General features: G+C 42.5%; 3 protein-coding genes and 1 pseudogene across 23 annotated transcripts; 2 read left to right on the top strand and 2 right to left on the bottom strand.

Moving 5' to 3' along the window:
- Positions 1–239,627: 239,627 nt before the first annotated feature.
- On the top strand, positions 239,628–1,003,103 carry FBRSL1 (fibrosin like 1). Of its 12 annotated transcripts, none has more exons than XM_073313630.2 (21): positions 239,628–240,440; positions 455,368–455,568; positions 612,015–612,116; positions 625,802–625,837; positions 783,735–783,764; positions 876,896–876,949; positions 931,525–931,570; positions 967,739–968,132; positions 970,466–970,719; positions 976,891–977,126; positions 979,443–979,493; positions 980,593–980,688; positions 984,805–984,876; positions 985,435–985,464; positions 986,039–986,110; positions 986,447–986,530; positions 987,503–987,635; positions 992,031–992,108; positions 994,507–994,590; positions 995,668–995,902; positions 1,000,933–1,003,103. In XM_073313630.2, the coding sequence occupies exons 1-21, from the start codon at positions 240,147–240,149 to the stop codon at positions 1,002,164–1,002,166; spliced, it is 3,816 nt and encodes a 1,271-aa protein (XP_073169731.1). In that variant the 5' UTR covers positions 239,628–240,146; the 3' UTR covers positions 1,002,167–1,003,103. The 12 variants fall into 12 exon arrangements, with proteins under 12 accessions (XP_073169731.1, XP_073169730.1, XP_073169732.1 ...); XM_073313629.2 differs by having other exon boundaries at positions 992,031–992,114; XM_073313633.2 differs by lacking the exon at positions 976,891–977,126 and adding an exon at positions 976,639–976,799 and having other exon boundaries at positions 239,629–240,440; positions 992,031–992,114.
- Positions 1,003,104–1,026,463: 23,360 nt separating this feature from the next.
- LOC140898743 (small nuclear ribonucleoprotein F pseudogene) lies at positions 1,026,464–1,026,708 on the bottom strand (annotated as a pseudogene).
- Positions 1,026,709–1,062,695: 35,987 nt separating this feature from the next.
- On the top strand, positions 1,062,696–1,091,619 carry CHFR (checkpoint with forkhead and ring finger domains). Of its 7 annotated transcripts, none has more exons than XR_012155151.2 (19): positions 1,062,696–1,062,773; positions 1,063,357–1,063,501; positions 1,065,360–1,065,459; positions 1,073,485–1,073,594; positions 1,075,562–1,075,621; positions 1,075,795–1,076,007; positions 1,077,385–1,077,558; positions 1,078,291–1,078,447; positions 1,079,648–1,079,802; positions 1,080,353–1,080,515; positions 1,081,438–1,081,580; positions 1,082,620–1,082,739; positions 1,083,232–1,083,315; positions 1,083,770–1,083,840; positions 1,085,667–1,085,754; positions 1,085,945–1,086,052; positions 1,087,317–1,087,389; positions 1,089,146–1,089,435; positions 1,090,105–1,091,619. XR_012155151.2 is itself a non-coding variant. In XM_073313566.2 (18 exons), exons 2-18 carry the CDS (start codon positions 1,063,369–1,063,371, stop codon positions 1,090,145–1,090,147), a joined length of 1,995 nt encoding a protein of 664 aa, XP_073169667.1. In that variant the 5' UTR covers positions 1,062,696–1,062,773; positions 1,063,357–1,063,368; the 3' UTR covers positions 1,090,148–1,091,619. The 7 variants fall into 7 exon arrangements, 1 of the variants encoding a protein (XP_073169667.1); XR_012155147.2 differs by having other exon boundaries at positions 1,089,140–1,089,435; XR_012155150.2 differs by lacking the exon at positions 1,062,696–1,062,773 and adding an exon at positions 1,062,798–1,062,844 and having other exon boundaries at positions 1,089,140–1,089,435.
- LOC140898940 (uncharacterized) lies at positions 1,071,138–1,153,218 on the bottom strand. 4 transcript variants are annotated; one of them, XM_073313563.1, is made up of 8 exons: positions 1,153,095–1,153,218; positions 1,118,260–1,119,260; positions 1,107,790–1,107,841; positions 1,107,590–1,107,692; positions 1,105,894–1,106,057; positions 1,102,027–1,102,272; positions 1,101,134–1,101,315; positions 1,071,138–1,071,355 (listed from the first exon to the last, which is right to left on the bottom strand). In XM_073313563.1, exons 1-8 carry the CDS (start codon positions 1,153,176–1,153,178, stop codon positions 1,071,268–1,071,270), a joined length of 1,920 nt encoding a protein of 639 aa, XP_073169664.1. In that variant the 5' UTR covers positions 1,153,179–1,153,218; the 3' UTR covers positions 1,071,138–1,071,267. The 4 variants fall into 4 exon arrangements, with proteins under 4 accessions (XP_073169664.1, XP_073169661.1, XP_073169663.1 ...); XM_073313560.2 differs by lacking the exon at positions 1,071,138–1,071,355 and having other exon boundaries at positions 1,098,272–1,101,315; XM_073313565.1 differs by lacking the exon at positions 1,071,138–1,071,355 and having other exon boundaries at positions 1,101,162–1,101,315; positions 1,102,191–1,102,272.
- Between the last annotated feature and the right edge of the window lie 215 nt (positions 1,153,219–1,153,433).

Below are 1,153,433 nucleotides of genomic sequence, written 5' to 3'. Positions count from 1 at the left end.
AGCCCAGAGCCTTGACCCCCTCCCACACCCTAACCCCAGCCCTGAGCCCCGAACCCAGAGCCCCCTCCTGCACCCCAAACCCCTATTCCCAAAACCCAGAGCCTGCACCCCCATCCCTGACCCCCTCCTGCACCCCAACCTCCCAGTCCAGAGCCCCCTCCCACACCCTGAACCCCTCATTCCCAGCCCCACCCCACTGCCCTCACCCCAACCTCTGCCCCAGCCCTGAGCCCCTCCCACAGCGCCAACCTCTCATCCCCAGCTCCGTTGGGTCACGGGCATCAACAATTTTCTTCAACTGGGTCCCCAGAAAAAAGTTTGAAAACCACTGGTCTGAGTAACCCAGACAGACAAAGGGAAAAGAAATGTGAAATGACTCATGCGTGGTCAGACAGCAGCTCAGTGGAAGAGTTGAGAACAGAACCCTGATTTCCCCAACTCCCAGTTCTAGTCATTAGACTACACTGCCTCTCTTGCACAGTAGACAATGGGATACAGAATAGGGGGTACATTTTCAAAAGCATCTGAGCCAGCGATTAGGACAGTAGCCTGGGACTTGGGAGAGGAGCTCAGACTTCCACTGTGACCTATTCAAATTGTGACAATAGCACTTCCTGCCTCACACGGCCATTGTGAAGATTAATACATTAAAAAGATGGTACTCTGATACTGCAATAGATGGATGGATACAGTGTATTTTGTGCATAGACTCTTCCTTTCCTCGCTCCATCATTGACCCTGACCCACTGAAATGGCAGACTATTGAAACATACATGTTTCCTGAAGCAGGCTTTATCAGCCAAAACAGTGATTGTTTGTAGCCTTATCCTTTTCCCCTGTGTCACATATTTTTTATTGGCTTGCTCAGTTTCCGCTGCATGTGTGTGTCTTGCTGTTGCACTAAAGGAAATGAACTACACACAGGAAAGGCATAAAAACAATGTTAAAGAGTTAGAATTAAAAACCACTTAATGCAAATTAAACCAGGACCGCATTTTGTCTAGATCAGCTGTTTTCAACCTTTTTTCATTTGTGGCCCCCGAAAATTTTTCAAATGGAGGCACGTACCACTTTGGAAATCTTAGATATAGTCTGCTGACCACAAGTTGAAAATAACCTTTCGCTGACCCCTTAGACATAGTCTGTGGACCCCAAGCAGTCCATGGGCCACAAGTTGAAAGCCACTGGCCTAAACACTGAAACTCATGGGATATTATTTTTTGTGAATTTAGAGCTCGGCTGCAAAAAAAAAAATTAGGAAACTTTCTCATTATTATTTATACATTGCTTAACTCTGTGCTAGGCGCTGTACATAACACATGCAAAAACATGATCCCTGTCCCAAACAGCCTACATCTAAGTTTAGGCCTTGTCTATACTGCGAAGTAGCCCCAATTTCAGGCATCAGTGGCTAGTCACTGATGTGGCTGCCCCATTGCAAATCCCTCTCATAAACTGGCAAAGCCATGATTAGTACTAGGCGAGCGAACACCTTTTTGACACCAGGGTAAGCTTCATTGCAGCTGAGCATCCAGATCATAGAGTGAGTGACATTGCATACTATGAAGAATTTACAATCTAGGGGTTAATCCTACTCACCTTGGTTTACAGCATTCATCTGAGGTGTGCCATTGACTTTTTCATTCATTCTTCCCAGGCTCTTCTGGTAGAGGATCATTCAAACAAAGTCCTTAGCAATATCTCTTCAGAGGTGTCCGTACCAAAGGCCTTGATTCTGAGTTTCTTTACACTGGTAAGTTGAGTTCAGCTTCTCTAGCAGTAGTTTAAATGGTTTTCATTTTGTTCCCTTCATCTTTCCTTGGCAGGGGTGGGACTTCTTTAGACACCAATAGTTCTGAGAACTGAGCAGGGTGAAATGATCATGGCAGCTACAGGAAATTCTCTCTGTTGTCCGGACACTTCCTGGAATGTCCCTTGGGTTTATTTAGGCTGGGGAGCCAATCAGGAGCCATGAGGCTGCTGTCTGTCAAACCCCCTGATGCAAGACTTCCCCATGGTCTATGTCCACAACAGGTAGATAGCATGCAAACTAAGTCTACCCACTGCTGGGTGGCAGCATGATGGTGTCTATAACTTAGCAGCTCTGCAGCCTGGGGTTCAAAGCCTCCTAGGCCTAATGTAGGGATTGTACTAAGATAGGGATGTGAAGGCTACTGTGACTCTGGCATAATGTTTTGAACACAATGTTAGGCAATATCATCAAGTGTCATTCTAATACACGGAACTCCAGCTTCTCCAAAACTTTACATGGGTTTTATACTATGTTAATTCAACTTACTTCAGTGGAGTCACTCCTGCTTTGCACTGGTGTACATGAAAGGAGAACGAGACCCAAAGCCCTTCCGCAGCTGGTGGGACAGTGTTTTCCATTCGTTTCAACAGAACTCTGTCATTTTAAAAGAATAGGCTGAATATGGAGCACTAGGAATAATACCTGCTAGTCCAACTCAAAACATTTCTTACTACTATAAAGCCACAATCGACATCCCTTAGAGTGGGCAGTGCTGTCCACCAGACAGGGCACTGGAGTCGGAGTCTTCTGTTCCCAGCTCTGCCACAAAACTGATGTGTGACCTTGTGTAAGTCATTTAATGGCACTTGCCCTTCTTTGTACAGTGCTTTGATATTCATGGATGAAAATAGCTATATAAGAGTTAAGTGTTATTATTAGCAGATAAGCAACAGCTGAAACCCTGAAAGTTGTACATTTTAGCTGGTGTATACATCCAAACATCTGCAGACTGAAACAGATGTTTTGTGAGTTTAAAAAAAGCTAAACTATTGTACTGATTCAACCTGCCAATTAGTTTACCAGCCTTGAGTGTGATGTGATATTAAACATTTCACCCTAAACAAAACTGGGGTCCTAACTGCATAGTAAAATCAAGCAATTAAAAAATAAATGGAAACCCAAATATGAAATCTTGCTGAACAAGAACTGCCTCCTGCACAGACTCCTTGCTGTAGGGCTCAGATCTTCTGCTGATTTACACCAGGTGTAGATCTGGGCAAATATTCACTGAGAGTCAGCTGGACAGTTGATGTGCATCTTTACATTCTCATTTAACATTAAAATACATAATCAGTTTGTTGGTATTGTTTTGGTTCTGAGCAATTGTCTGTTGGGCCATGATGTTTTACAGCATTGACCTATTGTATTGTTACATAACAAAGAAATGACCTCTTGTTAATGACAAGGCAACTAGCCCCCCTCACCCACATACACACACACTCTCACTGTCATGAAGGGGAGGTGAGAGCACTCAGCCCCCAGCAGGAGGCATTGCAGTTGAGCCTGGCTACCCAAAAGTGATTGGTTGAATGTGGTGCAGTACAATGTCGCTTTGGTAGGAGCAACATGTCCCTGCTTTTGGGGCGATCACAAGAGCTTGATATTCTAGGGTAAGTCTGCACGGCAGCTGAGAGCGAGCCTCGCAGCACGGGGAGACAGACCCAGGCTAGCGGCGCTTGAGGTAAGGCGCTAAAAATAGCCTTGTGGAGTTTGTAGTTTAGGCTGGAGCTCAGGATTCAAGCCTGGGGGTGGGGTTGTCTCCAGCACAAGCTTCCAACATCCACAAGGTTGTTTTTAGCGCATTAGCTCAAGTCTTGCTAGCGCAAGTCTGTCTTCCTGCTCATGGAGGCCTGCACTGTAAACATACGCTGAAAGTCTTTGGGGCCTGCCTCTGAAACATCATGCACCCCGGGAGAGAGGGAGCTGGTCCCATAACCATAGAATCATAGAGCCAGCAGGTCTCTGATTCACAATAGATGATTAATATAATATGCCATTTATGTCACTTGCTTCACAGGACAAGCCGAGCAGGTGGGAGAGAATGCACTAATTGCGAATGAGAAGCTGACTATCAGTCCAGATAGCTGCTATGCATTTCAAACCACACAGGCAGCATGCACAGAGAAGGGAAGATTTTTTTTTCCCCCCGCACCGCATCCCACAACCACCCAGTCCTGGCAACAAAAATACAGAGGCCCTGAGGAGCTACCAAGCCACAAAGACCCAGCAGGAGAGATGGGTTTTCTGGCCTCACTGTGCTTCCTCAGGCTGACTGACAGCCTCCCTTTGCAACTTCTTAGCCCTTATTCCTTCCTTCCTTGTGACCACTCCGCCCCTTCTGCTGCTGTGTTGTTTTATTCCTAATGCAGTTTGCCAGACTGTAACAGCCATTGTAGACATATGTTCCAGTCCTTTTCCGGCTTCTGCGGCTTCTGGGAGTGATAAAGTCAGCCAAGGAATGAAAGAGAGCCACTTGGGGTCACCGAAAGGTCAGACTGCAAGAATTTCGCAGGCACCATTGGCGAATGTCTGGATCTCAGTGCTTCGGGCAAGGGAGCTGTTCTTGAGGAAGCCAGAGTGAGTTGTAGTCTCTTCCTCTGGGACGGCAGAACTGTCGTGTTCTCTGGTGGGCACCGTACCTTAGATGCGAGTGGGAAGGGCAGGAAAGGGGACAGAGGCAACGTGAATCTCAGGACGAAATCAGACCGTGCTGCAAATCTTCATCTTCCCCTCTTCATCACCACTCATTGCCAGGGTTCTTGTCAGCCGTCCCGACAAACACTGCCTGTGGCGCCTACACAGGCTGACAAAACAGAGCTCCCCCCAGAGAATATGGTCTCAGCTTTGGAACTGCCCTGAGAGACCAGGCCTCAGGAGGGCACAGCAGATAGCTTCCTTGGGCCCACCGGTCTTGCTCCAGGGACTGGCAGGAGGACTGTGGTCCCTTCCCCCCCGCCTTCTTTATGCTGTTCTGCTCCTCAGTGAGAGCAGTGGTGAGCAGTCCCTGTGCTTCCCAGGGGTGGAAGAAATGGCACCGCGAGCCCTTCCAGGGTGCCGTGGGAGGGGGGTGTCTCACTTGCCCCCTGTGCCTGGGGAGCACAGTCTAACCCCACTCGGAGCATGTCATTTCCCCACACAGACTAATTGCACCAGAAAAATAAACCCTGTGTGGGAAACACCCAGCCCTAATTCACTGCAAACAGACACGAGCCACCATCTCCTTAGCCTCTTCTCACACTCAGGGACTCGGGGAGCAATGAGGAGCCTGGCTGCCTGCAGAGGGTCAGATTCTGTCCTTCCTTCAATGGTGTAGTGAGTGAAGGCAGAATTTGGCCCCCAGCATGTGTTGATCTCTAATGAGATCAGGCCCCTCCCCTTGCCTGTACCTCAGCTTTCTCGTGCGCATGACTGACCCTGCTCAAGCTATGCCAAATTTTTTATTCCAGCCTGGAGCCTACCCCCAGATTTCCCCTCTATTCTGCAAGAGGCACCCTACCCGCCTCTATTAGGCTGGTCTTTACCCTCTGACAGCCCCCTGACTACTGACTCCTCTTATCAGCAGGAAATAAAAGGGCTCACCCAGGTCTCTGCTGTGTCAGGAGGCACTTTCTTTGATATCCTCAATAAAATGCTTGAGGGAAGGCAACAAAGAGATTCCAAAGACAGCGAGATCTAAGGCACAAATTCATCAGCACAGGCACCAATGCTTTCCTCACTAGCGGCTCATGGGCTGCTCTGACCAGATCCTGCCCTCCCTTGTGTGGTGGAAGCGCTGAAGGGAAACAGATCCAATGCTCCGTAGAGCTCGAGCGTGTGGAAGAAGCCCCTCCTTGCATGCACCAGCAAGCCTGATGGGGGCTGGTGGGTAGGCGGACAGCGTTGCTCTATGTGACATGTTCTTCTCCCAATTCAGACAAATGTCACGCAGTAATACTGCTCAGTAATACTGCTCAGCAGTAATACTACTCCGTGAACCCCGCACAACACAGGTCTGGCATGGGGACCAAGGGCAGCAGAGCTACTAGACCAGCCATGCCGACAGTGCACAGGAATCTGGGGTTAGCACAGAATGATGGTTTGGTATTAGCTTTCCTCATGGACCTTTAGCTCCATGTGTGTGTGCGTCCACCTCTGCCTTACTAACCTATTCTCTGAGAAGAGAATGAATCCTGAACTCAGATTTGATTTGCATTTCCCTTTTCCATGTGGCTGTGCATGGAAGGTGATCATCAAACCCTAATCAATTAGACACTGGTGCAGGGGAGAACAATAGTTGCAACAATGTATCTCTTTGTACTGTGTTCACTTCTGTTCCAATGGGACCCCGTCAACTCACAGGATAGTTAATCTTTTAGTCTGTAGTTTTAACACAAAAAGAATCATTGACACAAAAGATCCTGTTTCTTTTCTCTAGTATGGCTTTGAAGCAGAGCTTGTTTTCAGCATAGCTAGCAGGTTGATCCCTGTTTGAGCATCATGTACCTTGTTTTTTGGACATGCCTGGTTAGCTCATGTTCTGTCTCTGCCTCTCTTTGCAATTCCTTTTACTCCTCTCTAGCTTTGCCCATCACATATTAATTTTGAACTGAGGTGTCATTTTGCCCCATTCCTGTAGCTTCCACCAGACTTACTCCAGGTATGATTCTGCCCAAGTGTCACAAGCATTTGCCCTTTCTCCCTTCTGAATGTTGTCAGACTGGATTCATCTTTATCCTGCAGTTATTTAAACCTATTTCTGTGCCCATGGCTTTTTTCTTATGCTGATGCATATCTCTTCTTTTGTCTCTCTTGCAGAATGCTACAGGGGACCCACTGTTCTTGCAGCCAGTTCCACAGCTCACCTAGTCCTTCTTACATAAGTCTTTTGCAAATGTTGCAAGAGACTCAGCCTTGTAGTCTCTCAGCCAGCATTGTCTGTTCCATTGTACTAAGTATTTTCTTAGGCTGCTGGTAGGTGGCCATAGACCCTAACTAAAGAGAAAGCCTAGGTCATAGATTCCTGCCTTTTTCCATCTCTTCTCATTATCCTTTGGAGCTTGGCTTAGTAACACCTGAGAGTATTGTGGAACTCAGACTCTAAGCCCCTTGAGCCCCCAGGCTGTTGGGGGTTGGAAAAGCCATAGATGAACTTGGCTTTCAGCCAAATGCAGAAGGAAAGAAAAGATGAAAATTCTGCAGGGTGATTTTGCTTCCTGCAACTTAGCACTATTAAAGGAACCAATGAAAAAAAAAAACCACCAACCACCACCCATGTTCCCTCTAATTTTTAACAGGCTGTGGGGCACAAAAAATTTCTGTGCCACCGCCGAAGCAAAAAAAAAAAAAAAAGGACGCTGCTGAAGCCGGAGCGCGCGCAGTGTTTCACTGTGTGTGCAGGATTAAAGATCTGTGTGCGCGCGCGCAGCCTAGGGGGAGCAGTGACCACCACCACCACTGGGGGCCTCATCCAACGCCCTATAAATGTGATGTTATTTTAACAAGACTGGTGCCACGTCAGTGAACTGGGGGGAAAAAGAGACCATTTATTTATAAACCACACTGCAGAAGAAAGAGAAAAATGAAGAATACAGACAAAATTTTTGCCACAGGCGTTTTCTCAGGCTTTGGGTGAGAGGCAAAAAGGAAACCCTTCAGAACATCGGGATCTGCCCATTAGACAAGTTAACCAAACAATGTTTTATTGCTCAGCAGCCCTAGGTAGGCCCTCGGGCCCCAACGCAACTCTGACCCTATTCTTTTCTCAGACAGTGTTTTATTGGCTTCTCCCTTATGGAATCCAGTCATGCTTTCCAACGCGGACAAGCAGATACCTGGTGTGTGCACTGGGGAAGGAGCATAGAAGGGAGAGGGGCCTGTCTAAAATCTCTGGGAGGCTGAAGAAAAGTCCCTCAACGTCTATGAGAGGGACGTGAACATGGAAGGGTGCAGAGGTGTGGAAGGGACTCTGAGCTGTGTGAGGAGCTTCGGGAGGAAATAATTCTTCTCCCCTCAGAGACTTGAGCCTCAGTGAATGATAAAGGTTGTCGGGCAGCAAGCAGCTCGCTCAGAGTGTGGAACAGCTGGGACTCGGAGTCGTTGAATTAGATACAACAACCTTTGTGAGCAGCTTGGCAGCTATGTCAGATGAGTTTCTGAGTGCTTGAGTAAGTATCACAGCTGAACTCTCTACCGGAGAAAGGAAATTATACATTATATATTCCTGAAAAACAGGGATGGCAAGCAAGTGCATGTATTTGCTAGGGACAAAGGCTGATGAAACACACAGACTAAAACCACAATGGGTTTCCTTCTGGTGGGAATGATTTTCCCAATGATAAATTCCTCAGTGTGGCAGCCTGGCTTTGTATTGTGCTCTGTAAAATAATAACTTTGTAGCAGGGTGCTCTCCTGTGTAACTGCTCCTCTGTCACTACTACCAGGTGGGAGCCAGCCCAGGGACTCGATGACTCAGAGGAGCTTGCCCAGCTAATCCTGGGTGTAAATTCATCCCACATTAATAGGGACTGAACCTTGTTACCGTCTGACAGCTGTTGGATCTGAGATGTGGAATGAGTCTGCGTTCCTGTCCAGTTCTTAGCGGGCCGGTGTTCACATCATGAAAAGACCCTAGTTGGCAGGCTGATCAGAAGGACCCAGGATTGACTGGATGGACCAGAAAGGACCATTATGATTACCTAGTCTGCCTACCTCGGAAGCATCAAGTGTTAGCCATTGCCAGAAGCAGATGATGACACTAGGGGGTCCTTTTACATCACCTATTAATGTTGGCTTGTAGCATGGGTAGGCTAGCTTTCCTCTGTGTGGGCAGCTCTAGCTGTGTAGATGTGATGGCACAGGCTAGGGAAGCTGCGTACACACTTGAGTGGCTAGCCCAGGCTGAAGCCTGTGTCACCACATCTTCACTATTATTGCTACCCTCACTGGCTAGATTAAAGCTAGCAGGGGTATGCCTACCTGCACTACAATTATACCTTAATTTGCAGCGTAGACACCCCAGATGGATCATTGGTCGGATCCAACAGGGCATATCCTCTGTTTTTCTACTTCTGTGTTAAATGAGATTTCTAATTGGAAACCTGAACCCCCTTTGTTCTGCTGAATTACACATCACTCTGCTGGAAACCTGGTGCTTTTGTCTCCCAGATGTTTTCAGGTTAGCTGGGTGGGGTCAGAAGAGGATCAAAAGCCTTTGAGGACTGAATAAAAGGCAATACATGACTTACAAAGAAAGGTGATGTGTCTTGCTCCCTGAAGCTAGTTATTCAAGCAAAGGGATGCCAGTTGTCAAGATAAATGGCCATCAGAGCCCCAGCTGTCTCAAAACTTTTAGATCAAATCTCTGTTGGTCTGAACTGGAAGGGAACTAGGACAGAGTTTCTCCCCACTGTTAACTTGTAACTACAAGGGACCTGACTCTCCAGTGCCTTGCACCTTGTGTAGTCACTTATGCCAGAAGTAACATTTTACATCTGCTTTGTGCAGCTAAATGGCAACAGGAGGTGCCAGACATTGGAGCATTGGGCCCAAGACATGAAACTACAGGGTACAATTGTCAATAGTCTTAACTCAGTGTTTTTCAACTCATTTCTCTTTTGTACAGAACTTTAATAAGTTAGAAATAGAGCGGCCTGATTTTCATTTCACTTAGACCTGATTTAGGAGCAGTATAACTATTTCTGTGAGGGGTGTGACTTTTTATTGAAATACTTATACCAGTACAACCTCTAGTGTAGACACAATTATACTGCTATAAAGGTTTCTTATTCCCATATGGGAACAAGCTATACAGGTAGAAGCTCATTTATACTGGTATAACTGTGTGCATCCTACAGGAGGTTGCATTAACTATGCCGGTTTAGGTAAAGTGGTACAGCTTTTATGTTTAGACAGGGCCTTACTCCTGTGGAAATCAAGTAAGGCAGTGGGTCAGATCCTTAGCTGGTGCAAATCAGTTTGAAGCGCCGTTGACTTCGGTGGCATTATGCCAATTAACTACTGTGCCAGCCGCAGCTCTGGCCCAATGGCGTTACACCACTATAAAAGCGGGGTGAGGACAGAATCCAGCCCATAGTCCACAACTCTCCAGGTCCAGCATATCCTGAATGATGTCTTCCCCACACTTCCAGGCATGCGTCACTCATTGATGTAGAAATATATGCAAAGTGCACATTTCTCAACACCTCAGACCAGGGAACTAATTATACAACAATCTGCAGCTTTGCTGTGCTGTCAAAGTGGGTGTGCGGTTTGCACGCCAGCAAGTGACTGATCTGTGCGTGTATGTTTACAACAGCAGCTTTTAATGCTTTCTTACATACTGTTTTGCTGATTGATGGCTTACCACAGAGCTGTTAACACTGCAATATCCCAGCACTCTTTACAGACATCTCTGCACATTTACTTTGTCATAAGTAAACTCCACACACAGCAATAAAGCTTAAGGTAATGACTTCTTCAGCACAAAGCCAACAATTTCCTGTCAGCTGGATTTACAAATGGCTAACTCTCAGGTTAATTTTCAACTGTGGCTTCAATGGAGAGGCTATGCAAAGGTGTGTGTGTGGCAGGTGGAATCTCCAGGCTATGCTGCTCTGTTTGGTGACAATCCTCTTCCAAAGGAATAAAAGCAAAGATCTCAGTGATGTAGGGCAGAATTGAGCCCTGGACTCATGTCTTCACACATACTGTTTTCAGCCAGTGGGCAGGCAAGCAAATTAACTCCTGCACATCTGCACTGCTCTTTAGACAAACCCCTTGCTCACTAATGTTTTCAAGCTCAGCTTTGGACTTCTAGCTTGCTAAACATTCTGTTGCTGAGAAGGTGGCTACAGTAATAAGAAATCTGAATAGACTGGATTTCTTATGAAGACTCCCTGCGCCGGTTGTTGTGTATGGTGATTGACCCGCTCTTCAACCCTGGCATACAGTCTACTCTTTCAGGTCTTTGAGTGGGATTTTCAAAAAGCTCCTAAGTGATTTAGGCAGACAGTGCTTTGTCATGGGCGGTAAAAACATATACGATTTTAAATCTTTGTGTTATGATACTTTTTCAGACAAACACTCAAGCCTCCATATTAAGTAGCTTTTGTTGTAAAGTGTTAGTATCTGAAAAGTGCCCTCAGTCATTGTAACAGACTATACCCTTCTGACCACCACTTTTACAAAACTATGATAAATGTTATACAAAGTATGCCTTGTGAGGAATCATTTGAAAACTCATAATCTACTGAACATTATTGTCCTGATAAAAAGTGTGTAGCAAATTGTATGTAAAGTTATAAGATTTTACTGTATGACATTGCTGAGACATGCTCCAAGTTTAGAAAAGCAGCCCAAACCAGTTCCTCAGAGACAAAAGGTTGGCCAGCAATTCAGCCAGTTGTCAGCATGATCAGATGGGCTACCACCTGCGTGAGCAGCCATTCTTTAGCAGAAAGAAGGGTGTGCGTGAGAAATTGATGTTTTGGCAATGGAACAGTTGAGGGGTTCTGTGAAAGCAGACTGGCTGTCACCTGAACCCCAGCTGGAGATGGCTCTCAAAGAAGAGGAAAATATATCAAAATGAGGAATGGAGGACACAAATGACCTCTCTCCCCTCATCTCTACTCATTGCATCAACAAGGTTTGAAAGACAAAGGAAGCATCAGTAAACTGGGGGAGTGGTCTTGACTGAAGGAGTTCAGCCAGTAAAAGCATGTGATGAGAAAAACCTTTGCTTTGAATGCATTTTGTTTGTTAAGTTAGATATTAGTCTGCATTTTTACCCTTTATTTCTTTGTAATCAATTCTGGCTTTTATGCCTCATTACTTGTAATCACTTAAAATCTATCTTTCTGTAGTTAATAAACTTGTTCTATAGTTTTGTCTAAACCAGTGTGTATTCGGATTTAAGTGTTTGAAACCTCCATTTGCGATAACAGGGTATGTGCATATCATTTTCGAGTAATGAAATGACGGACTTTCTATGAGCTTGTGCAGAAGGAAAGACCTGGCCTGGACAGCAGTGTTCCCTCTAATTTTTCCCACTCATGTGCTGAGTGAATGTTATTATGTGCACCAATATGGAGGTGATGTGTGACACATCACCTCCATATTGATGCACATAAAATTAATGTGATGGGGGTGAAGCCGAGGAGCTTGGAGTAGGGGAGGGTGAGGGCTCTGGCTGGGGGTGTGGGCTCTGGCGTGGGGTCAGGGATGAGGGGTTCAGGGCTGGGGCAGAGGGGCGCCTCGCCCCTGGCTGCGGCAGATCCGGGGTCGGGGGAGGGGTGCCTCTTCCCCGGCCTCCACAGGTCTGGAGCTGGGCTGGGGCTGTGGAAGGGGAAGGGGCAGCTCTCCCGCGGCCGTGGCCGGGACTGTGTTGGTGCCGGGAAAGGGGCACCTCTCCCCGGCCACCACAGGTCCGGGGCTGGACTGGGGTCGGCAGGGAGAGACGTCTCTACCCGCCGCAGCCCTGAACACCTGTGCAGCACTTAATAGTTTCCTCTCAGAAGCCACGCAGCTTAGAGGGAACTTAGCTGGGCAGTACAAGACACACATTTTTGGTGACAAACCCGGGACTGAGAATTTGCTGGTGTTACTCTGCAACATAATTCAGGAGTGGCTGGCAAGAAGCACTCATATAATTCAGCTGGGAGTGATTTTGCATGCTAGAGGCTGTATGTGAACAGGCCAGGAGTGGTTGTTCTCACAGCAAAGCAGTGGGAAAGGCACCACAGAGTGGAGGATTGAGAGGACACAGCTGTTCAACTGTCCAGATTGTACCCTAGGGAATATCACAGAATATCACTTTGTCTATCCCTCTCTGATCTCCCATATGCTTCACAGAACTATAAACTCTGAGCCATTCATCACCAGCACAATGGGGTCCTGGTCCATGACTGCGGCTCCTGTGTGCTACCACGATACAAATAAATCATAACACCAATACCGGCTGTATGATAAATCTGACTACCCTTGCCTCCACAACACAGCCCCCATCCTTGAATGACTTTGGCACTCACTCTGAGGTAGTATACACTCACTCCTGCGATTGTCTCTGCACACCTGGATTCCTAAAGCTCCCATGTATGCATCCCTCACCCATATATGCAAACACGATCACACCCTCCCCTCCGTAAGTTATTTCCACTGGCCTGCCATGCATTTCTGCATCCACTAGAAAAATATCTCTACTCATCTTTAGCAGCCATCATGACAACACAACCATCAAACTCCATGAGTTCATCTCTCTCCATATGTCCCCCATTTATTCTTTCTCACATGCCAATTCCGGCCCCCTCTCTGATGCCTGTCCTTTGCTACCCCTTCCTTTACAGACCATATGGGACACTTTGCCTGCCTCTAACCCCCTCCAAATTCCTTGTTAAAAACACAATTCAAAGCCCACACCTCCTACCATATGTTGCCTACACATAGCAAGTTATTACCTGGAAGTCCCCACATAGACACTGACTTCACAACATAGCTACTAATCCTCAGCATATGTTCCCCATCTACTCTCACAGTCATAAAGCTACATTGCCCTGGGATGAGTGCAAATGGAACCTTACACAGTGGGAGGGAAAGGAACATGCAGAGCTACTCCTTTAGGTCCCTTTAAACTGGGCATGTGACCAGTCTTGGCCTGCTAGCCCAATCAGTTTCTCGCAAATGTTTTCACTTGTGTTGATTTCAGCCTGAATTGTTTTGTTATGACCACAGCAAGCTTCACAGCCATAGAAAATAACATCAACATAGCTAATGAGCAAGGGAGAGGGGACATACAAAGCCATCTGGGAATACAAAGCAAAGGGTTCAAGTATCATTTTGGCTCAATCTCCAATGCTCCTTGTCAAAGTCACTGGTTTTACGCTCCCTACCCCCACTTCCAGAGGACACCTGTATGATGTATATACAGCTACCCTTTTTGACCAAGGGGTTAGCCAATAATTGGGCCCTGGTGGGTTGTTTCCATTAGTAGGAGAAATTGATTATTAATTATTATTATTATTTATTTGCATACCATAGAACCTAGCAGCCTTAGTCATGGACCAGGATCTCATTATACTAAACGCTGTACAAACACAGAATGGTGTTGAAGTTGTTGGGGTTTTTTTAATGTGATCTTATTTATTTACTAAGAATGTGCACAAAGTCCTGTTTCCCTGACCACAGAAAGGATCCATCAGCAGGAGGCAGTTTCTTTGCTCAGCGTTCCAGCCAGTACCTTGCCCAACCATTCTCTCTTTTAGCTTTTTCTCAGGGACATGGTCCAAGTGCTCCTCTAGCTGTGTTGTGGGCTTCCTTGCTGCCTTCTCTGTGTGCTTCTCTGGTGTATGTGTTGCTTCTCCCTCTCGTTCGCTTGCTCACTCCCACACGCACAAACAGCTCCATCAAAACAATACTCATTCCCCCAACCCACCCATAAATCCCTCTGCCTGCATGGCTCAGATTCCAGAAGGAACTTACATGGCCTGTGTTTTGGGCAGTAGCTCCGAGTGCTTCAGCTATCTTGTTTACCAAGGAGCTTAATTGTTTTCCACACATAATCCTGAATGAAGGCCAGCAATTATGCCTGCCAGCCACAAACGCTGGCTTCCTCCTTGCCCCAAGGGTGCTCAACCCCCCACCCCACCCCTTCCCCCAAGGCCCTGCCCCTGCCGCTTCCTGCCCAGTCCCACCCCTCCCCGCAAGCATGCCCTATCCCCGCTTCTCCCCCTCCCCTCCCCAGCGCCTCCTGCATGCTGCTGAAAAGCTGATTGCAGCGGGCAGGAGACGCTGGGAGGGAGAGGGAGGAGTTGATTGGCAGGGCTGCTGGCAGGCGGGAGGCACTGGCGGGGGAGGGGGGAGCTGGCTGCCAGTGGGTGCTGAGCACCTGCTAATTTTTTTCCGTGGGTGCTCCAGTCCTGAAGCATCCACAGAGTCAGCACCTAGGCCCACCAGCTTCACTGAGGTTTAACCCAGCATAACAATATCAAAGCTTTAGGGGATGACAGCGCTTTGGCACCCCATGCCGCGAAAGTGCTTGCCGAATGCGCTTCTTGTTATTTTTAAGAATGTGTGAGAATGAAAGCCCAGTAAAAAGCCTGCCACTATTCTGAGGGCTAGCACATTAATCAAAGGCACAGGCCTCTCCCCAGTTGTCTGTGCCAGGCCCAGCCTGGAATTGATAAATTGCACCTGCAGGTAACTAATAAATCTGAGAAGTCATTTGCCTTTTATGAACAGCAGCAGCCAGGGCTTCAGCCGTTGAAGGAATTTGGCTGGCAGGAGTGTAAGGCCTGGATCTCCTGACACATTTCCCTCACCCCCTTTTGCACCTAATGGTCCCTCTTAAATAAGCTGAGCTCTGAGACTTTTGAAACATTCCAGGTACTGAAACATTCTGACGGAAAATACTGAGTTCAGCCAGAAGCGTTTTATTGTATGGGCAGAGCAGGTGCTTAGGGTTACCAACTGTGGTCGGAGATATTCCTGGAGGTTTCATCACATCATATAATCTCGAATGAAAGATTAATATTTAATTTCTGGAGACTCCAGGGCAATCCTGGAGGCTTGGCAACCCTACAGATGCTTAGCTAGTGTAGCAACCTAGCAGCCGCACAATACTTATTGGCTGTTGTGTGACTGTGGCTCCAGGCATTGTGGGGCAAGTTTATCACCAGCAACAAACTCCATGGAGGCCAGTAATGGCCGGTGCACCCCAAGAGGCAGATGTTGTGGTTAAAGTACTGGCCTGGGACTTGGGAAAACTGGATTCATTTCATGGTTCTGCTGCAGACTTTGTAACGTCAGGAGGATCACTTAATATGTCTGTGCCATCACGCTCCATCTATTAAATGGGGAAACAATCCTTTTTCTCAGCGTTTGCTGTTGGGTCTATTTAGAATGCAAGCTTTCCAAGGGACAGAGCATTGCTCATTAGCACCTAGCACAATGGGGCCTTGATCTCAGTTGGCACTCAAGTGATACAAGTAATTAATAATAATCTTCTGTACACTTGCATTAACTGCTATCAAAGTTAGCACTGAATGTGAACTTCAAAAGGTATGGGAGGCTCTATTCTTTAACTTCTTTGGTTTGAAAATTTTCCAAAATGTCCAATATGCCCAGGTCATAAAAAGCAGGAAGATCACAATACTTTATCAGTTTTGCTTCTTGTCCCACACAAAACTACAAACTACCTCAAAAGTGCAGGGATGTGTGAAAACATCTGCTGTAGTACAAACCAAAATACTGTTGCCTGTCTTCTCTTTTCAGAGTAACAGCCGTGTTAGTCTGTATTCGCAAAAAGAAAAGGAGGACTTGTGGCACCTTAGAGACTAACCAATTTATTAGAGCATAAGCTTTCGTGAGCTACAGCTCACTTCCTCAGATGCATATCGTGGAAACTGCAGCAGGCTTTATATATACACAGAGAATATGAAACAATACCTATTCCCACCCCACTGTCCTGCTGGTAATAGCTTATCTAAAGTGATTTCCAGCACAAATCCAGGTTTTCTCACCCTCCACCCCCCCACACAAATTCACTCTCCTGCTGGTGATAGCCCATCCATTTGGATGAGCTTATCACTTTAGATAAGCTATTACCAGCAGGACAGTGGGGTGGGAATAGGTATTGTTTCATATTCTCTGTGTATATATAAAGCCTGCTGCAGTTTCCACGATATGCATCTGAGGAAGTGAGCTGTAGCTCACGAAAGCTTATGCTCTAATAAATTGGTTAGTCTCTAAGGTGCCACAAGTCCTCCTTTTCTTTTTGTCTTCTCTTTGTAGATCATAAACTTTTCTTGGTAGAAAGAAAAGGAGGACTTGTGGCACCTTAGAGACTAACAAATTTATTTTAGCATAAGCTTTCGTGAGCTACAGCTCACTCCTTTTCTTTTTGCGGATACAGACTAACAAGGCTGCTACTCTGAAACTTTTCTTGGTAGGCTATTTCTTTATTTTTCTGTATTATACTGTGCACACAACACGGCTGGCAGCAAACAAATAATGAATAAATAGTAACAGCAACAGTATTGACCTCCACATTAAATTGGTTTAAAATGATGGCACAGTAGAGGAGAGATCTAGCAACACAGGGGTTAAAACAATATAAAAATCAACAGAAGGAATTTGGCTTGAAGGAGTGTAAAGCCTGGCTCTCCTGACACATTTCACATCCTTATTCCCTCACCCTCTTTTGCACCTGATGTCTGGAAACGCTTTCAAATGCAAGCAGCGATTTCACAAGAGCCCTGATAACATGTATGAGCAACGCCTCTTAGCCTCTTGGGACACAAAGGTGCAATCTGCCAGCACTCATCTGAGCAAGAACAGAAAAGCTGTGGAGCTGTTCCCTATTGCAGGATGTTAAATGAGACCTTCAGGAAACAATGTAGATAGATATATGTACTCTGATCACAAGGCTCACATTTACTCAGGACATGCCTACACTACAAAATTAAGTTGACCTAACTTACGTTGGCATAACCGATTATGTCATCTGATTAAACCTCCAGGAACCTCCAGGAATACGTCCAACCAGAATTGGCAACCTTAATACAGCCGCCGCAGTAATTACATCGCTTGTGCATGTCTACACTTTGCTCCTTGTGTCAGCAGTGAGCATCCTCCCCAGGAGCGCTTGCACCAATTGAACTGTCAGCATGGGGCATTGTGGGATGGCTTCTGAAAGACAGCAACAGTGGATATAAGCAATGCAGTGTCTATTCTGACACTGCAGCAATCTAACTACATTGACTTAAGTTCTATGCCTCTCACAGAGGTGGAGTTATTAGGTCGGTGTAGTGAGCGAGTTATGCTGGTGGGAGCGAAAATATAGGGTAGACACTTACAGAGTTAGATCGAGGTAAGCTGCCTTGCCTCGACCTAACTCTGTAGTATAAACCAGGGTTCGGTGAGGTGAGTCCTTCCCTAAACACCAGGCACGCTTCAAACAGGAGTAGTCCTAAGACAGCTGTAGAAGTGGAGCATTCATGTTGTATGTTGTGCAGTCCATTTCTTTTCACCAGGAGGAAAACAGTGCAAAGTCTGCATCTATACATGAAATCCTAAAGAGGAGCTACAAGGTACATCAAGTAGCATTAACCCATATGTATATAAAGGCACCGACTGACCGAAAAGATGAATTGCATGAGTGATATGTGCAGCTTTTCATCCTGGTTATTTCAGGAAGCCTTGCACAAGCTTTTGCAGCCCTGAGACAGGTAAAATGCAATGTTCAATGAGAAATACAGCAGTGATCATCTTATGAAGTCAGATGTCTATCTTGATCCAGGTTTTTATGATATCTTCGTCACTTTAGAGTGTTTGTACCAAAATCCATCTGATGGGATTTAAACAACAGCAATAACATTTTGTGCATTCACAGTGGGCTTCATTATTTGTTCCTGACGTAGGTTGTAGAGAAAGTCAGAGAAGAATTGCTTCCTGTAAATTACTAAATTCAAGTTCAAGTATAATGCTGCTCTAATTGCCTTGTTATACCTATTAAAACCATATTCCGCAAGTGAGGCACTCTTAAGAATATCTGCATGCTATAATATGCTACATAAGGTATAACATCACCTGGTAAGAACGATGCATTCATAGCCCACTTTAATAACATAAATTAGAGAGCGAGAACAGGGCCTTTCATACTCCGTGTTTGCCTCTGCAAACTAATGAAAGGGCTACTGGTAATGTAGTGCCGACACTCCAAACTAAGAGCCATTACAAATTCTTGCCTAGCTTTGGATCTTGTTTTAATTGCAGGAAAGGCTGTCAACTAGGAAACTGGGGTTCTTTCTTCTACTCAGTCTCGGCCAACTTCTCCTCTCAGTGAGAGTAGTACAGTCCCATTTAATTCAATGGAATTGCCCTAATGTAATTGGACAGCATGGGGGTGTGGTTAAGGTCCTGCACTCAGAGTCAAGAGAACTGAGTTTTGTTTCTGCCTGGGTGACCCTGGACAAGTGTCTCTGCTTCAATTCCCCATCTGTAAAGGGGGCAGGGAGGAATGTAACCTCTCAGGGGTGCAGCAAGAGAAACATCATTATAATGCTTGTGAGCTACTCTAAAAAGACAGCCATGAGGAAAAGCCCTCTGGTGCCTCTAAAAGAAGGCACTATATGCCAAGGGATAGTGGGAGTTCTCTAGTCTAGCCTATGAAGTAATCCCAGAGAGAGAGAGTTTAATATCTGGAACTGAAACCATTAGGTTCCAGAACTGAGAGCATCTGTAAGTACAAGGAGCACCAAATATGGTGAGAAATTCCACTCTTACAGGGAGTTGGAGGGGAAGCAGGGGAATGGATTTCATCTGCTCCTGTTGACATTTGAGCTGAGGAGCCTTTATCCTGCCTTGGGAGCCAGCCAAAGCCGGCATTTAAACTCCCTGCCTTTCATTAAAGAGCTTGTTCAATGCCTTTTTTTTTTTTTTTTAAGCTAACTGAAGTGTTTTAGAGCGTACACATGAGTTAATGAGGGAGAGAGGGCCCACAGCAAAGCTCCAGTGTGATTTCATGCAACCCGCTCGCATCACTACAAAGAACTAGTTCACTGGTCTCTGAGCAGCTTTATATGCTGGGACAAACCCAAGAGCCTCTAGTGGGATTTCCCACACTGAGGGCGGGCTGGGGACACCTGACATCACAGCCATTATGCAGATGAGATGAGGAAACAGCCCACTGCCTCTCTCTGGAGTTCAATTAGAAGCGTCTGAAATATCAAGATCTGCGTGGCCTCGCGGGTGATCATCAGACTTTTTATTATTGAACTGCTCTCCTCAGTCCTGGCAGATCATGATGTCAAAATATTAATGGGATAAAAAGGCATAATGTATTAAAAGGTAAAGGTTAGGACAGACAGAAAGAAGAAGGGAGGAGGTGATTGGATGAAATAAAATGGAGCTCCAAGGGAAATGGCAGGGCTTGATTCTCCACCAGCTCCAACTAGTGTTACAGACTCCAGTGGAGAATGAGATCTCTATAACGTTGCTCCCTGCAGTATGAGCCACACACCCACCTCATTTAGGCATTTGAGTAGAGTGTAAATGAGATATCCTTGGGCACAGGTTGGAGGTGGCCCAAAGGTCTGTCACACCAGGGAAATGTAATCCAGAGTTCTGAAAGGATGAGGACTTGAGTCCTAAGTGGGCTTTGTCTGAGTTTAAAGGCCTCCCGAAACTGGAAGTCACTATTGATGAAAAGAGACCTTAAGCTAAACCAAGATGGAGTCTAGGGGAAAGATGTTGGGCTACCCCTCTTAAGAGGCCCAGCCCAGGGAAGGGGTGGCTATGATTGCTTTAAACCACTTGTGTGCTCCTCCCAGTACTGGGCCACTCTCAGCCAGTGGCATTGCATGGCCAGCCCTGGGGGCCTCTCTCAGTTACAGGAGCCCTCAAACTACCTGGACTCTCTGCAGCCCTATGGGATGCACATACCTCCTGCCCCTACCATGCCCCTTATGGAAAGGCTTACAAAAGGGTTCCCCCATTCTTGTATGCAAGAAGAATTCTCCTCTTCCTGGGACTGGAGCTTTTTTTAGAGCTCTTTTATGCCACTTACGCAGTGTAAAGGGACCAGAGTGTGTGTGTGTAGCAGGATCTCACTCTTGGTCTGGTCTTACTGTAGCCCTCTTGGTCACACAGGTGAAGGCTCCTTCCTGGTCACACCTGAGGGCATCAGCAGAGCAAGAAGCTAAGGCCAACGGGTTTAATCGTGGGTAGTTCAAATTTCTGCAGGTGAAAAGAATGAACCTGGAAAATGAAACCTCTTCCTGTGCTGAAGTACATGCACATGAAAGCTTTTTACTGTTGCAAAGAGAAGGAGGGGTCTAGGGGCCTGATCCAACACCTACTAAAATCCATGAAAGTATCTTTATTGGTTTCATTGGGCACTGCTTCAGGTCTGAGCTTAGCAGAGATAGCTCTGGAGAGATGCTTCTTAAGGACTTGCTGTGCTATTGACTGGCACCTCTGTTCAGAGCTGATCTTGCCACATTCTCTCTCTCTCTCTCTCTCGTTTTTTGTTTATTTGTGTGTGTGTTTTGTTGTTGTTTGTTTGTTCCTTCATTTGTTTAAATATAGTCACTTTCTTCCCATCTATTTGAAACAAGCTGTAACCTAATTAAAAGAGAGTCAGAAAACCAGACTGGTACAGTGGTGGCACGAGCTAGCATTGCATGTGCTGGTAGAACTCACAACAGTGTGCAAATGATACTGTGATCCATTATTTCTAGTTTATATTGAATTGCATTTCGAAAGGACAAGAGAGCAATTAACCCACTTTGACATTATATAAAGGTTTAATGGGGCATTTGGGAGGAAAAGAAAAAGCCTTGAAGGACTTGAAACATGAGATGGGAATAGGCAATGATATACAGGTCTGATTAAGAACTCACCCAAAGTGCTATGGTTAGATTCCTATCTGGGTCAATTTTATGGAGGTGGTCCCTGTCATGATCTATAGAATCAAACACTCAAACAGGAGACTTTTATTAAAGAAAACAACTGCAAGCTACAGCCACAAGCAAACAGGATTCCTCATAACTCGAGTTCCAGCTTTGTCTCCCTTGATTACCAGGGATCAGACCTTGTCTGGAACTGTATTCAGCACACAGAGACATCTAGTGGCTAAATAATATACTTCAAATAAGCATATCATTACAAGGCCTAAGCTGCCAAGTTCAGGTCTGTATCTGAATTTCCCCAGAGTCGGAGATGGCTCAGAGCAGGTGTTCCAGCTCATTGGAAGTGGTAAATTTAAAAGAAAAGAAATATGCATGGAGTCAGCATGTCCAGCTCTAATACCTCTGCAGGCCAAGAGAATAAAATAGGATGCCAGCAGGCCTTTTATAACACATCAGTATGCCTTTTAAAGCCCCCATAGGGGCATGGTAACTTAATTACCACATGATGTGGACTCTTCACCTACCCACCCCCTACTAATGAAAGGACTAACAGGTTCCAAGGCTTGAAGGGAAAGGAAAATAACACTGAATAGATTAGCTTGGCAGTCGTGCTGTTAATTATGGGTCATTTAGTTCAGTTAATCAATAGGCAGACTTCTTTAACCGGCTAATTATGCCGAACGGCTTCCACAATGAGCAGGTTCGCAGTTAGTTGTTAACCATGAAGGGATAATATTTCACTGTAAATATAAGTGCAGCCCCACTGCTCAGACAAATGCTTTGCATCTTAGCCAACTTGTGTCAGAACTCGCTGTGATTTAACCCAATCTATATGGCTGCAGGGGCTGGAAGTAAGACACAGGCACTGGTGTCACGAGTTTCACAACTGTCAGCTGCAGTGGTAAGCATCTGGCCTTCTCCCTCTGTTAATCTTATCTTCTTTAAACACTTCCCTACCTGGGGTAAAGAGGTACTGAAAAGAATCCCTATATAGCCAATCAACCAATTAAACTGTCAGCTTCCCCAGGTCCTTTGTTCAGGGCAAGTCTGTAATTCTCTCCTTTGCTTGGCATGCCAGTTATTTGAAGCTGTGTTGCTTCAGAAAGCAATGAATCCAGGCAGCCAATCCAGAGTCTGAGAGTGACCTGTTCTTATGCATTCCTATGGATCCCTCTGAACAGCAGATTCATGTGCACAGCAGAGGGGAGCGTTACGACAAAGGCCCAGCCGCTCAGTTGTCCAAAGTAGGGGAAAGGTAACAAGAAGCTGTCTTGACCTGTTGTATGAAGTTGTTTATAAAAACAAGTTAAGTTATAGACAATAAGATTCAAAGGACTGATTTTTCAAGGCTCCCAGTGAGGTCACAAAATAGCTATTGCAACAGACCAAGATAGAAATTCCTGGATGTGATTGGTTAGCTTCAATGGCATGAGGTTGCCAGCACTTTTCTGGGGAATTGCTTTTCTGGGGGTTGCTTAGCAAGTTTCCTAAACTGGTCAATGACAGCTTGCAGGCTGAGTACCTCAATGGAGTGATATCCCAGCTGATGGGATACTTATTGCCCTGTAGGACCGGGGTGACCAGACAGCAGATGTGAAAAATTGGGATCGGGGTGGGGGGTAATAGGAGCCTATATAAGAAAAAGACCCAAAAATCGGGACTGTCCCTATAAAATCAGGACATCTGGTCACCCTGTGTGGGATCTTGGAATCTCCCATGATAGCACTGGGCTTTCATGTTTCTGAGCTACACAGGAAGGGGAATAAGCTACATCAGTATTTGGGCATGTTTAGACTGGTGTAACGGTATCTACATAAGAGACTGTAACTGTATTGCTATTTTGGTAGAAAAATCACTCCCCAAACTGACATTTGGCATAAAAACTGTGCGTAGACCAGGCCTATGTCCCAGACTGGCTAATTACACCATGGTTTCTACCTGTGATTTTTCAGTAGTTAGCTACAAGTCAAAAAAGCCTCAGTGACAGAAAATGCATTTTCTATCTTTGATATTCCTTCTGCTCCCCATAGTTGTATCCGTGCTCTTCCGTTTTTAAAAGAAACAAAACTGAATTTCTACAACAGCTTAAGACCATCTACAATGGACTTTTTTTTGTTAAACTGAAAGTCTTACTTAAGTTTTTAAGGTTTAAATGCTGTTTTCTAATCCCTGCCCCATCATTGTTTAATAAAAGGTTAAAAGGTTTGCAATGGTGATTGTTACAGTGCGACATAGGCTTAACGGTAAACACATGCTTAAGTGCTTTGCTGAATCCAAAGGCTGGGGAAAGTAATAGGCTTTGTATTTTGTGGTGAACTGTTAACCAGCTGCTGCAATTTCTTGTCAGGTCAAACTGGACAGTCTCTACGTAAAAGAATAAATGGACACAAATCAGATGTCAAGAATTATAACATTCATAAACCAGTCGGAGAACACTTCAATCTCTCTGGTCACGCGATCACAGACATGAAGGTCGCTATCTTAAAACAAAAAAACTTCAAATCCAGACTCCAGCGAGAAACTGCTGAATTGGAATTCATTTGCAAATTGGATACTATTAATTTAGGCTTAAATAGAGACTTGGAGTGGCTAAGTCATTATGCAAGGTAGCCTGTTTCCTCTTGTTTTTTCCTACCCCCCCCCCCCCAGATGTTCTGGTTTAACTTGGATTTTAACTTGAAGAGTGGTCAGTTTGGATGAGCTATTACCAGCAGGAGAGTGAGTTTGTGTGTGTATGGGGGTGGGGGGGATGTGAGAACCTGGATTTATGCAGGAAATAGCCCAGCTTAATTGTCATGCACATTGTGTAAAGAGTTATCACTTTGGATGGGCTATCACCAGCAGGAGAGTGAATTTGTGTGGGGGGGTGGAGGGTGAGAAAACCTGGATTTGTGCTGGAAATCACTTTAGATAAGCTATTACCAGCAGGACAGTGGGGTGGGAATAGGTATTGTTTCATATTCTCTGTGTATATATAAAGCCTGCTGCAGTTTCCACGATATGCATCTGAAGAAGTGAGCTGTAGCTCACGAAAGCTTATGCTCTAATAAATTGGTTAGTCTCTAAGGTGCCACAAGTCCTCCTTTTCTTTTTGCGAATACAGACTAACACGGCTGTTACTCTGAAACTTGTCAGGAAAAGTGATTCTTATAGAAAAGATACCAGCTTGACTTCAAAATGGGTTTTGTAAGGCCTGTAACATTGGACCCAGGGCTTATATAGCCCTTTGGGATCCTTCTGGGGGGAAACTGCAGTAGAGATGTAAGAGCATGTCATTATTGTTCTCTAAAAAATGGCAAATTTCCACAAGCAATTAATTTGCAAAACTTAACGATTTTTGCCAGGAGCTGGAATTTCACCATAGCCACTGGGAAACAGAAACTTCATCCGATGAATGCATCTGATGAAGTGAACTGTCGCTCACGAAAGTTTATGCTCAAATAAATTGGTTAGTCTCTAAGATGCCACAAGTACTCCTTTTCTTTTTGAGAAACTTCATGGTTAGTGGCAGGAATGGAATATTTTTGCCCTGGACCACTAGAAAACAGCAGGATAAGCAGTGTTCCTTCAGGATGCGTGGAACTGCATTGTGAATGTGCTTCACAGAGGCACTCAATCTGACGATACATCAGCAGCACTGGGAAATTACACAAGTCTACAGTAAAACTGCAATTAAGCCAGAGATACTAGGGCACAGACTAAAATGATTTAACCTAAGCTTTATTTGTTAAACAGCAGGCAACAGGTACATAGTGAAATTTTTGCAATAATAGCCATACATGGCATCCATTCTGCAGAGAATACATCTGTCATTCGGGTGAAAACAACTGACAGCACCATTTATTACCTTACATGCTTCAAAACAACAGCTCAATTTACATGTTGCCCTTTGGCACCAGGACTCACAGCTCTGTAAAATGCAACAGCCAAGCTGATGGTGTGGATTTAAACAGCAGTTGACCTTATGCTGTTTTATTGAAACTTCTATGAACATTCACTCTAGTTCAGCCTCCAGTTACTGAGAAATAGATTATTTTGGAGCGGCCACAGCATGCCTGGCCAGGTTCTAAAAACCAAAGGGGAGCAGAAAGGTCTGTCTATCTGCCAATATAGGAAGAAAAGTTCTGGCCGTTACAATGGGCCTAGGCCTGAGAGATGCCCCCTGGGAATTAAAGGCACTCAGTTCCCTTTCAGAAGTTTTCCACCATGAGCAATTAAATCATCTTCTAACTCAGGAAGATAAAATCTCAAGTCTATTTTATATACAGTGGGCCAAACCCTCAGCTGATGTAAACTGAAAACAGTGGCACTAAACCATTTACACTAGGCAAAAATCTGGCCCACAAGAGTTAAGAAAAACCTTTTATTTTATAATAATAATTTAATTTTAAAACCCTAAAGAATACTACAGTCTAAGCTCTAAAACTGTGCGGCTGACAATAGCATTGTTGCAGTCTTAACTGTTTTTCCAGCAATTGTAATAAAGTTAATAGGTGTCTGTGACGGGGTCTCCGGGGTGCAATCTGGACTGTGGGACCTCTGAGCCCTCTGTCCCACCAAGCTGGGGTATCCCTCTCACTCTGTGATGCTGTGTCAAGCCACAAACCTCTGGCAGGTCCTGCACTTACACAGACATCCCCAGGCAGGGACACACCCAACTGAGTTACATGAATGCTTTCTCAGGCTAGGCCTACACTGTGCCGCTGCAGCCACACCATTGTAAGGTGCACTGTGTAGCCGCCCTTTATTGCCAGGAGAGAGCTCTCCCAGCGACAAAATAAAACCACCTCCAATGAGGGGTGGTAGCTTCGTTGGCGGGAACACAGCTCCCACTGACGAAGCACCGTCCACACCGGCCCTTTTTGTCGTTAAAACTTCTGTCATTCAGGCAGGTGTTTTTTCACACCGCTGAGCGAGAAAAATTTTAAACGACAAAAGTGCCAGTGTAGACACAGCTTTAGTCACTCATGGACCAACAATAGAGAGGCTCCAGCCAATTCCTCCCAGGTCCCCAGCCTTGCACCCAAGAACTGTACCATCTTGCACTGGTCAGAAGCCTGGCCAGTGTCAGTTCATTACCCAGTCTGCCTCTCCATCAGTGTGGAATGGACACACACTAGCCTTTGTAAACTGAGCTGAGATTTCCAAAGCACGCCAAACAAAACAAAACAGTTTTAGTTAAAATAGAAAACAGACTTATTAACTACAGAAAGATGGATTCAGAGTGATTATAAGTAGCAGGCACAGAAATCAGAGTTGGTTACTTAAGAAATAAAATTAGCAGTCTGAGTTCTACAAACTAAACTGGGTTTGAATCAAGCTCTGTCTCACCCTGACAGATGGTACAAATAGGCCACAGATCCTCAATACACAGGCTGGGACCGCCTTCCAACATGGGACCACCCTCCCCCAGTTCCAAATCTTTGTCCTCCAGACGTTTCTTCCAGGTGTTGAGTTGGGGGTGGGGTAGAGGCTCCGTGATGATGTCACTTCCCCTCTTTTATAGTTTTTTCCAGCTTGCTGGAAAGATCATTTGACATGGGGAATCAGGGAGCCCCCACTAGCCAAGCAGTCTCCATTGTCTACGTGTTGTCTCTGAGAAGTCTCCATTGTATACAGTTCCTGGGATATTGGATTCTTTGGGTGCCGATGAGCCATTAAGTAATGTCTTGCTACTCCATTACTATACCTGAAAGGCTGGTTGTGGGTGTTCCCAACCTCACAACGTATTTCAGTAACACACCCATAGCAAAACTTCGTAACTTCACATACAATGATAGCACATACAATCCAACAGGATATTAATGTTCATCAGATCAAGACATTTAAAATGATACCTCATAGGCATACTTTGTACTAAACATAATCATATGACAGTGGTGAATATGGGGTTTCCAGGTGCTGCTTTGTGGTACAGTGTCCTTAAGGACTGGGTTAATATGATGTGAGCCTGATGGATCTGGGGCCACTTACAATGGATGCTTATTGAATCAAGTAGAAATATTTAGGTTAAGAGCTGATGTAAAGTGCTGTCAGTAACATCCATACACTTAGAAGGCAAAAAGCAGCAGCTGCCTGCAATGGGCCAGGCAAAAGAATACCCTATTTTTACATTCATTTTATCAGACACGTAGTGAATATACAGTGCCAAACTTGTATTGTCTTCAAACCATCTGTAGTAGGAAGACAGCCTGAACCATAAGCCCATGTATCAGAGGCCTGGTCTAAGGCTTGAGGCCTGGGCTAAAAGAGTCAAAACTTTGCGGATATAAAGCAAGGTTAAGTTGTGAGCAAGGGGCAGGCCCTGCTCACAGAATTTGGCAAGCATAGGGCTGATATTGAAAAAAAACATATTCCTAAGAGATGCTAGGCATAAAGCACTCACACAAGCACATTCCTACAGGAATAAGGCAATGGGTGGCACCCTAATCCTAATGCCATGTACATTGGCCAAACCAGACAGTCTCTATGCAAAAGAATAAATGGACACAAATCAGACATCAAGAATTATAACATTCAAAAACCAGTTGAAGAACACTTCAACCTCCCTGGACACTCAATTACAGACCTAAAAGTGGCAATTATTCAACAAAAAAACTTCAAAAAACAGACTCCAATGAGAAACAGCAGAACTGGAATTAATCTGCAAACTGGACACCATTAAATTAGGCTTGAATAAAGACTGGGAGTGGATGAGTCATTACACTAGCTAAAAACTATTTCCCCATGCTAATTTTTCCCCTACTGTTACTCGAATCTTCTTGTCAACTGTTTGAAATGGGCCATCCTGATTATCACTACAAAAGTTTTTTTTCTCCTGTTGATAATAGCCACATTAATGGATTGGTCTCGTTAAGAGTTGGTATGGCAACCCCCATTTTTTCATGTTCTCTGTGTATCTCTCTCTCATTCATATATCTATTTATCTAATCTATCTATCTATCTATATATATCTTCCTACTGTATTTTCCACTACATGCATCTGATGAAGTGGGCTTTAGCCCACAAAAGTTTATGCTCAAATAAATTTGTTAGTCTCTAAGGGGCCACAAGGACTCCTCATTCTTTCTGCTGATACAGACTAACAGGGCTACCCCTCTGAAACCATCAGGGAAGACGCTCACCTTTCTCCATGACCACACCCACTTCAGTGGCTGTGGAGAGGCCACTTCTCTGGCCCTCTGCCCCTGACGATCCTCTTACACCGGGTTGATCTTCCCAGAACCGGCTACAACAGCTTCATGGATACCTTTTGCTAGCAACCACACTCAAAAGCAGTTCAGAGGAACGGAGAATCTGCTCCATTATATATATTACATATTTTTTCCCCTTGCAAACATTGCCCTGTGTATCCACTGAAGGGACAAGTTATAGTTCTCTCCATTTCATTTTGCTGTAAAGTCAGGGGATGCGGGCTTTTATGTTTATTTTAATTTACCCTGCAATCTGATTGCACACCTTCATGTCTAAAAACTAGCTTTTTATGAAGCCGCTCTATTATTTCCAAAGCACTAGTATACATGTTGCAACTCCCCAGTTGGATTAATCATGTCAGTAATAGTTCACACATTTCTCTTTAAAGCACTGTTTGTTCTTCCTCCCCTCGCTCCAACCTTTATGGTGCTGTGAAGAACCTGCACTCAGAAACAACCTCTTCCTAGCACTGGGACATACTCATAACGTAAGAACCGTTCTCTTGTCCAGTATTTCTTGAAAGAAGACTTTAGCCCTTTGCCACTAGGGAATGTTTGCAAAACTCCAGGCTGTGCCCATTTTTCTAGAGTGTTTTTTTAATCCTTAGCAATGCTAACATGTAATCAACATGTCATTATTTTTTTTTAAAATGGGTTGTCACCAATCTGCAGTTATGTTAGAATCATAGAATCATAGAATATCAGGGTTGGAAATGACCTCAGGAGGTCATCTAGTCTGACCCCCTGCTCAAAGCAGGACCAATCCCCAACTAAATCATCCCAGCCACGGCTTTGTCAAGCTTGACCTTAAAAATCTCAAAGGAAGGAGATTCCACCACCTCCCTAGGTAACACATTCCAGTGTTTCACCACCCTCCTAGTGAAAAAGTTTTTCCTAATATCCAACCTAAACCTCCCCCACTGTAACTTGAGACCATTACTCCTCGTTCTGTCATCAGCTACCACTGAGAACAGTCTAGAGCCATCCTCTTTGGAACCCCCTTTCAGGTAGTTGAAAGCAGCTATCAGATCCCCCCTCATTCTTCTCTTCCGCAAACAAAACATCCACAGTTCCCTCAGCCTCTCCTCATAACTCATGTGTTCCAGTCCCCTAATCATTTTTGTTGCCCGCCGCTGGACTCTTTCCAATTTTTCCACATCCTTCTTGTAGTGTGGGGCCCAAAACTGGACACAGTACTCCAGATGAGGCCTCACCAATGTTGAATAGAGGGGAACGATCACGTCCCTCGATCTGCTGGCAATGCCCCTACTTATACATCCCAAAATGCCATTGGCCTTCTTGGCAACAAGGGCACACTGTTGACTCATATCCAGCTTCTCATCCACTGTCACCCCTAGGTCCTTTTCCGCAGAACTGCTGCCGAGCCATTCGGTCCCTAGTCTGTAGCGGTGCATGGGATTCTTCCGTCCTAAGTGCAGGACTCTGCACTTGTCCTTGTTGAACCTCATCAGATTTCTTTTGGCCCAATCCTCTAATTTGTCTAGGGCCCTCTGTATCCTATCCCTACCCTCCGGCATATCTACCTCTCCTCCCAGTTTAGTGTCATCTGCAACTTGCTGAGGGTGCAATCCACACCATCCTCCAGTTCATTTATGAAGATATTGAACAAAACCGGCCCAAGGACCGACCCTTGGGGCACTCCACTTGATACCGGCTGCCAACTAGACATGGAGCCATTGATCACTACCCGTTGAGCCCGACAATCTAGCCAGCTTTCTATCCACCTTATAGTCCATTCATCCAGCCCATACTTCTTTAACTTGCTGGCAAGAATACTGTGGGAGACAGTGTCAAAAGCTTTGCTAAAGTCAAGGAACAACACGTCCACCACTTTCCCCTCATCCACAGAGCCAGTTATCTCGTCATAGAAGGCGATTAGATTAGTCAGGCATGACTTTCCCTTGGTGAATCCAGGCTGACTGTTCCTGATCATTTTCCTCTCCTCTAAGTGCTTCAGAATTGATTCCTTGAGGACCTGCTCCATGATTTTTCCAGGGACTGAGGTGAGGCTGACCTGCCTGTAGTTCCCAGGATCCTCCTTCTTCCCTTTTTTAAAAATGGGCACTACATTAGCCTTTTTCCAGTCCTCCGGGACTTCCGCGGATCGCCATGAGTTTTCAAAGATAATGGCCAATGTCTCTGCAATCACATCCGCCAACTCCTTTAGCACTCTCGGATGCAGTGCATCCGGCCCCATGGATTTGTGCTCGTCCAGCTCTTCTAACTAGTCCCGAACCACTTCTTTCTCCACAGAGAGCTGGTCACCTCCTCCCCATGCTGTGCTGCCCAGTGCAGTGGTCTAGGAGCTGACCTTGTTCGTGAAGACAGAGGCAAAAAAAGCATTGAGTACATTAGCTTTTTCCACATCCTCCGTCATTAGGTTGCCTCCCTCATTCAGTAAGGGGCCCACACTTGCAGCCGATGAAGTGAGCTGTAGCTCACGAAAGCTCATGCTCAAATAAATTGGTTAGTCTCTAAGGTGCCACAAGTACTCCTTTTCTTTTAACATGATGTCAGTTCTTCACCACATCCACTTCCTTGTATTCTGTAACCACACTGCCTACCTTTTGTCCGTTGATGTCTTTCGATTGTAAATTCAGGGCAGGTATTGTCTCTTTCTGTACAGTGCCCTGCACAATGGAGCCCAAGCCCATTGGGGGCATTTGGACACTACCATAGTATAAATATTTATTATTACTACTTTGACTGTAAGCTCCTTGGGGCTCAGACCGATTTGTTTTTGCTATCTGTGTTTGTACAGTGCCTAGCACAGCAGGATACTAGTCCATAACTAGAGCTCTTTGGTGCTACAGTAACAGAATTAAATAAACAAACACATAAATAAATAATAGGCCTGTCTGAGTGTTTTCCAGTTAGATATCAAATAGCTTCTTTAATATTTGGTTGCCACCACAACGGTAGTCTGTAAGCTTTATGGTAACTTACTGTATTATTGATTCCTTATTGGACTATCAACAATGCACGCTGCTGGAATCTCGCCCAATTTGTCTTTTGATAGCAGTTAGCTCTGAGTCACGGATTAGAGCTGGCATACCTTGGAGCCTCACGATAAGGCTGAAACATTCGGCAGGCAGTGAATGAAAAATAAACATGAATCTCGCATAAACACTGGAGGGATATTTTTAAATAAATTGGACACCTGCCTGATGATCTCTCTCAGTCAAGTCTTCTTCACCTACAGCCCTTCTCCTCTTGCTCCTCTGTGGAGTTATCTGCAAAGTCAGAATGGGAGAGGATCAATGAAGGAACCCAATACTGAAATGTATCCAGCGAGACTTTCTTGCAGTGAGAGCCAAATACCTGCTTGCCTTACTCAAACAGGTAATAATAATAGTAATAACTAGCTCATCTACAGTGCTTTTCATCTCAAAGTGCTTTATAAAGGAGGTCATCACTATCCCCATTTTATAGATGGGGAAACTAAGGCCCAGAGAGGTGCAAGGAGTTGCCCAAGGTCACGAAGCAGGGCAGTGGCAAAGTTGGAAACAGAATCCAGGTCTCCCGAGACCTTGTCCAGTGATCTATGCACTAGGACCCACTGCTCTCTAAGCCAGAGTAGTCTCAAGAAACCTCAGACAACCTTCCCTCTAATGTAAGGGCCTGGTTTTCCATTGCCCTGTAACTTGTGTAGACACCTATGCAAAGTAAGAGTAAAGTGCTGCCATTCTATTCCGAAAGCATTTTACATGCATTTTGCACTAGTGTTAATGGTGATACAAAGTGCAGGGCACCAGGAAATCAGGACCCAGTGTTGAACTGTAATTCTTTCCAGCCTCCTTTTGCCAACCAGATTGTTTTACTGGAGCCATTGTGGTTTCGGATTTACTGTGTGTATTTTAGGATCATGTTTACTGATTTAGAGTTCAATGTTTGCTTACACAGACAAACCTGGCTGTCAGACCTCGCCTGGAGGTTGTCCCTGTTCTAAACTGGTCTGGAAGAAAATGAAAGATGTTTTGTCCTGGAATACAAGCTAACATGATTCATGCATTTGAGCCCTGATCCAAAGCCCATTAAAGTCAGTGGGAGAGTTTCTATTGAATTCAATAGGGTTTCGATCACTCCCATGACCTTGGGTCAGGCCACTGCTTAGTACAGTACGTTAAGGAACCTTGCCCTTTTCTTTAATATCCTCTCTCAGATTCCTCTTTTTCTGTTTCAGTTCCATCCCCTTCAACTTCATTCCCGACAGCCAGACGCTACAGGGTTGGTTCCCGCTTGCTAGGTCTGAATGGGACGTGCTTCTGAGGTTGGTGGCAACCAGCAGGATTCGGTAACATTTAGTCACATTCTGCACCAATAGTTTAGTTGCTTGGATCATAGAATCTCAGGGTTGGAAGGGGCCTCAGGAGGTCATCTAGTCCCACCCCCTGCTCAAAGCAGAACCAATCCCCAATTTTTGCCCCAGATCCCTGAATGGCCCCCGCAAGAATTGAACTCACAACCCTGGGTTTAGCAGGCCAATGCTCAAACCACTGAGCGATCCTTCCCCCAGGCTGCCAGGCTTTCACTCCTTGCTGTTTGCAGACTCAGACTGTGATAGGTTAGCCCCTGGCCTTGTGCACTATCCCCTTTTACCAACAGCAGTAACAGGGGAAGCAAAGTCACTTTCAGTAGCCAAAGCAGTAGCTGACGACTGCTTAGCCAAACCAGTGCCTAGTAGCAGGGCTGGGTTGGGACAGTGCTCTTACTATGACAGGTTTCAGAGTAACAGCCGTGTTAGTCTGTATTCGCAAAAAGAAAAGGAGGACTTGTGGCACCTTAGAGACTAACCAATTTATTAGAGCATAAGCTTTCGTGAGCTACAGCTCACTTCCTCAGATGCATATCGTGGAAACTGCAGCAGGCTTTATATATACACAGAGAATATGAAACAATACCTATTCCCACCCCACTGTCCTGCTGGTAATAGCTTATCTAAAGTGATTTCCAGCACAAATCCAGGTTTTCTCACCCTCCACCCCCCCACACAAATTCACTCTCCTGCTGGTGATAGCCCATCCAAAGTGACAACTCTTTACACAATGTGCATGACAATCAAGCTGGGCTATTTCCTGCACAAATCCAGGTTCTCACATCCCCCCCACCCCCATACACACACAGACTCACTCTCCTGCTGGTAATAGCTCATCCAAACTGACCACTCTTCAAGTTAAAATCCAAGTTAAACCAGAACATCTGGGGGGGGGGGGGTAGGAAAAAACAAGAGGAAACAGGCTACCTTGCATAATGACTTAGCCACTCCAAGTCTCTATTTAAGCCTAAATTAATAGTATCCAATTTGCAAATGAATTCCAATTCAGCAGTTTCTCGCTGGAGTCTGGATTTGAAGTTTTTTTGTTTTAAGATAGCGACCTTCATGTCTGTGATCGCGTGACCAGAGAGATTGAAGTGTTCTCCGACTGGTTTATGAATGTTATAATTCTTGACATCTGATTTGTGTCCATTTATTCTTTTACGTAGAGACTGTCCAGTTTGACCAATGTACATGGCAGAGGGGCATTGCTGGCACATGATGGCATATATCACATTGGTGGATGTGCAGGTGAACGAGCCTCTGATAGTGTGGCTGATGTTATTAGGCCCTGTGATGGTGTCCCCTGAATAGATATGTGGGCACAGTTGGCAACGGGCTTTGTTGCATGGATAAGTTCCTGGGTTAGTGGTTCTGTTGTGTGGTATGTGGTTGTTGGTGAGTATTTGCTTCAGGTTGCGGGGCTGTCTGTAGGCAAGGACTGGCCTGTCTCCCAAGATTTGTGAGAGTGTTGGGTCATCCTTTAGGATAGGTTGTAGATCCTTAATAATGCGTTGGAGGGGTTTTAGTTGGGGGCTGAAGGTGACGGCTAGTGGCGTTCTGTTATTTTCTTTGTTAGGCCTGTCCTGTAGTAGGTAACTTCTGGGAACTCTTCTGGCTCTATCAATCTGTTTCTTTACTTCTGCAGGTGGGTATTGTAGTTGTAAGAAAGCTTGACAGATATCTTGTAGGTGTTTGTCTCTGTCTGAGGGGTTGGAGCAAATGCGGTTGTATTGCAGAGCTTGGCTGTAGACGATGGATCGTGTGGTGTGGTCAGGGTGAAAGCTGGAGGCATGCAGGTAGGAATAGCGGTCAGTAGGTTTCCGGTATAGGGTGGTGTTTATGTGACCATTGTTTATTAGCACTGTATTAGCACTCTTACTATGTATTTAATGCAACTGTGTTAAGTATTGTACACACATTGTACACACAGTGTACACAAAGAGATGGCCCCTGCCACAAAGAGCTTTTATTATTAACATGAATAAAAATGGCAGACGTCCCAAATCAATGAGGAAAGCAGAAGGCACATTATAGCTGGCTGAAATTCACCCTGTTTTGCGGTTTCATTTTATTGTTATTAAAATGTGTTGCTTTGGGTGCAAACAAATCATTGTAATAATTTGTATTATAATAATAAAAAATAATTTTGTTTTGGATCAATCCAAAATGATTTTTCCCCCAACTGTTTTGGCACCCCCCCCCAGCCCCGTCCCCCCAAAAAACAAAACACAAAAATCCACTCATTTCTGCTTGAACTGAACATTTCTTTTGACCTCCCCCCCCCACCTTTCATTTCAATTTTTATTTCCATTTTAATGTTTTAAATAAAGTTTAATTACTTCTTTAAATGACTTGAAAAAAACCAGAATATTTCATTTAGCAAATTTCAAAATGAAACATTTTGATATGGGGTTTTTGGAGTGGGGGTTGTTGGTTGGTTGTTTTTTGACAAACAATTCTGCAAACTCAACATGAATTCACAAAAAGTTTTGGCTGAATTGAATCTGCATTTTTCAGCAATTGAAAAAAAAGTTTCACTGAAAAATGTTTCCCAGTGGCAGCTTTCACATCACAATCACACCAACACACACATTTTAACATGTTTTTGCCCACTTTCACTATAAAACCATCCTATTTAGCTCAAAATGCCTTTCCTAACTGCGGGAGACACGGAAATAGTCACAATTTCAAGTTCATCATGAAGTGAGAAAACTATTTGTACTTCAAGTAGCTTTGCACGTTGGTATCGCCTCCTGTAGCGTGCACTGCCTACCCTGGCATAGCTTTCCTCCTTTGTTAGTTCAGATTAATAATACAGGATCCAAAATGAAAGATAGTCTGTCCTGCAGAGAATGGAGGGCAAACTAAGTAATCCAGCCGCTATAAAAAACCCATGGGTGTCTTATCTATTGGTTTCATCAGAGACTAGATTGAACCCTAGATTCCATCAAGAGGGTGAGACAATCCTGACTGATAGAGAAGTGGGTGATTTCATGAAATGCTAATAAATGCTTGGGATAGGCAGGACACCAAAAATGGGCAAGAACTGTCAACACTTCACAGTGCCAGAAATAAACAATTCCTGCGCCAGAACACTTGCAAGTCACTTGTGGCCAAAGTACTGTTGAAAGGCTTGTATAAGTGAGTAAGCATATATGAAAGACCTGGAGTTTCATGAAAAGTTTGTTATTGTTACTTATTTTAACTGCCCCCAGGGGTCGATGGATAAACAAATACAAACGGTGGAAGTATGTATAGATCATATATGCACTGCATCTTTTAGGGTAGCCAGAGTTAGCACTAAACAAGTTTTATGTATTTATACCTGCTCCTGTATTTTCCACTCCATGCATCTGATGAAGTGGGTTCTAGCCCACAAAAGCTTATGCCCAAATACATTTGTTAGTCTCTAAGGTCCCACAAGGACTCCTCGTTGTTTTTGCTGACACAGACTAACACAGCTACCACTCTGAAACCTGTCACGAAACAAGTATCTGTTTCCCCAAACCACACACACAATGCGTATTATTAAATGCATGCATTCCAATATGTAGAGGACTGTGCATGATGCCAATCAGGAAATCATTCCATGGCCATGTGTTCTTCTGAGCTTCATACCTGGCTGCATAGACACTTTTTGTTTAGATCATTAAAGGCAACATACAGTGGAGGGGGAGCAAGCCTACCTGAATATATGTATAAATCATAGAAATTAGAGCAGCTAGTCACCTATTAGGTCACCTTGTCCAACCCCCTCCAGTGCGCGATTGCACCCTATGCTCCCTCAAGTGCTTTTTCTGTTTAGTTTTAAATTACTGAAACAAAGGGGAGTCGTCAGTGGATATGCTACATAGGCTTTTTAACAAAATAAGCCTTCAAGCATTTCCATCCTCAACGCCAGACACTTGAATCATGAGCTCATAAAAGTGGGGCTGATAGAATCATAACTAATATGCATGACAGCTCTCTCACCACATTCCCCTTTCAGTTGTCTAGCAGAGAGACACAAACAAATGGAGATAGACCAAGTCCAGCAATACTTTAATACACCCATTGAAGGAGTCGGCAGAAAGGGCTAGAGCCCTCCTCGTACTGCATAAAACAGGCAGGAACAGTTTGAGTCCACATAATACCACTCACTCTGAGACACAACACAGTGAGGGATGGTGACCAGCCATGAGGGGTGTGGCATGGGGAACTACAAAATCAAGTATATCTCTTTGTTATGCATGAGTCTTCTTAATTTCTGGTTGTATGAAGGACTTTTTTTTTTCTTGTAGTGTGCTTGCTGTTGTAATGTCAAGGGCAAAATTCTGACCTCATTTACACTGGTGTGAATGATCAGGTGTGAGTGCGCTGTAGCCAATGGGATTACACTACTGCAGATCCAACGTAACTGAGATCAGGGAAGGAAGGATAATAGCCTTGTGGATAAGACATTGGACTGGGATGCAGGAGAGTGAAATCCAGTTCCCAGCTCCTCCACAGGCTTTCTTTGTGACCCTGGGCAAGTCACTTCATCTCTCTGTGCCTCAGTTCCCCAACTGTAAAAATATTTTCCTACCTCACGTGGGTGTTGGGAAGGTAAGGCCATTCGCATTTTTGAGGCACTGTGGCACTTGGGGCCATAAGTACCAAGGATGGTTAAACAGCTAATGTGCCGTGAATGCTGCTTATTACAACTATCATAATCATATGCAAAGGTGTTGTAGCTGTGTTGGTGCCAGGATATTTGATTCTATCAAAGTCGTCTTTCTGTTCCCCGGCACTCTCCCAGTCTGTTGTGTGCGAGCCTGTTGTCTCTTGTTTTACTTTTTGATTGCAAGTTCTCTGGAGCAGGAACCATGCTTTTGTTCTGTATTTGTACAGCACCCAGCACAATAGGGCCCTGATCCCTGACTTGGGACGTCTGGCTGCTACTGTAAGGCTGTATCGGACTCATGAGCTTATGTACAGTCTAGCCACTAGAGGGAGACAGAGCCACAATGCAGAAGTGCGGGCTATAATAATATAGGTAGATTCAAACCCTAAGCGTGGTCAGAGTTGATAGGCCAGCTGAGAGAAGCAAATCTTGCAGAGTGACATGAAGAAGAGCAAGAATAGGCTACATGGCACACTGCATCAGGAAGTATATTCTGGGCGAAGAGATGGTGTAGAAAAGGTGCAGCGTCTGTCCCGCGTAGGAGGAGATATGGGGATTTGGCATTTGGATCCAAGAGGCATTGGGAGAATTCATTAATAACCAATGTATCCTCCAGCTCAATCCAGCTTCAGAAACTTACAGCTTAAATAAACATAAGTAAATTTACTATTCTTCTGTGTGTCAGTTCTTCCTCACCTTCTGTCCAGCTCATTTACTGCAGCTAAATGCTTATAAATAGATTACATTCTGAAAAGACGTCTCTTCCTGGAGGGTGGTCACCCAGGATTCCTCAGCTTCTGCCATGGCTGATGTTCCGCCACCACAAATCACTCGAATAACTGCCAAATGGGACAGAAAGGATGGCTGGGCCATTTAGTTCAACAGACTCACCTCCAGGGTCTGAAAGAGGAATGTGTTTGTGCTTTGCAAAATTTAGCTACATGGGGTGACCATATGTCCCATTTTGGACAGAAGAGTCCCTTTTTTCAGCCCTATCCCAGCCATCCTGACTTTTTTTGGCAAAAGTGGGCATTTGTCCCATTGGCTCTTGCTAACTTCATCAGTTGGCAAGAGCCAATGGGAAAAATCCCCACTTTTTTGACAAAAGTGGGGTGTGGAGGAATGTGCAAGGGGCAAGCAGCAATGCCAGCCTTGTGCAGAGGGTAGGCAGGGCTCGGGCGAGCAGCAATCCCAGCCCCACACGGGGTGGGGGGCTTTGCAGAGCAGCTCAGCCAGCCCCGTGTGGAGGGGGGCTCAGGCCAGCTCCAGTGGGTGGGAGGGCTCAAGCAAGCAACTCGGGCCAGCCCCATGTGGAGGAGGGGGCCTCAGGTTAGCCCCACCCTGTGTCCCGTTTTCCCTTTGGGAAATATCGTCACCCTATAGCTACATGTTGTATGAGCAGCAGTTGTGGGGAAAAATGGATATGGTCACTGGATGGAGCATTACTCGTGCTGCCATATGTTAATTTTGTAAGTGTAATAATGAGCTCTACATTTATCTGGTTTGGCCTGCCCCATTGGTTATCACATGTACACACTGTGAAACTAACAATTTGGAGTTTACTCCATTCTGGCCTGGTACCAAGATATTCTGGTAATTCAGATACATTCCCCCAAACTATTCTCATCACTGGGGTTTCTTTATCTTGTTTTTAACTCAGTCCATGCTGAGCTACAGCATAACCCACATCGGGGGAAGAACAGCTAAAGAAACTCTTAACAAGATTGACTTTTGCAATACTTTGTTTTTAGTTGCAAGAGCTAAACTGAGATAACGCAGACAAGGACAGAGGTTATGATGATTTCAAATATAAGGGCCAGATCCTCAGCTGGTGTAATGACTATAGCCCTGTATTTCTGATCCCTCGCTTACTGCCTTTTAAGGGGATGTCCCATTGATGATCTCACTGTCAACAAAAAATAACATTCAAGAATAAAAATTTCTTCCACACATGGATAAGGGTACCTTTTAAATTGTCTCTTTTAAATTGTCTCTTTTAAATTGGGTTGAGCCCTTGTGTTCCTTGTTTGCTGCCCCCTGAAGGACCAGCCAAAGCAAGCTCTGGAGTCTGATCTGGCTTCCAGATGCATGACTCAGGGGTGCGGAATGAAACAATAAGGTCTTCCTTAGGTGTGAGGGGAGAACGTAACACTGTCTGAAATGAGCCCTTAGAATGATTGTGCAAAGTCACTGTGGGCACCACAAATAACTAGTGTGTCCCCGCTTGTTAATTTCTAAAAGTCCCCTCTAGAAAACTAGTTTCTAGGCATTTAAAATTAAAGGCATCACTGTGTGATAACTGTGTTGCATCCGATGAAGTGAGCTGTAGCTCACGAAAGCTTATGCTCAAATAAATTGGTTAGTCTCTAAGGTGCCACAAGTACTCCTTTTCTTTTTGCGAATACAGACTAACACGGCTGTTACTCTGAAACCTGTGTGATAAATGTTATCCAGCAAACAATATTTGCATTTACCACAAAATCTCTAATACCCAGAGAGGGAAAGGGGGGTAATTGAATGCCTGTTCCTCATGAAGCAAGCAGTTTATTTTTAAATGAGGATCCATGCTCTGAACTTTATAACCAGTGTATTGGAGCCAGAGAGTGGAAACCCATGGTGACAATGCAACCAAAACTGAGTATTTAGCAGTGTTTACCTGCTCCAATAATTCACATCCCAGGGTAGAGTTCTGTAGATTAGCTCCAGCTCTCATTAGGCAGGATAGAATTATGTGGGTTAACAAAATAATACTCTTGGTTTTCTTATTCATTCTAAAAGTGGGTGGAGACCTATAAAATCCCTCTGAATCCTATTAAAAAATTCCTGTGATAATTTTTCATCCTGCAGCCCGGTTGAGCTGAACTAATAAATTAACATGTTATCTGCATGGGCATCCATTAGAGGATCAGATGAACACGATTTGAGTGAGTAACTAACAATGCCAGTCCCAAACGGTGGGGACAAAAACAGAGCCAGAAAGAGACAGGTACCCTATTCAGAGGGCCAATGGATTAGGGTGTCATCCACACCACTACATGGCTCCAGGTCAAATCTGGCAGGCACCATAAGAGAGAGTGGCTGTTGCCAAAGGAGTGGAGCAGGATACCCAGAACAAAAGACAGGGGACAGGGACGGTTGTCAGACAGGGAGCCATTGAAATCAGATTTGCATGAGAGCCCAAATGGAGGCTCAGAGGCGTTGTCCCAATCAAAGTCCCATCTTCACACAAAAACCTCTCCCTCGGCTGGGGTGGTGCTTCTCACTCACACTGGCTGGCTCAAGAGAGGGGAGAGGCTAAAACAAGAGTGCTTCAAACGCAACCACTCTTATGGCTGGCACATTGCTGGTCCACACAAGTTAACAGTGACTTCGCTTTGGCATGGAATACGTAACCATGTTTGCTATCGGTGCCCCTCCCTTAATGTCCTTCTCCCAAATTGTGCTGGGGCAGAGGTGTGGTGTTGATGAGGAATTTGTCAGCTTCTCATCCTGTTCATCCGTAGTACATTTTCCCCAACAGAGCTTAGAACAAAGAGAATTAAAACATCCACAGCGAGAGGGGAAGGTTAAGAAGACCTTACCCAAACATGACCCAATCTGAACAGGCCTGGCCAGAGTCTGAAATGTACTTTGAGGGGGAGCATACGAAGCAGGTACGCATTCCACTCCTCTCCCCGTAAAGGCATACTGGTGAGAATGCTCCCAGCTTCTCTGGTTTGGGCTTCTTTCATTGCTCTCCCCCGCAAAAGAGCTACCCCTAGCTGGTTTCCTACATTTTCCCATAAGCATTTTCAGTGTCTGGCCTTCTCAGAGTAAAGTCCCATGCCCCACATTTATAGCCTCACCCCCCTAAGCCTGGACACCTAGGCTCCCCAAGTTCCTCCCATAAGAGGCAGCAAGCACAGTCTCCCTTGGCCCTAAGGAATCAGCTTCTGCCAAAAAAAGTCAAAGCTTCCCTCAGAGCAAGCTGCTCACAAGGTAAGCTTCAGAAGGTGGAGAAAATATTGCCAAGCTCTCCCTGGCTTGCTGAGCCCTCGAGCCCTCTCCCACAATTCCAAGTATCCACTCATTCATGTAGCTCCCATTTGCCTTATAAACACTGAGCCTCACAATAGCGGAAGTGCTTGATTTATTAGGCTGGGCCTAGACACAGTGCAGCCCAAGGTGAACTTCGGTACGCATCTCCTTCCTGCTAGTCTAACAATGATAATACCTAGCTCTTAAATAGCACTTTTCAAGAGTTGATCTCAAAGTGCTTTACAAAGAAAGTCACTATCCTCATCCCAATTTTAAACATGGGGAAACTGAGGCACAAGGCGGGAAACAAAAGTTGAAATCTCTATTTTTTTCCAGACTGACAAACCAAAAAAAATTGCATGTTTTGTTTCAGTTTTGACCACTTTTTATTTCTGTTTTTTAATTTATTTTAGCTTAAATTTTTAAATGAAATGTGATCGGCAAACCAGAATTTTCCATACTGAAAATGTCAAAATAGGCTGTTTCAACAATTTTGAAACTTTTTTTTTCAAAATGTTTTCAAGTCAAAAATTTTATCAGCACTGACCCTTTTCTTGAGAACAGTTTCACTTTTGGTGCATCAGTATTTTTCAACATGAAAACAGTTTGAAAAATTCCCAACCAGCAGTAGTCACAACTGCCTGATTGCACTCTCAAGAGGTGTGCAATGACTGTTAATTGCATGCACAAAATTAGAAGTCAGTTTGTGGCTGACTGAAAAAATCCAGCTCTAGTACGTCTGGCGTTTCCCTTATGAAGGAAAAAAACCCGGCATTATTTGACAGTAATGGTCTGAAACATTACACGTTTACAATACTATTACAACAGTGTTTAGAGTCATTACAAGGGGATAATGTAGCTTTTTTTTTTTATACAGCAATTGGGAACCAGAAGCCTAGTGAACCTTTGTGAACCCTTTTTAAATAAGCTAATTACTAATTTTAATTCCATTGAAACATAAATTGCCGTGCCTAATATCAAAAGAGCTGAGTCTTTTGAAAATGAAACTGGCTCGGATGCTTTACAGTATGCATTGAATAAATATATATATTTATTTTTACTGTATACGTATCTCCTGGCAAAACTGGCAGGTGATGCAATGTAATAAACCTGGGTATGAAAAATCTCTCATGTACACAGTTTCTTCCCTTTTCTTACCTTAAATTCATCAATGCCAGAGAGAATACTCTCTTGGCACTGTTCTAGATTGCATATGTCAGAGGCATAACACACTCTGACCAGTACTTTATGCTTACGTGGTTTAGAATTAGTAATTATTACTGTCTGTCTTTCAGGGATCCAGACAAAAATGGAGCAACCAGACTTTGCTTTAGGGTGACCAGATAGCAAGGGTGAAAAATTGGGACGGGGTTGGGGGCTAATAGGCACCTATATAAGACAAAGCACCAAATATTGGGACTGTCCCTATAAAATCGGGACATCTGGTCACCCTACTCTGCACTCAGATACATGGTTACAACTTGTATTGATATGAATTGGAGACGTACTTGTGTATTGAGGGTAGAATTTGTCCCATAAGCTGGAGTGCCATGGAGGGGAATGACAGATTTTTCATGGTGAAATAGTTGTTCCCATAAGAAATAGTTAATCTTACTGTGGTGTTGTAGGCTGGTATAAGTACATAGACAGATTAAGAAACCACATCAATATAGCATCACTATGTTAGAAAACAGCTTTTGACCTGGCTGTAACAGGTTGTAACCTGCCCATAATTTTTGACCCAGCACCAGCCAAGAACTTGAGTCTCTTGAACTTGGTAAAATATACGCACTGCATGCACATTGAACTCCTAGCCTGAAGGCCAAATGTAGTCCTATTTGGTGAAAATTGATTACATTTGTCAGGTGAATAAAAATCTTTTATTAAATTTGCCTGTGTATTTTAGTTTTTCAGTAGAGCACCGCTGAATTTGTCTGAAGTAGTTAAGAATATCATAAATGAAACATCAGTAACAATTGGACCAAGCCACGATACAAACCCTCCAGGAGAACATGCTTTGCCTGTGTGACTGAAGTCTAAATGCTGCTGGTTTAAATTTCTCCCCACCAGAGGGGAGCAGAAGAGAAATTAGGCTGGAAAGTGGAAAAACATATAGAGAAGCAGTGCCAAGAGGGACGGCATAAATATTTCAGAAATAGTCACAAAGTTCAGAAACAAATGTTTGCACCCACAAATTCTAATAATTACATTTAGAGGAGCAGTCTATTTTTTCCCCTCTCTCTTTCTCCCCTTTCCCCCTCTCCCCACCATCCTCTCGTCACTGAATGCGTCTGATATGCTATGCCTGGGGAATTCATTTCAGTTGCCCGGGTCTGATTTCTAATTATGATGCAGGATGCAAGGTTATAAATTTCCTATGGGATGCTCATTATATAGAGCATATGAATGTGCTGTAATCAGGCGTATTTGTTGCTATGGAAAAACACAGCAAGCATGCAGCGCCTTCTGTGTGGCATCTTTAGTGTCCATGCACTTTGAGTACTTAGATTCCTTGGCAGCTCGTGGCATAGCAACATGTTGTCTGGCATGAAACCCAAGGACGGTACAAGTTTCAGCCGAAAATTTATGGGGCGTTTTAGTCTGGTGCATTTTCAAGAGGTGCGTTAAATGTAACAGTCTTGTGTTGTTCCTTTATAAAGGGAAAAGACCAAAGCAAAGTATTGTGGGCAGCTACGGATTGAATCTATGGCCCCTCTGTCTTTCCCAAAGACTGAAGCTGTTGTCTTCCTCTAATGTAGATTAACCACAGCCATTTACTAAGGGGAAACAGTTACATAACAGAATTGTTTGACCATTTATTCAAACTCTAATTTAGATGCCATTACGAAACAGCCGTGGGATTGGATTTCTATGTGCCTAAACCAGGAACTTTAAGTCGGAATGTCACAAAGGACAATGTCCAGGTAGCATATGCTGGGCTCAGAAATAATCACAATGCCTATTAACTCCCTCACTAACCCAGTTTTTGAGCAGCTGGCTGAGTTGAGGGTGGATGTTGAAGTGTAATTCTTGCCATGCTACCCAGTGAATGGATCTCACCAGCACAAAGAAATACGCTGACCGTTCGTTTTATGCCTCCCTTATTTTAAAACACTTAACCTGAGCCCTGAGGCCTGTAGAGCCAGAGTGCATTCGTGAGGGGATATACTCAGTCGCCATAGAGAGAGACTCAGGGTGGCAGCCATATTACTTTGTAACGCGTCCTGCCTGCTAATCGGCAGGGCTGTGTTGACACTGGATGCAGAGGGCAACACAGCTTGCCACACAATGGCTAGCATGGGGAGTGGGAATAAAAGTGGAGGAAATGGTGGCAGTGATACAAAATAATGGCTCTTTCATAAAGCGAATACTCATAAAGGGCATGATCCACAGCCAACTGAAGCCAATAGAAAGGTTCCAATAACTTGTATGGGCTTTGGTTCTTTATTTTTACAGCCTTTGACCCAAAGCTGTTTTTATACCAGACTCTTGCACTGAGACTTTGGAAGTGAACTGCTTGAACCCATATGTGAGACATAGTAGAAAAGAGCTGCTTCTATAGTTATGCTGCTTATATCCCCTATATGAAAAATTATCAAAACTATTGAGCGTGCCAAATGTGATACCCCCTGGTGTGAATCAGGTTCATTATTTGTGTATTCCTTATTCCAGAGTAAGTTAGCTGAAACTCTTGAAAATCCTTGTGTGTCCATTTGTGGCAAGCAAATTAGAATATATTGTTTGGAAATAAACAGGGCCAAACGTGCTTATGCTGCCGTAATAAAGCCCTTCTTTAAATTTCTGCTAAAGGAAAAGTCTTCAAGACTGGAGTGTTTCCTCTAAATCATGAATTTACCCATTACAAAACAGCTCTGAGATGTCTGTTCAGAGGGCATGGGGACTTGGGGGAAAGGTAGAATATATATTGGCGTAGTTCAAACGTCTCTTTATAATGGAAGACGATGGAGCAAATTCATCTTTTTTTTTTAAACGGACACATTTCTATTTGATTTGATGGAGTTAAAGTAAAGCTTGCTTTGGTCCACTGTGCTATTTCGAATGGTTCTGAGAGGCTAGGTTCCTAGAACATACACTTTCCCTAAAGACTAATAACTCAGAGCCCACCAGGAGAAGTTTTGGAGAGAGAGAAGATGGGTGGGGGCGGGTGTATGTCTTCCTGTTTCAGAAATAAAGCATGGTTTGTCTTGGTCTCTCTCTATCCTCCACCTCTCCAATTCCTCCTTAGGGTTCTCTTTTTGCCACTTCCTGTGTATGTTCCACGGTATTCAGAGCCAAGTTGACGAGAGCAGCAATGATTAGAGAGTCGAAAGTAGCAGCATTTGAATGACAGCACAAGCAGGCTCTGGCTGGATTAATGCAGGTTCTCACCCTGTCTGTCTTGAATCTAATCCATTCCAGTCTGCTTTAGGTGTTGCTATCAGAAGCTCATGTCTTTACAGATGAATTAAATGTGAAATGGACATTTGACTCTGAAATTTACACTTTTAGCTGATACAATGGAGGGCATGGAGGGCGGGAGCTGCCATTGCCCACCTCTAGAACATGGTAAGGGTCTCCTCTTACAGTAAAGGAGTATGGGTGCACCTAGATGTAGCCACTACCACACTTTTTAATTTCTTGCTGATGAACTTGGCGGATAAAGTTGAAGTGCCTGATAAAAGAGGAGATAAAAGAGGAGCTATGACTGGACCACACACAGATTAGCCAGAAGTGACTGCCTATTCTGCAAGCTTCCCCTCATGGGCTACGTGACTCAGAGGGGGTGGTAATCCTTTCAGCTGCAGTTCAAGGACAGCTGATATTGCTTCAAGCCACTGCTGTCTGATCAGTCTTTTGTGGCTTATGTGAAATAAGCTGATGGAGTGTCAGTCCTAGTGGACAATACTAAAGAAGTTTAAGTTCCCTCACAATTGGCATCTCTATTAACAAGCTCCGCAGAGAGGCTAAGTTTTGCACAAAGAATGAATTCACCTCTTGCTCCTGCAGCAGTCAGTGCAGATCTGGGCTGAGACAGATTGATGCACTGTTGCTGCCTTTGCTGTACTTGTTCTAACCATATCTTGTTCTTACTGTGCTTTAACTCCAAGGATCTCCATGCACTTTACAATCATTGCAGTGGGTGGCATTCTCTCAATTTTACAGAGGGGAAAACAGAGTAAGAAAGGATAAATAGCTTGTCTAACATCACAAAATGAACTAGTAACAGAGCCAGGAATAGGGGTTCTGAATTCCACCCCACCCTCACTTAGAAAATTCTCCCTCTAGTACAGGAAACTAGAGGCAGTGGTACATGGCTGCTGAGTATAGGGTCCCTGGTTTGGGACCCAAAGTAGTGGATGGGCTCAGGTTCCACCATCGGAACGAAGTGACCTAAGCCGCAAGAAGGGGATAAGGCTCACTTAGGAGCCCAAGTAAAGCATGGGATTTATAGGGGCCAGAGACAGGGTTGAAGACCCTGGTAAGGGGAGATGCTTGTGTTGGACTTTTGCTACCCTGGAAGCATTTTTGATTGTGTGACGTGGCTGATTTAATGTGTCGACAGATACAGACCGCTAAAACTTCCCGTAATGAACTGTGGTTTTCAGCGGTGGTCAGAAACCTCAAACATAACAGGAAATGAAGCCGGGGTTTTGTTCCCCTCTCACCACCACCACCAATTTCTTATATGGGGTGAAGTCACTATCATTTAATGCTCTGATCTTCTCACATTTGGCTGAAAAGGGGCCACCTTCTGCTCTCTCTGACACATGCATCAATCTGCAATGACTCCATTAAAGTCAACAGAGTTATTCTGGATTTACCCTGCTGTAAATTAAATCCAAATCTGGGCTACAGAGTCTAGCTCTTTTTCAGTTGCTGTTTTGGAAAATGCTGAAATATTTTTTCCCTCTCTGTGTGTCAACGGCAGCTTCCCAGCCTTGCTGCTAGGTTACCGGTTTGCTTTATCTCCATTTTCTTTTATAAACCTGCGCAGAAATGTCATCTCCATTTGATACCAGTATCAGGCTTTTATCTCCTCCCATGTAAAGATCTTGCCTATGAAATTGGGGGGGGTGGGGGGTGAGTATTTTTTTCTGCTCATACACAGCTTCATCTGATCTTTGATCTCTCCCCACACCATTCCCTCCCCCTCTCTTTATATGAACTGATACTGTGTAAAGATCAATTAATAGAAACCAAATAAGGGGACAAATTATCCCTCTGCCTCCCCCCCCCGCCAAAAAAAAAGGTCCATTTATTTTCTCAAAAAATAAGTTGCTGGAGGAAATATCTGCCTCTTGGAGAGATGTAGCCCGTTGGGGTGTGTGTGTGTGTGTGTGTGCTGTGGGTCCCCCATTTGCTGATCTGCAGAGGCAGAGTCAATTAAAGCTCCTAGCTACAGCGCTTTCTTTCTTTAGTTTAAGCTGTAGCCATGCGTTCTTTTAGTTCTGGTAATCCCCATTTCAACCCCAGGGTATGTCAGCCGAGATGGCAGCCATCACATGACTAGGAGAACTTTTTTCCAGTCTCTAGTGTATAGTTTGATGGTCAAAATGGGTGAGTAGGTATCAAGGGTCTGGGTTCTGTTCTGTGCTTTGCTACTGATTTGTGCCACCCTGGGTCAAGTGACTTAATCTCTTCCTGGACTCTTTAACATGGTCTAATGCTTACTATACTTACTTACTGATATTGTGTGTGCAAAGGCCAGACACAATGCATGTGGAGTGGAGAGTACAAAAATCCTCATTCTTTCCCTCCACCAACTCTAGCATCCCCGCCCAGGAGCTAAGCAGGAGTGCAGTCCTTGCAGTTACACCCCCCGCCCCCCCAGAGCATGGGAGCAGATGGGGCAATGGTTCCTATGCTGGACTCCATCTGGGCCATCTCTGCTTGCAAGGCTCAGAACCAGCACACACTGCACCCATTAAGAGGTTGGTGCAGCAGCTGTGCCCTTAGGAAGCTGCGGGAGGCATTGTGTCTGCCTGAGGCCCAAAGGCTCGAGCACAACAGCAACAAGACCCACTCCACCTCTCCATGTAAGGCTGTGCTTCCTATGCAGGACCAAGCCATGAATGTTTGATAAGGGGTTTTGAAGCCCGGAACATCATGCCGATGTGCAAAGCCTTGTCAATAATTGTTTTCATGCTGTGGACCATGTGGCTAGTAAGGAGTCAGATGGTTTAGCTTCACCTGCAGGCTTTTTCAGACTTCTCAATCTCAACTGGGAAAACAAACTGAAAGGAAGTAAAATTAAAAAAAAAAAAAAAAATCTACAGCATGCTGATAAAGAAAGAAGCCTTTGAGATGAGAGACACAGCCCTTGGAACTCACCAGGAATGGCCGAGTTACCCAGAACCAGCGCAGTTACAGAAATCAAATTGCTTTTGCTTTGAAAAAGAAAAACAGATCACGAGAGAGTGCAAAGTGAGTTCCTGGAGATCCAACATCAGTTACCCTCCATTAATACACTAGCAGCTAAACTTGGGAAATCGGTACCTGTTTCTAATTCAGTGGTGTTGGAACAGTTTTTATAGTGGGGGTGCTGAAAGCCATTGAACCCAACTGTAAACCCTGAATGTGATAGAAACCACTTCAAGCCGGGGGGTGCTTCTGCACCCCCAGCACCTGTAGTTCCAGCACCTGTTCTAAACTGTCTGCTGCTCATAGGAATGAACACTCTCTAGTCCATGACTATGGCTGACAGCAGATCCAGCTCCGTTTCCTGAATACCATGTCGCTATGAGAGGAAGGGGGGAAAAAAAGGTGGAGGGGGGGAAAAATCACAGGGAACTGATTCTGGTCCCTGATTGGACCACTGCACAACCGTCTAGTGCCAATACTTGAGGCCAAATTTAAAACCGGTGGCCTGAAAACTACACCTGCATGAAAGTGAACACAAGGATACGGATACAAGCAAATTTTTAAAACTTGATGGGCATATTTGCAGACAGTGATTTTTTCCCAATATTTTTAACTGCAGTCAAATTAGCTATTAATATTGCTTATTCATTTACATGGTATTAGTAGTCATATAGCATAGCACCTAATGGCATTAATATTAGCCATCTGTGCTCTATTGCTAATGTTCTCACAAGCCTTTATATACACAGGAGCACATCCTGCTCCCTTTGAAGTGAATGAGAGTTTTACCATTAGGGGAACAGAGAGACTAATCCAATGAGGTTTCAGGCAGCGTAGAGGGGGAAAAAATGAACTTCTTTTCAAGGATAGGTTCCAAAGAAACAGCGTGAAAAAACCTGGGGCTATACCAGTTTGGTAATTCAGCCTGGAGCTGCCATAAATAAGGTCCATGGGCCAGAATGCATTAAGGAGGCATGAAGATAGGTTTCCAAAGGATAAAGATGGTAATCTCTGCTCAGCTGCAAAGGGCAACAGCTGCTGAATAATTCTTGCAATAGCACTGGCTCCAGAGGCAGCTTATCACCCTGCCCTGTTCTCTTGATGGGAGATTAAGGTTGTGGGACTGACTACTGAGAGAGACGGAAAGAAGAATGTTTAAAGGGGGCAAAGAAACGGCAGCCAGAAGTTAGAATAAAGGAGTAATATTTCCCCCACCCCCAGATTCCCCCTGCACCCTCCTGCTATCAGAAAATAGCAAGGGTGTTGTTGTTATTGTTTTAAAGAGAAGGTTTTCTCCTAGCACACATCCCAAGTGTTAGAATAAAGAAGAGCCCTGGCTCTTGGGCTAGGATTTAAAAAAAAAAAAAAAAAAGAAGCAGTCCTGAGGGAGTTAGATGCCATTGGATTTGGGAGTCTACCTACCTTGTTTACACTGGGCATTTGCCCTATTTTCAGCCATTGGTGTATGGCTGCCACTAGAGCTGCAAATGCAAACCCCAACTGTAGACCAGCAAAGCTGCTATAGTATACATCATGATTTGCCTCAGTGCAGTTTCCTCCAGGCTTGTCTACCCTGGAGATCTGCACTGAAAGCTGCACCCCAGTGGAGACTATGGCTTAGGAAACAGAAATAAAAATGAAATATGATAAAAATGAAGAGAACTCTCAAGCCTTCTTTCACCAAAGGCACAGTGGCTGCAGAACAAGGGGCAGGGAGGTGAAGTGAGAGATCCCCAAAGGCTCTGACAGAAATATGTAGCGCACACACACCCCTTCTTCTAATGAGAGGAAACAAAATATTTGCACAAACCTCAAGGAGAAAGTATAACAGGGTCCTGTGGTTTTTTTTAGTGTTCAGCTGAGCCTCCAGTAAGGCAGTAGGACCGCATCCAGGCAGGCAGAGTTCTGGAGTGACCACTGCCAGCTGATCTGTTGAGCAGCGCACAGCTCAGGAAACCTCCCCCCCCGCCTTACATCGAAAGGATGAGCTACCTGACTGTACGGTGGATGGAGCAAACATCTCACATCTAAGAGTACTAAGGGCCACCCGCGGCTAAGACCAACTTTTTCCTCAAGCACTAGAAGATGGTGCTATCTGTTAGGCCCCGGTTTAGTAGAACATGTAGGTACTTGCATGAGTCTCATTGACCTCACTAGGAATTAAACAAATGAATAAAGTTAAGCACATGCATGAGGGTTTTGCTGACCTTGCCTGTCCCAGCAGCCGCTAAGAAATGACATATCAATAAAACCAGAGGGAAAACGATTCATTATTAACACAGATGTCACAATTTAATCAATGCTACATAGGTAACACAAATAATAATTTCAAATATATTTGCCTGTCCTCCAGGGTCCTCAAAACAATTTACAAAGACAAGTTAGTGAAGACTCACAAGTCCCTGACAGAAGGTACTGGAGCATTTTACAGATGGGTAAACTGAGGCATCAAGTTTAAGAGTGAGATTCTGAGCTCCATGCCCCTATGGAATAGTACTTCATTCCATAAGGAGTACCATTGAAACCAAATGGGACCAGTCATGGATTATGGGACTAAGCCACAAGAGTGAGGGTATTGAGCTAGCCATAGCAATTTGCACCAGGTTAAACAGCAAGAGTGTGGAAGACACAGGAATGGATCTGAAGAATCTTAACTCTCAACCCCCTGGTGTAACTACAAGCTACGTATCTCTCACACGCGGCACATAAAGAATCACTGTCTATATACTGACAGGTTTCAGAGTAACAGCCGTGTTAGTCTGTATTCGCAAAAAGAAAAGGAGTACTTGTGGCACCTTAGAGACTAACCAATTTATTTGAGCATAAGCTTTCATGAGCTACAGCTCACTTCATGGATGATGAAGTGAGCTGTAGCTCACGAAAGCTCATGCTCAAATAAATTGGTTAGTCTCTAAGGTGCCACAAGTACTCCTTTTCTTTTTGTCTATATACTCCTCCTTGTAATTCCTCCCTGTATTGTACAGTTGACTTATTGGCTCTCTGCAGTGAGGGAGGGGTGATGGATTCACATTAACGTGCATCCCGGGAAGCTGGCAAATCCCTGGGAGAGCAGCATGATTCATTTTTAACGATACGGCAATTCTTCACCGAGTCTGTGAGCCCCATAAGCCAAGAATTACAAGCCTCGAAAGTCATCATCACTGACTGAGCAGTTGTTGGTGTAGGAGTCTTTCCAGCCCAAGAGGGAGTCGTTAAAGCAGAGGGATCATTTCAAACTAAGTGACAAGAATACATTAGGGGAGGGAAAATTATACTTTTCAACAACAACCGGCAAAGAAAAAGAATTGCTTCCTTGCCAGAAATTCTGATTCAGAGACACGACTTGAGTGCAAATCACTCCCCTCTGTCGATGCTGCATGGAACAAACCTATACACGTAGGTCAGAGGCCTAGCAAGAGCCTGAGGCTAAACTAATTATTGTGGTTTGCTCGTCTTTTGTAATTAATCTAGGAAAGGCTTAAGGCTGTTAGCAGCTTTAAAGAAGTAAATCTGAAGGACCAATTAATTAAAAACAGCAGTGCTTAATGAGGACCTTTTGGTTCTCTCATGTTGATTGTTATATTTGTTGAAAGTTTTGTTTCCCCTGTCTGTCAGATCTTGTCTGGTCTTGTAAAATAGATCTTCTTACTTGGTGCTTAAGCCACTTGACACTGGAACAAAAGCTTTCGATTACAAAGCAATTTGTGGGGATTATAATGGAATGATCTACACCCATGCTCCCTGATTTAACAATCAATTTGAGTCAGTGTTAAGTTCAAGTGGGAAACATTAGGCTCATGAAACTACAGTTTGGAATCTGCCTGATTTCAGCTTCTTCTCCTTCTGTCTGTGTCCTAGAGATACTGACCAGGCTCCAAAATGACACGCAATTAAAATCTCTTCTGGAAATAGAAATAGGAGGCAATTTTTCTTTTCCCTTAGCCTTATCTATGTTTGCCCTGGAAACATCCATCCATCATGCTGCTATGCAGGTGCAAACCCCATGTGCAGACAAACAAAACCACAGCTTGCACCAGAGGATCAGCTTTAAAGTGGGGGCAGGGCCAAACGGAGGGGAGGAACTCCACCAATGCAAAATTGTGGGCCTCCTTGTTTAAAACTAAGGTTTGCCCTGATGCAGCTATGTTAGTAGCTAGCCATACAGAAAAGGCCTGAGCTCTACACTGAATCGGAGCGCGAGGTGGTTTCCATACATTTCTATACAGGTTAAACACTCAGACACTGATATACCAGCAAAAACAAAAAATGTTGCTCATATTACTTATTTTGTTTGGAGAGAAGGTACAGGCTATATCAGGAAAAGCATTATGCCACACTGAGATGCAGGAAATTTGGTTTTTTATTCCCAGCTCTGCCACCAATCTACTAGATAACCTTGGCCAAGTCATGTCGCTGCTCTGTGCCTCAGTTTTCCTATCTGTAAAATGGGGATAGTGCTACTATCCTCTCTGGAAAGTGCTTGAAGATCAAGAGATGAAAAACACTACTTAAGAGCAAGGAATGTTACCATAATCATCATCAGCCTCAGTAGCGAGACTAAGTATTGAACGGAAATAAAGATCCCTCTACCATCCTAGGGTTCATCGACACAGCAAGCAGCAGTCCACAACATCCAGCCTCAGAGCCCTGCTCTACAGACTCGGGCCCACACTGCGGGACTAAAAATAGCAGGGTCATCGTTTGGGCTCAGGCTAGAACTCCGAGCCCCACCCCGTCCCTCAGCTTCAGAGCCTTAGCCTAAACGTCTGCATAACTATTTTTAGCACCATAGCACAAGCCCAGATCTGTCGAGCCGGGCTCTGAGACTCACGGAGGCAGGTTGCCACTCACTGTGGAGACCCATCCTCACAGACTCATAGACTAAGGTCAGAAGGGACCATTATGATCATCTAGTCCGACCTCCTGCACAAAGTAGGCCACAGAATCTCACCCATCCATTCCTACAATAAACCTCTCACCTATGTCTGAGCTCCTGAAGTCCTCAAATCGTGGTTTAAAGACTTCAAGGTGCAGAGAGTCCTCCAGAGCTGGCCCTTCCCAAACAGAAGTGAGGTATTTTGCAGGGCCATATGGGAAAGAGCTAATACAGCCACTCCCCATCCTGGACTTGAACTATCGTCACTTTCTACAGCTATCATTTTTCACATAAAGCACATTCATTTTAAATTCCCTAGAGGCAAAATATATTGTAGACATCACTTAAAGAACAACCAGCCAACTTTCTGATATTTTATATTCTTTTTTATATTGTTAGATTTGTTTTAAACAAGCAATGTGTTTTATCAAACGCAAGCTCCAGTAACTCACAAAAAGAATATGACATTTTTCTCTCCAGGATATTTTGACTGACACATGAAAGGGTTTATCATCTTTCATAGGCTCAAACTGTCCATGTTAACACCCACACGCCTGGTGAATAAGATCTTGATTGCATTCTACACAAGGTGTAAGCTGCCCCCACCAGTGTGCCTAGGGAACATTAACACCTCGCCTAGTCTGGTTTAAGATCTTTTTCAGGACTTCAACTTTGTTTCTTCCAGACACCACAAATTCAGCACATCAGTTGTTCCTTCCCCTCAATCCACTGTCTTCTGGAGCCATGTATCTATATTCCCTGCAGGTTCCCGCTCTAGCAGCTGCTTGCCTAAGAATCACCCTCCTACCTCATCCTCCCTTCCAATCAGAACCTCCTGATTCCAGGCACCTCTCTCCCCCACTCCTCAACTGGGGGGACTTCACGCTTTTATAACCACCTGGTCCCTAGCTGACCAGTCTCAGCTGGTAGGTAGCTGATCCAGGACAGCTGAGGCCGAGTACAATTCCTTATAAAGGGCCAGCCACCTTGTGGCACAAGGAAACATCTGACTCTTCAACGAAAAGGGTTCCCCAGTCCACAGAAAGAAAAGGAGTACTTGTGGCACCTTAGAGACTAACCAATTTATTTGAGCATGAGCTTTCGTGAGCTACAGCTCACTTCATCGGATGCATACCGTGGAAACTGCAGCAGACTTTATATACACACAGAGAATATGAAACAATACCTCCTCCCACCCCACTGTCCTGCTGGTAATAGCTTATCTAAAGTGATCATCAGGTGAGCCATTTCCAGCACAAATCCAGGTTTTCTCACCCTCCACCCCCCCCCCACACACAAATTCACTCTCCAAGAATTCCAATTCCAAGAGTGAATTTGTGTGGGGGGGTGGAGGGTGAGAAAACCTGGATTTGTGCTGGAAATGGCCCACCTGATGATCACTTTAGATAAGCTATTACCAGCAGGACAGTGGGGTGGGAGGAGGTATTGTTTCATATTCTCTGTGTGTATATAAAGTCTGCTGCAGTTTCCACGGTATGCATCCGATGAAGTGAGCTGTAGCTCACGAAAGCTTATGCTCAAATAAATTGGTTAGTCTCTAAGGTGCCACAAGTACTCCTTTTCTATTTGCAACATAGGCATTCTTCACATCCAGCCTGGATTGCTCACGCTCTCTCTGTACCTGGGTGGCATCTGACGGCGACAGGCAACACTGCACAGGCCCCTGCGCAGCCCACTCCCTGCCAGGTCTGTGAAGATCACTTGCTCTTCTGGGACAAAGATATACCAACATACACATCCCCAGGCAGACAAGCCCTCAGAAAACCCAGGTTAAGTGTGAGAGAGCTGGAGGCAAACCATTCTCATTTCAGGGGGTTGACCCTCTGCCAGCAGAGGTCAAGCTAATCCAACCCTCTGACCATGTTCAGCACTCATGCAGTGCTGTTGTGGCCACTTTTAGGGTGTGCTGCAAGACACCGCTCAAAAGCAAAGCTTTCCTGCCATAACCAAATTAATGGAGGAGGGAAAGAAGACAGAAGATTATTATTTAATTACATTATGATGATGCCAAAGGGCCCCTAATCAATATAAGGGCCCCACTGGGCAAGGCTCTACACAAACATATCATAAGAGACAGTCCCTGCCCCAAAGAGCTTACAATTTAGATAAGATAGACAAAGGGCAGGAGGGGAAAACAGAGGCACCGAGAGGTGAAGTGACATGCCTAAGGTCATGCAGCTGATCGGTGGCAGAGGCAGGAACTGACTCCAAGTCTGACTCCCAGTTCAGTGCCCTGCCCACTATAGCACGCAGCCTCCCAAGATTAAGTGGCTTTCCAAAGGTCACATAGGATGTCTGAGACAGAACTGAAAAATGAACCCAAATGTCCCAGTGCATTGCCCTAAACCATGGGATCAGCCTTGTCTGTGGTGCAAAGCAGGGAAGGCAAGAAAGGAAAACACCCATACAGGTTTCTCCCAAGCTAAGCTGGGAAGGGAGAAGAGCAGAAGACTGCTGAAACCCACTAGGGCCTGGCCATGTGGTACGCTCTCAGGAACTATAATGATGGGCTCTATAGAAAACCCAGAAATAGATTATATGGAAAGAATTCCAGTACTTCAGGCAGCACCAACATGTTTTCCTTCGGTTCTGAACCAAATTCATGCCTTTCCCTGTCCTTTCATCCCCGATGTGAGGAATCTTGGAGAATACCCCTTCCCATTCGTAGGCAGATGACATAGGCCCCTCATTACAGCCCCACACCCACTCACAGTTTCCCAGCTAAACTGTCATTGATCGGCATTGCACAAGACTGCCATTTATACCTAATATTGACCTGTTCCCATGTGGTGAACTAGCAGAGTTCCAAGAAGCTACTTCCCAGCCCGGCACTCTGAGACTGCAAGTGGGACTTAACTGCATGCATACTCCACATCCCATGACGGGGTCTCCAATTCAGAGAGGATGAGTTCCGCCTCCGGAGTCTGCTGATGTTCAAATCCCAAATTATTTAGCCCTTCTCAGGTCCACATTGAAAACACAAATAATTATGCAATTTATTCAGTCCTTCCAGGCAATAAGAAAAAAGAAAAAAAAAAACATGCCAGAGAACAGATAAACCCAGAGAGCTAGAGCCAGAGATTTTCATCGGTCATGATTAAATATATGAGGTAGCCAGAATGCCTCTTTACCACACACAAAAAAAAACAAAAAAACAAGAGCCCTCCCCTCAGTTTTATCTTCACTTTCAAGGAGAGAGCTGAGGGGTTGGTTGGGTTTCCTTCTGTCTCTTCTTTGTGGACAGTCAGTCCATTATTAAACATTAAAGTCACTTGTAGACAGTTTCCCACAGCAGAAGGTTGCCAGGAGTCTAGTCTCCAGCAGATCCCAGCTTGACACAGTCAGGAAGCTCCATAGGCACATGCACACAAAACCACCACCTCAAAAGCCTCGAGATAGGCATTTTAGGGCCAAATGAAGCTCTCAGGGGGAAGCTACAAACCAAATGTTTTCTGCGTGCAGTGCCTGCCTTGGCATTATATCCCTTGTTGCTGCCATCCATTAGCCACTTCAGTCAGCCACTGGCAGGTCTGGATGCTATTGCAGGTCTCCCTGGGGAGCAGGGCTTCGAAGGGAATACACAGCGAGTAAACCATGCATCAGCTCTCTTCACGGTTAGAAACGTCATTCCATACATCAAAGAATTAATCCACTTTCCACGCTGAGGAGCCTCCAGCAGCCTTATCTCTCAGATGTAACTGCTACAGCACAACGTGATTTTTTCGCTTTTGTTTTGTGACTCCCTTCAAGACCGTAAGAGGAGGGGGAACATTTTTTCAAGAGTGCCTAAGAACCAGATCCTCAAAGACATTCAGAAACATTTGACAATCTTGGTCCACATGACTTAGGAGCCTAAGGCCAGTTGACTTTCAATGAGGCTCCTCAGTGCCTAAAACTGCATTTGAAAATGCAATGTAGGTGCTTCTGAAAATTTTGCCTGAGATCTACATCACATTTGAGCCTTCCCAAAATGCATCAGATCTGTTTATATGTGGTGGCCAAATTCTGCCTTTTACATCTGTGCAACTGCATGCTTTACCTGGGTTGCACTGGTTAAATGAGAGCAAAATTTTGGGCCCAGGATACAAAAAAGGCCTGATGCTCCATTACTCTGGGCAACTGGAAACCAACCAACCAACCAGAAGCTAATAAATGCCTCAATGATGGAATATGAGATACACGATCCAGAACATGCTGAAGCTACCAATCCCAGGCATCAGATTTAGACTAATAGATTATGAAACCAGAAGGAACCATTGTGATCATCTAGTCTGACCCTCCTTTACTATGATCTCCATTTTACAGATAGGGAATTGAGGCACAAAGACACAGGGTGCATCTACATAGTGAGCAGCAGTGAGTCTCAGAGACCGGGATTGACACAGGCTCACGTGGCACTAAAAATAGCAGTGTGGAAGTTTCAGCTCGGGCTGGAGCTTGGGCTCTGAAGCCTTGGGAGGGCGATGGGTTTCAGAGCCTGAGCCACATCTTCACAGCGATTTTTAGTGCCGTAGCACTGGTGTAAGTCTGTCAACACTGTGTCCAAGACTTACTACCATGGGCTGCTGCTAGTTGTAGACATAGCCTAAGTGAGCTGCCCAAAGTCACAGAGCAAGGAATTGAGGCAAGGTCTGAGTTCCAGTTTAACACCCGCCCTGATCCCTGCACTACCCTTCCTCTACCCTATTCTCTTCCATCCTTTGGAACCTCAGTTTCTGGTCAGAAGGGTTTGAGTATGTTTGCTCCTTGCACCAATAGCCCCCATATAAATTTGTGTTGGCATCCTGCAGACAGCTTTGCGTATGTCTAAAATGTAGTTTGGCGAAGGAAGGTGGCATGGCAGAGTGAAAGGACACTCCTGTTGGATGGCTGAAGCAATACCTTGCACGGTGTAAAGTGAGAAGATTGCCTTCTGGGGCACAATCAGTTTGTTTCTCATTTGTGTATATCTCACCTTGATAGGGTCCTAGCTGGGGATGTGCCCCTACAATCGATAGAGGTATCAGAAATACATTGATTAGATATGATCAATGGGAACCATTCCTCAAAGTCTGAAATTGAAGGTCACTGCTGCTCCAACATCCAGAGGTCAGCAGAAACTTGGAGGACAGCGCTAAAGTAGAGCTCTGTGTAAACTTGAAAGCTTGTCTCTCTCACCAACAAAAGCTGGTCCAACAAAAGATACTACCTTACCCACCTTGTCTCTCTTAGTACATGCTTTTCTATTTAACAAGGGTACTGATTTTTTCAAAGCCAATCAAAGCTGAACAGGGGCTTTATCCTGCTCAACCTTACTTGTGCACAGGAATACAGTCCAAGCCACAGTCTAGCCCATCAGAAGGATATCATCCTTACTTCATGATTGGATCTGAAAAGGCATTATATGATGAACCTCTTCCCCCTGCCCCTGAGCCTTTACCCGAGAAATGGTCCTAGAGTTTTGAGGTTGCTGTCCATTAGCTTACGTGTTCTCATTTCTAGTTTATGAGATCTGGGAGACTCATTTGCTATTAGACTAAAGGATAAAGATTAGGTGTGCTGTAATTTAGTATTTCCTTTGCCTGTTGCATATTTAAACAGTGCTTGGCAGAGAGAAGGCAAGGGAGCAGTCAAAACAGATCTTTTTCTGAATCCACGGGACCTAACGAGAAACCAGACTGCGTCACTTGATTCTGGTTAAGAACTTTTGGCCATGTGCCTCTTCCAAACTCTATGCCTGCGCTGCATTCACTTTGCCATCAAACCATGTGTCTGTTTGAACAATCCCATGAAAAACACATTAAAAAATAAACAGAGGAGCTGATCCAGATGTTCTGAAATGCTAAACATAGTGCCTCACACACTATCCTCCTGATCTAGCTAAAAAAACACCAGAAAACTCTAAAGCATTCCTGAGCTGGCTTGTAATGGGCCATTACTTCATTCTAAAAGCGTATATTCTAACACAGGCTTGAGCAATCAATCTCTCTGACAATAAACAAGATCACCCAAAACTCTTTGAAGGTTTGGATCTGCTGCATGAAAACAAAATTCTTTGTTCATTTTTTTTTAAATGAGATTCTTGTGTGTTTTTGGCTTCAGATAAAAATTGGTTCTCTGTAAATAAATGCACATATGTAGGGCTAAGATCAGGGCCAGCTCCAAGCAGGAGATGACATAGCGTGCAGGGGTTGATTTTCCATGATTCTTGCATGGGCATGCAGGGAAGAGGTAAAGGCTTCTTGCACTCTGTTCCCTCGGTGCACCCATGCACAAGCCAGGGACAACCTAGCCTTTAGGATTCACTGCCCCCTATAATTTTGCATAGAACTATCCTCCTCATGCACCTGGGCTCATGCAGCTTCAGAAAACTAGTTCCACCATAATCAAAACAATATTTAGAGCACCAGAGAGCCCTTCCTCTCCCACCACCCCACACACCTTAAATCAAATAAATAAATCATCCCTATACCCTGAAAAAGCCAGGTGAGACAGGGATGCCATGATTTCCCTATGGCCCTGCTGCCAACTGTTCTATTGGGGCCTAAACCTGCAAAGTGCTAAACCTCATTCAGCAAACCACTTAAATACATTCATAAACTTTAAGCATGTGAGTTTTCTTGACTTGAATGAGACTGGTCAGGAGCTTAAAATAAGCATGCACTTAACTGCTTTGCTGGATCCGGGTCAGAGTGCCCAGGCAGAATCAAGCCCTAACCTGATTTTATGCTAACAGTGTTATAAGAAAAAATTCCAGCCCGCTAAGACTTAGTATCTCCTTTGCCTAGTGGCATATGAGACAACCCTTTTCCCCACTGCTGTCTGTCCAGACCAAGATGTTCAGCTCCTTAGTAACTTATCTCCATGATAGCAGCATCCTTTTTGATCAGCCTGTGATAGGTCATTCTTTGTCCTCCGTGCCTTCTCTTCCTTCCTGGTGCAATCCAATCAAGGATGCACCCTGGGCTTCTTCCACAGGTTAGCCTGGTGACATGACCAAACCCCTGTTGCCATCTTTGTCTAATTATAGAGTTTGCAATCTGCTGACTCATGTGGTGCAGCGCTTCCACACTGGTTGTACAACTTCTCCATTAAATTCCCAAGATTCTTCTTAAACAATACTGGGGGAATGCATTCATCTTCCTATTGTATATTTCCACCATCTGCTACGTTTCTGAGACATACAATAGTGTTGGAAGAACCACAGCATTGTCCAATCTCAGTTTAGTGTGTAGATGTATCTTCTTACTCTTCCAGATGTTTGACAAATAGAGACTGTTCCACTGACTTTACCAATGCCTTCACCTCTTTAGTGAGTTGGCCATTAGCAGATATTGTACTTCCAAGATAGATTAAGTCATCAACTCTTTCATACTCTTCTCCACCAACCACACAGCCACCAGGGTTGACAGCATTCTTTCCTATCTCCATAATCTTGATCTTCTGTGCATTAATGCAAAGTCTCACTTTGGCAGCTTCTGCTTTTATGCTTCTTTCCATTCCATCCAAGACAGTATCCAATATAACTAAATCATCTGCAAAATCTAGATCTCAATCTAAATCCCAACCAGAAACCCTGGTCAAACATTGCTACTGACGACAGCACAGATTTTGCTACTTCTGCTTCAACTCTAGTATGGTCAGGTGCTCCATGGCAGCTAAAAGATCACCTTAAATTCTGGGATGGAGACCACGGCTGATAATTATGCTCCTCTGGCACAATGGAAATTTACAGTGAGGGTGAAGCTCATCTGTTGAGAAGACAGATCTTTCCCAGGGGCTGGTCCAAGACAGTTGAATGAACTTCGCCAGGAACTAAAGACCACTACAAACCTCACCATTTTCCACTCAAAGTACAGGCATGTTTCTTTGACCTGCCTTGCCTAATATAAACATACATATTTTAAAAATATCCCAAAACCCTACCAAAACAAGAGAGACTCTGCTGAACACATTTCTCCTCCTGAGGAGCGGGTGAGAACAAATATCACATGACAGATGTAAGTCACTTTGCTTCATGCAGGGCTGGAAGGCACTCATACTATGGTGATGACCACAGAATAAGAACCTATATAGAATAGAAGTTAAGCAGGTTTTCAGTGGGTAACCTGCTTAGGCCCCTTTGGTAGTCTTTGTAGGCTCCTGTCTCCATTTTTAGATGCCCAAATACCTTTGAAAATCTGGTCCTTAATCTCTCTGTGCCTCAGTTTCCCCATTTGTAGAAACTGTGGAAAATTTAAAATGGTTAAATTCCTTGAATGAAAAGGGTACATGTTTTGTTTTGTTGTTTAATTTCTTTGGGATTTTTTGTTTCTGTATGGTGAGGGGAGGGGGTTGTGTGAAAAATAGCCTTTTTTCAAACATGATGATTTTAAACTAAAAGTTGTCGACAGTGTGAACACTTAATTTTTTGCAAAACACTTTCTGCCTTTTTCTGACATTTTCTTTCATTTGTTTTAAAATCAAGAACTCTTTCAAAATGGTAATAAAAATGTTTCCATTTTTGAAATTCTGACATCATGTGTCTCTCTCCTTTCTCTGTCCCATTAGCAAAAATCCCATGCCTCTGAATTCAGACGTAGTAAGTGTTTACAATGTAAATCTAGCATTGTGTACATCCCATCAGTGAAAATTTCCTTGATAGTCTTCTACCAAAAAGAAATAGCATGTCGCAGCCCACACACAGAAGTCATTTTTTTTCAGCAATCTAGATCTTTGGGGCTTATCATAAATGAATGTTGCAGACCTGTTTTAAAACCAATTCCAGAACATTTGGAAATTATTATAGTCCACTAGCACTGTAATTCTAGAATCCTGAAATTACTTTGAAGCTTCAACTATGCAGGGCTCATGCCACAATTATGCTACAGAACCGTTTGCAATCTAATTATCGACAAGTGTCATATGTTTATATTTGTGCATAAACATGAACTATTTAAGGACAAGAAACTACTGAACATATACCTTCAGGTTTTTCGGTTAATATACTGCCCCATAAAACAATCTTCAATAAACTAAGAAAATAATAATACATTACACGCTGGTTTAATTGTTAGTTATAGTTTTCCTTGTAAAGCAGCACATATAAGAGGGCACCATGAAGAAGTGGTATGTTTTACTGAAGAGGCCAGAGAATTACAGCTTAGCAGTATGGAAGTGATTAGCACCTGCATATCAGTGCCAAAAAACAAAGTCAAGAAACCATGATCTCAACTCCTGGCAAAATAAAGAGCCTGAAAAGTCTTGGTTTTCCCAGGCATTAAGTGCAATGATGACTGAGATGGTATTAACATAAAATTAACTTCCATCATTTATGTGCCATAGTATATAAAACCTTCTGCAGGTCTCACTGGCAAGACTTTTAAAGGCAATATTTCTCATGAACAGGTGAGAGGGAGTAAATTATTCACCTAAAGCCTGATCTTGCAACTCTTGCTCAGATGAGTAGTCCTTATTTATGCATCTGGTCCCATAAGTTTATCAGCACTAGAACTGGTAGAAATTTTTTCATGGAAAAGTAATTTTGATGGGAAGCCAGATTTTTGTCAAAAATGAAGCTTTTTGCACAACAAAATTTTCTGTTTTTTTTTTAATTAAAAACTGGAAACCAATTTTTTCTGTTAATGACAGTTAATGTTAACTGTTTTTTTAAGTTAATGAAAACTAAACTAAATGATTTTCAAAAAACAAAAACAAAAAATTAGTTTTCAATATTATGTTGAGAAAGAAGTGTGTGGGAAATTTCATTCAAAATGAAAATCTTTTTTTAATTTCCTTTGAAAAATACTTGCCATTTTCTGACCAGCTCCAATCAGCTCCACTTACATGACTGAGGCCTACCCGTCAGAGCAAAGGCTACAGAATCAGACTACGTGGGTGTACGGTAGTAGAAAATCGATAGAACAGTTGTTTCCTGACAGAGGTATTATGGGAAATTGTCACCGGCTACTGCAAAGCCATCTGAGAGCTCAGTTCAGCAGGACAAATCTATTGCCTTCTATATCATATGTATGTATAAACCTCAGACACTCACAAAGCCCCATTTACATGCCAGTCAAGCTATTCACTAGCAAGCTTGCTAAAACATGATACTCATTTATTTCCAGTGAATCTGGTCTTTAAATTAGAAAAGCAGCAGCAGCTGTGGTGAAAAGTTTGGCAGGGAGAGGACACAAGCGTGGGCTGTAAAAAGAAGCAAAAATCACCAGGCTTTCTACTGATGAAGAAGGGAAACAATCTTCCTCTTCACATTCAAGAGCACGCACCAGGCTCTCGGTTACATTTGCACTTCTTCTGAGCTTTGGGCCAAGTTGTGCCTTCAGTTTACATTCATGGCACCTCCTTTGATCCAGTCAGATTGCACAGGGGTAAGAGGACAGGAATTAGTCCTTTGCTTCCATACAGAATCTCTTTCAAGATTGTTGTGACGGAGGAGCTAATGTCAATCAACATGGGGAGAAGAAAGACCTCTCTCTAGAGTGACCATATGTCCCATTTTGGCCCAGAGAGTCCCTTTTTTAAGCCCTGCCCCCAGCCATCCCGCCTTTTTTTTTTTTTTTTTTTTTGGCAACAGCAAATGGAACAAATGCCCACTTTTGTCAAAAAAGTAGGGTGTGAAAGAACATGCGGGGGGCAAGTGGTGATGGCAACCCTGCACAGGGTGGGAGGCAGGGATCATCAGAGTGGCTTGGGCCAGCCCTGCGCAGTGTCCCATTTTCCCTTTGGAAGAAAAGACTTCTCTCCCACCTAACAATGCCTAGGGGCTGGCAAGGTCACTAGAGTCCCACATACCTTCACAGAACAGCAGCAGTCCATGTGGGATCTGGAAAATGAAGTCAAGCCTCCTGCCTGGATTCATTAAGGGCCCAGTGTTGACACCCTTGCTCACCTTCAGTAGTGTGCTTGTATCATAGGAACTACTCATTTAGTAAGGGTGTCAAAATTAGGCCACAAACCACTAAGTGCCTCTAAGCATCACTTGTTTTCTGATATAAGTCTGTGGTGTTCTGGATACCACCTGTGATATGTAAGTATCTCTCTGATATAGAGCAGCATCTTGTGCACCCAATATCCATATAGAAGCCTACTGTAAGCACCTGTCAGGGTTCCCTCCCCACTCTGAACTCTGGTGTTCAGATGTGTGGACCCGCATGAACCCCCTCCCCAAGCTTATTTCTACCAGCTTAGGTTAAAAACTTCCCCAAGGCACAAATTCTTTGTCCTTGGATGGTATGCTGCCACCACCAAGTGATTTAGACAAAGAATCAGGGAAAGGACCAGTTGGAGTTCCTATTCCCCCAAAATATCCCCCCAAGTCCTTACACCCCCTTTCTTGGGGAGTCTTGAGAATAATATCCTAACCAATTGGTTACAAAGTGAGCACAGATCAACCCTCCCTGGGTCTTAGGACACTGAAAATCAATCAGGTTCTTAAAAGAATAATTTTATTTAAAAAAAAAAAAAGTAAAAGAATCACCTCTGTAAAATCAGGATGGAAGATAACTTTACAGGGTAACAAAAGATTCAGAAACACAGCAGAACTCCCTCTAGGCTTAGTTTCAAAGTTACGAAATACAGGAATAAACCTCCCTCTAGCAAAGGGAAAATTCACAAGCTAAAACAAAAGATAATCTAACGTGCCTTGCCTTACTTACTTACTCACTCTTTTTGCAATATTGAGACTCACTTGAGGATGGTTTATAGGAGAAGGAGTTTTCTGACCTGATGCTTCTCTGCTTCCCAAAAGAACACACAAACAAAGCCTTCCCCTCCCCAGATTTGAAAGTATCTTCTTTTCCCATTGGTCCTTTTGGTCAGGTGCCAACCAGGTTATTTGAGCTTCTTAACCCCTTACAGGTAAGGAGGAATTCTAGGCTAGCCTTAACTGTATGGTTATGACAACACCCTTGAGCAACAGAGCTCCTTGTTGAGTTCCATGGATTTCCAGAGACAGATTTCTGGACAGGGTGTTCTGCATTTCTTTGACTATACGCCACCTGAATAAAAATAAAAGATAGTAATTGCTCCTTGGATGATACTACTGGTTTTATTTAATTAAAACGCTTTAGTAGGTTTGTCTCCCATCCTTCCCTGTTAGAGGATATGTCTTATTCAGAGTTGAAAAATTAAAACATACTTTTAAAAGTACTTTCATGTGACCCAGAACAAATTAAAAATTAAAGGAATTCAGTTACTCACTTATAAAATACAATGCCTTTTGTAAAAACAACAGGGAGTCCTTGTGGCACCTTAGAGACTAACAAATTTATTTGGGCATAAGCTTTCATGGGCTAAAACCCACTTCATCAGATGCATGGAGTGTTTCTATGCTATTCATTATTTTTCTTTTAGCTTGTCAGCTGATACTTATGTTTTAAGGCATTTCAAGGCTTCTATTAAAAGAATATCCCTGTCTTAAATAACCCTCAAATCAAAATAATAGTGTTACAAGTATTAGAAAGGGGATGAATGTTCCCCATTCAGCATTGTTATGCAAAACTGTAGAGATGTCTGGTTGGTTTACAGATCTGTTTATCCCAGAGGCTTATTTGAAAGCCATGTCCTGTTGTGTGATAGTATGACTTTGAACCAGAATTGATATAGTATCACAGCAAATATTAGCAAAGCCTGTCAGGATTAGGAGAACCACTCAGACATGCCCCTAAAACAGAATACTGCATTAACAGAGGTTTGAAAAATTAGCACTTTAACAAAAACTAACCATGTGGGGGTGAATTGTAAAAACAGGCAGAAAAATGTTTGGTTTTGTTTGTTTTTTACACCCAAATACAAAAATTCTTTGATGATTCACAGTAGAAGTTCACTATCTTTCCCCTTCTCCAAGTATTCATGTGGCACTGATTACTGTAGCATCTGAGCACCCCACAACCACTAATATATTTATCCTCACAACACCCCTCTGAAGAAAGGAAGTGCTGTTTTCCCTGTTTTACCGATAGGGAATGATTGTCTTATAGGACTGATCCAAAGGAAGTCTGTTCTCATCAATGGGCATAGGATCTGGCCCTAAACGACTTGCCAAGTGTCTACGAACACAGCTACTACCTGAGTGGATCAGACCCAAGGTGCCTCTAGTCCCGTGATCTGTTTCCAACAGTGGCCAGCACTAGATACTTCAGTGGAAGGTGTAAGAATCCTTTAGTAGCATATGTGGGATAATCTGCCCATGAATTAGGTTTCACTCTGGTCTCTAATCATGGCTTAACCCTGAAGCACTTGGTTTAATATCCATTCCAAAATTGTTACCGTTAACAATGACAACTCAGGATATTCTTGATGTTGATATAATTGTTCAATTCCTCTTTGAATCTTGCTAAATTCTTGGCCTCAACAACTTCTTGTGCCAGTGAGTTCCACAACCTAACTATGGGTTGTGGACAAAAGTATTAAACCAGGAAGTCTGTGGCAGACCTAGGACATGAAGAAATATCTGCGGTGTCTGGAACGAGTGGCTTATCCACAAGACCATCCTTTTTTTGCTTCACCATCTCACTCCCCCAGCGCTTCTATTTTGCTGTGACATTCCAGGTGACAAGTGTAAATCTATTGGTTCAGCTGAGTTATTCCCGATTTACACCAATATAAAACCAGTGCACCTGAGAGGAAAATCAGGTCTTCTGCCTCCTCTTTTATCTTCCTTCCTCCATTTTCCTTTAGCCCTCCCCCACCTCTTCCTACCCCAGCAACAGTGACGAAGTTGCCCGGCATTTAGCAAAGGAGAGTAAGGAAGAGCCAGGAGCTCAAAAATCAGCCAGGGCAGTAAATAGATATGATTTTTAATATTTATCACTTGCATACTATAAATAAGCAATGCTGTGATGTGAAACACAGTTCAGTCCCCTAAGCAGCTATCACTCAGAGTCAGTACGTTTGTGTGAGAGAAAGAAAGAGAGAAGGGAGCTATTTTGAAGAACATCCGCTGTTTGACTGTTGGGTCTGTTTCTCTCCCTTCCCATGGAGACAAGCTGCCATTTCACTCCTCTGATAAAACTCCTGGTTTGGTAAATCAAGCATCAAGATATAAAGATTTCAGTGGGGTTATAATTCCCCATTGCTCTAGCTGTGAAGTATGCCCATCAGCAATCTCTCAGAGACGGATGCTATGTGTAAATAGCGAATGCTCAGCAAGTTCCAGCAAGATAAACTCACCACAGTTGCTCCCTCTCCAAGCATTTATTTTGGACACAACATTTCTCATCAGAAGGAAATATTCCCTCTGCCCTCTAGCTTAGAACAAAAGGGAAAGGTATTAAGCAGAGACTTGAGATGCTCCCCTGTGGAGAGGTTTCTTATGAAATGCTGAACCACTTGATCCCTCTCCAAATGTTACATCCTGTTCCTACAGGAGAACACAATTCACTTCCTATTTTTTTCTCCCTGTCTGAAGTGTAATTCCAAGCCACTCGCCACAAAATAACCTACTTTAGTGGGGAGCTATATGGACCCAGTAAGGCCACCTTTACTCTTTCAGACACTGCTGTTCCATTATTTTTCTACTGAGTGATACGAAGACCAGAAATTCGGCTGGATAAAGGGATATTAAGCAAAATAGTGATCAAAAGGGAATGAACTTTGCAATTCTCTATAAAGCACTCCTTGGGTGAAATTCACAGTGGAGAGGACCAGTGTGATGGTGGCTGTACTGGGGATTAAACTAGGAACCTTGAAAGCTAACAACATGAGCTCCCACAGCTTGAGCTAAAGCTCCCTCACTAAGGCTACAACAGACTCATATTCCCTGTTGTTTGGGCACAAAAGGTGACATGTAACACATGAGTGGGTTACACAAGCACAAGGTCTATGCACAACCTAAACTTTCAGGGCCCCATTGAACAGGGTCCTTTCAGCATAATACGAAAGAAAGCCAATACACACAAAAGCCGGATCCTGCTCCCATTGAAGTGAATGGAAAAACTCCCAAAGATTTCAATAGCCCAAAATCAGGCCCATATTTCTTTAGGGGAGTTGTGATCAATGGTTAGGTTACATAGGTTAGCAATAATTGTATTGACTCTTTACTGATGTACTGTCAGATTAGATTAAGTGGCTGTAGGGGACATTCCCTCAATAACATCATCCTCTGATCTGGGGACCAGAACAGCAATTAAACAGATTGGGGCTGAGAGCATTTTGAGCTGAACATCCTTCAGTCTCTTCCCAGGAACTTCTCTTCCCCCATGTAACTCCAGAGCAGCCCCAGTGTTCCCCTTTACCAGCAGATTCCTGCATCTCCCTTTACGTTTGATGTCACTATGGATAAGGCAGCCCCCCTCTTCCTTCCCCTTGGTGACATCAGCAGTTCTCCAGATCTCAGCAGCCACCGGCCCAGATGCAACTACATATTGTGACAACATCTGGAAGCTATAAGTCAGATCAAGGTCCAGTTGTGCTGGGCATTGTCCAAACACATAGTGAGAGACAGACCCTACCCCAAAGAGCTTACAGCGTAAATAGACAACGTGGAATAAAGGAAATATTGTCACCGGCATTTTACAGATGAGGAACTGAGGCACAGATATTAAGGGTATGTCTTCCCTGCAGAGTTAACTGAGCTGATCAGCACCCAGGTCTGAGCACCAAGGTCATTCTAGCTCGGGTGTGAACAGCCATACTGAGTTACTGCATCCTCACTGGGGCTCCATTCACCCATGTGTGTCATACGCCTTCTGGGAGTATATCCTACGGTCCTTTGTGCTGCAGTAAGCAGAGTTGCTCTATGATTCTTTCCCAGTGAATTGTGGGAGAACTTGTCTCCCCTCCTGGGCTAATGGGAGTAAATGAGGGAAGGCATTGGAGGACAAGCATCACACAAGTGGTTTCGTCTGCATTCTCCCACCAGTGTAGGCAGGTCACCAGCCTGAGGGAAAGCAGCACTCATCTGAGCTCTAGCCTATGCTCCCAGCTGGGCCAGCTAGCCCAGGTTTAAAGCACCACCAAACTTGAATGAGAGGATTTTTTGTATGGATGGCAGGAGACTCAGGAGTAACTCCCAAGAGCTCAAGTTAACTCTCCAGCAAAAGCATACTCTAAGCAACTTGCCCAAGGTCACAGAAGAAGTCTGTGACCGAGGCAGGAAATATACCCAGATCTCATGAGGCCCTAGCCCAGTGTCCTAAATTCAAGAGCATCCTTTCCCTCAAGTGCAAGATGGATTTAACAGACAGCTAGAGTGAATCTGATTAGACATTTTAGTACTGCAGCAAAATAGCAGCTACTAATGATGCATGAGGTTCTCTCCAGATTCTAAGGATGAGAATGCCAAGCCTTAAATTAGACAAAGAGCTATTTCTCACAAGTCTTTACTGGATGTTGCATGTATCTCTGCCCTTCCCCAAACCTCCCCCTCAAACCAGACTCATCTTCCACTCCTTTCCTTCATGGGTTTTTAAAATAAGAACTTGGCATATTTTATGCTGGATTTGTAATCTGCATTCTGGAAAGAAAGACTGTGCTCTGCAACATGCTGACCTCTCCACAATATTGTCTTGTTAGCTGCCATATCAGATGGGAACGGAGGAGTCTTTTGAGGGAGTGAAGGTGCAAAGCTTTGGAGGCATCGCTCAGAAAACACACCCTAACCTCTTCAGTGAAGAGGGAGGAGTGCTTCCTGAATGTAACCAGCCCTCTTTCTGTGGGAATTTATTCTCAAAGCACAGTTCTCCAAGCTTTATTCTTATCATGGATTTATACTAATCCATCTTGCATATAAATTACACAGGAAATCCTTGAAACACCTGTGTAGTTAATATCTGATGAGCCATGTCTTCCATACCTGACATCTATATCAATTTAATCAGTGGCAAGACATCATTATCTTGGCTTCAGCGGGGGTGGGGGGGGCAGAAATCTATAGAGGAAAAAAGTAATTATAATAATTTTCAGAAGTAGAGGAGAAGCAGCACTGACTGAGGGTGAGACTGAAAACTAAAATGCGTAAATTCTAAAACTGGCTCAAAAATAAAAATAAAAATTCACCTCCCTCCTCCCCCCAAAAATCAACTTTTTAAAGAGTTTGCAGGATTTGAAAAGGACCCAGGGAGAGGGATTCAACATTTTTCAGTTTTAAAAATACTTTATCAAAATTGTTATCTAAACTATTATCCATTTGTATGTGCTGCATCTATACATCTCTAAAAGTCTATCTTTTACATGGTCCTTATCACCTTAGTATCCCAGTACCTTGTAATCATTAAATGTATTTACCTCTTTGAGGTCAGGAATAGATGTGTGTAAAGAACACATTTTTCAGTTCATTGGCAATTCAAAAACAAAAACAAATACCAGGTTGACCCAAAAATGAAATTTTTCAAATTTTTCAGTTCATTGAAAAGTAAAAACAGAGGAGGGAGGCTTGAATGAAATATTTCATTTTGATAGTTTAATGTCTGATTTTTTTCTAAATAAAACTGAATGAAATTTCAAAACAAAAAGCTGTTTTGAACCAGGATTTTCTTTTTCTTTTCTTTTTTTTTTAAACACAACTCATTCAGCTAACCAGACACAAAGTCATGAAATGTTCCAGTGTTGCCAAATCTGCATTTTTTGCTGAAAAATAAATAGTTTGACCCCCCACAAAAAAATCACCCAGCTCTAGTAGGGAATTGCTATGTTCGCCATCTTACAGATGAGGCACTGAGATATTAAGTGACTCTCAGAGGATGTTTGTGGCAAAGGAGGAATTGAATCCAGGTCTCCCATGACCCAGACTAGCACTCCAACCACTAGACCATCCTTCCTCTCTGCAGGCTGTCATTTCTTGTAGGCAGAATTAAGGCAGCCTAGTTATTTTTAGTGTATAAGGAAAATCATTCAGACTGAAAGTACATGCTTGCCTTTTATAAATGGAAGCTCTGGGGCAAATCTTCAGGTGATGTATGTCGTCAGAGCTCCATTGCAGTCAACAGAGCCATGACAATTTGCACCAGCTGTGGATCTCTCCTCTGTATCTAAATTTCCTCATCTGTGATTAGGGATAATACCTGCCTCCCTCCATGGGCAGCTGTAAGGGTAAGTTAAAGGTTGGAAATGTAAAGCCCTATAAAAGTCATAATAATCATTCTTAGACGCATTTACATTCTATTTTAATTCTACCGCACAGGTGAGGAAACATGATCTCCAGTAATAAATTTGTTAGTCTCTAAGGTACCACAAGTACTCCTTTTCTTTTTGCAAATACAGACTAACACGGCTGCTACTCTGATCTCCAATATGCGTTTTAACTCTACCACAACCGATTGTGCATTGTGTTGTAAAACTTTTCAGTGCCATTTATTTTTTATTTCACTGTGAACATATCTGGCAACCTTAATTCATGTTTTATGAGAAAAGGATAGCTGTCTAGAAAAAGCAAGTCCCTGGATAGGCTAAGTTTAGCCCTGTAAACATCTTTTGTGGCCCTTTATGAGGGAAAACTTTCCCTGTAAAGTTCTGGCTTTACTGCAAATCCACTTTCCCTTGAACTCATCCATTTGTAAGCACTTTCATTAAAATTCTACTTTCACAAAGAAAGAGCCAGGCTAATTTCATAGGAAACTGGCTCTCTTTTTCACCTTGACATCTTTGACTACGTAAAGGCAGTCGCTGTTAAAATGGACCCTGTCAACAGGCTAGCTATGGGTAAAAATCCTTGTGCTTTTTTATATGTGTTGAGGGGATGGGAGCAAGGGTGGTCCCAGTGTAAACACTCCACAGACACAGTTACTCTTAAAAAGGAACAGGAGTTCCGTTTGCACAAGCAATCCTATAACAAACAAACCTGTGTACATGGAGAAATGCTGGAATATACAAGCTACCCCCTTAGGCTGGTTCCGAGGCAGGGGCATCAGGGCCAGCTACTGCAGAGACACCTGGGAGGGTTTCCTCCCACATGCCCACTCGGTGGCAGTAACATGAAAGCACTGGGAGGTTGTCGATGTCAAGTAAAGTAGGCGGGGAGCCCCGTATGACATTAAATGTTCATGCTTTCTAGATGAAAAGGAAGCAAGGAGTTTTGGGGACAAGGTGTTCGGTTTGATCCCAGCTGAGCAGAAATTACTGCCTTTGAGAGGAGGGAGATTCCACAGACATGTAAATTCTGCATAGGACAGGACAGGCAACACCAAGGCACCTTCAGCTTCAGCCACAGGGTCAATGTGTAGAGTGAGGACACAGCAGAGCAGGGGTGGACAAACTACGGCCCGCAGGCCATTTTAAGCCGGCCCGTGAGCTCCCGCTGTGGCGCTGGGTCGGGGGCCACACCACGCGGCTCAGCCCCGCTCCAGCATTCCAGCTGGGGCGCAGGGTTGAGGGCCGTACCATGCAGCTCCTGCAAGCTGCGGCATGGCCCCACTCCAGCTCCTAAGTGCTCCAATGGGAGCTGCAGGGGCGGTGCTTGTGGATGGGGAAGCGTGCATAGCCTCCTGGCCATGCCTCCACGTAGGAGCCAGAGAAGGGACATGCCACTGATTCCAGGAGCCGCTTGGGATAAGCCCCGCTCAGAGTCTATACCCCGAGCCTTTTCCTACACCCCAACCCCAGTCCTGATCCTCCCTCCTGCCCCCCAAATCCCTTGATCCCAGCCCAGAGCACCATCCTGCACCCCAAACTTCTTATCCCTAGCCCCACCCCAGAGCCCGCATACCCAAAGTATCCTTAGTGCATAGACCAGGGGTTCTCAAACTGGGGGTCGTAACCCCTCAGGGGGTTGCAAATGTTATTACTTTGGGGGTTGCAAGCTGTCAGCCTCCACCCTAAACCCTGCTTTTCCTCCATCATTTATAATACTGTTAAATATATAAAAAAAAATGTGCTTTTAATTTATAAGGGGAGTCACACTCACAGGCTTGCTGTGTGAAAGGGGCCACCAATAATCTCTGCTGCAACTGTCCTGGAAACACACAGAGGTCACAGATCTTCAGAGGAACATTTCATACCCACTAAAAATGCACAAGTATGTATGTGAGAGGGAGAAAAAACATGGTAAATAAGTGGAAGGCAACATGACCCGGTGGATAGAGGTGGGAGTCAGGAGGCTTGGGTTCTGGTCCCTGTTCCAAAGATTTTATAATCTAAATAGACACGACAGATAAAGGGTGGGAGAAAGAGAGAGAACGATTATCCCCATTGCACAGCTGGGGAGACCACGTGATTTGCACAAATTCACACAGGAAGTCTGAGTCTGAGCAGTATATTGAGCCCTGATCATCTGATTCCCAGTCCATTGCAATACCAGACTATCCTCCTAGAGCAGAGGTGGGCATACTGCAGCCCACAGGCCACATCCAGCCCACGGGACCCTCCTGCCCGGCCCCTGAGCTCCTGGCCTGGGAGACTCGCCCCTGGCCCCTCCCCTACTCTTCCCCCTCTGGGCGGCCGGGCAGCGCAGTTGCAGAGCCACGGCCTGACCCGGTGCTCTGGGCGGCGCGGCTGTAGCACCACCAGCAACCTGTGCTCCAGGCAGCGCAGTAAGTGGGCAGGGAGCAGGGGGGGTTGTATCGAGGGCAGGGGAGTTGGGGGGGTGTCAGGGAGCAGGGGTGTGGTTAGAGGTTGGGGCAGTCAAAGGGCGGGGAATGGGGGGGGGTTGGATGGGGCAGGGGTCCCAGGGGAGCAGTCAGGAAGGAGAAGGGGGGGTTGAATGGGGCGGCAGGGGGCAGTTAAGGGTGGAGGGTCCAGGGGACAGGGAGAAGGGGTGGTTGGATGGGGTAGAGGTTCCAGGGGGCAAGTCAGGAATGAGAGGGGGGTTAGATGGGGCAGCCAGGGGTGGAGGGTCCGGGGGTGGTGGATGGGGTAGGAGTCCCCAGGGGGCCATCACGGCACAGGGGGGGTTTGGATGGGGCAGGAGTCCCAGGGTAGCTGTCAGGGGGCAAGAAGCGGGCCGTGGGGGGGTGGGGTCAGATAAGAGACAGGGGCCTGGCCATGCCTGGCTGTTTGGGGAGACACAGCCTCCCCTAACCGGCCCTCCATACAATTTTGGAAACCCGATGTGGCTGTCAGACCAAAAAGTTTGCCTGCCCCTGCCCTAGAGCTACAGCTGAGTAATTAAAAATGATAAAAACAATGCATTCAAGAAACTAGTCAACATGCAAATGTCCTATGAGCTGGGGAGGGACTGAGTTCTTCAGAGACAGTTGGCAGAATTAGCAGATAACATATGATCAAATGTATACAAATTAGGAGTTTTCTGATATCAGGCTTTGTATTGCAGAAATCAAGAAAGTTTTTAGTCTGGCATCCAAGAACAGTCTTCAGGGGCAAGCTTTGGAGAATAGCACAGGGGCCCTCAGCAATTCTAGCGCTGGGTTTAGGCAGTGTGAAAAAACAAGGAAGACTGTTTCTCCATCTGTCCCTCTAAAAATATGTATAAAAAATTCCATCTGAATTTATTTTGCATTCAAGTAATGCATCTTTCTGGATTTCACCAGGAAAACGTCCAAGGGAAGTGGCAGGTTTATTTTTAGCCTCTCTAATCTTTCCAGACTATGGCGGCACATTGCGGCCCATCCTGAGCTTCCTAAACTCAACTTGGGGGGAGGGATAGCTCAGTGGTTTGAGCATTGGCCTGCTAAACCCAGGGTTGTGAGTTCAATCCTTGAGGGGGCCATTTAGGGATTTGGGGCAAAAATTGGGGATTGGTCCTGCTTTGAGCAAGGGGTTGGACTAGATGACCTCCTGAGGTCCCTTCCAACCCTGAGATTCTATGATTCTAAACCTGGCCAAGTTACACTGCTAAAAAAGAATGGGTCTGGATCAATTGTTACATTGCAAGGATATGGAGATGTTCTTAACAGCTAACCCACTGCAGCTATAGGAAATCTGATCATACGCATTTCATTCTCAGTGTCACATATAAGTGGAAGATACATTTGTCACAGGGTAATACATTCAGAATTAACAAGAAGAACCTGTCAGGTTTTGGCTGCAACCACTAAAGCTAAAGCCTGGAGCGAAATAGACTGTCAAATCAGAGCTTTGTTAAAAGGATTAAACTCATTCTTGAAGGTGGAGCTGTGGAAAAGCTTTTAAGCTCCGTATTTACACCTGAAAGGTTTTAAACTGGGATTCTAACAACAGCTGATGTTAAACAACATTTTTAAAAAACAACTCTCCCTACCCTGCTAGTGGGACAGTTCTAGAGCCAGCTATACTGTGAATTGTCCACTGAGAAACTCCACACAGGCTGGATGTTGAAGATTATCACTAATTATTGGCTAGGTTTTGGCATCTACTCAAATTGCTGTAGAATCAGTAACTGTTTTGTAAGTTACTCTTATTACAAAGTTAATATAGTAATTGCGTTGCACAGTGGCAGTATAGTGGCTCATAAAGCTTTGTATCCAGGCTGTGCATATATGTCTGCATATGTTTTACTTTAAGGATGCAAACCGTCCCTTTGAAGTTAATGGGTCTACCTGCATGCTTTAAGTAGAGCATGTGAGTGTTAGCAGGATCAGGACACTAAATAGCAACTTTCATATAAGAATCTCAAAAAGCTCTTCTCAAATTAAATTACACAATTAAGACCCATAATACATTTGTGGGTCAAGTATGCACTGTAACACTCATTGTGTAGATGGGGAAGCTGAGACATGACAGAGGTGAAGCAAGTTGCTCAAGGCCACTGAGTGAGACATTGGTAGCAGAGGTATAAACAGAACCCAAGAGCCCTGACACCACCTTGCCAATTGGCTGGAGACTTGCCTTCATCGCTAGGGATGTCCTGGCCTGTCTGAGGAGACAACCAATAAGAGCTTTGCCACGCAAGTGACAAATGTGGTGATTGTTTTGTCTTGGCCCAGTGTCCACATCGCACAAACAACCTCCTCTCAAATAGACCACCAGTTTGTTTGTCAAATGGGAAGAGCTCTTGGTCCCAACTGACCTGGAAGTGAAAACTCCACGGTCTTTCATTGCTAGTCCCCTTGAGTCATCCATAGCTCCACGCTCTATGATAAAAGATAAAATATTATTTTATTTATCCAAATGTCCCGTGAGACCCAGACGCTTTCAGATAAACAGAGTTTCCAGCTAACAGTGGAAGACAGTTAGCGAAGGCTGCATGGGCCCAATTCTGCAGGAGTGGGCTGAGGGCTCCCAACGGCTCCTAAAGTCAATGGAAGTTGAGGGTACTCAGCACCTTGCAGGACTGGGTCCCATTTGCCTTAGCAGTGTGTAATGAAGAAGAGAAGGCCTACTGACTTGGCAGACCAGATGGCTTTGCTGAGGCAAATGTATTAATGCATGGGACTTAGCAGGTCTGATAGGCACAAGATGGCACCACTGGATTGGGAGCAGGACACTTGGAATCCAATCCCAGCTCTGCCACTAAATTGCCGTGTGACCTTAGGTAAGTCCCTTACCCTCTCTATGCCTTTGTTTCCCTCCATACTTAATCTGTCTCACTCTGTGTTTGTCTAGTCAGTGCCTAGCACAGTGGGGGCCCCCAAGCTTGGTGTGAGCCTTTAGGCATTACTATGATAAAATATTCATATTACTAAATAATCATAAAAATAGTCAACTGATGCAATGGTAATAGAAGAAAAAAACAAGATTTGGGATGCTTTGTTTTTTGGTTTGTTTCTGAAGCCAATCTTGGGTGACAGAAATTAGTTTGTCCCTGTTGTTAGAAAAGACGCCACATCGAATCATCCTTTCTGATGATCAGTCCCTGGCTGTTGAGAATCAATCAGGCCTCCTCCCTACTTTAATGATGACATACGGGATATTACATAGTGTCATTCCTTCTCCCAGCCCATACAATTACCCCTCCTGCCATTTCCACTGTGCCTTTTAAAAACAAAAAACAAAACACTGACTTAATCATGAGGAGTGCTGTGCCCACGCTGAAATATCAACACGCCCCTAGTGACCGCCCCAGCCATGTAATTAGGTTTGTCGCTTTCATAAAAAAGAAGTGTAATTATAGTTTGGAGAGCCTGGGTATCAACCCTGCCATTCTCGAAAGTCCTCTGGGGAAACACAGGAGAACTACTTATTGATTTCATCCTTCTGACGATGACATGCAGGAATGTTGCTTGAAAACAGGACCCAGTTGCTTGAATTCACCAGGGCTCTCAGCCTTGTGGTGGAAGAGAGAGAAAGAAGCTGTTTCTTGTATTTAAAGAAAAAAATAGAGAGGAAAAGAAAAAAGAGAAAGAGGGCAACAGTCTGGGCTTTCATTATAAGCACTGTTATATCAACAATGGCGAGGGAACAAAGGAAGCCATTTCCACTAGTCCCTGCTTCAATTAGTTATTTGAACTAGTGAAGATTGTGCCACTTTATCTCCCCCTTGTAACATGATCATTGTATTTTACATCTCATGAGAAAAACAGGCAGGCCAGAGGCCATTATCTGGCTTGGTGTCATACATCACAGGAGATAACATCGTTATTTGTGTCAAGAGGGATGATCAAGGTCTTCCTGTTTTATCAGCGATTAGCCAGGAAAGAAAAGCGGCTGCTGCTGCTGCTGCTTTTGGCAGGTAGCCAGGCGCTGTATGAGTATTACCCCCTCGGTTCAGTGAGGGGGGAAACCGGCCAGCGTTACTCATGGTGCAACTGCGCTGGGCTTTACAGCCCAACCCAAATGGCTCTTTAAAAAACGTTAAAACCCTGGCTGATAGGGAGGCTGCTGCATTTTCATTTGCTGACAGCAGCATCAGGTGCCCTCTGGGAGCTGACGGCCAGAGTCTGCTCTGACTTGTACCACCGGCGTATATCACCACTGACTGCAGCAGAGTCCAACCTGATTTACACCAGCCGGAGCGAATGGACTCCTAGAATGGGTTCTGGGCACTTACGTGCCTTTAAAAATCCCAGAGAAAATCATTATGCTGTTCTCTCCACCCATCTCAAACTAACACCAAAATGAAAAGGAGGACTTATGGCACCTTGAGCTGTAGCTCACGAAACCTTATGCTCAAATAAATTTGTTAGTCTAAGGTGCCACAAGTCCTCCTTTTCTTTTTGTGAATACAGACTAACACAGCTGCTACTCTAACACCAAAATGGATATCATAGGACCCAATTCTGCCCTCTCTCACACAAGGTGACATCCCATTTTGTTCTGGGGGGTTGCACCAGCTTTTTAAGCCAGGGCAGAATTTAGCATCTCCCTGTGCTATTTGCTTATTTATTTCGTTTTGTTTTCTCAACACCTATCCCAGACTCAACGCCCTGCACTAGTGAAAATGTAGCATTAAGTACCAGATTAAAATATTACAGCTCCTTCGCTAATTGGACTAACCCAGAGCAACAGAAGAACTAATCCACCATACCCCAGCCAAAAAACCCACTGGGAGTTTGAGCTTTCAGCCTATCAACGAACCATGCCTCAAAATGTTTTCAGAAAGGAAACTGTTCAGACAACGTCTTTGGTCTAAAAGAAATATGAAATGAAACCAAAGAGGGCCATTCTACTATTTCTTCTAAAAGTAACCCCAGTGCTAATCTGCGACTCCTTGAATCAAGGAATCCTTTCCACTAACTTCAATGGACTTTGATTTTGTGTGTGGTCTTGTTGCTATGCAGAGCCTCAAACTGTTCAGGGAGAAGGATCTGGTGAGGCATTTCCTTCCCCCTCCCATTCAGTCATTTGAGGGGGAGATCAGTAGTGTACTACTGCAGAGTCATTACAAGACTCAGAGGCCCTAAGCAGTCACTTTCATTTCTTACACAATTCTGGATAGTCAATTTAAAATTCTTAATAGAGCACCACCAGCCTTTTAAAAATATACTTATATTAGCCAGAGGAACTCATTGACACAAGATATTATAGAAGTAAAGTTCTTAGCAGGATTCACATAATATGAACCAGAAAACCTGCAGTTACAGAATAGAAAATAGTGTATAAAGAAATTATATCCCTTTATGTGATTTGGGGCATAAAATAACTGCCTGGAGTTGGGAAGAAATTGCCCCCTGGGCACATTAGCACATAATTTTCCACTCAGTGGGTTTTATATCTGCCTCTGAATCAGCTATTATTGGCCACAGAAATAGAAACATAGGAATTACTATATCAAATAAGACCAATGGTCCATCTAACCTACTATCCTTGGTATGACGAATATGCTAATAATAATTTAAAAAATCGTGAACAAAAAAATTGTTAAACTTGGGGAGATGTAAAAAGAAAAAAATACTGAACCGCAGGTTCCCTTAAAACAGAGATAAAAAATTGAAAGTGACTCAGCAACAGTGAGTCAGGAAGTGAGACTGTCACACAGAGTTAGTTCAATGGAACTTCATATGAAGAGCCTGAACTGGTAACACCAGAGTAGTCATCATTATCATAGCTGAGCCAGCACATCTGAATCATCATCAGGAGGTGGCATGGGACAGACACTTCAGAAAGTTCATCATGAGAAACTTAAGAATATCAGATGTTCCTCCAGCTGGGTCATGAAAGAGAAGCATTTCTACGGTCAGTCTGAGCTGATGTAAGAGTGGGCAGCTGGGGTCCTCCTTAAAGGTCATGCAGTCAAAAAAGGTCATGCAGATACTGAGTACTCACTTTGGGGTGGGGGGGGAGGGGGAGTTGTTAGAGTGCAGGACTGGATGTCATGAGCAGTGGGTTCTATTCCTGGCTCCGACACGAACCTTGGACAGCTCTGACCTTAGACAACTGATATGTTTAATCCTCATTTTAACCATCTGTAAAGCACTTAGTTACCTCACTGGAGTGCTCCGAGAGCTAATTAAGGTTGTGTATGGGGAACAAGCCCAGTAGAAACTGTTCCAAAGACCTCAAAATGTCATTAGAGAAGGGAGAAGCTTTCCCCTGCATGATGATTCCTCATGCACTGAATGTCCAAGTGGAAGAGCTTAGCAGACCCTGAACAGACCACAATGACGGAAAGAGGAAGCTATACAGCAATGTCCATATTTGGATATGGATTTTCATCTGTTGTATTAAAAAAAAAAGTGACAGGTTTCAGAGTAACAGCCGTGTTAGTCTGTATTCGCAAAAAGAAAAGGAGGACTTGTGGCACCTTAGAGACTAACCAATTTATTTGAGCATGAGCTTTCGTGAGCTACAGAAGTAAGCTGTAGCTCACGAAAGCTCATGCTCAAATAAATTGGTTAGTCTCTAAGGTGCCACAAGTCCTCCCTTTTCTTTTTTTAAAAAAAGTGGCCAGATGTCCCCCTACAGCAGAAAATCCTTCACTCAGGTCTCCTTGCAGAGTTCCTTTTGAATTTTTACCATTCCAAAGGGAGCGGTTTGCATCTTTGCAAAGCCAGGAAGGGGGTGGCTTGCAGACTCCATACATCCTGTAGACCCACAGGGAAAGCAGCAGCCAGCTGTGCGGATCCTGGAAAGCACTACAGTGGCAGTACAGCTTTCCTGCCCTAGCACAGCAAGGACACAGATTTTTCAGTAGTGGGCTGGCATTTGCAAGCCTCACGGACAATGCAGTTTGAAGAGGATGGCTGCCACAGCTAACCTGGGATGAGGAGGGAGATCCAGGGGGAGAGGTTGAGGGGTGGGGTTGGAAGAAGGCACAGGGCTGTAAGCTGTAGGAGTCAGGACCATTATGGTGTAGTATCACTGGGTAGAAGTAATTCTTGGGGATAGGGTGACGGAACTCCAGTAAAAGGGAGATTAAATACATTTTCAAGGCACCAATATAATAATAGTGCACTGTAGAAATTGCACAAACCATTTCTAACCAAATGTATTTTTTTTGCATGGGTTTGCGGTGAAAATTAGCAGCTCCAGTTCGGTTTTTATCACTACGCTAGGATTGCTAAAGTTTCCATGAAGATACTGTTTCAAGTACCACCACCAGACAGAAAGCCTGCTCCAAAAGTTATGAAGTAACTCCTGAACATGTGTATGGAGGAAGTAAAGTAACATCTCTGTATCTGAAGGCAAAGCCTCTGACAAATGCCACAGATTCAAGAGATAAGAGGTGCCACAGCACCCTTCTGTGCCACCATCAGCATCCTGCTCTCTCTCTTTCTCTCTCTCTTCCACAGCAAGAGTGGCGTGATCAGCTTGATCAGTTTATAAGCTTCCTTTTCTTGGATCTCACCATCTGCAGTAACTCAGTTTCCCTGATAGGGTTCAGATCATTTCCTACAAACAATATCCTTCTCTCTACTTCCATTCCTTTCTAACTTTCATTAGTTTCCTTTATTTTTCTTTTCCCCCTTGGCTCCCCCTCCCACCCACCCAGCATTTATATGATCAGTGAATCTGTGTGCCATTTCTGTCCAGGAATGTAAGGTGTGATTTTGTGACATGCTGAGCACCTGCTACTATGCACTGAAAATCTTACCTATCACGAGTGTCAAGAGTCAGGCTCCTGGGAAAAAAGCTTAGTGAAGAGTCTGCTGCTTCACACAATCAGCTTCATCACCCAGTATCCAATCTAGCATCACCACAGATTTACTTTGTCTGGCATCTTTCATGCAAACCATATCCACTTTACAGAACTAAATAACATTATTACAGAGCAAAATTACCAATAATGGTGAGGGAGAGAGAAATTAAGGAGGTATAAGTGAAGAAAGAAAGCTATGTTGTGTGCCAGGATTCGCAATGAGCTGAAAAGTTGATGAGGCAGTGAGATATGGGAAGGCTGTTTCAGAAAAAAAAACAGAAGTAATAAAAAATAGATCCCCAATGCTCACTGGACAAACAATTCATTTTCTATGCATTGGAAAAGCTTCTGAGCTTGATGTCAGGAATTATCCAGGCTGGACGAGGACACCAGAGAAAGAAAACAATGACATGAACCTTACTTTCAACAAGAAATCAGGATGAGGGGCACTAAATTGCCAATCTAATAAGCAACTCCTGCCCTCTCCTTGGAGGGTTTGGAAGGCTTGCTGGCAGTGGATGTGGTGTTGCAGAATGCCAGGAGCCCACACAAAAGATCTATACCCATGGAGTTATTCTCATTCTACAGTGCCATAGAAATGGGGGTTAGGGACAGGCAAGGGGTTGGCAGATGCAGGAGTCGGACAGTGGATCTTCCCATTGAAAGGAAGTGTACCGGCCACAGAACAGTGATTGAGGAGGAATGCATCCGATGAAGTGAGCTGTAGCTCACGAAAGCTTATGCTCAAATAAATTTGTTAGTCTCTAAGGTGCCACAAGTCCTCCTTTTCTTTTTGCGAATACAGACTAACACAGCTGCTACTCTGAAACCAGCAACTACAGAGTGGCCTGGAAGGAGGGTGTTCTTGGCAGGCTTCCCCTGAACTAAGCGCTAGGCCTGGGGAAATCTGACTCAGCCTCTGAATATCTGAGGACAATTTCCTTCATCAGGCATCACACATCATGACATCAACCCATTTTGGTCACACTTGCCTGGATACTTGATGGCTAGAACGTCTCAAAAGTTAGCAGAGCAACTGGCTTAAATTGCTCAGCCTTCACTTCGTTCTGGACTTCTGCTGTGAAGGACCCATTCCAGAATAACGGTATTTCACACTTCAGATACAAACAAACAGACCATCTGTACTACTGGTGGGGTTTCCTGTTCTGAATAGTTTACATCTAAAAGGAACTTTAATACACTGTCTACAAAGCTCAACTCTCCCTTCTATTTGCATCCATAGAGTATTTTTTAAGTAGTTCTACATCATACACAGATTGGTCTATGTGCCTTTAGCCTCTGCATCTTGTATTGCCAACTCCTCGACCCACAAGCTAAGCAAAGTTGGTACTTGGATGGAAGGCCTCCAAAGCACATAGGTTTTGCAGAAAGGTAGTTTTCCTTCGGAGTCCACACTAACCCCAGCATGATGTTAGAGGCCCCTGTGCTGTTGGAGGTATCATCAACTAGATGAAACGTAACCCCACTTCTGACCATGTTAGGGTGATTAAAGAATCTTTAAAGACTTTATCCAAGAGCTGAGGTATTAACCCCGATATTTGAGCCAAATTCCATTGTGGATAGTTACACCCTTAAAACTCCCCTTTGGCCTCAAGTGGACATGTTATTCTTCTTCACTTCCTGATCTGTAGTGGTTGCATTGCAGTGGTGGGTACATGATCCCTGTGTTCTAGGCTAGATTGTGAACCTCTTACACACATTGACATCAGCAGGTCTATTCCTATGACTAACTGCTTGCCAAAATTAATGAGAAATTTCATATTCTAGCCCTGAGTTCTCCAAAATATCAAGCTCCAACACATAGAATTCCCCCTCATTGTTCTTGATTCTGCATTCAAAGCATTATCCTGTCTATTCCATACTTACACTACATAGGTCAAAATCAGTAATTCATACTATCACTTTGACTCAGCTAATAGCGGAGAATCTACACTAACAATGGCCATGTGTTAAATCACTGCTGAGTTATCTATAGTTTGTTTATATATAGACTGATGACAGTATTAGAGAGCAGCTGGACAAAATAAAGTCTGGTGAAAAATGTTTTAAGTGTAGATTGTTTATACAGAATTTTTAGTGCTGATAATAAAGTTGGCATTTGTTAGCATGATACATAAGAGTTCTGAAAAATAAATTCAAGGCGGCTATTCTTTTGTGACAAGACAGTCATAATAACTCAATGACACTTAAAAACATACTTAATTGGATATATTAATGAAGACATTCCCCAACTTCTAAATTAACTATATTGATTAGATCTATGTAATGAGGAAGGATGAGATTTCAATTTGAGTGTTAACCTGATTGCTGAAATAATTTAATGCAGATGAAAACATTTCCTAAGTCAATTACATTCTGGTCGTTTCGAAATGTTGACTTTGAAATACTTTAAGGGAATATTAAGATTTGAAATAAGATTATTTTGAAGTCCTCCTCAGCTTGCAATCTGCAGGGAGATATTTGCTTAAGGATTTCTTTTGGCAATTTTACTACAAGTATCCCACGTATACAGAAAGTGTACCCAAATCTGATCTCACTGAAGTCAATGGCAAAAATCTCTGTGACCGTAAAAGTTCCCTACTTCATAGGTGATACATGAGTTTTTTGAGAGGATTCAGCAGTATCTCTCATTCTTTTCACACAGATTGGCAAAAGATTCTGTATTGTAATTTCTTAGCAATAAAGCAAGACACACAAGAATGGGAAGAGTCCAGGGTGAAAAACCCTGTTATTTTAGCAATGAAGAACGAGAGATGCAAAAGCCTTCTTCTATTCTGTTATTATTTTAATTATTTTAATCTCTAAAACATCATAAAGTAAATTACTTAATAATTCCCTCACAAATTTGAATATGGACACTGGGAGAGAAAATACTTGTCTTTAAAATTGTACGGGGGGGGTGGGGGGGAGAGCTAATCTGCATCTGTGAAGCAGGAATACAAATTTACCAAATCTCCTAAACCTGTGTTTGCTGAGGAGAGTCATAATGCCCGCAGATTAATTAGCTTGAATAAAAATTATGGAGAATGACAACAAGGAACCTTGATTCCCTGTTTGTTATTTTCTCACCCTTCTCTGTGTTAGTTCTCCTTCAGTTTAATTTTGAGTTAGTCCATGAAACAGAAGAGTCTACAAATAATTACAATCTAACTTCCTGTTTATCTGACTTGCCCATAATAAAGTACTTGAAAATAATGCAATCCAGAATCAAGTGTTGTTTTAATGCACCTAACCAAGAGGAATTCTAATCTATATGTTAGCAATGCGTGCTTGCTCCATTAAAATGCCTTACTCCTACATCCGTGACAGAACTATTTCCTCTGGACTAGGTGATGCAATGTGGTAATACACCATGACCAAATTTTGATCTCTGTTATGCTGCTGTAGACCCAGAATAACTACTGATTTGCACTGGTATAAATGAGATGGGAATCTACCCCCTAGACATGGCCCTACAACAAATCATTAGAGGAATTTTTCAAAGTCCCAAGTCTCACGAGCACTTTGTCCGATGTGCCACAAATTTTGCCAATACATTTTCTTTTGACTACAGACCACATATTTTGAAATCTCAAGTAAAAAAAGACTCCCCCTATCTCTGTCTCTTTCTCTCTCCCCCAAAAAAGTTAGTGAGATTTTTGGAAGTGTATCAATATCATGTATATCATCACATTGTCCGGAGCTTTTCAACTATGAGGAGAGCTAGACAGCTTATGTTATCTGCTGGCTTCCTAGATCTAGGGTTTATACATATAATGGAACACTAGCTACAGTTTTGACTGTGGCTTCCCAGTTGCTCTAAATTGCACCATCTGGAAACACTCAGATTTCTTTTGGCCCAATCCTCTAATTTGTCTAGGGCCCTCTGTATCCTATCCCTACCCTCCGGCATATCTACCTCTCCTCCCAGTCTAGTGTCATCTGCAAACTTGCTGAGGGTGCAATCCACACCATCCTCCAGATCATTTATGAAGATATTGAACAAAACCGGCCCAAGGACCGACCCTTGGGGCACTCCACTTGATACCGGCTGCCAACTAGACATGGAGCCATTGATCACTACCCGTTGAGCCCGACAATCTAGCCAGCTTTCTATCCACCTTAGAGTCCATTCATCCAGCCCATACTTCTTTAACTTGCTGGCAAGAATACTGTGGGAGACAGTGTCAAAAGCTTTGCTAAAGTCAAAGAACTACACGTCCAGTGCTTTCCCTTCATCCACAGAGCCAGTTATCTCATCATAGAAGGCAATTAGATTAGTCAGGCATGATTTTCCCTTGGTGAATCCATGCTGACTGTTCCTGATCACTTTCCTCTCCTCTAAGTGCTTCAGGATTGATTCCTTGAGGATCTTCTCCATGATTTTTCCAGGGACTGAGGTGAGGCTGACTGGCCTGTAGTTCCCAGGATCCTCCTTCTTCCCTTTTTTAAAGATGGGCACTACATTAGCCTTTTTTCCAGTCGTCCGGGACCTCCCCCGATTGCCATGAGTTTTCAAAGATAATGGCCAATGGCTCTGCAATCACATCCGCCAACTCCTTTAGTACTCTCGGATGCAGCGCATCTGGCCCCATGGACTTGTGCTTGTCCAGCTTTTCTAAATAGTCCCGAACCACCCAAACATCTGTACAGGAGGCAGAGTTTGCAAACTGACAGCTGAATGGCTCAGATCCTTCTGCTAGTACAGGCTGAAGAGTCTGAACTGTCAGCTAAAGCACCTGAGTTCAAGGAGTTTACAGACTCCACTGGTTTAGGCAGCAGAGTTGGTATATTCCACCAGCTGCAGCACAGATTCCAGAAGGTTACAGATACCACTAGGGCAATACTGGAGATGAATACTACGATGTCTCATATTTCATTCAATAGTGTGTCACCTCTACACCACATCAATAACTACAGCAACATACCGTGACAGATATGGACATTTCCTACAATATTCTTGAACAAACCTCGTTGAATTAAGTTTAAGTAACTTTGGAGTCCATTGTACTAAATGCAAAGTTATGTATTATTGTGGGCCAGGATTGTATGTCACCCCTCTAGGGGGGATATGTGATGTGAGCCCTGGAAAGTCTTAGGAACTTGAAAGGACTGTACTGAACTCTGTGCCAGACAAGAAGGGATTTTTGGGACAAACAAACACTGTCAAGTGGTTTGCCTGGGGAATCTTGAGAGGGAGGTGAATGTAAATGTTCCCCCTCTGGTTATGCAAAAGCCCAGCCTTTGGAAGCAATGCTCTGAGGATGAGGTCACCAAAAAAAGAATTAGATAAATTCATGGAGGTTAGGTCCATCAATGGCTATTAGCCAAGATAGTCAGGGACGCAACCCCAGGCTCTTGGTGTTCCTAGAACTCTGACTACCAGAAGCTGGGATTAGACAACAGGGATCATTCAATTGCTCCGTTCATTGCCTGTGAAGCATCTGGCACCAGCCACCATTGGAAGACAGGATACTGTACTAGATTAACCATTGGTTTGACAGTAAGGCCATTCTTATGAAGGACTGACTCCTTCCAGAGCCTGAGATTGGAATTGGGGGGTGGTCTCTGGTAAGCTTATAGGGTCTTTTACTGTTTTTAATGTTTTCTCTGTAATGCTTTCACCAGTGTTTAATTTGTGCCAGGGCTTGGCAGGACTGAGCCCTGGCACCTCTAGGCTTGGCAGTTCATAGCCGCTGCACCTCTGGGCTTGCTGCATCAGTTATGAATGTAAAAACATTGCTTGAGCCCTGGCACCTCTTTCACTACAAATTAAACACTGGCTTTCACCTTAAAGAATAATTGTGCTTGCTTAGAAAAGGGCTGTATGGTCACTTTTAACTGCTGGCATTTTCAGGTGTTCATAGCCCCCAAATAGAAAGCAAAGTGCAGATGCTGGTCTTTTAGGCAGACTGGCTTGCTGGGAATATTGTAGATAGAGAATTATGCAGCCTGAAAATAACCAGCCAGGAGCGAGAGAGATGTGGGTCTCTACCCATGAGAGGTGAAGGCTGAGGAGCTGAGTGCCGAGCTGGACTAGAGAGTAAGAATCCAGATGCAGTTGCCCTGAACTCTGACACGTACATTTCCTTTGGATGAAGAAAAAACAGAAAAACCTGCTTAGATGGAACTCTCTGGTGAAACTCCAAAATAGACTGGAAGTCCCAAATTGCTTCCATGCATTTCAGTGGGCTTTCATGCTCCCTATAATGAAAACTTCACTTTGCTTATTGTACTCCAGGTTAACTGGGTTTCATGGTTTGTCTCCTTCAAATACAGCAGTTATTAGTGGGCCCCACATACTACATGACACAAATTCCATGGTAAGCACCCCTGATTCCACCCTGCCGCACTTCCAACTCCCCAGGCTCCCTTGCTTCAAATTGCTCTGGCTCCCTGACCTCTTCCCTGGCTGGTTCTATAGAACAAAGAAGGGAGCAAACGCTGTAATCCAATGAATTCCCCCTTATAGGGAAAGGTGCAAAGCAAGAGGCAGCTGCAGGGAGATGGAAGACAAAATGCTGGGTGCCTGATTCTGCAGCTAAAATGTTGGATTCTGTGGGAAACTCAGAAAAATGCCAGCTTCCAGGGCCACACAATGACAGGGTTCACGAGGTAGGTTACACCTCAAGAAGTCATGGCTTCGGACATTTTGCAGTCTCAAACCAGTATTGGTTACGCTCGGGGCTTGTCGGTATGGGGACATCTACCAGCATCAATTATACCGGTTATCATTACACTGTTCTAGTTATGAGACCGATTCAATCCGAGCAGAAGAGGAAGGAGTTATAAGAGAAGTTGCCAAGAATCCCCAGCTTTTGGTCTGGTTACAGCTGCTGTCAGCACAGTGTGAAAATATGGAGCCTGGTCCTCTGCCACCACTAGTGTGACTCTAGACCAGCCCCTCTGAAGTTAATGGAGTTTATGAATTATGTTTCTTTAACAAACAGAAGTCAGCCAAATCCTGTACGTTTTCCTTTTATGGAATCTTACCTGCCAGTTTCTAACTTCTCTCTGAACCATTTGCAGCTCCCCATTATTATGCCAGCTATTGTCTCTTTCCCACTGACCATCCTCAGAGTCCACACTGGAATTCAGCTGGCAAAAACCAAGGGAAACTTTCATTAAGTGTGATATTCTATCACAGGACCCATTTAGCCCTCCCTGCAAGACAAGGCGCCGCATACATTTCAGAAGCGGAATTGCTGCATGTTCTGGGATCTTCATGCACCATTTAAACCGGGTCCCTCCCATCGCATCCTTGCTCCATGCCCAAAGTACTTGAAAAGATACAGCTAAGCCTAGGCATAATTCCAACACCATTCCAGACCCACACAGAGACCTGACCCATTTTACACCTTATCCCTGCCCCCCAAGCCCTGGCAGGTCTGTACCACAGTTGCTATGCTTCCAAGGAAAACTGTGTGAAATTCCCTTCATTAACCAGTTTCTGGCAGTCCATCAACTGCTGAGTGATGTGAGGCCATGCATGTCCCCAGGGACTGAATAAAAGATCTCCCAGTCAGTCCTTTGATTGAGAGCCAGAAGCAGGAAATCTAGACTCTCTCTTCTGCATTGCAGAGTCAAGGCTACCCCACTAAGCTAGGGTTCTGCCAGACACCCTACGCTTTAGACACCCACTATGTTTAGTCCATGCTGCCCAATTTAACTCACTGGTTTATCTTCCATATAAATGAGTTGCCTGAAAACATCCGGCACCTGACCACTTGATTTCCCTGATCTTTATTTGCACTGTAATGATGTGCAAGGTAAACTGCCACCACACCAGATGGGTTAAATTTCTCCTGACCTTGCAATTTCAGTGATCAGGCAGGCTCTCCACTTTGCAGCTGTCAGCTTCCCTGACAAGCAAATTGATGCTGCAAATAGGAAAAGCAACAAACAGGGGAGGAGGAGGTAATGACAAGCCTTTTCCTGTCTCGCCCCAGGTGAGCATTGTAAATTGGCAGCAGCATTCAGGGAGTCTCCCAGGGTTGTCATGCCACTATATGATTATTATACAAGCATCCTAGCACTGTTTTCACCCATACTGTATAATTAACCCCTTGGAGCCATTGAGTCTGGCACTTTCGCTCCTAGGCCCAATGTCAAAAAGACTGCGGCATGTTGCACTGTGAAATCCTAACCACCGCCATCAAAGGTTTAATTGTATGCAATTTAGGTTTTCACGGTTTATTACATATTGGAGCTTGCTGTAGCCTTCCCTGTTATCATGCCGCAACATGCAACAAATCAGTGTAATCTCCAAAACAGCACATTGTCTCACAAGAGTCCTTTCCCCACAGCGTAGATATTTTTAAACAGTCTAGACTAGAAATTGAATAGGAAGAGGTGGAGACTGGGTCTGAAGGATACACGTGTAGCTCCTTAATTGGCCAGCACTGATACATTCTTATTTTAAACTCCTGTAGTTGTTTGGAGCACCCAAAGAGGGCAGCTGAGATTTTTAGCCATTCTTGGCTCTAAATGTTTTTAAACTTTTATAAAAATGCAGATTGTTTTTCCCCCACAATCCGCTTGCTGGCACCTGATATTTGTGCTGTGTCAGAAGATAAATGGACCCATCAGGGATCCAAGTTAGGTAACAAAAGGAAAATGTTTATTCATACAGTATACACATTCACAGAGCAGGTGTCTCCTAGCCTCACTCATGACTGGCCAGACGAAACAACCTCTATTATTATTTATTTGTAATCTGGTAGCTTCCAGAAGCACTGAGTTGAGGCCCCTTTGGGCTAGGTGGTGTATGTCAGTGTTAACTCTCCCACTCCTCACTAATCTCATGACATTTGGGGCTTTATTAAAGCCCCACCTCCAGAAGTCGGATGATCACATGAAACTCTCCGCTTTCATTTACAAAGAAAAATTAAGTTTCTTCATGGTTGTAACATTGCCAGCACCAATCATTAAACAAAAAACAAAAATCATGAGTTGAGCCTCTGAAAAAAACACGAGTTTGGCTTAAAAAAAAAAAGTAGTATTTAAAAAAAATACATGTTGGGTGCTTTTTACTTGTCACCTGGTTTTTGAGCTGTTAAGGAGTGACATTTTCAAGCTTCCCTCCACAGAAACGAGGACTAGAAACTTACATTTAAAAAAAAGGGAGATGAGGTTCTCCGGTCATCAGTTCACTCAAGAAGCTGGGAGAAAAACAAAATATCACAAAACTCACAGTCGTCACTAGAGTTGTCAACATTAGCCTGCACTAGGCATAGCTATTCTGACATAGGCTCCATAGCATAGGCAGACCCATACAATCTAAAGAGACAAGACAAACAAAAGGTGGGAGAAACAAAGTATTATTGTCTCTGTGTTACAAATGGGGACTGAGGCACAAGGAGATTAAGTGAAAACTTTCCCAAGGTCACACAAGCAATCTACAGCAGAGCCAGATATTGAATTCAGACCTGCACCTGAGTCCTCGCTCAGGACCTTAAGCAGAAGGCTAGCCTCTCTCCAAATGTTTATAGTGACAATGCCAGACAGAAGCACACAGCAAGGTCACAGAGGGGTCAGGCTGTCAACAGACTTTCACCACATCTTGTAACGGAACGTTTCTCATCATGCAAAAGCAACTGCTCAAAACCAAGAGGCTCATGCAGAACAGAGTGCCCTGGTGCTGCAGTGAGCTTTGCCGAGCCAGCTACCCGTATTGTGTCAATCTAACGCGGAGTTTAGCTACCTCACTTTGCTTACGTCCTGCGTGAAATGAGTCCACGTTATCTTTCCACAGGCAATATTGCCTCAAGTGACAATACGGTGATGGCAACATCACATGGCACGTATCTCGTGATGTGACATTTGGTTTGGGACATTTCAGCCCAGAAGATGACTCCACCATTCGAACCTTCCAAATTAGACCCATTGAACAGCATGTGGCATGCAGAGGGCAAGGAGAGGGTATTTCAGACGGCACTTCCGAAGGGGACTTATTTGCAGGAGCATTAATACACCAGAGAATTTTTCTTATGAAAAACGCCTGTCCTGACGCTCCAGCCAAACATTTCCTTTCCCGAAATGACCCCATTCCGTGGGGATCCATCAATAAGCCATGTATTAAATAAAAGCGCCTTCTAGGCTGCCACAGGGTTAGGTATTAAGGGCTATGAAAACACAGGAGTTATGGGACCTCTTACACAAGATACTCACTACGAGTAAGCACTGCAGGGTGAGATGCTTTAAACATCTCCATTAACAATATGGACGAGTGGGCAAACAGCACTCCGATGGAGTTTATACACCGCATGTAGCCAGGCAGTAAGGGAGGGATTAATGTGGGAGTTAGCACTTAGGACCCAGAAGGACATCAGCTGGAACCAAATACAGCTCTTCTAAGCACTTGCCTGTCAGAACAGAGATTTCTCCTGGAAACCCAGGAAGAGGGAGGAAGAATTGGGGGGGGAGCGGAGGAATTCTTGGGAAAGAGGCCACCTAGTTAATGTCTGGACAACCCAGACTGAGTGGCTAACACAGGCAGGCTGGCTTAGGAATTGGTAATTATGTTGGGCTGGAGAGAGTAACACTTTTTCTGGGGCCTAAACTGATTTTAAAGTCTTAGTTTGGGGATGTACAGACTTAGCCCTGCTAAGATGCAAACTGCTTATCCACTTTCTCAAAATGTGGCTTGAAAATGAATCCCTTTTGGCCTCATTCTACCAGCAGGGCTCTCAGCTACTGCACAGATCTATGGAGCTTTGAATGGCTTCGTGGTTTTGTTAAATAGTGAAAAAAGATCCAGCTGATGAGCTTTGCCACCAGCTGGATTTTTCAGTTACAATGCTGTAGTGTCTTGAGACTCTGTCAGTAAGTTTCAGAGTTAAAGGCTCAAGAAAATTTTCAAAAATAAGTTTTAAAAAACCCAACACGCAGATTTCTCAATCCCCACTGCAAATTTGGCTCACATTTACCACCCCAAGGACTGGGCTATCAGATCTTTAAATCTTATATAACAGCCCCCTTTTTCGCTGCCGTATTGTTGTAGGTATATGCTCTGCGCAACTACTGCGCTCTCCCTCATGAGTGGGAATGAATAATGCATTCATTACTATACAATGCAAACTCAAACAACAGAGGAAGCAGGCGGGAGACTCCAGAGGTCACAGAAATAATTTGCCTCACTGCTGCTAACCCTCAACTACTTTACTACCTTTGCAGGTGTGGCTGTCTGCTATATATAATATCCTTTGCTTCTCCACTCCACCTCCCTCAGCCTACATTTTGGCTTTACACCAAAAAGCCTATACAATATGCTAGGTGATTAATATAATTAAACAACAGTTGTAACAGGGAGAGTAGTGTTAGGGTGCTGATACAAGCTGGAACCCCCTTCATCTCACTCACGGCCCTAAGTAAAGGCAGTTGTTGCTTAGAAGTGATCTTGAGCTTTTGGGCCAGGGGTGTCTACCTGCCACTGTGGAATTTTATGAATCACAGATCGGATTCCACCCTCAGCAATAGTCTGCCACTTGACACCCCGCCTAAATGCCCCCCTCCCCCTTTGCAACTCCAGTGCTGCCTGGATTCAGTGGGGCATTTCTGTGGAGTTCGACTCATCCATTTTCCACACTTCACAGGCAACGACTGTCCCATTCATCCTGCAGAAAACATCCTCTCTAGATCCCACTGAGAGCACAACATGCTTCATTATTGCTAGGGCTGGCAGATGACTAATCTGGTTAAATTGAAGAAAGCTGTTATGGGAGAGGGGGCTGTTTGACAGGACTTACCACCCCCAGAAGCTAGGCAAGATGTATTAAGAGCAGTATAACTGGGATGATGCAGTGAAACTGGCCAAAAGGAAAATTTAGGTTAAATATTGAGAAGATCTTACTGTTAGGGGTTTTATTAGATTACAGAACAGTCTCCACAGAAAGTTTTGCTAGCACTAGTAAATGTACAAGGAATGAACCCAGAACCGAATCCTCGATCCAAACTCTCCCTGTCCGTTTAAACCTTGAGAAAGTTAGATGTGGGTCCAATCTTCACTGCTCAAGCCTATCCTAGTAAGAAGCCCAAACCAGATGTCCCCCAAGCTTGTGGTTTGAGCTCATCTCTAAAATGACACAATCTTCCATCAGCAGATTATACGGCCTACAAGGCTCTATTTTTCAAGATACAAACATTTCTCAGCCCTTTAGGTGCACCCCGCCCCCTCTCCCCCACCTCTAAATTACTGCTGCCACATGGTATGAAAATCAATTCCAATTAGCCCTCCAAACAGGAGCTAACAATTCATGTGCCACATAACCTGGAAGTAATTTTGTTTTACCTCTCAGTCCTGGGATCATAGTAAAAAATCGTGCCTGCCACACAACCTTTCAGGTAACACGGCAGGCACCACAACTGCCTTCCTTTAATACAACAGCTGCCATCTATTTTAAAAAATACCAAAAGGAAATAATTAATTAAACTCACAAAATGACAATGCTGTACAGTAATTCCAAAAATATATTCGGTATAGAACCACCAAAGTAGTCATGATTGCTCTGTTTTCTGTTGCCAGTGCTATAAATACACACACACGTGCACACTGTGAAATCCAATGTTTCTCTCGAGTTCAGAAAAGGAAGTGTGACTGAGTAGAGTAGTGTTTTGTGGGTATGTTTCACTTTCTCCTTGATTCGTCATAAAACTGTATTACTGACAGCTCTTGGGAAATCACTGCACACTATTAGAATACCTCTTGATTAACACTAGCTTCATCATACCTTTCTCATCAACAGTGAATATATATTTTTATAGTTGCATAATGCCAGTAAGTGTCTTATGAGATGACCCTAAAACCCAGATACACTCATTTTAGAAGGAAAAAAGTGTAGATTTAAATATAAAAAAAATGAGTTATGCAGAAGAAAGTTTGATACAGAGAGAAAAAGAGGATGCACTTTTCTATCATCTTCTATCTATCTCCTCTCTAAACCTGAGTGCAATCCCCAGGTCTTTAGTGGAACAGAGAGCTTCTTAGGAAGATGGTAAGAAGCTATTAAAGTTTAAAATGCAATCAAGTGCATGAAAGAGAGGTCATTTCTTCACATAAGTTCAAGCTCAGGCTAAAGTGTGTAGGAAATGGGAGGGGGAAAATACATCTCAGGAGATCAAAATACATCAATGGAAAAAAATTGAGTGACCTGTTAATAGAGGGATAGGGAAAGCTAAAATCCAGTATATTTGTTCAGATCATAACGAATGTCACTTTAAGAAAGTACCGTGCCCAGGATGGGGAGCCAGGTGAAACTTGGTTTCCAACGTTCGTTGAGCCACTGACACACACACACACTCTGTGACCTTTGGTACCTCCCTTGTCCTTCTTGGGCACCATTCGTTGACCTCAGTGGGCCTGTCTTCCCAGCTGGACAGTTGGGTAAAGGCAAGGAATTGTTGAAAACCAGACGGTGCCTGGGAGATAAACTCTCCTTCATTATCGTTAATCTTCCAGAATCAAATTCACATCAGTGCAGAGGGCCCACATGCAAAATGAACATCCTGCATTAAGAGGCAAATCTACCTCCCCCCACCAGTGCTACATTCCATTGGCTGAGCACTGGGAAAATGCCCAGAGGAGGGAAGAAAACATGGAGGAATTAGAGTGTGCCCAAGAGAAACCCTCTGGCCCTGCACATCTCCATGCTCACCCCACCCCGCGTGCACTGCAATGTATGAATCCTCCAAGGAAACTGGCTCTGGGCTGTCCATGGGGATGCACAGCATCCACTTCTTCCCTTGCACAGAGGAACTACACCAGGACCATTGGAGGTGGGACTGATTTGTGCTTAGGGTTTCAGACATGCCCAGAGCTTCGCAGGGGTCACTGCACTGGGATGAATTTCATTCCAAATTAACAGGATGGTGGTGATGTTAACACAGCAGGAGCCTGTGAACCAATGGAGGAAGAATACACAAGAGCATATGGAGGGGACGTCTTTGCTGGATGTCCTTACCCCCTGAACAGGGGTTCTGGAACAAATTTATATAGTGGGGGTGCTGAGAGCCATTGAACCAAATGGAAACCACTTCAAGTCGGGGGGGGGTCCAGCACCCCCAGCATCTCTAGGTCCAGCACCTATGCCCCTGAAGTCTAGTTTCTGAATCCAGTCTGAACATTAAAATTGAGCCAGATTTGCAAAGGATTTTAGCCCCAAATGTGCTAAGCTCCACTGAAAACTTAACCCTAAACCCACACAAATCTCTCTTACCCTTTCATCTGGGCACCTCCTTGGCTCTTTGTAGCCAGGAACATTTTCAGAGGGAGGAGGTACCCAGGAAATGCTTTCCCTTCTCCTTTACATCCTCTAATATTTTATGCAGTCAGCCCCAGCCGTTAGCTGATCTCAAGCATGCCTGTCACAGGTTAAGCGTGCAAAATCTTGGGCAAGTTTTTTTTAAGTTCTGCCATGGATCCAACTGAATCTTGCACTTCCCTGCACGAAGCAGAGTGAATCAAAGCAAACACCTGGCTCTTCCATGGGTGGAAGTCAGGTAAATTGGACCAGAAAAGGCTGAAGCTCAGATGCAAAGAATATTAAACTGGCACATTTATACAAATAAGGTGAACAGTAATAGAGCTTGCAGATAGACAACTATTCTACCCAGGGCTCCCTTTTGCAATAAGGTGTATTTACAAGCAAGTCCTAGGGCTTGTGCTATTCAGGAGGTCAGGCTGGATGATCAAGTGGTCTCTTTTGGCCTTATCTATGACACTATAAACAGTGGATTACCTATTACATGCAACAACAAACAAGTTGCTCATTTGCAAGTGACCAAATTCTCACAAGGTGTTGGGCCACATTCTCAGCCCTAGTTCCAATGTTGCCAACTCTCACAATTGTATTGCAAGTCTTGCCACATTTGGGGTTTTTCTTAAAGCCCCAGCTGCTGGAGTCAAGAGATTGCATTAAAAAAAATTCTAGCCCTCATGGCTGCACCTTGTCAAGGTGAGTGCAGCCTAAATTATCAGAAACCAGCAGGCAAAGAAAAAGAACCCAACTTTAAAAAAAAAAAAAAATCTCGTATTTTGGGAACCAGACTGATGATTTCTGATCATTTGAGGTTGGTACAACTGCAGTTCTGTCCCCTAAGTAATCTGGACACAGATCTCCCTTTGAGAATTCCTCTCATGGAAAGGAGCTCTAAACTGGCATCAAATTAGCAGACTGGGCTCCTACACCAACTTTCCCCCAGCTCCCATGGCATGACAGGATCAGGGAAGGGGCTCCTCTATGTTACAAGAGTGCAGTACAAAAGCTATGTCTGTACAGATATAGATCGTTAATAGATCGTGTGCCAGTAGAAGAGGCTTAACAGCATGAAGCACTGTTCATAGGTTTTCTACGACCAATCAGCGTTGTTACTGCACACTGCCAATGGCTTCTGGCATGCAGCTCTTTAGCCCTGATCTGCACTTAACAACTTAGGTGGACATAGCTACATTGCTCAATCCATCCCTTGAGCACCGTAGCTATGCTGACCTAACCTCCAGTGTAGACACAGCTAGGGGGATGAAGAATGTTAGTTACCACTCAGGGAGTTGGAATTCCTATAGTAACGGAAACACCCCTTCCGTCACTGTAGTCTGCATCTACACAATGGGCCTTAGTGACATAGCTACAGCACATAGCATCTGTAGCATAGATATGGCCTGACATTGAGCTTTTAACATGCTATGGCAACTCTCAGCTTGACAGTCTCTGGGCTGCTGCAACTTCCATCAGGGCTGCTGGGTTAGGCTTAAAATCAGGGAGCCATAACCTAGTAGTAATTGTAACTGGGAGATTCTACATCCCTGCATAGACAATCTCAAGCAGCAGGACTGCCGATTGGTTTAGAAACTCTGGTGAAACAGTGAACTGATACATTATTTCACTCAGTTGGAATGGGTGGGGGCTTTTTAACATTCGAATATGGTTAGCAGGATGGCTCCATCTGCCCCAGACAAAGTTCGGTGACTCATGTGCTTATGATCAATTCAGTTTTAAACACATCTGCTGTCTCTCTCTAGATGTCTATACGGCACCTAGCACAACAGGGCCCTCATCTCGGTTGGGGGCTCTAGAAGCTGCTTTAGAACAAAATAACAGCATTGACACCACCAGCATTTCAAAGCCTGCTGTTGCTGGTGAGTGAAATTCATGCCAGTGCAAAGTCCCATGAACCACTAACTCTCCAAGTATGCACAACGGAAACCTGATTCTACACCTTATGCTCATCCAGGCAGGGAAAGTGACTTGCCTGCATGTGCGATCAAAACTCAACCCCATTCAAAATTTCAGATATCAAAGGCTCACAACAAGCTGCTCTCACAAACAATCTATAAATCAAGCGTCATTTGCCAAGCATTTTCAGTGAACAACATTACAGGGAAAAAATTGCAAAAAGACTGAGGCTCAAAGACATTATTCATCACAAAAGTATTTGTTTAGCTCTGCCTATAACCAACCTTTCCTTCAGTGATGGTTTTGCTCCATCCAGGGCTGGGAAGTCAGTTGCTATTCATTTAAACATGTTCTATTTCCACTTTTAGGCATTTTAAGCATTAAATATGCCCTACCGTATGTGGGATAGAAATTGTGGGGGAACAAAGCACCATCTGCATGGAGACTGAAAATAGAGCTATTGGGATGTAACTACCTATCCGGCCTGAGGACAGAGATAACCCTTGTGGCTCAGTTTAATTCAATCAATAAGGTCTATCATGAGAAGAAACATACTGGAAAACAGCCTTAAATCTATTAAAACCCCAGCTGCAGATTTCATCGCTGACTGGAAAGAGTCTTCAGGGTTTCAGTAAGTGAAAAGCAGGGTGCAGCAGTGGCTAGCAAGGAAGGCATCTTGGTCTCAGCTCCTCCCCTTTTCCCCAGTTAATTGTAGGCTCCCCTTTCCTCCCTTCAGTTCCCCCTCCCCTCTTTGGGAAATGTGCTGAGCTGCTCAGCAGGTTTTCTGGAGAGCTTCCTCCAGGCACAAAAGGAGAAAGTGAGAGGAAGAATTTGCAGTGGGTGGAAGGGAAGCTCTCTCTCTAAACTGTTAACAGACTGGAACTGGCAGCCAGCTATTGTGCACAGCAGGGAGTCCACTGTCTTACAACATCAGAGGAGAGGTGCCTGACAAACCCAGACAGAAGCTCTATTTGTTATGCAGATTCAGCACCATCTCGCATTATCTTCTGTGCAAGGGAGGGGAAGGTAACTGACAGTTCAAAGGTTAAAGGCACAATGTCCCCATCTTTGTGAGCCTCAATTTAAGGACTGTATTCAAATAGCTGGGGAGAAGACAAAAAGAATACCCCTGCAGCTTCCCAACTCCATGAAATAACCACAGTTGAGAAGTCTCCATTCCTCATTCCAGGAGAAGATATGTTCAGAATATTTCTTTATTGTAATTAATATTTAAGTGCCAGGTTCCATGAGTGTTATTCAATGTGCATAAAAGTATCAGAATTCAGCCCTAAACTAGTGGATCTAATAAAGAGATTTCTGATGGCTGAATTTAAGAGCAGATGGCTGTATATATTGTTAGTCTACTTAATATTTAGAATAAACAATTGGATATAGGATCAGGAGTCCAGAGACTTGGGCACTTTTGCCAGCTTTGACTCCAACTCAGCTTGCCCAGGGTCACACATTTATCCTACGTTTGCCTTGGTTTCCCCTTATGTTAAAGCCGGGATAATAATGCTCAACTCCCTTTCTAAAGTACCAGAGAAGTCATTGGAAGTATCTCCAATGAGCGCTGAGTCAAGCCGTTTGAGATCTATGGGAGGTAAGTGCTATGTGAGTATTATTATGATTACATAGTTTATTTCCATCAGTGTAAAAGGTGACTATTTTTTGCTCTGTGGTGTATTTTATCACCACTGCCTCTCCTTGAGCTTTTAAAGCAAAGGCACCCTGTGGAGAAACACAACAGCGACGTGAAAGAAACTAGACTTTTCCCATGGCCGGTCAGACATATTGGGCCTGTTCTTTAAGACAAGCTCACAACTGTTCACACAGAATACGTGTGCACTTGAACACAAATCAAGTAACTGCATGTGCAGACTACCAGTTATCCAATTTGCACTCACAGTAACTGCATGTGCAATCAGACATGCAATTAGGTTCCTAGTGCTTTTAACAGTCAGGCCCATTATGTCCCACCAATAGAAAAGTCAGTCCTTATATATTCCTATTTTGCAGTTTTTCCATTTCATTGATTAAATCATGTGAGTGAATATAGCACTAATGAAAGTCCAGGAGTCTCTTGCTAGAGCTGGAACTAGTTCAGGAAGCAATCTGCAAACTTTTCACGCTTAGCCACATCTACTCAGCACAGTCCTGACTTGCAGAATTCCCTGCTCTTCGAGCTCTGGCTCAGCAGAAGCTGTCAGTCGTGCTGAGTTGCAATACATTATGGGGTGGGGTGATTTTGTGCTGTGCGCAAATGGGACCTAAAATGAGGTCAGTCACTGCTACCAAAGGCAACGTTCAGGTATGGCTTAGGCCAGGGCACAATTTGCACAAGGGAAAAAGAAGGATCAATGGCTAAGAAACAGGAGTAGGCATCTGGACTCCTGCTGTCTATTCCTGGCTCTGGTTCACACAAGTGATTTGAGATGCCCACCTGATTTTGGGGGGCCCACCTTTAGACCACTAGGGCCTGAATTTCAGAGGTATTGAATACCAGCATGTACCAGCATACCACCATGGACTTCAATGTAATATTTGGTGTTCAGCTTTTCCACAAATCAGGCCCCTTTAACATAGTTAAAGTTGGGTATAAACACCCAAGGAACCCAAAGTCAGAGCCACACTATGAAAAAATGGTCACTTTCTATCTATCCAGGTACTTATAGTGCCCACATTACAAAAGCCTCAGAGCCCTTTAATCACTACCCCTGATCTGTAAAATAAGGCTGCAATGTTCAGGTGGGGCTTAGGGCATGATTAGTAATAGTAGTAGTTAGTAACTAATAGTAATAGGAAAGCTAAATGAATTCCTATCTATCTGTTAAATGCATTGGAAAGGCAGTGCTGTAAGTGCAAAGCATTATTGTTAGTCCAACTGAGAGGAGACTCAAAGCGTTCGAATTTTGGTATTCTAGCAAAATGTTAAAATAAGCTGGATAACCAAAACTTCTGAACGAAGAGGTGATGATGAGATAGGTGAATTTTAAAAAAGAGCACAATTATTTGAAATCCCAAGTAAAAGAATAGCATCTTTTTGTGCACACATAGCAACTTGCTTCCAGCACTCATGCTATCAGGCACGGTCGCAGGCAAACCATGAAGAAAAAGAAGGAGAGCCAGTTACCGAAGGAGACATCGTCAGATGGACTGGTATCCAAAGGAGAGGGGAAGTTTTAGAACTTTGTTGCAACTGCAAAAGGTGGAAGGTGGTGGTTGACAACCTCTGCATCAGACATGTAACTTGAAGAAGAAGGTGTCCAACACCATTCAAGCACTAACTTACCGCAACCCCCCAGCATGTGCTATGTGGCTTCTCCCACCTTTTCAACATAGTAAAATATTTATCTACACTCTATGCCTTTTTGCAGCAGCTGGGAAACTAGACTATAGTTGACATGGCATCATTCTCCTGTCAGGAAAGGATGTTTTAGCTTTTCCAGCACGATGGGAAGCAATAGTGAGAAACACAAGCCCCAGCAATCAATCAATTCCCCAATTAACAGAGACATGTTAATAGGCAGATGACATAACAGTTGCTGCCGCCATGAGGTTTTAGCTAAAAGATGAAGAGGTAGATCTTGTTGATTCAAATAGATCCTAGAGAGGAAATGGCCCACTTGTTACAGCTAGTTGTGCTCTTACCTGTAGGTTTCCTGGAGCCTGTTCCTGAAGGCAATTTAATTTCCTGTGTACTGCTTGTGTTCCGGGTCACCCCATCCCATCAAATGCGATTCATAAATAAGTCACTGTGAGCGCCAGGCTTTTGGGCTTCGCACTCTCCTCTTTAAAAAAAAAAAAAAGAAAAGAAAAACAAAGATGTCTAAGTTTGTTCAGCCAAATGTAAAAGGTCGGTCTAGAAATCAAGCAAAGCAACGAATGTGCTACTGTTACACGACCAGCTCCAGGCAATTTGGAGTCAGGACTCCTGGGGTTCTCTTCCCTTTTCTGTCATTGACTCATTTTTCCCACTGGGCTTTCTGTGGTTCTGTCACTCCTCCGTAAACAATCCCTACTGCATGGGCTGCTGTGAAGCTCTTAATTTACATTTGCCAAGTGCTCTGAGATTATTCTTTATTTATATATCGTACCAGACGAATGATATGGCCCTTCTCCTGGACAGATTATGGTTTCAGGGTTAAACTGTGCCATTCAGGGAATGTCTTCACTGCAGAGTTAACTCAAGTTATCCACACTCAATTAACTCCTCTCGAGTTGGCCTAGCTCAAGTGAGAGTGGCCTCACTGTGAAATACCAGTTGAGCTGCTATGTCCACACTGGCACTGCACTCACTCGTGTGTGATGCTAGGGCTCCTGGGGGTACAGCCAACGGCTCTGTGCACTGCAGTGAGCTGAGCCATGCAATGAATTCTTCCCCAGTGAACTGCAGGAGACATTGTCTGCTCTTTCTGAGCATCAAAGGACTAGCAATACTCAAGTGGCGCTAACCTGTGTCCGCACGACAGAAGGGTCTTGGTAGCAGTTGATGTGTTGTTCTCACTTGAGTTTTAGGCTATACCCAGTTGAGCCACCCAACTTGAGTTAAAACACCATCGCACGCAAGTGAAGGGCAACAGTCAAGTTATCATTCGAATGAACTTCGCAGGTAAGACAAATGCTGCGGCACAGTCCTGTTTCAGCGACAACGCAGAGCTGACCCAACTCAAGGGAGAAGGGGGGTGTTTGGGAGGGACTAGGCCTTAGGGAAGAGCAGGCAGATTGTATGAGTTGGTGCTGCTGACAACCCTGTTCTAACCCCAGCATTCAGTGAGCCCCTGAGAAGGAGTCAGCAGAAGGGACATAGTAGCATGCCCCTGACTCCTCCTCACTCCTTTGGAGAACACAGAGGGAGTTGGTCCTACACACTCAAAGGCCTGAGGTAATAAGACCCTAAGATCCTCAGATGAAAAGAGAGACTGGAGAGAACATGACAGTGATTATAGATTGTTTGAACAGGAATTAGTGTGGGGATGGGGTCCTCCTCTGCTAAAAGAGAAGAACAACTGTCTCTGGCCTGTGGGGCGTGCTGCTGGGATTCGAAATACCAACTAGTGATAATATCGTACCATCAGGACCTCTATAAAAGCCGAGTCCAAGGGCAGCCCTGGTTTCACACATTGGCCTGACTCGAGGTCTTTCTACCACTACTGCTCATTGCCAGCACACTCTTCCTTCCAAGCCCTGCAGAAGAAGACTTAGCAGGTCATAATGGTCCTGGAACAGCCCCAGTTAGTCCAACCACATTTTACTACTCAGACCCACTGTACAGAGACCCTGCCAAAACAACCAATGGGCAGACAGCCCTTGCACGCTGCTAGGTCCTGGAGTCCCTGAAGGAGCCATTCATTGTTCACCTCACATATGGTAAGACTGCTGTCTCCTTTATTCCTCCCCAGAGGTCTGAATAAACTTTACACTCCAGCTCTTTTTTCCTAGGATGCAACTAGTTCCCCATATCTGTCACCTACATGGCAATCATTTTCCTTTCTCCCTCGTGTAGGAAATTCCATGAACCCAAGTGCCATGGCCTTCCTGTCCTTCAGTCCTTCTTCTGTACTCAGGGCAGGTCATCCGAGAGTTTGGGCTAAGCATCATGAGAAGGAGGAGATAAAAGAGAACAGAACTATTCCAACCAGCACCGATTAACTTCACTAACTCACCATAGTTGATTAACAAAAACATTTCCACAAACAGCTCCTAATCACTTTGCAGTCTGGGTTCCTGACTCTCCTACCAGAGGCAGAAAGTTCCTGCCAAAGCCACCTCTCCAGACAAAGAACATTCCTTTTCTTTTAGTTCCTCTACCAGCCTCTCCATTTGAGTTTAGACTTTCATCAGCTACTAGAGTTAGTGACAAGATGGAACATTCAATCATTGCCCTTTTTGGGAGGAGGGTAATTTCGGAGTACCCTTGGGTGAGTACCTGGAAGGGTTAACAACTGATCTGGAAGCCTTCTGCTTCACACATGTGAAAAGAGAAAGGAAACCATCTCTCTGAGTAACCTTGAATAACCTTGCACACACCACTAATTCAAACAATTCCAAGGAGGCTGCCAGGGAGGAGGAGGTACTAGCAAGGTCTGATTTCTAACAGGGAAATGTATTATACATCTCATACTTTGGGGAATCTACTGAGAAGGCTGAGAAAGGCTGGCAGTGGGAAGCTATTAAATATGTTGCAACTATTACTATTAATACTGTTGAGAAGATAGGCATTGGGATACCATTGAGAGAGACTGAGGAGAGGGTATACAAGCAGCATACAAGCAGACACATAGGAAATTAAGCCACATTCAGCAATCAGCTCAGGGAAATCCATAGGCAAGGTACAACTAGCTATAGCAAGCAGGCAATTTTTGTTCAAATGCCACCCAATTCATCATACACTCTTCTCACTAAATCTCAGCAACAGCCAGTTCCACATTTAACATGGAAATAAAGTGCTTTAAAACTAGTAAAACCCTAGCGCAGTAAAGAATACATGTCAAACGTGGGCCTCAGTGGCCAAAAGAGGCTCACTGACTCATGGGCCCACTGCGCCAGGATCATCCCAGATGTAACTTCATTGACTTGGATGGAGTCACTCCACAAATGACCGGATCTGGTCAGAGTAGTGTTATCATAGAATCACAGAAGTTTAGGACTCGAAGGGACCTCAAAAGGTCGTTTAGTCCAGTCCCCTGCGTTCAAGGCAGGACTAAGTAATAACTAGACCATTCCTGACAGGTGTTTGTTTAACCTGTTCTTAAAAACCTCCAATGATGGAGATTTCGCAGCCTCCCTAGGCAATTTGTTCCAGTGCTTAACTATCCTGACAATTAGGCACTTTTTCCTAATGTCCAACCTAAACCTCCCTTGCTGCAGTTTAAGCCCATTGCTTCTTCTCCTGTCCTCAGAGGTTAACAAGAACAATTTTTCATCCTCCTCCTGGTAACAATCTTTGATGTACTTGAAAACTGTTATGTCCCCACTCAGCCTTCTGTCCTCCAAACTAAACAAACCCATTTTTTTCAATCTTTCCTCGTGTGTGTGTGTACGGATTTGGGAGTACATTCGAACCTCAGGCTCAAGGATGCATTTCCACAGAGATCAAAACTCCATGGTCAACCCTAAGTAATAATGGCACATGACAGACTTAGCTCCCATAATGCTGCAATGGATTGTGCTCCCCGGAATCAAAGAGCTTGATCCAATGGAAAGATTCCCATAGACTTTAATGGAGACCAACCCAAGCCCAAAGTGCACATCATCCCTCTTAGTTCTCAGGAGGGAAAGACCGACTCAGCCAAGAAAATGCTAAGGAAAGAACACATCGGATTAAGACTGCTACCTTTTGGAAATGGAATACAAAACAAATAGCTACTGCAAAGGACTATGTTTGTACAGCACCTAGCACAATGGAGTCCTGGTCCATGACTAGGGCTTCTAGGCGTTACAGTTATACTAGCATTCAAAGGGCTCCAGACCCTCTTGATCCTGTATAAACTTCAAGGTTTGAGATTCCCTGAGTAATGTCTGATCTTTTGCTGCCCTGGGTAAATCATTCACTAGAAGATAATCCTTATAACCCCCAAACCCAGTAAAATTTACCATCAAATACAATTTACTATCAAGCAGGAGGTGTATGAGTAAAAGTTGGCACCACTTGAATCAAAAGGCTGTACTTGGTACCTGAGATTCATTGTTAATTATAAAAAGAAAAGGAGTACTTGTGGCACCTTAGAGACTAACCAATTTATTTGAGCATAAGCTTTCGTGAGCTACAGCTCACTTCATCAGATGCATACTGTGGAAAATACAGAAGATGTTTGTTTTTATACACACAAATCATGAAAAAATGGGTGTTTATCACTACAAAAGGTTTTCTCTCCCCCCACCCCACCCCACTCTCCTGCTGGTAATAGCTTATGTAAAGTGATCACTCCTCTTACAATGTGTATGATAATCAAGGTGGGCCTTCTCCCACCCCCCTTTTCTTTTTGCGAATACAGACTAACATGGCTGTTACTCTGAAACCCATTGTTAATTATTTGTCTGATGGTGGTACGTAGGGGCTCCAATTGAGAGTAGAGCCCCATTGTCCTAGGTATTGTACAGATTCTTATTAAAGATGGCCCCGTCCCAAAGGGTATAGAATAAAATAACCCCAGCCTATTAAGGAAAGGAAAGAACTTTGGGGGCCTGTTCGTACTCCTTCCTTTCACTGCATTCACTAGGAATGTCGTCATCAGCTTCAATAGAAGGAGGACCGGGCCCTTATAAAGAACCCATCAACAAACAAAATGAAAACCACTTCCACTTCACTTTGAACCTTACACACTCTCCGCCTGCTTAAACACTCTGTACAGCCTAACCAAGCAGCTGTCATCTGCATCACATGTCAGGAAACGGCAATAAAAACATGTTGCGAAAACAGAAGGCGGTGATCACAAAATACTATGTACTTCCTTCCTCCAGCCGTCTCCAGAGTCACTCTTTACCCGTTACTGACAGAACGCTGACATACTGCTGCAGCTTCGAGCCATCCTCTCTCCCCGCTCTCCTGCGGAATGGAAATCAGGGCAGCTGCTCAAAAGGTGGATCACTCCTACAGTCTATGTGACAGGCAGATGTGGGGGAGGCAGTGGCTTTTTCCATGACTGCTTAGTGCAGGCCCTGACATCAGGAACTGTGTGGTGATATTAGATATCAGCTGTGTTTAGTCAGGGTGAGATCTATTTTAGGCACTTTGCTGGTCCTCTTTATTGTAGTATCTGAACACCTCACCATTACCCAGTGAGGTAGGGAGGTATTACCTTCCACATTTTACAGACCTGGAACAGAGACACACAGAGATTAAGCAACATAGCCAAGGTCATTCAGGAAGTCTGTGGCAGAGCAGGGAATTGAATCAAGCTCTCAAAAGTCTCAGATTAGTGTCTTAGCCACTGGACTATCTTTCCTCTCTAAATAAGAGACCCAGGAATAACTACCAGGTCCTGTCTGTGACCAACTACCCCAATAAAAGAAGCAGCCATGCTTTCCAAGAATTCAGTTTCTTCAATGCACATTGGGTGCTCAGCTCTTTTGAAAATCTGGCCATTAAGTGTTACAGAAGGAGTTGATTGGGTACTGAGCACCTGGAAATCTGGCTCTGAGTTTGCTACAAAGTCCTGTGTCACTTTATTCCACAAGGGGTAATAATTTTTATTGTCTTCTCATGATGGACTCACTGTCTGCTTTAGCAGATACTTGCTTCAGCCTTCTACTCAGTCTCTGAGAAGGGCATTAACATGCTACTTAGAAGTAGTTGAGGAAGGCAAAACCCCTCAGTCATCCTGGCACAGCTTTAGGCTTTTAAGAGCTATGATATCATTTCAGTATACTGAAGTATGACTCTGGCAGCAGAAAATGTGGTTGTGAAAATGAAGTAGCGGGTGGATAGCACAAGCAATGAAAAGCAAAAGAGCTCTCTCAGTGTGACATTGAGAAGTACCTCCTCTATGGTATAAGCTGCAAATGCTATTTTTTAATGAAATATGCAATTAAAATAGGCATCTTCAAACTGCTGGCTGAAGGTGACACTGCTAGAGAGTCACATCATGTCCACACCGGTAACATGGGGGCCTGGGCACGGGTAATTATACACCAGCTTTCTTTCTATTTCTTCTAGCCAAGGGAGTCCTTTCCCATGTAATATTCATGCTCTTTTCATCAAAGCAAGATGGGAAGAGGCGTATGATCTCTGACACTGGGCTCCTCCCTTGCATTACCAGTGTCACAAATGATAATGCCTCACTTTTTATGGAGCCTGGAAGCTGCCAGCGGGAGGCTCCTTAATGCAGATTCCCATAAAAAAAAATCCCTCATTTCAAATACAATTTGTAGTTTCAATATGGAGGGAAATGCTGCTCATTAGGGGCCATATTCTGTTTGGTCCTGGCACCCACGAGCCCCATTTACTGGGAGTTGTAAGTGCCCAGTGACCATTGCGCCCTGCACCTCTCCTGATCAGATTTTATAAAAGCATTCTGCATGCCGAGCAAGATGAATGAAGCTTCCTATTAACAGCCTGGTCAGGCCCGGGCGAGGGCTTGGTTTGTAGGTAGGTCAGGTCTTCTGACAAACATATCCTAATTGACTTCAGCATAATCTATGACACCATTTCAGGCAACTAGCTCCCCAACTTTCTCAGCATCCTTTGAAAACCCCAGCCCTAAGGTTTAGCTTTTCCTATTTCAGATGGAAGTAGATTTTGCAAAAGGATTTGAATCAGACAAATCTGTCTGCATTTGGTTTCATGGAGCTACCCAATCCGCACTGCGGAAGCGCTGCTTCATTCTCTCTATGGCATGAGTGTAGTGGTGTTCCACTTGATCAGATGCTGCTCCCTTTTTATCTTTTAATTTCCAGCCCTGCAAACAAATACATCTGCCAGACTGAATGTAAATAGAATAATGGGCTCTCTGGCCAGCAGGAGCATATGACTCATTAATTGCTTTACACCACAGAACAGAAGCCCATCAACTCCACTACAGCCAATCTCCTCCGAGAAGCGACTTGCATTAGCATTGCATTTTTCAAAAGGAGCTTCTGTGTGCTTTGCCACTGTTTGCTATGCAAATTTTGGTGTTAATTGCACCAAAATGAGAAGCATATTACTTAAGTCAGCACACTCTTCAGATGGGCATCAGTGCGTGTGCGTATGATATTCCACCAGATGTTATTTTATGACTGGAGTTTAATACCTAACCATCTGCTTCCCTCTTATTTTGTCATGGTTTGTATTATCACAGGGACCCTTTTTTCTGTTACACTGGTTTTTATCGTCCGCATTATGTATTTGTGTTGCCAAAGCTAAAAGCTGGCAAGATCCTGAGCACAATATATGCCTGGCAAAGCAAAGCATGAGCAGGTCATAACACCAAAACAGTGACTTAATACCTGTCACAGTTCAAGGCAACTTCATCTGTATTCCCCCTCTGTGGTCCACCAAGAACACCCACTGAAAGGTTTTCAGCTCCCAGCTGTCACCTCTCTAGGGCAGCAACTCCCGTTTCTTCCCCTCCTGACCAGGGTTTTTCCAAGCTGCATAATTTCCTGCCTATACTGTGATAACCCTAGCAAGCCAGACTGCCTAAACAGACCAGCGCCTGCATTCTGCTTTCTCTCCGAAGGCTATGAAAAGCTGTAATTGCCAGCAGTTACAAGTTACCTACCACACAGCTCTTTCTAGGCAAATACATTTATTCCTAATATATTAAAAGCAATAAACCCACATACAGGCTAAAGAGCTTACCAGAGGTCACTCCAACTCCAACCTCAAACTCCGGTAGGTGTCACTCCTTCAAAACCCACAACTGGGTTTTCCCCAGGGTTCAAGTTTATAACAGTCTGGTTCTGAATCTAAGACAGTTATGACTTTTGATGTCCAGTCTTCAGGAACAGGTAAGTCAGCAAAGACCCTCTCTCTCAGACCATTGCTTCAAAAGGAAGGGTTTTTGCATAACCACAGGTGGGAATTTGCATTAACCTCTCCATAAGTCTTTCCCAGGAAATCCACTTCACCAGTATTGTCCCAAAAGTCCATTCTCGTCTGGCATATTGTTCAATATAGACCTTTGATTATCCAGGCCTTACATCCCATCTTCCCCTTCAAGAGGTTACATACAATCCCGGCCCCCAGTAATACATGAACCATTCATTAAAATGATGACCCCAAAGATACTTAAACTTAATTCAATAAGATCTCCCAAAGATATTGCTGGCAATTGCCATATCTGTCACCAGAGCTGTCCCTAGGTACAGTAAATCAGGGTGGCCACCCCAAGCCGCACGCTCTGGGGGACCCCATGTCCCCTAGGGACAGCTCTGTATGCGTGTCATGCAGGGGGTGCTAGGCCGGCCCAGAGAGGGTGGGGTTAGGGTACGGGGGGCCAGGCTAGCCCAGGGGACCAGCAGGAGTCCTGGCGCTGGTAGCGGGGGTTGGGCCTGCACTCACTGGCGGGAAGTGGCAGCAGTGACCCCCTCCCACCCTTCTGGCTCCTGGCGTCGCTTGGGGGAAGGGTGGAAGCCGGAAAGAGGGGGGACGGGGCAGAGCAGGGGTTGGAAGAGGCAGGTGGGGTGGGGTCTGGGGCAGAGGAAGGGGGTGTCCCGGGCCCCACACCCTTCTAGGGATGGCCCTGTCTGGCACAATATCAAAGAGAAGGCAGAATTTAGTTTTTTGGGATTATTCTTAGTGCAGAGGTAATGCCAACTGGCCCCCGTTGGAAGTGGAGTCTCATTGTGCTAGGTGCTGTATGGACAGACAGGAAGACACACAGACCTTATAATCAAAGTCTCATAAACAACTCTGTTTAAAAAAAAACAAAACACCTATGATGTGTGGTATCATAAGGTGCTTCTGTGTGGACCACCCTCCAGCAGCAGAACAGACATGCCTGCCTCAGTTTCCCTTCTTCAGAGTCCCTAGTAACTCAACAACAGCTCTCTTGCCTAATAATATCCCTCCTTGGTGCCAGTTTAGGACAAAAATATAAGGTATATAGTCCATAACAAAGTCCATAAAAAACAGTCTATTTATCACCCCTCAGTGCATAGAGGCCTTAAAAATCCCATGACATGACACCCTGCATACCACACTCCAGCAACTTCCATCACATTCAGACTCTTCCCAGCAGGCCCACCCCCGCTCCCACTAGTTCATCCTCCTCACCCAGGGGAGCATCCCTCACTTCCCTTACTCCAGGACTCCTAGAGTGGCTGCATGGGAGATCTTACATCAGTACCCTCTGGCTTCAGCTCTCCAGCGTGGAGATGTCAGCAGATAACCATTCGCCCTCAGCTGCTCCCCTGCCTTCAGCTTTCTCCACACTTGGCTGCAGATTGCTGGCCTTCAGCCCTCTTGGCCTTGGTTGTCTGGTTTGGGGAGGTCAGCCAGCGAACTCCTCTTTTTGCTTGCCTGCCTTCAGCCTTCCCCCAGGAACAGCCTACAGCTTCCTTTGGGGACCTTCTGCAGTCTCCTGCTCTCCCGGAACTCTCACCTGCTCACTCCCAAGTAGCTCTCACCTGCTCTTTTCCTGACTGACCCATGGTAGGGCCAGGTCCCTGGCCTTAAATGCAATTAGGAAGCAGCTGATGAGTCACAGGTGCATTGGCTTCTTCCTCCTGAAAGGGACCATGCCACCGTATGACAGGTATAACAAATGCATTTTGTTATATACTTTGCTTGAAGAAAATGAATTTTCTCCTCTCCCTCCAGACTGTATTGCTCAGCCGTGCAAGTGGCTAGACACAGACAACAGTAGGAACAAAGAAAGAGGACTGGCTACCGTAGGCCTGATTCTCCCATGCCCAGCAAGATGTAGTCTTTATACCCACGCAATGAGAGTGTCCAGTGGGTGTAAAATACAAACATTTGGATTATTACCACTCTTTTTGAACAATGTAAATAACAGCACAAGGTGTAAGGCAATGGAGAGTCAGACAATGAAGAACTATGGTCCTCTCTTATATTCACTGATCAGGGTTCTTATATTCACTGATCAAGTGTTGGGGATTCCATGTTCCAGCAAGAATGATTCTGCTACCACCCTCTTGGGGAAAAGTATAATCCATTCCTTCCATATCTGAGGTCTATGTTAGTGACTCCCCTTGATGCTAGTGAGCAGGACACACCCAAATTCAACATGTGACTGTGGACCTGCTCCTGTCTCCTAGTCTTAAAGCCTTCCACTATAAGGATGACATTCACAAGAACGCCCCCCCCACTCCTAAAAAAATCCCCTACTGCCCCAAGAGAGAAAAATGACTAAAAGCTAAAGATAAAATATCAAAAACAAAAGCCCTACCCCAATACTAGTATCTGAGCATCTTCCCCTTAAAACTGATAGCTTTAGAGAAGTCCCTGATGGACTTCATGGAGTCTCTGGCAATTCTCCATTTTGGGGGGTAAAAACTCTGCTTGGGGAAGGGTTTTTGTCTTTGTACACTAAAGATATCCCAGAATGCACCATCACTGTCATGATATACGGAATCACAGATCTTCTTAAACAGAAGGCTTTTGTAAGGAGAACTACTGTACACATAGACAAACTTCCATAGAATTTCAGTCCCAGCATTGTCTCTTTTGTTTACCAGTGATCACACCTTCTCTGGAACTCTGTACAGCATACAGATATATCTATATTTGATATTTGAATAATATACTTCAGGTGAACATATCACAATCACAAATGTCAGAAGTCTCGTTGCTCTCCATGGCTTTTGTGATGTCATAGAGATGCATTCTGGGATACATTCTATCCCAAAGCAGTACAAAGAAAAAAAATTAAAAAGATTAGTTAACATTTGTGCCCTATGCTGGATGCTCCTCAACAGCATGGTGGGAAGTTCACTCCACTGAAATCCGTGCTAAGATCATTTTTCATCTTATCGATCTCTCTTGGGATTTTATAGTAGTTTTCTTTCACAAAAAGTCTCCTGTTTAGGAAAGTCTGTTATTCCAACTGAGACTTAACTTGATTTTCACGTTTGTTTTGCAGTTCACTTTTATGAGGAAAAGAGAGAAAGGAATGGATGGAACTGCGTTTAGGGAAGTCTGGGGGGAAAGGCAGGAGGGCTTTAGGAATCATAACAGTGGTATTCACAACCTGAGTTCAGTGGCCACTACTGCCACAAATCTCCTGTGTGATTGTGGGCAAGTCGCATAGGGCTTGTCTCCACAGGCCGTTATTCCAGAATACCTGTTCCTGATTAACTCCCTGTCTGGATGCTCTTAGGCTAGGTCTACACTAGCACTTTTGCTGGTATAAATTTTGTCGCTCGGGGGTGGGAAAAAATACCCCCCCCCCCGAGCGACATAAATCACACCAACAGAAGCACCAGCGAGGGCAGCGCTATGTCGGCAGGAAACTCTCTCCTGCCGATATAGCTTTTGCCACTCGTTGTGGGTGGTTCAATTATGTCAATGGCAGAGCTCGCTCCCGTCAGCATAGAGCGGCTACACAGGAGATCTTACATCAGTACCGCTGTGCCCCTGTAAGGTCTCTGGTGTAGACATAGCCTTAGTTTGGAATAAGAGTCCCTTGTTCCAGATTAAATCATTCTACTTTCTTCTCTAGTCTTATCTTCTCTGGGAGTGGATTAGATTAATTAATTTAAATTTATTCCAGAATAAAAGCATCACATGGAGCACAAATGGAATTAGTTGGTAGGAGTAAATCCTCTTTAAATTCAAAACGCACCTTATTCCAGATCAATTTTCATGTGTAGACAAGCCCTTAATTTCCCTGCCTCACATCTCCATCTGCCGACTGAGAATAATTTTCTCTCTTTCCTCCCACTCTCTGGCCATCTTAACTATTTAGAATATAAACCCTTTGGAGGAAGGACTGTTTCTTAATATGTACAATGCCTAGCACAATGTGTCGTGACCTCAGCTGGAGCCTTTAGACATGACTGTAATGACACACAAATAAATCAGAAGAAAAAGGAGAAGCTGGAGAGATAATAGTCTCACTACGGACTCCCAAAATTCCTAGCTCCAGCCCTGATTTCTTGGTTCAGTCTGTGGAAAATAAATTTCTGGTTTCTTCACTAAAAGCACAAGTATAATTTGATTCCCACTAGCCCATATCAACACATGTGGTTTTAAAAATCACCACACCATAGAAGCAGATGTTTCCCAGGATAAAGCTCCCTACAGTTGATTCCCGGGCTCACATATATGAGTATTTTATTAATAGGATTGGAAGGGTTAGATTTATATTGGTAAATGCCAGTAAATGCCTATCTCACTGTATGCCACAAAGTGATGAAAAAGTATTTCCATTGGTCATTAAAATTTACAGATATGTAGCCCTTTTCTTACTTTGCCTAAGAACTTAAGAGGCAAAACTCAAGAATGAGGGCCTGCAGCTGGGGCTGGGATCAGCTAGCTAACCGCAGCTGAAACCCCTAATCGGACAGATTGCCTGATTAGCTGAGCAGCATTGCCAGGACGACTCCAAACGTAAGCCCAGCAGTAGCCCTTGGCCAGTGGCTACTCAAGGTTTACGCTTGCAGCTGCAATAGCTCCTGTGCCTGTCTTGTTCCCAGCTTTGCTCAACCCCATTCCTCCTTAACTCCTGCCCTGCTCAGTTTCTGATCCCATCTCTGACCCTGGGCTCTGATTCCAGGATCTTGACTCTGGCTCCACCCACTAGGCTGGGCCACCCAAGCCCCAGTCCTTGATGCAAAATCCAAAATCTAAAAAAAATGCTTAAAGTCAGACATTGATATTATCCATCAAAATCATAAAAATTGAATTCTGCCAAGCCTATTTATTAAGCATAAATTGTTGCTGTCAAATTAGTAACATTTTCTGGGAATAGGCATTCCCCAAGTACCTGCTCAGCCTGCACCATTTCTTCACATGGGGTGGAAAGGGAAAAAAAAACAGGGAGGAGATAATATAATCTTATTCATTTATACCTACGCTGCTCTACAAGGATGGTATTATGTTAGGGTGACCAGATAGCAAGTGTGAAAAATCGGGACGGGGCTAGGGGGTAATAGGAACCTATATAAGAAAAAGCCCCAAATATCAGGACCGTCTCTATAAAATCGGGACATCTGGTCACCCTATATTATGTACTAATCTCTAAGGCTCCAGTCCTCCAAAACTAAGCATATGTTTGAAAGATTGTGGCATTAGGGCTCATTGAATTCAGTGGAAAGATTCCCACAGACATCATTAGTCTTTGGATCAGGACCGTAGAGTATAAATTCTTTGGGGAATGGATGGATATTTCTGTGTGTTTGTATAGCACCTGACACAAGAAAGCCCCAGTCCTGCATGTGTTTTTCTTTAATTACCATAATAATATTTGTTCTAGGTGTGGGTAGGAAGGCTATTGTGTTCTACTGGGCTGACTACATGACATCCTCAATGTATTCTATTGTATGTAAGTTCTTATCCCACCCTCATCACTGTAGTATCTAGTTTCAGAGTAGCAGCCATGTTAGTCTGTATTTGCAAAAAGAAGAGGAGGACTTGTGGCTCCTTAGAGACTAACCAATTTATTTAAGCGTAAGCTTTCATGAGCTACAGCTCACTTCATCGGATGCATAAAGTGAGCTGTAGCTCACGAAAGCTTATGCTCAAATAAATTGGTTAGTCTCTAAGGTGCCACAAGTCCTCCTCTTCTTTTTACTGTAGTATCTGAGTAGCTTCCAGTAGCGCAGTTGACTGAGTATACAGATACACTGTAGTATCTGAGTATCTTCCAGTAGCAACTTGACTAACATCTGTCGTGTGGTTCATTCTCTATTTCACCATCTCCCCAGAGAGTGAATTGGGTGTGCAGTGAAGTACTTGGGATCCACTATTATCACATCTTCCATCTTATAAACTATGTCTTCCAGCTGTCATCCACCCATTAACTATGAAGTGTAGAGTCTAATGCCTCCAATCTGTCAATGTATTTTTAATGAATCTTATGAATTTCATTGTTTATCATGGGCTGCACTGATAGTTTGGAATGCTCTCTCCTTCAAGATTTTAGAAACAGTCAAAGATCTTACCACAAGAGTCAGACAAATGAAAGTGCTGAAGGTGACAGAGGCAGCCAAAGGGACATGGAAGTCAAAGCAAATTTAAAATAAAATAAATAAGTCACTTTAATTTTTCAAGTCAGTTTCATGGGGAAAATTTTCAAAGGCTTAATGGCCGATCAGGAAGCCGGAGCCCTAATTGTTGTTTGGCCCTCTTTACAGAGCCTCAGAGTGTGCCTTTGAGATATTTTAACACTCACATTCCCATGAGTCAGTTAGGTTGTTCAGATGGCTCATTCATCAACACATGAAGCATTATTTTCAATAGCTGCCTGGTCTTTTGCCATTGTATTGGCTAATAAAAGCTAATGGACAAAAAAGCACCTTTCCTCTTCTTAGTAAGCTGCCATTAAGCTACACATAATATTACTTAGCACTTTACATCTTCAAAGTTCTGTACAAATATTAAGTAACAGGACCACATGGTAATTGTCAGCTACAATAATGAGCAAACAACATGGCATTTATGGTAACCGTACCGAGCAGCCAGTTTTAGGGCGTATCTACACTGTAAGTCTTTGTCTCAAGGGATTTTGTTATAACAGGATTGTACCCTGACCGTCATAGAACAGTTTGGACCTCACTGTATTGTAACCATGCTGCAAGAATACATTATAGCTCTGTAAAGACCCCAGGACAAGAACAGCTGTTCAACATAGATGGTTCATGGCTAAATTCTAGGTTAAGAACCAAATTAACTTACAATTGATTAGGAATTAAAAGCACAATGGCGAATCTAATCCAAACGTCCTGTGGAATGGACACCAGCCCGGAATAGTGGAAACTCTTGCCTCCAACCTTCAAAGCTAACAACAGCTTTTAACCCCAGCATGATTTTTTATTTAGTGTTAATTAGGGGACTGGCAGCAAAAAATCAATTAATTAATTACATGCATAGCCACTGTAATGCACACAACTGAAATCAAAGGCAGTCAGATTATCTTGCATCTGTGGAGGAAAAGCTGTTGCAAGACTACTGGACAATGGCACTCCATTTCTTTACAAATTTCGAAAAGGAAAAAGCGTGGTTAGGCAAATAGGAGGCAAACGAAGACTCTTCCTGGCCTCTAGTGAAGGTCATTCTCCTGTCTAGACACCACAAAATTATGCCTGTCATGGGTGACAGTTATCCCTGGTTTCTATGCTTATTTTTGCCTTTGGAATATACCAGATTGCAGGAATTTTCAAGATACTATCCTCGGGATGCATCACCTCTAGATATGCCACGTTGATCTGTAATGCCTGCAATTTAAACAGCGTTCAAAGAGTGAGGTAAGGTCCTAGCATTCCCCTCTAAGGGCTATCAGTTCCCATTCACTGAGTTTCATCCTGGTGCAGCAATTGTTCTGTTTCCACCTACATGGAAGTCACAAGGGTTCTGGCTTCCAATACCCCTGGATTCCCAAAACTGCATGAAGGGTCCTGTGCCACTATGGTCCCCTCTCCCACTCAGCATTCTGCCACTCAGTGGATGAACAGCACACAGGAGATACCATGAGTTGCCCCATAGACCACCCCCATAGGGGAGCAGGGTTCCAAATTTCAAGGTGGGAGAGTGGACAGTGGATCAGATAATGAGCCCTTTGGGGCTGGTGGGGTAAGAAAGATCTTTTGCGTGGCTCGTGGGGAGGGGGAAATGATGCCACAAAGGCAGCACCCCTCTTTCATGTCTCCCCAGCCCCGATCCACTCCAGGGGGATACAAACATTCTGATATTTCACCTACTTGAGTAAAATTACGTAATAAGTTTGTTAAAATGCCCAAGATCTGATTAGCTAAATAACATTAGAGACAGTGATCAGTGGGTGTTAATCAGTACTAATTACAATAGAGTTCCTGTCAAATTATATGTTGCATAAATATGGCCTGACAAACTCATTCAATAAAAAAAAGAGCAAAAAAGAGAGAGAGAGAGAGATGGCAAGTATATATGCTGCTGGGAATCATCAACTGGTAGACATCTCACTCACACAGAGGGATGTGTGATAAAACAGTCAATTCCTACTAGCAGTAACAGCACATGCAAGCTATATAAAAGGCCTAAGCTAAAGTCCATTTGTGAGGCAAAATTATCTGCCAATATCATTATTGTCTGGATTGCAGTAGCCTTTATAGACCCCAACTGAAATCAGGTCTCCATTGTGCAAGGGGCTGTACAAATATATTATAAGAGACTGTCCTTCCCCCCCAAGAGCTTACAATCAAAATGGGCAAGAAAGAGGAAAAAGGTTGTATGCCCATGTTTCAGATGAGGGAACTGAGCCCCAGTGATCATATGCAACTTACCTAAGGTCACACAGTGAGTCTATTAGAGCCCATATCTCATGGCTGCTAGTCCAGTGTTTTAACCACAAGGTCATCCTTCCTCTTAGTTCAGCTGTGTGATTTTCACAATGGAACTTGTATCCAGGTAAGGGCAGGAGGAAAGTAGGGGGGAGTTAGAGCTTTTTGAGTTGAAGATGTGAAAGCAAGAGGCTTAAATATATGCATGTGTGCATGCAAATGTCAGTTCTAAACAGAGCTCTGGATCATTTTCTGATATTTTGTTTTGCTTTGGCTGTATCTTTTGTGCTGTAGAGAACTTCAGAGTTCATTGCTTGGTATGATTTCATAACAGCCAGTTAACATGGTTCTGCACATCCTAATTTTGAGTATTTTGATAGTTTAATCAACAAATACTCCCATCCTAATTGTATTTCCAGTCTGCCCAGTGTCTACCAATAACAGCCAAGTTTTGGAAGAGACAAATGGAAGTGTTACTGAGCCTCTACCCGTGGCCTTATAGGCTCAACCAATTTATCAGTGCCATGAAGGAGAATAAATATTTATAAATGGATGTGTCAGCTGTAATGTGATAAACTATCTCCAGTTGTCACATGGCGGGATCAAATTGCATTAAAATACTTCTAAACACTAAGAAAATGTCTGAGGCCAGTGTATGTGAGGGAGAAGGAAAGAGAATATATATATCAGAAAGGTCCTACAGAGGTAAAGGACAAATAAACCATTTACTGTTTTAACTTTGCACTATTCTTTTTGCTCTTGGTTTGCGAAGCGTAAGTAACCTGCTGATGTATATTAAAACTCTCTTGACTAACCCCAGTTTATTGTAAATATTACAGCAAATCCATTGTAAACAGCAGCAAGAGGCTTTTGGGAACCCATTAATCAAAATAAACTGCTCTGGAAATACCTTTGCTCAGCTTGTTTAACTGGGACTGCAGCTCCACACCACATAGCTGATTTCAAAATATACAATTTATTGCCTTGGATGGCTTTGCTCAGGGCTGGATCTAAATTCCTCTGGGTACTTTAACATACAGTTAATCAAAACACAATGCCACCTCTATCATATTTACAATCTGGCAGGCAATTAGTCAATAATAAATAAAATGCATTGGAAAGACAAATGATATTGCTATGTCTGTATCAATGTGCTTATAGGCTCAAAAGATTTATCAGTACCACTGGAGAGAATAAATATTTATAAGTGGATGTGTCACTCATAATATGATAAACTATCTCCAGTCATCACATAAAGCATGCATATTTTCAAGTTGACATACTTTATTAACTACCTAATCATTTTTCAAAAGGTGTTTTTCAACTTTATTAGCCACACTTAACTGGAGGAATCTATTCTTATTTTGAATATATGTAAAGCAGTAGCACCCAGGAGCCCCAGTCAGGATTTGGATCCCATTGTGCCAGGAGATGAACAAAGAGAATAAAAAGGGATTTGGGGCTTTGGTGGGTTTTTTTGCAAGGGGTGGGAAGGGAGCTTGTTTTGTTTTTTAAACCACAACAGAGCACTCTGGCCCCAGACCTGCAAATACTAATGACATGCCTAAGATTACGCCTGCATGTACAGCTGCCTAAAAATGGGGAGGGTGGAACTATTTCTCTCTCGCTCACTCACACACACACACCCCTCCTGGGTTTTTTTTTTTAAATGTCAAAATTACCAATGTCATGATCATTTTGAGATTTGACATTTTATCAACATTGCAGATATTTGGACTAATTCTACAGCTGATTAAAAAATGGGAGGTGAAGTTGCTGAAAGAGTTACATCAAAAGTTTTCCAGCAAACTTTTTTTCCCCAAAAATTTGAAACTTCAAAAACCATGAACTAAGTGGAGTGACTCAGGGTAATAAAATTAAGAGTGGGCATTAGGCCTGATCTACACCAGAAAGGTTTATTAGTATACCGTAGTTATTTCTGTTTCCAAAATAGTTATACCAGTAAAAGCCACAGTGTGGACACAGTTCTACTTGTTGAAAGGTGTTTTATACTGGTATAGTTATTCCTCTTCCAAGCAGGAATATCTCTATCTCTGAAAGTGCAGTATAAAGCTCTTTTATACCAATATAACTGTGCCCACACTGGGGGACGAGTACTTCTGTAACTATACTAGCCTATAGTTAAACCTGTATAATTGTCTAGTATAGACGTGGCATAACTGTTTGCAAGATGAGCTCTCTGACTGTTTCCTTGTAGACAGACAATTATCCACGGATTAGCCTGGCTGCTATTTACAAGAGAGTTTTTTAGTTTTCTTTTATGGTCAGCATCTGATTGAAAAGATAAAAATCATCTGCTCTAAAATACCTTTCCACCGTTTTACAAACATTAATGGCCCAATAATTGTGCTTATGCTTAAAGGGAAAACAAGAGATAAATCCTTGAACTAGTTCAATAAGTTACTAGAATACTCAAAGGACAGATGTTTCTTTGTTTACATATGCACTCAGACACTGTTCCTCTGGGTTTTTCCTGCCTCAGGGGACTTTGCTGTACTTGACTTGCGTGTTGAAGTTTGTGGGTAAGTAGTGGAAATTGGATACTTTTCACATTTGCAAATCACTGTCATATCAGTTAGACCTGATAAAATTTTAAATACTCCCTTGAATGAAGTTTCTAAAATGTTGCTGTTGTTATCCCATTCGTTTTACATTTGAGTTTGGCAACTGATGCCCTTAGTTAACGTTCAGTGTCAACAATGTCATGCTGTTGCTCTTAGAAATGTGTCAAAGTACTGTAGCATGATCTTGTTGCATTTAAAATTAACCACAGGAGTAGTGCTGTGCCAATTTGTTGCATTAACTAGAGGACCAAGCCAATGTATTTGTCACATACATAGAGAGAACATGAACAGCAAACATTTAGAAGGAGAAACTTCCATTCCCTCCTGTTCTTTGCTCGTAGCCTGTATTTTCAATTAATTGTAAAGTTTGCTTTTCCTTTGCCCATCATCAGTTCATACCCTGACTTAGTAGGGGCAAAACGGAGGTAAGATTATGTTGGAAGCTAAATAGATGGTACAAGTTTATTGGGGTAATAGGATGAGGCACCTGAGTTTACATCTCCTGCACTGATTTTCAGCTTCTTTCTTATTCTGTTCCATATTTCTCAAAGGAATTTACACTGAAGTTAGGAGGTAATCTTAGACTTTGTGTTGGCTAGGGGGAAACATGCATTTTTAAGAAGTGTTATTTAACCCACATTATTTAACACTTCTTAAAAATGCACCTCTTCCCCCTTCTCCCCCCGAATATGGACACCATAGAGCTGCTGTCTGCAAATTACTGCTCTGTATAAATCTTCAGTTTCTTAGAAGCTATATGAATGATGGTTCTCAGTATTCTAGTACTGGATAGTCTATGCCACTTTAGTTGCAGCATTGTCCACTCAGCGTTAGACCTCTATCTAGTTTGCACCACTTGCGTTTGAGTTATAATATCATCCTTTGTAGAGCCTCCTGACAATTTTTTTTCTGCAATTCACACACCCCAAAAATAGCCATTTGTTGGTTAGACAAAACACATTAAATTATTTTGCTTATTCACCTAAACACAAATAAGATTTTAGGTCAGAAGGAAGAATCCATGAAGTCTATCATGTCCATTTCTGTCATTAAATTAAACAGTGGTAACCCACCATACTACACTGATCTTGGAGTATGTACCATTACCCTCCAGAGAATGGAATCAGAACTGTGTATTGTTTGGCATAAGCCCCATACAATCAAAAGCTAATGGAGATTCTTTGGCTTGAGTGAAAAGGACCTCAAGTGGTGGAACTAAGCATGAGGATCCGAGTTCCATCCCAATTATCACCATGAAGTTCAGCGTAGCCATGAGTTTCACATAGTAACAATTATACAGTTCCATGTAGCCACCAATTTGTCTCATTTTTAATTTGCCCTCTAAGTAATTCTATATTGCTCCTTTATCAGATTGTTTATACTATATATTCCTACTACTGCTTTTAGTCATTCATGATTTTTGTGTGCAATACTCTCCCTAAATGCCTTTGGCATTCATTTCACCCCCGGTTTAAGTTCACACATGACTGCTTTTGTCAAGTTACTTAAGAGAGACTTAGAGTGGACTGAAGTAATGATCATCAGGATCATTCACTTCACCAATGTGTTGAACTCCAAATCTGCATGTCTACATATTTCCGATGACGTGGCTCCTAAAGCAAAGAGCGTGACTTGAAAGAAACATTAGCAAAACACACCATTATTTCAATTTCAAACAATCTGAAAACAGTATTATCCTTGTATTGCCTACATTTTATAGGTTTCAGAGTAGCAGCCGTGTTAGTCTGTATTAGCAAAAAGAAAAGGAGTACTTGTGGCACCTTAGAGACTAACCAATTTATTTGAGCATAAGCTTTCATGAGCTACAGCTCACTTCATCGGATGCATTGAGCTGTAGCTCACAAAAGCTTATGCTCAAATAAATTGGTTAGTCTCTAAGGTGCCACAAGTACTCCTTTTCTTTCTACATTTTATAGGCGACCTTACTAAAGAAGGGTAGTTTCTAATACTGTATGGGGACCCTCCAATTAAAAAATTCAGGGATGGGATTCTGAAAGGAACACAAAGGAGTCAGAGACTCAACTGCTGCTGAATTTCAGCCTAAATTGTTTTCAATTGAATTAATTTTAAAAAATGAGACTGGCATATTGGGCCTGATCCAGCATCAGTCCTTACTCAGGCACAGAACTCCCATGGAAGATGGATGGTTATACTGAATCAGGCCCACTATGTTTTATAAAACCCCTTTTAAAATTCCAGGCTCCTGCCCCAAAAAAGTTGGGTCTAGACAAGTAGACAGCATCCCTTTAACAGAAGGGAACAGCTCGTTATTCTAGTAGATAAGCTTGATTTCAGTAACTTGCTTGTGATTGTCATCCTAAGACTTGTCCTCGCTGGGTTGTTGGAGGGGAGGGGTTTTTTTTGGTGGGGGGAGGTTGATTTGTTTAAAGGAATGGGGCAGATGGGTCACACAATGTAAGCCGCTCATGCAGATACACTGCACCAGTATATTAAGTAATGCATACTGGTGCACCTGATCCCAGATTCAAATCAAAGCAAGCTGCACTGGTGCAAGTCACATTTGACAGTGATACAGTGCAAAAAACCCTTAAAACAACCACAAAACAAGTGAAGGTAAGTTTCTAGAGAGACTGCAGAAGGACTACACTGGAGGGGTCCCAGCCATTATGGCTATCGCTGAAGGGTGGATGCAATAGGACCATAAAAAAATAGCTGGCGTGTTCTCTGAAGCAGTGAGCCAGAAACCTGCTTGTCTATCTAGTGTAAACAGCAAAACATTTCCTGGAGAGAGAACAATACACTGGCTTTCTGGAAATGCTTGTAAAAAAACCCTCCATGATCTGGGAAACACCACGGGGACACAGATGACAGCTCACCAAGAGAGTACCATACCATACAAGTGAGAAAACAAGCTTGGCTGCATAGCTTGGTGGAGGGAGCTGGTTTAGGGTAGCTGAGACACAAAAGGATGCTATTGTGTGGTCTATACAAGAGGCTTGGAAGTTCCAGGAAATAACTTTCCCATCTCCACCATTGCACAGGGCCTCCATGCTGCCTTCCTGGCCCTGTGAGCCTTCTAGGGCAGGCTAAGTGTGAGACATAGGAGGCAGGGGATAACTCCATACCCATGGGCTCTCTGATCTAGGGCTTCACCTTAGGGCTGCCCTCAGTCTGCTTCAGCAGCTGCACCAGCCCCCACAGCTTCTGATCAAGGAAGGCACAAGCCAGAGCTGGATCCAGGGCCTGCTCCATGGATATACCCAATGTGTGACTGCCAAGGGCCTTACCTAGTGCATGGACAGAGACAACAACTATACACCAAGCTAAACAGCCAGCACCTATGAGCTGGGGGAATGACTCAGTGAGGTGGGGCAGGAGCAGGAATGGGTCTGCTGCAGTCCCAGCAGGGTCTTTTCTTCAAGGTTTAGAGTCTATAACAAGAAAATAGCCTCAGTTGCCAGTCTGAAGGTTCATACACTCCCCAGCTGCTGTTCAGCTAGTCTCATGACCCCCTGAGTGTGGAGATCAACCATTTTCCCAAAGGATGTCTCCCAAACGCAGTCCTCCCGCACAAGGACCTGTTCCAGGGTAACGAAGCAGCTTAGCTGGAATTATCCTCTTGTACAGTAGGGGCAAGGTAATATCTCTGGACCATATCACAGGGTCAGATTCTGGAGACCTCGGGCCGGCATAAAGCCCATAAACTTCATTGCAAGTTTCCCTGCATGACTGGGCATGAGTGGGACAGGGTGTGATCGGAGGACAGCTAAGTACAGTAGAACCTCAGCGTTACAAACGCCTCGAGAATGGAGGCTGTTCATAACTCTGAAATGTTCGTAACTCTGAACAAAACGTTATGGGTATGTTTTCAAAAGTTTACAACTCAACATTGGTTTAGTACAGCTTTGAAACTTTACTATGCAGAAGAAAAATGCTGCTTTTAACCATCTTAATTTAAACGAAACAAGCACAGAAGCCGTTTCTTTGCCTTGTCAAATCTTTTTATTTATTATTTCCCGTTCTTTTTTAGTAGTTTACATTTAACACAGAACTGTACTGTATTTGCTTTGCGTGTGTGTCTCTGCTGCTGCCTGATTGCATACTTCCAGCTCCAAATGAGGTGTGTGGTTGACCAGTCATTTTGTAACTCTGGTGTTCGTAACTCTGAGGCCCTACTGTAAAGGGAATCATTCCACCTGTGCAAATAAGCTGATGTTTGCTGAGCTTGCATAAGTTTGGGATGAGGCTCAGACTGTCTAACCATGAACCCCAATTTCAGTGCAAGTGGATGCCACAGAGGGCATCCCAAATTTGGCTCCATCCCATTCCCAAAGAGGATTTGAATAGGATATGCAATCCTGCACCCACAGTGAACTAAGCTGCCAGAGGCAAAACAACCAATCAGGAGTCAAAGCTTTGCCTGTGGTTTGTTTGTTTTACACGGGATTAACTGCAGTGGTTGTATTTGTCCCAACTTCATCTCGCTAAAACATTCCTATAAGAAATACCCAGTGATCTGCAACAAATAGCTCCAGAGCTTAAGATAGAGCTCTGGTACTGGGAAGTCTAAGTAGCAGGGACAGATAATGCCTGAGCTCATACACAGAACAGGAGAATGCTCTGATTGTGAAAGGTTATTAGGGTGTTTAGTAACAGATGGGGGCCCAGATGTAGAAACAATTGTTCAGCTAAAGATCTTTCAGGAGAAGATGATTGGTTTATTCAACAATATCAAGATTCAGAAGGACATTTGAAGGAGCAAAATTCCTTACGGCAGTGTACTATACCAACCATCATTTCATTTCTAGTAGTTGAACAAAATTGCAAACAGCTGGTGGATTGTTGGAAGATTTTAAAACACTTCTTTCCAAGGTATTTTATTACTGTTATAAAACACATACACTCACCACACATTCCCCTCCTCTCCCAATAGTGAACTTTTATACCACTCATCAATTTTTACTTTTAAAAACTTCTGATTCATTGACACTGCAGCTCAGGAGGATTTCTGCCCCTGTTTCTGCACAATAGTGGGTTCTCAACCTTTTCCACAGTGACACCTTCACCCCTTACAACAGAAAAGAGTTCCAGGACCCCTCCCATCTAGTCATGAAGAACAGGACGGTGCTCACAACCTCCTTGGGGTCATGACCCACAGGCTGAGAACCCAAGGTTTGCAGGAAACTGTTAGGTAGTTTCTAAAATGAGACAGAAATTTTACATTCTGGATAAGTGACTTGCTTCCCATCATGCTGTGAGGGTTCTCCAAGCATCACAGCAACTAGGGCTAGATTTTCAATATTATGCCATTTCACATGTTGAGATGTGCTCGTGAGAGTTCACTTTTGTGCCTCATAACCTTTGCTAAGTTTGAAAAGGCAAAAACTAAATGCTCAGCTTGCCGCGTGTCCCCCGCATGTTCTTTGTGGATGTCTTACCATCAATTAGCTCTCAACATGGCCAAGCCTTCCTTCTCCCCCAAAAGTTCTTCACTTTCCCCGTATTCTTGTCCCCATCGGCACCATTACCATGCTCCCCAGTAACCCACATACCTGTTGAGTCTGTCCTCTGAACACGCACATCCTATATCCAAATCCTGCTGCTCTTCCTCTATAGCATGCCTAAGACATAGTCTTTCCTCTCTTTTTCTCTCCCTCTACACAACTAAAATACCTCTATTTCCCCTCATCACCTTCTCTCCTATGTACACAAACCTCCTCTTCTCTGGTCGTCCCAACACACACATCACTCCCTTTAGGTCCGTTAAGAACATTGCTGCTAAAATCTTCTTCCTTGCCTATCCTGACAATGTCACCTGCTCCCTGAGTCCCTCCACAAACTCCCCCTCCATACCATATCAAATACAAGCAGCTTGTCCTGCTCTCCGATGCCCTCCTTTCTCTGGTATCCTAAGCAGGGAGAGGCTCTCAAGTTACCTCCCCAAACACCTTGCCACCCCACCTACCCTCTGCCTCACTCACCAGTGAGACCAGCCTTGATCCACATCTCCCAGAAGCACTACTGTTCCATGCTGCCACTTGTGCATGGAAGCCCTCCCTGAAATAGTTGGTCAAGCCACAATCCTTGCTTCTTGCAAATTCCCCCCCTCAAGATACCAGTTCTGTTGTCTCTCGTTGAGTAAATTGCCAACTGGTAATAAACAAGCAGGAGGCCAGCCAGGATTACTGACACCAGTGATATCTTTTGTCTGCCTACCATGGGATTCTTACACCTCCGTCTGAAGCATCTGGTACTGGCCACTGGGGGAGAGAGGATACTGGACTACATGAACGTGGGGTGTGATCCAGTTTGGCACCTTCCATGTTCATTTATAGCCAGAAAAAGCTTTGAAACTTGCAACGTGTGTTAAGAGCCAGAATCTAGGGCCATGTGTTCCCATCACTGTTCCCCTGATCTCTCCTTCCCCAGTCCCCCCATTTATTTGCGAAGCTCACTTGTTAGGTCTTATCCTAATTTAGTTTGTAAGTTCTGCAGGGTGGAGACTCTTATGATTGCGTAGCAGCAAGCAAAACAGAGCCCTAACTTGAGTGGGGCCACTGAGCACTATTATAAAAGCAATCAACAGAAAAAAGTCACCCCAGCGTAGCACATGCACACAGTGCTGTGCACAAACTTGTGGTGATGTCAACACTCAGCATTTATACATGGTAGCACTTTTCATCCAGAGATCCCAAAGCACTTTACCACCATGAGGCAACACAATGTTACGGAGGGGGAAACTGAAATAAGGCGACATGAAAAACCAAGGTCATCCAGCTAGTCAATGGCAGCCAGGTGCCTGTAATTCTGTGACTGGTGGGGCAATACTGTGCTTTGTCCCATGAATTATACCATGAGTTCAAATGCAATTCATTATGACAACACCTCCACGACATTCCTAATAGCATAATAATGTTATTTTGCAGCCAGGGGCATAACTGAACTTCATCAAAACCCTTTAGAAGTTGAGAATGAACAACAGCAATGAAATGTGCCTTCTGCAAAGAACACAGTACACTGTTTGGCTACAGGCAAGTACAGTCAAAGTCAAGAATAAAGCAGGGGGTTCAAATTGCCTTAATTTTAATGGCAACTTTAACCAATCTGTTGGAAGCTTTCTCCCATCCTGACAGTGACTCCCTTAACTGTGAACTAAATTTATATATGTAATATCTAGGCAAATAAGGGTGCCTGGAATTACAAACTCAACTCTAGTAAAACATCTATGGAAGATTACATCTACCACAGTCAAGACTCTGCCCCTCCAATGAGCCCATACCCAGCCCCATTAAAATCAGAGGCTGTAGTGGGGCCTCAGGGATCTGACGTGCAGAACTCATTGCAGGATCAGAACCCAGCTTAGCAACTCCCTCTTTTCTTCCTCTTCTGTAAAACTAATGTGAGCACAGAGACTACAGGGTGAGCAGAGTCAGCGCACTCCAAGTGCTTTAACAAAGAACTGGCCAATGACTTGTCAAAGAGCCCCGCTGTCCCTTACTTACATTCCTCCTACAACATAATCTGGTCCTTTCTGCTGATTGGTCTACCAACAACTCTACAAGTTCAATCAGAGTGGTATAGCTGCAACGATGGAAGATGTTTTTCCATAGTTGTACAACCACCACCTCTCCAAACACCCATCATTAGGTTGATAGAAGCATTTTCTGTCAACCTACCTCCATCTATACTGGGGGGATAGGCTGGCACAGCTTTGGTCCTCGGGGGTTGGGTAAGGGGGGAGATTTTTCACAGCCCTGAGCAACATAGCTATGTCAACCTAAATGTTAAGTGTAGACCAGGCCTCACTGGAGGGGACATTCTCTGGAGGTGAATGCTTTGATTCTTCTAAATTAGAGATCGGCCGAAGCTGTGGAGTCCAGCAGTTCAGCAGAGTTTAGGATCCAAGGGTTTGGTCTGAGTCTCTCTAAACCAGTGGTGGGTAACCTGCAGCCCATGGGCTGCACATGGCCCGTCAGAGCAAGCCACTGGCGGGCCATGTGCGGCCCGCAGGCCACAGGTTGCCCACCACTGTTCCAAACACTGAAACAATTGAAAATGAAAGTTTCACAGGGTGGATGCTCCACAAAAACAATAAAATAAAATCTGTAACCAATGAGTCTAATTTTGTAATGGATTTGTTTCAGCCACACTCTCACCCTTTGCTTTGAGATGAATGTTCAAGGAAAGCAAATGTCAGTTGATACTCATAAGTGTTTATGGAAACTAAGTGTTAGATCCATGCACATGAGGACTAGTACCAGAGATGTTTGCATAAAGACCCTCAGATACCATGACTTTCAGTGTTAAAAGCATGATCCTCTACCACTTGAGTGTAAAAATAGCAACTTCAGATAACAGCTGTAGTAGACTTTTCTACTCTTACGTGAACCATTTATTAGAGGGGAACACTCTTCTTGTGCAGGCTGCACAGACATTCATGCAGCTGTGGAACAGAAACATTACTATGTGACTTATCCAACACAATTGGAAGTGACAATATTCAAAGAACTGCTCAGAATCAATCCAGTATGTCTAGTCAATAGGGGAATGGATGGAGACTCAGAAGAGCTGGGTTCTATTCCCATTTCTGCCCTTGACCAACTGGGTGACCTTGGGCAAGACGCTGTTACCTGTGTCTCTGTTTCCCTTTGTCTATCATGCCTACTTACACTGTTAGTCCGTATCCTGAAGAGCTGTCTCTCACCATGTGAATGTACAGTGCCTAGCACAATGGAGCCATAATATCTATTGGGGCCCTTTGACACTACTGTAATATAAATAGTATGCTACAAATAAAGTTTGAAAAAAATCCATTAGATTCCATCCAGAACAAATAAACTCAAGGAAATCACTGCCTACATGTGGATATTCCTTGAGCAGAGAGAAATTCTAGTTTCATCAGATAAATTATTCATAGCAAATTATGCACTCAGCTCTAGCAGTTTAAAAATTTGCAACAACCATTTGTTTTACAAACTCACAGCCTGGATGCAAAGTAATCCTATATGGTTATCGCTTTCAATGCATAAATGCTCAGTGCTAAGCTAAAATTGTCTTCTGCTGGCACCTCCCAGCCAGCCTAAGTGGCGAGTCAGGCTTTGGAAATACAAATTCCAGCACTGTCTAACTATAAAATTGTCTATACTCAGGCAGATTCTTAATCCCCAGACCACAGACATCCATCTTAAAATGTTTCATTTATATAGTTGTAAAATCTCGCAACAACACATAAATCCTGACGCCCAAAGAAAGCTTTAAAGAGGAAGTCTGTTTAATTTGCAAGTTCAGCATGTCAGGATGACTGGCAATACACTCGAGTCCTAAATTCCCCCTGAAACTTCTTTTAATAACATCATACCTATCAATGTGTTATGCACAAGTTCTTACTCATCGTGACAGTAAGGGAAAATCTGTTCCATAGCTCTTTTCTGCATCATAGTAGCACTTAAGACCCAGTCAGAACAGGGGCCCCATCATGCTAGACACTGTACATACACAAAGAGCTTACAATCCACACAGACAAGACAGCCAAAGGGGCGGAGAAAGGAAGTATTACTGCACACACGTTACAGAGAGATTAAATGATTTGCCCAAACCACACAGGGAGTCTGTAGCAGATCTTGAAATGGAATCCATATCCGGTGAGTCTCAGTCCCTAGCTCAACCACAAGACCAGCCTTTCTCTTCCCCACATGCTCAATAGGGGGGCCCAGTTTTCAAACTCTGGTGTACATGAGAAGTACAGAGACACCATCAACTTCCCCAAGTGCCACAAAGGTGTTTAGGAGTCCTCATTCAATTTTTGGGCACTGACACACTAAAATATCCCTTTCAACCATCTTCAGCATGCAGGCGTGGAATTTGGGGGCCTAATTTAGGTCCTCAGGTTAACTGGGCTCACACACCTAGTGTACTCATTTTATGACGTTCCATTTATCTTTTCCCTTCCCTCATAGACTATGAATCTACATGCATTTCTGTAGACATTTGTAAGGCACAAGATAAGAAGAGTTTTGGTGATGCTGCTGCTTTTCTGAAAATGGTGGGCCACAAATGTGTGAAACTTCAGTGTAAATTGATGACTATGCCCTAAACCTTTCTTTAGTTAAGTTGGGCAATCTGCACATATTTTTATGCATGTACCTTCCTGTTCAGCTAGTCATTACTCACAGAACAGCTCATTCTGATTGCTGTAGTCTTCAGGTTTTATTGTTTTAATTGGGCAAACACTACACACCTTGACTTTGCTCATGAAGTCTGTGGTGGGGCAGTGCCCCACCCCCATGCCAGACTGGGCTACAACAGGCTAGAGCAGCTGCGTGAGATGGCAGCCAATCAGGGAGGGCCTGTTAGAGAGCCAGTCAGGGCCAGTATTACAGCCAGCCAATCAGGGCTAGGCTAGTCCCTATATAAAGGCTGCCCAGGAAAGGAGCAGGCAGTCTCTCCCAGGCCTTTAGAGGGTAAAGGTCTGTATCTTGTGTGAGGAGACTAGCACCAGGGACAGTGTAATGCTGGGTAGGTGTAGGGAGCAGAAGGGAACTCCCACCTGGTACCTGCCGGGCTGCAGGCCCTGAGAAAAAGGGCCTAGCCGGTGCAAAGGGGCTGAAGAGGAAATGGCCCAAGGAGAGAGATGGACAAAGAGAGAGAAAAGGAGGGCAGGCAGGAAGGCTACTGCCAAAGGATCCCTGGGTTAGGACCCAGAGTAGAGGGTGGGCCTGGATCCACCCTCCTTGCACTTCCACCTGGCTGTTTAGAGTGCCCATCATGGGCTGCACCAGACCCATGCCAAAAGGGGTTAGACTTTGGCGTGTGGTTGGCCATTGTGGCTGGGGCAAAGAGAAGGACTGCTGATAACACCAAACCCTGGGAAGGGGGTGAGATGGGAGCAGTGGGCACTGCTGGAGGGCAGTGTCCTAAGAGGATGCTGGGAGCAACGTGGGTTGAGATGCCAATCTTGGGCAAGAGATGGGTGGGACACCACTGGCAGAGGGTGTGCTGCAAGAACTGAGCTAATTCCCAGAGTGAACCGCAGGAGGCGCTGGGGTGGTGAGTCCCAACCCCGTCACAAAGTCCAAAGCCAGCTTGTCACACCTCTATTAATTGTGTGTATACAATCAACTCCTAGTAACGAGTTACATTCTGTACATCTAATCTAAACATCTTTTTGCAAGCTCCTGATCTGCAATGCAAATGTGTAGATTTCTGATGAAGCTTTGATTCCATTTGAAGCTAATCTTCAAGGGCCCAATTCAATGCCCACTGAAGTCAGTGAGAAGACTCCCATTGGTTTTGGATGGGGACCCAGCTGCACTGAAAGAACAGTGCTTCTGAGTTTCACAAAATGCGTTTCACCATCGTTTGTGAAATGAGGAGTCCAAAAAACAAATTAGCAGCAGCAGGAATATCAGTTAGTCCCCAAATTTCTTCTTTCTTATGGTACTTCTGAAAGATCACTGGTATATTAAACATGGAAGAGCTCATTCCTTATGCTCTATTGACACTAGAGATGGAAGCTAAGACACACCCTAGGAGTCAATGGCGCTGTGCAAATTTATGATAGCTGAGTCTCTGGTCCAGAGTCTCTGCTCTCCATTTATCCTCCAAAGCCGTGACAAGCAGACAGTGACAGCATTCCTTTCCTCGCACTGCTCTGTCTCATCTCTGAGCTAGTGAGGACCTTTCTTGGTGCGAGAGGATTGGACTTCTGTTACTGTTCAGTCATTGGTCTCTGCTGAATCTGGATGCCAAGCTCAGCCGACTCAGATGGTACTTTTGTGACATTGACACCAGTCACAAGGAAACAGACCTAGCCCACTATTGTTGTTTTCCAAGAGTACTGCTGAACTGGAGACATCTGACTTAGATATGTGCATGCTGCCTTGGACTATTAATTAGGAGAGTTGCTAAGAAAGGTTCAGAAAAAGGATCAGACATTTGTATGAATAAGAGTAGTGGCTGCACATACACTAGTTAGGGAGAGACAGAGATCATTTCTCATGCTTAAAATACAGGTCTTGACCCCCTCCAACAGGGGGCAACTGCAGGTTGTATGTAACTACATAGTACAGTGCCCTTGTTTCCCCCAAGTATAGCATCTTTAAGTCCCCAGTCCTGCAAACCCTTATGCATGTGCTCAGAAATAAGAATATACATAAGGGCTTGCAGGACCAGTGCCTAAAAACTAAGCACTCTGCAGAGAGAAGCATCCATTTTGTGATGAGCTCAGTGTAGACGTCAAAGGGACACACACACATTGCTCTCTCATTGAGACTTCACTTTTGTTTTTATGGTTCCCTTAATCTAAAATAAGGTACATTCTAACAGAATTGATATATTCTCTTTGAGCATGGACTAGTATAGCAAGGAGTACATTTCACTTCATACTAGAATATTGCAAAATCAAGTGCACCATGGAGTTTTACAACTATGTAATACCTAGTTAATTTCAAAGACAGGATTCCGGCCTAGATGGTCCATTGGTCTGTTCCCTGCATGACATGTCTTGCATGCATGTTTACTCTCTTGTAATTGAAGATTGTCTATTTCCATGTTTAAGTGAGGGACAGTAGTCAAAACAGCAATTTCCTTCACTCACCATTTTCCAGATTATTACAGAGAATCTGGTATACTCTAGCTAGCCATCCTATGCTATGCTATGGGAGCCAGAGTGTGGATAATGCAATTGGAGCACAGAGACTGTGGGTCCTAGGCAATGAGCGCACAGACTCTGCTCATAGATGTTATACCATCAGTGATGCATCCCAGAGGCAGAGAAATGTGAGACAACAGGCCATGACTCTTCTCAATACCTCCTCTGGCCCTGTGCAAAGGAGAGCACACCACACCACCCTCTCCCAGGGCAGTGGAGCTACTACTTCAACACACGCCTATAGGAGGCACTCAAGAGCAAGTCTAAGTTACAGACTCTGCACAGGCTTTGCCTAACATTTCCAAAAGAAGCCTCTGATTTTGGATGTCCAACATGAGATGCCTTGGGTCTAACTCTCGGAAGTGCTGAATGTTCACTGCTCCAGCTGATAACAGGAGCTCTAGGTTTACCAGTGCCCCAGCTGGGCGTGGGGGAATGAAACTTGAGTTGGGCACCCAAAAGTCAGAGACCACTTTTGAAAACACTGGCTTAATTCTTTTAGTACTCATCCAGCCCTAGAGAACTGGAGAAAGTAGCTCACGATAAATAGACACACACAATTAGCTTTTGACTAAGACACACTGAATTAAGGGGGGGGAAACTGTTTTCATTCTAGGATGTAAATAGCATCTTTTTTAGAAGCTGAGAGAGAGAGCACCTCAACTAACTAAAATTGCACATTGACTGAAATATGCGAGGCTGTCTTTCAGATGTATACTTCAGACACAAAATGAAACGTATCAAAGTGCCTGATTTGACGTGGCTTGCAGCTGTAAGGCAAAGTGACTGTCCCATTTTTTCCCCCCTAAGGCAAACACACAAGATTTTCTTGATATCTTTGTCTTTCTAGAAGTCTTTGAAAACCATCTGTAGAGATTCATAAAGGGTATTTGTGTTTTAAGTAAACTGCAAAAAGGGATCTATACTGAACAGATGGAAACAAATCAAAAAGCTTACCAGGATGCAGAAAAAACAGCAACAGTTGGAAACCACCAGATACGAATGAGTAGGCAGGTTGTCTGCCATTTTTATTACACTGAGCTTATGCATCTATTTCCCCGCACTTCTTGCAGTGGACAGTGTGGTGTGATCATATCAATATTTTGTTTCTCTTTCACTTTTCCAAAGGCTATAAAATATTTCCCTCAGATGTCCTCGCTATTTTGGACCAGCTCTCCCTCTGCATGTCATTTCAACAGGAATTGTTCTTATTGTCAGTGTCTGTTCACCAAAGTGGCTAAATGCAGCTACTTTTGAAGTGTATTGTATGTGACAGCAAAATTTTTCCATGGAACGCCAAAACATTTATGAACAGATAAGTTGGGGAGAGATGTGCTAGACAGTACAATCAATCCAACAGACTACAGATTTTGTGTTTGTTTTTGGGTAGTGGTTTCGGACACATTTCAAAGAAGTGCAGGATTGTTTACTCAGTAAAATGCTTTCATAGGAGGCATAATAAGATACGAAATGGTGTGTTACTGGATTGCGTGGGTATTAATGGGACTTCCTGAACGTACCAGCAAAACCCAAAAAAAGAAAAACCTAAAAAAAAGTCCCCAGTGTTTAAAACGTTTACCTTGATTTTCAGATCTAGGCTGCTTGTTCTTTTATCAGTGGGCTGTTATTAGTCAGAGTTTGCATGTGCACATGTAAGAGAGGCTTCTGTGCTACTGGTGAAAAGCGTTTGTCCCATTTTAGATCAGTCGTGTAACACGAAGTACAAACTGTACCCTGGCTATGTCTTCACCGCCAAAAAGGTGTGTTTTTACAGCGAGATAGCTCAGTAGGTCAGTGGTGCAAGTACAGTGGTCCAGTCCAGTATGCCGTACCAGTGAGATATTTATAGCTGGTATGGCATACCAAAAAGACACAGGAGAAGCCCGCCCCTCAACCCGCCCCCAGCCCTTCCATGCAGCTGCATCTCCTCAGTTCTCCTGCCTGGGGTCTGTACAGCAGCCCCACCGGAGGACAGGACTGGGGAGAGTAGGGCTGGGGGCAGAACATGCAGCTCCTCCGGCGTGGCTGCTGTACCGCCCCCAGCCCTGTCCTCTGGTGGGGCTGCTGTACAGACTCCAGGCAGGAGGACTCAGACACAGTTGCGTGGAAGGGCTGGGGGTGGTACAGCAGCCACGCCAGAGGAGCTGCACGTTCTGCTCCTTTCGCCACTGCGGTTCCTGCCTGGGGTCTGTACAGCAGAAGTGTCTGGCGCAGCAGAAGTCTCTCCCCCACAGCTAAGGTGGGATGGATGTGGATCATGGGGAAGGGACGGGGAGGGCATAGGGGCCCCGGGCTGGAGGCAGGGCGGGGAGGAGTCATGTGGGGAGATCACACACCCTCTTGTGTCCCTCCCATGAGTGCAGCATACCGGCAAGAAATGATTTCTACTTGCACCACTGTGTAAAGTCCCAGTGCAGACCAGGCACAGGTGGAGACAAACCCAAGGCAGTAAAAACTACTGGTGCTTTGTCTTCATTAAGAGCTTTCCCTCCCTCCTCCCCCCAAAATGAAGATCTAGCCTCTTTCTCAAGGACTGCTAGGAAGAACCAGCAGGCATGGGCACCAGGTTTGTATAATTTTTGGTGGTGCCTAGAACGGATCCAATTCCCACCCCCCACACCTTCTTTTGTAAGCTGATATATATCCTTATCCCTGTCCACCACCCCTCCAGCTGGGGCCAGGAGCAGGGCCATGTCTCCAGGAGGGGGGACCTGGATAGGGATAAGGGGGCCGAGCTCCGGGCGTAAGCCGGGACCCCAGGCATAGGGCCAGCAGCAGAGTCCTAGGCGTCAGCCGGTACCCCACGTAAAACGTGGGGGTGCTTCAGCAGCTCCTGCATCCCTAGTTCCCGTACCTATGAAAATAAGTTTAAGCGGGCCCTTCAAGTTGATGCTCAGTGGACAATTATGAACAGAGACATTGTTCACATCAAAATGTATGTAAAATATAAGCCCAAACATTGGTGGAGCCCTGCCCACGTTCCTAAATATTGGTGGAGCACGGGCACCATGGGCCCATATAACTCACTGCCTATGCCAGCAGGTTTTACTCTGACTCTCTTTTTCTGCAGACCTTTTGCTTCCGAATCTGTTTCTCACACTACTTACGAACAGGGCTACTAAAAGTAGTTTAGTCTATTTAGACTGTCAGCAATTTGGGACAAGGACTGTCTCTTGCTATGTGTTTATAGAGCTGCTAGCACAACAGGGCGCCAATCTTGGTTGGAGTCTCCAGGTTCTAATGCAATATAAAAGGACAAGAAGGGGCCAGTTCAGAAAAAGAAGAGACCTGGAGCCTGTCAAGACCTCCTAATGCTCTTCAACCCATACACATTAACCCCATATCCCAGAGGTATGGATTTTTCAGCATTGACCAAGGCTGATACTACTGACTTCAATGGGAGTTTCCCTTTGACTTCAGTGACAGCAGAATTTAGGCCAGTGCTGAGAACCTTTGAAAAATCAAGCCCACTCAATTCTCTGAAATGCAATTTCTTGATGTCTTTTCTTCCCAGAGTATTTTAACCCTGTGATGATACCTCGTTCTTATACAGCATTTTTCAGTAGATCTCAAAGTGCTTTACAAAGTACATCAGTATAATTATCCCCATGTTACAAATAAGGCACATAGAAGGGAAGTGACTTGCCCAAAGTCATCCAGCAGTTAGTGGCAGAGTTAGGAATAGAACTTATGTCTTCTGAGTCCATGTCCAGTGCACTCATCTCTAGCCCATACAGGCCCTGTCCACCCAGCTTCCAGTATTGGTTGAAGAGATCTGACAGCAACTGATGGAAAAATAACCTTCAGCTGATGATGCCCATTCACCAATCTCCAGCCAAATTGTTGTGGTCTTCCATGCAACATTTCTTACCACCATTCTAAGCCACATTACTGGGGAAACTAAATAAAGCCTATGAATGTTCTGTTCTTTCCAATAATGGGCTCACTTTCACTCAGCATCATTCTGTTCCTGAAGGACTATACTTCAAGAGCAACATTCACTTCATGTGGATCAAATCAGAGTCATGGCACTTTGTGTAGGTGAAGTGTAGTGGTTCTGGTGAAGCACAATACCTCCTCCTACCCACATGACATGGACCCAAGACATGGACCTGCGGCACCTGCCTGCAAAGCCACTGAATGATCTTTACTCCAGCCTAAATCTCATGCATGTAAGAACCAGGGCACTTGGATCCATATAACTGCAAATCAGCTGAGCTCGGTCCAACTTAGGCTGGCGTAGACACTTTCTGGTTGCACTACAGTGGGGCACATTTCACCCTAAAACAGAGGTAATGTTTTTATTGTGGGGAAACAGGGATGTTGTCAACATTGCTGAGAAAAAGGTTGAACAGCAGCCATCTCCATCCCAGCTGTTATAACGGAAGTAAAGGTTTGTAAATCAAGGCAGGGTGTTCTGTAGAGGGGCCACAAACCCTGCAGGCTGCTGCTTCTCCTCCTCCCCATAACCTTTGCCTGCAGCAATTAAGCTATAGGCCACAAGGCCTAGTGCTCAGCGACGCATCACTGTGTTGGGCTCTCCTGTCACCACAGGGCCCAGATTCCAAGGATCTCCCTTTAATCCCCCCTTGAGTAAATGACGTGTTTTAACATCTTTCAGGAAGTCATTCTACTAAACAATATGCATAGCAAGCTGTTGCAAAGTGAGACATGCATTCACTCTTCCGTGTCTTTAAAGCCCTAAGATGACAGGAAGTTCTCCACCTCAATCTAGGGTGCTCTAAAGGCCACCGAGGCTCCCACCATGTTCCTATCTTCATATACAGTAAATAGAGCTAACTGAGTTCCTCCCCTTGCTAGGTCCCAAGCTTCCTGCCTTATGCTTCTTGCTGGTACTGAAGAGAAAATGTTTAAAAGTCTGGAGGGCCTGTCCAGTTTAGCACCCCCAAATTCTTATCTGACATGAGTCTGCAAAAATGATTTCTTTCACAGCTTTTCTGGGACACAAGGGACCATTATGATCATCTAGTCTGGTCTCCTACATAACAAAGGCAATAGTATTTCTGGTTGGTTGGCGTTGTAAGCACAGACCTTACCCCCTGCATCTCCAGCACGTTTTGCTTCCAGATGGACCAAAAATCCCACTAGTGTGGGTGAGTGCTTCTCAAGGTGTGAAAGTGTTACAAATAATCAGACCCATCTAAAGGAACACAGGAACTTTGCATTCATGAGAGCCTATGTGTGGGCTGGATTTTTATGCTGCTTTCCTCCCCCTCTGCTACGCACTCTGGTAACATGCCTGATGTAAAACTCCACATCTTCTGGAAGCTGTTTAGCAAATAAAGCAGGGCTCTGATACATCAGCAGGCATCCTACTAACGCCTTTCACTTTGAGAAGTAAACAGTAGAGTTCCCGCCATTATGTTCGATCACTGTCCAGAAGTTATTAGGAAGCTAATTAAAACGAATAGATTGCTTTAGCATTCAGAGTTCATAGCACATTAATTCAACAGCACAAGATACAGAGGGAAGACAAAGGCTGAAGAAAAGGCCAAGGACAGTACAGAAATATTCCCTAGAATGTTTTTTTTTTTCTTGTTGTACAAAAGACAAGTGTGTCTCCTGGCTTATCTAGGTACACTTATAAAGATTTTTTGAAAACCCACTCTTTTCTCTGTGCATTTTGCTGTAAATTATTAGCCTGTGATAAAATTAAATGAAAATACAAATGCTAAACTAGCGTTAAAGGTTCCAGTTTTAAGAATCACAAAAGCCAGGAAATTCAGCACTGATACTGAGATTCCCTTTGCTGGACTGGCCATGCTACCAGGTACTGCAACTCATCTGCCCTTCTTAAGCACCTTAGATAGTCGCACAGGGTGAGATTGAACGAAGAGGCAGGCTCTGCTCAAGGAGCAAAACTAGACCCAGTTTCTGCATTGGCACAAAATGGGGGTGTGCATATGAAACATCCCTGCCTGATGTCCCCCCTCAGGGGCCATGCACAATGGCGCCCACTGAAGTCAAGTTGCACAGAGCTGCTGTTGACTGCCTGCATTTGTCTCTCAAGAGAAGGGAGTGGGTGGCCCCAACTGAATTTGCTATTAGGCATCGAGGGGAGGTGGTGGCACTGCCCCCTCTTTCTATAGGATCTGCCAGACAGGGTGACAATTGTGATAGGGGTTTTTAACGTGGACATTTGCTCACTAGGAACTGGATGAGTCCACTCATGTAGCAGACAGATACCCAGACAGGGAAGACTTTAGGGATCTGAATATGCAATAGACAGCGGGATCCTTGCATCCTCATTGAGCCCCACTGCTTATAATGGGCATCCATCTGTATGGAGACAATTGCAGGATTGGGAGTTGGATCATTTGGGCTGGAGTCAAACAGGTTTGCTAGGGTTGAAAATATGGGAGGGCTAAATCCTGCCCTAACTTGCACCCTGACAAACCTCGTAGGCTCCAAGCAGGATGCACAGGGTACAAGTGAGAGCAACATTTAGGTCAAATACAAGATAAGACAAAACACAGCTTTAAAGACTCATGAAAAATAGCTGTTGCACAACCTTGGATCCTGTAACTAGATCAACACTGATACCTGCTCAAGTCAAAGGAGGTCCCTCTGGGCAGAGCAGTCCGTCTGCTTGCATCTGATTTCAGGGACTTAGAGTGGGAGTCTCAAAAGCACTTAGGTGACTGTCTATGGGTTTTATACTACCACCTCAACACTGTAGTTCAGGGACACCTTCCAGGTAAAATCACACCAAGTCACTTTGGAAAATACTATGCTTAGTGTCTATTTTTTTTAAATTACATCAAAGTTTCTTCTAAATGTTTCCCCCCCCCCAAATATACCACAGTGTCATAGGCCTCATTTATAGCCCTTTCACTGAGAAAGGTGAAGCTAGTGCTATGCAAAATCATATCTTCACTCATTTTTCAGGTCGCTAACTAAAAATAATAAATATAGAAACAGAGACACAGTCTAAGGAAGTTTGCTTGTTTTAAAAATACCAGTGACATGATTTCTTTGCCATATTCCAATCCAATGCAAATTAATACATCTGAATTAAGAGAACATGAAAAACAGCATTAATTATAGAAATATCAACCCTGCTATATAGAAGCTCAACCACATGCTGCTATAATACATCCTAAAATTAAGAGGACTCCTATTAGTGACACACAGCAGGAATAAATAAATAGATAAACCCAGCTACCTAAATTGAACCTTGTGTAATATACAGTTGACATTTGTTGACAATGCTAATCCACCATTTGTTAATCCTGGATCACTCGAGCAATGTACGTATATGCTTCAACTATGACCTCAGAGCTTATATTTAAAGCCACACTGACTTTAAAAAAGAAAATTGTTCAACTATTAAATTGGCTAACAGATAAAAATATATCAGATGGAAAGTACTCATTAGAGTCTATTGATTTTTAAACTTGGCTTCTTCAGGTAGAAAATTAAACTCAGATTCAACATCCATTAATTTTTGTCATGCTACAGATAGTAAAAAATGGTGCCACCTTCAGACTGGAGGTAGTATTACAACTTCCAATACCGTATTTAAGAGAATGCAAATAGAAAAGTATGGAATTTAATTGACGACTCAGAGGTGTGCAGAGCAGGAGCAGTTCCTGATGGGAAGAGGTTAGCAAGAGATTCAGGAATATCCCTTCCTTCACCTTTGCACCCCAAATTTCCACATTTCATAAATATTCCCCACTAGGGATCAGAAGTCAGCACTAAATGACTGACATTTTCAACGGGGGGGAGGGGTAAACAGAGAGATGCTAAGCAATGCACAGCTCTTGAATAACAGTCCTAATGCCCATGGTGAAAGTCCTGCTCTTCAGGGCTAAATGAGGTAATCGGATGTATATTACAGTACATGTACGCCTGCAATAAAGATACCAAACTCTGATGCTAATTCTCAATTTTAAATATCTCAGTCCATTACACGACAATCTTCAGACCCTTTACCCACAAGAGCAGGTTGGGGTAGGAAAGACAAAAAGAGGTACATGTTTACCCTTATAAAAATAAGTATCATCACTAGATGCAACCTTACCTGGCAAGCCATAAAGAAAAGAAATTAAATGCAATAGCAGGTACTCCTTGCTGAGAAGCCACTTTGGATGTAAAGCTTCAGGGGGAAATAATTAAGTTTAAAACAGAGGCTGCTGCTTGTCAATGAAGAGAGATGGTACAGGACGAGAGCATTCTGTACTAATGTAGTAACACAGTTGCAGTGTCTGGCGCTATTGCTTCAATGTACAGTTTTAGGATGGCATCCAATTATCTCTCCTAGTTAGGAAGGGTCAGAGTTTTTCCTGTTATTACAGGCAGTATTTTTCTCTTGCTATTAACACCTGAATTCATTCGCCGTGACCTATGCAATCTGACTAAGGCTATGGCTACACTGCAGAACTTACAGCTGCGCTGCTGTAGCACGGCTAGTGCAGACTCTCTAAGCCAGTGGGAGACAGCTCTGCCATCGACTTCATTACTCCAGCCCCTGCGAGCGGTGGGAGCTATGTCAGCACAAGAAGCTCTCCCACTGACTTAGTGCTGTTCACTCTGGCGCTTAGGTCGGTCTAATTTACATCGCATGAGGGGTGGCTTACTCACATCCCTGGGTGATATAGTTTATACTGACATAAGCTGTAGTGCGTACATAGCCGTAGTAGATAGCTTTCCCTCTCCTCCAAGCAATCAGTTGGCTTCAGACATCAATTAGACATGCAAGGATGAGTTTACGTTGTACAATTTTCTTTACCACAGAAGTGGTATAATCTCCCCAATCAGCAGCTCCATTGTCTCCTGTCATGGCAGTTTAAGTTCAGAAGGCAAGGACTTGAAGAACATGCTGTCTGGAGGGGATCTCTCTAAATCATAGCTGTGCCACATTGGGGAGGCACTGCAGGGGAACTATCCTGCAATTGTCTGTAATGTACCAGCCCTGTGAATAAACAGAGGTTTTCACTCTCCATCTTTTATGAACATTAATTCTTCCTGCCGTCTTCCAATAATAGTGTGATTCTGGCAGACCAGGTGCCAACTCATGACAAAGCCCCCGGGTCTCACTGAACGCTGACAATGCATAGCTGGAAACCAATCTGGCTCACCCGTGTGTTAGTATTGTTAAAACAGGGTTTAGATTTATAGACACATTTTTAGTGTTTGGACTTTATGAAATGCTTGTGAGTTACTGCACGTATTAATCTCACTTATAATATCTGTATCCCACGTTATAAAGTAACAGTTAAGTGTTTGCTTTGTAGCTATAAAACTGTTTGCTATGAAACTGGAAACATACTTCTGCCCCAGCCCAGTCAGGAGAGAAGCATTACCAAGTGTGAAATACTAGTTTACCACAAGAGGGGTTATCTCCTGCCCAACAAAAGAAGGCCCACAGACACCAGACGAACCATTATGGAATATCAGTGAACAAAAGACTTTGTTGATTGCTCATCCTGCACCCACGAAGAAGGGAAGTGCACAAACCCTCCTCCCATCACAGTTTGAACTCTGAGGGAAGGGAATAAAAAAATCCCTGAACAAAAGAAACTGAATCACAATACTGCTTGATATTTGGAGAGGGCAATATTTCTAAGCATAAGCAAGAAATCCCAAAGCTGCTTAGCTTGTGTTAGCCCTGAAGGACATCTAGAGTTTGCATACTATAGCAGATTCTATTATCTTTTGAAACCTGAGATTAATTCATTTGTGTGTGTAGATTTACCTTCTTTAACCTTGTAAATAACTCTTACTTCTTCTTCCTAGTTAATAAATCTTTAGTTGGTTTATTACAGGATTGGCTACAGGCATTGTCTTTGGTGAGAGATCTAAGGTACAATTGACCTGGGGTAATTGACTGGTCCTTTGGGACTGGGAGTAACCTGGATACTGGTGTGATTTTTGGTGTAAGGGACCATCTATCACAAAGGTAAGTTTGCCTAGGTGGCAAGATAGACCAGAGTGTCCAAGGGGACTGTCTGTGACTCCAGGCTAAGGCTGTTATAGCACTTGACGAGTTCACTTGGTTGGTGAAATCTAATTCTAGAACACAACCAGTTCAGGGTTTGTGCTCTGCTTTGTAACAGTCTGCCCTGAGGTTGGCACCCACATTTTTGAGCCACTCCCGACCTCTTGACTACTAGAGCCTACTATCTTCTGTGAAACATAGGAATGCTACTGAATCGCTTTGACTGGGTGCATGGTTGACTCGTTTCCACAGTACATGTAGTACACACACTCAGCAACGGTGCTTTCAATTGTCATTTTCTTCAGTGGATGCAAAGCAGTCACCTCACTGTCCCCATCCATGAAACATGGGTCTTGTGAGGGTCAGTCAGTCAATGTTTGTGTCGTGCTTTGATGTTCTCAAATGGAAGGTGCTCTAAGTGCAAAGAATTGTTTTTATACCGTATTTATCAGTACAGTTAATATACTATCACAGAGTTGTTATTTGAGCATGTACTGCATGTTAATAAGAACAAGAATATTGTTGCATGTAGGCACTAAATTTTATCATAAGAGCAGTTTATAAACATTAACTAATACTCACCTCATTCCCGTGAGATAGGGAAGTATGGATTAGCTCCATTGTACGGTTGAGGAAACAGAGGCACAGAGGCTAAGGCTAGGTTTTTCAAAGGGGCTAAAGAGAAATAGGTACATGGGTCTCATTGAATAGTATGGTATATTACACCCTAATCTGGAATGGTAAAGCTAGTATATTATGGTCCTAATCTGTTTGCAGTTCTCAAATACAAACTTTGCATGGGACTTTAGTTAACATACATCCAAGAATCATCAGCAACATCCTAGGCTGATCAGACAAATGGGAGATAAGGGTCAGTTTAGCACAAAGCTTCTGGAAAGTTGGCCAGCTGTATCCCTATAATGGTACTATTGTAAAGAATGCAAGGCAAATTAGTGCTTCTTAACTGTCATTTCTCAACTCCAAAAAACATGGATTATATCCACTCCAATCCAGAGTCAAGATGTTTTCTTCCTTTTATTGATAACTCACATGGGGTAGTTCAGTCAGATTCAATGGGACTCCTCACATAGTGTTTGCATGTCTCTGCCCATCAGTTGTTGTCACTTTGACACGATATTTTACACTTTACTGATATATGTTAAGATGACAGTGGCATAACTGAAGACGAAAATGTCATTTACAACACTTCATCAAAACACATTACAGTTTTCTTCAAGCCAAGGTATAAGACGTAAAGATGAAGCCAGAATGAAGGAATTTGTCACAAGTCAGCAAGACTTGCTAGGTCTGCAAACAAAGATTGCCCTCAAGAAACCAGAATCACTCCTGTGTGAGTGGCATATATTGGGGTCCAATTATTCCTTCAGATAGAAAACTCAATATTGCCAACCCCAAATGTTCAAAAATCATGAGTCAGGCTCACCAAAAACATGATTTTGAAGCCAAAGATAATAGATTTGGTGTTTTTTTTATTTGCCTTCTGCTTTTTGAGCCTTTAGAATGCACTGCGGGGGGGGGGGGGGGGTGTCACATTTTGAAACTTTCTCCATAATCACAAAGGCTAGAAACTTACTTTTTCTTTAAGAATGAAGGCTGAAATCACCACACATCCACTTGACTCCAGGAGCTGGGGCTTTAAAGAAAACAATAATTATCATGAGACTCATAACAAAATCAGGAGAGTTAGCAACACTGAAAACCTTATAATTAAAATAAGTCCGATGGCTTTCATTCCTGTTGCCTATGAACTCCTCACGAATATGAATGGATAGGGAAAAATTATTAACCCAATTTTATAGATGGGAAACCAAGGCACAGAGAGTAAAAGACTTGCCCAAGGTCAAATAAGAAGTCACTGGTGTAGTCCAGAATTGAACGCAGCTCGCCTGTGTCTCAATCCAGTGCCTTAACCACTGCCCTAAATTCACCAGCCCCAATGCTTTCTGTGACAGTTTGTGACGGAGGTAAGCAGGCCTCTTATTCCTGCCTGACAATAAAATCATTTCCCCTTCCCTCCAGTATCCCCCAGCCCATAGCTCTTGCTTTTAACCATAGGAACAGCGATTCTGTGTGGCTTGTGTGTGTACCTAATGCACTGGGTCTGTTTTGTGTTTAAATAGCTGTGAAAAGCACTGTGTGTGTTTTACCCAGAGATATATTACACTTGATTAGGCAGTGCGCTGGAGCGCAAATGCTACAACAGGAGATGGACGTGCTTAACTAGCGGTTTCAGCCTGTGCTCCGCTAACAGGAGGTCAAGGGAAAAATAACTGTATCTGACTGCTGTGTCAAGACACTCAATTGGAGCATTTATAAACCCACGGAACTAGTTGCTTCAGACGGCGTAGCAGATTTATTTTCCTCAGTTTAACTCCCTCAAAATAATGTGGCAGTTGGCAGGGCTTTGTTTGCTTTATGCTCCTTCCAAAGGGCAGGGGGACCTGAATCTTCCAGATGAATGTCTGTGGGTAACTTAGCAAAAAGTTGTTTCTAAATCTGGCTGTTGTCTTTCACCAATACAATGTTTGGGGAAGTGAAGCAGTTCTGAGCTACCTGTGCAGTTGCCTTATGGTAGATCATGAAGCAACACATTTTGATTTCAATTGCAGAATATTTAGCAAATATAATAGAGAAATCCAACATTCCTCTTTTTAAATTATTGAATTATGAGGTGCGTCTTAGTCATAAGAACAACAGCTATTTTATGGTCAGTCCTGCTTTAAAAAAAATAAACAATCAAACTCTTATGGAAAAAAAGGTCCTAATCTTTCTATCGGATGAGTTATTTAAAAAAAAAAAGCTGTAGAATTTTGTATGTATATCCCTGCTATGATATTCCATGAGATAATTTTAAAAAACCTATAGAAAAGATCTCCTTCACTGTCAAATTCTTATGACAGAAGCCTATTGAATTTGGGGTTGTATTTTATTTTCAGGTATAGCTGAACTGTGAAGGCCCAATTACAATCACATTCACACCATTTAACCTCCATTGATTTCAATATTGTTATGCCTGGATTGCCCCAATGCAAGTATTATCAGATTTAGACCCCATATTTTAATAGGCACACTAGTACAAGTGATACAGCTAGACAAGGAATGGTTTTGATTCCTTATTGCCACAAAATTCATGAATGCGCCTCCAAATCCAAACTTGTCTTCTGATATCCAGCTCAGCTCTGGCTCCAACCCTGCCCATCTCAGTTGCCATTATAAGACATGTAACAATGACTAATCCCTCCCTGTATGCTACTGCTACATTAAAGCTTTTGTACTAATAGTAAGACTTAGACGCTTACCAGCAACCAGCACAGATCACAAAGAAAGGGGCAGAGGGTGTATCTGATATGCCAATTGGCAAATGCCCATAAAATTAATATTTCAAGGAAGTTCCTTGTGATAGTGACATTGTCTTTCTCTCTTGGGTTCAGTACCAAGCACATTGTCGGCTCTTTAAAGAACAAGAACAGAGGCATCGCCACGCTTCACAATAGCTACCATCTACCTACCAATTTGTTTTAAATCTGTACTACTCCATTAACTTCACATGAGAGACAGATACTAGTGATTTCCAGGGTTGCCAGCCCTTCAGGATTGTCCTGGAGTCTCCAGGAATTAAAGATTAATCTTTAATTAAAAAGATTATATCATGTGATGAAACCTCCAGGAATAGGTCCCACCAAAACTGGCAACCCTATTTACACCAGCGTGAGAAAAGTCACAATCAGGCACTGTGAGAGGTTTCTGAGGGTAGCCTCAAATAAAATACATTATGGTAAAACAGAGCCAGGGTCCCAAAGGAAGAGAAATAACTTCCCTGTGTCTCAAGACATGACACCTACTTTCTATCACGGCTGAAACCAGAGCTCCCCTCCCAAGTGGCAATGCCTTGGTACCAAGTTTACAGGAAAGGATCCCCTTATCAGGTCCCCAAAGACTCTCTGCATGTAATGCGATGCGATAGGCAGGCCCCACTGGAACAGTGGATGCATTGACACCCTTATGATCTGACTGTCTGGTGCAACAGACACTGGCTCTAATACAGTGGGTTTTCTCAGAGAAAAATCAATTCCTCTGGGCCCATCTCCGATTTTTCTTACACAGGAATTAGGGGGCAATCAAAATTCTACTGAAGTCAATGGAAAGTGCCCTATTGACTTCAGTGAGTTTTGGATCAGGAGCAACTGCACCAAAGTCAACATCATTACAGCCTGGGGGATGAGACCATAGGCCTACTACAGCACTCCTGTCATGAGAATGCTTATGGGCAGGGACAATGTGGATGAACTCCACCATGCTGGACAGAGCTTCAGAGAGGCAACTGTATTTTTAAACTGCATTTAGCAGAGTTCTAACTTGCAGATTTCACTTTTTAAAAGGTAACCACAATCTGTAGCTGCCAGTGAATATTTCAAAAGCATTTAAATGAAACACTTTTACCTTCATGCCTTTTGGCTACATAAACTGAGACAACAGCTGAAATCCAGTTACTGTGGAATAGTCCCAAGTGCATTTCCATAGGTAATTGGTTAGTCAGCTGGAAGATACAAAGTAATTTTTCTTTAGACTATGTCTACCCCACACTTTCATTATTAAAACTTTTGACACTCAGGGGTGTGAAAAATACACCCCATTGAACAATAAATGTTTTAACAACGAAAAGCTCTCCTGCCATCGAAGCTACTGCCCCTCATTGGGGGTGGTTTTATTTTGTCATCAGGAGAGCTCTGTACTGGTGACAAAGAGCGATTACACGGTGTACCTTACTACGGCGCCGTCGCAGTGGCACAGCTGCAATGGGTGCAGTGTAGACATAGCCTTAGGTCTCTTTCTTGCTACTGTTTCCGAAGCCCCATGATAGAGATCTTGTACTTGAACTACTGTTCAAAAGGAATTCACATGGCACCCTTCTTCCTTGGAAACGTGAAGTGCCATTCAAAACAAAGCATGAGACCTCAGAGACTTGGATCTCCCACGTGTCTCTGATTTGACAAAAATTAACTAGTTGTCCTGATATTCTTGTTATCATCCAAACTTCTCGTTATTGTCCAAGCCAGCCTGACACGAAGTACAAAGACAAACAGCCTAAAAGTATTTTCTCCTTCAACATCTTGTTTATTGATTTAACAAAAACCTAACACAGATGTACACAGGTTGTAGAGACAAGCAGTAATGTAATTCTTTGATCTGCTGTCACTCAAAATTACGCAAGCTGAATGTGGCTGCCAGATGGGGAGGAGGGACAGCCCATGCTCAGTTTGAAAACAGTCCAACTGCTTAGGGCAAGTCTACCCTGCCACACAGTTTGGACTACCGGGTTGTGAATAGCAGTGCACTCCAAACTGTTGCGACATAACTCTCCTGTGTGGATGCTGAGAGCACAAACGAAAAGGTTTCACTTAGCATTAATGTAATCCTGTTAGACGAGGACTACATTAATACAAAGTAGGAATCTTTCCGCTGATGCTCTTAGTCTGACCTCATTAGGAAGGTTGCCCTACGGTTTAAAACCCATGTACACAGCCATGCTGCACCGGGCATTATGACACATACTGCTGTCAATAGACAACATACATATGCTATGCGCACGTGCACACACACAGGTATATATATAAGGACTCTGAAACCTGTCATAAGAACCTGTACATCTACACATTTCAGTTTGAGGGGATAGTGTATCTGCAGGAAGTGTCTTTCTTCACAACAATTTTCCCCTCAAACAGGAAACCATACAAGCCTATGCTGCCACCAGGACTTCAAGCCAATAAAATATTAGCGGTCTACAGCATATCACCTGCCAGATAACACAAGGGCCTGAAACAAGTCATATTCATTATCCCAGGCCCTATCATGGGAAATAGGACTGTATAAAGAAAAAAATGGAAGAAACTTAGGCCCAGTCTACACGTAAAACTTAGGTCAACCAAGCTACATTGCTCAGGGGTGTGAAAAATTCACACACAAGAGACATAGTTAAGCCTACTTATGCCATAGATACCATTAGGTTGATGGAAGAATTCTTCTCTCCACCTTGCTAATGCCTCTTGAGGGAGTGGATCAACTACAGTGATGGAAAAGCCCCTTTATAGCAAGTATCGACACTACAGCAGCACAGCTGCAGGGCCATAGCTGTAGCATCTGTAGTGTAGAGATACCTTTAAGTCAGGAGGGGTTGGGGGCACAGCCAACAAAAGAACATAAAGCTGCAAATTTCACAAATAATGTAGGGCAAATTAAAGCTTCCGACTTTCTCCTGAGAGCCACTGCTTTCGAATGATGGAGTTAATGTTGAACAATAATTCCCTACCTATGAGCATCTCATAAAGGCAGGGTTAGAGGTTTGTTATTATGTATTGTCTACATTTGCCATTGATGGTTCAAAGGGTGAGCAAACCCCAGGGTTGGGACTTTGTTCTAGTGAAGTGCTACTATGTCCTGCATGCCAAACCTTCTAACCCACAAGAAAGTATTTGAACATTATCCATTTTATAATCAATGCACATGCACACAGCCAGGGAAAGGTAAATACAGAACATGCTGCTCTCCAACACACACACACACTTCGCCATGGTTCACTTCCCAGGATAATCACTCAGGTTCAAATCTGCAGCTGTGATGAATGGCAAGTTTCCAAGTCTTAATGCACCAGAAAGAGGAACTATGGTTTGAAGTGGTTATCTCCCAGTGGGAGGGGAAAAGCAGAGGGAGGGCAACCTTAAATCATGAAGTCACCATTTGGGGTCAGCATTGTGACGTCTGCTGAAAAGCTAACTGCTCAACCACTGGATGAGAAAGAGCATGACTACCATTTTGTAAACAACTGAGAGAGTGGCTAATGGAGAGGTGCAAGTCCAATCAAGTCCTTTTCTATGATAGTGTTTGGTTTTTTTAGGAAGCGGTGGCTGGTCTTTTGGATATAGCACTAGACTGGGAGTCAGGAGACCTGAGGTCTATCCCTGGTTCTGTTGCTGACCTGCTAGGTGACCTTGGGCATGTCTCTGTGCCTCAGATCCCCCATCTGTAAAGTGAGGGTGTCACAGTTACAGGGCTAGCTGCACCTCTGTCTCCTGTGTGGTCTCTGAGTGTACCTCCTTAGTGCCAAGTCTCATGCCTTTCACAGTTCTCCCACTCCTGAACAGTAGCAGGATCAACCATTCTTATACTGCAGGTCTGTCAGAGTTCAGACACCTGCCGTTTTTCCCTTTGGGATTCTGTGAGCATTGGTATACAGGGTTCAGACAACTTCCCAAAACCAAAGTCCTGTTTATTTGAGCAGTAGGAACTGGATTTTAGAACAGTCTATGTGGGCATCTTTCTTACCTAAAGTTTTAACCCCAGCAAGCCTAACTTCTTCAGACACCCACCGGGGAGTCCCTGTGTCTCAGTCTAGCTCTCCTGAACAACTACCACCTCTCAAGCGAGGGCCTCCCTTTTAAGCCCTAATTTGTTCCTAGGTTTTAACCCCTCTGGTCAAAATCAATCTTGTAGACTCAGCACATCAAGCCAGAACTTTCTGAACCATTGGCCCTGCCATTGCCCCTTAACAACCGACAAATATTTGCTCAAGGGTGGCTTATCAAGAGCCATTCTTTTTCTGCCCAACAGTTTTTCCAGACAAACCCCTTGTGAAAGGGTGAACTCACCTCAGGAGCACCTCCTCGTGGCCAGGCAAGATGTAGCAGTTCTCTCCCTGTCTGCCCCCCCCACCTTGCCCCCCGCTGATGGCCACTCTGATCCTCTGCCTCGTCCTGGGCCATGACTTAAGTCCACCCCTTTCAGGGTAACTAAGTCCAACAAATCAATGTTCAAGACTTTGATCAGGTCTTCAGCCCCAACTCTGGGACCTGTGGTTCTCACTCCCTTTACTCAGGGCTCTCTGTTGTCCTTGTCTCCTTCTCCAGTCTTACACCACCATACCAGAGGCTCGTAGGGGAACCCATGCCTTCCCACTAGCCACGACACCAGGTTGCAGCCCAGGGACCCTATAAGGAGTCAGGCCAACTCCTTGCTACAGCTTCCCTGGGCTTCGGCCCTACAGTCCTCTCAGGCCTTCCTTCCCCTCCCCTCACTCACAACCTCTCTAGGTTCACCCTTCTCTGCAGGCCAGGCCCTCCCCTGGAATCTCCCCCACAAAGTTCCAAACTAAAAGTACAAACAAAAACCCACTTGGGCCTGACCTTACTTCCTTCTCAATTAAATCTTTGCAGGGCTCCCTCCCTGCAAGTCTGCTTTCTGCCCTTTTGTCAGGGCCTCCCACCACAGCCTGCTCCATTCCAGTGGCTGCAGTACATCACTCCTGACTGCTTCCAGCCTCCTCTACTCCAGGGAGCATTCCAGGACTTAATCTCCCCTCCTGCTTGGCCCTCTTGGTCTCTCTATTTGCTCATCCCACAGAGTTTCTCTTTCCAACCCCCTTTTGCTCAAAACTTCCTGCCTTTGTCATCACAACCAGTTCCCCCCTAGCAGGGCACCATCTCTAATTACCATCTCACCATCTCTGGCCTACTCTCCAGGTACAGCCCCGGTCTGTTCATTGGTTTCTCAAGCCCATATTAACCCATTCAAAGCCTGTGTGGGGTACACATCCCAATCAAACTAAACTAATATATTCATGCAGTAAACGTCCCAATAGCCAAGTCAACATACAGTATTCATAAATGAGCAGCCCCATGTCTCCCAGAGGGTAATAATATTCACCTCAAGGGTGTATTATGAGGCTTAATCCATTAGTATAGGTAAAGCATTTGGGGATCCCACAGTCGAACGGCTAAATTATACCATATAATATATTCGGCCAGTTCAGCTTGTGTTATATCTTCTATTACAAGTTGGCGTTGGTTTTAACAGGGTGCCATCTTGTCTCCTCTGTTCAATATGTAGATAGGGCTAGAGAAGAGGTGTGGCCTGTGGCGCTTTTAGAATGCTGATGGCACCCAATCCTCTCTCCCACTTCATCCAACCCAATATGAGATGCTGAACATTCAATGCCTGAATGAGATGGGACAGGAGTAAGAGCTGGCTGGCACCAACACTCAGTCCAGGTAAGCCTGAGGTGACTTTAAGAGACCAGGGCAAGTCACTGTAAAACGTGCCACTGCATCCCCACTCCAGAAGGAATTATCAGGGGCCTGGCAATCTGGATTGAATCAAGCCCCTTATGTTTTGTACCATGTCTCTCCTGCTGGGAGCATGCCACTTAGATTCTTGAAGGGATTCATCCAGTGGCTACAACCTCTATCCTTTCATGCTACAGGATGAGAAGGAGCATATAGGTCTGGCCTCCAGTACCACGCACAGTCATCAACAAGGGGCTCAGACTGGGGAGCAGTTTAATCAGGTCCCTAAACAACCCTGACTTTTTCCGTGGTTACATCTCCAAAAGTTAGGGCCAAATTCTGTCACCCTCAGTCAGGTCAATTACTGCCTTACTCCCAGGGCCGGCCTTACCTAAAATGATGCCCTGGACACGGCTGGGGGTGGGGCAGGGTTTGGGGGGTGGAGCTCGGCTGTGAGATGAACAGGGGTGGGGGATGGAATTGGGGTGAGGGGGTGGCAGGAGTCTGTTATTGTGACACTCTCTCGATGGCGCCCTCTCACACACACGCACCGCAAGCACGGCACCCTGGGCGGTCGCCCACAGTAACCATCCCTAAAGCCAGCCTTGCTTACTCCACTAGTAGTCCTGTTGTTTTCAGTGGAACTACTCACAGAGTAAGATACTACTCGGCCTGAGTGAGAATGGCAGAATCCAGCCTTTAGGATCTCCGAAGCACACTGAGAAGGGAGCTATTCCTGCAGCCTTGTGTTTAGAGGCAGGCCAGGATGCTACTGTTATATAACAGCCTGGTAAAATTCTAGCAGTTAAGGGCAAGGAATAGGTTTGACAGGCACAAAGAATATTAGCATTTTCTTTATTGCTTGTATTACAGTAGCTCCTGAAGATCCCAACTGCAAGCAATCAGGACTCTATTATGCTAAGTGCTGTGCAAACACATAGCAAGAGAGAGGCCCTGCCTCAAAGAGCACATAATCTAATTAGACAAGACATGCAAAGGTTGGGAGGGGAAAACAGGCACAGAGATTTGGCCACAGTCATGCAGCAAGATCAGTGATGGTGTGGAAATAGAAGCCAGGTTTCCCAAGGAGCAGTCTAGTGCTCTAGCCACTGGACTTCATTGCCGTTGTTGTGGTAAAAGTGAGATGAGCAGATTTTGTACCTGGGCTGGTACATTTGTGTGGCATGTTTGCAAGGACGTACAAAGGGAACTGACTAAGCCACTGACTTAAAAAAAAAAAACTGTTAGATTGAACTTCTTTCTTCCCGTTATTCTTAATTGGGCTTTATTTCTTGTTTGGTGTTTTCTGCACAGTTAAACAAGCTGACAGACCTTTTTCTTCTTGAATGAAAATGAGATTTTGCATGAGACATGCATGGTAATGAAAGATATGTGCAAGAGCAGCTTTATTGTACAGAATGTTTCAGGGAGAAGATTAGGGAGGGGGGGGGGACAAAATCTGCCAAAAAACAAGATGAAATCAAATTCTCATGCACAGGTGAATCTGTTCGATGGACATTACAACGGGGACACTTGAATTTCTCCTGCTGAAAGAGGCTGTAAAAAAGCAAGAGGGGTATTAAGCGACACCTAGGCTAGCCTCTTTGTGCAAGCCCATTAGGAACCATTGATCAGCTGCTATGCACTACATGCCTAGTGACAATAGAGAAACAGGGAAGTATTGTTAGGCTAATGGAGTAAGTAGGCTGCTGCTTTGCACTGCTCAGGAGGCCAGACTTGCAAGGGAATCAATACAAAGCTCTGATGACTAGCCACGGATCCATAATTGATGTTAGCTCTTATAATAAATAAAATTTAGTGGCTACACTCAGATGGTTATAATAATAGTGCACTGAACTAAGCTGTGTTGAAAGGGCAAAGAGAAAGAACTATTTGTAACACAATGTATGAGAAAGAAACACATTCCGTTAGCAGCTAAATACTGCTTACAGTGAGGTCAAAGGCAAACTTTTCATTGGCTTCAGTTTTACCAAGATAGAGCCCTAATGAGCAGAAGTGGCAGCTTGCTCTCATTTGTGAATCTCTGCCTGAACTTTATTCGTGGTTGGAACAACGAAAGAGGCTGATCCAATCTCTCATGCATTCAGTGCAGAAGCTACAAATCTCTTTTGACAGGGAGTTTGTAAATTCTGCAATGAAAAAATGCTGCCAGGATCTAGCTAAGGTACTTCTATGGCTCCCCATTATGGATTTAAGCCCTTCACAATCTTTTAAGGTAGGGAAGTATTTTACAGATGGTGACTGGAGGCTAAGTGACTTGCCCAAGGTCATACAGGAAGTCAGTGGCAGAGGAGGGATACTCATGTCCCAGGTTTCCTCAGTCATAGGCTAGTCAGTGCCTTAATGACGACCACCCTTCCGACCAGCCCTTTGGATGATCTATCCAAGGTTCCCTCTGTGACGATCTGGCAGAAAGTTAAAAGTAATTAAAAGCGGGACAAAACTATAAAATTAAGATCCTTATTCCAAACAGCCCAAAGTTTAGGTTGATTTGGATTTAGGATTGTAGATCGTAAATGAAAGGGACATCAAGAAGCCAAAAAAGGGTATATACTCACTCTTTTCCCTCCCTTTACAAGTCACTTATGAAAACTTTTCTGTGGCCCACTCAATACACAGAAATTGCATCAATTTAACTATAATGATTTTGCTTGCTTCAGTAACAAACCAAATTAAGTTAAAATCAATATCAGACACTCAAACCGATTTAAGAGCGTCCATACAAGGGATTTTCACCAATTTAAATAAATCCGTTTAGGGCTTGTCTACACAGTGCTTGCAAAGTGTGAGATTTATAAAGCCTCCTATGGTGTTGCTCTCTAACTGCCCCTTCTGGCACACTCTAAAACAGCGGTTCTCAACCTTTCTAGGCTCAGGACCCACTTGTAAATGTTTATGGCCTATCACGACCCAGTAAACAGTCTGAGGGTGGAGCCCCTGGGGTGGTTTCAGTTGGGTCTTGCCACCCCAGGGGGCTTGGGTCCTGCCCAGCACTCTCCCCACAGTGGCAGCTCCTGTGCTGTGGGGCTGGCTGGGCTTGGCTCTCAGCACCCGGCATTGCAACCTCCAGGGTTGCGTGCCACTCAGATCTGGACTCACCCCACTAAATGGACCAAATGTGTGTGAGTGGAGTTGTGACCTGGCTCACAGGGTTTCAGTGGCACTCACTCAAATTTGGCCTACCCAGACTCCCATCAAAATGATGGCTGGGCCAAACCTGAGTGGCGCTGGGACCCCCGAGGTTGCAGTGCCTGGAGCAGGGAGGCGAGCCCAGCCGGTCCCATGAGACAGGGTCTGCCACATGACCCTCTGAAACATTCTGGCAACCCAATTTTGGATCCCAACCCACAGGTTGAGAAACCCTGCTCTAAAAGGTACCTAGTTCATGTTAATGTAGGGCTATGTCTCAGTGTAGGGCTATGTCTCTCAGTTGCCATCAAAAAAGTATAAAGTTCAAGATACTAAAAACAACTGCTTGGAAAGCAGAGTTTTGTTTTTTCCCCCTGGAATATTTATGCTTCAAGAGATATGTATTGCAGGTAGCTAGACATTCTATAAATCTGCCTCGGTGGCACTACATAGTTCATCTTGTCACAGCATCCAAGTGACCAAGGTTAGGAAACATAGCACAGGAGAGAGTTTCTAGCAATGTATATCATTGTAGCTCAGTTGTGTTTTGACACTTTTTGTTGGTTTAATATCTTGAGGTCTCTTTGTGTGCAAGAGTGGGCTGGAGAACAGCATTCAGGAATAGAGCTCTGATTTCCTCATATAGCATTACATCATAGTGTCATAGATTATCCTTTGAAACAGGCTATCAAACTCAATATGAAGAAGGAATGGGCCTAAGAAGAAAAAGGATTCTCTTATTCCAAATGAGACAACATTATAATATTTAATCAAGTGATGCTTTAGGGGCCCTGCTTGACACAAGCACTAACTGCAAAGCTGAAGGACAAAGGCCACAACTAACTCATTGTTTGAAGAAAGAAAAGGAGTACTTGTGGCACCTAAGAGACGAACAAATTTATTTGAGCATAAGCTTTCATGAGCTATTCAAAGGATAATCTATGCTCACGGAAGTTTATGCTCAAATAAATTTGTTCGTCTCTTAGGTGCCACAAGTACTCCCCACCTCCCCACCCCCCAGCCTCTCCCTATGGATATGGCCCAGGTGCCTTCTCAAGGGATATCAAGCAAAACCCTTTCTCATAGATGACAGAGATGGCAAAGTCCTATTTGCAATATGCTTTCTTAATGCTTTGCCAATTCAGCTTATAAGCATCTAAAGCCACTTCTCTTGAAATGGTTTTCAGTTACTAACAGACCTCTATTCATTGTAGTACTTAGTACTAGACTGGTGCCCTGTTACGCTAGGTGCTATACACAGCCTCCGGTAGCCACTGCCCTAATCTAAATCGACAAGACAAAAGAAGAAGTATCTTCCCTATTGTACAGATGGGAAGTGGAGGTACAAAGGAAGATAAGGGAATTAGGCACCCAGCTCCCATTGAATATCACTGGGATTTGGGCACTTAACTGACAAAGATTCTTTTGGAAATACCAGCCTAAGCGACTTCCAAGGTCACAAAGAAAATCTGTGGCAGCATTACTAATTTAGTGTTGTATTTTTGTGTTCCACCTGATCCAGTCTGCTGATCATTGCTAAGAGCCAGAGTAGATCTTTACAACTAGAAACAGAACCATTAAAGAGGTTTTCTGAAAAGTATGTTGGGAAGTTTTTATTAGCAGACAAAAATGTGAATGTTCACATTCCTGCGCACTCTGGAGACCTCAATGGAGCTGCAAGAGCTGGCGTCTGTCGTCAGCTTTAATACTCCAGCTGAAAGACAGAGTCAACATTTTCTGAACTGTAATGCACTATGACAAATTTCAGATCAAGGACACTGACCATATGACTGTGATTATCATCATCCTGCTGATTTTACTGGCAAGGAAAGCTAGCATGTTTTTTGCATCAGCATTTTAAGACCTGTCTATGGGGATGGGGTGAGGAGTATCAGTTAGCTGAACTGATTCAGGCTAATGTGGGTTAAGGTGCTTTCTCTAGTCAGCTTAGACCAGGCAAAAAAGCCACATTTTTGTGCAAAGTAATTGCATCCATGTTAATCAGAGTGCTAATCTGGCTACTCAGAACTTCATGGCAAGTCAGGATAGAATTCACCATCTTCAGCTCCAAAGCCACCGCCCCTACTGCATGCACTGAAAGAGAATTTCTCTTAGAACTAGAGGGCCAATGATGCACAGGTGAGCAGTTCTGAGTCACATATTGGGGAGCAGGAGTACACACTAACTGGTTTACAGTATTAAACCAGAGATGTGGATTCAATTCCTGGCTCTGCTAGTATTCCTGTGTGACCACAGACAAGTAACTTAGGCTAACATTTTCAAACTCGTGTATCTATAACCAGGATTTCAAATCCAGCTATAGGCTCCTAATTAAAAGTGGCCTGATTTTCAGAAGTGCTGAGTACCCCTAAATGCTACTGAAATCAGTAGAAGTGGTGTTTAGTACCCTGAATAGTCAGGCTACTGCTATTTAGGTGCTAACAATGCATGTAGGAGTCTATCTTTAGGCCCCCAGGTTTAAAAATTCTCTGTCTCTCAGTTTCCATCTGTAAAATAGGAATAGTCATATTTCCCTAACTCTCCTAGGTGTTATGAGGATAAATATGTTAATATTGGCAGAATGTTCAGATACTATGGTAAGGAGAGTGATCACTTTAGATAAGCTATTACCAGTAGGAGAGTGGGGGGAGCGGGGAGAGAAAACCTTTTGTAGTGATAGACACCCATTTTTTCATGGCCTGTGTATATAAAAACAACTTCTGTATTTTCCACAGTATGCATCTGATGAAGTGAGCTGTAGCTCACGAAAGCTTATGCTCAAATAAATTGGTTATTTTCTTTTTGCAAATACAGACTAACACGGCTGTTACTCTGAAACCAGATACTATGGGTTGTCACAGTTCAGGGCTACTGTGCCCGTATTCCCCCGCTATGCTCCAACAAGGGCACCCACTCAAGGTCCCCAGTTTCTCAGCCATCACCTCTCTTGGGCAGAGATATGCATCTCTCTCCCTCCTGACTGGGGTATTTCCAGGCTACACAGCTCCCTGCCTACACTAATTCCCCAGCAAAGACAGACTGCCTAAGTGAACAGTCCTTCAATCCCCACTCAGGGGTTTTCCGGTGGTTACTTGTGTATCACTCGTTTTGCTCAAAAAAAAAAAGAAAGTCGGTGAGGCCTTTCTTTATAGAGTTTGGGGGGTGGAAGGGGGTTTATCTGTCCTCCTGTAACAGGTAATCAGCCAACAAAAGGTCCCCGCCTCTGGCTCAGAAGGAAGCTTTGAAAGGCTAAGTTCTTGCATAACCTTAATAGGTGTATTTGCATACACCTCCCCCGAGAGATTTCCTGCAAAACCAATTTAACTTTAAACTTCATCTTGTCTTGGCCTATTGTTTCAAATAGTCTTTTGAAGCTCACAAGACTTCCCAAGGTTTAAATAAATCATGTCTCCTAGACAAGTTACACACAAGACCACAATAACCCATAAACATTTGCATTTTTAATCCAATAAGCTCATAAGATTCTTAAGATTATTTTAGTGAGGTTTGTCCAGGATATTGCACATGGATGATGGGGGATATTTATAAGAACGGCCATCCTGGGTCAGATCAAAGGTCCATCTAGCCCAGTATCCTGTCTTCCGACAGTGGCCAATGCCAGGTGCCCCAGAGGGAATGAACAGAACAGATAATCATCAAGTGATCCATCCCCTATTGCCCATTCCCAGCTTCTGGCAAACAGAGGTTAAGGACACCATCTCCACCCATCCTGGCTAATAGCCACTGATGGACCTATCCTCCATTAATTTATCTAGTTCTTTTTTGAACCCTGTTTTAGTCTTTATATTCCTAGATAGATAGGTTCATCCTTGCCAATGGCCCAGCACTGATTATTATTATTATTTGCATTGTAGTAGCACCTCCGAGAAGATCAGGGACCTATTGTGCTAGGCACTGTATGTACACATCATAAGGACAGCCCCTGGCCCAACAAGCTTATAATGTAGATAGATGAGACAGACAAAGGGGTGGGAGAAAAATGTTATCCTCAATTTGCTGGTGGGAAATTGAGGCACAGAAACACTGTCTGTGGCAGAAGAGGGTATTGAACTCAGGACTCCTGGGTCCCAACCCTAGGTCTTAACCTCTCTTAGGGTATGTCTACACTGTGATTGGGAGCGTGCTTCCCAGCTTGAGTAGATAGAAACACACTAGCTCTGCTCAAGCTAGCATGCTAAAAATAGCAATGTAGACAGGGGTAGCAGGGTGGCAGCTCAGGCTAGCCATCTGAGTACAAACCCACCCAGACCCCCTGAGTAGATACTCAGCAGCTAGCCCAAGCCACCACCCATCCTATCCCAAGCTATGCTGGTATCTTTACCACACAAGCTCATGCAAAGCTAGCATGTGTCTGGCCACTCGCTCTGGGAAGCTCGTTCCCAGCAGCAGTGTAGACGCACCCTGAGTGATAATCATGAATATGTAGCAGTTTTTATAATGATGGGTAAAATTTAGTAAGAAAGGTGATAGTTTCTATTTTATTTGCTTAGTTGTCTTTTCTTTTTTTGAAAAAAATCATGGATGCACACAAAGCCCACATTCAGTGGAGACATCTCAACTGTTGAGAGCACACTCAGTTTTTGGTATTTACCATGGTGTGGCTTTAGCATTCAAAAGCTAATTGGTAGGAAGAGTCAGATATTTAGTACAATCCTTTCCATTTGAGTATGTGTATTAAAGTACATTTTTTCCCTCCATGCTACATGCATTTTTCACTGGGAAGACTTAAAACGCAATTGTCAAATAACCCATGTGCAATGATAAGAAATTCACCCTACTTCCACCACCTAATCTCATTTATTCAATAAGGATCCTGCTATCCTGTTGCACTCACTGTGGGCTAATCTGTAACAACATGTTACATTCCATGCAAATTGGTCTGCATTTTTTCCCCCCCGTCCTTCCTGCTCCCTCCCATATTCTCACAATCACTCCTTGCAAGACATCGTAAGAGAAGAATAAATGGAAGAAACCCCCAGCACTCTGCAACGACTCCCTTGAGCCAGGCATCAGAATCCACCCTTTATCTTTATGGTATTTACAGCCAGTCCTTAATTCTAGTTGATTCTTAAGAAATGCCACAAACTACTTTTTGCAGGGATAATGTGGTATGACTTAAAGGAAAAAAAAGAAAGAAAGAAATCAGCATTTGTGGTTTCAAAGGAAGAGCTTAAATGCACATCAATGGCATCATCCCAATCCTTGTTTCTATCCATTTCTGATACAAGTTAAACACACTTAAGCCTTTCTGTTTCCTGCAGCCCAGCTTGCAGTGCACAGTTCAGTCAAATAGGGTGCATTTCAAGCCTGAAGCAAGAAGAAACAGAAAGAGAGAAAGCTAAACCTTGCTGCTTTAAAATAATAATGTTTTGCACTTCAGTAGCACCTTGCATTCACATATCTCAAAGTCTTGGTAATCAGATACAGTCAACCAGTCAATCCTATGCCTTAACCGGAAGGCTATTAGTCTTCCCTGTGGCCTAGCCCCTGCCTATGCTAGATAAATTTTCTAAATATCTCCCACTCTTGTGAACACTGGCTCCGCACCAATGGTATTAGTCATGGGAGCTCTACTGCAGAGAGTGTCATTAGTAATAGTGAAGCTGAATACAGGGTTAGCTGAACAAGTGTAATATGCAGCTGAGTTACTCCCAGCCTAACTCCCACCTGTTTCCTCAATAAGAGGCTCTCTGGGGAACATGGCCCTCTGACTCCAGTTTCACTGATACATCTTCCCTATTTTACAAAACATTTTAATGTAAACATTAAAAACAAAAATGACGCCCAGATCCCTACCCAGTGTCCCTTCGGACAGAGGTTGCTAGCACATAGCTGAGTTATATAGTATGATGTAGCTTGATCACCTCTACCTTGACCACACCAGGAATGAGCTCTCTCTTTCCCCCCACATCACCTGTCTCCGTGTCTAGCTAACTCTCTCTCTCTCTGGAGTCTCCCTGTGTGTTTGGCCTCCAGATGGCTCTCTGCCTCTCCATTCTGTGATGATCTTTGTCGGCTCCCTATGGATGTTGTGTCTGCTGGCTCCTAGGCATCTCCTCTTCCTTTGGATCACTCATCCCTTTTGTGTACTCACCTCATATGACCTGGGTGCCACTGCACTCTCACAACACTTTCTGGTGTCTCTCTAATGGCTGGATCCCTTACACTCAAGTTCTTGGCTCACCTGTTGAAGCAAATACTCACCAGCTACCACACAACAAAACCACTAACCCAGGAACCTATCCTTGCAACAAAGCCCGTTGCCAACTGTGTCCACATATCTATTCAGGGGACACCATCATAGGGCCTAATCACATCAGCCACACTATCAGAGGCTCATTCACCTGCACATCTAGCAATGTGATATATGCCATCATGTGCCAGCAATGCCCCTCTGCCATGTATCTTGGCCAAACTGGATAGTCTCTACATAAAAGAATAAATGGACACAGATCAGACATCAAGAATTATAACATTCAAAAACCAGTCGGAGAACACTTCAATCTCTTTAATCACTTGCTTACAGACCTAAAAGTGGCAGTTCTTCAACAAAAAAACTTCAAAAACAGACTCCAATGAGAGACTGCTGAATTGGAATTAATTTGCAAACTGGATACAATTAACTTAGGCTTGAATAAAGACTGGGAGTGGATGGGTCATTACACAAAGTAAAACTATTTCCCCATGTTTATTTCCCTGCCCCATTCGTCACATGTTCTTGTCAACTGCTGGAAATGGCCCACCTTGATTATCACTACAAAAGGTTCCCCCCCACCCACCCCCCTGTTCTCCTGCTGGGAAAAGCTCACCTTTCCTGGTCACTCTTGTTACAGTCTGTATGGTAACACCCATTGTTTCATGTTCTCTGTGTATATAAATCTCCCCACTGTATTTTCCACTGAATGCATCCGATGATGTGAGCTGTAGCTCACAAAAGCTTATGCTCTAATAAATTTGATAATCTCTAAGGTGCCACAGGTACTCCTTTTCTTTGTACGGATACAGACTAACACGGCTGCTACTCTGAAACCCATGGTAGTAAGTAGGCTGAGGTCTCTCTATACCTAACCCCGGACCTTGTTTAACACTGTTTAATGTTGGACAGTGACAGGGTTATGTTAACACCTTTGCCAATTTAGTGAATCTAAATTAATACAACTGCCCTCTGACTCCTGTTCCATTGATCATAATTAAGGCTACATTTTAATCACAGGTATTTTTAGTAAAAGTCATGGACGGGTCACAGGCAGTAAACAAAAATTCATGGCCCGTGACCCGTCCATGACTTGTACTATACCCCTAACTAAATCTTGGAAGTGCTGCGGGTGCTGGGGGGGGGGGTGAACCAGGGGGTGCTGCGGGTGGGCCTGGGGGGGCGGTGCACATGCTCAGAGGGGAGTAGCCCAGGACCCCCGCTGGTGCTGGGAGGAGGTGTGGGGAGAGTTGGTGGGGCTGGCAGGCTCCCGACCTGGCTTCTCGGAAGTGGCAACATGTACCTCCCTAAGCTCCTAGTTCCGCATGCTGCCAGCTCCGCAGCTCCCATTGGCTGGGAACCACAGCCAATAGGAGCTGTGGGGGTTGTGCCTGTGGGCGGAGGCAGCACACAGAGCTAGGAGCTGAGGGAGGGACATGTCACCACTTCCAGGGAGCCTCCCCAAGGTAAGCTCCCCACAGAGCCCTCACCCTCTCCTGTGCCCCACCCCGCAGCTCTGAGCCCCCCACCCAAATTCCTTCTGCTGCTGGGGGGAGAGGGGATGGCCTGAGACTGCCCCAGCAGCAGCCAGCGCGACTGGCCATGGGGCTGCCTGAACTGGTTGGGCAACCCTGGAGCCAGCCACACGGGCTGCTACGGAAAGTCACGGAATCCGTGACTTCCATGACCTCTGTGACAAACTCGCAGCCTTAATCACGATATACAGAGGGGCCACCAGCTGTTTTAGCCACCATTTAGCCCTGGTCTCAGCAGGTTTAATTGACAGGATTAAAAATGCATATAGAAGCTAGCATACCATCCAAACCAGGGCTCCCAACATTGCTAGCACCAAAGAATCTACAGATGGGAAATGTTTGCAAGACTTTCCTTGGGCATATACGGCCCATGATGCTATTTCAGGGGCTGACGAATCAGCCATCAGGGCTACTGGCCAAGTTTTATTATTATTATTTGTATTGCGGTAGTGCCTAGGGACCCAAACTAACATCAATGTCCCATTCCATTAGGGACTGTCCAAACAGAATTAGAGACAATCCCTGCCCCCAAAGAGCTCGCTATCTAACTAGACAAAACACACAGAGGGTTGTGGTGCATGCAGAGGGGGAAGGGATATCAGCTACAGCCTTTGTGAACAATGTGATCATTTACAAATGTTACGTTGGGGCCATGATTTTTTGTGTGTGTGTATTTTTTTAATCATGTGGGGTGTTGGTCCAATACTGACATAAAATTAAGAGCATCACCTACTGTCTGACCAATTCCAATTCTAGAAATGTCAACAGCAATTATATAATATCATCATTTATTATTACTGTTATTTTTTTAAAAGGAAGATCTGAAACCTTTTCCGATAGTCTAACAATAAGTTAAAAATAATCATTTGAGATATTGGCCATAGACACATGGACAAAGAAGAGGATAGTTGTAGGTATCCCCCGATGTTACCAGACCTTTCCATGAGTAATCAGAGCTAGAGGAGAACAGGTTCCCGAATGGATGATCTGAGAACAAAAATAGGTTGTCAGCAAACCAGGGCAGAGGGCTGTTTCCCCCACTAGTTCTCCATTTTCCCCTTTTATTCTCCTCTTCCTCACTCCCTGTTGCTCCACAAAAAGATTTTCCTGCCCTGGCTAGTAAGGAGCCACCTGGACCCAGAGGCAGCTTAAGATGAATTGGGGCCCTAGGCACAAAGAACATTTGGACCTCCTACACCCCAGAACTGGGAGGGCCAGGGGTGCCATTCCCACCCACACACACCACTTTTATAAGCAGGAGGGCCGTGCCTGCTGCTGGGTGATCAGCTCCACCATCGTGAAGCCCCTGCTAGCAATGCCAGCCTCTTCTCGGTGGGGGGCTGAGGTAGGCCAGAAACTGGAGCCAGGCTGTGGTAAGAGCCGCCCTGGGAGCCCAGGCTGCTGTGGAGAGCCCTGGACCCTCCACCTGACATGAGCAGCATGCCCCAGTGGCAGGGACACGGGCTGCTCTTGGGCACCACAGCCCCCTGCTCAGGGCAGGTAGAGGATCCAGGCATCCCCACAGTGGCTGCCTTGGCGGCACTTACCACAGCCCGGCTCTGGCTTCCAGCCTGGTCAGGGGACGTGGCCCTGGGGGAAAGAGGAGGAGCAGCGGACATGGCCCCAGAGGGAAGAGGAGCAGGGTGTGGGGCCACAGTTCCAACGCCGGTGGAACCCCTCTCCCACTTCTACACAGGTTCTGGTGCTCCTGTGGAGGCCCCCAAATTGGCTGGGGCCCCTGGGCACGGGTCCTGTGGGCCCATGCATTAATCCACCACTACCTGGACCCCACCACATGAAGTGAATAGTAGTGACGATGCCATAGCACAGGCTAGCAATGCTAGTACATACCCAGGGTCCTGGCAGGCTTACACAGACAGCACCGCGGCTATTTCCACTATGGTAACTAGATTAAAACTAGTGCAGCTACACCTCCTCAAGCTACAATCACACCTCTGATTGCAGCATGCTCACAGGGTGAGAGCCAATCCAGTGCTTCCCCTGTCCATAGCTCCCTGTCAGTCTGGGATGAGCAAATGCTGGGTGTGACCGGGTAGACAGTGCATAGGACAGGGCATTTCCCACTAATCGGGGCAATGGTCTTTGGAAACAGCAACCCTAACCCAGCTCATTTGGCACAATAGTGTTCTTCCTGGAAGTACCATTTCCAGAGGCGGCGAATCCTGAATAAAGGGAAAGGCAATATGCAACTGCCCACTGTTTTGGAGGAAGAGTGGGCCCCCAAAATATCAGGTTTTAGGGGCTTTGTGAGTTAGTGTATTAGCCTCTCACGTCCAGGTTCAGACCCAGGCTGCCATCACAAGTGCAGTGAGTTTGGTGGTCCCATCCTATTTCCCATTTGTGCTTACCACAATAGTACCACAGAGACAACAGGATTACTGAAGGTCAGCACTTAGTGGGCATTAGTCAGTGGTTTTGCACTACCCCTCATTAAAGCCAATAATTTAAGTCATGAAGGAAAGAGTGTGATGTAGTGTTAGAGCTAGGACTCCTGAATTCTATTTGCAATTCTGCCACTGATTTACTAGGCAAGATTAAGCGTGCATCCTGTCAAAATGGGGATAAAAAACATTTACTAATTCCAAAGGGATACTACAAGGCTTATTCAATCAGGAGTGACAAAGCATTTTGAGGTATTCAGCTACCATTAAGTGCAGAGTAATTTTATAATGAGAAGCAAATTTAGAGACTTCTAGTATGATTTACAAAAACCCCTAAGGAGGTTAGGGTGCCTAATACATAAATCCCTCTAGGCACCTATCTGCATCTTTCAGCGTCTAAATACATTTGTAACTCTGGCCTTAGGGCCAAATCCAGCTTCCATGGAAGTCAGCTGAAAGACTCTCATTGGGTGTCGGATCTAACCCTCAATTAGGACCAAACTCCTAAACCTCTAGTCATGCCTACGTTCCTAGGGCAGCCTCAGTTTGTCAAACCACTTTGGCTCCTGTCTAAAATTGAGTACCTTGCATCTGAGAATGAAGACTCTAAGGGGAGCAGACAGAATTTCTGAAGCATTTCTACCTTCCGGACTAAAACATGTCTTAAAAAACAAACAACCAACCTTTGAAGCAATAAAAGGGAGAGCGATAGGATTTATGACTTTTTAACGAGTGCCATAGAACATCCATTTCATTAATTTACAAGGGAGGCATGGGGGGTTGTCAGTTCAATAAATTCTCCCAGATTATTCCTTTGAAACAAACAACTTTGTGCATTTGGGCTCCGGATGTCACCGTGGAGGCTTTTATCCAAATGAGCTATGTGTTCTCGAAGGAATGACTAAAATGCCTCAAGAAAAGAAAAAGAATAAAAAAAAGAGAAGCCGCTCTCTGCAAAAGACAGCTTATCACGCTGACACATTGTTTGAACTCCCAGAAGAGGATAAAATAAATAAAATAAATAAAAGCCTCAACCATAGCTGCAACTTCAGCTTGCGCTGCTAGGTGTTATTTTCAATCTGAGGAAAGACAACATTTGCTAATGTCTTTTTTTTTTTCTCCCTCTCCTAGAAAAAAAAAAAGTTTGTTTTTCTGATACCCAGTGTTTACCATGCTGATGTCAGGACTCTGCTGTGTGGGGACTGGAGAGAACAGTGACTCTGCTGTCTTGGGACTCTTTGCAGAGGGGTAACTTCAGAGAGGAATTATTAGCATCCTGATTTATTGGCTAGGCTGGAACAAATAAAAGAAATAGTCTTTTTTCCCCCCAGCACATCAGGATTGCAGATGTGAACAGTGAATATAAAATTCCCTATTAAACCTCAGCACTTCTATAACCATCGTAAGTAAATAACTCCATATTTGTTTACTTAGTCATTTAACTTTTTAGAAATTCATTCTGTGCTACTGAAAAAAAAAAAAAGAGTGAGAGACTAAGTCAGGTCTACACTACAGACTTCTGTCGGCATAACTATGTTGGTCAGGGGTGTGAAAAAGTCATCGTCTCATCAGTCTGCCTCAGTTTCCCCTCCCACCTTTTGAGAGTTTTGTCTATTTAGCATGTGAACTCGGACCATCTCTTACTTTGGATTTGTGCAGCACCTATCACAACAAGGTCCCAACCACTGCTGAGGCCTATAGGCGCTACTGTGATACAAATTAATAGTGATTATATCGATACCTATTTGGCTGAGTTACATGAATTCGGCACCAAATGCTGTGAAATCCACTTACAACTATTTCCGCTCTCAAAACTAAAGGTTACAGTATATGATCATTGCCCAATCTAAGATGCAATAGAAATCTGAGCCAAAATGAAAAGAATTCTACACCCTCCCCCCTCGCCTTCAAAACCTTCCTCCAAACCCATGTGCCCAACTCCCCATCGCTAACCCATGTGACAGGGCTCTCTGCTTGTGCTTCGTGCTCAGCCTTTAAAAAGTGTTTAACTTCAGACCTGTCTAGCTGGAAACGCTCTGTTCTGGCACCACATTTATCTATTGCTTGCTGACATCATTATTTGCCTTTTGGGGTGCCGAAGCCTGTTTCCATTCAAATTAATGACAAAATTTCCACCTATTTTGCTGGGGCCAGGAACGGACGCTCTGGGCTAAAGCCTGCAAGTGTTTAGTAACACGTGTAGTGCGAAATACCCTAAATAGTCCAACGGAAATCAGTGACATTACTATTACCCATACTAGTCAGCGCTGAGCCTGACAGTGACCACAGGCTGCTTGAGACATGGATCGGGTCTCCTGATATTTCTGTGCCTTCATGCACCATTACCAGCTATTTAGGATGAGGAGAAACCCTTGTCCTGTGAATAAGTGCTGCAGGACAGGCACCCAATGTCATGGCTTTACATTAGTAACCTACCCAAAGGTTGTGGTGGAGCAAGGAACATAGGCTCCAATTCAGCAACCTTAAGCTTGAGAGTAGTGCTGTTGAAGTCTATCAGACTGCTCACACACTTAAAGTTTCAGCACCTAGCTAAAGCAGGGCCAGAGCTCAGATCTACTGATTTATTATTATAATTTATTTTACCCCTGAAGGCCCCAACCAGCACTAGGGTCTCATTATACTAGACACCACCCAAACTCATAGTACGAGGCCGCCCCTGCCCTGAAGAGCTTATAGTCTTAACAAAAAGAGGGAGAAACAGACACCTTTGCCCTCCTACCTTTTGTCCTCCCAACTTTTGTCTGCCCAAGTGACTTGACCAAGGTCACACAGCAGTTCAGTGGCAGAGCCAACAATTGAAGCCACAGCTGCTGAGTCACAGTGTGCTGTTCACCCCACTAGACTACAATGCTTCTCTGGCATCTAGTCTTGTGGTTTAACTGCATAACCAGCCTCTTTCTCCATTTCTGTTTCTCTTTTCAACTTTCAGAACTGTTTCTTCTCACACAAAACAAACCAGGATGCAAAACAACACAAACATGCCCTTATTTTTGCCATACAAAGGCAAGAATATGCCAAACAATTCCAACATCAGTAGCAAAAACATACTATAATATTGCTCTCTCTCCCTATTGACCCCTTGGTATTTTGTCAGAAGTAAACCTTTCAATCACAGTGAGTACTTAGCAGTAATCAGTCAGTCAGTCACAGACTGCATTTTTCCTTTCACTACAAAACAAAGACTATTGTAAAAAAGTGCCTGATAAAACTTTTTAAAATAAGCAAAGCCCTGATCCTTTAAATGAGTTCAGCAGGCAGACCCATGTATCACTGTGAAGCCCTGACAGCAGCAGGATACTATGCAGGCTCAAGGTTCTGCCCATCAGAACCCCTTACACAACCAGGACTTGTGTTTCAGATCCCAAGTCAGTACAGGCCAGATTTTCAAAGAATTTAGGTTCCTAAAGATTCAGGTAAGGGACCCAGTGGAATTTTCAAAAGCATCTAAGCAGGATAAGCACCTACTTCATGGAAGTTAAGACACCTAACCTGCTTAAACACCTTTGAAAATCCCAGTAAGCACCTATAAAAATCTGGCCCTTACTGATGCTCTTTTCAAAAGAGCTCCATTTCCTGTAATCTAACGTGCTCATATTTTGGGCTTGTATCCCTCCTAAATGGAGATGAAGGACAATAAACACCTGCAATCAGCTGCTTTCCCCACTATAAGTCACTATGTTCCTTGTTCTGGTCGTACATGGTTGTCTCATTGTCTTCTGTGATATAAAAGGATAAATATTTCAGTAGAGTTGGTTGAAATTTTTGGCCATCAAGACATTAGACAACAGATGGCCTTTTGATTAAAATGAATATTTTCACAACATTTTCATTTTGGTCCAGTTTTTCAGTTGAAAATCCAAAAACCATAAGCATTTTTTGTTTGCTTGCTTGTTTTCTTGTGAAAATTTTTCATTTTGCCGCAAACATGTTCAGGATTTGTAACCTGAAACTGAATTTTTATTTTATTTTTTAACCAAAATCTGAACATTTTAATCAAAAACTACTTTGTAAAAGAACAATTTTTTTCCTTCTCTATTAATTATTTCTTCCCATGATTTTTTTAAAATTTCCCATGAAAACTGACATTTTTTGACCAGCTCTAATTTAAAGGCATTTCTATAATCATTTTCACAGCTGTATCTGAGCACCTCACAAATCTTAATGAAGCCTTAGTCACCCTGATTGATAGAGAAATATTATTATCCCAGTCTCACAGATGGGCAGACTGAAGCACTCAAGAGACTAAGGCCTACATGTTCATACTTGACGGCCTAAAGTGAGACCCCTAATTACATGGCCTGATTTTCAGAGTGCTGAAGTCAATGGGAGTCATAGGTGCTGAGCACATCTGACAATAAAATGGGTCAGAAATATAACACACTGTAAGGTGACACTGGGAGCCTGTGGTAAAGTTAATTTAACTGGGCTATGAGAGCTAATTACAACTGCTCTTACGCTTCCTTTTCAGGGCTTCTGCTTAACTATTTGGGAAGCACAGGCTAGGGCTGTAGCTTTTCAGAAAGCACTACAGAGCAAACCCAGGACTGTTGTATTTAAACCCTGAATTTAGTTTTTAGTATTAGCTCCCCCATCACCTTCTACTTATTGAAGATACTTACACATGGACCCTCTTACCACAGGGTCTAAGCCCCTCACATCTTTACCGTACTTATATTCAGAACACCCACACCCTTGTGGGCAATGCTATTAACCCACATTTTACAAATGCAGAATACAGAGACCTAACTGATTTGCCCAAGGTCACAAGCATGCAGCAGAGCAGAGAATTTTTACCACATCTGTGAGGGACTAGCTAAGATTTGAACCTGTGACCATTTAAACACAAAGCAGGAAGCCACTGTACTGCCTTCAGAGAAAGAATACTATGCGACTGCTTATCTCTGCTTGTCAGAGAGACAAACGTATTTTACATAATGCTATAAATACTTTTTTTTAAACCAGTGTATTTCTCCCACACAGCATTTCAGATACTTTTTACTGCATGTGCAACGTCTATCCTTTTAGAGCTCTCAGCAGAATAGTCACTCTCATTTATTTTAGGATATGTAAGTGTGTGTGTGCGTGCACCTTTTCTCCTCTGACCTTCTTAAAAGACAATTGCCTAGCTTATATGATAGCCTCCTATGTAATGTGTGCCCCCTGATGTCTTCAGTTGTAACCAGCATGAAAAGTGCAGCATCAGGTCATATCCAAACATTTGTGTCTTGCCAGCAAACTCTGAATCCTTTTAGCTAGTGGTAGTCAGTCTCCTGCAAATGGATGTCTCACTTTTCACAGTTTGGTCAGACAGAAAGTCTTGCCTGTCGCTAAAATGTCACAGATAGGAGACATCAGCACATAAAATGTCGAGCCCCCAGATTTCGACTGGGCTCCAGTCCCACTCTAGAGGGCATTACCCCTCCCCCTATAATCCCATGTAAATCAGATCAGAGATTTACAGACCCTCTTCTGATTGAGCTTTGCCTCTATTCTGGGCCTCATTAGTTATGAGAGAATCCCTATTTAAATAACTAGCTAATAGCTAAATCTAACATCCATAGCCCCAGCAGCCTCCAAGGCAGCAGTTCCCAAATTTTTAATAGCTGAGTCAACATTTAAAAAAAAAAAAAAGTATTTGCACAACCCTTCAACCCAACTTTGTTAGCAGGGCAGCCCCGGGGAAACTTTCACTGCCACTGTCCCATGCCCCCATTCTCAGCTAGTCTTACACACACAAACACACACACACACTTACTCCCCTGCTGGGGGGTAGGAGGTCACACCTCCAACTTTGGGAAACACTGCTCTAAAGGGCATCAAAAATCCCCACTCAATGCTCCCTCTAGGTCTGTAAAATGCACCCAGGGGATCATATGCTATTTTTACAAGGAATTCCCTATGAAATAGAGACTGGAATGAGGCTCACCTGGAGCCAAGATGTAATTGGCTTAAGATCCTAACAGGAATCATGTTCTTGTTACTGTCCACTCTCTGTCTAAACCCACTATAAAACTTTCTCCAATCCTCATCCTCACCTCTTGAGCACTGATTGGCCACCCTTAATGGTGGTGTCTATACTAGCTTCAAGCAGCTGTATTTTCCACTGAATGCATCCGATGAAGTGAGCTGTAGCTCACGAAAGCTTATGCTCAAATAAATTGGTTAGTCTCTAAGGTGCCACAAGTCCTCTTGTTCTTTAAGCCTGCTCAGTAGCTACTAACAATGCTTCTGCAGAGTTCTTGTAGTTTCTCTGCTCCCTACACGTATAGGGAAATACAGATGTTCCCACCAGAACTCTTTTACTGCTCTCCCTTTATCTCTACTTTTAAAAAAATAAGATGATGAAGCATAAAAACAGGTGAATTACACTAGGAACAGGGCCTTGGTCTTCTGGCACCCAGTCCTGTGCCAAGATGCCATCTGTCTCGCCACTCTCTGTACCTTGGGCACTAACTCCTGGGTACTTTCCTTTGCCCTCTATATCATGGTGCCATTGTACCTTTCACAGGACCCCTGAGCCTTACTCCATTTCATCTGCTGCCTTCCATTGCAGACAGGGGCGGCAGGTTTGTATAATTTTTGGTGGTGCCCAGAACGGGTCCAAGTCCCACCCCTGACCTGCCTCGTAAGTGGATATATATATTTTTAAAATAATGTTAAAATGGACTGGAAACAATAAGTGTTTAACAGTTTCCCGATTGCATAATGTGGGGGTGTGGTGGGGGCATGAGGGCACTGGTTGGGGGTGTGGGCTCTGGGGTGGGGCTGAAGTGTTTGGGCTGTGGGAGAGGGCTATGGACTAGGGCAGCGGGTTGGAGTGTGGGGGGATGAGGGCTCTGGCTGGGGCTGGAGATGAGGGCTTTGGGGTGTGGGAGGGGTTCAGGGCTAGGGCAGAGGGTTGGGATGCAGGGGTGGGGCCAGGGGAGAGCCCCTGTCCCCCCCAAGCAGCACACTCACCCGGCACCATCATTGCACATGCTCCCAGAGGCTAGACCAGGCCCCTCTCAGGTCCAGGAAGCCCCCTCGCCTCCCCTGTGGCAGATACTGCGGTGGGAGGGGGCTGCCATCACATGCAGCCTCCTCCCCTGCTGCAGCCTGCTGCCCCTCACCATAGCGTCATGGGGGATGGGGCTGCCCCTTGCCCAGCATGGGGCAGAAGTGGTGGCTGTGGGCGGGGCTGGGGGGGGGAAATCACACGGTCGGACACTCACCCAAGCCCCAGCAGCTGCTCAGGGGAGGTCTAGACTCTGTCTCCCAGAAGCCCCTCGGCGTCGCCTCCTGCTGAGTGCCAGGGGAGGGGAGGTGCAGCAGCCACCTCACCCTTCCACTCTTGTGTTGTAGGCAGCAGCGGCCAGGGGCCACGAGGGAGCACAGCGCAAAGCAGTCGGCAGCCCCCCGCTTGAGGCAGGGACACTCCAGGGCTAGCGGGAGCTGCAGGGGGGCAGCAGGCGGGGACGGGGGGACACTCCGGGGGAGGCACGTGGGGGCGGCAGGAAGGGCCAGGGGAGAGACCCGGCTCCGAACACTGGTGAAGTCGGGCCCCCAGGCCCTGACTATTCCTGGAACCTGGGCACCACAGGGCCGGACAACTCACGCCCCTGGATGGATCTACTCTTGCACTTTGCATGGTTTCTCCTCTCCTACTTAGCTGACATGCTCTAAACATTCTGCTTGCTAGGGGCAGACCTTATTTCACCACGTAGAAAACCATGCAAGACTTCTAGTGAGACCTGCACTGAAACACATTAAAAGTGGTAGTATTTAAGGAGACTGAATAGCTGCCCAAACTGGTAACTGGACACAGAGAGCCTTAAACTGGCAGTGGCCAACCGCTGTTACTATTTGCTTGCTGTTGTGTGAAACCAGTTTGGTGAACTGTCCATTGCCTAGTGGGAAAGGTCCACACAAGAAGGAAAACACCATCATAACAGCCACCCTTGGCCTGAGAATCCTAAAAGAAATTCCTTCAGGGCGGATTTGAGGCTAGGAGAATGAAGCTTTAACTTATTTCCCATGCTGCCTCTCTTCTGTCGATATTTGTTTTTATTTCTACCATCAGAGCAAGGGCTACCCTCCAACATGCCCATGTAAAGAAGTAATAACCCCCTTGCTCCTTTTCACAGGCTACCCGGACCATGGGTGGGAAAGCATTGGAGTAAGCAAGACTACTCACTTGTTTTCTCCCTCACCAGAGCAGACCTTGGCTTCACACACATACACATGCACTTGCTGGCCAAGTGAGCCGAGTCAGTAGGGGAGGAAGTAGTATCTCACGAAAGCTCATGCTCAAATAAATTGGTTAGTCTCTAAGGTGCCACAAGTCCTCCTTTTCTTTTTGCGAATACAGACTAACACGGCTGTTCCTCTGAAACCTAGTATTGCATAGTAATTCACTGTAGGTATTAGTCAGCAGTACTTTACTACCCATCTCCAACGGAACAAGCAGAAGAATTGTGACTCTTGAGACATATCTGAGTCATGTTGCTCCCTGGGCTATTCATGGGTTGTTGCATCTTACACACCACCCTTTGCTCAGGGACATTCCTGAGGTCAGAATCTAGCCCCACACAGCTGAGAACAGAACAAAGTCTCTGTCTCATCTGCTCAGCAGAGCTGAAGATGATTTCTGAGCCAAAGCTATGGAAAAATGTGTGAAATACTTAAGATGAACATAATAGAGACATACAGCAAAAGATACATGTGAAATATTTAATAACTATGGCTCCCTAAAGAGCACTGTATGAATATTTCTAACTAAATATTGAAAATTTATTTATTTATACTGTTTGGGAGATTAATAACCCTAAAGTGTTCGACAAGTACTTTTCTCTCACCTGTCTATTCTACAGCTCCTGTGTTTTTTTGGATGACATGCTCAATACTTCAGATACTAATGCTAGTATTTTAATTGTCCCAACTAGTCTTTGAAGTTAACAGCATGCTTAAGTGCATTATGGGAGTTCTTGTGTTAATCTCTCATTACTGCAAACCCAGTCAACAGGTGCGTTGATCTTATCTTATATCTTGGCAACAGAAAGAGTTAGACTTCTGCCGTGTGTGTGTATTTGTCTGGTTATTTAAATGAATGTTTAGGGTGTGGGGAATACAGAAAACAATCTTATTTTCAAGGACTCCAGGGATCTCTTATACCCTCAGAAATGTTTTCTTTGGCTGAGTAGATAGAAGTATCCTCTGAGCAAAAAGCATTAATAAGATAGAAAATGAAAGGGAGTCTGACTAGTGGTTAGATTTAATTGCTGCAAGCTTGGACTCCTGGATTCCATTTCTAATTGTTATTTATGATTTGTATTGTGGCAGTACTCCAGTCCCATTGTGCTCAGCACTGTACACAGACAATGAAGACAGTCCCTGCCCCCCAAGGAATTTAGAATCTAAATATTAGACAACAGATACATACAGCAAACTGAGGGTGGGATCACATGGTAGCAATGAGACCATTATGAAATATGTGATAAGGAGCACCAGCTGCCTACCCACTAATGCAAACCTCCCACTGTCTTTATTTGTGACACTGGGTAAGTCACTTAAGAGATTTCTCTTGCTCTGTGCCTCAATTTACCCATTTGTGAAATATTGTTAGTAATGTCTTCCTCACAGGAGGGTTGTGAGACTTATTAAATAAATGCTTGGAAAATGCAATAAAACAATTAATGCAGAAATCTCTGTTAATGTTACTTTAAGAAGTAAATTCTCACTCAGGTGCACATGGGGAAAGACAGGGTTTTATATTATTCAGGTTTTATAGCCAGTTTCTCTCTGGAAAGTCCCCACCCCAACTCCAGATCTCCTATGGCACTTCACAGTGAAGATGGCACCCAGCCTGGAAGTAATAGGCTCCTTTATGACCCACCCAATGTTCATTGTAGCGATGTATGGTCAGTGATGCTATATGACCACTGAATCTGCTGTCCCTTACCCCTCTGCTTTCTTCACTGAGAACAATGGCTGATGTAATCAAAACTGACTTCTGTGGTCAGAAAGAAACTTCTTACACTAATATGAGTGTAACATGGATGAGGATGACTGAGAGCGTCAGTACAGTAAGGGCTTGTCTAGACATGTTGTTTGTGCATGGCCAGCATGCATGTAAATCTACAGAACACTAACCATCGCTGATGTGGACCCTGTTACCATACACTGAGAGTACCCTACTGCTCATGGACATACTCCCATTTCAAAGCAGAATAGATCAAATCACACTAGGGAACTTTTAATGTGTGGTAGTGTAACCTTTGGGTGGGCTAGAGTTTACTTCACTGCCCTTCAACAGTGCCTAAAAAAACCCCAGCTCCTATAGAAAAGCACCTGGAGACCCAGATTTCAGTGACTAAAAGGATTTTTAGCAAGGATTGCACAGGGTCAACCTCCCCCCATTCAAGTCCAAAAAGAACAAAAGGAGTGAACTTAACTCTGAAGTGTCAACTTTATAAAGAAAAAGAAATATAACTACTTAATTTCTACAACCTAACATGGCTACTTTATAATCCACAAACATTATCTTCACCATTATGCATAAAGAAAAGAAATTAAATCTAAACAGAGTCCACACAGAAACCCAGTGAGAAAAAACTCAAGAGTTCCCAAAAGCTCAGGTTGAGTTTGCCTCTCAGTTACAGTCTTTGATCACCAAAATCTATACAGTCGGCTGAGTCAAAAGCACTGCAGCAACATCTTCCCACCACTTGCTTGTAGAAATCTTCACCTGGAATCCATGCAGACTCTTCCTCCTCCTCTGCTGAAATCACTCAGTTAGCTAATCAGCTAACCCATTAACCGACAACTCAGTTTAAGTATATAGATTAAAAAAAAAACCTGTTACAAGAAAAATACAAACTGAGAATAGCAAAATATAAGTGACACTTTCCCCATCATCACATTCAAATAAAAGCAAAGTTGGTGAATCATACTCGTTGAGACAATTTAAATAAAACAGTCCATTCCAAGCATACAATTAAAATGAAAGAAATTAGTTTTTCCTCCCAATTTCTCCTTTTTACAATTAACACTGCCAGGGCTTCCCTGCTGGAGGGTTAACAACATCACTAATCTGCTGCAAAATGCTTCAGAGTTAGCGGAAACAGCCTGCTTTCTGCTCCTACAGCTTAACTTCTCCCAACCCACACAGGGCACATGACCTTTTGTAAAGCAGCTCCCCTCACTACTTGCCCTTGTGGAATCTGAACCCAGCGACAGGGAATCTATTGCGCATACCCAAAATTTCCACACCCAGTCCAGAAACTTCTGAGTGTGGAGTGCTAATTGTGCATTTGCCTAGCAACAATGACCCAGATGCAACTCATTTCTACCCACCCCAATAGATCTCTTAAAGAAAGATTTTTCTATTCAGGCAAAGTTAAATCAACTTAAGTTACATTGACTTACAGCCACTACAGAAATTAAACTGCTTTTGTATTTCCACACTACGCACCTTGTGTGCGCGGTGCACATCCCTCACCAGGAGCTCTTGCACCGATTTAACTGTCAGAGTGGGCATTGTGGGACGGCTTCTGAAAGGCAGCAACAGTCGATGTCAGTCTACACTGACACCATGTTGACTGAACTACATCGACTTAAGCACTATGCCTCTCCTGGAGTTACTAAATTGGTGTAGTGGGCAAGTTACATCAGTCAGAGCTACACGGTAGTGTAGACACTTACAGAGTTAGGTCAATGTAAGCTGCCTTACATCGACCTAACTGTGTAGGGCAGACCAGGGCTTAGGCACATGGGTTACAGTAGCAGGGTCCACGTAAACATTTAATGCACAGTATTCTAGCGCAGGGGGTCTCACAAGAAAATGTTGGTGGCCTCAGAGTGCAGCCACCAACTCTTGCTGGTGGCCACTCTGGCAATTTTCCCTAAAATACTTAATTAACTTTAGGAAAAACAAATAAATATGCACATATACGCATCCAAATCATTGGAATTTATTTATGCAGGTTTTTATTGCAAACTCAATAATAAAAATAATGTACAGTTGTCTCTATTCTTTGCTGAACAGAATAGAAGCAAACAGAATAGAAACAAATAATGTGCTTTGCATAGGGTGACCATCCAGCAAATGTGAAAAATTGGGACTGGGATGGGGAGGTAATAGGAGCCTATATATGAAAAAGACCCAAAAATCGTGACTGTCCCTAAAAAGAGGGAGTTACATATTGCATGTGACCCAGCAGACCTATGCTTTAGGGTATGTCTACACTTGGAAGTGGAAGAGTAATTCCCAGCTCACAGAGACATACCCCCTAACACTATCGTAATGTAATTTTGCATGTGTTAATTTCAGTTTGGGGGGGTTTCTTAATATCAGTCATTAAAGATGCAATTCTGGTCTTGCTGATGCAACTCCAATCAGAGGTAACTCCATTTACATCAGTAGAGTTACATTGGAGTAAAAATGGCATCAGGGGGATCCGGCCCTGAGCTTCTATTCGCTGTGAGGAAAAGAGTCACAGTTCTACTGAGATAAGTAGGTGAAGAGGTTCAAAGAAATTAGAACCCCCTCTTTCTTTCATTTCCCGTCCCAGCTGCCTTAACCTTTGTCCATTATTAGAACTAAAATTGAAACAACCCTTTTCTGTTTGAGGTTCTGAAATATTCAGCTCTGAGTCAAATTAGTGAAAGAAAGGAACTGATTCAGACAGCCACAAGCTACTGTTTCAGTTCCACCTTAGAGCAGTTACAGTTCTCAGCTGATCTTTCTCTGCTTCTCCTAAAATCCATTTAAGTACTCATGATAGCTGCCAGATTGACATCTCTGGAGACTGAGGCCTTTATTTTCAAAGAAGACTAAGGGAGTTAGGCACCCAACTCATTTAGGTTCCTTTGAAACCCCCAATCTGAGTTCATTATCTATCCACAAAATGAATACATCATGGGAAGAAGCAGTGCAAATTTCCCCACATCACCGTGTCCTTAGAGGGACCCCCTTTAATGGAGATAAAGCAGGCCAATCTCCATTGACCTGCCTTCCTGCTAAGAAAACAGTGATGTGTTGTGGGACAGTACTTGGGACTAGACTGAGACTCCTCCCACTTTCAGTCACTTCCCACCAGCATGGACAGCCTGATCTTTCAGTCACAGCGCAGGCAAAATGGCTAGTCAATGGAGGGGTGCCTAAGGGAAGACTGCAGCATCAGCCCCAGGTATTGCACTACAGTCCGAGATTTGTCAACACTAGGCACTTTTGCACCATTGTAGGTGCACTGATATAGCTTCAACAGTGCAAATCCCTAGTGTACACACATTGCACTGGTGTAAAAAGTGGCTTACCTTAAATCATATTATTCTGTTGTCAGAAAAAGGTAAGCTGCACTGGTGTAAACACTTTGTGCATCAGTGCCACATTTCTGCACCAGAGGTTTGTTCTGGTGCTGCTACATTGGTATAACTACACCAGGCAAAATTCCCCAGAACAGACAAGTCCGAGGGGAGAAAGGCTATTATGAGTTATCTGAGTCAACATGTGCCCTCTCCAGTTGTTCTTAAATCTGATACTGATCCATACTTTCGCTACATGCTACTGTAAAGTAGTCGAACAGGGTCCTTGTGTTGCATTTAAAACCCTATTTTTATCTAAGGCGATTTCTCTACATTCTTAAACATAAATATGCCATACAAGTTTCAAAGAGCCTTTGGAGTAAAAAGATTCCTTTTGTAAGGAAGTGTCTGAGCTGCCAAAGTCTGATATTTGAGGAGTTCCTACGCAAAATAACATGGACACCTGTTGTTTGTTTTGGCATTTATTAAATCGCAGTGTTCCCATAGAATACAGACACACACGCATGCACACTCAGTATCTAGGAGTGCTGTCACACGTCATCTAGGAAAGGATGTCCAGTGACTTTTAAAAAGATCCTTAGGGTTTTGTGGGTGATTTGGAAAAGACTGAGTGGAAAAGCTACTCTGTCGCAGTCAAGTAAACAGCTAGAGTCAGTATCTTAAGGCAGAGACGTAATTTCTTGTCTGAAATGGAATCAGAATGGTGGTAGCCGCAGCCATGTTTAAGAACAGCTGTAGCTAGCAAGGTTCTAGTATAGAATTCCCTGACCAGCAGGGATGGGAATTGCTCTCTGAGAACCAGGCTTGCTAAGCAGCACTACAAAGATCAATCAATCCTGGCTTCTCCCAACCAGCACTGAACACGGGTGTCCCAGTTTTGCAAGCACCTATGGCCAGGTTCGACATCTATTTTTACTAGTGATGGGCCCAAGATGCAAAGTTAGGATCCAGATTCCAAGATCCACAAGGTTCATGGGTGACTGGATCCAGGGTATTGGCTTGGTCTTCTCTCTAATTTTAACAAAGAGTCAGAAATCCATTTTAAAGAACCGCTGACTGAATTTTCTTTGTTCAGTGCGGTCAATCCATCAACACCAGTGGGACAACAGGGTCATCAACTTTCAAAGGGGAAGAACCTTGTTTGACATGTGTCAAACATAGCTGAAAATCCAAAATGTAGACACAGACTAGGCCATGTAGTATATAGCCCACGACATGGGTCTAATATTTCTCATTTCTTTGGAATTCTGCATGGGGTGGTAGTTTGGATTAAAGGAATGGGAGACATACCCCTACAAACCAAGGGCAGAATCCACATGAGACAAACTGAGCTAGTATTCTTCTAACAACAAATGTGACTGGCACTAGCATAGTTCTGATAAGAACAGCCATCCTGGGTGAGACCAGAGGTCCATCTAGCCCAGTATCCTGTCTTCCGACAGTGGCCAATGCCAGGTGCCCCAGAGGGAATGAACAGAACAGATAATCATCAAGTGATCCATTCCCTGTCGCCCATTCCCAGCTTCTGGCAAACAGAGGATAGGGACACCATCCCTGCCCATCCTAGCTAATAGCCATTAATGGACCTATCATCCATGAATGTATATAGTTCTTTTTTTAACCCTATTATAGTCTAGGCCTTCACAACATCCTCTGGCAAGGAGTTCTACAGGTTGACTGCGTTGTATGAAAGAAATACTTCCTTTTGTTTGTTTTAAACCTGTTGCCTATTAATTTCATTTGGGGACTCCTAGTTCATGTGTTATGAGAAGGAGTAAATAACACTTCCTTATTTACTTTTTCCACACCAGTCACCATTTTACAGACCTCTGTCATATCCCCCCTTAGATGTGCAGACAGGACTTCAGATGGATTTGCATGTAATCTATGATTTGCATTGTGCAGGCAAGCTCCCAGCACCACTCGATGATTGGCAAACACAGGAATAATGAACCAGTTATTACAATCAAGCATTTTATAATATTTCAACAGCAATAGCAAAACCATGCATGATACTATGGGGTCTTCTCTAAGGACAGAGCAAGTTACCCAAGCACCCTGTTCCTAGTCTGTTGGTGTGTCTTCTGTTTAGCTTTTGCTTAGAAAATTATTATATACATCAGAGAACAGTTGTGATCACTCACCTTCCTGTTCAGCATTCATCCATATGCCTTGTACAGTATTTAACGTACATAAAGTCAGCTGGGGCTAACCACATTTGCCCTTTTCTATACTATTGCTCTGACATTGCCTTTGGAGTGTTTCTACAGAGAATTCAATAAATACTATATCTACTGACATTAACTGGTTAAAATGAAAAACCAGTGTCAATTTGCACACCCTTCTGTTTAGTCAGTCACAATATTCTGTTTATTAATTGATGAAGGGTGGTTGTTTTTAAAAGCAGAAGATGCCATTAGTAGCCCTACTGAAAAAAAATCAAACTCATTACACCTAGCATTCTCCATATAACCCAGAAAGACTTGTTTCCATTTCAATGCAGAAAATATATTCTACCCAAGTTGTCTCTCCACAATTCACGGGCCATAAGAATGTGTTGTTTTGCTCCAGCCATGTTCCCAAAAAGAAGACTATCCCAGACACCAGCTGTGTCATGCCCAGCTATCTTGGCCTGCTGCTAATTGTGGAAAATCTTCACTAATCATCTCTAGCATCTCTGTTTTGTCCAAATCCGCCAGTGAGAAGGAATTGCTGGTGTGAAAAGTATTTTGTTAGTATGTTTGCTACATGCCCCGTGTTCTGTTTTCAAGTTTAAACTATCAGGTTGTTTCCATTATTAAATATTCATCTTCCCTTTTGCCTTTATGTCATGGAAACACCATAGAAGGATTAGCAGGAAAAATAAAACAACTTAGAAGACTGTCTGGCTTGAGAGGAAGAGGTGTCCTCAGCATGGAATCAAGAGCCTTCCCGGATTATGGGGCTTTCTTTGGTATTTAATAACGATTTGTTTTTCCAACAATAAAAAGAAACATCTGCTACAATGTAAGTGGCTGCCCTGCTTTAGGAGACCTTATTTTTGTTCTTGCACAAGAACAGTCGGATTTGATTAAGATTCAATCAATTGTTTTGTGCTATATACATCTCCGGCTTGTTGAGATTTCACCTGAAATCTTTTGAAAGTACACACATTAAATGAAAGTCTTCAGGACCCAATTCTTCCCTTTGGAAACATGTGAACTCCCATTGACTCCTAAAGAAGCAACTCTGAGGGTACAGTTTGAGTCTGAGGGCCTTTTACACTACTCTGGCAGTCTGAAGGGGCCTTAAAATTGGGGTGATGTGGGCTTTTGTACTGTATGTGGTACACACAGGCCTAGCCTAGGAGCCTTTACTCAAGCAAAGTTTTCTGTGAAGTAACTGAGGGCTAGATTGGTGCAACCCCTTACTCATAGCTGCATTTTCATATGTAGTTTCAGTGGACCTAACTCCTGTAAGGAAGTATTCACCAACAGAGCAAGAATCTCACAATATAGCCCTGAGTAAGGGCTGCAGGTTTTTACCCAAGGGCTGCCAGAGAGGTTGACTTTCTACTTCACACAGGAGCAGAGGGCTACATCCTGCCATTTGAGGGCCACTCTGGACTCCACACAGAAGTCAATGGAAGCTGAAGGTGATCTGTACCTCACAGGATTGAGCCTTCAGACTGAAGCCAGACAGTCTTTCTATTGATTTAGCAAAGCGCTTGCTGTTTCCATTCCAGAGGAGCAATAATAAATACAGAGCAAAGAAAATGAATCTATAGCTACTACTTTGTTACTAAATACAAAGCTATAAAAGAGAATCGGCAGACCTGTGGGCTCCTGCCTAGTCTTATGTGCAAAGTATCTGTAGGTACATAAAAATCTTTGACAGCTACATCAGCAGCAATTTTTCCATCCCGTAGAATGTATACGACTGGGCTTTTACTGTAAGATCTCACTTGTTTTTTAATCTATTCTACTTAGTTGTGGCTGAAGAACCTGATCCATTTTAATGTTGGTGAATACTTAACGCTAGGCAGGGTCTGTTGTATTAATTTAGATGGAACAAATGGGGCCAGAGTCAAAGGTGTTAACATGCCCCTGTAACTGTCCAACATTAAACAAGGTGTGATATACAGAGACCTCAGCCTGCTTAGTACCGTGGCAAACCTTATTAACATTGTATTAACCTTTGATTAAAGACATAGAGAAAGGAAAGAAACAGAGCATTTGAAATGTAAAGTAGTACGTAAGGCTTTCATTCTAACATCCCTTGCTCCCCACTTTCCCTTTAGCTGGGGAGGAAAGGAATCTCCCACCATTCGACAGCCTTTTAGATGGTACTAAAGATGGTAATAACTGTCCTTTTGGGGGAAATGGGATGAGTCAGTTGAGATGGGCTGGAGTTGTTGTTGCTGTTAAATCAAAGAATTGTAGGATTGGATGGGACCTCGAGAGTTCATCTAGTGCAGTCCCCGGCACTCAAGGCAGGACTAAGTATTATCTAGACCATCCCTGACAGGTGTTTATCTAACCTGCTCTTAAAAGTCTCCAATGACAGAGATTCCACAACCTCCAGTTATTCCAGTGCTTAACCACCCTGACAGTTAGGAAGTTTTTCCTAATGTCCAACCTAAATCTCCCTTGCTGCAATTTAAGCCCATTGCTTCTTGTCATATCCTCAGAGGTTAATGAGAACAAGTTTTCTCCCTCCTTCTTGTAACAACCTTTTATGTACTTGAAAACTCTTATCTCCACCCTCGGTCTTCTCTTTTCCAGACTAAACAGAGCCATTTTTTTCACTCTTTCCTCACAGGTCATGTGTTCTAGACCTTTAATCATTCTTGTTGCTCTTCTCTGGACTTTCTCCAGTTTGTCCACATCTTTCCTGAAATGTGGCACACAGAACTGGACACAATTCTCCAGTTAAGGCCTAATCAGCACAGAGTAGAACAGCAGAATTACTTCCTGTGTCTTGTTTATAACACTCCTGCTAATACATCCTGGATTGATGTTTGCTTTTTTTGCAACAGTGTCACACTGTTGACTCATGTTTAGCTTGTGATCCACTATGACCCCGAGGTCCCTTTCTGCAGCACTTTCCTAGGAAGTCATTTCCCATTTTGTATGTGCGCAACTGATTGTTCCTTCTTAGAGGAGTACTTTGCATGTGTCCTTATTGAATTTCATCCTGTTTACTTCAGACCACTTCTTCAGTTTGTCCAGATCATTTTGAATTTTAATCCTATCCTCCAAAGCACTTACAGCCCCTCCTAGTTGGGTATCATCTGCAAATTTTATAAGTGTACTCTCTATGTCATTATCTAAATCATCGATGAAGATATTGAACAGAACCAGAGCCAGAACTGATCCCTGCAGGACCCCACTTGATATGCCCTTCTAGCTTGACTGTGAACCACTGATAACTACTCTCTGGGAATGGTTTTCCCAACCAGTTTCCCAACCCACCTTATAGTAGCTCCATCTCAGTTGTATTTCCCTAGTTTGTTTATGAGAAGGTCATGTAAGACAGTATCAAAAGCCTTACTAAAGTCAAGAACTACCGCTTCCTCCTATACCCAAGTTTTGTTACCCTTGTTAAAGTCTGATCCCATTTCCGAGAAGACAAAAATAAAAGAGGAGAGAAAAGAATAACAAATGCAGCTTCTGTTTCTGGTGTTGCCTTCCACTTGCAACCTCACTGCTGGAGAAACACAGGCATGGAACATGATCTTATTAGCCACTCCATGATCTGGCAAACCTGTACCAGCATCAGACAGTCTTGGGCATTGCTTTTATCTACATCTCTTGTCACAGGCCTATAGCAGTGTTGCAAAATATTCAGTCTTTACCAGCTAAGCCAGACTCTTGTTAGACAAAAGGCAAAAGAAGAGGGACAAAAAAGAAGAAATAAGGTAAGTGATCGGGCTTTATCCAGAGCTGGTGGAGGTGGCGATGTCATCTGGGTCCCTTCTCTGTCCCAGTCTAGTCAGGATCTCTCTCAGGATCAGAATGAAGACGATCTGATGTGCTACGGTACATTCCAGGGTCCCAGGACCCAATGGGGTGGCAACCATGAGGGTGAAGCTTGTTCCTTCTTCCTTCAATCAGCAATTCTTGTGTTTGCTTCTCCCAATTTTCACTCCCAGAGTCTCTTTTTGTGGACCCCAAAGGGGGAGTGATAGGTGGACTAACCCATCCCCTCATTATTTTGTTCACCAACACACCTATTTTAGTCCAGAGCATGGGCAGCGGGTATTGAAGGCAGTGAGAGGCTGTGCCTCCCCAAACAGCCTTGCATGGCCCTGCCCACACTCCGCCTCAAGGCCCCTTCCTGCTTCCCCTCATGGCCGAGGTACCAGGCTGGGGTGCTAATGTGGGCCAGCCTGTGCTCCAGGGCTGGGGGAGGGAAGCCATGCCACCCTCCCAGTGTGCTGGGGGGGACATGCTGCCCGCCCTTCCGGCTCTCTGGGGTGGGTGGCAGGCTGTGCTGCCTGCCCGGGACTGAGACACGTGGCCTGCTCACCTGCCCGGCATTCTGGGACTGCGGCGGGGGGGCAATGCCCACTCACCCACCCAGCATTCCACTGGTTTCTGGTCCTGCACTCTGGTCTGGGGTTGGGGCGGGGGGCTGCACCTCCCACCCAGGGTTGGGACGCGCTACCAGTTCACCCACCTGAGCATGATCTTAACAAAGTCCTTGAATTATACCAATAGACCGTTTTGTTTCTATGAATTCAGCCTGTCTTCCTTTTCCACCTTCTCCCACTCCCCTCAACATTTATTTATTATGGCTAGTGTGATATTTTATGATCTTTTTCATTATTAAACTCACAATTAAGGTCCATTTATAGGCCCAATTACTACAGCAAGTCTTGCATCATTCAGGCAGGAGACCGGTAGTAGTGTTCCGGTAATGCCTATAAGACTCAGTCAGGATCAGGACCCCATTGTGCTATGTGTTATACAAACTCGTAGGGCATGATACTGCAAACACTTACATGCTTAATTTCATTAGTGTGAGTGGCTCCATTGCAATCAATGGAACGACTCATGGTAGGAAAATTAAGCATATGCATAAGTGTTTGCAGGGTCAGGGCCATAATAAGAGACAGTCTCTGCCCCCACAGAGCTTACAGTCTAATGGATAAGGCAGATGGGGAAGATAGGAGATGTTATCCTCTCCATTATACAGATAAGGAACCCATGCATAAGGCTCCTTCAAACTGCTTAGCTGACACAGGTTAGGAATAATCCGCATTGCCTCTCCTCTCAGATAAGAAACCCTTGTCTCCCCGCACACCAAAGGTTGCCATTTGTGTCATATCATGTGGTACATTTTATAATGTGGACAAAATATGCACTAGGGATTAGGCTGGAACCACTAAACTCCTTTCACTTGTAAGATAAGAAATACTTAAACCGAAGGTCTCTAGAGGTATGAAGCTAATGCATTTACCCACTGCGCTGCCTAGCAACACCCCCTCCTCCTTCCCCCCTTTGGTGGATTCTAATTCTTAACCAGAGCCACTAAACTGACAAGTCACCTTGCCAGCAACCAATGTCACTGATCTGGTTAGCATGGCTTTCCTTTTGTGTATTTTTCCCCCGGTGCCTGCTCCGACATTAACACAAGCATTAAATTAATTTCCATCCTGTAGTTTAATTGCCTAAAATATGTCACAGGACTTGGGGGGAAAAACACAAACAAACAAGCTAAGCCTGCAGAAATGTCACGAAATCCAACCATGATCCACTTCTCTTTGCAGAAAGGAAATCAATCTCAGTTGCTTCTGCAGAACCGGCTTATTAAGCCAAGACAAGAGAGCTGTTGGAGCAAATAATTGAAGAATAATATGATAGAACACAATATTAGTGATAACTGCCTTTACAAATTGGCCCTTGTACGAGATTTGCTCTGTGTGTGCTGCATGTGTCCCACTCACTGTCATTTCCTTGCTCTAAACAGCTTTGTGAAGATTTCTGTGCTAGTCTGTACAATGTAATATTTACAGCATTCTAGTCAGATCTTTTGTAGTTGCAATGTACTTAGACTTTGGCTCCCCAGGGGGTTTCTAATGCAGCTTGATGGTGCATATTGCACACAGTGCAATGCCCTGTAGCCACCTGCCTGCTAGATGGGGTTGGATTTAGGGGGTTTGGTACCTTCTCACAGACATGTTGGTCCTGAATTTCAGAAGTGCTGAGCAGCAACTCAGCTGGAGCTCCGAGTGCTCACACATTGAACAATCGAACCCACGTCTCAAGCTGGGCATCCAAAAAACTGAGGCACACAAAATCACTGGTCACTTTGGAAAAAGATGGTTGAAGGATCCAACTCTGCAAACCCCTATTCTGACAGGGCCAGAGCCAGTGTTACTATAAATTGGCTTAACTCCATGTGAAGCCTAGGGAACGATACTGATTTACACTTATATACTTCAAGATCAGGCCACAATTCACCCATGATTTATAGGAGAAAAATATAGGGCCAAATTCTGCCTTAGTGAAAGCCACTCAGCTCCCACAGAGTGCATTGGAAGTTGCAGGGTTATAACTGGTGGCCGATCAGGAACAGGTCCTCAGGTGGAGCAAATCAGCAAAGCTACAATGAAGTTCATGATCGTAGAGGATCTGGTCCAAAACAAGGTCTCTATGCATCACTATGTAGACAGACTACAAAGCCAAGTGACCATCCTACATTGATCTCACACTGCTGCTTTTTGAAGATGATCAAGTTGAAATAGATTGTCAGGATGTTATCCTGAAGGGGAAGAGCATCTGCAGCTGCTGCTGCTCCTCTTGAAATATCCTTTTTCTGGATCTTCAATTTCTGATACGTTAATCTACTGTGGAATGTCATTTAAATAAGCATTTTCAGGGTTCACGCTAGGCCGTGGGATTGTGCCATAGGCAAGCAACACTGGCCTGAAGTTGCGATAATTAAGGCCCCCAAGGACAGCTTGGCACGTTTTCTAGTCAGAGAGCCAACATCAATATGCCAGAAGTGGTACTAAGCACTACCATGTTAGAAGCATTCAGTGGAGTTAGGAGATATGGTTTCCCCAATCGTACAGAAAATGTATCTAGAGGGAATAAAAAAAAATGCATTTCAGTTTCAAAAAGGCTTTCAAGGAAATGAAACAAAGATGTTAGAAATGCTTTGGGCATTGCAACACCTGCTCATGTTTATAACCCTTCTAAAAACAATTATTGACTGTTAAAAATACCGAGGGCCAGCCAGACGGCTATGTGGCCATACGTTGGAGCCAAGCCTGGGAGCAGAGCTCAACCCAGGATTTCTGAGCAGTGCCATGAAGGCCACATCCCCAGCCCTGGCCAGACCTCCTTTTGGGTCAGATCTTCTGCTGGTGTAAATCAGTGTAGTTCCCTTGACTTGAGTGGAGCTATGCTGATTTACCAGTCACACCTGTGCCGCCCCCAAGGCACTCAGTGGGAGCTGATCTCTACAATGCAAGAAAGGTAAAGGAGGGAATCCAGAGAAAGCCAGGCACCCAAGAGGGCCTCTGTGTCTTCAAGTCTTTCAGCTGGGTCTCTAGGCAGGTTACATGATCTGCACAATTAGGGGCCATGTCCAGGCTCATAAACCATGCAAAGCAAAACAGCTCCCCTCCCCTGTCTCTCCTCCTCAAATAGCATATTCTGCAGTCAGAGTCATTCCAGCTGTTCCCACCCATCCCCCATGCTCTTCTCCACACACCTCATCCTTCTCTTTCTCCCCAGGCAAGTCACCATCCTCTCTGGTGGGTTTTTCCTTGCTGTCTCTGGGATACCAACTGTTTTCCCAATCGCACTTCACTCTTCTTTCCATGGGCAATATACTCCCCTCCACTGTACAGTGCACCGGTGGGTAATTTGAAAAAGATAACTGCAACAACAACAACAAAAAATAAGAAGGTGAAACCCCCTTGCACAGTGGATAATTGTCTCGGTGACCTGCTCCCCTCCCTCTGTGGCAATGCACAGTGTCATGGGGGCAAAGTGTATCCTCAGTAGGTCCCGCAGAATCAATGGTATGGGGCCAGGTAAAAGGAGTCAAGGAACATCATAGGGCCCTGGGAGCTCTGATATGTGCTGGGCTAAAAATCTGCCCTGAAACCAAGCTCTCGAGGAGAAAAGGGAGCAAGTCTAGATGACAAGGTGGCTAAGATTCTGGCAACTGCTTGGAGTCCTTTGTACACTAGGGTTCCTACAACTGATCCCACCTTTGGAGAGGAACCAATGGGAAATTTTAAAGAGGTTTAGTATAGAGGAAACTGCCCCCCGTAATACAGCAGGAGGACTGAAGCACATTTGCCTGTTTCCCTCTTTCAGAGTTCTCCGAAATAGCCCACACATTCTAACTTAGTACAAGTAGCCCTTGTGGGGTGACTTTGTTACAAAACAAAGCCCGATGCACATAAGCCATAACAGACCAAGTCTCAGCACCCTAGTCCAGATCGTGCCTCAAGTATCTTAGCACCCAGCACCATGCCCCACGTTCAGGCACCCCGCAGCATATCTCACTCTAGACGTCAGCCCTCTGTGGCCCTCCAGCTTCAGCTCTCAGGCTCCAAGTGCCAGCAAGCACCTCCCTCTGCTGGCCTGAGCCCTCAGCTCTCTCCTGCCTTCTCTGGCAGTGGCTCAGGAAGGTCACCAGGCTCGCCCCTCCACTGGCTCCTAGCCCTCAGCCCTTTTCAGCATCCTAGAACTAGCTTTGACTCAGGAACCTCAGTTCGTCTCTCCACTGGCTTCCCCATAATTCCTCCTGCTTTCCCAGGAGAGCCTGCAGAGACTTCATCCTCCTGACAGCCATGTCCCTCTCTCACCGGTTCTCCCCACCTCCCTGTCAGATTCTCCCTGATCCTTGACAGCCCCAGGGGCTGGCCCACCCTCTGAGTTAGCCAAACTGGCACAGGGGTGCTGGATCTGCTTTATTTACTGGGGCCAGCCACCCTATGACTCCCCTCCCCTACCTCTGCACTTTGCTTCAGAGGCCTACAGTTCTGGCCTTTGCAAGCACTCGACATCCATCAGCAGCATAGCTGTGGGGCGGGTTAGAGCAGGCCTTTGGACTGCATCCACCGCCTGCTCTATGCCAAGTCAGTTTTGTCAGTTCAATGTAAATCAGAAGCTACAAAACTGCATTATCAGTACAGCTCTTTTTAACCAGTTCAAGGTACGGATGTTTAAATACCTCCTGTCCCAGAAAGGAAATTGCTGTTTAGACAGAACCTTCTTCCTCCGGCATCTTTTCACAGCTCCCTGCTCCCTCCATACAGTTTTCTATGGGTCAGAAGCCGACAGCACTCAGGCCCCAATCTGCAAAGACATTTAGGCTCCTAACTTCCATTGACATCGATGCCTGGATTGTGGATCTGGGCCTGAGTCTTTATCCCCGAAGTTATTCATCCTGTAGCTTGTGCCTCATTTAGTGATATAACCATTTGCTTTACATCGTGTCTGTGTTCCTTTGTATACCATTAGCGATCCCCTTTATCCTTAATCAAACTGAAAATAATGCGGATGAGGATGTACAATCCAGCTACCACACTCAGCTGCCTGGGGCTTAGAAGGCTTACATTACAAATGTTTACAAACTTTTGCATTTTAAATTAGTCTCTGTGACATTGCCGATTTTGTTTCAAAGGTTTTTTATTGTTTACGGAGATAAAAATACATATGGTGCAATGAGGATTATGACATTACAAAGAAGAAGAGAGGAACAATATATTTAGCTGAACCACTATGAATAACAAGGGCAATTCAGGAAAGGGCTAGCTAAGAAAGGGAGGGATCGATAGGAGAGGGCTGCCTATTTATGTAACATACTTTAACATTAATATTCTTTCCTGGCTATTAGATTTTAAGCTCTTTGGGACAGAGACTGCCTTTTGGTTCTGAGTTTGTACAGTGCCTAGCACCATAGGGTCCTGGCCCATGACTGCGGCTTCTAGACACCAGCACAAGACAAATAAATAATATCCTGGTCATTCCTTTCTCCCTGTATATCTTTCTATTTGCTAAAAATCAGGAAATAAGGAATTCTTTTCCCTCTCCTTTTCCATCATTAGGGACCTTGAACTAATAGAACTAGTACCTAGCCCCTATTATTTCCTCTAACACCTCCTTGATGGAAAACCCTAGTGAAATGTGTAGTGTCCTGGCCATTTAACATCTGTTTATAGAGAGACTGTTTGTAATTGATTCACTTGACCGGTAGCATTTTTACTTTACTCACGTGCTTGGAGTTAAACCACAGGAGAGGTCACAAATTAGTGTTTGCAAAACGTAACATGAAGATAAGGATTTAGACCCTTGAGACCCCATGGTGGAACACAGCTGCCAACTTTCACTCGGTAAATAAGCACCGTGACTTTCACAATAAGCCAAAAATCAAGCTAATCCCTTTCAAAACAAGGCCAAGACAAGCCAATCCCTAAGAACCCCAACACTCTATGTGACTAGATCCCCCCGGTGTGCACTCTGGGACTGTGATGGGCCTGCTGTGCACCCCTGACTCTCTCCCCCAACCTTGCCCCTGCTTGCCCCTTGGCCCCCCCCCTTGCCCCGCTTGCCGGGAGCCAATCAAAAAAAACAACACGCTACAACAGGCAACAAGCTACAAGCGAAACAAGCAACAAGCCAAAAACTAACCAACAAGCAACTCACAAGCCAATTAAGCCAAAAATAAGCCCAATTTCTGTGGGGTTTTTTGCAGGTTTGGCATGTCTGCAGTGGAGGTCAGAGACGGATTACAGTAGCAGCAGTGTGGTAAGTATTCCAAATGTAAGAGCCACCAATGAGCAAGGGTTAAATTTGCAATACTCAGCCATCAACTTGGAGGCACACAGTGGACCAAAGTCATTTTTGTGTTTACGTGGTGCAGAATGGAATTAAACAGAAAAACCCAAAATCAGCCAAGCTAGGTGACTGCTAGATCTTCTCACACACAACAGCCTGTAGAAATGAGACTGGCACACAGCCCGTTAGACTCATTAGCACACTTAAACAGTCAGCATCTCATAGTTAACCTTGATTGTAAAACAGCATTGGACTCAGAGTGAAAGATGATTACAGCAAGTTACTCTGTAAAGGGCTTGATCCTAAGAGCTGCTGCACATCTGCACCTCCCATTGACTTCAGTGGGAGAGGCAGGTCCTGAGCATCTCTCATGATCAGGCCCATGAACACGCATGTGCCAGCTAGGATGTGTGGTGGTTTGAGGATTTTGTTTTCTTGAGGTGACATACAAAGGGGAGGGGGGCAGAGAAGTTACCCTTGTTCTTTTGGGGTTTTTTGTTAAGGAGAAAGGGTTTCTTTGTTAAAGATCCAACCTCCCAAGTCCTTCCATTAAAGTGTGAGAGATCACATTACATATCTGGCAACCCCAGGACTTCCTCCAGTAAAATAAGGCAACACAACATTAGACATTCATATTACTTCTCATGTAAAAAAACAACAGCCCCCACCTTAGATTTAACAACTAGACCTTTCAGGCCCCAATAATTATAAGCTTCATACAAATGCAAACTTCCCTTTTTGATACCAAAATACCAACTTGGACTTACTGATTTGCGGAATTGTTCCCATCATAACTCCTGCCTTCAATCAGTGTCATTAGGATTTATTGTTCAGTTCAATGTAAATCTTAAGCTACAAAATTGCATTATCAGTACAGTTCTTTTTAACCAGTTCAAGGTACGGATGTTTAAATACCTCCTGTGCCGGAAAGGAAATTGCTGTTTAGACCTGATTTAAAAAAAAAAAAAGATTACAACATTCTCACAATTACTTATCTTTCAGAGAAAGATAAAATAGTCACAGCTGCTTTTTCAAAGAACATTTTGTACTTTTTGCTATCACAGCCACATTTTAAGTATAGCCAAGATTTTCTCTAATTCAGAAAGCCTGCTTATTGCTGACTCTGCTGGGTGACGGCATGGCAGCCTTAGTTACACTCATGCCAGAGATATTTATACATTGTGACTCACCTAAGGATTCCTTCCTTTCTTGGGCTGCAGCTCAGCAAACCATTGATACACATGAAGTCTACCCTTATCCAGGAAAGCACTTATTTGAATTACTCTACCACCCTAGGAGGCCTAGTCATGGCCCAGGACCCCATGCAGGTAGGGGTTGTACACACCCAGAACAAGAAGATGGTCCCTAACCCAAAAACTTAAAATCTAAGTAGTTAAGAACCTACCTAAAATTGAGCACATGTTTACGTGCTTTGTTGAGGATTAATATAATAATACCTAGCTCTTCTATGGTGCTTTTCATCCTTAGAGCTCAAAATACTTCACAAAGGCAACCACTATCATTATCCCCAGTCTACAGGTGGGGAAACTGAGGCACGGAGCAGTGATGTGACTTGTCAAAGGTCACCCACGAGGCCAGAGCTGTGGATAGAACTGAGTTCCAGTCCAGAGCTCTATCCACTAGGCCATACTGGATTTCTGAATCCAGGCCTTGAGAAGGTGTCTACACTAGCCCTTTTCCCACCTTAGCGACAGCCATAAACCTGTGGGAGCTCTAGAGTAGAACCGGCACAGGCCTTGTAACTACCATGGCATCATTTAAGTCTGCTCAGGGTAGATAGGTCTCAAAGACCTCATTTCTACCCATCAATCCAGCTCCTGCTGCCAATGGAGGGACTGTACCAACTGTAGCAAACTAGGAAAATTTACTGGTGTCGGCAGGGCCCCGCAATGCTTTGAGGCCAGCCACCATATCTAGCCATCTAGCTTTCAGGAGCTCTACAAGGAGCATATAGGGTCTTGTGTTTAAGGGACTGGAGTGAAATTCCAGACAATGAATGAAATCCATTCCCAGCTCTGCCATAGACGTTCCTGGGGCAAGTCACCGAATCCTTTTGTGTCTGTTTCCTCAACTCTAAAATAGGGATATCACTTCTCTAGCTCCTGGAGGCGGTGCAAGGCTAAATTGCTTGGTGTGTGCTCAGCTATTAGTGCGGAGAGCCACAGAGAAGCCCACAAGTAAATAAAGTAAACCATAGTACTTAGACTACTAGCGATTTCCCCAGTCCCTAGTATCATCCTGCAATCACCCGGAGATATGAGCCACCTCATGGGCAGCAGGAAGGATATATGCTGGAGTAGGAGAAACTCAACAGTATTGTGCAGAGATTTCCATGGAACTCCAGAGTCTGTCTGGAGTGTCTTTGGGCTGGGATTTAGCTAAGGCCCTTGAGCATTTAAAGGGGAGGGAACCACTTTACAAGGGACACCCCTCCAAGTGCCCCACACGAGGGTCAAGGACAATCGCAGTTCCTGCCCTCCACAGATGACATCACCACCCCAAAGGGGACAGGAATGAAGTGGGCCCGTAGCCACATTCCTATTTCTACTGACCCAGGAGGAGCAAGCTCCATATTGTTACAGGATGCTGTAGCCTGTGGCGCAGCAGGATGCTCAGAGAGGCTCTGTTCCCTCCCCTTCTTTTTCCTGGACCCCCCCTTCCCTCTATTATCTCCCCTTGCTGCAGCTCCACACCACCCACTACTTAGAAATGTGCCTTTAAGACACAATCTACCCCTTAGGGAATACGTTAGGAGGCAAACCTGTGAGGCTCTGAGTGAACATGACTCGCGCTTAGGTTAGTAACTAAACATCTTGGCAAGCCAGTAGGAGATGAGGCTGCCTGGCACCTTGCAGTAAGCACATTGTGCCATGCAGGATTGGGCCCTTAGTTTGGGACGGGCTTACATCCAAGTCAATGAATTAGTCAGGCTAATCAATGCACTGGGTCAATAGCTAGCATCTAAACATGAGCACAGAGAGAGATGAGATAAAGCACAAGGGCAACATTGGGTCCATAAAGATAAAGAAAACAAACAAAAAAAGCAGATGAAACCACTGGGAAGAAAAAACACATTCAAAACCATGATCATATGAAAGATTGTGCACGCTTCAGTAGCTACTCAGAAAGATCCAATCGAATTCCAAGTGCCTGCCCCTAACACATCAATCCCCCATTGCACTCCTCACGAAAGCTCATGCTCTAATAAATTGGTTAGTCTCTAAGGTGTCACAAGTCCTCCTTTTCTTTTTGCGAAGACAGACTAACACGGCGGCTACTCTGAAACTCCTCAGACACTGACTCTGGAATTGAAACGTAAGTTACAGTTGCTTGAAATTTTACAAGATGGGAACCCAACCGAACAGTGGAAGTGAAGCACAAGGAGAAAGAAAGGGGGAGGAATCCAAGATCTCACCTCTGCACTGATTGCAAATTGTTGCCCCAAACCACAGTGTAGTGATTTCACACCATTCATAATCAAAAACAAACAGCTAATGTGATTCCCCTGCTAAACATTGAACTTAGTAGCACAAAGGCTCTCTGAGGCCATGAACACCACTGGACTACCAGCTCTGAGATGTCAGCCTCCCTCCCTGCATTGCAAAAGTTCTAGTGCTAGTTTTGACATCTGGCTTTCAGGGAGATGTATTTCTAACAGAGCAAATGCACATTGACAAAGCAGAGGCCCTCCGTGTATTTTGGTGAATTGCAATCCGTTATGAATATGTATCTTCCTATATTGAAATGTTAGTTTTGCAGTTGTAGCCCATGCCGTCCAAATATCTGGTGGGAATATTTTCCAACAGTACTGTTTCACTGTGGATCACACAGCTACCTCGTTTATGTATCCCTAACGTGTCCTCCTGGATGGGTCCCCTCCACCCCCGCCATCTGAAACATTAACCATTTAATGTTACATGGGGTACTGTCAAACTAGGAGGTGTTAGAACAAAAAGCTAGCAGGCTTCAATAAATCCAATGAGATTTATGTGTATTGAACAGTGCCCCTTTTGGGGGCCTAGTTTATTTAACCCACAGGTGGAACGTTAGGCTAGTAGGCCTCCACCACTGCATCTCTAGCTGGAGGGGGAAGGGGCTGAGTTAACTTTAGTCCATTAATCCCACTCTTGTCCAGGTTGCTTACCAGCAAGGCCCTCTTGACCCAGAACCCTCTTCTGGAGCCAGGGCCTCTTGTCATCAGCCGGAGGAGGGTCTCTCCTCTTGGATCAAGGTCTCCACAGAGGTCAAATTGCAACAACCCTTCCTCAGAACAGCCTCTCCTTAGGTGCTCTCTCTTCCAGCATTCTGGGACCTGTTCCCCTCCCCAGGAGCCTCTGTTCTCGAGCCTGGCCACTCCACCCCCCTGCGAATATCTTCTTTCATCATGCCCAGGTGCTTCCCTGCCTAATTAATTGCCTCCCCATTACTCAGTGAGTTTGCAGTGCCAGAGGAACAGCAGAGGCCTGTGCCCAGTGAGTCACCAGCTACTAGGAGAGAGTCTCAGATGGGGCTGGTGGTGAAGGTGGATGCTACTTATATGGAGCTTGGTTTGATGGCAGCATGCAGGAGAGATGTGGATGTGGACATGGAGCAGAGGAAAGCGAGCAGGTTGGGATGAACCAGACCGGACATAGAAGAGGAGGAGGAACGAGTGGGGTTGGAGAAGGCAGATCAACTGGGCAAACACAGGATAATCTCCCTGACTGGGGAACGAGTTCCCTCAAGAGAAAGGGGGAAGGGAGGTGGTGGGGACGTCTAGCTTGGTCATTATCAATCAGTCATGTCCAGCGGTGGAATCGCACCATTCAACTTAGTCCCCAGCCAGTGGGAAGGGTCTGTATCACGTGTGCTCAGGTTATTCACAAGCCATGGAGGCAGGGCAACAAACAGCTGAGAAAAGCTAATAAGAAAGCACAGAGTAAGAAGGGAGTGAGCTTGAAAAGAACTGAAGGGTGAATGAAGGAGGGAGATTTGAGACAATGAAGATGGGGAGGGATGAATGCCTGATTCTAGGGGGAGGCCTATCAAACATCCTTTGAGAACTGCCGATGGCATCTTCTGATTGTGTGGGAGAATCCCATGACCCGTTGGGCATACAGGGGAGCTGGATGCTGTAACAGTGGGGAAATTGAATGTGAATAGTATCAGAGCACTGAGGACATAGGTGTGGAATATGGCAGTGTTACAAGACCTGCAGCAATGAGACAACACGTTCATGATTCAGAAAACCCAAGCCTGGGTGTGTCCCAGGCAACAGCTGTGGTCAGGGGTGGAGCATCTGTTGGAGGAATGCCTGTGGGCCCAGAAGGTGCAGGTGAGATTAGCCAGGGTGTTGAAAGTACCAGTTATTTTAGACTAAGAGAGGAGACAATGGGGATATGGGGATTTTTCCGCAATGGGAGGGGGAGACCCTCTATCTCATCGGCACAGCCTTATGTACATTCCTCTGGAAGGCAAGGTGAGAGGTGGTGTTCCAAATGAACCCCCTGCCAGGGGCTTCTCTGGAAGGAGTTGGTGCATGCAGTCTGGAAGGAGCTGGGCGTGCTGAGGAAGTGTGCAAAGAGGAAGTGTGGCCTGGAGAAGGAGAGGAAGTGGTGGAGGCATATCCAAGTTTAACAATGGTTTTTGTTTGGCCTCTCTCCTTTGAAGTGGGGGAAGAAGCCAGGTTTGTAATCCCAGAGGCCTTCAGGAGTAAGTTTTGGGGGAAAGGGTGAAGGGGTTAGAGGCTGTTGGCGAGTGTTTTAGCTCGTGATACGGTGGGAATTCGAAAGAGATTATTGCAATGGGTGGGGGAATTATGCTGGACCAAGTATATGTTTTTTACACTAAATATTGGTATCAAGTTCATTACCATTGTAGTAATTACAATGGTTTTTAATATCATGGCAACTGGATGGGAATAGCCTTCTGTCTAAAAAAAATAAAAGCTAAAACACCTTTGAGGCCTGATCCAAACCCACAGAAGGCAGTATAAAGACTCCTCTTGACTTCAGTGGGCTCTGGATGAGGCCCCTAGTGAGTGAGGAGTGCATTAATATTAATCCTTAATGCTGCTCTCTGAGCATGATGTGCCCCCAGGCTCACTGCTTGTTTTAGCATAAGCACCATCTCCCACTTAGCCATGACAGTATTTGTCAGCTATAATGCTGATTAGTCCGCTGTGTGGTCAGATAACCACACTGCGCAAACACTCGGGAAAATCAGGTAGAAGCCAGAGCACTAGCCTTTGTGGTCAGTTATACCCATCAACTTTAATGACACCACCAAGGAGAGCTGTACAATGGAAGAGCTTTTCCAAGGTTAAATAGCCTTGACAACACACCTTGGCTACGAAGAGCTGCAATGAAAAATGTAGCTCGCACCTCCAGCCTTCAACTAACCCACTCAGTGATTTATTGCAAGCATTGAGTCTAGTGGTTTTTCTTTCAAATACTTGAATAAATAAAAGACATGCTTTCCTGACCTCAAGTGCATTCTGATGTATTCTTCAGGGGGTCACTGTGTTGATGATACTTAAACCTAATGTTTAATCAGAGAGAGGAAGTTCAGGAGCAGATGAAAGTTATTCAGCTCAGGGTTCACTTTCTTCTGAATATGTTTTTTCACAGGAAATGGGAGCGGGGGAAAAAGCTAATTCCATCTCCAACAAAGCTTGTTATTCTGCGCCCACATTCTCGTGCAGAGAACCATGGCTCCTAGCCTGCAATGTGCTGCCTAGAGCTGGTTGAAAAATGCTCAGCATCTTCCATGGAAAACTTGGAGAGAAATTACAATTTTTAATTTTCTCATGGAATTTTTCAGAATTTTTTAACCGTTTTTTAGGTTTGCAATTTCCTGCCGGTTTTAAAGTAGAGGGCGGTAGAGGGAGGCGAAGAGGGAAATGAAAATTCACAGTGTCATTAAATAAATCAGAAAATCATGGCAAAAAATGAAAATATTTGTCCTGGAAATATTTAATAAAAACATCCAACACCACATTTCAACCTGTTCTATGTGCACACAGGAAAATGCCTACACCTACAAAGAGCGCTCGGCTTTGGCCAAATTCTTCTCTGATTGAAATGATACAACTTCCATTGACTTCAGTGGAAGCAGAGTTAGTCTAATGCTGAGTTTTAAAATTCCCTCTTTCTGTGCTTGTACAGCTCACGGAACACTTTGGGCACTGCACAATGTAAATAAGTGTTCACAGCAACATTTCTCTAGCTGTCCAATTCAATAAAAACACTGACTGAACAACAATGACTCGCTGGGGCCGAATGCCGACCAGACGACTGCAATGAAGTCACTCCAGTTTTACATGGATATATCTGAGATTACAATTTGGGCCATAGTCCCTATGAAATTCATATCCTTAAAACAATATTGAAACAGTGCCACCTTCTCTCACCAAACCCCGAGATGGCACGGGGTTTACATTTTAATTATAATGTTGAAATAGGTTCCACAAACATCCCAGCCACAAAATAGAGCCGGTTTTGGGCCTTGACTCAATAGAGCACTTGCTTAACTTTAAGTACATCCTTAAATCCCATTGAAGCCAAAGTTAAGCATGTGCTTACGTGTGCTGCTGAATGTGGGCCTAAACTAAACACATATGGAATTTTTAGTCTCTAGTTCAAGAAAGCACTTGATCACCTGCTGAAGCACATCCCTATTCCGGAAATCACTTAAGCACAATGCTTAACATTAAGCATGTGCTCAAGTCTTAAAAATGTATTTAAAGTTAAGCATGGATCTGATGCTTTCCTGACTAAGGAATGCTCTGTTGAATCTGGGTCATAAATTTGCTTGACGAATGGTACACTGATTTCAGTTTGACTGGCATCCATCCTCTTTGAAAGCACAGCTTAAGAGAGTATTAATATCAGTGCCCTAGCCAAATCCCGCTGCATGTGATTACCTCTGCTTGCCTAAATGGCCCTGAATAAATGTAAGTTGCGTGTGCACTTGTTCACGGAATAAATGGCTTCTGCAAACAGCAGCATTTAAAAGTTGGTACGTTCTGTCTCCGTGAGGCGCAGCTCAGTCAGACTCACCATCTATCCCTGCAATCCATTTATGACCACTCTCCAAAACTGACACATTCCTGATGGCCTGAAGCCTTTTCTTTTTCTTCTTTTCTTTCCAGCATGTGTTCTTGTACCTACTGTGGCACTTATAACATTATTTAGATTGCTGCCTGCAATATTTTCAAGCTAGCAGAAGACAGTTGCTTAGAGGTTTTCATCATGTTTTGAAATGCTGATGAGGATTTAGCATTAAAATTAAAGGCAGCTAGCCGTGGTCTTTCAGATGTACCAAGACGACAGTATTTTCTGGAAGCAAAAAATAAATAAAAAGGGGGGTGGGGAAAAGAATGGAGATATAAATAGCCAGAGTTGCTTTTCTTCAGGCAGGATCCTTTTAATCATGTAAAATAGATTTTAAAGATTAAAGACTCAGCTCCATTCTGCCTTTGCTCATGTCTGGGATCTCAGATCGTTGTGCAATGTGAATGCGAAAGGAAGCACACCATGCTCTCATTTACATTACCCTAAACTGGTATTTCACCTGCAAGAATGTAGGGCCCCCTCCCGCCCCCACTCTCCTCTGCCTCCACCACGGGGAGTCAAAAAGCCACTGATCTGGACGGAGAAGCACAGAACATGTTTGTAGAGAATGCAAGGGGTTTAGGTCGTAAGCGTTTTGGGGAAGGGATTGTCCTTTTGTTCTGTGTTTGGACAGTACCTCGCACAACAGAGGCTTGGTCCGTGACTCGGGCTCCGAGGCAGTACTGTGAGACAAATAAATGTGCCTCTGGCACCGGTGTAATCCCCAGCGATGTCAGTTGCATTGTAACTGAGAGGACAAGCTGCTGGCTCAGAGAACAAAAAACTCATAGAATCATAGAATATCAGAGTTGGAAGGGACCTCAGGAGGTCATCTAGTCCAACCCCCTGCTCAAAGCAGGACCGATCCCCGACTAAATCATCCCAGCCAGGGCTTTGTCAAGCCTGACCTTAAAAACTTCTAGGGAAGAAGATTCCACCACCTCCCTAGGTAACGCATTCCAGTGTTTCACCACGCTCCTAGTGAAAAAGTTTTTCCTAATATTCAACCTAGATCTCCCCCACTGCAACTTGAGACCATTACCCCTTGTTCTGTCATCTGCTACCACTGAGAACAGTCTAGAGCCATCCTCTTTGGAACCCCCTTTCAGGGAGTTGAAAGCAGCTATCAAATCCCCCCGCATTCTTCTCTTCTGAAGACTAAACATCCCCAGTTCCCTCAGCCTCTCCTCATAAGTCATGTGTTCCAGTCCCCTAATCATTTTTGTTGCCCTCCGCTGGACGCTTTCCAATTTTTCCACATCCTTCTTGTAGTGTGGGGCCCAAAACTGGACACACTACTCCAGATGAGGCCTCACCAATGTCGAATAGAGGGGAACGATCACGTCCCTTGATCTGCTGGCAATGCCCCTACTTATACATCCCAAAATGCCATTGGCCTTCTTGGCAACAAGGGCACACTGTTGACTCATATCCAACTTCTCGTCCACTGTAACCCCTAGGTCCTTTTCTGCAGAATTGCTGCCGAGCCATTCGGTCCCTAGTCTGTAGCGGTGCATTGGATTCTTCCGTCCTAAGTGCAGGACTCTGCACTTGTCCTTGTTGAACCTCATCAGATTTCTTTTGGCCCAATCCTCCAATTTGTCTAGGTCCCTCTGTATACTATCCCTACCCTCCAGCGTATCTACCACTCCTCCCAGAGGAGGACAGATGTACAAGCCTATTTTACAGACTGTTCTCTAAGACAGCTCGAAAACCTGGAACCTGTGGGTAAGGGAAAGCTTGCTCCAGGCATCTGGAACTTGCATGGCCAGCACTGGCTTGGCAGCTCCATTCCTTTCAGTGGAAATGGCAGCATTTCAGGGGTCACATTTTCACACAGATCTTGTTGTTCTTGGAGAACTTTCCTAATGTACTGAAGCAAAAACAGCATTAAGCAGGCAGGTTTCCCTCCCCGTCTAACAATCTTGAAACATAGTTATCGTGACGGTTGCAAAGAAAATCCCACTTTCCATTCTTTTATTTCTTTCTATTAATTTCTCTTGCTTTTCTTTTTGTGCGTAGGAATGGGGCAGTGATGGGGGACAGGCTCTCAGTTTGCAGTTCAAGCTTTCCCTCTAGCAGGGAATCCCTTTCCTGATTCTGATGCCATAAAAATCAGTGGCAGAGTTTATTGTTCACTATTTTTGCATTGTTTTACACAGGCGGAATGCAGGGATTTCCAGATGATTATCCTTATCCGGGCTTGTGAAGATTCACAGCATCCCAAGCTCATCCTCTCTCCTGTGGCTGAAGTGACACCACCAGCAAAGAATATGGAGGCCTCTGCTAACTGAGCATCAAAAGCTGAAAAAGACTCTTTCTTCCATGCATCTCCCCTTAGCCAGAAAAGTTCCTTTGCATTTTTCCATTGATGCTACTCTGCAGAAGAATAGCACATCAGTGTGTGTTGCACTGAGGAGCCTGTTGTTCAACTATACATTCCAGGGGTGAAAATGGCATGAATCTTCACAATCACATTTGGAATTCACATTCGTCAAATCTCAGCCGTAGGCTGATGGGAGTTTTGTTTGTTCTAATGGTTTGGTGACCAGTGTCATGCAGCCAGCACATCCATTCTGTGGTGTAAAAGAGCTGTGTGAGAAGGATACATGGGAGCAAGTAAAAGGCCAGAAATCAGCACTTCGAGATAAGGAAGCTATCTTGGTCCTCGGGAATGACCTGTTAGCAGGAACAGTGTTACCAGAATTAAAATAAATGTTCCCATCTCTATTTTTTTTTTTTAATGGGACAGTAGCTGCATTGAAAGATATTGTATTACACCACTGGGAAATGGAAGTTCACAAAACCAGTGTATCATGGACAGCAGCAGCAGTGCAAGCCAGCGTAACTCAAGGCAGCGAGCAGCATGCTCTCAGTCTCCATGGTTTAGCTTCTCTGCTGAAACTGCCAGCGCTTCCGTTCTGGCCTGGGCTAGTTTTGTGCTGTGAACACGGGTCCCCTTGAATTGAACCGAATCCACCACCCTTGTTTCACACACAGCAAGCATGCTCTGCTCTTTTAACTGACTCCTTAACAGACTGCAGAGCAGTGTCAAGGTCCCGACCCTGTTTTTAAAGCCCTTAACAGGCCAAGCCTCAGAGACAGCATCCAACACAGCAACTAGAAGCAACAGCTGTGATTCCATTGGGACACTGAGACTGACATTGCTGAGGGTGAAGCTCTCCTTGCGATCTACATCCTAACCTCACGCTGTCACATCTCCACCTCTGGTCACTGAGCAACGCCTACGCATCCTGCTCTGGTCCTCAGACTTTAGACAGGGACCTGTGTATTTCAATGGTCTGTTAAACACCATGCAAACTAACAGGGACATAGCAAGACTGCTTTCCAAAGAACTTGTTTCAGCATTCATGATTTCAGAGGCAGCTGCTGCTGACCAAACGCCGAGTCTCTTTACGTAGTAGGGAAAGCAAGCTCCTGGTAGACCACTCAGTTTCAGGAAATCAGCTTCTTTCAGATGACAAGGGAGCATTTACTACTCCAGCCCAGACTACATCACCCAGGTTTGCAATCCAAAGAAAAATCATTAGTAATGCAGCCTCATGACCAAACCCAAAGGAAAGGTGCTGTAATTTAATTGTTTCCCATTCGCTTTTAACACTGGTATTAAATCTGCTCATGCAATACATGGGCCTGATCCTGTGAGGTGCTGAGCTCCTTTAACTCCCATGGAACTTGATTTTCCTCTCACTCATTCCAGTGTAAATCAAGAGTAGCTCTATGGAGTTATGCTGGTGTACCACCTGTGTGAGTGAGAAGAGAATCAGGCTCATTATTGGTTTCAATGGGGGCAGGACTGAGTACTCATGTGGAGCCATTTCATTTTCGCTTTGTACTGCTGTTATGACTAAAATTTAAGAGGACAGCACACTTAGATCAATTTACACTGCAGGTATTCAACTGGAATCAAATGTGTTGGAAGCAATGCAAGCCCCATAGTGTCTGTTCTCCCATTAATAAACACAGGGGATTTATGCCACTAAATTATTGCTTGAGTGTTAACTGGGGTTATATAGAAATCCTTGTGCATCGATAGAAAAACAGAAGCCTGCAGAATCTAAAGTGTTTATAAAATAGGGGTAATATGGTTGCTATGTAGAAGAATAGGGAGTGAATCCACTTTTTCATTTTTAAGAAAATATGAAGCCTCATTAGAAGCTCTGAATGCTGCCCTATGAGGGGAAATAAAAGGTTTAACTGATTCCAATCCCTTGGTTTACCACAAGTGACATTTAAGCTGCCACCTGGGTAAAACTCCCAGTGGGACCACTGACAAAGCTTACCATTTGAAAAAGGTCAGATCTTCTATTCTTGCCTTGAATGGATGATGCTGACCTTAAAAATCTTCCACTCTCAATCCCTCTCCCTTGTAAGCACATGATGGAGTTGCTAGCTACCGCATTTCCACTTGACTAGAGACACACAGGATCGCTGCTCTGCAGAACGGTTCTGGCTCCTTGGTTCCCTCTTGGCAGATTTATAGATAACTCACTAAGCTGGAAACGTGTTCAGGGCATTGGTCACTTCAGACATGTGCATCTGAGCACCGGAGAGAGGCTTTGGAGGGCACATGTCCCTGATGTGAAAGAAGATGCCTGCTTTTGTAAGTGACTAGCGTTAGCATTAGCGTAACCGCTCGAGGCCCCGTTGAGCTATGCACTGTATATAAACACAGAAAGGGAGAGCGATATCCCCAGAGAATGTACAGTACACAAAAAACAAAAGGCAGAGAAATGAAGTGCTACCATCCCCATTTTGCAGATTGGGGAACTGACTTGCCTAAGTCTGTAGTAGAGCCAAGACTGGAAACGAGATCTGCCGAGTCGTAGCCCTGGGGCTTACCCACAAGCCTATCCTTCTTCCCAACAGCTTATTCACGCAACCAGTCTGCTCCCTATGAGTATTCAGTATCAGCCCCGCTGACTTCAGTACCAAATACTCCTCTTGTATCCCTGAGAGCTGCATAGCTAACACAGCTCTAGGACAGCTAGCTGGATTCTAGGATAGCTTGCTCACTGACCGTGTTTTTGGTGAATAGTCTGATTCTGCAACACTCACTATAAAACCATAGCCTTCTGAAGCATAGCACGTACTATCCTGAGTCATCCTGTGGACTGCAATAGGACTATGCACAATGAGAAGCATTGACTTTGCTATGTGGTTAAGATCAGGTCCTAAGTTCCAGTTGCTGGAGTCACTGAGGCACAGTAAACAGGGAACCCCAGGTTGCCATTTTTAATCACTTTTCAGAGCAGAACTTTGACTGTCGTTCTTGCTTCACAGCTGGAATGGACAAATTGCTGGTGATTTTTAGGTTGACTGGTGATTGCAAAAGCATTATTACTGGGATATCAATGGCTACTGCACACCCAGCCTTGCCGAAACCTGGGTTGCATGTGCAGCTGTGCAAAGCACATCCCTTTTAATTCACATGGAGAGGCTCACCTTGTGCTCAGTGCATTTTGGGCCTGTAAGTTCATTGCAAGACTCGTCTGAAACCAAAAACTGCCCAAGATTCTCCTGAAAGATTTGTGAACCTCCATGAATTTAGCTCTGGTTTCAGGTTTGCAGTGAAGCCTAGTATGTCTCACATGGTTTGGGGTTTCATTACAAAACTTTCACACTGCTCTAGCAGCAATCAGCATGTCATGGAGACTTGCAAACCTCCAGGCATCTGACTCATTTTAAATTGCTCTTACTCCAGCATATAAAGAACGGTTCCACAGTGCAGTTCTCTTAAGGCCTGGCCCAGCAGCTGTTGAAGTCAGGGGAGCCTTTCTACTGACTATCAGATCAGCTTCCGAACGGGGAACCTCCACATCTTTTTTCCTTGTACAGTTTGAAGCCATCATTCCCGGTTTATGCCATTCTCAAGGAATTGTGAGGAGGTGGGAAACTAGCTGAAGGGACTGAAAATTTTGTGGCAAAAAGGCTTGATGGCTTGAAAGCAGAGAATGGGAAAAACCTAGATTACACATTAGAAAAATCTTTCTAAGAGTGAGGAGATGGAACCCCCAACTCTAGAGAGAATTGAATACATTGGATAATAAAATCCAGGGGAGAACCCTGCTCAGACAGAGGGCAAAGCTAGATGGCACACTGCTGTCATCCACCAGTGAGTATTATCTTGAAGTCCATATCTGACAGATACCATACCACTTAAGAAAGATGGATTGGCTACTGATGCTTAAAGCAGCTGACTAGGAGTTAGGTCTCCCAAGGTCTATTCTTGGCTCTGACAGTGACTTGTGGAATCTTGGACAAGTGAGTTAAGATCTCTCCATCCACCTGTAGAATGGGCGGTGTAAAGGTGCTTGTTACTACTTCGTAGTTAAGGTTGCATTCTGGAATGGGCTTAAATAGGGTAAAAATCCTTTATTTTCCCCGTCTTTCTCACACACACACACACACACACACACACACACACTTCTGCTGGAGTGACAACAAGGTTTATGGATTCAAAAGCAAAATACTGACCATTTCAAGTCCTTATTTACCTTCACACAAATCTTCTTGTTTTGGTATAAACCAAGATGCTACTACTTAGACATGGGGTGAAGATTGCAAAGCATTTTGAGATCCACTGGAAAGGGCTATAAAAATACTAATTATTATTACTGTTGAACATAGTGTGCACAATGTATACAGAAATACAAAGGGCCAAATGTGAGCTGAAGCTGGCCAGAGTCTTAAAATCTAAAAAATGACCTGTAATAATCTGCACTGGGATTTGGGGAAAAAAACGTACCCTCGTTTACTGTTCAAGAGCCTTCTATACTCAGTACCATCCGTACTCAATAAAACTCCTGCTGACTTAAGGTGTGATTTGTAACAGCTCTTAATGAAGTTATCAGCCCAACAAAAACACATTCCCTCCCATTCCAATAGAAATTTTGACTTGAGATGGAATTTGGTCAGAGTTAGGACTCCAAATGGTACCTTTTGGTCCCTAGCTATTTTAACCACTGACATCCAGACTGGAAGTGTTTTAACCAGCTAACCTAGTGTACACTATTGGAAAGCTCCCTTCCTACAGGCGACTGTATTCCTAGAATTCGGGGGCTGGGAGGGGGAAGAAAAATGTTCCCGAAAGGTAAGGGAGAATTTTTTTTAATATCAAATGGATTTCTTTTTATTTTGATAAGGGAGCAGTCCCGTCAATATAACTAGCATTCGGCGACCACAGTACAACCACAGTGAGTAAATTAGCCCTGCAGAAGAAAGCTAAAAACTACAGCAAGATTTGTTTCCGCTTCTAGGAAAAAATGAGGAAATCTTTTACGAGTTGCAGGAGGGGGTGGGGGAAAAAAGAGAACTGAGACTATACGGATAATGATAAGTGAAAACAGAAATATCACAGTGCAAGGAGGGTGGGTTCATTCTAGTCCCAACAGCCTGTCACTGCTTCTATTCATGCTTGATGAGAGTCTTTTTCTTGTTCTTTGTTAGAAAAAGCCAGGCAATAATGCTAAGAGGTTTCTATCCTCCCCCTCAGTGCTCTGAAGGAGAGAGTGTTAGGGATTGGAAGGTACCTAAGAGATTGGAAAGTGTGTGTGTGTGTGTGTGTGTGTGGTGTGTAAAAATAACCTTTGTGCGAGTACTGACTTGCCTTATTGTTATAAATTCACCAGTAGTGTAATCTTGTCCCACTGTTCCCCTTAAATAGTCCAGCTAGGAACATAGTTCCACTGCTTCAATCCTGAGCCAGCACAATATTTAACAACAAGAAGTTCAAAGTAAATCACGACAATTCGGGGGAGGAGCGTCGTGTTTTTTGGTTTGGGGTCGGGGTTTTTTTTTTGGAGGGGTATGTGCACTCAATTGCAAATCATGGAATAATAACCCTTCAAGTCAAAGAGTACCAGCAAACCAGAAGTCATGTCAAAATGAATTAAGGTACCTTTTTAATCTCTCCACAACAGTTTTTATTAGTTTCAGAGGGTTGTGTGTCATTCACTTTCCTCCTGAGTAATCAGACTAAGTGATGGGGCTTTCTGAGGTGCAGTAATAGGATGTAGGCAAGGAAGTGAATATTATTTTACCCATGTTGTGATAATCCGAAGGCACCACTGCCTAGCATCAGAAACAGTGAGGCAAGAAGTCTTAAAAATACTTTCTAAACCCCCATGCATTTGGGGTTTGATTAAACTTAGGGGGGGAGGGGAAAGGGACTGGAATTCGGGTAACAGTGAGTATAAATCTTTACATGTCAAAGTAGAAGCCAAACAATATTGTTTAGATTCAAGAAGGGGAGGGAAGAATGAAAGCTTGTTTTTCATCCTTCCTGGAGGATAGATGGCTACTGAGAGCTAAAATCGACATACAGAATAGCAAGTGGGAGTGGGGAGAAAGCAACAGTCATTATGCACAAGAGTAGTTTAAAATTATTTGTTAGTTTTGCACTGAGAGGCTATAATTAAGGAAAGAAACCAAGGCTTACCAGTGACCATGTGGAGCAGGGAGACTCAACTATCTGAGCCCTTTCCTTTCCCAGCCAGCCAGGGGGACTTTCTCTGGCTCTCTTTAAATGAGCCTCCTGCCAGGGAGGAATCCCACCACCAAGTGACAAGGCCCTTCTACTCCATGGGGAGAGAGAGAGAGAGAGAGAGAGAGAGAGAGAGAGAGGAGGCTCTGCACCTGTCCCAGCAGCTCACCCAGCCCGGGACGGAGCTGGTCAGAGGACAAATGCACAGAGGCTTTTCATGTAGAGTGTATTAGGAAGGAGAAACCCAAGCATGACCAAGGGCCTTGCGGGTGCCACTCAAACACAGATTGTGGAGAACCATGGAAATAACTAAAAGAGGGGGGAGTATTTAGAGGCAGCAGGAAGGCTCTGTTTAGTCCTGCAGTTTCTCCTGAACTAGTAAAGACAAATAATCACTGATCAGGGGAAATGGCAAAAGGACCATTATTTTTTAAATATAAAAAAGCAGCTTGTTTTAGCATCCCTGTGAGTGCTGCCTTTGCGTATGCGGAGTTAATATCACACATCATTTTCAAGATCCAAGGGGAGGCTTGCCTTTTCTGGAAGGGGACATTTTATCGGATTGAGCCCAGAGATTTATTTCCAAAGGGGAAGCGATGGAAGTCTCCATGTGTTCTCATCCTATCAGAACTATCTGTACCTGACCATACATGTTCAATAGCCCCCCAACCACTGCATAGAATTTCCACTCTCTCCTTTATATGATTTTCTGTAGTTTGCGAATTATGGCCCCAATCCTGAAATGTGCCCCTTGGGAACAGACCTGTGCACACATGCCACTGACTGAAGCCAAGAGAACTTTATGCAGGTACAAGAGTCAGTCCGGATCAGGGCCTATATTATGACAACTGTTTAATGCTGTCTGCAACTCCAAAAGTTGCCATCTGTGTCCTCTCGACACCCACGGATTCTACAAAGCACTGCTCAAACCAGCTGATGAAGCCCCATACTGTTTTCCATACATGTAGAACAGATACTTTCAGCCAGAACTACCTTTCTTTTTGATTAAGATAACAAAACAAGAAAGAATAAAAGTAAAGTCTCATGGGAGAGCGTACAGTGTGCATGTGTGTCTTCTCTGACAGTCTGCACTGAGCTCTGAGAATGAAAATGGCTGCTGAATGTTGCATGAAGGGAAAGGATCAGCTATTTAAAGGCATAGTACACAGATAACAAAAAGGCATCACAGTTTGATAATTACATATACTTCAGTTATTGGCTGCATTTCTAAAGCTCCCATCACAGTATCTGGGAGCTCTTACGTAAAAATGTCTAATGTATGGCAAACGAACCCACTGGGAACACACCACCTCAGTCTCTCTTCACAGCTTCGCCTTTTGGCAGTATCCCTCTCATTTTGCTCATTTTTAGTGACAGTACAGTGAACTAGCCATTATATGCTTGCTTTTTATTATTATTTTAGTTATTTTTATAACTCATGCCAAATAACGAGTTCTTTGGGAGAGGCTGGATAACAGTGGCTAAGCTATACGTGCCAAAGGGACTCAGGAAGTAACCAGCCTCTGTGGGATTGCAACATGCCTCCTGAGCAACCTGCAAACGGAGAAACCAGTTGCTTCCAAATTACTAGGGGTGATTAGGTCTGCGAAGCACAACAACTTTGCAAGACAAGACAACCCTTCTTGAGGCTTCAGATGCAAAACTCCCAGTTTTATTCTGAAAGGATGATTTCACGCCACTAACTTGCATGACTAAGGTTTTCAGAGAAGACTTTTGTTCAGAAAAGGCTCAGAGATGCCCTGAGGCTTGTATCATAATGCTGTGTATAGAGACAGGTAGATGCTTTCGTAATCCATAGGCAGTGGTGTGATTTTTACCAGTTACATTGCATAATTACTTATTAGCAGGTTTAGGGAACACTGAGCTGACTCTTGACCTTTCATGACCCCCCACTGTCTGGTTAGGAAGCTAATGGAAAGCCTGCCTTTGCAGCTGGAGCATTTTGGTACCACAGACACCGTTGGTCCCAGCTAGTTTCTTTGTGCACCCCCTTTCACGCTTGCCAGTCACTGCAATGTCACTGAGGTAGCTGCCATATCCCGGAAAATCTGCTCAAAACCTGATGCAGCGTCCTCTGGAAAAAATCTGGGGCTGACAATATTCCCAAAGGTAAATGATAATATCAATTACAACCTCTTCTGTGTTGTTATTTTGAACAACTCATGGAATTTTCCCTGCACTTGTATTAACAAGTCTGCTCTCCTTGCATGATCTGTGATGCTCCAGCTAAAGAAGTAAAAGAATCTTCATTTCCAGAAAGCACATATCACTCTGTGCATAACACTGGCTTTACTATCGTTGTGATAGCTCCATACATTCTGATGCTGTCCTTTGTTTAGCACTGGGAGAGACCCCTTCACTATGTGTGACAAATCACAAAATTCCTGCCTTGACTATTCTGGATATATGCTGGCCCTTGGTACAATGGCATATGGGACTCCAGGGATCTGATTAACCCTCACAGTGCCGTTCACATTTGAGCTGGAAACTTCACCTCTCACCTACCTAGTGTTCCTGAAGCTATTATTATTTATATTACAGTAGCACTTAGGGACTCCAACCAAGAATGGGGCTGTATTGTGCTAGGATGTCCCTTCTCTGAAGATCTTATTGTTTAATAGACACAGGGTGGGAGAAAGAAAGGTTTATCATCCACATTTTATACATGAGAAATTGCATTACAGAGAAATTAAATGACGTACCCAATATCATGTATACAGTGCTGTTGTCGGTCCCAGGACATTAAAGAGTTGTTCCAATAAAAACTATTACCCAAGGTCACACAGCTTTTGAACCTAGGTTTGTTGAATTCCAGGCTAGTGTCTTAATCACACGACATAGAATCATAGAATCATAGAATATCAGGGTTGGAAGGGACCCCAGAAGGTCATCTAGTCCAACCCCCTGCTCAAAGCAGGACCAATTCCCAGTTAAATCATCCCAGCCAGGGCTTTGTCAAGCCTGACCTTAAAAACCTCTAAGGAAGGAGATTCTACCACCTCCCTAGGTAACGCATTCCAGTGTTTCACCACCCTCCTAGTGAAAAAGTTTTTCCTAATATCCAATCTAAACCTCCCCCACTGCAACTTGAGACCATTACTCCTCGTTCTGTCATCTGCTACCACTGAGAACAGTCTAGAGCCATCCTCCTTGGAACCCCCTTTCAGGTAGTTGAAAGCAGCTATCAACTCCCCCCTCATTCTTCTCTTCTGCAGGCTAAACAATCCCAGCTCCCTCAGCCTCTCCTCATAAGTCATGTGTTCCAGTCCCCTAATCATTTTTGTTGCCCTTCGCTGGACTCTCTCCAATTTATCCACATCCTTCTTGAAGTGTGGGGCCCAAAACTGGACACAGTACTCCAGATGAGGCCTCACCAATGTCGAATAGAGGGGAACGATCACGTTCCTCGATCTGCTCGCTATGCCCCTACTTATACATCCCAAAATGCCATTGGCCTTCTTGGCAACAAGGGCACACTGCTGACTCATATCCAGCTTCTCGTCCACCGTCACCCCTAGGTCCTTTTCCGCAGAACTGTTGCCTAGCCATTCGGTCCCTAGTCTGTAGCTGTGCATTGGGTTCTTCCGTCCTAAGTGCAGGACCCTGCACTTATCCTTATTGAACCTCATCAGATTTCTTTTGGCCCAATCCTCCAATTTGTCTAGGTCCTTCTGTATCCTATCTCTCCCCTCCAGCGTATCTACCACTCCTCCCAGTTTAGTATCATCCGCAAATTTGCTGAGAGTGCAATCCACACCATCCTCCAGATCATTTATGAAGATATTGAACAAAACCGGCCCCAGGACCGACCCTTGGGGCACTCCACTTGATACCGGCTGCCAACTAGACATGGAGCCATTGATCACTACCCGTTGAGCCCGACAATCTAGCCAGCTTTCTACCCACCTTATAGTGCATTCATCCAGCCCATACTTCCTTAACTTGCTGACAAGAATACTGTGGGAGACAGTGTCAAAAGCTTTGCTAAAGTCAAGAAACAATACATCCACTGCTTTCCCTTCATCCACAGAACCAGTAATCTCATCATAAAAGGCGATTAGATTAGTCAGGCATGACCTTCCCTTGGTGAATCCATGCTGGCTGTTCCTGATCACTTTCCTCTCATGCAAGTGCTTCAGGATTGATTCTTTGAGGACCTGCTCCATGATTTTTCCAGGGACTGAGGTGAGGCTGACTGGCCTGTAGTTCCCAGGATCCTCCTTCTTCCCTTTTTTAAAGATCCCCCCATCCCCCCACCCCCATCCCCAAGTTTTCATGGAGTCTTCAAACAACAGATAATCTTACTTCTGTGTAGCATAGGGGCTGAAATACCTAGGTCCAGCAAAGTAGACGTCTGAATATCCTAAGCTTTTAACAATTCTCAACATTTATTTGAATTTTGCGGGATGGGGGCGAATGTGGTTTAACCATTTTAATGCAGTCTCTAGAGGGAAAACACACAGTAACAGTAATAATGAACTAATACTTTGCATTTACATGGAGCATTTCATCCAGAGATGTCAAAGTACTTTACAAAGGTGGGTATCCCTGTTTTATAGATGAGGCAACTGAGGCACAGAGAGATGAAGTCATTTCCTACCAAGGTCACATAGCAAAGCAGTGACAGAAGTGGGATGAAATGCAGGTCTCCTGACTTCCAGTTCCATGCTCACATTAGCCCACAGTAGCAACCTTACTAACCCAAATGAGGCCCAAATTCAGGAAAACACTTCAGGGTGTGCTACATTTTAAGTATGCTCTCCAAGCCCAGCGCATAACTACACGCAAAGAAAACTCCGCTAATTATTTCTGTGAATGTGAACAAGAACCAGTAGTCTCTGAACAGCATGATATTGTGTCACAATATTGCCAGAGTTTCATGCTGTATATCTTCATGGGACACTTTCTGTTCTATCCAGCTTCAAGAGAATTATTTAAGCCTTCTTCAGGTCATACAAATATCAATTATTTTCTTGTGAAGTGGAGGTGCCTCTTTAAAATTAAGTGATCTGATAGTTAGTACCATTAACATAAAGATACACTTTCTCTAGGACACAACGTGCCTTGTAACTGACAAAAAAGCTGTCATTTTCAGTAGCTGTGGTAGAAAGTGGGGGGAAAAAATAGAAAAATAAATATGTATCTAAAATAAACTGTAACTCTGAAGACTTGAAAATGAAAAGGAAAGTACTTTCAATTAGGTTGCTTTGCTGACAACATCCAAAGAATCCCCTTTCAGAGAAAGTTGACAGGTTTAAACATTTTTAAATGGTTTTTCATACTCTCGCTTCTAAATTGGCCATGAGCTAGTCATTGTAAGTGATTCTGTGCCAAAGGGATAGAGTCTTCCATTACTGCAAGTTTAGAGATTCTTCCCAGCTTCAGCATTACCCTTATTCAGCAAAAAGGGGGGAAATAATATGTCTTGGGCTTTATCCCACATTTCAAAATCCACTGTAAAGATTCTCCACCTACTTCCTAAAACCGTTTGAGCAAGAACTGCTTTGGTGTGTACACTGCAAGGACTTTGTTCTGCGTGGCACACATCAGAAGTTATGTAACAGCACCATCAAACAGGTTTCAGAGTAGCAGCCGTGTTAGTCTGTATCCGCAAAAAGAAAAGAAGGAGTTGTGGCACCTTAGAGACTAACCAATTTATTTGAGCATAAGCTTTCGTGAGAGTCTTAAAGAGTCTAAATTCCATTTTGTGCTAGACAGCCAAATCTATCTATGCATCCTCCAAAATATATTATAACACCCCATAATATCGTCCTATTTACCACCTGACGTTGACCAGAAACGACATCATAAAGGACTTAACATATAACCAAACAGAAACTGAGGTCTTTGAGACGGAGAGGGACTTTTTATTTTGTGTCTGCAACACCATGGAGGCCTGGTCCTTGGCTAAGGTTCCTAGACATTACCACAAGACAAATAACAATAATACCCTATAAGATAGTTATTTTCATAGCTAACACATGCTGGCCATATACCTTCAGATGAATAAGGATATAGCACTAAGGCTGTCAGTGGAAATGTAAATATGAAATTCCATATGTTCAGATGTCTGGTTTTTTATCAACTTTGACCATTATTTAGTTTGTTGTCTTTCAAACATTTGCTCTTTCATAATCTCATAGTTCTAATTCATCTCTGTTAAAGTTCTCTAATTGATATGTATTTGTAAAACCTTCACTCGCTCTATGTGATGCTTCTTCTCTCATCTGAGAATTTTAATTTTACCAGGAATTGATCCCTTAGTGGTGCAGAAGCATTAAAAGGAAGGCTCAGTGAACTTGGGGGTCAATAAATCATGCATGTCTTTTGACTAGTGTTTGTTCTTGACAAGCAAGCTGCTCGCAAATCGCTTTTGCAAGTTTAAGGCTGCATGTAGCCTGCAGAAACAAAATTAGAATATAAACATGTACTCACTAGAGAAAACAAGGGAGTTATTGTCATTGTAAAGAAGCAGGCTTCTAAACCATATCCCCTCTGCATTAATTCCATTATTATGCAGCAGCAAGCTGACAGTTATACCACAGAGTAAACTGCAGTTATCTAACCAAATGATCGTTTAATGTTCTTTATTTTACTTTTTTTCTAAAGAAAATTGATTTCTTGCTATTTATGTTCAGGGTATTTTATTTTGCTGTGATTGTAAACTAGACCGAGAGCACTTCCATTGACTCACTGGGATGTGTGGTTTATAAACGTTCCTGTTTGTGAGATATAGGATGCCTTTTTAAACTGCCAGTGTGACTTTTTAAGAAATAAAATGCATACTTATTTTGTTTACTGAGACGCTTTCTATAAGTCAGGCTGGACTCCATTTCTAAGGCAAGCCATTACAGGCTGTGGAGAGAAATATCATTGATAATGGCATAGAGTCTGTTAGGTAAATGAAAAAATAGTCCACAGTCCATTCAACTTTAGCCAGTATTTGCAGATATTTAAAGTCTTCCTCAGAGGGCAGCTCTTCAGTCAGGTTTTGTGTAGTATCTGTCACTTGGGTCTCAGGCTTACCCACTATATTTTCCATTCCTTAAATCATTTCATAATTCAGTGATTCATAAAAAGTTGTACAGTAGAACCTCAGTTACAAACAACTCTGAAATGTTTGAGCTGTAGCTCACGAAAGCTTATGCTCAAATAAATTGGTTAGTCTCTAAGGTGCCACAAGTACTCCTTTTCTTTTTGCAAATACAGACTAACACGGCTGTTACTCTGAAATCTGAAATGTTTGTAGCCCTGAACAAAACGTTCTGGTTTTACAGTTTACAACTGAACATTGACTTCATACAGCTTTGAAATTTTACTATGCAGAAGAAAAATGCTGCTTTCCCCCCTTTTTTTTTTAAATAGTAGTTTATGTTTAACACAGAACTGTCTTGTAGTTGTCTCTGCTGCTGCCTGATTGTGTACTTCCATTTCCCAATAGGGTGTGTGGTTAACTGGTCAGTTTGTAATGCTGAGGTTCTGCTATATTGGGAAGCCAGCTCAGTGGCTGGTGGTTGTGCTCAATGTTGTTGCACAGGATGTGTCTCCAAGCCTGGGGCTCTCGCACTGGGAGTGTTGTGGTGAAGAACTGGCTGAAAAATGAAAACTGATTTTTGTAAAAAAAAAAAAAAAATGTTTAGGGTATTTTCATTTCAATGTGCTCAAAACTGCCTCACGTCTTTCTCTTTTCATGTTGCCCAATTTTTCCTGCCAATATTTTTTAAATACCAACCACCCCCACAGGTGGTGATGCAGGATTTGGGGACTTCAGTCAATTCCGTGTGGATATCCATTCAGGCCTAGCAAATAAAGCTCACAGATTTTATGGGTTTTTTATTTATATTATTACAGCCCCTACAGGCCTCAGCTGTGCTGCTAGGCACTGAATAAACAAATAATAAAATAGTGACCTAAAGAACATCTAGTCTAAATAGACAAGACTATTAGGAACCATTAGGAAAGGGATAGAAAATAAGACAGAAAATACCATAATGCCACTATATAAATCCATGGTATGCCCACACCTTGAATACTGCATGCAGTTCTGGTCGCCTCATTGCAAAAAAGATATATTAGAATTGGAAAAGGTACACAGAAGGCCAACAAAAATGATTAGGAGTATGGAACTGCTTCCCTATGAAAAGAGATTTAAAAGATTGTTTTCCCCTTCTTCTCCACATCTCAGTGTGCAGAACCTATTGCTGTCAAAATTAATGTGTAAAAATCAATCAGGGACCTTTGCAAGCGATCAAAAATCTAACATAGCACTGTGGGTTTACAACCGCCAGTTAAAAAAAGGACCCCCGTGTGCCTGTGTGGGAAATTATTCCACATGGCATGAGGGGTAGGGGGGGCAGAGGTAGAGAGTATCTCTAAACATCCAGCACTTATTTACCTTCAAAAACCTGTCACCCTCATGAACACACATTCATATAAACGTCATTTCACTGCTTGGGTTTGATTATCCCATCACTTGGTAAAACCATCTCATGTAGAACTTAGTCTTTAAAAAAAAACAACACCTTAAAGGGGATATTTACAATACAAGCAAAATTTTTCCTTAGTTTTCCCATAAGAATCCATTTTTCATCATGAATAAAGGGGCCCATCCACTTCTAATCACCTGCTTATGTCATCTGTGATTCTCATCATTGGTTTCCAGGACACAAATGCCTCGTTATCATTGGTATGACTTTTGTTCTTATTATTTATATGTATTACAGTAGCACTTAAAGGCTGCCACCAAAATCAGGTCTTTATGTTGGGCACAGTGCCTACAGATAGTAAAAGCCAGCCTTTGCCATGTATGGCGTACAGTGCAAACAGTCCAGGCAAGCAAAGGGTGGGAGGAAAAACAGAGAGATGAAGCGATTTGTCCTAAATTACACAGAAGGTCAATGAGAGAACCAGGAATGGAACCCACAGCTGCCAGCTCCTCTTTCATCCCTACAACCATTATCCCACACTGCCTTTCAGCAAGGCAGAGACTGAAAACTTGAAAAAGGGTTTTGGCCCTTCTGTGGGTTCAGATCCTTGTGGTCTGACTGGGTTTTTTTTCTCTTTCCCCTGTGATATTTAGTTCAGGTTAAAGTCCAGCACTAATTGCCCATGATGAAATCCAACAGCTGTTCCCTTCTAATACCAACCCTTATGTCTGTAAAACTGCATGCAGGGTTTTAGCCTTGCCATTCCCACTGACATTAATGGAAGACACATAGCTTGAGTGTCCATGGGCTGCATTTAAAATTGTGGGGCTAGAATTAACCATTAGTGTTGAGTCAGAAGCCGCATTTGAAGGGCCCTAAAATAAACAATATTCTGGGGCTTGCACACCATAGAAAACTGCATATAGGTCAATCTCTATAAACAGCCAGGAGCTGTGCAGAGGGTAGGGAGTGCATGATCTCCCAAACCCTGAGCAGGACTGCTCCTTATTCATCGGTGGTCACTCTCCCAGTGGCTGGGGCCAAATGGGAAGTAGGACTTACTACTTTAGGGATGCCTCAGGGATGCAGTGCAGTCTTTCACTGGTGTTGAGGGGCCATAGGATGTGGCTAGATTCAGACTTTACCTCCCAGTTATATGGTTGAGGGGAGAAAGCCTCTACCATCCCAGGCTACTTTATGGGGATTCATACAGACCAAGCTGGGGAACTGGGTCAACTGGGGGCTCCCCATTCCTGGTCACCATTGCAGATGCAAATTTTGAGGATGATAGGCCCTGGCACCTCTCCCTGACTCCATACGACACAGAGCCATTCTCGTCAGCCTTGGGGTCAGTAACACATGGAATCCTAACAACTAGGATGCTGCTGTACTCAGCACTTTTTCCAGTGTCCAACCCCACCACCACTTCCAGGGCCTTCATACCATACCAAATCATGAGGAAGGGGGTGGCATAAAAGTTTACACAGTCCTGTTCCGAGGAACAGGAAGCTGCTTCCTCAGCTGCACAATACTGCAAAGGAGGCTCATGGAGCCTCTACTGTGTAGCAGTTGTGGAGACAGGTGTGGGATGAATGGAGGGCAGTGTGAGCAGGATCTAAGCCCCAGGGATTGGTCCCAGCAGGAGCTGAGTCCCCGCCCTTTTCCTAAACTAAACTGGAATGATCTGACAGCTTTACTGGAGCAAGAGTGCAAAGACTGTAAAGCTGAAATAAAGTACAGAAATCCTCCCTGGAGAGAAGGTGGGGGAAATAAACTCACCTTAATCTAGCCTTGCAAAACTCTGCTTCTGCACATGACAGGGACAAGTATTTTTTCCAAGGGGTGAGTAAAGCATCATTAGGCGTATATCATAAGTCTTAGTGGTAAAGGGCAGGCAAGCTGATTTCTGCCTGGGCGGCAGAATTTTCCTGACAGTTTTGCAAGATTGAGTTAATCATCAGTGTGGCCTGACCTGCTCTGCAGGGCAAACCCTGGTGTGCGCCTTCCCCAGGTCTGACCTGTGCTGCAGCATTTCAGAAGCTGATTCTCTAGTGAGGACATAGATATAGATTTCCATAGCAGCAGGAGTGTAACCTTTACTGGGTGAGTGTTTAGCTCTTCCCGTTCTTGAAACAAGGCCATTTCATCTTGACTAGCATTGACACGTTCTTCTTTGTGTTGAAGAGCTGGGCTCCAAATAGCGCCTTTCAGATTCCCACGTACGTCCTTTTAATTTATCCTCCCTAAAATGACAACCATATCCAGGAGTGCCTTCTTTGTTGGTTACATCTGTTTCCCAGCATTCTCAAAGGGAACAGGGAAAAAAGGATAGTTTGGATGAACATGCAGACCGCACAAATTTGCATGCACTCTCTTTGAGGGCTATTCATGTTGCATCGACAGGTCACTAGTGCAGCTGTTTTCTGGTCTGAACTGAGAGGGAAACCCACAGTTCTAAGGGTTGAGCCATAGGAGTTTGATTCTCTATTGCTCTGAATATTCATCAGTGCACAATACATGCAAAGTGGGCTGTAAAAGACTACCCTTTAGATCTGAGGCCTGATTCGAGCCCCATTGAACTCAATAGGAGTGTTTTCATTGACTTCATTGGCTTTGGATCAGGCCCCTGGTGAGCATTTGCAATCACTTTGCACTGGTGAAGGTATAGGGCAATGACAAGTCAGGCCCTAGATTTCCATGCCACTCTCTCTGGTTAGACATGACAGTATGGCTAATAAGCATCTGAACTTGGTACAAACACACACTGAATGGAGCTATTAAAAATGAGAGTCGCATTGCAGATGGGAAATGTCAGCAGTTGTGAAAAGATAATTCTCCCACTCCCTTATTTGATGTAACTAGAAACCATCAGATATCAGATGTATTGACCAGGAAGTCCATAACACCATTTATTATGGGTGTGTGATAACTTTAGCTTGATCATGGTTTTGAACTGACTCTGGTGTAAATTATTTTGCCGTGGTTCATGGGGGAATATTTTGTCAGGTTCTCCTCCCCTCCCATGGAGTGGAAAGATGTGTGATGTTATCTACAGCCGTGTGATTTAGAGGTACAGAGTCAGCCCACCCTCCTGTGTGTGTTGCATCTGGTTCGTGTGTTTATTGTGATAATGTGCCTGATAAGATCATCATTTATTGTTGCCAGAGAATATGTTTAAAATACGAAGCTGTAGTTGAGGATGTTTTCCAAGAGAACGGTAGAAGGCCTAAGGCCACATTTTGAATGAAGACACTTTTTTCCCCTCTGCTGTCTGAGGTGTATTATAATGTCAACTGTTGCCCAGGTCAGCATGGAGACCTTTAAGTAATGGTCACAGGTTTGGCCACCATTTTCCAGTTGGAAAGCAGAAAATCCACTCGATCTTTAGCCTGTGTTAATGGCCCCAGCAAGTGGCTGCCTCATGCTCACATCCCCAGTTAGGCTAGAGAGGAGCAAAACTAGAGACAGAAGGAGTAATTTTCATTATGCAAAAGTCGAACCCCAAACCAGGAGTGGTTCAAAACTAGAACCAATTTGATCCAAGCCCTGCGTTTGTTAGAATAAATGGCCCCAACTGACATTTAGTATGAGTCCAGCTTCACCATGTATGGATAGGATGGTAGAATCCTCTCCACCTCCTTCTCTTTGGTGTTTGCCCTCAGTACACTGAGATTAGTATTAAGCAAGGTACTCTTATGTGAGTGGACACAAAAACCGCTGCATTCATTCCAGCTCTAATTCAGCAAAATATTTAAGCATGTGCTTAAATCCATCCCTGTTTAGCAAAGCACTTACATGCATGCTTAGTTTCATACAGTAAGTACATGCGTAACTGCTTGGCTGACTCGGGATGGACTGCTGATCTGGGGCCTGTTATAGCAGCCTCTAGATAGTATAATTATATGTAGGCAAGTATTGTTATATATATATAGAAAGAGCTGCTTTTAATCTCAGGCTTTGGGGACTCTCAGTAATTACATAGCCCTGCAAATGAGCCATGTTTAGTAAAGTATGATTCAAGCATAATTACATACATCATTCAAGTTGCTTTCCATTTTTCCTAACAGAAATCTGTCCCCGCAAGGCAAGGCAGTAGCCTGTGCTTTATTCCCCTTACTAGCACCTGCAATTGTGCAGTGTTTCTGTTTCTGTCAGACTCAGGGTGTGGAGGATTACACACACATGTAGATTTATGACTTGCTGCTTGGAAATATACAATGTCAAGTGTCCTGCTGAGTTTTATTGAGTCTACTGTGGCGGCATCCAGTACTCAGTACAGTATGATTATTTCAGGCGTTAATCCCGCTTAATCCTATTCTGTGGAGCGGAGAGCGGGAGGCTTCTTTCTGGCCGTTTTGGCATGCAAACCACATGTATTCTGGCATTTGGCTTGAAAATTAAAATTGGCTGTGTCTCTTAAACTTGAGAGTTACATGGCTGACCACAGGCAGTGCCCGTGGCTCAGTAGTGCCTTTGTAGCGTAACCTTACCTGAGCGACACAAGAAAGTGCTCAGAAAAAAATCACTTTGATTCGACTGCATTAATTTTGACGGTCAGACTTGCCACTCTCATCATTTTGCTCACTTCCCGCTTTAGTTAGCGACTTAATATATTTTCACTTCATTATAATGCAAACTCTTTGCAAGTTATTCAGGGAAACAATGAAAAGGTTTCAGAACTTCTGGAAATCATGTGGATTTTCTGCTTTGCTTAGGCTGTTTTTTTTTCTTTTCTTTAGCAAAGCGACTATTAAAAGGTTAAAGCGCATTATTGCTAAAATAAATAAAATAAATCAATCCTGTTCATTAAATGCACAGAGGTATTGTATAAAAATACAGTAGTTAACGGCATCTCTGCCCTCCACTCAGTGGAGTAGCATGGTTTAATTGTGTCATTGTCTCTATAATGTTGTCATCCAATGGAGATTCTCCTTCATCTCAAATACCCATTTCTGGTGCTTTCAGAGCAAGAGGATGAGCATTCCACCCTTAATGCTGCTGTGAAGTTCTCATTGATCATGATAACAACTACGTAGCCACAGATTTGTTGAATTCCCTCACAGCTGTATTTAATGTTGAAAATGTTTTACTTCCCTCAAGGAGAGAGTTATGCCTTTCCCCCACCACACCAAATGGAGAGAAGGGGGCAAATTGGCCTGCAAAGAGTAAGTCCATTAATTAAAGGGGAGAAAACTGCATGACATTGTAAATAACTTTACATGTAGATACGCCAATTGTATATAATTACAATATTATATTCTAATGCCCTGACAAACAGTGAATTTCACAGACCCATTTATAGAGCCGGCAAAGCTGATGAGACTGCAAAAGCATCATTTCAAAACTATATAGCCAGTTAAACTTGATTTCGAAGACAAATGGCATTAAATGAATAAATGCTCAGATGAGGCGACTCACCTAGAGCATTGGTCCCTTTGTTGGCATACAGCAGATTACACTTCCATATGCGCAGCTGTGAAAAGAAAATTGCCATGGTACCCAATCACCTCTTGTTTAAAAAAGGATGTCTCCAATGAGTGGGTGGAGAGAGTGTGTGTGGAAGGTACGTTTGTTCATATTTGGTAGCAATGTCCCAAAGCACAGGAATGTCCATGCCAGATTTTAGGCTGTTTCCAAAGGTGCCTAAGAGTGTTTGGAACCCAGCTCCCAATGAATGCTAATGAGATCAGGGGTCCTATCTTTTTTTGGCCTGCAAATGCTTTCACTCCTTCTGAGCACATCCAGGTGTGCTCTGGAGGTACGTTGAGAGAATGAAAGGCTGGTCCACTGGTTAGGACATTAGCCTTGGACCAGGGAGGTCAGAGCGCTCTGCCCTGCTCTGCCACAGGCTGCTCTGCAACCTTATGCAAGTCATTTAATCTCTTGCTCAGTTTCCCATCTGTGCGGTAGGGGTGACGATGATAATACTGTTCTACTAAGAGGAGTATTAGGAGGTTATCTGTAATAAAATATTGAGGTGCTCAGTACTACAGCGATGAAGACCAGGCAGGAGATAACCCATCCCCAGGATAATATATCATGATTCAGAATAGCATGGGATAGTCTTACAATGGAAGGGTTCATGGATAATCTGAGCTGGGCATTAATAGGCTTATTTTTAAACATCTGGCTACCAGTAAATGAACACAAAGGGCCTGATCCCCAGCAGGTGTCAATCAGTATAGCTCTGTTGCAGTCATTGGAGCCGCTCTGATTTACACTGGCTGAAAACATGGCCCAAAGAGCCCTGTAAACATTGATACTATTTAGCTTCTCTTCTAATAACCTGTGGGATTAAGAAACCTGATGAAAGCTAAACCTCTCCTCCTGCATCAGCACCTTCTCCCCAAACCATCTCACTACTGGATCTTGCATCTAAAAGTTTGCAAACTGTATATATATATATATATTTTTTTTAATTTAAATATATATATTTTTAATTATCTGCACTTTGTTCCTATGGAAAAATATTTTTTCCCTGGGCATCTGCATGGTTTGTAATGCAACACAACTCTCCTTTGGTACAGCAGCCCTCATATATTACAGTTTAAAAATACAGTTATATAGTAAGTAAGGGCAGAAGGATAGAGACATTCAGGACTTGAGACGAAAGAAATAAAGATACATTTTCAACTCAGATCGGAAATCAGACACAGAGCGGATAAGGCAGACGAATGCACGGCGGCTTCTCCAGACAGCAGGATCTGCTGAGGAACAAGAGAAGGTGCTCGCACCAGCAGTAAGAAGGCTTGATACAGGACAGAACTAGACAAGCACAATGAGCACAGATGGTAGCCAGGAGAGATATGGTCCAGGAGGCAGGCTATTGTGCTGTCTATTGTGCTTTGTCCTTATTTATGACTTTGCAAAGAGCTTCAAAGGCGTGCATGCTTATCAGATAGGAATTGATAAGATACCATAGGATAGGACTCTTGGCCAACTTTAATGTATGTGTGTTATTCTTTTCTCCTTTGTCTCCCCAGACCTTTCTTATGCTGCCAGGGTTGTGATCTCCAAAGTATATATATATATAAACTATACAGTGATGCTCCCTTTGGATAGTTTGATCAAAGGTGCAATTTAAAGTGGATGTTTAATAGCATCATGATGATTCCTTTGACACATAAGGGTATAGCCCAAACTGTAATACACAATGTTCTGCCATCAACGGGTATGCCCAGGTAACTCAGCCTGTCCTATGCCTATGGCCCTCATGATCTTAAAACGCCTTCATTTCTTTCTGATGCCAATGCACACTCTTGGGTAATGGAACAGATTCTGCATCTTCAGATGCCTGTAAGGCAGAAGGTTCAGTCCTCTCTGTTAAAGAATAATTGACACCAGATGCTGGAGTGCTGGGGGGTAATGCTACCAGAATATAATGGCTAAGAAACAAGAATCTGTATTTCACCACTGCCCTGGGAACTGGGGGCCGAGGGTGTGAATGGAGAGAAGGATTTCCACTGCAAGAGTCAGAAGAGGCATAATTTTTAAAGGTCACACGAACCTTCATTACACTGATGTTAGAGAAAAAATGTTTTTGTGCAATACTTAATCAGGAACAGTATAACTGTGTGAAATGGTGGCCCCTGCCATACTAGCAAAGCAAGTGAGAACTTAGCTAACCTGATATATAGATATAGATATATATATGTGTGTGTGTGTTAGTTAACAGTACTATGATCAATGTACGTGATCAATTCTTCTAAGATTTCAAGCACTCTTGGAGAGGAAAATGCTAACTGACTGAGACAGTAATTCCTTCTTTTTGCATTCTCTCCCCACTTCCCTTACGGGATAAGATCATTTTCTCTGTCAGCCCCCTCCCTGACTAATGTTTCAAGTTGCCCAGCATGTTATTATATTCTAACCACTTATTCACTGCATTGACATTTGCAGAGAAAATACAATTGCAAAGACATCTGAGCCATATGAAGGGCCCTTAAATGCTGCCCATGTTTCATCTCCATGCTACTGAAAAACTAGTCTGTCGCCACTTCCTTGTAGGGTTTTCTCCTGGTTTTGTTTTGTTTTACCCCTCTTGTTCTTAATACTGAATACGGTTTCAGGAAGGTAGGATTTCCTGCTCGGGGTGATTCTCTGTTACTCCTCAAGTGTGGTCAGGTGCACACCAGTTTGGGAGACAAGAGATTTGGATCCTGACTCTACCACTGACTTTGGTGGGTGACCTTGTCCCACTTTCAAAAGTCACTTAGGCTCAGCTCCTCAAAGATATTTAGGTGCCTAAGTTCCATTGATTTCAATGGGAGTTAGGTGCCTAAATACCATTGAGGATCTCGGACTTACATTAAGACTTAGGCTCCTAAGCACTTTTGAAAATATTACCCTTTAGGAACTCATTTAACCTCTCTGTCCCTTTCTTCCCCAATAATACTACACTATCAGAACAAAGCCAAACACCCTAGAGCCTAATCTTGTTGTTTGTGATCTCACAGCTGATTGCTGTTTTTAATACTCTGATGTCTTGGAAAATTAGGAAGTCAGGCAGGGAATAAGGGGGAGCAGCTGATAAACCCTTAAGAAAACAAAGGCCCTGTTCCAATCCTACATTTGCCATTGATTTCTAAAGAACCAATGGGCTCCGGTTGTATATGAGCTCAACCGTGCAGTCCTTACCCATGTGAATTGTCCGGCTGGATTAATAGGACTACTTACATCAGAACTGGACCCTGTATTTTTCTTCCTTTCCTTGGAATTCCCTTTTGATCATAGCTTAGCCCTAAGAATCCCCCACAGATTTCTTTTCTAATGAATATTTTCCTTAAGAACAAGGGAAGAGAAATACAGAAAATATTATCTCTTCCTTACTGGAGTCTTGAGGATCCCCACAGATCCTGTTTCAATGCAGATTTCCTTAGTAACAAAGAAAAAGGCAAGAGATACGGAAAATCTCTGCACAGAACTGCCAGTCTGTTTCTGGAGAGTTCTCAGCTTCTCTGATCTGCTAATGATCCAGTATCCACCCCCTTCAACCTTCACCCCCATGGAACCCTCTTAGTGCTCAGACCCTCTGCCAAGACGTGTTTCTAAATAGGATTTTTTTTCAGTGTTGTGGTATCAGCTGTTCTTTAAAGAGATTATGGTGATAACATTCCTAGTATGTTGACTCCACTGTGCAGTGAGTTTTGTGATTAAACAGCTCAGCAATGGGGGCTTCCAAGGATAAACTGTGCCAGGGTGATCACCTTTCCTCTCTAAACCGGGGAATCTAATAAAAAGAAGGGCAAAGGAAGACGGCTGCAGCTCTACAGCTATTATTAGTGACTTGAAGCATTGTCACTGCTTTGCCTATGCTGTCAGGTGTCACTTTGCATCTGTTCTGGGCAGCGGTCAGACGGAAAACAAAAGAATGTTGAACCTTATTAAATACTGGAATGCATGACTGAGCTCTGCAGCTGGGCAGCACAGAGGGTTAAGTGACCCAGTAATGCTGGAAGACGCAGCACTCAACAAGTTCAAGGGGCACCCCCAATAAGTTATACAAACACCTTTGTGTGTATAATGGTAACTTGGCCCTCATCTCCAGACTATTCTAGCAAAGTATTAAAAATGTGCTCAAACAATAGATGCTAGCTGTCTGTGCCTATGATCCCCTGCATTTGTGCACTAGCTCTCCCGTCATTTTAAAGAAAGAAAATGATGAATAGTAAAAGTAAAGTTCTAGGGTAACACGAATTCCCACCCCTTTTAGCACAAGCTATGGGATACATTCAGTTTGAGCCCTACAGCATCCAAACTAAATGTGGTAGTAAACACAGTATTAAAACAACACCTTCCCCCCACCCTGCCTCCTTCACTGAAATTCTAGTCAGTACTATCATTTCTTAATGTAGCACTGCCCTTTTATAGTAGATTCTTTTCCCCAGCATGCCTTTCTGGGGCTAGCCCTTTAAATTTAACAGAGCTGAGCAGCCCTAACCTGGGGGGTGGATGGGATACATTTTGTAGTAGCTGGCTGCTTTTCTCCCTACCTTCCACCCCAAAGCAAGCAAGTACCTACCTACCTGTTTGGTTTTTCATCTCCATTCTCACAGAATGCCCTGATTATCACAGGTTCTTTTTTACTGCCCAGAAGGACTGATGGGAGAGAAGGAATCCCTATATTTTCCAGTTTAGTTTGTTGAGAGCGTGGTAAGATATAACTGTACTTGTACTTATAACTCAAAGTATTCAGGGTCAATCTGAGGACTACATTTATTCTGTAAGTGTTCTTGTTACAGTTTTTCAAAGGGCTATATTTAAAAACACACACATGAAATAAATGTAACTGGTTTCAGTTCTGACCTTAGTTAGCTGCTAGAGCACTTTATATTTGTATATGAAAATTACAATAAAAAAGAACTCTTTTTGCAAAAAAAAATATGGTTAGCTGAATGCAAGGGCAAAAAGGCAGCTTCAGAACAAAACAGTGAATTTTAATGTTCTATCAGAGCATGCTGAAACTGCTCCTTAAAATTCTAGCTGTAGAAGCATGCATTGTACTTTCTAGGTAAAAATGGGAGGTCATTTTTAAGACCCCCTTTTAAAAAGAAAGGCACAGTGTGATGTGGTAGATATTATCAGGCATTTTCTCCCATTGACAGTTAGCAAGATTTCATCCAGATTTGCACCATAATTCAAAGTGCTGGATGGGTTATGTTTCAAAGTCCCTGGATAGATAAACATTCCTCTGATGCTAAAGATACGATCTGAATTTTTTCCCCCTGTCCTTTAAATCAGACAAAGCAGAGATCTTTGTTTGAGTTAATATCCTTTATTGGTCTAACCGCACAGATTAGATTTGAGGATCTAGAAAACAAGTTGGGATGTAACATTATGGAGACGCAGTAGTTTCCCCATAGTTAAGACTGAAGTCAGAGTTACACCAGAAGTCTTTCTCAGATACACGCATATACACAGACACACTTTTCACTAGAACAAGGATCTAGGCTTGGGAGGGGTAGAGACAGGATCAGCTCTTGGGACTCCAACTACTCATTTATGTGCCAGTGCATAAGGACAGCACTGAAGCTGTGAGAACCAGCAGGGAACCTCTGAGCTTCTGTCAGAAGACTGGTGAGTGGCTGACCTCTGCTTGAATATTACCAGGATAAACTTAGGTTGCATTTAGACATGATTGAGTGCAATTTCACCTTGATTAACATTGACATAATGCCCTGAGAAAAGGTGATAAGAGCACACACAATTAAGGTACTGTTTGCTTTTAGCCTCTGGAAGCTCTCCTATGTGCAGCACAGGAGAGTTCCCCTCTATATTACTGAATTTTTTCCCCCTCCCCAAATCAGCATGGTAGCTCAACTGATGAAAGGGCCACGACTTGCTTGCTTTGATCACACAAGTAGTCCCTTTTGAAGGCAAAGTGGATTTGGCCCTAGATCACTATTGTACTGTGTTGACCCACTCATTATTCTGAGAACTGCAACTAGAATTCCTATCAGAGCCTCAAACAGAACTGATTCCTGGCAGTTTCCAGATCTAGCTGCTCGAAGAGTCTCTCTGTGGAGACTGGTGACCTCCAGTGCAAGGAAGAAGACTAGATGTGGTGAGTAGCTATAAAAGGAGCCAGTAGCCCTTTCCAAGACATTTCTCCTCTGGAAATTTAAGATAGGTGTGTAGATAAATAGGGGAAAAAAGGAAAAGAAAGAACTGGTCATAAGGAGAAATCCCACTTTCTCTTAAGCAACACAAAACCACCACAAAAATCCCGAGTAACTTCTTTGAATTGCTTCCATAGACTGGGAACTGGCATTTGATCTCCCAGAGCAGTGGTATTTGGCTTCTGACAACTGAAGAAACACCTTTGTCACCCAATGGCGTCTCAATTGTGGGATGATGTCCCATTGTTGCTCTGTAAAACTTATTTGTGGTGTTGCATTGTAACAACTTGAGGTGAAGTCACAATGCAATAGCATCACATCCCCACCCTCTCTGTGGCTGCTAAGTAATGATGGCAGGTTCTGGTCCCTCTTTCCTCATCCCCCTCCTAGCAGCTGGAAGGAAGGTATCTTCCCCTCTTTCCCCCGTCCCCTGACATTGGAGGGCTGGGGTGTAGGCACATTTCTTCTTTCCCCTTTCTTGTGGTTGCTGAAAGGAAGCATGATCCCAGTGGGCAGAGGTTTCCATTACTGCTCCATTGCTTAGTGCTCTCTGCGCTGCCTTATGCGTATCAAGCATATCAGGGAATGCTGTGATCCGTGCTTCACTCACTGCTCCTGAAACTGACAGTCTAGCAACAGGAGTGACCAATCCTTCCTGTGAGCTGTGTGCAAACTGAGCAGTGGGTTATGTTCCACTGGAACAGAACTAATAGGATTTAGCAGCATACAGTGCACCTCTGTGCTGGTTCAGAGCCATAAAGCAGAGTGATTGAGGAAATTCCAGTTTTCAATTACAATTGAGGAAAGTTGCAAATCAAGCTTAGAATCTAAAGTGACCTACATAGCAAATATCCTGTGATAAGAGCCTCATGTTGAGATAGCATAAAACAGAGACTGAATCTGACAATGTTACCATTTTACTGAAACTCCAGACTCTCGTGTACATATACAGTAAATTAATGCCATTTTTTCAAGTAGATTATTAGGATAGTTTCCATAAAATTAATTAGTTTAGGAACTGTCATGGTGCTTAGACACCAGCGTTAGTATATAAGTTACTGGGAAACCCAGGGTATAAAATAAGAGGCATTGTATTGCAATGCAGAGTGTCTAGAAATCAAATGCCAATCTATTCGCTTCTTGTAGTGTTGCATAGTTCATTTTTAATAGACTGCTCACAACTCCCACACAAACACAGTAATGTATGACTTATTTTGCCATACAAAATAGTCTTCCCACTTCTTACGCTGACCACACACCAACTGAGAAAGTTCTTTTTTAAGAATACATTTGTGCAGGGTTGAGAAATTCCATTTTAAACATACAACTTTTATTGCAAGGAAGGGTTTGTGTATTATGTTAGCAAAGACAGAACGTGATGAAAGTGAGGATGGAGAAATAAATCCTTTCTCCATTCTCTTAGCTGGGGTGCATGATAAATCAAACTTTAATGCCAAATTCTGAGGTGCTGAATGTCTGTAACTGCTGTATTCAGCACCTCTTGAGATTTGACCAAGAGAGGGACATAGCTGTAATGATTTCATAGTTCCAGTCAGTGGTGTTCAGTTCCACTGTTACATTGATTTAGCTGGGGATTGGCCCTGCTTTGAGCAGGGGGTTGGACTAGATGACCTGCTGAGGTCCCTTCCAACCCTGATATTCTGTGATTCCAGTGGCATGGAAATAGAATACAGTAAACAATAAATATTCACTGAAATCGGTTTGAAAAGGACAACAGTTAATTGCACAGCTTGCTCTCTTGCATTGCAGAGCTTGCATTTCAAGTTAGAAAAGGTACAGATTATTATTGATCTAACTCTCTTGAAATATGTGGTATAAAACCATTCAAAAGACTTATGAGGGAGAAATACATGATTCCAAAGGAAGTCCCATGGCACAAGATTGTGGCAGGCTACTGTCTCATGAAAGGCTTTCTGAAATTCAATACCCCACCCTTCAAAACACTTTCTGCCCCCCCTAAATTGAGACAACTTCCTTCCTGTGCAAAAGTGAAATGCAATCAGTGAATCAGACCGGAGGTTGGCAATCTATCTGAGGCGCACATGAAAAATATTGTGCTGTATGTTGAGAAGACTTTGGTACTTAATACATGTTTTCTAAATGTGAGTAATCACTTGGACTCTTTCCCCCCTTTCTCTCAATGAGCCTCTCCAATTGATCTTGGATTTTGAAAAATGTTTCCAGACAGATGGCGTGGGATTTTTGCCCATTAAAAGCAATGCATTTTGTTCTATAGATCCTGTGTGCTGCTATTCACGGTGAATCCACTTCTTACTGTACGTTTTGAAAACTTAGTTTGGATGCACAAATGTGTGAGACGGGAGAGAACATGCATGCGCTCATGGAGAAATATCATAGACCTTGCCTACTCTGGCGATTTGTCCCTGTCACAGCCATCGGCTATCGACAGGGCAAAAACTCTGTTTAACGCTAGTACAGCTAATCCTGGCTTCAAGCAGAGGTAACCTGACGTGGTACAAATCATGTGTCACGGTGTTTTTGCCTGTCTACATTAGGGGTTTCTACTCTTGTAGCTGTGCTGACAGCTGAAACCTCCTATGCAGAGACGGCCTTATCAGTAGTTACCCAGCTACTTCTAAACTTCTCCCTTCCAGATACTGTAATTAAGACGCACTGTCTCACCTACAGTTGCTCTAAAGAAACAAAACATTAATGGAGAAAATACTTGCAGAAATGTTTTAGTACCTGTTTAATTTCTCATAAGCAGCTGACTGCATGTTAATTATGTTCACATTCCCTGCCAGCCTCTGTTGGAGGAGCTCTGAAATAGGTCTGTTGCCAGAAATAGCCATTCTACTTTTTTTTTTTAAACTCGTATCAGTGAATAGACTGGAAAGGTACACTGAAAAAAATAGTTCCCATTTGACAGTGTTTGCTGTTTGTTCTGTAGAGGTTTGTTTTTATAACTATGCTCAGAGAAGTGCAAAATAAATGGTATCTCGTGGACTTTCATAGACCGTACAATGGGTATGTATTGCAGTGAACTGGTAGCTAGTATTAATCATGTATGCAGCACTGAAAACATACATGGTGCTTTACACATATTGGATGTGGTCTCTATCCTGAAGAGTTTTGTCTTCTAAAATCTGATTCATGTATGTGGACTTGTGGGGCCCTTGCAGACCATCACCAGTCAATAGGGCTCCATGCAAGAACAGGTGTCTGCCTACCTGGAACCTGTTCTGGGACTAGGGCCTGAGGGACACCAGCCAGACCCAAATGTAGGACAGTGGTGGGGGAAGAGGGATGCAGAGATTCTTTTTCGATAGGAAAACTAGGTAGGAAGAAGTTTCCTGGAAGAAGTGACCTTTTCTAAAGAAAGATCTGAGGGAGGAGATAAGATGCTTAGCAAACAGGGAGTGGTGAACTGTCCCAGCTAGCTTTGCTATCATTCATTATCTTGGAGAGCAGAGTGCACCCCACCTCCTTGTTATGCGGATGGAAAGTGTGGCCTAGTGGATACAGCACTGGATTGAGACTTGGGAGACCTGTATTCTATTTCTGTTCCTCCATTACCACATCTGTAAACTGAGGGTAATGATATTGACTTTTCTTTGTAACATATTTGGAGCTCTGTGGATGAAAAGCACTGTATAAAAACTAGGTATAGTACTGATTAGCTTCACCACCTCCCACCCAGGACGGGGAAGGGAAAAACTATCTCTTCTGAAGACAACAAGGCAATGAATGTATGGGCCACCCCTCCACCTCCTCCTTCACACAGCAGCTGGGGAGAAGTTAACTTCCAAACCATCATCATGTAGGCTTTGAGAATGCCTCTTGCTGGAAGATTTTCTTTGCTCATTCTTTGTTCACCTGTAAGTCTGCATGTGACTATGTGCTCCCTGCTCACTTGTCAGCTGAGTCTGACATCTAAGTCGAGTGTGTTGTACCCGACAAGGCTCTGGATCAGGAAGAGAGGTGACTATGAGAACTGCTCGAGCTAGGAACTCTTAAGCCAATATGGCATGGGCTATACCTCTACCTACCACTTCCCCAGTTTGCAAAGTGCAACATCTCTCTGATGTCAGCATATGGGAATAGGTGAGTATTTAGTAAACCAAAAATAGGTCAGATCTAACCGTTTTTTTACCCGTTGTAAGTGGATGCTTTTCTCCCAGAGGTAAAAATCATATTTGAACCCTTAAGAAGCAGGTGGGCTGAAACTGATTTATTGGGATGATTTAGAACTGTTAAAACAAATTTAATTCTGAATACATTTTCATGTCAATTAAAAGAGTCTTGAAAATGTAGCAGTTAAGGACTCTCTCTCCAGCACCATAGCCAAAGATGGAAGATTTATGAGGCTGAGCTGCTATATTGGAAGCAACTAATTATTTGTAATGATTCTTTGTACTTTGACAGGGATTATGTATTTTCACCGGAAATGACCATGGTGAAGTAAGTGATAAAGGCAGTTCATATTAAGGGCAAAGGTAATAACCAGTTAAAACCAGCTCATTTTTGGACAAGCATAATAGGTAGTAAACAAAACATCACCTAAAACAGCTTATTTAACATCATAAGAATACTGAAATGTGGCACTGTATAGTTTCTATGTCTTTTCATTACTTTCAGAAGTCTTGTATTTAATTTATTTAATCTATCCAAACCATTTAGGCCAAATCCCCCATTCCAGCTCCCAGTGGGCACAACAATCTCTAAATACAGTTTTCAGAGTAGGAGCCGTGTTAGTCTGTATCCACAAAAAGAAAAGGAGTACTTGTGGCACTTTTCTTTCTAAATACAGTCGGACCACATGGATCCACTGTGCAGTGTTGGGGGCAGGTTACAGAAAGATCATGCAGGGGAAACTTTGCAGATTTGGAGCCAGATTCTCAATGACACCAAGGCCCCTTCATGCTTCTCTGACAGCATAAAAGGGGGTGTATAGACTTTAAACTCAAGCCCTGCTCCTAGCCCCACTGGGTAGGAAGATAGGGTGTGGCTGGGGTACTATGTTCTATGACTATAAGCCCCAGGAAGCAGAGGGTGTAAATCAGAGCAACCTTACCGGGACCCAAGTAGATTCTCAGGACAGAGGGAGTGCAAAGGTGGCTTGCCACCACCATCTTTCTCCTCTTCTCCCCTCCCATGCCCTCTCTTCCTGTGCTAACTATGGGAATGGAGTCACTGAGAACTGGGCCCCCTGTGCGCTCTAGAGCAGAATGCCACGTTCTCACTGGCAGTGGCACAAGATATTGTGGGACACGATCATGCACCGGAACGGGACAGGATGACCATATTTGCTACGACAGTAGCTGCTGCTTTGATGTTCCATGCTCTGCTTTCTCGGGGTTTGTTCAGTGGTCTAGTATTTGGTCCTTTGAAAGCAAAGGCATAGTGAGTGGCAACCTTAGAATCTGCAGCCATAAGTACGCAATTAAAATGTTAATATCAATATTGTAATAAAAAAGAGCTGCTAAGATGTTTGATCTTTTTTTCCTTGTCCTAGTCACCTGACATAGGCCAGCTTGTACACCTGTCACATGGCATGGATCAGTATCCATTGACTCATGTGGCTTATCTTACACACCCAGTTAAACATATGTGTCCTGTGATCACTGAAAATGGAAAATCAGTCCAAATGTGTTGCTGATGTTAACAGGTTTATCTATCATAGGCTACGTCTATACTGAACCAGGGTAAATTTCCCCAGTGAAAGTCAGGCTTCAGATGTTTCTGTCTCAAAGCTATTTGAATGTTTCCAGTCTATCCAAAATGCAGTCGGAAAGGTTCTTCTCTTGCCTCATTGACCTTGTCGTCCCTCTTCTCGAATCTCCTACATTAGCTCCATTTGATGGAGTTTCACCCCCTTAAACCAATGGTGAATTTGGTTCTTGTTGTCTATGTACCAAAAGAGCTCTAGACTAAAAGGTTTATTTTCAGTAAATTCAGAATTAACGAAGAAGGCCTCCCTATTATTGGAATGTCTAATACAATTATAAAACTGAATGAACAGACTAGGCTGTAGTGGAAAGCTTCCAGGATCATGGTGCAGAATTGTCTCTTTTAACATCCATCTGTTTTCATTCCCTCTGATCCATTATCATTCACCCAGTTATAATATGATGAATATCATTATGTGAATGCAGGAAAATCACTGTAGAATATGTCTCCTATTGAAAACGTTAAACTGACGTGGTCGGGGGGGAAAGCCACAATTGATCTATAGATATTATTTCAAATAGGTGTCTTGATGTTTGATTTTGTTAACTTCATTAGTCAATACTTATGCTGTAAACAAAAATAGATGAATATAAAAATTAGGGGTTTCCCATAAACATGGTAAACATATTACTGAAGGTAGGTAGGTTTTCTTGCAATTTTTTGACCACTGCTGAATTGTTAAAGTTAATGTTAAATCAGTTCTCCACAATTTTCCTGAAAAGGCAAACTCAAGTGAAACCTGCTGCAGCATCAAGCTAATACAAGTAAACATGTAACTGGGATGAGGATCTTGATGACTATGGTCACAAATATTAACGTAAGGAACTGCGCAGACAATTTCCACCATCCTTGCTCATCAGCAAAAGTGAACAGAAAGAAATTAGAAAAGCATATTAATGATTAGGGCTCTAAAAATCACAGAATGATTGTAACCACCACTACTAAGACAAACTGGTACATTCACCTGTTACTTATACCTCTTTATGACAATGCTCTTCTTCAAGAGCAAGATATAAATTGCTTTTTAAACTAGGGATGAGGCACAGAATTGCATATGTAAAAATAGCTTATTTGATTCCAGTGAAAGGGTCTGGTCTGGAAACTGAGTGTTTGTAAAAGTGTTTGTAAAACAAATACAATTATTAAACTTCATCCATTACTGTACTTAACTAGCTACATTCAAATTGAGATCCTTTATTGATGACCGCTCTGCAGGCCTCAATTTACTCCTTAAAATGCCAAGGATCTCTAATTTTACAGATTTAGTCTTTTAAAGATACAGAAGAGGGAGAAATAGTCTCTTTCTGAACTGTACAGTCTAGCAAAGCCAAAGCAGCCTGTAATTACCAAAGGAAGTTGTTAGATTTAGCTATCTTCCTTGTTTCATTGGCACATACATGATTATAAGATTTTTATTAGAGCACAAATGACACAAATACAAGCATGATAGAAGTGCACAATGCACAAATGTCTATTTGCATTAAGCAGTGTAATACTAAATACAGAACTTCTGCCTATTATTTAAAATTACTTTTATTTGACATTTCTACTTTTTTTTTCTTTAAAGGATGACTTTGAAGTCATGTTATGTAGTATTTGTTGTTTAAATAGGCCAGGGCAAGGTTGTGGTTATATGTTAATAGCCTTGTGCAGGGGGAGGAGTTGGGGACAGGGAAGAAGGAATGACCAGCATCAGCTACTTCTGAGAATTGGCACACTGCTTCTAGCTTGTTTCATTACTGTGCTTAGGGCAGGATGGAATATGAGGACTTCGAGGAAAGCTGGGAGAAATATGGGCCCCAATCACAGCCTCTTACAAGGGGGTGTCCCACATCTAGGTGCCAGCCTCATTCTTCTCATTAGTGTGAAGAGGAGACACCCCTTTGGGGAAACTATCACCCCTGTTCATGTTTGACTTCCTTAGATCTTGTGCACAATGAGTGCAAGGGACCAGGATGTGGGATGGGAAGGTTTCTTGGCTCCCATCATTTCCTCTGGGGAATTACTCCACAGGTTCCCTGACAGTTTGCCCAGCTAGTGTGGGACCTTCCTCAGAGGGTTTTCCCATGTCTGATAGGAAGTCTTTCCTGATACTCCTCTTCTGGTCTCCCTTTCATAATTTCATTCCACTACTCCTAGGAATGGGACTAGGGGTTGCCCCGGGCAGAAGTTGGAGGTAGCAGTGGTAAAGTTGTATGTGTGGCAAAGCCAAGGCAGCCAAAAAGGTTGCATGGTGGAGGAAAGGCGGTGTATGGGTCAGCACATAAGGGAGGGGGAACATGGTTATAGACAACAGCCAAGCAATGGGGTAGGGGCTAGGGGGTTAACAGAACAGCAACATGTGGGAGTTGGGGTGAGAGGTGAAGAGGGGGAGCACGGGACCACAGGTGGAGCAGAGTGTGAGGGGCACAGGGGGAAGGTGGGCAGAAGGAACCGCGTGGAGGGAACAAAGAACAGTACAAGTGGGGAGCAGTGGGAGGGGGGAGACTGTAAGGAGCACATGGAGGCATCCTGAAGAAGGGGAGCAGAGGACAGACAGGGTGCAGGAATGAGGCTGGGGGAGGAGGAATGAGCTGGAGAGAAACTTCTGCTGTTCTGGTCTAGAGGAGCAAGTGGGAGCTGGTGGGTTCTAGGCTGAGAAATACAGGTTTGACGGGAAAACTCCTGTGGTGCAAGGCTGGAGAAAGCTGGGTATGGAGCAAGCTCCCAAGGATTTGGGATGAGGGGTGGTGGGTGGAAGCTCCCAGGGTTCTGGGCTGGGGAAGATCCTAGGGGTTTGTGGGCAAGGCAGAGAAGGTCCCTGGGTTATGTGCTGGGGGAGGCGGGGAAGCTCTCAGGGTTCAGGGTTGGGGAGTTCCTGGGTTATGTGCTGGGGGGTGGTGGTGGCAGGAAGAAGTCTCCTGATTCTGACTGAGGGGGTGAGAGGGGAAGCTCCCTGGGGTTTTGGGCTGAGGGACTGGGAAGCTCCCTGGGTTCTGGGCTGGGGGGGCAGGGCACACCCGGGGTTCTGGGCTGGGGGCGGAGCGGTCCCAGGGGTTCTGAGCTAGTCAGGTGGGCGCTGTGGGGTTCTGGAAGTTCCCTGGGCTTCTGGGCTGTGGGTGGCGGGGCACTCCCCGGGGTTCTGGGCTGGATGGTGGTGGAAGGTCCCTGGGGTTCTGGGCTCGAGGGGTGGGGTGCCCCCAGGGTTCTGGGCTGGGGGTGGAGCGGTCCCAGGGGTTCTGGGTTGGGCAGACGGGCGCTGCGGGGTTCTGGCCTGGGGGTGTGGGGCGGTCCAGGGGTTTTGGGCTGGGGGGATGGAAGCTCCACAGGGTTCTGGGCTGCGGAAGCGGGGCGCTCCCGGGGTTCTGGGCTGGGATTGGAGCAGTCCCAGAGGTTCTGGGTTGGGCAGGCGGGTGCTGCAGGGTTCTGGGCTGGGGGGGTGGGACGCTCCCAGGGTTCTGGGCTGGGCGGTGGTGGAAGCTCCCGGGGTTCTGGGCGGGGCGGTGGTGGAAGCTCCCGGGGTTCTGGACTGGAGGGGCGGGGTGCTCCCGGGGGTTCTGGGCCGGGCAGTGGTGGAAGCTCCTGGGGTTCTGGGCTGGAGGGGCGGGGCGCGTCCGGGGTTCTGGGCTGCGGGGGGCGGGGCGCTCCCGGGGTTCTGGGCTGGGCGGTGGTGGAAGCTCCCGGGGTTCTGGGCTGGGCAGTGGTGGAAGCTCCCAGGGTTCTGGGCTGTGGGGCGATCCCGGGGTTCTGGGCCGGGCGGTGGTGGAAGCTCCCCGGGGTTCTGGGCTGGAGAGGCTGAGCGCCCCTGGGGTTCTGGGCTGGGCGGTGGTGGAAGCTCCCGGGGTTCTGGGCTGGAGGGACGGGGCGCCCCCGGGGTTCTGGGCCGGGCGGTGGTGGAAGCTCCCGGGGTTCTGGGCTGCAGGGGGCGGGGCGCCCCCGGGGTTCTGGGCTGGGCGGTGGTGGAGGCCCCCGGGGTTCTGGGCTGCAGGGGCGGGGCGCCCCCGGGGTTCTGGGCTGCAGGGGGCGGCACGCCCCGGGGTTCTGGGCCGGGCGGTGGTGGAAACTCCCGGGGTTCTGGGCTGGAGGGGCGGGGCGCCCCCGGGGTTCTGGGCTGGGCGGTGGTGGAAGCTCCCCAGGGTTCTGGGCTGAAGGAGCGGGACACCCCCGGGGTTCTGGGCTGGGCGGTGGTGGAAGCTCCCGGGGTTCTGGGCTGGAGGGGCGGGGCGCCCTGGGGTTCTGGGCTGCAGGGGGCGGGGCGCCCCCGGGGTTCTGGGCTGGAGGGGCGGGGCGCCCTGGGGTTCTGGGCTGGGCGGTGGTGGAAGCTCCCGGGGTTCTGGGCTGCAGGGGCGGGGCGCCCCCGGGGTTCTGGGCCGCAGGGGGCGGGGCGCCCCCGGGGTTCTGGGCCGCAGGGGGCGGGGCGCCCCCGGGGTTCTAGCCCAGGCGGTGGTGGAAGCTCCCCGGGGTTCTGGGCTGGAGGGGCGGAGCGCCCTGGGGTTCTGGGCTGGGCGGTGGTGGAAGCTCCCCGGGGTTCTGGGCTGCAGGGGGCGGGGCGCCCCCGGGGTTCTGGGCTGGGCGGTGGTGGAAGCTCCCCGGGGTTCTGGGCTGCAGGGGGCGGGGCGCCCCCGGGGTTCTGGGCCGCAGGGGGCGGGGCGCCCCCGGGGTTCTGGGCTGGGCGGTGGTGGAAGCTCCCCAGGGTTCTGGGCTGGAGGGGCGGGGCGCCCCCGGGGTTCTGGGCTGGGCGGTGGTGGAAGCTCCCCAGGGTTCTGGGCTGGAGGGGCGGGGCGCCCCCGGGGTTCTGGGCTGGGCGGTGGTGGAAGCTCCCCGGGGTTCTGGGCTGCAGGGGGCGGGGCGCCCCCGGGGTTCTGGGCCGCAGGGGGCGGGGCGCCCCCGGGGTTCTGGGCTGGGCGGTGGTGGAAGCTCCCCAGGGTTCTGGGCTGGAGGGGCGGGGCGCCCCCGGGGTTCTGGGCTGGGCAGTGGTGGAAGCTCCCCAGGGTTCTGGGCTGGAGGGGCGGGGCGCCCCCGGGGTTCTGGGCTGGGCGGTGGTGGAAGCTCCCCGGGGTTCTGGGCTGGAGGGGCGGGGCGCCCCCGGGGTTCTGGGCTGCAGGGGGCGGGGCGCCCCCGGGGTTCTGGGCCGGGCGGTGGTGGAAGCTCCCCGGGGTTCTGGGCTGGAGGGGCGGGGCGCCCCCGGGGTTCTGGGCTGCAGGGGGCGGGGCGCCCCGGGGTTCTGGGCCGGGCGGTGGTGGAAGCTCCCGGGGTTCTGGGCTGCAGGGGGCGGGGCGCCCCCGGGGTTCTGGGCCGGGCCGGGCCGGGGGGCTCCGGGCGGGGGAGGCGGGGCACGGCCGGGCCTGCGCCGGCGACTGACGCGCAGCTGGCAGCCCTGCTCATGCGCGGCCGGCCGGGCGGTGCTAATCGTCCCAGCTCGGGGAGAATGGGGCGGAATCCGGGGCGCGCCGACTGAGAGGCGTCCAGGGGCTGGGGCTGCGCTGGGGGGCGGCCGGGCTGGGGCGGGGGGCGTGCGTGCTCCGGCGGCGGGCGGGGGCAGGCGGGGAGCCGTGCCGGGGGCGGGGAGCCGTGCCCGGCAGGAGGGGTTGCAGGCGGCGGCGGGGGCTGCACCGGGATTTTCTCTCTCTCGCTCGCTCTCTTCATTGCAACAAAGTTGCGGAGCGAGTGATATTGTTGCAACCCCCCGCCCCCCGTGGCTGCTGGCGGTGCGGATCGGGGGCCGGAGCCGGTCGCTGCCCCGGGGGAGGGGGCGCAGAGCCGCCGCCGCTGGATTATCCCGAGCCGGGTCGAGCTCTCCTGGATCCCGTCTGCTGCTGCCGGTGTGAAGCCGAGGGGCTGAGATTTTCTTTTTTAATCCTGTTTTCTTTTGGAGGGGGGGCGTATTTTGTCAAGGTCATTCCGTGGATTTAATTTTTTTCTGTCTCTTCCCCCCCCCCCTCCTCCCACCACCACCACCACCACCCAGCCTTGCTCTGTGGATTATAATCTCTCTGGATTTTGAGGGTCTGGACAGGAGGATTTTTAGGGCTTCGGGGGTTGGGGAGGGGAAGTGGTGAGTGAGGAAGGGGGGGGTGATTTTTTTTTTATCTCCCCCTTCCCTTTTTCTTTTTCTGTTTTGGAAATGGATGGGAAAATAAGGCAAAGCCGGAGATCAAGGTCCCAAAGGGACCGCGTGAGGAGAAGGGAAGCTAATGCCAGGGATCCCCGAAATCAAAGTCCTTCTTCGGCATCCGAAAAGGAGCAAAGCCCCGGCAAGGAAAATACAAGCCAAAACTGTACAAATCCCCCAAACCAAGCTTCCACCGCCAGAAATGTCAGACCTCCGAGGCGCAGGAGACGGGAATCGAGCTCCCAAGAAGAGGATTTAATTGATGGGTTTGCTATAGCCAGCTTCAATACCTTAGAAGCCTTGGAGGTAAGAGATCAGAATGATGGGTTCTCTTGTGTTCGTATGTTTCATGGTCCAGAGCAATGGTATTGTTTCCTGAAAAAGCATGGGACCTTTATAGAGGCGCTGAATCTAGGCTCCCCATTGTAAATACCAATTAACTTTCTTCTTGTAAATTACCTGTGTGCATTAATCCTGATGTCAGCCTGAAGGAATTTAAATGGAGGGGGAGCTGTGTATGTATGTGGTCAAAGGGATGGCAAATGAACACCAGTGTCTTTCTTGAGTACTTGTATGTCTATTCATAAGTTGCTGTAGGCCAGTATTTGTGGGTAATCCTATACTTTCCATTTCAACTAATATCAAGTATCAGGACAAGTTAAATGTTTGTTTAGGATTTTAATCGGCTGACAAATATCTGATGGGAGGAATGCAACATATTTGTGCATCAGGGTATATTGACGGTCACCTGACGTTGTGAATTGTAGAGTCAGTACTTAAAACCATTTTTTTCTAGGCCTTTAAAGTTTGTATTTGTATTGCCAAAATGTTACTTTATCTTTCTCAGGAGACTGTTAGCAAATGGCCAGTGTTTAACGTTTTCTGGAAAAAGAGATGTTTAAATGGATAATAATCCCCTGGTTGTAATTCCCAAATTTTGAAGTAATTGAACAAATTCTTCATCTCTTATTGACTGTACATATTTTCTTGCTGTTAATAGGTTGGCAAAAATATTGCTTGTCAAACTTATCACAAACAATATTTGCTGAGCAAATACTGCTTGTCTTGTCTGAGCTAAATTAAGCAGGAAACTTAATATTCTCAGAGGGACAATGACAAACTAGCACTTTGTGTGGCTTTTGATTTTTGTTTTGTGGGTGTGTGATGGGAAAATTTGAGTTGGTAGGAGAAAACCTCTATCAAAAGGCATTTATCAAAGAAAATAGTTCACCATGTTCTCAATAAATATGAGCAATAATAGTGTCCTCATTCACTTGACCACATTTTTTTAATACAGCACGTTGAATAATGTATTTGGTTATTCATACTTTGGATTTCCTGCCATTTTAGTATCTTTCTTAACAAGGATTACAGTAAATTAAAATCCTAGACATGTTTCTCTGGCCCTCTCCTACATCAATACAGCATTCTTAATGTTTACACACACATATCAAGATCTTATTTTGTCAGAAGGTTTCCCAAAAAGCCTGTCTGATTTCCAGACCAAATCTCTTGGGACACAGGCTCCTTTTCCCATAGTTTGTGGCCCCGTGGCTACCATGATTTTTCTGCTCACCCACACTTTGTTAGCAGTGGGTTTATAAAGTCTGTTATAACAAGTAGCTGATGATCAGAACCAACTTCTTTGGACCATAAAGATGATCCTTTTACACTTAAGAGAAACTGCCACCTCTTTTGGACCTAAATTTCCCCTCTCTATCCCTAATCCCTGAGTATTTTGCTTGGGAATTCATTACTAGGAGGGTAAATGGTGATGGTGTTTGGAAGGGGGCAACTTGCTCAGCAGCAGTATCTGGACCTGTTCTGAGAACGAATGTTTCTAATGCATGGTGCCCTGTAAATCTACAGTGGGACTGAGCTGGCAAAATTTTGGTTCAGGGAAACTGACTTTTAATGCGTGTAAAAAGAAAATTTGGCTGAGTCTCTGCTGAGCAATATTGAATGTGTAAATGCTGGAATGTTTTAAAAAGAAAAGATTTATGATAAACTGATGTGTGGTGTTCTATGGCCTTTAGCAGAAACTGTTGTGAGATAATATCTTAACACTTAAACCAACTCATATCTGTCTGAGTTGATAATGAGCAAACTATCCAGCTTTGTGTTGCTTTAAAACAGATGGTCTAGACCTGTCTTGGTTTTTTTCTGGGCATGCTCATTGTCAAGCACACATCAGCAGATAGGTCCAATTAAACCACTGAGTTTCTCAGAGCTGTCAGTGAAGAAAGTAAAATTCATTTTCTTTGGGAAATTTTCTGCCATGATGAGCACATTATCGGGAAATATAATTCAAATGATGGTACAGTCCCTCCAGGGGCAAAAGAGGGGAGGGGGAGCATTTCATGGTTTGTACATGGTACCAGATTAGCCATCAAATCAACCAGATGTTAAACTGGGCAATAGTATCGCGCACAAAGGAAGAGCTGTGACATTAAAAACAACAACAACCCCACAACCCTGAAAACCTTTTTGTTTTGGGGATGAACTATGGTAAAGATGCTTTATAGGACAGTCCCCTCGGAATCCAAAGTGAGATTTCAGAAGCAATCAATTTCTGCAGTCTTTATCAACATGCAAGAGAGTACATGAACTTCATTTTAGATTTTAATTGGCTCGTCAGAATAAATAGTGTAAGCAGAATTCGCTTGTTTCTTTCATGTGTTGCACTGGGAGACGTGTCACATGTGAGGTAATTTTGAAAGCCCTAGTGATCTGTGTATTTAATAAATTCCAGTAATACGCACAAATTTACTGTGCATTGTGAGAATTTTTCTCACAAAAGTGCAGTGCTGTTTTTGTCAAAAGATAATGCCTGGCAGATTTCTGATGTAGCAGCAAGCAAAAAGAATTAACAAGACAAAACTGCTTTAAAGTAACATATGCCCAGATAAATTACTGAATCTGTAAGGTCATTTAGAATACTAAAAAGCAATACTCTGTAGTGTACTTGACTACAACAGGTGGTCTTCCGCTGGTTTTGAGGAGAAGCATCTTTTACAGTGCATAAATTTTGACAAAAATGATGCTGTGATGGCCGCTTAAATAAAAATCATATAAAATTTGAGGAGAATGAAGAGAATAAAGGTTAAATTTCATATTCAGCACACATATGTTGCCTTCTTCTAATTTTTTTCGTTTTTAAGCCAAAAAAGGAGCAGTTGTTTGTGTATGTGGCAGTTCTTCATTATGATCCTTTCTCATATTGCTGCTTTGCGTTGTTTTTCATTTGGTTTTACAGTGACCTGTGATTAGGTTAAATAGGCTCGCTAAATTGTGGGCTTCCCCTGGGAAATCGGATTGCTATATGGCTAGAGAGAACCTCATGGTAGAAAAGTATGTAGCATGTAAGGTTTTCTTTTTCTTTTTATCTCAAATAATGTGAAATCCCCTTCCCCACTTCAAAAAAATTCTCACTACCCTTATGTTCTTGTAAATGTAGGTGCTATATATACTCTTCCTGTATGTTGAACTGAAGATGCCAGCTCTCTGAACCCGGCAGGAGTTAATTTTGCTGTTGCCTACAAGGGAGTTAGTTACTTTATGATGTTTCATTTAATTTTTTTAAGTTTTAAGAAGTAGCGCTTTGAATTTTCATTAAACCTCTACAGAATGCTGCCAGTGGCATTTGGTACCTGATGATGTTGTCTCTGCATGTGTCTATCTACTTGTGGCTTCATTTTAGGAATCCCAAGTTCTAGGTATCCTTTACTCAAGAGAGAACTTAAAGCAGATAATGTTAAAAAAAAAAAATCAGTCCAACTAAGATCAAAACAAAAAGCAGTAGCAAACCATCAGTTCTTCTCTGTGCATAAGAATCTGAAATTACCCCAGCTCATCATCTGCACTTAAATATCCTTCACCCACAATACAAATCTCTCCTCAAACCCAGGGTAAAATGCAGCTTTATCTTACAAACTATTAAGTAGAATTCAATAGAATTTCAGAGTTTAAAAGAAATAGTAGAGGGACTTAACTAGCAGGTAAAGCAAGTGAGATAAATGTTTTAATCTGAAAGGGAGAGTCAGTGAGGAGGCAGAATAAGATGGACAGCTACAGGAAGTGAGAGAGACAAGCTTTTGAGCCACATGGAGTTCTTATGGCTCAAAAGCTTGTCTCTTTCACCAACAGAAGTTGGTCCAATAAAAGATATTATCTGATCACCTTGTCTCTAATATCCTGAGACCAACACGGCTACAACTACATTGTAAACGACAGGAATGCTATTTAGATGACCCGTGCTGCAGAGAAGAAGGTTCTTGCACCAGTGGTGATCTGATTGAGATCAGTAATATATGAGCAGGGAGAGAAAAAGTGAGAGGTGGTCTGTGAAGGAGGATGAAGAAAATCCTTGGGGGGATGTTTAAAAACAGAGGGGAATTTTGAACAGCATCTTGAAATGAATGGATATGATATGTGAGTATTTCTCTCTTCGTATCTATTCATTTCATTTAGATGAAGTTGCTAATTATTCTTGAAGGTGATTGGTGAATCACAGTGAGAAAAACCAGATGAATGAGTCTGTATTTAAGGGCTCGTCTCTCTGATCATACTTGTTCCTTTCAAGTATAAAAACAATGCTAAAAAGGGAACTTCATCAGAATGTAAATGAATGAGATCTTTGAGACTAGTTGTTCAATCAAAGCTTTTGTAAATGTTATATCTGTGTGCTCTTTGGCTTTTATTATCAACTTTACAAAGCTCTGGAACTCTTTAAGAAATATTTAAGATTTTTTTATTTATATTATGGTAGCTCCCAGCTGGGATCAGAGTTCCTTTGTGTTAGGTGTTGCGAAAACATAGCTCCCAGTCCTGAAAAGACATAGACTTTTGCTTAACTTTACACAAGTTAGTAGTCCCACTGAAGTCATGAGGCTGCACGCACTTAAGTGTTTGCAGGGTTGGGGCCATAGAGGTAGATAGTCTCTACCCTGAAGAGGTTAACATTGTGTTAGTTCTCTCAAACCTTCCTTTCCGAAGGGATCTAACAGAGATACCAGGTGGTTACTTGTTGTGGGTTGCACTTCGGACTAGCAGGTTGGAAAGTATAGTAGTGATGCTAAATTTCTGGGTAGACTCTGTAATTGCGTGGTCTTCCCTTCGGCTTCTGTCTTGATAAGGCTGTTTCCACGAGTGTGTTGTACGCTGTGCTTTGCTCTGATCTTTTAATGATGATAAAACCAGTGCGTTTAACTTCCTGTTCCAAAGGTTTTGTGCTAGTTCCACTGACCTAGCTGTGTAACCTTTGATTTATGATCATATCTTACGTATGTTTTCAAACGTGATGTAATGAAGTCTTTTCCATAAAGCAGCACTCATGTTTAAAAGGGCAGGTTCCCAACATTTAAAGTACTTTCATTAGTGTTTAATTGCCTAATGACAATTTATAAAGTCAGTTTTTTGAGGAATTATGATCCTAAAAAATCTTGTACTTTTAAAGATTCCACTTCAGATGCTTTAGACTTTTGATTTAACTGCAGACTTATTAGTAGTCTTCGATTATCTGTTTTCATAGCAGTGTGCTTTTCAAGATTAAAAAAAGCAGGTTAATTATGGCTGTTAATTGCTTTTTGCAGATGAATACTAAAAATCTGCTTTAATTATAATTTCTCTTCCATGGATTTAAAAATACAAAAGGATGAACCGATATTGCTAATATATGTAAAAAGTGGACAGCTGTAGTTAGTTTCAAGTTCACTCAGAAACTCACCCAAATGCTTAATTTTTCCAACAGAACTTGGACGCTAGTCTTGCCATGAAGTAGCTGTGATCTGAAAGAAGAGTTGGATTATTGTTATGGAAATCAGCACCCCCACTTTGCTTCTGCAATTCCCATGTCAAGCCTTGCTCTAATACGTAGCTTTCTTTGGTGATGTTACTAGGATAGGAATTGTAAAAGCAAAGTGGGATGGATTACATGAGCACATTTGGATGTTACCATGCAGCATGCTGTTCCAACTCAAGTTCTGGGAACATGCGTGTAACGTTTTGACATAGAAGACAGTTTGGTTTCTGCCATTTCGATAACTGATCCTTTTGGACTATTTTCAAATTGCAAAAACTGAAGTGCTGAACACCCAGCTCCATAGGAACCCCATTCTGTGCTTAAAGTTCTTCGATGAAAGCTATTTTATACCATTGCAAGCTAAAGTAAATGTCGCTCAGGGAAATTGTGTGTTGATGGCACAGATAAGATTTCACTGTCTGATACTATTAGTCAGATTAGCTTTGGATTTTTTTAAAATTTAACAGATGCTGACAACTTTTTTTTATTTTGATCTGTGCAAGCCCGTTGTGACAGTCCATAGAGCAATATATAAATCAATGAAAGATGACCTGTAAAGGTGGAATAATGAGCTTGTGCCTTCTTGCACCTTTATGACGTAAAAGGAGGCCAAAGATATTTTCTTGTGCTTATTTTTTACATTAGATCTTGTCCACCTGGGAAAACTCTGAGGTGACTATAGAGCTAGTAAAATGAGCATGAGCAGCAGAGAGGGGACCACATTTTTAAACAAACTTACTGCAGTTTGGGGAGAGGGGTTATAAGCACCTGTTTAACTCAACTAACTAGCCCATTCTTTGGAGAAGAGATGACTTCATTAAAGATTTAGCACTTCTGCCCCTTCCGTTAAGGGATGAGTGGTCTCAATGAATGTCTGCCGCAAGCAAGGAAAAAAAATCCCTTTGAAAGCAAAATGCTTTCAAGTAATATTTAGACGACATAAAGTAATCAAAAGAGAGCATAGATTTTATTATAATTATTTCTTGATAGGCTTCTTTAAGGTGCCCATCAGAAATTCGGCTGACATAAATTTTGCACGCTGAAATGCTGGTTTGGTTTTTTTGTTTTTTTTCCCCCTTGAAACTTGTGAACTGAAATATGGGTACAGTCAGTCTATTAGGGTAGCATTATTTGTAACTTCCTCTCTTGAAGCATTTTGTCTTTTTGTGCACTTTCATTTTGTAAAAAATGGGTGTCTAGTTAATACTGGATCTCAATAAATAAATAAATAAATTTTAAAAATGTAGGCTCCAATTCTGGAAGGACTTAAGCATGCACTTAACTTTATGCATTCTGAATAGTACATGGGGGAATGTAGCCCTGGTCTACACCATGACCTTATTTTTGGTATAACTATATCCCTGATGGGTGTGAAAAATCCACATCCTGAAGCGACACAGTTATACCAGCAGTAGACAACGCTTCTCCCATTGAAGTAGTTACTGCCTCTCAGGGAGGTGGAGTAACTACGCCTACAGGAGAAGCTCTCCCGTTGGCATAAGTAGCATCTTCACTAAGCACTATAGCGGAGCAGCATAGGCAAGCCCTTAGACTCTGTACAAACCTAATTATGATTTGGAGCTAGAAATGAGTAAGAATCAAGCTCTGCAGTCCCTATTGGGACTCTGTACCTCCTCAGTGGACCTGGCTATACACAGTGAAATCAACGGACATACTGTTGCATATGAGTGTGTCATTCAACAGGAGTGATTGTGTATTGTAATGGGGTGTGACTGCTCCATGAAAGCAGTGGTGCATATATGGATCATGTTAGTTTTATGGTATTACCTGGGTATGTGCTACTTACTGTATTTGTAGATTCATCAGAGAAAGAGATGGCTTATTGAGGTGAGCATCAGGTTTTGAAATTTTTCATATTCTTTGAAACAGAAGCTACAAAATGCCGCAGAGTCAGTTTTATCCTTGTGAGGCAGATACACTGAGTTCTGCACTTTGCTGTGTGTATGGTCCAAATTCAACGTGACAGTCCCTTTCACACAACCTAAGACGAATGGAAAAAGTTTCAATGCATATTTTCTTTTTTAAAAAAAATTCCCTTAGAAAGTTACAAATGTTCTCTTGCGGAGTTCACAACAAGAACGCTTCGGTATTCTACCTGGTGCGAAAGAACATACGTAACGTTGACTGGAATAGACTTTAAACAAAAATCAGTTCACCAAACAAAGGAAAACTCCTCCAAACAAAGGAAAAATCAAATTTAAACTGCATAAGTAGTGAAAGGTAACTGTGATTTTAAATTATTTAGCATATAATAGTCTAAGGTGATGTGTGTGTAGCTCAGGAAAGGATGTTTTATAAAAATATATTTTTTAAAAATGCCTGACAGCATCCCATTTAAAAAAAAAATAGATCTTTACTAGTTCCAGTTAATATGCATTTGACTTGTAATGAAGGGACCAGTAAAATCTATATTGTTGCTCCCTGTATGCTAATGGAAAAGGAGGACTTGTGGCACCTTAGAGACTAACCAATTTATTTGAGCATAAGCTTTTGTGAGCTACAGCTCACTTCATCAGATGCATACTGTGGAAACTGCAGAAGACATTATATACACAGAGACCATGAAATAATACGTGTGTATGGGGGGGGGGGTGAGAAAACCTGGATTTGTGCTGGAAATGGCCCACCTTGATTTTCATACACATTGTAAGGAGAGTGGTCACTTTGGATAAGCTATTACCAGCAGGAGAGTGAGTTTGTGTGTGGGGGGGTTGGAGGGTGAGAAAACCTGGATTTGTGCTGGAAATGGTCCAACTTGATTATCATACACATTGTAAGGAGAGTGATCACTTTAGATAAGCTATTACCAGCAGGAGAGTGGGTTGGGAGGAGGTATTGTTTCATGGTCTCTGTGTGTATAATGTCTTCTGCAGTTTCCACAGTATGCATCCGATGAAGTGAGCTATAGCTCACGAAAGCTTATGCTCAAATAAATTGGTTAGTCTCTAAGGTGCCACAAGTACTCCTTTTCTTTTTGCGAATACAGACTAACATGGTGGTTACTATGAAACCTGTATGCTAATGAAAGACCAGTTTTACCATTTATCTTGGCTATCTCAAAGAAATGAGAGAAACTCTGTCTCATAATGATGTGTTCAGGAAAAGGATAAGGTAAAATTCTGAGGGTATTTAGAGCAACATTAGCCCTCTCGGCCTGAAATTTTCTTAAACTGAATTCTGGCTTGCTCTGTGTCAGAGTTGGTTGACACAGATGTTTTGTACCACACTAAGTATATAAATTTAGAAACTGATATATTTAAAGTGATACAGTCCTGTAGTAGACATAGTTGTACTGTTATGAAGTTGCTTATAGCTTATTCCAGTGAATTTAAATTTAGGGATTTATCTTGCTGTTTTTGACCAAAATTTATACTTTCTACTCCATTGTAGGGTGTGTGGAGTTTGCTGCACTTGGTGGTGGTTGTTGCATGCATGTAGATTCTAAAGTGAATCCTTTGGATAAAGATTGCTGTAGAAAGACTGTTCAGCTTTTTCTAAAAATCATTCTTTGTCACGGTGATTTAGGAGAGGGGGAACTTTGTTCGGGTATCCTTAGTGTGGCAGTCAATATTTGTGCATTGCTCAGAGCAAGTTGTGTATCAGCAAAACTGAAACATGGGATGAGCTCTTAAATCAAGCTCAGTGACTTTTTAAATAAAGCTTTGAAATACAGTAGGGAAGCCTTGCATCCTGGTATCTATTGTACGTGAACATCTTGCTGTAAGTGAGAACAGTTTTCAATGCATTGCACTTCAAAGCCTCTAGTTTAATCACAGTAAAGATATGAAAGAGTTTTATGAAGGTGAAGTGGCTGTTGCTATTTAACTGTTTCTTGGCTTGGCTGTAGTACAGAGGGGTGTTGACTGTTTCAGCAGGGCTGCTTACACACAGTGAGGCGTCTGAGTTCTGCTTTATTGGGTACGTTCTCTCTCTTTAAAAAGTTGTTTCTTTCCCAAAACAAATGAGCTGTTGTTGTTAATACCATTCAAATGCTGAAAGGAGAATCAGTCTTCATGCTATTAATTCAAAATGCTTTTACGAGGAAAAAAAAATTAGGCTTATGTTAAAATGAGAGTCTGTCTTGGGTGACTTAACTTTAAAGGCTGTCTGCGTGGGCAACAGTGGCACCTGTCATGCATCACCAGTTCAACTCTATTTGTGCTTGCATGGTGAAAGCTGGCATGTATACTGACCTCAAGGATCTTTACCCTGTTCTGAACAGGGCTAGCTGACAGATGGGTAAAAAGAGCTGGGACCTCTCTATGCTACAATTTCCAGTGTTGTTGTACCGGTCGTGAATTAGTGCAAGCAAAGCTGAGTCTGGCCGGGGCAATGTTGGGTGGGGAGATATTTCAAGCTCTGTGGAGAGTATGGGGAAGGGTGTGGGTAGGGGAAGGCAGAAGATTTCAAGGACTCAGAGAGGCTGACTGTCATGGACTCTGCAGAGCATTGCTGGGGGCAGGGGTCATCCAGTAATGCAGGGAAGTAAAATAGTAGTGGGAAAAACAACCAGATCTTTTGGGTACCGTAGGAGAAGGAAGGAAGAGGAGTGGGAGTGGGCTGGGAACAGCAGAGGCTGGCATAAGTCACCTCACATGTTCATTAATTATTTCAAATGAACTGCCACAGAAGCAAGACTTTAGGCACCCTTAACGACCCTACACACTTACTAAAGCAGGTGCGTGTACAGCTCTCCTGAGTCGTTCAAGGTAGACGTAGCCTGTGTCATTTGTAGTTCCGTTTTGCTCCAAGCCGGAAAGACTAACTTGAACAGCAGTTGCATCTGCAAGGTCAGTGCTCGGCATGGATAAGGGGATTGGAGGGATCAGAATGATTCCCAGAGCCATTGGCTGCGAAAACATGGGCTGATGGCACCATTCCTGTCTGTCTCTTTGTGTTCAATGAAAAGCTTTAAAATCTTTTATGAGCTATGTACAGTTACATCAGCAACATGCTACATAAAAGATAGCAATTTGAAGTCAAACATTCTATTTTAGGGGACTGTGGGTCACTGTCAACAGGCCTGTACTTCATTTTGTTCTGTTATGTCCTGGACATGCTTTGCAAAGGGGCTATAGAGAGATGGCTTTTTCTGTCCGAATTTTGAATGAGATGTGTGCAGGAAGTCTCTTTGGTATGTTCAGGTGCACCTTGGAGTCTGCTGAGTATGAAATTTAGTGTTAGTGACTGGTTATCACAGAACTCTTGTCCCCCCGACCAAACTTTCTTCATAGATGACAAACAAGAAGACTACTGTTCATTTATTTTTATTTAATATCAGGGCAGTTTTTCCCCCAAGCATATCCACAAACTAGTAACCCCTGTGTAATGAGAAAGTACTTAGCTTGAGAGGAGGTGGGTGGCCCATGCAGGGGGAAATATATGGATAATTTAGATTGCAGTAATTGCCTTATGACCTACAGAAGGGCTGCAGTTTGGTTACTCCCTGCTGTTGTTAAAACTGTGGGTTAACGGCAGTGTTTTTGTTATACACTACAAAGCTAAAGCATTTTTTGTGGGGTGGCTGTTTTATCCTTTGACTGCTGGTAAATTTTGGCTAATAAATACCTTTGACTTGGAATCATGAATGCATTTTTTGTGTGTGAATGTTTTACTGGGTGTGCAGCTTCTTTTATAGAATCTATCCAGACCTCATGCACAGGGGGAGAGAGACACTAAAGATAGTATGGAGTGAAGAGGTGTTTATAGAATCAGTCAAACCTGAAATAAAATAATTATGGTGTTTTGACAGCTTGTTAATAACTTGCAGCCATTGGGAGAAATATAATTGCAGCATCCTTAGTTTTTGATGGATGCTTGACATTTCTTTCAGATTGTAAAATTAAATAATGTGAAAAAAGTTGGACATGAAGCCTCAGAAAAATGATGGGCCAATTAATTAAAAAAAAAAAAAAAAGCAGCTTCATTCCAATTTAGTTTCACTGTGGTTGTTTTTCTATGCAATTCAATGTATTAATGGAAGGGGTTCAACCCCGGGTCCCCCACCAAACTGTCCCCAGAGTCTTTAGTTTTGGGGGGGCTATCCAAAACCTTCCGTGAATGAAGTGGAAATAAATCCTCATGCATATTAGATATGAAAGAAGAGTCTTGTCACCTGTAATGACTAAAATCCCCTGAAATGTTGCCAGTATGTATTTTAGGAATCATATAATTATATGATTATTGAAAGAGACATACAAGACCTCATGGCAAAACTAAAAAAATAAAAAAAAACCCACATGCATAAAGAGAGGGACAAAATTTGTCACCATCTTTTCCAGTTGCTTTTTCACAGTGTCTAAAAGCCCAGTAATTGCTCTTATCAAGAGGGCTTAATGAATTTGGAGAGGGCGGGAAGGAGGGAATTGCTTGTGTTATAGGTGGATGTTACAATGCTATCTTTCAGATTTATTTTCAGCTTAATTGAAATGTGTTTTAAAAACTTAAATGAATTGTTTTCACTACCAAGCTGAGAATATGCTCTAAACGATGAACTACAGTACAAAATATTCATTTATTGTAATATTGAACTATAACAGTAGTGTTGTGGTCTAGTGGTTAGCAGGGGGACCGGAAATCTAGATATCTGGGTTGTTTTTCTGACTCTGCCACTAATTTCCTGTCTGAGCTTTGAGCAAGTCATTTAACATCTGTGCTTCACTTTACCCACGTATAAACTCTGTATAATCATCCTTGGCTACCACATGGGGAGGACAGATTCTCAGCTCGTGTGATTTGGTGAATAGCTCAGTTGACTTCAGTGACTATTCAGCAATATTCATCATTCCCTTATGCTGGAGAATGTGAGGGAATACTTCTCAGATCAGGGGATATGTTGTGGTATGTGTGTGAACAATGCCTAGCACACTGGAATAGCTCTGCAACTCCAGATAAATGTTTCTCATTTCGTGGAGGGAGTGCCATGTCACTGGACGTATATGTCTATTATTTCGGACCTCTTGCTCATCATTCTAGTATCTTGAACCTCGATGTTACTTATCTGAATTCATAAGGCTCTGGAAAAAGCTGGAAGCAAAGGTTGAATCCTCCTGTGTAGCTACACACAGAAAGATCTTGATCCCCCAATGGCTTTTTTCTCTAGGTCACTGTTACACCCCTCTCACATGGACTATAGCAAATTCTGAAAGTCAATCTCTTGCTGATACAGTGTACAAATTCTATAGAATGTACTGCACTTATAAAATGTATGTATTTTCCCAAAAGATGAACTGAAGTGTGCAAGTGACGGCTCTCCCTTGGCCACCTGGTACCTTTCCTCCTAGAGCCAAGGAAACAGGCTATTCAGTCCATCCAAGATGGGGTACTGAATTTTTTGTGGGTCTCTGCTTTCCCTCCACAGTACTCCTGATCCGCAGTCTTGCTTCTCATAGCAGAAGTCACTCCTGTGTTCATTGGATAGCGCTCTCATGCAGTTCAAATCTCAAGGGAGACCAATGCACTATGAAGCAAGATAGTCCCCTTCTGTTTTTCTCAAACTTACCAAAAACCCAGAACATTAAAAAAAAAAAAAAAAAACCCAAAACACCTTTAATTACATTCAATGCATGCTGTTGTGTACACCAGTGAACATTAAAAGCAACAAATGCCTTTTGCAGACTCCTCTCCAGGAAAAAGGCATACCATTTATTCTGACATTCTGGTTGAAAGCTAAATAGCAAGTTGTGATTTAATATTACTAATGTGATTTTAGCTGAAAATAACAATGGCTTTCCAGACAGATGGATTCCATAACTTGCTTGCTATCAGCTCATCCATCAAACTCTACACATGTCTGCAGATTCATTATAAGGCACACATGGGAATGTTGTTGATTACATCAAAAAACTTGTCCAAGTCCTATTAATGTTTTCCCTTCAGGCTGCAGCCCCCTGGTGTGGTATGTGTGCGAGAGGGGAAGTGTATTTGGCAGACCTGTCCCAACAGTACTAAACAGTAAAATTTCTTAAGCATGGTTGCTTTTGCAAGTCTCCATCTCGAAAGAGATTGTTTTCTATCAGTTCTTCCATTCTGAGCGTCTTAGTACCCCTTAAGATGTAACAATTTGAGACTTGCTGATGCAATAACACGTTTACATGGGGATATCTTAGCACTGATTCCAGGAAGATTGATGCAAGTAAAGTAGGTTTCAGAGTAACAGTCGTGTTAGTCTGTATTCGCAAAAAGAAAAGGAGGACTTGTGGCCCCTTAGAGACTAACCAATTTATTTGAGCCGGCTTCCTGCAAGGAAGGGATGAGCTACACAGCAGCTGCTAGGTGAACAAGCTTTCCAAAGCCTTGCTCCCTAACATCAAGCAAAGTTCCTTTTGCAGCGTGGGGGTGAGGCTTTTGGGAGGTAAATGAGTGCCATCTCTAGAGTTTATGCTGCAATATAAGCAGTAGGGAGTGGGTTGCTGTGTATACAGTACAACTCACCCACAAACTGTCTTCAAATAAAGTCCTAAACATGTTACTGTTTAATAGGATGCCAAACGGTTATTTCTGAACTCAGTATTTTTAAATAAACCACCACTTACACGAACTATTTCCAGATGAGATGTTTTTGGGTTCTGCGCTTCGTCCTCCTTCATTGCTAAGTACTAACTTAGAAGTACTAAATTTGTGAGATTACCTAGCACGTTTGCTTACTCCTCCTAAAATGTGGACTCGATGTTATCTTTGTGCGTCTGTTTCTAGCCATTTATTTCTCATACAGCTTTGGGGCAAGTCTCATCTTATTACAAACTACTTGTTCTTATGGTGGCTGTATTAGCTATGCAGGAGTTAGGCTCCTGCTAATTCCAAATGAGGAAGTTAGGGCCAATAACAAAAGTTCTATTGGTAAGACTTGCTTAGAGATTTTTACATTGGATCAGTAGTCCAGTTTTTAGATGAAGATGTAGGACCAGCACATGCATACGGGGGTCCAGTCTTCAGGGAGTCTTGTGGGGAATTCCCAGAGGACCTCCCCCCCCGCCCAATACCCAGTCTGTGCTCCAAAATTTGTGGGGGTGGGAAAGTATGGAATTTTTCTTTCTGAAACTCCATCCTATTTCCTATTTCTTACACAGTCCCTGCTAGGGTTGACCTGCTTGATCTTAAAGATGTGCTACTACTAATTTGGAAGAGGAGTCTCTTGGTTTTTTCCTCTGAACGTGCTAGATAGGTTTCAGAGGATATGATGCTATCTCATAAACAGGCACTTATTCCCTGATTTCCAGGTGAGGATGCCCTGAACTCCCCCTTAAGACATTTATCGTCTCGGTTGATTGTCACTGTGTTCTGGTCAACATATATCACTCAAGCCACTGTGCAGCTGCTAAAATAAAAGCTGATAAGGGCAGCAAGAGCCCTCAAATCAACAGCTGAAAAATTTAGAAAGGGGAAGTGTGGAATTTTGATTAGTTAATAAGCATTTGACAAATATGGGGCCCTGAATTTTATTTTGAGGGGAAGAGGAAATGGTTATGGGGCCTTTAGGCTTAGGAATTATGTGCATCACTGATAGACTGTCAGATTAAGTTACAGATGCTATATTTCCATGTGGAGGTCTGCTAGATACAACTGTGATGACATATTTAATGTTACTGAGATACTCAAGGTCCACAGTCGGGACCAATGCTCCATTGCGCCAGGCACTGCATAAACACACCCAAAGATACGGCTCTTACACTCTTCAGGACAACATTTGTAATATTTCTTTGTATTCTCTTTGGGATTTTAAAAAAAAATCAGATAAGGACAGGAGAAGGATTGCTCTAAACCCTTTGCAGCGCTGGAGTAGGCATTTGTGTTTTCTTAACTATAATGTAACTAGCCATCTACAACTGGATTATTGAGATTCTTGAATAGTAGTTGAATCTGTAGAGAGTGCTGTTTTCTTTCCTTATTACATATATGTACCAACCAGCAGGTTTTACTGTTCTCACTTCCTGCAGTGTTATAAAGCTAGTTGTAGGTTTGCAGATAGAACCCGCTGGAGGATAAAGGAATAACAATTTGTTTAATGATCATTAGAAATAAACCAATATGAATACAGTAAAAATAAATGAGCCCAATGTATGTCTAAGACTTGAACAAAAAGAAAAGGAGGACTTGTGGCACCTTAGAGACTAACCAATTTATTTGAGCATGAGCTTTCGTGAGCTACAGCTCACTTCATCGGATGCATACCGTGGAAACTGCAGTAGACTTTATATACACACAGAGATCGTGAAACAATACCTCCTCCCACCCCACTGTCCTGCTGGTAATAGCTTATCTAAAGTGATCATCAAGTTGGGCCATTTCCAGCACAAATCCAGGTTTTCTCACCCTCCACCCCCCCACACACAAACTCACTCTCCTGCTGGTAATAGCCCATCCAAAGTGACAACTCTCTACACAATGTGCATGGTAATCAAGGTGGGCCATTTCCTGCACAAATCCAGGTTCTCTCACCCCCTCACCCCCCTCCAAAAACCACACACACAAACTCACTATCCTGCTGGTAATAGCTCATCCAAAGTGACCACTCTCCCTACAATGTGCATGATAATCAAGGTGGGCCATTTCCAGACTTGAACCAAACTGAAGCCAAGATGTCAAGAAGTCCAGGAAATATTCAGCTGGAACTTTAAATACCATGAGGCTGGCTTGTGTTTTGCTGTTTTTTTGCGATATTTCCTGTCTGGCCAGAAGCAGGAAGAACGGGAGCTAGAAGTCAGGAGACTCTGCCACTGATGTCTTCTATGCCCTTGGTGGGTAGAAGAGAGGAAGTCATGTAACTCTCTCTCATTTGTAAAGTGGTGGTGATAATTTCGGCCTCTCAGGGTTGTTTTCTGAGGTTAATAGGTGTTTGTGCAGCTCATTGGATGGAGTGTTCTGTAGTACTGGATACAGCATCTCAACTTCTGTGGGTTTCTCTCGACGCTACTAAACCTTTCAGCCTTATGACCATTTATTACCATGCAGATTAATTAGGGGGAAAAGTGCGTTGGGAAAATGAACTCGACTGAACAGGAGAAAATATTCAGAAGAAATTAGATGCCTGTTCCAGAAACAATATATGGGGGAGAGGGGGACACATTGTTTTCCTATATCTCTATGTAAAAATCCCAGTCATGTATGTATATTCATATATCTGAAGCAAATACACTCACAAGAGGGTAATTTCATAGTATTAAATTTCTTAGGTTCAGAGCACAAGCAAAATCTGATTGCTTCAGTGTATCTCTGCGTCATGTTGCAGGCATAGCAGTTTTAGGACTGAGGCAGCAAATGAAGCATGAGAGAGCATGCAGATGAGAATAAAGAGGTGAACAGAATGTGTCTATTTTAAAGGATGATGGCCATTTTGGCATTCTACTGGAAAATACTTGGATGTGTCTGGTATTTCTGGGTAGGAAAGGGTTAATCTTTCTGTACAGTTGGCCTCACTGCACTGGCAACAAGCATAGCGTCACATGAGTGCGTTTCCCCCCCAGCATTAGACAAACAGATTGATGTGTCTTCAGAGGATGACAGCTTGCACTGTTTTTATGGTCCCGGAAATAGTAACATACTTGGTTTTTGTTGTCTCTTCTTGTTGTGTTGTCTTTCTCTTCCTGGTGATCAAGCCCTTTATAAAAGTAAACCCCACACTGATAGATTGAAGTTGAGTACTGTAATGTGTTCCCGAGCTGACAAAATGAGTAGAAATTAGCCCGATATTTTCCTGACCAACAAATTAACTCCACATCATTAACACATTTCTTAAGTACCCCCAAATGCAAATATAAAGAGTGCTTTCCTAGCCCCCCCCATGGTTGAAATGTTTCCAGGAAGGTAAGAATTTGGGCTACAGCTGCATTAAAGGGTGAAATGTTTGTGTCAGTATACTGTGTTGTGTTTTGTTTTTTTGTTTTTTTAACTGTAGTCCTTTTTAATAAAACACACTGTCAGGCTTCAAAGCTGAGTGAACTTTAAATATCTGTATGTTAAGCCATTTAGTCTTTGTACCTTTTCCCATTTTATTCAGCCTGAACATTGAAATGCTGCTCAGTTCCACTTCAGATTATGGGCATTTCACTTCCTAATTCTCAGGCCCTAAGAATGTTTAAATCCCATCAAATAAACCTCTGTGAATTGGTGATCATGCCAACGTTTTCCTATAAATAAAGACTTAATATTTAGGCCCTAACCTTGTTGTCACTTCTCCTTTATGATGTTAAAGGCTTTTGTCCTCCTGTCTCACGTGGATTATATAACAGTTGACCTCAATGCACACACTTTTTCTTTTAGTTATTAAAAACCTCTGGGCACTGATGGAATTTAATCATGAGTTTTGATAGTTCAGTAGAGTGGACTTATAGTTATAACCCTTATGGAAAGTTCATTGTAAGTATCAAAAATAGTAATGAAGCAAATTGAACGGATCCACAAAGAGGTGCATGTGCATGGTTAATGTACTGACTTTTTTAAAAATTAAAGAAAATGTTCAGAAAGTAGTCCGTATTCTGTGGTTTTCATTATAGATTGGAGTCAGAAGTGGGAAAGACTGGCATGTGATTAAAATGTGTTTAATGGTAAATCATTTGTGCTGTTGAAAAATTCAGATTTTGAAAAATGGATTTTGCTCAGCTAAACATACTTTTTGACCCATGGTTGGATACTGTTTGGATATTATTACTTTATGACTAATAAAGGTTCACACCTACTTGGAAAGCATTATAGAAATAAATATATGCCTTATTGTATATATCCTAATTTTAGTAGAAAGGAGCTGAATTTGAAATCTGCCTAGTAGAACTTTGCAAACCTGGCTGTCTTCCTCATACAGGTATTGTAGGAATTTACCTCATGCATTGGGCCAGGACTGAAATGAATTATCATAAGGAGAGGTGAGAGAATTATATGAAAATCATGCAAAATATAAAAATATTCTGGTAACAAATTGGGGAAGATGTAAACTCTTCTTTCCCTGCATGTGCTTACATTTAGAGTTAGCGAGGTAGCCTGCTGTTTTTTGAATGCTTATTTTGCATCTGTCTCATTTTTTCCCCTCTCCCATCCCAGCTTGTTGTGTATTTTCTTTTGACCTTGGTTTCTCTTCTCTTTTGTGGAGTCACTCTGTCCACACTGCTTAACTTGTTTGCCTTTGCAGGGGAAATACAAGCAATCCTACTTCTAACACCTTGAAGTGTCCTCCTTTACTCTGTTCAGGATTTAGCTACTTGGACAACTGGGAGCCTTGTGACCCTCATGTTCAAAATGCTTTAAAGACAGGAAGCTAGTAAGAGGAAAAACATGCTGTGAAAATGGCTCTGTATTAAACAGATTCCGTTTTGCTAAGATAAACCTCCTGATCTACGATCCCCGCTTGGTTATTCCCACATTCCCAGTTATAGAGATGTCAGGAGTGAGCTGAGTTTGCAAAAAGATGGGTGAAACCTTATTCGTAGCCATATATTCAGGTTGACTTCTAACATTAGAGCATCCACTTGAATAGTGATGAATGATCATATATAATTATAATTAACCTTCCACTTCTGGTGCCAGGTAGCGTTATTTCCAAGGCTGGGAAGAGATGAGGGAGGTTGTGGGATGGGTAAGAAGCCTCTTGGAAGGACAGATCTTGCATGCTATTTAACTGCTCTGAAAACAGGTGGCTTTTGCTGCCTTTTGCGCACTTTTTGTTTTGTTATTTTCAAAGCAAGGAAATAGGATGGATTTTCTTGTTTGGGTGATTTTGATGGTGAGTGTCTGAACTACTTCTAACTTCTGGCTGTCTGGGGTTGATGAGTTTTCCTCTATTTGTTTTTTATTTTTATTTTTTCTGCCGATGCTTTATAAAAAAGCAGGAAATATATATGGTAGATCTAAAGAGGAGAGTGGAAAGGCCACACAGATCAGTGTCTCCTTCACTATTGCAAGCACATTGTAAGATTGAGAGAGACTCTGGAAGCAAATGCGTTTGAAGACTATAGGCTGGTGGAACCCCGGATAATTCCTGTGCTTGCCTTGTTGTGGACACTGTAGATGGCTGTTCATGCTGGAGGGGGCTTTTACTAGGATTGCTTTGGAGGAAAAAAAATTCTGTGTTAAGATAATGTATATAAACCTTGGAATTGCTAAAACAACCATCTTTTATTGAGTGGCCCTAGCTGATTTAAAGAAAAATGCATAAACTTGCAACACATTGAAGATTTAAATATGAATATGTAACCTCCCTGGGCACCCTAGTTACTGACCTTGTCAGAATTTTGCCATTGGATGCTGTGTGCAATAAAGTGAGTTGCCACAGAGGGTAACACACACTCTCTGACCAGATGTGGTTATCTTTAATCTGAGTATGCACACCAAATCCCATTTCCAGCAATGCATATAGATTCATTAGGCGAGACAGAGGGAGAGATAAGACAGAGGGAAGCAAAGCAATCGAACATGTGCCAAAAAAAATCTGAAAAATAGGGATTTTGCTTTCATTTAAGGGTGTAAGGACAATCAACATTATTACTTTGTCCAGACCCTCATTTCATTAAAAATGTGCTCAGAATTGACTAATGGAAACTTATAATTACTGTACAGATTCAGTGAATAATTTCATAATACTTGAAATGATTTGCAAGCCATTCTGTCTTGCCTGAATTCCCCCTTCTCTGTCATTTGGATACAGCGTTCTCCTTTCGCATTCTGCCTCAAACTGCATCACATACGTTTCATATACAATGCTTAACTGTGCATGTACTTTTATCAGAGTCGGCATGAAAAATGTACAATGATATAAATCTCCGGTGTCTCCATGTCTCGAGGAAGAGATGGGGATACAAAACAAACAATACCTGGGTCTGATTGACACCACTTGAGACTCTTACCCATGAATACTTTACCATGTTCCCTTTTACTCCTGAATTAGCCCTCCTCAAATTCTGCTTGACTGGATCTTCTCAAGAAAGGGATCACTAAAGGGAAACTGACATGGATGCTTACTATAAGAAATGGCATTTACATCCCCAAAGAGAGCAAGAATTCCCCCCTCCCAATACAAACAAACAAAATAAAACCCCAACTGGTTAAATTGCGCCATCTCTGTAATCCCTGTCACTTCAGTTGAGTGTGAGCAAGGTTGTATCAGTTACTAGTGCAACAGAGTTAAAACAAATGAAGAATCAATCTGAAGTTCACTATACTGACAACTCTCTCAGCACAAGGCCCAGATGTTACAAGGTTTAATTTAAAAGGGACAGGTTTGTGGGAGGGAGAGAGAATTTTTCAGAGACAGGTATTCTCTGAAACCATGTATAAAAGCAGCTATTCAGAAAATTCTGCACGTGATCATGCAAACGCTGCATATTTAAGTGGTTGGCGGTACTGAAACACAAACCCCTTATTTATTCATACTCTCACATGGTACCATACACAGTGTTAAAATGCTGCCAGTCAAGCATAGATCAACAAAACTTGGGAATTCGGGTCTTGTCTAGATGAGGAGGATGAGCCCCAATGTAGCAAAACTGATGTCGTTGCACACAAAAACCCTAATGCACACAGACTGCACTGGTTTATAACGTGGTTTACTTATAAGTTACCGGGGTAAGTCATCCTGGTGCAGTGCATCGATATTGAGGGTTTAGATACACAGTACAAAAATACCCACTAGAGAGCTGGTGTTTGAGGATGGGCTGAAATTCCAAGGTCTAGTTAGTCTCTTCACACAAAGGATTTTAGTCAGTTAAATCCTCCCCTTTCCCTTCAAGAACGGAGATAATAATAGACTTATCCTTTGTGCCTGGGCACGGCACCTTTCAGACCAAATAAGATCATCCATTGCTTATCTGTCTAGGTTCTTCTGTTGGTGCCCATCACAGTAGTATCTGAGCCGTCTGTGGTGGCCTCACGGTAGAAGCAGGGCCAGCCGTAACCTTTTTTAACAAGCCTGCTGCCTATACGAAAAGAAGATATGAGAGACTCTATGTAATTGGGTTGGTCAGCAAGACTTGGGCTGAAATTATTTGCATCAAGTTAGGAGACTGGAACAGATTTTTGAAGGCTAGTGATGAAGTTCTGAAAATTGGGATTTGTAATAGGTCTTTGCTCTATCATTCCACTGGGCATATTTTTAATACTGGTTCTCAGAGGTGTGTTTGAAAATATTATTTGTAAAACAACAACGTCTAAACTTGTTCTCAACTAAGACTGTGGCCCGGTTGTGCCAAGCACTGTACGAACACATAATAAGTGACAGTATCTGTCCCAAAGAGTTTACAATCTAAATAGACAAGACACACGGAATGGGAGTGGAAACAGGTACAGAGAAATGAATTGCCCCAGGTCAAAAAGCAGTTGCAGAGTATGGAATAAAATCTGGGTTTTCCAATGCCCAGTCCAGTGTCCTATCTACTACACTATGCTACATCCCAAATATTGGGCCTTATTTTCAGAATTAAGTGTTTGAATTGTGAATTAAAAAATATACATGTAGTGGCTGCGATACAGAGACAGTAACTAGCTAACTGGATGCTATTTGCCCACTCAGTTATCCAACTTGCATGTATAACTCTACCATGGTAACTCTACTGTCAATTTAGGTGCAGAAATTAATGCACATGTGCTTTGACCCTTTTGAGATTTGGGCTCTGTGACATACCTAGGGTACAATCCAGACTAATAGGAGGTCAGGGGTGACAATGCTACTTATCTGTGGTGCCCTTTATCATGCTTTGCTGCTGAAGTCTCCAGTCCTGGACTGTTCACAAACAGCCTCCGGCATGTAAGTTACTCCCAGCTATGTCTGTGTGTGCTGCAGCCAGTCACATGTTGACTCTTACTAGCCTGGCTATATTGCAGGGTGACCCCCAACACAGCTCTGGACTCCCCCCCTCCCCCCCAAATGTATGTCCTGTGCTGCCCAGCCCCCTCCTGGGAAATACAAGTTTATATAAAGTCCGTCATTGTATTAATAAAAAAAGATACATATGCATCTTGTTCTCCCAAATGGAGTTTCCCAAACACTTCAATTCAAACACAATTAGATAAAACAATAAAGCAAGTTTATTAACTACAAAGAAATAGATTAAGTGAATACAAATAATGAGGCATAAAAGCCAGAAATGGTAATATGAAAAATCAAGATAAAACACAACTAGTGCCTAAACTAACTAGGTTAAATTTAAAGCAAAGTTTTATTGTTTTCTCATCACATGCTCTCAACAGCCTTACTGACAAGCTTCTTAAGTCAGGACCCTTTCTTCTGTTTAATGGCTGCATCCTGTGTTCTGTCGGTGCAGTGAATCGATGGACAGAGAGAGCGAGCGAGGCGATGGGGTCCACTGGAGTGTCTGCCCCTACTTGTTATAGTCCTGTCTTTCCTTTGAAAAGCATCTCCAGTCCCTTTCCTGCCAAAGAATAGCCACTTAGCAGGTAATGGCCCATTGACGTTGTTTACACTTGGCTGAGGCATCGGCTTGTCCTTTGTCTCCGAGGCCAGGTCTACACTAGAAACTTACATCGGCATAACTAAGTCGCTCAGGGGTGTGAAAAATTCACCCCTCTGAGCGATACAATTATACTGACCCAAACTCCTGTGTAGTCAGCGCTATGTTGATGGGAGGAATTTTCCTGTCACCATAGCTACCACCTCCCGCAGAGGTGGGTTAACGACACTGATGGGAGACGCTTTCCCATTGGTGTAGTAGCGTCTTCACTGAAGTGCTACAACTTCCCTGAGGAATGGGTTCGGCTGCTCCCCAGACTTGGAAAATGTTTTAGTAACTCCACACAATGGAATCCTATAACTTTACATATAATGTTGCCACAGGCATTTCACCAGCACAGCCATGACAAGCCAATCGTGAGTTCCCAAGTGAAACCTCACAAGGCATACTTTGCATACAAATTATTACAATAGTAGATACAGGTATATTCTGTCACAGGGCCCTCTCTGGACTACTGGGAACTGATTAACTCTCCCCGCAAGTCTTTCCCCATAAAAAGGAACCTGGAGGAGTGTGTCATTTTTATTATATTTTTTATGAGGGCTGTCGATTAATCGCAGTTAACTCATGCGATTAACTCAAAAAGTCGTCATTAAAAAAATTTATCGCGGTTAATCGCAGTTTTAATCGCATTGTTAAACAATAGAATACCAACTGAAATTTATTAAATATTTTTGGATTTTTTTCTACATTTTCAAATATATTGATTTCAGTTACAACACAGAATACAAAGTGTACACAAAACAAAAGAAACAGTATTTTTCAGTTCACCTCATACAAGTACTGAAGTGCAATCGCTTTATCATGAAAGTGCAATTTACAAATGTAGACTTGTTTTGTTACGTAATGGTACTCAAAAACAAAACAATGCAAAACTTTAGAACCTTCAAGTCCACTCAGCCTTACTTCTCCTTTAGTCAATCGCTAAGATAAACAGGTCTGTTTACATTTACAGGAGATAATGCTGCCCACTTCTTATTTACAGTGTCACCAGAAAGTGTGAGAACAGGCGTTTGCATGGGACTTTTGTAGTCGACATTGCAAGGTATTTACGGGCCAGATATGCTAAACATTCATATGCCCCTTCATGCTTTGGCCACCATTCCAGAGGACATGCTTCGATGCTGATGATGCTCATTTAAAAAAAATAATGTGTTAATTAAATTTGTGACTGAACTCTTTGGGGGAGAATTGTATGTCTCTGACTCTTTTACCCATATTCTGCTATATATTTCATGTTATAGCAGTCTTGGATGATGACTCAGCACATGTTGTTCATTTTAAGAACACTTTTGCTGCAGATTTGACAAAACACAAAGAAGGTATCAATGTGAGATTTCTGAAGATATCTACAGCTCTTGACCTAACGTTTAAGAATCTGAAGTGCCTTCCAAAATGTGAGAGGGATGAGGTGTGTAGCATGCTTTCAGAAGTCTTAAAAGAGCAATGCAGATACTACAGAACTCAAACCACCAAAAAAGAAAATTAACCTTCTGCTGGTGGCATCTGTCTCAGATGATGAAAATGAACATGCGTCAGTCGGCCCTGCTTTGGATTGTTTTTGAGCAGAACCTGTCGTCAGCATGGACACACATCCTCTGGAACGGTGGTTGAAGCTTTAAGGGACATATGAATCTTTAGAGCTTTTGGCATGTAAAAATATTATTGTGACGTAAATATTATTTGGCATGTAAAAAAATATTGTGACGTTGGCTACAACAGTGCCACGAGAACACCTGTTCTCACTTTCAGGTGACATTGTGAACAAGAAGCGGGCAGCATTATCTCCTGCAAATGTAAACAGACTTTTTTGTCTGGGCGATTGACTGAACAAGAATATAGGACTGAATGCACTTGTAGGCTCTAAAGTTTTACATTTTTTTATTTTTGAATGCAGTTAATTTTGTTCATAATTCTACATTTGTAAGTTCAACTTTCATGATAAAGAGATTGCACGACAATACTTGTACTAGGTGAATTGAAAAAATACTATTATGTTTTTTTACAGTGCAAATATTTGTAATCAAAAATATAAAGTGAGCACTGTATATTTTGTATTCGGTTGTAATTGAAATCAATATATTTGAAAATGTAGGAAACATCCACAAATATTTAAATAAATGCTATTCTATTATTGTTTAACAGCGCAATGAAGTGCACGATTATTTTTTTTAATCCCTTGACAGCCCTATTTTTTATGTGATGGGACAGTGTAAAGTGGACTCAGATCTGTAGAAATAGCAACACAGATTTCATTTCTATTGGTAGTCTCTGCTGCACAGTTGGAGAACACATTGTTCAAGGGCTGGGAACTCACTGGAGCTTTAGTGTATTTCATAAGAGGTATAAAAGAAAGGAGAGAGCTGGGGAAAAAGAAGGAAAAATAAACTGAAGTAGTGTGCAGTGATCAGTGACTTCAATGGGACAAGATTTCACCAATGGCAAAAACGCCAATTGGTTTCAGTGGGGCATGGATTTCACTCAACTCCCTGACATATCTAATTTTATCTTTCATTTAACTTTCAATGTAGCAGTGCAGTTAAAGTGGAAAAGAAAACATTTCAGTCAAAGAACAGATTTTATTGTCCAAGTAGAGAGAGTCGGGTGAACTCTTAATTTGTGTAATTGAGTAGTTCACTGTCTTTTATCAAGTTATTTATTTGTTAAATAAAAGCTCCACTTTTGTCTGCCCTATGGGCCAATATAACATGCTGTGGGCCTTGCAGAGTCTCAGATATGGACTGCCTTTGAAGGGCAAAATAAGGTTTAAAGGATACTTGCAAGTAACTGCCCTTTAAACTTCATTTGCTTCACATGAGCAAGCTAAAACAGTGTGTGTGAGTGCAGCAATAGCTAGATACTCTTCTGAGGGGAAAGGGGTGGGGGGAGGGAAGGCATTTTTTACATAATCTCTCCAGTAGTTCATCTGTAGTTACCCTGGTCTCCACTGTGTATAAAACAAATTAAGCTAATAAAACAGTATCTTGTAACATCATAGCAAATAAATTGGCTAATCTGTATGCAAGTTTGTTTGTTACGAGATTTAAACCAGTGAAATACTTCCTTCATGTTGAGGGATAGAGATTAAGAAGGTGCCGAGGTTTAAAAAAAAAAAAAAATTAGTAAGAGAGCATATTATTGAACCATTAGCAGTTTCTCACTGTACTACTAATGAACTGGAATGCAGACTGAGATGTTCAAGAAAAATCAATGTTTTAAACTTCCTTGAATATAATTAAGAACTTAATCTCTGGTTTGGTGATATATTAATAAATAGGTTTTGTAAAAATCTGCACCTCTTCAATTCCTGTTCAGTGCCTTTCTCTAAATGTTTAATTTAAACCATAGCTCTTTCCACCAGTCTTTGTCTCATATGTTGTTCTTATACAGTAGGTAGGTTGGAATTAGAGCTAGTTGGACAAGGTTTTCTTCTCCCCATGGAAAACGTTACTTTCTGTTTAAAAATTGACAATGTTCAGGTTTTCAACAAAAACTCAAAACTTTCAACAGAAAGCAGATACACATGTCTCATAAAGGTTTCATTTAGCCAAAAGCCAGTTTTCCATTGAAAAATAGCTTCTATGGAAAACTTTTGACCAGCCCTTGTAGGGGCACCATTTAATTTTCATGGCAACCGAGTGAGACACCACAATTAGAAAATTATCTTATTTCATGGACTAATAACCTTGAGTGTGTCCAAATCTTCCTCTTCATGTACCCTCTCCTTGCTGGATGGAACCAGATCTGTTTACCCGTGTCGTAAGCCCCGTTGCGATCAGTTTTTCCTTCCGCCTGTCCTTTTGGAGCAGAAGGATCCTAGTTCTAGCCTTGAACCCATCATGACTTTCCAAATAGGTATGGTGGGTAGCATAGTAACAACTGTAAAGTCCCTGGCTTCCATGGATTTGTTTCAGTATTCACAACTGCACTCTGGGCAAAGTGTTTAAAATAACGAAGCCAGTTATTTATTTACCTGTTGAGTCCCATTACCCATCAAAGGTTGGGTGAGTCTTCATGTGTGTCCTGAGAAAAATGGACATTGATGTATATGTAGGTTTTCTTAATCTGAGATATGAGCTGTTGCGAAGTAAAATTAAACCAAGAACTCAAACGCTTCAGTGAGTGCATTATTGTTGCGGAAGCCTGTCATAGTGGTTAGAGAACAGGACTTGGTGTCAGGAAATCGAGGAGTTCAGAGAGTAGGAGAGTCAGGATGTGCCACGGAGTTTCTCTGTGACTTTGGGCAAGTAATTTAATTTCTCTTCCTCAGTTTCTCCATCTATAAAATGAGGATAGTTGATCTCACAGGGCCTGGGAGACATTATTCCTTGATATATTTGTGAAACACTCTGGAATCTTACCATAGGAGATGCAATAATACAGGAGTGCATGATTCATAGGTATTAAGGTCAGAAGGGACCTTTATGAACATCTAGTCTGACCTCCAGCACAAGGCAGGCCACCGAATCTCACCCACCCACTCCTGCAATAAACCTCTCACCTATATCTGAGCTATTGAAGTCCTCAAATCATGGTTTAAAGACGTCAAGGTGCAGAGAATCCTCCAGCAAGTGACTCATGCCCCATGCTGCAGAGGACGGGATGTTCTTTCCTGAAGAGGTTTGAGGATGAAACCCTCAAGCTCCATGTTTGCTTGTTTGGGATAGGGTTGGGAGATGAAGTACAAACAAACAGGCATCAGCAGTGGCCATGTAACTCACAGCTTTACCGTTTCAAGTAGGTTTTAATTTGCAGCGATAAAAGGAGGAAATCAGTATATTCTGCTGGCTAAGAAGTGGCTACATGGGGTAGAGCTTTTCATGCACTTCTCAAAACCACACTTTTATTTAACTCTACAATAAGACTGATTTTTTTAAAGAAATTAACAGTCTGTAGCTACCAGTGCAGTTAAAAGGGCCATTTCTCCAGGTTTTTTGTTACTGTGAATGTTACTTAGATGAGCCAAAACATCTCTGACCAACATTTCATCAACTTTTCTCTCTTCTCCCTTTATTATCCTATATTATCATGCACTAGCTTATAAAATCCCATAATTTAACTTCATCAGTTGACGTTACAGAATACAAATCGCAGAATACAAGAAAGCAATAGATTGCTTGTAATTTTCAGTGACTGTTCCTTTCCTTTTCAGTTTTGTAACACAGTTCTGAATTCATTCTCGCCCCCTAAGAATAAATAAACTTTCACATTGCTCGCTGGTGCATTCAGAATTTCTGAAGCATGTGAGAGAGAGCATTTTACAGAGCTGCCCAGAGCAAAGATTCCTTTCAGTGCATGCTGCCCGTGGGGTTTGTGCATCTAATATTTCTGAGGTCTGGCAAGTGCAGTAGAAGCACTACTGTGTATGGCATGTAATTTTGTTCTTGAATAGTGTTTAAATGTGTTCTGTGTTTTCAAGATTTAATTTTTTTGCTTGATTGACACATTTTTTGAGTGAAATGGAGGGACTTGTTGAAGGAGCATAGCAGGGATGGAGAGTGTCTTAATGCCTGCAAGAAAAAATTTTAACAGCAAGAATATCTTAGTGCTCTTGGTAACCAGATTTTAAAATCTGGCCTTTAATTTTCCATGGCAGCCGCAAAAGGAAGTTAAAACAATTGGTTATGCAGATTATATATTTGTATTTATATGTTCAGGATTTTTTGAGCTCCTTTATCAATAGCAATTTTTAAATCTCCTTTGTTGTATGATTATTGACTGACTCAAAGCATCTGTGCACAATCTCAAAGGTTTTTTAGACCTTCTAAAAACAGTAGGTTGCTAGTGGGTCGCCATTTGACTTTCTTTTGATTTCCCAGGAGGAGGGACACTCTACCATTGCTTTTATGTCATTCTCACTTAACCATATTGAGCTTTATGGAGCTGTGTATCATCTCCAATCTGTGGTCTTCACAGCTGTTTATGCAGTTTACATCCAACCAGAGGGGAGAATTGTCCCCAAAGCCCTAGTTGTCTGGCAGAAGCAAAAACAGAAACTCACAGGATTCAGTTAACTAAGGATTTAATACTTACTTGTTAGCTTTAACCGGGATCCAAGTGGTCATAGTCCCTTTAAATCAAGGTATCTGTATTTGCATTTAATAATACAAGGAGTTTTAACATTCCCTTAAGAGGCAGAGAAGTTAATGGAATCTCAGGGTTGGAAGGGACCTCAGGAGGTCATCTAGTCCAACCCCCTGCTCAAAGCAGGACCAATCCCTAATTTTTTTTTGTTTTGTTTTGCCCCAGATCCCTAAATGGCCCCCTCAAGGATTGAACTCAAAACCCTGGGTTTAGCAGGCCAATGCTCAAACCACTGAGCTATCCCTCCCCCCAAAGTTATTTAGGTTGTAAGCTCTTTGGGGTCTGAACTGAGTTTTTGTTCTGGTGGTACAACATCTAGTACAATAGAGGGCCTGGTCTGTGACTGGGCCTCCTCGTTGCTAGGTTACTACAGATAAATAATAGGGCTACGGCGGCAAGTTGAGCGAGGGGCAAGATTTTTGTTGTTTCACTTTGTTCGGGCTGACAGAATGTTTGACCAGTTTAACAGACCCCACTCCTTTCCATGAGCTCTAAGTGTAAAATGTTGTTCTGAAAGTGTGTGAAGTGCGGCATCACCAAGGGAGGAAAGCAGAGAGTCAAAAGTCATGCAGGAAGGTATGACATGGGAATATACATGGCAGATGGGAATGTTAAGGTAACACTGCCTTTAGGCTGCTCTCAGGACAAGTTTAAAATGTTACCGACTTGGAATCATTCTGGTGTCTTTGTAGATGCCCATGTGTTGCGTAGGAAGAGCCACTCTGCCTCAAATGAGTGGCTGTCTAATCTGGTGGCCTGCTGCTGATAGAGGCCAGGGACCAGCTGCTTCAGAGGATATGGGTTAGCAAGGAAAGAATTACTCCTTCATGATTTCATTGCTGTGTATTTTACTAAAGGTGCAGAGAGACCCCTCGTGCCCCCCGATAGGCAGTGTATGCCTGACTATAGGAAAGACCACAGGAGTGCGTACTGTGGGCATTGGTATTTTTAGTCTGAATTTTCTTCTTCCTCTCAGTGGTGTTCAAAATAATTCTCTGTATCTCTGCTCGTCATGTGCATCATAGGTGGAAAAAGCACAGGGAGAGTCACACAGAGCTGCCTTTCTTGTCATGTGAGATTTAAGCACAAATGACAGTTGGACAGAAGCGAGGGGGGAGCGAGGTGGTGGAGTTTTTTTCTGGTATGGAAGGTTTGTGGTCAGCGTTGTGGGTGAGGAAGCACCTCATGGTGCAATCCATATCAGATCTATAGCCAAGCGAGCAGGATTTCGTCTCGAGTGCCAATGTATCTCATCTCGAGAAGGCTCTGAGGGATTGACTCTGCCTTTGGTTCCTGATCCAGCTGTTGCTGCTGAATGAGGGAGGAAATTCTGTTTTTTTATGTTTGCCTTTTTTTTTAATTGGGTATTTGAGGGACAGGGGTGGAGGATGTTCTAAATCAGATTAATTTGTTGTGACACCACTTCAGATTTCCTCCAGAGCCAACCAGCCAAGGCCAATCATCTTTGCATTAGCATGAATAAACTGATGTGTTCCTACAAATCCTGACATGTTCACTGTATCCACAATTGGAAAACCACGGTTTAAGTGTGCTTGTGATTTCCTGGCTTAAATACAAGAGCCCAATTCCTTCCTTCATATGCAGAATCGATAGGGCAGCTCTTCATCTGATGCATTCATTGTGCCTTTACCAATTGTACTTGAGAAATGCCAGAGACTTTCCATCATGAAAGATCATTAAATCCTTCATGTCATCTCCATGTTCAGTATTGCAGCTGTACTGTGCTGATTAACAAACTGCAGGAAATGGTAACACTGTACTTCCTATATCTGCCACCCACCCCCAACCCTTTGCATCCCCATGGCTAAAAGCATTTATAGCTATAGATTTAGTGCTGAGGGAGGGAGACCTTTCTAGAATTGGTGCAATCCATGACACATTTTGGGGGGGTTGATTGGTAAGGAGTGAAATGGGTTTGGGGTGATGGTGTTGTGCTGGTGGAGTGACACGTGCAGCATCTAACTCAGTGTGATATGGTGTGAATTGCAAGTCATCATTAGCATTCCTTCATGCAGACCAAGTCCTGACTCTCCACAGAGATGTGGAACAGCGGGTGAGCTGTCACAGCAACTCGGATTTTGATAGGGATGAGGTGGGGTTCTGAGGGTGGTATTTTTGTATGGAAAGCCTTCATCTTAACTGCAGTTAAAGGAAAAAATCCAAGTGCAGTGTTTCTGAAAGACTGGCAAAGCCTGTTGGTAGTTTGGGTTTTGCAAAACCTCATTGTCAGATTGTTGATGTACAAAACCTGTATCAGGACTGGCTTTCATCCGGTTCCCATTTAGTCCCGTCACCACCAGAATTTGGGGAGTGGGTTGAAGAAATTTGGATTTATTGTTCCAGACCATCTCGGAGTGTCAGTAAATGAAAAATAGAGGTAGGTCTAAATCCAAACCTCACATCCAAACGCTCCTGGATTTTGAGCAAGTTCCAAACTAGATCTTAGTGCTTTCCAGCTGTAATGAAAATGGTACCTTGGCAACACCTTTGAGCCAGATAAGCAATCCTGCTATTTTTTATGTTGGCCCAGAGCAAAACTTTTCTCTGCACGCCAGTGTATCAACATTCCCACATCGATGAGATCTATTGTATAATAATGTAGGCTCTTCAGTGAAGGCAAAAGGAACTTGTTTCAAGAGAAATCATGTTCTCCACAGCATCTGGGAAAGAAAATGTGTTTGAGAAATTCCTAATTTCCCATAGACCATCTGTGCTCTGTAAAATACCATACTCTGAAGTTCAGCAGGACTTCATAAAGAATAACTTACCCTATATTAACAGGGCATATTGTCATTTATTTGCTTAATGCGGACAATGTGCTTCACGCTGTGCAAGTAACAAAGGTTATGACAGTCCATGCCCAAAAGAGAGATTTCTGTTCAGTAACGTTGCCCAAGAAACAATGCCAGAGAGTATGAAACAATAATGTGGCTCAGCCGTCTCCAAATATTGCAAGGTTGAGAAAACAATAACAACACCATAAAGCAAATGAAGAAAGGGGAAAAAAAACAATTAAAACTTTAAAACTCACAACATAAGTCTTGAGTTTGATTTTTTTTATACGTTTCATAATGGTTATGCCTGTAAAATTTCATCAATGTTTTAGAAAAAAGCAAGCAACCAATCAAACACAGTAAGTAAACATTTAGAGGTTGATGACTGCAGAGGATTAACACAATTTCTGTGTACCCTGTGATAAATAAATGTTCACTTCATCTCTCCCCTTTTCTGGTCATTTTAAATCTATGAAGAAAGAGACTGAAGAAACATACCTCTCAAACCCAGCCAGGCTGTGCAAGACTTAAGCAGAAAAAAGTCCTGGAAGAGATTCTTTTGTTGTTTGATATAAAATGTTAAACTAAGAGGCGTGACACCTATCTCTCACAAGACTTTCTAGAAGGAAGATCCAGTGTTGGAACCAAATAGAATATTTCAGATGTCCCCAGTCTAAGGCTAAAGTTAGTGGAGGTGCAGTTTCTGCCCATATGCTGTAAACTGCAAGATTGGGGCCTAAACTTGCATTAAGGAAGATATTTGGGATCTGTCATGGTCACCCCTGTCCCAGTCCATTAAAAACTGCCAGGTAGGGCAGTGCTATTATCCTCGTTTCCCAGAGGGGGAACTGAGGCACAGGGATGCTGAGTGACTTGCCTAAGAACCCACAAAAAGTCTATATGGAGAAAGCGATTGAGCCAGGGTCTCCCAAATCCTATGTCGGGGTAGTCAATAATTTTTTGTCAAGGTCCAAATTTCTTGGTCAAGGTATAGTCAAGGACCAGACTCCAGAGAAACACTTTTCACACTGCAATAACGATGATGATAATAAGTAAATAAAAAGATTTTGCAGTCTATTCAAAAGCTTGTTGGCAGTCTACACGTGGCCCTGCATGTGGTGAATGCCCTAACCACTGGACCATCTTTCATAGAATCATAGAATATCAGAGTTGGAAGGGACCTCAGAAGGTCATCTAGTCCAACCCCCTGCTCAAAGCAGGGCCAATCCCCAATTTTTGTCCCAGATCCTTAAATGGCCCCCTCAAGGATTGAACTCACAACCCTGGGTTTAGCAGGCCAATGCTCAAACCACTGAGCATCTTTCTTCCTGTAGTCAACAACAGGCCTGTGCTGAACACCCTGCATGGTGCTGCGCTAGCTTTGCCAACCCTCCAGGATTGTCCTAGAGTCTCCAGGAATTTAAGAGTTATCTTTAATTAAAGATTGTCATGTGATGAAACCTCCAGGAATGCATCCAATCAAAATTGGCAATTGTAGCCAAACCCCTGGCTGTGTTTTAAGCTACTGTGCCTCCTTTCCTAACAGTGTGAGAACAGAGGAAGAATCTGTGCAAGGAGGGAGAAGTACTTGACCCCTGTGTCTGTTCCTTGCCCTGCATGAGACAGGAGAGGGACGTGTTCACCCCATAGCATTCTACAAGTCCTAAATCCTTAATATTCTTCTTTCTATTGTAGTATTACCTAGGGACCCTATGCAAGAATTAGGGCCGCATTTTACAAACCTATCAGAAAGGCACTCCCAGTCCTAGAGAGCTAGGATGTAGACAATATGCCGACAGGTGAACAGACAGGCAAATGGGAGAGGGGACGACAGGATAAGGTAGCAGTAGGCAGCTGTATGTCTCATAACTTAGGCTGAAGACCACCTGTGATTACTAACGGCCACAGAGATGCCGGTCTCCAAATACAAATACTGGTCTTCAAATACAAATAGACTGATGTACATCCTTGTTAAAAGATGGGCTTAGGGGGCTTTGGATCTGGGATATTTGTCTAACTTTGGGCAAGTGTCTGATTCTAAATCCGAAAACTTTTTGTAGCTTGTGACCAGCTCTGATCCCCTCTGAATATATTTGTTGTTTTCTCTCAGCTTTGGCATGACTTGAAGATGCGTTATATCTCTTGCCATCCCTGTCTGTTTCCTTAGCTCTTCACTAATTGCGCTCAGTTAAGTGGAGAGAGTAGTTTATAAACCCACACATGTATGCACACCCTTTACCAGTAAACTGGTTTCACCACTTTGCTTACTCCAAAGTGTGTATATAAATAATGTAATTGACCAAAGCAAGCTTAATAATTGGTTTTAGCTGAGCAGTGAGCTTTGCACTGTCTGAAGCTTGTGAGTGGGTCAAATTACACCAGGCCAGTATTTGTGCCAGCTTAGTCCAACAGGACACACAGTGTACTAATGGCTGTTTGGAACAGGCTGAGAGAGGTGCCATTGTTTGGGAAGGCATAATGTGTATACAGTGTAAAAGTCAGCTGGAGACTTGACACAAGAGAATGCAGTGTACAAACTAAAACAGAATATAAGAGCCATTGACATAGCTAACGTTTCTGTTCACGTTTATGTGCTTGCGATGAGATGATTGGTAGAAGTGGTGTAAAGGATGTCTATTTAATTTTGTGAGTTGTGTTTCTGCACATTCTAGACACTTGCAAGGTCAGAGGCAATTCAAGGCTTCAGCAATTCAAGACTTGTTCAGTTAACCGGCCACTCGCTACTGTGCATGGAGAACCTAACGATGACACTTGTTGGGTGGGATGTAAGGCTTGCTTTTTCTTTTTTTCTCCCCCCCGCCCCCCCCGAGTACTTAGTAGATACTCCCATATCCCCTCCTCCCCCCTGAGAGCACTTGGGAAAAAGAGCAGCAGAGGAATAACACTGATTTTGTGCACGTCCCAAAAGGAGTTGGCGAGAGTACAGGTTCACTGAAGTCCCATGACCACCTCTGGTTTTTTGGAGCACTAGGATGCAAAAAAGGCCCTTGGGTCATTGAGGAAAATGAAAATACAGCTCGCATTGGCAAGATGCCCTCTCTGGAGTTCAGGGGAGGAACTGGATAGTTAAGATTTACAGTTAATCACTGAAACATCAGGCCTCCCACCCCCAGGAATCTCTCGTCTGTGTCCTTTTCAGAACTCGGGGAACTCCTTCCTCCTTTTTACCTTTCCTTGATCCCTTTTCCTCCTGCTTCACATCACTCTAGCTCAGAACCTTCAGCTCACCATCAGACTTGCAGGTTTTCTCTGGAGCACATTAGTCAGAGGACTGGTTCTTGGGCAATGTTATTCATTTCCTCACCCCTCCCTGTCTGTCTGTCCCAAAGTCTGCCTCTAGCATGGGGCAAGCAAAGCCAGAGAAATTAAGGATCTGCTAGAGAGCACAAAATTTGCAGAACTAGAACCCAGAGCCGCCCTTGCCTGTGCGTCAGAGGTGGACTCCTGAACTAGTATTTTAGAATCAAATGGCCATCTTATCTCCGGAGGGCACTGAAGATGGGTTCTGGAGGCATGGGCTGGTATGGCATGGGCAAGCAGGTGGCAGAATGTGACCCCCTGTATCATGGTGTGAATGTCTGTAAAGTGCTAGACTAATCCTTTGTCTGACAAACTTGCTCAGTCCTGAATGTGGCTGGCTCCTAAGTTGGGTCTTAGATTTCCACCCACACCATTAGCACTGCATGTTTCCTGAATCTTTCTGGTTCAATGTGGAATGAATATTGATAGAGTGTGCCTGAGCCAGAGAAGGAAAATGGTGGCTGTAATGAGAGCTTACCTGATTGAAGAGCTCAGCTCTGGCATTGAAGGACCTGTTCTTGACAGCAAATGAGGGGAAGGTAATTGTTTTCTTTGCAGACTTAGCATTCTCTCCACAGGAGAAGGAAAATTCTTGGATCTGCTGAGGCGAATGAGATACCAGCATTTGTTCTGTAACGCAGCTGACTATTTGGTGCCGAGGTGGCATACAGAGTCAGGAATAGGCAATGATCTAGTTGGTTGGTAAGCAAAACTACCAGCTTAGTTCTTTGAGCCGCTTCAGGTGAGCATCAGATAGCCTCAGTAGGAAGCACCAGGGCTGTTCTTTATACTCTGAGCCAATAGAAGGAGGGGAGGAGGAGAGTATTTACATTGCCGAATTGCGATGTGTAAATATGGCATCCAAGTGCCAGACTTAAGGAGATTCATCAGATTAGATCCCGAGTTGCCTCATGATTGTCTTATTGCTGTAAACACCAGAAGATCATGCTTGATGGAGATGAATTATTGCTAGTTTTAATTAACTATTATCCTATAGAACAGTGCCTTTTTATGGGTCATACTGCCCACAGTTTTCAACAGGATTCCAAGGTTGATTTTTGAAGTCAATGGTCCTGTGTTCGCAGAAACACCCCCCACAGGCTAGTACTTGTCATCACTGGACTATCTCTGTACTTCACCATTCATTCTCTTGCTTATTGCCCAAACTTTAAATGGTATAAATGCAATTTTTGTAAACATTAGTGACTTACTTTGTTTTTACAAATCAGAAATAGACATAAAGTTACAGAGCAGAGTCAAATCCAATCAAGCATGGACAAATATACTTGGGATTGGTGTATTACAAACAGAAAAAAATGTGTTTCTGGATTGGTGATGTGTCTCCGGTGTATTAAACGAAAAAGTAGGTAATGAAATTGGAATCATTTAGGTTTGGGTTTAATTACAGAGCCCAAACTCAGACCAGAATCACTGATTTTTCACAAATCTGGGCTGATTTAACCATTTAAAGTGGAAAGTATGTAAAACTAATATCGGAGGAAGTGCGCTGCATACTCTGGCGTTTGCGTGGTGGGTGTTCAGTGGTTCTTTTGAAACAGCAACAATCCACGTGCATTTTTAGGAATAGAAAGGTGGAAGAAACCATGACAGTGACCATCTTCTTGGATTAGCTAATCTCAATAAAAAATAAAATCAGGTTTGACTAATATTAATGTCATCCAAGAGAGTGTTATGAATCTGCAAAATGTTTAATATATAATGCCTGGAGGGAGAGCAAGGAAATGCAACCACTGAATCAAGGCACTGGTGAGACCTCATCTGGAATGTTGTGTGCAGTTCTGGTCTCCCATGTTTAAGAAGGAAGAATTCAAACTGGAACAGGTACGGAGAAGGGCTACTAGGATGATCTGAGAAATGGAAAACCAGTTTTATGAAAGGAGACTCAAAGAGCTTGGTTTGTTTAGCCTAACCAAAAGAATGCTAAGAGGAGATATGATTGCTCTCTATAAATATATCAGAGGGATACATACCATGGAGGGAGAAGAATTATTTAAGATCAGTACAATGTGGACATGAGAACAAATGGATATAAACTGGACATCAGGAAGTTTAGACTTGAAATTAGATGAAGGTTTCTAACCATCAGAGGAGTGAAGTTCTGGAACAGTGTTCCATAGGAAGCACTGGGGGCAAAACACACATCTGGCTTCAAGACTAAGCTTGATAAATTTACGGAGGGGATGATCTGATGGGAAAGCCTAATTTTGGCAATTGATTGATCTTTGACTATTAGCAGTAGATACGACCAATGGCCTCTGATGGGATGTTAGATGCGGTGGGATCTGAGTTATTTTAGAGAATTCTTTTCTGGGTGTCTGGTGAGTCTTGCCCATGTGCTCAGGGTTTAACTGATCTCCATATTTGCGGTCGAGAAGGAATTTTCCTCCAGGGCAGATTGGCAGAGGCGCTGGGGGTTTTTTACCTTCCTCTGCAGCGTGGGGCACTTGCTGGAGGATTCTCTGCACCTTGAAGGCTTTAAACCACGATTTGAAGACTTCAGTAGCTGAGACATAAGTTAGGGGTTTGTTACAGGAGTGGGTGGATGAGATACTGTGGCCTGCGTTGTGCAGGAGGTCAGACTAGACGATCATAATGGTCCCTTCTGACTTTAAAGTCTATGATTCTATGAATCAAGATCCTGAAGAAGCAGTAACCCAGTAAATAAAAGTTCAAGCTGCTATTATGTAGTTGGCAAGTAATCCTGACTCTAAGCAAAATATAGTCATCTCTTCCCTTCCCTTCCCTTCGCTTCTGTCTGATTTGCGTAATAGTTTTATAAGCTATCTTTTATAATATTTCTTATCCAGAAGGATTGAAGAATACTGCAGTCTTTTTCTCTGTAGGAATTAATTCTCACATCCTTGAAGGGCTGTCACCTCTGGGGTAGAGCATGACGTGGTTTAATAGTCCCATCTAGCAATTTAGGACAGGAAGTGAACAAATGCTACGTGCAATAGGAGCTGGATGATATACCTCTCCATTGCCTTTCATTTAGAGGGCTGTCACTCATTTTTTGTTCCAAAATCATCTACAATGCCCAAACTGGTGTCATCCTTTCACTTTTATTGTTCACAATTATTTAAATCAGAAATAAAGAATTATGAAACTGTAGTTATAGAAAGTTATTCACACTAAAGAAAAGAATCACAAAGAGGTTTCCCTACATGAATAATTATTTGGGGTCTTTGTCACACATTTTGCCCCATGTTTGGCTACTGGCAGATTGAGAGGCATGCGTCAGGGAGAATTCAAGAATGCAGAAAGTAATTGCCCTAAATGGAACTTGGCCAGGACCCTGGCATTAACATCCCTCTTCTAGCTTAACACAGATAGGTGGTGGGGAGGCATAGGGGAAGGGTTGGGGGGTAAAGGGTTCCTTAATTATCAGAACTGTCCATGACCTCTGTTTTACATTTCATTTTCTAAGGGTATGTTTACACTGTACTCATGGGGTGTGATTGCAGCTCATGTAGCTAGCTAATCTAGCTAGCTCAGGTTTTTAATTTGCTTTAATCTAGCTAGCTCACGTACCAGTTGTAGCAAAGCCATGGCAGCCCAGGCTTCAGCTGGGCTGGCTGCCTGAGTAATCCAAGGCTCTGGGTGAATATGTGCTGCTGCAGCTTCCCTGCTAGATTAAAGCTATTTTGCCTATGTCTACATGATTGCAGTGTAGACGTACCCTAGGTCTGCATCTCCAGCTGCAGAGTGTCTCCTAAACACCATGCTGTGATGTTGATTCAGTGTCTCCTCTGTCAGGATCTTCCATCTTTTGTTTGGGAAAAAAAAATTATTGCGTAAAAAGTCCTTTTCTTTTATTTAGTTTGTTCTTGAGCTGTTTAACATGCATGGTTTATTTTTAGGGAAGACAGTGTCAGCCAGATTTGTGCTTATTGTTGGCAGCAACAAGTTTGCCCCTCAGATCCTGACAGGGAGACAATGTTTGGTGATTGCATTTGTGCAAAACTAAAAATGGCTTTAATTAAACAATCCTGAAATGTAGTTTGCAATGTAAAAGTTGAGCAGTGTTCTTTGTGCACAGTTGTTTTTTTTTAAAATTGTTTTTGTTTTTGTTACTCAGCGGATTGCAGGTGTTGCGTGACAAATTGAATCTGTTTGTGTTTTGCCTTAAGTTGTTGCTGGATGTATGAGAATGAAAATGAAAACAATCGCCCTGTCCTCATTAAAATGAGTCAGGGATACACTTTTTTCTTCTAGTGTGGCAGGTACTGTATGATCAGTCTCTTTGTTTGTTTGTTTTTTTCCTTGTTTGTTTTTAATTTGCTCTGGTTGGTTGCTTTGCATTATTTCCTTGGTAGAGTGTTTGGCTGATTTTTATCCTTGAAGGCTTCAATTCATTACATAATGCTGGGGAACAACTGAATGGCAGCTATGCAGAGATTTAGCACTGGTGGTTTTTTGCTCTGCCTTGGAAAGCAAAACCAGTCTGCCCGTCATTTCTCACCCTTCTTTTCTACATAGCAGGCTCCAGGCCATATTGGAGCACTGCAGACATTCAGCAGGGGCCCTTGGGTCTATCATGAGACTGCAACGTCCCATTGAACATCATGGAAAGCCCTGCATGTGCATGGTCTGTAGGTCTCTGGGGCTAGTGGCTGGATGAGTCCTGAGAGTGCATTTCTGTTTTTCATATTTGGGTGGAGAGGAGGGAAAGGAGGCCCATCATCCGCTCCATGTGCCTATGTTAAATTATAGGTGGGATATGTGTGGGAAGGGGGAGAGGGATGTTTGCCATTCCTTTAGTACATGTGTGACTGATAAATGACTGAAATGAAAGGATCGCTGCTTGGAGAGAAAGCGGGGTGAGGTAATGCCCTTTATTGGACCAACTTCTGTTGGTGAGAGAGACAAGCTGTCAGGCTTACACAGAGCTCTTCTTGGTTGCTTGGCCTGCTGTCTGGTTCCACCCACAGGGAATGCTGAATGGCTCCGTTATCGATGGTCATGGGAATGGGCTGGGTTGAGGAAGCCCTGAGTTTTGCCATGTGGTACAAACAGTTCACAACCAGCTTGCCCGTGTAAAAGTTGCCCTTACTAAGGGGTGTGTGCGCGTGCATATGTTGTAGCCCTTAGAGCCTCTGTTGGACTGCCCAGTTACAGGTGTCATATAGTGACTTGATATCCAGAGAGCAGCTCCTCAGCACTCTCTGAAAATCGGGCCCCTTTTAAGGCCATTCAAGCTGGGCACCTGAAATCATGGTTTGTTTATGGAAATATGGACTATTAACATACCCCAACTGGCTGAGCTCAGCCTCCTTGTTCAATGGACAAGTGCATCACAGTGCAATTAACCCATCAAATAGGCAGCTGAAATGAGTACCCTCCTCAGGAGGCTTTTCTTGTAGAGACTTTGTCTCAGGCCCCTTGGTCTCTTCTCCAGTGTAAAAAGAGGGAGGATGTATCTTGCCCAAAGGGGGTTCACCCACAAGGCTGAAGTGGCCTGCACACTCATGGGGTATCAGTGTTGAATTCAGACTGACAAATGCTACAACGGAATAGAAAAGTGGTGAATAAATGAGGCAGAAAGGCTATTCTGTGTGCTTGAGTGGGTTGGAAATAGGGGTGGGATGACTCATTGTTCATCCATAGAACTCAAAGCACCTCACAAAAGGTCTGTATCACAATCTCCATTTTACAGATGGGGAAACTGAGCCACGGAGGGAAAGTGAATTGCCCAAGGTCAATGGCAAAGCTGGGAGCAGAATTCCCGTCTCTGGACTCAGTTGAGTGCACTGCCTCAATCCGCTCTCAGGGACATGGCTACTCTGACAAAACAGGACTAAACTCTGTGCTAACACCCCCTGCCTTCTGTGGCAAGAACCCCTAAATTCCTCAACAATGTTGAGATTATTTGGAGACAGAATAAGTTAATTCTCATCCTCCCTATCCCAAAGCACATGTGCACACACCCGTACTAAGCTGTGGCTCATAGTGCCGCTGGTCTTCAAGAATGATGGATTATTTTTTGATGGGTTTTTTTCACTATGTTCTCCAGGTGGCCCGGGTCCAGTATTGTCCAGGCAACCTGGCTGAAAACCTCCTTTTTCCCTCCCCTCCCCCATGTATGGCAGGGAGTTTGTAGCCAGCTTCAGCTATTCATGCCTCAGCTCCTCCACTATTCACCAGGCAGCATGGCTTCCTAGCGCACACTGCTGGATCTCCCAGTTCCCTGGCTACATGGACAATTCAGGAAGTATGCACTGTTATCCGATTTAATACCCCTGTGTGTGGGGAAAGCTGAGGAGCAAGATGCAGCTACAGGGAGACAGAGCACAAAATGTTGGATGCCTGTCTGTAGCCAAGTGGCAAATTTCAGGGCTTTATGACTGAGTTGAATGTAGGCAGTTCCTATCTGTGATATTGTTTCAGGATCTCTTCAAACTTAGGACGATTATGCTGCTTTAGTTACACTCAGCTGATATATTTCAGGTGATATCAGCAACTCTTGGGCTAGAAAGTCTTTTGTAAATGGAAGATGAGATTCTAAAACAATTCTGCATCAAAGGATGAATCCCTTGGCCCTGTATATTCCACACTAGAGAAAGAAGCAATTGACACAATCTGAGGCCATTGGAGGGAAGGAAAACAGTAATTTCCCTAGTCATGTCTGGTTGATCTTCCATGTGTAGACTGGAAAATTAGGCACTGAGTCCTTCAGTCGAGGGGGGTGGTTGTGTTTTTTGGTTCCGCTCTTTTACCAATCAGCTTGCTTGCAGTGCACATTTTAATTAAAGATGTTTATCTTGTAATATACATCGGTTTGGGTTTCCTCGGGTCGCTGTGTATACAAAAAATACTTCACGGAATCTTGGGATCCTGTGGACTCCCTTTGTTCTGAATGATTCTCCGGCATGGAGATAGTCCGTCTTTTTGGAGGACTTGAATTAATTAGTGGAAGAAAGGGACTTGGGGCTGTGTTGTCCCATGAGAGGTGAATGGTTGTTGCACAGCCTGTTGAATTAACTTGGTGAGGTTGGGAGTGTGCTTATGCGCCATATGGTGTGTTGTCACGTTTCATTATAGTTTTATAAAATCTTAATAAAAAGGAAGGTAAGGAGGAAAAAAACCCAGAATGATAAATGTTCTCCAATGGGACATTACTGTTAAATTTTTTTAATTTGATTTTTTTGTAAGGAGCTGTATTTGTAGGAGGTTATGCATGTGACTCCAGGGAGGTTCCTGCTAACAAGTCCTCCCCTCCTGTTATGACAATTGTATTAAATGATTTTTTAATATGAAATCATGGTTCTGTTACACTTCCTTTCCCCTTCTAAAATCCTGCTGAGATTTGGCCTGAAACACCTTTTTTAAAAGTTTGTGTTCTGTAGAACAATGGGGTTTCTGGGTTTATTTCTTAAAAGTGAAGATGCTTTATATTTTTCACATGATGACAATATAAATATATTCTAGAATATAGTGCAGCTGGGGGCGGGGGAGGGCACTGCAGCTTGGCTTAGACCTCAAGGCTGCATCTTGTCTGCCTTAATTCCCTAGCCAGTTTAAAACCACTTAGAATTAATTACTGGGGCCTTAAACCTCTTCTTTCCTAGCCCTGCCTGCAGCAGTCCGTTACAGGAAAAAAGTGTAGGTATAAATAAATGGTCGGAGTTGCATTCCCTATTTGAAGACATTTATTTCTCTCTTTTTAATGTGTAACCTTTCAAGTAGAAAAATGACCTATTTAAATGTGACTGTTAGTCTTAATGGTAGGACTCCACATGAGCTTCAGACTATTTGTACAGTAACAGAACATAGGAAATTGTGTTTCAAAGATCTGAACAAATCAGAAAGGGAAGAGAATTTCCTACAGCGTATTAAAATAGCCCAGTTTTAAAGAACCTTACCTTTCAATGGTGTTTTCCCCCCAATGTTGCTTGGCTAGACAAGAATTTTCTCTTTCCCATTTGTATTCTGAGCAGCCCGATTCCCTGGAACTGTGTAAAGAGAGGAAGGTTAGTGTAATATGCGTCCATGGAATTTTAAATCAGTTGCGTCCCTTTCAATTGTATTTTCATTTCTTAAGCACACTTTTTTTAGTGCCAGTCATATACTCCTCAGCATTAGCATCACTGAAAGTTGAAATCCCACTAAATCCCACTGCCTCCCTCATCCCCATTACATTAAGTGCCCGTCAACACATACAATGGTCCCTCAAGTTTTGTAATAGTATTTTCACTGAACTGTATTTTATTGCATTGAGGTGTAAGAGTTGATAACAGCTTGCAGTTCAGTGGTTTATTGGCACCTGCTAAGTGTGTTTTGTTCAGGAATGGTAAACATTAGCCATCTTCCACTGATAATATGTAGTGCCTTTCATCCAAGCAGATCAGAGTCCTTTATAAACAACGGATACCGCTGTAATGGTGGATAATTTATCAGCCTCATTTTATAGATGGGGTGGGGGGGAATGAGGCTTAGAAGACTGCAAGTGAATGACTGACTCGGTATAGCCAGGAGTAGAATCGAGGTGTCCTGGGTTCCATCTCATGCTTGAACCCAGTGATCTCTAGACTTGGTTGTGGTCCGCAGAGATCTGACTGGTCAGATGGTGCTTAGCTCTTTCTCTCCCGCTGATTATACAGCCCTTGCAAGGAAGAGCCCAGAGGCCTGTAAGAACAAAGTAGGAGACTCTATAGATGCCTTAACTGAAAGCCACTGGTATGTAAGAGGGAGGGGGAAACAGGAGCCCGCCTCCCCTTGGAATTAAGATGTCAATTGGAGAGGAATGTTCAGGGAGTGTGGAACAAATGAACTGGGCAGTATCTCTAGAGAAGTAGGGCAGGAAGAAGACTAGGAAACTGGACCTCATGCTATAGGGTACTGGGAAGCATATGCAATGGGGAGAGGAGACCAACCGAAAGAGCAGCATGGAAAGGTGGGGCCGGGGAAGAGCAATGGAACAGAACAGATGGGGGTGGTGTAGTATATAGGAATAGGGTAATGTTCTGTAGTTTGTAGGTTGCCTAGTGGCACTGACTGTTATATTGAAGCCATCTGAAACCAGTCAGAGGAGCAGCATGTATGTAGGCCTGGAGTGTTTGAGCAAACAGCGAATTGGGACCCAGTTGTACCCATGTTGATGATGTGTAGAGAACAAAAGACACAAGGGGAGGGTGGAAAGGAGATGAATTAAACAGTAACATTTGACAGTGTGAATAACTCTAATTTAGTACGTCGTTTTAGAAAAAGACAGCTGACACGAAATACCTTCTGAATGCAACTTCTGGTCATCGGAGTTGCTGTAGATTCCAAGGTCTGATGTGAGACTGCAGGGGGTAGTGGCCTGTGTGATGGGAGTGTGTGGGGGGGGGGGCGGGGGAGGGAGATTAGCCACAAGACAATATCACTATTAAGATCAGGCTTCTTACTATAGAAAAGTTGTACAACACCTGTCGTAACCACTAGGCAACACCACCAGAGAGGACTGCCTGAGAGGCAAGAAGCTGACCTGGACCATCTTTTGAAGAGTAACCTCTGAACAGTTCTAGAAACTTGGTAATATTCCTGCTTTGTAGCTTTAATCAGGGCAGCTCCACCTGATAAAAATAGTGAGATGGAAATAAGCTAAGGAACTAGCTGGTCACAGGAAATGTTGCAGCGTGTTCCAGTTAGACGGCCTAGGCTGTGTCCCAGTAGTCTTTACAAGAAGAAAAACATTGAGAGAGAAAAAGAGAACCCCAACAAGCAGCCAGCAAAGTCTGGACTGTTTATTTTTGGCAGGAGCTGCTGAAATGGAAGCTGTTTGTAGTTAATGTTCTTGGTAGCAAGACACCGCCAGGGTCAGGTTACAGCTCTGATTCAGTGACAGGTTGTAAACAGCTTTGCCCTTCCTCTTTTTCTTTTTTTCCTGTTTTTTCCTTTTTGCATAGACTGTTGGCAGACTCTTTCTTTCTTTCTTTCCTTCTTTCCTTCTTTCTTTCTTTTCCACCATATGTCCCAAACGTAAAAATCTGCTCCTGCTAGGTTGCCCCATGAGGAGAATGCAAAGTTTGTAGAGCGATGGTCACTGCAACCCTGTTTACCATGTAAGCTGCCGCAGATCAGAGAGGGAAACTTCGACGTCTCCAGTGATGCTAGCACTGTGGTGACATTTTAAACATTATTTTAAGTGATCGGGTCGCTGTGCTAGCATTGGTGGGTCTGGGCCTGGGCTTGAGCACCAGTTGGAGATTTGCCTACAATCCTCAGGATAGATAATGCCAGACAGTCACCTGATAAAACAAAGGGCCAGTCAATACTGAAGTGGAATTTTTGCCTGCATAAGGATTATGGGGATCATGCTGCTTCTGGGGGGCATTGTGTGTTGTGCTGACTTTTTTTCAGTGCAGCTCTTGTGTATGCATCCGAAGCTATGGCTAGGCACATTTTAAATATACTAGAAAATAGGGCCATACTTCGAATTTGGGTCTGAAAAGAGTGTCTTAGTTTGTTCTGTGCCAAAACATGCATAGAAGTGATCACTGGGGTCAATTCGTATTCACCTCAAATGTGAGCTGAAAGACAACATGTGAATTTTTAAAAAAACAGCCTTGAAGATTCGCCTAAAGCAGAAAATACACTTGGGGTGGAGGAAAGGAGGGAATGCCATGCGTGCAGCTGTAGAGGGGTTGTCATCCATCACTTCCCCGATCCCTGTGTTACACATGTGACCAGCCTGGCACTGGTGTGGCTGTGTTCTCTCCAGGGGGAAATGTAGCAGGTAAAGAGGTATAAGACTCCAGTAGAAGCCAGCACTGACCGGCCCATGGCATCCTTCTGAATACGAGTTGAGAATCTTGATTGCCATGCTATCTGGCTGTGGCAGGATTATGTCCTTTCCTCTTTAGCTGGACTCAGTTGTTGTCATCAGATTCGGCTGTAATTTCTTTTAACCTGGGTTTGCAGCCATCCTTGCTCTTCTCTGAGTCAGCGCTCTGATACACAAGGGTATCTGTCTCTGTCTAGGACAGCATTTGAATGGAAAAGGGCCACAGCAACTTTTAGTATAATCTGCACAATTGATGTTAAAAGCAGATAACCTTCTAAGACATAGACCCAGTAGTATGTGTAAATATCACTCGTGCCCACATGCCTTTTTTCTTGCGCTTTTTCTTCATGGTAGTCACAGTATTTCAGGGAAGCTGAAGTTTGGCATTTGACTCCAGAATGTCTGTGTTTCAGTATTGAGCTAAACAAGAAGGAAAAATGCAGAATATAAAATCATCAACCCATGTGGATTATAATTGTATACCTGTGCCATGTCAGTCTGATCAATATAATTAATGCTTGCACTTAGCCATTTGCAATTGCTTCCATTCTTCCATTCTCACATGGTTCTTAGTGCAGCCACAGCACTGATATAAGGGGGAAAATATATTCTGAAAATACAGCAGTTAATTGCTAAATTCAGCATACAAAATGCCAGCTGTTGCAACTAGATAACTTATGGGTAGGGCTAAGACCTGGCAATAAGGAATTCTCCAGATCACAGGGAGAGCTGCTATACGTGGTTGGATGTATATGTATGTTTGGTCCCTTTTTAAATTGTAATTAAATTATATTGTTGCAATTGCAGGAGGGGATGGACCAGGACCTCTTGTGTTCTTTCCTATTAGCTATCTGATGAGCATGCCACATCATTGTACCTCAGTTTCCCCATGTGAAAAATTGGGACAATAACTTATACATCTGACTAGTGCTTTGAGATTCAGTGGGTGTTTATAAAGCATTTAGGGATCCCCAAATGAAATATATTAGCTTGCACTTCTTTAGCCCTTTCCATTCAAGGACCTCAGAGTGCCTGATGAACTAAACATCACAACACCCCTGTGCATTATTTCCATTTTATAGGTAGATGTTGTTAATACAAGAGGTATGACTTACCTAAAGTCATTCACTGAGTAAGGGCTTGTCTACACTACCAGCCGGATCGATGGGCAGCGATCGATCCAGCGGGAGTTGATTTATCATGTCTAGTATAGATGTGATAAGTTGACCGCCGATCACTGTAGTGTCGACTCCGGTACTCCACCTCAACGAAAAGCGCTAGGGGAATCGACGGGAGAGCGTCTCCCGTTGACACACCGCAGTGAAGACACTGCAGTAAGTAGATCTAAGTACGTCGACGTCAGCTACGTTATTCACGTAGTTGAAGTTGCGTAATTTAGATCGATTTCCCCCCAACCCCCCGGTAGTGTAGACCAGCCCACAGTGGTAGCGTCAGGAATAGAAACCCAGGTCTGCTGTCTCCCAGTCCTGTGCTCCAGCTCTGTCTGTGAAAGGTGCCGTGTTACACTGTTGCTATTATTGATATACAGAGCTATTTATTTTATTTCAGATTATGCAGAAAGAAGCTCCCATCCAAAGAGATGGCTTTGACAGTTGCTAAAACCCCCCAACATCAATCAATCAGAGGAAAATAAATGACCGCAGTCCTCATTCCACCCCATAAAATGCACACGTTCCCAAACCCCCAAATGCTGATCCAGAAGCGGTGGGGGAAAGTATTGGATCAACAGTCGGATTTAGGTCTAAGTAAGAATTTAATCTGTGTATGGGCTTAGTTTAAATGGTGGTTTTCTGCTCTGCTCCAAAACTATGCGAGGGTGAGGTCTCAAAACAATTAAAACTAAAGCCTTATTTGGGGCAGGAAAGCGCAGGTGCCTTGTCCTAGCTCCAGGATGTAAGCATGAAAGCCCCTCCTCTGAATGCCCGAAGTCCCAGAGAGAAATTTTTTTCAGAGTAACAGCCGTGTTAGTTTGTATTCGCAAAAAGAAGAGGAGTACTTGTGGCACCTTAGAGACTAACCAATTTATTTGAGCATGAGCTTTCGTGAGCTACATCCGATGAAGTGAGCTGTAGCTCACGAAAGCTCATGCTCAAATAAATTGGTTAGTCTCTAAGGTGCCACAAGTACTCCTTTTCTTTTAGAGAGAAATTTGAAAGCCCTTCTTTTTCTCCCATGCCCTAATTCTTACCTGTGTATGTCTACTCCTGCAATGAGCCATTGTATCTCCTGACAGCAGGAGAAGAACTATATTTCTAAACAGGCTGTCAAAGTTTGCTTCATTGACCCCTTGGGAAGTGTCATTTCCCTTCTAGGATGCAGCAAGATGGGAACCTGGAGTTGCACACAGCCTCTTTAATATTTGGGCCTGTGTGTGTTTAATCCAGCTAGATGAATTTGTAATTCAAACTGTGCACCATGCTTAAATACTGTGCTGGCTCAGTATATTCTTGAACCCCAGCACATTTGCAGCTATGTCAGGAGGAGCTTAATTACAAGGAGCCTGTTTTAAAGCTGCTACAAACTGCACTGATATTTATGACTGCTTTCTTTTGTTTACTCCCTTCTGGCAGATTAAAATGAAATGAAAATTAAACCTCACTTCTGGAGTTCTCTCCCCCTTCAAAGAACTCATCAAGAGGTGTTTTTGTCTTGCAAATATTTCACTTATTACGTTATGCTGTTAGTTGCTGGAGTGAAACAGATAAACGTTTCTGTGTATTTCCCCTTTCCTAGATTTTCAGGATAATTAGCAAACAAATGAGATTCAAAACCTTGAACAGATTTTGGATGTTGATAGTGCATTATGTTTTACACATTTATTGAGAGCACAGAATCGGGACAAGCACACGAGACCTACACCTATGGTGTCCCATTAATTACTGTCTGATTACTTTCTATACTCACTCTCTAAAAAGCCTTGTAACCCAATTATTGGAACTGATGTCCTGTTGGGTTTGCATCTTCACCATAGTTGGATGTTGCCATGGTGATTGGCATAATGGAACTTAAAGATGCTACAGATGTAGCGTGACAGGATAGTCAGGAGAGTGTGGGATAAGAACAGATGCAGTGTTAAAACCAAAGTTGGTTATTTTTTCCCCTAGTTGGCTTTCCTGAAAAGTGGTGCAGATGCCCTTCTTGTACGGGAGAGAGACTTTTTTTTCTCCAAAAGAATTCATGGAGTTGTTCAGTTAATTGTTACTTAAATAATGCACCAAGCAGATTGGAGTTTGTGTGTATTGACCTTCAGTGCAGCACCCTTAATATTTATTTACCATGTGTATTTCCTTGGTTGAAGCAGCAAAAAAAAAAAAAAAAAAAAAATCCCCCACCAGATTCTTGCACACATATTTAGATGGAAGCTATTAAATGTGTGGTGTTTTTATTAATACCTTTTGCTGCACTGTTGCCATTCATTAACACCAAGTTGGGAAGTTTTAAATCCAGACCATAAATACTTGCTAATTAGAGTTAATGGGCAGATTCTAGCAATAATCTTTTGATTTGCTTTTTTTTTTTTTTTTAAACATTGAAAATGTTTTCTTCCTGTATGGCAGGATCATTGAAAAATTGGTCATCCACAGGGAATGTCAGAGGTGGGGTGTGTGTGTCCCCCCCCCGCCTCCCCCATTCCTACCAATCAGTGAGTACAACTTGTTCTGCTTCTGAAACCTTGCTGGAAGCTGCATAAGAGTTCAAATATGAAATACAACAACGTTTACATTTCTTGTAAGCACACAATTGAGATGCATTGGCTCTTGTGCCAGAAAGCCCTGATACATTTTTTACATTCCCATTTAGTGAGAAGGCGCAAAAAAAGGGCTTTCATTTCAACCGGCCTGCAATGTTTTAAAAAGGAACTAAAAATATCTCCACACTGAAGCAAATGATTGAAAGTTGTTTTTTTTAAGGAAATCAGGGAAAGATTAGAACTCTCCAGTGTAAGGAAAATCTCAACTCTGGGGAAAATAAATAACCTCAGCCAAAGAAATCTGTTATTTCGGTTCTCTGTATGTGTAGTTAGCCATACGTTATTGATATGAAATGACCATTAGTAATTCTTGTTTTTGATTTAATTCCATCCCTTTCCTCTTCATGCATGTGCTGAAAGTCGGCCTACACTGGGGATTACATCTGTTGGTAGCCAGCGCTGGTGTACATCTGAAAACCATTAGCATAGATCAGCATAGCTGTGACTTGCATAAGCGGAGTTTACCCCTGCTGTAAACCCAAGCAAACTGTGCTAGCTAATTATGGAACTGAGCAGGTTGTACTAAGGCTAGGTCTGTGCTCGAAGTACTTTACCTGTGTAGCTGTTCTGGCAAAGTGCTCCTAGCGTGAACACAGCTTATGCTGGCAAAGCTTATTTCAGCTTTATTCCTTGGAGGGAAATAGGTTCTACCAATACACATGCAGTTTTGCAAGTGTAACTTGCATATGCATTACGGGGTTTTGCCAGCACAGCTATGTCAGACAGCGTTCACGCCGCATCACACCCGACCCTGGCTTTGTTGGCAAAAGTTTGTGGTGTACATTGCCCTGCGGGTTTCCACTGATACAGAGACACAGCTGCTGGCCACCAGTGCCTGAAATTCCCAAAGTCTCCTCACAACTTACTGTGTCACTTTAGGCTTGATCTACCAAGCTCTCCCATTGGCATAGGTAGCATCTTCACTAAGCGCTACAGCGGCAACTCCATAAGTGTAGACAAGCCCTTTACCTTTATCAGCATACGTTTTTAACAATTTCATGTTCCTGAAGTCAAGAGGGGAATGAGCACTGCTCAAGAGGCCTGAAAAACCTACTGCATCGGAGATAAAGGTTGGCAGGGAACTTGGGCTAAAAGTTCAGAAAGCCAGCAGGTGTTGTGCGAGGACGAAGGGTTAAAGTTGTAATGAACACAGCCCTTAGATGTGATGTTGATGGAAACTATAGGGAGATTTTTTTTTCCAGGTGCTTATTCTTTCTGGCTGTTTTAAAGCTCCTCCTTGGATTTTCCCTTGTGAATGTGTAGGAACAGTTTCTTTCCGTGTGTTTGTTCATTGCCTAGTGCACTTAGATGCTTCCATAATATATATAAATTATTCTCAGGGGTCGGGGCTCTGTCCATTGGACTGGTGTTCTGAGACCTCCAAAATGTCATTTGGAATCTTCAGCGTGTAGCCCTGGATCATCCATGATCTCAATCTTTAAGTTAAACTAAGAACCAGAAAGGGATCTGTATATAAGGTTATTAGTATTTTGCTTTGTATCTTCTCTAATATACACATTTGTGAGCCACAGAGATGATGCTTTCCAGTAATGTGTGGTGGTTAAACTTTGCTAAGCTAAGTGAAATAGAACTCTCTACAAATTGCCTCCGGCACTTTTATGATTCTGGGGTTCAAACGATAATTAGTGAACCTTAAATATTTAGCAATTTTTCCCTTCCCCCAGAGAAATTTTGAGTGGTCTTCTTTTGCTCTTCATCTGTTCCTATTTGGCACAATTAATTTATTTAATAATCAGCAACCCAGTTAAATTTATGTTCCTTCCTGTTTAACATTCTTAGTAGATACTTTAAAAATCCAGATAGGAAACCCTTGCATTTTTATGAGTGAATCTGAAACCCATAATTTAAATGTACAATGTATCAAGCTCTTACCGTGTTTTGGAAGGGGGTGGGCAAGTTAATTCTCTCAGGTATGCAAATGTATACTCTTAATGAAGTTACTATTTATGCCGCTGATCCTGCAAAGACTTAGCATGTGTGCTTGGTAGAAGACCCATAGAGAAATCATTGGAAGCATAAAGTTAAGCATGCATGTGATCAGGGCCTAAATCCTTACTCCCTCCCTTACTTCAGAAACACACATGCTTTAGATACTAGGTGATAGGTTCATGGGAAATGCCTAACCACCACCTTTCTATTCTTTCATTAGCAGGAAACAGAAGGAGGCTTGCTTGAAACTGAACACTAACACTGTTAGGTGATTTCTTATTCACAAAGTTCTGGAATGATTGCTAAATTCTCTAGTAAGCTGTCAAAGTGAGACACGTTTCCCTGTTGCTAATGTAAACCTTGTTAATGAGACAAAACAAGGAGTGAGAATTTGTTCTATCCTTGGTGTAGGGCGGGCCACTGCAGTTTCCTAGCAACACCTAATACCGAATCATAGCTCTGTCATCCAGTCTCCTCCTTTCCCTGCGCCTCACTGTCTTTCTGTGTTATACTCTGCCATTTCAGTTTGTGCTAAGAAAGAAACAGCAAGTGACTAGTATTCTTTTATGCAGCAGAAACCTGTAGCAAGGAAATCAGGGTATTAATAATTTTAAATGCTGATATTAACTTACCTTGAGTAAAATGTGGTACTTTTATATGTAATAGTTTTACTGTTCAGAGGGATAAAATGCAATGAAATTATTGTGGTCAAAATGACAGTGAACATAACGTTCATACACTCTTGCAAACTTCACATTGAAATCTCTTTACTAAGTACATAGTTATGCTTAGGTGTTGAGTGCTGAGTTATAGGCATACGTTTTATTTTAGAATGGGGGGGCTGTTACTTCTAGTACAGTAGAATCTAGAGGTCCTAATTAGGGCCTGGTTATGCTAGGCACTGTACATACTTAAAATGAAAGGACACTTCCGGTCCCAAAAGCTTACCTTCTAAATATATAATGAGACAACAGGTGGATACAACTAGAAGTTGGGGGTAGAGAGGGGAGGACAAGGTTAATGATGTTTTAGTAGAATTAATGTAAAACAAGAATTGGAGTATTCTGGCAAAAATAAAAAACTAACATTGACTTTGCAAAGATATAAGAAAATCAAAATGTGTCAGATTTTTTGAGTACACCTACCATTCTTCTATCCTCTTCTTTATAAGAGATTTGCTGTAGCTTTTTTAAAATAAAAGCATCAGTGAATTTATGAAAAATAGACATTTCACACACACACACAAGGCGGTTTTTTTAAAAATGACCTTCAAATTGTCAGGAAAGGGACTGTCACGTAAGGCTCACAGAGAGTTTACATCAACTGCTCTTCATAATACTGGGGTCATAGAAGACTGAATTAAAAACTCGAAGAAATGGCACAGTTTGGCCCAAACTGTTCACCCAAGTCACAGAGATATATTTCATATTCATCAGGCAGGTCACTTTTTGTCTTTAGCAGATATTCAATTTTTAGAGAAATAGGAGTTTCACTCACTGGATCTCTTCCCCCGTCGTCTCTGGGGTATGAGCCAGGAAAGCTACGATCTGAAAGGTCTGACAGCTACTCTAGGAGCAAAATGCTAACTTGATCATCAGCCATAGAATTCAAAAGAGGGCATTGCAGGCTGAAATATTGCCTTGTCTAAGCACTATGCTGAGTGGAAAAAGTGGATTGAAAGTGCACTATTAGAGTTGAAATGAATAAGAGGAGCCATGTTTCATCTGCTGTAGGTAAAATGGAGCTTTTTGTTTTCTTGTTACCTCTTCTTGTTTTGTGGAAGCATCAAACACTTCCCTTTGTTTTCCTTCTTCAGAACCAAGAGGAACATTAAAAATGGAAGAACTTGGCTAGTTTTGTTTGTGACTAAGCTAAAGGGGTGAAAGAAAGCAACTGTTAACTCTACACACATGACATTGCATGTGCGTGGAGAACAAAAGGTTTTGATGACCTTAAGTAGAAAAGTACAAGTGTAATTATTATTTATATTACAGCAACACTCAGAGGCCCTGTTGTGCTAAGCTCTGTGCAGAGAAGTCTCTCCCTCCAGTGCCTTAATTCCAAGACTATCATTCTTTCCAAGCAATCTGGAGAACTGACCCTTCTGAGGTCTTCCCACTAATAATACTCAGCAAGGATTTCTGAATGTGGTGCATAGATGGTGACTGGAATGTAAACAGCTCTTGAGATTTTTACACAGGAGATTTATCTGAGATGAAAATTACTGAAATATAACTTTTTTTTTCTTATCAAGAGTTATTCCCTTTGCCCTTTAATATGTAGATTTGATGCCTTGGGAAATGGCATTCTTTCTTGGCTGCAAGGTCAGTGAGTTCCAAGCACTTGCAATTAAATCTCTTTCTCTAGTGTTTTCTAAAGTTCCTGAATTCATTCCAAAGCTCATTTCCTAATTTGTCAAGAAATTGTTTTGCCGCCTTATTGCCTGAACTGCAAAATAGTCCTAAGGAAAGGGGAAGAGAGTCATGAGAGAGCATCTCTTCAGTGCTTTAGTAACCCTGGTATTGGGCAAAATGCTAGCTTTTTGTATCCTCTGTCGCTTCCAACAAAGGTTAAATTGATTCTAAGTAGGGCTGTCAAGCCATTAAAAAAATTAATTGCAGTTAATCAAACGATTAATCGCACTGTTAAACAATCTCAGAATACCATTTATTATAAATATTTTTGGATGTTTTCTACTTTTTCAAATATATTGATTTTACTTACCACACAGAATACAAAGTATACAGTGCTCACTTTATATTTATTTTTGATTACAAGTATTTGCACCATAAAAAAACCCAAAAGAAATAGTATTTTTCAGTTCACCTAATTCAAGTACTGTAATGCAATCTCTTTATCGTGCAAGTTGAACTTACAAATGTAGAATTTATGCATTCAAAAATAAAACAGTGTAAAATGTTAGAGCTTGCAAGTCCACGGAGTCCTACTTCTTGTTCAGCCAGTCGCTCAGACAAGCAAGTTTGTTTACATTTGCAGGAGATAATGCTGTCCACTTCTTGTTTACAGTGTCACCTGACCGTGAGAACACATGTTCTCATGGCACAGTCGTAGCCAGCATTGCAAGATATTTGTGTGCCAGATGCACTAGATTCATATGTCCCTTCATGCTTCAACCACCATTCCAGGGGACATGCGTCCATGCTGATGACGGGTTTTGCTCAATAACAATCCAAAGCAGTGAGGACCGACCCATGTTCATTTTCATCATCTGAGTCAGGTGCCACCAGCAGAAGGTTGATTTTCTTTTTTGGTGGTTCCAGTTCTGTAGTTCACACATTGGAGTGTTGCTCTTTTAAGACGTCTGAGAGCATGCTCCACATCTCATCCCTCTCAGATTTTTGGAAGGCACTTCGGATTCTTAAACCTTGGGTTGAGTGCTGTAGCTATCTTTAGAAATCTCACATTGGTACTTGCTTTGTGTTTTATCAAATCTGCGGTGAAAGTGTTCTTAAAATGAACGTGTGCTGGGTCATCATCCGAGACTGCTATAACATGAAATATATGGCAGAATGTGGGTAAAACAGAGGAGGGGACATACAGTTCTCCCCCATTGAGTTCAGTCACAAATTTAATTAACGCATTATTTTTTTAATGAGCGTCATCAGCATCAAAGCATGTCCTCTGGAATGGTGGCCGAACCATGAAGGGGCATATGAATATTTAGCTTATCTGGCATGTAAATACTTTGCAATGCCATCTACAAAAGTGCCATGCAAATGCCTGTTCTCACTTCCTGGTGACATTGTAAAGAAGAGGGCAGCATTATATCCTGTAAATATAAACAAACTTCTTTCTCTTAGCGATTGGCTGAACAAGAAGTAGGACTTTGTTTTGTTTTGTTTTTTTGAGTGCAGTTATGTAACAAAAAGATCTACATTGGTAAATTGCACTTTCATGACAAAGAGATTGCACTACAGTACTTGTATGAGGTGAACTGAAAAATACTATTTCTTTTGTTTGTCGTTTCGACAGTGCAAATATTTGTAATAAAAATAATATACACTTTGATTTCATTTACAACACAGAATACAATATATACGAAAATGTAGAAAAACATCCAAAATATTTAATAAATTTCAGTTGGTATTCTATTGTTTAACAGTATGATTAAATCCGCAATTAATTGCAATTAATTTTTTTGAGTTAATCGCATGAGTTAACTGTGATTAATCAACATTAATTCTACGGCAACTGGAAAATGCAAAATTGAAGCTAATCACACCAGCTGCATCATTACTAGTAAGACTCAGTTTGCTAAATGAGAGACTGCAGTAATTCGGTAAAGATGTGGGATTACACTGAAGGTGAAACTGCTGAAGGTTTCTCTCTCTTCATCTAGAAGCATGCCTAATCTGATCTCTGTTCTGACATCCATGCATAGTTATTTGGATGTAAGATTCTGGCTAGTAGTGGTTTATAATGCTTGGCTTTCTGGAGCACACCTCCTTTCTCTCCACTTTTAGTCATGTAAGTTTCATCTTCCGATTCCGTCACAGAAAACTGAGGTAGATAGACGCATAGAGCCAACCTGTGATGTCAGGTTTACACTCCAGTGTAAATCTGGAGTGGTTCAATGGATTTACACCAGTAGGTAAATGAGATTTAAATATTGCCCATTTAGGGAAGGAAGGTGCGGGGATCTTTATTTAATTTTGGAAACTGTATCTCTTTGTTTCTGTATCCTCTGCAGTAGTATCACACTTTTAATGTGTAGCATGTTTTCCTGCAGGCTGTCTGGACATGCTTCTAGTGGAAAAGTTTGCTAACCAAGAGATAATGGCTGACTCCAATTAATGAGTTGAAAATGTTTCTACTACATCTGTGTCGGAGGGTTGAAAAGGAGAGGGGTTCTCCTGGCTGTAGAATAATACAAAAATTATTATATCAAGTAATTTCCAGTAAACTAATAAACTTTCTCCAGGTCCACATTCAAATGAAATATATACATAAAACAATGATGAAATGCTAATACATTTTAAGGTATTGGCCTTCACTCCGCACCCAGCCAGCCTTACCGCCATGCCTGTGAAAGCCGAAGAAGAATATGATAGTAGACAGCTTCTTAAAATATAGCCATATGCAAAGCCAATGAGAGATTTTAGGGAGGTAGAAAGTGGAGGTTAAAAGGGATGATAGTTCAAAGGTGGCTATTTTGGTATGGGGAAGCTACAAGCTGACTTGTTCTTAAAAAGCAAACCAACCAACAATAACGACAAAAAACCTGAACCCTTCACAAAGCACCACTCGGGGATTGTTGTTTCTCTTGTGGTAGTCATGGCCCAAGACCCCTTTGTGCTAGTTGCTGTACAAACACAGAATAGACATGGCCGATACTTAGCAGTCACCCCCAATGTCTCAGGGAAAGAGAAGTGCACTTGGAGAATGAACTCTGCTCAGTGTCTGTGGTCCAGGAAATGAAGCAAAAACAGCATGAGTTTCCTGGAGCTGTGTGGTGGAAATGCTCCTGGGACTATAGCCTGAGGTGATGAATGATACCTTCTAATCAAGAGAGATGTCATCAGCATGATATAATACCTTGTGAGCATTGTTATTCCCACTGCTCTACCACAGGTCACACACATTAGGGTGTATCCAAACTTGCACCTTCAAAGGATTTTTTTTTAATTATTGCTAACTAAGTTAAAACAGCGAACGCAAACCTCAACTTGAGCTTAGCTGTTGCTAACATTTTCCCCTGTAGGAGAATCATTTGCCCCTACTAGAGTCCCTCTTGCCTTTCAACTTTTTACATTCCTGCATTGGAGCTGATGGGAGCCACTTGATCTGGCTGCCAGGGTGAGTTGTCAGAATAGGACTGCATCTCTTTGCATGCAAAGAGTCCTGTGGTACCTTATAGACTAACAGACGTATTGGAGCATAAGCTTTTGTGGGTGAATATCCACTTCGTCGGATGCAACTTTCTGCATGGCCGCTCTTGCACGGGTGAGGAGGCCCAAAAGGAACCTCACCCCACCAGGAGGGCATCAAACTGTCCCAGGGTGGTGGAAAGATGCATATCGTCCCCGAGGGCAAAGCACATCAAATACAAAGACCGGAGGGTCCATCAGGCTGGGAAAATACTTGCTGAATCTTGGTTAAGTGTGCCCATACTAAGGGATTGTACCACTTTAACTATATCTGTTTGTAAACTAATCTACTTAAAACAACACCCAAACTGTGTATAGATCAGGCTTTCACATGTTGTAATTGCTACTGGGAGCACCTCTCCTGGCTTGACTGTATCCCCTATAAGCAGGCAGGCATCAGCCCTTCATTCCGTTCTGTCTGTGTCGCTGAACCACAGCAGCTGCTCGCATCCCGGCATGTGGAGCCTTAAGAAAGATACAGACACCTGAGGCTGTCGGGTGCCACAAGTGCCTGAACTGGAACAATTCGGTGCTTCTTGAAAATCCTCCGGAGTGGCCTGGTCTGTGCTAAAGCATTAGGTCAGCCCAGCTATGCCCTCCAGGGGTGGGCTGCTGTGGCGTTTCAAGTGTATCCAAGCTGTCTGAGTGGTCTCCTGGCATTTCCTGACCATCTGAGCAGGTTCCATAGTAGCCGTTAGTAGTGCAGTGAAATGACTGTCAGGTGAAATGAAAAGGTAGCGCAGGTACCGGTAGGATACATACCATAAGGCCTCCTCTCCTTATGTCCTAATCCCCCAATGTTAAAGAGAAATCCTAGCCCAAATTTGGGGACAAAAGGACCTTTCACAAATTCTTAAAGGGCCTGGGGAATTTGCAAGAATGATTCGTGCTTCGGTTCATAAGCTCTTGCAATGCAGAGGAAGGAGGGCACATAAAGATACCATTTCAAAGCTGATAAAAGGAACCAAGTATGTGAACTTTTCCCGAATGTCTGAGGGCTAGCAAGAAAGACTCATCCCAAACAATATCATGGGGTTGGAAGAGCCGTGGGCTCCACAGAAGGGGTTTGAAAAGCTGATACCTAGCTGAACATCCATATGCTCACAAGTGGGGTCAGTGGCAATATCAAATGAGAGATTTTTCCAGTCCTATTAATTTTTAATCTGAGGGATAGTGTGTGTTGATCTAACCTTCCCCCTAGAATCTTCCTGTATATAGTGGAACTGGTTTAGAAATGGGGGGAGAGGGGAATATTTTAAAAAAACTTTCTGATCAGCTTAAGTGTGAAATTTAATAAGCTTGTTGTTTTTTGCCTGCAGGAGGAGGGAAATTATTACTCCATGTACAAAGGTTAATTGTTTGATAGATACAGTTAACATCCCACCTGTTTGGGAACTCTAGCTGCTTCCAGTCACTGTTATAAAAGGCGTTGGAGCATTCACCTATGGCTGTGAAGCCCCTGCCCCTGCCTTCGCTCCAGCTTTGCTCCTGCCTTGTCTCACTCTAGGTAACCCAGTCCTGACCCTCAGCTCCAATTTTTTTCTTTGGCTTTGATCTCTGGTGCTTGGCCTCTGGCCCTGGGCTCTGATTCCCAACACCAACCACTAGGCCTGACCGCCCACGTCCTGGTCACTGACAAAAGGGACCCAGCTCATCTGTGTAGGACCATCAGATATCAATTCTAAGAAAAAGGAAACTGACGTGTAAAGATTCCCCTCCCCCCCGTGCTTTGAATCTGAGGTGGTATTTAGCCCATGAGCCAACTAACATTGCTGCTTCCACCCACTTCCAACAACCCAGCACAGAAGAGTTTGAATTCAGTTCCCCTGGAACACCGGAGGGATTTCAAACCTGTGTTGTTGACTCAACAGCCCAGAAAAGATTTCAGTAGGAAAACATGCTTGGCTACCTTTCAGCAGATAGACTGGCATTAATTCCTGCTGTGACTATTTACACTCCATGAATCCTTGAGGGAACACAAGCTAAACTTTAGCAAAGCATCCAGAGAAGCTGGATTCTTCTAGCCCCGCTCAGGAAATGTAGCACATTTTCCTTTCAGCCCCCTTCTTGATCTGGTGGCTTGGACATCAAACCCAGGCTTTTGTGGTAGGGAGGATAGTGAGTATTATTCTCATTTATTGCTTCAGGTGTTTACTAAGGGCACGTACAGCCCTCATTCAGGCAAAAGTGAGGGAGGGATAGCTCAGTGGTTTCAGCATTGCGCTGCTAAACCCAGGGTTGTGAGTTCAATCCTTGAGGGGGCCATTTAGGGATCTGGGGCAAAAATTGGGGATTGGTCCTGCTTTGAGCAGGGGGTTGGACTAGATGACCTCCTGAGGTCCCTTCCAACCCTGATATTCTATGAAAAAACAAACCATGCACCCCAAAAGATTTGGAGGATTATCTTTTGGGTAATTGTACACTATTAATTTTCCTGGATAAAGTGGGTACCATTAAACATTTATGTTCCTGTCTCGCATTGACTGGGGAGAAGGTAACTCACTAATTTGAGCTGGGATAGGAGGCCTTTGATAATTACAGTACCTCAGATAAGAAATTACCCTTATAATTTCAACAGACACGTTGCTGACAAAACCTGAATTACAGCAACACTTGAAATTGCTACTGCAATGGGAGATGCATTAAATTAAAGAGCAACACAAATTCCAGGTGTGAAGTGCATTATAATTTTCCTCATTCTGTTCTACACAACAAATTTATGATGGCTGCTTTCCCTCCACCCATCTTGTCTTGCCAATCTGTGTTCTAGTATAATATGTTCCATGATAATTATATTTTCTTTCAGAGTAACAGCCGTGTTAGTCTATATTCGCAAAAAGAAAAGGAGTACTTGTGGCACCTTAGAGACTAACCAATTTATTTGAGCATAAGCTTTCGGTTATGCTCAAATAAATTGGTTAGTCTCTAAGGTGCCACAAGTACTCCTTTTATATTTTCTTTGGTATTTGAAATACTGTGGTGTAGACAATGGCCTAATGTTTTTACAAGTGACTAGTAATTTTTTGGGTGCCTCAGTTGCTGAAGAGTCAACTTGAAACAGCTTAAAGAAGCCTGATTTTCAGAGGGAAGGTGCTCAGCACTGTCAGGTTGGGAACTTCAATCACTGGACTCTTCTGAAAATGCAGTTCAGTGTTCCTTGAGAAGGGGAAGTAGTACAAATGGTATGTAATGTGGGTATTAAGTGAACTGGACCTAAAGCCTGTCTGGTGAGGCCATAAACAAAAAGAGCCATGCTTTAAGCAGCATCTAGAGAATGCAGTCACTAGGAAGTGCCCCTGTTTATTAAGCTCCAGACAGCAACACATGCTGGTTGTCTTGTTAACTGTGGAGGATCAGTTTTCAGAGGAACAGCCGTGTTAGTCTGTATTCGCAAAAAGAAAAGGAGGACTTGTGGCACCTTAGAGACTAACCAATTTATTTGAGCATGAGCTTTCGTGAGCTACAGCTCACTTCATCAGATGTTTACCGTGGAAACTGCAGCAGACTTTATATACACACAGAAATCATGAAACAATACCTCCTCCCACCCCACTGTCCTGCTGGTAATAGCTTATCTAAAGTGGCCCACCTGTTGATCACTTTAGATAAGCTATTACCAGCAGGACAGTGGGGTGGGAGGAGGTATTGTTTCATGATTTCTGTGTGTATATAAAGTCTGCTGCAGTTTCCACGGTAAACATCTGATGAAGTGAGCTGTAGCTCACGAAAGCTCATGCTCAAATAAATTGGTTAGTCTCTAAGGTGCCACAAGTCCTCCTTTTCTTTTTGTGGAGGATCAGGTACTCCAATAAGGACTCCACAAAACCTAATGGAATGAAATGCAGTGATTACACTCTCAGAACTCTTGTATTCTAATGCATGTTTATGGAAATGATAGTGCAAGTCTCTCATGATGGTTAACGGTTTCAGCCTTATTAAAAGACTGAAAGAGAAAAGAACCACAATATCTCCAGAGGCAATGGCCAAAACCAAAGGGAGAGCAGCGACGGATACATACACAAATGTCATAGTTTAACTCTTAATAGGCTTTGGGGGGATTTCTTTTTCAGACTGATTCTCTTACTTTTACTAGGGTCTTTGCCAAGTTGTGCCATTCTTTAGCAAAGTAGAAGCCAAATTGGAGCAGAAGTTTTGACTCTACATTTTCAAGTTTAAATTATCTAAGTTACAAATAGCTTTCAAGGTCAATTTCTGGGTGCACGCTATGAAACTTAATTGATATTTTCTTCCCTAAAGCACCAGTTTATTAAGAGGCAACCTATCACTTATATAGAATCCCCCTGGAAATACTTAAATTTAACCTGGGACACTTCTGTTCAAATTAAAAAGGCTTATTTTTCCAGAAACATGTAGCAAACTCTTCTACTGCTTCCAAAGTGGAGGGGACATAACTGGAAATGGGGGAGGAGAAAGGTGGTGAGTTAGGAATTCAGTGAAAACGGGTAGTTTTCCAAAGAGGTTTTTAAATTACAAAAATGGTATGATGGGCTAAATTTTGCCCATTTGAAGGAGGTTGCGGATAGGGAAAGTGGAGAATCTAAAGTTCAACATTTGTGTGTTCAGGTCAAAAGAACTTGTACCAAAATATTTTGCTATTATCTAGCTGTTACCCTGCACCTGTATCTGGGTCCAGGCAGGCTTTTATAATGATCCTGGGACTGGTCTCCAAACACAACCCATTGGAAATAAGTCTGCTTCCCAAAGAGTGAGGGTCAGTTACGTCTCTGTATAAGACCAAGAGCTAACTTTCAAAAGCAGCTATCGATTTTGGCTACTTTGATTATTGCGTGGCCAGCTTTAGACACCTCAAAGGGAGCGAATTTCCAGAGAGTGGGTGTGAGTGTTTCCTGAAAATCAGTCCCCTTTAAGGTGTCTCCCATTGGGACACCCAAAATCATTAGTCACTTTTGAATATTTGGGCCCAAGTTTCTAATGCATAGTGAGAGTTCTCCACAATGGATAATACGAGAATGCACATACAATAACAGGGAAACCACACATAAGCCAGATATTGTGTGATTCCGGTGCTGTACTTTGTCAAGTCACGTTTGCTCCTTGCAAGAGATTCTGGTGTTGCATATGGTGCTCCTTGCAAGAGAATGTGGTGGTGTTTGTAGAACTCGGTGGCACATGACATGTGTTTTACTTCACTGAGAGGCAAGACAACATGTTGTGAAAAGTGGCAACCTTCCTTTCCATAGGTGTTTTCCACTACATTCAGGAGAGCCATTGACATCTGAAAGTGAGCAGGCAAAATTGACGTACGGTGCACTCGGTGCCACTTTACAATAGCAGGGAATGGTCGTTTGTATCTGATCCAAATGTCATGTATTTATTATTATTTACTAATAAGACAGGGTGTTCTATCTACACTCAGGAGACTCAAATTACCTCTGGGCACTCAGTCACTCAAACAGTAAGTAAAAGGAACAGTATTTTTTAACTTGCATTAATAACCAGAATTAAATTATTCTTGAATTTATTATTAAATGAACTTATGATTAAATATTAAAATAAATATTGTCAATTATATCTGTCTTGGAGAAGAGGGAAAAAAATCCATAAGATGGATGAGTTCAGTTTCTGGATCTAAAACAACCCAGGCAGTGTCAACCAATACATCCAGTGTCCCCGAGTACTAGATTTAGTGTATATGCTGTAGATGAGAGAGGTTTGTTGTGGGGGTGGAGGAGGGAGAGGAGGAGGAAAGATTCCTTTTGACTTGCCCACAAAACAGCTGTTGTTCCACATGAGAGTTCAATGCTGGCAGAATTGTCCAGTGGTAGCACATGAAGACTTTCAGTGTTCACCATTATATTCTACTCTTGGTTCCTTTTTAAGACAGACCAGGGTCCATGCAGGGGACCCAGAGGTAGTGCAGGTCTGATGAACTGTACATTTTGCAGAATGCTGGGAACTAATGTTTATCTTGTGCAGCTCCTGAAACACCTAATTTATTCTGATTTTCTGAATTAAATATGTATGTCTCTTAGAGTAGAAGTAGACCCTAAATGTGAACTTCTATACACTGGGTCCATAACTATTAGATTTTGGTACTAATATCTCAGCTAGAGATCTCAGCTGAGATGGGGGCTGTGTTACACAGATTAGCAAAAGCCAATCCATGTCCCAAAGGGCTTACAGTCAAAACACAAAGGGTGGAAGAAAGGAAATTGTAGTTCCATTTTACAGACTGGGAGCTGTCCTACAGAGACTTCAAGTGAATTAGTATAAGACACAGTTTGGGGCAGACACAGATCTTGCAAGCATAGGAGGCTTCATGGAGAAAATAGCCCTGTATTTATTCTCAGGATCATTAAAACCAACTCTCTTCCTCTCCTCCCCCCAATTCACATGTTCTTTTGTATTTTTGCTGAGGAGTAGTCTCCTTCCTTTATGTCAGAAATAAGCATACTCCACTGTCACGGAGTGTGGGGGAGTCCGGGCCCTGCACTCCTCTTCCTGGGATTCACTGTGACTCTCAGCCAGCCAGTAAAATGGAAGGTTTATTGGACAACAGGAACACAGTCTAAAACAGAGCTTGTGGGTACAACCAGGACCCCTCAGTCAAGACCTTCTGGGGGGCAGGGAGCTTAGACCCCAGCCTTGGGGTTCCCTGCATTCCACCACCCAGCCCAAAACTGAAACCAAAAACCCTCCAGCAGGGTCTCTCCTGCAGCCTTTTTCTAGTTTCCCAGGCAGATGTGTTACCTCCCCCACGCTCGTCCTGGCTCAGGTTACAGGCTCTTAGGTATCCCATCCCCAGTGAAACTCCCCTGCCACATTCCCAGGTCAACACCTCTCCCTACTGCGTCACATCCACTGACTTAGACTTGTGGAGGGGAAGCTAAATAGGTAGGTACGGAATTCCACTTACTAGAAGCACAGTATCTTTAAAATACCCCACCCAACTTCCTAGAAGAAATGGAGGTCAGAAATGCCTCCAACTCTTCTCTTCATGCTGTGAGTGACATTGGTCATGTCTTTTGATTCTCAGAGGAGAGGTAGACATTACTTTCTGTAAATCATGCTGATGGGGGTATGGACTCTTCAGCCTGACTGGGTGAAATTGGAGTCCTAGAAACATTGCAAAGTGGTAGCTTGATTGCTGATATTTAACCAACCCTTTACTGTATTCACTTATGCATTGAGTAAGAAGATGCTCATAATAATGGAAGGATCGATGGGGTATATAGTGTATGGCCAGCTGCATTATATTAAATATACTTTATAACAGCAAAGGTTTCTTTTGTTTCAGTTACGGTGGCCTATTAAAATTGATTGCTATAATAAAAGGACTAAAACAGAGAGATTACAGTTCTTAAAATCACAGATTTCAGAATTTTTAAACTAAAAATAAATGCCCTGCATTTATTTCTCCAAAGCAGTTTCACTAGTGCAGATAGTCACAAACACTAAACTTTAAGGCCAAACATTCATCCACAATAAATTTTCAAATTGCGGAACTAACCAACAAAGGTGCAAATTCTGAACTCTCAATTCAGAGTTCTCTATAGAACTTCAGTGGTGGTAATTACATCATTCAGTGAAATGATAGAAACAACACCATATGACTCATGAAACGGAGGCCTGCATTTTGCATTGCATTGGCTTCAACGAGACTCCACACTGGCATACCACTTTGCAGTAGTGGTCCTTAACAGAGTCTGAATATCAAATATTTGCATGAATAATCTGCAGATCAAGAATTAGCCACTGATTTGAAATCCACACAGTTTTGAGTGCTGAATTAATTTAAATAATTTGGCAATCTCTGCAGGGACGATTTACAAACAGAGAAGATGAACTTTGTCAAAAATTTACAAATTATTTGCCCAGCTCTAACCATGGCAAATTTGGTAGTATCAGTATTGGGAATCCTAAAAGTTTAAAAAGCATTTCCCAAAAACATGAGATTTGCCCAAAAATCATATTGAAAAATGTATATTGTATTTGTGTGTTGGTCTTTTGATTTTTGAACTCCCTGTTGCTTATCTTCAGTACGTGATAGATCATCAGCTTTGCCAGCTTCGACAAATATACTGAATATGGTGATTTCGGCCCCCGCTGCAGGAGATCTCATTGGCTGCCTGATGGTGCAAAGCTTCTAGCTTCTCCCAAACCCCCAAATTCTAACAGATTAATTGTACTGCCCCCATCTGCTCATCCCCCGAGCCCTTTAATTACATACGCCCCTAGTTAGGGTTGCAGTTTGCAAGAGGATTACCCCCAAGATTGGCCCCAACATGGACCGAAATTGTACTACTCATGAAGAAATTGTGAAAGTTGGTAAGATTAGTATGCTTGCTTTTATAAATCTGATAATAAAAAGTTGTACTGACCGGGGGCTGTTGCTGTGGGACGTATTTTGGCAGACGTTTTAGCATTTAACCGTTTTAGCTATTAAAACAACTGTGGCTTATTACCATATTGATCTTGCTATTACTCAACTTAAACCAGGGCTACGCGGGAGTCCTTACAATGGCGTAGCTGCACCGATGCCGGTGCGCCGCTGTAAACTCTTCAGCGTAGCTGCTCTAAGCTGGCGGGAGAGAGCTCTCCTGCTGGCTTAATTACTTCAGCCCATGCAAAATGTGGTAGCAGTGTCAGTGGGAGACGCTCGCCTGCTGTCCATACCAGTGCTTAAATCAGCATAAATTATGACGCTTTGGGAGGGTGGCTAATTCACACCTCTGAGCGACATAATTTTTGTTGATTTAAGCTGAAGTGTAGCCGTAGCCTCAGTCAACACACGTGACTGGAAGTTGCTTTAGAAGTACAGATATGGCTTATAAAGTCCACATTTTATTATATATATTAATGACAGGTGCATGCTTTTTTTGTTTTTTTGTTTTTTTTTTGGCGTGCCAGCCCCTACAACTGAACGGCAGCCAGCAAGTAGCTTTTCTGGAGCTGTACTTATGAAGAAAAATCCTTTATTTATCCATTACTCCTAGAATGTAAGATTGTTGCCCATGCAGATTGCTGGGTTGTTTGTGTCATTAACGAATAGTTTTGTCACACAACTTGCTGAACTGTGTTTGTAAATGAGATTTGGATAGAGTTTGCTGTGTCAACAAACCTAGGGAATGACTCTGGCAGTCAGCATTTAAACTGCTAGTGGCCAAAGTTTGGAAGTTGCAATTCTTGCTTCATAAGAACCATCTAAATTGTTTGCTATTTAGATAAGTATAAAGTGAGTTTTGTGAGTTTCCTATGAGTATTTCTTTCTCCTTACCAAGTTACACACCCTGAGTATTTGATTGTCATTCTACAAAAGGCCGTAAGTTGTTCTTTCTTCGATTCTGGAAACCACTGTGGGTTTGGAAACACTGATATCAAATGTACAATTAAGTTACGGGCCTCCACTAACCATACTTTAGTGCTCTGATTGACCAGGACTGTTCGAGCTCAGCTGATCCTGTGTGTTTTCAGTTAACTTCTACATTTAGCTTCTCTCACTATCTGTGATGGGCAATGATAAAGAGATGAATTGATACCAGACAAGAAGCTCTTAAAGCTTTCCATTGATTGGGGCAAGTGAGAAAGGGACCCGGGTCTCAGCTGTTGTGTAAACTTGAGTAGCTGAGTCTTTGTGGGGCTGATTTTTTTTTTCTTTCAAAAGAGCCCAGCACCCATTTAGGCACCTAAAGAAGTGGACAGATTTTTCAAAAGCTCAGCATCCACTGGCTCCTGTTGTTTTCAGTGGAAGCTTCTAGGTTGTGAGTGCTCATGAAAATCTGCCAACTTTGATTGGTGCCTGAATGGTTGCTGAGTGTTTTTGTTTTGTTTTTGAAGTCTGGTCCTGGTTGTGGGTGCTCAGCACGAATGAAGATCCCATATGTTTAGGGCGCAAAGCGGGAGCATTAAAGGGGTTTCCTTCAAGACTTTTTTATATTCAGTTTGATTTTCAGGGAGAAACAGAAGGAGGCTTTCCATCCATACCTGTGAGCCCTGTGTGCTCCATAGCAAACAGGAGCTAAATTCTGCACCATGACCACTGTGTTGTGCGACATGCTGACGACTGGAGCTTCTGTGGCACCTTCAGATAAACTAGAAATATGAGGTTTTAATTAAGTATGAATGTGGATACTAGTTCTCGTATCTTCCCCCCCCCCCCCGTCCCTCCAGTACATAATGTGATATTAAATTCTATTTCTTACAGTCTCTCGCTTTGTAATTTTCAGTTAACTACAGATTTTTGTAATGAAAACACACATTTTGGTGGAAGCTATTGGAGGACGTTGGAAGCTTTGAAAGGGGGGGACTTGAGGCTTTTTTCACGTCTGTGCAGATGAGAGGCAGTTAGAGATAGTGGGAGATAATGCACGCTACTGGATGCTAAAATGAGCAATAGTGAAACAACATTAATGGGAGTGCTGAAATTTGCAGTTTCAGGCTTCCTGCAAACATGACTTCATTGCTTACGCTACGTTTGCATCTAAGTCACTGTAACTGTAAATGCTTTTGTATGCGTTTAGTTTCTTAAGTACAGAGCTCAGAAAAGAGGTGGATCCTGCATCCGATTCCATGGTTGTGGAATTGCTGAGTATGTGGGAGCCCTCATTTGAAACAAAGGAGACCTTCATTGGGGAGGGACCCTCTTCGCTATGTTTTGGCTCTTTTATTAATGTTTGGAGGAGAACTCTCCAAGATGAAGAGAGCATCGTGGCCTTTTTAAAAAACAAAAAAACAAACAACTTCTTAGGCAAGCCAAATAGCATTTAATTTCTTTCCTCAACTGAAAATATCCTAGTGCCAAATCAGAATTAAACTGGAATTTTACAGGATACAGAAGATCAGCAGAATTCTCTAACCATTTAAAAGGATTAGAGCTGGTTAGTGGGATTTTTGCCACAGAATTAGCCAGTGGAAGCTGTTTCAAAGGGATGATAGTATATGAATCAAATGCATGCATACGTTTCAGTTATCCATCTCTTGCGGAAAGCTGAGATGTCGTATTTCCTCCGTATAACTATGGTCCTATACATCATTGATGAGTGGCTTTGCTGGAGCCTCTGCAGGATTCCAAGTGTCCTGCTTATGGTTAGTCCTTCCTGTCTTATGCTGAGCTGTGCACTTCCGAGGAATGCTCTTTCTGCCTGTGATGATGCTCTCTGGGGCATCCCTTCTTTTTCATTTTGACTTTCCCTCAATTTGTTGCAGATTTTAATTACTCTTATTACCTTTCCCATCTTGCTTACCTCCCTTATCTGAGTTGTCTCCTTTGATCTAAGCTTCCTTCCACATGCACTTCATTGACCATCCCTCTAGTGCAGAGCCTGTTTACCTTCTACCAATGATTAAAGACTTAACAAACTGTGATTGTCTAAACTTTTTTTTTTTGGGGCACATATTCAGTAATCGGGAAGGTTAAGTCTGGCAGCCCTGGAAATTGAAGCTTTTGATTTAACCATGGGGCTCACAGTCACTGTCATTTTCAAGTTTCGTCACATTTCTCTGGGCACCGACCTCCACCTCTTACCTAGAAGGATAAAATTATACAGGACAGAAGGCTTTATTTGGTTTGAACTTCTTTCAGGTGAGAGGCTGGATAAAATTGACTCGGCAGGATTCTTGTGAGCACAGACTTGGTGTACCTGACCCTGGGGGAAGAGAGGAATAAGTCAGAGCCTGCTTGCTCTCTCAATTCAAAAGAGCCATTTACTTCCACTAAAAAGAAAAGGAGGACTTGTGGCACCTTAGAGACTAACAAATTTATTTGAGGATAAGCTTTCATAAGCTACAGCTCACTTCATCAGATGCATTCACTGGAAAATACAGTGGGGAGATTTATATACTAGAGAACATGAAACAACGGGTGTTACCATACACACCGTAGTGAGAGTGATCACTTAAGGTGAGCTATTACCAGCAGAAGAACGGGGGTGGGGGGGAAGACACTTTTGTAGTGATAATCAAGGTGGGCCATTTCCAGCAGTTGACAAGAACATCTGAGGAACAGTGGGGGGTGGGGAATAAACATGGGGAAATAGTTTTACTTTGTGTAATGAGCCATCCACTCAGTCTCTATTCAAGCCTAAGTTAATTGTATCCAGTTTGCAAATTAATTCCAATTCAACAGTCTCTCACTGGAGTCTGTTTTTGAAGTTTTTTTGTTGTAATATTGCAACTTTTAGGTCTGTAATTGAGTGACCAAAGAGGTTGAAGTGTTCTCCAACCGGTTTTTGAATGTTATAAGATTTCCACTGTGTCATTACAACTTTACTCCTTTAAATTGTAGGGCAAAAAGGTCAAACTGGGTGTATTGCTACACTTCCCATTCCTAGAGACTGGCTCAACCTGTAAGTCTAAGAGCCTGATCTTTTAATCCTTACACATACAAGAAGACCAGTGGAGTAAATGTTATTTACAGTTTAGGATTACTCGTGTGTGTAAAGATCAGACCTTAACTTATTTCATATGAGACTCAAATGGATGCTTGTTTCTGATTTATCTCCCTGAATTGCATCATCTTTCTGTCAGTTATATTCTCCCGTGGCACCTTTTGTACTGCCAGTAAAACTGACGAGCGAGGGTTATATTAACCGAAGCCATTCTGAGAGCAGGAACTTGCTTTAATCTTTGCATACAAGATGCTAGCGGTTCAGTGGGTCACCTTGTCCTGCATTTCACTTTAGCCTCTTTGTGCCTCAGTTCCCCATCTGTAAAATAGGGAAGTGCTGTTCTCTATCTCCCGGGCTTGCTGTGAGGTTAAATGCATTAAAGATTGTGAGGTGACCAGATATTATAGTAATGGGGCCTATGTAAGTACCTTAGAGTGAGTAGAAATGACAGAACTGTGCTCTGCTGTGGTTCCATTTCGCAAAGGATTTCGAGATTTGGCTTTGATCTGAATTGGAACAAAAACGGAATTATTATTTTTTTTAAATTTTGGGAAGGAAAACTCGGAGTAGGGGAAGTAGTCATTTGAAAACCTCGTTTCTATTTCTGTTTTATTTTTTATATTATATATTATAATTCTAATTTTAAAGGTGGAAATAGTCATTTCAGTAAAATTAAAACATTTCATTCCAATAGTATCAAAATGGGGTATGTCAGCATTCTCAGGATTTACTCAGTTGTTTCCCTAAAATGAAATTCTGTTGAACTCACCCAGAGTTTGCCGTGTTCTGATTTTGATGGAATTGCATACTCTGATGGAATATGGCTCAGCTGAAATTTCTCTAACCAGCTCTAGAAATGGCCTATCCAAGAAGACAAATAGTCGTCACCCTATCCTTTGCTTGTGATGTGCTAGAGCCAGGAGAGGCTTAGTTCTCCCAGAGGCCCAACCAGCCACCTCGAGAAGACCCTTCTGAATTCAGGGCTCAGTGTGGTTGACGCCAAGTGCTGCCAGTATCTGGATCTGAATCTCTAGCTTTAAAGCATGATGTTAGATTAATATACATATTAATATAATATAATATAACGACATAAGAACTTCCAGACTGGATCAGACCAATGGTCGATCTAGTCCATTATCCTGTCTCCAACAGTGGTCGGTTCCAGAGCTTTGGGGAAGTGTACAGAACAGGGCACGTGGCGTGATCCACCCGTGTCTTCCCCTCCCAGCTTCTGGCAGTCAGATGTTTAGGGCTGTCCCCAGCATGGGGTTGCACCCCTGACTGTTTTGATTAATAGCCATTGATGGATCTGTTTTTTTTTATCTAGTTCTTTTTTGAACCCAGTTATACTTCAGTGTCTTCATAGCTGCTACTTGCTCTTAAGGCAAGGAAAAGTTGTGTTAAATGTACAGATTTCATTCATTATATATTTAATATCTTTAAAATAATAAACACTTCCAAAATAAGGTTTAGTTTGGTGGGGATTTTAAGGGGTCCATTCAAGAACAAATTCACTTCTTAGGAAGAAGATCACTCAGTGCTTGCAGCACAACACCCTGTGTTAAACAGCTCAAGAGTTGCCCTGGTCTGATCCCATCTGAATGGAATTTGTATCCAGGAATGTGGATGGCTGCCCAACTAAGGATAAGATTAAGTTGAAGTGATTTTGTCTTTTGCTTTTTAAGAAATTAAAGACTTAGTTAAGGCACTGAACTGAGACGGAGGGGTTCTGGGTTCGGTTCTGAGCTCCACTGTAAATTTCCTGTGTGACTTCAGGCAAGGCCCTTCATCTCTCTGTGCTTCAGTTCCCTAGCTCTAAAATGGGAGTCATATTACTGTCCCTCAACCGTTATCTGCCTTGTCTATTTAAGTTTTAAATCTCTGAGGTAGGGCCTGTTTCTTACTATATCTTTGCCCAGCACCAAGCACAACAAAGTCCCAATCTTCATGGAAACCTGTAGGTGCTACTGTAATACAAATAATGATTCTGAGCCCCTGGATTTCCCTTGCCCGAAATGATGGGAATCAGTTGGCCCAAAGAAATGGAAGTATCTGAAATGTCCCAAATTCTCTTCTAACATGGGCTATCACCAGCAGGAGAGTGAATTTGTGTGGGGGGGTGGAGGGTGAGAAAACCTGGATTTGTGCTGGAAATGGCCCACCTGATGATCACTTTAGATAAGCTATTACCAGCAGGACAGTGGGGTGGGAGGAGGTATTGTTTCATATTCTCTGTGTATATATAAAGTCTGCTGCAGTTTCCACGGTATGCATCCGATGAAGTGAGCTGTAGCTCACAAAAGCTCATGCTCAAATAAATTGGTTAGTCTCTAAGGTGCCACAAGTACTCCTTTTCTTTTTGCGAATACAGACTAACACGGCTGTTACTCTGAAACCTCTTCTAACATTTGCCGTGCTAATAGATTCACGAAGTTTCTCTGGTTTAAAAACCCAAGAAACCCTGTGCACTCCATGTACTGTAATTAAAACCTCTGTAAGAGGCCTCTGTGGTTCCTTTCAGGACCTATAAAAATGTGAGGCTGGCTTTTGAAAGATGGATAACGATAATGAAAGGAAAAGGCCTATTAGGTCATAGTCCATTTTGGAGCAAGGACACACTTGCTAATATACTTGACATGCTTTTCCAGGTGAATACAACCTTTGTGTCAGGGTTTTTCTCAGAACAGTAAATGTCTTTCTTATTGTGTGTATGGGGTGAGAAAACCTGTATTTGTGCTGGAAATGGCCCACCTTGATTATAATACACATTTTAAAGAGAGTGGTCACTTTGGATGGGCTATTACCAGCAGGAGAGTGAGTTTGTGTGGGGGGGGGCGGAGGGTTAGAAAACCTGGATTTGTGCTGGAAATGGCCCAACTTGATGATCACTTTAGATAAGCTATTACCAGCAGGACAGTGGGGTGGGAGGAGGTATTGTTTCATGGTCTCTGTGTATATATAATGTCTTCTGCAGTTTTCACAGTATGCATCTGATGAAGTGAGCTGTAGCTCACGAAAGCTCATGCTCAAATAAATTGGTTAGTCTCTAAGGTGCCACAAGTCCTCCTTTTCTTTTTGCGAATACAGACTAACACGGCTGTTACTCTGAAACCTGTCTTTCTTATTGACTCAGAACCTTCTCTCTCTGACTACGCAGTTTTATATTGCCCTGCAGTGGATCACTTATGATGATGTAACTGAGTTTCTGAAGTGAACAAAGGGAGAGTTTTGCTTTACTAAAAATAAAATGCTTTTTGCTAGCCTCTGGTTTGAGAAAGTGGCACCTCTGCATGTTCAGAGCCCCTGTCGCGCTGTTGCCAGAATTAGAAATGGTTTGTCCTCTGTCTTTGAAATCCAAGGTTTTCTTTTCACTTTCTGGTTTGTAGACTTCTGTATCACAATAGTGGTGTTTCTCCTCTGCTGCACTGTAATATCCTTACCAGGAGAATTTGACTGGTTAACATTGCCAACACAGCCATAGCATGACTTCAGCACAAGGTTGCCGCCTGGGGGTGGAGAAAAATCTGTGGATGTACGTCGCTTATACTGAAATGGGCACAGAATAACATTTTGGTTACTCAGGAACGAAACAGTAGAAGCAGCAGTAATATAGAATGTATAGGATAACATTTAAGAACTGCCCCTGTGGTGGACAGAATGAGAAGATTCTGGAATCTGGGGGAATGTAACCTCCCCACCCAGGGAGTGGATCTTCCATGACTACTTATCAAAAAAGAAATGGAGTACTTGTGGCACCTTAGAGACTAACAACTTTATTTGAGCTATAGCTCACTTCATTGAATACAGACTAACACGGCTGCTACTCTGAAACCAGTACTTATCAAAAGTAAGTCGTGATTATTTGTTTATGGGCATCATTGTAGCCTATAAAGGCCCCCATCTGAGATCAGTCTTTGATGTGCTAAGTTCTGTACAAACACAGGAGGGCCCTACCAAATTCACAGTTCATTTTGGTCGATTTCACGGTCATAGGAATTTAAAAATCGTAAATTTCATGGTGTTATAACTGTAGGGGTCCTGACCCAAAAAGGAGTTGTGTGTGTGTGTGGGGGGGGGTCACAAGGTTATTGTAGCGGGGGTTGTGGTACTGCTACACTTACTTCTGTCCTGCTGCTGGCCGTGGCGCTGCCTTCAGAGCTGGGCAGCTGGAGAGCAGTGGCTGCTGGCCAGGAGCCCAGCTCTGAAGGCAGAACTGCTGCCTGCAGAGCTGGGCCCTCAGAAAGCAGCAGCCACTCTCTGGCCACCCAGCTCGGAGGGCAGCAGCACAAAAGTAAGGGTGGCATGGTATGGTATAGAGAACCAGAAAGCCACTACCTCCATTGCTCCCATGGTCAAAGTGGGCTGCATAGATAGTGTCCTTTATAAAAAAAATAACCAGTGAAATAATTGGTGAGTATATGGTTGCAACATGCCGTGTGTAGGAAGATATTTAAATGTCACAATAAATTAAAGAAGAGCTATGTAGTTTTGTTTCTTTAGGAAATATATCTGTTGAATTTGCGCTATATTCCCCATCTCTTTATGTTCACTGTCCCTCTGTTCCTGACCACGCAACTATGCAGTCTCATGACTATCTAGTCCTCAGCTAAAAAAAACAGAACATGCCTAAAACCATTGAAAATCCAGCAGGAGATGACCGCTTGAATTTTCAAAACTGTCTATAGATGCCCCAATTCCCATTGATTTTAGTGAGCATTAAGTGTTCAGATCCCTTAAGGCACGCTCTGAAAAATCTCCAGCCTACATACAAAAAGAGGCTGTGGATTTCGTCATTCAAAATGTTCTTCTTTTCCTGGGGTAAGAGGTAGGAGTCCATTCCCCCTAAGGTGGCTCTTAGTGAGAACATAGAAGAAGGGAGCTGGGCTGGTTGGGAGCTTCCAGCTGGAAAATAGAATGATTGAGCAAAAGCAGAATCTCTGCAGGTACATATTTAAAAACTAAAATATTACAGCAAGTTAAAACAACTCTGGCAGCGTGTGCAAATTGCTTGGCAAAAGTGTTAATTTCCTTGTTAAACTTCGGAGCAGAAAGGGGCTTTGATCCCAACAGCCCTTCTGGGAGGCCCTTCTAATTGTTATCAAACTATCCTATAGTTTTAAACAGATAAGACGTAATTAGGCAAAGCGTTGTTGCATTTTTCAAAATAGAGTGCCCTCTTGGTGTTAAACACCTGCGTTTCTGCTCTTTGTGCTAGAATTACAAATTTGGCACCCTGCCTGTTGCTGTCAATGGCTTCCTGCAAGTCAGAGATGTAATTGTAGCTTTCATTTCACCATCAGCCAGAGCACAATAAACAAATGGCCCTTTAGGTGGGGGAGGAAGTTTTTATCATTGCAGATATGTGTACAAGTGGCCAGGTAGAAGGGCCTCCTCCTGCTCCAATTTGCAATGTGAAAAAATCATATTGGTGATATAAAGCTTTAGTTCCTCTCCTCAATATAAAGAACCTTCTCCACATCGAAAGAAGAGTCTAATGTTTAATAAAGAATTCCTTTTACTACTTTTAACCTGAGGCTATTAGTGAGGCCAGGGAAGAGGGGAGGCAGAGAGATTGGAAATGCAATATTCTTCCTTCTCACCCATCTGTTTCGAAAGGGAGAACTGAAAGCATTAAGGATTTGATTCAACACCTGTTAGGTTACTCAAGGAAGTACAAAGTCTTTACCAGATGATTAAGAAGAAACATATGGTAAGCAGGCAAGTGGAAACTATGCCAATTTGTCTGTTTAATCAATCAAACTTGTAACAATCCATGCTATTGTCCATACCCTTGATAAATAATTGTGTCCATGCAGTACTGTGTAATGTAATGTAGATCTTTACTAATTGCCTGTCGGAGTGACTAGGATAAAAGAGGCAGTAGCTTCTCCCTTATTTTATCTTGTTGGTTGCACGGCACTCCGTAAAACATGGACGTTGGACCACATAAGAGCAGGAATCATGCCACCTGTAGAGCTTTTCCTTTCGGCCTTCTCAGGCAAATTAGGAAGGGAATCAGTGGTAGGGGGACCCAGGTAGCGTTGAATTCATTTTATGGGGCATTACTGGAAGAAGTGGTGTGATACTGTCATTGCAGAGGCGCTGGGGTTTTTTGTTTTCTTTTTGTTTTTAAAGGTATAAGACACACTTCTAGGAAGCAGGTCAAACATCGGTCTCTCCATACCGGCTTTAACACGGACTGCCATCCGTTGGGGTAAATCTGGAAGAAATAATTCCATTGACTTTAGAGGAGTTACTTTGGGTTTATATTGGTGTAACCTGGCACCATCATTTTGGGTCCAGTTGAAGATCCATCATTTTGGGTCCAGTCCTGAAGAGGTACTTTACATCCACAGCATCCATTGAAGATGCTGATAGTTGTGGGTATTGGGCATCTTCCAGGATCAAGCCCTGAATATATGTTTCATTTTCAAATATATATATATATATAACTTTAGCCTCCGAATAACCCAGATGCATACTTCAGAATCCAGCCATCGGAGAGCAAGTAAACAATTTAAGGACACTTTGTATTAATGAGTCATATGAAGGTGGGATATACTAGCATAAGCAATTTGGCATTGTATGCAATGCATCCAATGTCTGGCATTATCTCACAGTATTATACTGCCTGTCACATCTTAATGATTAATTACAGCCTCGCACCATGTGTTACTAGGCAGTATACATTCGCTTAACAGTCAACTACTATACACGCACTGCTGGTTTAATCCCTGGTGAGTGTTTCCCAGTGCTAATAGCTCTTAACAATGGGAAATCATGACAGCTTGTGGCAATTGATTCCTTTTTTTTTCTTGCACATAGTGAGTTGGATTTTTCCCATTTTCAACACTCAATTGGGGCCCCAAACACTCCCATATCAATGATGCTAGTGAGTTAAAATCGTTGTCAGCATCATTGGGGTAACTTTGAATTACAGAGAGAAACGGGAGAATGTTCTAGTCTTTGAAATTGCTGTCGAGGTCTGGCTACCAAGACAGGATCTTTCCCAAAGAGGAGGAGTGATTCATAAAACAGACAGGGGGAACCATCAGCTCAAGAAAGCAGAATTTTAGTTCATATTAGTTCAGATCTTTTTGCATTTGTAGCACAAGGTGTTACAGAAAAAACATGTTTAGACTTGGATTGGTGTATATTTCAGCTGGCAAGTCCTTTGCCAACATGATGCTTATCTAAAACATATGTTGATCCAGGTCTAAATAAGCCTTTCTGTATTGCCTGACCTTGTTAATTAAAATATCCTTCACTGCAGGAGTTCATTGTGGCAAGTACCATCCTGTTTGCTCAGTGGATCTTTACTGGCATTGGGCAGAGCACCACAGGTAGTTTTATAATTGACATGGAAGCTGAGTGCAAGTAGAGCTTTGTGGTCTGTGTTGTGAGAATTACCTGAACACTTGATGCCTTAAAAAAACTAAACCGTGAATTGTCAAAATGGAAGGCTTAGTTAAACACAGGTTTACTGTTAGCTACTAACCTGAATAAAAGGGATGGCAAATTTTGAGCTTACTGTGTAATCCTGGCCTTGACTGCCTTCACAGTGCAAAGGGAATGGATGGTTCTCTGCTGTTGCAGTGTCCTGAGAGCCAGCCTGTCCTGAATGAACTCCAGAACATGCCCCGTTTCATATCGGTGAGGGCTAGTGTTTCTGTTTAAGCAAGTTGTCTGTCACCCTCGTGAACATTCCTGAGCCTTGACTTATGAAAGACAGAGACTTTGTCTGTAGTTACGGCACTTGAACTACTTAAAATAGTTAGGATCTCATTCAGGTAGCTGAGAAAAGTGGAAGTTTGGTCAGAGAGCTTTAAACAGCTGCATCAAATTCGTGGGCCAGTTTGGGTGTTCAGTGATGAGACGCTAGGATCCTTCCCAATTCTGCTACTGCTTGATTATCTTGACTGCTTTGGGGACTAGAGATGAGGAAGAGGAGCAATATGCCTACTGGAAATTCCACATGAGCAGGAACTAAATGACCACCTTTTTCCTCCCCGCCCCCTCAACACAAACGAACACCCCACCTACCAATCTCTTCAATCCCCCTTGCCCAAACGGAATCTTCCTTCCAGTACCTTCCTTCAAAAGGGTTCCTTGATCTTCCCTTCTTAATCTCTAGGATACATTCTCGGTTTTGAATTCAGTCCTGGAGTAGAAGCAATTGTATCTTTTACGCGAGAGTTACATTATATCCCTTTTGGAATTTTTTGACTGACTTACTGTTGTGTGTTGGGCTTTTTTCAGATCACTGGATGGGTTGTCAAGCACCCTTTTTTAATCGACCTCAGTAGGGGCATGACTATGCATCGGGCACCGACCTGTCCATGTGTTCTGAGTCCTGGGTGTGTGTGTGTGAGGGAGGGGTTTGCACTATTCTGTTGAGATTGTGGATGACCGTACTCTTTTCTTTATGGGCGGATGAGGGCTCGCTTGGGTAATTTTTCAGTGTTACGTGCCACACCTTGATGGATAGATTTGTTATGAGAATTAGAGCCTATCATAGTCCACTTTGAGTGCATACATGAGAGATACCGTTGCAGTGGGATCTTGTCTCCTGCCCCAGTGGCTGAAGGAGAGAGCTCTATGAAAATGCCCTAGAGTACAGTCTATCCTAAGAAAGAAGCAAATTCTTAGTTACTTGTGAGCTAGTATTTACTTGAAATATTTGTATTGTCCAAGTCCCAGTCATGGACCAGGTACACAGTTGTGCTGGATGCTATACAAACACAGAACAAAACAATAGCCACTGACCCAATAATCCCTTGTCTACAGGTTATTGATTGTCTGAGGCCACTGCAGAGCAGTGATCTAAGACAACAGATGCTTGTCTTTGGGGTCACAAGCTAGGGGAAACTTAGAATAGATAATTGCAGTACTTGGAGAGGCTACATGGACTCTTGTATGAATGGGGGTGGCAATAGACAGCTGAAACATAGTACTTCAACTAGCCCATCTGCTGCTTTTCCTGCTTGCCTTGGTCCCTTATGTGCTTAAGGTATCTACCAAAGATGCAGAGAGACAGAGTAATGGAGGCAAAGCACCGAGTAAAGAACTAGAGCATGTAAAAAAGGAGCCGAGAGTGTCAAAAATGTAAATATTTTCAAGGAGGACAGATGAATTACTTCCTTGGATTACTTTCCCTGATGTGCATTGTTCCACTGGAAAAAAGCCTTCATAATGCAGATGATTATGAAGGCATGTGCATTTAGAATTAATGTCTGCTTTTCTAGACAGCTTCACAGTGTCTGTATAAACTAATTGTGACCATAGATAAAATGGAGAAGAAGGGTCCAGATCCAGAAGAGAAAAGATGGCTAGATTCTGGGTTTCATGCCCTGGTGCTACTGACAGGAGTGAACAATAAAGTCATCGCTCATGAGGGGAGAAGAAAAATCCTCCTGGATCTGTATTTGCCAAGTTATAATTACCTTTATCTCTTTGTGATTGGTTTCCTTCAGCATGATCAGTAGTTTTATTGGTACTGCGTAGCAGTAACATTTAGTGGTGCTAAAAATAGCAGTGTAAAAATAGCTACAGGAGAAGTCTGTTGAGTTGCTTCACGGCATTCGGGTGAGCTAGGATTGCCAGGCATCTGTTTTTTGACCGGAACGTCCGGTCGAAAAGGAACCCTGGCGGCTCCGGTCAACACTGTTGACCAGACCGTTAAAAGTCTGAGTGGCGGAGCTAAGACAGGCTCCCTCCCTGCCTCGGCTCTGTGCGGCTCCTGGAAGTGGCCGGCATGTCTGGCTCCTGCGGGCATGGGCAGCCAGAGAGGCTCTGTGCTCTGCATCCTCCCCAAGCACCAGCTCTACAGCTCCCATTGCCTGAGAACTGCAGCCAGTGGGAGCTGCGGGGGCGTGCCTGCGGGCCAGGGCAGCACGCGGGGCTGCCTGGTTGCACCTCCGCCTAAGGGCTGCAGGGACATGCTGGCCACTTCCATGGAGCCACCTGAGGTAAGCACCGCCCGGCCGGAGCCCACACCCTGAACCCCCTCCTCCCCTCAACCCTTTGCCCCAGCCATGAGCCCCCTCCTGCACCCAGACTCCCTCCCAGAGCCTGCACCCCAATGCCCTGCTCCAGCCCTGAGGCCACACTCCCCCCCCACCCCAGCCCAGAGCCCCCTCCTACAGCCCAAACCTCTCATCCCCCACCCCAGTGCCCACATCCCAGCAAGAGCCCTCACTCCCTTTCACACTCCAACCCCCGTCTCAGCCTGGTGAGAATGAGTTGCAGGTGGTGGAGACTAAGCAATGAGGGGAGGGGGGGATGGAGTGAGCGGGGCAGGGCTTTGGAGAAGGGGCAAGGGTGGGGCAAATGTGTTCCGTTTTGTGCGATTAGAAAGTTGGCAACCCTATGGTGAGCAAGACACCGAGAAGCGTTTAAGACCTGTCTATGGAGCCCCCAACTGTGTTTTAAATACATTTTTCCAGAGAAGTATTATTAAAGGACCTGGTTGTTTCGTGAGGGTTGTGACCCAGACCCTGGTGTGCCTGGGGTAGGGAAAGGAAAATAGGGGTGAGTGCTGAGTTATTGGCATTGTTCCACTGAGCTCCATCAGTGAAGATACTGTGGGATTGTGCTTCAGGGCTCTTCATGTTTTCCCCGAGTAAGGTAATGCAACTACATTGATTTTTGTAATCCTTCCCCATAGTTATTTTTAGCCATAGGAAGAAGCTGAACTTTACACTTGACCGGAAGATGATCTTCTCAGTGGGCTTTCTTAGCACTTCTGGAAGGGCTTCCCAAAACGGCTGCCTGCGGCCTGGTCTGCACTACAGAATCACAGCGTCACATTATGTCAGCGTCCACACTGCAGCCTTGTTCCTGCTGATGTAAGTGCTGAACTACATCGCATTACTCCACCTCCACGGTACTTACGTTGGCTGTCAGTGGTCATTCTTGTCAATTTCACAGCTCCTGTGCTGGAGCAGTTTGCTCACCCCGGCTTAGGCTGTCACCCCGGGTGGGTGGGGGGCTCCAGCTAGAGTTTGGCTGCCTCTCCACAGGCTCCCTGCTCGGAGCTGGGCTGCCGGCTCCGTGGAAAGCTCTGTATTCTGCCCTCATTAGTCTCCCTTGATTCTGGCCTTGGAGGGAGAGGTGACCCCTGAAATAGCTCTGGCCCATCCCAGTGAATGCTTTTAGGATGCAGATTAAGTCCTTGCGTAGGATCTGTATGATGCTATAAGGAATCCGTATGGTAACCAAGCTGTGGTGATTTGGAAGAGGCACAATAAGCATTTCCCACAACACATGCAGGCCGTGGTGGTTGAGAAGCAGCCCTGGTCTGACTGTATGGATTGGTCTGCACTCAGTAATCTTTAGCTTTGGTTAACTGGGGCGCTCCTGGGGCTTCCCTAGCAACCATGCTTGAGGAGAGAATCCAAAATATGTGGATGTCTTAAAAGTTCTGTATCTTTCACAGTTCTAAGTGTCATGGGGAGGATATACAGAGCCAAGCCTGCAGAGCAAGGATGGATTCCCAGCTCCTGCTGCTGAACGCCTACTAACAATTGGCAAAGGTAGTGGGCCTTTCTGGTGGCCTCCCAGGCTGGAGGAGAAGAGACATAACACATGGCAAGAGAGAAGGGGGTATTGGTATCCAAGGCAGAGGCTGGGGCAAATCTGGAGCCCTTTAGTGAAGGGGGAAAAGTATGCAAACAGGATCATCCCAAATCTGGGGTCTTTGTGGCAGCTTTGAGTTTCTACACAAACTATTTGAACAGTACTAGTAAGTAATTTGCTGCAACCGTTTTCTACTGCTCAATAGAAGTAAGATGGTGAATTTTGTTCTTAATGGAATATATAACCTTCAGGCCACAATATTGTTGGTTGCATGCATGCTGTAGCTTTGCAAATATGAGAGAGAAAAGTTCAAAAAGTTCAACACTTTTTTTTTTTTTTAAACAGATTACTGGGAATCTGGTCTCTTTATGCATTTCACTTACAAATAGGCCTCACAGTAGAGATTTGTGGGTAAAAGGACACTGTGTCAAATAGAGATCTAGTTAATTTAAAAAGGAAAAACAGAGTTAAAAGTAGATTCAGGCAAGTATACCTGGTCTGTGCCCCCCCTGCCAATTCTGTGTTTTGCAGTAATGTTTTCCTGTTGTTTTAAAACTGATTTTCTTCTCCTCTGTCACTGAGAAAGACCCACACAAATAAGGGAAATAGTTTCACTGTTCCACTTGTATAGCCTAACTAAGACCGTGATCTACTTTTAAAACAGGTCGACATAGCCACAGTGCTCAGGGGTGTAAAGTATCCACACTCCTGAGCACGGCAGCGATGCCAACCATAACCCCCAGTGTAGACATGTCAACAGAAGAATACTTCCGTTGACCTAGCTAATGTCGCTCGGGGTAGTGAACTACAGAAATGGGAAAATCCTATCCATCGCTGCAGAGTGCAGCTGTGCGACGGGGCTGTTGTGGTGTAGCTGTGGCACTGTAGTGTACCCATGGCTTCAGGTTCTGTCCGATGCACAAAGTAAACAAGCGGAAAAAACTTTTTTTCCTGTAATCTGTATCAACTGCAGTCTTCTTGTTCACTGTAGGTGTTAGTTGTAATAATGAGAGGGGGAAAAAATCCAGACAGACGTGTATGGGTCTTCCTAAGTTGACAATATCCATTACATTAAAATGCTGAGTTATTAGTGTTAGAGCGAAGCTTAGAGTACGTACCCTATTATATTTTTTTTAACCATTTTTGGTGTTCGGTGTTTGTCGTAATACTCTCCTCTACAGCTACATGCGTATTGCCATTTATGCTACTGTAGTTTGTAGTTGATCTGCATAGAGTGTTTAAAGTTGATATGTACTTATACAGTTGTGAGACATCATCACTGACTCCTGACCCTTACTTGCTTTATAAATAGGGTTAGCCAAGGCCAGTATCATTGAGAGGTTAGGACAAAAAGAGAAATTGTATTTTCCAGCCTAAACATTTTTCACACATCCTAGGGTTGGCATGCACTATGGACAATAGTGCCAGATATTACTATTATATAATTATTATTACCAGTCTGACCATTCCAGCAGTCCGTCTATGTAGGAGAACATGGAATGCCATAGATAACTTATCAAAAGTATGACCCTGAAAACTCAGTCTCAGATAGAGTTTGGGGATTCGGGTGGGGAAGTGGGTTTGTAATAGTAAACTAGATGCAAACCAACCAGTTTGTACATGAAATATGAAACGGTTCTTTCTGTGGCTCCACTTAATATCATCTGTGATGGATGGGAGGCACAGGTCAAAATTTGGTGTTAAAAACAGGGCATTGATACAATTTTCTTACCTGGAATGTGCTCAGTTAAAACTGAATGAGAAACAACTAAATATCAATAGCAAAAATTAATGTGCTCATGTTCTAATTGTAATAATACCTTGTGTAATTTCTTGGCCCACTAAGCATGTTTTTCAGATACTTAAATGTATTTTACAAAAATGGCAGCATTCATGTAGGAAGGATGTTATTTTAAGCAATGGAGTTTAAGATCTCTTTTGTACATCCATCATATATGTTCACTGTCTTTTGGTGTGCATGCTGAATTCTTCTGTCATTCATCTGCATACTGTACTGAAGGGAAATAACAGGTAATGGGTTGGGAATTGGAATGGTCTGGGGTGAGAAATGAGTGAAAATATTCAGCAGTTACCTTAAGGCATACTATTATATATGTGCATGTAGCTGTTTATCTCTCAAGCCTTCCATTATAACACTTCGGAGTTTGCATCTCCTGCTGTCACGTTGTAACTCAGTCTCCTTGTGTCTTAACAAGAGAAAATCTTGTTGGTAATGAGCTTAAATGACATTGCTACTAATTCCTTTCCCCAAAAGTACAACTCTTCCGGCATGTTTATGTAAGAGGAACAGCTTTCCATCATGGGGGAGTTGCAGTGAACAAAGTGACAGTTTGAGAAGCAGACAATTGGATCAAGGCGCTAAAACATGCCACTCTAAGGCTGTTTAAATCATCATAATGTGAATTTATTACAATACACACCACCTCAGGAGACAGCAGGGTAAGATCTGAAAAGGTTGTTTGTAAACATGTAAAACAATAAGCATTTCCTGCAGTGGTGCTGTAAGAGAGAGCTTGCATGCCTACAGAAGAGTTGATGTGAAGGCAAGATGCAGCCCACCTGAGGCCAAATGTCTCTCAGTGGGTCAGGTAACAAAACAAGCTCCATGGTAACAGACCTTCTTTCTGCAGCCAAGAATGTTTCTCCTACTTCCAAAAAAGTTTTTGCTGCTGTGTTCTCTGGTACAAAAGCTCCCGGAGCTGTGTTTATCCATGTATAGGCCTTAATTATTTAACAGATGTCGAAACCAGGTATTACCGAGTGAGTGAGAGAATGCATTAAAAAAAAGGGCAGTTGAGTCTACCAGTCTGTGTGTGGTTGTGGGATATATATGGATATGAGCAATGCTCATACAGTCAACACGACACCCATGCAATGCACGCAATTGGTGCTGAATTAAGACATGGGTCATTTTCTTTCCGAACGAACATAGATTCTTTAAGCTTTCAGCGAGGTTCTCGCCTGTGACACAGCGTATCCATGTCTGTTTTATGAGCTGATGCACCACAGATTTAGTGCCTGTCTGGGGGAGCTCCGTAAAGCTCACACTGAGCGGTAGCGCTCCGCTTTGCCTCAGGGCTCAGCTGCAAGTGGAAGCTTAAACCAACGGTTTTTCCTATAAATACCGGATTAGCATGAACAGCAAAGACTTCTACTGCATTGGGGTTTTCTCTTTTGTGAGTGGTGTATGAGACATCATCCATACAGTTGTGGGCACATAAGATGCGGAGACTTTTGTCAAGAGATTTTTGTGGAAATATTTATCACGATTCACTGGCTTAAATTATTCTCCAATTCATTTTTTTTAAGGCTAGAATGGACCATTATGATCGTCTCGTCTGACCTCCTGCATAATACAGGCCGTGGGATTTTAAACAGTAATTCTTGCACTGAGCCTGATAGCTTGTGGTTGAACAAGCTGTTTTTGTTTTTTTTTTTTTAAAGAAAAACATCCAATCTGGATGTCACAATATGTATTTTATGAGGTGGAAATGGGACGCATAGCTCTTCCTGTGCGCTGGGCAGGATGCCATGAACCAGAGGGGCTTGCTACAGTTGGGAACAATACATAGGTGCATTTCCCCCTCCAGCAGTCTCACCAGCTCTTGCTGGCCTGAAGAAAGGATAAGGTGATGGCCCAGTTCCCACCTCACTCAGATATATCCTGATATATTCTGGGGGACATACATGTTGCCGGTACCCTCTACATACCCTATCGAATTTTCATGGCTGTTAAAACTGTACCCAAACAGAATTTTTCCATTTAATATTTTGTGGGGGAAGGAGGAGAATTCGTTTCCTTGCTTTCTCAAAACTGTAGTCTGTCCTGGTCTCTGATCTGTGTCTAAGAATGAGAAGATAATTCATTCTCCATTCACTCAGTCCTTGACCTATTTCTTGAGATCATCAGCAAGGGTGCCAGTGAAGACAGTGCTTTTGGAAACTCTGTCCCACAAGGAACTGAACTGAGTTCAACGAATCCACATAGCTCATTGAACAACCATCCTATAACAAATTTCTGTCATTACTGGCCAGAACAACATGCAAAGGAACCAGTGACCTACAGATGAGTGACTGTCTTCCATTACCAGGATGCTGAGCTATTCAGTCCCACAAGTAAATATCCCTGCATGAAATATGAGAATGAGAATACAAACCAGTCAGGGCACTCCATTTTCCAATATTTTTGGTGAAGGGCAAGACCATGCTTCTGGTATGTCAAGATATGCATGCTTCAGAGGGCTCAGAAATGGATGGCATTGAATAGTGTGGAGATAATGATTTATAAAGTGGAGAACCTAAACTTAGTTCAGTGTGCACTGACAGCAAGCTGGCTGTCCTTAGAGGGCTCCTAAATATACTGCATTTTAAGGCGGCAATAATTTGGCTCCAAGCTATATTTAGCCTATTTATTCTTTGTTGGTGTGTAATGTGCAGCTGGGCATAAAACTCTCTCTGATTCCTTCTCTTATGGCTCTCATTCTATATTTGATTTGTTCTTAAACACTTTTTTTTATAAAAAGTGATTAATTGTATTGTCTGGATTTTTTTTATTTTGCCTTTTGGTTGTTAACAGTTTACTTTTTCTTCCGTCTAGCCTCATTTTAGTCATTGCTGCATTTCCAAGAATACTCCACCTAAAAGGAAATATACTTAATCCAAACTTTAAAGATCTTAACAGAAACATAATTATTTCTAATTAATACAGGAGCTGGTCAAATATCATAAAAATCTCAGGTGTATTCTTACACTTTAAAAATGAAGCTCTTATTATTATGGTAGGGCCTATGAATCCTAAGCAAGTATCAGGGCCCCATTGTGGTAGGCAGTATACAGAAAACAGCTGCTAAGACAGTCCCAGTCCCAGAGTGGTTCCACTTTAGTTGGGTTTCATAGTAACAGCCTTGTTAGTCTGTATTCGCAAAAAGAAAAGGAGTACTTGTGGCACCTTAGAGACTAACCAATTTATTTGAGCATAAGCTTTCGTGAGCTACAGCTCACTTCATCGGATGCAAGTGAATCCACTTTAGATTCACTTTGGCCATGCTTGCAGCCTTTCTGACTGTTCAGTTTCTGCAAACATTTTACTGATGGAGCTTTACACACATGAATGCTTGTGGAAGCAATTTGCTAGCTTGCATGATGCATCATGGAGAGATGATTCCCAAGACCATTCGACAGAGCCCTGGCACAGAGGCAATTAACCCAGCTAGGAGTGCAAACATAATCACTTTGTGTGAATGAGATCAGATGAAATTAAATTTATGCTCTGCCCCCAGCCAGTAGCCAGTGCCTTGGAGGAGGTCTCTGTGAGGCGTACTGATGCCCTTGACCTGGAGACCCCATCTTTTTAAAAGAAGGGGGGCTGGCAGTAGAATGTTTGCTGTGAGAGGCAGTCAGCTTTGGAACTTATGTCATTCTCCTTTGTGAAACAGCCTAGGTATGCTAACCTCAAGGGCACACTGCAAAGCTTTGTTGGTGGTTAGGCTTTTGAAGGCGGGAAGGACTAGATAAGTGCTGTTTTTTTTTTGTGAAGGAAGGAGAGTTTTTTGTTAGGGGGCTGGTGGAAGATTAGCATTTATTATTTAATTGTTCATTCCGTTCATGGCAAGGAACTCTCAGGTGTGAGGTAACTGCCCTTTTCTGTACATTTGATAAAGAAATAATGAAAAGGTTTTTTAAAAACCTCTGCTTGAAAAAGCCAAAGTTCCAGTGGCTTCTTTAAGATGCTTTTGATTAGAAGAGTTACAGTTATCCAGTCAGGAGACAGAAACAGTACCATGTGACTTACAGGACCAGTCACAATTAACCGACACAACTCAAATCTAGGTGTTCTCAGTCCACTGCAAGAAAACTCAAATAATGACTAAAACTGAGGAAATTCCAGTGTGTCCACAGAATGTCAGCTAGCAGGGAAAAAGCTCAATATATCGAGTACATGATTTGCTATGAATTATTTGTTCAGCTTTGTTCAGTACACAGATCTTAGAACACAGGTGTCTTAAGTCAAAGTATTGCTTTGAAAAGGCTGCACAAATAAAATCAAGGTAAATTCCACGTGGAATAGAATTACTTCAATTTCTTATGAATTTTAACAGGCGGAGAGGCCTTTATGCAGATAACATTGACTTTGTTTTAATAAAGTTATATTTAAAATATTACTTTTTATGGTTACACAGTATTTTTTATCTGTTTCCATGGTGACTGTTCATCTGTCTCCAAAATTATTTTACTTCCTGGAATTATGCTATCTATTATTGTCAAGAAGGCCAGGGTGGTTTAGGGTTGCTCTGAGATTCATCAAATAAATGTAATACATTTCTGCTTGTCAAAATTGTACCTGTATTAGAATCTAAACTTCTCTCTTTTAAGACCCAAATGACAAAAATCTGTACATGGAAAATTACAGTTTCATGTCATGCTTTATACATTAAAACAGCCTGCAGTGAAACTTTTCAACACTGATTACCATGTAAACAAAGCCAAGGAGTATGCAGATAGCAAGGAGTCTGGCCTTCAAAGAGAGATCATTAAGCTGGTTAATCAACTCTGTCGCCTTTTCTGCTTGGAGAGTTTGAGTTGGCCGGTTTGTAGAGAGTGACGGACTGCCTGAGTGCCCAAAAAGTTAGAGCAGCATAAAGTGTAACTGTGGCATGTTCATGGAATGATCAACTCCTGAAATGCTTCACTTAAATAAGGGTCCTGTAGTGTGAGACCTATGCTGTGCCCTGAGCAGATAGTCTGTGACCATCGCAGGATGAGGCTCTGAATGTTTTTTTGTACATTAAAAGAAAAAGCAGTATCCAGAGAGACTCCCTAAATGAAATGACTGAACAGTGGCAAACTAAAATGATGAGTAGCTTACTTAATATACACGAAGAAATGCTGAGGGATACTTTGGAGGCAATTGAAATGGAAAATGCAGGCTACCTTTCCAGCCATCTTTAATCCGGTTTCACAAACCCTCTGTTTAAAAAATAAATAAATAAATAAATCAGTACTAAGGAGCGTTTGCCAAATCTGTTAGTGGGGGGAGGAAGTTGTTAGTTCAGTTTTATTACAGGTTGGGTTTCTGGAGGCCAGATTCCATCATTATTATTGCTATGGAACTAAAATGCCATTCTTTTAAAGTATTTTTAAACATTAATTTGGATGCATTACTTTTAAGCATTTAGGGAGTTTAAAAATATTATTGATGACTATTATTCCCTCCACTTGCCTAAGCCAGGTGCCTTATTCACCAGGAGGCCAGCTAACCAATCCCAGAGGGGGAGAGAAATACATGGTTAAAGGGGAAAAAATCTTGACATATTCTTGCACAATGTTGTCCTGGCTTCATGGGACCTCTGGGAGCAAATAGCTTTTCTGTATATAAAAACATTGTGGGCAAAATCCTGGCCCCATGGAAATCAATGGGAAAAACTCCCCTTGACTTTAGTGGAACTAAGGTCACCATGACTCTGAAGTCCAGTACTTTATGAACTTTTGGGAATAGAAGCATGTGATGTGTGTTGTTTCATCGAAAAAGGGGGTTCCTACCTCTTCCAACATATGAAGTTCTCATTCCTCTAAATCAACAGGGTCATGAAGTATTGGCCTTTTGAGCTTGTCTTTTATGCAACAGTGAATATTAGATGAGGTATTCTTCCTTTCCTATCCTAAATTATCCTAAAGTCACTCCCATAAACACACATTCACACAACAGTCTTAGTATCGGTTTAAAGTGCAAATCCATAAATTATAGAGGCACCGTAATAAATCGGAGACACTGCAGGTGCACTTAGGTGCTGACGTCTATTAAATCCTTATGGCTGAGAGTTTTTCCTTTCCTTCCCCCTCACTCTCCCCCTAGCAGTTAAGCACAAAGTCCTTTGGCTTAGCTTCCATCTCCTTGAATTCTTCAGAGTCTACATCAGTGTTTTTAAAAAGTTTGAGATGTTGGGGAACTGAAGGTATTAGGAGAGCTCTGGGATTTATTGGCAGATTGACAATCTGATGCAGATTCTTTCCCTTTCTTCTTTCCCGTTTTGTTGCTGTCTGAGTCTTTCCTTTTCATTCTCTGGAGGGGGGGTGGGGAAAATCCCACTGAAACATTAAACATCTCTCCAGCATTTCCAGTGTGCAAAACATCTGATCTTAGCTGACTTTTTAAAAAGCCTCTCAGGTTCACTTTATCCCTAAAAGGTGCATAATTTACAAAACTCCTTCTTATAAAACCTTGTGTTTCTCTGGGAAACTGCAGTGGGTACAGAGCTAATTAAAAATGAGTAGTGTAAAAAATGTTTCCCCCTTGGCTTGACACTAATATGAAAATCTAAGGAAGAGTAGTGCCGCCTTAGCGTGAAGGCAGAAGTGATATCCCCGGGAAGCTGAAGATCAGCAGGATTCTGAGAGGTGTGTGGAGTTTTAGGCTAGTTAACTGAGTGGAAGGATGCAGCGAAAATGTTGGGCTGGGACACAGATCCGGGTTCAATTCCCAGCTCTGCCATTTTACAAGTGATCTTGGGGAAATTGCTTAATCTCTGTGCCTCAGTTACCTATCTGTAAAATGGGGATAATGTTACTTGTCTGTCTGTTTTGGTTATAAACTCTTCAGACAAGTGACTATCTGTTACTATATGCAATGGAGCCCTGCTTTTGGGTGGCCTCTAGGCAGTACCTGATATAACTAAATAATATCTGATAGCCAAAGTGGTGATCTTGGCATTTAAGGTGTAGAGTGTATTATTCCAGACCAGTTTATTTTGATCCAGTAGAAAAGATACAATAAAGCATAAAGTCTTTAGATCAAAAGGATATGCTGCCTGTTCCCTTACCCTTTCTGCAGCTGTTGTCAGACCTGACCTATGTTGATTTTACAACTCAGGGCAAAGGAACAAAAGGTAATGTAGCTCCCGGTAGACCCTTTGTGTCCAATGGATAATACCTCAAAGCTCCTTCTTGCTGTGCATTTTTAAAATGCACAACTGTACTAGAAGATTCAGTTACTCTGAAAACAAGCAGCTAGCCTGATCCTAACTTGGTATTTTTTTCACTTCAGGGATTGCCAGTTTTCTCTGATTTTGGTTTTCACTTCCATTTGTTTTTTAATGTCATGAAATTGTATGGTATTGGATTAGATTCAACAGCAGGAGGCTCTGAGGCTGTGTAACATTTTTAGGCAGATTTCCCTGAGACCACTAATTTTTCTTAATCATTTCGGGACTGGGGTCTGGTTTCATTGTTTGTTGATTTTGTTTTCACCAGCTGACTTTTTACTTGGTTAAAAGGTGTCAGATGAAGCACGGATACATGTGGCAGCGTGTAACTATGCAGAAAAATTAGTGCTATTGATTCTAGGAGAGATTTCGGATATATCCGGTTGAAATTTTTTGCGGGGGAGTGGGAGAAAGAAAATCCATTAAATCACTTAATTTTCTGACAGTTCCTCCCACACCTTGCAGCAGACCTATTGCAAGTGGACAGTTTTTGAAGACACACAATACCTAACCTTTTTCGTCAATAGATCTCAAAGCACTTTACAAAGGAGGTCATTGTATCGTTGTCCCCATTTCACAGTTATGGAAACTGAGGCATGGAGAGAGCCAGGAATAGAACCCAGGTCTCCTGAGTCCCAGTCCAGTGCTGTCACCATTAAACCATGCTACCTCCCTTGAATGGACTCAACTAGGGCTAAGGTTTTCAGAAGTGGCTAGTGATTTTTGGGTCCCTGAATGTTTGGGACTTGAGACACCTAATTTTTAAAGGGTGGGTGCTCAGAATTCCCTGAAAGTCCAGGCTGCCTTACAGAGTCTCAAGTTAAGTGTCCTAAAATGGAGGTACCCAGAATCACGAGAAACTTTTGAAAATCTTGGACAGTCACTCTCTCAGTTCACAGGATTGGGGTTGATTGAATCTTTCCTCCTTCCTATCACTTTATTTTTCTAAGTATGGTTTATTGGATGGATCATGTTCATGTAGAAACTGTGAAGCCATTGAGTTTTGCCTGGCTTACACCCAGAAGCATATATTTGTTCCAGGCTTAATCAGAATTAATTTTCAGTTTGAGAGACAGTATTGTCATGTTTCAGAGTAGCAGCCGTGTTAGTCTGTATTCGCAAAAAGAAAAGGAGGACTTGTGGCACCTTAGAGACTAACCAATTTATTTGAGCACAAGCTTTTGTGAGCTACAGCTCACTTCATCGGATGCATTCAGTGGAAAATACAGTGTCATGTTGTAACCCTTGTGCCAGGTGGCTATGGAAGCAGCAAGGGTTGAGTTTAATATATCTAAGATCTCTTGGCAAATAATCTATGCTGGCCTGACCTCCCCTCCCACCCCCAAGAGAAACTTGGGAAAACTAAATGCATTCTCCCTGGGTGCCCTTAACAGGCAGGACTTCCCCACTCACAAGTGCTCCAAAACTGTACAATCAAGGAAATCTTTATTGGGGGAAAGGGAGCATAGTCATAAACTTGGAAAAACTCATCAACGGACTATATATGCAAATAAAGAGTAAAACACCCTCCTTTCCCAGTAAGGTTGGCTATTGTCCATCTAAATCCCTTCCCATCCAGATGCAAGAATGACTCTCAGTAATCCCATGGCAGCATGACCTTGCTCATGCATTAGATACCACTCCTGGTTTGGATCAGGGAGTAGCAGTAGTGAGAGTGTCTCTTCACAGCTCTGTCTCCTGTCCCAGAGAAACTGCTTGCCTGGTCCTACCTGAAGGCACCACCGCCTAACCTAGCTTTAGTGAGTCAGCTTTATTAAGGTGTTCAGTGGGCAGGGCCTCACAGAGTCCACTGAGCTCTCGCCACAGAGTCCCTATGGGAGGGGAACCAAGAATACTTAGGACTGTTGAGCAGAGACCTGGCTGATTGGAGGTGAACTCTGCCACAAGGTAAGAACCCTTTCTCCTCTCTGAGAACCCACAGCCGCACCCCTGCCCCCAAATCCAATTTGGGGAGTCACCATAACAATAATCCTCACAAGAGGAATTGTAGGTAGGTCACTTATGCAAATTAAGCTCTCTATGGCAGCACTTTTCTCTTTTTGCCCCTAGAGGGAATAGAGCGCTCTTTTCCTTCTAGCGCTTCTGGCGACAGACCTTATATCATGGTTAGAGGAGAGAGGTGAGAATGTTGGATTCCAATCTTGGCTCTGACACTGGCTGTATGACCTTGGGCAAATTAACTTTTTTCTGTGTCGGTATGGTCTTTATATTAAGTGTACTCATCATGGAACGCCTCTTAAGGACCTGACAATGAATGAAAATTAATCTGACTAAAATCTGTGGTTAAGTTTTGTTGCAGACATTTATCCAAGCTCTACTTCCTACCCAAGGGTCCTTGTTTCCCCTGCCCTGTTGTTCTCACGCTACTTTTATATATATATATATATATATATATATATATATATATATATATATATATATATAGTTGCTGGCATTTACATCCATATCAGCTTCCAACATATGCTGTTGGCACAATACCAACAGAGGCTGTTAGGCACAATATCAAATCTTAAAGTGCAGATATACTCTGAAGTGTGACTCTGTAAAAGTGGCACCATAGGGCTCCATGTCTGTGTCTCACTGATTTGCACATTGAATTCTCTCTGTTAATACACAAAAGATGTTGTTTTAGCAGTCCTCTCAGCAAGTAAGCCTGGAGCCGGGTTTCTTTTTCTGGGAAATCTCTGCAGAGCTGAGATGAGAATTGGAGGAGGGGGGGCGATTTACATTCCTTGCACCTTGGCTTTTTAACTCCTCCTTTTCTCCCACTTTATGGGCCTGGCTATACTTGTGAGTTACAGTGCAATAAAGCAGGCCCGGGCACCCTAGCTCATTCCCCGTCCACACTGGCAAGGCACGTAGAGCGCTCTGACTCTGCGGCTACAGCGCTGCTGGTACTCCACCTCGGCAAGAAGATTAACGCTTGTTGCGTAGTGGCTGAAACGCCCGGGCATCAGTGTGAACGCAGTGTTGCGTTACTGTGCTCTGATCAGCCTCTGGAAACATCCCATAATCCCCTTAAGTCAAGTGGCCACTCTTCTCGTTGTGTTGAACTCGCCTAGGAATGCGGATATGCCCTTTGAAAGCTCTGTTTCTGACAGCCGGCTCAGAGACAAAGCAAGCCGTTACTGTGGAATGTTGTGGGGGGGGCAGGGAGGAGGGGGAGGTCTGTTGCTGTTTGAACTTACAAGACAGCACGCTGACATGCTTTCAGCCCCTCAAAAACCCATTCTTCCCCCCCCACATACACACAACACACTCCCTGTCATACTCCACCCCCCCTCATTTGAAAAGCGCATTGCAGTCAATTGCATGCTGGGATAGCTGCCCATAATGCACCACTTCCAATACCGCTGCAAGTGCTGCAAAGTTGGCCACACAAGTGCCGCAAATGTGGCCACACCAGTGCGCTTGAAGCTGTCAGTGTAGGCAGATTGTAGCGCATTCCCTACTGCACTCTACGAAGGCGAGTTTAACTCAAAGCACTCTACAAGTGTAGCCATAACCTATGTCTGTCTGGTCTATTTAAATTGTAAACTTGTTGGACAGGGACTATCTCTTCTTGTGTGTGTATACAGTATCTAGGGAAATAGGATCCTGATCTCAGTTGGCCTCTAGGCACCACCGTAAAAGAAATGCAAATATTAAGGTGATGGCAACCCACTGAAATGTTTTCTGAAAAAACCAACACAAAAACTAAGGGAAAAATCCTTCCAGAAATATAGCTGAAACCTCAGTATTGTCAGGTTTACTGAAATAAAAAAACTTGTATGAACACTAAATTAATATTCTTTCCCTCCCCATCTTTACTCTCCCGCTGTGAGCAGATTTGCTACACAACTGACTTTTGCTTTTTGTTTCCCATCTTATGAAGTGCAGTGGCAAATGGAGAAGTGGGGAAGTTTAGTGGATAATGAAGAGCACCGTTTATTTTCTCCAATAAGATTTGGACAGAAAGCAAACATTTTTAATCAAATTTCTGTTTCTGAATCATATTGACTACTGAAAACTTGCCAGCAGTGAACTTTTTCCCCCCTCCCTGAAATAAAATTCTAGCCTGCCAGCCTCCATCAGGTAGACTTATGGAGAAAGTAATACTACTGACCCTTCCCAACTTCTTCATGAGGAGCAGGGAGGAGTGGGGAGGGGGGACACACATGCGCATGTGTTCATTCATTCTGTCTGTCTGTCTCTCTCATAGGCATATTAATGGAACAGTTCTTTTAAGGACCTGTTCTTGCAATTCTATTACATGAGCAAAATATCCACTTACTTTAAGAGGGACACTCAAAACTTAGGTGGGAAACTTTGCATTTGTAAGGGTGTTTGGAAAATGTGTACCCACTGCTACCCCCTTTTGTCCCCTCACCTACTCCATCCCATCTGTATAATTGCTGGGCAGTCAGAGGATTCAGGCTGAATTCCAAGCGCTGAGTCCCATGGGTTGGAGGTAGCCCAGATTCGATCCTGAGTCAGAGCAAAAAAAAGATTCAGTGTGCCCTGGCTGGATTCTGTGAGAGGAAAGACCAGTCAGGATGTGGGAGGCTGAACTGGATTGGGCTGGGGAAATTTAGAATTGTTCTGCTGAGGAAATGAGATGAAGACTTTGGGAGAGGAGTGGGCTTAGCTGGAAGATCAGGAGCTTCAGGGTGCAAAAGGATTTGAGATGGGAGCTTGGCTGGAGGAACCTTGTCCTTGGGCCATTGAAGATACAAAGTTTAGGAGAATCCAGACCTTTCTTGGTTTTATTCCACCCCAGGTCACGGTTGATAAGCATTTCCGTTGGTTTATGCTAAGATAAAACAGGTCATTTCAATATTAAATTCAGGTGCCATTTATAACAGTAAAAGCACATTAAAAGGATTTCACGCATAGCAATGCATGACAAAAATAAAACTTTGTGAAAAGGATACGGGAATGTAGAGAGAAATTGGATCTTGGGGCCCTTTTATATGTAGCAAGAAATTTATTTTCAATGGATATTTTTATTTTAGGGTTGCCTCTTGAAGACTTAATAATGGAGGCCATTAGTTTGAAGCACCTGGTTTCACAACTTTTTATAACTATCTTTTCCTTACACTGTACTTAAGTTTGCTGGAAAGTTTTTCATTGCACATGCTGTCTTTGATTCCCAAACACAGAGATAGTAACTTATTGTGTCTCAGACCTCACACATTTCTGCATAACCCTTGCATCTTGTTCAGTACCCCTGAGCCCTTGTTGCCGATAAGGCCTGGTACCTCTATGTACTTAAATGACTTCCATGACTGACTTACCCATTTCAGAAAGGTTAGCAATGCTTTTCTCCACTCCATCCTATATCCCAATCCTAGGAACAGATGATGATGAAGTGGATTAGTTGCCCTTTGTCCTCCTGGCATTCATGGCAGTGAAGTTGCTGAACCACTGACTGGATCCATTTGTCAGCAGTAGCACTTTTGCAGAGCTCAGCCTAGAGTGAAGTTGCTGCTCTGTCAAAGTTACACTTGTTGACTCAGTAACCTGGTTGCAGTCACCTTCTGGTTATAACTGTTCCTTTAAAATAAAATTAAATAAGTATAATTGTCTTTAAGACTAACAGATTTATTTGGGCATATTATCTTTGCATCTGAAGAGGTGAGCTTTTTACCCACGAAAGTTTATGCCCAAATAAATCTGTTAGTCTTTACGGTGCCACCGAACTCTTCGTTGTTTTTGTGGATACGGACTAACACAGCTACCCTCTGATACTTGTAATTGTCTTTGAAGCTCCTTCAGCTTTCAGGGTTGTAGCATGCTAGATACTATGGAAGCAGCATGCTTAGTGTCTGGTAGTGTTGAATGTCTTCAGGTGCTATACTAGAATTGCCTTGCGGAGTGGTGTTTTCCTTCTCCCCCACATTTTTACTGCATTCTGCCTCAAACCCCTTTTTCCTTTTATTCCCCTGGCAGTGCCCCTAACTATTCCTGCAGCTGCTGCTCAGTTACACATGGCCTAACCTGGGGGACAGTTTGGCAGGGTGCCATAGTTAAAGGTCCTTTCATTGGCAGAAGGGACCAAGGTGGTAATCTAGTCTGACCTCCTGTGTAATACAGGCCAGATAACTTCGCCCAAAATAATTCCTAAGGCACATCTTTTAGCCAAACATCCAATCTTGATTTAAAATTGAGATAATTTAGTAATGGCCATGTTTCAGATTAGTTACATTCATGTTCTGAATTTGAATTCTGCAACTATTAGGCAGGTCTTAGGCCCCTAGAATTAGGTTAGTCCTTGGGAGTGAAGGAGGATTGTGCATGACTGGACTGAAGGGGAGCTATTATCAGCATGGCATTGAGGAAGAAATAAAACTAATTGGGAATGGGGAGAGGTCTTTGCCCACATAGAAAGTTTCTTACAACTGTCCAAAAGGTACAGGTTGGCTTGTGCTCTGAAGCAGATGGGTTTATGTCCCTTCCAGGTGTTTTTTTGTTTTGTTTTATTTAAAAATCCTTGCTGTTAGAATTCTGGATGCCCTTGTTGTTCATCCAATCCTTTTTTGACGCCTTCTAAACTTGTTGACTCAATGATATATTGTGGCTGTAAGGTCCATGGGCTAATTTTGCACAGTGTGATAGTTTTTCCTTTTTTTCGTTTTACATTTTCTGCCTCTTAATGTTTTTGTTTTTTGTATCATGTGGGACAGTAAACTGAATATATTTCAGAAATAGGGACATGGATGAATTGTTACTTTCTTACCAGGAGAAAATTTGGGTCTTTCCGATTTTAATACTGGTAGTAGAAGTGCACCTGAGTGGTATCTAATCAGTTCCTGCAATACAAACGGAAAAGGATGCTGGCTGCATGTATATCTAGTCTCTCTTTTCCTTGAAACCTACTTTCTTTCTCATAACAACAGGATGAAAAGGAGAGGCAATAGAAAAGCTCTGAATGTTTTATTTCTGTTCTCATGAGAATCTCCACAAAGGATTTTTTTTTTAAAAAAAAGTATCAAGTGATGCTGCTAAATGCCTGTGTTTTGGATTCTGAGAAAGCCGAGAGCGATTTGCCTCTCTCCAAGAGCACAGCAGTCTGTGCTCTCCAGGTTCTCCGTGCTCTCAACAACGATGCAGTGTTGTGTCAGTCCGGGAGCGACCCTGTCAAGTGCTCCTTGTGGTAAGCCACAGAACTTTAGTTTGTTGAGGGGCTTAACTAGGTTTGATGTGTGAGAACTGCAAATGTTCAAGTACGAGTGCTGCAAAGAGAGCGCTCTTGTGTTTTCATGTCCAACAGAAATCTATCACCAGGCTGGAAAACAAACACAGATCTGCGCTTGGCAGTGATGTGAGCTGTGCTGAAGGCTGGGTTAGAAGAGAGCATATCTGATGATCTATACTGAGAGAAATGTATACTTAAAATGGCATGGTCGCCAGCAGGCTGGTCCAAAGCTCCCTGACGTCAGTGGGAGGCTTTCCATTGCCTTGAGCGGGCTTTGCACCGTGACTCCAGAGCATAACAGCAGCAACATAGGTCAGCTGGCATTGACAGTGGGGTATAGGAAGACTGCAGTGCAGTAAACTGAACGCGTTCTGGGAAATTCAATAACCATCCTCCGAGCAGGAGGAGAGATGCTCAGACATCAAAGCAGCTCACTTTGCGTGCTATTTCTATTGGAACATCAAAATGGGATATCTTTGCATATGAATAAATGGCTATATTTTTACAGGTATTTAGGCACCTAAAGATGCAGATAGGTGCCTAATGGGGTTTTCCAAAGCACCTAGGCATCTCACATGGATTTCCATAGGAATCAGGCACCTTGGTACTTTTGAAAGTACCAGTTTGCATCTTTAGGTGCCTAAATGCATTTACAAACCTGATCCCAAGATCTGGGTACTAATGATGTGCTCTAACTCTAAATGGCAAGGCTATTGGAATTATACAAGGTCCAGCAGTCAGCTTGTGGTCACAACCTTCTTCTCCTTAATAGAATAGCCTATGGCAGGGGTCTCCAAACTTTGAGATGAGGGCCATATTAGATTTTTGAAGGGGCTTCACGGGCCAAGGTGACTGTGAAAGAAATTAACTATATGCAAATATATGCAAAATTGTTTTAAAAACCACCACTACTGTGTCAGTGTTGCATTACATTCTAAATCAGGCTCCCCTTTTTGGGGTCTGCTCTGCCCCATGCCTGCTCCCTTCTCCCTGTGCCTGCTCTGCTGAAGAAAATGACAAAGGATTGAAAGTTTGGCTGTACTTTGGTAAGAGAAGCTCCAGGTTTCCATTGTTGGTTGAGACTGTTTGGTTCTATTAGTGCTGTAGTTAAAATTTAACCATTGTGAAATTGTTAATTTCCATCTTCTTTACTCCATTTATTGGAGATGTAATTAAGCATCTGGCTTGTATTTTTACTCTAAGGCAGGGGTCCGTGCCTGCTCGGCTGCGGCAACGTCTCTCCCCTAAGTTGGCTCCCCTTTTGGGGGGACGCTGGCTCCCAGAGGCACTCACCCCTCCGCACAGCTCAGCTGTGCTGCTGTCCCGCATGAGCTGCTGCCGGCGGCCCCTCCCCCTGCCTGCTCGGCACGCCTACTCAGCTGTTCGCTTCTCCCCTGTTGGTTGGAGGGCCGGACACATGGAAGCCCCAGGCCGGATGCGGCCCGTGGGCCGTAGTTTGGAGGCCCCTGGCCTACAGCATATAAGAACTCCTGTCTTTCCACCACAGGTGAAATCTAGACTCGTCTGCTGACTTGAGGACATGAAACAGGAGGGAGAGGGTCTCTTGAGAGATGGTGCAAGGGAAGATCCTAGAAAGGGAGTTGTAGCCAGAGGCTCGCTTAATGGAGGAGGGAAGCCCCTGAGCTCCAATGAAGCAGAGCCTTTGTTCTGGCAGAGGTTAAGAACTCTACAGGTCAGGCGTATCCCCAGCTGCAGCAGAGAAACAGTCTTATTTACCTCTGTACTGCTCTTGGATGAAATCCGAAGCCCTGACATTCAGCCACTTTTGAGCTGTGCATGACAGGCGTGGAAAGTGGCAGCTGCGGGAAGCTGGTTGTGGTTCCCTGATTCAGAACTGGCCAGCCCCAGCAGAAGTTAGAACTGTACGGAGGCAGCCCCAGTTTATGCCACAAGTGTATGGTCTGGCAGCGTAAGTTGGTGCTGCCTTGGTGCGGACTTCTACCTAGTGAAACTCTGTTCTGCCACACACTTTCCCTTTCCTGTTTCACCCAGGCCCTGCCCCGATACGCCTCTGTCTTCTCCTTATATTGGGTGGCTGGGGCTGGAGGTAGCAGACCCTTCTGCACAGCTGCATACCCAGTGGAGAATTCTGTGTGGCAAAAGTTCTCTGCTGCCTATCTCTGACTTTGTGAAGGCCACTGCTTCAAGTGATCTTAATACATTGGGATCCAGCCCCTACAGTGCAAAAGAAGGAGCCCTTGACCCATGCACTGTAGGAACTTCTCAGCTAAAGAAGGCTCTTTCCTTATAAGGAGCCTTAGAGAAACAAGAAAGCATCGTAGTCATTGAGTTTTGAGCTGCATGTCCCTCACATACTGCTTAATGGCATATTCTGCACGTAATCCGTAATGCTGGGGAATAAGGGTATTTGTCTTTAATCCTTGCAGATCACCTTTTTACTTCAGACTCCTTAGCTTTCCCCTTATGAGAAGTGAGTTTTTCTACTATTGGCACATTGCATGTGTCAGTCAGCATGTGGGTATTGACTGCCTGTTGCCTGTATATATCAATGAATCTCATTTTCTTCCCCATATCAAACCCATATTGCCCATTCCTGTAACCTGGTTGTTAGACTGGCTAAGGGAGGGCTCATCTCTGTCCTTTTACTTAATTACCGTTTTAAAACATGCTTTCTAATAAGTTCCAGCCTGAACTTATTGAAGTTTGGTCTGGCCACCAAGCCAGCCTTGGGAAGATGTGGTTTTGTTGTCTCTCTAGGTATTCTTACCTCTCTTGGGCATTAGGGGCATGCCACAGCTGATGAGACGAACTAGCATCATTCAGAGTCAGCTGAGGATTAGTTTGAGGAAACGCACTGGATTTGACACTGAAATGATGAAGTGAAAGTTTAAGCCTCAGCAGACTTCCTGGTTAAGGGTGCATACACAATAGTCAGTTGGTAGACTTGTGTATTGTTAGTTTCCACCCCAAACTACGTGAAAAACCACACACCTGGTTTTGGTGCATGTGATTCTGCCTTTGAAAACATAGTTAAGCTACAGCAGGTAGACAGGGATGGGCATGGGGAGGACTTAAGATTGGCATCATACATAGCTTGGCTCACCGGAACAACCGGATGTGAATGTTGTTGGTAGAGAAAGTGCTTTTATTACACACACCCTGTTCTTAATTCCTTCGGCATTTGTTGTAATGGCACCGATCAGAGCTAATTTATATGGTAGAGATGGTATTCCCTGTTGCTGACATCTTCTCAATGCAGGTCAGCTATCAAGTGGGATCTTTAGCCTGTCTGCACAGGTGTGCATGTTTTTACTAAGGATCCTAATGGGATAGAGAGGTTTGAAAAAATAATAAACCCATGTTTGTGTGTCATGTCTCCTGACAGAGTTACACACTGCTTTTTTATACAAATTGTAGTCGTGTATTAATTGGGTTGCAGCTGCCCTTTCTGTATTTCTAGTTTCCTATACACCATTGCAACCTCCAAGGTAAGTGACTTGTGGGGAATAGAAGTAGTTGAACAGATCACTAGTTCTGTGGTATAAATTTAGGCCTTGCTTGGTTTCTTGTTCACTGTTTAATATTAGTTAAACAGTATGCAGTAGAAATAGAAGAACCCAAGGTGACTGGCTTCCAGTGGTCCATTAAACACTAGCCCTCTGATAAACCACTCAACAGGAGATCAGGTTTAGTCTCCTTTCTCAGTGAAGCTTGTGAAACTTGGGGTTACGTGGAACAAATGCCTCGAGTGCTTTCTCAGAACCCCCTAAAGAAACAAGTTCTTGAACTCAGGTAGGCAGCTGGTACCAGCTTGGTGGCTTGGCTGCTTTGTAGCTAAACACTCTCCTATTCCTGAGACCACCAGAAGAGGTCATGGAGATCAAACAGAGTTTAGACTCACATTTTCAAACTTGGGGGCCCTAAAAAATGAGGCACATGGTGGCCTGATACTCGGAGGCATTGACTACATGCAGCTGCACTAAATATAATGGCAGTGGTGGGTACTTAGCAACTCTGAAAATCAAAGCAATGCATATATATTTTAAGCATTTAACATTTGATGCTCAGAGTGCCTGTAAGTCCCAATATCTTAAAATCAGGACACTTATTTAGGTGCCTCATTATGGATTTTTGTGCCTAATTTTAATCACCTAAGTTTTAAAATTTTAGCCTTAGTCACTGGCTTTCAAACTTCTCTTTTCTTTTTTCCTCCCCTTCTCCCCTCCCACAGACTATCAAAGCATAGTTAAAAATGGGCATATTCTTTCTGAGATAGAAAACTGTTATTAGGGTAACAGTATTCTTGCTCTGCTCCCAGCCTAAGTGAAATACCTTATTAACTCCCACTCCATAATAGGTACCTCATGATGATGACTCATGCACATAAACCTTGGCTTTGACTATCTTTCTTATCCAGAAGGAAAGCTGCAAAATGACACAACGCTTGAATGGCATTGCCGACGTCATGCTGTCCCACAACAAATCGTTTGACACCTAGTGGGAGACCATCTTTCCTCCCTCCTCTTGGCTCCAGTTCTTTGCTACCTTATGTTCCACTGCAGCTTCCCCGAGACGCAACATCTGTCAACTAATAATGTAGTGCTTTTTCAATTTACCTTCCTTTGGAGTAAAGCTGGCCCAGGTGCCGTGTCCTGAGGCTTCCTTTTTGTACGTCAAAGTTGTTTCTTGTGCTTTCACCTTTGTACAGCGGTGCTATTTTGGTGCATTACCAAGATCACTAATTTCAACCTACTGTGCATTTAAAAATAGAAGTGAGTGACTTCTTCCTCGTTACTCTATCGCTTACTAGGAAATCCAGAACCATTTCTCAATGACTTTCATTGGCAACATGAGCCCATTTGACATCCAAGATATGACATTAATCACTTTCCTGATGAAAGATGATTTAGCAGATTTAAAGTGTGACAGGATCCCCGGGGTTCAGCCTGAAACTGTGGGACCTCTGTGCCCTTAACTCTCCAGCCTAGGCTGTCTCTCACAATGCTTTGTTAGTGACAAGCAGCAAACCCCTCCAGGCACTGTTATCACTCAGCACAACCGCATGTGGAGCCCCACACCCAGCATTTGCATGAATGCTCCCATGAATCACACAGGGAAAGGAACCAGCCAAATCCCCCCAGCTTCCAGCCTTGTACCTTAGGAATATACTGGCTTGCACGGCTCAAGACGGGCAGTGCAAGTTTATTAATTGGTTCACCACTTCAACAATGGAAAGTGGATATACACCAACCTTTGTAAATCTGAGTAGGTTTACCTAACACTTCAGGCAAACTCACTGGTAAAGATAAACTATAAAACGAATTTATTGATTACAAAAGATAGATTTTAAGTGATCATAAGTGATAGGCAAAAAGTCAGTTAGTTACCAAAAGAAAACAAAATATAAGTACGTAACCTAAACTCTCAACCCTATTAGACTGGGCAACATCTAGATTAAGCAGTTTTTCTCACCCCACTGGATATTGCAATTCATAGTACGCAGGTTTCACCCTTGAAACTTGGGCCAGTCTCCTTTGTTGGAGTCTTTAGTCTTCTGAGTGTCCTTGTTGCTTGCAGCATAGGTGAGGACAGGAGAAAAGGCCAGCCAAGCATGTGGCCACTGTGTTCTGTTTTATACCCTTAGTCCATGTGATTGGAGGACACAAGTCCAGGCATGTCTGGGGGGCATTGCTGAGTCACAAGGTGAAGCAATACCCCAGTGTGTCTCCTCTGAATGAGTCAATGAATTGTATCTCCTCTGCTGGACAATGGCTGGTGATGTCTGTTCAGCATCCACCCGGGCATTGGTTACCTCTTCCCTTGTCATTGTCTCTGGAGAGCTAGTATCTGGTCGCTTCCCAAACCCACAGCATATTTCAGTGAAAACCATACAACACAATTCTTATGTTATATGCATTAATGATACACATATTTAGATGGAACAATGGCTTTCAGCAGATCATAACCTCTCTCATGATAGCCCTCATGGCATGCTTTGTGTGCAATATCACAATTATATGTAAATGAGGAATATGGGGGTTAGAGTGCGCTCCCCCAAGGTATAGAATGTCCCCTAAAGGCCCCCAGTTTTTTAACCCCCCAGATTATTTTCGGCCTCTGTCATGAAAACTGCATCCATGATGGATGTTGTCTAAGAAATGCCACGCTCTTCCAGTCAGGATTCTGTGGGACCCTGTGTACAATAAGATAGGTGGGGCTCTGTGGTATAATTTCATAATCCACATAGCACATCTGGAGGAATGGATGCATCTAGTAGCTGGCCCACGATGGAGGAATTTGGGATTAAGGGGATGCAAGTCTCTTTTCTCAAGCGTGGTAGTTGGGGAGCTCTTTGGTATCGGGGGGTTTCAGAACTTGAAAAAATTAAGGGGCAGGATGCCATTCCAGGGCCCCAGGAGTGGGAGGGAGGAGAGCGTCATGGGGCATTGGGTAGGTGAGTTTGTGAGTGCATCGTATAAACGGAAAGGTGCTAACAGAGATTCTCCAAAAGCTTGGCATGTGCTTTGGACTAGACCTGTAAACCGAATCCCAGGACAGCTGCAGTATAGTCTGCACAGTTCTTATTCTCCTGCTAGTAGGAAGGATACCCTACAAAAGTGTGTGCGCTTAATACTGTTGTGAAACTTATGAGACTTTAATTGGGAAGATAAAACCCTAGATATATTATACAGGCCTTTCCAAAAGAACCTTCTTCGTTTAGCATTTAAACTGTCTCTATCATTTGCTGCCTTAACAAATTTATGCAAAGGATGGTTGGGTGGGACATTAGCTACGGCTCCAGATTTATTTTCTCATCCTTTGCTCTGCTATCCTTCTGAAACAGATTTGTGTTGTAACTTACATGTATTGTGCCAAAGCAGTTTCTATATAAAAAAAAAAAAAAAAACAGTGCCCTTATCTTTTAAGAGAGATACATTTCCAGTACAGGCTAATACTGGGACATCTTCACAGGCTCCTAGCTGCACACAAAGTAACTCTTCCAAGATACTGCATTCCACATTTAACAGCGCTCCGCTGCACTCATTGATTTAACGGAGCAGATGTCTGTTAATCTTTGAGACGTTACCTTGCCATTTTATCAAGTTCGGTGTAGAGGCCAGATGTTTGATGAAAGTACTGAAATATTTAACTAGCATATTTTCTCCCCTGCAGTTGAAATTGCTTGTGGTATTTATTAATCTTTTACAAGGCTTGCATCTGCTCAGAGAAGCAGGTTGTTTCAGACTTCAGAGAAACTGTGTGCGTGTGTGTAGAGTGCATGCATGTAAATGCAAAGAGTGGTATAATGATCATACCTGCTTTGTGTGAATAAATTCACTGTACGTAATAGAGGAGCTCATCTATCTAGCATCTAACTCCTTTAAAAGTTATAGTTTGTATTACAACCTACATGCAAAGCCCTTTCCGCTATCACTGGTGTAGGCCTGTCTCCTCCAGAAGTTTGTCTGCACTCTGGTTTTAGGTATAAGTGGGATCCTGACTTGATTGTCCTTGTCACATGAAGTACCGTGGTAAGAAACAGACACTTGTGTTCGGTAGATAAGGTCCATTTTACTATTTTATTTGTTCCTTTCTATAATTGTCTGTCTTTCTTGCAAGAAGTATTTATGGATCAAAAGTACCTGTTTTGGGGTCTGTTTGTTTAAATTAACTATTTGTTCCAGCTCCCTGCCTGGGTGATGAGGTTCTTGGTAAATCATGCCTTCGAAAGGGATTTTTATTGATAGAGCTTTCCTTGGAAGCTTACTTAAGAGCCTTCTTTTCCAGGGAATGTGTGTTTTCAGAGAACATTCTTAAGATACTTAGTTAAATAAGGCTTGGCTTCAATGGATCTTGTGTTTGAACTCAAGGGTTGGGGGAGGATGTCTGGAAAGGGATATTTTCAGATTTTAGCCCTGGAGCTCAGTCTATGGGAATTGTTCTGCAGGATATTTGCTTTAATCTTTTTCAAAAGACTGCGAAACAATTAGATGAGAGAGGAATTATTTTGGCTGCATCTTTTGAGTGGAGGTCCATATATGTGAAGCTAAAGTAAGAGTGAGTTGTAACCATTAGGGGCTTGATTTTAAGTCTGCCTCCAATGTTTCGGGAACAATTAGTCGACAACACAAGTTCATGCATCAGCCAGTAGATGGAGCTGGGGCAGATTTTCAAAGACATGAACAGACTAACACGGCTGCTACTCTGAAAAAGGCATGCATGGAACTTAGGCACTCCACTGCCATCCAATGATTGTTTGCCTAACTGCCTTTTTGCACTTTTGAAAACCTCCTACCCCAAACCGTAGCATTTGCACTCTTAATTGATTGTGTTCACATAACTGGAGGTCGACCTGATACCTATAAGAAATTTGCCCCTAAATGGGGTGTGATAGTGATTCTAGTCACCAGCTAAGAGAGTGATCCTGGATATTAGGTGTTTAGTCTTTAGTCATATCTTTTACTTCGTAGCTTGAGAAGTTTCATAAGGGGAATGGGAAAAACCAGAGGGTAGTGGCACCAAAATCCTGATCCTTATTGTCTGGATTCTACTATTCTTCTATGAAGAGCTCAAGAGGGGGTGACTATTTGGGCCATATTGGTGGATCGGATCCACAGAAATCACATTTTCAAGTAAGATTGCCTTTTTGGTAATGCTTAGTTCTCCCACATAAACTTCTTTGTGTTCCTTTTTTCATGTGTGTTCCTCACCCACTATGGTTAAGTATTTCCACTTTCCCTATAGCAGAGTGTCTACGGATCTTAACAGCCTTGCACTGAACATAACAGGTGAAAGACTTCACAGAGAAGTAGCAGTGATGGGAAATGTTTTACACATTGCCACTGCACTTCAAAAGAAAAAAAAACACCCCATACCTCCTAATTAACACTTAATGAGGGTTAATACTTGTAAAGTAATTAAAAGGAGCTCTGAAAGCATACTTGTTCATTCTCTGCTGCTGATGCCAACTTAATGGCCCATAGTTTGTATTCTCTCTGTTGGATGTGCACTGCAGTACACGTGTAAAATATGCTTAACCCCATTTTTATTTGAAGGTTGTAATTCCCAGCTTCAAGATTGTCGTAAACTTTAAATATCTGATGAGAACAAAATCCAGCTTTTACTTTCTTTAAAATTAGTTTGTTTCTCTGTCTCCTCCTCTTTCTTGTGTTTTTGTGCTAACTGAAGCAGAGTTCAATGGGAACTTATTGTAGAATAAATCCATCAAATTTCTTGGTAATTTTAATAGATAACCCTTCTCCTTAAAGGTGAGAGGACACCCTAGTTAGAAGAGAACTACTGTTTGTACGGCCCTAGCACAATGGCATCCTGGTCTACAACGGGTTCCTCATTGCTACTATAACACAAATAATTAATAATACTAGTGAATCGGGATTGTACTAAATGCTTTGAGAGCTTGGAAAAAGTAAGAGTATTTCAAGACTGCCAAACGAGGAGGTTAGTGGGTTATGATTACATCAGCTGCTGTTGATTTAAGAGACCACGTCAGCCTAAGGAGGTCCATAGACAATAATAAGAAATTACATACAAGTAGCAACTCATCGTACCAGCATGTGTCAAGATGCTTGGAAGGACTGTGGTCTAGAATGGTTACAATGAGAATCTGAGTCGAGACTTGGCTCTGCCACGCACTTGGACCTTGTCAGTACTATTAACCTTCATAGCAATAAGTCCCCACCAGTGGACCACCTGCAGTGGAAGTTGTAGTGTAATCAGGATCCAGGTGTCTATACTGGTCTGGTGTGTTGCCTAATGTTGGGAAGGCTTAGATGACACAGGGAGGTAAAAACCCTTAGATCCTCTACATAGAACAGCTCCTTCCCTCTGTTGGAACTGTATCGGGGTGAAGCCTTGCTCTATGTAATAACTTCTGCGGTCCCTGGTTGCCATGAGGCTTAATTGTTTGTAAAGCGCATTGAAATCTGTTGAAAGGCATTATGTTAGTGCAAAGAATTAATATTGTTGCCATGAAAAATATTGGTAATGATAACGTAAGTAGTTGGTTTACTCCCTTAGTGCACAAAGGGGTGGTGTGATAGAAACTCTCCTATCATACTCAAACATTTTATCTAACCCAACAGCGTTAGCATGCAGAGCAGCTCCACCATGTATTTGTTTTTAATGGCAAGGCTCATAAAAAAATGTTCAAAGCATAAAAAAATCAAAGGCAATATAGTCCTCTTTGCTTCAAGAAATAATATGTACCTTCAGGAAAACCCACCACATATTTGATTGATGTCAGGAATATTCAAAGAGAGTTAATGCTGTGGAAGAATCAAATGAATAGGGTAATAGGATGCACAAACACATGTGATCATTGTTTTAAAAGGAGAAGAAAGAAGAACATAATAGTAACCTTTCAGGCTTCACAAAGTAAAGCTGTTCTATTCTGCATTTCCAGTTTCAGTATGATCCGTCATTTTCTTTATACATGTGCCTTGTTTCCATTCACAAATCCACGTTGGGTTCCGGGAACAGCTGATAGTGTCTTAATAGGGGGAGGTGCCATTTTGTGTATACAATCTGTACTTGTGTCTGTGTCTCTACAAAGCAGCTTTTTTTCCCCCCTCCCCTTTTGCTAAAATTTCCCACCCTTGGTACCACCCGTTGATCTCCACCAATAGCGGCAACAGTGGAAGCACTAATGTATAGAGCAGGCCTGCCAGCAGCCACTGGTGTTTCCAGCACTGTCGTTTAACCATTCCCAGAGACGATCTATATGACCCTGTGCTCACAATGTGGCCACTAGCTTCTTCTTCAGACTGTTTGCTACCACTGGCGGAGCTCAGTTGGAGATGGCAACAATGGGAAATCTTGGGAAGAATGTCCTAGTATAGATCAGAGCACAGTTATTAAAGACTTTTGTAGCTGGATAGAAACAGGGTTTTTTGTTTTATTTCCAGAGGGCACTTATTTCCGTGACCTCTGTCATTCACCGTGCCAGCTATCATGGGAGGAAAGCTAAATACAACTGTTTAGATCCCATAATCTTCTTATTCTTCACAACCACAATATATTTTGTATTTGTGCTGGGAAGAGTCAGTCCCTGTTCTGCTGCTTCACAAGGACGTTCCCTTAGCAAACCTGCCTTGCCTGTGTCTGTAATGGTTGCTGTAATAGCATTCCAAGCACTTACTCAACAAGAAAAATATTGCCACAAGGTATAGCAAAGAATTTTTAGTAAATAAAAATGTGTGTGGATCGAGCAGAATTTTTTTGGGGGGGGAAAAATACTGATTTGGTATGTGACAGTTATTTTCCCAAATAATACCGTAAGTCTTTTTTTGTGGGGTGAGGTAGAGACGCTAGTTATTAGCATATCACAATTAAAACTCTGATGTCTTGAAATTGCTAATTGGAGACAAAAAGAAAAGGAGTACTTGTGGCACCTTAGAGACTAACCAAAGCTCATGCTCAAATAAATTGGTTAGTCTCTAAGGTGCCACAAGTACTCCTTTTCTTTTTGCGAATACAGACTAACACGGCTGTTACTCTGAAACCTGTAATTGGAGACAGGTGCAAATGAACTGCTCAGGTGATCTTAGAGGATCTTTGGGTAATTAGATTTGAACTGTCAGTTCCCTATCATTTTTGCTCTCTCTTCCATTTAAATTCCATGAGGTTTCTCAAATCTGTTGTTAGAAATTATAATTTTTGGATTCTTGAAGTATTCGATATTCAGACTTAAAGCAAGCTTTTGAATGGACATCGTAAGTTGCTTGTCCATTGTTTGGAGCCTTGAACCAGCAGAGAATGTCAACACATGCATGTGGATAGTACTTTTGAAGATCATGAAATGACTCATATTCTTGAAGTTCTTCAGGTGCTTACGTGCTTTATGGGCTCAAGCCCTGGATGTGTCAGCTTCTAGAATCGGGTTTCTCCTGTGAATACTTACGTTTAAAAATTAGACTAACCTTCTGCACATATTCTCTAAAACTTGCTCAAAACTCATTTGATTCCATGAACTTTGCTGCCATTGAACTGACTGGCTAGAATGTTCACAGAAAGTGAACACAGACTTGTCTTGTCTGAGTGAACATGCCCAGAAAATGTTATCACCCAGCTCTCACAGAAACTTACTTCCTTGTTCAATTCATTGTCTTTCCCCCATATAATTTTTATTTATATATAGCCTCATATATATCAGTCAGTTGGTTGAGTTTTCATACATCCCAAGAACCCAAATGGGTCTCTGAAGAGTCTTGTCTGTCTGTCTGTCTGTCAATACCAGAGCTGGTTGAAAAAACTTCAAAATTTCATTGAAAAAAATCCACTGAAAATTGTTGTTTTTTAACTGGCTCTACTCATCATACGCTTGAAAAATAAAATGGGACCTCTTCCCACACCCCTTTAAAAAAAAACAATAAAAAAGCACTATATAGTGTTAATAAATTATGTTGTAAAATACGACAACCTCATAGTCTTGAGAACTTGAAGACAGCTCTGACTGAAGTTAATAAGCCATGTTTATTCTGGCAATATTAAGTTAAATTGCTACATTAAACTTACATAATTACTAGAGCTAGTAAACTTGCCTTGCCTGTCAGCCTGATGGGATTCAGTGGTGGCATATGTATGAGGAAAGACTACTGGAGCTGGCTGCAAAATATGTCAACAACATCCAATGTCTCAGTTTTGTAAGCTAAAAATAATCAGATGTGGTCGGAAGAGGTAATCAAGATTCAGAAAGCAATCCATATCTTTATTCTGAATAAAGCTCACTTCCTTGCAATATTGCATTATTTTCTGCTTTTGCAATCCAAGACCATATTGAAGGACAGCATTGCGTCAGGGGAAGGACAGGATTGCAGTGGAGAATATTCAAAAGTATAGTGAACAGAATTGCCATTTCTTCCTAGCATTGGAGCTCTTAGTATTTTGTGCCAACAGCTCTTTATATTTCCACATGGGTTTCAATTTTCTGTCAATGGAATTTCATCCTTGTGATTATGAATGCGCTACAGTAAGGATACAAAATTCACCTTAATGGTCGAGAGTTGCCTCATCACACATCAGTTTAAACAGCTCTGAGCTCCCTTCATATATAGCTGATCTTACATCTGGGGTGCTATTATTCATAGTGATTTATACAGATCTCCATTTTGTGGTTTTTAAATCCAATCAATGTTGTAGTCACTCACTACCCTCTGCTAGTTCTACACTGTACAGGCTTATCTATTCAGAATGCTACCTTGTTGACCATGAAAGAAAGAAGAGAAGGGAAATAGATGGGTCATGAGGTGGAGAACGGATGCTCATGTTAGGTGTTTGAGGAGCTGATCCAAAACCCAGTGAAATGAATGTTAGACCATGATCCTGTAAATATTTTCACTTATGCTTAAATTCAATGGATCTGCTCACGTGCTTAAAGTCAATGGGGCTACTTATCTGTTCAAAGCTGAGCACATATGGAAGTGTTTGCAGGATCAAGGTCTTAATCTTTACACTGACTGCATTGGGCTTTGAATCACACCTTAGCTGAACTGCCCTTTTTGCCCCTTTTTGTAGTTGCAAGTACTCATTAAGGTTATCGTCTGTAATTATGTAGGGCACCTAAGCTTTTTATTAACTTTTGTGTAAAAGTAAGCAACAGAAACATAAGGAAAATAAAACTGAAAACAGACATTTTATAAAAGATCAAACTAAATTATACTTGCTAGGTTCAGTTAATCAGAACACACCCCAGCTGTGACAGTGGGTGATTCTTTCTTCAGGTAAATAAAAGATTGCTATCCATCATTAACAGTGTTATGCTAAAAGGAGAATCGTTTCATTAACAGGCCTTATATCTCACAGCCTGATCATCTCCATTACTAGTTGGATTGCTTGCAAATAATAGGTTTGGCACTTGGATCTCTGGGAATGGAATTTTGTTATGATATTCTCTCTGGTTATAAATCTTTTCTGGCCCATGAAGTGTGAAAGATTAAAGTCCTTTCTATGACGAAATTCGTGTAATGTACAAGACTTAAAAAAAAAATCTTAATTCAGAGGTAGAAGACTTACTTCATATGTCTATAGATAACCTTATATAATGTATAAAAACTGTTTTTTCCAAAAACCATTTTTTGGCTTTTAACTCTGTACACATTGGTAAATATCAAACCGGTGTCAGCTGATATTTTCTAGTCGGTTATACCAAAATAAAATACCACCGTTGTTTTCAGTTCAGTAAATTACTGCTTATGTGGACAATAAAACCACAGGTTATTGAATTATAATAATGGAAGTAAATCCACATAGCCGATTGACCTCATATGTATCTGACATTTTATTAAATTATTTTTTAGGTAAGAAATCTCAAGTGCTCCAAGTGATGCAGAGTAAACTGAAAAAGCAGTCCTTTCCAGTTCATGTTCATACAAATGTGATCAGAGTTTTAGATCCTCCTGACCAATGTGGTTGACGATACATGGGGGGAAAAAAAAGTTTGAAAGCAATAGAAGTAAATTACAGTGTGGTCTCCCTTCAGTTTGATGTTTCTAGCTCTATAATTCGTGTTACAACCACAATCTGCTTTTTTGTTGTTGTAGGCTAAAGTTGGAGTGAGCAGATTAACTTTTTTTTTTTGACCCATCCACAAATGATTCATACCAAATCCTCCCAAACCAAATCAGATAAAAAGCTCAGTACATTTTTTCTTTCTGCTGATTCCAAGTAGCAGAATCTGAGAGCTGCAATTATTTTGTGTGTAAATGGAGTGGTTAAAATAGCAGGTACAACAAAGAGAAGGTAGATTTTATTTAAACATCTAAATTTTTACTGTAGGTGCCCATTCTGTGTTCCATAAATTAAAATTACAATGTAAGGACCTCCCATAACCACATATCCAGCTCAGATACCCCTTGCTCCTTAAGAAACAGAGAAACAAGATGAGCTTTGCAGCATACTTAGGAGTTTAACAAATATGAGCTCTGGTGGACCTTCAAAGCAGAGAAGCCCTTCCAGCTTTGATGCTATATCTTGTCCCATTATTAATGATAGTGTCCTGAAAATTGATCTCCTAAGGGAGCCTTGGTCTAGGAGAAAAGAAATAAAAAACCAGAGAGTGTATACATGTTGCTAAGTCATTCTAATCAATGCTGGTGGGAAATCTGCTTGTACTTAACTGTTCTAACTCAATATATTTAAATATTGATCAGTGTCTGTTTTCTGAACAGAATTTCAAGAGGTAAAGGGAAGTTTGAATGCAAAATTAGTTTCTATCAAATTAGTTTTAAAGGGTAGGGGACTCTTTGGGACTTAAAAAATATAATTAGATTGGTCAGTCCAGTGGTAGTTGGTAGAGTTGGCAGTGCTCTGCTCTCTATCTTGCAGAAGATAGGAGTTTGATTCCTAGTCTTGGGGCCTTCTTTCAGAGACCCGCAAGATCTGTATTAGGTGGAGGTGCAGAATGCACAGTCCCAGGAAGGAAGGAAGGGTCTTACGCTATTTATTAGTGATCCTTCCAATCAATTCATCATCAGCAGAGGTAATAGCATTTTAAGGGAGTGGCATCCAGTCTTTTTTGGCTTGAAGGGCATTTGCTATGTGTGGCCACAAGAATTAGAGTTTAAACCAAGGGAAAATGGGGAATTTCTCAGACTTCTGTTACGGAGCTAGAGTTCCTTTTTACTGCCTCTGCCAGAAGTCATACGAATCATATCCTCTCTTAAGGCCCTAATTCAACTCCTGTTGAAGTCAATGGAGAGATTTCCCTTGATTTCCGTGGAAGATGACTCAGGCTACATATTCCTAAATCCTACCAGTTGTCCAGCCAAAGGGCTCCCAGGGGGAGTGTTGCTGAGTTGCACAACTTGGATGTTTGTGTTCTCTCTCGGGCAGTGGGTCTCAAACTTTTTTTCAGGCTGGGATCCCCGTTGGACTCACCTGTGTTAAAGCTTGCTCACCCGCAGATTTAGTATTCAGTTTGGCTTGCCACAAACAACCACTCCACCAGAACAGTCTGCTTTGAAAACTATGGGTGGGTAGTCAGGCCTGGATTAACCAATATGTATTCAGTGGACTTGCACAGGGCCCCTATCTCAGGGGTTGGCCCTGACCACTGGACCAAAAAAGGAATGGGCAGCTGGTTTCTAGAGGCCATATCCGGCCCACCAGATCACTTTATTTGGCTGCCACCGTATCACCTCATGTGCTGGAAGAGGGGAATTCCTTCCCTCCCCAACTCCCGCACTTCCCTGATCTCACTGTGTTGCTCCTATGTCTTCTATGTGGAGTTTTGACCTGCTCATGGCCTTAGAAGGCATGGTGCTGCTGAAAGAGTGCTCTCTCTGGTCGAGGTTGATCCCTCTTAGCTGCCCCAAGAGCTGTTTTGTTTAGAAACTTCCATACATTGTCTTTGTTTTCCTTCATCTTGTGCCCCCAATTATGCTTTCAGTTGCAACCCACAGTTTGGAAACTGCTGCTGTAGAAGAAGAACATACACATTATTGTCTGCAGTAAAAACAGCAGAAGTGTACCTGCCGGCCTACCTAGAAACCAGCATATCTTCAAAGACACAAATAACACTTGTTTTTGTCCCGCTGCTGAATCCTTTTCCTCCAGTTTTGATTGGAATTTGGTGGGTTTTCATCATATATTATACTATTATTCTTAGCTTTTGAAGGCTTGGTTTTGTTTATTTAAATTTATTGTGGTGGCAGAAGGAAAACAAAATGAAGCAATAGATTTTCTTTGTATTCTTCCTACTGTCAGTTGGGTCTTAGTGGTATTGTTACTCATTTTATGACACGCAACATACCCCACTGAGCTTTAGTTCTTTCTCAGTCCACATGCCAAAATTGCAAGCCCACTTTTGTTGGCTCCTATACATTACAGGAGTATAAATGTGCTCTTGTAATACGTATTTTAATCTGCTTCTGAGTTTTCGACTCTTCTCCTCCCCCTCCACCCCCCCTTCCCACCAGTCTGTGTTTGTGAGAGCTTTACAGGGGTGAAAAGTGAGCTTTATCGCTGTTGACACAGCTAGTTGTTTCACAGTGTGAGTGCGACAGCTACCCTGTGTAGGTCTGATGAAATGCGATTGCAGAGCACTAATGGATCCCAAAAGAAAATGGTAATAATTAAAGTGGCTGAGGGATCTTTCTTGCTTCAAACTTGCACAAAGTTGTGGGATAATCTAAAAGCTTTCTCTGATTTGTATGGACTCTCTCCCTTGCTGGCTGTTATCTGTATGGTCACCTTCTGATTTCTGTATTCTATCTGATTTATTTTTCTGTTGCACAATCTCCTTTGCTTGTTTTCATACAGCTACCTTTGTTTTTGCCTTTCTATTTTACTGATACACCTCTACCCCGATATAATGTGACCCCGTATAACACGAATTTGGATATAACACAGTAAAGGGGGGTGCTCTGGGGGGTGGGGCTGCGCACTCCGGCAGATCATCAGCAAGTTTGATATAAAGCAGTTTCACCTATAACGCGGCAAGATTTTTTGGCTCCTAAGGACAGCGTTATATCGGGGTAGAGGTGTATTTTTAACAATGAGCTGTTTCCGTTTTGCTCTTTTTTCTTTCTTTCAAATCAGTGCTCTAAGTGTGGATTTTGTCTGCCTTAGCTGTATCTATCTTTCTTTGCCTCCATTTGAACTTCCCTTATCTGCATTTTATAATCATGATCTGTAGTAACAGATGTAACACAAGGACTTCAATGCATTAGACACCAAAGTGTAAAGTTTAAACAAGTACCAGTCATTTCAAGACAAAGGCCTTTTCATTTCTGAGCTTTTATAATGATATGGAAAACCTGAATTTTATTTAAATGCAGCTTCTTTTTTGTTTTTGGTACCAGCATCTGAACTGAGCAGCTGAAAGTGCTGAGTGTGACAAAAGTGTTTTTCACCTACCTCTTTCCGCAAAGACATTGTAACATTTGTGGATCTAAGGTAAAGCTGGTCCCAGCAGGCAGTTCGATGCTAGAGTCAAGGGAAAGCTAAAGGAATGCACATGAAAGAAAAACACGAGTCACTGAAAACACATAAGGCATCGTAAGAAATATTCTCACTAGTTTTGCTCTTCTTGTCATCCATAGACTACAAAGCATTGTCGCATGTTAGCTTTGAGTCCCCAGTTGGCTGAGATGTCACCAGGGCTTAGTAAATTAGATGGTGGGAAGAGTCAGGCTTCCAGGGCAATTGGAAAAAGTGTCTCTGTTACGAACCTCTGCCCTGAATGGAGAAAGGGGTTTCTGTTGCCACTAGCTCTGAGAAGCGTTTGGTGTTCTTACCACCGTGTAACTACTTCTCTAGCTGCCACTGCCCAAGATGGCTACAGACTGAGCCGCTGGCTGTTGATCATTTGGGAAACTTGGTTGATCTTTCTGCATACAGAGAATCACGGCATATTTAGAACTGTTTCTTCCTGCTCTCTCTCTTCCCTTATAGATTCCAACTAAAAATCAGCGTGTACAATGAACTTGATGTCTTTTTTCATAAAGAAACCACATTTCCCCCTCTCTGTTTTGTTATATAGTTGATGTTAGAGGTTATTTACCATTCTGACTCAGCAGTCTTATAAATCCTGTAGATTTTTTTCGTAGTAGTATATAACTGTTGTGAGCTGCAAAACTGTAAAACATGGGGCAACATCCTAGACCAGAAGTTGAATAAAACTCAGGGGGATTGTGTGATTAAACTGCATCTCCACTATAGAAATACTCATTCAGGCTTTTAAATGAATTTGCATCAACTGTGTTCACACCACTTTGAGGTTAGTTTCCGTGAATGTGAATATTCAAACAAATGAGTAGATTGCCTGGCTTTATGGGCCAAAACAGTGATGTATTGGAGGATATTTGAAGAAAGCAAACTTCAAATTTATACACACAACTGTTTGCACAGAAGCCTTAATTCTAAGAGCTAGTCTTCTAACTTGTCTGTCTATCTGTCTATCTATCATGTTCCATTCTATGCATCCGATGAAGTGAGCTGTAGCTCATGAAAGCTTATGCTCTAATAAATTTGTTAGTCTCAAGGGTGCCACAAGTACTCCTGTTCTTTTTGCGGCTACAGACTAACATGGCTGCTACTCTGAAACCTCTCATTGAACTAGGGTGTCAAAATCTATCATGTGACCTGTCTCTAATTAATTTTTTTTTAATTTTAGAATAATTACAATGGACTGCTCATGAGCAAGCTACAGACTAAGAATTACTTGCAGAAATAATTTGGCTGATGTCAGACTACAGATAAGATAGGATCTGTGGTAGACACTGGATAGCTGATGAGCAGCAAAAGATGGAAAATCAGTCCAATTAATTACTAACTATTTTCTGTTCTCTGGCGGGCACAACATTAATTCAGAGACAGGACAAAATTCTTCATTGGACTTTTCCAGCTCTTACCTTTTAGAGTGCCAAACCACTCGTTTATTTTTCAGATCATGAATCTTACTGCCTTCTGTCTTGGCGTGAACTCACATACTGTATCTCCACAGAATGCAAGCTCACATGAGCCAAGACTCATGTTGTCAATTTTAAAATTAAGATAGAAGATTTTGATTTAGTTTAGTTAACTTCAAAAATACAAACATCAAGAAGGCAAACCAATATCAGCATACTACATCATCGCTATGCTGTGTTTAGGGTTGTAAAGCCTACTTTCATATTAAAGTATGAAAGATGCCAAGACAGGCATCTGTTTCATTTTAGCTCTAGTGGCCAAGAATTATCACAAGCTACTGTACTTCTGATACATAGTCAGATAATGTAGGGAAAAGAAGGATTAACCAAGAAGGCCACTCCTAACATGTGACTCTTCCCCGTGGTGAAATTTGTCTGTGGATCAGTGAGTATGATAGATAGTTTAAACCATGGTTTGTATTATAGATAGTATTATAGATAGTTTAAACCATGGTTTGAAAGAGAATTCTTTTGAAAACAGTAATTTCATAATTAGCTCTTAAAATTACAGTGTAGTGGAAAGTCAAGAAACATTAAAGATCACAAACCTTAAGCGTCGTCTTACATTTTGACTGTTATAAGTCTTGTTGCTTATTGCTCCCCTCAAAAAGGAACTGATAAAGATGATGTGTTTTGAGTTGGTGAGAGATTTATTTAGGAGAGTAAAGTAAGGATGATTAAAAGTGGCCACCAATCTGAGCAGATGCCTCACTCGATCCTTAAAGGAGAGAGAGTTATTTTTGCGTAGAATCAAAATAGAGTATGTGTTGTACTGGTGGTATTCCCATCTCGGTGGTGACTACCTTTCATGATCGCCGTTGTAAAGAGACCCTCAGTTTTGAACATCCTTGACAAGATGTTTTTTCTATCGGCATTGATTAAACTGTAGCACTTCATAGCTTTCTATAGAATCTGCCAGGGTTCCTGCCAAGAGTTGCACGGGACGCATGATCAATCAGGATTTGTTGTCAGAGAAAATAATGGAGTTTGAAGATGCCTTTGTGGAGTCGTGGAGTCATGAAGTATGAGCTGTGATAGAGAACTTTTGTTATGTTTACTATATTGTAACAACTTTGGCTATGATCTCTTCCTCTGTAAGCTTGTGCTGGAAACCCAAAAAGGGGCAGAAGATGACAGGGCTAGAGATATTTTGCTCAATCACTACATTGCCTCTTATTTTCATTTCCTCTAACTTCCCTCATCCCTCAGGGGATAAGATTGTAACTGCTTACAAGGTGACAGGTGTGTAATGCGAAGCCAATCTTTTTACCATCCAAGTCTTCCAAAAGCACTAGGCCTTGTCTACACCGTTTTTGCACTGATGTTTAGTAAATCAGTTTAGAAAACTAATTTGAGTTAAATGAGTGCAACCCTCCAGCCCCTCTAAATCAGTTCAGCTTAATTCAGTTACAAACCAACATAGGATAATGCTAATCTGATTTAAAATATTTTTAAATTGAGGCGTGTCTGCACACACAATTGCACTTGTTTAACTAAAGGGACTTAATCACGTCTTTAGTTAGATCAGGCCTTATCACACTCCATCTTCCAGAGTACATGTATGCCACCATGAGTAACCTACAGCATGAAGAGTTGGAAGCAACATGTAGCTGCATCTTACTTTTCTGCAGCTCCACCCAAGAAAATGTTATGTGTTTTCAGAGAGGACCCATGAACTCAAAAAGGGGCAAACATCAGGGTAATTCAGCATCACCGTGAATATTTGTCCAACTGTAGTGGTGACAAAAACCAACAAAAGCCAGGAATTTAATATTTACAGTAAATTTCCTTGAGTGCTGTTGCAGAAAACGAAAAAGATAGTCAAAATGCTCCTCTCTCCAGGGTAGAGCTGTTTTAAAAGAAAACTATCACACAATAAAACTCTTCATCTGTAGTATAATCTTTAATTAATATGCCTTATCAGATATTTTATTTTCCGTTTAACCTATGCTGAGTGTATAAATTTAGCTCTTCACTGGAAGAGTTTACTTTGTTGAAACACTTTTTTTAAGAGTGAATGAGGTGATGTCTAGTGTCAGTTTCTTACCCTGCAATGTAGTTGCTTGCATAGTTTGTGGATTCATTCTGGGGAGGTTGTCACAAAAATCCATCTAAATGAATAGGCTGTCAGGCAAAGGTCTTTCAGCAGCATCTCATTGTATTAGTACAGACCACAGAGTTTACCCTCCGTCAGCAAAAACACTCTTCTCTAGTGTATAGCTCTAGCACACCAAATCCTCGTATTGGTTTCAGTCCCATGGAGGTGTCAGCATGGGACCCATGATTCCACAAGTGTCTGCCAGAGCACTAAGGGTGGGGAGTGTGGGGGACCCTGTTGTTTTTTCTTTCTCACAGGAATGGGAATTACATCTTGCAAAACAGCTTTTGAAGTGCTCATTCTAGAATATGTAATAGAATAGGCCTGAGTTCTAAGAGGGAGCCTGTTACTTGGATCTACAGTCTTCATGAATATAGGGATATTAAATAATTAAAATAAGGAGGCACAAAAGTGCTGAAAGTTAGCAATGAACAGCTGAAATGGTGAGCATGTCATGGCACCTGTGATTAGAGTACACTGAACTCATTACAAAAGCAGATTGTCTATGAGGCCACCTATATTATCTTAGGGAAAGGGAGCACCACATTAATTATATCTCACGTCAGACACAGTCTTGCGTAATTTGCGAAATCTGCATCCAAATCATGTAGGTTTATCATCTCTCAAGTGTCTGGTCAGGATCAGGATTTGATTGAGGGCAAATTGGCTGAGACTCAATGCAGAACAGACTCAGGTTGGCTGCAAGAAACCAAAAGAAATAGATTTGCTTCCTAGATTAATGCCTTTTGTTACTCAAGCTTGCAACCTACAGGTTTTATTAAATCCTCAGCAGATGCTGGAGACCCAGCTAGCAAAGATGGCTTGGTGTATTTCACATAATCTTCACTTGGCCAACTTTATTTTTCTTTTCTTGAAGATAAGACTTCATCATAGTACTCAGTGGCTTTTGTCACTTTGTCAGATTACTGTAATGTGCTCTCCAGTAGGGTTGCTAATTTTGGTTGGACGTATTCCTGGAGGATTCATCACATGACCATCTTTAATTTAAAGATTAATTTTTAATTCCTGAAGACTCCAGGACAATCCTGGAGGCTTGGCAGCCCTAGCTTTCAATGGGGTGACATTGTAAAATGTCCCTGAAATGTAAAGTTTTTTAATTTAATTTCTAAGGTGTATGACCTATCTAATGTAGACAAAAAGTACATAGGTGTAAGTGATTGCAGGACAACATCACATGGCCACCCTGTACAACTATAAGCCTCATGGGTTTTATAAAACGGTTGCATCTGTTGATTCAAAGAGCAGTAAAGGAACATATCATGCTACCTGGCAAGCCAGTTCTGATGTTGTCATAAATATAAAGGGAAGGGTAAACCCCTTTGAAATCCCTCCTGGCCAGGGGAAAGCTCCTCTCACCTGTAAAGGGTTAAGAAGCTAAAGGTAACCTCGCTGGCACCTGACCAAAATGACCAATGAGGAGACAAGATACTTTCAAAAGCTGGGAGGAGGGAGAGAAACAAAGGGTCTGTGTCTGTCTATATGCTGGTCTTTACCGGGGATAGACCAGGAATGGAGTCTTAGAACTTTTAGTAAGTAATCTAGCTAGGTATGTGTTAGATTATGATTTCTTTAAATGGCTGAGAAAAGAATTGTGCTGAATAGAATAACTATTTCTGTCTATGTATCTTTTTTGTAACTTAAGGTTTTGCCTAGAGGGGTTCTCTATGTTTTTGAATCTAATTACCCTGTAAGATATCTACCATCCTGATTTTACAGGGGGGATTTCTTTATTTCTATTTACTTCTATTTTTTTATTAAAAGTCTTCTTGTAAAAAACTGAATGCTTTTTCATTGTTCTCAGATCCAAGGGTTTGGGTCTGTGGTCACCTATGCAAATTGGTGAGGCTTTTTATCCAACATTTCCCAGGAAAGGGGGGGTGCAAGTGTTGGGAGGATTGTTCATTGTTCTTAAGATCCAAGGGTCTGGGTCTGTAGTCACCTAGGCAAATTGGTGAGGCTTTTTACCAAACCTTGTCCAGGAAGTGGGGTGCAAGGTTTTGGGAAGTATTTTGGGGGGAAGGACGCGTCCAAACAGCTCTTCCCCAGTAACCAGTATTAGTTTGGTGGTGGTAGCGGCCAGTCCAAGAACAACGGGTGTAATATTTTGTACCTTGGGGAAGTTTTGACCTAAGCTGGTAAAGATAAGCTTAGGAGGTTTTTCATGCAGGTCCCCACATCTGTACCCTAGAGTTCAGAGTGGGGGAGGAACCTTGACAGATGTACTCTAGTCTGTACTGTACTATATGCTGAGTCTTTCTTTGGCTGCCTGGATGCTGAGCAGTGAAAGTTATGTAAGCAAGGATATTTTCTGCAGGCGACTGACACTCTTCAAACCTCACAAATCCTTCACCACCTCTAAATCTGGAGTAATTTTCTGTGCTGCCTCTATGAGAGGAGCTATGTAGCAGATGTACTTTATCTTCTGTATTGTGATCTGGGGTGCCTTGGCAGTTGAGAAATAAAATGTATTAATATTAATATTTATAATAGCACCAGCACGATGAGTAGTGTTTATTATTTACTTACAGCTACCCTGGCTCTTCCCCTTCCTACATCTGCTGAGGTGCATGGGGGGCTGTTAAATCCATGATAGATTTAAAAAACATGGAAATGGGGGGAGGGGGGAAGAAATCTTAAATTTGGAATGAGTAAAACAAGTTGAGGTTCATTTTCTACTAGGGCAAGGAAGGGATGGGAGTCAACAGTGTCCCTGGTCAAACGAAAAACACCCTCCACTTTGGAAACAATTTGAAGAGGTTTTTGGTAGCTGAGGGAGATGGAGCGAGACTGAGGGAAAAGGGTTTGAGTTTTGTAACACAAGTTCAACGGCGTACCAAGTTAAGTTACAATGGAATCCCTGGATAAGCAGAAATACCCACCAGGACAGGGGTTAAGGAAAAGGTTTCAAATGTAGCCAAAGCTTAATTACTCTATGTTGTTCATTCACCACTGTAGCACCTACTGGCATCAGAGCAGAGTATTGCAGGGGTTCTTTCACTTGAGTGGCCTCTCTCCTTGGTTGATCTGGTTTTGTCATGGTTGGCTTCAGGGTGACTTGGCTCTGTGGCCAGATCACTCAAGATCAGTCCCCTTCTGTGGTTACGAAGGTCCCAACATGTGATCCTTCTGCAACTCTTAGGTTTCTCCATAGCCTATTCCCTGGACTCTCTTGAACTCCACCCTGAGCTTAATAGTCCTTGTGTCAGGCTTGCTACCTCTAGGCCACTGATATGATTTTCCATTAGCCTGTGGTTAATAAAAACCCTCATCTGGCACTTAGATTCCCTAGGTCTTCTCAATCCCTTGTTCTTCCCTTGAGATGCAAAACTAGAGGAGAGTCTTCATGGGTCTTGTCCCTTTACCAGGGCCTACCAGAGAACTAAAACAACTCCTGTAGCTTCCTGGTATTTCCTTTTCCAGGTAGAGGAGAGTCGCCATCTCCTCTCTCCTGGGTCTCCTCCTTCCAGAACAGGAGAGAGACACCCCGCTGTTCCTTTACAGGGACCATCCAGTCTGAATCCAGCTGGGTCTAATGCTTAATTAGCTGTCTCCTCTCCAGGTGCCACAGAATGGCCTGATTGGGCCCTCAAACTCCCTTTTTGCCCTTTATTTGCCTGGATGGAGGCATGTGCCTTATCATAGTTACCCTGGAGGTAGTGGCTATGCCTAATGTCTCACTGGGAGGACTTCCCGTTACTGCCTGAAGAGCACGTGAGAGCTGGAAATGTGAGTTGGCTTTACCCATGGAAAGGTCTGAAATGAGTGTTTGGTACTAAAAGAAAATAAATTTAGCTGAACTAGCAAATAAACTGTGGCTTTCAACTACTAGCAGGCAGAGTAAACTCTAGGGTCCTGAACTTATAGGGAACTTAATGGAGAACTTGAATTTCCAGATTGAAATAATTTTTCCTATTTATGAATATTCCCAACATTTATCAGCTGACTTCCCCAGAGCCATGTTATGATTCTCAGGTTTTTGTTCCCCAGTTGCAAGCCACCATGAATGTTCATTAACAAATAAAAGCACTACACAGCCCAAGAGCTTGGCCAGCAGTGTCCCCAGCCACCTTGTTATCATTTGAAATAATACTATGACTTTTCCAAGCAAGCTAAATAATTTATATTTGGAGAGTTGAGCCAGCTGGTCCTGCTTCCAAAGGAAACATTGTGTGTTTGCCTGCCTTGCCTATAAAACAAAAGGGAAAAAAAGTTTGGCTCATATTTGCTAGGCTACCCCACGGGGGCTTTGAAAGAATATTTTGTTCAAAAAGGAGGGTACTATTAGGGGCTTGTTTCCATAATTGGCGCTCTTCTTCTGGATCCATTACTACAGAACCTTGGGTGCTTTTCTCCTGCCAGCACATGCCTTTCAGAGGAACCTTTCCTCCACCACCCCATTCTCCTCCTCATGTCAGGATTCAGGGTGAAGCCGGGAGTAAACACGGAGCTGCTGGTATGTGTTTCTGATTTAAAACAAAAATTAGGCTCTGTGCTTTGAAGCAAACCTCTGTGGGTACTGATGAATGAACATCTGGTAAGAATTAAGCATTACTCACTGCAATAAAAAAAAAAAAATCCAAGGTGGCTGGCAGCTCATGAGATGGATGATAAAGGGCGGTTACATTCTGAAAACCACATTGAGCTCTGCTTCCCCTCCCCCCACCACAAGCCTTGCTCGCATAGAACTAAGTCGCTATTGTCTCTGGTCGTCAAGATTTTTCACTATTCGAGTGGTTTCCCTGCCCCAATTAACTGTGAGCTCTCCTCTGGGCTGACTGTGCCACATTTTAGACTGTGTAGGGAATGCACTTTAGAATATTGGCTAGGACTTTCCAGAGCCACTACTGATTCTGTGTCTTTTTTTTTTCTCTGATTTTTTTTGGATGCTCAGTTTGAGATGCATGTTAGCAGCCTGATATTCAGAGGTTGGGTTCTTAGCACTCCCTTAAAATCAGAATGCCTCAAATTGGGCACCCAAAATCAAAAGGCACATATGAAAAATAGTGGCCTTTTTACTTTAATGCAGCATGGTTGCTTAAGATGGTTAAATCACCCACTGGTGTTCAGTTTCTCGCAATTTTGTGTGTATAAACTTTTGGTTGAAAACCTTTTTCGTGTGTTAGGCCAAACTTTTCAAATCAGAATGCTGCAGTCCACACCTACTATGTTAAGGTAACAGTGTCCTATTAGCAATTAACTTTGTGAACTTAGTGGCATTACAAAGAAAACTGTGGGCCTGTACCCTTAAAGAATTTTAGAGTGTCTTTGTGAAAACAACATAAAATTTCAGTAAAATAGAGTAATATCTGTGGAAACCAACAGATCATCCGTTGACAGTGGTCAAGTGTCAGCGGTGACTGGAGTAGGGGGTGAGCAGTGACTAGAGAATGTTCGCTGGACAATTTCCATAGCTGTTAAATCTGATGTTTGGATCTGGGGGTTGCTTTAGCCATATAGAGTTAGAGACCATTTATTAAAAATAACAAAAAAAATTGGCCTAGACCCACAATTTGGAAATATTCAGATCAAGGGTTTTGCTTTGGGCCACCTTTGCAGGAGGAGAGATTCCTTCCAATAGAAATGGAAATTTTGAGGTTTACCGTTCGCTGCTTCTGGTTGTTAGAGGAGTTCCTTAGGCTGAAGTGCTAATATGGTCCTGTATTTCCAGACTCTCACCTGTAGGTAGAGTGGACTGAAGCCATTTTGTTGGTGAAAGTAAGAAGAGGAGAGCCAGGGAAAGCAGACTTGTAGCTTATTGATAGGTTTCAGATTAAGATTTTAACAAAAACATAAAATGCTTTTCTGATGTGTTTGTCTCTTGATCATTTAGTAAGAAAAACAATATAAGCCCATGAACCTGCCAGGACTTGCACTCATGCTTAACCTTAAGCTAGTCAGATCAGTGTGAGTACTACTTCACTGTTTACAACTAAGCATGGATGAAAAAGTCTTCAGAAGATCAGGGCATACATCTGTAATTTTCACAGGTGGAAAACATTTTTCTGTTGGGATGAAAAAATCTGTTACTGAATGAGAGACTGGGATATTTAGTACCAATAGATCTTTTTGTGTTAACAGAAGTACATACCAGTTCCCCTACAAGGTTACAACTTGTTTCCTGTTTTAGGAATGCAGCCTTATTGAGATTGCAGTGTCACATAGCAAGGTTCATTCCCAGAGGCAGGGCACTGACAGGTCGGAGCTGACCTTTGGGTAAATGTCTGAGTAGTTGCTATAATTTTGAATGCAATAGAGTCCCAAATGTGCGAAATGGTTACCAAACATGGAAAAGTTTACTTTAGAAAATGTCTTTGAAATAGACTGGTCTCGGTCTCTCTGGTCTTTCTCCCCTTCCACTAGTTGTTTTTTTGTTTTTGTTTTTTTTTTGACCAATTTAAATAAATTGACCTTTGGTGTTCAGATAGATGGGAATAAAGTGATGTCTGAAATGTCATGAAAACCACTAAGGCACGTCTAGAGATCTCTGTGCTGTAGTTTTCTTTCCTTTTGTCTTGAATTTTATTCTCCAGTGCTTTGATCAAAGACGTTGAACATTAAAAATGTGTTGGTTTTTTTTTAATATGTGAGTGGTCACTAAAAAGTGTGTAGATTCACAGCATGTAAGGCTTTCTCAACTGCTTTTGATATGTGACTATCAAAACAGACAGACAAAAAAGCTGTCAGACAAACCAATTAATAATGGTACCTAGCTGTCATAGCGTTTTTCATCAATAGAGCTCAAAAGATGAGAATATCATTTTTACAGATGGGGAAGCTGAGGCACAGAGAGGGGACGTGATTTGCCCACGGTCACGCAGCAGGTCAGTGGCAGAGCTGGAATAAAACCCAGGTCTGCCTAGTCCCAGGTCAGTGTTTAGTATTAGTGCATTCCTCCCCTTGGGCATTCAAGCTGACACACTAAGGCAGTGGTTCCCAAACTTGATCCGCCGGTTGTGCAGGGAAAGCCCCTGGTGGGCCAGGCCAGTTTGTTTACCTGCCGCGTCCGCAGGTTCGGCCAATTGCGGCTCCCAGTGGCCGTGGTTCGCTGCTCCAGGCCAATGGGAGCTGCTGGAAGCGGCGTGGGCTGAGGGACGTACTGGCTGCTGCTTCCAGCAGCTCCCATTGGCCTGGAGCAGCGAACCGCAGCCACTGGGAGCCACGATCGGCTGAACCTGCGGACGCGACAGGTAAACAAACTGGCCCGGCCTGCCAGGGGCTTTCCCTGAACAAACAGTGGAACAAGTTTGGGAACCACTGCACTAGTGTGTCAGCTTGGATGCCCAAGGGGAGGGATGCACTAATACTGAACACTGACCTGGGACTAAGCAGACCTGGGTTCTATTCCAGCTCTGCCACTGAAAGATGGACATCTTGTCTACACTGGGATTTCAGCCCTAGGGATTCAAACTGGGGCAGCTACAGCAGTTGGTGCAATCCCAGCATCAGCAAGGCCTTTGTGAGAACAAGAGAATGCCCTGCTATGACTGGGGTACACAAGGGTGTAAGTAAAATGAAAAGGAGTACTTGTGGCACCTTAGAGACTAACAAATTTATCTGAGCGTAAGCTTTCGTGAGCTACAGCTCACTTCATTGGATGCATTCAGACATACCCTAAAACAGAGCTTTTCTACTTATATTCTGTGGACACCTGGGCATCTGCAGACTATGTCTAAGATTTCCAGAGGGATCTACAAATGAAAAAAAAGGTTGAAAACCACTGCCCTAAAAACCTTCCTATTTTCTACTGCATTGCTCTGCACAATTCATACCCACAAAATGGTGCTCTTTCCCCTTTACTTTCTTAGGAAAGGACGCAATAATGGAGCCACTGCCATTGATATTGCTAGGACTTTACTGAATAGACCCAATGTTTTCTAGCATGCTATGTAGTATTATCGTAAGCAATTAAAATTAAATTACACTTGTCAAATGTGTGGCAAACGATACATTAGCCTTCATTTTAAAATTGTGTTTATTCCGTTACTCGCTCAGTCGTTCACAACAGGTTTCCTGTATGCTAGGGTGAGTTGGCAAAGTTTGCTGCACATGCTGCGAGACCATGCTGAATGTGGTGGAAAGGAGAATGCAGCTGGGGAGAAGGGGTACTGTCTCTTTGTGATTCTGCAAGGCGATGGTTCCTAATAGCTGAGCATTTTGATGCAGTCAGAGAACAGTATGGCTGGTTCATCTTGCTTTTAAAACAAGGGCAGGGAAACGGATATGGATATTCTAAGAAAACGTAACAGGAAATGGCTGTGCAAATTACTTTGCACCTTGCCTGTTAGCCTCTACAGTAACCATTCGTTTTCTTGGTGAATAGTGAAGTGAGGTATAATTAAATCAATGAGAATGGACAGGGAAAGCGAGAGGTAGACAAGCAATCAATCAGCCAGAATCAGATATTTTTTAAGCAGGCCAAGTAATTTTGAGTATTCTTTTTCCCCTTTAAGGTACCCTGTCAAGATTGACAGGCCCAATAATGAAACATAACAGTTTTCATCCTGATGCTGAAATCTTCATTGGCTCTCTCCAGAGAGAGAGCTGAGACTGCAATGAAATGAGGTCTAATCTTGGTGACGCATCTCCACCAGCTCCCCAATGAGTCCCTGGCAAAGCTTTCTGTAGCAGCAGGTGCCTGCCCTGCCATCTGTGTTGCATGCATAGGAAGCAGAACAGCCAAATTTCAGCCACAGTCTGGTAGGAGACTTCCTCTGGGTGATGTTGGAGACTGAACAGGACTGGAGAGAATTTCCCACCATCCTTCCTCACCTTCCAGCCCTGCTAGCAGCATGGGAGAGTTGCTTACTGCCAACATGTTCTGTTTCCCCAGTCACTGGGCTGCTGGGTACTCCCTGCTCTTCCTGATGCACACAGCCAGGATGAGAAACAGAGAAGAATTGGACGTTGTATGAGTTAAACATAATCATCCTCTGATTAGTTTTTGGCTTCCTGCTCTGGACTTGTGGTTTCTGGCAGAACACGGACAAGGAGAGTAACTGAAGGAGAGCAATGGATGGAGGGTATCGTTTTTAGGGGGAGAGAGGGGCAATAGTCTTCCTTTCCTGGGCTTTTTCTTCTTCCTTGTCCTTTGCTTCTCCGCATTGTCTCTTGCCTCATTCCTAGAGGCACTTCCCTTCCCAGACTTCTGTGATGTCTAGACACCAGGACTTCAAAGTGAAACTGACTAAACGTTTCACTTCTGGCCCAGCTACCCTCCTGTGGGCTGGGAGGGGAAAGTGAAACTTGCTCACCCACCATAGTGAGTTTCGGCAGGGGTCGACAGGAGATATCTGCGCAGCTGCCTGCTGACGTAACAGCAGAATTTAGAGCGGCTGCTGCTGTGTTCAGACAAACTTTGATCTTACCAAATCCCAATTAAGCTATTGCTATTTTCTTATTTCCTTTTCTGTAACTATGGGTTTCTAAGATCCTTGTTTAAATAGAATCTTTCTCTTTTGTATGCAGTCTGCTCCTTGCGATCAGTTCACAAACTCTGCTTGTGACAAGCACAAACATTTTGTTTATACGGCATAAGACTGTGCCAGTAACTGAATCAGAAAGAAGAAGCTTATTGATTCTAACAGAGTGTCTATTCACACATGGATATCTTAAAGCCTGATTCTTTAAATACTCTGGTCCCAGAGCTGTACAAGGCCAAACACAATTTGAGGGACTCTCATGAGCTTCCATAGTGTGCTGGAATACTTTTAATCCTGGCCCACAGTAAATGTGAATGATGACTGAGGCAAAGGTAACTTTTTGGTTGCGGGGAGGGACTTGAAATTAGCCAGTGGTACTGGAGTGAAAGTAAAAGTGGTATGCAATAGAACGTGAGGTATTCTTCTGCTAATATATCTGTGTGGTACTTACATGACCCCATCACCATAGTATCTGAGTACTTCACAGGCTTTCGTGTTTATCTTCACAGTACCCCAGTGCAGTAGGGAAGTGCAGGTATCCCCGTTTTACAGATGAGGAGCTGAGAGAGACAGACAAAGTGGAAGGATGTGGAGGAACGGGAACTTGAGCCCAGCACCCTAACCCCTGGACCATCCTTACTCTCCAACATAGCTGAAGTTCATTTCTTGGAGGTAGAGCTGGCCAGAATTCTTTGAAATTTAATTTTGCTTCAAAATTTCAATTTTTTTGGCAAAATGGGAACAAGTGTAAATATTTTTTCTCGCATTTTTCATCTGGGTCTAATGAAGACTCTCTGGGAGAACTTCTCCTGCACCTTCCCCAAAAAGGCTTCTGGTTCTTATTTCAATATGGCTCATCCCAACCATGTTTTCAATCAAAGTATCTCTTGGCCATTTTACATGGAAGGCTAACTTACTCGGTGTATCTCTCATTTTTGGTTTTCTTTCTCTCCCTTTGTCTCCTCCCATTTCTGTATCTGGTTTCATCACTTCCTCAGATTTTTTTTCAGCCTTCTCAGAGGATAATTGATTTATCACATGGATTTTCACTGTTTATTTTTCCTCCTTTCTCCCAGATGTGTTTTCTTCTGTGGTTCATTAATACATGGCTCGTTATTTTTCCTTACATTATTCCTCTTTGTTTTCATGGTGTTATGTATTCCTTCAAACTTCTCCATTGAAAAGATTTTCCTACCCTTCCTGTCTCCATGGGTATCATCCAAAGGTCACTGAAGTCAATGAAAGACTCCCATTGAAGTGGGATCTGGATCAAGCCTTAAACCTATCCCTCCTTCCACCTCTCTACCTTTTCTCGCAGTCCTTTCCTTCTTTTCCCCTGCCTCTGATCTCTGATTTTCATTTTCAGTAGCTTCCCAACTTCCCCTTCAAATTCATTTCCTTTGCCCCACTCCAGACAGTCCACCCCCTTCCGTTTCTTATCACTGATCCAGTCATATGCCTGGCCAGATCTTCTCTTCACATCCTGCAGCCTCAGTCAGTTGCTTCCTGAAGATATTTGCCCTGAATCTTTGGGCTCTGATTGGCCAAGTTTAACATAGAACTTCTAGGGTCTTTGTGTCTGTCACCTAGGAGTGATAAATGGTGATACAGGGTAGGAGCTATACCTGAGACAGCCTTTGAAGATACTGCTTCAGCAGGCCTGGTGCTCTTCAAGTCCTTATTTGGAGACTCCTCACTGCTGCTGTTTCCTGCACTGGAGCTCTTCTAGAGGTGGCTCACGGTGACAGGTAATTTGGGGAAGAAGGTTAATTCCCTCCAGACATCCATCCAGCTCTACCAGGGATGATGGGGAAGAAAATGTGGGGAAAAAAAAAAAATCATTGGTGGATATGTATATATTGGGGTACTTTTACAGTTGGCTGGCATTTTTCACTCGTAACTAGAGTATTTTTATTGAACAGATGTTGCGCAGACCCGGTTCTTTTAAAATACATAGCTGACATTAAGTACACATAATTAAACTTAATTTCATTTGAAATTCCATTTAATTTTTGTAATGACTTCACAGGCCAGTTTTCTATGTGTCTCTGGCTGTGGGGAAGTGTCTGTAGGGAGGGATTTGTATGGATGGAAGCAAATGGTTCTATCGTTAAGCTTCTCATTGGCAAAGCCCTTTGTCTTAAAGAGAGAGTGAGGGATGCCAGTGCTGGAAAGAGACTCCGATCATTTAAAAATAAATGTGTGGGGAGAATGAATTACCCATTTAATGCAAGTTTATTATCTTACCCACGTATCCCAATTCATGTTTTAGCTAATGTGATCATTAATATCTATGTAGGGTACTTAAACGACTTCCATTACCACAGTATCTGAATATTTCAAGATCTTTCAATGTATTTATCCCCAGAACACTCTGCAAGGTAGCTTTATACTGACTCTACGGGTGGGGAACTGGAGCAGAGAGACACTCAAGTCTGGTGAACACTGCAGACCTATATCGGTAGGACTGTGTTGCTCAGGGTGTGAATAATCCACACCCCTGAGTGACGTAGTTACACCAATCTAACCCCCTGTGTGGATAGCGCTGTGTTGGCGGGAGAGCTTCCCCCTCCAACATAGCTACTGCCTCTGGGGGAGGTGGACTGACTATGCCAATGGGAGAGCTCTCTGAGAGTGACTGCCTTAAAGTGCTACAGCGGCACACTTGCATCGGTGTAGCTGCACCGGGGCAGCATTTTAAGTGCAGACCTGCCCTAAGCGACCTGGCTAAAGTCACACAGGAAGCTTAGAGCAGAGCAGGTCTTCTAAGTACAAAGCTAGCACCCTAGCCGCTAGGCTGTCCTTCCTTGCTAATATCCAGTGGTGTAAAGCGTTCTCAAAACTAGGAGCTTTAGAAGAAACTGAACATTCTGAACCAGGGCTTTTTTAGAGGGATATATATATATATATATATATATATATTTTTTGTAATTTAAAGTGCAAAAACAAAAAGCCAACACTTCTGTTCAGTGTAAAATGACTTCCTTCCCGTAGCCAGTGAAGGGAACAGGATCTGCAGTGTGACCAACGTTTTCACCCATCAGTGACTTTCCCAGCAGCTGTCACAATGTTATTCTTTTCAACAGCCTCTTTTGTTTGGTTAAGAAATTATATCAAACATTTCAGTTCTGATCCTGTAAAAAGGAATTAAAGTTTTGGCAGCTGGGTTTCATCCAAAAAAAATAAATAAATAAAATAAAAAAAAAGTCCTCTATGTTGGTTAGGCCTTAATTACTTTCAGCATCCCGAGGCCTAGTCAGCCCTGGAGAGAGCTACGCTAGGGGCCTTGCTTTCTCTGTGTCTGTTGAGTGATGTGCTAAGTAAGTGGAAATGATAATGCCGTGTGACAAAGCAGCTGTAATAGACTTTCTGTGTTGTGAGTGAAGGAGCCTTTAATTAGAATTGAAGGTTATTCTTGCTGTGGGATATGGTTCAAAAGCCAATGCAGTTTGTCTTGAAGTCTTGTTTTGTGAAATGCTGCTGGCAAAGATGCGCAATATAATCTCTAATGATGGGGGGAAAAAATCCCTGAACCCATAATTATTCGTGGTGTATCGCGGCTTACTGGGACATGACTGATACCAGAAAGGGCTTAATCGAAAGTTCTTCTTCTTTTGGCCATTTGACCCTAATATCTCTGGAGCCAGCTGAATGATCTGAGTGGTAGTGGTGATGTGACTCCAGCTCATGGAATATCAAGTCTCCTATGGGCCAAGTGGTGGGGTTGGGAGAACCACAGAGATAACACTGGCAGGTGCTGATTGTAGGCTTCAACTTTCTAAAGCATTTCTTGTGTGCAGTGTAGTTGTAACTGTCTAGGTCACAGGATATTAGAGAGACAAGGTGGGGTGAGTAATATCTCTGGAACCCATACGGGGTATCATCAAACAACTACAGTCCTTGCTCAATAGGGACCCCACCCTGAAATAATTTTTTCCTGAACCCCCACTTCTGGCCTTCAAAGAACCCCCCTGACGTCTCCGAGCTCATCATCAGAAGCAAGTTCCCCACAGACCAAGACATAACAACTCAAAGCAGCACCAAACCGTGCCAGAACAATAGATGCAAAACCTGCAGACATATCTCCACTACTACAATGATCAGCACTTCTCCCATGACACACCTTTCAGGTGTCATGGGTCCTAAACATACTGATCACATGTGGTATACCTCTTCAAGTCCAGTAACTGCCCCAATAACAACGATGTGGTTGAAACCAGACAATCACAACACTCTCGAAGGAACTCTGTCATTTTCCGGTGACCAGACAAAAACACACTGTCGCCTGTGGGTGAACACTCTTCGCAAAGCGATCACTCTATAGCTGACCTATCGGTCCTCATCCTCAAAAGAAACTGGCACAGCAGTTTGAAAAGAGGAGCCTAGAGCTTAAATTCTTTACTCTGCTAGGCACTAAAAATCATGGACTGAACAGAGACGCTGGATTTAGATCTTTGGCGTATTAGAACAGTCTGTAACCCACTAACCCCCTCTTGTCCTATGACTGTAGAGGTGTCAACGAGCCACTCTACCTTGACTGGTCCCTTACAACACGTGCTATCTACTTGTGCTAAACAATCTGTTTCACCTTGAATTTAGCTGTGATGCTGGGAGTACCTTTCCCAGACCTGGAGAAGAGCTCTGCATGGCTCACAAGCTTCTCTCTCATGGACAGAAGCTGGTCCAATAAAAGAGATTCCCTCACTCACCTTTTCTCTCTCAAGCACTTCTTGGTAGACAGCCACAGAATGGCATTATAGTTTTCTTGGATCTCACAGGTTGGTGTAAAAGTGGTGAGAGGCTGCCAACCAGAGACGAATTTAGGTTGACATAAGGAGTGCCCCCGACACTACCCGTTGGGGTTCTCCAGATCCAAGAAAACCCCCTCAGGCCAATTGCACTAGTTCTTCTTCCATGTGGTCTGACCTGCTCTCCTGCTCCTCTTCCGATCTGTAGCTCTTTTCAATTGTATTCACACTGAAGCTCCTCAGAGTACTCTGGCATGTTTTTGCAGCAGTTGAGAGCTTCAAAAACTCCTTGTGCAAACAGCAACACTTTCTTACTGTGGAGGCTCCCTCCCTCCCCGCAATTATATGAGAAGACAGCCTATCTCACAGAAGATCATTCCGTTTCACTAATGGGAATGTCAAGCTCATCCTTCCTGCCTTGGGAAGACCTCATGTTCATTCTAGTTGTTCTGCACCTGGAGGGGGACTGTAACAAGATCAGTTCACTCTTTGTTGGTAGAAGTAAGACTAGGGGACAGCCTAGGTGTCTTTACCCATTACCCACATCATGCCTGCTTGAAACTGGGGATCAGAATATGGTCCATTTGGGGCTTTTTTTGTCTATTCTTGGGGCTTGCGCTGGTGCAGCTATACCAATATCTGACACCGGAGCTACATCACAATGTAGATGAGGTCTGAATCTCGACAGCCTTGCATCTATTACTCTTGAACAGAGTAAGTGCGAGGTGGGTGCATAATGCTACCAAATCAGAATAATAGAGATTTACACACATTTTGCTCTGAGGTAATGGCTACGCCAGGTGCAAAGAGGCAGAATCAGTCCCACTTGCTCTCCTCCACTTCTCAGTCAGAGCAGAGAAAGGGCAGGGGACCAGTCTGTGGCATGAGACTTTTAACTGGTAGATGGCAATGTTCCAGGAGGATTAATTTCGCGGAACTTGCTTATGTTGGAGAGAAATCTCACTGCGAGTGATGTGAAAAGTCCATCAAAAACACTAAAGCAAGATGAGACTTGCTCTACATTTTACTATAAATGGGTTTGACCCTAGCTGAATTTGTTGTAAGCAGGTCCTAGTGCATTTCAAACATGTAATGAGTGTTGGGGCACTTCACTCTGAAAAGTATCAGGAGGTAGCCCTGTTAGTCTGCATCCACAAAAACAAAGAGGAGTCCGGTGGCACCTTAAAAACTAACAGATTTATTTGGGCATAAGCTTTCATGGGTAAAAAACCCCACTTCTTCAGATGCATCTCTGAAAAGCAGCTTGAATACCAATATAGATTCAGATTTCAGACACCTCAAGGAATGGGGCCGTTTTGAATCTGGGATTTTGGTCTGAGCCCCTTTCTACTTAAAATAAGTCTAGTTTCTACACAAGTGTCTGGATTGGTCTTGGATGTTTCTCCCTTTATAGAATGTGGATTTGCCTCCCTTCTGGATGCAACTTAGGGAAATGTAATCAATCAGTAGGCATAGTAATGACCTGTTCAGCATTGGTGACAGTTGGAGAGATTGCTTTACATTTAACAAGTGCTCACTGGTGGGGATGGAGGTCCAGAGGTCAGCACCTCCTGACTCCAGAGATTCATTCATTAGGTGGAATTTGAGTAGGGGGAACCACTGGTGTTCAACTTGTAAAGAGCACCGTGGTCATGGCCTCAAATCGATGTTCTGCTGGAGCTGGTTTGGCGGTCTCTGAAAGAGGTGTGAGTATGCGGCTGGGGCGGTTCAGCAGTTATGGCTTGGCAGTCAGGAACATGGTGAAAGGAAGGCAGGGAAAAGTTTTGTGGGATCATGGTCAGATTGTGTCTCTGGTCAATTGTACGGAACAGATTGAAAGGGGTGGCATTTGTCTTTGGCAAGATAGTAAAAGAAGTATGGTCCAAATGCTTGAATGATGGGGAGTGAGTTACCTAAATGCCAAGGAGATGGGTTTCATAAAGGGAAATGCCAGTGCATAATCATTAAAGAATTCTCTTTTAGCCATTTTTAGCTGTTTTTATAGAGCAGCAGAAATCATGCAGTCAAGTTAGACTGTAAGCAGAGTGTGAAGATAAAGAATGCTGTGGCAGGTGCAATTAATTTCTATAGTTTTATTTTCAAATCGTTGACTCTTCTCTGTCAGGTAGCTAGGCCACTCCAGGCTTTCGGCAGGCCACGATCGTCTTATGACAGACAGTTGGCTGCCCTGCAGATGTCTACAACCTTGTGTCCCTGGGTCCTTTCTCCAAAAGCAGTCATCCTGTTTCTTGGTGTTTCTTTAGCTATGTCATTGTACACCCCCAGGGCAGACCAATAGTTGATGTAACCCCAGAGTAGCTTTTGCAGAAATGTATAGAAACTTTGCAAGCTTAAGAAAATAAAATAAAATATATGCATTAAACAAAAAATAAAACATGAGGTTTTTCCCTGTCTCTTTGTCAGGGGGCATTTTGTTTGGATGGTGCCCTACTGGCTCTTTCTGTCTTGCTTGGGTGACTAGTTGCCTTATTTCTCCCACTGTCTGTAAAGAAATGCTCAATCCATTGAGGCTCAAACTACCAAAGCCATTTTAGTTTTTCCCTTTCCCTGTCTGTCTGTCTCTCCATCTTTGTCTCTTCCTCTTTGTTTCAAATTAGCATCACAGCTGAAGTGTGAAGCCTGCTGGCAGCCAACCAGTAATTACTGTATAATGAAAGAGAGGAACATCTGTCTAAACTGGGACTAGATAACAGCTGTAATTGATTGCCACATCATGGAGTTTGACCACCAGCAGATGGTGAGGGCCAGTTTTTATAACTGATCACAGCAGTGAACCCAGGGACTTGATATGACTCTTCAGAGGTGAATTACACCTGTTATGAAGCAGCCATGCAAGGCTCAGCCATCCCCCTTCTCCTTTTTTAAAATACTACGCTCCCCTTTAGAGCCCTAGTATAATACATCGTATACTGTTGCTAATCAGGAACAAGGAGGAGGAAAGAGCCACTGTCCATGAAAATGTACAATTGGACTGTAATTAAGTAGTGGTTCAGCAGAAGCTGGTAACACTTTTAGTTGCAAGATGGGAAATACCTCCAAACGAAGATGCATTTGCCAAGCAAGTTCAAATTCACTGCAAAGCAGAAGAATCGCATCAGAGAGAGGCTTTTAAAAAGCAAACGACACAGCTGTTTGCTATAGGTAACGTGGTCTCCTGCACCAAAGTTAAAAGTCATGGAGTAGTTTTTCTGCAAATTCACAACTTGTGTTCTCAACTCTGCATTGTATTTTGATGGCACAGTTGACAGGAAAAGGTCTGAGTTCATCCCAGCATCAGTTCGTAAACCTACAGTATAACAAAAGGCCTGTCATTCTTCCAACTTGTTAGAAGCTTATTTGTGGCAGAATCTCTCCTGCATGAAGATGCACTCAGTGTAGAAGAGGAAGAGGGGATGTCAAGGAGCCTGTAATAGCTCCTAGATTCTCAAACTGCTCTGGTTCTGTCATAAATTAGAGCCGCCTCGGAGCCATATGCCAGCTGAGATTTGCCCTGTGGGAGCTCTGTTCTGCTCCGTCCCCCCCCCAGCACACGCCCTTGTTGGGATGGCGGTTGATGTCAGAGCTGGCTTGGCTTTATGCCAGCTGAGAATTTCCCTTTGCCAGAGGTGTTGTCCTCTGGCCAGCTGCAGCTAGATTGTGTTGTCTTTGTGCTACTGAAGCAATACGAAGGAGAAAAATGAGAATTTGGCCCAAGTGGTCTGTGTTGTTACTGAGACCCCTTGGAAGGGATGGACTTAAGTCTCTGTATTCTCTGGACTAATGCACCGGTTGTGACTGAAAATAAGGCTCAGGAAGATTAGACAGCCAACCAGAAAACCAACAAAGAAGGGGGAGAAGGAAAACAGACTGTGTTAGGGTATCATTCCCCAGGCCGCTAGCCCAGACAGGCAGGGCAAATCTGATACGAGTTTCCATGGAAAGCAGAGCTCTCTTAAGTGGATGAATTACAGGCAGAACGAGGTGTGATTCCTAAGCATGGCAGAGGTTCATCTTTCCTAGTGTTCAGTCATAGGGTTAATTGTGAGGCAATTGGTGCTGCATTTCAGAGGTCAATATAGGACCAATTAGCTCAGGTATCTGAAGCAGTTTCACCTTGCGTGATAGCCCCTCCTCCCTTCTTTGCTGTGACTCAGTTGGACAGAGAGCTTCCCTGAGATATTGTGTAAAACAGCAGCCTGCTTTAAACTGTGCAGTCTGTCATTAATTCACCTAATAAATCACAGCATAAGAACAAGAATCTCCCAAGATTAACATCTACAATCAATTGGAAATTACAACATTGGCTTTCATAGCCAACGTTGATCGTTAAGTCACAGAAAATGTATTACTTTACAAATCTGCTTATAAAAAGTGTGTTGACTTGCAGCCTTTATAGATTGCACTTGTTGTTGGATATTCAGGGTTTGGGGTTTTTTTTATAAAAAGGTTAAATAACTACAGTTATCATGCTCTGAAGTCTCCTTGTATTACAAAACTTGACAGGCAGCTGTTTGGTGCAGGTTGTTATTTCTCTGCGAGAATCCTATTAAGGGATGCACGTTTATGGTGATTCTCTTCTCCTTGTGAATCTCAAAATCCATTTACTGTGTCGATTGATACATTAAATGTCAGATGGGGAGAAAAAAATCTTTAAAGAATCCAAACAAATCAATTTTCATTGGTTTGTGCCAGCCAACCTGTCACAGTAGGACATATCTTTCTTTTTACCCTCCCTGGTTGCAGTAGGAGAAGTAATTCTACTGTGAACACAAAAGACAAAGCTATTGTTTAAAAAACTTTTTACTTTTTATTTTATTTTATTTATTTTTTTGAAAGAGCAAGAATAAAAAAGTATAGCATGCTCTGCATTGTTATGGAGGATTCCAGTTAAAAGGAAAAACACGCTTTCTCACTCTCACACACATACTCTCTTTCCCCCTCCACATTGCATAGGATACCTTAGGCCCCAGATCTGCAATAGATGATGAGATTAATGGAACTACTCATGTGATTAAGTTTAAGCACCTTATAGGCATGTGCAGGATCCAGGGCATTGGTCATTTCACTGCAGACTTTGCAAAAGAACCAGTCCTTTATGTAATGTGTGGACATTTTCTGTTGATTGGAGGAAGACAGGTGTCATGGATTGGATCACAGAAACCACCTTGGAGCTGCCAACTGATGGGCCAAGACTACTTCTGCCCCTGCTTTCCCTGCCAGCTCGGGAGTCCAGCACCCTGTCTTGCTGAGCCAGACAGGCCAGTCTGCTCCAACACAGACACAGGGCCTGAACCACCTGCCCCAAGGCTGCAGACTTAATTGAAAGCAACTTAAGAAGTGTTCCTGTCTCTAACACTCAGATGCCCAACTCCCAATGGGGTCCAAATCCCAAATAAATCTGTTTTACCTTGTATAAAGCTTATACAGGGTAAACTCATAAATTCTTTGCCCTCTGTAACACTGATAGAGAGATATGCACTGCTGTTTGCCCCCCCTAATGTATGGTATTAGTAATGTAATATGTAATTAGTATGGTACTAATACATACTGTGGGTTAATTAATAAGTAAAAAGTGATTTTATTAAGTCACAGAAAGTAGGATTTAAGTGGTTCCAAGTAATAACAGACAGAACAAAGTGAATTACCAAGCGAAATAAAATAAAACACACAAGTCTAAGTCTAGTACAGTAATAAAACTGAATACAGATAAAATCTCACCCTCAGCGATGTTTCAATACATTTCTTTCCCAGACTGGACGCCTTCCTAGTCTGGGCACAATCCTTTCCCTGGGGCACAGCCTTTTTTCCAGCTCAGGTGGTAGCTAGGGGATTTCTCATGAGAGCCACCCCCTTTGTTCTGTTCCACCCACTTACATATCTTTTGCATAAGGCTGGAATCCTTTGTCCCTCTGGGTTCCCACTCCTCTTCTTAATGGAAAAGCACCAGGTTAAAAATGGATTCCAATTCAGGTGACATGATCACATGTCACTGTAAGACTTCATTACCCACTTGCCAGCCCACAGGTATAAAGGAAGACAGAGCCATGGACAACCAATTGTCCTGGTTAATGGGAGCCATTAAGATTCCAAACCGGCCCACACTTTGCATAACTACAATAGGACCTCAGAGCTATATTTCATATTTCTAGTTTCAGATACAAGAGTGATATATTTATACAAATAGGACGACCACACTCAGTAGATTATAAGTTTTGTAATGATACCTTACAAGAGACCTTTTGCATGAAGCATAGTCCAATTACATTATATGATTTTATTAAAATATGCTAATTAGTGTGACTATAGAGTGCAACGTCACAGTAGGTATCCACTCAGCTTGCGATCGTATATGTGTGTGGGGGGGAAATTCCTTAATTTTGCATAGCTCTAGTTGAAATGGAACCAGGATGTTTCCACAGTTGCTCGCCACAAATTAAACCAAAAGCTGAAATGTCTAATAAAAATTCATCACCTTGACTTGTATTTGAAAAAAAGAATCTTAAAGGTTATTGTGTTACGTCTATCTGTCACATTACTTGTGGCCCTGACCACGGTGTTATCTCAGCATTTGAAATGGTCTTAAATATGCAGGAAGCATATTTTTTAGCTCATAAACAGATGGGATCTCAAGGTTCAAGTTTTGGCAAGTGGCAGAGGTGGGTGGGGCGGGAATTACTTTTGAATGCTAAAATGAGCCTGGCTATGTGCTGCTGTTTTATTTAATCTGGCCTAGGAGGTCCTCTCATATTTTTCGAAGCAGTCTCCTGCTGCACTACTGTCCTACCTCTTAATAAAGGAATCAATGCAGATTAAACCAGAGCTGGGATGGAAGCAGCAGGCTGCAAATTAGAACAGCGTTTTAGAAGCAGGATTTGGATCCCAGCTCAGCGGAGGCTGAGGGCATTAGCTGAGGGGATGTCAGGATCTGGGGAGTGTACCAATTGAATGCCATTCATGGTGCACGCCTGCCATGCAGCTTTGCTGGCAAGAGTCTCTGGAGAGAGTACGGGGAGGAGGAGAGGGCACGGGAGAGAATAGCTTGAAAAAGAAAGAGGAGACAAGAAACCCAATATAGAATCTCATTGTGGAGAAGGACAATCTTTGCATGAGAGTGGAAAGATCCAACCTGAAAAACCCACCCACCTCTTCCTTAAGCAAACCTGCCTCTTCCCTTGCTGGTGGCACCTCAGGGTTAAAGTCCCTTTGCATTTACATGCATTCCACAGCAGTGGAGATGGCAGCAGCCTGCACACTTGACATGGAGAGCCCCTTTGTGCTCCCAACTCCCGCATGAGCAGTGGGTCAGCGAGTGAGCAGAGTTTGAATAAGCAGCTCTTGTGTCTTCTTATGTCTCTCTGATCCCTTGAAAAAAACCGGCATAGGAAAGGCAGCGAGGCAATGCCAAGGCCTCCTAAATGTCACAGTAATGTCAGCAGCCCTGGCAACAGAGCAGCCTCCAAAGAGCAAAAAGCTTTGTAATATTTATACAAACAGAATCTGTTAAAAAACCATTTGCCTGTCATAGTTCAGGCATTCGGAATCCTCTCACTCTTTTCAGCTTTGGAGAGCGGGTGGTGGGTTGGGGGTGAGTCTGTTTTCTGGGCATCTGCTGTGGTTTGGGGTTAAGTTGTTAGTTAAAGCACATGTAGCCAATCAGGATCCTGGCAGGTGTAAATGTGACAGTTTAGTACTTCATACACCAATAACAGGGGTGGCGCCTGCCATCCTTAGGGGATCAAAGTGCTTTATAGGCTTTGATGGAATAAGCCTCTCACCCCAAATTCAAATATGAAGTGGCTCAGTATCATTATCCCTGTTTAGATGAGTGAACGGAGGCACAAAATGGTTAAGGGACTTGCCCAAGGTCCTGCAGTGAGTCAGTGGCACAGGCTAGGAGGAGACCTTTTCACCAGTCCTGCACGTTATGTACACACAGACCGCCTTTCCCTTTCCAGGCTGTGCACACAGTAGTATAGGCTACTGACTGCACCACACTTTATTTTTATTGTAGCACCTGCTATGTTTAAGTGCAGCCTGAAGTTGATACGTGCCCCCACACCACCACCCTCGGTCTTCCCCCCCACACCCCGTGCCGGAGGAAGTGCGGTTCTGCAGCTGTGACAGAACGTACTCAGAAGCAATCAGTAAATTGGAGGAGACAGTGTTGTTATGCTATGTACAGTCATCCCGGCTAAACCTGTCTTCTGTCCCACACTGTACTCTAATCCCAGGGATTGCCATAGCTGCAGTCCACAGAGTCTGCCCATTTAGAGTTCCATAACTTCAACTTTCGGTAGGCAGCTGACATCCCAACCTGAATGGGCCGGCAGCATTCCTTGGCATAGACCCAGTCTGCTTGAACGGTTGCCCGAGATCCTCTCCATGCGCTACTGTGAGTTATTTAGGCTGGTGGAACTTGTTAAAGTGCTGCCGTTCCCTTTGGATAGGTACGAATTGTATTTGACACACACCCACGCGCTCTCCTCCAAGAAATTCTTTGTAACCCTTTTTTGTATTCACTTGCCCCTACCCCCATCGCTACACTCTCCAGACACAGCACCGAAGGCACGGTCCTTCCAGCCAAGGAGGGGCTCCTTCTAAATGTAGTCAGTGCTTCACCAAGAGCTACTAACAGATATGCTGCTAAATGATGCAGTGGACTATCCTCTACCCTTATGAGTTTCAGTCCCTGTTTTGGGTGAGCAAGAAACTGGAATGTTAATCGGATCTTCCTGGTCTCCAGTTTGGTGCTACAGAGACCTGGGTTTGCTTGAACTCTGCTGGTCCAGTTGTCCGAGCTGTGTTTGTGTGAATGAAAAGAGATACGCACTCAGGGTTAGCCTCTAGATCACCTGCAGTCAGCATCTGTTTCTGGCGGAGATGTAAATTGGGATAGGGCTTATCTCCAGTTGGGGAGGGGGAAATTATTCTTTTGTTCTGTACATTTCACTCTGAAATATTTCAGGGTGCCAGATCCCCTGAATGGTTAATGGTCCTTGCCTCTCACTGGGCCTTTTTCTCTGTTACACTAGGGCTCCTTTACACAACTCTGTCAGCATAAAGTGACCCTCAGTGAGTGGAAATAGCCTCCTAAAACTACTGTCTGGGCAGGGAGCCTTTCCAGCTAGTGTAGAACTGGAGTGTGATCTCTCTGCTGGCCCTGCTCCCAGCATAGGGGGCAGATTAGGGCATGGCACTGCACTACAGCTATTTGCTGTTTCCCAGGGCCCATAGGAGGCCTGGGGGCTGGGTAGGTCATGGCCCCGGCACAAAGTTGGCTTAAAGATGTCTCTGTCCCCTCACCCATTCCGTGCTCCGAGTGCAGAAATGGAGCAGCTGAGAATCAGACCCGCTAAGCACGACTTTCCTTCATTTGCTTGTGATGGCTGTAGAGTGGATGGATGGAGCCACACCGCTTATTGGAGTAATCGTGGTTCACAGCAGGTAGTGGGAGCTTTGATTACAGTGCATTATTTTCCTACTAACCATTTGACTATAAGTAGTGAAGGATGGTTTTAAAATGTCCTTTTAAAATTAATTTCAGGGTCTGTAGAGAGAGAACATTCGCATTTTTCCCCTCCGGTGTATCCTTAACAAGCCTACTGTACCTGCCTATGGCACACAGCATCCAGCAGTATCGGCTGTGTGATTTTCTTTGTTTTATTTTACCGTTCTCTTCTTCTAGTGGGGAAATTGCTTTGGGTGATGGGGGGAGAGAAAATGGAGGATGATTAACTGAGTGTTTATCCACCTTAGTGCCCTATTGATTGAACATATTGTGGGTATTTGACGCACGGTAGCTACTGTTTGCATAAATCTGTTCCTGTCTCGAATGGGTATATTTATTTCTGGCACCAAGTTATTGGTGATGCGTACCACAACGACCTATTCCTTTCTCTTAGGCTGTCGTGTAGACACAGCCAGTGTCGGCAAAACTTCCGTGGCTTAGGGGTGTGAATATTCCACCCCCCTTCCCCCCGAGTGACAAAAGTTACACCAACATAAGCATTCGTGTGCACAGCTCGCGGAGGTGGGTTTTACTTACGCTGTCAGCCTAGAGCTTCTTCACCACATGCGGTGCAGGTGTATTTGGTACAGCTGCGCCGTTGCATACACGTCCTTTTGTGAGTGAACCATTCCACTTGCTTCTCTGTTGTCTGGTCAATAGGCCAACCCCTGTTTGGCTGCCGGTGGCTGCAGACTCTACTGCCCTGTGCTCTTTTTGAATCATCAGTTTTGAAAGGTGAGAAATATAGAGGTTGAACAGTACCAATGTTGTCAGGTCTCAGGAGGAAGCTGTAAATTGCCTGCCCCAAAACACCAATGCAAAATGCTGACTTCTAGTGCTTGGAGACGGGGCGATCTTTGTGTGTTTTTACTGTTGCTCTGGCTGAAAAAATGCCATTGCTTTGACTCATTAATTCCCTGAAATATGTGAGAACTCTTGTAGTAAAAGCTCTGCTCTCCTCCAACCTGGGAGGAAACAATTCGATTAAATCTTACAAATGAATGGAATGAATTGTGTTTGGTGCTGTACAGGGATACATTAATCCGTATACGATTTCTCACCAGCTATTTGTGCACGTGCTAGCAAACGGCATAGCAAACGAGGGGGGATGGCTAAGGATTTCACCAAATGCATGTGAATTTGACTCCAGGAGGCTTGAGGCAAGCACTGCATCTTGCTGTGGCCTTGATCCTGCAACATGAGGTGCCTGGGGTAGTCCTGGTGATGCCCCATTACAGCATCGATGCCTGTGTTTGCACAGCACTGACCATGCTGGTGGTATTCAATAAGTAACTCCCCCTTCGCGCTGCCATGACAGGCTGGGAATGAACATTCCTCTTGGAGTTCTTCAGAAAAGCCATTTGCGCTCTGTTCATATTGCAGAGCATGTGGTCCAATTTAATGATTTTTTTTTAAAAAGGGGGGGGGGATTGAGGAGATCTGGGTTCACTGTCTAGGTCAGATGTCTTGTGTGTCCTGGAACAAGTTCCCGTGCCTCGGTTTCCCTCTCTGTACAATGGGGATAATACAGATCTACCTGGCTGGAGTGGCGTGAGTTTTAATTAGTGTTTGCAGAGCCATGTTAAATGGAAGACACTGTAAAGGAGCAGGGGTGGCCAACTTGAGCCTGAGAAGGAGCCAGAATTTACCAATGTACATTGCCAAAGAGCCATAGTAATATGTGAGCAGCGCTCTCCCCACCCCGCTCCCAGTGCCTCTCACCCACCGGCAGCCCTGCTGATCAGTGCCTCCCCCTCCCTCCCCTCCCCTCCCCGCTGTTTCGTGGCATGCCGGAGGCTCTGGGGAGGAAGGGTAGGAGCGAGGGCATGGCAGGCTCAGGGGAGGGGACGGGAAGGGGTGGAGTGGGGGCAGAGCCAGGGGTTGAGCAGTGAGCACGCCCCGGCACATTGGAAAGTTGGCACCTGTAGCTCCAGCCCCGGAGTCGGTGCCTGTACAAGGAGCCGCATATTAACTTCTGAAGAGCCACATATGGCTCCGAAGCCACAGGTTCGCCAGCCCTGGTGTAGAGCATCTTGGTGTCACCTGGGGAAATTGAGAGGCAACATAGTGACAATCCTTGCCTTCCCCCTTCTGCTCCTACCCTAAATATTTTAGGAATTGTGGGGACCCTTTTAACTGTGAAGGGGATTTTTCAATCCAGTGGGAGATAAACCTTCCAGTAGTGAGTAAACCGAGGAGGCGATGTCCCTTTAAAACAGCAGCTGCTGCCAAGGTCTGAATGCTGTGGTCACTAAATCATTTAGAGCCCTGCTGTAGCTGAGGGCTTCCAGCGTAGCCTTTTGTTGCTGTCACACAGTGGGATCTGGAGGGAGGCCAGGGCTGCAGGCGCCTATTGTGTGAGCAGGCCGCACATCTGCAGTGGAAGGCGAATGCTGGATGTCAGCTGCCTGAATAAAACTTTTCAAAAGTGGGTGTTGTAAGGGCCTGAAAAGGGGGCTGAGAGGGTTTTTTTTGTTTGTTTTTTTAGGGTTTTGGTTTTTTTTACGGTGCAGCCTGGTAGTTCAGGTTTCAGGCCATGTTTTGAATCTTGATATTCCCATAGTTAACTTTCCTGCAAGCTTTGAAATCTTTTTTTTTTTTCCTTTTAGCAGAGGGGGTGGTGGCAGCAAGGGAAGAACAGCCAGAATCTTTATAACTGTAATAGACTGCAACAAAAGGGTCTATTCACTTCTTGATGAACCAGGGCTTTACGTACGTTAAATCCCCACCACGTACTGAGAGGTGAAAATTGCGCTATGAATAGTGAAAAGAATCCTCCATTCTGTGCCCTCCCTCCCCCCGCCAATACACAGCACTTAACATTGCTGTGTAGTAATTGGGAATCAGGAGACCTCCCGGGTTGGGGTGGGTTGAAATTTCTGCTCTTCACTTCACCAAAGCTTCATACACAAGCTGCAGGAACTTGTATGGTTTTCTATGAATTTTTTTAGTTGGTTCAAATGTTTACAAACATATAGCCCACCAAATCAGGAGGACGAGGTAGGTGAGTCATTTCTAGAACAAACCACACAAATATCCAAAACACAAGACCGGGTAGTAATAGGAAAGGCTTAACTACCCAGCCATCTGTTGGAAAAGTAATGCAGCAAAACACACAGTTGTCAATACGTTCTTGGAATGTACTGGGGACAAATTCTTGTTTCAGGAGGTAGAGGAAGCAACCAGGGGACAGCCATTTTGGACTTGATTCTGACTAACAGGGAATTATGCATTTGAAGAAGGAAGGCAATTTGGGTGAAAATCTTCACGAAATGATAGATTTCATGTTTCTGAGCAAGAAAGTTGCAGCGCTGTAAAGTGGCAGTGTAGACGAGACACTAGGCAAGGAAGGGGAGAGACCCACAGAATAAAGACTATGAACTTTGAAAAAGCAGACTTGAACAAATCCAGAGAACTGACGGATACAGTCCCGTGGGAAGAACTCTAGGGGATAAGAGTTCAGGAGAGTTGACAGTTTCTCCATAAGACAGTATTAAAGGGCAACTACACACTGTCCCAATGCGAAGAAAAGATAGGAAGAATCGTAAGAGGCCAATATGGCTCTACGGGTTACTATATTTCAGGTTCCCAAAAAGAGGACACTGTGGGAGGGAGCAGGAGGGGGTGGGAAGAGCTCAAGAAGGGTACAGTTGGGGGTTCTGCAGTGGACATTTGTGGGGTGATGGAGGGGATACCTGAGGTGCTGCTCCCCGTCACGGTGTGGTGGGGCAGCTGGTGCAAGCCCAGAAGCCAATGCTAGCCGTCAGTCAGTGCGTCCTTGCCAGATCACCTTGTAGGTCTGAGAACCAGGGCTGGGTTCTGGAGTTACATCTGGCAAGGGACATAAAAGGCAATGATCTCCAAATACATTAGGAGCAAGAGAAAGATGAAGAAAAGGAGTTGAAGCCGGGAAGGAGAGCTAATAACAGATGACAAAAGAGAGGCTGAGGTGTTTAATGCCTGTTTTGCTTCATTCTTCACTAAAAAGGTGAATTGTGACAAGCTATTTAACACCGTTAATATTAACAACAAGGGGGAAACAACACAAGCCAGAACAGAAACGGAACAGGTTAAAGAATATTTAGATGTATTCAAGGCAGCAGAGGCTGATGAGTTTTATCCTAGAGTACTTAAGGAACTAGCTGGCGTGATCTCAGAGCAGTTAGTAATTATCTTTGAGAACTATGGAAGACAGGTGAGGTCCCAGAGGACTGGAGAAGGGCAAACACAGTACCTCTCTTTAAACAGGGGAACAAAGAGGATCTGGAGAATTACAGACCTTTCCCCCTAACTTTGATACCTGGAAATATACTGGAATAAATTATTAAACAGTCTGTGAGCACCTACAGGATAATAGGGTAATAAGTAATAGCCAACATGGATTTGTCAAGGACAAATCATGTCAAACCAGTTCCCCTTTTTGACAGGATTACTGGCCTAGTGGATAAGGGGGAAGCAGTAGGTGTGATATATCTTGATTTTTAGTAAGGTTTCTGACACTAACTCACATGACATTCTCATAAGTAAGCTAGGGAAATGTGGTCTAGATGAAATTACTATGAAGTGGGGTCATAACTGGGTAAACAACCATACTCAGAGTATTATCAATGGTTTGCTAACAAACTGGGAAGATTTATCTAGTGAGATCCCACAGGGGGTCTGTCCTGGGTCAGATACTACTCAGTGATTTTCATGAATGATTTGGATAATGCAGTGGAGAGGATGCTTATAAAATGTGTGGATAACACCAAGAAAGGAGGGTTTGCAAGCACTTTGAAAGACAGAATGAGAATTCAAAACAACCTTGAGAAATTAAAGAATTGATCTGAAATCAACAAGACGAAATTCAATACAGGCAAGTGCCTTAAGAAGGAAAAATCAAATGCACAGCTATAAAATGTGGAGTAACGGGCTAGAGAGTTAGTGACTCACAAATTGTATATGAGCCAACAATGTGGTACAGTTGCAAATAAGTCTAGTTTCTGGGGTGTGTTAACAGGCATGTAAGATACAGGAGGTAATTGTTCTACGCTACTCAGCACTGGTGAGGGACCAGCTGAAGTACTGTGTCCAGTTCTGGGCACCAGAAAGATGTGGACAAATTAGAGAGAGTCCAGAGGAGAGCAATGAAACTGATAAGACCTGATCTTTGAGGAAAGGTTAAAAAAACGGAGTATGTTTGAAGGGAAAAGACTGAGGGAGGACGTGATAAGTCTTCAAATATGTGAAGGACTGTTATAAAGAGGATGGTGGTCAGCTGTTCTCCATGTATACTGGGTGTAGGACAAGAAGTAATGGGCTTAATCTGCAGCAAGGGAGGTTTAGGTTAGATATCAGGAAAAACTTTCTAGCTATAAGTGTTGTTAAGTTCTGGATTAGTCTTTCAAGGGAGGTTGTGAAATCCCCAGCACTGGAGGTTTTAAGGACAGGTTAGACAAACAGGTTAAGGGTAGTCTAGGTATACGTGGTCTATCCTCAGCTTCGGGGGCTGGATTTGATGACCTCTTGAGGTTCCTTCCAGCCCTATATTTCTGTGGTTCTATGTATTCCAGTGGGGATGGGTTCACATCAAGGCCAGGATACTTGTTAAACTTTTTATACACACAGACGAAAAAAGCATGCATATGTCTTATTAGTGCAGTCAAAATAATTGCTTTAAATTTGGTATTAAGCATATACATTGTACTAGTTCCCAGGGAGCTTAAAGCAGGATCATGGCCCAGGATGCTAGGTGCTGTACAAACACATAGCAGGATGTGTTCCCTTCCCTGAATCGAATATTTGGAACATTAAAAAAGAGTGTGTGCCAGCAGGGTGGAAGAAGTAATCTGAGGAAATGGGAGAGATATTGGCCCCTTCTATTGAACTTTGTAACTAAGATTTGCAGCCTTTGAGCTTGTTTGGCTCCTGGTTGATTACATATCCAGAGAGCAGCGGTTGCCTGAAGTGCTTTTTTCCATCACAGCTTAATTCAACAGTTCTCAAACTGTGGGTCAGGACCCCAGAATGGATCACAACCCTGTTTTAATGTGGTCTCCAGGGCTGAATTAGACCTGCTGAGAGCAGGGCCAAAGCCCGAGCCCCAAGCCCGAGGGCTTCAGCCCTGGGCAGTGGGGCTCAGGCTTTGGCTCCAGCCCTGGACGGCAGGGCTCAGGATACAGGGCCTCTGTCTGGGGCTGAAGCCCTTGGCTTCAGCTTTTGGTCCCCTGCCTGGAGCGGTGGGGCTTGGCCTTTGCCTCCCCCTTCTTCCCCCCCAACTCGGGGTGGCAGGGCTCAGGCAGGCTCAGGCTTCAGTCCCCGCTCCTGGGGTCGTGTAGTAATTTTTGTTGTCAGAAGGTGTTCATGGTGTAATGAAATTTGAGAACTCCTGGCTTAGTTAGAAGGCTGTGTCCTTTTCTGATGGAGATGGGGAACTCAACCCAGTGATCTGTCACCTCCACACTGAAATTGCTGTACTTGGATTGCTCAGAAAGACCATTCAGACTTAAGGGTGGTGTAGGTGGTTGCTGGCTCAGGGAGCATATTACACTGGTCCTTCACAGGTTGCCCCAGCCTCCATTTTATTTTCTGGTGCGGTTCAAAGTGATGTTTTTTACTATAAAGCTCATGGGTTGAGGCTTGGCTACCTTAGAGTTCTCTTCTCATATTCATGATCAACAGTTGAGATCAGCTTGAAAATGTACTGCTTGAAATATCCGCCAGACATAGCCTGAGTTTGCTGATGTTCCTGGCATACCTTCAAAGCCTATCTCAGGTCTTTCCTCAGGGGATGAGTTAAATGGGGACAGTTCCCCTTTTCTTTGTGGAGGGAATATTTTTAGTGTTGCAATAGGTGTTATGCCATCTGTATGCAAATGCCATTAGAAATTTGATTGGCACAGGATTGAAATAATATTTTTTTATCATTTCCTACATGTTCAGTCTGCAGTCGTTCAGAAACCATTTTTTTCTGCGTAAAGGTTATATTTTGGAATAAAGGAAAGATACCTCTTCTGCTCACCACCACAGCCTTGTTAGCTTAGCCTTCCCTTTCATACTCTCAGGGATTTCGGGTGGGAAGGACAGGTTGAGATTGTGTTGTATCTCCTTAGAACTAAATGAAGGGGAGGGAACAAACCTTACAACTAGAAACCATCTTCTCTTCGTGCACATATGTCTTTTGTTAGAATGCTGTTGGGAATCGTGTTCATGCATAGAATAAACATTGGATTGTAAGCTGCTTGGGGCAGGGACTGTCTTTTTGTTCTGTGGTTGGTACGGTGTCTGCCACGGTGGGGTCCTGATCCATGACTCGGTCTCATAGGTCCTATCATTCTATATAAATAATAATAATTAATAAAACAACAACTTTTCTAGTGACCTGGAAAAGGCCGAATTTAGACGTCGGGTTTTCAGCAGGGATCCAAAACTCTATCCCTGGAAAAATGCAAGAAAAAAACATGAAACATATTTTTATAACCACCCTTACCTTGCACTCCCTAGATTCTGCTTCATGGAATCAAAGCTTTCTCTGAGATTTCACACCAGCTGGCTCTTTCTTTGGGAAATATGCTAGGAAAAGTCACTGGATTTATGAAACCACTTCCTGTCTGGCCTAGACTAGCAATATACTTGGCAACACAATTGGTTTCCAGAAGTTAAAATTAACTGCATTATTTTTCACATGTCTCTCACTCAGCGGATACCACTAATGATTAAAGTGGAGACTCAAAGATAACAGTAAAAGTGAGTTTAAATCAGGTAATGATTCAAGACCTATTAAATCTAAATAAGTCACATTTTTTTGGTTGAAATTTATTCAACCTTCATATTCTCTTGCTATAATCAATCTCCTCTGTTAATTCAGCACTTTTATTCCCAATATGAGTTTGGTCTTTGTCTACTCTAACCAAAGCTGAGTTTGTTTGGGGTTCTCTTTCTCAACATTTTCACAGCAATTCAGACCTATTCAGCTATTGAGTATTCTAGGTAAATTCTGGTCCTGGAACCCAGGTTAGTCGTCTTTCTTCACAACTCTGTTTCTATTCAGAATATCTCATCAGGAGTTCGAGTTAATAGAACTTTTTATAGAACAGTGAATTTTCCCCGTTTCTGTGTAATTTAGTCCCTCAACTGATGCCCAACGGACAGATTGGGTTCCAGTTACTCTGCTAATATTTCAGTGAAAAATACTTCAGCTCATCTAATTTAATTATCTATCCACCATATATTTCTTAGCCTTTCTTTGTTCTCAACTTTGTCTAATCTCATAGTTTTAAATCACAGCTTCATGGCCCGTACACTATATCATATAAAATCTATTGTCTGTAACTCAGTTCTCTGGGTTTTATAGTACATTTTCTCCTTTTTTTCGCATCAAAAGCATTAAACCTTTTCTAGGTAGCAGGCAAAAATATCATTCCACCACCATCTTTAGCTTCCTAAGGGCAAGATTCAAAAGGATTCTTTTTCATCAGGAGGAACTCAGATGGGGGCTAAGTGCAGCTAGAGAGCAAAAACGTGGGCCAAATTTTTATTGGAGTAACTGTGATGGTTCTTGGGTACCCAGGACTGAGAGTCACCTTGTTACCCTATACCGCCAGTGAGAGGGAGACCTGCTTGTACTTAACTGGTTATCCGCTTCCTCACTCCCACCAGCCTGATAGCCAGCCATACAATCTCCTCTGGGCTATGCCAGCCCTTACTTTGCAGGTTAACAGTAGCTGTACCCCAGTCCCTGAGGCCCAATGAAGTGTTTCCCTGTAGTGCCCAGCGCTGTATCCACTGAACTCTCTCAGAAATACCTGGTCTGTTGTCCCCAAAGGAACAGTGTACGGCTCCAATGATTCAACTCAGGATCAGCTCTGAGCATACTACACAGCACTGAGATATATTTATAGTAAAAACAGTATGGTTTTCATCAGTGTGTGAATAAAGATAATGGACTCAAAAGGGTTACATATAAAACAAAATCATAACAGGATTTATAGGTGCTCAACTTAACCGGCTAACCTTCTGCCTAAAGAGGTTTATTTCACCCCAAATGTCCTCTGTGTTGTTGTTTTTTTTTTGTTTTTTTTTTCCAACCAAGTTTGGTTGAGATCCCATTTGCATGTGCTTTCCGCTTACTTCCTGAGTGCAGGATAAAGGAGTGTCTCCTTGAGTTCAACTTATATCCTCAAAGCTCATTGTCCGTCCTCAGGGACAGTAAAATCTCCCCGTCGCTTGTTTTTCCCCTGAGTTTTGCTTCTTCCCTGTTGATTTCACATCCCCCGCTTGACTTGGTATGTAAATAGGGCTTTTATGGTGTTGCCTTCCATTACTTAATTTACTTGCCGATAGACAAGAGGTTTATTCACCTATCTGTCAGGAAACCTGTTTGTCAACTCTGCCTTGATACAGACTTTAGGAACATATTTTCAGCATACATTCAGAATTCCTCACACAGTGTCTGTACCCACATTTCACAGCAATATTAATGTCCAGCATGACCCTGGCTTTCATTTGAGACTTCCCATTATATTCTTTGGTGAACCAGAATGTACATACCAGGATTAGGATATTCGTGTAACCCCCTTGCCAGTTGGCATTGAGGGGCCATAGGTCACTGGAGCAAAATGTTGGATGACATTAAAAGGGCTTTCTGTATTCTGGGATGGAGTTTGCATCCCCAGAGAAAAGGCTCTGAAGTACTATGTTGACCAGTGTGGTAAAAATGCTTAGTTACATTTATATAAAAATAGGGGTTTAATAAATCTGGGCATGATCCTGTGAATTATTGGAACCTATCCACCAATGATGGATCACACATCAGAAGTGGCTGGAGAGGAGATTGCCAGCTGTTCTGTCAGTGGCTTATAATCCCCAGGCTGATAGTAATGTACTGTTGCAAATACTGGTAGCTAGTGCATTAAATGTTTGCCTTAGGTTATGAAAATGAACAGTGTGCATTAGAAGTAGTGTGCAATTTTTGGTGCAGTGCATGGCATAAGCACTTAGCTCACGCTTTTTCCATTGATATTATAGAGAGTTGTCTGTCTAAACCGTTGCAACTTACTCTGTATTTTTGCACATTAATACCGCTTGACGAGATTGGGAGTGACCATTTTAACAGCATCCTGTGTAAATACTATTGTTCCACTCTCAAATTGCTAAAGCTATTTAGTGATTGTAACATGATTAAATCTGGCTGTATACAAACGTTTAAAGTTCAGTCCAACCTTGTAAATAATGTTGTTTTTTTGTTTTCCCTCCACGTGCAAAGCTGGTGTGGTGCAAACAGGAGTGCTTCAGAAATAACCCTAATTAGCAATTAGCTGCTATAAATTTGGCTTGGTATATGTAGTCAGTGCTGTTGAATTTGACAGTATATATGGCACAAGTTGTATAATAGACATTTAAGTGTCTGATCTCCTAGCACTATGAATAACATTAAGTAAAATCTCTAAATGTCCTGTGAATCTCTGAACTATTTGGCTTATATGTATGTATTAAATAGAAAAGTTACAGTTCCAAGATTATGACCTCCTCCAATGCTTGATGATTCTGCATGGCTGATATACTAATGTCATTACTCAGTGTTTGTAATATTAATGCTTTGTTTTTATGTGCATCTCTGTTTTAAATATCATTGTGTCACACAAACAAAAAAACCCAAGAATAGTTATAGGGGTATTACAGGGCTAGTAGGATAAGTCAAAATATGAGCTGTCCTTTTCTTATATGTTACAATATATTAGTATTTTAGTATGATGGATAATGTATGTGTAGACTCCATTGCCCAGTAGTGGAAGCAATCAGAACTACTCAGCTTTGTGTCACAGGCCCCATACTGCTAACAGTTTTTAGAGATTCCCCTCTACTTCAGGAGGCAGGAGCCTGTGGTTTTGCAACAAGCGGATATGTGGGTTCTATCCCAGCTGCTGCCCTGAAATACATGATGGCCTGATGCACAGTGTAGTGGCAGCTATAAAATACTAGGACGCTCAGAATTTGTCACTATATGAAATGTACTGTTCTTGAATGTAGCTTTAATTTTCCAGTACAAGTTTTTTAACGTTGGAATTCCTGAAGCTGTAGCATGCTATTGGCAGTAACATCTTGCCGGATTGTTTCATTTGTTATACCCTGGGCTCCTATATACTTAGTGAGAGACTGCAAAACCATTTTCTCCTCCTTCTGGGGTCTGCTCCAAAGTGTATTGAAGTCGATCGGTGTCTTTCTATTGAGGTCAATAGGCTTTGCATCAGGCCCTAATTAATCCATTAAAAATTGTGTGATTGATTTTAGTAATGCATACTAAACCAAATGATCAGTCTTACAGTAGCATTAAGGATGGAGTGTATGCTCAGCTTTCTATGTCTTACCTCTTATTGGTTTTGTGTCACAATGTTGCCTAAATGTCCGTTTTTATTTATTTATATGCCTTTAATATCTCTCTCCAAAGCTTCCCACTGTTTTTAATCTGCTGAATGTTGTGTTAATATAGTTTTTGATTTCTTTTTGGTTTCGTTGTTGTTGTTTCTAATGTCAGCCTGATAGTAGTTGTAAAAAATGCATTGCAATAGTAAATCTTGAGGAAGCACATCATTTTTAAACAGAGAAGAGCACCAGGGTTATCCCATTATATACATGGTATAGTGATGTATTGGTTTTCTTCTATGTTGCAGCACTTCACAAAGGTGGGTACGTATTAATATCTCCCTTGTGCAGTTAGAGAAAGAGGTACAATTTGTGACTTGCCAGTGGGGTTGTGAGCTCACACTTGAATCCTGTTCTTTCGATTCCCAGTCCCACGCTTTAACCAGTAGGCTGTTGCCTGCAGACTTAGTTTTATTTAAATTTGGTTCTACGTGACCAGTGCTGCTGATGTTATATAACAACACTGAACAGTGGTTTCAGGCCCTAGAAGAGTGGCAATGGATTGCTCTAACATTTTTTTATTTCTTTCTGATTTTAAGTGAGTTAGAAATGTGCCTTCTTTTTTTTTTTTTTTTAAAAAATCAGTACTATAACATTGCAGTAGAAAAGAATGGTGATGCTAATATGTCTTAGACCTCAGTTGCTTGTGAAGGGAAAACCTAATTATTACCACTTAAGATGGGAGAGCCTTTATTTATCACCAGCCTGGTTTTCAGTATAGTTTGCCTCATTCCTTAATTGATTTTTCTCTACGTTGAATGAGTAATAAGGCTCTTTTTATAGGTCACTCTTAATACTGTACAGGGGCTACATGTAGCTGCAGTATATCAAGGCAAGGATTGTAACACTGTGAAACGAATGGGGGGACATGAGAGAGAACCTAGGGTCCAGTTTTGCTGAGATCACAACTGAAATGTGTTTGGCTTCTCTTCATTCCCTAGTGAGTCACAAAAGCACTGCACAGCATGGTCCTATTCAGCAAAACAGAGGGTTTCCACTCAGACACAATGATCTTTCCGAAGTAGGGAAAAGTCAGGGTAGTGCATTCATGAGGGAAATCAAATAAAATCTGTAGCCACAGCCACTTAACAGGAGGTGCTCTTCTCAGAGTGCTGGAATTTACAAATTACCTTGGAAAGAAAAGAATTGATGGGACATTCTTAAGATTTAGGGTGCAGTTTAAATGCCTCCTTTGGCATACCTTGCAAATTTGAAGCTTGCTTCCTTTGGGACTCCTTTGAAAACTGTCTATTTTATCATTCTTTATTGTTTTGCTGCGTCATCCTGTCTGTTCCATCGTTCCTACTAGTGCTATTTGTGTCTTTTTGTCCCAGCTGGTTTAATGCTAATTTTCAATGACTGGGTCAGTGAGGTGTCTGTGGAACTGAATAATAACCTTTCTGGGTTCTAAAATGGGTAGCCATTTGCTTTGATTTCTCCTTCGTTCTCCTCTAGATTACAAACAGTATAATTTAGCGCTGGTTGAATTAATGAATCAGATTATATCGTTGACCATGTATTTTTAACTGAGAGGTTCAGATATGCTCTCGTCCAGAGCAAAGCACCTGTTGTGGCAGGATGATTTCTGATTAAATGACTATAGGGACTGCAATTGGAACTATGCTATGGTTGAATGTTTCTCGTTAATCCATTGTGCTTTCACATCATACCCCAATTTGTATTGACTCACATCCGTTGCTTCTGAGAAGTCTGCAGATTTTTTCCCCATCAGTTCAAGAGAAGGGTGTGGGTAGTGTATAAGCTTTACTCTTGTTTTTTCATTAGTTAAAAACCTCTTTGTTTCATTAGTGCCTATCCAGCTTCATTTAGTGCCTGTGTGTTAGCACAAATACTTTAGTTTCTCACTGTCTGTTTCTGTTTCTCACTAAAACTTCTGTGACCTGTGAAGACATAGCCCCATTAGAATACCGTCTAGGTGCATTCTGCCCATCAGGACCAGAGCCCAAAACAGAGGCATTTAGAACCTATGCCAAACAAAATGTAAAATGTTTCTATAGCCAGCAATCTATTGTGAATAACAACAAAATATCTAGATGCCCCAATATAGACTGTTTTGTGAACTTGTACATAAGAAGAATCTTTAGTAGATTGGGACAAGGGGTTTTTGACACAGCGTTTTAAAAAATCACGGCAAATGTAGCCGCAAGAAGCGAAATCCCAGAACAGCTTTCAGCTTTATCTGAAGTTTGTGTCCCCTTTTCACTGTGTCCTCTGCCCTGTTCTTATCAAACTAGCCAACTGTGTGCCAAATAGTAATAGCTACACTGATAGTATTGTCAGGAACAGCTCTCTATCTTTGCAGTTTTTATTGTACTGCATTATTTACTACTGAGATTAACACTATGTGTATAGTGTAAAGGTTCTCACAGCAATTGTGTGTGTGTAAACTAGCTGTAGGAAATCAAGGTCTCAGAAGTGTAAATGCTAAGGAGAAGACTTTTTTCATTTAATTGGCTTTATCTATGGCTCCAGATTTATTCATTCTTGTCTTTATCTGTAGTTTAACAAATAATCATTCTCCATAATTTGACACATTATATGGCTGAGTAATTATGGTCTAATTATGGAATCCCTTAACTGCAAGGTATAGTTTCACAAAAGGTCTGAGCATTTGTTAACCTTAGACACATTTCAATTGGATCTTTGTTCAGATTGTTTGATTTTCCTTTCTTTCTTTTTTAAGCTCTCAGTACCAGACAACTGTTAGCTTCATAATATCATTTCTTATGATTGGAGTGGAGGGAATTGGGAGGGATTCGGAGAAGGGGAATGAAAATATTACAGGGCAGTTTTCAGTCAGCCAAAAAGACATGGGTTGGGGTTTCCAAAGGAGTACAACATCCACATTTCAGGGAAATTCAATGGGATCATCTAACTCCATTAGGCCTTTTTGACAGTCTCAAACTAGATAGGCTGAAGTATAAAGTAAGCCTGGGCTTAAAACCACTCTTAACATCATATGTACTAACTGTTTTTCCTTATTCATCCTGTCATAGGTTGCTTGGTAGTATCAAGAAAGTACTTTAGAAGCTGCTGCTGTAGCAATCAGATGAAAGCGAGCGATAATAGGTCAAATGCCTCACAGCACTTCCCAAAATGAACCTCAGTGGCTGACACTTAGAATAAAGAAAGAAATTATATTATGGCTAGGCACTTAAAATATGATGAGACCAGACCTGGTCAGGAGTGACCAAAAGTTATTGAGGTGGTTGTCTGGTAGCATGTCTGAAATATTTTTTTGTCTAAGTCCAGTTCCTAGTGAACAAGTGTCCACTGATGCTTTTCTGAATTGTGGCCTTCTATTGTATTAACCCAATTTGTAATGTTTGGGAATTGTTTCCTCCTCATTTCTGCACTGGTCATTTCCAGCATCATACTGCTTTCATGTTCCTTTAGGTGACAGCTCCGCTGGCTTTCATTGGGACAATTATGCGGCAACAATGAGATCAGTCTGGAAGAAGTATTGCTGTGCCAGTTATGTCAAAGGTGCCTCGTATGTAAGGTCATTGTTAAGGATCCACTGAGAGTGTTACCAATTGTTGCACCATTCAGTGGTAGTCGTTGCAGTGCCAAAGCAAGCATGTGTGGGTTGCCAGTCATTCCCTTCTATTTCAAAGCTCTTAATTGCAAGGAAAACCTGCTCAAGGACTGGTGACTAGTGTGTAGACTGCAATGTTTGATACAAATGAAGAAAATGTATTCTATAACTTGCTGTTTAAATATTATTCTAAATTATCTGCCCTGGTTCTATTAAGTTGTTGTAATGTTAGGATCTTGCATCCAATAAATCCTAGACTTGTTATGAAATGTTGGATGTGTTCCAAATCTTTTAATTGACTGCTGCATTTGTAGACAAATCAGGACGCAAAGTACACTTTCCACTATACAAATAATAAGTATAATTTTAACTGATGCAGTGTTCAATTCTGAGTTTATTGAATAGTTTATGGTGTTGTTCAGAGTATGTGGAGATCCAGAAGTAGAGAATTCTTAAAGTTGTATAGCACGTCGTACAGTACAGATGCATTGTTGCATAACGGTCAAATCCGTTGACTTGATGGTAGAGCCTAGATGTTGCTTCTGTTTGTTAAAATTCTGGTGGTTTATATCCTGCAGAAAAGTCTGTTGTGGCCCTTGGTTTTTAATGGGAATTGTACATAAGCCTCAGGGGGTAGAATTTGGCCTCTTGCATGTGTACTGTAAATACTTCAGGGAAAAGGCCTTAATTGATACAGTCATTTCCTTGGGATAATTCCCCAGCACAGATGCCATTAAATGGTATTATCTGCCATCTTGTGCAAATGATTTTCCAGTCTTCTCTCTTAGTTCAAAGTAGCTCTTTGGAGGGTCCTTGATGATGAGTTGAACTCAATTTGCTCAGAGGTTAGCATGTTAAATTGGTGTTTGGTTTTCATTAACCTGTGCAGTAATGTCTTCTCATTAGCAGAGGTGTTGTACGGGATCTCATGATCATTAATTTTTGGTAGGCAGTTGTTGGGTTTTTTTTTTCTTTTTCTGCTTGGTGCATGCTCACAGCAATGTCATATGAAGAACCAACTTGCCTAATTTACAAGGTAAGAAGAAATCCTATGGCAACAGCTTCGCTGTCACCCAGTATTGGTTGGTCTGTTCTATTGTGGTTTTTGTTTTTAACTAATGTTAGGTCATCAGCAAGGTATTTTCATCATTATAATTGCTTAGGAGAGGAACACTGCTATTAAGAGAGGCAAAGCTGAAAGATTTAAAAAATAGCACTTTGAGGAAAAATCCCAGGAAACTAGCCATTAGCTTTGGATTGGCTGGGCAGAAGCACCTCTGATGTTGTTTTCTGAAACCTAGTTGCAAATTGCTTAAGATGGTTATCGAAACAGTGTCTAGCTTAGGTATGTATATGGCCCCCCATTACTGTCAGCAGGGAAAGTGCTGCTGTTCCCATTTTATAGATGGAGAATTGAGACACAAATAGGCTAAGTGACTTGGCCAAGAGCATATAGGAAATCTGTGGTCTGGCAGGGAATTGAACTCAGGTCTCCAAGTCAGAGACTACTGCTCTAACCAGTGCACCATCTTTCCTTTCTGTCCTTTCACTTGCAGATGTAGACTTATGGGAAGTACGATAGTTGGGTTTTTTCTGCATAATTGTTTTGCCTGGGGCCTTGGGAAGAACTTCGATAGTAGTATTGCTCTGACAGTCACTCTTGGCTTGGTCTTATTTGCAATATTTTGGTGCCACATGGCTAGATTTTTACTGGCTTAGATGGATAATTTGTACTTGAAAGTTATTCACTGTTAGGCAGAACACTTTAAACCTTAAGTAACTACATTGTGTAAGAACAGAAGTGAAAAAGCATTCCCTGAATGTTTTAATTCTTTCAAAAATAGTTTCATGTTTCCAAGAAAGTTAACATACATGGAATTTTTGGCTGTGTTGCTTATGCTGATCCACTGTGATTGGTGTTTGCCAGTTAAACGCTGATCCTGCTGCTCTTGATCTACGTGACTAACATAAAGCATGAACAGCCCCTTTGTTGAAAGCAATGACATTTCTGATGTGCTAAGCTCTCTAGGACAGGGACTGCCTTTTGTTCTGTTTGTACAGTGCCTAGCACAGTGGGGTCCTGGTCCAGGACTGGGCTCCTAGATGTTACAGTGATACAGCTAATAAAGGATAAAATTGAATCCACATGGAAGTGTTGGTAGGATCGGGGCATTTGTGTTCAGATAATGTCTGCCCACCCACCTGAATATTTCTACGCTGTAACAAAGGAGGAAGGGGCCCCTTTTTTTTTTGTTTTGAAGAGCTGTGTTTGCAATTTAGCACATCTGTAGCATTAGAACGGGACACTTGGAAAGAATGGTTTCTAATTCCATTAACACATGCTGGACATAGAGAGCTTTCAAGAGAGGTAGAGTGGATAATGCGAAATATACTGTCATTTAAAAAAAAAAAAGTATGGAGTTTCTCTCCTAAAGAGTTGACAATTTACATGTATACCCACAGCATAGAAAATAAAGGTATTATTCCTCTAAACCAGTGGTCCCCAAACTTTTCCTCTCTCGCTCCCCCTTACCAGTAATAGAATGTGTCTGTTCCCCTCTGGCCCGGAGAGCGGGGGGCTGGGGGTGAGGTTGGAGCGGAGCTGGGAGCAGAGCAGGGATGCGTTGCGTTTCCTCCCCACCCCCTCGCGGGGGCAGACCTGGGCCCCACTGTGTCCGCCAGGTAGGGGGCACATCCCACAGTTTGGGGACCACCAGGGCTGGCTCCAGGCACCAGCTTTCCAAGCAGGTGCTTGGGGCGGCATTCAGAATGGGGCAGTGGTCCGTGTCCCGTGGTGGCAATTTGGCAGCAGCTCTGCCGCTGTTCTGGGGGCGGCGGCAATTCGGCAGTGACTGCTTGGGGCGGCAAAATTGGTAGAGCTGCCCCTGGGGACCACTGCTCTAAACATAGTTGAGTAGGCCTCTGTGATTGATGTTACAATATATATTATCCTGGAATTGCTACCTATCGAAACTGCATTGTGTTATTAATATAAGGCTTCATATGGTTCTAAAACTCACCTATCGTATTTTGTTCAAAACCTCATTTTCAAGTACAAGCATGTTTCTTTCTTCCCCCTTATTGTCCGTATCTGTCTCTCTTGCACCAAATTGGTAAAATGCAACAGCTTGGAACATAAATAAAATTAATGGAGCAATAAAACAAAAGAAATTGTGTTCTGCTAAATCTTTTCAGTCACAGATTGCTGTTGCTTAAAAGAAACCAAACACTTATCTGGAGACAAAGAAAAAGCATCATAAGAGGAGGTCTAAATCAAGCAAGTTGTGTGTGTACTCTCCATTCCAAAAACAAGAAGAGCATCTATGTGCAATGAAGGCAAAAATGGCAGCTTAATGTTTGGTTCCTGAGGCAATAACTTGGTCAACAGATGAATTTTTCTGTCGACCTCGTGCTGGCTACTTTGTGCTGGGACTTAGTCTGGCTTAACTACATCGCTCAGGAGATGAGAATTTTTCACACCCCTGAGTGACATAGCTGGGTCGATCTAATTTTCTAATGTAGACCAGCCCTCAGACTTGACGGGGGCTGGGAGTGCTCTGGGGAAAGCACTCGGGAGAACCATTAATCAGACGGCTGGAGGGGCTCAAAGAATTGGGAAAATACATGAATGGAGTCTCAGACTTCAACCAGGATTGGGCTGGGAATGAGAGCATCAGAGCCCCACCCTGAGGACTTCCCTGAGGGGCTTTTTGAGCAGTAGCAGCATGATGCTGCAGCCTTTCCTGCAGCCTCAGCTTCTAAGCTGCCATCTCCAGAGCTCATGGAGATCTCCTGCCCTGGTAGAGGTTCGTTCTCACTTAGCCAACCAGACCCAAAGTCAGCTGCTGTAATTCCCAAGCTGGCAGGCAGATAGAGGGGCTCTCTTCAGGGTCATCTGTTTACCATCTGGGACCCCTCCCATTGTATCTTCCAGGGCTGCATTACCTTTGTGTCGTCATTTCTCTCCAATGAGGGCACTCTGCTTGGGGGGCCAGAGGCATAGTTTCTCAGGACATTATATCATTCTAGGGTGTGTAACATTCTCTAGATCTTCGACACACTACAAACCCATACTGCTGGGGGAATTCTGCACCAAAAAATTAAATTCTGCATACAATATTTTAAAATCCTGCAAAATTCTGCATATTTTATTTGTCAAAAACACAATATAATCACGCTGGTTTCAATTATTTTGTGAATGTATTTAAATGACAATACAATGGATGAAGAATGGGAGTGGGGAGCATTGGAGGAAATCTCCACCCCCTCTCTGTCTAATAGTGCTAGTATTGATCCTTCTAGTTATTAGCCAACAGCTATATGCAGCTATATGCTCAGTGTTACATCATAGGCAACTAAAGAGCAAGTGAGCGCTGGGCACTCAAACTCACAATTTATATTGACTAGTGACCATCTCCAGAAAGGTCAGTAGCAAACAGTTCATGGAGCACATTTTGATAAGAAATTTTTTCAGTCCAAAAATTTAGACCAGCTCTAATCACTAAAGCACCATAAGCATTTATAAGACCACACTGTCCTTTACAATAAGGCTCCTTTACACCGCTCTGGCAATGTAAAGGAGCCTTAACATTTTTACTCTTGGGGGAATTCTCTAAGAACAATGGGAACAATTCACTAAGCAGGCAAGCTGCTAGATTCTGCTCTGCCTGAGGGGACAGAGTCTGCCCCACACTTACCTCCCCAGAAACACCCCAAAGCAGAACGAGTGAGAGGGACAGAGTGCCTTTCTCTCACATGTATGACTGCGCAGCCCTCTTGTCCCAACAGTGATTTATGTCTCTAACGGCTGCTTCAGGAGCCCAGGCTGTCCTGCCTGCACCGCTGGGGAGGGGTGCATGACTGCTCTTGCGGCTTCCCTTTGCTTCTCCATCAAAAGTCATTTTTCTGTGGGGAAGTAAAGAACTCTGCAGGGGCCATGAAGTCTGTGCATGTGCAGTGATGCAGAATTCCCGCAGGAGTAGCTGAAGGTCAAAGCAAAGCAGCCAGGTCCTTTCTCCCTTTTGAAACCTGTGGGGCTAGCGCCTCCTAATGCTGCTAGATAACATCTCAGCAGGTAGGAAGTACAGCAAGTTTCCACTCATACCAAGAAAAAGTGCTCGTGCTCTTCCCTGGGCAGTATGAAATCTGTCTAAGCAATGAACATCAGAGGGGTCCTAAATACCAAGGGCAGACTGGTTGAGCAGGATCAAAAAATCAAGGGGAGTGGAGCCTCAACCGAAAGGTATTCAGGTTAATGACAGTAATGATGTGCATTAATTACAGTAATGATGTGGGTGAAAAAGAATTGGAATTATTCTTGAGAAGAAAAGACCATGGAGCTCAAGATTTTGTGGATATCATAACTTTTTTATCCTTCCTGGCACCCCCACTCCTCAAACATCTACAAAAGATGAAGAGACTATGGCAGGACAATTTTAGTTGCACCTTTTCTCCCACCGAAAACTGAACTTCACAGCCCATTGTAGGAATTGGGACAAGGAAACTTAGTGTCTGCCACAAAAATCAGTTCTCTCTGAGCAGGTAACATACGTCTTCCTTTTTCACCTACCCTAAGAAAGAAATATGTATCTTGCCTGTCATGGAAATTCATACCAGCTTCCAGTATATACAGGCCCTTGGAATAGCTTGGCTTGAAGTTGCAGGAAGATCTCATGCAAGTGCAGAATGTTCAGCAATAAAACAGTTTGGTGCAAGAATTGGCATTGCAGTGTTTATCAGAAATAGCCCTCTATGGCCACAGACACTGGTGTTTGTCAGGGAAGAAATAACTCGCAAATGGGGGAAGACGGTTCTAAAGTGCTGTGCCTCTGCAACATCCCAGAGCTTGGCAGCCTGAAAGCAGAAATCAGACCTGGATTTACTACATGGCAGTGCAGCTCTCTGGGCCAACCCTACAGCATTTTAAGTCAACAAGATTTGCAAATTGAGGTGTCTGGATTTAGCAGTGGGACAGCCACTCTTGAACTCTTAACTAGAAGAATTAGGTATTTGTAAATAGCTGAATTCCTATTTAATCTTGAAAGAAAAACCTTCACTGAAAGCTCACTGACAGCCTGCATGTGCCAGTATAAGCAAAGCTCTAATTTACACTTTTTTATAGCACAAAAAAGAGACTGGATGGGGTGGAGAAGAGCTGGGATTTATTACAATAGCCTTGAAATGAAAAAGTAAACAGAACTTATGGGCCATTTGCTCTGTAGAAGAAAGAGCTGTGTAGTTCCAGTTTTAACCTGCTCAATTAGCAATAATTTCAGTGGTGTGGGATTCTTAATTTTCTGGAAGATGATTTGTCATAGCAAAAAATTAATATGGTTCTTTCTGTAAAAAAGCAAAACAAAACTCCTCTCTACTCAATAGCCCACCTCTTTAAAAAACAACAACAAAAAACTCAACCCTCTCAAGCTCCATTAAACAGGGATTTAGAAATCCCATTAATAGTTTTTTGGTTTGTTTTTTTCTGGTTAATTTACCCAAATTGTTGTTTTTTAGTTAAATAACATGAACTTTCTTATTACTTTTAAAGGGTAGCAGAGTAGAGAAATAGAAACCAGATTCATATTCAAGCTGTCTAGAGCAAATCATGTGCATGTATATACAAACACAGTGTCTTCTACATTTTCAGATGTAATCATGGGAAGGAACGCACATTGTGCAGTGTACAGAACTTGCAGTACCATTAGATTTTGGTTTATAAATGTTTCAGTTCTAAGAGGTTTTATCTCAAATTGTAAAAATCTTGCTAATAGGTCATGACGTGGGTAAATATTGGAAAAGACTGTGTCTCTGGGAGGATCAGAATAAATGTAGATGCAGTGACACAGTTCCATCAGGTCCATAGGCATTGAGATCGGTGATCTCTCGCTCAAAGACCTCAACTACACTAGTGATGATAGGTTTCAGAGTAACAGCCGTGTTAGTCTGTATTCGCAAAAAGAAAAGGAGGACTTGTGGCACCTTCGAGACTAACCAATTTATCTGAGCATAAGCTTTCGTGAGCTACAGCTCACTTCATCGGATGCATACTGTGGAAAGTACAGAAGATCTGCATCCGATGAAGTGAGCTGTAGCTCACGAAAGCTTATGCTCAAATAAATTGGTTAGTCTTGAAGGTGCCACAAGTACTCCTTTTCTTTTTACTAGTGATGATGATCTTTTAGTACAGAGCCGCAACAGGTTTCGTGAGGCACTCCAGCATATGGAGGAGGAGTCAGCTAAGATTGGTCCATGTTTCATGGTCAAAGACAAAATTGCAAAACCAGGTCCACCTGCGACTCCAATCTCTTTGAACAACGAAACCGTCAAATCAGTTTCCAGCTTTTGCTATCTGGGCTCTATACTTACCAGCTCTTCCAATTCTCACATGGAGGTTCTCCATCGGATTGGCATTGCAATATCTGCCATGGGCCGTTTACAATGGATATGGAATTAACATCATTTTAGTATGACAGCCAAGTTCAGTCCCTGGAAAAATCATGGAGCAGGTCCTCAAGGAGTCCATTTTGAAGCACTTGGAGAAGAGGAAGGTGATCAGGAATAATAACATGGATTCACCAAGGACAAGTCATGCCTGACCAACTTGATTGTCTTCTATGATGGGATAACTGGCTCTGTGGATATGGAGAAAGTGGTGGACGTGATATACCTTGAGGTTAGCAAAGCTTTTGATGCAGTCTCCACAGTATTCTTGCCAGCAAGTTAAAGAAGTATGGATTGGGTGAATGGACTATGAGGTGGATAGAATACTGGCTGATTGTTGGGCTTAAAAGGTAGTGATCAACAGCTCAGTGTCTAGTTGGCAGTCAGTATCAAGTGGAGTGCCCCAGGGGTCGGTCCCAGGGCCTGTTTTGTTCAGCATCTTCATTAATGATCTGGAGGATGGGATGGATTGCACCCTCAGCAAGTTTGCAGATGACACTAAGCTGGGAGGAGAGGTAGATATGCTGGAGGGTAGGGATAGGGTCCAGAGTGACCTAGACAAATTGGAGGATTGGACCAAAAGAAATCTGATGAGGTTCAACAAAGACAAGTGCAGAGTCCTGCAGTTAGGACGGAAGAATCCAATGCACCGCTACAGATTAGTGACCGAATGGCTAGGCAGCAGTTCTGCAGAGAAGGACCCAGAGGTGACAGTGGACGAGAAGCTGGATATGAGTCAACAGAAGGAACGTTGCCAGCAGATTGAGGGAAGTGATTATTCCCCCCTATTCAGCACTTTTTACACATGTCGCATAGATGCCACAGGACGTTCTAGTGAATGTCGTTCTCCGGGTGGCTTGTAACATCCGGGATAAAATTCCAAGGGGTAGAGGTGGTCCAGAGGCTGACCCCATATTACATGGGTTCATCAAGTTCTGATGTTGGACTCTCAGGCCTCAAGCCTTCGCGCTTGCACAGGAACAGACCAAATGACGAATGATCGCTAAGGCTGACTGTCTGGCTAAGCGTTCAAGAAGAGAAGAGAAATGATACAGTTTAGAACTGTGTTGTTCATTCAACAGCTGCCCTTTCACTCATTAAAAAGACTTTGCATTAATGCTAACCCTGTCATTGGCAGAAACTCTCCCCAAAAGTTTTTTCTCCAGGAGACCCCCTGTGCTGTATACATTTAGGAATAAGCGTACTTTCTGATCTATTTCAGCTAAATGCAGTCCCCTCTTCTTAAATTACAATAGAAATACCAAATGTTGCAAGGAAGGATCTTTTTTCAGTATCGACAAATAAGGAGCTTTTAAATTCCACAACCAGATCTACAACTTGGCCCAGAAAAGATCCTGTTTTCAAATTGACACTGACTGAAGCAAACACTCCTGTGAAACATTTATTTCTTAGGCCTACACCAGTTTAAATCAAAGGTATTATAAGCAAGGCAGGCCTGGTCTGAAAGAATCATTGGAGAATGTTTTAGACCAAGCTTTCAAGGACTAAGACTGGAGCAGTTGCTTATCTAATCTAGAAGTGCAGCTCACCTTTGCTGAGATAGTTGCATTCCAATTTAAAGGGCTCTATAAAATAGTTCTTAGCCCTGTAGGTTTCATCTCTTTTGCAGCATTTTTCTGGGGCTGTAAATAGGCACCTATTTCATAGAAATCAAAATAAGTGAATCATCAGTGCGTGGTACTATGCCCAAGTTCCAGAGGTTTGATCATATCAGACCTGGATACAGCTAGATTAACTGTGAATGTTCCTGTTAGGTTTTTTTTGTATAAAATACGAACTGATTTAAACAAAACTGGTGACAGTAAAAAAGGCTTAAGCAGACAAACTCTGTACTTGGAATATCTGCGTACAGCCATTGGTTAGGCAAGTGACATATAGTGACTTCCGTTTTTCTGCTGAACTCTGTTTTATTATCACCTCATCCTCATCCTCTCAATTTGTTGGTCTGTTTCATCCACCTGTTACGTCCTTTCTGATGTAGAGCTTGTGGATGCTCGGGGGCAGGGACGGTGGTCTTTGTTACTTGCCTGTACCATATCTCAGACCTAAAAGTGGCAATCCTTCAACAAAAAAACTTCAAAAACAGACTCCAATGAGAGACTGCTGAATTGGAATTAATTTGCAAACTGGATACCGTTAACTTAGGCTTGGATAAAGACTGGGAGTGGATGTGTATTACACAAAGTAAAACTATTTCCCCATGTTTATTTCCCCTGCCCCTATTATCCCCCTCCCCCCCCATTCCTCACACATTCTTGTCAACTGCTGGCAATGGCCCACCTTGATTATCACTACAAAAGGGTTTTTTTTTGTCTCCCCCCTCCAACCCCACCGATCTAGTAATAGCTCACCTTACCTGATCACTCTCCTTACAGTGTATATGGTAGATTCATAGATTCATAGAAGGTTAGGATTGGAAGGGACCTCAGGAGGTCGTCTAGTCCAACCCCCTGCTTGAAGCAGGACCAATCCCCAATTTTTGCCCCAGATCCCTAAATGGCCCCCTCAAGGATTGAACTCACAACCCTGGGTTTAGCAGGCCAATGCTCAAACCACTGAGCTATCCCTCCCCCCCCAAAGTAACACCCATTGTTTCATGTTCTCTGTGTATATAAAATCTCCCCACTATATTTTCCACTGCATGCAGCCGATGAAGTGAGGTGTAGCTCACGAAAGCTTATGCTCAGATAAATTTGTTCATCTCTAAGATGCCACAAGGACTCCTGTTCTTTTTGCTAGGTGCTACTATAATACAAACAAAAATAACACAGATTCATCAGTTTGAAAACCAACACTTCTCCCAGTACAGCATAGAAATTATTCTTGCAGCATAAGGTAGACCCTATCCTCACTCCACATCACTTCACTCCAAATACTCTCCATTATTTGATTTTTGTTTTGTTTTGCAATGTTGAAATATAAGAAAGTGGTACATCTCCCCATAAGGAGTAGAGAGATTATTTTAAGTAAAAAATAAATCTGTAAATAAAATCTTGGATTGGCTGTCTAAATTATCCAAACATCTAAATACAGTCTGTTTCCCTTTGGAATATTGTGTCCCAGGGAGCTCTGGATGCCAGCTGGCACATGGGGTGCATAAAGGGTTACAAGAATCCCCAGGGTTTTGTATTTCATGTGCTGATTCACCAAAAGGGGTCATGTGAAGTTTCTAATAAAAGCCTGTGTCACGCTTGTCATTGGCATCATTGCAAAATGAATGTGTGGCTGTTGTGTAAGGAGTTATGTAAATTATACACTGAAAATTATGTTCTTAAGGTCTGTCTAGGGCCAGGCCACCAGCAAAATTCAAAACCCGATTTTCTTTCAGACAAGTGTTTGTCTGTTTACATGTAAATTCAGAGTTGTCTGGTTTGCAGTGGGCCTCCACTCAACACTCTGAACCAAATGCTAATGAAGGATTGATTGTGCAATCTTCAAAGAGTAAAGGAAAAGATCGACAGGGTTGTGGGGGTGGGTGAACCCTATCTTGAAACGGACATGAAACGTCTGTGCTGTTATATTTAGGGATGCAGAAAGACACCCTGGAATCATTCACCTAGGAAGTAAACGGACAGTGAGTTTGTTTCATGGAAGTGGGATCTCAACCAGGCATGGCTGAAGATGCTGGAGAGAGCTTTGGCTAAGATAAGCTTCTTCAGACAGGAGGGTAATGAGTTAGTTAAGTTTAGTTTCTAGAAAGTGGGTGTTATGATTTTGTTTTATATGTAACCATTTGTTTTCAGTATTCTTACTCACTATCCCTTGAACCTCTGTTCTTTTATAACGAGCTTGTTCTCGTTTTCACTGTAAATATATCTAAGTGCTTTGTGTTCTGCAGAGCTGTGTTCTAAGCTACAATTAGTAAACGGTGGTGCAGTATTCCTTTGGGAATAGCAGTCTTGGTAATTCTGAGTGTTCGGTGGATAAGGGGCTGGACACTACAGGGAACCTTCGGAGGACTTGGAATTGGTATGTGGCTATCGCTAGCCTGTACAGAGAGTGAGAACTGCAGAGGTTTGGAAGGCAGTGATTGAGTTGCCAGAGGCTGGTTGTTTCAGGAAGCTGATCCTCCCTGGCACAGACATAAATTCCTCACACTAAGGCCAGGTGGTGGTGAGGTGCTTGTGAATCCTGGTTACCGCAGGGAAGCGTCACAATTATGTACTGTTAAGGGGAGAAATAGGACATCATTGGTTAGTTATGTGAATGGTTACAAATTAGAGGTGGCTGGATTCTCCTGTATTCAGGTGTCTGAACTCTACAGGGAGCTGCAGGTTAATGTTGACTCAGCGGGTCAGGTGTGGTTTGTTAGATTTCACCTAATATATATGGGAGGTGGGAGTTGTGGGTGTGTATTGAGGACTAGGTTGGAATTGCAAGTTATCACTTTAAGAGTGTGTGTGTGTAGGGGGGGCGGCGCTTGATTCTGCCTCTGGTCTTGTGGGCTCTCTAGTGAAGCTTCTGGGATCAGAGTCAATCTGGAAAGAGCAGCCAGTTTAAATCAAGGGCAAGTGAGTTGTCCCTCTCTGTTTTAGGAAGCAGAGCAGCCTGCCTTTTCTCTCTCTGGTTTTGGGTTCTTATATGTAAGCATTATGAATACTGAGCAGTAAAGTAGTGTTACATTGCAATCTTCCAGCAGAGTGTTTGTGTTTATCTAACTTTGCTCTCTGTGTATGCTGTGAACATAACAGGAATAGCTCTCTGGCAGAAGGAAACAGGGAGTTGGACAGACAGGTGTAGAGGAAAAGAAACCGAGGAGCAGTGAAACCTAAGGAGAAGGTTTAGGCTGGAATTCATATAGTGTTTTTATAGAATTACCATTTAGCTAATAAAACATGTCAGGAGGGGGATGGCTTTTTTGACTACAGTAACCAGGCAGCTGTTTTGAGGTAGGTGAGAGCTAGACCAGCTTACGTGTGGTCTTAGGAGTCATGGTTTTTTGAACCACCTCTAGAAAAGGGGGTGTCAAGAGGAAACTGGAAGAAGCAATGAAAGATGGCAGAGCAGCAGCTGCAGCAGCAAGCTGAGACTGCAGCCTTTCAGCAGCAGCAAGGAACACAGGTGGCTGCCCAAAGGAACAATTTTTTTTTTTTTTTTACTCCAGCAGAAGTGTATAGCTTTTGCTCAGAGCTGGCTGGGGGGTTCCAGGGCCTGTCTTACAGCCCTTAATCAAGCAGGGCTCCCACTGGAGTCAGTGGAAGTTTTATGTGACTGCAGAGAGACTGGGCAGGATCATGTTCCAGCTTCCTTCCGTAAACACCACCTCCCTGCCCTGTGCTCTTGATTGCCAGTTCCCTCCTGTCCCTGCTGGGTGGAAGTGGGCAGAAACATGCCAGAATCAGGAGAGGGAGAAATCTGACCATGGTCTTGTGTTATGGAAGGGAAGGGATGGGATTGAAAGTGAGCATGGAGGTAAGGTCAGGAAAACGGGGCTGTGCAAGTTGAAAGCAAAAAAGGCGACAGGAAACTCTCACGTTTCAGTGATAAGGCTTATTGGCAATATGGTGTCCTTTGCTCACATGTGTATCATCCAGTGATCCGAACTGGGGCGTGAACAAAAGAGTGCCTGTTTGCTTTCCAGAGCTGTACATGATGATGATTTTGTCATAATGGTGCAGTAGACAACACGGCCTAGGATGTCTCCTCCTCGCAATGAAAATACAAAAATTAACATATAAAAGAAAGTTGTAAAGTTTTCCAAAGAAAATCCTGCCACCAGGCGCATGGTTTCATTTTTCAGTATTGAGATATTGCTAGGTTTAAGTAATTTAAGGCTGGGATTTGCAACATACCCTAAATAAGTTAAACACCCAAATCCCATTTGGAATTGGTCACCTATTCCTTAGGCTTTGTCTACACACGAACGTTGTACCGCTTTAACGACCCCCTCGCCTGGACAGTTATATTGCTATATATAAACTATGCAAGTCAGTATAAAGCACCTTTGTATCAGCAGAACGGTGTCCACTCTAGGGTTGTACTGGTATAATTATATCATGAAAAAAATCACACCCCAGCCAACACGTTATAACATTACAAAAAATGGGCGTAAACCAGGAGTTAGGTATCTCTGAAAATCGCAGCCTAAAACCATCATTAAAAATTTGATAGTGGCCATTTAAACACCTTCTATTGTGCCCCAAATCCCAGGAGTTAGAGACAGAAAATACTGATTTGCGTTTTCCGCAAACGAAAGAAAGAGAGGATGTACGTACACTTACTTCTTGGTAATGAGGTTTCCATTTTTTTCTCTTAGATCCTTCCAAATTTAAACAGCTCTCTCACTCTCTCTCAGAGGATATTTTTTTCCTCCAGGATCTCCAAACAAAAAGTGTAGCAATACTAGAATAATAAGGCTGGACTGAGAATTTCAGTCATTAATTGAATTATTCAGTTTTTGGCTCATTTAAACTGAAGCTCTAATATGGTCTGTGTTTTATGTGTGTTAATTTTCTTTATTCTTTTAATGATGACCAAAAAAAAAAAAGCTTTTCATGAGAGCCCAGAGAGTTTCTTTTAAATGATGGATTATTTACACAGTCATAATGGCTCCTTTGTAAATATGTTGTTTGAAACTTTTTAACAGGCATATTATCATTTAAATTCACACACCGAGACTATTTAAAATATGCATTACAGTGTACATATGTATTTAGGGACTTGGGTGTATTACTTTAGCCTAACGTATAATCCATCTTTTCAATGTGTATTTAGGGACATTTAAATCCATGGATTATTCAGCTGTTGAAGATGCACATTAGCTCTGTGACCTGAAAATGATATGCAATTTTTATTATTTAACAAAAGAAAAAAGTGTGTGTGAACAGTAAACCGGTTTTTCTAGGGGAAATGAGATTTACCTCAGTCCTGCAATTGGATCCAGGGAAGCAGACCCCCACCCAATTAAAACTAGTGGAGTTCTTCACAGTTGCAAAGACCAGTCCATGTGGATCTGATGGCTAAATTGGTGCCAGATGTTTTGGATTATTTTTCCCCAGTCACCCTAAGTGACATCTACATACTATGAATGAACTGACTGAAAAATGGCATTTGAAATAAAACCTAACGTATTTTCAGTTGCACAGTACAAACACAAAAAGCCTAAGCCATTCATGTATATTTTTTATTGTTAAAATGGCTGGCGAGATTTGTTTTCATCTTTTTGCTTTTTTAAACTGTTCCCAGACTGAGATCTTGTAATACACAATTGCTGACTGGAGGAAATATTTATGGGCATTCTGGAAAATAAGGATGCATAAGACGACCACAGCCTTTGCTCTAATTGTTGGGCTTATAAATATTAGCAAATATGTTTTTTTAGAATCTTACTCTATTGGTATCCAGAAAAATTAGGAATGGTGAATTCTTCCTCCCCGGCCCTGCAATCTCCACGCATGCCATTTAGGTCCCTACAAAACGGAGAGAAACTAAACCATTCAAATTTTAAGAAGCATGCTACACACTTAGTTCTTGGCAACCGCTATGATTGCTAGGGAAGTATAAAAAGCGTTTTCTTTGTCAAAGTTGCTGTCATTTGAGAAGTAGTGGAAGTTGGCATGATTGGGAACTAACAATTTATAAAGCCTTGATTTTAGGTCTTCTGTCTGGGATTCTTCCAACCAAAGATTGAACAAAGTCATGCTCAATCTTGTGTGTGTTCGTGTTCTAAATCAAGGAGACACAAGTATGTAGGGACAAAATTAGAAAGGCCAAGGCACAAAACGAGATCAAACTAGCTAGAGACATAAAGGGTAACAAGAAAACATTCTACAAATACATTAGAAGCAAGAGGAAGACCAAGGACAGGGTAGGCCTGTTACACACTGAGCGGGGGAAAACAATAACAGAAAATGTGGAAATGGCAGAGGTGCTTAATGACTTCTTTGTTTCGGTTTTCACCAAGAAGGTTGGTGGTGATTGGACGTCTAATATAGTGAATACCAGTAAAAATGAGGTAGGATCAGAAGAGGCTAAAATAGAGAAAGAACAAGTTAAAAATTACTTTGACAAATTATATGTTTTCAAGTTACCAGGGCCTGATTAAATGCATCGTAGAATATTCAAGGAGCTGACTGAGGAGATATCTGAGCCATTAGCAATTATCTTTGAAAAGTCATGGAAGACGGGAGAGATTCCAGAAAACTGGAAAAGGGCAAATAGAGTGTCAATATATAAAAAAGGAAATAAGGACAACCCAGGGAATTACAGACCAGTCAGCTTAACTTGTGTACTGGAAAGATAATAGAGCAAATAATTAAGCAATCGATTTGCAAACAACTAGAAGATAATAAGGTGATAAGTAACAGCATGGATCTGTCAAGAACAAATCATGTCAAACCAATGTGATAGCTTTCTTTGACAGGATAACAAGCCTTGTGGATAGGGGGAAAGTGGTAGAAGTGGTATATCTTGACGTTAGTAAGTCTCTGTGAGATACTGTCTTGCATGACCTTCTCATAAACAAGCTACGGAAATGCAACCTAGACGGATCTACTATAAGGTGGGTGCAAAACTGGTGGGAAAACTGTTCCCAGAGAGTAGCTATCAGTGGTTCACAGTCATGCTGGAAGGGCATAACGAGTGGGGTCCCGCAGGGATCAGTTCTGGGTTCTGTTCAATATCTTCATCAGTGATTTAAATAATGGCATAGAGATTACACTTAAAAAGTTTGCGGACGATACCCTGGGAGGAGTGCTTTGGAGGATAGGATTAAAATTCAAAATGATCCGGACAAACTGGAGAAATGGTCTGAAGTAAATAGGATGACATTCAATAAGGACAAATGCAAAGTACTCCATTTAGGAAGGAACAATCAGTTGCACACATACAAAATGGGAAATGGAGTACTAAGGAGTACTACAGAAAGGGATCTGGGGGTCATAGTGGACCACAAGATAAATATGAGTCAACAGTGTAATGCTGTTGCAAAAAAAGTGAACATCATTGTGGGATGTATTAGCAGGAGTGTTGTAAGCAAGACACAAGAAGTAATTCTTCCTCTCTACTCTATGCTGATCAGGCCTCAACTGGAGTATTGCGTGCCGTTCTGGGCACCACATTTCAGGAAGGATGTGGACAAACTGGAGTGAATCCAGAGAAGTGCTACAAATATGATTAAAGGGCTAGAAAACATGACCTATGAGGGAAGATTGAAAAAATTGTATTTGTTTAGTCTGGAGAAGAGAAGACTGAGGGGGGACATAAGTTTTCAAGTATGTAACAGGTTGTTATAAGGAGGAGGGAGAAAAATTGTTTTTTTTTAACCTTTGAGGATAGGACAAGAAGCAATGGGCTTAAATTGCAGCAAGGGAGGTTTAGGTTGGACATTAGGAAAAACTTCCTAACTGTCAGAGTGGTTAAGCACTGGAATAAATTTCCTAGGGAGGTTGTGGAATCAGTCATTAGAGATGTTTAAGAGCAGGTTAGAAAAACACCTATCAGGAACTGTCTAGATAATACTTAGTCCTGGCATGAGTGCAGGGGACTGGACTAGAGGACCTCTCAAGGTCCCTTCCAGACCTATGATTCTATGCTATTGCTTTCCTACCTTTATCAGCGCTGCTGACTAACCGTAGAAAGCTTGGGTATCTAGAAACAACGTATTTTCTACACTTCGCTTCGTTTGCTTTTTGTTTATTTCCAAGGATATTTACATGAGAAAGGATCTTTGTTTCTTAACAGTTTGCTCAGTCTTGAAGTGTGGACACGGATCAACACTTCTTGCAACTCAGCAAATGAGAGGAAGCAGCCTGGTAATATTGGCCATGTGACTTGCTCATATTTAATAAACCACATATTTGTAGTTGATCATTCAGGATTGTGAAATAGAGACACACATAATCAAGGAAACAGAGTCTCTGTTTGTTTGTTATACATAATCCTTTCCCCCTCACTAAACCTCTCTTCTCAGCAAACTTTTCCGTTTTACCAGCCTTGTCCTTAATCTGCCTAACTTTCTGTGCACCCAGCACTATCCCCTGTCTTGCCTCCAGGACTGGTTGCCTCTAGGTTCTGGACATCTGTGACCCGATTTTTTTCCACAGGTGCTGAGCACCTACAACTCCAACTGAAGTCAGTGGTAGCTTTGGAGGCTCAACAACTCTGAAATTCAGGACCTTTTCTACAAAGTTTTGTTTCCTTCTTGACCACCTGCAGAAACTTGTAGGTATAAAATACAGATGAGAATAACTGATTGAGGCTGCTGATGTATCACTTTATTGTGGTTATATTGTGGTTATCACTGCAAAATGTTGCAGGGTGTGTCTAGGGTGACCAGACGTTCCGATAAAATCGGGACTGTCCCGATATTGAGCAGTTTGTCCCGCATCCCGACCGAAGTACGGCCGAGACACCATTTGTCTCGATATTTTGTTTCGGGCACATTTTTTTTTCTTTTCCCTTAGGCGGCGGTGACAGGCAGGGGGAGCGCTTTTTCAATTGTTACACTCACCTGGCACGTCTGGGTCTTCGGCGGTGGGTACTTCTTTCTCCGCTGGCAAGTTTTATTTCCTGCCGCCGAACGTGCCCAGTGAGTGTAAGAATAGAAAAGGCGCTCCCCCTGCAGCGGTCCCGATATTTTGTATTTAGCATCTGGTCACCCTAGGGGTGTCAGAGAGCTGAAATATTTGAGGTGGAAACAGCAAAGCCCCTTCAAAGGAAGAGCAGTGTGACAGGGCAGGAATCACCCCTGTAGCGCCTCCTGCCAGTCGTCCAGGGAATTAGCTCTTTCCAGCCCCGGACCCTGGTGCCCTTTTACCTGGGGTGTTGCCCCCTTGCAATACTCCCACACGCTTCCTGGGTCTCCCCTCCCTGGGGGAACCCCCATCCTCTATCCCCACCTTGCCTCAGCCTATGGGCTACTGCCAGTCACCATCTAGCCCCCTTTCACTGGGGCCGACTGCAGTCTGTACAAGCCAGGCATCATAGGCAAGGGAGATTTGGACTTGCTGCCTTCCTCTGCAACCCAGTACCTCTGTGGGGCCTTGAACAAGGCCCTGCAGCCTGGGGAGTTGCCGGCCTGGAGCTCCCCAGCCCCTCTGGCCTTTCCCCAGCCCTGCCTCACTCTGCATACCCTTAGGCTTCTCCAGCAGCTAGGCCCATCTTCCTCCTTGGCTAGCGTGAGACTCCTCCCAGCTCCTAGCTTCCCTGGCCTTAATGGGGCCAGCTGGGACTGTTTGGGGTGTGGCCCCAGCTGTGGCTGCTCCACCAATCAGCCCAGCTTTTCCCCTGCCCCAGCCCTCTCTCAGGGCTGTTTTAAGCCCTTCAGGGCAGGAGCAGGTGACCACCCCGCTACAAGCAGGTATGGAACAAGGCTGGGGGTAAGCCACTGAAAAGGGGAGTGCAAAAAGTGGTGGTAGTTAGTCTCATTCAGAAGCAGCGTCGGATGTGGAAATTCCTTCCCTCCAATCACGTTGGCTGAACTGAATTGATAACAGGAGCCCTTCAGTATCTCTGCTATACATGTCTCTGTTACCCAGTAAAAGTCAGCTCTTTAGAGTGCAAAAAGAGAAGATGCCTTGGAGAAACAGTTTGAGACAATACATCTCAGGCCTGGGAGCACTCCAGCCTAAAGAGGTGCTGGATTCTAGGGAATGAACAGCTTTGGAAGGGTTTTCCTTCTAACCCACATCACCAACAGATTCATTCTTTTCTCCCTCTTTTTAAAGCCCCAGAGTTAAAGTGCTCTCTGACCATGTCCATTTCTCATTCTATTAGTTGTTGTTTCAACAGTGCTTTGAAGACGTACAATGCCGTGAAAATGCCATTAGAGCCTTTCAATGGGATTTGTACTCCTAAACCCCTTAGACAGCTTTGAAAATCTCCCACAAAATCAATAAGGCAAAAACCTTCAGTAGTTATGTGTTTTCCCTGCATATCCGCCCCCTCACACACACATTCTTACAATCATCTACTCCCTTTGCTGATAAATATTTAGCTAGTGGGAGCCAGCTGCGTAAGTGAATCTTCCATCCTGCTTATGGCTGTTCCCCCTTTAATCCTTAATCCCTTTGCACTATCTTTCATGTCCCTTAACCTGCAGAGGACTGACTGTTTGCATTTAATTCTTACACATGCTCTGCAGCACAAATGGCTTGTCAGGTTTAAGATAAAGTGAATGTGTACTGCCATCAGTAGAGTAACCAGGCTTTTTGAGATCAGAGAACTTATTGCCAAGGCAGGCCAGGGTAACCGAAGTACGAATAAATCCGTGAATGAATAAGTGATTCCATTGCGACAGGTTTCAGAGGAACAGCCGTGTTAGTCTGTATTCGCAAAAAGAAAAGGAGGACTTGTGGCACCTTAGAGACTAACCAATTTATTTGAGCATGAGCTTTCGTGAGCTACAGCTCACTTCATCAGATGTTTACCGTGGAAACTGCAGCAGACTTTATATACACACAGAAATCATGAAACAATACCTCCTCCCACCCCACTGTCCTGCTGGTAATAGCTTATCTAAAGTGATCAACAGGTGGGCCATTTCCAGCACAAATCCAGGTTTTCTCACCCTCCACCCCCCCACACAAATTCACTTTCCTTCGTCAGCAAGTACATTGACTTTTCTAGGACAAACTTCTTACCTTGGAAATTTTGTTAGTGCTATTCACATGTCCCCCTGCTTCCTTGTTTCTAGTCAAGCAAATACCGCAATTGCAAGGATGGCACAGTCAAAACAATGGAGTAGGAAGATGATTTTTAGCTGTGTCCAGGATGGACTGCAGGTGGAGAGGAGGAGAAGGGGGTTGGGGGGTAATGATGTGTGTTCCAAGAAGGAGGGATTTACAGTCGGCAGATATGAGATGTGGAGGACCTGGATAGAGGTTTTATCTGTGTGGACAGAAAGATCAAATCAGGGGAGTATTGTGAAAGGAAAAGCAATATGATTCATCACTGACAGGTCATGTGGAAAAAGGAAAATGAAGATGTCAAAGGCCACAAGCTTCTTGAATTCCCTTTTCGAACCACAAAATCTCAGACTTAACTTTCTTTTGAAGCTGCACATAGCTCAGTCTCTGAATTGGTGGATGTGAATGAAAAACTATTTTTCCTCAGGTTTCAGAGGAGCAGCCGTGTTAGTCTGTATTCGCAAAAAGAAAAGGAGTACTTGTGCCACAAATACTCCTTTTCTTTTTACTTTTCCTCAGTTATAAAATGGCCTCCTCCTCAGTGCTTTCTTGCTTTGGGGTGGGGGACTAGGGTTCAATATCAGCTAGCAGTAGTCTTGGTCCTTCTTCTTTTTTTCCTCCATCCCAGCACGTTTTCCTCATAAGACGATCACTTTTTTCTGTGCAATTCACACTCTGTTAAATTACATGTTCTGTTTTTAAATAGGAAGCTAAGGATTCAGACCCCCCAATCCTGTAAATGGTTCCGCTTGGACATATCCCTGTACTGAGCCAGTGATACGAATGGGGCACTGTGCAGACACAGGACATGGAGAACAAGTTGCAGGACTGGGGCCTAAATATATATATATATATATATATATATATATATATATATATATATAATATATATATTATATAAATTATATATATTTTCAAAACAAAAGATGGCATGGTGTTCCACCGACTGATTTGCTGCCTAACTGTACGTGTCTTCTGGGGCTTTCATTTCATGGTTGTCTGTAGGTGGGGATCACTTTCAAAGAAAGGGGGAAGGAAATCCAACATTCTAAGATGGTCTGATTTGTGATACTGTTCTGGCTACCAGTCTGCTTAACACTGACCATTAACTCATCAATAGCCAAAAGACATTGCGCTCTCGTCCTCACCCTAAAATGAAGTAATTTGATTCTATTGTCCTCTTGACTGCCAGGATTTCAGGACCCCAAATTCTAGAATATGGTCCCTTTTATTGGTCTTCCTGTCACCGTGCATAAGCACTGTTCTTGAGGAGGAGGAATACTGTGAGTTTTGGGGACTGCATGTAAACATGCAGCTATGTCACTCAGCATATGAGGCACGTAATTGGTGGTCAGAACATAGCTGATATTATTCAGCTATGATAATCATATATTCCAAAAACTTCCTGGATTGTCTATTGCTCTCCCAGCAGATATCAGGAAAATTAAAGTCACCCATGAGAACCAGGGCGTGCGATCTAGTAGCTTCTGCGAGCTGCTGGAAGAAAGCCTCATCCACCTCATCCCCCTGGTCCGGTGGTCTATAGCAGACTCCCACCACTACATCACTCTTGTTGCTCACACTTCTAAACTTAATCCAGAGACACTCAGGTTTTTCTGCAGTTTCGTACCAGAGCTCTGAGCAGTCATACTGCTCCCTTACATACAGTGCTACTCCCCCACCTTTTCTGCCCTGCCTGTCCTTCCTGAACAGTTTATAACCATCCATGACAGTACTCCAGTCATGTGAGTTATCCCACCAAGTCTCTGTTATTCCAATCACGTCATAATTCCTTGACATCACCAGGACCTCCAGTTCTCCCTGCTTGTTTCCAAGGCTTTGTGCATTCGTATATAAGCACCTGAGATAACCTGCTGATCGCCCCTCATTCTCAGTATGAGTATGTGGTGAGGAATTCTTAAGCGGTCTAAAAACAGCTGGAGATGAGCCCAGACAACACCTTAGTTCTGAGCTCTCCAAATTTTAGAAGACTCCAGATCCAGAACTCGCTTGGGCCAACCTCACAGGAATTGCTGAGCTCTCCCCTGCTTTTTCTGCATGTTTTTGTTGTTGTCCATTTTTAAAGGCATTTCATAACTGTTTTCCTTGTATACTTATCCACTTCTCACCTCATTCATTCTGGCCTTGAGCCTCTCCCATGAAAACAAATGGGAACTTAATCAATAGGGTCAAGCTGTCATAAGATTGCTGTGTCTCTGATATCAAATTATCACCACTCCTTATTTAAAAATGTAATGCAGTATTCTGCAGTAAGGGTCCTGAACTCTGCAGTGTAAAGGATTGGCATTGCAATGCTTCTCCAAAGATTGTTGATTTTTTAAAAATTATTTTAAGAAGCGCGTTCTGATGTCACCAACCTCAGGTTATGACAGAGATTGAATTGGGCAGAAGCAGCAGATTGGTTTGTGAAGAAAAGAACTGGCCAAGTGAAAAGATTTTTAATTTTATTTTATTTTATTTTCTGATCAGTAATAACGGTGGAAAAGTCTGCATGGCAGCTTAATGGGATTTTCGCAGTGACATTTTTATAGTATTTTATTTTAGATTTCTGCTGCTTAAAAAAGGGAGGTGTTTGTCCAAACACTACAGCTGTCCTTGATATTACTTGTACATACTGTCGTCCACCACAAGCAAGCAGCCTCCACCATAAGCAAGCAGCAATTACATCTTTTAATAGTACCCAACCAGGTAAATGAAAAACCCAAACCACCATCTCTCTCCAGCAGTTCCCGGTTAGTTGGGCCTGAGCTTGGCAGGGGCTACTTTGAGTCGCCTTCTCTTACACAGCCAGGGAGAAAACTTTTACAGTTGTTTAAAAATAAGTAGTACTCCATAGATTTTCTTCAGAGAAAAGGAGTCCCTTTTCAACATGTATCTCCAACAACCGCTCTAAGCATCGTTTCAATGGCATTTTATCACAGGATTAAGCTAATTTTAGCTCAGCCCAGTTAAAAGTTCGCAGCACAATGTGTCTGCTTGCCTTAACCTCCCCCCCCCCCCCAAATAGTCCAAACTTTCAAACACTGAGCACACACAGGTCTCAGGACACCATCTGCCCAATGGCAGAGCCAGTCTTTATGTGCTTGAAAACCACACTTTCCACTGTGTGCCTACACCAGCTGCTTGCATTTAAATGCAGGTCACATTCGCACAGACTAGAAAGCATCACAAACCCGTACAAATTGCTAACATGGGAATTTAGGTCCTTGCAACCAGTGCACTGTAGCCATGGGGCAGTCTATCATTTTCCCATTAAATCTTTAAATAATAATAATAAAAAGAACGGCTTTCTTTTTTGCACAAGTTACTGCTGGCTGGGATAACTTTGCTACAGTTCATTATTTTTTGAACAGGTTGACAAATGTATTAAGCGGCCATAAAACTCGAGAGTTTAGTGGTCTGAGGCAGCACCAATCTTCTTGTCAATCCACCCGTCATCCTGGATACAATGCCTGCAGCGTATCGGGGTGGGGGAAGGGAAGCTGGGAGGGAGCAGTCATTGCCGTAAAATGGTTTCAAATTGCTGATCGGCGTGGAAGATAACAGAGAAATGTACGTTTGAACCCAATCCAAAATCAAGGTTCCCTAAATGTAGCATGGACAAATTTTACTGGTGGGAGCGGAATGAGAACTGGAGGTGGAAAAGAGAAGTTTTTTCTGCTGCGTTCTCCATACCCAAGAATTGGACATGTTCTACAAGTCCCTCCCCAGTAGCGCGTAATTCAGACCAGCTGGGACCATAGTTGGGAGAAGAAATAGTCTGACCTACTAAAGACAAACGCATGACTGACTCTATTTTAACTCAGTAATTTTCTTCCTGAGTGCAGTGTGATTTGGAGAAAATTGGTAAATGAAGCCTTGTTATCAAGAATATAAGAGGTGGATTGTTGGTTTAAATACACCATAGCCTAGTTGAGGGTCAAAAAATATAGGTTGCTTTTTTTTTAAACCAGGTGTTAATGTTTCCTGGCAATTTCCACTGGATGTACTGAAACTGACAGTGGCCAGAAGTTAACTGCAGTGCATACCTCATAATCAGAAGAGCCATACAAAAGGAGGGAAAGGTAGCTTTCTCCTTGATGTGCCTGTCAATAAGTTGTTGTTTTTTCCTGTGATTGAGAATCTGAAGGGATAGCATTTGCTTTATCATGAGACTGGTATAGTAGCTTAGCAGATAAATGAGGTCACTGCTGAAAAATACTTCCTTGTCACGGCTTGGTTGTGCATGGCCAAACCTAGTAGTTGGAGTCAGAGTCCACAGACATGGGACAGGAGTCAACTGTTGGCCGGGTGAGGATACCGGGAGGCCCGAAGTAGGGAGACAAATTGCAGATCAGAACCACGAGTCAGGAGCCAGGGTAGCAGGGATCAGAGGCAGGAGGCAAACTTGAGGCTGGGAGCCGCAAGTCAAATGCCAGGAATCAAGTTGGGTTGGGATGCCAGGAAATCAAGATGAGGAAGCAGGAGCAGGAAGCACAGTCCACAGCAGGGTGGAGGCCAGTTTTTTTGTACAGTTTCCTGTTCCTGCTGCTGGCAGGCAGACCAAGTAGGGCCAGCAGACCAATCAGCAGCTCTGGGACTCCACCAATTGGGCCTTATGGGCAGAGCCTCTCACTAGAGCTGGACTTCGTGGGTCTCAGGTAAGCCCATGCCAGCTGGCTACATGGTGGAGAGTTGTGGACACAACCCACAGGAAAATGGCAAAACAGCCAGATGATGTGAGAATTTCTGCGAGATACCTTCCCAGGTGATCGGAGACCTGTACTGATGAGGAGAATGTGTGCAAAACAAAAACAAACTGTTCAACCAAGAGATCCCAATGCTCCATATGGAAGTGGCTTGTGCCTGCCTTAAAGAAAATATGCCAGCTTCTCCTAGAGTGGGTGCCATTGTAAAAACCTGTGGCAGTTCCCGCAGTGCATGTCACTCCTGGAGGATTGGATTACGCATACTATGCCCACCAAGGGCAAAGAAAAGGATCCTCTCCCTTAAAGGCCTCATGTTGCACCCAGCGGTGATAGCAACATGAGGTGTAGGTTTCTGTGATATTGCATAAGGAGCACACACGTTGCTGGTGCATCTGTCGTTTTGTCGGACAAACTGGTGAGCCTGTATCCCTGCTAGGGAAGTCTGTGTGTGACTTGGCCTGCAGTTTATCATGGTGTTGAAGAACAAATGAGAACCATGTTTCTGCAACAACATCCTCCAAACTGCTGCTTCCTGAAAATGTATATTCTGTTCTATTCAGATTTTTATACCATAGTCATCACCGTAGTATCTGAGTGCCTTCCAGTAGTGCATTGAGCAGTGTGACTACACATCTTTCATGTGGTGTTTGTTCTGTCATCCTCTCCCAGAGGGGGAAGATGTGGAGTGTCCTGTTTTGGTAGGGTGATTTTTTTTGGTAAATATACCTGTTACGTGTGTGTTTTAGAAAAGGCAAGATCAAACAAATGTGGCTTGCACTTGGAGCAGAAAGTGCTGAGGTTAGTGATGGTCCTTATTCCTGTGGGAGTTCATTCCACAATTGCAGATCACCCCTGGAAAAGGTTTGGTCTCCTCTACCAATGAGTGCCTCTTATTCTTGAGAGTTCTTTTGTGGCCCATTGGTATGAAGTAAGTACTTGTTAGCCCTGGCAATCTGGGGGCGAGAGATTTAATTTTTTTCTAAGCAAGCCACTCAGAGGACACTTCCTCAGTAAGGCTTCACATTTCCTGCCAGCTTGAACTTATTTCTCTTGTATGCCTTATCTTTCCCCTGGTGCAGTCTCTTCTATGCCTTATCAGTCCCTTGGTGTTGCCAAAGGCCCCCCACGGTTTTTGTGGTTGCATTGTTTTGCTTTGCTGGTGCTGTTGATAAAGTACTTTCTTTTAATGTTGAGTAAAATTCACAAGCATGTTCCCTTACTTGACCGATTTCAGAGAGAGAGAGACGTATTTTCTTCGCCTAATCCCAGCTGTAGTAGGCAATCATCCTGATATAAACGTCTAAAAGAATTGCATTGGTTTTTACAGTTTATTACATGCAGTTGGGAGCTCAGATGCGATCATCAGTTATTCCAAATTAGAGCAAAACCAACACATACCCCTGTACCCCTCAACTCTTAAGACAAAGACGGATGATGTCTGTCTCTCTCCTGCATCATCCACATCTTTGTTACATTGAGGTGTGACGATTATAATGGGCTATACTGGGGGCTGACACTAGAATGCCTTTTGAAAATCTGGCTAAATGTAGAAAACAAGGTGTCTTCCTCCCAAGTAGGGCAGCAAAAACACATCACACCTATTCTCTGTTCTCTGCACTGGCTGCCAGTAGACCCATGGGTGAAAGCTATGGTAGTAGCCACTGTTTCCAAAGCCTAGAATGGCTGTAGTCCCAAGTTACTTTAAAGGCAAGATCCATATAATTTGTGCTCATCTGGAGCACTTTAGGGCTAAAGTTGCTGGAACTGGTAGCTTAGTACTGATTAGAAATATGTGTGAAACTAGCCATATGCAGAAAGATGAGTGGGCATCTATTTGCCCAGACTTTCTACTGCTTTTGATCTATGAAATCCTGTCATGTAGTTCTGCCCATTGGGCTATTTCCCCCTGACCCCCCCCCCCTTACTAAGGGTCACAGAAGCATGTGGGGTTGTGAGAGCCTGGTGACAGCTATGCATGGTGAAAAGGAGATTGTTACAGGGCGGGATGGCCCTTTACAGGAGATGGTCTTAGCTTCACCTGTGACTAATCAGCTGCCTTCCAGGTGACAGGTCTGAGGCCAGGAATCGAGTGATAGCCTGCAGGGAAAGTGGTCCTTGCATTACTGGCAAACATGTAGCTCAGTAGAGAGTGGATCATTCAGGATATTCTGTTGCAGGGGAAGGAGCCTGTTCCATCTATTTTGTGCTAAACTGTTTTTGATTTGGAGAAATAAAACTTACCTCTGGAGAGAAGGGACTGAATTCCTGCTGCTGGGCAAAGCTGATGCAGTGGCTGGGGTGGTGACCCACCAGTTGACAGTAATGTGGCAAAGGAAGTTCGGCACACTGTACCTGATAGTCTCGTGAGTTCTGCCAGAGGAGAAGCCCTGCCATGAAATAATCCAGAGGGAAAATTATCTAGAAGATTGCAGATCAGTATTCTGTTTACACTCCCTATTTTGCTCAGCTGCTTAATTTAGTGAAGAAAGCTTTTTTTACCTAGCAGTGTTTGATAGTCAGGTGAGATTTAAGGCTGCATAGTTGAGTGGGATCAATTCAAACTAAGGCTGATTAAGACTATGTAAGTAATGGGGCATGCCTTATGCATTATTTTAACTATACTGCAGTACTCATTTGGTGTATATTGTTCTCATTGCACTTAGATCCCTTTACATTAAAGATAATCTAATTCCATCACATTAAGATTGGAATACCCCACTGGGCAGAGTAAGAGCACCAGATGCTACATGTCTCAAAGGCACAATCCCAGATTTGGGTTTATTTAGTCTATCTGCTAAGAGTGTGGTTTTCAGTGAATGTATTTCCTCTGACATTTGTTCCAATCTGCTGTGGCAGCCCCTAGATGTTTGGTGTGGCACATTCTGAAGCTCAGTGGATCTTACCACAACTCTCCCAGCTTTATTATTTTTGTTAATGCAGCATTTAACAGGCACACCACATTACATGGGTTAAAAACTAGATTACATTTTGATGGGCCTCAAAGTGTAAGTTATCATTTGAATGGGTGTGTTTCTAGTGGGCTTCTGCAGAGATCAGTTCTTGGCCCTAAACTATTTTATGTTTTTATCAATGACCTGGGGAAAAAACATTGCAAAGTTGATCAGTAAATGATGATGACACTCTGACTGGGCGACTGGTGAGTAATTAAGAGGACAAGTCACTGATACAGGGCGATCCGGATCCTTTGGTAAACTGGCCACAGGCTAACAATGTGTCTTTCAGTAAACTAAATGTAAGGTCATACATCGAGGACAAAGAATACTTACAGGATTGGGGACTGTACCCTGGGAAGCAGAAACTTGGGATTCATGGTTAATAATCAGATGAACGTGAGCTCCCATTGCAACTCTGTGACCAAAATGGCTAAAGTGATCCTTGGATATATAAACTGGGGAATGTTGAGTAGAGGTAGAAGGATTATTTTACCTCTGTATTTGCCACTGGTACAACCACTACTGGAAAGTCTTGTCCAGTTCTGATGTCCACACTTCAAGAAAGTTGTTTAAAAAATGGAGAGGGTGCAGAGAAGAGCCATAAGAATGATTGAAGAATTGAAAGATCTGAAGGAGCTCAGTCTATTCACTTTATCAAAGAGATGATTTAAGGGATGACTTGATCAGTCTGTGTGGGGACAGAAATTTTATAATAGAAGTCCCTTCAATCTTGTGAACAATGGTATAACAAGATCGAATGGCTGGAAATTGAATTTAGACTAGAAATAAGGCACCATTTTTTAGTAGAGTTAAGCACTGGAAAACTTACCAAGAGTTGTGGTAGCTTCTCCGTCACTAGGAATATTTAAATCAAGATTAGATGTTTTTCTATAAGATACACACTAGTTCAAGCAGGAATTAATTCAGGGAAGTCCTATGACGTGTTATACAAGAGGTCAGGGTAAATGATCAAAATGGTCTCTTTTGGCTTTATAATCTATGAATAACATGCCCACAAAAGAGAATTTCTAGGGGGGAAAACGGAGGACTTGTAAAAGCAATCCATAGGTCCAAATGCAGCAAATCAATGGGGTTTGACAGAGGAGACAGTTGGCACCACAGTGTTTAAATATTAAGGAGTCAATTCTCCTTTACGTGTGCATCTGTGATTACCATTTATTGGCATGATTGTCAATGATATTGAGCACCCACAACTTCCCTTTGTCTCAGTGACAGCTGGGGACTCAGCATCTCTGAAGATCGGGCCATAATCTAGTTTGGCTGTATACCAAAAAGAGAGGAATCTGTCTTCCTCATGCCACTTTTCTCAAAGAGCAGATTCAAAACTAGTGGAGAAGTGATTTTGGTCCTGATTTTCCAGGCTACAAGTGCCACCTTTTGTGACTGAAGTCAATGGGAGATGTGGGCACCCCAGCAACTTGAAAGATTGGTCTGTTTTGTTTGCATGGATGAGGATGATCATTTGAGATTACTTAGTGTTTGGTTCTATTTTTTTTTCTTAAATCCACCATTCTGTCTGTCTAGGTTCCCATTCAGCACCTCTCCCCATGGTATCTGAGAGCCTGAAATTCATGAAATATATATGTTTTGTAATCCAATTAAGTGTCTTACAGTACCAGCAAGGGCATCCTTCTAATCTTCGTAAACACCCCCCCCCCCACTTATTTACAAGCCTTATGCTTCTATTGCTCATTGATATTTTTTTTTTCCTGGTTTGCCAGAAAAAGGGCGGTGACTTAATTTAGCTAGCCCTGTTACTAATGCTGGACCAAGTCTTCAGCTGGCTATTTTTAGCATTCATTGCTGCTGTTGAGAAGCTGTTGTTGCTGAAAATACCTTGGAATGATTTCACAAACAGTATTGTCTGTGGTGGAATTTGAGCACCAGCTGTCTGTCTTTAGGCCAGTTGATTGTGTTGACACGCATTCCCTGTGATTTGTCATCTCTGACTTTGACTTTGCTATGGCTGTGACAGGCACTCTGTCAGTGTCTGACGGGAGGGAGGGAGGGAATGAGTGAGTGAGTGGGTAAGTGACAGAAAAAGCCTCATTACTGTCAGCTTGGGAAACACTGAGCTCGTGCAGAGAACTTTGGCCTGCTCCTCCATTCAGTTTCCCCTTATAACACATACCTCCCCAGTGCTGTGTCATGGGACCGCTCTATCTCAAGGCTGAAATCTTCTTGCTTTCCTTTAAAATGACTAACAAATTACTGAGCATTATTTGATAATGGAAAACCATGCTTGCAAACTGTATCAACAGAACCCTTTGCTAAGAAAATGGCTGCATTGGCAAGGGCCCAGCTGTATTTGAGTACTGTGGCCCAAAGGATGGGAGCAAGGGGAAACTAGGTTCTGTTTGGCTCTGCCAGTAACTCTCTGTAAAAGACAAAGTCACTTAATCTCTTTGTACCCCCATTTCCCCAACAGAAATTAAAGATGGGGGAAAAATGCTTCTAGACTTGCAGGTCTACACATGAAAAATGCATATAAATGCGAAATTTTATGATGATGAGCTGTTACTCCCGTGTTAACTGTCTGCTATCCATCATAAACAACCACCCATTTCCCTGAAAATCGAAGCAAATATAATTTTATATCCTGCAAGGACCTGAAAAACATCTCATCGATGATTTTATTAGCAATGGATATTATTTCAGTTAGTGTTAAAAAATAATGTACTGGGCTTCTAAAGTAGCTTTCATCCATGGATTTCAAAGTGCTTTACTAATACTAAGTCTTTCAATGCCACTTTGAGTTTTGCAGATTGGTAAACTGAGGCACAGTTGGTTGTATGACTTTCCAAAGTCAAACAACAAATCAATGATAGACTTGCAAATAGAACCCAGGAGTCCTGATTACCAGATTTTGTAGTCTACTGTGCAGCACCGGTTTAAAACAAAACAAAAGAGGGCATGTTTACTTAATTTAAATCCACATTTTTCTCTGTAGAAATCAGTATAAAATAGGGAAGCAATAGAGGTGAGTAGACTGCACACGGTGAATTATAATGCATTAGCCTTTCGCCTCTGGAGACCTTCATTCAAATGTTGGCTTAAGTCCTAAGAGGAAATGAGTTTTGTTTTAGACCAATGCCTGGTGGACTTTTTGTCCACATTGCAAAATAATGTGTAGCTCATTTGACAGCCTCCCCTCCAGAAAGGGCTGAGACTCAATTAGCAGGGGGTGCAGTAGCAGAGCTAGCAGAGGAAAGTTTTTCAGGTAGAAGGAGCCTGGCTCTAACCAGTACAACGAGTCTCTTGTTTTCATAAGCACCAAATTCACTGTAAATTACAAAAATTAAAAGTATAGACATATTGTCAGCAGTCATCGTACTGAGGGTCTTCTAGGAAGGAGTGCAGTCTCTTTTACTGTGTCTAATAGTGTTTGCACAGTCTTGTTTTATATGCAGTATTGGATATCGGATCTTTAGCTGGTGAGTTTTGCTACACGAGAGCCTCTGTTCTAGCACATAGGGATCTCTCTCTCTCTCTCTCAAACTGAGTGAGACACTGGACTGCCTTTTCTGAAGGTGAAGGGACTTTACTGGTGGCACTGAAGAACACTTAAGACCCATGCACACCCTTCCCAAACATAACAATTGGCAGGTATCTTGCGGTTCTATGTACTATTAAAAATGATCACATCAGCAGAAGGCCTGCTGTGAGTGAAATGATGGTACTTTGGTCCATCTCTTTTGAGACCTGAAGCTCTGCTTGTGTCACTGGCTGGGTTTTTTTTTTAGGAGCTAGGCAGTCTGGGATTTTAAACATTTGTTTTCTGATGACTGGGAATGTTTCCATATGCACTGTGACCTGCAACAGTTCCCAGGGGACTACACCAGGAACAGTCGGAAACAACTTTGATCATAGAGCCACTCCCCAGGTTGAATGAGAATGGACACGTTCTACCTCTGCTTACATCAGTCTGTCAACAGATGGATGCAGCAAATACTGGTTGTTTTGTTTCTTGATGTCAGCCTTATATTTGCCTTTGATGTAAGGGGAGTCTTAACACTCAGTGATCCTGTCTTGATTAGGAGAATAAAGCTCTGTTTAAAAACCCATTAGCTAACATGTTTTAACTAATACATTTGTAAATACAATTGTAGATGGGGTTTAATACCTTTAAAAATGTGTTAGCTGGTTTTGTTCTTGACCCTAGGTATTCTGTGTTCGTGTTAACTTAGTTAGTCCATCTGACCTGTAACAGAGAAATCCTGAGCTAAAGTTGTGTGTTGTCCTTTTATCAGTACGTGTAAGTACACACACACAATTAAATCTTCCCATGTGATTGTACACACACACACACACACACACAATTAAATCTTCCCATGTGATTGTAGGGTAAGTGGCCACCACACCTAGAACATCATGTACTTTTGTTGTTGCAATTTGATTGATGACAGGAACTTTAAAAGGTGCATTGTTGAGTGAGTTGCTAACTCAAATTTCCTGCCACTGAAATAAACCCTACCAAGAACCAGAGTGGTCACAACTACATGTGTATACATTTAGCAATTAAGCATTCAAATGGCCTTGAAGTTCATGCAGCCTGGTCTCATAGAATGGATCTGATCTGATTTTAAGAAACACAAGAATTCGGCACCATCCTTGTTTCAGTCAAGCCTCACGTAACTTCATCCCTCAGAGTGGGGAGCATGATCTCTTGCAGGAATTGAAACTCTTCAGTTTCTTGAAGAATAGCCTAAAGAATCTACCTCTTCTTTTAAATTGCCTGTCGGTGTATAGATACTTATTGGTAGTAACTTTTTTTTTTTCTTGGAATAATCACTTTACCTGGACAAAGACAAGTTCTTAGCATTGTTAAAGCAGAGTCCGAGGATGCTGGGGGAAGAAAATTCCTAGGGTTCTTGTTACCTAAAGTAGTTGAAGGGAGTGAAGATTTCATCCTACGCTGAGTTTCCTCCCGAACTTCTGCTTTCTATCACAAATTGAAGTATTTCCTCATGTACATCATTGTGCAAGTAAACATAAGGGGAAACATGGATGAGCTTACATCACAAGGAAGTAGCCTCCCTGTCACATATCCCTTACTGTACGGGAATAAGTGTAAGTCCATTTCTACCATATAACTGTGTCCATCATCGGGGAGGTGGGGGGTTGTACCACATTAAGTGTACTGGTTATAGTTAAAGCAGTACAATTTTTCGGTGTGGACAAGGCCTGCGACTCAAAACTAGGTCAGGGCAGTTAGCTCACATAACGATTTTGTTTGAAATCCTCAAATTCTAAGGTTTTCAGATTTCATTTGTGATTTCAGGGGAATGGTGTGATTTCATTAAAACAGGCAGACAAGGTTGAGAAATGTCTCGTGGTTTTTTTTGTATTGCAAATGAGAGCATTTTGAAGTTAAAATGAGCCCCTTCTCCCATCCCCAAGACAGAACCATGAAATTCTCAGAATTTAGTTCAGGTGATGGTCCGTTTCCGTGTGGGAGTGTTTTCATCTAGGATAGTCTGGGTGCAGAAGTGGCCACTGGGGTGTTTCCATATCGAAGCAATAAACTCTTTGGCACAGAAACTGCCTTTTTGCTGCGTGTGTACAGTGCCTATAACATCACACTTCCTTGACTGCGGCCTACTGGTCTAGTATAATAACAGAGCTGCAAAATTGAATATCCAGTGGAAGCTGGTGCTGTTTAAAATTGGATAAGGGGGAAATGACACACCCAAGTTAACAGAAAACCATTTTACAACAGTAGGTAATCCTAGTGCAGTAATAGTGCATGAATTTAAGCAGAGCCAGCCCTGAGGATCCTCAATTGCCCTTTCCATTATTATGTTTCTCATAGCACTCACAATGTGCCTGGCAAAGTTTCTGTCCACAAAATGTGCATTCTTTAGGTGCCAAAAATTGTGGGCAGAAGAGAACCCTCAAATCTGACAGGTGCAAAATTACCTAAAATAAAACTGATTCTCCCCCCATCATTTCTTGCTGACTTGTTAGTTAACAGCGCAGCCCTAAATGAACCCCTTCATTTTTGTGTGGTTAGTTTTAACTCGTGGTAATCAACCATAAAACATAAAGTTAATGTTTCTTTCCTCCTTGTCTTTCATCTCTGTAACCAACAAGCTATGTTTTCTACACAGAGAAATTCCAAATCTGTTGCTGAAAGTATTATTCTTGTACTGTACTATTGGGGATCAAATGTCAAAAAGCATAGAATCTCTAATTCTCCTCTTTTCTTCTAGGGAAGGTCCATATTGCTTCGTCTTGTGAAGTATTAATAGAAAAACAGTTAATAGACTTTCCCTAGGATATATGTTACAAATGTCTGTCTATCTTAGGTACTTTTATGGTCCCTATTACCATGGTTTTTGAGCACCTCACAATCTTTAATGTATATAGATCTTCATAACACCCTTGTGAAGTACTGTTGTTCCCATTTTACAGATGGGGAACTGAAGCACAGAGAAGCTAAGTGACTTACCTAAGGTCACACAGGAAGTATATGGCTAAGTGGGGAATTTAACTACGTCTCCCAGGTCCAAGATTAGGTTACTAGCCATTTTCCCTTTCTTCCCTTGTTAACTTTAAACGTTGGCTTATGGGAGTTTTTTCTGAGGTGCTTTTCAGCTTCATTGGCTGGGGCCTTGCGAGGAGCTTAGATAGCAGTATTGGTTTGATAGGTAGGGAGTTTCATACTCAGTTACACTCAATAGCTATACCATTTTAGGAGACCACTGCTTCCACAAGATGCACTAAATTATTTGGAAGGACTAAGTGAGCCTGAGAATCAAAATGCATCAGGAATCTTCAAGAGCGAGTCTAAATAAACATTCTTCGTCTCTCCTGAAAGGATGTTCAGTAGCTTTGTCATCAGATGTTTCCGTAAAATGTTAAGTACTGTGCCTTCCAACTCTCCAAAATGATTGTAATCTAATAGCAGGACAAGGAAACCAGCTTGGGAGGGTATGTCAAAGAACAGCAATGTGTATCAGTGCCTTAAGGTATGTCTGCACTGACCGGGAGGGAAAAAAGGCGTGTTGGTCACTTTGGGTATGTCTGCACTGCGAAGTTATTGACAAAACTTTTGTCTTTCATGGATACTTAAAAAAGCCCCTCTGTGAAAGACAAAAAAGTTTTGCCAACGCAAGCAGCAGTGTGAACGCTCTCCTGCCGACAAAGCTAACGCAGCTCACGGGGCTGGAAGTATTTTGTTGGCAAAGTTGCCGACAAAATACTGACAGAGAGCGTTTATACGTGCTGACTTTTAGAGACAAGGCTGTGTCGACATAGCCTTGTTGCTAAAAGCTGGTTAGTGTAGATTAGCTGACGTGCTTTACCTGGCTCTGGTTGAAATAGCAATGAAAACACAGCAACCGGGCTCTTAACTTGGGTTAGCTCCTCAAATTCAATCCTAGGCTCCCCTATAAGGCTTTAACTTGAGCTGCTAACTCAAGTTGGTGTGCCTTCGCTGCTATTTTTACCAAAGTTAGCTAGCCCGAGTTAAGTGTACACTTTTTTTCTTCTATATAGACATACCCGTAGGGAACTAATGATTCAGGTCCATAAAAATGAAGGGTAATTAGACCCTGTGAATTAGCACCTCATTGTTATTCAGGGAGTAATTAAGGTTACACATAATCCATTCACATTGTTTTAGCTTTGTAGAACTGCAATGCGTGGTTTGATTTAGCTGAAGGGACCACAGGAGAGACTGTCTGGTGGTGGTAGTTTGGCTATCCAGTCAAAGGTTAAGAAAGGAATCTATAAACTCCACAGCAGGGGCTTTTACTGATTTGAACGAAATTGTTTTTTCTACCTATTTAGGTCTCCAAACCTGAGAGTAGACCAGCTCTTAATTCTGCTTTTTGGTTGGTGTCCATTATATTATCCCTAAAGACCCAGCAGCATGGATTCCCCCTTCTTGCCATGGCTGGTGGTAGCCAAAGGCCAATTCAAACAGGGTCATGAGAATCCCCCATCTCTTATTTCGCATTACGTGAAAAATATGTCAAAATTTTGAAAAAATTTCTGTGCCAGTTCAGCTTTGCTTCACAGATCCCCCTTCTAAATCCATAAAAATGAGTTTCATGTGCATCGTTCCATTCATCCAGGAAATGACTTGCTTTAAGGGAAATTCAAGTTGTCTGCATTATTATTATTTATTATGACCATTTCTTTCTATTGTGGTGGCGTGTCACAGCTCCGTCATGGGTTGGGGGGAGGGAGGGCCTCCATCGTGCTAGGTGTTCCAAAGGCTTCAGAGCCCGAAGTCCAGCCTGAGCCGCAACTTTGAGTGCTATCTCCACTGCTGATTGTAGAGCATTAGCACAAACCCTGCAAACCCCTGTCTGTCAGGGCTGCCCTGGGCTGCGTAGAAGCACCCACAGATCGGTGCCCGAGGTCACCCAGAAGGTCAGTGGCAGAGCTGGGAATACAACCCCTACTGCTCCAGTCTCCCTGTTCTCTCACCTCCTTACCAGGCAACTAAAACAATTAGCACCTTAATCTTAATTGCCATGCTTGTGTAGTCTGTTTTTCTTTCAGATGTTTGAGATGCCAAACCTGTGATAGTGTAAACTGTAAAGTACCATAAAGTATGATTAGATAAGGAGACCTTAACAAAGGAAAGTGCATGCAGAGAGCAAAGCTGTTGGAAATAGCAGGAGACTCTTCAAAGGAAATGCATCTACATAGGGCAGATTCTCCCATCCAGAAGGGGTCACTGAGCAGAACCCCCAGACAGCACCCACTGCTCCTCAAAGGTGTCTAGGGAGGCTGCGGACGTGGCCCAGAGGAACTCTGCCCGGATGTGTGATGGAAGGAAGGAGCGGAAATAGACCCCACAGTTACAGGCCACCTCCCCATCCAGCATCCTCCTCTTGGTATAATAGATGGCCACCTTGTCCAGCGCCCGGAGGAGATTGATGAAGAGGTCTCGTGACTTCATGGGGCATTCAGCCTCTTGCCCTGTTTATTCCACTGTGTGTTTTCTTCAAGAAAGAAGAGAAACTGTGATGTTTCCTCGCTAAGGCAGGCAGTATGTGCCAGTGGGAGAGGAGCTCAGAAGGCCTGGGGTCTATTCCTGTCTGTGACATCAGGCAAATTGCTTCACCTCAGTTTCCCCACCTGTGAAATGGCAAAAAGGATACTTTCCTCCTTTTGTAAAATGCTTTGATCTCTATGGATGGAAAGTCATTAATAAAAACAAGGGTTTTATTATATTGTCTGTAGTTCTGAGGCGCTTTACAAAGGTATTTCAGTATTGTATCCCCCTTCTTTACATATGGGGAAACTGAGGCACTGAAAAGTTAGATGAGCAAGATCACAGCTGGGAAAAGATCCCTGGTCTCCTGAGTCCTCAGTCCCATGAACAGTCCATTAGAGATCAGCCCTTTTAAAGAGATAATTACTTGTTCACTTCCACCGTAAGTATAGCTACCCCTTGGTTTACTTAAAAAACTGTAGCACTATAACTCATTGTTTTTGTACACCTGAGCTGTTTAAAGAAAAAATCCAGACTAATCCCTTGTTGTTTTTCTTTGCCTTTGTAGCATGCCTCTTCTGGTCACTCTGTGGTTTAAAGAAAATGCCAGTCTAATCCTCTGTAGAAAGTTTTTTTTTTGGTAGCAAGAAACTTTGAATGTTTAAACCCGTTATAAACTAGATTTTCATGACGGGCTCATTGAGGAGTTTAGAAACCAGGGTAAAGTAACTTCATAACAAAATCTTCTGGGGGAGGGCGCAATGAATTTCACATGATGTATAAAGATAGCAGAAGGTAATTAGCGCTAAACAAAGATGGCATTCCACAGCTCCCAGCTTTTTTGCTTTCCTTGATTGCCAAGGATTGTCATTAATTTGAACCTCTTTGTCTCTGTTCCTCCTTTGTCCTGGAAGAAGTCTCCTCCTGTTTCACTTCAGTAAGAACTTCTGAATGGAAAGAAAATAGTATATAGGGTTGGCTGGTTGGTTGGTTTTTTAAAAAGACCCCTGTGTACGGTGCTGTACGTGCTTTTAAAGCCAGCTAGGAAGTGAAGCCAGTGAGAAATCTGTGTCGTGCTGCCAGTGCCTTAGCAGAGAAGGCGGCAAGCTAGAGGCAGCCGTGTTTTCAAATAAGAGTGCACTGGATGGTGCATGTGCATCCTCTGTGCTGCAGTCATTGAAAGGTGGGCATCTCCCCGTTTTCCCTTTCCACACAGAGCATGTGTGACAGAGACAGACAGTGACAGTCAACTTAGCACTCACACTCCTATCTACAAATAGCTTGCTGTCATAACAAGTAACGCCTCTTATCACTGCGAGGGGAACCAGCTGGGAGGTATAATTCCCAGCTCAGGTAGATGTACATGTGCCAACTCTGACAGAGCTAGTGCACTAAAAATAGCAGCGTGGCTGTGGTGGCAGGGGCGATGGACGGGACTGTACTCTGGGACTAGCCCACGCTGATACAACCATGTTGCTATTTTTCATGCTAGCTCTTATGTCTACCTAAGGCGGGGATTATGCATCCCGGCTTCAGCGTAGACATATCCTATACTGAAAGAAACTAGAGGGGGACGAAATCATTGCTCAGCTTGTTCACTTTGTGCATTTGACAGTATTTTGTGTAGAGTCACTTACACGGTTTCCCCTGTAGTCAGCCCATTTCCCCTGTTTTTTGCTTGGATCTTTCACATTGGGGTGGGGGGGCCCACGGGGACATTGTAAAGCCAAAATCAGCAGGAGGATCTTGGGGCATGGGGTATCCCAGAAGCCGCTTTAAACTCATTTTTAAAAGAGAATTTCAAGTCTGGATTTTAAGTTGTGTGTGTCTTTAAATTTGAAATAGACTGTTGTGGAGCATTGGGTTGTGGGGGTTTTTCTTTCTTCTTCTTCTTTTTTTTTTTAAATAATTCTTATAGTTATTTAACCCCTTATTTGAGCAACAGCAAATGCATCAACAAAATTCCCAGGGGTTTCTCCGGCAGTGGTTTTGAACCCATGGCCAAGCTGGGTCTGGGTATTTTCCGATGGAGGATTCTCTTTCTCTGCCTGGATTCTTATGCTGGGTCCCTAGTGGGATGACACATTGTGCAGTCTCAGGGACTCCCACTTCCCAGGATGCCAGAGACAAAGAGCCTGATTCTCCTCTCCCTGCCACCAGTGTGAATCAGAGGCGACTCTCTAAGTCAATGGAGTTACAGCAATGTAAAACCAGCGTAGGTGAGCAGAGAATCAGGCTCTAGATATGATACATGCCTTCACATTTGTTCTCTAAGACTGAGATTTAGGGGTCTGCTTGATCCTCATTTTAGACCCATGCTGGACCCAAGCCCAGCCAGTATGAGAGGTCGAGTCATTTTCTGACCAGCTTGGACCTTTCCCCCAGAACCTGATCAGCGCCAGCATCTCCCGCCTTTGTAACCTGTGGGGTTGGTGCCGGCAGTGGCCGCATGCCCTGTTGCTGCCATTCACTGCCCGTGGTATGCTGTGTGTGCATGCTGAGGAGTGAGGTGCGCTGCAGCTGCTTGGCAAGCACTCCGCAATGCACACAGCATAGTGAGGTGGCGGTGACCTGCAGGCTTAGGGCATGCAGATGCTGCCGCATGGATCCTGTGGGCAGGAGTGGAGCTGACCCTAGTCTCAGAGGATCTGGTTGTTTTTCCTGACCCAGGCCTGACACTTTTGTATTCAGATCCCTTCAGTTTGAGGTCGGGTTGCAGGGCTCTCCAGAGGTTGCCTACTACACTGCTGTCTTAGCACCCTCCTGGCAAGTCTCCTGTAGATTGCTTTGAAAATGAGGTTAGAAGAGGTTGTGCATTGTGCTCTTGCAGCTGGAATGTGAGGTTAAAGGTCTATGCAGGGTGTAGGGAAAAATGAGAGCCCATGTTGGTTTTGACTGTGTTGTGAAGCCAGAGCTGGGGTGTGGAAGAGTGAATGCAGAAACAGAAGTAGAAAAATCCTGCTTTTGAATTTAGAGATTAGCTATCAGGCTGGGGAAGGGAGTGTGAAACCCCACACTTTGCATCTCTACTAGGAAAATCATTTCACATATCTTTGCAGCATGAGTGATTGATTGTTTCTGCACACAAAGCAAATGTTTATGCAGAACCCATGCCCATATGAAAAGTTTTCATCCCGCCTTGCTCAGCCTCATCACGCCTGGTGTCACTTAACCAGCCGCTTTGCTTTCCAAGCACTGGTCCAACTATATACTCCCTTGAAAGAAAGGTAGAGTCCACAGTATTGTACTGATGTCATTTAGCTGTCATCCAGGACCCTGTTCCCTGCCCCCTGTGTATATACACACTCACATGCTGGCCAGATGGTCCTGGGTTTGGGCAGTATCCAGAGCAGCAAGTTAGGAAGGCCAGGGTATGTGTCTGAACACAGAAGCCAAGAAAGCCTGCCAGTTCTTGCTCTTTCGGTAACAACTAGTTTGACTTTATAGAGCGATGTTGTTGTTTTTTGCTGTCATCGTGTCGATTTTAGCTTTGGCCTTGTAAGTTATGAAGCAACAGGATGAAGTCAGAAAACCCTTCCTGCTCCCTCTTTCACAGCTAACATCAAGGCTTGTATTTGCCACACACCATAGAAAACCCCACATCTACCACAAATTATCCTTCGTAATGTCAGGAAAGTAAGCTTCTACCTGGCTCGGCTGGGGTTTTTTCTTGGGAGGGGAGGCAGTGTCGCTTAATGAACAGCACATGGGAGTGAGGCTCAGGAATAGAACACAGCTGGCTTGCTGGGTGACCTTGGGCAATTGAGGTCATCTCTCTGCCTCAGTTTCCCCATATGCAAAATTGGGTTAATGATGCTGACCTCCTTTGTAAAGCGCTTTTAGATCTCTGAATGAAAAGAGCTAGGTATTATTATTATTATTATTACTAATTATTATTTATTTATTAAATGTCTTCCCCTGCTCTCCCCCTGCTTTACTTTTGGGCTAGAGGAAAACTTTCTCTAATGAAATTAAAAAGCCAGAAACCTCAGAGTTTATATGAATAACAGATTAATGCTTGGATGGGAAATCTATTAGGTGTGGAGAGAGACTGAGAGAGGAATTCCTTTTCATGCAGATTTATTATGCTGGCCCTGTGTTCTCCAAATTGGCTGCCTATAAAGGGTGGATTGATCTTTAAGTTGGCCTTGCTGTTTTTTAACGCCTTTAACAGCATCGGCCCTGGCTGCCAGCATAGAGGAGACCTTTCCTTTAGTTTCTTCACAAAGGGTGTATTTGTCCTCTCATGGCTTCCCATCTTTAGGGGACCCACCATTGCACCATACGTTGGCAGGCGGTCATGCTTTAGCTCAGACGGACCTATGGGACTTGAGCCCACTAAATAAATCAGCCTTTTTCCTTCTCGCCTTTCAAACACACATGTGGGGGACGGACGACTCTTTTTCAAATGTATTCTTCATTTTGGTCACTCTTGGCCCTGGAATGTGGAATTTTTCCACTCTCCTCCTTGGTTTGTTTGTGGAGATTTTTGTTCTTATTATTGCCTTTTATTTGACCTGACTGTCTTTACCATCATACGGCTCCCTGAGCTCCTTGGCAGGGAGTGCTTTATGCATAAAATTATTAGTATTATTAAGATCCACACAAAACAGAAGCTCTACCCTATAGGGGTCCTGTATTTGGAATACACTCAGAACCTGCTCTCTGGGCTGGTGGCAAAGGATGTATATTGCAGATATGAGACACTTAGTTGCTTAGCAACAGGCTCCTGAGATGGAGATTGGAAGGAGAGCTCTTGCTGTGCCACTTATATAGATCCTCCTCCAACAACCTGTCTGGGGAGGCAAATTTAGGTATCAGCCATGCACAAGATGAGGCTACATTGCTTAGTGCAGATGTAATGTGCCACATTAATAGACTAGCAAAAAAGGTTGTGGATAACCAGTATGATGGCAGTGGGAGACCTTTGTTAATAAACAGTACTAAGTTTGTTGATGGTTCTTTTCACCTTGGAAGCGCTTTACAGATGTTAATTATCACAGCATCTCTGGGTGTCCTGCAACCATTAGCCTCTGTGTCTGTAAAAAGCAGATAAGTGTTTGGCACACACTGAGTCAGTGGCAGAAGCGGGATTAGAACCCAGGAGTTCTTGGCTCTTTCGCTCACATTATTGTAACATTGGGAGCCACTAGATGGCCCCATATTGTAGATGGTCTTGATAGTTTTGGTTATCTGCATGAGTAAGGAGTTAGCCCTTGGAAAAGTGCTTACTGTCAGCTGTGGTACTGCTGTTTAGAAACTGATCCCCTCCCTACTGAAGTCTGTTCTCCAATCATCCTACCTGAATCTGTTCTGTCTTAACCTCTTTCTTTCTGACTAATTCTTAATTGTAGTTGTTGCTTGTGAGGCAAGTAAAACATGATGGGCTTCCTCCATTGTGTTGGCCTCACTGAGGCTTTGAAAACTCCATGTTGTAACTCCTCACTCTCTTATTGCTAGGGAATTATTTCAGAAAGGATTAACAAATAGATAGGGTCCTCCTTTCTGGTTGGGGGGCTGTCAGTGCAGATAGTAAAGCTAGCACCACTTACGGGATCAAAAACAGAACAAAAGGGAAAACGAATGATTTAAACGGTGCAGGTTGAGAAGACGGAGGCAGTAGCTTGCAAAGGCCTCTGTTCAGCACTCTGTGCTCAGACCAAAACCCTGCTATGAAAAGCAGGCAGCAGAGCAGAATTAAAATGGCACAGTTCACACTGGGTTTGGTGAGACTGCAGGCAGGAGTGATTGATTGCACCTGCTCAGCCAATGTCTTTCTCTACAATCAGTTATCCCCCTGTCAGCTAAGTGTGCCTGAGGCCTTATTTTACATGCTTGGGTAAGTGAACCACATCATTTTGATTCTGCACATGTTCCTCCTTCCGGAGCTGCTTTGTTGTTGTTGTTTGTCCACTCTAGAGCCTTAAATGTTTACAATTCTGCAGGGTAATGCCGGTTGCACTTTCCTTAATGTCTGGTAAGGCTAACCACAAAGAGCACTAATTTTAGTCCTATCAAGAACGTTAATGAACATACCCATTAATTAGTTCTTGCCCACCTTGCGTGCTACAAACTGACCGGACCAAGTATGCTAAGATGTTAAAATGGGTGGGGTGTCTCTTGTTGATCCCCCAGTAGCATGTCCTCCCCAAAGCACCACCCCGGCCCTCTACTTGCCACTCTCACTCACATAGAAAAAGGGGGAAGAGGGATGGAAATGAGACTGGTGGTGGTGTTTTCAAAGGAGCCCAAATCCCATCACATTTCAGTGGAAATCCTCTAGGCTTTGCTGTTCTCAGCTGAAATTCTTTAATGCTAAAACATGGAATTTCCCTGTGTGAAATTCATTTCTGGCAAAGGATGCGTTCGGAATTAGAGAGGCATTATGCTGCCAAGATAGCATTGCTGTCACTGCAGGATACCTCTCCTGTACAAAAGGATGTTGCTGGTCTATCCTGCTTCAAAGCCTGTTCTTGGGGCTGAGCTGCTTCATCTCTGGTTGAAGTCACATACTGTGCAACTGACGATTGGAGTCAGAATAAATAACCTGGAGTTGTTGGTTCTCAGTACTTCCCCGGACTGCGGATGAGAAAGGGAGTCTGGTGATACAGGTGGTTTTTGTTTTTGTTGTGTTTGAATAGGGCTATACTTTGGTTGGAACGCTTTCCAAAACTCCCCATAATCCAGGGGTTCTCAAACTGGGGGTCGGAACCCATCAGGGGGTCATGAGGTTATTACATGGGGGAGTCGTGAGCTATCAGCCTCCACCCCAAACTTCACTTTGCATCCAGCACCTATAATGGTGTTAAATATATTAAAAAGTATTTTTAATTTATAAGGGGGGGGATCACACCCAGAGGCTTGCTATTTGAAAGGGGTCACCAGTACAAAAGTTTGAGAACCACTGCCATAATCAAAGCCATTGTGGATTAAGTTCCTTGGTTTGTGTTATGCAGGAGGTTAGTCTGGAGGATCATAAAAACCTTAAAATCCTATCCTTAGAATCTATGAATCCGTAGAAACCAGGGTAAATTGACTTGATGTCCTCTAAAGATTTATTGGAGATCATCACACTTATACATCTGAAGAAATTCATAGACTTCAGTGGAAGTCCTTATTTTTATGTCTATTTTGTGTCTGCAAGCTTGTAACAAGAGCATCCTCAGCGAGTGCATTGGATGGGCACCAAACATTTTAATTCTCTAATCAGACAATCATTTTAAGCAGACGTCAGGATCTATACGTTAAGCATCTATAAAGCACTTAAACAAAATCGAGGCTGAAAGCTATATGTGGCACCAGCTGGTGTGATGTTAACAAGATGCAGTTGTGGATTTGAGAGAGACTATCGTAAATCAGCGGAGATTTGAGATGAAGTGAATAGAAACAGCAACTCACTGCGGATTTGCCACATTGAAAAGAATAACCTTGATTGCCACTTTCTCTAAACTGTTGATCTTTTCTTTTTTAAACGGCTTTGCCCTTGTTTTCCCTGGTATTTTAATAAGAGTTGTAAAAGTAATATATGTGTAATTAGAATTTAATAAATGGTTTGTGTTACCAGATGCAGTACATAAGCTGGTTTAAATGATGGTGTAACCTTTGCTTTGTGTTTATCTAATGTTGAGATAACAGCTGGAAGTTGAGAGACTGACATGCAATTTTAAAATTGCATAGTTTGAAATTGCTGCTGTCTGCAAACATGTGACAATCTATTAATGACCTTTATGCTTTCTGAATTAACTGTATTATAACATAAAATACATTAAAATTGTTGACTATCCTGGTGTATTTCTCCCTTTTATCAGTGATTGTTTGGGATATGAATGGATAACTCATTCTGACGTGGCTGTTAGGGTGTTTGGAATTGTCCTTTGGAACCACATGGATATTTGGCAACATTTGGATGAAGATTATTTATTCTAGCAACTATTTATAGAGATATTGCACCCAAATACATCCCATACACCAATGCTCTATACATGGGAGAAAAACAGCTGATGGCAGAGATGACGGCTTTAGACCTACAGCCAGCCTCTGTTTCAGTGGAAACCAATTCAGTGCTGTGCAGTAGAAAGGACAAGAGTAGGTATAAAAACATTGGCCTAAATTTTTGCTAGGAGGAAGGGTGCAGCTAGAGCTGCATGTGACACCGTTCAATATAATCATGAAAATATCGGTCAGTCTTTTCAGCAGATGGAATCACTCTGCAAACTCATTTTAGAACTGCATAGTTTGGTCTTCAGTAAGATACATGAAGTTTGGAAAATATTCAGAGCACACAGGACACCCCAAGAACAGGGTGATATTTAACCTGTCAGTCATTCCCATAGGATAAACGTTCTGGCCATGTCTTTTTGTTAGTACCTTTTATTCCTTATTTCTCACTGTTCTGGAAGGGATTCCATCAAATAATAAAAGAGCAAAAAGTATTCTACTCTTAGTAAGTGCCATGACCACCACTGGCTTGTTGACTGTTCTCCAGTGAAGCACCAGAACTTCATTCTGTGAGGTTCGGGTCATCTCAGAGAGTGAAGTGCCTTGGACGAGTGATTTTTGCAGATGGATTTCTTTACATATTTCTTACCAGTGGATCGATCCTAAAATAATTTCCCTGCTTCCCAGTCAAAAGAAATTACCAGAGGATAAATTGCTTAATATTTTTTATAAACACACTGGGTAGCTGAACTGAAAACTGTTGTAGTGGAATCTTTGGTTTTAACATAATGCATTTGTTGTCCCAGATTTCCATAAATAGTGCAGCTTTTCCCTGTGCTATAGTCCAGTGCTGAGGGCACAGCAAGGATAGTAAAATCTCCTCTAGTGTTTGTTTGCAACTAAAATAGCTTTCATTGTCTGCAGAGTCATTCTTTCCTTATGTGGTGTGTTCTTAGGGGAATTATTATTTTTCATAGCTACATTTTAAAAGCACAAATGTAAAATAATAAATGGAGGCAACACTTGTGACTCACACTATCACTGGGTAATAAATTTTAATTTTGAGTTTGTTTTTTCGCAGGATGAAATTGTTAAACAAAACCATAGGTCAAGATTTAAAAACAACCCAACCACGCACAAACAGACAGACATCCCTCAAGTTATGCTCCTAAATCCATAGCTACGCACCTAATTAAGTGGCCTGATTTTTAAAAGTGTTGAGTATGTTCCAGCTTACATTGGAATCAATACAGTTATGATGTCAATGGGAGATGGTGGATGTTCTGCACTTTTGAAGATCAGGTCATTTAAGTGCCTAGATATGGATTTAGGAACCTACTTTAGGTATCGGCTTTTGAAAATTTCAGCCACAGGTTGCAGTCATCTCAGCCAGACGTCCAGAATCCAGTTCATAAATGCATGGCCTCCATCTTTCAATAGGGCAAAAGAATTCCATTGACAAAGAGCTTTTTCTCATTTTGCCATTAATTTTAAACGAATAGACAAATACGTTTACAAGTGCTGGGCTATAGTAGCAAACGTGCTGCAGGCATCTGTAACTCAACAGCATCCTCCTGCTTTCTCTTTCCGGACCGGTATAAGCTGATAATTGGTGATGGTAGGAATGTCCAGCTGACTGACTTGCTTGTGCCAAAAGAGTACCTGGCCCTCTTGTCCTTGGGCAGCTCAGCGTTGGCCTCACGATTTTCTGGGCTCCAGGTGCTGACGCTGGAGCATTTGGGTTGTGAGCTGCCTCTGACAGAAGGAAAGGGTGACAAATTTTCTCCCCCGACCCCTCCTCTCCCCCTGAATTTTAAGCAGTGAACTTCCTTCCCTTCCAATCCCACTGCTGCTAGGTGAGAGAAGGCTGGCTTGTGAGTCATGAAGTTACTGGCTGAGAATAATGCAGCCCCAAGCTGTCATTTGCATTACTTATTATTTCTTGTCTTCATGGTGCAAAAGTATAGGACTCCTGGGTTCTATTGCTGACCCTGAACAAGCCCTTTCACCTCTGTGGGCCTGGTTCCCTGTCTGTAAAATGAGAATAGCATGTGGGCTCTCTGAGGCTTTTTCTATTGTTTGTAAAATACTGAGAGATCCCCTGCTGGAAGGTGCTGTAGACTAGAGCAGTGCTTCTCAAGCTATCTGATGTGGGGGACCAGCAATTTTTTTTCTTCCAATATGCGCGCAGGCAGGCAGCTGATGGCGCGCGGACCAGCACCAGTCTACGGACCACCACTTTGAGTAGCACTGGACTAGAGCACAAACTATTATTAATGTACAGAAGGGAGGTGAATGGTGAGGGGCAGAGGAGAGGAATGGATGGTGGCTCAGAGGTGTTGATAATGGAATATATAAAGCATTTAGATTGCTGGTGCATGGTCAGTAGGGACAGAAATTTACCATCTGATGATCAGTGGCCTACATGATATGAGTTGATGGCTTCTGTCCAGTTTTCAGTGGACAAGACCATAATCACAATTGGCACCCTTGCCTGCAAATGAATAGACCATGGCAAACACACCACCTTTTCGTTGCTGAAGACAGTCTTTCTATGGCAAGTTGACGGGGCGCCTTGGGGGAAGCTTGCCATGCTCCTGCCGTGGCTGTGCCTACCTTTTGGAATTGTCTTTCAAGGCTGCTGACTGGGCATTTTTCCACAAGGGCTGGATTCACGCAGAAATAAAATCCCACCTCCTCTCATCAGCGCCCTAGGGAGCGTGCTCTTCATTCTCAGAGTTTGTACAAAATGGCAGTGCAGCTGAAATGAGTTGAAGCAGGCACTGTCAACAAACACAGGCTTGTCTGTGCATCCTTTATACGCCCCATAAACCAGGCAGGCTGATCTCATGGTGCTGGCTGAAAGCAGCACTGTGCCAAACATGCTTTTATTGTGGAAACTGAGCAGGTTGGCCTTGTGGTGCCTGGTGAATGGAGATCTCTTTCAGCACTCTGTAGACTGTGAAAGCTAGGCAGGCTAGTCTCACAATATGCCTCATTTCATCTACCTGAAAATGGTGCCCTGGCTTCCCTTCAATCATTTAAGCTCCCTTGCTCTCTGACACACTTTCCACTGACAGTAATTCTGTGAGTGCTCGTTGGGCATTTACTGCCATCACTAGAGGAATTACTGATGGCATCATTTCCTTTCTGATGGACAGCAAGCACCTGTGGGAGTTTTAATAGCTGTATGGTGTGCCTGTCAGTAGGTAGCAGGGAAGACGTGTGCAATTCCTTGCAGTGAGGCATTCACAGGCTCTGAAATCCTGCAGAGAATCAAAAGGAAGGGGAAAAAATGCACCCTCCCCTGCATGGTGAGAAATTGTTCCCTGTCTTGAGGGACCTGCAGAATGTGGGTTCAATGGATTTTTCAGCCATCTCATCAGTGGGTGATTGTTAGGAATATTTGTGCCAAAATATGGGCAAAAACTCCCTTGTGCACACATACACATGAGCAGAAGTTATACAACAAATACAGTTACTGCTGCAGAGATGGGTTTGATGTTTATATTCCACAGAAGTTACTTGTAATTAAGAAAAAATAATTCTTTTAGTTTCAGGTACTTGGTAATGCCACAAGCTATTCTGCTTAGCCAGAGAAGAATGGAGAAAACAAAAAAAGAAGCATTTGTGACAAATGCCCGCCACAAGATTAATGAACTACTAATAGAGAACTCAAACACAAGGGTCAGGTGTGTGGTATAAGAATCTGAATAGAATAGGCCAGACCAAATCTGTGGATTAATTTGGAGACACTTGCACAAATTTAATAAATATTGCGAGTTCAGGCCAGTTATAAAGAAAAGTTTATTGAACTGCTATATTGAACTTCTTAAACTACATTATCTTGTCTGTTTTGCCTGGAAGGTACCATTTCCATGAGGCAAAAAAATGCCTTCATAGCTGCGGCACGTTCCTGGTACGTCTTCATTGTCAGCAGGAAAGGGGTTGATTCTTGGCAAATGTAATGGGTATTGGCCCTTTAAGGCCATAGGAGGTAGCTTGAGAGGCCAGTTACGCTATTCCATGTGTCCAGGGCAAGCAGATGAAGCAAAAATAAAATAATGACTGAAGTAGCCATTGGGAGAGAGGAAGGTAGTCCTGGGGACTAGTCGATGGCTGGAGGAGGGAGGTATAGGAAAATCCTGACCCAATTCCTCCCGGGACCAGGAGTCTGATAGAGTGGGCTGGGCGAGTCCCCCCTCTCTCCTGTGTTGGGGGTTGTTAGAACCACCGGGGCAGTGTGAAGAGAGTAACTGGTTGACAGGGTGAGTAACGAAATGGGAGGCCCCAACCCCAGTCAAGGGAGGGAGCTGCTGAGGCTCTCTCTGCACTGTCAGGGCTCACAGTTGCAGCACTGCAGCTATACGCTGTAGACGCTCGTTACAGCGACTGACGACGGTTTTCACTCCCCACAAGGTAGCTAAGTCGACCTACGTTTTAGGCATAGTCTAGGCCTGAGACGGAGAACTCAGCCAGGGCACAGCCCCAGGCAGGAGCACTGTGAAACCCTTGAACCTGAGGGAAGAGTCGACAGACCACGGTCCCAAGGCGGACAACTGTGAACCGTCCACCTGAGGGGTGAGCACAAAGGGGCATTTTGAGGAGCTGAATGCTATTTAGGCCCCAGGGGAGGGGGAATACTGTTTCCAAGACTTTGTCTGTGACTGAATTATTTCCAGGAATCTGCAGGGCATGAGGCAGGAGACTACAGTGGCACGCTAATCTGCTAGGGATGTGCTTGGAGCCTGCATACATGCAGAAGACGCAGCACAAGGCGGTTCATTTAGAGTACATGATAGTTTGCTCTTCAGATTTCCACTGGTAAATAGGATCCCAGTCTCTGGTAATAAATATGACTATTTTCATTATGCTGATTTCTATGGTTTTTAAGCTAAAGCATGCATCATAAACCTGCAAACCACTGGCAGCTTCAAATGGCTTAACCTTTCCAAGGTTATCTATCAGGCAGTCCTCTTATTCTTGAGCCAGACATTTGACAGGATCAGAGCCAACCTCACACACACAGAAGTAACACCTGAATTAGTCTGGACTATGTCGTCTGGCAGGGTGGAATTGTAGTCTAGGGTTAAACAAGCAAGGATTTTACTTGCATTCATTTTAATTGATATTGATTGCATTGCCTGAATTGAGGGTCAAAGTGTGAAAGCCTTTTCAAATACAGGCTACTCTTCTTTAAAGCTTTAGTTGCGCTGGCTGAAAGGCCAAAGGTTTGAGTTACACTTTCAGTCAGTTTCACAGTAGGGGAGAAGAGAGGGCGGGAAAGTAAAACAAACAAATGTGTGTTGTATTAAAGGAAAGGTGAGAACTCCCTGCCCTCCCCAAACCTGCAGCTGGAGAGTCCAACAATCTGCCTCCCAAATTGTCCTGATGGGGTTTTGAGATTTGTGAGTCTGAGGGCGTTGCACAAAAAACGTGGGACCATCTACATTTGCCAATGACTTTTTGCAGTGAAACTCAGAAATTTCATTGCAAAAAGAAAACCACCTCCACGAGAGGCGTACAGCTCTTACCAGTGATGCTTTTGTGGTGATGTGCAAGTGCTCACTTATCGTCTGGCCAGGTGACAATGGCTGCTCCACGGAGCAAATGATCCCCTGTTCGGAGCAATGCTGAGCTACTGGAGCTGATCAGTGTTTGGGGAGAGGAGGCTGTGCAGGGACCCAGGATGCCCTGCGCCCTCCCTTCCCACAAGACCCATCATCAAAATGGAGAGAGCTGCACGGTGGGAAAGCTGCCCTCAGTGCGCTGCTCTCATCATGGATGGAAGTGCTGCAAATGTAAACGCTCTCTGATGCCTGAGGAATGAAATGAGTACACAAACCAGCGCTTTTCTTTCACCGGTTCCCTATCATCGTTGAAAATGACTGCGCAAAAACTCTGCAGGTGTAGACAGCCTGATCCTTGCTCAATCAGCTTTTTGATGAGCTGTTGCTATGCCTAACTCCCTGCCTTGGTCATACCTTAACTATTGTGTCCTCCTCCTCCCTCCTCACTGACTTCCCTACCCCTGCAGTCTGTCCGAAGTAAGGCTTTCAAAAATCTCTTCCTCTCTTACTGCTCTAAACATATTACTTTCATCTTCATTCTCTTCATTCGTTTTCTTCTCTTATCACACCAAGCTCCCACTCATTGTCCCCAACTTCAAGGCTCTACAGAATCACACTCCAGCCTAAATCTCTGTTTTAGTTACCTCCCCCTCATACCCTACTTTCCTCCCCCTTGCTCTGTCCTTATTAACTCCCTTCATCTCCTCTCCCTGTTGGCTTCACATCATCTTTTATGTTGGCGGCTGTTCTTGGAACAGTCTCTCCCGCCTTGTCTGCCAAGGGCCCTTCTTTCATATAGCCTCATGTAAATCTCCTTGCCAATATTTTCCATTTGAATGGATAGCTCCTGTATTACTTTTATCCATCTGAAATGGATTGTAGGCTTCTCTTGGTAGGGACCTCATCTTCTATGCATTTGTAAAGTGCTCTCTACACTTAGAAAGCTCATAAATACTAAGTCATAACAATAATGAGTAACATGCAGTGTATGTTGTAATTCAGTGCTTAGTTTCCACAGAGATAGCAGCATTAGAAATACCTAAGAGAGAGAGTGATATAATTCATATCTAGGGACCAGTAGTTCTCCAGGATTTTTCAAAAACAGACCTGACAGACTCACTGACTAGTTGAGTGACAACCCTCACAGAAGGGCGCGTGGTGCTTAAGGCTGGGGACCAGTCCTTTGCTCCCTGCTCTGCCGGGCTGTGGGGACACTGTCTAGACACAAAGAGACTCAGTCATAGAAGGGAGCAGTTTTTCACATTTCTCTCAAGTCATCCCTCTTTGACCACTGGAGCCAGCGTTCCATGTTCCCCAGCCAAAGTGATAGCCGCTGTAATGCACAGCCTGGGAGGTGATGGTGGAGAGAGATCTGGCAGGCCCCCTTCCCTTTTAATAAATGTGCCTATGTGATCTCTTAAGGAAGTGGTTCCCAAACTGTGGGTCTCAACCTCAAGTGGGGTCATGTCATCATTAGGTGGGTCGTGATCCCAATTGAATAGACAGCCCAAATTCAAACACATCCAGACCTCCTCTACAAAAGGCCATGCACCATACGTATGAGGCCATGCAGTGTGGAGGAGGAGATTTCGTAAAGCACATATTTTTGTAGGCGGCCGCTGGAGGCACAGCATTTGATTCAGCCTGTAGCCATGAATCTAGTGATGTCATTTTAGGGTGGTCGGAATCAATTCTTCTCAAAATGGGGTCGTGCAGTCAAAAAGTTTGGGAACCATTACCTTAGGAATAGGAGGAGAGGGGCATTCTGAGGATAATGGAATGTAATTAGCTATTGGCTTTGCTTTTTAATATTTGCAACCTTCTCCCATCTCTACCTCAGAGTTAGGTGAACCATGCAGGACTTTAACTTCGCCATGTATGAAAGCAAGGGCTTTTCTACGCTATAGAACCTTGGCCAGTATAGTTATCCTGGCAGCTCCCTTGTGCAGATGCAGTGAAAGCTGGCAGATGGAATTCTTCTGCCAGCATAGCTTCACCACCTCCCCCGAAACAACATTAGCTATGCCTCTAGAAAAGTGTTTCTCCCAGCCCGCCCCCAGCCACCATAGCTATGCTGCCAAAACTTTGCAGCATAGACCAGGCCCTAGTAATGTTAAATGCTGTTTGGAAGTTAAGGGCATTTCTATTTAGTTAAAACTAAAGTATCATTCTGTCTTCTCTACCACAGCATGCTGGATGTTTTTCCTCTAACTGTGTTGCTTTTACTTCTCCGGCTCCCAGAGAGTCCTCTCATGTGACGGATATTCCCACCCCCGCCTTTCTTACACTCTCTGAAATCTCAAAGTGCAGGATAAACTAGGAGGATTAAGGGAAAGTTTGAGCCTGGGTTGAGCAAACATGCAGTGATAACTCTGGCCAGCGAAAAGCTGTGGATTTGAGTTTCAGAGCCAAGGACCTCTAGGGCTGATTGTTCTTTCCTAATCAAACAGAGAACATGGTGTCAGCTGTGCATAAATCTCCAGTGTGTTTGCCCCCCTCCATTTAATTGTCAAAAGGCTATAATAAAATGGCATGTACGGTGAAGCATTACCCTATATAGGTATGTAGATTTATATAGAATCCAAACCCCTCAGCACCCCTCACACACATTTACAGGAACAATAGTAAATAGGTTACTTCCTCCACCCCCCAAAGATGACTAGGAAAACTCACTCCCTGACAGAACACTCCTCCCTCAGGTAGCCCTGAACCCCATCAAGTTGCCTCTCTGCAACAGCCAGAGCAAATAGATGCACCTTGCAGCACGGCATGAAGGTTATTAGACATGGGCTCTTTTAGACGCGGGAGGAAGGATCTGGTTCCAAAACCAAGAGCCATGTGTGGGTAATGTTTTGTCACCAGCTCCCTCTCCATGTGGCTGCAGTGTGGCACAAGGTGAGAGGTAGCTTCTCAGGTGGGAATGTCCCGAGCCATTGAGGAACCATATTATGGATCCAAGCCAGCACCTGAAATTCAATCCAGAAGTCCACAGGCCTCCACTACAGATCATGGAACATTGGTATTGTGTGCTGGAGCCACCAAGAAGCACTGCTTACTAGCAGTTGAATGAAAGTCCATCTTTGCATAGAGTCCATTGCAGTGATCCAGTGTACCTTAGGTATGCACCCAGGCTTTGTGAGAATCATGGGTGGTGGGTGAGGCTAGCCCCCTGCCCTGGCTCTTCCAGCCAAGACCCCGCTCTTGCTCACTGCTCCCAGCCCCCGCCCCATGGCCGTTGGGGTTGGGGTTTGAGAGCTCAGTCAGGGCCACAGAGTGGGGCTGAGAGCTCAGCATCAGCCGGGATCGAGCTCTCAGCCCCAGCCAGGACCACGGTGCCACCTTATTCCACCCCTTCCCCCAAAGCCCTGCCCCGTTCCGCCCATGGTCCCACCCCCGTTCTGTCCCGCCCCGTTCCGCCTCTTCTCCCGAGGCCTCGCCCCTGCTCACTCCTTTCCACCCCACTGCGGCCCTGAGACTGGAAAAGCTCTGTGCCCATGCCGTGGCCCCAGCACCATGGTGGGGGGAGATTTTTCTGGAGGCTTCAAATTGGCCAGGGTGAGGTTTGGGGAGGTTAGCCTCCCCCAGCTTCTATTACGGGCCGCCCATGGCAAAAATCACCTACACTCAAGCACGGATGCATACGCAGCCTTACTTAAATAAATGATATACTCTTCTGGACAGGGCTTGTGTCTTCCTGTGCAGCAGGGTTTTCAGCCTGTGCATTGTGAACCCTGGGGGAAAGGTTATAGCTGGGCAGGCCCCTCCTTTACAAGGCGCACAGGAGAAGCAATGGTGGAAGAGAAGGCTGATCTCGAGCAGTGCTTCCTCTGTGAGGCTGCTGAGGAGAGATAAGAGCTCTCTACTCACCAGCACAAACACAGTGCGAGACTCAGCCAGCACAGGGACAGAATCCAGCTTTCCTCTGGCCAGTTGCAAACCAGGCAAGGATGATGTGCTGCCTCCCCCATGTACCTGGGCCAAGTGGGTGAGAAAGAAAGGACACCCACCAGCTCTCTCCAGTGCGACGGGTAGGGGAGAATAAAGGTTGTGCTATGAGGGACAGAGACCCCTCCTCATTGGGGGCTGGTAAGCTGGGATGCAGTGGGGCAGAGAGGTTGTGGGGAGGCAGAGATGGGGATCCCTCAGGTCTCCATGGGCACCTCCCCTCCCAACCCCTTATTGTTTATGTTCTGCGACACACAATAGCTGAAAATGGTCCTGTGACCCAAATCCCACAATCCTTTGCACACAGTTTCACTTCCCAGGTTATGTTCAAATATCCTCAGGGAGGAAGAGTGGACTTGTAGTCCTGGCTTGTGGCTGAGAGGTCTGAGATCTATCCTTGGCTCTGCCGCATGTGCTCTGAGACTTTGGACAAGCCACTCACTCCCTTTAAGACTCAGTTTCCTTATGAGGAAAATACAAGTAATAACCTTCATCACAGGGTGTTGTGCGTCTTAATTCATTAACATTTGTAAAATACTCTGAGGCTAGGGGCAGTAGAAGCAAATGTATTATTTCTTTGGCTTTGATCCAGTTGTGCTGGCATCCCCTGAATTCATTTCACTCTCACTTCTGTGATGGAACAAAACTCTGCATTTCCAAGCGGTGAATGTTGCATGAAACCATTCCTGACACCAGTCTGTGTGTACGGGAAGGTTTTGTAAACCTAGCAGAACTTGTCAGTGAATATGATCTGAAGATTCTAATGGCAGTGCTGTTAGTGCCTTAGAAAATCTCCCCACAAATTCATACTAAAAGTTGGAACCAGACACGTTTCTTCCAGTGGCTTTTGTTTCTAATATTTTACATGGCTATTTGAGCATCGGTTAACTAGCAGGGCAATGTAATTTCCAGTTACATTACTTTCTGATTAGTTATCGGAGCTTAAAAAGTCGATTTCTGTCTCAGCAACATCCCAGCAAGTGGGAGGCTGTGATCTTTTCTGAGTTGCACCGCAAACTGTTGCTTTAGAGAGAGATCTTCAAACTGAAAAAGGCAGATAAGTTCCTAATTCTAACATTTACAGAGAGCAACCATTTTCCTGGGGCTTTCTCCCTACTTACAGGTTTAGCAGGCAGAACCATAGTCCATTTTGCTCTGCAATTCTAAGGGACATTGCTGATTCTTTACAATGCGCTCTTTAGCGTGTGTGTGTGTGTGTGTGTGTGTGTGTGTGTGTGTGTGTGTGTGTGTGTGTGTGTGTGTGTGTGTGAAGGAGATGCTGCTAGCCCCTTAAACAGCCTTATGCTAAACTATACAGTGGATTTGGCTGTGTGCGTAACAATTGAGTGTCGACTTAGCTGAGGATAGAAAATTAGTTGTCCTACTGGTCCCTTCCCCCACTTTTTGTTGTTGTTGTGAACCAGATTCAAACTCATACATTTATGCATTTCACTAAAATGTCAGTACATCATCTAACTGCAGAAGGAAAGAAAACTGTAAGTGGTGAATGATTTGAAATGGAAACAGCATGATGCATACTTAGAAGCCCAATCTGCAAATTAAAGGAGGGAAAAAATAGTATGGAGCAGCCAGCAGGGCATTTTGTTCCAATTCCCAGCGCATCCTTTGGTGTGGTGCTTTGGGTTTCGACACATGGGAGGCTGATGTAACTCTTGCTGCATTGAAGGTGTGTGTATGCCAAAACGAATGGGTGCGCTATTGTGAACTCCATTCACACAGGGTATGAATGTTGATGAAGTGATTGTGACTGAGTCAGAAGGGGTGGCCTGCAGATTTAAAAAGAAGCCAAGATTAACTGTCTGAAGTTGACAAGTTTTGGCTTGATTAGTAGAGGTTTTAATGCATCTCCTAATCTGGTTCAGTTAGCTCATGTGAAAAATTAATAGGGATGGTGAGTCTGCAAAGCATTTGAGAGAGTTTAAAGAACAAGGAGTACTTGTGGCACCTTAGAGGCTAACACGTTTTGGTTTCACAAAAGGTGTGGCAGAAATCTAGCTGTCTAGAATTAGATAGCCATAACTATAGAGTATTTTTGTATGTTGTTTTTTGTAATAGCCAGTTCTTTGCCGTACATTTTTCCATGTGTGTTTTGCGTATTTTTTCCAATAATCAATTTTATTCCATTCTTTAAGGTGCCTTTTTCTTTAACCCCACTAAATTATGTTCTTCACAAATGTACTATAATGTATCCTTTTCTCCGCTCTCAATATTTCTATGTTAACTTTGTTTTATTACACACCATACCAGTGTCTTCAGTGTTTTACCTTCAGTGCATTCTGGCCCTGATTCAAGGAGGCACTTACACACTTGCTTAACTTGAACCACACATTTAAATCCTTTTGACTTAAGCATCCCTATTCAGGAAAGCGCATACGCATTTGGTAAACTTCTTTTCCCCAACAAGGATGCTTTTCTGAATCAGAGCCTCTATGCCTTATTCAATTCAGAGGTTAATACATCACTAGCTATGATACAGAACTGTTAGTGCCAAGCAAACCTTACAGAGCTTGCTTCTGAGATGTTTAGATGTTTGGGTGCTTATAAGTGAAGTGTGGCTTTTGAATTAGTCAGAAGTGAACTCGTTGTCATAACTAGTTCTCTGAAGTTGTTTCCCACATAGCCTGGAGAAAATTCATCCCACTTGAGTCTAACATTTGTTTGTATTGTATAGGAATAGATTGCTCATTGTCAGCTTCTCTCTTAAAGTCGTATTTTATTTAATTTTTTTATTTATCATTTAGATTGCTTTAGAACCTAAGGACAGGTTGGAACCCATTGTGCTAGGTGCTGTGCAAACATATAGTACATTCTAGTCCTTACCGCAAAGAGCGTAAAGGTTTTACTCTTTATTTTTTTCCTCTCCACAGAAGGACATGTCATTAAAGCCTCAGGAGCGAAAGGAAAAATGGGAGAGGCATCCAGGAAAGAAACCACGAGAATCTGAAAACTATGTGTCCGCTGAGCCCAGTGAAAATGGCCATAATAACGATGCCGGGAGCTCTGAGAGAGAGACTGAACGAGGCAAAGAGAGGGTGAAGAAGAAACACCCCTTGAAGATATCCAAGCAGGTAGGGGAATTCTTTTGCCTCTGAAGTGACTGTGTCCTAGTATTGCAAAAAGAAAAGGAGTACTTGTGGCACCTTAGAGACTAACCAATTCATTTGAGCATAAGCTTTCGTGAGCTACAGCTCACTTCATCGGATGCAATAAACAAACTATGCATCTGCTATGCATCCGATAAGTGAGCTGTAGCTCACGAAAGCTTATGCTCAAATAAATTGGTTAGTCTCTAAGGTGCCACAAGTACTCCTTTTCTTTTTGCGAAGACAGACTAACACGGCTGCTACTCTGAAACCTGTCCTGTCATCTCCACTGGTGCCTAGGACTGGGGAATGCAGGATTGTTAATGCATATCTGGGGCTTAGCAAACGTGACACCAACGTGCACGTCATGAGCCAAGTTCCTCTGCACTCTGTCAAACAGTGAATTAAGACTGAGGGGAGCATTATAGGAGTTAAGAAATGAAAATAGAGACAGAAGAAAGGGTTTGTCCCTTCCTTCCCTTGTCGATACAGGTCCCTTGTGCATTTGAAACCAGGCAATGCATTAATACACTCTGTAGTGGTGGTCTAGCTGTCGTCGTCACTCTGAATGCCACAAGCATGAGGAACATGGCCTCAAAAGCTCTTGTCTGAACCAGCTTGTGTGTGTGCTTTTATAGCCAGGGAGGTAAAAGGGAAAGGCACAAGGGGTTGGCAAGCCATTTATCACTTACTGCAGCTCAACTGGGAGATTTGTTGGAGGCCTGAAATGGGCATAGCATAGCAGAGTATATCTAAGAGCAAGCACTTGCTAAGTACCTGTTACCTAGCACCAAATGGAAATTAGCAGGTTGACCAACATATTTGTCCTTACCAAGCTAAGAAGTAATTGTGCAGTGGAAAAGTATTTGCAGCTGTACTGCATAGTACTCCAGAGAAAGGAGCTTATTCAAATAAGTAGGACAAGCCTTCCTTTCTATGGGTGGCGATTTTGCATGCGTCTCAGATGACAACAAAAGTTTAGGTTCTGTGATCATTGTAAGTATTTTTAATTGAATTATAGGTTTATAAGGCCAGAAGGGATCATTATGGTCATGGAACTTTATCCAGTGATTTCTGCATTGAGCCAAATAACTTGTGGTTGAACTTGAGCATGTCTTTTAGAAAGACACTGCACCAAATCTTGAGTTAGACTCTAAGGTCATGCCTACACTTACAAGCTTACAGCAGCACAGTTGTATTGGTACAGCTCATGTAACCGTGTTGTTCTGACGGGACAGAGCTCTCCTGTGTTTACATAATAAAACCAGCTCAACTCGGGGTTGGGTGTGTGTTTTTTCACACCCCTGGGTGACAAGAGTTTTGCCGACATAAATGCTAGTGTAGACATGGCCTTAGTGACAGAGAGTTTACCTTGCAATCTGTTCTGATGGTTAATTACTCTGGCATCTTTTCTGTTTGTGTTTTTGATTTAAAAGATGGATTGCTATTGGGGAGGAGGAAAATACAACAAATGACTTATCTGATAAATCTAGCTTCATTTTTCTGCTTGTGGACATTTTGGTTGCAAATCAATTTCCTCCAGTCAGATTGGCAATGGTTTTGGGTTTTTTGCAGATTTTGAAAACACTCCGAAGTTATCACAAACACTTTGTTTCCAGGATTCATTCAGTATGTGTTATATAAAATTTGAGCTGAGTGACTTATTTATGGTTGCTCAGATTAATCACATAGTATTGTTTTGATTCCCCAGCTGGGTAAGCGTACAGTCATGTCCAGTGCAAATGCTCAACATGTGTGAATTTAAACTTCATTTTCCACAGATATGTGCATTTTACATTTGAAATCTGCTTTCTGTGAATATTTGTGCCATTTTAACACTTTGTTCAGATGTTTGTAGAAAAGGAGTGCAAAAACTGTGTGATTATGGCCAAAGCTAGCTCTCTTTTACTGGTCTCTTCAATCTAACCATATTAATGCTGCAGAGATGTTTCTGCTAAACATTCATTTGGGTGGCAGCTTAGAAAATATTCACTTGCGGGTTAAAACTGCATAAACCAGACTGTTCTTTGAGACGTAAGGTAAAATTCTATCAGTTCTTTGCTGTTTAGGTAAATTCACTCATACATGGAATCTACTAGGCATTTATCCAAAATGCTGCAGGGAGCGAGGCTGGTGATTCAGTAGGTATCACTCATCCCTCTGAGTCAGTAATGAACGAATGCCCCAGCACGATGTACTGGAGAATGTACTGCTGGAGTTGCCATCTTTCAGATGAAATGTAAAACCAAAGTTTCCAACCCTTGTGGTCCCTAAGGCTCTCGTGGCACTTTCCTAGCAACCACAAGGGTAAAAGACCATTGTGTCCTGGCCAAATTCCAGTTTGAGTAATTACATTCTGCTCCCTGAATTTGTCTAATACTTAATTTCCCTCAGTACATCATGAATAATGAAGACATATCAAAAGTTAACTGCATTTTCTTCTGGCTAACATGATTACCACTGGTATTAAAAAGAACGGGGAGTACTTGTGGCACCTTAGAGACTAACAAATTTATTTGGGCATAAGCTTTCGTGGGCTAAAACCCACTTCATTGGATGCATGCAGTGGAAAATACAGTAGGAAGATATATAAACACAGAGAACATGAAAAAATGGGTGTTGCCATACCAACTATAAGAAGACTAATCGATTAACGTGGGCTACTATCAGCAGGAGAAAAAAAACGTTTGTAGTGATGTCAGGGTGGCCCATTTCCTTAAGAAGGTGTGAATAACAGTAGGGGGAAAATTAGCATGGGGAAATAGTTTTTACTTTGTGTAATGACCCATCCACACCCAGTCTTTATTCAAGCCTAATTTAAAGGTGTCCAGTTTGCAAATTAATTCCAGTTCTGCTGTTTCTCATTGGAGTCTGTTTTTGAAGGTTTTTTTTGTTGGAGTATTGCGACTTTTAGGTCTGTAATTGAGTGACCAGGGAGGTTGAAGTGTTCTCCGACTGGTTTTTGAACAGTATCATCTCTTATATTCCCCCCCCCCCCCCAGATCATTCCTACATCTTTTCTTGGTTCATTTTCTGCATAGTCTCTTCTGTTTCTCTGTAGATAGATGTAACAAGCTTCTGTAGCGGGCAGGGAGGTTACATGGAGAGAGTAAAACAAAACCTGTGATGAATGACCCATTAAACACAATTGGCCTTTTGGAGCAAGTCATGTTCAGAGTTCAGTGTATTCTCAATATGGTGCACACCAGTATTTAAGTCTATAGAGATAAGTGCTTATTGCAAATATCATCTGTATTCTTCTTGGTTGTTAATGACTCGATTAGATGAACTATGCTTTGCTCAGGTGTAACAAGTAAAACCATTTCTCCCTTAGCACAAGCTTTTTGAAATTTATATTCAATTATGCTTTTTTTATAACCCTGCTTTCTTTTTTTGCACGATTTTTATAGCCATGACATTCACACCCAGGTCTAATATCCTCCAAGTTCAGGGCTGTTATGTTTCAAGTCCACTCTAGAAATAATGGGCTTGATGTACATTTTCCCATGTTTTTAGGATGGTTAGGATCTGAGGTTCCAGTCTGTGCTCATCCCTAATTTGGTAAATTTACTATAACACAAATAAAAACATGCATCAATACAATTAAAGACACTGCTGGTCTGCTTGAACCCTCATGCTCTCTCTCATCCCTTCTCTCTGCTAAGCTATTGAATTGTCATCCTTTCTGTGAAGCCTCCTTTAATAGATCAAATTGGGCATTATAATTATGGCACTCTGCTAATCCTTGTAGAGAGGTGCAAAGTGGTAAGCTGATTTGAGTGCCAGGTTGTCTGGTTTGTTTAGGAAATTAGATTAATACGTCACTCTTTTTTCAGCAAAGAAAATGTCTGAATTCCTATTTACCTCTGATTATTTTGTTCTTTTTTCACTTTGGGATATGAAGAAAAGGGGGCTGGTAGAGATAATCTACCTTTTCCAGACCACAGCTCCAACCATGTGTGAAGTGGTTTAAAAGTTTTACATCCTGCAGTAACCACATAGAGAGAATGCAGGGCATTGTGGGCATTTTGTATGACATAGGGATCATTAACCAAAGATTTACATGGCTGAGGGTTTGTTCTATTCTGCTCTGTCGCCTCCCCCCCCCCGACTTTTTTTGCTACTGCATTCATAGCAGGGATGATGCATCGCCATGTTGGTTTAAGACAGCTGTGTCAGAACTTTTGCTCTCTGAATGATGATGATGAAGATCTGGGATATCTAAAGAAATGAGGGATTGTCCAAAAATACAACAAACTTTGAATGGGGCTAGAACCCTCACACAGCAGCACCTTCTTCCCCAAAAGCTGGATAGAGACAGTCCCACCCACAAAAAAGACAACTTGTTTCTATTTCCTTTTCCTCCCAGCCTCTCCTCTCTCTCAAACCATCTGTATCCCTGTTCATAGGTTTGGGGAAGTGCTCTGCACTACAACCAAAGACGCTGGAAATTAATAAAATCTGTTAAGCCATCTAGCCCATCCCTCTGCAAGGGCTGGTGCATCCCCTACACTATATTTTTAAATGAGATTTGATGAAGTATGAGGAACGTGGTCACTGTTGCTGCTGTTACTACAGAGAATTCTTTCCTGGGTATCTGGCTGGTGAGTCTTGCCCATATGCTCAGGGTTCAGCTGATCGCCATATTTGGGGTCGGGAAGGAATTTTCCTTCAGGGCAGATTGGAAGAGGCCCTGGGGGTTTTTTGTTTTCCTCTGTAGCATGGGGCACGGGTCACTTGCTGGAGGATTCTCTGCACCTTGACGTCTTTAAACCATGATTTGAAGACTTCAATAGCTCAGACATAGTGAGAGGTTTATCGCAAGAGTGGGTGGGTGAGATTCTGTGGCCTGCGTTGTGCAGGAGGTCAGACTAGATGATCATGATGGTCCCTTCTGACCTTAATATCTATGAATCTATGAATCTTGAGAGGCTGTTCCATAACCCAAGAGAAGAGAGATCTTCTAAGAAAGATTCCTGATATTCCTGAAAACGGTCCATCTTTATTTTGTGTTTTGTTAGTGTAGGTGATAACCCCTTGCACTGCCCTAAAAGACTTTATTCTATCATCTCCTTAGCTGTCCCTTAGTCAAACTGTGTATATGTCTCTCTTTTCCTTCTAAATCCATCTGTCCACCCCTCTGACCATTTTTGCTGCTTTCTTTTTCTGCTGAAATCCTTCCATCTTGCTAGTCTCTGTCTGGAAATGAGGTGCCTAGAAATGAGTGTAGTTAATGTAGCTGCTGTTGCACCAAGCATTGTGACCCGGTGGCACTCTGTATGCAGCCCAGAGTTGTGCTGGTCTTTTGTGCTACTGCATCATGCTGCCAAAAACAAGTTAATAGAAAAGAGCTGGTGCTGCTAAAAGTGAGCTAGCCACAAGCACTGAGGCCAGGCAAGTCAGAAGTAGTGTATTGTGTTGAACATGTTTCAGAGTAACAGCCGTGTTAGTCTGTATTCGTAAAAAGAAAAGGAGTACTTGTGGCACCTTAGAGACTAACCAATTTATTACAGCATGAGCTTTCGTGAGCTACAGCTCACTTCATCGGATGTTTGTTTATATACTTCTGTAGTGACAATGGGATACTCTACAGCAAGCAGCCATTCAGCATGGAGATTACCATTTTTCACCTCTTCCTTCTCTTTTACTCTCACCATTGAAAGGTCCCAAGGTGAGAAGGCGTCACAAGAGGCTGAGTAGAGAAAAAGAGGTGTCATTAACATCTTTGATGTGGGTGTAGTGCACGGCTTATGAGTGGTGCTGGGTTGGGACCATTTAGAAAGCTGAAATCCCCATTGTCCACGGACAAGATGCAGTGTGGCATGTGAGAGTGCAGAGCCACCAGTGGGACTTAACCCTGTCTTTTGGGGACCTGCGGGGGAAAGGAGTTAGTTTCCATGTCCTAGTCGATGTGCAATGAGATCGTAGAACTAGTATGATAATTACAGGTTTCAGAGTAACAGCCGTGTTAGTCTGTATCCGCAAAAAGAACAGGAGTACTTGTGGCACCTTAGAGACTAACAAATTTATTAGAGCATAAGCTTTCATGGGCTACCACCCACTTCATTGGATGCATAGCATGGAACATATAGTAAGAAAATATATATATAAACACACACACAGAGAGAGAAAGAGAGAAGGTGGAAGTTGCCATACAAACTGAAAGAGGCTAATTAATTAACGTGCGCTATTATCAGCAGGAGAAAAAAACTTTTGTAGTGATGATCAAGATGGCCCATTTAGACAGTTGACAAGAAAGTGTGAGGATACTTAACATGGGGAAATAGATTCAATGTGTGTAATGACCCCAGCCACTCCCAGTCTCTTGTCAAACCCAAGGTAATGGTATCTAGTTTGTATATTAATTCAAGCTCAGCAGTTTCTCCTTGAAGTCTGATAATTAATGCAGGTTGTCATAGGGGCTCTTGCTGGGTTGGAATCTCCAAATGAGTTTCACATGTATTTTTGTTTACTTGCTTGTTTAAATTACTTACAGCAGGGGTGGCCAACCTGTGGCTCCAGAGCCACATGTGGCTCTTCAGAAATTAATATGCGGCTCCTTGTATAGGCACCAACTTTCCAGTGTGCCGGGGGGGGGAGAGCTCACTGCTCAACCCCTGGCTCTGCCACAGGCCCTGCCCCCCACTCCATCCCTTCCCGCCTCCTCCCCTGAGCCTGCCCTGCCCTCGCTCCTCCCCCACAGAGCCTCCTGCACCCCACAAAACAGCTGATCAGGAGGGAGGGAGGGAGAGGCGCTGACTGGCAGGGCTGCCGGTGGGTGGGAGGCACCGGGAGTCGGGGGAGCTTATGCGGGGGCTGCTGATGTATTGATGAAGTGAGCTGTAGCTCATGAAAGCTTATGCTCAAATAAATTGGTTAATCTCTAAGGTGCCACTAGTACTCCTTTTCTTTTTGCGAATACAGACTAACGCGGCTGCTACTCTGAAACCTGATGTATTACTGTGGCTCTTTGGTAATGTACATGGGTAAATTCTGGCTCCTTCTCAGCCTCAGGTTGGCCACCCCTGACTTACTGGCTTTTTGTAGTGCTCATCACCTTAGTATCCCATGCACATTAATTAATAGGCCACTAAATAGCCATGAGACAGTAGCCACTTCTAGTCACAATTGACTTGGCATAGATTTGAACAGAACACCTAGAGGTGAAAGACTCTCTGTATCCCCACCAGGCCTCTGACATGATATGTGCAAATAGATCAAATGGTCAGATAAAAATTGTGTTGACAATATGCTTTGTGCTCAGACTTTATTCCCTACCCCTTTTTGTATTGTTGGTAAAAATTAAGAATATAATTAACAACCCATACAGCACAGAATGTTGGTGTGTTTTATTTTGTTTTTTCTTCATTTCACTGCATTTGAACAGAGAAATTAGACAGATCAGTTTCTTGGTGGTTTCACCTTTTTCTTTAGCAGATTCTGGCATTTGTTTTCACAGAACATTTAAAAACAAAACAAATGAAAAACTGTTCTGGTAGCCTCTTTTAATCAAACATTTCTGTTTGTATTATTAGAGCTTCTAAAATCAGGTCCACTTTTTGGTCTTTTTTTGGTTGTAAGTATATAAATCTAAATTTTGGCTTAAAGCTAGTTGGGAGCAAATCTTTTAATATGCATATGTGATTACTTTGAGTTACACCATTAATTGGATACTTATTAGCAAAAGAAAGATTTTACACTTTGGTTAAGATGCCTGGAAATATCCAGGGTTGTTGACTGAGTTTGCAACCTTGATTCCCTTAAGCTTGTGCCAAGCAGACGAAAAAGCACTTAGGGATTGATTCTGTAAGGTGCTGAGTACTCTGACCCCAGTGCAGCAAAAGACTGACCATGTTTGCGCTTAAGCATGTGAACAGTCCCATTGGCTTCAAAGCCCTTAATGAGGATACAGAGCAGGGGACCCTGTCACAGGGGGATTTTCATTGGTGGTCCTTAGTTCAGGCTGAGAGCTGCTACACTATGAAGACACAGATGGTCTTCCCTTATTCTCTCATAGTAATCTGTGAATACGGAGAGTTCACAGCTGCCTGCGGAACCACTGGGGAGGCCCAGCGCAAAGTACTAAAATGGGCAATACAGTATTTAGTCATTAGGTTTGCTAATCCAAGGCCTAAAATCAGCCTCATTTCAATCAATAGCAGTCTGTTTGCACTGTTGGGAACTAATTTAAAAGTCTGCTTTAAGTCCTGGTTATGCACTTCGTTTTCTGTTTTCTGCATCGAAGTGTAGGGAAACAATGGGCATAGCACAGCAGTGGCAGCAGTTTAAAAAAAAAATCCATTGTAAATAAATACTGTGTGTTTATTTTCCAACTCAAATCTGGCTAATATAAAGATGTGCTGTTACTTTAAAAGATTTTAAAGATTCTTAAAGGTTTTAAAGATTCTTGAAGTAGGTGTGGAGGATAACCCTACTGTACATTAGAAAGAGAGAGCTAGATGGTAAGGCTTTGCTTGTCTGATATACCTCTAAGTGCATTACAAACCATAAGCAATTCAGGTTTCTAATAAAAAGAAAAGGAGTACTTGTGGCACCTTAGAGACTAACCAATTTATTTGAGCATGAGCTTTCGTGAGCTACAGCTCACTTCATATCACCGTAAAGTACACAGTGGACAACTTCATCTGTCGCTGAGATGGAGCCGCCTCTTCTGTGGAATGCAGGAACTGTTTTAACAGATTTCTGTTACACTACACATCAGGCCAAATAGTGGGGGGGGGGGGGGGGGAGAAGCCATATCCACTGGAAACTAATTTAAGGAGGCACAGTGTGGTTATGTGAATTGGCATGTAGCCAGGACACTCAGGTTAGAATATATTCAAAATTTGGAATGTTTCCAATTAAAATTGGAAGCTCAAATCAAAAGGAGTTTTGAGCTACCTGTTGTTCAAGAGGGTTTCTTCTGCGAAGTGGGGTCCTGTGTGTCTCTCCAGATCCAGTCCAATTTTAAACCACCACCGACCCATCCCCTGGGCCCTGCGTTGCATCTGGCATGATGTACACCGAGAGGAAGGATTACCTTGCAATTGAGAAATAGAACTGAGGATCAGGAGACTTGGGTTCCATTCCCAGGTTTGCTGTGGATCCTGAGCTCCACTCTGCTCTCAAGATATCACCATTGACTTCAGTGGGTTCTGGATTAAGCAGTTAGACTGTGCCTGCAGTGCTGGATTCCCCTCCCGCCCCTGCTCAAAAACTCCCACCATTGCTCCCACCAGTTCAACTCTGTCAGCGGCAGTATCAGCATTAGCACTGGCATAGAGAAGGTTCCAGAATGGGTGACCAGATGTCCCGAATTTATAGGGACAGTCCCGATTTTGGGGACTTTTTCTTATATAGGCACCTATTACCCCCTGCCCCATGTCCCAATTTGTTACACTTTCTCTCTGGTCACCCTGGTTCTGGCATTTTAACATGTGTGAAGGAAACCCCGGGAGTTAAGATGCCAGCAGCCACCAACACCATGGCTATTTTAGTGCTCCCAGTGTTACCTGGGGTGGAGCTCAACCAATGGTGGCAACTTTTAAAAAAATTATTCCTAGCGTAGGCAAGGTCTTAATCACTGTTTCCTCATACGTAAAATAAAAAGGACTCTCATACAGCAGTGGTGAGTGTAATGACCTAAAGGGAAAGTACCCAGGCATTGGTGAGCTGAACACTTGGGAGAAAAGATATAATAGATTCACCATTCCTCTCCCAACATGCCTTCCTCAGAACATCAGCAGAGACCACAGATCGGGCATAACAGGTTAAACAGAGCCTCAGTCTTGGAGCAGAATATGTAGTTGTTTGCTAAGTAGATGTGAATGGATCTCATTACAATGGCTTATTTGAAATTAAGAGATATAAAGGAAATTTCATCGCTAACAACTTTTATGGCATCAGACTCCATAAAAAGGTGGTTGGTGGTCATTGCTTACATTGTTCTAAAAGAAGAGCTAAATGGTTTGTAATTTAGAGAAGTGGATTTAATTACATGAAGTAATTTACAGAAAGCTATAACTGCTTGTATCTGTCTCTCTCGTATTTAATTGGCTAGTGCAATGCAAAAGTACTTTGACTTTTTTTTTCTCTTCAAAATCTTTCTTTTATTGATATTTGCTTTGGGAGTGGGGGAAGGCAGAGGGTCAGAAGTAGCACTTTGAAATGAAAGGAAGGGAAAAGCGGCCATTACATCTGTGTTGTTCTCTTCCATCTCTTCCCGTTCAATACTAGGCATGCTTCCTTAATGCAAAAGGACCACCATGATTCCACCAGCTCCAGTGACACTGCATGCTGCCAGCTGGTCCATGAACTATGCAGAATCACCAGCCAAAGCTCTTGCAGAGTGGACGTGCTGCAGACAGCAGGTGCTATTGCAACCTGGAAGCTGCAGGAGTAAACCTGCAGTGGCTGCATGGTTGGCAAAAAGAAAAGGAGTACTTGTGGCACCTTAGAGACTAACAAATTTATTTGAGCGTAAGCTCAATGCATGGTTGGTTGCACCCTTGTTCTGACTTGGCAGGAAGGAAGATTCTAGTGCAGATGTGCACCTTCATTCGCTGGCCCTCATCCTCTTTTAGGTAGCTCTTTTATGTACCAGGGTTGAAATTCCTTAGGGATAATTGTAACCGCTCTGTTCTTATACCTTCTTGGGCTTTGCACATAATATCTTCAGGAAAAAACAAAGCCTGAGAACAGTAATGGATCAAATGTGGCTCTTTAATTCGTGAGTAGCCTTAATTCAGGCTGACCTCAGGTTCTTTTGTCTGCAAAACAAACATAATCAACACCAACAGGGCAATATAGTCTGTCTAGGTTTTTATGCCATGCTGTTCACTGGGATGACTGATTCATCCATCCTGTTCTAATCTGCACTCTGGAAACAAACAAAAGAGATACAGCCCTAGATGGGTCACTGCTGAGAGAGAATTAAATATATTTTTCTAAAGCACTGTGAGTTATTTCAAACAGGCGGAACAAACTGTGCTTATTTGTTGCTAACCAGTGATCCTAATGTCCACAAAACGCTGTGAGGAATGTGAAGGTTTTACATGTCTGAATCAGTGCATCACGAGCTAGGGCAGAAGTGATGGTGGTTGCCAGTTCTTGGGTAAAGCCTTTTAATGATGTTTGTCCAATTCAGTTGGGTTTTCTTGTGGAAGCATATCAAAGAAGATGCTGTTTTCCATCGTGCAGTGTCACTGTCCTCGCAAAGTGCAGCCTCAGGCTGTCTTGCAAACACCCCCTCCCTGTCTCTCTCTCTCTCTTTCTCTCTCTGCATTGATTCCTCCGGGAGCTGATTTTCATACTGCAAACTGATGGATGGTTTACATGAACTGTTGAGAATATGCACAGCTTGAATAAGCATGTCTTTGATTTGAAGACATCTCTTAGGTAAAATAAGCACTCCTTGCTCTGTGGTCCATCAAGCCAGGTTACTTGTAGTTGTAGGGATGATGCCTGAGGGCTATTTATTTGGCTTAGCCAGCATTTGAAGCCCTTGGTATTTCCTCTGCAGTTTTATCTAATAGAGGGAAGTTTAAAAAACTAAAATAAAATCATCAGGGAGTTTGAAAGCCTTTAAGCTATTCCAAACTTGCTGATGGATGGACTCCTGGGGGATAGTCATATGTGTACATATTTGTAACTGAGAGATGAAATATGCCCAAAGAAATGATCACTTGAATGCGGCCTCTTTGCTTTTAAAATTCTAAATGGATTTTCAGACTCTTTTTTTTAACAGGTTAGACTTTGGAATTAATTTGTTCATAAAAATAAATCCCACCAAGAAGCATATTTCAAGTGTTAAGTGCCAGGAATGAGTCATATAAACCCCACTGTTAATGGGAGTTGGCCTGCTTCATTCTTCAGTCCCCCTGTTGAAAAATGACCTCGCAAGAGTTGCCTTATGAGCATAGGTGTAACATCGACAGACCCTGGTTGTCAGTGGGTGCGATCGAACCTGGGACCTCTGGAGCTTAATGCATGAGCTAAAAGCCAACTAACTGCCTGTTAGCTAAGGCTGTAGAGCAGACTCATTTTAACTCTCTCTCTAAGTGGTCTCGATACCACTAGATAGGACAGAACACTACACCCAGAGGTTTGTGGGTTACACAGGCTTTTAGTAGCATCATCTTTTTCCATTGTTTCTCTCTGATTAGAGGTGGTTCAGATAACACAGCAGAGTGTCAATGTTAGCTGCTTGGTGCTGAGTCCAGAATTGTATTAGCACCCAAAGTCGGAGCTTCAGACATCAGGCAGCTAAAGGTTAGTTAGCAAATCCTGCTACTTGAACCCTCCTCTCAGGCTCCACTTTCTCCATGGTGGCAGTTCAGTAGTTTGAGTCCAGAAGAGGGGAATGAGTGACAGAGGAGCTCCATCCTTCATCCGTTGTACATCCTGTGTGGCAGCGGCATATTAACGCCTAGGCCAACAAATTTGCAGGGGTGGCAAATTTATAATCGCAGCCAGAGGCTGCTTCCCCCGGTGCCGGTTCGCGCCCTCCGCCCCTGGCCACGCCCCAACTCCACCCCTTCCCCACCCCCTCCCTGCCCCTATTGGTCCCCTTCCCCAAATCCTGAGCGCGCTGTGTTCCCCCCCCCCTTTGCGAAGCTGTTTCGCGCACAAGCACTGGCAGGGAGCGGGGAGAAGCAGGACCCAGCGGCGCGCTCAGGGGAGGAGGTGGAGGCGGAGCAGAGGTGAGCTGGGGCGGGGGGAGGAGGGGGGCGATTATTTCTGGGCCTATGGGCAGCAAAATCATTAATCCGCCACTGCTGTGTGGGAGAATGCTGAAGGATAACATGAGTTCCATTTAGATTTTTCTAATCTTTCCTCTTCTGACCCCTTCCTGACCCTTGGACAATGAGCAGCAAGTAGAAGATAAATTGCCTGTAGGAGCAAACCTCACCTACCAAACTCTGTGGCGTGACGTAAATCAAGGAATCTAAGGATGGAGTAATGCTAACCTTCTGAATGCTATATACAGTCTGAAGCGTTGGAATCCTGTAATGAATTCCTCTGATTCCTCTACACTGCAGGTCGTACTGCAGCTGTCTAAGAGGGGGGGATGGAGCCCATAACATTATATTTCTATAGATTCTGGTAATTTGCATGTTGTAATTTGTCTTGACATTTGTTAGCTGTGTTGTCAGTCGCGTGTCTGGAGCTGAAATCTCTGTTGGGACATCAAGCTGAGATAGTTCATCTCGTATCAGATAGGTGTACTCCTGTGGAGGGAAAGACAGTGACTTATTGTTTTAAAACACAATGTGCTGGGGTTTTTTCTCATTTATACGGAGCAGTTTCTATTCATAAATGGTTTTCCATGGTGCTGACAGAATAATACCAAGGGAATCCCAGTCCGGTTACAGGCATCCCATGTCTTTGTGACTGACTTTATTTGTTTTGTTACTTTAGGTTTGTAGCTGATGTTTTATTTTTCTTTCCAGTACATGAGGACAAAAGTAAAAACCATTCTGGCCTTTGCTTACCACATAGCACCTAAGAATAAACCTTAAACACCATCTTTTGCTATGGGAGGGAATAGGAAGTAGATTCACATAAGCACTAACCTGCTCTTAAAAACAAAATCACCAATGTTTTTCCCCCAACCAATCAGTGGTTGACAATATGGTCCCTGGCACTGGTCAGAGGGATGGGATGGCATAAAGACTGCCTGCCATTTTGTCGTTCCCCACCCTCCTCCTCCCGCCCTTTCTCCTCTCTTGCTTTCCTTGTGGCTCAAGTTTATAATTGAGTGTTTGACAAAAAAGTGTTTACACACGGTGTTTCTAGTGCGTGACTGCCTAGCTGAGGGGAATAACAATTTGAGTCTGAACTTCAGCCTGTCTGTCACTGTCATCAGCAGTTTTGCTCTCTGGCTTGGAGAGGCAGGTTAAAATAGTTGTAGGGATGTGCAGTGACAAGCATGCTCTCTCTGAGATACGCAGATGGTCACATGAATTTCCAGTCAATGGTTTGTTGTTGTGATAGCTTTTTTTTTCTTTTTTTTAAAAAGGGTGAGTATATTTGCTCATGTGTTTTCCAAGCGTTTGAAGTGAAAAGATTTGTTGTGCAATGTGCAACTTAGCTCAGACGTGATTTGCAGTGGGCAAGTCACCAAGCACTTAGGGGCCATGCCCAATTTTCATAAAATGATTACAGCTCTCTTCATACAGGAGTGGAAGGGGTGGAGAGTGTAGGTCTCATTATGCAGTGCCTCTCCTGCTGTATGCAGGGCTGCACCAGTTTGAGTGTTTAGGAACACCCCCTACCTCTAAGCAATATTTGTTGCTGGCACCTTCAACTTTTTCTCTTATTGCATATGCTGCGTTCTTGACCAATGTGGCGGTTCTTGTTCCCCAACCCCAGGATCTTAGCAACTAATGGATTTGAAAGAGGCCACTTACGAGTGCTTCTCCTGCATTTATCCAGCAGTGTGGGTTCTTGTTCTGGAAGTTGCAACTCACAGGTACTGGGAAGTTATGACACTCTTCTTCTTCCCTTATATTATTAAATAGTAAGTAGGTCCTGGCTAGATGGGAGTATCCTGGTATGCAAAAGGTGAGAATTGCTGTAGTAGGGGGTAGAAAGAAAGCTCTGAGAATAGTTTTGCAGTTTATGCCCTCTCTTGTGCACTAACAAGCACGCTAACTCTGTCACTCACTCACTCACTCACTCACTCACTCACACACACCCTGCCTGCCTGCCTGCCTGCCTGCCTGCCTGCCTGCCTGCCTGCCTGCTCTCCATATGCTTGGGAAGTGACAATCCCACATGGCAATCAACCATCCATCAGTGTCACTGCACTACTGCAAACCCCTAATGTAGACAGGCAAAGCGGCCACTGTAAGCTGTGATTTGCATCATTGCTGATTACCACAGTTTCAAGACTTTACCTGTGTACACTAGGGGTTTGCAGTGTTGCAGCAACACCGGTGTCCAGCCACCACTGGCTGGAACCTCCAGTGTAGACAGGGATTGAGTTATCAAAATAAGAATCCTGGCCAGTTATCACGAAGAATAAAAAGAATTGGGCTTGTCAGTTTGCGTACCATGTGGGTTTGTAAATTGTCTGTGCCAACGCCCTGCTCCAAACCATGACAAGGGGGCAGAGTGTGGAAGGAACAGAAGTGATGAAGCCATGCATGAACAAGGGACAGCTCAGTCTTTATTCAGCCCTATTAAAGGTCACTTTCCGAGCTAACTCTCTTTTTAAAGGGGTCTGCTCATTCGGTGCTTGTAGGTATTGTCATGTATTAGTCAGGAGCAAGGGGAACTGGTGCCTGGCAAATATCTGCTTGGGAGGCAAAGGAGCTCCCAGGAGTACTCAGGCTTGTCTTGATCTCTGGAGGCATGCTAGGTTAAGGCCCAGCTCCAAGTCAGCAGGCTTTAGAGGGCAGCTCCACTAAAGCTAATATGAGCTGTGTGGCTAAAATCCACACATGGAGCTGAAAGTAAATCACAACATATGAAATAGAAATCATGCAATCAAGCATGAGTAAGCTTTGCACTTAATTTTGTTGGCCTCTGGCATTAACTCCTTCCGTGCTGCTTGAATGTGAATATGTCCTTGTACAAGGACATATAGCAAGTCCGACTGTATCAGAAGCCACGGGAATGCTTTTGCTGGGTGTAGTTGTTATTTAGTGCTATAGACTAGGCCATAGAGGAGAACAGACCAGCAGTGTTTTAACATGGTGGTTAAACAGCTGGCAACCTGTCTACCCTAGAGCTACTACCAGTCAAACTGCTCTGGTGCTAGCCATGACTGGGATTGTTAAAATGTAGTGTGGGGAAAAAAAGTCATAAAAAGTAATTGCTGATCCAGAGTGTCTTATGTTTGTTCTTGCTTACCTCCAGCTTGCAGCTGTTTAAGTGGACTGACTGGTTCCTTTCCTTATCACTGAGTCATACTCAGAGCCAGGCTGTTGGGCAAACCAATGTTTCTTTCATTTTTTATAGGCTCATACACATGCTAGAGCCATAATGGTTTCAGTGCCATGCCAACCAGCATAGCTGCTCCCTGTTTACCTGAATTGTCGAGACTAGAAGAAGAAAAGAGAGTCTTAGTGACAGCATATTTTTCCAGTGAAGCAGAGAGAATAAAGGGTTTTTTTCAGACACAGTCTACCTGCAGCAGCACCAGGGACCTCTAGTGAATTGATCAAGGGACACATTTGACCCTTGGGCTGCTTGTTAGAGAACATTGTTATAGGCATGTTGTAATAGCAGATGTAACAAAGAGTCTGCATTGTCCCAGAGAAGAAAAGACATTTGGGGGGGGGGGGGTATTTTATTTTATTTTCAGTGTGTGAACTGAAATGATGTCTGGGTCACCTGATAAAATAGGTTTAAGCCTAAAGCAAAGCCAAAGGCAGAAGAGGTACAAAATTGGCTGTAGGTAAACTTGACAAATAACTGGCTATTATTGTTTATTGAAACAGAAAGCACCAGGAAAATTAGATCTTTTGAAGTTATTTTAACTGCAGAAATAAAAACGTTAAAGAAAGTGACTGTCATGTCATTCACTAGGCAATGACAGAGACCCTGGATACTTTGTATCAGTTCCGTATTTGTGCTAATTTCACTTAGAAACAAAGAAAGTGTCTTCTGGAGATTGCGAATCTGGCCCAAGGTCTAGTATGCGCACAAAAGAGCTCAGCATCCCACATGCCCACAAAATGCTGGGCAGTATTTAAAATCTGGCCACTTTCTGGGGTGCCTAAATATGCAGATGGGCACCTAGTGGGCATTTCACAAGCCTAGGCACCTAACTTTCATTTCAATGGAAGCTAGGAGCTAGGCAGTATTGCAAATTCCTCTAGGTGCCTGTTTGTGTCCTTGGGTGTCTAAATACTTTTTATAATATGGCCTTAAGTGATTTAGGAGCATTCAACAGAATTTGTGCATGGGTTGTTAGGTCAGTATAACTGTGTGTTGCTCAGAGGTTGCGAATTTTTCACACCCTTTAGTTGTACCGATATAGGTCCATAGTGTAGACCTGGTGTTGGCCTACACTACCAACTTACATTGGTATCGCTTTGGTGCTCAGGGGTGTGGAAAATCCAGACCCTTGAGCGATGCAGTTATACCAACCTAACCCCCCGTGTAAACACCGCTATGTCGTCTGTAGGTCTTCTCCCGTCGACATAGCTACTGCCTCTCAGCCCTGTAAGTGTAGACAAGCCTTTAGACTCTTTTGAAAATCCCACCTTGAGCACTGGCCCTGTAATTCCATACAAGGTTTTCATGCTGTTACCAAGAGAGAGACAGCAAATGCATTCCCTTCATTCTGATAGAGTTCCCAGCGAGAGAGATGTGCAAGCTGTTGCAAGATTTGTGCTCTGTTAATGGGGCTTTTAATAGGATTTCTGGTACTTCGAGAGGCTTCTTTCTGAAGCACTATCACACCTGAGTTTTCTATTCGGTGTTCAGACTCATTTTCAAAAGATATTTTATTTTTAAATAGTCATGGTAGCTTGAATTTGCACTGGCAATGCTGGGTTTTTCCATTACCTCACAGTCCCGTAGAAAAGCATTTGTGACTTTTCGGGATGGAAGGGACAAGACACTTATTTCATTTAATCCATTCTGCTTTTTATTCAGATCCCCTGGGGTTTAAATTGGTCAGGTATTTCTTATAATTCAAAGGACCTATGGGATATCTCTGTAATTGTTTTTAAAAGTATCTGGTAGAGCAAGCTAGTCTGGACAAGGTTTTTGTTGTCGTCGTCCCCCGTCTCCCCCCCCCCGCCCCGCCCACCAACCAAGTCCTTTTAACATGCAGACTGCTAGTACTTTGAAGGACATTCTAGTGTCAATATGGCCAAGAAAAGAAGACCTCTTTTTTAGTTAATTGCTTATAGGTGTTTACCATAGCTTACTGTGGTTTTGGCAGGATTAGATTTTAATCAGTATTAATCACTGCGTCATCTGTTTCTCCCTCTTCCTTCCCCAAAATCAGAGAGATTTCTAAAGTTAATTTAAATCTACTGCGAGGGAAAGCTAATTGTATGTTATATTGCAGCTGTAGATTATTGGTGCCCTCCTTTGCTGTCATTTCTCTCTGGCAGTCAATAAGAAATTAATTTTACGAGATGTGATTTTATTTCTGAATTGGATATGAATCTTGACTTCTAGTGAAATGGCAGTTTCAATTAATAACTAAGCTTTCCTTTCTTTCTGGCTACTGCAAAAATGTAAACTGATTTAAAAACCACCACAACGGCCCCTTCCAAAAATTTTAAATAAACATTTTGTCAAAATACATAAAAAATGTAGGGACTCTGGAGATAGCTGAGGAAAGGGGACAATTTCCTGTGGAAGTGCTGGAGGAACCAACTAGGGGTGGAGCTCTTCTTGACCTGCTGCTCACAAACCGGGAAGAATTAGTAGGGGAAGCAAAAGTGGATGGGAATCTGGGAGGCAGTGACCATGAGATGGTCGAGTGCAGGATCCTGACACAAGGAAGAAAGGAAAGCAGCAGAATACGGACCCTGGACTTCAGAAAAGCAGACTTTGACTCCCTCAGGGAACTGTTGGGCAAGATCCCCTGGGAGAATAACATGAGGGGGAAAGGAGTCCAGGAGAGCTGGCTGTATTTTAAAGAATCCTTATTGAGGTTACAGGGACAAACCATCCCGATGTGTAGAAAGAATAGTAAATATGGCAGGCGAACAGCTCGGCTTAACAGTGAAATCCTTGCTGATATTAAACACAAAAGAGAGGCTTACAAGAAGTGGAAGATTGGACAAATGACCAGGGATGAGTATAAAAATATTGCTTGGACATGTAGGAATGGAATCAGGAAGGCTAAATCACACCTGGAGATGGAGATAGCGAGGGATGTTAAGAATAACAAGAAGGGTTTCTTCAGGTATGCTGGCAATAAAAAGAAAGCCAAGGAAAGTGTGGGCCCCTTACTAAATGAGGGAGGCAACCTAGTGACAGAGGATGTGGAAAAAGCTAACGTACTCAATGCTTTTTTTGCCTCTGTCTTCACGAACAAGGTCAACTCCCAGACTACGGCACTGGGCAGCACAGCATGGGGAGGAGGTGGCCAGCCCTCTGTGAAGGAAGAAGTGGTTCGGGACTATTTAGAAAAACTGGACGTGCACAAGTCAATGGGGCCGGATGCGTTCCATCCGAGAGTGCTAAAGGAATTGGCGGATGTGATTGCAGAGCCATTGGCCATTATCTTTGAAAACTCCTGGCGATCGGGGGGAAGTCCCAGATGACTGGAAAAAGGCTAATGTAGTGTCCATCTTTAAAAAAGGGAAGAAGGAGGATCCTGGGAACTACAGGCCAGTCAGCCTCACCTCAGTCCCCAGAAAAATCATGGAGCATGTCCTCAAGGAATCAATTCTGAAGCACTTAGAGGAGAGGAAAGTGATCAGGAACAGTCAGCATGGATTCACCAAGGGAAAGTCATGCCTGACTAATCTAATTGCCTTCTATGATGAGATAACTGGTTCTGTGGATGAAGGGAAAGCAGTGGACGTGTTATTCCTCGACTTTAGCAAAGCTTTTGACACGGTCTCCCACAGTATTCTTGTCAACAAGTTAAAGAAGTATGGGCTGGATGAATGCACTACAAGGTGGGTAGAAAGTTGGCTAGATTGTCGGGCTCAACGGGTAGTGATCAATGGCTCCATGTCTAGTTGGCAGCCGGTATCAAGTGGAGTGTCCCAAGGGTCGGTCCTGGGGCCAGTTTTGTTCAATATCTTCATAAATGATCTGGAGGATGGTGTGGATTGCACCCTCAGCAAGTCTGCAGATGACACTAAACTGGGAGGAGAGGTAGATATGCTGGAGGGTAGGGATAGGATACAGAGGGTCCTAGACAAATTGGAGGATTGGGCCAAAAGAAATCTGATGAGGTTCAACAAAGACAAGTGCAGAGTCCTGCAGTTAGGACGGAAGAATCCAATGCACAGACTAGTGACCGAATGGCTAGGCAGCAGTTCTGCAGAGAAGGACCCAGAGGTGACAGTGGACGAGAAGCTGGATATGAATCAACAGTGTGCCCTTGTTGCCAAGAAGGCCAATGGCATTTTGGGGTGTATAAGTAGGAGGCATTGCCAGCAGATCGAGGGACGTGATCGTTCCCCTCTATTCGTCATTGGTGAGGCCTCATCTGGAGTACTGTGTCCAGTTTTGGGCCCCACACTACAAGAAGGATGTGGAGAAATTGGAGAGAGTCCAGCGAAGAGCAACAAAAATGATTAGGGGACTGGAATACATGAGTTATGAGGAGAGGCTGAGGGAACTGGGATTGTTTAGTCTGTGGAAGAGAAGAATGAGGGGGGATTTGATAGCTGCTTTTAACTACCTGAAAGGTGGATCCAAAGAGGATGGATCTAGACTATTCTCAGTGATAGCAGATGACAGGACAAGGAGTAATGGTCTCAAGTTGCAGTGGGGGAGGTTTAGATTGGATATTAGGAAAAACTTTTTCACTAGGAGGGTGGTGAAACACTGGAATGCGTTACCTAGGGAGGTGGTGGAATCCCCTTCCTTAGAAGTTTTTAAGGTCAGGCTTGACAAAGCCCTGGCTAGGATGATTTAGTTGGGATTGGTCCTGCTCTGGGCAGGGGGTTGGACTAGATGGCCTCCAGAGGTCCCTTCTAACTCTGTTATTCTATGAAAGGCAAACTGTGGTTTACAACAAGGTCTCCTGGCTAGCAAGTTTAGCTAATAAAACTATTCTACCTTTTAAAAAAAATTTCTGTATTCCTAAGAGTCGGCATCCTTGTTCCCAGCAAGGCCTGGGCCTGGGTCATAGTGGTAAAATGTTTTGTGCTACCCAGCTCTGCCATTGGATTACTGGGTGCCCAAGGCAAGTCATGTCATCGCCCTCTGCCTCAGTTTTCCCATCTGTAAAAGGGGGTAATGATGCTTTTGTCTCTTATAAAGTTCTTTGACATATGCAACTAAAAAGTGCTCCATGAAAACTGGGTGGCGGTAGTACTGTTAAGATGCAGGGAGATCCGAGGTGATCCAATTTGAGGAGTGAGAGAAGGACTTTCGTTATTGTAGTGGTGGCAGTTCCATCTGGTGGAAAGACTATAGCTGCCATGTTCTGAGAGTCTGATCTGAGGTGCTGAGGGCCCTCTAGGGATGGTAGCTGCAAAATACTTTGCACGGAGCTGTAGCAACACTGAAGGGAGTTTAATCCTAAAGTTATCTCCAGAATTAACTTATGGTTGCGATCTAGGTGTAAATACTGTGGGTGTTCTGCAGTGTACACTCAGGGGAAGGATCTTGATACCACACTTGCTTGGCCAGTTTCTCAGTCAAAGCATTTTGTTTTCTTAATTACAGACCTCCAAGGTTTCCTAGGGAGAAGGGTTGGTTGGAAACACTCTGGATGTATAATTAATGGTTGTCCGTCTTTAGTAACCAATTTCTCAGGAAGATTCAGGAAAGACTACCTCCACTTTTATATACTTGAGGAAGGGCTCAGGTATCTATTATTTTGAAACAGCTCCACTTGGTTACGCATCTTAGAGAGTGAGAACTACATAAAGCTGTTTGCAATGAAGTAAAAAGGGCTGTCAAAGCACCAGCTTGCCAAGAAAAACATTTTCAGTAACTCAGTACGCATTCATGCCATTTTTCAGCCCAGGATTTGTCTGCACTGTGTACTGCTTTTGATTCAAAGAGAGAGAAATTTCCTGGCTGAAGTGGCTTGTGCTCGTACAAATGTACTCATTAATTCTACCAATTTAAAAGATGCATCTGGAAAAAGATCAGCTTGTGTATTGCAGGTGGGTTTGGACGATAAATGGGTAAAATAAGCCCACAAAAAAATAAACATGGTGAAGTTTCACCAGTAATTGTCTATTCTAGGAGTCCATCCCGTGTTTTCTCACTGCTACATCCCAGAATATGCTCATTGCCGTGTTCTGCTACAACCATTTGCACCCTCTACTACCATCATTCAGCGCCTTTCAGTGCTGCTGCTTAAACAGTCTCAGGATGTGTGTGTGTTGGAAGGAGTGAGTCCCAGGCCAGACATTTAGGTTTCAGATAGTGACGACATAAATAGCAACCTGGTTTAACCATAATAACCCTGATTTCCGTGGTAACGATGACAGGCTTTCAACTCCAAGTCATGAAACCCAGCTCATAGACCCCAGTGTAGCAGTGCATCTGCTCCCCTACCCCACAGGATGGACTCTTGGCAGGGATTGGTGGGGGAAAAATGTGATCGTCCACCATGCTATCTATACAGGGTAGTCGAAGTTCACCGCAGCACAATGGCCTCCCACAGGGCCCTCCACACCACTTTAGCTAGCCTCATGGTTCCCTGTTGAGCGCAGTGATGGGCCGAGTGGCTGCCCAGAAGGCTTCTGCAGTTGTGTCCCTGAAGCGGAGGGCATGATTTGGGGTGAGCCAGGTGAGCGGCCACCAGATCTGTGCATGTGGGGTTGCTGTAGCCTAAAAACTTGCCCTAAGAGGATTGAATGGGTAGCTATCACTATTCCAGCTCAAAGACTGGAATGGCAGGTGGGGGGGCTGTCAGTGGGTTGATGGGTTTAAATTCTATCCTTCCAAGTCCCACCGAGTTTCCCCACACAACACCCAGTTACTCTGGCTTTGCGCTTGTGTGTGTGTGGGGGGGAGGGGGGTGTCACCTACCCCAGTTTTACAGCCACGGTACATTCCTTCAACATAAAGCCTAACTGTTTCATTCACACACAATTTAAATATCTGTGGTGCAGTCTGATTTTAATAATGCAAACCTTAATTTCAAATGTAATGTTAATGTTCAAGGGGTTACAGTTTATTTAAGACTTCTCAGCTCGGCTCTAGTATTTGACTTATAATGGGATCTTGCTTCTTACCCAATTCTCAAGCTGGCTTGATTGAAGCACCAGGAGGTCAAGTGGCTTGTCAAAGGTTGCACAGTAAGGGAGAGGCTCAGATGACATTTGAAACCCGGAGCCTTCCGTTTTCAAGTCTGCTGCTGAATTATGCTTTAATCCTCGGGTCTATGTAACTGCTGCCTGGATTAAACTATAACCCATCTCCATTTCAGTGCAAAATTATTTTAAGTTAGACCTTGCAAAAGAAAAGTAATTCTTCCACAAACACTACTTGAGTTTTGTCCATGCCAACTGTTTCATATGCTAGTTCAGCGTCACTGAATAATAAATTACAGTTACTGAGAGATCAGTTCATCATGTCTCTGTGATACTGTAGCCTGTTCCACTGCATTGACCGAAGCCCTTTGCTAACCAGCTAATGTAGTGCCGCTCTACTTTTTCTTGTTCCGTAATGATGGGATACCTTGTACCAATTTGAATCCTATTAGATTGTAATTAATTTTTCTCTGGGCCAAACTGAGGCTGAGTCAAATGATGTGTAGTGTTGGGCCGAGAACACACATGCAGCAAAAGTGTGACGTGCTAAGAATGATCCCATTATTGTAGGTCAGTTAACTGCTCACTTACCTTTTGTATTGTCAAGATATGTCTGTACTTTGGTTTTGCTGCTTAAAAGCAGTTTCCATCAAAAAAACCCGTTAGTGTAAGCCACACACCTCCTGCGTGTGGTGTTCTGTCTCATCTAGTGGCACTGAGACGAGAGGGAGAGAGTGAGCTAGCTTTTAGTTTATGCAGTAAAGGTTCATGCACTAAGCTCCAGAGGTCCCAGGTTCGATTCCACCCACTGATGAGTGGGGTCTGTCAGCTTTACAAGTGGGGGCTCGTCCGGGATTTCAACTGAGAAGTCTCTGAAGCTCGGGACGCGCTTCCTCAGCTAGGGGAAGTATGTAACCCACACGTCTCCTGGGTGTGGTGTTCTGGCCCATCTAGTGGCACCGAGACCACTGAAAGAGAGAGAGAGACTAATGAGTTTGCTCTACAGCCTTAGCTGCCAGCCAGTTGGCTTTTAGCTCATGGGGTAGAGGCTCATGCACTAAGCTCAAGAGGTCCCAGGTTCGATCTCGCCCACCAACGAGCAGGGTCTGTTGGTGTTAATTAGCAGAGCAGGATTCTTGGGGATTAGAGGAGTAATCTGTGCTGACCAGGAGAAAAAAGATCTGAAGTGGGGTTCTCCGGGGCAGCTCTAACAACTCTTACATCGCTACCCAGAAAGCTCAAGTTTTTTTCTGCGGAGGGAAGGGATATCTACCTTGAGGTCTAAATGTCTGCTAACCACAGTCATTGTCTGACTTACTGGAGTACAATATCAGTCCCACTCTCATAGACCCAACTGCAAACCAGATCCATGGCCTATTTAATGAAAGATCTGAGACCTTCCTGTTACATAAATTCCTCCCTCCTACCCCCTTCCATTCTTGCCTAGCAAAGCAGAGAACCACCAGACATCCTGTTTCTCCCTCAAAAGCTTGCAGTAGCATGGCACACCATCTCTAGGTCACTAGTTTGGCAGTCCGATCCTGCGGGAGGAAGCAATGATGAAATGAATATACTCCCATAAAACAAACAAAACAAAAATAGATCTTCTCTATATCTTTTTAAGCTTTGACAAAAATTCAGGTGGTCCAATGTCAAATGGCTTCTTGCTCTTTTCTGCTGAATTATTGGTGTCTATTAATATCTTTCCTAGGCAGAGTCTAGGCAGGCTGAGAGATACAAATACATAGTGAGTTCACCTGACGGGGCAGTAAATAGTAAACCAGTGCCTTTGAGAAAAAACTTGCTGAAAAACCTCTCAGAGAGAGCCTGCTCTTGTCCCTCTCCTATCCGTTAAGATTCCCCTTCCACTTTGTTAATACAGTATTTAATGGGTGACTGCGGAGCTAATTTGTAGAGATACATAGGAGTCAATATGCACCAATAGGACAAAGCAGAGAACTTGTTTGTGATTTAAACTTTTATTTCAGAGAAGAATGTATATGACTGCAGTATCATGAGGCAGTTTCCACTGGATATGCTGATTGTTGGGGATAAGGTGACCTAACATGAGGAAAGGACTGATTTAGAATATGGCCTTTCTTTGCAGTGTTTGTAACGCAAAAAAACAAAAACCTGATCTCTCTTTATTGCAATAGCAGTTTTCTCTCTGCTGATCTCAGGAAGTCCTACATTGAATTTTTCCAGCTTAAAGCTTTAAAACCAGTTTGTTTTCCCTTGTCGATGATAAAATTCCCATGCTATAGCTTGACCTCGCTGGCTGCTTTCCTTTGACAGACTCATCAGAAGTTTCAGCTAGTGCACAAAGAAACCCTAGTGCACCTTTAAGTTTGCTTTGCACGGGAGCCCTATTCACTTCTGGGTACATTGTAAAGTGCTGCTTATCTATAACTATAAAGCACCAAAGAGCTTTATAGTAGCAGTTGCAATTGCCTTCACTGCTCTGTGGTCTGTACCAAAGCTTTCCAAGTAAGAGGGACCCCCTCTTGGTTTCACTTTCCCTTGCTGTTAGTCAGATCCAGAGACTGGTAGTCTTTAAGACGCAATGGAAGATGCATTGTTTTACTCTGTCTTCTAGCTTAATATGGGTCCTTTTTATGAGTAGGTAGAAATAATAGAGAGGGGTTTGATCTGTACCAAATGTTGCCAAAAAGTTACTTCTAAATATTTGGATACAAGCTCTTGAGGATAACCTACTGTAAGGATGGAGGCGGAATACGTTTTTAAAAAATGTCAATACCTTACACCTTAATTTAGGCCCACTGAAGCCAATGGGACTGCTCATGGAGGGAGGTAGTACTCAACATGTGTTAGGATGGTACAGTCTATAACTAAATTATTATGGGTATGGGTTTAGAATTGTGCATTGTAGGATGGCCACTGATGCGTCCCCAGAATATCAAACACTCTGGTACTTCCAGGAATGTCATGGGACTGCCCCCACCTGCATGACCCCATGCCATGACCCCACATACACGGAGGACACCATTTTGAAGAGCACCCCACCTCCACCGCTCTCATGACCTTGCATGTATGGTGTGTGTGAGGTCACACCGGCAGAGTGACACGATATCAGATAAAACCATGTCTGGTTTTATATCTGTACTGGACAGAGGACAAATGTCAAAAAAAAATAAGACGGTCTGTCTTAAAATCAGACAAATAGTCTGCCTAATGTATTGTAGGAAAGGGAAGTTAACCCGAAATTCAGTGGGCAGCGTGTTCTGAGCATTTGTGTAACAGCCAGTTATACTTGTGTATTTCTTTCCATGGGCCACTTATTTATTAACACATTCTGATTTGAAAATGTGAGTTTAATCATTCAAATCAATACAGGACCGGTCCTTCAGAGCCACACCATCAAAACTGTACTGGGAAAGTATAATCTCCTTTAGAAGAGAATTCCAAATTAGTTACATTTCCAGGATGTCTTGTTTTTAGTATGTAAATTTTTAAAGGTTGTTCTAACTTATGTTTCCCATCACATATTGCATGATGAGCCTCTTTGGTGCAGTAAAATGATCAGAAAGGAAAATGGATGGAATAAATAGAATAAACCCAAAGAGGAGAATGAACAAACACTCTGCATTTTTTGGAATTCCCATTAAAAATCAGACACCTTACATTCTGTCCAGACCTCAGGGGATCTTAGCACAGAAACTTTTTCCCTGACATATGCAAAGTAAAAAATGGAGAGAGGAAACTGTTGGCCAATGCAGATGGTTTAAGAAGGCTTCTGCTAATTTCTCTAATGCCAGATGGAACGGTGTTAACTGTAACTTGTAGCGGGAATTTTGAACATCATGTGCGCTTCCTCCCATCCCTAAATCATTTGGCTCTAGCACAGTTTTGTACATTATGTGTGTGTATGTCACTGCTGTAAGTAAATGGCTAAAATAAGGCCAAAAATGCCCATAAGGCAAGACTTCTTCAATTTATAAGAAGTTGATCATATTTTCAGTTGTAGACAGTGGCACAATGACAGTTTACACTAGCTGAGAATCTGGCCTCATGTCCATCTTTTGTATCATGACCTTTGAAAGAGTTGCAAGCTATGGAGAAAGTCTAAAATAAAACTGGACATTTCCTAGTATGCACTTGTCATGGTTTTTGTCTTTTTGTGGTCTGATTATTTTTGTGGACTGGCTGCTGTGTCTTAGAAATGTTTAGTTCTTGCTATCACTTGAAATTTTTTGGTTTGCTTCCAGATCCAACTAAATGATCATGTGGAAATTCTACTAGCCATAAAAGGGAGAGATTATGAAGCTTAATGGTCATAGAACCCTGAGGATGGAGATTATAAATTATTTTGACGTTACAGTCCCAACTCAAGGCTTAAAGTAATAGTTCTTGTTGGAGGTATATTGGTCAGTGCAGAAGGTATTTTTTATCCCCGTATGTTGCATTTCAGTCATTCTGTGCAGTTTGTTTAATTTCAGTAACGTTGAAAGGACCAGGGAGGTGCCACTTATGTGTACAATGGGGAGGGGATGGGGTGGGGGGAAAGGAGGCAATAGGCGTAGAGATTATTCTGACCACTAATACCATGATCCTACAATTTTTGTTACTTTGATTCCTTTGAGTCCTGCCAATGTTTGCTTTGTTCCCCTGGAGAGTGAGAGTATCCTGTGAGTTTCATAAATGGGAAGATTAACATAAATAGTGCACTTTCCATTACCACTTATTTAAAAAAAAATTGAACTGGATGCTGGGCTGAATTTGCTTCACCGCAAACTTTCCTTTAAAAGAAAAGGAGGACTTGTGGCACCTTAGAGACTATCCAATTTATTTGACCATAAGCTTTTGTGAGCTACAGCTAACTTCATCGGATGCACTTAATCAGAAGCTCACGAAAGCTTATGCTCAAATAAATTGGTTAGTCTCTAAGGTGCCACAAGTACTCCTTTTCTTTTTGCGAATACAGACTAACATGGCTGTTATTCTGAAACTTTCCGTTGTGCTCTCAACTTAATGGAAGGGTCTCTGAACATAGAGTGCTGCTACACGGGAAAAACAAGCAATAGTTAAAACTTGTTTCTGTCTTACCATCTTGTTTCTGCCTCTGATCTGCAAAGGCAGATTGTCAAAGGTGTCTGACCTAGCCTCTATTTGTGTCCATTAAACTTTACTTGCACAAGTTGCTCGCATGTAGAAGCAATAGAATTTGCATGCCCCAAACCCATTTGTGCTCTCCTTACAGCAGGGGCGAGCAAACTTTTTGGCCTGAGGGCCACATCGGGTTTCCGAAATTGTACGGAGGGCTGGTTAGGGGAGGCTGTGCCTCCCCAAACAGCCAGGCATGGCCCGGCCCCCGCCCCCTATCCGCCTCCCCCCCCCCCCCCGGGACCCCTGCCCCATCCAACCTTCCCTGTCCCCTGACTGCCCCCTGACCCTCCCACCCCTGAATGCCCCCCACTGCCCCATGCAACCCCTCCTCTCATTCCTGACTGCCTCCCTGGGACCCATGCCTCATCCACCCACCCCTTCTCCCTGACCGCCCCCGGACCCTCCCCCGCCCCTGACTGCCCCCCACTGCCCCATCCAACCCCCCCTCTCCTTCCTGACTGCCCTCCCGGGACCCCTGCCCCCATTCAACCCCCCTGTTCCCCACCCTCAGACCGCCTTGACCCCATCCACACCCTCGCCCCCTGACCACCACCCCGAACTCCCTGCCCTCTATCCACCCGCCCCCTCTCCCTGCCCCCTTACCACGCTGCCTAGAGCCCTGGGGGCTGGCGGCACTACAAGCCGCGCTGCCCAGAGCACCAGGACAGGCAGCCGCGCCGCCCGGCTGGAGGCAATCACCCCAGCGCGCAGCCCAGAGCACCAGGTCAGGCCATGGCTCTGCAGCTGCACTGCCTGGGAAGAGCTCGCAGCCCCGCTCCCCAGAGCATTGCGCTGGCAGGGCACTGAGCTGAGGCTGTGGGGGAGGGGGAACAGCAGAGGAGGGGCCGGGGCCTAGCCTTCCAGGCCGGGAGCTCAGAGTCTGGGCAGGAGGGTCCCGCGGGCCGTAGTTTGCCCACCTCTGCCTTACAGGGTCTCCTTTGGAAAATGTATTCTAAAATATGATATTCTAGAAAAATGATGCTGGAATGTATTTCAGGGAAATAAACTTGCAATGAATAATTCCCACTGTAAAAGCATCAAAGGACACTGGGAATATTAGGGCAAGGATTGTGGGTTAAAAGGCCATTCCACCTCATATAAAACTGTTGATTGTGAGCCTGCTCTCACCTATATAAATGTTAATCAGATATGTGCACAACTTTATTGAAGTCGTTGTGATGTAAGAGCAGAATTGGGTCCTTAACCTTTGAGAATTCCTCAGTGTGTTTTGCAAACAGCCAGAAGTTTTTAATAAAAGAAACCAGTGTGCCGCTTACTGTTTAATATAGCAATAAGCAATGTGCATTGGTTCACCGGTATTACTAACCCCAGGTATTCAAAAACCAGGAATTAGCCCCCCCCCCCCTCATCACAAGAGATCAAAAAATAATGAATTTTTGCTTCTTTAAATTTGTTTTCTAAGTTTTGAGTTTGTAAGGGTCATGTTTTCAAGCTTTTCTCTGCCACCACAAAGGCTAGAAACTTAAGGGTTTGTTTTGGGGTTTTTTTAAATGGAAAAGCTGAGATTCTCACCACATCACGATTCCACGCGCTGAGGAATTAAGAAAACCACCAAATATCACAAGACTCGCAATAAAATTCTGAGAATTGATTATCACCTTGATTATCATACACATTGTGAAGAGAGTGGTCACTTTGGATGGGCTATTACCAGCAGGAGAGTGAGTTTGTGTGGGGGGGGGCGGAGGGTGAGAAAACCTGGATTTGTGCTGGAAATGGCCCAACTTGATGATCACTTTAGATAAGCTATTACCAGCAGGACAGTGGGGTGGGAGGAGGTATTGTTTCATGGTCTCTGTGTGTATATAATGTCTTCTGCAGTTTCCACGGTATGCATCCGATGAAGTGAGCTGTAGCTCACGAAAGCTTATGCTCAAATAAATTGGTTAATCTCTAAGGTGCCACAAGTCCTCCTTTTCTTTTTGCGAAGACAGACTAACACGGCTGTTACTCTGAAACCTGAGAATTGACCATGTATTCTCTCTTCACAATGCTTGTGCTCTGTTTTGAGTTACGGTGTTGTCTAACAGCAAGCTGCTGTTTTGTTTTTATAATTCCCAAGTGAAGATCTGTTTGCAAAATAAACGTGCTGTTCCTTTCCTAAAGGAAGATCTGCATTGTAGGTCAATTTTTGACCTACCCATCTCTGCTCCACCTTCTTAATAGCTGTTGCATAGATATGAGCTTCTCCTAAGCATGAACAGAATGAAGCTGCACTGCTTCAATTTACTGCCACTTGTTGGAAAATTAAGTAAAACCTCCTTACACTTCACCACCATTTTGACAGTCTGGCAAACAAGTTGCTTCACCCTACTTCCAGCTAGAGGAGTTCCCCACAGTGGAATGGCCTTAGGATAATTCCACCAAAATTCACTTTTACAGCTGCAGTCCTGATCTGGTGCTCAAGGAAGTAAACATTTCTTCAGACATTCTCCTTTGACAGTGTTCCCCCTCCCTGCAAACAATTTGCTCAAGTTCTGTCCAGATTGTTTTTTGACATCTACATACAGTAGTAATGATGCATAGTGACCATCTAGCACTTTTCATCGAGAGATCTAGAAGCTGGACAAATTCAGACTAAAAATAAAGCACCCATTCTTAACAGTGAGGGTAATTAACCATTGGAACAACTTAATTAAGGATTGGGTTGTTTCTCCTTCACTTGTGTATGTAAGTCAAGACTGGGTATCTTTCTAAAAGATATGCTATAGCTCAAACAGAAGTTATAGGCTTGGTGCAGAAGTTCTTGGGTAAAGTTCTTTTGACTTGTGTTATGCGGGAGGTCAGACTAGATGATCATAAAGGTCCTTTATGGTCCTAAAGTTTCGGAATCTTACAGCACTTTTCAAAGGTGGAGAAAGTTTACAGATGTGTTATGAGGTTTAACCAATACATGGTTACAAAGCGCTTTGATTTTTTTTTTAAGATGGGGAGCTCTGTGTTCAGAGAGTGCAAAGCAGTATTATAGACCACTTTACAATGAGGAGATAATTTTCTAGAAGGAAACCATGGTAGAGCAGTCAGCTACAGTTCCCACATGGTGGTGTCAGAGTCTTTTCCTACACCTTAGAGAGAACTGCTGTAAATCATACAGTAGTACAGGGAAACTGTGGGTAAACGCTGATTTATGGTGTTTAAGTGCTTCTGCTGCATGAGCATGCTGGGGTGCTGAGGTTGTCCCATGTGTGTTTGTAGGAAGTATAGTAAAGTTCAAACTTGTCTGAGATTTAAATTTGCCTCAGAATCAGCAAAGGATAACACCCAAAGAGAAGAACGTCTTTATGGTCAGGTTCTCACTCTGCATGTAAACCTGTTACAAGGGCTAGGTGACGATGACGAGCTAGAAGGGAAACCATAAACCCCTGTTCTAATTGTAAGTGAGATAAGTAGTAGCAATGAAAATTCATGTCTAGTGAGAGATCATCGCTGAGACAAAGTATATAGGCAGTGTTGAGACCCAGCACAGTATTGGTAAAATTGGACCGGAATCAGGAGTCTTACTGACAACTTATGTAAAATCTGACGTGCTTTCCTAGGACATAAATTAGAAGAGAAAACAAGGGAGTAACAACAAGAGCTGAATTTACAGAATGTCATCAGATCCTGACAGACAATGCATTTTATGATTCTATTGTTTCAGTCAGAATTAGCACACGTGCTCTTGCACAACACAAACACATTTCACTTGGAAAGAGCAAATGGCCTAAGTGTTTCTGTGCATTGCCTGCCACCGACTTGGACTCATTTAGCCATATCTGTGTTGGCTTAACTAAATATTTACTGTATGAACCACAAGCAGTCAGAGCCATTCAGACCCCGTCTGGAAGAGTTGAAAATGTGACAGCATGCACAAGTGCCATATGAGGATATCAAAATGCTGAAATAACGTGGATAGCATTGCATTTGAAAACCAAGGTGGGAGGATTTACATCAAAGCAAAACACACAGACAAGCCCCAAGGGAAGAGAATACACCACAAAGAATAATTTCCTATGGGATTTCGACTCAAGAGCACAGTCCTCTGGGGCTACTTTAAAGTATTTCGTCAAGACATCTAGGGAAAGAGAAATTCATAATGCTTTTTTTCTTTTCAACAAATGACTGTAACTAAGGCCATGTCTGTGCTGTGGGCACTACAGCAGGAAAGCTATGGCACTGTATCTATACTGCTGTAGCGCTGTAGGGAAGACACTTCCTGCAGCGATGGAAGGGGGTTTTCTGTAGCTGAAGGAACTCCACCTCCCTAAGCAACAGTAGTTAGGTTGATGGAAGCATTCTGTCTAGCTGCATCTACACTGTGGGTTAGAAGAAAAGGAGTACTTGTGGCACCTTAAAGACTAGGTGGATTTCGTTTATGGCGCTCAGGGGTGTAGATTTTTCCCCTGGCACCATATGCCGACCTAACTTGTAATAGTAGACTAGACCTGTAGTTTAGGCTAGATGCTGTACATGTTACTCTCACATAATTCTTTCTCTCAATCTGACAGTGTTTTGCTTTTGTAAATAGAAAATGCTGCCATCATAGTCAGAGTGTTCTCTGGGAATTCTTTTTACTTTGTATCTGGTATACAGCAGTAACCGTAGCTAGTTATCATATGCAAAACTGGGCTGTTTTAAAGGAATATGCAAGACGTAGAAACCCTGGTAACTGCCAGAACAATATTGCTGTTACTGTATTTGGGAGTTTCCTCTGGGTTGCCTGGTTATTGAAAAGGCACTTTGGAAGGACCAGATCCCTCACACACTCACAAAGGACCTATCTATACAAGCATTTAGAGAGAGATTTAAAAATCAAAGAAAAATCTTCACCTTTGTGGATTTAGGTTCTTTGTAAACCTTACATGCAGCTCTGATCTTCAGAACATGTGTATAGAGTGCACAGGGAGGTTGCCAGCTGGAGTGTGTGTTTGTTCTGTGTTTGTACAGCACCTGACACCATGGGGTCCTGGGGCTCTGAGGTGGTACTGCTATACAAATTAATACTAGGAGGGAGGTAAGTGTGTAGATGTGGTGCAGAGATAAGGTGTATTCACCAACCTTTGCTCAGAATTTCCTGGCTTGTATTTAAATTTCCAGTCTTTTAGTGGGCACTAAACAAGCATTTTTATGTGGGATTATGTATGAGAAATGTTTAGCACAACATGCCATCTCATTTCCAGTGTGCACAATGTGGGAATACCTTTTAAAATTGCAGTCCCATAGTGGAATATTGTGAGGATGAGGAATATGTACTTTTAGTGCAGCAAGCACTCTGAAAAGAAGCACTGGCAGTTTCTAATACACAGACTGAAACAAGATGTTTGGAAAGAGAGAGAGAGACTGCCAGTCCATGCCCGCTGTGTGGTTTTATATAATCTATCATCACCAGTGCAGAAAATAAGCAAGAGCTCATAGGAACCTAGGTCCTGGCATGGTTTCCTCAGCAGGAGATCAGGTCTGCTGCTAACTTTTTCAGGGCCACAAAAAGAAATTTCTTCTTTCTCCTTGCTGTGGAAGCCCATGTAAGGTGACCAAGGCTGAGGTCTTTGGGCTTCCGGAGTCTTGCGTGAGGTAGAAGTGGGATGTAGTTTCCTTCTGCTAAATTGGCACTGGAACACTGAAAACAACAAAACAGACACATGGGAGAGGCAGGGTGCTTTAACACTCAGCACATTGAAGGAAGGCAGAGTGAAGCAATAAAAACCTATATTTACTATGTTATTTGAGGCTCTGCTCAGAGCTGCTTACACGTAATTTGCTCGGTAATTTTATGCCATATCTAAAGTCACTCATAATGCGTTACTCTTAAACATCATAAAGTCAATGTGATCCAGCAAGTTGGGCACTGGACTTGAGGCCTGGTCTACACTAGAAAACTAGAAAAATCCTCACCCCTGAGTGGTGTAGCTAATCCAACCTAAGTCCCTTTGTAGGCGGTGCTAAGTGATGGAAGAGTTCTTCTGTCAACATAGCTACCGCTTGTTGGGGAGGTGGGTTACCTACTCCAATGGGAGAATCTCTCCCCTCAGCATAGGTAGTGTCTACACTGAGGCACTACAGTGGTGCAGCTGTGGTGCTATACTGTTTTAAATACAGACGAACACGGCTGCTACTCTGAAACCTGTTTTAAATGTAGACATACCATGAGTACCTGGTACCAGGGTACCTAGAGTCTACTCCCAGCTTTGCATTTGATTTTGTCTTGCGCAAGTCACTTTACTTCTCTGTGCCTCAGTTTCCTGATGTAGAAAATTTTGGATAAGGATCCTGAACCTCTTTGGTAAAGTACTTGGAAATCAACAACAGAAAAAAGTCTCTATATACTAAGAACTAATATTATTTTATTATCTGCATGTTCATAAACTGGTGGCCTGATTTTTCAAAGTAGCCAAGAATCTGCCGTTCTTCATGGGCCCATTGAATTAAATGGAAAGACTCCCACTGATTTAACTGGAATTTGGATCAGGTCCAAGTGTTGCCAGTTCTCGTGATTTTTATTGCAAATTTCATATTTTGTGTTTTTTCTTAAAGTCCCAGCCCTTGGAAATATGTGATTACAAGAGAATCTCAGTTTTCATGTGGAAAAAGATAACCTAGTTTTTAGTTCTTTCTGCTGCAAAGAAAACCTTGAAAATATGAATGCTAAAGGCTCAACAACCAGAAGAGAAATAAAAAGAACCAGGATGTATTCTTTTTAAAACTCCTGTGATCTGTAAGCCCAAACTCATGATTTGGGCTTACAAATAATGGACTTATGAATTTGAATATTTGGGGTTGGCATACTGCTCTAGGCTTAACTTTATGCATCTGGTTTTGGCTTGTGTAAAATATTTGCAAAGAGATTGAATAGTCAGGTAATTGAAATATCCTGTTGGAAGGCTTACTTGCAAGCTATAGAATTGCTAGCGTGCTAAGAACTTTAACTCTGAATGTTTTGGCTTTGGTGAGTTTAAAACTTCAGCCTTAATATTACACTATTAGAGCCTTACAGAATTCTCCTTTTACCTGCACAGGGTTGATCACATGTTTTTGGATGCATAAATTAAAAATGTAGGGTTGTATTCTAAGCTGGTGTAAATTGGCATAGCTCCACTGACTTCAGTGGAACAACCGCGATTTACATTAACTGAGGATCTGGCCTTTTGTTTGTTCTGAATCAGAAATTAGAGAAAAGGACATATAATTTATGTTTGGGGAGGGATGTTCGAAAGTGCCTAAGTGGCTCACGTGCACAAGTCCCATTGAGTTTCGGTGGCCTTTTTGTGCCTAAGCTATTAAAATGTCATGACAGTTTTGCAAGGAGGTATGAATGATTTTCTTGTGTTTAGTTTAAAAGATACTAAAACTTGTATGGGTAGGACAAATAGTAACAACATGTAGTTCCAATAAAACTAACACCCTAGCATGAAAGGAAGTCCTGCCCAATGGATTTGGTAGAAAAATGAGCCCTATGATAATATCTTTCCTTGTCACTAATTGTTTTGCTCTTTGTTTTCTTACATAACATGACTGCTCTACCCATTGTTATAACATTTGAAAAAAAATTCAGTCTGTATAAATGTGCTTCCAGTTAACTTCCACTGGCCCAGAGGAGCCAGAGTCCCTCTAAAGGATTGTGTGGATAAGCGAAATGTATTTGTTTAGTCAGTCTTGTAAAATTATTACTAACAAAACCAGTTCTTTTAGCTCAGCTATGTAAAATATGACATTTAACAACCCCTGGGAAGTGTTTGATGATCTCATTGCCAGTGAGCGCCCACAGCCTGGTCTTCTTGTAAAGCTATAAATATATCTTTGAATGCTACTTCGGTCCAAATATGCACTGTTCAGCTCTGACTGAATCCATCAGTCTAGAAGTAAGGGTCTGGGAGGCAGTGTGTCCTCTATTTACAGCAGTGAGACTCTTGGGCTCTGTTACTGAGTCTGAAATAGACTCTCTGAGTATCCTTTGGGTAATTATTTACAGCATTGCCAGCCCCATGTGTTCAAAAATCATGAGTCAGCACCCCCAAAATCATGAGACTGGCTTCAAATAATTAATTTGGGGTTCTTATTTGCCTTCTTGTTTGGGGGCCTTTAAGTTCTTGTTTTCAGGGTTTTCTCATAACTGTATGGACTAGAAACTTACTTTTGTTTAAAGATGAGGTTCTCACATAATCACATGACTGCAGGAGCTGGGGCTTTAAGGAAAACACCACCCAGTATAGAGGGACTTGCCATAAGATGTCAAAGTTGGACTTTTACATTTAATTTCTGTGCGTCAATTTGTTCTCAATACTTAAGTGACTCATTGGGTTATTGAGTGAATAGGGGGTGGATAAAGTGAAGGCCTGCATGAATATTTGTGTTTGGGTTCAAAGACTCCAGGATAAACTGGATTTCAAAGACCCTTTTCTTACGAGGGAAGTATCTTAATGCCTGACCTAAGCCCACTGAAGTCAATGGGAGTAAATTTCTGTTGATTTTTCAGTGGGCTTTGTATTGAGACCCTAGTTCTGTAGCATGGATCTGTGCATGGCCATGGTGTGACTGGGAATTCAAGCTAGCCCTACTCTACATAAGCAGGTGTCTCACTTCTCATTCGTAGAGGTGAGTGCCTGGGGTGAGCCTGAAGGCATTGCCCCACTCAGATCACTCTAGAGCAGGGATTCCCAAACTGTGGTACTGTACCCCTGGGGGTACGAGAGACCTCTTAGGGGGGTACGCAGGAGAAATTGTATAATAGAGGGTTTTGTTTATTTTATTTATTGCATTTTCACAATAGGCTATTCAGACAAAGGTTTAAAACTCTGTGGGAATTCGTTACATAAAATACAGTAGTTAATTTACTTAAAGATGTACCAGTGAGAACACAGAGATAGTGAGGAACAGAGCTCTCGCCTCCAAATCACCTTACAGTGTGGGTTCAGTTACCCAGCAATTGTCCAGTCTAAGTGAGCTCAGAACTGAGTCAGGGTTGTTCGTTATATACATCTCACTGTAACAATATCTGTACGTGACAGTGAAATATGGGCAGATGGCTAAAGACAGGCAGCATTAAGAAGAAGACACAAAGTATCAGTTCTGAGAAGGGTAGGGGAACGCAGGCAGCTGGTAGAGCTGGAAGGGGGTACTCAATAAGAAAAGTTTGGGAACCTCTGCGTCTAGAGCCTGCCTCTACCTAGAAAAAAGCAATAATAAGCTAATTCTGACTTTGTTTCTTTTGGGGTGGGTCTCCTGAGTAGAGCAGAGGTCAGAGTTGCTGGGCTGTGGTAAAATGGGTTTAAATTAGATTTTTTTTTCTCACCACAGGGAGATGAAAAATTGTATTTGGTTGTATGTCCCAGCCACTTCCCCGATTAGATTAGCTAATCAGTGTTTGTCATGCACTTTGCAGGAAAGGTGCAATAAAAATGCAGCATGGTGCAAAAGAGGCTCCTGGATCAGAAACATAACAAACCAGAGTTTTGTTGAAACCTCATTTCTTTGAGCAAGAGCAGAGTCCATGTGTTTTTTAACCGATATTTTTTTGTTTATTGGTAATAGCTTTCCTTTCCAGTCCCCCTTACCTATACAGATGATATATACCCTCAGGTTAAGACAGCAGAATCTCAGCTCCTTTCTGGCCTCCAGGCTCGTGCTGTCAATCCAAACAGTGTTTCCATGTGCTGCACCAGAACTAACCTTGCAACACCAGACAGAAGCTCCTACATCGCGCTGGCCTTCTTTGACCTTGTGTGACTTTGTTTTATGAAACTATGCCAGCAGCTGTATTTAAACACAGAGCAAATTGCTACTCACATTTTTTAACCTGTAAGGAGCAGTTGAGGGATTTATGCAGAAGGCATGAATCCCTTCCATGCTATTCTGGCTGTCTTTTATACCTTCTATCCCTCAAAACTGATAGTAATTGTGACAGCATTTAGTGGATTAAAAATAAGGGAGTGACTAGAAACTTACCTAGTGGGAAGTATCACAGGGAAGCTGGCAACTAAAGAGGCAGTTTTAGGTTTTTCTGTGGAGCTCCATACTGCAGTGCCTCGCAAAGAGGTGTAAAATCAGGAATGTTATCCCAGTGACTGCATAACCAATGAAGAGCTATGTGCCTCTCCTGTAGAGAGTCTCTGCATGAAACTCTCTGTTAAGATGATCCTGCAATGAGACTTGCTTTGAATAAGCCTCTCTTTATCGCCCTCACTTGTGAGACCCACAGTGCAAACTGTGTAGTATGCCCACAACTCCATAGGATATCATTACATAATCTGGCAGTAGGGCACCCAACTATTTCATTTTCTCAGTAAATTGCTTTTTTGTTTTTTCCCTACCTCCTTGCTTTTCTTGTTCCTTAGGTTTAAACATTCCTGTATATGCACTTCTGGCCCATTAGACCTGAATTGCGATGTGGACAGAGGGATATGGTTTAATACTTTGCACCCTCTTAGGCTCTCAAAGTGCTTAGCAAACATTAATTAACAAAGTTTCCAAACACCCCTTTGGGGGTTGGGAAGTATTACTATACGCATTTTACGGATGAGGAAACTGAGGCAAAAGGCTAAATGATTACGGAGCACAGCAGAATGCAGTGTGGTTGTAACTGTCAGTCCCAGGATATTAGAGAGACAGGGTGTTTGAGTGACAGAATGAGAACTGAACCCAGACATGCTCTCCCAGCTCTGTGTGCTAGCCTCTAGATCTTTACATTGCAGTTAAATGTGCATGCTAAAGTGGTGATAGACACAGGACCCTGTGTAACCCCTCATCATAATCTCTAGCTCTCTTCGTAATCTTGATATAGCCACCTCAATTTTTTCCTATCTCACTGGGTGGGGTAGTTATTTATGGGTTCACCATAACTCAGTATAACAAATTTCTTATCCTGTCTCCAGTTTGCCTTCTTTTGATCTTAACCAGTGATCAGTACTAATGGGCAAACTTTCTGCTGCTATAGCTGAATCTCTGTCATGCTAAGCACTGTACAAACAATTAGAGACAATCCATTCCCTGAAAAATTTACAATCCAAATAGACAAGACAGACAAAAATTGGGAGAAAAGAAGTATCATTATTATCCCCATTTTACAGGTGGGGAAATAAAGCACAGATATATAAAATGATTTGATGCCTAGAAAGTCTGTGGCAGAACTGGGAGTGGAGCCCAGATCTCTTAAGTCCCATTTCTTGTTCCTTAACTACAAGACTATCCTTCATCTCCTGGGAACATGGCAATGTAAATTATGAACACTTGATGTTTCAGCTCCAGGATGTGGTCTGACTGAATTCCAATGGCTCCTGCTGGAAATGTACCCCATAGCTCATCCACCACACTGTCTTCTTTCCCTCTCCCATGTTCTCACGCTCACATTTTGTGCCCAGAGTGAAAGCAACAGTGTTAGATGTCAGCCTCCTAAAAGGAAATTCACCTTAACAGTTGCTAAATGCTGTTTATTTCGCTATGTCACCAACACCCAACAATTTTGCTACAGATGACTGGTGAGGTGAATATGTGATATGTCTCTGGGCTATATCCTGCCCTTGCGGTGGGATAGACTTCAGGATCTAAGAGGTAGTTTGTTTCTTTCCCTTCTAAGTGCTGTAATCCTGTTTCTGCTGGAATAGGCTTTCAGTTTTTTTGATGTTGAAACGCTAACAAATCATCGAAACAGGAAATAAAAATAGAGAAGCAAGAGTAGGTGAGATACTGCTGCCTGCCTGGCTTGCGCTTTGTGGATTTTTGTTATAGCAAAAAAGTGACATCAGCTCTGCTGCAGGCATGAATTAAAGATGAGAACTTAATAAAACTTGGTTGTGGGGGACAGGGAGAGAGTAGACTAAAGCAACAGTGTCTTTATTTTTAAGCGTACAGCACCACCTCTGCTTCAGCTTCTCCAGTGCCACAAAGAATAGGAGACAATACAGCTGAAAGTGGTCTGTGAATCAAAAGTGCCATCTGCTGGGCAATCCTTGCATAAGGGAGCATTTCCAAAAAGCGTTTCCAGTCAATAGCTAAAAGCTGAATTATCTTTACTCACTGGGGAAGGGGCTGGCTGAAATCCAGGATCCTTTCTGCAGTTGCCTTTTCCGTGCCCAGTCGGGATTACAATATGAAACTTGTCAATTGGCATGGGGTGGGTGTGGTTGTGATTTTTTTAGATCTAAATATTGTATGTGAGTGTCAATATAGCCATATTGATAGCATGACTGAGCAGTCACCAGTCTGTCCGGTGTGAGCAGAGAATGTAAATCTGCAGTCACCATAATGATGTATGAAGTATATGAATCTGGGCATTAATATTAGCTATACGACAACATCGGGTTTTTCAGGCAAACACATGGCAAAGAGGAGAGAGAGATTGGATGCTTATATCTTCAATAGCTGTGAATGAGCTAGTCCCCTGTAATATGAATGGCTCTGATAGAAAAAGCTCTATTAATGGCATGCTCTACACTGCTCCAATGGGGCCTCATGTTTGCTGGGCTAGAGAGCATGAATCCAGGCACCACCTGGCTTTTGAATCTGAAGATGCTGTTATTGTCAGCTGTAAGTCTGGTTGGTGAGTTAATAGTGTTGCCTATGTCAACTGATCGAGCAGTACTTGGTTCTACAGTCATTCCCATTTGTATGGGAGTGCTGTCTGTGGAACAGCTTTAGAATTGGGCCTTTTACTTGGTGTACAGACCACTGAAATACGGAGAAAAGGACAAGATAGGATGCAGGGGAGGGAGGAATGCTAGGGTATGTGAACAGAAGAAAAATCTGCAGATAAAATATTCAGACATTTCATTAATGCAGGCATCACAGGATGCTCTAGATGTCCAACTTTCCTAACAATAATACATTTCTTTTCTTCTTGTAAGAAGAGTTATTCTCAAACTGGATCACTAGATGCAAGCCCTTTGGAACTTTAGGAAAGTTCAGATCCCCATCTAGATGCCCACTTCATGGCACGAGCCTATCACTTCTTGTCATCTGAAGAATTAATATTTGTAAGCAAATTGTGGGCTCCACTCAGCTGTGAATGCAACAAGTATGATACTAATGCGCTGGTCGCCATACTTCAGTTCCTAGCTGATCGCTATCCACACAGAACCACCAGAAAAATTAGAACTAGTTGGTCCTCTTTGGTAGATCCAGCACTCAATGGATATAGGGATAAAGCGGTCTCTTAAGGTGACCCTTGCAATGTCACAAGAAATGCATGAATGCAGAGCTTCATTATTCAGCACTCTCAATCCAGTGCCTCTAAAGAGAATTGAAAATTCATAGGGCAAGAGTGGGGAGAAAATATAATAGTGAGGCTCCAACCATTCATTTGTTATTGATATAGCTAACTTCTAATAGTATTAACTTGACTAGGGGAGCATAAGCTGAATATGAGTGTGATGTAGTTGCGAAACAGGCTGATATAATTTTGGAGTGTATTAACAGGAGTGGGCTGTGTAAAACATGGGAGGTAACTGCCCCACTCTACTTAGCATTGGTGAGACCTTGGCTGGAGTATTGTGTCCGCTTCTGGGTGCCATACTTTAGGAAAGATGGGGATAAATTCGAGAGAGTCCAGAGGAGAGCAACAAAAATGATAAAAAGGTTTAGAAAATCTGGCCCATGAGGAAAGGTTAAAAAAACTGGGCATGTTTAGTCTTGAGAAAAGAAGACTGAGGAATGGACCTGATAAGTCTTCAAATATGTTGATTGTTGTTATAAAGAGGACTGTGATCAATTGTTCTCCATGTCCATTGAAGATGGAACAAGAAATAATAGGCTTAATCTGCAGCAAGGGAGATTTAGGTTAGATATTAGGAAAACCTTTCTAAGTATAAGGAACTCTGGAATAGGCTTCCAATAGGCTTTTGTGGATGAGTTGGTACCAAAGGTTCTTTGGATTATAAACTGATTCAATGATGTCTGCCTAATTCTGCATACTGCCTGAAACATTAGCTCTGAAAGGTGTAAATTACCCCTGTTCATCTCAGTGGGCTGTTGCCTCTGAAGCCTACTGATAATATTGACAAATTATATAATACTGATAAATTACATCAGAAAGAAGAGGGAACATCATATGATGAAAATATGCACAATATACTCTGGGGTGGAGTCTTGTTTTAGTATCTCAGGTAGGTGACGTTTATTTGTGGACATGATTCCTTCCCATTACATTTATGATGGTTGGCAGCCAGGTTAGAAAAAGCAGAAGAATACTTGAGAGGATGAACAAAACAAGCAAAAATAAATGTGTAAATGTTGAACAACATATGGAGCCTCAAACTCAGAATATGTTCTCTTTGGAATCACAGGAATGGAGAAATATACTGCAGGAAGAGAATAAACACAAACTGACACTAAAGTGGGGCTTTTATAATTGCTTTCTTTAGGAAGCATGGTATCTATCCAATCTAAATGCCCCTTTTCATAGTTATCCCTAATCCACTCAGGCCTCCTTCCTGCCTCTCCACGCCTGAATGCTGCCCTAATGGGCTTTTTACTTCTCGCACAGGACTGATTGATTTTGAGTCAAGGAGATATAATTCCATCCCCTTCCAGGTAATAAAAGGGAATTGGAGAAGAGTAAGCTAAAAAACAAACCCCTATATCATAATAGAAAGCTTATTTCCAAGAGCTATGTGCTTGGCACATTAGCAAGGAAGAAAGTTTTGCTGTGACTGTAATGTTTTCAGTGGGATTTGATTTTAGTTGAGAGGCAGAATACAGTAATCTTGTAATGGAGAGGCTTATACCAGTATAAAGGGTGGCTGTAGAAAGGCACCTGCTAATGGCAGGCTTTTTGGCATAGAGTGGCCTAAAATCTCCAAGTGTTTCTCCCTGCTCCATTAAAATACTTTTCTAGATATTCTGTGCATGTATGCTTAGCGAAATGATTCACTGAGAACTCACGTTTCCCTTGCAAAAGTGGAAAAACAAAGCAGTGATCTGTGGGTAATGCCAGCCCTGTGTTCTGACTGCCGTCTCCCAAGACAGAAAACCAGTTGATGAGCCTTGGCTTTAGCATCTTAGCACACTGAATTGTAGGTTAACTGCACGTTTGGTCAGTTGGATGGACTCATGTCCAGAAAGGGAAGTGAGAAGTCTGACCGGGAAATAAATGGCTCTGCACAGTGAAGGCTGCCATTGACTTCCTGAAACATGACAGAATGACTGAGCTGGCTTCAGTTTCTTAGTGCGTGTTTTGGTTTTCTCTGGAAAGGTAAATGGGTGTTTCAAATTGCAGTGGAGACATCAACGCTGGTGTTTGTACTCAGTGGATGAGAAGGGGTGCGCAACTTAAAGTTCAGGGAACATAAAGAACAACTTAGTTTCTTTGGGGCCTCACATCTGGAACAGCAGCCTTAACACTGTAGCAATTGAGGATGAATTTCAGGGATTGATCCATTAGTTCAGTGTATGTGCATCATGGGTAAAGCAGAGGGAATCCAGTTTAGGGGAGTAACAAACAGGGCGGGTCAGGCGGGTGAAATGAGCCCTATCAAGGGAAGGAACTTGTAGTTGTCTTGTTAACAAGATGGAAGCAGGTGAAGCCTCCATCCTGCTCTAAGGAGACAGTACACACACAGTCCATAACCCAAACGACCCCTTTTGTGGTGGTCTCCTTTGCTGGTAACTTAAATATCGGCAGTAAAACACAACGCAACATAAGCTGTCTCCCGAGCTTGGCTGTTCCTTGTAGGACCGCTCACTCTGCCCCACCTTCCACTTTCTTTTCTCTCTAATATCCTGGGACCAACAGGGTTACAACTCTGAATAATGTGGATCAAGGCAGGGCAGAGCACAGCACAAGTTGCTCCAAACTCCACTATGCCTACATGTTTTGGCCATTATCTCCGAGGTATCACAATGCTGTATGGGATAGGAGCAAAAGTCAGATAACTTGCATTCCACTCTTCTTTGTTGCTGTGCTTTCTTGTCAGTTGTATATTTGTTGTGATTTAGCAAGGACCAGCCAAGTGAAAGCCTGCTATGTATCTAGCAACTCCATTTCCATTGAGAGGAGAAACTTCAGAGTTAAATTCATCGCTTGATTTCAATGGGGTTATTATACCAGGGATGAATTTAGCAATGCCACCTCTCCTTTCCTCTCTCTCCTAGGCTGCTGCTAAAATGAGGATCTGGTGGTTGTTAGCAAGAAATGTCTTATTTTTCTAATCATTTGATTTTCCCCAGTGAGAAGATGCCTCCTTTTGCACTACATGAATAACTTTTTGTTTTTCGTTAAAGAAAACCAAAGCTATTGAAGTGTTCCTCGTTATTTTTTGTCTTTTTTTTTTTTTTTTGGGCGGGGGCAGAGGTTTTTTCTAATAAGACACAAAATGTAAATAAGATTTTATTTTGTTTGTTCTTGGAGCTGTTTTATTTTGAGAGGAAGAGAAATGTGGTTAGTGGTCTCCCCTCTGTCAGTGAAATAGAATCTTTTCCTGTACAAACAACTGCACTTGTCAAATCCTCCTTGGGCTTTATCACCTCAAGACACCTTGTGATCTTTGTTGTGAGGCAATATAACAGGTGTATAAAGGGAAAGGGATGGTGGCTTTTCTCACAGTGAGATCTATGAGATGGAGGGACAGGCTCAGAAAAGCAGTGGTGTTAACCTGGATTTTTGATCATATAAAACTAGACTGGACAAAGCTCTTGACAGCATATTGCAGGGGACACTGCTGTATTTGTGAGCAAATGGAGTAGGTCTGTGTAACTGCGTGCACATAGATTCTTAATGTTCCTTTCCTCCATTTGAAACATTCCCAGGGCCAAGGGAGATCCAGTCTGACTGTCTGTAGGAGGAAAGAGGCTGCACAGTTAACCTTTAGGAGTTGGAGGCCAGGTCAACACTACAAAGTTACACCGGCATAGCTATGTTGACGAGGAGCATGAAAAAAAATCTCACCCAGCGTAGCTGTGGTGACAAACCCCTCAGTGTAGACACCACTATGCTGGCAAAGTGCTTCTGTCAGTTGACCTAAGGTTGTTTGGGCAGGTGCGAAAGCTCTGCCGGCAGAAGAACTCCTGCCAGCATACACTGCAGCTAGGCTGAGGGAGTCTGCTAGCTTAGCTATGATGGCATGGGCTCTGTAGTGTAGATGGCACCAGAGTAAGAAAGGTGAGGCATTGGTGAAAGAGGTTCACCGTTGCTTATCAGGGCAGGCAGCCTGGCTCCCTAAGAGTTTGTCCTTAAAGGGAAGGTTCATTGGTAGCATGTGAGATTTCATTCAGTGCCAGTCTTGTAATGTATTCTGAATCCTGTAGTTTGGACCAGGCCCCTCTGGTACTAGGCGCTGTACAAACCCAGAACAGAAAGACACTCCCTGCCCCAAAGAGCTTACAAGCCAAGTATAAAACAGGAGACAATCAATGGATACTGGAGATAGACAGGGAAGTTCAAGGAAACAATGAGCCAATATTGTTGAAATAGGAGAGAGACAGGGAAGGGGAAGGGCTAGAATGCACAAGCAGAGTGGGCAGTGTGATGGCAGCAAACATCATGTTAGTTCCAGGATTCCTTTTTGGGGGGCAAGTTGTGTTGGGAAGGATTGGGGGCAGGGAGGGACAGGATGGAACCAGGGGAGAGGCAGGTGTGGAGTGAAGCTGAGGTGAAGAGATTGTAAGGGAAGGGCAGTTTGGAGCAGTCAGTCAGCACATGAAGTCAGAGCACTCTACTGTTTTGGCTGCTCCTGGGCCTATGGGGTGGAGTCTGGCTGGCTGCTCTTTGCAGTTGTCCCCCAAGGCCTAGTCACACTAGCACAACCCACACATGTAAAAGGAGGCATGGGGTTAGTAATGGCCCCATTAGGCAGGACCTCATCTGAAAGGCTGCTGCTCAGACAGCACAGGGAAGAACCCTTACATCACGCTGAGGTATTGGCTCAGGGCTGAGCTCAGGCCAGGGACGGGGGGGAACCTTCTGAAGGTTCAGAGGTTCTGTCTTTCTAGTCATTCAGGGACATATCCCAGACTTCTTCAGGCTGGATAACTGGTAGGAAGGGAAGCAGTCTTGGGAGAGCTTCACTGTTTCCTGGTGTAATACACCCTGTCAGGATTCTCCCTTGGGACCCAAGTCTGTTTTCCTGCTATTTATAAGAGGAATTTGATGAGACCAAATCCTGCCCGTAGCTCCCCGTCCTTTTTTTTTCTTCTCACCTCTAAAATGTTTTTTCCCTCTAGCGACTATTTTCTCCCTTTGAGTGGGAAAAGTGGGACAGTTCCTCTCTGATGAAACACCAGTGGTTTAACACTGTAAATCTTCTTCCTCCTCAAGTCTCATTTTCCTTCACGCAGCCTTGCTCCTCTGACAGCTCCATGTCTGCATAGATTCCCCCAGTCCCACTGCCCACACTCGTGTGTCCCCCACATGCCTGCTCACCCCTCCTGGCTCACTGTACATGACCGCTCACTTGCACTAGGCTCCTCATGGCACTGCTGCTGCTCTGGGCGGGAGTGGAGGGGGAGGGGAGCGGGAGGCGTGAGCAGGGATGTTTGTGGAGCCAGTGGGTGACTGGAGCCCTGGGGAGCAGGAGAGCTGGGAAGAGGGGTGCTTGGGGGAACGGGTGATAATGTGGGAGGGAACCTGAGTTGTGTAGGCAGATGGGGTGTAGGAGCAGTTGGTGCCTCTGCACTGAGGCATCAGCGCTTGCAGGGTTCCTCTGACACTGCGACCTCTGCTCCCCAGTGCCACAGCGGAGCCGTAGGGGCCCTTGATCACCAGACATCGTGGAGCAGAGACACTCTGCTTGATTCATGGGAAAACGGTGTCAGCAGTGCTGGGGGGATGTGGTGTCTCCCTGCCAGGGTCTGGTGCTTCCCATGGTATTGGTGCTGCAGTGTGGTGGGGAACCAAGCCAGCACCTGGAGGGCCTTTGAAGAGCCAAGACTCAGCATTTAGGTACAATGCACCTTTTACCCCAGGACCCCTGCACAGCCACATTTCTCCCACCCCTTATGTGCAAGCCTGTTCCCCCCCCGCCCTTACAGATCTCACTCAGATTGTTGTGGTCAATTAGAGGAATAGGGGCTCGTGTGCTTAATTTTAAAATTCCTGAAGTGCCCTGCATCTGAGATGCTATCAGAACATGTGTGCGAGAGAGAGAGAGAGAGAAGTTTGGAGTTTATGGGGCTGTGGTGGTTTAGTTACAAAGTCCAAAGAAAAGTGAAGACAACTGGCAATGTTTTACAAAAGGGGATGCATCCTACATCCCAAACTCCTCATCCCCAGCCCCACCCCAGAGCCCCCAACCCCAGCCAGAGCCCTCACCCTCCCCCACTCCCCCAGCCTGGAGCCCCCTCCTGCACCCTGAGCTCCTCATTTCCTGCCCTACTCCAGAGCCCGCACCCACAGCCAGAGCCCTCACCCCCTCCTGCACCCCAACCCCAATTTTGTGAGCATTCATGGCCCGCTGTACAATTTCTATTCTCAGATGTGGCCCTCGGTCCAAAAAGTTTGCCAACCCCTGAGTTAACACATGTTGGTCCAATAAAAGATATTACCTCACCTACCTTGTGTCTCTAATATCCTGGATGAACACAGTTACAACATGGCAACAATAATGGATGCTTTTGTAATACTGTAATATATATATATGTGTGTATATATGTGTGTGTGTGTGTGTGTATATATATATTGTATATATATATGTATATTTTACACACAGGCACTTGTCTTTGGTGAACTTGCCTACTGTAGTGCCCTCAGTTTGCTTTTGAAATACTAGTAATAACCAATGCAATCAGCAATTTGATCTCTTGCAGGTTGAGCTCATATTTGTTAATGTTCAAAGATTACCAGCATTCAGATTTGCAAAGTGCTGTGCTTCAGAAAGTAAAGCTCTTTCCCTCTGACCTGTCTAAAGTGTTTAAGCACATCTTCAGAGGCAGGATTCTCCCTGTCAGGACTACTTATGGGCAGTTAAAACAAGTCACTTAAACCCTTCCATAGCTGCTGTTTATTAAAAAGAGACTGGAGCTCAAGAAAGCTATTAGTATGCTAAGGGACTTGTGCTGTCACTTAATTTTGATGCAAATAACTTACTTTATATCAGTGCTATTAAGCATCAGAAATATTTCTCTGAAGGTGTTTTGCCTACTGATAGAATAACCTCATTTCAAACTGAGCTCTGAGGCTTCATGTGGCTTCTCCTCTTCATTGGAAAGTTGCCCCAAGTGACTTAAGGTTCATGTACTCTTGTTAGTAGTACTGCTCCTTGAGACTTCAGCAGGCAGACTATCTGCTAAATGGACATCTAGTTGTTTACCATGAGGTCAAGCAGAGGTAGCAGAACCCTAGTTGACATTTGCACCCAGTTGTGAGTTTTATGAAGATGCCATCATGTGACCAAGATCACCCAAAGTTGTTATTTAGAGGGATGATTTATAATACCTGTTCAAACCTGGGAAAATAACCCTAGCTGTTTAGTGCTAAGACTGCTGCGGTAACATTGAATGTAAATTTTTGGTTCTCTTTGTTTTTGATGGCTGTATGCAGCGTTAGAATTAAGAGACTACTAAAGTGGTGATCGTTCCTTCTCAGAGGCATCTTAAAAATTGACTCCACTAATGTGATAAGCTAGCATTCTGGATAGCATTGCAGAGCACATTTTACAAAGATAAACAGAATGATACAGCTTAGGCAGGAAGAAAAGGCAAATCAAATACAAGCCACAAAGCAGAGAGCATATTGCGTCAGGTATTCAATAGTATGAAACCTCAAATCCAATACTTACTTACTGCAGTTTACAAACTAATAGTCTCCTGTATGCTACACTCAGCAGTTCCCTGGCTTCTATCAAACAGTTATATTTTGCAGATTATTCTATCGCACAGGGCATTACCCAGTGAATTTACACCACCTCTGTGATCTGATAGATCCATTAAGCTCAGTCTGAAAGTTTCAGATGCCATCATTGAGCATACACAAGAAGGAAGATAAATCCTTGTAAAAGGAGCATGAACACCTCACAGGAAAGGCAAAGCAATCTCTTTCTATATATTTTGGTGTCTGAGGGCATGATCCAACACCTGCTGAAGTCAGTAGGACTCTTTCAGTGGATGTTTGGTCAGCCTCTAAGACTGTGAGCACAGCTGAGGAAAGTCCCATCCCTGGTGAGGTTTTGAAATTGCATTGAAACTGATATTGAAATTATTGTTGCCTGAGGCCTTGATCCTGGAAAAACTTACTCGCATGCGTAAATGTATGCACCTTGGTTTCAATGGGACTTCTCCTGGTGTGTAAAATTGAGAACATGCTCCCTTGTGCCCCACCAATTAAAAACGAAATAGTTCACAAAATGGAATTGGTGGAAGTCAGATTGGCACTTGGCTGTGGGATTATTCATAGATCTATCTTGTGAGTTACTCAAAGAAATTGTCTTGTCATGAGCTGTTTTATTTCTGAAAGCTCAGCATGATTTTAAACAACTCTTTTATTGACCCAGGCAAATAAGTTTTTTTTTGTTTTTTTGTTTAAATAGGCCAATCAGAATATGCTTATTCAGTAATAGCACTGTGGGCAATTGTTATTGCATTACATGGTGTCCAGCAGGCAGAAATGACTATGGTAAGAGACATTGCATGGTTGCTGTAATAGTTTGTCGTGGTTTCAAAGTACATGTGTTTGCTGTGTCTGAGAACTTATTTTCCACGTGTGCTTTGGTTTTGCCATTGCTTTGATAGTCTAACGAAGTCCTGTGATGATTTTCATTCTCACAAAAAACATTTATGTAATATGTAAGAAGTGGTATTTAGGGTTGTGGTGGGTTTTTTTTTTAATAGAAACCTTTGATATTTAGTACTTGTGGCACCTTAGAGACTAACAAATTTATTTGAGCATAAGCTTTCGTAGCTCACGAAAGCTTACCCTCAAATAAATTTGTTAGTCTCTAAGGTGCCACAAGTACTCGTTTTCTTTTTGCGAATACAGACTAACACGGCTGCTACTCTGAAACCTTTGATATTTAGTTATAGTTTAAGTAAATTATACAAATAAAACTGCTCTGAGCAGCAGCTGTGTGTATCACATGGAAACACAGCCCTTCACTTCAGCTTCATTGAGTGGGACATATTCTACCCTTATTTGCACTTGGGTAACCTCCTGCTTTGCGTGTGGGTGTATGTATATAACGAAAGGGCTACATTCATGGTCAAGGGATTATGCATGTAAACTATGTCACTTAATTATCTCGGTGTAGGTAAAACTGCAAAACACCCCTGCTATGGACACAGTTATACCAATATAAACATGCCTTATACTGGTATAGTTTATTTTGGTTTGGGAGTTTCACTTCCCAGCTCACTGATGGATGAGAGTTAAGGCTCCACCTTCGTCCTATACATCCCTATTCACCTGCTCTAGAAAGGAGTTGGAAGAGTAGCTAATGCAGGGATGGAGCTTACTCTCCTTATGCCCAGTCTCAGGTTCTGGGTAGCTCATGCAGAGACATAAGAGGTATGTCTACACAGCACCTAAGCACCTGCGGCTGGCCTGTGGGGCTTGGGCTACAGGGCTGTTTCATTGCTGTGTAGACATTCAAGCTTGGTCTGGATTCTGGGACCCTCCCATCTGACAGGGTACTAGTGTCCAGGCTCCAGCACGAGCCTGGAAGTCTACTCAGAAATGAAACAATCCCGTGAGCCCCAGTCGGATAGCACTGGCCAGCTGCAGACGTTTAGTTGCTTTGTAGACATACCCGGGGTGGTTCTTATTCCCCATTATGTCCATGTGCAACTGCACAGTTCAACTCACAATCTAGCCCTGAATGGAAGGGGAATGTTTTAAAATGCCACCTTAATTATAACTATATATTGTGTTACTGCAGTGCCTGTGAGTCCTTGCCAAGGACCAGGACCTGTTTTGGTAGGCACTATACAAAGAACTCTTGTTGTTTATTTTGATCTAATGCCACCTTGGAAATGGTGGAAGATACTTGGCCATCAGCAGCAGCTGGGAATCCAAGCACTTGTTAATTTCAGCTGCTGGATAGTAACTCATCTGTCTGTCAGTGGAGAAAAAGACTTCCACATTTTGACCATCTGCCTCGTTTATTGTTTGTTACCAAATGTTAGTTATAAGTTACTACAGTAGTAAACTAAGAAAACATTTTCTCTGTTTATGAAAACAGAACGCTTTCTGCATAAATTTTAATTAAAAAAGAACATGTAATAATTTTTGGATTGAATCCAATTTTGTATGCTGTTTAAATAGACAAAATTATTTCCATCAGGCTTTTAGCTCAAGGTTTGTAACTGCTGGATCATTTCCCTTTTCATGAGTTTCTGAGTTTTAAAATGGTTTATAAACTTTAGTGAAATTATTTAGAAATGGATTTCATGCAGAATGGTTAATAAATGAATAACACACCCGTGTAGTGAAATCAGTCTTGTTTGCATCTCAAGCAGCACAAATTTAAATGAAATGCGGGGCCTTGCATAAGAGCAGTCATTTTAAACATGGGTGATGTTTTTCAACCAAAGCCACCTCCAGTATCCTTAATTTTTCACAGGGATACCTTTGGCAGCAAGGAAGATTTTCAGGGACTGATTTGAGGTACATAATTGGAGCACTAAGACTACACACACTAAGTGTCACTTAATGGATGAGACTCATTTAATTGTAGGCTGCTCAGGAATAACCCAAGAAACACTTCACTGGTAGCTAAGGCAGAAGTGTAATTAAACTTCTGCGTGAGTGTAATTAGGCTGATTGCAGAGAAAAAGAGAGAATTCATAAGGTTTTAAGTCTTAAGTTTTGAGGTTTTAAGTGTGGGGAGTCGTATTGTCTCAGCTGCCTTGTCTCTGAGCTTGTGGCATAATAGTGTTGAACTTGAACAAGAAAATAAGAAGAACAGGAGCACCACCCAGATATATATGTTACTTACCTTGTGGCATTTTGTAGTTTATTTAGGGCTTGATCCAAGCCCTTTGAAGTCAAAGGGAGTTTGTTCACTGACTTAAGTGGGCTTTGGATCAGGTCTATTATGAATAGGCGCTAGATCAGCCAGTCCATCGTGAAAAGTGTGTCTCTTTACAGGGACATGTCATTTCTTGCTGGGTAGCATGGTGTCAAGCCTAACATTTCTGGAGAATAGATTTTTGCCCTGCTCACTTCTCATCAGCAGGTACTGTGTGCTCAGAATCTGACTCAAAGCCTGTTGAAGTCAGTGAGTGACCCAGTGAACTTTGGATCCATTTCCTCTGCTCAGGTGGCCAGTAAAATATTCTGAATGGTTGCTAGCTAAAATAGGGGCCGGATCCTGCCATTTGTAGAGACCTGCAAGCATCCACCAGTCCCACAAATTAAAAAGGAGTTGAAGGAGCTCAGCACTCTGCAGGACTGGGCCCAGAGAGGTCAGTCATTGCGATTAATAAAATGGAGTCCCGGTGGAAATAGAACTTACATGGCCTTTCTGAGGCCCTGGCTACTCTGCAAATACAACCATGACAGTTACAGCATGGTTAAGGTCCAGTCTATGCTGCAAATTAGGACCATCTTTATAATCAGGTTATGGACTAATGTGGTGTTACCAGGCTCCTGAACACAGTTACATTTGCAGTGTGGATAGATCCTTAAGAATGAGAGTTATAAAATCAGTGTATTTAAAGTGATGGGTTGCCAAACTGGGACCTGCTTCTGAGGCAGAGGACTCCCAACTTCATTTAAAGGCAGCAAATTGGGGTTACATTTTGTCCTGACTTAATCTTCGGTGTTTGCATTTGGAGGCTTGCAGGGGGCATTCGGATAGTTGGTGATAAAAGACTGAAAATTAGTATACTTTTTATTTTTTTTAAACTTTTTCATGGTGCTGTGTTTTTTGAAAAATGGTCATGCCTTTTTTATATTCAGTGTAGCAGATGCTGTCCAGGTAAATTGACTTGGTGTCAGACATGTTGCTGTGCAAGTTGTTTTATCGAACATATATTATTAAAGCGTAAACTATTAAATTCCCTAATTGATACACATCAGAGTTCCATTAACTACAAATTAGCTGCTTGGTTTTTGTAATGTAATGACTTAAAATATTAGTGTTTTTTTCTTTAATAAGATTCTATTATAAAAACTATAAATAGCAAATATGGGATGTAGAAAAATAATTTTAAGCCTTTTGATACATTGTCCCTATTACAAATAGACAAGCCTGACTACAGCCCTATATTTGATTGTTTTTAATCTCCCTATTGAAATGTTTTCAGAACTTCCAGGATATTTTATCTTGCCTATTAATAGTGTAAAAGTGCATCAGAATATAGGAAGACAAACCATACACAGTGTGCTGTATCAGTTTGGTTACCGATGAAAAGCTGACATTCCACATTCTTCCTTGTCAAAGAATCACCTTTTAGCATGCTGTACAGTAGAAATGAGGTTATGTTTAAAAGATTAACGTTTACACTCTGAAGCTCAGTTGGATGAAAATCTCTGTATTTGCTTTGAAAATACTCTGGCTTCCTGCATTAATAATTTATTGGCAGCTATCTTCTTCAGATGGAGTTGCTCAATGGGTTGGGTTGTGGTATATATTTTGAACAGCTTTAGAACAAGCTGGATTCAGTTTTTACCAGTCTGGTTTTGAGAAATGCCGTCTAGCATTTTTCTACATTGATTTAAGATGTCATAGAGAAAGGAAGAAATATGCAACTACACAGAGTGCTAAACAAATCTTTTGAAATACCCGAGACAATTTTGGTCTTCATACTTCATTGGCATTATCTTTCAGCCATTTAGGGTATGTCTACACTACAATTAAACACCCACGGCTGGCCCATGTTAGCTGACGTGGGTTTGTGGGGCTCATGCTGCAGGACCATTAAACGGTTATGTTGGTGCTTGAGGTCCCAGAGCCCGGGATCCAGCCCGAGCCCGAATGTCTACATCACAGTTTTACAGCTCCGCAGTCTGAGCCCCGCGAACTTGAGTTTGAGAACGTGGGCCAGCCGTAAGTGTTTAATTGTAATATACAGACTTGCATTACTGTCTTAGGCTATGTAAGCCTACGATGGTCCATCCACTGCATATTTTAAGCCAAGAAACCCTGTAGCTACTCTCCCATATGCTGGTCAGGCATGCAAGATGTTATGGTTATATCTACACTGCAGGGGTAGTCTATTAAGCCCAGGGTTAGTGGGACTCAAGTCAGCTGACCCTGAGTTTGGGTTAGTGCAATTTGTGTGTAGACGCAAGTGGGGGTTGGATTTGTGCCTGAATTTGAACCCTGGGCTTACATTGCAGTGTACACATACAGTCAGACTAACTAATTTTCCATTGTAAACAAAATTACAGGACATTTACACATAGTCTGTTGGAGAAAATAATTGGGAGAAATTTGCATAAAGATTTACAGGTCTAACTTTTTAAATTATCTATTACAAATTTAACCTCCAAAACTATCAGCCATTTTGTCTGTAGAATGGATGGTGCAGGAGATAGACATAAATGTTTCTGCATTCTGTTACCTAGGTAACTGGCTCCAGTCCTGCCCTGCTTGGTGGTGACCAAAACTGTCCGACAGCTGTGCAGTGACTTATATGAAATGGGTTGGTGGACTCAGTCCAGTTCCCAGTGTGCCAGCATCTGTAATCATACTTGGCTCTATTTGTTGGCCGTCTCAGTAGAGAAGCCAATGATTAATTCAGCACAGAGCCTTGAACTGTCCTCTCACCCCAAGAGCTGGTCCTTTATGTCAGTGCTGAGACTCATTTGGATACTGGGGATGCTCACATCTCCGTTGTTTATGCTGGACTTATTCTGTGGATAAATAGATGACTTAGGTCTCCAGGACAGTCCATCCAGCACCAGCTCTACATTCACTGGAAAATAACATACATAGAGGATGTGCCTCCATCCACTGGTCCTTGACGCTAGTGCAATGTATATGACACAAATACAGCTCAGGATTCGAATCCCTAGCCCTAGTCACTTTGTCACTAGGTGATTTGTTTTGTTAAGATATCTTACAGGTTTTGTCTTCCCTGAGGGGGAAAAGAAGTGTTCTTAACTCAAGTTAATTAACTTGAGATAAATAATGAAATGGTGATTTTTCACACAAGTTAAAATCAAGTTAAAGCCTATATGCGCTCCCATAATGTGACCTGCTAACTCATGTGAAAACTGCAACTTGTCTTTGTTAGTATTTTCTTTGAGTTAATTAACTTGAGTTAAGAGCACACCTTTTTCCTGCAGTAAAGATAAGGCCACAGTTACAACTGAATGCTTGTTCCCTAATCCTGAACATCAGTTTACTGTGGTGAGGGTTATACAGGTCCGTCAGATAGCTGCAAGGGATATTCATTATCTGCTGCCACAAATGAGTCATCTAGTTTCTTAATATCAGTATGAATCCATTCTATATAGACCTTGCAAGTTATTTCTGAAGCTAAAATCTCTTTTTGCTTCACGTACTCTTCCTTCTGTGCAGAAATTACCAAGTACAGTACATCAGGTTGGTTGAAGGATGTATTTGGAAGGTGTTTTGATTGAACCTGAAAGTGTTCTCATATGTGTAGTGAGGTCATTGCTTTCCGTGGCTCATCAGGATTCACTTAGGTTTTAAGACTTGCTTATTCAGCTGCTTCTTATAAAAGCAATAGCAAAAGAATTTTTCAGTGCTCATTGTAGCACTTTTCATCCTCAAAGAAAATCATAGGCATTAATTAACTGACCTTCACCACATCCTGCTGAGACAAGTAAGCATTATAACCATGTTACACCAGGGAAACCAAGGCACAGAGTGGGTGGGTTACTTTCCCAGGACTGCAGAGGCAGTCAGCTCTGTAGCTTGTATTAGAATTTAGGAGATCAATCTATTTTCCAGCCTTGTGCACAGACCACTAATTCATGCTGCGTGCTTTCACCCAAAACTATTGCCTTTGGCCACCCATCCACCTACAGCCCACTCTTCAGGGTGAGGACCTCCTGGGATGGGAAGATGGATCTCTGTCAGGAGTACATCTTTTGGATGTTGAGGAGCAGAAGAGGAGAGCTGGATACTTTTACTGCTGATCTTTCTGAAAGGGCAGTTTTAATATTCTCCACCTCTAGAGACAGCGTGTGCGCCCTGTACTTCTGGTAAGGAATTCTTTCTGAGGCTGTTATACAGGTTGGGGTTCAATCCACATATGGAGCAGAAGTACAGAAAATAACTTTGGCAGACTGGAACTTAAGTCCTGCCTTCAATGGGAAATAGAGCCTATGTATTTGCTCATTGCTGGCTCACCTGCACATCTACCAATGTGATATATGCCATCATGTGCCAGCAATGCCCCTCTGCCATGTACATTGGCCAAACCGGACAGTCTCTGTGCAAAACAATAAATGGACACAAATCTGACACCAGGAATCATAACATTCAAAAACCGGTAGGAGAACACTTCAACCTCTCTGGCCACTCAGTAAAAGATTTAAGGGTGGCAATTTTGCAACAGAAAAGCTTCAGAAACAGACTCCAAGGAGAAACTGCTGAGTTTGAATTAATATGCAAACTAGAAACCATTAACTTGGATTTGAATAGGGACTGGGAGTGGCTGGGTCATTACACATACTGAATCTATTTCCGTAAGTTAAGTATCTTGTCAACTGTCTAAATGGGCCATCTTGATTATCACTACAAAAGTTTTTTTCTCCTGCTGATAATAGCTAATCTTAACTAATTAGCCTCTCAGTTTGTATGGAAACTTCCAACTTCTGTGTGTGTGTGTGTGTGTGTGTGTGTGTATATCTTCTTACTGTATGTTCCATTCTATGCATCTGATGACGTGTGCTGTAGCCCACAAAAGCTTATGCTGTACTAAATTGGTTAGTCTCTAAGATGCCACAAGTACTCCTGTTCTTTTTGCGGATACAGACTAACATGGCTGCTACTCTGAAACCTTCCCTTCTTGGGTTTCTCTGTACCATTTAGTAGGGTGTGAAGGTTGGGGGGGGGGAGAGATGGAGATCGATACATTTACATTTGATTTTTCAATCAGAAAAATATCTGCAGCTTTTGGAGAATCCACACAGTGGCAAGATGCAGACACACTATAGCTGTCTTCTTTGTGACCAGCCTAGAATTCTCTCTCCCTGCTCAGTTCTGTTAGCACCGTAAGTATCAAAGTGATAGCAATCAGAGTTCTCTATGGCATTCACGGCAGCAGTGAGGCTGAAAAATAGTGGCAATTTTGGGAACAGTCCCTAGGGTCAGGGAAATCCCCCACAAAAGCCTGAACCTCAAACCAAAAGTCCCCACTTGGTTTGGTTCTGACCAAACTTACATCCCATGAAGTATTGCAGAAGTAACAACTAGCAGTTACTATAAATCAGTGGCCTCAAACTATGGTTCCTGGAGACCTTCAAGGTTACCTGTTAATTTTCCACAGTAATTGTGAAGCATGAACAGTTGAAACTGGAAGTGCCTCTGCCATCCTGTGCATATGTCACACTTCAGGCAGAGCTCTCTGGCATCTCTGCACTGAGCAGATTTGTCTTCCTTCACATGTTTGGTTGTTGCATGGGAACTGAAGTACACTGAAGAGCACCGTTCTTTGTCGGGTGCTGCTTCGGTAGAAATTCAACCCTGATCAAACTGGCTGGCAGCACCTGTGCTGCAGGTGGAGTAGTAAGCCCAGAGGAGAATAGAACTAAACTTCAGAGTGATCTGGCAAGATTAGTGCTCTTACTGCTTGCAGCATAGGCTGCAAGCAGTAAGAGGAGATCCTGTGGCTGGTGCTACATTTAAAAAGTGTTGCTGTTGTAACGGTTGGTTATAAGTGTGAAAAAAATAAGTCCCTTAGCCAAATGCTGCTGTGCTGCCAAAAGCAAAAAGTCTGTTATATTTCCTTTGGGGAACTGGTTTCAGCTACACCGGCAAAAGCGCTATACTTGTCTTCACTGTACTGGCAAACCCTTTCTGATGTAGGCAGGGCCTGTCCTAATAAATGTGCACCCAAGGAGAGAATATACTGTTAACAGCTTAGACAGAAAGTGTGGTGTGTGGGGATTGGGGTGGGGAGTACCAACAAACAAGCAGCAGCTCCCCCTCGGTTAAGGCAAGTTTAATTTGTCCTGACGTTACCCTTTTTTAGGTGACCATTACACTGTTGTTGCAGGGAAGCTGTGGGATAGGGGATTGCCGTGGAATGGTCTGCGAGAGGACCCCTGTGAATAAGGGGTCTGCAGAGGGGTAAAGTCTGGGAACTACTGCTATGAGGAATTTGTGTGCTTTCCCCTCCTGATCGCAAGGTGACTAACAAACAGCTGCCAAGTTTGGGACAGCTTTGACACTTTGCACCAGTGAGCGATAGTCTGTCATTTTCCCCCTCAGGGTGCCCAGAGCAGTTGTAGGGGAAGGCAGGATCCTGGGGCTGAAGGGAGGCAGGGGCAGCTTGGAAATAATTGGGGAGGCTAGGGAGGGGGCTGTGCCTGGAGAAGCTAATGGCAGGAAGAAACAGTGGCAGGGAGTTCATGGGTAGGAGGTGTGAGGCAACCTGGCAGAAGGTGGTGGTTGGGGTGGGAGACACTGGAGCAGCCTCCTCATTATGCCATTGCTTCCCATCCCATTATCCATCTTCTGCTCCATCTCATTAGTCTTGTCCAGCCTGTCCCCCCTCCTGTCTCTTCCCCTGCCCGTACTCCTTCAGTTCCTGCTCCTCCCCTCCCCCACCTGTCCTTTTCTGGCCCTGTTCACCCCAGGCCTCCCCACCCTCTGGCCCTGTCCCCTCATCATGTCTGCACTGCTGCTTCTACTTTTGTTACGGTCAGTGGAGCTGAACAGGGGATACAAGGGTGGGAAATTATATTAAAATTGATATTGATTAATATTTGTAATGCAGCAGCTCCAGTGAATCAGGGTTTAATTGTCCTCGGTGCTATACAGACATAATCAGTGGCAGTCCTTGTCTAGAAGAGCTTTAGAGAAAGCTCAAGAGAAAAAATTCCTACTATAGTCAAGGTCTTAGCCTTTCCCTTGCTACTTTTGGTCTTTTTTGCACTAGATCTTTTTTTCACCTGAAAGAAAACAGAGTAGGGCCATGTGAAAATGCACTGTCCTGATTTGCTCCTTGTAACTGTTCAGCTATCTTTAGCAGTGGTTTTCAAGCTTACTGTTAGGGGTTTATGAAATGGAAGGGTCTGTCTGCCAGGTGCTAATAGGTTGTGTGACTACCACGGCTTGTCTGTCTTTGACTTCTAGCTCAGATGACTCTTCCAGGCCTTAGTAAGTGGAAAAAACACCATCTGGCTTCTTTTGCTAAATGCTTGGATATTTGCATCTTTAAAGCTGCTGTCCCTTTACCATTTGTGAAAGCCTAGGGAGTCATCCACCCCCCTTTTCTTTTCCTGAGCTAGAAAATCCATTTTACTGTCTTATTTACAGCCCTTTGCTCCAGGCATGCTTTGTCAGTGTGCGTTAACTGTACAGAGCTGACATAACACTCCACAGTCATACTTTACTGACTCCTTCCTTATAGACTCCTGATAATTCAGGGGAGAGAATTCAGGTGATCGCTCATTGAAATATATTATCAAGAGGGTTGTTTTTTCTTCAAAACAGGATACACACACACACGACAATCGACCCACTTTGGTACAGTTCAGGGTACTCATGTTAATTATGAAACTATAACATGGGGACATATATAGATATAGTTGATTTTGCTGTGCACAAGTTTAACAGTAGCAGCAGTTAACTGGAGAGGTAACTAACTGCATTTCTCTACTTGGTTGAGAGATTGTTTTCGCATATATAGATAGATACTTAGCTGAGGAGAGCTGCAGAGAGCCCCAGGTGAGGAGAGCTGCAGCAATATTCTCAGCCTCTTGTGATATCATGATTTCAGAACCTGTTGAGGTTCAGAAGTTTGTTTTTGTTCTACAGTGGAACAAAACCAAAATCCTTCAAATTTTTTTGTGAAGTAGACTTGTGTCAAAACAGCCGTTTTTGGATCAGAAAGCTGGGATTTTCATTTTGGGTCTCTCTCTCATCAGAAGTGACCAGAGAACTCTGGACCTCGGACACCTTCTTGCTGGAAAAAGTCACTGAAATGGATACGGCTCCACATATTGTTTTGGCTTTTGTGAAACAGCACAGTTCAGCCTTGCTCTAGTCATGATCAAAGTCTCCCCTGCCCCCCAGCCAAAAAACCCCAAAACCCAAAAGTTGTTATATTAAAAACAGAATAACAATGTTGAGGCCATTTTTACGGTCAGCTTCTCCAAATGGAGCTATGACCGTTTACACCAGCTGAAGATCTGGCTCCTTACATCATAGAGGTGCGAAACAAAGAGCAAAACCACAGATTGTATTTTATTTGTTTTGAGTTTCACCCTTTAACATAACACCTCTGCCATTGCAAAAAATGACGCCATTTCTTCTCTAGCCATAAAGAGCAACCTCCAAGCATAATGTGCCTTAAAACCAGGCCCCCCAGGCATTCATTCAGTATGTGCTTAGGCCCCAAGCCAGCAAAGATTTATGCACGTGTCTAATTCTGTTCACATAAGCAGTTCTGTTGAAGTCAACAGGATTACTCATATGAGTAAGTCTTTGCAGGATAGGGCCTTAGATGGGAAGATAGTAAGACACATACAAAAAAAAATCTGCACCACGTGGATATTGCTTGGAGCTTTTTCATCCAACTACAACCGGTCCTAACCCTTCATAGTTTGAAACCTAACACAATCACAGGCTGTGGGTGTGCAACTTCAGGCTTGTGTTATGAGGATGTCCATAAGTAATACTCCTCCGTTGTTTGTAAGCTTTACCGCTCATATTTTGACAGCAAGTGGAGTTATGAATTCCTAGTTGTCAGGCAATGCAAGCTATAACAAATGTGACTCTTGCAATTAAAACACTATCTATTGATGTGGGTAAAAGTTCTAGGGTTACTTTTTTTCTGAACGCGTGTGTGAGTGACTCAGTGTCAAGGATTGATCTATCTGTGGTGAGTGAGGCATAACCCTTTGTGGGAATTTGACCATTCCTGTGGACTTCTAGTATGACTTAGTGCCAGCTGCACATGTAAGACAACTGGAAAGGGAGATGTTAGAATATATTAAAATGCAGTTTGCTAACATGTGCCTAGTAGTATAAAAGGTGTGTTGACTACACGGGAGGACATAAATGTGCTCACAATGCCCAGCTTTTACTTTTACCCAACACATCTTTCTTAAAGGCATAAAAGATTTGCATCATCTCTGTATTGCTGCTACTGTAATTAGGTGCCTGATCAAAAACAAGATTGTATTGTTTGGAATACAATCGAACAAAGTTCTGGGCACTTGACATTCCCTAATGATTCTCAGCTGTGGAAAGATCACAAAAAGTGACTGGAATATGGTAAATCAAGTTGGTTAATATTACACTAGAGCAGATAAGATATAAGAGTGAAATGTCCCTGAGTTTTTACCTCTCTTATCAGTCTCTTTAATAGTCATGATTTTAAATTGAGTAACCTGCTGTATCATAAAATAATTTACCACTTCTTTGGTGCATGATATCATTTTGCTTCCTATTTACTGTCAGTTTGTTAAGCGTGGAAAAAAAAAAGTCAAAGGTCAGTCTTCTGTTTTTTCTCGGAGCCTGAAGCTTTGTTTTTCAGATTACAGTAGTAAAGGCTGCTCATAATGTGATATGGCTTCCACTTTCCTAAACAAGATTTAAAGGGATACGGCCCACACTGAAAGACCTTAAAGTTAGGAGCTCTGGTCTGACCATGGGTCTGGGAGCATGTAGGACTCCTGAGTTAAAATACTAGTTCTTATGCTGCCTCTCTTCATTGCTTTAAACAAGTCACTTTCTGCCTTAGTTTCATTGTCTGTAAAATGGTAACCAGACTTAGTCATGTACCTATTGCACAAGGGTGCTGTGAAAACTTTAGTTAAATGTTTGTAAAGGGCTTTGAAGATTACAAGTTCTAAGTATTATTAATAATTAACCTGCATGAACTTGTACTGTAGCTCTTTCTTCAAGGAGTCCCATACTAAATTTCTCATTCTCATGGTACTAAAAAACCCAACAACCCTGTAGTCTTACAGAAAATATCTTTTGCTTCCTGAGCCAGCTATGTAAACCCTAGTGGGTCATGGAATCTGGCTGTGTAGCAGGTTAACCTACAGTATACGCAGGAACCATGGGCTTGTCCTGGAAGCTAGTAAATACAAACTAGGCAAACTGTGGCTGTAAGCTGTTGGGAGCTGACCTGAAGATGGAGGTTGCATGCAAATGGTTCTGGCCCTGGCTTCATGAATATGCGATTAAAAAAAAGTTCTTGATCGTGATTCTCAGTGTGACTGTGGTTCAGGGGATGATGGAAAGACTCCAGTTTTTCCTTGATGATTCAGGTTTCCTTTTTCACCTCCCTACCCTTTTTTCCCCTTGGATCTTTACATTTTAAAAACAAAGAAATAATGTGCTGAGTAGGAATCCCAATCTTCTAGACTGGTTGAGAAATGGAGACTTCCAAATAAATCCATCGGTCCAAATAGAACCCTTTTATTAACAGTCCTAGGATGATAAAGCCATGCCTTTGGTAAGCCAGGGAGACCCAGAAGTAGACGCCAGCAGCTCTCAGAACCCAATGTAGAAATAGTGACTTAAAGAAGAGCTCTATGTAAGCTCGAAAGCTTGTCTTTCTCACTATAAGAAGTTGATCCAATAAAATATACTACCTCACCAACCCTGTCTCTCAAATATCCTGGGACCAGCATGGCTATAACACCACTGCATAGAAATAGACCTATCAGCCAAGATGTGAGACGGATGGGTAGGATCCCCTGGGGGACTAACATGAAGGGGAAAGGAGTCCAGGAGAGCTGGCTGTATTTCAAGGAATCCCTGTTGAGGTTACAGGGACAAACCATCCCGATGTGTCGAAAGAATAGTAAATATGGCAGGCGACCAGCTTGGCTTAACGGTGAAATCCTAGCGGATCTTAAACATAAAAAAGAAGCTTACAAGAAGTGGAAGGTTGGACATATGACCAGGGAAGAGTATAAAAATATTGCTCGGGCATGTAGGAATGAAATTAGGAGGGCCAAATCGCACCTGGAGCTGCAGCTAGCGACAGATGTTAAGAGTAACAAGAAGGGTTTCTTCAGGTTTGTTGGCAACAAGAAGAAAGCCAAGGAAAGTGTGGGCCCCTTAATGAATGAGGGAGGCAACCTAGTGACAGAGGATGTGGAAAAAGCTAATGTACTCAATGCTTTTTTTGCCTCTGTCTTCACGAACAAGGTCAGCTCCCAGACTGCTACGCTGAGCATCACAACATGGGGAATAGATGGCCAGCCCTCTGTGGAGAAAGAGGTTGTTAGGGACTATTTAGAAAAACTGGACGTGCACAAGTCCATGGGGCCGGACGAGTTGCATCCGAGAGTGCTAAAGGAAATGGCTGCTGTGATTGCAGAGCCATTGGCCATTATCTTTGAAAACTCGTGGCGAACGGGGGAAGTCCCGGATGACTGGAAAAAGGCTAATGTAGTGCCAATCTTTAAAAAAGGGAAGGAGGAGGATCCTGGGAACTACAGGCCAGTCAGCCTCACCTCAGTCCCCGGAAAAATCATGGAGCAGGTCCTCAAAGAATCAATCCTGAAGCGCTTACATGAGAGGAAAATGATCAGGAACAGTCAGCATGGATTCACCAAGGGAAGGTCATGCCTGACTAATCTAATTGCCTTCTATGATGAGATTACTGGTTCTGTGGATGAAGGGAAAGCAGTGGATGTATTGTATCTTGACTTTACCAAAGCTTTTGACACGGTCTCCCACAGTATTCTTGTCAACAAGTTAAAGAAGTATGGGCTGGATGAATGCACTATAAGGTGGGTAGAAAGTTGGCTAGATTGTCGGGCTCAACGGGTAGTGATCAATGGCTCCATGTCTAGTTGGCAGCCGGTATCAAGTGGAGTACCCCAAGGGTCGGTCCTGGGGCCGGTTTTGTTCAATATCTTCATAAATGATCTGGAGGATGGTGTGGATTGCACCCTCAGCAAATTTGCGGATGATACTAAACTGGGAGGAGTGGTACGCTGGAGGGCAGGGATAGGATACAGAGGGACCTAGACAAATTGGAGGATTGGGCGAAAAGAAATCTGATGAGGTTCAATAAGGATAAGTGCAAGGTCCTGCACTTAGGACGGAAGAACCCAATGCACAGCTACAGGCTAGGGACCGAATGGCTAGGCAGCAGTTCTGCGGAAAAGGACCTAGGGGTGACAGTGGACAAGAAGCTGGATATGAGTCAGCAGTGTGCCCTTGTTGCCAAGAAGGCCAATGGCATTTTGGGATGTATAAGTAGGGGCATAGCGAGCAGATCGAGGGATGTGATCGTCCCCCTCTATTCGACATTGGTGAGGCCTCATCTGGAGTACTGTGTCCAGTTTTGGGCCCCACACTACAAGAAGGATGTGGATAAATTGGAAAGAGTCCAGCGAAGGGCAACAAAAATGATTAGGGGTCTGGAACACATGACTTATGAGGAGAGGCTGAGGGAACTGGGATTGTTTAGTCTGCAGAAGAGAAGAATGAGGGGGGATTTGATAGCTGCTTTCAACTACTTGAGAGGTGGTTCCAGAGAGGATGGTTCTAGACTGTCCTCAGTGGTGGAAGAGGACAGGACAAGGAGTAATGGTCTCAAGTTGCAGTGGGGGAGGTTTAGGTTGGATATTAGGAAAAACTTTTTCACTAGGAGGGTGGTGAAACACTGGAATGCGTTGCCTAGGGAGGTGGTGGAATCTCCTTCCTTAGAAGTTTTTAAGGTCAGGCTTGACAAAGCCCTGGCTGGGATGATTTAATTGGGGATGGGTCCTGCTTTTGAGCAGGGGGTTGGACTAGATGACCTCCTGAGGTCCCTTCCAACCCTGATATTCTATGATTCTATGTAGCCCTGTTAATTGTTCCCCAGATGACTTTAGTTTTTTACCTTCTAAAAGATTTGGATACCCACTCTCTTCCACTACAGTAATTCCTGTTTTCCCAAGAAGCCACTCTCCCATATTCACCCGTTCGAAACAACTTTCCCTTCAAAAACTGTTGATCCCCTCTATGGCTGCAAACCACAGTAATCCAGCTGCCATGCGCTACCAGCAGCACAGGTTAGTTTGGGCTTCCTCAAGCCTATGTAGAGTAGCGCTTCCCAGAAGGGTTGTTGCTGTTATTTATTACTATTATTTTTATTTATTATTATTTATTACTATGATTTTTAGCTCAACCCTACACAGGTGATCAAGTAACCTATCTTGATGTTAGGTTTCAAATCCTTTCCTTTCTTTTCCTACTCCCTATATCAAACCCCAGTTCGAAACACAACTCCAATACATTTAACAAACAAAATGGTTGCCAAGTCTTCACCATACACATTAGATTGTATGCTATATTCCCATCCCCTGCCCTTGGTCTCTCTAGATAGCAAGCCCTTCAGGCAGGTATTTGTCTCTTTTCCATGTTAATATAGAGCTCGGCACAATGGGGCTTCAATCCCAGTTGGAGCGTTTGGGCACTACAGTAATGACAGATGGAGGTGAGAGGGTAAGTTGAGTCTCTGTGACACATTCACTCCTTGAATTTTGATGTGATTGCCAGCAAAGGTGACCATTAGTACTGATTGTGATGTTAGTTTTTGTGACATCAGACATCTGCCTGGAATTGGAAGAGAGAACCAGCACATTTCACATAAGCCATTCAACAGCTGTAGAATTCTTTCCCAAGTATAAATGCTTTAGGTTGTATTGGCTATACCTAGAGCAGAACTACATCACCTGTATTCCAGTGTCTCATGAATAATGTAATAAACCTGCATTATACTGCATTACTTAAGTATCAGGTATGGTATAGTGGCCAATGAAATGAAATGAACTAGTTTACATTCTCCTCCTTGCAGAAGATTAGCTCCTTCATAATACAGACCTGACAGTCTTCCATAGGAATAAAATGCAAACTATATTTCTGAATCCTCTACCAATTTGGGAATCACATCCCTATTGATCAAGAAACATTGCATGGTACAAAACATGAGGGGATGTATGGGTTAGTGATTGTGCTATGATGTTATGAATACTAAATCTGTGTTAGCAAGACTGTTTGCAGGCTTCAGAAACATCAGACTGCAAATGGGAAGAATGAGTTATTCTGATTCTCAGTTGTCTTCATATACAGTAGATGGTTAACCTTCCTTCTGAATCTTTGCGCAAGAGGTTTAAATTCTCAAAGCTATTGATGAACTTTCATCCCCTGCCAGTTGCGGGGGGCATTTGTGTATATATACACACCTGTGAATGATTACATTGAAAATGTACTCTAAGAAAAGGAAGCATTTGCTAGTAGTTACAGCACACAAATGGAAATCAGGATTTCTGGGTCCTGGATCTAGCTTTGCAACCAATTAAATGTATGACTTTCAGCAACTCACTTAAACTCTCTCTGTGTCAGGTTCCTTTTCTACAGAGTGGACATAATACCTGTGGGGGAAGAGGGCCTTGTAAATTACAACTGTTTGATGTTTGTAAAATGCTTTGATATACTTGGATGAAATGTGCTGTAGGAATGCTTAGTGTTATATATTTGTGTTAAATAATTTTCGTAACTAACCTGGTGACACAAAGAATTTTATTTTATTGTGGGTTCTCCCTAATTGTAACATCTCTGTTAATTTCAATTCCTCCAAAATTTGCTCTTTTCCATCCTTTCTCACTGAGAGAATCTCTGATTTTGCTCCAGCGTCTTTGATGCATTTTTCTTTTCTTTTCTTTTTTTTTTTTTTATTACCCTCATGGGGGAATTCAATTTGCTGCAGTAAAATAATCTTAGTACAGAAATAACAGATATATTAGAAGTATGAATTACCTTGTTGCCAATAAAGGAGAGGTTTTTATTGCTTGCTTATCATGGAGGGCTTGTGTTTGAGTTCACAGAGTTACAAGTGCATTTCATTAAAGCTGAATTTAACCTGGCCAGATGATAGCAGCAAATGTAGATAAACCATTTGCATAAAGACAGTGCAGGTTCCTCTATCAATGGTAAAAATGTATGAAAGCCCTCTCAGTGCTCTTCGTACCAGACAAAGGAGCTGTCAATATTATCATAATAATAGGCAAATAGCTATTTGTAAAGACTTTGATGATAAAAGCAATAATATAGCTAATCAATAGGAAAGTGCTTTTGGAGCCAGAGTACTATCTTCACCTCAGCAGAACCTCACAATACAATAAAGGAAGAGAGTATGGAAACAAAAGCCTGAATAGCAGCCTGCTCTCCAGGGACAGAACTAGCATCACATGTGCGATATATGCGGCAGCAATCTTAGGTCTCCTCTACACAGGGAAATTGGCCAGAATACTTTCCCATGTGGTCTCTTCTTCCAGAATAATTATTGGGCTTTAAATTCATAACCATTCCGAGTTCTAAAATAACTTCCCTATGTAGATGAGCCTGTAAGTTATAAATCAGGAGTGTCCCAAAATGAGTTTAGGCTATTTCTACACTACACCTTGTTGGCAAAAGGTATGTCGCTCAGGGGTGTGAATATTCCACCCCCCTCAGCAACATAAGTTACACCGACATAAGTCCTTGTGTACGCAGTGCTATATTGGCAGGAAAGCTTCTCCTGCCGACATAGCTTTTGCTACTCTTGGAGGTGGGCTTTTCACTGCCTCGCTGCTGTGCTGTACATATAGACATGGCCTTAGCCAGAGTTCTTGACCAGCATACTTGATTGACTGTGTGACAATGGAATGCTAGAGGGAGAGAGAAGGCCTCAAAGAGGAAGTGACTTTTTGTATGTTTTTATCAATATTACCTGCAAGTAAAAATGAACATTCATGCTCCAGCTGATTCATCTCAACAAAATGAGTTAGAGATTAATGGCAAATTACAAACCTGGAAAATGTCATTCTTGGATCGTGTTGAATTAGGAAGGTGGGAAAAACCTCCACTTGTAGGTTACTTTTTTTTACAGCATCTCTCTGAATTAGACATTTTGAAATAAACTATGTTTTACAAGTGTTCCAGGATTAGGAATGGGGATTGAATTGGACAATGTAGTTCATAGTGGCATTGTTGTAATTCTGTTGAAGTGCATGGAAGTTTGAGCATCAATAAAAGTTGGATCACATGCATAATTCATAAAGTGAAATTATTGTTTCTGTCAGAGATTGTTTGTTTTTTTCAGTTAGTGAATAAAAGAATGAGGTATCCTATTACTCTGGCACATCAAGGGCTGTCAGTGAAAGGGAATATTCCATATAGGCACAAAAAGCAAATGTACTTTTTGAAGTGAACTTTATTCCTTGTATTGCTCAAATACCAGGTTAATTCACTTCACGTGCTTTTGTATTGTGTGTACCAGGAGTTCTTCTGTTGGTCAGAGCCTGCTTTCTCCTTTTATGTGCAATATAGAATAATGGTTGGAAAAGGTCCAAGTCTCCTCTTAAAAGGAGGAGGCCAAGGCAAATAAGAGGAGGTCTCTCCTAATGTTTTTGTTCTTGCTTGAGTACATTAATTTGGATAATGGAAGCAGTGTCTTAATGCCCAAGAACAAAGACCGTCATGACTGAACAGTCACTTGAATCATATTTAAATTCTATCCAGTTCATCCTGCAATTCTTATTATTTTTAAACAGGCATATTGGATTCAGTTGTGAGGCGGTTTGACCTTCAGCTTGTTGCTAAAATGCAGAAAGCTGCTTGTAAACAGATGTTGAATAGACACTAAATGTAAACACTTCCATGCTGACACATTGCTCTACACAGGGTCTGGGTGCAAGCACTATACAGGCAAGAAAATCAAAAGCTAGGTCCAGGTCCACAGGATATTTGTGAAGTTCAGCGGTGATGGTTTCAATGTGCTTTGCTAACCATAGGGATTTGTTTTCAAGGGCAGATACTAGTAAGTTGTTCAGACTCTGTAGAGACCTATGTAGCTTTAATTGAAGCCATATGTGGTGGTGTTGGAGCAGAGGTTACGAGGAGGAGACAGCAAGGTGTAACCTTATTTTTGTTGGGCTACCTGATAAGCAGCTGATTTGATAAGGAATATTGCATCATTGGTTGGACTGCAGGGTGCAGATGTCCTGTGATAAATATGTGTTTATGGCCTATCATAAATGTCTAGAGTGACAGTTTATGGCAGATTGGTTGGGTGCTCTAAATACTGAGTGCAAACATCATAATTGTGCTTTTAAGGGGCTGGTTTGCTGTCTGGTGATGGTGGGGGGAAGAGGGGAGTTGAAAAGCATAGTCCAGTCCTGCTGGGGAGGTGGAACTGCCATTTTGGAACTACTTCAGTACATGGGAGAGATGCTCATTCCTTGCCAATAGCCACCTTTTTTGGACCAATTTGATTCGTGAATCCAATGCCAATAACCGGGAAAAAAACAGTATAATTCCATACACTCACTGATCAACTGTGTGTAACTCCATTCACATAAATAGTATCTTGCCACGCTTTCCAATCAGATACAATCACATGGGAAGATGAAATCACTAATCAAATGCTAGGCTAAAAAATTATGTCTTTCAGTTTAGTTTTGAAATAGCTTTAGAATTTCTAATAACCGCAAGACAAATTACATGTATTAGTACCACAGGACTTTCAGTTAGGGAATAAACAACAGTCCCGCTTACATAGTAAGAGATATTGTAATAGATAGCTACACTAGGTACTTATGTAGCCCCTCCAGTATTGTAGTAGCTGAGCACATCACATTCTTTAATGTATTCATCTTCACAGCAGCCCTAAGAGGTCACAATGTATCATTATTTCCACTTAACGGACTGGGAACTGAGGCAGAGAGAGATTAAAGGCATGTCTACCTGCAGCGTATTGTGGGGCGTGTGATTTCTAAAGAGCACTAGCATGTTGCATACTAATTGGTCTGTGTAGACCCTGCTGGTGTGCACTGAAAGATCCCTTGTGCACTTTAGCAAAGCATTGTTTCAAACAGTACTACATTAAAAGGAATTTTTGCTGCGCACCGGCAGGTTCTACACAGACCATTTAGCATGCAACACAGTAATGTTCTTTAGAAATCACACACCCCATAGTATGCATTGCTGCACTGGGTACACACGCCCTAAGTGACTTGCCCAAGTTCATGCAGGAGGTCTGTGGCAGAGCTTGGACTTGAACCCAGATCTCCCAAGTCCCAGAACAGTGCTATAATCACTGGATCATCCTTCATCTCTGTGGAAGCAACTAATATATTAATATGGATCAACTAAATGTAATGAAAATAATTCTTTGGACATATCTAGGTCACAAATATATGCATCGGGTAATTGAATGGACAAGCAAATGATTGTTGTGTAATTACAGCTTTGCAGTTGAAGGTACAATTTGTGCTGCTCACTGAATTGTTGCATGGGCCTTTGATGCTTGGGCAACCATGCCTGAAACATGAAGACTTTTGCATTGCTATCTGTAGAACAGGTGGAGGAGATTCAACAAGAAAGAGTGGGTTGTCTTGTGCACATGTGCATTTGTGAGAATAAGAGCTGAATCTAAAAAGAAACACAAGATGAGTCTTCCCATCCCATTTAAAGTGAAATTGGGATACAATATGACATCCCCATCTGATCCAAACAGAAACCAGGAAACTACCAGCCTTTAAAGTTAATGGAAAAGAAAGAGCATATTTGATCCCAGGCTAATGTGGAAGAGACTATATTGTATTTATAGACACTAACATTGCGGGTTGAGCTGGGTAATTTTTCCTGAAATTCAAGATATATTTTTCTGATTAAAAAATATGAAGGCATCCTCTTATTTTTATAACCACGTTAACTGTTGTAATTTAAACAGATTAGTTTGCATTTCACATGCCAGACACAAAGTGCTTTATTAAGAAAAATGTTTTTCTGCATCTGGTTCTGTCTCTTGATTCATTTAAATTGTGATGGAAGAAAGTTTTTGAAACAGGGAAATTCCATGACACTGTTCTCAGCTGAAGCGATTGCTTGTTTTTTGCAGCTGCCAATTTTTTGTGAAAATATGCCAACAAATCTTGCATTCTTGGTTCCTAATTCTGACTGTTCAAACTTGGGGGGAAAAAATGAAGTGCAATGTTGTTTAATGGTTGTTGCACATGGAGACAGCAACCTATGACTGTGGCACAGTCATTTGTGGTTTAATGGAATGTATAGCAGCATAAAGTAGCCCTAAAGTGAACAGAAATAGCCCCCTGAGACTAAGCCCTGTGCAGAGAGCCTCCCTGGCCTGGGTTGAACTGGCACAGGATTCTTCTCTAGTCCTGCTCCCAGCCTTTGGTGTAGCAGCAGATTGGTGGGGTGATGAGGTGTGGCCAGAGTTCACTGCATAACAGCCTGTCCCTGCTCCCCGGGACCAATAGAAAATCATGAAAAGCAAAGTTAGAGCAGACTAGAAACTGCCCTGATGTGCCCTAGAGGCCAGGCAGGGCCCTGTACAGGGGCAAAATATTGGGAGCACAATGGTGGCTTAAAGCTACATTAGACCCCCCACCTTTACTTAGACCCACATACAGGAGCAAAATAATTTGGAATGAGGCCCAGGCAGTGTCTGAAAGGAAATAATATCAAGCCACTAACGTTTCTGTCTGGCTGACAAGTAGCTTCTGTTTTTTTATAGACTAGTTGCCAGCTACATTTGGCAAAAAAATGTTTTTTAAAATGTAGTAATACAAAGCCTGGCTTGGTAGCAGAAATCTGTGACAAGCACAGCTGTATCCTTGCTTGGTGATGCCTGCAGCTAGAAAAGAGGCTTGTGTAAGACTGAGAAAAAGACACGGAAAAAAAGACAAAAAATATTCATCTCTGACTTTCCTGTGATGTGAAGGGATTAAAAGGGAAGTGATGAAGCCATAAGTTTCTGAGCAAATTCTGCTCTGTGATACATGGGTGAAATTCCTTAGGTGTAAATTCCACCGAGTTATACTCCAAAAACAGTTCCATTGAGTTATGTCCATTTAAATCAGGACTGAGTAAGATCCCAGGTCATGTTGACGACCGTTGATTTTGTTTTTTTTCCTTTCCACTCTGAAGTATGTGGTGGCTTCTGCTGCTTCTCATGGTGAATCTATATTAAAACAGGGAAGGCTGCCGCTTGAATTCAGTGAGGAAATAATGCCTTTGATTAAGCAAAATGGTATCAGTAAATGAATTGCACACACCAGAGGGGAGAGCTCAAAGGGCACCTGTCTGTAAACGACAGCAGGAAGTGCACGCTGTTGTAAAAAGCGTGGGGGGATAAATTGACCACGTGTTTGGAAAGAACAGAGGAAGAGAGTGAGGTTACAGGTTAAAGTGTAAAGAATGTTAAAATATTCTCCGCGTATGATGGCTGTAGCTGTGGAGTTGTAATTGCTGAAATTACCTTGTCAGGATATCTTATCAACTGCTGTTCTAGTGATTGTTTGTTTAGATAAGTACCCGAGTGCGATAAAAACCTTGATAACATTCTACAGATTACAGCTCTTTTGAAACTGCTAGCACTTGCTAGGGGCTCAGTCAGCTGCAGAAGAACTAAGGCTGAGTTTCTCCCGCTGCACATCTTGTTCTTTTTTCTCTTCAAGTGTTTTGGAATTTGGAATTTTATTATTGTTTTTTAAAACACACCCCCTCTGGAGTCCTGTATGGATACGGCACATGTAGTACATAGACACGGTGACCTGTGCCGAAGAGGGGAAGTGGATGTTGATGGGAAGAAAACAAACAAGGTACTTCTGCACCTCTTGCAATCTGATTTGACTTAATTGCACGGTACCAGAGTGTCGGAAACAAAAAGGATACCAAAGGCTTAGCAGTTTGGAATCTTTGTGGGGCTGTATTTGTACTTTTAAGAATACAAATTTCTTGCAAAATTTTACTCACCCACAGCAAATATAATATAGTAAAATATTAAGTTTTAAAATTCTCTCCAGTCAGGGTGGCAAAGGGCAAGTGAGTAGTTTTGTGCCCCATCTGATAAAATTTCATGACACATTTGTAAGGTGGAACTGGTAACTCTCCTTTATCTTTCCTCTTTGCAAACTCTGTTACATAGGTAGAACAGGACAAAAAAAAAGACTATGGAAATCTGTGGTGGATATTTTTGTCAGCTAGACTTACCTGACCCAATGGCAATATATATTTAATTTGGAATGAAGAGTTAGATGGGACTGCAATATGGCCCTGTGTTGGGGTATGTTTTTCTTTGAGTAAATTGTGCAAACAGCCTCTCTGGTCTTTCTAGAGGTAAGAAAAAAAATTGCATACATCAATATTTCTTAATTTTTTAGAATACTACTAAAACTCCTGTTATTCATATTAATAATCTGAAATGAGAAAATGGAGAAATTACCAGAACTTGGAGCAATGCAAAATGTATAAAATCATAGGACCATGTTTGGGATACAGAAATAAAGAGCTAGAAAAGTCAATGTTAATAGTAAATAACCTTAAACTTTGTGCCTGTTCAAAAATGACAGCCCTTTGCATTCCCATTGCTGTTCTTTGCTGAGCTTCTATTTTATACTCTACGGGCGTGATGAGACACTGAATTCAAAAGCTCAGTGTCTACAAACATTTTTCTAGCTAGCCCAATGAAAGGGTGAATAGGACAAATTATAACATAGTCGAGGAAAAGAGCAAACTTTGCAACTGGAATAGTTACACATCTTCCTAGTTTAATAGGACTTTACAGAAAACAAACTGAAAATCTTTGGCCACTGTTATCACGTGCTGCATACCTACAGCACTTGGAGTAGGGATAAAACTCAGATTCTCCTACTCAAAAGCAGTAGCTTTCTAAAAGAGAATGTCCATTAGCTATTATCATTATATGGTATCCGTGAGACACAGCAGAGTAGACCTACTTCCTGTAAAGGACAGTGGTGTATCTCCAGTACAATAGTAGAGATCAGTTTTGTTGCTGTAAACAAACTAGCCCCATTCCTCTGTGTTGTAACACCAAGTTGATATTTTTTCCTTTAAAGTCTCCCACCGTTACTGGGTGCAGTTCCACGGGTGCTAGCAATGATGGTAGCAGTGATAGGTAGGCCACTACTGTTTTAACCATCTAATCCTGCTCAGTGCAGGTGTTTAAGAAGCCACTGGTATCTTATCTACCCTAGAGCTGCAAAGGTGGGAAATTTTAAGGGAAAACATTTGGGGGCAGACAAAGCTTTAATAGCACATTGAAAGTTCATTTCTCTGTCTTCCTTTAAAAAAAAAAATAATAATTGGCCGAGTCTGTTCTGATTTATACCCCATTGAGTTCCCATTGAAATCAGTGAGATGTCAAGTGGTGTAAGTCAGGAGAATCTTGTTCATTAGGTCCACCCATCAGACTGACTTTCAAACACAATGTCGCTCCCCCCCACCCCCCATTCTCCCCTTTGGCATTGGTTATAATCTTCTTTCATGTAGCTAGCTGGATTCCAGCAAATTGCATTTGGAACTGAGTGTTATGTATTCCCTATTCCACCTTCCAGTGAGAAGTTTAAAACAAACAACAAGCAAGTCATCTTCCACTTGGTGAGACTGTGATCATATTGTACTGTTCCTGTACCCATCACAGTGAAATCTTTTTCCACAAGGCCTGGAGCAAAATACTGGTCTGGTCCAAAGCAGTCTGACAGTCTGAGACATATTAACTCTGTGCTAGTGGGAATTAATTGGGCTTGGAGAGATCAGACTTTGTTTTGTTGGAGCTTTTTTTCATGTGTTCGATTTTGACCTGAAAAACAAGAGCTGTGTATCTTAGTGCTATGTTTACCTACAGTATATCAGAGAGAGCTTTTGTTAGTTCTTTTTTAAAGATTACATACTACACATGCATGCCTGCAACTCCTGGAAGACTTAATCTGATGAAATCATAAGCATGAGGAGTTAGTTTAGTGTAGTTTGCTTAGAAGAGGTTGATAGTTTTGTTTACCAGTGATGTCTCAAAACATTATGGAGGTACAGTTTTGCAAGATCATTGATGCCAAAAGTTTTGCTTCATTTAATGATGATAAGGTATGCATTACCCAATACTTTTGAATTGTGGTCAGGGTTTGTCTATGGGATGTACATTTCCTGATGTTAGATATTGATAAGTTTTGAGATATTGAAGGAAAGACTGGAGTTGTGTTCTTAATATTAATATATGGTAGGACCAAGGCAGCCCTACTAATGTCAGGGCCTCATGTTATGAGGTACAGAGGATGGATCGCTTGGTGATTACCTGTTCTGCTCCTTTCCTCTGAAGCACCTGATATTGACCACTGCCAGAAGACAGGATATTGGCCTAGATGGACCTTTGGTCTGACCAAGTATGGCTGTTCGTTCTTATGAACCATCTAAACAGTCTCTCTCCTGAAAGAAATTACAATCTAGATAGATAAGACAGATGAAAGGTGGGAGAAAAGGAAATCTCCGTATTCCCTTTTCTAGCTGGTGAACTGAAGCACAAGGAGACTAAAGGGCAGATTTTTAAAGGTATTTAGTTGCCTAAATCAAAATGTAATGAGTGGAAGTTAGGCACCTAAATTGCTTTAAAAATCTGATCATAAATTACTTGCCCAGGTCAATGGAAGAACCTGGAATTGAATGGGGAGCCCTGAATCCCAATCTAGTGCATAAACCGTGAAACCAATGCTCTCCAGTATTTGCTGCTCCCAAGCATTCAAGTAATTATGAGTCAGCTACCCCAAAATCATGAGATTGGCTTAAAAATCTTGGGATTGGTATTAAGTACTATCTTTTGCATTACTTTTATTTGCCTTCTGGTTTTTGAACATGCAGGGTGCGCATGGGTCACATTTGCAAGTTCTTCAATACAATCATAAGGTGTAGAAACTTACTTTTTTATAAATGAAAGCTCAGTGTTTCATATATTCACATGACTCCAGGAGCTGAGGCTTTAAGAATAACACCAAATATTGACAGACTAGGAGTAAAATAACAAAAGTGGAGAACATTGCCTCGGGCTCGCCTGAAATATGCAAATATTTGTCTCAAACCCACTCAAACTGAGCCTTAGTTTGAGATTTGATGCATGGGTGAACCTCAGCCCATGCTGGGACTGAGATTGTTTATATAGTTGTGAAGCCAGCAAACCAGCCTTCTTTGGACTTTTGAGAGATTGGAAATGGGAGCTCCAGGAAACTCCTGCATCTGCCAAGAGAATCTGCAGGTGTTGCCGTGCTTTTACTTTCTGCAGGCCAAACTGCAGGCTCATCTTGTGAACCGAGCCCTGCAATGATTTATGCAGTCCTCTGGTCTGTAATAAGCAAATGCTAGCTATCCGAAGTACTGCCCCATTCCCTGTAATAGCTGTTTTATGAAGGTTCTCCTCCTTAGCTCCCAGGTTTCAAGGGAGATTGTTTCCTTATGCTCCCACTTCTACGTTCTGATTGCTATTTTGAGGGAGGCGAGGTTATTGAAGCTCTGAAGCCATAAAGATCTAGAGGTTAGATCTGTGTCAAACTTGGAGGTTTCACTTTACACCCGGTGAGTTTCATTGTGAGTTTTAGGTTAATTTGAAATGAAGTTCAGTGTGAAACTCAACCAGATCGGCTGAGTTTTTGCATAGTTACAAAGAGAGGCGAATCCATCAAGCTTCATATAGTTTCCACTAAAAGCCTCAAGTCAGATCCTTGTGGCTTTTATGCTGCTCGCATCAGTTGTCTTCCGGAGTCAGATGTTTGACATGCTCCTTCCTCCCACCGAGTGGCATTGGAACCATTTTTATAGTGGGGGTTGCTGAGAGCCATTGAACCAAACTGTGTAAACCCGGTATATAATAGAAACCACTTCAAGCCAAGGAGTGCAACAGCGCTCCCCTGCACCCCTAGTTCCAGCACGTATGCTCCCACCTGAGCTCTTCTGGGGGGCGGGGGGGAAATGCCTGGCATGCTCCTCTTGGGGAATCAGGAGGTAGGTCTGCTGTCCCCATCGCTCCCAAACCCAGGAAACAACTTATGGAGCAGTGATACTCAGACCTCAGTGGTTCAAGAGCCAAATTAGCGATCAGCATTACCCAAACGAGCCACAATTATGTGAATTCATTGTTTCATTTACTATAGATTCATATTTAAACAGTGTGACAGGGGAAATATTTCTGATCACAAAATGACTGACCAATTGTTGTTGTTTTATCAGCTACAATTGGTTAGTAATAATAAAGACATCCCGACTGGTTAATCCTTAAATCACACAGTGTTTTAATATCGTGTGCTGCAAACATCCACAAGGAGACACATTAAAGAGCCACTTGCGGCTCGCAAACCGCAGTCTCAGTATCAATGTTCTGGAGGGTTGCAATTCTAAGGAAGGAGGGCACAAAGGGCCCCACTAGGTCCAACTGCTGCTGTCTTGGTGCTTTAACTCAGATCATTCTTTATGTTTACAGTAGCTGCGGGTATTGACATCTGCCTGCTGGTCCCTTATAAAACTCTGCTCTGACTTTTGATGGGAAGCAGGGGAATGACAGTAGACCTGCCAGTTAGGATATCAATGGTGCTGAGGGGAAAGTCATGCTGTCTCTGCCCCTGGAATCTGCCTTTGGAGTCCTAATACAGTGTTCATCATTAAAGTATTTCCATTTACTAGGAATTCAGTTTACTTTTCTATACCCAAAACTGCAAATACTGTAGTGACTTTAATTAAATGCAAGAGGCAAATGCAGAAGTTTTTACTGGTGAATACTGTAACACTTTACCTCTTTATGAAGAAATGGATGGTGGCCTTTTTGTTAAGGGGGTCTCTTGTGCCACTCTGTTGGCTCTCTTATTGATGTAGATGTAGTCTGTGTGTTTTATATATATATAAAAAAAGAGGCTTTCTTTTCTGCCCATGTGTAACACCGACAGATAGTTGGAGGACAGGATCGAACCTGGGGCCTCTGGAGCTTAGGCTCCTCTACTGCAGGAGCTGCTACTGCATGAACTAAAAGCCGTATGCCAGCTAGCTAGCACTATAGAGCAGACTCATTAATCTCTCTCTCTCTAAGTAGTCTCAGTACCACTAGATGGGACAGAACACCACACCCAGGCGGTGTGTGGGTTACACATGCCCTTACGAAGAATAAATTACCCACGCTACCATACAGAACTTTATTAGGCCTTTACTGTGTGTGTAGCTTTCTGAATAATAATCAAATTCTTAGCACTTAAATAGTGCCTTTCATCCCAGGATCTCGGGGGGCTTTACCAAACATGAATGAAGAAGAGTTGGAATTCTTGCCAAAGGCAAAAAAGGAGCACAAATTCTTCCCACTATCCTTCCCTGCCTGCTTTTGCAAAGATAAGTTCTTTATATGAAAACTTCTAACCATCACAGGCTTTTCTAGAGTGGCTCAACTTTGTATCTGGGTACTTTCCCCCATCCCGAGCTTTTTGCTAACAGATTTGCAGGGCTCTGCTAAATAAAGCTTTCTGCTGGGTGGTGGGGAAGGGGAGAGAATCACATTTCACCTAAATGCTCCTTCCAGTCATGTGAGTAGACAAAGTCAATCAGGGACCAAGCCTTCTCTTTAGTGACTCAAGAGCTTGTCTCTCTCCCCAACAGAAGTTGGTCCCATAAAATATATTACATCACCCGCTTTGTTTCTCTAATATCTGAGTACCAACATGGCTACACCGCCGCTGCATCCTTTCCCCATTGTAACATCGCTCATTTCACTTTGGCCCAAGGTTTTACAACAAATATTTAATGGAATGACAAAAATCAGGTTCAAAACACCTGTTTCGATCCACAAAGAGGTGAATGCTTCATTATGTAGCCGAGCTAATTTTGATTCTGGGTTTGAGCCCAAAAGCAGCTGAGATTCATGCGATTTCAGGCTTCGTAACAAAGGATCTACACAGTCCTGCTATTGAAAACCATGACTAAGCTGTACTCCTTACTTTATATAGGGAAAGGAATTAGTTATTCTGGTCTTTTTTCCCTGCTTAACCCATCAACAAAGGGGAATTTCAAGCTACCATATTCAGCTGGTGTTTCTAATCAGTCACAGATGTGTATTGGGATCTCTCCCATCTACTGCAACATCTAAATGGAGATAAATAGGACTTAATCAGTTATAAATAACAGCATGTCATGCCTGTGGATCACTAACCTTCTGTGAGACTCCCACAGGAATAGAGTTAGGCTTAATTACTTCAGCCGACTACAAACAACAAAATAATCAGCTGCTGGATATCACACTGATGAAGGGAAGGATTAGGAGGCAAATCAATAAGCGTGGACTGTGATCTGATGCCCAGGACACAGGGTGTCTGTCATATTTCAGGTTTCAGAGTAACAGCTGTGTTAGTCTGTATTCGCAAAAAGAAAAGGAGTACTTGTGGCACCTTAGAGACTAACCAATTTATTAGAGCATAAGCTTTCGTGAGCTACAGCTCACTTCATCAGATGCATATCGTGGAAACTGCAGCAGACTTTATATATACACAGAGAATATGAACCAATACCTCCTCCCACCCCACTGTCCTGCTGGTAATAGCTTATCTAAAGTGATCATCAGGTGGGCCATTTCCAGCACAAATCCAGGTTTTCTCACCCTCCACCCCCCCCCCCCCCCCCACAAATTCACTCTCCTGCTGGTGATAGCCCATCCAAAGTGACAACTCTTTACACAATGTGCATGACAATCAAGTTGGGCTATTTCCTGCACAAATCCAGGTTTTCTCACATCCCCCCCCACCCCCATACACACACAATTTCATATTTCATATTTCAGGAGCAGGGAAGTCTCTGCGTGTGAATTCAAGCTATTGGAAAGCTAGAACTGTGTCTGAATATATGAAATTTGCACACTTTGTCTGAGATGCAGCTTTGAAAAGTGTTTCTTTTCCCCCTAGGGACAACTTCACAGTTTTCCCCTTGCTGGAATAAAATGATTGCAGTTGTGGGTATCCTTGAGACTGTGTGCTCCTACAATTCTTGTGTGCAAAGGAAGGTTGTTTCTTCATGGCCACCCTATATTGCGGGTGGGTTTAAGGAAGTGGAATCACAGCCATGGGCTGGGTTATGGTAGCTGATGGCAGCCCTCTTTGATTAGGGAGGTCACCATTTATTCATTCCTGGTGTTACTTTTAAGTGCTGGGATCAGCTGGCCAAAGAGGGCTCATCTACAAAGGAACTACAGCATGGGGAATTGAGCTGCTTCAGATCCACTTTCTCCTGCTGGAAATGTGAACTAGCTGTGGGTAAAGAAAGAATTTGGAAGCCAACCCCCACCTCCTATGTTGCTATGACTTTAAAGTGTTTTCTGGCACTATTCAATGCAGCACTTCATTATCACCTGTAAATTTGACCTGCTGGGTGGTATGCCTCTTGTTGAAAATACCATAGGTTACCAGTAAGGGTAACAGAGTAGCAGCCGTGTTACTCTGTATCCGTAAAAAGATAAGGAGGACTTGTGGAACCTTAGAGACTAACACATTTATTAGAGCATAAGCTTTCGTGAGCTACAGCTCACTTCATCGGATGCATTCAGTGGAATATGTAGTGGGGAGATTTTATATACACAGAGAACATGAAACAATGGGTGTTACCATACACACTGTAACGAGAGTGATCAGGAAAGGTGAACTATTACCAGCATAGTGGGGGGGCGGGGGGAGACCACCTTTTGTAGTGATAATCAAGGTGGGCCATTTCTAGCAGTTGACAAGAACAGTAGGAGGGGAAATAAACAAGGGAAAATAGTTTTACTTTGTGTAATGACACATCCACTCCCAATCTTTATTCAAGCCTAAGTTAATTGTATCCAGTTTGCAAATTAATTCCAATTCACAAGTCTCTCCTTGGAGTCTGTTTCTGAAGTATTTTGTTTAAGAATTGCCACTTTTAGGTCTGTAATCGAGTGACCAAAGAGATTGAAGTGTTCTCTGACTGGTTTTTGAATGTTATACTTCTTGACGTCTGATTTGTGTCCATTTATTCTTTTATGTAGAGACTGTCCAGTTTGGCCAGTGTACGTGGCAGAGGGGCATTAGGGGACGAGAGCTGAGGAAGCGTTGTTCGAAGTCCGCCATAAATTGTTGGCATACTGTGGGGCCATGCAGGTACCCATAGCAGTGCCGCTGATTTGAAGGTATACATTGTCCCCAAATGTGAAATAGTTATGGGTGAGGACAAAGTCACGAAGTTCAGCCACCAGGTTTGTCGGAACATTATCGGGGATACTGTTCCTGATGGCTTGTAGTCCATCTTTGTGTGGACTGTTGGTGTAGAGGGCTTCTACATCCATAGTGGTCAGGATGGTGTTTTCAGGAAGATCACCGATGGATTGTAGTTTCCTCAGGAAGTCAGTGGTGTCTCGAAGATAGATGGGAGTGCTGGTAGCATAGAGCCTGAGGAGCCAGGCAATCCTGCTGTCAGGGTGCCAATGCCTGAGATGATGGGGATGGCCCACCTTGATTATCACTACAAAAGGTTCCCCACTTCCCCCCCACCCCTGCTCTCCTGCTGGTAATAGCTCACCTTTCCTGATCACTCTCATTACAGTGTGTATGGTAACACCCATTGTTTCATGTTCTCTGTGTATATAAAATCTCCCCGCTGTATTTTCCACAGTATACATCTGATGAAGTGAGCTGTATGTAGCTCACGAAAGCTTATGCTCTAATAAATTTGTTAGTCTCTAAGGTGCCACAAGTACTCCTTTTCTTTTTACAGTTTGGGTAACTCATCCATGGAAGTAGCTGTTGTAGAAGCAATTCCACCTTAATGGAAATATGTAGAAGGTTTTTTCCCCTCTAAGAATCAGTCACCCCAAACCATCATCATCATGAAACTCTTGTCTGAAACCGTAGTGATTCAGTGGCTTGTCAGCTTCCATGAAATTTTTACAGCTCGGACACTATTATACTTGCATTCTTACTGATTCCATCGTCTAGCTTTTAAGTTTCAGCTCTTCTCCGGGAGATAGCTGATACTTTGAAATTGACACCACATGGCTGTCTGGGCTAGAACCAAAGGGCCACAGGAATTTGGTTAACCAGTGTGTTTGATCTGTGCATTTATTGAAGGGCCATCATTGTTTCTTTTTCGAATGGCAAGTGTGTGTGAGAGAGAGAGAGAGAGAGAGAGTGAGTGTGTTTCGGAAGCTGTTATATCAAGGTGAAACATTTTAAAACTGTTTGCTTTCACGTAGAACACGCACACCACAGAATCTTTTCGTCGTATTTTCCTTTGTTCTGTGGTCCAATTTGTACTTTCCTTGAGTAACGCTGATTAATACAATTGCTCACCATTCATTTTTACTTTCTGTTCTTGTGTTGGGAAAAACAGGAAACAAGTAGATCTAAACCTAAATGTATGCTAGATTTTCTGCAGCCAATTGTTCCAACTACAAGGGGATGTGGGCAGTGCTTAATTTGTCATGAAAGAGGTGCTGGGGCTCAAGCAATGTTTTTACATTCCAGAGGTGCTGGAGCTATGAACCGCCGGGGTGCCAGGGCTCAGCCCTGGCAAGCCCTGGTACAAATTAAGCACTGGGTGTGGGTTAGATAGTCTTCCAACGCCTCTCCCTATTCAGAAGCTGTATTAAGCTTGTGTTTGAGAGGCTAAATGATTGGAGAGGCTAATTGTTGGGCTAGCACTATGCTCTGCCATGCATAGGATATGAGTTTGCCTCTTAATCTTGATTGCTGGCTTTATGCAACAGCAGAAGTTGGTAACAGTATGAAGTGACATTAGTACTCATAGTGCTGGAAGTAGGAGTGCTGGGGGTGCAATAGCACCCCCGGCTTGAAGTGGTTTCCATCATATGCAGAGTTTACAGTTTGGCTCAATAGCTCTCAGCACCCCCACTATACAAATTGTTCCTGCACCCCTGTTAGTACTTTAATACTGGGCAAAGGCATTGTGCTGTAGAGGAAATCTTACTTTTGTAACTAGACCCAAGGCCTTACGCGGCAGCAGAAACAGATAGAGTGGGTGGAACTGGACATGCTGCTTTGCAGGATTGGTGGTGTTCTCTGTCAGGCAAATGCACTTTTTTGGTGTGGAAATGGCTTGAGGAAATAGCATGGTTATGAAACATAGAGCGCTCCTGTTTCCTGCTGTCTCTGCTCTAAATTTAGGCTGGGATCTTCAAGGGGATTAGGTACCCAACTCCCATTGGTGCCTAACTTTGAGAATCCCAGTCCTAATTCCTGGACAGGCAGGCAAGGCCCCACTCTAGTAGGAGTAAGCAAACCAAAGTGAAGGTGAGAGAGTTACTGAATGGCTAGGCAGCCTTTAACCCCTTATCACCTTCCAAACTAAAAAACGGTGATCTAATCTGTGTAGCACCTTATACCACATCAGTCACAATGATATCTAAGAGCCTTGCAAGCAGAGTTCTGAGAAAAGTTGAGATAGCTCTATCAAGAATTTGGGAGTCATTAAATCTTGTTATCTGCACAAACAAAAGGCACTTGCAAGGACTTGCCAAAAGAAAGTTTACAATGCTCTTAAATCAATCCATGCTCTTAAATCAATCCAGGCTTTGGGTGCATGCTGCACAGACTATGTATGGTAAACATGCAATCCAAGCTCGGCTTGGCAGACTGCTTTGCATGTTCTTAATGTTTTTCCTTTTAAATGAAAGAACAGGTATTCAGGGAATAATAGGAAGCTAATGTCTTCATGGAATTACAACCCTTGAATCCTTCACATCGTTCCCTGACTTCTCACATAGGAATAAAAGTAGCAGCTCATGTCCTTAAAGGACTGTCTGTCTTATAGGAAAGGTGCTGCAATAATGGTCAATGCTGAGAGGGGTGATGGTGAATTAGGAAAGTGCAGAGTTTGCTCGGATGAGTTGTGGGGGCTTGATGAGAGTATGGACTTTACAATTAACGTTGGTCTACGCATTTGCTTTTTCTTAACTCAGTGTAAAGTGTGAATTTCCTTTATGGAAAATTAATTAATGCTTAATGTTGGGTGAATGCTTACACCAAAGGGTTAAATGTCTTTCATACAGAAGCTTCCTTGCTGTGAATAAAAATGTTAAAAGACTTGGAATTCAGACTTCTCTTCTGGGTGTTCAGTCACCAGCTGCCGTCAATAGCCTCTGTCAGAAAGCATTTAATCACATAATACTATGCTTGCTTTATTTCACATTCAGTGGGCAAGGCTCAAGGAGGCAGAAGAATATTTTTAAACTGCCCATACAGATGTTTTCATTGTGGTTTGTGGTGCATTGGTGCCACTTAGTGGGGGGAGAACTGAATTGACTTTTTTCTAACATCATAGGGGGAAACTAGGGAAGTCAGGCTTAAAGACGCGAGGGTCTTTTTGCAAGTTTTTTCTCTAAATAAAAATAATAAATCAGTATTTTTATGCTATTTAATTAAGTGAAAGATTGAATGTAATTACATGGTGAGCAACATACTAAGTGTCTGGAACATATAACGATGATTTTAGCTGACTGGATGTGTTCAGACTGTACAACAAAACAAAATCACTGCTGAACATTGCATTAAGTCATCTGGGTTTATCCATTCAAAAACTGGTCCTGCCAAGTTATATCATGAAATGGTATCATTTTTAAGTGCCCTCTCTCCCTTCCCCAAATCAGTGTGGGCCATTATTTCCAGTGCTTTAAATATAACAGGATCAGGAAACTAAATTGCCTCTATCTTTGATTTTAGTTTTTGAGAAGACAATCTATATGAAATGTTAGTGGTGTATTTATTCAAATATTCTGTTAATTATATTTCCACTAATGGCTATTGTTAAGTAGAGTATGTGCTTAAAAACAAAAAATTCCTCTGCTGAGAAGATATTGTTAGCAGCGCCTCCAGATCTTAATTAACTAATAAGACATGACAAGAGGCATATTTCTGGATGTTTACTATATGCCTCAAGGCAGAGTTCAAAGGTCAAATGATGATAACCATTCAAGATACACATTAATTTATCAGAAAGACATTGGCCATGTGTCCTATTTCTGTTTTAAAATGGAACATATACATAAAATGAGAGGAGGTTAGAGTGGGCAGTTTAAAAATGGCAATCAGCCAGTCAAAAAGCTCCACTTTTCTCTAGCGGTCTAATGCAGTACTACACTCAGTTGTATTTCATATGCAGATCTTTCATTTGGTCAATATTATATCATCCTCTTTGCTGTAGGTCATCTTTATGTAATAGTGTGAAATGACTGCTTTCTCAGGACACTCACAACAATCTCCTGGGTATTCATGTATATGCAGAAGGAAAACACATAACAAAGGGCAGTTTAAAACAATTTTTGCTTTTATAATACTTTGTAAAGAGGAAATCTAACCGCTGTAGTTCTTGCTGTATTGTGCAATTTCTCCATATTTTTCCCTATTTTGCACTCTAGTATAAACAATTATGATTAATGAAGGGCCTGATTCTGCAGTTGCCTGACATGCAGAAATCCTGTTGATTCCAGTGGAAATTTCTGGGCATGGAGCAGTGACAGTTTGGGAACAAAAGAGAATATATTCTTGTATGTTGCTTGGAGCTCCCTGTGGTTCTGCACCAACTTTGCCTTTCTCAAGCTTCTTTTTATTTGTATAATTGTAAAGTTGACATTTCTTTTGTTAAAGATGCATTCAATATACAAAGATTTGTTGTCCTCAAATTGCTGAATAAAGCCTCATTTTTAATCCTAGACATGCCTGTCTTGCACACTCACCAGAGGGCACTGCACGACATGTTGCAATGTTACAAATAACCTCTTAACCTGCTTAGCTGCTTTATGCTCAGTGGCATGTTTTACAATGTTACCTGGAGTCCTTGAATGCAGGTTCCCATGGCAACGTGATACAGCATTTTTATTCTTTATTACTATCATTCTTTTATTGCTTCTTCTTTCAAATGTACTGTCATCTTTATTTTGCCTTGGTGTGTGTGTGAACCACAAATCTGTTTCTAGAAATTATATTAAATGATTCAGTGAATTTGGAGAAAGGGTAATGAACTGTCATCGATGGTTTAATTTTAACTGCAGAAACTCACCATAAATGGAAACAAAAAATAAACTGGTCACCCAAATATGGATTAATGTAGGCAGTTAAGGTATTTCAAGCAGTTGCAAAGAGCTAGTTTAAAATAAGGAAGGAGAGGTTGTCTGTATGGGCCAACATATTCAGAGTATTCTGAATATTTAAGGCCAAATCTGGTCTGCCATAGGGTTTCAGACATGTAAATAAGGGTAGAATTTGGCCTTTAGGCCACGTCTACACTACCCGCCGGATTGGCAGGTAGTGATCGATCAATCGGGGATCGATTTATCGTGTCTAGTGTAGATGCAATAAATCGATCCCCGATCGCTCTGCCGTCGACTCTGGAACTCCACGGCGAAAGGCGGAAGCGGAGTTGACAGGGGAGCAGCGGCCGTCGATCCCGCGCCACGAGGACATGAAGTAAGTGATTCTAAGTCGATCTAAGATATGTCGACTTCAGCTACGCTATTCTCATAGCTGAAGTTGCGCATCTTAGAGCGATATATTCCCCCCCCCCCTCCAATGTAGAACTGGCCTTAGAGGAAAGAGAAGATGGAGGGAGGAGAGAATTCTGGTTGCCTTTCAGATGAGTGATAGAATGCACTAAAAACTGCATTTGTTCAGGTGAATCCTGTGGGTGAGTGTAAGAGAGGCCTTCCTATGATCATAAAATAATAGAAATGTATGACTGGAAGGGACCTTGAGAGGTTATCTAGTCCAGCCCTGTGTGCTGAGGAAGGATCAAATAGACCTGGATAAGGTGGACAGAAAGCTGGCTAGATCGTCGGGCTCAACGGGTAGTGATCAGTGGCTCCATGTCTAGTTGGCAGCCAGTATCAAGCAGAGTGCCCCAAGGGTTGGTCCTAGGGCTGGTCTTGTTCAATATCTTCATTAACGATCTGGAGGATGGTGTGGATTGCACCCTCAGCAAGTTTGCAGACGACACTAAACTGGGAGGAGTAGTAGATACGCTGGAGGATAGGGATAGGATACAGAGAGACCTAGACAAATTAGAGGATTGGGCCAAAGGAATCTGATGAGGTTCGACAAGGACAAGTGCAGAGTCCTGCACTTAGGACGGAAGAATCCCATGCACCGCTACAGACTAGGGACCGAATGGCTCGGCAGCAGTTCTGCAGAAAAGGACCTATGGGTTACAGTGGCCGAGAAGCTGGATATGAGTCAACAGTGTGCCCTTGTTGCCAAGAAGGCTAACGGCATTTTGGGCTGTATACGTAGGGGCATTGCCAGCGGATCGAAGGACATGATCATTTCCCTCTATTCGATATTGGTGATGTCTCATCTGGAATACTATGTTCAGTTTTGGGCCCCACGCTACAAGAAGGATGTGGAAAAATTGGAAAGCGTCCAGCGGAGGGCAACAAAAATGATTAGGGGACTGGAACACGACTTATGAGGAGAGGCTGAGGAAACTGGGATTGTTTAGTCTGTGGAAGAGAAGAATGAGGGGGGATTTGATAGTTGCTTTCAACTACCTGAAAGGGGGTTCCAAAGAGGATGGATCTAGACAGTTCTCAGTGGTAGCAGATGACAGAATGAGGAGTAATGGTCTCAAGTTGCAGTGGGGGAGGTTTAGGTTGGATATTAGGAAAAACTTTTTCACTATGAGGGTGGTGAAACACTGGAATGCGTTACCTAGGGAGGTGGTGGAATCTCCTTCCTTAGAAGTTTTTAAGGTCAGGCTTGTCAAAGCCCTGGCTGGGATGATTTAATTGGGGATCGGTCCTGCTTTGAGCAGGGGGTTGGACTAGATGACCTCCTGAGGTCCCTTCCAACCCTGATATTCTATGATTCTCTGACGTAGACCATCCCTGAAAGGTGTTTGGCTAACCAGTTCTTAAAAACTTCCAGTGACGGAGATTCCATGACGTCCATTGGAAGCCTATTGGAATAGCTTAACTATTCTTATAGTTAGAAATTTTTTCCCTAATGTTTAACCTAAATCTTCCTTATTGCAGATTAAGTCCATTATGTCTTGTCCTACCTTCAGTGGATAAGGAGAACAATTGATAACCATTCTTTTTATAATAGTTCTTGGGGGGTGGGATAGCTCAGTGGTTTGAGCATTGGCTTGCTGAACCCAGGGTTATGAGTTCAGTCCTTGAGGGGGCCATTTAGGGATGGGGGCAAAAATTGGGGATCCATCCTGCTTTGAGCAGGGGGTTGGACTAGATGACCTCCTGAGGTCCCTTCTAACCCTGATATTCTATGATTAACATAGTTGAAGATGCATAAGATCCCCTCTTATCTTCTTTTCTCAAAATTAAACATGACCAGTTTTTTTAACTTTTCCTCATATACCCGGTTTTCTAAACCTTTTATCATTTTTTGTAGCTGTCTTAGAGACTCTCTTCAGTTTATCCACATCTTGCTGAAAGTGTGGAGCCCAGAACTGGACACACTACTCCAACTGAAGCCTCACCAGTGCTACGTAGAACAGGACAATCACTTTCTATGTCTTACATAGGACACTCATATTTATATGCCCCCATATGATATTGACCTCTTTTGTAACTGCATCACATTGCTGATTGATTTATTTGAGACTCACTTTAACTCCCCAGATCCTTTCAGCAGTACTGCTGCCTAGCCCATTATTCCCATTTTGTAGTTGTTTTTGATTTTTCCTTCCTAAGTGAAGTACTTTGCACGTTCTTTATTGAATTTTATCTTGTTGATTTCAGACCAGTTCTCTAATTTTTCAAGGTCATTTTTAATTCTAACCCTTTCTTCCAAAGTGCGTGCAATCCCTTTGAGCTGGGGGGTCATCTGCACATTTTATAAGCATACTCTCTGCTCCATTATTCAAGTCATTAATGAAAACATCAAATAGTACTGGAACCAGGATAGACCTCTGCGGGACCCTACTAAATACATCCCCTCAGTTTAACAGCAAAACATTGATAACAACTCTTTGAGTAAGGTCTTTCATCCAGTTGTGTTTCCACTTTATAGTAATTGCATCTAAACCACAGTTCCCTGCTTTGCTTAAGAGAATGTCATGTAGGACTGTGTCACAAGCCTTACTAAAATCAAGATAAGGCATGTCTACTGCTTCCTCCTCATCTACCAGGCCAGTAACACTGTCAAAGAAGGAAATTAGGTTGGCTTGACGTATTTGTTCTTGACAATTACATGTTGGGTATTACTTATTAGCCTGTTGTCTTCTAGGTGCTTACAAATTGATTGTTTAATAATTTGTTCCAATATCTTTCCAGCTATCAAAGTTAGGCTGTCTGGTCTAAAATTCCCCAGGTCGTCTTTGTTTCCCTTTTTAAAGATAGGTATTATGTTTACCATTCTTTATTCATCTGGGTCCTCACCTGTCCTCCAGAAGTTCTCTAAGATAATGGATAATAGTTCCGAAATTGCTTCTGCTAATTCTTTAAGTAACCTAGGATACATTTTGTCAGGTATGTCATCTTGAATGTATGTAATTTATCTAAATATTTTTAAACTTGTTCTTTCGCTGTTCTGGTTTGTGTTCCTTCCTCCTTGTTGTTAATGGTGACTAATGTGTGAATTACAATTAATTGTAATTCACACAATTAATATTAACCTTTTTAGGGAAGACAGAAGCAAAATAGGCATTAAACACTTCAAACTTCTTGATGCTATACATTATGAGCTGTCTTTCCCCACTGAGTAGGGGACCTACTCTTCATCTTTCTCTTGCCCCTAATGTATTCAAAGAACCTCTTCTTGTGGCCTTTTGTGTCCCTTGCTTAGGTGTAACTCATTGTGTGCCTTCACCTTTCTGATTTTGTCCCTACGTTCTTGAGCTATTGTTTTGTATTCATCCTTAACAGTTTGTCCATATTTCCACTTTTTGTGGGGTTCTTTTTTGATTTTTCAGGTCATTAAAGGCGATATTGGCTTCTTGCTGTTCTTCCAAATTTCCTTTGCACTGGGATAGTTTGCAGTTGTGCCTTTAATATTTTTTGTTGAGAAACTGCAGCTCTCCTGAATATGATTTTCCCTTATGTTTTCCTTACCTTACCTACTAGTTCTCTGAGTTTGTTAAAGTTTTTGCTTCTTTTGAAGTCCGTTTTCCTTATGCAGTTATAACTCCTTTCCTTTACTTAGACTCATGAAATATATAATTTCATTATCTTTTCACCCAAGTTGCTCTCAGATTCACAACCAGTTCCTGCCTCTTGGTCAGGATCAAGTCTAAAATGGAAGTCCTCTTGGTTACTTTCTCCACTTCCCAAAGGAAAAGTTGTCTCCAGTACATTGCAAGAACTAATTAGAAATTTTGTATTTTGCTGTATTATTTTTCTAATGTCAGGTGCGGTGGTGCACGCCTGTAATCCCAGCTACTTGGGAGGCTAAGGCTAGCAGATCACTTGAGCTCAGGGGTTCTGGGCTGTGGCATGCTATCCCGATTGGGTGTCTGGTGCCATTGACAGTCTGGCCAGCGGGTGGCTGAAGGACTGGCTAAAACAACATGAATAGTGTGTGGTGATTGGTGGCCTCTCTGTGAGGGCTGATGGACCAATCAATCAAGATGACAAGGTGACTTTTCCAACAGATGTCCGAGTAGTTAAGAGTCTCCCATTACCACCAGGTCTTGTATTTTGGATATTTCTGTTTGTTCTAGAAATGCCTCATCCACCTCCTCCTCCTGATCTGGTGAGCTGTAGTATACCCCTACCATGAGATTGCCCCTGGGCTTTTTCCCCTTTTGTCTTCATGTAGAGGCTTTCAACTGATCTGCCTTTTGCCTCCTTCTGGACCTCAGAATAAGTGTGCATTTTCCTGATGTATAATGTAACACCTCCTTCCTTTTTTCTCTGCCTGTCCTCCTTGAACAAGCTATGCTTTTCTATTCCAATATTCCAGACATGAGATTTATCCCACCAAGTCTCAGTGATGACAGTTACTCATAATTTAGCTTACGTACTAAGACTTCCGGTTGTTCCTTTTTATGCTTCATACTCCTTGCATTTGTATGCAGACATTTAAGATGTTAAGCAGATTCCCCCATTGTTTTCCCTCTTGTTGCTTGTATGACCCTATTGTAATTTTCCATTTCCCCCCAACATCTAGCCCTCTGTTGTTGTTGTTTTTTAAGCCTACCTGTGGGCTTTTGTCTCCTGCTCCCTTGAGCTTAGTTTAAAGCCCTCCTCACTAGGTTGGTCAGTCAGTGACTCAAGATGCTCTTCAACTTCTTGGTCAGTGGACACCACCTCTTCTCAGCAGCCCTCCTTTCTGGAACAACATCTCGTGGTCAAGGAAGCCAAAGCCTTCCAGTCAACACCAACTGCACAGTCTTGCATTCATCTCCAGGATGCATGTGTCCCTGCCTAGGCCCTTGCCCCCAACCAGGAAGACAGAGAAGAACAGCATCTGTGCCCCCAATCCCTTCACCCTTGCTCCCAGGTGCCTGTAGTCATTTCTGATCTGCTCAGGGTCATATCTGGCAGTATCATTAGTGCCCATATGGATGAATGGCATGAGGTAATGGTCAGAGGGATGGAACTGTCTGCAACCTTTTTGTGATGTATCAGATGCGGGCTCCAGGAAGGCAGCACACCTACCAGGACGTTAGTTCAGGTTGGCAGATGGATGCCTCTGTCAGGAAATGCCTGACCACCCTACGTCTTCTCTTCTTGGTGGCTGTTGAGCCTCCCAGCTTTGGGGATAGATGGCTCCTCTTCTTCAGACATTGGGGTCTGCTCCGTTCTTCCTGGTGCCAGCACAGCATACCATCTTTGATAGGTGCATGAATTTGTGGCGACACGGGTGCCCTCTTTCCATTTGTAACTCTACAAATGTATGAGTTGAAAGTATCCCATCTAAACTATACTCGATATATCTAATACATTGCATTTCATTACAGTAACGCAGCAGCTTTCCATGGGCCAAATATGGGCCAAAATGACCCCGCCTCCTGCTTCAGAATATCTTTTTTAATGTACACAAGTTTCTTAAATTGGGTTAAACAGTATTAACCCAATTTATCCAAACCTGCATGGCACAGAGGTAAATTAACTTTAATACTGATTATTGTGAGGGGCAAGGGGAAAACCTGAAGTTGCCGCAGGCTATGACTCCACACCATGCTGAAGTATGCAAACCACCGATCATCCTCAGCATATATTCTCACCGAAGCTCCATTAATAAGCTATTCCAGCACCATATCCTTTGTGAGCTTGATGATGGTTTGGTTCTGGTAACCCCACAGCAATAGACATTAAGCATGCTCTGAAAGCAGCTAATCACTGGGTAAGATTTTCAGAAGTGCTCGACATTGGCCTAACTGCACCCTGGGGTAAACATCTATGCTGGTAGCCTTTCCTGCTTCAAATCTCATGCCGCCTAGAAGTAAGTGTGAAGGCAGCTGTGGGTATGCAGTGATTCTGTTTTTGAATAATGCCCCCATTAGAACAGAGTATAACAAGTTATGACATTCAGTGATAACATGCCATTGTAAAAGCTGATTGGCTATGATTTCCAGAATTAATGCTTTTAGGGCATTTCTGGAAACAATAAAGCAAGCAGAGTTAACCAGGGCACTGTGATCTTGCACACACAGGAGTTGGCTGGCAAACCCCAGATAACTCATATCTGTCTAACCACATGTTAGGACTGATATTGTTTTCACTGTCTCTCTTGTGCTCTGTCTTCCTCCTTCCCACTTTATGTATTAGGAGGTAGCTGTTAAAATATTTGTTCTTTCTTTCTTTCCTGGTGCCTCTGTCTTTAGGCCATTTTTTGCTATTGACTGCTACTGTGCAGCAAAGCATGGCAGTAGGATATAAGTATCCCCTGAGCAGAGGGAGGATGTTGAAAGGACTGGGGTCAGGGCTACCCCCTCGAGGGTGATCTCTCATATTTAAGGAATGGAGAGGCATCATTTGGAAAGGTATAAATTATCCAGGACAGCACATAGAATTTTACAGCCTGCACTTAAATGCTTCATTATATCTTGTGCCAGCAGCAAGGAGGATTCTGCAGCGTTTTCTGAGGACACTAAACCAGAACACTTGGGTATCCAGGAGAATGGCAGTGCCCTTCCTGAAGGGACTGTGCTGTTTTTTGTTGTGCTTAAATTACTCTGCAACATTTTACTGGAAATATTTTATTAAAAGACAATTTGTGTGGGACATTTCGTTGGAAATTTTCCTTTCCCATTAATGTCTCTGCAGTTTGGACTTAAAAACTAAAGCTTGATGCAGCTCTCACACCAGGTAACCGCACAGACTTCAGTAGGGTCACTCCAGATGCACACCAGTATATATGAGAGCAGAATCAGACAGTATGTTTTCAAGTCCACACTGCATGTTTAATTAATGGAGCTAAAATTTTATCTGGGCTATTTTATTGTAACAGCATTTTTGGCTCTAGGATTACATATGCAGTTGAAATTTTAGTTTTCTGACTATACTGTACATGTAAGTAATGGGAACCAAAAGCCCAAATGAAATGTCCTAAGGTTACAGATCCCCACTTAAATAAAGCATGACAATGCTGTGTCCTTCCAGTGAACAGGTCTGAACTTTGTGTCTGAAAATTTCTTGCTTTCTGGATAGACTTAGATTACTGAAACAAGGAAGATATATGGTGTTTGATTTTTTTCCCCCCTACCCATTAGATTGTGTTAAGTCTAATTCCTGTAGAGATGCCATCATATTTTGGGTGTTGCAAGTGATGTTATGAACGGTGGTTGCCTGCCGAGATAATCCCATCACATCTGAAGAGGCATTACTAAGGCTATGCCTACGCTACCATGGTAAGTTGACCTATGCTACGCAACTCCAGCTACACGAATAACATAGCTGGAGTCAGCATACCTTAGGTCGAGTTACCGCAGGGTCGACACCGCGGGGGGTCGACAGGAGAAACTCTTCCATCGACTTACCTTACTCTTCTTGTCGGGGGGTAGAGTACAGGGATCCGCTGGAGAGCGATCTGTTATTGATTTCGTGGGTCTTCACTAGACCCGCTAAATCGACCACCAGTGGGTTGATCCCAGCTGTAGTGTAGACATAGCCTGACTCACTTTTGCTTGCACTGTCTGCTTCTACTGCTTCCATATGGTAAGACACGCTTTGTACTAACTGTTAAATAGAATTGTAAGGTCCTGGAAGCTCTTGCTGGACATGAAGGGATGACAAAATAACATTGTTTTCTTCAGAGTGCTAAGCTCTGCTGATCTGCTACAATGGATCCTTAGCCTCTTTGGAGCTTTGTGGATATGGCTAGACCTAGCAGTCAGCAGGGGAGCAGTCCACCCCTTGAAGACCTCACCAGTTTTGTTCTGTCTCAGCAGCTGCAGTAAGGCAGTTCCAGATCTCCCTGCTGTTTGGAAGATAATCTATTAAATTACTCTTTCAAATTGGTTTTTGCATGCAGTTTTCTGCAACAAAACTGTCCCCAGGCCTTGTTTTTGTCCAGAGAAAAGATTATTCTCCTTTCTGGTCCTATTAGAGGCATTGCAGCAACCAGAGAGCAGTGGTAATGAAGATGCAAACAAAAACAAGAGGAAGACCAAAGTGCGCTCTTCCAGTATCTCCCCTCTCACTGACTCTGCCTATTTGAATCTAGACTTTTTAGAACAAATTTTGATTAATTAAACAGTAATAGGTCACCAGGACCAGATGGTGTTCACCCAAGAGTTTTGAAGGAATGCAAATATGAATTGCAGGACTACTAACTGTGGTATGTAACCTATCACTTAAATCAGCTCCTGTTGACTGGAGGACAGCTAATGTGATACCAGTTTTTTTTAAAAAGGATCCAGGGTAATTCTGGCACTTACAGGCCAGTAAGCCTAACTTCAGTACCAGGAAAATTGGTTGAAACTATAATAAAGAACAGAATTATCAAACACATAGATGAACATGATTTGTTGAGGAAGAGTCACGATGGCTTTTGTAAGGGAAATGTGGACAAGGATAATCCAGTGGATATAGCGTACTTGGACTTTGAGAGAGCCTTTGACAAGATTCCTCACTCAAGGCTCTTAAGCAAAGGGAGCAGTTATGGGATAAGAGGGAAGGTTCTCTCATGGATCAGTAACTCGATAAAAGACAAAAAGAACGAGGAGTACTTGTGGCACCTTAGAGACTAACAAATTTATTTGAGCATAAGCTTTCATGGGCTAAAACCCACTTCATTGGATGCATGCAGTGGAAAATACTGTAGGAAGATATATACACAGAGAACATGAAACAATGGGTGTTATCATACACACTGTAACGAGAGTGATCAGTTAAGGTGAGCTATTACCAGTAGGAGAGAAAAAAAACCTTTTGTAGTGATAATCAAGATTTCCAGCAGTTGACCAGAACATGTGAGGAACAGTAGGGGGAAAAATAAACATGGGGAAATAGTTTTACTTTGTGTAATGACACATCCACTCCCAGTCTTTATTCAAGCCTAATTTAATGGTGTTCAATTTGCAAATTAATTCCAATTCAGCAGTCTCTCGTTGAAGTCTGTTTTTCAAGTTTTTTTGTTGTAATATTGCAGCTTTTAGGTCTGTAATCGAGTGACCAGGGAGATTGAAGTGTTCTCCGACTGGTTTCTGAATGTTATAATTCTTGACGTCTGATTTGTGTCCATTTATTCTTTTACGTAGAGACTGTCCGGTTTGGCCAATGTACATGGCAGAGGGGCATTGCTGGCACATGTTGACCTATATCACATTGGTAGATGTGCAGGTGAACGAGCCTCTGATAATGTGGCTGATGTGATTAGGTCCTATGATGGTGTCCCCTGAATAGATATGTGGACACAGTTGGCAACGGGCTTTGTTGCAAGGATAGGTTCCTGGGTTAGTGGTTCTGTTGTGTGGTGTGTGGTTGCTGGTGAGTATTTGCTTCAGGTTGGGGGGCTGTCTGTCAGCAAGGACTGGCCTGTCTCCCAAGATCTGAGAGAGTGATGGGTCATCCTTCAGGATAGGTTGTAGATCCTTGATGATGCACTGGAGAGGTTTTAGTTGGGGGCTGAAGGTGATGGCTAGTGGCGTTCTTTTACTTTCTTTGTTGGGCCTGTCCTGTAGTAGGTGACTTTTCTGGGTACTCTTCTGGCTCTGTCAATCTATTTCTTCACTTCAGCAGGTGGGTATTGTAGTTTATAGGATCGCTTGATAGAGATCTTGTCGGTGTTTGTCTCTGTCTGAGGAGTTGGAGCAAATGTGGTTGTATCGTAGAGCTTGGCTATAGACAATGGATCATGTGGTGTGGTCTGGATGAAAGCTGGAGGCATGTAGGTAGGAATAGTGGTCAGTAGGTTTCTGGTATAGGGTGGTGGTTGTATGACCATTGCTTATTAGCACCGTAGTGTCCAGGAAGTGGATCTATTGTGTGGAGTGGTCCAGGCTGAGGTTGATGGTGGGATGGAAATTGTTGAAATCTTGGTGGAATTCCTCAAGGGCTTCTTTTCCATGGGTCCAGATGATGAAGATTTCATCAATGTAGCGCAAGTAGAGGAGGGGCATTAGGGGACGAGAGCTGAGGAAGCTTCGTTGGAAGTCCGCCATAAAAATGTTGGCATACTGTGGGGCCATGCGGGTACCCATAACAGTGTCGTTGATCTGAAGGTATACATTGTCCCCAAATGTGAAATAGTTATGGGTGAGGACAAAGTCACAAAGTTCAGCCACCAGGTTGCCATGACATTATCGGGGATACTGTTCCTGATGGCTTGTAGTCCATCTTTGTGTGGAATGTTGATGTAGAGGGCTTCTACATCCATTGTGGTCAGGATGGTGTTTTCAGGAAGATCACCAGTGGATTGTAGTTTCCTCAGGAAGTCAGTGGTGCCTCTAAGATAGCTGGGAGTGCTGATAACGTAGGGCCTGAGGAGAGAGTCTATATAGCCAGACAGAAAACAAACAATAGGAATAAATGGTCACTTTTCAGAATGGAGAGATGTAAATAGTGGTGTCTGTACTAGGACCAGTGCTGTTCAACATATTCATAAATGATCTGGAAAAGGGGTAAACAGTGAGGTAGCAAAATTAGCAGATGATACAAAATTACTCAAGATAGTTAAGTCCAAAGCAGACAGTGACGAGTTACGAAGGGCTCTCACAAAACTGGATGACTGGGCAACAAAATGGAAGATGAAATTCAGTGTTGATAAATGCAAAGATAAATGCACATTAGAAAACATAATCCCAACTATATATACAAAATGATGAGGTCTACATCAGCTCTTACCACTCAAGAAAGAGATCTTGAAGCCATTGTGGATAGTTCTCTGAAAACATCCACTGAGTGTGCAGTGGCAAGTCAAAAAAGCTAACAGAATGTTAGGATAGGGATTGATAATAAGACAGAAAATACCATAATGTCACTATATAAATCCATGGTATGCCCACGCAATGAAATTAATGTTCAAATTTACAAAAGGATGTACTACTTCACACAACACACAGTCAACCTGTGGAAATTAATGCTGGGGAGACGATGTAAAGGCCAAAACTATAATGAGGTTCAAAAAAGAACTAGATATGTTTGTGGAGGATCGGTCCATCAGTGGCTATTATCTGAGATGGTCAGGAATGAAATTCCCTACTCTGAGTGTTTCTAACCTCTGATTGCCAGAAGCTAGGAGTGGATGACGGGATGGATCACTCAATGATTGCATGTTCTGTTCATTCCTTCTGTAGCACTTGGCACCAGGCCCTGTCAGAAGACTGGATATTGGGCTAGAAGATGGACCATTGGTCTGACAAGTGTATGGCCACTCTTGTGACTAATATTTCAAATATCTCCAGAATGTTGGTTCAAGTCCTCCTATAATAGAGGTTCAAGTCTGAACTCTTCTTAACTTTGAGGACCTGGAGTCTGAACGTTTCCTAGATTGTATTATTGGAATTCAAATATTTGGAGCATAATTTATAAACAGAATTTCATAACTTTTTTTTGTGGGGAGTGTCTGGTGTAGAGAGAGGAACTGAGTTATTGGAGCATGAGTTTTTTGCCTTTCATGAAACACTAATCCACATTGCCCTGAAATATTTCTAAAGAGTTTTGGTCCATCTTTGATTTTCCTCACCTCCTGTGTAGCTTTGAGGGTGCTTGAGAATCTATAAAAAGAGGGAATAGACCGAAAACAATTCAAAAGGGAGTTGGGGAATGTAAGTGGTATCTGGGGTGACATCAGAATTTGGATCCCCCTCCTTCAGCCTGAAATCAGATTTAGGATAGGGATGAAATCATGTCCAGGAGTTTTCATGACAGGAAGTGTCTTCAGACATCAGAAGAATCTTTAATTATGGACAGAATGATTCATTCAGTGGTTGGCATCTGTATCTTATTAAAATATGAAATCCTTCACTGTTCCTCCTTTAAATATGAAGGTATCTCTGTTTTATCCTTTTTGGCTTAGTAGAGCCATATTTTATGTCAGAAGGTTGCAGCCAACCGTTCGAGAGCCTATGAGTTATGTGCACCTTATTTAACCCTGAAAATGTAGAGCAAATGTGGTGCGAGTGTGTTGCTTTCATGAGAGTCTTGTCTCCTCACACCACCAAACACAACAGAGAAACAGTTCAGTAATTGATTTGAAGGCTCAGTTTCAAATTATGGGGGCAGGGGGCATTGACTGCAAACAATAAACATATGTCTCTCTCCAGGGTCTCCCCTATTGACTCCAGGGCCAACAATTGGGATGTGTCTGTAACACAGTTATCTCAACACTCCCAATCCAACCTCCATTAAATACAGTGGAAAAACTCCCATTACTTCATTGGGACCTTCTTTGCACTTACTCTCAGCATGAGAAAATCCTGATGCTCCCTGTCTCAGGTTTTACAAGATAGAGATATACAGTTTAGGAGCAACAGAACTCAGGAGTTTATGAGGCTGTGCTTGTTTCAGGCCAGATAACCACAGACATAGGCAAAGAACTGCCCTTTCCTATGATTTTCTTTTCCCCTAGAAGTAGTGTTGCTAGATTTAGTTTAGAAGACTAAGTGAAGCCACTGTCCTGTTTTTTTTTTAAAAAAAAGTCATTACAGTTAGCCAACATCAGTCTCTTCTTGCTGTATCTTAACTTTTTTTTTTTAGAGAGTGTGTACACAGAATTCTACAAAACATTCAATACAATTAGGTTTTTTCAATTTTCATACATCAGTTATTACTAGTGGAGGAGCCTCTTACACTGCTGCCTATTTCCAAGACACATTAAGCTGGTCAGATCCAAATTGGGGGCATCAAAGCGCTCTTGACATAGGGTCAGTAGGTAGCCTAAAGTGCAAATTGCTCTGCATTTTCCCAGTATGCTACGTGCCAAGCAGAAATTATGTTTAAAAGGCAATATTTTTATTTGGCCAGTGTGTGTGGATCCAACTGTAGTCAGCAGCTGTGAGGTTAAATTCTGGTTTGCCAGTTGGCTTTAAGGTTTGATAGAGAAACAGCAGCAACAGGTTTTTCAGCTTTGCCAGAGCTTGTAACTGACAGAGGTGTGCAGAGTGATATGGGAAAGAATGGGATGAGGGGGAGGGTGGGGTGGTGACAGAGAGCAGAAAGAGATCTGGGTTTATCAAGGGCAAGCACTTAATAATTGTAGCCATTTGTCACTCTCCAGGTCGATGCTGTTGTCTCTCCAAAAAAAAATTTAAAAATTGGAGATAGCAGGATGGAAAGTTTGGACAAAAATATACAATAAGTTGGAAAGAGTGTTGCCTGCCAAGTTCTCTGGTATTAGAGTTGGCCCACAACTTTGCTCCTTGCTTGTCTTGGCGCTCTAGTTATTGGATTAATATATATGTATTTTATTATTGTTGTCTGTGAAATCTGGCTTATGGCCTAGGGAATAGTGCTAAGTAATAAGGGGAACCTCATTCTCATGAATCAGCTGTGAATGGGAGGTAGGACAGAGGTGATGCTTTCAGTGCAGACTGCACATGAGGAGTTGCATGCAGTATAGTTACAGCTGTGTTGATCCCAGGATATCAGAAAGACAAGGTGGGTGAGGTAATATCTTTTATTTGCTCAACTTCTGCTGGGGAGAGAGACCTGAAGAAGAACTCTATATGGCTTGTAAGTTTGTCTCTCTCACCAAAAGAAGTTGGTCCACTGAAATATATTACCTCACCCACCTTGTCTCTCATAAGGAGTTGCAGCATGCATTGTGCACCATGTTTTCATATATACTTTACCATTTGTAAATAACCATTAGTGAATGCAGCCTTGCAGATATTTGTCTTCTCATCTATAGTTTGCTTTAATCTCTGCTGCTGTGAGGGAGGGTGATACAACGCATAAAGAGGACGGTTTGGAATGAATGGAAGGTATACACCCTTAAAACTCCCATTTGGGTTGCTAAGTTTATGTACTAGGCAGTCTGGGAAATAGGGGGCAGGATATTCCAGTGGTAGGGTTCTAGCCTGGGACTCAAGTTCAATTCCCTGCTCCTCTACAAAGACTTAGTTCCACTGTGCCCCAAATCCCCATTGGTGAAATGCGGATATTAGCACTGGCTAACTTAGAAAAAGTGCTATGAGGATAAATACATTACCGATTGCAAGGCACTCGGATACTAAGGTAATGGAGGCCATATCTGTACCCCAGAGAGAGCACAGAGAGGCGCACATGTTTGCTACACAACAGGGATAAATGCTTTATTAGTAATCACACAGACAGGAGGGACCAGAAGGAGAATCACTTCTAGGTGTAGGAAGCACAAGCAGTTGACAGGTATAGGAAGCTCAGGCAGTTGACAGCCCTCTTGGCATAAATCATTTTGTTAAATAAATGACACAAGGGAGAGCATGCTTCCTAGAGGAGAAGAAAAGAAGTCCCTAATGGGCTTAATAAACTGAAAATTTGGAAAAGAATAATCCAAGTCTAGAGGGAGGTTGTGTCTGTCTGACAGGAGCTGTAGTCTGCAAATTAAGCAGATGTCCAGGTCAGCTTCAGCAATCTGCAAAGGGAGGAGGTTATTGCTGGAAAAAAACATCTCAGCAAGAAAGCAATAAAATCTGGACTATCTAGCTGCATTTACAAATAGCAAAATCCAAGGTAATTACTGTAGTAAGAACGCAAATATTTGTTGAAAAGCGTTGTTTTTAAAATAGTTGATTTTAATATATTTGGATTCATTTTGGAGAAGAGGGGGAACTGGCCTCCAGGATTCTTCCCTAACTCTTACCCTCAGAGGCCACACAATATAGCGGCAATCAGGGCTTGATTCAGGACCCCTCTAAAAGCAGCCAGTGCTGTGTCATATATCCATCGCAGGGAACTGCACAGGACAGATGGTAGATACTTAGTGGCACTGCCTTCATTGCTCAGAAAAAATAGATCTAGCCCAGGAACAAAACTCATACCCTGCATGTTGCTAGTTTACTATAGCGCTAGTTTAATAAATCTTTCCCCTCACCTGCCAGGTACCTCACCACCATCACCAGACCACTCAGGTTATGGCTCCACTAGAGAGCACTGGAGCAGCTTTGCCACTGTAAGCTCTCTAGTGTAGCCACTCTAAGCCAATGGAAGAGAGCTCTCCTGTCAGATTAATTACTCCAGCCCCTGCGAGCAGCGGTAGCGATGTCAGTGGGAAAAGCTCTCCTGCCGACATAGCGCTGACCACACTGGGGCTTAAATTGGCATAAATTATGTCACTCTGGGGCGTTGGCTAATTCACAGCCCTGCACGACATAACTCATGGTGATTTAAACTGTAGTGTAGCCAGAGCCCCAGTGTTCCTTTCAGTGAAGGAGAATTGGAAGCACCTTCCTGCAGAGTCAGTAGTATTCCAACAGCTGGCTGAGCTTGAGAGTGAGAAACCGCCTTCTGTCCCTAAAAGGTTGAGTGATGGTACCTCTGTAGTTCAATGGCCCAAGTCCGGGACTCTTGTTTGTAACATACAAATGGAGTATGCTGCCATTAGACAGCCGAGCTAGCTCCAGTCATTTTTTTTAGAAATGTATTTCTAAAATAGGCAATCAGCATAAATAAATAAGCCATTAATTAAACACAGTAAACTTCCCAACACTAATGACTTCAAGTGAGCAGTAAACAACTTCAAGCAATTCAGAAATGAATTGGCTGATTTGAGAGTGTCCATATTGTAGTAACATAGATGTGAATGATAACAAAAGGTTATCCAGTACAATGCAGGATTGTTCTGTATGATATCCCCCACGCCCCCGACCCCAATGCTCCTTGCAATGAGGTTTCTGCCACTTCCCCTAAGAGATTATTTCACAGCTTAATATATTTTGGTGCCAGAAAGTTTTTTCCCTTTCATATTTAGCCTTATTTTTGCATTACTTACTTGTAGCCAATTGCTCCCAGTTATGCCTGTTTCTGCTATGTTAAATTCCTCTCCCTGGTATTTACACTTCTCAGATATGTGTGAGTTGTTACTGCATCCTCCCTCCATTCTTAGCCAAGCTATGCATACACAAACTGCTGAATTTTCCTCCTAAGTCAGCCTCTGAAATATTTTTTTATTACTCATCTGTGAACTCCGTTTGGTTTGTTAGGACCTAACTGGTAACAAGGTGCCTTGCATTACAAGTTCATTCACAGAAGAGCTCTGTAGAAAGGAACTATTCTCTCTGTTTTGCATGCCATGATGCCTTTGTGTACATTCAGTCAAAACCTGGCTTTGTCCAGTTTTGCTTCTTTATCATGTTGCAAATACCTGTCTCATTTGCTGTCTGTCATGGTTCCACATATAGGATCACATTAAATGATTAAAAGATGAGCTCACAGTTTTTAAGATGCAAAGGCAAGACCAGTTAACTTCTAAGTTGCCTTACCTTCTATCACATGATATCAAAACACGCACTGCGTGGTAATCTTCTTACAACTAACCGGAGGGTTGGCAAAAACCTGTCATTCATCCAAGATGGGAAACCGAGTACACAAGGAGCCACAGGACTCTTTCCCCAGGAGCCAATGTAGTTGGGGCATATGGCTGCAGCATTCTGTTGGGGACTGCACAATACGCTCTACTGGTATCCACTGCTGCTTGACACAGGAGGTAAATATAACCACTCTGGCCAGGGAGAGATCAGCCATTAGTGGTGCCTTACTATTTTTATTCCAGGATTTAATGTAATGAGGGAAAATCATAATCCCAGAATAGGGGAAGATGAAAGGTCTCGTCTTGGTCAGAGTTTAGGTGTGTTGAGTGATGCAATTCTTGGAGAAGGAAGAAGGTCCCTCCTGCAGTTAAACAAAAATATAGGAGTACATTACATTAGAAAGAGAAGTTTTCGAAGTTTTATATGCCATCCTGAAGCCAAGCAGGATTGCCAACTGGGCAGAATAACACAGTTTAGCCACTCCCTCCGCATCAAAACAGGACTGCTTTACTTCTTGCTCTCTTTCCCCAGAACAAAAGAAAAAGACGAGAAACAGCTCTTGAGCAGATGTTTAGCAAATTAGCATCTGGCGTGTGGTGCTGTGAAAGGGCAGTCTGGCCTCTAGACAAAGCTTTTGTAGCAAGTGTCCTTTGTGCGCTGCTCTGGGTAAGTAGCCTGTATTTTGCCTAGGAAATTCCTTGCTCTCAGTAGTGGAATTCGTGGGCAAGACCGCAATCTGTACCTGGGAGTTCTACCTGCACCTTTCAGCAAGGAAAATCTAGTGAAGAATAATTCACTTTATTGTCAACCTATCTGTCAATTCTTCAAATGTGATAGATAGTATCCAAAGGGAGAGCGCAAGGAAAGGGACTGGGAAAGGGAGTGATGAAAGAAAGAAAGAAAGAAAGAGAAAGAAAGAAAGAAAGAAAGAAAGAGGCTGGAGACAAGCACCTGGAAGACAAAGGCAGTTGGTATTTCTGAATTAATGAGATGACAGAGAAGCAGTTTGCAGAGTGGCATCAGTGCCAGAGGGAGCTGGAGTTGCTGTAATTCTGATTAAGGTGGCAGTGATGGCTTGGGATTTCCTAGCCCATAGCCTTGAGGAGAGTGGCTGGGCCCTACATGGGGACAGGGGGAAAGTACAGTGTCCCCACACTCATTCCAGATGCCCTGGTCATTGTGAGGGTTGCAGGGTGGTAGTGGAACCTCTTCATGGGAGGGAGACTCAACAGACCTGGTTGACAAACTAAAATTGCACCAGTTTAACTAAATCGGCTTCTAAACTGGTGTCATTACCAGTCCTAAATAGGTTTAAGAGCAGCTAATATAGACCAACTTAATGTAAATCAATATGAGCAATAACTGACTTGGGAGTATTGTTTCATATTCTCTGTGTATATATAAAGCCTGCTGCAGTTTCCACGATATGCATCTGAGGAAGTGAGCTGTAGCTCACGAAAGCTTATGCTCTAATAAATTGGTTAGTCTCTACGGTGCCACAAGTACTCCTTTTCTTTTTGCGAATACAGACTAACACGGCTGTTACTCTGAAACCTGACTTGGGAGTGTCCATGCAAGGGATTTGCACCAGTTTAACAACATCAATTTAGAAACCAATTTAGTTAAATCCGTTCAACTTCTGTGTAGATCAAGCCTTAAGGAGAACATCCAGGAAATAATTTCAAGGGACATATTTTTCACTGAAACAATGAATGTCAGACAACAAAAATTATGCAAATATATCAAAAATCTTTCACAATAGAAAACAAATTCTTATTCATCTAGCATGGACTTTGTAATGCTGCTATCTTTCTGTAAGAGAAGCAGAAGTGGGGGAAAGGTGTGAAAAATTTGTAGGTGAATATGAATTAAGTATTTTAAGTTTACATGAGGATCCTAGGAGACTTGAACTCTGAGAGAGGCTTTCTCCCCAAAATGCAAAGCTTATTATCTCTGCAAGGATAATCAGGACTGTATGGCAATCAGGTGTTTTAGCATGTGAGGATTTCCTATAAAGTGAAAAATTAAATACAGAGTTTCTGCACTCTGAAGGGGTTGTTAATGTACTTGAGGTTTTTATCACCCCCAATCAAATCTGTTTTCTAATGTAATACATTTCTCTTGCTTTCTAAGCTTGATGTCTCTCTCCCGCTCCCACCCCCCACCTCTGTAGCATTAATGTACTTCCCTAACAACAATTAAAATGTTGACACCTGGCTTGGCTATGCAGATGAGGATTTGATTTTCTGTAATTATATGTTATCACTCACATTCAGTAGCAATTTTACCTTCTGAATAGTATGATAACACTTATTAATTCAATAAAAGAAATCAATTCACAGGCAATTTCAAAATGTAACACTGTGGTAACTGAGCACCAACCAATCAGATTATGTATCTGACATTGTGCCTTGTCATTTAATCAGTAATGGGTGATTGCAAAAGCAGATATATGTCAGATGTTAATTAAGAATAACACTGTTTGGGACCATAATGTTAACAGTGGCTGTTTTGTTATGATGCTGTTCTGAACATAGCTAATATTTGACTTGCACTTAAGTAGTATTTACAGTAAATGGAACGATAAGGATATTTATTCTGTCTTTGTGTTCCAGTAGACGTATTACATTTTCTTTTTAATCAGTGGAACAAACTCACTGTTAATGGACCACATTGCAGTGTGTGTGTTTGTGTATGTGAGGTGGTAGTGATGGTTTTGTTTATAGTGAACACACATGAGCTTATCTTTTAGAAGACTGTGTAGTCTCACTTTTCCAGGGCTTTTTTTCTCCCCACAGTGTTGTACTTGGCACCTACCGATCACCTTTTTCTTCAGGTTAATGTTGTAACAGTGAAAATTAAATGTAAAAGTTTGCATATTCACCACCTCTGATCCCTACTAAATCCCTCCCCTCCTCATCCTCCTCCCATTCTGCAGGGGATGTTACTGACATTCTCCAAGAGATAATCAACAACCACCAATGTGACCTCTCCCTTGCCTTCCATTATTTTCTCCTCAGTTGCTGGTGGTGTGTCGCTCACTTTTCTGCTCTATCCCTTTTCTTGCCCTAGCAACCCAATTCCCTTTGACCTTCTGATCTCCCTACCCCCATTCTCACTATGTTCCTCACTTTCCCCTTAACCTCTCACTTCCATCAAGTTCCCTCCATTCACAATACAAACATGTTATGTTTACCCCCATCCTTAAAAATACCCCACCCTTGACCCTACTCCCATCCTTTCCCTTCACTGATTCGTAGATTCCAAGGCCAGAGAAGGGGCCATTGTGATATCAAGTCTGACCTCCGGTATAATATAGGCTATAGAATTTCCCCAAAATAATTCCGACAGCAGATCTTTTAGAAAAATATCTAGACTTAATTTAAAAATGGTCAGTGATGGAGAATCCACCATGACCCTTGGTAAATTGTTCCAGTGGTTAATTAGGCCTGGTCTACACTGGCAAGTTTCTGCACAGTAAAGCAGCTTTCTGCGCTGTAACTCCCGAGATGTACACACGGCCACGCCACTTCGTGTGCAGAAACTGTGCAGTTGCAGCGCTGTAAAAAAAAACAAAACCCACCCTGACGAGAGGCGTGGAGCTTTCTGCGGCAGGGGTACAGCGCCGCAGTGCCAATGTAGACACCCTGGTCGATTACAGCCTTGCGATTGGCCTCCGGGAGGTCTCCCACAATGCCTGTTCTCACCTCTCTGGTCATTGATTTGAACTCTACTGTCCTGCCCTCAGGTGACCAACCGTGCGTCCCACCCCTTAAATTCCTTGGGAATTTTGAAAGTCTCCTTCTTGTTTGCTCGGTGATGCGTGCAGTGGTCTCAGCGCATCTTTCCAGGTGACCATGCCTGCTCCATGCACCAGGCGATCCCCTGCTTGGAGCAATGCCGAGCTGCTGGACCTTATCTGCTTTTGGGGAGAGGAGGCTGTCCAGTCCCAGCTGTGCTCCAGTCATGGGAATTATACCTACGGACAGATTTCATGATGCGTGACGGAAAGGGGCCATGACCGGGACACACTGCAGGGTCAAAATGGAGGAGCTGCGGAACGCCCACCACAAGGCGCTGGAGGCAAACCGCCAGTCTGGTGCTGCGTCCATGAGCTGCTGGCTCTACAGAGAGCTGGACGCGATACTGGATGGTGACCCCACGTCCACTGCGAAGGCCACTGTGGATACTTCAGTGGCTCGTGTGCCAGTAGAGAGTGGACAGAGCCAGGAGGAGAAAATCTTGGAAGAGGATCAGAGGCAGAGGACGACTCGGAGGTCAAAGATGCATGCAGCCAGGAGCTCTTTTCTACCCTGGAGGATGCTAGCAAGACACAGCTGTTGGAGCTTGGCAAAGTGGACACGCTCCAGGTGCGACTAACACTGCAAACTGAGCAGCACCGCGCCTGCCCTCCCCTGCAGCCGCTGTCACAAAATTCTTTCCCATGCATCCCTCCCCTCCCCCATCCCCCGACGCTGCCAACACACTCTTATCAACCTCCTGGCTTCAGTCTGTACCCGCTGCATTCCACTCCTCCCTCGTCACAGTCCAGCACTGCGGACTCCCAGTACCCACTGCACTCAACACCCGTCCCTCTGCAGGTTAGCCCTTTTGAAGTACAATTCCCGCTACACTGTACTCCAAAGGAGAAGGTTGGATATGATTTTTTTAACCATCCCGGGACCCCATCTCCTCTTGGGACCTTCCCTTCCCCCATCCCCCTCAGTGCTGATGTGTTTTTTTTGTTTGTCTCTCTCTTACAGTTGTTGTTTTTTAATAAAAGAATTGTTTTTGTTTGAAAGCAATCTTTATTCTATTAATTGAAAGCAAACGGAGCCCTTCATAGTGCATCGTCTGCGCCAATCACAGTCACCTCCTAGCATTACAAGCGCTGCACTCCCGAGCATAGCAACAAATATTAGTGGCTTTCAGCTTCAAATTGCTGCCTCAAGGCATCCCTGATCCTTATGGCCCCGCCCTGCACCCCTCTAATAGCCCTGGTCTCTGGCTGTTAAAATTCAGCCTCCAGACGCTGAGCCTCAGCGGTCCGGCCCTGAGTGAAGCTTTGACCCTTCCCTTCACAAATATTATGGAGCGTACAGCACATGGCTATAAGCATAGGAATATTGTCATCAGCCAGGTCCAGCCTCCTATATAGGCAGCGCCAGCAGGCCTTTAAATGGCCAAAAGCACACTCAACAGTCATTCTGCACTTGCTCAGCCTGCATGACAATGTGATCCCTCCACTCGTTGGTTGTTTCCGAGCCCGAAAGTGGCGTTCCATTGTGGTCAGCACCTCTGTGAATGCCATCAGCAATCTTGTGTTGTACCTACTACGCATGGTGAGATCAATGTCAAACTCCTCTTGCCACTAGTTATGTGTTAGTGAGAGCGAGCATCATATTGGTCAACAGTGCGGGATCCATTCCTGCAGACGGAAGAGGCAGAGCGTGCAGTACACAAACCAATGAAAGATGGTGCCAAATGCGGGACGGAAGCACAGGGATTGCTGTGATGCGAAGCAATGGATCATGGGACATTGGGACAGGACACAGGATGCCCCGCGACCCCCTGTGCCTTCCCACTACTCTTAGCAGCAGAAGAGGAAGAGATGCTCTGTGGGATAGCTGCCCAGAGTGCACCGCTCCGAATACCGCTGCAAGTGCCCCAAGTGTGAACACGCTATTGCTCAGGCAGCTGACAGTGTGAACACACAACAGCTATTTCCCTTCAGCGCTCTCTGAGCAGCACTGTACCTGCCGGCGCAGTAACTCTGCCAGTGTAGACATACCCTTACTTTTACTTTTAAATATTTTTGCCTTATTTCCAGTCTGAACTTGTCTAGCTTCAACTTCTAGCCATTGAATCATGTTACACCTTTCTCTGCTAGATTGAAGAGCTCATTATTAAAGATTTGTTCCCCATACAGATACTTATAGACTGTGATAAAGTTACCTGTTAACCTTCTCTTCGTTAAGCTTAAATAGACTCAAGGAGCTCAATCTATTTCTATATGGCATTATCATTCTTGTGGCTCTTCTCTGAACCCTCTCCAGTTTATCAACATCCTTCTTGTATTGCTGGCACCAGAAATAAACACAGTACTCCAGCAGTGGTCGCACCAGTGCCAAATACAGAGGTAAAATAGCTTCTCTTTTCTCCTCTCGAGATTTCCCTGTTCATGCATCCCAGGATCTTATTAGCTCTTTTAGCTACAGAGTCACATTGGGAGCTCATGTTCAGCGTGATCCCCAAATCCTTTTTAGAGTCATTGCTTCCCAGGATATTGTTCCTCATCCTGTAAGTATGGCCTGCATTGTTTGTTCCTAGACGTATGCATTTACGTTTAGCCATGTTAAAATGCATATTGTTTGCTTGTGCCCAGTTTACCAAGTGATCCAGATCACTGTGAATGAGTGACCTATGAACTCACCAAACTGAATGTGCCATCAACAGATTTCACTTCAAGTTCCACTCCTCTATAGCTGCCCTTCAGTCTGGTTTTCACTCTTTCTACTCCAATGAAATTGTTCTCACACAGGTTGCTAATGACTGTGTAGTCAAATCCAAGGGCCCTTTCCTTCATCTTCCTCCTCCTCAACTTCTGACTTTCCTTTTAAGCCTTCAATCATAGCCTGCTTGGAATCATGTCTTTCCTCGTCTTTCATGACTCACTCCTTTCTTAGTTATTCTGCTTTTTTTCTTGAGTGTCTCAGTGCATCCGCTGCTTCCTCCTCCTCCTCCTCCCCTTCCTTTCTCTTTCTCAAGGTACGCTCCTTCACTCACTTTTTTCTGAATAGCTAAAGCTATTGTCTGGGCTCTCATAATTTCCTGCCTTCCTGTCTTGACTACTTTAACCAGTTCCTTTCTAGTCTTCACTTCCCCCAGGTTTATTCAAATCTTTGTGGCTGTGATCATTTACATATACATATTTTCTGAAGACCATCCCACCTTCCTCCTTTACCCAAGGATTCAGGGACAGCCCCAGCCTGAGGAAACCTTGGTAACATGGCTGCCCACAGCCAGGAAGCTGATCAGGCCAGAAGTGGTATGGAGGCATAGAGCCTCTTGTAGATGGGTGTGGCCTCCCATTGATTTCTGGGGATTGACAATGCTTGGGAGCAGGCCACAGGGATATTGAGAGGGTCGATATCTGTTAGGGGATTCTCACAGAGATTTGCCTCCTCTGAGGCCTTTTCTATTCCCCTCCCGCCTCCACAGATGGGGACGATCTGGCCACTATTACTAACTCTGGGCCTGATCCTGCAAGTTTACAGCACTTCCTGATATGTGCTCTTGACTCTCAAAGGTTTCACTGGGCGTTGAGGGCACTCAGACCCTGGCCCTCAGTTTTCTGTTTTCACTCTAAATTTGAGGACCCATTTGTTCCGTTGGATTAAAACCCACCAATCCAGGTAAATTAAAATGAGAACAGGTAAAATTTGCCTTGAAAAACCTGCTACATTTAAGCCTAGCAGAATGGTGTCATGTTCACACAACCTTCCTTTCCAATTAAGTTAGAATGAAGGCCACCAGCCATTAAGTTTCACAAAGCAAGAGAGAGATGCAAAGAACCTCCAATAAAGTTGTAAACTTCAATTACAGAACACCAGCCCAGGGTTCTGATCTTTCATTGGACAGGCAGCTAATTTTATTACAATAGCAGCATCATAAATGAGCAGCTTTGGGGCATTGTCTATTCATTTAATAGTCTGAATAGTCATTAAATCTTACAAATTGGCACCAAGAGTTTGATGTTTTAGCAACTTATTCATTGAAAGGGGGAGGAAAAGCTCAGCTTTAGATCATTTATGTTTTCTGTTTGTTAAACCATTTTCCTTTATTGGCTGCCTAAAATACAGTCATTTTTACAACCTAGGGTAAAATATCCAGTTAAAGTGGTTCACTAATGGCTGATTAACAGAACATCAAGTGTGTAAAACCATTTGGTGTGAAGTTCCAGCAAGGAAAGAGCTTATTCTCTGGCCCAAAATGTCATTGGTTTCGGACAGTGGGAGAAGGATGGCAAGTTCAAATAGGTTTCAGAGTAACAGCCGTGTTAGTCTGTATTCGCAAAAAGAAAAGGAGTACTTGTGGCACCTTAGAGACTAACCAATTTATTTGAGCATGAGCTTTCGTGAGCTACAGCTCACTTCATCGGATGCATACCGTGGAAACTGCAGCAGACTTTATATATACACAGAGAATATGAAACAATACCTCCTCCCACCCCACTGTCCTACTGGTAATAGCTTATCTAAAGTGATCATCAGGTGGGCCATTTCCAGCACAAATCCAGGTTTTCTCACCCTCCACCCCCCCACACAAATTCACTCTCCTGCTGGTAATAGCCCATCCAAAGTGACAACTCTTTACACAATGTGCATGATAATCAAGTCTGGCTATTTCCTGCACAAATCCAGGTTTTCTCACATCCCCCCCACCCCCATACACACACAAACTCACTCTCCTGCTGGTAATAGCTCATCCAAACTGACCACTCTCCAAGTTTAAATCCAAGTTAAACCAGAACATCTGGGGTGGGGGGAGGAAAAAACAAGAGGAAACAGGCTACCTTGCATAATGACTTAGCCACTCCCAGTCTCTATTTAAGCCTAAATTAATAGTATCCAATTTGCAAATGAATTCCAATTCAGCAGTTTCTCGCTGGAGTCTGGATTTGAAGTTTTTTTGTTTTAAGATAGCGACCTTCATGTCTGTGATTGCGTGACCAGAGAGATTGAAGTGTTCTCCGACTGGTTTATGAATGTTATAATTCTTGACATCTGATTTGTGTCCATTTATTCTTTTTCAAATAGTTCAAATAGGTAACCCCGTCACCCAGTTTTGTGAGATCCCTTTGTGTCTTTTCAGAGTCATTGAACAGCACTAGTCCCAGTACAGATCCTTGGAGGACACTGCTATTTACACCTCTCCATTGTGAAAACTTACAATTCTTTTCTAATGACAGGTTTCAGAGTAACAGCCGTGTTAGTCTGTATTCGCAAAAAGAAAAGGAGTACTTGTGGCACCTTAGAGACTAACCAATTTATTAGAGCATAAGCTTTCGTGAGCTACAGCTCACTTCCTCAGATGCATATCGTGGAAACTGCAGCAGGCTTTATATATACACAGAGAATATGAAACAATACCTCCTCCCACCCCACTGTCCTGCTGTTTAGCTTATCTAAAGTGATCATCAGGTGGGCCATTTCCAGCACAAATCCAGGTTTTCTCACCCTCCACCCCCCCACACAAATTCACTCTCCTGCTGGTGATAGCCCATCCAAAGTTACAACTCTTTACACAATGTGCATGACAATCAAGTTGGGCTATTTCCTGCACAAATCCAGGTTTTTTAATTTAGGCTTAAATAGAGACTGGGAGTGGCTAAGTCATTATGCAAGGTAGCCTGTTTCCTCTTGTTTTTTCCTACCCCCCCCCCCCCCAGATGTTCTGGTTTAACTTGGATTTAAACTTGAAGAGTGGTCAGTTTGGATGAGCTATTACCAGCAGGAGAGTGAGTTTGTGTGTGTATGGGGGTGGGGGGGATGTGAGAAAACCTGGATTTGTGCAGGAAATAGCCCAACTTGATTGTCATGCACATTGTGTAAAGAGTTGTCACTTTGGATGGGCTATCACCAGCAGGAGAGTAAATTTGTGTGGGGGGGTGGAGGGTGAGAAAACCTGGATTTGTGCTGGAAATGGCCCACCTGATGATCACTTTAGATAAGCTATTACCAGCAGGACAGTGGGGTGGGAGGAGGTATTGTTTCATATTCTCTGTGTATATATAAAGCCTGCTGCAGTTTCCACGATATGCATCTGAGGAAGTGAGCTGTAGCTCACGAAAGCTTATGCTCTAATAAATTGGTTAGTCTCTAAGGTGCCACAAGTACTCCAATTCTTTTCTAGTCTTTGTTTCTGATCTTTTATCCAGTTACAGATTCATGAGAGGACCTTTCTTCTTATACCATGATGGGTTACTTTGCTTAAGAAACTTTAGTGCAAGACCTTCTCCAAGGCTTTCTGAAAGTTCAAGTATACTATATTACTGGGATCACCCTGGTCCACATGTTTGTTGACATCCTCAAAGGAATCCAAATACATTGGTGAGGCATGATTTCCCTTTACAAAAGCCATGTTGACTCATCCCCAACATACCAAGTTCATCTATGTGTGTGATAATTCTGTTCTATATTATAGTTTCAGCTAGTTTGCCTGATACTGATGTTAAGTTTACTGTCTTGTAGTTGCCAGGATCGCCTCTTGAGCCTTTTTTAAGAAATCGGTTTTACATTAGCTATCCTCCAGTCATCTGGTACAAAGTCTGATTTAAATGATAGGTTACATACCACAGTTAGTAATCCTGCAATTTCATATATGAGTTCCTTCAGAACTCTTGGGTGAATACCATCTGGTCCGATGACCTATTACTGTTGAATTTCTCAGTTTGTTCTGAAACCAACTCTACTGACACCTGACTCTGAGACAGTTCCTCAGATATTTGACCTAAAAAGAATGGCTCAGGTGTGGGAATTTCACTGACATCCTCTGCAATGAAGACCAATGCAAAGGATTCATTTTGCTTCTCTGCAATGGCCTTGTCTTCGTTGAGTTCTCCTTTAGCACTTTGATAGTCCAGCGGCCCCACTGATTGTTTTGGCAGACTTATTGTTTCTGATGTACTTCTGATTTGCCCCAATGTGTGTGCATTGGGTTATTATTGTAGGTTGGCTCAACCATACAAGCTTGGCTGCAGTGGGTTTTTTAAGAGGAAGAAGATAATTTGTTTTCAATTATGCACAGAAAACGAAGTGATTACATGAACTTTGCTAAAAGATAAGTTAAAAAAAAATATAGATCAGATCTTGGGACTCACCAATTTTAACTGGTTAATATTACTTATAATTTGTTTTGTGTTAGTGCCTAAATTCCCCTATCAACCCTATCATTACGGTAGACACTGTACACACACACACAAATATAAAAGCCAGTCGTAGTGGATAGCCAAGATGGTTAGGAACATTGCCCCATGCTCTGGTTTTCCCTAAGCTTCTGATTGCCAGAAGCTGGGAATGGGCAACAGGGGATGGATCACTTGATAAATTTTCCTGTGCTGTTAATTTCCTCTGAAGCATATGGCACCAGCCACTGTGGGAAGACAGGATACTGGGGTAGATGGACCATTAGTCTGACCCAGCATGGCCATTTTATGTTACCTTATGTTGTTTTATGTAGCCCCAAGGACCTTACAATTAAAACCACCACATCCCTTTAAATTAAGTTGAAGATGGGGGGGGGGGGTTGTCATTTTTACTTGTCTTTCATATGAATTTTCACCAATCTTACCCAACTCTGTATCATAAATGCAAAATCTGGAAGGGGCTGGGGGGTGGGGGGAAGAGAAGAGAAGAGAAGGGAGAGACAGAGTTAACAGATCGCTAAATATTTTGACACACTTGCATGCTTCCACCAGTGGAGGAACTGCAGATGTTCTCATTAGTGCACGCTTTCTACCTGTGGCATATTCTGTGTTTTAGGGATGTCAGATGTGATTTGCTGAGCAGAGTTTTTCCAAGAAGCTCCAAAATAGCCTTTACTGCAGAAGGATAAAGATGGGCTTTCAAAATTTAAATAGACCTGGGCAAGCATTCGGTCCATTTATCAAAGCCCCTGCAGGCGCCATAGCAAAGCAGGGGAAATGTTAATCAATATTGGGAGTCAGAGCTGGGGAAGCAAAAATGTTACTTAATAAGTCACCGAATCTTAAGGGCTTTGATTGCTACATGTGAAATTCCCTGAGAGAGAAGGGTTATGCAATATTAAAATCATCAGCTCAGGCTGGTTTCCTTGCCAACTTCTTTTTCTTTATATTTTGTGAACAGATTAAGTAATTAAATAACAGTAAAAAAAATATTGGCATCATTCAACAAGCCTCATGGCAATTTGTTGTCATATGACACAACTCCACTACTTGTGATCCAATTGGTGTAGTCTGTGGATTCTTCAAAGAGAGGCTGAACAAGGGAATGGGACTGTTACATAAAGAAAAACTGACTCTTGCTTAACCCTTCCTTTAGTGCCAAATCCTAGACCCACTGAATAGCAAAGTTCCCATTGACTTCAATGGGATCAGGAGTCGGCCTCTAATAAATACTTGTATACAATAAAAACATTGAAGTTGGGGTGGGTTAGTGGGTGAATGAGTATCCGTGAGGATTCTGCATTAAAGACGGCACTGCTGCATTTCCCCCTCATTTCTTCTCTTAAGTCTGGCCTTGATGTACAGCTTAATTCTGGCATTTTCTCTACAGAGCTCAACCAATAAATGTAGAAATAAATAATGTGCAATTAGTTCAAGCTAACTGGTCTACAAAGTTTGAGATCTGTGACACAGTGATTAGACCTTCTATGAATGGATTTAGAGCAGGAAAGTGTGTGTATATTGGGGGAGGCAGTTCATGGGCTGCAGGGTTTGGTCAAGCTGGTACGGAGTAGCGATTCGTAAAAGCAGTGCCAACAGAAGCATGGTAATATAAATGCACAAATAACCTCGCGATATGGAGGGATTTTGCCTTTAACTTGTTTACGCCTTTATGAAGTATGGAATGGTTTAGTTGCCTAGCTAGATAGCATTAACTTGCTATTATCTGAGAAATAATACCCATTAGTAAGCTCTGACTTGTATATTTATTTCCTGTGTTTCTTATCTACTGTAGATTAATATAACTTCTTCCATCGAAATCAGAACTTTGAGTTTCCTCTGGCAGGAATTCAGATACCGTACTTTGTCCATTAGCTCTCAGGCCTAACAGGTTTACCCCTTCCTGTTCAATGAATATATAGGTATTTCTGTCTCTTGCTATGCACCAAGAATATCCCTTGGCACAATAATGATCTTTTGAACTTGTATAGAACCTTCTATGCTGAGGACTTCTAAACATTTTACAAGCACTAATTAATCAACCATCATAACCTCATGAAATATTACTTATTCCCATTTCACAAATGAGAAGATTGTGGCAAAGAGATAAGTGATTTGCCCAAGGTCAGAACTTGGAATAGAACCTAGGACTGTGGTTTCCCAGTCCTGTATCTTACCCGCAAGATTATCCTTACTGCCAGCAGGTCTCATTTTTACTATATATCCTGTTACAGATCATATAAGCAAATCTATTGGTGAATGGGGTGTCACCACCATCGACTTTACAACAAAGGACAGATCTGTCCCTTCTAAGCCATAGGCTTTGCCGAATATGCTTTCCCACACATGGATTTTATGCAAAGCCGGTTATTTAGAACAACCAAACTAGCGATAGACCATCTACTCAAGATCGCCATCTTCTGTAGTCAGCTACCCCTGCACTAACTGACTGAGTTACCACTGCTCCTGGTCACTGATACCTTGCTGAGTTTTAAAAAACTAAAACAATAATGTACATAAAAGTTATATATTGAAGACCAGGATGTTGTTTCTTTCCAAATATTTAAATAATCCTTGTCTACCTTTTGCCTGTGATGTATGGTTCTTAACCTTGAGATTGCCTAGCAGTTAATTGGATTTTCTAAAATTCCCCTGTATTCATAGTCAAGCCAGTATTTAGCATACATCCCCAAAGTTTTATCTGAATCTCCTGGTCACTAAAAGTTCCATTATACTTTGAGAGCTCTCAATCCCTTTGTTGTATTACAGGCTTAAGTAATGTACATAATCATTTCAAAGGCAAGTAAAATTCTGACTGCCATAAGCTCTGTACTCCAACAAATAACATTTCAAGACTTCGGCATTCTCAAATAGATTTGGACAGCGATTTGAAAGGATACAATATAGATCTTAAAATGCATGGTTGATTTAGTTTAAGCTGTGATATTAAAGGTGGATAAAATCAGAAATAAGCTTTCACTTGCAAGGTCATTATTTCTTTCTTCTAGGTCATTTGATATATTTGCTAGTATATTGGAGAGCCCAACAACCGAACAAATGCTTATCCATGGTACCACAATTTCCCCACCATCCTACATGATATCATTGGTTCTCAGCTTTCAACCTGTATGGTGTTGCATAGTGACACTAGATAGTAGAATTGGGATCTCTGCTCTGTATTGAACAGTGCACCAAAGAGTGCTGTGAATTTTTACTACACTTCTAAAATCCCTTTTCTCACCTGTTCTCTCTGTGGAAAATCTCAAGTCCATCCTAATACCAAGGCATTTCACTCAGAGGCAGTCTGTGGGCCTCTTGAGCAGGTGAAGGAAAGCTGGGTTTAATTAAAGCCGCATTGTGAAGACAGTCGTTGTCTTTTTTTATTTTTTGCAGGATTTATCTGGGAGGATTTTTCTATCAGGGAAGAACTCTTTCTATTGTAAGTGGCATCTTGGGGACTTGATCCCTGTATCTCTTCCCTCTAAGGCTGTGGTTTCCAAACTTGGTTCGCGACTTGTTCAGGGTAAGCCCCTGGTGGGCCGCGAGACACTTTGTTTATCTGAGCGTCTGCAGGTACAGCCACTTGCAGCTCCCAGTCGCCGCGGTTCGCTGTTCCCGGCCAATGGGAGCTGCAGGAAGGAACGCGGGCTGGGCCACCTCTTAATACAATGATAATAGTTAATCTTCAAGACACTCTTGATGCCACCAGTTATGTAGTCATTCCAACCTCAGCCATTCTAACTGTCTCCTTTCTTCACCACTTAGACACTCTCAAAGTCCTCTCTTTCCTCTGTAACATCACAAATCTTTCCCTTTGTTACACTAAAATCCTTTTCCATGTGCTATGTCCTCCTGATTTTATTACTTTTTCTCTGGCCTCCTTCCATGTCAGGTCTCCTCGATGACTTCAGTCCAAATGAAGGACTTTCTTCTATCACTCTGACCACCTGAACCCTCTCTTGGATCCTTTTTGTTGCCTCTTCGTCCATCAAAGTCAAGCTTTCCCACCTTTTATGCTCTGCATAATCTCTCAACTGCCTAAATCTCCACTTTCATTTTTCCCACTGTCCTCCTCACTCCTGATTCGTTTCTCATCACTGATCCCTTCATCTCCTATTTGCACTCTTTGCTTTTTTCTTTTTCATGTTGCCTTCTAGGATTGGACAAGTCTCCAATTTCTTTTCCACCAAACCCCTTCCAAATCAATTTCTTCCATGATAGCTTCCAATATTAATCTTTCCTGCAGTGATAAATCCACACCTTCCTGCACCTAAACTATTCCCCCATCTTCTTTTAGGTTTGGGATAGATTGCAAACTTTTTAGGAGAAGGGCAGAGTCTTTCTGGGCTTCCTTGAAGCACTGTATACATTTATTTAACTATACAAAGAATAATAAGGTAGAGCAGTAAGTAGTGCAGCTCTGAGACCAGTAAAGCAGTGGAGAAAAAGTAAGAGGACAGTTGGATCCTAAAAGATCCAGAGGAAAATGCATGGGGATAAAAAATGGCAAGTTAGAGTAAGGAAGTACAGTAAGTAGATTACAAGATGGAGTTGTTCTCTGTACAAGGGGACAGCACAAGACCTGTCTACCACTAAATCTTCAGAAAAAGGCTTAAATGGGACTTGAAGATGTATAAGTCTTGTGCTGGCCTTCAGCATAGGACTGAACTTAATCCTAGAAGTGTTTCACAATTACTGCTCTCCATCCAGAAATTTTTTTAGAAAAAACCTTTCGGTGGTGGGAAGATTACAAGAACTGCTCTCCATTCCAACTCACAACTGCAAGAGCTTCGAATTTCTTCATAGGTAGGGGAGTGAATGGGTGGCTTTAGTGTAGAGCACCAACAAAACTAGACCACTTGGCTATGCTTAAGGCTGCAGCTAAAATATAAAGAACTTCCAAGCTCATGTGACCAATCTGAGTGATTTCTCTGCCAGAAATACATGATGAATGCCAGAGAGGATGATGTCAAGGGTCTCTTGTAAATGTCCATTGCCTAAACAACAACACTCTTGGAGTCATTGCAAGAAACTAAAGACTGTTCATAGAGGCTAATCACAAGTATGTTGCTTTCATAGCACCACAAACTTCCTGTGTGGTTCCAAATATGTAGTTTTCATGGTGTATCAGGAACAATCATGATGTATCTGATTACAGAGCCTGTTTGAAAAATGATCTTCAGTGAAATGGGAACTTACAAATGTGGCATGTTTTTCTTAAAAATAAAATTGTGCTTTGCACGTAGTACTATTAAAGTATAAAGCTTTAATTATGCCCTAAATCCTCTCCTTTAGCCGTGGGGTTCACATGATTAGCAGCAGAAAAAGCATCTGGAGAGGCTGTGTGGTGCAGTATTTTCCCATATGTGAAATTTTATACAGTGCAAATTATTAAACTCCAAATCTCAGGAGAACGATGGTAATGAAAAATTTAGCACTTCCTCATCAGGCTGCTGATAATTTGCCTTCTGACTAGGTCTGAAAGAAAAGCAGGGCAGCACTGGAGGAAGTTCTTGATGGATCTCCAGCAAGACGAAGCGGCTGCTGTTTTAGTATAATGCAACAGGAGGAATAGTGTATCCCTTTATTTTTATTTTGTTGGCCAGACTGAAAAAATACTTACGGCAGAAAATTTAACACTTTTAGGCAAAGACTGCCTGCCTGCTAGCCCCAAGCTCCCAAATCATCTCTCATGACAATTCTATGTAATAAAGATGTAAACAGCATAGGGAAGGAAAAAGGATTTTAATGCATGTCCTCTGCAGTAGCTGCCGTGCATACTGGGTCCTGGGCCTGTCACATTACAGTGTATTTTTCTGGCCCCTCCTAACATGCATGTTCGTGTCTGCATGTGCACCTGTACACTCTCTCACTCCCCACCACACACTCAGGAGGATATGGCAAAGAATCTGCCTGCAGCTGACTGCCCTAAAACAATCAAATGTTGAACCTTCCGTACTTGAGGGCTTCGAAGTTGAGGACGTAAACAGCTGTTCAGGCATCCACTAGTGCACCAAATGTGACAAAAGCCAACTGGGCTGCAGGGTTCTCTCTTCTCAGTTATCCATTCTGAATACTGAAAAACAGAAGCAGTCTGGATTGCTTTGTTACAGGAGAACTGCATTTTAAGGGCCTGTGCTATGGGGATGCATTATAGGAAAGCACTGCGAAGCCACAACATCGAGTAGTCGCACAGCTTTACTGCTGCTGGTTGTGCCCAGGGAGTTTGCTGGTCAATTTGGAAGTAGAAGAGTCTATTGCAATGGAAAGTTGTTCTTTTTCAAAATATAAGGTAAAATAATGTTCGTGCATCTACAGAGTTATGTTTTACAGAGTAAACATAGCTGTTTGTTAAAAGCTTTGGATTACATTTTCAAATCCTTGGCAAGGATTTCACCCATTGATTTTCCCAAGCACTGATTTGCAAGTTTAGCCCTGCAGATTTTCGTGGGAACATATTAACTGGATAGGTCAAGCAAAATGATGCTTAAAACTAGCCTGATGTGAATCGAGGCACGCACTGTGTGATTATGTATGATTAGCAGTTCTTTCATTTTGCAAAGTGGTTATTATAATTACATTCTTCTTCTTTTTCTGGAGAAACCTGTGTAATGGCAATTGTCATCATGGGAGGAGTTAGGTACCTTTTGCATTAGTGGATGGAATGCGAAAGGGCAGTCATTTTGTCTGGCATCTTTTTCCCTTTTCCATCTCCGAAAAAAGAAAGTAGCATCGCCTCCATTTGTAAATGCGTCCAGATTAGTTGGATCAGCTCTTATGGTCCCTTCCACCTCCTCCCCCAAAATAAATTCTCAAATCCTGATTTTACAGTTTATGACAAAATAAACGTAGCATTGGTGCAGTGCTGTCGGGTGCTGATTAATAATTAGAACTTGCAAATCTTCTGCCAACTTATGTGAAGTCGAAATTGTCCATGTGAGGCATCCTTTTTTCAAAACAATTCTACTGTGATTTTCACTGTCGCCCTCGTGGCATAATTCCCCATGAAACAGAGAACCCTGTCAGTGGAAGGTCTGCACATTGCATCTGGAAGTCAGCGCAGAGGTGTGAATGCTAACATATAAATATGGAAAGGGGACTATAATCAGAGATCAAGATTTAAAACTCTACATTCATCCAGTTTTAGATGTTCCCAGGTTGGATACAAAGTTCTTTCCTCTATGTAAAATATATTTTGATTGTTTCAATTAAGTGGATTTCTTAGTAAGGCTAAGATTTTCAAAGGAGACTGGAAGAATTAGGACCCAGATCCTCTGTGTTGTCAATTGGAGGTGGATGCCTAAATACCTTTTGAGGAGCTGGGCCTATGTCCCCAACTCCCTTAGGCATTAGGAACCTAACTCCTCTCGTAGGCTCCTTTTTGAAAATCTCGGGCTTAGTGCTTGGAAAAAGAAACAGTCTAAACCTCTTGGCATAAATGAGTACAGCATGGGCGGTAGTGGTGCAAGCTTCCCTACTCCCCCTTCCAAAACACTCAAGCTCTAGGTGGCTAGGGCAAGGGTGGCTCAGTTGACTCCCCCCATGCACCAAAAATCTGTCTACCAAATCACCATCTGCCCCCTGTGGTTGCGGCACAGGAAAAGCTCTGTATCTCCTGGTACTAGGGCCGGGGGGAAGGCCCTGCCTGTACATCACACTGTGGCATGCTTCTCCTAGTGGAGAGAGTCAGTGGTGTGGAGTGGGCAGCCACGAGGGATTGGAGCCACTGTTGTCAAGCGTGAGTGTGGGGCGGGGTTGCTCTTGAACTCCCTTGCACCCTGGGGTCCTCCCTTCTGCACCAGCCCAGGATGGAGGCTGCACAGCAGCCCCCATATACATAGTGGAGAGCGGGTCCAGAGAGCAAGCTCATCCTGCACATGTTCGGGCTGGGGGCGGGGCGGGCCCACGCCATGCTCCTAAAGAGTCCTTTCCCACAGAGCCAGGAGCCTGATTGCTCAGCCCTCCCCACTCAAAAGAATATTTTCACTGTACTCCTATGCCCCCAGCCCTATCCTGGAGGGAACCACCTTTAGGAAATAAGAGGTTCGTTCAATCAGTGCCTGTTCATTGCTTGACCGCTCTGCAGGGACTGCCTGCCAGGAAGGATGCCAGTTACTGCCAGCAACGTTTAGGTGTTTTCCCCACCCCAGTTTGAAACATTGCTTAGGGATCCCCTGGTAATATGCAGAGCAATTCATTGCCCTGCTGATGTGAGCCAGTCTCATCAGAGATGGCCATGTTTGTGAACTACTGTCTTGCCAGACATTTCCATGTTTTGTTGGCAGTTATTTATTATTGTGGTTCCTTGTTCATAGATTGTTTGTAGGAAAAAATGGGCTTGATTTTGGTCTCGTATTAGTGTAATTCTGCACTAAATTTCTTTTCAAGTCAGTGGAGTTATATTGGTTTAAATTCCAGTGAGTATGACAGACTAATCGGGTCCGATGTTTTTAAAGTAGACCCCACCAACCAGAAATGTAATCGTGTTCCTTTCCTATAGCAGTACTGAGCATCACTATGGCAGGGTATTACAAGAGAAAGTGTGCAGTAGTGGGTTTTAAAAACACATTTTAAGGGATTTTTTTTAAAGAACAGTGTGCAAAAACTAGCCTTTTACTACTTGTTTTCTGAAAACGTTTAAACCTCATTTGCATGTTGTTTTAATGTGCTCTACCTATTGAGCTGCAAACTTTGTCAGAGGACTTCAAGTAATACTAAAGCTTTTAAAATACAGATGGTGGTAAAATTCCAGTGGAAAACAGACTTCTTTTTCAAATTTAGGTTCTGTTTTTTTCTCTTCTAGTTCATGGCAGGTTTTGACAGATCAGAAGAAATTTTCACAGCTTGATGCAGCTGGATTCTTTTTAGGCATGAACAAAAACATCTGGCCCCCAAAACCATGCCTTTTACCAAAGGGTTGAAATACATGCACATACATCTGTTGTGCTAACATATTTCCTTGTAAACCCAGAGGTTAATTGTTTTGTTTTGCACAGACAACACTGTTGGTTCATTGAATCAGATTGTTTTTTAAATCTAGAACATTTTAGCAAAAAGGGGTATTTACAGTATGTGCGTGTAGTGTTACATAGATATTTTCTGTGGAATAGATTTAGAGACAACCGAGATTACATTATTGGCATTCTGCAAAGATTTCTAAGTAAAACTGAATCTCCCATAGGAGAGCTGAAATTCCGCATAATAACTTTTTGAGGGTGGGGAGTTGTTTGCTTTATTTAGTTATTTATTCTCTCTCCCTCTTTTGCATTTCCTCTATCTGTTTATCCACAGACAACAGTTAAAGGGACATTACAGATCCCATTCATTCTTTTCCTGCTGCTATTCTGTAGCTAGGTCTGTTAAGCTACCTGACTTCGTTCATTTAATTATAGTTCTTGTGGGTTGTTCCTGTTTTTCTTTTCTGACCCCCTGTGGGCTGATCCAAAGCCCTCTAAAGTCGTTGAAAGTCTTTCCATCGTTGTATGCAGTGTTGTTGTAGCCATGTTGGTCCCAGGATATTAGTGACACAAGATGGGTGACATAATATTTTCTGTTGGACCTGAAGAAGAGCTCTGTGGAACCTCAAAAGCTTGTTTTTCTCACGAACAGAAGTTGGTCCATCTCATCCAGCTAGTCTTTCCATTAAGTTTGATGGACTTTGGATCGGGCTTTTAGTTTATGCAGTTTTCTTATAACTGTTCTGAAAGTCCGTTTTGAAGCAGTCTTGGCCCTAGTACTGCATGTGAAGATAGCCATGGTTATCAAAATTGACATCAGATATTTTTCTTATTCCCCCATTTCTCCCAAGAAAAAGTGGTGTGTTATTTTTAAATTGTGTAATGAGCGCATGTTTATATGTAACAAAGAAAAATGTCTCACTATCTTTTAGTCTCACTTTTCAAACCAAGTATGGATTCCTCCATCAATTTAAATATATAAGCATTTTCAACTGGTGTCACCAGATTTACAGGTGGTGTCTTTGAAGTGTCAGTCTCTTAAAAAGCATTGCTTTTTCCTCCTTCCGTACATTGCATTCAGTTAACAACATATTGTAAAACAAATAAACAAAAGCCCTTCTAAGAAACATTTTACTGTATGTCAGCAAAGAGGAATGATTGGTTAAGACCCAGGATGGTTACTGTTAAGATCTGCATCATAACAGATGCCTTTAGGCATAATTCTCTTCTCCAGCAGATCTGGATCCTAATCCCAGCTCTGCCATAGCTTGCCTGCAAGACCTTGGACCTCATCTGAGAAACTGGGATAAACATTCTTATCTGTTATACTTCCATAGGGTTATTGTGAAGCTTAATTGATGTTAACAACAGCCTTTGGAGATCCTCTGAGGGAAGGTGCTGAGAAGTGCAAAGCGTTTCTTGTTCTTCAATATATTACTCATCAAAAGTGACCCTATTTTTAGTTTTCTATACTCATCCAGGAAGCAATTTTTTAAAACAGCAATAAATACATAACAAGGAACGTGTGGTTTTGCTATGTCTAAGGCCTTGTCCACATGTTAAAGTTGCACCAATTCAACTTAATAGTTTTATAAATTCATTTAGTAAAACTGATGCAACCTCTTTTATAGACTCTCATTTTGGATGAAGAGTCGTTTAGTTTAAACTGACTTTGATGTAGCTTAAACCGATCAATTACAACTGAACTGAAATAAACTTGCTTTAAAACAAACTAAAAGTGTCCACATAGGTGTTTGCACCAGTTTAACTAAATCTCTTTAAAATCACACCTCTAATTAAACCCATGCAACTTTTTCACGTTGACAAATCCTTACACACAAAATAACCTGCGCCTGTATACTCTGAAATGGTCTGCAAGTTTGTCTGAAGCAGTAACAAAGTTTGGGTTCTTATTCAAAGCGTGGTTGAGCTATTGGAATGTTTGAGGCCCTGAAGTCCCTTCCCTGCATACAGCTCACTCTTAAACAAGACATGTCTCTTTCCTACCATCTGTCTTCAAAAATTAAGCAGCACCTTCCGCTCCCACGTCAACACAGTGTTTCTCTGCCACTAGTTTTCCTCTTCAAGGTGTGGTTGCATGGCCCACTTCCTCTTGCTTTCTGTGGTCAGGTGAGTGTTGGAGGCCTCAACAATCATTCCGCTGTGACACTGTCTTATAAAATTTAAAAACATTCTGTGTGATTCATAGCAACTTGCATGCAACTTAGGGTGCATGGTAGCACTGTAAACTTCTGGACAGGTTAGGACCTCCTCTCTATAGAGAGATTACTGGATCCCAGTGGCACCTACTGGTTGCCATGGCCATTCCCTTTCCCTGAGTGGAGAAGCAACTCCCTCTGTCAAAAGGAGATCCATGACTGCAGTTAGATCATGGGCCTTTGTGAGATGAGGGAGGTAATTTTTGCTAGTTAAGCTTGAACCACAAAGTTTTGAACACACACAGGTCTGGAGGGGGTGTTCAGAATCAATATTTTGGTTTGGCCCATTATAACAAAACGGAGAACGCACCACAAAATCCAGATCCTAGTTCTGTGTTAGTTTGGGCCCATTTCTGTTCTATGAAATTTTTAAAACCTTCCTCTACAATGCAGCTCTAACACAAACCGGTGCAGAACTGCTCCTCTGTGGCAAGTAAGGTTGCAGATCTGCAAAGTACTATATGTAGATATGGTTGTCTGATGCCCCCATTGAGAGGTGGCACAATACATAATATATAGATAAAAGAAAACCCTTCCCCTTAAAGCGTGGAATTGCAGTTCACCTCCATCAAGCCTTTTCTGCCTTGTTTACTTCACTGTGTCTTTGGGTAATTCAGTGTATCCCTTGTATGTATTAAGTGACAAACAACTATTCCACAGAGCTCTGTGCTTGTCCTAATCACAGCACTGTCTTCTGAAAATTTGTTTCCTATTCCTTGGCTATGAATGTTAATCTCAAAGCAAAACACAGTGGTAATTAACTGAAATAATTGTCACCCTTTTTAGTTATTCGGGGCAGAAAATTATCAAGGGGCTTCACCTGAACTGCTTTAGCTTTAATTATTCTTGTGATTTTTTCTTCTTTCAGGATGCCTAAGAGTAAACAGGATGTCCCTCAGGTATTCTAGGGAAATTGTATTTTTCCTTGTGAAGCTAACTTTGCTTATTATGACAGGTTTCAGAGTAGCAGCCGTGTTAGTCTGTATCCACAAAAAGAAAAGGAGGACTTGTGGTACCACAAGTCCTCCTTTTCTTTTTGCTTATTATGACAGTTCTTACACATTTTTTCCTGATCACCACATCTTTAATAGTAGAGTGGGACCTATAACCTTTCAGGAAGTTTCCACGGCAACACTCTGTAATGTTTTGACTGATCATAATGGGAGATCACAATTTTGAGTCAACAAGCAGAGAGCAAAGATGTTCCCGGTGCTTCAGAAATGCTTCTGAGCACCTGCATTCAAATGCAGATTCTAAGAAATGATTTTGAATCTGTTTGTGTTTGACTTCATTGGCAGGGCCCATCTATTGACCCCGGTGAGCAGGTGGTGGAATCCAGCAGGGAAATGCCGACTGATTGCTGTTGGCGCTCATTGTGGCAGGGGCAGGGATGGATTAACCTTTTGTGGGCCCCGGCGCCAGGACTGTGGCCCTGTCCCCCTCCACCCATACTCCACCCTGAAGTCCAGCCTCCCTTCGTCGTCTTCTCCCTGAGGCCCCACTTGCTGCTTGCACAGGAGGGAGGGGGAGCAGAAAGGAGCGAGCAGGGGGTGAGCCCGGGAGGGTGAAGAGGAGCGAGTGGCAGGCGAGTGGGGGGAAAAAGGAAAAAGCCGAGTGGGGGCAGGGCCTCAGAGTGGAGCGCATGCGAGGGGGCGGGGGCAAGGCCACGGTCTGGGCATTGGGGCCCATTCTGAGTGTGGGCCCGGTGTCACAGCATCGCTGTCATCCCAGTACTGGGCAGGAGTGGTGCGTTAACGGCATTCTGGGGGTCATGGAAGTGGCTTCCAGGCTATAGGAAACTGGGAAAGGAAAGAAAGGTTTCTGTGGAAAAAGTCTAGGAACGACCAAGCTTAGGAAAAGAGTTTAGGTTGAGGTTTGTGGCTTTGGCGGTGTTTGTGTTACTGATAAAAGCAAATCCTAGGGCAGGATGGAGGAGCAGGATGGATACATTTAAAATAAAAATACAGGTGGCTTGATGTTCCGCCCTGTTACGTTCACATTGCACTGCAGCTTTCAGCAGCCAGAGATTCCCCCTGAAGAATTGGCTCTGTGTAGGGCGAGCTTTCTAAAGTATAAAGTTGATGGAATTAGGGTTCTGTTGCCTTCTATGTCAACTCTGTCACCTGCTGCCAGCTCCTATGGTGGAGCTGTGCTGCTGGATGTAAGGGGTCCTTTAAGGATGGGGAGGGAAAGGGAGATTACTTAGAGGTCATTTCAGGAGGCAGGGCTGGGGAGAGAAGGGAGCATGGTGGAGTGTAGCGTAATGTCTGATTCTCTGCTGGTGGATGGACCTCCACCAGCTGCTTAAGTGTAAACTGCTCCGCTGCAGCTGAAACTTATGCCAGAGCTGGGCAGCAAAGAATCTGGGAGGTGTGATTTGGTCCCTGCCAGCCCCCCCTCTCTGCTGCATTTGAGCTCTTTGCTCAGTGGAAGATTGAGCCCAATGTGTGTGGGATGTATTCAGAGCCAGATGTAAACTCCACCTGCTGGCAGACAGATGGAAACTCCTCCTTCTGACAGGCTGTACTTTTGGTGGGGTCATTGGTACCTGGATGTTGATATTCTTTCTTAAGTCTTTCAAAATGAGATGTTAACTTGTTCATTTTAAATTATTGGCCGCATGAGCCTCTCCATATGGCAAAAAATAAGTAACTTGCACGAGGACACTAGATCAATAGTATGTGTTTTATATGTAAGACTTATGTGGGGTGGTACTGACTCATGAATTAATATAAACAATATATTACTGTCCACACGCATAACACATGTAATAAAAATTGGACATCCTATGAAACACATGTCTTTTTAACTTGAGGCACCTGAGGATGCTTGAGTGAAATGCCAGAGATGTGAATGTCACTCATTTTGGTTCTGTGAGCTATTAAAAAGAACCTGTCATGTTCATAGGCTATTATTAAATAATTAACTTTGACCCCACACCATGGTGTCTGAAACCCCACTGTTAATTCTGAAACACTACTGTTATAGGGGAATTATGCAGTGTATCAGATTTTGATAACTATTAGCAAACATTGACTTTTTTTCGGATGGTGACCCCTGTATTATTATTGTGCTCCATCCCAGAAGTGGCTAGAGGATTCAAGGACTACAGTCAAAATTAGTCTCCTAAATCTGTCTATAGTTGCCATTTCTTGCTATTACAAATGGGAAAGTTTTACTGTTGTGCCTGAGGCCATGCCTGGCACCTTGCCAGTCCTGTACGTCCTAGGTTATGACACGGTTAGCCAAGGTGGTCTCCCCCATTGACCTTACCAGCAAGCACGAACGTGGCAGAAACTATTAACCCTCTAGGATTACTTGTAGAGAAAATGAATCCAAAACGCACACACTCAAAGAGAGAGAGAACCCTGAATGCAGTAATGTGGCATTGGCTGTTGGAAAAAAGCAAAACAAAGCAGCGCAACTTGGAGCATGGACTGTCTCTCATGTAAGTGCACCTGAATATTGCATTTGTCTGTGCACACCAAATCGACATATTGAAGGGAGCTCAGATAACAGCAATAAAAACCATCAAGAGATCTGAAGGGATTGATTTAGGAGGGAAGATAGAGAGAGTTACTGTTTATATGTATAGCTTGTGTAAGCGATATCTGGCATGTAAGGGGGTGGGCAGGAGATCATAAGTCTACAAAAATATTTTGAAGGGTATAAATATCAAGTAAAGAGAGAGATTATTTAGTATGAAACATAGGGTGACATAACTTGAATAAAAAGAAAAGGAGGACTTGTGGCACCTTAGAGACTAACCAATTTATTAGAGCATAAGCTTTCGTGAGCTACAGCTCACTTCTTCAGATGCATATCGTGGAAACTGCAGCAGGCTTTATATATACACAGAGAATATGAAACAATACCTATTCCCACCCCACTGTCCTGCTGGTAATAGCTTATCTAAAGTGATTTCCAGCACAAATCCAGGTTTTCTCACCCTCCACCCCCCCACACAAATTCACTCTCCTGCTGGTGATAGCCCATCCAAAGTGATAACTCTTTACACAATGTGCATGACAATTAAGCTGGGCTATTTCCTGCATAAATCCAGGTTCTCACATCCCCCCCACCCCCATACACACACAAACTCACTCTCCTGCTGGTAATAGCTCATCCAAACTGACCACTCTTCAAGTTAAAATCCAAGTTAAACCAGAACATCTGGGGGGCGGGGGGTAGGAAAAAACAAGAGGAAACAGGCTACCTTGCATAATGACTTAGCCACTCCAAGTCTCTATTTAAGCCTAAATTAATAGTATCCAATTTGCAAATGAATTCCAATTCAGCAGTTTCTCGCTGGAGTCTGGATTTGAAGTTTTTTTGTTTTAAGATAGCGACCTTCATGTCTGTGATCGCGTGACCAGAGAGATTGAAGAGTTCTCCGACTGGTTTATGAATGTTATAATTCTTGACATCTGATTTGTGTCCATTTATTCTTTTACGTAGAGACTGTCCAGTTTGACCAATGTACATGGCAGAGGGGCATTGCTGGCACATGATGGCATAGATCACATTGGTGGATGTGCAGGTGAACGAGCCTCTGATAGTGTGGCTGATGTTATTAGGCCCTGTGATGGTGTCCCCTGAATAGATATGTGGGCACAGTTGGCAACGGGCTTTGTTGCATGGATAAGTTCCTGGGTTAGTGGTTCTGTTGTGTGGTATGTGGTTGTTGGTGAGTATTTGCTTCAGGTTGCGGGGCTGTCTGTAGGCAAGGACTGGCCTGTCTCCCAAGATTTGTGAGAGTGTTGGGTCATCCTTTAGGATAGGTTGTAGATCCTTAATAATGCGTTGGAGGGGTTTTAGTTGGGGACTGAAGGTGACGGCTAGTGGCGTTCTGTTATTTTCTTTGTTAGGCCTGTCCTGTAGTAGGTAACTTCTGGGAACTCTTCTGGCTCTATCAATCTGTTTCTTTACTTCTGCAGGTGGGTATTGTAGTTGTAAGAAAGCTTGACAGAGATCTTGTAGGTGTTTGTCTCTGTCTGAGGGGTTGGAGCAAATGCGGTTGTATCGCAGAGCTTGGCTGTAGACGATGGATCGTGTGGTGTGGTCAGGGTGAAAGCTGGAGGCATGCAGGTAGGAATAGCGGTCAGTAGGTTTCCGGTATAGGGTGGTGTTTATGTGACCATTGTTTATTAGCACTGTAGTGTCCAGGAAGTGGATCTCTTGTGTGGACTGGACCAGGCTGAGGTTGGTGGTGGGATGGAAATTGTTGAAATCATGGTGGAATTCCTCAAGGGCTTCTTTTCCATGGGTCCAGATGATGAAGATGTCATCAATATAGCGCAAGTAGAGTAGGGGCTTTAGGGGACATTATCGGGGAGAACAAGAGGCTGCTCGGCAGCTCTCCAACACGAGTTTCTACAAGCCATTACCCTCTGATCCCACTGAGAGTTACCAAAAGCAACTACAGCATTTGCTCAAGAAACTTCCTGAAAAAGCACAAGATCAAATCCGCACAGACACACCCCTGGAACCCCGACCTGGGATATTCTATCTACTACCCAAGATCCATAAACCTGGAAATCCTGGGCGCCCCATCATCTCAGGCATTGGCACCCTGACAGCAGGATTGTCTGGCTATGTAGACTCCCTCCTCAGGCCCTACGCTACCAGCACTCCCAGCTACCTTCGAGACACCACTGACTTCCTGAGGAAACTACAATCCATCGGTGATCTTCCTGATAACACCATCCTGGCCACTATGGATGTAGAAGCCCTCTACACCAACATTCCACACAAAGATGGACTACAAGCCGTCAAGAACACTATCCCCGATAATGTCACGGCTAACCTGGTGGCTGAACTTTGTGACTTTGTCCTTACCCATAACTACTTCACATTTGGGGACAATGTATACCTTCAGATCAGCGGCACTGCTATGGGTACCCGCATGGCCCCACAGTATGCCAACATTTTTATGGCTGATTTAGAACAACGCTTCCTCAGCTCTCGTCCCCTAAAGCCCCTACTCTACTTGCGCTATATTGATGACATCTTCATCATCTGGACCCATGGAAAAGAAGCCCTTGAGGAATTCCACCATGATTTCAACAATTTCCATCCCACCACCAACCTCAGCCTGGTCCAGTCCACACAAGAGATCCACTTCCTGGACACTACAGTGCTAATAAACAATGGTCACATAAACACCACCCTATACCGGAAACCTACTGACCGCTATTCCTACCTGCATGCCTCCAGCTTTCACCCTGACCACACCACACGATCCATCGTCTACAGCCAAGCTCTGCGATACAACCGCATTTGCTCCAACCCCTCAGACAGAGACAAACACCTACAAGATCTCTGTCAAGCTTTCTTACAACTACAATACCCACCTGCAGAAGTAAAGAAACAGATTGATAGAGCCAGAAGAGTTCCCAGAAGTTACCTACTACAGGACAGGCCTAACAAAGAAAATAACAGAACGCCACTAGCCGTCACCTTCAGCCCCCAACTAAAACCCCTCCAACGCATTATTAAGGATCTACAACCTATCCTAAAGGATGACCCAACACTCTCACAAATCTTGGGAGACAGGCCAGTCCTTGCCTACAGACAGCCCCGCAACCTGAAGCAAATACTCACCAACAACCACATACCACACAACAGAACCACTAACCCAGGAACTTATCCATGCAACAAAGCCCGTTGCCAACTGTGCCCACATATCTATTCAGGGGACACCATCACAGGGCCTAATAACATCAGCCACACTATCAGAGGCTCGTTCACCTGCACATCCACCAATGTGATATATGCCATCATGTGCCAGCAATGCCCCTCTGCCATGTACATTGGTCAAACTGGACAGTCTCTACGTAAAAGAATAAATGGACACAAATCAGATGTCAAGAATTATAACATTCATAAACCAGTCGGAGAACACTTCAATCTCTCTGGTCACGCGATCACAGACATGAAGGTCGCTATCTTAAAACAAAAAAACTTCAAATCCAGACTCCAGCGAGAAACTGCTGAATTGGAATTCATTTGCAAATTGGATACTATTAATTTAGGCTTAAATAGAGACTTGGAGTGGCTAAGTCATTATGCAAGGTAGCCTGTTTCCTCTTGTTTTTTCCTACCCCCCGCCCCCCAGATGTTCTGGTTTAACTTGGATTTTAACTTGAAGAGTGGTCAGTTTGGATGAGCTATTACCAGCAGGAGAGTGAGTTTGTGTGTGTATGGGGGTGGGGGGGATGTGAGAACCTGGATTTATGCAGGAAATAGCCCAGCTTAATTGTCATGCACATTGTGTAAAGAGTTATCACTTTGGATGGGCTATCACCAGCAGGAGAGTGAATTTGTGTGGGGGGGTGGAGGGTGAGAAAACCTGGATTTGTGCTGGAAATCACTTTAGATAAGCTATTACCAGCAGGACAGTGGGGTGGGAATAGGTATTGTTTCATATTCTCTGTGTATATATAAAGCCTGCTGCAGTTTCCACGATATGCATCTGAAGAAGTGAGCTGTAGCTCACGAAAGCTTATGCTCTAATAAATTGGTTAGTCTCTAAGGTGCCACAAGTCCTCCTTTTCTTTTTGCGAATACAGACTAACACTGAACTCTAGGGTACAGATGTGGGGACCTGCATGAAAAACCTCCTAAGCTTATCTTTACCAGCTTAGGTCAAAACTTCCCCAAGGTACAAAATATTACCCCCGTTATCCTTGGAATGGCCGCTACCACCACCAAACTAATACTGGTTACTGGGGAAGAGCTGTTTGGACGCGTCCTTCCCCCCAAAATACTTCCCAAAACCTTGCACCCTACTTCCTGGACAAGGTTTGGTAAAAAGCCTCACCAATTCGCCTAGGTGACTACAGACCCAGACCCTTGGATCTTAAGAACAATGAACAATCCTCCCAACACTTGCACTCCCCCTTTCCTGGGAAATGTTGGATAAAAAGCCTCACCAATTTGCATAGGTGACCACAGACCCAAACCCTTGGATCTGAGAACAAAGAAAAAGCATTCAGTGTTTTACAAGAAGACTTTTAATAAAAAATAGAAGTAAATAGAAATAAAGAAATCCCCCCTGTAAAATCAGGATGGTAGATATCTTACAGGGTAATTAGATTCAAAAACATAGAGAACCCCTCTAGGCAAAACCTTAAGTTACAAAAAAGATACACAGACAGAAATAGTTATTCTATTCAGCACAATTCTTCTCTCAGCCATTTAAAGAAATCATAATCTAACACATACCTAGCTAGATTACTTACTAAAAGTTCTAAGGCTCCATTCCTGTTCTGTCCCTGGCCAAGACGACTACAGACAGACACACAAACCCTTTGTTTCTCTCCCTCCTCCCAGCTTTTGAAAGTATCTTGTCTCCTCATTGGTCATTTTGGTCAGGTGCCAGCGAGGTTACCTTTAGCTTCTTAACCCTTTACAGGTGAGAGGAGCTTTCCCCTGGCCAGGAGGGATTTCAAAGGGGTTTACCCTTCCCTTTATATTTATGACACGCCCCCCAAATCTCAGCTAGGGTGAAACACTGGCTGGGATTTCTTCCTGGAGCTCTAGGAAAACAGAGTTAATAAGACACATGCATCTCTAAATATACTACCAAGTACATAAAGACTAACAATATTTTTCACATCTCAAGGACGATTTTAACCAGTTGATTCTGGGAAACTTTCACGGGAGAGTGCATCAGCCACTTTGTTAGAAGCTCCTGAGATGTGTTGGATGTCGAAATCAAAATCTTGGAGAGCTAAACTCCACCGAAGAAGTTTTCTGTTAGTTTCTTTGACGGTGTGAAGCCACTTTAGTGCAGCATGGTCGGTTTGCAGGTGGAAACGCCGTCCCCAAACATATGGGCGTAGCTTTTCCAGAGCGTAGACAATGGCATAACATTCTTTTTCAGTGACTGACCAGTTGCTTTCCCTCTCAGACAGTTTTTTGCTGAGAAACACTACAGGGTGGAATTCTTGATCAGGTCCTTTCTGCATTAAAACTGCTCCCACACCACGCTCGGATGCATCTGTGGTTACTAGGAACGGTTTGTCAAAGTCTGGGGCCCTTAGTACAGGGTCAGACATGAGTGTCGCTTTAAGCTTGTTAAAGGCCTTCTGACACCTTCCGGTCCACTGAACAGCATTTGGCTGTTTCTTTTTGGTTAGGTCTGTCAGTGGGGCAGCGATTTGGCTGTAGTGCGGTACAAATCGTCTGTAATAACCGGCCAAGCCTAAGAAGGATTGAACCTGTTTCTTTGACTTTGGGACAGGCCACTTTTGGATAGCATCCACTTTGGCCTGTAGGGGGCTGATAGTTCCTTGACCCACCTGGTGTCCAAGGTAAGTCACTCTGTTTAGGCCTATTTGACACTTCTTAGCCTTAACAGTTAGTCCTGCCTCCCTTATGCGCTCAAGGACTTTTTGTAGATGTTCCAGGTGGTCTGCCCAGGAATCCGAAAATATGGCCACATCGTCAAGGTAGGCGACTGCATATTCTCCTAATCCCACTAGGAGACCATCTACAAGTCTTTGGAAAGTGGCGGGTGCATTTCGCAGCCCGAAAGGGAGTACATTAAATTCATACAGCCCGAGATGTGTGATGAAGGCTGACCTTTCCTTGGCAGATTCATCTAGCGGTACCTGCCAGTACCCATTGGTTAAGTCCAAGGTAGAGATGAACTGGGCCCTTCCCAGTTTCTCTAATAGTTCATCTGTGCGTGGCATGGGATAGTTGTCTGGGCGAGTTACAGCATTTAGCTTACGGTAGTCCACGCAAAAACGTATTTCCCCATCTGGTTTGGGAACTAGAACCACTGGAGATGCCCATGCACTTTCAGAGGGGCGGATTACACCCATCTGTAACATATCCTGGATCTCCCGTTCTATAGCAGTTTTAGCTTGAGGAGACACCCGGTAAGGGTGGACCCTAATTGGGTGAGCATTACCTGTGTCAATGGAGTGGTATGCCCGTTCAGTCAGTCCTGGGGTGGCTGAGAACGTTGGCGCGTAGCTAGTGCACAGCTCCTGGATCTGCTGTCGCTGCATACGCCCAAGGGTCATGGAGAGGTTCACCTCTTCCACACCACCAGCACATTTCCCTTCGTAGTAAACACCTTCAGGCCACTCAGCGTCGTCTCCTCCCTGGGCTGTAAACTGACAAACCTTTAATTCTCTGGAATAAAAGGGCTTTAGAGAATTAATATGGTACACCTTAGGCTTTCGGTTGGAGGTGGGGAATGCTATGAGATAATTAACAGCTCCCAGGCGCTCCTGGACCACGAATGGCCCTTCCCACGATGCTTCCATTTTATGGGCCTGGAGCGCCTTTAAGACCATGACCTGGTCTCCTACTTTGAAGGAACGCTCTCTGGCATGTTTATCATACCAGGCTTTTTGCTCTTTTTGAGCATCCTGTAAGTTTTCTCTAGCAAGGGCTAAAGAGGTTCGGAGGGTGTTTTGTAGGTTGGTTACAAAGTCCAGAATGTTAGTTCCTGGAGAAGGTGTAAATCCCTCCCATTGCTGCTTCACCAACTGCAATGGCCCCTTAACCTCACGGCCATATACAAGTTCAAATGGGGAAAACCCTAAACTGGGATGTGGTACAGCTCTGTAGGCAAAGAGCAACTGCTGCAATACTAGGTCCCAATCATTGGAGTGCTCATTTACGAATTTACGTATCATGGCCCCCAAAGTTCCATTAAACTTCTCCACCATGCCATTTGTTTGATGATGGTAAGGAGTGGCAACCAAGTGATTTACCCCATGAGCTTCCCAAAGGTTTTTCATAGTTCCTGCCAGGAAATTAGTCCCTGCATCTGTGAGGATGTCAGAGGGCCAACCTACCCTGGCAAAAATGTCTGCTAGTGCCTGGCACACACTTTTAGCCCTGGTGTTGCTTAGAGCTACTGCTTCCGGCCATCGGGTGGCAAAATCCATGAAAGTCAGTATGTACTGCTTTCCTCTGGGTGTCTTTTTCGGAAAAGGACCCAGAATATCCACAGCTACTCGCTGAAATGGAACTTCAATGATGGGGAGTGGCTGGAGAGGAGCTTTGACCTGGTCTTGGGGTTTTCCCACTCTTTGGCACACCTCACAAGACTGGACATAGGTAGAAACATCCTTGCCCATTCCCTCCCAGTGGAATGACCCCCCCAAACGGTCTTTGGTCCTGTTCACCCCAGCATGGCCACTAGGGTGATCATGGGCTAAGCTCAAGAGCTTGGCCCGGTATTTAGTTGGAACTACCAACTGTCTCTGAGGATGCCAGTCTTCCTGGTGTCCCCCAGAAAGAGTTTCCTTGTATAAAAGTCCTCTTTCTACAACAAACCTGGATCGATTAGAAGAGCTGAGAGGCGGTGGGTTGCTCCGTGCCGCCGTCCAAGCTCTCTGGAGGCTTTCATCTGCTTCCTGTTCGGTCTGGAACTGTTCCCTTGATGCTGGAGACATCAGTTCCTCATGGGATTGTGGACCTAGGCTTGGTCCCTCTGGAAGCGATATAGGGGATGGAGCTGTTTCTGTTGACTGTGAACCGCTCTCCGCTGGTGCACTATGTTGGGATTCAGGCTCCGGCTGAGCCTCTTGTGTAGGGTTATCGGCTGCTGCCAGTTCAGGTTCGGTGGGGCCCTCTGGTGTTGAGGTTGCAAGTACTGGATTCAGTGCTGACACGGGGTCTGGTGTTGGTTGTTCGGCTGGTTCCGGTTCTGGGACTGGTTCCGTCTGGGTCTCTGGGACTGGATCCACTACTGCTGTTGCAGACATTGGCCTGGGGTCCAGGTCCATCACCTCTGACTGGGTCCTGATAGAAGTTTCCGGAACAGAGCTAGGCCTCACGGCTTGTTTAGCCTGGTTGCGGGTGACCATTCCCACCCTCTTGGCCTGCTTCACATGATTGGCCAAGTCTTCCCCCAACAGCATGGGGATGGGATAATCATCATAGACTGCAAAAGTCCACATTCCTGACCAGCCCTTGTACTGGACAGGCAACTTGGCTGTAGGCAAATTGAAAGAGTTGGACTTGAAGGGTTGAATCGTCACTTGGATCTCTGGGTTGATTAAATTGGGGTCCACTAAGGAAGCATGGATAGCTGACACTTGTGCTCCGGTGTCCCTCCACGCGGTGACCTTCTTCCCGCCCACACTCACAGTTTCCCTCCGCTCCAAGGGTATCTGGGAGGTATCTGGGCCTGTGGACCTCTGGTGTGATTCCGGTGCAATGAACTGTAATCTGTTGGGGTTCTTGGGGCAGTTGGCCTTTACATGCCCCAGCTCGTTACACTTAAAACATCGTCCAGCTGACGGGTCACTGGGACGAGGAGGGTTGCTGGAGAACGGGGTGGTGGGACGATAAGGGGTCTGGAGGGTTCTTTGGGAGGTAGGTGGGGCTTTGGGCGGCCCCCGGTAATAGGGTGTGGTCTGGGGTGGTCCCTTCTGGTCTCCGCTCCAACTGCGACCAGTTTTCTTCTTCTCTGCCACCTCCACCCATCTGGCTCCAATCTCTCCTGCCTCGATTACAGTTTTGGGTTTCCCATCTAGGATGTATCTTTCTATTTCCTCAGGAACACCCTCTAAGAATTGTTCCATTTGCATTAGGAAGGGCAAATTTACTGGAGATTCAACACTTGCTCCTGATATCCAGGCATCCCAATGTTTCACAATGTGGTAGGCATGTCGGGTAAATGACATGTCTGGTTTCCACCTTAGGGCTCTGAACCTCCGACGAGACTGCTCGGGTGTTATCCCCATTCTGACTCTCGCCTTGGATTTAAACAGTTCATACTTGTTCATGTGTTCTTTAGGCATTTCAGCTGCCACCTCAGCTAAGGGTCCACTGAGCTGCGGCCTCAGCTCTACCATGTATTGGTCAGTAGAGATGTTGTACCCAAGGCAGGCCCTTTCGAAGTTTTCTAAGAAGGCCTCAGTATCATCACCTGCCTTGTAGGTGGGGAACTTTCTGGGATGGGAAGTGGTACCTGGAGAAGGATTGCTAGGGTTTGTTGGTATATTCTGCTGGGCCTTTATCCTCTCCATCTCCTCCACATGCTTCCTTGCCTCCATTTCCCTCTTGTGGGCAGCCTCCTGTACCTCCTTCTCCAGCCGCATGAGTTCTATCTGTCTTTCATGTTCCCTTTGTTTTTCCTCAGCCTGAAATTTGGCTAATTCCAGCTGTAGTCGAGCTGAGGATTTGGTCATTCTAACCTCTCTGTTTTTAACTAACTTTACACCTGAGGTTTAGAAATAAACAAACAAAACTTGGCTGTAAAATTTTGCTGTGCTGGAATAGAATACCTATTCTCTGATAGTGATTGTCAGCCTACAGAAAAAGACAATTCCCTTGTCTCTGCTCTGGGCCCAAATTAAAGCAAAAAACCTCCAACTACTTGGAAACCTGCTTACCCAGCCCAACGAAGAAAAAAAAAAATTTCTTTTCAAACCTGTGCTCCTTGTAAAACAAAAAAAAAAAAAATCAAAATCCTAAAAAAAAACCCTGCCACTTTTGTCTCCAGGCAAATGGGTAGAGCACACACCCCCTATTTACTTTTAGGAAGAAAAGAAGAAAAAAAAACACAAACCTCTGGGTTGGAAGACTGTGAATTTCCCTGCAGGAGTTAAGTACCCTGCCTCCAGGCAAATGAAACCTGCAATTCACAAGATAATCCCCTTTTGTCTCTGCTTGGCCACAAAGCAGAGAGAAACCAAGCTGCTTTCAGTTTCAAAGCTGCCTTCTGGACTTCCTAAAAATTCCTTTTTAAAATCTGTATTTCTAGTTCAAAAAAATCTCAACTGGATCTCAAAATGATTTCAGGTTAATCCCACCACTGTGCCACCATGTCAAGGTTCCTCCCCCACTCTGAACTCTAGGGTACAGATGTGGGGACCTGCATGAAAAACCTCCTAAGCTTATCTTTACCAGCTTAGGTCAAAACTTCCCCAAGGTACAAAATATTACCCCCGTTATCCTTGGAATGGCCGCTACCACCACCAAACTAATACTGGTTACTGGGGAAGAGCTGTTTGGACGCGTCCTTCCCCCCAAAATACTTCCCAAAACCTTGCACCCTACTTCCTGGACAAGGTTTGGTAAAAAGCCTCACCAATTCGCCTAGGTGACTACAGACCCAGACCCTTGGATCTTAAGAACAATGAACAATCCTCCCAACACTTGCACTCCCCCTTTCCTGGGAAATGTTGGATAAAAAGCCTCACCAATTTGCATAGGTGACCACAGACCCAAACCCTTGGATCTGAGAACAAAGAAAAAGCATTCAGTGTTTTACAAGAAGACTTTTAATAAAAAATAGAAGTAAATAGAAATAAAGAAATCCCCCCTGTAAAATCAGGATGGTAGATATCTTACAGGGTAATTAGATTCAAAAACATAGAGAACCCCTCTAGGCAAAACCTTAAGTTACAAAAAAGATACACAGACAGAAATAGTTATTCTATTCAGCACAATTCTTCTCTCAGCCATTTAAAGAAATCATAATCTAACACATACCTAGCTAGATTACTTACTAAAAGTTCTAAGGCTCCATTCCTGTTCTGTCCCTGGCCAAGACGACTACAGACAGACACACAAACCCTTTGTTTCTCTCCCTCCTCCCAGCTTTTGAAAGTATCTTGTCTCCTCATTGGTCATTTTGGTCAGGTGCCAGCGAGGTTACCTTTAGCTTCTTAACCCTTTACAGGTGAGAGGAGCTTTCCCCTGGCCAGGAGGGATTTCAAAGGGGTTTACCCTTCCCTTTATATTTATGACAGGTATTGTTTCATATTCTCTGTGTATATATAAAGCCTGCTGCAGTTTCCACGATATGCATCTGAAGAAGTGAGCTGTAGCTCACGAAAGCTTATGCTCTAATAAATTGGTTAGTCTCTAAGGTGCCACAAGTCCTCCTTTTCTTTTTGCGAATACAGACTAACACGGCTGTTACTCTGAAACCTGTCATAACTTGAATAAATGAATATAGGTATAATATAAGGAAAAATTCTTGATAGTGTCATTTATTTTAGGCTGTGAAATAATTTCCTGAAGAAGTGATAGCAGCCCAATTGCTTGGGGCTTTTAAATCGAGATTGGACAAAGTGCTAAAAAATTGCCCTGTAAGGAACAGTGCGTTACCTCCTGGCGGGGAGATAAGGTGGAGAATCCATTTTCCATATTTAACATCTCTGGCATCAATTCTGCAAATGCTTATGCCTGTGTTTTCAAACCTGTGAGGTATCCATGGAATTACACGCATGAGTAACTCCATGCATATGAGTGTTTTCAAGATTAGTGCCTATAAGTCAACGATCCTGTATGTTCTTGGGTCAGGCTTGTTGTCACTTTCCTAGGTAATGTCTCCAACATCTGGATCAATAACTTCTCACACAAAGCTCAAATTATAGATGTCCTTCCTGGCTTATGATATTTTCTTCAGATCCAGTGTCAGATTCATAAATTTAAATCCATCAGGGACTATTAGACCATCTAGTCTGATGTGTATATTACACCAGTAAATTTCACCAAGTCATTCCTGTATTGAGCCTAATAACTTGTTTGACTAAAGCATATTATATTTTTTATTATTTGTTTTACTGTAGCACCTATAAGTCCTAATCATATCTTCCAGAAAGGCATCCAGTGTTGATATGAAGACACCAAGACATGGAGAATTCACCACTTGCCTTAGAAGTTTGTTGCAATGGTTAATCAGTTTAAAATCACTGTTAAAATGTTGTGCCTTATCGTGCCTTCCAATTTGAATTTGTCTGCCTTTGGCTTCCAGCCACTGGTTCTTGTTATACCTTTTTGCACTAGATTAAAGAGCCCTGTAGTACTCAGTATATTCTCCCCAAGAAGGTACTTATACACTGTAATCAAATCACCTCTCAGTCTTTAGGACAAGCTAAACTTAGTGAGCTTTTAAGCCTCTCAGTATAAGGCATTTTCTCCAACCCTCAAATCATTTGTGGCCCTTTTCTACAATCTCTCCATTTTTTCAGGATCCCTTTTAAAATCTGGACACCAGAACTGGATGCACTATTCCAGTATTGGCCATGCACAGAGGTCAAATCACCTCCCTAAACCTACCTGCTACTCCCTTGTCATACATTCAAAGATCCCATTAGCCCTTTTTGCCACAACATGGCAAAGCATATGTTGAATTGGTCATCTATGAATCCTAAATTCTGTGATTGTTTTCCAGGATAGACTTCCCCAATTTTGCGGTTATGGCCTGCATTCCTTGTTCCTAGATTAGATGTACAACTTTGTATTTGGCTATATTAAAATGCATTTGATTTGAATGGGCCCAAGTTACCAAATGATCCAGATCTCATTATTTACTAGTCCACCAATCTCTGTCACTTGCAAATTTTACCATCCGTGATTTGATATTTACTTCCAGACCATTAACGAAAACATTGAAAGGCATTTAGCCCAGTACCGATTCCCAGGGAACCCAACTAGAAAAGTTCTCATTTGATGATGATGTCCCCATTGACAACTACTTTTTGAGATCTGTCAGTTGACAAGTTCTTACCCCATTTAACGTATATTCTGTTGATATTGTATAGTGCTAATTTTTTAATCATAACGTTATGTGGTACTAAGTCAGATGCATTACAAAAGTCTAAATGTATACATCTGTGCAGTTACCTTTGTGAACCAAATTTGTTATCTCAACAGAGAATGAAATCAGGGTTGTTTGACAAGACCTATTTTCCATAAAATCATGTTGACTGTCAATAATTATATTCCTATCCTTTAATTCTTTATCATTTGAATCCTGTATCAGCTCTTGGTTTTTTTATTTATTTTTATTTTCTTGCCTTCTCCCCCCCTCCCAGCTAACTGGCCTACAGGTACCCTGTTCAGCCTGCTTGTCCTTTTTGAAAATTGGCACAACATTAGCTCTTTTCCAGTCTTATGGAATTTTCCTTTTATTCCAAGATTTATTGGGGGTGGGAGTTGGAGGGGGACCAACGTCATTGGGCAGAGATCTCCTCAGACAACTCTTTTAGGACTCTAAAGTGCAAGTTATCTAGGCCTGCTGATTTAAAGACGTTTATTCCTAGTAGATATTGTCTAATCTCCTCCTCAGTTACTAATGCACTAGAAAGTACTTTGTCATCCTCATATGATAGGAGTATATCATCTGGCTTGTTTCCAAATATAGAACAGAAATATCTATTGGACACTCTTCTTTTCTGCCTCATTATTAACACCCAGCTCCAGGTTTCAGTGTCTTCCTTTTCTAAAGTTAATTTCCAGAATTTCAGTTCTTTCACTGTTCACTCAGGACTCCTCATTTTTGATTAATGAGTTTTGTAGGAAAGAAATGCACCAGTAAATTGAAGGATAGTTTTTTTGGTTGAATTTCCTAGCATATTATGAGACATCTCTTGCAGCTTTGGACAATCTAATATGTATATCAAATTTACTGTTGCTTTGAACAGAACAGCTATTGATATTATCCTTTAATAGATGGTATCTATACGAGTATATGACAACAATGTTATATCTGTCAGTTCTGATCGCCTCCTACATAATGTTTAAAAGCATTGTGTAAATTCAACCTAATTTACTCCATTGACTCCAGCCGAATGCGTGCTAATTTCAGTATGGTCAGAAGCACCAGTATTGATGGTATTAGGCCATGGATCTCTCTTGTAAGAATCAGGTTTCAGGGGTGGGGGGGATGTGAGAACCTGGATTTATGCAGGAAATAGCCCAGCTTGATTGTCATGCACATTGTGTAAAGAGTTGTCACTTTGGATGGGCTATCACCAGCAGGAGAGTGAATTTGTGTGGGGGGGTGGAGGGTGAGAAAACCTGGATTTGTGCTGGAAATCACTTTAGATAAGCTATTACCAGCAGGACAGTGGGGTGGGAATAGGTATTGTTTCATATTCTCTGTGTATATATAAAGCCTGCTGCAGTTTCCACGATATGCATCTGAGGAAGTGAGCTGTAGCTCACGAAAGCTCATGCTCTAATAAATTGGTTAGTCTCTAAGGTGCCACAAGTCCTCCTTTTCTTCTTGTAAGAATATTCAGTTTATCCTTTCAACCATACAAATTTGTTACAGTTTATCCAGCGTGTACCAGATCTACTTGTCATCAAACATGGACTGAGTAGCACTTTATGGTTGAGAGTCATATATCCAAACCAGATTAGTGTGCAAGTCAGGGCTACGAATCTTATCTAGTAAGTTGCTAAGGACTTTGAACTCTCTTCTGAAGTATTTATTGGCCGTTATTCGTTTCCTGACAAATAGCTAAATTAGGGTGTAGTTAAAGCATCTGACTTCTGACTGAGAGTCCCAGCAATTATCAGAAACTGCCTTTTTAGCATGGATCATTATAAGTTTCTAGACTATCCAGTTGCAGTATTGTTATCTGTCACCCTTGTAGCCTGTTTCTCTCGTCACTGTGTTCTGGTGGTTGTGTGGCTACAGGTTTTTTAATCGTGCTAAACACAGACAAATGTGCTCCAATAAGTTTCTTTTATTACTGTCAAGGTTTAAAAGATTTCTTCACTTAATGAAAAGAAAAGGAGGACTTGTGGCACCTTAGAGACTAACAAATTTATTTGAGCATAAGCTTTCGTGAGCATCCGATGAAGTGAGCTGTAGCTCACGAAAGCTTATGCTCAAATAAATTTGTTAGTCTCTAAGGTGCCACAAGTCCTCCTTTTCTTTTTGCGAATACAGACTAACACAGCTGCTACTCTGAAACCTGTCATTGTGCAAATTCACTTAGTGCAGAAAGTCTTTTCTTTCCTCCCACCATTGCTTATATGTTTGTCTTCACAACAGGATGACAAATTATCACTTGCAGTGGTCACTGGTTTGTTACATGTCTGTGTTTGCGATGTACTCTGTGAGATTTGCTGGGGCGCAGGGCAGAAAGATTAAGTCCCACCGCATGGGGCCGAAACCCAGGGCCCTGAGCCCTTCCACCTGGTACTGAAGTCGAAGCCTGAACAACTTAGCTTCCTGGAGGCCCCTGTGGCATGGGATCCCAGGCAATTACCCTGCTTGCTACCCCCCGGTTCCGGTCCTGGTTTTTATATGCAGAAAACCAGTTGTTGTGGCCCAGCAGGGCCATGGAGTTTTTTATAGCATATTGGGGGAGCCTCAGAAAGAAAAAGGTTGAAAACCTCTGTTCTATCTGACTCTCCATACAGAGTAGAGAAACCTTTAGATATTTTCTGCGTACCTCTTTGTGGAGATAGGCTTTAGCTATATTGGTTAGGAATGACTGAGAGCTCAGCTATGTGCCCTCCATGAGGCTCACTCTCACGCTAGCCAGCTGTAACCAAAGCAGATCTACACTGACACACTTCATCATTGATGTATGTCAAATCCAGATTTTCCCAGCTGTCTAATATCATCTGCCAAGCATAGATGGGGGCATACAGAGTGCAGTTTGCTATTAGCTGTGTGGCAGCTGTAAAGTCAGGCAGTTGTGACCATTTAAGCATCAACTCTCTTCCAAAATAAGTATCCGCTCCTGGATTTACAGTAAGCCTCCCAATAAAGATGGCATAGCCCATTGTACAAAAGCATTCTAGGCTTTATTCCACTATAAAGGCTCTCGTCCAGCTAAGAGCTTGTGAAAATCTTTGCACCTGCTTCAATTAATTGGTTCCATGTAGAAAGGTTGACATCTACTGACAGTTATGGCCTTTCGTTCTGCAAGCCATCAATCAAAGAAGCTACTCAGTATATGTCTACACTGCAGTTAGCTACCGGGGACTGGCCCATGCCAGCTGGTTTGAGCTCAGGCTCTGGAAGTCTCCCACCTTGCAGAGTCCTAGAGTCTGGGCTCTAGCCCAAGCCCGGATGTCTATATCGTGATTACCTTACCCCAAGCCCTGTGAACCTGAGTCAACTGACATGGGCCAGTCCTGAGTGTCTAATTGCAGTGTCAATGCAGGTCTTTAATTGCAGAGTAGGTAGACCATCAGAGGCCCCAAGGGCACTGGAGCACAGTTCCCCTCCATGTGCAATTCCTGAAGGGGAAATCAAGCTGAGAGTTCCTCTTTTTTTGCTCACATGTCTAGAAGGAAAGGAGTACTTGTGGCACCTTAGAGACTAACCAATTTATTTGAGCATGAGCTTTCGTTAGCTACAGCTCACTTCATCAGATGTTTACCGTGGAAACTGCAGCAGACTTTATATACACACAGAAATCATGAAACAATACCTCCTCCCACCCCACTGTCCTGCTGGTAATAGCTTATCTAAAGTGATCAACAGGTGGGCCATTTCCAGCACAAATCCAGGTTTTCTCACCCTCCACCCCCCCACACAAATTCACTCTCCTGCTGGTGCTAGCCCATCCAAAGTGACAACTCTTTACATAATCAAGTCGGGCTATTTCCTGCATAGATCAAGGTTTTCTCACATCCCCCCCACCCCCATACACACACAAACTCACTCTCCTGCTGGTAATAGCTCATCTAAACTGACCATTCTCCAGGTTTAAATCCAAGTTAAACCAGAACATCTGGGGGGGGGGGGTAGGAAAAAACAAGAGGAAACAGGCTACCTTGCATAATGACTTAGCCACTCCCAGTCTCTATTTAAGCCTAAATTAATAGTATCCAATTTGCAAATGAATTCCAATTCAGCAGTTTCTCGCTGGAGTCTGGATTTGAAGTTTTTTTGTTTTAAGATAGCGACCTTCATGTCTGTGATTGCGTGACCAGAGAGATTGAAGTGTTCTCCGACTGGTTTATGAATGTTATAATTCTTGACATCTGATTTGTGTCCATTTATTCTTTTACGTAGAGACTGTCCAGTTTGACCAATGTACATGGCAGAGGGGCATTGCTGGCACATGATGGCATAGATCACATTGGTGGATGTGCAGGTGAACGAGCCTCTGATAGTGTGGCTGATGTTATTAGGCCCTGTGATGGTGTCCCCTGAATAGATATGTGGGCACAATTGGCAACGGGCTTTGTTGCAAGGATAAGTTCCTGGGTTAGTGGTTCTGTTGTGTGGTATGTGGTTGTTGGTGAGTATTTGCTTCAGGTTGCGGGGCTGTCTGTAGGCAAGGACTGGCCTGTCTCCCAAGACTTGTGAGAGTGTTGGGTCATCCTTTAGGATAGGTTGTAGATCCTTAATAATGCGTTGGAGGGGTTTTAGTTGGGGGCTGAAGGTGACGGCTAGTGGCGTTCTGTTATTTTCTTTGTTAGGCCTGTCCTGTAGTAGGTAACTTCTGGGAACTCTTCTGGCTCTATCAATCTGTTTCTTTACTTCTGCAGGTGGGTATTGTAGTTGTAAGAAAGCTTGACAGAGATCTTGTAGGTGTTTGTCTCTGTCTGAGGGGTTGGAGCAAATGCGGTTGTATCGCAGAGCTTGGCTGTAGACGATGGATCGTGTGGTGTGGTCAGGGTGAAAGCTGGAGGCATGCAGGTAGGAATAGCGGTCAGTAGGTTTACGGTATAGGGTGGTGTTTATGTGGCCATTGTTTATTAGCACTGTAGTGTCCAGGAAGTGGATCTCTTGTGTGGACTGGACCAGGCTGAGGTTAGTGGTGGGATGGAAATTGTTGAAATCATGGTGGAATTCCTCAAGGGCTTCTTTTCCATGAGTCCAGATGATGAAGATGTCATCAATATAGCGCAAGTAGAGTAGGGGCTTTAGGGGACGAGAGCTGAGGAAGCGTTGTTCTAAATCAGCCATAAAAATGTTGGCATACTGTGGGGCCATGCGGGTACCCATAGCAGTGCCGCTGATCTGAAGGTATACATTGTCCCCAAATGTGAAATAGTTATGGGTAAGGACAAAGTCACAAAGTTCAGCCACCAGGTTAGCCGTGACATTATCGGGGATAGTGTTCTTGACGGCTTGTAGTCCATCTTTGTGTGGAATGTTGGTGTAGAGGGCTTCTACATCCATAGTAGCCAGGATGGTGTTATCAGGAAGATCACCGATGGATTGAAGTTTCCTCAGGAAGTCAGTGGTGTCTCGAAGGTAGCTGGGAGTGCTGGTAGCGTAGGGCCTGAGGAGGGAGTCTACATAGCCAGACAATCCTGCTGTCAGGGTGCCAATGCCTGAGATGATGGGGCGCCCAGGATTTCCAGGTTTATGGATCTTGGGTAGTAGATAGAATATCCCAGGTCGGGGTTCCAGGGGTGTGTCTGTGCGGATTTGATCTTGTGCTTTTTCAGGAAGTTTCTTGAGCAAATGCTGTAGTTGCTTTTGGTAACTCTCAGTGGGATCATAGGGTAATGGCTTGTAGAAACTCGTGTTGGAGAGCTGCCGAGCAGCCTCTTGTTCATATTCCGACCTATTCATGATGACAACAGCACCTCCTTTGTCAGCCTTTTTGATTATGATGTCAGAGTTGTTTCTGAGGCTGTGGATGGCATTGCGTTCCGCATGGCTGAGGTTATGGGGCAAGTGATGCTGCTTTTCCACAATTTCAGCCCGTGCACGTCGGCGGAAGCACTCTATGTAGAAGTCCAGTCTGCTGTTTCGACCTTCAGGAGGAGTCCATCTAGAATCCCTCTTTCTGTAGTGTTGGCAGGGAGACCTCTGTGGATTAGTATGTTGTTCAGAGGTATTTTGGAAATATTCCTTGAGACGGAGACGTCGAAAATAGGATTCTAGGTCACCACAGAACTGTATCATGTTCGTGGGGGTGGAGGGGCAGAAGGAGAGGCCCCGAGATAGAACAGCTGCTTCTGCTGGGCTGAGAGTATAGTTGGATAGGTTAACAATATTGCTAGGTGGGGTGAGGGAACCATTGCTGTGGCCCCTTGTAGCATGTAGTAGTTTAGAAAGTTTAGTGTCTAGAAGGGAGAGCTAGCCCATGAGTTGCAAAGTCTGTATAGGGCCCATTGAATGTTTGGGGCTGCAAGCCACTGCTTCCATTGCTCATACCTAAGGCCAGCCCGGCAAAGTAGCACAGTGTTAGCATATGGCAATGTGAAGGTCTTGACAGAGGGTTAGGAATAGGCCCGGAACTGGTTGAGAATGAGCTCATAGCAGGATGGTGGTCTGACTTTAGGGATAGGTCCATGGACCTATCAGCTCCACTGGCAAAGACTTCAGAGCCAGCAATCTGCACAAAATGAGGAGCGGCTGACTGTTTCATCTTTTTTGTTTTTTAAACAAAGAAACCAAGGAAACTGAATGTACAAAAACTAGAACTATTGTTAAGGTTGCAACATCTTGTTCTTTTGTAAACAAATGTGGCTAAGTTAACACTGTATACAAACTGTTGGAATTTCCTGATTTTTGTGTGCTTGGTTTTGTGAACTTAACATTGCATCCATACTACTTTTTGTGTTTTATTATTATTATTAGTAGTGGTAGTATCATCATTTGTTATTCTTTGCACTTCTGTAGCACCTTGGATCAGACGATCTCAGGTTACTTTACAAACATTAATTAAGCCTCACAGTTCCCCTCTGTGGTAGGTAAATATTATTCTCTGTTTTACAGACTGGTAAATTAAAGTACAAGATGTAAACTTATTTTTCCGGGGTCACACCAATGAGCCAGGATTAGAATCTAATATTCTGGATCTCAATCCTGTGTTCTAAACCTTAGACAATGCTTCTTCCTTGAATGAATGTAGAGATAAGAACAAATATCCTTGTAAATCACAGTTTACCGCCGTTGACATAATTTTCTCATCACAGTAAGTAAAGATTGACGTGACATTCTAAAAATTAGTTATTCCAAAGGTAGCCTATTGCAGGATCCACAGCAGTGCCATCCAATTAGAAAAAATAGGCTAATCTAACCTGATGCTATTATCATTTTTTTAAAACGAGTCTTAGTTCAATTATAAAATCCTTGTACCATAACGTTGCTTTCTAGGCCATATGTCCTTATTTAGAAAGAAAATGATTGCACCCTTAATTCAAAGGGAATGTTTCCCTCTGAGCCAGAACTCAGTAAAATGTATCAAGAAATTGTGGAAAAGGGCAAGCAAAGAAAATCAAATTGCAGCGTGTGAAACGATTTAAGAAGGGACCTGGGGAATACATAATCTCCAAACTGCCAAGTTAGAGCAAGTATAAAATATACAAACAAGCCTGATATTTTTCCCAGTTGATCTCATTATGCGGTATGCTTGGGATAGATAAATTCAGTTAGAATGCATTAAGGCTGGATTTTCAAGGAAACAAGTCAGAAGTAATATGTTTAGCTGATTCCACCTTGTTTTGATACATGGGCTTTTTCAAGTTTAAAGAAGTGCATTTTTGAAGCCAAGTGGTTTGTTTTGTTTCAAGCATTAAAACAAGAGGCAACTCAGTGACCATTTTTTTCCCTTCTGGAAAATACTTTAATAATTTCATCATACTCTTTAATAATCGGTAGTAGACCGCTGAACAGTATATATCACTGCCACTTATTGTTGCCTGCTTAAAATACACTGAACTAGCTTCAAGTGCAATCCCTTAACACAGTTTCTTCCACAGAGTACTTTTTTCCTAATCTCCAATATATTTTAATTAAATTGTCCATTTATATTTATTAAGCCAGTTTGTTGTCTCCTAATGCAGAAGGTTGCTATTACTGATATAGTTTACCAAAGAGAAGCATTAGCTTAGCTGTGCATTGATATTAAAATGGAAGAGAATGCAAACAAAGAACTTCTCCCAAAAGTTTCCTGAAGGGCTTGTCTACCCAGGGAATTCTCAGGGAAGTTAGTGCAAAATAGCTAGGGTGTAAACTATTCCGCACACATCTGTGTGCTCACCTATTCTGCACTAAAAGGACCTGTTTGTGGTTAAGGTTAATCCACTTCCAAAGTGGATTAATCTAAACCACACAAAAAGCCACTCTTAGTGCATAATAAGAGTGGCAAAAAGCCTGGAATAGCTAGAGCTGAATAGTTATTCCACACTAGCTCCCTGTGTGGACAATGTCAACAAGCCCTTAGATATCATTGTCCTTCGGAGTTTGATAAGTGTGTGTGTGTGTTGGGAAGGGGACAGACCTTGAAATAAGGACTTTCCAATTTCAGTAAGTGTTTGGAAGGAATAGCTTACCAGCTCTGATAGCCTCAGGTTAGACATAATCTCTGGCAGTATGAAACATAACTGCAAGGAATGCTTAGTCTCTGGACTGCCCCTCAAGAAACACTGGAAGTAGATCTCTTGGCAAGCTAGTTTATAAGGCTGTCCATTATATGCCGAATCCATTCACCGGCAGTATGGCATAGATATGTGAACTGTAGAGATAGGTCTGCCCCCAGAATTCCAGATCCAGAAGTTTGGCTCCAAACTTTTCATGTTGGGGTTAATTCAGGAGAAAAGTATCTGCTTTTCTTTGAGCTGCCTCTGCCGACTTAATTTTTGCCGATAAATTGGAAGGAAAATGGAGTTCATCTGAATTTTGTTGGCTATAGTTGATTCGTCCCTTCACACAACACAACTCAAAAGCTGATTTGTCAGAGCTTTTAAAGCAATCAAACTATTCCCTCAGGTTACCTTTGTGGAACACCATGTGGAGCGCCGTCTGTCATTCTTGTTTGGATTTGGAAGCGAGCATGTTCAGTATTGTTTGTTTGTATTATCCTGGCACCAAAGAGCCCCGGACATGGACCACCAGGATCCTACTGTGCTGTGCGAACAGGACCAAAAGACACCCCCTTTTTCTGTCTCCCAGTATATCTAAGTGCTCACAGTCAGTACACAGGATGGGCAGCTGCCATCTCTACCAGGTTCTTGCCCTGTAACAGAGGCAAGAGGATTAATGGATTAATAGATCCATCTGAGCCACCATAGAAGATGAATATTAATTATGTTGTTCCCTCAAGGGCATTGCTTTCTCTACTGCTTCCATGATGCAGCCCCCAAATCAAGCCTCAGTAAAATTAGAGACTGTGTCTACAGAAGCCTTCCTAAAAAAAAAGAAAAAGAAAAAAACACCTTCTCACAAAACCAAAAATGACAAGGAGTTAAAAACCAGACAGCTGTGGCTTTAAGAGAGATAAAAAAGTGTTAGGGAATGGGAAAAAAATCCCACAGCCTGTTGTAGCAGCTGTAGCTTCAGATCGTGTGGAAAATGAAGGCAGATGATTCAATTTGGCCTGTGCCCCGAGTACATTTCCAAATGCTTCTGTGTGCGCGCAAGATAATGAACAAATATATTGAGATGGCACAAGATCAGTCCGAGTTTGCTGCTGTGCAAGCCATGGAGCTCCCAGTAGGAGCGAACTAGCTTTGCTAGGTTAATGGGGGTGAGGGTCGGAAAGCCCAGCACCTTTCAGAACAACTTAAGAAAAGAATTTGTCTCCTTTTGCCCCAGGCTCCCCATGGCACTCAAACGGAGCTTTTGATAAATCGAAGTGTATTTATTAATAACGAGCAGGGGCAACGTGCCTGTGATTTGAAAATAGGGGCACCAAATTAAAATGGGCTTTTCTATGACATCGGAAAAGCGTAAGTAAATGGAGAGTGGAGTGATCTATTATGATTAAAAAGCAGGGTCTGGGAGCTAGCACAGTGATAAAGAAAAAAAGCCCTTTTGTACAGGGAAGACCCCATTCTGTCCACGCACATCTTTCCCTCTCAGGAAAAAGAAGCAAGGGGGGGGGGGCGAAGGCAGGTGCACTAGAGAAAAACAGAACTGGAATATAATGAGAGCTGAAGTTATCGCTGGAATGAGTTATGGTATTCAATCATGCTACATGTTGTCCAATGGCATGAGATTCATAATTCTTGGCTCTGAATGTGGTTTCGGATTGTCCATGAGCACCTGGAGCATGCCGACTGATTGTGGCCTTTCATACCTATCCACACACACCCACACACACACATGCTCTTTCTCTTGCCAAACCAGCCCCTAAGCAGAAATGGCTGTTCGGGATTCCTCATATTCTGAAAGCTGGGCCTTTGGTTGATGGTGAGAATTGCACTGAACTATAGAGATGTCCGGGACCACTAACTGCCAGCTTTGCACCATAATGTGCATGTTCTTTGATGGGTCGTGTGTCAAGGAGAAGGCAGCATTTGTCCATGTTCTGAGTAACATTGGGTTCTAAGCAGTGGTGGAGACAAATTCTGCCTTCAGACAAACCTTCAGTAGTATTCACGCCCTGATTAAGCAAAGCATTAAATGTGTACTTAAGAGTTTTGCTAAATATGGATGGACTTAAACACATTGGTGATTTGGGACCTAGATGAGGGTGAAATTTGACCCTCGGAAGAGGTAAATTTTCAGTATGCTTGGAAGGATTAGATTTGTATTGATTAATGTTGGTAAACATTAGTTTCGCCATACTCACAAAAACAGATGGAAAAATATTTCTATCAATAATGATTGAAACGTACAGGTTGGCAAAGTCAGAAAATGCTTCTTCAGAACTTAATGGAGTTTGATTTTACAATTTTTATTCTTATATTTTGACATGTGGTATTGACAATTTGTGTTATAAAGCTTTTTAGCTTGTTGAATCTCAGCAACTACTGTAATTAAATAACTATCTGACCCGCCCCCATAATTTCTACAACTGTGAAATTTAAATAGATAAAAATAAAAAAATGCTTAGAACCCATAATTTTGTATAACTGTGAACATTTGCAATCAGTAAAAATCTAAAAAAAAAATGCTGAAAAATAAGCGTGGTTATCCATCAAAAGTCTAAAAAAACACAATTTTTGCCAAGTCTAATTATCAAACCTTGTAAGTCTCCCCCTTGTTTGTATTGCTGCTCTGTTTTGGTTTAACTTTCCTAAAGGGACATTGTCAACCTGAATTTTTTTAATTGACTGACCAAAACAAAAGGGAGTGTCCTAAAAGAGCTCTCTTTCAAGATTACGACTTGATGTTTGTTTTCAGTTTTTTTAGTTTTTGTTTCCTGCTCCCCTGATGCTTAGAATGGTGTTTGGGGCAGACCCAAGATCAACACTATCAAATAGACTCAAAGCTGGCCCTGGTACACTGCCGCCTGCTGCTTCTTTACTTTCTCTTTCAGCTTTGTGGCTACTTTTCCTGGAAACACCATATTGCAGGGCCTGGAGGAGGCATGTGCAATCAGCAAAACGGAAAAAAGGGCCATCTAAAGCGCTGTCAAATTCACCAAATCAACAAACTGAAAAAATAGGTTTTTTTCCCCTTTATTCTCTTGTTTCTAATAATTCTATGGCCTTCCTGTAACAGTAGTAAGCACAGTATTTTCAGGTGGAAATGAAATTTTCAAGTTTTCCAGGCATAAGTTATCCTGAACTTCTAGACTCTGGTTTTGTTCACACTTTAAAAATACATAAAGTGGTCAATGTTAGGGTAGTGTCTGTGTAAAACAGTGGCACTGTTGGATGCTCCACTTGGGCAGGGCTTCTCAATCCTTTTCTTTCTGAGCCCCCTCCCCGCCCCCCCAGCAGGCTATAAAAGAACTCCACAGTTCTCCTGTGGCACACCTACTAGTTCTCTGCAGGTTACGGAGTGGCAAGCATTGCAATTGCCTGGGGGCCCCTGCCACAGGGGACCCCCAGGAAGCTAAGTTGCTCAGGCTTCGACTTCAGTCCCAGGTGGCGGGGCTCAGGGCCCCGGGCTTCAGCCCCATGCAGTGGGACTTCAGCTTTCTGCCCTGGGCCCCAGTGAGTCTAACACTGGCCCTGCTTGGCGTCCCCCCTGAAACCTGCTTGTGGCTCCCCAGGGGGCCCTGGACCCCTGGTTGAGAATCATTGCACTAGGGCACAGCAGCTTACTATGGCTGCCCGTCAACTAAGGCTGTGTTTCCACTGGCACTTTCAGCGCTAAAACTTTTGTTGCTCAAACCACACCTCTGAGCGACAAAACTTCTAGCTCTGAAAAGTGCCAGTGTAGACAGCTCTATGCCACCACCCCTCTTTTGGGTGGTGACCGGACAGCAACTGTGAAAAATCAGGGTGGGGGTGGAGGGGTAATAGGAGCCTATATAGGAAAAAGCCCCGAAAATAAAATCAGGACATGGGGTCACCCTATTAGGGGTGGTTTTGTTTTGTTGCTGGGAGAGCTCTCTCCTGGAGATAAAGAGCGACTACACAGTGCATCTTACAGCTGCAGCGCTGTAAAGTGCGCTGTGTAGACATAGCCTAAATTACTTCCTGTGACCAAATGGCACAAGTCTGTGCTACACTGTGGAAAGTCCAGGTTCAAATCCTGCTGAAGACCCATTGTGAAGCAACAAAACAGGGGGAAAGTGTGCATCCTCTGGCTTTGTTACATTTAGGGCTTTTGTGCAAAGATTTCATGGTCTCCTAGGGCTAGGACCATTCAAAGGGATGGAAAAGGGATGTCAGTATGCAAAGTAAGATTCAACTCAAGGATACAGCCAGAGGGAATTTTTATAGCTGAAACAGCAACATCTAGAGAAACTAATTAAAAATCAAGCAGTCAAGCCAGGAGCAACTTCAAGAAACAAGGTTTTGACCAGTTCACTAATCTCCAGATCTGCAAAAAGTGCCCATGAAACTGATGCATCCATTTAGCAGAACTCCTTGTCCTCCTAGTTCAGTCCTGCATGTGGCTCATTAGGGTAATTACTGATGAATTAAAGCAGCTTGGCTCAGCACTCAGGCTGCTGGTGTGTGGGCTCCCCTGCTGGCAGGCAGCAGGTGTAAATGAACAAGATCTGTCAAAAAGGCTGATGACCCTCTTAATTCACAGCAGCAAACGGGGGACAGAGGTAGTACAGCAAGTTTAATAATTGATATTTACTCGGAAAGGTTAATGGCAGCAGTGATGCTTCTAATTTGTTTGCCCGTGCGAGACCTTGTCAGGTCAAATTGTCTCAATTTGTTCCTTTGTGTAGGTGTAGTTTCTTTCCTCCAAAGTTTATTAAAGGGAAACAGGTCAGGTGAGGGAACGGGGGGAGAGGGGGAGGCATACTACTGCTCAAGAAAGATTGGGTTCACTTCGGTAACAGATTGGGTGAGACCTTGAACTTGTGAGGTTTTCTTCTTGTTACGTGTTTCTGGTGAATATTTGAGTTTGAGATTAAGGAATTAGTAACATTGGGAATGGTGGACGCTCTTTTACTGTCTCTTTCTCTCTCTCCCCTCTCCTCTACAACCTACCCTCCTCCTCCCCCCCACTCCCGCCTACCCCTTTGGACATGTCCAGATGTGCTGTAATCTCAACCCGGAACAGCACCCTCTCTGGAGCTAAGCGGTATTATATTCTCCAGACTAGCTCAGTAGTTGGCCTCAGTCTGCGAATAATGCCCTGCACATTCACTGGGAAGAAACCGAGGCGTTTTAACTGCTGCAGTCCCAAGTGTTGGCTGGGGGCTCTGTACGGTATGTACTAGAGAATTTCACTGTTGAGTGTGTGCACTGAAGCACCTCAGTGTTATACTAAAGGGCGCTGTCTCCATGGGCATGGAGTGACAGTGCCCTCAGCGGGTGTTAACGTATGCTGGAACCACCAGGAAATATCTCTGGCCAGTGAATTGCAGATTATGCAATGAAATTGCACCCAGGGAAACAAGGGAATTTTATTGCCATTAAAAGTACCAATTTGTACAAATCAACATTTTAAATAGAAGCAGACTGATATGAATAGAACCTATTAATAAATTAAACACTTCCTTCCACCCGGTATTTCACAAGGAAATTAACAGAATAATTTGTTAGTAGATGATCTCAGGAATGTGGCAGTGAATGACATTTCAGTTCTGTTCTTCCTCCCCCTTTCCTCCCCTCCCCTTTTACAGTCTTTGCAGAATGAAGCGCTGTTATTGCTGTGATTTGAGACGTTATCCCTTTTACTTACTGTCCTGGGTTCAAATGTAGGCAAGACCATAAGTGAAAAGGTGGAAGGATAGTCCAGTGGCTAGGGAACTAATGTAGGATTTAGGAGACCTATGTTCAATTTCCTGCTCTGCCAGACATCCTTAAGAGGCATTTAGGGTCCTAGTGTGATTTTCAAAAGCATCTAGGCATCTAACACACATTGAAATCTAGGCGGTTTAGGTGTCTAGATGCTTTTGAAAATCCTGTTAGGTGTCTAAATACCTTTAAATATCTGGCCCATAAGCCTCTCTGTGACTCAGTTGTTGGTCTGTAAAATGAGGATAAAAGCATTTCCCTATCTCAGAGGGGTAAATACACACATTGTCAGGAAAATTACATTGAAGCTTTTGAGGTGATGGTAGCTTGTCTAGGAATGAGTTGCTCTGTCTCAGTACAGAACTATGACTTCTTTTATTATTACATAATGTTACTGCATACTGGCTGGAGACTCCACAGTAATATCTTACACAATAAATTTGATTCCACATAAACAAGCAGTTTCACTCTATTAGGGAGGGGAGGGGAGCTTTGTTTCTTTTCTTTGAGACCCCTGATGTGCTTCTAAACAAGCAATGGTAGCTCAGTATGGGGATGGGAGCCTTCAACATGTGTGTATTATTAATTCCTCACAGTTAGGAGTATTTTCAATACTGAAGTGGTTCAGGTCTGAACTAAGATGCATTAGTAGTAGATTGTGAGGGAAATTTGCCTATTGTCTTCCTGGTCATAGCTACTTGGCTCAGCCTGTCGCACTTCCATGAGTGCTAAATTCACCTATTCATTGAATGTTAACAAAAAGGGATGCAGAAACAAGCGGGTAAGGCACTCTTTGGAAAAGTCTCATGAACTCAAGAGCATCTTCTCCACATTGCAGTGAAATTATAGGTTTGAACACATTTGAGAAACTGCTTTTGGTGACCTCAGGAACAGGTGATGCAGCAGTGCCTGAAAATCCTCTGTTTGTTTTTCGTTGCTCCCTCTAGATGAAGGTTCCTGCAAGCAGAAGTGGCAGAAATAGCGAAGAAGACAGCATCAGGGAGGCCACAAGCTCTCAGCGGAGCAGCTCGAGGGACCGTCTCAGTGATGTAAGTACCAGAATCAAGCGCCGCTTCATTGCAGCAATTCCCACTGCTGACATGGCTTTTCATAAATCTCGCTGAACAAATGTTGGCATCCAGAGGTCACTGTGTAATAACTTTTTTTTATGTCATGATTGAGTGTTATGGCATAAGTGGTTGAGCTGCCTTGCAAACACTATAATCATGGTGCAAATAATATGATAAGTGAAAGATCAGAGATGGGAAAACAAAATGGAATTGTTATTCCTAAGGGGAAATATGGCTTGAGATTTTTTTAAAGAAAAAAGTTGTGTAAAAAGCTTTTTACAGATGCTTTTGTTTTTAGCTTCTGCACAGAATTATGGTGGAGGCAAAGCTGGCTCACCTATTGTTATGCTTCCTGCCTCTGAGAGATGAGGAGCATTTTTTGAGTGGTGGTGGAGAGCTGCCTTTCTCTTAGGAAACTCAACTCTACTTTGAGTGAAATGTTATGATAAAACAAAAGTAAATGGTGCCTTCGTGTGTAAACACACAAATGGGCTTTTGAGTCACCAAGAAATCAATGGCAGTGCTGGGATAATTTTATGTGAAGGCTTTTTGTGTTAGCAATTAGCATTTCGCCTTCATTAAAACATGATTTTTTACTAATTAGGACCTTTCCCGTTAGGAGAGATTTAAATGAAGAACAATAATCAAACGCTGGCACAAGCATGTCTGAAATATTAAATTTAACATTTCAATGGCAAGCCACAGAAATCCCAGAGCGAGCGGTTTTCATGTTGAGTTCTATTAATGTAAAATATGCTTCATAACTAAAACCTGTCACAGAAAACGGCTCACACCAGCCAAATTCAATTGGACAGTTAATTTAGCTTTAAAATTGAAAACACTACCTCTGCTTCAGGATGCAAAAGGAAGGAGGGGGGAAAAAGCCTTTGATAAGTGTAATGTATTTGCCATTAAGTCTTTCAGAGCCTATTCTACAGGAGAAGAAGGTGGGGGCGGGGGGAGGAAGAGGGGAAAAATGGCTCCCACAAATGTGTTTAAAAGCTGAAAGTATTTATTAAAAATGTCAGCAGAAAAGTGCTTCTGGCAGATTAAAGCGGGATTCGGCTTGACAGCTCTGACAGGGAAATGTGAGGGGGGAAAATTCTCTCTACATGTTTTGAGTGTGAATGGGGTGCTGTAAACAGCCTACATAGTGGGAGGAAAGAAAAAAAAATCACTGTTTCTGTGATTTGCTTCTAGAATAAAGAATCTGCACACACTGGAGAAGAAAAAGGGGGAAAAAATCCCTTAGGGGAAAATAATCGTGTCTGTGTGTGTTTATGTGTTTTTGACTGTGTGTTTGGACAGTAATAGTCTTTCTTTTTTTTTATAATTCTCAACCTCTAGTCACTCTTGACAAGTATGTGATCTGAGGCAGCTGGTAACACTGATGCTGCTTAATACAGCTGGGGGAAAGAAAAAAAAAAAAAGATTCAGACCTACCAATTGATTTCAGTAGTTTAGGTCAAAGTATTTAGATGGCAACTGGTTAGCCAGTCTCACAGGTTCTTGGAGGAGCCTGTAACGTTGTAGGTGGGGAGAGAGCTATTTTCTCTCCACACCCACCACCGGAGAGACGAGTTATATGGGCCCATGGTGCCGAAGCTCCAGCAATATTCAGGGTCTGGGGGCCTGGCTCCACCAATGTTCGGGGCCAGGTTTCTCCCCCGGCCCTGCCTGCCGCCCCCGCATGCCTCCCCCGAGCATCCCTGCCTGTGCCCTGGGTGGCTGCACCTTGCAGTTCCATGCTGCGCTCACCTCTCTGCCAGCTCCCAGCATCAACTGCCGCCGCAGGGTCCTAGCCCCCCCAACCACTAGTACCAGGGCAGGCTGAGCCTGACCCTGCCCTTCCGCCTCAGATGGATGGACCCTTCCCTTTTCCAGCAGGACCCTCCACCAGCACAGGGGGCCCCCCACCTGCAGTCACTGCTCCTGCCCCATGCTGGGCAAGGGGCATCCCCATCCCCCACCCCCAGTGAGGCTACAGTGAGGGGCAGCAGCAGGGGAAGAGGTGCCGGCAGACCTCCCCCCCCCCATGCACCCACCACAGGGGAGGCAAGGGGGCTTCCTGGACTTGAGAGGGGTCCTAGGAGCATGTGCAGTGACAGTGGTGCGAGGTGAGCGTGCTGCCGGGGATGGGAGGGCTGGGGGGAGTCCTCCTTTCTGGCCCCAGCTGGGGGCACCCTGCCAAACTCCTCATCCCTGACCCTGCCCCACCTCAGAGCCCGCACCCCCAGCCAGAGCCTTCACACACACTCCCGCACCCAACCCTCTGCCCCAGCCCACAGTGTTACAGCATGAGAGCCTAAAGAACTTGAGCTTCATCGAATGTCTAACTCTGTAGGCTCCTCACAGGGACTTATTCATCCAAGGAAATTCAGTGCGAGTCGGGTGTTCAACTCTTCCAGGCTCCTTGGAGACTTCCAGGCTGGTGCCTGTGGGCAGGAGCATACAGTAGAACCTCGCTTAATTTGCTCTAATGACCCAGCGACCCCTTACAAAGGATGCAATTTTTCCAGTTAGTGACTAATGAAATTGTTTGAAGAGCGAGGTTTATGAATCACAAAATGCCCTTAGTTTGTTATTTCATGATTGCAGTTGAGTTTTAATTTACTTTTCACAACAATTCATCACAAGGTAGTAAATGCTATTTAGTGGCAGTTACAAAGTAAGCCTTCAAAGGCTGCACTGTTGCAATCTGCTGGTACACTCTTGCAGAGAAGTGGGGAAGAAGACCCAAGATTTTTTGTGTGCATGCTATGAGGAGTGTGGATTACAACAGGATTCTACTGTCCATCCTATATAGTTCTATAGGTGCATCTCCTGGTGTATCGTTCAAACGGATGGTGTGCAATTGAACTGACTTGACCCCTTATGTGTGGCACTCAGAGGATTAAACCCCCATTGTGCACTAAAGATGTAAAGGGAAAGGGGTTTTATTTTCTTCCCCTTTAGGGGCCGCTGGAGGGATTACAAATTGAGAGTCTGAAATGCAATTGTCCTAGTGCTGTTACTTTTTCTTGCCGACATATCATGCTGCCTCAGGCATCTGGCCCATTGCTTGCTCAGTCCAACTAGCTGTCCTGCTGTTCCTCAGTGTGTTTGGGCTCAAAACAGTCTTGTGATGCCTGCTTTGTAATGTCTTCATCTCCCACCTCCATCCCTATTAACTTGTGGCAACAACCAGAGTAAATGAAGCAGGTGCTAGCGGATTTGGCTGCTATACTGTGGCACAGCAGGTGTGCAGAGGAATGTGTGCATTAAAGTTACTGCTCTGGGAGCACTGTAGGGCCATCACGCAAATTCCTTGGTTGCTCCTCTCTCACTTCAGTGCAGTTCTGCATTTAGGAGGTGCTATTAGGAGCAACTTAGTTTCTTTGTATGAATTGTTTCCTGAGATGACTTATTTAATGGGGTGCCACTAAGTTGTGTTTTATTTACATTAATGCATGTCTTTAGTCTCTGATGGACCATGAAGGAAAGAGGTGGCCTGATCTGTCATGAAATAATTACACCCTAAAGGAAACTGAAGTCAAATGATTGAATGAGTGTCTCTCTCTCTCTCTCTCACACACACTCACACACACACACACACACACACACCCGTGCACACCCCCTTTCTCTCACTCACACTCACTCTGCTTTGGCACAGTGAAATTTCCATGTGGAAAGAGCCCTAAAGCTTTATAGTACAACAATAATACTCTGTGTTGTACAGTGCATCTTTCCAGATGTTCCTGGGAGCTCCGTTTATTATAGATCATTGAGGGGAAAATGTATATTTTGGTCTAGTGAACTGATCTCTGACTGCAAAGATTTGATTTGTTGGGACTGGTTTCTCATCGATATGATAAGCCTGTTATGGGAAAACGAAGTTTTAACCAATGTTTGCATGACAAATAATTCTTATTTAAAGGGGTGGGGAAGGATGAGAATTTATACTTGTTTGTACTTGCAATGGTCAATGGTAAATTCCCTTTTAATGTATTACAAAGCAAAGGTCTCTGCAACACATGTTCTTGGTGTCCTGTCAGGTTCCTTTTAAACCAACACAGAGTCAACAGCTTTTTTCCAAAACAGGATTTTTTCCTATCTTTCATAGTAAGGTAATTGAAAGTTACCAAAGAACTAAGAGACAGATAAGCCCATTGCTGCTTGTTATGTTGACCCAAGTAAAGCTGGGAGGTTTGGGTTTTGCTCCCCCCACCTCCCCGCATTCTGTAATTGTCCTAATCTTTTCTGATGTCCCAAACAGTGTAAAAAATCCACACAGACCTTTGTATAATGGCTTTAAAAAAGGTTTTATCTTTTTCTTGACCCATCAGCTTAAGAACTGCTTGCATTTTAATGGATTTTCTCCCTCGCTAAATTGAATGGATCGTCCCTCATTATCATTTAAATAGAACCCTCACTCCCTGTGAACATGGAACATTTGAATGTGGTAGTGGAGCTGAGATGATTTGAAATATTTGCAAGGTGGGGAGAGGGAGAGGAGGAGGCAGCAGAGGACAGAATTGCTGAATGTAATTGTCATGGATTCTCAATTTTGTTGCCACAAGATGGGAAAATAGACTAATAATTGTCTTCCAACCCTGGTAGAATAGTTGCCCTAGTTAGCTGAAGCTAACACTCTAATTGTCATGGGGGCACCTAGATGAATGAGGATGTATGCAGGGCACAGCAAGGGCTAAATTGAGTGATATACTAAGGCAAAGAGCAAATTGGCAATTATTGGCCCAGCTGAAAAGGTTGGCAGGTGTGCTGCTTTCTCATGAGCCCTTAGGGGGAAATTGGAAATATAAAATATCGACCATAAATACTAGCTGATTAGGAAATATGTTGCAAGAGGTGCTGGCCACTTTAGAAACAAAACTCTCTTTTGCAGGAGATTGACTTTAGGCTGTGCACAAAAATACAAGCCCCTCTAGTAAGTCATTTTGGGCTTTTTCTCTCTTTTCTCCCAGCTGCCCGCTTTGAAAATGTTTTTACAATGTAACAAGCAAACAGAAATCCCTGTGTTAGAAAATGCTGAGTCCTTCCCTCCCCCCCCCCCACAAAGGTTTTTGGATTCGTGTTGAACATATTGCATAGTCTAGATGTGAAATCCTTTCTCCAGTAGAGGAGTACAATAAAGCCCTAGTGATTTTCCAACCGACATGTATTGCTCTTCTTTGTGTTCCATCAGGCTTGCTGGTTTTCTCCCCTTCGTGTTCCTGCACTATGTACTACTCTGCCCACTGCTGGGGCAAATGGATGAGAGCCGCTGCAGGTGTAATAGCAAGTGCAATACTGTATGCCAAGCCAACGACCTAATGGGTATGCTTAGGGCATAAGTCCCTTCCCAGGACAAGGATCAAACATCAGAAGCAAAAAAGGTCTCCACCCTTATTTGTCCACTTCCCAAAACCATCCCATAGTTTGACACATGTCACTTCACAGTCTTAGCTCGGGATAGAAGAGGGGGTTTGGAAGAGAAATAGCAAAGGGTGCTTACAGGTGAGGAATAAGGTGCATTGATAGTGCTCTTTGGGGCTCAGCAGTGGAATAGCAAAGGTGGTGTAGCCTGGGAGGATGGTGCATTGGAGGAGCTCCATTGGAAGCCTAGGCTTCCAGTATTTAGACTGTAAGCTCTTTGGAGCAGATGTTCTCCCTTATTTCACATTTATACAGCGGCTGACAAAATGGGGTCCTAATCCTGAATGAGGCTGCTGGATGCTGTTGTAATACAAATAAATAGTGCTAGTTGAAATTTAATAGTGAGAGGAATTGCAAATTAACTTGGAGGTGCATTCAAGTGCTGTTGTGGGGCTGAGGAATGGCTAGTAGAGGACAGGGCAAGTCAGGAATTGGATGCATTAACAAAGCTTATGTGGGACAGAAATAACAGAAGGTATCGTCAGCTGGCAGAGATGTGTATGGAAATTTGCATAGCATCTGAAATTTTTTTTAGTATCTTCATGTTTTCTTGATTGACTACTGATCTGACCCTGGAGGGAGAGGGACAGTGCTGAAATGGATGTACTCACACATGCATACCAGCCAAGGCCTGCCTGTGGATAATGGTCACGAGAAAAACAATTTAGAAGCCCCACACAATGACTGTACACTGAGCAGAGACTCACTAACAGAGCTATGGGCAGGAGTGTAGTAAAGAAGGAGCAAGAGTTAACGGGGTGAAAGCAAGGTCATGAAAAGGAAAGAGGATTTAGCTGAGTTGGGCGGGAATAGAAGAGGGATGGTCTTTTATTGCAGGGAGAAGTGTGACCTTACAAGGTGAGCCCAAGCCTGGGAATCGAGAACATCCGAAGCATAGTCTCCGATCTTCCACTGACTCCCTGCGTGGCCTGGGCCAAGTCATCTTGGGCCTGACTTTCAGAAGGGCTTAACATCAGGGTGTGTCTACATTGTAAAGGAAAACTCGTGGTGCCAAGTCTGATGCCAGGTCAACTGACTCAGGCCAGTGAGGCTTGGGCTAAAAATAGCAGTGTAGACGTTCCCACTCAGGCTGGAGCCTGGGCTCTGAGACCCTCCCAGCTCATCCGATTTCAGAATCCAGGCTTCAGCCCAAGGGGGAACATCTACACTGTACTTTTAGCCCCAGAAGCCCAAATCAGTGGACCTGGGCTCTGAGACTTGGTGCCATGGGTTTTTCTTTGCGGTGTAGTCATACCGTATAGTTCCAGTTGAACTCAGTGAAAACTGCTGGGTGCTCAGGCCCTAAATTTCTCAGCTGAAGTTTCCCCATGTGTGAAATGGAGAAACACATTTTACTGACTGGCTTTGCAGGGTGATATGAGGATGAATTATACTGATTTGTATAGAGCTCTTTGAGAAATGCTAGATAAGAGTGGAGTGGTGTTGGTTGGGAGGTGGGTACTTTATACTGGTAACCCCAAAAGTTCCATGACTCAGGCCTCCATAAATGATTTTTAACCCAAAATAGTAAATTTGGGGTTATTTAATTTTATTTTTGGTTTTTGACCCTTGAGGATGCACTTGAGTCACATTTTCAAGCGCTTCTCTTCAAGTATGAGGACTAGAAACTTACTTCTTTTAAAACAAATGTAAGTTTAGATTCTTTTATAATGAGTTGTTTCTAGGAGCTGGGGCTCTAAACAAAACCTCAAACATTGCAAGACTTGCACTAAAATTGCGAGAGTTGGTGACACTTGTTACCTGTAGTGAGGTTTGTAGCAACCTGTGTGGGATATGGAGGGGGGAGCCCAGGTTGCAGAAGGGCAGAGTTTTGTAGGATGCACCAAAAATCCAGTCTGTTTGCACATGGCTTGAATGCCAGTTGCAGTTGTAGCATCTCTGAATAGTTCTCTCAACAAAAACTAGGTTAGTTTTAGAAACAGTCATCTCATGTTATTACCCAGAATGCAGTGTATGAAATAAGGTTCACACATCACCAGGGATCCTAGTTTTCCATGATAAAAAAAGCAAAATTCTCTGATTTAAAAAAAACAAATCCGCATTTTTCTGTGATTAAAATGAAACGCTGAACTTTAGTTTCCCTAGCCACAATGTACATATAAGTGTCAGTGGAGCACAATGATATATTATAAGTTGAGAGGCAGAGCCCCGCCACCCAGAGCTGACAGCAGAGCCTTGCCTATTCTCCTGATTATCCGAATTTTTGATTATCCGATCCGGCCCTGGTCCCAATTAGTTTGGAAAACCCAAGGTTTCACTGTATCTGTGTTTATTTTTTTCACAAAATGTAAAAACTAAAGATTCTCTGTAAAAACGCAAATTCTGTGTTTTTCTGTGGCAAACGGATTTCTAGGATCTATCTGACCATCACTAGTCATCAGTTCTCTTTTCTTGTTGTTTCTGTGGATGCTAGTGCTGGGATTGTAATGCCCTCTTTCGTAGGAGGCTCTTTTTTTCCTAAAGCCAATTACAGATGTTTAGAATTTACATAATTTTATATCCATTAAGAAATCCTTCTAGTTTTTAACTGTTGCAAACATTGAAACCTCTTTGTTTATATGAGCATATAAAATAGGAAAATTAAGGAGAGAAGATGAGTCAAGTTTTGCTTAACATCCAGAAATCACATTGTGTTGTGGTTATCCAGGCAGGTCCTGGTTTCTAATCTGAATGAATACTTGACGCACTGTCTGACATTTGGCAAGTCAATTGACCTCATTGCGTTAGCACATGTGACTAATTGCATAAAGATGCTCCTGGTTAAACTATAGGCTTATTCCCAGCCTCTGTTGTCCCATCCCTCCCGTCCAAAGAGTGAGGTCTGGATTTATAAAGCCCATCCTGGGAAATAGAAATACTAGATCCCACCAGTATTTAAAGGCTGAAGTTGAACTAACACGATGGTGATGAGAGTGTTATAAATCCCTGGAGGACAGATGGAGAATTTTACCTCATTGTATCTCAACTCATCCTGCTTCTAAAACTGGATAAATGGCATGGTGATTTTCTAGGAGTTCTAGGATTTGGGTGACGCGCAGTGTCACAACCTCCAAGTCTCTCTTGTGTATCTGGGCCTTAGCCTTTCTGTGCCTGAGTTCCCCATCTCTAGAATGGGAATAAGAGCACTTCCATTCCTCATTGAAGTGTTCTGAGGATAAGTACATTAAAGATTGTGAGCTGCTCAGATACTATAAAAAGAAAAGGAGTACTTGTGGCACCTTAGAGACTAATCAATTTATTTGAGCATGAGCTTTCGTGAGCTACAGCTCACTTCATCGGATGCGTACCGTGGAAACTGCAGCAGACTTTATATACACACAGAGAATATGAAACAATACCTCCTCCGACCCCACTGTCCTGCTGGTAATAGCTTATCTAAAGTGATCATCAGGTTGGGCCATTTCCAGCACAAATCCAGGTTTTCTCACCCTCCACCCCCCCACACAAATTCACTCTCCTGCTGGTGATAGCCTATCCAAAGTGACAACTCTATACTATAGTGATGGGGACTATGCAAATTTCATAATAAAAAGGATAGATAAAAGCTTAATACCAAATCGTTACTATCCCCAATTTGTAATCTATGTCATGACTCTATTACCCAAACTATCAAAGGGGATATCTCTTTTGCTTAATCAAAATACAGTGGTATGAAGACACTTGTATTGATACAGTGAGAGTGATTCTTAATAGAAGCTCTTAAAATCCAGCTAAAGATCTTTGGCACAACCATAGTTTTGTCATGATTCTCCCCGACCCCCCACCCCAAATTACAAGCAATGCAGTGTTTGTCAGGAATAAAAGAAGAACTTTTGAAAACAAAATTAGTGTGACAGGATGGCTCAAGGGTGTTGGTAAGGGGATAATAAAGCCTTTCAAATGTAATGGGTACATCTACACTACAAAAAACACATGGCAGCAAATCTGAGTGTGGATCAACTGACTCCGGCTCATGGGCTCGGGGTGTATGTGCGATAGGGCTAACAATTGCAGTGTGGATGTTCGGGCCTGGGCTGGAGCTCTGAAGTCTGTTGAGGACGGGGTGGGTCTCAGAGCTCAGGCTCCAGCTTGAGTGGGAAAATCTATGTTGCTATTTTTAACCATGTAGCGAGAGCCTTCCTAGGACTCACTGCAGTGGAGGTTTGTTTTTCAGTGTAATCGTACCCAAAGTCAATGGTTCAACTCCATTCAAGGTTGGAAAATCACTGGAAGGCATTTGACGCCCCCTGTGACCTACACAGAATGAATTATTACTTGCATCTCTGTTCCTTATGGACAGGTGCCCATATCAAAGTGTCATCCAATCACAATTAATGCTAATTGGCACCCTTGTTGGCAGACAGGCATAGGATTAATTGGGCATGAATTACCCTCTGCTTCTTAGATGTCACCCCTCTAGAACAGAGTAGACCCAGATTAGTGGGCAATATGAAGAAGTTTGCACTGCTAGTTGTTTCACAAATGACTTGTTATTTTTACTGTTTGTTTACTACTTTGCATTTCTCAGAGCTTGCCCAATGAAATTGACACCAAAAAATCATCTCTCTCTCATTTTCAGGCAGCACAGTGATGCAGCATTATGTTATTTGGGTAGCAAACCAGGGGAAATGCTTATTTGGTAAAAACAAAACTAAAACAAGGTAAAATGATTTGCTTTGATTCAAGTGGGAGAGGCCTGTATTCTTGATACTGGTGCTGCCAGGTTCTGTTTCTGCTGATAGTCACGTCTCTGTGTATGCAGTGATGATCCATTACATAAGGGTTGAGTAAAGGCTTCCGGACTGGGGTCTGTCGGTGCATTTAAATGGATTATTCTGAAGTAAAATCAAAAGGATCTCATTTTAGGAATGCCAATAAAATGCATGGATGTTACTCTGATACTCGTATGGCACTTTTCGTTCAGGGCTTCTAGAGGTTCTGAATGCAGCAGTTGGATATAGATTGTTTTTAAAGAACTTTGAGTGTTGCCGGTTCTCCCAGAAAACAACAAAAGTCGGGCCTATATCAGGGGATGTCCATGCAAACTGCTCTGCAAGCAGGGGTCTTGGACTCACATGAGTCTAAATATGTGAGATGTTGGAAGGGATGTTAAGAATTAGATCCAAATTATTACCAATGACTAGCTTTACATATGCAGTGGAAAGGCTATAAGAGAAAAATATCCTTTTCCTGGTCCAGGAAATGTTAATATTAAATTTGGGGGAAGAGGGAGTATCTTTGTAACAGTGAGCTTTTTAGCTGTGAAAAATGTCAATGAAGTGGCATTCGATCGTCATCATTCCAGGTACAGCATATTATGCACTGATTGCTGCTTTTGTCCTTTTAAAACAAAGGATGCTCTGAGCTGCACTTAAAATCCCATAAGGTAATGAAACCTCCTGTTCTTCCGTTTTGCTAAACTCCTTGTCGGTGTCTGTATTTAAACTGAAAGGTCAAGAGAGTTAATACAGACCCCCCCTCCCCCACCTCCCTACGGAGCAAATATGGTGCCTCCTTCTCAGTTCTTTGTATGCCTTATTTTTTATGTTTGATATGTTGACTGTATGGGCAAGCGATCAAATTGGCAGAACAGGTAATGTAATTTATCTGCTGAATATCTTTATGCAAATAGGGCGATGTTATTAACATTATGATGAGCTCCCTTGTTTTTAGCTTACTAGTATTTGGGGGTTGTTGGTGTTTTTTTGTTGGTAGCAGCTCAGAAATCCCATAAATGCTATTGTCCTTCATTTCATCACACAGTAGCTTTATTTCCAACCACTTTACATTAAAAGACTTATTTATAACCCGGAACCCTTAGTAATGTTTAGAGGCAGAGGTCAGATCTGTGTGTAACATGCGAGAGGCTAAAGCCTAAACATTGTAAGCAATTTAATTTATGTTGCTGCTGTCAGAGAGCTCCCAGTCAAAGCTTCACTGTTCGTATGCAGCTTGGAAGCCTAGGATCTGGGGATATCTGAGTGGTGTGGCTTCTGTTAGTAAGCAGGTGGCGTGATAATACAGAATAGTTGTTAAATTACAGGGGGAAAGGGGGATTACCGCTGATTACAATTTTGCAGTCACCTAGCATTAAAAATGCAGGGTGTTGGTGCTTTGTAACATTCTGGTAATGTGGTCAATAATTCCTGTCATAGCTGCAGTGTGACAAGGAAGTCCTCAAGGTAAACCTTCAACAAGCTGAACTTGGGACAAAATGGATGGGTTTTCTCTCATGCTTTTCTACTCCACATCTCAGCTATATCAAGGCATCTGGGACCATTAGATTACCTTGGAAATGGGCAACTAAGACTCCTGGATTCTATCTTGAGCTCTGCCACTAACCGCTCTGTCATGCTGGGCAGTTCTCTTAACCTTTGTATAACTGGGTTTACCCTGCATGTAAAAGGGGGTTAATAAAACATAGCTATCTTGTAAAGCATCCTCAGACCATGCCAATTGCTGGGGGACTGGCTGGTCACCTGATGCTTTTTCCTTTTCTTGGCTTCCTGCTGCTTCTACGGGCCTCCGGATTCGTCACTGCAAGCAGGAGCCTGGAGGCCTGAAGCCGCAGCTGGGAACAAGGAGGAGGAACCAGCCTAGCTGCCTCTACTAGGGCTCAATGTTACGAAAGAGGAGGAGTAGAGGTGTCAGCCACAGAGAGAGAGTAAAGTCCACAGAAACAGGCAATGAGGCAGCTCCATAGCATATCCAGAGGGAGAAGAGGACCAGGTGGCTGGACCATCTGTCCAGTGGAGAAAGGGAATCAAGTGGTAGAATAGCGTGTGCAGGAGAGAGGAGAGTAGGGGCTCAGAGACATGGAGAAGTATGGACCGGGGGAAGGGAGTGGATTAGAGCAGATGGGATGGGGGAGATGAAATGAAGAGCAAACATAGACACTATGGTTTAGTTGTACTCAAAAGGGACAGAATTTATGAAAGCTGCTTAAGATAGATCAGAGCATTCTCAGTATTGCTGCTCCATGCAAGCGGTTAGTGCAGTTATCACAATGAAGAATGGGAAGTGGTGGTGGTTCATGCAATCACTGGCCAGCGTAGAGGGGGTTTGCTCGGTTGTGAGCGGGCGGAGAGGTCTGGCTGCACAATCTTAAGTGGGAGGGGAGGTGGTGCATGAGACAATGTCTGGCCCCAATTCAAGATTCCTAAGGGCAGGTCTACACTTAAAATGATGCATCAATTCAACTGTGGTGCTTAAGTGAAGACACTCCTATGCCAACGGAAGAGTTTCTCCCATTGGTGTAGTTAGCTACGACCTTTCACGGAGGTGGATTATGTCAACAGGACAAGCTCTCCCGTCAACATAGCGCTGTCTACAGTGGGGGTTAGGTCGGTGTAACTACATCACTCGGCTGTGGATTTTTCACACTCCTGAGCGACGTAGTTATGCTGATATAAATCTGTAGTGTATACCTGGCCTTGCAAGCGTCTGCTTAAGTCCCTTGAGGTATGTCTGCACGGCAATCAGAGGCTAACCTGTGCTGCCAAACTTCTCTTCTATTGTAATTTACATGAGCTAGATGAGAGCTACCTTGGGTATGTCTGCACTTGCTACAGTCACACCTTTGATTGCAGTGTAGAAATACCCTTTGAAGTCAGACTTAGGGCATGGCTACACTAGAGTGTTTACAGGGTGGAGCTGTACCCATCTCCCATCGGCTTAACTACTTCAGCCCCTGTGAGTGGCAGTAGCCATGTCGGTGGGAGAAGCTGTCCACACCATTGCTTATGTCAGTGTCACTTACATCTCTCGGGGGGGAGGAGTGAATAAATCACCCCCCTGAGTGACATAAGTTACAGGGACATAAGCTGTAGTGTAGACATAGCCTTAAATTCTGTACTGGATAGGGATGAACTTAAGCACATGCCCGATTACATTTTTGCATCGGGGCTTCTGCTAAGATGTGGGCCACACTATGAATAAATGTGAGAGACCCTACCTCAATTGAAAAGAGCTATTGAACCCCAAACGCCCACCCCCAAACGCACAATATAGTTGGTCACAATTTAAGTGTTAAAATAGCCTTTGAGCCAGCACCTGGAAATGCTCTTTGACTGTTACAAAGTGACGGGGGCAGCAACTTGGAGAATGCCAGAAAATAACTGAAGAGGTGCTTAGTTGTAAAGTTTCCACCCCAAAAAATTGGGTTGGGGGGAAATCTCACAATGTTACTTATATTACATTACACATAATCGCTCGCATTACTTATTGTGGCATATTGTTTCCTTCTACAGAGTTCTGCTCAGTCGCTTTCAGGAAGAGGCTATTCCGTAAGTCATTTTACAGCTAATTCTTTCACTATTGTTGCTGTTGATTGCAGAGGTTTATATTACCTGTTGCATATCCACTGACACTAAGGGAATACAAAACATGAAAAATAAGCTTTGAGCAAAGCACTGTCTTGTGTTTCTATCAAGAGACACCTTCTACACACAAGAGAACGCTGAATTGCCTATTTTCAGGTCTCTTGAATTTTGTTTTCTTCATGGTTTTTTCCCCTCAACAGCTTTTGACTAGTCAATCAAGTAATGAAAATTAAGAAAGAAAAAAGGAGGAGATTTTTTAAGATAGATGCCTCTCTCCCATTGATTTTCTAACTACCCTTTGTGCCTTTGAAAGTATTCCACCCAAAATGAAACCAAACACATTTTAAATTCTCTTGCTGGCTAACACTGTGCTGTGTAACTGATCAGAACAGAATAAATCTCACTTGATTTGAAAACGGGGTAACATGATTGTTTTTGCCTCCAGTAAACCAGGATGCCATAATTATAGGCAACGTTATAGGCCCTGAGGTTCAAAAGTAGATGCATACAGATGCAGTTCCACAGTGGTGTTTAACTGGCCATTTGTATGTGCAGATACTCAAAGTTATTTGTATGCACAACAATGGTATTTTTCCATGTAGATGTGTTGCACTCATTTGTACATGTGCCTTGCACTCACCCACCTGAAAATTGGGCCTACAAGTGTATTGTATGGAATTTATATGAGACAAGAGAGACACAGGTGTATGATGTTTATTTAAGACATCACTAAAGTCCTGGATTCAGATTACACACAACTCTTAGAAGAAACGTATGGCATTTAGATGCATGTAGTGACGTTGCTGGTCTCCTATCAAGTCATGTGTTCTCTGATTACTGGTGCAGAGGTTGTAAAGTGAAGTTGTATGATGATCTGAATTAGAAGTGTGTTAACCCATTTAACAATCCCTACATATACTAACTGGCAGTAGTCACTCCTGTTGTAAGTTCTATCATGACATAAGTTTTACCTTCTAGGTGAATGACCCGGAATGTGTGTCTGATATCAAGAGCTGCTTCCTTTTAACAATATAATTTAAAAAGGGGGGCAGGTTGTTACATATTGTTTATGAAGTTGGTGTAACATCCCGACACACAGTCTTTTAAAGTAATTGAGACTGATTTTTTTTAATGATGTATGTTGTACATTTGTCCATTTGACACGAGGGAAAGAGAGAGAGAGATTATTTGAGTAACGTGATGGAACTTGTGCGCGTCCAGCTGGTGTGATGTACACATTAACTTTGGGAAGCTGTTAGATGTGTCCCAGTTTCAGAGTGACAGCATCATACATATATCCTCTTGTGACAGAGGCACAATGCAGCGTCAAGTGCATTGGCATGATAGTATCATATGATTTGGAGTCTAAAGGCTTTATAAATAATATTTTGGATACTTCAGCTGATGTTTTGTTTGACATGTTTGACATGCATCTCAAATATCTTGCAGTCAAAATATTTATTGTATCTCAGGTGAGTATCATTGCTTAACTCACTTGCTGCATGAGATCTTTTGCTCGAGCATGAAGACTCAAATGTACATGTGCAAAATAGAGCAGTTAATCTCCCATACAAATGAAGGGCTGGATCCATCTAGACTAAAAGCTCTTTAGGCTATGTCTTCTGTAAAGTGCCATGCATGCCTGTGGCATTATATAAATAATAATGAATCGCCTTCACAAATTTTATGTCTGGGAATTAAACAATTTCCCATTGGCCATAACATGGGTTTCAAAATCTGAATGGAAAAAGGCCAAAGGATTGTTCAGAAGCCCCTAAACCAATACATCATTGGGCGATTTTGTCTGTTGCTGACTGAAAATAAATCTTTTTTTTTGGTCTTTAATAACTGATCTTCAGAAATTATTTATCTCCTTGTCTGAAAACTGGTTTTGTTCTGTAGTGGTAGAGTCTCATTTAGCCAACCCAGACCTTCTCAAGGGAGGGGTGTGTTCTTAGCATCCCCGAGCAGTGTTTTGAGATCATGAGTAGCCTGAGCTGGAGTTGCTTTTCCTTCTGGGTTATCATTTTATCTGTTAAATTGCCTTCTGCCTCACCACATACCAGCTGCTGAGGCTGATCATTTCCCTTAAGACTATCATGCTATTCTAAATTGATCCAACATAAGGCCAAGACTATAGCTTCTAACACTGCCAAGATCCCTTTGGCCCAAACTTAGCTTGGAACCTGACTCTCCCAGGTGGCACTAAGATGTTCTAACCACTGACTCAACAAGACTGGCCAAGCTAGAGATTGTCCTTAATATATTGCAAAGGTTTTATTTTTACAGGGAACTTGCTGTATATTAAGCACTAAATCAGTATTTTGGCTTGGCCTTCTGTTTATATCAAAGAGCCTGTTTGCCAGACATGATGAAAGCATGTTTAAAGCATAGCATTCACAAGAGTAAGACAGTTTCTTTTACTTGTGCCCTATTCTCTTGATACTTGTGATGGCTTATGTTGTTAAAGATTGTCACTTACAAAATGGTACATAGTTACTATGCAGGGTGGTTGCTCTGGGTTTCACAAAGAGCTGGTTAAATATCATAAACTATTTTTTACATTACATATTAGGGTTTGTTTTTTTTAAATGAACGCGCTTTGGATCTGCACCCTTTTGTGTTCGCTTTTTTCAATTATCCTTGCAGATGAGTTTACTGTCAGGAATGTTCATATAAACAACAAGTTTATAAGGAGATAGTTACTGGTAAGAAGATAATTTGAAAACCAGAATCATGAGCATTTGCCAAAAACCTTATTCAAAGATTTAAGCTCATCCAGTCAGGAAACAGAATGCTATGTAACCTATGTGTCCAATCGCAACATCTCAAATGTTGAATGGGTGACAGCTTATATGAAAACTATAGACCAAAGACAAGATTTTCAAATTGGGAGCCTAAAGTTAGGTAGAAAAATGAATTTAAGCATCTATACAAGAGACCTAATTTTCATTTGCTGAACAGCCCAGCGACTCCCACTGACTTTACTCCTAAATTGGAACATTTTGACCACAGAACTACTGGTGGAAATTGCTGGGCATATAATTTCACAGTTTGTTCACAGATAACTAGCGATGAGAAAAAGAGGTGAAATTCATTGACTAACATGTTTGTTATGAATTTACTGCTCAGCATAAAGTTTCAGACAATGATTAATTTTACCTGGTACAACAAGGTTATGCAACATATGTAGATGTGTGGATTAGCAAGCTGTTTATCTCATAAGCAGTGTAGCATGAGTTTTTCATGCCTTTTTCTGTTGCACATCAATTGTGTATTTTCTCTGTGTTGAGAAATGGAATGGTAGCATGTTTTTGGAGGGTAATAACTTACTCTCCATTTCTTTATTTTAGCAAGTATGTGATAAGGTATTATGCTATGCCTCTCATGCACATGGCTGAGATCAGACATTTTAGATTTCAGCCATTCTGAGCCAGAAATGTGTGTTTCTTGCAAGCAGAAAAAACAGATATTTTGGGTTACAACTTAAAATAGGCAAATCCTCTTTCATACATTTTACTTGTAGGCGTGGAAATTTTGGGAATGCTTCACTGATCCTGTGTCCAGTTTCTAGATTTCACTAAGGTTGCACTGTGGAGCATTTTAAAAATGTATTCTTTATAGTTATACATTTGTTTGACACAGTGTGTTTAGGAACTAGTGACAATGAATACAATAACAAATTTCATGGACTATATGAACACAGCTAAAATGCCTCAACTGTTTGAAATGTAGAGCATTGCATACAGATAAGTCTAGGCTAAAGTTGTGCTTGGCTCATTTTTGTACAAAGGAGAAGGGGAAGAGGCAGAAGTGGGAATACATGGTAATAAAAAATCTTCAGATAAATCATGTAGCTTGTTTATAGAACATCTGTATAGCTGTTCCTCTTATGAAATGGAAGGGGATAAAATGCAGAAGAGAAGAAACTTGAAAGCACATGGCAGATCCAGGTTCAGTGAACCAAGTTGTTTCTGGGTATCCGCTGGAACAAAGTGTTGAAGGATGGAGCTCTTTGTTTATTTTTTTTTGGTGCTGAAATAAGCTTTTTTTAAACTAATAACAATAACATTCACTTGGCAACAAACGCAGCTGATTTTTACTCTATGCTGCTGTAAAATATCAAACTGTGCAGCCTCGTCAAATTCCTGGCAGCCCATTACCTCTTTTTTTTTTTTTGGAACACCGGAAACCAGTATCCCAAAATAATTTATATTTGAAGATCATGTATATCAAGGTATGTCTAAAACACATAAGGCTCACAGAGAGAGATCTTGAGATGATTCTTTCTCTGTTTGGGGCATCCAAACTCATCGTGATTAGTGCACCTTCCCACCATGTTGTGACTTCTCATAAAAGTGAAGTACGTATACAGACAAAGTTAGAGCCAAGCATAATATAGGCAACCACTTACAATTTTCCTGAATGCACATGTCCACCAATACTCCTGATTCTTGCTTTCTTGCTATGGAACACATCTGCAACTTTGCTGTAGACACTTCCTGAGTGTAGAGTCATTCCTGTCAAATTGTATTGAGATATTGAGAACGGGTTTCCAAGCAATTAGTGGCCATCTTTAAAGCCCTCTGGATCCAGTTATCTAAGAGACTGCTTTTACTCTCTACTCTATCTCAACAGTTAAGCTCTGCTAGGATAATCTCATCTGTCTGTGTTTGATCCTTGGCTTTCCAAAGCTTAGAAGCAGGACATTGCCAATTTTAGGTCCTGGATTTGGCTCTTTCTGACTGTCCATTATAGTCAAGTTGGTCAACTTCTGATCACTCTGCAAGGCTTTTTTATTCATGTCAGGCTTTTGCTGAATGTTGGTTTTTTTATTTCTCTTCTGGTTTCTCTCTCCAACAGCTTATTAGCTGGAAGTGTTAGATCAGTGTTAAAGCCCAAGTCATGTTGTAATAAGAATTATGGGCTCAATCCTGTAAGGTACTGGGCACTTTCAACTTGCATTGAAGTCAGTGAAAGTTGAGGATGCACAGCACCTTACAGGATTGAGCCCTAAGTAAGATGATAAATAAATAAATAAAACTGGACAAATAAACATAGTCCTGAAGGGACTGAAGAAGCCACTAAATTCATAATGATATTCCAGCTAGCCTCTACTCATCGGGTGTTCTTAGTGCCTCAGCCTGAAGGGGATACTCTTTATTATAGCCACATGCAGAACTTCCCTTGATATGCTTTCTACTGTTCAGAAATGAAATCCCTGGAGGCTGGCCTTGATGTAGTACTTTGCAATGCCACGTTCTCACATCCCATGGTTATCATCTTGTCATGTCCTCATATTCTTCCCGCCACAACCATGCACATTCGATTGGCCAATTGTTGCACTTCGCCAGGTCACTGAAAGAGCCTTTGTGCACAAGCAGCTGGGGTCATAGGAAATGCTTCATATTTTGAGGCTATCTGCTGCACTCACAGGTATTGGGGCCAGTGCTGTAGTCCCACTTGATCATTACATCTCTAGACCAGCTAACTCCAGCATGGAGTCAATTTAAGGTAATGGCAGGTAGTCAGGGCTGATCTGTAGCGGGTGGGAGGTGCTTGACTGGTGGGAACTGGAGCCCACAGGTTACAGGGTCGTTCCCTACTTTTGTTTGCCATAGCTGTACCCTTGTCTGTTTGAGTGACAATGTTAGGGGCTTAATGGTGGTGAGAAAAATTTGTTGTGACTTCAGTTGACTCAGCATCAGTGTTGTATCACATAGCGGATGTCTTGGATCTGTGCGTTGCATTGTGCACTCGACTCTCCTAGCAACTTTCCAGTGTTTATCAGGAGGAGCAATATCTGCGAGGCTACGGAGGCTGTTGACATGGGTAGGCTTAAGGTATCTTGTAATATTGCAACAGGCAGTTAAGTAGAGGGTTTAACTTTTTTGCATAAGGGGATCGTGCCCAAACTGCACAGGCGTATTCAGCAGAGAAGTAGCAAAGTGCGAGTGTAGTTGATCACAGAGTCGAGGGGTCTGCACCCCACTTTGAAGTAACCAGGTTGCTGAGAGTGTTGTTTTGTATGCTAACCTTGGCTTTAGTTTTCTCAATGTGGGCTCTAAAAGAAAGTGTGTGATGGAGAGGAATACTGAGGGATTTATGTAACAAGTAAGTTTTGTCCCATGCCAGCTATTGTTGAGTTCACATTTGACCCCTCGGTTTTTTAAATGGAATGCATGGACTTAAACCTTTGCTGGGTTTGCATGCACTTGGTTGGCTGCATAGTACTTATGTTAAGTGCATTCACTGGAGTACTCTCTAATATGCCAGCCTCCTTGTGCTGTGCGGTGACATCTGTGTAGATAAAGCACCTTGTGCCGGGATAGCTTGTCTGGTCATTTGTGTAGATGTTGAATAATGTAGGTGCTAAGACACTCCCTTGTGGAAGGCCCTTCTGTTGTTGTCATTGGCCCCGTTTGCCACAAAAGTGCACAAAGGATTGTCTGTTCTCCAGCATGGTCTGTATTAACTTCATTGCCATAGTACCTTGGCAAGAAACCCGCAATGATTGACTGAGTCATAGACAGCTGAGAAATCAACAAACACCGCTCTTGTCATCAGTCTCCTTTTATATCCATCTTCGATATATTGCGTCCAATTCAGAAGCTGTTCAGTGCATGACAAGCTCAGTTGAAAGCCAGCTGTTTTGTTGATTAAAAAGTGGTTCAATAACTAGTGTAACAGTAGTCTCTCAAACAACTTTAAAAATCACACAGGATTGAGAAGGTTGAAAGGGTTTTTTTTAAGATCAGATGGTTCCTTACCAGGCTTCAAAAAGGCCCCCATGCCTTGATTTGTCGCCGGATTTTCGGTATCTTGAGCTGGATGAGACGGATATTGAACATAGTCTGGAGCCATTTCCATGTGTGTGAGCTGAAATTTTAGATCTGCTGTTTGGATGTCATGTAGGCCTGCGTGCCGTGATGATGAATGTACTATGAGATAGATGGAGGAGGGAGATGCCAGGTTAGACATCCAGGATGGGGCTCTTGCTCCTTGGGATGAAAATACAATGGAAATAGTTCATTCAGCCAAAAAGGGGATGGACAAGAATGGGAAAGTGCCCCAGTCAGTTAGAGAGAAGTGTTGATGGGGTTCTAAACACACTCCTATCCAGTTCTCCTCATCTGGGAGAATAGTACCTGTTACCTAGGGATGCTGTGTGTTAAATGTGGAAGGGAATACTTGAGACTCTAATACAGATGGAAAAAGGTCTCCTTGGGGATGGGAAAGAAAGACTGTGCCAAGACTATTCTTTTATAACTTTTGTGCTGTTTGTGTGCACTGCTAGAAAATCCCTCCTGTCTGTGTGCACTGCTAGAAAATCCCACCTGTCCTACAGTGGATTTTCTACCGTGCGGGTTTAATTCCATAGGCTAACTCTGAGTTCCTGTTTTTAAAAATTAATAAATAAGACTTCCCCATCCTGGAGCACAGGAGGAATCTTCAAGGTCCAGGACTATAACCGCACATCAATCTGACTCTAAAAAGGTCTGACAGTTTTCCTTTATTAGGTTTCCAGACACACCCATTTTATTCTGCATGAACCTGGTTATCCTTGTGTTGGGATTAGCCCAAACAAGCCCTTGTTGCTGAATAAATGCTCTTAGTTTGTTGTATGGACTTCACTTTTAATTCATTGTGCCATGTGAGATCTTGAGTCAAGCTGAATTCAGTGGAGGTATGTCGACATAAATCCACTAAGGATCTGGCCCGTTGTCTTTTTGTGATACTTCTACAATCTGGGAATTTAAATGCTGCTGGAAAATTAGCACACTTCGCATTCTGGGCACATGAAGGGCTTTTGGAGTCTTTGAAAAACCCCATGGAAAACCTAAGTCTAAATAAATAAATAAATAAAATAAACTCAAATACTTGAATTGTACAAATAGGGATGTGCATGGACTTTACTAACACACATGTCCTTTAAAAATTCCCTTCTCTCAGAATCTGTTTCCTATTAAATGACATTCTGCTTTTAATTATGATGAAAAGTCCCATAAATTTTCACTCATCTCAACAGCCGTAAATAAGCACAAAGGGCCCTTGCTGGCTAAATTTCAGTCTGTCTGAGTCAGTGGCATTGGCAGAGGGTCTGATTGTGAGGCTCACAGAGCAGCCATATTGACAACATAACAGATACACAAGGGCACCCCTTTGTTTATAAGACATGAGCATAATTGGATGACGTTGATTTACATAAACCAACAAGCATTAATGCAAGAGCAGCCAGCTGACATGGCAAGACTCTGAGATCCCCTCGAGGGACGGGTCATATGACTCGTCTCTGATTTTTACCACATTTTTAACCCACTCCCCCTCCCAATGGCGTGGTGGGAATCCTATCTCTAGTCTGACTAGAAAGCTATGATTATTATATAAACAAATTTCCAGAAGGTCCCCCCATTAAGCACTTCTCCATAGGATAGCCTAGCTACCCACAGCCCTTGCATACTGGAATAAAGAGCTGTCCTAAATCCATCTTGAATTCACTAGCCTGGAAAGGATTACATTCTGCTGAAGAGGAAAGGCAGAGGGTTTTGAGGAGATCTGGTCTTCATTTTTGGACCTTTATGATTAAGAATGGCCTAAGGCGGTTATGTTGTGTGTATCTCATAGCTTTTCTTATGTAATAGGTCAGCATGTTTCATTGTCTTCGTTTTCACATTGTTTGTCCTATGCACTCTTCTTCTCTGTTTCCAGTTTTTCCTTACTTCCCTTTCTGTTTTAAAAACAAACAAAAAACAGATTAGCAATTCATCTCAATCAGGATCTCGCATGCTTGTCTGATGCTAATGTTGCACTAGACAGTGGTGTCATTTGTGGGGGAGTGGGGCCTTTAGATTTTTTTATTTCATTCTGTCACAGGGTTGTGTGTGAGCTATGACCACACAGACAAAAGTTTTATATACCCAATCCCTGTGGACTATACAAAAGCAGAGATGGCCTATTTATTACACTTCATGCTGTGGTGGGCTTATCAGAAGAAATTAACATGGTGGGGGGAATTTATCAGCTTGTTTTATCTCATATCTTACATGTTTTTATTGAAACCTACACCCAAAACCGCTGAGTGAAGAGAAGCAGCAGAGGAAATAACAGTGACATTAACCCAAAACACTGGCACAAAAATAAAAGAAAGGGAAAATGATGTGTTATGTTGGTCTAATTAACAATGGAATAAGAAACAGTGGGGGAGGGGAAAGTGGTCCAGTAACCCTTGCATATACTGCGTTTGCCTAAGAGAGTGTAAGCTAACGTATCAGTTGACATATTAATCGATAAAGATGATTTAATTGTGTAGCTCAGTAAATTCTCTCTCCCCCCATGCACACAATTTTTGTTAGCTAGTCCCCAAATAGGTGTGTGGTTGTGTTTTCCATTCATTGAACACCAGCCACAAAATAGTCTGTAGTGGAAAACAGCTGTTTAATTCTTGTCTGCACTGCAGATATGTAGGTAAAGTTTCACCTGGTCTGACTCTGTCCTTCCTGCTCCATCCCATCTATCTATATGTATGTTTGTTTGTTAAAGGCCCGAGGCAAATCTTCCTGACCAGCTCCATCATCTCCCTAACAGAAAACAAGGTGCAGCTTTGCAGCTAAGGAGACAATAAGCCCGAGTCATATCTCACACCCTGAAAGGTTTCTAATAACACCTTAAAGGTTTAACACAGTATTACTAAAGCTGCAAATTGCAAAAATAAAATAAATAAAATCTAGTGTACTACATGGGCTGGGATGTTTTCCCCCTACTGTTGCAGACTGACTGCTATTTAACAAGCCATTAAAAATGTACAATACCTTGATATATGCAGTTGCATCTTCAGAAGGAAGATAACATTCCATTCACCAGAGGATGAACCTAAGTACAGAAATTACACTGCTTTCAGCTTTAAAAGAAGGGTGGGGTAAGCATGCAGCTCAGCCTCACTGGCTTCAGTAAGAGAACAGCAGCCTGTGATCCCCAGAAGTGGACCAAGATTCATGGTCTACCTTGCTCTGAATGGCTAGGAAGGGGATCTTTCAGCCCTTGGATGTGAGGGAAGAAGAGGTAGTGGGGGATTTGACTGTGGGGATTGGATTTTTTCCGCCATATGAACTTTTTTGTTAGAGGATAAAGGCGGTAATCCTTGTCAGCTGTACAGGATGCTGTTTGCACAATACTAGTGTTTTCACTTGCCACCTTCTTAGAGATCCAGCTTCCCATTTCCTTGTGGTTAACTCCAGATACATACGGTGTGACTTGATTGGCAACTTCTCTGTTTTATGGCATATAAATAAATGGAAACATAAATGACTCCTCCTTAAATAACACACAGGGACTGACTTCATCTCGCAAAAGCCAGAAAATTCAGGGTAGGGGCAGAAATTTATACTATTCCCTTTTGCTTAGTTATTGCATCAAATGTGAGTCACCCATGTCTGGGAGACCCCCTGCAATGCAATATGGTGACCTATAAAGCAAAATATTTTGTCTTTTGACCTGGCTATTCATTATGGTGAATGACTCTAGTGTATATTTCGATTGCATGATCTAGAAGTATAGTAATTGCGATGCTGTAAAGCTGGCTGTTCTTAATCCCATATTAAAATATTCTAGTGGTGCCAGGCTGATTTCTTGAGGGAATTTTTAACTGCCAGTTTAAAGTGTCTAATATCGGTTTAGATTTCCACTGGTACTGGCTATAGGTGTGATCATAAGTCTTTTACTGCATCTGCTTTCTCATCTTTTCAGACAATCACAGAACAGGAACTCAGGAGCGCTGAGGTCTTCTAAAACTACTTCCAACAATCTTAACCCTATTTTGTTTTTGTGTGACTATTCTGCTACTTTATCCTGGTTTAGTAATCTCCTCCTGGCATAGATACAAGCACCCAGAGCTTCTTTTGATCACCCCCACAGTCCTTCTGGTTCGTACATGCTAATGACATGGCTGCTGCTTTTGATTAGAAATACATTTTATAACCTGCTGTGGGGGGGTTGTAACCTGGAGGTCAGTTTCAAGCACAAACTTGCTTTTGATTACCATTTAAGTTACACAACAAAAATTCCAACTAGTACTGCAATGGCCAGCACTTTCTTTTCTTTTCTTTTCTTTTCTTTTCTTTTCTTTTCTTTTCTTTTCTTTTCTTTTCTTTTCTTTTCTTTTCTTTTGGAGAGCAGGGGCGGGGGGGGGGAGAATGCTGATGAGCTATTTATTTGTTTTCATCACATCTCTGCTAGGTTTTAAGGAAGTTCAGTATTTTATGGAAGCCTTCCAGACACTGTCCTTTCAAGTTAGTTGTGACTTGCCCAGAATTCTGCAACTAGAACAATAAACTGGCTGGAAATTCACATGACACGTGACTCACAATTGATGGTTTCCAGAGAAACCTACTCTAACTTTTAAATTTGTTTCTTCACCGTCTTCTATCCCTCCCCGTGTTGTATGATGGATAGTGCATGGTCCTATACCCCTCTTCAAGCTGTATATTGACTTACTCCATATTTTTCTGGGCATTTGTGGCCCAGACTCATAGTATTTTAAGGAGTTTTTAGAGGATGACAGATTCACGGGCTACATTTTTTCTTTTTCAGGAAGCTTCACAACATTTGTAGCCCTTGTGGAACATGTCAGGAGTGCATAGGCTCCAGGTGTCTGGAAATGCCAGCTGAAGTCACGTTGCATATTCAGAGCAAAGTTTTGTTCAAACAGAAGTTATGGGCTTGATGTAAAAATTACTGGGTGAGGTTCTTTGGCCAGGTTATGCAAGTGGTTGGACTAGCTGATCATAATGATCTCTTCTTGCCTTAATATTTATTAATCGATGCATTTTTAAAACTTTATAATTAGTTCAATATCCCTTTGGCCAAGGTGTGGCACCCTGAGCCTTGTAGATGCAGGCTGATATAGTACTGCACACTATATTACTTTATATCATGATGCATTATGGGCGTAGTAAGGGCACGTGGTAAGGAGTGAAGGAAAAATGGTGAAATGAGCTGGCTAAACTGTGTGTGTGTGTGTATAAAATGCCATTGCCCTCTATTGCAGTGGATCAAAACTGCTTGACTGTGTCTCATAGGCCCTATATCACTAACAGCTGAGTAAATCATTAATGACATATAATTTTAATAGAGGTTGTTTATAGACTTTCACCTCTCTTTCTGTTTGCAAAACGTGATTTATGAATCTTTCAAAATTATTCATGAATTTGTTGGTGAACTGATTTTTCCTCTGTGAACCGCTCATTGTGACAATTCATCGTTAGAACTTTGGAAATGGGGCTGAGCTGGTTAGTCTCTAAGGTGCCACAAGTACTCCTTTTCTTTTTGCGAATACAGACTAACACGGCTGTTACTCTGAAACCTGTACCTAAACAGTGTCACATTGTTTCTGTGTCATGACTAGGAGATTTAAGGCCTGGTACAATGCAGTGGGAGTCCTTTTATTGTCTTCACTTGACATGGGATCAGGCCCTTGGGTGATTAACCAATACAATGCAAATTTGAAATGAGACAATCAACTACAGTTTGAAATTCACTTTCAGAGAATATTTGTGCTTAAGATTCACCTTTTTCTGAGTATTCTCGCTAGCAAAACTTGAGCACTCGAGTGTTTGATATACACACACATGCAAGGGTCACGGTCAGTGTCAGATCAAACCTCATTTTCCAATTCACAGAACATTTTTTCCCCACTAGTCACCCTGCTCTTCTTAGCAAGCCAAAGGTCCTTATAAGATTTTCGCCCAAGTCGTAGGAGGCTGCGTTTGTAGAGAAAGTGGTGCGGATTCTTGAGTGTTACAATGTCATTTGAAGTGACCATGAAGTGCCACATAAGTGACAACTGTGAACTCCTTAAGGGGCCACAGATGTGTTCTAACATTAACACACGCACACCCTTAAGGACTTGCTGGCATTCTCCTCGGAGCCCTAACTTAGTTAATTTCTAGAAGGCTGGGGTGTGGGGGAAAGTGGTAAATGGTTCCTGTTGACAACACCACACACTAATGTATGTATGTCATATGAGGAACCTGACAGCTTGTTTAACTAACTGAGTCAGTTTCCTGCTCACGATTCACTGCGAGGTGACATGTGATTGTAAGAGCACTCAAACAGGAAGTTGTAACTTCACCAAAACTGTTTCGTTATCGGTGCAATATCTGCGGTCAGTCCTCTGTACAGCTTGTGGCCAGCTTTTGGTTAGCAGAAAAAGACACTTTGAGCTGAGCTGGCATCAGTTCCCACCTACTTAATCAGTTAAGCAGTGAGCTGTGTGGTTAAGACAGGTCCCCTGGTTGTTTTGTGGATTTCCAGTGACAGGAAGGTTGAGACGTGTTGAGTGGTTCAGACAGGAATAGCTTGGTTATCTGATGGTCACCCCAGAGGCTGATAAAATTATGTGAGCTCTTTTCTGAGAAGACATAAAAAAAAAAAGCAGAAGCTGGTGCCTGTAACCACCTGAAGAGTTTACAACGTCAGGGGAAATTTTACTTATCTTAAATGGCTCAAAGCTGTTAACCCATCTTCACCACTGTGGACTACAGTAGCGGTCTTAAGATTTGCAGTGCAGAAAATACGTTTAACAAACTGTCACATAAAATAAAGCTATAAAGAAAACCAGCATATCTTTCGGCTTGTCTACATGGGCACTTTACAGTGCTGCAACATTCTTGCTCAGGGGTGTGAAAAAGCACCCCCCCCCGCCCGAGCACTGCAAGTTTCAGCGCTGTAATGTGCCAGTGTAGACGGTGCATCAGCGCTGGGAGCTGCGCCCCTCGGGGAGATGGTTTTTTTAGAGCTCCCCCAGCGAGCTGCGCCGCGACTGCACAAGCCACGTTAAAGTGCAGCCGTGGCAGTGCTTTCGCATTGCCAGGGAAGACATGCCCCGAGAAACATTATGGCTAAGCCTTTCAAAAGTGGTTTTGGGTGCTTCAGTTTTTCAGCCAACCAACTTGAGACGCATCAAAGGGCCCTGATTTTTAGAGGAAGCATGTGCCATGTATTCTGAAAATCAAGCCTCTTAAAGATTCCCAGGTTGAACATTCAAAAGCTGAGGCATGCAGAATCACCAGCCCTTTTGACAATCTGGGCTGTAAAGTCCACCTGTAGTATAAGGGCTTTGTGTGTAGGATGGTGCCCACAGAGAGCTAAAGGTTTACCTGCTCCTTCTAGCTGAAGAAGCTCTCCTTTAGCTCAAATGGTAGGACTGTGCTTTTAGAATGGAAGAATGGGGATTCTACTCTCATCTCCCCAAGTATATGCAATTCGTCTACTGATGTCTCTTGTTGATAGCTCGTGGATTTGTTAAATACCCCAGATGTCAACTGAGTTTTTGGTTTTGCATTAACAGGTGAGAATCCCGCACTCTTCTCTGTCGCCTATGGATGGAATTTTCAGAGATGCTCATGGGAGATAGGCGTACAACTTCCATTTAATTTCAGTGACGCTGGGTGGGCCTAACTCCCTTCGGCAAACTTTGAACATTCCCGTGTATATTTTTAAACGTGAGCAGCAGCGGTTTAAAGTTGTGCTATGAAGTTGGGAACAGGGAAGCACTTGACAATGTCCTTTTACCGCGTCAGTCAATCCTGGATGTGCATGGCTCAGCTATGAAAGTACAGCACGTGACAGGCCCCTTATGCAGCTTAGCCTCCTTGCTCCCTTGAAAAAAACAAACCAACCTGCACTGTGGGCATGCTCAGTGCCCTGATGGGAGTGCTTTCCTTCGGCCTCTGGAATCTTGCTCCCTAGACCTGTCAGGGAGCTTTGCCCACTGCTTCAGGTGGAAGGAATAACCCAAATAGTTCAACAGCTTCTATTCTTGGGGCTTATTAAGAAGCTGCATTGGTGGCTTCTCAGATGAGTTTGGTCTAGTCCTAACTCAGAGGGTAGTAGCTGTGGCATTGGCCTTTGGGGATTAGAATACAGAAAATGGGGACATCATTCTGGCTGCTAGGGACACTGGATGCTTCTCTATCCGTTCCACCTTGTGGGAAAGTCCATTGTCCAAGTTTGATTATGCAGATTGGACAACAGAATATTGGGTCACGATAAAGCATAAAGGCATCAAGCACCAAACAGAGGAATGGTGTAATGTGACGTCTCCAACTGGATAGTGAAAGGCCTCTCCTCTGCTGCAAATCTCTGAGCTAAAGTGGACAATGTTCTGTTTCAAAGAGAAAAAGAGAGCTGGGTGACCTTGAGCAAGTCACTTCACCGATCTGTGCATAAGTTTCCCCACCTATAAAATAGGGACAATGACACCTCGTCTGTATAGTGGTTTGAGATCTACTGATTAAAAAGCACTGTAGGACAGCTGGGTGATATTACTTTATTGTGGGATCAGATGATGTGGTCTATGAGTTATAATCATGTTGATTGTAATAACAGACCATCATTTGTTTATATATTTGCTACTGGGTTTCACCAAAAATAAATAAATAAATGTGTGTTTGTTTAAGATACATCTATAGGATGGGATGTGTCCTTCTGCTTTGTCTGCTCACATTGCAGGGCTCAGACACTCGCAATGACAGCCATAACAATCAATGGGTTTCTGACTCAAAGCTATTTCCTTTCCTGGCACAGATTACGTCTGGTATGCATAACGTGTTAATTTAACAAAGCAGTTCTTTTGATACAGCTTTAATTTTGTACCAACAGCTCAGAGGCAATGATGTACAGATTATATAGTGTCAGTTTCCCAATTAAAGTTTTACAGGAAAATACTGTGTTTTTGCTTTAAGCCTGCTTTGAATGCTTCCTTCTGGCACTTGTGCAAATGAAAACTGTGCTATTGCAAAGCATCCATTTGAAACCTTGAAATATTTATTGAGGCTGCATTGAATACTGAAGGAGGAATCTTCCTGTAGGCTTGTTGATATCTGTCATATGCATATATTTTGTAATCAAATGTCGAGAAGCTTATTGTGTTGTTTTTGTTGTGGTTTATTTTTAAAGGAAAAATATTTAGCACATTAATTTTAGAGCTCTCATGAAATCTTATCAAGAGTGAGACTGTGTCTTTGAAGTATAGCCTAATAAACATGAGGCTCCCGTTAATTATTGTGTAGAACAGTCTGTAACGAAGACTAAGCTGCTGCTCATCCAGTAATGTCAGTGAGTATTACAGATGTTGCGGAGACTGCCTATCCAGAGTATGTGCCTTTTGGGCAAAAGGGTGTGTGGTTGGAGAGGTTAAAAGGAAATGCCCATGATTAGAAGCTTACACACAAACTGAATGGTTTCAAAGTAGCAGCCGTGTTAGTCTGTTTTCACAAAAAGAAAAGGAGGACTTGTGCAACCTTAGAGACTAACAAATTTATTTGAGCATAAGCTTTCATGAGCTACTGCTCACTCGATCGGATGCATTCAGTGGAAAATACAGAGGGGAGATTTATACAGATAGAGAACATGAAACAATGGTTACCATACACATCACTTAAGGTGAGCTATTACCAGCAGGAGAGCGGGGGTGGGGGGGAAACTTTTTGTAGTGATAATCAAGGTGGGCCATTTCCAGCAGTTGACAAGAACCTCTGAGGAACAGTGGGGGGTGGGGTGGGGGAATAAACATGGGGAAATAGTTTTACTTTGTGTAATGACCCATCCACTCCCAGTCTCTATTCAAGCCTAAGTTAATTGTATCCAGTTTGCAAATTTATTCCAATTCAGCAGTCTCTCGTTTTTCAAGTCTGTTTTTCAAGTTTTTTTGTTGAAGAATTGCCACTTTTAGGTCTGTAATCGAGTGACCAGAGAGATTGAAGTGTTCTCCGACTGGTTTTTGAATGTTATAATTCTTGACATCTGATTTGTGTCCATTTATTCTTTTACATAGAGACTGTCCAGTTTGACCAATGTACATGGCAGAGGGGCATTGCTGGCACACGATGGCATATATCACATTGGTAGATGTGCAGGTGAACGAGCCTCTGATAGTGTGGCTGATGTGATTAGGCCCTATGATGGTGTCCCTTGAATAGATATGTGGACACAGTTGGCAACGGGCTTTGATGCAAGGATAGTTCCTGGGTTAGTGGTTCTGTTGTGTGGTTGCTGGTGAGTATTTGCTTCAGGTTGGGGTGCTGTCTGTAAGCAAGGACTGGCCTGTCTCCCAAGATCTGTGAGAGTGATGGGTCGTCCTTCAGGATAGGTTGTAGATCCTTGATGATGCGTTGGAGAGGTTTTAGTTGGGGGCTAAAAGTGACGGCTAATGCCATTCTGTTATTTTCTTTGTTGGGCCTGTCCTGTAGTAGGTGACTTCTGGGTACTCTTCTGGCTCTGTCAGTCTGTTTCTTCACTTCAGCAGGTGGGTATTGTAGTTGTAAGAATACTTGATAGAGATCTTGTAGGTGTTTGTCTCTGTCTGAGGGGCTGGATTAAATGTGGTTGTATCGTATCGTAGAGCTCTCCCGCTCTCCTGCTGGTAATAGCTCACCGTAAGTGATCACCCTCATTACAGTGTGTATGGTAACCCCCATTGTTTCATGTTCTCTATGTATATAAATCTTCCCACTGTATTTTCCACTGAATGCATCCGATGAAGTGGGCTGCAGCTCACAAAAGTTTATGCTCAAATAAATTTGTTAGTCTCTAAGGTGCCACAAGTACTCCTTTTCTTTTTACAAACTGAATGGTGTTTTTCAATCCCTGATAACAGGAGACCAGTGGCTGTTACTGTCCATGTCTCCTGTAAGTCACAGAAGACCAACCATTTCAGAAATAGTCTGAGCTGCTCGGTCAGTCTTCAGGAAGTTGCTCCCCAAGTGTTGTCCATAGAATGAAACATTTTGAGGACCGAGTAGTGGGGTAGTAGGATCCAACACTTAAGGGACAGCGTAAGTGACAACAAGCAAATGCCATTGTCCTATAGCATTTTCCAAGTGATTAGTTGTTGTTTTTTGTATTCTGGTAGCACTCACAGTGTGCTGCTAGGCAGTTCACACGCACAGAAAGGCACATCACTGTCCAGAAGAGTTTACAGTCTAAGTGTAAGTCGTTTGATCAGAAAAAGCATTGAAAGCATCTTTCAGATTGCAGTCCATAGACATTTGGATTGAACCATCGTTAATTCCATGCATTTCCTCAGAAGGTGCAGTATGCAAATCTTGGAAACTCAATTTTCAAATTTAGTCTTTAGAAAGAAGGGCCATGTCACTCAAAAGAGAATTTTTCAGAGGGGCAAAAAAGGGGGTTTAGAAATTGGCTACTCTTGCTGGATGGGGAACATTGTGTGTGAAAATGCTAATGACCCAGAAGCGATAGAATCAGGATGACAACTTTTTGGTTTCTGCCTGGTGTTGTTTAACATTTAATGAGAACCAAAAAAATGTTCTCTTCTGCTGAAGGGAGAGGAGGGCCATCTATCCTGTTTCCAAAGTGAAGTGCTGCAGTCTCATGTGTTTGGCACTCTTTTTCCAGCAACCTCTCTTTTCTATTGTTTGATAATCATGCACTCCTTATTTAAATCTTTTCTTTCAAGCTTGGCTGCATCATGTTTGTACCATCTACATATGATTCCTTTTGTATTTAATTGTTTTGGAACAGACTGTCTTTATTTCTATACTTATAATTCACAACAAACACACACCAGTGTTTCTTAGCACACATGTTTTCTTCAAATATTTGTCTTAAAAAATAAAGCTTGGCTGGGCATGCCAAAATCAGTCTCATTATCTCCAAATGGATCTCTCCTGTTTACAGAAAATTGCAGGGAAATGAAAGATGCTGTTTCCAATAAAGACTTCATGTTGTGCAATGTTAGAAGATAAGGCAAGAATTGATTAGTATTTCAAGGAAATTGGAGAAGACACAACAGGTCCCTGGACAATTTTTTGGTTAAGAGCTAGCCAGATACTGTGTAAACTTTACAGGGCATCTAAAATATATATAGAGAGAGATTGTATCCATTATTTCTTGGATCAGATGCTGGAGCAGAAGATGGTTATGATCTTACAATAGAATATAGTTTTGGTCCAAAGCAGAGAGAAAGAATGCTGGAGGGGTGGAACAGGCATATAGACTAAGGGATTATGTAGGGACCATAGTGGAATCTAAATAAAACAAATCTCCAAAATGTCACAGAATTTTTGTGTCTCTCCTGACATGCATCTCCCCCCCCCCCCCAAAAAAAGCACTTATGTGGAAAATAAAAGCCAAGACGTTTATTTTCAAAACCAAGAGAAACTGATTGTGCAGCAGTGTTTTATTTCAGTGACTTTATTTCTGTAAAGGCCAATGATTGATGTAGAGTTGATAATTTCTTCTGAAGGATGTTAACGCTTTAGACTGGCAATTAGTCTTTGCACCACTGACTAGCTGCATTATGATTGGCTTACAGAACAAAAGTATTGTGTGTATTTTAGCCTGTCAGAAATCAGCTTCTCCATAAACTTGCTGAGTTTTTAAAATATTTTTAGGAAACAAGCAAGCTTTTGGTTGTCTGAAGAAATTTTAACAAAGAAAAATACCTCCCATCATTCAGCTGTTTGGTTAGATGGCAGGATGTGAAATGGTCGTGGCCTTTGGAACATAGTACTGAAATCCAGATGACCTCACAATATACTGGAATTCAGTGCCCTAAACCTTTGAGTAGCTATTGGAGATCTGAATGAGGTATGTAATAGTTGAAGTTAATTTAAGCATCCTACTTTGAATGAAGTATACATGGTCAAGCATGCATAAAATGGCGTGAAGTGTAATGCAAATGAACCTGAGACTAATATGGCATATAGGAACCAGGGAGCTGGTATGCTTTAAAATACAGAATTCGCATTCTAGCCATCTTGTTGGCCGAAAGTACTATGACATGTTATTGTGCCACAAGATCTAATTGTTTAACAATCCCGTTCAGGTGATTGGATCAGAAATCAAAACCAGCTTGTTGGCAGAGGGATGGCAGTTCTGCAATGAAAATTCATGGAAGGCAGCTTGTGTTTTCACAGTGTACAGATAAGGAAATTACTGGAGAGCTAGGGAGAGTAAGTAGTGGAGGAAGTGGGTAAAATCATGTGTAAATACGCAGAAACAAAGCTGCTTGCTGCTCTGACTGCCAGTTGTCTGTGTAGTGTGCTTCTGGGCCAGCAGCACAGATGGTAATCTCTGGGACGTGGTATGAAGGGTGCAAATGGTTCAAAATGTGAATGGTAGGCATGACATCTGGCAGTTTCATTCATTTGTGTTTAAAATGTGTTGTGAATGGCAAAAACAGAGCGGGAAATGTCCTCAGCGGGGCATTGAGTCTACTGCTTCATATTTTGATAAATCATAGGTATGTGTCTGTTCCATGTTCTTCCCATTGCCCTCTTTGGCAAGCAGTTTCCTGAGCCTCCCTTCTACCTCCACTACTCTACAGGCCACTTTTCATCCCTTTGTGCAGGGAGGTGGATGGGATCATAGGAGGATTTCTTCACCTGTCTACAGGTGACCAACAATGAGGAGTTACAGAGGTCCCAAGTAAATCCAGAACGTGCCACATCTATCTGTCTCAGCAGGAGTACAAGGACAGTGGTGTTGCCAACTTTTGCTATCTTACTACAAGTCTTCCAATATTTGGTATTTTCCATAAAGCTCCAACCCCTGGTGGCAAGTGATTTTGTCAGAATCTTCTTTTTCATTTAAAAGAAAGCGGGGTAGGGGAAACACCCACAACAAATGTCTAGCCCTTGTGGTTGTGGAGGAAAGGTTGAAAATGGAAACCGTAGGGCTATAAAACCAGAAGGCACATAAAAAGAACACAAATGTATTTTTTTTAAAGTGTGATTTTTCAACCAATCTCATACTTTTTTGGTGGTCCTGACTCATGAGTTTTGATTGCTTGGGGCTGGCCATGCTGGTGGAAGCATGTAATTAAAGATTGCATCATGAAGGGCCAGACTGAAAGTTGAGCATGGAGCCTTAACAACTGGTATTTCCTGATTCAGACATGCGTAGCTATGTGACCTTAACATTCTCTTGTTTGCTGTAGAAAGGGGATCTCAGGCAGCTCTGTCTCTTATTCTGTGCTTGTACCATTCCTAGCACAATGACACCCTAATCTTAATTGAAACCTCTCGACTTTGTTGTAACAGAAATACCACTAATAATAATGAGTAACTTTTCATGTAAAGTCTTACAGTGAGGTTGTTCTAGGTATTCAGTCAAAACATCCCTTGGGTGGAAGTGGGAATTGTATGTGCATAGAATAACTTGTAGAAATGGGGCGATTGTTACATAGGTTTTTAAATCAAGTAAAAATCAGGATTATTTTTGACATCTGTCGATCCCCTTATTGCCATGTGTTTTTATTGAAATGCTGTCTGCTAACCCCACTGTAATATAAGAGCTGTCAATGACTCCATTATACACATAGATTTTATAACTTGACTGAAGAATTTTCTCTTGCCTGCAACTCAGCCTGACAGTCAGCTTGCTCTTGTAGCCATTTGAATCCAGAATGGTACAAGCCAGTTAATGATTTTACAGTCTGTGCTTTTTTTGCTCACTTAATAAACATTACTCAAAATCGGCTTCTTTTTTCTTCAAAGTCACAGTCTTTAATGATTATAATTCCAACATCCTGTATGTTAACCAGAAGAGGAAGCACAGTCCTGTGTTTTAAAACACAGGACTAGGAATCAGGTGGTCTGAGTTCTATTCCCAGCTCTGTCATAATCTTATTCTGTGATTCTGGGCGAGTCACTTAAGAGATTTGTGCCTTAATTAACTCTTCTGTGGGATTGGGAAGACCCTCAGGGTGTGCTGCTAGGCCTAGTGAATACAGAACTAGACTGGGATTCCAGAGACTTAAGTTCTATTCCTGACTCTGCACTGGCCTGCTTGAGTGACCTTGGGCAAGTCACCTCCCCTTTCTGTGGAAAGGGGAATAATGATGCTGATCTCATTTGTAAAGTGCTTTGAGAGCTATTGGTGAAAAGTGCTAAATAAGAGCTGGGCGTTATAATTTATTTAGTCAAAGTTTATAGTGCTTTGTGACATTCTCAGGTGAAAGGTGCAAAAATATTGATATTCTATAGTGTTAGGGGTGCATGAATCTGTGGATTTAAGAAGTTAACCAAGTAGCTCATGACTCAGAGCCTTTGCAGTTCTCCGGAAGTGAAATTCCCCACTGTGTGGAGTGCCAGCAGAAAATTTGTTCACCTCTTAAATCCTAATCTCAGTGTTTAAGTGGTGCAAAGCCCTCACGCTACCCCACTGCTAGGAGTAAATTTACCCCATGGCAAGTAACTTGGAGTCCATGATGTACGTTTTGGAAAGACTCAATAATCCATGTTTAAGAAGGTTAACTCAGGATTTCTAAAAGTTTTTTTCATGAATCGCCGTATCCATAATTTGCATGCTAGGGGCAGGATACTCCTGTCCAATGTGCCCTGTGGAGCGTTACTGTATGTTTTGCATGTGCAGCTTCCACCATTATTAGCGAGAATCCTGAATGCTGAATGAGTATAGAATGTACAATAGAGATTTGCTCCATATTTTATCCTGAGTCTAACATTTTCTGAATTAAGATAGCTAGTCTTTCTAGTACTGTTACAGTCTAAGGTCTGTCACTTATCATTTTGACGATAAAACAGCATTTTCCCCCATTATATTTTAATACATTTTTGGAGGGGTAGAATCACAAAAGCGCAGAAAGCAAAGCAATGATTTATGCTGAAATTCTCACCTTAACAAACTCCATTCTACCTCACTGTTCCAGAATATAAGATTACCTTGACAATTCCTGCAAAGCCTAGGCATGCTGAATGAAGGGTTGGCCTCTTGTTAACTCTGAATGTTCTTGCTTTCTTTGCTTTTTCAGGTTTGAGTTAGGCCCCTTGATGTTATTTCAGAGTTGTCTTTTTGATGGTTTAAAATGATAATAGTCTGTGTCATCTGCCCTTTAGATGGAGGGGTTATGCCACATCCTTTATTCCTTCGCTCTCCTTATAAAATCCTTCCCACAATGCACCAGAGCTGCTTGCAGGTGTTCACGTAGCTCCCCTCTCACATGAACAGCAAATTAGTAACAGAAGCTAATGGCCCAGCATGAGGCCATCAAAGGACTGACAATTCCAGCCTTTCCAAAGGGCCCTTTATGTCAAAACCCCCCATGAGACCTGTCCAGCTGAAAAGACTATTTATCTGTCCCTGTGTGCGGGCCTGCTTCAGCAATGAGGCCTGCTGCTGGCCTCATGCTGAGACCCTGACTGTTGCTGCTAGCAACAGATAAAAATCACTGTTAACCACATCAGGGCCCACAACACATCAATCATGTGGCCCAGATAAAGGCCTCGGGCCTTTGGCCCTACACTTTGGTTGTTTCTAAATAATTTCCAGTGGCTGAGCATACTATGGTGTAGGCTGGGTAATTCAGTCCAGAAAACTTCATTTCAGTGAAAACGCTTTGATTTTTTTAAAGACTGTTTTTGTTCAAATAGATGTTTGTTTCAAAAGGGGGAATTTAACTGATGAAAGAGATGCTGTGGAAAGTTCAGAGTGAGAATAATAAATACAATTTCATGCTTAGCTGCAAAGTATGTTCAAATAGGCTGCAGAAAACATAGCATTTCACTAGTAGTAAGGGGGGAAAAAAACACCAAAAAACCCAAAAGAAAATAAAAACCCAGCATCAGCAACACCCAAGACTTTGTAGGAATCCTCTCTGCCTATCTTTCATTTTGCCTGAATTTATATGCATTTAAATAGAGATTAATCTCTCTCTATAGATAACATCATGCCCACCGCACTTTTATTAAAGAGATTTATATCCAAGTATCAAATTACAATTTTAATACAGCCCAATTGATTTTTGGTAGCAGCAAATCATATTCCTAACTCTGAATAACTAAATAACTTTGACAGTAGCAAATTTTCTCCATAGCACAGCTAATTCTTCATCCTGTCTTAATGTTCCACAGCAAAGCCATAAGAAATTGTGATATTTGGAGGCTGGCAGTCATATTTGTTTGTTTGTTTTCTTACAAGTTAGTGATACTTCGGAGAAGAGACTATTGCACATATCAATTGGCTACATGGCAGATTCAGTAACTGGGAGATGGTGGCATCTTTTGATAAGCAGCATTTTGTAAGCAGTATTGCCATCTTTGCGGCGTACTTGTGTTGTGTGAATAGAAGGTGCAGGGATAGATACCAAAGGGAACATAAGGCCGTAAGTCACAATAAAAACCCCAGTGGGAAAGCCAAATATTAAACCTCAGTCAGATAGTCTTCTGCATGTGCATCTTTGCATGCTAATTCCGTGGGCTTATAATATTTACAGTGCAATACTGGACATTGAAAACGAATGGGAATTGAATATCTAATTCTCTTAGGCTCCTTTGTATATCCCAGCCCACAGGCCTTTCTTTAGACACCTCAGACTTACAGGTGCCTGTTCCTGTCCAAAAAAAAAAAAAAAAAAAAGTTGGGAATTATCTCAAGATAGGAACCTGAACCCAGATAACTTCACTGGGATTGCTCACATGAGGAAGAGCTTTCAGAGTCAAATATCCCAGGTAGCATTTTCTAGTTTGACATTATAATGAGCACTTTCTCTAAATAATGTAAGGCAGATATGCATTGGGGGAAATCACCACCTTAGAGTGTTTTCAACTTAATTAGTTTTAAGATAGAGCTTGGTCTATTTATGAGTAGGATTGTATGAGGGGTTGCTTATGGTGAGGAAGGGCTAGGCTCAGTGTCCCAGGGAGTCCCTTCCAGTCCCGTGGTTTGTATTCCTAAATCTCATGCTTCATGAGATCACCTGTAAGGGTCAATGACCTGTTATGTGCGGAAGATCAGACTAGATCAGCGGTCACCAACCGGTAGATCGCAATCGACTGGTCGGTCCTGGAGAGTCGATCACGATCTCCAGCCACTAGAAGTCCAGCAACACAGCAGGGCAATGACAGGCTCCCTGCCTGTCCTGGCCCCGCACCCCTCCCAGAAGCGACCACCACGTCCCTGCGGCCCCTGGTGAGAGGGTACGGGGGGACTCTGCGCTCTGCTCCTGCCTGCAGGCATTGCCCCTACAGCTCCCATTGGTTCGGAACGGGAAACTGCGGCCAATGGGAGCTGCGGGGACAGTGCCTGCAGGAAGGGGCGGCATTCACAGCCACGTGCCCTCTCCCCCCCCCCCCCCCCGCAACGCACACCCAGGGGCCTGCAAGGACGTGCTGGCCACTTCCGGGAGCGGGCCGGGGCAGGCAGGGAGCCTGCCTTAGCCCCGCTGCACTGCTGACCAGGAGCCGCCCGAGGTCAGTGCTGCCCCGGGGGAGCCTGCACCCCAAACCCCTGTCCCAGTCCTGGAGCCAGCACCCCATACCTCCTCCTGCACCCCAATACTCTGCCTCAGCCCAGAGCCCCCTCCTGCACCCAAACCCCCTACCCTAGCCCCGAGCCCCTTCCCAGAGTCAGCACCCCACACCTCTGCCCCAGCCCAGTGAAAGTGAGTGAGGGTGGGGGAAAGTGAGCGACGGGAGGGAGGGGGGGGGGATGGAGTAAGTGGGGTGGGGCCCGTGGAAGGGGCAGGGTAGATTTTGGGTTGCACTTAAATTCAAAAATTGATCTTGTGTGTAAAAAGGTTGGAGACCACTGAACTAGATGATCTGGTGGCCCCTTCTGGCTTTAAACTTTAGGCCTAACTATACATACTCCACTTTGAATGCATTAGCAGTTCAATAGGTTTTTATATAATCAGGTTTTTAAAAATAATTTTATAACTCGTTTTACTACTAGAATTGGTACAATATAGTTAGTGTTTGCATCAACTACAAATAACCAAATTTGATGCAGGAGACTATATTTATTTGTTGTTTTATCTACTATTCAGACTGGGATTTGTCTTTATAATGCTTATAGTTATTCAGTATTTAGCAGAATACTAAACATTCACATTTGGAAGAACACTGTGCTACTTAGCTCATTTGAAATCCCTTGATTTCATAATCTGACCCAAAGGTAAAGTAAAATGTGTGATTTATAAATGAGATTTGGATTTTTAAAGACATAAATCATTTGTAAAATTTTTTTTTGAAGAACTGAAGATATAGTATTTCTGAAGCATCTCAAAAATAAATTGAGTTTCTAACAAAAATAAGTAATTTGTCATTAAAATCTGCTGTTATACCACAGGTCTGCAGGGTAGTCCTTGTTCTAATAATAAGTGCACAGGCTGATATCAGGTTAATTGCTTGAAACAATAATTAAGATAAAATTAAGAAACATTTAAAGAAGCATGATATGATGGGAGTAAACCATCTTGGTTTCTCTAAAGAAAAATTGTGTTTCTCCAACCTTTTAAGAGGGAGTCAGTGAACTAGTTTGTAAAGACGCGCCAGAGAGAAAAAATAACATTTATTTGGACTTTCAAAAGGCCTTTGATAAAGACCCTCACAAAAGGCTGTTAAGAGAAGTCACTGGTCATGGGGTGAGTGGGGTAAAGTTCTGTTATGGACTATAAACTTTCCAAGATAGAAAACAAAGTATTGGACTATGTGGTCAACATAGAAGGAGGTAAATAGAGTTTCCAGCATGGAAAGATCCTGACTAGGACTTGTATTTAGTAACACTTATTAATGATCTGGAGAATTTAACTGTGAGGTGGACAAAAGTGCAGATAATTCTAAATTATTTAGGTAAATCAAGACCAGAAAGGAAGATGAGAAGCTTCAGAAGGACCTAGAAAAGCTAAGTAATTGGGGGTCTAATTAGGTTAAAAGGTAGTGTTAGGGACTAGAATCCAGGGGGTGAAATCCTGGCCCTATTGAGCTTAATGGGAAGTTTACCTTTGGTTTAAATTGATTTCACCCCAGATCTCCTTACAGTCTGCTGTGGGAGTTGTTGAGTGTCTTGTTTGCTTGCTTTATGGAGCATTCCTTTCAAAGTTATATTTTGCACTTTATCAGATTAATTCTATATTGAGTTTCCTATTAAAGTAAGAGAGCAACAACAGCATTACAGAAAAATACATAGTGTCTAGGTCTTTCAGTGTCATTCTCCAAAAACAAAAAATATGAAAAGTTTTACATTTTATCACAATCTTTCTTGACAGCAAGGTCACAGTAAATGTTGGCATCAGATCTTGCTGAAGTTACCCCTCCACCTGTTTTTTCTTTTAAAAAACAAATCCACTGTGCAGTCCTGCCTAAGAAATAATGCAGGGAATGACAGAGAAGGCTAAGCTTAAATAACCCTTAGGGTGCTTACCTTCCTTGGTATTAACTTCATATCTACATTCATTATGTGAATGGGCTGGGAAAACTATTTCCTGTGACAAATTGGAGTGCAGTGTAGGTTGAACAGACTCAGTTCAATTTTAGGTAATGGTATACAATCATCTATATGGTTATGTTCAATGTATGATGCAGTCCCTCATTTAGAGAAGTTTGAATGCATAAAGCCCAACAAGAAGCATCATGATAACTCAATTCCTTATTTTTAAGGAGAATTGTAGTTAATAAGATTACCTCCTTTCTCTCCTCACCCCTTTTAATAACACCACTAAACCTTCCTTCCTTGAATGATACTATTTTGTCAGGGTTGAGCATTCAAGGAAACTGTAGTACCAAGGAGGATGGGAAGCAGCAAGAGTCAGATGGGCCCATTGGTTTAGGGCATTCTCAGTACATGGGAAGTAGGGCTGGATACTCGTCCATTGAACTACTTGGTGCATGTTTCATACAAAGACAGTTTCAGTTTGAATGGAGAGATGTGTGGAGTGGGTCTGCTATTCTGCAAGCCTTCTGATAATGTGTCAAAATAGCCTCAAGAGTCTAAACTACAGCCAAGTACATTTCTGAGACTTGCTGTAGGATATTGCTCATATTTCATTGAACACTTGCGTATGTAACATGTAACAGTATCTTATGATGGATTTTTTTGGTGGTAATTCACCACCTTGTTTGCAGACAGATGCGCTGACCTAGAGCTTACCATGTACACATGCAAATCTCCAAGACAGGATCATTAACTTCTCCTTATTCATTTCAATGCCTAAACCTTCTCACCAGTTATGCAAAACAAGTGGAATCTACTATGGTGGGGGAGGGAAGAAGAGACCAGGTTGCATAAACTTAGTGTGTTAAAGAATTGCCAACACCTGATGTTTTTGGTCAGCAAAAAGCACAACTGTTCCTTTTAAATAATTGGATACAAGCACAGTAAGTAGTAAGGAAGGACCAATAGGTCAAGACACGATTCTAGCCTACCAAATTTGGCTATCCATATGTCATAGTAGTAGAGCTCTCAAATAATGCTTTAAAGCCAGAATTGTTTCATTTTATTCACTCTGTTAATCATGTCAATCCTACTGTGTAATCTGTAGTTTTAATGCAGATTGCTCATGTACTATGGGCCTAGTCTTGCTCATATTACTCTTTGAAATAGTCCTACTGAAGGAATTGGGTCACTTGTGTGACTAAGTGGAAAAGAATTTGAACAATCCAAACTTATATCCCTCCAGTCAGCACACAAGTCAGCTAGCCACCAGATCATTTGAAGAGTGGACCAATTATCATAGAATCATAGAAGGTCATCTGATCCAACCCCCTGCTCAAGCAGGACCAACCCCAACTAAATCATTCCAGCCAGGGCTTTGTCAAGCTGGGCCTTAAAAACTTTTGTGGAGTGAGATTCCAAAATCTACCTAGGTAACCCATTCCGGTGCTTCACCTCCCTCCTAGTGAAATAGTTTTTCCTTATATCCAACCTAGACCTCCCCCACTGCAACTTGAGACCATTGCTTCTTGTTCTGTCATCTGTCACCACTAGCTCCATGCTCTTTGGAACGCCACTTCAGGTAGCTGAAGGCTGCTATCAAAGTCCCCCTCGCTCTTCTCTTCTGCAGACTAAATAAGACCAGCTCTGTCAGCCTCTCCTCGTAAGTCATGTGCCCCAGCCCCCTAATCATTTTCATTGCCCTCTGCTGGACTCTCTCCAATTTGTCCACATCCTTTCTGTAGTGGGGGGCCCAAAACTGGACACACTATTCCAGATGTGACCTCACCAGTGCCGAATAGAGGGGAATAATCACTTCCCTTAATCTGCTGGCAATGCTCCTGATGCAGCCCAATATGCTGTTAGCCTTCTTGGCAACAATGGTACACGTGGCACGCTTGGCAGAATGGCACGCTGTTGACTCATATCCAGCTTCTCGTCCACTGTAATCCCCAGGTCCTTTTCTGCAGAACTCATCAGATTTCTTTTGGCCCAATCTTCCAATTTGTCTAGGTCACTCTGGACCCTAACCCTACCATCCAGCATATCTTATCGTGGCTCATTACCTTAGGACATGACCCAGAGACCACTGAAGTCAAAAGGAGTCTTTCCATTGACTTCAGTGAGCTTTGGATCATGTCCTGATTTCCATGCAATGTGAATAAGTGGTCATCAGTCATTGAATAAGATTACATTTTTAATATTCAAAATTAAACCTCCTAATGTAAGGAAAGGCGTGTCTGACACCAGAAAGACACCTTCCTGGTAACTTGATTAGATTATAGTGCGCGTGATGCTGTCCTTAGTGCTACAGATGAGCTTTCATGGTTCACACTTGTTCTTTGAAGGTGGAGGACGGAAAGTTGTTCTTAGTCTACTATTCAAATTCGCATGTGGCTTGTGAATAGACTTGAACATTAGAAACTGATCAAATTTGCATGTGATTTGTGAGTAGACTTGTACATTAGAAACTGATCTAAGCCCCAGTATCTAACAAACTTTTATTGCCCATGAACCAGCTATACTACAAAATGTTCTACAGTAGAGTGTCAATCACAGGGTATCAGTTTTAGTTTTACTTTGGTGAGTGGGAGTTGTGTGAGGCAGATAGGCAGCCAAATAACACACCTCATACGGAGTAATGTATGTATCTTGGTCTGTTCCTTAAAAGAATGAGAAGCCTTTCTTTCTAGATATGAACAGCATTTAGAAATAAAAGTTTTTAATTAAAGCACATTTTCTGAGCTCTCCCTGGCAGCCCTCTTACAGAAGAGAAAAGTTGGTGGCACCGTTACAACAGGAGGCTAGTAAAACAAAGCAAAAGACTATCCTGTTTTAAATACTGGTTTTATAACCAATGGAAGATTCATGGCTGTATACTCAGCTGGAGTCCTTGCTGATAATGAATTCACATACATAGTGAGTTTGGGTCCAAATCCAAACCTGCAGTCAAAACACTTCCAAAGTTTGGGACAACCAGGATGCAGTTCTGAACTTCATCTTGGGCTCATTTCGAAATGAAATGTCTTGAAATGTGAAAACAGTGTCAGTTCCCTCTCCTGTTCTTCAGTGACAAATAGACTTCAGTGTAAGAGGGTTCCACTGTGCTTTGAGTGAACTTTTCAAAGCCATTCAGTGTTGATCTAACTCTGCTGACCACTTCTAAAGATTTAAGATTTAAAAAAATAAAAAATAAAATCTTGCATGCTGTAATTCTGATATTTAGTCTGGATGAGAAAAGAAACATGATGTTTGATGTGGGATCACGGAAGGGGTAATTTTTGATCATAATGGCTACTACCAGATAGGGGATCTTATTTCAATTTCAAATAAAAATTACATACAGATCACTGTATGTGCAGACAAGACCTGCTTCCCCTACTGTGAGATTCAAATTGCTCCCCTGGCCTAAATGGATACAACTGCCTTTTTTTCTTTCTAGTCTTGGTGGTTTAGTTCAGCAAGCCTGCTGGTTATTGTATGCCATACTTTGCGTTACGGATCGCTAGATGCCCATGACTGTATCTCTAGTTATGTTTAAGAGATTGGTGGCAGTGGATGGAAACTATCCTAATGCCCATGGCATCTTTACAAGATAGGTGTGCTAACTTTCAGTTTAAAATGCAGCGTCTGCGGCAAAAAGACTTTGAACCTCAGATTGATCCTGTCACCTTATGTGTTTAAATTCTGCCTAAATTGCAGTGTTTTGAAACCACAAACTGTTGCTTAAAGAGCTTGTCTCATAAAACAGCTCATTACTGTGTGCTATTCAGAGTTTGCCAAAAATCTGTGGTTTTTCTTCCCATCTCCACCCCTTGCTCCTTTCTCCACCATCAAAATGTCCGCAAGAATGAGTGGGCAAAACTAATTCCCCTGTGGCTGTTTCAAACTACATAGTACGGGCTCATCCTTTGATTCCTCCTCATGACTTTATTTCATTATCCCTTAAGTATAAGGAGGAAAGTTAATGACATCATAAAAACCAGAACTCTATAAAAGATGTTTCTGCTGATTTACGGCCAGTGTACTAGCAGCATGTCATATAACTGCCTATTAAAGATGGTGAGTTGCTCGCTTGCCTGCAGCTTTCCTTATTGCCAGCACATTTATTTATGACCAGATTATAAGGATTGGGTGTGCACTATAAATCATAAAACTTATTTTTATAGTGCATATAATTAACCCTTTAATTATTGTATTAAGGGGCAACTCTCCCTTTTTTTTTAGGTATACTTAAAGATGCCTGCTTGTGTTCCCAGGGAATAATTTATTTTTAAAGGAATAAAATTCTTGCTTTTTGACTGTGAGAAATGCCTTTGTTTTCATTTAAGCATTACCCAAGGCATCCTGATCAATGATGATTGTGCAAGAGACCATTAGAATTGCATTAATTGATTATACAACATTGAGTTTTAGCTACCCACTGAAGAAGTCCCAGGAAACTGAACTTCACCACAAAAGGCTTACCAAACTGTCCCTGTTCTAAGGAAACCCTCTTTCCATACCTTTAGAGCAGGGACTCTGGATAAGTGATGTAAGAGGTTATTATTCAGGGCCACATTTTCCACTGCATTATTCAGGGCCTGATTTTCAGAAGTGGAAGTGTTCAGCACTTTTTTCAAAATCAGGCCCTTTTAAAAAAAAGTGTCTCAAATTGGGGACCCTAAAGTTGAGGCACCCAAAATCACTAATCATTTCTGAAAATTTTGGCCAATGGGACTGCTCATATGCTCAAGGTTAACCAGGTTCTTTACTAGATTGAGTCTATAGTCTCTTCTATTAATGTGAATATGCCATTGAGGTGGTAAAATATTGGCATTGGATTTAGTCCTAACATAAGTATGTATTATCGTCAATTTAAAGTACTTACCTCGTCAGACACTGTTAGACATTTTCTCCGTTGTACCTAACTGGGTTGTTCTGGTTTAATTTTGTTGGTCACTACTTGCTGACAGAAAACAGCTCTTCCTCAAAAGAAAAGAAAGAACAAAGTTTTCTGTTCTCTTCATGGTCAGGTCAGTTGTTCTGTCTTATATGCTTTGATTGCTTCCTGAGACAGGAAAGGAAAAAGCATTTGATCGCTGTTTCATTAAGCTTTTTCTTACCTATTGTATGAATTTTGGATTTCAGTGTACAATATTGCTAGCAGGTCATAAGAAATCTATATCCATACTGATAACATGGTGTCTTATTTCCACCATCCAGGAAAAATAAGCTCTTTGATATGGCTGGTTGTGTTTTGGGGTTGTTTGTTCTCTCTCTCTCTCTCTGATAGGAAAATCATATGTCTATGGTTGCTTGAGCTCTGTTTTCCATGGGTGAGTGATAGCAAAGAAGTCATAAGAGGTTATAAATTATCTCCCAGTGCTTTGTTGTATAGTCATGATTTATAGAGAGGTATTTAAAAAGCCTCTACAAGAGGTCTATTCCATCAGTAGGTAGAATAACACTAATAATAATGTTTAAAAATAGGATCTTATTGTGTATAAATGGGATACTTGTTGTTGGGCTCCTGACATTTAGAATACAGTGGATATTTCCAAGGTCAAAACAATGCTGCCTCCCAAAGTATTTAACTCTAGCTGGCATATAATATTTTACTTATGATACATGCACTTTCTGGGAAGAATAAGGCTAATGGAGACCTACTGGGTTAGGTTTAGAACCTGTCAGAGTAGACAAGGCTTTGAAGTGAACCTGTTTTAACATATTTATTCTAAGAAAGGTGCTAACCCAGCTCCTTGGGTTATAGAAACAAGGTGGGTGAGATCATGTATTTTATTGGACCAGCTTCTGTTAGTGAAAGAGACAAGCTTTTGATCTTACACAGAGGACATCTGTGTAAACTCGAAAACTTCTCACTGACTAAGAGAAGTTGGTCCAATAAAAGATATTACCTCACCCACCTTGTCTCTCTAATAACCTAGTACTAATACAGCTACAACAATACTGCATACATTCTTTGGTTTAGCCAGACAACACCTTAGAAGACTCCAAGTTTGTGTTCAAGGCATGGTTTGATACTTTGGACTGAATAAACGAAGAGGTCCCTGTTGTCTCAGATTCCGAAAGACCAGGATTTTGTTCTCATTGATAAGCTGTCCAAATGAATGAAGACTTGTTCTCTCAACTCTAGGGTACCAATTCAAAGAAAAACTAAGTTTCCAAGCCAACGTATTCATATCCTAAAACTATTGTGCATGTCATTGGCCTACTTGGGAAGAGTGTTCAATTCTACCCAAAGGAAGCAGCCTGAAGAATAAATTAACACTTATCTCTTAGAAGAGGTCAAGTGTTACAGGGAAACTTTGAATATTAGTGGACTAGTAAGAAGGGAACTTGTGATTCTAGTACCAGAATCAAAATTGGCTAAATATTTAAAAATCAGATTTCATTGCTGACAGACATTTACCTACCATGAGCGCTAATAAGGACAGTGAAAAAAATTAGAGGTTCAACAATAATGCAAGGTTCTCAGTTTATAATGTGAGAAATAATCAATTAATACAATACCTGGAATAAAACATGCCCTCCAGCCTACCAGCTGCCACCATTTAAACTTGAAGATAATAGATTTTGAAGAGAGGTTTGTCATTATTTGCTAGGTGATTCTGCTTAATTTATAAAGACAAATGCTAATACTGATAGCATATTACCCTGAGGCCAAGTGGAAATCACACTATAGCAAAAAGGGATAACATGTAAATGATGGTTTATGAATGATCTTCTAAGTTGATTGGACAGTCTGATCATTTTCCTTAAGCCACTAATGAATGCATATAAGATTAGAGAGAGTACTGGACAACATCACTGTAATTCTCATCTCGTGGGCTATTGGAAATATATGGTAAATATACCCCAGTGGCAGTTTTATTAATAAAAAATGATAAGGGCTAGATTATGGAATTACAACAGATTTATAGCAGCGTGACAGAAATCAGAATCGTGCCCTGCCACAGTGAAAAGCTTTTATGGAACAAACTATAAAGACATCTTTGAAATCCATCATATATGGGGATATATGTAAGCCATCTACCTGGAAAATATGTATGTACTGTACATAGGTGTTATAAGACATATTATATCAGTTTTGTCTGTCAATATTCAAATTAAGAACGTTATAACTTTACAGAGGCTGTCTAGAGCAGTGGTTTTCAAATGTATTTGATTGCGCCCCCTTCTTTGTGTCTGTAGTAGTTTCTGCCCTCCCTCCTGCCATACAAGTACATATACTGATCAAAAAAATCAACATGCAGCTCTCACTAAATATTAAAAACAGTGAAGCATTGATTCAGACCAAGACAATGATTCTTTATAATAAGAGCAAAAGCAAAAGTGTGATTGTGGTCGTTGCTTACAGTTAAAGATGCACACCATGTCATGGCAAATGGATTAACGTACAAATGGCAACAACTTTGTATAATGCTGTGCAAGTGTAAGTGAAATCCGTCAAAATGCACAGCGCCATCTAGAGTCAACTGCACATCGCCATCTGAGGACCTGATATGTCTGGAGGAATCACTTTGCTAGTTATTCATTGCTGTGGGTAAAATGTGTGCAGTAAGTCCCCCACTCCAAAAAAAAAAAAAAAAAAAACTTCTCACACCTTCCCTGACCAAGAGTACATTCCATGCGCCCCGATTTGAGAACCTCTGGTCTAAAGAAACTTAAATCCAGCTAAAACTAGAATTAATGTAATTGGTCTACAGAGTGGCTATGGAGGAAGGTGGCCAATCTATATACTAATCATGCATTTAATTGTTGCTAATATTGGTGTGTTGGAGAGTAGCCATGGGGCCTGAACCAAGAATGATGCACCATCATTTTCGGCTCCGTACAAGCACACAGGAAGAGACAGGAGCTTAGATCCTAATAGATCATTGGTATTGGGAGAAACAGAGGCAGTGATTTATGCAAAGTCATACAGCAGGTAAGTGGCAGAGCTGGTAGCAGAATGCAGGTCTCCCAATTTCCAGCTCAACATCTTTCGCACTGGACCATGCTGCCACTCAAATTCTGCTTCTCTTTCCATATGATTCAATTCAGTGATCACCTAAATTCAGTGTGGATCTCCGTCTTCTCCATGTTGAATGGTCCTTTGAGAATTCTGCTCAGGTTCTTACATTGCATCAGTCACCAGGGTATCTGAGATTTGCTCACCCATTTTATATCCAGCTCACCTTCCGTCTTATCAAGCCTCGAAATGGATGTGAGAGTGTGGAGAGTGCATATTTCTCTCTCCCCACATATCCCCATGTGGTCTTTCTATAAAATAATCATCCTCCTACACCATCTTCTGTGCAAAAAAGCTAAGTAACACATAAGCAATTGACTTTCAGTAGTCTTCCCCACCCCCATTCTCTTCTGTGATACTCCTGCTAGGTCACATTTAAATACTGTAGGGATCATTAGCCATAAAAGTTATAAGCTGATGCCTAACAACTGTAGCTCATATATTGTTTCAGAGACGGTAAATTTTCACTTTGATGGAAAAATCACTGCTTGTGTGTATAGCACAGAACTTGAGGTTTTATATTGGTATCAAGCAAATAAGCCTGAGGTTCACCTTCAAGTGGTAGCTGAACCATTCAGTTTTCTCTCTCCCTCTGAAATTTTAAAAGCAATGGTATAATTTGATGCAGCCAGCCGGCCACCCGCTTCCCAAGTGCAGGGTGGTTGAACATCGGTCACCTGAACACTTGTAAGCAGATTCCAATCTTCTCCAAATTTCCCCTTTCGATGTAGTAATGAGCCCTCTGCACTAGGGTAGGTTAAATCACAGCTGCCAGATGGGTGTGTATTAGATTTGAAATTCCCCAGCTGAAAACCTTAATGGTTTTTGTTTTCATTTACACAGAGTGTTATTACATTTTGATGCAACACCTCGGCGACCGGCTTTCAATAAATGCCTGTCCTTGAGCAGTAGCTCTTAGCATATTCAATAGAAATAAAATTACCATGAGTAATAGTCTGATACATTTAAAAATTATCTGCTTTAAAGACACTTGCTAAGGATTTAAGGACTTTGGTATTCATTCCCTGAGACTGTATTCTTTCCTGTACCATTAAAATCATAAAACTTTTTAACATCCCAATAAAGCAGTATGTTCAAGCACCTGATGTATTTAAAATTGTAAAAACACCTCAAAATTACTGTGGCCTTTACTTTTAGAGTGGGATATTAATATTTTCTCATTAAGTTTTTTCCATTTTTTAACTAAGTATTTAAATTCTCATGTACTTTTGGTTTTGTTTTGGTTTGGGTTTTTTTTGGGAGGAATCAACTAATCACTGTTCCTGTCCATAAAATAGATCCTTACAAATCACAGTGAGGAAAGTCAGACATCTAGCTTAGATTGTCAGAAGTCAAATTAGCAGAGGAAATGGGTTCATATGTTGTGCACACTTCCATTGGGTAGCTGAATCCTCATGCACTACCTCTGCACATTTCTTCAGGCCAAATTAGTTATGCCTCTTCCACCTCTGAGATCCTGTTTTCTTTCCAAAGAGAAAAGGCATCCGTCATTAGGGAGGAAAGAACGAAGCGGGATGGTTTCTCCTCTCTCTGCATTTCTGTTGCCCTGTCTTGTGTCTTCTCTTCTTTCATCATCACTGTTCCCTCCCACCTCCACTCCTTCCATTTTGAGGTCTTTTAGCTGTCTCTCATCATTAAATATTGTTGATAACTGAAACAGTTTGGACCAAGTTCTGCTCATGGATGGATGCTATACTCCAACAGCAGCTCCAGTGGAAGTGAGTAGGAGTTGTGAAGGAGTACCTGAAGGCATGATTTGGCCCTTTCTTATCAAGTGCTGCTGCTGTCTAAGCTCTCTGATCTCCTTCTTTTCCCCTGGACACCAGAATCTGGCATTCATTAAGCCTGCTTCCTATCAGTGACTAGCTGGCAATACAGGGTCAGCAGTGTGTGGGACTGGCATACTTAGCAGTTGCATTGGCAACAACATGAAGAGGATTTTAAATCTCCAGTAGAATGCTTGATTTCCACTCCATATATTTGATGTGTCAGAGAAACGGAGGTATGGCAGAGTGCAGGTGTGGGAGCCTAGAAACAATAAGGCTAATCTGGCTCTGAGACACACGGTGGTGTGGAGCAAGTAACTACACCACTCTGCCTCAGTTTACCCATCTATAAAATTGGGGTGATGATTTTTAGTGTCCTGCCTGGCATAAAGATTAATTACTCAATGATTGCAAAGTACTCAGAAGATGTAAAAAGCATGTTATAAGTGCCGAATGTGTTATTCGATGTCTGACATTTTACATAAGTTTGGCAGTGCCTTGGTTAATGAATTCCCGAGATTTAATTGTTCAGACAACTGCCTACTCACCAGCACTGTTCACACAACTTTCTTCTAAGCTAATTAAACATATGTTCTTTGTCATTATCACAGTTTTGTTAGTAATGTTACAGACACTTTGTTTTCCAATACTTCCTTTTGTTGTCAGAAAGGCTTTCTGGAGTGTTGCAGAAAGAGAGCAACCAAGTAGATGCTATACCATAATGCAAACTGCATCGCCTTGTTGAAATCTGGTTAGTTATTATACAGCCTGTAGCCAGCAGAAATAATTTTTATCTCAGCATAAAATACAATTTTTTTTTCAGTCTGTTCAGTTTTCATTAAGATCATACAGCTCCGTCAAGGTTGGGGGGGAAAGCGTTGTTTGATTTCTCTTTCATCATCTAATTTTAATTATTCACACCATTGGCTTCATTAAGTTAAAGCACCATAACATTACTTATGAAACAATGATCCTCAGAAAGAGAAAAATTAGTCTAATTTCTCTGAAGGCTGAAATCCCATCTTCACTTAGTAGCCACGTCCCCCTATTGATGACAATTTGATGCTACCTCAGTTTTTTCCCAATGATTCTGTAGGTATGTGCACTGTTGTTTAATAACCACAAGCTCCTGATCAACCATGCAGTCCAGTCCTATCTGGACTTTCAGATGCATCAGGTGTGATTTATAAGGTCCATGCTACAGCATTTGCTGCCTGTTGTTTGCACTTCTGGAGCTGTGTTTACAAATAAAACTTAGCCAACAGGCTTAAACCAGATATCAATAAGCCCAGGCTGAATAAGGCACAACGGAATAAATAATCAGAGAAATGTTGTGGCAAATAAGCTGTGTGATTATCGACATTAATGGGAGACATGAACCTAATCTTCTCATGCCGCTCTGACAATTCACCCTGAAGTATTGGCTCAGCAGAGTACAAACCAGGCAACAAGATCCTGAAGTTTTCAGGAAAACATCATCAGCTTTTAAATTCATTGACCTCCATTTCTTATTAGAGAAATATGACCTTTCCATTATGTCTCTATTAGCATCAGAATTATCCTCATAATTAACAAAATCTGAAAAAAACCCCAAAAGCTAAAACCCCAATGTATTATTGTCAAATACTCATTCTTCTATACTTTGCAAATTAAAACAGGAAGATGAAAAAAAAATTAAAGTTCCCTATGTTGTTCGTTTTTAAGGCAGTGTCTTTGGATTACTCCCTTGTTAACTGTAGTTTTTATTTATTTATTTATTTATTATGGTAGTGCCCAGGAACATACCAAAAATGGACCCCATGTTCAGTGGTTGGCTTTGTCCTTCTGATCAATATTGTCTGACTACAATCTTCAGTCTTTACCTCTGTCCAAACTGCCAGGGGATATTGTTAGCACCTTTCTAACAAACTCTTCCTCGATCTGTGTATTGCTATAAAGGTGCCAACTTGGTTTTCTGGCCAGTATAGACAGGGCCTTAATGTGCTGTAAGCCAGACTGTAAATAATGCTGTGCTCTAGGAACCAAATTAGTCTTTTGCTGTAAGCCCAGTCCAGGGCACAAATGATACCAAGCAAATCATACATATAGCTCTTCCTTGCACCAAATTTCTATTGACTGACTGAGTGGGACACTCCACTGCACCACCATTCACTAGAGAAAATGATTGAAGGGAAAATTCTGCTCTCAGATTTGGATTGGTGATGGTGGGTCTCTACACCAATTATTCTGTTCTCTTTACGTGCGTGGATCACCTGCCAAAGCCAAATGGAGTTGTATATTGAGAGAGCACAACATTGGAATCTCAGGTTTGCTGTGTAGATCTGAGAGGTCAATTTCTCCCTCCAGTCATATGGCATAATAAAAGATAAAGTGGTTGTTATATAGTATTGTCACAGGGTTGGTGTCTGCTGCTTTGAAAATGAGCATCTTGGCTTCACTCTGTTTAGCATTGGAAGATCATTATCTTGTAGCAGTATTATAAATAGATTATATCTTCCTAAAGTTATCTCTTTAGTATATCAAATGCAAATATATTAAGTGTTTTTAAAGGGTGACATTAGGAATTTCTAGTTTTGCTAGAATTTTTTTTTAAGTTAAAATAAAATTGTGAGAACTGCAAATTCTTCTCTTTGTACAGATAACAATGTCTGTCCCTGTGTAGTGTGCAGTGAAGCATGGTAGCAGATAGGGCAAGCAAATTAGACTGGCAAGCTATTTTCACATTTTTTTAAAAAATACAAAAAGGAGCATAGGTATGTCCAAATCATTGCTTGGAGCTGTGTGTTTTTAACTACAGAGCATTTTTTCCTAACAGAGTGACAGCTAAAACGTTGCCGTTAAAGCAATAAACAGAATTTTCAGTCGCTTGTCAAAACAAGCAGCACTTTGGTGCTAAAGAGTCTAAAGATGCCTAACAATAGGAAGTACCTTTCAAAGTAACATCTTTATTACACAATCAGTTTCTTAAGTAATAGAAAGTTCTCATACAAGAATAGTGGATTATTTCATCATAACACTTATATAGTAGGTGGACATTAAATTAAAGCCAAATGACAATGGAATTCCTGTGGAATTATGTACTACACTGAGATGAAAGCCAAAAAAAAATTCTGCGTGATTTAAAAGACAATGGAGAGAGCTGGGTACTAATGGGTTGTCAGGGAGGGATGAGGTGAGCTGAGGATAAACAGACTACTAGATGTCGGAGGGAAGGGACTAGAAAAGCCACAAGCTCAAACCTGAACCCAAACCATAAATGTCAGGAGCTGCCTGCGTCTCTGGTTGTTGAAAGGAGAATGTGTTCCTTTCCAAAATGTCTGGCTATATTCCTTACTAAAATAAACATCTCTCATTTGTGAGTATATATGAGAGAGGTGCATACGTCAGTTTGAGATTATGGGCCATCAACTTGCATGCATTGTGATTAAAGGCAGAATTTGGCCCTACTCTTTAGGATGGGGAGATCTGGCCATGCAGTGGTGGCATTCAGAACTGAAAATGGACATGACAACATTCATTACACATTTGTCACTTGTGTATTTTCTTGTGCTCGCAGATCCCCTTCGCAGGTGCATGGTTGCATTACAGTAATTTACAAATCTTTAAAATGACTTGCCATGTTCTTGGCCAGAGTCTGAATTTCAGCCTCATCTTTTCACTCCCCCATCAGTAACAGAAATGTCATGGAACCCCCTCAACTAGGAGTTTTGAGGGCACTGTGGGTGGAAAGCAGGTAGTGGGAGAAGGGCACCATAACCTGCAGTGGAAGAAGAGAAGGTGTTAGAGGGAGGCAATGTGATCAGAGCAGGTGGCTGAGAGTGAGCAGGCTTGCAGTGAAATCCTCACCCCATTGAAGTAAATGGCAGAGCAAAGCCTTCCAACATACAAGGTATTTACTGTCAGGCCCTGTGTTCACTTAAGCTCTCTGTTGCCTTAGTTTCTCATCTGCAAATAGGGATAAACTATGCCTAGCTTCCTTGGAGGTGCTGGATAAAAGGTGATAGATAAATGAAAATTACTATAATTGCTACATTTTTCCTGTTTTAATAAGACCAAGAGGGAAATGACTCTGCCAACGCCCTGTTTAATTAGGGTTGTCACCCATCCTAAAATGCATTTTTTTTCTTGGGTCTTTCCCACCATCGTTCAGCTTTTTGCAAGATGGTTCGAGACCCAGCTATATTTTGGGGAATCCACAGATTGAGGTATGATGTCTTGATGTAGTGAACCAGTTTGTGCATCAAGATGTGGTGGCTTTGCATCATGGCAAAACACGTGATTGATTGTTGATGCAATCCAATGACATGGCATGATTTAGTGCTGCAGTACAAAGGCAAGAAGGTGGCAGGTCTGCCATGATCAGTGGTGTTTCAGTCACTAGGCTGCATGAGGTACTCTAGAAATGAAAAATTAAATTAGAATAAAATACAGTTGCCTCCTCCCAATTCTGTGCACCAGACAGAGGTGTTACTTCAAGAGTCCACCTTCCAGATTGAACATCCTTGCTGCCACGGCTTCTTCGTATTGCAGTTGCGCAGATTTGTATAAGTAGGGGTATAACGAGCAGATCGAGGGACGTGATCGTCCCCCTCTATTCGACATTGGTGAGGCCTCATCTGGAGTACTGTGTCCAATTTTGGGCCCCACACTACAAGAAGGATGTGGATAAATTGGAGAGAGTCCAGTGAAGGGCAACAAAAATGATTAGGGGTCTAGAACACATGACTTATGAGGAGAGGCTGAGGGAGCTGGGATTGTTTAGTCTGCAGAAGAGAAGAATGAGGGGGGATTTGATAGCTGCTTTCAACTACCTGAAAGGGGGTTCCAAAGAGGATGGCTCTAGACTGTTCTCAGTGGTAGCAGATGACAGAACAAGGAGTAATGGTCTCAAGTTGCAGTAGGGGAGGTTTAGGTTGGATATTAGGAAAAACTTTTTCACTAGGAGGGTGGTGAAACACTGGAATGCGTTGCCTAGGGAGGTGGTAGAATCTCCTTCCTTAGAGGTTTTTAAGGTCAGGCTTGGCAAAGTCCTGGCTGGGATGATTTAACTGGGAATTGGTCCTACTTCGAGCAGGGGGTTGGACTAGATGACCTTCTGGGGTCCCTTCCAACCCTGATATTCTATGATTCTATGACATAGTACAAAGCAACAGTAGCAGCACATCAGAGGGCATCCACCTTTTACTGAATCTCCCAGTAGCTGGAACAAAGGGCTGAGGTGCACTATAAAAAATAAGCATGTGCCACTTAGACGTGTTATGGTACCCTACTGTGATGGGTTGCACCCCCTGTCCGGGATGCCACTGGGTGTGCTGGGGTTCCACTGAGCCTGCCTGTTCCACTAGCCTGGGCTTCCTCATTTTGTCCTTGCTGTGCCAGGCCCTGAAGCCTTCTCTGGCGCACACACACAGGTAAGGCCACACCTAGCTGCAGACACAGACTGAAATTAGCTCTGTGTGGGAGGATTCAGCTCGGGAATTTACCCAGCGTTCATGTGCACACCTCCTTTGGGGTGTAAATCCAAAATAATATTGTCTTGTGCTGTATAGAGAGATCTCTCTGTACTGGGCAAGCTTATAAAAATCACACACACACACACCCCCAATGTGGCGGGAGATATGCACAACTTTTTGCTCTCACTTCCCCACCCCTCCAGATATGAATTGCACAAACTGGGTTTTGGTATAAACAAAAAATAAGTTTATTAACTACAAAAGGTAAATTTTAAGTGATTATAAGGGATAGCAAACAGAACAAAGCGGATTACTGAGCAAATAAAACAAAACACGCAACCTAAGCTTAATTCACTAATAAAACAGGTTGTCATATATATAAAGGGAAGGGTAAACCCCTTTAAAATCCCTCCTGGCCAGAGGAAAACTCCTCTCACCTGTAAAGGGTTAAGAAGCTAAAGGTAACCTCGCTGGCACCTGACCAAAATGACCAATGAGGAGACAAGATACTTTCAAAAGCTGGGAGGAGGGAGAGAAACAAAGGGTCTCTGTCTGTCTATATGCTGCTTTTGTCGGGGATAGACCAGGAATGGAGTCTTAGAACTTTTAGTAAGTAATCCAGCTAGGTATGTGTTAGATTATGATTTCTTTAAATGGCTGAGAAAAGAATTGTGCTGAATAGAATAACTATTTCTGTCTGTGTGTCTTTTTTGTAACTTAAGGTTTTGCCTAGAGGGATTCTCTATGTTTTGAATCTAATTACCCTGTAAGGTATCTACCATCCTGATTTTACAGAGGGGATTTCTTTACTTCTATTTACTCCTATTTCTATTAAAAGTCTTCTTGTAAGAAAACTGAATGCTTTTTCATTGTTCTTAAGATCCAAGGGTCTGGGTCTGTGATCACCTATGCAAATTGGTGAGGCTTTTTACCAAACCTTGTCCAGGAAGTGGGGTGCAAGGTTTTGGGAAGTATTTGGGGGGAAAGACGTTTCCAAACAGCTCTTCCCCAGTAACCAGTATTTGTTTGGTGGTGGTAGCGGCCAATCCAAGGACAAAGGGTGGAATATTTTGTACCTTGGGGAAGTTTTGACCTAAGCTGGTAAAGATAAGCTTAGGAGGTTGTCATGCAGGTCCCTACATCTGTACCGTAGCGTTCAGAGTGGGGGAGGAACCTTGACAGGTTACAAATAGTAATTTCTCACCCTAAATGTTATTTTAGGCAGGTTGCAGAATTTCTGCAGCTTAGAGTTCCGGTTATTTCTCTTCAGAGGCTAGACCCCTGTCTCAGCCTGGACTCAGCCCTTGCCTTTCCCCAGCTTAGTTCCTTTGTCTCTTCAGGTGGTTTCAGCAGTCTTCCTTCTTGGGTGTGGAGGCAATGGAGAAAAGCCCTGATTGACTCACTTCCCAGCCTTAAATAGTATTTACATAAGGTGCGAATCCTTTGTTTCCAGTGGAAAAATACCAGCAGTGTCCAAGGTGGTACTCCGTACCAGGTGACATTATCACCTGACCTTGCAGTGTCAAAGCAGCATCCCAGGAAGCTTCTCAGGAAGGTGGGAGATTAGTATCTTCATTTGTCCTTCTTAAATGGCCCATCCAAGCTAATTGCCTACTGTCTGCTGGGCGTTCCCCCAAGTACACACACAGTCATTGTTACATAGTCAATATTCCTAACTTCAGATACAGAGACGATACATGCATACCAATTGGATAAACACATGCAGTAAAGCATAGCCTTTCCAATGATACCTCACAAGACCCATCTTGCATAAAACATATATTAGTTATGCCATATTCATATCATAACAATATTTCTATGAAGAATATGGGGTGTAGCATCACACCTACCTACAGTCCAGTTAAATGGATCTTTACTGAAGACAGATTGAGATTACGAGCCAGAGGAATGGATGCCGGCATGTGTAGTCTAGGATTCCTAATAGTCAGTGTTTCAGTTTTAAATATTTAATTGGAGTAACAGCTGTACATTGCCAATGAACAGGGCAAAACTGTTGACATCTTTTAATTCAAGGCTGGAGAAAAAGAGAGAGAGAAAAAACACAGCCTAATTCTCTAGAAGTTCGGCGTCCCCATGTGACTGTGCTAAACTTTCATTGCCAAGAGATCAGGATTTTCCTCCGGTACTGAGTTATAGGACCCCGGTGGAATTAACTTCCTAGCAGAGGGAGAAGCAGGCAAGGAGAAGAAGAAAGAGCAGCATAATCTGGCATCTTCTCTGGAGGTGTGGGAGGCGTGAAGGCTTCGTGAGTGAGAAAGCTTGGCTAAAATTTGTGTTGTGCCTCTTCCACACAAGACTGAAAGATGACCGATGGGCAACTCGAGCACCCCTCCCCACCCTAACCAAATCCCTTCATGCTGCCTCTGAAGATACCACGTTTCATCCCAAGAGTGAGCATTCACAACCAGCATTTTCATGAATAAATTATGAGCTGCCTTTCTCATGAGCATTATTAACAGTCACTGGAAGTCAACAGAGAGTTCTTTTTTACACTATAAAGCAATAGCATATAGTTAACGTAGGGGAGTATGCTGTATAATCATCCTTTCCTTTCCTTGGTGGCAAAAAGTCTGTTCAGGGGCAGCGAGTTATATGGGTCTGTGGTGCCCATGATCCAGCAAATTCAGGGGCTCAGCTCCACCAATGTTTGGAGCTGGGTCTCTCCCCCGGCCCCGCATGCTGCCCCCCACAGTGTCCCTGCCTGCTCCCTGGGCAGCAAGTGGCTGCCCTGCAGCTCCATGCTGCGCTTCGTTGCTTGCCAGTGCCGGCTACAAAAAGGAGCGTAGCCAGCAGCAAGCTGAGCCGCCACCTGCAGAGGGAGGAAGGGAGGAGGCCACATGTGATGGCAGGGGAGGCAAGGGGGCTTCCTGGACCTGAGAGGTGAGTGTGCTGCTGGGGGCGGGGAGGGGGGAGGAGAGGGGTCCCCTCCCCCAGAGCTCGCTGCTGCCGGCCGGGAGAGGGCTGGGGGGGCTATGGAGTCCCCTCTGGCCCCAGCCCCGGGATAGTCTGCCTGCACCCCAAACTCCTCAGCCCCGCCCCACACACCCACACGCACATTGTGCAATAGGGAAACTGTTAAACACTGTTTCCAGTCGATTTTAACATTATTTTTAAAAATATATATCGGTTTACAAGGCGGGGCGGGGGAAGGTTTGGGGACTTTGACCTGTTCTGGGAACCACCAAAAATTATACAAACCTGCCACCCCTGAGTCTGTAAACATTCCCTGTCAAAATTTACCAGAGACTAGGTCAGGAGCAAGGAGGGAGGAGTAGAAAGAGGGGAGAGAAAATATTTTTATTTTCCAGAGCATCTTCATAGGTTAGCAAGAGACTGAGTGAACTGTTCAGCTCACTAGAAATGTAAAAGGGACGTAGTGACCAGGAGGTAGGGCTTTTTGACCGACGTTGTTAGCACTTGGGCTGAAGGGCATTCGGAAGTAAGGAAGGGTTGTGAGACATTCAATTACAAGTGGGGTCATAGATACTTGATTACAACACATTAACATGACTTTCCATCCAAAATTTGAGCACAAGGAATCTCACTTCTCTCAGCAGAGACAGAAAAATTACGTGCTCCATTGAGCACCCCATCGAGCTGCATTGGCAATGGTCTTACAGAGAGCTGCTCATCCCATCCCTTCCACTGAAGGAAAGTGTAGGATGCTTATTTAAGACAATGGAACTGAAACCTGCTCTGTATAAAGGGTGTTGGTTTCCATTCTAAAATATGACCCATGCCTGATCCATGGTTGGATAGATTAGTCACTTTGCCTAGACGCATGGTGTCACCCGTGACAGCTGCTTAAGGAGCAGGAGGGCATGGATGTCCATTAATGGGTGTGTGAGGATGTTTTCCCACAGAATAAAGAAGTGTGAGAGGGAAACCTGAGCTATCTGGCCAGCTTTTGGATTGTGAAAAAGGATTGCTCAGCTGTTCTCATCCATTGGATCACTATAGTTACCTCATCAACCTAGGGATGAGCAGTTCTCCCTCAGAAACACTCATTTCAAACCAGGGTAACACAATATCTTCTCCTTTCGATGCTCATATTTTCACCTTGGTGTGTAAAATGGGCATTTATGCACTGTACATACTGCTGACAAATTGCCTGTGTTCCCTTGCACCTCCTGGATGGATATTTTATATATACAGTTGTGTATATTTGCCCAAAATTAGTGATAAACCAGCAGAGCAAAAAATAGATTCCTTGTGACCTGATTTGCAGAGGTTCTGAGCACCTGTACCTCCCATTCACTTTAGCTGATTTCTAGAGTGCTAATCAGCTCTGAAAATCAGGCCACTGGTGTCCTAAATCCCTGTCCTGTGCACTGACCATGGGATGCTGCCTTCTTCATTGAAACAGGGAAAACATACAGAGAAACCTGTCTGATAGTTTTATTTTTATTTTTTTGCAATTGATCTGCACTCAAAACTCCCACTGGTTTCAGTGGAAACGCTGCATGTGGTTAGCCTCTCTGATTAGGAGACATTGTTTGGGACATCTGTTTTCTCATCCTCACCCAGGAAGATAAATGCTACATTAGACCAAAGCCAGCCTGCAGGCTTGCTCTCTCTTTTAGAGGTATTAATGTTGCCAGTATGACACTTTTTTGCTTTACGTGAAAATCATCACACATTTGAAACACTTTTTAGCCCAATTTGGCCAGGAGCTCTGAGAAGATGTCAAAATAGAAGGAGTATAAGAGAGTTGGGGGAAAATGTTAGAGAAGAACTGAACCTTGCATGCACCCTTAATATCTGCACCGTGGACCCAGAGAGAGTGAATATAATCTGATATTTTAATAACCCACGTCACTGCTATCATTCATTTAATGGGGTGGTTCACCAACGCTTTCATTCTGTGACCCACAACCTGAAACAATGGCTCTGAAAGGTATACACTGAAGCCTACTCATCTGAATGATTCGTTAACTTTGAAACCTAACTATGATAATTTAAATGTCAACGTTAGTTCCTATTTCTGTGCTGATAAAAGTATGCAGGAAAGAAGAGAGATGATCATATGTACAGTGTTTAAGGCCAGAAGGGACTCTGACCTTCCCTAGATATTAAGAAATTCTGTTTAGCATCTCATGTTGAGCTGATATCTTCTTTTGGCTCAATGAGTGGTTGGGTCTTGGGATGGTACTACTGCTTACTCTTTGCTGATACAACCCTTGCTTAGTAAAGTTGTAGTGCTGTGGGAAAGTTGGCAGTTTTGGTTCACAGTTTTGCTGACTCATCACCTTTGTGGCGATGGAAAGAGTCCCTTCAATTGTACATTTCTTGATAATAGTTTGCTGTCTCAAACTGAAAATTGAAATCTCACTTTGTTTTGAAGTAATGATGAAATGAGTAAAAGAAGTTTCATCCTTGTTATCAAGTGCTCCTTGGTACTGTCAAGATGCTGTAAACTAGCTGTATTAACAGAACATTCTGTTTCCACAAACCTGTCTGCATTCAGAAGGATATAATGTGATTTAGAAGTGAAAACAGAATTCTCAGATTTTGATGCTTCTTCCCCTGAAAGAGCTGCAATCTCTTTGTGAGCGATGCTGCTCAATCAGTCTACCCTGAACCTTTTATAAATTCTCTTCAGATAACTCATTCTTTCTCCTTCTGTTTGGAAAAATTTATTTCCAAGTACAGCCGAGAAACATTACACAAAACGTTAGTAGCATTGAACTTTTTCCTTTCAGTACCTCAAAGTTAACAATGACAGAATATAGCTGTACTATTGGCAAATAAATATAGAAATGGCAATACAATAGCAGTAGCCCAAAAATATGTCCCAGAAAGGGAATTCCAGCCTGTTCTTCTTGTTCAGAATGATGGAGACTGTGTTGTGGGACATAACCAGGTGGAAATAAGAGGGCTTCAGTAGGGATTAAGCACATCTGTATAGTGGAAGGTATTCACCTTCCCCTGAACTATCAGACATAGGCCACAATCTTGTCTGATAAGAGTTGATGCACCATTGGACTGGTCTGCTACAGCAAGTCCTATGTTCCTTTCCCCGTGGTTAAATAAAAAACATACTAGTAGCTTGTCGGGACCCACAACTTTCTGTAACAGAGCAGGCGGTGTTCAGGGCTAGCCTCCAGGGGGACTGTTAAATGCATTCCATGACAAGTTTACCTAACTTCTGTAGCAAAGTATTACGAGGCAAATAGTAACAGCAGGAAACATAACAAACATTACTTGAAAGGGTTTAAATCAGCAGGGATTTTGTTTTTAACCACACAGTAATAAATGCAACATACAGCGAAGGAAAAACTAGCAGCAGTTAATACGTATCTGCTAGCAGATATTTGCTGTTTAATCCCATAAAAGGACAGTATGCTTCTGTTTAAGGTTGTAAAAAAGAAAAGTTCCTTCCTCCTGATGTTTTCCTCAGGAAGTGCCCTTTGCCTTTCATGCTAAATTATAGTATTTTTGTTGCATGCTGAAGCACTGAGCTACATGTGTGGAATTTTCCACATCCCTATCCCCCCTTCCAAAATAAAGCACTGTTGGGTTGCGGTTCCTTCAGTTCCGAGCCTGATGCGTTTCCAGTCGGAGCCTCCAAGGAGCTTGCCGGTGTGGTTTGCCATTCTTCCTGGATGTAGGCTATGTTACCATTGTGAATTAATCACAATTCCCAGCTTGTAGAGTCATTTTCACAGAAATGCTAACGGCTGCTCACACTGCTGGTCCATTTTCTTCTTTTGCCTCCTTCCCCCCCGTGCCTTTCCTTTTCCAACAGCCTCATGTCAGAGTCACCATTCTTCTGACTGAGGACTTCCAAAAGGAAGGAGGGTCCGGTGGTTAAGATGCTGGACTGAGACTTGGGTTATCTGGGTTGAATGCTTGGCTTTGCCACAGGACTTCCTGAGTGACCTTGGGCAAGTCACTTCATCTCTCATTGCCTGAGTTCCCCATCATTAAAATGGGCATAATAGTACTTCTCTGCCTTACAGAAGTGTTGTTGGGATGAATTAATGTATGTGAGGTGCTTAGATATTATGGAGAGATGGGGGCCATATAAGCAGAGAGGGGTAGACTGGAAAGGATCCTTCCAAATGTTTCCCCTTTGTCAGCCACATCATTGCTAGTTCTGAGTGAGCTCCTGAACCCTCCTCAATTCTCCTCCTGGGACCAGTAACTACACTCAGTTTGTCATATGCGCAGTATTGCTAGGTCATCCAACTGGCCCTAGCTTCCATCTTCTCCTCTCCCCACAACTCAGAGAGAAATTTATTATGAAGAATGTTCTCATTATGTGACCTGTTTATCCCTTCCTAGCATTCTGCTGGGTGACTTACTTAAAAAAGGGGCGGGGGGGAATGGTTCACTGCTTCTTCCCACCATTCTGTTCATAAATTATATTTCATGCCTCAGGTTTAGCTTTAAGTTCAAAGACCAATAGACCAGATCCTCATCAGAAGAAAACTGGCATAGCTCCATTGACTTCAACAGAACGGTGCCAATTTACACCGGCTGAGTATCTGGCCCATCTCCTGGATTGATTTACTTATATATACAGTTGATTATCACCTTTTTGTAGACTTTCCATCATATTCATGTACTTTGTCAAAGTCCTTAGAGCTATGATGGCTCACAATGCATTTGGGTTATGATCAGGTGGAATTCATTTTTATAATAGACAACTGTTTGTTCCTCTCGGAAGGGTAGGAGCCAGTAATTATTTTACTATATTCACTTTAGAATATGGGTTGCTTCGTTTAAAAAAACAAACAAACTGTGTACTGTCCATAAAGTGCCTTAGAAATATTAGGTGAAACCCTGGCTCCATTGACAGCAATGGGATTTTTCCCATTACTTACAAGAGGGGCTGGCTTTCCCCCATTGTCCATAAGACACTGTGGACAGATAATTAGCCTGAAATAATTGGGTAACCGTTTGTAACACACGTGACTATAACCCAAATGCGCTCTGAGTGGCTGTCATGATTGCTCAATGACATTGGAATTTCTATGAATTTGTGTATACACAATGAGCTAGATCCTTAGCTGGTATAAATCGGCATAGCTCCAACCAGTAGTTAAGGATCCAGTCCAGCATGTATAAACACGGAGGGGTAGGGGGAAAATTAATATAATTTAATGCTATCTCAACAAATACGAAAGGAAGCTATAAAGATTTGACAAAGTACTGTGTTTTGTGTTATATTAGTGAACATATTGTAAAGCTGAACAATGTCTACCAACATCATATTGTGCCGTCTGCAAATTTAGACATTTCTCTCCAGAGATTAATTTGAATCTGGAGTGACAATGATAAATATAGCACTTTTACACCAGGATTTTTTGTATGCAAGGAAAGGAATGGTTACCTGTATTTAGGGTTTGGCGACAGTAATTATTCTCTTTGAAGTTTTAACACAATACATTTCCCCGTGCTAAATGACACAGGACATTTGCCATTTGACCTTGTTTTATAGTACATACTTAAATGCAGTTTAATTTTGCCAAGATTTATTCACAGTACATTTCCAGTTATTACTCACTTCTTAACAGCTTCTTTCAGAAAGCTTGAAGCTTTCCCCCAGCATATCATCAGATGTTCTTTAGCACTATAAAATTAGTTAGAAAGTAATTTTCTTAATTTGGTTTCTTGTGACCAAATAAATGAAAATCCATCTCCAGCTGAAGCTGGGGGATTTAGGGTTTTTCCTTTATTAAAGAGAAATGATAATCTATAAAGTAGGAATGTGCTTAGGGACGAATATTAACTACTAAAAGGCTTATCTGCCATAATATCTTTGAGATGCTTTGGCAACGAGATTCCCCACTGGCATCAGTTTATGTGTTTTACTTGCAACAGGAAATAGGGCAAGTCTTTTGTATCCTAAGAAAGGACGTAGGACTTGGTTAGACCTCCTTTTTTCTGCATGATTCATGAGGTATTGGCATCCGATTAGAAAGAGCCAGGGCCCTGATTTAATACAAGCTTGACACGAATTCAGCAAAGCATGTAAGCATGTATTTAGCTTCTTCCCCATTCAGCTAAGCACATGCTTAACTCCAGGCCCTTGTTGAAGTCCTATTAACTCCAGTGGAGCTTAAAATGTTCCAAAGGACATGTCTACACTATAGACTTTGGTCAACACAAGTTATGTCAACGTAAAGCTGCTGCAGTTGTATATCCCTCGTGTACCGGCATGCTTGGCTTTTTGCATTGGCTCTCTGTGTACTCACCAGGAGTGCTTGTGTCAATGCACCATAGATAAGTATCCCAGTGTACAAACTGTGACCCCCCCGCAGTCTTTTGGGAAGTTTTGGCAATGCATGGTGGGGCAGAAACAAGTCCTACAGGGGAGTGGCTGGGCGCAGACGAGTCAACTGCCCAGCGTGCAATGGTCTCCATCCCATAATCTCCTCTACATCACACAATTTTCACATCTTGTTTAAAAATCTCATGAACTCGTGTGACCCTCATCGCTGTCCACCATCTCTGACAGAAGCATGGAGCCTGCCCAGCTCTGCACTGTGGTCATACATGTTTTGCAAGCACAGGACGCACAATCCCCCCATGTTTGCAGAGCCATGTGAAGCAGCGGGGTACGTGATAATTTCTTAGACAAGGTGGGTGAAGAAGAGCTCTATGTGGCTCAAAAGCTTGTCCCGCTCACCAACAGAAGTTGGTCCAATAAATATTACCTCACCCACCTTGTCTTTTTAATATCCTGGGACTGACATGGCTACAACAATGCTGCATACAAAAATTTTTTGGAGGACAGATTGCTGTGGGAGAAAGTGAGCATCAGTTCAAGGTTGCTAGTAGTATTCATAGAACATTCATAGTATTCAAGTTGCAGTGGGGGAGGTTTAGATTGGATATTAGGAAAAACTTTTTCACTAAGAGGGTGGTGAAACACTGGAATGCGTTACCTAGGGAGGTGGTAGAATCTCCTTCCTTAGAGGTTTTTAAGGTCAGGCTTGACAAAGCCCTGGCTGGGATGATTTAACTGGGAATTGGTCCTGCTTTGAGCAGGGGGTTGGACTAGATGACCTTCTGGGGTCCCTTCCAACCCTGATATTCTATGATTCTATGATAACAGCTGCAGATGATGGATTGCTACTTCTGGGCCTGAGAAACGAGCACTGACTAGGAAGATCACATCATAATACAGTCTTGGGCTGCAGAACTTTTGGATGTGCAAGACCACATTCCTGTATCTGTGTGCCGAGCGCCCCTGAGCCCAGGAACACCAGAATGAGAACTGCACTGACAGCGGAGAAGTGAGTAGTAATCGCACTGTGGAAACTTGCAATGCCAGATTGCAGCCAGTCACTAGGAAATCATTTTGGAGTTGGAAAATCAACGATGGGGGCCACTGTCAAGCAAGTGTGCAGGGCCATTAATCATCTCCTTCTATGATGGACTGTGATTCTTGGCAATGTGCAGGACATAGTGGATGGATTTGCAGCAGTGGGGTTCCCAAACTGTGGTGGAGCAATAGACAGCATGGATATCCCTATTTTGGCACCAGACCACCTTGCCACAGAGTACATAAACAGAAAGCGCTACCTTCTCTGAGGTTATGCAAGCCTTGGTGGATCACCAGGACGTTTCATCTACATTAGTGTTGGCTGGTCAGGGAAGAATGTAGGAATATTTAAGATCACAGGACTGTTCAGAAAGCTGCAAGCAGGGACTTTCTTTCCTGAGCAGCAGATTACCATTGGTGATATTGAAATGCTAATAGTGACTCTGGGGGACACAGCTTCCCCGGCTCATGAAGCCACACACCAGCCACTTCGACAGCACCAAGGGAGCGTTTAGCAGGTGCAGAATGAGAGTAGAATGCACTTTTGGAAGATGGAAGAGACGCTGCCGTTGTTTACTCACAAGATTGGATGGCAGTGGAAAAAAAATCCCAGTGGTAAAAGTGCTTGCTGTGTCCTGCATAATATCTGTGAAGTAAAGGGGGGAAAGTTGCCACCAGGGTGGAGGTGGAATGGCTATCTGCTGTGTTTGAACTGTCAGACACAAGGGTTATTAGAAAAACTCAACGCTGAGCTATATGACTCAGGAAGGCTTTGAAAGAGAACTTTAACAGTGAGCCATAGTCATATGTTGTGGTATACTGTGTTCTACCTTGTTCTGCTGTTTTGGGGTCCGTTAGGAATCGTGTGGTGCTTGGTGTACATCTATGGATAGAACATGGTCAGTGCACCTATTAATTTTGCGTTGCTTGCTGGACATTTATGATTATTACACCGTTTGTCACTGAGCCTATGAGTTGAGTCATGCTGTACAGTAACAAGTAATTGGTTGCTTTCTGAGCTGCTAGGCACTCTGCAGCATGTGTTGTGAACTAATAAAGATGAATTATTTTCCAAATAATGGAATTTTATTCAGTAACAAACTCAGTGCAAAGAAAAATCTGTACAATTTAAAAGCAAATACATTAAAAACGTAATACATTATTGGAACAGAACTTAACAAGGGGAAAGAACATTCACATCCATTTTACCTACGCATACAGCAACTGTGGCTTTCATGGGTCAGTGTATGTGAAGCTGTGGTTGCCCTTAATCTCTCCAGGGTGGAATGGTAGGGCTAGAGATGCAACCCCTAATGCTGGGTAGTTAGGGAGGTGCTGTAATGGAGTGTTCCAGAAACTGCAAAGGGAGGCAAACCCAGGATTATTGAACCTCTAGGCCCACAAGAGTCTGCAGCATCTGTGTTTGCTGCTGGAGAAGCCCCATTATGTCCTGTTGAATCTCCCTCTCCTTTTCCGGCTGGGATGCCTGGGCTTTTCTCCTTTCTGCTTTTTCCTTCTCCAGGCTGTCTGCAATGTCTCCAGGCCCTTTGCTCACAGGCTGATGCAGTCCTGCCTTGCAGGATCTCATCCCTAGTCCTCTTCTTTCTCCTCCTTATCTGGTGCAGGCATTTTGCAGGTGTAGAGGGGGAACCCTTCAAGGCTGCAATGGCAGCAGCTGCAGATAACAATATGCAGAGGTACCGTTGTCAGTATAGTCACAACAGTAAGCAAAAGTTAAGATTCAGAATTCCTTTCCCTTGCTCCCCTATAGTTTTTAGCAAGACATGCTTATTGACATTTCTGCTTCCAAGTGTTTGTGCACAGCGCCACTCACGGCATCAACGATGGTGAGCATGGCCCACCAGGGGTGAGGGAAATGAGGAGGGAATTGCTCGGTTCCATGAAATAATGAGTGTAGGGCAGTGGTACTGAATACTGGCACCATTTTCCGCATCCGGTGGTGATTTTAGCTATTGTCTCACTCCTGAGGGTAACAAAGGCACAGAGAACACAGCTGCGGCTGGCATCCCGAAGTTGTCTGTGCTTGTGTGCTGCTAGCCTGCATGGTAGTGCTGCAATGGTGCTTGCTGAAGGTATTGCTGTCTGGTGCAAGAAAGAGTTTTACTGCAGAGGAAGAAATAAGGTGGCCATTCATAGAAACCATCAGGGGAGGATTGCAAAGTACCTCTATGACAGTTTCTTCGAGCTCTCTCAGGAGGGTTCAAGGGACATCCCTGTGTAAACAAACAAAGTGCTCCGCATGACCTCCCCACACCAAATTCTGTAGGGGCATCAAAAACAGATGACCAATGCTACCTTCTCTGGTCTGAATAAATTAATGAAAAGTAGATAGCTGTGTACTGTTATCTTGGGGGTCTGGTCAATACATCCTTGTAATGAGAAATAGAATTATACACTTATCCGAGGTATTTGGCTTGCCTGTGCTCAACTGCCGGGACTGACTGGACTGTGGTGGACCCAGGCAATCTGCTCATAGATATCCACATTTCAATGGCTGGTCTGTACCTTACTCTTCTCCCTGCAGGCACAGGAGATCATCATCCTGTCTGCTCCAAACCAGAGCGCATCTGGAGCATATAGCTGGTAGGGTCAATTGGACAGTTGCACGCAACAGTGGAGATCTAGGTGTGCTTGCCAACCTGGATAATCAGGAAAAGCATGTCAGAAATTCACGGCAGATAAAGAGGAGTGGGGCCTTCTGGTCTCCGTGACCCCTGGGCAGTGGAGACCAAAATTGTGATCAGAGCGGTCAGTGTCAGGCATTGTGGGACAGCTGCAGGAGGACTGTTAGGGTCAACATAAGTTACTCAGTTGACCTCATTACATCAACCACAGCTCAGTGTATCTCAGGGAAGTGGTGTTACTGCAATAGGGAACTTACATCGATGGGAGACAAATTTAAATGTAGACCCATGTGCAGCTAGATCAATGGCAGGTGGCTGCTCCCTGATTTGTGTAGACCAGGCCTTAGTATAAGCATGTACTTGAGAGCTTTGCTGAATAGGATGTACTGATGAATTTAAGCCTTTTTGACATTGGTGGTCTTCCATTTCTGGAGAAAAGAGAAACAATAATTCCCCTAGGACCCTATTACTACAGGAGGCATAATAATACTTGCAGGAATTGACTGCTGATAGAAGTTACAAAATGACACATCACAAGTGTTACTTAGAAGTTACAGTTCAATCTGCTTATAAAAATGCTTGCAGTTCCCATTTCAAGGCAGATGAAATTATGATAGAGTACAAAAGCATATGTCCAAGTGTATCTGTGTCCAAATCTTTTTAAGCAGAAATGAGCCATATAAATCCAGTCAGAAGTCCATCTTGTGATAGCTAATCCAGGCCAAGATTTAGGGAAACTCTGTATAGTGACAGTAAGCGGCATAGGCTTTTAATCTGGATCAGAGCTGGGCAAACTATGGCCCGTGGGAACGTCCTGCCCGGCCCCTGAGCTCCTGGCCCAGGAGGCTTGCACCCAGCCCCTCCCACGCAGCTCCCCCTCCTATGCAGCCATGCCACTGAGTGGGCAGCAGGGCTGCAAACTCCTGCTGCTCTGAGCGGCATGGTAAGGAGGCGACGGTGGTGTGTGCAGCGGTGGAGGGAGGATTGGGTAGAGGGTCCCAGGGGACAGTTAGGGGTGGGGAGTCCCGGGGGGCAGTCAGGGGACAGGGAGCAGGGGGCGGTTGGACGGGGTGGAGGTTCTGGGGCGGTCGGGGAACAGGAGGGTTTGGATAGGGCGTGGGAGTCCTGGGGGGCCTGTCAGGGGGTGGGGGTCTGGATAGGTCGGGGCAGTCAGGGAGCAAGGAGGGTTGAATAGGGGGTGGGATCCCAGGGGGGCAGTTTGGGGCTGGGGGTCCCAGGAGGGAACAGTCAGGGGACAAGGAGCAGGTGGAGTTGGATGGGTTGGGGGTTCTGAGGGGGACAGTCAGGGTGCGGGAAGTGGGAGGGGATGAATAGGGGGCGAGGGCCAGGCTGTTTGAGGGGCACAGCCTTCCCTACCTGGTCCTCTGTACAATTTCACAGATGTGACCCTCGGGCCAAAAACTTTGCCCACCCCTGGTCTAGATGCTGTAGAGAGGCAGAAAGAAATACTGGGCCCTGGCTGGAGCCAACACCCTCAGTAACAAAATCCATTTGTGCTTATTACATCTGAGTTCTGCCTCATCTTTCTTTCACAAGGCACACTATGGCCTCAAGTATTGAAATTCAGATCTGGAATCAAATCAGAATACCAACTTCTCCAAAGTCCTGGGTGTTTAACGATTTTGGACTAGGAAAGCCTGGGTCATAGCATTTAGATCTGTATCTGAACTACCTCAGAGTTCAGTGGGGATGGTATTTAATTCTGGTTCAAGCCCATCTCCAGTTTTAATATTCAAAACATTAAACCAAATCACATCATTGCAGATTTGCCTCCTTGGGTTGATCGACCATTTTTGCATAGGATGACCTCATCCAGTTTCCGTAAACATAGAGAATTCACCCAGCAGCCAGCATCACCCAGGCCAACCCTTGCCCCCTGCCCTATATGAAATATATGGGACATGATAATGAGTAAATGAAGTGTGAAGGTTTTCCTTCTTCTGATTTATGTGCAGAAGTGTTGCTAATTTTCCTGATGTTATCTCCCTTTACAAGATATAATTACCTGATTTACTTGATTGCCTTCTGGGAATTTTTTTTTTTATAAATTGACTTAAAATTGTTTATACTGTTGCAAACCGATAATTTCATAAAGTGTTTGATAATCTGCTTGAGATTGTTTGTTGTGTGTGATTTATTTCAGCCCCATTGCCTGTCACTGCTTTCATATGAAGTTGTTATAACAAGTCACCATCATTGTCTGAACTGTTGCTGAGACTAGACTATCTGGGCAGTAACCTGCCTGCCTTTGTCTTGACTTATACCAATAATAAGCTCTCATATTCCTTTTCATCAAGTGCACAATGCAGGAATGCTAATTTTACAGGAGACTGCCATCCAGATCCAGCTAGAGGCACCAAAAGAGTTTCCTCTCTCCCTTAAAAAATTGAAAAGTGAACTTTAGAAACAAATGTTGGCGTCACCTCCCGTAGTTCAGCACCAGACATTTAATCTTTGGTTTTGAAACCAGGAAAGTATCCTTTTGGCTAAAGGTCAAATGAAATCTTAGTAATTGCATGGGTAACCATCTTATCCTCTGAAATATTTCAACGGATAACATGTTTTTAAAACAAACAAAACAACATAGAAGTACTTGAAGGTTTGTTTCTACAAACATAAAAAAACAAACCTGTGGAAATCAGCTAATATTAGTCAGTGTGGTGATTTTGTACTACAAATGGTTGATTCTAAATGGTTTGAGTACGTAGTGCCTGTCAACGCCATATCGAAAGATCCCTATATTTTATGTTTGCAGAAAGTGTGGCAATTCCCATAGGTATTTTACAGGTGCTTCATTCTGCTGCTATAAACTTTGCATCCTATCAGAGTTTTTCCAAACTCATATGAAGTCTCGATCAGTCAATTTTATTTCTAAATGCTCTATATTTATATTCTTGGTTCTGAGTTCACAGGTGCTAATTTACATTTGCTCTTCTGTATTTCTATTACTCCTCCCCAAAACCTAAAAATTCTGTTTTCTATTCTCTTCTGTTTTCTATTCCATTCTATTCAGGTTCTTCTATTGTACCCCTCACCATGATATAGAAGTGTCTTCTGTTAGTGCACTAAGTGTCTAGTGTAACACTACCAATGGCACTGCAAGAGCATGAGTACTAACCTCAGGGCAGACTGTTAAAAACAAGGGCACAAACCCCAAATTGGTTGAGAGTTCTAAACTTAAATTTCACCAACCAGATGCACCAAGTGTGCACTCCTCAGGCACTTTAAAAGCCGTAACATGGAATCACAGACAATCCCCTTGGATATGCTGGTTAGGGTTGCCATCTTTCTAACTGCCGAGGCCCCGCCCCTGTTCCACCTCTTCCCTCAAGACCCCGCCCTGAAGCCCTGCTTCTTCTCTGCCTCTTCCCCCCAGAACCCATCCCCCATCACTGGGTCCTTTTCTCCCCTCCCGCTGTCACTCACTGGATTGTCTCCACTCCCTCCGCCACCCAGCTGGGCTCCCTCTGCTCCAGGGCTGGGGTGGGAGCTGCTGCAGCCTGACAAAGAGCCCATATGTAGGAGGCGGCCCAGATGAGCAGAGACTGGTGCAGGTTAATGACCCAGTGCCTTCCTCATCCCGTCGTAACTGGGCTTTTGACTGGCCATTTCCAGGTCTCCTTTTTGACCAGCCTTACCAGTCAAAAAACCTGGCAACCCTACATAGCACCCGGACACAGAAGCCAAAAACGGAACTGTCCAGGTAAAACCCGGACCAGTGGCAACCCTAACTCTTGTTTGTCTTGCCACCCAGGTGCCCATATCTCTGTGACAGATGGCCCCTTACACCAAGAATCACAGCAATATTCAGGTTACTTCTGATCCCAAAGGACCAATCATGTACCCCCAGTCAGTTGTGCTTTTGGTCTCATGCCAAAGACAATGCTTGTAGCCAATCCTATAGTGAACTATATGAAGATTTATTAAATAGGAAAAGAACATTAGAAAGTTAATTACAAAGTTAAAGCAAGCAAATGAGTTAGTCTTAGATTTCAAAAGGTAATAGAGGTTTCTATAATCAGCGAGCTCTATTTGACCTTTTGGGCTAAGCAGCTGGGGATCTCTTCCTTATGCCTAGAAACCCCCTCTCCCCAGAGGTGGCATAGAGAAACTTAGTTCATTTTGTCCGGGGTTTTTATCCCCCTCCTTCCATGTGCTCTGAGCTTCAAAGTCAGCTGATGGGAGGAGTCCACTTGCATGACTGATCTTCAAAGGGAGGGGAACAGAACAGCAATAAGAGTCTTTAGTCCTTTTCCTCAGTCTAGATGTGGGGAGTTTCCAGTTGTAAGATCCACCCCTATCCTGTCTAACATTGATGGGTCTCCTCTTTTGGACGGATTGTAACAATTTTTGTAGAAAAGCAGCTCCTCACCCTAATTAATGTCTCTCTCCAGTATGGCAATTCATACAATACCAGAGGCTCACAATTCAACAACTCAAATATTATGTTACAATATTGAACACACATATTACAAGCAAGACTACTGCATGAAGCAACTCACAAGTATTCAGTAGAGTCTAAACACTTCCTTATAATTCTAATACCTATTTTATCAATATTCACCCACAAGTGAGCCGGACAGATTCCAGCTATGTATCTTTTCATGTCCAATTGAGACACAGGCACCTGGCCTGCCAGCATCACATCTGGCTTCTGCAACTTGTGGCTGAAAAGGCCTTTATAGACACCTCATGATGAAACTCCAGTACGCTTCTGGATGGGAGTCAGAGTACTGACCCTGTGGAATAAGAAAGCGCATTTGATTGTGGTGTTTTATTTGGTTCTTGGCACTTCAGTTTTCAGGTTACAAGCTCAGACTTTTGTGGACAGCCGCAATTAAGGAACAGATAACTCACAGCATCAGAACTGCCCAGGGTTTTAAAAAAGAGCAATAATTATGGTCTTTACTGAGCTCCTCTAATCACAGGGCAGGCCTGACCGGAGGACATGTTATTCCACTGTATTATCATAGAATGAATACTAAACGAAGCAGAGAAGCCACTTCATTCTTTCTTTCTCCCCTTGCTCTGTTTACTATTGTTGTGCATGTATCCCAGGTGCCTGTGGGGTTGTTTCAGTTGGAAACTTGCGCTTGCTGAATGATAGTCTCTCCCCACTCCCCCCCCAAAATGGCATCTGATGCCTGCAGGCCACTTGCTCCTCCCATGTAGGCAATTGTGTGAAAAGTAAATAGCTATTAGGCTGGCATGGCCTAAATTAGCTGCAAATTGACAACTCAATTGTAAAACAAACAAACAAAAAATGACCTAGTAATTAACAGGATGTTTCCATAAAGCGATAATTACCATTGAGCTCTGTGCTGTTTGTACTTCCCTTTATTCTAATAAAGCCCTGCTTCTTTTTTTGTGCCTGTTCCCTTCTCCAAGAGAAAATATTATTGTTTCAATCTTTGCCATTTTTCAAGCTGACCTTGGAAAAATAAATGATTAGACTGTCTGCTTCCCCCTCCTGTAGGAGAGAGGAGAGTTTGTTTATATTGTGCAACCTTCCTTTAGCGGAGGTTTTGTTTTAACTTTGAGATAGCATCTTAACGGTGCTCGTCAAAGCTCAAGGCCTTCCTCATTTTGTCACTTACAATCAATGGCTGTGTTTGGTTCCCCCTTCTGCTCTTCCCCCACCCCTCCTCTAGCCCAGTGAAATAATGGTACTGATGAGCTCTTATCTTTTTGTCACACAGCATAGCAGACAAATTGATTTATGTATGTGGCATCCTACTCCTGATAGTGCCATAATTTACCACTAAATATTGCTTTGACACAATAGTTTTGTAACAAATACATAATGCATATTGCTCTACTTTCCCTCCACCTCAATCGGTTTTTGAATTAATGGAGTGAGACTCCCTCAATTCAGAGGAATCTTATGTCCAATGCTTGCTTGGAGTCTTGCAGAATACCAATCTGCTCCTTCTCCTTGCTTTCTCTGCTTAGTGTCACCTTGAAATGAAGCTGGCCCCCCCCATTAGTTTTTTTTTTCCGTCTTCCGTGCGTTGTCAAATGAGGCAGCTCTTCACTCCTTCATGAGGAGCGTTGCTTTAGTCAAAAAGGCCTGACTTGATTTATTAGATAAAGAAATACATTGTGTAAAAGGCTGGAAGGCTTTTCATGTCCTTGCACAGAACTGACGTGCTTCTTGGGTGCTTGCAATCACTGGTTTCATTAAATTGGAGTAATACAGTGAGAAATGCAAAATTCTTTATGAATAAAAAGGACAAGCTCTTTCTGCCTGGCTTGGCAGATATATTGGTACCCCCTCCCATCTTCATAGAAACACTAAGGCTATATAAAAAGAAAAGGAGTACTTGTGGCACCTTAGAGACTAACAAATTTATTTGAGCATAGGCTTTCGTGAGCTAAAGCTCACTTCATTGGATGTAGCTCACGAAACTTATGCTCAAATAAATTTGTTAGTCTCTAAGGTGCCACAAGTCCTCCTTTTCTTTTTACAAATACAGACTAACACAGCTGCAACTCTGAAATAAGGCTATATACTAAGAAGTTGGGTCTGCATCATGAATAATTATTGTGGCAAGTCAATAGTTTGGCACCAGTTTTAACAAATCCCATCCATGTAGATTATACCACTGGAATCATCTTAATGTTTTCTCAATTTAAAGAACATAGCAGCGGAAGCAAATGTGAAATTGGAAAGTAGAGAGGACTGGGATGCTTTTCCAGATACATGGTTTGAAATGCAGATTTTCCCTGGGAATGAGACAAATTGAACTCAGTTGAACGTCAGTAGGAATATGACCCAATTACATCTTTTTATCTATACTGTTGTACATCAGACTTAATGTTGAATATAGTTTTCCTCAGATAGTCTTAACGGTATGGGAGAAAAGGTCAAGTTTTTTCTGTATGCAAATATTTTGAAACACAAGAGAGGCTGACCTGGATATGACATTGTTTGAAATGTGTTTATTTTGTGTTAGTCTGGAGACTGTAATGAGCCTTCTGCTCCTTGAGTTTTAAGGCTATTTCAGACCACTGTATTCTTGCCCTCAAGAATAAAGTCTGTTTTTGTTGCTAGTCCCTGAAGTAGGCAAGCATTAGGAAAGCCCTGCCATCCGTGCTACTGGGATTCTGCTTTGCTTCTCATCTACATCCCCTGGTGCCCCTTTTCCTTTCTTGCCAACCTCTGGCCAGGAGGGGGAGGAACTTGTGATTTCTGTAGAGAATAGTCAATTATTGCAGTTCCAAGAATTAGATGCAATATGGAGGTAGAAAAAGAAGTGTGGGGAGAAGCCCACATACCACATAGCCGTTGACAACGTTGAGCAAGGATTGCAGGAGTTCACAGAACTTGCTGTCAAAACCAGTCATGTTGCCCTTGACTGCTGAATTTCAGGTGTTGTGGTTGTGGGTTTTTTTTGAGAACTCAAAGATAACCATGCACCTGCTCTGTAATCCCATCGCAAATACCCCATAGTTACATAATAATAATGGATACTTGTTCCCTGAAGGTCTTACGTTAATTTTCAATCAAGCGACAGTACGGGGGGGAAAAAGAACTTCTAAAGTGATTGTGGGTTGTAATCCCTGTATGGCAAATTACTACATATTTCTATCACAATTTCAGTTGTCAGAGATACTTCTCAACCTATATGCTTCCAAATGACCTTGCCAGTTATGTTTCTTTTGGCATTTAATGTGGAATTACTATCCGCTTACTTCCCAATGGCTCCTCTTCTCTTCTGCAGCTTCCTTGTCTTGCCAAGTATGAGGACCTCAGAGGAGGTCTCAGACAGACACAAATGAAAAATTCTGTTTCATGTGATATTTTTATTTTCTAAATGGAAAAGAAATTATTTACATGCAGATCAAATTTAAATGTCAAATAATTGTGGAAAATAGAGATGGAAAAGACAGGTTGTCATAACCCATTTAGTTCATCCCTTTGCAAATACAGAATTGTTTCCTGTAATCTGGTGCATTTGCAATCTGCCTTTCAGTGACCCAAGCAGAGGTGGTTCTAGCATTTCTATCAGGAGGCCATTGCACAGTCTGACTATTACAGGTAGGAAACTTTCTAATATGCACACTGAATTTTCTTTGACTTAATATACTCCTTTTCTTCTACAGTAGGAACACACACAAGTAATACCCTGAACAATTCATCTTCCTTCTTGGTGCTTAGATATTTCAAATACTTCTGATTCCTGGCACTCCATCCCCTCTTAGTTGTCATTTGGCTAAAACCAACATATTTAGTCCTATTTAGACATACTTATTTCTATCTCTACTCATAAATCAACCATTCCAGCCCCTTAGTTATTTTTGTTGCTCTTCTCTTGGTTCCTTTCAGTTTAGTAACATCTTTCAAATACTGAAGAGCCCATTACTGATCATGATGTTCTTTGTGAGGTCTTGTAAGTGCTGTACAGGGGATATCCATTCTACTCTGTAATATAATGCCTGGTCATGTCACTGTGACTGGTCTCCAAACAGCCCAAAATCACATTGCCTTTTTTACCCCCATATTGCATTGTAAAACATAGCTGTTTGCTGTGCATGAACCCCCACTAGCCCATTTTTAGACTAATGTGTTTGATATTCTGCTCAGGACACCCAGAACTGTAAGCCACTTTTATCCCTGTGCCTTACCAAGAGTGAGCTTTGGTGGAGATTAGACTGCATGTTAGCTTCCTGCCACACCAATCTGTCTGCTTCACCAGCAAGACACAAGTCTAAACCTTGCCTTGCAGGCAGCAATCAGTGAATGCCAGTTCCCAAGTTCCCCAGAGGTATCTCACTGGATTGTCCAGTCTCTCTCACTGTGACAGTTACAGAAATTGTTAAATTTTCTGCCTCCTAAAAGACAGTGTTGTACACACCAGCCTGCTAGGTTAGCTGAAGACTCTCAAGTCACTTTAGTACACAGCTCTGAGATGATTGTATAATAAAAAACAAATTTAAGTGATACTAAGCAAGAGAAAAGGAAACAGGTACAGTTACAAGCAAAACAAAATAAAACACACTTTCTAATATTTGAATCTTAACAGATTGCAGTCTTGGTCTCACCCATAGTCAGTTCCCAGAGACTTCAGCCCATGTGGTGGAAGGATCCACCTTTCACAGATTCCAAGAGCTCTGGCCTCTTTTGTTCTTTAAGTGATGAACATGTCTTTTTCTTCCCCTTATACTACCCAAAGTCTCTTGCTCTGCCTCAAGAGCCAGGAAGGCATCCTGGGGTGCATACTCTGACCTGTGGTGTATTTACTAAGTTGTCTCCTTTGCTCATGAGCTCGATGGCTTTGTTTACCCTACATGTAAATGTACTTTCATTGTCTCCTGCCTGTAATCAAGCTGGTTGGATAGGAAAATCCACATTCCTTTGTCTAGACTTGGTATATAAACTGCTGCCCAGACACATTTTAAGAACATATTTGCAGCACAGATACACTTACAACTTTTGTACACAACATGTATATGATTTTTGGGACCAGCTTGTCACCTGTTTACATATGATACTTTTCGTCACATCTTTTAGATATATATTATGCCAACAGTGTGTTGGGGGTAGTGTGTGTGTCAGATCTGATATGGGTTATAGTATGGTGGGCCCTCTGCCAGTTTTGTTTAGGGGCTCTGAGGGTCACAGCTTGTGATTTGAAATTTTTGTTCGTTCTTTTGAAGGGTATTGACTAAAATGGTAATTAAAATGATCTGCTGATGCCTTGAAATGCAAACCACAAGAGTAAAGCTGAAACACAAATATAGCATAGAATGGTGTTGCAAAGTTGCCATTAACATGTTCCAACCCAGGCACAGAAATCTATTGTTCCACACTTTACCAAGGTGTTTGCTAATAATGCAAAAATACTGAAGGTGTTTTACTCCTATGTCAAAAAAAGTGATTTGCCCTGGATTGAAAGATTGAATAGAACTTTGCAAAGTTGCCACAGAAGTATGTTCAGAAGATACTGCAGAGGAGGCCCAAACCCTATATTCTTTTTTGCAATTTTATTCCTTTTGCAGATATTAATTTAAAGGTTTGGGTTGTTGTTGTTTTTTTGACATATCTATGGCCACAGCCTTACATTTTGTAATAGCAGACCTCTGGGTCTTTGTTGATTTACACCAGCTAGTAATCTGCACCCCTAGTTTTTGTCTAGTCAATGATCGGTTAAGTGTTTTGGTACTTCCCCCCAGTTTTCTTTTTTAAATCAAATATTCATCTTAAAACAGGGATATAGGAATTATCTGATACCAGTGGTCCACCTAGTCGAGTATCCTATGACTGTGACAAGTACCTTATTACTAAAGGAACCACAATGCATTTCTGTGCACCATAGGTCTGATTCTCATTTATACCAAGTAAATTACATACATTTATGCCCATGTTAAGGTCCCTCTAGACCAGTGGTTCCCAAACTAGTGATGTCGCTTGTTAAGGGAAAGCCCCTGGCGAGCCGGGCTGGTTTGTTTACCTGCAATATCTGCAGGTTTGGCCGATCACAGCTCCCAGTGGCCGCAGTTCACCGTCCTTGCCCAATGGGGCCTGCGGGAAAAGGCGCGGGCCAAGGGACGTGCTGGCTGCCCTTCCTGCAGCCCCCATTGGCCTGGAGCGGCGAACCGCGGCCAGTGGGAGCCGTGATCCACCAAACCTGCGGATGCTGCAGGTAAACAAACCAGCCCGGCCCACCAGGGGCTTTCCCTGAACAAGCGGCGCCCCTAGTTTGAGAACCACTGCTCTAGACTGCCAATACAGAGTAAAGGTGCCTCAATGTAAATGAGAATTGGTTGCTATATGTTTTGTTTTGGTACCTGGAAAACAGGGTCTTTGATTAGGCACATTCTTCTAACAAGCATATTTAATTGGCCTCCATTGTATTGGCCAAGATCCATAATAATCTTCCAAGTCACCAAAGATCTAACTTCTAGGCCAATCTGGATTTAGTATTTCAATGATAAAGCCTTTCTAAGGATGTGGATGAGGATATACATTTCTTTCTTTTTCCAGTTACCCACCTTACTCCAAGTCTCAAGCATGGAATTCCCAGTTTCATTCTTTTGCCTGGATAACTCTTACTGCTTTGCATGTATGATTTTTGCTCCCAATGCCTGTTTGGCTATTTAGCCAGCTGGCAGATGTGCTGAGATCTGTTGACTTCTTCTCCCCCTGTGATGTATCCATCCTCCTCTGGCCCAGATCCTAGCCACCCTAATTCTGTCCCAAGTCTCCTCTCAGGTGGCACAATGTCAAATAGCTTTATCTTTTTTAAAAAATCATTCCCTTGCCAGACCTGAGCTGCAGTCACTGCACGTGGTCAATGATAAATCTGTGCAATGTGGACATTTCTATTCTGCTTCTTTGCACGTTTTTTGGGGGTTTTTTGGGGGATGGGTGGGAAGGGAAAGGAGAGGAGGTTGTCCTTGCCATATCTGAGTCTTCTGATCACAGCTTAAGGGCTCCGAATAAACAACAAAAGAAAGTGAAGCTAATAGAATGAAAGCTTCATGGAGTGCATGAGGTTTTCTGTGCATTCAAAGGATTTTATTATATGTTCATGGTATATTAAGACTTGGTGCTAACAATGCCAATCAGAAAACTTTTTTTTTAAGGTGAGAGATGTTCTGATGCTACTGTGAAAAGAGAGTGGTGGCAGATCTTTTAAGTTACAAAAGGGCCATAGGGAGATTTGCTACTAAAATTAATCCACAGCCAAATGGAAATAACTTTTAGATTTTAATATACTATTATACCATGGCTTTATTTATCAAACCTCCAAATATTTATTGATAGCAGAGATGGGCTTCCTTTTGGGGAACTAATTGTAGATGAAAAGCATATAAGAATCAAAACAAATCGTGGGCTTTCTGTGGGTAGCTGCACAGTGTGGTGTTCCTACAATGAATACTGACATGTAAAGCTGAATCACCTCAGGAAGTGATCTGTTAAATGCAGTATAGCTCAAAGAGCAGAGAAATGGCTATTTTTGTCCCATATTGCTAAAGTCCTTTAGATATCTAGATATTGCGGCCCTCAGCCTGTTGGGGAAGAGTGTGACTTTTCATCTTCACAAAGTTTTTTCTGAGGTTTGAGTTTTAAGTGGTAAAAGTAGCCACTCTCCTGCTGGTAATAGCTCATCTTAAGTGATCACTCTCCTTACAGTGTGCATGATAAACACCCATTTTTTCATGTTCTGTGTGTATATAAATTTCCTCACTGTATTTTCCACTGAATGCATCCGATGAAGTGAGCTGTAGCTCACGAAAACTTATGCTCAAATAAATTGGTTAGTCTCTAAGGTGCCACAAGTACTCCTTTTCTTTTTGTATAAAAAGACTACAGTGTTCATTCCTGGGGGGAAACAGTAGGTGTTCCTGGGAAGAGATGGCTACCTTACATATCTCAATGGCTGTGGTTCCTTACAGACCAAGGTATTACTAGATTGAGCAAGGGAAAAACAATACAGTAGAGCTCACCTCTCACTTGAATGCACTGGGAAATGATGGGGAAACCTTTGAGAGGCAGAGTACAAAAGGAGGTTCACAACCCAATCTGGAGAGCTCATAAAAATGTGCTGATAACTTACTTATGGTACATGTATCATGGGATATTATTCTTTTAATACAATGGTAGGAAGTCACACCAATGTTCTGGATGATTTACTCCATTTTATAATTTCTGAGATGAAGCAACACAGCTTGTGAGCACCAAAGTTCTGAAACATAGGTGGTTGTGAGGCTCCTTCTTAGTACTTGCAAGATCAGATTAATCGACTTTCTACATTTTTTCTTTATCTTAAAATATGTGTTGTTTGATTTCCTTAATAATAACATTTGGGTAGTATTCACAGATTATACATAACGTGCATTAAATGCTTGCTTATTATTGACTTTTGCATTGCAAGATAGAGAGAAAGGGTGCATGGCCAGGGGTGAGATTCTAACCGGCGCAACGGATCCACAATGAAGATCCATAAACAATATGTTGAAGAGGGTAGGATCTACTGTACTATACCATTTGTTTAGCACATCAAAGGACGTGGTGACCTTTTATTGAATCAGATAGGATTGCCCTGGGTTTTTGTATTGCCAACAAAGCAAAGAGCCAGTAGCCAGCAAAAGTTAACTACCAAAGCCCTCTTGCATTTATAGATCTGGGATAGAAAGATTTGTGTGTGTCTACCACCTCATCTTACAATACTCAGAAAGCTATGGTGTTGTAGGGGAGTGTATGGCACCTCTGGCACTTAATGCTCTTATCTTTTTGCTAAATTAGTGTATTGTTACTTAAATCTCTCTTCCTTTCCAAAATCACAGCATCAATTTACTATTGTCTAATATTGTATCATCATTCTCTTCTCTTTGAGCAATCCCTTCTTAAATTGGTCACTAAAATTATAGCATTTAGAGAGAGGGATCCAGAGTCTTCAGCATTATCTCTTCAGTCTTAAGAATACCAGTGTCTTATCACTCAGGCAGTTATTGAGCAATTCGCCACTGTCTCTATACAAGAGGAAACAAAACAGCTGGATGCATATGTGAGGAACATTCATTATAATGCCAAAGTAATTAAGAGGTGCTCTTATGATAACTTTGCTGAGCTTTCCGATGCTCCTTAAGTAGAGTGCCTGCTAAAGGTGTAGTTTACAAACTTTACAGTGTACATTATATTGTCAGCGTTGGCTAATTGTCTGTCACAGCCCCAGTTGAGCGCCCCCTGCTGGACACTCAGCAGGCTGTTGTGTTTGGACCCACCTGCTAGGTCTATGAGCCTTAATCTCTCCTGCGCCTGAATTAGGCTCCAGCACTGTCTCTTTCTGTGGCCACTAGGCTCACTCTCTGGACATTGACTCTGTCTGGCAACCCTTCTTGGAAGTGGGATCCTGCAGTTCAGCTGTTTTATGCCCCTAGGCCTGTGTTGACCTCCCCCTCCCCAAGCCCCAGACCCCTGTGAGTAGCTTAAGCACACCCTCTATGGTGAGTACTGTGATTTACTGTGTAACCCTCTGGGGACACATGATAGTTAAAGCCAATAATATATAGATTTTGCAGAGGGATTTCTAACCCAATCACTCTTCTCTTTTAGACAGCACAGGATAGACACATCCTTGCAAAATAAGAGGCATTCGTACACCATTCCATGCATCAAGTCTTGTCTATACTAAGACCATTTTCTGAATGAGAGTGTCTATATGGGGGTTTTCACTTGCCCGAATGTCCCCATGTAGACAAGCCCTCAGTTTCCTCACCACTCGCATTCTTTGGGATTCAGTCAGTATCATTTCATAATTCCAGGTCCCCTGTCCTGGACTTCACTCATCCACTCACAGACTTCTTTTCCTTTTCTAGTTGGTGAAAGAGAGAGTGCTTCTCCGAGCTGACCTAGTACTTTTATAACTTCAAGTCCTCTGTGTCATGTGACTCTCCTAGTCAGCCCCTCCCTCAGATGATCAAGGTCCCCCATCAGATGGTCTGTTACTTGGTAACCACCCACTTGGAGTCCAGACTTGAAAAACTGCTTTATTGAAGCTTTGGCCACACTCTGTAAAATAACTATTGTTTTTCTAGGGCAGGGCCTATGCAGCTGTTGTTGAACCTTGACAACTATCTCATTCAGAGCACACATCCAGGCCCCATTCCTCCTGTTCTTAACACAGGAAGCATAATGCAACACTACAACAGAAGAGAGCCCTAAGGCCTAAACATACGGAGAGTTCATCAAATCAAACTGGAATTCATAAATTGTACATGGACAGGTCTCCCAAATCATTACCCTGTCTTACAGATTATAAATGTTTAAGGAAAGACCAGTGCCTGGAAACAGTGAAAGTTGTATTTTGTGTGTGTGTGTGTGTGTTGAGGTAGACTGTTATGGAGATGAGCAAACATTCTTTAAGATTATGCGAGTCAGGAACAGGAGTTGTAAGATCCTCAGTTTTCTATTGCAGTTTTGCACCATATGAAGCAGCAATGCTTAGATATATCTTAACTGGAAGGAACTATGCTGGCTACAAAGAATACTATAAAGCACAGTCTCTTATACTTTACTTGACTACATCTCCCCCTAATCTCTGTTTCATGCATTTAATTTCTGGAAAATTATGATTGCGATCTCATTTTACTAAAAGGAAAGGCTGGAAATAATGTCTGCTCATTAGAAGTACTGTTGTTTATTTAGTAACTAAGTGATTCTAACTCTCACCGTGATTGCATATGACTGCAGATGATCTGCAGTGAAGCTTTTATTTCAGGTATGTCAGATGGATCCTGAGCTAAAATGTTTCACTTAATTTGAAACCCAGCATATTGTTGGTTTGGTGTTGTGTGCCTGATTAATTTTTGTCTGGGATGGGCTGGGGGAGGGAGAAAGGTATGGATGGTTCTTACTTTTGCTTCCTAAATCAGAGCTCTATATCTGAAACTAAAATAGGCAGCTCACTGCCTTCTCCAACTTCATCAGTTCCTTGCAAGCTTTCTAAAGTTTCTTTGCTGCAAGATGTTGGTCAAGTCACTTAACCTCTCTGCTTCTGTTTCACCCTTTGTACCTGTGGTGCATAAATGGATCCGTATTAAAAAAGAATTTTTCTTTTTGTAAGGGAGCTGTGTATATTTGACTAGCTGTTACTCTGCCCTATATTGATTTTAATATATATATCTAAAGTTGGAAAAGACATTTACTACCCTTCCTCCCCCAGGCATCCTAGTGGTTGCACTAATTCTGTGTACCATTATAATTCAGGTTGCTTAAAATCAGAATTCTGATCTGTACTAGCTTTTGAAACCAGTAATCCCCAACCCAGATAATCTGGGAATAATAACTTTTTACCCCCTTTTTGCTACTGATAGAATAAATCAACCTGCTTCCAGAAGTTAAAGGTTTTCAGTGCATATGCAACTGGTCAGGAAACAATCATGCCTCCAAAGCATGGACAAACAACATCTAAAGTATTTATGCTGTGGACCTTGGCCACCTTAATATTTTCAATGAGGGATACTGACAGTTCAAGTACAGTACAGCCAAATGCACTGTCTAATAAGGTTGTATAATTTTGATATAACAGCCTAGCTCTGTTGTACTATTAAAGCTTTAAAATATTAATGCTCGTTAATGGTGTCACTCAGCCATTTTATATGATTAGTTTTAAGTCTCTCTTGGGTAGGCAAGAAGGGGAATTTTTAATGAAATGTTCCCTGCTCATCTGACCTGCTGTATTACTGCATGAATGCCATTTTTATGAGGCAGGTTTATGATGTTCATTACTCTGCTCCTTGAGCCACTTCATGGCTGCTGTAATTTTTAAAGAAGAGATAAAAATAAGTCAGTTCTTTCTTTGCAGTCAAGAAGCACTGCATTCTAGCTTTGACCTTTAAGATGTCATGCGTGGATTAGTCACATTTCTGCTGGAGATTGTTTTAGACTTAATGCTAGCTGTGGATTGATTAGTTTACTTGCCTTACTGGCTACTTCTTAAGGAGATTTGTGAATGATAACAAAAGCGCATTCAGACTAGTTCTCCATCTCTTACCTATCAACTCTGTGTGTGTATGTCTATGTATGTATATACACAAACATATGTCAGATATACACATGTAATAGGGATGGAGGGGAGAGTGTTTGAGTGTTCTTAATCCCTAAATTAGAAAGGTATATAATAATTTTTCCCAATTTAGAGAATGTAAGTGACTTGACCAAGGTCACACATTGAATCAGTTGCAGAGCCAGGAACAGACTCCAGAGTCCCTGGTTCTCAGTCCTGAACTGTAACTAGAAAAAAAAACTTCCACCCTAGTAAAGGTTATACAAACATGCAGGCATTTGTAGTACAGCCATTTTCACATGGAAGATGATAGTATTGTTGCCCATCCCTAAATTGATGCAGTGAAGTTAATTTCAAACAGCAGTTCTGTATTTCAGAAGTTTGTCAGAACAATAGCTTGCATGCATGGAACTCCCGCTGTCATTAGCAGCAGCACAAGGTTTTTGACCTTTGATAAGCAAATCTGGTGGGAACGCTACAGCTGGGTTACCCAAAGGTTGGCAGAGCCTGGATATTTCATGATTCAATGATCATTTAAAGAAAGTGCTTGAAGCAGAAAAAAATTAATGCCTTTCTCAGAACCTCAGAATGCAGTGCGGGGAAGGCTCTGGCCTGAAAGTGCAAAGTGATGAAGACGTGTGGAACAAGTTAAGTGAGAAATTCAGAACTCTAGGGAGCCTTTTTTTTTTTAACTTCATAGTTAAAATGTTATTTTCCCTTTTTTTAACCGAAGAATTCTCCCAAGCACTGGAAAATTCTGAGCATTTCCTGACACTGACATTTTTGGGATCTAAAATAATACATTCCCCAGTGTGTCCTGATTTCCTCCTCAGCTGCTCATGTGCTGATGATCACAGTACTCTACAGAATTCACCTTTTATTGAGTATGTTAGGTAAGGATCTGTGTTGGCTCCTGTAATAGGAAACCTGCATCTCTATTTAGCTAACTCCTTTTAGTTAACTACATGAGGACCATGCCTCCAAGCATAATCCACTGCCTGACCGCAACTTCTCTCTTACACTGTCTGGAAGAGGTCAGAGGGTGAAGCTGGTTGGTGACTCTCATGCTGCAATTCTCAAGGGAATCAGAGAACTAGTGAGGAGTAAAGGAAGTCTAGTTTTACATGCATGAAACTGTATCAGATTAAGGGGAACCATCAGCGCCATTGTAAATTCATGTAGAAATTAGGGTGTATGTAGGACATCCAACTTCCTGGTGGAAGGAGGGCAACATGCATCTTTCTCAGAGGTTATTGTTCGTGCTGATAGTTGTTTCTGGGTGTGCTCACACAGTTACACACTCAAACTTCTCACCACCGCCACCACCTGTCCTGCCCTCCACAGAGCAGACAGTACCCCTGCCCTTTTGTGACGTCCGTTCTAATGGGCTCACATTGTACAAATCATGGCATGTGCTCATATATGGTACTATGGAAGATCATGGTAAAAGAACCTAAGTCAGGAGTTCCCAAACTGTGGTACATCTCTGGGGGATATGAGGGAGAAATTGTGAAATGTTGGGGGGGTTTATTATTTTTATTTATTGCATTTTCATGATAGGTTACCCAGACAATGCTTTACAACTCTGGGAATTTGTTAAATAAAATTCTGTAGTTAATTTACTTTAAGATGTACCAATGAGAACACAGATACACGGAAGCGCCGACATACAGAGCACGCACCTCCAGTCACCGTACAATACGGGCTCAGTTGCTCAGCACCTGTCAAATCTAACTGAGCTCAGAACCTAATCAGGTTTTTTTGTATACATCACATCTGTACGTAACTGAAATATGGATAGATGGCTAAAGACAGGTAGTGTTAAGAAGAGCACAGAAAGTCTTAGTGATGAAAAAGGAGGGGTTTGTGGGCAGCTGGTAGATCTGGAAGGGGGTTTGTGGGCAGCTGGAAGGGAGTTCGCAGTAAGAGAAGTTTGGGAACCTCTGACCTAGGCTTTGTCTACGCTACAGTTTATGTCAGCATAACTTACGTCACTCAGGGATGTGACTAAACCACCCTCCTGAGCGACACAGGTTACACCAATGTAAGCACCACTGTGGACTGCAGTATATTGGTGGCGGGAGAGCTTCTCCCACTGACATCGCTACTGCTGCTCACGGGGGCTGGAGTAATGAAGCTGACAGGAGAGCTGTCTCCTGTCAGCTTAGAGCAGCTACACAGATAGCTTACAGCTGCATTGCTGTAAGCTCTCTAGTGTAGCCGTGTTCCTAGGCAGGCAGATTGCTGAACCTGAGACTCCTGCATGAGGGTACAACACAACACCCTGACAATGTGCAGTAGCTGTGAAGTAAATAGAGAATAAAGCATGACGAACTACAGATAGAAGGCTCCCCTTTTACCAAGGGTTTTCATATGATAATGTGTGTCATGACAACAGAGTTGAAGCGGTGTACATTCTTTTAGAAGAGCCTTGTGATAAAAATAAAGCTGCATAATACATGTTATTTAGATGTATTTTACTATTTGATACTTGCGAGTCAATAAAAAGCAAAGACATCGAATCCCAGCTTATAAAAATTCTATTCACAATTTATTGGACATGCTGTCTTTCATAATGTCATTGCACTGATGTGACCTTCTACACATTTCTTTTTCTCCCCCACTGTCCTGCCCTCATACCATAGCCTAGTAAATCTGAGTCCTTTAAAGACAACCTACTGCAAACAGTACCTGAAATTGTTCTTAAATATTTAGGAACTCCACTTTTTATATATTGTGATGACATCTTGTGTAATGCTACTTTGTAATATTATAGTTCACCCTCTAAAATATGAGGCTCTAAAATAGTATATTTTAGAACGCGGGGTCCTGTACCTCTGTATTATTAGTGCAAACAGCTACATTTACTAAAGTGACAGGTACTAACTATACTGCTCTCCTCTTCAATTCACCTTGTTAATATGACTATTGGACTGTTTCAACAGAGCGCAATTTGAAGAACAGATTATATATTGGGTAGTTTTAATAATAAAACATGATAAATGAGCACCCACCTCCCCTAGATTTCATGTGAACTGTGTGACATTTTGGCAGGAGCTTCTTTAAAAAAATCAACACTGAAATGAGATTTTGGTGTGAAGTCAATAAGACTTTCTGACAGCCTAATTTCCTATTGACTTTTGAAAGGGTGGGGGTCAATTTACAAGTTCAAAGCACTTACAAACATTAACAAACCCCTCTGGTACTTGGTAGGTAGGTAATTCCCATTTTACTGATGGAAGAGGGAGGAATGAGAAATGGAGAAATTGACTTACTCAGAGACATGCAGCAAATCACTAGGAGAGCCAGGATTAGACCTCTGGGGCCCTGAATTCTCAGTTACGTGATGGGTATGTCTATACAGCTCACGATAGCGAGCCTACGAGCCCCAGGTGACAGACTTGGGGTGGGGGGACTTGCACTCTACAAGAAGCTCCTTAGACAGCACTTCGATGTTGTGGCTTGAGCTGGAGGTCGGACTCAACTGAAGGCTGTGGGGTGGGGGGCTTCAGAGCCTGAGCTCCAGCCCAGGCCGCACCTTCAAAGCACTGTCTGCACAACTATTTGTAGAGCATTAGCACACGCTCTGTTAGCCCAAGTCTGTTGACCCGAGCTGGAAGGCTTGCTGCCAGGGACTGAGTAAATGTACCATATAAGGCCTCTTTACACAGCCAGAGTGGTAGAAAGAGGCCTTAGTAAAACTGTGAATCAGGCCCAGGATATCATAGTCCTCCGCTCAGTACATAGCCCACCTTGCTTCTCAGCTCCAGTTCCTGATGATAAATGTTTAGCCACATCAATTCTTCCATTTGGAGCCCTGCCAACTGGATCCTGAGCTTTTTGGCATTGAACCTGATTATGCAATGACTTCCTCTTAAATTTGGCAGCTGCAGCTTTATCCTGGTCTGACTTTATCTATTGCTGAGATCGCATTAACAGCCTTGTCTGTCAAAGGTTATGAAAACATGATCTGGTAACTCTGTTTGCCAGAAGCTGGGAATGGGCAACAGGGAATGGGTCACTTAATGATTACCTATTCTGTTCATTCCCTCTGGAGCACCTGGCATTGGCCACTGTCAGAAGACAGGACCCTGGGCTAGATGGACCTTTGGTCTGACCCAGTATTGCCATTCTTATGTTCTCCTGGCACCTTACTTTTGGGTAAAAAATGGAGTAAAGCAAAAGCCAATCTAGTTCAACCAGTCCAAAATATGTCTATTACCCAGAATTTTCAGAACCCAAAGCAGTGGTAACTTAACTGTTTTTGTCCAGACGGTGTCAGAAATAATTCAATGGGAACACAGCACTTCCATCTGATAGATGATTGATACAAGCAAGTGTGCTCTTATTTAACACTACTATTGATTAGATATTAAGCACACACACGTGCACAATAGGTTTAGGACATCCCAGATATAGTTATCCACAGTCTGAGGTGGTTTTGAGTGATCACCAGCCTGGCTTCCATGGGTCCTCTTACCATCCAGCTGACGGGGAGTTTAAATGTCAGCTCTTTGCCTTAAGAAAGCTTCCTCGGACTGCTCCAAGGTAATTTACTTTTACTTAATTTTTTATAGCTAACTTTAATGAAGCACATAACCTATTGTGACTCTTTGATTTTACCAAAGTAGTTATTATTTTAAAACATTTTAGCTAGAACAACAATATGTCAAGGGCACTTAAAACCAAGGTCGCTATTTGTTCACTTTTTTCTATAATTTTCTGTGCCGTTCTGATTAGTAAACTGCTAGTATGCAGATGTCTGACTTTGTTTTACAAAGGCCTAAGATTATTCCTAATTGTGTGATGTTTGGATTTCGGCTGGCAGTGGCTGAACATACAGAATGGCTGGCTGCAGTACTGTCAAGTTCTGGGGTACTTGCCGGAATGTCGAATTCCAGGGTAACATCTCCACCACTTCATTTTGAGATTTTTGGCTTAGCATTCTTTTCTCCTCCATTTCAGTTAGTAGCTCAGTGGTTCTCTCTTAAGCCAATAGATATTTCAATCAAACAGTAGGCAAAATAAAAATTTCTACATATTGGGCCAAATTTTCCAAGGGCCTCCAAAAATGCACCTACAGTACATGTGAGGGTCATCTGTTCATGAATACAGAAGAGCTAATTGTGACTGTACAGTGAGTACCTCATTTGTAAGAAGTAAGAAGCCTGTTTGCATATGAAAATACACTGTATGTCATTTTCTTATCTCCTTCTCCCCTTGTTACCGTGCATGGTCAGTACTGAAGTTACTTATTAGAGTCACTGCAGGTAGCACTGCCTGTAGTTAAGGTTGCCTAATACTTTCCACTAGAAGATTCTGGTTTTGGTTGCTTATAACTTTGCTAAACTTCACCTGTTTGGGCTGAAATTTCCATGCTGCTTATTTGACTGAAGCTGGCTGTTTGTTTATTAATTTTAGTAAAAAACAGTTTGGCCTTTTCTCTGGAGAAAAAGTTGTTTGCCCATGTTAAAAAATGCTTATAGCCATTTCTTTGAGAAGCTCTAATACCTATGTGCTTTGAAGCTGGAACTTTAAATTTAGTGATAGTCTCACTAGTGCCGTTGTGCCTTTTGCTTTCCCTATGAAAACCCACGTAATTTTGACCAATTTATGAGCTCCTGAAAATCTTAGTATACACATGCTCACTAGTGACTCAACTGGTTAGTTTGGCGGCTACATTCTTTAAAGATTCCACCTGTACTGAGTATGCTCCATCCTGGGGCTGTAGGGGCTGTTAGCTTAGGTGACAAAAATCTGTGCTGTGACTCTAACCATGCTGAGGAATCTTGTTGGAGTTAGTAAGATTCCACATAATGGAATTCGTTTTTTCAGTTTGCTGCTTTTTTTTTTTTTTAAACCAAGGAAATTACTTATAGTAGCTATATTAAAAGAACAGTAAGACTGCAAATTCAGAAGTTAGGAAATGCCAGAATTAAGATTATCCATGCAACCTTAATTCAGCCCTTTGTGCATATGCATTATGATACAGTTTTTACTTATAGGATCCCATACTTTTTTGCAAGCCTGCTAACTGACTTTGCTGTGTGGCCTTGGGCACGTCACTTAACTTCTCTGCCTCTTTACCCCTATGTAAAATCAAAATGTTACCAACATTCCTAAAGTGCTCTGAGCTCATTGTAGAGCTCTATTGTAGGACAAATTATTATTTTTTCTAATTAATGGGCAAACCCCTGTGCCTGTATTGTACATGATGCTCCGACTGTTTCTTTCTCTTTTTCATTAGTGCGTCTAAAAATCTTACATTGCATCCTGTCCTCTTTGCAAGCTCCAGAAAAGAAAAAATCTGCCCATACTATGTGTGCACAACACCGTCCCAGGATGCAGGCAGGGCAGCTTAATACAGTGCTGCAGACAGTAAAAGAAAAGAGTTATAATCCGGCAGCAGCACAACGTGTCTCCAAAAAGATGAATTCTTTATCAAAATCCCTTCAATCTCCTGCGTATGAGAGAGCATTTTCAAAGGGAAACTCCCTCCAGATGTGAGTGATTTTTTCCCGCCCAAGGACGTGAATTATTCCAAGGACAGACTCTGATCTCCATCATTCCCCACCTACAATTCCCTTCCTACCTTCATCCTCCTTTAACACAATAATCCTGGAAGTAGGCACAGTGTAGACTAATTGTGGTGGCCTTCCCATTGTACTGTATGTCATGTGCCTGTCTCTAGCCAAGATATAAATTCCAGCATTTATGTACCTTGAGCTTCCAACTATCTTTAACTTTTATTGAAAAAGACAACACTAAATTACAGAGTCTGAACAGATCTCCTCCTCTCCTCCTATTTGACAAGAGCCTGCTCTGCATTTCCATGTTATACGCTGTGGCTTGAAACTTGCATGAACCTTTGATGAATTCGCAGTTAGCCTCTTGAGGTTACATTTTTTTTCTGTGATGTCAAATGCATTTATCAATACACAGTACCCTCATTTACATTTACCCTATCATAACGTCTTCTGATAAGCAAATACCCCATGTCAGTGGCTTATTTTAGAGTACTGTGCCTCACACTGATATGAGGTATTCCTGCTATGTTGCAGTAGACACGTTATTATACCAGGGCACAAAAATGCAGTAATTAATCTTTGTTATGCGGGCACCTATCACCGCACTGCTAATTAACTATATTTTATTTATACCTTGCTTCTTGAAATTTGGAACGCAGCCTTTCCATTTTAATTTGAAGCCTAAAATCTCCAATCTGTGAGAGAAAACCAAAACATTGTGTTGCTATGTAGCTATCTGTTAGGAAACCATGTAAGGAACAATTAAGATACAATGAGGGGGGAGGGACTGCTCTCCTGCACTGTATCTTTAAGGAAATACCAATATGTAGTTTGTTTAAAAGTTGCGATAATTCTCTGGCTGCTCTGTAACTACAAGAGATTTGGTACCTCGCTAAGGTTTGTTTCATCAGCATTTTGCTTAAGCATGTGTATCTTCCTTCTTTATAGAGATAAGGTGAGTGAGGGTAATGTCTTTTATTGAGTCAACTGCCGTTGGTGAAAGACACAAACATTCGAGCTACACAGAGCTCTCCTTCAAGTCCAGCGAGGTACTTTTTTCTTATGTGAGTTTCCTGCTTGTGCCAGTTGCTGTACGTATGTATTGCACTTAAAGGATGTGTACCTAGAGTCAACATTTAGAAAGACTTTAGCTTCTGTGGACTGAATGGCTAGAAAGGAGGATATTTGTACTACCGTCGGAGATAGTTCATAATAGACCTCTCGGAGTTAGGGGTCAATCCACACTAGAAATTTTCATGTCCATTATTACAAAGGAGGTTGCACTCCACCTGCATTAGCACCAGTGGTTCTGTTGTACATAAGGCATGGGTATATTTAACACCATGTCATCCATTCCTGCATTCCGCGCTCTTGGAGCACTATGCATTGGTAATAAGTAGAGTCTCTGATTGCTAGGTTCTGGGACTGGACCACAGGGGATGGATCACTTGAGATTTGCTCTGTTCTTTGAGGCATCTGGCACTGGCCACTGTCAGAAGGAAGGGTACTGGGCTAGATGGACCATTGGTCTGACTCAGCATGACCGTTGTTGTGGTTTTTTCCTTATGCTATTATGGTTGAAAAATGCAAAAAAAAAATTTCACAAAATGTTTTCTACATTTTCCTTTGAAATTTTGTCTTTCTGAGAAGTCCATCTTCTCTAGGAGCAAAAAAAAAAATAATTTTTTTTTAAATAGAAAATTGTTTAACATTTTTTGGTCTAAGTTTTTGCAAATGTAAAAATTTCAACCATCTCTAGTAATAATGCATCAGTGGGGCTACTCACATGCTTCATGTTAAGCAAATGCTAAGTGCTTTCCAGGATCAGGACCAGAGTGCTTAGTGCTTTGTAGAATCCAGCCCTGAAGTTTGGGAATTGTCTCTACATCTTCTGCGACTGTTTGTTAGTGACCACTCTTAGCAAAGAATATACTTGAGATCTTCATTTGATGTGTGGGAAATCAGGTACAGTACCCAAAATATGGAACTACTGGGTAGAAAGGAGACTAATGCTATTGTAATAGTTATACTATGTCACTGGGGCTTTCCTATGCAGTTGCAGACCCTTGAAACAAAACAAGTACTACAATGATATTTAATTTTTCTCTCCTGTTTTTCCCTGATGGTTTTTTTCCCCATCTGTTTTCTCTCAAAATTAATCAAGATGAAACCAATTATTATGCTTGTTTAGAAGTGACCAGAGTTTAAACCAGAAGGATCTTATAATGAAGCCACATTCATTAACTAAATTGTTTAGTAGTATCCAGTAACAAAATGATACTTTCATTAATTAAAATTTGAAGTCACCTGATTCTTGGATTTGAGATTACACACAGAAGGGCAAAAATGTTGCTTTATGATAATGGCAATTCAACAACTTTCTGGGATACAATAATAAGACAAAGGGGATCTTCAGGGTAGAGAATGAGATTTCCTGTGCACTTCTGACAATAAATACACCTCTTCAGGGAGGGTTGGAGGTGGAACAAGAGGACATTCATGTCTGTCATTAATGGCATGATTCTTATTGGGACAATGAGGAAGATGTTAAAGAATGTTATGCTTGTAAGACCACATGCCAGGGTCAGTTGTATATTTCTGAAAATACAGGTACAAAGTTAAAGCCGTCTCTTGAAGCATGTTTCTTTCGTAACTGGACACTGTCAGCTCTCTTCTGTTTGGGCAATACAAATCTTTCTTTTATTGCTTTTTCTGCTCTCCTTTTTGTCAGGTGGACTCCTCCTAACTTAATGACAGATTGAAATCTGTTCATTGATACAAGACTCTTTACAACTTTTCTCACACTCCTTAGGGAGCAGATTGTGATCTCCTTACTCCCATTGGTGAGCCATTAGTGGCACAATGAGACTAATGACGTGAGTAACTGCTCACCAATGGGAGTAACAGGTCCCAGTGTAGCCCATAAGGAGGGAGTAAGAGTGTAAGCTGTTTTATGCCAATGATACAGTACTTAAATAGATGTCATGTGTTAGTTGTTAGAAGACAACTAGATGGGCACGCATCCTGGCTGGGGGATCAAGCTGGCAGTCCTTGTCTACAGAGTTCCTTGTGCCTCCATAGCCCTAGACTATCATTTTGGAAAGTCTCTCCTAAAATTTCTTATTTTAGAATCATAGCATCATAGGACTGGAAGGGACCTCGAGTGGTCATCTAATCCAGAGCCCTGCACTCATGGCAGGACTAAGTATTAGACCATCCCTGACAGGTGCTCTTAATCGGCTCTTAAAAATCTCCAATGATGGAGATTCCACAACCTCCCTCAGCAATTTATTCCAGTTCTTAACCACCCTGATAGTTAGGAAGTTTACTCCATTTTTACTGTATTATTTTCAATTTCAAATATATTATTAAATCATCTGGTTTGCTAACTGGCAGCCTTGCTGATTTTGACTGTATGTCAGCTGTGAATGTTAATAAAGTTTACTCAGACATAAATGTCTTTAATCTATCCTGTTTTATTTTATCGTGCACAAGTAAAGAATATGGCATAACTGGCTATTAGTCACCTTCAGTTAGTGACCCATGTCTAGTTTGAACCACTATATTACTTGTCAATATTTATGTTATGGTAGCATCCAGAAAAATATACATTGAGGGTGGATGAGCAAGACACTCAGAATATCTTCTTTTCTTCCCCAGCTTTTTTAATGATCTTTTAAAACACAAAAACATAAATTATAGCACATCTTTCGTTTATATTCCCACTCGTCTATAAATGCATGTTGAAACCCTTTTATTTATTGGGGTTACAGATAGGTTAAATGAATTTTTTCTCAGTAAAGGCAGCTTATTTCTTTTGTAAATCCTGGATTCTATAATTGATCTAAATTTGGATCAAACAGCAGTCTGTTTTCCCTCTTGAACTGTTTTATATTTGCCAATGCTTATTTTGTATTGTAAATACAGAGACACTTAGTTTCTGTCATCCTCACAATACAAAATAGGAGTCATTTTAGCGTGGTATTTGCCATTTACATTTTGAGTGATTAAAATAAAGATCAATATCATAAGTAGTTGTGAATGTCACTATTAGACACTGATGGCAAATGAATGTGTACAATATTTAAAAAATCTAGGAAATCCAGTGGCTGGTATATGGGGCTCTTTGAAGAAACCTGGAAATCCTGGGCGCCCCATCATCTCAGGCATTGGCACCCTGACAGCAGGATTGTCTGGCTATGTAGACTCCCTCCTCAGGCCCTACGCTACCAGCACTCCCAGCTACCTTCGAGACACCACTGACTTCCTGAGGAAACTACAATCCATCGGTGATCTTCCTGATAACACCATCCTGGCCACTATGGATGTAGAAGCCCTCTACACCAACATTCCACACAAAGATGGACTACAAGCCGTCAAGAACACTATCCCCGATAATGTCACGGCTAACCTGGTGGCTGAACTTTGTGACTTTGTCCTTACCCATAACTACTTCACATTTGGGGACAATGTATACCTTCAGATCAGCGGCACTGCTATGGGTACCCGCATGGCCCCACAGTATGCCAACATTTTTATGGCTGATTTAGAACAACGCTTCCTCAGCTCTCGTCCCCTAAAGCCCCTACTCTACTTGCGCTATATTGATGACATCTTCATCATCTGGACCCATGGAAAAGAAGCCCTTGAGGAATTCCACCATGATTTCAACAATTTCCATCCCACCACCAACCTCAGCCTGGTCCAGTCCACACAAGAGATCCACTTCCTGGACACTACAGTGCTAATAAACAATGGTCACATAAACACCACCCTATACCGGAAACCTACTGACCGCTATTCCTACCTGCATGCCTCCAGCTTTCACCCTGACCACACCACACGATCCATCGTCTACAGCCAAGCTCTGCGATACAACCGCATTTGCTCCAACCCCTCAGATAGAGACAAACACCTACAAGATCTCTGTCAAGCTTTCTTACAACTACAATACCCACCTGCAGAAGTAAAGAAACAGATTGATAGAGCCAGAAGAGTTCCCAGAAGTTACCTACTACAGGACAGGCCTAACAAAGAAAATAACAGAACGCCACTAGCCGTCACCTTCAGCCCCCAACTAAAACCCCTCCAACGCATTATTAAGGATCTACAACCTATCCTAAAGGATGACCCAACACTCTCACAAATCTTGGGAGACGGGCCAGTCCTTGCCTACAGACAGCCCCGCAACCTGAAGCAAATACTCACCAACAACCACATACCACACAACAGAACCACTAACCCAGGAACTTATCCTTGCAACAAAGCCCGTTGCCAACTGTGCCCACATATCTATTCAGGGGACACCATCACAGGGCCTAATAACATCAGCCACACTATCAGAGGCTCGTTCACCTGCACATCCACCAATGTGATATATGCCATCATGTGCCAGCAATGCCCCTCTGCCATGTACATTGGTCAAACTGGACAGTCTCTACGTAAAAGAATAAATGGACACAAATCAGATGTCAAGAATTATAACATTCATAAACCAGTCGGAGAACACTTCAATCTCTCTGGTCACGCGATCACAGACATGAAGGTCGCTATCTTAAAACAAAAAAACTTCAAATCCAGACTCCAGCGAGAAACTGCTGAATTGGAATTCATTTGCAAATTGGATACTATTAATTTAGGCTTAAATAGAGACTTGGAGTGGCTAAGTCATTATGCAAGGTAGCCTGTTTCCTCTTGTTTTTTCCTACCCCCCCCCCCCAGATGTTCTGGTTTAACTTGGATTTTAACTTGAAGAGTGGTCAGTTTGGATGAGCTATTACCAGCAGGAGAGTGAGTTTGTGTGTGTATGGGGGTGGGGGGGATGTGAGAACCTGGATTTATGCAGGAAATAGCCCAGCTTAATTGTCACGCACATTGTGTAAAGAGTTATCACTTTGGATGGGCTATCACCAGCAGGAGAGTGAATTTGTGTGGGGGGGTGGAGGGTGAGAAAACCTGGATTTGTGCTGGAAATCACTTTAGATAAGCTATTACCAGCAGGACAGTGGGGTAGGAATAGGTATTGTTTCATATTCTCTGTGTATATATAAAGCCTGCTGCAGTTTCCACGATATGCATCTGAAGAAGTGAGCTGTAGCTCACGAAAGCTTATGCTCTAATAAATTGGTTAGTCTCTAAGGTGCCACAAGTCCTCCTTTTCTTAATGCATCTCTAGCTTCCAAAGTTGAGTCAGAACATATCTCTCAATGATAAATACATATTCTCCATTTAATAATAAAAACCAAACCAAAAACAGCAATGTAAAATCAGAGCTTGATCTAGAGAGTCACACTAGGAGGCAAGGAGAGGGAGAGAAAGTGAATCGGAAGCAGCCAATCAGAGCATGCTGCTCATGCTTCCCTTTTGTTTCCAGTACAACAAGCTTTAGGTCTTCCTCCTAAAGCACTTGTTTAATTACAGCTTCAGGAACATAAAGCCTGTTATTATTTTAATGGAAGGAGCTGAGACTGAAATAAAACTGAGCTGGGCCCATGTCTTTTCTTGGCAACTTGTAATTTCGTGGATGGAAAAAACACCTGTTCAGTGGGGAATCCTTATCATTCTGTTTTAGATTTCGCCATTAATTTATTTTACAGTCTTTAAGCGTATATACAGATGGGAAGCAACAGCATTCATGGCTCCTCCTCTCTTTCTCCCAAGGAGGTACTGCAAGGCAATAGCTGCTTCATACGTTAATGGCGACCAGATTCAGGGTTTACGTATGCAGTGAACTGCTCAGAAGTAGGGAGACTTGGAAACACACTTAAAACATCCTCCATGAATATAAGTGACCTCAGTACACAAAAGGACTGGTTCAAATAGCGACTTTCATGTTATGTGCAATGTCATGATCCTGTAAACTGCTGTACTTTCGCTGAGCCTGGTTGGCTGAACTCAGTAGGTCCCACACAGGTGCAGCAGTCTGCCCACACACTGTCGTTTGCAGATTAGGGCCTTAAATGTTGGTATGAACTGTTCACCCAATTGATATAATTCTGGGCTACGAATAACTTTGGGGCGTTACAGGTTCAATTGTCCCAGGAAATCCTGTTTCACAAATGCAGTTTCAAAATAAGATATTCAGTCTTAATTTGCCTTTTTGAAATGCTGTGCCTGCTGACCCAAACACATCTGCATCCAAGTGGTGAGGGAATTAGTATTGTCCTGCCTTTTTTGCCTGACAGAGACTCCTCAATAATAGGATCCATTAATTCTATTCTGTTTTAATTGCCTGTCTACAAAATTAACTTAGAAGAATAAAACTCAGGAGTTCAGCAGAGTTTTTAAGCCTTCTTAAAATAACTTATATTTTAAAGCAAATGTACTGCTGGCAAAAGATACAGCACAGACAGGTCTAGAGATTTTTTAGCTAAAAAATGGACTACGGCAGTGCCCTGGTAATTTAACAACCTGCCTCATCCATGACGTAGAGACCACTCTTTAAGGGTGGGAGAGTAATGTAGTTGCCATGCCCCAATGCATCCATGATCCCCCTGTTGAAGGTGCCTGTAGGTGCTGGATAGAATGAATATTTATGCACTGGAATCTGCATTGAGGACTATTTACTGATTTCACAGTTAAGTCTCTGGATTGTCATTTGATTAGTTAGATTTAAAGCTTGAGGAAAATTGGGTGTTTAAACTTGGTTAGAGTGCTGCAGGCTTTTAAAATTTTTGATTGTTCTTCTATAAGCCCCTTAACCAACCTTATAAATGTTGTCTTCTCCTGGCACTGAAAACATCTGAAGAAAAAATTACTACGCTGACCCTCAGGGCGAAAACCGAGCAGCTGGAAACCCTGCAGCTCCAGCAGTGTTCACTAGAAGCAGAAATCTTGTACGAATGTGACAAACCTCTTTACAGGCTTCAGAGGAGCAGCCATGTTAGTCTGTATCCGCAAAAAGGAAAGGAGGACTCGTGGCACCTTAGAGACTAACCAATTTATTTGAGCATAAGCTTTCGTGAGCTGCAGCTCACTTAAGAAATACATTGCTCTAATCCCTTGTACCTGTACATAGTTCCCATACTCAAACCCAATCTATCCCTCCCCATCTACCCCAATAAAAAATACGTATTATGCTAGGTGATCCTAACACCACCCTTCAATTACTTAAAGCCACCCCACTCTTTGACCCTTAAACAATGTTCTCTTACACTGCAATCCAAGGTGTGATTGTAGCATAGATAGACATACCTGCACTCGGTATACCCATGCAACCAGGGCTAAAATTAGCTGTGTTGTCACAGTGATGCAAGCTTCTGCATGGACTGCAAACATGAGTACATACTCATGGCGTGCTTGAACAGTCCATATCGAAGCCTCTGCCACCACCCAAGAGTTCAGTCCATCTCCTATTGAAGACCATGAGTGCTGCATTGGGCCCTATGTCACCAACAGCATGTCATGTATACAGTAGGCCCATTTCTGAAATCATTACTCTTTACCTAGGCAAAATTCCCATGGCTTTCAGTGGGAATTTTACCTGAGTTATTTTCAGAATTGGTTCCTAAAACATTTATACCAGACCTGGCACCAGCTATTGAATCACAGTGCCTCCTGCAACGAAGAATCTCAAGTTACATTCGATGAAGTGCGTTTTAGCCCACGAAAGTTTATGCTCAAATAAATTTGTTAGTCCTTAAAGTGCCACAAGTACTCTTCGTTCTTCAGGTTACTTTCTAGCTTCTTGAACAGTTGGGCCATCCAGTACCCAAGAAAGTTGTGCTTTCTTTTTTATTGTACAGAAAGATCAGTGCAGTCATGCTGTAAAGTACTAGTGGTTTTAATTCTCTGCATGTGAGATTATGAGTTTTTAATCATATTTTAAGCAAATGTTTCCATGATATGTATTAATATACCCCAATTAGATCAGAAAGAATTGAGACCAGTAAAAATTGAGACTTTAAGCTCTTCTGAAAGCAGACTTTTAAAAGACATATTGTGGTTCCAGATGTTTTGTGCAGCTATTTATTTAGCTTGTAAACAAGCCACCAAAAACATTCTATGCAATGATGGGAGAACCACAATTACATTGTTGTGGGAATTTTCAAAGAGCTTGGCATACCTTTATGATTTAGAGAAAAGAAAACTCATTCCTTCTGAGAGCTGATTTCCAGATTTATGTCTGCACTAAGAAATGCTCTGGGAATCATTGAAACAGTGACAAAGAAAAGTGATTTTCTTTATTAAAAGGAGGTGAGGGTGGGGAAGGATATAGGAGTCAAAAAAAAACCAGAAAGCACTTTGCCTTCCTCTTTGACATGGGTTTTATGTAGGGCCAAATGCTTCTCAGCAATAATTGATGATTTTCTCTTTAATTTTTATGTGAATTTAGTGATGGTGAAAGGTGCCAGAAGTGGCAATCATAAAGCCTGTAGCCCTCGGTTCATCGTGTGGCTGAGGCACTGCAAGCCCCAGTACTTTGCCCCAGCCATATATTGTCTGGAGGACCTGTCTCTTAAGAATGAGAGAGTAGTTCAGTCTCCATAGCTCCAGCTGTTATTCCTTTATGGTGTGGACACCTGTCTGCTGGGAACTGGAAGGAAACCGCCAAAGTCATTTCACTCAGGCCACTCAAAAGTCATCGTTTGGTAGTACAAGTCACTTTGCACCGCTATTGACTCAGGCTGTATTCAAGCTGATTAGTCATAGGTGAAATACTCTGTATCTCATTATCAACCCCCTGAGCCATAGAGTCCCCATGATAATCTTGTCTTGTTTTGTGATTTGTCATACAAGTTAACTGTTTGAACCCAAATTAGGTTTAAGCCCTCCTCCCCAATACCAAAACTTCTGGCTTCAATTCTACAAAAGGTCACATAAGTCTCCAGATTAAATTTTTCAGGTCTTGTTTGGGTTTCTGCAGCACAGAAGTGTATAAACCCTGGTCTTGTGTGGGTTTCTGCAGCATGAAAGTGTATAAACCCTGCCAACTTCTTTAGCAGCCACTTCATTCACTCTAAGGAGAATGGGGTATGCTTTCTCTCAAACGCTCTGGAGTAAGGCTCCCAAGGAGAGGCCTAACCATAATTATGATGATATTTTTTAGTGCCTGCATGTCATTTTTCATGTATCAGCTCATACCAGTGGACATCATCAGATATAGACATCCCTGGCGCACATTATGATCTTCTCAAGCATCCAGTGTAGTTTATAAAATCTTCTGCGATGAACTCATGTAATTTCAAAGGTTCATATGTTTACTTCTAACCCAGACTTTTCAGACATGTCATATCCACTGCCTCTTTAAACTTGTAAGAGCAACCTGCTTTTAAGGTAGATGAGAGCATAAAAAGGCAAGAAGATTTTTTTTTTAAGGGATACATTAATTTTGCACACCTTGTGGCTTAATCAATGTCCTTCAAATTTTCCAAACTATAACGTAGCAGTGTGGAAATTTTTAGCAGGGAAAATTACAGTGGAATGGCTCCTGTAATCGTAACTCTGGATTCAGTACCAATAATTTCTTGGGACCTGATCTAAAGCCTATATAATTCTCTAAACTGGCATGTTGTTCTTAGTGGATCAAAACAATTAATTATGCTTGGCTTTCTCCAGTGACTCCCAATATACAATCTAGTTTCTGGGCTTATATAAGGACTTAGTAAATCAATGTGAAATGTGTGATATTTACTGTAATGGTAAATCATAGTGGCTGGGTCTTTGCCCAGATTGGTCTAATACAGTAACTATGGTGATTTGAATGGAGTTGTCAAGTGTGCTGTTGGATTCAGTGTAAATCTGTGCATTGTATTCAGGCCCAAATACAAATCATTCAGAAGATACACAGCAAAATAGGAAGTGAGACAGCAAAAAATCTTCCCTGTGTGTTTTGGGAATATTCATACTGATCCTGAGATGATAATCAAACTCAAATGCAAAACTGATATGAGCATGAATCTGAATATTTAAAGAAAGAGGAGAAACTCCCATTGGGCATTTATTTATTTATTTATTTATTTTTATTCTAATTTTTTGTGGTTTTAGGGAACATCAAAGATGCCTTGAACACTAGGTAGTTGTATGAAATATGACAAAATTCTCTAGTCTCTGCTATCAGCATTATGCTAAATTAGACTTTTGGCCTTGTAGCTGATTTTTGGGGGGAAAGGGGAGGGCCCTTGAGAAGCTGCAATACGTACCGACAGCGAGACATCGACCGATGCGACATGATTATGGTGGTTATGGACAGATTTCCGAGGGAAAGGTTACTATGCAGGCTTCTGAGCCTCTTGAGTGCAATAGAAAAGAAACCCCAAATACTCTTCTCTATGCATTAGCTCAGAACCATCATAAACCAACTCACAACACTGCTAAAGAGTTATAAACCTGGTAAAGATGGAACAACATTGAAAAATGATTAATCAATGGACCGCTATTCAAGTCTATTCCAGGAAAATAAATAAAGAATGCTAGATAATACTGTTTGGGGCACTGTGGAGATTACCAAAGCTTCTTGTAAACTTTACAAAATATAGGTTAGTTGTGGCATTGAGATAATTATCCTACTACTCTTTCACTGACCTGTAGCAAGGCATGAGTGCTTTAGGGGAAGTTTTCAGGTTGGGTCTACTTTCCCTTTTAAATGTAGCCTTTGGGAGTGGAATAGGAAAGATCCTGGCCTTGGTTACAGTCTGGTATTGAAATGGTTACTTTTAAAGCATGACTTGAGCAATCAAGTGTGTCTGCTGGGATGGAATGGGAAAGAGAATTTGAATATCATACCAATAGCCTGAATTCCCCTCCTCTGATGTCGATGCATTCACTTCTATTTATTTGGTTCCTACTGATTTCAGAAACTTTGTTCTTTAGATTTGATGTGAGTGCTGCACGACTGGGAAGTTTTATGGGGAAAAATCTGGTGTAGACTAGGCCTTAAAGGGAAAAGAAAACACAACTGTACGTGTCCACATGGCATAATCACTACTATTAGTAAAAAGCTTGTAATTTTCAGACACATGGGCCAGTGACGATCTAGAGCTGCTTTTTCTGAAGACTTAGGGGACTTTTAAAATAAACCATGGCTCAAGCCAAAATATAGTTTCCATCAGTGGCCAGGGTATGTCATGTACAGGTTTACTGGACCTCTGTGGAAGGCTCACGCACTTGTCAAAAGAAAAGAGAAAAAAAAAAGTCTACTTCTTCTATACTTTCTTCAAACCACCCCTTTCTTCCATGTGCCTTCCTAAAGCTGTCATAAAAGGTATCCCAAGATGGTTGTTAGTGAGCTCCCCTCCTGAGAGATGATTAAAGCCAGATGAGACAGAGCCCCAAAACACAGTCCCTTTGTTAGAGAAAACAAAGGCCTCAGTAATTGGATTCACATTGAGTGAGGCACTTAAAACAGCAAAGTAACAAGAAAAATCTGCCGGGTTATGTCATAACTGCCAGGGTGGGTGTTGTGTTATTTTAAAAGAGCATGACCGTCTCATTTTTTACTAGCCTAGTCTGGTATATTGAAGTGGGAGACTAAAAAAATATCCCCAATTGTAACATATATTTTACACAACCGACAGGGAGAGTTTGGGACATTGAGAACAATGGGATATGAAGCAGGTCACTGCATCTGCGAAACAGCTATAAACCAATACGCTATTTTTATCCATTTGCCAATTTTGCAGCGTATGAAGGGTGGAATGTACCTTCCACGAGCCTTCAGTGAGGGCAAAAGTCAATCTCAGCATATCAGTCATTCTTAAACCTCATTTATTTGTCTCAAATATAAACTCTTCGGCTTCCAATGCAGTCATTTTGTATAGTGCAGCAGCAAGCGTATGCAATTGGGAGCTAGTTGTCAATGACCTGTGGTGTGTTTGGGGAAAAAATTAATAAATACCAACTTTAAAGGCAGACTTGTGATAAATTAAGATCTTGTAAAATTATTTGTCTCAACCTTGCAGATCTTAAAAAGGTTTTGACCTGGGCATTAATAAGTAGTCACTAGAGAATAGATGGATGTGCCAGGTTAGCAGGTCATGAGAAAGCAGGCAGAGTGTTGCTGTGCTTGTTATTGAGGTGTATTAGTAACATGTTACAGGGAGGATGTGAGGTGATTTTCAAGAACTGCTTTTCGCTATGCTAAGATAGACAACTTTAGCTTTAATATACAAATACCTACCAAGGAAAAGTATCTGGTTGGCAAAAACTGATTTCTGCCACTTTAGCCTCCGAAATAAAAATAAAAACAACTCAAAAGAAAGTTTAAAAAACCCTTCTGCTCAGAAGATTCTAGATCCCATAAAAAATTATCCTTAACCAAGGGCAGGCAGAGCAATGAAAAATATAGTCATCTTGTTCCATTGAAATTATGTTGGAAGTCTGACACAAAAAAGCCAGAACCACACAGTATAGCTCCCGCAAAACTCTGCGCTTGGTATTTCAGATTAAAACATTCATAATCAACTCTCTCTTGTTATAAAGGTGTGACCCACAGGAGTGTGGGTAAGAGTAGGGATTTTATTACCAAGTCCGAGTCACGTGACATGGGTGAGTCACCTAAGGGTTAATGCACCCGTCACTGACTCAGATGCTGCGCTTCTCAGCTGAGTTTTTCAAAGCTACCTATAGGAGTTAGACATCCAATTTTCATTTATTTTAATTGTGTACCCAGATCCCTTTGGCATGTTTGCAGAAGCTCAACCTTCATAATTCACAATTCATGTACTGCAATAGGAAGGCATGGGGGCCTGATTCTAATTTTGCTGATGTGGTTTTAACTCTACAGACTGTGATCAAAGATACCATGCTCCCAGGGTTGATTCCTACAGTCTCAGTCCCTGGCAGCTGTAGTGTAACTGGGCCCCACATAATGTGGTCACGGGAGTGCCGAGGCAGAGCAAACTTTCTCAGACACTTGGCACCAGATGTACCATGAGTTTCAGAGACAAATGTTGCAAGCTGGTGTCTATAGGTGGCTAATTCTGCTGGGCTCCCCTCACTTATGGCTGCATTGGAGATCCTTTCACATTGTCCTCTTGTCATCCAGATGACACTTCGTCCTAGCTTGCAGTCATATCAGATTGATTGACCCTTCCCCCAAGCTCAAACCCTATCTATGCCTGGGTCATCTTGGTTCAATGATGGCTTATTTCATGTTACTGCCCTTTTAAGAGACTGGAAGGGCTGCTGCTTTTGTGCTCCTGAGCTTCACCTTCAGGTTCCCTCTCTGTTCTGCTCCTTGACTGCAGGACCCCCTGCCTCAGTCCTTGCTGCTTCCACACAGGCTCTGTTCAAACCTGTATTCTGCTGCTGCAGTTTCTACCAGCTGCATCCTGCTCCTGTGCTGGGCTCTCTGGTTCTCCCCCAGTCTCCTTATCAGAGCTCCCAGTATGCCTCCTGCTGGAACCCGCAGGAGAATTCCCTTTTTGGGACCCAGCTTATGAAAGAGTTTCCATCCCCTTCCTCTGTTAGGAGAAAGGATTTGGGTCTGTTCTCCCTGCTCCTGCTCATCTGTGATCCTCTGGGGTGGAGGGAGAAGAGTGGTGACTCCATTGCTCAGCACTGATTTGTCACAATATTTTAGACTGGGATTTTCAAAGGAGCCTAAGGGAGCTAAGTGTCCAAATCTCACTGATTTAGGACCTTCTTCGACTCCTTTGAAAATGGCAGGTCTGGTGTCTTCAGAGACCTACAAACCCAATAAAGCCATTAAATGTGAACTGAAAAAATAAATTTATAGATTCTGCTGGGTGTGGGAAATACAGCTGCTGTGTTCCAGTGGCATATAAAATGCTTTCCATCCTGCCTACATAATGCTACACCTTTGTACTGAGCCCAAGTGCATCACTCCAGCTCACACCTCATTGAGTTGTGCTCCTGCAAGTGTGGTTCTGAGCTCTCACAGCTAATCTTTTTATCAGGTAAACATGGTACACGTTAAACCTAACCTGTGATTTGATTTGGTAGTTACCCAGAAGTGGTTGGGAATCACTGTTGTAATCCATTTCTCCAAAGGTTGCTACTGACTAGACTCTGTAAAATCATCCAAATGGGGAACAGCCAGGTTCCAGGAGAGAGCAAATGCTGTGGTCGAATGCCATCTCAGAGATGGAGAGATAAAAGGATAGATAAAACTTCCGTAGCCTTTGGGCAGTCTGCATAATCTACGGTCCCACATTGTAGGTGTAATGTTAAAAGCTTTAGAAGCCCTCATGAATTTCCATACCACGTCCTTTTAGAAATATCAGTAGCTGTGTAATAATTAGTATAGCATCTAGTGTTGTTACGGTGAGAGAACAGGGTAGAAGAGAAAGAAGCAAGCTTTTTCAACTGCAAACGCATTCCACATTTTTCTCCAGTCTGGCTTCATGCTCGCAGAAACCTGAGCCGCCCGTAATGCACCAGATGTGCAGAAAGAACATCCGTTCCTCTCGTTATCATAGGCAGCCACACTTACAACAACAGTGACTTGTGCTTTGATTGCTTGTCTAAAACTAAAATTCAATTATGCAGTGCAGGCAGGCTTTGCTGTGACACAGAGGGTTAGAAATTAATGTTAACACTGTTTCTGGTTAAGACTTTTTGTGTTGATAAATAATTCATAAGGCAGTTAGCTCTTTGAGTCTGACAACACAAGAATATATTAATACAGTAGACTCAGCTAAAGGTCAGCCCTGAACAGTGAAGCATCTGAGCCATCTTTTATTCATTTTCTGACAGAGACTCATTAATTATTACCGCATTTGAAGGTCTGCACGGGAAAAACGCTAATGAGAAAAAGGATATTGGGCTTGATATCTGACACTCACTCTTTGAAATGACTTTAGAAAAAAAATCAGAACAATACAGAACAGGCCAAGTAAGATGACCCCCCCCCCCAAAAAAAAAAAAAGTGTGTGTGTATGTGTGGGGAGTGGAGGGATGGAGGAGTGGGAGAAATCACTTGAACTGAACCAGATGCTGTTTGGGTGACTCGTAGATGTGTGGAGCTGGATGATGATTTTGGAAAAGTGTTTTCTATTGCAGTGTATACTTTCTTTTAAAAAATGCCACTCTTTTGCGTAAGATCATAGTCACTTTGCATCTTGTTTTTCTTGACTTCGAGTTTGTCTTCATCATTTTACATCTTGCTGACCCATTTACTTTTGCATGCTCAGAGTATAGGTTAAACTGGTTACAGATGGCTGTAAATGGGGACAGGTGAGGTTTTGTGTCGCTGTCTGCTGCTTTATCGGGCAGATTAAATTCCTTGCAAAAACCATCTTCATCCATGCAGCCATCTATCCTAGAAGCAAAGCTCACTGCTTGCTTTGTTTTCACTGAAAGGTGTGGAGAAAACTTTGTTTATTCACTGTGCAAATGAGACATCTCTCTTGCTTTTAGTTTAACAGCAAATGCACATATATATGTATACACACAGTGGACCAGATCCTCAGCTGTAAATTGAAGTATGGACTTCCATGGAAGTCAGTGGAGCTGTGGGAATTTACACCAACTGAGTGTCTGGCCCAACAGGTATGTGTATAGCATATACACATTTAGGTCCTGATTTTCAGAAGTTCTGAGCAGCCGCCGCTCCAGGTGATTCTCAGCACTTTTAAATATCAAGCCACTTGGGCTTAAGCCTACAAATATGCTCCAGTGTGTCTTGCCTACTCCAGCATTCACAGGAATTATTCAGGGTGCTCTGTCATATGTTTGCAAGATCGGATCCATATAAACATGTACACACAAGTATGTTTTTCGATTTTTTTCCGAATGAAGGCTACCCATTTTAAGTGCGTATACGCATGTCTGTGGGAAGCTGATCTCAGGTTTATTTGATAAATTGAGGTAAATGGAAACCTGTCTGTGCCAGGGTACCCCCCCCCCCAAAATCTGATTATTTTGTGTTTCAGTCAATTTTGCTTGGAAAAATACATAAATGTAATAAATTTTCTGCAACTTAGATTAAATTAGACTTTTTAAATGTTACTTTGTGGAAATAAAGTTACAGACACAGATGGTTCCCTTGTTGATGTAAAAAAATTAACTGCCAAAGTACATTAAAGTAATGCTATTTGTTTGACCTAAACTCTCAAGAGAAAAGGAGTTCGGAGTGAAATTTCAAGCTCTGCCCTTAATTCTCATCCTGTGATGTCTTGGTACTACCTTTGTCAGAGCTGAGATGACCCACTCTTTGAAGATCTGTCCACAGTCGAGGTCACAGGAAAATTTTTAAGCCAGAGTGAATGTTGAGTTATAAACTACCTGATGCACTAACATACCTTCAAGTATGGTACCCCCTTCCTCCCCTTCTCATGGGAACTGCTATAACAAAAATATAAGATAATCTCTCCTTTTATCAGAACTCTGCTAACTAACAATAGTTAAAACAAGCAAATGATGATTCAGGGCTGTGAAAATATTAGCATGTAATGTAACATCTCTGGAAATGTAGTTTTTGCTACAGCTGTGTATAAATTTGTTTAATGGGTCTCTAACTCACCATCAGACTCATAAAGGCAGCCACTGTACAGGCTATTAGGCTGCAGTAACTTAATTGCTCGTTAATTGGGTAATTAGTGCTTTGTTTTGCTTTAAAGCCTAAACACTCATAAAAAGTGAATTAGCTGAGTAAACAAGAATGGAATTTTCATGATATGCTGTCCCAGTTATTGCACATAATTAATCAACCTTTTATTATAATTCTTTTTTCTGGTGACTTCATCAGGTTGGTGGGGGAGGGAAGAATATGAATCCCAACACATTCAAAAAGCACCCAGAATTTACTTCATTCATCTAGTGGCTTCCTGAAGGCCCTAATCCTGCATATTGTTCCATATGGGCAGATCCTAGAACCCTGTTGTCTTCCATGGGGTTCCCAAGAAGAATAGGGGTCTAAACGTATGGATGACTTGCATGATTTGGGCTTAAGGCTGAGTCACTATTAAGCAGGACATTCTCATGGGGAAGGGATTTTTTTTGTATTTCTTCCCTCCTTTTCCATCTCCCCATGTATTAATTTTAGTTCCACAGCATAGAGCAGTCTACCGAAACCCCCAGCAGCATGGTATACAGTGAAAACAAGTGTATTTCACCAGGGTCTGCGTTAACATGAAAACACGCAGTATCTCTGTGGTCTTTGGAGAAGAGACAGCCCTGCAGATGGATGTGCTGAGCAGATAAAATTTGTCCTAACTTTTTTTTTTTTTGAAGGATAGTAATAATTAATACTGGTAAGAAAAAATGAGATTTAAAGCCTGCTTGTATCCAATACTTATTCGCTTACTTCACACACACACACACACACGCACGTCGGGACACACACGCACGTCGGGTCACACACCCCTAACCCCTGCCAGTGTTGCTTGTGTTCTTTGAATGTCGCAAAGCCTGCCATTGCCTGCACTACTCAAAAATACCAACATCCTTAATTGGGCATCTCTGAAGAGTGGTCGTAACAATATTCTGTAGGTGCTCCATTGTGCTCTTTCCTGCAGTGCTGGACTTTATTGTTTAATGGTGTCATAATTGGATCCGAGACCTTCTGAGTAGTAGAGGAAGGGGAACAGAAGGATAAGCTTTTATTTTTATTCTTATTCTTGCTTTAGGGGTTGGATTTAAAAAGGAACATCAATGGTCTGTGGAATATTGCTTGCGTATTTTATATATATATGGCCACATCCTGCTTACATTTTCACTGGTGAAGTCAGTTGAGTTAACTCTGGATTTACACTAGTGAAGTGAGAATTCATTCCAAAGTCAATGTTGTCCCAAACTGAAGTCAGTAAAATATTTGCCTGAGGAAACCTTGTGTAAGAACTTTAGGGTTTGGCCCATAATAAAGTAGAAAACAGAGTAAGGTGAAATCTAATAATTTTTATATTTGGCATTTGTGGTCAGATGTTGATACGGTAAATAAAACTACCATAACATTAGACGTCTTTCATTGCCATGCAATTGAGGTTTTACAAAGAATGCTACTGAACCACAAAGACATTTTCCTAGCGAGCGGATAAAGGAAACATCTGTAAAGTTTGACACATACAAGAACTTTGAATTAGAAATATTTGCTCTTTTTGAGATACATGAAGTTAAACTACCTCTTCTGTGTTACCCTGTAGATATACATCCTTCAGATTCCACCCTAAGTGTTGCTCCACATACGACTTCTATGACGATCCAGTTTCTTGCATACTCTGTCTCTTTAACATCGTCAGATAACCAATGGTCTGGGAGTGAACAAGCCATTCAGTTCCCTTTGTCACACGTCTTTGATGGACAGCCTTCTGGGGATAGAGTTTCCTATAGATATTTTTCTGTGGGAGTGTTGGCATTTAAAATATAACTGCCAACAGAGTGGCTCCGTATGCAACAAGCAAGCCAAATGGAGGCGGCTGTTCTTTGCTATATTGGTGTATGATACCCAGAACTAACAGTTAGGTAGGGAAGTAGAATTGGAGCAGCAGCATGTTTCTAGATTTTAAAATATTGGTCAAATGTGGAACAATGTATATCCTTATAGTTGAAGCAAAAGGGAGGACTAAGCAGCAGTTGAAATTGATCTGCTGAAATGACACTGGCTGGAAAACCTTGAGTTGCCATGCATCTTACTAACCTTGGGTTTCTTCAAACCAAGACATTCAATCAAAAACCCAACCTGAAGCAGGGCTTTCACCCCAAGAAATGAGATGCACCAGAGACTCCTAAAAGTTCACTAGAAACTTGACTGTTGCTATTGATTTAATGTGGTACTATGCGATGGGTGACCAACTATAAAACCTAAGACAAATACTTTTTTTTTTTTTTTGAGGGCCCTGCAGAGAGAGAGAAAATAGAACATGAGAAAATGAAACAAAATGAATTTGGGGAAAAATACATACACTCACACACACACATCTTTAAAGAAGATAAGTTTAAATGCTTGATATCCCTTGGTTTCAGTGCTGCCAACTTTTGTTACATACTCTGCAAAATTATCTCTGATGTGCTGACTTTATACACCTCAGTCACAATTCTTCTTTTTTTCATGTAATCTTGTACCCTTAACTTTTCTTGAATAGCATTACATATAAGTTTTGGAGAAGTGAAGAAAAGTATTGTGAAATTTTTACTATTCATATACTTATAGGGTTTCTTCCCCCTTGCAGACATTTTTCCAGTCAGCGATGAAATATTGGCTTCTCAGAAAGTGACTGGAATTTTTAAAATTGGCTGAAGATAATAAATGCCTGGGATTAACAAGTTTCAGCTTTTTTTATGAACATATTTTAAGCTGTGTGAGAAATATGTCTTTCTACCAAATAACGATTTATCATCCATTAACATTCAGGCTGCATTATTTGGCACATGCTACAGAAAATAGATGGCAGGTTTCCTGTTAAGGTAACCACAGCCTGCCTCTGTGTCTCCCCTACACCGCGTGTGAAAAACACACATCCACACTTATCCAGAATGCGGTGTGAATTTTTAAAGCAGACTATTGCAGAAGTGACGCAAAGTTGATTTATTGTTTCACGGTCACATCAGTTATTCTCATTTTTTGAAGACTTGACTTACACATACACACAGTTTCCAGCCTTTATCTTCAGTGGTCAGTCATAAATAAAAAAATTTCCCATGGGTGCTTGGGATGCCTTTATACTCCTTGCTTTTCTCTGTGCCTCTGTTTTTTGCGGGGAGGGGGTTGTGCTGCTCAAAGTACGAAATGCCTCACTGGGAAGCACAGTATCACAAACGGACTCAAGCTCCTTCTCTAGTTGTATTTAGACACTATTGTTATATATTTACTGTTCACACAATAAGGGCCAATTCCTGCCCTCAGCTAGGAGCAATGAGACTCCCATTGACTTCCCCACGGATACGACGTGGCCCTTAGACTTGCATTAGTAAAAGTGGTCTTAAAGGAGAAAGTGAGTTATGATGAGATCATGTTCCTGAGAGACTGCAGTAACTTTTGTTTGGAACCTCCTGTCTAAGTGGGGGGTAATTTCAGCACAAGAGTCCTTGGCAATATAATTCCAATAGCTGGGCTGCCAGATAACCTTCCTGAGTGTTTTGCATCCAGTGAATCACCTAAAGTCCATGAAGTTGTGGGACAGAACTCTTGTTTGTCAAACACCCATGTACATTTCCACCCTCACCCCACTCAGTGGACCAATTTAGGCAAGACTGGAAGGGCAGCCATGCAGTTTTTCCTGCAGGCCAGAGCAATCTGACCCTGTGTTATAAGTTATCCTTATTTCTCCTATAACAATAATAAGGGTGACGGTCTTGGCATGTTTTCATTGCAACCCTCTTCAGAGAGTCCCAGACCCTGAAAGCCAATGACTAAGAAGTGGTTTGGCAGCTGTTTCTGTCTGTCTCTTTCGGAGAGTTTTTCAGAGGGACTATAATGGATGATAAAGGCCATGGGAGAAGTTCAAGCTGATGAATGGCTGGAAAATTCACACACACACACAAATCAGCAAATTTGAAAATACCTCATTATGGCAGCAGAAAACTTTTTGTGTAGAGTTGGATGTGTGTTTTAAAAACGCTGGTTTGGTAAACACATCGGGTGACCAACTCTTCTGTGCCTTCACTTTACAGTACATTAAATTACTCCAGTCATTATCTGTTATAATTAATCATTTATATAGCACCTTTGCCGCACTTTGCCAGACAGAGAGAGAGACTTAGTTTGCCCAGAAAAAAATTACAACTTGAGATACGAGACTGACGGGACGGGGAGTGGATAGATAATTGGTATGGAGAACTAGGTAAAAAGAATTTTTTGAGGAAATAGGGTTTAAGGAGCGGCTTGAAGGAGAGGAGAGTTGGACAAAAATTGAGACTAGAATTGAGAGGAGTGGTATCAAAGAAATAGCAGAACATAAGAGGAGAAGAAGATGAGGTAGCCAGTAAGGAGAGAATGAAAAAGGAGAGACTATCTTCTTTCAGACTGCCATGAAATCTAATGCAGTATTTGACATTCTACTTTAATTAAGACCAGACTTCATGTTATAATGTATTTGAGGCATCAAAAAAAAAACAAAAAAACTAAGGGCCTAGGTGCATAATATTTTTTCACTTTTGGGTTCATTTTTTCACTTTTTCACTTTTGGGTTAAAAAATGGGTTAGGGACATAAGTTAGATGAGTTTAGTGATTTCAGTTCAGTCCCCATTGGATAATCGTATGGTTCGCAAAAACATCACATCTTGGCATGACTCTGATTCTCTGCCAAAGCAAGGCTCAATGTTAGCCATAGCAGGGGCAACAGCAAGGTGTGATGTAGGAATGTTGGCAGAAATATGTGGAGAGTGAAGCTTACAAAGTTTCTGCCTAGGAAGTGCTTTTAAAAAAAAAACCTCACCAAATTAACTCTCTCCCACTGAAAAAAAGGCTGGAAAAAAGGAAAATGCTTTTCTTATGGAACTGCCAATGCCCCATTTTCCTAGTAATAAAACTTTCGGCAGACTGGGTAACTTAGCTATTCTCAGAGTAACAGCCGTGTTAGTCTGTACTCGCAAAAAGAAAAGGAGTACTTGTGGCACCTTAGAGACTAACCAATTTATTTGAGCATAAGCTTTCGAAAGCTTATGCTCAAATAAATTGGTTAGTCTCTAAGGTGCCACAAGTACTCCTTTTCTTTAAGCTATTCTCGCCTTCCCTCCAGGATACATACAGCATTTTTAATAATTTTAATAAGGAATATAGTTTCCAAATCAGAACATTTAAAAAAATTAATTCTAACCATAATAAAATGAAATAAAAAAAATCTACAGGAACGGGGCTGAAATCCTGGTCCTATTGAAATCAGTGGCAAAACATCCATTGACTTTAGTAGGATCAGGATTTCACACCCACCCCACACTCCTGGTGGTGTAAGTCACTGTTGCTGCACTCAAATTCATGGAGTCACATTAATTTGCACCAGCTGAGGATTTGGTTGATTGTGTCCAGACTATCCTCACCTGCGATTGCTTGCATTTTCCCAGTCCTTCAGATGAAATAATAGAAAAACTTAGGCTGCAAAAATCCTCAACTCTGTTTGAGTAGCTCTAATTTACATGATTTAGGTAGGCGTAAAAGATGAGAAATGACCTTTTCAACATGACTTCAGATATTAAAACGATCTTACAATCTTATTATCATGAGAACATTTCGCAGAGTATTAAGCTCAATAAATTACCTTTTCCCCAAGCTGATAACCCTCGATCCCTCAGGGGCAGCTGCAGCAATGATGTTGGTTCACGGCCTTCTTATTTTAGCTGAATTGCTTAATTGGTATGTGTTCTACATCCCCGATTGAGTATTTGGAGCACAAATGAAGGTTAGAACCTTTGCGCTAGTTATCGACTGAACGAAAATTGATTCACGCTCAGGAGTGCATCTGGGAGATGGTTCACAATCCTCCCTAGGAAGCGAAGAACCTGCTCTTTTCTTTTTCCCTAGATTTCTTGCAAAGGTCACTCTGGAAGAACAAAATTTTTAAAACGGTGAGCCATTGTTCAAGGGCCTTTGTTTCTGTTGCCAGACATTCTGGAAAGGAAACTAATCAAAAGAAAATGTTTAAGATTCACAGTGACGTTGACGCTGTTCCCTGCCCACTGAAGAGCGTACTGCATGTAGCACTATGTAGGCAGCAAGGTTATAATTCACCAAATGCTTTCTGCCATTGCTAGATGCACTGGACGGATGTAGAGTACACCACCACCCTCACTCCCATCCCATCTGATGTATCACTTAGCAACGATGACTCTCCAACGGCATATGTTTGCATTGTGTGCTGAGCTGCTATAGTTCAATGGGTGAAAATAACCATAAGTAAAGGTCATTCAATGGTTAATTCAGGAATGCAAGAAACTGACAGTAAAATGCATCAAATTGCATTGTTAGAGTACTTCCAATTAAAGACGCCTGCAATGCATAAGGTAGTGATTAGCACCCTTATTTTCCTACTGGCAAACCTTTCTGCTACTGCACTATATATATTTATATCGAATGCTAGAAATGCCATTGTTTCCTGCCATCTTTATGATTAGAACCTGAGCTTTTCTTATGCTCAGTATTAACAGAAACATCAAAATGGCATCGATTCTGCTTTCTTTTTAATGTTCAGTAAAGGGCAAACACGTGACTTAGCCAGCCTCAGCTAGACTCCCTCAGGGTCCATGTGCATGCCAGAAAGAGTCCAGGCAGCCAAAGCAAGAGGCATTCCTGGATGGCAGTGCAAGTTGCACATAATCCAGAAAGGAAACAGAAAGAAAAAGCTTAAAGTCAGGCAGATGTGGAAGGAGCATCAGAATGTCAGCTTAGCATGTTGACATGCTACAGTCTGTTAGCTCAGTCTCATTAACTCTTGGAGCAATAAGAAACTAGACAGACAGGGTTGGAGTGGATGATTTGGCAACGTCAGATGGACCCCGACCCATTCACTGTGAAAAATATGAGATACTTGATCTGAGAAATGTTGTAAAGTTGGAATAAAATTGGACTGTTAACCCGAAATGAGGCTGTAACTTCAGCGTTTTGTTCATTAAGTATCAGCTGCTCTTGGATTATCACTGACCTCAGTTGCATAAGGGGACAAATGTAGCATGTCAGTTTTTGTCTTCTGTGGCTCACAGGCAGGTATTAATGGGAGGAGACAGGTAGGAGGATATTTTAAGTGAAGGGTCTTTGGATCTGGAACTAATTTCCCTCCTTTTTTCTCCAGAGTCTGGATTTTTTTTTGGACGTACTATGGGAGTCATCTATTTCTCAGCCATTTCTAGGGAAGGTTGATTGTAGAGGGCTGAGAAGAGGAGAGCTTGTTAGAAGCAATAAACAAGTCGTTAATGGTTGGTAGGCTATGAAGTTATATTACGTAATGAGTCACATGCTGTGAAGGGCCTAATACCAGGGCTGGGAAGGTTTTCAAGAGGTTTATTTTTCCGTGTTTATTGTGCTTTTTAAAAAAATGTAATGCAGTTGAGGCCTGTTTCAAAGTCAGTGGAAAAATTCCATCGGATCAGGTTCTTAAAACTTGTTTTGAGCACCAGGAGAGTTTAAATAAGTAAATATAGTAAAAGAAGCAAGCATGATGGGTAAGTCCTGTGGAAGTTTAATAGAAAATGATCACTCTTCTGTAGGTGTTTGAAACCATCTTGTGGAATTCAATAAAGTATATCCCTGCCATAGAATCCTATAGGGCAGTTTAATTAAAACTATAAGAAAGACTATGATCAGCTATTGAATTCTGTTGGTTTTGATAGTCATTTCTATAGAAACCTATTCAAATTCCATAGAACTGTGCTGGTTACATATAGGTCTTTGCCATAAAAGGATTCCTCCATATACTTTTGCAGTATTTCAGCATTGTGTTCCATCCAACGTCATGTTCACCTGCCCTGAGCTAGTATTATGCTTTCTCTTTAATACAGCAGAGGCTTGGGAGCCAACGTCAGAATATCCAATGATCAGTGACTGACCATTAATAATAAATAAAAAGAACACCTTCACCAGTACTTTACTTCTCCTGTAATTGTTTTGCTCACTGGTGTTTAGAAGAACCTCTTGGCAGCTTAAAAATGAAAATGTGTTTCCTTTTTGAAAATGTTTTCTCTTCCATCGAGTTTGTTACTGCACTATAGGGTTACTCTTGGGTGTTTTGTTAGTGAGGTGGGTTTTTTTGTTTATTTTTTGAGAAAAGAGCATTAAACCATTTGTTGAAAAATCCTCCTGTGTCATCTGTTCCACACACAAACAGTACAAAACACACAAAATATGGCTTATTTTGAAAAAGAAGCATTTGCTTTATCAGTTTCAATGCTTTCCCATTCCTGAAATGCAGTATCTGGTCAGTCAATAGCAACAGCACAATAAGGTGAATGCTTTGTTCTTAGTGAGAGTGGGTTTGGATGCATGCGTGTTCAGTTAATGTTTGGCCAGACTCACCTCTTCGGATATAAAGGGTAAAAATTGCAACTTTCTGGGTGAAGGAGGCATTCACCCCCCAGGGACAGCTGGCAATGGTACTACCAACACCTCCCGCCAAAGAGTTCTGCCCTAAGGAAACAGCTCCAGCTGGGAATGCATTGGCAGGCTCCAACCCTTCTGGTGAGTGGAGTTTGCAGATGTCTTGTGCCACTGCAGCATTTCTATAACAGACTATCCAATGTTGGGAATACCCAGGCTGAGCTCCACTTTCACCACCAGAACCCAAGGAGTTGATCTGTCCATTATGTAGTATATTTCTAGTGTCCCCCGTCCCTATAACTGAGGCACAACTGCACTGATTCTGAATCTGTGTGTTACAGAAAGTGCTGTGGTCTGCATGTCGATGTGCCAACTTTTCCCATCTAAATTATAACTTTGAAGGTACCTTTTTGTACCTTTTTATACCTTCCTTATACCTAAAGGTTTGTCCACGCCTTTCCTTGCAGCACGGACAAATTCTTCTCCAAAACACAATCCACGTGGGGAGACCACAAAACACTTCAGGGGCCAGCAGGAGCTGAACCAGTGGCACGGGTGGTGGGGGTGGGGAAAACAGAAGAATCCAAAATGAAACAATAAATCCTGAAATAATAGGAAGTCTAATTGCATTGGTGTAACTGGACACTTTGGTCTAACTGCAACTGCTGATTGAATTAAGACAATAGGAATTGCTTTCCTATGGAGGAATTTGATCTTAAATGAATTCAAAAAATCATTCAGTTATATTATCGTTTAGGTGTAGTAAACCATAGGGCCTAGCATGAAAACACCATAATTTTGTTTTCCAATTAACTGGAAAGACCAAAGAGATTTATGTTCAATAATAAACTCTCCCTTCAAATCAGTAAGTTATGAATATAGATAAAGATATCATTTTAACCATAGAATATAAAATGGTTAGTATCCTGGCCAAATGTGCTTCATTATTCTAGTGATACAGTGACCGTCTCAATTTAGTGATTTTTTTCTCCTTTGCATAAGGATCTCCCAAAGTACATGATAAGTTAAAACCATTTTGGGATGGTTCTTATGAATGATTTCCACGCACACTGTATCGTGGATAGCAGCTGAGAATTGTGCCTGTGGCTCTAGGGTTTAATTATGACACTGCTGTGTCTCAGTGTGTGGCATTCTGGGGGACGGGTCCATATTTTTTTCTTCCTAAAATTATTTCATTCAATAGTTAGGGCATCAGGGACACAAAAGTGCTATCCAAAGATGTCTGTCAAGGACTCACCTCTGCAAGGCCCAGACCAAGAATTTTAGTTTAATGGAGTTACTGGGTGGGATTGTGAGCCCATCTCCTCTTTCTTGAATACTCTTCCTTCTTCTATTTAGTTCCCTTGTTCTGCACTGTATGTATACTGCTGTCACTGTGTGGGTAAAATAGCCAGATTCTTACAAAACAGCATTCCCTGTTGTTCCCTGAGTCAAATTCTGGAAAGTGGAGGTCGCATAACAGTGTGGACACCTTCTCATCCTCCCCAACCTGAGCTGAACCTGGCAGCTCCACAGGTGGAGGGGAGTGGAAGTCTCAAATTCACACCCACACAGGGATCTCCAAGCTGGTAAATTTCCATGGTGGCAGCCAAGCCCAGGGGGGCAGTCTCATATTAAATTTCCTAGGCTGGAAAGCGTTGTAAGAAAGGAAAAGAGTTAAAACAGAAATTGTGAAAACATGCCAAATGGCAGCCAGGAAGCAAGTGCAGAGTCTAGGCCACAGGCCAGCAAAGTCTTAGTACAGCAGAGCCTGACATGCAGTAATTAGTCATTAAGGGGAAGGAATCCACTACCTTGCAAAGGAACAGCATTGTTAACCAGGCATCTGCCAGCATTAGTGCCAATGGTGGTTTCAGGAGGTAACAACCCTCCAGTCTTTTACGCCAGGAATATTGCCTATGCGGCTGCCTCTAGCTAAAGGTAAGATGAAGGGTGTTTAAAAAAACAACTTGAGCGGAGCTTGGCAAGTGCAAGAATCCAAACCTCACACTTTCATGTCCTTTTTAGGTTTCAGAGTAGCAGCTGTGTTAGTCTGTATCTGCAAAAAGAAAAGGAGTACTTGTGGCACCTTAGAGACTAACAAATTTATTTGAGCATAAGCTTTCATGAGCTACAGCTCACTTCATTTTTTAGTGGCTTGTTTCCACCCTCCTTTAACTTCATACAGATCTTTAACCTTTTAAACAAAAACAAAGCAACAATTTCAGTTGCATGATACAGATGCATGGTGTGTAATTACAGGATGCAGTTACCTTGGGTTAAAATCACTAAGCTTTTTGAGCCACAGAGTCAGTGAGCCATATTCTGGAAGGAAGGTAACTAGATTAATTTTTCAGAACAAAAAGTTAGCAGAGAAACTTTGGGTGATCAAAACCTGATTCGTGTGGCTAAAAGCTTTAGTATATTTTAAGCCAACGCTGCTACAACCAGAATATTCTTTGAAGATTCATAAATGTTTAAGGTGAGAACGGATCATTATATCATCTCGTCCTGACGTCCTGTAGAACACAGGCCACAGAGTTGCTCCTGTATTGAGGCCAGTAATGTGTGTTTGACTAAAACGTACCTTCCAGAAAGGAATCCAATCTTGATTTGAAGACATCAAGTGATGGAGGCTCAATCACTTTTCTTGGTTCATCTAACTCATTATTAAAAATGTGTGTTTTATTTCTAATTTGAACTTGTCTGGCTTTAATTTCTAGCCAAAGGTTCTCGTTAAATGCACCCCTTGGTGAGAGGAAGTAAAATCCCATTGTCAGTGAATCGCTTCTCACTCAGCAGTGGTAGAATCTACTATGACTAGCTAGTAATTGCTTTGCCAATGGCTGTGTTTTAACAACACAAGGGTGCCACTGGACCCATCAAGCAAGAAGATTGGTATTTCCAGGTTTTATTTTGTATAGGCTTCTATTTGAATGACTGGTAGTATCTTCCCCAGAGCTTGCAGTGGTCAAAGTGAGCAGGAACTCAAAGGAGCAGAGCTCTGGGATTTTTTTTAAAGAGGATATAGAATTTTAGCACTGTTTTTGGGGTTTTTTTCTGCTTCACTAGAGAGAGAAAAAATCTGAGAAAGTACAAACATAAAGGAAACAGATTTTAAAATTGAGGCACTGGGGGAGGGGGACCCTTGTATACATGATGCATCTTCTGAGGGGTTCTTGCCTGGTGAAACACTTGGGGAGAGAAAGGGAATAGTTTCACATCTGAGGGTTTTCTTAGATCTTTTCTTCAGTGCCATCTCGAACTCTACTCCTACCCCTCTTATGCCCTTCAACATTAAGGGTATATCTACACTGCAAAGTGAAGGTGTGATTGCAGCATAGGTAGACATACCCGCGCTAGCTTTAATCCAACTAGCAAAGGTAACAATGGCACGGTAGACATGGTGGCACGAGGTTCAACGCGGGCTAGTAATCAGAGTACAAGCCCTCTAGGGACCCTGGGTGTATACTCTAGTTGCTAGCCCATGCTGAAGCCTGTTTTACCATGTCTACACTGGTATTGTTGTCCAGGCTATAACCACACCTTCATTTTGCAATGTAGACGTACCCTAGGCATTAACACCCTGCTTTGAAGCCCTACTTGGATTGCATTGTCATTTGAGCTTCTGTGGACTACTTGTGCAACCTTGTTCCTCATGAAGCTGGAGTTATGCAAAAGCTAGTTCTTTTCAGTGGGGCTTTGCCATTTTTGTTCCTCTACTTCGTAGAAGGATAAAAAGAAGCGGCGGAGGTTTGGCTTGAAGCAGGAACTGAGAAACTGGGTCATTGCTTTAAATATGATTTAGTGCAAAGAAAGACGGTAAAGATGTAGTATCTTTTTTTAAATTATGCTCAACCCAAAAACCTATTGACTCGTTGGCAAACGATCTGTTTGCTTTTATTTGCTGACACTTAACAACTTTTAAATTAGTAGTTTTAATCAGACTGAAACTGACACTTGTCAGAGATTTTGTTCCCTTACAAGTAAAGAAAGGGGTTAAAAAATGCCTTAATTTTATCTGATGAAAAATATTTTCCACAATTTTCTTTGTTGCCACTTTTGAGTGGTAATTTTGCATATTAGCCCTTCCCAGCCCCCCCCCCCCCGATCAGGAGAAATATATTTAAAGCTCCTTTGTATGACTCTGTAACATAATACAAAGAACTTACTTTTTTTTTTTTTTTTCTGAAAAAGAAATATTTTGAATTAGGAATGATTAACGGGATATCCTTTGCTTCTTATTTTCAATAGAGAGAGATACAGGGCAGAAATTCTGCTCTGTAGCCTCTGCTGATATCAGTGGCCTTGCATTCGTGTAATTGAGAGCAAATTTTGGCCCTGCATGTTAAAACCAATTAAAAGGATATAGAATTCAACAAGAGATTTATTTCATAAGGTTCTTGTTTGAGATTGTAGATTATAGCCCAGAAGAAAGGGTTTGATATAAATCTGAGAATGAAAGTACAGATATTAACACTAAAATACTCACTGTTTGAATAATACTCCAAATCCAGACCCATGTGTGCCAAAGAGCTTTGGAAGAAAGCTGGTAATTACAGGTGATTCCTGTGACATACATATCTGGGCAATTAAAGTTGCCAGATTACCATAAAATGAACCGGAAGGCTCATTTAAGAGTAGGATGTTGAGTGTTTGTATTAAAGCCTTAGTCCTACTACTTTCTCAGGCTCTGTCTCTGTATTTAAAATATTGTTACATTGATTTCCTGCATTTGGAATGTTATTTGACACCTGAATTATAAGAATTGTAGGGGTAAGTGCTGTGTTTACTGAAACGGAACTTAGTGTCCAGGAGAGAGAGAGAGAGAGAGAGTAAACAGTTAACGCATTCAGGAAATAGACTTCAAAGTTTGTCGTGAGAGTAACATTCTTGCTTCTTGGAAGTTCAAAATGCCAAATTCTAAAAGCCACTCAGTGCTTCAAAACCAAATGTATCACAGTAATGCATAACCTCATAGCTAATGTGTTTCCTATGTTAAATAAAAAAGTGGGGATGGGGAGAGGTGGAATCTCTGTTACCAGATGAGAGGGAGAGTTTTGCTCTAGCCCAGTGATTTTCAACCTTTTTTCATTTACTGACCCCTAAAAAGAATTTCAAATGGAGGTGCAGACTCCTCCATAGTTTGAAAAACACTGTTCTATGGTAACAACAACCTTTTGTGGACCCCTTAGATATAGCCCGCAGACTGCAGGTTGAAAACCACTGCTCTAGTCCATTAAACATATGCAGCTGAAATAGTAGACAAAGGCCCAGAATTTGCCCTAGAAGATCACTATGGCGTTTTCTCAGGTCCTGTCTACACTACAGAGTCTTTGCTGGTATAGGTATTCTGGCAGTGCCCCCGGTGTAGATGTACTTTATGCTAACAGGAGTAGTTTTTCTACCAACCTAGTAACACCACCTCCCCAAATGACATGAGCGGTGTGGACAGAAGCACTTTTCTATCTGTATTGCTGCATCTATACTGAGGGGTTGCTGGCCTACCTGTGTCAACGAGAGGATGTGGGGTTTTTTCACACCCTGACATACACAGCTATACTGACAAAACTTTGTAGTGTAGACTTGGCCTTAGATATAATGAGTTCTCGTTGTAGAGACTGCTTCTTAGGATAGTTGCATGTAATATGAGGATCAGCTAAAATGGAGGGAGCATATTCTAGTCATTGGAGCAGGGAACTGATGGTACATCTACACTGCAGCTGGAGGGGGTGGTTGCCAGCTCTGGTGGGCATACGTGCGCTAGCTTTGCTCAAGCTTGTGTGCTAAAATTAGCAGCGTAACTGCTGCAGCACTAGTGGTGGCTCAGGCTACTTGACAAAATACAATCCCATCCAAGGGCCTAGGTATGTACTTGCTCAGCACCCCTGAGCTGCCGCCCTGCCATCACAGCCACGTTGCTATTTTTAGTGTGCTGGCTCGAGCAGAGTTAGTGCATGTACATCTGCCCGCACTGGGAATTACACCTTCCAGCTGCACTGTAGATATATCTTGGGTGTCAGGAGGTGTGGACCCTATTGTGGGTTCTACCACTCACTGTGTGACCTTGGACAAGCTGGTTCTCTCACATTCTCAGGTTTTTTTCATTTGTAAAATGGGGATAATAGTGCCTAGCTCAAAGGGGTATTTGGGGATTAGGCACTTAAAGATTGTAAAGCTTTTTGAGATCTTCAGAAGGCAGTTCAGCCATTTCATTACTACTGGTGTTTGGAATAATGTGATGGAGATATGCTGATGGAAGACACACCATACCTGAGATTATGCCAGCACACATTCCTCCAGCTTCTACACAAACACAGGGTGCCAGATTCAAGCCCCTGCTATTGCCCTTTTGCTACAGCCCCTATATATACACCTAAAAGGGAAGCTGAGGAAGCTCATGGGATAGCTGGTTCTCTACAGTATCCACTCAGAGCTGCTGGAGTAGGAACCGGTGTGGCCAGGAAGGGGAGTGTGAGTCTGATACCCTCCAGCTTGTAGTTATTACCAGTCGGTATACCTTAGAGCAGTGGTTCTCAAACTTTAGCAACCTGTGAACCCCTTTCACTAAAATGTTAAGTCTCGTGAACCCCCTCCTGAAAATGAATATTTCCAAGGATTTTCTCCTTTACCTGAGTATAAATTATAAAAGCAGTGATCTTGGAAATATAACATTTGTTTTTATGACATACTTATTACACACTATTTATTACTAATTATTATTTATCATTACAGTATTTTTATTACATTATGAAAATGGCAACACTCTTCCAAGATCTCACTTTCATAGCTTGTATCACTTTGAATAAGCCTGTTATAAGACAAGGTTCCTATGTTTCATCAAGGAGTATCAGATGTAAAACAGCATGAAGGTATTTAAGCAGCCAACTCAAAGAGTTCCTCCTACACAAGCATTCAGGTCTTGAGCAGTCCAGGCAAACAATGCACATTACAACACAGCTTAAACTTGTTCTTCATAATAATTTTTTAAAATATTATACCTGCCTATTTAATTTTAAGAACAGCAAAAAATATCCACCTCCCTTTCCATTTCTTATAAGGAGTCTTGAAGTTTAAATCTCCTCAGTGTGATAGATATGCTTGCTTTGATGTGCTTAGCTCTTGGAAGTCCAGGGGCTTTGGGCTGTTGGCCCCATGCTGCTCGTGATTCATAGGGACAGCTCTGTCCGCCATTAAGGAATTTTTTCCAAGAACCCCCTGTAACATTTCGCAAACCCCCAGGGGTTCCCGAACCCCAGTTTGGGAACCACTGCCTTAGAGCAGCCCTTGTTCCCGCCAGGCCCGAAGTCCTGCACTGCGAGGAGCATGCCTGGGCCTGAGGACTGGGGTCGGTATGTGCATGTCTTGTGTCTCTGTTTGATTAACTCCTATTCACTTACACAAGGAATGGAAGTATTGTCAATGCTGTTCTTCCAAGCTGCTCCCTTTAATATATGTGATATCTCTCCAAGTTTGCCAGCTTCATTACACAGAGCAAAATCTGGTATTCTGCAGCAGCAATGAGAGGCAAGTTACCACTTACCTCAGTGAGTGACCCTCCCCAGAAGGTTTGGAAAGGCATTTGCCAGGTACATCACTGCACACAGATTTTTTTTTTTTTTTTTTAAGACATGTCAAAGTTGGAGTAATCACTTTCATGAATCATTGTGGTAATAGAGAAATTCTCCTCTTTATTGACCTGGATAGCATAGCACTGAAATCAATCAGGACTCGGCACAGTGAAGGGAAGCTTTCTGAACATTAGTCATTCAAGCAGTAAACACCAAAAAGCAGCAAGGCTGCATTATGTTCTAGTTGCAGCATGCTTGGGGAAAGGGCTGTCCTTTATTCATGGTAGCTTCTTAATGTTTCATGGATTCATTCCCTATTATTATTCCCCTAACTGCAGCAAAGAAGTTTTAACCATTATTTTCCATATTAAATGTGCCCGTCCCACCTCATAAATAGGGCAAAATGTGTCTTTAGTGATTAGATGATGGTTTGGAGGTTAATTTTAAAGTTACACCTCTACTGTTAGGAAGAACATTGCTTTACACTTCTACTGGCAGCCAAGGTTAATTTAGCCTTCCCATACCTCCACAAAGTTGATGGTATTATCCCCATTTTATAAATGGGTAAAATGAGGTACAAAGAGGTTAAGCGACTTGGCCAAAGCTACAGAGCGTGAGCCCTGACCACAGAGTGGCAGTGCTGAATATGGACCATATACACTAATCTGAGAAAATAATATAGGTGAATAATAGAAAATAGAGTGGTAACATGGTCCAGTAGAAAGGCCATTGAAGTGTGAGTGAGGAGACCAGGGTTCTGTTCCTAGCTTTTCCACTGAAACTGCTGGATGCCCTTGGGCAAACCACTTCTCTGTGCTTCTCCTTGTCTCTATTTCTTCTCCCACCCATCATCGGGCTTTGGACTGTGAAAGTAAAGCAGACTCAGGCATTTGCAGGTAACCATCCAAGCTTCTCTTTTTCCAAGGGTTTGTGTACGCTACAACGTTTTGTGCCCATTTTTAGCTGCATGGGTTCTAACAAAAGTTGAAGTGCTAATGGAAGACAGGGCTTATTTTATCACAGCATTAGAGCATGGGGATTTTGTGTGTTAGATGTGGTAAAAACACCTGAGCCTGGTCTACTCCGGCTACGTGGTTATTGAAAAATGGGTACATTTTCTAGTGTACAAAAGACCATGGAGATTGAGCATCATTGTTCTGTGAAAACGTTGCTACAGAACAGAAAGCAACAATTCTTAGTATTGTATCAGCAGGAAATAGGATACCTTAGAAGGGTGAGAACATGTCAGTTTAAATTCTGATGAGGAACAGATTTACTAAAGAAAATCAGGGTTCCTTGAACCACCCTGGATTCCTCACATATAAAGTAGTCCAGTGTTTTCAGTCTGAGTTTATGGAAAATAATATTTTTCAACCAGTTCCAGAAAGCTTCTGCAACAGAGATAGGTGAATTAGCAACAAACCACAGTGAAGACAGAGGAAGAGTACGACTGGCCACTAAGCATTTTCCCTGTATTCTCTCGGGTCTGATCAATGCCTCCAAAACTAGCTCATCAAACGTGTTGACCTGCATTTAGGAAAGAGTCCTTAGTTCAAAGTTCGTGGGAAATGGAGCGTCATATGAGCCATATGAATTGATGGTATGGCAGGCAGGGAGGCCATGAGCCTTGCCTATTTCAATAAGACATTATGTATGTTTATTGTAAAATAGTTATTGGTACTGAACCTACCACTGTGGTTGGGGCTTCAAGCAGTGTTGTAATCAAAATAACAAATAATGCTATACTGATCCCTTGTTTTGAAGGTCACTGCTCTTATATTTCAGCCCACACTTCAGAGTGGATCTGTGCTTTAGCAGTGTCACTGGACAGCCAGATTGTTACCAGGTCACCTGACATGGTTATATTTGCAGCTCTATCGGCAAGCTCAGGTGTCTGTATTCAGCTTCTTGTCTCTGTTTGGAGCTTTTAGTAACATTTACTTTTTCCCTGTTCTTTCTCAGACACATGGGCTGTCCTTTGGACTGTTCTTCACTTTTTCTTTGTGTAAAGTACAGTAAAAACTGCAAACAGGAAGGATGTGTTTGATTGTCTTGCCTACTGGTTATGAAAGCTGCTGTAAGTGATGGCTTGGAACAAAAAGAAGCACTCCAAAAGACGACTGTAAAGAATCAAAGGATTAATGTTAATGCAGTTTAGAAATTCCAGTAACTTTCTTTAAAGTGTAGAATAAACTTTAGTGAATGGATTGAAACAGTCTGGAGGAAAAGAGGGGCTGTGTGTCTGTAAATTGTCCTTTAAAGCATTACTGAAGCCCCAATTTGAAAGGGGGGGGGGGAAAAGACACGCTCATATACCTCCATAATACACCAAGCCGGTTAACTACTATTATTATTTATATTACAGTATCACCTGCTTGGCTCAGTTGAGATAAGTGTCCTGTTGTGTGAACTGAACGCATAGGAAAAGATTAGTCCCTGCATTAGACCTTACATCCTTAATGGACAAGGCAGACAAAGGGCAGGGAACAAGCCGTATCATGATTCCCATTTTGCAGATGGGGACCTGTTGGATTAAGTTGCCCAATGTCACACAAGATGTTTTCGGCAGAACCAGGAATCTAACCCACATCTCCTGAGTCCTAGTCTAGTGCTACTAGCTACCTTTCCTCAGCAAGAGTCAATAATAAATGGGCTTTAAAGAAATCCCATTTTCCAACTCTTTCTTTTGAGCATATGAGGACACTTAGCCTCAGAGTGCTGTTTGTTAAGGTCCAATATGAAGGGTCAAAACTGTGACATCACTTTAGATGGAGACTCTAGGGTGTAATTCTTAAGTACTGTCCAGAGTGCTGACACAAGCAAGGTCATAGCACATGCAGGAGAGCACTATGTTCCCCAAGTCGGTGTTTTGGGGGAACGGTGCATTTACATTATTTTTAGACTTAGCATCAGGGTAGAGAGGAGAAATAATAAAAACATTATGAGGGCGCAGGAAACACAACACCCAAGATATCTAATCTTAGTTTGATTCAGTGTCAAATAAATTTTATCTAGGTCTCCTCCAGGATTAAAATAAAACACAGATTTCCCCACCTGGTGTTCATTACTATAGTTATCTGATGTAATTGAATCAAAAGTTGATGAAAAGAAGGTTAATTACCATATGTCATTGTTTCAGACTCAAGTGAGATACTGTAGGTTCAGGGAATAGTGCGATGGTATTCAGGCATTGCAGAAGATCCAATACCAAATGTGTTACCTCTCATCAATACTAGAAAGTTCACCCTCTGTCTAATGCCCCGTCACTCCACCAGACATGAACACAAAGCTAAAGTATGCCAACTCCTTATACCAAACTGCTCTAGGATGGAAACTAACAGAATTTGGGGACAGAATCATTCCTTGTTTCATGGATTCATGGAGACAAATTCCCTGCTGGTATCATTCCACTGAGGTCATTGGAATTACGACAGCAGGGAGTTTGAGGCTTATGTTTTAAAGCCAGAAGGATCTAGTATGATCATCTAGTCCAACGGTGTTCAATCTTTTTTCATTTGTGGACCCCTAAAAAATTTCAAATGAACTCCTTTGGAAATCTTAGACATAGTCTGTGGACCCCCAGGAGTCAGCAGACCCCAGGTTGAAAACCACTGAGCAAGTCTGATCTCCTGCACGGGCCATAGAATGTTACCCAATGATTCCTGCATCCAGCCAAACAATAACTTAGGGCTGAACTGTCTGTTGAAAAACACACACTCTTCATTTAAAGACTCCAAGTGATAGAGAGTTTAACACACAATGCAAGCATTTTGGGAAATTTTGGGTCTAAACCTTGCAACTCGTGTCCATTCCGAATAACCTCTTACAGATCTTTTGCCTTCTACATGCTCACAACATTGCCTGTGGTTAGTTTCTTTTGTTCATGTATTAATTCATTTAAATTTATTTGTTCTTAGTAATTACTATAAACAAGTTCCTATCTTAGTTCTTAGTCTGTGTTACATTTTAATCAGATGTTCAACTGAATGCAGTAATCTACCATGCATTATGAAAATTAATAACACTACCAATTTTAATTTATATAACACCTTTCATGGTACTATCTCAAAATATTTAACATATGTTAATGGATTCATATTATCTCATTTTACCAACAGGGAAACAGAGGCAGGGTGGGTTAAGTGAGTTGCCCGTGGTCACATGGAGGGTTAGTGACAGAGCTGGGAGTAGAGCCCAGATTTCCTGACTGCTAAGCTCAAGATCTTCTAGCCAAGCTAGGAAACTATTAGATACTAGTGTCCTCCTGAGAATTTGTCATGTCTGCTTATTACCTTCCCTTCTTGTGATGGATGGTCTAAAATAGGGTTGCTTTCACAACATTTGCATATAGAAGGCAGCTGTTAGCAAGCTCCGAATAGACCTTATTAAAGAAATGAATCCACCCTGGGATGTTTATGTGGCTTGTGTATAATTTGAAGTTGTATATTTTTAACTCCAGCACACCTTAAAAACCTCTCTGGATAATTCCCCATAAGTCTTCCCATTGATCATATGGAATTTTCCAGCCTAAATCTGCTTTCCATTTACTTTTCACCTTCAAATTGCAGTTCCCCAAGGTCCTTTATAAAGAACTATAAATTGTAGATAGACTTTTTGATTCTTTTTATTCATGCTTAATATCTTGCTCAGATAGTGAACCCTCAGGAATTGCTATGGGGCTCCTTATAACCGGGGTGGTAATAAAGTGGCGGTTTTGCAGAAACCCTATAAAAATGTGTGCAACGGTAAATTGTATTTAGGCTACTACTGGGGAGAGAGGCATGAATGTACAATTATGAGAAGGATGTCCCTGAAGAGAGATTTCAATCCGTTGCCATAGTCTAAATCCTCTATCTTGTGGTGCACAAGGTAATTCAAGCAGAGAGCAGAGGATTTTTTTCTAAAGAGATTATATTACCTATCTCCTCTGTTGATGGATTTTATTGCACAGTTTCACTGAGAGTTTTATTATTGCATTACTTAATCTGTTTTTGAGGATCCTGAAACATTTTAAATATAATAATGAGTTCAGCTGTATGCCTTCTGTTTGGTTCCTTTCAATCTGTTACTGAGACAGAGTCTATGACCCGCTTAAACCATCCAATGTATAAAAATAGTCAGTTTGGAACCTCAAGGCAGAGTGTGTTTAAAAAATCCAACTGGTTGGCATGGTTTTGAGAATTATTTCCCTGGAGAGAGACAAGAATGTTAGAACAGAGTTGTAGGATTTAATCTAAATAATAGATTCCAGTTCTTTGCCTTCCTTCCAAAATAGAGCAAGGGCAAGTCATGACAAAGATAGAGAGATGACTGGAGGATATATCCCTTGATTGACAGTCCTGTTCTACTGCTGAAGTTTCACGTGCTACAGCCAGTTTTAAAATTCAGCCACTCTCATGACTGAGTGTCATTAAGGGGAATGACATCTGTCACACAATTTAAATATGTGCTTTAAAAAGTACATTCCTGGGTGAAAATCAGAATGTGCCAGCCTTTTGCAGGACACTCTTATTTAGCTTAAAATAAATTAGGCCATTGATTATGATCTTCAAGAGTTTTCACCATATGATGTTAGGCTGGATTTTCAAATGGGACTCAACCCAGCCTCTCTAAATCAGAATGCATATTTAGCATACACGGTTTTCAGTGACCAAGTTTGCACATGCAAAACCTTGGTTTGCCTGCTCAAGTGCTTAATTTTATTTGTTTGTTCTCATAAGAGTAGGAATAGTAAATCTCTACCCATTTTAATATTTAAACTTTTCTGCCTGCTTACTGTGATTGTTAAACAAGTATTAAAAAGGATGGGAAAATGGATTCCCATATTGCTTGGGTCAAAAACAATCTAATGATTTAGCAAGACAGCCACCTCCACTAGCAATTCTAGCTGTGTGATGCCAATAACAATAAAAAAAAAAAAAACAACAGCTTTGCTTTGAAACTTGGCTCGTAGTTCAGGCATGGCAAGAAATGTGTCTCCCCGTGAACTTCCACTGCACTCAATGAGATAGGAACAGATTTCATTTCTATGGGTTTTTTAATTTGACCCTAAAAGATGGATTACTATCCTCATGCATGCCAAGAAGGTTTCAGCTTCTATCCATGCACAGAGCTTCCAAGGCTCTGTCACATGGCAGGATCAGGCGATTATTGGAACATCTGCCAAAAGCAGAAAAAGTAGGGAAATGAGGCACAGTCAAAGACTCAAACGCTGAAACGGTCACACGTATGCCAGAGTCCATTGGCACTACAGAAGCATATAAGCGCCCTGGAGTGGAGACTGTAGAACACCAAGCACAATGAATTCCTGAATCTAACTGGGGCATCTGGTCAATACCATAATGGTGTAATAATAAATGATCATAACTGGGCTCATACTAATATACAGTGGTCTGTGGGAGTGAGGGATATGTCTATGTGGGAGCAGCATTGTCTACTGTTTAGAGAAGCAGATTTAGAATTAAAAAGAGTGAGATTGTCTCTCTCTCATCATCATCAAGCCTCGGTAAGCTGGGGAGTGAGGCCAGGGTGGCATAAAAGGGCTCTCAATGCTTCAAATTACCCCACTGCCATAAATTATCTTTTGAGGACCCTTTCACAAATCCTGGTGTAGGGGATGGAGAGTCAGGGTAGGACGAGCATGCCAGGGAATGTGTCCATACCACATATCAGTGCAGAGATTTGGGGCACTGCTGTTGCCCATAAGCAGTCGTGAATAGGCTGCTGTAACTTTAGACAGCCCCCCAAGACCATTCATATTATGCCGGGAGCTGCAAAGCTTAAAAGCCATCCCAACCCTTCTAGGATATGAGTTCTGTGTTGGCCCACCTGAGAGTAGCAGCACAAAATTTCACCTAAAGTTACTTGGGTTCTGTTCCCACTTCTGTTAACTGTCTTGCTGTGACCTTGGTCAAGTCACTTAATCTCTTTGTGCATCAGTAGCCGGTGTCCCCTGCTGTGGGATAATACCCACTTCTACAAAGCAGTTTGGGATATTTGGCTGAAAGTCCCTATATATAAATTCAAAGTATTACATGTTTACTTAGTTTCTGAATGGTATTTTTAATGAATTCAGTGCTCATGAAAGTTGCCAGATTTTAGCCCTTGTGACAAAAGTCCTTCATTTAGCCACATGTCAGATACAGCATGGGCGGTAGGACAAGCCTACCCTACTCCCCCAGCAACATGCCTCAGTTAATCAGATGGAGCCTACTCTAGGGAATAAATAGATCCGTTCTTCAGGCTCTTACCATCCTCCACCTCTCTGCTGAGACTGATATTAAAGGTGCCAGTGACGATGATGATATTTGTTGAGTTCTTCGCACTTGTGCACTAGGAGCTGGATGGAGACCATCCACTCATTTCACATAATAGGCCCTTGGCTGGTAGAAATGTCCTTGGGTTGGACCCCTGGAATAGAAGCTGATCAGACTATGCCAGCTGCACTGTAACAAGATTTTTCTTGCACAATGGCAGAGAGTGCACAGCAGAGAAAACATTGTACAGTGCCTGTAATGGAAACAGCTGTTTAGCTACAGGTGAGCATTGCTCTTTTGACCAATCATGTTTTTCAGATGAATGCATTACTACCCTCAACAGCACAAAGTTCTCTCATGCACAGCTTTCTGTAAACTATAGAGCTTAATTATACCAATTCATGTGTCTAAGGTGGGGGTTTTTTTATGTGAACCTGCACTAATGAAAAACGATACATGCAAATACAGACTTTTAACTGATTGCCTTATTTTGGAGAAAACCTTCATCAAAGGCACTTGAATGGAACTCTTTACTCTCCGCCTACAAAGCACTACTTGACATGCATAAGGCTGTAACATTAGACAAACTCGCCAAGTTAATTCATTCTTCCCATCTATTCCCTGCATGTTGAGAGCTCTAAGATCACTGAGTAAGCTAATCTCTATCAATCCTCTAAATGTGTGGGTAAACTAAAATGGTTTAACTTACTATAGAGATGTTCCCTCTGCTGGGTTTTAAGTGAAACATATCTCTGGAGTTGTTTTTATTTTATAAGCATGTTGAAAGGACAATGTAGTTTGTTCCTAGTGTTTCTTTCTGTCTTTGTTTAAATTGCCAAGACACTACTTCTTCCTCTCATTACCTGTGAGTTGCAAAAGCAGCTCTGTTCCCACTGCTAATGTCACAGCCTAAGACAAGTCATTGTAGCTTATACACTCAAAGAGTCCATAGATGTTAATTCAGCAGTCCCAAGGCAGATGCTCCATTTGTTGATTAGAGCTACTGTACCTGATTACAATAGAATCTGTTCTCTATGCTGCAGGAATTTTGCACATGTTTTTCATAGGAAATGTAGGAAACCAGGTTAGAGGATGGGGAAACAAACAAAATAGAATGAGAGGGTGTGGGGAAAGGAGGGAAAATGTTCCATGTCTTGCACTATCAAGAATAATTCAGTTGGCAACCTTATTTAGCCAATGGCTAGCCAGGCAATAGTTTAGATGTAATGTGAAAAATTAATTTTTTGCAGGATGCCCTTTCAATTTGTATCAACGTCACCAATCTACAGTGTAGTTTAAACTTTGTTTCCAATTTCATGCAGTGAAAAACAGTTGAAATGAAAGCAGGAATAGTCAAAAGAAAACCCTGTGGTTGAAATATAAGACTAATGAGCAATAAATACCCTGGGTTTTAATCCCAGATGAGTCACTAACCCACTGAACGACCTTGGGTAAATCACTTCAGTTCTCTGTGTCTCATTCAGGCCAGCTGGAAAACAGGGTAAAGTCATGATCATTAGCCACTGCAACTGGGTTGTTTTCCTGGGCAAATAAACATACCATGGAGGATATAGTGATTTCAAAATCAAAATGGCACAGGTTTGCCACCAGGCTGGTTTCCCTGATTTTATTTGCTCTGGCTGTTTTGTTTAATCATAGCCCCCAGCAGTGATAACTTCTACTGTGTCTAGAGTGTTTCCTTTTTGTGGCGGACTAGTAGGAGGGTGAAGTTTGGTTCTCATGAAAGTGAGAGCATGAATGAACTAACTGTAGCCAGACATAGCGCATGCAGGTGCTATACAAGTCTCCCAGTCATAGCTCTGCCAAGGCACCTCAATCCTGACCTGAAACTCCCCTGCTGTTCCAGGTCGAGGCTTGCCAATCATGCTGAACAGTGCCAAATTGTGTAATGTTTTTGGGATGTTGACAAACATCCACTGAGGGACTAAGCCCTGATCACAAATCTCATTTGCATTGCAACTTGAGCCAGATTTGTTTTTTTAACCCAGATCTTTAAAACATCAGGAGTAGATACTAGGGCAACTTAAACAGAGAAGGAAAATAAACCTACTAAATGAATGATAAATTGAATCAAATATCTTTGTATCCTAGAAATAGATGTGCTTTAATCTTCTCTTACTCTGACCCTGCAAACTGCTTCTTATTGTCCAATTCAGTGGTTCTCAACCCACAGGCCGCTTGTGGCCCAATCAACACACAGCTGTGGCCCATGTGACATCCTCTGGACCCTACAGATAGTATATATTGTGTGGATGCAGCCCACACAATACAGAGAGAGCTGCATATGAGCCCACAATGGTAAATGGGTTGAGAACCATTGGTCTAAGTCAGTATTACAGTAGCACCTTTCAGTCAGATGATTTTGAAGCAGAAATTTTCCCTTCTGAGTTCTTGCCTCTCCTTTGGGGCCTTTGCATATTAAAAAAAGGTACAAACTTGGAAAACAAATGTGTTTGGAAACAATTTTAAGATTTATCAGCATAAACAAATGGTCCTTGGGTGTGTGCAGGGGACGCTGTGCTATTTTGTTCCATGGAAGTTTTACTCTTATGCCTACTTTTTAATTCTGCTCGTAAGTGGCCGACTTTACACCATCTTCATCTTCAACAGCAGTATCTTGGCAAAGTCTCCTGTTTACCTTTTTGAGAGCTCAGACTTTAATTTCCTTCCAAGAAAACTTCAGAAGTTTTTTACCCAAACTCTTGAATTCCAGTGAGTATCCATCTAACACCACAAGATACATTCTATAAATGTAACCTACTGGTTGCAATTAGGCCTGTCTCTTCCTTGAGAGAGCTGGGTGTTTATTATGACATTTCTGGTAAAAGAAAGGAGCAGCAGATTTGGTCATCTCTATAGTTATGGTGACTCACATTTAGCCACTTTCCTACCTGACACTAGAGTCGAGCCTGTGCTTTGTAATACTGCAATGATTCACACATGTGCTGCTTCCCACTCATTAGTGAGAGGTGGTCAGTTTTGTCCTCGATGCTGTGGACAAAATTTTGTCCAGATTCACACTCGTTATAACTCTACTGTCTTTGGTGGGGCTGTGCAGGATGTAGGGTCAAGCTAGAATTTGTTCAAAACACTGATTAGAAACTCAGTGGGGCATTTCTCCCCATTCTCGTTAATTACCCTGAGAGCAGATTAATTACTCTTAGCGTAACTGGTGTATCAAGGCTAAAGAACACCAAAAGGTTTGCCATTTTGTATTGAAACAGACTCCAATTGTCGTTGCCTAGTAGAGTAAATTGAAATGAAAAACTGTACCCCCCGACCAGCGTGGAGACTAAAAGTGAGGAAAGTACCGACAGGAGAAGAGATGGAGTAATTTGTATAAAGTCTTTAGGAGCCAGTAGGTTGAAAAATAGTCAGAGAAGGTTCACACTAACTAAAACTGAAAGTGACTCGTGGAAAAGCAGTGACTCATTTCAGAAGGAAGTTGGCCTGGATCTCAATAACCTCATTGTGAGTCTTTACCAATAGATGTGCAACCAATGTCAGTATAGGTTTGACTCATGAGCATTGCTGATCAAGCTAGCACTACCATTTGTAATTAGCTGGAAATAAGACACTCTGCATTCTGCTCTGATACTCCCAAACCTGTAGAAGGGAAGTTGTCCCAGAGGTATGTAGGGGCTTTATATTCTGGCTTTGGGTATAATATTTCTTGTTATGGAGAAATCTGTAGTACAGGGTGGAGAACAGATGAAACTTTTTGCAAGAGTTGGGCGATGGGAGAAATGATTTTCATAATGCTTCTGTTTTTTACATCAGGGAAGATCTTCGCTCAGAGACTTGTGCAGTGTGACTTCACAGAATGAAAACGCACACAGTGATATTTATGTGTGTGTAGAAAGGGGGAAAAGCTTTGTAAAACAAGAGGTGAGACAAAACTCAGGAGTATGGCGTTAACAATGAAGCCACTGAGAAGACTGCTTGAGTCTGTATATACTAGAAATGGGCTCAGACTGGAACACTGGATCAAAACCACTGATATTGAGAGATTTGATCCAGATCTAGAGCAAAATTCTGTACTACTGTGTGCCCCATTTGTGCCAGTCCACCAGCACAAAGGGGCCATCAAACCAGCAGCTCTGGCCAGTGGAGGATTCTCTCAACATGGAGGAATGCTACCTCCTAGACCACCTCCCCCTCATAAAGCATATGGCTGGGTAAAGAGTGTGTGGCCAGAGCATTTCTGCACTTTAGAGATCTGAAAGAAAGATGGTCCAGTGGTTAGGACATTATCTGGGACTTGGGAGATCCAGATTCAGTACCCTGTTCCACCATAGTCTTCTAGAGTGACCTTGCGCCAAGCCATTTAGTGTCTTTGGACCTCAGTTCCTTATCTGTAAAATGGGATAATAGCACTTCCCTTCTGCACCTGAAATTTATACACTAAAGATTGCAAGGTCCTCAGAGACTGCATTAATGTGGGCTTTATAAGTACCTAAAATAGATAGATAGACGCCCTGTGGTGCAAGGGCATTTGGCAGCTATAGGTAGCTGGTAAAATTTTACACCAGGGAATAGTCCAGCATAGAAACATCCTCAGGATCAGTGAACCACAAATAACTACTTTGCCCCTGGCCCACCTCCACTCAGTTGCACCCCACACGTGTGGATTGCAGATGAGACTTTATCGCCATCATTTTGCAGCTAAGCCCCTTCTCTATAAAATGTCATATGGAACAAAAATTTGTGTTCCAAATAGCATGAGATTTCATGTGTATGCCTGCATGCAAACAGGGGATGGCCCATGGATAAGAACAGGTGCGGGGAGTGATACTCAGGCTTGTTGCACCCAGAAGAGCTTAGAATGGTTGGTTTGTGTTTGAATTCTAAGTGGCTCAATGTTGCAATGTGAGAGCAGAGAGTGTGGTTAGCTGAAAGCGTACAGTGGTTAGAATTGCAGAAAATAGTCTAGTATGGGTACTTAAGAGAAACATGTTGAGGTTAAATGCACTTGCTTTTACTTTGTCATTGGCCTGAGATAAGAAGTTGATGAAACCAGCTCACACACTTTTTTCTCCCTGGGCTTTTCTCTTGTTTAACGTGTTTTCTATACCTACCAGCAACTATCTTTCAGTATCTAGGGCCAAATTAATCAGAGGTGACCTACAAAGGAGGGGAAAAATAGGCTTGTGTCCCATTCTGCTTCTTTATGTTACGTAAAGAAGGACTGAACGCTTTTTCTTTGGGGGAGGGGGGAATTAAAGGGGTTTTTTTCTCTGCTTGTGGTGTGAAAATCAGGTCCCATCTAGCTAGGAAGAACTAATGGAACGGCTATATTGCAAGAGCCATGACAGTTCAATTATGAGCTATTGTGAGTGAAAGGGTGATTAGTTAGTGTTTTAAAACTCTTTGTCTTTGGATTTTTTAAAACACCTATTTCATTTCAATGACCAATTCACTTTTGGGAAAAGGAAGCATTTATTAAACATTGTTTCCCCACTCATCCAATTAAGGTGTGAGAGTTTGCAGAGTCTCCTGCTCTAGCAAGTACACTGCAGTCTGCCTTTCACACATCTAGTATTTTAAATAAATATTTAATAAAAGAAATTCCATTATTGGAAAATGTTCTTATATACTACCATGTTGCCAACTCTCGTGGTGTTTTGTGTTCTACCTTAAAGCTCCAGCTCCTGGAAACAAATGATTATGTGAGACTCTTATGGGTTATATATAAAACTTTCTACTCCTGATGATTGCAGAGAGAAACTTGAACACATGACACAAATTATACCCTAAAGACTCAAAAACCAGAAGGGAAATAAAACGAACCCCAGATGTATTTATTTTTAATCTTACGATTTTTAAACTAATCTGACTACTGGCGGGGGAGGGAGCTGATTCATGATTTTTGGACCTTTAGGATTGGTGATACTGACACCGAGAGAACATCTCCAGGAGTCTTATGCCACAAACAGCAGCATGTTAATGAAATTAAGCATTCTGAACTAAACACAGAGATGCAGTACACCAGTAGGCCATTCAAATGGGCTTTATGTGACACACTGCTAGGGATTTCTGTGTCACACTCTAATTAATAGTTTACTTCTACAGTAGCACTTCAAGACAGAATCAAGCCATTTGACCTTTTGGGTCCATTCACTGATTTGTCTGGTGTTGGCAAGTGGATTGTTTTTTATATGTAGGTTCTTGTCTAACTCTAGGAATTTAATTATAAAGTAAATCAGCTCTTCGTGTTGTTTTACTAAAATGGCTAGTTTACTAATATTTTTGAAACAGCAGTGAATTTGAGGCAGTTTTTGGATTAACCGACTAAGGTCCTGATCTTGCAATCAGCTCTGTGTGGGTGAACCCCTGCACCCGTGCAGAGATCACTGTAGGATAAAGGCTTAAGTTAAGAATTGGATGCACACATTATGTATGCAATGTATTTAGTATACAGAATTATCTTTAGATAAGCATCTATATTCCAAGAGATCTGGCAGTTTTGAAGTTGAATATATCCTTTTTAAATGCTTGGGGCAAGGGTGGAGTAAAGATTTTGATTTGAGGAATTATTTTAGTAACACATGTAAGGGTTCTGCGGTGTTAAACGAGGAAAGAAAGAATATTTAGAGTGTTCAGGCTTTGAAGAGCTCGTCAAATTCCTTTTGCTGCTGTAGTGGTTTTGATGAGGCAGGGGAAGGAGTTTCACAAGGTCCAAAAGCGTTTGTCTTATTCTTATTTCTTGTTAGCCAGCTAAATGGCATTACTCTTCTGGCACTGGATCTATACTTGACATAGGTGTCAACACACAGCAAATAATTTTTTCTAACCCATAAAAAAAAATCTTACCTGAGTTTCAATAAATGCAGGACTGACCTAAAGCAAGCAGCATGTATATGACTAATATAGAATAGTAGATGCTTTAATTTATGTCAGTTTCCTAGCCAAACTTGGCAAGATCTTCACCCAGCTCTCATGTAGGGTGAAATTCACTCCAGTGCAAGGGCCTGGCAAAACTCCTGTGTACTGTCTAAGTTCCACTAAAGACTTTTTGCTGGCCCTCTGCTCAGGGGTGAATCTCAGCCATAGAAAATAACCTGTATTAGAATTTTCATGGTGATTTTTTGACATTTATTCCTAGTATAAAACAAGCTATTCAAATGCTATCTTAATAAATGTGGACATATTGGAGCTAAGGGTGCTCAACTCCCTGTAAGATCGGCTCTTTGGTTCTTTTCTCTTATTTTTTTTTTAAACTGGGATGAGTACCCATTACCAAGATGCTGTTGGGCAGTGGAAATACCACTGACAGGATCACATGCAGCCTATAAAATTCCTGTTGCTTTTACTTCCAGTTGACAGGCATCCTTTAGACTTGAATATTGGTGCGTAACCTTCCCAAAGACCTCTGGAGCTGAAATATTTGACAAGAAAACTGAAGCTCAACGCCAAGGTCTCCCCTGCTCATGAATTTTTCATGTCTTTGTTTGAAAAATGCTAGGCATTAAAACCCTCTTGTTATCTCCGCTGTAAAGCACAGTAATTAACATTCGCATTGTAAAAAAAAAACAAAAAAACCCCTGTCTTGTTTTTGTTGAAGCTTAATTGCTTTGTTGATTTTTATCTTGTGGATTTGTGTGTTAGTGAATTCTCCCCTCTCTTGCTCTTGTTTCTTCCTCCTTCCTGCTGTCTTCTTTCTTATTCCCCGCCCCCATCCCTTCTTCATAGAACCCAATCCCACCCTCACTGAAGTAAACGAATCGTCTGCCATTAACTTCAGTGGGAGTAGGAGCCCTAAGTCCTCCTCCTTATGAATTGGGTCAATTAGCCATGCTTTCAATTAGTTGGCATTGTTAATGCTTTCGTTTGCATTCAGGTGTTGATTAGCTGTTTTGTCATGATACCTGGGAAAGCCTTAGCTTGTGTGATTTCCACATCACTAAGAGTGCTCTATCTTGTATTGAGCAGCCAAAGTTGAATCACTAATACATAGCAATGACAGGTTTCAGAGTAACAGCCGTGTTAGTCTGTATTCGCAAAAAGAAAAGGAGTACTTGTGGCACCTTAGAGACTAACCAATTTATTTGAGCATGAGCTTTCGTGAGCTACAGCTCACTTCATCAGATGCATGCCGTGGAAACTGCAGCAGACTTTATATATACACAGAGAATATGAAAAAATACCTCCTCCCACCCCATTGTCCAGCTGGTAATAGCTTATCTAAAGTGATCATCAGGTGGGCCATTTCCAGCACAAATCCAGGTTTTCTCACCCTCCACCCCCCCACACAAATTCACTCTCCTGCTGGTGATAGCCCATCCAAAGTGACAACTCTTTACACAATGTGCATGATAATAAAGTTGGGCCATTTCCTGCACAAATCCATGTTCTCTCAGGAACAGGAGAGTGAATTTGTGGGGGGGGGTGGAGGGTGAGAAAACCTGGATTTGTGCTGGAAATGGCCCACCTGATGATCACTTTAGATAAGCTATTACCAGCTGGACAATGGCGTGGGAGGAGGTATTTTTTCATATTCTCTGTGTATATATAAAGTCTGCTGCAGTTTCCACGGCATGCATCTGATGAAGTGAGCTGTAGCTCACGAAAGCTCATGCTCAAATAAATTGGTTAGTCTCTAAGGTGCCACAAGTACTCCTTTTCTTAATACATAGCAATGACTCCTTTTTACTGTTCTCTTCCATTATGAAGTTTTAATAGAAAACTATATCCCGTGTCGTTAGACAATTCCGATGAGGTTTCAAGTTTACTTTTAGATGATACAGTTCTGCATATCTCACATTAGAAAAGGGCTGAAAGGACACACACAGGCTTATCCAGAAACATATGTCTAGATCTCAGAGGCCAGCATCCTGACAAAATATTGTTGCGCTGGAAATGCATCCTGGGGAATAGCTTCTAAAGCTATTTTTAATCCCTTCAGTAAAAAAGCAAATTTCCATTGTCCTTAAAGCGAAAGACTCTTTATCTGATGTGAATCTCATAGGAAAGGAGAGTTAGATTATTTCGGGACTTGCTTTTCTCAGGAGACACAATCTGAAGTTCCCCACTGTAATACTTTCTAGTTTTGAATCCATTTCACTCTGTGTCTTTGCTATCAGATCTGAAGAGCTACATGTTCAGTGTGCATAGCATGACCACTCATTAATAAATATGACTGGCTTGGACTGAAGGCACACAATAGGTCACTTTATCTCTCTCAGTCTTTTGACATTAAATAGAGTGAATTATTCTCCTTGTTAAGACTGGGTCCCTTTTAACCCATGTTGTTGGCTCAGAGAGTCAGTTATTGGCAGCTTTTCAATAGATCTTATGAAGATCAAAACTTCTGTTCCTATAGCTTTCTGAATTTGCTATGCTATGATTATCCACACCAAATATGCCTCCTTCTGCATATTTGAAGAGATTCACACGTTGGGGTCCTAATGGCAACTGGATACAATAATTTCAGTTGTATTATTTCTTTAACATAATTCTCATGTAAGATGGTGCCTAGAAACCTGTTCGTTAGGGCGAGATAGCTATTTATATAGAACAAATATGGTTTTATTTACCAACTTGAAATATGACATCACTAATTCGTCACAAGTCACATCATCATCTTTGCTTTTGCACCCACAGTTACTAAAATTAATAGGGGCCACTCTCTTGATGTTAAAATTCTTTATACAGCTGAGTGGGAATAGGCATCCAACTTCCATGGGCAACTTTGAAAATCTAAGCCTTACTGTTTTCAAGAGGAAAAGGAGTACTTGTGGCACCTTAGAGACTAACCAATTTATTTGAGCATAAGCTTTCGTGAGCTACAGCTCACTTCATCGATGAAGTGAGCTGTAGCTCACGAAAGCTTATGCTCAAATAAATTGGTTAGTCTCTAAGGTGCCACAAGTACTCCTTTTCTTTTTGCGAATACAAACTAACAAGGCTGTTACTCTGAAACCTGTTTTCAAGAGGACAGCACTCTCTCTTCTGCACTAAGGACTTTCCCTTGTTCAGGAAGTCATATGCGCCAGGGTCTGGTCCCAAGTCAACTGAGTCTTTCTGTTGACTTCAGTGGGCTTTGGATCAGGTCCCTGGGCTGTAAAAGATCAAGAAAACCCATCAGTCAATGAGACTAATCTTCCTCTTCCCCTCAAACCCATATTCATAGCAGGCTCACCACACTCAGTCGAACTGTTGTGATGCTTAAGGATGGACTTTCTGAAAAGAGCTCTGCATGGAACATTCTAAGCTCTTTTGAAAATATGGCCCTAATTGTGGTTGGTGAACCCTTCCAGAAATTCTGTCCTGAGTGTCCTCAATTCCCATTCACTTCAAGAGGAGTTGAGTTTACTCAGTATCTTGCAGATCAAGCATTTGGATAGGAGATGATATTTTTGCAATGGTGCAGAAATGTCTCCATATGCCAACTTCTGCCTTGGATAGTCTTTATCTGCAATAGTTCCCTCTGCTGGCAAAGTGAATTTTAAATGATGTTTCAGAATCTGTGACAATGAAGACCGTCTCCATTGTGTTCCTCTTCTTTGATTTTTTCCTATGTTACATATTTGAGTTCTACGCCTAGGCTACGTCTAAACTGCGAGCTGGGCTGGGAGTCCCAGCTTCTGGCGACATACACTGGCTCGAGGAGCCACTAGCGTGAGTATAAATAGTGTAGCCGAAGTGACACAGGCAACGGCAGCGCGGCTTAGCTGTGCGGAGTACAAACCTGCATGCCCCCTGTTGGTACGCGCTTGGTACAGCTAAGCCATGTTGCTCCTGCCCGTCGTACCATGGCTGTACTACCATTTCCACGCATACTGGTTCTCATGAGCTGGGAAATCACTTCCCTAGCTTGTAGTGGGGGCGTAACTTGAGTGTTATTCTAGGCCATCAGCCTAGGGCAGTCTATGTGAGGGAGGCTTCAGAGGTACAAAACAGACACACAATAGAGCATATAACATTACAGTGACATGAGTGCGTTGGTATCTTATGAGACACTGCAGTCCCTGTCTGATGTATTTAGGCAATATGAGTAGGGTACTGTATCCTAGAGACATTCATGGTGGCCCGCAAGAGTAAATCAGCTGGCCTTGGTGACGCCACCTGCTTTATGCGCCACAAAAGAAAAGAAAAAGAAAATGTAATTGCTGGTGTTAATGGAGAAATAGAGAGGTAATTCTATTCTGCATGACTTTTTGCTGAAGTAAGCTGCTATTATACAAAATGTCAAATTACTGTACACTGCAAAGATAATACAAGGTGTTTTATGCACTCATTGGTATGAATGTAGGAGTATAGGAACTTGATAACCACAGTTCAGATGTCAGGCAAACTTATCTACCGTTTTAATCATTATTAATTCACCAACAAACCCCAGAGCAGACATTTTCAATGGCAAGTCCTAAACCTTAATGCAGTTAAGAAAGGAAATGAATCTGCTGATTACCTTCATGCCAATCTCTCCAGCAATCCATTGTAGGAGGACACAATCACAACTTGAAAGATTTGCAGATCATTTGCTTTAACCAACGAAACAAAGCAAAATCTGTATCAAACTGATCATTATTGCTTAAGAATTTGAAGCAAAAATACCAATATAATTTCAAAAGTTTTAAGTATAGTTTAGTTTTCATAAAAGTCTCAAGGACTCTCTCTCTGCTTCAGCTAGTAGCACTTAAAATATTTACTGTTACGTGTGGAGAATGGTTAAAGGCTTTAGCCAGCAGAAGGGTCGTTATTATTAATAGTATTTTACATTTTCTTAATCTGAATAGGGCAACTTTAAAATAATTTGAAATAAGAGCATGTGGGACTTTTAGAGCAATCAGGAATCTCAGGGAGTTTAATTATCCCATTAAAGAAAATTCCACTGTGGAATTTAAGATTGACGAGGAAGAAAGGAATTTAGCATCTTTTGGATGATCGAAGAACAATCCCTGGAACAAAAGCTTCTGAACGTAATTTTTTCGCTTACTGTAGATGGTGAAGAGCATTAAGCCTCTAAAACTTTTAGTTAATATATGTCACCTCCCGCAGTTTCATTTTCTTGAATCTTTGAGCAGATGTAGTTCACATTTGTAACTGGCATGATCTTCTCTATCTGAGCTTTCGTGATTTTATGAGGTGAGACCCCTGAGACCCAATGTTCTATTCCCTTAGGGTGACATGTACCCCCGAAGTGACTCAGAGTGTAAGCTTATATCTGTTACACTGACTAAACTTTCCCTCTGTAGTGGCACCAGGACTGTCAAATCAGTGGGTGGCATGCTTTGATTGACAGTACCGTTTTGAAGGTCGTTCAGCTGAATGTATTCAAAGTGAGACAGATGCAGCTTTTTTTTTTTCCAGTTCTTACTCTGATTAATTGCCTCATTCAATTTCGACTCTATTGCGGTTAAACATTAATTCAGTAGGACTTAATAATGTATTCATTTATGATCTTGCTTGTGCATTAATGACAATGATTTGCTGTTTTTTTAATTATAGGGATCCATGCAATGCGTATTTTACATCCACTTACTGAAAAATGCTATACTCTTGTTCTTTTATGTCAGATAAATTAAATACTCAAAGAAGTGCTGAAGTACTTTGTGAAATATTTCATTCTAAATACTTGCAACAAATATGTATTGCGGCAGATGCTGGTTTAAAAAAAACAATTGGAAAATATTTGTAAATACCTAGGAATTACATCTTTTTTATACTTTGTGTGAGTAATTGTCCTAGTCATCTTTGCAAGAACACAGGATGGAAAAATGTACAACCTACTTAATAAGAAAGTGTCTTTGTTTCATTTTAACACTAATTAGAAGGTTTGATTTGTTTTGGCTTTCTTCTGTTTAACTTCTTTTCAGTAACTCAAGCATTCTAGGATGAGTGATTAAATATGGCTTCGGCTTCATCACAGCATGCCTTCTAATCAACAGGCATTGATGATGTACCCCCATCTTCCTGTGCCCCTGCATAGTCTTTTTGAAGTCGGTTCATAAAGGAATTTGCTAAGCTTTAAATCCTTACTTATTCTCTGAAATGGCTTTAAGTTTCCACACTTTTTGCATTGCTAAGATTTTCATGGGTCACATTTCTTCTTCCTTAGAACGCAGAGCAGTATAAAGCCAACTTAAATTTTATAGACCACTACCTGCATTTCTGTGTCTTGATGATAATTTACGTACACATTCACGTGATGGGTGTTTCATTGCTTTGAGCCTACTCTCCTGCTACATTTAAACTTGATGGTTATATCAAACTCATGATTTACCTAGGTGTGAATTACCATTATATGCATTCCTTATTCCCAGGTGCCAGTCTATCCAATCTATTGTATTTATGCTCAAGTACACAACAGTAGAGTTATATTACCTTTCTCTGCATGGCACTCAGTATACTCTAAGTACTGGCACAGTGGTACTGAAGATGTACCTAGAGGTGAAACTTCTTTTTTGCCTTATGTGTTAAGTAGTCATGTATCAGGGGGTAGCCATGTTAGTCTGTCCACAAAAACGACAAGGAGTCCGGTGGCACCTTAAAGACTAACTGTTGTGTTAGTCCACTGGACTCCTTGTTGTGTTAAGTAGTGTTACTCTGTACTAGGATTCTCTATTGATGGTGCTCCTGCCTGCACATTTATGCCTTTCCTATGGTAGCATTAATACTACACACAATTCCTGCTAGCATAATTACTTAGTTTAGCTTGAAAGGTCTGATCACCTACAGCTAAAATGACACTTTAATGGGGATTACAGTTTTCCAGCTCAAGTGTTCAGCAGCTTTAATTAAGCAGGAAAAGGCCAGATCGGTAGCAGAGTCAACATCACTCTGTTGGATGTCATTCTATTTCTGTCCAGCACTGTGTATTGGTCACATGCGAGTCACTGTATACAGAGTGCGTTTTTACCACAAATGGCTTTACTTATTCAACTCTTTCATTCACATTCTTGTGTCTTTCTATTTTCTCTTTTTCATTATTTGTTTGTACAGTTACTATCTTACTTTTTCATCTACTGCTGCTTGGGAAGCTTCTACCACTAAACAGTACACATTGTCCATGTCACCTCATTACACTTTTGTTCTTCTTTTCATGTCCCAGATTGGGATTCTGATTTTAAGATGAAGACTAAAGTGGATTTCCTTCTCTCTTTCTCTCCATTCCCCCAGCATCCCCCATCCATTGCATCTTCTCCACTGAACACTGTAAAGCAGGGCAAAGTTAATATTGTTGTCTTGTCCCTTAGACCACAATTCAGGAATTTGCTTAAGTATTTGCATAAATTCCACTAAAGTCAGTGGGTCTTCAGCCTGGGCTTAAAATTAAGCACATGCTTAAGGGCTATCCGGAATCAGGGCATTAAGCTTCTCCATTTCCACTATCTGTACTTTGATTTAGAAGGCTCCATCAAACTCCAGTTGCAGTTAATAGGAGTCTTTTTTTGTTGGCTTTACTGGGAGTTGGATCGGAGCATCTGTCAGTATTATCAGCTTTGGTTATTTTTTCTTTCCTAACGAATTTCAGTAATGCCCTGACTCTTCTCTCTCTCTCTCATTTTTATTTATTTATCCACTTTAATTTTAGAATGTTTAATAATGTCTCATGGGTTCTTCAATCTTCGGGCAGTCTGTATAAATTTCTGCACAGGTTTTTTTTTATTTCCTGATCTGGATTGCAGTGGGGCAGAAACCAGACCAATCTAGAAATTCTAATTAGCACTGTAAATCTTCAAAGCATTGTACAAACATTAGCTAATCGTATATTAATCATGCTGAATTTTACAGTGATTTATGTATTCTCTCTCATGTAGTGTACGTTACAACCTTTCACGTTACTGGGCATAGCTCTTTGAAAGACGAGTCCCAGTTCTTTGGGATGCTGATCTTCTTGGGGGGGGGGAGGACGGACAGTTACCCAGTAATAATTTGTCCTTCTTCTCTCCTCATCTTACCCTTTTGGTACTGTTGTTTCTCAGGTAGTTCCTAAAGCAACTTATCCAAAGCCAATGATGATTAGCCTGATCGGCTCATTTTGCATACTGATATTGATTTCTGCTATTATGGGGATTTTGGAGTTGCTAAGGACTATAGGTTTCATTTATGTTGTAGGGGGGAAAAGCATGCCATATTGCCCCAGAATCAATTCTTCTTTTCTGTTGGGCCTATTTAATTCATTTGAATCCATCTTTCCTCTCTATCCTTTTCCAAACAAAATAATAAGAAACTGGTAAGGTGTCAATCACAGGCTGTGCAATGAAAGTATAGTGCCTCTATGTTAAGATTATCTGTGTAAATGTAATCCTGTTGTAAGTGCACTGTAGTCTGATTCACATCTTCAGAATGTCAGGCATGATCTAACCTCAGGGTCTAATACCAAAACCGGTTTATTTTTATTTGGTGGGACGATGAGCAATAGAAGAGAGAGGAATTAGCTAAAGAGCCTCCACCCATTAAATGCTGGTGAAAATTTGGACCCTCATCCTGCAATATAGGGACAGATCACTCCAACGCTGTGAAGCTCATTGCAGGATGGGAGCCTTAGTAATACCAAAACTTCTGACAGATATCTCTACTGGATAATGTGTAAAACCTCATTCCTGTGATAATTAATAAATCCTGCCAGAATCCAGGCTCATGGGGAAGGCTCAGAACATGTATTAGCTACACTAGCACTCAGCTCAGCCTAAGATTGCTGAGGATTCTAGGAACAAATATTTCACACTGGGCATGCTCACAGGATTAGTGGCGTTATTAGTCTATTCTAAGATTCCATGCTCTAATTTGCTTTAAAATGTCCATGCTGGTAACTTGTTACCTCTCCATTCAGTTTTAATTGATTAAGGAAGCTTTCTAAACTCTGAGCAAAAAATATTTAGAGGTGTGCTCTTGTCACAGTGTTTAAAACTTTTGTAGAGGAACACCTGGCATATTGAAGAGAGACTGTTTCCCTTACAAATTAAAAAAAAAAAAGGTAATTCTGTGTTTTAAAAGAAACAAATAAAAAAATCAACTTTAGGTAGCCAGCCAGCCAGTTTAAACTGCATTAAGATGTCTTCCACTTACAATATACATTTTATTCATTTGCTACCGTTTTAGAAAGTGCACTAAAAACTTTTGTACCTAATTGAAGAAACCTCTTTAAAGTTCACAGTCACGACAAGAATGTGTGCATGCACTGACGGGTTGCAAATATACATACATTTTAAAATAAAATAAGAGTTCCACATTGAGGTTACCTGCCAGGTACTGTGTTTCATGGCATCCTGTTCACCTAAATCAATACAGGGAGAGCAAAAAAATGCTTCATTGTAGGAGTTTCTTTCATGAAGGGAGATGCAGATCACTGACCTTGGGGCTTGGCAGATAAGTTTAAAAAAAGCAACTGGTTTTCCATTATTTTATTCTAATATGTAATTATTAGTAATGTTCAAATGTAACCATATCTCATTATTTATTTGGAATCTTCATTTAAACAAGGGGATACATGGAGGCTTAATAAAAGCTTTTCAGCTAATAATAAAGTCACAGAAGTAGAGGGAAAAAATTCACCTCAGGCAAAATCTTTTGAAAAAAGGAAAACAGAAATATTAATAATGTTTTACCCTTCTGTAGGATTTTTCCACTAAGGTTCACAAGAGTTAATTCCCACAACATGCTTGCGGGAGAGTACTCTCTGTGTGTGTGTGTGTATATTACAACACCCATTTAACATTTAGGAAAACTGAGCCAGGGAGAGATTACAAAGCAAGTCAGTGGTAATGCCAAGAATAGAACTCCTGAGTCCTGGCTCATAGTCCTGTGTTCTAACAACGCTTCCTCTTCTAGCTTCAGTATACTTACAGTGCAGTTAGAGCAACTTGACTTTCAGTATTAGATATTGTAATGCACTTTTTTAAGAATCAAATTAATAGAAATGATTTTATTAACTTACCCTACAGGCATACCTCATAATATCTGTGACTGAGGAGTGGCTAAAAGGAAAGAAGAAGTATATAGCAGGGATAGCTATATGTATGCAGCACAGCTTCACTAACTGTATTTATGGCAACATCAGGACATTCACTGATGCAATGATCATGAGCCTTGAGTATCAAAGCATGCACTTAGGGAGATAAATGGGAACTCTTGATGGGTTCCCTCATCAAGATCAAAGCTCTTTATAAGTCTTTCATTAATTTGGAAACAAGTACTTAGATGATTGGTATAATACATCAGGCTATTGATGAAAATTGGGATTGAAGCAGATTTTTTTAGATATATCAAAGAAGGGCCACTCAACACAGTCAAACACCTTTTTAGCAAGTAGTAATAGTAAGTCATAGATGATTTCATTGGATCAGGCAGAGTAGATATTGAATACACTCACAGAGGCTGTCAACAAAAGAACTCATCTTTGATCAGCTCAGTTTGTCCTTTGCATAACCAGAATTGTTAACAATAACTCACAATTTTTAACAGTGAGAGTGATTAACTATTGGAACAAATTATCAAGGGATGTGTTGGAATCTCCATCTTTTAATGTCTTCAAATCAAGACCGGAGGCTTTCTTGCAGATATGCTTTAGTCAAACACAGGTTATTGGGTTTAATACAGAGGTAACAGGATGAAATGTAATGGCCAGTGGTAGAGGAAGGCAGACTAGAATACCTAATTCTCCCTACTTACAAATATTCACAGAGTTTAAGGTATCTAGTCTGCAAGATAAAAGCTTCACTTATAAAGGAGCTGATCCTCCTTGGTTGATGAAAGAGATTGGACTATGTAATACACATGGAAAATATGAGATTCTTCTTACATAATAGGAGAGATGATACATTAGCCATACAATGAATAAATTATAGTGCAGCTGATCCTGGGGAGCCTTATCATGGTGGGAGAGAGCTCTTTCTGTATAGATTCTGACCAAACTGTCTAGAGCTTACTCATAGAATCTTAGAATATCAGGGTTGGAAGGTACCTCAGAAGGTCATCTAGTCCAACCCCTGCTAAAAGCAGGACCAATCCCCAACTAAATCATCCCAGCAAGGGCTTTGTCAAGGCTGACCCTAAAAACCTCTAAGGAAGGAGATTCCACCACCTCCTGAGGTAGAAGAGGCTTCATCGGATTTCATATTTTTCACAAGCTCCAGGCATTTGCTCAATTGCAGTGTATATTTCTTTAATACTGAGTTATCCATTTCAACAGGGATTAACTTGTGCAACATAGGCAAGTATGTTCTAAACTGATGATGTTTTACACAGCACTTAATTGTTTTTAGAGTCCCACATAGGATACTCTGATGGTCCCTAAGGCAGCGGTAACTTTATTCTATTGGGTCTTTGAGTCTGCTGCTGATATTCTGGTTGGCTTTTCATTTTTAATTGACAAGGCAAAAGACTATCTGCCTTTCTTTCCTTCTTCATAATGCAGGCTTCTCTTTAATAACATCAAACACTATGATTCCTCCATTAAAGGCGAATTAAGTTCTCCTGTATCTCAAATTAGCTCTCTGAGGGTGGCATCAGCTCAGTCTCTTTTATGTTTCAGTCCTAGTTTTTTAATCTGTTTCTAATTCATTTCAGCAATTTTGCATTTCTGTTTTAGTGGAAGCAATGCTCATAAATTCCTTCTTACGACATCTATAGCTGCATCCTAGATTAAACCTATTCTAATACAGCTCTTCTCATTAAGTGTTAAATATTCTTGCAAGGCTACTTTCATTTCATTCAACATCAGTAGATCATTTAATATAGAGTTGTTAATTCTCCATCATATGGCAAGGCCACATTATGGTGATGCTTTTAATCACAAGATTATCAGGGTATGATTTGAGAAGGATATGTTGACTATATTTTGCCTTGGGGTAGATTTTGAAATGTGAAGTTGCCAAGGAAACAAACCTGGGATAACATTACTAATTCCTGACTCTAAGAGTTGTCTTTCCTGGTAATATCATTTGTTCAATATACATGTTTAGAAAAGACATCAGTTAGCAGAAAAACATAATCTAGTACCCCATGAAGTGGTTTTATAACTCAGCCTGTGGTATTACTCATAATAATATTTTTGTTAATATGTTTTTTCTCTATGGCGCTCAAAGTCCTTAACAAATATAGGTAAATATTATTATCCGTATTTTACAGATGGGAAAAATGAGGCACAGAAAGATTAGGGCCTACATTTTCAGAAATGACTGAGGATTTTGGGTGTCTAAGTTTTTGACTGACCATCTTAAGGCACCTTAAAGGGGCTTAATGTTCACAAAGTGCTTAGCACTTACCGTAAAGGGGCCTCATTTTCAGTGTCTCATGCTGAACATCCAAAATCACTGGTCTCTTAAAAACGTAGGCCTAGGCAACTAGCTTATGACCAAACAGCAAATCAGACGCAGAGCCATAAAAGAACCCATGTTTCCTGACTGAGTACTATCCACTGTGCCACACTTACTCCCTTTTTTTGTTATTTACCATTCAAGGTAGGAAGCAATGTTACAGGATTGGCTACAACACAGGAAAACCTTTATATGGTGGAACTTAATGAAAATAATGTACTTCTCTGAGTCTGCCCTTCTGTAGCCCTCTGTGCATTCTTTTGGGAAGAAATCAGTGCTTCTTTTAGAAAAATGCCAGACAAAGGGATCGGTGTCAGATGTTGTGGTAGATTCTTTCCTTACGTTTCCATTCTGACGTATGCTGCATCAAAGGGCACTGCATGATGAACGCAACCCTGCCAATCAAGACACTCTGTTTTATATCACTTATTACTAAATTGAAAATGGTGTTTTACTACAGCAGTAAAGGGCTGGTACAGCGTGAGGTACATTTTTATACAACTCTGTGAACTTTGTCATTGAAAACATTATAGCCTTGAATTTGAGAGCACAGGGGAAAGCAATATAATTTGATTACCTATATTAATCAAGTAGAGTACAACATATAAAACCAGTAATGCGTAAGTCTGACTGGAGCCAGATAACCCTCTTGTGCATCTTAGAAAGATTTATTTTCAGTAATATAATTCATTTGACATGAAAGTATCATAATTGCAGTTGCTAGGAAGGACTTTTTTGGGAGGAGTGGGGGAGGGGAGTAGGGAAAAAAATTGTCAGGGTTTCAAGAGCAGCTTCTTCTTTTAAAGCTCTGCTTACTGAAAATTGAAAACAAAGATTTGTTTTTGCAGTTGTGACCGTTTTTCATTAACCAGCTGGGCCAACAAACTGGTTTGCTTTAAATGGTATTTCTGCTGCATAAACAAAAGTGTGCTAGGTGTGATTTAAAATGAAAATTTAAAAGAAAATGTACTTGGGGGAGACTGCATTCAGTTCCTGCCGTTCTCTGCATGTATTCCAAAAAAGCTTGCCAGAAGCCCCTGGGCTTTTTAGTTACCTGTGCAAACATTTCATGTGAACGCTGAGGAGACTCTTCCCACTGTGTAGCTTCATTAAAAGGCTTTAAAGCAAATTTAAAGGCATCTAATTACGCTGCAGTCGATGAAAACTCTTCCTGTTATTACATGTGTGGTAGTGACATGCATTAATAATGCTATTATTGTGAGTTGCTATTGATGCATTTTACTGCTGCTTGTGGCTACGAGCCATTTTCAGCAGATGTAATGGCTCTGGGGTACCAAAATGCAATATGAAAATCACAACAGGTACAAAATTTACTTCCAGTACTATTGTACCTCCTATGTATAGCAGCAACAGGCCTGTATTCTTAACTTCAGTATACTAAGTAGAGAGTCGTTAAAGTGGACAGCATGAAGGTATTTTCCAGTTTCTCAAATAGATTTTTATATTCACTCTTGCTTATACTAATTGCTTGCAACTGAAATCAGTTTCCTTAATGGAATATTTTTGGGATGATGACTAATACATACTAGTTTGTTCCATCTAATCTAATCATAGGTGTTTCTAAGGTTTGGTAATTATGCTGAATAGCAATTAAAGGTAGCAATAAGCATGGAAGGAGGGCAATATTTGTAGTCCCATCCCATTGCTAGTCCACAATGGGGGAGAAGGGGTTGTTTTTTGTTATCTTTGTTCTTTAATTTACTGTTCTTCATCTACTCCTCCTCTTGAGGTGTTCCTTCTTTTCTTCTACTTTTCAACCATCCTGTTGTGGCTTAGTCCTGGAGAAAGATATCACTACTGAGGAAAGGCTTATCAAAGAGTTGGGGCTTACATTTATTGTTGTCAGTTTGCTTGGGGAGACCCAGCTGTTAACATCCATCCGTCCATCCATCCATCCAAGCAGACATTTGCTCTGAAGAAGAAATATATGTAAAAGTAAATAAAAATATTAAATTTGCAAACAACAACAAAAAGTGGGTTGACCCCCCCAAACTAATTTTAAGTGTTACAGGAGGGTCAGTTACGGAGGGTTTCAAATGCACGTTAGGCTCCTTGAGAACTTTCCAGAGACTCCAAACTCCATCTTTGAGGTCAGTGCAGGCCAGACTATCTTTCCAGTGGATACAAATGGAATGCAAAGGTAGGTAGACGCTTCCGTAGATAAAGTTGGGTAGAGCATTGAGGATTTGCAGGTTGGCAAGAGCAAGTTGGGTACCCAGGGGTTACTGAAAGGGAAGTGAAGGAATGGGTGAGATGAGAAGGTAGAGAGTATTCAACGTTTCAGATAAGCACCCACAATTTCTAATCTAAAGTGAAACCTATCATTTTCAAGTTTGTCTTTCAGTAGTTCAAGGCAAAAGCTGGTTAATGACAGGGGCCCAGTCCTCAGATACTTCACTGCATAACATTCAGTAAAAATACACATGGGAACACTCCAGGCAATGGTTTTCTTCACCTCCATGACCTACCTATCTCTACAGCTTTGAGGGCTGGATGGAGTGAAAGGAGGGAGTCTGTTCAAATTTGACTGTTGAAGAGTTGCATTGTATGCATCTAAAATTTCTGTTCCCTTTACACCTTGGATTTAAAATGTTCTTCAGCTGCCATCTTAGTAATTTTTTGCCCAGGGCCTGTACTACCTACTAGTACAATCAAGGAGGCCAGGCTGTCCTTCCCTCAACAACCGTGATTGAAGTGTTTTAGCACATACGCTGAAAGCTGCCTCAGAGAGGAAATGGGCTTCTGCAGATGACTCCCTGGTTGTGTTAAATCATTAACCAGATTGAATGATGATGTTCATGCAGACATGACTGGTAGTTATTATAAGGTTTATCCTTTATTATCAACAACAGCAAACAGTTTTTTATGAGTTAAATTGCAATGGGATTAAATAACATTGATTATAATGTTAATTATACATAAGTCTTCTAAGTCATACATGCGACAGCACCAAAGACTTTCCTTTTGGGCAGTTAAAAGGCCTTAACAGAGCCATGTATCTGAGTCACCTGAGTAACATTAGGACATCCGCTGAAATTATTATATAGTGTACTTTGTTTTCCTGATTTAAGACAAATAGGGAATGCTGTAGGTCCTTCTCCCTTTGATTAAATTTCAGGTCCAAATTCCAAATTGAACATTATGTAAAAATAATGTGTATAACCATGGGAATAGATTATCTTGTATGCAATTTGCGAGCTCTGCTTGGTGTCACCACTTGTCCTAAGATGGCCATACCTGTAAAGTTGTTAAAGAACTTGGGCCCAACATTTTCAAATTTGGATACCCAAAGTTGGGTTTGTAAAATACACCTTTTTTGGAATTAGGTGCCCAACTTTAGGCATCCAAGTTTGAAAATGTTGGGCACAAGTTCTTTGACATCAGTCTTGGCCCAGTTTCTTTTAACTCCTCCCGTGACCTGGAACACACATTGTGCATATGTGTGGCTATGTGCATGTGTTGATGTGTAGCCCATTCTGTGGTTTCATTGCTGCCATGTGAAAACCAGTAGCTCTACTTTTTAAAGAATGTGTCTGGATGGGGAGAAGCAATGGCTTGCAAAGGAGTTAAGTTGACAGGATGATCAAATGGGACAAATGCAGCTCTTTATTTATAAAGTAAAATAAAATAAATATTCCCATGACTTAGCCATAACAAATCACAGCATATTCCATAGCCACAAGCTGCTGTTCATTCTGGAAGGGTCAGTTTTATTAAGTATGATATGAATAGATTAAAAAGCACTTTATCTACTGAGTTCCTTGCTGAAATTTCCTATAACAGCTTCCTGCCATTTAATAGACAGCCATGCATGTTCTCCACCAAATATATAGGTAAATGAAATTCCCAAACAGAGTTACATGCAATACCGCAGGAGAGCTAAGAATATCTAAATGTATTCCAGTCATAGCAGAGGCACATTTAATATTTCTTAGTGTTTTAGTGCTTTTGCTCCTTTTGTTATCCTATTGTAACATGGATATAGCATTTAAACGTACCCCTGGACTAGATAAGGCCCAAGTAGAAAAAAAAATTGTATTTACAATAAGCTTGAGATCTCTGGACAGATAGCTATGGTTACGGTGAGGGATTACCATAGAATGAAGTGACATCATGACTTTTGGTCAAATCCAAATAACCCAACCTCCCTCTTTAAATTTAGTAAGGCTTATGTAGTCAAACCACAATTGTCTTCACCCTTCACCATTGCAAATAGTTTGCTTTTTGAGTTAATATTTGCTGTTTGCCTGACTCCACTTCCTGGGACTAGGACAAGGACTAGAGTTACTTCATGTTAACATCTAGGCTATAAGCAAGGTCACTGTTGAATATTATACACAGAATATGCCAGCTGCGAGGATGGGATGACAGGGCTGGCAGAGTAATTGAAAATTCTCTCTCCATTTTACTCTCTCTCTTTCTCCTCTAAGGAGCCATCTTGGAGTGTGAGGATATTGGGGAGCCACAATCTCATAAAGCTAAGTTGGGCAGAACCAAGAGGCTAGGAAAGCCCAAACAAGCGGTCTGATTGGAAGGAGGGGTAGGATGAGCCACCTGTTAGAAGCAGGTGAGGTTAGTCACATTTTAAAACTACAGAATAAAAAAGAAGTAATGAATCTTTCTCTAGCTTCTCAGTGAAAGCCCATGTAGAGCACTGACACTGTGATGTCTCCCAAAGCGTCTGCCTAATGAAAAGAAAATGACTGACAGGTCACACAATGCCATAGTAAGTGCGGAATGAAAAGAACTTGTCATTGCCTCTGAAGAGGGACAAACCAGACTTCTTTTCTTGTCAGAGTTCCCCCCGTGTTGTAAATTGATGAAATGCAGTGTCAGCCATTCAACTTTGTGTGCGCTGTCCTTTCAATTATCCAAAAGCAGCCTTAGATTTGCACCATTGAGCAGTGTAGAAAAGAATTGAAAGAGGAAGGGATGAAAAAACTTCAGTTCATTATTTGCCTGGTATGTGTAAATACTGGGCCAAATTCTGGCCCTTAGTTAAACCAAAGGTAGGTACCCCATCTATATCAGTCGTAGAATCATAGATGGTAGAGAGAGAAATGATCTACTGGATCATCCACTCTATCTCCATGCCAGTGCAGGCTGTAATTAACCATGGAGTTGAAAATGTGTGTCTGTCTATCTTAGTATTTTCCAGTGAATGCGTCCGATGAAGTGAGCTGTAGCTCACAAAAGCTTATGCTCAAATAAATCTGTTAGTCTCTAAGGTGCCACAAGTACTCCTTTTCTTTTTGTCTGTCTTAGGGTTCCCTAAAGCATCTATCACTATAATGTCAAAGCACTGTAATGGAGGGGAAAATTTGTCAAATTGTCAGTGAATGGACCTCAGCACTTATGCTATGAGGTCCATACTTATAACGTTGTTAAGAATTGAACTAAGACTAACTTTTCAATTTTGACAGGTTTCAGAGTAACAGCCGTGTTAGTCTGTATTCGCAAAAAGAAAAGGAGGACTTGTGGCACCTTAGAGACTAACCAATTTATTAGAGCATAAGCTTTCGTGAGCTACAGCTCACTTCTTCAGATGCATATCGTGGAAACTGCAGCAGGCTTTATATATACACAGAGAATATGAAACAATACCTATTCCCACCCCACTGTCCTGCTGGTAATAGCTTATCTAAAGTGATTTCCAGCACAAATCCAGGTTTTCTCACCCTCCACCCCCCCACACAAATTCACTCTCCTGCTGGTGATAGCCCATCCAAAGTGATAACTCTTTACACAATGTGCATGACAATTAAGCTGGGCTATTTCCTGCATAAATCCAGGTTCTCACATCCCCCCCACCCCCATACACACACAAACTCACTCTCCTGCTGGTAATAGCTCATCCAAACTGACCACTCTTCAAGTTAAAATCCAAGTTAAACCAGAACATCTGGGGGGGGGGGGTAGGAAAAAACAAGAGGAAACAGGCTACCTTGCATAATGACTTAGCCACTCCAAGTCTCTATTTAAGCCTAAATTAATAGTATCCAATTTGCAAATGAATTCCAATTCAGCAGTTTCTCGCTGGAGTCTGGATTTGAAGTTTTTTTGTTTTAAGATAGCGACCTTCATGTCTGTGATCGCGTGACCAGAGAGATTGAAGTGTTCTCCGACTGGTTTATGAATGTTATAATTCTTGACATCTGATTTGTGTCCATTTATTCTTTTACGTAGAGACTGTCCAGTTTGACCAATGTACATGGCAGAGGGGCATTGCTGGCACATGATGGCATATATCACATTGGTGGATGTGCAGGTGAACGAGCCTCTGATAGTGTGGCTGATGTTATTAGGCCATCACCATCACAGGGCCTAATAACATCAGCCACACTATCAGAGGCTCGTTCACCTGCACATCCACCAATGTGATATATGCCATCATGTGCCAGCAATGCCCCTCTGCCATGTACATTGGTCAAACTGGACAGTCTCTACGTAAAAGAATAAATGGACACAAATCAGATGTCAAGAATTATAACATTCATAAACCAGTCGGAGAACACTTCAATCTCTCTGGTCACGCGATCACAGACATGAAGGTCGCTATCTTAAAACAAAAAAACTTCAAATCCAGACTCCAGCGAGAAACTGCTGAATTGGAATTCATTTGCAAATTGGATACTATTAATTTAGGCTTAAATAGAGACTTGGAGTGGCTAAGTCATTATGCAAGGTAGCCTGTTTCCTCTTGTTTTTTCCTACCCCCCCCCCCCCCCCCAGATGTTCTGGTTTAACTTGGATTTTAACTTGAAGAGTGGTCAGTTTGGATGAGCTATTACCAGCAGGAGAGTGAGTTTGTGTGTGTATGGGGGTGGGGGGGATGTGAGAACCTGGATTTATGCAGGAAATAGCCCAGCTTAATTGTCATGCACATTGTGTAAAGAGTTATCACTTTGGATGGGCTATCACCAGCAGGAGAGTGAATTTGTGTGGGGGGGTGGAGGGTGAGAAAACCTGGATTTGTGCTGGAAATCACTTTAGATAAGCTATTACCAGCAGGACAGTGGGGTGGGAATAGGTATTGTTTCATATTCTCTGTGTATATATAAAGCCTGCTGCAGTTTCCACGATATGCATCTGAAGAAGTGAGCTGTAGCTCACGAAAGCTTATGCTCTAATAAATTGGTTAGTCTCTAAGGTGCCACAAGTCCTCCTTTTCTTTTTTCAATTTTGGATGCCAGAGCTAGATTCACATCTTTGGCTGAAAGAGTATGTTACCAGTACCTCGCAAGTTGGATTAAGAAACACAAAACATAAGTAAGATGCATCGCCTGGTGTGCTGACAGTTATGGATAAGAAAACGCTTTCAGATTATCAGTTTTACATAGAAAGAGATTTTGAGCCAGATTCTCACCTTTGGTCTTCCTTTCATGATCACAGATTCTACCGTGTAGGTTTCTCACTTGTGTCTAATCATGCTGCAGCACGGATAGATTCTGGAAGAGAGACCATTTAGTCCCTCCAAAGAGTCATGGAGGGCCTGTTGACTGGTATACTAAGGCCTGAGGCCAGATGTCTGATGAAACCCCAGACCTTCTGTAATTCAGTCTTTTATTTTGTGATTCTAGCTTGTTTAGCCTTCAAGAAGGATTCTTTTGAGTGAGGTGTGAGCAGTACTCTTTGGACGACATTGGGTGCTCATATTCTTTGTTTATATGAATTTGTTTTTATTAAACGCCCTTATATTACAGCAGTGTCCATCGGGTTACTCTAGAGTAGAGCAGAAGCTTGCAGTGTGCCATAAGAAAAGGTGGCACCAGATTTTATATTTCCCTAAAGGTAGAAGAAGTTTCATATTAAACTAATCATTTTTAGACAGAGTATGAAGAACCGGCAGCTCTTAGAATCCTTGAGGATCTTATGAAATAATTTGGAGTTAATCCTTTTTTTAACAAAATTATTTCACGTAAGAGAGGAAAAAAATCCATTTTCAGTAGAAAAAGATGTGCTTGTCAAACCCAAGCAATGATTTTCCAGTTGCTGGCTTTTTTAGTTGTGCAGCCTTCTAATATTTCTGCCTGAATTCTTTCACGACAGAAGCAAATGAAAATTACACCGTGGTTTTTAGGTCTCTGTTCCCTGATTTTTGCTTGTCATGTCATGAACTTCTTCGAAGCAATGAAATGGCAGCCATCTCCCTGAGAGCTCCAGACAGATATCTAAAGTTGTCTTGTTAACAGCTTGTCAGAAACCTACATTTCAGTCTCACTGAGTTTACATCATGCAAAAAAATAATAATAATAATAATAAGTTGCTGGAAATTATGATTTTTACAAGTTCTGACATTTTTCTAAAGAACTGAAATGCTCAAGGCTGCTCTCTCCCTTAACAGGCTGTGGTGTTTTGGGTAATAATATTCTGCGTTGCAGCAATTGAACATCAGAGCAACATTCAGTTTCTTCCCTTTAACATGTTCTTTGAATTATTTAAGGTATTTTGATGTAGGCTAGAATTTTTAACAAAGTCCTCCAGCTTTTATCTTAAAAAATCAAAAAGGTTGAGGTTTTTTTCCCTTTCCCCCTCCTCTTCTCCCCTCTTTCTTAGCTCTCTTCCCCCCCCCCCCGCCCTTTTAATAGATCCTAGCATGGATCATCAGGGGACTGTCTTTTATGTTGTACAGCGTGAAATGACTAAGTGTCAGGGTCTTCCTTGATTAATTTATGAATGCTAAGGAAAAGGAAAGGGGGAAAAAAAAAAGTCCATGAGGGATTGACCCTAAGATGCAGCAGATCAACTTGATTTTTGAAATTAAAAGGGAATATTAAACAGTATTTTAGCATTGGTTCCTTGACCCAGAGAGGTAAGGAAGCTTGCACTGTCTGACGGAGTCACACCTCATGAGAGGAATGCATCTTTCAGGATGGGTAATAGAGTGGAGGAGGTGCTGAGCATTTTTAGAGTTAAATCTGAGGCAGATTGGTGGATTAATGTGCTCTGCCTCCAAGGTACAACGTTCACCCACCCCCCTCCTTCTCTCCTCTCAGCTTGCAAATGACAGCTGTTGGTCACTTAACAAAATGTCCTCTTGATTGCTGCTTCACAACAGGGGCCCCCTCAGACCAAACAGCAGACAGACCATATGATGCATCATTGCCCCTCAAAATTAGTTATAGTGCTCAGGGCTATCAGCTATCCAGGGCTGCCACTACTAATACACTTGTGCTGTTCTCCTCCCCCACCACCACTTCCCCCCTACATGCACATAGACAAAGGCTCCGCATATACATTCATAGTGCTCATAAACTCCCTTTCCCCTAGCCAAATGCGGAGGAGAGAAGGGGGAAAAAATTGCTGCCCTGAGGCTCAATCTGTTTCTTACAGCTCTACCCTAGTACTCAGAAGCCTAAGCTGGTCTAGCCATAGGGCGATCCTGACTCATTTCATCAAACTGTCAAGGAGCCAGTGGACCTAAGAGGACTCATTCCTGCCTGGGGCAAGTTCAAGTCAACATTTGATTTCCTTCTTCTTTCCACCCCCGCTCTTTTCTCTTGGCCGTCTATGTGCTGTGGATCTAAACTTCCCCCCTAGCTGCAGCAGCTCATGCTTTCTTGCCAGCAGGAAGGGCTTATGGGACTTTATAAAGAAGGACACAGTGGCAAAATTGCTGCAATAAATCAGTGGCCCTCTGACACTTGGCGGTAGCTTAATGTTTTGGCACTTTCTTTCGGGTGTATGCCTCAAGTCCCATTAGCAGGCTTTTCTGTCAGCTTGGCTCATGATAAAACTTCCTCTTCCTATCATCTTAAGCAAGTCCCTGCAGACTTGAATCCGATGCCAGACTTAATAGGAAACAACACCCCTACACACACATTCACAACCATTGCCATAAACACCTCCCTGCAGCTCTGGAGAATTAATTTTGGGGGTGAGAAGAAGGGAACAAGGGGGGAGGAGTCTTTAAAAATATGGAAAAAGAAAAGGAGTACTTGTAGCACCTTAGAGACGAACAAATTTATTTGAGCATGAGCTTTCGTGAGCTACAGCTCACTTCATCATTACAGTGTGTATGGTAACACCCATTGTTTCATGTTCTCTATGTATATAAATCTTCCCACTGTATTTTCCACTGAATGCATCCGATGAAGTGAGCTGTAGCTCATGAAAGCTTATGCTCAAATAAATTTGTTCGTCTCTAAGGTGCCACAAGTACTCCTTTTCTTTGCAGATACAGACTAACACGGCTGCTACTCTGAAACCTAAAAATATGTAGTATTTTATTTTGCTTTTAAACAATGCAAGGTTTTGAGCCTGATGTTTCCAGCAAGCTGGCCATTCAAGGGAAATGAGATGATAATATATGGTTGGAAATAATAACCACAAAATATTGTGACCATCTTTTGGTACTGTATGAGTGGGTGTGTGAGCTATGTACAAGTGGGTGTAGAAAAAATTACTACTGTACTACTTGTGCTGTGCAAATCAGGAGTATCAGGACTGTGCTCTATTTGTTTTAAGGCAGAGACGCATCCACACATCGTCCTACGGATAATGTTTCCCTCTCTTTCCTGGGTGTCTGGCTGGTGAGTCTTGCCCATATGCTCAGGGTTTAGCTGATCGCCATATTTCAGGTCGGGAAGGAATTTTCCTCCAGGGCAGATTGGCAGAGGCCCTAGGGGTTTTTCGCCTTCCTCTGCAGCGTAGGGCACAGGTCACTTGCTGGAGGATTCTCTGCACCTTGAAGTCTTTAAACCACGGGCCAAATATTAAACTGGAGTGTTTCACCACTGAAGTAACTCCTTGTCCGTCTTTAAATCACTGACATATCCAACTTTGGTGTGCTCACCGCATGGAAGAAGGCAAGGACACATATGGTATGGTTTTTAACCAGACCGCAACTTTATTAGTCAAATTACATCCAAGGGTCCCGTCAGGGGGCAGTTCAGACCAGTCACTTGCACCCCATTAAGCTTTTGCCAATTCTTTGGCTGCTCCCACCACAGTGGAAGCCAGTCACCATGCTAGGAGGTTCTCTGGGTGCCTCTACCTGTCTGCTAACAATCCTCCCCTTTACGAAGGTTGAGGCGAGAGGGGACCTTGACCCCCACCCCGCTAGCACTGCCGTCAGTCACCCTGCAACCCTGGGATAATGTCCCGGCCCCTGTTTCACATTTGTCCCAGGGAGCTAGACATGTTTCCCCCATCTCATAAGAAGATGCTCTCGGGATTCCTACTGTGTTACCCTTTTTTTAAGCCTAAATCAGTAGATTTGTGCACTGGGCACCTGCCACAAGGAGCTGCCAGCATCAGTTTGGCTGTCTCCACTTGGAAACAGGAAGTGGCTCTGAGTACAGGGCTCCCTTTAGAGCTCCAAATCTCATGCCAAGTCCTGCGAGACTCCCAGTATTCCCTGGAAGTCCTGTTGAGGCTGGAAATCTTGCAAGAACCCAGCCCACCTTGTCCTTTTATGCCCTCTCCCATCACAGGAGCCACCATATTCACCTCTTGCTGGGCTCATAGCCCCAGCCAACCCTAACTCCAGGTCTTGAACTGTGAGGCAGGAAGCATAGGGGACGGCATATCCCTGCCTGAAATCACAAACACTCGCACAACAGCCACAGAAGACGAGGGCTGTGAGCCTGCACTTTCTAGAGTAGTCTTGTCTCTGATTGCTCAGACATGAGGCAAGATAGTGGGGGCAGATAATAGTGCATAGGGAATTCTGGGATTACATGTGTGGAAGGTAGAAAACCACCACTTTTACCCTCCAAAGCAACCTCTGCCTCATCCTGAATCTGATCTTGCACCATAGCAGTTGATGAGATTGTGATCAAGTCCTCTTTCCATGTTGATTTAACAGCTAGTTTTGCAATCTCTTCAATGTGCTAACTGCAATCCATTTTGACAGGTTTCAGAGTAGCAGCCGTGTTAGTCTGTATTCGCAAAAAGAAATTGTTTGCCTCTCTGCTCCATACCTTACTAGAAAGTTCACTTCAACCTCATTTAGGGCAGGAGGATGGGAAGCATATATGGCCTCTGTGTGGCAGATTGAGCCAGTTCCACTGTGTTTTTCTTTTTTGTTAACTTTCCCTGACTGGAACCTTGTGTTGGAGGAAACTGTTTACAAACTCTGGGGCAATTAGGGTCTGCTTTGCAAACATTCTTGGTGGAATTAAGAGGCAATTGGCAAAATTCAGCAAACAATCCTTTTACAAGCCTGTATGAACATAGTACAATGGGCTGTTTACAGTTTTGCTTATAGACCAGGAGTGTTAACAGGCCTCTAGGAATATCCAGGTAATTGAAGCTTTTGTCTTTCAATGAGCCCCCATAGCTGTCAACAGTTGCCATTCTTTACATTTCTTTAACTTTGTATTTTGACAAGGGCTTTTGTCCCATTGACAACAGCTGCGTGGGAGGTAAAACTGTGGAGAGCTGCTTTTTTTTTTTTTTTTTAATTCCTCTGCAGTTGACATTCCTTAGACAAAGTTTGTGTGGAGACTGGTTGTGTGATTTACACCATCTTAGTTTGCTAGTTCTTTTGAGAGTACCTCTGGAACCCCTCCCATCATCCGAGAACAGCCTTTTCTCCATAGGTCCCTGAGAATCTTGTGGGTCAACTTGAAGTTTTTCCTATTACTTAATTATTCATTTAAACCTGCTCTCAACACAAAACATCAGTCTTTCTCTTTTGACCCAAGGCCTTTCTTTTATCATGGGGAGGGGGGCATAAGGATACTGAAGTGTGTTACCACAGAAACTAAACTGATCTATTGAAATCTACTTTTTTGGGAGGGTGGGGCAGGAAGAGATGACATTGGTTTTGTTTTTCATGTATTTCCCCAGGCGGAATTGCTTTTGCTGTAGTTGCTTCTTTCTTTGTGTCACTCTTGCACATTCAGCAGCCTGAGAGTTCCTGTTTCTTTATGTGTATATGAATGTAAGTTTCTTTAAATTGTTTAAGAAAAACCCCATACACTTAATAAATATTGTAGCTTGGCTTTTCACTGGAGCTGGCCATTGATTTCCTTTGAGAATGGGTGGGAGGTGGAGGAAAATCTATTTGGGCTTGTTGCACACCCTCCATTTTCCAGAGCTTGAGCTTGTTTTTACACTCTCCATTTTCCAGGTCATTCTATATTGATCAGTAGTCCAAATCATACACTGATAATTATAATTATTTCTTGCACGCTGTAGCATTCTTTTAGCTCTATTAGCAGGTTTGATTCAAAGGTTAACATACATAGAGCGCGCTGGGCTTGTTTCTGTGTAGAATCACAGATATTAGAGCCCAGTTCCTGCAAAGACTAAGAACGTGTGTACATTTGCTGACTTGAATAGTTGCAGTGAGGTCAGTGGATCTACTCAGATGAGTAAAGCTTATGTACGTTAAATCTATGCAGGATTGGAAGAGATTGGAAAAGAAATCTAGCCTCTCTCATCTGGTCCATAAGATAAACGAAGTAGTTGTTGCTTGCTGTCCAAAATAGTCCATTTAAAGGCAACATCTTGCATTTGGATTCATGCGGATGGAGCCAAATTTGCAAACTGCTCTTCACCCACGTGGTGCTTCGCTGGCTTTTTCAATTGCAGGATTGAAGCCTCGGTGTTTAAACTAAGGAAAATGTAAATTAAAATGAAATGAAAATCTTTGCTTTCCTTTTCGTTTTTAAACAATTAATTATGGTGTATTTTCAGATTCTGAATTGAAAATCTTATCCTCAGATATCAGATGTTTGTTTCATTTGTATGTCAGTTTATAAAATTTAGATTGCAGTTTTGATGGTTCACTTGCTTTTTACAGCTTTCACTTATCTATGTCAGGCGAAGTTGTGTATCACACAGAGCAAAATTAGGTATCAAAATAAGGCAGTTCTGCACCTTTTAGTAATGGAAGCCATCTGTAATGGATTTTTATACTCATTATGGTTGTGTGGGTCTACCAGATCTATATTAAGCAAGCAAGTTTCCCGTAGAGCTTTTTTCCCTTAAAGCACAGGTAAGATTGTTTTTAGTTTTCTACAGTGCCTTTTTCATTTTTTTCCACATTATACACTACTCAGCTGTAAATAGAGAGACAACCGTGAATCTTCAAAAGCCACTAATACTTATAACCTCCTAGAAATCACATTAGATTTGGATAATAATGGATATTTACATTCCAAAATTATTTTTTAAAAAAATCTGCTTTCAAAAACATTTGAACTAAACTACCATGTTTAGAGAGGCTAACATTTATGTATCAAATCTATGAAATATCTTGGCATGACTAATAGGCAAAAATATATCAACTTTAAAGAAATTGTCAAGAATTATTTTAAAATAAAATAATACTTTTCTGGGCTTGGTTAATTAGAATTTATATCAAGTGGTACAACTGGGTTCTTTTGAATAAGTCTCAGCAAGAATTTCTATTAATGCTTGTGAGATACAGAATTCTCAAACAAGAAGTGGAAATTACTTGATTAGTTTGTATGTATAATTTTTAAATTACATTTAGAGCTGTTACAAGGTGGTCGGTTGGCAGCCTGGAAAGTCCCACACTTATAGAACCAGTACAACATAAGATATCAACAGTGCAACCTCCCCCTCCACTACCTCTCAGATTTACTTCAAATTTGTTTCAAGTTGGTTACTGTTTGGGCCCTATTTAAAGAGGGAAATTTTCTAAAAAAATTTCCCTCCATCGCTTGCCCCAATTAATCCACACTAGGGGTAGATTCAGCGTATATGAGTAGAAACCTCCAGCTGTAGCCACCACTTTAGCCACTGAGTCATTTATCTATCACTTGGGGTCTTTAAATCAAGACTGGGTGTCTTTCTAAAAGATATGCCGTAGTTCAACCACAAGTTATGGGTCTAGATGCAGGAAGCATTAGGTAAAATTCTCTGGCCTGTGTTATGCAGGAGGTCAGACTATATGGTCAAAATAGTCTCTTCTGTCTTTGAAACCGATTAATCTACTAATCCCATCTCAGTGCAAGTCTAAATGACACAGCAGTCAAAATGATAGCCACAGTGTTGTGTAGACAGCGCCTTAAGTGTGAAAAGATAATTAAGTCTTTTTGGTTCATTCATTCTGTAGCTTGTGTACACCTAAAACACAGTTGAGCCACTGCAGCAGCACCACTGTAGTGCTTCAGTGTAGACACTACCTGCACCGATGGGAGGAGTTCTTCCATCAGCGTGGGTAATCCACTTCCCTGAGAGGCAGTAGCTAGGTCCATGGAAGGTTTCTTCCATTAGTCTAGCTCTGTCTATGCAGGGACTTAAGTGGGCTTAACTACCTTGCTCAGGGACATGGATTCTTTGCACCCCTGACCGATGTAGTTAAACTGACCTAATTTTCTAGTGTAGACCAGGCCAGAGAGACCACAAGAAGTAGTATCAACTGGATGGTGGTTTGGGGCCATGGACCCCTTCCACTATAGGAACTGGACTAAAGTAATCTGTTTCATATTGAGCTCCAAACAGCTGTTAGATGATACTGGCTTTTGGTCACTACTGACTTAGGCTGGATTTCGACCACACAGCTGGAGATGAAAAGCTCCCAATCCCCTAAATCATCCAGTCTCCCTAAATAGTGTATTTATAGAGACCATAATTAGCTTACTGCTCTGACTCTATATCCCTTTTCTTTTTCTCTTAAGCTTTTCGATTGATGCTTTGTCAGTACTGTGTTGAGCCAAGTTCAGGTTCAGGCAGGTGGCTACACACCGTGTGCTGCCAATGCACTTTAATTACGAGGTGCGGTGCCCCTTCGGTCTTAGGCCTGGGCCTCCCCAGAGCAGAAAACAGCACAGCTTTGTTGTGAGGGTCTTTCTGAAGTCAGCAAACATCCACTGGGGCTAGGGACTAGGATGAGAGTCTCTAACAAAGTGATTTTGTCTTTTGAGCGTCAAACATGATGTGGAAACCCCCGGTCTCCAGAAGTGACACTAACCCCTTCTATTTATTTGTTTATTTCATGAAACTTAGCAACATAAGTTGAAAAGTAGGGCATGTGTGAAATTATTTGAAAGGACCAATCTGTATAAAGTTGGGGGGAGGGATAGCTCAGTGGTTTGAGCATTGGCCTGCTAAACCCAGGGTTGTGAGTTCAATCCTTGAGGGGGCCATTTAGGGATTTGGGGCAAAAATTGGGGATTGGTCCTGCTTTGAGCAGGGGGTTGGACTAGATGACCTCCTGAGGTCCCTTCCAATCCTGATATTCTATGATTCCTTAGTGAAGTTTTAAATATGCTGAAAAGTAGGGGGCAACAGCATCTTTGAAGGTTCTGTCACTGAGAATTTAGGTTTCAGTCTAGCAAAACATTTAACCATGTACTTAATGTGTAGCACAAGAGCTGTCCACTAGGCATTGGCTTCCAGTGGTTTCTGAAGATTGCCCTGACAGTGGTAATGATTTGATAAGCTGATGTTTGAAGATGTGCAAAATACAAATGTAGTGCAGCCTACCTTGTGACATTTGGTTCTGTAAGCACAGCTCTTGAAGGGAACAGGGTTGCATATCTCTGAGTTTGCTGCAGTTTTTGGATTGTTTCTTTCCAGAATTTCAGTTTAGGCACGCATGGCTATCGCAGCATCACAGGAATTTTACATCCTTCTTTCTTGCAGTATTTTCCATAGATTCATAGATTCCAAGGCCAGAAGGGATTATATAGTCTGACCTCCTGTATAACACAGGCCATAGAACTTCCAAAACATAATTCTAGAGCATATATTTTAGAGGTTTCAGAGTAACAGCCGTGTTAGTCTGTATTCGCAAAAAGAAAAGGAGGACTTGTGGCACCTTAGAGACTAACCAATTTATTTGAGCATGAGCTTTCGTGAGCTACAGCTCACTTCATCGGATGCATGCCGTGGAAACTGCAGCAGACTATATATAAAGACTGTATATAAAGTCTGCTGCAGTTTCCACGGCATGCATCCGATGAAGTGAGCTGTAGCTCACGAAAGCTCATGCTCAAATAAATTGGTTAGTCTCTAAGGTGCCACAAGTACTCCTTTTATATTTTAGAGAAAATCCAATTTGATTTAAAAATGCTCAGTGATAGAAAATCCACTATGACCATTGGTAAATTGTTTCAGTGGTTAATTACTCTCACTGTTGAAAATGTACAACTTATTTCCAGTCTAAATTTGTCTAGCTTTAACTTCCAGTCCAAGTTGTAACTTTTTCTGCTAAATTGAAGAGCCCATTATTAAATATTTGCTACTTTATACAAGTGCACTCCTTTTATAAGAATTACATTTGTCGTGGATGATTTGATTCTTATAAGCAGTTGATTCTTTCAAGCGGCTTATTTTAGTTAGTTTAGGAATGATTTTGTTCCAGTGGTTTTGATAACTATACGTGGTTGATTCTAATATCAGTGATTCTTATAAATGGAGTGCACAGTGTAACACATGGAACAAATGTATTTAGCTCTTTGCAGTTAACTGAATGACTGAACCTTAAGGGCACCTGAAAGTTTAACAAAGTTTGTGTGTTGTGACTTTCCTTCTTTTCTTTCCTTTAAAAAGTGAAACGGAGCTCAGAAGTGAAAATAGAGTTGCCTAAACCTATGGTGGGCTGTGAGGGGAGACCCAAGTTGCCATGGGATCCTATTTAGCTCGGGAGCCCCATCTCCTATTGAATTGCTTACATTTTTATACTTTAAAATAGGCTCGCCGCTCTTCTACATTTGCGCAGAAGGTTCAGGTGCTGAAGCATTCAGCTGGCTAAGGCTGTTCTACCTGTAGCAGCACATCACCTCTAGAAAGAAAAGGAGTCCTTGTGGCACCTTAGAGACTACCCAGTTACCTATAGGGTGTTCCCAGGTTAACCTAACCACTGCCCGTTGCTGCTGACAGATGGATAAGTCTCGCTGCAGCAGCGTCATTAAAGAGAGATCAAATCAGTAGCAACCAAGATTACCAACGTCTTCGCTTTGAATTCTTGTTTCTTCAGAACTGTGAGAGACACGAGTGCTCGGATGCGCATGCTGATGTCAAACTGTGGCATTTGTCAGTGAAAGGAGGCTGAAAATCAGAAGAGGCTGTTACAGTTTGAAGAAGGGGCGGGTCATGCCACTTTTTAAAGACTTTTGAAACATCTGAAAAGTGTTTGTTGAAATAACAGCCAAAAAATTATTGACCACCCCGCCCCCCCCCATCCATGATCCACATACATTTTTAGGTGGGAATATTATTACTGCAAAAAGTTAGGTGAGAATAAGCTTTAGATTGGAAACCTGTGACAATCTTAACTATAGAATCATGACCGACGAATGCCAGGTTTATTGTGTGCTTTGTACGTATCAAAGAATACAGAGTCGTAGGGTCCTTGGGGATGGTCACTTCATATGCCAAAAGAAAGGAGAGATTGTGTAATTTCTAAGGCAAACCACAGAAAGGCAAGGGTGTCACAGCATAACTGCATTATGTTTCACAACATTCCAATTAAGCTAACTTATTATACAGTAAGGAACAATCCTCCTTCTCTCGAGATTAGAAGATGGGGACTAGATGACCTAAGAAAAGGTTTCCTTTTCTTACTTCGGTAATACAGATGTGCAGATTTCTCACGTCCAGTTTCCATACTTGTGGTGCATGGTCTCAGCTTGTTGAGCCCCAATAAAGCAGTTCACAACATGGATTCCCATCCTAACCTCTGTTTGCAAATGTGCGCTGCAGTATCCACGCACGGTGAACTAAAATTCCAGTGGAATCCAGAAGCCCCACAACAACTAGACGTTTCCACTCTGTGTGGATTTATTTCTATCTTGCAAATGTAAATCTTTCTGACCTGTGGCCAATGAAATCCATACACCCCTAAAGATTCAGAGTTCTAGTTATCTTGCCATCGCTTGTGCAATGAAAATGAAATATTCCCTTTTCAGAAACAATAAAAGAGTTTGCTCTGAAACTCTTTAAATAAACACTTTTCGACTTGGGTTTGCAATCTGATTTTAAGCTAAACTATTCAAAATAATTTATTTTAAATATTTTCAGTTACCATTATGGGTACCACTAAACTGATTTAGAAACTGTTGCCACCTTCACAGTTTCCTCATTAAATGACAAAGTGCTTATCAAGCTAGGGGCATCCACAGCTGTGTCTATACATTTTCAGAGTTTTGGATGAAAAGAGGCCAAGATTTGTATTGAAATATCCATGTGACATCCAGTGGTTGTTGCAACACATAGCTGATTGTCTCATTTGATTAAAGCCGACTTTGTGTGTGAACATCTAATTCAACTACTAGCACATTGTATTTTTATTAAAAAAAAAAGAGAGAAATCTGCTGCTAGTTTGCATATTTTATTTATTTTGGCAATGTAAAATGTATACAATGAAAGTGTACACTCTGTTCATTGAAATATCTATTAATCAGCCACCTGAAAGATTGTAGATGATGATGCAGGAGTTTCATTTATATACAGATATTTCATGAAGCCTTTTCTCTCTCTCTTTCTCTAATCTGCAGTGTGACAGCGAGAGTGATATTGACGATAAGGTAAGACTGAATTCCCTTTTTCCATATGCTTCACCAGCTTGAAAATTCCCCTATGAGAAAAATAAAAATGAATCTAACAGTAACATAATATTTTCTTTTAGCCTTCATGTCAAATTTAGAAATATCAGTAACTTGTATCCGCTTCACAAGATGATAGTCTCAGCCTTTGCCCTAAGCTTAGACATGCAGCCAAGCTTTCTGTTGCTAACACAATACCCCTTCTTGATTAATGTGCTAGGGTTTGGTAGGATGCAAGTCACTGTGTTGGCACTATCTTTTTGTTTTGGAGAAAGACTTCCCTGATAACTCCTCAAGAGCCAATATTTTATTTATAATAACCTTTGAACATGTCAGTTTTATAATGGGTTTAGAAGATGGACAACTGGTACTGCACTGTCTATGAGGATAGGTAACTGTCAGGAAGTATTTTGTCATGTTGCATGCATTTTTATCACGCAGCAGTGATTTTTTCTGACCTTTTTGTTTGATATGGATGTTAGACAGTGGGAGGTTATAGCAATATGTTTTGGTATATGTATAGGGACTTCTTGTTTCATACCATTGACCTCCATTCTTGTGCTTGAGCATCACCTTTGCAGTGAAAACAGACAACCCCTAGTGGAAGCAGCAGCTGCTACATGCTTTTGAACATCAAGCATTTTTAAGTCTTCAGCGTCCCCATAGCCATCCGTTTTAGCAGATATTAGTCTCAGGTAAAATCTTCATCAAACCTTTGTTTTTCCAGTCCCTTATATCCATGCATGAGAACCAACAACATGCACAGATTCCACTGGATCAGCGTTACAAATGTAAAGGCTGAGTTCTGAAATTCCTTATCCTGTTTGGCAGCACAATTGCCTGTAACCATAGGAAGAAGTGAATTCAAGATGCTGCATTGAAAGCTAATGCTAACTAAGTTTTATGAGGGTGGGTTGGTTGTTTTTTGGCATGGGTTTAAAACCAGGAAAATGTATGCTGTCCTTCATTTTTTCATTGTCTTCTTTTAAAAGTCCACTCAAATATCTAATTTTCCCTGAATGAGACAACAGATACATTTTGGCAAAAAGTCTTAAACAAAGAGGAATGTTTTAATCATGGCTCTTGAATGAAAAAAACAGTGGACATTTTTAGTAGACATTTTGTTTTTGCAGCATATATTTCTATGGCTGTCTGCCGCATAAGGATAAATAATAACAGAGGGTGATTTTTGGCAGAGAAACAGGTTGAATTTACTCCCCCAAAGCTTGGGTACCATAGGGTTAAAACATTTCTTACACTGCGCAGAGAAAGTAAAAGCAATCATTTAGAAAACAGTTTAAAAGATCTGCCAGTCAAACCTCAGATGAAGTTGTAAGTGACATGTAGTTTTATTATACAGCTATGCTATTAATGATTATCTAAATTACACTGGTAGACCCAGCTAGCAGCATTACATCTGAGACTGACGTTTGTTAGATTAGGTTTGACTTCACCTTGTAGTGAAGAAATTGAAATCTGAACAACATTGATTAGCTTTCAGAATGTGGGATCTGAGGTTACCTTTAGAGGAAGCGGCATTGTGTTTGGCTGGTAACTTACTGTCCTCTACAGCAAATGAAAGACCATTCTAGCATTCCATACCATTATTATAGCATTTCATATATATCTGTAATTGGACCATCCAGTCTCATACATGTTCCAACTACCCCCTCCTTTTAGTAAATCCTGCCTAATCAAAGTACTTTCTGTACCAAAAAGGGAGAGAGAGCAATTGTCTTTTTTTATATCTCTTCTCTGATCTGTAAAGACATGAGGCAAGACCTCAGTTTCATTAAGTAGGTCTCTGGCGTTAAGTAAGGTTGCCTTTTGTGTCCGCAAAGACATGTGCATGCAGCACCAAACTATAAGCACCATTATGGCTGAAGCGGAGGGATCATGGAGCAGGTCCTCAAAGAATCAATCCTGAAGCACTTGCATGAGAGGAAAGTGATCAGGAACAGCCAGCATGGATTCACCAAGGGAAGGTCATGCCTGACTAATCTAATCGCCTTTTATGATGAGATTACTGGTTCTGTGGATGAAGGGAAAGCAGTGGATGTATTGTTTCTTGACTTTAGCAAAGCTTTTGACACGGTCTCCCATAGTATTCTTGTCAGCAAGTTAAGGAAGTATGGGCTGGATGAATGCGCTATAAGGTGGGTAGAAAGCTGGCTAAATTGTCGGGCTCAACGGGTAGTGATCAATGGCTCCATGTCTAGTTGGCAGCCGGTATCAAGTGGAGTGCCCCAAGGGTCGGTCCTGGGGCCGGTTTTATTCAATATCTTCATAAATGATCTGGAGGATGGTGTGGATTGCACTCTCAGCAAATTTGCGGATGATACTAAACTGGGAGGAGTGGTAGATACGCTGGAGGGGAGGGATAGGATACAGAAGGACCTAGACCAATTGGAAGATTGGGCCAAAAGGAATCTGATGAGGTTCAATAAGGATAAGTGCAGGGTCCTGCACTTAGGACGGAAGAACCCAATGCACAGCTACAGACTAGGGACCGAATGGCTAGGCAGCAGTTCTGCAGAAAAGGACCTAGGGGTGACAGTGGACGAGAAGCTGGATATGAGTCAGCAGTGTGCCCTTGTTGCCAAGAAGGCCAATGGCATTTTGGGATGTATAAGTAGGGGCATAGCGAGCAGATCGAGGGACGTGATCGTTCCCCTCTATTCGACATTGGTGAGGCCTCATCTGGAGTACTGTGTCCAGTTTTGGGCCCCACACTTCAAGAAGGATGTGGATAAATTGGAGAGAGTCCAGCGAAGGGCAACAAAAATGATTAGGGGACTGGAACACATGAGTTATGAGGAGAGGCTGAGGGAGCTGGGATTGTTTAGCCTGCAGAAGAGAAGAATGAGGGGGGATTTGATAGCTGCTTTCAACTACCTGAAAGGGGGTTCCAAAGAGGATGGCTCTAGACTGTTCTCAATGGTAGCAGATGACAGAACGAGGAGTAATGGTCTCAAGTTGCAGTGGGGGAGGTTTAGATTGGATATTAGGAAAAACTTTTTCACTAAGAGGGTGGTGAAACACTGGAATGCGTTACCTAGGGAGGTGGTAGAATCTCCTTCCTTAGAGGTTTTTAAGGTCAGGCTTGACAAAGCCCTGGCTGGGATGATTTAACTGGGAATTGGTCCTGCTTTGAGCAGGGGGTTGGACTAGATGACCTTCTGGGGTCCCTTCCAACCCTGATATTCTATGATTCTATGATTCTATGATTTCAGTCTTTCCAATGGGCCTGATAGTGCAAATGCCCTTCATGTGGAATTCCGACTAAATTCATGGAGCACTTGGAGAATCAGGCTCTGTTTACATTTGATATTATACATAAGGGGACAACTGTTGGTTATAGATCTTAATCCTGCCCTGGCTGATACAAGAAGGAGCTATCAAAACGCTGGCCTGAGTGGCCTCAACAAAGAATTCTTTATGGTAGCCTGAGAGATTGCACTGGGGAGTATTTCTACTCCTCAGAACATTAGCAAAGTGTGCCCTCTAATAACATTTCCTGCCCTTTGCAGCCAGTTGTAGGGCTAGACATATGCTCTAGCCCACACACCACACTCTCTAAGGGATAAGATGTATGGACCCTGCACCTTTCTTAGCATTTTGAAGTGCTACAGAGAGATCCTATCTTGCTGCTTGCTCAGCAAGAAGCTCTCTGTGCCATCTTTATAGATAATAATACACACATACCCTTTGAGCACTAATTAAATGCAGGGCAGCATTTATTAATAAAATACTTTGCACTTACATAGCATTTTTCATTTGTAGATCTCACATCACTTCACTAAGGTGGGTTAGCAGCAGCCGCAATCCCATTTTATGGGTGGGGAAATGGGAGAGGGGAGAAATTGTCCACAATTACACAGAGTCAGTGGCATCAGCTGGGAATAAAACTCAAGTCTTCCGACTCCCAGTTCCATATCCTATCCACTGCCTGCTACTTATCCCTTATTTATTTAGCCCATAGATATAGAGGTTGTTAGAGCTCCCAACATTTTAAAAATGCATACGTTAGAGCAACATTTGTAATTTTTCTTCCCTGTACTAGTAGCTATAAGCAGACCCTTCGTAGTTTTTACTTTTATGCAGTCACATCCAGTACTCTAGAGGGCAGTGGCATAGGGTAATCAAGTTTGAGCACAGTTAATTATAAAGAAGATGAACCAGAACTGAAGAGTGATATTTATAGTTGCATAAGGTGCAGTCTGATGGCAGATTGTGACAGTGCTTCCAAATGATGACTCTGCTGTTTTTAAAAGCACAGAGATTTCAGGTAGGTATACTAATGAAGCCAGGAATTAATGCACCCCTTCCACTTTCTGAGGGAGAGTGCTGCGAATTTCCACCAACTGTTGCCTCAAGTTTCTTTTTCACCACAGAACTCTCCAGGGAAGCGAACGGGGAAATACTTTCTCTCACCCACTTTCCATGATTTCTAAGAACTGTTTTTTTGTTTTTTTTTTAAATGAAAAAATAAATTGAGCTTTTCTACCACTGAGACAAACTAAGAGCTCTGCAAACCATGCATTCCCAATGTCGGTAACATGAATCCCATTACTTCTGCCTTATGTTCATTGAAGGGCATGGATTTGGACGCTGCCGTTAGAAGAATTACAGGGTAGTTTTTTGGTAGCTGTGGAGAGTATGTCACCTTTTTTTTTTTGGTGATGAGGAAAGAGGAGGGGAGTTCGTCTGGTAACGGTATTACAACTATGTTCCAAAATATGCAGTAGCTGCTATGTGAGGCTCATGGTCCATAAACATTGTTACAGAAAATATATACTCCTTTAATAGCAACAACAGCATTAACAGATAGCAATTACCCTTCATTTTCAGGAACAATAAAGTCTCCATTAATTCAAGATTTATGTAGTTATAGCATTTAACACAGGAATAACACCACAGAGAATTGGTTTATACACATGTAATGAGAGAGCTTATGGCATACTTTAGTGAACATTAACATAATAGAGTAATATAAACCATCAACAGTTCCACTTATTGTCTCTTACCTGCTTTAGCAACACTATGAAAAGTGGCTAGCAGCTTGGTAATGTGCTCTGTTAAATGGCGTTCTGCAGAAAGCCAAAAGTCAAGTTGCATAAAACAAGGGAATGAGTAAGCTCTGCTCATTACACCAAAATGTTGTTCTGATTTTTTTTTTTAATAACAGTGCTCCCGACCATGGGTTTTTTTGTTTTTTGTTTTTTTTTTAAAAGCCTCTTTCTTTCTAAGTAATTCAGCGTTCATGTTCTTTCATTCTTGGGCTTCTGTCTGCTGTGTGTGAAATTATGGGTTGTCAGTTTAATTGTATGGACCCTGGGTATAAGCAAGCTCTCCAAATCAAGGGTTAGATATCAGGCATTTCTTCATTTAATGTGGTGCTAAATAAGTCATAGAAAAAATGACATTGTGTTTCCAAGTTAATTAAATGTTCGCTCTGTGTTTATGCTGCAGTTCAGTTTTGTGTTCTAGCTCTGGTAGGAGAGCGTCAAGTAAGTAATATCTGAGCTTGAAGTGAAAATTAAAAAGGGTATTGGTGGAGCTGCCAAAATAGTGTTTTCCCAGTTCTCTTTGCAAAAGCACAGTACATTTGCTTCAGGTTCCTTTGTAGCCCATTTGTTAGACCTTATTCGCGCACCATAATTTAGTTATTCAAATTCAACTTTACCCTGCTACGGTTATTTACTGGGCACTGACAATGTGTTCAGCACCTTATAAATATATGACGGCTTACAGTCCTTGCTCCAAATAGTTTACAGTGTCAGCACTGCCCAAAGTCTTCAGATGTACACAGTACATAGAGCGCTAGTACAAATGTGGGTGATGTAAGAGTCTTGCAAAGGTCATTTTTGAAATGCTTCTTGGAGCAAAAATATTCCCAACATATAATCACAGTCTTTTCAGATAAACCTTTCTGAATGTTTTTCCCCCCATTAATTTCCACTCTGTCATTGATATTCAGCATTTACCATCAGGAACACTGGATGGAGAACTCACTTTGTAGCTCATCGGTGCCCCTCCATAATCAGCTGAAAATTTTTAATAGCAGAAGGGATGGGCAATGTAAATACCCATCCAAATCTATGTCCGTTCCCAAACCAAACCTAACCCTCTGTTCAGTTCTCAGGTTGACCGACTGTCTCTTAAGCTTTCATCCTCCATGCAGGTCTTCCTTTGTCCAATACCTGATGCATCCTCAGTTCTTTGGCTTCCCATTAAAAGTATTCTGGGGCACAAATAGCCAGAAAGCTCCAGACTGCAAAGTGCATTTCACACAAGTCCAGGTGAGGCTGTCAGAACTACAGAACCCTATCTCACAAAAGCAGAAGTTACAGGTGCTGGAGACTTTCCCCTAGCTTCTTAATTACTTCGTCCAGAAATGAGTTCTAGGTGTGCTACATTCTGTTTACTAGAGCAGCTTAAAGACTAAGAATCACAAAGAGCTGAGTCATTGCAGTCTATTGTATCAGCCCTTGTACTCCGGAGCCTGGACTGGTACATGGGTCAGTGTTGAAGTCAAGAGGTTACATTTGCCTCTCTTTGCTTGAGAATGCACTTGTTACCACCCTCCCCAACCAAAATGCAGGATGAATGTACCTGTAGGCTGGTAGATTCTGCTTGTCAGATGCTGTTTCAACTGCTCCCTTGTGGTTTAGAAGATGAGTAAAAAGCTCTTGAAAGAATTGCAACAATCATGCACTCTACCAGGGATCATGAATTATTCTGTATATACTATAAAGAAAATGTAACTTAAAAAGTAAAGAACTTTCATGACATTTCATAATATCCTGACTCTCTTTACCAAACTCCATTTTTTGACGAGAAACAAGATGGCCTTCTGAACAAATAGATTATGTTGAGCTTCGTAATGCCTGAAAACTCAATTTGAAAGCTTCACTCTTTTTTCTGTGCTTTTAAAGAAGTTTGCTGTACTTTCTCTGTTCCATTGGGTTTCCTCTAATTTTGTGTGATATTTTTATTATTACCCATGCATCGCGACTCCGCAGTGTATTGACAGTTGCAAAAACACTTAAGAGGGAGAAATGGTTGAATGAAGTTTTTTATCAGTTCACTTCTGCTTAAGAATAAGATGATGGGTCCAAGCAGGATGCAGTGTAGATAAAAGTGGTGGTACACTCAGCATTTGAAGCTTTGCACTATTTATCGGTGCCCAATGCCAATTTACAGCCATTTGGCATCTGGAAGTTTAAAACCATATTGAGCCAATGTACTTAATATGTACTTTATGTACTCAGCTTTACTATACCCCATGATGTCCCATCCCAGCATTTGCATTGCATTGGCTTGAAGTTTGTCAAAAATCATAGAAAATATACACAAAAAACATGGTTCCCAAACCTCACAGACCTACTTAAGGGCTCTATTTCCCTGGCCTTTCTCACACCTGTGTCAAAATTAGTTGGAGATCTTTGCCTAAATCTTTGGCAGCAGCTGACTTAATTTGTGGTTTACTGCTCCTGACAGTTTATTGGGGAAGCAAAGCGCGCCTTCATCTCCAATAATAAACAGCCCACCCGCCGACACTTTGACAGACTTAATGGTTTTTTATACAAAAATGGACAGACTTAATGTTTCGACTGTAGCGATCATCTGTCCTGATCTCCTTAATGAAATTAGATTAAGTGCACCTGGGAAAATGCTGAGACGGCACATTGCTTTCATCACCTCCTTTAATTTAAAACCAATTTGCGGCGAAAATATTCTCTGAAGCCAAGGGATGCAGAGAGAAAAAAGGAGGGAGGGAGGAAGGGAAGGGGATTTTAAAATCTATCTGGATAGCTGCTGGCAGTTTTAATTCCTTTTCCTGCTGGCAGTGTGAAATATTAACAGCCTTAAGAACTGAGAGTTTAAAGACTCACTCGCTATCCCTTCTGTCTTTCATAGGGAGGAAAGAAACAAAATAAAATCTTTACAATCAAGATCACATCCAAGGACAAAGTCATTTGCATATTAAGGCTTTTAGATTGGGGTAACGGGGGAAGGAAGGCCTGATGGATTTACAAAGGTTTGCTCACCTTTCCTGCTCTTCAAACAGCTGGGATGAATTTCCCTAAAATGTATCATTTCCTCTGATTTTTTTAACTATATGGAAATATTCTTTATTGATTGCTATATACCTTGGTAATGATTCAGTTGTCCAGGGGGGAGGGATAGCTCAGTGGTTTGAGCATTAGCGGGCTAAACCCAAGGTTGTGAGTTCAATCCTTGAGGGGGCCATTTAGGGATCTGGGGCAAAAATTGGGGATTTGTCCCGCTTTGAGCAGGGGGTTGGACTAGATGACCTCTTGAGGTCCCTTCCAACCCTGATATTCTATGATTGATTGTATGTAAACAAAAAGAAAAGGAGTACTTGTGGCACCTTAGAGACTAACCAATTTATTTGAGCATGAGCTTTCGTGAGCTACAGCTCACTTCATCAGATGTTTACCGTGGAAACTGCAGCAGACTTTATATACACACAGAAATCATGAAACAATACCTCCTCCCACCCCACTGTCCTGCTGATTTCTGTGTGTATATAAAGTCTGCTGCAGTTTCCACGGTAAACATCTGATGAAGTGAGCTGTAGCTCACGAAAGCTCATGCTCAAATAAATTGGTTAGTCTCTAAGGTGCCACAAGTACTCCTTTTCTTTTTGCGAATACAGACTAACACGGCTGTTCCTCTGAAACCTGTATGTAAACAGTATTTTGCTAATGTAGCTGTAAAACCAGATGCAATATGTACAATATAACATGGCAAAAGAGCTGAAAACTATTAGAAACATTCCTTGGGTTCATGCTGATGAGAGACAGAAACATGTATTTTTAATTAAAAAAAAGTTCCAAAGACTAAGCAGAATCCCTTTTCCATGAAGGATTTTTCTTGTTTTCCCACTCTGTCTTCACTGATTGGAAATGCCCTAAAAATTTGCTGAAGGGCTTTCACAATTGAGCTACAGTTCGGCTTTAAAAATGCCTGGAATAGGTTGGACTCTTCCTGTATGAGGAAAAAGATCTATATGTGTTAAATGCTTATAGCTTTTGGCATTTCAATTACTCTGTAGTATTGTAGGGTCAACAGCACAGAGCTGCTTTATCCACTACCTGCCTCAGGTTTCCATCTTGTTGTATCAGTAGCATTCAGACTACGGGCAAGTAGTTTGCACAGATTTGGAATCTTTTCCAATTCACTTTTATTCAGCTTCGTTCTTCCAACAAGATTTTCATCAGCCTCGGTGTTCTGTCAGGATACCCACCACATTCTGTGCCTGTCCCGTATCTGACACAGCCAGTCCCCAAATCAAAGAGCAAAATCCCCTCCCCAAATATCTCAGTAGTTAAGGACACGAATGCAAAAAATGTGCATCTAGCACAGTCACCAAATCTTATATTTTCATTTGCCTGTCAGTAGTCAACACTGAGGCCTCAGTGTAAGGAACACTGGAAGGGAATTCCAAGAATATTAAATTTAACATTCAAAATAACAACATGACTGGGACTTGTTCATGCAAATCTTTATCTGTGCAAGTAGAGCCTGGTTTTCAAAAGTTCTGAACGTCCACAACTCTAGTCAAATTCCGCTGGAGCTGTGGATCCTCAGCATTTCTAAAAATCAGGCCAGTTGTCATTAGTCACTTGACTGGTCCTATAGACCTCAGTGGAACTACGTATGTGAGTAAGAGTTCTTGTCAGCAGGCCGCTTATTGTCAATGCATCATTCAGGTGATGTAAGTCTTAGTCTTAGACATGCGGCTCAACAAGAAAGATCAGCCCCAAATGTCCTTGTCCGTAAATACTCGTTCATGGGAAAAGTCTACATTCGCTTTAAGCATATTCATTTATTATTTAATGGAATCAACCTGATAAGTGTTTTTAAAGAGAATCAAGCAGGTGTATGTAGCTGGAATATTATAAATAGAAAAGCAATAGGCTGAAATTGAAAGGGTTCCCATTCATATATAAACTAAGTTGGTAATATCACTAGATCTGAGTTTAATTTATAGTGTCTGCAGCTCTCAAAACCTAAGCAGTCTCTTAGTTCTGGATATAAATATGCTTTCTGAACTATTTATTTATACTAATTGCTGAAACCTGCCCTGTGATATATGATATGCACCACTGTGTATCCTGAACAATCAGACTATGGTTAATAAGGGACCATGAGTCTCTTATTCCCCTAGCCTGAACTTTTTGTCTGTCCCTCATCCTCTCTCCAATCCCCACGGAGCCCAGGACAGGGAAAGGAAACAGAATTGCCTGTTCTTAGGATTGTAGTCGCTATTAATGAGGAAGGCTTATTAGAATGATCACTGAGCTTTCCCCCCTGCAAGGGCAGCTTATAGTCACGCAGTAGAGGACCCTCCTGCAGCCTTCTTTCAGTGCCTCCACTGGCACTGTCTTTTCCATAAAATGCTGGTTTCTTGTCCTCCTTTCCAGGGCCCCTCCCAGCTCTGCCTCTGTCCACCGATCCCTTTTTGTTCTAATGCATCACCCACACCTCTTCCACTCTGCCAGTGCTGCCAGCCTTTCTTCCTTTTGATCCACCTCTCCCACCACTGTCTTCTGGTGTTATTGCTAAGGCCAAAATTTTGCCGTGATTATTTTTAGTAAAAGTTATGGACAGGACACAGGCAATAAACAAAAATTCACAGAAGCCGTGACCTGTCTGTGACTTTTGCTGCTGCGGCTGCATGGTTTCCCCTGCCACCATGGTGGCTGGGAGCTGAGGGGTTCCTCCTCCACCCACGGCGGTTGGGAGCTGCAAGGTGACCCTATTTCCCAAAGAGAAAACGGGACACTACCAGCTGCTTGCACAGGCCACCTCCCCTTCCCCTCTCCCCCCCGAGACTGTTACCCATCGCTGGAACCCTGCAGGAGGCCTCCTGAGGAGGCTTTTGCCCGTCTCTGGAAATCCAACTCCAGTCCCTCGGCCCCTGAAGCTGAAGCAGAAAATGTCATGAAGGTCTCTGGAAGTCACGGATTCTGTGACCTCCATGACATAAGCGTAGCCTTAGTTACTACACACCACATAGCATGCCTTCCATGAAGGTATCTCCTCCTTCAAATCCCTTCTCAACACCCACTTCTGCCATGAGGTCTACAAGAGATCATAGCTAGGCTGATGTGCATTTGGGGATAGTTGATATTTATTTTAATTTACTCTGTTTTATGGGGCTCCTTTTCTTCCGGTGAGCTCTTCAGAGCAGGGATGATGTCCTGCTGTGTGTGTGGAGGTGACCTAGCATGTTTTAGGCACTACTGGAATACAAATAACGCACAATAATAATAATGTGTGCTTATATAACATTTTTCATCCAGAGCTCTCAAAGTGTGCTAAAAGATGAGTAAGCATTATTGTCCTCATTTTACAGGTGAAAAAGCTGAGGCTCAGAGAAAATAAGTGATTTGCCTATGGTCACACAGTGAGCTAGTGACAGAGTTGGGACTAGAAGCCCAAATCGCCTGACTCAGTCCAAGGATGTGACCACTTCCTCTACCAGTATTATTATTACGCTCTTATTACAAACAGTCTTCCCCAAAACTAATCATTGGACGTTTGCCTTGTGTATATTTATTTTCTTTAATAATGACAGGCATTCCTTGAAAATTAATTAACTTTTAGCTAAAGTGGGATACGTTTTGGATTTGTTTTGTTTAAAATTCATGTTTTTCATGTTACATTGAAAGTCTTGTTCTTGTTGGGACCTTGAAGCTTGTTCTCTTAAGTGCTTTAATGTGGCGAGAAGTATCAAGATATTGTTCTGATCGCTGTCTCCTTTGAACTCTAACAAACAGTGCATACGAGATCATTTGTGCAACTGCAAGAAATTAAAAGGTTGCTCCAGAAGGCGAGCTCTTTTGGTAGAAGTGGAAGCTTCTTGCCGCAAGTGTCTGTATTTAGTCAAATTAATATTACTAGTTCTTCTCAGCCTTCTGAAGTCTCCACAATTCTTTGAAACTCTGGCTCTGTTTGTGCTTCATACATCATTTCCAACAGCCATCAACAGTTTAAGTCCTCAAAAATAATCTCCAGCTAGGACAGTAGGTGATGATGTACAGTGTAAAGCATCTGGAAGGGCAGTGTGCTTTAAATGGATGAGTAAAAACTTGTTTTCACCTATCCCCTTTGCCCCTCACCCCATCTAATATATATATATATATGAGAATGAGGAAGGAAGGGGGAAATACTCTGTAAGTATAGTAATACTAACAGCAATACTCGGTAGGTAAAGTAAGATATTTATTCTTCATAATGCATATCTTAAAATCACTGCACAAGCATTGATTCATCCTTTCAATATCCATGTAATTATAGGTATGTTTCCCATCTTACAGATGGGGAAATTAAGGTAAAAGTGTCTTGCTCCAGATGGCAAAAGCAATTAGAAGCAGAGAGAGGAGCTCCTGACACTCAATCTCCTGCTCCAATCCTTACACTATTGCTGCCTCTTGTACACTCTACATAACAAGTACATTTATTGCTATGTAAATGAGGAGGGGCTGAGATTTTATTTGTACTGTCAGTTCATTTTGGATGGATGGGCTTTGCTGTAATGCTACCCAAAATTAAATAATTCAGTGTAAATCTAAGGGATGATTATCTGGAACTCTAGTGTCCTGTGCTGGGAGATAGCCTTTCATTTTGGTCGTGCAATCAATCATTATGGGTTCTTTTAATATTTACTTGAATACCATACAGCATGAACCCTCCATTCTTGTTTAACATTAGCTTATACGCAGCTGAAATGCAATAAAGCATTACCCTGAGTTTCATGTACTCAAATCCAATTTCCCTTAAATAGCAACTTAGTACAGATATTTCTTTCCTATATGTCCTAGGATAATTGTACATAATTAGCACTACTCCAAGTGGAAAGAGTGAGCATCCTATAACAATAAGACAGGGGAAGTGTGCACAAGGCAGTTAATGACAGATTTCAGAGTAGCAGCCATGTTAGTCTGTATACACAAAAAGAAAAGGAGTACTTGTGGCACCTTAGAAACTAACAGATTTATTTGAGCATAAGCTTTCGTGAGCTACAGCTCACTTCATCGGATGCATTCAGTGGAAAATACAGTGGGGAGATTTATATACATAGAGAACATGAAACAATGGGTGTTACCATACACACTGTAACGAGAGTGATCACTTAAGGTGAGCTATTACCAGCGGGGGGGGAGGGAGGGGGAGGGACTTTTTGTAGTGATAATCAAGGTGGGCCATTTCCAGCAGTTGACAAGAACCTCTGAGGAACAGTGGGGGGTGGGGATGGGGGTGGGGGGAATAAACATGGGGAAATATTTTTACTTTATGTAATGACCCATCGACTCCCAGTCTCTATTCAAGCCTAAGTTAATTGTATCCAGTTTGCAAATTAATTCCAGTTCAGCAGTCTCTCACTGGAGTCTGTTTTTGAAGTTTTTTTGTTGAAGAATTGCAACTTTTAGGTCTGTAATCGAGTGACCAAAGAGATTGAAGTGTTCTCCAACTGGTTTTTGAATGTTATAATTCTTGACGTCTGATTTGTGTCCATTTATTCTTTTACGTAGCGACTGTCCAGTTTGACCAACGTACATGACAGAGGAGCATTGCTGGCACATGATGGCATATATCACATTGGTAGATGTGCAGGTGAACGAGCCTCTGATAATGTGGCTGATGTGATTAGGCCCTATGATGGTGTCCCCTGAATAGATATGTGGACACAGTTGGCAACAGGCTTTGTTGCAAGGATAGGTTCCGATGAAGTGAGCTGTAGCTCACGAAAGCTTATGCTCAAATAAATTTGTTAGTCTCTAAGGTGCCACAAGTACTCCTTTTCTTGTTCCTGGGTTAGTGGTTCTGTTGTGTAGTGTGTGGTTGCTGGTGAGTATTTGCTTCAGGTTGGGGGGCTGTCTGTAAGCAAGGACTGGCCTATCTCCCAAGATCTGTGAGAGTGATGGGTCGTCCTTCAGGATAGGTTCTAGATCCTTGATGATGCGTTGGAGAGGTTTTAGTTGGGGGCTGAAGGTGATGGCTAGTGGCGTTCTGTTATTTTCTTTGTTGGGCCTGTCCTGTAGTAGGTGACTTCTGGGTACTCTTCTGGCTCTGTCAGTCTGTTTCTTCACTTCAGCAGGTGGGTATTGTAGTTGTAAGAATGCTTGATAGAGATCTTGTAGGTGTTTGTCTCTGTCTGAGGGGTTGGAGCAAATGCGGTTGTATCGTAGAGCTTGGCCATAGACAATGGATCATGTGGTATGGTCTGAATGAAAGCTGGAGGCATGTAGGTAGGAATAGCGGTCAGTAGGTTTCCGGAATAGAGACTGGGAGTGGATGGGTCATTACACAAAGTAAAACTATTTCCCCATGTTTATTCCCCCCACCCCCAGCCCCCACTGTTCCTCAGACGTTCTTGTCAACTGCTGGAAATGGACCACCTTGATTATCACTACAAAAGGTTCCCCCCCCCCCCCCCGCCCTCCTGCTGGTAATAGCTCACCTTAAGTGATCACTCTGGTTACAGTGTGTATGGTAACACCCATTGTTTCATGTTCTCTATGTATATAAATCTCCCCACTGTATTTTCTACGGAATGCATCTGATGAAGTGAGCTGTAGCTCACGAAAGTTTATGCTCAAATAAATTTGTTAGTCTCCAAGGTGCTACAAGTCCTCCTTTTCTTAAGGCAATTAATGATTGTATCCTAACCCCCAGCTTAAAAACTTTGGGTTTGTCGCTCGCTTTCCTGGATGATCTCTCTGAACTGGGTCTTCCCACTTCTCTCCTCAGCTGGTCACACCAAAAGTCCATCCTGAAAAACAGCTTTATACAATTCACCTTAGTTTTCACACTTAGCAACATTTTATTGAAGCAAAGAGCACTTTCCTTTCCTTGAGTTAGTGACAGTTTTCTCTGCTAAGCAATTACTAATGACTAAAGAGATATTTATGTAAACTGGAAAACTCTGGGTTTTTTTTCCCTCTGTTCCTCCTTTCTGGCCTTCCTGCACCCCTCCCTCCTAAAAGTTGAGTTTCAGGAGGCAAACCGGTGGCACTGCAAGCTTTCTCTCTGTAACAACATTGTCACCAATAATAGAGAATCTCAACCTGTCAACATTGTATGAAATGGCGGGTGGAAGAGGAAACTGGGGGATGTGGGGGAGAGAAAAGGATGATGCCTATAGTGCTGTCTTTCCACACTGAGACATGTTCAAGGAGAGTAGACTGCCTGCTGGCTAGATGAATAGATAGTTCTTTATAGAGACTCTGTGAAGTCAATCAGACTTAAAACTGATCTGTATTAAAAGTTGGTTCATATTAAGAGCAGTGCTGCTGTAGCTACAACTGTATCTGCAAATAGTTGTCAAGGACCTGTGGATAGCGTGGTTTTAGCATAGTGTCACTGTCCAGTGTGGAAAGGGATATTTTTAAACCAGCTTGCTTGCCCAAAACCTTACCCTATTCATCCTCTTTGCAAATCTTTAGCATTATTATTAGTATTGTTGATTGTTTTTTCATTGCTGTCAACGTGCTTTGTGCTAGATGGGTGCACAAAGACAGAGAGAGTTTTTGCCTAGGTGATCTTACAATTTCTAAACACAGTTCTCACCTGTTTGGTTTCTGTACATAATCTGTGTTCCAACCATGATTAAAAATGGTTCCAAACACAGTTATAAACCCTAGTGTGGCAGTGGCTAGGCCTTAATTTCAAGTTTTTCCCCAAACACTGGTTTACGTTCAAAACAGTATTGTGTAGTGCAGATAATGACACAGTCTGGATTGGATTGGACAGGGTAGGACACAGGGCCAAACCCGGATGTCCTTACTTAGACTCTGATTTAGCAATCTGGATTTCCCTATTCAGCAAAGTACTTAAGCACATGCTTAAGTCCAACACATCTAAATTTAAGCATGTGCTTAAGTGCTATGCTGAATGAAAATGGATTTAAAAATACAGTTACATGCTTTGCTAAACTGGGGCCTTAGTTCTTACTAAGCTGAAACTTCACTGCATGCACAAATTTGTTTAGAGTAAAGTGCATAGCATGTCCAACGCTTCGGTGTGGTTAGCTTTCTTAAATTCCTCTATTCTGCAATCCTCTGTTATGGCTAGGGTGACCACCTTTTCAGAAAGCAAAAGTGGGACACATGCAGGAACCCCTCTTCCCCCGAGCCCCTGCTCCTCCTCTTCCCCCCCAAGGCCCTGCCCCCTGGCCAGGCCAGAAGCCTGGGCCAGGCCGGAAGCCAGAGCCAGGCCACGGTAAGAATCGCCCAGGTAGCCTGGGCCACTGTGGTGAGCCCTGGACCCTCCACCTGCTTTGGGCAGGTGACCGTGGGACCCAAGAGCAGCCCCCGTCCACCGGCCCAGGGCAGGATGGAGGTTCCAGGGCTAGGCAGCTCTTACCCCGGCTCGGGCCTGGCCAAGGGGCAGGGCCTAGGGGGAAGAGGAGAAGCAGGGGCAGGGCCTCATGATGGTGGGGGCTAAGGCCACACACACACACACACACACACTGGGAAGAGGCTGGTGCTGACCCTGAGCCTTGGGCAGGCGTGGACTGGCACCACAGGGAATCTGGGACAAATCATTCAGCCCAGGATCGGGACTTGAACTTTGCATTTCGGGACTGTCCCACCCAGTTCAGGACCAGGGGTGACCTTCATTATGGGCCTGCTCAGCACTTGTAACTCAAGCAAAACTCCTATTAGTTTTGCCTACCCAAAGAGTAGGCATTTTTGTGGAAAACTACCTTGCCTGAAGATCCCAGAAGAACCAAGTGATAAAGGAGGTCAAGTTTGCTGCCTAATTCAATAGACAAAGTCCCTGTAAACATTATGCTCATGTTATCCTTTGTGAACTGAACTCCACAGTTCCTCTAAGAATAACAGCATTGATTGAATCTGGTGGGTTTATAAAGCATTTCTGGTCCTCTCTGAGCCATATTCCACAGCACAAACTTGGAGAAGCCAAGAAAAATGCTGGCCTAAGTTTGGAGAGAGTTTTGTTTGGAGGTTTAAAAGCCTTTATGTTCTACAGACACCCCCACCCCACCCCACCCCCAGATCACAGTTAGCCTAAGTTTTATGGAAAAGCAAGTCAGCCAGAATACAGGGATCAGAAACAGTTGCTGACCAGATCTTGATTTATTTGACAGTTTCAGTAATAAAATAATTATTTGTCTAACTCTTCCTGATTAGTCTGAAGAGTCCTGCCAACCTTAAGAGGATTGACTAGTCAGGAAACCACTGGCATTTTGGCTGCTCTTTTTGTAGGGCTGCAATATTATTTGCAATAATTTTTTCATTTATTAAGTTTGGCATTTCAAAATAACTCTCTGACGTGATGTGAACATTTTCCACACCAGCTATAAATCTGTTACGGAGAAAATTACAAAAACAAAATGACTCCATATTGCTTGCAGATGTATTCTGTAAAAATAATTGTTTTTCACTGGATTTTAATGTTTCTGAGCCTTTGTAAACATAATGCCTAAGTGCTTTTATTCAATAAATGTGACCCATTCAGTAATTGCTTGCACATTGCAGTCCGGTAAATAAGGAGCAGATTTTGACCAAAATCTGTGTAGCATTTAAGTTGCTTAGGTCACAGCCTTAGGGGAGAGACGGTGAGAAACTTGTTTTTTCAGACATAGAGGACTGTGGCTTCAGGAACCAAGACAAATAAGCCATTTCTCTTTCATTAGTGGATTCCTGCTTTTAGGCAAGGTTTTCTTTTTTTTTCTTAGTTCAGTAAGGCTGGGAATTTCAAAGGAGGCAAAGGATGTTAGGCATGCAGTCCTGTTGACATTTTGTGGAATTTGGTGTACGTAACTCCCTCAGGTTCCTTTTAAAATCCAAGCAATAAAAGGTTGTCTTCAAGTCTTTTTGTGGAGAGTTCTTCAGATAGGAAACACCATAAAAGAGAGAGTAAAATAAATGCGTGTGTCTGCGTGTGCACACGTGCATAGGTCAAAAAGGTGTCTGTCCCGGGTACGTATACCTTTCATTTTTATATTTTTTTGTTTTAAAATGTTAGCAGCACTAGAGCCTGCAACAAAGCAAGAAGGATGGTTTGAATAAGCATCCTGTAGTCTTAAGCTTGGGAAAAATGTCAGTTAAAAAAAAAAGTCCACAAATAATTAGATATTGCATGCTATGCAAGAAAATGACCATACAAAGCAAAAATATTCCAAAAATAAAATTCAAGGAAAAACAAAACCAAATAAAAACCACATGGACTGTAATTCCTGCATGAGATTTGTTTGGTACAGTCCTAAATGGAAGGCTTCAATCAATCAGTTTGCAGATAGCACTGATGAGCTCTAATCACGGTTTATGGAAATTGGTATTATGGGAGATATTCCCCCCACCCCTGTTGTGTGTGTGTGTGTTGGGGGTGGTACCCCAGAGCCTTCTTGCAAGGTGCTGAGTCCCCTCACTTCCAGTGGAAGCTCAGCCAACGGGACTTGAGAGCACCCAGTATCTCAGGCCCTCTGAGAGTGAAGGTGCTGAGTTTCATTGGAAGGTGATATCTGCCATTCTCCAGACACACCTAACAAAAGACAATGGGTGAAATCCTGGACCTTTTGAAGTCAATTGCCACATTCTCACTAACTTCTGTGGGGACAAGAGTTCACCCAATGTCACCAAGAACGTGCCACATCTCCCATCCCCACCCCAACACCCTCCACTGCCACAGGCATCACTTAACATAGAAGAATGTGAAGTCTTCCTTTATATGCCAGTGAACACAGATCTGGAGAAAGTATATTGCTGTCTCGTATTGCCAGCCAAACACGGTGATGCTGTCCTAGTTGGCAGGCTCTCAGGAGTAAGCTGGTACAAGAAATGTTAACTTTGTGTGTATCAATCCTTGATCCTGTGCTGCTATTAAAAAGTGAGTGACAACAGCCCTCTTAGTCATCAAAGACCATCCCAAACTAACCCAGCCTGTCTGTGTCTAATTCCTTCCCTCCCTTCACCCCCAGAACTAAAACCCTCATGATACCCCACAAAGATTTGCAGCTGTTTTTGCACATAATTAAATCATCATAGGTAATCCTTGTCTGGTGGCCTTCAGTACATAAATGGGGAAATTGGAGTGAACCCACTGGCCTGATTTAATTCATGGGATTCCTGTGCAGATTAGCTGTTTCAGAAATGTAGCTGTAATGATTCCAACTCTGTCTTCTGGGGTATGGCTTCTGATGGCAAAAACAATGAAATAGATGCTGGGATTCCAAATCTCAGCAAACCACAGGAAAGGGTCATTCTGCACAGCAGCTGCCCTCTCATTCGAAAGGTTGGAGATGATGCATAGAGGGAGCTTCCTGGAGTAACTTTGTGATCTGAACTTGCACTGCAAGTGCTTGAATAAGGGCTGGGACTTGCGCTATGCAGTGGTGTATAGACAGTGATGAAGTCCTGGAGATCAAGCCGACCCCAGGCCTGGTGAGGAGATGGTGATGAAATCAAGCATGGATGCAGTGGGGATAGATTTTGGTCATCTACCATCCAGCAGTCAGAGCTCTTTCCTGGGCAGAACTCTCTGTTGATATCTACTTTGTGTTTGGAGGGTGGGGATAAGACATTAGAAAGAAGCAGAGAGGTGAAAGAGATATAGGGTGTTAAAGCTAGAAGTAAAGCAAGGAACAGCCCTATAATCTTATTTGTTATAGAATGTGGGAAAATGAGTGTAAAACAGGACTGACTTGCATCAGAAGCATGACCAGAACTCAGTGTAAGTAGCAGAAGCACTATGGGATTTCCTTTAACTTTTCTTTAGTCAAAAAAAATTAGCTAATGAAGCTATCGTATCTTTTTCACCAGTTAAAGAGTTGGTCCTATGTCCATTTGCAATAGGGTCTGATCTTGCTGTGGATATGCATTTCTCACTAGTACTGTGGAATCTGCATATAATCTGGCTTCAAGGAAGTAGAATAATTTGCGTGCATTATCTGAGACATTTCTATAGTGCTATAAATGCACAGAGTGCTTTGCAAAGCATAGACAAACATAGTCTCCATCCCAGAAAGCTTACAGTCTAACACACATCTTACAAACTAACATAATAGGGCTGGAAAGTCGAGATGCCAATTTGCTTAATATGGGAAATCTTGGCTGTTGGTTCAAGACTGTGATTTTGAGTTTGGAGTATTTGGCTGTCGTTTCCCGTTGCATCTAGAAATTCCCTTCTGTTACTGGTTCATATTTTAAATGTGGTACCAACTTCTGCTTTTAAATCTAAACACAAATCTGTTTCGTATGATCTGGCTTTCTCTTAAACACTGAAGATGCTGGGCTTGCTCATTTTTGTAAAAGAGTTTGGGTTATAATGCATGGCATGAAAAGCACCTTAGAAGAGAAAATGAGGGTTGTTTAGTACTGATCCTTGAATATTGGGAACTGTACATTCCTTCAAGAGTCTATGGAGGCTATAGCATTTCTCTATGCTGTGAAATAGAAAGTTTTGTGTAGCCCTGCAGTGGGGGTGGGATTTGTTTTGTGGGTGGGTAGGTTGCCGTACGTTGTCCAACCGCTAAATCAGTGAGACCAGTGTGAAAAACAGGGACATACCAAAGACATTTTCTCTCACAGGATAATCCCTCTAGGGAATTTTATATGTTGTGGATTGCCATGATGTATGCTTTTTATTATGTTTCTCAGCGCACAAAAGCACTGTTGAAAGCACTTCCATTCATGCATTATCTAATCTCTGACATCAGAGGTCAATGAATACAGGCCAAGGTCCTGGCTTGACATATTTCCAGGCAAAAGTTTTGCACCCTAGAAGGAGAGTCTGTTTCAAATTGAGCATGAGCAGAGGATTTGCCTCACTCTCTGGCCAGGAATTCAAGCACTGAAAAGTTTCTTTGGTGAATCTGTTCGCGAGTGGGGCAGCTGGAGCTGAAAGTATACCAAAGGTTACAGAAGAAATCCCTGTAGGGTTATGCTGGAAATCCTGTACTGTCTATTCTCCTGAGGCAAACATCTTATGGATAATTGTCTCCCAGACAGTTGAAGAATGATGAGCATAGGGGTTGACATGAAGGAGGGTGTAGTGTACAGTCAATTTATACAGTAGCTATGTTTTGTAATAACCTCTGTACATAGGGACAGAGGTTTACAGCAATGAATTATCATTAGAAAAAATACCCTGGTTGATAGGCTATCCCTGTAGTCTGAATAGATGTCAGTGTTCAAAATAAGTTCACATGGGAGTAAATGGGTTATCCAATAAATCACTGGATTGGCCAGTGACAGTGAGTGAAGGCTTGCAAAGCGCTGCTGCTTTCTTAATTGCCGCTTTCACCTGCTGGTAGGAATGGAGAGGTGCTGTGAAATGACAGTCACGCCAACAGGGTCAGTGGTGTTGCTCATGAATCCGTATTTCACTGCATCCTTTGGCCATTCAGTAGGCTTTTTATTATTATTATTATTATTTTGTTTGTTCCTATGATTTACTCCAGCACTGTTCCAAAGCTGTCACTGCTCCGTAAAAGATGCTTGTATTTCTGTGTATTTGTACAAGTGTAAAGTTCAGGGCTGTTTTCAAAAGCGGCCATTGGTGCAGAAAATCCTGTCCAATCTCAGCAAAATTTTTCCTTGAAACAACATTTATCTCTGTCACATGCAGCTGCCTTCATTCCTTTTGAGAAACTACTAATGGATGAGTTTACCGTGTATCCTAAAAACACATTACCCTTGTTAATTTGGGGGAGTTGGGAGTGAGGCACCTGTTGTTCTTCTTTTTATCACTTTACACACTGAAGTCTTTTCCCCCTTACCAGTTGTTGTTAGATAGTGACATCTAAAATTCAGCATGCCTGACATTTTCCATTATAAGGCCCTGTTTTCAATTGCTTATAACTTTGCCAAAACTTTATCATTTGGGATTAGATTTCTCTTGCTGGTTGTCTGCCTCAGGTGGCATTACTTTGGATAATTTCAGTTTAAATGGTTCAACCATTTCTTAGAACTAGGTTAGGAAAAAATACATAGTTTTGCCAATGTTGAAAAATGTTTACAGACATTTCATTAAAAAAGCCCTAGTGCGCCTGTGGTTTGGGACATGGACTTGAAATTTGTCAGGAGTGTCCCCCTGGTGGCAGGGATGTGCCTGTTGCCATCCCCATGTCTGCCAGAATTTGGCCTAGTTATGAGCCCCTGAAACTCTGTTAGCACATGCTCAGTGGAGCTGAGCCTTGTTAGAGTTTGGCAGCTGAATTCTTTTCAGACTCCATCTTTACTGAGCATGCCGCAGAGACTGAGTAGGACTTTCCTGGCAATTGCTCCTCCTGACTTCTGGGGACAGTGACCCAGGCACTGAACACAGGGACTGAGAGCAGGGAAATGATCTCTCTTGTGCTCCCAAAGATCCTCTTACTGGAATCCAGGCAGCATGGAAAAGGAGCATGCAGCCTGGCTGGGTGCAGCAGGATGAAGTGCTGGGTCTAATAAGATGACAAGGGCGTGGTGGGAGGGACTTAGAGAAGGGGCTGGGGAGAGTGAGGGACCAGGATGCAGCGCGTAGGTGGGTGTGAGTGGGATTGAGGGACTAGCATTGGGATAAAACATGAAGTTGAATTTTGTTAAAAATATATTATGTAAATTGGGGCGGATGACAGGGGAGGCAGAAGCTTGCTGTGAATGGGGGGATGGAGGGATTGCAGGGTGAGCAAGGAGAGCTTCTCAGGTGGAGGGAGTGCAACTGACTACAGGTTGGGAAGTGGGGGAGGGTTCCAGCATTTCCTATCTGCTCCCTAGCCTGATCATAGGTACTGCAGCAGCTGCACCAGCCCCTGCAGGTCCTGCTCTCACCTCTCTGTGTCCCCCGTGCACAAGTTTACATGGGGTTGGAGCCACCACAATATTTACTTTGTGAGGGTGCTATTCCCCACTGCTCCCCCATCAGTTCTGCCACCCCCGATGTAATTAAAGACCTTACCATAAATGCTTACACAGAAGGAGGCCAAATTGAGGTTGCATGGGCAACTTTAATTCTGTGATTTCCTCACTTTTGAGTGCTTGACTTTGCAACCTTAATAAAGTTCTTTTAATACTGTTTTCTCAGTATAATTATTTGTGTTATAGTGACACACAAAATGGGCTGTGCTGCAAAAAAGAGAGGAGTTGAATATGTGTGAGCTAAGGGGCCATAGTAGGAAAAGAGACCTTATTAGATGGATGTGACCTACTACGGACCCTTAGTTCACAGCACTGAAGTTTTCTATTTGTAATTTGTATGAAACCACAATTTACCAAAACTGCCCTCCCTTTGTATGGTAATAATGGGAAGATTTATTATTGTTATAGGGGATGGAGCAATCTCCTGGATATCAAGGTGTTCTCCAAATCTCACAAACTGGTTTTTATTTGAGGGATTTGCCAAACTAGTTCACAGTTGTAAACCTTTGTTAACTGTCATTTAAACATATGATGATGAATTTCAGGGTGATTCAGTTTCTTTAAAATAAAAATGTATTTCCAGTTAACTAGAAGGAAGCCTGCCCCATGTACTAGGAATAGAAGAATTTCCACCTTTCCCAAAAGCTAGTGAATGGCCTGAATACAGTTGATTTATTTAGTCTTTTGACTTTTTGCTCTGAGTTCCCCTCTTCTTCCGTTTTTCACAGTCTCTCCTCAGCAGAACTTGAACCCCAAAACGTTTTAAATTGAGCTTTCAGCCCCCCATATTTTTTGCCTTATGTCAAACCCACCCAATCTTGCCCATCCCTGATGTTACTCTTGCCTAGAGCCAATATTAATTTTAGATAAACTGCTGATCACGTTGACTGAGCATCTGTGAAGTGGTTAGTACATTTTAGGGGAACTTGTTCTAGTATGAAGTGCAAAAGGCCTTGAGTTCAAATGTGACACCAGGTGGTGTTGGCTTTGAAGTTATGGCAGGTGCGCAGACACCTCTGGGGACAGTATGAGAACTTGAACAGAACAGATACACTATACATTACAGTTACCAAGATTACAGTTGAAATTAGCCTATATTTAATTCTCTAGCCTAACCTCACTAATTTGCTCTAATGACCCATTGCGAACAATTAAATTTTTTTAATTAGTAAGCAAACAACCAGCGCAGCGTAGCACAGCTATGCATAGCAGGGATAAAAATGCACTTCGTTCATTTCAAGTATAGTTTAAATTATTTATGATACTACTTGTAAATTAGTAAATGTTCTAGAGTATGTCGATTACAAATAGTGAAGTGTTGGTATTAGAAACATTGCAAAGCTACTATTAAATCACTGGTAAGCACTGGGAGAGAGGGTGTTTCTTTTGTTAGTTTGCAAATCCTGGGTAGTGCAGATGAGTGGAATGAGAATTAGCAATTCTGCTTTTTAATATAAATGCATCATCAGGTATTTGTAGTCAGCCAGGGTACATTTACACAAGTCCCAGACACCTGTATAAGAAGAGTCACAAAATCTGTTCTTGGAATGAATGACAAGCTGAGACTTCCCCAAAGCCCTCCTTAGATTTCAGCATAAGTGAATACAAATGTTCTGCTGTAAATAACCCCCAGGTGAATACAGTTATTCTCTTCACAGCTCTAAAACATGCTTCAGGCTAGAAAGGCTCCCTGGAGACTGAATTTAGCATTCTGAGCCAAAGGTCAGGGTCAGGTCACTCTACTCCATTTGAAATTTGGCACCTAGTACATATGGCAACTGCATCATACCAGGGGCTAATTTGCCAAATCAGACTGCATCCTTTTTTATCACTCCATGCCAAGCCCTGGTGTCAGGCCTCTCACAATTAAGTGAAATATAGAACATCCAAGGCCCGCTTCTGATGCCATCTATCTTCAACTGCTGAGCTGTACTTGACGGGAAGTAGAGCACCATCCTCTCCACAATGATAACACAGAGAGCTTTTCATTTCAAAGCTTTCTTCAGCATCAGAGGCAAGACTCACATGGGTGAGTGTGCAAGGAACACAATGCTAGCCTCTGTAGAACCGAGCACACCCCGATAACCGTAAATGAGACCAAAGGCTGCATCCTCTTCCGTAACAGCATGGTGACTGTCCAGGAGTTCAAAAGAATTTACAATCTAACCAGAGATATGATGAGTTGAGGAATATGGGGCATGAAACATGGTTTCCAAGTGGAGGAGCATGATTTAGCTGAGTGATCCTGTACACTGCTCACTTTTATCACAATTTACCTCTGTTACATTATCGCAAAACCCTGGGGAGTAGGGAAGGCTATGTCTACATTACAGACTTCAGCCAGCATAGCTGTGTCGGTCAGGGGGGTGAAGAGGAGTGGTTTATGACTGCATAGGTGTGCCAGGAAAAGCCCCTCATGTAGATGCAATTATACTAGCAAAACAGCACTTTCATCAGAATAGCTTGTTTCAGTCAGTAGAGGATAAGATGGTGGAATAAGCTATACCAGTAAAAGTGCAGCTTTGCCAATATAAGCTGCAGCCACACAAGGCGTGCTTTCATGGTCTAGTATACTGGTATACATATACTGGTAAACTGCTCATTCTGTTTCTCATTATACCCATTCTTAAGGATGGAAAAAATGAGGCACAGGGAAGTTAAGTTGAGGGGTGTCACTGTCAAAGAAAAGATTAGAATTCAGGAGGCCTTGGCTCCCAGTCCTATGCTCAGGCCACTAGAAAAGGTCTCTCCTTTATGTAGTCATCTGGATGTTTTCAGCTTTTTGGGGAGTAAGGGTGGAGGGATGTGAGTGAGAGAGGGGAAGACTTCGGAGTGTTCAGTGAATGCTTGGGGCCTCAGCTTACTTGCTGTAATTAGTTGGAGTCCCTATTTAAACCCTCTTCGTGCAAGGCATACCACTTTGATCTTCTTAAAGGAGCAATGCTGGTCAGCGAAGTAATACAACACAAAATACCTGGGAAAGACAGTCCATAGCTTTTGTGCCTCTTTTCGGAAGAGAACATTGGAGATTTTTAGCTTCTCTTTTCTTCAGGCCTTCGAGATAATACACATACAGAGAATGCTGTTGTTTTATCATACATATTGGTAACATGTTTGCTGCCAAGATCTGGCATTTCCTGATACAAAACCGATGCCTGAAAGTTGCTAGCTCCAAGGGGTTGTGATTAAAACGATTGTTTTCTCTACAGAATCCTTGTGTGAACAGAGTTTCTGTGTACTGGGTTCCAAACAGGATAATGCTGTGTACCCCTTTGCCCTCTGCTTCTGCTGAGAGGTCATTTCACTTGATTTGTAGTGCTCTTGTCTGCCTTTAAAAAAAAACAAAACATGACAGAAGGTTTAGTTGTTTAACCTTTAAAACCATTCTTGCTAGTCGCAATTCCCTGTGTCAGCAAGATAAGGATGATCTTCTGAGCAATGAAATCTGGGGGCAGGATAGGACTTTTCAACAAAAGGTCATGTTTACTTCTACTCCGTCCATATCCAGGTATGATCATGGAGGGGAATCTACCTTGCATTTGAATGACTGATGCCTCCTACACCAGCTGGCATAAATTTCTCTCAGGTTAACTGAGCATCAACAGCCCACTGATATTATTAATATTGCGTTCTACTAGCACTGAAGAATTTTGCGCTAACCAGGCTACTTGGAGCAAAGATGGGCTAAGTTTTCCCTAATTCAGTACAAATAAAAACTGAACCAACTGTTTCTTGTAAAAAGCTGAGCCTTTGATCTTTCCTAACGCGCAGTCTGCATGAGTAATCCCAGCTGTTACTTCTCTTAGCCTGATTCTTTTCTCCCTTATCATAACATTTTAAAATTGTTTAATTTCATTCATGTCAGTGGAGCTGCTCCAGATTGACACCAGCAGTATAGCTAACCCCTAAAAAGTCCTGAGTCAGGCTCCAAAAATCAGGAGATGGGGTTCAAAAACCACGACATTTTAGAAAATGTTGAACCAGGGATGTTTTTATTTGTCTTCTGGTGATTGAGCCTTTAGGGGATCATATTTTCAAGCTTTTCTACACAGCCAGAAGGTCTAGAAAATGTATTATTATTATTATTATTTTCTTTAATGAAAGCTGAGATTCCAACTTAATCACATGACTCTAGGAGCTGGGAGAAACCATGAGAAACAACAGCTGTGGTGAGACTTGCAATAAAACCATGAGGATTGGAAGCACTGTACCAATATGAGAACGAACAAACAGCCTTCCTGCCATTGGTTTCTCTGTCCTCATGATCTTATTTCGTTAAGGCACAGGCCTACTATGAAACCTCACACCATGAGGGGGTTTTGGGTTTTTTTTTGTTTGTTTTAAACCTCAGCATCAAAAAGGTAGCTGAGACTTCAAGCTCCTGGTGGGCTAATATTTATACTGATGGTTGAGTTAGTTAAACTGCATGACAGGAAATCTGTGTATGCGTGCACACAGATCTAAATGATGCTTCCTCATCTGCATATCGGAAGTCAGCCAGATAATCCGGTGATTATGGTTTTGTCTTCCCATTGCCTGTGTCCCGTGCCTTGTATTGTTTATTTAGGAAGTTAATGAAAACAAGCTTAGCACAGGGAGAAACATCCAGTGGAGCCGCCGTCACCGGCACAGAAGTTTCTTCTTGCCTGCTCATAATGAATGCCTCTTCCAGCAGAGAGCCACTTCATGTAGCAGAGCAGGCCAGCATATGCATCCGACAGTTGGAACAGTGATATTGACCGTGGCTGGGAAGGCTGCCTTATGTCAAAGAAATAACATCTTTTTTAAAAAAAGCCCTCCTTCTTTTACTGCCCCACGCCTTATGTTCCCCTAGCCTATGTATGTGTGTTGCCGGTTAAAGTGCCTGGCTATTCTGAAAACCTGTTGAGTGGGATACAGTGTTTTACTGGAGTACTTGTGGCACCTTAGAGACTAACCAATTTATTTGAGCATAAGCTTTCGTGAGCTACAGCTCACTTCATCGGATGCAGCTCACAAAAGCTTATGCTCAAATAAATTGGTTAGTCTCTAAGGTACCACAAGTCCTCCTTTTCTTTTTGTGAATACAGACTAACACGGCTGTTACTCTGAAACCAGTGTTTTACTGATATACTTGTACAGTCAGGAGAACTGCTGTGTGTTGTATTAAAAGCAGTGAGCGGGTGTTTTGTACGAAAATTAAAGGGCTGGAAATGAACATTATAAATGAACAGAGTTATATGAAAACTGGCCTGGATGATTTGTTTCCCTATTCATGTAAAAATGTTCAGTATAGACAGACAAAATGTATAGAATAAGCCATTATATACATAGTGAAAAACACACATATACAAAATAGAGAAAAAATGAATAGGTATCAACCTCTGCGGAGACATACGGAGGTAATTGTTGCACACTTTATATTTACTATGATGTAAATATTGACCAAGATTTTTAAAAATGATCATTGATTAGTGCACTTTGCGGTGCCCAGCTTGAGACACATCAAAGGGACCTGAGTCACAAAAAGTGCTGAGCACTTGCTCTCTGAAATACAGGCTCCTTTAAGGTGTGTCAGGTTGGAGACTCGAAAATGGAGGCACCCAACATCACTAGGGCCCTGGGTTTTTAAAGGTATTTAGCGCCTAACTCCGATTGATTTCAATGAGAGAGGAACCTAAATACCTTTACAATTCTAGGCCTAAAGAAAAGGAGTACTTGTGGCACCTTAGAGACTAACCAATTTATTTGAGCATGAGCTTTCGTGAGCTACAGCTCACTTCATCGGCCTAGTTGCTTTTGAAAGACTTGGCCTTGGGCTTTGGAAATGTAATGACCTGCCACATGAGTGTTCTCAGCCAGTCACGAACCAAGATTTTTCTCATAGATGTGTAACAATTAGAATGTTAATGTAAATATTAAAAGTTACAGACCCAACAGGAAATTTACCTCAGGGGACAATATTAGTAGTGTTAATTTTATTTTCTCCATTATGTATTATGTAAAAAATACACACACATGCACGTGCACACACACAGCAAAGCTAACACATGTGAAATCAGAAATATGACAATAGCAGGACAGTTTCTCACTTTGGAAGTTAGTCTTATGAGAGAAATAATAGGTTTTATTGGTAGGTTATTATTCTCACTGGCATGCTGGGGATATAAATTTATACCAACAGGGACTGGAGTTGCTGAAAAGTTATTGCTCCATGAATTGCAACACTGAGACATAATAATGAAGCCGGAGACTAATGGTGTTATTGCTAAATTAGAGTTCACATTTCTAGCTCAAAGGGTAATAATAGTTTCCCATATTATGGTAAATATCTGTCCAGGGTCTGCATCAGATAACATTCAAAGTTCTGGTTTCAGAGTAGCAGCCGTGTTAGTCTGTATTCGCAAAAAGAAAAGGAGGACTTGTAGCACCTTAGAGACTAACAAATTTATTTGAGCATATGCTTTCGTGAGCTACAGCTCACTTCATCGGATGCATTCAGTGGAAAATACAGTGGGGAGATTTATATACATATATACATAGAGAACACGTCCACCTGCACATCTACCAATGTGATAGATGCCATCATGTGCCAGCAATGCCCCTCTGCCATGTACATTGGTCAAACTGGACAGTCTCTATGTAAAAGAATAAATGGACACAAATCAGACGTCAAGAATTATAACATTCAAGAACCAGTTGGAGAACACTTCAGTCTCTTTGGTTACTTGATTACAGACCTAAAAGTTGCAATTCTTCAACAAAAAAAACTTCAAAAACAGACTCTAACGAGAGACTGCTGAATTGGAATAAATTTGCAAACTGGATACAATTAACTTAGGCTTGAATAGAGACTGGGAGTGGATGGGTCATTACACAAAGTAAAACTATTTCCCCATGTTTATTCCCCACCGCTCCTCAGACGTTCTTGTCAACTGCTGGAAATGGTCCACCTTGATTATCACTACAAAAGGTTCCCCCCACCCCCACCACTGCTCTCCTGCTGGTAATAGCTCACCTTAAGTGATCACTCTCGTTACAGTGTGTATGGTAACACCCATTGTTCCATGTTCTCTACGTATATAAATCTCCCCACTGTATTTTCCACTGAATGCATCCGATGAAGTGAGCTGTAGCTCACGAAAGCTTATGCTCAAATAAATTTGTTAGTCTCTAAGGTGCCACAAGTATTCAAAGTTCTGACTTCAATCTCAGAGAACATACTTGCATCATTGGCTTTGTCTATACCTTTTCTTTAAGAGTTCTCATTGTTGGCAGCTCTAGTTTAGATGAGATACTGGCAGCTACCAACCTTTTTTACCACCATGTCACCCAGGTTTGCTCTGATCAGAATTAAACAACATGATGGTACCATGGCTGCACCAGATTTCTTGTTATTGTTACCCCTGGGGGACCTGTACCAATTATATTGTACTAACAGGAAATTTTAAGAGAAAACCCAATGGAGATACCAGTGGAACAGATCCCCGGGTGATATAAATTTGGCCTATCTGGTAATTTACACCTGCTGAGGATCTTTCCCTGAATGGCAAAAAAGACAGCATCCATTGTTTTCTGATAAAGAGAGTAAAAATATTCACTGCCTTATATGATGGTTTTGTGGAGTATCTAGAAACTAATGCCTTTGATCCTGCATCACTGAAGTCAACAGAGCAGGAGCAGACTCTGAGAACAATGTGAAATTAATGTTAACATCTAAGCAAACAGTAGTTCTCTGTAGGAAAGAGGTGTGACTTTAGTCTGTGACTAGATTTAGGGTCTGACTAGTGACAAGTGTGTGAGTTAGTACCACAGACTGGGTGAGTTTATGTGATTCTGTCTAACGAACTGGATTGTAAATTTCAACCAAAGCATTTTAATTAATACATATAAATAATACATAACACATAACATTGTCAATATTCAGAATTAATGTATCCTTACAGTCCTCTGTGAGGTCTGTAAGTACGATCCTAGTTTTATGAAAGGAAAGTAGATAGGGTTAAATCCTGGTCCCCTGGAAATCAATAATGAAACTCCCACTGCCTTCAACGGGGCTGGAATGTCTCTCAGAGAAATCAAGATGGCCTACTCCCATAGATTCATAAAGTCTGACTTCTGTATAACACAGGCCATAGATATTCATAGAACGAGAGTCACACTATACTATGCTAGTAGCCCCATTGAAATCACTTAACATTACAGTTGTTGGGTACCACTCATGAGTTAGGATAGCAGAGTTGGGTCTTGTGTGATCTATCAAGGTCCCAGGAGTCCTTGTCCAAGCCAGGATTAGAATGCTGGAATCCCGTTTTGCAGTCCCATGCTCAATCTAGTAGGCCATACTGCCTTTAATATGTTTCAAAAGTTTATATCAATATGATCAGTAATACATTATGCTGACTACGTCCTTGCGGGGTTCTAGAAGATTAAGTGTAACTGATTCTCTTGGTTATAATTTCTTAACTTTTGGCCTGTTCCCTGGAGAAAATTGTACATAACACACAGTTAGTAAGGAGCAGGATTGAGGGAGGAAATGTTGTGGATTTCCAAACACAGTTCTTTTTTCTGTCTTTCTAACTTACCTGCATTGTTTGATTTTTTTTTTAATATTATTTTATTGTTATTTTGGACTTGCAGATCCTTGAGTTATGTTTAAATTTAAATAAGGAAATATCTATCATATGTGAAAATCCCTACAAAGATTAACGGTGGTGAGGATAACAATATATTGGCCTTATTTAGTGCTTTGTATCCGTATATCCGATGGGTGGGAATTTTGCATATCCTTTTAATTGGACATATCCTTTAATAGTCTAGGTAAAGATTGTATTACAGTCACCCAAAATGTCTGGAAAGTTATTCCAGATCTCTCTGAATAATGGGCAAGTCTTTAAATTCTCTAGAGTACTCATGATTTAATCTGTGTTCCCCTACCATAAAGCTCTTCAGTTGTAAAGTTATGCCTTCTTGCATTTCTGCTTCACAGTCCTTCACAATACACATCATATCTCCCGATAACATATATGATTCTTAACTCCTTAAAAACAGATGCGTAACAATGGCGTATAGACCTGACATGTGGGAGTGCATTACTGTACTTATAGATGGAGTTGGTAGTGCTTCATAGCGTTAAGTTAGCCTTACACTTCCCATTGTATAAGACCCTGATGGCAGCTGCTTATAACTTCGCCAACCTTAAACTGCTCAGGCTGAAATTTTCCGTGCTAAATGTCTGCCTCTGGGTGAATTTTTTTGCGGAAAGTTCTAGCTAGAAGTGTTCAGCCATTTCCAAGAATGAGATTAAAAGAAAGTACAGTGTTTTGCCCATAGTGTTAAAAAAATATAACTGTTTTGTTCCTAATCCTGCATGGGTGTAACATTTTCCTGCATCATAACTGAAGCAATTTGTACTAGAATAATTCACTGTTATAATGAAAAAAAAAAAACCCAGTTCAGGGAAATATTGACGTGCCTCTCTTTGAACCCACAGAAGTAAAGAGGTAGAAAACTAAGACTGAAGTGTTTTGGTTTTTTTAAATCTTTGGGAACACTTGTATAGCTTGTAATGCCAGTAAAGATTTCTCAGTTGCATTGGACTCATGTTGTGCCCTAGGTTTTAGAGACTGTATAGAGACTAAATCCCAGCCCTGTTCATTTTTGTGGCAGAGACAGGCATGCAGAAAGTGTGTGTTAATGTGCACTATATTCTGAACCATCTGCTGGCCCCATGCAAGTTACTCCTTGCTGTGGGGCTCTGCTCCTGGGAGAGCCTGCAAATGTCACATGGGGACAAAAGCCTTGCTGCAAGCTGGAGTGGAAGGACCACCTGTGAACCTTCCCTCCTCAGCTACACTTCCAACGCCCCTTTTTCAGGGGAAGGGTGAGGTGTGGTGATATGTTTGGTTAATCCCTGTAAAAATGAATCCATTGGCTGAGCCTCTTTCAGAGCAGTATAGGGGTGCAGACCCTCTGCAGAGGTTTCTAGTAACTGGTGCACACATTCCAGTTCTGCTGTGGTTAGGGCCGTACAGGCCAGTGGGGAAGGGTGGTCAGCCAGGATTTGCTGCAATGAGAGGGGCAATGCGTGGAAGATATGGGGAGACCAGACATGGTAAAACATGCTGGTGACACCCTCTGGGCTTGTGTCTGGAGGGACGCATGGAGATTTGTAGTGAGGTACAACAGTTGCACGTCTCTTCCCCCACATGTGCAGATAAGAAGCAGCCTCAAACTTATCTCACGGTACGCACAATTACCCACTCTCTGAAGTCGTCCATTCTACCCATTGAGGGCAAAAGACAGTGAATTCAGAGTTGACTTCTGACCTCGTCTCTGATTTGTCCTGACTTGTTTCTGTGGGTTGAAGTCAAATCTTTACACGTAGATTTTGCTTTTTGTTTCCTTTTCCTTTCACAACACTAGTTAAGTGAATAAATTAGTATGATTCTGGTGTGGCACATGGAGCCCAATGTGACAAATTGTAATAGATGTGTGAGGGTGGTTGTAGTGTGCTTTTGACAGCTCATTGTGTAAATGCAAAAATATGTGTCATTATATATTTAGGCTTTTAATACAGTACCGTAGTGGCCTTATACCTAAGTCTTGCATCAGAACAAGAATGTGGAGTCTGTACAACGTGAATACAATAACATGTATTTGGTAACATTAGGAAGTTATTGTCTGTACGTAGTAGTTAATTTGCAAATGTTAATAACTGAGAACAAACAGCAAATACCCAATGAAACCTGATCAACATTATAGATTAAACCCAGCTGTTTCAAACTTGGGCCCCATAAGTTAGGCACCTGAATAAAAATGGCCTGATGTTCAGTGGTGCAGAAAACACACAGCACGAGCACTTGGCAACTTGGAATTCATAGATACTTAGGCCAGAAGCTAAGAAACTAGTCTGACGCCTGTATAACACAAGCCACAGAATTTCACCCAGTTACCTCTCTATTGAGCCCAATAACTGTAACATCAGGCCACTTTTATGTAGGTGCCTAAATATGGATTTAGGATCCTAACTTTGGAGACCCCAGTTTAAAATGCCGGTCTAAATTCAAAGGGCATTCAGCAAAACAAAATGCTTGAGGGCAAGACAAAATTCTTTCTGTGGCAATTGTTCTCAAGTGCATCACAGTGTACGACCTCCCCTGTTCACATGCCAAAATCATCCCCCACCCCAAAGTAAACAGATTAGATCTGTGGGAAGGCCATTTCCCAAGAGAAACTGGGCTTTGGATGTAAATTCTAAAACAGTAAAGACCATCAGAAAGGGGATGAACACAGTTTATGGGAGTGAGCCACAGAGCTGCATATGTACCCTCTTCGAGTAACCCAAGAAATCTCTTGTTATCCAGAATGGTCCCGCTACGTTGGCACTATTTAGGACAACAGAATCAAAAAGAAAATATCTATCCTGCTTTAACCAGCTTGTCAGCACTTGAAATTGCTGTCCACTGCAAAATACTACACATTTCTGCCTCCCATCCGGATACAGGTTGAAATCCTGGCCTCGCTGAAGTCAGTGGCAAAACTCTCATGGACTTAAATGGGGGCAGGATTTCTAGAGTACCACAGCTTCCAAATAAAATCGTGTCCTATGCCCAGCTCCCTCTGGGTCCAGATCTCCTATTTGCATCCCCAGAGCTCCTGATCCTGTTTATCTTTCTTTCCTATGGACATCACCTGGACTCAAGTGGTTTTTCTCACAGTTACAAGAACAAAGCCTTTTTTCTTTGTAAGAAAGTATATTTCTTTGGGGGGGGGTTTTCTAAAAATTATGGACTTCCCAAATAATGGTGAACCATGTTTGTTTTCTTGAATTCTTTTTTGTGGTGTTTTATCTTTCATAGAATATCAGGGTTGGAAGGGACCTCAGGAGGTCATCTAAGTTTTTATATATATATATATATATATATATAGTTTAGAGGAAAAAATCTTTTTAGGAGCGAGATCTGGTATGCCAAATTTTAGCCTAGAGCAAAATTTTTACAGCCTAGTTATAACCTTTATAAATAGTAGGGAACAAGAGACCACTGAGAGACCTATAAGTATAGCAGCACTAGTATTGGGTACCACTCTAATAGTGTTATCCATAAAGGTAACACAGTAACCATAAAGAAGTAGCAGTACTGAGCAGAAAAAGAAAACAAGCTGCAGTGCTGGAACAGCCCTGGAACCCAGTAATATGAATTTTAGGATGTTCTTTAGCCAGATGTGGATTTCCCCAGCTCACAAGTCAACTGTACATGTTTGGGTGCTGAATGAGGAGGCTCCTGTTATTAAATTCTGTAACCTAGTAGAGTCACTTGAAAATTCTTCCTTCTGTTTTTCCATCAGCCCTGCCATACGGAAAGTACAATTAAACTTGCTTGAGAGCACCTGCCCCTCTGGCTGATCCTGCAGCTGCAGAGTTCCACGTTGCAGTGCTGGGACCTTAGTTATAAAAGAGTCTGTAAAACATAAAGCTGTTTACAATACACAGGTAATCTACCAGGCTTTAGATGGAATTAATTCCTAAATAAAATGATGATAAAATTAAAATTGGATTCAGAGCAAGTTTCCAGCTACCCTACTATCTCCTCTGAGGGCTGAGAACTCTCGACAGGGATAGAATGTGAGAGAGCACAAGTAAGTTCTATAAATCCTATTGTGTTAGACTTGTGTGAAGGAAAGCCTTTGGGCTAAATCATTTGGATGGAAACCATTAAGATGAAACTAGTTTTTTCCCCCTTGCAATAGTTTATTCCCTGACCACATTTGAGCAGCCAGAATGTTTTGCTTGCTAGAGTGTGTGATTGTGGGGAGGTGAAGAGCAAGGGATAGGGAATTGGGACTCATTTTTGTGGCTATCCCAAAATAACCCAAATAAAGACAAACCGACGTGAAACATAAGAATTCCCAGAGGCTGGTTGGCCAGTGGATATATTTCCACATCATATTATAGCTGGTCCTGAACTGGAGAAGACAGAGGCAGTATTGGATAACTTGTAGTTTTACTGCTCAGTTGTTTATTAGCCATCCTGCTGTGCAAAAGCATTGAAGAAATAGAAGTTATTCAGAGGCAACTCTTGAGCCAGATTTGATTGTTAGCAGCTTTAGGGATTTGGCTATTAGCTGGTCTGTTCTGCTGTAACGAAATACTGTAAAAATGTTTATATAAAAAAAAGTGCAAATATCACTATAAAAAAAACTCCCTCACATTTCTTAGGAACAAAATTTACTAAATATGGAACAAGACACCAAGTTATTCTGTCATGTTTGTTTGTTTTTTAATTTGTTTTGCTATAAGCATGGCTCTTTATCCTCCACTACACATTAGACCCAAATGATACCATTTCGAACTCCAGTATGATGTGACATGATCTTCCCCTCGGTCCAAGACCTCAGGACCCTAAACATATGAAATTATTGTTTTATTTTAAATGAATTTTGATATTAAAGTCAGTTCCTTTTATGTTGCCCCCAGACTTCCAGTGTATTACAGAATTGTGTATGGAAAGTGCATCACTACTGTTTGGATGAAGATGGTGATTTAGGCAGCTGGGAAGGGGACATTTGGGGCCTTTGGCTCTCGGGAAGGGCTGGAGGTCATTTTTGGTTGGCATCTTGCTGGCAGTTGACGTTTTTGCACAGTGGGGAAAGGATGCATGCCTACTTTTTCTACAGCTTTCTGGTCAGGGGTGGAGGTGACTTTAAAATTGGAGCACAAGGGTTGAACTTGCCATCTCGCCAATCCTTGACAGCAGCTAACTGCTCTACCACCCAATATCTGCCACTATATCAAATAAAAATGGAGATGTACATTAGTTGGGTGTTTCTGCTAAAATGATCCATAGTGACTTAGCCAACTATATTAATATATAAGGTATCATCAGTAGATATCAGAGTTAACACGCATTGAGAAGAATTGGAACATGCTCTTCTCAGACCTATTGTTTTAAGCTGTCTCCATACTCGGGCAGACATCACAGCATAAGTTTACATTATGAAGGTTATCTTCACAACCTTGAGGGCTAGAATAAGCTCAATATTTTGAATGAAAACTTAATTTCTGGAGTACAATTATGGGGCCATTTCCATGACTACATGCATAAGGTCCTTGCCAAGAGCAAGTAGATTTTATAAAAATTCCTCCAAGTCTTTCTTTCTTTCTTTCTTTTTTTTTTTTAAAGTCAAGTGGTTTTAAGCCAAGCTTTCCCTCTTGTCTAAAATACCTGCCCAGGCATTCGGAGATCCAATTCGAGTCACTGGTTCCACTGTTCCAAAGGGTCAGTGGAATAACCACTAATTTGTTGTCCTGTTACTTCTTGTCTTGAAACACTGCTGCATGGAGATAGCAGTACAAACACAGAACAAAAAACAACCACAATAACAACAAAACATGGCCGGAAGCTGCTTATGCTCATTCGGATGGAATAGATCAGTTTCAGCCATAATTCTTCTCTTTCCTCTGTAGATACTTTTGAACACTGTCCTTATATTTTCTCAAAAAGAAAAGGAGTACTTGTGGCACCTTAGAGACTAACAAATTTATTTGCATTCACTGAATGCATCTGATGAAGTGAGCTGTAGCTCACGAAAGCTTATGCTCAAATAAATTGGTTAGTCTCTAAGGTGCCACAAGTCCTCCCTTTTCTTTTTGCGAATACGGACTAACACGGCTGCTACTCTGAAACCTTATATTTTCTGAATCTCTCATGAGCTCACAGCATGGGCCAGTCTTTCCCAAGCATGGTGGTAGTACTGGTTACACAGCTCCTTTCAATGCTCATTTAAAATCTCAGTGTGACTTGCCCAATGTTGCCGGTGGGGCTCAGATACTTACAATTAGCTCACTTAAAATGTGGCCGCTGGTGTGCTAAGACACTTAAAATTAGGACCAGAAGTTAGGCAGTTAATCTGTAAAGCTCAATAAAGTCCCCTGTTTCATCCAAGGGTTGTCAGAAAATTCGTTCCACATCTGTACAAAAAAAAGCGAGGTGTAAACTGCCAAGAACCATTTTAATGATGGCTGGAGAAAAAAGCAGCCAGATGGCAGGCTCTGCTGTGGCTGCGGTTGGTATTTAACTGCTTTTTTATTGGAAAAATATGGGGTGAAAAATTGTGTGGGACTCATTAGGCAGCCTGCTGCGATTCTGATCAGCTTGCCAATCTGTTCTGTGTGGCAAAGATCCAAACATCCATAAATTTTTAGCAGCGGCTTAAAATCTATGACTTGGTGCTTGTTAAACCTTCTCTACTCCCCCTATTTTTGTACACTGCTGGGGGGGACGGACTTTTTTTTTATTTTTATTTTTTTTTATAAAAGCTTCAGGGCTCAAGCTGTGCTGCAAAAAAGAAAAAAACCTCACAAAAGCCTAGTGAATAGCACTTCTCTTTGCTTCTTCGCAAAGACTATTACACAAGTTTGATTTTTCTGATCCTGCATGTTAACTAAAAATAGGGTGTGTGGTAACATCTAAAACAAGACTGAATGGTGTTATCTTTTCCCTAGCACATAGGAGCCACGGAAATCCTATTTTTCCTTTGTCGTTTTCAGAGAGAGCAAGGTTGTAAGACAAGATGATTATTTTAATGGGCAGCCAGTTCCACTATTGTTTACCTTTTTGCTGAAACAATCCTGAAGAGACAAATATGCAAATTTTAGAATTTCATTGCTTGGAGCAAAGTGTTACGATCACAGAATGACTGGCGCGCAGGGAAGACGGTAAACTGCTGGCAGAGTTTTAATTTTCCATCCTAATGGTGTCTGGATTCTGAAGGATTCACAAAGGATCCTAAGAGGAAACTTAAAGCTTCCTTTCTCTTAATATTTGCATATTATAGAAATCGATTTCAGACAAAGGGAAAAGAGGTTTTAGAAGCTGTTGTGACATGATTCCAAGTAACATATACAGAACTATTGATCTGACCACTTTTACAAAGATGGAAAATACGTAGCCCAGGATTCCTTCATGGGAGCAAAAATACTGGCTTTAAAAAGGTTTATGGAAACCAGAGGCCAGCTTCAGTCTATAAAGTCTCTCATATATGCACAGTTCAAAAATACTACAGTGTTTCTCAGCAACTGCCCCAAACTCTGGAGTAAAATTGTAGGCTGTGGAGTTTTCAGTCCTAACAATCCAATACTGAAGTGTTTTTTTAAATGTAGTGTACGTATGTGAATATTTTTATACGCATACATACTGTGTATATGTTTTAGTACACTTTAGAACACTTGTTCAATGTTATTTTGAGGGAACATTTTAAATGAACAGAGAGCAGAGATCCGTTTGCAAAAATGTGCATGCAAATACATGACCACATTTGCATGTACACGTACCATGGACACACATGCATATTAGGTAGCTCAGTGCAAATGGCTGGAATGTAATTACTCTTGTTGGGCCAAGACACAGGCATTAGCAACCCAACTCTTGCTGAAGGTGAAAGATTTAAAATGGTTAGGAGGATCTTGAGTTTGCATGTAATTCAGAAGACAGCAGGTACAATTTTCACACTTAAGATTTACATTGGCATAACTCTGTTGGTTAGCGCGTGTGATTTTACGCTAATCTAACCTCTAGTGTAGACAACTATTCTGACAGAAGAATGCATCTCTCAGCATATCTAATGTGGTTCGGGGAAGTGGTGTTTGCGGCATCTATATAAGGGGGCTATTCTGGCATAGCCGTGCTGACATGGCTATGCCCGCATAGGCCCTGTTGTGTAGGCATAGTCTGAGTGGCCTAGAAGCTTAAATTCCATTGATTTAGGCTTTTGATAATTTCCCGTAGCATCTCCAATAGCACATGCCCTTCTCTCTCAGTGTTGGGGCATCAGTACAGCCACATCACAGAGAGAAGAGTTACCAGTAACCCTTCCTGAAACCTATCTGGTTTCCTTGGAGGTCTTTCATACCCGTACTGACCAAATCTTTTCTTCTTTAGCTTGTGAACTCCACCAGTCTCACAGCCCACAGTGGGATGGCTGGTCTTCTGATAGCACATCTCCAAACCTTGTCCCCCTCCCACATACACCCTTTTCTTTTCCTCCACTAAGAAATGTGTTACTTCTGGCACAACTAGTCAATTTCTTCTAGACATTATCTCTGTCTAGGGTGAGAGAAGGCATTGAAGATAAAAGTTCCTCCTTTCCTTTCACTGCATTTACTGGAAAGAACAATATGGAAAATTTCAGGGAGGGTTTTTTGTATTTTTTTAACATTTCCTTTAAATATGTCGTAAGTGGTGCAATCAAAATATCTTTATGCTTTGGGGGAAAGATAAATAAGCAAACAGTGGTGGCAAAATCCAAGACTGCAGTGGTCAACAGTTCTGAACCTTCCCCCCCTCCATCCCCCTCCTCTTAGTAGGAATAGACGCCATCTACCTTTCCAAGGAAATTGCCTATTTTCTTGTCAGTGTAATAAATTATTTCATGAAAGACTTTTTATTTTATGCACACTACCTCCTCTGTGTTTACAGAGAGGTTTGCGTTTTTTGGACATGTCTGACACTTGGAGTGGGTTTTCTTTAAACAAAAATTTCAATCACGCCTCTGTCTCTCCAGCTTGGCCACAGAGTTTGCAGAGACAGCCAATTTTTCTTCACTTCCAGGCTGTTGGGTATTTTTGTCTTCCCCGTATACGTATATATCTGTGTGTGTGTGTATTGTGACAAAGTTTCTCCTCTACCTTGGTGGGTCTTGCGCTTATTGACGGATTTGCTCACCATGGAGCTTCACGGCAGCCCTTAATTTGGCTGTTTTCGTGAACCTACAGTCCAGGTCAACTCCTCCTGTGTCTGACCAGGGTTTGGGGGGAACCCGGGCCCGCCCTCTACTCCGGGTTCCAGCCCAGGGCCCTGTGGAATGCAGCTGTCTAGAGTGCCTCCTGGAACAGCTGTGCGACAGCTACAACTCCCTTGGCTACTTCCCCATGGCCTCCTCCCAACACCTTCTTTATCCTCACCATAGGACCTTCCTCCTGGTGTCTGATAATGCTTGTACTCCTCAGTCCTCCAACAGTCCGTGTTCTCACTCTCAGCTCCTAGTGCCTCTTGCTTCCAGCTCCTCACACGCACACCACAAACTGAAGTGAGCTCCTTTATAAACCCAGGTGCCCTGATTAGCCTGCCTTAATTGATTCTAGCAGCTTCTTGATTGGCTGCAGGTGTTCTAATCAGCCTGTCTGTCTTAATTGTCTCTAGAAGGTTCCTGATTGTTCTGGAACCTTCCCTGTTACCTTACCCAGGGAAAAGGGACCTGCTTAACCTGGGGCTAATATATCTGCCTTCCTCTACTCTCCTGTAGCCATCTGGCCCAACCCTGTCACAATATATAATATAAAAACACAGCTCCGCACAGTGAAAACCTACTCCGCTGCCCTTCAGCACACAGTCCATCCTTAAAATGGTGGGGTGGGGCTGTAAGCTCCCCTGCCTCCCCTCTCCTTCTGTTTCTCTTCAGAACTGCATGATAGTGTGGGTGGCCATGACAATGGCTTTATCACTGCATGTCTAAGAATAAATTCCATGGCTTTTCACCAAGAAGGTATTAGCACAGAGTACACCTGTCACTCACAGCAAGATTGTGGTGAGATCTGCAAGATGGCATCTAGTCACTAATTTTTGAGGGGAAAGGATGTAAACAGAGAGAGGACTTCAGGAGGTGTTGGGAAGGGAGGTGTGGAGAGAGACGGGGGAAGAAAGGGTATAAGATATTAATCCGCAGGTTTATTTTATACTAAGCAGATTTTGCCAACTCTTGCAATTTTATCACAAGTCTTGTGATATTTGGTGGCGGGTTTTTAAAGCTCCAGCTCCTGGAATCCTCTGTTTAGCTGAGAATTTCCGCTTCCTTAAAAACAACAACAACAACGCTTTTAGCCCTTATGGTTGCACAGAAAAACATGGAAATGCGACCTGAGTGCACTGTAAGGACTGAAAAATCAGAATGCAAATTAGGGAGGGGGAGATTGACTGATTGATGTGCAAAATCTCATGATTTGCTAAGCCAATCCCCCGATTAGGAGGTTCACTTATGGTATTTGAACATTTGAGGCTGGCAATACCATTGATAATATCTTCCATTCCAACAGCTTCACACACATAGACCTTTCCTCCTTTGGTTTTGAATAGTAAAGCACAGTGTGGGATAATTGCTCTTCAGCATTCAGCTTTATGTTGATTTGACACCATCTCTGCTGTTTCAAAACTCAAATGAAAGCAGCCTATAGTCCTTCACTCCCACTGCTGATTTGCTCTGCATAGAAAAACATGCCCACTTAGGGCCTTGGTTAAAGCAGAACCACTAATTCTGAAATAATTTGATGATGTTATTTAAAGAGATAGGTACCTCATAGAGATTCTTCCAGCAGCAAAATTACAAAATATTTGACTTCTTCCTCCCTCAGCTTCTTTGTATGTTTTAAGCTTCCACATGAATTTATTGCTCTTGAAAGAGAGCTGATTGCTTGGAAGCTCAAGTCCTGTTTTCAAGAAAGAACAAGTGCAACAGTGGCAATGCACGCGTTCCTTCACTGCCCCAGCTGTTTGCCCAGATCCTGAACCGGAAGGACCACCACTTAGGGATGCCACTAGTATTGAAGGGCCGCTGCCATGCACCTGGTAAAGATGCTGTATGCTGACGGGAGGGAGCTCTCCCGTCAGCATAATAAAACCACTTCTGCGAGTGGCAGTAGCTGTGTTGGTGGAGGAAGCTCTCCCACCGACATAGCGCTGTCCATACCGGCATTTACATTGATGCAACTTATGTCACTCGGGTGTAAATAAACCACCCCTGAGTGACATAAATTGTGCCGGCATAAGGTGTAATGTAGACATAGCCTAAGTCTCTATGCCCGCTCAGATCTGACTTTTTCTGCTGAGACTGCCAAAAAACGAGGACAGTGAGGGCCAGTTCTGGTGATGGGCTTTGTGATGTGGCCACCTGCTCACAGGGCACTGGGGTTGAGACCTACCAAACTGATTTTATGTAGCAAGGCTTCCAACTAACAATAAGATGGTAACAGCCTGGACTGGATTTGAACAAGTAACCAGAAGAAAGAGACTCTGTAGTCCATAATGAATCCTTTGAATGAGCAAGCCCCTTATCTCACAGTACTTTATAGCCAGGGATTCTTCACTTCCATACTGGGGTGCTAAATTTAAAACAAATAATTAAATGACTTGAGGGTGCTACCACACAGGGCTGTGTCCCGTGGTTTCCTGGGCAGGAGATTCAGAATCCCAACAGTTCCTACCTTATTTGGCTATGCCATTCTGCCACCTTGCAAAGTCCTATGACTTCCCCTTCTCTAGCTTTGCCTCTGGCCAGTGCAGACACTAGAGAAGAGTACCCCTTTTACTACAGTATGGATCCTGACTTTGTGCACAAGGGCCTGATCCAAAGGCCATAGAGGTCAATGGGAGGAAGTGCTTCCACTGAGTTCAATGGGCTTTGGACCAGACACTAAGAACTACAGCTCTCTTTGGCATCTCTAGGACTTAGCATTTGCAGTGTCAGGTGGGACAGAAAAGAATTTTCCTGTAGGGCTGAGGAATTGCCCTAATTGCTCCCTTACCTGCGGCAAGGCTTTTTAATTGAAAGCACTAATGAGAATGCAGTTTGCTACACTTGATCAGTATCATTTTCTCTGTGCATCCTCAATGTGCGTAAATGCTGATATTAATCAAAATGCCCTGCATCCTGGCACAGCAGTGTTCTACGGTAAGATCGTCTATTAAGTGATATCCATTGTGTATATGGAGAAGGTGGGAGGGTTTAGTGCCCTAACCAATGCTACAGTCAGCTTCCTCTCTCCCATGCCACGTAAATGGGCACACTTGGTGTCTCACTCTAAGGCAATCTTCGTAAATAAATAAATAAAAAATAGAAGCTGATCCAAGTCCTTTACTTGCTAATAACATTCACGTCCTTTTGGCTCTCCAGAACATCCCTTTAGAGAGGGGATTCTGCATTAAGCAACTTGTTCTGTCACGAACGATTCTTTCAGACAGTCTGGAGAGAGAAAGTTCTCTTTTGTGTACTGTTGGGGTGTGGAGGATGAGATTCTAAGTGAAGCAGATCCATCAGCTACAAAAGGACTCGATCGTCTCTATCTTTCCAGATTTCTAAGCTTTCAGTGGAAGGTCTAATTTTCTAATACAGCTAATTCAATTAAGATGTTTTAATTAGGGTGCTGAAACACTGATTTTTTTTTCATCCCTCTAGCCTGCAGCCTTTGCACAGTAGCACAGTCTCTTATTCTGTCGCTTCTCTTCCTCTTCTCTGCTTTTTTAAAATTCTAAATCATCCGGGCAGAATAAAGAGGGGGAGACAGAGCGGGGGGAGGGGAGGGAACGGGGACAAAAAATAAATAAAAAACACAGCATGTTGTGTCGTTAAAAAGTGCCATGTATTACCCAGGAGCTTCTCCATCTGCTTTCCATGGGCATCCCAGGAGAACTTGGCGATTATGAAGGAATTCTCAGAGGCCATTACTGGGAAGAGGAAAAAAGGCTTGCTGAAGACAGCTTAATGGACTAATTTGTAACTGTGAGAGCAGGAGAAATGAGTTGTTGGCCGCGTTTTAATTTGACAGCGAGTGGCAGAACGAATGCTAAATGTGATGAGTGAGCAGGCGTGTTCATTTTCGCGGTGCACTTTGCTAGGGCCTATCGGCTTTCCCGAGGGGGCTGTCACTGTTATTTTCCCCTTCCACACCAGTGTGAGGATGGGGGATGTGGAAAGGCTGGGGGAGGAGAAGCACGATCAAACAAACAAGGCTCAGGACTGAATTTTAATATGCGTGTTCAAGAGAGAGACAGAAGAGCACAGGCAGAAGAAAATAGCAATGTGCCTTAATTCTGTGCAATGGATGGAAGGAAGATGCCTGATGGTGGGCATTTTCCCCTTCACAGTCGCTGCTGGCTTTGCTACACTCACACACATGTACATCATCTCCCTTTGTTGTCTGCTGGTTGATGCTCATCCAAGGAATATGGGTAGGGCTTTGCTTAACCCAGTGATTTATGTATCAGTCCGTTGCAAGGAGGAGTTGGAGGTGGGTTCAGAAACCCTAAGCATCAAATTGTCCTTTGTTCAACATCTGCTTCCCACCCCATGTTCTGTTCAGTGGCAGTTAGACATGTACAAAGGCGCACGCACATTTGATTCAGACTTTTGAAAGTATTATGTATCATATTCTTATCCAGGACTTCTGACCAACAGCGCTTCTGGCAGAGTGGCAGAGTCTTGGAGCAAGACAGGGTCCAAAGAAAAAGGCCCATGCAGCAGACATTTGTAATCTAATGAGAGGGAACACCACATTGTTGTTACTTTTAAAGTAGATGTTGACTGCATGAATATTGACTTAGGCTCACGTTTAGCTTTTGAAGCTTTCAGAAAAAATTCCTCATTTTCGAAGGGTTTTCTAGATAAAGTCCCACATCAGAGTGACCTTCCAGATGGACAGAACTCCCTTCGGAGCCCATCGCTCCCCAGGCTCAATTGGAAGTGTTCTTCATGCCTCTCTGTTAATGTTTGGGGGTTCAATTCCAGGTGATCTATAAATTGGTATATGATTTGGGTCCTGGGAAATGTAGAGACTGGCATTCTCTGCAGGCTCCATCTCAGCAGCTCAGATCAGCTGGGACACTTTTGCTTATAGTTCCCAGACTTGACCTCTGGCAAAGCGTTTGGGGGAAGGGGGAGGCAGCGGCTCAAGTCTGGAATTTGCTACACACACACACACACATTCTCAGAGCTTGGTTTTGTGGACCTCAAGGGCACATTGCAAGATCTATCTGTCTACTGAGACTTTTTGCCTGAGGGGGAAGGGAGGGGATGTGTTGAGTGCAGTAAGCTTCCGCTGCATGTAGAGTTGTCTTCAAGTTGACTCCTGGTCAGACTGGTTATTCTTTAACTTGTGATACTTTAAAATTGATGTGTCTGCACCCAGAGGCTGCAATGGAAGCATCCTGTATGAACTGAACGATAAATAAATAGCTATAAGACACTACCTTCTCAACAGCCAGTCAGTACCCAGGGTCTGCCAAAGTTCCCAGGCACTCTTTTTTTCATTACATTCATGAAGTGCTCACATAGTGAAGAAATTCTCATTGGCCGGTGTATTTTCCACTCAGTGGAACATTTTATTCTAGATGGGTAGTTTTTGAGTCGACTTTTTTGTTGTTGTTGAAAGAATATGTTTAGAAAGACAGAGAGAAAATACTAACTCTGACCAAACAACTGAGTGGAGGGATTTATAATAAATTGTTATATGTGATCTGAGATAGTTGTTTGTGGTTTTATCACCCTGCCTCAGAGTAGTAAGATAACACTTATGCCGTAAATGGTACCTCCTCAAAGAATACAGGGCCAGATATTGCCTACCACTCACGTTGGTGTATAATGGATACAGGGATGGGTGTGAGGAGCCTTGTGTTTTTTGCAAAAGCATGCAGGGAAAAAATGTGTTTATCATGGAGATCAGAAGTACAGGGTGAGGGAGTAATGGGCAGGGGAAGCACAAACGCTTTCAATTCTCTGACATTTGCGCTACCCAGTGAAGTGAACATTCAAGGTTCAAAGACCTGTATGCAGAGAATGCAATCGTGCTTTCCTTATGTCTGCAAAAGAGATAGGTCACCTCCTTGGGCATTGTAGGGCTGACACAAGCTGCTGTTAACAGTATTTTCTCTAAAATTGAGTGCAAGGACATCAGATTATCTTGGAAACTAATTCTGAGCATTTCAGGATCAGGCTGAAAACAGTTGTCCCTTATAATAATTTCAATTTTGTAACTCCTCCTCCCCGCTTGCCCCAGCAAAAAAAAAAAAAAAAAAAAAGGGTGTTGACACTGGTCCAAACCCATTGAAGTCAGCAGAAATAGTCCCACTGACTTCGATGGGCTTTGATTCAGAACTGTTATCCTATTTCCAGCATTCCGATGATGATGATAGAGATGCAGAGTGTTTTAGGGAGGAGTTGCTATGATCCAGTGGATAAGAGCACCGGAGTGGGACTTAGGAGACTTGGATTCTCTTCTGCCACTCACCTACTGTGTGATCTTGGACAAGTCACTTCACCTCTCGATGTCACTCTTTCCCTTCCTGCCTTCGTCTGTCTTGTCTCTTTAGATTAAAAGAAAAGGAGTACTTGTGGCACCTTAGAGACTAACCAATTTATTTGAGCATCAGCTTTCATGAGCTACAGCTCACTTCATCGGATGCATACTGTGGAAAGACACACATACTGTGGAAAGACAGCTTATGCTCAAATAAATTGGTTAGTCTCTAAGGTGCCACAAGTACTCCTTTTCTTTTTGCAAATACAGACTAACACGGCTGTTACTCTGAACCCTCTCTTTAGACTGTAAGTTCTTCTATGTACGGCCTATCCTTTCCCATGTGCTTGTACATTACCTAGCACAGTGATGACCTGATGTTGGTTAGAGCTTTCAGAAATTACCATAATATCAATAACAGTGGATTGAACACAAGAAAGGAAACAAGGAATACATTTCTGCCATTCATGTACTGAGTGGCCTTAGACAAGACAGTCACCTCTCTGCCTTAACTTCCCCATCTGTAAAATGGGGATAGGACTTACCATGTATTGATGTTCTGTATTAAAAGACACATAAAATGTTTTGAAAACATAACTTTTTTTCATAAACATTTTTGAAAAGCTAAATGTATCTTTTATAAAACTTCCAATGTTATAAGATTCACTTTAAATATATGCAGTTCTGGTCATTGAAAATGAAAAATCCCTGCTTTCTTGGAGGAAGGAAGTTAGTTCTCTGCTTTTTAAACAGGAACTTAGTGTTATTTAATGGAATTCACCCAGATCTGTGTAAGCAGGTGCAAGCGTCCTCTGCAAATATTCCTTTGTGTTCCAGTCCTGGGCCTCTCTGGACCAAATGTAGTGGCTTTAGACAAGTGTCCTCCAGAGGCAAGGCTGAGGCCAGCAACTGATTCCCACCTGTGCCTTCATCTACACTGGTGATAAGAAAACCTCTGGAAATGTGGCATTTCTGTTCTGTTTGAGGAAGCATCCTTAATGCTTGGGTGCCTATCCAGACAACTGAGGCTTCCAGAGTGCTAACTCTTATCCCCTCTCCGTGATCCTCCAGTAATAACAACAATGCTGCTTAGCTCTTGTGTTTTTAAATACCTGTGAAGGACACCAAGATCTGGGATAGATGCCTTTTTTGTTTGTTCTTCTAGATAAATGATACAGCACTGTTCCTCTGTACTGTACATCTCCATGTGCTTTACAAGGGAAGGCAAATATTATTATCACCACTTTATACGTGGGGTAAGTGATGCACAGAGAGGTGCAATGATTTGCTCCACGTTGCGCAATGAGTCAAAAATAGTATTTCGTAGGTCTCCTGACTCCCAGTCCAGTTCCCTCTCTTCGGGACCACACCGCTTCCATATTCTTCTCCCCCAATACGCTACCTCCTGACTCCTGCAACCTTCCAATAAACCACAACTATTTTGCTCCATCTGGTGCTTCCTTCCCTTCAAAAACCTATACTAACTCTGAAGTGTCTATCAGGGCCAGGCTGTTCTGGCAGGCTCCCTAGTGGGCATTATCTGGTGCTGAATTACTCTTTTGCACATACCAGTGCCTCACACACCAGTTTATATGTGAAGTGGTGGCTGGAGATCAGTAGAGGAACTGCTGTGACTTATGATGGGGTCTTCAAAGGTCAGAGGGAGGTTGCCAGTGGATGGATATGGGGAACCTACTGCAGGATTCCAAGGACGGAGAGAGGAAGGTGGCAAAAGGGCAGGAAGGTATGTGTGGCATGGCATGGAGAGGGCATGACACAAAGAGGAAGATAGATCGTTTTCCCAATCAGATACAGGATTGAGTTTAGTATCTGTCTCTGATCATCAAAGAGCCCATCTCTGATCTATGTCTGAACCCAGATCTTCAGAGGAGAGAGGGTTATATGTGTGCAAACCGTAGTCCTGTCCTGGGATGAGATCTGATCAAGACTCAAGGAAACTAAGTAAAATGACGGCTGAGTTATGAGGCCTGTATTTATTGGAAACACCAAGTGAATGAAATGCATGCTGCCTTTGGGATTTTTTTGTTCATACCTTGACCTTATTGAATTTAAAAGCACAATCCTTAGGTTTCTCAGCTGGATGCACAGACAAATGAATTGAAAGCAGAATTCCCAGGTACCAATATACAAGGCCATTAATTTTTACCAAAGCATGGTGTCGTCTCAGCTGGTGCCGTTAGCTCCAGGTTGAGACCACTGTTTGTAAGCAGGCTTGCACGGCTCTGAGCAAGCTTGAATTAGATAGGCTTCAGACTGTTTTGTTCACAAGAGAAAATTTTGTTTAAAAGCTTATGCATGGTAGCAGAGATCTACTCTACAGGTTTGCGGTACCTTTAAAACCAGAGCACAAGGTACTGTAGTTCTCTAAATTTCTGCCTTAATGTAGCTTCACTTGTCAAGACAGCGAGGCTCCTGCTGTTGGTTTTTTTCCCCTCTCCCTCTCTCTTTACCTTCCAGCTCACTGCGTCTGTTCCTGGGGCCCCCGAGAGGCTTTAACAGGCACTAGATTGTTAGTGACAGTCAGACACTTTAACACTTAAAGTAGAAGGTTTGATTTAATCGCAAGGCTGTCATTTATTATTTGTCTGCTGTGTTCCGCTGGGGCGCCTGCTGATCAACTGCCTGCTCCCAGGAGTGCTTTTTTTTTTTTTAAATGTCTAAATCCTCAATACAAATTGCAGAGCTCCTAGATCTCCCAGCGGGACCCATTACCGCCTGTGGGGCATTAAGGATCATTAATAGTGCTGTCAGCAAGCTAGCCAGTTGGTTAGCTTCTCATAAATAGGAAATTAATCCATCTACTTCATTAATAATGCCGAGTGTAGCTATTTTGTTGCACTTGATATAAGGGGCCCTGTGTTTGTCTGTAATGCGATAAGACAGAACTCCAAATTAGCATTGAATGTCTGATACAAGAGAGCAGACTCAATTACTTGGAGAAGGATTCCCCCTCCCCCCCCCCCCCAACTGTCTTACATGTTCTTGAGCAGTAAGGGAAAAAAAGACACTTATTTACTTCACTGTTAGTATTTTATTGTTTTGCAGTGTCTGGGCCGCTCTCTCTCTTTTTGGATAGTAAATTGCAGGATAAGGAAGCTGGTGGGTTCACGAATGGGTTACTATACCTGGTAAGAACAGCAAGGTGCTGCAATTAGAGCTAGGGCTCACTAAAAAGAAAAGGAGGACTTGTGGCACCTTAGAGACTAACCAATTTATTTGGGCATAAGCTTATCCTGGCTTCTGCACTCTGTTTTTCTAACTGCTGTGGACTGGTTAAAGAATCATTAAGACACTGAAGGGTGTTATATTTCACTTGGAAGGAGGAGCTGCAGCAATAGTCAAGGTTCAAGGAGAAAATGAGCCATGCTAAGAGCTATACAAATTTTACAAGAAAATCGTTTGCCTGCCTAGCAAACGCAGATTCCCCCATGTGTGATACTGGAGCTGCTGTGAGAGTTTGAGGAGAGCTGAGGACATCTATCTATTTCATTTCTAATTAGCCCCTCAAAAGCTAGGCTCCAGACACAAAATTGAGGGTTAGATTAAAACTGTCCACAGAGGACTCTCCTCTACTTCATTCTTTGATTTTGTGCTGTTTACTTACAGCTTCCTGTCTTTACTTTCTATACCTTCCTCGGCAGTCCCTGAGAAAATACCAGTCATTTTCCAACCTTAATTATTAAAGAGAGGCTTTTCAGTAAAGGTGGGCATGTTGCTCTTAAAACTGTGCTTTTTATTGACATCATCTGTTGTGGTTTCACTTCATCCCCCTGAGTTTGGGGTTTCAAACAAACACAGAATGAAATTCCTTTAAGCTAGCCAACTTTTGCCGTGCCAAAATGCAAATGTGAGCAGGTATCTTTCCCTACCTGTGTTCTAGTATGATGCACATGCTATATAGAATCCAAACTCAGCCTCTTCCTTGGCTTTCTTAATATAGAAATTAACAATAAAATAATAAAGTTCAGCTTAACCCTTCCCTAGGCTTGAATGCTCCTAGAGTTCCTCTCTCCAGACTCCTCAGCCCAAACCCTGGATCCTCCCTCCCTCTAGAGAGCTACTCCTACTTTCCTTACATCTGGGTGAGGAAATAAGCAGATAGCTTCTGTGAGTCCGCAGAACTCTTTCCCAGAAGGATCAACACCTGCTAACAAGGTTCATTACAAAAGTTTCACAGAGATCTAGTTTTGGCATAGAAAAGTCTGAAAATGATGTTCATGATGGATGTGATTGTGTAAATAATTGTTAACTAATTTACATTTTTTCCCCAAAAGTGAGACTGGTATCTCATAACCTTTGCTGGCAATCTGCCTGACAATATTAGGAAAACTCACTTTGACTTGGCTTTGTGCATTATATCAAATAGAGTGGTACAAGGAAAAGAGATTGTAAGCATTTTAGGGCAGGGACTATCTGTCTGTTCTGTGTTTGTACAGTGTTTAACACAATGGGGTCCTGGCCCAAAACCTGTGCTTGCAGGTACTACTAAATAATAATAATAATTAATAATTAATAACAATTAAAGAAGATGGTTCATTATTTATTTTCATCCTGGGAAGCAAATGCACCTATGAAAAGGCAAGATGAAAATTTGAGGACAAAGGAAATAAGGTGATGAGATAAATAGGTTTGGAAACATTCCAGTTCTCAAAAGCCAGTAGCCTAGGATGGGTATTTTGCTGTTCCTGAGCTTCCTGAAGAACATGAGCTCTGTCATAATTTTTACCTCATTCTTATAATAGACACACATCCTCCATAAGGGATGTGTCTCAGGAATTACTTAGCAGCTTGGAAATGATGTACCATGTCTGGGGATGGCATTTCTGGCATTTCTGGTAACAGCATCCATTCAGTAAGTCTACACTACAGAGTTAGGTCAATGTAAGGCAGCTTTGTAATCTACATGATAATGTTGCTCCTGCCGATGTAAGTCGCACACTACACCGACCTAATAACTCCACCACCATGAAAGGCATAGCGCTTAGGTTGATGTAGTTAGGGCAATGCAGTGTCCATGTAGACACTATGTTACTTACATCGCCCGTTGGCGTTCAGCCTCACATTGGGCTCACAGCTGGAGACTGGGGGGCTCCAGCTGTGAGCCTGGTGAGGGTGCACATCACTCGCAGAAGGAGGGTAGTGTGGACATGAAAAAAAGCCGTCATTACTGCAGTGCTGTACGTCGACCTAACTTAGGTTGACTTAATTTTATAGTGTAGACAAGCCTTGAGATGTAGCCTGTTGATGAGAGGTACTGCATGACAGGAGTTTGGGAATTGCAGTTCCAGCCAATCTAGACTTCTGTATTTTTATGCTATATACAGTAATAGTTGACCTTGTTTCTGAATAGCCTTCAGGAACAAAAGATACCACAAATATGGTAAGGATTGACACAAACCAGAACTCTGGTTCTGAGCACCCTCAGACTTTGGGGGCATTTGGAATTAAAAGTATGGGTATGGGTCTAAATTTCACGATTGGCTCTCAACTCTCAAATAGATAGGAACAAAATTCCAGATCCAAACAACTTTGCACCTTGTATTAGCAAGGGAGGTTTGAGATCCACATCTAAATTTTGCGCCTTTGCTCCATCTCTAGAATTATTGAAATCCTCTGTTGTCTTTTCATGTTCAGAAAATTGTAGGCAATCTAAAAGGACTGAACTGGTTCATCTCCCCTTGCATTAAACCAGCGGTTCTCAACGTTTTGCTTTCTGAAGCCCTCCAATATGCTATAAAAACTCCACAGCCCACTTCTGCCACAACAACTGTTTTCTTGCCTGTAAAAGCCAGGGCTAGCGTTGGGAGATAGCAAGCAGAGCAAATTCCTGGGACCCCATGAATCTAAGTTGCTCAGGCTTCAGCTTCAGCCCCGGGTGGCGGTGCTCCGAGTCCTGGCCTTCAGCCCCAAGCACTGGGGCTTTGGCTTTCTGCCTTGGTCCTCAGCAAGTCTAATGCTAGTCCTGCTTGGTGGACCCCCTGAAACCTGTTCGCAGCCCAGGGGGCCCCAGACCCCTGGTTGAGAACCACTGCATTAAACTTTGAAGGAGCTGCCATGTATTATCCAAGTCTCTGCCCAGTTTCTCTTGAGGTTTCCACATACGAAATTCTTTGGAAACATTTTTTTTCAAACACTTAAATGTTTTATAACTGATCCGCACTCTCTACACCCCAGTCCATTTGAGCGGGGGAGAAGTGAGGGAATGGGAGGCATCTTTTTCCCCTTGAAAATAAAATGTCCAGCCGACATAAGTTAGAAGCATTGTTGTTTGTCTGTCTGTCTGTTTAATTGTGAACTACAGGAAAGGACTTTGGCAACGTGTTGAAAGTGTCAGATTAAAGCATTCCCCTTCTCTCCCTCATCCCCCGGCCCCTTCTGCCATTAAAGACCAATGCTGCTGTAAACAATTTATAGCTTTCTTAAAGGAAGTCAGATAATCCTGGCTGATTTGTAGCTGTTCCTTTATTGCCTTGCCAAACTCTGCTTTGTCATTTCTGGTGGGAGGAGAAAGCGCACAAATCCACATATGTTGGAGTTACTGACCTCAATTTGACTGCTATGAGAAGGTGAGCATGTGTCTTATAAAAAAAAAATCTAAAATAAGAGAATAATTTTTCTGGTAATTATGTTTTTAAAAAATATGAGGTATAAAATACACCATTAATTATTTTACAGTCTCTCGACAAGTCAGGCAGCTGACCAAAGCTTGAGGAGAACACCACCCCACATTAGTGTCAAAATTGATGTTTAGTCTTGTGCAGCCATGGTGAAATTGGAAGTGGAAGAGAGCCAATGCTTTCTTTGGGAAAGACGGTGGAGAAAAAAAATCTCTTTCTCTTGTTTTACAAAGGTTGCACTCTCTCTAGGGATGATGAAAAGGGTAATTTCAGTATCCATCTCCAGTCCAGTTCTAAACCAGTGCATGTGGCAGGGAAATATAACCCTCTTCTGTGTGGATGCTTGATGTCTTCAGATACGTTTGTGAGAATAAAAGGAACATTTATATATATATATATTCCTTCTTCCCTGCCCTCCACCCAAGTTAGTATTTTGGGTAATGGTGTTACCTATGCTGGCTAGTGTATATTGGTTGTTATAGGTAGAGCTGACAGCTGGAGAAAGTCCCAGTGTAGACGTAGTTATATCAGCAACAAAAGTCATTTTGTTTAGGGAACTGGTATAAGCTATTCTGGCAAAATCACTCCTTTGCTGCCATACCAGCAATCCCTTGCTAGTGTAGACAAAGCCTAAGTTACATGTATTCACAGAAATTAAAGTTGGAGACCATCTTTTAGGTCATCTAGTCCAGGGATAGTATTGTTCCCTACAGTATATTTTCTAGTGCATGTCAAGTTCAATTTTATATGTTCCAAGTGATGGGGATTTCCTGACCCCCCATTAGGAGACTGTTCCACGATCTAATAGTTCTTATAGTCAAGAATGTTTTCTTCCTTACATTAGGGCCTGATCTCTTTTAAAAAAAGAAAAGGAGTACTTGTGGCACCTTAGAGACTAACCAATTTATTTGTGCATAAGCTTTAGTGAGCTACAGCTCACTTCATCGGATGCATTCAGTGGAAAATACAGTGGGGAGATTTATATACACAGAGAACATGAAACAATGGGTGTTATCATACACACTGTAAGGAGAGTGATCACTTAAGATGAGCTAATACCAGCAGGAGAGCGGGGGGAGGGGTCTGTAATCGAGTGACCAGAGAGATTGAAGTGTTCTCCGACTGGTTTATGAATGTTATAATTCTTGACATCTGATTTGTGTTCATTTATTCTTTTACGTAGAGACTGTCCAGTTTGACCAATGTACATGGCAGAGAGCCATTGCTGGCACACGATGGCATATATCACATCGGTTGATGTGCAGGTGAACCAGCCCTCTGGTAGGGTGGCTGAGGTTATTAGGCCCTGTGATGGTGTCCCCTGAATAGATATGTGGACACAGTTGACAACGGGCTTTGTTGCAAGGATAGGTTCCTGGGTTAGTGGTTCTGTTGTGTGGTGTGTGGTTGCTGGTGAGTATTTGCTTCAGGTTGCGGGGCTGTCTGTAAGCAAGGACTGGCCTGTCTCCCAAGATCTGTGAGAGTGATGGGTCATCCTTCAGGATAGGTTGTAGATCCTTGATGATGCATTGGAGAGGTTTTAGTTGGGGGCTGAAGGTGATGGCTAGTGGCGTTCTGTTATTTTCTTTGTTAGGCCTGTCCTGTAGTAGGTGACTTCTGGGTACTCTTCTGGCTCTGTCAATCTGTTCCTTCACTTCCGCAGGTGGGTATTGTAGTTGTAAGAATGCTTGATAGAGATCTTGTAGGTGTTTGTCTCTGTCTGAGGGGCCACTTGATACCACTGTGGCAGTATTAAAGAGTATACACATGTAGATTATATTTGCACCCACATTAAGGTCTTTTTACATGATTAAAATGGTATCAAGTGGCCTTTGTGTAAATGTGAATCAGGCCCATGAAGTCTGAATTGTCCAGTTCCCAATTCAATTCCTCATTACACCCCTATAGTACCAGTCTAAATGATTCATCTCCAGCTTTGGCAATCATTCCCTTCAAATAGATGTCCCATATTAGTAGTTTTGGCTTCATTAAGCTATGCTTAAGGCTGTAGAGATTTGTGTCTCAATGGGGTACATCTTCAGCTGGTGTAAATTGTCATAGCTCTGTTGACACCCAGACATTCTGGGTGCCTTTCTTTAGATCACCGTGAGTCTGCTTTTCAGAGTTGTGGAGCCCTTACCTCTGCCATTGATTTAAGTAGGAGTTGTAAGTGCTCAGTTCCTTTGAAAATCAGGCCCTATATGTCTCAGGATGGGCACCCAAAATTAGTGGACAACTTTAAAAAAAAATTGTACTAAGTTTCTTATCAAGTATCACATAGTACATCTGTGGCACAGCCAGTCTTCCTAATCCCACTGTGCTTTCACTGTTTCTATAAGAATAAGGAATACCAGAATGGAGCATACCATTCCTTCTGGAAAAAAGAAACTCATTTCCACTCACTAATCAGCCAGGCCGGGTTTCCCATCTTTCTCAGAGAAGCATGAGGTGGTAACTAGAAAATGTTGAGGGATTCTGAATGCCGATAGGCTGGTAATGAGAGGGTAATGATTTATATTGCTCAAAAATGGGTTCTGCGGAGAAGGAGTGAATGGTTTTACTGATGCTGTCCTGTACCTATCAGCTTGTTTTCTCTCTCACTTTTCAACCTAATGATGTGTACCACAGTGGGCTATATTACAGATAATTTGATTGTAATACAACACTTGACTAACTCTATTAAAAAATCGACAAGAATGGCAAGGTTTGCTGTGGGGCTGATGTGATCATGGTATGAAATCACATTCCTTAGAGAACGTAATAATCCCCAACATCCAGCTACAGAGACAAATTGTCTCCAACACCCATCCACATGGACCCAGATTCTTTGTTTACAGTTACACTGAGGGAAGCTAATGTTCAATAAGCCAAGGTGTGAATTTAAAGTGATATTCCACCCTGACTCCCTGTGTGGACACTGGGAGTGCCCTCAGCCTGCTTAGATTACTACACATTGAAAGTGCATTAAGCTAATGCATACAGAGGTACCCCAAGTGCACACGGGAATTTAGTGAAGAGTAGCTGGCTTTTTTCCTGTGTAGACAAGCCCTGAGAATTGATGGTCTTCAACCCCAATGGACTAAAACAGGAGTTACGGAATCTCAGAGGCTCTGAGTCACACCTTGGTTATGTTACCGTAGCCACTTTCTAAGAGTGAGTGAATGGGACTCTTTGGAACCTGTTTCCCATCCTGGTAAATCAGCCAGAGGACTATGTGCCAGCCAAGAAAGCAAGGGACTGTGGGTTGGAACTGAGCTTATCTTTCCTACATGGCATTTCGAAGAACTAACCACTGGACACTTGCAACAAAAGGTTACTAAATAATAATAATACTCTTCTCAGGACTGATATCCTCTCTGCATTACTTCAGTTTTGTGTTTGAATTAAATTGGAGTTACGCTGGCATAAAACTGGAGTAATACAGTTGTGAAAGTGGCCCCGCCTCTTTACAGTTCAGTACATTCACTAATTCCCTCAATGTACCTGCAAGGTCAGTACATAGGTATTGGTTTCCCCATCAGTAAAATGGTGATAATAAGGAAGACATGGTATGATGTCCAAACCACAGAAATTATCTGCGTCAAAGCCAGGTTTAGATCTTAGGACTTCCTAGCTCCTGGTCCTACAGTCAGTCCACAGGAGAACAACTGCATCCAAATTCAACTTCTTTCTCTCGTCTGCTCAAAAAAACTTTTTTTATAGAATAATATAATAAAGCACTTGTGTGATTACTCATTATTAGTAATAAATGTGTCACTCCTTAAAGTATATTTTTGTTAGCTTCTTCCTAGCACTAGGTTGCTTCTTCCTGATTTTCAGTTAGAGTTGTAATTTGTTTCTTCCCCATTTTATTCTTTGCCTTCATAAATTTTGGAGTGCTTTATTTTAACATATGCAGGCCTGATTATGGTAAGTGAGAATAGCCTCTGAAGATGTTTGTATACTGAACTGTTGTTTTCAACCCATTTTTGTAAAATTAGTTATTTGTAAAATGTTGTGTTTTTCGAGCTTGTGCAATGTTTGTTGACAGTGCTTGTGGGTTTGTTTGTTTTTGTATTTTTATTGTGCGGAGAAAGGTTAAAGTTCTAATAAATTGAGCAGGCTGGAGTAGAGTATGTGGATTTGTACTGATAGGGAAAGCTTAGATAAATTTTTGAAATATGTCATCCATACTGATGATGATCTAACTTAACTGATAAAGGTATTTTCCCAATCACTCTGTTTTGATTATAACGTTCCATTCCCCACTACAGTGGCATGAATTTGTGTCCCACCATTTTCTACTCCTTGCCTCCCAAAAAGTTCTCCTCTTCAGAAATTTCCACCAGCAGCTAACGTTCTGCATTGGTCATAAGTGCCACTGTATTATATGGCCAAATGGGAATGCATATAGATTCATGCAGTGGTATCTTTTTTACTTAGCCCCTTACCTGTACTGTACACCACTATTTTGCCTGTCTGTGTGTGGCTATCCCAAGATAGATCCTGAGCCTGTTTCCCCTCATTTTCGTCCAGTCATGAGTCAGTGCTACTTTTTATTGACACTTTGTCTTTATCAGACTCTCAAAGTTCAACAGGGCCTAAAATACTCCAACTAGGCTTTAATAATTTGTATATTTTTAATATAAATGTGTCTTTTCTTTTAATTCTGTCCCTTCTTAGTTTCTTATAATATAGTGAATCCTAACCTAAGGACACTGAAAATCCACGCATTGCAATTGTCTGGGGATTATTTCTCTCTACTGCCATGTGGAAAACCTGAGTTCAATTCCAGCTTGCTTTCTTCAATTCCGTTGCTTTCTTGGTCAGCATGAACCCATCTGGCTGATTTCTGAGTGGCACTAACAGGTTCCAAAGGGAATCCCATTCAGTCTTTCTCCTCCAGAAGGTAGTGGCATGACTCAAGGTCTCAAGGGTTTAGGGGGAAGGGATTAGGAAAGGAGGGAAAATATGGGAGGAAGGCCCCATCAGTAGCCCACAAAGTTTCCCCAGAAGAAAGAAAATCCTCAAAGACACACTTCTCAGCACTCTTAAGAACTCAACACAAAATGTCCCTGCAGTGTCAGGTTAAAAACCTATAGGAATAAGTTTTTGTGGCGTATTTTTATTCTTTGATGTTTAATGTCTACCCAGTCAATAAATAATTATTAAGCAATGATATAAGAGCTGCAGTCTGAGAAAATTCACACTTCAGTTTCTAGGAAATTAATTCATCCAGGAAAAATACCTTTGTGCAATAAAGACTTGAGAAAGTAAAATGAGATTCTCTCTCCCTTCCCCCCCGCCCCCTTACAACCCCTGGTTGGATATTGCTTTATCGATACAGTTCTGTCAATAAGCTGTGAACAAACGCAGATCTTGTCCGATTTACTAACTAATCACAGAAAAGCGTTGGCAGGGCTGAAAGGATTGAGTGACCAGCCATAGTAACTCATTTTGAGTGTGTCTGTGTGCTTTTTTCTTTTCTTTTTTTTTCCTCTCTCTATTTTTGCCTCTGAGCAGATGAAGTAGCAAATATCTTCATCTGGCATCTTCTGCCACGGGGAAAGAAAAGGCACATGCTAATATCATGGGGCTTAGAGTCCTTATTCCACTTTGTGCTTAGGGTTGGGCCAAATTTTCAGCTTGTGTAAATGATGTAGCTCTGTTGACTTCAGGTGGAGCTACACTCATTTGCAGTATCGGCCCATTCTGTTTGTGAAAGATAAAATGACTGCATTAGAAATCCTCTCTCTCTCTCTCTCTCTCTCTCTCTCAGTAATTTCTGTCATAAATTCCTCTATTTTTGCTCTTTGTTCCCCTGCTAGCAGTTGCCATCTGTAGCAGTTTTTTTCCTTCCAGAAGGATTGGCAAGCATCTCCCTCCAGTGGCAGCATGGGTGCTGAGGAACTGGGCTGCCTTCACCTTTTCCCCATTTCCTCTCCAACCTCCCCTGCTACCCCCGCACTCCACCCCCGTTCACATGCAAACAGACTCAATATGTTGCTTTTTGTACAAAGCTCAGCTGCCAGTAACCCGGCAAATGCACCAACCTGTCTTGGGATTCCTCACATCTGCCAGTGGAATTTTCCTCAGGCCTGGCCTAGTGTGAGCATAAAGATTTCCACTGCATCTCAAAGAGATGGAGATGCCACTGGTGTAATTTAAGTGAATGTTGTTGTTGTTCTTCGTTTATATGTGGGGAGGGTTTATATTGAAGTTAATGCTCATGAAAGCTACTGGATTGACTGTGAAGTCCATATCCACAACCAGGTGCTGTGTAAGTAGCAGCCATGCAAACTTGCACTCTGCTCTGGGATTCAGAGCTGAGGTTCTATCCCATTAACTCAATAGCTCTTTTAGAAATGGCCCAAAGTTGCCCTTTCTGAACAGTTGAAAGTCAAATAAAGCAATTACATTGCAAGAGAGAGCCTCTCCTTAAAAGACAAATATTCAGTTTCACGACATTAAACTGCAGGCGATGGGTAAAGGAGTGAGGGAAAGTAGATCAATATGTAAATGAAAATAATTTGTCAACTAGCAAATGGAGGGTAATGTCCCATAGGGAAGGGGGTGATCCACCACCCATTTATGCACATTAGACATATTAGCCAGTGGACTTGGAAACTACAAGAAGAACAGTTGTTACTTTGTGCCTAATATTTTTATTTATGGGGTCATGAATGAAGACCACAAAGGGAAAAAATCTTTAGAATCTGAATCTTGCAAAGAAAAAATGGTTCAGTAAAAATAGTAAAATGTAAAAACATGTAAAAATAGTAAAGTTCCAAACAGATCCATTCTTCAGCACTTAAGCAATGAACTGCATGCTAGACACTCTCTCTCAAATTATGCATTTGGCTATGAACACACAACTTGCAATGAGTTCAAGGACATGTTTTGGACCATTAACTTCAGATTGTATTTGTGTTACCCGCAAAAACATGCAGTCTGTACAAACACTTCCACCTCGCTATAAGGAACATATTAGTCTTCCACTCAGAAATATAGTACATGTGATTCTGTAAATGTATATGTCTGTAAATACAGTTCATGTGGTACTTGCATGGTAAGTTTTCAGCACAGCATGTAGGGAATTAGGCATACGACTGTCAATAGGAATCTGGCAATTGAAAATGTGCTCTTGCAAGTGGGAGACTTGTACCCAGAGTTTTGAACGTTATCTTTGCTGGTTTTACCAAAACAGCGATTGTCTATGAATGGGAATAGAGAAAGCTCATTGAACTGAAAGGGGAAAATCTCTACAGAGTGAAAATACAGGCTGATCCTGGTCCCACGAAGATAATGGGAGATTTGCTTTGATTTGGGGCCCTAATTCTTCAGGCTTTTGCTTATCTGGAATGGTATTATGATTCACTCATGGCTCCACTTCATTTTCTCACTTGAGTGATACTGTAATATCAGAGGCATGATTTTATTATTATTCTCTTCATTAGGGTATCCTCAAGCCAGAGCTTCTGGCCAGTTTTAGCCTTTTGGGACGGGTCCATCTGTGTGGACCTCTCCAGTCCTAAGTAAAGATAGGGGTGCAGTATCAGGTGCCTCCTCAGCAGCACTGCTTTTTTCCTACCTCATACCTTACTGGATTACCATGCTGGGTTGGGGATCCACACATGGGGCGGGGTTGTCATGTGGAAGGGAAGGCCAAAGTACCCACCAAACTCCGTGTAGAAGCTAGAGTAGAACTAATATAGTTTGAGACTCCTTTGTAAGGTTTTCTATACCTTCCCCACACCCTCTTCTGTGAGCACTGACAGGGGGGTAGGTTAATCAAGTGTGTGTGTAATGTAGGGCCAGATCCCTAACTTGTTTAAACTGGTCATAGCTCCATAGATCAATGGAGGAACACCTTTGTACATCAGTTGATAAAACTCACCCATATCGTATGAGAGAAAATATAAAATGGACTAGCAAAAATACCTCTGAATCAATTCTATAGGTTAGCGATGAACTCCAGGGTTTCACAGGTGATACTTAAGGTTGAGTTCATTAAATGAGTTAAAAAGCTGGAACTGAATCCAGGGCTTTCACTTATAACGTCATATTACTTTCATACAATGTGTAATTGCCATTCTGTCCAGTCAGGTACATAATCAGGTATTTTTAATATTTCTGAGCCCTGACATGTACTTGGGATTTGTAAATCTCTTATTTTATTAAGATATCCAAAAATATATAAATAGCCCTGTTCATTGTGGGTTTTTTCCCATCAGTTTCCGAGCAGATAGGTGATGTAATGACTTATAAACCTGCTGTTTTGACTGATGTATCATTCAGAACATGTGTATATGTTTTTGATTTAAAATTGGATGAGGCAAACTTGAAAGTAGCATCAGTGATTAGGGGTGTCTTTGTAAAATTAACATTTGTCATTATTTAAAGCAGCCACAATTTTTTGACACTGGCAGAGACTTTGTTTCATATCTTGAAGGAAGCTCAGGCAAAAGCAATGAACTTGTAACTCTGTAACAGTGAACACCACCACTCAGGTAGTGGTGGTGATGTGGCTTCTTAAGGATGTTTAGGGGTAACCAACTATATCATAATTTTAATATCTTAAAGAACTTGGGAGAGCTGGTGTGTGGCATCCCCAGGAGGCCCAGCACACACAGGTGGGGGCAAGGCAAAACTGACTGTATGCCATGTTTGCTCACATGGGATTCTGGGTTTGTTGGGAGTCAAAACAACCCTCAGCATAACTTAGCCTAGGAAGCTACTCTAAATTATAGCAACCCTGCCTGGGCTGCCCTGCCATCTGAAGCTGCCCAGAATCTCTGCAGTAGCGTGCACAACAGTGATCGCCTCAACCCTGCCTTGAAGTCCCCTCATTTTGTGTCAATAGACAAGATTTGCTCTTGGTGCTAAGTATATATGAATATGTGTGTAAATATCTACGTATAGTGAAAGCGTGTGTATCCACACACACACACACACACGTACACGTTGCTATAGATAATTGGTAAATAGATAATTACAATGAAAATAAAGCAATCCTTTATTTCTGAATTTGAAAGACTGACAGATGCAGAAGAAATAAGTGATGGTCTCCAATAGGACAGTGCTCGTTACTGTGATTCTGAGGCAAATTCAGCTTCAGCAAGATCAGTTGCCTCTCCTATTGAATTCAAAGCCCGCTTATGTCAGGGCCAGTGTTTGGGCCTCTCTGCACAGTCAGGGTTCAGTGTTTGCACATGGCCTCTGAAGTGAAGAGTCAGAGTCAGAAACTTGTCTTTCCCGCAACATTTTTTTATTTCCTGAAATCCCTGAGCTTTGGCTCCAGCATTGCTTCATAGGCAGGTTCCGCTCCAGTTTTCTTGATGGGAGCCTAAAAAAATCTGAACTTGGCTACCTAAAAGCACCTAATAGAAATAGAGTGGCTCGTATTTCACCCCGTACTTAAAGCTTCCTTCTAAGAAGCAGCTGAATGGCTTTCCCACAAAGTCTGTGTTTTTAAGAGCAGCTTCAGTGGCGAGGGCTCTAGTGAAAGCCTAAGAGCCTCTCTCTCACTCCCAGCTGTCAAGGAAACTTGAGGAGGCATTCAAATGAGAGACACATGGATGTTTATAATTCACAGTTTTGCCATTGTTGTCACCAGAGATTTGTTCTTCCTGCTTGGTGAGAGGAAAAAAGGAAGGATAAAATTGGTACCATAACATGGCCAGACATAACTTGTTTGAAAGATGGGCCTCCAATTATTTACTTAAGGAAATAGTGGGAGATTTATTAATAACCTCTGGCGACTTAAATAGCTCTAGTGATTTCCATGTGTGACCTGAGGCCTCAGCCTTCCCGGCTGATTAGACACAAAACTAAACTAAAGAGCTGACCTGGTTGGTTTCAAGTGCCCTGCTGGTTAACTCCCAGATGTGAGGCCTAGGAAAAACAATGTCTGTCAGAGCCATTATAAAGTACTCTGCTACAACAGGTTTAATCTTACCTCTGATTTCAAGGAAACAGTTCAGTAGGAGGCTGAAACTATAATGAACTCTTAACACAGAAAACTATTCTGTCCATGCATCTGGGAGTGAACAAAAATATAAATATATATCACTACTTGAGAATGGAAGTTTCCATTATTGTTCGCCAAAGCATCACTCTGTTTCTTTTGTCTTGATGAAAAGACACTATTTTTGGATGGAATCTGGAATACTGTAGTTTTCATCTGGTTTTTGCAGACAGTTTTAACATGTGTACCAGCGATTCCCTCTTTGATGCAGGATTATTTTGCCAGATGTTGCCTATATAAGGTAGCTGGTGACCCTGAAACATCTTTTAGGGGCTGCGTCATCACAACAGAATCCATAATTTCTTTTCTTTTCTTTTTTCTTTTCTTTTCTTTAAAAGATGTTCAGTACTTCGGTGGAAGCTACCTTAGGTTCAACCTAATATATTTGTCAAAAAAAAATTGGCATATGGTAAGGGCAGTGTGCAAATTACTAATCCAGAGTTACAACTTTAGAAATAGGCAGTACAGTCCCTGATCTGACTTCTGGGTTCAGCCCCTTTGAGCGTGGTGTGGGTAATTTATTAGTATGTTACTAGCTGACTGAGATTCAGGAAGAAATGTTAATACTGTCCTGCTTTAAAAGGCCTCTGTTGCTGCCTAGAAAGCCTTGAGATCCCTTACCAAATTTCAGGGAGCTGAAAGATGAAAACAAATTGGGGAAAAATAACAGAAAATAAAAGGGCTTTTATCGCTATGCATTACCATTGCATACTTCTGATTGGAATTAAGTAGGTGTTCTGTTACCCAAATGGCTGCTGGTATCTGACCTGAAAGCAACCAGGTCTGATGCAACAAATTGAATAAAACAGCACTGAAAAGGAATTTAGAACTACTTAAAGCATATGCTGATTATAAGGAATTGAATGCTTTGCTGGCATTAATCTTGATATCTGTATTTGGCATGGATTCAGTATCCAGGACTCTCTCAAACTTTGTGAATTACAATACTTGTGACCAGTAGAAACTGCATGAAATAAACTTTCATGTTGCCTGTCTGTGACAGCTTTAAAGGTGATCTGCAAAGGAAAAAACATTGGGCTTTTATACTTTTTTTTTTTTTAATGTATAAAGTAAGTCTGAAAGTTTGCATGATGGGGAGGGATGGTTGGTTTTAAAAAAACAGCTTTTTTAAAATTAGAAATTCAGATCTTGTCTTGTTTGAAAGGCTTTTTAGTTACTGGAAACTCACAAAATTATGACTTCAAGAGATGGAGTGTTGAGCAGTTGAGAAGAGAAAGTAATTTTAGCCCTGCTCTTTAAAGTTATTTGATTTTTGTTAATACCATCTTCACTGACTAACGAACATATTGGAGAAAGGAAGTCTCCAATAAAGCATCACGTATCATAAGACTTCTGATAAAATTTTGAGAATTAACACTGTAAGGAATTCTGGACCTTGCAATATCTCCATATGGATCTGTAGCAGACTCTTCCAGTATCAACAACTCCAGTAATGTTGTTATTGCAAGACATTTTGACACAGTGCCCTTACACGAATTTGGGTCGAATAACTCCATTGAATACATGTAGCTGTTTCTCCACCTTGTGTGGCAGGTTCAAAACATTGCTAATATAGCTGCATTATACTAATGGGAATACGTGTAATTTATTCTGTTATGCTTTGCATTCTTGTTTTTAATTTTTTAGTTTGATCCTAAAATAACCAAAAGTCTTGATTTTTTTTGAAAATAACAGGTACAGTAGCTGCTAGGAAGGCAGTTTAAGAAGTAATGAATGTTTAAACAAATAGCGTTGTTTATTATGCTACCAAGATTTCTCCCTTGCAAACCAATCCCTTGATCTTGGAAATCCTAAAAAATATTCTTGGATCAGTTTTTAGATCTCTGTCGAGAGCCCCATCCACTTGGTTTTATGGCTGCTATTCAGCAAAGCACTTAAGCAAGTGCTTAATTTTAAGCACATGTTTAAGTCCCATTGACTTCTTTTAAAGTTAAGCTGCTGAACTGGGGCCATATTCAGTGCTAACTGAGGTTAATGGGAGTCTTTGGATCAGGCCTCATCAGAATTAAAAGTACTTCTAGTGCCAAAACCAGTTTTTCTTGAGGGACAGAGATGCACACTGCTGCTAAAGTAGGCGATGCAAAGAAATTTGCTGATATGGATCACAGGATGAATCTCTGACTCATGCAGTCTCTTCAGTCTGATAATATCAACAGTGCTAGTTCTGACCGCACATTAATACTCAGCATAGGATTAGGGTGGCAGCTCAACATATGACAGTTTATGGTGTGGCCTTAGGCCCCAGGAAACTTCACTGGTAGTAAAAAATATTAGCATGAATAGTATTTAGATTATTTAGTGTTGGTGGTGGCGGCGGCAGCAAAGTATTCTCCAGAATGGACTGCTGTACTCTCTATTTGTCCTGCTTTGCTTTTTAGCATTGGCCTATTGGGTTCTTAACTAGGTAAGCTCCACTGGCTCCTGGTGACACGTTCTTCATATGGCTGAATACACGTTCCAAGATTCCAGTCTCGGAAGAAAGAGTCCAAAATGTACTTTTCCCTGATGAAAAGAGGGAACTTTTTGGAGTCCTGATTGTCATCTGTTTTTAAACAAAATGGGAACAAAGTTGCACTCTCAAAAAAAAAAAAAAATACACAGAACAATTGATGGAGTCTTCAATGAGTTACCAATTCAGTGGTAGTGGATTCTGTAGCTGGTAAGCCCTGTCCTTATTTAGAAATTAATAGGAATTGCTGATTTGTGTAAGGGACTCTGTGAGAGGCAGCATTCTTAAAAGCAATATAAAAAAGTAGAGTTAATAAAATAGTAAAGTGATATAAAATGGGAAATAAAATAATCTCAGTTATAGATGAAAAATGTAGCTGAGTCTTTCTTCTGCATCATTAATATGGTAGTCCATAATTGTTATTTGGATAACCAGAATTATGGATTTTTTAAATGAATATGTACATCTCCCCTACTGTTGACAATTAGGTAATGGCTGATCAAAATAGGACATTTTTTTCTGGTGTCTTTTAAGTGAAAATGGAGAGGGAATGTGACTTTTTGTTTTTGTTTTTTATCATTTCATCTCTTAATTTCTCATTTTCTCTTAAGCATGAAAGATTGTTCTGCAGCTTCAGGGGCTGCTTTAAGATGACAGGAATTGCAAAGGGCAAACTTCCTTGTCACTATTCATTCTACCTTGTACGACCCAGGAATGAACCTCTGTATGACACAGGGAATCTGAGTAGCAGTGAGAAGAGACATGAGTATTGTGTCAATCACCAAAGCAAGGATCCCTAAGTAGGTATTAATATACACAAGTCAAGCTAAGAATATTTGCCCTTCCTATATATTTTTTGAACCTGGCTGCCTAAAGTCAGGTTTCTAAATCCTTATTGAGGAAGTTTAGCTTGATTTTCAAAGATGTTCAGACCATGTGTACTTAGGCATCTGAGGCCCCACTTCAGCAAGGTACTTAAGAGTGTAGCTAATTTTAAGCACATGAGTAGTCCCGTAGAAATCACAGGAACCACTCATGTGCTTTCTGAAACATATGCTTAAACATCTTGCCAAATCAGAGCCTAAATATGGATTTAGAAGTCTAACTTAAGGCAAGTCCATGTGGTAAATGGTGACCTTAGTTCTTGTAGAGCAAAAGCCCCCAACAAAACCACACATCTTGGAGGAAAGGATTTTGTTGTTGTTGTTGTTTTAAGGGGATTCCCCCCTACCCCACAGTGACTTTTTTTCACTCTGGACCCAAAAGTCAGGAGTCTGGTTCCACCCCTCAGAGCATAATTCTGTAACATATGGTGGCTGTGTCTCTTCTGTTCAGAATGAGCTCTTCCCTCTCTGCTGACCCTCGCCTCCCTGACATCCATTCCCCTAGCCTAACAATGACAAATGGAGTTATAATATTGGTTGTTGAACCATAAGCTGTAGATAAATGTGCTTCTGAGAATCACCATTAAGTCCCTAAATGGATTATATATATTTGGTTTAGAAACCTAATATTTAATATTAGTGTACTCTCCAGCGGCTGCCTTTATTTCTCTTGATAATCTATTCCCACTCCATTTCCTTTTAGATTTCTAACCTCATTAAATCTTTCATATCACAGTTATTTTCTGTTCTAAACAAAATTAAAGACATACCATCCCCAGGTTTTAAGAGTATAATTTTACTCCCGAACTGGAGAAAACACAGAGATAAACATTCTTTTCAATGATGAATTTTAAAACCGCTTTACGAGTCAGCTGGAATTGCTAACCATATTGAGGCTTGTAAAAGTCTGTGAAAGGCAGCATAATAAACGATGCTTGAAATAGCATTTGTTGTATGGTTGTTCAGATGCTTACATGGTATCTTTTCTGTTCCCGTTTTTGGTGTGTATAAAATAGGATGTAAATCTCACTGAGTACAGTACCTTAAGAATTTATAATGTTTTGCTTCTGGCCTGATTGTCTGCAAAGAATCTGAGTAACCAGCAGGAGGGTTCCTTAAATTCACATGGCCAATGAAGAAGTGTCTGTGTAAAATACTGTGTTCCCAGTAAGTGCATTAAACTGGTTTTCCTTGATCGAAAACACATTTCTTCCTTATCATACTCTTTGGCACATTGCTTGTTCTGTTATGTAAGTATTGTACTCTGCCTTCCCAGCTGCATTAAAACTGCTTATGACCATTCTTCCTATTAGCCAATACACTGGAATTCCACAGAGGCTGCTTTAAGAAAAATGCAATATATGTGGTATTGAAAAGGGACTTTCAGGCTGGAAGAAGGTTTAAAATATATCCTACATTAGACCAAATCCATGTACCTTTCACATCGTTTCCTGTAATGGTGGTATCACTTCTGCTAATTATCAAATATATTTGGTATTAAATCAGGGTTATGTACTTCACAGCCCATCTGCTCCTCCTATTTGCTCTTGTGCCGGAGTCATATCGCTGAATTATGACATCACATCAGTGCATGACATTTCCATGGCACCTGACGGTAATCTCGTAAATACAGGATCATGACTTCACTGTTGGGTCAAGCAGAGGTCGACGCCGGGCTGCAGGGAAATAAAGTTTTCATTCAAAGAGATAGCTCATCAGTAATTGCAGGGCTTTACCTTTGCAGGCAACGTAAATGGCTACTCTTTTCAAAATGGCCCCAGTGTGAAAATCCCTTTTTAAGATGTAAGTCTGTATTATAAATACATTGTATTCTCTGGCTTTGGCAATGGGAAAAGTTCACGTAGTCTTTACTGCCTTTAATGTTAGCTTCAAGAAATACTTGTTGAAGTATTGTCAAAGAACTTTGTAAATATTAACTAATCAATCTGAATACCCTCTTGCCCCATGCTAAAGTAGGTATTATTATCATCCCCCCTTTTGCAGATGAAGTTATGGCAGCCCAAAGGGGTAGGTGACTTGCCTAAAGGCACTTGCATATCAAATCAGTAGCAAAGACAGCATTAGAATTCAAAGGTTTCTGGCTCCCTGTTCTTTGCTCCATCCATTAGACTGGGACTTATTGGTTCTTTACAACTAAGGCGAACATTTTAGGGATTAGAACTAATTGCCACTGAACTTCTGTGGAAGCTGGGTGCCTAACTCTTACAGGCTCTGGAAAATCCCAGCCCAAATAAATATTGACTGATTGGAGTCCTCCAACGTTAAAGATTTTGGGGCCCAGTTTTGCAGTGTGCTGACAACCCTTAATTCCTACTAGGCCAAAAGGAGTTGAGGATTCTCAGCATATCTCAGTGTTTAGGCCCTTTATCAGTAAACATTTGTTTGACACACAGGAAAAATAGTGAGAATTGGCTGTGCAGCTTCTGACCACTGCAGCCCTTGCTGACAACTTTGTGTTAGTCCTGTTCAAATTTACAATTAAGAACAGCATGGTGTTAATAGACCAGGAGCTCTGGGAGAAGGCTGGTCCAGGAGGGTGCTCATATGAGGAATGATGTCATGAAATGATAGAAAAATAGGTCTTTATCCTGACCCTCTTCACCTCCCAGTCCAGTTGTATGGAAACAAATAACTCTGACCAGAAGTTTTCCATGCAAACTCTGAATAGCAGCCATGCTAATTTACATTTGTTATTAAGGGTTCAGCATCATTGTTTTTAATAGGACAGTTTGCCCTGTTGCATTTGTTTTTGAGGGCCCTCTATTTATGTTCTCCCTCTTGTTTTCTTCAACCATACGTAATGTCATTCTGATGAGAGCAGAGTCCTTGAGTGCACTGTTCTGCAAGAGGATTCATTATTGCCACAAGACTATGTTAAGCCCATTTCCTACAGGTTTATTACACCCTGTGAATTCATTATATTTCTGATCACCTGTGTTAAATGCATGTGACGGTGTTATGGTCTTCCTTTTAGAGGGCAGAAATGGTTGACTGAGCTGCTTGGTTTTAAGATCTAATGGCTGCTTATTTAATACAGTTTTATCTTCACCCTCCCATAGCAATCATCACTTTAAAAAATCATCTCCGTTATATCCATTCTGTTCTCAGCTACAGAACAAATCAATGCACTTTTGACAGTTTGAGATTGTTTAAGTGTGTTGGAATTCTGAAGAATCAATTGCACCCAGGTGCATTGAGGAGGATTAGTGGTTTTCCCCAGAGAGAAATGGCTGGTGAGATTGCCCCCTGTTCTCATGACTCAGCAGCTTCATTCCAATTTCCCATTTCAAAAATATAGCAGCAAGCTCTAAATCTTCCATGCCTGACTGCAGAGTGGAGAGTCCAATACAAAGTTACATTTCACTTTGAACTGACAGATGGAAAGCCATAATAATGTCCCTTTCTTCATGATGAGTGATGGATTCCCAGGATGTGATAGACTCAGAGTGCTGTTGTAAAGGAATCAGCCTTGCTGGTTCATTTGGATGTCTGTCCAGCTCTGTTGCCTTGTGTGAGAACTGCTCTTCTTTTGTAGAAACTGCACTTATAGTATTTCCAAGGAGACTGATGAAAGGGGATTTCCATCACCATAATTTGGGAGAAAAGTATAATTTTACATACACCGGAAAGAACTGTGTGTCTGGTTGGGAACTGAATGGCACATGTGATTAGTAAGGGAGATACTAAACTTTTCAATTCCAGGTTACTGGTTTAAATCTGGATTAGAAACTCATGGGGGTTTGGCATCATGTACAAAATGGGTTAGTTACAGTCCACTTCCTGGTACATATCATTCACAAAAACCTAACCGCACACCTGTACCCTGCTGGCATCCCAGAAGGAGAGGCCAAGGATTTGAAGATTAGGCATGGCAACTGCATGCGCACACACATACGCACAATTCTTCTTCTCTGTGCTCTTCCATGGTGACACTAGAGGATTGCTAGGAGAATTTTTCCAACTCGCTCTCCAGCGTCATACTCCCGCAAACTGGTCATGAGATTTAGAAAATTTCCTTAAACAAATATAAATTACATTTCTTTTGCCTTTTCCAACAGTGTAGGAGCTCTTTACTGGGTCCCGTAGCAATGGAAGAACAATTTAAGAAGGATATATCCCCCTCAATTCCTGGGTCCACAATTCTAATCCCAGTTGGGTCACTGAAGCACTATAAGACTTTGGGCTTGTTGCTTGACCTCTTTGTTAAATCAACCCGTCTGTAAAACTGAGTGGAAAAGCAAGACCTTACCCAACCCCAGATGATACAGGTCCCCTGTACTTTCCTGCATAAATAAATTACCAATAAACTACAACATCCACAACTTTACTGCTAAATATTTGCTATGAATAATGTGAATGAAGTTGTTAGTTCACCTACTTTCTCCTTGGATCTGTATTTTCTGCTGTAAAAGTTACAGTTTCTACAGGTAAAGTAGGTTTTGGAGGCAGTGTTGTAATGAGAAACCTCTGGCTCTCTCTTAACCAGGACTTCAACCCTGCAAAACAATCAGCTCTTCCCTTTTCATTGAGAGGCACACAGCGTCTAATCAGGTTTCACTCCATTGTTGTAGCTATTGATCCTTGGCGCTGTAAGATGCAAATTGCCATGCCTGACAGGATTCAGGGTGTTTTATCATCAGTGGAGAGTAATTATCCTTGGCTGCACCAATATTGGATTGTTAAGCCCCAGGATAATGCACAAGGTAAAGACATTTAGAGGCAGTCCACCTTGGGGATTTGTGTAAATGTGATGGATAGAGTAAGAGAAGGATAGCTGAATTACAGCCCTGAGGGACTGACAGCTGTGTGGGGGTGTAGCCTTAGTAATCCTTGTGGAAGAGAGAGTGCTGTAGTTGGTACTGAGACAGAGTATGTCTAAAGCTATAACTTTCCATTGCTATTTAATCCTTGTAATGTCTATATGCTGAAGAAAAAAAGACATGCAGAAGTTGGAAATGGATTCCATGGGCTTGTTGACCTGGTGGTTTGTCATGTTATTTGTTTAGCTAACGATAACGTATCCATTTGATGCAGAAATATTTTAGAGGCATACCAGCTTAAGGTGCTTGTTCCTTTGTCTACGGATTCCAGGTTGATATTGAAAGCAGAACTATAAATGAATAAATAGGAGAAGCTGTTGTTGACATGAGAATCTGGTTAACCTTTGCAGATTCTGATGCATGAAGTAGCTAAGTTGTTTTAGCTGGGGGTGAGGAAGGAAATGTATCTTACAGAGATGCCACATTAGCTGACTAATCCGTGACTCTGATAGCAGCAAACCTGTAAGTAGATTCATGGAAGAAAATCTCCTTTCCCAGAGTTATTCATGCCAACTGAATCTCATACCTGTCAAATATTTGTATTAAACCATCCCTATTTTGTATCTGTGAAATTTTTTAAAAAAGATTGTTACTGAAAGAGAATTCCTGGTGAGATGAATGTTGTAGGGTGTTCCCAAGAAATGTCAGGCTTTAAATACAATACTGAATTTGAAAACAGAGAATTTGTTAGCATTTTAAAATTAATTAATTAATTTCTTTTTTAGCTGCTGTGCTTTTTTTTTTGTCAAACAACTGCTTGTATTTGACCAAAGCCATGACTAAGACCAGCCTACTTGCTTGGCATGCAAAGCATGTTTTATTGTTGTTAAAGCTGCTAAGGACACTGAGGAGTAAATGCCAGAAGCTTAAGCAAATAATCCATGCTCTGCCAGAATTTGCCAGATATTGCAGCTATGTACAAGTTTGCCTGTGTTGAGCAATGAGTGCCCTGTGCTACTGTTTATGTTTTAAGATTACTGTGCTCCAGTGTGATTTCTTCTGACATCTTTCAAAAGTGCCCCTGGCTGGTCAATTTCACACTTTATTATCAAAGTGTGTATGGAGCTTCTGATATTATTTCGTACCTTGAAATAAGCAGGAATGGATCTTGCTCTACAGTCCTTTTTTGTGTGTGTTTTAGTTTTGAAATGGAAGATATGAGAAGTAAGTTGTCCTTAAAGATACCTAAACAGTGTCAAATTTAGAAAGAGAAATCTCTCAGCTATTTTGGTTGTCAAATACTCATAAATACAACATTGTAAAATCATTAATGGTCACCCAAAAGGTAAATGCTCATTAAGAAAATAGAATGAATGGTGCTGTTCTCCCCTCCTTTTTCCTCCACCTGCCAAAACAACACTAACAAACAAAGAAACATAATGTGCTTTAGATGGCATAGTGCCTGATTCTAGTTTAGGCTCTGCCCCTTTTGTGTCACTTGGGCAGCACAAAGGAGATAGATTCTAGCCTTAAGTGGCCCTAGGTTCCCTGAATTCTCTGCTGGTGTAAAGCTGAAGAAATTGGCTCCTGCACTTTTATACACTCCTTTTGCCTGCCCTATTGTAGAGGTCATAGCTGAACTCCACTATTATATGCCTTTCGTCCTCTGGCCTTAGGTCGCTTATACCCATCCCTTAAGTTAAAGCAGCCCCTAGGCTGCTCTAATAGATGCAGAGATTGAATGTTGTAGACTCAGGAATCAGTAATTTGCTCCCTCCTGGGTCCCCCTCTCCTTTCCCCTGCACTAACAAGAGGTTGGCTACAGTGGAGAATTTAGCCCATAGTGTTTATACTACATTAGTCCTGTGAGACTGCATAGTGTCTCCTTTAGAAATACTGTAACAAGTCCACAAGCAGTCCTGCGATGTGCAGACATGTATTATGATGCCTGAGCATGTTAGACAAGATAAGTCCAAAGTAATAGTGTTCACGGCTTAAACTATATTTCTGCAACATTTCTGCCCTTGCCTTATTCATGCTTACAGGCAGTAATGGTATGGAATATACAGCAAAAGAACAAAGTACCCCAAGCTGTACAATTTATGGGTCTGATCCTGTAAATGCTACTCAGAATAGGGTTTATTTTCTGAATAGCTCTGTCATTTTTTTTTCTGGGTACAATTACAGTCAAAATCATGAGGTTCTGCAAAGTGAATCATGGCATAAATTTTAAAATACCTTAAGACAGACATAGGGCCAAATTCACTACTAGGCCATAGGATTCTCCCAAGATGCTAACCACTCCATTTGGTACTGACTGCAAGATTGGGCCCATAGTTGTATAATGTATTAATGTATCTTGAGATGGACCCATACCAAAACCCCCAGGTTCAACGCACCTGAATTTTGGAGAAGTTCAGATGTAGATCCAGACTTTGTGGCTCACACCCTGACCCTATAATAGACCAAACCAAAATGCCAGATCTGACATTCACTTCCCACAAACATTGAAGAAATTCACATTCAAAATCAAACTTTACAACTCAGACCTAATTCTAATTATAGCATAATACTACATGGCTTTATACTATAAAACGTGTAAGTCTGTCATTAATAGAACTTGTGGCACCTTAGAGACTAACCAATTTATTTGAGCATAAGCTTTCGTGAGCTACAGCTCACTTCATCGGATGCATACTGTGGAAAGTGTAGAAGATCTTTTTATATACATTTATATATATATAAAGATCTTCTACACTTTCCACAGTATGCATCCGATGAAGTGAGCTGTAGCTCACGAAAGCTCATGCTCAAATAAATTGGTTAGTCTCTAAGGTGCCACAAGAACTCCTTTTCTTTTTGCGAATACAGACTAACACGGCTGTTACTCTGAAACCTGTCATTAATAGAACTGTTTCAGGTACCATGTATTATAAACATCAACACGATATATATATTTAAAAATAAAACACATACACATGTATTTGGTGTATTCCACATTAAAGTAATTTTTTTGTTGTTGCTGCTGTTGGGAAAACTGTTAGATTTGATGGTGGTATGTAATTAGTAGTTTGCCAGCAATAATTACAGGGTTGTGCTCCAGAATAAATTATGTAGCATTCCTGTGCATATAGTATGGTATACCACAAAACATGAGTTGGAAAAATACAACATTGCTGGATCATCTTATATCTGACATGATGAAGTTTTTTTGCTGCGATAGTTTATGAAAAATAGTAAGTATGGTGCACTGGGAACCAAAAGACTTTCTTTGTTAAATTAACCACAATTGCAACCACAAATTATGGCTTCACAAACTGTAGATCTCAGTTCAGACTTTTTGTAAATAGTCTGTATTTTGTATTTTAACAAAAACATCCTTAAAAGGAATGCAGATATATTATGATGCCAAAATAGCACTTTCAAAATCACCAGCCCATTCAGACCCACTCACAATATTTGTTTAAAGTGGAAATTTGTAGAAATCACAGGATCTTTGCCCCCACACTTTCTATACAGTTAGATAAAATACTTTTTTGAGGTATACATTTTAAAAAGAAATAAAGTTTCCATTTGTTGTATACATTTTTAGTTTTGTTTAGAGAAAATATTAGTTACAACCAGCAGGTTCTGCAAAATGAAACATGCATAAAGTAATTCCTTAACAAATTCACCACCAACATTATTGGGTGCAAGTAGGTCAAGGCTTTCCTCGAAATTAAAAGATTGCCTTTGATTTTTCAGTGTTAAAATACCTTACAGATCGTTAGCATGCTCAGCTTGATTTTGAAATGCATCATTTTGGCAGCAGCGAACTAAGGAGGGGCTTCTGTTAATATCTTGGCTTTTGCAGAATGCATTTCCTTATGCTAAACCCTAATGCAAAATGCAATTTCTGATGTTTAAAGTTGTATATGTTACTTATGCAATGCATAACCATACACATGCTCTATAGTTTAAGATGAAGAGGCTGTAGAACCAATTATGCAATCCAGTGTAAACACTCCTACAGAAACTATACATAATCCTTTTTCTTTGTTGTGCTATGCCATACTGTGTTTTAATATCTTGTCATATCTGATATTTTTGTACCCAAGCTCCCCATACACACTGTTGTTGAGTTGAATAGAATAGCATGGGATATTTTACACCACCTCACTTCTTACGTATAATAACACCAGTAACTAATCTGTTGCTTAGTCACTTCCAGGAGCACAACCAGAATGTTGTGATTCAGTCTAACAGAATCTCTTAGAATTCTACATTTTCTCTTTGTTATAACAGCGATGAGGAGGAGGACAATAATCTGGTCAGGGGATGTCTCTTCCAGAATGTGTTGTACTAATTGCAAAAAGTGCAGTTTAGGGTTTGATATTTTAGAATGACTGATCATTATTAAACATTCACATATATTTTTGTCGATTATCTTGGGAGGGAAATGTGATTATGTTCTTGGAAGCCCAATGAGCCATTAATTCCATTAACACCTCTGCACCAACATTCCACATAAAGATGGACTACAAGCCATCAAGAACACTATCCCCGATAATGTCACGGCTAACCTGGTGGCTGAACTTCGTGACTTTGTCCTTACCCATAACTATTTTACATTTGGGGACAATGTATACCTTCAAATCAGCGACACTGCTATGGGTACCCGCATGGCCCCACAGTATGCCAACATTTTTATGGCTGACTTAGAACAACGCTTCCTCAGCTCTCGTCCCCTAACGCCCCTACTCTACTTGCGCTATATTGATGACATCTTCATCATCTGGACCCATGGAAAAGAAGCCCTTGAGGAATTCGACCATGATTTCAACAATTTCCATCCCACCATCAACCTCAACCTGGTCCAGTCCACACAAGAGAGCCACTTCCTGGACACTAGAGTGCTAATAAACGATGGTCACATAAACACCAGCCTATACCGGAAACCTACTGACCGCTATTCCTACCTACATGCCTCCAGCTTTCACCCTGATCACACCACACCATCCATTGTCTACAGCCAAGCTCTGCGATACAACCGCATTTGCTCCAACCCCTCAGACAGAGACAAACACCTACAAGATCTCTATCAAGCATTCTTACAGCTACAATACCCACCTGCGGAAGTGAAGAAACAGATTGATAGAGCCAGAAGAGTTCGCAGAAGTCACCTACTACAGGACAGGCCTAACAAAGAAAATAACAGAACGCCACTAGCCGTCACCTTCAGCCCCCAACTAAAACCCCTCCAACACATTATTAAGGATCTACAACCTATCCTGAAGGATGACCCAACACTCTCACAAATCTTGGGAGACAGGCCAGTCCTTACTTACAGACAGCCCCCCAACCTGAAGCAAATACTCACCAGCAACCACATACCACACAATAGACCCACTAACCCAGGAACCTATCCATGCAACAAAGCCCGTTGCCAGCTGTGCCCACATATCTATTCAGGGGACACCATCACAGGGCCTAATAACATCAGCCACACTATCAGAGGCTCGTTCACCTGCACATCCACCAATGTGATATATGCCATCATGTGCCAGCAATGCCGCTCTGCCATGTACATTGGTCAAACTGGACAGTCTCTACGTAAAAGAATAAATGAACACAAATCAGATGTCAAGAATTATAACATTCATAAACCAGTCAGAGAACACTTCAATCTCTTTGGTCACACCATTACAGACATGAAAGTTGCGATATTACAACAGAAAAACATCAAAACCAGACTCCAGCGAGAAACTGTTGAACTGGAATTCATTTGCAAATTGGATACTTTTAACTTAGGCTTGAATAGAGACTGGGAGTGGCTAAGTCATTATGCAAAGTAACTTATTTTCCCTTGTTTTTTCCTACTCCCCCTCCCCCCCAGACGTTCTTGTTAAACCCTGGATTTGTGCTGGAGATGGCCCAACTTGATTATCATACACATTGTAAGGAGAGTGATCACTTTAGATAAGCTATTACCAGCAGGAGAGTGGGGTGGGGGGAGAGAAAACCTTTTGTAGTGGTAAACACCCATTTTTTTCATGCTTTGTATGTATAAAAAGATCTTCTGTACTTTCTACAGTATGCATCTGATGAAGTGAGCTGTAGCTCACGAAAGCTTATGCTCAAATAAATTGGTTAGTCTCTAAGGTGCCACAAGTACTCCTTTTCTTTTTGCGAATACAGACTAACACGGCTGTTACTCTGAAATGTGTCATTAATTCCATCATCATTGTTAGAGGGATGTTGGGGGTTTCTTTTGTTTTTGCATATGTACTTATTTTTCTAAAATTTTAACAAAATAATAACAAGTTGGGGCATTTTTCCTTCAATCATGATTAATGTGTTAATAATGGCCTTTCTAGGAATTCCAGATTTGTTTTGCCTGGTGCTTTGTAGAGTGTGACCAAGAAAAAATAAAAAGGGACCATCCAGCGCACTTTCACTTAGGCTCATCCAATAAACATAAAAATTAAAATGGCCTATTAAACTCTAATTGTCCATTCCCAATTTGGATGTTAAACGATCATAGCTAGTTTTTTTTCATGTCTAAAGACAAATCCCTGACATCCTGAAGACTGTTCCCTTTTTGGCCACCGTGAGGAGGTTGGTTGCAATGCAGTTTTCACAGTTGGACAGGTCCGTGGGTATCTGGAAACACATTAGGCATGTGACTGCTTGTGAGAGTGTGAACTAGTATGGAAACGATAGATATTACAGGGGCTGACTTATTCAGGTGACCATGAATAGCAGGTGGTCATAACTACAGGTTTCATTGCACTGCATATGACATGCTGAAATGTCAGATACAACATCTAGTTCTGCCTCCATTATTCCAAGATAACAGAAATTACCCTTGGGACTTTCACTTTAGTATCTGGCAGTATGTACAGATGAGGTATTTTTCTATCATAATTAACTGCAAATAATCTAAATATATTTCAAAGATACATTTCTTCATATCATTTGGAATCTTTTCATCTGCAGAGATATAAGTTCATGAGGAATTACTGAGATATTTACAGGTTTCAGAGTAGCAGCTGTGTTAGTCTGTATTCACAAAAAGAAAAGGAAGACTTGTGGCATCTTAGAGACTAACCAATTTATTTGAGAATAAGCTTTCGTGAGCTACAGCTCACTTCATCGGATGAATGACGAGGATAGTTATTCCTATCCTGGCTAGTTTATAATAACAAAAATTGTGAGGGGAAAGGCTAAAGAAATGTAGTCTTAAAAACAAATGTGTAATTGTTTTGTTGGGAGTTAGAGGGAACACTTTAATCTTGAGACTTAGCTACCCCAGGCAAGAGCAATCAAACTGGAGGTACCACCTCCTGTATTCTTGTTCTCTTTAATTGGAGCCATAGCTTTGGATGCCCTGAGGCTGAGTGCCTTCTCTATAACTGTATGCTATGCTGCTTATGAAGGTTTTAAAGCGCAGTGGGGAAAAAATCTTTTGTTTAGACAGTTTCAGGTCCCGTCTCCTCCCTCCCCCCCCCCCCATTTCCCATTTGGCAGCTGAGAGTTCTATGTTGAAATTAAGCTGCCTGGCTGCTATAGATTTTGAATGTAATATGATACTCTAATGCTAAAATAGTTTTGCTACATGTATATTTTTAGGCCTGAAAAAGCAACTACACAAAACCAAAAAACACCAGGCCTGGTTGCTGAGGTTGCACGCTCAGGAACTCAGGGCCATGGTTTGCCTTGTAGGTGCAGCACTGATAACTTCAGGTATTTATATAGCATTCTGGAACTCAGATGACTTTTTTGGCTCTACCAGAGTACAACTTTTTTTAAATAAAAATATTTAGTGCATATTTTAACAATTTTACTGCACACCCGTGTGTCACTTCATTTATATTTTTAGGCTCTGATGAGAATGCACAGTTACAAGATTCAGTAAAACAACTAATAAAACTTCGCTCTGGCTTCAGCCAGCAGAAGCTCATGTGAGGGGCTCACATGGTGCAGAAGGTAGACAGAAGTTGGTTTCTTGTTGTTGTTTTAAATTGAACCTCGCCTTTAGTTTGTCCAAGCCCTTCCCGAGTGTTTTCCTACCCCTCCCCTGCCAGTGACTGTAAAACAGAAAGATGTAAAGTCCTGATTTCCTCGTGATATGACATCTTTATGTAACACTGTGGTTAAATGCTTTCTTTTTCTATAGTCAGTACTCTGTGTGTTAGATTCATTTCTATAGAAAATGTTTTCTATTTAGGACGAGTGTCATTTTTAGAACTGACAGCTCGGATCCTGCAATCTTGATGCAGGCAGTGCTGTTGTAGGCTGAAGCCGATGTCAGATAAATGTGAGTAAAAATGATAGTTATAGCCATTTAATACTGTATCTAGCTGATCACGTATACCTGCTCCTCAAAATCATATCTGAGCACCTTGGAAATTATCACAGGCATGGTATAAAGTCCCTCATATGGTCTAGTTAGTCTGATACTGTGCTATAAGTAAAAGGTATTCCTGAAAGGGCAATGTTATATGAAGAAAACAAACAACAGTACATGTCTTCATCTCAGCTCAGTTTTCACACTGCACCTCCAACCTGATACCTGACCACCCTGCTTTGAGGTGGAAGGTTAAGCAAATACCACCGAATTTTATCATCTGGATTTGTACATTAGGGGCTGAACTAAGAATGCTAAATAAATCTCTGGGGTTGCAATCTCTATGAACCACTTATCCTTCGATCCCCCTTCCTTTGTGGAAAAGTGATATGTGGATTCTACTGCCTTCTGTTTTTACTTCACATTCCTACCTTCTCATTTCAAACCAGTTTTCTCTCTCATTTTTTCTCTCTGCAGTCAGGAGGCTACACAGGGAAAGTGTGCAGATCCTTCACCGTGGATCTTTCCCTATTTTGCCCTTTTTACTATGCACCTCCTCCTGTCCCCTCTCCAGTTTTTAAGAGGGGCCTTAAAACTTGCCAGCTTTTCTGAAGATGAGGTTGCCGTGTGGTCTGCAGAATTTGCACTTGTACTGTGCTTGTATAGTTGATATAAGGAAATACCTTTAACGCTGCAAATACCAAGGCTGTCTAACTGCATATCGTTATTTAGCTGTTTTAAGGCAACTGATGAGTTTTAGAGGCACTACTGTTTGTGTATTGATTTCACTCAGAAATTTGTAATAGCTGTAGAGATTTTATTTAAAACTACATTTTATATACATCCTTTTTGGTAGTGCAATTTCCAGTGCTCTTGACCTGAGTTAATAGAATTAAACTTTTGTGTTTCATACTTAAGTACTTCCCTACCATACATATTTTTCACATACCATTTTTCACCATTCACATACCCCATTTTATTACAAGTTGGGTGTATGGGAGGATAGTGTGATACGTACTTGGGACCAGATCCGTGTGTCTTTATGTATATGTAATTCCCATTAAAGTCAGTAGGCATTGGTGTGCATAGGGACAGCAGGATCATCAGATTCCTTACTGATGATTTATATTTAAAAATTCAGAAATTAGTATTTCCCTCTGTATTTTCCCTTGAGAAATGAGAGTAAGGAGGAAGAGCTTTTTGATATTTATTTACAATGTTCTCACATCTGGGTGTCATTTGTGACATCAAGTTTCTTCCTTTTTTTATCCCTGTGTCTTCCTTTAAATTCACTTGGAATTTATAAGTTTGTGCAGGTTTAATGGGTAGTAGTAGGCCAATCTATTTAGCGGGCCTGTAGCAGGGCAATAAAGAGGTACCTCAGGTCATGCTGTGCACTCTTGTAAATGTATCCCAAATTAACCCTGATTGGCATCCAGTTCTCTTGCTGAAAAGATACAGATGTATACTCTCTCCAACATCTGCTCTTTCATGAGAAGGTGTACCATAAATTCAGGAACCCTAGTGACCTAGGGTCGAGGTATGGGTTTGAGACGCTTTTACTGCCCTGCAGCGCAAGCAGCATTTGAGAACCTGTCTGTGATTATTACCTGCATTGGAGCCAGGTTGCACAAGAAAGCCACAGTTTCAATATCAGGATGCTGGTCCAGGGTCATATCCTACCATCTATTTTTATGCAAATCTCCCTTTGACTTCAATGAGTGTTCTGCATGTGGGTGTTCTGTGTGTGGAACAGTAGCAAGATATGGCCTGAAGTGTATATTCTTTCTTGTGGTTCCATCTTATCAGGCAGGTCTGAAAATCCTTGTCCAACTGGTTTCTTTGCAGCTTATGTTAGCTAGTTCTTCTGCATCTAATGCTTTTAAAATTTAACCCAAGGCATAGCAGAGTGTCTTTACTTAAGAAGGGGGAAGGAAACCAGCCAGCCTAGCTAAGAATCACAAGAAATAATGAAACTTCATACATCTAGGGTCCCACAATCTGTATGTGGAGTCCTTTGTTCCATGTGGTTTAATAATAAAAATCAATGAATTTCTAAATGTCAATAGAAATCCCTTGAAATGTACTTATTGCATCTACTATCATACATAATGATTTAATAATATGTCACAATAACTATACACAGAAATATAATATACTAATAATTATAAAATGCTCACACCTAATGATATAATAATATACCAGTAATTTACATATATTTATTGCATTTGAACCGGAAGGATCTCAGAGCACTTTACTGACTGATATTCACATTATATGTAAAGAACACTTCCTCCAACACTGAAATGCAGCCAGTTCTGGGGCTGCCTCAAAGCACTCTCAGTGTAATCCACAGAGTGAAACTGCAGGCTGAATTTAGGTGTGAGTACATAATTACACAAGACAGGATTTGGCAGATACTGGAGATAACATCTCTCTTAGTTATTAATCATGTTTATTATGGTAGGGATCAACCAAGATCTGGCCCTATTGTGCTAGGCATTATACAAACAGGGAGGAGTAAATGGTCCCTCCCTGAAGATCTTATAATTGAAGTAGGATAGGTGAAAGGTAGGGGAAAGGGCTATAACACACCCCTTAATAATATATAATAATAACTGTCATCTTTTTTTGAGTACAATATCTATCTAGGAGTACATGTGGCACCTTAGAGACTAACAAATTTATTTCTCTAAGGTGCCACAAGTATTCCTTGTTCTGTTTGCTGATACAGACTAACACAGCTACCACTCTGAAAAATATCTATCTAGTTAGTTATAAATTTCATTGTCTGAACCTCAGTGATCTGCCCCCCCCCATATGCACGCTCTTCCAAAATGGGGTTACATCCCCCAATGTCTGTTAATGATGTCACGCTTTCCACTGAGAAATGGGTAATAAAGGGTTAATAAATGATCAATAGATGTTGCAGACATGAATAGTATGTGTGTTATAAGCAACCCGCCTATCAGACTCGAACAACTGAGTAACCATTTATTAAAATATATCAGTCATGCAGTGATTATATATTGAATGGACCGATTACCATTCATTTATCAACGGAGCCTTCATTTCAAGGTGACCATAAGTCATTAGACAGCCCCTTGGTGGTGTCCCCCCCCCTCCTCCCCGATCCGAATTTATCCAGTGTCTCCCCCGGTGCCATTTGGACAAGCGAGGTTGCAAAACGCTTTCCCCTTCCAGCTCTGCTGAGGACAAGTCCCCAGGATCTCGTGGGGGAGGAAGACGCTGCTGGGAGTGGGGGAAGGTTTCTCTGCGCAGCCAGCCTAGCTCTGGGGAGGAGAGATCCGCCTCTCGTGCCTGGATTAGTCTAGCCTGGCTCCGCGCTGCCGCCACCGCGAGTGCTGCCGCCGAGCCGCTCGCAGTTGCCGCCGGAGCAGCCTGGCCGGAGGAGCAGAGCCCAGCGCGGGTTCTCGCCGCCCGGCCGCCGCCGCCGGTTCGGGGTCCCGTGGATGTCCACGCGTGGGAATAATGGCTCGCGAGGCTTGACGGCGGGAAAGAAGGAGCGGAAGAAATCTCCAGCCGGGGGGAGTCCGTAGATGCTGGGGGCGGCACGGTTCTTTGCTCTGCCGCCGCCGCCTGCCTGATGCCGGTCGGAACCGGGCTGGCTTCGGCTTGGCCGTGACCGCCGCTGCCTGGATCAGCACCATGGGCCCGCTCCTGCTCCTGAGCTGAGTTTCTGGATACAAGCGAGGGGTGTAGGGGGGAGGGAAATCAAACCACCCCCCCCCCCAGCACACCACACCAACAGACGGGGAGGGAGGGAGACACAAACTTTGAGTTGAAAAAAAAAAATCTCCGAATTTTTTTTTTTGGGGGGAGGGGGAGGTCGGGGCGGGGGACGACGACGGCGGGACAGGAAATAAAAACCAGCACCAGAAAGCGGCTTTGCCCCCTTCCCTTGCGCCCCCGCGCCCGGCATCCCGGCGTGGAGCCCGGAGCGCCCCGCTCCCGGGGCCAGGAGTGCAGCGCGCCCGGGCAAGACGCGGCGGCTGCCGCCGCTGCGAGCGGAGGGGCTGGAAGGGGGAGCCGGGATCCCAGGGCATCTCCCTGGGTGGTTGTGTTTTATGCTGCTTTGTGCAAACAGAGCCAGGCTCGCCTCCCCCCCCGCTTCCACCCCCCCGGTAGCACCCGCCGGAGCTGATCGGCGCATTTTGTCTATGGATTAAGACTGATCTGGATTCCCGCCCGAACACCCCCGGGGTGTGTGTGTGTGTATACACATATATCTATTCTTTTTTCGCATTGTGGATTATCCCTTCTTCCTGAAGTTGCCCGACTGTGCTGTTGATTGTATTGTAGCGGCTCTCCGGCGGCGTTGCAGCTGGGGTAAGTAAAAGCACATTTGGGGGCGGGGGGGGGGAGATTGGGGAAGACGCATTGTGTCGTCGTCCCCCCGCATTACTACCCCTACCCCTGCCTTTGCTCCACGGCCAGTTCAGAGCATGTAGGCGTCATGTATTGTTTCGGTTTTGCACCTCTGTCTGGGGGGGGGGGTGAGTAGGGTTAGAAATATTTTTCCCCTTGCCTCAGGAGATGATGAGTTAAGTGGCTTTGCGGTCAGACAGGAGAAGGAAATCGCCCTATTTTCTGCCTGGTGCATGGTGGTTGGTTGTGTGTGTGTGTGTCTGTGTTGTTTTGTCTCTGTCAGTGAAACTGACGAGGTTGTTTAATTTTCCTAATCTTACCACAGGTTTTGTCCTTCTCATTATTTCTTCCTGCTTTCCATGGGGTTTCTTTTTCTTTTCTTTGAGTGAGTTTTCCAGATGCATCCGTTGTAAAAGCACCAATAATCAGAAACTGTGTCCGGCTGCTTTGAAACAAACAGGCAAAAATAAAAAATACTCAATGCAGATTTATGGAAGTTTTTAAAAAAAAAAAAAAAACGTTTAAACCAGACTTAGCAGGGAAGAACCTTCTGAGATGTGCTGGGAAGTGTCGCTTTTTCATAGACAGCCTGTTTTTCAATCTGTTTTGCACATTCCTTCTGTGCAAACCACATATTCCCCCTCAGCTTAAGAAGGGGGAAAATAATAAATAGTGAATTGTTGCCTTCATCAGCAAACACAGGGCTGTATTTCCAGACCAGGGCTGCCGGAATCAGGGATCTGGGAATGATACAACATTTGAAACTTTGCCTTCACAGAAGGGACATGGGAGGAGATTTCTCTTGCAGATGTAGTGATTGTGTACAAGAAGGAAAGGGGTGCATGTGTTTCATTACCTAGTTTCCCTGTCTGCGGAAGGATGTACAACGGGGAAAGGGAGATAAATGTTGAGGGTTTCACACACAGTCCACGTAAAACAGGAATAGTTAAAACAACACATAAGTAGAGAAACATTTATTAAATCCAAGCAATAAAGTAATATTAGCAGACCCCCCAAGGGACACACCTTCTTGTAATTTACAAGGGATCTTCAACATCTCAAAGGAAGGCATGCATAATGACTGAGAAACTTATTAGAATCAACAATTCCAAGCATAATTAACCAGGGAAACTGAACCTATTAAAGTGCCATATAAATGCCCTCAAACACAAGGAAGGAAGGAATGAAAGTAGTAACATGATCTCAGAATGACCTATTTATTCCACCCACCCAAACCAAATCTGTACATTCATATGTAGAATGCTCCAGTACAATATCCACAACTTGTCTCTTTTGGGTATTTTCTTGGCAGTTTTGTCCTTGTTCCAGAATACTGTGTAGCAGATATATTTGTCCAAGAATATTGTTAATTAATTATAACAAATATAAAGTTAAACCTCTGTTAGAAATTTTAACTGTATAAAGTAGCTGATAGTTAACTCATTCAGCACAGTTAAAATTCCTTAGTCACAAAGGATAAGAAGTTAAAAGTGGTCCTTAAAAATCTGTCCATTTTAACGTGGTGTCATTTGGCTGAACAAACACCTCAACAGCATTCCAAAGTCTAATGAATTGTGTAGGCAAAATTGAAATACAGGGTTTGAGTTGACTGTTTGGATGATGTGATTGTCAGTGTGTCTACTTTTCCCCACCATCTACTTAATAGGAAAGAAATATTTAATCCCATTAAAAATTCAGGATTGAATCTTTAAAAGTTATCAATTTTTCAGGGATGAAGTCACTGGGTAATCAAAGATGTCTTGAAAAGGGAGTTTGGAAAAAGGGGGTATTTGAATTCATTTTTAAACAGTGAACTAATGTTTTAGGGGATGGCAAAATCTTACAGAAGAGTTCTGTGTTTATGTCATCAGGCTGATAAATAACTAATCTCTGTACATATCCTTATTTCCTGAAAGATTATAGTATCAGAGATCCTTTTGACTTCATCATATAGAACAAATATTTCTAGATATCTAAGTTACTTACTGTTCTCAATGATTGCTTTGGGTCCTGGAGATTGTCTAACACAAGACTCCTCAGCTGGTCTACCCTCCACAATACCTGCTGGATTTATTTGCTTCATTATCCACCCCTGAAAGTAAGTCTGTCTCAACTGGAAAAGACTGTTAAGGTATTACATGGAAACAGAAGCTTCCTGTTCTTATTCCTAAGGAGTTAAATCTCTGGTCATCCCTGGTCAGAGTTTACTTCAGTGGTTTGTGTATATGTATAAATCCGATTTTCCCCACATGCAGACTTGCAAGGAAGGGAAGCTTGATTTCAACACACAGCATTAACTTCTTATAAATGATACACTTTTTAAGGTTCTTTTGAAGAATTTCCTTCATTAACATCAGTTCTCTAAAACAGCTGCCCCATTATATCTAAAAAATGTTATTTTAAAGGTGGATTACATTGAGTGAAACTGTAAGACTTATTTTTGCAAGGGATGCTGAGTCTATTTTTGTAAATGAACAGCAGAGTATGAAATGAGCAAAATATATTCCCATGTTATTTTATCAGCTGGCTTTGCATAAAGAGAGGCAATCCATTAGAACTGGTGGTACATATTTGCCTAACATAATAGCAGCAAGACAAATAAGTCCAGTACCCTAATGTAGGAAAGGCGTCAGTGTATACTTTAGAAGTCTGTTGCTAACCTAGAGGTATTTAATATTAATTGGTATTTGCTGACCTTGAAATTGTACATAGGCTGAATATGAGGTCAAATACTGAACTTTGGTAAAGAGTGGAAATATTAGATTATTTCCTAACCAAAAGAACTACAAGAGATTTAGTGGAGTATGTGTTGACAAAAATTACACATGAAGGAATTAATTCCTTAGTGAACTAACCTTTGCTATGTAATACATTGTTAAAGCATAGGCATATACTTCATTTTATACCTTAAATAGGCTTGCTTTTCAGCATCCTCGCATTGAATGACCCATAATAACCAAACACTCCAATCTGGATATGAGGCAGAAATTGGTCACACTCTCTCACACAGATTTTAAGTAATCACAGAAGATTCTTTCAAAGTTAAATTATTTGTATAATCAGAATAGAATACACATCCTGGTTAACTTCAATGACTGTGTAAAATTACAAAATGACTTGAAGTCAGTCTGACATGCTATTTACCAGAATGTGTTCTCTCTCACCAAATAGCACTGGTCAACAAATATTACTGGTGAATTAGGGAAAACACTTTGGTATCACAAATGGAAATATATTTTGTTGTTTCTTGCGGTCTTTTGTGATGCTGAGTGTGGGGTGGAAACAGTGACCCAGGTAGGGAAACATATGGATTTATCAGAAATTGTTTCCTAAACTGATCAATTACCAGGAGATGTAATGAGAAATATAATCCTTAGGGAGAGGAAGGAGAAATTGCCATTACATAATATCTCTTGGGAGAATTTGTACATCACATAATGAAGTTGCTGTGGAGCATATTTCTGAAATGCCTTTGCATAATAATTTATACTTCAGACTTCTGTGAACAAGACAATACTGTAAAAAATTGGCAGTGATAGTAAAATTGGCATATTACTTTGAGATTTTTGGGGGTGTATCTCTCTTTTTAGTAATTACATTTACAGATGTTTGGTAACTTACTAAGAAATTAAAACTTCCAAAAAATATGAAACGGCAGTCATTAATTTTGTGTGACATATTTAATGCCAAAGATTAAACATTAAAAGGTTATACTTCTATCACAGCCCTCATTAAGTTATTTCTGTTTATCTGTGGTAGATCGATCTGAATGAAAAGATAATCTCTAACCTTAGTGAGGTAAACTCATATGGTTTTATCCATGTAGGGACAAAATTTTAATACTTCTCTAAATAAAAAATATGTATGCATAATCTTGTTTGATTTAATATGCCTAGTTAGCTGGATGTGTGTTTTCAGAGTCCTAGTAGTTAGGACCTCCAAAGACCTGAATTTCACCTATGGAATAAAATAGTTGTTAAAATAATTAAATATTTTTAAAGTTTCAGTGCCAATTGTTTTAATTGGGAAATTATTCATTTCCATCCTCCCCGGTTCTCACCAGTTCAAGATGTTTATATTTGTATTCTAAATAGAGCTTTTAACCCTTGGGAGCTGAAAATCTAGACTATCACAATGTTATATATACTATTACATGTGGATTCAAAGTTTTTTAAATCTGCGGATGAACAGAATGAAGACTCATAAGAACTCTATAGCTAATGGGGAATTCCTTTCACTTGAGTGCTAATTTAACATCTCTACTCATACTGGCAATTCCAATAGGTTTTTAAATGGCTTGTTAAAAAAAAAAAGTATCAGGTATTTTTCCTGCAGATAAAAACACATTAAAGTGTTATTTTTATTTAAAAAACAATCATCAATGTTACCGTGCTAATTCTAAGCAGTGAAGGCAGTATAGTGCCCCCTAGTGGTGATTTTGGTAATTGTCATTTGTGTAGTTAAACAATTTTTACTAGAAATAAAATTGCAGTTGCCTTGTTTGAAGTCCAGACCCTCCTTACAACACTTTATTGATAATGTTTTTTCATATTTTGTATGCCATCTTGTGATTATTAAAGTACAGTACAATAATTCATTCAGGCCTATCTCCCAGTTTCAAGGAACTGATAACTTTACAATACTATGAGAGTTTTATTTTTGTTTCTTTAAAGTGCCAACAGTCTGTTCAAATCTACCTATCATGTCCTAAGTGAGGTGGTTCAAACTTAAATCAGTGTTGTTATGCTTGTTGTATCAATACATTATTTTCAAAGCTGGAACAGGATTTAGTTTTTCTGAAAAGATGCAAATTAGTGTTAGGCTTCAACATTGAGAGGTTAGACGAAGGACTTACTGCAGTTTCTGAAGCCTGTAGCAAAGGTCAAGAAGTACACCACTACCATCAGAGAGGCTCAAAATCTTAATATTATCAGCTGGAGAAGGAACTTGACAAGACAGCAGTGCTTAGGGATGGTAATCAGAACCACAGTCATGTGTCACGAAACTGCCCATGTCTTTGCAGCTAGTCATTCCTGCCTTTACGCTTTCACGTGGAGAAGTCGAAAGATTACCTTCTAGTGTTTCTTGATGGTTGTAGAAATGTGCTATTCTGTTTGTTTCCTTATTTAAATATGAGTTCGGATAGTATTTTTATTAGGGCATAAATTGCAAAAGAACGTAAGCTAAAAAAGCACCCTGTTCTCCTGTTTAAGGTTGTTTCGAAAAGGCTAAAGCATAATACAACGTTTGGTCTTTTAAAAATAAAACCTGCTTTTGTGCACATGCAAAGTGAGTTGGAGTGACAGAGTTTACTGTAATTCCATCATTTCAAGACAACTGAGATTTTTACATTGAAGTCAAAGATTTTCCTGTCTAGCTTGTAAAGTGTAGATTTAAAAAAGATGTTTACTCTTAAAAGCATACAGTTTAGTTTGTGTTTTTGTGGAAAGTGTGTTACAAAGGATCGTTTATGTGTTATTGAAAATGTGGCTGGCTAACCTTTACCAGCCTCATCTCATCATTGACTTAGATTGCAGTCCCAAGTAGCTACAAGAATTTTATCTTGTATTAAGTGGGGTGGGAGAAAAGGATGGTTATTTGAAGCCAAAGGCTGGTAATTTCATAGTGCTTCTGTGGGGAAAATTAAATCTCTACTTGGACTACACTCCTGCAGTGTCTAGTTATAGTTTTCTAGCACTTGATACACAATGCCCTCCTGCCCAGAAGACATGTTCTGTACAAATCATTATTCTTCCATAAGTAATCAACAACAGAATAAAGAGTTTGCCATTAAGTCACCTACAAGTGGATCCTCACTCCAAAGCTCTAGGTTATAAAGCTGTAATGTAGTTTGTCTGCAGAATAGTTGGAAATCCTTCACAAATACCTCTTTAACACCTGCCTCCTATCCCACTGTATGATTGGCTCCCTAGAAAAGCCTTCCATAGATGGTGCACTGTAATCCTTTTATGTTACTTCTTCAGTGCAGATTATGCAGCAAGAAATAATTAGGAGATTAATTTTCACCTGTCACTGCCAATAATAGATAACCTTGATGCAGTGACAGGGAATTTGGAGAACGGGAACGCATTTAACCCTGTAGCGATTGCCGGATGAAAAGTGGTTACCAGAATATGACCTCCCTGCTTGCTGGCATGAAAACTGAGAGAGATATTGGTCTTTCAGTGTTCTGGTCTCTTCATTGCCCTAGTTTTTGCTGCGTTAAACTCTCCCTGTACTATTAATGTGCCACGTGTGCACAGTCTAATCAGACACAAGAAGGCTTTGGAGACCTCTGTCGTCCAGTCTTTTTATTCAGATACAGTTCTGTTGCTTTTCATTATTTCAATTCCCAGCCTGACTGATACACGTAGCAGCTAGAGAAAGGAAGATCGTAATGAAGATGGCTTCATTAGGCAGTGTGCAGTGTTGTCCTTGCCACTATCCACCAAATGCAGCTGAAGAAACGTCCCAGAAGTAATTGTGCATTTGGGGATTTTCAGAGAAGGAGAATTGAGGCTTTTCTAGTCCCTTTCAAAATTAATTGCCTGCTCTTTTCATGTGAGTTTAAAAATACATGCTAGACACTAAGGCAACAAAGGTAAATTTTAAAATAAATCCTCTCCCTCTCCTTTTTGTGTGTGCTCAAGTTTAAATCTACTATCTGTTGAAAATGTAATGGGAAACCAGCCTACAGAAAATGCCATTATTCATATCATCCCAAGCTCATTTATTTTATGTGCAGTAGTAATGATAAGACAGTCTGCTTGGCAATGTTGATAAGCTGGGAAATATCTCAGAGCTATTTGTATAAGTTAAAGCAGATCTTGGTACTGAGCGATAAGGAAACTGTGATGGGCCTTTTGGCAATCTGCTGAGCTAGAAGCTAATAAAGATTTTAATGGGAAGACCTCATTAGGATTAGGGAGAAGATCTATTATCTCAGATTTACACAACATAAACATTGGGGCAACTTTAAATTTTTCCTTTTTATTCATTAAATACTATTGCTGAATGTGAATCCTTATAAATCCAGTCTGAATCTTTGTGTGTGTGTGCCAGGAGCCATTGCCAGCTGTTTGCTGAGCAAAGATACAAGGCCAGCTTTTGTGGCATTGCATTTGCAGTACCTGCAAGGAATAACAGAGCGTCATATTTTTAGGGAGCTGTTCAAATTTTGTAGGGACAGAAATGTAATCGATGTTTGGTGTTCGGGAATCGTTGTCTAGGAGAGCAGCCTTCCTATCCCTTCTGCACGGTGAAGGTTGTCTTCGTAAACAGATTTGCCCACTGCTGTCTTGTGTATCTACTGACAACTAGACTGAAATAGTAGGGATGAATGGTGTGTTAACCTCAAATCCTATGGGGGGTCGTATCACCAGTGCAGCTAGAGCCACCTTCAGTGTAACCAGGTTGAGACAATTGACATGCTTCGATGGCCCCATTTGCACAGCAGAGCTGAGTTAAATCCCAGCTACAGCCTGATAATCATGTTATAGTTCTGCCCATGAGCAAGGTTTAAACATGGACCATTCACACTGTGAGGAATCATGCTGTGCACCATGTCTGGACTCAGCCTGGTTACTGCCTGTATTTAGTAACTTCTGTATGTGCACAGTGCATATGGGCCTCAAAAAAGCCTTGATTTACACAGGCTTTTGGGGTGTGTTTTACAACCTTGCTTTAAGGACTCTTCAAACTATATTGTGACTGAATTGGATTATAATATGGTTTAGATTGCCAGCATGAATGCCAAACAATTTTATGTCCAGGTAGAAAAACATATAGGAACATTGTTTAGTTTGGGGTTTTTAACTCTGCTTGAATCTGTTCACACTATGTCCAAGCCATGTTGGAACCTGGTTCTGCCATAAAGGAGTTTAAACCATGTTATTAAACAAAGTAAAAATCCCCATGTATACAGGGGTTCTATCACTTTGCACGCTGATACGGGAGCGCCTTTAGAACCTTGTTAATAATTATTATTTTAAAGATTGGTTGTTACTACAGTTAATAACAGAGATTCCACCTTTTTTTTCCCGTTATTTGAGGCAGCTCTTAATAGAGTTATGTCTTAATAGAGAATGTCTGATGGACCGTCTTCCCTCCCACCAATGATCAAATAACCTCTTTGGCAACTACAGCAATTGATTATGGGGAAAAGTAATGTTAGGAAAATATGGTAAAGCATTTTTAGTTTCCTTAATGTGACACAGTGGCTAGAAACCAAAAGGAGAGCCGGCACCCTGCGACCAGCCAGCTTTCCACAAACTATAAGCAAGTGTTCTCCAGACCACTGTTTGAGAACCACTGATTTATTATGTTTGTGGGCCTTAAAGGGACACTCTGTACAAATTTTGTATGCCAGCATTTCTTTGGTTGGGGAACCTACCCACTATGGCATTTCCCTACCCCTCTTCTCTCCTTGAGTATTTCCATCCCCTAGCCCCTCACCAGCATGGAACCAGATGGGCAGAGTTGGAGGAACAGTGCCATGCCCTTACTTCTAAGGACAAAGAAATTCACTACCCTGGGTTGGTGCGAAACAGCACTGTCTATTTAAACCACTAGGGCCATGCATAGATAATATACTGCTCCAGGAAGGTTGCCATTTAAACAAGGTTTCCACGATTTGTGTTTGATGTGAATGAAACTTTTTGTTTTGTCTGTAGACCTCAGCGGAGCTGGAGCTGCCTCGTATCAGGAGTGGCTTGATAACAAGCAAGGTATGAGATCAAGTCTCTCCAACATGGGCACTGGAGACTGATTTAGCTTGGTTTCTCTCAGTTGAATTGGTCTTTTTCTCTGTCTTTTTTGCTCTTTCTTTCTCTCTGTCTCCAAGCCAGTGCTTTGCTGACAGTTCCATGGCAGCTAAAGGCTAACTTGTTAGCTCAGGGCCTTGTTACAGGCTTGTCACGTGCCCCAAGTCAGCCTTCCAAAACCCCAAATTCTCCATCATTAACAAACGAAAATGGAATGCTGTAAAATGAAGTGGCATCTGCACCCAATAATAGTTTTTACCAATTTAATTGTATGGTTAAGGGGAAAAATTTATGAAAGTAAACAGAAACGTTGAGTTAATGCAAGACACATGCTAGTGTACTTTAACACTGGACTTTCTGTGATTTTTTTGTCAGTTTCACTGACAGACTGGTTCGAACTTGTCCAACCCACAGTCTTTTCCTGTGGCAATGTCATTATGAGCTGGATAAGTCTCGTGTGACTTAAGGGGGAAAAAATCTCTTGTTCCTTCACTGTAGGCTTTGAAGAGATAATCTTGTCAGTAAAATTTGAAGATGGGAAAGTATATGGGGACAGGATTCAAAGCCAGGTTATTTCTTCTAATTCTGTAGCTCAACAGAGTATTGGGGGTCTTATGTCCCCCAGGAGGTCTTCTCTAAAAACTGCAATTGCAAAAACTTGTCTGTTACTGTAGAGAGAGCTGTGTATTTAGTGCTGAACCTGTATTAATAATCAATGAGGGAAAAATATGCTGCCTTCAGTCCAGAATTTCATTTATTATGAGCTATAGCAAGAAGATAAGGGGAAATAGTTATCTTAACCTCGTCATAGTAACAGTGGCAGGGTTTCACGCTGCTGTTGACCAGGATCATGTGATAGCAACAAAGAAGCAAGACTATCCTTTGCTGAAATTCTGATCCTTCTACATTATTGTCCAAAACAGAACATCTGGGAACAAAAGAACCTCATGGGTTTCATTGTTTGGTTGGTTTAATTTTCTGACTGTGCCTCAACTATTGCTACATTCCCATCTTCTGATGATAAATGGACTTTGCAAATCAAAGATGGAATGAAGTGCCTCTCCTGGCTGTGGTTTTTTAAAGAAATTTTTAAGCCATTCTCCTCTCCAGTTACCTTTACACTAATCTTTCGCTGTTTTCTTTATCGATTGTAGTAAATACCTAATCATCGCTAAGCTTTCCTTTCAGCCGTGAGAGCCAGCAGGCTGGGCTGGAAGAATTATAATCCATGATGGTTTCTTGATTAAATTAAGACTGCCAAAAGGTTGGAGTCCTCTAAACCATTCTAGTTCAGGGTGTTCTTTGTGGTAGGCAAATAGCTCAGTCTCTGGAAGAAGATTTTGTCCTATTATGTTTGCTTGCTCACTCGTTTTTTTCTTTTTGATGTTTTATGGGAAATAATAGAATTTTCCTATTTTTTTTTAAAAAAAGAACTACTTCCACATTCAGTAAACATTTTTAGAGCCATCCTAATATGCCAGAAACTCATTTTTGAAAGGTCGTAGACTTTTTTTCTGTCTTTTCACCATTCTTGTTGATTATCAAGATGGAGGGGTGTGTATATAATCAGCAAAGCTGTCTAACATTAAAGTGCCTAGATATGTATTATTATGTATTTGTCTGTGGTAGCACTCACAATATGTCCAGCCTTGCTCACACTGGAGCTCCCTCCTCCATCTCCTTCCACTTAGCAATCTGAAAAGAGCAGGATCGTCATATCCATTAACACCTGTTTATGAACCTCACATTGAGAATCCATGTGGTAGGCTCTGTCGAGACATTCTAGAAGAGACTGTCTCTGGCTGGAGAAGCTCACAGTCTAATGCCTAAAACTTTCAAAATGTTACTAGTATAACTGTTGTCAACAAAGTGTGTGATTTGCAGGGGTTTGTTTTAGCCAATATAGTTATGCCCGTAAAAGCTCTAGCGTAGACACAGTTATACAGGTATGAGGGCACTTTATACCTGGTAACGTTTATTTTACTTCACTGACCTTTTATACTGATATAATTGTGTATATACTGGGGGGCGTTGCCACTTTAACTGTACCAGCATAGTAAAAGCTGCATGTGGACAAGGCATAAGGGTATGTGTGTCTATAATAACTTGGAATCCGCCTCCTAACTTCCAGTGGACAGGTCATTTTGTTAAGTTGCAGTAGGGTTTGACATCACAATTTGTGACAGTATACAAAACATACAATATGTAGCTGGCAGTAGAGCCAAAATTCTGGATGTGGCCCAATACATTTGTTTTTTTTTAAACTCATCCTCAGCGTGGCCAGGGCTCTTTAAGAGAGCTAAACCTTCAAGCTGTATAAAATGTGATTGCTGTAGATTCATTTTATAACAGCTTGCTTATCTCCTAGAAATTAGGCTGTAATGAGGTTTGGTTTATATATTTTACTTCTCTCCTCATTAAAGGGCTATCTTTCAGAAGAAACGCTTTGTGTGTTGAAATATTGCACGGTTAAAATGAAGGCAGGTTTATAAGGTTTTAATGTACTTGGGAGCCAAGGTTTTGCAGCTTTATAGCAAAGATGTTGTAACAAAGGGCTTTATGGTAAGGGTGTGCTGTATTTTAGTCATGCAGTTGCACAAGCGAAATCTTTAGTAAAATGCCTAGCAGTCAGTCAGGAGAAACTCTGAGGGAAACAGCTGCCTCTGGATTCCAAGCTTGGTCTTGGCCAATATTAAATCCATTATTCTTAACAATCCCTGAATCCTAAACTATTTCCTTTTTTTGTCTCAAAGATTACATAGATATTGCTGCATTTTGTAATTGTGCCACACCGTTTGGGAGGTGTATTTCCTAGGTAGCATAGGACTTTCGTTTAGTGCTGAAATAAACCATGTACGCATGCTGGCTGTCCGTATCCTAAGAAAGATGTAGGTCTGTATACACTGCTTACAGAGCACTGGCAGAACGGTATCCTTGGGTTGTCCAAAGGCTGGATCTACATTGTCTTCACAGTGGAGATAGCACTTGCTCTGGCAGCATTTCATCCTTTCCACCATTGTTCCACCTGTGACAGCAAGCCCTAAAAAATAGAGAAAATAAACAATTTGGTTCTCGAACCTGGGGAAAGGGAGGAATATGGCTTAGTGCCTCGGTAATTGGAGCAATGTATAATGAGGTGATATTGGCAAGTGTGTGGAGTGGGGTCTGAATCCTTTATACAGCCGCTGCAACATCTCCTTTCAGTCATAGATGTTACTAATTTAAAAGACCTCAAAGGCCATTTGGTTTATCCCCCTACTAATGCAGAGTTTTCTGCTATAGCATATCATCTAGTGCCTTCTCCAGTCCAGTTCTAATCATACCAAGCAAATACTCCCTGCTTCACACAGGAGACTATTCCACAACCTAATCCATCTCACTTTTCCGGGTTTCGTCTTCACATTGAATATCACGGCTTTGGATTATTTTCTCCCAGCTATTTAAGATTTGCATTTTACCCAAGGTGAATATGACTTTACTTTTCTGCTGCTCTTTGACTTGCTGGCTCTCTTGGTATTACTTCTCCATCCCCACTGGTACGTGTGACTCCTCCTAAATTAGTATTATTGTGGATTTTGTCACCTCGCCTCCGTTTGTCACCAGTACAAATAATTCTGGAGCAAATGTTGAAAGCGAGGATGGAGGGCAGCTAATCTGGTCATTGTCTCGAATGCCAGTGCAACTACAGCATTGCCAGCACATCTATACTGTGGGTATGGATAACTATCTGCTGGGAGCTAGATCTATGCTGTGCCAGTTCGGCCATTAAACAGCCAGTATAGAACCAGGCCAGATTTGAAACCTTGACCTTAAACTGTAGGCTTTTTCTCCAATTATCAATCCCCTGAGCTATCTAGTGCCCACGTATGCCATCTTTTATTAGAGTCTTCATACAACCAGTCACCTTGTTTGTGGGACAACAATAAACACAGCATAAATGTATAATTGGGCCACTTTTAATACAGCCCAGCTCTATCTCCTGAACTCTCTTTAGAGCAAGTGTATATTGAATGGCTAAGGAGACTATACAGGGGTTTCTGTGCAATGACTAGAGGGATTTGGAAGACTATTTGTGAGCTGTCCAGTCCATAGTAAACAGAGAAGAAGTGTTATTTGTGTAGATGTTAATTTAAATAGATCCCATGTGGGAAGGAAAGAAATATAAATGAGCCATTTTGTTAGCTCTGGAGTTGTGTGGAGCTGTCATGAGTTTTCTTCTTCCATCTTCCAGACACTTGTGTAGTGATGTCTCCTATTACATCTTGAAGCTGTTAATGAGACCACCAGAGATACAGAGTCACCTCTGTAGTAGAAAAACATTTGGAAAGAAGTTTAAGTGGCTTTTATTTTTTCTCTCTTTTACTGGTGATATGCTTAAATTAAAAAATGGCTAAGATTGATTTTATATTGGTTTTAATGTCTGGTATATCCTTTATCAAGGGAATACGGTTCTGCATTTGCAGTTGAATGGACTTGGTCACCGTTTCTGTGATAATTATGAGATCAAAGATAAACCTTTGGCAGGCTACCTGATTGTTAGGGGCATAGAGCGTGTCTATAGCACAGTTAGGGTAACATGTTTTTCATGGTGGTGGAATAGAATCAAAATCCCTCATGCTGTTTTGAAATTTTAGAGAGCTGTCAGAAACAGCCATGCTAGCACAGTTCCATCTTCAGCCTGGAAAAGGTCTTTATTATTATTAATATTGGTTATTTGAATTGTGGTTGCACCAAGGAGACCCAGTCATGAATCTGGACCTTACTGTGCAAGGCACTGTTCAAACACAGAACGAAAAGTCAGTCCCTGCCCCAAAGAGCTTTGGCTTCTTAAATCTAACTGTGATTACATTTATTGCTAGAGCCCATTTAAAAAAAAAAAAACTGTTCTTTTAAAATAAGTCGGCTGTCTTTTCTTTAGATCATTGTAAACATATCAAGAGATATACTGATAGGATGGTGCACTGAGAATCCAAGCCAGGAGCCACCTTCCCCACTCTTATGTAGAGGACAGTACCATGTAGTGAGATGGAAAGCAAACTTTTATTCTATTTTGTGTAAAAAAAACCCTCCATTATAAAAGATGTTGGTGGGGGTGAGGGAGGGTTGTGGTTTCAGTGCCTTGTTAGCGAAGAATTGCCATGCTCCAACTCATTTTTGCAGCTAGCATGGGGGAGAAAGGGAGAGAGGAAAAGAGATGGGCTTTGTGTGTGTATGTTGGCTCTGGCTGTCTAAATTGGTAATGGTGTCTGGAAGGAATCCAGGCTGTTGTAAATATGAACTTTTGTCAATATTCTTCACGCTTCTTTGGACTCTAGGGTGGGCTTTATTAGCTGAAGGTCACACCATTGTGTTGTCTCCCCTCCTGAGACCTCTGATACCTTCCTGAAAGGATGCCCATTATCCAGGGCTTAGAAGCCAGCGGCACTGAAGCTGATAAGCTTAAGAGGCATATTTCATCCCCCCCATTGCTGCTTCTAGAAGACAAACAGTGTTTATCATTCCTGATTAATTCCAGCTGAACAAAAATATAAAATAAACTAGGAGGCATGAACGTACGCACACACAATTACCATTTTTAGGCCAGCCTTTTGGCAAGGTGTCGACTCATCATAGTGGTTGCAACAAGCAGTGCGTGTTGCCACCTCCTTGTAATCTTGGCCGAAGATGAATCCGAAGATGAATTTAGCAACATGAAAGGATCCCAGGCTATGATCAGTTAAAAAAAGAAGGGGGGGGGGAGGAATAGCAGCGTGAGGATCGAGGCTGGAATTTATTTGTGACAATTAAACATTAAGATCCTGGGAGAGTAGGGCCACCCGGTGCGTGAACGGCTTTACATTACCTGGAAAAGATGAATGGCCCAAGGAGAGAGAGAAGGGCAAGGATTTTACTCTCTGCTTCATGAAAAGAATCATGAAAACATAGCATATCGTGCTTCTGTATCTCACAACTCCCTTCATCACAGTTCAAACCCTTTCCTAGGAATAGCATGTAAGAGAACTGAGAGATTTAAATGGAAGTTTAAGAAGCTCTTTTGCTTCTTTGTATTCAATTCTTTTTTTTTTTTTTTGGAAATGTCCTGCCGATTTTCAAGATTCTGGTGTTTCAGTATAAATCTCTCTCCTCTGTGGCTACAAGCTCCGTTTGCTATTATTTTTACTTTTAGCAAGATTCAGAATGTGATGTATTTCAAAAATCTCAGAATTAGCACATTGTCTGGTTTAACAATAACTAGAGATCTACTACGCAGCTTTGTGCATCTGTAAAAATACACAAGCAGCATTATCCAGTGGACCTGAGAGTCAAGAGCCCTGGGTTCTGTTAGCTGTGCCACTGGCCTGCCATGTGATGCAGGGCAAGTCACTTCAGCTCTCTGTGCCTCAGTCTTCCCATCCGTAAAATGGGGATAACACAACTTATCTTTGTATTCAAAATTGTTTGAGATCTATAGGTGACGAGTCCTATAATATAGCCAGTGCCAGGTATTTGTGTTAAAAACATAACTTAGTCCCTGTCCCCAAGAGCTTAGAAATGCAAAGATACAAACAAATATGATAGAGCTGCATGTGCAGTTCAAGTGGCTGTTTTGGAATGTGGGAGGGAGCACTTAGTGAGCCTCGACTGAATGTCTTTTCCAAGCATAGGAAATAACACAAAAGGCACCCTTCGGAATCGTGTCCTGTTATAACAGGATCCTCAGCCAGGTCCTTCAAAAGTGACTTGCTTTTGGGTGCCCAGCTTGAGATGCCTTAAAAAGGCATGATTTTCAGAGATTGCTATTAAGAAACAGCATTGTCAGGAGGACTATACTTTTTCTGCTTTAAAAGATTTAGCATTTGCAACTGGAAACTTTGCATTTCCTTGCATTGAATTGAGAATTCAGAAACAGGTGAATGTATCTTCCACTGCACAGTGTAGGCCTGAGAGCCTCATAAGACTTTTCTCAGCTCTCCTCATGGCCTCCACAGCAGAGCTGAATGGTTTTGTGAGGATCTGCTTAATGCAATGTCATGTTTTGCAGCATGGATGCTATACACAAGGATTCTACACAAAAAGCAGATCTACCACTCAATGCATGTTGCAGTAAATCCCTGCCGATGCTTGAATTTGATCCATGTTTAAACATGACGTGTGGTCTTAGGTTGCAACTAACTCAGTTTCCCTGGCCAGAACGCACAGGGATGGAGTGGGGTTACAAACCATTTTACAAAACCGTGTTCACTCCATGCCAGGAAGAACCATGTGTAAGCATGGATCTTGTTAATTTGGCTCCAGCAGGAGTGTAGACAGGGCCTAATAGCAAAAGCGGTCAAGTAGTAGAGCTGTTGGTCAGCTTAGACAAGAAATGCAATTTCAGTAATGCTGTTTAAACTGCCCTATATCAGAAGTTCCAGCCAGCAAAACTAATTAGAATTCCCATTTTGAAGTGAATACAGTCACTTCACTGTAACCGTGAACAGTTGTGGCAATGCAGGCCTTTAATAATAATTTTTTCAAAGGTAAACTACACAGCACTCTCTGAATCTTTTGTTTATTTAGTTTTGATTCAGGGATTGGATTTAACTTGTCCCCCTCAACATCAGATATGATACAGTTAATTTTATATGGCAATCTTTTTAGACATACCACAAAACCCTTTAAAGAGAGAAGTAGACCAGAGAACAAAAATGCTTAACCAAGCCAAGTGTACAGTAAAAGGCACTAAAGTTGCCAGTATGGATGTTGCTGCAGAACTGATTATGGTGATGCAGTAAGGAGGGGAAGAGAATAGAGTTAGTCATATGCTAAGGTAAACGAGATAGAGTGACTCAGAGAGAGTTCGAGGTAGATGCTGTATTTTTGTCAGTAGATACAGAGGGTCAAATTCAGAGCTGATGCCTATAGTGGTGTAAATTACAGGGTCCAAGGAAGTCTTAAATCAGTATAACTTTTACAGTAAGGGGTCAGAAAAGAGGAAGGTAGCAGAAAAAGCTGCTTGTAGCTGGATGTGAAAAAGGGTAGGTACGCACACATGCACACTTCTTACGCTGTGTTCAGGCTCTTCAGCATGTAATTTAAAAACCTGCTCCTGTTGAAGTCAATGGCAAGAGTCTTATTGATCTCAGTGGTGCAAGATCAGGGGCCTAAGGCAGCTTAGGGTATGTCTACACTACGAAATTAGGTCGATTTTATAGAAATTGATTTTTAGAAGTCGATTTTATGCAGTCCATTGCGTATGTCCACACTAAGCGCATTAAGTCGGCAGAGTATGTCCTCACTACTGTGGCCAGCATCGACTTACGGAGCGGTGCACAGTCTCCGCCGCCCATTGGAATTCTGGGTTAAGCTCCCAATGCCTGATGGGGCAAAAACATTGTTGCAGGTGATTTTGGGTACATGTTGTCAGTCGCCCCTCCCTCTGTGAAAGCAATGGCAGACAATCGTTTTGTGCCTTTTTTCCTGGGTTACCCATGCAGACACCATACCACGGCAATCGTGGAGCCCGCTCAGCTCACCGTCACTGCTGCTGTTGTGGGCAAGTCTGCTGTGGGGGCTGCTATGATCCAAATAGCCAATGAAATCATTGACGTTCTGTTGTCAAGGGTAGTGACTCTGGGAAATGTGCGGGCCTTTTTAGATTTTAGGTGCATCATATTCCTGCCCTTTGTTGCTGGTGAAGAAGTCTTGCAGTCATACATTCCAGTCCGGTCGGCACTGTAACACCCCATAGATCTTCTGTGGTTGACATATATAACAGCTCCAGGGCTCCTGCTCTTTTGCCTTGGCCGAGGTACCTTGCCCTACCAGGACCTCCAAGCATTCGACACAAGCACCTGCAGCAGCTGGCATTGCTACACAGCAGCAGCTCCTGGGTGCCTTCGCAGCAGATGGTGCAGTAGGACTACTAGCCATCCTTGTCCATGGTGTACGGCTCCACCGCTTCCGCTGCAGCTCTGCTCTCCTGCAACTCTGCAGCAGACGGTGCAGTAGGACTGGTAGCCGTCCTCATCAGACATGTAGCTTGGCCGGGGGTTCTGAAAACGTCTTCCCTACCCGGCTCCAAGCAACTTCCAGGGCCTGGTGTATGGCTCCACCTCTTCCACTGCAATTCTGCTCTCCTGCGAGCTGAAGGCTTCTGCCTCAGGCTGCTCTCCCAGTAGGCAGCACTGCACGGTTGCACCTACCGCAGCCTACCCCTTGCTCCCATGACTCATAAAGCCTGGACAGTAGTAAGGAGCAGTTCAACTATAGGTTGAGCAAGTGCAGAATGGTGGTAGAATGTGCCTTTGGATGTTTAAAAGCTCGCTGGCGCTGTTGGTCAGACCTGAGCACAACCAACATTCCCATTGTTAAGAGAAAAGGAGTACTTGTGGCACCTTAGAGACTAACCAATTTATTTGAGCATAAGCTTTCATGAGCTACAGCTCACTTCATCGGATGCATTCCGATGAAGTGAGCTGTAGCTCACGAAAGCTTATGCTCAAATAAATTGGTTCGTTTCTAAGGTGCCACAAGTACTCCTTTTCTTTTTGCAAATACAGACTAACACGGCTGTTACTCTGATTCCCATTGTTATTGCTGCTTGCTGTGTGCTCCATAATATCTGTGAGAGTAAGGGGGAGACATTTATGGCGGGGTGGGAGGTTGAGGCAAATCGCCTGGCATCCGATTTTGAGCAGCCAGACACCAGGGCGATTAGAAGAGCACAGAAAGGCGTGCTGCGCATCAGAGAGGCTTTGAAAACTAGTTTTATGACTGGCCAGGCTTCGGTGTGACAGTTGTGTGTGTTTCTCCTTGATGCAAACCCACCCCCTTTGTTGATTTTAATTCCCTGTAAGCCAACCACCCTACCCCTTTCGGAATAATGTAACTTGTTTTGAAACCATGCATTCTTTCTTTATTAATTTAAAAAAAAAAAGAGATAACGGACAAGGTAGCCCGGGTGGGGTTGGGGAGGAGGGAAGGACAAGGCCACATTGCTTATTGTAGCCAGACTAAAAATCAAACCGTTTGAATGACAGCCTTCTGTTGCTTGGGCCATCCTCTGGAGTGGAGTGGCTGGATGCCTGGAGTCTCTCCCCCTCTCTTCTCCCCTTTCCCCCATGTTCTTGGGCGTCTGGGTGAGGAGGCTATGAAACATGGGTAGGCGGTTATACAGTGGATGCAGCGGGGGTCTGTGCTCTTGTTGGCTTTCCTGCAGCTCCAACAGATGCTTCATCATGTCCATTTGCTCCCCCATTAGCCTCAGCATCACGTCCTGCCTCTGCTCTTCACGCTCATTTAATTCTTTCCTGGCCTCCGCCACTGAATGCCTCCATGCATTAAGCTGTGCCCTATCAGTGCAGGAGGACTGCATGAGCTCAGAAAACATGTCATCCTGAGTGCGGGTTTTTTGCCTTCTAACCTGCGATAACCTCAGGGACGGAGATGATATGGAGAGCGTAGAAACATTCTATGCTCTACAATTCTGGGGGGACTGTATGGTCACCTGTGCTGCTGAGTTCGCCACACTGACCAAACAGGAAATGAAATTCAAAAGTTTCCAGGGCTTTTCCTGTGTACCTGGCTAGTGCATCGGAGTTCAAAGTGCTGTCCAGAGCACTCTGGGACAGCTCCCGGAAGCCAATACCGTCGATTTGTGTCCGCACTACCCCAAACTCAACCCAGAAGGTCGATTTTTAGTGCTACTCCCCTCGCTAGGGAGGAGTACAGAAGTCAATTTTAAGAGCCCTGTAGGTCGACGGAACGGGGTTGGTTGTGTGGATGCAGTCATTTTTAAATCAACCTAACGCTGCTAAATTCGACCTAACACCGTAGTGTAGACCAGGACTTAGACTCAGACTGACTTACACACCCTTACTTGGTGTCTGTGTTAAGTGTTGCTCTGAATTTGGCATAGGAGTTTCGTGACTTTGGTGGGGAGTGAAACATAATATGGCTTTGATGAGGCGTTCTCTTGGGTTCTCTTAAGGAGCTATATAGTCCTTCCATGTTCTCGCTAGATGTGATTAGGTGAACTTGTGCTACCCAGCCTAGCATCAAATGGCTCAACCCCAAAAATGAACAGGGTTTCTTAGTGTGGAAATTATTTTTTTCCCCCTGCCTTTGAACTTGGGGCTGCAAGAGGATCTAACAAAACAGCCTTTCCCTGTTTTGGTTTGGTTTGATTGGGTTTTTTTGCCTCCTGTATTACTGGAAGTATTTTAGCACTTGATGAAATATGAAGCTCCATTTCCTTTATTAAAATGAAGAGCCACTTTCTTAAATGGCAAAGTAATAATAAAGACTGAAATTGGATCTATAACTTCGTGAAAAGAGAGAGGATTGTTTTAAAGGCAAATCATGCATGGTAATACCATCCATTGTTCTCTTGCTGTGTGCTTTGTGTTGCTTAACTCACTCCGAACAAAGAACCCATAACTGGAATTGTAAAAATAATCCAAGCATTTAAGTCAAAATTCAAAAGGCCTTTGGGAATTCCACGAAAAGGTGTGTCTTTGAAATAGTGGTTAATGAATTATCTAAACAGGCTCAAACATCCTGGCCCTATTGAAATTAATGGGAGTTTTGCTGCTGACTGCAGTGGGGACAGGATTTCACCCTTGATGCTCTTGTGTTTAAAACTGAACCAAAGTTTCTTTGAGTGCCAATGTCCACTGAGCCGAGCTGGTTTTCAGTCTTTGAATATGTTTTCTAGCAAGCAGGGGGGTTATTTTCTAGTTGTACTTGTAAATTATAAATAAAGAAGTTGCCCATGATCCGTCCATCTCTCATTTTATAAACAAAACAAGTTTGTAAGTGTTAGCTTATTTGAACTTCAGCAGTAGGACCTCTCAAAGGCATCTCTACGCTAGCACAGAGCTCATACTGATTGGGGAAATGGTTGCACATATGGCTTAAGCATATTAAATTAAATCAATTTGAAAACCATATTGGAGCACCCACATTTCTGCTCTGCAAGCGAAGTCAGATGGCTCAGCCACTCTAATGGGAATCACGCACCCCCTAGCAAGGACTGAACACAGTTCTGAAACAAGGTTGTAGTATAAATTAAAAACTGTGTAATGCTCACTCAAACCAACCTGGTGGATATCCACTGGGTTTTAAAAGTCCCATTTCTTCCCTCGGATAAAACACATGCAGCTCCCATCAAAGTCACTGGGAGTTGCAGGCACTTCCATGAACAATAGGATTTGGCCCATAATTTGCACAACTCCCATCAGAACTAGCTATGGGGACAGCACTAATTTACACAAAGAGCCAGGTGTCTGCCAGCATTTTAACCATTATCTCATCTAACCCTGCTCAGAAGAGTTCTAGATGACACAGTGGCTAAAACCCTGGTGGCCAGCAATTGTCTTACACAAGAGATCTTACTGTTGCTGCAACAGTGGGAAATTTTAAGGAAGAAAGCCAAATGTAGACAAAGCCTGAGAAAGAGTGGGAGTGTAAAGTCATGCAGTCACAAACTCTCCATTTGGAGAAGAGCCTACAAATGGACCAGACTGTGATATATCCATTGTAATGGTGTAAATCCAGAGGAACTCCACAGAAGTCAACAGATTAATGTCAGTGGAGTTGACTGCACTCGAATTACTGTCAGTTTATACCAGCGTAAGTGAGATTAAAAAAAACTGGACCAGATGTCTCTAGTTATCTGCAGTTGTTAGATGGGTCTTTTGGAAAAACTACATCGGGGTAAATAAAAGTTTGTTTGGGCTTTTGTTGTTGTTGTTCAGAGGCTTGCAGGAATGTCACAATGGCTTGGCAAGTTGGTTTTCATAGTTAACCTTTCAGAACACTTCTGTGCTAAACTCTAAGGCTATGTTTCATAGCACTTTCCTCGGCAAAACTTTTGTTGGTCAGAGGTGTGGGAAAAAAAAACCCCTGTCGGACAAAAGTTTCGCTGACCAAAGCACTGGTGTGGACTGCGCTATGTCAGTGGGAGATGCTCTCCTGCCAACATAGCTACCGCCGCTCATTAGGAATGGTTTAATTATTCTGGTAGGAGAGCTCTCTCCTGCCGGCATGGGGCAACTACACAGGAGACCGTACAGCGGCGCAGCTGTAGCGGTATAGCTGTGCCACTGTAAGGTCAGTAGTGTAGACATAACCTAATGGAAACTGCAGAGTCTTAATGTTCCTGAAGCGGGAGTAGAAACCTAACCATTGTGTCACAGGGTTAATAGAGCAGCAGGAGAACTTGGCTTAAAAGCTAATGAAAATAAAAGCATTTCACAAAAATACTTCCCTCTTAATAAAGGCCACCCGCACTAGGGATTATTGGAAAATTTCAGAGAGGTAAATGGTTAATTTTATCCAAAGTTCTCTCTCTTCTTTAAACCCCAAAGAGACGGGCAAAAGAACCCCCCAAGAACCCTCTCTCCCCCAACACGCACGCACACGCACACTTGGGAGTTCCTTACAAGAGGCATATCCTGAGGGCTTTCTTTAATGAGCTGTCTCCTTCTGTCCAGTGCAGAAAGGAAAATAATAGAGGTAGAGACTTTCCTTTGTCCCTGTGCAATTTTAATCTGACTCACTCTTTTTCTTAATAATCTCTGAGGATTATAAAAACAAAACCTCTTAAAAATTTGGTCCTTAATTCTTTTTTCTCTCCCAAACATCATTTGTTCTTTTATCATGTTGCATTTCTTCACCAGTGAATCAGCTGCCTTTTTCTATTTAACAAAAGTGGGAAAGAGGGGGGGAAGGAATGGAGCTTTCTTTGATTTGTTCAGCAGCACAAGTGTTCCTTGGCCTTTTATGCTAAGGAGTGGATGTGGCTCTTGAACAAATTGGCCCTCCTTGTTTGCTGGCCTAGGCCATCTTGTTATCCAGCCAGCTGTGTTTTGATCTTGGAGGGCCGTTTGAAGATTAAATTGAGACATCTTTTGTTACTATTAAGTGCAGTAATTAAATCAGCTCAGTGTTATTTAAGTGTGGAAAATGTCGCTTCGCTGGCCCATGGGTGCCTGAAGTTGCCATTAGACAGCTGTGTTGCTTCCAGTGCTAATGATGAAGAGGTAGGCAGAAAAGAGCCCAAGTGCTCTCTAAATAATTTTCAACTCTTTTCTGAGTTATGCCAGCTCCCCCCTTTTCCCCACCTTTTCATGTGGTGCTTCTTTCTCCCCCTCTCTGCACACTTCATGACAAACGTCGTTTTTGAAAGTAAATTCGAGCTTCTGCAAGCGGAGAATTGAAAGTACACTTACCCAAAACGAGGAGCACTGTTGTTGAACGTGAGCATGTGGAGTACGTGGCAAGGTAGCTGAGTTATCCAAAGGAGCAGCTGCATCTCCAAAGGGAAATGCTTGTTGACTGTGAGTTTACAAATTCTTGGCTCTGTGAATAATGTAAGAAGCTTTCCTAGCATGAAGAGTACAAGGTAGTCACTAAGGGCTGGTCTACACTGGGAACTGACATTGGCATAGTTACGTCTCGCAGGGGTGTGAAAAATCCATACAGCTGAGAGACATAGTTATGTTGACCTAACCCTGGGTGTAGACAGCGCTAGGTTGATGGAAGAATTCTTCTGCTGACCAAGCTACTGCCTTTCAGAGAGGTGGATTACCTGCTGGCATGGCCAAGTCCAGCAAGGTAAGTCAGTCTCTTCACACCTGGGTAATAGTAATGCAATTTAACATGAAACCTGGTTTAATGGTCAAGTGACAGCACCTGTGAGATGATCTAAGCTCTACCTCAGCCTAGAGGTGACCTGGTGCTTTCGGGGGGAAGCAAGTTCCCCTTAAACAGCCTCCTGTGCCTTCTGCTTGCTGAGCTGATTGTTTTAGAAGAAATCGTAGAAGGTGATGATTGCAATTGGGAGCTGGGGAAAAGAAGCAGGAAGAGAAAGTGAGATCCTCAGTGGGAGAAACAGTCCTTTAGAGGTCGAGTGCATTTTAATGCTGGGTTAAGTGGGGATGCAGCATTGTTTCATTGCTACTAGTAAAGCTGATTACTTGTGTGGGTGGGAGGGTGGGTGTAGCTTAACTCATTCTTTAGAAGCCCCATCTTCTCCTCCCATGCCCATGTGCACACGCTACTGCTCTTGTGATTCCTAACCATTATGAAATTCAGTGACTCTAGCCTCTTAATATGGGAGCAGCAGGCTTAGCAGATGAGATCTCCCAAGGCATATTATAGCTACAGCTGACTGCTAGCACAGAATTGCACACACCCACAAGAATATACTCCACCCGCACTACAAAGCTGGCTTGTTAGTCTATCCTCCCAGATATAAGTGGATGTCAAGCTTCCATCTTCAATAATACCACCCAGCAATATTGATTTTCATCACTTGATATGCTTGTGTTTTACAGTGTGGGAAGGATATTTGCATCCAACTGGTGCTTTTTCAGCAGTGATGAGGGGAGAAGTATGGCAGATGGGTGGGGATGGGAGACTCAGGAACCTGATAAATCTGTTTTCCTTACCTTGTTTAAAATAGCCTGTTAAAATTCAGCAGCCGCACCTCCGATCAGCCTAATGGTGTCTGCCATGTTGCGAGAATGCAGTCATTAGTTGGTCCAATTCATGCACACTGAGGTAGGCGGGCAATGTGAATGCAAAGGAGCTGGAGAGAATAGAGGGGGTGGAGTGAAGGGGGGGGATGCTTGGTAATACAGTGACAATGAAACATACGGTAGTCACACTGGAAAACTTTCTCCTTCATTAGCAGGGATCTGTTGAGTTTCTGCTCACATTAGGGTAATTAACACAAGTACAGATTGTTGAACATCTGTGCAGTTTAACTATATGGCCGGTTCCCAGGCTTTAAACAGGGTTGTGAGGAGCCAAATGCAAAGCAGTATGAAAAGCCCACACATTATTCATTTTACTGAAATTAGCATTTCTGGATGAAAGCTGATGTTGCAACACGTCGGCTATAAATTTTCTCTGGTCTATTGCCAAGTTGGCTAATGATCTGAGATTAGTGTTTGTTAATAAATTTAAAAAAAACTTTGTTACTTTTAATATTCTGGAGGGGAAGTTCCTATTGCCTTTTTTAAACATGTGTAGGTGTATTATATCTAATATGCTCCTAATGATCTGCGATGAGAACCCAGGAAGTAATTCCTGTTGCAGCCTCAGTTAGGGGATGATTTTGGCTTGATGGCTGCATCCTTTTTTTAATATATTTTTGACAAAACTGCAGTTCTCATTTCCCAGTCTTGTAAATTTGCCCATGAGCACCACTGAGCTTGTGGTGTGCTGTGAATATGATATGTTTAAATATTTTTAAAAAATCTCTGTGCAAGAGTGTGTTGTTTGTGTTCTATACTGCCATAGGATACTCCCTGCTTCACTCTGGATATGTCCATACACAATGTATGTGTGTGGCTACATCTCTTGATGCAGAGGACTTGTCTATATGGTGGGGCAATGCGCACTTCAGGCGTGTGATTTCTGAAGTGCATAAACTTTGTGCGTTTTAATGACACTGCGTTAAAGCGTACTAGGGAACCTTTAGTGCCTACCAGCAGGGTCTACACAGACCAATTAATGTGCAACACATTAGTGTGCTCTAGAGATTGCATCCACGTCGTTCACATTGTCCCACAGTGTAAAAAAGCCCAGAGATATAAATAAGTGTATCTATGGAATTTCTTCCATATTGTTTATCAAACAGGGCAGGTGTTTTGCCCTGGCATTTTGGAGCAACCTGTTTCCTCATGCTTTACCTTACCAGTTGAGAACATCTGGGACATTGTTGCTGACCACCTCTAGATTTTTATGACTAACAGAAGTGTATTCTCAGCAGAGGTCCTTGACTCTAAAATTATCTTCTCCAACTTCGTCCAGCGGAATCAAGCATTGCTGGCCTTCAGGCCATATAACTTGACAGACTTACTCCTTTTTTTTCCATGAGGGGATGGGGACAGGTCAGCTTTTCTTTTATGGGATGATTAGGGTGCTTATGTGCCTTATCTGACATTGTCTTAATTTGCAGTAATATTTTTGCTTGTGATTTTAGATGTTTTTTTTTTCTTTCTGCGTCTAGAGAGATTGTCATTTGGGAGAACAACACACACACACACACACACACACACACGTTCTTCATCACAGGGATATTTAAACAAGTCCAGTCTACTAAATCCATACATATTCTCTCTCTCTCTCCGTCCGCCTGCCCGCATAACTCTACAGCCTTTTCCCCAGACTAGAAAGTTAGAATTGCCATGAAACTGGCTCATCCCCCAACCTAAAACTCTAAGGCAAGCCAGAACAACTATTTGGACTGTATAAACTGGAAAATAAATTTGAAAAAATTTAAAAGTCATGAGATCAAAATGGTGAAAAGGTCAAAAGTTGTGGAAATATATTTATTAAAAAAACAAAACAAAAAACTTTCATCGTCTTTGTCCCCCTCCCCACAATACACAAAATTCAGCTAGTCACTGAAGTGGGAATAAAATTTAAACCAGGCTTTGTGCAGTCATAACAGTGAGCTGATCAGGACACAGCTGACCTTTGCTAAACCCCCTGTTTAACTCTCCAGATGTCATTAAAAGATTTTAACTTGTGGAAAGAAGGGTACTGACCACCCCAGAGGAATTAAAACACTTGTTGAGAGTTCACTGGTCTGTTTCTTTTGTGTAGCTGCAGTGGTGTTGCTGTGAGCTCCTGCTGTCTAATAGCTTCTCATGCAGCCCAGAGTTTAGCTTCGCAGCATTTAGGGTTCTCAATGAAATTGTGTCAGTTCGTCCACCAGCTCTCCCACACAAAGTTGTCAAAGGTCATGGATATATAGATATATATATTAATAAAAAGGACTGCTATGTCAAAAATGCAGGCATAGAACCCAGTCCTGCAAAAACATTAACTTCATAAGTAAAATTACTCATGTGCCTATGATGCTACTAATGCTCAGTAGTTTAAGTATTTTCAGGATCGGGCCCTAGGAAAAGATGTGCTCTTTGCTCTAATAACGCCTTGTCTGCGTAAGAAAGTTGTGATTTAAACTGCTTTAGTTAAACCAGCACAAAAGGCTGTGTGGACATTCTTATTTTGGTTTGACTTAGCGTAAGTCAGTTACGAATTGTGTTAAGCCAATATGCTCAACTTTTTCAGGTTGGGCAACCCCTTATTCTAAGTCAAAAAAAATTATGCCCCCTCCTCCCCCTTATGTATACTATATAAGTATTGTTGATAAGGATAAGACCATATAATTTATTGTTGTGAGTAGTTGACCGAGAATACTTGACTTTGAAGAACAGTGAGTTGGGGAGCAAGATTTTCTTTGCTTCAGATTCTAAATACAATTTTCAGTGCCTCTTAGTCTCCCTGAAGGAGTAGTTGTGGCACCTTAGAGACTAACCAATTTATCTGAGCATAAGCTTTCGTGAGCTACAGCTCACTTTGAAAGCTTATGCTCAAATAAATTGGTTAGTCTCTAAGTACTCCTTTTCTTTTTGAGAATACAGACTAACACGGCTGTTACTCTGAAACTTAGTCTCCCTGGTTGCTTTCCGTGACCCCTCCCTTGAGGAATCACGGCCCACCAGCTCAGAAACACTGGTTTAAACTCAACCAAAATAAGTCCCCCTTAAATCAAAATAAAAGGTTTGCCCCAATGTAACTAATCTGGCTTAAAGACCAATGCTTCTTTCTCATGTAGTCAAGGCCTAAGGTCCTTTGAGACCAGCTCCTAGGTCATCATGCCAAAAGAATGGAGGGTCATGGCTCCAGGGTTTGAGAGAGAGAGAGCCAAATCAGCTCCATGTAGATACAAGAAAGTACTACATGAGGAATTTTGAAAATCAAATATGACATGACTATACTAAGAACGACAAATCTATCTTGACTTGATAGAATTGAGTATTCCCTTGAGTCTTGTCGCACTACATCACTTGTGTCTGATGGGGACATTCTGTCTCATGAACGTAACTTCAATACCTGCTTTATTGATACCTCATATTCCTATGTCAGGATTTCTCCACCAGTGAGGCTGGCCTTTCTAGGGAATCCCAGCTTCTCCCAGGAAAGATGCAGCCAGTTCAGAAAAATGTGTATTATTCAAAATAATAATAGTTCCTGGGTTATTTTCATTAAAGATTCAGTAAAAACCAAAACCACCTATTTGAACATGTGGGGAAAATCGTCCTGCAGAAAATTAAAGGGCTGCTCTTTCTGCATATCTATTGCCAAAAATGTAACAAAATAAGCCTTTATTTTCTCCCTCAAAATCTTTCCAGAAAGAAGACAAATTTCAGCACAACATACTTTTTAGAAATGTCTGCCGCAGAGTGGGCCAAAATGTTTATTCCATTCCTGAAGAGAGAAATATGGCAACTAAACGGGTAAATTGTCTTTAGAATTTTGCATCTTGGAGTTAGTGAAACTCTGTGGCTCATGAAGTAGAATGAAAAACATTTCATTGTTGTCCTGCATCATAAAATGCAAATGGCAGGCTCAGGTACAACGAATCTCCACTTCAATTACTTTATGCAAGAGATTTCCAGTGGATATGTCGTGCGCTTATGACCCAAGTACACAGGATAGACTGAAGCTGCATTAAAAACCTTTGCTCTCAAGATGTCATTTGAAAGTATCCTCAAAGTTTCCAGTGCCATTTTGTTTCACCTGTTGTTAGATCAACTTCTGCTAGGCAATATGTTTTTCCTGTCCCCTGATTCTTTCATTTATTTCTTTAGATTGAAATAGCTAAGATGCACATATCCAGTACTTTTAGGCACCCTAATATACACTAACAATACCATTAAATCTCACCAGCATTAAGATAATCATTTTAACATGAACCCAGCAAGCCACCTACAAAAACTCCTTTCTGCCCTATCGTCATCATCTAGGAATTGTACCTTCAGTCTCCTCCATAATTGTTGACAAACCTATAGCACAAATGCCATTTGAATGCATTCTGCAAGCATAAACTAATCCCACAAACATGGGGTTGTAATTCTCTCTCCGTTTTACGGATAGGGGAATTGAAACAAAGGTTAAGTGACTTGCCCATGGGCTAATGTCAGAGTTGAGAATAGAACACAGAAGACCCTGGCCCCCAGTTGTATGTTGAGACTGTACCTCTTTCTATCTGGATGTGAAAAATAAAACAGAGAAGGGCAGGCACTGCTCTGTGTTTGTTGTGATAAGTGTATGTACAATCCCAAAAGATATTTGGACAGTGATGGATATATCGCTGTGAAAGTATAATAGCAAGGAGAAGCTAAAATGGTGGTGGTTGTGCTTGCTGATGGACACAGGAACAAGCAAAGATGTAAAATGAAACCAGCAGTGTTATCAGCGTTCATCAACCTCTGTGCCAGCCAGCCTATTTGCATTCTCCTGTCTGGGAGTTGGAAGCTGCCATGGAGCAGTTTATATTCCAGCCTGCTCTGGCCTTGAATTATGCATGACCAATTTATCATGCCCCCAGCTGAAAAACTAATTGTGTCCCTGGGATATATTTACTAGAAATTGTAGTTTGCTGTGCTGGGGTCCCCAGAGTGTCCGGCAGAGCAGATGACTGGAAGTTGCAGCTTTTTCAGAACAGGGCTCTTGGCTCGGCATAAGCCTGGAGAACACCGATAGATTTTCACTCCTATTTCCTTTCTGAGGGTTTTTCCCCTTCCTTTTTTAAAATGTACTGCACTACCTCCAGTTGGCTGGCATGAGCTTCTCCAGCAGTGTCAAATATTGAAAATCGCAGGAAATTGGTTCGGGAAGAGGGAGGTATGCTGGTAAATTAATCACCAAGTTCAGTCTGTCCTTCCTCAGTTGTCATGGGAAGAGGATGTCAAGGAGTTACTCACAATGAAGGAGGCATTGGTAACATGATTTCTGTAGCAGAAGAGCCTTCTGGAATCTTTTGCTTCCTCTTTATTATACATCTTGTCCAGTATCATCGAATTCCGTGTAACAGTTTACAACAGACGGTGTCTCTGAGGATGACAGGCATTGTGACAGCTTTTATCTGTTTTGTTTTATTTATAACTGCAAGAGCAGATAAATTCTGTGGGCCTGACTTTCAGAGATGCTGCGCAAACTTTGAAAATCGGGTCCTTTCTTGGGGTGTTCAGAAATTACAGTGCCTGGGTGGAATAGCAGTGAATCCACACCAGTAAAATAGAATTCAATGTGTGTGTCCTCCCCAGATGAAAGCTGAAGAAAACTATTTGTGAGGGTTCTAAACTGGGCTGAAAGAGAAGTGCTGTCAGAGATGTTTTCTTAAGTAATTTCAGGCATGTATGAAGTGGTTTGAGGCAACTCTCTCTGCAACAAGAATGTGCATGATGACCGAAAAGAAATAGAGACGTGTCCATTTTCTGGTACGTTTCCAAATGCAAAGGATGTGCATAACATCTTAAAAACGTCCCTTTTTCCATTCTCCTTCTTTTTATTTATATTTCTGTTTTCCAGTAAGGTCTTAGGAGAAGATTCCATGAAAGTAAATACACACCTTGCTACAGCGTAGGGCAAGCAGATTTGCATTATGGTAAAGTTATGCCATTTCATTCTGGTATGTGTAAACACATCCCAGCTAGACTTATGGCTTGGCTTTTATGTTTCTGTACAGTGACCACTGCATTGTAATAATTAATTATTTGTTCATGATAGTGAGCGCTCTCCTGCCGACAAACACGTGTCTTTTAGCAACATGGCTGTAGCAGCACAGCCGTATAGCTAAAAGCTGCGTAGTGTAGACATAGCCTTTGTCTTCACTCTAAAAAGAAAAAAAAAAGTGTGTTTCCATCAAGGCAGCTAACTCGAGATTGCTTTCTTAATATAAAATCCTCTGGAAGACAAGGTACCAATAGTTTTTACCTTCAATTTAGCTAATCAAGGTCATTCCCAGGCTGGGAGGGTGGGGCGGTGCGGGGTTTAGGGTTGAGCTGGACTAGTTACGTTGAGGTAATACCTACCTGTGCCTTCTCTCCACTAGGATTTTACAACAAGTGAGTTGTCTCAGGTTAGCTCTGTTGATGTAAACACACACTTCTTTTCTTTTTTTTCTTTTCTTTTCTTTTCTTTTCTTTTTAATTTACAGTGAAAGCATAGCCTGGGTTTTGGGGGGGGGGTGCGGGGGGAGAGAATATTAGCACCACAGTGTTATTACCTAATAAAAATAAATAAGTAATTAATCAGGTGTCAAAAGTGACAAATGCCAACAAAAGGAAAGGAGAGGGAATAGGATATCATTAAACCTTCAGGGATGCTCTGTGGCTCCAATTGTTTCAAAAAAAGTTCCATGTTGCAGTTTTAATGTGTCATTTTTCTTTGTGAACAAACAAAGGGCCTGGTGAGTTGGGGAAGGATAGGAGAATTATAGGAACTTGGTGGTGAGGTGAATGGAACCAGGGAAATGTGTCCCCGGAGAGCTGTAATTTTGAATGCGTGTAGGATGTGTTATTTTCTGTACTGCATCCCCTCTCTGTTGGAGGCTGTTTTGTTCTTTGTGGATGGAGTGTTAATATTGTTAAGTTTTCAGATTTCGCAAGGGCCATGGAGCATTTTGGATTCAATGTAGAAAATATTCATGTCCCAAGTGGTTCTGCGGCTTCTTGTTCAAAGAGGCTACATTGTTTTTTTTTAAATAGGAAACCTTGTAGAGTGTGTCAGTAATTTGCTTTCCTGTTGGACAGTGTGGCATTTATGAAATTACTGTGCTTCCAAGCAGAGGGGAGAGTGCAGAGAAGGCGAAATGGGAAATAGAATTGAGAATGACTCTCTTGTACTGTACAGTATTAGTGGTGGTGGTGTGGAAGGAGGGGTAGGTAGGAGAGACGACTCAAATTGCAGTTTCTCCTGTGATAGCATTTTCAGTTATAGCCAGATAGGCGTCTGTGGATACTTTTGCCCTTTCATTATTCAGGAATGAGACCCATTAGTGAGTCCAAGTTAGGGCTCCTTTGCTGGCGGTTCTAATACTCTGTTAATGATCTTCCAAGGCTTTAAATATCTACAAATGTGTATTCACAAGAGCTTGAGGCGGCCGGCTGGACAGACAAATTGCAGCCCTTGCAGCAGAGCCACCCAAAATTCTGCTGGAGACACCTTCCATGTTATGTTGCCTTCCCAGTTCCTGTAAATGTCTTTTACGTGGTGAGAAAAAGAGCTACTTTATTCCACTAAGAAGGTTCAGAAGGGATGATACCCCTCCCCGCATAGTTTTTCCAAGGAGCTAATCCCTATGGAAACTGACAACCTCTGAGCAGCTCTAACGACTTTGCTCCTTGTATTTATTATTATTATTATTATTTTATTTATTTATTACCACCACCCTTTTGGCTTTGCTCTTTTCTGCAGTCTGCTGCTCTGCTCTTCTCGAGCTGCCTGAGCTGCAGCGTGCTGCTTGGATTTCTCCCCAGATGCTTCTGGCTGTGAGCATCAGGAGCCCTAGAAGGATTGGGGAGAGCCGGAGCTGCTTTGAGAGGCAGATCCAAGGACTGTAGAAAGTAGCAAACCAGGTGTGGCTGAGGGGAGGACTTTACCAGATCATGAAAATAGTTTTGTGGAAGGCTCAAGAGAATAGAATAAAATAGAGGGCCTAATGCTGCTAGTCGAAGAGGGCTTTCTAAGGCTATGTGTACACTGCACACTTTACAACGGCACGGCTTTGCCACTGCAGCCATGCCGTTGTCAGGTGCGCTGTGTGGCTGCTCTTTATCGCCAGGAGAGCTCTCTCCTGGTGACAAAATAAAACCACCTCCAAGGAGGGGCTCCTACTGACGAAGAGCTGTCCACACCAGTGCTTTTCATCGCTAAAACTTTTGTTGTTCAGGGGTGTGTTTTTGCAGACCCCTGAGTGACAAATATTTTAGCTACGAACGTACTAGTGTAGACAAAGCCTAAGAGAATACATCTCGTAGTTCACTACCACCATTGCCCCCTCCTCCAGCTCTGCTCTTTCAGTTTCTTCACCCCTGGATTTCCCCTCTCAATCCTTTCTCTGTTTTCTCCTCCTGTTTTCTTCCCTCCCCCTGTAGCCTATGTATTTTGAAGTCATCATATCCATGTATGTTTGCACACATGTAAGTACATATAAAAATGGGTTCTGATCAGTATAGGAGATTTTGCTTGTGTTTTTTAAAAGGGGAATTTATTTACTTTTTGTGCATTATTCTAATTTGAGGTCCAGAGTGGTTAGGGAAACTGCTAACAGCAGCCATGTTTATTTATGGTTGCTGCTGCCACTGTTTCAAACCAGTATGAGCAAAGTCTGCTAACGACACCATACTGGCTTGGGTTTGTGCCACTCGGGAATTTTTCCTGAGGGGTTGATTCCTACATCCTTAGGATTACAATATGTCTCTATGCCAAGATGTCTCTGTTATCTCTAATTACATAGCCATCTTCCTTCTAGTCAGGAATGAGAGGTAATGAAAATTGAAGGTGGGGGGAAAATATGTTTTCCTGGTTAAAATATTGAAATATCAGAGGTTTTGTGCATACAATGGTTACAGCTGTGACCCTCACTTACAGGGCTGTGAAGGAATTTTAAGAGGAGTGCAAGAGAATAAACCTCACGGCTCAAAGAAAGCCTTAAACGTCCATCAGAAATGCTGCAAGTATTCTGAGGCTGTTGAAAGCTTTCCAGTGTTGGAGTCTTTGTCTCTATCCATCACAGGCACTGCAATCTTTGTGCCCCCAGCTTCAAACAAGGACTTCATGCTGTCCTTGCAATCTGCCTTTATGCAGCGGAGTGTGGAGGCTTCTAATTACGAGGCCGAGATGCACGGCGGGTGGGGAGGCGTGCTGTGCCCCATAGCCGTGCACCTGATTATCCATTGCTGAGGTCGTTAGAAGGGTTACTCCTGAGTTTAAGCCTGCTCCACAAGCCCCCTAATTATAGGCTGCTCTGCAAGTTGCATTAAAAAGAAATTGTTGAAAAGACAAAAGACAGAATAACATGTCCTCCCTCATCTTCCCCCTCTCCCCCTAAAACACACACATACACACACTCCCCCACCTCTCCCTGCTGGGCCCAGAGCTACTTTTCACGCTTGAGTTGGTGCAAGCTCTGATAAAGCCATTGAAAGATGCAGCAGGGAGACAGAGCGCTCCCAGGGATAGAGGGAAGCAAAAGAGGAAGCCGAAGGAAAATGACCCCCTCCCAGGTAGATACAGCCAGGCGCTGCTTGCTGAAGGAGTTGTCCCACAGAGCAGAATTAGAGAAGAGATTAACCGTCCTTTATTGTTTTGTTTCATGTCCTAGGGAGCAATGTAATGTAGTTTCTTCCGTGGCGAAAAGCATGCTCCTTCCAGCTTCAGCTGAAGCTTTGGGAAGCCTGGATCACTATAGATAACACATTCAACGTGCAGTATCCCTTGCACATACTGCTAGTTCTCATTTTAATCTCTTCAGACATTAAAAAAAAAAAATCCTAAGCTGTGCAATTCAGTGACATGATTGTTGTGCCAGTTGCAGTGCAATTTCCGAATCCAGGACACGCGCACATCTACTCTCACCTCACAAATGATGGTATTGTGTGTATCCTCCATGAGTGTGTGAAACACACCACTACAGACACATTGATGTTAGATTGTGGCGTTACTCAACATGCCAGGACAATAGCATCTCTAGAATATTAATAAAACTAAAGATGTATCTATACTCCAGTTAAATATTTCCTGTACCTCTTGTTGTGATTTTAAAGTTTAGGTGAAATTTTAGCCTCATATTCAGATTTTCATGGAGACATCTGCTAGGAGGAATGGTCTGGGGTAGAATGCTCCATCAACTTGAAGAATTTGAATAATTACTGTTATTTAGTCCTGAGGAGCCCAAGTCATGGAGCAGGACTTCACTGTGCTAGGTGCTGTACAAACACAGAGAAAAAAGACGGTCCCTGCCCCAGTAGCGGACAGTCAAAGTAGAAATATTTTAGGAGTGTTGTTATCCTTAATTTGATGCTTCTTGCTATGGGAGGAAAAGGGATTAGATAATGGCTACGTTTTACCGAGTAGGAATTGGTCATCCAGGTACCTTAAAGTGGCTTTTGCAGTCTCAGCCAGGATTTCTATTTTTTCATTCTGAAGGTATATTTTAAGCAGCTCTTTCCCCGGTCCTTAAGAGTTGTGTTGGTTGGAGGGCTGGAAGACCAACCAGAGATCTCTATATCAGAATAAGCATAGAAATTTCTGGATGCTTATCTGAACCAAACTTTACAAAACTTTTGAGGTTCCCATGCTCCTAGTTTTTAGTACTCTTAAAATGTTATGGCAGGTTTGTTGGATGGTTTTCTATGTAGTTACAATATAGGGGATGCTGGTTTTTACTGCATGTTCTTGTATGCGATTTTACTACATTAATGTTGGGGTTTGGATGTATTTTTGTCGTTGCCTGGGTAGCCAGAGAAGTAGGCCAAGCAATATTTGCAGAGGAAAATGCGAGAATTATTAAAGTTTGGGAATCACATTTGAGCAGTTGAAACTTGGAATGTGTAGCATACTCCATTTTCCTGTAGGTTTTGATAAACCTTGACACATCTTCTACTTTATGGAAGTGACACCTTATTTCCTCTTGACTATCATTGATTTAATTTGATATATTGCACACATAGACTTTAAGGTCAGAAGGGACCATTTTGATCATCTAGTCCGACCTCCTGCACAACGCAGGTCACAGAATCCCACCTACCCACTCCTGCAATAAACCTCTCGCCTATGTCTGAGCTATTGAAGTCCACAAATCGTGGTTTAAAGACGTCAAGGTGCAGAGAATCCTCCAGCCAGTGACCCGTGCCCCACGCTGCAGAGGAAGGCGAAAAACCCCCAGGGCCTCTGCCAATCTGCCCTGGAGGAAAATTCCTTCCCGACCCCAAATATGGCGATCAGCTGAACCCTGAGCATGTGGGCAAGACTTACCAGCCCGATATCCAGGAAGGAATTATCTGTAGTAACTCAGATCCCATCCCATCTAACATCCCATCACAGGACATTGGGCCTATTTACCACGAATAGTCAAAGATAATTAATTGCCAAAATCATGTTATCCCATCATACCATCCCCTCCATAAACTCATACGCTGGAATTTGCTGTGATCTGTGGCACCCTGCAGTGAGTGGAAAAGGCTGACTCAGTTACTGCTGCTCCCCGATGATATTGTTACTACACTTCCATTTGGCAAACTTCAGTCTTTGTGCAGGGCAGAGCCACCTCTTCGTCACGTTCGTTAAGGCTTTGGCTAATGCATTTGAAGACAAGGGACACATCACACTGGCAAGTAGGTCCCTACAGCATAGCTGCATGCTATTTCTGTATTCATTGACATATCCCCGTGAAGGGATAGCTCAGTGGTTTGAGCACTTGCCTGCTAAACCCAGCGTTGTGAGTTCAATCCTTGAGGGGGCCATTTAGGGATCTGGGGCAAAAATTGGGGATTGTGCCTGCTTTGAGCAGGGGGTTGGACTAGATGACCTCCTGAGGTCCCTTCCAACCCTGATATTCTATGATTCTATGAAGCACAGGGACAGGCATCAGGTACAGGGTTAAATACACTCCTCTGTGAGTTACCTTGTGGTTCATCCACATGGTTGTATCCGTAGGTGTGGCCTACCCACATTCCATCCATTTAACACAAGACTCTTTCTCTATCCAAGGTAAAGTATTCACAAACCTTTGCCACTTCTTTCTTCCATCATCTGCTGCATCTCTCCTCTTCCTTTTTTCCTTCTGTTTGCACCTCTTTCCTATCCTTTCTCATCCCCATCACAAAAAGAAATATATACGTGTGTAAATACGAAGATATTTTCTCACTCTGTCTCTACCACCTCCACCCAACAAGAGGAACAGTTCAGAGCTGGCTGCCATCCCACTCAGCTTCTGCTCAGAATGCTGAGTGAAAGTGGCCTTTGTGCTTTGGCATGATTAAATGTGAAAGGTATCAGTTGCCTTGAAATTTCAAAGTGAAATGTTCATGTCAAATGGTATTTTATTGTCTCACATTTACTCCTCGTGTTCTCATTGCATTTATGTTTTAAGAGAGCTTGAACCAGGGCAGTAATCTTGTCTTAAGTCAGGTTCAATAACAGTAGCTGGTGTTTCAGTCAGTAAGTCCCATCAACTTCTGGAGCCTCCTTTGTTGTGCACATTGTAGGTAGTCACAAGTTTCTTTCTGGCTTTTTGATTTTGGTTCCATAGTGTGTCTGTGCCTAAACTGGTGTAGGGTGTGTTCAGTTTTCCATATTCAGTTTCTTGGTTTCTTCATTCCCATAAGGCCATTGCACTAGTCTGCCTGTTGTCAGTTTCTAGCTGGAGTGTACCTATGCGTGAGGCATTCCGTAGTGACTGGAGATAGCCTCCAGCTGTGTGTTGCTGAACAGTCTCAGGGTGACTGACTTCCTCATTTTATTAGTTTGAAAATAAAATAATGTAAATCCAAAACCACTGAAGATAGAACTGGATTTTATTGTGGCAGTTTTCAAACCCCAAATGCGTGCAGGAAAACTGAGCAGCCATTTGCACTGAGCAATAGTTTTGTCACTGGAACCCATTTTAGTGAGTGCAGTGTTACCTATTTTTGAAAAATACTGCTGTATTTCCACCTGGACACCTGCCAAAGAGAGGTGGAAGGGACCTGAGGTTAACATCCCAGCTGAACAGTGACACCTCTAACTGTGGTAATTCGTTTCCCTCTTCTGTATCAGAACTTGGATATAGACCCAAGTCTGACAGAAGAACTCTGCATCAGAGGCCAAATAGATGCAGTTAATATCAATGAGCCTGGGATTGGGGAAGGAGGACGGGGCTACTTCGTTGTTCTTTCTCTGATTAAGGTGTTAAGTTTATAAGAAGGCTTGCACTAATGGGGATGGGATATAATATCACTACTCTAGGAGATGAACAAGTAATGTTTTGGCAGGTTAGTATTTCTTCCTCATTAGTTGCGGGTACATTTTGGAATTATAAACACAAGATCTTAAAGGTGTGTGCACAAGTGAGGCCAAAATATCCATCTAAAGACCTTTCAAGGAAAAAATATCTGTCACTGTGACAAAATGTGAAAAACAAAATATCCATAATGGATGGACCAGTCCACAATTGGCACTGGCATGATGTGGCCTAGCACCCCTGAAAGGATGTGCTGCCATATATCATGTCATTAATTCCCTCCTGGACTGCTTCTGATCACTGCAAATTGATTTAATATATCAGAATGGCTCTAGCACATTTACGTTATGAGGAGTTTGTGGTAATGATCCCCATCCATTTCAGTTCAGGGCCTGGTGCTTCAAAAGCATGCTGAAGTGCTCTGAAACAGCATGGTGTATACAGAGCTGATGGTATTGGACAGCAAAGGAAAAGGTGCAGGAAAGAGACAACTGTACACATTAACTCCTCTGAATTTCAGTTGAGACTCCACACTGCTGCCACTTGTTGTGTTGCGAATTTCCCCATTTTGTGGGTTTAAGGCAAACCGTAACCTTTATTTTAATGTTGAGGTAGATCTCTGCATTTTGAATGCAGTTTGCTCATTCATATTTAAAAAAGGAGAGCCAGGGTGGAAGACTGTGACTCTTCTTTCCTTCATTCTCTCTTTTTGCTTTATAAAATGATCATTGTTGAGGTAAATAGTATTGCTAACCCCAACCATTCAAAAATTATGAGCCAGGCCCCAAAAATCTGAGATTGTAAAATATAATAAATGTGGGGTTCTTTTTATTTGCGGTCTGGCTTTTGAGTCTTTAGGTTTATGTTTTCTGACTTTCCCCGGCAGCCATGAAGGCTAGAACCTTTTTGAAATATAAGCTGGAATTCTCATGGAATCACAGAAATCCAGGAGGTGGGGCTTTAAAGAAAATACTGCTTACCTCAAAAGTGAATGAAGCACATGTGTTTTAATAAGTAAACTAGTCCTTACCTGTGTTGCTAATAACATCTTAGCTTCTATAGACTTAAAGCATTTTATGATTCTAATTTACCGCTTGTGCTGTTTATTTCCTCTTTGCGCTTCACTCAGCTTGATGATCTGAGTTTCATTGTCTAGTTCTCGTACACGGGTGCAGAGTTTCCTAGCTTTTGGGTCCTGACCCCCACAGAGGTCACAGATAGACTCCAGCAGGGTTGCAGGAGATTACACAAAAAAGTACCCTGGTGATTGTGTGACCCCTTAAGGCCACCATATCGTTGTAACCTGAGAAACCCAACAAGTCCCACTGTCCTTAGATTTCTCTTCTGACATTTCACACCATTGCTTCAGCCCCACCAGTATTAATGGCAATATCTAAGCTGCTGGTGGCCAAGTATGTTTTAATCACTGTGATGTTTGCAGCTGCTCTGAGCCTTGTCTTCACCTTCACGTCTGCTGCTGGGGGAACTCAATCAGATCAAAGCTATTGTGGACACAACCCTAGTGGTCCACATAGACTAGTGCAGGATATTGTTCATAGAATCATAGAATATCAGGGTTGGAAGGGACCTCAGGAGGTCATCTAGTCCAACCCCCTGCTCAAAGCAGGACCAATCCCCAATTTTTGTCCCAGATCCCTAAATGGCCCCCTCAAGGATTGAAGTCACAACGCTGGGTTTAGCAAGCCAATGCTCAAAGCACTGAGCTATTCCTCCACCCCCTGCTAACAGAATAGTATTAAACCTATATCTTGCAAAGATGCCTAAAAACTCAGCGTGGTGGATCACTAGACGATTAAGAGCTCCTTGAATAGCACGGAGCCATCATAGCAACTGTTAGGCCACATCCTCCTAGCTACCAGTACAAGGAACATGCTGGAATGGCCTTTTGACCCAGTGATGATCCCCCGTTGTCCTAGCATACTCAATGAAGCCCTCAGACTGCTCTGTTTTACACAGGGAAACGCCCAAGCCCCTGGATGGTTCCATACTGTGCAAAGAGAGTATTTCCCCTCTTATCCCCCACCTGCACCAACCCTTTTTCAGCTGGAGTCAAGGATTGGGCCCATTTTCTGCTCTGATTGATTTGTGTTTACCTTGGGTATTTAGTATACAAGATGTCAGTTTCCCAGTCTCTGTGGGCAATGCTCTCCTGTGCCCCCAAAGCCTCCAGTATTGATGGATGTGACAAGATAGATTTTTTTTTTCTTTTTTACACAAAGGAGAAACTTAATTGGGCTAATTATCTGGTTTAATTGCCTGCTTAACTATGGTTCTAGGAGCTGTGTAAGCTGATAGTACAGACCAACAGTGCTTTTAAATCTTAACCCCTTTCCTTTCTCTTAAAAGCTAACGTTGGTGTTAATTTACATTCACTAATAATGTAGCTAATCATACAGAGTTATTACAAATTTCAAATCTGGTTGGCTCTGCTGGTTTCAGTGCATAGTTTATCTTGTTTTTCTCTGGCCATCAGATCATCATCTCGCTGAAATGTGACTGAGGCCCAAGGTGGAGACTTCCCTGCCTTTTATATTTTTTAGAAAGGAGGGTGGGGAGGAGGACTTACGAAAACAGATTTTTCATGCCTTCCTCTCTGCTTTCTTTATGTGCATATGTAAATGTATGTAAATATATACAAGGGATGTGGATCTAACCCCCCCACACATACAATGTATGTGTTAAACTCACAATCATTAATCAATTTTGGGGGGAGAGACGACTCTAGAAAGGGTCTTTGATGATAGATGTATACAAGTGACTATGCTTGTATTTGTGTTTATTAGCCAGCACGGTGCTATAAAAAAATAATAAAATAAAATAAAAGCACCCTCCAGGTCCCTGAGGATAAGAATCACTATAGGGAATAAATGAAAAAAAATCCCACCTCTCTTATAGCAAACTCCACTATCTTTTACCATCTGTCTCATTTTTTGTACTGAAAATGAAAAATGTGTCCAAATGAGATGTTTGTTACATAGAAAAAAAATTTAGAAATAATACAACTTATGGTAGAGCGGTAGTGAAAGTTGTAACTAATGTTTTATTTGTTACAGACGGAGCTGGTAACACCACATATTGTTAAAGTTGCCGAATACTTCCCATTATAAGACCTATTTTCAGTTGCTTTGCCAAACTTTAACTGTTTGGGTTGAAACTTTGCATACCAGATCTCTTCCTCAGGGAGAATATTTTTGTAAAGTTTCAACTGAAACTCTTCAGCTTTTTCCAAGAACGAGGCTAGGAGAAAATGTTGTTTTGCAAGGTAAAGAACATTGGTGGCTTGCTCTTTGAGAAACCTTAGTGCCTTATAGAATAGAATGGAATGACATTGTTATTCTTTGGTGTGTATGCTTGTTACCAACAATTTAAACCATAATTGATTTATAGAGTTACTTAAAAAGAAAAATCTTAAGGACATGAGCAAAAGTGTCACTATTATTCGTTAAGCTCCGATAATCTGCTTTTCATTGTTCAAGACACAAATTAAAGGCAATTCCTGCCCTGAAGAGTTTATAATCAAGTGGGGGGGAGTTACAGATGATAAGAAGAAGAAGAAGGTTCATTGCATGTCTCTTTCACAGTCAGCCTTAATATGTGTCCAGAGCTGCTGAGCAATGAATTGTTTTGCTGTCTGGTCCCACTGGTGAAAGGGTGTATTAGATAGACAGACCTCCTTTTTCCATTTCTACTCCAGCCAGCAAGAGCAGGATGCACTGAATCCCAGAAAACACGAAACCCCAAACATTTATTGTACTGAAGGCCAGCCCAGCCAGTCTTGTAGAGTTGCATGTGATCTTGTACAAAACCATGTTTTCCAGAAGAGCCAGACTGCAAAATTGGATTGTGCATCTGTTTAAAGAAACCAAACCTAACACCACCACCAGTGGGTTTCCTCTGTAGAGTCCTAGTGCTTTGTAGGGATAATCAGCAGAAATCAGGTTCATTTAATCAGTTTGGTCTGAAACCAACCAAATAAGGGGCTTAGATTGTTTTCTCTTCTTCTTCCCCTTTGCTCTTGCATGTGTCTATATCCGGGGTCGGCAACCTTTCAGAAGTGGTGTGCCGAGTCTTCATTTATTCACCCTAATTTAAGGTTTCACATGCTGGTAATACATTTTAACATTTTTAGAAGGTCTCTTTCTACAAGTCTATAATATATAACTAAACTATTGTTGTATGTAAAGTAAATAATGTTTTTAAAATGTTTAAGAAGCTTCATTTAAAATGCAGAGGGGTGGCCAGGACCCGGGTAGTGTGAGTGCCACCGAAAATCAGCTTGCTTGCCACCTTTGGCACGCGTGCCATAGGTTGCCTACCCCTGGTCTATAGTGTGAAATATCCAATAAAAATATATTTTAAGTGAGTGTAAAAAGTGGCTTTTGCTCATTAGGTACAAAATTGCTGTACCTTCTACTTAGCATTCTTGCAAAGCTAATCAGGAGATGCTGGGGTATGACTGAAACCCTTGGAATTCACAAGAAACAGCAGACCTGATTCCATCTGCTCTAAGACCAACAATCAGTCACCAGCCAGGGAGTGGGGAGCGGGAATGGGAAGGGGAGGTAAATGGGAAAAGAAGAATCCTATTTTCTGTACTGTGCCCAACACTGAGAAACAGATGGGTTTGCTGCACTGTGCCAACTTTGTCAAGGTGTGTCTGGCATTATTTTAGGAAAGCAGAAATGGGTTTTGACTTTTCCTTGATGCTATCTAGAATTCCAGAGGGAACACTGAGTTATGGAGGTCAGTAGTTTGGAAGCAAGCTTGGCTTTGCTTTACAGTAGTTATTGGTAGTTTGTATCATCCTTTTTGTATTTGCGATCCTTGAGTCTGCCAAGCTACTGTGTGGGGTCTCCTGTACTGTGCTTCTTTGGGTCCAATGTAAGTTCAAAAAACCCTACAAATGGGTCCCTTCCCTATTACTGGAGGTAGCTACAACTTTATACAAGTTATTTTAAAATGTGTAGTATAGTGATTTTTTTCCTCCCCCTCACCAGAAAAATACACAAAACTGAAACCTTCAATGTAATGAGCAAGACGTTTGGTTTAATATAACAGTCATGATTACCAACATCAGGAATTCACACACATGTCTACTGCTTTATGCTTTTAATTTCCTCCTCCTAGCATTGTATCTTTAACACAGCAAAAGCCCAGCATAGAATCATGGCTTCCATATATATAGGTTGCATCCTTTGAATGGTACCCTTGTCTTTAATGGTTTCATGGCCAACTATGAAATTTATTATTTTTTTTAAATGTGAAGCATACACATTTGTGTTGGATAAATTTGGACTATGATTTTGATAAAACATAGCAGATTAGTCCACTGTGGTGGTTTCTCCAGATTTCTTTCCTCTTCCCTTCTGTTGCCAAAGTCAGCACTTCTAGTTTGTATTACAGTTGAGCTGAAGCCACGGAAATTCAGACCCAGATCAGAATTTTCCTAAACTCTTGGGTTTTAGTTTGGAGACTTCTCCTCCATACTTTTGTTTTTAATAGAAGTAGAAAACAAAAATCCAATTCTGGAAAACACTTAAGCATCTTGGTTTCAGTATGATTTAAGCACATCTTTAAAGCTAAGCATCGGCTTAAGTGGTCTCCTGAATGGGGGTGCTCTCTGAAAGCCTTTTGTGCATTTTAAAATGTTTGTGGAGATTCATTTCCCAAATCCCTCTGCATCCCGTACCTGGAGATCATTTTGGGGAAGGTGTTAGTTGGTGTGTTTTAACATGAAGGATTGTTAAGCCCTTTAGTTTCATCACAGCCTTTTCATCTCTTTACTGAGCAGATTGGGAGGGTCATGTCTGTGCTGAGGTCACAAAGCCTTCTAACCACACACCACACGCACTTGCACCTTCTTCAGCTCAGGAAACTGCAGCTAAATGTGGCTTTAGGTATTGTGGGGCTTCTGTAGATACATATGGAAAAGGGCATAAACTTCAACCCTTTACCATTAACAGAGGCCACAGGAAAATCAACCGGGATAAAACTATCAGAGCTGAACAGTTTTCACACTTCCCAAGGACTATCCAACTTCTGAAGATGTTATTGTTTAAATAGAAGTTAACCCGTTAATTGCTTGTCAACACTATTGATATGTTAGCAAACGAGTGCATCCAGTCTGCTGAATGGAGACCATGTACATCTTGCAGTCCTGTCCCCTGACATGGGCATCCCCTGTTCAAAAATGCAGCGTGGACACATGCACCAAGTATGCTGGTGCTGGTGGGTCAAGTTTCTTCTGCTCCACAGCTACTCGGTGCTTTGGAAAGCCACGCTTGTGAGTACTCTGGCCATTTTCCAAGAGGCGGCTGAGCATGGAAAGCATTAGCTGCTGACTCATTCGAGCCTGTCTGCTTCTGACATCAGCACAAAAGTAGAAGAGCAAAGCCAGGTCGCTGACACTATTAACAGGCCAAGTGCAAACATTGCAGAGCATTTTAGAATACTTTTACTTTTAAAGAAAACAAACCAATGAGCAGGCATCCTACATTTTTCAAGCTGTGTCAAAGTACATGGAGTTAGAAACACACCTGGAAATTGAGCCTTATCATAAATTTACAAGGTGTATTTGGCTCAGCCAGGTAAAGCTGTGTGAAGAGCAAAATGCCTTACACAGACATAAGAGAACTTTCTCTCCCCTGTCATGGTAATTGTCATTAGGTGGGGAGTCCTTGTCTGAAATCGTGGGAGTGGCAGCAGAGCATTCTCAGTGGAGGACCCTCTCTCTAGAATTCACTTTCTGGAGGCTCACCAGACCCCAAGGATGGCAAGCTTTAAAACAGAGTATGAGGTGCATCTGTTTAAACTGGTTGGTTAGGGATTTGGGTTGATGGCTAGGGGAGTTGCTTCTGGCCACTGCATGGAGGAATAGTCTTTTTTTTGTGGCCGGTGCTTGGCATTGGATATATAGACTGTTTTGTTTTTTAATTTTTGTATCCACACACAGACAGTCACAGTGGGTGTGGTACAAAGGAAATAAATCATTGTTTGGGAAGAGCAGTCTGCGTGCAGTAGGTCAAATATCCACCCCATGAACCTTGCTTTGTCTTCTATAATTCATATATCCAGAACATCCACCACACACTATGCCTTTTAAAGCATAGTGTGATATTCCCCATATCATGTCTGTGTGTCAGAATATAGAAGGCTTTCCTACTTGAACTTGCTGGTCACATAATCCTTAAAGGTTTTGGGCCTTCTTTCTTTGGTCAGTTTGCTTTTGAGTTGGATTGCCATAGGAAATGCAGCAGGCATCATATGAAAAGGAAGAGTTTATTACAGAGATGAGTAGCCTATTGGAAGCAAAAGACCATTCAACCTATGGACAGTTTTCTAAAGTCAGGAGTCTGGGGAGTGGATCTGAGTGTATACTAACAGCAGAGAGACTAGAAGAAAGGAGAGTCGTAGAGTCTTTTCCCGCTAGAGTAAGGGGGCCCTGGAAATTAAACTGTCCTCTCGGTTTAGAGGAGTTTCCTCCTGCACTGGATTGTGGCGTGTTGGGGAATTGACAGTTATTGTGAAGAAACTTGGTTTTCCACTGCCTGTATTGTTCCTGTTCTGTACGTTAAAAAGATAACTTCACTTTCCAGTTGAGTCAGTCTGGAGTATTCATGGGCATTAAAATGTTCTTGAAGGCAGCAGTAAGATTGAGGGGACAGCCTGTAATGTGAGGCAAGATGAGAAAATTCAAGGTTAGACATCAAAAAACTAAAACACTGGACTCCAGAGATGCGCAGAGTGGTATTTCAATCTATTACGGATGGAAAAGAGACTGAGCTCCACATCCTCCAGCATTACACTCGCATACACCCATTCAGGAGGCTATGTCAATCAGCACACCCCATCTGTGTGGCAGTCTGGGGGCAGATTAGGATATGGTCAGCTTCGTCTGCTTTAACTCCCGGAGGGAAGGCAGCATTTGATTTCCCAGGAAGATTAATGAGACACTTCAGAGCCTCCAAATCTGGCTTCTTCCAAATGAGGGCATTTGTGCTTATGTCTGTTCTAGATACATGAGCGGAGCGGCATTTAGAGAGAAGTAAGCGACTCTCCCTCCCTTGATTCCCTTTGGGCCAGGAGTTCTGAAGTGCTCTGTCAGAAGTTCTCTCTTACTTCCCACCCTTGGTGTCCCAGTTCCTGGTGGTGTAGTCTCCTCCCTCAACTCTTGCTGGGAAGAAGCAGTGATGGCGACAGCAATGTACCTGCCAAAAGATGGACCGAGATAGATACCCCATTGCTGAAAAAAGGCGCAAAGGAGCAGATGTAAAACCACAAGCAGCAATCAAAATATACACCATGTTTAAAAATAAATCAGTGGTTCTTGAAGAAGGAGACAAGGCCCTGCCAGGCTGTCACATGTTAAACAGTAGCAGTGGAAGGTGCAGGTGATACTTTCAGGTGAGCAAAACCCTTAGAAGCTGGAATTATGCTTCGTTCAGCATCATGACAAAGGAGGAATTGTCATCGGTGTCATGTGATGCTTAATATAAGAGAGGAGAGAGCTCAAATGCAGGAAAGGTCTGAGAGGGCTTCTTGCCTCTCCCATCTCCACCCTCCCCCGAAAAATAGGCACCAAATAAATCTTTGTGTCCATCTCCTTGGAAATGTATTAGAAGTAAAACTGGCAGGAACATATTGCCTCCCCAGCTACCACTTGCAGTATAACACCAATTTGCAATGTGTTCCTTTCTAATCTCTCTCATTTTTACTCTTCTGTAGTGCCTCTCATCTTAGTATCTCCAAATACTAAATCATTTGACCCTCACAACACCCCTGTGAAGCAGATATTATTTTTATCCATTTTACAGATGGATAAACTGAGGCATGGGGAAGTGGGGGACTGGGGTTTTCAAAGGAGTTGAAAAGAACTCAGTGCCCAAGGAAATTTAGAAGGATTTCAGTGCCTCACTCCCTTTGGGCTCTTTTGAAAATCCCAGTTGTTGTGATTTGCCCCAACTGTCACACAGTAAGTCAACAGCAAAGTCAGAAAGAGTATTAATTCTTTTGCACTCTGAGTGTGTATGTAGCTTTACAAAGAGCTAGCACATGACCACTGCAATAAAGAATTTGCAAGCAAGGTTGAAACAATATGCACGAGGGATGTAGACAAACACTGGAGGCGGAGTACTGGTAGGATGACAAGACAGTTGCTAAGGTCATCAGTGCAGGCACTATAAGGCGTCATCTGAATTTTTCTTCACTTTCCTTCTGCCTTTCTTTGTGTAGTCTGGCATATGCACATACAGACATTTTCAGCTGCTAAGAGGAGGGTTAGAGTCTTTAGGCCTCATGAAAGAAGTTTGATTTAAGGAGACACTTGAAGGAAGAGAGGATGAAGGCCTGGTGGATAGAGGCCAGTAAGGGGTTTCATGCTTTGGATGCTGTGCAGGAGGAGGCCAAGCTAATTTATCTACTTAGGGTTTTATGCCTCAGTTCATTACCATGGCAACTGAGCAAATGGAGATGAGAAGGCAGTAAAAGGGATTGGCTGTTAGACTTGCTGGATGGGGGGGGGGAATAGGGGATGTGGAGAGTGAAAAGGTATATACTAAGTATAGTTGAGGTCAGGGGTTCTCAAACTTCATTGCACCACGACCCCCTTCTGACAACAAAAATTACTACACGACCCCAGAAGGGGGGACCGAAGCCTGAGCCTGCCCGAGCCCCGTCACACCGGGCAGGGGGCCAAAGCCCAAGGGCTTCATCCCTGGGCAGGGGGCCTATAGCCTGAGCCCCACCACCCAGAGCCCTGGGCAGTGGAGCTTGGGTTTGGGCCTCGGGCGGTGGGGCTTGGGCTTTGGCTTTGGCCCTGGGCCCCAGCCAGTCCTGGAGACTCCTTTAAAACAGGGTTCCAACCCACAGTTTTAAGAACCGCTGGTTTAGGTCCTTGAAGGCAAGGATGAGACCCTTAAATTTGATGAGGAAGGAATTGGAAGAGGGCAAGAATAAAATTCAGGAGGCCTGCTTCTGCCACAGGGAGAAAATCCCTTCCACGTCTGGTTTGGAAATAAGCCACCAACGTAGCAGTAACAGTAGCTTCCAGACTTGTGTGTCTGCTCCTTTGGCTGGTTCTTACCAGAAACTGTCAAATGGAGCAAAATGGAGCTGTCTGGTTTGGAACCATCTTAGCTAGAGTCAGCTCCCTGAAGACAGTTAATAACTCACCTCACACCAACCCTCCTCTTTCTCCTTTCACACCCCAAGAACTGGGCAGCAAGGCTGTACAAGAATTTGGGGCCTTCTAGGATAAGCTAGCAGCCATAGAACTGGCCTGTACCATGTGGTGGCTGAGGTGATCTGCTAAAGCTATTGCCATTTTGCTAGGCATCCACAGTTCAAAGCATAATCCTGTTTAGACACTGGGTTGACTTTCCCTTTTTTAATGCTTTAAACAGGGTTATGTGTTTAGCAGTTATTTGTTTAAGTGTTCTCCATGGTATTTGAAAAGCCTCTTTAAAGAGAACTCCCGGTGTTGGGTTTTTTTTTTTGTTTTGTTTTTTAAAGAAAGAGGAGAGAAAGTGATGCAAAGAGTGGCAGACTAGCACATTCCCTCTGAGCTGGCACGCAGATAAGCGTGGGTATCATTTCAGAGACACTGCGCTATACACAGACCTGCCAGGGCTCCCTCACACCTGGTATTAAATCAGCAGAAAGCCTTCCACCTTCTGTTGCTGGGAGTTATGCTCTTTAGAGCTGAGTTCGACAGTTGTTATTGCAATTTTGTGGTGCTCTTTTGATTTACAGCTGTTTTTACGACCATGGAGACAGCCACAAATCGAGGAAATCTCATAAAACAGAGAGTAAACGTCTCCTTCACAGCCCAGGCAGCGTTTTGGCATCCGCGCTTATTCCATAGAGCAGGATGTGTAAACAATATTGTGTCCCCTGAGTGGCTGATATCAGTACAGTTAAGTGGTAACAGCTTGAAAAATGCATTTCTCGTATATTAGCGGTAAAACTCAAAACGGGCCCCTAGGCTAAAGTAAATTGGTGACATTTTGCAGCAGAAGGGGAAAAAAAAAATAAGGGCAGGAGTTGGAAATGCGGAGCCCCAGCTTTGAAAGCAATGGGATTGGAGCCAACATTGGATTTATCTGCATTATTACAGTACAAAAATAAATCGATCCACCAAACTTGTTGCAAAGCATGCCTAATTGGAGAAGACAGATTATATATGTCCGCTTTAAAGAGGAGAAAGTCATCCGCTCCCCCCCCCATCCTACCCAAAACATGAAGTCAGGAAATTCCACATTTAATCGAATTGTCATGGGCAGTAGCTTCCCAGTTCCTGTTGTTTAGCACATTGAGAAGTGCACAGTGCCTGTGTCCTCCTTCCTTGCACCCCTACACACATTGTACCTCACTCAGTTGTGCATTGTGACTGTAACTCCAAAGAGACAGCCTTCCAAGCTGCTACACTGTGAAACCCAGTATGACACTGATAACACGCTTCCAATTATAAAAATGTTTACCACTAATGCAGTGCTTTTTGTCTCCAGAAAGGCTCACAAACATTAATGAATCCTCCTGATGATCCAGAGAAGTAGCTAAATATTTAATTCAAATTGCAGATAGAAAGACTGTGGCAGAGATCGTACATGATTTGCTCAAGGACATGGAGTAGTCAAAGTCAAATCCTGAACTAGAACTCAGGAGTTTCAGACTCCCTGTCTATTCAGATCACTGTGTCATGTCTCTGTCCTGACCTTGTTGAGGAGGGTGATTTCTCTAATTCAGGCACATAGTCTGTGCACCTTCCCATTTCCCTACACAGTTTTGATATGTAGGGAGATACTGTACATTCTCTGGCCTTTTCTCTTTTTCAGGAGTTTCTAATCTTTTCGGTCTTTTCTAGTAGGATTTTAATCCCAGTTCTGTCCCTGTTATATCCAAGTGCCTCTCGTGGCCAGGATATATGTGTGTTTGAATTGCAGTGTTGTAGCCATGTTGGTCCCAGGATATTCGCGAGACAAGGTGAGTAAGGTAATATCTTTTATTGGACCAACTTCTGTTGGTGAAAGAGACTGCAGCATTTAGAACAAAAGCTTTCTAAAGGGTAGAGACCGAGTAATATACAAGCAAGTGAAATGTCTGTTGCTCATTGACCTGCATGGTAGATAATAAGATTATATAGGTATCATATAAATACCTGAGAGAGAGAGACTGGTTCTGCTATTTCACCATGTTTCAAGATTAAAACATACGTATTGTTTACATATTGAATAGTTTCTGCTGTATTCACGTGTAGAGCCAATGTTATCTGATTGGTGTGACTGGAGGTAGCAGTTGTTGTGTGACTTGTTAGTTTAATTACCCAAGGGTCTACTGAATACCAAGCACGGTGATCCAGCATCGCTGAAATCCATTGTCTTTTCAGCTTGTGGAGCAGTACTATCAGAGATCCTTACACACCTGGCTTCTTATGGCAGAGAGAGCTCTAGAGCAGAAAAGCTGGCTTCTTTTTCCTGTGCTGCTAATCACAACCCACTCTTCTCTTCCCACTCCCAGTTAGCTTAGTGCATTACATATAAGCCTTGATTCCTACAGTAATCAGTAGCAAGATAAGCAGGCTGGTTCAGCAAAGGGTCTGCGTATGGGCTCAAGAGGATGAGAAGATAGCTGCTCATGCTCTTTATTTTGTTATATATATTTTACTGCAATATACAGTCCTCGTTTCCTTTTTGTTTTGCTTCATCCTGTATTGTTTGGAAATAACTAGCTTTGAGGTTCAAAATGGCTGTGGGACTTAATGCATCCTGACCTTACAGATCCTCAGAACAAGAAGAAGGGGGTTGCTCATCAAAATTATCCTATTGGTGTTAAATCTGCAGGAGTCTGCTGTGCTGAAAGAAATTTCTCATCCAGAAATTATTTGGGTTTTGGTTTTTGTTGGTTGGTTTGTTTAATAAAAAGGACCCAGGAAAATCAGCGTTTCCACTTCTCACGATTTTATCATGACTCATGATATTGTTTTTTTGTTTTTCTTAAAGTTACAACTTCTGGAGTCATGTTATTGCATGAGAATCTCAACTCACTTTTTTTTTTTTTAAATGCAAGTTCCTAGCCCTCATGGCTATGGAGAAAAGCTTGAAAATGTACTCCCTAAAGGCTCAAAACTCTGAGGAAAATAAAGGGAAATTGAGTGCAACATTTTATTTTTAAAATCTCATGGTTTTTAAACCAATCTCATGATTTGTGGGATCCTGATTGGGGATTTTAGAGTGTTGGCATTGTTCTCAGACAGGCATGGAGATGGGGGCTACTGAAGGCGCTACCAGTAACTTTGATGTAAAGAAAGAAAAGACATGTAGCCACTGGCCACTTAGAATATCAGATCTGCCACTGCTCCCAGCCCTCTGCCAGGACACAATAGATGAAATGCTCAGAATGGGTAGGGCTGGCACTACTCTAGTATGATTTATGGTGTCATAGTATGCCCGTTGTAATAAGAACCTCTCCTACACACTCTGTTGACGGGATAGGGAACTTTCCAATAAACCTCTTAACTAGGAATGTTTAGAAGTTGCTGAAATGAAAAGAAGGAAAAATTACATATGCAGCGAAAGCTACAGTGACTCTCTCACTGCAGGTCCAGGTTGCAGCTGCTGTCAGCAATTCCAAGAGTGAGAAAGGAACATGGCGGGTGTTCATCCCAGCCCTCCGGTTACCCCTTTATAAAGATGTACCCTTTGCGCTTGGCAAGGGGGCTTAGCGTATGCCCGAACATAGCTTCCAGCATGGATCCAAGAATGCATTGCGTATATGTTAAGTACTGATGAAGTGCTGTATTCCCTTCGCCCTGAACAAAATGGGCAGGTATGGAAATGGGCAAACTCCAAGGGGAAAGGAGTTTTATCTCGTTAGCCACGAATCTTGCAGTGTGGGATTTCAGCATCCTGTTGAGTCATCCATGTTTGAAAAGTGAGCCACTGGATTTTAATTATAGGGAATATTGTCACTGGTCTTTTATCTCTTGAGTGGGCCAAACCAAAAACTGAATCTGAACACCACACATTTGAGGGAAAGTTCAGCTATGGGCCTGAGCTTGGCAACTCAGGATCTCTGCTCAGTGATGAAACACCTTGTGTATCAAAGGGAAAATGCGACGTCACATCACCCTCTTAAGGGTTAGTGTTCTTCACCCCGGAGGATTGTCTGAGACATGCTCACAGTTGTCTAGAAACCCACCCAGCCTGCCTCAACATCGGGTGAACTTTTTGTGACCAAACTGAATGATTTTCTATACACAAGTGGAGCCTCTCTCCCCCACCCACCTTTCAATGCCCCTTCCTTCCTTTGGTTTGAACAGCTGTGAAAGGAGTGGACCCCAGAAAGAACGGTGCTTTTGTGCAGCACAGTTATGTGTTTAACATAATAAATGTTTATTGTCCTCTGGAGCAAAGGAGCAATAGGCTAAATTATAGCCTGGGGAGAGAAAGCTAGAATCATGAGGTAGAGGCTGTTAATTATCTTTTTTTAGCTGTCATAATGTACTGGTGTTCCCCTCTAGCCCACCCCCTCCCCCTAATCCATTGCCTCCATCATCACTATCTCTAAAATATCTGCTTCCCTTACTATTGCATCTTCCTTCTCTTCCTCCTCCTGCTCTTTCATTTGTAAGACATCTCTGGCCTCCAGAGAGATTTGTGACTTCTCTCCCAGCAGCCGCTTAAGGTGATAAAGGCCCTCAGGCTGCCTCTCTCTGATTAATCAGCCCTTGTGCAGCCTCGATAGGGTGTTAATTTGTAAACTCGGTGGACAGGCAGCCGTGATAAGCCTCAACAGCTGCTGTACGTCTGCCATGGGGGATGGGCAGATAAGGCTACAGCCCTGGGATACAGCCAAGAAATATTTTGGCGCAATGAATTAGAAACAATGAAAAGAGCCTTCTGCAAAGAAGCTCCTTTTGGGATGGTGCAGATAATATAGCAGATTTCAATAGTAGTGAACAAGAGCCTTTCCCCTTATAAATTCCATGACCTCCTAACCCAGAATAAGCCAGACAACGATCCGATTTCACAAATGTAAAAGACAATGGAACTTTTGCCAGAAGTATTTGCGTCCAAGTTATGAACATGTCATACACCATGATACTGGCTAGTAGAACTACACAACCCCTTACATGCATCGCACAAATTCCGTTCAACCAATTTTTACTGCAGTTAGCCTGGTTCTTTAAATGGGGATTTGACACTAACTCCGTATGAGACTGTTTAGCAGGAAATGTAGCTTGCACAAAATGGCTGGATGCAAAGGGAATGCAAAATATCTCAGGGGGCCCCAATAGGTAAAGGTGTATTCCTAAAATATAGATAATGCATGTGTGAGTGCACATATATAAAATGCCAGACTATATATGTCTCCAGCCTCCACACAAACCATGTGAAGATAACTTTTCCTCTGACTTCAAAAGCCAGAAAATTCAGAATCATGAGGTATTGCAGCGATCTCTGAAGGAGCTAGGCATGATCTTCAATTCCATGTAGGATAACTAGGAAAGTAGAAGTGAGTCAAGGACAAAATGAGAAGCATTTACTTTGCTTATGCGGCAAGGGTGATTACAGTCAAACATTCCCATTGATTTAACATACATTAATTTTATTTTTTATTTAATCAAGGATATATCCCTAAAAATTGAGGGGAGGAATATTTTTTTGAATTTGTATCAGCTCCTTAGTTCAGCTGAATCCCAAAAACTCTTCCATTGTTGACTTCATTGATAATACTCCTGTTATCTGAGAACAGATGACAATATGCGACAGATCACAGAAGCTGTTCCTTCCTTGCCTGCCAATGCAGATTGTTACTTGGAGCCTTTTTGTATTGCAGCCGTTCTCAGACCGTAACCTTTATATGAAATCAGATGTCTTGCAAAATCCTCTTGGCCTCCAGAATGTGATTTGCAGCCGTTTGTGTTGCTGCAGGTTCCAGGCGGGATTTGGGTGACCCATAATTGGTTAAAAGAGAAAATAAAATTAAGGTTGCCCTTGCAATGATGGCAGGTGGTACAGAAATGAATTGCTTGGCAGTGTAGATCTGGCTCTTCCTCTCCCTCCTCCTCCCACCCGTTTTTCCCTAGGTTGCCAAGTCCTGTCTGGCAGGCCATTACAATGATAAATGCAGGTAGCTGGCAAGGACCACAGTTAGGAGTTTATTCTAGTGAGCCAAGCCTTGCTTGGCATTCCCCATCGGTGCCAGCATTTGCATTCTTACTCAGTTTAATGGAAACCAGGACATGAGGTGTGAATTTATGTCTGCATCCGTCCAGAAGAGCTGGGATAATGAAATGCCAATTCAGCCCTGGGAGCAGCAGAGTAATTTGGTGGGTACCTAACAACAGTCTGCCACCTGTCATTTGCAAGACATTCCCTGCCCTCCCCACATCACTCCTCTCTGTGATGCAGCCTTTGAATTATAAGACGTTTTAGGTAATTCTACAGAGAGCACTTTCCATTCCTTTGATTTAACACAAATAAAATCTGTGTCCTGGCCAAATGATAGCTTGGCTGGATAGTTGCAAGCTGTAATGACAATAATACAAACTAGTGTAGTGGTGTGTTATTACAGTGTTCCCAACCTTTCCTAGTCATAGACAAGTTTCATCCTACATTTTGTAACGAAAGCTGAAACAGTAGCCAACTCTATGGCTATGTATCAGCATCGAGGGGGTCATGCGATAAAATTTAGACTGCAAATACAGGCTGAATATCAGAAAAACCTTCCTGACAGTGAGCTCTTGTCATGGAGTATAGTAGCCCTTCAGGAGAAGGTGTGAAAGCTCCATAATTTGAGATGTTTCAAAGTCGGTTGGGCAAAACCCTGGAACAATGCACCATAAGGAATAGTTCTGTACTAGCTGTGGGGCGGATTAGCTGACCTTAAGATAGTGAGTCTTTCCCATCACTAATCTACAGGGAGAGAACACAACCTGGTCAAATGAGATGTCCAGAAGACTCTCCACTCTTTATAATTCATAGACAAATATTGTCCAGAGACAAAGCTGGTGCTCTTAGCCACTGGGAGGGAATTAAGAAGATAGCCTAAGGAAGAGTCGAGTGTAATCTTGCCATTTATCACAATTTAAAATAATTTCCTACTAGAAAGAGTTGGAAGAGAAAAGAAAGCAGTTTCTGTTTCACCTCCGGAACTTCTGGCTTTTCTGCTGATTATCTGGCATGTCTTTGGTGTGGAAGATCTGAAAGACACAGTGGCTGGGCACTTGATAAAGAAAATACCAGTGCCAATTAGGAAAGGAAAAGAGGAGCGTAAAACTGTGATGAGCCCCAGCAGCACTTTTAGAGGTAGTCTTGGTGAGAAGGGCACTGAGATGAGAGAGAATATTACCCCATAGTGCAATTTCATTTAAAGTAACTAAGGACATGCAGGCTAAAATGTAAAGTGAAGCTTCTTGGCTGTGTTTAACAAGGACAGCTGGAAATGCTTCTCTCTGCCCAGTGTCTCTGAGAACAGCTTAGGGGGCCTTCCACAGCTGTAGGACCAGTCTTGTCGAGGCCCCATGAACTTTCTGACCTTTTTAAAAAATGCATTTATTTATTTACTTATATTGTCCAGAGACAAAGCTAGCGCTGTGGCGCGAGGGTGGGGAGGAGGAGGAGTTTGGCCTTTTCCTCTGGGAGGCAGCAATTGCTGAGAGGAAGCTGAATCACAAAGCATGGCTAATAGAGGGAATAGGAAAGGGAAACAGTGGGCTGTAGATGCTCTCTAGGGGTGGGTTTGTGGGGGAGATGACAGAAGGGGGCAGGGAGGAAAGAGGAGTTAGCAGGCCTCTGCCCTGAGGCTCTGATAACAGACATGCTTGTAGGTCAGGCATCATGCTGCTTCCAGAGCATCATGTCAGCAAAGACTTCTCTTCCAGCGCGGAAAGGAGGGCACTTCTGTGCAACAAACCCAGAGATCTGAGTGGCATGTGTTACAGAATTACAGTTACTTTTTAATCCAAAATAATTCAACCTCCTTCAAAATGATTGTAAAGTGGTGGGGAAAGTGCTCTGGATTCAAAATGTTGTTTTGTTTTTCTATACAACACACCATTCTGTTGCCAAGAGAGTAGGGTGAAAAAATAGCCATAAATATAGGGCCTACATTAAAAATTATGGGCTTGATTCACCATTGTCCTGCAGCTTGTGCACTTGTGTATGTAAGTGCAACCTGGGTGTAAAATGTTACCATGCAATTCTGATCAGGTTGTGTTTCGCGTCCACTTGGCACTGGTGTGCATGACTACACACACTGCAGTGCAGCCGTGAACTGCCCCCGTGTCCTGTGCTTTCAGGCTCCCCACAGCCTCGTGCAGCTGACTCGAGTCCCAAAACCGTGCCAACCTTGAGGATGCTGGGCCAAGGACCAAGAAGTTAAACACAAGAAAATCTATGTTCACTGAAGTTCTGGGGCTACTGAGAAATAAAAATTTTCAAGTGGAAAAGGGGCAGAGGTGATGCCTTTTTGAATAGAAAAAAGGTGTGCTATGAAGTGCCCTTTTCCATGACAGCAATATAACTGGATGCACACACTACTTATGTCAATTAACTTGACTTTGGGGCTTTGCCTGACATTTGGCAAGAACAGAATATAGTCCAAGAAGCTTCCTGTTACTAGTGAAGCCTCTGTTAAAGTGAACCTTCACCCCTAATGCCCAACACCTATCAGTTGCTCATAGAAAGGCCTTTAATGAAAGGTCACAATTGTACCGGAAACCTTTAGGCTATTTTAAGGCAGTCACTTTATCAAGGAGTTGCCTGTTGAGTGTAGTTCATAGTGTGGATTTCTCCACCATGTGTTATCAGATGACTGCAGCACAGCAAAAGTTTTTGTATTGTAAATTTAGATAGATCTGCACAATGCATTCTTTTGCCTGTATTGCCCAAATCTGGAGTTTTTTCTTGCTTAGGGGTTATCACTTATTATTAGTGAGCTTGGCATTTAAATAGATACAACCTTGGCTTGAAGGTGAGTGGCCAGATTTTCAAAAGTTCTCCTCCATTTCAGCAACTGGAGTTACACTTCTGAAAGAGCTTATTTACCATTTAGGCACCTAAAAAAGATTTTCAGAAGTGCCCCTTGCACTGTTGTTTCCCATTATTTAGGTGCCCAAGTAGACTATAAATCTATGTAAAGATAATCTAGACCATAAATTCTATGTAAAGTTCACATGGGGACAGTGTCTTCACAGTCCAAGGATGATCAAAAAGCAAAATGTAGCTGGAGTGTGTGTAGTGTATCCTGTTTCTTCTTGCTTAATCCCTCAGCACAGCTGTCTAATATTCCCTGTTGGTCAGTTAATTAGCCCTGTCCCCATCAACAATAATGCTTCCTAGACGATTTCAAGAAAAGGTCAGTCACATGCTTTGCACCTCAGATTGATTTCTCTTGTGATGTTGTGCGAAATGATCAACTTGCAGTTCTCATAGTCTTTCTAGCTGACTTTATTCTGTTTATTTTATTTGTCTTTGTAATGCATCAGAAGTTTCTGTCAGATGCTGATGCTGTTTTTGAAAGATTCAAAGTTCTAACAGCTTCTTCAAATGTTAAGGTGCCACAAGAACTCCTTTTCTTTTTGCGAATACAGACTAACACAGCTGCTACTCTGAAACCTGTTCCAATGTTACATGACTCCTCAAAATATATGCAGTGATGTCCTAGAGCATTACATTTCTTCTGTACCCTTTCCTGTGTTTGGTGCTTTCTTGTTTACTGGGTCGTTTGGGGGAACTCCAGGCTACTTTTGTATCTTCCCATGTGTATCAATTTCGATTTACTTTAGAAAACTTAGTCTGCTCCTAGCAGTGAAGGAAGGAATTTGGTATAAAGTGGGAAAAAGGGACTTCCAGAAACAACTTGCATTGAGCAAAAGCCTTAGCCACCCACATATGGTGAAATTCTCCACTGAGCAAGCCATATAGCAGCTGCAGCGGCTCAGAAGAGGTGGGTAAAATCAGAGGAAAGAGAGCAAGGGAAGAATGAAAAGCAGTCAGAGACATCCTAGTAATTGGTGAAACTCCCAAGTCTTGCAGGTCTGCCCTGAAGGCTTCTTGGAACATATCCATCCCTTTTAGTTTGGAAGCTTCCCAAGAAGAGGCTTTTTTGGTGAGATTTCCAGCACTGGTTGGTTTCAACTGGGTGAGTTTTGTTGTGAGAAGAGCCTTTCTTGCGATTGGATCCTAGCTGCAACAGAATGTGTCCACACAAGAGATCCACTTCCTGGACACTATGGTGCTAATAAGCGATGGTCACATAAACACCACCCTATACCGGAAACCTACTGACTGCTATTCCTACCTACATGCCTCCAGCTTTCATCCAGACCACACCACACGATCCATTGTCTACAGCCAACCTCTACGATACAACCGCATTTGCTCCAACCCCTCAGACAGAGACAAACACCTACAAGATCTCTATCAAGCATTCTTATAACTACAGTACCCACCTGCTGAAGTGAAAAAATAGATTGACAGAGCCAGAAGAGTACCCTGAAGTCACCAACTACAGGACAGGCCCAACAAAGAAAATAACAGAACGCCACTAGCCATCACCTTCAGCCCCCAACTAAAACCTCTCCAATGCATCATCAAGGATCTACAACCTATCCTGAAGGTCGACCCATCACTCTCACAAATCTTGGGAGACAGGCCAGTCCTTGCCTACAGACAGCCCCCCAACCTGAAGCAAATACTCACCAGCAACCACAAACCACACAACAGAACCACTAACCCAGGAACCTATCCTTGCAACAAAGCCCGTTGCCAACTGTGTCCACATATCTATTCAGGGGACACCATCACAGGGCCTAATCACATCAGCCACACTATCAGAGGCTCATTCGCCTGCACATCTACCAACGTGATATATGCCATCATGTGCCAGCAATGCCCCTCTGCCATGTACATTGGTCAAACTGGACAGTCTCTATGTAAAAGAATAAATGGACACAAATCAGATGTCAAGAATTATAACATTCAAAAACCAGTTGAACACTTCAGTCTCTGGTCACTCGATTACAGACCTAAAAGTTGCAATTCTTCAACAAAAAACCTTCAAAAACAGACTCCAACGAGAGACTGCTGAATTGGAATAAATTTGCAAACTGGATACAATTAACTTAGGCTTGAATAGAGACTGGGAGTGGATGGGTCATTACACAAAGTAAAACTATTTCCCCATGTTTATTCCCCACCGCTCCTCAGACGTTCTTGTCAACTGCTGGAAATGGTCCACCTTGATTATCACTACAAAAGGTTCCCCCTCCCCCCCTCCCCCCCGCTCTCCTGCTGGTAATAGCTCACCTTAAGTGATCACTCTTGTTACAGTGTGTATGGTAACACCCATTGTTTCATGTTCTCTATGTATAAATCTCTATAAATCTCCCCACTGTATTTGCCACTGAGTGCATCCGATGATCTGATGAAGTGAGCTGTAGCTCACGAAAGCTTATGCTCAAATAAATTGGTTAGTCTCTACGGTGCCACAAGTACTCCTTTTCTTTTGCGAATACAGACTAACACAGCTGCTACTCTGAAAGAAGGTGTGCAGCCTTTCCAAAAATGAAAATTAAGCTACATTTTACAACCTCCTTTCTTCTCTCCCCCAAAGGGAAATGGGTCTGAGTGTGGGTCAAAGGTTTGGTTCTTACATATACAGAACCAGTCCACGTGGCCCTTGTCACCATACAGTTTTGCTCTTTGTGAAACCAAAATTTGGAGCTAGCTAGCAGAAAAGTGCCTTGTGGTCGGATGCTTGAAGCACCAGGACTGGAGCCAGTGTACAGCAGAGCTATGTTGTCTGATGAATCAATTCTGGATTGGGAAACTGGTGTTTTCTGCTCCAGGAAGATCTATATGGCCTTTATTTTCAATGCCAAGCAAGCATTGATTCCCTGTTAACAATTTTTTAGGCTGGGGGAAAAAAATCAGTAACTACTGGGAGGCCTGACGTAGTTTTATTGTGCTGTCTTTTGTGTGATGCCGTTGTTCTTTCTTGTATATAATCCTTAAATTATTAATCTGTAAAAGGGCTACACATTTCAGATGTCCTGTGTTAGCAGGAATCAGGACAAATGAGGCACGGATTTTATTATACCTCAGTATTTGTCTTCAGGGAGAAAGGATGTGCTGCATCATTTGTGGTTTTCACCTTCCATTATTAAAGCAAAAACTGCCTTTGCTGGGGCTTCTGTTAGCAGGAGCTGAAAATGTGAGCCCCAGTGTGTTCTGTTTGCTATTAGTTTGTGTGCAGAAGGAGCAAGACAATGAGGAAACAGCATGGGTTTTCTTTTTTTTATTTCCAAGCCGGGAGGGGAGGGGGGAAAGAGTAGTTATATGTGTAGTAGTTTCAACACCATTTAAAGTTAAGCCACAGAGCTGGGTGGATACTTTTCCTCTTTAGAACTGGGGAACGTAGGACACTGGAGTGGAAGAAGGAAATAAGATCAAAACAGCAGCAGTGAATTGGCAATTGTCAGCAACCCTGATAAATAAGTCCCGCAACACCCCCCCCCCCAAAAAAGTCATGGTACAAATCTGCAGGCTCCCTTAAATGGAGGCTGGAAGGATCTTAAAAAGTTTTGTGTGATTCAGCTGTGTGAACCACCTTGAAGACTCTTTACTATCCTGTGAAATTGTGTGTTTGCGCACACGCATGCTCATTTTGGGGTAAGAGAATCAGGGAAGAAGTCTGCAACACATGAAAAATGTAGAGCACTCTATCTCATCAAGAAAGAGGTCTTGCCAAAGCGACAGCTTTAATAAAACATATCTTCCTCTGGCTGTACTGTGAAAATGAAAGAGAAGAGTAGTTAAGAGAAGGACAGGCACCAAATGCACAAGAAAGACTAGAAGTGTCTTCAGTCTGTAGGCTTCAGGCTGAGAATGTCTGCCTGCATCATCCAGTGATGAAAATAAAATCTGGTAAGCAGCAAAAGACCCCAGCAGTACACAAATCATTCTGCTCTGTAACTCTGTAACTGTCCTCCCCCATTTCTGAGACTTTGCTTCAGGTGGGCAGGGAGAGGAGGAAAGGAAATCCCTTAGCTTCGTGCTCCTAAACCAAACACACACACACACATGAGTTCCTGAATGGCTTGAGCCATCCATGTAAAGGGCTCTTAACTGGCTGAATTGCTCTCAGGGGAGGAATTCCACTTTTTTTTAAAAAATCCCTTCTGAAACATATGCAAATGAATTGCTTGAAACAGCAGAAAATGTGGGAGGGCAATTGCTTTAGCATATGCTTTGGTTTGCTAGATTTTTGCACTCATTAGTGGGCTTGCTCAGATCCATAGGTTTTTGTGACTGTTTTCTTTAAAGGGAGAGTAATGGAATTGAATGATATATTCGGATTCTGTCTCATTTCTACCTTCCCCAACTTCCTCACTGACTTTAGAGTAATTCTGTGAATAAACTGTAGTGCAGGCATTTTCTGTTTCAGAAATGGCCCTTCAGCCAAAAGCAGTACCGATCAGGAGGCAAAGATCACTATAAATGTATGCAAAACTTAATGTAAACACTAGGTATGAAGGTTTATGTCTATAAACTGTGGCTGTGATTCTGAAAACCCTGTTCTGTAAATGCTGACTCTTGAATGTTAAAGCTTGTTTTTCTGTGTCATTCCCTTTGTCTTAATCCCAGATCTTTAATTTGCTCTTTAACCCTAAAATTTCTTGCTTGTTTCTCTTAACTTCTGTCATTTTAAACTATATTGATGAGTTCTTTAGCTGATGATTTGATGTTTTCTGGCAACAGTGTGAGTCTGTGTCATCCCTCTTTGCTGAATTATGTGGAAAGGTGCCATCCTTATGGTTGGAGCAGGGACTTGAGCTTCAAGATTCCTGGCTCTGGTGCTGACTTGCTGTCTGTGACTTTGTGCAAGTCAGTGGCTTCTTTTTGCCAGTTTCCCTATCTGTAAAGTGGGGTAATATTATTTACCCACCTCCAGCGAGCATTATGTTGCCTAAAGTTTATGAAGCGCTTTTAGGCCAAATCTTGTATGTATGTAAGTTGTTGGTTTTAGGAGCCGTGTCCGAGCTGCAATATTCAGCCCAAATTTCAAACATCCTCGTGTGTAGACCCAGGGTTTTGATTCAGATGCATTCCTGTTTTCTGTCAGATGGTGGTGGACATTGTTTGACAATATCTGGAAGAAAGTCTTCCGCATGGATAATAAATTCAGAGCTGGCTCTAAACTATTTTATACACTGCTGCCATTGCAGCATTACTGTGTAGCAGGAAATAACTAGCCAAAGTCAAGGAGTAAATTCTGCCCTCCGCTTCACCCGTGCAGCAAAGATGATACAAGTGTAATTCAAGGCAGAATTTGAACCATTATCTTGGATCAATTTGATAGAAGGTATGCAATGACCATACACACCAAGACTGAAGAGGTAGGCTCAACTCAGAATATCCATGCTTATTTTGTGAGTTGATGTCTCAACCTCAGCATTGTTTCATGTTGTGTTCCCTCTCTGTTTTTTATAGCTTTCAATATGATCGCTGCAGATTGTGACTTTGTGCTCCTTAGAAATAATACTGGTAGAGATGACTCTCTTCTTTCTTATTATATCTGCTGCAGATCTTGCTGTATTTTTACTGTCTCTTTCTAAATCACTGTCTAAAATATGTAGCAGTGCAATACAAATCATCGCTCGCTTATCATGCAAACCTCCCAGGGCACCTTAGAATAAAATCAGTAAAAGAAAAAAGAAAATCAACTTAATTCAGCCCTGAGTTGAATTAATTATTTTTTAAAGCAGTGTTGGAGTTGGGTTTTGGTTTTTTGGGGTTTTTTTTATATTTAGCTTCTCCAGTTTTGTTCTCTCTGTATCACATTTTTATTCAGTTTGATGCAAACTTGGAGAAGATATTGATAATTATCACTCTGACATTAGCAACATGTTGATAATGCCCACCTGCCCAAAAATTAGCTTGTCAGTCTCTATGGACCCTTTATTGACCAGGAAATGATCAGCTAGTGATAAACGATAAATTTGTTTATGCTGAAGTAGATGTACTTTGTTTGATAGCTGGAAAAAAAGTCATCAAATAACTAATAAAAGCTTTATTTACCATGAAGGGTTTTTTAAATGTCTGTCATTATCATCCCGGTTGCAACACAGTGACCCCGATTATCATGAAGCTGTTTACAAGGTTTAGGTTAATTGGATTTCTTAACTACTTCCCAGAGCTGTAAGGAGCACAAGTACAGTATGATGGAGTTGAAATAGTATAACACAGCCCATAACCAGCTCAGTGCATAGCAGCTGTGTCTGTCATTTGGTGTGATATATGTAACACCTCTATTTGTGCAGATGCATATAGCTGTAGCTTGCACTGTCACTGCACAACTACGATTTGTGTATTCAGTAAGAGAGGTGGTTTATTTTCAACAAGAGAGACTTTGAAATGTTGTTACTTCAGCTTGATAGCCAATTCATTTGTATTTTCATATGAAGAATCATGAATAAAATAGCTTGTGTGTTGCATGGGTGCCTGAATAAAAGAGACAGGAGGATGTACTTGAGTGAGAACAGGACAGTGCTTTTATATGCTTTTCTTTCCTCTGCTCAAGATTCCTGCTTATTCTTAAATGGCACAACATTGCACCCTCCAGGTGCAGTGTGTAACTGCAGTTATGAAGATTGATTCGTTCTGTAAGGACTATGTATTTTTGGTAGAGACTCCTATATTCTCTTTTAGAGTCAGTAACCCTCTTTCTGTTTTGTTTTCAGGCTTCTTTAGGCTCCGAGAAACTGTTTTCCCCTGCAGCAAATAAAGGTAGGTGCTTTGGAGAAACACTTCCCTTTCCTTATCTTACCATAAGAACAAGCAACTCCTTCAGTGTATGAAACTACCAAAAATCTTGTGTGTGTAACAGGAATTGAATTTAATAGGAAGCCAGTGACTTGAATCTTGCCACGTAGTGTTGTCAAAAAGAACAACCTCACATTGTCACAGGCTTGCAATGGTTATGTTAATTTTCCCAGCCACCTTGTATTAAGATGAGGCTGGTTTTTTTCCCCGACCAGATGGTAGACTTGTAGCAAATGTCTTAACGAGAGGGCTTATTGACAAAGCAGGAATCAACTTTAACTATAGCAGAGCTGCCACTCTGCTATAATAGAAGCAAATCCTCATTTAAAAAAAAAAACTAAGGAATATTTGTGTATCTATATTATTGTCTCAAGGATTCAAATATCTTTTCACCCACCAGCATGCAGAACTTTTATATCTATAGGGCTCAATCCTCCAAAGTGAAGTTTAAGGTGCTCGGTATATTGCAGGATTCTAGCCCGTAGCTCCCATTAGTATTAATGAGAGTTACCTGTGATATACACTGGGTGTTGCTAAGAGACGTGGCCTGTTCAGATTTCCTTTGGGAATTGTAGTAATACATTTTTAAATATACCAAGCCCTCCCTTTAGGACTCAGTCTGTCGGTAATATAAGGCTACTCTGGCTTCCTGTGGATAATCTCACTCTTGGTTGAATGCTGTGGACAAAAGATATTTAAGGAACAGTCTTGTAGAGAAGAGTGTTGTGTACAATTGAAAGCCTTATGCTATGAATGGTTCTGCTCTGTCGTGCAAGAAGGCTGACATTATGGCTTTGTATACACTGCCAGTAAGTAACGCTGTTCTGCAGTGTTTCTTATATTGAACTACAGAATAAAAACCATTTCAGAGCAATGATGACTACTAGGGAGAGACAAATGCCTTGAAGGGGAAAAATGAGGCTCATTAATAAGAAATTATAGCGTGGAAAGGTTATTTCAAGAGGACCAAGAGGGGACTCGTTTACCTCTCACTGTATAGGAATAGAAGCTAGCCAAGAAAAGGCTTTTTGGTTATTACTTGTTGTGTGTGTCTCAGGCTGGTTCCAGACACCATTGGGCTGGCCTTTTTAGAGGCTGTAAGTGCTAGAAATTCTTTCTTTCCAAGTCTTGCAAACTATAAATGGTAAATGTGAAAAGTGATGGTGAGTGACATTAGTACATTTACAGATGTTTTCACAAAATGATGCAGTCTCATAAAAAAAAAAAAAAAGCAAAGGACTGTGGGGGGATGGACACCATTTGTCCTCTCTCCACCCTATTGTGTACCTTAGGTGCCAAACCTTGGTAAGCCCAAATCCCATACAGCTCGCTCTCAAAAACAAAACTCCAGGAGTCTGAGTGAAAATGTGGCCCAGTGATCTAGTTTAGAGGATTACATTCAAGTTTCAGCAGCTTTGTTGGTTCCTGCAGGTATTGAAGTCTGATTGGTTTTTTTCCCCTTGATATCTCAGAGCCACTCAGCAACATGAGTTTTCAGGTTGCTGTCCATCATGTGCCGGTGGCAGTGAACTTGACAACTTGGAGTCATCTACTCACTGGTGTTTCCATCACTGGAGCTGAAAATTATTACCCGTTTATTTTGCCATGGGTCCAGATACTACCAGGCTTTGGGAAAGTTTCAATCCAGATATGAATTTTGTGGCTCATCTTTAGCTTCTACATAGATCTTGGTATAGACACATGTCTACCAGGCTGTTTGCCAAAGGTTGAGACTGTGTGGGCAGTCTACCTTAGGATTGGCATGGCATAGCATAGCAGTTGTATTGCAAGGTCAGGTTGACTAGCATTGATAGATCTATATGGAGAAGCTTGAACGGCACTAAATTCTGACTCTAGTTAATGTTACGAGTCCTGCTATACGATTACACCAGAGTTTTATCTCTCTCATATGCAAATTAAAGGCAGTGTTAAATGATGAAGCCTTTGTGATACCATATGGGCAGCAAGAAGGTGACCTTCAAGGACTGACATTTCAAACTCCATTAATAAGATACCAAAATTGACTTAAGTCCTAAGTGCGAGCAATCATGCAGGCAAAGGATTAGTTAAACATACAGTTTCCTGATTTGCACGCATAAATGGTGCAACAGGTACACACTTCTCTTGCAGGCGTTCACATTGTGCCCTTCCTTGAAAATCTGTGCTTCGGGAGAAGGGCGGGGGGATTGCAAGGGGTTACAGGCCCAGCAAAAAGCAATAATTAAAACTCAAGCCAGGTCACTGAGGGGGTGCACTTCAAGCATTGTTTTACCAAAGCTTGTGCTGCTCAGATTATGGGAGACCACCCCCTTTTTTCAGACCACTTTACGCACTCACTGCTTGTAAATTCTCAATAAGGTTTTTATTTTAATATAATATAATTCCATTTTTTCTTGTTGAAGAGCATCCAGAATTCTGTAGAGAGTAATCTCTTAGTTAGCAAGTTCTAGGTTATCTGCATTGTTGGCCGTTTTATACATGACTTTTTGTGGGGGGGGGGGAGTGTTGTTAAACACAGTAGGTCAGATTCATTCTTGATGTAACACCATTGACTTCTATACAGTTACATGAAGGATGCATTTGGTGCAGTAAATATATTAGTGTCATTCTAGTTTACCAACCGATTAACAACGCAATGAAGTATTAAGATGGGCAACTTTTACTTTTCCATGTCTGGAATCATTGTAAAATGTAACTTTTTACCACCCTGCTCAGATTCTCAAAAGGTCTTAGGTGCTGAATCTTTTGTTTAATGTTCCCAGTGGTACATTTGTCTTCCCCTCCTTACAACAGAAGGCCATTGCTGCTGTGCCCCTCTTTTGACACAAGCTGATGTGTGACAACAGATGTACTATGTAGCAGTCAGCTTCCCTGGAACATTTGCCATTATGCAGGGGAGAGGAGGTGTCTTGACCCAAAGTGACCTCAGTGGTCACAGCTGTGAAATAGACTGAATTAGAGGACTTGGAGCTTCCTGGAGAGAGAGAGAGTGATTAAATACCCCACACAAGAAAATAGTAATGAAAAGTAAAAAGCGTAGAGGCCCATTTGTTCTGATACGTTATTCTTTTCATGTAGGGTTCTCCCAGCCAGTCAATGGTGGGAGGGCGGGAGGAGAGCTTGGCGGGACCTGAAAAAATAAAGTGCACAAGCAAGCTAGATCAAAGCTCCATGCTAGCCAGATGGATAGGAGAGACTGAGAAGAGGAAAAAGAGAAAGAGCTTCTGAAACAAATTCAGATTTGTCTGGTTTCAGAATAGCAGCCGTGTTAGTCTGTATTTGCAAAAAGAAAAGGAGTACTTGTGGCACCTTAGAGACTAACCAATTTATTTGAGCATAAGCTTTCGTGAGCTACAGCTTACTTCATCTGTCAGCTTGCACCAGGCCAGAGGAGCATTTGCCCATTAAACACCCATAGTGACCACAATCTGGCTGGTGTTTTGACATTTGGGTGTTGAGTTTTTTAAGGCTATACTGGTGCACTGCAGCTACTGATTCACTTTTAGGCAAGTCCCTTGTTCATTGGAGGGAAATGATTATGTCCTGTGGTACATGCAGATATCCTTAGGGCCTTTCTTCTTGGTGATCCCCGGTGGTGCCCGTCCATGCAGTGCCAGCCCGGTGCCATTTCTTTCAGTGAGATAACCAGTAGGGTGCCAGAGGAACAAGGAGAGCTTTTATTGCCAATAAGCCTTGAAACCGAGATCCTAATGCTGAGAAAATTTGGGGAGATCTGAGTTCTCTCTTGAACCCAGCTCCTTCCTCAGCCAGCGGGAGTACGGCAGTCTGAATGGGCTTCTTAAAATAGATGTTTCTTTAGTGGATTTAATGCTGGTGAAAGGTTCCTGGAGAGTGAAACCCTCTGTCCCCAGAGCAAGCAGAGCATGGGAAGCTGCACTGAAAGCTTCTCCGTACTGATCCCTGCCAATGTGTTTCAGTCCTGACCTGGAGCAATAACTCATGGAAGCGAAATGGGAATTCAGTGTCATTGTCCACTGAATCGTTGGCACCGCTTCCAAAGCTTCCAGCAAGGTTGCCAGATGTGGATTTGTAAGATGACCACCTATCCACTAGGAACCAGACTGAGCGCAGCACCACAACTTTGCACAGGGCCTGGAACAGCCATCAGGGATGGTTAGGAAGTCAATATGAGCTGTGGGCGCTCAACATCTGCTGAGATCAGGCCCGAACTTTGAATTAGGCAGGCAATGTTGTCTGACGCATAGAGTACCTGACTGGGAATCCATGTTCCTAAGGTCTTTGTCCAGCTGTGCCACATACTTGCTGGGTGATCACTTAACCTCTGTGCCTCAGTTTCCCCATCCACAGAATGAGGGATAATACTTGCCACTCCAGCATGCTGGTAGGCTTAATTAATTAATGTTTATAAAGTGCTTTGAGATCCTTTGTTGAGAGGTTTTGTGAAGAGTATAGAATATAAAGCATTGTTCTTACTGTAATAATAAGTGAAAATAGGTTTGGTGGTTTATTTTTTTTTCTTTTCTCCATTTTTTTTCTCCAGGAAAAAAAATGCTTACCATACACTGTCACTTTTCATTGAACATATAGGCATAGAGCTCTGAAGTGCTCTCTTTCATCGTGAACTGTACGTGTCCCCAAAGCTCTAAAGCATACAGTCCGTGTCTTAACCCTTTGACAAGAGGGAGCCAGGCTTGTTCGGCACGCAGGCCATAATTGTTAGCCATGGGATGCACCATGACCACCCACTCTCATGGATTAATGCAACTTATAATTCTTTGAAGTTTCCTTCTTTTATATTTTGTCCTCTTGACCACAGAAGTGTGCCGTGGGCCAGCAAGAGAGATTTCTTGTTGACAACTCAGAGTCCTGACGAGCGCATCTGAACCAGAAAAAAGAACCCCTGTTCCTCTGAGATCAGTGCTGCATAATATTGTTGCCTTAAGGGGACTGTCTCTCCTTTTTCTCTTCTCTTTTCTTTTCTTCTTTTTTTTTTTTTTTCCTTCTGCACTAAACTGTCACACTAAATCATTTTAAAAGCTAGAAATACAAAATCTCCAGAGTAGGACAGAGACTGTCTCTCATTATGTGATTATATAAAGCCTTTTCCACTGGGGTCCCAATGTCACTTGGCATCTCTAGGTGCTACTAGGTAATAGAAATAATACACTGTAGAGCTTTTCACCAGAAGATCTTGATGTGATCCGTAGCATTAAGCAAGTCTCCCAATACCCTTTTCAGGGAGGTAAGTAGCAGAATCATGTGTGTAAAGTGAGGCCAGAGACGTGTAGTAAACATGTTCATGGTCCTACACCAACTCAATGGAAGGGCCAGGAATACAGATACTAAGGGCTCTGCCATTGATTCCTCCAACTTCCTATTTCCCATTTTGTAAAGTACCCAGGCTTTGATGAAATTCCAGCGTTTTTTTCTATGATGCCTGTTAAACCTCGTCCAGTAACGTTTGCAGCCTGAATGTAAAGGCGGTGATTTAGAGCCACATCTGCGAATGAGAAGCCGCGTTAGTCACCGGCAAGGAGGGAAATCTTTTAACAGAAGCCTTACTAGTAGTATAACGCCTAATATACACTCGATGGCCAGACTGCTCAGAAAGCCCCTCCCCCCCCGGTATTCTCAATGTCGCAAATCTCACGTTATTTGGTGTTTTTAAAGCCCCAGCTCCTGGAGTTGTCATTACATGAGACTCTGTTTTGAGTTTTAAAAATAGTAAGTTTCTAGCCTGCTTGGTTACAAAGAAAAGTTTGATAATGTGACACTCCCCAAACACTCAAAAACCAGGTGGCTGTGAAAAAGAACTTCAAATGTATTCTGTCTGAAAACCTCATTTTTAAGCCTGTCTCATGATTTTTGAATGCTTTGGGTGGCAATACTGGACACGCACCAGGATCTGGGATATAATTGGATCCAGCACCTGAACCATCCAAGGCCTCCTGCCTCTTTCCCTCTCTAAAATTTGTAATCCGATCTAACCACTCCTTGGATTAATTAATACATTAGCTTCCTTGAATGTGCATGCATACATCCGTATATAATATATACAGTGATCCAGAAAGGAGGAGGACTCTTGGGTTTTCAGAAACCATCTGGGTAACCATGACAATCACACAGGTCAGAGCTACTGAGTCACGGTTTTTGAAAACAGAGGAAGAACAACAGCCGTTACGAGTGGGGTTCTGCAGGAATCCTTGCATTGCTCAGGCGCTGGAAGGCACTCTGCAGTCTCTTTATAACTGATAATGCATCTGCGTGGGGGGGGGGGTTGCTTGCCCATGTAAGGCTTATTTAATAGCTGTCTACACCGTGATCTCTCTCTCTATAGTGGGTCCAAGGAAAATGTCACAGTAACATGGAAGAAACCATTTTCCAACCGCCACTGTTCAATTCACTGAGTAAAGCTCAACTTACATCAGCCAGAAATGTCATCAGGCGAGTGGGCTACGGAGAAAGGCAATTTATGATTTTAATATTGATACAAATTTACTGTTGTCTAACGCAATTAGGCAGATTCTGTTAGTACCATTTCTCTCCAGCCCCCCGCCATCCCCCCACCCGGTCAGTTAAGACAGCCACCTCCACTGTAATCTGCCAGGATAAAGCTTCCTTTGTCCTGTCGGGCTACAGCCAAGAGGTGAAAAGTTGAATTACAAACATTTCTAGGCCTTCTGGTTGGTGTCATGTGTGTTGTTTTGTTGTTTTAAGGTTATGGGGGTCTGTAGCTGTGTTCCTGTCAGTGGGATTGGAATGAATAGAAGCAATACTGTGAGAGATAAAACCGTGTTTAATTATTTATTTGAGTATTACAGACTGAAATTGCTTTTTGATTTAAAGCATACAAGCCATGGATATATTTTTGGAGTAGAGAGAGAGAGAGAGACACATACACACGTACACATGCGCACACACACACAATTGCCTAGGGTAATGCAAAAGTCTATTTGCTCGACTGCCCTTCCTCCACAGGATTTGTTCATTTCCTTAAATATTTTAAATTTTAAATGCAGCTTTGTTAAATATTGTGGAGAGCTAACTGAATGCAGTGCCGTACCAAGAAAAATAAAATAAACAAAGTCATGGTTGTATAAATGTTATGAAAAGGATGGTTTATTTTCTTTAATTATAGTTTTTATTTAAAATAAAAAAAACTTTTAGCAGCAAAGAAAATATAACTGGCATATTCATGCATAAACTGTAGTGATTCACTAGGCACATTTAAACTTTCCAAGTTCATGTAAAAGTAGCTAAAGAGACCATCAGATTATAAATCATACATTTAAAAAAATAATTCCTACTGGCTACTAGTAACATTACTGAAGTTAAAAGATTTTTTTTAAAATCAGGTATGCTTTGCATCCTTTCTTCTGTTTGTTTACTTCTTGCATTTCTTTCTGGTGGAGCAATGAAAAAACAAACAGGTCAGTTTCCACTTTTGTTTCCAGTTGATTTCCCATTCTGATCTATTAATAGGGTGCTAATGTTTAAATCCAAGCCACCCAAACACAATGTCCATTTTAACCCCCCCCCCCTTTTTTTTTTAACTTTGAAAACACTGTCTATTTGTATTAAATTTTGTAAAGCTTTTGTTAACCAGAAAACTAAATGTTTAGTCTAAATCCATTAACTAGTGCCTCATCAGTGTGAGACTGTCTGGAACCAGTGTGTCGGGTATGAATGCCCTTGGCCTTCTGAGGAAAGTCCTGATCCAATTCAGGTCTGTTCCTAGTAAAATAGTGTCATCCTTCTCTACTGCCTAGATACGATGCATATGCATTCTCTCAGGTTTCAGAGTAGCAGCTGTGTTAGTCTGTATCCGCAAAAAAGAAAAGGAGAAGTGAGCTGTAGCTCACGAAAGCTGATGCTCAAATAAATTTATTAATCTCTAAGGTGCCACAAGTCCTCCTGTTCTTTTTATGCATTCTCTGTGTGTGCTACACCATGTGTTTGTGATCTTTTTATAGCTCTCTGATGTTCCTTTCTCTGTTCCCCTCCACCCCCATGCTTCATACTTCTATTTGGGAGAAGCAGTTTGATAGGTGACCAATATTAAGCTGTCCTGAGTTGTATAATAGCTCATTAGGGACTCCTGCAGACACAGTAACTGTGTGCTTCATGCAGGTCACTAGCATAGCAGAGGCCAGACCGACAATCGGCAAGTAATTTGACAAGACAGCAGGAGGGTAAGGAGGTAGGTTCATGGGGGAAGCTGGAACTGACCCTGAGGTCATCCTGCTTTTCCCTCTGAGCAATCAATGAAAGTGATCAGTGAGACCACCATGTGTTCTTTAATTGCAAATGGATCTGGTTACTCTTTTGTGCACACAGCTGGTGTGGTCTGTAATTCCCAGTGAGTCACCAACCTCCAGCAACAGGGTCTTTATCATAAGCAGAGAATACCATTAGCAAGCTGCTGCTTCGCCCCTTCCCCCTGGAGACTTGAGGGCCCCCTCCTAATCTGGGGAGGCACAGGGTATGAGGTTGGTGAGCAGGATGTTTGCTATCCTGATCAATCTGTGTGACAAGCAGTAATAGTTCATTCTCCACAGCAGTTCTGTAGTTGACATGCTGTATGTTTCGGTAATTGATTTTCATATTAGCTTCATTTGAAATGTGTAAATCTCTGAATCACTAGCAGCAGCCTGGCCTGGCCTCTCCTGAGGGAATGAGGCAATATTGAGGGGGCATCCTTCAAGCCTTGAATGTTCCTGCCTCTTCATTTCTCCTTTAAGTCATCCTAGAGACACACACACTCTCCCTCTCTCTCCCCTCCCTTGCTGGTTGACAAGGGCTGGACACTGTTCCCTGCAGAGTATTTTAATGCTGTTCTGAGCTGGTCAGATGAATTGCAGCATGAGGACTTCCCTTCCCTTCCCTCCCCACTCTGAACTCGGACATTTCCTGTATACTGTGGGCTAGAATCTGTTCTCAGTTACTCCAGTGTAAATCTATAGTAACTCCATTGACCTTACTTGGCTTTTTAGCAGTATAGCTGAGACTGGAATTTGACCTGGTATTTTTTATTGTGTTTGTTTTTCGCCCTGTTTTTCACAATGATTGTTTTTAAACTTGGCCAGTGTTTGTGCTGTTTAGAATTGAACTCTCTATCTTCATTTCATTTTAATGAACTTTATGGAAAAGTCCTACAGAAGTTAATAGGAATATAAGCTTTGTATAGGGGTTTTAAAAACTGTCCTGTAGAGCTTTTTAGAGAATCGTATTCCTGCTATGAGATTCTGTAGGACGGTTCCAAAGCTTGTGGAAAGTTTCTCATTCTTCATTCAATTTTAAGGGTTTTTAGACTAATTTTTATAGACCTCTTATTATGTTTCTGAAGAAACCTACTGGTTTCATCACTAATAAATTCTATAGGGCTTATCCATAAGGAAATAGTCAGACTTGTGGATCTCTTTCTCCTGTGAAATGGGTGTTACATTTCAACAGAGCAAAAAGTTAACAGCAGGGTGAGGTGCAAATCCAAGAAAGCTCAGATAGAAAAAGTACATTTACTAGTAATGTTAAATGGCAGGCCTCTTGCCATCACAGTCCCTACATCTTGGTTGGGTTAAAGAAATGCTATTTTAAAAACATCATATCATTACTCCCATTGTTGGTTTTATGACCCCGCTTCCCACTCCTCCCCAGCCGTGGGTGCTGAAAGTAACCTTGTTTGTAATAGTTGCACTATTGGCATGGTGAAAAACTGTATTTTTAAGATATTGTGTAGTGATAGTTCACATGTTCCAGCAACCCTGGAAAAAGCCAGCTCTGCTTGTCCAATCCATCCAGGCGTTAACACTGGAATTTTTATCTAATTAAATGAAAACGTCATTGTGTATGCAAGCATCTTGCTGCTTGTATCTTTCATGTGCAAGCCCAGAGCCGCCCAGTGACAGGTGAGTAGGCTGGAAAAGAAGTAAAATTATGTAATTGCCAGTTTCCTTCAGTTTCGTTCTCTCTTTCATTTTGCACGAGGAAGGCTGTTTAGATCTCAACTCACATGGTTTTGGGGGTAGCCAGACATCCATGAAACTGCATCCGCTGCTGTAGTCTCTGCTCGCTCCGTATGCTTCTGTTTGCATTCACTGATGATCCAGTACTGAGGGACTCTGCTTTCTGCACGTGGCAGCCTGACAGTGTCTCCTAAAGAGGGCGGCTTGTCCATTCTTCTGGCACTTGAGTCCTTTCTCCTGTGACTTGGTTTGGGACAGACGAGGAAGAAATTTAGAAGCAGGCAGCACCAATCAAATCAGGTTGAGATTAAAGGTCAACAGGCTTTGCAATGGGTTGATGTTTGCACACAAAACTGCTAAAATTAACCTGCACCCTGGGAACCTGTCCACAAAGCACGGGTGATAGGAGAGGGCCAACCTCATGCAGACAAATAGGCAGCATTTTAGTTCTCTGTTCTATGGGGCTTGGCTTCCAAATTGAAGGGCTGTCTTTGTTCAGTTGACCTTTTATGTGGGCTGGCCTTCTCCAGACACTAGTGATGGGCTCCAGGGGTGGGGGTTCTACAAAGCATCCTGACTGAATGAGTCTAACAATTGTGTGAACATTGAATGTTGTTATTTTTATTATTGAACCAGCGATTAAAGCCAGATAGAAACCGGAAACAGACAGCTAGAGTGTGACAGTTAAAATCTGTACAGATTGGTTGAATGGACAGGGTAAAGTAGATTATTTGATACTTTTTATACCAATTCTTTGAGCACCCTGGACATTTTGGTTGGAAGGCTTCTGTGTTAGAGGCCAGACCCTGTCGCAGACTCTGGCCCCTTTATGCCATTCCAGCAGCATAAAGGCACAGTAAAGCTTCCCTAAGCAGACAGCTGTCTCAGGATTCCCCCCCAGCATAGGGGGACACCCCAGTTGGCATAAAGCCTGCACAGTCAGTCCTATATCAGCTGTATGGCATAGAGAGGGTGTCTCAGGAAAGAGAAAGAGCATGGCTCTAGCAATACATAGCAGCAGAGCGCCTCATTGCAGGTCACTGCAGCCAGGCGTAATTTAGAGCTGCTTTAAATTACACTGTGGTCTGGAGGTGAGCTCTGGTGCAGCTAAAAGTACTGGATTGTTTGCGCTGCTCACTTTTTCTTCAGGGACCTGTATTGCTTTCAGATCCACCCGTACTGCAAAATCTGAATTTGGAAATACCCCAGCAGCCCCAGTAGTTCAGGAGCATTGGATCCAGGTTTTTGGTTCAAACCCCTGCCTGCTGCAAACGTTTCCTTCACTGAATGGAGGCAGCTACGATAACCTTTTTCTGCATCATTTCCTGTAGGCCTTTACTAAACATGCCACCCAGGTGTCCCTGTGTAAAGCTGCTTCTCGCTGAGTCTGCTTCTGTTGCTGCTGGCAGGCTTACCCTGCCGTGCTCATGACCCGACTCTCCCACCACAGTGTGTTAATTTTAAATAAACAGAGTTGGTGGGTTGTGATTTGGGAGGGTTTTCCCATCAGGCAGTATTAGAAGTTCTGCAAAGGGAAAAGGCTCAGATTTTATTTGAATTCTCTGCCTCCCCCCCCATTTTAATATGATCGCTCTGACATTGTTGTCGCTGAAGTATTGACTGGCAGCGCTATGATTCTCCTACACACAGGCAGGAGCTGCCAGCTCTTTCTTACTCAGCTAGCAATCAAGGCTATGGATTCTACGGTGCCAGAAGAGCTGTTGATCCAAAAGATTCTTAACATCTGCGAGTCATCTGTGTCCAAATTAGACTGAATTACCTCCCTTCTCCACACACTCGCAAAAATGTTACATTACCCTGCTGGAAAACATGTTAAATAACTTTTTGATGCAGCTGACCACTGTTGCAAACCATAAACCTATTTCAGTTAGCCATGGGGTTGCATCTCCACTTCCAAGTACATTGAAACCCAGGATAAACACACCAGTCCCCCTCCACTTATAATGCATAAAAACATGGGCTTCCTTAGGGAGCACACACAGGGCAGTTGTTTTTTCCCTGCTCCGTAACTCGTTTGCTCCAAATGCTGTCGCATGCTGTCAAAAGCTGCTGTTGTCACAAGCCAACAAGGGGGTCCTTGTCAGAAAGCTCTAAGCAGTCTTCTATCCTGTCTGATAGTGAGACAGACAGACACACACACACACACAGACATTGTGCTAGGTGGGAAGAAGGTGAGAGAGCTTTGTGTTCCTGCCTCCCCCCTCCAATTCGCAAGTCAACTGTTAAATAATTAATGTGCCCAATGGGATGGAGGAAAGCAAAAGCTGTTGTGTGCCAAAGTTTTCTCTGGCTCCAAAAAGCACAGCTCATAGTGTATTCTGGCACCTAAGAGCGAGGTTTCTTCCCTCCTCCCTCCCGCCTCTATTCTTCCGTATGTATGCTGGACAGGGAAGTGGTGTTCCCAGCCCAGCGGGGGATGACTGTTATTTCAGACCAGCAACAGGGGGAAAGGAACAGCCTGTTGCCTGATTGATGTTTGTTTTTTGTGGACAGACACCAAACCTTCATTAGAGACAGGAGAGGTGGGAGAGCGAGGGAGTGCTCTTAAGGAACGATTGTGCTTGGACACAAAAACTACTCTGCACTTTCTTTGACTTCAGCTGGACTGTTTTGGCCCTGGTGACTTTAAGAAAATATACATACCACACAGAAAGTTCAGTGAAGGCTTTTTGAGAGGGGGAGATGGGGAGGGTGGACAATCCAGTTGGATTTTACAGTAATTAGTTTCAAATATGCTGCTCATCTATTCTCTTTGGATTTCAGAGAGGAACATGGGATTGCAGGGCTTGGTTTTCTGCATAATGCAGTCCTCTCCTTCCCCCCTCCAGTAAAGCTCCATTTTCTTCTATCTATAGATTCTAACATTCAGGTTGCATTTAAGTGCTATTTCTTTGTATGCATCACATTTTAAAGCAGGAAATTATCTCTGGGTCAAAGAAAAATGCAGGAGGAGAGGAAGGGAAGCTATTAAAGAGGCTTTCCTCTTGCCATGCACCTGGGATACAAGAAGCCATAAGAGACCGAACAAGCCAGTAATGGGTATAGCCGATTACTTTCCAATGTACTAATGGGGCGTAGTCAATCAAACAACAAATGCCTGTCATCCCTGCCTCTGCTTATAAAAAGCTCCGACAGTACACTGGTGAAGATGACAGTGAAGTGAATAGAGTTACCTTGCTTGTTTGTAGAACAGGGCTAAGCCTATCTCTTAAACTTCATGTGGGAGATTTTCCAAAGCCCAAATAAAAATTAGGTACCCAGTTCCCACTGACTTTTCAGTAGCAGTTGGGCAAGTAACTGTCCTTTGTGCCTTTGAAAATCTCACTGATTAATAATACTTGGCACTGACAGCACCTGAGCATCTCAAAACACTTTAGAAAGGTCAGTAAGGCTTAGGATCCACATTTTTCAGGTGGGGAAACAGGCTGCAACTGTTTGTGATCTTAGGGGAGTGGGGAATCCAGATCTTCTGATTCCCATTTCACTGTTCCATCCCTCAACAATTCTGCGTTCAGCCTTGTGTTCCGTAAAAGTTTTGGCTTTGCAGATGTTGCAGAATATGTTGTATTTGTTTCCACTGCCTTCATCTGTTAATATTTCTGTTGTCATAGGACCATAAAAGAAATGGAAAGTAAAGTAAAAGAAATGAAAAAAGGTCCATTAGATATTTTAAGCTTTATCTCCCTCAAGAGAAGACCGATCAGATGTTAAATTGGTACTTCACTAGATCACAGCCACGAGGATGAGTTACATGGTAGAGTAAAGGATTAATAAAACAGAGCCCTGAATTGCACTAAATGGTATTATTAATGTTTATTGAAACAATGGGAGCTGCTGGGGGCTATGAGCATGTTTAGAAGTAGGACCACTTAATTTGGGTTCCTGAATGAGCCCTGAGTCCTTTTGAAAGTCTAGCCCCAGTTTTGGGTGCTAAGCACCTCTGAAATTCTGCCACAGAGACCAATTCTATTCAGCCCCAAGATGATAAATACACCAAACACACATGAGATTGAGGCTTATTTACTCAGTAGTCTTAAACCTATGTTAATAAGGTGGGTTTGTGTCACTAAGACTGTATATAGTTCTGGGCTTGTCTTGGGGAAATTATTGACGTGAAATATCAGACCACTGGGTAAGAATAAGAACATGCCACAGGTTTTCAACCCTTCCTCAGTAAACTGACTTTCTTTTGTTTCTGGATTATAGTGATGCTAATTTAGGCCTGGATCCTGAAAAGTGCTTATCAGCAGCATGTCAGAGTAATGGAGCAGTTGGCATTTGTGAGTGTGTTGAACCACTTCATGGCAGATTGTAAACAGGCTGCAGTGGGGCAAAAAAATAAACACTATTTCTAAAAGGCCTGTGAGTTGGAAGCTATGTGTGACAGTTTCCTTAAAACTCTTTTCTTTATGAATTACCTCTGCAGGAAAAGGAAGTTGCATTTGGAGGAAATTCAAGTCCCTCCCCTGGGGAGAGAAACCCATCATGAAAAAGGGGAGAGACTGGAGTCCTTTCCAGGTTTCATTTCACAGGAGGAAATATTGCTTCCTTTTAACTCTTGAACAAACAACTGCAATGGCCACATCATAGGAGAATATCCCTTAGATCACATTCAGATAAGTCTGCATTCTAACGTTTGTTCTTGGCCCAGGAGCTGAACAACAACCTGGATTCTCTCAAGTATTCCTAGTAGAGACTTGGGCTCCCTCACCCTTGGCTAGGATAGGGAACGTATTCTTGCTGCTTGCATACAAGGATCATAAAACATTGTTTTGGGTTTGACAGGAGTCCTTTTAGTTCTTGATCTTTGATCTTGGCCATTATTTTCCCTCTTGTCTTCTTTCTCTTCTTTGAAGTGCTGAACTGGCAGTAAAGAAGAGAGATACCTCTGTACCATAGCTATAGCTTGGGGAAGGAGTTGGGACTAGCCTATTAAAATGCAACAGTTCTCTTCCCACCTTTAGGAAATGTTCAGTCTTGAACTTTGTCATAGCAAACACAGCTTGCTGCAGCTGTGCCCCAGAGGTCATTTCCTAATTAAACGTCTTCACATGTTAATCATAATGCTATAGATTATACTAAGTTGTTTGCTTCATTATATTGGGTTGCTTCCCTCCTGAAAGGAGGACAGGAAAAGCAGAGAGAGATGTTTTAAAAAGCAATAAAATAAAACCCCGAGAAATGTTTCTTAGGCCTGGCCTGCTCACAGTTCTTAAGCCTCATCAATGCAGAAAATTTATGTCGGCATAGCAACATCGATCGGGATGAGAAAAAACTATACCTCTGACTGACATAACTTCGCCAACCTAACCCCCAGCAAAGACAAAGCTACGTCGACAAAAGTATACTAGTATAATTAAAGTGATACTGCTTTTGCCTGTGGACAAGCCCCTAGAAATTTCTGGAGCTTCCATAAAATTGAATCTCAGGCCTTCTGGATGGAGGACCTATTGGAGAAGATGGGGACCATCCATAGCCCATCAAGATTTGGGGCTGATATTGAGTTCATAAAACACCCCATCAGTGTGCAAGCTGAGATGTCTCTGGGAAGCAGAGAGTGCAGCTGCAAGAAGGGAGTTTATTCTCTCAGCCCTGCAGCTTCACAGCTCTGCGCTGAGGGGTCTGCTAAAGCACATAGAAGCGGCAGATGTGCCTAGCGTCCGGAACTACTCCCCCTGGTTCTTAATAGAGCTGCAGGAATAAGAATTTTTTCCCCCTTTTTTATTAAAGATGATTTTTCTGTCCTTTTAAAGGACTCAGCCACCTGTTCCAATTGCTCAGTGAGGTTTGTTTGAAAAGCCTGTCTTGGTCTTACAAAGAAAGAAAGAAAAAAAGGAGATGCAGCTCATTATACCAATAAGGATTGGTGTTTTGGATTCATGAGGGAAGAGCAAGAACAAAGAATACTATAGAGAGGTATTAAATGAGGCCCTTTTGTTTCTTGGCTTGTAGAGCGTAAAAATGCCCAAGGCATGAATGCTGCATTCAGATTACCCTTGAACATTTCAACGTCTGTTCTGGTATTTTATAAAATGAAGGTGAGGGGCTGAGTGGATGCCTAATACTGTACGAAGAGGGAAAGGGACCTTAAACTGACACACACTGAACATCCAACACTGGTAAACAGGGAGTGTCTTGTTCTGCATTAATACAGAAGGAGAGGGAGAACTGTCTAGCGATTAAGGCAGTGTTTTAGACCCAGTAGATCTGGGTTGAGTTCTACTGCATGACCTTGTGACAAGTCATTTAATCTCTCTCTGCCTCAATGCCCCCACCTGCAAAATGGCAACAATGATGCTTACTTTCTGCCACCCTCTGTCTTGTCTCTTTTTAGATTGTAAAAGCCAGACTGGGACCATTTTATCCTTTGTATAAACGTCACCTGCCACAATGGAGGACCAGTCTTGATTTGAATACAAATAAATAGTAATAATAAATGCGTCCAGTACATGACAGCTGCTGCAGAATGGTCCTTTCCTCCCAACTATCTCTGAGAGCACTTGGGAGTCTAGGCTGATTCTGGGGATATTCTGTTACAAAAACCTGAGGACGCAAATATTCAAGAAAAGAAGGGAATAAATACCAGATCTCACAAATTAATTATTTTATAGTTTTACTTGCTGCTTTTCAATTGGCTAATTAATATAATAAGTAGGGCCCTACCAAATTCATGGCCATGAAAAACCTGCCACAGACCGTGAAATCTGGTCTTTTGTGCTTTTACCCTATATTATACAGTTTTCACAGAGGAGACCAGCATTTCTCAAATAGGGGGTCCTGACCCAAAAGGGAGTTGCAGGAGGGTCACATGGTTATTTTAGGGGGGGTTGCGGCATTCCCTTACTTCTGCGCTGCCTTCAGAGCTGGGTGGCTGGAGAGCAGCAGCTGGTGGCCGGGTGCCCAGCTCTGAGGGCAGCGCCCTGCCAGCAGCAGTGCAGAAGTAATGATGGCAACACCATACCATGCCACTCTTCCTTCTGTGCTGCTCCCTTTAGAGCTGGGCGGCCAGTGCCAGCAGCAGCAGCATAGGGTAGCAATACCTCAACGCCCCCCTACAATAAACTTGCAAAAAAAACCAAAACAATCCCACTCCTTTCTGGGTCAGGACCCCTACGGTTATAACATCGTGAAATTTCAGATTTAAATAGCTGACATAATGAAATTTCAGATTTTTTAAATCCTATGACCATGAGATTGATCAAAACGGACCGTGAATTTGGTAGGGCCCTAATAACGAACTAATTCTATGCCCCTTATTAGGAGTCAGAAGAATGGCTTAGATTTTGTTTACTTCAGCTATCTAGCCTAGCAACTCTGCTGTCAAGACTAGATCAGACTCTTGCTGGTGTTCACACAAGATATGTGACACATTTTGAAAACAAGCATATTAATGTGGTGCCATGCTGGAGCGAACCACAGGCAACTTTCAGTGTCATCTGCAAAACAAAACCATGTGCACAATGGCACCACAAATCTGGACCGGGTGAGAAAGCATTTTGTTTATAGTCACTGGCGTTATTAACCCTTTTGGGTCCATTAGTGCATATGTATTTCACACACAGAAATCCTGATGTCTAGTATTTAGGGTTTAATCTCCCATTTAAATTAGTGCAGGCAGTCGCTGTTAAATCTTTTTAATGTGATCAAGTGAACTTAAACTTTAAGAATATGTGAAACGGACAGTACTGGCCAGAGGCAGTCACAGTACAAGCAAGACACTGTTAGATTTCCATAGAAAAGTTCTACCAATATAGCTCAGTGGTTTGAGCATTGGCCTGCTAAACCCAGGGTTGTGAGTTCAATCCTTGAGGGGGCCATTTAGGGATCTGGGGCAAAAATTGGGGATTGGTCCTGCTTTGAGCAGGGGGTTGGACTAGATGACCTCCTGAGGTCCCTTCCAACCCTGATATTCTGTGATTCTGTGAAGTCATGCCTGACTGTAACGTCGCTGTTGTTCTATTCTTGAGCCTGTCCTGGGTGGAGACTATAAATTTCTAATTGTGGGGTGGTTTTTTAATGATCACAAATGTTTATTACCTAAGAACCCTTACTAATTTAGAGGCAGTACTTTTGCAGTATATTGCCAAATGAATCCTAAAATCGGAGAGCAAGGATGGGCCATAATAGATGAGATGGCTTGGTAATTCTGGCGCTCGCTTCCATGTTTATGATTTGGATTTGATTCCTGCCTGGAATATTTCTGAAGAATTAGTTCTGCCCAGTCTCAGCATAGGTTGGAGTACGTGAATGTCAGTTCCACCTTCACTTCAGAAAAAATCACCTTCCAAAAAAAAAATGGAGACTCAGTGAGTGAAAACTGTTGTCTTGGGTGCTGCCATAAAATGTCAGCCAACATGGCTGGCAATCCGTGATTGTACAGTGACTCCATGCGTTTTCTCACAGTGTGCAAGGATGCAGCATTCTTGTTGAAATCAGAGCAGCTGCCTACCATGAAACCATCTTAGTTTTTGTAGGGTTAGGAAAAAATGTCTGTGACAATGGGAGGGTTTATACCAATAAATAAATAAATAGTCTCTTTGTTCACATGACAAACCGCTGAGAGGAAACGTTCAAATTACTCTGAAATTATTATCTTGGAAAAAGCTCTAGGGGCCAAAACAACTGTTTTCCTGTTCCTTCCTTTCACCCAAAATTAAAAAAATAACTATGCATCAATTTAAGTTGAAGTGCTTGCTATGATTATACTTTAGCTAGAAACCTCTGTTTACAGTGTTCACTAATATATTGTAGCTTTACTTGGTTTACCAGTTGGGAGCACAGTTAGTATCATCGGAGCTCCTGCCTAATTACAGCTCAGCATGCGTAGTTGGAAATAGGAGAGAGATTAGTGACTTTTTAAGACTGCTGCTTGCTAATTTCAGGGACTAGTTGGGGGAAGCCCTACAGCTCTGTGTGTTCCGGCGTTCTCCATTGAAAAGAAAAGCCAAATAAATCAGCAGTTCAGTACCGTGGGTTAGCCAGTGAATATTCCGTTTAATAAATGCTCTTCATCCACACAAACAGCACAGATATCTTCCAAATGCCTTTGAGTACCCCCCAGAATAGGAATCAATCCCAAACCAGCAATTCCTGTAGAATTTGCAGTCCAGAGGTCCCTGTAAGAGCTGCTACTATGGAATCTGGCCTCAAGGCAAAACAGCAGAGATTAGCATGGAGAAGAGAGTATTTGAGATAAATGACAGGTTTCAGAGTAGCAGCTGTGTTAGTCTGTATCCGCAAAAAGAAAAGGAGGACTTGTGGCACCTTAGAGACTAACCAATTTATTTGAGCATAAGCTTTCGTGAGCTACTTCATCGGATGCATAAATGAGGCCAGTTCGCTGCTCTTAGAGTGATTGTTTCAGGCTCTCTGTAGATTCAGGCCAGCTTCAGGGCATCAGTTACGTTGACATTTGTGAGGTTTTCCTCCATAACCATAAAGGCTGGAGACTTTTTTTTAATGGAAACAGGGATTAAGGAGTGTGACTCTGCATCAAGGGATAACTCCATGGCTGTGGAATATATAAGGTCTCTTGTACTGTGCTGCTTTCTGGTGGCAGTATTTCCACATTAGCATAGCCCCTCGAGGACACTACCCTTCATAAAAGGGGCCATATGTAAGGAGCTTTCCAAACTGCCTATAATGTGTCTCCTGTGTATGCGCTAGGCTTTGATCATGATGAGAGACTTTGGGTGCTACCACAATACTCGATATAAACCAAGAATAGGTGCCTCTTTCTGTCAGTACACTATACTCCTCTTCCTCTTATGAGGATGCTTTGGAACTATTCCAAAGGTTGGTCTTCTGTCGGGCCAGCAAAGATGGGAACAAGTTAACGGAAAAGGGAAGATTTTCATGAAGAAGCTCTACAACCAGCATGTGCCAAAAGGGAGAAGTCCAGCATGTGATCACAATCCATCAGGGTTTAGCTGTTAGAAACTGAAAGCAAGCTCAAGCACCACAGATCACATATTATCTGCAGCCGGTACATGTGGCATAGCACCTTGCACACAACACAATAGCATCTTGTTGATCTTCATAGTAGATGCATTTAAAGGGAAAATGTACCCATTGCAGGCTTAAATAGCAAAAGGCCATCTGTGGCTTCCTAATGCTGTTTACAGACCTTTTCTGCTTCTGCTCTGCTTGTCAATAGCTGTGTTTATTCATTGCTTACTTGGTGAACTAAAATGTTGAGGCAGCTCTTGACAGGTTCCTTCCAGCACATCCTTTTGGAGCAAATATTTGGTTGCCATAGGGACCAAATCTAAAGGGCACACACCATTCAAATAAATGCTCCGTGATTCACAATGTGCAGCTTATCCCTTAAATATTTTAATTATCCGTGATGCAACTTGAAATATTGTTTTATGTATTCAGTCTGTTTCTCTCAATATCCCAGTTTTTTTAGGCCACGAGTCCGGTAGGGTCGAAAGCTGGATGATCACAGTGCAGTTACGCTGTGCAGGGATTTTATGGCTTCGGTTCACACAGAACAATCTACATCCCCAAATGTGATGTGAGGTGGAGGAGCAGTGCTCCTGCACAGCTACCGCCGCATCGGAGGAGGCAGAGGTGATGGCCACGGATCCAGGAACAGCCAAACAAGTGGTATTTGGCTGCTAATGAATATAGGGAGGAGAATTGTGTGGCTCTTACTGAGTGAGAGGCGTGACTACAGCTTGGCTGCAACTGAGTCTGTGCAGGGATGGGGGTAGGGTAGGCGTGCTTGGCAGCTCTGGCAGGGAAATGTCATTCTCAGCTACTGCTGAATCTCACGCAGTGTTTTCCCAAATTATAACTGTATTATCACTAACCTGACAGCAATTATTGAACCACAAGGGCCGGCTTAGCACGCAAATAAGACGGGATTTTGCTAATTTCTACATGGTAAATCACTCCTTTTGGTTCCTGTTTGGCAAAGACAAAGTCGCCGTCCAGCACAGTTTCCCATTTTCACAATACCACCTATAATCAAAGCCATAAAGTCCCTGCATATCATTGATTAAGAAAGTCAGGCAAGTTACTGAACTTATTCCTTTCCAAATCAAGATGATAACTAAACTTAAACCCTTGAAACCTTTCCTTTCCCTTGCTGATGGCTCCCCTTTTGCTTTCTTGTTCTGAGTTCCCTGGCAATGATAGCATGCAAACACAATACAGGTCTTTTTCTGCAATCCCCTGACATCCAACAAAGACCACTGCAGATTTAAACCCATTAGAAACAATTGTCACACGCTTGTTTTCTTTGAGAATAGAAACCACAGAGTTCAGCACAGAGTCCCCTTGACAAAAGTGCAATGTGCTGAAACAGGGATTCTGTCAGACACAAGGCACATGGGAAGTCGCCAATTAATGTGGCCTGTTAGCTGTATCACAGCTCCAGAGGTAAGCTTTCCTCACTAGTGCATGCAGCCTCCCACACCAGAAGCTTAAAGTTCACTCAGAAGTTTACTCTGTGTACGTCCCTCTGAACTGTTCCTCGTTATTCACTTTTTGGATACCATGTTCCCAGGCAGACTTTATGCAGTGTCACTTTGAATGCCATTGTTTAGTTAGCTTTAGTTGTATCATAACATAATACAGGATCCTCCCTAGTAGAAATTCCCATTAGAACCTTCCTACTAGTTTCTCGGTTTCTGTTGGTCTTTGTTGGGTTTTAGTGGGCTCTTGTTTTAAGCTTGGAGGGCGAGCAGCCCAATGCTGTAGATCCACTGAGTTGTACCAGAACCTTGTTGGCCAACTAGGGATCAGTAGGAAACAACTGAGCATTTTAATTGGAATTTCCACTGGGCTAACGACAAACTTGACAGAGAGACGTACCAGCGATAGAACTAGTAACTGAAATCACTTGCATTCCCTAATCAAAATTTTCCCTGCCAGTCCATCTCCTCCTCTCTCTGTACAGTGACGTATCACAAGAAGTCTCTACTAATGACCCTCTTGAAATATCAGTCTTCCATGTGTGACATGCATGCTGCCCTCATTGGCTAAAGGAAGCACATCATGATTAAGCAGAAGGGATTACTGAGGTGAGCTGAAAGGTCGGCATCTCAGCAGTATTGCTGCTCTCATTTTTTAATCAAGAGGATTTTTTAAAAACAAATGAATTTCAAGACAGACTAAATTTTGGACTTTTCAACTTTGACACTGGCTCTTTAAGAAATAATTGCCAAACATTTTACAGTGTCTTTTTGGTACATAGAGTTGCCATACTAGATCAGACCCAAAATCTATCTAGTCAGTATCTTGTCTCTGACAGGGCACAGTATCAGATGCTTCAGAGGAAGGAGTAAAAGCCCCGTATTAGACAGACATTGGATAGCCTGCCCCCCAGAATTGGTCTGTTCCTGATCTCTAATAGCTAGAGGTTGTCCTGAAGTGGGGTTTAATATCCTTTCCAAAACATTTTTGTGATCATCAATTGTAATAATTCTGGGTATTCATGATATCCATATAATGGCCTATTTCTTTTCTCCGGTGTGAATTGCTTTAGCCTTCGTAATTTACTGTGTATTTTAGTTGAAAAAAACTCTATCACATGGTGCATAAACTCAAGAAATATCTAGGCATGGTCCAGTGCAATTTATAGAATCAGGCACAATCATTTTGAATTAATCAAATCTAATTAAGGCAGTGCATTGTGGGCTGTGAGGTTAGAAATAAATACTTGCCTAAAGCCATTGCAATGATAAATGACTGCAACATATTCAGGGCAAAATCTCGGCCTTGTTTTAGGGTTATCCATGTGTGGGGAGAACAGAGTGAAGCAGTGGTGTCACTCAGCTTACACTAGAGGTACCCTGCATAAATTGCATTGCCTTGCCTTTAAAAGCAAACATGTGCCTCCAGCTAGTGCAGGTAGCTGCATACACACTAGCCAATTGAGGCAGATGGGGATGGGGATGGACAAGCCCCCAGGCTGGCAGACCACATCTCCTTATAAAACCAATACTAGATAAGTATTACTGTTATTACATTAGCAAGACAATGTTGCCAACTCATGTAATTTCACCATGAATCTGGCAATATTTGGTGGTGGTCTTAAAGCAGCCGTGTGAATACATGAGAATCTCTGCTTTCATGTTAAAGGGAAAGTAAGTTTGTAGCCTTCATGGTTGTGTAGAGCTTTGTAAATGTGAACGGGGTGAACCCAAAAGGCTCAGAAACCATAAGGTAACAAAAAAGAGCTCCAAATACAATATTCTTAGAAGATCTCATGATTTTTAAGCCAACCTCATGCTTGGGGTTGGCAGTGCTGACTAGGTGTCTCTCCAGACACGTCCTGCGCATCAAAGAGAGAACCTGCCCTGTCACTTACAGTGGAGAAAGAAGCTGGTTTTGCTCACTTTGCATACCCACCCAGAGTGGAACCTTGTCCTTACCCTACAGAACAAACTGTTAAAACTTTGCTCTCTGCTGAACAATTGATAAGATGTAAAACAGTTCATATTTAACTATCGTACATTTGCATTTACAGGAAAAAAGCAGCTCACGAACGGTAAACTGGGGAGCATTGCACAGAGGCTGCTTTCAGCTTCAGGTGCTGTTATACAGCTGAGCAAACATGCCTTGCTCCTTGTATATTTTTTTTTCCTGGAGAAATGTTGGGGTCCAGGATTAGACAGTGGTGGTTATTTAATTTTAAAATAAATGTCCAGCATAAATATAGGCACAACTTACCCAAATCTGTGAGGAATTGTAAGGGGGTGGTAGTGATCCTGTATTGTTTATTTGAAGAACCCCCACTATATTAATGAAAACTTTAATAAATATAATATTTTACCCAAAGTCCTTTAAACTGCCTTGTCCCTCCCCTGTATTTCCTTTCCCATGGTTGCTTGCCAGCAGGGCGAGCCACCACCTCCTGCCCAGTTCATTCAGTGATGTCGCGATCCAGCATTTGCAGTGTCACAATTCATTGCTGTAGAGCTGATGCTGCAGCCTCAGATGGTGGATTTTGAAATCGCTGCATGAACAGCTAGGAGAAGCAGGCAGCTTTTAAAGGAGAGTTTGTGGACTCAAGTCCTGTACTGAATATCCATATACTCAGACTGAAGGTAAATCAGTAGGGAAGTAATGCTGCATTATTGTGGTGAAAGCTGGGATTTTCCACTGGTCATGTTCTTCCTGTTAGATCTTAAAGTGAGATCTAACTTCTGCCCATCTCTGGTGAGTAACCAGGTAGAAATTAATGATTCCGTGGCATTCAATATAATTTTCTTTTAAAAAAAAAAATAGGAAATAATCTTCTTGACCTGGTCAAGGATCTGGCCTAATTAGAGCAGTGAAAATCATCTTAGTAATAAAGACCCTATAACCAGGTCAAACTCACCCTGGGTAAAATTTTCGAAAGCACTTACGTGACTTAGGGGCTTAAGTTTCACTGAAGATCAGGCTCCTGCATGAATAAATCCCTTTTGAAAATTGAATTTAGGTGCCTTTGTCATTTAGGTGCTTTGGAACATTTACCCCTGGTTTCAGATTTTGATAAACTCAAAATTTAAGCCAGGTCCGCTGCATCCAGTTTCAAGCAAACCTGGGTCCAGTTACATTTCATGTGGAAATTGCATGCAAGTCAGTGATTTCACATGTATCAATTCAAAACCCAGCAGTAAGTACCGCTTTAACTGAGTTTCTTTTTGAGCACTGGGTATGTCTCAAGTGAAACTCATAGTGTGCTGAGCCCTCCCTCCACTCCCCACCAGAATAAAAGATTCCTACAGTCTTCTACAAACTGAAAACATTGGTTTCCTACACATAGCTAGTTCTTACCCTTAGCTTGAGTGTGATCTGGGATGCATAATGGGTACTCAATTTGCCTACTTAGTCACTGTATTACAGCTAACTCATTCATTATTTAAGATCTAAATGGAACGGTATAAAACAATATCCCATTTGGTGAACTCATGATCACCAGGGCATGGAGAGGAGCGAGGGTGCTCTTGGTTTGGCATTTTGGTTAGTTATATAGGGCAAAACTCTTCCTTTGGATTTAAGCCCATTTAGAGCCATGTACATGCATCAGAAGGCAGAATTCGGCCTTACGTATTAAAGTCCTCCGTTTTGCTATATGTTTCTAATGGGTTTAAGAAATGATAGACTAGCCATCTCAGAACACAAAATTTGGTTCTTAGGAATGACCTTTGTTCTTGATGCAGCCCAGCTACAAGGGGATGGGCACTTCCATAAGCATTGTGGTGATGTGTACAATACACACAGTGATGATGTGTATAATAAGCAGAAGCCTGAACTGACATTTCATATGCATAGTGCATGCCACATTCTAGAAAAGAGATAATAGCCTTATTTGATCTTTCCAGCTCCATTCTCCACCTCCGACCTTAAGGGGGGGAAAAGATACCTGCTTTGTTCTTTGGGTTCTCTGTGTGGCAGTGAGATGGATAAACTCTCTCCCTTGTAAAAGTGTGTTTAACCTGAATAGCATGAAAAGAGGAACCATCCATGCTAAGGCACATATTGCTGTGCCTCGCTACTTAGTTGCCATGTCCATTTTCAGGTGAGAGCCATATTGCTCTGCATATTGCGTGCATTATTCTTATTGGCGCATCCCTTCCAGCAGGTCCCTGAGCTGCTCAATCTATCATCCTTCATTAGGAAAGCTATTGGCAGTTAATTAAGTGGTGATGGACCCAAGCCATGAAACTAATCAAAACGAGTTCGTATATAGTAACCTTCAGGCTGTGAACGGCTGGCTGTCGCCAATGAGGAATGTCACATTACTTTTTCTTCCCCCTTGTGGGCTCTCTCTTGGATCTGTCAAACCAGATTTGGACAGGAACCAGAGTGGCATGGAGAAATTATAACAAATCAGGAGCAATACAAGATGATGAGCAGGTAGAGGGAGTAAGAGAGTAGGTTTGTATGTTTCAGCACTGTTTCCTCTTTTGGACAGAGGGGCCAGAGAGGAAAGAGAAGCATCAGTGATCTTCCTAGTCAGAGAAAGAGGAATGGCCTTGACCCTGTGCCTGTTTGGCTGGATACTGGGAGGGTTCTTGAAATCTTGCCCCATTCCCAGCAAAAAAGAGACCATTTGACAGAGTTATTTTCCTTGGTCTGAGTGCTCTTTCTCAGACCTTGTCTACACTTGCGGTGATGTGAAGGATACATGTAACTACAGGCTGCAGTGAAAGCAGGCTGCGTCCACATTCACTGTGGTGTGTAGCGGGGAAAGGCTCCAGCAGTAGGGAGGCAGTTGGGACACTGTGGGGCTAAAGATAGACCTGGGAGGCACTGCTAGGCATACAGAAAACCTTGTAGGGTATATACCTTCGAGTTCAGGGCATGCTATGCCTATGCAGGGCCGCACTGTCCACACCGCTGTTTATACAATGTGCGAGCTGCGCATGCAGGATTTGTACTCTATAAGTGATCCGAAGTGTAGGCCTACTCTCAGCTAACCATTGATTTAATTTCTCTACTCCAGATTGTCTGAAAGATCATTCAGACTACTTTGGAGGAGATCTAGCTTTCAGATTTACTTTTAACAATTTTGTGTGCATTCAGGGTTCTCTGATGTCATTTTTTTTTTTTTAAATCAAAACCTTGGTGAGATTGTTAAGATGAAATAAACTTGTTGTGTTATCCCAAACAGGATATTCAACAACCTGGCAGATCCTTTTCTTGTAGCAATAAGAAAAGGATTTGGCGTTTAACCTCTTGAAATTAAACCAGTGTGAACTTCAATAGCTCAGTCTTATCAGGGCTTCGCTATAATAACAAATTGTGAAAAAGTGTAATCATGTTTCCAATGTGACCTTGGCAAATCTTCTTTCTTCTGTGATGTAAGAGAGATTAGGTGATCCTAAACAGATGTCTGTTTTGAAAATTATATATATATATATATATATATGAACTGTATATGAAAGATACAATTTAAAGGAGCTCTATAGAACAAGCTGTTCTATTATGCTGAACAGTAATTGCTTTTGGAGGTTTTGAGCTATTGATTTATTGGTGGGGGTTCAATTTCAGTGTAAAGACCTGTGTTTGTGATTTAATTGGAGTGATTAATAACTCACTCACAGGGCCAGATGGGAATCAATATGGATTTCAAACAGCAAAAGTAGTACGTTTTCCCATATAGTGTAGCAGCTGATAGTTTGTTATTTACACTTGCTAGACTAATTAAAATCACAAGATTTCTTGATATACAGCAGGGTTTTTGTCTTTTTAAAAGCTTCAACTTATTGAGTTGAATACTTGGGTTTGCGGTAAATATTTGTGTTTGTTTGGGATTTCTGGTCAGCTCCTTAATAACCTATATATCCTGCTTCATATCTACCACTTCAAAGTAAGATTGTGCCTACAATACAGTACACGCTGCAAAAGAGCCTTTACCTAGTAAACACAAGATGCTTGTATTGTTTTGTGGTCAGGGCAGTAGAATGCCTCTTACGTCATTGCTTTTCAGCTAGCTGGCATCCGCTTAGGAGCAGGACTGAAGGGATTTAACATTGCAGTGTTTGATCCAGTGTTATAGTCCTGGATTAAAAGACAGCATGAAGCTTCCAATCTCATTACAACCCCAGCATTCGCAGTAGGTACCTGGGCTGCAAATCCAGCTTCAGTTTTGCATTGAATCTGTGCCAAAAGCAACTTTACTGTGAAAATGCAGCGTGACTCATTTTTCTGAGGATTTGAATGGTTTCCCTTGTTCTTTATGCCCTGGCCCCAATCCTTACGTTTGGTGCCCATTTCCAGTCGGCTTTTCCAGCTTCAGAGTGTCGTCATGCATGCTTGCAATGAACATGCCTGGATATAGCACTGCAAGCTTGAAATCTCCAGGAATAAAACACCCCATTAAAGAGCCATAAAGCAGCAAATCAGCATCAAGTCCATAGATCTGAATGCTGTTAGGAAGCATTTCTGAAAAGAAAAAGAAAAATCTCCTTTGTTCTGGAAGTTTTTCCCAAAATCCACACAGCTGGTTAGGAAGCAAAAATGTTTATATAACATGGTTTGATTTTATATAAATGTTTCTCAAGGAAATCTTTCACATAGCAATCTGATAATGCTAATGGGATAAATGCAGCATGCACAGGCATTTAATTGTTCACTGTTAAAAAGGTAAACCCTATTAGGAAATTAGGCTAGATTGCAGTGTATATAGGGCATATGATATTCACTGTTTCCTAAACCACTTTTCTGAGTTAGTACTTCTGTGCTGGTAATGCAGTGACTATGTCAGCAAGGAAAACTGTCATTATGCTCCTGAGGGAGGTGGTCTATCCAGTTTTGAGTTAAAATGTTGGAGAATCGCTACTCTCACACTTGTGGGTCATCAGCTCTGTGTTAAGACTTTGAGATGCTTTCCTTACCATACCACACTGCAAATGACTTTAAATGATCTTGCTTTTCAACTTGGGTGCTTCAGGAAAAACTGTACGCTTGAAAGTTAATTCTGAGGACTGAGCTGACTGCTTTTTGCCACTGTTGCTTTCTTCCAGTTTGAGAAGCTGAAGGCTTGTTACAGCCCCAACATACAGCAATCCAGCAGGTTAAATGACTTGGGCAACACAGTTTATTAAAACTGGCAAGTGCTCGCTCCAGTTCTTTTCCTGATAGTCAAGGCTGTCTGCAAGAGTAATTGATAGTGGCAGCTGTTCTAAGGGTGTTTTAGATTGTGGCAAGACGATTTGACTTGACAGACAGCTCTGTACAAATGAACTGAGTGATAGGGGCTGAATCCAACTTGATTGCAAAAGGAACTTCCTGTTGAAAGACAGCAACAAAACTCATTCACCAGAGACGAACTTTGGGAATCAGTGGCAACAACAAAAAAACTTCCCTCTCTCCTTTGTTCCAGTGATGCAAGCTCAAAGCAAGGCATGGGGATTTGTGCTTATATTTGGCCCATTTTCCCCTATGAGAAGAGACTTTCATATTATTATCTGTTGAAAGTTCACTAGGTGCCTTGTGTGTTCTGAAGAGCATGCACCTTGGAAGAACACTCTTAGCATAATGGCATTGGCATGGGATAACACCAACTAGCCTGTGGAGCAGATCATTAGAGTCACCAAGGAGATTTAGTCTTTGCATCATGATAGTAACAATTCACATTCTATGGCGCCTCCCATCCAAGGATCAACATTAATGAATTAATCTGCATGGCCCCATTGAGGTAAAACAAGATCACCCCATTTTTACAGCTGGAGAGCCTGAGGCATAGAGAGGCTGCTCACAGTAACACGAGTTAGTCACAAAGTTAATCATAGTGCACCCAGATCTCTTGACTCATAGCTTCGTGCTGTAACCATGAGGACACCTTTCCTCAGTTAAACTCAGTGATGATATGAAAAAGATGAGATGTTATCTCAAGGTGCGAGGGCATATAGGTTATGTTACTGCATAGACTTAGTCCCTGGGTAGTTGTGTGCAGTTTTACCCTCCTACAGGTCACTTCTCTGTTATTGGCTCATAATCCTTGCCTATATTTCTATATTAAATACATTTTACATATGTGATACCATTAAGAAAAAAACCTGTATTTTTAGCTATAAGTGGCCAATCTTTATTTTCTTAACAGTGAGTTGCAGTTATTAGATATATATGAAGGGCCATTTATGTTGGGCAACTTCTACACTTTTGCTCTGATAGCCTGAAATATACAGACCAAGCAAGATAATCCATGGTATGTCTGATGTTTTAATTAGTGCTATCTTCAGACAGTAGCCTTGGGGCAAAAATGTAGAAACAAGAGCAAAAGTCACTTCATTATCCAGAGCTGTCACTTACATAGCTCTTCTTACCTTCTACCCACTTTACAAACATCAGCTACTGTATTGTGTCCCAATGCCAAAGCAAAATGTGTTGCACCACCACACACTTACAACTCTATATTTGTGCTGATGATGTTACATATCCCCCATACGTAAAGCTGTACACATACAAAGCGCCATTTAAAAATTGTGGTGTAGCTTGATTGGTTCGGCTCTCCCTTTGGATATTTTCTTTGTTCATTCCAGTTGCTGAAAATCTTGTTTTTACTTGACTGATTCCTCATGCAATGAGTTCAAAAGCTCACCTCTGTGGCTCATGAACTCATTTCAATATATATGTCCCATTAACTCTTGTTACTATGGTTCCACACATTGCTTGCTTCAGTTACAGTCACCATGGTGTTTGTATGGTTGAGGAGTAGTAATAGCTATCATGGGTTAGGTCTGTGCTCTACAGGAATGATGGAAATGAAGTGATGGGCGTGCGGTTCGATTAAAATAGGGTGCTGTTGGAGTTTTTTTTATAAGATGCCCTGGAATGGAGAGAGTTGGAGACTTCTCTCTCACGTTATCCCACCATCCTTAAGTTTTGATCTCACAGAAAGAAGGCTAGAGAGCGCGTCCAAATGACACCACTTTCTTATTTCAAGAAACAAAGGAAAGATGCGCAAACAAGATGAGATAATTTCCAATCATATCCTATAGGAGCTGACAAATTCCTTTCCATAACAACCTGCAGCCACAAAGAGCAAGAGGCAGGGCAGCCGGTCTGGAAATGCTGTTGCCCTAAGTACTGTTTGTATAACAGCAGCCACCTGTTGGAGTCCTCAAAGCAGACTTTGCAGATTTAATCCCCTGCACTTGAGCAACACTTAATCAGCTTGAAAGCAAATTCTTGTAATAGAACAGGTTTAATTTGTGTTTGGGAGTTTTTGAATTGTATTTTGTTTGTGATGGTGTATACCTACATCTTGGATGCCAGTGGGGTTGGGTGGAGAGGCAATTTTTTTTAAATTTATTCTCATAACGGATTTTAAATCCAATCAGATTTTACATCAAGTATGTGCAGCAGGTTCATTTGGGCTCAGATAAACCCTTCAGGAATTTACTTTCCACTGCACAATCAGTTGTGTGTGTTGGTCGACTGTCCCTCTAGGACTTTAGAATCTTCAATCGATAATACTATATATGCTCACAGATTTCCTGAAAGCAATAGCATAAGCCCTCACTACTGTTTAAAAATACAGACATTTTCTTCTTAGCAAAGTCAAATCTGAAGAGTGCAGCAGCACACTGCTGATATTTTGCAACATTGCAAGTACCAGTTGCAGGTGATCAGGCAAACAAGAGTTACCGAAATGAGATGATTTTTATTTCCTTTGTTAAGCCAGTTTCAATCATGTCCTCCTCTCTTTTTCTCCACTCCCCCCACAAGAAGCAAGGTGTGTTTAACTGTCTTATTAACAGAAGAAAACTCTCTTGGTGGAAGAAGTCCCATGAGCGTGGTTAGAAAATAAACAAAGTTGGCATACTGAAAAGGGGTAACATTGTGCATGGTGGGGAATGGCAGATGCGTTCCAGCCTTTACATACCATGGCTGAAACATGAATCATTGTAAATGTCAGATTTCCTGTGAAAGGAAGAGCTGAACTGACATGCGTTCAGCTTTAATTAAGCTTGAGTTATTGGAGCTGACTGTCAAGTCTTAGGCAAATTGGCTCAGCCTGTTATCATTAAGCATGAAAATTAACTACTCTAGGACTTGGTAAAAATAAACACATTTTTGATGCTAGAATGTTCCAGTGTGCTATGGTGAATCCAGGGCTTGTTATGGGAGGCCGGGCTTGGTCAGGTAGGTCTGTATGATCAGAGGGGACTGAGGTATGTGACCCCAGTGCAGAAAGTCTGAAAGAAAATATAAGCGGCCCAAGGAACAATTCCACATGTGAATAGCAGTCATCTCTGATCAAGTGAAGGCAACTTGCGCAGAAGAGGTAAAAAATTCTCTTAGAGAGTGTGAGGTGGAAGGTCTTTTAGGTGTTTTGCAGAGGAAAGCTCTGAAGTTCTGGATATTGTTCTGGATGGACAATGAAATCACTTGAAAGAATAAAAACCCAGTTTTCTAGTGGAGCTCAATGAAGTTGGAACAAAGCTGATTTAGTTCTCCTGTGCCGCCTGAATGTACATGAACACACATGTAGATCAAGAGCAGAAGGGGAGTTTTGGCCAGGAATTTTCTTAATAATCAATAAGTCTAAAAAACAAAGTAAAGCATTTTGGAGGGTTCGTATGATTTTAGTAAGATGTCCCAGGTAGTGACTGGGACCTCTTACTATAAATGTGGGGAGAGTTATGTGTACGTAGCTGGGGGTGATGCAGGAAGGTTTTAGCGGGTGATAAGTGGGTATTGATTTTGGGCATGAAGCAGAGAGAAAAAAACACTGTTTTGGTTAGTATTGGCCTGGATGCCCCAGGAAAACAAAGACATTGCTAGAAAAGTGGGACATCTGTTCACTCTAAGCATATTGTGTATCCTGTAGAAGCAGTGTTCGGGGCATACCCAAGGGAAATTATTCTGCAGAGCTAATGGTTGCTAGTAGCCCTATATACATCTCTGGTGAGAAGGGTTCTCCAAGTACACCTTTCTAGTGGAAATACATGTGTTGTACGTCTAACAAAGACACATGACTAAAACTGAGATGTGTCTCCATTTGGGTAAAAGTGTCCTATGTTCGCCTGACTCTGTCCTCCCTGCCAGAGACTAAATCCCTGGATCTGAACAACCCTGGTCTTTCAGCAGGTATGGAATCCAACTTCCAAGCTAGGGTCTGGATCCAAATTTCACACTTTGCCTGCATCTCAGTAACAAACTGAAACAAAAGCATGGACCCAAACACACCCCATATCTGAATATTTGGGCTTGGACACATAGGCGGCGGGTGAACATGCCATTGGGGAAGGCCAGCTCCCGGCCCTTCCCTCTCTGCCCAAGGCCTCTCATAAGAAGAATGTAAGAACAGCCATACTGGGTCAGACCAAAGGTCCATCTAGCCCAGTATCGTGTCTTCCGACAGTGGCCAATGCCAGGTGCCCCAGAGGGAATGAACAGAACAAGTAATCATCAAGTGATCCATCCCATCGCCCATTCCCAGCTTCTGGCAAACACAGGCTAGGGACACCCTCCCTGCCCATCCTGGCTAATTACCATTGATGCACCTATCCTCCACGAATTTATCTAGTTCTTTTTTGAACCCTTCTACCTTCTCCCAGCCCCAGAGCACTGGGCAGGCGGTTTGGCCAAAGCACCCCCAACCCCAGGCCTTTTGTACACCAGCCCCAGCTTGCCTTTCCCAGCCTCTGTGCCACAGGAGAGAAGGAAGGAAACTGGAAGCAGGCAGGAGGGGGCTTTGGGGCAAAACATGGGTGGGGCTACGCAAAGCTGTTTGGGAAGGCACAGCCTTCCCCTGCCTACACTACTTGCTACCCATGCTTGGACCAGTCTCTGCTCTCTTCTGCTCTCTCTATGCTTTCAGTTTTACTTATGTGCACCTACCTGCCCGCCCCCTAGTAAATCAAATACATGAAGAGGTTTTATTTCAGCATGCTGTACTACAGTTATTAAAAAATGGGAACGGTGATAACCAATGATAGTTAGACCCATCCATCCATATATGATCCTCATTACCATGGAATCTGGTGTATATGGATTTTTCCCTGTAACTCGCACCAGATCTTTCCTTTCTAAATACTTACATGTTTGTACTTTACATGGAGTGAGGGGAAGGAGAGTCTCCTCTCTCATGCCTGGTGCTTTCCTGCTGCAAACAAATATGTATCCTAGTGTTTCATTAGTTCTTGAATTGTTCTCAGACAAAAACTGAACACAGAGAAGCATTTCAGTGTTGCAATTTGAGAGATGTGAGTTGCCAGTAAGAATTAGACATGTGACCACAATATTCTACAGCTGATTGGTCATTTCAGTCAGCAGGGAACTATAGGCTTTTGCTTTGAGAAACTTGCAAACGAGATCTAATGCTGGAACCACAGGGAATCAATAGTTGTGTATAAAACTGGTCGGACAGCTGCTTTTAATGGAACAACTCATTGATGTGTTTTGGATCCAGCTGATTTATTTTTTAACTCAGCTTCTTTAACTTTTATGGTGCCGATGTGTTCATTAGTCTATATTGCCTGTAATTACACTGTCTAAAGTTTAACTCTGAATGGGCCTATTGGATGGAATGAGCTAATAGGATTTCATAGAACCTATGGTCAGGAATGGAACCTGAGTGTTTTTTATGGGATGCCTCTAGATAACCATGGGATCTATAATTGTGAATATGCGTCCTTTGAAAAGCATATTGGGTGGCATTCTGGCCCTGTTGAAATCAGAGGTAAAACTCCCATTGACTTAAATTTAGCCAGGATGTCACCCATTGGATTTAGATGCATTAATAAAAATCAATGAACTGTTAGATTAATGAAAATTTAATTCTTAGAAATAAGTACAGTCACTTTAAGCATTAACTACAATAAAATCTATTTACCATTATCTTTAAGTCCATAAACCAAATCACATCTGAAAAATACAGTGAAACTGACTATGTGTAATACTTTATATAGTAATTGATTTGGGACATCAGTAGATTGTCTCAAAATGGGGATCAGCTGACAGGGGTTTGAACTACCATTTGATCCACCTAAAGCACTGGAATTTCTTTGGAATTCCCACTCATTTCTGCCACTCGTGAGTTATGCAGTCACAACGCTTCCCGAGCTCATGAGAATAGCTTGTTTATTTCAGTGCCTTTGTCCCACTGTATTCTGGAGATCAGTGAGTCTGTGTGTGTGTGTGTGTGAGTGAAATTGGCTTTTGCCAAAAGGAGGAGGAAAATAATCTGACATCACCTTGTCATTGGATGTATATTTTATAAATACAAAATGATTTGGCATATTACAGGGAAGCAGAGAGCTTGATTCAATACTGCCTCCCTCTGGTTTCATGCCAGTATAACTCCAGTGAAGTCACTGAAGGCAGACAGTGATGAATCAGACACAAAGTAGAATAAGTAATGCAGAAATCGCTGCATGTTGTGTGCAGCTGTTCCCACACTTCATACATCATGAATATATTTCAGTGCTACCCGGCCCTTTTAAAAGTTAAGAGTTAAGGTAATTTCATAAGTGGAATTTGTCCATGTTAGCGTTGGGAGCATGTGTGGGTGGGTGTCCGTGTCCCTTTCTCACGTGTTTCTCTGTCCTATTCTCTCCGTCATCTTGGGTGGGCTGAAGATTATAATAAATAAAACCCTAAAATTATTTTGATATAATAAAAACATGTACTGTAAACTTAACACTTATAGATCTAGTGGGGTGCATGTGTTGGAGAAGCAAATGAATGGCAGACTTAGTCAATGGAAGGCTCCTCTTGAGATGAATTATGGAGCATCCCTGCACTTCAGGGATATGTACATAATGTTAAAAGGGAGTTGTCTTTGGAAATTGAGTATTCAGCATGTTGCATGTGGTTTCTTTTCTTATTTTAGGTCTTTTTTTGTATTCCTTGGTCTGATTTTTTGTTGTTGTTGCTGCTGTTTAATCCCGTCTACTGGCTTGAGCTTCAAACTTCATTGGAAAAATGAAGACACAGCATTTTACTTGGAAAAAATCTGTGAGGAATTTAACCCATTAAAGAAACTCATTTTGATTGGTACCTATCAGCTATTCATTACCGTATTACTTATGATTTTGGCATATGTTACAGCAGTTAGTATGTTCTTTGATATCCACAGAACATTTAGGGTAAACTGGACTGCCCTACTGTGCTCATTGTAGGTTTTCATAGACTTCTTATGTTCCATCTTCATATGTGAATGTGCATCCAATGAACAATCATTGTGCCATCCTTTCTCTCATAAAGGGCCTTGGTATTCATCTCAGAAAGCATGCTGAGGGGTGTTAAAGCATGCTCTTGTCAGTGATTAGTTACCATCCCCATAGCTATGAATGGCAAGATATACCAGGCAGGTTACCTTGAAAAACCATTGAGAAAATAAAAAAACCGCAACTCTTGTGATCAGATTTACGGTTGTGGGATTTATCATCTATTCCAGGAAATTAAATTTGGTGGGAGATGCATTAGCAGTAACTTGAGAAGCATTCCTGCTGTATTTAGTGTTCTACAGTCGTAAGTAAGGTTATATGTGCTTTGCGTCAAGCACCCCCTAGACAATACTTTGATCTTTTACACACACTTGAACAAGTGCCATGTACTGGACAGACTGACAGACGAACATACCATCGTGTTGTAATGATATTACCACAAGCTAAATATGACTTTGTTCTTACCAGGCAAATATTCTGCAAAATTGGAAAATAAACAGGGATGCTTCAATATGTCACTTTTCTTCTTCTTTTTCTGTAAGGTCCAACCTTGACTGACAGACCTGAAGCGAAAGCAGCGACCATCCCCAAGGTGTCAGGGCTAGAGCGCAGCCGGGAACTGAGCACTGACGTGCCCTTCGTGCTGCCTATTCCCAGCCCCCAGCCAGTTGCTGCTGTTGTGACTTCCACTTCTTCTGCGCCCACGTCAAGCGCCAGGGCAAGCCCGCTGTTGAAGAAGGAACCAGTGATCTCAGCACCAGCGCCGCCAAGGCTCACACCCCAGCCGCAGCCTCGACCCCAGTCACAACCTCAGCCACGACCACAATCTCAGCCTCAGCTCATACCTGAGCTTCGGACCCAGCCTCAGAATCACATCCTTCCCCCTCTCAACTACCAAGTGCATCACCAGGTGGCCCACAACGGACTCAATATCAGGTAGGGGAAAGGGTGCTTGCATTGCTCCTTTGTGAAGCACTCAAACCCTGCTTCCAGGTTACAGTTAATTGAAAAGGTATTAAAATCTCTGTAGAATAGGCCATAGGCTTTCTCATTTCCTGGGAAAGGTGCTCTACTTGTGAGAGGCATTGTGTTCCTCTAGGCCAACACCACATAGCCATGTATTTCCAGCTGTATTGGGTAGCTGCATAAAAGAGATTGTGACTAGAGCTTCCCTAATGAACAGGGGTTGTACAGCTGTGGGGCAAAACTTTCTAGGTCCAGCTTCCAGTGCATTTGCAAATTTTTCCATCAGAACCACTCAGCAGAGGACTTTGTACACCTCTACCCTGATATAACGCGGTCCTCGGGAGCCAAAAAATCTTACTGCGTTAGAGGTGAAACCATGTTATATCGAACTTGCTTTGGCCTTCAGCATTTCCGTTGTTAATAGTCACTTCCCGCCCCCTGACTGACCCCTCAGAATCCCCGACCCATCCAACCCTCCCCCCCACTCCTTGTCCCCTGACTACTCCCGCCCCTAACCACCCCTCCCAAGACCCCACCCCCATCTAAGCCCCCCTGCTCCTTGTCCCCTGGCCGCCTCCTCCAGAAACCCCACCATCCCTAATCACCCCCAGGACCCCAACCCCCCTGCTCCCTGTCCCCTGACTGCCCCAACTCTTATCCACACCTCCGACCCCTGACAGGCCCCCCGGGACTCCAACGCCCCCATCCCCTGACCACCCGGCCCCCAGAACCTCCGAACCATCCAACCCCCCATCCCCTGACTGCCCCCTGAGACCCTCTGCCCCTTATCCAACCCCTCGGTCCCAGCCTGGCACCCTTAACACAGAGCAGCATGTCGGAGACAAACACACTGACGTGCTGATCTGCCGGAGCACGCTGATCCGCCCCCCAGAGCGCTGCTGCATCGCGTTCTATCCAAATTCGTGTTCTATCGGGGTAGCGGTGTAATTGGGAAACAGTTTGGGTTTTCACAAAACCATTTTTTTCCCCCGGTAGACTGCAATTGCAAACCATAGGCAGTCTTTGGATTTGGCATGGTCACGTGTATTCATAGGACATCGGTGTAGTTTAACTGGTTCACCAGAACTATTGGGGAAAAAAACAAATTCCACACCCCATTTGGACGTTTTTGCAGGGAGCACAGTTCAAACTGAGGGTGCATCAGCTGACAGCAGCCTCAGAGTACAACTCTCCATATAGAGCAAAAAAGATACTGCAAAGTAACATGTTCACCGTAGCTCTAGGGCTAGCACGAGGCTCAGTTTCTCTTTCAGATAATTTTCATCCAGTAGGTAAAATGCAAAGATTCATATTTCTTGAGTAGAAATAAAATGGTGGTGAGCTTGGCGAGAGAGGAGTCAATGTACAGGAATAAACAGGGACCTGGACAGTCCCTTTGTTGGTGCAGAAAACACACCATTCTCCCCAAATCAGCCTATTGAGTTAGATTAATTCAGTGAACAATGTGTGCATCATTCCATAACTTTTTAGTTGCATAAAGTACAAGATATGGGACTGTCATTTACGACCAGTTTGTCTAGCAACTCACACAGTGGGGCCCCTCCCTGGTTGTGGCCTTTAAGTGCTACCGCAATATAAATATTAATAACAACATCACATCGGCACTATTCAAACAAACACTCAAGTATCTCAGAGTGCTTAGATAATCTCAAGACATTGGTATTGTGGAAGATTATGGTAAACAATAATAATTGCATTGATATTGCCCTTCCACCACCCCCAACAAAGCTTTTAAGGTGCTGTGCAACAGAATAATAATCTTTTAAAAACAATATAATTACAATAATACAATATATACTGCTATATCATATTGAGTATGTATAATACCACTGTACAGAATGCAGGGCAGGCATAATATGATTGCCACAACTCATACCCTATGGCACTCTGAACATACAGAGTAACAGTCACCGAGCCTTGTGATTGCAAGGGAACGCGTTGCCATTGGAAGGTCATCAGAGGCTAAATAAAGGTGCAGATACAGCTGCCATTACAGTACCTCAGTCAGCTCACACACAGCTCTGAGAGCGACCCCCTGTTCAGTCATGAAAGGGAGTGTCACCCAAAAGAACCCGAGCCATACCCTGCCCTGTTGGGAAAGGTCATAGAGATCTTTAACTCCCACCTGGACAGCTCCCCGAAATGGGCAGAAAGGGCCGTGGTTTCATGCCTGGGTGAGGTCATTGTTATAGAGCCTGGCTGTCTCTGACCCTCTGCCATTGTGACTTTCTTGTATTGTAACACACTTCTTTTCTCTCTCCTCCACCTTTCTCTCCCTACAGCAGGAGCAGCAGTGCCAGCAGCACAACAAGCATCAGCCTCCCCAAACACCTTCCGCTCTCCCCCCAGATCCCTCCTCACCACTCCTCTGGCCCAGCCCTGCCCCTCTCCATCTCTAATCTTGCTACCTCGCACTTCCCTCTCCGATCGCAGACCCAACACCAGCACCATCCGGCCATGTTCGCCACCCCACCCACGCTTCCACCACCACCAGCGTTACCCACCAACAGCCTTGTGATACCAGGACACCCCGCAGGTAGGTCCTCCTCTTTTCACCAGGGCTGGTCTCCTGTGCATGCACAGTATTTACAGAGGGGTTAGGGGGTACGCAAGCAAAAAAACCAATGCAAACCTCCCCTTTGGCAGAGACTCCTGAAATAGCCAAGTAGTATTGTAACAGGTGAGAGACATGGAATTAGCCCTACGTGCTGAGGCGTAGTTTAACCTCCAGGACAATTGCTGTATATTCGTCATTCTCTGACTAAAGGAAGAGGGGGAGAGGAAGTGAATCTGAGTATAAACTATTATTAAAGCTGGGATTTTCCATAGAGTTTAAGGGAGTTGGGCTCCCAACTGGATTTGGGCACCACAATCCCTTAGGCACTCTTGAAACTCCCAGCCTAAATTCATGTTCTCGTTTAAACACGTTGCAGTCTGTGTGTTTGCTGTTGCCTTTGTTACCCAGCATGGGGATGGGGGAGCATGTGCTCTTTGTAATAAGCTTTAGTATGGTTTGCTAAAAATTAGTTACTTTCTAGAGGGGGCAGATTGTCCAATGGTACATTTCCACCATCACTCAGGTTTTGCCAGATATGCTGAGCTGTGCCTGCCTTTCTTTCTGTCTTTCTTTCTGTCATGCATTTAATAAATAAAATTGGTACTCAACTCCTGCATTGGGAGAAGCTGCAGTTTAGACCTTATTTGAAGAAATTGTTCCTGGTGAGCGGGCAGAATAATAAAATAGATTGGAAAGTGAGATACCCCTTCCCCTCCCTCCCTCCACCCGTTAAAGTCACCGAGCTCTGCCGTTAGACTTTTTATTGTTATTTTTGTAGCCTTTTTGAGAAGTTTCCTTTGTTCCGTCCCTATTGTCACTTCCGCCCTAAGTGCCCCGTTGATAGTTCCTCCATTAGCCTGTAGCTGTTCCTGTGGGAGAGCCTGGCAGCTGGAGACTTCCTTGAAACTCTGACTTGCTGGGCCTCCTTTTGATCTGGCATTTGACTCTATAACTAACTCAGCAGGGATTAATGAGGACAAGGACTGACAAAAATGTACCCTTCTGTTTCCTATAAAGGCAGTTAGAGAGAGTAGGGAGAGGGAAGATCTGCTGCCAAAAACTCTGATGACTTGGCATCCTGCTTTCATTTTCAGGGGCTCAATATCCCATTATTTAGAATTACTCTTTTAAAGGGGTGGGAACAAGAATTGCCCACAAACAAACTCTCAAAACAACACTAGACTAAAATATTCTGGATCCCAACCAGGGCTGCCCTAGTAAGATGTCTGCTTTCAAAGACCTGGCCCTGTCTAGAATTTCAGCCACATGGCTGGGGACACATTGGGCATCACAGTGGGGATTTATTCTTCTTCCCCTGCTTAAGGCAAAGAGACTTAGAATCCCAATTATAGACATCTTGGCCGTAGTGCAGAGAGATCATGAGAGGAGGAAATGAGAACGTTGTCACTGACAGGCCAGTCCTGCATCCACCCCTGAACTCAAGTGGCGTTTTCACTATTGACTTCAGTAAGAGCAAGATGAAGTAGCCTGCTCGCATGTCAGTAAAAGACAAGAGCTCTGCTCCTAACAAATAACTGATGCAGTGGGTTTGCCAATCACCTCTGGAGTGCTAGGTTCAAACTCCTACCACCACCTTAGTATGGTGTCAAGTTGCTTGGTAGTACGTGTTCACTCAATAAAAGCACCAGGTTAGAAGAGACACTCAGAGGGAAAATGGGCCCTTTGGGTTTTTCTTTCTTTTCCCCTTCTAGAAAAAAACCCTGCTTGCTTCTGTCCCTTTAAATTTAAAGTAACCGCTCCCCTTCGGCACTTCTGCTCAGGTTCCTAGGCAGAGAGGCAGAGTTCACATTGGCTTCCAGTATTTGCATGTCAGTGATGCTAATAAGTTAGGTCTGTGCATATCAGTGTAACAAGGAAATGATATGCTTCTACTAGCATCTTTTTCTCTGGAAACCCAAAGCTTGAGTAGGTAATTTAATAGTGACACCCACATGGGTTGCTTGTCAGGAGCTCCCTGGCTGACCCTGATGTATGCTAGCCAAAGCTTTCTGTCCTCCCTTTTGAGTTTTAGGGGGTACTAACAACCTTAGCAAAACAAAATGGCAGCCATTAGTGTTCTTCTCTCCCGATCCTGGCCGTAAGTGTACTCTCACACAGGAAACACAAATTATTGGGTGCTAGGGACTTAGTAGTAATACAAGTGACTGCATAGCTAGCTGTGTTATTGTGTGGCCAAACCCATTGTAACAGGCATCACTGATAGGCACAAATAGCTAGTCCTGATCCCACTCGCTAAAGCCCAATTTGCAACTGGGACACGACTCCTTTCCCCACTGCGTCATAGTCTCTTTTACAAAGCTTCTTAATGCGTGCCAACCTGCTCCTCCTCCAGACTCTTCAGTGTCTATTTTTTTTACTTACAAAGGCAAAGTTGTGGTGTGGGGCTAAAGTCTGGAGCCAGCCACAGATCCACCAGACTGGCTTCAAGTCTCTTGAAGAAATTGGATATTGAGGCACTTACAGCTGCCAACTCTCTTTTATCCCTCCTTCCAAAAAAAAAAACATGAAGTGGATTATCTTGATGCTAACAGAGAGATCCAGTTTCTTTGAGTCATGCCCAGATTAAAAAAATAAATATATTTATTTTATTTTCAACAAACTACACTGTCTTTAAAGAGGCTAGATTTTAATTATAGCTATTTGCAGTATATTTTAGCGCTCATCCAAAGAAAATCTCACTGTAAGCTCTTTACGTTCGAGTACCAAAAACTTGAATATTACAAGTAGTTTTGTTTCTCTCCATTTCTGCCCATGTGTTAATCTATTATTATCATTTAATAATCTTGTAGCATGTAAATGATGCTTTACAAAGATATTGCACTGGCTCCTAGACTCTTAGGATACATTTTTTTAAAGTATCCTACAATGACGTAGGCTTCTAAGTCCTATTTTCAAAAGTTATTTAAGCACTTAACAGCCTAATTCCCATTGACTTTCAATGAGGCTTAGTTCTGAAGTCCCATTTTCAAAAGTGATGTCGGAACCTAAGTCACTTATGGGTACTTTTGAATGTTTTACCCTTACAGGTGAACTAGAATGTCAAAAGATTCATTTTCCCCTCTCTATGATTCTGCTGCAACTTAAATGGGATGTTTTCTTGAAATCAGTGAAACATTAGGACACAAGTCTCTTCAGCAGCATGTGTGTGTGTGTGTGTGTGTGTGTGTGTTATCAGCATACTTGATACAAGGACAGCAGCTGTTCCATGTGTGTGTACAGCACTTAGCACAATGGATCCAGAACTGGGGCTCTCAGGTGCTACTGCAATGTAAATAATGAATAATTATAATATGCCTGTCAGACATACTTACCGTAGCACATAGCAGATGAAGAGGATACTTGCTCTCATTATTCTATTTACTGCAGATGATTTATAACATTTCAGTATCTTCCATAATTCTAACAGACCCGAAGAAGAGCTCTGTGTCAGCTCAAAAGTTTGTCTCTTTCACCAAAAAGATGTTGGTCCAGTAAAAGGTATTATTTCCCACCTGCTCTCTACCGTTCTAGACAACATTTAAATAAAAAATAATCAGGAATCTCCTGGATTAATGGTGAATCTGATTTAAAATTTGAGATGAATCCTGTTCATTCCCCCTTCCAAAAAAAAAAAGCTGAAGGTTTAACTGAGTTACTCATTACAAATTGAGTATTGTTGAACCTGGTTCATCTAAAGACATTTGCTCCATGGAAACCACTTCATAGACATTTCAGATGCAGAAGTTAAACATTTGGGATAATGCTAATATCACACACATATCATGGAAAAGGAAGTGTGTCCAATGCATAAAATAATTTCATAGGAAATGAAGAGACAAGTCTGCTAAAACTGATTCCACTCTGTATCACCTCCCACCCATATCCAGACCACCTCAAATATATCAGGGTAAACTACTGAAATTTTCATAGTGGATGAAATTAATTCCTTTGCAGAGGGCCATGTTAATCCGGCGTTGAAGATTTTAGGGGACATAAGCACTCGATAGACCTTGTGAGTTTCACCCATAGTGCCTCAAAAAAAATCTAGCTCATGACCTCTGCATGGCCCAACGTAATTACAACTAAGAAACATCAGACACCTAGCTATGGGGTCACTTACAAGTGCCCTATCAAGAAACTAGCTTTTCAATGCAATTTAAAAGCTAGAAACATTTATTCCATTCCAGGAGAGGGCCTTGTTGAAAGTAATGTTGTTTTCCTTATTATGGGCCTGATCCTGCAAAATGCAGATTGCCCTGGGCTCCTTGTGTTGGAATGAATTGGAGTGGAAGGTACCCTGAGCCTCACAGGATCAATCACTATGTCAGGGTCTCTTTGCAAAAGTGGTGTTAGCTAAGAAAGGGGGAGACACCTATTACACTGAACAAAAAAAACTGTCATGCTGGGCTAAGGGCCTGATTTTCAGAAGAGCTCAGCACATAGAGTGCTTAGTGCTGTTGGAAAATCTGTCCCCATCTGGGGACCAAGGGCTAGTTACCCTCACATATTGATACTGAAGGGAGACCCTGTATCATATGATGCATTTTTCTTTTTGTAGCAGCTGCAACCTTCTTCAGATCTTGACCTAGTGAAATGAAATGTGTCTCCTCCTCCTTCTCCCCCTCTGCTCCCCCCCAGTTTTTGCATGGGAGAATAAATTGGAGGCAGAGGAGAGAGAAATGTCAAATACTATCTGACAAAAGAGATGGAATGTTTAGAAATGTAGTATTAAAGAAGTTGAACTCTCCCAGAATTGGTACATTATTTGGAACAGGTACCTGAAGCTTCAGAGTCCTCAGCACAAGTGTTCTCGGGTGCACAATGCATGCTCCCGGCACTGGTTATATCAAAAGGAGGAGAGCATGTCCAAGCCTGTGGGCGATACTGTGGAACATCAGCCTGAACTCACAGGCCCATGTGCTTAAATACAAATCCGCCAATGAAGTGTGTTAATTTCATGGTATTTTCAGCCCATCCTGGTTGGTTAATGGTTACCATTCGTCACCTGGTATACCCCAGCTTCATTCCTGAGCTTTGTTTTTCACCTTCCAGACCAGGGAGTAAAATGAAGGCAGGAAGCTCAGCCACAGCCCAGAGTTTGAGGCTCACTGTACTGTGGATCAGATCCAGCCAGCTGAAGTGAGGCCTGTGGAGTTGCCTCCTGGCAAAAAGAGCCACTTAAAAATGCTATCCTGTGATCAGGCACTAACCTGACTGCTTCACACACACACAGAGAACCCAGTGAAGCCAGTCATGTCAGACTGTTTGTATATCTCTGTGGATTGACCCTTGTTTTCGTTGGAGGGATGGTGAAGTTTATATGCTCTCATTTCTCCATCCCATCACCTTTGCTGTGGTTTTTAAAGTACTTTTTTCAAAGGGACACCGACAGGTTAAATGTGGCCAAAAAAGAGAATTTAACCGACTTAAGACCAATGCAAATGTTCCCCAAGGTTTTTTTTTTATTTCAGTGGGAACAGGTTTGTCTTGCTTATTTTAAAACCAACCAATACTCCTCTGCAGTGCTCCCAACACAAACCTCGCAGCCTTTTCCTAGTGCGGGAAAAAGCTGGATTTGAGTCTGACTAGTTTCTTTTCACTGTCACAGCTGAGGCTAATGCACCAAAAACAGAAAAAGGGGAGATGTTTAGAATTCTTCCAGTGTTGATAATGTAAAGTGGGGTTGTAGCCTAGGGAAGGGGAATCTGTTGTGGGTTGGGAGGAAAGGGAGTCATTCCAGTTGTGTTTTTTAACTTGATAGTGTCCCTTTTAAAGTGTCCTAACCTCAGTATTTGTGACTGGGTTGGGGGAGCGGGGAGGGGCAAGCTTGTTTATGCTTTATGAAGCCCCACTGTGTTTTCTGCTGTGATGACTCATGGTGTTCTCTCTTGTCTTTAGATACCAGCCTGTTGATATCATTCAACCAACCAATCATGTATTGCCAGCCTCATTCGGGGATTCTGATTGGTACTTTGTCACAGGCATCTCTCTTACCTCCACCAATGAGTCCTCACGTAGAAAACCACCACAGCATGACCTGCAGAAACAGGGAATGCCAGGTGAATATCTGACTCTCTTTCTTCTATGTCTTTGTGGAACTCACAGGCCGATGGGCCTTTGTGTCTTTTTTTTTTTCTCTCTCTCCTCTAGATCATGAGCTGCTCAGGCAAGAGCTGAACAACCGGTTTCTGGTTCAGAGTTCGGACCGGGCCGGTGCCTCTCTTGGCCCGGTGCCATTGCTGAGAGCGGAGTTTCACCAGCACCAACACACCCACCAGCACCAACACACCCACCAACACACATTCACTCCTTTTCCATCCAGCTTACCCCAGACGCCGCTCATGCCACCCTCTGCACCTCCCATGGTGCATACCCCAGCCCAAAATGTGAGGATAAGTAAAGAATCTTGGGGCAAAAGCCTAACCCACCGTACCAAAATCAGTCCTCTTTATTTCAGACCGGCTTCCCCTGTCCCCCAAGAAGCCCTGCTCCTGACTTGAGCCCCTCCATTCTTGAAGGATGTTCTTCTTCCCATTCAGAACCAAGAACATTTATCATCACAGTTCCCTTGTGCTTCTACCAATAAACAGATACACTGTTGTGTGCGGTTCTCAGCCCCCTTTATCTCTCCTTCATGGTAAACTGTCAGCTCTGTACTTTTGTTTAGATTAACAACCCATCCTTGGAGCTGCATCAGCTGGCTCAGCTCCTTCACATGCACACACATGCACAGAGATATCACAAGAATAGAGGTTTCTAATATAAAATAAAATGTCAAGAAAGGTTTTGTGGAACAATATATTTGACTCTATCCTGGAGCTATAATGCAGGTCTGCTTGCCATTCTTACTGTAACTCAGAACTTGCACTGTTTGAGTTCAGTGTTGTCATGTTCATTTTATTTTCTACTTCCCCACACTGTGTCCAGTAGACAATTTGGGTATTTATTATTTGATTTGGTCAGCAAACACTAATTTATATGTGGCTGACTCTTCTTCTGGAACAAAACCTTCTGGCCATTGAATAAGCTTTGTCATTTCTTCACTGACAGTGCTTGTAACACAATGGGGATTTTCTGATGCTGTTAACAAAATCTTAGAGTATCTGGCATAAACCAGCTTTGTCAGTTCTTGTAACCACACTCTCCATATGTCCCTGGCAATTATTATTTTGTTAGGTTGAAAAAGCAGAATTCAACTTGTTCTTCCTCCATTGCATGCCACATCTAAAACATACAGAGTCCTCTTCTACTAGGACTGGCAAAATTGAGCAATAACCATTAAAGGCAACATTTGGAGAAAACTACCAAGGATTCATGGGAAATAATATTTCTCACTTCTCTTTCCTGGTGTGAGTTGCATGACGATGTTGTTCAGTGATAATCCGCTTAGCGACAGAACAATGAAAGTAATATCTCCCGCCCCAAATTGAGCCCCAGGTGCTTGCACAGCGTAGCCATGTGCAAATACCTTCTTCTCTTTTCTTCTGCTGTGTAAAACAACCCTCTAAACATTCCTTGAAACCTGGTGTGTTATTTGAGAACCCTAATATCTAATCCCGCTGACAGCTCCCTCCCCATCCACCCGCGCCCTGTTGATGTCAGACTTTCTAGTGAAAACAGCTTGCAAGGCTCTTTTGTTGTATTTTACTCACATCATCTTATATTTCACTAAATCAGGTTTATTAACCCTAATGCCAGAGAGGAGTGTTGAAACCTCCAGCTGCATGTGTTTAGTAATTTATGGTATTTACACTGGCGGGTACATGGCTCCAGTAATAACTGTAATTAATGAAATTACATATCTGCTCTCCTGCACGTAGGATAGCGTGTAACAGCAGCTGACTTGCCGAATGAACAGCATGGGGGGGGGGAGGGTTGTCCTTGCTCACTATCGCTCGCCCTCTCTGGTCCCCAACATAATACTTATTGTTCAAAGATTAACATATGCATTATTTTCTTCAAAAGATGTTCAGAACCAATGCTGGTGAAAATAAATATGGGACCCAGGTCACGTGTGTGGAGGTGTTAAAGCCCCATGCTGAGAGGCTGGGGGCATTCAGAGTCAGGCTTTCTCCAGTGAGCACTGAACCTCTACTTTTTTAGGAGTGGGGGGAGATTAATATAATGATCTCTATGCCTGGGGCCCTTTCCAAAAAGCTATTTTAACCATATTGGCATTGCCCATACAACAGGGAGGGGGAAATTGCTGGCTGCTCTAGATATTTTGTATTTTGTTTTTATATTAATTTGACAATTAGAGCTGGGCCAAAGTTGCAGAATTAAGATGTGGATTAGAATCCAAACTTCCCCAGCATTCTAACTTAGTGCTGCACTTCAGCTCATTCGAGAGAGATGCCAGATTTGGATCTGGGAACAACTTCCCTACATTTTTTGATGGAGTGAGTGTTCCAATTCAGAGGTCTCTCTTGATAATAAGGAGGGGACCAATTTGTGCAAAGTTTGTTACTCAGAGAGGCACTTCGGGGGCTGGTACACAACCAGGTGCTATAACTTTACCGCTGCTACTCAACAGCTTTGGGAGAACTGGTCACTCCCTCCTGAATGAGTGTGGAATAGTCAGTCTCTCATGTTCTGTTAAATGCTGTACAAAGGGGCCATGATTCACTTATGCATGTAGAAATCTGGTTTCATTGTGTGTTGTGGAACGCAAACTCAACTTTTCTTTTCTCTTTTACTTCCAGTTTGACAAGTACGCTCCCAAATTAGACAACCCTTACTTTCGACATTCCAACGTGAGTGCTGATGTTCCACTGTTTATGCTTCCGCTTACTACTGCGTTGCTCGAATGTCTTTAATCGATACAGATGGCGGTTTCGATTCATTCGTCCATCCACCTAGTTTTTCTATTCGTGTTTGAATTTTTTGTAAATGTAACATCTTGTCCTTTTCAACTTTGTCTTCTGCATTTTCTTTGCTTTAGTTTTAAATTGCCGTGCCTGGGAAGGTGGGGAGTGCACAGAGATTTCTCATAGTGTGGATTACTGCAGCCCCGGTGCAATCAGAGCTTCACACAATGCAGTGCCACAGAGCACACGTGTTCTCACAAGACAAAGGGTACATCTACATGGCAATGAAAGACCCGTGGCACAGCAGTGGCTGGCCCAAGTCAGCTGACTCAGGCTCATGGGGCTCAGGCTGCAGGGCTAAAAATTGCAGCGTAGATGTTCAGTCTCAACTTGGAGCCTGGGCTCTAGGATCCTGCAGGGAGGATGGATGTCAGTCCAGCTTTGACCCAAATGTCTACACTGCAAATTTTTAGTCCAGGAGCCCGAGCCCCATGAACCCAAGTCAGTTGACCCAGTTCTGAGACTTGGTACTGTGAGTTTTTTATTGCAATGTAGACATATCCAAAGTGGGACTAGTGGCCTCATCCTGCTCCCCATTTCTCCACATTTTTGGTACTTATTACAGTCTGCGTTCAGGAGAGGCCCAAGCAAATCTTAATACAGTACTTTCACCAGGCTATGTACATGTTGTACAGTTACTCTGTAATAGCAGACTATATATCCAGGGCTGATATTTGCTTTGTAAAATGAAGCGATTTCATTTCTAAAAAAGGATTGATTAGTTATAGATTTACTATTTCTATTCCAAAATAGTCAAGCAAAACAATATTTTTCCATTTCTAGAGAATGAGGTGGAGGTTGATCCTTTATCTGTTTCAAAAATACAGCAAATTCTATATAGTCCACCGTGTTCGAAATTAACAATAAAATGCATCATATCTGCAAATTTTCACGTTTTATTTTGGCTTTTAAAAATTTTGTAACAGTGTTTGACAGGCTTAGCTCCTGCCTCAGCTGTTGTTCATTTTGTCTTCTTGTTTTGTAGTTCTTTCCAACCTATCCTCCGGCAATGCCTGGAATGCCACCGATGCTTCCACATTCAGGACCTTTTGGGTCACTTCAGGGAGCATTTCAACCGAAGGTACAAATTTATTATTGTTGCATTAGCACAGACGTTGTTCTTCGAGGGGAGACTGTGATCAGAATTGTACTTACGGTGATTATCTGAATGACCTTTTCGACTAGCTCAGCTGCTTTTGGAGCCCAGGGGTTGTTCTTTAGAGAGGAGTGCAGTTGTTCACATGGAAGTCTAAGGCCTGGTCTACAGTACAGAGTTAGATCGATGCACGGTAGCTTACGTCGACCTAATTATATAAGTGTCTACACTAAAATGTAGCTCCTGCTGACATAACTGCCCCACTACGCTAGTTTAGTAACTCCACCTCTGTGAGCGACATAGTCAGTGTCAATGTAGTGATGCGTTGCTTACATCGACTGTTACTCGCTTTCAGAAGCCATCCCCCAGTGCCCACTGCTGACAGTACAATCTGTACGAGCGCTGCTGGTGAGGACGCACACTGCTGACACAAGGAGCATAGTGTGGACACACAAAAGCGATTTAATTACTGTATGCCAGCGGCTGTATGCCAGCGTAATTTAGGTCAACGTAATTTTGTAGTGTAGACATGCCCTAAGTCAAAGCTAGCTAAGCAGAAACTCAGGGTCAAATAAATTAATTAGTTCTAATACAGACCAATGAATCCCAAAGCACTTTGCAAATTAAACAGACTCATGCACAGGGGTCATTCCCCCAGCTAGATAGCAGCCAGCTGTGGGGATGAAACTGACTATCAAAGTACAGGAACAATAGAGTGGAATGCTTTTTAGTGGTTAGAGCAGGAGTGAGGCATTCAGTTCCCAGTTCTGCCACTGATTCGCTTTCTGACCTCCAGCAAGTCACTTACCCCTCTGCACTTCAGCTTCTTCATCTATAAAATGAGGATAATTACATACTTACCATGCAGTGGTTTTGTGAGGTTTATTTAATGTCTGTAAAGTGCTTTCAGATGCTTGGATGAAAGACAGAGTACAGCTGCAAAGCATTATTATAACTAGGGCAGACTGGCAAAATTTGCAAATTTCACCATTTTAACTTTTAAAAAAAAAACACTCTGTGGCACATACTTTTTTCAAACTTAATGTTCTTTTTTTTAATTTAGAAAATGTACTGAAAATGTTTACATCCATTCCAAGAGAAAAAATCCATAGTACACAGAGATTATTGATGACATTCTTATAAAAGTGACACTCAGTCTTGTGATAAAGCGTGTTTATACACGCTAAGTGACATGGGTTTTATAGATCTCCTGTCATTTCTAAACACATCTCTGCAGAGAGATAAGAAATGATCTGCGGAATCGCTGTTTATTAAAGGGCTTCAGGAACCAGCACTGTGTGTGTTATGCACTGTTTGCATTTGGAAGATCAGTTTTGCAACAGACCAGCAAGAAACTTAGGGTCATGGTGTGCATTTACTTGCACTGGTAAGCAGTCACTCACATGAAGTTGTTGGGAATGAATAACTACTTACCACTATGATTAAGGACTTCACAAGATATTTTAATGGAAGCTGAAGGAACTTTTCAGAGGTTTATCAAGCCTCTGTGAGCCTTTTTTTGTAAATAGTGTAGAATCCATAATAAATGACCTATCTCAACTAGAACATTACACAAATTAAGTACAGGAATGGAAGAATAAGTTCTCCAATTAAATCCAGGTGGAAGGGTGGGCAGGGGGTGGAATTTAGGAATGAAGTATGTAATTACCTAGCTTGGAATTTGGCCAGAACACCACGATTAATGTTCCTATTCTTGTGAAGTACTCCAAAGGATCTCTAATGACCACAAGTGGTAAGGGCCTCAGTTTTACATCTCATCTGAAAGAGATGCACAAACCCTATGGAACTAACACTGTTGTAAAATACCTCTGACATCAAAAGACAGTACAGTTTTGCTACAAGACTGCCTATAATGAGACAACCTCTGATACACTGATAGTGTGCTCTTCTGGTTTTCATCTTCTTTACCAAACTTTATAATACCATCTTGCTGTAAAATACTGTGAGACTCACAGAGAAACTGTTCTGCAGTAAAAAGGAAGTAGTGAGCACAGGTCTTTCACGTTTCTAAGCAGTTCGAAGTACTATGTAACTAGGTTTTAATTTATTTTAGAGATAAATACATAGAACACTCACTAGTTCAAGGTTAAACTGCACAAGATCACAGTCTGCTGCAGTGGTTAATCAGGAACATGGTATGGGTACTGGGCAGTGCTGTATTTACATGGAAGCTAACATCTGGAGGGACATGAACGAGATGAAAAATTGATCTGCAACTTGTCACATTCTTTTCCAGTTCCATAGAGGAGATGGAGCTGAGCCTCTGGGTGAAGCCACACAAGTTACTGTCACCTCTTTTTTTTTTTCCCCCCCTCTATCTTCCTCCCAAGCTATTGGATTAAATTCTAGATAATTAGGACAGACCAGTGGCTTGATTCTGGCAAAATGAATTCAGCACTCCCTGTCCTACAAAGCAAAGGGTTTGCTTTTGTCTCCCCATGCCTACCATGTCACTTGCCTTAGGCCTGGTGTATAAAGCCACTCACATAAATGCAGACTGACTATAAACTTCTCAGCGAGTTTCCCAAAAGCCATTCTCACAAGCTAAGAACTTGAAAAGGTCAAAAGTATTCAATTTCCTTTGCTGGAGGAAGCATTCACATCTGTCCTCAGGGGAAAGGAAGACAGAATGACACACCATCATTAATGCATTGTGATCTCAAGACTCTTGACTGTATCATAGCTGTGACTTTTGTTTCCTCCCTAAACCTCAGCTCACCGAGACCCTAGGAGCCCTTTGAATGCAGGTCTGTCAGGGGAGTGTGCTTCTTCACTTAGACAATTCAGAATCGTCTTTAAAATAAATGACAGTTTTAACAACTTGACCTGAGAAAATTAAACTAAACAAAAAAACCCTACATTCATTGATTGCTCCTAAAACCTGGCTGTTTGGAATCTACAGTCACATGACGTAAATTCTGAGTAAAGCAGCCAACCAGGGTATTAGACCTAAGCTCTCTCTGCACTCAGCTTTTTGGGAGCAACAGGTGAAGTTGTTTGGGGAATCAAAGACTGATTGTTTACGTATAATTCCAGTTCTTGGGGTTCTCTTCCAAGGGAGGGCTCTGTGAGCTAGTTTAGAACCGAGAAAATCCAAATGGCAACACGGAGGAGTAGTAACTGGGATTCTACAGTCTAAGGGCAGTGATGGATCTATTGGGGATCGATTTATCGTGTCTCGTCTAGACGCGATAAATTGATCCCCAAACGCGCTCCCCATCGACTCCGGAACTCCAGCTCACGAGAGGCGGAAGCGGAGTCGATGGGGGAGTGGCAGCGGTCGACTCGCCGCTGTCCTCAGGGCCAGGTAAGTCGACCTAAGATACGCCGACTTCAGCTACGCTATTTGCGTAGCTGAAATTGCGTATTTGAGGTCGGAAACCCCACCCCCCGCACCCCAGTGTAGACCAGGGCCAAGTGTTTAATCCTCCTTGAGGAAACAATAGAATAAATCAATTGAAAAGAAGTTGGGAAAGTATTGTTATAAAGTACCTACTAAGCTCACTCTAGGGTTTACCATACCTACCTCTAAAGCTATGACTGCCCTAGGCTCTTTTTCATAAAATTGCGCAGTTCTACCCATGGTAATGCTACTATAGTGGGCTGTCTGCATTTTAGCCATTGTGTCTTCTAGCGGCTCAGAGAGGCAGGCTGACCCAGTGGACAGAACACTAGACAAGGACTCAGGAAACATGGGTTTCGTTCCTGGCTATGACATTGACAAGCGGTGTGTGACCTTGGGCGTGTCACTTCATCTCTCCATGCCTCTGTTTCCTCTTCCACCACTCGTCTAGTTAGACTGTACACTCTTTGGGGCAGGGCTCTGTTACCGTGTTGTACAGCACCCAGCACAATAGAGCTGTGATCTCAGCGGGGTCTGCAGGTGCGACCACTGCTAAATACTAATAGATGACATTAAACATAGTTGGGAGCCAATGTGAGAGAACATTTAGCACTAATATAGCAATATGCATGTCAAAGCACAGTACAAACACTGACTAATTAATGCCATTTACTACAGCTACAGATATTAAGTGTGCTGCAGTACAGTGTCACTCATGCTATTTTCTTTTCTTTTAGACTTCAAATCCAATTGATGTAGCAGGTAGACCTGGCACAGTCCACCACACTCTTCTGCAGAAGACTCCGGGGGTAAAGCAACAATTTGAAACTTCTCTTTTACACTTCCTTTAATTCCAGTAAACAGTTTGATTGTTTATAATAAAGAGAATACCATTCAAGAAAGAACTAGCCTTGGGAGATTGAATGTGCTGTTATGGCAATAACCTCCAACAGTTCATGAATGCAGGGGGATTTACGGACTCATTTAAACAAAGTCCACCGGAAGTGGAGTGGGAAACCCTTTAAGCTCTTTCCTCTTAGCCTTGTTTAGAGAGCAGCAGTTTTTAATGCACTCCATTGTAGGAGGATTACTTGGTTCTGAAAAACCTTGGCACTGTTTGGTTGCTGGCATGCAACTGCTTTATCTGTCATAAAATCCTGTTGTGTTTGGTGCAAGAAATGAAAGAGACAAGTTTTAATAAAACTCCTCTCTTAAGCCTTTTGGGGTTTCCTGTGCCACAAAGGACTTCTCTAGAACAATGCCTTCCTGTATGTTTTCATTTGTTCAGAGGAAGGAAGTTCCCTACCCTTCCATATATTGGCCAGTTTCAGAAAAATCTCTAATTTTTACTTTTGCTTTCTTCATAGGTGTCTGACCCCTATAGACCGCCAGTACGAGTAAGTAAGGGTTATGGGGAGGTTGTACATTTTTATTAAGTACAGTCCACATGCTTTTGAAACTTAAGTCTTATGTTCATCCTTTACTTGAAGAAACATGTAATAGTTCGCTCTCAGCTGCAGCTGAGGAATATCATTCAGGGTAAAACTCAGTCTTGTTTTGCATGGAACGGTAATCAAATGAAACTTATAGTTAACAGATGTAATAATATTCTTCATGCCATTTATTGTGGCTTTTTCGGGTGGTGATACATAAGTCAGAAAGAACAAAGAATGGCTCTTGGAGCCCAAGGTGTCAACTCTGAATGCTGACGTCCGCCACTCCCAATCGGCGCTGGTAATGAAACTAGAAAAATATCACACCTTGCTTCTCAAGCCCCCTTTATTTAAAAAAAAAAATTACATTTAAACAATTTCAAGACACCAAAAAATGTTGATCACCTCCCTCTGCCAACTTAGCAATTAGTCTCTCTCGCTTTTAACAGTTTTAAAGAAAGGGAAGTAAGTGGTTATATCAGATGTTTGTAGACCATAAGCGCTAAAGTAAGCTACATTCTTATCCTTTTGATTGCAGAAGCCTGGGAAGTGGTGTGCAGTTCACGTACAGATTGCCTGGCAGATCTACCATCACCAGCAGAAGATAAAGGTAACAGAGCCAGTTTAGTCAATGAAGCCAAGTCTTCTGGCTTATTAAAGGCTAAATTTTAGTGACTAATGAGCAGGAAGCAGAATACTAGTGATGACGCTTCAGCTTGTGATGAATAGATTAACTAAGGCTTTCAAACTTTTAACATCTCTGGCAGAAACTGTTACGTTTGTCTGAGGGCAAGGAAATTGGGTTGAATGGTAGCAAAAACACACAGCAGATATTAAGTATGAAGCCAGAGGAAGTTGAGAAGAGGGGGAGGGGGAGGGTAATTTTGCCCAAGATCCAGCTTTTTACGAAGCATACATGTTTAATATCATTTCCCTTCTGCACTAGTACCTCCTGTGGAATATGGAGTATTATCCTATTCAGAATGAAATGACCGATACGGTGAAGGACATTTTACAAAACATAGAGCAGGCGAGTAGAATGATAGTTACTGTGTCAGAGGTGGATGGGTTTTCTTCTTTGATTCTGTGGGGGGATGGGAGGGAATTTAAAAACTGAAGAGGTAATAAGATTAGGTACATTGGGTGCCATTACAAACTCAATATTCCCCATGTCAGGTGCCTACACTTAGAATAGCAGATACCACCACAGTAAAACAATCTCTATCGTGATTTTTTTTCATGGCTCCCACTGTAGTTTTTGTCCCGTTAATAATGAATATTTACTGCTTTCCCTTGGAGCTTTTTAATTAATGCCATTAAAATGGCCAATGTAAATTTTAGTAAGTGAAAATATCATTTCAGCTGTACATTTAGAAAGACTTATTTTCTCAGCATAGGTGAAGTCTGTCAATGTATCAGTCTGGCTCTTTGCTAGTAGCCTGGCATACTCTAGGAGAAGGTTAAAAATCTCATCCAGAGTCTCAGAGGCAGTTTTCTTCATTCCTCCACATCTCTTCTCTCCCCCTACTCCTTTCATTTGGTGTTTACTAGCTGTAGAAAAGGAATAGTCTGCAAAAGTCTCTCTCGCTCTCTCTGAACTGGAGCAACAAAGCACAGAACTCTGTCGTCGACTCTTAAGGCTTCTGGTTCTGTCTGTAGCTTTCAGCCTGTGGAATGTTTTTTGTCAGGTCAAGACTGCAGACTGATCCTAGGGTGCAGTGCACTTAGTGTATCATGTTGCATGCTCCGCTGTGTATGCTGTGGGGCTAAGAGCTCACTTCAGACCTTATTCATGTGAATGAGGCAGGCAGCTGAGAAGCTGTGGAGTGAAATGGCCTTATAGATGTTGTCAGACCATGACTACGGTATGTGACCAGAGACACTGCTGTCATACTCACTAACTCTCCCTGGCAGTACTAAGCAGCAGTGAGCCTGAACTCTCTCTTTTCTCCCCATAAAGAAAGGAAATGTATAATGAGATTGTTCTTGTATCATTTGACAGCAAATGCAGCTGGATCCCCACAAGCTAGACATAGGCGGTAAACTTGACCTGTTCAGCAGACCTCCTGCCCCTGGAATTTTTCCAGGATTCCATTACCCACAAGATCTTGCCAGGCCTCTGTTTTCCACGACAGGTAAGAGAGAATAGTCATTTTTGCAGAAATGTCACGCACTCAATGGATTTCATGTGTTTTCTCCTTTTACTATTATGAATCAACAATTATAGCAGTACAATATGTTAGTCTGCATAATGGTTTGAAAATATTAGAGAATATTGGTAAACTATTCTTTTAGAGCAGATCCGTCTATTCTGCTGGGTCTTCCTGTTTCAGTCCAAATGGAACTACATGTTACCCCATAAGGCAAGAGATGATGACAAATTACAGTAAACTCTGATAGGAATTGCTTCTTGAATTTGGGTCTCTCCAGCTGGCGCTTAATTTAGTTTTCCACATGCCGGATTAAAATGCTATATGAAGCTGGTCAAAAAATGATTTTCCAAAAAAATTCAAAGTTGTTTCCATTGCAGAGGGTTTGAAATTGATCCATTTTCTGTTGTTTTTTTAAAATTGTCCATGCTGTGTACTCCCCCAAATTTTTGTTTTTTGTCTGCCGAAAACGTGGTTTTCTGAGAACAAAAAGTTTCAGTAACAATTGATTTAAAAAAATCACAGAAAACATAAAAATTCAATGCTGACAATTTTTCATTAAAATCTTTTTTTTTCCCCTATACCAAAATACCATATAATCCACATTGAATTCTTCCCAGTAGCTGTCACTGAAACAGTCTGCAACTCTGATGTTCTACTGTGTATGGTTATTGTTTTATATTCAGGAAGATTTCCAGCTGCAGAATATGCTCTCTCTTCTCCCCCTACGGTCCTTCTTTCCCCCAGCCCACTTCTGACTATTTCCTTATGTTAGATACCTAAGTCTGCCCCCAGAGCGAGGCGTGCAGTTTCTAGCTGCAGTCAGTGAAAGCTGTGCACTTGGATAGGATGACAGAATACAATTTTAGTTTATATAATTAACTAGTGGGTAATTTACATGGTGTTTTTATTTCCTCACCTTACTCTGTTTTTAGGATTACTCCTGAGGAATTCTGTGCCACTGCACAATGCAGAATTTGTGCAGAATTAATGTTCTATGCAGAATTTCATTTTTCTCTGAAGAATTGGTGCTGCAGAGCTGCTGGCTGCCACTAGGGGCTGCTGGACCCAGCAGAGCCTGCCTCTCTAGCTCGCAAATACAGGACACTGATGGGGGCGGTGGGAAGAGGGACCGGGAGCTGGAGGTTCCCAGCATGTACTGAAGGAAGGAGGTGGTGTGCAGGAAACTCCATACAAGCCGAGGACCCAGAATCTCTCTCTGGATCTCTGGGCTCTCGGGGGTACAAGTATCTGGGCTGCCTAGTGCTGGGGGGTAGTTTTCTCCCAAGATATGCCCAGCTGGCACGTGTGACACACTCAGACTGAGGCACCCAACAAAAGCATAACAGAAACAGGAACTGGGTTGTCGTAGGGGTGTCTTTAATTCTACTTCTGGAGGAATCTTTTTTGTTGTCTGTATTGTTGCAGACATACTTGTTGACAGGTATTTTGAAATAAATTACCAAAATAATTGAAACTGGTGTGATTATATTGTTTTATTTTGACAAATAAAATATGTAGAATTTTGCAGAATTTTAAAATATTGTGTGCAGAATTTTTATTTTTTTTTGGAACAGAATTCCCCCCAAGAGCATAGGGTTGCAGTATCACTTGTGTATATTTGTGACCAGTTTAATCAAATTCATCCCCACTGTAACCCCATTAAAATTCATATGATTAAAAGTAGCATGAATTTTTTCCCAAATCCTAAAAAGAAAACTAACCCAGCATCAGGTTGAGATTCAAATACCAGCTTTGTTGAAGGCTGCATAACTGGGACCTGTTTGTCTGTGTGCAATGATTTGTGGAAGTGAATTACAAAGGGCGAGTGACTGGTGGCTTCACCACACATAAGCAATGTGCCCGTTATACAATTTTTATGCTGTACGATGCCACCTTGCATATGTAGGTCTCTAAACAGGTGCCCAGATGCTATGGTGATGTCTTTATGTGTGTATGTGTATACATACTGAATACTTTAACTATGGGAGCTGCTTTTCCTTCCACTATCTTCAAATCAAACCCTTGTTGTTTTTAAAGATGTCCGCATGATCTCTGGTTTTGCCACGGAGGTCTGTATTATAGTACAGTTTGCAGTCATAAACAGAAATGCAGCAACAGTGCTGTCCAGTTAGTATCTTTAACATTTCTTTAAAGAAGCAAGCATGCCTGAGAAATATCTATATCGCTAATGATTTAATAACGACAAGCTTATCTCTTAACAAAAGCAAGAAGAGAAGTAGCATGGAATAGATTTGTTTAGAGAAGGCAAATTAATAGAATCCTTTACTTCAACTGGAGATAAATAACCTTAGAGCAACTAGTCTGTGAGTATATTAATCACAACAGCCATCACACCGTAAATCTAGGTAAAGTGTGCTATCAGAGAACAGCAGAGTGAACAAACATTGCAGCAGTAATATATGGATAAATAAATCTTTTACTCTACAATATCTGAGGCATTCTTTTCACCTGATTGAACAAGTGCGTAGTTGGTGTGAATCATTGGTTCTGCTGCATTGCCTTGTTACTGTGGGAGACATAAGTTATCTTAGGGCCACCTGTCTTCAGGACGGATGTTCAGCTGCCTGGCAGACGTTATATTTAATAACTACCTGACAGCCCACAGTGCTTCTCCTGGCTTTCTCCAGAGGATTTTTTATTATCAGCCCGTGTAGTTGAGTTTGTAAGCCATCTCCTTTGAAGAAATCTACCATCCGTTATACATCTTCTGAAATCTTAAAGGATTAGATAGATGACAGTCTCCATCCATCTTGAAGCAGTGGAGCGGTTGGAATGTTTATAGATAACCTCAGGTTTCGTTGCTGTGGTCTCTCTTAAGTTTCCTTAATTCATTTTCTGGCTGCTTAGGTTTGTCGTGCCCAAGTTGGTGTGGGACTCGCGTGTCTCTGGGGCTTTAAAGTCTGCTCATGTTCAGGACACAGCACTCTGTTTAACATTGATCTTTTATGCATCAGTTCCTGCCACAGATAATGGATAGGTACATCCGTGTCCTGGTTTGGGAGGTGGAGATTGGCCATGTTTGGGTAGCAGTTTCTGCTCTGAAGTTTAGTTACTACCCATGTGACTCTTCGTAGTGCCACATCCCTGTGGGGCCATGTTGGTACCAGGTGCTGCAGACAGACTCTACTTCTTATTCCAATCTTAATGGAGGGGGGAAAGTTAACTTTTTATTGACTACATTTACAATGCAACTTGAGAAAAGCTAGCAATAAAGCACTGCATCTGAAGGCTGTACTTAGTTCTTGGTCAATTCTGGGTACAGCTAAGGCTGGTCTCAAGAAAGTGCCGGTTCTGTCATTGCCTGATGGAGTCCTATTAGTTCATAATGAAATGTGGAGATGGGGGAGCTTGTTTTTAGAGGTAGACATGTTTTTGTTTCCTTTGAGCAAGGCAGGAGGGTATATTTACATTAAACCATTGTCTAAAGAATTTCCCAGCATTTCAGCACAATAATGGGAATATTAGCACAGGCAGGGCTTCAGCTGGTCACCAGCATTTTAAACAGCATGTCATCTAACCCTGCATGGAGCTGGTCTACCCAACCTAGTGTTTAAAATGCTGGCAGCCACCCGGGCCTTTATATAAGCTAGGTCTCCCACCACTGAGACCACCAGTTGAGCTGAATTAACGTTAGCCATGATGGGAAATTTTAGGAAATATTTTCTACCATAGACAAGGCCCCAGAAGCCTTGAATCCCAGCAACTCAGCAAAGTCTGGCGTGAAGCTCCCCAGCTGGCAGTGGACAGTGTCACCAAACTTGACAACAAATGGGCAGGGGGACCTCATGTGATTTTAACGCTAGTCTCAAAATGCAACACACAATGCATTCAGGGAACCTCAAGGCCGATATCCAGTTGCTGTCCAGTTAGTATCTTTAACATTTTCAATGCATTCAGGGAACCTCAAGACAGATACCCGGGATAGGGATGATGGGTGTTGTGCTCCCAATGTGCCCATCACAAAGTGCTGCTTCACATGCATCCACGCCAGCAGCTGTCCCAGTTCAGAATGGTCTCGGTCTTGCTCTGTGACCTTGGGTGACCCAGCCCAGTTTACATGCCGTGAAATAAATGACCATGCTACATGAATCTTTTATAAAAAGGCATCAAGATCAGAGTTTTTCAGAGAATTAGTAAATTTTATGCAAGATTTCTCGATCACCCTTTGTCTTGCCCTGATTTAGGGAACAGGGAAAGAAATTCTTCGTGTTGCTAGATTTCAGATGCCACCTCTGTGGTGTATGTCCCATGCCTTTGTATCTACCTAGTGGACTCGATGGACAGGAGCTTCGACTTTTCATATTAAACACTTACCCATCACTGGACTAAAAACATATCACTCCCTTGTTGCCACAGGTGCTGCACATCCAGCCACCACCCCTTTTGGACCCTCACCTCATCACAGCAGCTTCCTGCCTACCAGCCATTTGGCAGGTAAGTGTAAGTACACCCTGCTTTCACATTTATTGTTCTATGTAATTCATTCCATGGATCAGCCGTGTCTGAGATACCATAGCACTGAGGGGTGGGGTTTAATCCCCCACAGGAAACAGAAGCTATGTAGGAATCTGTTCCTCCATCACACCCTTTGTTTTTCCACCTTCAAATTACTTCCTAAGGTCAGCAGCCATAGTAGATCCCTCCACTGCCAATGGATGGAGAGTCTCAGAAAGATGGAACTCCATGAATGATAAGCTATTGTGGGTGCTCACTTACATCTTGATGTAAAGGTTTATTCCATTCTGTACAATTAAATGTGTGTGTAGTGGGCTCAAAGAAACAATAAGGATTTGTGCCATTAGATGGATAAATAATTAGAAATTAGAAAGCTTATCAAAAGGTGATCAAAAGAAAAAGGATAATTTAGCACTTCCAACCATTGGCAAAGTATGTCTCAAACAAAGCATAAGTTAGAATGTGTTTCTCCCACATCCCTTCCCACCTATTAAGTTCTTGGCTGGGTTTTTTATTAGAGCTGGATGAACAATTACCCAATATATTTTGCTTGCTTTTCTGTTCCCCTAATTGGCTGGAAGCAGACCCTGATTTTCTAAAATTTCTTCATTCTAAATTATGCACAAAATCAGTTTCCCTTTTTCGATATAGTGCTCATGAGCAGTTCATAATATCACTCAAAGTTCAAGCTGTGTTGGGTAGTTTTGAGAATACGGGTTTTTCTACTCATGGAGTTATTCAGGAATAAGTATGTCTTTCTGTTTTTTTGCATAATCCACTTCCAAAGTGGATTAAGATCATTTGGAAAAAAAAAAAGACATTTGTATTCCAGAATCAGTGTTATTCAGGAATGGCCATTCCACTTTAAATTCACACCCTACCTTATTCTGTACTAACTTTCATGTGTTGTCAAGCCCTTACTCTCATCCAGTCAGTGAACAGAATATGCCCTATGATGACCTGTTCGAATTCAATTTCCAGGGCAAAAACCCCATGGTAACTTGTTTTCTTTGAATTTTTTCCAACACTCAATTAAAATTTACTGTTTCTGCAAATGAGTCACCCTAATATTCAGTACAAGAGTAGGGTGCAAACACAGAGTCAATTAGTGTAAAAATTCTAATGGATGTATTTGTGGAAAACTTTGTAGTGTTCACCCAGCTCTTGTCTGTTGTTTAAGATGTTTTAGGTCTGGTCAGAATTCAATGGTAGCAGTGTAGTGAGGGAACTTAGTGCCCTGGCTTAGCAAGGCCTTACGACTGGGGTCTACTTCCTCACTAGTGAGCGAGGATAAACAGTCCTCTGAGGCTGACTCTACACCAGCCTTTTTTCCCTAGTTGGAGCGCTAGTGCAGACCCTTCTCCGGCATTTTAGCCAACTGCTCATCTAACCGGACTCAGAGCAGGTCTAAAAAACCAGGTGGCTGACAGACAATAGCCCCAGTCTACACTCGCGCTCCCAGTGTCACTGCGGCTAGTGGCTCTGTACGAGGACTTGTAGTGCTAGAGGCCCAGGTGTATAGTGCTATAGGGATGGATGTCTGTAGTGACTCACTGAGGATTATGTCTGTGAAAAGGTTACACAGTAGACAATACAGCGGTGCATGCAAAAGCGATAGTGAGACAAGATGACCTCTCAGGCCACTTACCAAAGTGCCTGTAGTTCCCGTTGCAAGGTAACTGAAATGTAATGAGTAGTGAGCAAAGAAAGTTCATCTGTATCAAAAAGCTTTGTCCTCATAAGCTGTCAGCCCCCTGCTTACTAGAATGGTTTTGCGTTTAGTTCCTCCACTAACTGTCCAATGCTGCCCAAATATCAGCTAGCAGCAGTGTGGTGTTTGTGTCTGGCCTCGCCCTTTCTCAGGTGTAGGGTTACTAATGCAGGAGCCTTTTGTTATCCTATACCAAGGCTTCTGGATTTTGTCAGAGCTTTATTTTAAATTGATGTCTACACTGTAACATGGTGCAGAACCCAGAGTAGGCTCGGAAAGGGGCTGGAGAGCGAATCAGTATATCCCAGTCATCTTATGTCCTGAAAAGGTTATTGCAAGGCCCACTCATGCCAGTTTACAGCTCTTCGTTGCTACATGTAGCTTAGTAGCTGCCACCCCAATTTCAACTATTAGAACTTAACTTCTAGCTCCCCTCTGACTGGCATACAAAAGTTGACTGCATCTGTTTGTCTAGTAAGCACTGAATCCCTTCTCCATTTTTAACATGCTGGGAATTTTCTGTGCAAAGAACCTTGCAATAAGGAGGATCAGCTTAAAGTCTGACCTAATCCTATGTGGATTCAGAGCATTCAAAAGGGGAGGGGTGCGTTTCATTCTCCAACATTCTTGGCTAAATGCCTGCTAAATCCCTGTTTGCCTTTCCAGATCCATTTAGCAGGTCAAGCACCTTCAGCGGCCTTGGGAACTTAGGCAGCAATGCCTTTGGAGGATTAGGCAGTCATGCTCTGAGTAAGTACTGGCTGGGTTACTGCAGACAAACATCCCTTCCAAAAAAGCCACATGCTAATATTTACAGCAGCTGGTGGTAGTTTTTAAAAAAGTTATTTCCTAACCTCCATTATCCTATCTGAAAACACTGCACCTAAGATTTCCAGGTCTCTGCGGTGGGAGCTTTTCTGCATGTCGCGTGTATCAGTAGCCGTGCTTCTGCATCTCTTCACCGCTCAAGATTGTTGCCTTGTGTGCTCTTAGAGGTGCCAGAGCCGTGAAACTCTGCCAAGCTCTGCTACCCTACTGGCGTGTAAAGTGACACCCTTCAACAGCGAAGACTTGCAGTAGAACAGCCATTGATATCTCTCCTAAATCACTGTGCAGACATACCCCCTCCCGCCAACTCCCATGGAGTTCCACATATAGAATGATTTTCCTTTAAAAGCACATTACTGGCAGGCGAGGCATGCTTGGCAGACGCACGTAGGGGAGCATGCTTGTGCATCTCAGGCAGAGCAGGGGATGAATTCTGGATTGGTGGACAAAAATCAAGTGACTGATCATGCTAAAAGGAGAGTGTGAACCACGGCCAAGCTCTGTTTAAAAAACAAAAAATACAACTACCCATCACCTGTGCTTTCCTTAACTAACAGGGCCCCGAGTCCCCAGTGCAGGTAGCTGATTTTCTGTAATTACCTGCAGCCTTTTAGTTTACATCCGTGATGGGAGCTAGTGAGCACTGGTTGTGATGGATCCCATGGTGGCGGGGAGAGAAGGAGAAGCTGGGCGATTCTGAATCATCTCTCATGGCATTAATGGTCTCATTACCTTGCAGGAGTTACTCAGATCTGTAGTTAAAGCTACCCCCACAAACAGCCTTAAGAGCGGCTGTGTCTTTCACCAGTTATCAGAAGTGGTCAGAACTTCCTGCTAAGAGCTTTCCCTGAGCCCAGAATGAGAAGCCTTGAAAGGATAGTTATGGTTATAATTGGCACTTTACAGAATTTATTTGGGATAATTTGGTGTGAATTATTTCTCAACTCTTGTTCAAAAGAGAGAAAAAAATCTGTTCCCTTTTGCCCCCCACTATTCTAGCTCACAACAGCATTTTTGCTCACAAAGACGGTCCAAACCTACAGAGCTTTAATAATCCCCACGAGCCATGGAATAGACTCCATCGAACCCCACCTTCCTTCCCGACACCTCCACAGTGGCCTAAGCCAGGGGATTCCGAACGAAGCTCCTCAGTAACCAACCACGACAGAGACCGGGAGCGGGAGTCAGAGAAGAGGGATCTTTCACTGAATAAAGATGACAGAGAGAAAGAGAGGTACGTGGCTTTGGGCACTTTCTTGTACCCCTTAATCTTCAACTCCCCCTCCAGTGGCCTTGATTTCGGTATAATTGTAAATCTGCTGCTGAGTGATGTGAGGCTCTGAAGCCATCAACAGGCCTTCTCCACCACTCAGCACTTCCATAGGCATGTTTTTGGCAAGACCGAAACACACAGACCGTCCTCGAATGTCACTCTCTGTGGCAACGTGGTGAACAAGTCCATCCTCTCCTGCCACTAGGCCATTTGTCAGGTAGACTCTATCCCCGAAGTGCCTCTCATTAGACAGCTGTAATACACAGGCATGTAGAATGAGAGCTGCTGTGGGCTGCAGCGTTTTCTGTCTTTCAAAACATCTCAGGTAAGCAAAGGTTTGCAAACTGCATTGTGATACTGTGATATGATCTCTCTCATTCCCATACACTGAGCTAAGGGCAATGCCTTAGCCAGGTATCTCAAATAAAACCCAAACAGTTCTGTTGAGAAACCAAAGTAGACTGGTTTGGCAGGATCCAGAAAAGAAAAAGCCTACATGGGATTCCTCTTTAGCTGTTGCCGGTCTAGTGCTAACATGATGCTAATGCATAAACCAAGAGGTGAACAATAAGTCATTAATTTTAGTTCTATTAGGAACATGTCCAGAGATGAAAATAATCCGTGAAGCAGGCAGATTTCAAGCTCCTGTGAAAAAATGGCCCCATGAAAAAGAAACTTAAAAAAACTAAACCAGACCAATATCTCTCGCGTGAGGCTTGCAGGGGAAATTATCAATTGTAGAATCAAGAGAACCTACTATCTTTCACTTCATTGTGAATGTAATGCTTATGAAAGATGCTAGAGTGACCAATCTGCAGACCAATACACTCCATTTACCCACAGAACAGGTACTTTATAGCCTGGAAGGTTCTCCACACCCTCCTCTGTGCTTCCTTCCCTGACTTGAAGCGACCAGGGTGTGGAGCTCAGACTCCATGGCCCATTCGGATCCTGTTAGCAGTCTCACCAGAGAGCCCAAGCATACCAACTGCTCAAAAAATGAGCTGGTAGTTTTGTGAGATGGATGGTTGTAAAGAATGTCAGCTAGCACTGCCCACTAACAGTTGCACATGCTAGTCTGGATACTTCACAAACATTTGTTCCATAGTACTAACAGGGTAAATGCAAATGTCTGTGGAGCATGTGCAAAAATATTAGGGAACTCATGTTGATGGGCAATCCATCAGTTTGAGTTTAAAAGCAGCTCTAGTGTAGGTTTTAAGTGGTGATTGGAATATTTCACCTGTGCTCCACGTAGTGCTTTGTCTTCTAGGTGTATGATTTTGATTTAACACGCCCTTCGTGACTTAGGCCCGGTTAGCTGAGCAGCTAACTCTGTGTGTTTTACCTTGGCAGTTGATACGAACCAACTATTCCTAGATTTGTATGCCTGATACCAGCACATTCTACAAAATGCCCTCCACTCTGAAAATGGCTTTTCCAGCTTCACTTGTTCCACACACAGTCAGACCTTCAGGGCAAACTGCAAGGCCTTTCTGTTTACTTGAAACATTTTTGAGCTGGGAGCGTATTGCTGGTACTTCAGGGTGGTAATGACAAAGAGTTGTCATCTGGACGGGATTTGACCTGGTGAGTTTGGAGATGAAAATCTGGCCCAGGGCATTAGTAATGAAGTATTTATGCAGTCCATCTCTCCAGTATTATGTACAGAGGCGAGGTTAAATTCTGACCTCTTACTCTCATGCACTAAAGTCAGGAAGATTGTATAGGAGTAATTGTCCCAGAATCCTAAATAGCATAGAGCTATAGTCTCTGGTACAATTTACAGACGCACATTTTTGAAAGGGGAAGAAGAACTCCTTTGCATATAAATTTAGAGCTTGTCTGCATGGGAAAAAGAATAGGAGTACCTGTGGCACCTTAGAGACTAACATTTATTTGAGCATAAGCTTTCATGAGCTACAGCTCACTTCATCGGATGCATACAGTGGGGATATTTATATACACAGAGAACATGAAACAATGGGTGTTACCATACACACTGTAACAAGAGTGATCAGGTAAGGAGAGCGGGCGGGAAAAACCTTCTGTAGTGATAATCAAGGTGGGCCATTTCCAGCAGTTGACAAGAACGTCTGAGGAACAATGTGGGGGGGGGAATAAACATGGGGAAATAGTTTTACTTTGTGTAATGACCCATCCACTCCCAGTCTTTATTCAAGCCTAAGTTAATTGTATCCAGTTTGCAAATTAATTCCAATTCAGCAGTCTCTTGTTGGAGTCTGTTTTTCAAGTTTTTTTTGTGGAAGAATTGCCACTTTTAGGTCTGTAATCGAGTGACCAAAGAGATTGAAGTGTTCTCCAACTGGTTTTTGAATGTTATAATTCTTGACATCTGATTTGTGTCCATTTATTCTTTTACGTAGAGACTGTCCAGTTTGGCCAATGTACATGGCAGAGGGGCATTGCTGGCACACGATGGCATATATCACATTGGTAGATGTGCAGGTGAACGAGCCTCTGATAGTGTGGCTGATGTGATTAGGCCCTATGATGGTGTCCCCTGAATAGATATGTGGACACAGTTGGCAACGGGCTTTGTTGCAAGGATAGGTTCCTGGGTTAGTGGTTTTGGTGTGTGGTTGCTGGTGAGTATTTGCTTCAGATTGGGGGGCTGTCTGTAAGCAAGGACTGGCCTGTCTCCCAAGATCTGTGAGAGTGATGGGTCGTCGTCCTTCAGGATAGCTTGTAGATCCTTGATGATGCGTTGGAGAGGTTTTAGTTGGGGGCTGAAGGTGATGGCTAGTGACGTTCTGTAATTTTCTTAGGCTTGAATAAAGACTGGGAGTGGATGTGTCATTACACAAAGTAAAACTATTTCCCCATGTTTATCACTCACACACACACACACACACACAGTTCCTCACACGTTCTTGTCAACTGCTGGAAATGGCCCACCTTGATTATCACTACAAAAGTTCCCCCACCCCCGCTCTCCTGCTGGTAGTAGCTCACCTTATCTGATCACTCTCGGTACAGTGTGTATGGTAACACCCATTGTTTCATGTTCTCTGTGTATATAAATCTCCCCACTGTATTTTCTACTGCATGCATCCGATGAAGTGAGCTGTAGCTCACGAAAGCTTTTGCGCAAATAAATTGGTTAGTCTCTAAGGTGCCACAAGTACTCCTTTTCTTTTTGCCAATACAGACTAACACGGCTGCTACTCTGAAATCTGCATGGGAAGAAATTAAGAAAATTAACTAAAGGTTTGAATTTCAAAGTGCATTAGTTAAAGGGCATTAAACCCCTGTCTGGACATTCATTTCAAAGTAAAGTGGCATTAGGTCACGTTAGCTTAATTCACTTCACTAAAGCGAACAAAGATCACTTTACTTCAGCGTGAGACCATCCAGAAAGGGGTTTAAATTGCTTAAACTTTAAAATTAGGCCAACAGCTATGTTGGTCAGAGGTATGAAAGAAACACATGATTGACACAGCTAAACCAACCTAATCTCCGGTGCAGAGGCGGCTATGTTGCGCAACAGTGTTTGTGTCAATGTAGTTACCATCATTTGGGGAGGCGGTGTTCCTACTCTAATAGAAAAGCCCTTTCTGTCAGCGTAGGCTATGTCTACACTATGGGAGTACGCCATAGGGTCCGTAATGTAGGCAGGCTATTAGTAAATCAGCTTAACTGACCTAAAAACATCACCAGGTGTGTCTACCACAGCATCGAATACCTTTTGCTGAACCAATACCAAAGGTTTGCCAAAATTCAGTGCCCTGAAAAATAAGCAAATGGAGAGAAATACTCACAGAACTCCAACAGCACCTGCTAGTTTTCATCATGAGAGTCATTCAGCTCATGACAGTAACCCAACAAAAAGCTTGAGCATCATTAAGTTTCTCACTTGTCTCGTACTTTGCGTTTAGCGCACCTTTTATCCAAAGATCACACTTGGATAAAGGGTGAGCACTTTGAAAAGGGTGAGCATTACTTACTCGTCTCCCCTTTTAGGGATAGGAGCAACTGAGGCACAGTGAAGTTAATTGATTTGCCCAAGGTCAAACAACACATCAGTGGCACAACTGGGAATACAACCCCACTCTCATGCTTCCCATTCCCACTCAAAACACTGGATATCATCCCTGCTTGTGTGCGAGGGTGCTCATTTAGTCAGCACCAGTGCATTAAACTGTCTGTGCCTCAGAGCAGCCCTTTTTGAAAGGCAGTCTGATCTATCCATTTCATGGGCATATATCTCCAGTGCTTGGGATTTTTTTCTTAGACATCTTAAATAACTGCTGAAATTGCAGCACTGAGCTCAGTTGAACTGAACTAAAGAGGAGATCTCCCTAGGAAAACAAATGTTACCTCATGTTCAGGCTGCTCAAGCCCCAATATAGGAGAGTTTAAGATGGATTTGTTTTAGGAAGAATTTAGTGTAAATGTGCGTAGAACTTGAGACTAAGTTGCCAAAAGATTCAGTGTCTTTGTCTTAGAGGCATGTCACATGGCATCAGTGCAGCCATCGAGGTAACTCAAGCAGATCTTAGAAAATTAATGGCTAGGTAATAAATTATATTTATTGATTGATAGCATCATGATTAATTCCTTGGTTGGCACAGTCTAGAAAAATATTTTTTAAATAATCTGCTGACTCTTTTGGCCCTCCACTAGCCTGTCTCTTAAGGAGACTAAAGTTTAAATGGAGATAAGGTCACCTGTTAAAGGTGACTTTGGTGTTCTCACATTCATGTCCCATTTTGCAAGTCACCAAACAAGTGCACATTTAACATTCTTTGCTCAGGAGTAGCCCATAGCTGGAATAGCCGGCTGCAAGATAGTGCTCAGCATTTAATACTGCTATACCTGCTGCTAGCCAAAGCTGGTAGTCCCTCATTTTCAGAAGGTCTGTGTTGGCCCACAATTTTAATAGTAACATATACTTCTGTTCATCGTTGGCATAGGTGTTTGGTGTAAACGAGCACACACCAACAATAAGGTATTTTCTCTTTAAACAGGGATCTCATGGATAAAAACAGACATTCAAATAGATCCTCACCGGCATCAGCTCCTGTGACCCATCAGATCAGCAACCTCATCCGCAGCAACAGTCAGACCTCCAGCGATCCCATCAGGCAAGTTAGCATTGGTGAAAGGGAAAGGGCCAAAGAACCAGAGAGAGAGCACCCTGACCGACTGAGAGAGCTGCCCATAACAGAACACAAGATAAAAGAGAGCCGTTCCCCCGTGAAGGAAACTCCAAGCCATGATAAGAGACCCTCCGAGGACAACACAAAGCCAGTAATTCAGTCTGTATCTCCCTACAGCAAACCCGCACTAAGCGAGAGCTTGAAACTTAGCAATTTAATGAACAAAGATATAGAGAGAAAGCCAGAGCTTCCAAGTGACCTCCAGAAGATTAAGAATGACATCAAGGTCAAAGAGGAGCGCAAGGAGGACAGTGATGTGCTGGTGGTGGGATCTGAACCTTCACAGCATTCCAGAACAGTGGAACATCCGCCACCACCTTCTTTGCATGGATTACCATTGCCCCATTCTATGGCCGCCACGATGCCTCTCTCCATGAGTAGCGTTCACCAGATGAACAACATGAATGTTCTAGACCGCAGCAGAATGATGACCCCTCTCATGGGCATGAATCCTTTGTCAGGAAGGGAGAGACTGCCACATCCTGGATTTTCTTGGGACCCAGTGAGGGACCCATTGCGAGATGCCTACCGGAGCTTAGATTTGCATCGTCGAATGGACTTCCAGCTCCGGACAGATCCCATCCACAGGTTTCCTACCACCTCTGGATTTTATGACCATGAACGTTCTTACAGAGACAGAGAACCGCACGACTATAACCATGAAAACCTTCTTGAAGCCCGCCGAGAGCAGGAGAGGTTGCGGCAAGTGGAGGAGAGGGAGCGCTTGCACTTACGGGAAGAACTTGAGCGCGCCAGAATGCACCACCTGCACTCGTCCCCTATCGAAAGTCATCTGGCACACATGCCATCGTTCATGCCTCACTTAAGCGGGATGCATTATCCCAGACTCAGTCCATCCACTGCCATGCACAATGGCATCTTAAATAGGAACCCACCAACCGCAGCGTTGAGCGCCCCGCCCCCTTTGGTACCAGCAAGCAGTACTAGACCTGCCTCCCCACGCAGGACTACCCCACTCACAAACTCAGAGTCCAGGGACTATTCCCCCTCTAGGAACCCCAAAGAAGTAGAGGCACGATAGTCCCCAACAGGGCGAATTTTAAACTTGGCTGTATATAGAACAACAAAAATCTTTTACAAAATGCACTGCTGTAACCCTTTTTTTTTTTTTTTAAATGTAAAATTTATAGAAGTTAAGCACAGTTCCATAAATAATGGGGGTCCGGGGTTTCAAACTTTCCAACAAGAAGGTTGCTAAGAATGGGAATTTAATATATATAGGTATTGATTTTTTTTATTTTATTTTTGTTTCTGTGCTAAAATTAGTTATTAAAAATATCAAGTTTGTACATTTTTTCCCAAATGTGAGAAACATTTTTAATGGATTTGTATTTTTTTTAATTTTGTGCTCGTTATTCACTTAAAAAAAGAGAAATTTTGCTTTTAGTTAAATTTGCATTTAAAATGCCTCAGATCCTTAAGAAAATTACCCAGGGTTTCTTAAAGTATTATTTATGGAAATACTGTAGTTTCTTACAGTCCACTGTGAGGTTCCCTAACTGAGGCCAATCGATCACTTATCTTGGTACTTTGGAACCGAAGTTACAGATATATATTAAAATATTATTATTAATAATAATAATGTACAAAACTGTTTGTTTTTTGCCTTATAATATTATGCAGAAATTTAAGAGGAATTTTTTTTGACTTCTTGTTTTAAACAAAACAAAACAAAGAAAACAAACTGTAAATATTCTGTTAATATAAATGTACACCAATATTAAATTCTTAACATAGGTAGACTTTATAAAAAAAAAAAAGGTTTCTAGAACCACTCTGGTTATTTGTTAACATGGTTACAACTCATTCTTGTCACAGTCAGAAATACACACTCAGAAAGCTAAGTGCAGCATATATACTTCAACTATGCAAGAACTTGGAGGCAGGTCTTAGTGGATGTTGGGGGGGAGGAAGATTTTAAAAAAAAAAACCCAAAAAAACAAAACAACTTGCAACTCTGGAGACAGAATGGAAATGGCATGTGAACAGAAAGAAGGATGCTTGTGTTTAACAAAAAAAAAAAAAGAGAGCGAGAGAGACTGCATTTTTTTTGTACAAACACAAGGGACAGTTCACCAAGGAGAGAGACGCTCCTGGGAGGAAATTATGGTTTCCTACTTTTCAAGATGGCAAAGACAGATGGAACTGGCACAGTACCCATGCGGCAGACCCTTTCTTTAATTTTTTTTTCTTTTTTCCTTTTTTTTTCTTTTTTCCTTTTTTTTGTGTGTGTGTGCGTGTGTGTGTGCGTGCGTGTGTGTTGTGGGCAGGCTCGCTGGCAAGCAAGGACAATTTTCCGTGGACCCCTTGTGCTAATTGTGCAGTGTTCTTATTGGAATCTGTATACAAGACAAAGTAGAATTTTAGGAGTGCAAAAAAAAAAAAAGTCTAATGGTTGATTTAAAAAAAAGAAATTCTGATGTATTATCTATAGTACATGAAGACCATAAGCAAATGTTTGTTGCAGTGTGGTTCTGCCTTGAACTGGCTTTTTGGAATGATTTTTATTTTTTATTTCAAATTTTACTTTTCATTCATATGTAAATTTTGCCATGTTTTACTTGCTGTACCATTTCCCCCTCCTTTATTTTATTTTTCAGTATCCATGTTTTATATATCCTGGGCTTTTACTCTCTAGTTAATTCAGCCATCTGCTACTATTTTCTTTCCTTGACTCTGTATCTCGTTTCCCTCCCTCCCCCTCCCAACCTCCCCCCTGCACCCCTGTAATTTTAAACATTCAGTTTCCTTGTAGATCAATGAAGATAAATACAACATTGATTTTGGATGAAAAAAGGTAGTTGAGTGTTTGTGTGTCATAGCCAGTCCTCTTGACTTTGAGGCTAATGGTTTATCGACAGATTTGCTGAGCCCTTTAATACCAGTCGTGCTTCAGGTGCTTTGATGGCCCAGCCACCCTGTGATGAAGAGGTTGAGGGGTTTGTTTAAAATCCTTCCCTGATTAGCATCCCCTTACCCTAAGAACCTTGCCCATTGGCCAAGGATTTAGCTCTTAGCACTTCAGACACAATATCAAAGGTATCAGAATGAAGATCTTGGACAGCTGCTAGAATAGCTGCGGTGTGTGAAACAGCTCAAATTGTACTCTGTTGCAGAGAGTGGCACTTCCTCATACGCAAGCCGTAATTACAAGTTCTCGATGTCTCTGTAGCACATACAGGTTTATGCCACCTTTTGGGGTTGGGGGGGGGGAATAGAAATGCAGTTGTTTCATGGGCAACAGCTTGCTTAAAGAACAATGCTGCTGGCATAGCTCTGGGGAGAATGGGAAGGTTACAGCCCCGAAGCTCAGTTTGCCACATGCATTTTCATGTATTTCCCCCTTAGGCTGATAGAAGACATCTGCAGGAAGTGGGGGTACTCTGAATTCCCCTGTCCTCCTTCCTATCAATAACTAGCTGATTTAACAGTGGGCAATGTTGTTTTAACAGCATGTTACAGCTTCTGTTTTTAAGTTTGTGTGTGACTAAATTACCCAGTGTTTAAAAAAAAAAAAAAAAAGTGATCTTTAGGCTGATGTGAAAGGAGACAAAATAAAATAGGCATTAAAAATCAGCACCTGCTACCCCACCAGAAATTGGAGAAACGTATAACACGTGGTGGAAGTGAAAAGTGTCTTGGCCTCAGCACAAAGAACTATTAGTAATCTTGGCTCATGGATAATGTTGGCATTGATATTCTCTTCCACCCCCATTGTGCAATGGGCCATCTTGTTTGACAACACTTTTACAGTAGAGCCCGAGGCAAACTCAGCATGTTACAACCTTAGTGTCCATTAAAAAGATCGTATAGCTATATCTTTTGAATGCTCAGAACTGTCAACAAGAATGGAGTGTGTATGCAATCCAGTTAAAAGCCTACTGTACAGTAATAGTCCATGTAATACCTAATAAGTGGGCATTAATTTAGTGGCCAGCTACAATAGAATTCCTGAAGAATTCATCATGAATGGTATTCAATCTGTCACAACAGCAAAGGAAGTCCGTGATTTGCCGTTTACTGTATTGTGAAGCATTATGTGAAAGTGTAACAGCAATGGTTCATTAACGCTGCACCACCGTGGAATTCCTATGGAATTATACAGTACTGTTCAACTTTCGTAGCAAAACGGTTCATCATGATTAATCATCTTATTACACTAAACAGAGAAATAAACTAACTCAGCTTTACTCCTTTAGCTACCCCAGTTGAACCTGCTCTTACTAAGAGGGGAGTACTACACAGATCTTTCTGCTTGTTCGCAATTTCTGCTTCATTTATGCTCTTTCAGTTTCCCACCCCCATTTTTGATTCTTCCATTTTCAGCCATCATCTGGGAGATCTTTCCCCACTCGCTGGTAGAGGTGGGACTTAGTGGAAAAACAGCAGTGGTATTGACAGCTGCTGAAGGAAGTGCGTGGAATTCAGCAATCTCATTGCTTTCACTTGAAGGTCTATTTTCACGAAGAAGCTACAGAAAGAATAAGGAGAGGGAAATAGGCTCTTGTCTACATTAACTCTACTTTTATCTGAGACATCAGGAGCATTTAGGTACCAACTGGAATACAGTTGGTTTCCTGACATGAGGTTTATAATTATGAATGTACTAGCTTCTGTTCATAAACAGTTACTGCAACTGGTACCTGTTTTTTTAATTGAACAGTCAAATAATGAAAAACTGTACTGATTATCCATCTGATGGGCTGGGTGGAGACAGTGGATTATAGGCTAAAGCTAATTCCTAAAACAACAGGTGATTGTAGGAATCCCCAAAGTTACGTGGCAAAAAAATAAGCATTAAAGAATTTGACAATAAGGTAGATCTGCTGCTCCCTTACCTAAAGAACAAACATCTAGGGAGCATCCACATTAACTTAAAAGAGTAAAACAAAAAGTTTGTTCCCTCTAGGAATCCTCAGTTGTCCAGGCTGTCACAGCAGGAATTCTCAGATTTTGAATATGCATCTCATTATTATTATTTAGTTTACAGAAGGAGCAAAGGAACGAAATTAGAGAAGCCAAAATAAGCAGAAATGGAATGTCCCAACAGTTTAGGAAGGAAAGGCAGACCCCAGCACTCAAGAATCATGTCAGGCTTTTGATCAGAGAGTCTTACATCCATCTCCTAGGTCAACCTCATGTCTGAACCAGCCGGGGGAAAATGAACAAATTATGAGTCAGACTCCTTGAGTTAGACAAAAGCGGACGCCTGTTCTAGGGAAAAAAGGGACAAAGGGAAATCAAGAGCACATTTTCATCAACTTACACTGAACAAAAAAAACAGAGGAACTCTGATAGCTCCTTTAGAAAAGTTCATTTTGCCAAAGCCACAAGAATATAGATATGACAATACTGTATGAACCCACCCCTATTCCGCGACTAGCCAGCATGTGAATTCAGACCTCCCAATCTAGGTCATGTGCCTCAATCAGACCACATTATTTCCCCTGAGAACTTAGACGCTAATCTCCATAGCAGACTGACTGGGCCTGTAGAATTCTACTGAGTGAAGGGTAGGGAAGCTTAAAACTCTCCGATAAAGTCAGTTAGTTGTGATAGCTTTCCTGAGAAGTAGCTGGCACTCGGGGGGAGCCTTTAGCTAAACCCAAAATAGACTAATTATATAGTCTGTTGTGCTGGCCTTGAGGTTTCTAATGCATTTAGGTGTAGCCAGCAAATACACAGTCTCTCACATACACTATTTCCTATAGCAATTAATGCATTTGTGAAAGGGATGTGTTCTTTCTTCCTTCACCCTTTATTCCTAAGGAACTACCTCCATTCACATGGATCCAACTATCGACTTTCTGCTGATGGCTCAGATGTCTTAACTCTGTCTCTATGCAATAGCACATATCCAACTTTCTCTCTGCGAGGTCATCCTGGATGGCCGACTGAATACAAACATGCCCTAACACAAGCACCTTAATTCTTCCTCTCTACATAGCGGCACGCACCACCATTTTATTCCCATAATCATAACTTAGGCTCCTACACTTGGGATCATGCTTTGTATTTCTCTCTTCGCCCCACGCAGCCAGATTCTCTCCAAAGCTTGTCACCACTTCTTTCATATTTTAAAAATCTGGCTCTTCCTTTGTGCCAACTGCCGAAATAATAAAATAAAATTTTTAAAAAGCACTGGTCCATGCTCTAGTTATCCCCTGCCTTGATTCCCGCAGCCTCCTTCATACACACTTGCCTTCCAGCCAGAACACTAAAGCTATCTCCCTGGCTCATCTGGCAGTTGGTACTTAAGAACGGCCATCCTGGGTCAGACGAATGGTCCATCTAGCCCAGTATCCTGTCTTCCAACAGTAGCCAATGCCAGGTGCTTTAGAGGGAACGAACACAACAGGTAATCAAGTGATTCATCCCCTGTCACCAATTCCCAGCTTCTGACAAACAGAGGTGAGGGACACCATCCCTGCCCATCCTGACTAATAGTCATTGAGGGACCTATCATCCAGCCCCTGCCCACAACTTTAGTCCCTCAATGACTCCTCACCCCGTGCCCCCATCTCAAATCCACACTGCCCATCGGTGCCATCAAAGAACCTGTTTATTTCCAGCCTTGCATCTTATTTCTTAAGCTCCCTCTTCACTCTGCCACCATCACAATGTTTGCTGCCACCCTTGTTTCCTTCTCCCATCCCTTCTAGGTGCCTTCTTCCTTGTTGTCCCCTGTGCATGCTGCCACCTCCCACTCCTAAGGGGCCAGGCCCAGACCCTGTCCTCATTTAAATCCCTCCGAACCTCTCATCTTTCACAAGGCACACACACATGAGCCCATATCAATCCGATGCCTCTGTGCCAATAGAACAAGATTAAAGAAGACCTAAGTTAACAAACACCGCCTTCTGGGTCTCCAAGGGCAGCTTCTCTTATCTATCTTGCTGTATGTGCCATTTAGATTGGCAGCTCCTTAAATTTTATCTCATACAGGACTGAGCACATTGTCACTTAATTTTTTTAATACTGTTATTTATGCATGGGCTGATTCAGTATAAAACTTATAAAATACATGTAACTTTGAGGGAGGAGAGGCAACCATGTAGAATCTACCTTTTGTATTAATTTTGAGAGGCTTTGCAGCCACTCATTGAAGGAAGCAATCCCTTTTTACTCTCGATTGCCTTCAAAGAGAGGGACAAATTGTATATTCTCTTGAGTCAGAAATAGCTACGTGAGCCTCCCCCCAAGCCTTACCTGCTGGAAGTAGAGTGATCCTTTCCCTTGCAAGAGTGAAGCTTAATACAAAAGGAAATGCTTGACATTCCCATGATCTTCAATAAATTCACGCCGCTAATTCCAGCCCCTGATTTGGAAAGCAACCTCTTGCTATGTGACAGATGTAATATCCTTTTCAATGCTTCACAGAAGAGCTGCTGATAGGACACTTGCTTTGAATTCTCAGCAGAATGCATGGAGCACAGGGAATAAGGATTTTTGATTGCTGTATTGTTATTCCTTATTATTGTCCATGGGATCTCTATAGTGCTTGATGCAGGCCCACCCATGAATCAAGGTCAAGTATCCAAATTTCTTAGGTGAAATTGATTATCTCCTTACACTATCACCTCACTTGTTTGGGTTTTTAAAGGCAGGTTTCTTTTTGTGGGTCGGGAGGCGTTTAACCTGGGAAATAAAGGTAAGTCAGATTTTAGCAAGTGGATTTACGAGATATGCACACATTTTCTGAAGGTATTAGCCCTGACATTAGCTCTCAGATAGCATCAACATCTATCTACCTCCTAAGGAACAATATGGTAGGTGATGGATTCCGCTTTTAACAGAGTTATTGAAGGCCAACGTAACACTCCATATCAAGTTAGCTCCTTCCTGCCCCTATCCCTCCTGAAAGATATCCGAGCACTGAAGTGTCATCCCCCTACTGAGTTCACAATCCTTTCAAACCACAGAAATCAATATTTCATCTGGAAGATGCCATCTCTGCTAACACTGTGTGACATGAAATAGAAGAAATAAAAGCCTGGGGACCGGGGGACTCTATAAATTACAGATTTACAAGCCTAATTTACATACTTCCATTGCTGAACATAATGAAAAAGCAAACAGTGGTCTGAGCATAATCCACAAAATTCTCCCCCTTTCAAGGTAACCTGCAGCAGAAGAAAAGGGGTTATCCTTCATTGCCTTTGATCCCTGCCGTTGAAAGAGCAATCTGCGCAGAAGTGGCTAAGACACCTCTTTGTAGGTGTTGGCAAGGCAATTTATTTGTCTTCTTGCAAGGCCCTTCTACTCCATTAATCATCCCTAATTGCAGTATTTATCATCAACCACCCTCTGTTTTCTTCGTTATTTAACTAGGACATATCAAAATAGTGATATGCAGGATTGTCCCACTAAATGGCCACTAAGAAACAAGTCCCGAGATGCAGCTTCTTTCAGCAGGGGAAGTGTACTCATTTTTACTCTTGAAGCTAGCTTGCATGATTTACAGAGCTTAACCATTCAGACAGCAGGTAACCAGTCGCCTGGCACAGATGGATATCGTCTGGCTTTGGTAGACATCATGAAAGGGTGCACAGGTAGGTAAGATGAGAAAATGGATGCCCCACTCTTCTCCATCAATGTCGTTCCCCACACCGGCTATCCACCTGTGGATCCATATGTACATGCGGGGAACAGCTGGTTCAAGGGCTGGGGTGAAAGTAAGGGGTGCTTACTAAGAGTTTTGAAGAGGGTTGGGTGTCAACATGTGACTGGTCCAGAGATAAGAGGTCCTCTATTCACACATGCACTTTGCCACCCATCATTGTTTTCATGAGTTCCTTCAAGTGGCTACTCTGCAAGAGAACTTTACAAAAGCCAGGCCAAGGCCATGAAACTTTGAAAGAAAGCAGCCTTCCTCCAGCAGAGATCATGGAACTGCATTGAGGCTAGGGAGGTCCACAGCTGATGAGGTGGCAAAGAGCACCTGCAGGGTTTCAGGATGGGAGAAGGTGGCCTCCCCTCTACTCTCTTCACCTGCCCCAACAGAATAATTTCAAGAAAAGCACACTTTTCCTTCCTCTCAACCCCTATCCCTTCATTAGGTTTTTCCATCTGGAAGCGGGAGCCTGGTTATCTCCTCTGCCTTTTACAAATACCAGAACAGTGGTACACACTGAGATCAAGAACATTTTCAAACTGGGGCCTCTAACGATAAGCAAATAAAGTAAAGTTACCCCTATGTCAATAGCTAGCTCTTATCCAGCATTTTTATTTCCTGGATCTCTAAGCACTTTATGAAGTAAATATCATCATCCCCATTTTGCAGCTGGGAAAAACAAATATAGGCACCTCGTAGGTTGCCAGATTTTCAGGTGTTGAATGCCCACTGAAATCAGTTCAGAAACAAGGCCACTTCTATTTGTTCACTATCAGGTACCCTAGTTGGAAAATTTGGAGCTAGGTGACTTGCCCAAGGTCATACAGGAAGGCAGTGGCAGTGCGGGAAACTGACCCCAGATTTCTTCAGGCATAGGTGTATATTTTATCCACAAAACCCTCATTCTTTTCCTAAAATGAGAAAGGTACTTTGTCTATTTACACATCCCCTGCCACACACAACAGGTCAGGAAAAGACTTAGTCCTCTCTTCTCAATTGTGAGCTACCTGAGGTGTTCATGTGAGAATAGCCCAGGCTGTATTTCAGTGTTTACATAACCAATGAAAGAGAGGATCTTCACCCATACCTGTCATGTCTGTTTACTTTGCTTCTTAATGAGAATGGCGGGACACGTTTTTGATTGTATTCGTTGTGCTCAAAACTGAGGGGGCTTGCTCTCTGCAAACGAGGCTTTTTGGTTTTTGTTTTGCTACTTGAAACTTTTGCTTTGTCAGCAGTTTCAAGTAGATGACACAGAAGGGCTTGGATCTCCCTCCTCTGCCCCGTGGGATCCATGTTACTGTGGTGGTGAGCAGCCTGCTGACAAATGTCACAAGGATTACAAGCTAGGGCAGAGACAGCTGGAGCGCCAACTCCTGAGGGACATTTCCCAGCTTTGCTCTTGACAGCAGGTTCACTTAAAGTAAAAATTAAAGGAAAATATTTTGTATGCTAAGCCAGTACAACCTCAAGACGTCAATCAGAAAAATAGAGTTTGAGATGTTGTTTGGTTTCATTGCTCAAAACATTTCGTTCATAGTGTTTATATTGGGTGCAATTTTATTTTGCCTCAGAAACTCTTTTCTTAAGAGCTATCCTCAGAGAAGGCTTTGCACAAACACAAAAATCTTGCTTTGGGAGGGAAATGGGCTTAAATGGTCTCAGCAAAGGAGCCATAAGTTCTGGGAGCTGGGTGAATTGTGACCAGGTCTCAGGGCGGCATGACCCCCTCTCTTTATGACTAGATGGGAGTTGAGATCCTGTAACTTTTTTTCCGTTGTAGCATGGGGTCAACTGCTCCTTTCTCACGCCTAACACACATCAAGTAAGATACTTTCTTCTAGAGTGGATCTCAGCCTGGGGTCTGTGGACCACAAAACCTTTCTTGGTGGTTTGTTGGGTTAGAGAACCAGGCAGGGGGGCATTATGCTTCTTGGAGGGGGAGGAAGATGATGTTTAAGAGCATCTGGTTTGTAGAAGGAAAATTGATGGAAAACTGACCTAAAGCATTTCAGGCCCCTTCCTGAAAGTAAGATTATTTCCCTCCTCCCCCAGTATTTACCATCTGCTAATAATGCCATGCCTGCATCTAAGAATGTACCCAACATCTTGTGTAAAGGCTACCACAGCGAGCACTTGACCAGTGCGTAATTTCTAATGAAAGAAGTGCCAGGGCTCAAACAATCAGGTGCTGGGACTCAAGCAACATTTTTTACTTTCATAACTGAGGCAGCAAGCCCAGAGGTGCCAGGGCTATGAACTGCCAAGCCCCTAGAGGTGCCAGGGCTCACCCCTGGCAAGCCCTGGGACAAATTAAGCATGCACTTGACCCAAATGTATTAATCCAGTCAGATAAAGGAAACCGTGCGGTCATCTCTCTGTGTCAGCAAAGAAATATGAGAGACACACAATCAAAGAGGTTTCTCACCTCATAAATGTTCATACTTACACCAGAGACCACTAAAGAGATCATCTGCCTTCTTAAACTAATGAGAATGCTGATGGACATCATTGCTCTGAGAAAAGTAATATGCAGGTACAGTCAGGAGGGAGAAGAATAAAACCATGGGGAGTTTGTAGGGGTTACAAAACTAGGAGCTATTTAAAAAAGTTTCTGAGAAATTCAAAATGTCCAGAAAAAAGAAAAGGAGGACTTGTGGCACCTTAGAGACTAACAAATTTATTTGAGCATAAGCTTTCGTGAGCTACAGCTCACTTCATCGGAGCTGTAGCTTACAAAAGCTTATGCTCAAATAAATTTGTTAGTCTCTAAGGTGCCACAAGTACTCCTTTTCTTTTTGCAGATACAGACTAACATGGCTGCTATTCTGAAAAAAATATCCAGAGCACATCCCCAACAGATTGCAGTTTTAAGAGTAGTCATATCCGGGCCCTATTGCCTTAATACGAATAATATTAAGTCTTTTGTTTTAAAAGCAACCTCTATCCTCATTATATATTAAACTGATAGCAACAAAAGTTTAAAATCAGAGAGACAATCTTGCTGGATTGACAGTCTAGCCTTGATTCTCCAGCTGGAATTGGGGTTTCTGAAACTGTTTGGACATCCAAGGAATTGTCCATGAATTATTTACATCTTGTGGGGAGAGCTCTAAAGCTCATATACAAATCAGAATTCCCCAAAACTCAGGTGTGAACTATTCTGGGACAGTTTATTGACCCACTTTCTAAATTTAAACCTTAAGCCCTATCTATCACAAGTGATATTCAGCCTACTGATCAACATAGGCTTTGTCCTACACATCAGGACAGTGGGCTACCCAGCCTTCAACCGTGACGCATCTCCTTGATGTTGCAAACCAATGTGAAGGGCAAAAAAAAAACCCCACCCAGAACTCACCTAGGCAATTATACAGTATTGAGGCATCATGTGACAAAGGCAATTATACAGTATTGAGACATCATGTGACAAAGATACTGGACATTTTTTGCTCCCTGCAGTGGATGAGCTCATTGGATTACCTCACAGAGCCCTTCAAGCAAGGCATGGCCAAAAATGTGCCTCTGAACTCACTAATGAATTGGTTTAATTGTCTGCCAAACCTGAGAGCAGCCAAAAGCAACAAATTAAAGTTTATGATCCTGTGGTCTCATTTACAAGGGGATAATACAGAAACTGTTTATTCAGTGAGGTGTTTGAGTGAGCTGGGAGAAAATTACAGCCACTCTATAGTATATAATAAAAAATTACTTTTAATGGGAAACACTGATGGTTATTTTGCTCCATTAACTTGCTCTGTTGTTTCAGTCTGGCTGACTGTCAACTCAGCAGGCCTGGTGGTGGTGATCACCAGAGTGGGAGACTGGCTTGACCGCCACAATGGCTCAGAACAACTTCACACTGTAAAAGGAGAGCTTCAAAATCTGAATGGCAGGAACACGGATACTGTTCTGTGGAGGAGGACTGGTGGGAAGAGATGGCAGTCCACCTGATAAAGAAGGGGAAGATCATCTTAGGACACTGACTCTCCAACCTAGAGAGGAGGACTTTAAATTAGGTCAGGTGACAAAACCCCACATGTAAGTATAAAAAAAGGTGACCTACACGGAAGTCAGGAAGTTGCGGTGGCGGGGGGGTGGGCAGGAAATGGCAAATTACAATAACGGCATAGGAGGAACAAGGGAAAACAGTGTGGGAATCTATTCAACATATTAGATGTTGATAAAGAAATGCAAGGAGTGTGGGGAATAAGCGGGAAGAACTGGATATCTTAGTACACATACAAAATGAGGTTGTTATTGGCATCACAGAGACTTGGTGGTTGATGCAACACCTCCTCCCTTTTGAACCTCTCCTTCCTGAACAAGCTCTACCCTTCAATATCAATATTCCAGACATGGGATTTATCCCACCAAGTATTTATATATTTGAGGTCCAGAAGGAGGTGAGAAGCAGACCAGTTGAAAGTCACTGGGTAAAAATAAAAGGGGGTGGTGAAAACAGGGGCAATGTCCTCATAGGGGTCTACTATGGACCACCAAATCAGGAAGAGGAGTTGGATGAGGCATTTACAGAACAAACAACAAATATCCCAAACACAAGACCTGATAGTAATGGGGGATTTAACTACCCAGACCTGTGCTGGAAAAGTAATACAGCAAAACACAAAATGTTCAATAAGTTCTTGGAATGCATTGGGGACAAATTCTTGTTGTGGGAAGGAGAAGGAAGTAATTTGGGGGGAGGCAACCATTTTAGATTTGATTCAGACTAACAAGGAGGAATTAGTTGTGAATGAGAAGATAGAATGCCACTTGGGAAAGTGATCATGAAATGATACACTTCATTATTCTAAGGAACAAAAAGAGTGAGAGCAGTGGAATAAGGACTATGGACTTCATAAAAGCAGAGTTTAACCAACTCAGAGAACAGGTAGGTAAGGTCCCATGGGAAGAAAACCCAAGGGAAAAAGGAGTTCAGAAGATCTAGAACTTTCTCAAAGAGACAATATTAAAAGGTACAACTTTAAACGATCCCAATGCCAAGAAAAGATAGGAAGAACAGTAAGAGGAGCTCTTTAATTACCTGAAAATCAAAAAGGAATACAATAAAAAGTGGAAACATGGACAAATTGCTAAGCAGAAGTACAAGACAATAGGAAATAAGAAGAGGTTCTATAAATACATGCCTAATAAGAGAAAGATGAAGGAATGTGTATGTTTACTACTTAGCAGGAAAGAACCAGTGACATCAAGAAGGCTGGGGTGTTTAATGACTATTTTGCTTCAGTCTTTCTCAAAACAGACCCAATTTACTGAGACTGATCAGGAATAACACAGATGGCAATGAAGATTTAACATTTTGTTGCCCTGCGGAGGGAGAAATCATCATTTCTAAACAATGATTATCACTTTCTTAATGGCGATGGGAGTGCTCTTGCACAAACAGGCTATTGAACAAAATGCCTAGATCTGACAAGTCCTCATTCACAGTGGGATACGGGTCCCTTAATGTGACTCTCAGGACTGGGAGTCCCCCGTTTTAATAGTGGTGGTGGTGATCAATTGGCTCCATGGCTTATTTCCTAAAATGGGCTCTCAGTGGAGAGGTGAGAGAAAGCTACAGTGGTGCAGGAAAGCTACAGTAATAGGCCAATCTTTCTGCAAAGAGATGGGGCCTGTGTGAATGGGCTCAGCAGCTGTCTGAACTTGTTTCTCTATGAAGGCAGCTGAAAGGGAAAGAGAAGGGGGAGGAGAAAATAAACAAAGAAAAAAATGGATCCCTCCCTAGTCAGATGTTTCCCTTTATTTCACTGTTTTTAATGTAAGGTTATCAGGTCTAACATCACACTTCTAACAAATCAAAACATTTCAGAGCTAGCATTATGTGGGATGCTCTGAGGTCGAGCCCACAGCTGTAAACTCATTAGTCTTGTCTTTTGTGAGAGAAGAAAGACTCCACATGCCCCTCTCACCCCCTTTCCCCTAATTAAAATTAAAGTATTTCCTGGCCAAAAGTCATTCCTACATTCATTCATCTCCATTCTTTTCTGTTTGGATAAACCACGCTCCAGTACTCAGAGGGTGTTATGTACACAAACTATAAACTCTTAACAGTCATGCAGTGTATTATGACTGGCTGAGCAGGCTCTAAAAAGTGGTTCTTGGCAACACTGTCATGTAGTTCGGGCTCATCAGTCATATGCAATTAGATATTAGAAACACTTGACAGAATATACTGGAGGAGAACAGCACTAGGGGAGATTAGGAATTTACGAGAGAAGAGGCAAACAAAGACTATTGCTCTGCGCAGAAACTGCCATTACAAAAACAAGTGGTCCAGCATGAGGCTTGTTTGCATGCGGAGTTCTACAAGATACTCACACGTTTAGAATTTAGGTGTGGCTCTCTGAGACTACAGGTCTCATCAGACAATGCTCTGTCTCAAGTCAGGTGGTCACTTTTGACCCTCATCTTTAATAAAGACACATGTTACTATGGACATAACAAGCCTCTATCTTGAACTGAGCAACTTTTGTGTAGAGCAAAGTGGAGAAATGCATGCTGGGATCTTCATATTAAAGGTGACAAAGGCAGCTGCAATCTGCTGTGTTTTACGCATCTTAGTCTTGAGAAGCCCTGCCAAATAACTAGCGTTTCCCTCACATTGCTACTGTGACAAGCCAGTCTCTACAAGTGAGACCTCTAACATTACTGGACTTGGACAGACTTTTCCATACTAAAAGAAAAAAAAACGGCAGCCACCCACCTTAGTGAATGCTGTGTATTTGCAGAAGGGGGAAGCCATTGTACTGTCTGAGAAACCAGTTACTCACTCCACGGAACACATTTCCCTCTGGCAAAAGTTTTATGCACAGCCATTTTATCCATGTTGCAGGTCTCTAACAAGCGTTTGGCCTCCTTTAGACCATGTGAGTATGGGGAAGTGTTCCCGCAGGGGGGATTTTCCATTTAAAAGAAAAGGAGGAGTATTTTAAAAAATCCAAACCTATTTTCTAGAAGGCCTCCAATTCTTATATCCACAAATAATTGCAGGAATTTTAGAGCCCAGAGAATGTTTAAATACCCTGATTCTGTCTGTAGATCAGATAGATGTCCAAGGGCTATAAAATGCACCAACAATTACTGAAAGGCACAAGCATGAGGGCACAAAAATATGGAGCTGTCCTGAAGCTCTAGAGAATCAGGGCTTTAGGATTCTAGGCACAAACATTATTAAGTGGTGCAGAAATGGACAAAGGAAATGCAGTAGATGTAATCTGTCTGGATGTCAGCAAGGCATTTGATACAGTTCCACATGGGAAATTATTAGTGAAACTGGGGATTAATATGAGACCTGAAAGGTGGATAAGGAACTGGTTAAAGGGAAGACTACAACAGTTCATGCTGAAAGGTGAACTGTCAGGCCTGAGGGAGGTTACTAGTGGAGTTCCTCAGGGATCGGTCTTAGGAGCAATCTTATTTAACAGTTTTATTATTGACCTTGGCACAAGGATTGGGCTAATAAAATGTGCTGGTGACAAAAAGTTAGGAGGTACTGCCAATACAGAGGAGGACCAGAATATCATCGAGAAGATCTGGATGAGCTTGAAACTGGAGGAATAGAAATGGGGTGAAATTTAATAGTGCAAAGTGCAAGGTCATGCATTTAGGAACTAACAACAAGAATTTTCGCTATCATCTAGGGACTTATTGATTGGAAGTGGCAGAGGAGGAGAAAGACCTGGGTCTATTGGTTGCAGGATGACTGAGCCGTCAATGTGATGTGGCCATGAAAAAGACTAATGGAGTCCTAGGATGCATCAGGAGAGGTATTTCCAGTAGAGACAGGGAAGTATTAGTACCATTATCCAAGGCACTGATGAGACCTCATCTGGAATACTATGTGCAACTCTGGTGTCCAGTGTTTAAGAAAGATGAATTCAAACTGGAAGGTGCAGAGAAGGGCTACTAGAATGATCCGAGGAATGGAAAACCTACCTTATGACAGCCAAAGAGCAAAAGGCGGCTGATTGCTCTCTAGAAATATATCAGAGGGATAAATACCAGGGAGGGAGAGGAGTTATTTATGCTAAGCGCCAATGCAGACACAAGAAAAAATTCATATAAACTAGCCATCAACAAGTTTCGGCTCAAAATTAGATGAAGATTTCTAACCATCAGAGGAGTGACGTTCTGGAACAGTCTTCCAAGGGGAGCAGTGGGGGCAAAAAATCTAACTGGCTTCAAGACTGCGCTTGATGAGTTTATAGAGGGGATGGTATGATGGGACTGCCTACAATGGCATGTGGCCCATCAGCAACTACCAGTAGCAAAAATCCCCAAAGGCTGGAGACGGGACAAAGGTTGGGGAGGGCTCTGAGTTACTACAGAGAATTCTTTCCCAGGTATCCGCCAGGTGGGTCTTGCCCACATGCTCAGGGTCTAACTGATTGTCATATTTTGGGGTTGGGAAGGAATTTCCCCCCGGGTCAGATTGGCAGAGACTCTGTTTTTTTTGTTTTTTTTTTAACCTTCCTCTGCAGCATGGGGCACAGGTCACTTGCAGGTTTAAACTAGTGTAAATGGTGAATTCTCTGTAACTTGAAATCTTTAAACCATGATTTGAGGATTTCAGTAACTCAGCCAAAGGGTATGGGCCTGTTACAAGAGTGGGTAGGTGAGGGTCTGTGGTCTGCAATGTGCAGGAGGTCAGACTAGATGAGCATGATGGTCTCTTCTGACCTTAAAGTCTATGAGTCTATAAATGGCATTCTCCTAATGCAACCTGAAAATGACTTGGCTGCACCACACATTTAGGGTCGGAGGACTAGACTAGTTAGTGGTGTGACTGGTCCAATCTTACAAAAAGATGAACAGCATAATTTTTTCCCCTCCCTCCTCTTTATACACATTGTCCAATTCCAGACAGCCAAAGGATGAGCACTGTAGTAGCCAGTCATAATTTTTTTTAAAAGAGGTTAATCCAGCACCAGTTTAACCACCAATCTGCTTCTGAGGATTCTCCCGCATGTATAAATATTGACTTCTTCTCTGAATATGCTCAGTTGCATTCTCTTACATCACGTGTAAGAGAGAGAGAGACTGACTTTGACTTCTTACTCTGCCCCAGTCAAGAAGTTTTGCTAAAGACCTTGTCTCTGTCGGAACAGTACCCTGCAAGCTTTGGCTCCTGAACAGGAAGTGCCAGAGAATACTATAAAAGAAAAGGAGTACTTGTGGCACCTTAGAGACTAACCAATTTATTTGAGCATAAGCTTTCGTGAGCTACAGCTCACTTCATTGGATGTATTCAGTGGAAAATACAGTGACCAAAAACTCATTTTGATTTGAATGGAGCCCTTAGTCTGCTTCTGCATCTACTTTAGCAGTAGACTAGCCAAAGTGCAGCACACATTAAATTAGGCCCTCTGCCTCCTGATAACGCAGAACTGCATGACACTTGTTGCCTACTTCATAGACATTTATTAATACTTCCCACTTCTATAAGGCTTTCCATCCATAATTTAATTTGAAGAGTCTCACAACACCCTGTGAGATAGAGAAGGGATACGGAGAGCGCATTTCAACACACCCTGAGATGCAGCAGTTGTTAAATTGATCTTTACTCTACACAACAGTTTTGAAACAGGAAGTGAAGGGTGGGGGGGAACCCATTGTATCCAGTTGAAACGTCTGGGTGTATTTTAGCTAAGCAGAAGGACATTATCCCAAGAAGTAATTTGGCCAGGTCCCCAGGGACAAGCTCCGCCACCACCTGATAAAGAGCGCTACACACTAATGCCAGGACTTCAGAGAGAGAGAGTGTGCATCCAGCAGCACAGAGCCCTCAAACTCCATGCTGGATCACTGGTTCAACAGCAAATCAGAGGGAAGACTGCAATCTGCTGAGTCACCACCGCCACTTTCTACAGCACAGCAGTAATGGTTCTTGCAGATCTCCTGTGCAAATACTGAAACAGACCCACATGACTTAGCTTATGAAATTACATGGGATTGTAGCACAAGAAGGGACAACAGGGCAAGGCCAGATAGCTGTAGATGGAGATAGATATATTAGCTCCAGGCTAAACAAATCCCTGGTACCAGGATAAGTGAAATGGCAGCTGCTCCAGGTCAATTAAGACACCTGGGGCCAATTAAGAACTTTCCAGAAGGCTAGGTTGATTGGGACACCTGAAGCCAATCAGGGGCTGGCTGAAACTAGTTAATAGCCTCCCAGTTAGTCAGGTGGGGGTGCATGTCAGGAGCTGTGGGAAGAAGTTGCGCTGTTGGTGAGATTGAGTAGTACACACCATATCAGGTACAAGGAAGGAAGCCCTGAGGTAAGGGTGAAGTGGACCTTGAGGAAGTGAGGGCTGCTGTGGAGGAAGTGGCCCAGGGAATTGTACGTGTCATGTTTCTAAAAGGTCAGCTACCATAGCTGATACTATTAGGGTCCCTGGGCTGGAGCCCGGAGTAGAGGGTGGGCCTAGGCTCCCTCTGCCCTCCCCCCCCCACCTTTGGCCCCTGATTAATCACTGAGACAACAGAGACTGTGCAAGGAAGGATAACTTCTCCTCACCTCCCTCGCTGGCTTATGATGAAAATGGCTCAGTAGACTGTGACCCTTGTCCCTAGAGAGAGAAGGGTTACGTGGAGGGTCACAGTGAGCCTCTGAGGCTAGCGAAATCTGCCAGGAAACGTGGGTCCCACGTTGGCAAGGACAGAGCTTTGCCACACTTTCCAAACTGTTGTGGTCACACTGTCCCCTCTACCTGGCTGCTATTAAAGAGAATAGGCTAGGTCTCATGTGCAATGTTTTGAGTAATTATTGCCTTTCTGTAAATTTCAGGTGCTAGACAGAATAAATAAAAACAAGGTGCGCTCACCGTCTGGTGACCATCTTCCCAAGGCCAGTTCAGACTGTGCAGTTACTTTTTTTTTTTTTTTTTTTTTTGGGGGGGGGGGGGTTGAGAGACAATGCATGGTGATCGTTGCATCAGCTCCAGAACTTCAAGTTGGAAGCACAAATTACTGAACCCTTGGCAGAAAATGTCAAATTGTGGGGAATGTGGCTGTCTTATCTTTGAGCTTTGCTGCATCTGGGGCACAGCCAAGGGTTCCTTCTTCCTCCTTTTCACTTGAGGAAACCACAATCTGCTAGTGCCCTAGCTCTCTTCCACCTTCCTGTCCCTGGATATGTTCCCCATCCCTACCCACAGTTACTAAGAGAGTAATTTAGGGCAAGTTGAGGATGGAGTACAGGTTATACACTTAGCCTGAGCAACTCTGCTTGAATGAGAGCCCTGACTTTTTTCTTCAATGGTATTTCATTATATAAATCTTGTACATTCAGCCATCAGGGATTCATTTCAATGGGTTTTCTAGAGCGCTAATAGGGTGCGGTAATACATTCATCTCTTCTAACTTGCCTCTGCTCTCTCAAATAGAGGCATAAGTGGGCTTCTCCAAGCACATGTGATTGCAAATAGATACTGAAGTTGTCTTGAATCACTTGTTAACCGGCCCACCAATTTAGTGCATTATTAAATTGGGGAGAGGAAGAGAGCAGCATTCTCCTAGAGAAGAAAACACAATCTCTCATCAGAGAAGAGCAATTCCCCCTCATCATTGCACTCCAAAGAAAGGCTTTAATGAGCCATTTACACCTGAGAGTGACAGTTTTAAGTCTGTCTTTTATACTTCTGAACAATCCTCATGCTCAGAGATTCCAATTTTTACTCTATGTAACAGGACACAACAGATTTTACTTAGCGCCATATAGGAATGGTTAATTCTCATTTGCACCTTCAAGAGTGCAGTTGAGAGCCTACTTCGTATACCCTATACATCAGAATTGGATCTATGGTTAATAGCAGGCTTTGGGATGTGTCTGGTTAAACACTGAGCTGGTGCAATTAATGCCGAAGAACCCAGTCCTATCCTCACTGAAGTCTATGGGAGTTTTGGCATTCTATCTAGAGTCTTTTAGAGACAAATGTACACAGGATTGGGCTGCAGGTATGAATTCAGCTATCACATAGTAAGGACCCATCAGTGGATGCCACTTGCTGCAAGAAGAAACAAATCTGGTGATGTTTTCTCTGTCATTTTAAATAGAAAAATATCCTTACTTGCTTCCTGAACAAGAGATGCAGAAGTTAGAATGTATTTGCTTAAGGAGTTAAACAGCTGGAAAAAACTTCTTCAGTTGCCTACCTTACCCAAGTCCTGTGACAATCATTTCAGTATGTCTTGGAACCTAAGAGCTGTGACATGGTGAGAAAATGCCGCCCTAACAGGTTGGGAGGCTGTGTGTACCCCACCCACCTGACCTGTCAGTCAGGCATGCTAGGAAGGCAGGTTTTACAAGGAGGAAGCTGCGGTACTCAAGACAGGAAACACTGAGAAGGGAGCAACTAGCATAGGTCCTGGAACAGCAGGAGGATCCTTCCTGCTAGAAGCCTGCCAGCTCTAGGAGTTCCGCAATCCCAGGGTAAGGTACGGAGGGGCTGATGCAGCAACCCAAAAACTCCAGCAAGGCACACCCGAAACAAGGTGGTGCCTCAGGCATTTTTTTGTTTGGCCAGGTTATCTACCCCAGGAAGGACTTGGTTTGTGTTGCCCTGAACTTTTGTTTTCCCTCCCTCCCTTCCCCCAAAGTAAAGTAAGCAGGCCCACAAGGGTGGGGCCACGACCACAACTAAGTCTGTGGCTTGTACTAGACCAACCACCAACCCTGAGGTGGAAACTCCAGCCCAGCTAGTAAGATGTCCTCTTTTTACAAGAGTGATTTTAGGTGTTAGAGGAGACTAGAAGTCAGGAACCTGGATTCTGGTTCCCGGCTGCAATGGTGACTGTGAGAAAACTAATTACTTTGTGCCTCAATTTCCTCATCTGCAAAACGAGGATAATACCACCTACTTCATGGGGATATTGTGGAGCTTCATTAGTGTTTGCAAGCATTATATAAATGCAAAGCTAACATAGGATTTGCCATCCTGGCTACCACTGTTCTATTAAGTTTGGTATCCTGCCTACTGGAACATTTAGGCATCCATAAATATCAGTAGTAGCCACAGTATGTCATCTCTTGCATGTAAGAGTTGTGTTTAGGGCTGGCTGCCTAGCGTGTGGCCATGCAGGGCATCTGAGTTTGGGCAGCATGCTGAGTCCTGGCTGGGGAGCGAATGCTGCACATTTCTCTCTTAGTCCTATTGCCTGGCTGAAACAACAGTGCTAATGAGCTCCAAAGGGAGCTGAATCAAACCCTCCTTGCTGGAGGCAACAATCTTTGAGGGAGGGAGGCTAAGAGGAAGGGAGAATAAGAAGGTTAGGTTCCAGGAAGCTTCCTTGGGATGTAAACGTTGTGCCTTAACGGAACAGCAATATTCACTATACTTGGAACGTTACATACAATATATTAGCAGGGTGCAAGGGCCTAACAGAGGAGGCTGAAGATGGGCAGGCAAGCCCAATAGGGTCAGTGTGTGTGCACATACCTTAAGGAGGTGTGGATGGATTTTTTTTTAAATAAATCCTCACTTCCTTATTTTCAGTCGTACCCATTCCCTTTGCAGGTAGGTTCCCCTTGCTCTTAAGTTCGTGTGTTTTGTTTTCCCTTCTTCCCTTGGGGATGCCAAAGCATTGTAGGCTCTGAACCAGACTTTGCTGCAGGAAAGAAAAAACATGTTTTCTTTGCTGCAATGGTCCATATACACATCACAATTCTACATGCTACTTTGCAAGAGCTTCTAACTATTGTTCTTAGGACTGCAGAAAACACTATCAAGGCTGATACACCCCAAAATTAACCAGCCTTAAAAGGGAATCTGATCTTTGTTTGTGAGATATTTTAAAAGAACAATCTTCTTTTAAAGTCAGACTAAAATCCCAGCTCTCAGCAGGGAGCCAACTCATCACCAATCAACCCAAACACATGGTTTATTGCAGCCACATGCCTGTGTGAGATGTGCATGTCACAGTGTCCCTCCATTCCATTCCTATCAAATACTACATCAATGGGACTACAAACAAGAATTTAGTTGATGTAACCTGCTTACCTGATGCCAATATATGGGATCTTAAGAAATGCCTCAGGCCCTGCCTAAATTATGGAATTTAACTACATTGATTGCTGTTAGGTAACAATTCCTTAATGCAGACAAGGCCTTTGATTAGATGATTCATAAGAACAGAGGCACACCTTCCTGGCCACGCGCTCATGCATGCACCCACCCCTGTGATCACAAAAATCCAGAACCCTTATATTGAATTCTCAAGGTAAGCTCCCAAATGAATCTATCAGTTTGGCTACACCATCATGTAGGAGTGAAATAGACCTTTTCAGAAGGTGATGTAGCACAGGGCCATTTCCAAGCAGTTTGTGCTGGATGTTGTAGAGAGATGCTTGAGTCTTTAGTCCTTCCCAGAACACTAGTAAAACTTTCTCTTCCCCCTCAGCAGAAGTAAACTAGCTGCTGTGCATAGAATAAATGTGATTGTCTACAAAATCAAATGCTGTTTTCTTGCTCCATTATTTGCACATTCTGTGTTTGTGCAGAACTATATTCCAAAGCTGAGAGAGCGAGAGCCTGGTTTGTGTTTGAAAAAGAAAAGGAGGAAAAATGTTGTGTGTGTTTTTTTTTTTTTTTTTTTCTTGAGTGCCGAAATATACAAGTTTTATTTGGTGTGATGGAAAGTTAAGGTGAAAAGGGCTGGATTTACACAAACTTTTTCTTTAAAAAATAAAATTTAAGAACTAATCAGGATTTGGTGTTGCGTCGAAAGCGTCCTGCCATTTTACAGGCCATAAGACAAAGGCGACTAAGAGCCCTTATTTCCCCGAACGTGCGTATTTCCAGGGCTCTGTTAAATTGAACATGCCCTAACAAAGGGAGGAGCAGCTGTGAGGTTAGAGCTCCCTTGTGAACATGTTGGTACCTTTATCCAGTCCTGTGGACCAATATCAACCTGAAGCTTGTCTGTCTTTAAGTCCCGATCGTGCATACTGCTCTGCGTGGGCAAAACCCTGTGCCCAAGCGGGGTGAGGCTCCAGGTACACACAGGCCCCCTGTAGAACAGTTTGTAGGATAACGGGCCCCTCTCTGTATTTATGCTACTTGAATCCTAAGGTGATAGGCACCATATAAAAATAGCTAGACAGATGAGGAGGGCCCCAGCCATTCTTATTCTACCATGATGGCTGGTATTGGCTACAAAGGCCTGCAAATAATGGCCATAACATTCTTACAGGCAGGCAGCTGCTCCCTTTCAGGTATGTCCTTTAAAGTTGGTAAATAACAAGTCAGGATCAAGTAGACTACCTTCCCCTTCATAGGTTAATAGGCATTACGTGAACACATCTTACAGGGAACAGACTCCCTTCGATCCAGTTCATGGGATGGTTAGGGTTTTCCTCTAACAGCAGAATTTGTGTTCAACAGTAAGAAAAAATGAAAATAAGCAGAGGTCCTGCTCTCTAGCACTGTTTTGCAGAGATCTGATCAAAAGCAAATGTAGGTCAGACTGCTAGTCCTAAAATTGTTTATAAGATACAATATAGATGCTGGATAAGCTGTCTCTGTATAAATGGAATCCTGTAAGTTGTAGGACATGAGTGAAATTTTAAGGCTATTTTCTCATTTTAATGTCTTCCACGTCTATTACTCCATGGACCTAAAGTTTTAAAGTGATGTGCAACCACCTCAATGGGGTTGTTTTGGTGTGTTCTTCCCACCATCCTCTTCCCCTTGCAAATTATAAAACAATATCTGGATTCAGTCATTTGCTCTAAAGGTCAGGCATTTGGCTAATGGTATCATAATTTTCTGGCAGGAGCAGTGGCTGTGGTTTCTAAGTTATTCTCTTGGGTTAGGGAGTGTTTGGTTGAGGAGTGTGGAACATTATAGGGAGCCCAAATATTAAAAGGCAGAAGTTCTTAAAGTACATTTTAAATGTTTACAAAAAAATCCACCTGAAAATAATTAGCACAGTCATTAGAGTGCTTGATAAAATGGATGCTTTTAAAATGTAGCTAGTTATCAACCATTAAAATGGGTATAAAAATCTGAATAACTGGCAGGGATACTTAAAGGATCCAGACTTGAAAGGAGCTCTTTTAAATGTCTTATGCTGTTGATTTAAGTTTGTGCTTTCTAGACACAATCAAGCTTCTTAACTTGGTTACAGTAAAGTGAATTCCAAAAATGTTTCCTCCAACTCGCATCAAAGTATTTGCAGTTAAAGTTAATTAAAAATGTTCTAACTACTTTTGTAATTAGGAACAAGTGGAAGGTAACCTCCTTCCTCGATGCATCTGAATCCCAAAGATTTCTCTTTAAATGTCCTGCAGAGCCCCAGAAATACCTTCTGCCTCTTTCCTCCCCCTCCTAACCTCCACCATTCCTTTCATATTTGCTCTTGCAGCTGCAGGGCGGCTGATCCCCGTCAGTAAAGGTGCTTGGCTAAGTTGGGTTCTTCTAAAACTGGTTCAATTTGTTCGCTGCTGTTGCAGTCTGTGAATTTACCTCATGCAATCCCCTTCTGGCATCATATGTGAATAAGCAGGACTCACTCGCAGATTAAACACCGGCACACTTCTCACGCCCAATTTATCATGGTGTAGGCCAACAGGCAATGAAGCTACAAGGTTGTTGGGGGTTGTGTGTTTTTGTTTTGTTTTGGGGGGAGAGGGGTTAGTGTGAAAAACTGATCTTTATTTTCCAGAAATATATAAACTTATTCTCTCATTTCTCCATCTTCTTCTTGTACTCCTCTGATGTACAGGACATTGTTACATCTTATCAAAACTTCATCAAGGTGTCTGACAATACACCATCTATGTATTCTTCTGTGCTTGCAAGCTTCATGTTCATGTAGCAGTCAGACACCAGGTAGCCCTTGTAGTCCATCGCCCACTTCAACATCACCGGCTTCCCCGTCAGCCCATTCAGGAAGGGCTTGGGGTTCAGGGGCAAGTGCATCGTAACACGGCATGGCACAAGGCAGCGGGAAAAACAAAAATTACTCGCAGGGCTGCATGTGCACCCGCTGGAGTCTGTTGCCAGTCTCCTCCCACCCTCCCCACTTAATCTTTCTGTAGGGGTGTGTTAAACTCAGTGCCCTGGCTCAACTTCAATTTTTAATTACCCTTGGCCATACTGAATCCCATCCCTGCAAACTCAGTGTTTTTTCTTTACTTCCCATTCTAAAATGGCTGTGAGCTGTTGAACAGCCAGTAGTGTATATACCCCTCCTAGCTAATCCGTGACCCATCACTGGTGGTTTTAGACATATGTAACAGCATAAAGCATTGTTCTGCAGGGGTCCACCCCACATGCTGCAGCAGCAGCCAGAGAACTGATAGAGCCCCTCTGATTGTTCAGCCTATCTTCCTTTCCATCTCGTCCTCAGGAAGTTCTACTTCATCTTCCCAATCCTTGCAGAGACAGTGTGCCCCACCATACAAGGGAGGGAGGGCATTTCTCCTGTTCGAGGGAGAGGGCAGGGAGATTTGTGTTGCTTTGTGTGGGTGGCTTTGAAGAACTGGGGCAGTTGAGCCAAGTAATCCACCCTCTGTGCAGTCTCTCTTTTATACTTTGTTGCATTCAAAGTATACTTACAAGTATAATTGATTATACTTGTTGCATGCGAATTCTCTGTAGAGTAATAGTGATGATTGTGAAATCAGAGGTAGTACCACCACTAGTCTAAAACTATTGGCATGGCACAGATACATGACTCACTGTATGCCTCAGAGGTGTAATTTGTGAAGTCAAAATGGCTGAGAACTTAAATTGGATGGCAACAGATTGTGAAACCCAGTGATTATTCAGCCTGGTAATATTCTGAATCAAAAAAGCTCTGTCTCAACCATGCTTGTGGCTGTTTCCATCACTTCACACTGAGGGCAGGTCTACATCATGGGGTTAAGTCGACATAAGTTAAGCAACTGCAGCTACGTGAATAACGTATCTGGAGTCAACGTAGCTTAGGTCAACTTATTGCAGTGTCTACATCGTGCTGAGTCGATGGGAGAAACTCTCCCGTTGACTTACCTTATGCTTCTCATTCCAGTGGAGTACCGGAGTTGGTTGGTTGGTAGATCGGCGGTCAAATTAGCGGGTCTTCACTAGACTTGTTAAAATCAACTCCCGGTGGATCGGTCGCCACAGCATGAATCCTCGTTAAGTGTAGACACACCCTGACTCTCTAGACATTCTAGGCTTTAGAGTGACTATCCTGGAATCTTCTTATCTAGATTATTGTGCTGCTCAAACTGGCTGCTGTAGCCACTTCTACTGTATTGGTAAGACCCTCCCAGTTCAGCAATCATTAAAACATGCATGATCCCATGCTTTCTCTACACTATAGAAATGACTCCATTTAAACCATGGAGCTGGAGCATGTTTCTGGCACAATTGTGACTAAACCAGGTTGTAGCACAGATTGATTGGCCAGGGTTAGTTGTGCTTAAGTGCTGTAGTCTGGATCGCTACCTGAACTGAAGCTGATTTTAAAATCAAAATCTAGTAATGAGTCGGCCCCAGCCTGCTGACCAGCAAAGCCCTATGAAAAGTAGGGTCAGCCACAATTGTTTTAACCAAGTTCAGGCATAAATGTTAAACTTGAAATTTCTGAACGCTGTCACTGATGGCTTCTAAAGGCCTGACCCTGCCTTCAGTGGCATAGGGTTGGAGCCCGATTGCCATTTTCCTCCTAAACAAAACACACATTTGGAGAAGTTCAGCAAAACTCTTCCAATCATTCTTCAACATTTTACTTCTTAGTTTGCATGACTGGAGTTCTTTAAACAAAACAATGATGGATGAAAACTGGAGAACACTAATTGTGCAAGCCAAAGAAGGTTACTGATGGGGTCTTATGTATATGTGCTGGCCTGAACTCCACCAAGTGGGAATACATGGCACATCCCTCAAGTTTCCAGTGGATGAGATGATCTTGCTCTGTCCTATTGAACTCCCCTCAGATTCTCTCTCTCTCTCAGACACACATTTTTAACCGCTCACTAAATAGGTCTGGAATCAGGGCATTGTTTTCCACGTTTGAACCTGCTCTCTCTGATCATCCTCCATTTAAGATATTTTTCCATTGGCCGCTCAGCGGATTACTCTTTGTAGCCAAATAGACTCCCTTTAATTACACTGAAACGTAACTTACCTTTTGGCCAAATTCCCTTCAAATACAACAACAAAAAGGAGTGCTTCTTATGACCATTAGCTTTAGGGGCATAAAGAACTTTTATCAAAAGTTTACGATGGGAATTTCCAATAATATTTCTGCCCCTCACCCCAGGATATCATAGCCTCGAAGGATTTTAAGGCAGTCTGAGCCTCCTGCACTATTGTAACATTGCAGTTCCACAAGTGCTAGCCCACCGTGATGGCCTGCATTTTTACCATGGGGTTGTCTAGTCATAGAATATCAGGGTTGGAAGGGACCTCAGGAGGTCATCTAGTCCAACCCCCTGTTCAAAGCAGGGCCAATCCCCAATTTTTGCCCCAGTTCCCTAAATGGCCCCCTCAAGGATTGAACTCGCAACCCTGGGTTTAGCAGGCCAATGCTCAAACCACTGAGCTATCTGGTGGGAGATTTCCCTTAAAGTCCTCAATTGTCAATATAGTCTGAGTGGTTGGAACAACATGGAAGATGGCTAGCCAGACTTCCACAACTGTGGGAAAGAGGGTCACTGATAAACGGGGATATAAATCCTTTAATGGGATTCAGAGATTATAAACACTATGTAATATCTTGCAGTAATATTAGTACTTTGACTGTACACTGCATTTTAATTTTAGGATAACATGACCTCCCAACATTAGACCATTTAGCATCCCTGCAAGGAAGATATCTTTATTTTATAAGGACGTTAACTGAGCCACAGAGAAGCTAAAGCCAATCTGTTGCAATCTGGATGCATCCAGGCTAAGGCCACATTTAGCTCCTAAATAAGAGTGGCCTGATTTTCAGAGTTAACAAGAGCTGGGGGTGCTATCTCATCAGATAGGTGAGCATATAGCTGCCTAACATGAGGCACTGGAATGGCATGTATAAACCCTGCATAGTGATTAACCAGGGATTAACAGGAGCCTGAGCCCAATTAGGTCATTGGGTGCAGGGCCAGCTCCAGGCACCAGTGTTCCAAGCAGGTGCTTGGGGCGGCCATTAGGAAGGGGCGGCAGTGTTTCCACAGCAGGGGCAATTAGGCAGCATCCCCTCAGTCCCACCGGCCCCGGCGGCAGCTTCTCCCATTTGCCATCTTGGGGTGGCAAAAACTGTAGAGCTGGCCCAGATTGAGTGGCACCTGGACAGGTATCAGGCATAACTGGTAATCTAACCCAGCTGGGTCTTCATAGAGGCAGGAGTACAAAGCAGTGGAAGTGACCCAGAAAGGAGATCCCAATGAGAGGTAGCTGGGAGTTCTCCCTCTTGGGCTAAAGGCTGAGAGAAGGCTGAAGACAGAGCTAGAGGAGCCAGGAAGAAGCCATGCTATGAAATGAGTAAGAACTTTTGCAGACATTAAGCTGAGCCCCAGTGGGAAGCTCTGATGAAGAGGAGGAAAGGGATCTGGAGAGGAAGCTTAGGAAGCTGAGGGTGTCAGTGAAGGCTGCTAGAGGCAGGAAAATCCTGGGTACAGACAGTTAAAAGGCAAAGGTTACAGGAGATGGTGATTCTCGCTGCAACAGGCCTTCTAGGGGGCTCAGTACAGAACTGAGACCTGCCAAGAGGTTGGGAGAGGAGGGGTTCTCACGGTGAGGAACCCAAGACCGGGTACAGTAAAATACTGGGCAACAGGTACTTGAGTAAGGATTTCTTTGAGTGGTATACATTGAGGTCTGGGGTGAGGACCCATGGGTCTTAGTAACACCCAGAAAAGGGGGTAGAAGAGACTGGAACTTTGGATATTGTTTTATGTGGACTTGGAGTTCCCTGGAAGGGGAGAGACTTTGACATGACTGGGCTGGAGGGTCAAGCTGTGGGAAAAGGCAGACCACCCAGCACCAGAGCTAAGGTCAGCAGGGGATGCTAGAGAGGAAAGCTGCTAAGCCACACTCAGCAATGAGAGGGCACACCTGTGCTGAGTCCTCTTCTACAGGTACTTAAGTTTGAAAAGTTTTAACTAAATAACATGCCAGGTCTCATCTATATTATGGGAATCCATCACACTGGAGGATCCGGTTACAAAAGAATTATGTTGTATGGGACTAAGCATCCTCTGCTCAGGTGGGATTCAGCACTAACAATATTCCTGAGTTGTGTGGCAAACTTGGACTCTGCAGGGCCAGATAGCATCATGCTATTTAGTAAGGCCATTAAGATCCATTTTGGTCCCATCTATACTGGAGAGACCAGACATTGTTTGAACTGCACCTGGCACTATTTTACTGTAATTCAGTAGCTCTCAACCTTTTCTATCTAGCAATATGAGAAGGGTAGGATGGTCACGACTTCCTGACACCCATATGTGATCCCCAGATCGGTAGTCTATGATGCAACTCCAGTGGACTGGTCACAGTGGAGCCAGGACCTAAATCAGTGACAGATTTGGAAAAAATACAACCTAGAAGTTACTTGCTCTATCCACAATACTCCTTATAAGTAACAGGAAAAGCGAAAGGTTACATTTTGCTACAAAACATAAAATGCATCACTTAAAGTGATCAACAAGATCATTTCTAACTCTATTCAGTGCATTTCAAACATATTTGTGGCAGTTAAGAACTGTAACGTACTATGACTATGGTATTTTAAACTTTAGCTGCCTACTTGTGTGCCATGTACCACACTGTCCCCAGCATAGCTGTTACTGCCAGCCTCTGCTCACTTGTGAGATGTGCACCAAAATGTTTTCAGTTGGCAAGAAGACCACTTGCTCATGAGTGCAATGAAAGGTCTGAGCTCCATGCTAGAGTGCGCAGTTGCCAAACATACTGCAGGACACTACGCAGTGCCACATTCCCTGTTGATTCTCTCTCTCACACAGGAATCAGTTGCAGACCAAGACAAAGGATTCACCCACGCTCAATTACAGTAATATCAATACCATAGTCCTAGTCCCAGACCAAATAACTCCACACAAACAAGAACCCTACATTCAGAGGGGGTTAAGCTTGAGAGTACATATCAGTAACTAAAGAGTGAAAGTAGGTACAGGGATGCTGTAGTTATCCTAAAACCAAGCATTAAAGACCAAAACCCAGACATATTCAGATAAGAAATGAACAGCTAAGGCACCCTGAACCATCATAATGCTACCCTGTGATGGCATCATGCAGTAACCATAGAATTGTGACTAAAGCATTTAACATTTGTGATCCTAGATTTTAGATTAAACTGATTTTTAAAGACACCCCTGCGCCCCAATCCCCTGTTTGTGGCATTACTGTACAGCAGCTTCCGTAGTACACCATTGCAGCCCAAAGCAGCCAGAGCACACTAGCCACTTAAATTGGATTTATAGCTACTTTGCCTCACTGGAACACCAAGTGTGACAGCTATCAGCTTGGTCAATGGAAAAGGGACCTTCAGAACTAAAACCATGATCCTCTTCAGCTCAAGCTAAAGAGCCAAGGCGCTCTATTTGGGGCAGTTACAGATGCCCATCCTCTACAGATTGGTCACAGAGAGGATTGGTAACAAACACTCACTAGTGAGTTACAGGTGCAAAGCAGGCAGAAAGTGTACTGGTGGATCTGGAATTTATTTTGCAGTTAACTTCCTGGTTTAGAAGGCTGTGTCAATACCAGTCTGCCTATGTAAAGAGGAGGCAGGGAGAACCTAGTCCCAGAGTCCAAATGTCTCTGTGCTTTAAGGGTTTCCTTTGAATTAGTGTCTCATTTCCTCCAACAGTGCCATGGGGAGCCTTTCATACACTGATGCTCAAGCTAGTATGCAGGCCTGGAATATTTCTTCAAGAGCAGGGACAGCTGGACCAAGTAATCTATCACTGAGATATCTCGCAGTTGTACCACTGACTTTTTACAGCTAACACAACCGTGCATGTAAATTAGCTATAGAAGGAGGGTAATTGGTTGAGTTCTCTGATGTCAGAATGGCCAAATGTAAGTTACTTGAGCCTGTCTAGCTGTATTTAATCACAGCAGTTAGATACAACCACCATTAATAAACTTACTTAATTTCTTCAAATATAGCCTAGGCACAAGATTAATTTATTTGAACTATATGGAAAATTTGAAGTCTGCGTTATTCTGTTTAAGATAACTTGGGACAAATTAACATGCTAAATTTTGTAAAGGACCCAGTTAAAATGAACTCTGATGGACTTTCAATACGTTCTCAGAAAATGCGTTCTGTACTCAAAGGGTAAATGTTTACATTTGGTGAGGATACACTGTATTTTTCATACAGAACAAAGAGGGTGAATCCTTCCTTTAAGTGCAAAATGAAACTCAGCCTTAATTATGGAGTCTCAACCAGTGTCTCCATAATGGTATTTCATTTTAGCTATCCTAGAACTGGCCTCTAATCACTGAAATACTACAGTGTGGACATAGTTTTAGCAAACTAACAGTAGGCAAACCCATGCACTGCAATAATTTTGCCTCTTACTAGCCCAACAGCTCTTTGAGATTGAAATGTACCATCCACCAGATTAATTCTGTTTGGTCTGAGAACAAGAGGCTTTGTCTGTTTTGGGTAGGTTTTGAAAGCCATGTTTATAATCCCTGTTGCTCCCACACGACCACTCCTCTTGTAAACAGAACCATTTCTGGAGGTTTCCCCTGCCTGCCCCCCCCCCCAAAAAGGCAGAAACTTTTTGAGTCTTTTTTTACATAAAAGGCTTTATCTTATCTGGAGTAACCGGTATAGGATAACCAGGCTTATCTTATCACTACATATTTATGTCAAGGTTTAAAAGGACTTGAGGCTGTTATGCCACATGGAGCAGAATACCTACACTGATAAAGCTGCAGTTCTATGATCTAAACTACAGTTTCCTTCTCCCCCAGATACATGTGAGAGAGGAGTCAGAAGCATTTTCCTTAACACAGTGGAATCCTGTTCTGGGGTGTCCAGACAAGAGCAGATGGGCAAGGTGCCTATGTTTTGGGGGATCACCACTGGTTATCTGACAGTCTGAACAAAACTGCAGCAGTCAGAGGCAGACCTGCCCTCAGAGGAAAAAAAAAGTCAGAGGGTGACAGGGCTGACAGAGGCCCATCCTGCCTATAATTTATGAGCAGGGGCATGCTAAGTATATCAGGCTCATAGAGATGCTAAGGGATGAATTATGGCTCAGTCACTGAGCTGTAAGCAGCTGTGGCAAACAAGCAATGGTAGAGGAAAGGCATTCAGCCTGCCTAAGGCATAACTCCTCCAGGAGCACCTCGGGCAGGAGGGTGGTGTGCACTCAGGAAAAGGCATTTACTACAAAATATATGGCATGAACTCCTCTAGCACTGCCTGACTGTCTTTAGCTGGTGGGTAGGGCAGGGCCTCAAACATAACTCCAGCCAACACTAACATATCATCTTTGGCCTATTAGCCCTGGCCGCATCACCAACAGGCAACCCTCCCATTCTGCTTTGTGCCCAAAGAAAACACACAGCCACACTACAGACACATCCTGCACAAGGACATTGGTCAGGAGAGACTCCCTGCACTCTTCTGCACCCTCAGCCACCAAAATTTGGCCTTTAGTTAATAGGTCTAATCTTGCTGGGGCCTTTTCCTATTTATTTCATTTGGAGCAGCCCCGATGTAGAGGGTCCTGCAGAAGTCAGGACTGTGGGGAACTGTGGATGCTGCAGAGGCAGCTTGTATGAGTGTTTTTATGTAGAGGGATTATCCATCTCCCTCCACACACTCTTGTTGTTCCATGCTTGTGAGATTCTAGGGCTTGATCTTGAGCAATGCAGGCACAGAATGTTGCACGTGTATATACAAGGCAGAAAGTGATAATCAAGATAAGGATTAGCAGGGATCCCAGACCTGCATTAACTAGTAGGCAATGCTTAAATGGGAAACATACTTAAGTGGCTTGTTTTGCATGCTGAGGATTGCACTTAAATCCATTCTCCGCCTATGCCCCCAACTCTCTTGCTTTCAAGAATGCAAAGTAAGGATGTATGAGATTTACTGCTGCTCAGCACTTAACTTTGCTTGCACCCGTCAGGTAGACTCTAGTCACACTTGTGTAACCTGCACTAAATATAGTCTTTGTCCCCCTTTAAACCCAGTAACACTTGCTGAGAACATAGCTGGCAGTCTGAAGTCAGCTAAAAATTCATGGTTGCTCCAGTGGCTAGCTCACATAGGAGATTAATGAATCTCCTACAGATGCTAGCTACAGTTCTTAATTCTTTAATACAGGGGTAGAGTCTCATGCTGAAGGTACCAAGTTCAAATCCTACTGACACCCCAACAGGGGTCACTTACACTTTCACCAAGGAGGGATGTACAGGACCAAGAGGCCTTAAACTCACGCAAAAGAAACTGACTTGGTTTATTCGTTCACGGAGAGAATATCAGCACTGGGAAGAAGAATGACTTTTTCCTGTTGCCTGTGTAATATGGTTACGTGGGGAAAGGTTGTTAATGTGGAGATCCAGAATGCATTGTGAACACCTTCTGTGCATTATTGTGAATTAATAAACAGTTTGAATCAAGTCTCCAGTAGGAGCATATGGATCCAAATGAAAGGCATGCCAACAGGTATAAAATTATATGAGTGTGTGTGTGTCAGGGGCACACTAGATATTTCAAGGGTTTGGATTCAACTAGAACCAATGAGGGGAATTCATTTTTTAAGCAACCATAAACTCTTAGCTGCCTCAGGCTGCCAGCTAATGATCTCGGCAAGTGTTACTGGGTTTAGATTTTAAAAGAAACTCAGACTTAAACAGAGCTTTTGCAGAAATATCATGAGTGACAGCATGTGCTACATCTCCCTTCTGTTCTGAGGCAGTTCATATGCCCAACAGCTACAATCCAGCACAACTCCTCAGTGCAAAATCACAGGGATTTGTACATTTCCCATAGTCAGTTGGAGTGTGCTTCCACACTTTACCAGTCGTGAGGTGGGTTTGTTATTGCCCAACAGTGGTCAGGAAACCAACAGCCCAGCCTAACACATTAGTATTAATTATGCTGAAGTTGTCAGGAAACTTACTCCAGTGCAGTGGGCCGATACAATGGTCTCTGCAAGACCTATGTCTCCATTCACACTCCATGTTAAGGGTTTAAGTTATGTAGAGGCCCGTGAGCTGGCCCTCTGCCCTAGAATAAATTGCACCCTTAACCCCCAGCATAATATGAATCACAGCACAACAGCCCCTTTTATTTTGCATTCTGGCCTTTTAAAGGGGGATCTTTCATGCTGGAGAAAGATTTCAGACACACTAGCCTTATACGTAACACTGTGTGTGTTCATCCGCTGACTTGTCTCCCTCACAGCCCAGAGTGGCTAAGTGTGTTTTACATCATTAGCTATCTTAATGTACTGAGACAAGGTGCAGATACTTTTTATCTCCACATAGCTACTTGAGGTAAACCCCAGGTGGGGCATATAGGGATGCAAGAGGCACTATCATCATACACACTATTGAGCAATAAGTGAGTTTGATAATGTAACATTTTGTATTTGAATATCATGCAAAAGGGGATCGATTGGGGTAGCTTCTCTGATAACTCAAGCAGAACTGCCCTGACTAGTCAAAGGGCACAAGTATCAATTATCACAACTTAAGACAGGGAGCATACTTAGTATAGGACACCCTTGCATGTTTTGCGTGTGACCCTCAAACCTTGGCACTTCATCTGCTCTGCAATTCCAATTAAAATTTGATTGAATTAATCTATTAATAAAAATGCACTTGTTCTCACTCTCCCCTCCAGTCTCTGTCAACAGTTACTGCAGATACAGCATCCAGCTACCCCTCCTCTTATTGCCCACTTCCTAAAATGAAGTGATCCAACAAGTTTGCAACCTAATGGATAGATCGCACAGAATGAGAAAGTGGGCTGTCAGGCAGATTATTGAAATAGCTTCCATTGGCGTGAAAGCAGCGTGGCCATATTATGGCTTGGCAAATTTATTTTATGTAAGCCTTAACTTTCCCCTTCTCACCTTCCATTTTCCTCTGTTGTGAAAGCCTCCTCCCCTCCACCCCTTGCCGCTCTCTGGGCACCAAGAAAAAAAGAAAAGTACACTCTGGGGTAGAATGTAGAGGTGTGGAAAGGACTTGTAAAATACAGTGCTTCCTCTCTCACTAGCTGCATGTTCTCCTTAAATTTCAATGTGGAATACTCCATCCAGATGTAGATGTCATGATGCATATGTTTCAACATGCATCTCTGCCATGCTGCCTTGTGTTGGCAGAGCATGATTCCCAACCACACCGCAGGGGAGAGAGAGAGAGAGACTGAGACTGCTGCTACAGTCTCAGAGACCAGAATTGTTTGTTCTATGTTTTTTATAAACAATAGGTGGCAATTTCACCAATTAAGTGTGCAGGGAAGCAGCATGTTCAGATCAGATGCACACAGCAGATGCCACAGCATGACTATGCAACATAGAGATGCTGTGTGCTCTTAACCAAGGCAGAATTTTTTCCTAAGGTAAGATTAGCTCAGATAGCATAAAGCACCATTCCATTTCCAACATCACCCACACTAGGGAAAGCCTATCCATCCCTGCATTTAAACTATGTCTCCATCCTGCAACATTAATTCTGATGGCCTGCTGCTTTGCAGTATTTTATAGGATAAGCTTACTATTTTAGCAAGTTTGTGTGGTCAGACATGGACTCTAGGGGCATTCAGATGCCATGATGGATGTTCCAAACACGAATAAATGAGCAATGAGGTTCTGCTGAACCCATGGTTTAAAGATTCTAATTGCCAATGCTCATATTTTAGCTGCATAAATAATAAATGTGGCATATTCCCTATTTTCTTTCACCACTGTATTATTAAGACAATAAAGCCGTTTCAAAGGTTTGGTTATCATGAGCTAATGGCACCTCTAGGGGATCAGTAACACTCCAGGAGACTTCTTATTCTAAAACAAAAACCCCTCACCACCCGCTGTCATTCTCTATTAGTTAATTTCTGCGAGCGTGTGTGCTCAGAGCTTCCTGCTTCCACATGCCACTTGTAGTGCGGGACAAGTTAAGTGATACAACTGCAGGCATAATTAGGTCATGAGGAGCTTCCTGAAGGACAATTTAAAAGAGAGAACGTGGTCAACAAATACAGCTTGGCTAATGCATGCACCCTAGGTAGTAATACCATCTGAACAACGTCTGCAGCTCCTTTCCCTCTGTGGCTTCAAGGCTATCTTTGAAGAGAGCTCCCCTAGAACAGGAGGGACTGGGGAGTGGGCTCTGCCATGCGGAGAGCTGCAAACCCTGCACCTGAAAGGCCTCCATCTCCATACAAACAGCCCAGAGAAACATCATTTACAATAAGGGGAAGGTGACTTTGAAAGAACCGTCAGCCTGCCTGGAAGCATCACTAGATGAGATTTTAAATGCATGTTGACAGAGGAACAGGCTGTGAAGATAGGCTTGCTGCCTGCCACAACAGATGACTTGAGAACATTCTCCATGCGCAACTTTTTTGTGAGGCATCCTCCCCCCTTTGCCAGCTGCCAATCTCGATAATCTTGGCATGACATTATTGGGATGTATGTTTGATTTATTATCCGCTGGGGCATTAAGACAGACCTATTTAACACATCAAAACAGCAGCATTATCAAACAGACCTTCATTTAAGGTGAGTATGCACCGAGGAGAGACTGCCTTATCTTTCATCTCCTGTTTATTTTGGTACTGCAGCAGTGGGTTCTTTAACTAATACTGTCTCTATCAGTTATCAATGCAATAATGAATGGGGAGGATGCCAAAACACACGAAGCTGTAGCACAGTTTAATCCACGCAGTTGGGGTAGCATGGAAGGGGAGCTGTGAGAGTGGGGACCTTTGATGGAAACGCTCTCCTCTCTGACTGTCTGTCTACCAGGAATGCTAAACTGTGACTCTGAATGAAGGAGATTTTCAAGCCCATATCTTACAAATTCTTGTGCAGCATGCAATAGAGTGCACAAGGGGGTTATGCTCCAGCGCAGTATTCGTGGGTGGATGCCAAAAAAAAAAAAAAGGTACTAATTAGACATGGTCATCTGCAATGACTATTAATGAATTCCAAGTGTCTTACATTCCTGCTGGGTAAAAATAAAGGGGGAATTTGTGAGGGCCAGAGAATAGAAATATTCCAAGGCAACTTGGGCTCAAACAAGAACATCATGCCAATACGATGCTTAGTTATGCATTCCCATCTTTGGTGTATCTCTCACTTCTAGACTGATCTAAACTCATTGAATCAATGGGTGGCTTTAATGGGCAGTGGATCAAGCCACTACAGATCACCTAGCAGCAGTCTTATTACTATGAGATCTTGTCCCGTTGACCTTCCAGTCCTCTCCCTCCTCCCCTAGCACTGTGTGTGAAAAAAATACACCCCCACCCCCCGAATGACAAAAAATTTAACGACAAAAAGCACTGGTGTGGACAGCGCTTCATTGGCGGGAGATGCTTTCCCAGCAATGAAGCTACTATCCCCTCATTCGGGTTGGTTTTATTTTGTTTCTGGGACAAAGAGCAGCCACATAGCACACCTTAAGGTGCACAGTGTAGACGTAGCCCTAGACTTCAGCCCCACCACTTTCTCAAGAGGTGTTGTGCAGTACTAACCACTTGGAAGCTAGGTTTGAAGGGATTTTGTGTAAAATGCAAGAGGATGTCATGGGAACCCCTTTTTGTGCATCTTCAAACACCCGTTCCTATCCCCACAGGTTTCATGTACAGATAAGCTCCAGGATACAAAGCTAAATTCACTTAAAGCTCATTTAATCCAATTTTCAATGTGTAATTGTAAGTCACAGAAGTTTTTGCAAAGTTATGCTTCAAAATCAAATCTACTTGCCCTTTCACGGGCATATTCACAGTGCTAGGGGCATGGATTTAAAAGCACAAAATTTAACAAATATTCTCCTTACCATGCAGTTGAATCCTGGAGAACTAGGGAGGAGAAAGGAAACAAAAAAAAAAAAAAATGGAAGAAAAGTAAATATGGTACAGCTCTTCAAACAGGAAAGTGTGACTGTGGGAGTTACCATAAGCTTAACTCCTCTCTCTTGTAAAATGAGAGAGAAAAATCTTTTATCACATAACCACAATTGATAAAAACCATATGGGTTTTTATAGCACTTAAGAACAACATTAATTCAATTTGCTTGGATATGCGCTCATAATCCACATAGAAGAATGTCAGAAGGACTATAAACAAAGGACGTGTTAAAAGGCGAGTAGGTGTCCAACAATGTATCCTGAGGATCAGCATTTGGCTTACTCCTAGTTTTCATGTATGTTCTACCACAAGGGGTAAACCAGGATAGTGATGAAATTTGCTGATAATACTGAATTGGGACCCTTTGAATACATCAGAGGAATACTACAAAGCAACCGTGAGAGCTGAGAATTATGGGCACAAAACAACAATGAGCTTCAGCATGGAAAAACTGCAAGCTAGTGCATCTCGAGGAAAAATTATCCAAAACACAGATGTTCAACTAGAGGGAGAAATCTGGAAGGCAGTAACTAAAGGAGATTGGGGCATGAGTGGACAGCAAATGATACATGAGTCCCCAGTGTAATAGGGCCGCTGGAAGGACAAGTACACAGTGTTGGGCTGCATGTTCCTTTTCTATACAGCTTTGGTATGAGCTCTCACTAGTAAATTATAGCTAGTTCTGGGCACTTTCTTACCAGGATGATATAGATAAACTGGAGGGAGTTCTAAGAAGTGAAACAAAATTATTATGGGGCTGCAAAGATTAGCTCACTGGGGAAAGAGGAAGACAGCAAAGCATAGTGTGTACAATTTGGCTAAGTGAAAACTAAAGGAAGGGGAAGATAGGCCTGTAAATATCTAAAAAAGTTTAACACAGCTCCAAGTGAGAGGCATTATTCTGGGTGCTATAGATTACTTTAATTAGCATAAACTAGATGCAATTAAAAAAAGGAAACTTCAATTTGAATGGCAGGTAGATTGCCTCGCTATAAGCTCTAGAACATTTTTTCAACAGCAGTAGTGAGTCCCAGTGTTTAGGAGTTTTAAAACTGAACTAAAATTAGAACTATGTAATGACATTAACAATCCTGCATTGGAAAGGGCCAATGGACTAGATGGCATAGGTCTAGTTTTATCATTAATCCTAGAAGGCTTTTCAAAATCTGGTCACACTATCTACCCAGGTCACACTATCTACCTAAGACTTACCTGTCTGCCAATTTTTGGGACAGACAGACAAATGCCTGCACCAAGATAAAAGATGTAAGAAATGTAGCACCCTAAAGGGCCCATTTTTAAAATTAATTTTAACGAAAACTAATTAACAGATTGACTTATAAATTCTCAACGTTTTTTCCACACTCCAAGAGTCAGTGAATCATATAATCTCAGGGTTGGAAGAGACCTCAGGAGGTCATAGAGTCCAACCCCGGTTCAAAGCAGGACCAACCCCAACTAAATCATCCCAGTGCTGTAATTCTGGAGAACAGATGACCTGTTCTTCACACAAAGTAATTGAATTCCTGACTGTTGCCTCCATAACTATGCTATGAGCAAAACTCACCTGCCTGCACCACACCTAACACAGTTTGGACACTAGCACAATGTAAACAAGTTTCATTGTATACAAATGAGTTTTCCTGGCCTGCACCATCTCCACTGCCTGCTGCAGCTCTCCAGCAGTTGGAGGTTGCCACTGCAAGCAGATGTGCCACTCTTCTTACGTTCTTCATTTACTGGAATGTGTGGTATAACTCATTGTTAAGACACATCAGTCCAGTTGTCAGGCTGGAGGCTGCCGCTTTATTTTCCAAAGATCAGTGAAATCCAATTTGAAAAGAAAGGCGAGTTCTGCAGTTGTTAGAGAGGTGTGATAATGAAAGCCACTGGAGAGATCGCTGTGGTTTTTCTTTTCACATTTTATCTATAAAACAGCCAGAGGGCTTACAAAGAGTTTACAAGAGTGCGGGTGGAGGGAGTTGGATTGGGAGGGGGGGGGCTAAGCTTAAAAGATAACAGCAGCAATGCACAAACCACTAACTGAAATCTCCAAGCTATCTGCTTGTGCCAACCTTTCTGAGAGAGAATTGTCATTTTCAAGTGCTGCTAAAGAGCAACAGTGCCATCTAGTGCCAAAGGAGCAAACCGAAGCCTTGATCAATCATGCCATGCAACCAGCTCTTCCAGCCTAAGAACAGCTCCATGGTCTTTACTTCACAACTATGTCAACATCTGGCCTCTGAACTAAGCTCTGTTCAAACATCCAAATGAAAATGAGACAGAAGAAACAGCTCAAATCCCATAGAGTAGAGAGGAACCTAATCTCTGGGCTAAAGCCAAGGTTTTAACGCAGTTATGAGGAACATGGTTAGGTAACCATTTACACTACAGTAGCTTACCTGGGTCAGTCAACAACCATGCAGTAGCTTGGTCCCCCTAATTTAGGTATAAATTGTATCTTAGGCACATGCAATATAAGCAACTTTTTGGGATCTCACAACTTAAGAATCTCCTCTGACTTCGAAATTCACAAGTTCCTTCAACCACAACAGTACCAGAGGAAGAAGCAAATCTTGCCCTGATTTGTACAAACCACAGCAACACTGACTGAAACATGACATACCCCAGAGTCCCTTCTGGAAGAATCTATCACAAACTCCAGGGACACTAGGCCCTCAGGTAATTTGCTTTGTATGAGCTTTTAAAATAATTACTAATGACCAGCTCCAAAAAAGGTCTAACCTGCTGTTACTGTTCCCCAATTAATTATTAAAAAGGACCTAATATTTATATAGTGCCTTAGAGCTTTATGAACTACCATCTGTACCTACAAGGCTGGCAGCCTATGTGCTGTTACGTCCGATATACTAAGCAAGGTGAATAATTGGGTAAGAGACTTAAGGAATATCTAGGTGCAGCAAGAGTTTTTGATAATCCCCTAAAAAGAAAAGGAGTACTTGTGGCACCTTAGAGATTAACAAATTTATTTGAGCATAAGCTTTCGTGAGCTACAGCTCACTTCATTGGATGCATACAGCAGAAAATACAGTGGGAAGATTTATATACACAGAGAACATGAAACAATGGGTGTTACCATACACACTGTAACCAAAGTGATCACATAAGGTGAGCTATTACCAGCAGGAGTGCAGGGGCAGAAGGGGGAGGGGGGAACCTTTTGTACTGATAATCAAGGTGGGCCATTTCCAGCAGTTGACAAGAACCTCTGAGGAACAGTGTGTGTGTGTGTGGGGTGGGGGGGAATAAACATGGGGAAATAGTTTTACTTTGTGTAATGACCCATCCACTCCCAGTCTTTATTCAAGCCTAAGTTAATTGTATCCATTTTGCAAATTAATTCCAATTCAGCAGTCTCTCGCTGGAGTCTGTTTTTGAAGTTTTTTTGTTGAAGAATTGCCACTTTTAGGTCTGTAATTGAGTGACCAAAGAGATTGAAGTGTTCTCCGACTGGTTTATGAATGTTATAATTCTTGACTTCTGATTTGTGTCCATTTATTCTTTTACGTAGAGACTGTCCAGTTTGGCCAATGTACATGGCAGAGGGGCATTGCTGGCACATGATGGCATATATCACATTGGTAGATGTGCAGGCGAACGAGCCTCTGATAGTGTGGCTGATGTGATTAGGCCCTATGATGGTGTCCCCTGAATAGATATGTGGACACAGTTGGCAACGGGCTTTGTTGCAAGGATAGGTTCCTGGGTTAGTGGTTCTGTTGTGTGGTGTGTGGTTGCTGGTGAGTATTTGCTTCAGGTTGCGGGGCTGTCTGTAAGCAAGGACTGGCCTGTCTCCCAAGATCTGCGAGAGTGATGGGTCATCCTTCAGGATAGCTTGTAGATCCTTGATGATGCGTTGGAGAGGTTTTAGTTGGGGGCTGAAGGTGATGGCTAGTGGCGTTCTGTTATTTTCTTTGTTGGGCCTGTCCTATAGTAGGTAACTTCTGGGTAACATTCTCAGTAAGAATCAGGGTGTTAACCTTACTATGCTGGTCAGATTCCAGATCAGTTAATTCAGCCTGGCTAAATATAATTTGCCTGAGGGAAGAGGGCAAATGGAATTTTGCAAAGCTGAGTTAATTGCTTTCTGCCTACCTGACTAAGTTTCCTTTGTAATTCGCAACTAAATATAGATTTCTGATATTCTGTTCCTGATAATATTGTATTATATTTAGACTTGGAAAGATTAGATTTTTAGTTATCAGTAATTGTGGTGAAAATCAACATTCATCAATTCACATCAACCAATAAAAAATAGTTCCATTGATAACAGAAATTTACTAATTGGCAAAGTAAGAAAAATGCTGCTTGAGAACTTAGAGTTTGATTTAAAGCTAAAATTGACATATGACAGTCTGTGTTTGTTATAAAACTAACTTTTTGAATCTCAGTATCTACTCATTAAATAATTCTGACCCCTCCATAATTTCCTCAACTGTAAAAATTTAAACTGATAATCTAAAAAATGCTTAAAACCCATAATTTTGCACAACTGTGAAAATTTAATCTTAACTAATATTGATTTATCTATCACAATGATATAAAAAACTGGATTCTGCCAAGTCTAGTTATATTGCTCGGCAGTCTTGAACAGTTGTTACCTTCCTCCCCAGATGTGACAACATTACACTAGTGATGACATGATCCAGATGTATAGATGGTATATGTAAAGGCTTTTGACATAATAGATACTGTAGCCATATAGAAAGACCGATACTAACAAATGCTTTTCAAGTCCTTTCAAAGGACTTCCTACCAGTACAAAGTGTACTGAGTACTATTATTTGTATTAAAGTAGCACCTAGAAGCGTCAGGTGAGATCAGGAACCCCATTGTGCTTGGCACTGTACATATACTTATCAAGAGACAATCCTTGTTTCAAAGAGTTTACAGTCTAATTAGTGAAAGACCAAGTATGGGAGGGGAAACGGAGGCATAGGCAGGTGAAGTGATTTGCCCAAGGTCTCTCAGCAGTTCAGCTCTCCTGACTCTCACCCTATCTACTACCAGAAAGTCAAGGCTACTCCATTTACAATACTTCTTGTCAGTACTCATTGGATTAACTATATGCTGCTAACATTTTAACAAAAGGGCTCCCAGAAAAGTGTTCCCTTCATAGCTACACAAGCCCATTGATAAACCCCTTGTATCACTGGAGTGTCTGCTTGCAAAAGAAAGATGAGAGATAGGAGAATCTATTAATTTGTTTTCCATTTGAACAAAACCACTTTCTCACAGCTGTAACTGAGGAAGGATGCAACACCACTTGGTACAGAAACTGATAATAGATGCACTTGCCTGGAAGTGTTAATACTTTATAAAACTATACTGAGCAGAATGAAAATGCAGCATGGTATTTAGCTTGTACCATATGAAGTGTAGATCTTCGCCATCTTTCACAGTGGTCCTTTACAAAAACACCATAGTAATCAGTTTATTCATATTTATAAAGAAAAAACACCCATTTCCCAAGTCTCTAGGTATATTTACATTTAAAATAAAATAAATTGCTGGCAGCAAATCCCAATCTGCAATCTATAGATATCAGACAAACTCAAACAAGAAATATCCACCAATCATAATCAGAAGGCTCTCCCCTGAACCCTCAGTCATCCAAAAACCTGAAATAAACAGATTCTAAAGGTCAGATTCTGACTCTAATGTACTAAACAAGGGGAGTTTACATGTACATCAAGAAAATGATTCAGACATCTATAATTGGAGCTAAAAGAATATCTCAGCTGCCGTTCAGCCCTTAAATCCTGCTGCCTGGCAGGATGGAGTCTATTGAATTAGATTCCCTGTAATAAGCAACATCCTTTTACTAAGACAGGGGCCAGGACATTATCTTAGTCATTAGAGCAACTGTATTCACATATATCCATATCTCTGTGAAATCTATTTGGTGTAGACCTGCTGTGACATAACAGGAGCTGCACCTAATTTTTGGAAAGAGACAGGTTTTAGTTTTAGCATTACTTTCACATCTTGTATAAAAGATTTCAACTTACCAACAAGAGTTTAAGCCCAGACACTATGCTCCACATCATGGGTCAAATTCTTCCCCATGTAACCCCATAGATTTACACTGGGGATGAATTTGGCCCATTAAATTCATGATTCTTGTGGTGAATGCAGAAGGCTTATTGACTAGTGCTGTGCAGAACACAGTAACATTCAGCCAAGCACACAAGCCAGTGAACATCTGTTCTCTAGTTACCAGTCTCTTCAGCATTTGCCCCATAGAAAATCTCAGCACCTAAACTACTACGGGATATTTCTGCAACTACACAGAAAGCAGAGCCTAAGGCAATGAGAATTTTCTACAGTAAGAGCATCTCTAAACTGATCATTCATATTTCACAGAAAGCCTATCAGAGGCATTTTATCCACCTGAATGTATCTGACCCCCTGTCCTCCCCTCCCCTTCCATCTTTTTTAACCCATTCCATGGTGTACTGTACTTTCTACAGGGTTAATTTAATACATCATCAGTAAACTTTCTATTAACAGTTTAAAAAACTTACTATGTCTCCATAGCATGTGGTTCCTTTGTTCTTTCTGGTGACGGCACATGCAGGAGTATCTCTTCTGCCTTCTTTTTCTACCACTTGGTTATTTTCTTGTATCACTCTTCCATCTTTCCGGCCCTTTCCTTTTCTTTTTCCTCACTGGGATATTTTTAAAATCAAATCTTTCCCTCCTCCCCTTTCTTTTCTTTCTCTCTATTTTTCTCACACCATTCACGCTCTCTACCCCTACACACTTATGCAATTGTTCAGACTTTCTTTCCAATGTTTCAACTAGGGCATGTACCTCCATTCCCTTGACCCATCCCCCATACATGCCCACTCAACCTCATTTGTTCCCTCCAGATATGCACTCAAAGGTGACCACTATGGAAAAGGAAGATTTCTTTTTTCCCTTTCTGGATTTTCAAAGGTTCTCAATACCTGATTCAGAGAAAGTACTTGAATCCATATCTCCTTTCCCATTTCCTTTTCTGAAGAAGAATTGATTTGTCTCCACTCTGGGTACACTGAAATTGCATTCAGCTGGCTCTACTTGATCTAGCTGCAGCCTCGGCAGAACCAGCTTAGTCCAATCAGCTATTTACCAGGGACTCGGTGGTAGGAAGCTGCTGCAGGGAGGGATGTGATATTGGGCAGTGTCTGCTCAGAAAATAGAGAGAAAATGAAAACATGAATGTATATATATGCTAGGCTGGACCTTGATGTAAGCAGAGGAGAAAACTGTCTCAGGGAAAGGGTTTTTTATGCTTTTGCCACCCTAGGTTGTAGCATAGCTTGCCTGTAAGGGAGGATTCTCTTTACGGTTTCAGGGAGATGAAGGATTGCTGCATGAAAAGTACAGGAGAATGGCTTACACCATCTATAGTGTTTTGTTCCTGGCACAAAATTCTGTGTTTGTAGGGCCCTTGGCATGATTATTACTGAGATATGGGACAAAATGTGCTTTATGCTGCTGATATACAGGTCATGATATTAGGTACTAAATGAATGAGGGATGCGCAGTTCCCTAAAGTTTTGTTGGTGTTTCCTGAACTACTGTGTAAGTTGCTGTGAAACTGAGTTAGAATCTGTGCCTACCCAGCCCCTCTCTGAGAGCAATGTGGACTGGGAAATGCAGTCCAGTTTAGCAGCCATTTTGATCGGTTCTGTGATGATGCATGAAGAGGAGGCATCTTGGGCTGTAGAACTAGTCTAGTCTAGCTGCTAGTACTCATGTTTGAAGCAGGAAGAAGTGCTAAATAACTGTGTGGATTGGAAAGCCTGCATCCCCCACTTAAAACCATGGTCTATATTATTAATCTACTCCATATACTTTAAAGAAATAAAGTCTGAACTTTTCCAACCAAGCGCACTTGCTGTCACCAGCTTTGCCAAGTAATGCTTGAGTAAGGTTATACAAAAGCCATTTTGCTTAAATGGGGAGAGAAGCCACTTATGTTTGTCCTGGTAGGAAGTATAAGTAACCTCAGCTGTACTAAAATAACAGAATATACATATACTTCATTTAAAAAAAACTGTTAAAAGGACATTAATGTTGCAAAGTCAGGGGTTCAGGTGAGGAACATCCGGAATTAAGGTTGCCCAGGCAACTTTGATTCAACCCCCTTGTGTGCATACATTATGATAGTCTATCACATACTGTTTTTTTTCCATGCCAGGGGCCTGTTATATGCTAATGCCCTAGCTCCCCCCTGAGCCTTGCATTTGAGTTGATGAGCACATATGTTCCAAATGAGCACCGAATGTGAGGGGTCAGAAAGAGAGAAACAGACACATACATTAGGTCCTGGATGGTTTTGTAGGTAGTAATGGGCAGCCAGCACAGAGCACAGGTGTAATAAATTTTCCTGGCCTACTCAGGAAACAGGGAGATGCATTCTGTATTTGCTGAACAGGTTTCTAAATGCTAGTAGTTGGTCGCTTATAGCAAAGTGAGAGGTTTCAGAGTAGCAGCCGTGTTAGTCTGTCTTCACAAAAAGAAAAGGAGGACTTGTGGCACCTTAGAGACTAACCAATTTATTTGAGCATACGCTTTCGTGAGCTAAAGCTCACTTCATCGGATGCATACCGTGGAAAATATTTAGCTCACAAAAGCTTATGCTCAAATAAATTGGTTAGTCTCCAACGTGCCACAAGTACTCCTTTTCTTATAGCAAAGTGAATCTCAATGGATCTCTCTGTGTATCCTACTTTTACCATTTCTCTAGGTGTGAAAGCATATTCCTGTCATAAGTCCCTGCTAAATTGGAACACTGGCATATTCTACACTGACCGTCAGAGTTCCTGCTCTTCACATGCAGACCTAAAATTTACCTAGAATCCTTGATCATTTTAAGAGCAGTTACTGTCAAGTATGAGGTTGTCTTTCCCCCCCACCCCAGCTGTGTCACTGACCATAACTGTAAACAAAGAAGGGTCGCTTAACATGATCTTGCCCTGTCTCATGTGACTTAAGAAAAGTAGATACAGTGATCTAAAGTACAAAAGGGAATGAGAATGTGAAAATCCAGATTAAGTTCTGGAGAAAAGATACTCTGCCTTTAAGTGAAAGTGACTTTTTATGTCTGTCTTTCTGCAGATACTATATTAGAGAGGCTGACATAAGATATTCCCCAGAGGCCCAAATCCAATTTTAAATCAAACATAAAAGACTATCTTGTGAAGGCCAAGAATGAATTGGTTCTGCCAAAAGAAAAATTAGCACAGACACACAAGTTTATTTCCAGCCAGTCTCTTAAAATAACTGCCTTTTTGTTTAATCATCCTGATCTGATTTTTAAGCGTAGTAAGGATTCAGAGCCTGAAATGACCAGTCTGTTCCAGGACCACATCCATCTGTAAACCTGTTGCACACAGTGACTCCTAGCCAGGATTACTTTAGTTAGCATTGAGATGGGTCATTCCTTGACCCCCTTAATTTGTATTCACTGAGAATACTTTAACCATAGGCGCCGACTTCTGCTCCTGCCGGTGGGTGCTCGACCCCTCTCTTCCCCTGGCCCCGCCCCGACTCCACCCCTGCCCCACCCCCATTCCAACCCCTTCCCCAAAGTCCCCGCCCCAAATCTGCCCCCTCCCTGCCCCTATTCTAACTCCTTCCCCAAATCCCCACCCCGGCTCCGCCTCTTTCCCACCTCCTCCCCTGAGTGCACCACGTCCCCACTCCTCCCCCCCCCTCGCTCCCAGCACACCGTGAAACAGCTGTTTGGTGGCATGAAGTGCTGGGAGGTAGGCAGAGGAGCAGGGATGCGGCACGCTGAGGGGAGGAGGCAGAGGAGGAGGTGAGGCGGGACAGGGCAGGGAGGGAGGGGAGCTTGGCTGCCGGTAAGTCCAGAGCATCTGCTAATTTTTCCCCATGGGTCTCCAGTCCTGGAGCACCCATGGAGTCAGCACCTATGGCTTTAACCCTAATCCAAATACAAAAATGTATAGGCTAAACAATGATGTGTCTCCTGCGTTTCCTTCCATTTTCATCTTTCAGAAACTGCAGCAGTTTTGCTTCTTGGGTATCATGTTACTTCAACACACAAGGAGTTCTCATGCTATAGCTATTGACCACTGGAGAAAGGTCAAGGTTAAGTCTATTATTACACCTCAGCACCTACTGCCATAATGGATGATAATGCCATGAGATGACCAACAAAGCTGTCTGTTAAATATATTTATATAATATCATAATCTTCAATGCTTCATACTTCTGGCCTCATCACATTTCAGATTACCTACATTCAACAGACATGTACAAGTAACACATGAAGATGTTGAGTTAGCCTCAGGCGCTTTACTATTACCTAAGCTGCTTTGGTAGCTATTAGTACCAAATTTGGAATTTGGTAGAATTCCAGCAAATGCATTGGCAGGATAAATCTCTGTAAGCTATTTAAAGTGATATAGTGATACATTTTCTGTGGCTTTATAATAATTTTACTCCAAGTCAGTGTCACCAATATCACCAATATATTTCCCACAGACAAAGGCCAGTTTAAAAACCTCATTCCCTGATTCCTCCTACCTAAATCCTTTTTATTTTCTTAAAGATCCTCTGCTTCCTTTTTAGAGCCATGTAGATGCCCCATCTACTCCCTCCCTGTGTCACTTTACACTCCCACAATCCTGTGCTGTCACCATAATTCTTCTGGGCAAGGAAGAGTGATTGGGACTCCTTTAAAGCTCATCAACAGCTCTCTTTAATGTCAGAGGAAGTGTTGGTGAGAAATGTAGAGCAATCCTACCGTCCACTATCAGCTGAGTTCCGTGGCACTTCTAGCCCTAGTTGTTATTTATGCGAGTAACATTGGTAAGATTATGCTTCACAGATGCAGGACAACATACTGAGAGTCACATACTCACCATAACTTTGTAGCGTTTCTGACAGATTTCCTTGGGGTAAACACCATACAGAACCCAAATAAATAGAGCACTCAAGCTGTATCACTGCTTCTCCTCCTTCCACTGTCTCAGGAGCTCCCACTAACCTAATATTTTTAAACCATGAGACTGTCCTCAAAGTCAGTGCTTTGATTCCCCACCTCACCCTGTGATGCACTGTACCTCAAAATAGCATTCCAAATCCCCCATATTCACTACTGTTATATGATTCACATGTTTTGTACAAAGTATGCCTTGGAAAATTATAATCTGTTGAGCATCATTGTTCTGTCAAAATGTATGTATCATAATTGTAAATGAAGCTGAGATTTTCTTTTATGTTTGTTACTGAAACATGTGTGTCGTGAGTCTGGGAAACGCCCACAGACGAGCTCTTCAATAGCAACAAAGGAGTGGCCAACATCCAGCCAGTGAAAAAAGCAAAGAGAATGTTAGGAATCATTAAGAAAGAGAGAGGTTATAAGACAGAAAATATCATATTGCCTCTATATAAATCCATGGTATGCCCACATCTTGAATGCTGCCTGCAGATGTGGTTGCCCCATCTCAAAAAAGATATATTGGAATTGGAAAAGGTTCAGAAAAGAGAAACAAAAATTATGAGGGGTATGGAATGGCTGCCATATGAGGAGAGATTAATAAGACTGGGACTTTTCAGCTTGGAAAAGAGATGACTAAGGGGAGATATGATTGAGGTCTATAAAATCATGACTGGTGTGGAGAAAGTAAATAAGGAAGTGTTTACTCCTTCTCGTAACACAAGAACTAGGGGTCACCAAATGAAATTAATAGGCAGCAGGTTTAAAACAAACAAATGTAAGTATTTTTTCACACAATGCACAGTCAACCTGTGGAACTCCTTGCCAGAGGAGGTTGTGAAGGCCAAGACTATAACAAGGTTCAAAAAAGAACTAGATAAGTTCATGGAGGATAGGTCCATCAATGACTATTAGCTGGGATGGTGTCCCTCGCCTCTGTTTGCCAGAAGCTGGGAATGGGCAATAGGGGATGGATCACTTGATGATTACCTGTTCTGTTCATTCCCTCTGGGGCACCTGGCATTGGCCACTCTCAGAAGACAGGATACTGGGCTAGATGGACTGTGGTCTGACCCAGTATGGCCGTTCTTATGGTGGTATTCCACTCCATTATCCACTCAGGCCCCTAGATCGGTGTCCATGACAATAATTTGTTAGATCACTATAGATTAACTCAAACACTAATGGAAGACGAACATCTTCATTCCAGTAGGCCAGCTGCTCCAGCCCATGGGTGCTCATGGATCTATACCTGCAACTTGGAAAAAGGCACTGCTTTTATTTAGTAGCACTAAATCAGTCCATCTTGCCCTGTTTCTCTAGCAGTCTCTTCTTCTTCTTCAATGCTTAGCCGAACAGTTGGCTGTAACAATCATTCACCATTTGGTCCGTTCCTGTGCAGCCACACGGGCTTGACAGCCCGGGAGTCCAACATCGGAAAGATTTGATGAATCCGTGTGATAGAGGGTCTGCCTCTGGGCTGCCTTCACCCCTCAGTTGGTAGAATTTTATCTCAGATGTTACAAGCCACCTGGAAAATGGCATTTGCTGGAACATCTTGTGGCATTCTCGCGATATGTCCAAAAAGCATAAGATGACATCTGTGGACAATGGCCCCAGTAGTATGTAGACTGGAGTGACCATAAACATCTGCATTACAAATGAAGTAATTCCACTTTATGCCCAGTATACGGCGTTGGCATTTTGTGTGGAAAGCCTCCAGCTTTGCCCAGTCTGAGCAGCGTGGTTCCATGTTTCACACAGTACGGACAGGATACAGTTAAAATAGATCCTGATCCTGAATAGGTCTCTTCTTCCAGCCTTCTTACTCTGCCTCCAGTAAAAGGGAAACTCCCTCCTCTTTATGAAAGGCACACTACATTTTAATCACTCTATTAATAGCACAACACATTACAAAGTCTTGTAACAGTTGCCACTGGCATCTGTGCTGGGATTGGTTCCTGAATGAAAAGACAGCTTCCCTTCTCACTCCTATGTGGGGAAACAAAATACTGGGAAGAAAAATTTAAGATCACTATCAGCTACGTTTGCCACCTCTGAGGTATAAAAAACTAGGACATCCAGAATGATCCTGAGACCACAAAACTGGACACCTGGCATCATGTATTGAGCACACTTCCAGATTTCCTGACTGCTACCTCAAAAAAGGGACAATACTGGGAAACCCTGGACAGGTGGAAACCCTATTCTCATCATTTGTACCACTGGAAGAGCTATATAGGACCCCCATGGAGTGCATTGGCACAGCTCCTAAATTGGCCAGAGGGGTCACGGTTAGTGTTGCAAGGCTTCAATTGTTAAGATCATATGCTTCTGCCTTTACAGTACTTCCAATTCTTGCCAGTCCAGACAGCAAGAGACAAGAGGCAATATTCTCAGCTGGCGAAAATTGGCGTGACTTCACTGACTTCAATGGAATTCTACCAATTCACATAAAATGAGCATCCAGTAGTGCAATTGTTAGATTGTGGCCATATTTCCTAAGTTACGGTGCAGGGTACTCTGACTCCACCTGGTCCAAGATTTTCTTAATTAAACATCTGCAGGTCTCTCTTAATTCTGACAGTCTCTTCAGTTACCTTCACAGTTCACATTATGTTATGGTGAAGGTTAAGATTTTGTCACCAGTATTTTTAGTAAAATCACGGACAAGTTGTGGGCAGAAAATGAAAAATTAACAGAAGCCCGTGACCTGTCTGACTTTTACTAAAAATATCCTGAGTGGGGGGGCTAACAGTTAGAGTACCCTGATGCTCTTGCCCCGGGGGGCTGCTCCGGCCCCAGCCACTGCTCCTGCAGTGGGGACTAACCAGCTGCCGCTCTGGGGGCTGACTGCTGGCCACTGCTCTAGTCCCTCTGCTGCTCCTGAGGATAGGGGTGACAGCTGCTCCAGCTCTGCTGCTGCAAGAGGCTGAAGCTGAAGAAGTCATGGAGGTCCATTAAAGTCATGGAATCCATGATTTCTGTGACCTCAATGACAGAATCAGATCCTTTGTTATGGTCTAATTATGTTGGTTTTCAGTGCTAATCTCTCTGAGTGAGATGAGCACTGTCGTTTGAACGTGAGAAAGATGAGATAAGTATATGTTGTTTTTTTACTATAGGAGTCTGCTAGACGTTTTCCACTTAAATAATTTTCCAGCAGAGAGATATTACCTTCAAGTACAAGAAGATAACTAACTACTCTTTCAGGAGTACTTTTAAATGGTGATGGATAAAGAATCCAGGCTGTTTGGACTGAGAAATTATGTTAATTTGTGTGCAGATAAAAGTAAGATATGAGCAATGTAATATATTATATATTTTCCCCAACAATCTTCTTAAATCTTTCTCCTGCTCCTTAATCTGCAAGCAGCTATAAACTGCATTTTATCATTTTTTAAATGGCTTGCCTTACTGAGCAGAAAGAGTTGAGAGATTTGGAGAAAAACATCATTCATTCATTGTTTGAAGCAGTATCTTATTCTAGTCAATAGGGCTCTTTTCCCTGGGGTAGATGAATCCCTTCACTGCACTGAAGTGACTTGTATAACCAGCATGCTTACTTTGGGCTGCATGTACTGTCAGTCCACACACACCTCTTAGACCTATGGGAAAATGTGGTATTATTGGCCGCCCTGAGTTTCTTTAGAAGAGCTATGGATCCAATGTATTTTTTTGTTTGTTTGTTTTTGCATTTAAACTGTTACCATTATTCATAAGCGAGAGTGAATTTAGGAGCCTATTTAGCCAATTTCACTACAAGTTCAGCCTCTTCCCACAAACAAAGTCCTTTTCTCCGAAAATCCAGGATGAACTCTTGTCTTCTACACTGCCATCCTTAAGCTACTTTCCAAGTGGGGCAACACAATCTAACTTAACCCAGCAGGGGAAGTATCTAAAATTAGCAGTGGTACAAATTGGCACTCCTTTTGCAGCCTCAAAAGAGGAAAAGGACTGAATGGGCTGTAAATTATCCTCTGAATTCTAGTATCAATCCCTTTAACTCAGATTTGAGGGACGCGTTGGTGGGGAAGTAGGTTGACAGTATAGTATAGTCAGTGGCCATGCCTGTTATGTGGATAAATACGGAATTTTACATTCCAGTGCTATCAGTACTTAAACCAAATGATAAATCTCCCAATTCTCAATGGAGGTGAAGGTTTGTAGAAATATTAATGTAATCTTCCTATGTGTCTTCAAATAATAAATGCTAGTTTTCCCCCTCCAGACAAAAGATATAAATCTAAGAATGTGACTAGAGAAGTTCTGGGGAATTTATGTAATGTCATTTCATATAAGGAAAATATGGTAAATCACATGTAAATCAAAAGAAGTATCTTTAAAGAGAGCTGGTGAAACTCAAATTTGTCCCAAGATATAAGGATCAATCTACAACCCTTGTTCACATGATTAAAATTTACTTTGTGAGGAAGACAGCTAATGTGAGTTAGGAATGGCCTCTGGGGAGAAAACAAACAAACAAACGTAAGACCAATAGAAGTGTTTTCATTATTACTTTGTAATCCCAATGGAAACTTTTTTTTTTTTTAGACAAGCATTCTCACACAGTGTTTGCAACCCCAAGACTGCAGCATTGAGATCTTGAAAGTGACTCGAAAGAAAAGCAAAACTGACTTCACTTACTTTCATTTCCAAGTAGAAAGAAACATAAATAAAGGGCATAAACAATGAAAAAATTATAAACATTTTTTAAAAATCCGGTTTGAATATAACACAATAAAGTTGGTGATAGTAACTTCAGGAAGGAACTAATGTTTTTTTAAAAATGTTTTTAAAATTGATAGCATCCCTCTAAGAAATTTTATTTATTTAGCGTGTGCATAGTCGTCTAGCCAAGCGATGGCATCTTCAGTGGCATGATGCAGTTCTTCTGGGCCACCGCTGAACCTAGTCAGCAGGCATTCATCGACAATGTGTGTCACCGTCTGTGTTGCACCACAGCTGCACAAAGGGCTGTCACGAAAGTCCCAGTGATACTGGTTTGCTGCACAGAGACCTTGCCTGATCCAGAACCTGTTCAACACGGACCATTGACGACAGGGTAGGTCAAAACCAGGCAGGCAAATTGTGGGGTCGGCGACGGGGGACTGGTTGGGGATTATAACAGATACCCATTCCTCTCGCCAGAGGGTTTCCTCCCTAACATCCTGGCATGGCGGATGAGACCATAATGGGCGACATGACGGCCAACGTGCAGCTGGTGGTTTTAAAAGGTCATTATGCAGCGGCAGGCTTGAAATGCCTGATTACACTTATAAAGGTTTGTCAAGTGGGTACTGCACACTTCAGTGATGTGTACAATCACTCTGACCTGTGAAGTGTGAGCAGTAATTGAATTATCTTTGGCTTATGTATGATTGATAGTTGGGCATAGACCTGTGTCTTGTCAGTTTTTAAAAATATATACATAAACTCTTATTTCTGTATTGTGGTTACGAAATTGACTTTTAAGATTACATCATCCCCCAAACCCATAGAAAAGAATTATGGGAGGGGAAAATGTGCTGAAACATGGCAAGGCAGAAGTAGTTTGCCGCAACACAGAGAAGATAGGGGGATGGAAGAGTTTGGAGGTCGCACAGAGGGACTATGGGCAAATTCTGTGTGCGGCATGGCAGTTGCTCCACATTGTTGCCTCCCCTTTTTGCCCCAACAGCACAGTTCCTTCCCCAGACATGCCAACTCTTATGAATTTATCGCGAGAGATGCAATTTCTAAGTAAAATTAAGCCTCACTCATGATCTCAGGATAGAACTCTCAAAAGCCTCCAGGTGCTACTGCAATATAAATAATAAATATCTGATATGTGCATTGGGGTGTGAGCTACTGCCTTCAAAGTCCTTTCCAGTTTGTCTGAGCTGTGTATTAGCAAATAGCAATAGCAAAAAGAGAAGGGGAAGAGAAAAGCAAAGAACTAATCTTCAGCTTCCTTGACTTCAGAATTTTATATGCACATGTAACCAACAAAAGATTTAGAGATTGAAATTCAATAATATCTTCACTTCCTGTCACAGGAAAGAGCAAGAGAGTGACACAAATTCCTCAAGAGTGACGAGTTCGGTGGATGCGCTCTAGAAGGAGTTCTATCTATTCCACCATGACCAGAAGATGATGGCTAGATATGGGGAGTGTTATAGATATGGGGAGGGATAAGCAAGATATTTGGGGTTCCATAAGGAACTCCTCATGGTGTGTGTGAGGATGTGGAAGTAGAGTCAACATACATGAAAAGCAATAATGGTAGTGTACTGTTCAAATGCACGTAGTGCTGAATCAGTACATCTCTAATTATTATTTATCTGTCTGGCTAGGCAGCATAGCATTTAAAACCTAATTTGTTGTATAATTTAATTTGAATTGAATCTCCCATAAACACATGACTCACTAAGCTAGCTGTACATTTCACTTGCCATCTTTCTGCATAGGTGCTGTAGGAGCTGAACCAACCACTTGCTCTGTGCTATCACCAAGGTGCAGTAATTCCTTGGTGTGATAGTAGGGGATCTCTCTGCAGGAACATTTGGAAAATGTGTTTTCTCAAAGCCACAATACAAAGAAACAAGTTTCTCCCTCTACTAATGCTATTGTTTACAAAAAGATTTGGGTATAGTGCTTGCAGCTGTATCCCCTCAGGTAGTTAACATGTACCGCATATGCTGGCATTTTCTTCTGTTACTCCAAGATAACAAGTGTTAAAGGCATCAGCCCACAGTAAGGACTAAGTCCAGAGTAAGCCTAAAGTTTATAAACAAATTCTGTCTGAGTGATGCAAGCTGACTTTCATGACTCAAGGCTCAGAAATACTAAGGCTACATGGTAAATGTGTGTCAATAAAGACATTGTACTCTAAATGCTGATTATGGTCTTGGTCCTGAAAACCCTTATTTATGAACCTGAATAACTTTGCCCATGTGTGTAGTCCCTCTGAAATTCTCTTTCATCCTTATAGCCAGCGGGAGGGGGAAGGTGCCAGTGAGAATTTTGCATGTGTGTGGTGTATTAGGGCTCAATCCTTCAATGCTTTGTGCCAGGAGTGATGCTGCTGTGGGTACTATGTACACTTTGATAGAGGCTGAGCACCTCACAGGTTCAGGCCCTCAAACATGATAGACTGAAAGCCCTCCTTTCACACCCAAAAGTCCCAGGAGCCTTCTAAGAACCCAAGTCTGTAAACACGTGAGCAAGGGTGCTCAGATGGGAGGGAGGTTTCCAAAAAGTGAGTCCTGTACAACGACTTCAGAAGAGCCCAGTATGTGCCTGACCAAGAACACAGTCTGGTTTGTAAATCTGGGGCCCAGTTCTGCAATGTTTATTCACCTGAGGATCCCTGTTGAAATCAAAGTATGACTCTTGTGGGTACAGCTATCTAGCTGTCTTAGCGTCGCCAACTTTCATGAGTCTCACAATAATTGCTCTTAAAGTTCCAACTTGTGTGAATTGTGTGAATACTAGATCCAGTTGGAAGAATTCTGACTAAACATGTTTGCCAGTTTATCAAAACAGAAACCTTCTGTGAGGATTGTTCTATTTTGATGAAGTTCTGACAGAACCCAGGCAGGATTCAAAACCTGTGTGGGCACCAGGGCTGGATTAAGGTTATGAGGGGCCCAAGGCTAATGGGAGGGAAGGGACTAAGTATGAATTACATATTGCAAAAAAATTATGAAGTCATCAAACATTTATCTACATACATACTTACATATTTATTTACGTAAAATTAACAAGTTTATTCTGTTCTCACTTCACTCAATTCTTTAAACAGATACTTCTGAGTAAGAGGTAGCAGGAGGGATGCGATGCTGTCCTTCTCTTAGGCCTCCTTCCTCCGAGGTATGTGCTCATCTGTATGAGGATGAACACTGCAACATTCCCCATCTTGCTCACCTCTTTCCACCTGGTGCTTCTACCATCAGCTCTCCATATGGCACAGTGCAAAGCCAAGCCCTGTAGGTGTTTCCCCCAAGCTATGGACGCTACACCACATACCCTATCTCACTCTGACTGCAGTCTAGGAGGCAGCCAACTTTTATTATAAAAAGAAAAGGAGGACTTGTGGCACCTTAGAGACTAACAAATTTATTTGAGCATAAGCTTTCGTGAGCTACAGCTCCGATGAAGTGAGCTGTAGCTCACGAAAGCTTATGTTCAAATAAATTTGTTAGTTTCTAAGGTGCCACAAGTCCTCCTTTTCTTTTTGCGGATACAGACTAACACGGCTGCTACTCTGAAACCAGCTATTATTATGTAAAAGAAAACCACTCAGGTGTAAAATCCACTGAAGTAGAGGAAGTCGTAGTGGGAAAATTACATTGAGGGGCCTTGTATTTTAGGCTGTCTTGCTCTGAAAGCTGCCTCCCAGCGTTGCACTGTCTGAGGACAATGAATTACTGTTTTCACATTGAACCAACATATTATTTGTAGGATGATACCCAGTTTGTGTAGTTAATCTCCAGTGATTCACCACATGAGGCCATTCTGTCACCAAGTTCTTCCACAATTAGAATAATAAAATAGAATCATAGGACTGGAAGGGACTTTGAGAGGTCATCTAGTCTGGTCCCCTGCACTCATGGCAGGACCAAGTATTATCTATTCTAGAATGTGTGATAAGCAGCTCTGACATGAAGTTTTTAAAGCATGAGTTCTGTGTGCACCGGCTGCCTATGGTTTACATTTGTTTGTTTTAAGCTTTCTGTAAGAAAGAGGTAACAGCTAGAAGTGACACAGATCTTTAGATGTTTCCCCAGACATAATATTTAGCACTTCTGTACTATGTTAGCTCTTCAAAATCACTGTACAAATATTAAACAAACTTAATCTAAAGGCTTTCAGCTTTGGAATGGCTAGCAGTTGACAAAACAGAGCTATTCCCTGTTGTGTTCTCTGCCCCCTGAACAAAAAGACTTCATTGAAAATCAGCATCTTAAAAGAACCATTAAGGATTCAAAAGAACAGTCCAACCAAGGCTGCTGTAGTGACACCCTTGTTACATTAGGTCTAGTATTTGTTTAAGGCTGGTGTAGAATGAAGGGAGAGCTTTCTGTTTTGTTTGCATGTGTAAATCAAGCAGACCTTGCTTTTTTTTTCTTCTTCTTCTTAAAGTGCTCAGAGTTTAGGGAAGGAAAGTGAATGAGCTTCTGCTATGGCAGGTGTGAAAAAGCAGAAGGGACCAAAATCTATTCTTGTGCAAAAATCTGTTCTCCCTGAAGTCAATAAGACTACACAGGTGTAACTCTCAACAGGAATTGGCCTGTGTTCTCATTCCCTTCTCAAATCACACACATTCCATGTTTACCCAACATTTTCCACTTGGGAAAGAAGTTAGTTTGAGTTGCGGCAGAAAAATGAGGACTAACTGCAGGTTTATTTAGCTTTACGTTTTTGGAATGAAACTCAAAAGAAATTAAATGTGAGGTGCTTTTATGATGGATTGAACTGCTAGAGAACCAGCAAACAGACAGAACCTCCATTTAGCTTATTCAGCCAGTCTTTCTATCATAGCCTGCTAAGAAGTGGATTTAAAATCCTTGAGGGAGAGGGGAGGGAGAAATATACACTGTGTGCTGAGCTTCCTCCACTGCTTTTGCAACCCCTTAAAAGTACAAAGATGTGTTGGCCTGTGGAACTAGGCTGAGCATAAGGAAAGAACTTGGTTGCCTGTGCATCCCAGTACAGAAAAATTCATCAAAGAAAAAAATTGGATTTCTTTGACTTTTAGAACAGTTCAATATAGTGCATCATAAATCTGAAGCCCCTCTATGGAAGGTACTGTAAAAGATAAAATACTGGTATCCAGAATGGGATGTTTTGTTTTGTTTTCCCTACAAATGTGTGAGAATTCATTACTTATACATGAAAGGGGCAGGAGTTCTGACTGGAGCTGGATAGAATGTGTGCAGGTTCTGTGCAAGCTTCCCCCCCTACTGCTCTGGTACTGCCTCTCCCCCCCCCCCCCCATCCCGTTGCCCTGCCCCGGCACTCACCAGAAACAGGACCTAGCACACATAGAAGATGATGGTGATGGGCACTAGGACCCAGGAGGCAGCATCCTGGAGCTGCCTGCCAGCCTCAGCCCAGGAGAGGGATAGAGGGAGCTTCTTCCCTCCCTGACAGCTAAGCAGAGCTCCAGAGAAATCAGGGGTGGAGGGTACTGGGGGCGGGGACACAATGCCCACTCAAACTACAGCCGCAGCTGGCACAGGTTCCCATGGTAACCAGATTTTTAGTGTCCGGTCACCAGTGTTAACCGGATACCTGGCAGTGTGTTCCTGCAGCGCGGGGAGACACAGACAGGAGGGAGCGGAAGCAGCTGGCTGCCAGCTGGGCTCCTTCCAAGCCACAGGGGCCTGCTTGCCTTTCCTGCTGGCAGGAGCGCTCCAGCAGGGATGCATAAACAAACTCGCTTCCCCTCACCCGGCCCCTGCCTGACCAGCAGGGCCTAAAAATAGGAGGGCCTAAGGCTAAAGCCTTATTAGCCTATAGGTTAATCCGGCCCTGGTGGTCACCCATCTCACTTGTCAGGGAGGCTGCCCCCAACCAGGAACCACAGGGTTTCCGGGGTCCTCTATAGCAGCCTGCCAGGTGGACTGCCCCGGAGTCATGGCTCCATTCCCTTTCACGAGGAATGTTGAAATTCTTTGTTTTTCATCCAAATCTGAATGAAACCAAACTTCAAAATATCAAAATCCTCCCTGAAATACAACTACCCAGCTCTAGTAGTACATGATATACTCAACTTTCGTTTCTTTTTTAAAAAGCAAGTTCCCACTCTCATTAGGGTTGCCAGTTTTGGTTGGATGTATTCTGAAGGTTTCATCACATAACATAATCTTTAATTAAAGATTAATCTTTAATTTCTGGAGACTGCAGGACAATCCTGGAGGGTTGGAAATCCTCTCCCTCCCCCTCTCTCTTATGTTTGCAGGTAAAACCATGAAAAGATGACCCAAATGCACCCTAAAGGCTCATACCAAAAGGCACACAAAGAACCCCAAATGTATTATTATATTTAAAAAATATTTTAAAGCCGGGGGGAATTTGGGTTACTTCCAGCCCTCCAGAATTTTCCTTAAGTCTCCAGGAATTAAAGATCAATCTTTAATTATAGATTATGTCATGTGGTGAAACCTCCAGGAATACGTCCAACCAAAATTGGCAACTGTAGCAGGGAAGAAGGAGAAATACATGCTTTTCTAATATTTGGAGCTTTCTAAGTCCCACCCCATGCTTGTATTTAAGAGTCTCTAATTAAGTGTCTCTCAAGTATTTAAAACTGGAAAGACTGGGCCCGAAATCAATATTTAGTTTTTCCCTTTCAGTGCAGAATCATATCTGGAGCAATTCACTGGGAAGACCATGGTACTGGTTCATTCTGTGTCAGCTAAACTCTGTTGATTTTGCTATAGTCAAATTAACTGTAGCTTAATTACTCAATATTTAACAGAAATGAAGGTATCACAGATAACAGAGGTCAATGTCTGTTATTATAAACATTATTACTCTTTGAGGGTAATTGTTATAGGACATTCATTTTGCCCATGACAAAGATGGCCGCCAGCGGGCTCTGTGATGAATATATTATCACAAAAGGGAACAGTGCCCACATCCAAAATGCCCGACGCACCCTCGCCACTGGTGCCCACCTCCAAGATGGCCGCCGCTGTCCTTCCTCCGCCTCAATAGTCGGTTGGCTTCCCCAATCCAAGATGGCTGCCTAGCACAGAGGAAAGCGGCGCTCTAGCGTGGCCAGGTCTGTGATGGGACCGGAAGCCTTTTCTATCCGTGCCTCCCCGCCCTCTGGGTTCTCTATGGTGACCCTGCTCTGGTCTCCAATAGGAGGCGTGGGGGAGCTCGGGGCCCCGCCCAGAGTTTGATCAGCTGATGGCTGGCAATGTCTGTTGACAGCAGCAGCCTCCGCGGCAGGACTGGGTGTAAGAGGCTGGCGGTGGGGGAGGGGATCGCTGCGAACGCCCTCAAGTCCCCTGGGGCTGGGGGCAGGGCGGTGAGAGGGAGGGACGTTGCGGGAGGGAGGACGGGGCCCTGCCGGCAGCCCCAGCCCGGCTCCTGTGTGTCTCACCCTCAGGGCTGTGAGAGGCCTTGGAGGGCCAGGCTCCGAGGGGGGCCCCGCTTGCCCTAGAGAGGAAAGGAGCAGGGAGTAGAGTGGAGGGACTTCAGCCCACACACCAGAGCAATGCAGGAGAGCTGGGGCTGGTGTGTGGGCAGGTGTCTGAGGGGCTGCTGCTGCGGGGGAGCGGGGTCTGGAAATAAAGAGATGAGAGGGGAAGTGATGGCTTGGGACAGAACAGACAAGAAGGGGAAGAAGGATAGGCGGGGAGAGAAGGCTGGGGAAAGAGAGAGAGAATCATAGCTGTGAAAGCTGCGAGAGGAAGAACAGATGGGAGGGGAAGTAGGAGGGGTATGTTTGTGAGAACTGGGGAGGGAAACCCTACTGTTTCCAAATGAAACTTTTCCCCTGTGTGTCTTGTGATTTATTTATTTGTTTTATTTGATCAGATGTGAATCCAAATGGAGCACTCTGAAGGAGGAGACCAAAACCAGCAGCAGCAGCCTTGGGGGAAGCTGATCCGGTTAGGTGCTGATGAAGCAGAGCCCCATGTCTTACTGCTGAAAAGAGAATGGACAATTGGGCGGAAGAAAGGTAAGATGGCGTGTGATTTGCTAGAGGTCGGACTAGGTGATCATAGTGGTCCCTGCTGGCCTTAAAAATATATGAAGATGGACTCTGAGACATGACAGGTATGTTGGTATCTGGTGTTAGGATAAGGTGGAGATAGGTTAGAAGAGGCTCACCTCAATGCTTGCCACAAAATCCCTTGTTCCCTACTCTGTCATTTCCATGAGAGAAAAGTTGTGCTCTCTCCCTGTCTTTGGCTTTCTTTTTTAATGGGGTTCTTGGTGATATCACAAAAACAATGATATCGCAATCCCGTGAATTTGTCTTGTTGATTTCCCTGATTGTTTCTGTGCAATAAAAAAGCACTACATTTCAAACCAAGTTTTGTCATGTCATACCCATTTTGTCACTACTCTCTCCTTTAGCTCTTGTGATTTAAAAAAAAAAAAGTGGTGTGGGGCTTGGTGGGGCTGTACTGCTACATTTTCACACTTCAACACACACCTACAATCCAAAAAGCCTTAATTCTTCTGGCTGCATGATGGTTGCTAACATTAAAATAATTTCTGTGAGAGTTGATTTGAAATGCAAGTGTTTCTGGGTTTAAAAGTGTTGACTATTTGACTTAATTTTAAGGCAATTCCATGTTTAAGGCAAATTATCCACTTAACCTTGCACTGTGCCAACTGGCACTAACTTTAGTTGCCTGTCCATCAACTTAGTGCATATCATGTTGTAGCACCCAGCATCAATGAAAGTATATTATAGTTTATAGACTCTATATGGTCAGTCAAAATGGAATTCATGGAACATATTATAGGGAAAATCTAAATATCTTTTGTCTGTTAAATTCAGTACCATACGTTTGTTGCCCTTTTTGATGACTGTATTGCTAAATGTGGCTAATAACCAACAAGATGTCCACACTAGGAAATCTTCTAGTTGAATTTCAGTCGGCTTACATGGCAGATAAAGATTGACTTTTGCCTGCTGAATTGCTCTCATAATCATTTAACAGTTAGATTACTAAAGTGTTCAGTTAGAAAAATACATAACCAAAATTTGCTATCTACTCCTCAGCAAAACATTGTTGGCACCATTATCCCATTAGAAAAATATGTGGGATTCTGGAAAAATTCATTTAGTCCATGCTGTTCCTCTCTTCTTCCTGGCCCTTACACTATATTCCAAGAGCCACAAAGAGTAGATGGGGTACACCGGTGTGAAAGTACTATACTACTTCTGAGTGAAACTACGGCATTCTAATCACTTTCAGCAAGAATCACAAGGTCATGAAGTTGTGCGACACAAGTTGTACTCAGAAGCTGTTAATTGTCCCATGGACATCAGTTGTGGAAAAATAGTGGTAAACTATTATCGGGGGGGTTTGGTAGGTGACTTATTTATTTCTAGATCTGCTGCACCCAGATGTCTCTCTGCCTTGTCTAGGGAGGATTGAATGTGCTGGGAAGTAATTCAGGGCCAGACTATGAATGGGAGGATATGAATCATGTTCCTTAGTTATGGCCTCTCTTACAAGGGAAGTATTGTTGCAAGATGGAATGGTGTCTTATCTGTGGAGCCTTGAATATGGCTGGGAAGGAGGGATTAAGGTGGTGTCAAAATGGTGAAGGTTCCCATCACCCCTCAAATCATTACTAACCTTCCCCTTAATACTCCTGGCTAATGGCAGTGAACTGCGCTGGATTTTAAATTTTCTTTGTCTTTAATAATCTAAAGATGGTGCTAACACATACAAGAAAATCTTATTTTTAAAAGAAGAGTTTTAAGTGGACTGATCAGTCTCTGTGATGGGATCTGCCTATGTAGATACTCATGGGATATTTATAAACATATTGATCATAAACATTTTCTTTTTAAGGTTGTGACTTGTCCTTTCCTGGCAACAAACTGGTGTCTGGAGATCACTGTAAGATTACAGTGGATGAAGAATCTGGACAAGTATCATTGGAGGATACCAGGTTAGCCCTGCTTTAAACTTTTATTACTGGTTGCTAGAGTAAAATTCTGTTTAGTGCTCATGAAAGGAGCTAGCTGTACATATCAGAGAGTAGTTGGTAAGTCTCTTATTTTTTAGGTGTTAGTTTTTTCCAACAATGCCTAAAACTCATCCCCTCTTCACCCCTCCCCCCCCATGGAATGCCTAGCTTACTGGATGAAAAACAAACTGATGGTGGGGAGGGCCTGGTACTTTTGTATACTGTGTGTCTTATTATGTGATTGCAATTATAGCATTGTGAAAAAAATTATCAGTGATTTTAGGAGTTTTTAAAAACTGTTCATGGTGAATTAGTATATGGCATACTCATTCCTTATATTATCTCTCTTCCCTACCTCCATCCCCAGCTTCTGGGGGGAGGAAAATGCATTTGTACTGACAACCTCAAAAACGTGCAATGGATATGAATAGAGATTCCTTTTGGTGTTTAAAATATCTCTGAAGGTAGCTAGTATTTCATAGGAACTTTGGGGCTTGAAGGGTTGTCTGGATTTTGGCTTTATTTATAGTTTGAGCTCCCTTTTGGATCTATGGTAACGAGCACCGTATAAATACTTATGCCTATTGTATTATATTTTGAAATTATTTTGTCACCTCAAGCACTTCAGGTGGAGAGGAGAGAGAGAGGGGCCTAATAGGTAACATTATAAATCATTAAACTTAATTAAATAATTGAAATTGCTCAATACAACATTGTAGCTGTTGATGTTGCCATTAGTCATTTGTTATCAGAAGTTTTTTTTTTTTTTTTTTAGTTCTTTCCTCTAATCAGTATTTCAGGGAGTTATTATGTAGTGATATAATGCTTACATGAATCTTTCCACAATTAGGGCCTTTATGTGCTTAATTTAGGGCTTGTCTACACTTACATTTTATAGAGGTCTAACTTGCTGGCTCTGGGGTGTGAAAAATCATCCCCCTGAGCGCAGCAAATCTGAGCGCTTTAAAGCACTAGAGTAGGCTGGCTCCGAGCGCTGGGAGCCGCTCGTCCCCTCGTGGAGGTGGATTACCAGGAGCTTCCCAGCGCTTGCTTGTGACCACACTTGCACTTCAAAGTGCTGACGCGGGAGTGTTCCCGCGACAGTGCTTTGAAGTTTCCAGTGTAGCCATGCCCTTAGCTCACCATGAGTAGTCAATAGAACTACACCATAGTGCATAAAGTTCAGCACATAAGTTTTTGCGGGATCAGGTCCAACAAACTTGCTCTTCTGGGAGAGATTATTTCCTGCTGGGTTATAAGAATGCTGGTGAGAGCTTATGCAGTGTTGTTCTAGCCATGTCAGTCCCAGGATATTAGAGACACAAAATGGATGGGGCAATATCTTTAATTGGACCAACTTCTGTTGGTGAGAAAGACAAGTTTTGAGATACACAGAGCTCTTCAGGTTTGGGAAAGGTATTCTCAGCATCACAGTTAAATGCAAGGTGGAACAGATTGTTTAGCATAAATAATTAGCACATACTGTAAGGGACTGTTCAAGGTAGAATGGCCCATTGACACCTCTATAGTCATAGAACAAAAAGAGGGGGTTAGTGCTTTACAGCTTGTTGTAATGAGCCATAAATCCAGTCTCTCTGTTCAGTCCATGATTTTTAGTGTCGAGCGGAGTAATACATTTAAGCTCCCAGGCTTGTCTTTTGAAAGTGTTGTTGTGCAGGTTTCCTTTGAGGAAGAGGACTGATAGGTCAGATATAGAGTGATTGCTTTGTGAAAAGTGTTCACCCACAGGTGATAGGATGTTTTTGACTTGTTTCATTTTCTAATCACTACTGTAGAATGAAGCGATTTACTGGTTTCACCCACATAGTTATTGGGACATTGTTTAAGTTAGCTGGGATGTATAATCTTTCTTGCCTGTTGCAGGATGTATGGGGTCTAGTCAACAGTTTCCTTTGGCAAAATTTAACTAAGGCCTTGTCTACACTGCCACTTTACAGCGCTGAAACTTTCTCGCTCAGGGGTGTGCCCCTGAGCGCTGCAAGTTTCAGCACTGTGAAGTGGCAGTGTAGACAGTGCACCAGCACTGGGAGCCACATTCCCACCTCTGGTAGCTACTCCCCTCGTGGGGGTATGTTTTTTTTTTTTTTTTTTACAGCTACAGTTTTTTGCCGCTACTACACAGCCATGTTAAAGCGCTGCCATGCTAGTGAAGACATGCCCTTACTTATCCACTCCCTCCTCGTTCTCTTGATCAGAGTTGGTAGATATGATGTTGCAAGTGGGATTCTTTCCGGGGCCAGAAACTTACTTCTGACACTGATTTAGGCCACGTATTTTTTCTTTTTATAAGGTAGGAAATACTTTTTATCTTTGTGTGTAGGGAAAAGTCTTGAACAAGCAGAAGTTGCAGAGTAGAAAGCACGAAGTATCATGAGCAACTGTAATCTGTCTGCCTAATAAAGGGCTTAGGGACTTCATCTAGCAGTTCAGCTGTCCCACACTTGACAAGGTTGAAAACGCAAAAAATAGACCCTGACAGTTCCAAGGGAGTTCCATTCAGAGGAGTGCTGCCTGCTGTGCTGGCAGAATTAACCTAGATCAGTGCAAAGTGCGGAGTGGAATGATCAAACCCTGAATGAACAGACCTGACCGTGTGGGAGCTACAGTCAAATTTAACAACGTGTGAATGGAATTCTCAAGCAGGAATTTGAAGTGGGTCACCGCATCCTAACCACAACATTTATCTTTGCCTTCTAAGGCTATGTCTACACTATGGACCTTATAGCTGCACCACTGGAAGGTCTCCTGTGTAGCTGCTCTATGCGGACAGGCGAGAGCTCTCCCACTGGCATAATTAAGTCACCCCCAAGAAGTGGTGGTAGCTATGTCAGCAGGGGAGTGTCTCCCACTGACATAGCGCTGCCCACAGAGGTGCTTTGTAGGTGAAACTTATGTTGTTCAAGGGGTCGTTTTTTTCACACCCCTGACTGACAAAAGTTTTGCTGACAAAAGTGCTAGTGTAGACAAAGCCTAAGTCTTCTCTTTCTACCCTTCTTCTGCCATAATATATATTCCCTCTGACCCTCAACTCACGTGTCAGATCCCACACACACACAGCTTGCTCTCCAGACACTGTAGGAGAGCTCAGGTGGCTAGCTAACAAAAAGGGGCAGCCAGTAGAAGAGAGTAGCTAACTACTGAGCTAACTAAGACTTTGCTGTCAACGTTGCAAGAGTGTAGTTTGTGGAAGGGTGGAGCTAGATGCACTGTTAGCCCCACTGAAAGGCTGCAACCCGAAGTAATGCCTCTCTTCCACAACTGAGAACATGGCATGTTATATTTTCACATACCTGACAAAAAGGAAGAGGGCCTTTTATATATTCTGTCTGTGCATGGGTGAGAGTTGACTTAAAGCACTGTAACCACACATGGAATAGGAAGACAGTCCTGACTGCCTTACTACTTGCAGAAGATTAAGCTTCTCCTCTCTCAGAATTTGTCTGAGACCTCTGATATTCAAGGCCTGTTGTCAATATCAGCTGAGCTATACAGAGTCAAACTGGCCATAAGAAGTTGTATATCTAAGCTTTTTCCACCCCGAAAGTGCCTTGGCTAGTCTACACTGGCAATACTAAAGTGCTGCCACGGCAGCGCTTCAACATGGCTTGTGTGGTCATGGCACAGCGCTGGAAGAGAGCTCTCTCAGCGCTCTAAAAAACCCACCTCCACAAGGGGCGTGGCTCCCAGCGCTGGTGCACTGTCTACACTAGGGCTTTACAGCACTGAAACCTGCAACGTTCGGCGGGGGGGAAGGGTTCACACCCCTGAGTGAGAAAGTTGCAGCACTGTAAATTGCTGGTGTAGACAAGCCCTTAGCATTTACTAGAAGAAACAATACTGTATTAGATTACTTAATCAGTTTCATTCACGGAACAGTTGGCTTGTCCCAGGGAAAAGCAATTAATTCTTTCTTAAAAACAAAAATTCAAATGCAACTCATGAGATTGAGGTAGACTTTGGAAGGGCCTTTCCCTGTCCTCCATTGGGCAGTTTTTGTGTGTGTGCCTGCATTAAATAAGCAAACTACACTCTTAACTTTTGGATTGGCCCTTCCAGAGCCAAGAGGCACATTGATGGAATCATATGGGATCACTTGCACCGCTATACCCTACCCAAATGGGAATTGGGTCAGGATACAGAGATTTATATTTCTAGTCTTAAGAAAAGTGTTGTGGGATCTTTTATGACCTGGATTTACGTTTCATCTGATAGCTGAGTTTCCTTCTCCTCTCACTCCAAAACAATACAGCTGGTTGGCATTGGTTTAGTACTGAATCACAAGGAATGTCTGTTGGACTTGGGACATATTAGACTTTCTTCTTCACTTGCAGTGCAATGATTTGTAGTGCCTGATAAATACATAAATTTAGCCATTTTTGATGTTTGTATGTAAAAAATCCATTTTGTGATAGCCAGACACTCCACAAAGTGTTAGACTTCTCTGGTTAGAGCCCTGAAACTGGATATGACACACAAAATAATGTGACAATTTCCTGTATTATTGGCTAAGATCTAATTTTAAACATTCAGTTTTCTTTAGTGTTTAGCAAAAACTTGGGTGCTTTTCTTTGAGTGATGTGATTTCACCCCCGCCCCCCTTTCTATTAAACAAGTGAATCTCTGGGCAGCTGGAGGGGGAGAAACTTTGACCAAAGATTGCTCATCTGCTGCCCTACTGATTTCCTCATTTGGCTTTAAGGATGATGATTTGGGCCCTGGTTCACCAAATGACTAGTGTCGTCAGAGATTTGTTCAAGTCAGTGGGAGTCTGCAGGAGCACAGAGATTCACCTGCATGGAAATGTGTGTGGGATTCAAGCTTTGGTGTTGATTTGGCAGCAGTTTTGGCATGTTTTTTCCTCCCAGTAGCAAACTTCACTGTTTGATATCCAAGAGTGCACATCTTTCTAATAAGTATTTAGCTAAAACACCTTAAAGTCCCTTATGCCCATTTTGGGATTTGGCAGAACTGCTTAATAATTATGTTAAAGGTACTTATAAAACCCTTTGTATTGAAATTTTTTAAAGTTCATATATTTGCCCTCATTATGGCAATAAATCTTGGGGCCAGAAACCTTCTGAAGATCGCTAAGAGATATTCTTTATTTTGTCAGACTGAGCTGTTTTTTTTCCCTCCACCTGATATTTATGTACACTTCAAAACAAGACTTGAGACTTTGTGTCTGTGGGTTTTGCGTCATCACGTACATAGACCACTGCTTAAACACTCAGATATGACTCTTATTTCATTAGAGTAGTGGTTGTGTCCTTCTGCTGAAACCTGTCCAGATGGGTAATGTTGCAAGCAGAGTTGTTCCCTTTGATACTTTGCATGAGTAGCCAGCCTATGATATAACTGTAATCCAAATTAGTGCAATTGTTTCATTGTATAAAATAATCCCTGAAAATTCTTCTGCATTACTTAAAGGAGACTTGTAACGGTTTCTTTAAAAATTGGGCATTCCCCCCCCCCTTTTTTGTTGTTGCTGTTTTACTATTATGAAGAAGGCCCAAATGGTTTGGGTTTTTTTGTATTTGTTTGTTTGTTCTGGAGTTTTGCTGGCAGATCTCCAGCAGGTCTCAGTGGTCATTTTGAGCAATAATACTTGATTGAATGAGATTGAAGAAGTTTTAGTCAGTTTTTTTTAATCTTTAACAATGGTTTCCTTGGTTCAAAATATTTCTTTGTCATTTAACATAGGTAAATAATAACAAATCAAAAATGTTCTTTTTCACAGTTTGACTAAAATTCCTTTCCCCTCCTAATTGCTCAACTTTCATTCTCTTGACTTTGGTGATGCACTTTGCTGTTTCTCCGGTCATCATAGAGTCTTCCAGCCTCAGCAGGAGCTGTATTTCTAATGTAAAAAGACAAGGAGAAAATATTTATTTAAGTTTTCTACTCTTTTAAAAAAAATTTTTAATAAAGGAGCAAAAAAGGAAACAAGTCCAATGTTTTCCCTCCCCTCTGCAGGGGACCTTCAAAACAGCATTTCTTGCAGTTTGCGCTGTGTTGGTTGACTTATCCATGTACAATATAAAAGTGTGTCTGATGAGGGGGAAGCAATATATTTCTTGACTGAGAAATCACTTAGTGCCACCTCAAAAGTGATTTCTCCTAGCAGTGCTTCTGACTTCCTATCGTCAATCTTTCTGGATATTTAACAATCTCTTTACTTTCTCTTCTTGTGTAAATAGCTGACTGAAGGCCTTTCTTCTGAGCCGTTTTTGTTTAAAAGGGTAAATAATGAGAAGAGAAGGATGGGATTTGTTTCTAGATAATTTTCCACCATGAAATAGAAACTAACTATGGTACGTTTGGGAAAATCTGGGCTGTGGTCTGGGTGAGTAACTAAGTTCATCCACAAGATGGCAGTAAAAATTTGTAGTACCGAAGGTTGGCATAGACAACAACAAAAAAGCCCCAATGTTCTGTAGGCATCTTTATACATATAGTATTAGTTGCTGAGGTTCTTGGATGGCAGAAATCTGAACTCCTTTAGTTCTATGAGGCTTTTAAAAAATGCTAATATTGCAACAGAGCTGAAATTACTAATTTCAGTGTAATTTGACTTGATTTTAAAACACTTATAGCAACTATATGAAGTGGTACATCCCAAAAAGAATGAGTCAAGATAGATATAATTAGATATTTAGTCAGTAGCTGGTGGTACCGTGCACTGATGTGTTTCCAAATTTAAGTCTTCAGATAATTTTTTTGAAGGTTGTTTCCACTTCAAAATGATTCCATCTAGCTTGGCTTTTAACTCCATTTAAGTGCATGTACATGTTCTTTCCCCCTATTAACTTTCTTAGGGTTGCCAGGTGTCCAGTTTCCACCAGAACACCAGGTCAAAAAAGGACCTTCCCCTGCCTGGTGAAAATGAGTGAGTGAGGGTGGGGGAGAGTGAGTGACGGAGGGAGGGGGGATGGAGTGAGCGGAGTAGGGCCTCAGAGAAGGGGCAGGGCAAGGGTGTTTGTTTTTGTGCGACTGGAAAGTTGGCAACCCGAAATAATTGAGGTAAACATCATTGGAAAAATAGATACTTCCTTCTTTTCTTCCTTCTGTCAGTAATCCACAGGTGGTAGCTCAAGAGTGTGATGTTGAAAACTTATAGACCTTAAAAAATAAAATAAAAAAATAATTCCAGCAATTCATTTTCTAACTCAAATAAGAATAAAATAACTGACTAGAGTCACTAATAACCAGAATCATTTCCAATCTTCAACCTTTGGCATTTTAAACTTTCAACATCTGAGAGGAGGAGGAGGAGGAAGGAAAGAAAGGCCAGCATGCGGTCCCTGGTTGTACAGAAAATGGGTTCTTCCACCCCATAAACAGTTTAAAAGAGAGTCCTTCCTATCAATGTTAATCCCAACACTACAATTTAGCACTTTCAGATAGGTGGCTGACATGTTCTTCTACTTCTGTCCCTTTCTGTCTTCCAGAGTAACAGCCGTGTTAGTCTGTATTCGCAAAAAGAAAAGGAGTACTTGTGGCACCTTAGAGACTAACCAATTTATTTGAGCATGAGCTTTCACTTCATCGGATGAAGTGAGCTGTAGCTCACGAAAGCTCATGCTCAAATAAATTGGTTAGTCTCTAAGGTGCCACAAGTACTCCTTTTCTTTCTGTCTTCCGTTTATCTTAGCTGTAACTCATTCCGTAGGGAGCAATTCTCTAATTATTTTGAGCCATTCTCCAAATGTAAGGGATCGTTGTCTATCTGTCTATTAGCCACATGTTTCCTTCCCAGGAGCCGCAAACTAGCAATGAAGTCCTCAGCAACTCTGCAGAACAGCCCCACAGGGCAGATTTTTCCTGTTCAGTTATCTGGCTTCTCTTAATCTTGGCTACATTTTTTTTTTTTTGAGTACCAGCAATTTTCTCTGCTAATATCTCTCCCCCCACCTTCTTCCTCTCCCAATCAACCCCCACGATAATTATGAAAGCATTTGGGCTAAATAACTGTCTTTCTCTTTGCAGCACTAATGGAACAGTAATTAATAAACTGAAAGTGGTTAAGAAGCAGACATGCCCTTTGCAGACTGGGGATGTGATCTATGTTGTTTACAGGAAGAATGAGCCAGAAAACAGTAAGAGGATATCTTTTTTTTTTTTTTTATGGCATTGGCTAGTCATAAGGGATACAAGGGAATATCAGATGGTGAGAATAGAGCTACTCAGTGAATGATAGAGCAAGTAACTTTTTAATATTAAAACCACATTTTTCATGATGTTGGGGGCCTTCTCTAGTTATCAGCATCATCATCTTCTATTATTTGTATTATGGTAGAACCTATAGCCCGCGTTTGAAATTGGACCCTCATTTTGCTAGATACTCTATAAACACATAGTAGAAAATAGCCTGTGCCCTACAAAACTTAGTCTAATTAGACAAGAAAGATGAAGGCTTGGAGGAGAAATTGAGGCATAGAAAGGTGGAGAGACAAGCCAAAGGTCATGCAGTATGGCATTGGCAAAGCCAGAAATAGAATCCGGGTCTCCTGGGTCCAACCCAGTGCCATGAAATTGGTTATAAAGTATTTAGCATTTGTTACTTTAGTAGAAAACATTCAGTTTTTAGAGGTTTCCTTTATAATAGATGAAAGGTATAGGTATTTTAAATACTAAATTCTAGCTACTGTGTCCAAAACAGGAATGTAAATCCCTGAAATGAAATTTTATAGTGGGCAGATTGGGAGTGTAACAAGTTATTACACTGTCATATGCTCAGGAATTATTATGAAGTGATAGCTGCTACTGTAACGGGTGTGGTATTAAAACCCCAAATAAAACTTAAGCCCCAGATGAATTTGGTGCCTTAGACTTGTCTAAAGTGTAAGAAAGTATAGATGTCTTAGAATTTATGTTTGCAACTATGCCACGACAGGAAAATTTATAAGCTGTTTGTCCACAGTTTATTTTAGATGCATATAACTGTTGGAAGCTGAATTCCCTTTTGTAACCTCACCATCAGTTTTTAGACTCTGGATTTATCAATTTGTGACGTCGGTTTTACAGGAAAGCAGTGACACATGTGCACACACTCTAAATCTATATCTCTATATCCACTGTCTCTTTTGTTGATCCTTTTGGGGATTTTACTGTAGTAGTCAATACTAGTTGAGGAATTCATTTACCCCGTTGTTCCAAGATAGATTCAAATGTTCTGAGGTATTAATTTTCTTTTAGTTAAAATGTATTTGAACAGGGCTGCTTAGTGCCTAAGTACCTATCATTCAGTTAAAGTTCTGAGTCCTGATTTTTTTTCATCCCCTGTGCCTTGAAGGACTGAGAGTGAGCTTAGCTTTGGCATGTATAGTTGTCTTATTTAAGCAATTCTGAAGCAGACTAAAAAGAGTCCTGCATAGTTCCTTTGCTAGTAAGATTGATCACAGTGCAGATTTAGAGGGTGTTGGAAGGACCTAAATGGTTGAGGATAAAAAGCAAGGGGACACAATGGGATCTCTGGGGTTCTGTTAGGAAGCTGGAGGGTTCCCACAGGCTGGAGAAGAAAAGAATTTGCTCTGATTTGCTTTGTAAGTAGGTTTTGGGTTAGTCGGTGAATGGCATTTGGGTAGTGGCTTAAAATGTTATATGGAATTTGATTGTTAACTTTAAACTTTTTACAATAAAATCTAAGGAAAATTATATAAAAAATTGAATTTACGAATAGTTAGAGCTCACCTCTCAGCCTTCTGGAGAGAACATCCAGTACAGTTGTATTAGTAAGAGTAGTCACAGCTTATCTTGACACACAGCAGAATTTATAGTTAGGAAGTGTTTAAGCCTCAATTTCTATGGTTGGCACAAGCTAAATTTCAGACAAAGCCATTCAGCTTGGTCTGAGAAGAATAGATCTAACTGTTCTGTTCCTAATTACCTCCTAAGTAGCAGCATTAACATTGGCTATAACAGCAATCTCTTGTTGGCCCTCTCCATTTTAGGAAAAGTATGAGAAGCAGCCAACTGTGGGTAGGAGTTGGTGAGAGTAAGAGGGAGAGAAATAAAAACACTTTTAAAATTATAATAAAATTTCTACCATTTTCTCTCCTTTCAGATGTTGCTTATCTCTATGAATCCTTCAATGCAAAACAAGATGTAACTCAAGAACCAGTAGGTAAGTAAAACTATTAGTTCAAGACTAAAAGGGAGATGAGTGGTTGTGACTAATTGTAGCCGTTTTAAGAGAGCTTGATTCCTTCAAATCTTGTTAATTGACTCTGTTGAAGCCATGACCTTTTGAGGTTGCCTATCAGAGAGATGTTCTTTCCACTCCCTTTTCTGTTACAGAAGCTAATGTAGAAAATACGTGCCATCTGACCAAAGATACCTCACATATAGGAAGAAGTGATGATGGAACCCAAATTACCTCATCACTGCCAGCCACTCAGTCTTGCTATGAGGAACCACAGCCATCTACTTCTACATCTAACCTCTTTAATGCTGCTTCTACCTCTCTCATCGAGCGGGTATCTGCTGAGCAGGATAATCCTTCAACATCTGGTAAGGTGTTGTGTGCAGTGTTTGTAAGGTTGGTGCCTCAGAAATTATGACTCTTCTGTTGAATCCTAAGAAACTAATCTCTTACTGTAGAGGATAGAATGATAATGATCAAAATCCCTGCAAAAGTTCAAGTCAAAGCACCTGATCGGTAGTTAATTTAATAACTTGTTCCATAAGAAAATCATAGGCTTAGTCCTAGTGGCTCGGAGAGGCAATTGAGAATTGTGTGAATTCAAGGACACAGAAGATGCATTTCAATCATTAAATGTTTTAATTTTGCAGCACTCACCATCTTGGAACTTAGGTGCAGCTGTTGGGGATTTTTCCCCTCATCAAGCTGGAGTGTAAACTTACTGAAACTATACAGATCACATCACAAAGCTAACTACAACTGAATATTTGCACGCATGCAGTCGCTCACTGAGGAACCATTCTAATCCTCACTGTTGCTGCTGCCATTCACCAGTCTACTTTTTCCCATTCAGAGATTTTTAAGATCAGAAGGGACCACATTGATCATTTAATCTGACAAATAGAACAAAAGACAATTATTTAGAAGATGTAAATGATGTTCCCAGAAGTGATCCCCAGTTCGTCTACCCACCTGCCACCCATTTTAACCAAGTGAAAATCCACTCTCATGCTGTCTTTCCAATTTACCAAATAACATGATCACTGCAGGCTGCGTCCTGACCTTCAGTTTATCCTCAATCTTCTGTGCACCTATACTGCAGTCTGTCTCATGACCTCACTCCATCCCCAAATTGCTAAACGCTTCAAATACTGCAGCATCCGATCGCAAGTCTGGCTCTGCCTGCTCATACTGGCTCCTTCCAAAGTATTGCTCAAAATGTGCCTTAGCCTTGATGTACTCTGCATATTATTTGTGCTCCCCACAGACTCTTCAACCACTTCTGTGGTAGGCTGCATATGTGGAAAGAGGTGTGGGGGCTGGGTGTGTGTGTGCATGTGAGAGAGAGAGAGAATAAAATCACTCCAAGACTGAATCTTTATTACTAAGTACGGGCCTGGAGCATATTTTTATGAATGAATTATAAGCACTTCTATTTAGATGTGGAGCATTTACAGATTCTGTACCAGTTTCTTTACAGATCCTCCAAATAATCCGGTATATTGCGAAAACTAGGACAGATGATATACCATATAATCATGCAAATGATGCCAGCACATTTTTTGTTTGACATAGCCTTTTCTCATTCAGATGATGATTGAATTGGGATGGGCATGTGTCATGGAAAATATCATAGTTTTTCTCCAATGTTCCCTCTTTGTACATATCCGTTAATAATCTGTGCTTTCCTTTTACAGGATCACAGTCCTCTATTTTCATTCCTGTGCCTGCTTTCCCCACTCTAGAACCTAGGTGTCCTGGAGTATCACATGAAGAACAAGGACAGCTGTATGCAAATAGTGAAACTTCCACCATCACTTCAAGTATCATTGATAAAGAGAGAAATGAAAGTTCTACATCAGAGCCTCAAAGGGAAGAGGAGGAGGACTTGGAGCCTGCAAAGAAGAAAATAAAAGGAGGCTAGTATATTACCGTATTATGTGACCTACGATGTAGCCTTCTATTTTAATCTTTTGTTAAAATGATTTGAAAGAAGACTGACACTCTGCAATGTAATCAGAAGCTTCCAATTACGTACATGGCTGATTTGTTAATTTTTCACAGAATTCCATTTGGGTTAAGTGAAGCACAGGGATCTGAAATGACTTACCAGGGCTCTGTAGGCAGTTCAGTCTAGATTAGAATCCAAGACTCTAACTATATCTTATGAAAGTTTAAGACTATTATTACTTTTTTTCCTCTGCTGAAGTGAAATGAGTCCAAAATGCACTCCTATAACCTAGAAGATCTTTAAAGGATATGTTTAAATGGTGTGTATATAAAACCTTATTCAGAACACTATGGTTTTTAAAAACACATGCCCTCAGGCTTCTATTACATCAGGGCAAATATGTTTACTTTTAACAAAGTATGATTTAAAGGGATCAAATATTGTTGATTTTAGACCTGCTCCAGGCTTCCTGCTATTCTGTTGCTGGCTCAGTGAAAGTAATGGCTGTGACTGTAATACTGTGCAGAGATCGGTCTGCAAAGCAAGGACATCAGCTTTGTGACAACACTAGTGATGGAAGCAGATATGAATCATAATGCTTAGCTTTTTGGCTTAATTGAGTAACATTAAATAGGAAGGCTCTGACACCCATGGTCCAATTTCATGTATGTTATAACACTGAGACATGTCTTCTCTGCAGATGAGAATGCTAGTCCATCTCTTCAGATGACCGCTCCAAGTCAATGTATAATTAAAGCTGGATTTGAAGGCGCAAAAACAACAAATGTAAAACCAGACAAAATGGAAGAAACACTCACTTGCATTATCTGCCAGGAATTGCTGCATGACTGTGTCAGGTACCTATAGTTTAAAAAGAACCTTCTGTAATTAAATGGGACTTAATACAGAGAACACAATAACTACTGTTTGGGGTAATGGGGGTTTGTTTGTCTTTTGTAAAATACTAGTTTCTCTTGAGAGTTGGTAAGATTTTCTATTTTTATGCAGTGTATATACCAGGGTTTCAACATGTACGCTTCCCCCACCGTACAGTATTGAACAACTAGCTAGCTGCTTTAGACTGGGACTTCCAAAGAAGCTTAAATGGTAGAGTGTTCACCATCCTAAAAAGCTTTGGGCAGAGACCACAGTCAGAGGCATGATACAGGATTTAATGGACCGTTGAGTCAATCTGGTATAGCAAATCTCATGATGAATTCTAGTTCACTTGGCCAGTGGCTGGTTAAACAAGGCTTTGACTCTTCTTTAATCAACATTACCATTTTCTGATGGGAAAACTCTACTATCCAGCTTTCTCCCACTAGACTGAAGTGGAGTTTATCAGGTATCTTAGCCAGAAAAGCAGATCAGACTGAACATGAGATGCCAGTTGAAGTGTATGATTTTAATGGATTTTTTCCCATCTCGATATGGGAAAGGTGAGCATCTTTGCATCAAGCATATATTTGGAAAAGGCTCAAAATTATAGGGGACTTGTTTTAAAAGTAATTGAACAATTATTAAAGTTAATTTAAAAAATGAAGAAGTGTCCTTCAGTAATCAAAAGTGCTAGATTAATAGCACAGCAGTCTGGGAAGTGTGGATGAAGAGAGTAGAGTGATTCCAGCTCCAGTCTATATTAAATCTTTGGTCTTCGACAAGACTTACAATAATACGACGCTAATTGTGAATGTGGGTTATTTTATATTGTAGACAAGCTTTCTACAATCCACTAAATCCTGAGATTATCCACTAATTTCCAATAGACTGCTAAACATCTGTCAGCTGATTGGTAACAGAAATGTGGTCACCAATTCAAATCTGTGTAGTACTAGCCCCTTGTGAAACAGATCTTCACTGTAGAAAAACTATTGGAAAAACAGACTTCCATACAAATCGTTACGTAAAGTTCTTTATGGTATTTCTTGATTATCTAAACAGATATCAAAGGACCATGCTTTTAAAATACTTTTGTATTTAAAGCTTATGTAAAAGTCCTGTTTTGAATCTTGGGATTTCTCATTGTCCCTGTGATGTAAACTTGTTTGTGTTTCCAGCTTACAGCCCTGCATGCACACCTTCTGTGCTGCCTGTTACTCGGGGTGGATGGAACGGTCTTCTCTCTGTCCAACTTGCCGTTGTCCAGTTGAACGTATCTGTAAGAACCATATACTGAATAACTTGGTTGAAGCCTATTTAATCCAGCATCCAGGCAAGTTGGAAGTGTATTTAATATACTTACATATACAGCATGTTTCAGATATTAAGTGTGAAATAGGTGTATAAACAGAGAAAAAAGATCTTTATCCATAAAACCTTCTTTGCCTATCTTTCTATTTTGCCTGTTGCTCTCATGTTGCCATAAGAGAAAAAGAAAGCAGTTTATTACAGGAACCTTTTTATAATACTAGACCTAAAGGCACTTAACAAATGTTAAGGATGCTGTGAACTTTAAGCACCCACTCCTGCAAATTTCATCCTAACTGACTTACCCAAGGTCATACACTGCCACTGGCAGAGCTGGAACGAGAATTATGAATTACGGGCTTCAGTCTTACGCTTGTGAGTTTATAAAATGTCAGATACACGAACGTTCTAGGTTGTTTTACATAGCTACAACTACTGTAGTCACATGTTCATAAATACTGTGTACATTGTTTAAAAACTTGCAAGGCGATGGAGATGATTTTGCTCTGGAGTAGTCGATTTGGTGATTTACAGCTATTTTTTTCTTCACGTTCATATTTGTGTTTCTTTTGCAGATAAGTGTCGTAATGAAGAGGATGTACGTAGTATGGATGCTAGAAACAAAATCACTCAAGACATGCTTCAGCCTAAGGTGCGAAGGTCATTTTCTGATGAAGAAGGAAGTTCTGAGGATCTGCTGGAACTGTCGGATGTAGATAGTGAATCCTCAGATATCAGGTATGTGCATTGGCTTAGCTTTGTTTGGGTCTGAGCGCTGGCAGTCTCAAACCACGCTAGAGCACTGTGTTAGCTGTAGCCGTTTGCAAAACTGGGGTTTAATCTTTATTGCATCCCACATTTTGAAGCCCTGGCAGTATGTTTTCATGAACATTGTCAGGGTTCAGTTTTGATTTATTTTTGTTTTCAAGTTTGTTTTGGAACCTCTATAATAATCTCAAAACTGATAAAGTGCTTATTTATAGAGGCAGCAGGGAGCTGATCCAGGTCTTGGCACAAGCTAAAGCAGCCCAAGATCACCAGAGTATAACTCCAGCCATGCTACCTTCTGCCCTGGCATTCCCTCTCCACCAGAGGTCCAGTAGTGGGTGGTGATGAGCAGCGAGTGCTTTACTGAAGGATTCCCAGATACAAGGAGGATTCCCAGCTGGTTGGCTAAGCCAAGTTTCTGGTGCCAAAGGGGATGGAGTGGAACAGAATGGTGGATCTGGCCCTAAATCACCACATACTGTTGTAACTTTTTGTCCTCCTTTTCCTCCATCCTACGCCTTCTTGGATTGGAAGCCAAGGCAAGCATTGTGTCATTTGTAGGTCTTGGAAAGCATCCAGCACACTTGTGGGCTCAGTGTAAATTACAACAATCTAGGGCTACTTGTACTCACTTCTGGAACTAAAAAACTTTAAATGCTTCTGAAATAATTGTGGCCTTTTTATTTTACCCTTTCTAATTTGAAAGGAACTAGGAGTGCAATACTTAGCTTCACTGCTCTATGTTGCTGAATGTGTAAGCATCCCTATCCAGATTTTATCTACTGGGTTTAGGCTAACATTTTATAAAAACAGAAACAAATAGCTAGTTGAATCCACTCTGGAAACAATATATGTATAAAATCCAGTAACCTGATTGTGTCTGTCCTTTCAGTCAGCCTTATATAGTGTGCAGACAGTGCCCAGGATATCGGCGACACTCCATTCAGCCACTTCCTTGCCCAGGCCAAGAGGGGGAAGCAGGAGGATTGCAAGCACTGGGAGATGCACCATCGACGTCTGCCGACTTTCCTGCAAGTCAGTGTGATGAAAAGCTTGTTGTTAACGTGGTACTGGGACACTAAGAAATACATGTCACTTATGAGGAAAGGACACTTTCTTGGGGAGTTGTGAAAGTTGGCATCTTTCTTAGAGTCTTGAGATATGAAGATGATTTTCCTAGGTTACTGGGGGATAAGTCAAGCTTTTCCTGTTTATTTAACAAATACTGTGTGCTCTGTCTTTTAAATAGCTATCCGTTATAGCTGAGTGGAACATTTTCTGCCACCCTTGTGGGAGTATAGAATAATCTGTGTCTTTGTGAATTTCAGCAAAGGGCAAACCACTGCTACAAAAGCAGATATACAACACTCCATATTGGAGGTATCAGTGCTGTGGGTTCAAAAGCTTACAGGATTTGTAGTGCATACAGGGTGAGTGTAGATGACTCTAGTCAGAGTAATAAGTAATCCACTAACTACTAGGGTTTATCTGGATTTCCCAGGGAGGGGAATAAATTGTAGAACATCAACTGATTAGGGTCATCTGAAATTGTTCTCCATTCTTCATGGGTTGACCGTCTTGATTTTGCTGCTGGTGGATAATCTGAATAATTGAAGGTTTCATCAAAAGCAAAGTGGTATCAAAAGGTCATCAAGCTTTTTCTCCTGTTTCAAAAAAATCATTCATTGGTTTTGATTTGTCAACTGTAGAGTCTGCATGTATATGTGTAATGAGAGAGGTATGTACTCAAATGTACAAGCAGAAAACTAAAGAGAACTTACAGCTGTGTTGCCCAAAATATACTGTTTAGGAGCAATTGGTTCTTTTACTTCTTAAGCTATTTCCCTGTATTGAATAAAAGTTTTTTGTCGTTTAATAGTGTAAAAGGGTGTATTGTTTAGAAGCCTTAATGTCAATTTCCCTATTTTTCCGTATAGCCTTCTAAAAACTTTAGTGATATTGCTTAAGTGTCAAGTTCCTCAGCTCTTTGGATGCTGATGTATGTGTCTAACACTCATTGGTACTGTGGTCCCATATTATATAATTCTTCGGGGTTTTATTTATTTCAATCTAGCTGTCCAGGAGTATGTCTGTCCTTCTCAAGGAAGTCATGTAATATGCACATGCTGTTTTCAGCCAATGCCAGACCGAAGAGCAGAGCATGAACAGAATCCCAATATTGCCCCTCAGCAATGTGAGTAAACTTTATTGTCCTAAAAACAAATTTAATTCTTATTGTTAATCCTAGGTCTTGAAAGACATTCTGACTATATCAGATCATGTGCTGTTACAGTAAGAAAGGGTCTTCCTGCTTCTGTGGGGTTTAATTAAGCAGGGGGAAGGGGAGGTTGTTTTCTCCTATATCTGTACTATACGCACAATTAATGCAAATTGTTTTGAAATATATTAGCATTTTTCAACTATAGCGTGGATGGAAAGACTTATATCTTCGTTGTCATAGTGATGCAGCAAAATGCATTAGCTGACTGATTTTTTTTTCTTTTTTTTTTTTTGTATTGTAACATTTCTCATATAGCCACCATTTATGTCATGTTAGTTGTACAGCGGAGCAGTGTTTTGTGTAAAATCCTATGAGCTTTGGGTTATTGTGCTGCTTTGTAAGACCAATATACCTGGACAGTGGTGATTGCCTTGGGTTGATCGTAGCTTTTCTTTGTGTTCACAGGCACAGTTTGTCTACAGCCGTTCTGTCATTTGTATTGGGGCTGCACTCGGATGGCATGTTTTGGCTGCTTGGCACCATTCTGTGGTATGGCAGGAGAATCACTGTATCAGCTATAGCCACTTTGCATACAATAGTGTCTCGGTTACCTGGATTTTACCAAGCTTAATTTTTTAATGTCAATGTAACATTGTAGTTCAGATTAGCATAAGAACAGTGAGAGCCAGATCTTAAAATGTTAGAGAAGACCCTTACCCACTTCAAAAACATTTAGACTATACCGTTAAAATGTGTCACAATTAATGGGTTATTGTATTGTTAATAGATACTGAGAAACAGTGGCCCCTGTGGACTGTAATGAGTAGTGGGGTGCTTAGTACCTAATCTTGGATCAGTTCCTAAAGTTGGGATGTTATATGATATGCTTCAATATGTGTTTGCATAAACTCATATACTGTGTTCATAAACATCCATCTTTGTTACAGAAGAAAAACTTATTTAGAAATTGCAAAACAAAGATAATTTCTCCTCTTCTTAACAGAAATAAATCTTGGTGACAAGTGTTTAGATGGAATCCTAAACAACAACCATTATGAGTCGGATATTCTAAAGGTATGTTTAAAAATCACTATGTGTTGGATATGAGCAAGAGAACATGTAACATTGAGATTGTGACATACAAGGTGTTTAAAGCAAGAAATCCAGAAGGAGATACTCTTCTCCTTTATCCATCCCATTGTGTGTAGGTCCGGCAGCAACTGAGTGATGTTTGTTCATTCACTGTCTGGAGATGCCAGTAGGCACAACTAACATTGTGATGCTAGGCACAACTAACATTCTTTAACTGAAATTCCATGAGTTATATTTTGTTTTACATTTAATCACTCCATCCTCACCCCCACACTCAACATCACTTTAACACCATTCACTTAATCCATTAACTCTTACTCAGACAAATATTATTTTCAAAGACAAAGTGAGTTTAGAAGACTGAATAAAGACATCAGGAATGTGTTCAGCCTTTCATGTTGGTACATCTCTTTGAGAAGAGTGCAGGAGAAGACACAATGGACAGTAACTGCTCTGAGCTGTTAATGAGTCAGGTTTCTGCTGTATATAATAATACCTTACTCTGATGTAGTGTGATAGTATTCCCATTTTACAGATGGGGAAACTAAGATGAAGTGGCTTTCCCAAAGTCACCCAGCAGGCCAGTGGCATGAAATAACATATATGCTTAGATTGTGTATAAATACACAGTGTTCACGCAGTGGAGTGTAATTAATATCTAGTGTGTGTTTATGTATACATACCTGTACACACACAGACACACATAGGGATTTTATATTGTAGTCAGTCAAGCCTAAAGTGCACTCCATTCCTGGATGATGAATTGTAATGGATTTTGGCTCAAGGTGTCACTGTGTTATCTGCTCTGCACCAGCACTAAACTAATGTTACTAAACATCCTTTCTGCAAGAGGGGTGGGGGGAAGGGTGTTCACTAGCAATGTTGCATGTGGTGATCTTTACAATAGGGCTGTGTCCTGGCTGGCAGTTTTAGGTGTGCCACCAGTGGGTCTCTGAAAGGCAAACTGAATAGTCCTTCAGCTTTCAGCAGAGGTGACCAAGTATAAAACTTACCTCACTGAGCAAATGGCCAGCCGGAAGTATTGTATTTATTTCTGGGTCATCTTTTCGCCGTTTCAGTGCCAGAGGAAGTGTAGAGATTTGAACTAGAATTCCCTTCAAGCTATCCTGAGCCCTCCAAGAAATCACGTTAAAATTAAATGACTGAAAGACACATTCTGGAATTCAGATGCATCTAGCAAACAGGTGTTACGCTTTATACATATAAATGATGACTTGCTAAGAAAACCAGTTCCTAAGGTCTATTAAGAGGTGTAATGTCCAAAAGATTAATAATGGGAAAAAATCTACAAAGAAAAGTAGGCGTATTACAATTTTTTCCTCCACTTGAGTTAATTTTAACTTAAAGTATATGCCAAATATTATGTACCTGACCATAATCCATGTTGTCTTTAGCTAAGGACACTGGGTAAAATCCTGGCCCTGTTGAAATCAATGAAAGTTTTGCTGTTGACTCTAATGAACCAGGACCTCACCTTGCTCAATTAGGCTTCAATCCTGTGAAGTCTTACACACACACTTACCTGCAGTGGGACTACTTGAATGCTTAAAGCTAAATACCTATGTTAGTCTTTGTGGGAGAAGGGTCACGGTGAACATAGAGTATTGACTTTAAGTATCGGTGATCTGACAATGGTAATATTGGTAGTCAGGTTAAAGAAATATCAATAATTTGGATTAAAAATATAGAATGAAATGCATTTTGAAAACCTGTTTAGACTTACATTTTTGTTACATTGATATCTCTTAGCCTGTTCTAAATATACATTTTTAAATTCCTTATTGCAGGATTACCTGGCATCCAGGGGTTTTACATGGAAAAACATGTTAAATGAAAGTCTCTTAGCTCTTCAAAGAGAAGTTTTTATGCTGTCAGGTATGTCTCTTCATTCTTATCTTTATTTTGAGTGGGATGCATTTCAGTAAGTAATAGTGGATTGCGCTAAACACATCCTGCTTTCCTAAGATGTCTATGTACATGCTCAGAGTGGTCATTGCATTTTTTTGAGACATTAGATTAAATGAGATTTAAATTAATGCTGTGTACAAATTGGCTTGTTCTCCAGATTACAGAATTACTGGGAACACAGTGCTTTGTTATTGTTGTGGCCTCCGCAGCTTCCGAGAGCTTGCCTACCAGTATAGGCAGAATATTCCTGCTGCTGAATTGCCAGGTGAGGAATGGGGAAAAATTAATTTGGTCCCATGACTGTGAAGGCCTGTGAACGCCGAGTCAAACCTCTTTCAGTTAAATGGATCCTCCCATGCAGGTCCTTACACCTAGGTGTAGTCCCGTTGTGGGTAGTTGGTGGTTCCCTTTGCAGGAGTGAGGTCTTAGGTTGGTTACCTTACTCATGAGTTGTTGTAAAGTTTGTGTGTTACCAGTTCAAAGAGTGGCTAGTGCCAAAATCTTCATAGGGGATTCTTTGCCTCCAATATGGCTTGTTGTTTTTTTAAATTTTAAATATTTGAGGACAAAAGTGCATACTAAAACACTTCAGAAGTAAAGCATAATATATAAGAACAACTAGCTGTTGACTATAATTTAGCTATCATAAATTCTTTGCACATTTAAATGCAAATCAGGTGCTGATATTTTCTGAACGATATCAATTATATTGGCTGATGTCGTTTATTGGTTACAATAATTCATTCCAACATGCATTGTAAACCTGTTGAGCAGTATAGAGCTTCGTTATAAGATAGTAGGGGCAATTGTATCTCCTTCAATTCCAATGTGTCCACAGCCCATTGGGGGCAGATGAGCCCTTCTGTTAATCTACTTTTAACTCAGTTATGTGCTGCAACTCTTTTTTTTCCGAACAGTCCTTGTTGTTAGCAACAGCTTCGCCACTCAATTACCTGCTAAGCATGCTGCTGCGAGTTTCAGCACAGCATGGGGCAGACGGGCCAGCCTAGTGTGTTTAATTTTTATAAGTAACATTTTATCTGCTTAGGGAGGCACGTTTGACTGCTCAGCTTTACATTCATTCTGTGGCAAAACTACAGAAGCAAAAATAATCACTACATATTTTTCTCATGTTCTGTTTTGAAGTATATCTAAACCGTAACTGGTGCATGATGTCTTATGTATTTAAGGCCCGATCCTGTTTCCACTGAAGTCAGTGGCAAAACTCCAAGTGGCTTCAATGGTGCAGGATCAAGTCATTATGCAGAGGGCTGGTCCATGTTTGCCCCCAATACGTGATGGGTTTTTCTGTGCTTCAATATGTATTTTGTAAAAATGACAGGAAACTGGTATAACTTAAAGCAGCTTCTTGTAAAAGGAGGTCTTTTCTGTCCCCAGCAACACCTAAGCAAAGCCATTTACAGCAGTGGATCCTAATGTATTTCAGCTACATTGATTTTTGTCATCTGCTACATCTTTATTCATTACTTTATGCAATAAATGTGATATTATGGTGGTTTATTTTACAGTGACTGTCACATCACGTCCTGATTGTTACTGGGGGCGCAATTGCCGGACTCAGGTTAAAGCACACCATGCTATGTGAGTTGGTTTTTTGGGGTTTTTTTAAGCTTGAACTTAAAACTATCAAAAATTCAGACTTAATGGAGTAGTTCTCAAGTAGTGGGTCCTGTCTAGAACTCTGAGAAACTATTTTTTGCAGCACAAACCAAAACTGCATGATTTTGCCTGGTTTCTGTTCTAGAATTGAAATTTATGCCAGGTTCAAGGACTGTGGAACATCTGTTGGTCCAGTTTCAAGTGAGCCTGCTCTGATTTATGGTTCCGGGTAGAAACCACATGATATGTAAAGATTTTGTACAAACCTGAAACTTGAAGTTAGAGCCCCATCCATGTGGAAACAAAGGAAACGGGTCACACAAGCACCTGTGAACTGAAATAGCCAAATTTGGCACAGTTTTGATCCTGACTTCCCAAGCCCAGACATCACTTCCCACGGAATCAGACTTTCTAAGTTCTTTGTGCCTGGGTTCTCCTCAGATGCACTGCGTAAACCCTGTTCTGGTCCCTATTTTGAAGTGCCATGGGATTCCAAGGATACTGGGATGCATCTGAGGACAAGATTACTCTCGTTGAAAGTGGTTATCTGACATCTCCCTGTTGGAAACAGGTTGAGAACCTGTAGCCTTAGGAGTCTGACGTGGCCTGCCATTCCTTGTCGCCAGAGAGGCTCCAAGAGTTTCATTCCCTGGACTAGTTCAACTTGGGCTCCTGGTGAAAATGAAGAATTAAGCTTGAAGAGAGGAGGGGAATCCTTCACTTTTCAAGTGTCTAACAATTCTAGGGAATATAGACTCCAAATCCAGGTGTGAAAGACAGACCTTATGCAAGTCACCCACTGGCAGCTGCATAAGACTGCATGTCTGATATCTTTAAAAAGAGTTTGATTCCTTTAAACACTAGTCAGCTGGGTGAGAATTTCTTGATCATATCTTCTTTTGTTAGAAAAAGAGACTCCAGTCAGTCAGTTAGCGGAGGACAGTCTCAGGCCTCTTAAGGTACATGGTCATGCAAAAGAACTAACTAGAAGTTAGAAATGCCTATCTGTAGAATCAAAAAGATCTTTTTTCCCCACAAAGGGCCGGATTCAGACTTAGCATAAACCTGTGTAGCTCCACTATATTCAGAGGAGTTGCTCTCATGCCCAAGCCTAAATTTGGCCAAAAGTTAAAGGACTTAACAGCGTGCTTAGCTCAGAATTGATTGACTCCATTAAGCAGGGTAAGGGGAGGCAGAAATACCGTTCCTCACTTGACCAATAATGATCCATGTTCTCAGCTCCTAAAAAGGAGCTGTCACTTTCCCTCTACTGAGAGATCGCTTTAATGAGCGGAAGGTCCTGCTCTATCTATCTAATTCTCTGAGAAGACTATGCAGTTATCATAATTTTACTTTAATTCAGACTATTGTGGTCTGAAAATCATCCATCTGTGCAGCTTATACAGCCAGATCATTAGACATTAAAAATGTTCATCCACCAGTCTCTTCCAAGGGTGAAGTTTGTGGAGTATATTCTGCAAAATCTAATTTTCTTTCTCTTTCTCATACATTTAGTTTGGGTGCTTTGATATATTTCTGCAAGAGTTATCTGTAGTACTGGGCTGCATTATTGTTGCTAGGGGGCATTTTGTTGTTTGATGCACTTGGTAGCTGATTCACTGTCCAAACAACTGCCAAACTTTCCTATTCAGATTGCAGCTGGGTTTTTTGTATCCCTCTGGAATAGGAATTGAAGGAAGCTTTAGTAATGATTCAGTGCTCTTTCTTCAAGCATTAGCTGTACAACTTTGGACAAGCTTCTTCTAGTTCCAGAAACCCATGAAACAAAACAGTCCTGACACACCACTGTTGCATCATCCATCGCCTTCTGCATGAGGACCCATCGCCTTCTGCTAACTGGTGTGGGTTTGAGACCAGATTCTTATTAAATAAGAGGGCTGAGAGCCTCAGGCCTACTACTCCATCTCCTGCAAACCTCTACATGCTCAACTCTCAACTTGTGCCTTAAATACATTTTGGGGCACTGAACCCATCAGGGAGAACCCAAGAACAGACAAGTGCTTGACAGTAAGAAAGTAGTACATTTATAGAATTCTGTATTACCTGTCTAATCCAGGATGATCAGTATGCCACTTCCATGGAACCCAAGTCACTTGGGAGGATGCATCCTTCTTCCCTAAAGTGAGAGAGTTTTCCACTCTCCTTTATTTCCAGAAATAGATTCCAAACTCATCTTGGATCTCAGAAATCGAAGAATGTTTGTTGAAATTTATTTATTAGCCAGATTAACATGTCCTGAAGGTTGTCTAACAACTTCAGTTCCCAGTGACTCTCATACTCTCACTCTCCCCAATGACTTTCAGCTGACTGCTGAAAATTACCAGCGTCTGTCAGGTCAAGATTAATTCTGCTTATGTGTCCTGTTTTAATTGACTCCTGGATTTAAAGTATGCAGTGGTAGAGAGGAATGCAGTTAACAGGTTTTCAGTGTACATAATGTAATTAACAGTTGTTGGGTAGAAAAAATACTGAGAATTCTATTATGAAAAACTTTATGGAGGGTAGGCTTCAGCCTAAAATAACAGGCCGCAATGTCTTCAGGTTCTGATAGCATTAATATGTATATGTGCTGCTTTAAACTTTTGTTTGACTTTAAAATATCCTAAAGCAGGTTTGACTCTTTCATGGTGTTGTACTTCTCAGAGCAATTTTAAACTTTTTTTGTTTTTATTTCAGGAAATTCAATCACATTTGTGAACAAACACGTTTCAAGAACTGAACTTTCTGAAATTGAAGCTGTCTGAATATTTGTAGTCTGTAGAAAGGGGATGAAAGCCTGAAATACTGATCATATAGGAAATATTATCAGGGGATTTTCATTATTCCCTCACAGCAGGGAGTCAATAACTTTTTCATCAGGTACTCTGGTGTGACCTTTTTAATTTGTAGAGTTTAACAGTTATATATGAGTAAGTGAGAACCTCTTGAAAGAAAATCTGACAAGCATTGCATTCCATCCTCATTATTACAGTGTTACTATTTCACTATACTCAAATCAAGTAATAGCAGCCATACATTGGAGGACCTAAGAATAATCAGTGAGGAGTGTATTTGCACTAAATGTGTCTGAAAATAAGAGAAACATTTATTAAAATGGAAATGCTCTGTACCAGTAACTTAATATCAAAGGAGGAAACTCAACACATGTTCAGACTTGTCCACTTCTATCTTGTCATTAGCATTGCAGTTGGGATGGAAATCTATTAAAGTTCACTTTCACAAAACAAGAAGGTGATCTGGTATATGTTCATCAGAATTGTTTTTTTTGTTAATTTTTCCCCCTATTCATTAAACAAACAACAGCTTCAGCTTACAGCCTCAGATCAGAACAGGAATGCTATACAGGAAAGCATTTTTTCTTTTAGTTTAGTAGTATTGATGTGTTTTTACCATTAGAATTAGATATCACAAACATTTGCACAAATATTTACAAATCAGACTCAAATTTGGGATAGTAATTGCTTATGAACAAGCGTCTGCTTTTAATAACTGTTTAGCAATTTTCTATCAAACTAAACCATTATTGACATAGAGCAGACAGTAAGACAAGTTGGTGCAATTTTTTTAATGTATTTTTTGGTGTGATATCGTATGTTAGCTAGGCATGTGTAGTTTTATCTTGCAGCTGTGCTCTAGCATGTGCACATTGGTAAAAGCGTAGAAAGGCTGCCACTTCAACAGAATATAACAGATTTACAAGAAAGAACAAATGTTACCTATGAAAAGGTCCACTGCAGATGAACTTTAGCAATATGGAGAAATTCTTTTGATGTGGGGGAGATTTTAAGGGGGACACTGGTATCTCTAACATGTTGAGTATGTAGACTTAATTTTTCACTCCTCTATTTTTTCCTTAATTATGTTCAGAACATTTCCTGAGATCATAAAAATGTGATGTAGTCATAAATATTTCCTAGTCGTCTGGCAACTAATGTTCACGTGCTTGATTTGGACCAGCTTTTCATAAGTATCATACCCAGGAGAGCAAAATAGAATGGGAGGAAAGCGTACAAAGTTACCTCTGTATATATCGTGTTTTAGGTATGCCTTATTTTGCAAGCAAGGTTTATACTCTATGCTATGTGTTATCGTGCAGCACGGGGTGGTGTAGCACATTGTATCTGTTAGTTAATTAAAAAAATACAATACTGCACATGTTAATATAAATGCTAATTAAAAATAATGGATTTCTGTTCATATTTTTATTTTAAAAGTAGCTGCAGCAATGATGGATCTGTTGGTAATATCCATAATGCTGTTAAAAGTACACTTGGGTGTGGACTTCTCTTCCTAATCTCTGGGCATTTCCTCCTGTGAGTAGGGTTGAAATCAGATCTGGAATAATACTTGAAAATTGTTAACAAAACGTTGTTTCTACCTTTTACTATTACTAACAATGTTCTATTACATCTGTATTCATATTTTATGTTTAGAAAGTTGATTTTTTTAATGGTTATTATATCTTCTCAGGACAGCCATTCCCAGCTGTTTGGTCTCAATTTCAACTCTGGCTGTGCATGTAAGCAAATTGCATGTATTTGTGGAAAGAGACCCTTTGCACATTACATGTAGAAATGTGCTTTGCATTCTCACTCACTACTTTCCATGCCCCACATTGGCTTTTAGCATAGACTTGTCACTATGCTAATGTTCAAGTCCCTAATGTGCTGAATTTTTTGTGGATTAAGAATAACATCTACAACCCTATGTACAACTTCTCTTGCACCTGCACAAGCTGTTGGGACGTATTATGTGACATCTTAAAAATCTGCAACAATCTCAAATACTTGACATCCAAACTACCTGTATAGTAGAGGTTCCTTATATACCTTTTATGTACCCCTCTCTTCCCCCCCCCACCCATAGAGAATAAATATGGCTTTCTATGCATAGGGGGTTGAAGTAGTGCAATGGAATGAGAAGTTTTTTGTGATTATATTGTACTTGGAAGAGCTGAGAGATTAACTTGCAAATGGGGAGGGTGAATAAATCCTGATCTTTATATGCTCTTAAGTAACTAAGAGCATCTGTCATGGGTATTACATACTCTTATACATTAGTCCTTTTAAAATGTATGGTTGCCAGGTGATATTTAGATAATGTGATAACTGTATAAACTATACTTGGTGTAATTGTTTAAATACTGTAAAGGTGCACCATATTTTTAACCTATCTAAAGCACACCCCCACCCTCTTCATAAGAGACATTTGGGAGCAGAGCATGGAACCTTGTAGAATAGATGTTGTGAAAACAAGGGTGATTATGATAGGGTTTAATGTAGTGGTGAATAAGATACAGTCTCCCTCTATGAGAAAGTTCTTTTATAAAGAAGGTGGAGTGCAGTTCTTCCAATTCTTTTTGTGATTTCCTGGACTAAAAAGTTATTAAAAAAATTACCCATTTAAGCTGTCTGTTTCCATTTCATCTGTGCTGTTTAATCTCTCCTCACCACAAACTGTGCATAGATGATGTTGTACACATCACCTTTTAATGCTCAGTCATATTGCTCATCACTTGAAAGTTACTGAGTTTTTACAACAAGATACCAGACTGGAACTCATGATAACTGAGTATAAGGTATTACCTGGAGGGAGTCCTTGTCTGTGGCATGTGAGAGATCTGGCTTAGCCTCCCTTATATACCTGTCAAGATAAATTTGCAAAGGATCTCCAGTCTCTCTGCAGGATTTATAACAAATGAGCTGTACTTCAAGCCAGCTCCATTGTACTTGGAAGTAACCACACAGACATAACTTTTGTTTTAAATAAGAAAAATTCAATACAAGGGACAGGAGCAAAGAGTTTTTCTACCTTTTGTAGAACTGGATTTTCTTCTAACTTCATGCAAGAGTATCTAGATACTGTGATCACTGTCATTCTAAAACTGCTGACAGTACTAGAATAACATTTAACAGCAGGCTATAGAAAATGAATATTGCAGTGTTAAAAGACAATCTAGATAGTCTAGTTTATATGTACACATGCAAAGATTCTGAATGGCTACTACAGATGGAGAACTTAAGTCTGCTGTAGGAAGTTGCATACTTACCAACTTGGAAAAATTTTATTCACACCAGACTTCATTTGACTATTTGGTGAAAATAGTAAAGCCAGCCAAACTTGTTATAGTTTCAAGTTTTTATGAGTTAGGATCTTAGCATGTCTGAATTCTTAACAGTTCTCACACTAAGATGGAAATTGAAATCCTTTAATATTGTAGCTAATCCTTACTGCTGTTTTTTAAGCCAGCTGTCATTTGTTCTTCAAACTAAATTGAAAAAACATTAAAACCCACACTTTAAGCAATATAAAGTGAAAGTATAATCCTGCTCTGTGACCTGTAAGAACAAGAGACCTGTAGTCATTCAGACCTGTAACTGCTTTAGATGTTCTACCAGCATTGGCGGGTTGAAGTACTCTGTACTCTATTTTAGCATAGACTGTCTTGTCTCTAACTCAATTCAAAAGGAAGCAGTCAATTTTTGGTCTTGCCAGGGTGAAGTCCTGTCACTTGAACAGCTGTAGGATCATGCAAGCAGCTGTGCTTTACCCTGCTTATCCATTGTGGAGGGAGTACCTTATGAAGTGGTGTGAAAGAAAAGAGCAACATTTAATGTAGGTTTTACAGTGTTCACATCTGTCTACGAAGCACTTAGTCATTGTTACTCTTGATCATCCTCACTGTGGGTTGGACTTCAGTCAGTGAGTGGGTAGTTTCCATTTCAGTTCTTGAGCCATCTAGGCCTCAGTAATTTACACCTAAGGTGAGATCCTGCTCCCCTTAAAGTCAATGAGGTTGGTCTTTGGCTATGAATAATAGTGAGTTGGCTATACTAGTAAAAAAACACACTCTGTAATTGTTAGGGCAGTAGTTTTCAACTTTTAAATGGGGGCTTTAGTTTAGATGGCTTAAACTAGTGCTTTTGGATTTCTTTTTTCTTTTTGAAGTGGGAATTGGGGGAGTTTGCTCTGTGAAAAGAGGATCACCACCAAACTGCAATCAAGCCTTTTATTTATGCTTCCTGACCAAACTTTTCTGGAAAGATGTCTTATTTCATGCTGTCTGTCCTCTTGGGGGAAAAAAATGCAGCACAGGGACTGTTTGCTTATTCCCCTGCTTTCAGTATCATTGCATTTTAGCAGTTCAAAGAGAATGTGCCTGGGTGATTTTCCCGCCTTTTCCCCCTGAGTTATTTTCCCACCTTTTTTGCCTGACAGCCTTTCTGTATCAAGTTTGGGAACAGAGACCCCAATTACAATGTCTGGGACCAGCTTCTGAAGAAAACTAATTACGTTATTTCCTTTGGCAATGCCTAATGTGCAAAGATTGTTTCTAAATCTATATTTCAGATCATTTTGCTTTTTTTTATTGTTGGCTGTTCTTTCAATGAGGTAATTTCATCCTTAAACTCATTAGTTGCTATAGCATTTTTTGTAATTCATTTTCTAAGAGTGCCATATGAGATTTAACATCATACATTTCCAGAAAGGCCATGAATTTTTTGAAATTGCCAGTCAGCTATTCCTTTCAATGCTGATGTTACAACTGCTTGGATGCGTTAAGTGACTCCATTAGCTTGCGTCTTGTCACCTTTCTTTCCCCTTTAATTGTTTACATTTTATCCAGAGGATACATTCTATCTTTTTGACAAACTATGTGTTTGTTAGAATTTATTAGAATATTTCAAATGTTTTGATAAGTGAGATCAGGCCAGACAACTATCTTGCTGCAAACTGTTTTTCTACCTCAGGGCGGGGAAAAGCAAATATAAGCAACAAAATTAACATTGATTGACTGGATTTTATAAAATGACTGAAAGGAAAGTAGATTTCTGCTCACAAACTGACTGCATCTTCCTGCCGAAGCAGCTCCCCGTATTAAAAATTTGACGTACTAACTGTAGTAGATATAAATATTAAATGCTTGTTTAAAACACAAATCTAAATCTTCAAGTTTAGTACAACAGTAACTGCATATTTGACTCTGCTAGGTGTTTAATTCCCTTAAACTTCTCCTTGCCATTTTAGCTACCTAGGAGTAGTTGATTGCTTCTGAAGAAAACTAGTGCCCCGCAACCTGGTTCTGCTATATGGTGGTAGGGTCACTTCAAAGAACTGCTGCTACCTTGCTCTTACTACCAATGAGCAAAACCGGGCCCATGCCTTCTTCTGAAATCCTGTTACTATCAATTAGCTAACGTTGTGGGTGAGGGGGAAAGGTGGAAGGAATAGCTCAATCTCAGTATGAGCTACCATCTTATTGTGTTTCTGGTATGGACGCTATAGCTATAACACAGCCCAAAGATATTTCTAATCAAATATAAAGTGGAATATAGAGAGGCTTTCATTTCAAGTTTTACACACTACACCAGAATCGCCAAGTTACGAACATCAGTGTTATGAACTGACCAGTCAACCACAAACTGCATTAGGAACTGGAAGTACACAATCAGACAGCAGCAGAGACCTCCCTCCCCCCAAAAAAGGAAATACAGTACTGTGTTAAATGAAGAAAAAAAAAGGGGGGGGGTGTGAACTGACAAGGTAAGGAAAGTTTCGGTGCTTGTTTCATTAAAATTAAGGTGGTTAAAAGCAGCATTTTTCTTCTGCATAGTAAAGTTTCAGAGCTGTATTAAGTCAATGTTCGGCTGTAAACTTTTGAAAGCACAACCGTAATGTTTTGTTCAGAGTTACGAACATTTCAGAGTTATGAACAACCTCCATTCCTGCGGTGTTCGCAACGGAGGTTCTACTATACTTTTCTAGGTTTTAGATTCATAATCTGATGCTTTTTTCCACGTAATTGTTAAATTACTTCCCTCTTCCTAAAAAGAAAAGGAGTACTTGTGGCACCTTAGAGACTAACCAATTTATTTGAGCATGAGCTTTCGTGAGCTACAGCTCACTTCATCGGATGCATACCGTGGAAACTGCAGCAGACTTTATATATACACGGAGAATATGAAACAATACCCCCTCCCACCCCACTGTCCTGCTGGTAATAGCTTATCTAAAGTGATCATCAGGTGGGCCATTTCCAGCACAAATCCAGGTTTTCTCACCCTCCACCCCCCCACACAAATTCACTCTCCTGCTGGTGATAGCCCATCCAAAGTGACAACTCTTTACACAATGTGCATGATAATCAAGTTGGGCTATTTCCTGCACAAATCCAGGTTTTCTCACATCCCCCCACCCCCATACACACACAAACTTCCTGTTAGCAGTTTTTAATCTACTGTACCTAAGAAGAGTTCTATATAAATAAGAACACTAATTAGCACTGCAAACTGATGAACTTGTTCTAAAAGTAAAATGGGTGACGGGACAGGTTTAAATACCCACGATACTTGAGTGCATTTTTGAACCCTGGCCTTTTTTTTTTAAATATAGGACTTTAATGCACTTTTACAAAAATTTCTTACAAAAGCATTACTAATTTTCTCTTTTTTCTGTCTTGCCTAGCTGCGCTGTATGCTGTTAGTTTTCCCAGCTGAGTGAGAGTTTGGATGCTTCTGGTGGTTTGTGTCTGGTCTGATATGCTTTCAGATACCGTGTTGATGGGTGTAGCATAAGAATATGAATAGAGCAGGCAGCTTTGCAAAGCAGACATATATGCTTTTGGAATAGGCTAGCTGGAGCTATGTCAGAGGTAATCTACCATAATGGGCTGGAAGCCAGTTTTTGGGGCAGGCACACTTGTTTTAGCCCGCCTCTGCCACTTCCTTGTCCTTACTGTGCCTCAGTTTCCTCATTTACAAAGTGGAGTAACATCTATCTAAGTGAGGTGTCGAGGATTAATTTTTTTAGAGTTGGTAAGAGGAAGCGCCAAGTTATGTATATCATACTGAAACTCTTCAGTGTGTGTACCATGGAGACTTTTTTTCTTTTACTAATCCTAGTTCATGAGTACAGTGGAGGGAACACTATACAACTTTCCTCCACCAGCAGCCTTCATACTTTTCTAGTTAAGCACTACCTACCCCTGTGATATTCAAACAGGTTTTTCAACAGAAACGTGGGATTATTGCCTGGGGGAAATCCTACTGTCCAATAACAGTGGGTTGGTTTTTAGTAGGAAAGCAAAGATGCAGCCATTCTTTTGAAACCAAGTTTAATATAAGAATCTGCTTATTGTGGCATTTTCCTATTCTAGCTTTTTTTCTATATCCCACTTTTAATAGGGTGTCTGGCACTTCCAAAGTTTGCAGCAGCAGCTACAGCTTGTCTGAAAATAAGTACATATTCAAACTTGTATTACAATCTTCAAGAAAGGGAAAGTCCTAGTGTGTATATATACTATCCGTGCTGGAGACCTGCCCTGCATCCCACCCAAGTCTGTTTCCCAGGTGGTTAGTGGCTGTGTAGGTATTATGAAGGTAGCACATGCTGTGAATGAACATGAGGGGTATATTTTATACAGCAAGATGCAAGTGTGACACCTTCCCTCCATCGCTAGCTGTGGTGAAAGGCTTCAGAGAAGACAGACTGTCTACTCTTTGGCTACGAGGATAACTAGGACAGGAAGTCAGTGTGGAGAATATGAGCAATAACCTCATCTTAAGTAATGTAACTGGATAAACAAGATGTAAGAATATAAATCCTCTTGCTTCAGGGCATTAACTCAGGGGGTGTGGGGAAAAGCTTCTGTGATGAGCACATTATGCAAGAATGATTCATCATATTTCTTGCTGATTTCTCTACAGGCTCTGGTCCTGTTGGAGACAAGGTACTAGCATAGATGTTCATGGATTCCAAGGCCAGAAGGGACCATTGTGATTATGTAGTCTGACTTCCTGTATCACATAGGCCATAGAACTTCCCCAAAATAATTCCTAGATCATTATTTTTAGTAAAAACATCCAGTCTTCCTTTAAAAATTGCCAGAGATGGAAAATCCACCATGACTCTTGATAAATTGTTCCAATGGTTAATCACCCTCACTGTACAAATTATGCTGTATTTCCGGTCTGAATTTATTTAGGTCCCACTTCTAGCCATATTCCCTCTGCCTGAGGCAGTAAAGTAGTTACTAATTACTTGGTGGAGCACAAGTCATTCAATTCATTCTTACAACACAAAAAGCAAGTAATAGTGCCAAGGCAATTTATTCAACTAAAGAAATTCATACATTAATAAACGCTCATTGGAAAAAAAAACACCCTTCATTCTCTCTCTCCCCACCCAAGCAATTACCGAAGGTAACTGGTCACTTGAGCGTTTTCCAAAAGTAATTTTTTTAATATTTATTTTGCAAGTTGAAGTCTAAAAACAACAAAGCATAATGACTCTGCATTACAATGCAAGTGTTACATGTGAAACTCAATAGGTAGGGACAGAGTTCATTAAAATATATAGAGCACTGCAGATTTCTCTAAATATATTGGCTCTTCCCTTTAGTTCTTGTAACATTAATAAAAAAACAAAGCTGAAGCCAGAATTTTGTACTTTAAAATTCAGCTCGATGCAGGCTGGCAGTAATAAGAATTAACAGAAATCTGTGTGTGTAGGTCTGTTTTTCAAAAAATAAGTTACTATGGGATACTCTCTCTCCCTTCTCAACCACTACCAGATGCAATGCTTCTATTTCTACACATAAAACATGCTAGGCAAAACTAAGACCATGTGTTGTGCATCTCAGACATTAATAGGTGGTGGATGGAAGCTGGGATAGCAGATGAAATCTTAAATAAATCAGGGCCAAACTGGGGTTAAATATTTCAAGAGGCAGGCTTAGATGTCTGGGCATAGAAATATTAAGATCGCTCATTTGACTCCTGGTATAGTGGACACAGGGTAGATTGCATGAAGATTTTTCCCACCTTGGGCATCTGTTCATCACATATTTGGAGCCCTTTATCCATTTTTAGAACAGCTTAAACCAGCTACAGTCACATAGCTCCATGTGACACAATCCTTTCACTTAGGAAAGTGAAATGCTTTTAGTTGCGGGTTAAGTATGCATACATTTCTTGCTAAGACAGGAAAATATCAGTGGGAGGCAATTAAAATACAGATTGGCTTATTAAAGGCAATTGAATTACCAGACTTCCCTTTGGTTCAGTTTTCCATTTCATGCGCTGGATTTGTAATCGGGGTAGCATAGCTACTAAGGAGTTCATTTCAAAAGCGGGCTATGAAGTCTGCCCCACTTAGTTTGCTTGTTGTTTTGTTTTAAGGCTTGCCTGCTAAAGGAAATAATTCTGCAGTCAGTAGCTGGTTGATACAGTATTAAAACAATAGCAGCTGCAAGCATCAGGATGCTGAAGACTTTATTGCTAGTGAATAGTATTTTTTGTATATGCCCTCCTATTGCCATGAAGGGTGCTCCCTTAATTGTTCAGACCTAGACAGTGCTAACCAAGAGTGTAGAAAGTTTGACAGGGTTAATATTGGAAATTAGTATTAATTATTTTGATAGCATCAGACTGAGTGCGCTCTCATGGAGTGTGCCTTTAACACTCTAAAGTGTTAGACTAAGGTCTACTCGTGCCCTTTAATGCTAAGGAAACAGAAGATACTGATATGAACAAGACTTTGTACTAAAGTGGAGAGGTTACCAACTATTTAAAAAATTTTACAGGGTTTTTTTTTTAATACATAAACATGCAAGTCCAAATTCTACTCTTGGATAGCTGGAGGCAACTTCAGTTGACATCAGTAGGGATTATGCAAGCGTACCTGAGAGCAGAATTTGGTTCATAACATGTAGCAAAGAACAAAGTGACCCTGAGGACTGGTCTACATTCCACACCATGTGCCGTAAAGTAATCAATCATTTGTTTTCCTGTAGTGTACCAGAACACAGTTACTCAGTATTAGACACCTTTGTAGGGGAGTCACTGTATCAGTCTCTTCCCTAAGCCACAATTAAAATTCTCTGTGGAAGAATGGAACCGAAAACGAGACCATGCCGTGCACATTATTAGGCCCAACTGAGCATGAGAAAAGATAACTTTGTTTTGCGCTTTGCTAGGTTACCTTTTCCCATAACTCCAATCTGCTGCTGAGAAGGAAAAAAAGGTGCGTCTGTCCGCGCTTGCTACCCTCCATAGGCACAGCAGCTTCTTCTCCAGCAGAAGAGTGAACAGCTCGGGTCCTTATTGCATCTGTTCTCACAGACAGATTCCTTCAGTCACTCTGGAAGCCTCATTGAACCGATGTTTGACAGAGGGTATGAGCAGTTAAGGAATCAAAATTCTGTGGTGACTCAAGTGTATTGGTGTCTGCACTAGGCAAGCTGCACTGGCCCCTGGAAGAGCTATAGGTCTTCATGTGATTGCTATATAAATTGGGAGACTTTTCCCAAATGGGGAGATCCAGTGTGAAATTGGCAGGCCTGGCAGAGCTGCCTCCCCGAACAGTCAAGACCACTGGTTGTTTATCGGGCACAGCCTTCACTGAAGCATACACAACATTTTGCTCAGACAGCGTCTCTCTACACTGACTAAAGTGCTCTGCAAGGACCAGAGGCTGCTGGTCATCCCCTTCTTCAGAAATAACAAAAGCTGGTTTGGATTTGTCCATTTCTATTGAGAGCTCCTTGGTTTTTGAACAGTTGATTAAGTTGCTTTTGAGGCCAGTGGGACCATGGCTTTGGTTATCAAGTGGAGGTGTCACCCCCATGTGTTTTGAGGGATCCAAGAGCCTCACCTCTTTGCAATCAGGGGAGCTGGTTAAAAACCCAAAATAAGGGTTCCCAAACCTGGATTTCTTCAAGCTAGAGGAGCTCAGTTTCCCCTGCCTTTGCGCAGATTGGGTTAGCGGGTATGATGTGGTGCTGGTGGACGAGTCAGAATAAACAATATCTGAGATTCCCTCTATCTCAGTGGCTGAAATTACTTTTCTGGTTGTTACACTCTGGTTTCTTGTGGATGAAGAAAGACCCTACCAAAATAATAATACAGTTAATAAACATACTTTGAAATGCAGCAGTCTAGAAAACCTTTAACCTTAGGGAATTAAGAGTTGAAATTCCATGGTGCACTTGTCATGACCAAGAGGCTACATGCTTCCTTCCCTTTCCGAAAAGCAGTACTTTGTGCATGGGAGGATACGGAAGCATCATGTTAACTTTATAACAAGCACTCTTGGTTTGACATCTGCAGAGTCAATCAGAGAGACAGCTAGTCATCATGGGTCTATGGATTCTTTGCAGTACAATACTAATATATCAATTAAAAGAAACTTAAGATATATCCATAAAAATTATGCAGAATGACTCAAGATGATCCATTCTGAAGAAATAATTTGTAAGTTTAAAGGAAAATAATCCTTTATCCAGAGGCTTAGCCCCAGGAGTTGCAGCTTCTCAGTGCTGCAGGATCAAGCCCCAGATGACGTATATTTTATGGTAATGTGAACTAACAGTCTCCATCTCTGTTGCATGCATGCACACATGCATTAAAGGCCTTGGACCTTTTCAGCTGACATGCTCAACACATGCACAAGGGAAAGGCAGAAGAGCGGGAAGAGGAGTTCACATCAAAAAGTAGGTGAGTCTTTATATTGCACAAAGTGCCCCTTTGGAAGTTGTCTTTAATGTTGTTAGGAGCACACAGTCTGAATCCCACACCTTCCCTCCTTGTGGATACTTACACTGCTGTCTACCAGTTTAGTGAAGGGACTGTTAGTGGTCCAGCTATACCATTTTTTCTGTAACTGAGGTAACGGAGTGAGTAAGTCATGAAATGTGCGGGCACTCCATGTCCGTTGCCTTGGATGATGGTTCTCTGCCTGCGTGTTCCCTTTATCCACAGTACCTGCTCCTGGAGCCACATGATCAGAAGTCAGCCAGTCTGATACACAAGCTGGACTTGTGACACTTCTCTTTAGGTTTTTGTCCTGAAAAACAGAGAAATCTTTCAACATCTCCAGCCAAAGGTCTCAAAAGTACTTTACATGCAAAGGCCCTAATGGCACTTAGAAACACTGAGCTATCTGTGAAAGTGACTCTGGCTCTTTAAACACATCTTTTCTTGGGACAAGATGGGGCAGCTTGGACAGCACCTGCCTAAAGCATGCCAGAACAGAAAGCATTAAACCCACCAGGTTCACCATTGCCTTGCCCTGCCCACACAAGAACATTTTTACCTTGATTAGCCAGTTTCAAAATATCTCCCACTCAGCTAGAAAACCCTTTGATGCCAGAGAGACTGTTCTCTCAAGCAAATGCATTAGGGCATGTTTACATTTCTCCATGGGGATATTTACCAAACAGCCACCTTCTCAGAATTCTCCTTAGAACTTTCAAGGACTGATTATTTCTAGAACAATTAAATTTGATTATTTAAACCCAATCCAGGGTGCAGACTAATTTGTTGATTTTTTTAAGCTTGATTTGGTAGTTGCATTGCTTTATTTTCATTTTAATATAAGTAATATCAGCTTAGCTTTGGCACTGTGTTTTACTGATGTCATTATTAAGAGTTTTAATAAGATTTATTTAAAAAAAATATGGAGTTGGATTTCTTTCAATAAGCACTGTGAGTCCAGAACCTTTGAGAACCTGGTGGATATCAACCAGTCAACCTAAAGGCCTGACCAGCTCCCCTCAGTCAGTCTTTGGTTCTCACAGGTCTCTTGATCTAAAACCATGAACCTTAATGACCTGAGCTAACAGTCTTAAATTTTTTAGCCAAAGGCTTCTGTAGTCTTCCCCAGTGTTTGACGCTGGTCTCTGAGATATCCCCACCCTGACACATTTTAGGAAGGTAGCAAGCCAGTCCCTGGTACCAAAAAGGTTGAGAAACACTGGTCTAGCCAATAGAGGGGGACAGATCCACATTGTAAGATCTACTCAGTTTATACGCAGAATTAAACATCTAAGATCAATAGAGAATACAATGCATGAGAAGGGGAAAGATGGTGGAGTGAAGGCAATAAACACAGAGCTAAAAGTGATTATATAAATAAAGCAGTCACATGGTTTCCATTCTCTATAGCAGTTGTCTACATGTCCTATATTTTCCCTTGGAACACATGTACAGGATTCATTTCTTCCACTCTTGCCAGTTCTCTCCCTCAGGGCCTGCAGCGTAGTTCCTCTACCCTCCAAAGGTACTGAGACGCTGCAGAGAAGTTTGTTTACTTACCCAGCACATTGCCTGGATGTACCCTTGACTCCCAACAGCAGATTAGCTTCGGGGGGGGGGGGCAGGGGGATGTTTAAACCCAGCCTGTCATTCTCTCACCCACCCCCCTGCCCCCCAGCAAAACTCAGGCTCACACTCGGTGGGAGGCTTGGGAGCCGCTGGCCAACTACTATTTCTCAGTAAAAGGATTTAGATAATCTTTGTGTAAAGCTTCTTATGATTCACTTTGTCTAGACAAGCATTTCAGTTGAGGTGAGTGAGTTTGGAATCCTTGTCTACTGTAAAGGCTCAAGCCTTCACACCTCCATAAACATTGGGATAATATCAGAGTAAGAGCCAAAAAAGCAGCTGCATGCCGGTGGATAACAACATGCACCGTTTGCCTAGGCTGTCCTACAGAAGCTAGCACATACAAACCATATTATAGAGGGGAAGATAGAGTAGGAGCCCACCTATTCAGAGCAATATAAATGAGGATTAGAGGACATTTTTCAGGACCGCCTTCTTTCTGCAGATGCAATTTGTGCCCCCAACAATGTGCATCGGGTACATTCCAATCGTGAGTGCAAACCTGAGTAGCTGCACTTCTGCCTTGTAGAATGAGGGTGCGAATCAGCTTGTCTGAAGTGCCGCTGTTTAGATGTGGGCCTGCTGCAAGCCATTTTGTAGGTACATTTTGCTTCCAAAACAGGGAGGATGGGTCTCAACCATGCTGAAAATCTAGCATTTAGAAGGATTTCTTAGCCTCTTCCTATCCAGGCCTACCACTGTTATCAGGCAACAAGTATGGATTCATAAACCCCTAATCCAGATTCTTTAGCTACCTAGCTAAGAACATGCTGTGGGAAGCACTCCTGAGCAGTAACATAAGATCGCTCCTTCTAAGCCTTTTGTCCAAGATCAAGTGTACTCTGGTTTCTCTTCAGATCAAAAAAATCTTTTGTCTTTTACTTTCACATTTTAAGTATCTTCTAGCAGCTGGGGGCTGGAGAGGAGAGGAAATAATAGCCTGATTTTGAAAGGCGAGCATCCACCGCTCAATGATTTTTATGGCATTTGTGGATGCTCATTGTTTTTTTTTAAATGGGAGGAAAGAGAATATGGATTTTCCATCTATCCACAACAAACTGAGGTTTCATCTCATCAGCACCGGATAGAGTTCTCACCAATAGAGTCATACTTGGCGAGAAAGCACAAATCTTGCCAATTTCCACTCTATCGTCCTATCCACCTCTGTGAAATTGTGCCACGGATGATGATGTAGGTGGAAAGGAGATATTAGAGAATGTAAGAATTTTAAAGCTATGCACAACTTTTAAAAAATTTGACTTCTATCTATGCAAACTATTTCTTCTCTTTTACACCTTAAATATTTTAAGATTTAATGCAGCTACAGAATGGTAGATTAGAGCAGTGTTTCTCAACGACTGCTCTGTGGACCCTGAGATCTTCCCTGAGATCTTCCTGACCCAGTTTAGGGAAGCAGGAAGCTGGTCCCTGATATTAAAAAAGTTAAGAAACACTGGATTAGAGCATTAAAACATTTTTAATGGGTCTTAGTGAATAAATCCCTGCCGATGATACAGAAGGCTAATTTAAGAAAAATAGCAGTGGCCCATAGTCATGTAAGTTTTCACTGTTCTACAGGCTGGCTGTTTTTCATTAATGGATGTAATTCTGTAGAGATCCATGTACATTATTAATACTTTAGGAAAATCCTAATCAATACTGTATCCTAGCGGACTACGCTGGCCTCCAGCCAAGGCCAGGGATGCAGGCACCCCATACTTTGTACCCAGGGATAAAGTCACATGAGCTACATGACGGACTGGTGTGCTTCTGCACTATGTCATGCTTCTACACTTACATAGCAAGTGTTGATCCCAGAACGATTTCAGAAACATATGTTCATCACCACCCTGGGTGCTCAAGGGAAATGCAAGCAAAAGGATTTTTGAACCCTATGTGTTTGCAAAGAAACATCAGTAAGAGCTGCAAGGGAGTATGCTAAAATAACACTCACACACCCCAAAAAAAGTAGGGAAGCCACGTTACAGTATTTAAATTTTAAAAATAAATTAAAAAAAAAACGTTTGTAAAGAGCCCTGACACATAAAGCACCCAATTTATTGGCAAACATTTATTAAGCTTCCCAACCTAGGAGCTACAGTAACACAAATCAGCCACAACAACAACAGTGCTGCAAGTTAGGTAAATAATATTACTGACGGATTGAGGAACTGTGTGGTTATATGACTTGCCCACAGCAAGTTAGTGACAGAGCCAGGACTGGAACCTGGGAGTTTTGACGCTCAGTTCCTTCCTCCAACCACTAGAAATCTTTTCCTATGGTACTTCCACGTGTGTCTACCTGTATTCTGTATGTGGTAAAACTCAACCCGCTGGCACCAGGGCCGGTTGAAATAATAAATACTTCATCGCTCCCCGTTTCAGTGGTCACGGCTGACACAGGAGAGGGCATGTCTGGGTCAGTAGGCTGAGAAGAGTGTTCTGCGCTGCCTCCAGAGGAAGTGACTAAGGCAAGGAAAGACATAGAAAGATTTTTTAAGTGACCGTCTCCTTTTGTTTAGGCTGGGCAAATAGCCCACCTTCCTCTTCCCATTCTAACCCAGCCTAAAAAATCAGCCCTTGGCTGCCACCCAGATCTGAAAAAAATTCAATCATTCAACCACTTGCCTTGTCCTAATCTGCTGAAATTTGGCTAGGAAATCAGAAGGATTTAAAACCAAAGCCCTTTAGAGATCCTCTCAGTGACCTTTCCCAACAAAGGGAGATTGGAAACTGTTAGCAAGATTGTCAGCACAGAGTTGGGATTTTGAACTGGGATCTCACAAGAACGTCTGTGACACACAGGTGGCTTGGTGCCAGCTGGCAAAGGGTTTACTGGTCTGTAACAGGTTTCAGAGTAACAGCCGTGTTAGTCTGTATTCGCAAAAAGAAAAGGAGTACTTGTGGCACCTTAGAGACTAACCAATTTATTTGAGCATGAGCTTTCGTGAGCTACAGCTCACTTCATCGGATGCATACCGTGGAAACTGCAGCAGACTTTATATACACACAGAGAATATGAAACAATACCTCCTCCCACCCCACTGTCCTGCTGGTAATAGCTGTAACAGCAGCTCCTAACAGGCCTGACAAACTCAGCTCAGCATAAGTAGTTAACACATATTTCAAGGTCCCATTTCAAGGGACCATTAGTGGGCTATTTCACGTTGAATGGTCCCTTGAAATATGTGTTAACTACTTCTGCTAAACAATCTATCCCACTTTGTATTTACCTGTGACGCTTGGAGTAGGTTTCCCAGACCTGAAGAAGAGCTCTGTGTAAGCTTGAAAGCTTGTCTCTCTCATCAACAGAAGTTGGTCCCATAAACAACATTATCTCAGCCACTTTGTCTCTCTGGAGGGAAACATTGATGGACAATCTCCACCAACATTAGACCCAGTACTTCTGTATTGGCTTTTACCAGCCATGAAGGACCTATGAGTTATAGTCAAAGTATCCCAGCACCCACTACTGTCACTCACTGGGGTTCTGTAGATGGCTCGCTCTGGATCAGAGCAATTTTATCCACAACGTTAACATGAAAAAACTTTGGAACTGTGACTGCTCCAGGGAATCTGAGTGTTCCAAACCCAGTACTTAGACAGCCATGCTCTCCAGATGACACAAAGGGGAGGGTGGTGGGGGAAAAAACCACAACTCTTGAAGATTTCACAGGTGTTTTTAAGCCAGCAATATGACAGAATGAACCAAGGCCACATTTGCCCTGCTAACCAAGTGTATGCATTGTGCCATGGATATGACAGTTTCTGTTGACAGAGTTCAGAAATAACACTTCTGAGTATTCCTTGCCAGGGAATTACTCTACCAGCAAGAGGGAGGGCAAAAGGGGGTAATTCCACACCAAACACTTTCTAATATGTGACAGCTCACACTGCATCTCCACACACACAGCTGAAGAGGAAGATTCAGAGAGAGAGACTGACTTGACTTAATGGGCAAGGAGCTATGGGTTGAAACAACATACTCTCCAGCTTACCTGCTTGGTCCTGGCTGACAGTGTGATTGTTGTTTTCATTCTCTCGAGTTGGCACCACAAGTTGGAGCTCATTGATATCTATGGCGGAGTTCTGGATCCCATTCTACAACTCAGAACACGCCCCAGTAAACATCTACAGACAGACAGCGTAACAGCTAATGTGCAAGAGAAACAAAATCACCAAAAGAATTAGCACTAACCTCCTGGTCACTGTGTGCATTGGAAGGGTTCCTTTTGAGGCACATTTTCTGCCTGAGGAAAAGACAGCAACAATCCCATGAATTAGCTAAGGGTCCATAGGAGAAAAGTTCTCATCCATGTTCATTTTAATAGGAGAAAACACAACAGAACAACTATGCACTAGCATGTCTATCCATGGCACTTTACAGCTTTCTCTGCATCAATGATTGTGTGCTAAGGAGCAATTGTTATCCCCATCTTATCAGGGAGTCCGCTAAGGCAGAAGAATTACTTTTTTAAGAATCTGCAAGGTATCTGCAGCAGAAACAGGAGTTTATTTCAGATATCCCAAGTCTCAACACCTGTCCTCCCTAGAAGGGTGGAACTTTGACTTCTCTAAGTAGAGCATACTGCAAAATATGTAGTCCCCCCTGGGTCTCAAGCTCTGATACAGTTCATTGGCTTCACCATACCAGACATTTTATTATATAGAACAAAGCATTCTGAGATATTCTCAGCCAAGAAGAGGCAAATGTTATTTATTTTTATGAAAATTGTATTAAGGAAAACAACAGCAGCTCATTCCCAAGTAAGAGAACTTGTCAAAGACTGAAGGAAACCAAAAGAAGATTCCTTAACAAGCTCTTATCCAAGATTTCTTCTTCTAAAACTGACATTATAGAACAGCCAGCATCACTACAGTTGTGGTGAACTAGAACTTCAAGATGCCTCTGAAAGAATCAAAACACTCCCCACTGCTCAGAACTCCCCAGGTACTAACAGAGATCAAAGTGCTCTGACCTAAGATAATTATTTAGGTGTATAACAGCATGGCACTAGGCACTTTACAGACATGTAAGAACACTAAGGTCCTCCCCTGAAGGCTACAATCTAAAAGCAGACATACAGCATTTCCCCCCACATATAATTTATTACATTTAATAAAGATTTTCAGTCATTCATTAGCTAATGTTTCCCTTTGGGGATGCTGCAGTGGGACCAGGGTTTACCGGCAATTTGGAAGAGATAAGGGTCTTGGAGCAAGAAAGGTCGGAGACATTGGCATTGCTGACCTGGTCAGTAAAATAGTTCCAGGTACATGTAACTACATGCAAGGAGGACCTGAAGGAGTAGTTAGAAGCATGGCTTAAGTAGTGCTCAAAGGACAAGTGAAAAATACAAGAACAAGATTGTGCCGTACCTCCAAGTCAGGGTCATGGAGTTTAATTTACAGAAGACATCTTGAAACAAGGGTGCAAACAACTGAAATTAAACATCCTTATAAAAGGAGAAGAACATTTAACTCTTTTCTACAGTTTCTAAGTTTGATGCCAGAGAAGACAGTCTGATTCTCATCAGAATCATCTCAGGCCTACAGGGCTACTAGAGGCCTCCTTCCATGCTATCTGCTCTGTTCAAGTCTCTGCTTGTCTATCCACTGTCCCAGAACCCCTGGAGTACCACTAGTACCGTTCCCACCGAGACTAAAGGGGAAGCAGTGTGTGTCCAGAAAGTTGGCAGCCAAAGATGCAATCCAGAAGAGCCCCCCACCACCACCACCAAGATACCCACTTCATACCATTATATCACATGTCACATGCTACGTATCTTACTTCGGTTTCTCAGATGAACTCATGGAAGGCGGGGGACATTCTTCCCCAATACCTCACCTTTAAAACGTCCTACAAGGGGGAAAAAAGTGCTCGGACTGGTATGGGTGTCCGTTGTCACAACAGCATCACATGTTCCCATGTGGCTGTATAATCCAATCTGTGAGGACCAGATCAAAGTGCTATCATAGGAATATGCAGGTTTCCACTGAAGATTTCACATGAAGCTTGGCTCTTTTTTCAATCAATCAATCAAACAATTTTTCATGGCTGTCTTCTTCAGAGTGTTTATTGACACTTGCTTTCTATTAGATCTGTCCCTGGCTATGTCTTCAAAGTTATCAGTATTTATGCTGCATGAGGTGAAATTCTGCTTAAGGATATCTGAAGTGTTTTCATTGACATCCTCCCGCCTCCTCCATTCTTTCAGAGTTTCAATTCATCACAGAAAACTTTTCTGGAAATCTATCATACCCCATTCTGATAATATGATCTGTTCATCTAAGCTGAGCTTTCATGATCATTGCCTCAATGCTGGGTTTTTTTGCTCTTTTCAAGTACGTTAATTATTGAGACTTTGTCTCACCAGTGGACCTTCAGGATCGAGCCGAGATAGCACATGTGAAAATTTTTCAAGTTTTTTAATATGTCTGTGGTAAACAGTCCATGTTTCACACCCATTTTAAATAGGCGGCTGTCACCGCTGCATTATATATCATCAGTTTTGTTGACTGTTTGATGGTGCATTGGTTGAGTAGCCTATTGAAAAAGGTCTTTCAAAGGCCTGTTTGCCTTTCATATTTATTGATCCAGAGAACTGTCACTTTGTATTGCCAAGGTTTATAAATTGGTTGACAATCTTTAGTTCTATACCATCGATGGTGATGTTTGGCTCGGTAGTAATTGTTGATGGAGCTGGGTGGAAGAGGACTTTAGTTTTTTCAAGGCTCATGGTAAGTCTAAACTATTTAGTTGCTGCTGAGACCCTGCCAAAGATAAGCTATAGGTCACTTTCACTATGACTAAGTACAGCACAGTCATCCTCAGAAAGGACTTCACATAGGAGTTCTTCAGGAACTTCTGTCTTTGCAGTAAGCCTTTCCCATCAGTTCTGTACATTATGTAGATGCCCTTTTGAAGCTTGTCCATTGTATAATTCAGAACAGCTACACAGAAGAGAACAAAAGGGAACAGTGCCAGCACACAGTCTTGTTTCACCCCATTAGATATGGGAAATGGTTTAGAATGGCACCATCTGAGATTACTTGACCAGTTGTTTCTTCATGGAATTGATGTATGATATTAATAAATTTGATGGGGCAGCCAAACTTTTCTAAAATTTTCCAGAGGCCACTTCTGCTCACAGTGCCAAATCCTTTTTTTAGATCAATGAAGATAGCATGCAGATCCGTGTTTTGTTCAATAATTTTTTTCTGAATCTGTGTCACAATGAAAATCACATCTGTGTTGCTCTGACCTGATCTAAATCCACATTGGGTCTCTGATAGAAACTTCTCCAACACTGTTTTGACTACCCAATTGAGCAAAATATGAGCCAGGACTCATAGCTAGGAGATACTCTGGTAGTTACCACTGTCACAGTTGTTGCATTTATTTTGATTTTTTATTTATGACTGCATCTTTACAATCCTGTGGAATTTCCTTGGCTTCCCAGTTATCCTTATTGATTTCACATAGATAGTTGACAGTTTGGGGGCCTGCAAGTTTAAAGATTTCAGCTGGTATATTCTCTTTGCCAGGTGATTTACCTGACTTAATTTGTCTGATAGCTTATTGCACTTCCTCAGTGGTAGGTAGTTGTGCAATTTCTTCACCTATGGAGTGATGGCTCAGTTCCTTTAGCACTTGTAGCTTGATAATAGAGGGATGGTTGAGTAGCTCAGTAAAGTGCTACACCCATCTTTCAGAGATACCTCTTTTGTCCTTGATTACGGTAAGATCCATTTGAACTTGTTAGTGGAGCTGTTCCCGGTTTTGATTATTCAAATTTGATTCCTTCAGGGAATCATAAAACATTTTTGTGTTGTTAGTATCAGCATAACACAGTACTTCTTAAAAAGAAAAGGAGTACTTGTGGCACCTTAGAGACTAACCAATTTTTTTGAGCATAAGCTTTCGTGAGCTACAGCTCCGATGCATCCGATGAAGTGAGCTGTAGCTCACGAAAGCTTATGCTCAAATAAATTGGTTAGTCTCTAAGGTGCCACAAGTACTCCTTTTCTTTTTGCGAATACAGACTAACACGGATGTTACTCTGAAACAGTACTTCTTCTGCCTTCTTTTCCAATCATTTATCCTGTAGGACACAAAACCATCCTTAAGCCATCTCTTTCAAATACTTGAATTTATCTTCCTTTGATGTTGATTCTTTGTCATTTTGCCAAGACAGAAACCCAGCATTCTTTTCCTTGAGGATCTTTTTGATTTCATTGTCATTTTCATCAAACCAATCCTGGGGCCAACTTTCATTTGTACCTAGAGTTTCTTCTGGGGCTTGAAGAATGGCTAATTTGAATATATTCCATATGTCAAGTGCAATGTTGCGTGATGATGTAATGCTATCCATTTTTTCCTCTAAGTTTTCCCTCAGCTTTTCTTGGAGAAATGCCTTTGCTGTGTTCTCAGCTTTGCTATGTTTAATTTTGGTGTAATCTGTTCAGCATTATTTCACTGAGGGGTAACAGCATGTAAATTAAAAATGGCTCTGATCATCCTGTGGTCAGTCCAACTCTTTGCCCCTTGGCATGGCTCTGGTGATCTTAATGTCCTTTTGCTGTATAGTAACACAGTCAATCAGGTGCCAGTGCTTTCATCTTGCATGCATCAAAGAAGTTTTGTATTTGTTAGCATAGCTGAAGGTTGGGTTGGTGACAACGAGCTCATGAGTAGCACACTTGCAGAGTAGGAGGAGACCATTGTTCATTTTTCTGACTCCATTGGTCTTTATTACATCACTCCAAGCCTCACTATCTTTTCCAACTCTGGCATTAAAGCCTCCCAGAAGAATGAACTTGTCTTCACTAGGTATAGATTGGAATATCTCTCTCTGGACATGCTGGAGACTGGGGTGAAGGAAGAGTGTGAAGAAACATTCACCTTCAAAATTCAAAACTTGGGACACCCTTCTATAACCATGAACTTGGGCCAGTGTGATGGGGTGTTTACTCCACACCATGTGATGAAAGGGTTAATGTGCGACAGAGAGGCCAATCAACCCACGGGTCATTCCTGGAGGGTGGGGTGGATGAGGCCCAATTAAAGATCAGTACCAGCTGGATAAGGAGATGGGTGATTTGTATAAAGAAAGGAAGCCTGGAGCACACAGGGACTTTAGGGAGACAGAGAGTGAGAGCTCTGCAGTCCCTTTCTAGCTGCTGGCGAGCAAAGGAAGCACTTAGAGAGAAGCAGATGTACTGTAAACCTAGGGAAGAGATGAGAGAAAGGGTCTGAAGGAAGGCCAAGGTAGGAAGAAGTCCAGGGAGACAGTGAGAAGTCTAAGAAACAGATTTTACCTGCTGATCACAGGGTCCCTGGACTAGAACTTAGAGTAGGGGGAAAGCCTGGGTTTCCCTACTGACCACTGAGAAAGGTGATGTGGAAACCCCCTGACAAAAGGGGAGACAGACTGTAGAATTTGGAGCCAGGCCACCAGGGGAAAAAGCCCTGAGCGGTGTTGGTCTGCACTAGAGTGGCAGACAACCTTACAGAACCTGGGGAAGGGGTGATGAACCTGCTGAGGCATGAGCTCAGATAAGGGTGGAGAATTTAGTTTATTGGACTCTTTATTTACCCTGGTCAGGGTAGGACTAAATGTTACCTGGGTGGAGGGCCAAGTCAAGAGGAAAGGCAGATGACTGTCGGACCGCTGCCACTATTGGCAAGAGTCACGCAACAGGAGAGAGATGCTGCGCCAAACCCAGCCCCAAGGAGATGCTCTAGCAGTGAGTCCACCCCTTTACAACCATGAACAACCCAGTCTGGTTAGGGTAATCAGGATTACATTACTTGGAGTGTTTTTGACTAAACTAAACCCACAGATCCTTATACCTGCCCTTGGGCCTGGGTATCCAGTGAGATTACGACTCCCATGATGCGTTGCAGCAGCTCAGTATACAGGGAGACCATGGTGTATCATGGGAGATTTAGTCTGGCCAGGCAGTCCCATCCACAGAGGAGAACGGGCGCCTCATGCCCCCACACTTCAGCTCATGTGAGGCACCACAATGACCTTTCTGAATCAAAGCTTTTAGCTGAAAAATTGGGGGTGGGTTGTTGTTTTTTCTGAAAAATTGAAATTTTCTGTAGAAACTTTTGACAAAGGCAAATTTTTTCCAGCAAGACTTTGCTGAAGTAGCAACAGCTCCATTTAAGTGGAAAGAACCAATGTGTAGAGCTATGGGCTAAACAAAGATGGAGGGCATTGAGGCATGCAGGCAAGGAGAGAGGGGCTTCTTGGATTCTGTATAGTACGCAGTGTAGAGCTGCAGCAATTAGCAGATAACCATTCTGGTTTTAGCACACTTTCAGAGGTCAGTCAGATTCCCCAGAAATGTATTACAGCAGTAAGAATTGCCACCTGGCAACCAGTTGGTCAGTCCTGCTCTATATCCTGCCCAGTCACTATTATTTGGGTCTTGTGTTGGATGAAACATTGCTTCATCATTTCTGCCCACCACGTGGAAATACAGGGAGGATATTAACTTTTAAATTAATGTATATGGGGTGTGTGTGTTTGGAAATAAGAGGCTTCCCTTCACGTGAAATGGTTGTAAACTGAAGGGTTATCATAAGAATCCGTTCCTTGGCAGGGTGCACAGATGTGAAATGTCTCTTCCCCCATGAGTTGCAACCATCGAGCAAAAGTCTGATGGCACTGGGCATGATTAAAATTAAATAAGGTGAACATGTCTCTTATTCTTGGGGCTTGGGAAAGAAAATAAAACCCCCTGCTACTCAAGCCAGGCCTCATGGCCAAAAGTAATTAGAATTATTGGCCATCTAACAACTGATGCTTTCATTCCCTCCCCAAACACTAAACAAAAGCAACAGTGTAGCAGAAACTTGGAGTCTCCCCAGAAAGCTTCACTCTGGCTCAACGGAATAAACCTGGGCAGGCATTGCTGATGACTCCATTTATTAGATGGTGCTGGGTGCCAAGCCTGTCCTGTGCCATTTCTATCACTGGTGAGGCAGAGCCTGCTACTTCTAGCAGAGCAACAGTGGCAACTTAAAAAAAAAAGGGTGGGGTGGGGGAAGCATAACACAGCTAAGCTTCAACTTGCTCAGATACCAGAGGAGCAGGTGGAGTGGAGAGAAATGGAGGTGGCAGACAAGTTTAGTAAACTGTCTGAAGGTTATTATTAGTATCTTCTGTTGAGGTTTCCTCTGCAACAGCACATTCCAGTCAGAGCAAGTGTTATTCCTCAGAGAACTGGACCTGTTGCTGAATGTACTGCCTCATTAGAGAATCTTCCTTCCTCTTAGAGTACTCTCTGACTAACGGGATGTTCTCAGGGGACAGGATATGCCATCATGGGCTCCACTGGACAATCCTGCTGTTTCAGCAAGTACCCCCTTTGTCCTTAATTTTGAACTTCTTATGCTCTATGTAGTGTATAGGTGCTGGAACAAGGGGTTTTGGCTTGTAGTGGTCTTCATCATATGCAGGGTTTACAGTTGAGTTCAGTGACTCTCAGCACCCCCACTATACAAATTGTTCCAGAACCCTTGATGTGATGCTGTGGCCAGCTTCATTATAGAAGATAGGCCTGAACTGAAATCTCAGATCAAAGCCCTATAATCTGTACTTCAAAGCAGGCACTTCTCCCTGTAATGGGCCCAAGTAGGACTCTGAATTTCAAACCTGCCTTTGTAATGGATCCAGATCTGACCTTTCCCCAAACTTTACAGTGTGGGCATTCTCCTTCCTTATTCTACCATCCTCGATCTGAAGCCAGTTCCTCTCTCATAGATTTGACTAATTAACGTTACCTGCAAGGAGGACAAGAGGGGGCTAATGCATCTCTGAATTCAAATCCTTATTTAGGCCACACAAAATTAGAAGTGAGTTTGGTGGTCTTATTCTGAGGCAAATTTTTGATGTGCTTAATGGATATCATACAATTTTACTCCTAGTCTGCATAAACCAACACAGTTGAGTAGCATTGGCAAGCTCTTATCAAAAGAGGTCCCAGACTAATAGCCTGGAGGTGCATAAACAGAACAGCAAGAAAAAAACCTAACATAGCATCTGCCAATACTATATAAACTGGCTTACTCAGCACAGTGGGGCCCTCACTTTCGCTAGCATCATGTTTCACTCATGCATACAAGTTTGGCACGAAATCAACATATGCCCAAAATAACCTATCCCTGGAAAGACAGGGAGGCTTGCACATGAAAGCGGGATAGGAAATGGCCTTTTAAAAAAAAACAAACCCACAATACAAACATGCAGCCTAACTGAAAGCAGGTAATTTTTCCTGAAACCACACCAATGCTAAGATCCAGGAGTCAAGCTACCAGGGATAATCATTTCCTGCAACCCTAGTTCATGTGTTAACACCCAACTAGTTCCCCATTTTAAAAACATCCCGGTTGTAAAAGCCAATTAAAACAAATCCTGCCTCTTATCAGCAAAACAATATCTGTAGCAACTGAACCTTTTAAAAGTAAGGTTGCATTTCAAAATGGGCTTGGTGTTTTTAAGTGGGCTAAAGCCAAATTCATGGTTTGCAACACCCCCATTTGTGTTGGGTATCACTTTGTGCCATGAGAAGTTCCACGAAATTCCTGGGAGTATTTGAGAAGTAACATCCTACTCAACATGAGAGAGTATTAGAATCTGGACCAATATGAGCAGGATTAGCCCATAACTGCTACTATAGTACAGGAAGCATTTACAAAAAAAAATTGGCAAGACCTTAAAAATAAAAAATATTTAGAATCTAGCACATAACTGGTTTTTACATAGATTGCCACATCAGTCAGTGCTCAGACTGGACTTGGGCTTCGGCTTCAGCTCTGGATGCTAGGGCTCAGGCTTCAGCTTCCACCCAAGCAAGTCTAATGCCACCCCATTAAAACGCAGTCGCGACCCACTTTGGGGTCCCAACCCACAGTTTGAGAACTGCTGATATAGAGTTATACAAGAGAATCCCTATTTTACTCATTAATTGGAGATTGAGGAGTTTATAAAAATCATAGTTCATAAAACAACATCTCAAAATTATAGTAGGTTCAGAGCCTAAGTTGCAGTATGCTGCCCTGTTTTGCATTTTTTCTTACCCTTCAAACCACTGCAAAGCAATTATCAATGCACTGGAAGCATCAGAATGTGAAGGCAAATCGACTTGCTCGTCATCAATATTACCTTTGTTGTGGCTTTTCCCACCCCCCAATCAGGGAAAAATGATTTGTATAAGGTCATTTATAAAATTGGTGTTCGTAAAGGTTGAGGTTCTATCGTAGTTTCTTATACTTGTTACAGTCCTTGCTGTCCCATCCAGAGAGCAGTCACGCAAGTAGAACTCTGAAATTTACTGAGGTTCATTCTGACTTTGGTGCCCCTTAAGATAGTCACCATTCCTAAACACTCAGCTGCTCAGGGTGCAACATTAATCTAAGCATAAAAAAGAGATAATGGAACAGGGAAATTAAAAACATCCACTGATAAAGATGTCCTAGGTATGCTTTAGTTCTCAGCCAGCTCTAGAATTTTTGAACTGTTGGTTAAAGCAGGGAACTGGAAGCTGGAAATCCTGAATTTATCCCCAGTGTGGCTACTGACTCACCTAGGCAAGTTGTTTAGGGACAGATTGTGAGTACTCATCTTTAGTAGTTCCTTATGTTACAAATAGTTTCGGTGCCAATGGACTTACTCTTGGTGTAAAGTCTTAATCAAGATGACTAAGTGACACAATCTGGCTCTTAATGTCTGTTCCCCAATTTCGCTACCTGTAAAATGTGTATATTGAGACCTACTTGCCTCATAGGAAGTGTTAGAATTAAATGTTTGAAGAGCATTTTCAGACTCTTGGATGCAAAGTGACAGAGAAGGGGAAAATGATTTAATATAAGTAACGGCATCTTAATTCCAAGAAGTAACTTTATCATGATTAGTGCCTCTGTAAAGCATTAGTGATGGTTATCACTAAAATATAGAAACACTAAGCAAGAAACAGATAAACTATAGGCATGCTGAGGGTACTTGGATTGGACATTCTTGGGGGAAGGGACTGGCATTTTGTTGTGTGTCTGTACAGGTGCCTAGCACAATGGAGTCCTGGTCCCTGACTGGGGCTCAAAAGGCATTACCGCTGTACAGATGAATACTCAAGAAAGCCTCCATCCCCCTGGCTTTTCTTTGAGAAAAAGATAATGGAAAGCATGTGAAGAGGGAACAAATGGACAAAACTGCAGGTTAAAATGGCAGTTGGTTTTGGGCTCATATGAGCAAGTATCAGCAAGACCAAGTGGGAAGTTTAGGTTAAATTTCTGATTCTGGTCTTCTCCTGCCCAGTATTGATGAACTCACATGCTAACTGCTCAGGTATCAAAACAGACACTGCAAGACAGCTGCCAAAAGAATCGAAAGCCAAGACCATCAGTTTTTTGAGATATACCATACTACCAAGTAGTAATAGTAAATTATATGTAGTATTAACAAATACATCCAAGTGGAATTTAGACAGATTTTATTCTGGTAGACAATTTATCTAATCAGGTTTGGTTCTGAATTAAATAAAGTAACAAAAAAACCCCACCCCTCACTGTCCTTTTCACCATTCCTTTTCAGTTATACCCCAGATTTCATGGCAGGCTCAGTTTCAGGAGCTTAGATCATTAAAAATATCTTACCTGCAAGTTATGCAGAGGGTAGACAGAAGAACAAGTGCAAAGAAGACAATTCCAGTTATTATTGCCAGCATCATTGTGTTTTCCTTTCCATCCTGCTTCACCACATCCATGACCTTAGGTTCTGTGATGTTCCTGTATTCAAAGAGCATCGCAAAGCCCCGCCCACGATCTGTGGTAGTGATCAGCTCCATAATAACCTCCACCATCTCCAGAAATGAACTGAAAACCATGGTCTTGTTTAAAGGCAAGTTTCTCCCACAGAAGCGAGAGGAAAATGTGATGAGGTCGGAAACATACAAGACATCATGGGGACACACATCCACTGAAGACTGCTGGGTGGTGGAGCTTTCTCTTGGTAAGGCTGCTGTGGAGAGAGTCTGACTCTCTCCAATGACCTCATCTGTCCTTCTAGCAGTGAGGTGGGCAAGCAGGACTTTCCCTTTCAAATCTCTGTTCATCTCTAGGCCACTGATGTTTTGCCGCAGCGTAGTGGTATTGCCAGCCACGGTGAATGGCAGTCCATCTGACCGAGCCTTAGCTATTTCTTTGGGTTCTTCCATCAGTCTGAACTGTTTTTCTTCAGATGTTTGTTTGTATTCTTCTTTTTTGGAGGTAGTTACTGGGAATCCATCGTAGCGGTTAGCAAGACCCTTTAACTGAGCTCCTGGGCTGCTATGTTTCTGGGTTGCCTTTGACATCCCAGCCAGAACAGAGGATTTTGTTGTAGCGAGAGTGATGGGAAGATCAGAGTTTGCTTCAGTAGGAAACATCTTCTTATTTTTTCCTTTAGAAGAAGAAAAAAAGCCATCCCAAGGGTCTGGAGTTTCATTTGAGCTCCCAAATACATCAAAGTCAAGAATTTCCAGGATAAGATGGGTTCTAACAGGAATGAAAAACTGCCAAACACAGTGTGTCCCTGGGTAGTAGTTATTTGGAAAACCTGGTGATAAAATAAGACCTCTTTCCATGGATTCCAATACTGCACCACAGGAATAATATACCTGGGGGGAAAACAGACAGACAAATAAAAAGCAAATTAAAATTAAAAATCACCTTTTTAAAAATGGATGTATGTTAGTGCTGTAAACTAAGGAGATAGTACTCAGAGGTCTAGGCCTGTTACATCTGCTATTTTAAAAGTATCCATCTTCAGTTGATTGGCATAGAACATCCCTTAGGAAATGAAAATTCATAAAGCTTTTAAAAAGTCAATCTTTTACATTCACCATTTGGAGCATTAATATTTAACACATATGATCACTTTTTGGAAGTGTATGTTGCATGCACAGTCTCCCTTTCTTTAAGAGACACAAGTCTCAGATGGCAAAAGCTTTCATAGCATCAGAGTTTGTGACTGAGAGAAGGTGAAGAGACTTCTCTCTCACAGAACTTTCCTGCAAGATTCCTCCATAGACACGGGGAAAGTAAATCTCACCTCTTCCTTGGGCAATATTCTTTAAAGGAAGAAAGTCCATAAATAATTAGGTCACCAGCCCCTGTCTAGGAGCCATGTGTTCACCAGTGTTAGTTGGATTTTTTTAAATTTAAAATGATTAGTCATCTTGGTCTGTTATCTGTTAAAACACAAAAGGAGCTTGGCAGAACAACAGACAAGTCTGTATATAGCCATGAGGTCAAAACAGTCCAGATTTTTATTCTCTTTCTCCCTCCCTTGGTTCATTGAAATTTAAAAAGAATTGCTTTGAAACTCAAAAATTATTAAATGTCCTCAAACAGTGGCCAGATTTGCTCTCATTTGCAGATTTCTAGGACATGAATAAGTGATTTTCTGCAGATGCTTTCCATTTTTTTGGCAGAGGGGAGTAGGGGTGGCAGGTGGGGGATGAGATAGATAGAGACTGTTTTATGCTGGAATTAAAATACTGCATGGCCAGATTTAAATATCAGTCAAAATCTGTTGCTATCCTAGGTCTAATGAAATAAGCAACAGGCCATTTTTGTGTTTTAGGGGCATGAGTTAGGTTAAAGCATCAAGTCCCAAGTAATTAGTTTATCTATGGAAATTAAATTATTCACAATTCCATGTTATCAGGAGACTATAATTCACTGTTAAACACTGTGTTTCATACTCAAATAGTAAAGAAACTACAATTCCTGAATACACATGCAGGCCTTGTCTTCACTTGGGGGGGTGCATTCTTAACTTAAGTTAGCTAATTTGAGGTAAAATCCTACTGAAGACAGGGCAGTTCACATGCAGGTTAACAGGTAGAGTTAGAAACTATGGGAGAGCCTAGTAGAGTTAAAGCCTATGCTCTGATAGTCTCTTAATAAGTGGTGTGCAACCTGTGGCCCGCGGGCCGCATGCGGCCCACCAGGGTAATCTGACTGTGGGCCACGAGACATTTTGCTGATGTTGACCATCCACGGGCACGCCCCCCCACAGCTCACAGTGGATGTGGTTCACCATTCCCGGCCAATGGGAGCTGTGGGAAGCGGCGGCCAGCATGTCAAAATGTCTTGCGGCCCGTAATCAGAGTACCCTGATGGGCTGCAGGTTGCCCACCACTGCTCTAATTTGACCTGATAACCTGTTTGAGAGCTACAAACTGCCTTGTCTTCATTATGAGTTTAACTCAAATTAGCTAATTCAAATTAAGAACACACCTTTTTCCCTAGTGATGACAAGGCAACAGAGTGTATAGTATGGTTTCCTTGGTTGGGGAATGGAAGAGGGCTTCTATGTTCTATATTAGAAGGCCTGGTCTTCTGTTTGATCTTTTATTACTGTAAAGTTATTTACATGGGAAAGATCATGTGTTGATTTGGGAAAAAAATTAATTCTTCTTACATCCCAACCACTGGATTGTTCTACAATTGTCACCTGAGTTGGACATTCTTTAGTAGAGCCCCGATATGAATTTATCTTTTATTTAAATTTATATGAAACTTGTATGAAAATTGCTAGAGGCAAATAGAGTTTATCTTGGGGCTTAAGTCTACTCGAGCTCACGGTGACTGGAAGTTGCTGTGTGTCTATGTGAAGTGAGCTAATGGTCTCCGTCCAGGTTCTGCTGAACAACTTGGTCATCACTAGAACCGCCACTACCAGATGGCCTGGTTCACAGGTGTCTTCTGACCCCAAAAACGTGGCAGCGGGAGCCTTACACACTGTTACTTATGCTATAACAGTTCAACAGATCCAGGACTTTCAGTCCAATACAGTCCATCCAACACTTTTGACAAGTTCATCTCTTTTTCTGTCCTTAGTTTTGGCTTCCAGGTGCCATTCTAGGTGGATTATGTATCTCCTTAGTAAAAAAACCCATCAGTGAAATCTCAGATTCAAAAGCAGATGTCCAAATAGATTTCTTTTGATTCCCAGAACCACCAGATGATTGCCAGTTGGCTCCAATATCTAACTGGAAGACTGCTGAATGCCAGCAGGTAAAATGCTTCTCTCAGAGAGAGCAAGGGTGGGTGAATTGTATACTGAAAATTGCAAAATTAGGCTAGAACAGTCACCTCAATGGTGCAATCATTTATTTATTACAGCTTGAGAGTTTGGATTCAAAACTTTATCCCAGAAGAAGGACAACCAGAGAAAGGATATACAAGACAGAGCTGAGAAAAAAAGATTCCTGAAGAAGAAACAGGACTGATGAATTTATAATCCACAACTGAATGATTGACAAACCATTCAGTGAATTTGAGTCATCTGTTACAGAGGCTGAATATCATCTTTTAAGATGTTCACCACATTTACCAATTTATAGTGTCATAGACTTGCAGAAACATGCATTTAGGCAGATAATTTGTTTGACACATTTTATTTTTAATCTTTCCAAATTATAGGAATTTTTTAAAAGTGGTAAAATATGCAGCATCACCCAGATAAATCATGGGGAAGGCTAATCTTTTGCATCTCATAATATTTTAACAGCTGGTCAGAGATTGGACAGGCGGCTCTCACATCAGTCTTCTGAGTTCTCATGAAGAATCTTATACAGAAGGAGTGCTATTGCAACGAAGAGCCATCAAAAGACACCTTAACACAATGAGAATGGAAAGGTCGCAATTGGGAGTGCTTATCCCCACCAGTACATGGAACTGAATGACCTACTCAGACAGATGAAGGTTCCAAGGGATGAGGTGAGGAGAAGAGGAAGGGCATCAGGGGTCAGTGAATGGTTTTATGGTTTCTAGGCTCCAGTTACTGGAGATCCTGTAAATAGAGAGAGAATTGAAAGGAGGACAGGGAAAAGGAGAATGGGAAGATACCCCATACCTTAATAGAGATGTAGAGCACCACTGATCACAATCACAAAGGAGGCTACCAAAATGTCATGAGTTGTTCACTGCTTGTAAGTGCTCCCAGTCTGGCTAGGACTCTCATGGTTTTTAAAACTTCATTGAATGGCCAATTCCCAGTTCACAGTGGTCAGGTATTACCCTGCTTACCTCCCAAACTCAGACAGCTATCCCACACAGGTGATGAAAGTATAAATGTGGGCTGGAGAGGCCAATTAACCCACCTGGGTGCACCTGGAAGGTCTGCCAGGCCTAATTAATGATGAAACCCAGCTGGGCAGGAGCTTTGTGGTGCTATAAGCAGAGGAAGTTTAGTGAAGAAGGGGCCTGCAGGGAGAAACTCTGTAGCCACTTTCCTGGTAGTAGCAAGTGAAGAGCCATGTAGGGAACAAAGAAGTCCCCTGAAGGGTGAAGAAAAAGCCCAAGAAAAGGCTTGGTAGGAAGGTAGCAGCAAGGAGTCTGGTGGAGTGAACCCCAATGCTCTTTCCTGGAGTCCCTGGACTAGAACTCAATGTAGAGGGGAGGCCTCCGTTCCCCTACCTGCCACCCAGAGAAGGCAGTGTGAAACCCCTGACGTAAGGGGGTAAAGACTTTTGACAGCCCTGAAGGAGTGTACGGAACACTGGGCCCATAACTGAGGGCAGCAGACCAGATGGAGGGATCTGATGTTTCTGTTGGGCTTTCTGTTCCTAGAATCATAGAATATCAGGGTTGGAAGGGACCTCAGGAGGTCATCTAGTCCAACCCCCTGCTCAAAGCAGGACCGATCCCCAATTAAATCATCCCAGACAGGGCTTTGTCAAGCCTGACCTTAAAAACTTCTAAGGAAGGAGATTCCACCACCTCCCTAGGTAACGCATTCCAGTGCTTCACCACCCTCCTAGTGAAAAAGTTTTCCTAATATCCAACCTAAATCTCCCCCACTGCAACTTGAGACCATTACTCCTTGTTCTGTCATCCGCTACCACTGAGAACAGTCTAGATCCATCCTCTTTGGAACCCCCTTTCAGGTAGTTGAAAGCAGCTATCAAATCCCCCCTCATTCTTCTCTTCCGCAGACTAAACATCCCCAGTTCCCTCAGCCTCTCCTCATAAGTCATGTGTTCCACAGTCCCCTAATCATTCTTGTTGCCCTCCGCTGGACTCTCTCCAATTTTTCCACATCCTTCTTGTAGTGTGGGGCCCAAAACTGGACACAGTACTCCATATGAGGCCTCACCAGGGTCGAATAGAGGGGAACGATCAGGTCCCTCGATCTGCTGGCAATGCCCCTACTTATACAGCCCAAAATGCCATTGGCCTTCTTGGCAACAAGGGCACACTGTTGACTCATATCCAGCTTCTCGTCTGCTGTAACCCCTAGGTCCTTTTCTGCAGAACTGCTGCAAAGCCATTCGGTCCCTAGTCTGTAGCGGTGCATTGGATTCTTCCGTCCTAAGTGCAGGACTCTGCACTTGTCTTTGTTGAATCTCATCAGATTTCTTTTGGCCCAATCCTCCAATTTGTCTAGGTCCCTCTGTATCCTATCCCTACCCTCCAGTGTATCTACCTCTCCTCCCAGTTTAGTGTCATCTGCAAACTTGCTGAGGGTGCAATCCACACCATCCTCCAGATCATTTATGAAGATATTGAACAAAACCGGCCCCAGGACTGACCCTTGGGGCATTCCACTTGACACCAGCTGCCAACTAGACACGGAGCCATTGATCACTACCAGTTGAGCCTGACAATCTAGCCAGCTTTCTATCCACCTTATAGTCCATTCATCCAGCCCATACTTCTTTAACTTGCTGGCAAGAATACTGTGGGAGACCGTGTCAAAAGCTTTGCTAAAGTCAAGGAACAACACGTCCACTGCTTTCCCTTCATCCACAGAGCCAGTTATCTCATCACAGAAGGCAATTAGATTAGTCAAGCATGACTTGCCCTTGGTGAATCCATGCTGACTGTTCCTGATCACTTTTCTCTCCTCTAAGTGCTTCAGAATTGATTCCTTGAGGACCTGCTCCATGATTTTTCCAGGGACTGAGGTGAGGCTGACTGGCCTGTAGTTCCCAGGATCCTCCTTCTTCCCTTTTTTAAAGATGGGCACTACATTAGCCTTTTTCCAGTCGTCTGGGACTTCCCCCCGATCGCCAGGAGTTTTCAAAGATAAGTTTTCAAAGAATGGCTCTGCAATCACATCTGCCAACTCCTTTAGCACTCTCGGATGCAACAGATCCGGCCTCATGGACTTGTGCATGTCCAGCTTTTCTAAATCATCCCGAACCACTTCTTTCTCCACAGAGGGCTGGTCACCTCCTCCCCATGCTGTGCTGCCCAGTGCAGTAGTCTGGGAGCTGACCTTGTTCGTGAAGACAGAGGCAAAAAAAGCATTGAATACATTAGCTTTTTCCACATCCTCTGTCACTAGGTTGCCTCCCTCATTCAGTAAGGGGCCCACACTTTCCTTGACTTTCTTCTTGTTGCTAACATACCTGAAGAAACCCTTCTTGTTACTCTTAACATCTCTTGCTAGCTGCAACTCCAGGTGTGATTTGGCCTTCCTGATTTCCCTCCTGCATGCCCGAGCAATATTTTTATACTCATCCCTGGTCATTTGTCCAATCTTCCACTTCTTGTAAGCTTCTTTTTTGTATTTAAGATCAGCAAGGATTCACTGTTAAGCCAAGCTGGTCACCTGCCATATTTACTATTCTTTCTACACATCGGGATGGTTTGTCCCTGTAACCTCAATAAGGATTCTTTAAAATACAGCCAGCTCTCCTGGGCTCCTTTCCCCCTCATGTTATTCTCCCAGGGGATCTTGCCCATCAGTTCCCTGAGGGAGTCAAAGTCTGCTTTTCTGAAGTCCAGGGTCCATATTCTACTGCTTTCCTTTCTTCCTTCTGTCAGGATCCTGAACTTGACCATCTCATGGTCACTGCCTCCCAGGTTCCCATCCACTTTTGCTTCCCCTACTAATTTTTCCCAGTCTGTGAGCAGCAGGTCAAGAAGAGGTCTGCCCATAGTTGGTTCCTCCAGTACTTGAACCAGGAAATTGTCCCCTACATTTTCCAAAAACTTCCTGGATTGTCTGTGCACCGCTGTATTGCTCTCCCAGCAGATATCAGGGTGATTGAAGTCTCCCATGAGAACCAGGGCGTGCAATCTAGTAACTTCTGCGAGTTGCTGGAAGAAAGCCTCGTCCACCTCATCCCCCTGATCCGATGGTCTATAGTAGACTCCCACCACAACATCACCCTTGTTGCTCACACTTTTAAACTTAATCCAGAGACTCTCAGGTTTTTCTGCAGTTTCATACTTGAGCTCTGAGCAGTCATACCGCTCTCTTACATACAGTGCAACTCCCCCACCTTTTCTGCCCTGCCTGTCCTTCCTGAACAGCTTATATCCATCCATGACAGTACTCCAGTCATGTGAGTTATCCCACCAAGTCTCTGTTATTCCAATCACATCATAATTCCTTGACTTTGCCAGAACTTCCAGTTCTCCCTGCTTGTTTCCCAGGATTCGTGCATTTGTGTATAGGCACTTGAGATAACCCACTAATCGCCCCTCTTTCTCAGTATGAGGCAGGAGCCCTCCCCTCTCATGCACTCCTGCTTGTGCTTTCTCCCGGTATCCCACTTCCCCACTTACCTCAGGGCTTTGGTCTCCTTTCCCCCCGTGAACCTAGTTTAAAGCCCTCCTCACTAGGTTAGTCAGCCTGCTTGCAAAGATGCTCTTCCCTCTCTTCATTAGGTGGAGCCCGTCTCTGCCTAGCACTCCTCCTTCTTGGAACACCATCCCATGGTCAAAGAATCCAAAGTCTTCTCTCCTACACCACCTGCGTAGCGATTCGTTGACTTCACGATTCGACGATCTCTACCCAGGCCTTTTCCTTCGACAGGGAGGATGGATGAGAAGACCACTTGCGCCTCAAACTCCTTTATCCTTCTTCCCAGAGCCACGTAGTCTGCAGTGATCTGCTCAAGGTCATTCTTGGCAGTATCATTGGTGCCCACGTGGAGAAGCAGGAAGGGATAGCAATCCGAGGGCTTGATGAGTCTCGGCAGTCTCTCCGTCACATCGCGAATCTTAGCTCCTGGCAAGCAGCAGACTTCTCGGTTTTCCTGGTCGGGGCGGCAGATAGATGACTTAGTCCCCCTGAGGAGAGAGTCCCCGACCACCGCCACCCGGCTCCTTCTCTTGGGAGCAGTGGTCGTGGAACCCCCAACCCTAGGACAGTGCATCTCATGCCTTCCAGTTGGCGGAGTCTCCTTCTGCTCCCTTCCCTCAGACGTATCATCTGGTCCACTCTCCGCATTAGTACCTGTGGAGAGAACATGAAAATGGTTACTTACCTGTATCTGCGTTGCTGGTACATGGACGTTCCCCTTTTTTCTTCTGGAGGTCACATGATGCCAAATTTCTTCACCATCCTCCTGTCCCCGATGTGCAGCCTGCTCTGAATCTTCAGAACCTTGTGCCCGTAGAAGCATATCCTGACGTCTGTCCAGGAAATCTTCAGTTTCTCTTATGCAACACAGGGTCGATACCTGTTGCTCCAGACCTTGAACCTTCTCTTCCAATATGGAGACCTCTGGAAGGGGTGGCATTGAACATGTCCCGGGCAAAGGGCTGAGTCATGAGAAAAGAGACATAGCGTTGCAGGACCGGAACGGCTGTTGGTAGAGAGTGCTAGAAAAGGAGAACCTACTAGGCCATACCCAGCTGTGAGGAGGCAATCCAGGGGTGAGTGCGGTCTTCTACAAATGGTAGTATCAGGACTCAAAAAGGAGTTTTGTTCCATGTTTCTTGGGTAGAAGTATGGTGGTTGCGATGGCAGTGTCCTAAGACTCCATGACGATGTATTTCCCTATTTCACTTTATAGAGACGCCTTGGAAGCAGAAATCTCTTCCCTTACTTAAAAAAACAAAGCAAAAAAAAATCCACCTTTCTCTATCATACATGTACAAGGTCTTATTCTGGGTTGCTCAAGAGTGGCTGACTGACTTTTGGCCCAAGAGGAATGAGGAGGTTGAGGCCTTTGTTTTGAGTTGTAGACACAGGTGTAAGGATTCATATGGACTCCACAACTGGATACAGTTTTGTGTAATATGAGACAGATCAAATCTAACGCCCTGCTGTCTTGAATAAGCCACTCTAATAACACTGTCTGGACTAGAGGGATCCTCCCAATTGGCTGTCATGCATTCTGAAGATGTAGGATTGCTCCATGCTGTTAATGCTACCACAGAACAAGAGCCTAATACAAGGTATACTGGTCATACCTCAGTGCTTAAGTGGCATTGGAAAAGGAGATAAAATGTTAAAGAAACAGAGAACTAAATTAATGTACAATAGCTGCCCGTCTGCCAAACTGCCACAAATTTCAGAGACATGAGGGGGTGGGTTTCCCATTGCAGGAGAAAAATGAGAGATACAGAGTGTGGGTGTCTTCTCCATGTAATTTGATTTAGTTACACCAGTCCTGGAACAGAGGTGGTCAACAATGACAAGCAATCTTTTTCAGAAATCTGAGTCTGAATATCAGTGTCAGATTCCCAGGGTGCAACTCTGCCACAAGAATGGCCTCTACTTAAAGGGACCTAGGTAGAGAGCAAACTCAGCTATTTTTCCACAACTCCCACAAACAGTCAACGTTTCTTCAAAGACTGAAAGCTGTGTTCATGCTAACAAATAACTTGTAAAACTATGTGCAGCAGTGCCACCTAGTGACTCCCACCAGAACAGTGTTTTCAGGGGTGCCACAAGTAACTGAATGGGCTAATTAGATATCACCACTGCTCGCCACTTGAATGACAGCTGCAGATGTCATCTACCTACACTTGCATCACACCAGCAAGAAAACTACTGTCAATCAGTGAAGCATATTATAGTAGAATTTCTGCCCCTTAAGATCAATTTGTATAACACTCAGGCTTTGATAGTTCTAGTAAAATAAGTTACTAGAGAGAGAGATGCATGCTTCAGAAATGTACACAAGCCAAATCTCCATTTTGCCAAGACAGAATGAATTCCTCTAGGCATTTTTCATGCGGAAGCCAGGTCACTCTAATTATTAATATTGTCTCTAACTGACACACCCACAAGCCGTAACTTTTTTACCTGCACTCAAATGGCTCTTCAACGCTGCTGTGAAATTTTTTCCTAACTTTGGAATTTATTTTTTTTACCCCAAAACCAAGTCACTTCCAATCCAGTTCCTAAAATCAAAATTGCCCCAGTGATCAGTGAGAATAAGAAACAAAAATATCATGCAGCAGTGGGAAATGGCTTTTGGAAAGTAAGATTTGACTAAGCTGAATGATCTCTAGAAGAATGAAATTACTATAAACAAAACTCTACTGCGATTTCTATAACTACACCACTCATTGGCCAAATCCTGCAGTTCTCATTCAGGCAGAGGCCCAGAATGAGCAGTTGACATCAATATAGTTGTGTATAGTAACTATGGTTCTGACAGAACTGTCCAGAAGCCCTTTCTGAGCCAGTATACTGCAGCAGACAGTATGAACACTTTCCATTTTCACAAGTTCTGAATGATCACGAAGCAGACAAGTGTCAGAGTGAAGCAAAGGACCAAGTGGTTTGTGCCTGGTCACTCATCCCTAACTCATGAAGACAAAGTGTAGTTCATATTCTCTGTAGCAGATAGTTCAATCTGAGGTTATTAAAGCCTACATTTCCAGGCGCCTGGGACTCTAGCTGAACCACTCCCGTTGATATTAATGGGAATCACATAACTAAAACCCTTTGAAGGGGCCTGGGATTAGTGCCATCACCAACCTCACATTCTCTCCGTCCATGAGATGTCCACGGGACCATGCAAACCTGCAAGAAATACTTGCAAAAATCTGCAAATGGGCCAGCAGCCTCCACTTAGCTAAAGAGAATGGACCCTTTAAGATGTCCTCAGCAGGCACTGGGTGACAACCTTTGGCTGACAAGCAAGGTCAACCAAAAGGAGGCAGGGTGAAGGAGTTTGGGAACATGAGAGCTCTGCCCACCCACAAGAGAGAGAGCTTCTGGCATGAGGTAGTGCAGTGGACACAGGGAATAGCAAGAGGCCGCAGTAGCATGTAGCTAGTAAGAGAGAGGGATGTGCAAAGAAGCGCAGTTGTTGAAGGTGTAAGTTCCAAAAGGAAATCCAGCTGACGAGGGGGAGACATAAAAGAAGGTAAGCTATTAGCTCATTTCTAGCAAGAACCATGTTTGAGCACAGTTCAAAAGAAAGGTGCCAACATGTTTTCCTTACCTACATTAGACACAGGGAACTGCAGTCTGCAGCAGTCTAGCTGCACAGTCGTCCCAGCATTGCAGGCAGTATCAAAAAAAAATTATTTTAAAGGGGGGGCAGGGAGGAAGAGACAAGAGAGTCCCCTCATCCTATCATCTTGAGGTTTGTGTAACTCCTCACATTCAGAATCTCAGATTCACCAGCTTGGGATCAATCCAATGTAGTTTGTTTTCTTTTATATTTACTCACCCAGGAAATATCAGCTCCCTTGGAAAAGCACCAAGAATCAGAATGAAATTCCCCATAGAGAAAACAGGACACACAATCTACTACAGTTTTAAACAAACACACATGGGGGAATCCAAGCTGTTGATAATGATAATCTAGTCTTTGCCCTGCAACCAAAAACTTGGAAGTCCCAAAAAACTACTTTTTCCTCTCGGCCATACAAGTGCTACCATGTACATTCTAGCTTTATAGCAAAGGTCTCACCTTTCTGTTTGTTCCCAGTTCCAGACTGAGCAAACAGACTGAAATATCACGCTCGGTTCTGGCCCTGAACAGGCTAACTAAATGAAACCCTTTCTCAAACCTCCACCCATCTAAATTTCATATTGGGGGGTGGAGGGGAGGATATAACGTTAACACTGAACACTCCCTCTAACTTTTCATAATGGTGTGTTATTACCTCCCCTTCAAGGCAATGATTTTCATTGCTTTGTTTTGAACAGCGTACAAAGAAGACTTAACATGAAGGGCAGGAAGGGGCAAAGGTAAGATACACATGCACAGACTGAGGGTACACAATATTCTTAAGGCCCAACTCAGAAATTCACCTATTACCTTGTGCTGTCCTATCCTTTTCTGGAGGAGGCATCACTTTGAAATTTTGGTAATTTTTCCAGAGTGAGGGCAGGGAATATTGCATGGGGGTAGGGTTGTTTGTTTGTTTTTAAAAGTGCCTCTTCCAGGAACAGCAGCCTGATCCTATCTCAATACGCTACCATTTGAGAGATCTGTAGAAGCCTTTCTCATACTGCAGCTAGCTCAAGAAGTGCCATAGGAGGGTGCAATTAGGATCTACTGCTGTCAAAAAAACCTATCTTGGGGGCCAAGGTTTTCATGCTTGGATGCCCAACTTTAGGGACCTGACTTGAGGTATGGGCACCTCCAGCTCCCATAGAAGTCACTAGAAGCTTCAGATGCTCAGCAAACTGTCTTAAACAACCCGTCCCCCCCCCAATTTTCTTCAAATGTCCAATTTTAAAATCACAAGTTTGAAAGTGTTGGCAGGACTTACGACTACCTCACCAGCTCTCTCTCCTTTCATTCTCCCTCAGGGACCTCTTTACAAACCTCAGTTCTACCAGTAAATTCTGGGATGACTCAAACTGCAGAACAAGGTGCAGTGTCTTGATTAGAGATCTCTGGAACTCACTGAGCTGTTAGAGCAAAACCAACCAACTGGAATGAAATGAGGTGTGGCCTGAACCTTCAGACAACACCGGAAACACACACAGAACTTGGACATTTACCCAAAAAAATGTTTTTCTTCATTGTTTGTAGAGGTCTTTCTTGCTGACCTGGCATTAGCAGCAACACTCCCAAAAGTATAGTGTGATTTCCAGCTGAAACCCAATGTCCTTTTCTCATAGGGATTTCTAGGCTGAAGAAGTCTGAGCTTTAGGATGCTTCTCAGAATAGAATCTTCCCATTGAGCAAGAGCTCTATACGACATTCATTTCACTAACTGACTGCTCCAGAGACCATGGAGATCAGTGGGAGTCTTTCGAACTAGAGCATGAAGTCAATGGAAGGATTCATATCTAGTGCTTTTCCAAAAAAAAAAAAAAAAATTTAAAAAGCGTGTGTATTTGTTGTTAGCAATTTCAGCTCATCATTCACATGTCTATTTTTCACATATCTTCATTCTAATATCTGAAGCTGTTTTGATGTTGGTGACTCAGTTCTTTGAGACGTTGCATCACGGGCTGAAGACTGCAGTGGAACTTTCATCGTCGGCCCTTGACGCTGTCTCCCCCAAATCCCAGACTGTCAGCATTAGCAGAAGATCCTACCATATTACATAATAGGATGAGAACTTTTGCACTCCCCTGCCAGGGCAGGGTTAGACATTAAGTGAAAGAGTACAGTGCTAAAACTATTTAGTGGGAGGAAAGCATCTTACAGTTTTACAGATGGAAAATACAGGGCACATAAGGCCCCAGATTGTGCCACACCGAGACCAAAACACAAAGTCTCTAGCATGTCTTGCCTTATCCTCCCACCAGCTTGGTCTTCTATGTCTGTCTTTAAACCCCAATCTAGTGGCCTGTACCTACACCAAGAAGTTAGTGTAGAAAGACAGCTGGAGAGTTTCAGAACATGTCTATACTAGAAAATTAGGTTGGCATAACTATGTTGCTTAGAGGTGTGAAAAATCCACACTCTTGCATGACATAGTTAAGCCAACCTAAGTACCTGCGTATACCATGCTAGGTTGATGGAGGGATTCTTCCTCAGTGTTGTGAGGAGAATTGAGGGTAGCTGGACTATGCAAGTGAAGATCTATTCAGCAGCACTTTTCATAGAGGAAGTAGAGAGCTTTTTCCCCTCTGGAGCATCGAGCTATAGGCCTTACATTTATTATTTTTAAAAAGGTGACTGCTCACAGGTCTAGGACATTTGATGTTAGATGTATGACAGGCAAAGGTAATACAGACTTGGATCCTAAAAAAGTAGTGAACCATGTTGTTATCGCTGTGTATGACACTACAGTGCCATCAGTGCTTTACAGATAGGCAAGAAGATAGCAAGGGCCCTGTCCCTAACAGCTTATAATATCACATTGCATTCAAACTCTGTGTCACATGTGGGAGGTGTCAGATAGTCCACTTCTGAGACAGGGAAGTGTTAAATGTAGAAACCTTTATAGGTTGCATAAGACAGTGGTTCTCAACCAAGGGTTCGGGGCCTCCTGGGGGGGGCCACAAGCAGGTTTCAGGGGAGTCCACTAAGCAGGGCCAGTGTTACACTTGCTGAAGCCCGGGGCAGAAAGCCAAAGTGCCACTGTTCAGGGCTCAAGCCTGGGGCCCTGAGCCCTGCCACCTGGGTCTGAAGCCAAAGCCTGAGCAACTTAGTTTTGTGGGGCACCCTGTGGTGTGGGGCCCAGGCAGTTATCCTGCTTGCTACCCTCTAAGGCTGGCCCTGGCTTTTGTATGCAGAAAGACGGTTGGTGTGGCACTGGTGGGCTGTGGAGTTTTTATAGCATGGGAGGGAGGCTCAGAAAGAAAAAGGTTGCGACTCCCTGGGATAAGAGACAGATTAATAGACATGTACCTGCCTATCATGCAAATATCTGGCTATAAATAAAGAATGAATTGCTACTCTGGTAGAGGCAGGGAAAGAGGTCTCATTTCTGTTCAGATTCTCAACTAGGATTCAGCTGCAGTGGCCTTCGAAAAATTCTTGTCAGTTACAAACCACAGCACTCCACACTTTATTTGATCAGGGACATACACACTATTCGTCTTCCTGCTACACGAGTAAATTCACCCACACTGGTTCTTACAGGATTCTATCTTGGGTTTCTGAAGCAGGGCAGTACAGACTTTAGTCCTGTCTACAGATTGCAGTTAAAGCCATTTCCAGCTCCCAGTCAGCTGCGTCTCTTGTGGACATGTGTTCTCAGCAATTGGTAACATTTTCTAGAGTATATGCAACCCTTTGGGATTTGAGGAAAAATCAAGATTGCATTTTTGAACAGATGCTTTTGTTATTTTGGTAGGGAACAGCCGGTCCACTACATGAAAGTGATTATGGGATGTGACATTTCCACTCTGCAAATCCCATTTCTAGGAAAGAGTCCAAGCCTCTTCATAATCCTTTCTGGCACACACCTGACAGCTTTACAGGACCCTGTTTTTTTGTGTAGCATCAAACTTTCTACTATATTTTCTCCAGTTTACAGGAGAATGAAAAATGCAGGTAGGACTCCTAAGTAAGGGAAGACTATAAAAGCCTGTTGCTGCCAAAGTCAAGGAGGGCAATAAGATTATTAGAGTAAAGGGAGGGAGGGACTAAAGTCCAGTGGGTAGAGCAAAGAACTAGATGTCTGTACTCCTGGGGTCTAGTCTAAAACCTGCTACTAATTTGCTGTGTAAGTTTACGCAGGCACTTAACCTATCTGTGCCTCAATCTTTCCATCTGTAAAATAGGGATACTATTTACTCACCTCACAGGGAGACTGTGAAGCTGAATTCATAATTCTGGAGGGCTTTGGAGACACTTACATTTCACCGCATAAGCCTTCATGTACTGTCTCTCAGTCAGGGGAGACATCCACAAACAAAGGCCCTTCTGATACCAGGCTGCATTTTGGACTCTTTGTTTCACAACATACAATAATAAACCTTCCTGCTGGAAGGTTGTAACATGACACTACTTTATTGCCTAGAATGCAGAATACACAAAAACCCCAAAACAGGAGTTCAGTTCTCTGCTGGGAGCCCAGGGAGGAAGGACTGTGTCTCTGGAGGGCTGAGAGAACGGCCAGCATGGTGGACAGAGCAGTGCTGCTAGCAGGGACTGGGGGAGTGAGAGACAGCTCCTGGATGGCTGCTGGGGTTTGCAGGTGGTGGCTCTGAGGCAAGGGCAAAGAGGATGCTGGGGCCACGAGGAAGTGGCCAGACAATTCGCTGCAGTAGCCACTAAGGGAAATGGCTGAACAGCAGCCTTCAGGTTCCCCAGAATGGGGGAGCACAGTGTGTGGCATGGCCGGAGGGCTGTGTAACTGAAGAGGAGGTTGCAGTCCTTGGAGAGACATGGGTCCTAGAGCAGGAGTGAATGCGGCAAGGCATGACCTGAAGAGGGTGCACTAACACACAGAGTGAATTCCCAAGACAGCCAGCAGGAGGCACCAGAGTGGTGAGTGAGCCCGGTTACAACAGGTCTGCACAACTGGCTGTAGATGTGGAAGCAGTCACATAGAATATCAGAGTTGGAAGGGACCTCAGGAGATCATCTAGTCCAACCCCCTGCTCAAAGCAGGCACAATCCCCAATTTTTATTTTTTTTTTTGCCCCAGATCCCTAAATGGCCCCCTCAAGGATTGAACTCACAACCGTGGGTTTAGCAGGCCAATGCTCAAACCACTGAGCTATCCCCTCTCCTCATGTTCTACATCAGCCAGCTGGACTGTTAGGCAGGCCACCCCCCAAGTGTGCATCAATCAAAGCAGCCGCAGAAGAGGCAGGATAAGGTCAGCAGTCTCAGTACAGAGGCCCTTGGCGTCCCCCCCACCACCTGGCCAGCTTCACAGATGCAGACTAACATATTGTGATACCTGGTCTCAAGCAGATTGCATAATTGTACCATGAAGTCACTGTCCCTCCTCTCCCCCACATTCTATTTTCTCAGACGGGGGGCCTGCAGTGGGAGGAAGAAATTACAGAATAAACACGGGCACTCTGACTACCATCAAGCAGAACAACAAGGCTCTCCAGCTTCTACAGAGAACAACAGAACTGGTTCTCATTTATCTGTAAGCATTTTCCAGATTACAAACAAATGCTTGTTCCCAAACGCACAAACAGAGGCTATTGGCGAACAGTTACCCACTGAACACTACAGCTGTCCATGATATAATCAGCAGCTCTTTAACAGCAACATAATCAGCATCTGTACAACATTTCAAGTCACAATATGTATTTGTGTACAGTGCAAGTACAGATACACCAAACCAAAATCCCAGAACTGAACATCTATGTTATTTGGAGAAGCTCAGGTGAGGAACCAAAACTTCAGAATCTCTAGCATAATTTAGAGAAGGGCCTTGACTGTAAATTACTATATAAACATGATCTTTGGGCAAAATTTTCAGGAATAGTCACAGATTTTGGCTGCCAAATTTGAGATACCTTGGGCCTGACTTTTAGAGAGGATGAGCGCCTGTAGGTATTATTTACTTTAGTAGGACATGTAGATTCTCATTGCTTTGAATATAAGACCCAAGGTATCACAATGGTGTCCCAAAAATGGAGGCACCCTGAATCTTTCATAAAAGCAACCCGAGCAATAATAGCAAAAAATGCAACAATATTTTACTTCTTCGCGGTTGTCACATATAGAGAGACCTTTTCATATGCATCTAACAAAACTTCTGTTCTTCACCAAGACAGCTCAACAATATAGTAGCTTTCACTTTACTATACAGCCTTTACCCTTTAGCTAAGAGAAAGAGCAGAAAGGAGAAGACCCAGCAGATAAAGGGAGATTAACTGACCTAATTTTACTGCTATAACTCCACATGAACACTCCTGTTCCAGTATAAGAATGCCTTTTCCAGGTTTAGCTTAAACCTCTTCCAAAAATGACATAAGCTAAACCAGGAAAAGGCATTCTTATTCCAGAATAAGAGGGTCCTCACAGGGAGCTATAGCAGTATAATTATAGCAATATAGTTATGCTGGCAGATTTCCCTGTGTAGACAAATCTGAAGCACCCTGGAGGGGGGAACAGTAGACCTATTGGTGAGACTATGCCTGGAATACTGGTCAGTTCTGGAACCCTTTGTTATAGGGGAGAAACTGACAAATTGGAAATAGTTCTGAGAAGAGCAACAAAAATCGAGATGGATGGGAGATTAAAAAAGAGCTAAATATGTATAGTTTCACTAAGCAAAAGGACTAGAGGATGGGGAAACATTCTACCTTTTTCCCCCCTTTGTTTCATAGAATATCAGGGTTGGAAAGGACCTAAGGGGTATGTCTACACTACGGAATAAGGTCGAATTTATAGAAGTCGGTTTTTTAGAAATCGGTTTTATATATTCGAGTGTGTGTGTCCCCACAGAAAATGCTCTAAGTGCATTAAGTGCATTAACTCGGCGGAGCACTTCCACAGTACCGAGGCTAGAGTCGACTTCCGGAGCGTTGCACTGTGGATAGCTATCCCACAGTTCCCGCAGTCTCCGCTGCCCATTGGAATTCTGGGTTGAGATCCCAATGCCTGATGGGGCTAAAACATTGTCGTGGGTGGTTCTGGGTACATATCGTCAGGCCCCCGTTCCCTCCCTCCCTCCGTGAAAGCAAGGGCAGACAATCATTTTGCGCCTTTTTTCCTGAGTTACCTGTGCAGATGCCATACCACGGCAAGCATGGAGCCCGCTCAGGTAACCGTCACCCTATGTCTCCTGGGTGCTGGCAGACGCAGTACGGCATTGCTACACAGTAGCAGCAACCCCTTGCCTTGTGGCAGCAGACGGTACAGTACGACTGGTAGCCGTCATCGTCATGTCCGAGGTGCTCCTGGCCACGTCGGCTGGGAGCGCCTGGGCAGACATGGGCGCAGGGACTAAATTTGGAGTGACTTGACCAGGTCATTCTCTTTAGTCCTGCAGTCAGTCCTATTGAACCGTCTTATGGTGAGCGGGCAGGCGATACGGACTGCTAGCAGTCGTACTGTACCATTTTCTGCCAGGCAGGCAAGAGATGAGGATTGCTAGTAGTCGTATTGTACCATCTTCTGCCAGGCAGGCAAGAGATGAGGATGGCTAGCAGTCGTACTGTACCATCTTCTGCCGAGCAGCCATGAGATGTGGATGGCATGCAGTCCTTCTGCACCGTCTGCTGCCAGCCAAAGATGTAAAAGATAGATGGAGTGGGTCAAAACAAGAAATAGACCAGATTTGTTTTGTACTCATTTGCCTCCTCCCCTGTCTAGGGGACTCATTCCTCTAGGTCACACTGCAGTCACTCACAGAGAAGGTGCAGCGAGGTAAATCTAGCCATGTATCAATCAGAGGCCAGGCTAACCTCCTTGTTCCAATAAGAACGATAACTTAGGTGCACCATTTCTTATTGGAACCCTCCGTGAAGTCCTGCCTGAAATACTCCTTGATGTACAGCCACCCCCTTTGTTGATTTTAGCTCCCTGAAGCCAACCCTGTAAGCCGTGTCGTCAGTCGCCCCTCCCTCTGTCAGAGCAACGGCAGACAATCGTTCCGTGCCTTTTTTCTGTGCGGACGCCATACCAAGGCAAGCATGGAGGCCGCTCAGCTCACTTTGGCAATTAGGAGCACATTAAACACCACACGCATTATCCAGCAGTATCTGCAGCACCAGAACCTGGCAAAGCGATACCGGGCGAGGAGGCGACGTCAGCGCGGTCACGTGAGTGATCAGGACATGGACACAGATTTCTCTGAAAGCATGGGCCCTGCCAATGCATGCATCATGGTGCTAATGGGGCAGGTTCATGCTGTGGAACGCCGATTCTGGGCTCGGGAAACAAGCACAGACTGGTGGGACCGCATAGTGTTGCAGGTCTGGGACGATTCCCAGTGGCTGCGAAACTTTCGCATGCGTAAGGGCACTTTCATGGAACTTTGTGACTTGCTTTCCCCTGCCCTGAGGCGCATGAATACCAAGATGAGAGCAGCCCTCACAGTTGAGAAGCGAGTGGCGATAGCCCTGTGGAAGCTTGCAACGCCAGACAGCTACCGGTCAGTTGGGAATCAATTTGGAGTGAGCAAATCTACTGTGGGGGCTGCTGTGATGCAAGTAGCCCACGCAATCAAAGATCTGCTGATATCAAGGGTAGTGACCCTGGGAAATGTGCAGGTCATAGTGGATGGCTTTGCTGCAATGGGATTCCCTAACTGTGGTGGGGCTATAGACGGAACCCATATCCCTATCTTGGCACCGGAGCACCAAGCCGCTGAGTACATAAACCGCAAGGGGTACTTTTCGATAGTGCTGCAAGCTCTGGTGGATCACAAGGGATGTTTCACCAACGTCAACGTGGGATGGCCGGGAAAGGTCCATGATGCTCGCATCTTCAGGAACTCTAGTCTGTTTCAAAAGCTGCAGGAAGGGGCTTTATTCCCAGACCAGAAAATAACTGTTGGGGATGTTGAAATGCCTATATGTATCCTTGGGGACCCAGCCTACCCCTTAATGCCATGGCTCATGAAGCCGTACACAGGCAGCCTGGACAGTAGTCAGGAGCTGTTCAACTACAGGCTGAGCAAGTGCAGAATGGTGGTAGAATGTGCATTTGGACGTTTAAAGGCGCGCTGGCGCAGTTTACTGACTCGCTTAGACCTCAGCGAAACCAATATTCCCACTGTTATTACTGCTTGCTGTGTGCTCCACAATATCTGTGAGAGTAAGGGGAAGACGTTTATGGCGGGGTGGGAGGTTGAGGCAAATCGCCTGGCTGCTGGTTACGCGCAGCCAGACACCAGGGCGGTTAGAAGAGCACAGGAGGGCGCGGTACGCATCAGAGAAGCTTTGAAAACCAGTTTCATGACTGGCCAGGCTACGGTGTGAAAGTTCTGTTTGTTTCTCCTTGATGAAACCCCCCTCCCCTTGGTTCACTCTACTTCCCTGTAAGCTAACCACCCTCCCCTCCTCCCTTTAATCACCGCTTGCAGAGGCAATAAAGGCATTGTTGCTTCACATTCATGCATTCTTTATTCATTCATCACACAAATAGGGGGATGACTACCAAGGTAGCCCAGGAGGGGTGGTGGAGGAGGGAAGGAAAATGCCACACAGCACTTTAAGCACAGCACTTTAAAAGTTTACAACTTTAAAATTTATTGAATGACAGCCTTCTTTTTTTGGGGCAATCCTCTGTGGTGGAGTGGCTGGTTGGCCGGAGGCCCCCACACCGCGTTCTTGGGCGTCTGGGTGTGGAGGCTATGGAACTTGGGGAGGAGGGCGGTTGGTTACAGAGGGGCAGCAGTGGCAGTCTGTGCTCCAGCTGCCTTTGCTGCAGCTCAACCATACACTGGAGCATACTGGTTTGGTCCTGCAGCAGCCTCAGCATTGAATCCTGCCTCCTCTCATCACGCTGCCGCCACATTTGAGCTTCAGCCCTGTCTTCAGCCCGCCACTTACTCTCTTCAGCCCGCCACTTACTCTCTTCAGCCCGCCACCTCTCCTCCCGGTCATTTTGTGCTTTCCTGCACTCTGACATTATTTGCCTCCACGCATTCGTCTGTGCTCTGTCAGTGTGGGAGGACAGCATGAGCTCGGAGAACATTTCATCGCGAGTGCGTTTTTTTTTCTTTCTAAGCTTCACTAGCCTCTGGGAAGGAGAAGATCCTGTGATCATTGAAACACATACAGCTGGTGGAGAAAAAAAAAGGGACAGCGGTATTTAAAAAGACACATTTTATAAAACAGTGGCTACACTCTTTCAGGGTAAACCTTGCTGTTAACATTACATACATAGCACATGTGCTTTCGTTACAAGGTCGCATTTTGCCTCCCCCCACTGCGTGGCTACCCCCTCAACCTTCCCCCCTCCCTGTGGCTAACAGCGGGGAACATTTCTGTTTAGCCACAGGCAAACAGCCCAGCAGGAACGGGCACCTCTGAGTGTCCCTGAAGAAAAGCACTCTATTTCAACCAGGTGACCATGAATTATATCTCACTCTCCTGAGGATAACACAGAGAGATAAAGAACGGATGTTGTTTGAATGCCAGCAAACATACACTGCAATGCTTTGTTCTACAATGATTCCCGAGTACGTGTTACTGGCCTGGAGTGGTAAAGTGTCCTACCATGAAGGACGCAATAAGGCTGCCCTCCCCAGAAACCTTTTGCAAAGGCTTTAGGACTACATCTAGGAGAACCGCAAATGCCAGGGCAAAGTAATCCTTTCACATGCTTGCTTTTAAACCATGTATAGTATTTTAAAAGGTACACTCACCAGAGGTCCCTTCTCCGCCTGCTGGGTCCAGGAGGCAGCCTTGGGTGGGTTCGGGGGGTACTGGCTCCAGGTCTAGGGTGAGAAACAGTTCCTGGCTGTCGGGAAAACCGGTTTCTCCACTTGCTTGCTGTGAGCTATCTACAACCTCCTCCTCCTCATCATCTTCTTCGTCCCCAAAACCTGCTTCCGTATTGCCTCCATCTCCACTGAAGGAGTCAAACAACACGGCTGGGGTAGTGGTGGCTGAACCCCCTAAAATGGCATGCAGCTCATCATAGAAGCGGCATGTTTGGGGCTCTGACCCAGAGTGGCTGTTCGCCTCTCTGGTTTTCTGGTAGGCTTGCCTCAGCTCCTTCAGTTTCACGCGGCACTGCTTTGGGTCCCTGTTATGGCCTCTGTCCTTCATGCCCTGGGAGATTTTCACAAAGGTTTTGGCATTTCGAAAACTGGAACGGAGTTCTGATAGCACGGATTCCTCTCCCCAAACAGCGATCAGATCCCATACCTCCCGTTTGGTCCATGCTGGAGCTCTTTTGCGATTCTGGGACTCCATCATGGTCACCTGTGCTGATGAGCTCTGCATGGTCACCTGCAGCTTGCCACGCTGGCCAAACAGGAAATGAGATTCAAAAGTTCGCGGTTCTTTTCCTGTCTACCTGGCCAGTGCATCTGAGTTGAGAGTGCTGTCCAGAGCGGTCATAATGGAGCACTCTGGGATAGCTCCCGGAGGCCAATACCATCGATTTGAGTCCACAGTACCCCAAATTCGAGCCGGCAACGTCGATTTAAGCGCTAATCCACTTGTCGGGGTGGAGTAAGGAAATCGATTTTAAGAGCCCTTTAAGTCGAAATAAAGGGCTTCATTGTGTGGACGGGTGCAGGTTTACATCGACTTAATGCTGCTAAATTTGACCTAAAGTCCTAGTGTAGACCAGGGCAAGGAGATCATCTAGTCCAACCCCCTCCCTCAAAGCAGGACCAATCCCCAATTTTTGCCCCAGAGCCCTAAATGGCCCCCTCAAGGATTGAGCTCACAACCCTGGGTTTAGCAGGCCAATGCTTAAACCACTGAGCCATCCCTCCCCCCTGACAGGGCCTAAAGTTTTCCCTCTCTGTTTGGAAAGAGCCTAGCTCATTATGGGCACTACTGCAATCTACATAAATACCTGGTGGTACAACAGGTAGTAATTGGATGAAGTTAAGAGACAAAGTTTAGCCTGGCTATTTGCAGAATATTCCTGCAGTGAGAACTGTTAGGTTGTTGAATAGTCTCCCAAGGGAAGTGTGGAAGCCCCAGTACTGGAAACATTTATAAACTAGAGAAAATGCTAGTACAAGTGTACAATATAGATAAGAGTTCTGCACTGGCAGAGAAGTGGACTAGATCTGTGGTTCTCAACTTTTCCCACCATACTGCAACCCCATGTTACAATTTGAAGTTTCAGAATCCACTCCTCTCCCTAAATCTATCCAGGAAGAAAAAGGATGTTGAAAACCCTTGGTTCAGTGGGTCTTTACCACCTCTGGATTAACGTATTACATTAGAAGCAGAATTTCCAAATCCATTCTTAGAGGGTGGGGGAGGACAGGAGTTTTAACTAGCAAACAAGATCTAAAAGCAGAAATCTGTCTCTCATTAATAGCTCACGCAAACTAGTGTTACCCTATGGTATAAACTTCCAGGGTCATACAATAAGTTCAATGCAGATGCAAGTAGTCTTTGCTCATTGTTTTTTCCTCTCATCTTTACACAAACATTTGACAGCTATAAAGAAGCATACAATATACGTAAGATAACAGACACCATGGAGCGGTGGAGTTCATGTCGTTCACAAAAACAACTGGTGCCTTCTCATAGACCTTTTCTAAGTCCCAAAATTCATGGCTGATCCTTGGGAAAACAAGTTCTTGTGTGACTGTAAATGCAATAGATTCAAACCCTATTAAGTCTGGGAATTGCTGAAATGTGTATTGCTTTCTTTAGAGAGGTTCTGTGGTTTGCCATATCAAATAAGATCCTACCTCCATACAAAGCTGCCATCCTGTTTTTCCCCGCTTATTGAAGCAAATGCAATGCCAAGTGCCCTCATTCAAAAAAAAAAAAATTAATGCCTTAGAAAGAGAAACTTGTGTAATGAAGAGTTCAAGAAACCACGATCATTTGCTTCAGGGATTTAATAGGTCAATATAGGTCCTTTTTCTACTAGACTGAGCTCCAATTAACAAAACTTACACAACACACCATAGAGAAATGTAATAGTAAACGATATGACTGGTGGAAATTGGTGGGGGTGGAGAAGGAACTCTCAGAAGGTCAGTCTGGTTTTCATTTTCTAGAAATTGAACAGGCCAAAGCAGCTCAAATTAAAAAGTAAGAGAACATGGTCAGAATGTGTTTGAACCTCTCAGCAACAAAGAAAAATGTACACTAACCAAAACCTATAGAGTTTCAGTAAAATAATATTGTTTGTAGTCCAGTATAGGTCAATAGGACAAGCTTTGTATGTCCATGAAGATACATTTCGATAGGGTGTTTTTGTTTGTTTGATTGATTGATTTTAAAAAGTAGTCTTTTGTTATGGAAGTCTTTTGTTGAAAGAAAATTCAAATGACTAATCCACATACAGCTTCACTGTTCAAAATTTAAAATAAAAAAAAATTATCAAAGCAGAAACGGACTACCTGGGTAAGTCTCTTTCAAGCCTTTACTACATAGAGTTAGCGGGTGTTTTGATGACTATTTCATGGCCAAAAAAGGTTTTGAGCTTTAAAAAAAAATCCACAACTATACACACACATAAAAGTGCCTTGCAAATTAACAAAGGCTGGTTTGAGCTTGGATTTCTTTTTCAACCACATGAAGCAATTGTTCCTCATCACGGCACTTTGGATGCTTCACATGTTGGGTGTTTATGTTGTAAAACCATATGGAGAAGAAAACATTCCACATGTGAAAGCTCATCTGCAAACATTCCCTCTCGCCACTTGCACCACAGAATCATTACTGTGCCTCCTCAGATACTCTTCTTGTCACTCAAGGAAACAAGTTCAAGGTAAGGAATTAGGGATGAGGGGGCCCTTACATGAGAGGACATTTATGATGATCCTTTATTACTTAAAAACACAATTTTGGAAAATAATGTTTTGTTTACAACTACATTTTAAAATTCACTAGGTATCCAAAAATCTGTTATAGTTCAGATGTTGGTGTATAAATGGCAGCTCTTTCACCCACTTCACTGTGCCCAGGCTAATCTCTTCTTGTGTGTGCTGTAAAGGGAAATTTACAAGACTCCTGCTCTGCCAGGACTTCAGAGAGCAGGATGCTTGTAAATTTCACTTTACAGCCTACACAAAAGGACAGACTATTTGGGGGGGGAGGGGTTTGTGAAAGAGGTGGAAAATGGGGAAGCCTTAAGGGCACTGCAGCCAGAGAAAAAACTGAGCATTGAATTTGTTATTATAGGGTCCCAACCAGAGAGCAGTTTATTTTTCCTAATAAATCTGCTCCGCAGACGCCCTTTCTTCTCTCCCTTTCAAGTTATCAGGAAACTTGGAATAAGTTACTGTTACTTTTAGAAACAAGTCAAAATGTTCAGCCTACCAGGCTTGACATGGTCAAGGCCAGCCTTAAAAACAAACAGCTACATGGGGCCCTGAAACTCAAACAGGCAGGTCTTAACTCCATTTGAAAACACAACTCCCAGTCAGTCAGACACCCCGCTCCCCACCACACATACACACAGACCTATGCTGTTGGTAGCAGACCAGAGGACAAGCAACTCATGGCTTGATCCTCAGTTCCAGCAGCTTGAGGTCCCACATATTATGCAAACCCTGAAAATTATCCCTTTAAAAGGACCTGAACTATCACTCTGGGCTGAAGAATGTTCAGTAACTGAGGCAGCTCAGAGCCCTGCTAAGTAGAACATGTACAGTCAATTAACCCAGGAGGGCTCCTGCCCATCAGGTAAACTGAAGATAAGTAAGGGACTGGTGATCAGTCCACTTTAGAAAGACTCCCCTAACTCTGCAATTGCTCTGAATGGAGACCTGTGTTCCCTTTTGGTCTGATGTTGCAATCTGGCAGCTAATAAAAAAGAATGAGAAGAAAATTGGATGAAAATGCAGATAGAGTAACAGGTTATAGCTGATTCATCAATTGCTTGCATCTAATTAACTTGCCTTTGTTTGGAGCTTTGATTCCCACCCACGCCTTATACTTAAGAAGTACTGGTGATCCACATGCTCCCCAGAACTATGGGTTTCTCTTAGTTTAATTAGAGATTTGTAAAGCTCTTTGAAATCCTAAAATAAAGATGCTGTAAAAACAAAGTATTAATGACCATTCTGCCATTAAAGGTCTCCATCTAATACTGAGTACAGATGCAGGCCTGAGTGCCCCACTTCTCCAGTGTCCAACTACTACCTACAGCCAGCAGCACCTACAGCCTGATCCCAACTCACCAAAATCCAGGAGAAGACTGTAATTGACTTCAGTGGGCTTTGGATCAGGCTTCTAGAAAGAAAAGAAGCACACAAAGGGAACGTGGCTTTTTCTTCTCACACTACTTCTTCTTCTTAACATATGTACAATGTGCCTCAGGTGGCACATGACCAGGATTCATCACCAAATTTGGACCGCTGGTTAGATCATTAGCTTCCCCGGCTTGGGCCAGGTACTGACAGGGAGTTCACCGTGAATGTTGACCCATGCCCCCCCCGCACACACACACCACTTGGATCACTTCTCACTTATGTTTCATCGGGAATGGAATGAGTAGGGATGCACCTTATTGCAGAATGGAATACTGGACAATTCACTACTACAAACTGTAACAGGGATTAAGGTGTTCTCAAATGGAGTCTAAGTGATTTCAAGCAATGAAGGTACTAGTAAATAATTTGCCAGGATAACTTTTGTATAACTAGTCTACACATAACTCAAGATGCTATAGACCCACCAGTAATATTCAAGGACTTGTCCAAGCAGAAAATAATTTTGTTCTGTTAGCACCTTTCATACTCAAGGCACATCCTAACCCCTTCCTCCCATCTAATTAAGACTCAAGTGCTAATTATAGGTAGCAATATCATTAAATTTGACATTTAATGTTTAGTGTGCATAGTCCTAAGGGGCCAATGCAGAGCCATGTACTACTGCAGTATTTTAGCTTTGAAAAAAAAATCCTACAGGGCTTTAAAAATTCACAAATTAAACCATAGTAGCAGAGCAATCATGTAGGCAAATGAAGTATGCTCAACACGGAAAAGGACATAGGAGGGGGGATCTGATAACAGTCTTCAAATATGTTGGATATTATAAAAAGGATGGTGATCAACTAGTCTTCATGGCCACTGAAAGTAGAACAAGAAGAAATTGACTTAATCTGTAGCAAGGGAGATTTAGATTAGATATTAAAAAGTTTTTCCTAACTATAAGGATAATTAAGTACCGGAATAGGTCACCAACGGAGGTTGTGGAATCCTGGTCACTGGAGACTTTTCAGAACAGGTTTGCTAAACACCTTTCAGGGATGGTCAAGGTACTTCATCCTGCCTCAGCATGGGAGGGGTGGGATGGACTCGAGGATTTCTCGAGGTCCCCACTGGCCTTACATTCTGTGATTCTAGGAGGTGCTATGCTTGTTCCATTTAGGCCAGTGTTTGGTATCCACCTTCTGGTAGTATTTAGCACAAATATTTTAAAGGCAAAACAAAAACCTTAATGCCCTCATGTCTGACATATGAAAGAAGAAAAAACCCTCACACACTACTATTATTTCTTGGTTACCACAGGAAAGGTGAAAGTGTCCCCTTCTCTTTTTGAATAGTGCTATGGGATCATTTGCTTCACGCTGGACAACTACCAGAGAGTCAGAAGGGACTTTCGGTACAGTTTTCATCCCAAGGACAGTTTGTATCTCCAGTGGTGCAGGACCCCATTCACTTCTATAATGTAAGTGATTCCATATAATTTCATGATTCCTACACCGCTCCCTTGGCCTCTTGATCTACGTCAGGGTCTTGGTGGGGAAAAAAAAATCATGGTCCAACTCTAAAGAGAGTCCCATGTGATATGCAAGACTTGAAGCCAACCGTGTAAATCTTTCCAACTTTCAGCCTCCTCAATGCTTAAGTAATTAGAGTCATCAGGACTAAAACTTCTTTGGATCACATTGCTGATCAGTGTGATGTTAAAGAGAAGGAACTAGACTCAAAATATTCTCTCACACATAGAATTGCCTGGAACTAAGCATACAAACTCCAGGATCTTATTTCTCCAGAACCTCCACATGAACTTTATCCTCTAAGAGAAAATCTCTCTACATTATTCTAATTGAAATACCAGTCAGACCAGTGGCAAGATGCAGACTAACATGCATGAAAAATAAGAGTTCAATGACCTAAATCAATTATGGTTTAAGGGCACTGATTTGGACTCAGTAGGAAATATTTTCGACAGGAAAAAAGAACTAAATGGGATCATTCATTGAACTGACCTGGAAATGAAGCAGAAATGTTGTAAATAAGAAGTTCATTGCAAACCAGTTTTACATATCAGTTGGAGTGGGTTAAAAAAAGCAGAGATTTATTATATAACAAATGAAATAATGCTCCAGATTTGCGGTGTACTGAAGTGAGCAGTAAAGTAAAAGTTCCACTGCCACTACAAAACAAGTGTTACAAATTCCATTGCTGAAGATGGACCGTTTAGAAAAATTGACTTCCAAATATAAAAAAGTCATTTATAGGGACTCTGGAACCATGCATTTTGATTAATCAAGACAACCCCTGTTCTTTGTGTATATGCAAAAATAAGTGATTTAATTTACAAGGATCTGAGAGGAAAATTTAAAAAGCAACTGCAGGAGATCAGAATTAAATACTGTAGCTAGAATATTTTATTAAACTAATTATATGTACACACTAAGATTGGGGTAATCAGGTTTTGGGCTTCAGGATGTTAGGGAATTCCCCCTGTGGATTTGGGAAGCATTCACCACTCACCCCACATATAGCAGGACAATACTCTAGACTTGTATGTTAGCTACCAAGATAGGCTGGGTATCCCAACACTCCATGCAGCAAATACGAGCCAGTGCAATGGTAGCAGATATGAGTGTATTGTAAACAAAGAGGAAAGCTACTGCAGTAAAAATATTACCTGTTTTATTTAAACTTTATAATATTCTATTCCTACTGCATAGTTGCACAGATAATGGAGAGATTAATGTTCCTTAAGCTCATTGCTAGTGAAATCTTTAGCTTCTTTGAAGATGTCTTGTCTCAGCTGGCAACCAGTCTTTTATGTATTTGTAAAGTTCTGTGTACTCACGCAGTTACCAATAAAGTAATAATTATATGAAACTGAAAAGCCAGTTAAAGTGTCACTAAAATAACTCAGCATACACCTAGAGAGACAAGGTGGGTGAGGTAATATCTTTTATTGGACCAACTTCTGTCAGTGAGAGAGCTTACAGACCTCTTCACAGGTCTGGGAAATGTACTCAGTGTCACAGCTAAATACAAGGTGGAACAGCATACACCTGGCTGTCTGGCTGAAAACCAGATTAGTAATAGTAGCCCTATTCTTTATCACTTCCACTATCCAATTGTTAGCTGTTATTTTAGCAAGAGGCATTCTTCTGAGTACAGGACACATCTGGAGATACCTGAATGAGCTACCTATTTTACCTACTGCAGTGGTTGAATTGCAATAGACTTTAACTATTGTGCATTCTTTTAAGTGTCTAAGGTTTTATATACTCTACTGTCTAAGGTGAATATTTTGCTGCTCCAGTTGCATAATTTACTAATTCAGATGCATGCTTGGTTGATCTGGCAGGATGCTGTCGTTCAGTAGTTGAGATTCCGGATACATTGCCAATTGTCCAGCACGCTTTGTTGATCAGCTGCAGACTTTAATAGCTGAAATTTCATACACTTTACTAATCAGGACACATTCTTTTCTAATTGAGGTGCATATTTTTGTAGTTTAACTTTTTAATACTTGACTGGTCTTGGGAAGCATTCTGCTCCCACTGAAGACTATGGCAAAATTCCCACTGGTTTCAATGGGGCGGGATCAAGTCCCTAACTAGAGAATCTGGGATAGCAGAAGACCCCTTTCACTTTTTTTTTTTAAATTAAACACCCTTTTTGAATGCAGCAAGTGGATAGCAGTATATCATAGGAGGGCTTATGTTTGGATAAATATAGATCTTGTCTTTTAGGATTTTATTAATGGAACTGTACTTCACACAGATTAGGAATTTTGACTGCCTGGCTATTTGTTTGGCTTCAAAGTTATATTTTCTCCAGGATAAACAATCCATTGATCTTCAGATCTTGTTCCACTTGCTGTAGACAAACAGGAACAACAATCTCCATCACGTCTTCAGTATCTCCTTCATTTGATTTTTAGCTTTTTTTTTTTTCTTGTTAATGTAGTGCTTGGTTCACATTCCTGGAGACAGAATTCTATTTATCCACAAACCAGATACAGGCTTCAAACAGTCCAAGTTTCTCCACGTGGACTTGCCAGTGTGCCTCAACTCTGACCTGGACAGACCACCTCCAAGGGTGAAAGGGCAGTTCAGTCTCTCTGGCCCACACGATCTTTGACCTCTGTATCGAAACCAACATGGGGACCAGTCAGTGTCAATTTTGGTCATAATTTTTAATGACGTGAACTAGATGCCACCTAAAAACAATTCATTTATTGCAGGACATAATACAGTTTCCAGACAGCAAGAGCTTTTGTCTCTGCTAACTTGAATTGGATTTGAGCCATCAGCCTAGAGGAAAACTACAAATCCAACTCTTTAAGAATCCGAATCCAACCAAAAAGGATAAAAAACAATAACACTTCCAGTCTGAGGACCATAACACAATCCTTGATAATACCAAGCAAGTTCCGCTGTCTCACATACACACACGCTGCAAGGCAGTTTTCAAAGACCTGTGCTGAGATTCCATTACAGGATGCCGACTGAGGTTAGTGAGACTTGAATAGATGCATAGATATCATTCTGAAGAAAGAAAAGGCACCTTAGAGACTAACCAATTTATTTGAGCATAAGAAGATTGTCCTGTACTGTCATGCAAATTTACAGACCATATGCAATCAAAAAGGGTAAGTTGACGTCACAAGATGTAAAGTCTGTGCGGGAAGCTGCAACTGGATTCAGTGTGCTACCATTAAAAAGGCATCTTCTTTAAAAATCAGTACATAGCTAGATTAAACACCTTAAAGGAAATCAAACTGCGAGATTTCAAAGTGTGTGAACAATGGAAGTTGATCAGCAAAGCTGTTTTGCATCTACCAAAATATACAGCTTGTGCAAACATTCTTCCATGCCCCACCCACATGCAGAAGCCTGTAACTCAGCTAATACTAATTCCATCTAACTATATGGAAGAAATTATAATGCCAAACTAGTTCAGAAGTATGTAAAAAAATCAGGCAACTAGTGAATTATGCAGCTCAATAAGAGAAGCATGCAGTTGGACCAGAGAGGTGTGCATCCACATTAACAAAACAGATAATAAGCTATGTACCTTGTTTAGTAAATGATGCAATTCTATATAAAGAGTATTCAATTATTTTTTACAGAAAGATAACTGCCATACTTTAGTTATCTCGGTATAAAATCCTATTAGAGAGTGTAGAGACAAAGCATCTGTGCTTTTTACAACAAGGTAGTTAGGTGAGTCAGTGCTGTACCCTCCCACCCATGGTAAACCAGGCAAGGTCAATCCTGTGGTCAAATTCAAATCAAGGTCAAATCCTGTGGTCAAATCTCTATTGGGATTTTACAGCAGGATAGCTAACATGTGTGAGTTATCCTAAATTTAAAAAGCAGAACTTTTTTAAGTAGTGAAGACAGAGCTTTACATGCAACTTTTCTTATAACAAGGTGGTTGGGACAGAAAACAAAGATTCCATACCTCCTAGTTATCTCAGAGCCATTAACACTTGTTCTAAAAGGATCTAATCTAGCTTCTACTGAAGTCAATGGCAAAAGTCTTGTTGACTTCAGTGAGACCAGGATTACCTATTATTTCATCAAAATGGTTAGTGACCATTTCTTGTTCAAGTGACTGTGCATTGCACAAGGATATGTACATATTCAAGCTCCCTCAAGGAACCATAAAGCTGATGCTTTTCTGTCCCGACCTATTTAATATGTCCCATCTTATACCTGTGTCCCTTTAGGGGAGGCACCACACATGGCCATTTACATTGTTTAAACCCTGTTTGTATTCTGGATTACATGCACACAATTAGGGAAGTAATAATAGATAGCAAGGCAAGTGATTACACCAGGCTACCCACATGTCTCAAGTGCTTTATAAATCACTTTATAAATCAAAGGGTAGGTTAATTCTACTGATTAGGTTCTGTTATTTCTATTGTAAACTTCATTTCATGTTATTGCTTTTATGTTTGGGGCAAATTTTTTTGTGTGCAATCCAGAGTCTGAATTAGCCAAATTATTTTTTCTGGCCCATTTTATACACAATATATTATCATAAACAGATAAGCTATTACCAGCAGGAGAGTGGGGTGGGAGGAGGTATTTTTTCATGCTTTGTGTGTATATAAAAAGATCTTCTACACTTTCCACACTATGCATCCCATGAAGTGAGCTGTAGCTCATGAAAGCTTATGCTCAAATAAATTGGTTAGTCTCTAAGGTGCCACAAGTCCTCCTTTTCTTTTTGTGAATACAGACTAACACGGCTGTTACTCTGAACCTATCATAAACTAGTAATCCTTCTCTTCAAGTCATCTCCAAAGTATAGATAAGGGGAAACTGTATGCAATATCTGAATCCTCAGCCTTAAGGCTTGTGTACCTGGGAGATTTTTCTAGTTATACTATTATTCTAGTTATAATGAAACCACTGTAATTTCTGCATGTGGACACACTTATTCCAAAATACAAGTGGCTTTTTGCAGTTCACCTTAACCCTTTCCAAAATGACAGACTAAACTGGAAAGAGGCACTCTTATTTTAGAATAACTCCTCTTGTGGAATTATACAGGTGTAACTACAGCAGTTTAAATTCATACCCTACCTTATGCAAACAAACCCTTACTGTTTCCTGCACACTGCTCAGCCTGCTAAGGCACAAATATGGGTTAGAAATACAAAAATGAGTACAAGATACATTACAATAAGGGATTACATTTCCTTCGTATACATTGTGCTCTCTACAATCTCAAATTTCATCACTTGGCATTTCTGAGGTCAATAATTCAGACATGAAAGCAAGATATTACAAGCTAGAAGTGGGCCAAATTTGGATATAAAACAATGAACTGCTGAGAAAGATAGTATTCACAGTAGAGAATATGCAGTTTGAAAAGCAAGCCACATGATATGTAAAATCTTTGGGACAAAGGCTTTTGCTTTTTATTTTTCTGTACAGCACCACACATGTTTTGGGCACTAGTAACACAAGCAAGCAGAGACATCGAAATATGTTAAAAATTAACCAGAAAAAGAGGTCCAGTAGTGTAGTACAGTGGTTGAAACAAGTCTTTGGGCTCAATGCTGAGCCCTGCTATGACCCCTTTGTACTGCACTGGCAATCCCTGCTTGGCAGATTGGCTCCTACCCTAGTTTCGAAGTGATCTAGCCCCCTGCTGCTCTCAGCTTCAGAAAGCCACATCTGACTCTCCCGTGGGGTACCCCCACCTCAGCAGCATGAGCTCTTGGAGTCAGAACACAAGCGTTCTAGGTCTGGCTCTGTCACACTGGTGTGACCAGGGATAATGTACAGCCTCTCTACCTCAGGTCCCCCATCTGTACAATGGGGATAACAACACCTGATGCCATTCCAAAGGATTAGGGTGAGTAGTGCAGCTCTTGGGAAAATATGCAGCAATATTTTATATATAGTCTGATCATTAGCTTGAGAGCTTGTAGGCGGCATGGCTTTTGTCTCCCAGGCCCTCTCAAGACACAGCCAAGAGCCAGGAGCTCTCGGTCAGTTTCACAACTAATTAATTGGCTCCAGCAGTTCACTGTCATCTTACCAGTCCCTCCCACTGAGCACTAATCGGGCTTTCCAACGACTGCACTGGCTGCAAGGCGTGAAAAGCCTGTTAGATCTGAGACTTGGTCAAGCACTTGCAACTTAATTAAAAAAAAAAAAAGTCAACGTGTCCCGGCGGAACTTTTCGCACATCTCCGCGCAGTTTAGTACAGAGGCGAGGCAGGGAGATGCGGGGGAGGGTAGGGGGAAGAGGCTGGTGTTATTAGATGAGAAAGGGAATAGGTTAAATATCGCCCGGGGGTGACAAAGCCTTGACAAAGCGGCAGCAGCTCTCTCTCTCCCTCTCACACATGGGCACCATTTGCACATCAAAGCATTTCCCTCCCCGCCAGAGCCGTCACCGAGCCCTTCGCAAACAACCCCAGCCAGACGTGCCCGGGCACCTTCCCCTTCCAGCGAAACCAACCCCTGCTCCAACCCCAGTCCCGCTCCCGCCCCAGCCACGGCAGAGCCGCGGGTCTACCCCCCAACGCCTGGGGGAGTGGGGAGCAGGGCAGAGAGGGGAGGACCAGCCCCGTTTACCTTGCCGTTGGCAGCCCGTAAGCAGAACGCCACTGCTGTCAGGAAGAGCCACCCCGAGCTGGACTGGGCGAAAGTTTTGTCCATGGTGGCTGGATCCTGATGCTCTGTTCGCTGTTGCTGCGTGCTGTGCGCTGGCTGCAGGGAGCGGAGGCTGGAGCAGCTGTTCCTAATACCTACCCCCCCCTCCTCCCCAGCCTGGACCTCCCCCCTTTTCCTCTCTGCCTCTGTCCCACTCCTAAACGCCCTCCCTCCTCCTGCGCTGTATTTCTCCCCCTCCTCCAGGGAGTCACCTGTATGGGGCAAGAGAGAGAGAGGTCTTGCATTTTCCTCCCCACACAT

This window comes from Lepidochelys kempii, chromosome 15, assembly GCF_965140285.1.
Source record: "Lepidochelys kempii isolate rLepKem1 chromosome 15, rLepKem1.hap1, whole genome shotgun sequence".
NCBI lineage: Eukaryota > Metazoa > Chordata > Testudines > Cheloniidae > Lepidochelys > Lepidochelys kempii.
This window is presented reverse-complemented; position numbering and strand designations above follow the sequence as displayed.

What these genes read in the sequence shown, in the direction of transcription:
- FBRSL1 (XM_073313629.2), top strand. Translation starts at nt 240,147, where the DNA reads ATGGATGGGAAAATAAGGCAAAGCCGGAGATCAAGGTCCCAAAGGGAC. An exon ending in GCCTCTGTTTTCCACGACAG is followed by an intron (nt 987,636 to 992,030) that starts GTAAGAGAGAAT and finishes TTGTTGCCACAG; the next exon opens with GTGCTGCACATCCAGCCACC. An exon ending in ATTAGGCAGTCATGCTCTGA is followed by an intron (nt 994,591 to 995,667) that starts GTAAGTACTGGC and finishes CCACTATTCTAG; the next exon opens with CTCACAACAGCATTTTTGCT.
- LOC140898940 (XM_073313560.2), bottom strand. Translation starts at nt 1,153,178, where the DNA reads ATGGACAAAACTTTCGCCCAGTCCAGCTCGGGGTGGCTCTTCCTGACA. An exon ending in ATGCACACAGTGACCAGGAG is followed by an intron (nt 1,107,693 to 1,107,789) that starts GTTAGTGCTAAT and finishes TCTGAGTTGTAG; the next exon opens with AATGGGATCCAGAACTCCGC. An exon ending in TTACCACATACAGAATACAG is followed by an intron (nt 1,102,273 to 1,105,893) that starts GTAGACACACGT and finishes TCTGTTTTTCAG; the next exon opens with GACAAAAACCTAAAGAGAAG.
- CHFR (XM_073313566.2), top strand. Translation starts at nt 1,063,369, where the DNA reads ATGGAGCACTCTGAAGGAGGAGACCAAAACCAGCAGCAGCAGCCTTGG. An exon ending in GTCTGCCGACTTTCCTGCAA is followed by an intron (nt 1,081,581 to 1,082,619) that starts GTCAGTGTGATG and finishes ATTTCAATCTAG; the next exon opens with CTGTCCAGGAGTATGTCTGT. An exon ending in CTGCTTGGCACCATTCTGTG is followed by an intron (nt 1,083,316 to 1,083,769) that starts GTATGGCAGGAG and finishes TCTTCTTAACAG; the next exon opens with AAATAAATCTTGGTGACAAG.